Raw genomic sequence first — 1,153,433 nt, forward strand, 5'->3', positions numbered from 1 at the left:
ATGATATGAAGTAATCTGAGTCCTTGATCTGAAAAGTTATCCTATTTCTAGAATATTAGCGAATATTTTCTTCATCCTAAACCACTCAGACATTAAAATAATCATTGACAATTACTAACAACAGGGGGAAAGGGAGGTAGACAAAAAATAAAACCTGGGGAAATTCAAAAGAAGAATATCAACCTTTAAAGGCTCGATATTCAGTGAGTTGTAGTTTGACCGCAACTTTGCCATAAATTTCTTACTCTTAGTACTAAGTGCTTTTTCACTGAGTGAATCTACTTTATGAACATAATAAGTAAAAAGACTGTATCCATTATAGGTACAAAATTACAAAAAATGTCAATATACAAATGTTTCAAGGCTCCATTTCTGCTGTTCCTCTCATAGGGCAATGCTACTGTCCTATGCCTCTTTAATGAAAGGACCAAGAAGTATATTCACCTGCAACAGAGATTTTTCATTCTAGCTGATGCTCATTATGTAATATCATTAGATAATATTATCACATTATTTGCTATTCAAGAATGTAGAAATAGCCCTGGCTGATGTAGCTCAGTGGATTGAGCATGGGCCTGGGAACTAAAGGATCGCAGTTCGATTCCTAGTCAGGGCACATGCCTGGGTTGCAGGCCAGGTCTCCAGTAGGGGACACATGAGAGGCAACCACACATTGATCTTTCTCTCCCACTCTTTCTCCTTCCCTTCCCCTCTCTCTAAAAATAAATAAATAAAATATTTTTTAAAATGTGGAAATATTTAGAAAATGGCCCTTGACATATCTATAGAATTACTTAGAAGAATGGCAAATCTGTTTTTAATAGTTTCATCTACTTTTTCACTTTCAAGAGAATAATTTTTTAATAAAATATTTTCATGACTTGTGTGTGTCTTTCAAGGAGTGTTGGAATCTTATCTGTAATGTTTATCCTTAACTTAATTTCAAAATGATCAGACTTTTAAAACTTCAGAAAAAAATCACTGGGATTTATATATCACAGATATAAGAGCTATAAAATTCTATTATGAATCTTGTGGTGTTAACCCCTCACCTTAGAAATCATGGTCTTGACCACACACACACACACAATGCATCACTATATGACTTTAAACGTCACTAATATTTTCCTAACATTAAACCAGAGAATGGACATGGACATTATTGCCAAAGACGGTCAAATTATTTTAAGTCAGAAAATTGTAAGTATGCTGCTTGAGCAAAAATTCAACAATAAGCAGAAGATTACAAGTAAAGCTTTTTTTGTCCAAATGGTATTAGCTAAACCATACATTTCTAAACTGATAATATCACTTATTGATTGAATGTGCTGGAATTCCCTTACTGATCTTACATGATTTTTTACTGCTTTTCAAAAAAAATTTAAAATGTGCTTTATACTTCTACAACTTTTCATTGCCTATATACTCATTGAACAAACTGAAGTTAATTATTTAAATAATCACTCATTATATTATATGCTGAATAAAAAATAACAGTAATTATAATATCACTACGGGTTGTTACCAATTCTTAAATTTTTTATCATGAGTTTCATGGCCTAATGATTTTAAGTTTTAAATTATTTCTTTTAATATACATTATTTCTTTAAAAACATTACAGAAAGCAGCATCTAAGACTATACAGAAGTTAATTTATATATTTTGTCTTATTGATTTTTGTGGACTAAAATTGGCTACTTTAAATAGCCTATTTTAACATCTCATAAAGTATATTTAACTTTATTGTTATTTCATATTTGAATTTATGAACAATGTATATATATCAATCCAGAAGTAGAAATATTTAAATTATTAATATATGTATATGCCTATATGTTATAATTTTCCCTAGGTTGTTCCCTCTCTCTCTCTCCATATATATATATGTGTGTGTGTGTGTGTGTGTGTGTGTGTGTGTGTATTGTTAATATATATATATATACACACACACATACATACTGTATAGATATATATATATACTGTGTGTATACATCCATGTATCTCTTGCACATCACTGTTTTTCCCCTTTTCTTTCTCTGTCCCTTCCCCTCTCTTAAAGTAAATAAATAAAATCTTTAAAAAAGTAAAATTCATTTAAAGGAGATATATCAACACCTATTCATTTTGAAGCTGTAAAAAACCTTCGTATTTTATAGAATTTGTTTGTGCACAGTTCTTTACCTAGTGTTCTGTGTGATCAGAAAGGTATTATATAGACTTTTTTACCTTCATGTAATTCAGTATCCAGGTGAGAAGATAAGAAATCTAGACATGCAAAAAACATAACTTGCAGAAAAGTGCTGTGAAGAATACACTGGCAATCTTCTAGGAGGGAGATCCCATTGTAAGCTATAACGATCAAAGAAAGGTTAATAGAGGAAGTGAAGTTTTAATGTGATTCTGGAAGTTGGTTTTATGAAGAAGGGGAAGGAATGCACTACAGAACATTTAAGCACTAGTTGCAAACTTATGGAGAAGGAATTACAGAAAACCCATTCAGAGGTTTCCAGAATGTATAAATTAGATAAAAGAACATTATTTTTTCAGAATATCTACAGACATAAGTAGAAGTTAATGGTCAGGACAAATCATGGAGAGTTTGCAATATCAGACTAAGGAATGTGGGTTTTATTTTATAAATGAGTGGAGAAAGAAAGGATGATTAAAAATTGCTGAAAAAAATGGACCCACCTAAAAAAGGAGAGTCATGAAATAATAACATGTATTAGGTATATCAAAAGAAATCAGGATGACTTTCTTCTTCAACTTTCACCATTTAAGTATAAAGGCTAAACTAAGTAATAAAAGTAGAAATGTATTTGAGAAATCATTGAAATGAAGAATTTAAAGATATGATGAGTAGATATGGGAAAACCAAGAAAAGGAGAGTCTAACTCCAAATTCTGAATCAGATTGACAACGGTACATTTCATATAAATAGGGGAAACTTGAGAGAGGGAATTTGTCCTTGACCTGGTATAGGAGATGAAGCCAACTTTGCACAGCGAATGAGTGGTAAGGCTGGGATATGAATTTACCTTGTCTGATTCTAGAGACTTTACTCTTTTTTTAAAATTTATTTTTATTTTATTTTTTAAATTTTTATTTTTATTTAACTCTTGTTCAAGTACAGTTTTCTGTCTTATATTCCTAGCCCTGCCTCCCCCAGTGCTCCCCACCTCCCACCCATTTCCACCCCCACCTTAGTTATTGTCCATGTGTCCTTTATACTTGTTCATGTGAGTCCATCCCCAATTCCCCTATGATTCTCTCCCCTCTTCCCTCTGGACCCTGTCGGCCTGTTCCTTATTTGAGTGTCATTGGTCATATTTTGCTTGCTTGTTTGTTTTGTTGTTTAGATTCCTGTTAACGGTGATATCATATGGTATTTGTCTTTCACTGCCTGGCTTATTTCGCTCAGCATAATGCTTTCCAGTTCCATCCATGATGTTGCAAAGGGTAGGAGTTCCTTCTTCCTTTCTGCAACATAGAATTCCATTGTGTAAATGCTTCTGCATGGCTAAGGAAAACAGTATCAAGATAAAAAGAGAAGCAACAGCTTGGGAAAACATATTTGCCAATGATACCTCAGACAAAGGTTTAATCTCCAAAATATACAAAGAACTCACAGGACTCCACTCAAAGAAGACGAGCAACCCAATGAAAAAATGGGCAAAGGACTTGAACAGACACTTCTCCAAGGAGGACATACAGAGGATCCAGAGACACATGAAAAGATGCTCGATATTGCTAGCTATCAGAGAGATGCAAATTAAAACCACAATGATATACCACTTTACACAGGTCAGAATGGCTATTATAAACAAAGAAACAAACAACAAGTGCTGGGGAGGTTGTGGGGAAAAGGGGACCCTAGTTCACTGTTGGTGGAATTGCAGACTGATACTGATACTGATACTGATGGAGTTTTCTAAGAAAACTAAAAATGAACATGCCTTTTGACCCAGCAATTCCACTATTAGGAGTATATCCTAAGAACCCTGAAACACCAATCCAAAAGAACCTATGCACCCCGATGTTCATAGCAGCACAATTTACGATAGCCAAGAGTTGGAAGCAACCTAGATGCCCATCGGTAAATGACTAGATCAAAAAGCTATGGTACATTTACACAATGGAGACTTTAGTCTTAACCATTGTGTCATACCTCTGAAGTGTTACTAATTCACAGACACAAATCCAGTAGAGGTTGATGGGACTGTATAATTAGGAGAGAGATAGATCCTGTCTAGGTCCAGTTTTCCCAAAGAAAATGATGGGTAAATAAATATACTCCTTGAATGAACTATCATACCAAATTTCAGATATTCTGGGTATAGAAGACTAAAATACTAGAATCTTTTATTTCTTTATATGTTATTATGTTATTAATGACAAGTTTTGAGAAGAAAATAAAAAAGGGACATGATTGCACATAAATTGTTACAGTAGAAAGTTAGAAAGAAAAGATTTTTAATGAAAGAAAGTAGGAGTATGAAATGGTAGCCATATCAACTGAAGTCATTCATGATAGACATGCACACACATGTCTGCTATTAATAAAGAAGGAACCGCAGAAGATTAGCATCTTGATGTTGCTAGGCAAAGATCTGATTCTAGAGATGAAAGAAGGAGATTAGGTTTAAAGCCCTGGTAAAAAGTTTCATTTGGATTACAGACCTCTTGAGAATTCAAGGATGGATGATAACCAAACAGAAAAATGTGACATGGAAAGAATTATGTATAGGTATCATATATGAGGGAGCTCTCCACAGATTGTCATAGAGGGTCTCAATAAAACAGAAATGATTCTACCTACCAAGAATAAAGGAAATGGGATAATTAGGAGCTTAGGGAGATTGGGCAAAGCCTGAGGTGTATCGTGGAACTAACAAGTCAGGTGTTACTAATCTACATTCATTCATTCATTCATTCATTCACTTGAGAACTGACTTAGTCATACATTTGATACAGTACATTCTTATCATGGTGGATAACATGTATTATTTCTGGATTTATTTTACCTAATGGTTTTTTCCCTGGCCCTAATATCTCATCATTATTCTTACTTCTCTATTCCTCTCCCTTCTACACCAACATCAGTACTGTATTGTCATCACTTAGACGACTACTCTGCACATAGTGGGTACTCTAAATTTTGAATGAGTGGGAGAAAAAAATGAATGCAAGGACAAGAAATAGGCACAACTGAAAATCTCTGTTTCATCCTATTTTGGTGTCCATAGAGCTTATTTTTCTGCTTGTTGCTGATCTTTCTCCACCACTCGCAGACCTCACTGTACTTAGTAATTACAAGAGCTACTCATGTCTTTTAGTATCAGATACATCAGCCTTTCTCTTATTATTGTGACATTTCCAATATTGTATTTCTGGAAAGGAGCACCTATCATGTTAGTTTTCGACTTTATCAGAGAAAACTTTCTACTTTAAAGCTGTCACACTTAACAAATCGCTCATGTCACTTTTCTTTCCAAGTTACTCCAACTTATGCAAATGTCTCTGAATAATTTGAAGATTTAAGAATCTAATAAATTATTGATTAACCCAAGATATATAGTCATCTCCTATAAGATGCATCTATGATGAAATACTCAGTGCACTATTCTGAAATATCACACAGCCAGTGATAAAGCATCCACAGTAGTTCCCAGATCCTCATGTCGAGTCTCCCCAAATGAAGTTTGACAATGACTTTACTACAAGAATATAAATATAAAAGTTATAAACAGTAAAGTGAAATAAGTATCCCTAAAAGCAAGAGTACACTTGGACAAAAGAAAAAGGAAGGTAAAATAGATTAAGAAAGTGCGCAGACCCTGTCTCTGGTCCTTCATCATCATATAATTCTGGGAGCACATTTCTTCTGAGACTCATTTTGTATGGAGGTAGAGTGAAGACAAAAGTACTTCCCTACCAGCTCATGAAATTTCTGTGAGAATAAAAGGCAATGAATGATTATGAAACTATTTTCTAAATATTATACAGTACCATGATTATAAATAGAGAGGAATGCTTGCTTTCGTACCCATGTTTCTGTTATAAATGTTGTTTGGGTTTTAAATTTTAATATGGTTGCTGTTTGTTTTTGCTACTCAGTGTTTGAATGCTGACATTCTCTTATAAATGTTTTCTGCAAAAAGAAAAAAAGGGTTGTATGCCCATAGAAAAACTTTATGTGCTCAGTCTTTTAATTTCAAAAAATTCTATTGTGATTTCTTTGTAGAGAAAATGATTATATTCTAATTTAGATTTTGTGCAAATTATGGTAATTAAGTGAAGTAAGATAATTCATGAAAGCTATTTGCAGTACTGTTTAAAACTACTTTTCATTTATTCAAACTTATTAATTTTTCCCAATCAGAAATGAATCATTATCCAGGTAAATAAAAGATTTTGTCTAGAAAACTTTGGTTTTTGAATTCAAGCGATGCCATCATTTTCTCCACTTTATGTCTTAGATGGCTTATTCTAAATTACCCAGAAAATTGTCTTGATTTTACAGTTTTATTTTGCATTCTCTAAGTCTCAGGCAAAAGTTAAAGGAAAAAAACAAAGGAAAAGAAAATTGTACTCAAGTCACATAGACATCTGAAGTCTCTGATTTATGTGAAATCTCCCGTTTGGTAGAGGATAAAGGAAAAGAAAGGGATATTGAATTTCGTAAAACATACGTGCTTAGTGCTTTGTCTGCCAATGAGCTGAACATATATTTATTTTTCCTCTATACTTTCTGCATTGAAACCAGCACATTACCAGCTTCTCAGACAAATGATTAAAAAAATACTTGCCACTTTCCTATTACTTCTTTGCTCTTTTTCTGCTGAGGTTACTATTCTACAGAGTCATTTCAACCTCCTCATGTCTTTGACAGTGGGAACATCTTGACATGACTCTGATTTCAACGCCAATGTGTTGGAAGAATAAAAACACATTTACTTTAAAATTCTGAAGTATATTAATGTCACCATAGAAATACATGTAATGCCCTGACTGGTGTAGCTCAGTGGGGTGGGCAGTGTCTTGCAAACCGAAAGATCACCAGTTCCATTCCCGGTCAGGTCACATGCCTGTGTTGCAGATCAGGTTCTCTGTTGGAGATTTGCCGGTTGATGTTTCTCTCCTGCTTTTAATCTACCTCTTCCCCTCTCTCTAAGAGTAAATAAATAAAATATTTTAAAAAAGAAATATATCCCTCTTAAGATCAGTTTATTAACCTCACCTTTGTTAACATGTTTCAGAGCAACTATGTGATTAAGGTTTCTCTCTATGTAGACTTCAGCTGTAGCAACTGCAGCTGCCAAGAAAAAATAGCACAATATTTTAAAATCCAAAGCAAACAGCAAGGCTGCTACAAATATCTTATTCACTCATCTTTTATATCTTATTGTTTTTTGTTTTTCTTTCTTACAACTGTATAATGAAATGCCATTATCATTGTCATTGTCCCAGATTAAGGCTTAGAGAGAGAAGAAACCTATCCTTACACTGATTTTCAGCCCATTTCAGTCTGGAAGATCAGCAACAAGAGGATTTTCCTCACTGGAAGTGGCTTGCTGTTCATCTACAGTGAAGGCAGCATAGGTCTCTGTTTGCATTCTGGGGTATTAGGAGCAATAAAATGTAATAATAAGGATCTGACGTACTTACGTAGATCACTAGTGGGGCAGAACGGGGTTGGCCTGAGCTCTCATCAGCTTCATGGCCGCTCCCATTTCATAAAGCTCATAGACATAATAAGCAACAGGGAAAAGTCTCAGGAAAAGCATTGCTAGACTGGTGGCAGTTCTGAGAGCTATAGGCCCGTCGATCCTCTGATGATGGTGCAGTGCTAGGACCAAAGAGAAGACTGCATTTAAGCTAGGAATCTAAAAGTGTGTGTGTGTGCATTACTGAAAGAGAACTTTCTTTTATTGACACCCAGTTGATTTCAGTTCCTAGACTTATAATGTAAACAAGAGAACAATAGTCCTGGAGGGTTGCCTTTTCTCCTTTCCTCAGGATTGGAATTTGCTTCCTGGAGTTTAGAATGTATGTAGGTGTCACAACATGTGAACTCCTGGTGAAAAGCCACAAAAGAAGGGAAATTCAAGAGTGAGAGGGCATGCTGAATTTACTGGCCTGCCTGACCTCTTATTGAAAATATTACTCACAGAATCAGTGGCATTCAAAACACTGACAGAAAGAGTGTAAGGGGTTGGCAAAGGGTGAACCTGCATCAGCTTCTTGGGACCAGAACTTTGAGAATACAGCTAATACAATAAACTATCAGCTGTGTAGTATAGTGGCCACAACTGAAACGCAGTTATTCTATTCATTTGGTACCTTTTTTTTGCTTTTTGACATGTGCCCAAATCAAATGTAAATCATCTTCTTTGTTGTAGAAAAAGAAATACAAAAGCCTCAGAAGAAGTTAAGCCCTGGAATGCTTGTAATAAGCAGTTGAGTATGAATAACAATAATTTGAAAGAATCTTCCAGATTGCTCCTCTGTCTCCTTGGTTTGCTTGTCACTTACTGAGAATTACAGAGCCTCCTACTATTGTAATCTTTATTTTCTGTCCTAGAAAGATGGGAGGATTTTCTAGACTCAGTAGCATTTTATAGATTTTCTATCGATAGGGCAATGGCGGCCTCATTCACCAAGTTTATAAATATTTATTGTGCAGCTGCTATGTGCCAGGCTTTGTGTCAAGCACTGGGTAGACAGTAGACATGTTTCTTTTTCTCTGAAAATCAGTCTAGGAAATATAATACAGATTCAGATATAATTTGCATCTTATGTTCCAAAACATGTTTTTGGTTGCTACGTCCATTTCTACCAGAGGAAGAGAATGTGTGGCTTGGGGACTTTTTTCATATATTCATTTCATTTTTAGGACTGCCCCACTCCCAGTTTTCCAATTAAAATTCATCTAGATAATTTTTAAAGGAAATGGATCCAGGCTTTGTGGGAACTGGAGCTTATAAAGTATGGGCACCCTCTTTTGGAAAAAGGATACAAGGTCCTAGAGGGTGGAAGATCCCTTGTATATATTTGTCCAAAATTTTGGAAGCAAATGAACTTACCATACTATATTCTTATTTCTTTTCTGAATATAACACACCTTATATTCTATACTAATGCCAAACAAGGTTAATCTTTTTGTCTGGGTTATTTTCAGTTTTCAGAAAAGTAAGTACACATATATCACAACTTCTAAATGTTTTCTTTAGGCTTTATAGATTGAGTTTATAATACTAGCAAGTTTCAATGTTTTCTATTTATATAATGGTTTAAATTATAAAAATATACTGTCATGTACAGTTACATGAAAACTTCTTAAGGTCAAAGTAATCTTAGGAAAGAACAAAGTTGGAGATACCATGCTCCCTGATTTCAAACTATACTACAAAGCTATAGTGATCAAAACACTGATCCTGGCAGTAAAACAGACACAGAGGTCAATGGAACAAAACAGAGAACTTAGAAGTCCACACTATATGGTCAATTTAGCTATGGCAAAGGAGGCAAAAATATACAATGGAGAAAAGACAGTCTCTTCAAATGATATATCTGATAATGGGTTAATAACCAAAATACACAAAGAACAAATACAGCTCAACATAAAAAACACAAACAATTCTATTAAAAAATTTACAGAGGATCTGAATAGGTATTTTTCCAAAGAGGACCAACAACACATGAAAAGATGTTCAGCATCACTAATCATTGGGGAAAGGATATCAAAACTAAAATGAGAGATCACCTCACACCTGTTTGAGTGGCTATTATTATAGAAAACAGTATAAAACTTCCTTGAAAAATTAAAAATAGAACTACTATACAATCCAGTGATTCTACTAGGATTTATTTGAAAAAAAAGTGAAAGCAACAATTCAAAAATATATGCACCATACATTCATTGCAACATTGTTCACAATAGCCAAGATTTGGAAACAACCTTGGTGTCCATCAGTAGCTGAATAAAGAAGACATACACATACACACAATGAATACACTCAACTGTAAAAATGAATGAAATTACTAAGACCCAATAAGAGTCTCAGCTTGTCACTATTTACTCCCAACTCTATTTCTGCCATCAAAGATAGCAATTAATATGAATTTTAAAATTATAGATTCAATTTGCCTAGCTATACATGCACATGTGCACATGTACATGTGCAGGTATAATTCTTACTTTGGTATAATTTTAAACTTACAAAAAGTTGCAAAAATAGTGGAAGGAACTCCAGATTCACTCCTGATTACATTTTGATGTATTGCCATTGGTACATTTGATGTATTGTCCCCTTTCCCCCTGCACCACCTGTAAGTTGGAGATACCATGCTCCTTCAACCATAAACACATCACTGGAAATCTCCTAAAACCAAGACATTCTCTTATGTAATAACATTCTATTATACAATTTAAATACGGTTAGCAAAAATCAGTGAATTTTAGAGTACATTATAGAGTTTTTTAAATGTTAAAATATATTAGCTGCCAATTATTTCTTAATGGATTAAGCATACATTTGGACTAAGCAAATATAACCAAGACCATTCTTTCTTTGTGGAAATTAATGGCATATTCAAGGAGAAAATGCCAAACTCCAGGGGATGTCTTGTAAATTTATCATTTAACATGAGCTACAATTATCAAAAACAAAACAATGGCTTGCTTCAGTGATGTTCTAACTTTCAAATATTTTTAAAAAATTAATGGCCAATCTAGTCCATGATTCTTCCCTGTTCTTTTTTTTTTTCTTAATGGACTACACTTCAGAGTTCATTAACATTTCAATTAAAAGGCATCTTTTTAAAATCACATATTCAGCTATCAGTAAATACCAGTGATGCTATTTCTTAATGTATACATTCGAACAACTTACCATTCTATTTTAAATTATTTTTTATTCATTCAGCTAAAATTTTAAAGAACATGTGATATACAGCGTAGCATCCTGCACATATTTTTTTTTAAAAAATGGATTAAAAACATCCTGAGTCTTAAGGAGTCTCAAAGATAGACCTCATGGATAAGGAGAATATGTCTTATATGTAGAAGAGATTACAGTGCACTAGGGATTTTTGATGAGGCAAAAAATAATTTTTCCTTGGGTTATCAGAGAAGGCTTTTTGAAAGAGCTGTCATTTGAGCTGTGTCATGAAAGATATATCTGGCTTCTATAGATGATAATAGGAGAGGACATTGAAGGGAATATTTGTGCAATTTACACAGGAAGAAAACTTCCAGGTAAATTTAAGGTATTGAAAAGTCAGATGAGTAAGTGGTTCGGCATAGGTGAGAAAGAAGAAATACTAATGAAACAATTGTGAAGGACTACAAATAACTGCTTAAGAGTTTGGATATTAGTAGGTGTAGGGCAATGATTTTCAACCTTTTTCATCTCATTGCGCATATAAACAAATTACTAAAATTCTATGGCACACCAAAGATACATTTTTTGCCAATCTGACAAAAATCGTTATAAGTTCGATTCATTCACATCAGACAGCTATCGTATTGGCTGTTGTCATTGTTTTTATTTGATGATCTATGCAAACAGAGGTCAGTGCCCCTGACTAAATAGTCAGGTATTGCATATTTAAAAAATTCTTGTGGGACACTGGTTGAGAAATCTCTGGTATAGGGGAACAAGTGGACATTATTTTCTTTTCTTAATAGGTAATATATTCACATGATTCCAGAATAAAAAACTCTCCATTCTGTCTTATTTTGTCTCTATAGTTCTCATCTCCTTTCACAACTGAATGCTATTCTTGGTGTCTTAAGTGTTCTATGCACATATAAAAAATAAAAATTTAAATGATGGATTTCCTTTTTTCTGGTAGCGTAATATATGTCCTTTCTGTGCCTTGTTTATTTTTTCAAGAAAATACTTCTTTTTTTTTAGTTTTCTGGAAATTTTATGGTTTTTGCAATTCTCTTTTTTATTGTTGTTCAATTACAATTGTTCCTATTTTCCTTCCCCTTACTCTCCATCACTCTACCTGTACTCACCTCCCACATTAAATCTGCTTCTCATTGTCTTTGTCCATGGGTCCTTTATATAGAAAATAGTTCTTGAAGTGCTTTTCATGCTAATATATCAAGAGAGAATTCTTACTGATTTCCAGCCAAGATGGAGGCATAGGTGGAAACACTGTGCCTCCTCGCACGACCAAGTTTAAAGACAACAAAGTTTTAGTAACAAAAATGCAGCCAAAACACAGAAAATTGAACTGTATGGAAGTCCGACAACCATAAGAGATTCAGCCAGACCAGTAAGAGGGACGGAGTCAGTGGCTGGCAGAGTGGAATCGAGCAGAAAAAAGTGGCCAGACCAACCCAGGTGCACAGGGAGTGGTTGGCAGATCCCAGGTGTGGAGTGGCAATGGGCAGACCCAGTGAGGGCGCAAGGAGGCTGGCTGACCTTGGTCACACATTTGTGTGCAGATAAACCAAGCAAAGGAGCAAACAGTGAGACAGACCACTCAGGCTAGGGCCCCAGTGACAGGAATTAGAGCCTGAAAGCACCAATTGAAAAGACCTTCCAGGTTGAGGTGCCAGGTGAGGCTCCCAGGCTCACAGAGAGTTTGTTGGAGAGACCCACAGGGTCCTGGAGGGTGCACAGGTCCACACACCTGGGAGCCGGCACCAGGGGGGCAAGGTTTGCTTGGGGATAGCAGCAGAGGGGACCGAAATCCAAGAGAGAGTGGAACAAACACCATTGCCCCTCTGTGACCCCGCCCCCACATACAGCATCACAACCCAGCAACTAGGTCGCCCCACCCTGGTGAACACCTAAGGCTCTGCCCTTCATACGTAACAGGTGCGAACAGACCAAAACATTATGGCTCAAGAACAAAAACAGCTCAAAGCCCCAGAGCCAATACTGCTAAGCAACAAGAGATAGCCAATCTATCAGATACACAGTTCAAAATACTGGTGCTCAGGATGCTCACAGAACTGCTTGATTTTAGTCACAAATTAGAGGAACAAATGAAGACTAAACTAATTGAAATGAAGGGAAATGCACAGGAAACCAATAGTGATGGAAAGGAAACTGAGACTCAGATCAAGGGACTGGACCAGAGGAAGAAAAAAATGACCAAACAGAAAAGAATGAAGAAACAAGAATTCAAAAAAAATGAGGAAAGGTTTAGGAACCTCCAGGACATCTTTAAACATTCCAACATCCGAATTATAGGGGTATAAGAAGGGGAAGAGAAAGAGTAAGGGGAAAACTTATTTGAACAAATAATAAAGGAGAACTTCCCCAATCTGGCAAAGGCAATAGACTTCCAGGAAATCCAGGAAGTTCAGAGGGTCCCAAAGAAGGTGGACCCAAGGAGGAACACACCAAGGCACATCATAATTACATTATCAAGATTAAAATGAAGGAGATAATTCTAGAAGCTGCAAGAGATAAGGGGACAGTCACCTACAAAGGAGTTCCCATCAGAAATGTCAGCTGATTTCTCAAAAGAGACCCTACAGGCAAGACAGGGCTGGAAAGAAATATTGCAAGTCATGATATCCAAAGACCTACAGCCAAGATTGCTTTATCCAGCAAAGCTTTCATTTAGAATGGAAGGACAGGTAAAGTGCTTTTCAGATAAGGTCAAATTCAAGGAGTTCATCATCACCAAGCCCTTATTATACGAAATGTTAAAGGGACTTATCTAAGAAAAAGAAGACAAAAATATGAACAGTGAAAGGACAGCAAACTCACAGTTATTAACAACCACACCTAAAACAAAAGCAAACCAAGAGGACAGCTAGATCAGAAGTAGAACCATAGAAATGAAGATCACATGGAGGGTTAGCAACAGGGGAGTGGGAGGAGGAGAAGGGGGAGAAGGTACAGAGATTAAGTAGTATAGATGGTAGGTAGAAAATAGGGGGCAGGGCAAGAATAGTGGGGGAAATATAGAATCTAGAGAACTTGTGACACATGGATATAAACAAAAGGGAGGGAATGGTGTGGGAGGGGTGTGCAGGATGGAGGGGAATGAAGGAGGGAATAGGACAACTGTAATGGCATAATCAATAAAAGATATTTTTAAAAAACTAAGCAAACAACTAGAACAGGAACAGAATCACAAAAATGAAGATCACATGGAGAGTTATCAGCTGAGAGGAGGAAGGGGGAGAATGGGGGAAAAGGTACAGGGAATAAGTAGCATAAATGGTAGGTACAAAATATACAGGGGAATGTTAAGAACAGTATAGGAAATAGAGAAGCCAAAGAACCCATATGTATGACCCATGGACATGAACTAAGGGGAGGATTGCTAGAGGGAATGGGGGTACTGAGTGGAGGGGGGCAAAGGGGAAAAATGGGACAACTTGCCCTGGCTGGTGTGGCTCAGTGGATTGAGGGCTGGCCTGTGAACTGAAAGGTTGCTGGTTCAATTCCCAGTCAGGGCACATACCTGGGGTTCAGGTCAGGTCCCCAGCTGGGGGGTTTATGAGAGGCAACAAATCAAGGTATCTCTTGCACATCAATGTTTCCCTCCTTCCTTTTGTCCCTCCCTTTCCCTCTCTCTAAAAATAAATAAAATCTTAAAAAAGAGAGAGAATTCCTATTAATCTTCTCAGTTACAAAATATTTAATCAAATGGAAATAACATTTACTTAAGTAACATTGTACCCGACATAGGAGCACCAGAATATATAAGAAAAATCTTGGTAGACATTAAGAGAGAAAGCAACAGAAATATAGCCATAGTAGGGGACTTTAATAACCCGCTGAAATTAATGGATAGCTCTTCCAGACAAAAAAAATCAACAAGGAAACAATGACCTCAAATGACCCATTGAATTACATGGATTCAATTGATATGTACAGAACATTTCATCCAAAAGCAGCAGAATATAAATTCATCTCAAGTGCACAATGACCAACAGCATGTTAACACACAAGTCTTAATAAATTAAAAAAATAAAATCATATCAAGCATCTTCTCTGAAAACAGTAGTATGAAACTAGAAATCAAGTACAATTTAAAAACTCAAAACATTCAAACACATGGGGGCTGAATAACATGTTGTTAAACAATGAATGATTTAACAATAAAATGAAGGAAAAAATTAAAAGTTACCTGGAAACAAATGAAAATGAACACACAACAGCCCCAAATCTGTGAGACACAGTGAAATCCTGAAAGGGAACTTCATAGCATTACAGGCTGATTGCAAGAAGCAAAATGTAATCTAAAGTAAACAATGTAATCTAAAAATGTAATCTAAAGTAAACAATCTAACCCTAACCCACAAATTACTAGAAAATAACAAACAAAGCCCAAAGTGAGTAGAAGGAAGGAAATAATAATGATTAGTGTGGAGATAAATGACACAGAGACTAAAGAAAAATATAAAAGATCAATGAATCCAAGAGGTGGTTCTTTAAAAAGATAAACAATATTGATGACCCTTTTACCAGAATCATCAAGAAAAAGAGAGAGGACCCAAATTTTATTTATTTATTTATTTGCTTCTTGAAGTCAGCCTGTAATGCTTCAAAATGAAAGAGGTGAATTAACAACTGACACCAAAGAAATACAAAGGATTGTAAGAAAATACACATAGTAATATGCCAACAAGTTGTACAACCTGGGAAAAGTGGATAAATTCCTAAGACCATAGAGTCTTCCAGAAGTGACTCAGGAAGAAGCAGAGAACCTGAACAAACTGATTACAACTAATGAAATTGAAGCTGTAGAGAAAACACTCCAAGAAACAAAAGCATTGAACCAGGTGGCTTCACAGGTGAATTTTACCAAACATTTAAAGAAGAACTAACACCTATCTTTCTCAAACTATTCCCAGAAATTCACCAGGTTGGGCCAGGAGAAGAAGACTTCCAAGCCCTTTCTATAAGGTCAGCATTATCCTAATTCTAAAACCAGATAAAGACACTAGAAAGAGAGAAAACATATAGATCAATATCCGTGATGAACACAGAGGCTAAAATTCTCAAAATAATACTAGCGAACTGGATCCAGCAATACATTAAAAAGATCATACAGCATAATCAAGTGGGATTTATTCTGAGGACACAAGGTTGGTACAATATTTGCAAATCAGTAAACATGATACATGACATAAACAAAAAGAAGGATATATAACATAAATATATCAATAGATGTAGAAAAAGCATTTGATAAAGTACAGCACCCATTCATGATAAAAAGTCTCAGCAATGTGGTAATAAAGGGAACATATCTAAACATAATAAAGGCCATATACGACAAACTCACCACTAACATCATACTCAATGGGCAAAAACTACAAGCACTCCCCTCAAGATTGGGAACAATATGGAGATGTCTGCTTCCATCACTTTTATTCAACTTAGTACCGGAAGTCCTAGACACAGCAATCAGACAAAAAGAACAAACAAAAGGGATCCAAATTCAAAAGGAGGAGGCAAAGCTGTCATTATTCACATATGACATGAAATTCTTAAAGGCCCCATCAAAAAATCTATTATATCTAACAAATGAATTCGGTAAAGTAGGAAGCTATAAAGTTAATATTCAGAAATCAGTGGCTTTCTGTACAACAATAACAAACTCTCACAAGAGAAATTAAGAAAACAATCTCACTGACCATTATAATAACAACAACAAAAAATAAGGTATGTAGGAATAAACTTATCCAAGGAGGTAAAAATCTGTACTTGGAAAGTTATAGAATACTGAAGAAAGAAATGAAAGATACATATAAGTGGAAGAATATACTGTGTTTATGGACTAGAAGAATTAACATAATTAAAATGTCCATACTACTCAAAGCAATCTATAAATTCAATGCAATTCTAATTAAAATACCATTGCCATGTTTCACAAATCTAAACAAGTATTCCAAATATTTATATGGAACCAAGGAAAACCCCAGACAGCCTCAGCAGTCTTGAGAAATAAGAACAAAGTTGAAGGTATCGCAATACCTGATATCAAGCTATGCTACAAGGCCGTGGTGATCAAAACAGCATGGTACTGGCATAAGAACAGGCATACAGATCAATGGAACAAAAAAGAGAGACTAGAAAAAAACATGCCTTTATGGGAAATTAATATTTGACAAAGGAGGCAAGAGCCTATAATGAATAAAGACAGTCTCTTCAATAAATGGTGTTGGGTCCTGGCTGGTGCAGCTCTGTTGGTTGGAGTGTCATCTTTGACGTTGAAAGGCCACAGGTTCTATCCCCAGTTGGGGTGTGTATGGAAGGCAACTAACTGATCATTGTTTCCTCTCACACTGATGTTTCTTTCTTTCTCTCTCTCTCTCTGTATGCCTACCCCTCTCTCTAGAAGCCANCCGTGGTGATCAAAACAGCATGGTACTGGCATAAGAACAGGCATATAGATCAATGGAACAAAAAAGAGAGACTAGAAAAAAACATGCCTTTATGGGAAATTAATATTTGACAAAGGAGGCAAGAGCCTATAATGAATAAGGACAGTCTCTTCAATAAATGGTGTTGGGTCCTGGCTGGTGCAGCTCTGCTGGTTGGAGTGTCATCTTTGACGTTGAAAGGCCACAGGTTCTATCCCCAGTTGGGGTGTGTATGGAAGGCAACTAACTGATCATTGTTTCCTCTCACACTGATGTTTCTTTCTTTCTCTCTCTCTCTCTGTATGCCTACCCCTCTCTCTAGAAGCCACAAAAAACTATATTTGGTTAAAACTATAATAAAAATTATATTTTTATTATATAAAAAAATAATAAAAATAATTGGTGTTGGGAAAATTGGACAGGTATATGCAACAAAAATGAAACTAGCACACCAACATACACCATAAATAAGAATAAATTCAAAATGGATAAAAGACATAAATATAAGTCATGAAACCATAAAAATCCCAGAAGAAAATATAGACAGAAATATCTCAGACATTTCTTGTAGCAATTCTTGCTGATATAGTAGTCCCAGGGCCAGGGAAACAACAGAAATAATAACTACATGGGGCTACATCAACCTGAAAACTTCTGCATAGCAAAAGAAGCCAAATGTGGATAGGATTGAGCTACAGAGGTGAGGTTGGTGAGGCAGGGGTATAGGGGAAAATGGAGACAACTATATTTGAAAAACAATAAAAAAGAACTGTGGTACATTTATACAATGTAATACTTCACTCCAGAAGGAAAGAAGGAATTCATATCTTTTGCAACAGCATAAATGGAGCTGGAGACTATTATGCTAAGTGTAATAAGCCAGTTGGCAAAAGACAAATTCTATATGATCTCATTTATAATAGGAATCTAATGAATAAAACATACTAACTAGAAAAATAGAACCAGGTATATGGAAACTTGCAACAAACTAAGACCTATATGAGTAGAGGAGGATGGGCTGGAATAATGAAAGGAAGTGGAAAGGATTAGTCAAATAACACATGAATTACTCACGAATATGGACAAGGGAGAGGTAATTGACTGTGGGGGAAAGGGGTAGCCTTTGAGAAGTGTGGCAAGAGGAAAAATTGGGACAATCCTAAAAAAATGAACAATAAAAAATAAAATAGAAAAAAAGAAGCCATTGACAAAATAAAAAGGAACACACTGTACGGAAGAACACATCCAATAAGGGGTTAATTTTCAAAATATATAAAGTTATACAACTCATCATGAAGAAGATAAACAAATAAATTAAAAAATAAGCAACCTGAATAGACCCTTCTCCAAAGAGGACACAGAGATGTCCAATAGACATGTGAAAAATGCTCAATGTCATTAATCATCAGAGATGCAAATTAAAACTACGAGATACCATCTCACATCTGTCAGAATGGCCACCACCAATGAATCAACAAACAAGTGCTGGCAAGGATGTGAAAAAAGGGGAACCCTAGTGCACTGTTGGTGGGAATACAGACTGGTGCAGTTACTCTGGAGAACAGTATGGAGTTTCTTCAAAAAATTAAAAATGTAACTGCCTTTTAACCAAAAGATGCCACTTCTCAGAATTCATGTAAAGAATCCTGAAACATCAAATTGAAAGAATATATGCACACCTATGTTTATTGCAGTGTTATTTACAGTAGCCAAGATCTAGAAACAGCCCAGGTGTCCATCAGTAAGAGAGTGGATTAAAAACCTGTAATATATTTACAAATGGAATACCACTCAACCATAAAAATGAAGGAAATCTTGCCTTTTGAATCAGCATGGTTGGACCTGAAGGTTATTATGCTAAGTGAAGAAAGCCAGTCAGAGAAAGACAGATACCATATGATTTCACAGGTACATGGAATCTAACATGCAAAATAAACTGACAAATTAGAAACAGAAGCATGGATACATGGAATAGACTGACAGCTGTCTGAGGGGAGAGGGAGGAGTCAGAGAGATGAAAGAAGGTGCAGGGATTACCTGGCTGGTGTAGCTCAGTGGATTGAGCACAGGCCTGGGAACCAGAGGATTGAGGTTCGATTCCCAGTCAGGGCACATGCCTGGGCTGCAGGTCAGTCCCCGGCAGGGGACACATGATACATTGTGTGTCCTCAGCAGAGGCAACCATACATTGATATTTCTCTCCCACTCTCCTTCCCTTCCTCTCTAAAGATAAATAAATAAAATATTTTTTTAAAAAGAAAATAATGAGAAAGAGGTACTCTCCTGCTCACTTAAAAAAAAAAAGAAGGTGCAGGGATTAACCAAAAAATGTATATGTACAACACACAGACACAGACAACAGTGTGGTGATGGCTGGAGGGAAGTGGGGCAGGGGCTGGGTGGAGGCGGGCAGAAGGAAAAAGGGGGGGGCATCTGTAGTAGTGTCAACAATAAAATAAAGTTAGAAAAAGTGACTTACATTTAGAAAACATGAATTGCTTGTTTATATACTTGTGTATTTAAACACTTTATTTTTTTCTTTTAAAGATTTTATTTATTTATTTATCTTTAGAGGGGAAGGAGAGGGAGAGAAACATCAATGTATGGTTGCCTTTCATGCGTCCCCTGCTGGGAGTTGGCCTGCAGGGAACCTGCCTGCAACCCAGGCATGTGCCCTGACTGGGAATCGAACCACGATCCTCTGGTTTGCAGGCCAGTGCTCAATCCACTGAGCTACACCATCCAGGGCCTATTTAAACACTTTAAATATTAGAGAAATTATAATACATAAGGAACAAATATTGTTTCTCAATATTGTAGTTTCACTGTGTTTATAGTATTTCTCTGTCATGAATAAGTGTAATTTCAATGTATTCACATTGATCTCATATTTATGTTTGATGTTGTGGCTCCTAGACTTCTAGTCATAATTAGATGGACCATAACTACTCCAAGTTTTTACAGAAAATTTTTCTGTTTTCTTCTAGAGCCCTTATGATTTTATTTTTCTATAGTTAATGTTAAAACAGAGCTGGAAATAATCTCATTAGAAGCAATAAAGGTATGGGTCCACTCACATTATTTTTGCACAAAATGGTAACTCATTTTCTTTCACTGATTTGAAATTTACTGTTTATATGTTTCTAGGTTTTCTATTCTTTTCCATACGCCAACCTCTCTCTTTACATAGTGCAGTTTTTATACCACTTATTTCACTCATAGATACAGACGACAACAGCATGATGGTTAAAGAGTGGAAGGGGATGGGGAGGATGACGATGGTAAAGGGGGTCAGACATATGGCAACAGAAGACTGGACTTTGGGGGTAAGCCCATAATGTGATGTACACATGATGTATTACAAAATTGTACACTTGAAACTTAAATAATGTTATTATCCAATGTTGCCCCCTAATTTTTTTTTAAAAAGCAAAGCTGCTCACCATTTCAGGCTCCTTCCCTTATTTATGTGCATTCTCTGCCAATGAATTATACATATACTTATGTACATAAACTTTTAATAATAAGAATGTAAGTTATTCCTAATGGGACCAGTCTACCTCGATTGTTGTAAACTACTTTTACAATGCTACAGTAAGCATAACTTGCCTTTACAACTATTCTCACAACATTCATGGAGGTTTTGAAAACAATTTAATGAAATACAGAAAATGATTATCTGTATAAAAAAATCCCATTGGAAAGAGCAATTTAATGTTTGGATTTGTTGTTAAGGACTTTTATCTTGCCCACATCTCTATGTTACCCCCCTAGACAGAGGCAAAGCTGTGCTATTCTTAAACATTGTCATGGGAGGGCCAATCTCACAACCTCCCTCGGTGTTACATGCAATGTCATTTACACTCAGAATACTCTCTTTGTGTCTAAATGAAAAGGTTTGGCTGTAATTCAAGACAATCATTTTGTTCCCCTCTCTTCCTCCCCAATTCTCAGCAAAATCCTGCAGAGTTGGTATATTATCTACCCTCCTCCTTTAATTTTCCTTCTTTTTTTTCTGTTTTAAACAGAGATGTCATAGGATACAGTATTCCAAAGATTTTGTTTCAATGGTGAAAATATCTAACCCTGTGGAAGGCCATTAAAAGACAGTTTCACTGTGAAAGCCATTCTGGTATGAGTTAAATCACATGATGGTTTTATTCTCTGTTTTTGCACACATGTGCAATTAATTTATTCCGAGGGAAAACTATTTCCCCTCCCTTGTTCTTTTGTGCCTCAATTTTTGCATTTTCATTTTCACTTTCTTCCTAAAGTATATTTTGAGTAATGATTATGTGGTAGTCTGTTTGAGGACCATGGACTTTATCAAAGAACTTTCACATAAATGATCTCTCGAAACATTTGCACCAGTAAAAAATATGTTAATCACCCAGCCCTATTTCATTAAAGCCATGTTGTGTGTGTGTGTGTGTGTAGGTATTCATCTAACATAGACTATTACTTTCTGAGTGAGTTTGAAATTGCATACTTGTCTGACATACAAAAACAAATGTTATTCTCATAATATCTAGTATATATTTATATTTTTTTTGATAGTGGCATAATTGTAGAATAAAAAATACATTGAAATGAGAATAAAGAAACTTGATTCTGCAACTAAGTTATCATGTGAACTTGACCACATTCATAGTCTTTACCAATGTAAATTTCGGTATCACTAAAATAAAGGTATTTGATTTTATAAAGTTCCCAAAACATCTCTTCTCTGATGGTCTCTGAGGCTCTAGCTGATATTTTGGCCTAGTCTACCATAGGAGGACAGCAGCAGGATAGAAAACTCTACTATGTGCACAGGGAGATTATCATATGATACTCCTAAGTGACTTAATGTATAGAATTCCATTTTTTTGTTCTGGAGATAAAAATGCATATTCCAAAATGGAAAAATATAAAGCTCTTTTTTCAACTAAAATTTACTGTGTGTGAATCATGTCCTCATCAATGAGACTACTTGTTTTGGAAGACACAGGTCATACCACATAGCTTCTTGCCTCAAGAATCTTATCACTTGGTAAATGTAATAAAAAAACTATACAGATAACTGTAAGTAGAAAACATTACACGTCCTGAGTGGTGTATAGAAAAAAGCTAAGAAGGAGGGTTCAAGCAAATGCTAAAATTCTAACTTGGCCCTGATCTCAGACGGTGATGATGGAAGTATCATATTTTTGGGATTATAACATGTACTTTTCCCCTAAATTTGAGAGCAAAGGGGGGTGAGTCTTATAGTCTGAATGTAGTTTGCCTAGCTCACTGGTGGGGGGCAGCAGCAATGGAGCAGAGTCACAGGTTATTGAATATTTTACCACACTTTTTGCTTCAAAAAATTTTCCCCTATTTTCCTCCTCTAAAACCTAGGTGCATCTTATGGCCTGGTGGGTCTTAGAGTCCTAAAATATGGTAAATGAATTGAGCAGGTACCATATGATCTCACCTATAGATCTAACCTAATCAACAAAACACATGAGCAAAACATAACCAGAGACTTGGAAAGAAAGAACAGACAGTGACCAGAGGGCAGAGGGGAGGGAGATAATGGGAGAAAGAAGGGACAGGGGTGCATAAAGGAACATGAATAGAAGACTCAGGGGTATGGACAATGTGGGGGGAATTGACTGTGGGAGTGGAGGGGACAGGGTGGGGGTGAGCAATGTAACTTAACAATAAATTTTAAAAAAACAAATAAAAATTAAGTGACCTGAACTGATTTAGGAAAGATCCATGAAGGGAAAAATCCCTGGGATTTTCCATGGATCTTTCAGTTTTTGAGAACATAATACATTTTAATCGTTCTCTTTAGTGATATGTGGTTAAAATCCCCTTTAATATAGTTATGATAAAGCTTTCATTAATTTCTTGAATTTTTGTCAATTATAAAAGACAAACACAGAATTATATGTCCTATGGAGAACTGTATCCATAATTTTGGGAACGAGGTACGAGGAAAGAGAATCTATGAGCTTTTAGAAACAAAAGATTTCCTTTCTTTTCTCCTACTTGCATTGAGGTCTTTTCTCCTTTAAAGCTTTAAGAAATAGCCTGAATACTAATGTGGCAAAATCAGACACAATCCCCAAATACCGTATTTGCTTAATGATAAATACCTAGTCCTTATCTTTAAAGAGATTTAGACAATCAGTCTGTCCTGTAGCCTTGAGGTAGTCAGAAAAGTTAGGCTCGGTATTTTAATGCTCATTCCTCCTCTATCGCTGCCAGCTATCATTAATCCCTAATGCCTGGAACGGCATAAATTTCTTCTACAAAGGAAGCCCACAGGTCGTTTTTATTTGGAGCACTTTTTTTATGTGCGCCACAATATATTCCGTTATGTATTACCTCGTCTGAATGCAAAACTGTTTTATATGCAGATTTAAGGTAATGAGCACTCAAGTTTAAAAAATGGCTCTGGTATCCTGTAGCTTCTCAATAATAATATACTCTTACATTCCAACAGAGAAGGATAGATTATGGGTTTTTCAATTTGCATCGAGCATATTAATTGCAGAGTAGGGCTTCCACATAAAATATCAATGTACTGGAACAAACTGTTAATGTACCAGAATATGAACACTTACATTCATTTCTGGAACTTTAAAAAGAATCATCTTTCTTTCTTTTCTTTTCTTTTTTTTTTGTTTTGTTTTGTTTTGTTTTGTTTCTATACTTCTGGAGACGATACAATTTTTTAGTCAATTAGTGAGAACTATGTAACCTCTGTTTGTCAAAAAATCCCTAATTAGATTACGTGTAGTAGGGCTTTTCCAGCTATTCTGCTGGGGAAAAATATCAGCCATTAGGGAAAGAGAAAAATATAGAAGATCTGGATGAAACTCATTTTAGATTTGCTGGTAAGAAACATGACATGGGAGTTCAACCCTACGTTGTAGTTGGAGGCCGAGAAGCACACTCAACTTTTGTTTGCATTATATTTCTCAACTGTGAAGAGAATACCTAAGTTAGTAAAACCATAGTTGGAGGTTTTATTGAGCAATTTTTAGCTGAGGTTTTGCATTGTAGGTTTAATTGTAGAGAACTGTGTAATATGGAACTTTATTTCATGGAAGTACTTGAATTATGTATTCTCTTGTAAGCATATAATTTTGAATGTCAGTTTTTTAAATACAAGAATGGAATAAACAAAATGCACCAAACCCTTGTGTTTTCTCTTTCTTAAAAGTTTGATAATATAAATTACAAATACAGATTGTTTAGACTAAAACACTGATTTAAACATTTAAAAATATGTCCTCTGCATTTGATAATGTGAATATGACCCTATGTTACAAAAATAAAATAGCAGGAAGAAACAAAGTTTGAAATTTCAGCACACACACTACATTGTTTTCCTGAAGCCTGTACATAATATGCAAATTCTAAGTAATTGATGAATATTCATTGAACAAGATTCTCATCTATTGTATCCTAAATTGTCACTTCTTTCACACTAATATTTTATTCCACATTGTTTTTGATACTTAATGAAATTTGTGATTTTATTATCCCCAAACAGCAGTATAATGGGGACCCTGTTTCCAAACCATCCTAAGAATGCCAATATTTGAGTTTGCATGCCACAGCTGTAAGCAGCGAATTACCACACTAGAGACAAGAAGAAATACCCACCCATATAAGCCAGGAGACTCGATTCATTTCGTGTCTGGAGCAATCCCTGCAATGTTACAAACTGAAATGAGTTTCTTTTCCAATCTTCAGGTGAAAAATGTAGTGAGAATGCCCTGCTTTCTCTATCAATGTAAATTTCTCTTTCCTAATGCATAAAATCATGTGTGCTTGTGTGTGTTTTATTTTGCACTGGTAGCTTTGACCTCATCATGCTATTATGAGGCAAAGTGTGTCATGGGTTAAAAATGAAGGCAAGATAGACTTTTCTCAGCATTAAAACATAACCTAATCTATGGTAAAGTAATTTTGATACTGTTTTAAGGAAACAACCCCAGGCGACATGAATGTTCTGTTGCTGTAGCATGCTGGCTGGAAAAACTTCACTGAGCGTATACGCTTAGCTATGTGCTCAGTGAAGAGTCTGGGGTAAATCGCTAGCACTAGAAACTGTATCTGTTGGGTGCTAACATTTTGAAAAATTCTGGAAGTGTGTTATTATCATTCTGTGTTACCCATAATGAGTGCATTTTAAACTCAAAAAATTGTATTTCTAGCAAGAAAGCCAAATAGAATGTTGCAACTGAAGGGCAAAGGCCATTCTTCCAATTGAACAACTTTTATTTCCAAAGGTGTTTTTTTCCCTCCTTGTTTGAGACACCACGTAACACAAGATGCTGCCTGCTCTTTGTTTCTTTTTATATTGTGTACATGCATGGAAAGTACGTTCAACTACCTCATTCAAAAATCTTTTTTACTTAGTTCCATCAGTTGAAAAGATACCATCTTTTCCAAATTCGCTTCCCTTGGTAAATATCAGTAACAAAAGTTTCAAGTTTATGAAGGATATCATATATCTCAATTTAATACATATGGCAAAATTCATTTTAAATGAACTTTTACTGTTTAATAAAAATTGCTTTGGGATCATAAAGGATACTTTTAGAGGTAGTAATTAAGTGCACCTGCCCCTCCTCCCTAGACATCTACCTTCTATATTCTCTACCAAATGAAAATTAATCTCAGGTTCAAAGTGATGTTAACTGAATGCAGGGATCTTAGGATGTCCTTGACCATCATTTGACAACACAAGTACAAGTCTAGGATAACTGTTGATTTTTAGTTGTAGTTTTTATTTTTTAATTTTTGTGGGAGAGGGATTTAATCTCTCAGACTTCACTGGTAAATTGCATTGATGAATGCATTCTGACAGGAAGCTTTACTGAAATGAAAGGGGCTCCTGTGTAAGGGAGGGAATAACTATTCTAAGAGCTTTTTCATGGTGCTCGTTGCCAGGGAAACCACTGCTTTGTCTGTACGTGTTTGGAATGGCTGCCTCATTAGAACTCAGGCTCTCAGACACTTTGTGATACTGATGAAATGAAAGGGATGAACCCAGTTCAGTTGATTAACTCCACATTAAGAAAAATAGCATATTTAACAGACAGGCTTCTGAAACATAAAAAATTATGGGGAAACTGTAAAGATAATATTGATTAGGCATTTTTAACCACTGTGACTGGAAGAACAATTTTATTATTTTCTTTCCTTTTGCCTATTTACCTACTTACGGAAAGGTAAGCAAATGGAATGCTTTATAGTATTAGTGTCACAGATAAACCTGGGATGTGATAGATCCTAATATTTGCACAAACATGCACATATCTCTCTTATTAAAAATGCATTTTTTCCTTCAGTCACTGGCCTATGTCACCGCTACAATATCATCACAACAGACTGAATTCACTGACGCGGGGCATAAAAGGTATTGAAAACCTGTGTTAAAAACCTATGTTAGGGTAGTTTTCATTTTCTTGAAAGAACAAAGCCGTGGCATACTCAGAAATTATAGGAGCCAATATTAACAACAGAGAGGGCAATATAACTTTTATTATTGCTCTAACATTTAAAAAAATAGCGAGCAGACATAAAACCATCCGAAGTTCACAGGAGCTCAGGCCAACTCTCCATGTAATACTACCTCTTCCTGCTTTTTACTGTGAGTCAAACTGCCTTTGGCAAGTCATTGGCATTTCAAATTTCTCTTCTTGCCTCATGACAAAGAGATGAAGCAGCCAGTTTATAACCTCTTTTCTTTCAAAAACAGTTTCTATAAATGTCTTGTTCTGTCTGTCTGTATACGTACCAGAATCTTAGATATTATTATCTAATACTTTATCCTGAAGGGAAAAAGGTATACAAAATCCAAAGAAAAATCACCCCCAAGCTTTTTAAAATCAGTATCATTTAACTAAATTATGTTTAAACAAATTGACAATACAGACTTTTGAAAAATTTTACCTGTAGCACTATTTCAGGAAGAGAAATGTCAAAATGATCTGCTGGACTTTGCAAGCCCAGTTTTTATGAGCAATAGGAAAAATTTGGTTTTATATATGTTAAGCTTAAATTAACTATTAGACATTCAAGAAGAGAAGTTATTAAGGAACCTTTTACAAAGGTAGAATGCACAAAATTTGTTCTTTAACTGAGTGTGAAATAAGAAGAAAGTGAGAATAAATTCAGGGTTTATCATGACTTCCAAGCCTAAATGAACAAAAGTCATTAACTTTATACCACTTACTGAGATTAGAACTACCACCATTGGCTACACACAAGCATCATTCGGGGTTTTAAAAAGCCAGTACCTGAAATCCAACTTCAGATATTTGTACTCAATTGATAAGGGGTTGGGTCTAGAATGGTATTTAAACATTGTTTCCAGGGTAGCTCTAATGTGAAGCCAGGTTTGGAACTTTGGCACTACAACTTATTACGGTGCTTTTTAATCTTTCCTGAACATTGGGGCCACATGAAACATTTTAAAAAATCACAATAGACAGGCAGTACCCAGAGTAATTAAATCAGTGTCTGTGAAAGTGGGTTCTGGGCTCGAAGTTTCCCCAGGGGTATCCCATGGGAGTCAGAGTTGAGCAGCATAACACTAGCCCAGGGTGTCAAACTCATTTTCACGGGGCGGGGGTGGGGGGGTGCTACATCAGCCTCACGGTGGCCTTCAAAGAGCCGAATGTATTTCAATTCCTTAACAGGTAAGTAGTTACATGTATACAGTTCTAAAATTATTTTGGCCCTTTGAAGGCCACTGCGAGGCTGATGTGGCCCCCGGTGAAAATGAGTTTGTCACCCCTGCACTAGGAGAAGTTGAGCATCGTGACACAGGAGAAGAAGCTGCTGTTAGAAACACTGGATCTGAATGGGCTCTGGGCTACCCAGCTGTACGTACTTAGATGCTTGAAAAAAAATCTGAACCTACAGAGTGCAAGTCTGGCTCTAAAATGTCAATTATGGAAACATATTTGTACTGGAACACATGGGCAGGTGGGAGTCATTAGGGTCCCTATATTTAAAAAAAGAGAGAGACACAAGAAGAAAAGAAGAACAGGGGACCAATAGCAACAGTTTGGGAAACACCAGCCTTTGAATGAAGGAAAGAGGGTAAAGAACCAGACTGGAAACTAAGAAAAACAAAGGAAGGGATTTGAAAGCTGAGATGCCATGAATCCAGCTTATCGTATTCTGTCAGCTTTCTCCCCACTGTTCGCTTTCTTTCTTCCACTCCCCCTGCCTCTTCATTCCCATCCCCCTCCTCCCTTCCTCTCCTCCTCTCTCTCATTGGAAGTTTACTGCTTTTTTCACTCTAAATTTTATTTTTATCATAGATGTTATTTTTAGTATAGATATTATAGATTTATTATAGATATTATAAATGATAAAATTTCAGATTCTTTTACTTAAATTTATTAATTTGCTCTCATAGTTCACATGAGAGGACCATTCTGTTGGTTGTAATGTGCATGACCATTCTGGCCATTACTTCATCAAAAACGATTTCATATTTGAAATTTCAACATTTTGAATATTCAAATAATTGATATCAAGCAAACTCATGCCAGTATTCTCAATGTTTAAATCTTACATTTGTCCTGAAAATGACAAGTATTGGATCTACCAGTTCTTTTTTCCTCTTCCTACATCTTAATATCAGAATGCTATTGATAAAAATTGCATGCTTTTGTAGATTGTGATGTTCTAAGTCTCACCTGGTCAATATTTGTCAGACCAATTGAATCAGAAAATTATCACCATCATTTACCTTTTTGCCATAAGTTATTTCAAATTTTTATCTATCTCTTTAAATACCATACATTACTGCCACTACTAATGCAGAGGATGAAAATAATCTTAGGGAAAATTGGGGCTATCAACCAGATTCCCTCAACTTTCTATCTTAATCTCCTTATATAGTAAATAGCAAAGGAAAACAGCAGAATTACAAATGTACTCACTTTCACATCTTTTTTTTTTCCAGTCAGCTGTTCCCCATTCTCTTTTTAGGAGTAATTTCTCCACCAGTGACTTTGATCTCTGTACTTCATTTTTCTATATCCTGAATCCTGATCTCAAGCATTTTCAAATTCTCTGCAGACCGTGTTAAGTCTCCCATAATTCCTATTATCATGTCTTTTATTTTCCTCTCTCACCTTCCTCTCCTTTTATTTGCAGTCAAACTGTTGAAAAAGCATTCCATAGGCAAATGATTTTCAAACCTGTGTATTAGGATCACCTGAGGAGTGGTGGGACCACACTGACACACAGTCCTCAGGAATTCCGATTCAATTGGTCTAGAGTAGAAGTCAGATACTGGTCCTTTTTTCTGTAACTCCCCATATGATTTCCATAGATGGCCAGGTTTAAAAACCACTGTTCTACTAACTCAGAATGCATTTGCTCATTTCCCACTCTTTCGCTCCAGCTGTTTTCTACTTATTCACCTCCCCTGGAGCTATTCTCTTAAAGGGCAGAGACATATCCTTAATTTCCAGGTCCAGATAACTGTTTCCAATGTTCATGTTAACTTTTTATACAGAGCCTCTAAAGAAATTGACCATTGTACTTTTCTCAAAAAGCCTTTGCTTTCTATTCTTTGTACTGCTAAAGGGAAATCATGCTTGCTTCTTAGCTCTTTGTTATCTCAGCAAAGGTAATGTAACCACAAAACCAAAATGGTCAGAAAGGCTTCTTGTGTTTAGCAAATATTTATTTTTAAAAAAGACTTTTCTATATGTGTGTTTGAAGTAGTAGTACAGTTACTTCTATAAAGTGAAGCTTCACTTAACCAGACAGAATAATGCTTTGCTTAACAAGTTTAGAGTGATGATGAAATGTTAAGAAATAATATAAATGTTGAAAGAAGCATTACAACAAAACTGTAGGAGTCCAAATTTGATGAACTGTTTAAAAAGTTTCTAAATTATAGCATGTTTCATTATTTAAAATTATTGTCTTCAGTTTTTGTTCAAAATACAAAATGTTGAAGACCATAACAAATACTGACAAATATTGGCAGTCTTATAAAATATGGATTTGAAATAAAAATTTAGAAATAGAAAGGGTAACTGGAAGACCATTTCATTACTCAAAATGTAGACATGAGTCTTTGGATAAAGATCTTGAAATTAAAAGTTAATGGGAAGAGACAAATGTGAAAGAGGTTAAATTGATGAGTAAAGGAACTCAATGATATATTCAATTTTGTAGTCAAGAAAGAAGTGATAAAGATGCTTTAAAAATATTTAGCCTAGCAATGGGAAGAGTTGTATCACAAGTGACACTATGCAACAGTTGGGGAAAAAAAGAACAAAAACGCACGTGCATGCACCATGATTTGGGATGGGGGACATGATTTCCATTTGAGACGTGATTTTGAACTTAGTGACTGGCTGTTTATGTGAAGGTTAGAAGTCAGGGCACTTGATAATGTGAGACTATATTATATAAGAATTGCCAAGACTGAAGATACTGGTTTGAGTGTCATCTCTGCAGAAGGGAGCATTCAAATCATCAGCAAAGATGAGATTTCTAAAAGGGTAAGTATAAATGATGATGCAGAGCCTAAGAATTTTGAGAAACTTTAGCATGAAAGGAATATGCAGTAGGGTGTGATAAGAGAATACCACAGTCTCTGAACCCAGACTGAGCAGTGTTTGTGTTACAGCTTCAGCATGTATTATGTGATCTCAGACATTCCTTTCAACTAGTCAGCATCATTTTACTCATCTGCAAATTGGGGATAATATTATCTCCGTTACAGAATAGTGTGATTCTGTTTGCCTGTGTGTGCATGTGTTTGGATAGAGACAAAGAATATAAATCATTATTCAATGAGGATTTCTTTTTTAGGTTAGATTGCAAATATAAACTAAATAAAAAGTTAAGTTAAGTACTTGAGGAGTTAGGAGGTTAAGAAAAATGCAATGTTTTAGGAACCAGGGGAAGATAGTTTTAATGACAGTGGATAGTTCAACATTTCAACATGAAAAATTATTCCTTGAAGAGAAGTGAATAAATCTATCCATTATAAGATAATATCTGCCTGCTATTATATCTGTTAATTTGTTACTTCTCAAAACTGAAACATGAACTATCTAGTATGCATGTTATTTTTATACACTTTATTAATATATAAAAAGGGAAGCAAGTAATTTTCAGGTTTTTTTCAAGGTTATATATGGCTTTTATTAAAGATCCAAATTTTGGTTGGAAAAGTGATATACGAATGAGATAAAACTTAAAATAGTGCCCAATGAAAGGACTGCTTTCTCTGACCACACATACCAGACTTTCCTCAATAGCAACTACTTTTAGTTTCTTGTATTAACTTCTCACATTTCTGTGTGCACGTAGAAGCATATCTGAACATGGTCATTATCCACTGAGCTATACCAGCCGGGGCTGAATATGGTCATTATCTTTTTTTTAATGGAGTGCATGTATATGTAGCTATGTGAGTACTCCGTGCGCGCTCTCTCTCTCTCCCCCTCCCTTCCTCCTCCCCTGCCATATTTCTCCACAAATTTGGGAATCATTCCCAGAGACATGCATACATTTTTTTTCTTATCTGCTTCTTCTCCTCTTCTGTCCTTTCTTCAAATTGCCTAATATTTCATTCCATCGTATGACAAATTTTATTTAGCTGGTTCCTTATTGATGGACACCGAGGGTCCATCTATTAAGTTTTTGTATTGAGTCATATTATTAACGGGAAGCTTTCATATTTTAATTGTAACTTTAAGAAAAAGATGAATTTTTTTTCTGGCTGTGCCCACAAGCTTAAAGCCAAATAGATTTTAGAACTATCAAGGCAATGTTGAATTTCAAAAAGTAAAGAATATTTTTAAAGTAATAGGTGTTTATGCTCCCAAATTCAGTATAACAACACAGAATTTGCACTGGGAGACTTATTAAAATGTATCTATAATGGACTTGTAGTGCAAAAACTGAGATATGGAACCCCTATAATTGGCAAATTAAACTTGTGTCTTTGGCGTGGGAAGGCATTTGGAACGACCAAAGCTATGTGTGAAGTGGATTTGCTTATCTAGTAACACAGAAAGGCACAGGTGCAACACAAAGACTGCATAAAGTAGGTAGGTGGTGTGGCTTGTTTGTTTGTTTTGTCTGTTTTGGTTTGGTTTGTTTTTTAAGTTATAGTCCCTGTACAAAAGATATATAGAGAGCTTCTGGTCAAGGTGTCAGCACAGGCAAATAGGTTATTCAGAGCCCCCCACAACCACATCAAAAGTACAACTAACTTACATAAAAATCATCATTCAGAACCACCATATATCTAGCTGAACAGAAGTTCTATAACCAATGATATAATGAAGAAGCCACATTGTGACTGGTATAGGGAGCGGAGAGATGCAACAGGCCGGTCCAATACCTGTGTGTAGCAGTTAAAAATTGAGAGGGTATCTAGGCTGTGGAGATCCCGACTGAGGATCCAGGGGGTCTAACCTCAAACCAGGCCCCCCAGCCTGGATTCCAGTGCTGAGAAAAGAAGTCCCTATAACTTTGTGCTATAAAATCCATCAGGGACTATGGCTGAGTGAGATAGAGAGCTGCTGAAGTCCATGACATTCCTCTTAAAGGGCCAGGATGGATTTACTCAGACTCACTCACTCTGAGTGCTAGCAATGGGGCAGCATCTTGAAAGGTACCACAAACACTTGAGAAGGAACTAAATTGTCTGCCTTCAAAATGAGGACTTAGGGGCAGCTTTGTCTCAGACAGAAGTGCTGGCAGAGGCCATTGCTTCTTTTCTGAGTCCTCCTCACCACAAAGCCAACAGGTGGGGACCATATCTGAGTTTTCATCAACCTGGTTAACACTGTTTGCCCTGCCCTGGTGATTCCAAGAGACCTTACCCCCTCAACTTACAGGCCCATCCAAATTGTTTCCAATGGCTTTTCTATAGATATGGCCTGTCTTGGGTCATGATGCAAATTTTCCTAAAAATCTCTCAAACAGGCAGCATCTGGCCTCTGTGGGACTGTACCTCTCACTAAGTGGCCCCAAGCCCAGCACTAGCAGGAGTGGCTTTGGTTCACAGCACAGACTCCCCCAGTCACCTCCAAGACCAACACATGTAACAGCCATCTGTAAATCCCTTTGTAGCTCATGCTGGGTGACCTCAAGCAGTACATAGGCCATAGGTGACCTTGGCCTGTACCCCCAGGGGCTCCCAGAGCCAGCATGTCCAGTGGAGAGCTTCAGACCCATGAGTGATACACTCTAAGTATGGACTTTGCAGGTTCCTGAGCCCCACTGATGTGAGTTGTGCTCTGTAGGGTCAGCCCCTACACAGCAGATCCTCCATGATGGTCAGGGCTAGCCCTTGCAGCCAATTTACCTGAGGATAAATTCCTCCTATTGACATGCCAAGAGCAATGAAGGCCCAACTACAACAGGAGGGTGCACACAACCCGCAAGAGGCACCTGGAGTGCTCAGCTTGGGTGACTGTGGAGGCTGCACCACTGGACCCTGCGGGACACCTACTACATAATGCCACTCTACCAAGTCTGGTGGACACAGCAGTTCTATCTAATACATAGAAGCAAACACAGAGAGGAAGACAAAATGAGGAGACAAAGAAACATGTCCCAAATAAAAGAACAAAACTCCAGAAAAAGAACTAAACAAAATGGAGATGTGGAATACAAAACACTGGTTATTAAGATGCTCAACAAACTTAGGGGAAGAGTAGAGGAACTAAATGAGAACTTCAACAAAGAGATAGGAAACATAAAAATAAAGATAGAAAACATATACAAGAACCAGTCAGAAATGAAGAATATAATAACAGAATGAGGAATACATTACAGGGCATCAACAGTAGAGCAGATGAAGTAGAGGGTCAAATCAGTGATTTAGAGGGGAAGGAAGCAGTTAATACCCATTCAGAACGGCAAAAAAATAAATAAAGGATGGGAGTATAAGGAGCATCTGGGATACCTTCAAGCATACCAACATTTGCATAATGGGGGTGCTGGAGGGAAAAGACAGAGAGAAAGAAATTGAAAACCTACTTTTAAAAAAGTATGACAGAAAATTTCCTTAACCTGGGTGAAGCAAGGGGACACAAAAGTCCAGGAAGCACAGAAAATCCCAAATAAGAAGGACCCAATAAGGCCCACCCCAAGACACATCATAACTAAAATGCCAAAGGTTAAAGACAAAGAGAGAATCTTAAAAGCAGCAAGACAAAAGCAGGTAGTTACAGTCAACTAACTTCTCAACAGAAATTTTGCAGGTCTGAAGAGATTGGCAAGAAATATTCAAAGTGATGAAAAGGCTACAGCCAAGGCTACTCTACCCAGTAAAGTTATCCTTTAAAATTAAAGGAGAAATAAAGAACTTCCCAGACAAGGAGAAGCTAAAGGAGCTCATCACTACCAAACCAATATTATAAAAAATGTTAAAGGATCTTCTTTAAAAAGAAGAAAAAAATCAAAGATATGAATAGTAAAATGATGATAAATGCCTATCTATCAACAATTAATTCAAATGCAAATGAATTAAGAGCTCCAATCAAAAGCCATATGGTGGCTAAATAGATAACAAAACAAGATCCCAACATATGCTGTCTGCAAGAGACTTCAGACTGAAAGACACGCACAGACTAAAAGTGAATGGATGGAAAACAATACTTCATAAAAATGAAAATGAAAAAAGAAAGCTGGGGTAACACTTATACCAGACAAAATAGGCTAAAATAAAGGCTATAAAAAGAAACAAAGAAGGACTCAGCAATTCCACTTCTGGGTATCTATCTGAAGAAACTTAAAACACTAGACCGAAAAGCCATGTATATGCATACATTTACTGCAACATTATTTACAATAACCAAGATATGAAAGCAACATAAGTGTCCATCAGTAGATAAATGGATAAAGAAGTAGTACATATATACAGGGGAATATAATTCAGTCACTGAATTATAAAAAACAACCAGACCTTGCCATCTACAACAACGTGGATGGACCAAGGAGGTACTGCGCTGAGTGAAATGTCAGACAGACCAAAACAACTGCCATAATTATTTCACTTATGTTTGTAGTCTAAAAAAACAAAATAAATAAAAAAGCAGAACAGAAACAGACTCATAGATAGAGAGAACATTTTTGATGTTTGACAGATGGGAGGGGGTTGGAGGGAGGGGCGAAAAAGGTAAAGGATTTAAGAAGTACAAACTGGTAGTCAGAATAGCCATGGAGACATAAAGTACAGCATAGGGAATACATAGCATTTCTAGTCAATAGTATTAATGTAACTATATATAGTGTCAGATGGGTACTTGATGTATGGGGTGATTACTATAAGGGTTATATAAATGTCTTATCACAGGGTTGTATACCTGACACTAATACATTGTACAACTGGTGCAGACACCCGCCTGCAGTGTCCCCGTCATTATGGATGAAATGAGACATTCACAGGTACTACCGAGTCCGGTGGAGGAAAAGGGACAGCATGGCTTTTCTCTCAAGGGGAGCAAAAGCCACGTCCCTAGCCATGACCAGCCTTTATTGTGTTTCTCAGCACACTACCTGAAGGTCCTCATTTTACTATGCACAGGTTGCTTTAGGTGGTTACCTTTTACAGAAAACAAAGGAGCCAGTGCGGATAATCACATCACAGAAGAGGGATATTTGCAAATGAAAAGGGTAAAAGTGGTTGAACTGGTTAGACTTACCCTTGGAAGGTTTAGCATGGATTTTAGGAAGTTACTTTGCAGTAAATGTTTGCCACTGGGAGCTGGGCCCACACCACACAGAATGGTCTCCTACATACAACTGTAAATTTAAAATTTAAATGTATTAAAATACTAGGTTAGAAAAAATTGACACCAGGTTGATTACAGCAACTCGCTCACAGAAATGTGTGAGAAGTTTTCAAATAATCACATATAAAAACTGTTGAAGAAGTTGAATAAAAATCACTGCAACTCCCTATAAATGAATATATTTCTTTATTTATGGCCCATAGCTTTAGTGAGCTTAAATATGAGAAAAATAATTCCATGATTTGAGACACTGAGGATCATAGGATTGGCAGAGAATGATTTGGATTTACATAATTTATAGATATAGCCTCCCGAATATTGATAATGATTTTATTGTCTCATGTTTCTATCTTTAGAAAAACAGATGATTATTTTTGTGAGAAATGATAATTACGAATGAGAATTAAGCTGAATGAAGTTAAAGAGAAACTACAGCATTGAATTTCCTTCCAGAAAAGAGTTGTATTTGAACAAGTATTAGAGAACGTTGTTTGCAATTTTCACTAAGCTAAAATGTATTTCTAGCCCTGGCTGGTATAGATCAGTGGATTGAGCGTGGGCCTGCAAACCAAAGGATTGCGGTTTGATTCCCAGTCAGGGCACATGCCTAGGTTGCAGGCCAGTTCCTAGCAGGGGATGCACAAGAGGCAACCATACATTGATATTTCTTTCCCTCTCTCCTTCCCTTTCCCCTCTAAAGATAAATAAAATCTTTTAAAAATAATAAAATAAAATGTATTTTTAGTTGTATTCATAGATTTGTGTCATCCTGAGGACAGCCACTAGCTATATTCTCATTTTTTATATGAAAATGTTTACTGAGAGTAAATGCCTTTTTGAGGTTTAATTTCTGAATATTTACAAGGTGAGAACTATGTTCACTTTTATTCAAATGGAGATTCTCTGAACTGCATTTGGGCAGCTATTTCAGAGACTGAAGCTCAGAAAAACATAACACTTTTAAATGATGCATTGTAAAAAGACCTGGAGTGTGTGTGGTGTGGTATGTGTCAATGTTGTATAGAAGCCATGTGAATGAATGTATAAAAAGCATACAACCACCCTGACTGGTGTGGCTTACTTGGTGGGGCATCATCCCACAAAGCAAAAAGTTGCTGATTCCATTCCTGGTGAGGGCACATGTCTGGGTTGTGGGTTTGGTCCCTGGTCAGGGCAGGTACAAAGACAACCAATAGATGTTTCTCTCTCACATTGGTGTTTCTATCCCTCTCTTTCTCCCTTCCTTCTTCTATGTCTAAAAGTAAATAAATTAATTAAATCTTTAAAAAACATAAAACCATATGCATATACAACAGGATTTTCAAATAATTAAAAATGTAAGTGTGCCTTCCATGAAAAATAATGTAAAGCAAGTTTTATATGTTAATTTTTTAGTTTCCATATCTGAACATTTTTTCTATTATCTGTTTTTTTCAGGAAAGTTCCTAAAAACTTCAAGTAAATATAAATTTTAGAAATTTTATTTTCATAATAATATTTGACTACTGCCTAATTTGCATATTTCTCAGTAATACTTTTACTAATGTATTGGTTTTTCAATGAGAAAAACATTCTAAAAGACACCAAGCTATTAAATTATCATCATTTGTAATACAAACACATTTTACACAACCTAAATGTGTACTATGTTGAGAATAGTTCAATGGTGATATATATCTATGTAATAAAATATCCTATGAAGATTTCTTTTTAAAAAGATTTATTTATTTCTTTTTTTAGAGAGATGGAAAGGGAGGGAGAAAGAGAAAAAGAGAGAGAGAAACATTAATGTGCAGTTGCCTCTCACATGGCCCCCACTGGGGACCTGGCCCACAACCCAGGAATGTGCCCTGACTGGGAATTGAACTGGCGACCCTTTGGTTCTCAGCCCACACTCAATCCACTGAGTTACACCAGTCAGGGCTACCCTATGAAGATTTTAAAAATAATGTATATCTATTTTGGAGATTAAACCTCTGTCTGAGGTATCATTGGCAAATATGTTTTCCCATACAGTTGGTTGTCTTTTTATTTTAATGCTGTTTTCTTTAGCTGCACAGAAGCTTTTTATTTTGATGAGATCCCATTTGTTTATTCTTTCCTTTATAGTCCTTGCTCTAGGGGACATATCAGTAAAAATGTTGCTGCGTGAAATATCTGAGATTTTCCTGCCAATGTTCTCCTCTAGGACTTTAATGGTGTCATGGCTTATATTTAAGTCTTTTATCCACCTTGAATTTATTTTGGTGTATGATGTAAGTTGGTGCTCGAGTTTCATTTTTTTGCATGTAGCTGTCCAGTTCTCCCAACACCATTTGTTGAAGAGGCTATCTTTACCCCATTTTATGATACTGCCCCCTTTGTCGAATATTAATTGACTGTAGAGATTTGGGTTTATTTCTGGGTTCTCTATTCTGTTCCATTGGTCTATGTGCCTGTTTTTATGCCAGTACCAGGCTGTTTTGATTACAGTGGCCTTGTAATACAGTTTGATATCAGGTATTGTGATCCCTCCTACTTTGTTCTTCTTNATGATCTCACCTCTAACAGGAAGCTAAACAACAAAACAAACAAGCAAGCAAAATATAACCAAAGGCACTGAAATAGAGAACAGGCTGACAGTGACCAGAGGGGAGAGGGGAGGGAATTTCAGGGGAAATAAGGGAGGGATTTAGAGGAACCTATATAAAGGATACATGGACAACAACTGAGAAGGGTGGAAATGGGAGGGAGGGGGGAGGATGGGGGGTGGGATGGGATGGGAGTAATAGACAGAAAACTGTACTTGAAAAATAATTAAATAAAAAAATTGAAAAAAAAAGTATATCTATGTATATTAACATGGAAGAGGTAACTGATAAACTGATTGTTTAAGTGAAAATTGTTGTTTTTTTAAATATATTTTATTGATTATGCTATTATAGTTGTCCCAATTCTCCCCCTTCATTCCCCTCCACCCTGCACACCCCCTCTCCTACCATTCCCCACCTTTAGTTCATGTCCATGTATAATAAGTTCTTTAGCTTCTACATTTCCCACACTACTCTTGCCCTCCCCCCACCATTTATTTTCTACCTACTGTCTGTGCTACTTATTCTCTGTACCTTCTCCCCCCTTCTCCTCCTCCGACTCCCCTGTTGCTAACCCTCCATGTGATCTCCATCTCTATGGTTCTGCTCCTGATCTAGCTGTCCTCTTGGTTTCTTTTATTTTAGATGTGGTTGTTAATAACTGTGAGTTTGCTGTCCTTTCATTGTTCATATTTTTTATCTTCTTTTTCTTAGATAAGTCCCTTTAATATTTCATATAATAAGAGCTTGGTGATGATGAACTCCTTGAACTTGACCTTAGCTGAGAAGCACTTTATCTGCCCTTCTATTCTAAATGAAAGCTTTGCTGGATAGAGCAATCTTGGATCTTTGGATTTCGTGACTTGGGATACTTCTTTCTAGCCCCTTCTTGCCTGTAAGGTCTCTTTTGAAAAATCAGCTGACAGTCTGATGGGAAAAATCATTCTATTCATATAAATAAAACTATGTACCAGGGTTGTAACATTATGCAACTGTAGCAGATATATAATTCTATAGTACTATTATATATGCATTATAGATATTTATGCATAAAATATACAGTGAAGAGAAGTGATTAGCACTTTAAAAGTACATAATGTTTATATTTATATGGAATGAGTTATGGTTGTAAACACTGTAAATTATCAACAGTGGAAACCATTAACAAATAGGATGTTAAAAAGGGTAGAGGTGAGGTTAATTTTGCCTTTCATTTTGCTTTATACAGCTTTGCACTGCTTGAATTTTTCAAGTGAACCTACATTACCTCCATAATATTTTTCTTAAATATAACTATAATTAGAATTCCATGTTTTGAATTTTATATCTGCTTAATTCATGTCTATTCTGTTTAATCAGTTTATATACTGACTTCATAAAAATACCAGAATATCACCAATTAAAGAGTCCAAAAAATAAAAAGAATTAAGATAAAGAAGTAAATAAACATAAGCTAACCTTCTCTTAGAGACATCGCCTTTTGTTTCTGGCCTTGAAACAAGATTGTGTAATATCAAACTTCCCTCCCTTCTGGAAATGTTTGATTTAAATAAGGTCAGGCTCCACATAATGACACTTTGGTCAATGACAGGCCACATATACATGGTGGTCCCATAAAATTATAATGGAGCTAAAAAAATCTTATCATCTAGTGACATCATATTCATCATAATGTTGTAGTGCAATGAATTACTCACACATTTGTGATGATACTGGTGTAAACAAACCTACCTCACTGCTAGTTGTATAAAAGTATAGCCCATACCATTATGTATCGTATATATTACCAGTAATAGTAACCTATAACTATGTTGCTGGTGTATGTACTTACTACACTCTACTTTTTAATCACTATTTTAGTGTGTACTCTTTCCACTTATAAAACAAGAAAGTTCATTGTAAAGTAGTGTGCCATGTTATGCCGGTACAGCAGCCTCATTTATCTTCTGCTCACCTATCAACTGCATCATTTTCTCTGGTATTTGATGTAATCTCATGTCCTTGTATTCAACATGACCCCTAAGAGTACCAAATCAACGGTTACTGTTGCCAGTAAAAGGCCATATCAAGTGAGTAACCTGGAAAAAAATTAAAGGTGATCAAGAACTACAAAGGTGGAGAATCAGGGAGGGTTACTGCTCACCAGTCAGGGGTGCCCCATTCCCCACAGCTGCTACAACCCTGAAGAACAAGAACACAGTGAGGGAAGCTGTTAAAGGATCTGCTTTATTGAAGGCAATGAGACTAACAAAATTCTGAGAAAAGCCTATGTCAGACAGGAGGAAACTTTTAAGTCACCAGAATTGAAGATACAGCACAGGATTGTATCCCTCTCAGCAACATAATGATCGTGACAAAAACAAAAGTTGGTTTCATGCTGAAAGAAAAACCTGGGCCTGACTACGATGTTGAATTTACTGCTATCTCTGAGTGGCTTAAACTATTCAAGAGTCGTTCATTATTCATCGCATTATATGAAAGTGAGTGACAATTATGCAAGTGCTGATGTAAAACCAGAGGAATAATTTTTGGAAACTCTAGATAAGATCAATATGGAGCAAATTACTTGGCAAAGAAAATATTCAATATGGATGAAAACTCCCTATTCTGGAAACAGATGCTGAGAGAACTTCATCCATAAGGAGGCCAAGTCAATATCAGGTTTCCAGGCTTTTAAAGGCAGGATAACAGTCCTGCTTGGAGGTAGTGTTACAGGCTATAAATCAAAACCTTTTGTGATCCACTAGTAGAGAACCCCAGAGCATTCAAGCATGTCAATAAGCATACATTGCCAGTGTCCTGTGGAAGCAGTAAGTCAGGGAGGACCCAACTTCTTTCCCATGATGTCCTCCTGAGTTGCTGTCAATGAGATGGAGAAGTACTGTTTAGAAAATAACATACCTTTCGAGAATTTGCTTATTGTTGATAATGTCCCCAAACACCCTCGTTTTTAGTGATCCTTACTCCAATATCCAAGTGATGTTTCTCCCTTTAAGCACCATCTTTTTGATCTAATCAACAGATCAAGGGTTTATAGCAGTTTTTAAGAACTGTTACCTGAGTAAGACCTTTGCCTAGCCTGCTGCTGTCACTGAAAAAGACTAAGAAGGCACTCACGCAATTCTGGATGGACTATGACATCTACGATTCGTCAAAACCTAACTTGGGCTTGGGGATTCATCAAAACCTAACTTGGGCTTGGGATGATGTATGAAGGAGTTTATGAATGGCATCTGCAAGAAGACATTCACGAAGTTCATCCATGACTTCAAAATATTTGCCAAGGAAGAGAAGGTTGCACAAATCAACATGGCTTAGTTTGAAATGGGAAACAACTTTACCTGGGAGTAGGTGAGGGCAACATTGAGGATCTCCTAGGGGTGGTTCTTCAGCAATGACTAATAAGTTGTTGAAACTGAAACAGGAATGCATAACTGAAGAAGAATTTTAAAAAATGTGGGAGTGGAAAATGAAGACCCCTCCCCCCCAAATTAATAGTAAAGCATTTAGCAAAAGTTTTTGCAGACCTCAAGCACCTCCTTTAAAATTTTGAGAACATGCACACCAATACCAAAATGTTTTCACTAATCAAAAAGAATGTTTATTGTATGTTATCTTTTAACAAGCAATTCTGTGATAAATAAGAAACAAAGCAAATAGATTACCATGAACATATTTCTAAAAAGAGTGACACTCCTCATGGAGAGCCTCAGGCAGGTGCTCAGTAGGTATTCCAGAGGAAGGCAGTGTTATTATAGGAGATGACTGTTCCGTTCCTGTTACTGCCCCTGAACACCTTCCGCTGAGACGATACGTGGAGGTGGAAGACAGTGAGATTAAGGACCCTGACTCTGTGAAGGCCTACACTAGTGTGTGTTTGTGTCTTAGTTTTTAATGAAAAAGTTTAAAATTAAAAAAAATATATTAAAAATAGAAAAAAACTTTTAGAGTAAGTATATAAAGGAAGAAAATACTTTTGAACAGCTATACATTTGTGTTTTAAGCTATTTTATTAATAAAAGAGTAAAAAAGTTTTTAAAATTTGGAAGTTTATACAGTAAAATACAGTATGCTAAGATTATTAATTAAGAAAAATGTTAAGAGAAATTTAGTGTAGCCTAAGTTTACAGTGTTTATGAAGTCCACAGTAGTGCACTGTAATGTCCTGGGCCTTCACACTCACTTACCACTCACTCACTGACTCACCCAGAGAAACTTCCATTCTTGCAAGTTCTGTTCATGGTGTCATATTCAGATATATCACTTTTTATCTTTTATAACTTATTTTTAGAGTACCTTTTCTATGTTTAGATAAACAAATACTCACCATTGTGTTATCATCGCCTACATTATATAGTACAGTAAAAAGCTATACAGGTTTTTAGCCTAGAAGCAATAGGCTATACCATACAGCCTAGTGCTGAGTAGGAGATACCATCTAGGTTTGTATAAGTGCCCTCTCTGATGTACACACTATGACTAAACCACCAGTTGACACATTTCTCAGAATAAACTCCTGTCATTAAGTAAGGCATAACTGTAATCAACTCCAAAGTCTGCAGTGTCCCACAAAGATACCTTTACATTCATTCTAAAATACTAATCTTGAAGTTTTTTCCTCAATATTTCTCCATCTTGTTAGGAGGTCTGCAAGTGCAGAATAATATATTTTTTAAAAAGGAAATTCTAGAGGTTTCAAGATGGTGACAGAGTAGGTGGAAGTTACATTAACCTCTTCCCAGGACCAAAATGTAATTAAAATTGTAGAAAAATCATCCTGGATAACCAACTAAAGACCAGCTGGAGAGAAGGCTTATAGCCAAGGACTTACAGAAGAAACAACATGATGCATCAAGACTGGTAGGAAACATGAGGTGTAAGAGGGCTGATTGGACTCCCACAGGTAGCAGCTGAAATTATGGAGGGATATTTCAGTGGCTGAGGGTTTCCCCCTGAGAAGTGTGAGGTCTACATGCCAATCAGAGCTCCCCATCCTAGAGCACCAGAACCAGGAAAAGTGCCCACATAACATCCAACTTAAAATTAGCAGGGCCCTGTCCATCAGGGGAAAATGGCTAGAGATGCAGAGCCTCTTAACAAGCCAATGCACAAAATTTCATTTGCAGCCACATGCCCCAAGCTCCAGCAGATGGAGTACAAAGTGGACTAGAGCCACGTGAGAGGAATCTGGGATTGGTGGCTCTAGGGAGAGAGCTGAAGGGTCAGCTGCCAAGATCCCTGTGTTAAGTCATTTATCATACTGTAAAAGCCATCTTTCTTGGTCAGAATACTCCCCTCCATGCACCATCAGCTCGGGAGGAAGCTATAGCTCCACCTGTGGGAATCCCTTTCAAGCCACCTTGTAGAGCTTAAGCACTGCTGAGATGTACATCTGGAGACTCTTTGAGTGACTAAGCCTAATAGGCAGCCTGCAGAGAGTGGTGGATCTCTGGTGGGTTTAGGGACTTTGGCAGACTTTCCCTGGGCCAAGTGCTGGTAAAATCCAGCCTTGGTAAAGCTTGGTTTATTCCATGTGCACCCAGGCCTAGGAGAGGGAGCTGCAAGCTGTGAATAGTTCATAGCTTCAAACAGGTTGCCCAGGACAAGTCACAGGCAGTATCTGATATAAGCTGCACTAGAGCCTCTTATTATTGACCTAATACATAGAAAGAAACACAAGGAGGCAGCTAAAATGGGAAAACAAATAAATAGGCCCCAAATGAAAGAATAAGAGAATTCTTTAAAAAAGAGATAAATAAAATGGAGCAAGCAATTTATCAGATATAGAGCTCAAGGTAATGATTATAAGGATTCTCAAACACATATACAAACATATAAATCATAAAAACAACTAGTCAGAAATAAAGAATGCAATATCTAAAATAAATAATATACTGGAAGGAATAAACAGTAAGTTAGATGAAGTGGAGGATCAAATCAGTGATTTGGAAGATAAGATAGAAAGAAGTACCATATGAGAAGAGCAAAAAGAAAAAAAAGAATTTAAAAAAAATGAGGATAGTTTAAGGGACATTTGGAACAAAATTAAGAAAAACAACTTCTGCATCATAGGAATATCAGAAAGAAAAGAAGGAGAACAAGGGATTGAGAACCTCTTCAAAGAAAAAATGACAAAAACCTCCCAAACTGGTAAAGGAAAAAGACACACAAGTACAGAGAGTCCTTAACAAGATGGACCCAAAGAGGTCAACACCAAGACACATCATAATTAAAACGACATAGATTAAATGCAAGAAGAGAATCTTAAAAGTCACCAGAGTAAAGCAGATATTTACCTACAAAGGAGCTCCCATAAGACTGTCATCTGACTTCTCACAGAAAGATTTCAACCCAGAAGTGATTGGCATGAAATATTCAATATTCAATATTCAAAGAAGGACCTACAACCAGCCTACTTTACCCAGCAAGGCTATTATTTAAAACTGAAGGAGAAATAGATTTCCAGACAAGAAAAAGATAAAGGAGTTTACTGCCACCAAACCAGTATTACAACAAATGCTGAAGGCTTAGCCTTCAAAAGAAGAAGAGAAAAAAACCACACAACATAACATAGTTAAAAAATAAAGGGGCAACAAATATATATCTACTGATTATCACTTAAAATGAATCACTTATGACCATTATCACCATTAAGTGATAAAGCTCCAATAAAAAAGAACATTGGGTAGATAAGAAAATATGACATATTATTCTGTCTTCAAGAGACCCCCTGCTAATTGACAGTTACTCACAGACTAAAAGTAAGGGGATGGAAAAAGATAGTTCATGCAAAAGGAGAGGGTAAAAAATGCTGGTGTAACAATACTAACATCTGACAGAAAAGACTTTAAAACAAAGACAATAATAAGAGACAAAGAAGGGCAATGACATAATAATAAAGGGAACAATCTAACAAGAGGATATAATCCTAATATAGGACATTTATGTACCTAGTATAGGAGCACCTAAATGTAAAGAAATTCTTGATGGATAAAAAGAAAGAGATTGACATAAACACAGTCATAGTAGGGGATTTTATCCCATTGATTCAGTGGATAGATATTCCAGACATAAAAGCAATAAGGAGACTATGGCTTTAAGTAACACGTTAGATCAAATGAATTTAATTTATATCTCAGAGCATTTCACCCCCAAACAGCAAAATATACATTCATTTCAAGTGCATATGGAACATTTCTTAGGATAGACCACAAGATAGCACAAAAAGTCTCAGTAAATATAAAATGACTGAAATCATATTGGCATCTTCTATGACCATAATGCTACAAAACTAGAAATCAACAAAAAGAAGAAAAACAATATACAAGAGATGGAAGCTAAATAACATGTTATTAAACAATAAGTAGGTCAAATGTGGTCAAGGAAGAAATCAAAAGACACCTTGAAACAAATGAAAATGAGATCCCACCAACCCAATATGGGGCACAGGGAGAGTCCTAAGAGGGAAATTCAAAGCATTACACGCCTACCTCAAAAAAAAAAAAAGAAAGAGAGAAAGAGAGGAAAGAAAAAGAGAGGAAAGAAAGAAAGAAAGAGCTTAAATGAACAATTTAACTTTACACTTAAAGAAACTGGAAAAAGAACAACAAACAAAACCCAAAAGGGAGTAGAAGGAAAAAGGTAAAAATCAGAGCAGAAATAAACAAATAGAGTCTAAAAAATGATACAAAGATCAATGAATTCAAGAGCTGGTTTTTGAAAAGATAAACAATATTGACAAAACTTTAACTAGACTCCTCAAGAAAAAAATGAGGAAGGACTCAAATGAAAAATGAGAACTAACAAGTGACACCAAAGAAATACAAAGGATTGTTAGAAAATATTATGAATGACCACATACCAATAAATTGGGTGACCTGGACAAAATGATAAATTCCTAGAAACATACAATCTTCTAAAAGTAAATCAGGAAGAATCACAGAATGTGAATAGACAGATTACAACCAGTGAAACTGAAGAGGTAATTTAAAAAAAAACTTTCAACAAACCAAAGCACTGGACCAGATGGCTTTACAGGGGAATTTTATCAAATACCTCAAGAAAAACTAACACTTCTCCTCAAATTATTCCAAAAAATTAAAGAGAAGGGAAAACTCCCAAGCTCATTTACAAGGCCAGCATTATCCTAATTCCAAAACTAGATAGTTGTAGACCCTACAAAGAAAGAAAATTAAAGTCAACATTTCCGATGAACATAAATGCTAAAATTCTCAACAAAATATTAGCAGACTGAATACAACAATATATCAAAAGCATCATACACCATGATCAAGTGGATTTTGCTTTGGAGGTGCAAGGACAGTAAAGTATTTGCAAATCAATAAATGTGATTCACCACATAAACAAAATGAAGGATAAAAACCACATAATCATATCAATAGAGGCAGAAAAGGCATTTGATAAAATCCAGCACCCATTTATGCAAAAGAACTCTAAGAAAAGTCAGAATAGAGGGAACATACCTCAATATAGTAAAGGCCATAAATGACAAACCCATTGCCATCATCATATTCAGTGGGTTAAAACTACAATGTTTTCATTAAAATTGGTAACAGGACAGGGATGTCTGCTTATATCAGTCTTATTCATCATAGCACTGGAAGTCTTAGGCACAGAATTCAGACAAGAAGAAATAAAAGACATCCAAATTAAAAAAGATGAAATAAAACTGTCTTTGTAAGCAGATGATATGATACTGTATATAGATAACCCTAAAGACTCCACCAAGAAATTACTAGAACTGATAAATAAATTCAGTAAAGTAGAAGGACACAAAATTAATATCCAGAAATCAGTTGCATTTTTACCTGCTAATAATGAATTATCAGAAAGGGAAACTAAGAAAACAACCCCTTCACAATTTCTTCAAAAAGAATACAGTATACAAGAATAAATTTAGCAAAGATGTTAAAGATCTGTACTTGCAAAATTGTAAGAAAAAATTTTAAGAAAGAAAAGACTTGCAAAATTATAAGAAAATTGTATGAAGAAAGAAACTGAAGAAGATACAAATAAGTGGAAGCACATATCATGTTCATGGATATGGAAAAATAATATAAAAATGCCCATACTACCCTAAAAATCCACAGATCCAATGCAATTCCTATGAAGATATCAGTGGCATATTTCACAGAACTAGAACAAATATTCCAAAAATTTATACTCAACCAGAAAAGACCCTAAATAGCAACAGTGATCTTGAGAAAGAACAAAGTTGGAAGAGTCATGCTACCTAATATTAAACTATATTATAAGGCCACTGTAATCAGAACATCATGGTACTGGCATAAAAATAGACATATAGATCAATGGAACAGAATAGAGAGCCCAGAAGTAAAACTCTGCCTTTATAGACAATTAGTATTTGACAGAGAAGGCAAAAACATAAGATGATTTAAAGATAGTTTTTTCAGTGAATGATTTTGGAAAAATTGAACAAATACACGCACAAAATGAAATTAGACTGCCTTCTTATGTCACACACAAAAATAATTTTAAAATTGATTACAGATTTAATATTAGACTGGAAACCATAAAAACCTTTGAAGAAAATATAGGCAGTAAAATCTCAAACACTGATTATAGTAATATATTTTTAAAGTATACTTGTATCTTCTTGGGCAAGGGATATAATAGAAAAAATAAACAAATGGACTACATAAACTAAAATGTTTTTGCATGGCAAAGAAACCATGAAAAATTAACAAGTAACCCACAGAATGGAAGAACACACACTTGCACATACATCTGATAAGGAGTTAATATCCAAAATTTATAAAGAAGTTATAAAACTCAACAACAACAAAAAACAATCCATTCATAAATGGGCAAAGGACCTGAATAGACACTTCTTCAAAGAGGACATAGAGATGGCCCATAGACATATGGAAAGATGCTCAACATCACTAATCCTCAGAGAAATGCAAATGAAAACCACGATGAGGTATCACCTCACACCTATTAGAATGATCATCATCACTAAATCAACAAGCAACATGTGCTGGCGAAGATGTGGATAAGAGGAACCCTTCTACTCTCTTGGTGAGAATGGAGATTGTTGCAGCTACCGCAGAAAGCAAGAAGAATTACCATTATTTTTTCAGACCATAAGACGTACCTAGGTTTTAGAGGAGGAAAATAGGAAAAAAATGGAAGCAAAAAATGTGGTAAAGTATTTAATAACATAAATAACATAATATTTCACCAATGTAAATATGAACAGAACTCAATAGCAGCATTAAAAATCATTATTCCTCCTAAATTTGAGGGGGGGGGAGGAACTGTGTGTCTTAAAGTATAAAAATACGGTGCTCAAAAAATTAGAATGGAACTCCCATTTGACCCAGCATTTCCACTTTTGGGTATATATCCAAAGAAATCCAAAACACTAATTTGAAAGAATATATGCACCCCTATGTTCATTGCAGCATTATTTACTAAAGCCAATGTTTGAAAGGAGCCCAAGTGCCCATCAGATAAGTGGATAAAGAGCTATGGTACATTTACACTAAGAAATACTACTCAGTCATAAAAATGAAGAAAATTTTACCCCTTTTGACAGCATGTATGGACATTGAGAACATTATGCTGAATGAAATAAGCTAGTCAGAAGACAAATACCCTATGACTTCACTAATATGTAGAATCTAATGAACAAACTTATATAATAAGCAAAATAGAGACAGACTCATAGACAGATGGACATGGGTGGAAGAGGGTTTAGGGAATAAATGGTAATAGAAAAAATACAATAAAAATGAACCATTAAATAATTAAGAAAAGGAAATTCCTGGGCATAAGTACTGGCTTCTCTTTGATATGTTGAATCCTGTGATAATGGCATTTTTTTAAATGCAGACTTTATATATTTTTGATCATCAAACACAGAAATTGAACCTTTGGTATCCGCTGGAGAACCACAAATTTGCAGACTCCATTTTACACGCATAAGGGAACCTTCTACACTTTTTGTTAACCAGATGAACTATATTTTTCGCTTTGAAAAGATATACCCCTTATGATTTGATGATGAGAAACTGCCCCATGACATTCTTTCACTGTTTTTAAGGTACTATAGTTTCGGTTTCAGAATGTTCTGCAGAAATTCATCGACAATGGAGTGAACAAAAATCTAACAAAGGATCAAATTGTTCTTACAGGACATAATAATCTGAAACTGGCCTTCAGTAATGGAGAGAATCCTCAGTGGGAAGGGCCTTTCATCTTGACACTTTTCTGAGATTTTTCATACATATAATCAGTGAAGGAGTATATGGCTTTATGTTAGATGCAAAGAGTAAAAATATTGCCTCAAAAAGCTGTAGTACTAAGTAATAATGTTACCTTTTTTAAAAAGTAGAAGTAAAAATAATATAAAGGGAGATAATGCCCTCAAAATTTTAGTCTAACCAATTTCCACAAGAATATTTAAAAATCATCTCACAAATTAATTTTCACTAACTATATTCACCAATTTCCCCTCTGCAATGGTCTTTTTTATATAAATAATGTCTCCTTTAGTACATTATATAAAATATCAGGTACATGCAAATTACTTCTGAATTGCTTTGAGAGTAAGGTACTACTACAATATACATGCATTAACACTAACAGCAAAAGAAAACAAAACAAAACAAAACTGACTTTTCTCTAGCTAGACCTACCAATCTCTTATACTTTATATTTGCTTTTATTTGACTACTATTGTGTGAATGTGTAAAACTTAATTTTAATCAAGGAACCCAATGAGCAAACATCCCCTGTTATTTTAAATCTCTTTATTTTTCTATCATTTTTTTTCTGCATTCGTGATTTTGTAAGCTACTATAATGTGAAGCCTCAAAAGATTTCTCTGGGCAAAATATTTAGACTACGTTAGGATTGCTAAACAATGGATTCAAATGCACTTTCATGACTAAATCTTTATTAAACAAGTTTTTTGTTTACCTTTTCCTTGCTCAAATGAAAACTGTTAGAGACTTTTTCTGAAAATAGCATCATCCAGATAAAAATGTCGGCTACATCCCAAAACACATAAGGCTCATAAAGAGTGAGGGAAGCAAGCGTGCCAGCTAATCTAGTTCACTATTCTCATAAAGGGCAATGATGGCACTTTAGAGACAGTCCATCTATTCATTTTCATGGTAATAAAACCATTCCTGAAAGTGACTTTGTCCAGAGTAAATGGCTCTGTGTTATAATATGATTACTTTAGAGGTGAGGTGTCATAGATCACCAAATAATGTGACCATCTTATATCTTAATAAAAAGTCCTCTGTTCATTCAAGTATCTTTTTGCACACTGAGTCTGTATTACCATCTTTCCCAAACTCAGCCCAATGTTTCAGTGGGAAGAGGTTTAATATAAATTCTGTCATGGCCAAAAAAATGGGAAAGGATACAGCTAAAACAAGTAGGTGTTTCTCTGTTTCATATAGAAATGAGTTAAAATTCTCCATTTAAACAACACAGAAAATGACATGCTATAAAAGATAAAATTCTGATGTAAAGATTATTGGTTAAGAGTGAAAATTATGAAAGCAATATTTATATGTATTCAGTAGGTATAAATTGCTCCTTTTGGGGAAGTAGTTTTTGAAAAGTGTATTAATTATAATAACTTTAAAAGTATATTTATTTTATTAATTTTACAATACTTATTAAGCTGTCACTGATATATAAAAATTAGATTTCATTTTTAATATATGTTTATAAAAGAATTTCTCATAGGAATCACAATGTTATAAATACCAATGTTATTGGTATTTATTTATATAACATTGGTATTTATAACATTGTGATTCCTATGAGAAATTATTTATTTATTTGTATAAATATATTAAAGAATTATATTTTCTTGTTATTACATAGGACAATATATTTGTCTTTTCAATAATATTTTATTATAAATCATAAATACCCATTTCACCAAAAGTAAGTGAAAAATAGTAGATAGCTATAAGGGGAAAAGATCAGAAAAAGAGAGATAGTAAAAAGAAATATTCCCAGTGTTTGTATTAAAGTTTTTAATTTTGCTCTTTCTGCTCATACAATAAAAATGGGAATCTACACATCTGTAGCATGAGTTCAGTGTTATACTCTCTTAGATTGAATTAAAAAAAGACAAGGATAGAAAAATCATTCACTGGCAAGAGAATGCTTTTAATTGGGCCAAAGTTTTACTAAATTATTTCCAATATGTAATTCTCACTGTTAATTAAAATACAGTGCTAGTTAAGCTCAGTATTGATGGGTGGTTCAGAGTTAGCTTAATATAATTCTCCAGGGCACTTTAATAGCCACTCCCCTCCTACTTTCTACCAGTGTGCATAGGGGAGCCCCGTAGAAGGTCGTTGCTCTATTCCTCAATTACATTCCTGCTGGTGCATAAATTACATGGGGCATAGACTAGAGGCCCCAATAGACACACTGATAGTCTTTCTGTCTAACAGAGATTTATATGAAAGAGTTAGAAGTGACCTTTCTGGTGATTTGGCTCAAAGGCTTACACATTTCAAAACTTTTAATATGAAGAATTCTTCACAAACTGACACCATAATATTCTGCAACTGTATTCATTCCTGAAAAGGTACCTAAAGTTTTGTTGCTGGACAGCTCAAATGATTGGGTAAGTTTAATATATTCATTTCAAATTTCAAACATGGCTTCAGGTTTGCTTTCTAAAGCAACACTGAGGAATTTGCTTTTATTTTTGACAAGTTAAGCAATCTTTCAGGTATTTGAAGACAAGTGCTGTGGTAGGTCAAAATAGCTATAGTTTTGTTACACCACTTGCTTCATCTTCCATTTCTTTTTTTTTTCAACAAATGTAATTTCTCTTTTTTTTAATTGAAGTGACACTGATTAACAATGTTATAAATGTTTCGGGTGCATAGTTTTATAACACATCATCTATACACTATATGGTGTGTTCACCACCCTTTGCCCTCCAACTAACTCTCCCTCTCCCTCACCCCTGGGCAATCACCACACTGTTACCCCTGTTCATGAGTTCATTCTCTCTTTCTCTCTGTCTCTCTGTCTCTCTGTCTCTCTCTCTCTGTCTCTCTCTCTCTCATTTCCTATACTCCCTACCACCATCCCTGACAGCTATCGGCCTGCTCTTTATCTATGAGTCAGGGTCTATTTTGCTTAATAGTTTATAGTGTTCATAAGATTCCACACATGAGTGGGATCGTATAGTACTTGTTTTTTCTGACTGGATTAGCATAATAGCCTCCAGGTCTATACATGCTGTCACAAAGGGTAAAATTTCTTTCTCTTTTATAGCTGAGTAGTATTCCTTTGTATAAATATACCACAGCTTTTTTTATCCACTCATCTAATGATGGACACTTGGGCTAGTTCCAAATCTTGCCTATTATAAATAACACTGCAATGAACAAAGGGTTGCATATATTCTTTTGAATTAGTGTTTCAAGTTACTTTGGATAAATTCCCAGAAGTGGAATCACTGGATACTAAGGCAGTTCCATTTTCAATTTTTTGAGGTTTCTCCGTATTGTTTTCCACAGTGTCTGCACCCACCTGCATTCCCACAACAGTGCACTAGGGTTCCCTCTTCTATCCTCACCAACACTCCTTGCTTGTTGATTAATTGATAGCCATTCTTACAGAAGTGAAATGATATCTTATTGTAGATCTTTTTTGGAAAGTTGTCTATTCAGGTCTTTTACCCACTGTTTAATTGGATTTTTAAAAGATTTTATTTATTTATTTTTAGAGAGGAAGGGAAGGAGAGAAGGAGAGAAATATCAATGTATGGTTGCCTCTCATGAGTTCCCTGCTGGGAACTGGCCTGCAACCCAGGTATGTGCCCTGACTGGGAATCGAACCGTGATCGTGTGGTTCGCATGCCCGTGCTCAATCCACTGAGCTACACCAGCCAGGGCCTAACTGGATTTTTTTGATGTTGAGTTTTGTAAGTTCTTTATAAATTTTGGATAATAACCCCTTATCAGATGTATCTACAAATATGTTCTCCCATTCAGTAGATTGTCTTTTCATTTTGTTGATTTCCTTTGATTTGCAAAACTTTTTTAGTTTGATGTAGTCCCATTTGTTTTTATTTTGTTTCCCTCATCCAAGGAGTTATATATAAGAAAAAATATTGCTATGAGAAATATTTGAGATTTTACTAACTATGTTTTCTTCTAGGATTTTTTAAAAGATTTTATTTATTTGTCTTTAGAGGGGAAGGGAAGGAGAGAAGGAGAGAAATACCAGTGTATGGTTGCCTCTCATGAGTCCCCTGCTGGGAACTGGCCTGCAACCAGGCATGTGCCCTGACTGGGAATCGAACTGTGATCGTGTGGTTTGCAGGCCCGTGCTCAATCCACTGAGCTACACCAGCCAGGGCTCTTCTAGGATTTTTATCCAAGTCTAACCAACTGTTAGACTTGGTTTCAAGTCTAACTGTTAAGCCTTTAATTCAGTTTGAGTTTATACTTGTGTGTGGTATAAGAAGGTGGTCTAGTTTCTTTTTTTCTTTGCATGTATCTGTCCAATTTTCCCAACACCAATTGAATGAATATCTTTAGCCAGCATATGTTTTTGCCTCATCCACCAAATAATAACTGACTGTAAAAGTGTGGGTTTATTTCCAGGCTCTCTATTATGTGCCATTGATCTGTATGTCTGCTTTTATTCTAGTACCATGCTGATTCAATTACTATAGCTTTATAGTATAGTTTGATATTAGGTAGTGTGAGTCCTCCAACCTTGTTCTTCTTTCTCAAGATCACTTTTGTTATCCAGGGTCTTTTGTGGTTACATATAAATTTTTGAAATATTTGTTCTAGTTATGTGAAATACACCATTGTTATGTTGATATGAATTGTGTTGAATCTATACATTGCTTTGGGAAGTTTCCTTTAAGATCGAGAAGAAGACAGGTATATCAATTTTCACCATTCTTATTCAGTATAGTACTGGAAATCTAGCCACAGCAGTCAGAAGAAGAAATATAAGACGTCTAAAATGGAAAGGAAGAAGTAAAACTGTCATTATTTGCAGATGACATGGTGTTATAAATACAGGACCCTAAAGATTCCACCAAAAACCTACTAGAACTGATAAATGGATTCAGAAAAGTTGCAAGATAAAAAATTAATATCCAGAATCAGTTGTGTTTTTATACACAACAATTAATTATTAGAAGGCGAAACTAAGAAAACAAACCCACTCACAACAGCTTCCAAAAAAGAATACCTAGGGATAAATTTAACCAAAGAAGTAAAAGAGTTATACTTGAAAAATTATAGACTCTGAAGAAAGAAACTGAAGATACACATTAAGTGGAAGTATATTTGTGTTCATGGATACAAAGAATTATCAACTTAAATTTCTTTTAACACTGCCCTTTGAGACAGGTAGGACAGACCAGGTTTTCTCAAGCTCAGCACTATTGACAGATCAGGGCAAAAATTACTTGTTGAAGAATATCCTGTGTATTGTAGAATGTTTAACAGAAACCCTGGCCTCCATTCAGTACATTCCGGTGCACACCCTTACACATTTGTGACAACCAAATATTTCTCCAGATACTTTAAATGTCCCTTGACAGGATAATCGAAGAAATTCTTCCCCACATGCACGTGAAAAGAATTTCTATCAACAAGAAAATTCACATGAAGGAGCCTATTTGGGTTATAATGGCTGGGACAGACATCATCCATTGCCTCCCCAATCAATTCTTTTTTTTTTCTTCTTCTTTTTTTTTGTTTTTTTTTGTTTATTAAGAAAAGCCCAATTGTGTTTGTGGAGATATAAAAATGTTCCCAATATTCTAGGGAGTTAGTAGAAGCTACTTGATCCTACTGTGGCAAATGAAAGGAAATAGAAGGTACTAGGTGATGCTTCTAAAGAAAGCTGTTAAAAACCTAAAATCAAACAAACCTAATCAACAAAACAACAAACAAGTGAAATACAACCAAAGACACTGAAATTGAGAACAGGCTGACAGTGACCAGAGGGAAGAAGGGAGGGGATTTCAGGGGAAAAGGGGAAGGGTTTGCAGGAACAAGCATAAAGGACACATGGACAATAACAAGGGGGGGGGGGTGTTGGAAACTGGAGGGAGGTGGGGAGGATTGTGGGGGTGGGCTGGGATGGGGGTAAAAGGCAGAAAACTGTACTTGAACACCCATTAAAATAAAAAAAATGGAAATACAATTATTCCACATAATTTGTCCTGTGTCCCTCTATCTTCATATAGATTCAATGTGAAATGACGTAAGCCATGAGATCTAAGCAAGACTCTAAGAATATTGGAGTGAGATTTCAAGAGTCTTGGTTCTTGATCACACCCTTGCACAAACCCCGGACTAGCTTTTCCAAACACCTGATTGGAGGAAAGGGTGGTGAAAGGGAGACTAATTCTTTTAATTCACTGGTTTTATTTTGCCTCCTATAAAAGAATTTAAGTTAACATAATCTCTAACTAAGAGTATTAGTTTTGCTTTAGGAGAAAAATAAAACAGATGCCTGAATTATAAATATCCCAGACTCTTCTCATGTTCAAGCAGTTTTCATATATATATATTTTCAGTCATTCCATATTTGCCAGTTCCACCTACAATGAGCAAGGCAACCTCCTGTCCCAGATACAAAGATATAAAAGAAACAATATATTCCCCAGTTTGTTAGTACAGGGAAAACAAAATTATATGGGACTGCTAGGGTTTTATAATCATTTTTAAATTATCAGGCAAAGTATAGGGAAGTATTAGACAAAAAAGAAGGTGAAATTCAATAAGAAAAAAATAGTAATAATACAATGTCAATGTTAAATCATTCAAAATGCATAATAAAGCCAAGTGGCTATTTCAAAAAAATTATAATTTTTATCTATTATTTCATAAGTATATGTAAGGGAATATAAAATGAAATCTGAAATTTAAATTTCCCAAACTCTTTTTTGGCTATCCATGTCATTTGTCTTTAACCACATGTCAAAACTAGAATATTTTCAAGTGCAAATTAGGCTCAATTTTTTTGTTTTGTTTCATAATATATATTCTTTTAACCCCAAAGACCTTTGTTAAGAAACCAAATTGTTTCCCACAGATATGCCATGAGGAATAAGCTTCCTACTGAAGAATCAATCCCCGTTCACATACAAGGATGTGCCTGTCTTCCTTACACGTATCTCCCAGCTTACTGATTACATTTTTCTCACTGCCATCAGAAAATGTGATTCCCTAGCACTAGACTGTGTGATTAGTTATGACTCATCAGTTGTGGCATAATCCTATCAATTCCAGCCCAATGTCTCCTGTCCTCATTTAAATACAAATTTTTCTTCTATTGCCAAGCTATCAAATATGTTTTACTCACTGAGTCTTATAAAAAAGGTGAAAGAGCACAGTCTGCTCTAAGCAGCAAGATTTTAAAAAATAACATTCAAATTATTGCATGCGTTTTTTCAATGTACTTTTCTATTTTTGAAAAGTCTAACTACACAATTATACACACACACATACACACACATATCTGCTGATAGTAATTTGAATAGTTACTTATGAAAAATAACAGAAGATTGTCAGTCATGACAAACTGTTTTTTTAAAAAACTATTTCCCAACCATCTTGAAATTGATAGAAAATGTGAAGAAAGGTCCTGGTGATACTCTTAATCAGTAAGGCATGAATATCAACCTATTAGAATAAGAAAAAAAAGAAATTCTAGAGTTAAGCTGAAAATCTAACACATTCAACATTTAAATTGAATTTATTTATAATGAAATATAATAAAAAGGAAACACAAATTCTCACAGTTTTATTTACAATCCTCTTTTAGTTTTATCCATTTAAGGACCACATTTGGGTTTATCATGTTCTCTGATCATTTTTAAATGATTTTATTAGTACCATTTCACCCACGATAATTTTAGTGCTGAATTCCAATTTCTCAAGAATCTGTGGTATACACATAAATAATATTTATCTGTTGCATGACCTCAGTTACTATTCAAACCTCCAGTAGTGACAGAAAATAAAATTAACTGAATACCACACTTTCCCAAAGAATTTTATTATATAATTATAAAATTTTCATTTATTTAGTTTCTACTGATTGACAAATTGAAGTTCAACTCTAACCAGTTTTAAGAGATAGACCTTCAACTGAGTTACAACACAGGTTGGTTATGATCCCTATTAAAATTATATTTTAATATCTCTCAATACTATTACTAATAACTCTGATAATTCAGCTAAATCTCAAATACTTATATTTCTACATTAAAAAATAGAAAGAATTCAGACAATTAGAATTGGTAAAAATTACAGAGCAATGATTCAATATATTTGAATGAACAAGCCAATCTTTGTAATATCATTTTAATACAACTTCTTTTTTGTCTTTAATGGTTCTATATAATTTTTATTAGGAAAACGTTCATTATGTACTAGATGAAAATCTAGTTCTATAATTTCAATTGTTTTGCAGTTTCTTAAAAAAATTATAGCCTCTTTATTTTTGTTGCTCTTGGTTTTTCCTCTAAACAATCATAAACTAACTGTGATTTCAACATTCCCCTAGAAAAAAAATCACAAAATATATGTATGGAGGTGTCAAAGTAAAACCAAGTCATTAAAGATTGGAGGGCTAAAATACTAAAGAAAAGAGTACATCAGAGAGGAGAGAGCACTGTTTGTTATCCCTGTTCTTTGAAGGATTTTTTATCTGTAAATGTCTATTGATAAACCAAAAAGCTAAGTAAAATGCTAATAATCTTATAGTGCTTAGAGAGATTAAAAATATGGTTCAGGACTCACAAGGCAGAAGGCCTCTTTTAAACACCCAAAGCTTTCATCTGAAACCCCCAAAGCCAAAGAGCAGGGATGGAAATAAAATAGATTATCATTCACAAGAATAGCAGCCCGGCAATAAACCGGCTTCACTGCTGCTGCTCAACAGTGACCTGCCCTGATGCGCACCCCCCACCCCCAAAATAAATTAGTCTTGTGTGGGAAAAGATAATGTAAACCAGATTTGTTAAGCTTATCAAAATATTTTCATAAGCAATGAGATTAAATATGTGTGTGCACATGTGTATACACAATAAATTAATGAAAGATGAGTATGACTAAAAACTAAGGAAAATATTGACAATAAGATCAAACCCAGATCCAAATACTGGAGTTGTCAGACTTAGAATTTAAATACTTGTGTTTTAATTTTAAAAAAATAGGAACATTCCCATCATAAAATAATCTAAATTAAGAAATTAACAAGGTTCTTGTCAGGTATTAGGTTGATTAGAGTGTTGTCCCCATATGCCAAGTTTGAGGATTTGATCCCCAGTCAGGACACACACAAGAACCAACCAGTAAATGCATAATTGAATAGAACAACAAACAAGTCAATGTTTCTCTATCCTTCTCTTCCTCTCTTTCTCTTTTTGCTCTCTCTAAAATCAATAAGCAAAAAGTAAAAAAAAGAAGAAATGAATAGGTAGCCCTAATAGCATTTACACGCAGTAGCATAAGTTTAGAGTTAACTAGAATTAACTAGTAAGTAGAATTCCATCAGATAAGATATAAAAGAAACACAAAAGCCATATTTAAACAGAATTCTTCAAAATGATGAATAATGAAAACTTTCAGCCACACATTCAGGAATGGTAAAATGAAGCAGGATAGCCACCATAAAGCTCCTATTGTAAAACTAAAATCTGATGACAAGAAGACTGTCTTAAAAGTAGTTATAGATATATCGAATGGGATTTTTTTCCTGATCTCTGCTTCTGCTGTTTCACTGTTGGTATACAAAAATGCCTTTGATTTCTGGATATTGACTTTGTATCCCGCTGTTTTGCCAAATTCATTTATTAGTTCAAGCAGTTTTTTGGTAGAGGCTATAAGCTTTTCCATGTACACTATCATGTCATCTGCAAACAATGACAGTTTTGTTTCCTCCTTTCCAATTTGAATGCCTTTTATTTCCTTTTCTTGCCTAATCGCTGAGGCTAAAACTTCTAACACTATATTAAATAGAAGTGGTGAAAGTGGGCAACCTTGTCTTGTTCCTGATCTTAGTGGAAAATATTTTAGTTTTTGCCCATTGAGTATGATGTTGGCTGTAGGTCTTTCATATATGGCCTTTATTATATTAAGGAATGTTCCCTCTATTCCCATTTTTCTGAATACCTTTATCATAAATGGGTGTTGTACCTTATCAAAAGCTTTTTCCACATCTATTGTGGAACTTTCTAAGAAAACTAAAAATGAATGTGCCTTTTGACCCAGCAATTCCACTATTAGGAGTATATCCTAAGAACCCTGAAACACCAATCCAAAAAAACCTATGCACCCCGATGTTCATAGCAGCACAATTTATGATAGCCAAGAGTTGTAAGCAACCTAGATGCCCATCAGTAAATGACTGGATCAAAAAGCTATGGTACAGTTACACAATGGAATTCTATGCTGCAGAAAGGAAGAAGGATCTCCTACCTTTTGCAACATCATGGACGGAACTGGAGAGCATTATGTTGAGCGAAATAAGCCAGGTGGTGAAAGACAAATACCATATGATCTCACCTTTAACAGGAATCTAAACAACAAAACAAACAAGCAAGCAAAATATGACCAATGACACTCAGATACGGAACAGGCTGACAGGGTCCAGAGAGGAGAGGGGAGAGAATCATAGGGGAAAAGGGGACTCACATGAATAAGTATAAAGGACACATGGACAATAATTAAGGTGGGGGGCGAAAATGGGAGGGAGGTGGGGTGCACTGGGGTGGGGGCAGGGCAGGGAATATAAAATAGAAAACTGTACTTGAATAAGAATTAAATTAAAAAAATGAAATAAACATAGTTATAGAAAAAGACACATTACTTTCAAAGGAGTAATAATATGACTTAGAGATGACTTATCAAATGGGATCCAATTGCCAACTAGAATTTTACATGCAATGAATATATTCTTTACCATAAGGGAACAAAAATAAGGACATTTCAGAAAAACAATAAAAATGAGGTATTTGACCACCTCAGCCAGTAATATACTACACTAACATAAATAATAGTAATCTTCAGGCAAAAAAAAAAAATACTCAAGGGTTATAGACATAGAAATTCAGGAACAAACTATTTATTGGAAAGATAAAGTATATTAATAAATCTAAATGAATATTAACTGTATAAAATGCTTTAATGTAAAACAAAAAATTAACAAACCACCTAATAATATCTATGAAAAGTATTCTAAGATCTTTGTAGCTTAAGAAAAGTGATTAAGGATTTACTTTATATTGAATAATAATATGTCAAGGAATCATGTAACAATTTCTAGAGTAAAATCTAAAGATAGCAAAACCAGCCCTGGCCAATGTCACTTGGTTGGTGGAATATTGTCCCATAACCAAAGGGTTGCAGATTCGACCCCTAGTCTAGGTGTCTACAGGAAGCAGCCAATCGATGCTTCTCTGTCTCATCAATATTTTTCTCTTTCCCTTCCTATCTCCCTTCCCCTCTTTCTAAAAGCAGTATATATGCATACATACATATATATGTGTTTATATATATATATTTATTTATATTTATATTTATATGTATATATATAAAAAGTCAAGTGAGGATTAAAAAAAAGATACCCAAACCAGTAAGATAAAAAGGGGGTGCCTGAGAGAAGAAGAATGCTCAATTGAAAAGAAAGCAAGAAAAGAACATAAAATAAGCCCTGGCTGGTGTAGCTCAGTGGATTGAGCACGGGCCTCCAAACCAGAGGATTGTGGTTCAATTCCCAGTCAGGGCTCATGCCTGGGTTGCAGGCCAGTTCCCAGGAGGGGACACACAAGAGGCAAACATACACTGACATTTCTCTCCCTCTCTCCTTTTCTTCTCCTCTAAAAATAAATAAATAATTTTTTTAAAAAAGAACATAAAATGAGTGAAAAACATAGCAACATAATATAATCTAAGTATCTTTAGCTAAATTTAAATGATTTGAATATTCCATTTAAAGAAATTCCAAAAATGCCTTTTAGAAATATGTAAATGCTTGCTATAAAATAAAATATCTATAATGATCAGGAAAGTCTAAGAAAATGAAAAAAATTCCATCACATGAACACAACCAAGAGAAAGCTGGTATAACCATACCAATATGGTTATGATATAAATACATTTTTATGGCAAGAATGAGTACTAGAGATAAAGAAAGACTTGTTAAAATAAGAAGCAGTATACCAGGAATACATGATACTTCTAAATTTGTATGAATGCAACAGGAAGAAAGATTAGGAGAAATATATGAACCCATAATCATTTAAAATTTTATATAATTCTGCCCTGGCTGGTGTAGCTCAGTGGATTGAGCATGGGCCTGAGAACCACACGATCGCAGTTCGATTCCCAGTCAGGGCACATGTAGGCCAGTTCCCTGTAGGGGATTCACAAGAAGCAAACATATATTGTTATTTCTCTCCTTCTCTCCTTTCCTTCCCCTCTAAAGATAAATAAATAAAATCTTTTTAAAATTTTTACCTAATTCTCCTATTAAGTATTGGAAGAAGTACAAAAAATTGTCAGTAAGAATTTATAAGATTTAAATATCTCTATGAAAAATTTTGACCTAATTAACATAAATAGAACATTGTACTCAATAACTACAGAAGGCATTCTTTTGATGTGGAAACTTAATATTTATTCAAATGCACCATATGCTATACTTCATCAGGCAAGTTGTTGACAAATTTTAAAAAATTGAAATAATACATTTCTGACACCAGCTGAATTAAGCTATAAATCAATTAGAAATGACAGCTTAAAAATCTATCAACATTTTAGTTAGGCAATCTATAAAATAAATTTCAATGAAAATTAGAAAACATTTTTAACTAAATGAAAATAACATAATGAAACTCAAGAAAATTTTTAACCTTAAAGGTATATATTAAAAAAAAGAAAAGAGAAGCTAAATTTAGTAATCTGAAAACCTGAATCAACAGTTGAAAACAAAATTAACCCAAGGAACTTAACATAGAGAAGCTAGAAAACAAACAGCAACCCAAATACAATCAAAATAGAAGCCATGTGAAAAATTACGATAATAACAGAAATTGCTACATTATGGAAGAATCACATAATCTAAGAGATTACAAGAAAAGTTGTTCCCTTGTAAAGAAAAATAAAATCACTAATTTGGCAAACTCAGAGGAGCAGAAGGGGAATAGAAAAGAGGAGCACAGAAAACTATGAATGGGAAGAAACATACCTAATTTATTAAAGGCTATCTCCAAATGGATGTAGTAAACATCTTTTCTAATCATAACAGACTGGACGTTTCCTTCCTGATACTGGGAACAAGAAAATTACACCTTCTATTATCAGTTTTGTTCAATATTAAACTTGGTGATATAGCTAGTGAAAAGGGCAAGAAAACAATAAGAAGAATGTAAAAGTAAGAAATGAAACTAATTTTTCACAAAAATGTTAAATAAGAACAGATAAGCTATTTTTATGAGTGAATACATTTACAAGGTAGTTAGGTATATGATAACATGGGAAATTAATTGTATTTCCACTTACCAGAAAAAAGAGTGCTTACAAAAATATGACAAATAGATGGAACTAATAATAAAATCAGAAATATCACTCATTCATCAATCTACTAAGTAGAGTACAAAATCTCAAAATAGAAACCTACAGAGTATTATATAGAAATTTTTGAAAATCAGTGTATTAGTTACCTGGAAAAGATAAGAGAAAATTATCCTGAGATGGAGTTGAATGAGATCCTGAGTTGCTAGTAATGTTTTATTTTTTGACCTAGGTGGTTGTTGCTTACGTTTAATTCAAAATTCTGTGCTCGCTTCGGCAGCACATAGACTAAAATTGGAACGATACAGAGAAGATTAGCATGGCCCCTGCGCAAGGATGACACGCAAAATTCTAGACTACTTTTCTTTTTATATGGTGATATCTATTGAAATTTTTATTATGTGATGTCATTAATACATACATACTTATAATTTGTATATATATTTTCTATAACTGTAAAGAATCAATAAAACATTTATTAAAAAGGAAATTAATAAGTAAGAGGTATTTAGCCATTTTGTGATTTAGACATCCTATATTTCCTGACATGCCATCTATATTTGATTTTCTCATTTAAATACTTTCTTAAAAATATTTTCAGTATATGTTTTAGATTGCTATACCAAGCTAATTGAGGCTAAATGTGTCTGGGAATTTTTTTAATAGTCTCAATATTCAATAGTATCGTAGTTGGATATAAATTCTACAGCAGAGTTGCTTTCTTTCAATACTTTAATAATATCTCCTATTTTTTGCAGCCAAGTTGTAGTATTAAAACTTGATGAAAAGCTAATTTGCATTCTCTCTAGGTGATTTGGCTTTTGTCCTTCTGTTAGAATTTTGTTTTGACTTTACCTAATTTACTTTACTGCAGAAGGCACATTCTTTTCTAGAGCGCACAGAATGTTGTAAAAAATAAAGTGGCCATATGCTGGCTGTATTGCAAGTCTAAGTAAAGTTCAAGGTATTTAAATAATTGAGAGATGTCAACTAGCCAAAGTACCTGTAGAAAAGTATCATATTATATTTATTTGTTTCAAATTCTGAAGAGTATAAATGTATAATTTCTGTTATTTCTGATAAATGTCAGTGGGCGTTAAATTGGACTAGTTATCTGTCCTGTGTCATAGCCTTTATTGGTTTTGTTTTGTTTTTTTGTTTTTGTTGTTTATTTTTGCAAGCCTGTTGTTTTCCTCGGGGCTTAAAATCCACATGTCTTTAAAGTACTAAGTGACATTTATCAAGCTAATATATCCACCTCTCATCATTTCTCCAAACTAGATGGGAGAGAGATAATGCAGACAAAAAGGGGAAGGGACAGGTCAAAGAATGTGAGTAGAGGACTCATGGGCGTGGACAATATGGGAAAGTATGGACTGTAGGAGTCAGGCGATGGGGCAGGGAAAGCAAAAGGAAAAAGGCAGGACAACTGTAACTGAACAATAAAAAGCAATAAAAAATAGTTTTGAAGTCAATATTGATAGTCAATTTCTTCCAGTTGCCATATATACATTGCCTTAGACAGCAGTTAAAAAAAAAACTACTAAAAAGACTATATGTTTGCAATTCAGGGATCAAATGAGGTTCAAAAAGGAAAACAGACAAGCATGATGCCTTCCAACACAATGCTTATTATTTACAATTTAATCATTGATCAACTAAGAGTTATAAAAAACAATAAAAAAGAAATTAAGGGAGTATAGATGTAATCTTTGATTTGACATTGGATTTCTAAACCAGAAAGAATAGCATTTATTATAATGGAAAGGGAAGAAAACTTGATCTTGGGTGGGTGAAATGAGTTTACAGTGCATGTGGAAAGACCAAGCCTTAGGGGATGTCACCCAGACATAAATTAAAAAGAAATAAAATGAGCCAGTGAAGTGAAGATAATAAAAATTCTAAAAACTATAAACTGTCCACTGTAAATAAAAGTCAACTAGGTATTCCATCCCCCAAAAGACTCACTTAGGAAAAAGAAAGGATTGTGATCAGGCACACGGCATGGCCAAGCCACATGTTAACTTCTGCCAGGATAAAGATGAAGTAAGTACTTTAGAGAGTGAAAAGGAAGTTAAGAAAAGGGCTTGTGACAATCAGAGTGCTTAGTTGTAAATAGAGAGGTCTTCCTGCAGTGCTCTCAGGAGATCTTAGGGTGTAAGAACACCTCCTACAAGCCATCCAGATTCCTGCCTAGGTTAAGACCTCTATCATAATGACAATTATGATAAAAGAAAATTGGCAGGTTGCAATGTCACAGAAGACAAAAACATTTCAATGAATGTTGCCAATAGCATATAAATATATATATTTTGGAACATAAATATACTTTTTACTTGGAACATATAAAATTGTTTTGTACAATAATAATTATTTTCTAGTTTATTGAATATTTTGGATCAATCAATAATTTGGGTCTATTGTCATATTTTGGTGGATACTTTTCTCTCTATTTTTTAAAATATATTTAAATCTAGGTGAGATTACTATAATAGTTCTTAAATCTTCTATGATTCTATTAAGTAGCCAGACTTCTATTATTATCTGGTTAGTCAATTAGATTCTTTTAAAGCCAAACCTCTTTTCATGGAGTTCTAATATGTCATGGAATTATTACTGGAGGCATCCATGTAACATTGATAACCCACTTACAAATCACATCTTCTGAATGTTCACTAGAACACATTCATGGATGCTATTTCTTTTTGTTACTGTATCACACCTCTGAAGCTATATACCAAGAGACAGAGTTGTGCACATGTTATTGACACAAGTGAACTAAAAAATAAACTAAATTTAATAATTTTTAAAAAATTATTATTGTTCAGTTATAGTTGTCCCAACTTTTTCCCCATTGCTTAACTACATATCACCAGGAGAGGATTAGGAAGAAAAAATATCTGGAAAAATAAAAATATCTGGAAATTATGGAATTTTTAGCTAGTTTATATTATTATACTGGGAGAAGGTCAATTACCAAGAATAAATAAAGTGAGTTTTTAATAATTAAAAAGAGGCACCAGAGGGAAAAAAGTGCAAAAAGGAAAGCAGGGAAAAATATAGGTAATGAATGAAAATCCAAATTAAAATAACAATGGCATTCTTCTCAGAATTAAAACTAATCCTAAAATTTATATGGAACACACACACACACACACACACACCCAATAGCCAAATAAATAAATGAGAAAGAACAAAGTGAGAGGTATCATGCTCCCTGATATCAAAATATACTATGGAGTTACAATAATCCAAACAGTATAACACTAGCATAGGAGTAGACATGTATATCAATGGAATAGAATAGAGAGCTTAGAGATTAATCCTCACTTATATGGTCAATTAATCTACAGTTGAGGCAAGAATATACTATCTGTAAAGACAGTCTCAGATAACTGAGCAGATAAATGCAAAAAAATGATATTGAACTATTTTCTTACACCATATACAAAATAAACTAAAAATAGATTAAAGATTAATATGCAAGACCTGAAACTGTTAAACTCCTACCAAAAAATACAGGCTGTAAATTCTTTGACATCATTCTTGGCAATTTATTTTTATATGTGTTTCTTTGGGCTAAGGGAAGAAAAAAGAAAAATTAAACTAATGGGACTGTTAAACTAAAAAGGTTTCCACAGCAAAGGAAACCATCAACAAAATGAAAAGATAACCTACTGAATGCATGAAGATACTTGCAAGTGATACATCCCTTAAAAAGTTAATAATCCGTAACATCCAAGAAACAATTAACTTAAAAAAATGGGCTAAGGACCTAGATAGACACTTCTCTAAAAAAGGACATGCAGATGGGGCATAGACATACGAAAAGATGCTTTACATTACATATCATCATCAGAGAGACACAAATGAAAATGACAATGAGATATCATTTCATATCTGTCAGAGTAGCTATCACGAATAGATCAGCAAATAATAAGTGCTCATGATAATGCAGAAAAAAAGAGAAACCTCACACATTATTGTAACTTATTGCAGACACTATGGAAAATAGTATGAAGATTCCTCAAAAAGTTAAAAATGAAGCTGGCATATGGCCCAGCAAGTTCACTTCTGTGTATTTATCTGAATAAAACAGAAACACTAATTTAAAAAGATGTATGCAACCTTATTTTCATTGCAGCATTATTAATGAGAGCCCAGATACAGAGAGAACCTAGATTTCCATCAATAGACAAATGAATGAAGAAGATATGAGATATATGTACAATAAAATAGTACTCAGCAGTAAAAAATAATGAAATCTTACCATTTGGAACAACATGAATGGACCTAGACAGTATTTTACTAAGTCACACAGAAAAAAGATACTTATGAATGGATTCTTTAAGATATCAGCAAAACAAAATAGAAACATACCCATAGATATAGAGTGGTCACCAAAAGAGGTTACCAAAGGCAGGGGGAAGTAGTGGTAGTGAGGTGATGGGATTTAAAAAAAAAGTGGGACCTTGATCCATTGGCTACTGTCAATTGGACCCGCATAGACAACTGATCAATTTAGGTTGATTGCATCATCTTTCTCACCTAGAAATTCTGGTTTAGTTTGAACTGATAACTTGAGTGCAAGAAGTGAAAAAAATCAGAAACTGTGCCAGATTATTATCCTCAGGTGAAATGAAGAGCAGAGAATGTCAGTCTGCAGAGAGAGAAGGAAGAGGCAGAGATGTTGAGAGCAGCAGAAATAAGAGACAGAGATGAACAATTACTGGGAGCGCTCCATTGTGCATTCTAGTCATTTCCTGTATTCCTTTCTCTTCAATCTGTGGTGAAGCTAGAATCCAGTATTCTTATAGCAGCTTAAATTTTTCCCTTAAGCTAATTTGGGTGGCTTTCAGCAAGACGTTGGGGTTAAACAATTACTTACATCCAAAAGCTTATCATAACTTTTAGCATAGATAAAAGTGTGGTTGAGCAAATAACCGTACATTATTTGAAGTGTAGTTTATTAAGCTGTCATTAAATATGTTTTGGAGGACTATGATGACATGTAAAATGTTCAACATATTATGATAAGTAAAACTATTAGGATATAAAATTTTGTGTGCAAAAGAAGAAAGCTATATTGTAGGGAAAGATATAAATTTGGGGGAGAAGATGTTAGTAGGTCTTAGTCTTAATTTTCTGTCACCCAAATGAGAATATCCAATAGATATTAGGAAACAATTTAAGATAAAAAGAACACACATGAGTGTTGAATATGCGGGTTTTAAGCTAACATTGTGCCTATAAAACAGTATTTTTCTAGTGTTTATTGGATGAAAAATAAATGTAAAAATTATATATTTTTTTCATTCCTCCACTTAAAAGAAACAAATACCAGATTCCCAAAGACATTTGGAAACTCTATTAGACTACTGTTAGTACTTTGTCACAATTTTCCTACTTACTCACCTAGCTCATCAGTCTGTCTCTCACTTACTAAATAAGAAAAAAGATTATCTACATATTTTTGAAGGAAAATATTTTTCATATTTTGACTAAAATATAGGAAATATATTCTCACATACTCAAGAACCATGAATACATAGCATGCATATACCCTTTCTGACACAGTGTTTTGAACAAATAATCTACACAATTTACTGTTAATTATAATTAAGAAATTGTAAGATAATTGTGCTATAGGAACATGATGGTGCTAATTAAATGCGTTTGATGTCCAGAAAAATGCATAACTCTACTCTCTTATGAGTTTTGTCTTTCTTCCATCCTATGTGACCATGCACTATAGTATGTCTGCAGAATTTTCCTTAGGGATTTTTTTTAAGTTTATAAACCACATAAAACTGCCAATTTTGTAGGTCTAAAATGGTTAACTATAAGACTTTCCATGCAATTCAACATCATAGAAAGAATTTTTAGTTTCAGTGACACTAAAATAATTTTAGGCACATTTTTCTTTGACCATTGAGGTCAGATTTTAAAAACATATCTTTGTATGTCTATTCTTATACCACCATCTTCTCTGTAATCCATGAATTTTTCTTAATTAGATTTCCAAGCAACCTCCTATTTTTAAGATTAAAAAATAAAAACCTTGCCAGAACAGAATAATTAAGTTAACCTTTCTTTGCTCGAAAGTTCACTTGTAAAAGTCATTGTGATTTATAACATCAGTGTACCCTCTCAATGTTTAACATTTAAATCTATTTTTGTTCTTATCTTTACTTTGAACTAAATTTTAATCACTTTTATCATTCCAGGAAAAGTTATTTTATAAATTATTTCTATATATAGGGTTTCAATCACTTGAAAGTAAACATTCTCAATATAAACACTTTATAATTTATTATTTTGTTTACAAATCCATGGGAGGAGAAAAAGTCATGGCTTATTTAATCTCAATACCTTGCTGTTAACAAAAGATCCTTGTTTTGTGGAAAATGTTGGGAATCTGGCCACCTAAATATACCTTTCTTATCCTCCAATCCCAGCTACAATCTATTTCTCTCTGCCTTGCCAAGATTCTGCTAAAACTGAACTTGAAGTGGCAATACTATTAAGTTTTCAAAGGGCTACCTCTTTAGCAGTCTTGCAAGGGGGGAAGCAGGAGAGAGCAGGGGAAAATTGGGGTGGAGGGATTAGAGAGGGTGGGAAAATCCCAGGAAGAGCTTAGTGGTCCAAGATCTGAGTCTGCAGAGAACTTCCACAGGAATGACTATGTTCAGGTCCTTGACATTGGAAAAGGTCAGGAAATAGCTCAATGGACAGATTTTGTTAATTGTTTAGATTGGATCCATTAGTTTTTGGCCCTTCCTCAATGGGATATTTCACCCTCATGTGTATTACATGGCATTGAGTTGGCTCTGATTCTTGGGTACCCTGTGGGTGAGTGATGTCCACAATGTCCAGTCCTCAACAGCCCTGCTTGGTTCCTGTACTGGTGATTATGGCTTCTACTATGGAGTCAATCCATCTTTTATTTGGTCTTCCTTGTTTCTGAGTGCCTTCTACTTTGTCCAGCATTATTGTCTTTTCCAAAGAACCCAGCCTTCTTGTGGTGTTACTGAAGTGGGACAGACACAGTTTTGTCATTTTTGCTTCAAGGGATGTTTTCAGGCTTAACCCACTTGTTCATCTTTCCGGTGATCCAGAGTATCTGCAGAGTTCCCCTCCAATACCAGATTTTAAATGAATCAATTTATTTCTTATCATCCTCTTTAATGTCCAACTTTTACATCCATGCATAGTAATTGGAAATACAAGGATGTGGATGATCTTAACCTTGGACTCTAATGACACATCTTGCTCTCATTGATCTTTCCTAATTCTTCCATTGCTGCCCTTCTGAGCCTGTCTTCTCTGAATTTCTGGCTGCAGTCCCCATTTGAATTGATGACTGTGTCAAGGTAATAAAATCATTAACAGTTTCCATGCTTTCATTATCTATGCTAAAATTTTGTATTTCTTCTGTAATCACAAGTTTTTTTCTTCGTGTAGTTCAAATACAGTCTTGCTATGACACTTTCTTCTTTCACTTTCATCAGAAGTCATTTCAAATAATTATAATGTTCTGACAATATGATCATGTCGTCTACACATTTTTTAATCCTCATCCAAGGACATTTTTTCATTGCTTTTAGAGACGGAGAAAAAGAGAAAGAGAGAAAGAGAAACATCAATTCAAGAGAGAAGCATTGATTGGTTGCCTTCTGTATGTGCCCAGGGAATCAAAAGTACCCAGACCAAAGATCAAACCCACAACCCAGGTCTTCCTTTGGATATGCTGTTTGTGAAACTTATTGGATCCTGTTCTGGTGTTGTCTGAATGTGGCCACTGGGTGTGTTGGTTCCAGGCATCTTGGGAGAGACCCTGGTGCAGTGCACGTGACTGGGCAGCCTGTTTACAGCTACCAGGAACCCATTGTCTGTAGCTCCCTTTGCTGGGTTTGTGTGTGCAGAAAGGACCAAGTTGTGCACCAAGGCTGGGTTTTATCAGCGCTGTGCCTGGGGGCAGGTCAACAAATGTTTTGATGCACCCCGACACCCACCTCTGCCTGCCTCTGCTTTCTGGATGCTGGTTAGGCTCAGTCATTAAAAGAGCCGGTGTCTGTGCACTGTAGGGAGTAAGCTCCACAGTATGGGATGAGAGGGATTCCAGAGAGTGGAGGGATTGCAGTCCCCCAGGCTGATGCTGCATGGAGGGGCATGCTCCATCCACACAACATGGCTTCTGCAGTATGGGGATGACTCAGCATAGGGATACTGGCAGCTGGCCCTTCCGTTCTCTCCCCAGAGCCACCAACCCCAGACTTTCCTCAAATGACTCTAGTCGACTCCATTCTCCCTTTGCTGAAGCCCAAAATGAATGGCTGCAAATGAAATTTTGTACATTGGCCCTTCAAAACTATGCCTGTGTCTCTAGCCTTCTCTCCCTGATGGACAGAAACTGCTGCTTTTCACAGCTGGTAATTATGCAGGTGCCTCTTTCTAGCTCTGATACTCTGGGCTGTGGAGCCCAGCTTAGGGATTAGACACAGGACTTCTCAGGGGAACCTCCTGAAACCGACATATTCCTCTGGAACCTCAGCCACTGCCCATGGGAGTGGATCAACCGTTTTCACGTCTGTCCTTTCTACCAGTCTCAATGTGGCTTCTGTAAATCCTTGGTTATAAGAACAATCAATCCCACTGAGGAATTTTTAAGATGATTGTTCTATAATTTAGTCAATATATACCACACAGTTTTTTCTTTATCAATGTATTTTAAAAGCTAAATGAACCATTCAGGCATTTTACAAACACATCTATGTAATGCAGTGCATCATGTAAAAATTAGTCACATAATACTTGAATTTTTCTAAAAACTACCCAATTTTGAAACTATTTTAAAACTGATTTGCTATCACCTTATAAAATTTGAGATGTTAAAATGATGGAGTATAGCTGCTTTTTTTGTCACGAACAAAAATCTAATTTAATTTTTGTTCCAGTTTAATTCCAGTTTGGTTCTGGGAATAGGTGAGTGTAGTTTTCACCTACTCTGCCACCATCTTGGACCTCCTCCAGTATCAATTGCATTTTAAACGCCAATCTGCCCTGCTAGGTGGATTAGTTAGAAGCACATGGGCTCTGATGTTTCAATACGTGGGATGAAATCTCAACTTCCCCACTGATTACATTGAATATAATTGTCAACAGAGACCCCCTGGAGGAATGACATTTGAGTAAAACTTTGAAAGTGATGAAAGAGAATCATGCTTACACCCCGGGGAAGAAAGAACGACGTGTATGTCTCAGGCAGCAGGAACAACCACGACAGTGGCACTAAAGTACCTGCCCTTTGGGGGAAGGTCCAGGAGGCCAGGAAAGCTCTAGGGCCAAAGTGGAAGAAGAGGAGGTGGGAGTTCAATATACTCCAAATGACTTTTTGCTCCTCCCCACTCTGATATATTTCTATCTGATATAGAGATATATCTATCTGAGACATGTCTGAGGCATATATCTATATCCCTATATATCCATCGGACAAAATGAACCTCTTAACAAATTTCCTTTTGTCTTAGCTGTGTCCTCATGCCCTGATGCCTTAAGTTGTTCCGTGGATGGTCAAGTGAATCCTCACTAAATGAAAAAGCTTTAACATCGGAGAGCTCTGCATTGGAGTTCTGGCTTTAACTTGGCCCTTATGCAAGTATTTACCCTTTCCAAGCCTCCATTGCCTTATACATAAGATTTAGAAAATCATACTACCTGTTCCATGAGCATTCTCAGGATTAAAGTGGATGTTATTAGAACATAGCATTTAGGTCAAAGTTAGCTCCCACATTTTAACTATTTTCCTGTCATTGTTATTGTTACTAGCATTAGTATTGCCCTGTCATCAGCCCTGCTTCATTCCTCTTTTCACATTATCTCCCACTGTTCTCACACACAGGCCGTGTGCTACATAAACTGGAAGAGACGTGTAGACATATCTACACCATGTTTATACCTCTTTTAATTTTATCTAAACTCTATCTTCATGCCTTATCAAGTCCACGCAGCCGGTTTATGTAAATTTTCTGTATATACTTTCTCTCAAGTATATTGCTCTAGAATATACTTGAAATTCTACAGCACTTGGTATCTATAACCATCAATTTGTACTGGTCAGTTGCCAACATCCATTGTTAGTTTAATTTCATTGTTTATAGCCTGCTCCCTCAAATGTCTTCAAGCTCCTTAAAGACAGGAAAACTGCTTCTAAATGGTTATTATAAAAATGTCTTGTATGTCGGCTCTCCATCAGTTTTGTTGACTTAGTGTTTGAGAAAAAGATACCATATCCCTTTTATTACAAACAGAGTAGAGTTCACAGTTATGACTGGGGTCACTCTATTATTAAAAGAACTACAGGCAGGATGTTTAAATTATGGTTATGCTTCTAATGTATACCACAAAATAAAGTACTACAATTTTGTGCATTGCTTCCTCGTGTGGCCTGGAGAGAGAGGTGGTAGTAAAGCTGTTGGGGGTGATATAAAACTTTTTAAAAACCTGCTGGAAAACTGCAGAAAACAAAGTGGGAACCGGGACTAGAATGGCAGGAGCATAAGTCGAGTGGCTCGAGCTATTGTAAATTAATAAAAGTCTTTCCATCACTAACCCCTCCCCCGGCTGCCTAGGAAGCTCTGCCTTGACTGTGGGCACGCACACCCGAAACCCAGTTGCTCCTGCTGCTGCGACTGTATCACTTACTGAACTTTCACTACACGTTTACCAATGCACATCAAATCTCACAGCAAGCCCTGTATTAATAGTCTAAATTAAAAGCTTGACTAAAAGGTCAAGCATTTCCCCCATATGCATACTTCGAATTTTTCTGGCCATGAAGAGCATTATCATAAATATTGGGGCCTGAACTGATTTAGCCTGGTGTTAGATTTGGAATGGAAAGTCGAGAAATTCAATGTTCGATAAAAGCAAGGGAGGTGGTTTTGGTAAACTTAGTATGAGAGTACTCTCAGGAGTTCTTAATTGTAAAATGGTTTGTTAAAAATATTCAACATCAGAGAATTCATTTTAAAGTTTTTGACAAATAACTAAATTATAATGTATCATGAGTCTTTAATTATTTTACAATATTATTTGGCAAAATGATATCTAGTTTAGAAATATAATATGTCAATTAGTCTTATTTTTAAATGGAGGTCAGACATTTTATAATACATCACTATTGTAGGACCAATTAAAAAGGAGTGTGAATACTTAATGTGACCATATTTGTAAACAAATGATACAATAAATCATTTAAAAAAACTGACAAATAATGGTAGTAGAAAAATACTGATGCAGACTTTCATTTATTTTCTCCCAAGAGAATTAACAAGCAATGTATTGAAGGGCTGAAGGTGGATCATTTAGGCATGGCTTCTGATACCAATTGCATTTTAACCACCAATTCTGCCCTGATCAGTGGTTTAGTTACAAGTACATGGGCTCTGATGTTTTAGTACTCGGGATGAAATTCTAGCTTCACCACTTTTCACCTTTATAAACAGTCAAGAAGTGGGACCACTTCACGTCTCAGTAAAACAGGGATGATAATAGTAGTAACTACTCATGGCTTGTCATAAGTGTGCATGAGATTATGCATTTAAACATTATAACTAAGTGCTTAATATCAACAATTATTGTGAAGATTAAATAAACATGTGAATTGTGACACCTGGCATACAATTTCACCTATTTGTATTTAGGTTTTAAGAATTTCATATGCCTTGTGGATTCTAGGAAATCAAGTTAAGTCAAAATGCTGTAAACAACAGGCCCATAAAAATGGATCAATCTATAATCTAAAGCCAGAGCAAGAACTATAAGATTCAGCAGAATTGGAATGAGATTCAGAGGAATCTTTAGTTTACATAAATTCCAAATATTTTTACTGTTCAGAATAAATAAAAGTGAAGAATAAATAATCAGGCCTTTAATTAATCTACTTTTTCTTCAGAAATATTGATCTTAGCTTACAGAATCAGAATCTCAGTAGATTTTTTAAATGATTTTATTTATCTTTAGAAGGGAAGGGAAGGAGAGAGGGAGAGAAATATCAATGTATGGTTGCCTCTTGTGCATCCCCTGCTGGGAACTGGCCTGCAACCCAAGCATGTGCCCTGACTGGGAATTGAACGTTGGTTGTTTGGTTCACAGGCCCATGTACAATCCACTGAGCTACACCAACCAGAGCTTTTTTTTCCAGTAGATTTTTGTTTGTGACAAAGAGGCAGCTATACATTTTAACATCTCAAATTTTATAAGGTGATAAGCAAATCAGTTTTAAAATAGTTTCAAAATTGGATAGTTTTTAGAAAAATTCAAGTATTATGTGACTAATTTTTACATGATGCGCTGCATTACATAGATGTGTTTGTAAAATGCCTGAATGGTTCATCTAGCTTTTAAAATATATTGATAAAAAATTGTTTGGTATATATTGGTTTAATGCATGTACATTTATTATGGCATGTAAAATTAACTGAAAACTAGAAAGTAAGGCATGGTAAAAAAATATCTGCAGAAGTCCTATAACATATAAAAGAAATTAAATTTTATTTTGTAGCCCTGGCTGGTGTAGCTCAGTGGATTGAGCACGGGCCTGTGAAGCAAAGGGTTGCCAGTTCGATTCCCAATGAGGGCACATGCCTGGGTTGCAGGCCAGGTCCCCAGTAGGGGACACATGAGAGGCAACCACACATTAATGTTTCTCTCCCACTCTTTCTCCTTCCCTTCCTCTTTCTCTAAAAATAAATAAATAAAAATATTTTGAAAATATTTTCTATTGCTCTTATGTAGAAAAAGTGGAGAGGAGAATGTAAAGAAGATTGGGATAAGTGTGCTAAATACTCTCAGTATTAATGAAAGCTAAAAATGTTCTACTGTGAGAGTGGAGAAAGTCTAAAATACAGCCAAGAAATGGCTACAAAATAATTTTGTGAAACGTGCCAATGATGAAACTGGAAGTGAAAAACATTTTTTTTTAATTATAGCTATGCAACAGATATGTGTGTGTGTTTTCAATGGTTTTTTATTTAAAAGTAAACCATACATAAAATATGAATGACAAATGAAACACAGTTTCTAAATAACAAAATATCTTTCTTATACAATGTCTTTTTAATACAAAATTATATGTGCATTTTAAAATCTCAGACACATATTATAACTTGAAAACAAATACTAAGTTAGATGAGTTGGTTAGGATGACCCTGTTTTTAACAATAAATATCCAATTAAAATGTTTTTTGAAACTAGAAAGCTTCAGGACTAAACAAATATCTCCATTTTCCTGGCCCACTTTCCCCTGCCCCATCCACCTCTACCTCCCACCCTCTATCCTCCCCCACTGTCCTCTATCCTTTCTTTGGCTTTGTCCACTGTACTTGAACAATACAAAAATGCAACAACAACAAAAACAAACACAGAAAAAAGATGAAAGAAATGTAGTTATTTTTGAAAAAACTCTGATCATTGTATGGGACAAGATGAACTTGAGTGGAATAAGGCAGCAACAATAATGGCTACAACAATATAAGAATAACATTTCTTTTTTAAAAATCATCAAATGTATCTTTGTTTTTGTTGTTGTTGTTCAAGTATAGTTGTCCACATTTTCCCCCTACTACACACCCCTGTCCCACCCATCCCCACTTTCCACACTTGTACCTATAACTTTTGGCTTTGTTCATGGGCCCTTTACATATGTTCTTTGATGGCCCTTCTGCTTCTTTATCCCATTATCCATCTCCCTCCTCCTCTCTGGTTACCGTCAATTTGTTCTTTATTTCAATGTCTGGTTATATTTTGCTTACTTGTTTGTTTTGTTGATTGGGTTCCACTTATAGGTGAGATCATATGGTATTTGTCTTTCACCAACTGGCTTATTTCACTTAGCATAATGCTCTCCAGTTCCGTCCATGCTACTCCAAGACACATCATAATTAAACTGCCAAGTTTTAAAGACAAAGAGAGAATCTTAAAAGCAGCAAGGGAGAAACACGAAGTAACATACAAGGGAGCTCTAATATGACTAGCAGTTGATTTCTCAACAGAAACTCTACAAGCCAGAAGGGAATGGCAAGAAATATTCGAAGTAGTGAAAAGGAAAGGCCTGCAACCAAGACTACTCTATCCCTCAAGGCTCTCAATTAAAATGGAAAGCCAAAAAAGGAGCTTTCTAGACAAAAGAAGGCTGAGAGAATACACCTCCACCAAATCAGCACTGCAAGATATGCTAAAGGGTGTGCTATAAGAAGAGGAAGAAAAAGAGTGAGAAGGAAAGGAACACGTGCAAAGGGGAAAAGTAAATAATTGCCTATCAATAATAATCATAAGTGTTCACGGAATAAATTCTCCAATCAAAAGACATAGAGTAGCCGAATGAATAAGAAAACATGACCCATGCATATGCTGCCTACAAGAGATCCACCTCAAAACCAAAGACCTACACAGACTGAAAGTAAAGGGTTGGAAAAAATATTTCAAGCAAATGGACAGGAAAAAAAGCTGGGGTAGCAATATATCTGTCAGACAAAATAGGCTTCAGAACAAAAGCCATAAAAAGAAACACTGAAGGACACTTCATAAAACTCAAGGGAAGAATCAATCAAGAAGACATATACATCATAAACATATATGGACTCAACATAGGAGCACCCAAATCTTGGAGGACTTCAAGAAAGATATAGACAGCAACACACTTACACTAGAGAATTTTAACACCCTGCTGTCAACAATGGATAGATCTTCTAAACAAAATATTAACAAAGATATTGCAGCATTGAACAATGCCCCAGGTCAAATATTCTTAACTGATATATATATAGAACATTTCATCCCAAAGAAGCAAAGTACACATTCTTTTCCAATGTACATGAAACTTTTCAAAGATAGACCACATGACAGGACACAAAACAAGCCTTGACAAATTCAAGAAAATTGAAATCATATCAAGCATCCTCTCAGACCACAAGGGCCTGAAACTAGAAACCAAGCTCAAGGAAAAAACTCAAAAACATCCAAATTTGTGGAGATTGAATAGCATGCTGTTAAACAATGAATGAGTTAAGAATGAGTTCAAGGAAGAAATCAAAAAGTTTTAGAAACAAATGGAAATGAACACACACAGTCCAAAACTTATGGGACACAGCGAAGGCAGTCCTGAGAGGGAAGTGCATAGTGACATAGGTCTACCTAAAAAAGATAGAAACCTTTCAAATAAACAACCTAACCCTACATCTGTAAGAACTGGAGAGACAACAACAAACAAAGCCCAGAGCAAGTAGAGGGAAGAAAATAACCAAGATCAGAGCAGAATTAAATGACATAGAGACTAAAAGAACAATCCAAAAGATCAATAAATCCAAGAGCTGGGTCTTTGAAAAGATTAACAAAATTGACAAGCCTTTAAATCAGACTCATCAAGAAAGAAAGAGAAAAGACCCAAATAAATAAAATCAGAAATAAAAGAGGGGAGATTACAACTGATACCATAGCAGTACAAAGGATTGTAAGAAATTACTATGAACAACTATATGCCAAAAATATGAAAACCTGGGTGAAATGGACACATTTCTAGACAAATATAATCTCCCAAAACTGAGTGAAGAAGAAGCAGAAAGCCTGAACAGACCAATAATAGCTGGTGAAATCGAAGCAGTAATCAAAAAACTCCAGGCACACAAGAGTCACATTTCAAAGGTGAATTAGAAATTTGAACTATCTGGATAAGGAAGCAGAAAAACAATGTGCATGGTGTGAGAAGTAATTCTAGCATAATCACAGTGCTGTGAACAGGCCTGCACTCGCTAAGTTAAAAAGACCTTGGAAAACTCAGAGAAGGTTTAAGGACAAGCAATAAACATGATTAATAGCTTGGAAAATAGAATCTCAGAGGAAAGGTTAAGGGAACTAATATTATTTAAGTTGGAAAATAGTCTGGGGAAACAAGTTGTTTTTCAATTACATGAAGGATTATTACATCGAAGGTGCTGATCGGTACGCTGATGCCACAGAGGGCAGAACAAGAATAAGTGAGCTCGAAATGTTGTATAAAGCGTTTAGGTTGGCTAAGAGGGAAAAAAAAAAAAGAAACTTTCATCAGGACTGCAAGCCATTAAAATGGAAAGTACTAAATTTCTTTCTGTATAGACCTTTCAAAATGCACTTGCAACTCATTTGTCTGGGAAGGTTTACATGAAGCCCAGTCCAATAAGTGGAGGAGAGAAACAAGTCTGTTACGAGGGCTATCTTTCCCAGGTTTCCCTCCACTGTCCAGACCGTGAATGTTGTGTTACGGATTTGTTGTGGTGCGCAGCAGAGCCCACAGATTAAAATGTTCGCAACTAGCTTCAGTGTGCACAGGCCCTTTAATACAGAAACTTCAGAAGTGCTGCAACTCTAAAACTTCTCCTGTAGCTGTTCAAGCCGGTCTAACTTGTTCACTAATGCAGGCTCATTAGATTACGAGCAACTGATAGCGTTTTTATTTCTCGGTTTCTCATCTCCCTCTTTGCAAGACAGTTTTCTGTTTTTTATTTTAGAGATGAATCAAACCAATTGGATATTCTTCCATAAGGTAATAAAAGTAATATATTTTCTTCCCAAAGATTTTATTTACTTAGAAAAATAGGCTATTCACTGAACACCTGCACACTTAATTCTCTTAAATTATACAAGAATTCCGTATCACTGATTTCTGAGGCTTGTGCTAACAGAGATAAATGAAAGCAGGGATTTCGATAAAATTTTGCAAACAGTTCTGTTAGAACTTGTCAAATATGCACAAGATATGAGTTCTAACTCCTTTCATTTATGTTTCAATGTTACAAAATTCACTAAATGAAGGTATGGACTAGAGCACACACTCTGTGCGCAAAGGGATAAAAACAAAAAACACTGCAAGCTTTCAACTTTTTATTTGGTGATGGCATTTATTTTCCCTTGTAACTATGTCATTTTCTTTAAAATGTATCATAAATAAATGAACATTTCTACCAAATACAAATAGGCAATATAAATTGTATTATGAAAAAGACTTTTTTTACAGAGTATCTACTGCTTTGTCTGGGAAATGTTTGTCATTAATAATTAATTCTTTAAAATGTCAGTAAGAGTGGATGTGAGTCACAGTTATTATTTCTTCTTCTCAGACAAGAAAGGGAGTGATGGGGAAATGAATTGTCTAATTCACATAACAAGTTATTGGCAAGAGGAAATTGTAACTTTGAGATCTTAAGTCTAAGGTTTTTGTGTTTTGATTCTACAAAAAGACTTGGAAAAGTTGACATAAACAAGCAGGGCACAGTTTAAAATCTGTACCAAAAAGCAAACCAAAAGACAGTTAATCTTCTACCATGTGTAATAGCTGGTTCAGGTGGAAAGTTCTCACCTAGTGGAGAATAAGAATTTCTGTAATGTGCTATTGTGTTCTCTGCAGAGCAAGACCACACAACAAAGTCTCTTCTCCCTGGTAACTAAGGTAACACACGAGGAATAGAAAGCTAATCCCGAAGGAGTGGGCACACATACCATGCCACTGAGAAAAGATGGCACTGCTTGTTATAATTTGGAATTTGTCATATTTGTACAATCTCTCTGAAACTAAAGGACTTTTTCATTATGTTAGCACCAGTCTACTATCTTGGACTTCGTCATTTCCCTGCAAACAAATCTAATAGGAAAGTTACTTAGGAGTTTAGAATTCCCTACAACTATAATTTCTACACCCAACACAGAAGTCCATCAATTTCTACTTGGCATTTATGCAAATTCAGAATGAATGATACTCATTAGAAATCAGATCAGGTTGCTCAATCACAACCATTTGTGCCTATATGCCTCCTATGAGGTTTCCATTAAGTCTGTCATCCAATCCTCAATCCCTTCTTACTGTTCTCTTAATATGCTTACAATTCCAACACTCTTTTAGAAGCGGGGCCACACCAATGACTTGGCTATCCACAAACTTGAGAACAATAACCACAATATTCTCCATATCTGCATTCTGCTTCTTGTATTACCATCCACTTAAAGTGTTGCTCCGTATTGACAATGACTTCTTTGTAATAATTTGTAATTCCACATAGACATCATATAACAGCATTCTTTCTACCTCAGACTGAGTATTATCTATGTTAGTATGACCTAAAAAGACAGATAGATAAATAACGCATTTATATTTGTCTTTTAGAACAAAAAACAGAAGTCTACAATTTTGCCACATAATGGTACAATTTTGATATTTGCAGTTATTTTGCTTTAAAATGAAAACCTCTTTTTTTTGGTCTTCTTTTCACAGGACATAGCTATTATTTTTTGTGAAATATATGAGATGTCTTATCAACTCTTCTTGTGATGTCATTGAGAATCTATGCTCCTGAGGTTTTTCAAGGCATGGATTCCTTTCCTTTCTGTCACAGTGAGACCACTGACAGTCTATGATCGCTAAATAGAGGGGAATACAACTTTACTGGAAAAGCCCTGGACTAAGCTGTATATGAAATACCTTTTGAACAGCATATTTTGAGCTTTCTGGCAATACGCCTTGAGCTTACATCTGCAGCTAATCGTTAAATCTTCTCCTAATGACCTAGGAAATTAATGTCTTCCTGTGTCTGACTATTCGTTGCTCATTTGCCAATGGCTGTAGATTGCTAACTTCCCAAGATGCATCAAGAAGTGTATAAAACAAATTAACATCATCAGATCATTACTTTAAAGAAGTTAGCACCTCTTAGTTTTTACCTCAATGCCTCACATGACAGGATGCTCAAATTCCTTAAACTCAAAGGAATTCACTTTCATCACCAAGTGATGGGACTAAAAAGAAACGAATCATCTCTTCTAATGTGTACAATTCTAGGTTCCTAAGAGTTCTTTCAACTGTCACATAATATAAAATGTACAGTAAATTGGACTTACTTATTCACTCTAAATTTGTCAGTAGTAAAATCATTTTAACTACTGAAGAAAATCATTAGAAGCATATACATAAATCTTGAATTACAGGTAAAATGCCAGTAGGTAATGTACTTTCTATCATTAACCAAAGTTTTCATCAAATGATAGGTACATCCTTAACATAGTGTCTTAAGAGTCCTATACAAGGAACAGGCAGAAAAGCCCAGAGACTAGAGAGAAATACTGTGCAACTGCCCTATATGTCAAGCTCTTCTGGGGAGAAGAAATCCGTGCTCAGAGTCACAAAACTCACAGGAATTTAAAATGGCACAAAGTTGCACTGCTTTCTCTGCGTGCTTCTTTCCCATTGAAATAGGGTTTTCTGCATACATACTTCCTAATCCTATGAGCAAAGGGCTCATTCAATACTGAATAGAGCAGGCTGTGATTTTTATAAGAAAGTATGCAAAACTTGTTGCAAATTGCCAGAAAAAAAATGCACTGGAAGTGACCAATTCTCTTCTTTCAGAACCATCCTAATTTCATTTTTTTCCTAGATTTTGACATTGGCAAGGTGGGCTAAGCTTAGGTATGGAATCATGTTCTCATTTTCCCCCTATGTTTCCTCATCTGGCTGAATGATATAGTAAACACAACAAGATGCATGTTTTTGTGGCTCTCTCATTCCTTATCAAATTCTCCCTTTGAAGAGTTTGCCTTTTAGCACCTAGCACATGAAAAAAGGTTTAAATATTGTATAATGTATTGTTTCCCAAGCTATGTCTCTAACTTCTTCTTTTTCAGTTTATATAAGCAGATCTAGATTTAAGTGATGGAAGACAAATTTTATGCTTCAGTCTTCATGTCCCCTTTGCCTATAGCATTATCTAACCATGTCTGAGGACTTGCTTTCTTTGTATTATTTCATAAAATGTTCATTGAATAAGTAGGAAGATATTTTCTTATGTTAAAGGTGGAAAAAATGGGATAGGGAAATACGAAATAATTTTCTCAAGGTTTCAAACTTTACAAGCAGTGGAACAAAGAGAAATGTAAGGAGTCTGATATGAGTGAACCCAGTCATAGCTGCTACGCACTACTTAAGTACTAGTATGCACAGGTACATCATATATGGTATAATTATACACATGTACAGGCACACATGCATGCAAATACAACTTAAGTGGCAAATGATTATTCCTACTTGTCACCTATTTAATAGTCTATTACCTTTTGAAGAGTATTGCAAAATACAATTCTAACTTAATAGTCCAGATACATATTTTAACTCTCTGGAGTTTGTGATTACACAGAATTGCCTTGCAGTTATAGATGAAGAAGAGAACAGAACTCTATTTGCAATAACTTTTTAAAAAGAAAAGTATTTTTTTTAAACACTGACTTGGACTACCAGTATTTGGGGGTAAACAGAAACTTTAACATCTTGTTTTCAGGTAAAATCAATCACCAAGGTATAGGGAGAATTTTTCAAAATAGTGAATTGTAGTCCATAAACTACATTGCTCTAAACTACACTTTTCAAATATTGGTCATTGTTTTGCAAGGTTCTCCTTGAAGTCAACAGCAATGAATGAGTTAGTTATTTCTACACTGTACTGATTTTTTTCTGATTGCATTATCATATTATGTTACCATGTAAGATAAATAGACTATTATTGAATAAAGCATAATAAAATGTATTAAAATATTTACAGGGATATCAGTAAAAGGAAACAAATTATATTTAGATAATGCCAAATTTAGAGATGAGTAGGCTGTAAATGGATTAAAATCCATAGATAAAAATAATGAAGAGTTATGCAGTGGTAAAAATAAAGTTTTGAAAAAACAGTAGAAAATGGGGCAGTTTGTTGAGAAGTGTTAATTCATACTTTGAGATGGAAAGACACAAGATTTAGTTCATTTCCCATATGTTAACAAATTAGTGCTTAGGAACTAAAAAGACAACGATAAAACATTGCAGATATGAAGTACGCATCTGCTAAAGAAACTTGACCAAATATTTTTTAATATTTTATTTATTTATTTTTAGAGAAAGGGGAAGGGAAGGAGAAAGAGGGAGAGAAACATCAGTGTGTGATTGCCTCTCATGTGTCCCCCACTGGGGACCTAGCCTGCAACCCAGGCATGTGCCCTGACTGGGAATCGAACCAGCAACCCTTTGCTTCACAGGCCCATGCACAATCCACTGAGCTACACCAGCCAGGGCCGAAATTTGACCAAATATTATTTATCTGATGTGGAATCAGAGAGTATATAGAATTATTAAAAATCAGAAGCTTTCTCTGCAACACATAATTATTGTGCCTGTGACTGAAAAAAAAAGAGAAAGCAACTATAATTTAAGAAATGTATTATTTGTTCACATTTGGTGTAGATTATTATACCAAAGCTAGATGACTTTTTGTGTGTAGCAATTTTATTTATCAATATTATATTTGGTAAAATAGTACAACCATGTTTAAGTGAATGATGGCTTTGAATGAGTTTATTATAGTATTAAATGTTTTATGTCTACTTTATGTCAAGAAATACACTGGAATAAATAGAGAAATAATTGACATGTAATCTCTTCATTTTAGTACACAGTAAAAAATAGAAGTGAAAATTATATAGAACTGATGATGGGGGAATACAATATGAAATGGAAAAAGGAATTCAAAGGTTTTACTGAGTAGCTTAATATATGAGACTTCAATAAAGAGTAAGAGTTTCATAGACCCACAAAAAGGAAGGAGAGGCTGGGAAATTCCAGGGAGACATGAAATAAACATCATTGTCAGAATGGAAGTGTAAGTTGCATGATATATTCAAGTTCATGTTTACTATGAGGAAACTTACGATCAGTGATCACAAGGGACTTATAAAAATACACAACTTTAATGGCAGTATTACTTAAAGACAGACTTTTAGACTGACGTTATCTAAGAAACTCTAGATTGATCATATTATCAGTCAAAATGGATACCAATAATGTCACAAGTGTTGAGCAAAGTTATTGATCAAAAAAAGCTAAGCTCTCATCAAGATGTGTTTAATGCTATATTTAGGTGATAAACAGAGAGGTGAAGATGAGGAAGGAAGGAAGGAAGGGGAAGAAAGGTGTTATACAGTCATGTGGCACTTAACAATGGGGATATGTTCTGAGAAACTTACCATTAGGTGATTCTGTTGTCACAAACCTAGAGAGTATAGCTTACTACTGTGATGATATGTGCTATATTTTATATGACTGGTGATGCACTAGGTTTGTTTATGCAGCCATCACCACAAATATGTGAGTAGTGCATTGAACTATGATTTCGGGACAGCTACCACATCACTAGGTGACAGGAGTTTCTCAGCTCCAATATCTTTAGGGGCTACAGTCCTATAGGCAGTCCATTCATGGGTGCATGACTGCACAATACATGCAGAATAAGCATTTGGAGCAATAGTGAGTGGTGAAAGAAACAGAGCCTATTTTTCTCTAACGCGTGCTTCCTGACTGACTCTGGATCTCTTACATGAGACAGAGTGAAAAGAAAGTGGGAGGGAAATAGGGATAGGGACAGGAAGCTGGAGGGATTTTTATAACACCTATTAGCAGCTGGACATATTTCTGCAAATCTGAAGTTACAAAATCATTGCTAATGATTTTCTGCTATCTTCCTGGCATTTGGCTGCTGCTATTGTTTATGATAACTTATTCACAGAATGTTATAGAAACAAAGAATATAGGATTTGGAATGAAAGAGCCCTGAATTCAGAATCATGATCTGTCACTGTTGGAGAAAGTTAACTTCTTCTTGCTTTCAATCTCTCCGTATTCTTGGACATAATCATACCTAACTCATGGCACACCTGGAGGGTGAAATGAGACCACCCGGATTAACGGCTTAGCCTGTCATCAGACACTGCACGTCTGCCATGAGAATGTAACCATGCTGTTTAGGGACAGGGACCCTCTATTTTCCAAGTTTCCTTGTGAAGGAGATTCAGTAAAAGAACATCTAAATTTTTCTTTATCCTTACCTCTACTTAGTAAGGGTGAGTGAAGAAGCTCAGCTTCTTTGCCTTTTCTAGATTCTGTCTTTTGAATCAGCCTACCTACAGAGTAAAAAGGCATTCTGGTCTAATGACCCCTATGTGGAAAAATTAATAACGACTCCTGTGTCTCCTTTCTCAGCTGGCTCCTAAACTTCAATGAGGAAAATGAGGGTCTGTTACTGCCTTAAAGCTGAACAACATGATAGCTAATATTTTATGAACAGCCAGCCACAATTACGCATCACCTCTTCTGTACTACATGAAAAAAATAGGTTATCAGAAATGTCGTTCTGGAAACAGTATATCTGAATAGTAAAACTTAGAGATTTATAACATTAACAGATATCATGGGGTGATAATGACAAAAATATTAGTTATTTATATGACATTGTGTGACAGAGATAGTTAACTCAATTAGACCCTGGTGGTTTTAAAGCCAAGGTCACATATTTAATTTCCACATGGGCCAGTATACTTCTGACTAGGCAAACTCTGTTTTCTCCTCACGGACTGCACCCCTAACCTCAATCTGTTATATCTCAATTATGTGCCATTAATTGATGCAACATCCTACTGATAGTGGGTCATCTGTGCTATCTGCATAAATGAAGGACAGTGTGTCTACCAGGCAGCTGACGGAGAATAACTTGAAGCCACAAGAAAATTCACTAGTTTTCTTCTGCGAAAAACATAGCTTCAAATTTTCTGAGGGAAAAAAACATCCTTCAAAAGTGGGTTAGAATCAACTCACAACCTCTTTCTTTAAAAAATGAGTCAAAGAGAAGCTCAATAGCCCTACAAGGCTGCCTTTAATTTTTGGAGCTTATATTCAACAGATATTTATCTAAGAAGATGTTATCTCATGTAGCATGTTCCCTAACAGTTTTTTTTTTTTAGTTTGCTACTACTGTTTATTTCCTCTGTGCTCTGTGTTCCCTTGTATTAGTTCTGAATCTTATTGAGAACTTATAACACATCCCAGTGCTATACATTCATAAGTATAATGTCCTACAGCATATATGATCAGCAAGTATACTGTAATATGCACAGAATTGGATACTTACATTCGCAACTTGCTAATAAAAGAGCCAAGTTCTACACTCTAGCAGAGAACTCATCCAATGTAATATAATATAAAATCTATAAACTGAGACTTACAGTTTGAACAGAGGCAGGCAAAGACTTCTAAGCCTCAACTTCCATTATTTAATTCTTTTATGTCTTCCTCCTCATTCAGAAGCTCTCCAAATAAGCTCCTTGTCAAAACCTCCTTTAAGAAAGAGATTGATAGAAATCATATAAACTCCTGTTAATTTATGCAAAAAATATTTCATCTATGAGAATAAGAATTTGAGGTATTCTCTATCTAGGAGATAGAAGAATCTGTTTTCTATTGATATATTTCAAGTAGCAGTAAGCAGCTGGAACAGAATTTTGTGTATGTGTTGGTGATAATGGGACCTCAGGACAGCCTACACAAATATTTCTTTAAATCATCTATGTTAGAGGCATTATACTAGTAACAGAGCACTTAACAGAATGTAAAGTTTGAGAAGTCCCATGCTCAATGATTTGGCATCCTAATTGAGTAGAAAATAAAAAAGTGAAAAAAGGAAACAAACAAAAAGAGATAGATCATTATTGAGATGCGAATAAACATGTATAAAAATCACATGATGCTTGATTTTAAATGCTATGGCATAGCCCTGAGCAGATCCCATAAAGGAAAGCAGTATCATTTTGATTCCACCATAATTAACAAATTTCAGAATTTTAAAGTGCAGGTTCATGCCTTACTCTTATCTTTTTTTGTGTGAGTACTTTTCCTCTTTTCAGTCAAGCAAAATTCTCCTTCATTATCAGACACAACTTCTTCATCACCCCTGGAGCATTTCCCTACTACACAACAGAGAAACCTCTCACTGCTCTGATTTCGTAGGTGACCTGGACTCTGATTCTACTGCCAGACTCGTGAGAATCTTCACTTGCCTTTGTGCTTTACCCCTCTTGCTACCTGAGATGGGCAATGCCCATACTGAAAACGTCACAGCCTCTGTCAAACTGGGTCTCTCGATGAATGTGTAGAACTGAATCCAATTGCTACCTTAGAATCAAATTGAACTATTGTGAGAGTTAGAGATAAAATATTACGTTAAAACAATTATACAGTTTTATATTTTTTGTTACTACAGCCTAGACTTCCATAATTAATACAGCCCATAACCACCTTGAATATATCCTGTAAATAAATAACCTATACTTTACCAATGCCATTTTAGAGAGTATATTAGTTTGCATTCCCCAGAAAGGCAGTCAATAGGATTGCTAGCTGGCTAGAGATTTACTATATGAAATTGGTTTGTGTGGTTCAGAGAAGTTCCGTGATCTGCAGTCAGCAAGCTGGAGACCCAGGAAAGCCAAGAATATACTTTCAATTCCAGTCCAAAAGCAGGGGAAGGCAGATGGCTCAGTTTAAAGACAGTCAGGCAGAGATCAAATTCTCCCTTATTCCATCCTTTTGTTCTATGCAGGACTTCAGTGGATTGAATCAGTGATTTTCAACCTTTTTCGTCTCATGTCGCACATAAACTAATTACTGAAACTCTGCAGCATACCAAAATACATGTTTTTTGTCAATCTGACAAAAATAGGTGTAATTTTGATTCCTCCACACTGGCTGGCTGTGGTTGTGTTGGCTATTGTCATTTTTTGACAATCTCAGGGAAAAGAGGTCAGTGCCCCTGACTAAATAGTCAGGTGTTACATGTTTTAAAAATTCTTGCTGCACACCAGTTACAAATCACCAAATTAGTTGAAGCCCATCCACATTCGGGAGGACAATCTGCTTTATTCGGCCTACATGTTCAGATACTGATCTCATTCCAAAACACTCTCATAGACATACCAAGAACACTGTTTAATCAAATATCTGGGTGCCTCATAGCCCAGTTAAGTTGACACACAAAATTGAACAACACTGAGAGTTTGCTCCAAAACTGAGCATAAAACTACAATGGTAACCTGGCCAGTGAACAGTAGATCAGAATTATTGCTTCCTTTATTCTAAAGATTGTATTTTTACAATATAGCTCCAAATTATAATTTTTGGAAGATACATTAACACTGTGTCATGTCTTGTGAGGGCCACACATGTCACATATTTGGTCAGCATGTCATCACAATCTTATTCTCATAGTTTTAGAAAGATAGGATTAAATCAGGATGTTGTAAAAGGTGAGTAGTGTATGTTCTTCATGTTGATTTTTACCCAGATAAAATTTTGAGCAAAGGGATGATTTTACATATCATTTTTGCATGAGCATACAGGACAACATCCCTTTTTCCTATGACAAGATAATAGTACTGGCTGACATGGGAAATGCAGATGGCTACAATAAAAAAATAAATCATAACAACATAAAACAAAGTATCGCCTGTGTTTACATTGTCCAGGCTAAAAAGTGCTGTGACCATCAGTTCATAACTTTGGTTCTAAAGTGTTTCAGGCTTTGCCACTAAATTTTTCCCATTCCAAAAATCAAACAAACAATCCAAAACAGGTCTTATTTTCCTCATAGAACCAATGGAGTGTTCAACTGTGTTCAAGAAACCTTTGGTTAAAGCTGTAAGGCATGGATGAAAGGAGCACATCACAATATCACAAACAGAAAAGACTAAGGTGAATCCTCTCACTGCTCTTGGAAGCCCTCTTCAAAATGGTATCTGGTTTTGGGAAAACACCATTCTTTTTCTACTCCTGTGGAAAGAATGAATGTACCATTGTCTTTGGTTTCTTAGCTCTTTAAAAATCAAACAGAAACCAGTATGCTAGACTACAGTCCATTTTTTAAAATGACAAGATGACTAGACTAGTAAAAAAGAAGTTCAGCAAACCAGGGAACAGAAAATGAGATTTGACAATTCAGAGAATGCTTACAACTCATATGGTAAGAAACTGCTCATTCCTTTAGAATGATGTGATAATCTAATGAACCAAGGCAATCAATGCTCTAGGCTTACAGTCATTAAGTGATATGTGAAGACTGTTCAATGTGTTATAATTTAACATCATTACACTTTGGAGTGTCAGAAGTGACACTAGAAATATCTGTTCTTAAATCCTAGTTATTTTGCTATTAAATATTAGAATTTACTCTTCTCCTTAGTGCTTTAAAGCTCATAGAGGTAGAGATCTTTCTTGATTGTGTTCACTGATGTATCTTGAATACCTACAGTGACCAGTGGCATACAGTAGATGTTTCAGAAATGTCTATTGAATTATGTGAGAGATTGAATGAATTCTTTGTTTGGTTATCACACTGAAGTCACCCTCACCTAGTTTCTGTTTGCAGCATGCCAAGCTATTCCTGGTTTCAGGGTCTTTGTATGAGGTCTTCCTTCTCCTTGAAGATCTGGTTGTACACTAACCCCTTACTCACTGTGTAGTCTCACATCTAATGACACTTTCTCATGAGGCCTTTTCTGAGCTCTGAAGTGAAGACAGAAGGTTCTCCACTGGTCTCTCTTTAATGTAATACTCTACTTTATGTTCTTTGTAGCATATGTGTACTACATTAGAATACGTGTATTGAGGGTAAAGATTACAGCTGTCTTCCTTCCATACCCCATTACCTGGAAGGGTATTAGGGAAAATTAGGCGTTCAAAATACACTGGCAGATTGCTTGAAAGACCACTATATGCCCAACTCTATGCTTACTGCTGAACACGTACTATCGAACAATTTGCTCTCATGGAACTGAACATTGGAAAGTAAATGAGCAAGACACCATTTTCCCCAAAATTATTATAAAAATTATGAAAGAAATGAATAAGGTAATATGATAGAGAATAATAAAGGAATCTGTTTAGATTTTTTAATAAGTAAAGACCTCTCAGCAAAACCAGCAAAAACCTTAAGGATGAGGCAGCAGTTATATAAAAACCTGTGGGAGATCTGGACAAGTACATGCAAAAAAAAAAAATGAAACCTGAGCACCAACTTACATCAGGCACCAAAATAAACTCAATATGGATAAAAGACTTAAATATAAGTCATGACACCATAAAAGTCTAGAGGAGAACATAGGCAGGAAAATTTCAGATATCCTGTGCAGCAATATTTTCACTGATACATCCCATAGAGCAAGGAATACATCCCCAAGACAAAGGAAAGAATAAAAAAAATGGAACCACATCAAACTAAAAAGGTTCTGCACAGCTAAAGAAAACATCATTAAAATGAAAAAGGAACCAATTGCATGGGAGAACATATTTTCCAATGATACCTTGAACAAAGGTTCGATCTCCAAAATATATAAAGAACTCACACAATTCTACACAAGGAAGACAAACAACCCAATTAAAAAATGGGCAAAGGACTTGAACAGACACTTCTCCAAGAAGAACATACAAAGGGCCCAGGGCTATATAAAAGGATACTCAACACCCCTAGTCATCAGAGAGATTCAAATTAAAACCACAATGAGATGCCAGTTCACACTGGTCAGAATGGGCACCATTAATAAATCAACAAACAAGTGCTGGTGAGGTTGTGGAGAAAAGGGAACCCTAGTGTCCTGTTGGTGGGAAGGCAGAGTGGTGCAGCCACTGTGGAAAACAGTATAGATTTTCCTCAAGTAACTAAAAATTGAACTGCCTTTTGATTCAATGATCCCACTGATGGGACTACTATACCCTAAGAATCCTGAATCACCAATTCAAAAGAACCTGTGGACATCAATGTTCATAGCAGCATTATTTATAATAGCCAAGTGCTAGAAACAGCCTATGTACCCATCAGTAAATGAGTGGATCAAAAAACTGTGGTACAGTTACACAATGGAATATTACAAAGCAGAAAGAAAGAAGGAGCTCCTACCCTTTGCAACAGCATAAATGGAACTGGAAAGCATTTATGCAAAGTGAAATAAGTCAGACAGTGAAAGACAAATATACAATCTCCTTTATAAGTAGAACCTAAAACAAAACAAACAAAAGAGCAAAATAGAACCAGAAATTTGGAAATAAAGAACAAATTGACCATGACCAGAGGGGAAGGAGGATGGGGATAATGGGGGAAAGAAGAAGGGGCAAGGAACCTGAATAGATGACTCATGGGGACAGACAATGCGGATATTGACTGTCAGAGTGTTGGGTCGGGTGACAGGGCAGGGAAGAGTAATGGGAAAATGGGGACAACTGTAACAGAATGTCTTTCAGCCTGTCAAGGCCAGGCAGGTTCACTCTGGATTCAGGCAGACAAAGAAAAGACTTGGAGCAGCGGGGACCCTTGACATACCTTTACTCAAAGGTGGGCGATCCACGCATGCTCCAAGATGTGTGTCCCCTGCATGTCCCCCAGGGGGGAGCGCCTACTCCCTTATATACTAAATACAGACAAAGCCAGAAGGGAGCCAGAATATTGTATAACAAAGTAGGATTCTGCGATTGGGAGCCCACTCAATATTATGGGAACCATTTATCAGACCCCGTCTCAAGGCTATGAGAACACAGCTTATCTTAGTTCCCCAGACACTTGGGTGAGGGAGCCAGACTGCTTAGACTTACCCTATATTGAACAATTAGAAAAAAAAAAAAAACATGGGAAGATCTCTATAGGAAGAAGAAAACATATGTATGAAGGCCCAACACAGAAAGCAGCAAAGTGTTATTTGAAAAACTGTAAGAATTCAGGTTCCTAAAGTGAGGCAAAAACCAAATCAGATAGGGAAGGACTCAGAGTAAGAACTTTGCATTTTATTGTAAGATGAATGGAAACAATTAAAGACACATATTTGCTTTCCTTTAAGAAGATTCTTGTATCCATTAAGTAGATAAAATATTTGAAGGGAGTGAGGGGGAAAGTGCAGATAGAAACTGTTTCAGGAATCTGGTTGCTGATCTAAAATGATGGCAGTAGAGATGGAGAGAAGCAGCTGGATTTCAGACACCCTTTAAAGATGACATTGACGGTAGTAATAATTAGTTCTGCAAATATCATAGATGATTGTGTTGCCATGTGGTTTGTCATCTAGATGAAACACTGTTGAAAGAAAAATGGGGTATTAATAATTAATAACTGGATAACAAGAAATTATCCAAGGCAAAGCAGGAGGTCTCACCCTCACATTTTTGAAATATTTGGTAAATGATACTGTTTTTCATTAAAATGGGTACCATTCAGGAAGGAAAAAGGTAATGAACTGAACTAAAAGGTATTGTCTGGTCAATCAAGACAAAGATCTGATCACGCAAAAACACTGATACTGAGACAGCACCACAGACTTTGGACCTGTCAAACAGTTCAGGTGTGACCTAAATTTGACCAGGACATGAAGATATGGACCACTGCTCATCAGATGCTACCATTAATTGTTAATTTGTGGGGGTGCTGGTTTATTACATTTGCCTAAATGTCTGAAAATAATACATTTAAAAGCTAGGATAGTTTTCTAGTTGCTGAAATTAACATTTTAAAGCCAGCAGTTTAATTCCTGAATAGTTCTAAAATAAATCATACTTTTTAATTAAAAATTCTTAGAAATAATTTAAAGATAATCGGATGCTTTATTCTTTTAAAAGGATTTATTTTGTTGAGTTGTTCTTGAAAAAACAAAGGGACTTTATTCATATATTAATAACTATTACAATAAAATATTGATGTAACTTGAACTTAAAAGTTTAGGGAGATTCAGAAAATTCCTACACCTATTTATTCCATAATGTATCTGAATATCTATTTTCATTTGATTTCTTAGCATTATTAGTAGTGAAATAAAAGCCAGGGTTACTGAATTAAGTGGGCCATCAGATTTTTTAGAAACCTATATACCACCTTAGTTGGAGTACAGATGAGTAGGCAAGTGACTATTATTTCAAGTTCAGTCCTCTTGGATAGGGTTTTTATGACTGGGCCAAGAAAAAAATGAATTACTGAGGTTCATTTTTACAGATAATCTATATACTGCAGCCTTAATGTGAAAGTCGGGTGAAAAATTCATATCCCTAGCAAGTACAGTAATGACAATTTTCTCATAGATGAGCAAATATAATTATTATTAAAAATTGTTTCTATTGAAAAAAATGTTTTGATGTAAGAACCCTTATGTAATGAGTCCTACATATTTGTTTATGCTTTACCGTCCTATGTTTTGAAGCACACCTGCTGTCCTGATGGATGGGCTTGCTGCAGACCCAGTATGGTTAATGAAAAGATGGTGCAGACACTTAAAAAGACATAAAGATTTATGAATAAATAAGGAAGGCTGAAATGCTAAGTTCAGAAAATAGTGGGCTAATTGGAGGCAAACATTTCCATTTAATTTCACTACATGAAATGAAAATTTGTGTTTGCTTACAGGATTGAGTTCCAAATGTCACCACTTTTATTCTCTGTTTGGAATCTTCTAGTAGATATACATGACTGAATAGGTAAATGTAGAGAATGTTTCCCAAAATTATTCTGGGCCAGACCTCTCTCTTAAAGTGACTGTATGTGTATATTGATCTGATGCTATATACTCTACTCTTTTCTATTGGTATTTCATCTATTATGTATAACAGAGAAGTTTTATTTATTTATTAATTTATTTATTATTTTTAAATACATTTTAAAGACTTTATTTATTTATCTTTAGAGGAGAAGGGAAGGAGAGAAGGAGAGAAATATCAATGTATGGTTGCCTCTCGTGAGTCCCTTGCTGGGAACCTGCCTGCAACCCAGGCATGTGCCCTGACTGGGAATCGAACCGCGATCGTGTGGTTCATAGGCTCACGCTCAATCCACTAAGCTACACCAGCCAGGGAGAGAAGTTTTATTTTTTAACTGAAATTAGACCATATAGAAAATAATTTTCTTCTTATTACTTTTTATAAAAATTAAGTTCCAATAACCCATCATCTGTAGATGGCATTGTGTGCTCACCACCCAAGTAACCAAATACTTTCCAAAGAAATCAGCATGATGTGAATGAGATGATGTAATTCCCAGTACATGCCTTCTCAATGTCTCCTTATTGGCTCCTGGGTTTGCTGCCACACTCAGGAGGTATCACTAGCTTTAAATAATTCTATGGGCAGGGTGGAATAGAGATTGACCCTTTTCTTGCAAGAGAATAGCAAGTTTTGCCTGTATGATTTTGTTGCATAAGCTATCCCTCTTTTCTGAATGGAAACCATAAATTTTATCATATATCAAAGTCTCAGGCATACTTACAATTATTTGTAACCTCTTTACTGCTCTACTAATATACTTAATTCCTATGTCATAATGTAATTTTTCTTACTTTAGCTTTGTACTCAGTTTTGATAACTAATAATTCACCTCTTATGTCTCTCTTTTAACATTTTTCATTATTCTCAAAATTTTATTAAGTATTAAAACCACCGTATGGTAAAAAACATTTCCCAACTCCTAAAATGATTCAAATAAAATTCTAAGTCAAATTATGTCAAATTATGTTGAAATTTTCAAATTTGACATTTATATGATATTAAACTTCTAGAATATGTGATGACATAGTCAAACAAATCTTGTTTATATCTTTAATAAAATGTTTCACATTTTTATATAGTCTTATAACTTTCATATTAAATGTATTTCTAGTTTTTTAAATAAATTGTATAGTTAGTTATTTATGCATGTTTTAAATTAATTCACAGTGTTAATGTCAGTGTAGAGAAAACTTGGATTTGAATTTCATCTAATTTTTAGAAAAATTACCAACATTTTAAAATTCTGTAATAGGTACTTATAAAACTTGCTTTTTTCTGTGAAACCCAGAATATCCTCTGCAAACGAAACTATGTTTTCCTCTCAGTGTGGAGACCAGGACCAATAAAATGGCATTGGTCTAGTCAAGATAGCATAAATTATACAAAACAAAGTAGCATCACTTGTGTCAACCAAGATGGCTGCCAGCCAGCCATGACATTTTGGTTTGAGATGGAAACTACCCAAGTCATGCCAGACACATCTGGCAAGGAAACACACCTAAGATACGTAACATATGACAATATCTGTGTCTGCAGAGTGGGACCACTCACAGATAGGCTGCTAGGGGAATTCCCCACTCACCATCAGGGGTGCCATGACACTTTTCAAGCAACCTAGAGGGCTGGAACACACAAGTCTCAAGGGCAAAATGGAGGCAGGCTTCAGACCACTGCTAAGACACCAGGGCTCCACATACCAGAGTGCTACTCTAGCAATGCTGATCTTCCTCGGCATCAACAGCTGGAGGCTCTGCTCCACTGGATCCAGACCATATCCTCTCTAACCTGTGAGACCAGTTCTTATTTGCAAGAGCTAAAGGCTAAAGCCTTTCCTGCCTACCATGCTGTCTCCAAGACCTGTTGCCTGAGATTCTGGGACCTGGATTTATTATCCCCCAATGATTGTTGTTTGTGTGTGTGTGTTATATTTCTCTTAGATTGTTAGAATGTGAGTAGGATATTAATATATGAGATCTGTCCAGAAAAAGTCCATCCATTGTTAATATAAGGAGAATGTCTTACACAACATCGATGTAACCTGGCAGCCAAGGGAAGTGAAATATATGCACATGTGTGAACAATGACAACTTCACTCTACTAGTCCGTAGGGGCGGTAGACACTGTTGAGTGAGCATGTGCACTGTGTGGCCACCACATTCAAAATGACTGAACAAGTAGAGCAATAAATCTGCATCCAATTTTGCATTAAGCTTGAGCAATCCTCTGTGGAAACTATTTGGATGACTCCAGAAGGCTTTCTGGGATGATGCAATGAGTGCAGCACAAATAAAAGGGTGGCACAAATGCCTTGAAGATGGTTGAGAATCTGCTGAAAGTGATCCACATTCTGAAAGGCCTGCAACAAGCAGAACACTTGAGACTGTTGAACTTGTAAGGGCTGCAATGGACAAAGATCAGTGAGTGACAGTGGGAGAACTAGCAGCTGAGCCAGGGATCCTATAAACTACTGTGTCTAAGATTTTGATGGGGATCTTGTCACGAAACATGTAGCAAAATTCATTCCATGGCGTTTGCTACCACAGCAGAAGGAGCACCGTGCTGCAGTTGGCAGAACTGTGTGAGGTCCCAAAGTGCCTACTTTGGAGAATGAGGCATCACTGTCCTATGTACAATGTTTCTTGTATTTTGTGTCTTCAACTAATGTCTCTGTCATATTATGTGGCTGGATACTTTCTGGAAAGATTTCATATGTTTATGTTCTACTTTAAGTGAGCTTCCATTCAATAAAAACTGAGTGAATAGAACAGTTACCTCATGTGACTCTTGTCTATTCCTTGGTGCTGGGTTGCTTAGTAGGCAGCTAGCTGAGCAGTTGTCCAGCTGACTTATAGGAAAGACTATATTGTGAAATGGATGCTGATGACACTCAACTATTTATTAGCTAGATAACACTCATCTAACATTGTTATCTTGAACCTACAAAGTGATATTAAATATTTCTGTGTATCCATGGCATATTCCTGATTTTAATGAAAATCTCAAGTTTTAATATTTTTATGCTGTTTGCAGAGATAAATGCACAATGTTCATAAAGTTCAATATGGTATCAAGCTAACACAGTGCCTCCTCATACAACCAAAAGAAGGACAATAACAAATTTAAAAACAAAAACAACCAGAACTGACAGAAAATTGAACTGTATGGAAGTCTGACAACCAAGGAGTTAATGAAGAAACATTCATTCAAACCAGTAGGAGGAGTGGAGATGGGCAGCCAGGCAGAGAGCACTCTTGGCAAGGAGGCAGCTAGAGGACCAGGGTGGTCAAGCCAGCTGGTGGACCAGGCGAGACAGTGACTTACAGACTGGGCGGTCCCATATTCGAGTGCAGATAAACCAGGAGGAACAACTGGAGAGCGAGATAGACTGCACAACCCCCCAGGGTTACAGCAGTGAAATAAAGCCTCAAAGCCTTGGACTGAAAACACCTGTGGGGTTGAGGCAGCAATGGGAGAAACTACCAGCCTCACAGAGAGTTAGCTGGAGAGACCCACAGAGTCCTAAAATGTACACAAAACCACCCACCTGAGAATCAGCACCAGAAGATCCCAATTTGACTGTGGGAAGCAGGGCAAATCCAGCAGAGCAAGCGGCACTGTTCCCACTTGGACCCTCCCCCACATACAGCATCACAACGCAACCACATGGTTACCCTGCCCTGATGAATACCTAAGGTTCCACCCATTACTATGTAACAGGCAGACCCAGACCAAACAAGCAAACAAACAAACAAAAAATGGCCCAAATGAAAGAATAGTTCAAAGCTCCAGAAAAAATTTAACTCGGCAATTAGAGGTAGCCAATCTATCAGATGCACAGTTCAAAATACTGGTTATCAGGGTGCTCCAGGAAGTCATTGGGTATGTTAACAGTGTAAAAAAGAACCAGGCAGCAATGAAAGTTGCATTATGTGAAATAAAGAAAAATCTACAGGGAGTAAACAATGACAGGAAGGAAACTGGGACTCAAATCAATGGTTTGGAGCAGAAGGAAGAAAGAAACATTCAACCAAAACAAAATGAAGAAACAGAATTCAAAAAAATAAAGAAGGGCTTAGGAACCTCCAGGACATCTTTAAATGTTCCAACATTCAAATCATAGGGGTGCCAGAAGGAGAAGAAGAAGGCCAAGAAATTGAAAACTTACTTGAAAAAATAATAAAGGAGAACTTCCCCAATCTGGCAAAGGAAATAGACTTTCAGGAAGTCCAGGAATTTCAGAGTCCCAAAGAAGTTGGACCCAAGAAGGAACACACCCAAGCACATCGTAATTAAATTACCCAAGATTAAAGATAAGGAGAGAATCTTAGAAGCAGCAAGAGAAAAGGAGAGAGTTACCTACAAGGAATTCCCATTAGACTATCAGTTGATTTCTAAAAAAAAACAACACACCAACCAAACCAAAAAAAAAAACCTTGCAGGCAAGAAGGGTCTGGAAAGAAGTATTCCAAGTCATGAAAGTCAAGGTCCTACATCCAAGATTGCTCTATCCAGCAAAGCTATCATTTATAATAGAAGAGCAGATAAAGTGCTTCCCAGGATAGCTCAAGTTAAAGGAGTTCATCATCACCAAGCCATTATTACATGAAATGCTAAAGGGACTTAATCTAAGAAAAAGAAAGTAAAAAGTGTGAACAGTAAAATGACAACAAACTCACAGCTTTTAACAACTGAACCTAAAAAAACCAAACAACTAGAACAGGAACAGAATCACGAGTGGAAATCACATGGAGGGGTATCAATGGAGGAGTGGGAGGGGGACAGTAGGGAAAAGGTACAGAGAATAAGTAGCATAGACGGTAGGTAGAAAATAGACAGGAGGAGGGTAAGAATAAGATAGGAAATGTAGAAGCCAAAGCACTTATATGTATGACCCATGGATATGAACTAAAGGAGGGAAATGCATGTAGGATGGGGTGCGCAAGGTAGAGGGGAACAAATGGGGGAAATGGTGTAACTGTAATAGCATAATCAATAAAGTATACTTAAAAAACAAAAATAAATACATATGGTATCAAGATAAATCTAAATTTCATTTCCCATCCTGTCTCTCAGTTCCAAGTTTACTTTCCTAGGAGAACTACAGTTACCAAATTTGTGTATCATGCCATTTATTTTTCATACAGATTCAAATATATCAGTGCACATAACTCTATTTTTACCCAAATGTTAGCATGATAGACACATGGTTTCTCCTTTTCTACCCGCTACCTAGTACTTAAGCTTGATGCCTCTTTCTCACATCAGCTCTGATTCAGAGACAGAGATGCTTAGGAAGCATGCCACGTACTCTCTTCCATTCCCTAGGCCCTGGCTCTTAGGAAGGGCCATCTAACTGGGATATGGGTGTAGTGATATATTTCACTTCATAGCCAAAGCTTAAAGAAGCTAGGTCACAATCCCAAACTGCATCTTTGTTAAGTCTATGAGTGAGAAAAATACTTTCTTAGATAGTACAAGTTGGAGATATTATACATTGATTTTTTTTACTGTTGAAAAACATTGATAAAAGCCATTAAAGAAGACCTAAATAAGTAGGAAGACACCCTGTGTTCACATGTTCATGGATGAGAAGACATAATATTTTTAAGATGGCAATAATTTCCAAGTTGGTCTACAGATTCAACTCTATCCTTTTCAAAATCCCAGCTTATTTTTTTTTAACAGGAATTGACATGTTGGTCCTAAAATTCTTATGTAACCCAGAATATCCAAAATGAATGAAGAAAAACAAAAACCATCCATTTTCCCCAATCTCAAATCTTACTACGAAGCAGTATGGTACTAGCACAGACAGACATATATATCAGTAGAATAGAAACTAGATTTCACAACCAAACACCTGCATTTATGCTCAGTTGATTTTTGACAAATGTGTCAGACAATTTAATGGAAAAAGAAGTATCTCTTGAACAAATGGTGCCAAGACAGCAGAATATCCAATGCAAATAAATGAAGTTGGATTCCTATTTCAAATACAAAAATTAACTTAAAATGGATTATAGACATAAACATAAGAGCCAAAAAGTATAAAACTCTGAGAAAACATAGCAGTAAATCTTTCTGACCTAGTTGGGCAATGATGTCTTAGATATAACAACACAAGCACAAGCAACAAAAAAAATAAAAATTTAAAAGTGGGAATAGGATTTAAAGAGACATTACTCCAAAGCAGGTTTACAAATGCACTGTAACCACATGCAATCATGCTTAATATTAGTAGTTGGTAGGGAAATACAAATACAAAATTAGTAGGAAAATGAAAGTAGAAAATTGCAATGAGATACCACTTCATATAGTAGAATAGATAAAAAAAAGACAACTACAAATTGTTATGACAATGTGGAGAAATTGAACATTCACTCCCACTTTTGAAATGTCTGGCAGTTCTTCAAAAGTGAAATGTGAACAAAATCCAATAATTCCACTTTAAGTTATATACTAAGAAAAAAAATCTCCACACAAAAATTTGTACCTGAATGGTCATACCATATTTATAGCAGTATTCTTCATAATAATTAAAATGTGTGTGTGGGGGGGTGAAATGTCCAACAAATGACAAACAGAACAAATCTGGTACATTGTAGCTATACAATGGAATATTATTTGTAATATAAAGCAATTAAGCAGTGACCATGTTATAACATGGATACACCTTAAAAACATGCTAAATGAAAAAAGGAAATTTCAAACACAACAGTTTATATTATTCCATTTACGTGAATGTTTAGAACAAGAAAATTCAAACAAACAGAAAAAAAACAAATTTTTTAAAATGGGAAAAACAGGTGAAATTTCAAGGTAAAAATAGGCAAGACACAAAGAAAAGCAAAATAGAAAATAAGCAAGGAATGCATATAACTTTTAAAATTGTATAACCCATTATTGGTGATGAGGTAGAGAATATATTTGTTCAAATTATGACAGGATTTTTCTGAAATAATTGCAAAAACCGCAACAAAGTTCATGCTCTTTGACATCACAATTCTATTCTTCATCTTTAGCCTAAAGAAAATATGAGTTTATGTCTACAAATATTTATACTTTTTGTTGTTCTTCATAGTGTTGTCCAAAATACTTAAAATTATAAAATAGAGATTCTGTCAAAACACAAACTTGCTTTAAAAATCATGGTGTCTCCATGTACACTTGAACTTCAAACAAGGAGGGTCTAGGGGCACCCAACTTCTATGCATTCAAAAATCCACATGTTAACTTTTGACTCTCTGAAAATTTAAATACCAATAGCCCACTGTTGACTGAAAGCCCACCGATAACATAAACAGTCAATGAACATATTTGTATACACATTATACACTGTATTCTAACAATAACATAAGCTAGAGAAAAGAAAATGTTAAGAAAATAAGAGAAAATATATTTACTGTAATGTATGTATTGATTAAACAACATCTGTGTATATAAGTGGACCTACACATTTCAAACTCATGTTGCTCAAAGGTCAACTGTAGTGGAATAGTATTAAGTCTGTAGAAAGAATGTACAATATGAAAATATATTGACATGAAACATCATCGTAATGGATTGTGGATGAAAAGCAGTTTCAAAACTGTGTCTATCAGTTTCAAAACATTGTGTATATGTGTAACAGCTATATATTGTATGCATGCACATTAATGCAAAAACAAACTCACAGTAGAAGAGACAGAGAGATAGATATCTAACCTATTTGCACATAAAGATATTATGGCTTATAGTCACTTAATTGATGAGTCATTTGCCAAGATTTTTTATTTGTAAAGAAACATACACCTATTTGTTTAGATGAATGTATCAATTAGGATATTATAGTTGTCACTTACTTTAAATTACTTCTGAAACAAGAAGTCTCAGCTGCACCCTAGATATTATATCCTCTAAATGACCCCAAACTGGAGAGTTGTAATTTCTGCCCTTCAGAGATGGAGTAGGGCACTCAGGGAAGCAGTGGAGGTTTGTGGGAGCACTGCAATAGTGGAGGGAAGGGGTGTTTTCTGAGGTGGTGATGGGCTCTGCAGCAGAACAGCGCAGTCACCATGGCCTCAACCACCAGTTATGGAATCAAACAAAATAAAAAGGAGTGCTTCAAAATTTCCTAAAGCCACACACACAAGGCTCCTAGGAAATGGTGCTAGCTATAAAACAGTGGTTTTATATATTTCATAGACTAGATTATGAGAAGTAGCAAGTTGAGAAATTTGCAAGTCATTTGAATTTTATTAATGAGTTTTAAAGCGTTCTTTTTTAGTGTTTTTTCAGTGTAACATAAAACTTATTTATAATGTCTCAAACTTGAGCAAATAAGACCGTCTCTTTTAAAAAATAATTCCATATATCACCTATAATTTTATTTTCTTTTAAGAGTTATGTAAATTGAATATGTAAGAAAGAGTATTTTCAGCAGAAAAATATTTAATGCCATTTGGGGAAATAACAGTCTCTTTGGAAATAGCTAAATTAACATAAAGAAAAAATTATAACAGTATGCTAATGTTTATAGTGTATAAAAGTTACCCATTGCACTGAAATGTAGTTCCATACAAATAAAAAAATTTAAAAACAGACATCACTTTTGCTCCACAACTCTCTCTGTTTAAATACTGAAGACAGTGTAATCTGGACAAATGAACATGGGTTTTGTAATTTGAGGAATTTGAGTTTATTTTTGCCCCCACATTGATGGATTGCAATACCTTCAGAAATTTCCTTAGTCTCTCTCAATTTATTTCCATCTATGAAAACGAAGTCAACAGCCTCTACCTCTCAAGGCTCTCTGGAAAACTGAATGAGGTAAGATGATTAAATGGGTGTTAAGTGAAAACATCAAGAACATTATTAGGTATGTTTTTCCACTACAGAACAGAGGGAACAACATGTCTTAAAAGTCTGTTCTTCTATAAAGCCTGTTTTTGGAAATGCAAATTTATTCCAACACTTGGGAACAATTTGAGCATAAAACAAATTTTGAGCTTGTTTATACATAATTTAGTCCAGGAGAAATAGTAGGTGAATGCACAAAAGTGCACTAAGCTGAACCTAGTCACACAGGAAACACATCTCCCATCCAAGAATGGGTGTGTAAGGCACACCCATTTACATCTACGACTTTCTATCTGATTTCAGATAACTGTCTCCACCACTATCTACCACTCACAAACTGCAACTCTTCATATGACTACTTCCACAGCGAACTTAAAGTTTTTTTCAAGGTAAAGTGCCATATTCACTGTAATATGTGTACATTTCCTAATAATTTGACACATGTGAAACTATGTTAATGTTTTCATTATGGCTCATCTTTGTGTGTGTGTGTGTGTGTGTGTTAGTGCATTCAGGCAGCTCTAACAAAATACTGTGGCCTGGATAGCTTAAAAAAAACAAACCAGAAATGTCTCAGTTCTGGAGGCTGGAAGTCTAGGTAAGGGTGCGAGTATGGTCAGGTTCTGGTGGCGGTCTTTCTCTGGGCTGCAGACTGCCATGGGGAAAACACAGATCCGAGGGAGCTGTCTCGGGTCTCTTTTACAAGAACACTAATCCCTCCCATACCATCATTTTGGGAATTAGTACAAACTTTGGGGTAACAGAAACATTCAGACCATAGGAACGCACAGCACAATAAGTTTTAGAACACACTTGTCATTTATACGACAGCGATGGCCTATAGCTACTATCCATATTCTAAATAGCCAACGTCTTTCAAATTTTTCCTATCTTTACCACTTTTTTTTTCAATTGAGCAAATATATCATGAAGTCATGAACACCTTAAGTTTAGGGAGTTAAAGGAGGTTTATTTAACTATGCATTTCTTGAATAATCCCCAGTGGATACTTCTAAAAATAAGACTTTTAATTCTCACAGAATGTAATTATTATGAATGCTGAATACACAGAGACATCTTCAATAAATATGTCTATGCTAGTTATGCTTTCTGCATACAAAATTTGCAGTAGATAATACAGTAGATACATAAATGTACTGCCTACTCCTCATCAAGAAAGGACTTGCTGACCAACTGCAGAGAGGTAGTCAGCAAATGGCCTTTTAGCTGTCAGCTAGTTTAGGATCAGTTACAACGGCAGAGAACTGCCTACAGAGGCCACACCCTTCCCAAATCTATTGAATAAGCAAAACTGAGATAAAACTGGTTGGCCATTTGGCATAATCTGAGGCAATCCGATGGTCATTACATACTCCAGAGTTTCCTCCAGGGCTGCCTCAGTCAGGACAGTATTGCAATCTGACTTCTTCCTCTGTACAACCCTGCTTCTTCCCTTTCCTTCTGTGGATAAATAAAGGAGTTCTATGGAAAGTCACCTCAGAGGGTAGTCTGATTATACATTCCTAACTGGGCACATCACAGTGGGTAGTCACCCCCGAGGCATAGAGCATTGTAGTAAAATGTTTATCTTTGCCTTTAGCAAGACCTGTCTATTGTTTTGTGCATCTAGTTTAACACACTTTTGAGTTAGGCATAGTAACCACCTTCAAGAGAGCACATGAAAGCTCACGTGTGGCAGTGGTGTCTGTGGGGGCTGCCAAGAGTTTGGCATGATGTCTCACACCATTGCACTGGTACAGCCAAACCAAGAGGACAGAAGGCAGGACTTAGGCTCTGAATCAGGGAATGAATGCATGGAGGGTGTTTGTAAAATGCATGAAGAACATATGTAGAGAAAGAATTCCAACAGCCCCTCTACCACATATAATATCAGCCAGTTGCTTGATTTTATTGATGACCTGGCCCACCTCCACTTTCTAGCTCACCAAGCAAATACCCAGACACACCTTATAACAAAGACGGGATTAAAGAGAATACCTATGTGCTCCTTCACAAGCAGGCCCAGCAGGCCAGGAAGTAGTTGCTTTGGAAACATTAGGGAGTTGGGGGTGGGCTTGGAACACACATGTGCACAGCCATATGCAGTGGAAGTTCTGTATTATTAGTATCCTGTTTCCATTGTGGTACATTCGAGCCAGGGTTGATATGTTAGATGAAATATGAGGATCTTGTTCAATCTGAAGGCTCCCGTCATGCCCCTTTTTCTTTCTGTTTTTCTTTCTGAACATTGTTATGATGACTTTGAGAGAAAATTTGGGTTGGTTCATGTTGGTTTCAATACTTTAAAAATTGTTCGTATTTCCCTTATAACATTCACTGTGTTAACCCTTCCTTGAGTTGGCGTGGAGATGGTGGCACAGTTTAGTTATGTCCTAAGATAAAGTCTTAATGAAAGACAAATGAATGTCCTTTAGTTGTATTTGAGAGAGAGAGAGAGAGAACATAACCTTGGTAACCATCCTGTAATACAACCCTGACTTGCTTTCTCCCAACTCCATGTAAATCTTCCCTATATTCCCTCCTTGATTTTGGATGCACAAAAGAAACTGAAAAACTGTCATTATCCAGAGAATTTGAGATCTTGCTTCCTGGCAATTGTCATCAGTTTGGCTCAAATAAACCCATAAAAATTATCTACAGGTTTGGGTGTTTTTACCTCATTCCTCCTCCCCACCCCCCAGCGTGCCATCGCAGCCCAATTCTGTAGAATTCCACCCACAACAGATTACTCTTCACTTGAGGTCAATATTCCCTTTAGTAGAACATTATCATAAGTATATCAACAAATGAATGCATGAAACAATTCATGCCAAAAATAAGGTAGGTTAAAAGTGCCGAAGGGTCCTTTTTATTTGTTTTTAACAGATAGTTCTATTGTCAAGTTTTCAGAATGATTTAGACATGTAATAAATTGCTTATAATGTTGAAGATTTTGCATCACTGATTTTTTCATTTTTCTATTTCTTGTTGACAGTAGTATTGAAACTCAAAGTAAGTTTGATATGAATCATAAAACTTTCCAAGAAACCATTCTGATATGTCTACCCCTACAACTTAAATACAATATCAAATGATGAATGCTTACTGATTTGAACATGTTAAACAAGGGTGTAGAGTGTTTACAAAAGGAATGCTTAAGGCTAAGGCTCTGTATTAGGAAGTGTTTACACAACAAACAAAGATATTTTAGCTGATGGTTTCCTTTTATTTTGTTGCATTCATGCAAATACAAGTAATGTTTTTTACTTTCAACTATAAGTAACTGCAGATCAGAGTTTCCTTCCTGTTTTTAAGCAAGCTTGATTCCTGATAGAAAATTTTCTATGAAGCGTAACTATTTTCCTATTACTGGCTTTTCTTTAGAATGAGTTTTTATCTCATCATTCATCTTCTAAGTGGGGCAGACAAGTAAATCAGTAATGTGTTAATTTAAATTTTTCTACTATGTTGTATAGAAAGACAGTGGAGAAGCACATGAAACTGGTATGTTGAATAAACATGACACATGGATTGTCATCAGAATGCAAATTGATTTTTTCCTGCCATCCCATTACATTTCATTCAGTTGAGAAAACCTTACTCGGCCATCAGATCCAAACCCTGGTGAGCCTGTAACTTTTCTGTTCATGATGGACAGCTCTGCCATCACATTAAGTCAGATTCAGTCTCAGTGAAAAAATTACAATGTTTAGTCCTATAAAATAATTAAACCTCAAAACTTAACCAAATATGGCATTTTTTCCTTTTCCCTTAGCTGGACCTGCTTCATGCCAGAAGCCTGCTGTGGGAAAGAGGTATATAATTTGCTTTCCCTACTTCTTGTCTTAATTCTCCCAGCTTGCTAAGTCCCTCCAGTGCTGAGGGACTGAGAAAGAAACAGGGGATGTTAAAATCTTTTAGGCTAAAAATTTTCTAAGCTGGCTTTACCATTTCTGATTGAGCTGGGTATTTAAAGACTTCATTCTCATGAAAATGTTGCACGTACTTTGTACAGGTCCCCACCGAACTCATCTGCCTTGCACTTCCCTTAGTTCAGGCACCTCACATCCAAGTACTTTCTGCCAAGGTCTTTGTCCATCTGGTCGCTCTACTGGAAGATACTCGAGATGATTTCACACTGGCCCTCTTTCCCATAGGGCACGTACATCCTCCATGATAAGCCATCATAGATCCCTTGTCCCCCAACTCTGGGTGTTGTGAAGCAGCCCTCTTTTGGCTCCCTCACCAAAGCAGTAAGTTAGCTTTCTCGGCCTTCTCAGTTTCCTTGGGGAGGAGTCAGTGCCCAGTCAAGCATCCACTCAGGAATCTCATCTTAGTTTGGCACCATTTTCTGCACTGCTTATTACACCCACAGAAAATACTTTTCAAGGCTCCACAAGGCTGTTAAAGGCACATGGATTAAAATATGTAAAAGCGTGAAGACCCATAAAATATAAAGCTTTTGAATAACTTACCCGTGAATGACTATGTTTTATGTGCAATGCACTGTCTCTTCTTCCACATTCTCTCCAAGCCAGCTCCAGACTTCCGGTTCCCATCCTCCTGATCAGTTAGAACTCACCAAAGTCTAGATCCAGGACCCAATAGGATAGACACTGTAAAATGCAGAAAAGAATAGTCCACACAATGAAATTTAAAGATTCTTCAGAGTAGTCTTAAAAATATTCTTAAAAGGGTTTTGAGGCTGCTGTTGTTATTATAGTTGTCTAATAATCTAAAATAAGATATTGGAAAGTTGTCAAATACAGAATAATTTAAATATCTATTAAAATATTCTAATACACCAGAACACTGATATAAACTTGAAATTCCATTACCACAAGTTAATTGCATACCTTGACTAAGGCAATTAAAATGAGCAAAGAACAAAACCGAAATAAATGATAGCCTTGTTTGTAAACAACAGAGTTGGTCTCCTATGTGCTTGTAGTAGTTATCTCTTGCTGAGAGGTTTAGTACCTCACTGCCATTCGCTGGAGGCCCATCTCCGTTATTGCCATGTGGACCTCTCCATAGGACCACTCCGCATGGTGACTGCCTATCATCAGAGTGACAAGCAAGAGAGCAAGAGGTGGGAGGAAGCAGGAGAGAGAAAACAGTCTTTGTAATGTAATCTTAGATGTGAAATGCCTCTACTTTTATCATATTCTATTTACTAGCAGCAAACCATCAGTTCTAGTACACCCTCAGTGGAGATGACACAAAAGCATGACTACTAGGGAAGGGATATTTAGGAGCTGTTTTAGAAGCTGACTATCATAATCCCCTTCCTGTTCTAAGACTATTTGATCCAATGATTATTTCCTTTCTTATATAGTAGTCCCCTCTTATTCATGGGGGATACATTCCAAGATCCCAGTGGGTGTTTGAAACTGCAGATAGTGCCCAACCCTATATATACTATGTTTTTTCCTATACATACATATATTTTTAAGTTAGGAACAGTAAGGTGAACAACAACGATGAATTAAAAAATAAATAGCCCTGGCTGGTGTAGCTCAGTGGATTGAGCACAGGCCTGCGAGCCAGAGGATCGGGGTTTGATTCCCAGTCAGGGCAGATATGCCTGGGTTGCAGGCTGGTTCCCTGCAGGTCAACTCCCAGCAGGGGACGCACAAAAGGTAACCATACATTGATGTATCTCTCCCTCTCTCCTTCCCCTCTAAAGATACATAAATAAATAAAATCTTTAAAAAATTTAAAAAAATAAATAAAAAATAGAGCAATTATAACAATATGTTGCATAAAATTATACAAATGGTTTAGGGTCACTAATAAGTAAAATAAAGTTTACTTGAACCCAATACTGTGATATTGCAACAGTTGATCTGATAACCCAGTTGCCCACTAAGTGACCAAGAAGTGGGTAGCATATATAACATGGATGTGCTAGTAATGATTCATGTTCCCAGTGGGATGAGGCAGATAGCATTAATGGCAAGTGATTTAAAACCAAAGTGTTGTTTAATTCTGCTATTTTCCAATTAATATTTTTGGGCCACAGTTGACTATGGGTAACTGAAACTGCAGAAAGAAAAAAAAATGGATGAGGAGGCACTATGTGATAATAGAGCAATACCATAGTATCGTGAATTTCAATTCATAGCAACGCTCAAACTCCTGCTGGCTACTTGCTCGCTTTTAGGAAATGTTTAGCTTGGAAGAGTTTCAAGTTTACTAATTTTGTTGACCAATCTGAATAAACTAATTAAAAAGTCAGAATTTCCCCACAGTCTATGGTTAATAAGCACTTCTTTTTTGTTTTAGATTTTATTTATTTATTTTTAGACAAAGGGAAAAGGTGAGAGAAAGAGAGCAAGAGAAATATCAATGTGTGGTTGCTTCTCATGCACCCTCTACCAGAGACCTGGCCCACAGCGCAGGCACGTGCCTGGAATGGAAATCAAACCACTGACTCTTTTGTTCTCAGGCCAGCATTCAATCCACTGAGCCATGCCAACCAGGGCTATATAATTACTAAGCACTTCTAACCAGACCCATTCATAGGAGATATAAACATGAGGAATAAAGAAAAAATAAAAATAACATAGTCATACACATGAGAAAGAAAAAATGAAACCATTCTGTCTCCTTTATCACTACTCTGGTCCCCAGAAAGAGACAAATTGGGAAGAGTAAGGGTTGGGAAGCTGGAATAATACGGAGAGGAGAACACCATAACATTTGAAAACTGATTGTAATTGCAAAGGAGGCTGCGCCTTTCCAGAGGGAGACCTGTTAAGGGCTGGTCTTGGCAAGTCTGAACTATGCAAGCCATGTTTCTTTATTGATATCTTAAGTCCTTCCCAACCCAATGACATGTTTATGTGCCATTTTGAATACATGGAACTAATATTTTGTCAATGACAACAACAAAACCCCTGAAATTCCATACTGGAAAAGTGAGAGTTTTTGCTGTTCTTAAAATTAATCTTTAAAAGTCAGGTACTAAATTTTGACTCTGCATAAACTCTATGCAAAATAGCTTTCTGTGAGAACATCCTTTTTTTTTTTAAAGATTGTATTTATTTATCTTTAGAGGGGAAGGGAAGGAGAGAAGGAGAGAAATATCAATGTACGGTTGCCTCTCATGAGTCCCCTGCTGGGAACTGGCCTGCAACCCAGGCATGCGCCCTGACTGGGAATCGAACCATGAACATTCTTCATTTAGAAGATTCATAGGTTTTATATAGTGATCAAATAAGTTATAATTAGCTGAGTGATTTAATTATCACAAAATAAGTGACCAAATTCAACTTCTTATGACAACCATGCTACACAAGTTTAAGTAAATACTTTTTTTCAAAACAAACATTGTAACAAATGTTTCTTTTTAATTTTTATTGACTTTATTAGGGCAACATTGATTGATAAAATCATGTAAGTTTCAGGTGCACAATGATATAATACATCATTCTGTATACTGTATTGTGTTCGCCACCCCAAGTCAAGTCTTTTTCCATCATTATTCGTTCCCGATTTACCCTCATTGACCTTCCTCCATTTCTCTTTCCCTCTGGTAATCACCATGTTCATTGTCTGTGGCCCTAAGGGTTTTTTTCTTTGATTAATCCCTTCACCTTTTCTACCCAGCTCCCCAACCTCCCTTCCTTCTGACAGCTGACCGTCTGTTCTCTGCATCTATACGTCTGTTCCTATTTTGTTCGTTAGTTCCTTTTGTTCATTAGATTCCACATATAAGTGAAATCACATGGTACTTACCTTTCTTTAAAATAAGACAGAGAAAGACAAATGTTGTTTCTTATAAGTATATAGTTTAGAAGTCACTAATTATTAATCTTTGGAAATTAACTTTTAAAACATCTATTTATGTCTTCAGAAAACTTTTGCCCTTTTAGTAAATGAATAGAAACAAGTCTATGATGAAAAGACACAAAAATTATACATTAATGTTGTTTTTGGATAACGTATGCAAATATTTGCTGACCTTTAAAGAATTACTTTTTATACACATCAAAGGACAAAGCACTTTGCATTCTAACCAGCACTTTTGTCAATAACCTTTTTATGAAGAGCTATGGAAACTTGTTGCCATTGATTTGACTATAATTTTAATTATGACATGCCAAATAATTTGGGGTTTATTATAATTATTTCTGCAAATGTTAATGAGAACATATGTAAAGTCATAATAATTTTTGCTAATAGGGTTTTACATTTAGTTGGAATACTAAACAGAGCCTGGTATTCCGGAGAATGCAGAAAGAAAAACAAAAAAAGAGGCTAGTCTACTTTACAATAAGGTGAGACCCTTTCTTCATTTATATAGTCCTTTATTAATTTTAAAATGTATACATCATACCCATGTGTCATGGTAGCAGCATACTTAGTAGAAGTCCACTTAAATCCCCAAAGTTGAAAATCTTTGTCATCTTAAAAGAGATGAAGTATGAAACTGGAAAAAGCTGAGTCTAAGTAAAAGGATGAAGTTCTTCCCAGAGGACATGTGTTTGGAAAAGGAAATTGCATTTACTCTGAAAAAGATGGAAGAAAGAATTGAACCATGCTGCAAAACGCCTAGATAGAGGCATTTTATTGGGCAGAAAATTACAAGTGACTTTAGTTATGATCATGTCCCTTTAAATCCAGGCAGCTAATTTACTCTCTACTTCTAAAATATAAGTATAGCAAAAGTTTAGAAATACAATTTCATGTTTTTATAGAGCCAGAAACTTCATAGTTCAGATGCTGTTAGCATGGCTTAAATGTATTTTCCAGTGTGCAAATTACAGCAAGGTCACAATACCATGTTAAGAAATAATTATATGCATGTTGGAATAATTTGAACATTGTCTTTCTGATGAGCGTCTGATTTCAACAGGTCCCTCTGAGGAGAATAAATTCCATTCTGGGTCATATCCACCAAGCCTTCTACATCAAAATCTGTGCACCTGCCTCTGGTCTGTCTCCCAGATAGTACATTTTTTAACACATCAGCTGCCAGGGGGGGAAAGATCACAAAACAGAAGCTTGCTTCAAATGAAAAATTTTCGGCTGAGAGCATTGGGAATTATGCTGCCAGTCTGGCAAATGATATTGAAGCATAAATTTGAAACCTATTATTTTATGTTATCTGATTTGAGACACTTTCATTGCCATTTTAACTTTGAATGCTATCTATATATCTGCATATTAATTTAAATAATAACATCAATGCATTTTTTTAATTAAGAAAGTATTGCAACCAGATTACAACTAAATTTCAATTATATGAATTTATAGGATCCATGTGCACGGTAGAATTTTTTTTACAAAAAATAATGGTTTTAGCCTGAAATGCACATGTATCTCCTTAGTTTTTGCCATTGCCTGTTACTTGGTCATTCTTCAACATTCTACAAAATAAATAAACAACTGTCACTAACACAGACATGTCATTTGTCAAACTAGCAGAAGAGCAACCAATTAGAAGGATTAAAAATTGAATCCTAAAATAATTTCAAGGAAATATTTGAATATTTCAAGATATTCAAATGCATATTAATCCAAATTCATTAGGATATGGCATATATCATTCACTTATATATTTCATACACCACTCATTATTGGCTTGGAGAATACATTATTGTATTTTTAATAAAATCACACACTTTTGCTATGACAGGTACTGCTGTCTGAATTACATGCATTCTGTTCCTTATGTGCAGAGACCATTTTCCTCCCCAGAAAGAAATGAATCTAATGAAAAATGCATTTATCACCTTTCCTTGCAGCTAGATTTGACCATATGAGTAGATCAGTTAATGAAACCTCAACAGAAGTTTGCTGGGGGATTCTGGAAAAGCTTTTCTTTCCCAAGATACTCACCAACCCCTTCATATGTTTACTCAGTTTGTTTCTTCCTCATTTCTGCCTGGAACACAGATATGCCAGCTGAAACCACAGCAAGGGTAACGCAACTAAGAAAAAGTCCAGGATAGTCTCAGAGACTGTCGTATCTTGTGGTAATGCTGAGAGTGATGCCACCATAAGACTTCTTGTTGCACAAGAATAAATAAATTCTGTTTCTTTTTATTCTTTTCCTCCCTTCTCATTAAATTACTTATGCATAAGTTACATACCTATCAAGGTACACAAGTCTTAAATGTACATCTTAGTGACTTTGAAAAAAGTCATCTTCACCAGATGATATGTTTATCGATTTTAGAGAGAAGGATGGGAAGGAAAGAGAGAGAGAGAAAAAGATTGACATGAGAAACATCAGTTGGCAGCTTCTCGTACACGCTCCGACCAGGAGCAAACCCCAAACCTAGGTATGTTCCCTGACCAGGGATTGAACCTGCAACCTTTTGGTGTATGGGATGACTCTCGACCAACTGAGCCACTTGGCCAAGGCCGGCTCAGTGGTCTTTATTTTTTTTTCAATATGCATACTCCCATGTAACCACCACCCACCTCAAGATATGTGATCTACACCCTTTTCTACAGGCAATTTCTGTTCTAATATCTAAACCCAACTTCTTAAAACTACTATTTAATCAGTTTTAGTCTTCCTATAGACAAATATAACTTTATATAGTTTTTTTGGTAAGCAAATTCCCTATGATTTCATTTGGTTCACCACACAAACGACACTTTTAAAAGTTTTCCTTTGACAAAGTCTTTTTAACCCTAAATAGATACCAGCATCACCTCTGTTTCAAAACTGATTTTCTAAATTCGGTGCACTTGGAAGTAATGAATTTATATAGAGACTTGATTAGATATTGCAAACTTTTTGCACATAGTTTTCTTTATACCTGAATTTTGTTCCTAATATTTGATAGATACAAGCGAATATTATTTTCTTATGTGATTCAGAGATTTTAATTACCAATGTGACAAAACTAAGTATGCCTAGACAGACAAACATAATCACTTCATGAAAAATAAACACCAAAGGTTACACGGAAATCATTTGAATGATAAAATAGCCCACACATTTAACTATAACTAACAAACACTTATTTCTAGTTGTTGAACATTTCCTAGTGACATTCATGTCTATGCTAGAACTACTGAATTCCTTCAATAATCCACAGTTTAAACAGTTACTTTATGAAAAATTTTAATACTTTCCATATTTATTAAATACCTCTTACTATTTTCTATACCTTTTGTAAAATATTGAAAATTGGGAAATAATTGAAACGGTACTAAAACCTAAATTTAAAATAATAAACGAGGTCATTCAAAAGAATTCGCAAGTCTCCATCTTCTGCAACAGGCCATCTTTATGACGATCATCAAAGAAGAATTAACACTGGAGCCTGTATATGCTTAGAGTGAGTGATTTTAATTCAAAACATCAATCTGTAACTTATTGGCAAGTTTAAGGAAGATTTCTTTTGGGAATTAAGAGGCATTCAATTGTTTGCTGTGATATTTAATGACCCATGAATAATCTTACCTCTGCCTCTATCGTAAATAACCCAATGGTAAGAAATTTAATAACTAAGTCCGTTTCATCAGAGGTAGTCAACCTCTAGGATTTTCATGTAAAACATGTGTGGTGCAAGCAAGGATTTTGCTTTCCTCACCTTGCTTTGTTAATCCCCTCCCACCTAAACTAAGGTTACACTACTCCTTGTCTTATCAGACAGCTTGGGCAAGACAAATGACCTAGAGAAAACAGTAGGACTAATGAAACCCAATCAATTTCCCAGATCTTATAGGTGTGAATTTGAAGTTGAAGTGGATAAAAAGTAAGACTTCACTGTGTCAGTTTTTTTTTTCAAACCAGAGAGAAAAAGCTTTCAAGTGAATTCGGGTCTGATAGTGACTCCTACAGGGTCTTGCTAGGCCTGCAAAAGCCGTGAATAACAAACCAGTCGGGCAAACCAAACTGTGACGCCTGTGGCTGCTGCAGCTGGTCTCTTTCTGCAGCATCACTCCATGGGAGAAGATAAAAAATATAACAAAATTTGGGAAGACACACCACTTAGAAATTGAGACATTTCAGACTAGACTATAACTCTGCTCATGAACCAAAACTTCCTAAGACCTTTTTATAGGTATCATTCCTCATTGTGGTGATACAATGGATTTGTTACAGACATCATGACTGTAAAACCCAAGGGGTGTCTGATATCTTAAATGAAGGTCCTGAAAGGGAAATATTCTGACTATACTCTTTCTCCTGCTCTAAACGGTATCAGTGCTCTCTGCTTTATTTTCAACATTTATCAGTATAAAGGCCTGAATCAATGACTCAACTATTTATAAGTTGGCAGAGGTGACATGCAAATACACAAAAAGATTAAACTTACCGTAGTTAGATAAATATAGGTTAAATGAATACTCTTTTACACCTTAAATGTCCTCTTAACAAAAATTTTAACATAGCCATGACAGTGCATTCTTTTGGTAATAATTGAGAGGGAAATTACAGTAGGAAAAATACTCTAAAAGTTGATATTGCTAGAATTATTAAATGTTGGTCATTTTATTCTGACTATATTACTGCAACAAAAGTATAAAGGTCAGGTGGGAATGCAGATTGGTGCAGCCACTGTGGAAAATGGTATGGACAATCTTCAGAAAATTAAAAATGGAACTGCCTTATGTATGACCCAGAGATCCCATCCACTTCTGGGAATATCTGAAGAAACCCAAAAGATTAATTCAGAAGAATATATAAACCCCTATGTTCATTGCAGCATTATTTACAATGGCCAAACTATGGAAGCAACCCATGTGCCCATGAATAGAAGAGTAGTTAAAAAAGTTGTTACAAATAGCTGGTGTGGCTCAGTGAGTGTGGACCTGCAAATGAAAGTTTCACTGGTTCAATTCCCAGTCAGGGCACATGCTGGGTTGCAGGCCAGGTCCCCAGTAGGGGGCATGTGAGAGGCAACGACACATTGATGTTTTTCTCCCTCTTTCTCCCTCTTCCCCTCTCTCTAAAAATAAATATTTTTAAAAATTGTTACATATATGCAATGGAATATTATTTGTCCATAAAAAAGAATGAGATCTTATCGTCTGCAACAGAATAGATACAGCTAAATGCAGGTGTGCCCAAACTTTTGGTGTCTCTGGGCCACACTGGAAGAAGAGCTGTCTACAGCCACATGTTATATACATTGCGACACATAATCACAAAAAAAATCTCATAATACTTTAAGTAAATTTACGATTTTTTGTTGAGCCACATTCATAACCATCATGAGTGGCAGGCAATCTGTGGGCCACAGATTGGACACCCCAATAGATGGCATTATGCTCAGTGAAATAATTCAGTCAAAGATGATTTTACTAATACAGGGGCTACAAAGTACAAAAAAATGAACAGACAAAATGGAAACAAACTGATGGTTGTCAGAGGAGAGGGGTGACAGGAGATGGGTGAAAAAATTGATGGGATTAAGAAGTACAAATCAGTAGTTAAAAAATAGTCACAAGAATGAAAATAAAGTACAGCTTAAGCTATATAGTCAATGTTCTTGTAATAACTTTGATGCCAGGTAGGTACTGGAAATACCAGGGGATATACTTGGTCAATCATATACTTTATGGTTACAGCTATACACTTGCAACTAATACAAAATAATGTTGAATATAAAAAATAATTAAAAAATAGAAATTAAAAACCAGTGTGAAGGTCAAATATCTATGTCTAAGTGGATTTCTCTTCTGTATGAAATTTATAATACCCTGGATGTCTTATCTCAAACATTTAGACATTGTTTCATGGATATAAGAAACCAGAGGGTAAATTTATAGCATTTGATCCTTGAGTGTCAAATTTCCTCTATAGAATGTCCTTAAAATATAAATATATATTATATAATAAGAATGCTATTTATTATGGAACAGATGACATAATTTGTCTAAATATTTCAGATAAAACATAGTTTTTCAAAAAATATCAACAATGTACCAAGTATTAGTGGTGCTTTGATGAAAAATGTTAACAACCATGGTTATCATCTGTGGTGCAAAGAAAGATATATATTTAGAAAAAGAATGTTTCTTTGTTTAATGTTTTATATTCTTTTCCAGTAAAATTAATAAAAATAGTGGTGATAAATTTTTCAAAACTCAGTGGCTAAAGTAGTTTTCTATGTATTTTACCCAATTTAAAGTTTCTTTAATGCCTTATATTATCTCAAAGAAAATAATAGCTATTATGCTCCTCTAAAAATATTTTAGTCATTCTCTAAATTGGCTTTCTTAGTTTATAGTATTCTCTACACAGACTCAGCATTTGTCACTTATAAAAGAGTTAACACCTCTTTAATAATTTATTTTTCTCATCTGTAAAATATTTTCATAAAATCACATAGATCCACATCAGTTTATATTCATATGTAAATTAATATATCATCTTTCAAATACATTCAACACAATAGTATTGATAATAACAAACTATGATTCTATGTGAATCTGATAAATGAATTCAGCAAAGTAGCAGGACACAAAATTAATATCCAGAAATCAGTTGCATTTTTATATGCCAATAATGAACAAAAAAGGAAATTAAGAAAACAATCCCATCCACAAGTGCTTCAAAAAGAATAAAACACCTATGAATAAACCTAACCAAGGATGTAAAAGACCTGTACTCAGAAAATTATAAGACCCTGAAGAAAGGTATTGGAGAAGATACAAATAATTGGAAGCATATACCATGGTCATGGACAGGAAACATTAATGTAATTGAAATGTCCATACTACCCAAAGCAATCTATAGATTCAATGCAATTCCGATCAAGATTCCAATGATGTATTTCACAGAACTAGAACAAATATTTCAAAAATTTATATGGAACCACAAAAGGCCCCAAATAGGAACAGAAACATTGAGAAAGAATAACAAAGTTGGAGGAATCATACTACCTAATAGCAAACCGTGCTAGTAGACCACAGAAATAAAAGAGCCTGGTGCTGGCATATAAAATATACATCATGTATTTCCTATTTAGTGTCACCACATCATACATCTTCTAATTCTATATTTCCACTGTAATTTTTATTCAACAATGGTGAAAGAAAGGACACATGGACAAAAACTAAAAGAGGTGGAAATGGGAGGGAGGTGGGAAGTGCTGGGGGGGTGGGCTGGGATGAGAGTAGAAGACAGAAAACTGTACTTAAACAATAATCAAGTAAAAAAAATATAAAAAAAACAATTGCGAAAGAAAACTTTTGGATTTTTAGTTGGTATTGTTTGCTTAATTTAAATATGTAGTATTTTTTTATAAGAACTGACGCTCAAAGTGTTTATGCCTCCACACCTGTAAAATGAGCTAATAGAATCCTTGCCTTATACGGGTGTGGATTAATTTGATAAAATACATCCAGCCAGGTAGACTCAGTCAACATTAATTATTATTATTTAAAAATATGTTTAAGATGTTGAGTTGACATTTGAAGAAAGACAATGATGGAAACTATTTTATTAAACCTAGAACCCCAAATAAAATTAGTTAAAATCATTTTCCTGGTGTTTTTCTTGCTCAATTTGATATCATTATTACTATAGGCTTTATTTAAAAACATCTAATTTAAAAACATCTTGGTTTGTTTAATACTATAGGGTTATTTAGTCTTTAAAATTTTAAAGATTAAAGCTGTAAAATAATGTAGTCTATGAAACTGGTTCTGTATAGTCTGTCCATACAATATCCAGCCATGCCATATGAAAAATAGAGACATTTATATTTATTGAAGAAGATACAAGATACAAGAAACATTGTAGACAGGACAATGACACCATGATTCCCTTCAAAGTAGGCACCTTGGTTCCTCCCAGTTTTCCCAGTCTCTATCAGCTGCCTCATATTTTCCTGATTTCACGGACCATCTGAAATCTCTTCCCTTTCAAAGGTGATTTTTGGTTTGGAAAAGCCAATAGTCACAGGGCACAAAATCTCAGCTGTAGGGGGGCTGAGTCAGCTGGGTGATTTGATGTTTCACCAAAAAACTCTGCAAAAGACGTGATGCATGAGTGGGCACGTTGTTGTGACAAAGCTGCCATCCATCAGTTGCCTGTGACTGCAGCCTTCTGAATCATCCAAATAGTTTCTGCAGGGGAATGTTCAAGGTTAACGCAAAATTTGATGTGGATTCATTGTTCTATTTGCTCAGTCATTTTGAATGTGACAGTCACACAGACATGTGCTCACTCAACAGTTTCTACCACCCCCACTGACTAGTAAAGTCGTCATTGTTCACACATGAGCATTCCAGTCCACTCTCCTTGGCTGCCAGGTTATATCAATGTTGCACACACTATTCTGGCGATATGAACAATGGCTGGACTTTTTCCACACAGACCTCATATATGTATGTCTGTGTGTGCGGGGAGGAGGACAAAAGTAGGTTTATAGTTGTTTGTATGAAAAAATTGTATAATGAAAGAATGAATTATAATACAAAAACAAACTTTCACATACTCACAACTGTAAATCTCCTTTTGACCACCCCTGTAAATACACACATACATGTACAACACATTTATACCCTATACTATATTATTTTAATGTACATAGAATTGGGAAGATTACTGCAATTTTTATTGAGCCACGGCATATCCATTCAACAAAGACTACTTTGAAAGCTCTTGGGGATCGGACTGAGAAAGATGGAGACCAGCAATGTCTGCTGCTGGAACAGTCACAGTTTCCTATTCAATTCAGTAAGTCGGAATGAACCGAAGTCATGAAAGTCTGAATGCTCAAGAAAACCAATTTTCCTTCGAATGTAATGTTCTTATTCACCCTCCTTTTCTAGCTTCTCTCTCCTTGGAACTTCTTCATGGAACACTCGGTTGATAGATCCTTGAGTTGTACTTAGTGAATCACACTGAGGAAATGTTGACAAATACATATAAGGTGGTCAGTAAAAACAAAATCTGTTTTATCACCAGCAACGCTAAAACAAAAAGCATTTGTAAAACCCCAAACCCATTCCTGAATAAAAAGAAAACAAGAAAAAGAAATAACAATAAGAAAAACAACAATAAACATTTGTTTGAAGACTCAAAAAAAAGGAGAAAGCTTTTGGTTACATTATGTTTGCTACAATTTGGATGTGCAAGGAAACTTTAAAACTCTGTTTTTTCCCAATAATTTGACCTTTTCCTTCAGCCTTTATCTTGCTGGCTACCAGGAAAAGTTAACTAAATATCCACCCAGCTAAAACTGTCTTCAGAATAATTATTAAAAGAAAATGTATCACTATTTAAATCTTATTATGATGATTATAGTATTATAGTAGGATAATTTTAATAAATTAATAATTATATAATTAATTATAAAATATCCTATTATATTATTTTAAGAGAAAACTTTTAACCTGTACAGTCACTTTTAAAAAATATTTTATTTATTTATTCTTACAGAGAGGGGGAGGGAGAGAGAAATAGAGGGAGAGAAACACCAGTGTGTGGTTGCCCCTTGCACACCACCTACCGGGGACCTGGCCTGAAACCCAGGCATGTGCCCTGACTAGGAATCGAACCAGTGACACGTTGGTTCTCAGACTGACACTCAATCCACTGAGCCACACCAGCCAGAGTGTACAGTCCCTTTTAGATTAAAAATTGCTGTCTCCATTTCTTCTTATTTCTCTCTGTTTTCGAGGAAAACACTTTAAACAAAATAAAAAATGAATAAATAAAATCTAGGAGGAAAAAACCCAACACAAAAGTCTTTTACTATCTAATTCTACCTGTGTAGAATGGGGAATATGGGGAATATCTCTCCTATTCCCTCTGCTTGCACTGTTGCATCTAGGACTGTAATTTGCCAGGGATGTAACATGGTCCTTCCTTGGTCAGAGACAGGGTGAATGTTCCTAGTTGGCTTAGTGGCATCCCGGCCCCTTGCAGCACTGTTGACTTCAGCAAGACGGGGCTATGACTCCTTGTTATTTGGTCCCAGACAGGCAGTCTATAATATAGCCCTCAGTGCAAAGCAACCACAACCCTGTCAGTGTGCTTTCCTTCGACAAGCTCCAAGATGCTTTCTGGTTCAATTCCATTCCTCCCAAGAACTAAAGGTGTCTGACAAACACTAAAACACTAACTTTTAGGACCTCCTATTGCCAACAAAAATCTTATTTCTACTTACTTGCACCATATTAATATTCCTTCGGCAGCTCTGCTCTAACAACCTCACTCTTAGCAACCTGATCAGCCTCAGTGACTCTACAATTCCTAGATCTGGAGAGATGTTTGGTTTTCCCATTATGTCTTCTGTATTGCACCATTTTACTGTGCAACACCACGCCTTCAAGGCACAATTGCTGAAAATGAAAGGGCCACCTCATCTACTTTACAAGGCAGCTCTGCAGGTGTGGTCCTACCCCTTTAACCATGGAAATGTCACCCTGGTATTAAAATAACTAGGAAAATCTTCTCTCAAGAAAATACCTTGCTTTCAATGTTCTTGTATTTACTGCATAATCCTACTTTTGAAGATTAGAATTTTTTTCTACTAATATTCTAGGAAAATTTCTAATCTTCCATTCATAAAAACATCCTCAGACCAATTGAAGTAAATATTTTGTAGTCAGAAATACCAAAGGGTAAACACATTAATAATCTTAAAAATCATATCACTATCGCTGATGCAATGTGATATGATATGATGCAATAGTTTTAATCCACTCCAGAAAAGTATATAATAGGAAAAAAAGTTTATATACGTGTACCCCCATTTTAAAAATTGCAAAACAATAGCCAAATTATAAATAACAATTATTGAATAAATATTTATGCCAAGTACTACTGATATGAAAATATCTCAAAGACATATTAAGTGAAAAAATACATCATATTAGAATTCATATAAAGTGATACAATATTTTATATAAATAAAATGTGTAGTGGAAGAGATATGTGTGCATAATCATGTTTATTAAATGTATAGAGGAAAGAACAAGTTAACACAAACCAAATTGTTAATGATCTGTGGTTGGGCCTGGAAACTGGGAGTGTGTATCCATTAGGAGCCTGAGGTTGGATGGATCTTCATATAGTTTTACTCAGTATAGCTTGAGGGTTTTTTTGCCACAATATATTTACATACTCCTTACATGTATTTTTTAAATTTAAAAAAATGAATTACTTAAATGTATGTTTCAGCGATTTAAAAGGAATATTTTATCAAGATTCTGGAGGGAGAAGATAATGATACAGGTCGCTGAATGTTTTGGTGTCAAAGCTTCTGTAACATTCATTTCTGAACCTCTGCTATCTGACAATTAAAAGCTATTTGCTCAAAAAAGAGAAATAGCACATAGCAAAGTGGCTTGTTGCTAGGATTCCACATTGGACTAATGTAGAAAATGTTGAGGAAATAGTACAAAAGAGGTTCTATTTACACAGCATGAAATGTAGATATTCAAGCAGGGTCAGCTGGCACAAAATGGAAGCTTTAAAATCATTTTTTACTTAAATGTAGTTGACAAGCAATTTGAGGGATTTTCTTAGTATTGAAAATGTCTTCCAAAATTTAATCTAGATTTAAAGAAGCTCAAACGTCTGCATGTTATGAATCATGAGATAACTCTAAAAAAAAAGATACTTAAAGTTATTATAGGTGCTCTTTAATTTGTGATTTTTCTGCTTTATAATAAAGGAAAAAAGGAGATGATGAAATTTCCAAGATATTTATTGTAATGTTATTTTAATATTTTATTTATGAAGCTTCTATCATTTATTGGTGAATATGATTTTATTCAAAGCAGATAAATGGTTTTAAAAAGAGATGCAAAGATCCACAAGGCAGGCTATAAAGGGCATTCTTCTTACTCTTCCTTTTAGGATTCATGAAGTGATTTTATATGTCTTGCAGGCACTTATTCACATAGAAAATACCTCTTGATAGTCATTTTGTGCATGCTATTTTATGTATCCTGATGTATTTCTACCCTAGTTAGATAAGCATAAATAATTTTTAAAATGCTATTTGTATATATCTTTAGGTTTTTTAATTTTTATATACTTTGTAACTCCTTTGATATATATATGACATATGATCTAAAAGTATATATCACATTTCTTTTCATTAACATCTGTTGAAAATGCCATTAAAAATACATAAAGGTAAATGTGCAATGAGGAATTTGTTCACAACTTTAAGTTTATGGCAATTTCAGTGAAATACTACCTATATAAATCTAAAAAAGTGTTGTTTTTCTAACATACATTTTTATTTAGCTTAGTATTCTTATCAATCTATTTCCCTGGTAATTATTATTATTAGCACAATACAGTTTGACCTAGTACACTATTTTAAGAACAACACTATAAGAAATTATAAACATTTTTAAATCTGCTCATTTTCATTAATGTTGGCAATAAAATTAGAGAAGGTAGCTCATTATTGATGGCCTTTATTTTCCTCATAGCTCTTTATCCAAAATAACCTACATAAGATCACTTAAATTTAGTGTACTTGTAAATACTCTGTTTGCACAATAGTATCCTGCACAAGAATCAATTAAAAAAATCAAAACAATAAATTCAAAACACAATAGAATCAACACACTAACTTTTTGTCATTATAATATTATTATTTTTATATTAGGAAGAATGAAGAGAAGCATTAAATATACTTTTGCATGAAAAGAACTATCAACAGATAAAAGGTCATTTAGCCTAAGGGAAGCATCGTAAATATGTTAGTTGCATTATTATTTACTATAGAGCAAATAGAGGAATATTTAAATTATTCCTGGTTTATTCATCTAATAAAACTACATGTAGATGGAGAAATTATATTTGTATACATTTTAACAATATAGATAGTAATTACTTTAGATATGTTAGTCCTTAACATAAAATGCTTTAGACAATAGTATTTAAAATTTATATGTGCATGGAAGGACATTAATTTTGCTTATTCTATGAAGGGATAGTAAGTGAATATACTGACTTAAATATTTTATTTAAAATATTATGTAATAAAAATATAGCATTTTCAATTTCATAAATAGTATTTTAGTCAGATTTCTGATATTTTAGATTTTTTTATTGCTATTCTATTACAGTTGTCCTGATTTTTCCCCTTTGACCTCCTCTGCCCAGCCAACCCCTGACTCCCAGAGTCAATTCCCACATATTTTCCATGTCCATGGGTCATTCATACATGTTCTTTGACTAGTCCCTTTCCTTTCTTTCCACCATTATTCCCCTCTCCCCTCCTCTCTGGTCACTGTCAGTTTGTTCCATGTTTTCATACATCTGGTTCTATTTTGCTCATTAGTTTATTTTGTTCATTAGGTTCCTCTTATATATGAGATCATATGGTATTTGTATTTTACCCATTGGCTTGTTTCACTTAGCATAATACTCTCCAGTTCCATCCACGCTGTCACGAAGGATAGGAGCTCCTTTCTTTCTGCTGTATAGTATTCCATTGTATAAATGTACCATAGTTTTTTTTTAATTTTTAATTTTTTTATACACTTAATGATTTTGAGAGAGAAATGTAGAAGGAGAGTAAGAAACATCAATTTGTTGTTCCACTTATTTAGGCATTCTTATGCCCTGACTATGGGCATAAGGCACATACAAAACCTGCAACCTTAATGTATGGAGATGATGTTGTGACCAACTGGGCTACCTAGACAGGGCTGGATCAATTGGATTTTATGTTTCATGGAATGCTTCATCATTTACTTACCTTATTTCAAACACATGTAATCCACACATTGCTCTCATGTTGTTGTTGTTAAATGTACCATAGTTTTTCGACACACTTATTTACTGATGGGCACTTAGGCCATTTTTAGCACTTGGCTCTTGTAAACAGCACTGCTGTGAACGGAGGGGTGCATAAATGCTTTTGAATTGGTGATTAGGAATTCCTAGGCTACATTCCCAGCACAGGAATTGCTGGGTCAAAAGACGGTTCCAACTATAGTTTTTTTAGGAAATTCTATACTGTTTTTCACAGTGGCTGCACCAGCACAACAAATGCTGGTGAGGATGCGGAGAAAAGGGAACCCTAGCACACTGTTGGTGGGAATGCAGATTTCCGAGTTTAAGTTTGGCAAAAACTTTCACTAATTTTGCACTCTTTCAAATGATTTTATTAGCCAATCTTAATGAAGATATTTTTCATTTTGCTGTGTCACACAGAAAAAGCATTTGCTAATCTCTTTGTAACCTGAAATTATAAACTCTATATAAATTATAGAGGATCACCCATAATCCTCTAAGGGTATTCACTATTTAAAAACTATGATTATATTCTTGCATCTAATCATGTGATTGACTGAGGTAAAAGAGACTTTGTTTTCATATCATAGGCAATGAAATTCATTAAATGGAAAGCAGCTAACTCTGAACATCCTTCACCTCAACATCTAAATCAAATTGAATGAACAGACACCATATTGAAAGGTGAAATGAATATAAAAACAAGTCTAAGGGTATTACTACTGTGCTTCAAGATATAAAAAACAAAAATGATAGGTACTATATACAGATTTTTTGGAGCAGAAAAAGTAAAATACAAACAAAACAAACAAATCAGACTGTTCCAGGAAACCTAATGCTACTATCACTCCTCAAGGTATTTTAATAGAAGAAGTCAGGGTTTTTTTCTCAAATAAATCATCTAAAATAAATTCTAGGTATAACATGTCCTATTTAATTTTGTTTATTAAATGAAATTGGTTCAATTTATCCATACCACTCTTTTGGGGAAGTCTAATGCCTTCTTGAAATTTCTTTAGGTTCTCATGAACTTGTTCTCAAAATGACTTCTGGTTTAATTTTTAGTTTTCCCCGAACTGTTGATCTCCCTTTTGTGTAGATGGTTGTTAGATCATTGTAGGATGCTCTAAACTACTGCCGTTCATCAGTCTTGTAGGGCAACCAAAATAAAGTACCACAGAAAGGGTGACTTAAATAACATGTATTTTTACCATAGTTATGAAGGCTGGAAGTCTAAGGTCAGGGTGCTTGTATGGTTGGTTTGGGGTGAGGCTTCTCTTCCAAACTCAAAGAGGATCAACTTCTTGCTGTATCTTCACATGACCTTTCCTTTGTGTGCATGCAGACAAAGGGAGAGAGACAAAGATCTCTGATGTCTCTTTCTCATATAAAAGTATTAGTACTATTGGATTAAGGCCCCATCCTGATGACCTCATTTAAATTTAATTACCTCTTTAAAGGCCCTACCTCCAAATACAGACATATTGGGGTTTAGAACTTCAACATACTAATCTGGAGATGGAATACATATCAGTTCATAACATGTCTCTCATGTGAAATTCACTCTTCAAAGTTACTGTCTTTAGAATTGCTTTCTTTTACCTCATTCTCCTTCCCTCCTCATCCAAAAAACAAAAACAAAAAATAAAACAAACAAACAAAAAACACCACTCACACAAAGCATTTCGGCATCTAGATACAATTGCTATCTAATAGCCAAATAGTAAAGAAAATGGAAATGATAAATTTCTCTCTATACTGAGAATTGTTTTGTTAGATGCCATTTTCTTCACCATACCCACCGTTGACGATTTCTTAAGTCATCTCTGCTTCCTTTCTTAATGCATATTTTCCTCCTCTGAGCAGCCCCCGAATTCCAAAGAGCTTGTTTTAAAGGGCAGTGTAACTATGCTTTTCTTGGGCTTAGACAATATGTACAAAGCTCCAACATCTCACTTTCATGGAGACATAATTAACCTCTTTAAATAACATTTTTTCTACCTCCCCTATATAGTTTCTAAGGGGAAAAATAGTAAAATATTACATTAAAATATGTTATTCAAAATATTTACATTCTATATCTTTGGTTTATAGAATTTGATGTTTATGAATCCAATGACACATATACACAGTTATCATTATTGTTACATCACAGCCCATAGCACAATACTATTGTTTAAATTTAAATGCCCTAACATTCATAAACTACATATTTGTAATTAAAGTCATCATACATCAATGAATTGTATTTCTGAAGCATGCAAATTTATGCTCATTAGACTGCATATTGTTCACTATTTACCTGACTACTGCAGATTAAGCTTTTCTAAATTTGAAATACTTCAAATGATATACATACATATATATCATTATCAACCATATTACTAGATGATTTACAAATTAAATAATTATGTATCTGGTTCCAGTTATGTATTATTGTATAATAAATCTTTCAAGATTTGTGGTTGAGAACAACAACATTTATTTATTTTTCTTACAAATCTTTAATTTGGGCAGGGCTTGGGAATAGCTGTTTTTGATCCATGTAGGGTCCAGTGGGGCAAGAATGTATTGAAATATTCATTGTTAACTTAGCTCATTCACACTGGAGAAAGACAGTGGTGATACGGGCTTTGCTTGAGTTGATTAACCTCAGTTCTACTCCATGTGAAACTTTTCAGATAGTGCTTGGTCTTTTGTTTCTGCCTTTTGCTTCAGATATGTATTTTTCTCTCTCTAATCTTGTACTGCTGGCATTGCACATATGTTGTACTCTATCGTGCTATCTCGGAGCTCTTAGAGATTTTCTTCTCTTTGAAGACTTTTCTCTTTTTAAGAGGTTATTCATTTTATTTATAGAGAGGGGAAGGAGGAGAAAAAGAGAGTGACAGAAACATCAGTGTGTGGTTACCTTTTGAGCATTCCCCACCGGGCACCTGGCCCACAACCCAGGCATGTGCCCTGACTGGGAATTGAACCAGCGACCCTTTGGTTCACAAGCCAACATTCAATCCACTTAGCCACACCAGCCAGGGCCACTTTGATGACTTTTTTCTGTTCTTTAGATTGGATTATTTCCATTGATATATATTAAGTTAATTGGTTCTTTCTTTTGCCATCATAAAATTGTTGTTAAACATAGTGAATTTTTCATTTTAGTTATTGTTCTTTTCAACTCTCACATTTTCTCTGGCTTATAATTATTACTTTCTTTTACTCTGTTGATATTTCCTATCTTTAATTACTCTTTGCAATTATGATCTAATATTTAAATCATAATTTACTTCAATTTCTAATATAACAGCTGCTTCAAAGTCTATTTCTGCTAAATCCAGTACCTGAGCCACTAAGAATCAGTTTTTATTAAATACTTTCTTGAGTGTGGATCAAATCACAATTTCCTTTGTTGTATTTCACCAAATATGTCAATTATATTTGGAAAAAATTATATATTTTATACCAGCTCTGAATTATTAATTTTATTTTTGAGGGGTTTTTGTTTGTTTAGGTATTTTGCTAACTTGGCTGGATTTGAATTGTGATATTTGTTTCCCCTGCATTGTTTCTCCCAAGCTGATGTCTCTCATCATATTTTATAACTGTAATTTATATTTTTTTAGCATAATTCCTGAGGGACTAGACTTCTGTTTGCATAGTTTAGTGATCAGCCAATACTTTGGCAGATATTACCATTCGATACTTCAAGCTCTGCTGACTAAGCTATCAGAGAAGACATTTAAACGTGCAGCCAATTCTCAAGTATCTCTTGAGCTTCATATTTTGCTGGGTTCTCCTGAGTCTTCCGGACATATGCATAGTTATCCATCGATGTGTGAAGATACTGCCTTAGCCCCAAGGACTTCTTGCTCCTAGATTATTCCTATTATATCTCTGGCTGGTCTGCCAACACTTATAATATTTGTTGTATAAATTATTAACCTCTTCTTTGTGAATTGACTCTTTTGCCAGTATATATTGTTCTTTCTTTGTCTCATCACAATTTTGACTTAAAGCATATTTTGCCTGATATTAATAATGCCATCCCTGTTCAATTTTGGTTGATGTTTACATGAAATAGTTTTTATCCTTTTACTTTCAAACTTTGTGTGTCCTTAGATCTACAGTGTCTCTCCTGTGACAATATATTGTTGGATTCTGAATTTTATTTTTATTTTTTATTTTTGAATCCTTATGGGCACTTTATTCAGCTGACCAGCGATCTGAGAAGACTGTAGGTTTGTACCCTAACAGACCATCTTAAGTTTCATTTTAAAATGGCTCTTTTTATATGGAGAACAAAGTGCAGGTAAGGAATTTGGAATTCCAGGAAAAGTTAATTGAATTAGAAAACTGCAGCATTCTCTCCCTGGGCGGTGGTCTTTAGCTGTGTCCTGGGTGGTGGTGGTGGTGGTGATCTCACTCTGGAGTACAATGGCTCAAATACCATCTTGAATTAAGTAATAGTTAATACGTTTAGTGATGAATGCATGTAAAAGCTATTGTTCCAGGAAATGAAGGTATGACCGACCTTGACTCCAGGAAACCATAAACAGTTCCACATTTTTGCCTCAAGAGGACCGCAAGCAATGGATTCTGCATTTTAAAATCCATTTTGCCAAACTATAGCCTTTGATTGGGTAGTTTCATTCATACACATTTTATGTAATTACTGACAGGGAAGCAGTTACCTCTTATGATTTTGTTTGTTTTCTACATGTCTTACAGATTTTTGTTCACTCTTTTCTCTTATTGCTACATTTTAAAAAATCCTCCCTTAAGAATATTTTTATTGATTTTAGAGAGAGAGGGAGGGAGAGACAGAAACATTGATGCGAGAGAGGAAAATCCATCAGTTGCCACCCCAACAAGGGACCACATGCACAACCTAGGTGTGTGACCTGACCAGGAACGGAAACCACAGCCTCTTGGTGTATGAAGGGTGTTCCAACCACATGGGACACCCAGCCAGGGCACTTCCTTCTTTTGGGCTTAATTGGTTTGTTTTGTAGTGATATGTTTTGATGCCCTTCTCATTTCTTTTTATGTATATTCTATACATAATCTTTGTGGCTGCCATAGAAAATATATATATAACACCCTAATGTTATAATAATCTATCTTAAATTGATAATACAATTTCAATTGCATACAAAAACCTTATAGCTTCATTTTCCCCCTTTATGTTAGGGACTTCACCAAACAGATCTTTATAGATTGTGCTATTAGTAACATAGGGTTTTTTTTTTTTGCCATCTGGAATGTCCTTTTAGATTTTCTTTTTATTGAATTTATTGGGGTGACACTGCTTACCAAAATTATACAAGTTTCAAGCGCACGTCTCCATCACATCACCTGTGCACTGTACTGCATGTTCACCACCCAAGTCAAGTCTCAGTCCATCACCATTACCCCCACATATACTCCCCCAACACCCTCTCCTCCCTTGCCCCTAGCAATCACCATACTCTTGTCTCTGTCCATGAGATTTTCTCTCTCTTGTTTCTTTTTTGCTCAACCCCTCCTCCCTCCTCACCTAGCCACACCCTGACCCACCCCAATAGCTGTTAGTCTGTCTATGGGTCAGTCTCTGTTTTGCCTGTTAGTTCATTTTGTTCATTAGATTCTACATGTGAAATCACATGGTATTTGTCTTTCTCTGATTGGTGTATTTCACTTAGCATAATACTGTCCATCTGTGCTATCACAAAGGGTAAGATTTCTTTTCTTTTTTATGGCCAAGTAGTATTCCATTATGTAAATGAATCACTCATCTACTGATGGACACTCGGGCTGATTCCAAATCCTGGCTATTATAAATAACACTGTAATGAACATAAGGGTGTATATATTCTCTTGAGTTTGTGTTTTGGTTTCCTTTGGATAAATTTGTAGCTTTTCTTTACCTATATGATTTTTAAATGCTATAGAAAATAAAAAGTAGAGTTGCAAACCACAATTACAATAATACTGTTTTTTTACACATGTCTATTTATTTACCTTTGTTTAAAATTACTGTATAGTGTCCCTTCATTTCAACTTGATGGATTCACATTAGTATTTCTTGTAGGAAAGATCTAGTGGTAATGAACTTCCTCAGTTTTTGTCTGGGAATGTCAAATTATCCCTCATTTTGAACAGTTCTTCCAGAGATACAACTTTCAGATAACAGTTTTCTTTTTCTTTCAGCATACCATGTATCTCATTCCACCACCTTTTGGATTGCTAGGTTTCTGATGATAAATCCATTAATAATTTTCTTGGGAATCCCTTGTACATGATTAGTCACTTTCTGCTTTCAAGATCCTCTGTTTTTTGGTTTTTGGCAGTTTGATTATAATGTGTCTAGATTTACTCAACATAAAGTTAGTCAAGCTTCTTAGATGTCTTATTCATATATTCCATCAAACTTGGGAAGTGTTCAGTCACTATTTCTACAACATCCCTTTGTCCCTTTCTCTCACTCGCCCTCTGGCACTCCTACAATGTGTATATTGGTCTGCCTGATGGTGCTGCATTAGTCCCTTAGACTGTTGACTTTTCTTCACTTTTTTTCTTTATTTTTGCTCCACAAACCCAGCAATTTCAAATGATGTTTTCAAGTTTGCTGATTATTCCTTCCATATGTTTGCATTTCCTGTTGGACTCCACCAGTACATTTTTCAATTCAATTATATTTTTCACCTCCAACACTTTTGCCTACTTATATAATTTCCCTTTTTTGATATTTTCATTTTGTTCATAGTTTATTTCCTTCAGGGTTTTTTTTTTTTTTTTGCCCATGTTTTCCTTTAGCCTTTTTTTCCCTTTAGCTTTTTAAGGATATTTAAAGCAGTTGTTTTGAAGTCATTGTCTAGTAGTATGTCCAGAGTATGTTCCTTAAAGACTGTTTCTGAAGATTTGTTTTGTTCATTTAAATGGACAACAACTCTGTTTCTTTGTATATCTTACAGTTTTTTTTTTGTTAAAAATGAGGCATATGGGGGAAAAAAAAGAACAACTATCCCAGTCTTTTCAGTCCTGTGAGGAAGACATTTAACAATTAGCTGGCTCCCAAGCCTTGAAATAAGCTGGCTGTTGTAAATGTTTAAAGTTTTCTCAGGTATGTTCTGGGCACACATCTTATCTGGACTTATGTGTGTGTGTGTGACTGTGTGAGTGCCACCTCTTTTCCCAATTCCCCCCAGGTGCTTTTAAATGAATTCCTCCAAGAGTGACACCAAACTTCTTTTCAGGACCTTAACTGAGCTACTGTATTCCTCTGCTCATAATATCTTGCCCCAGGCATCTGTGGGACCGAGTTCCTCCAATTTTCATGCCTTGCACCAACTGCCACGCCTGTACGGCATCCAGTCTGAGACCCTAACAGCGCTGCCTTTCCCGTATAATCACCAAGTGAGGGAAACAAAACCAGTCTCTCAGGCAACCCTCAGACAGAACATTAGGAGCATTATTTTGACTCTTTTTGTGGTCCGGGAGAAGGAAGGTGGAATTGAGCCACTTCTTCCCAGTGATTCAGTGCTGGGGAGGCAGTAAAGCAAGGGTGAGCAAAAGTGCCGTGAAATTTCCTACCATTTTGAAGGTGACTTTTTCTTACTTGGACATTTGGTTAGTTGCCGTAGATTTTTGACTTGTTTCCAGAGCTCCTGTAGAGTTATTTCAGTCAGTCTGGGGTTATTTATTCAATGTTTCTGTTTGGAAATAAAAGCCTGGGAGCTTCCTGTCAGCTTAGTTTCTCAAACACTATGGAAAAAATTTGGTGACTTCTCATCTTCACTGGATACTATATGTCTGATTCTCTAGTTATACGTTCTCCTTAGGCCAAAAAAGCATGTTAGTAGAGCAAAACAGTCTCTCAACAACTTACTTTGCATGGGGCAATTCAAATTGCTAGCAACTTTATGTTTTCCAATGAAACATACTCAATAGGAGTGCTGGTGTGGTGTGATCTCTACATGTATATGAGCACAGTCTCTCTAGCTACTGGTAAATCAATACTCTCACAAGCAGAGTGCTAATGCTATCTGTTTAGGACTGAAATACCTTTGTCTTTACTCATGAGAAGATGCTTGAAAATTCACACATCTTGCACACTTTCCACAGTGTAGGGAAAATGGAAAATGGAAAATTTCCACAGTCAGTCTCCCTCACCCGGATGTCCAGGGGACTGTGGTGTGGCAGTGTTCATGTGGCCTTGAGTAAGGGGCCACACGCATAGGATGAAGCTCTGGTGTATAACTAGAGGGTCAATATTGGCACTTTGCCGGCTTTGTGTGCACTTCGTATATAAGAGTAGGGACTTCCTGCAGTTGGATTCTCAACTTGCAGCATGTGTGGCTCACCCCCCGCCCTGAAACAAAGGCGTCACATGCCCCCACAGCTCCACAAATTTCCTTCGGTCTGCCCGAATCCCGTGTGAATCTTCCTGGCCTTGAGTGGCTGCAGGACACACAGTCATAAAGATTTAACACAATAGGGTGATCTACTCTAGGTTTCTTTAGTACTGCCTCTTTGATCTTCTGATGGTAGATTTAAAAAAAAACTGTAAAGAATAGCATGAGCTCACAACATGAAATAAAATAAGACATGCTCGGCCATTACTCCATATTAGTATATTTGAAAGTATCTCCTATTTTTAAAGATACATTTAGCAGCTTATTATTACATGTAAACGTCCATTCATGTAACTTTGTTACCATGACTACTGTCTTCACTAGTATATAGCAGATACATCTGAGTAGCAAGAACTATAGAAAAAACGTGTAGTTCATATATTAAACACAGACACATTCAGACGTACACAGACACACATACAAATATATTACAAGGCAACATAGCACAGTGGTTTACACTATGGAATCCGCACCAGTCTTTCCGCACTAGTCTTTCTCTCCCCTCTCTCTACACTTGCTCTTCTGTAATCTCGGGCATTTTACTTAATTTATCTGTTTTTCATTTTTCTCAGGTGTAAAATGCAGATAAAAGTAAGATACAGCAACATTTTATTATTAGAATTAGATCACTTGGTACTTAAAATGCACAGATTATTTCTTGGGATATAGTGCATCCTCAATAAATGCTACATATGGAAATTGAATTTGTCAAAATTAAATATGATGCCTAAGGTGAATTTCACTTATATACAAGGTATATCAACTTTTTTTCCCATTTAACTTCACATTCCACCTTTGCTATATGAATTTTATTTTCAACATATAATTACATAAAAATACCTGCATATCATTAGTAAATGCAGTGCTTGTGAAAATGTAGGCCTTGGCCACTGAAATAAACCACTTCAAGATTTATATGCTATATAAATAGGAATTCTTTCATTGGAAAAGCACATATCAGGAAAATGAATACTTTGAAATAGGCCAAGTTCTAAAAACACTAAGTATTTATGTAATGTGACTATATTTGAAGCATACTAGAGATTTTAGTTAGGACTATATGTCTTGTCCTGAAATCTCTATATAATGTGATAAATAGTATTATTTCTTTGTATCTCAGTTGTTCCATTTCATCCTTGCAGCAGCAAAATCAGGACATACACTGATTAAAGGAATTGTTTTAAATTCTCTGGACCAAATACCTTCCTGTAGCATTAATTTTAGAATGCTTCCCTTTTCTCACTTAGAACACCTAGCTCTAGGTTAAATGATGAATTGGTGATCTTGGAAGAAAGCAAGGTAGATAAAGAGTTATATTCTGTGCTAAATTGGAAAGTTTTATTCCCTATTTTCAGACCTTTAAAGTACAGGGAAAATTCATATTGCTCTTTGTACAGACATATCTCTTCAAGAAATGATCCACTTTTGCCATCAAAATGGAGTAGATGAATTTGACTCATTAAAAAAAGTTGTTATGGAAGAGGTTGTGATGATGCAGATTAATTTCCTAGCTCTCAGTGCTTCAGAAACTTTAAAACATTTATTATCACCACATTTATGTGCTTGTGCAGTTCAGTAAAATGACAGCAACATTTTATCTCAAGCAGTTAGAAAAGAATGCATTTTTAAAATACATTTCTTGTACATTTTACTGAAAATACAGGGATGTAATAATGCATACAATAGAATTATCAAAAATAGTAGCTATAATAAACAACAGTTTAAAAGATTTTACGGGAAGTAATGGCCAAAAAAACAGCTTTCATTGCCCATCTAGATACATACTTTAAAACTGTTAGAGAGTTATCCTTCTCCTATAGTTAATGGAATGTTTGCATTTAACTAACAGAGCAAAAAAAATGATAAAGAATTGCTAGTATGATTTTTGTAAGTTGTTCACATATATTGCTAGCTTCATTTCATAAGCTGTACTGACACAAGAAAGTGAAATGAAACAAAGATGTCACCTAGAGTAAAACAAAGGCTGTTTTTTCCCCTTAATTGATTAGATTTTTTTAAGCAGAGAAGTGTTAACGCTTTTCAAAAATAACTTTCAGATAGTTACATGAACTTGTTGTTCTCCAAAGTGTTAGTGAGAATGAGTAACATTTAGTTACTCTCACAATACCATGAGAATAAACTTGAATTTTTAATATGAAATGTACTGTAAAACATAAGTTTGATTGTTTTTTAAGAAGAGAAAAAAATTTGGATAAGGTCATTTTTAATTGTATGATTTTTAAATAAAGGGGATTGAATAAATATCGTTATATTATCAAATATGAGTATTTAGTTCACAATCTTCATCTGCATTTCTTCTAAAATAGGCAAGAGACTTTATAGGCAAGATACATTAACCTCCCTCATCATAAAGGGCAGACAAGCCACAAGGTTTTAGAACGGGAGGAGAGACACATTCTTCACAGCTCCTCTGAGATTTTATGACCGTGGATGACACTGTGCTTCAGTCCTAGGCATATCCATTTTTTTACGGTCATTAAAAGTTACTGAGTTAACTGCTCATTTTACAATTTAATTTGCACTTTTAGTCCTGATCTACTTTTAGGAAAACTGAAGTAGGTAAGTTAAAATAAAAGTTCTTCCATAACTTTTAAAAATGTACAAAATATTACTCCAGGTGTAAACGTGTTTGAGATCCAGAATAGTTTTCTGGATTTGAGTAAGGTATTTTTTGCTTACATATATTGCAAATACCTGTTCCCAATTCACAGCTTTCATGCATGCTTTTTTTCAAAGATTTTATTTATTAAATTTTTTTTGAGAGAGGAAGGGAGGAAGACAGGGAGAGAAACATCAATGTGTGGTTGCCTCTCACATGCCCCCTACTGGGGACCTGGCCCACAACCCAGGCATGTGCCCTGACGGGAATCAAACCAGCGACCCTTTGGTTAGCAGGCCAGCACTAAATCCACTGAGCCACACAAGCCAGGGCTCAGGCATACTTTTTAAAATGCTGTCTTTGGAGGTGCAATTCAACATATTAATTTTTTTCTTTATGAATAGTGTTTTATGCATCCTTTTAACCAACACTGTATATACCACAACTAAGGAATGTATTCTGTTAGCATTTTCTAGAAATATGAGGGATTTATGTTTCTTTTATGTTGAATAATACACATATAACCCATTTGGAATAGATTTTCAGGATAGTATTATTTGGTAGGTGGGATCAAGCTACACAGATGTAGTTAAAATAATTAAAGGAGGAGGCCATTGGACTGGGGTGGCTCTAACATCATGGGGGCTTTCATAAGCATACCTAAACCTAGGCCACATCCGGTGCGCTCAAATCTGAGAAAGTGAAATGTACAAGCCAATCACAAATGACTAACTAGGCTTTCTCAAACAAAGCAACCTATTTAGCTATAGCCAATCATTCCCTGACTGGCATGGCTCAGTGGGTTGGGCATCATTCCACAAACCCACAAGGTTACTAGTTCATTCCAAGCCAGGTCCAGGGTCAGGAGCCCGGAAGAGGAAGAGGAAGAGGCCACCAATCTCTGCTCCCCTCGCACGTCGATGTTTCTCTCCCTCTTTTTCTCCATTTCTTTCTCTCTCTCTAAAAATAAGTACCTAAATAAAATCTCTTTTAAAAAGAAAGCTATAGCCAATTAAATAATTTTCTTGCTTTGCTTTGAGTCTTCTCTATAAAAAGCTCTCCCTTAGCCTCTGTCAGGAGGTGCTAATCACTTTTGGTTTGGCTCTGCCTGATTTAAATCAATGCATTCTAAAAGTCTTGAAAATATTAACGTGTCCCAGTTTATCTGTTAACAAAATAAACTCATCATAGGATTCTGCTATTGAATAAACATACAGGAATGAATACAAAAGCCTTAAATTATAGCATATCTTGATAGAAAATAGTCAAACACTGTTTGCTACCTCTGTATTCTAGAGATGCAGAAACTTTAATATATAATTAGTTATGAAATAAGGGTTAAAATTTAATCCTATAATTTTCAAAAAGACCGTGTAGTATATAGCCAATTAAGAAAAAAATGGCACTCAATTAATTAATATAAAAGTTTGGTTTTTAATATAAGGAAGCCCCTTATTGCTCCTGTACATAGTGAATCTGTGAACTGGAGAAGACTTACGTGAATTCCAACTACCACAAATTGTCTTTCATGCTACATGTCTTTACCTAAAATTCCTAGGATTATGCCCAATATTCAATATTATGCCCAATATTCTAGATTTTATAATTTTTCAGTGTGACAAACACTCAAATTTACTTAGGGTTCCTCAATAATGTCCTCAAATTATTTCTAACTCTTACTTATATTCTCATTCTTTGATTTCATCTTTTCTGGATTAACTATATTCAATCCCTCTTTGTATCTGTCTCATGCAAGAATTACTCGATCACTCATTTTATTTACTGAAAGACTTTGTATCTTTCAGAAGAGTTTTTATCAATGGACAACTGCATAATGATAATATCATAACAGTTGTTTATTCCCTCCAACATCTATCCGTTTATGTGTATATCCATTTTCCCTATTGCAAGGGTGGTTTGGACTCCAAATACAATGTTAAAATGTGATAAGAGACATTTTCTCTCATTCCTAATCTCAGGAAAAAAACTCTCAATATTTATTTATTTTTAAAAATATTTTATTTTTTTATCTTTAGAGGGGAAGGGAAGGAGAGAGGGAGAGAAACATCAATGTATGGCTGCCTCTCGTGTGTCCCCTGCCAGGAACCGGGAACTGGCCTGCAACCCAGGCATGTGCCCTGACTGGGAATCGAACCGCAATCGTGTGGTTCACAGGCCCACGCCCAATCCACTGAGCCACACCAGCCAGGGCAAAACTCTCAATATTTAAAAAGTAAATCTGAATTTTGGTAGAGTTTTGTAGGTGCTATTAATTAAATAACACAATTTTTCTGTATTTATGATCAGTAGTTTCTATCATGAATAGATGTATATCTTTTGAAACTTATTTTCTCTTTTTTACTGTTGTTCAATTACAGTTGTCCCTATTTTCCCCCATTACTCTCCCCTGCCCTTCAAACCCCCACCTCCCACATTCAGTCTCCCCCACCCCATTGTCTTTGTCCATGTGTCCTTTATACATGTTCTTTAACAACCCTTCCCCCTTTTTCCCCATTATCCCCCTCCCCTCTGGCCACTGTCAGTTTGTTCTTTATTTCCATGTCTCTGGTTCCATTTTGCTCACTTGTTTGTTTTGTTAAAGATCTAATTATTTACTTATTAACTTAATATGGTGACTTACAATAGCTTAATTTCTAATGTTAAAACAATTCTAATATCCTAGGTTAAACACATTTGGTTGTGATTTTTAACTGTTAATATGTTGTCAGGTTTTAGATTTTCTCATCTGTGCTCCTGAAAGAGATCTATTTGTAATTTTTTTCCTGGTGGTATTTTAGTATGGTTTTGGTGTTAAGATAATGATAACTCAATAAAAACAAGTTTATAATTACTTACTGTATTCCTGGTTTTCTAATAATTTTACTAATAATTTTTCTAATAATTTTAAGAAGTTACTAGTAATGCATACCTGGGCCTAGACATTTCTTTTGGGGAATATTTTAAATACAGATTCAGTTTCTTTTACAGATATAGGATTGATGAAACATATTATTGTATTCATGTCAGTTTTGTAAGTTATGTTTTCTAGAAATTTGTCTATACCTTCCAAAATATATCAGCATACAATGGCTTAATATTGAGGAGTTTGGCTTCTGGTTAAATAACTTAGCATGATTTTTCAGGCCTGATTAGACACTCACAAAAACTCTACCTGACAGGCCTCATGGGGGAAGGTATCCACCCCCAATCCCCCCCGTCCCCCCAGCCACAGCAGATTTGCAGCACAGCTAATGCTTTGCAGCCTCTGAAGGAAGCAGCACTCGGGCTGCTTGTGCTGTTTCCCATATTCACAGTGCTAGAGCCAGCACCGTTTTTTTAACTGAGGTTTAGAAGGGAATTCTTCTTCAGGTACCTCTGCTGAGCCGTCCATACAGGGACCAAGGGGAAATATTGAAGACATTGTCTTTCCCTCACTCTGACTTAGTTGTATTTTGCACTCCTGGCCCTCCTCCTTCACACTACTTCCCTCTGCATCCCCATCTCCCCAAGTCAAGGTCCATGAAAAACAGCTGAAGCATTTTGTTCACAGCTCCCTCAACAGTAATATGACCCCCCCCCCCGCCGGCCCAGGCTTCTTCTGCTCTACGTGACCCTCAAGTATATGCCATTGCATGGGGGACAATGGAACTGGGGGAGTCTGCTTTTGCTCAGGAATTAGGCTCTTGCTTACATCAACTCAGTAATGATTAGAGGCTTAACTGTCTTTTAATCATAGAAAATTTATTTTTTAACATTTCATTTATTTCTTCACAATTTGATCTTTTGAGAGGAGATGGTACCTTTTATTATTTTTTGTTTTCTTTTATTTTTAATTGAAATTCATTTGACATAGAACTGTGTAAATTTAAGGTATACGACATGTTGATTTGGTATATTTATAAATTTATTATAGATGATTGCTATTGTAGTAATAAAACATCTATCACATCACATAATTATCATTTATTTTCTGTGACTAGAATAATTAAGATCTCATCTCTTAGCAAGTTTGATCATTATAACATTGTTGTCTATATTCACTATGCTGTGCATACCTTTATTTCCATTATACAATGCAGTGCTATTAACTCTAATCACTGTTTTATACATTAGATCCTCAGTCTTCATTCATCTTATAACTGAAAGTTTATACCATTTTAATAAACCCTCCTATTTCCTCCTCCCCTCAAGTCCTGGCAACAACTTTTCTACTCTCTTTTGCTATGAATTTGACTTTATTCTAATTGCACATATAAGTGATACCATAAGGTATTTCCTTCCTTTGTCTGACTTATTTCACTGAGCATAATATCCACCAGGTTCATCTATGTTGTCACAAATGGCAGGACTTCGTTTCCTCTTTTTAAAGGCTAAATAATTTTCCATTGTATGTACGTGCGTATGAACTTTTTAATCCATTTGTCTGTGGATGGACACTTACATTGTTTCATACCTTGGCTGTTGTGTGTGCAGGTGTGCAGGTATCTCTTCAATGTAATGCTGTTTCTGTTGGGTGCGTATCCATGAGAAATATTGTTTTGCACATGGCCATACAAGTTTACATTCCCACCAAGTGTACAAAGGTTCCCTTTTTTCCATATCCTTGCTGGTGTTTTAAATTTTCCATCTAGTTGATAATAGTCATCCTAACAGGTATGAGGGAATATTATTGGGATTTTGATTTGCATTCTCTGGTGATTAGTGATGTTTAACATGTTTTCATACATCTGTTGGACATTTGCATGTTTTCTTTGGAAAACTTATTGAATGAGATTCTCTACCTATTTTTAATAGGGTTATTTGTTTTTTTTACTATTGAGTTTTATGAGTTCCTTGTATATTTTGGGTATTAATCCCTTAGTAGATATGTTGTTTGCAAAAATTTTCTCCTAATCTATAGGTAGAATTTTTATTTTGTTGATGATTTCCTTTGTTGTGCACAAACTTTCTAGTTTGATGTAGTTCCACTTGTTTATTTCTCTTTTTGCTACATTTGTTTTGGCGTTAAATTAAAAAACAAACATTGCCAGTAACAATGTCAAGGAGCTTATTCCTTATATTTTCTTCTATTAGTTTTATGGTTTCAGATCTTGTGTTCAAATCTTTATTCAATTTTGTGTTGATTTGCATGTATGGTGTTTGATAGAGGTCCAGTTTCATTCTTTTACATGTGAATATCCAGTTTCCCCAACCCATTTATTGGAGAGACTATCCCTTCACCATTGTATATTCTTGGCTTCTTTGTCAAAAATTAATTGGCCATAGATGCATGGATTTATTTCCAGGTCATCTATTCTGATCCTCTGATACACATCTTTTTTTTTATGCCAATGCCATACTGATTTCTTTTTTTAAAAAATTAATATTTATTGTATTTTTTCCATTACCATTTCATTCCCTTATACCTCCATAACCCCCAGAAATCACCAGACTGTTGTCTATATCCATGAGTCCTTTTTCCTTTTTGCTCAATCCCTCCTCTCCCTAAACCTTAGCTATCATCCGCTCTCTGTCTATGAGTCTGTCTCTCTTTTGCTTCTTAGTTCAATTTGTTCATTAGATTCCACATATGAGTGAACTCATGGTATTTGTCTTTCTCTGACTGGCTTATTTTCACTTAGCATAATGTTTTCTAGATCAATACTGTAGCAAAAGGTAAAACTTTCTTCTTTTTATGGCTGAATAGTATTCCATTGTGTGAATGGAATACTCCATTTACTTCATCTTATTTACTCACCTACTTTATCCACTCATCTACTGATGGACACTTGGGCTGCTTCTGTAACTTGGTGACTGTAAACAACGCTGCATGGGGTGCTTATGTCATTCCAAATTAGTGTTTTGGGTTTCTTCAAATATATTTCCAGAAATGAGATCACTAGATCAAAAGGAAGGTCCATTTTTAATTTTTTGAGGCATCTCCATACTGTTTTCTACAGCGGCTGCACCAGTCTGTATTCCCACCAACAGTGCCAAAGGGTTCCCCTTCCCCACATCCTTGCCAACACATGTTGCTTGTTGTTTTATTAATGGTAGCCATTCTGACAGATGTGAGATGGTATCTCATTGTGGCTTTAATTTCCATTTCTCTGATGATTAGTGACATTGAATCACTTTTCATAGGTCTATTGGCCTTCTGTATGTCCTCTTTGGAGAAGTCTCTGTTCAGGTTTTTTGCCTCAATTTTTAATTGAGTTGTTTTTTTGGTGTTGAGTTTTGTAAGTTCTTTATACATTTTGGATATTAAATTCATATCAGATGTATCAAGGAATATGTTCTCCCATTCTGTGAGTTGTCTTTTTATTTTGTTGATGATCTCCTTTGCTGTGCAAAAATGTTTTAGTTTGATGTAGTGTCATTTGTTTATTTTTCTTTTGTTTCCCTTGCCTGGGAAGAAATACCATACTGTTTTGATTATTATAGCTCTCGAATATAGTTTAAATTATTATAGCTTTGGAATACAGGGTCAGGAAATGTGATGCTTCCAGCTTTGTTCTTCTTTAAGCTTACTTTGGTTTTTCAGGGTCTTTTGTGATTCCATATAAATTTTAGAATTATTTTTTCTTCTATTGAATATTTCTATGAAAATTGACATTGCAATTTTGGTAGGATTACATCTATAGATTACTTTGAGCAGTATGAACATTTTATCAATGAATGACTTCTCTCAGGTCACTAGATCATTAATTTAAAAGTATTTGTCAGTCATCTGTTTTGTATTTGGTACCATTCAAGAGCTGGAAAGAAACTATGAGAGAAATATCTAAATCAGCAAAGCTTTCTCCTACCTCTGGATCACCATATTATAAGTCATCTAAACAAAAGGAAATATATGTTAATTTTCCACCTCTTCTAATAGAAAATATACCCAGTGTAATATAAATACATATAATGCCAGGAAATGCAAATAAAAATACATTAGCCAAAAAAATAAGCAAACAAATACACAAAATGTGTAGTACTGAGAAAAAGAATTTGAGAACAATAATATTATACAAAAGTTTATTACTCACTGAGAGAAATGATTGTGAAAATGTTTTATTACAAAAATATTTCTGAAAATGGTTTAATAATTAAATGCATTCTCAATATACTTGAAGCAGAACTACAAGTAAAGAGTAAGGTATGGTGAATGAACCACTTGGATGAATTGAAAAAGGGTGTGAATCCCATCAAAAATAATTTCAAGAAATTTAATAAAATCATAAGAGAATTAGCAATGTGAAATAAGTTTGATGATGGTTCTAATAAAAATACTCCAATGGTAAAATAAATGGGGAAAAACTTGCTCCTGGATATATGGGAAAGTGAAGGAGATATTAGCACTATTATTAACTGGTAAAAATAATGTACAAATATTATACAATGTATTCATTGTAAAATATAAATCATGCTATACAAAAATTAATAAAGTACCTTCATGACAACATTGTAAATAGTTTCAATATTCTATTAAATGCAAATAATACTCAGAATTTTGTGTGTATTTTAAGTAACTATACACTATTAAAATGAGGAAAACCAAAACTTAAAATGTAAAATGCCTAAATGTTATCTATAACCAGATTTCTACCAATATTCCTTGGACCTTTTTAGGATATAGTTTCACTTTTCCATGATGAAAGTGAATTTATTGGCAGAATAACAGTCTATTGTTTTCTTGGGGAAAAAAAGGTTGATTGCAGAAGCTGACTTAACTCAAAATAATTGAGTTAAGTGAGTTATCTTTTGAAAGATAAGCTCACTTACCTTTCAAAATAATTTTTAAAGATTACAAGTTTTATTATTTTATCTACAATTTTTATGGCACCATTCTAATTATTTTGAGAATTTTTTGAATGTAGAACAAGCATAGCTAACAGAAATACAGAATAAAATACAAAATGTTCTTTATATTCTACAGCAATTTCTGGAAAATTAAAATTGAAATATTAAAGAGAAAAATTATAGTGAAAATTCTAATTTCCAATGTTCCCTTTTTGATGGAAATAAGCATATAACTGTGTTATGAATTAAATTAAAATACATAGTAATCAAATCAGCTCAGTGTAATAAAATAATAAAGTGTAAACATCTGGTATAAAATGTTAGTCCCTCCTGACAATAATTTCCAAAACATTAGGAAACCCAACTTAAAGTGATGTTCAGCCCTGGCTGGTGTAGCTCAGTGGATTGAGCGTGGGCCTGCGAACCACACAATCGCAGTTCGATTCCCAGTCAGGGCACATGTCTGGGTTGCAGGCCGGTTCCCAGTAGGGGACTCACAAGAGGCAACCATACATTGATATTTCTCTCCTTCTCTCCTTCCCTTCCCCTCTAAAGATAAATAAATAAAATTTAAAAAATGTTTAAAAATAAACAAATAAAGTGATGTTCACTTGGATATCAAAGGCTCGAGGCCCCAGCTAATGTCAGTGTTCTGCCAATGTCCGCCACCCAAGTATCTGTTTTGTTCAAATTTGGGAGAGCAGTTCACCCCTCCAGAGAATTGCCTTGTACTAAACTGTAGATGTTTTCCCAATGGTGAATAGAGCAAAAATCATTTCTGTCTACCTAAAACTTTTATTCATATCAACTAGATTATAAGAATAAAGGCAAATATAAATCTCTAAATTCTTAAAGATGAAGTTATAAATATCACATTTCAGATTGTATAGTGTATAAAGAAATGCTTACATAAAGTGAAGGTAGTATTTATATTTAAATGGAATATAGTACAAAAATTGATTGGCTTAGAGAAATGGAAAATATGGGAAAGTGTGTTTCTTAAGTATATTTTATTGACTACACTATTTTAGTTGTCCCAATTTTCCCCCCTTTGCCCCTCTCCTCCCAGTCCTCTCCCTTCTCTCCAGTGATCTCCCCCTTTAGCTCATGTCCATGGCTTGTGCAGGTAAGTTACTTGGCTTCTCCATTGCCTATACTGTTCTTAGAATCTCCCTATCTATTCTGTGCCTACCCAATTATGCTCCTAAATACCTAGGCCTTTTTCCTCACTCTCTCCTTTCCTCCTCCCAGTTGATAACTCTGCATGTGATCTCCATTTCCGTAACTCTGTTCCTGTTCTAGTTTGCTTAATCTGTTTTTGTTTTTTAGATTCAGTTGTTGATGTCTGTGACCATTTTAATGATCATAGTTTTGATCTTGTCCTTTTTCCTAAATAAGTCCTTTAACATTTCCCATAATAAGGGCTTGGTGATGATGAACTCCTTTAGCTTTACCTTGTCTGCGAAGCACTTTATCTGTCCTTTTTAATTGTAAATGATAGTTTTCCCAGCCTGAGTAATCTTACTTGTATGCCCTTGTTTTTCATCACTTCGAATAGTTCTTGCCATTTCCTTTTTGCCTGCAAAGTTTCTTTAGAGAAATCAGCTGGTAGTTTTATGAAAACTCCTTTACAGGCAAATGTCTCCTTTTCTCTTTCTGCTTTTAAGATTCTATCTGAATCTTGAACCTTTCGTATTTTAATGGTTGAAGTTTTCTTTCTTCTTTATGTTCCAAGTCAGTGATTTCAATCCCATCTTCCTTCCCTTCCTTGTTGGTTTCTTGTGGATTTTTATTCCCCTAGTAGAGCCCTCATGTCTTCCCTTCATTTTTGCCATATTCTATGAGATCTTTCAGCATTCCCACCACCAGCGTTTTGAACTCCACATCTGATAGGTTGGTTATCTCTGCATCGCTTGGTCCTTTTTTCTGGGGTTCTGTTCTGTGCCTTCAGTTGGGCCGTGTTTCTTTGTCTCCTGATTTGGCAGCTTCCCTTTGCCTGTGTAGTAGGTAGAGCTGCATTGATTCTGCTTCAGTGCACCTGTTAGACTGTATGGGGTGGGGCCCTGGGTATTCACCTGGGCGGGTCAACCACGGCTCTGAGTGTGTGTGAGATGGGTCAAAGAGGAGAGACAATGCCACTGCTGGCTGACTTCTGGAGGCTTCCAGGCCCTCTCCCTACTTCTAGTCACTTCACCCATTTCCGGTATGTGACTGGCACCCCTTCAACTGCTGTCCTGGTTGTGGTTCCCAGGGTGGATGGGTTTGCTTATGTACCAGCAGTTTCTTCCACTGCTCCAGATGCCACTGGGTTTACAGCCAGAAATTGCGTGGCTTTGTTTACCAGTGCTGGAGCCCTGGGCTGCGTGGTCTGGCCTGGGACTGGGCTCACTTGTTCTCAAGGTGTTCCCGTGATTTTATCCACCACACATGAATGTGGGACAGACTTCTCCACTGGCACCCACCTCACCACCTCTTCACCTGGCTTGCTGCTGCCACACTGAGTCCTCTCCACCTGTCTCCCTGGCTCTGCCCCGCCTACCCATCTGGATGAATATAGTTTCTTTAAAGCCTTGGTTGTCAGACTTCTATACAGTTGTAGGTGTTTTTGTGGGGGGGGGGGGAGATTTTCTGGTAGTTCTTGGTGTTTCTTGTTTTTAAGTTAGTTGTGTTCCTTTTTTTGGTTGTGCAAAGAGGCAGAGCACGTCTATCACGCCTCCACCTTGACTGGAAACCTTGGGAAGTGTTTCTTGTTCAAGCATTTATGACGACTTGGATAGAATATCTCAGTTACACATCACAATATTTCTGTCAAGCGCTTATTATTATGCTCATTTCGCTGTTAGGGAAATGCTCTCAGAGTGATTCAGTAATCTGCTCCCTTTCAGACAATAAGCAGATGACAAGCCGGGATTTGAAACCAGTTCTGAATGATTCTGATAGCTGTGTTTTGTGGGTTTTTGTTTTGGTTTTTGATTTCAGTGTGCTCCTATGAGGGTATGCACAGTTCTGTTAGAGGGTGGACTTCAGTGGGAAGCAGAGAGGGGAGAGGATGGCAGATTTAATTTCACCTCAATGACTCCCAGGAAATTTGTAACAATGGATTATAAAGAAATATAAAGAACTATGTCTCCAATAAAGCCCCAAGTAGGGCTTTAATTCTCAAACTCGATATATATTAGAAATAGTGATATGCTTTTGGCATATTGATACTCATATGGATACTCTCATGAATACTTCTATTTAAAGACAGGTAAAATGAGGGCTTACGTAAGTAGCCTGAGCTACACCTAATAATTTCCATGGAAAAATAATGTTTACTTCTAATCACAAACAGGAAAGTCGCCGCAGCTAATCATGTCTTCAATGTCTCCAAGCTACCACAGAAAGAAAGCAGGGAGGAAATAAGGTCCCATTTTAAACACAATCAGGATCTGTGTTTCCAGCATAATGAAGAAGAAAAAAATACACAAACCATTGAGTCCCAGGTTGTCCTAGAACACAAGAGAATACACCATGCTCCTTTCCAGCCAAATCTGGGTTTTCCACGAAGGCTTATAGTGGTAAATGGAGGAAGGTAGTGCTGGGAAGAGACTGGTGAAATGGGGAACCGGTGATGCCTGGGATGGCCTGTTGATGCAGGCGAGAACTCGTGGCTAAATTAGGGAAGTGGCTCAAAAGCAAGGCTGTTCCTCCAGGGAAATAAAACTTCCTCCCGGAAACATGGAGCAAGTCTATATATTAGGGATTTAATACAATTTTAGATATGAGAACAAGAGACCGGGCTCTTTAATCAAGGCTGCACACCAATGAGTTCACCGGCCTGTTCCCGGCACTCTCAGGCGAGATGGACACATTTCAAACCCCGACCCCCAAATCTTAGCTCAATGTGAAAATGTGGAGACGAATTCACTTAAAATATATCAAAGCCAAAGAGCTGTCTCTCTGAAGTTGGAAAGCCTGAAAATCACGGTTAAGTGTAAAATCACTTTACAGTAAGAAAACAAGGCAATTAAAGAATATAAAACAGCGTGGAAGCAGCATATTAGGGATTCGTTCTATAATATGATCATGAAAATTACAAAATGCCCATGAATAATACTACAGAAAAATGCAATGGGAACAATAATTCAGTAAAATAAGCATTCATGAACAAGACAAAAACTTTAATATTAAATGAGAAATTCCAGAGTCAAAGAAATATATCTGTGGCTAAAATAATACTGTTAAAATAACAAAAAAAGAGGAAACAGCAAAGAGTAAAAAAGTTAAGAGTCTATTACAATGAAAAACTTGAAAACACTTTATACAAAGGTTTGATAAGAGTATGGGAAAATAAGTGCTCTTTTATTCTTATTTGTGGCATTATAAATTGGTAGGTCTTTTGTAACTTGAATGTGTACGTGTGACTTGCTGCAACCATTAATCTTATAATTTTACCTGAAATATACTTTTAAAAGCATACCAACTTATTAGTAAGCAGTTTTACTCTAACATTACTTGTTTAGCATCAAATTCCAACCTACAACACATTGGAAACAACCAGGATGTATATAACTAGTGGTCTGGAGAAATACCATGCAACAGCTTAAAAACTGAGATGTATCACCCTGGCTGGTGTAGCTCAGTGGATTGAGCACGGGCCTGCGAACCACAGGATCGCAGTTCAATTCCCAGTCAGGGTACATGCCTGGGTTGCAGGCCAGTTCCCAGCAGGGGACTCACGAGAGAAGCAACCATACATTGATATTTCTCTCCTTCTCTCCTTCCCTTCCCCTCTAAAGATAAATACATTTAAAAAAAAAAACTGAGATGTATCAATATGTCTTTCTGTGTTTGGGGATAATAGGAGTTAAGAGTCAAATTCTAAATAAAATAGAAGCAAAGGTCACAAACATGAATAGCTTTATTCTGAAAAAGGTGAATCAAATGGTACAGCACAACCTCTGGACAGATTAACGACTTTATTCTCAGAAATAAACAGACCCGTGTCCTAACAAGGAACTCTACATAGTAGGGAATAGAGCCTGCCCTAGTAAACTCACTACATTGAGGAACATAGAATAAACAGAGAACAGTCTGCTCCAAAAAGAGGCAGTAGCTGAGACTTATATTTGGAATGGTTTTTTTTTTGGGGGGGGGGGCGGGGGATGGAGCTCCTTGTCATCAACCTGATAATTCTGGGAGAGGAGGACGTGAGACCGCAGAACTGACAAAGTTGTCTTCCTAACTGTGCTCTCTGCAGGAATGAGTGAAACTTCCTTACTCTGCCAGCCACAGTTAGGTATAGTGAGAGAGAAAATATTTACTCTAATGGTGTGAACAAAACCAAGTGTGAAGCAATGTTACCTTATAGACCTCTTAAACGTTTATTTCTCATAAAGTTGATTTCACACCCAATAAATGAAATCCAACTTGTATGTAGGAAATGAAAAAAAGAGGACCATGATTCAAATAAAAAACAAATACTTTATCCATAAGCATACTTTTTACTCACCTATGGGGTGCGTTTGTCTATAAAAACACTGTGAATGAGGTAGTATATCTCGGGCTTTTTTCACCGTTCCATCTCGCTTTCCATTTCTGCGTTTCTCTTCCCAGACCCCACTCTCGTTTTCCTCCCACCCACCTTTCCAGGCATCTTCAGGCTACCAGTATCCTTGAGGTTCATGGGCCCTCCTTACACAATGCAAAGTCTGGTGTTAATTTCTTAAGTCGCCACACGCCCTAGGAACATAGCTCCTTACTAGGTAAAACACAGAGTCTGCAGAAAGATCCAAAGACTGGAATTTGAATTCTGGGGTTTTCCCCTTAGTTTTCTGGATGATATTGAGCAGGTCACTTAAGATCCATTAGCCTCATTATTTTATTGTGTAAAATGCAAATATATAAAATTACCAAATTTTCTGTTATATATAAACTCTTGGAAGAGAGGAACTTCAATTAAATTATAACCATTAAGAAAAAGAGAACACCAAGTAATTTTGTATTAAAGTAATTTTTCTTCCTAGACTCCAAGTCCCCTGTGATATAAGGAAATATTCAAATATTTTTTGAATTCAAAATGCATAACCCACACAGATAAAGTTCAAAGAATGTATATTACAGTTGCATGATATTAGACTTCACTATTTTAATAATGAGGAGGCCACATAGTAAACTAGACATATGCTCAGTTTATAATGTGCAGTTCTAAAGATTTTAAAATATCTATATGATCACCTGTTTTGTTTGCCTCCTCCCCACAAAAACTAACAAATAGAAAAACTATGAAAAGAATTTCTTTCATAAAGCTGAGGTAAATTAATTATTCTTGAGCACTTGAGAGAAATACCCAAATAATCCCAGAGCTATGAAACCTGTTGAATTAGTTGAAGTGGGATGAGGGTGCTGTACAGAAAGTTTCATTCAGTTTCAAACTAATCAGCCTAATACCATTGAGCGCGGGATATCCCTTCTATACACATGGCCCAGAGTTCTGAATCCAAATTCAACAGACTGCGTCAGAAAACAATAGCAAGCACATAAAATATTAGCAGTAATTGTTAAAAAAATACATAGAGTTTGTGACAGATTATGAGTCAAAGCAAGTAAACCTGGCAACAAAATACCACTTGTTTTCATTTAATCTTTTCTTGTCCTCTTGTTTTATTCAGAAATAACTCCAGACACCCGAGAATGTATTATTTAGGAGATTTGTGACTCATTTCCCTGGTGGAGCATATTGACATGTAACCACTGAAGTTATTTGTTGTGAAACGATCTCAGAGACCAAGTGATTCTGTTCTTATATCTGTGTCCTTTATAAACCTTTCCCTCTCTTTCCCTTAAAGTGTGCCGACAAGGCTGACCTTCTGTAAGTGATACTGCAGATGCTCCTTGACTTAAGGCCAAGTTACATACCAATACACCTTTTTTTTTAAGTTGAAAATGAATCGAATACACCTAAGCTCCCAAACATCAGAGCTTAGCTTAGCCCACCTTAAAGGAGCTCAGAACACTTATTTAGCCTACAGTTGGAAAAAGCCATCTCGCTGCCGCTGCCCAACATTGTAAGTAGTATCTTCCTGCACACCATGAGCCGCAGAAGATATCAAAATTCAAAATTCGAAGTACAGTTTCTACTGAATGCGCATTGCTTTCACACCATCATAAAGTCAAAAAGCTGTTAAGTCAAAACAACCTAAGTCAGGGACCATCTGTAGTTACTACAATCAAAGAAATGTTCCTAACGTCAGTCAGCTACGGTTCCATTTTAAATACACATATATACACATGCACATACACTACACATTTTTACAAATATATATATTATATATATATTTAGGTCAATTATTTTGTGATATATATATATATGTATATATGTGTGTGTGTGTGTATATATATGTATATATATATATATATATATATATATATATATAAAATCTCAGGCATAGCACTTTAAATTCTACAGAATAACAGTTTATCCAGTTGTCACACAGCCTGCTGAGGGTAGAAATATCTATTGGCTTCTTCCCACAGCCAACAAGAAAAGAGAAAAAGAAAACCCCTCCTTCCAATGTTTGTCATTTAAGTCCCAACTGTGCTGTAGCCTTTAACTGTATAAGACAGCAAGACAGCACATTTTGTAGATTAAACCAATAAACTCGCAAACATAACAAAAAACAAATCTCATAATTGTGGATTTCAATTAAAGGAAGGGGGATCAAAGCAAACATTCTGCTTGAAATTACACAGCTGCTATCTATACAAAATGAGAAAAACGTCTACAGCCAGCCATAATTTTGCAGAGGGGAAAAAAACCACGAGGCAAGCCCTGCAGTCGGACAGATTGCCTATGCTCCTCACGTCCCAATCAGTAATACAGAAATATTGAGTAATAAATTCCCTGCCTCTCTCGATCTGGAAAGCTCCCACCATCTGTGAAAGACAATTTGTAACGGCCTCAGTATTAAGATTCAGTAAACAATCATTCCCATTGTGCCAAGCAGTGGTTACATTTGGAGAAAAGCATAAAGCAAAACAATTAGTAACACCAAAACCCCTCTATTACAAATTATCCAGCCACCAAAACACGATTTTCCATTGCAGAATTTCCTGTCAGCTGAAGAAGAGGGCAGGAGATTGTGCAGATCCGGCTACCTCTGTGGCCCCTACGTAGGCCTCATCCTAATGTGTTGAATTATTATTGATGGCTGAGGCAGTTCTGCTCTGTTGGTGAACCAATAATGTCAAGGCAGTACCTGCAAGATTAATTATAGGAGAGAATAGGCTGAGGTTTCACGGGACCGAGACATTAATATAGACTGAGCATTAGTTTCAGGGGACTCAACAGACAGCTGAAAAAAAAAAAGCCTCCGACAATGTGATCCACACTAAATCCTGGCAGCTGCACTTCAGCAGCACTTGAAACTTCAGCACAATTGTGCTCAACTGTAAGACACAAGGCATTATGTATAATAATAAAAATCGGAAAATGAAAAATTGACAATTCAACTGGAGTTACAAATTCCAACTGAGTTGTACACACAGTATAAATAGATGACACTATTTCACCGAGAAAAGTTGGTGCTACTTTTTTTTTTTAATGCTTTTGTCCTTGGAACAGGTAAGAGGTGTGCTTCTCATTTACTGTAAATTCTTAGGTTTTGAGTAAGGTGATCATTCTTCCTGGTTTCCCTGAGGGATTATTAAAAGCACACACATTTTATTCTTAAACTGCCCTAGTTTAGACGGTATGGTCCACCAAGTTATGAAGTATATGGAGCCTGACACATCTCTCAGGGACCAAAGCAATCTCTTACCTAAATATCTTACTTGCTTATAATATATGGGTACTTGTACTCTTTCATATGTTGAAAGTAAATTCCATAAAGAGAAGCTGCTGTGTGTAAATACAGTGAAGGAAATGTTTCAGTTTGAACCTCAGTGAAATTCAACTCAAGGCTTCCACTTAATTTTGCCAAATTCAAAATTGGCAATATACAATTGTGTCATGTGTAAGTATACACACATATGTAACATACATGTGAATACACACAAAACACCCACATAATATTAACATGCATTTATTTAGTCCTTACACATGCCAGGAACTTGTTACAGGGCTTTACACATAAAAATTCTATTGATCTTTATAAATATACAGGGTCCAGCAGAAGTAAGGCCTTCTTGAGTGTAGTTGGCAGGGCAATAATATGGGTAAAATAATTTATAGTCTTAATTTGAACACTTCACTTGAAATGTCATATGGCGGACTTCAGTGTGATATTGTTATGTTACAGAAGTATATGCTTGTGATTTTGTAATAAAAGATTTTTTAAATAAAAAAGGGGCACTATTTGTGCCTGACCCTTTATGTTGGTTCTATACATATTTTACTAATATTTATGGCTCAGAAAAAAATGAAGCATAAACAGGTTTGTATGATACTCACAGTTTAAAGTTGAATAAATAATAATACTCAGATTTCAATCCCAAAAGAACTCTGCCCTCAGTGCCTAGTGTGTAACCAGCTGACATGCTGCCGAGGGACACGTGCACGCACAGCTGGCGGACACCAGAGCAAACCGTAGCCACGAGGACGAAACGGTAATGGCCGGAGGCTTATAACCATGTACTGCTGAATTTGTCACTGTAACTGAGAGGTTTTTAAATATTCTAGCACAGAATATTTATCAAGAAATAATTTGTGTTTTGTTGTGAATTTAATGCCACTCTAGACTTTCTCCCTATTCTCCCCCAGCAGCAACCAGAGGGGAAGTGAGTTATCGGGCATCTTCACGTGACTAAACATGAATGTCACTATGAATCCCAAATAGACAGAGAGGAGCGCTCTGCTCGCGAAAGAACGTTAATTCCAAGTAACTGGAAGCATTGCACTCGTATATATATATATATATATATATATACATATATATATATACATATGTATATATACATATATATATATATATATATATATACGTCTAGATCACCTGTCATCACCACTCATAGTGTATTTCAGTAGAAAATTTAGAATTTAAAAGGTTGTGCAATCTGAATCAACCATGTAAATTTGTACAGATTAACGTAATCTTAAAATTATAAAACAATGTCTAATTTTATACATGTTATACTTTATCATAAAGAAAACAAAGGAATAGAGACCATGCTTTCTACTAATTGGAGAAGATAAGGAATAAGAATATGTTCACTATATTTTTCCCCTGGTATCTTAGGTCACATTTAAAAGCGTAAGTTAAGCAAATGTTTCAGGAAGACGATGCGGCTCTTCTAACACTCCATAGCTCTCCTTGCCCACAGAGAATTTCCATGCCAGTGTGTAAAACCATCTCGTTATGTTGCTCTCCATCCCCTAGATGCACCTCAGCTTCGAGGCATCCGTTGTCCCAGGCCCAGCTCCAGACTGGGCTCCATAGCCTGGTACTGAGATGCATGAGGCAGACAAGCTCTCTGTCCACATAGTGTACGTGGTTTGGTGGGCAAGATAAGCAATATACATGTAAGGAGGCAATCTAAAGAACTGGTTATTTCTTCTTTTTACTGGTCATACTTCTCATGCTTTTCTTCTTTTTAGCTCAATGTCATCTCTGACCTCTCATGTTCCTGTATGAGGTGGGGCAAAAGTAGGTTTACAGTTCTGAAACACAGAGTTTATTCTTGTATTATATTGTATTAATTATTGTATTATTTTGCATACGAACAACTGTACATCTATTTTTTTCCCCCACCCTGTATAAATAGCAGATAAGTCACTAAAATCTTTAGGTTTAATATATAAAATTTGAGGCAATTTCCTCATTGTTGTTCTTTTGCTTTCTATTCCTGTGAGATTTTCAGCCACAAAAGTCATGTTTAATACAAACTTTTTATAAATAGTAGCTCTGGAATCTTCGCTCATATTATTTTATATTTATTCATATTTTTTCTTGGGTTTATTTTTTATGTCATAAACTTTCTGAAATGAACTACATCTCTTTTTAGGTTGCTTCTCTTTAATAATGCATGTACAGTTTATCTTTTTTATTTTAGACTATTTAAATTTTTTATTTAAGATTTTTATTCAGGATTTCCTCTGCTTGAGTTTTTATATTAAAATTTGCTTTTAAAGTTGGAATTCAGGTACAGTATGTTGAACAAATACTTCTCAGTTCATGACATATATCATCACTGGTTTTGCCACAAAACTCTCTTGTTTCTATTATCATTATTATTATTAGTCACTTTATTCTCTGGTCCCCATTTCCATTTCTCTCCCCCACATACTACATGAAAGCAATTCTACAATGTTGAATATTAGAACAAATTTTTGGTATATGTATATTCTTTTAAGAAAGCATTTATATTAAGTGCCTGTATTTTAATTTACATGATGGAAACATATAATTGATTTTAAAATAATTCTTTTTTCCCCACTTTGCATGAGGTTTTGAATATACACGTTGCCTTATCCACATTTAGTCTTTTACCTTAGCTGCTGCCCAGTGTTCCATTGTGCATGTCCATCAAAGCTACCGTACACTTGCCTAATGATCTACAGCTTGCTACAACAAATCTCACTGAAAAACCTTATTCTAATATATTCCCTCACACACACCTATGTGATAATGTCTTTGGATATATACCAAGTGGAATGTCAGTGTTTATGGAAGGATGGGGTTAACAGCAGACTTATCTATTTTTTCCAACTATCTGGATGTCTGGGGACAGAAAATGTTCCGTTCAAACCATCTTATAAACATGTGAATGTCTGGCTTTCTACAAAATTCATACTGATATTTCTAGTGGGTGAGACTTTATGTTTAGACACTTATAGAAGTCTTCATCAGATTTTTAGGGCTGCCATAACAAAACGCCACAGGCTGGGTGCTTTAACAGAAATTTATTTTTTCACAGTTCTGCAAACTAGAAATCCAAGATAAAGGTTTTGCAGGTCTAGTTTCTCCTGAAGCATCTCTCCTCAGCTTGCACAAGCCTGCCTTCTCATCGAATGGTCATTTCTCTGTTTGTCTACATGCCCAGTATTTCTTTGTCCAAATTTCCTCTTCTTATGGGGATACCTCATATTGAATTAAAACCACCATAATGGCTTTCATTTTAACTTAATTTCATTTTAAATTAAGTAGCACTTTAAAGGCCCTATCTTCAGTAGAATCACATTCTAAAATACTGAAGGTTGAGGNTTTGCAGGTCTGGTTTCTCCTGAGGCATCTCTCCTCAGCTCGCACAAGCCTGCCTTCTCATTGAATGGTCATTTCTCTGTTTGTCTACATGCCCAGTGTTTCTTTGTCCAAATTTCCTCTTCTTATGGGGATACCTCATATTGAATTAAAACCACCATAATGGCTTTCATTTTAACTTAATTTCATTTTAAATTAAGTAGCACTTTAAAGGCCCTATCTTCAGTAGAATCACATTCTAAAATACTGAAGGTTGAGGTTTTTGTTTTTTTCTTTTCTTGCCACTATATCCTTGTTGAATTTTGTATGGAGGATCTGTCCATTGTTGACAGTGGGGTATTAAAACCCCCTGCAATGATGAAGGCTGAGGTTTTGATACATGAATTTGGGGGAACAAACTTTAGCCCATATACATACTGTGCCTGCTCCATCTCAATTGCTTAAACATGGCATATGTCTAGAAAATGTCATGTTGTAGAGATAATTTCTAGGGTATACATTAAAATATTTCATAACTCACATGTACCCCTTTTGTGTAAGTGATACACTTCAAGATAGCCTAGAATGCATGTCTTAAATCTGCATCAGACACATGCAAAGGAAGTGAAAAGGGTGGTGAAAAGGAAGGATGTAAAGAGTGTTGTTGGCAGTCTTGGACTTCTCCACGGCTCTTTTATGCTTCACCATATCCATGTCCTTGAAATTATTAGTGAGATTTGATATTAAATGAGATTTCAGAGTCTTGTGTGTCTTATTTGTAAAATGATGTTTTGTATTATTCTATTTTGTTCTTATGTTTGCATAGCATTGGTCTTTCTACCCATTTTCATAAGGATTTTAGGATCATAGGGCTTGTTCCAACATTTTTATTTTTAAAATACTTGGAGAACCTATGCTATCCTTGTGCTGTCTTTTTTAAACAACCCATCCAGTTGTTTTTTCGTTTTGATTTTTTTTGTGTGAAAAAGAGATTTGGAAGACATTCATAAAGAGAAACCAACAAATATTTTGCATTAGAGGAAATAGTAACAGTAAAATCTTGGAAAATATGGAAGAAGGCAAGATGACATTTTCAAAAATAAAAGAGGAAATCAGGGGTCAAGACTGGGTGGTGAGAGCCAAGAAGGCAGAGGAGTAAGTGGAAGACACACTAAACTCCTCTGAGGACCAACCTGGAATTACAACTAAATTGTAGAGAAGTCACACTGAATAACCCACTGAACACTAGCTAGAGAGATACCTTATAACCACAGACAGACAGAAGAAACCACTCCACTACACCTAGATTGGTAGGGTGTGCTAAGAATACACAAGAAGGCTGGCTGGACTCCATGGGTGGCAGCTGAAGTTCCAGAGGGATATTTTAGCAGCCATGGGATTCCCCCTTAGTAGTGTGGGCATCCCAGCTCCTAGCACCAGACCCAGAAAAGAACCCAGATAACATCCAGCTGTGAAAAGCAGCAGCAGTTCTGTATGCCAGGGAGACAGCTGGAGAATCAGAGATCCTCTTAAACCACCAATGCACAAAATTTTGTTTGCAGCCACTTATCAGAGGGCTCCAGCAGAGGTAGGCCAGAACGGACTACAGATGCTTGAGGAGTGTCTGGGGTTGGTGGCTCTGGGCAGAGAACTGAAGGAACAGCCACCAGGATCCCTATCTGAATTATTCCCCATACCGAAGGAGCCATCCTTCTCAGACAGAGCACTCCTCTCCCAGTGGCATCAGCCTGAAGGGAAGCGATACTCCACCAGCAGGAATCACTCTGCCCTGGCAGTGGCTGCTAATTACAGCTTGAGGCTATGCCACAGATTGGTTTAAACTAAGGCAGAAAAATACAAAGAATCAGCCAAAATGGGAAGGCAAAGAAACAGGCCCCAAGTGAAAGAACAAGAGAATTCTCCAGAAAAAAGAACTAGATGGAGTGGAGGCAAGCGATTAATGAGAGAGAGAGTTTAAAGTAAAGATTATAAGGCAACTCAAGCATGAAAAAAAGACATAGAAACTATAAAAAAATGTGCCAGTGAGAAATAAGAATGCAATATCTGAAATAAATAATACACTGGAAGGAATAAACAATAGGTTAGATAAAGCAGAAGATCAAATCCGTGACTTGGGAGACAAGGTAGAAAAAATACCCAGGCAAAGCAGCAAAAAGAAAAAGAGAATTTTAAGAAATGGGGAGAGCTTAAAGAACATTTATGACAACATGAAATGTAACAACGTCTGCATCATGGAAATACCTGAAGAAGAGAGTGAGCAAGGGATCAAGAACCTATTTGAAGAAATAATGACTGAAAATTGTCCTAATCTGGTGAAGTTCAGGAATCTCAGAGAGTCCAAAACAAATCGGACCCAGAGAAGCCTACACCAAAACACATCATAATTAATATGGCAAAGCTTAAAGACAAGGAGAGAACCCTGAAAGCTGCAAGAGAAAAGAAGGGAATTTTATAAGGGAGCACCAATTAGACTATCATTTTATTTTTCAACAGAACCATTTTAGGCCAGAAGGAAGTGGCGTGAAATATTGAAGGTGATGAAAAGCAAAGATCTACAACTAAGGCTTATTTACACAGCAGAGCTATCATTTAAAATCAAAAGAAAAATAAGGAGCTTCCTAGACAAGAAAAAGTTAAAGGAGTTGGTTAACACCAAACCAGTATTGCAACAAGTGTTAAAGGGCCTGTTTTAAGGAGAAGAAGAAAAATGGAAAGGAAAAAACATAGAAAGGTAACAATAAAATGATATCAAGTGATACAATGGTATCAAATAAAATTTGATCACTTTAAATGTAAATGGCTTAAGTGCCCCAGCCAAAGGACCTAAGGTAGCTGAACGGATAAGAAAACAAGACCCATATATATGCTGCCACCAAGAGACACATCTCAGATCCTAAGATACACACAGACTAAAAGTAAAGTTATAAAAAAAGATATTTCATGCAAATGGAAAGAAAAAAATCTGGGGTAGTCATACTTACATCCAACAAAATAGACTTTAAAACCAAGGCTATATAGGAGACAAAGAAGGACACTACGAAATGATAAAGGTACAATCCAGCAAGAGGATTAACCCTAGTAAATATTTACACACCCAGCAAAAGAGCACCTAAATTTGTGAAGCTATTCTTGATGGATAGAAAGTGAGAGACAGGCAGAAATACACTTATAGTCTGAGATTTTAACACTCAATTGACTTCAATGGATAGATTGTTCAGGCAGAAAATCAATAAGAAGACAGTGGACTTAAATGACACATTAGATCAAATGGATCTAAGTGATATCTTCAGAGCATTTCATCCCAATGCAGCAGAATATACAGACTTTTCGAGTATACATGAAATGTTTTCTAGGATAGTCCGAATGTTAGGACACAAAACAAGTCACAATCAATTTAAAATGACTAAAAACATCTGTTTCTAGATATGTTTTCATATCACATTTTCTAGAGATATGCCATGTTTAAGCAATTGAGATGGAGCAGGCACAGTATGTATATGGGCTAAAGTTTGTTCCCCCAAATTCATGTATCAAAACCTCAACCTTCATCATTGCAGGGGATTTCACCACCCCACTGTCAACAATGAACAGATCTTCCATACGAAATTCAACAAGGATATAGTGGCAAGAAAAGAAAAAAAACAAAAACCTCAACCTTCAGTATCTTAGAATTTGATTCTACTGAAGATAGGGCCTTTAAAGTGCTACTTAATTTAAAATGAGATAATAAATAAAAGCATCTTCTCTGACCACAATGCTGTGAAACTAGAAATCAATCACTAGAAGAACACTGAAAAACATGTAAAGACCTGGCAGCTAAATAACATGTTCTTAAACAATTAAGTGGGTCAACAATGACATCAAGGAAGAAATCAAGATACCTTGAAACGAATGAAGATGACAATACAATAATTCAAAATCCATGGGACACTGGGAAAACAATCCTGAGAGGGAAATTCACAGGCCCATCTCAAAAAACAATAAAAAGTTCAAATAAACAATCTAATTTCACACTTAAAAGAACTCGAAACAGAGTATCAAACAAACCCCAAAGTGAATAAAGAAATAATTAAGATCAGAGCAGAAATAAAATAAAGTAAAAAATGATTAAAAATCAATTATGAATTCAAAAGCTAGTTCTTTGAAAAGACAAACAAAATTAAAAGACAAACTTGTAACCATTCTCAATAAGAGAAAAAGAGAAAGGATACAAGTAAATAAAATCAGAAATGAAGGAGGAAAAATAGCAACTGACAACAGAGAAATACAAAGGATTGTTAAGAAAATTCATGAACAGCTATATGCCAACAAACTGGACAACCTGGACAAAATAGATATATTCTTAGAAATACAATATTCTAAAACTAAATCAGGAAGAAACAGAGAATCTGAATAGATAGATTACACTTCATGTTTGAAGCAATAATCAAAGAATTCCAACAAACAATACCCTGGACTGGGTGGCTTTCCAGGTGAGTTTACCAAGCATGAAAAGAACTAACATGTCTCCTTCTCAAACTATTTAATAAAATTCAAGAGGAGGGAGCCTCCCAGACTCATTTCCAATGCCAGCATTATCCTAATTCCAAAATCATATAAAATCACTACAAAGAAAAAAGTTACAGGCCAATATCCCTGATGAACACAGACACTAAAATCTTCAATAAAATATAAACAAACTGAATACAGCAATGTATCAAAAAGATCATACACCATGATCAAGTGGGATTTATTCCAGGAATGCAAGGTTGGTACAAAATTTGAAAAAAAAAAAAAGTGATATACCACATAAACAAAATGAAGAATAAAAACCACATGACCACATCGATGGATGAAGAAAAAGCATTTGATTAAATCCAGCACCTATTTATGATAAAAACTCTCAGTAAAGTGGGATTAGTGAGAACATACATAAACATAATATAGGCCATATATGACAAACCCACTGCCCCCATCATAGTCAATGGGTAAAAACTACAAGTGTTCCTCTTAAGATCTGGAAAATACAAGAATGTCGGATTTCACCTTTCTTATTCAACTTAGTACTGGAAGTCCTAGCCACGGCAATCAGATGAAAAGAAAAAAATAAAAGGCATCCAAACTGGAAATGCAGGAGTAAAACTATCATTATTAGCTGATGACATGATATTGTATAAAGATAACCCAAAAGTTTCCACCAAGAAACCACTAGAACTGATAAATGAATTCAGCAAAGTAGCAGGATACAAAATTCATATTCAGAAATTGGTTGCATTTTTATATGCCAATAATGAACTAATAGAAAAGGAAATTAAGGAAACAGTCCCATTCACAAGTGCTTCAAAAAGAATAAAATAGCTAGGAATAAACTTAACCAAGGATGTAAAAGAACTGTACTTGGAAAATTATAAGGCACTGAAGAAAGAAATTGAAGAAGATAAAAATAAATGGATACACACGACGTGCTCATGGATAGGAAAATTAACATCATTAAAATGTGCATACTTTCCCAAAAATTCTATAGATTCAATGAAATTCCTATCAAGATTCCAATGATGTATTTCACAGAACTAAAACAAATATTTCAAAAATGTGTATGGAATCACAAAAGGTCCCATACAGCAACAGTGATCCTGAGAAAGAACAAAGTTGGAGGAATGGCACTAATACAAAACTATAGTATAAGACCATAATAATCAAAACAGCATGGTACTGGCATAAAAACAGATACATAGATTAATGGAACAGAATATAAAGCACAGAAATAAGCCCATATCTTTATAGTTAATTAATATTTGACAGGAAGCAAACACATAAAATGGGGGAAAGACAGCTTATTCGATAAATGGTGTTGGGAAAATTGGATATATACATGTAGAAACATAAAACTAGATCACCTTCTTACACCACACAGAAGAATAAATTCAAAATAGATTAAAGGCTTAAATGTTAGACCTAAAGCCATAAAAGTCCTAGAAGAAAGCATAGGCAGTAAAATCTCAGAAATTGCTCATAGCAATTTTTTTCTCATATATCTCCCCAGGCAAGGAAAACAAAAGAAAAATAAACAAATTGAACTACATCAGACTAAAACATTTTTTAAATATTTTATTTATTTATTTTTAGAAAGAGGGGATGGGAAGGAGAAAGAGTGGGAGAGAAACATCAATGTGTGGTTGCCTCTCATGTGTCCCCTACTGAGGACCTGGCCTGCAACCCAGGCATGTGCCCTGACTGGGAATTGAACCAGTGACCTTTTGTTTCGCAGGCCTGCACTTTTTTTTCCCAAAATTTTTTTATTTAATTATTTTTCAAGTACAGTTTTCTGTCTATTACTCCCATCTCATCCCACCACTGTGCTTCCCCCCTCCCTCCCATTTCCACCCTTCTCAGTTGTTGTCCATGTATCCTTTATATATGTTCCTCTAAATCCCTTCCCTATTTTCCCTGAAATTCCCTCCTCTCTCCCCTATGGTCACTGTCAGCCTGTTCTCTATTTCAGTGTCTTTGGTTATATTTTGCTTGCTTGTTTGTTTTGTTGTTTAAGTTCCTGTTAAAGGTGAGATCATATGGTATTTGTCCTTCAACACCTGGCTTATTTCACTCAGCATAATGCTTTCCAGTTCCATCCATGATGTTGCAAAAGGTAGGAGCTCCTTCTTTCTTTCTGCAGCATAAAATTCCATTGTGTATATGTACCATAGTTTTTTGATCCATTCATTTACTGACGGGCACCTAGGTTGCTTCCAACTCTTGGCTATTGTAAATTGTGCTGCTATGAACATTGGGGTGCATAGGTTCTTTGGGATTGGTGTTTTAGGGTTCTTAGGATACAATCCCAGCAGTGGAATTGCTGGGTCAAAAGGCAAGTCCAATTTTAGTTTTCTGAGAAAATTCCATACTGTTTTCCATAATGGTTGTACCAGTCTGCAATCCCACCAACAGTGGACCAGAGTCCCCTTTTCCCCACACCCTCTCCAACATTTGTTGTTTATTGCTTTGTTTATGATAGCCATTCTCACCGGTGTAAAGTGGTATCTCATTGTAGTTTTAATTTGCATCTCTCTGATAGCTAGTGATATTGAGCATCTTTTCATGTGTCTCTGGATCCTCTGTATGTCCTCCTTGCAGAAGTGTCTGTTCAAGTCCTTTCCCCATTTTTTAATTGGGTTAGTTGTCTTCTTAGAGTGAAGTCGTGTGAGTTCTTTGTATATTTTGGAGATTAAACCTTTGTCTGAGGTATCATTGGCAAATATGTTTTCCCATACAGTTGGTTGTCTTTTTATTTTAATGCTGTTTTCTTTAGCTGCACAGAAGCTTTTTATTTTGATGAGATCCCATTTGTTTATTCTTTCCTTTATATTCCTTGCTCTAGGGGACATATCAGTAAAAATGTTGCTGCGTGAAATATCTGAGATTTTCCTGCCAATGTTCTCCTCTAGGACTTTAATGGTGTCATGGCTTATATTTAAGTCTTTTATCCACCTTGAATTTATTTTGGTGTATGATGTAAGTTGGTGTTCAAGTTTCATTTTTTTGCATGTAGCTGTCCAGTTCTCCCAACACCGTTTGTTGAAGAGTCTATCTTTACCCCATTTTATGTTATTGCCCCCTTTGTCGAATATTAATTGACTGTAGAGAGTTGGGTTTATTTCTGGGTTCTCTATTCTGTTCCATTGGTCTATGTGTCACAGGCGTGCACTTAATCCACTGAGCTACACCAGCCAGGGCGAAACTAAAATATTTTTTTGCACAGCAAAGGAAATCATCAAAAAAATAAAAAGACAACCCACAGAATGGGAGAACATATTCCCTGATATATCTGATAAGGGGTTAATATTGCAAATTTATAAAAAATTTACAACACTCAACACCAAAAAAACAATTCAATTAAAAATTGGGCAAAGGATCTGAATAGACACTTCTCCAAAGAGGACATAGAGATTGCAAGTAGACCTATGAAAAGATGCTCAACATTACTAATCACCAGAGAAATGCAAACTAAAACCACAATGAGATACATTCCCACACCTGCCAGAATGGCTATCACTAATAGATCAACAAACAAGTGCTGACAAAGTTGTGGACAAAGGGAAACCCTTCTGCACTGTTGGTGGGAATGCAGACTGGTGCAGCCACTGTGGAAAACAGTGTGAAGATACCTCAAAAAATTAAAAATGGATCTGCCTTTTGACCCAGCAATTCCACTTCTGGGAATATATACGAAGAAACCCAAAACAGTAATTCAAAAGAATGTAAGCACCCCTATGTTCATTGAAGCATATTCACAATCACCAACATATAGAAGCAGCCCAAGTATTCATCAGTAGATAAGTGGACAAAACAACTATGGGATGTTTACACAATGGAATACTACTCAGCCATATAAAAGAAGAAAGTTTTTCCCTTCACAACAGTATTGATGGACCTGGAGGTCAGTAAGTTAAGTGAAATAAGCCAGTTAGAGGAAGACAAATACCATATGATTTCACTCATATGTGGACTCTAATGAGCAAACTGAACTAACAAGGCAAATGTAGACAGATTCACAGATGGATGACATCTAGTTGGGAGGAAGTGAGAAGATGGAAGGACTGAGTAAAAAGGAAAAAGGGCTCATGGACATGGACAATAACTAGTCTGGTGATTGCTGGGAACAGGGGGGTATAATAAGACTAAATTATAATTGAAAAAAACAATAAAGATGAAATAAAAAAGACTGGGTGTTTAAGCAATCAACTAATCATCAAAATAAACATTTTACTTCATTGAGAAACAAAAATAGAATTAATCATACTGTAGGAAAGGTCTTCATTATTTTTGTCCATGTCTGTTGGACTAAATTGTAAAGCAAGAGAATTAATACAAAGAAAGAAGCAAACAAACAAAAAAAACAAACCAGCTGGAGGCTATCTAGTATATTCAACAGGAGTGTTAAACTTATTTTAAAAAACTGAGCACACTAGCACTAGATTTTTTTAAATATGCAAAAAATGTTCACAACTTACAACACATCAGTTATTGCATTAGAGATACCTTTGTTGCAAATAATAAAATCCCCAGATATCAACTGAAAAAGAGGTTAACTATTTCCTTTCATGCAAAGATGATTCTTCTGCTAGCAACTTGTATTCCAAGTAGATAGAAGAGGGAAAAAAGAATTTTGTGTAACTTTTTATCAGGGAAGCATTAAAACTCTCCCTGAAGCTCTTATAGACTTCCACTTTCATGTCATTGGCCACGACTCTATCACATGATCAAACTTTGCTGCTGAAGAACATAAAAATGGGACATACTTTGAGCTGTTCCCCTTAGTTACTTCAGCTGAGATCTTTTTGGGTGAGATATCTATTTTAAGTTAATACATCAATAACTATGTTTCTATAAAGCATATGGTTGTTAAATTGTTACCTTTAGATATAAAGTTTGTTTCATTCAATTAAAGGAAAACTTAATTGGTACAGCAGTTTTTCCAAGAAATTTTAGCAAACAGTATCAGGAGAAATTTTGTGATTTCTATTGCACAACACTGGGCATATATAACAAGAATCAGAAAATGTAAAAGGAGCCTGGGGTTTTCACAAAACTTTAACTGAGATTCCTTGCAGTAATCAAGGAATCTTTATGCATGTGATCTTCTTGTATAATCTTGACAATAACTACTCTCATGAAGTAATATCTCCATTGCCTAGCATTTTTACCGTCCCGTGTTGCAGTGAGCTCTTGCTACCTTGTTCATGGAGAAGACTTCTTCTTGATTCAACTACACTACAATATCAAGTGTGATTTATTCATTCCCATATCCCTGTATCACCTAGCCAATATTAAACAAAGTATGTTCCTAACATATACTTGTAGAATGAATGAATCTGATGAAAACCAATGTCATTATTCTGTAAACTTGTAATGTTTAAAAAAATTTGTCTGAAGTATGTTTATTATGACTGCTTTATATATTTTACGTGATTTTCATATCTCTGTCACTGTAATAGTGTTGGCATCTATTGATAATCTTTTTTTCATTAAATTTAATACCTTCCTAGTTCATGATGGGTATTTTTATTACTGAAAATTTGACATTTTTGTATTAGCTTATGAGATACTGAGTCATATTTAAACTTTCTTGTGTTAACAGGCTTTCTGTGTCACTGCTCCAACAGAGTAGGAGTTGGGTAAAAGTTTCTTATTCCCAGGTGGAAATAGAAGTCTGGGTTCCCCATTCATCTTTAATTAATACCCAAGGAGAGGGAGCCCTCTGCTGCTAGGTAGAGGTGGGAGTTCGGGCTCCCCTGAGGGCTCCTCTGATGTCGTACTGCAAGCTGTTCTGTTTCCACTGGATGATCGTGAAATTCCTGATTCTTCCTGCTTCCACCTCAGCCTTGAGGGGAAGGAGCCCATTACTGCTGGGTGGCTTGGAAATCTATACCCTTTACGTAGTTTGCATTGGCACTGTGGGATGGGAGGTGTTATTACAACTGGCAATGATAAAACTTTCAGCTTCCTACTTGGCCTTCTCCGGCACCATCAAGACAAAGGATTTAAAGTGTCTTGTAACATTTTGGTGAGGATGGAAGTCAAGACTTCCCACTCAGAATTTTCCAGCATACACTGGAGTGGGGCCACAGGTTTTTGTTTAGATTTATTTGTTTTGGTATTTTGGGATGGAATACAGTGATTATTGTACTAAAGTTTTGTGTCTTGCTAGGCTACTACTCCTAACCTAGTCTTTTGGATAGAGACTCCTGTTTGTTAGAACTTCTTTGTCTATACTTATTAACACTTTCAGGTTTCTGACTTCCCCAGTATGAAGACCGGTATGTATAAGACAAACACGAAACCCAGGGTACTCGTCATCATGGTATTTTTGGCTTCTGAGGTCCCTATCTGGTCCACTTTCTTCTTTGCACCTTAAAAATCCTTCTTACCTATTCTTTATATACAGTCTCTCAGTTGTAGTTGTACTTAGTGGGAGGAAGAACAAAAAGTATGTCTATGCCGTCTTCCCAGAAGCAGAATCTCTCCTGGACAGATGTTTTCAAATCTCCAAGTATCGGGATATTTTAGCAGTCTCTAGTTTACTGATTTCTATCTTTATCCGTTGTAGTTGGGAGCATACTATGGATGCTTTAAGTTTTCTTAACTAATTGAACCATATCCAGCAAATGTTATATTTTGAAGAATAGTTAATTTGCATTTGAAAAGAACGTACATTCTTCTGTTTTTTAAATCCTATATGCATAATCTTTTCTTTGGAGGTAATTGTAGAATTCTGCTCAGAATTAAACATTTGAGTTGTTTAAATACCCACACAAATCTTTTATTCCAAGTAACTGGTTTATATTTACATTTCATTTCAAGAAAGGAAAGCAACTATTTTGAGATTCACAGAAAAATAAATAGCAGTTGAAAAAGTCTAAGAAAATGCTGACTTTTGAAAAAATTAACTTATTTTCCTTAGAGTTCTCCACCCTTCTCCTCCATGATAAAGCCTAGATCATGCAAGAGAGAAATTTAAATTAGGGTTAAATTCTGAAATCAAGCTTTGATGCAAACCCTTTCTCCAAGAGAACAAATTTTCCTGACTTCTCCTTTCCTCAAATATAAGGAAAACATTTGAGATGACTGAAGTTCAAAATCTCAAGCTTTTACCCAGGTTACTTTCATATACCAGGCTCCATAGGGAACCACAGTTTTACCTTTACATTTCCCAGCGGAAGTACTTACCACCAAGGGGCAATGCCACATGTCCCTTGACTAGGAGTACACAGCTTAAAATCTGGTTTCTACTAAATGTGCACAATATTTGGGCATAGCTGGCACTTTAGAAAAAATCAGTAATGACCATAGCAAAGAACTTAACTGGACAGACTTAAAAATAGTTTGCTAACTTTGATATAAAAAGAGCCACTTGTTTAATAACATATTTATATCTTGATAACAACGAACCATTGTGACCTGGAAGAGACTAGAAATTCTTGGGTCAATGATAACAACACAGTGATAGGTTTTTCAAGGTATTTTCTAAACTCAGCAAGCCACTGAGCTCCAACTACTCCATCCACAACCTGATGATCACAACTGAATGTAACAGACATCAAATCCTCTTTCATCATCTGCTGGCATGAGTCTATTTCTGGAGCATCAATGGCCAAAATACATGCTTGAGGTGGGTTAATAACAGCAGAGAACTTCTTAATTCCAAACATTCCTAAATTGAAGATCATAAAAGTGCCACACTGGAACTTATGTGGCTATAGTTTACCCTCTCGTGCTTTGCTGAAGAAACATCATTAAAGCAATGGTTTCCAGTCCCTTTAAATGTGCATTAAATACAATAGGTGTGATGGGTCCTGCAGGAGTACTGACTGCAACACTGCTATCAACAACATGATTTTGTCTTGCAACTGTGTCCAGCCAAGAAAAATTTGCTTCAGGAACTTTTTTTATTTTAGTTTTTTTCTTTTTTTTATTGTTGTTCAGTTATAGTTGTCCCATCTTTTCCCCCACTGCTCACCTCTACCTCTTCAATTCCCACCCCCCATTGTCCATGCACATGAGCCCTCTATTCATGGACTCACAAACAGTCCTCCTTTGGTTGCCCCTCCCCTGTCCCTCTGGTCACTGTCAGTTTGTTCTTTAGTTCCAAGTCTCTGGTTCTATTTTGCTCATTTGTTTTGTTGATTAGGTTCCACTTACAGGTGAGATCATATGGTTATTCGTCACCACCTTGCCTATTTCACTTAGCATAATGCTCTCCAGTTCCATCCATGCTGTTATAAAGGATAGGATTTCCTTCTTTTTTTCTGCTGTGTAGTATTCCATTATGCATACCAAAGCTAAAGCCTTTATGAGGAAGTCACCAACAGAAATACTGCTTTTCCCTTGTAACATCTAATAAGTTCTTTCCGTACCAACAAAACTTCTCCCATATTGACATCAATAGAAAGGTAATAATGAAGTATGGTGTGCTTAGATTGCACTGACTGTTGTGCAAAAACTCGACGAATGTTGCTGATTGGAGTATCTATGAAGACACCTGTAGGAAGTGGTGCCATTCCTGGAGCCAGGGGAGGCACAGCAGCTGCGGGAGCAGGAATGGCTCTAGTAGGCAAAGAAGAGTCGATGTCCTTCTTGATGATTCTGCCTTCTGGTTCCATCCCTTTTACTTGTCAACCCCTTTTTCTGCTGCCAATTTCATTGCAATAGGACTAACAAATAACCTTCTTTTTGGTCCAGCAGGAGGAGCTGGGGAAGAAGCTGATGGTGTAGAGTCTACAGGTTGGGGAATTGGAGGGACAGGGACCCCAGGGGGAGGAGTAGTAGGTGGCAGTGTTTGTGGTTTTAAAAATGTTCCTTCAGTTGGCCTGTAGTCAGTAAATGCTGGCATATCTGCCTCTTTTCCTACAATGATACAGAGCAGTGTTCCTAGAGGGACACTTCTAGTCCCTTCTGGGATCAGAATTTTTGCCAGGTAACCTTCTTCTTGTACTTCAGACCCTATCATGGCCTTGTCAGTGTCTATCTCTGCCAATAAGTCTCCTTCACTTAGTTTCTCACCCACTTTCCCCCCATCTCTGAACTGTGCCCGTGGTCATGGCAGGAGAGAGGGCTGGAAGAACCCCCTGCATGTGAGTGGGATATGAGTTACAGGAGCCTAAGCAGAGGGTGTAGGTGAAGTAGCAGCAGGGGTTGGTGCTGGGGCTGCTTGCGGGGTAGATTTAGCTGAGTCCAATGTATAATTTTTAAAGGCCCCAATATCCTCAGGTTTTCAACTGTGATACAGATGATTAATCCATCTGAAACATCTCTGGTACTTCAGGAACAAGTATTGTTACCTTGTAACACTCCTCCAGGCTCCGATATCCAACAGTGGCCTTAATCAGTTTCAGCCTCTGCAATTGGTTCACCCTCATTGATTCCCCCCCTACCCCGTCCTTTTTCTCCCAATGGGAAATGCTGCCTGTTTGCATTGTGGGGGAAAGGGGAGGCAATGGAACCTTCTGGTGCAGGGCCGGAGAGGGGGAGACTACACCAGTGGCAGCCAGACGATCCCAAAAGCTGCTGCAGAAAGCAATTCTGCTGTGTGGCCCACGTGCTGGGGTGCCAGTTGCAGAGGGCCCGGCCTCTACAATATCTAGTGGGCACGCTGTTGCAATGAGCAGGGAGGGGCTCGACCCTCCCGCCAGTCAGTCTGCAGAGCGGGAATGTGGCCCTGTCTCTCACAACTGCTGCCTCCAGCAGCCCAAAACCAAACTCTTGTGGTTCGGAGTAAAATATTTTATAAATGTCAACCAGGAAAACAGTTGATAATGTAACATAAATTTTCTGTGTCCATATTTTTTCTCTGGAAATATATCAACTACTAAGATATTTTCTGAAACATCAGTCTCAAATTGTAGATTTATCTCTTTTTTTTCAGTCCTCAGTTTTTGCGATATGTATTTTAAAGTTCTGTTACTAAACACATACACATTTAAGATCATTCTGTCATATTGATAAGCTAATTCATTTGTTATTTTAAAATGTCCCTTATTTTTTCATTTCACATACCTTATATAGCTACATAATATTTTTAAAATTAATGATTTTAAGATACAGTCTTTTCTATCATTTTTTAAAATTGTAGTAAAATTATTCTTTAATTTCTGACCTATTTATAATTAAAGTGAATTTCTGGAAGTCAGTGTTAGGTTACTCCTACTTCTGTTTCTGCCTTTTATTTGGAGATTTTAGTAATTTATAATTAATTTACTTTTTTATAATACTGGGCTTAAATACTATATTTTTCAGACAATGAGACACATGTTCCCCCCAAATTTGGGAGTAATAATGGTCGTTAATGCTGTTGAAGTCTGTTTACATTTACATTGGTGAAATATTATGTTATTTATGTTATTAAATATTTTACCACTTTTTTGCTTCAAAATTTTTTCCCTGTTTTCCTCCTCTAAAACCTAGGTAAGTCTTATGGTCCAAAAAATACAGTATATTACATTGTGTTTACTTTCTTTTGTTGTACTTTTTTTTTTCTCTTCCTGGATTCCAAGAAGTTGATTTTATTTTAAAAATCATTTTATTTGCCTTATTGGCTATTACCTATACCTGTTGGCTTTTCTTCAGAAGTTGCTCTAGGACTACACTCATTGAGATCAGGTCTGGGGGCCTTTTGTGCTCTTCAAGACCCTTCCACAGGGTCAGCAATATCAAAGGCATGTTCATAATAACACACCGGTGTGAGTGTTTTTCCTTGATACAACAATCTTGTGTTTATATGAAGCAAAATGCTTCGTGCAGACTTCTCATTTTATCATACAGAATGTAAGAAGACATGTAACCAGGTCCGCATCTCTTAAATCAATGTTTCTGCAGATTCATGAAAGGATTTTAAAGTGAAACTTGTATGTATTTTTCCTCTAAATTTTTGACTTTGAAGAATATCCTGACAACCACTACACTTGGGAGCCACTATCTTGGTGCCAGCAGCTTTGCTCATCATTGCTTTTGCATTACCAGTGTAACTGTCAATCTAGTGAAAGAGATGAATACTGTCTTAATAGCATTATGAAAATAATTTTCACCCACCAGTCTCCCCAAAAGTATGTTGGGGACTTGGGGTAACAGGGAAGCACATTTTGAAAATTGCTGTTATATGGGGAATCCAAAGAACTACTCTACATGCAGCAATATAGCTGGTTTGCACAGACATTCTGCTGAGTGGAAAACACCAGGCACAGAAGAATAAACACTACAGTTGCATTTATAAAAATTTAAAAATATACAAAACTAATATTATGATGAGGAAGTGAAAATTATGGTCACTATTTGACTGAAAGGTAATGTGGAAAATTTCTTAAGTGTTGGTAATATTCTATTTCTTTTCTTTTTTTTATCCTTACCTGAGGATAAAATGCTTTATCCTCAGGTGAGGATACATGCTTACTGATTTTAGAGAGAGGGAAAGGGAGAGGGAGAGAGGCAGAGGGAAAAACATCAATATGAGAGAGAAACATCTATTGGCTACCTTTTTTGTACACCCCATTGGGGGACTGAACCCACAACCCAGGTATGTGACCTACCTGGGAATCAAACCTACGACTTCTCAGTTTATAGGATGATGCTCCAACCAAGCCACACCAGCCAGGGCTTGTTTCTTAATCTGAGTGGAGGTCACATATGTGTGCTCATTTCTTTGTGGTTATCAGTCAAACGGCATATTATGATCTATGCATGTTTTGTATATATTTATGTTAAAAGTATATTATAAACAACTAAAATTTAATTTTTTAATTTTCTGCTTTATCTCAACAGTGATTTTAGGGCATGATCTAAAGAGCAAACCAGGTGTGTTCAATGCACACCATGCTACAATGTATAGGGACAGGTGTAACAGACCATATATTCATAGTAAATAAGGCAGATCTCAAACACAGAACTAAGAAAGGACAGAGTGATGACCAGAACAAAATTTATAATATTATTACATAAACTAAATGAACCCAAATGAACATACACACTTTACATAAACATGTGCAGGCAAAAGGATGTACATTAGATATCTTAGAATGGCTGCCCACAGGGGGAGGAAAATGAGAGAGAGAGAGATGAAAATAAAACAAATAAATAATTTCACACATAAAAAGAGGAACTTACTGTAGACTAATGATATGTCATGAACTAGGCAGTAAGATTCACTCACTGTTCTGGACAACTCTTCACAACAGTTTCCCCTTTCTCTGTGATTTGTCTTTCCACTGTTTTAGTCACCTGTTGTCAAATGCAGTCCAAAAATATTAAGAGGAAAGTCCCAGAAATAAATAAATTTTAAGTTTCAAATTGCCACACCATTCTGAATAGCCTGATGAAATCTCCCACCATCCCTCACCATCCAGCTCTGTCCCACCAGGATGCGAACCATCCCTTTGTTCAGCATATTTGTGCCATTAGCAGTGTATGCTGCCTGACCATTAGTGACTCAGTAGCCATCTTGGTTAGCAGACCTAAGTGCTATAATACTTGTGTTCAAATAGTCTTTATTTTGCTTACTGCTAACTCCAAAACCATTCACATATCTTTTATTGCAGCATATAGTTATAATTATTCTATTTTATTATTAATCTCTTATGGTACTTGATTTATAAATTAAACTTTATCATAGATATGTATGTGTAGGAAAAAGTAGTATACATAGGGTTCAGTACTATCTGTGGTTTTAGGCATCTACTCGGGGTCTTGGGAAGAATGGCCTATAGGTGAGGGGGACTGTGATATGTGATTTTTTTCTGAGTCCTGTTTTTTTACTTTTATCTCTAGATAAAGGTAAAACTGGCAGATTATCCATAAAAAATACAGCAGGCCTTTACATACTTCTTAAGACAGCATCAGTCCTATGAAAGGCTTTTCATTTATTTTAACCTGTGCTTTCAATTGTGACAAAGAATTATAGTTTTCTTTGATTTCTCCTCCAGTCATTGCTTTTGGAAATAACATAAAGATTATGTTCAGTGGTCTGCAGAAGCCTGCATGTAGACCTTAAACTTGGGGAAAGGAAATGGATTATCATAAATATAAAAAAGATGAAAGATATGTAAAACATAGTGGTTACATCAAATAATAAGGGGCAGCTCTGTTTAAGAACTCTGGAAGTTCTTCAAAACAGTTTGCTAGTATTTATCTTACATAATATTATTAAAATAGAGTGTGTTATCTAAAAAACCTAAAGATAAATAGGATATGAATATCTGTTTCTGAAAGACCAGAGTTCTTGCCCTCTACCCCCAACAAAGGTATGAAATGGCATTTTAGAATATATGTTTTGGTGGTTTTCACACTGATTTCAAAGGCAATCAAATTAGTATTTAAATATGACAAAATACACATATTTATTAAACATTCATAACATTAACAAAGACATTCTAATGCACTTTCTAACAGGCTATGGCTGAATACAGAGTAAAGTATTCACTGCTCTGTGATATATTTACAGAGCATAGGCTAAAAAAAATGCACTTGTTCCTTATTTCCATTTTTCATCTTTTCCTCGATGAACTAATGACACTTTCATGCAAGATCATACTGATATATATATATGTAGGTTCACCCCCTCCGAAGTTAAAAATGATATGAACCTTGATAAACTACTTCTAGAAGACCAAACACAAACTGTATTTACAGAACAAAAGAGCCTTTATGCTCATCAACACCCTCACGGACTCCCTGGAGAAGCACAGACTGATACCTTTTTTGATCTATTCAGTATAACCTCATTATCTATTATCTGTGGTATTGAAACGGTCTTTGCACAATTCTCCCTCTGTTGATCTTGAATCCATTTAGCCCAGCTTTAATCATTTTATTTAATATCTAACAGATCTTCCACGACTGTCACCTTCAAACTTATATTGGACTCCTTATTGTAACAGTTGAAACACTGTCTAAGCCAGTGATTTTCAACTTTTCTCATCTCATGGCACTCATAAACTAATTACTAAAATTCTGGGGCACACCAAAAAATGTATTTTTGTCCAATCTGACAAAAATAGGTATAATTTTGATTCATTCACACTGGGCAACCATTGCTGCGTTGGCTGGTGTCAGTTTCATTTGGTAGTCTAAGGGAAAAGAGGCCAGTGCCCCTGCACAGTAGTTAGGTATCGCATGTTTAAAAATCCTGGCCGCAAACCAGCTGAAAATTGCTGGTCTAAGCTACACCTACATTCCATAAATTTACCTCTCACTAATTCATTCATCCTCAACTTGCTCCAGCGGAATTACTCCGTGTAACCTCTGTGTTTTAAACACTTGTATCTACATACATTCTATGCCAAGTCCCCTCTATCTTAACTACAGAGCCCTCTAAACTTTAAATAACCCAAGTCTTTCTTATTCTTAAAATTCCTTTCCATTTTTATATGAAATTACCTCTGGCTTCTTCAATCTAAATGTTCATACATTTATTATTTTTTATTTTGAAATAATGAGAAATTCACAGAAAGTAGCAAAAGGAAAACAAAACAAAACTAGTCCCATGTTCCCTTTATTCAGTTTTCTCCAAATGGTAATTCCATGCAATGATATAGTACAATATAAAAACTAGAAATTTGGTATAATCCACAGAGTCTATTCAGATATCACTAGTTTCACACTCACTCATTTGTTTGTTGTAACAGATGTGTGTAAAGGTCTATGCAATTTCATCATGTGTAGATACATAATTATTCCATCACAAACTGTAAGTTTCCCTCATGTAACTTAGCTCTTCGTATCACATACTCTTGCCCACACCCTATACTAATACCTGAAAAACACCAACCTATCCACTATTTCAATAATTTTGATATTTAAATGAATATTATATTGATAGAAACATACTATATTAACCTTTAGACATGTGCTTTTTTTTTACACTCAGCTTAATTCCTTTGAGATCACTCCCAGTTGTTGTATGTATCAATACTTGACTCTTTTACTGCTTAGTGATATATTCCATGATATTATAGTTTGTTTAACTATTCATGCATGGAAGGATCTTTAGGTTGTTTCCAGGCTTGGAGTATTACAAAATAAGCTACTATGAATATTGCATATTGGTTTTTGTGTGAAAATGTATTTTTATCTCTTTGGCAAAGATGAATGAGCGTGTGATAGTTGGGTCATGATAAGTGCACATTTAGTTTTGTTACACTGACTGTCTGTTTCTCAGAGAGCTGTACCATTTTATCGCCAAAACAGCAATGTATGAATGATCTAGTTTTTCTGCATCTCCACTAGCATTTGGTGTTATTGCTATTTTTATTTTAGAAATTCTGATAAGTATGTAGTGACATCACATAGTTTCAATTGGTGTTTCTCTAATGGCAATGATGTTGAACATCACCTGTACATCCTTTTCACTGAGTTATCTGTTCATAATTTTGCCCAGTTTCTAACCGGATTGCTTAGTTTTTACTGCTAAGTTTGAGAGTCCATTACATACTTTACACATAAATGAATTATTTGTTAGATGCATGGTTTGTAAATAGTATCTTCAACATATATTATTTTACTCATACATTGTGTTACTGACATCACTTTATCTTGTGTTTTAATATTAAATATATGTTTTTGTTTGTCACATAGGACAGTGATTTTCAACCAGTGTGCCACAAGAGACACTCTGGAGTGCTAAAACCACTTTTAAAAGATGCAACATCTGACTATTTGATCAGGGGCACTGATCTCTTTTCTCCTGAAGTGTCAAATAAAAAAAACACCAGCCATACAACAATAGCCATTCAGTGTGAATGAATCAAAATTATACCTATTTTCTTGTCATATAGCCAGAAAATACATTTTTTGGTGTGCCACAGAGTTTTAGTACCAATTTTTTCGGACCAAAAGATGCACCTAAGTTTTAGAGGAGGAAAATAGGAAAAACATTTTTGAAGCAAAAAATGTGGCAAAATATTTAATAACATAAATAATGTAGTATTTCATCAATACAAATGTAAACACAACTCAACAGCAGCATTAACAACCACTGTTCCTCCCAAAACTGGGGGGCGGGGGGAGTTGTGTCTTATAGTCCGAAAAATATAGTAATTATTTTATGTGTGCCATAAAATGAAAAAGATTAAAAATCATTGCTATAGCAATGCAATACACAGAAAGGTAGAACCAGAGCTAATTAATCCTTATATATCCCACAAAAAAGGTATTTATTACATAGAGAGACTTAAAACATATTATTGATGCAGTGGTGAGCAAAGAAATAAATGTATTAAAATATGCATTTCAATCACATACCACCACACAGAATTGTTAAGTTGACATAAAGTAGAACCATAGCCCTGGCCAGTGTGGCATGATTGGTTGGTGATCATTCCACAAAGCGAAGGGTCTCTGGTCAGGGCATGTGCCTGGGTTGCAGGCCAGGCCCCCAGTTGGGGGCATGTGAGAGGCAACTGATTGCTGTTTCTATCAAACATTGATCTTTCTTTCCCTCTCTTTCTTCCTCCCTTACCCTCTCTAAAAATAAATAAACAAAATACTTTTAAAAATCTCTTTAAAATAGAATCATATACTTTCCAAGTGACTATTTTATTTTAATACCTGAATTTTGTATCTTCTATCTTCTATGCAACATGACTGTGTTTAAATTGAAGCTTTTTCCTCATCCTATAAAAACGTGCTATTTTTCACCATATAAGTATTAGCATGATAAAATTTCTCAGTTTACTCTGGCTTGAGATTTTTGTTTTTGTTTTTTTAATTTTACTTATTTATTTTTTAAAGAGAGGGGAAGGGAAGGAGGAAGAGAGGGAGAGAAACATCAATGTGTGGTTGCCTCTCATGTGTCCCCTTCTGGGGACCCAGCCTGCAACACATGCATGTGCCCTGACTGGGAATCGAACTGGGGACCCCTTGCTTCACAGGCCCATGCTCAATGCACTGAGCCACACCAGCCAGGACTGGCTTGAGGTTTTTTAACTTCCAATAGGATTTATTTTTAGCCTACCTTGGAAGATCAAAACATGGAATCTAGATGTAGCTTCCAAATATGCCTTGATAGCTGCATTACCTTCTCTTCTCTTGGTATCTAACACTCAGATGGAGATGCAAGTCTCTGTTTCACTGACTGTAAACTGCTTGCTGTCCATTGATTCCCTCAAGATTTCCCTGCTTGCTCTCAGTAAGCGTTCTAAAGATCACTGCACTACTTCCAATTCCAGGAGAGTCCCGGGAATTAGAGATGCAAATAACCTATTAAGTCACCCTTTTACTCTTTTCACTGGGTATGTTATTCATCCTGGTATATTTTCCTTTTTTGTCCACCTAAACTTTAAAGAGGTTCAGTAGTTGTACCTTCTAATGTTTCCACTCCAAGAATCTCTCTTGTAGGAACAGAAATCATATACTCCTACCAGCATCCAATATCTCCTGGACATGAATTACGATGGTTCCCTCTGTCGTTACTCAAGAGTGTTCTGAGTTTGTGGCTGCAGAGTCAATGATGAGAGCAACGAAACCTAGTCTTCTGCCCGCATTCCCTTCCCTTGCTGCTAACTGCCAGTATCACCAGAAACAGGATGAACAGATCTGTTATAGCCATTACAGTGGTGATGAAGTTAGGCCACTCGTAGGACACGTAAACAATTACCTGTTATTTATATTCACCATGAATTTCCCTTTCCTGAGTCATTTTTCTTAGAGATATGCTTAATTTTCCTATGCAAGTGAGGAAAGCAGAAGCCAAGAGTGATGTATAATTTGACTCTAAATACCTCAGTTGGGAATGGTATAACATTGTTCGCAAGCTACTGTCCAATAGCTTATTATCCTCATAGTGATAAGGTAGAAAAGATGGGTCATTATCCACATTTTACAGATCATTGCATTGAGGTTCTGATCTAGTGATTTGTTTTTAGTTACTCAATTAAACATGTTTCAAACTCAGATTTATTTGCTTTTTTTAAAAAAAGCAACATATGATGAAATCCAGAATTGTAATTCAGGCATTTATTTGTCGGGGCCTACTACATGCAAAATTGGTACAAAAAACTGCACTCATCTGGATTTCCTGCTGTCACACGCTCTGCTCGCTCCCAGTCTTCTTTGTGCTCCCTCCCAGCACATCTTTTATTGTTTCCTTCAGCTTTCACATGCTTGAGAGCAGCAGTTATCCGTTTGGCTGCGTATTTGAATCATCTTTAAGGTTTTAGCTATCACGACACCTAGATCATACCCTATAACTAAAGGACACTATCTGGAGGACAGACCCAGGAGTCAATATGCTAGGGTAGGCAAAAGTAGGCAAAAAAATAGGTTTGTAATACAAATAAATAATGCAATAATTAATAAATAGTAATTCAAGAATAAACTGTTCCATGTACTCACAACTGTAAACCTACCTTTGCCCACCCTGCCTATATTTTCCTTGTAAGCTCTCCAGTTCACGCCGAAGTGTGGCTACGTTGAAGAACTCCTATCTCATATTTCTCTCCTAGGCATTGTCTCAGCACCGTACATTCAATCACACACTGTGATTCCATCTCCACACATTGTAATTTCACTTTCCAGCTGCATGTTGATTTCACCAAGTCCCCGTCTCCACCTGGAACTCTGTCTCCAGCTCCAAAAGCCCCTGTGCTGATATCCTCCTTAACATTAAACTCAATAATCCTCAGACTGAAATACTGACCTTCCCTCAAAATATATTTTTCTCTTATTTAGTACATAGACTATTCTGCTGCAGAAACAATGCTCAATACTTAAGTGGCTTTATTAAAATATAAGAAGATGCAAATCAAGTGAAGTCTTAAGACTGAGAAGCTCTGCTCCTCTCAGCCTCCAGGTATGTTTTCTCGCTCTATTACAATCAGCCCACTGGGGAGGGGACGAGGGGAGTCCAGGGGCACCCACTGAAGGGGCAGTGCTCAGAGTGTGCATGTATTCCACTTCTATCCCATCAGCCAGTTATGATCCATTTAGTCACACCAGTCTACATGAGCAAATGGATGTGCGGTCTTTAGCTAGAGAGCATGTACCTGGCTGAAATGAAGAGGAAAGAATTTCTAACTTTGGACAAGAAGGAGTAACAGGGACCCATACCACCCTCCTGCCTAAACAATAACAGCAACCACAAACAGACAAAATATATGAGACAACAGTTTTAAGGTGCTGCATATGAACAGAAGGACCTAAGAGATGCAAATCAAGGCAAGTCAGCCAGACACCTTCCCTAGCTTACTGTCAGAGATTCCGGGTCACAGTGCAGGAGGGGTAACCTGTCCAGACCAAGGGGGATGCCCTGAGTTGGAAAGGTGGACTTGAGGGAAATGGGAGACTAAAATTTTCTAGGCAGCTAGATCTTGCAAGGCAGATTATTAGAGATTATAGAGTGGCATAAAAATAGACCAACAATGGGCTGCAAAGGATACCCCGTCAGTATTAACATACAAAGAATCATTGCATGTTTATAGAAACGGCCCAGTGCTGGTAATGAACCAAATGAAAGGATTAAAGGTAACAGTGGCTGGTGCTCACAGGGATCAGGAATCGTGCCTATTCTCATCAGCTGGACTAGACAGCCTCATGAGTCATAGAGCATTGGATCACATACACAGAGGGTCTTGCCTCAGACATAGAAAATTAACTTTCCTTAGCCATGTACATACTTACCACAGTTCCAGCTGTTCCCCTAAAAATGTTAAAAGCAGACTTTCAAAGGATAAAATTGTTTTCAAATGTAAACATTAATAAACAGGAACGTCATTTGAAAACAAATTCAGAAGACCAGAAGGGGGAGCTCTCATGCCCTACAACAAGCACTGCGCTCAAAGGAAAGAGGATTTATAGTAACCCCTCCCCCCATGCCTTTCTTTTCTCTACAAAAGAAGCTTCCTCTCCTTTGTTCCTCAGGATTTCCACATAGTTCATGTGGTTTGCCACTAGACTGCACGTCTCAAACTAATTCTCCATTGTTCTTGAATGAACCCATATTTCTGGAGACAGTGGCTATGGATTTGTTTAAGGTCAACACCAGTAATTAAGCTGTATCCCAGAACAAAGCTCAAAAATATGTTAGATTTTTAGAGAAATCCAACATCCAACTACTTGAAAGTCTCAATGTCTTATATTGAATAGAAAATTATAGGCAGCAAAGAAGAAAGAAAATACTCATTATAAGGAAAAAAATTAAAAATGACCCTAAACTGTTACAAATGTAAGAATTAGCAGGCAAGTACTTTTAAACAGGTATTATAACTAGATTTCATATGTTTCAAAAAGTTATACAGACACATAAAATATTCTTTTTAAAAAAGAACCAAACTGAACTTCTAAAGATGAAAACTACAGTGTGAGATGAAAAACGTACTTGATGGAATCCACAGCAGCTTAGACATTGCAGAAAAAGGGATTAGTAAACTCTGAAATATAACAAAAGGAACTATCCAAAATAAAACACAAACGGCCAAGGAGAATAACGTGGTGAAGAGAACATGAATGAGCTGCGAGACAACTTCAAATGGCCTCATGTATGTGCAACTGGAGTCTCCAAACGTTAGGAGTAATCAGACGGAGGAAGGAGGGCCAGGACAAATTTTCAAGAAATAGTGTCCAATATGGTTCCAAATATAGTGCACCAATCTCAATGGCTCTCAAGCACAAGAAACATCAAGAAAAGTACTCCAAGGCGCAACAACATAATCCCTTTCTCAAAAGTAGTGAAAGAAAAATCTTTAAGTAGCCAGAAGGAAAACATCTTCTTAAACGCAAGTGTTTATTTAACAATATAAGTTACATACAAAAATAAAGATAAGGAAAATTTCTTCCTCATATAAATATGCAATTGAGAAGACAACAGAGTAGCATCTTTGAAGTACTGAAAGAAAAGGCTGTCAATGTAGAATTATTTACCTGGTAAAAATATGTTTCAGAAATGTTGAACACAGACACAGCTGAGAGCTCAGGCAAATCTCAGGAGAGGGAAGGGGCCAGGGAGGAATCAGGTTGCCACCTGCGCTCCCTGCAGTCTGAGAGAGTGGTCTGCAGGTGCTGCAGCTGCACCCAGTGACCTGGGAAGAGATGGAGAGCAAGAGGGTGCAGCCACAGTAGTCAGAGAACCACCACTTCCAGACAGAAACACAGAGCCATAGAGACTGGCTGCCTCCCCTCATCCTTCCAGAGCTAGCAATGGGCCCCAGAAGAAGCTGGGGTAGTGAGTGCTCAGCTACAGGGTACATTATTTGCAGACCAGACAACTGGAGAGGTGGAGTATTTTTGATGGAGCAACAGGTCCACTCTGTTGTTAAACCCAGTGAGAGTGTTGAAGACACAGAGGTGAGGTCTGGCAGTCCCCATTACTAGGAGGAAAACAAAGCCACAGAAGTACCAAGCATCCTCTCCCAGCTCATCTCACCCCCTCCCACTACAACTGCACTATTAGTGTCTGGTTGCAGGGGACAGTGTTGGAGTTTTACAGGCTAGGAGTCCCATCACTCACCCCATCTCACCATGAGGGTGGTGCCCTAAGACCAAGGTGACCTGGTCACAGAAAAGATGCCCACCTCCCCAGGAAATACAGGGCACTTTCCACCTCCCTGCCGAAATCCAAGAAGTACAGTAGTGCAAGAAAAAAATATCTTGTGATTCACTGCCAACTATTGGAAAAACAAAAGAAAGACTCGCCCTGGCTGGTGTAGCTCATGGATTGAGCACAGGCCTGCAAATTGAAGGATCACAGTTCGATTCCCAGTCAGGGCACATGCCTGGGTTGCAGGCCGGTTCCCAGGAGGGGACACATGAGAGGCAACTATACTTGATATTTCTCTCCCTCCCTTGTTCCCTTACTCTCTAAAGATAAATAAATAAAATCTTTATTAAAAAAAGACTGATTATCAACATACTAAATAAAGTAGTGCCACTCTTAAAATTAAAGAAAGGCAGATATTATTCCTATAGATTCCTACACAGAGAAGGAATCTATCAAATACCATGAATAAACAAGGCAATAAGGCAGCTCAGAAAGAAAATGAAATCTCCAGGAAATCAGCTGAAAGATATAGGAATACATGATTTAAATTCAAGAATTTAAAGATTGCAATTCAAGAATTCAAGATTGCAATTCTGAAAAACTCAATGAGAATACAAAGAATTCAAGATTGCAGTTCTGAAAAACTCAATGGGATACAAGAAAACACAGATAAGCAGTCAGATAAGCAGTCTAATGAACTCAGAAGTAAAAATCAACAAACTAATAGAACACTTTACCAATGAGATTGAAACTTTAAAAAAGAAACAAGTAAAAATTCTTGAAATGAAGAACTCAGTAAAAGAGATGAAGAATTAAATATTAAGCTTAGGAATAAGAGCTGACCAGATATAAGAAAAAAATGAGCAACCTGTGGTTCATGAACAATCTGTGGTTGTTCATCTACCTGTTGTCACAGATGACATACTGTGCAGTAGAAATAAAGAAAGAAGAAGCAACTCCTACCCTTTGTGACAGGATGGATGGAATTGGAGACTATTATGCTAAGTGAGATTAGCCAGCCACTGAAAGACAAATATCATATGATGTCACTTATAAGAGGAATCTAATAAAAAATAAATTAATTAGTGAAACAGAACCAGAGACATGGAAACAGGGAACTGGTACTGAGAGCTGCCAGAGGAAATGGGGTGGGGGATGATGAAAGGAAGAAGAAGGGAGTAGTCAAAGAACATGTATGAACATCCCACAGACATGGGCGATGAGGTGGGGATGGACTGTGGGAATAGGACACAGGGCGGGACAGAGGAGGGCAAAGGGGGAGAAATTGGGACTACCGTAGTAGAATAAACAAGAATAAAGTTTTAAATTTTTAAAAATATAAAGGATATTTTATAGGATAAAAATATAAAAATCTAGAAATGATGTAGATGAAATAATAGAGAGACATAAGAGGAAAAAATAGAGGAATTCTACTAGAACTATCTGACTGCTTCAGAAAGAACAGTATAATAATGGGTATGCCAAAAGGAGAAGCGAAGGAGTAGGAAACAGAGAGCCTATTCAAGCAAACAGTTGACAAGAACTCCCCAAACCTATGAATAGAACTAGATCCTCAAATCCAAGAAGCGAGCAGAACACATAATTTTCTCAACTCAAAAAGGCCTTCTCCTAGGCACATTATATTAAAACTGTCAAAAATTAATGACAAAGAATTCTCACAGCAGCCAGAGAAAAGAAGATAGTGATGTATCAAAAAATACCCCATCATATTATCATCAGATTTTTCAGAAAAACAAAACCAAACCCTGCAAGCTAGGAGAGAGTGGAATCAAATGTTTAAACTATTGAAGGAATGAAATCACCAGCCCCAAATAGTATTCCCAGCAAAGATATCCTTTATATCTGAAAAAGAAATAAAGACTTTTCCAGACATGCAGAAGCTGAGGGAATTTACCACCACAAGGCCGCCCTTCGAGGAAATACTGAAGAGGTTATTCTACCTGAAACAAAAAGTCAAAAGGATACAAGACCGTGAGTAAGATGACTAGTAGACAGACAGAAGCAGAATAGTGCTACCATTTTTCAGAATAAGGTATTTATGCACTTAGAAAAGAAAACAATGGCTTCTGTAATTTAGGAGTGAACTGACAGCATAAATGGGGATAGTTTATGGCAAAAAAAAAAAACCGTAAAANTTCGAGGAAATACTGAAGAGGTTATTCTACCTGAAACAAAAAGTCAAAAGGATACAAGACCGTGAGTAAGATGACTAGTAGACAGACAGAAGCAGAATAGTGCTACCATTTTTCAGAATAAGGTATTTATGCACTTAGAAAAGAAAACAATGGCTTCTGTAATTTAGAAGTGAACTGACAGCATAAATGGGGATAGTTTATGGCAAAAAAAAAAAACCGTAAAAGAGGGGGTAAAAGTCTGAATTTGCAAAAAGGTACAGAGATAAGATGCATTCAGAAGAAAAAAACCACTATATATATATAAAACTTTCTTTCACATAAATTTAATGGTAGCAACACACAAAAAAATCCAAAACTAAGACATACATTATAACAAAAGAAGAAACAGGGAAAAATTATAAAATGCCTCTAAACTAAAACAAACAGAAACACAAGGGAAAAGGAACAATGGAGACTGAGAGCTACTAGATCACACAAGACAAAATGGCTAAAGGAAATCATCATACATCAATAATCACCTTCAATGCAAATGAAGGCAGGAAAAAGGCAGAGCAGCATATAGGACCAAAAAACATACCCCTAGCATATGCGTCCTTCAGGAGACAAATCTCAGCTGCAAACAAGTATAGACTCAAAGTGAAAGAGTGGGAAATGGTTCTCCACGCGAATGCCATCCACAGAAAGGCAGGTATAGCTATACTTGTATCTGCAAAAGTGGATTTCAAGATAAAAATGTACCAAAGGACAAAGATGAACATTTTGTAGTGATAGGGGAACACTACATCAAGAAGACATAACATATTCACCAATCAAGAAGCACTAAACTATATAAGGCAATTATTAATTGAACTAAAGGAAGAAACTGATGAAATACAATTATAGTAGAGAGTTATAGCAAACATTCAGAGAAGATTTGATACTGATCTTTCTGAAACTCTTCTAAAAATTGAAGAGTCAATACTTCCTACCACATTATCATGATACCAAAACCTGATAATATACATATATATATACACACACTGACATACATATATATACCTAGTAATATACACTCATAAAAATAAAAACTACTGACCAATATCTCTGATTAATACAGATGCAAAAACCACAAGCACAACACTAGCACAACAAATACGATACATTAAAAGGACACACAACACTAAGATGGGGTTCATTTCAAGGATATAAGGATGGTTCAAAATATGAAATTAATCAATGTGATGTACGACATTAAGAATGAATTAAAATAAAAAAATCATACTAATAGATACAGAAAGGGCATTTGCCAAGGTGCAACAGTCACTTATAATTAAAACACTTAATAAAAGGGGTACAGAAGAAAATATCTCAGTATAATAAAGGCTATATATGAAAACCCTCAGATAATACTATTCTCAATGGTGAAAAACATAAAGCTTCTCCTCTAAGATCAGGAATAAGACAAGGACGTTCACTCTCACCACTTTTGTTCAACATAGTACTGGAAGTTCTAGCCAAAGCAATTGTGCAGGAGAAAGAAACAAAAGGCATCCAAATTGGGAAGAAAGAAGTAAAATTGACACTTTTTGCAGATGACAAGATTTCTTATATAGAACACCCTTCAGGTTCCACACACACACACACAAACACCTATTAGAAACAATAAATAGTATAAAGTTGCAGGATACTAAATCAAAGTGCAAAAATGTGCTGCATTCCTATACACTCGAAATGAAATTTCAGAAAAAGCATGGAAAAAAAACAATTCAATTTGAATTGGTGCAACAAAGACAATAGAATACCTAGGAACAAACTTAACAAAGGATGAGAAAGACCTATACACTAAAAACTACAATACATCATCTAAAGAAATTGAAAAAGGCAGAAAGAAATGGAAAGATAGTCCACATTCATGGACTGGTAAAATCAACATAGTAAAAATGGCCATATTACCCCAAACAATATACATATTTAATGCAATCCCCATCACAATTCCAATGGCATTTTTTTAAAAGAAATAGAATAAAAAAATCATCAAATTTGCATGGAACCACAAAAGACTCCAAATAGTCAAAGCAATCCTTAGAAAAAAGAACAAAGCCAACAGTATCACACTCCCTGACTCAATTATACTACAAAATGACAATAATCAAAACAGCATTGCATTAGCAGAAAAAAAGACCCACAGACCAATGGAACAGAATTGAGAGCCTAATAAACCCACTTATAGATGCACAAATAATCTTTGACAAAGGAGCCAAAGTATATAACGGAGGAAAGAAATCCTGTTCGATAAATAGTGCTGGGAAAATTAGAAAGCCACATGCACAAGAATAAAACTGGACTGTCATTTGTCACCACATACATAAATGAACTCAAGATGGATTAAAAACATGAAAATAAGATCTGAGACAATAAATTACATATACTAAAACATGGGCATAAATTTATGGACCATAGTCTTAGAGAGGATTTTATCAATTTGACCCCTAAATTCAGAGGAAGTAAAAGCAAAATTAAATGAATGGGATTATATCCAACTAAAAGTTTCTGCACAGCAAATGAAACCATCAACAAAACAAAAACGCAATAACCAAATGGGAGAAGATATTTGCAAAGAACACCTCTGATAAGGAGTTAATATCCAAAATATACAAAGACTGCATAAAGACAACACCAAACAAACAATCCAACTGAAAAATCTGCAGAGGACCTGAACAGACACTTCTTCCAATAAGGTAGATGAATGGCCAACAGATACATAAAAAATGATCCTCAACTTCACTAGGATATTAGGGAAATGCAAATCAAACCCACAATGAGATACTAACACACCCTTTTAGAATAGCAATTACCAACAAGACAAATAATAACAAATGTTGGAGAGGTTGTGGAGAAAAAGGAACCCTCTCATTCACTGCTTGTGGGAATGTAAACTGGCCCAGCCAGTATGAAAAATAGTGTAAGTTTCCTAAAAAATTAAGAATAGAGTTACCCTATGACACAGCAACAACTCTTCTGGGTACCTATCCCCCAAATTTGAAAACATTTATTCTTTTCTTTCATTCTAGTAATACAAATGTTTTTGTTACATTTCCCATTATCGTTTATCCCCATATCTCCTCTCCCCAATTAGCACCCCACCCCCCAATCACTACACTGGTATATCTGTTCACGAATCCTTTTTCTTCTTTGCTTGGTTCCTCCAGCCTCTAGCACCACCCCGAACTGTCAGCCTGCTCTCTGTGCCTGTCTCTATTTTGCTTGTTAGTGCAGTCTTTCATTAGATTCCACACATGAGTTGAATCATGTAGTATCTGTCTTTCTCTGACTGGCTTATTGCACTTAGCATAATGTTCCCAGGTCCACCCATACTATCACAAAGGGTAAAATTTTCTTCTTTTTTACAGCCATGTTGTAGTCCATTGTGCAAATGTACCAAGTTGCTTTATCCACTCATGTACTGAGGTCACTGGGGCAGCTTCCAAAGCTATGCTACTGTAAATAATGCTGCAGTGAACGTAGGTGCACTATATTCTTTCTAAGTAGTGTTTCTGGGCTCTTTAGGTAAGTTCCAAGAGGTGGGTCATAAAGCAGTTTCATTTTTACTTTTTGAGGTATCCCCACACTGCCTTCCACAGTGATTGCACCAGTCCGCATTCCCACCAATAGTGAAATAGGGTTCCCCTTCCTCCACATCCTCACAAGAATTTGTTTGTTGATTATTGATGTTAGCCATTCTGTCATGTGTGAGGTGATAAACATCTGTTTTAAAAATTATAATGCATTATAGAATTTAAAACAAGTAAAAGTAAAAGGCATGATGTGGACAATAGTAAGAATCTAGGGGGAGGAGAGAGATGGAATGTGATACAGCAATCCTTGAAGATAGATTGTGATAAGATACATACTATAAACCTAAATCAACCATAAAACAACAAAAGCATGAGTTATAGCTAGTATTTTAGCTAACAAAGGAGGTAAAATTGATTTGTAAAATTATTAAATCAACCCAGAAGAATGCAGAAAAAAGAATTGTTGAGACAGTTAAACGAATATTTGTTAAGTGGAACCCCAGAGCATCAGATGAGCCCCACAGAGCCCCACAGAGACCACAAGGACAAGTGAAAGGAGAAGTTTATTATTCATGGGTCCTATACAACATACACAGCATGTCTTGGGCAGCCATCAGGAGGTCAAATCAGATGCAGACAGAGAAGGGCGCATGACTCATCAGGGTCTGTGTATGGAGTGCTTTGCAGTTGTGGGGCTAAGGCCAAAGTGGTCTATTCGATGAGAAGGAGTGGGGTGGCTGGTGGGGGAGTGCAGGTCTCATGCACAAAGGGAAGGTCTTGGGAGGCAGGGGAGACTGTTCATCACAAAGTTATTTGTTGGAGAAGTCATATCAGGAACTTTATTTGTGATTCTGGGCTGTTATCTAAGTTATATTCTTGCATGAGGGATGAAGGTCAGTTTAAGAATCCCACAGGCCCCTTGGCCAAACCAAATAAATTCCATAGCTTTTTGGATAATTTACAAAATCCTAAACATCTGTTATAAGACTCTGTATGAACTAACCCAATCTCTTTCATTTTATATATACCTTCTGTGATGTTCTTCTCTCCCAACAAACTGAAATTCTTTGGTATAGGGGACCATTGGGCGTGGCTTGGGAAATGTAGCTCAGCCCCCACTCAGAAAGGTCAGTGGGGAGTAAGGTCCGGCACACAAGCCCCACGCCCACAAATAGGTTCTCCTGTGGGGAATCAGGCCCGCATTGTACCTAAGCTGCTATGAGGCTTGCTTTTTGCTAAAACTCTCTCACCCTGGATTGCGGCAGCAAATGTTTACTGCATATCTTTGAAGTATCTTCCTAAAATCTGTGCTAAACCTCCTAAGTATGGAGTGTAACCAGTTCAGCTACTTTCCCCCTTGCATCTGCAACATCCTTTTCTTTGAAGCAATTAGCAACATTCTTTCCTTTGTTATCTGTAAAGGGTAATCACCTACAGTGAACTTGTGCATAGTAAATGAAGACCATCCTCAATGTAATGTACCCAGAGAAGCAACAAAAGCCTGTCCAGGCAGGGGTCAGGCCCTCTCTCCCACTTAGAAAGTGGCCAGGCCGTCCCTTTTTCTCCACAAGACTTCCGTAGTCCCTGTGAATTTGTCCGTAGCAGCCACAACACACAGACCCTGCCGGCCAGGGTCTGCATCATTTTGGTTTTACTAAGATGTTGTATTTTCTTTTAAGGCTTACCTTTCCTGAAAGAGTCTTTGTCCTGGACCCTATGTTATAGTTGTACACAGGCGGAGGGTGTTACTGTTGACTTTCTTTAGGATTTGACCCTCCAGCTCTGGACTGTCTTACCTTACACTCATTTCTATATTAATCTGCCCTCTGCCCAAGAGCCTAGAAGCAAATAGGCTGGATAAAAACCTTTTTTATGTACCTCAGAGAACACCTTCGTTTTGTCTTGATCTAGGATTTTAACAATAGAGATGTTAAGTGATTATATTCAATATATGGGGAAGTTGAGCTAAAAAATTGCTGTTGGTTGGATATGGAGGTGAAGAAACACACTGAAGAATGGCTTATCACATTTTATCTTAATTATCTGTTTGCTTAACATCATTCATACACCGCAAATGCCATAGAGTTGAGGAGCACTGGTATCCTCAGACATACTGCCAGTGCAGAGGTGGCATTCATCAAATTTTTTTTTAATTAAAAACTGAACCTTACAACAGCTCTATACACTTGACAATTTCTACATATAAGTGAAGAAATTGATCTTTAGAGAAGTTATGTATCTAGGAGATAGCATAATCGAGAAATGAAGAGTGTATTTCCTGGAATGATACAATCTGAATTGAAATACTTGTACTAACCACTATCAAGCTGTATGGACTTAGGGAAGTTACTTTAACAAACACAATTATAACTTGACTTCCTCTTTCATAAAACAATGATAAGATCATAAACAGGATGTTAGTATGATTATGAGATAACGCATGGGCACCATTAATACATGTCTGAACAGCAGAAAGCACTTAATAACTTTTAACTCTACCATAATTATTACTATTAGCAAAAGACCACTATTATGAAATTTATTATCCAAGGTAATCTAATTAGAAGCTGATCCCACATTTGCACCCAGCCCTTTCTGCTTCTTCCACTACAATTACTACATGATGGTGCACATAAAAAATATTCAGTTTCCAAATTTTATTGTTCCCTTTCTCATTTCTTTTTTTTTCTGTCTATGTTCTCCTTTGGACTCTTCAAGTACCTTGATTTTAACCTTACTGATCATTCACCAACTTGGAGTTTAACTACTTCTTTATGACATTATGGGTTTTTACTCCTCAGATTTATAAGATAGATATTGAACCAAGTCTGAGCCTATGGTGATTATTTTGGGGAATGTTTTATTAATATTAATAAATGACAGCTGCATTATCTTTTCTATGACCTTCAACTTGTTTTTAATCTATGTACTTAGCTCACTTCAAAATCAATTTGAATTGATTTAATAAGGAAGAAACTTGACATACATTTTGAAAGGTTTTAAGTTCTATTTTACAATGTACATATTAACCTTGCTGAATTGCTCTCAAAGAGCTTTAGCCTGAGAACAAGATTTGAGAGAAAAACTAGGAATATTAGTAAATATACATTATTTCACTTAGGATGGGTTTTTATATCTATATCAGTTGTAAAAGATTTTCTCAAACCAGTGCATATGTTATTCAATGGAACTTCTAGAATCTGCATTAACATTTCTAGGCCACCAGGGTGTCAATCAGCAAATTACTATTTCAGCACACTAGCTACTACTTTACTGTCCGGAAAAGACCATACACAGAAAAGAGGAATCATTTACCACCTGTCCGAAGCAGAATTATACTTATGACAAAAATTATTGAGACTTACCTAAATCAGTAACAGTAAAAGTAGTGTTTTACAAAGTTTACTGTATAGAATATTTTATTTAAATGGCAAAAATAAACATTTTCAGCCAGTAGTTTAAATTTTACCTTATGAATATGCCAAAAGGATAACCAACACGTTTCCTCAAATAACCTTCAAGTTAATTTGACCAGACAAATAAACAATAGGTCCAATTATAAGCCTGAAATCAGGAAAAAGGAAACATTATGTTCTGCAACAAACTTATCAGAGATGGCAGAGAGAATTCAGAAGTGATGAACTACCTGAATAATAATGAAAAATCAATGCAGTAAGCCATACATTGTCAAAGCAATTCTTCCAGAGCACTGCTAACATGCTATTTTAATGGAAACAAAGAACAAGTTAGGAAGGAGTTTGTGATTTCTTTCAAAGGGAACCAAAATCATAAATATACAGAATTGAATATCACTTGAAGAGGGGGAGAAGGATGTTGGCAATGAAAGGAAAGAAAACCAGAAATGTATATTTTAATTAGGGAACTCTTTGGAGTGTTTCTTAAGAAAGCTAATCAAACACAATTATTCTGGAAAGATAAACAGTTGTTAAATAATTACAAAGACACCATTCCATATACCAAAGAAGTACAAAGGTAGATATGATTATATAGAAACAGAAGTAATACTACTTAAGAATAAAAGTTAGGCCATGTCATCAGGACAATGAACAAAGTTTCAATTTGATAAATTTAATTCAACCATACTAATTAAAAGTAAATCAACTGGATAATTTGGTTGGTTTAGCATAGAGATATATTATAGGGCATACAAAACAGTTAGTACTTGATATTATAAAATATTTTATAGCCAGCAAATGAATGTTAAACCTTCCTGAAAATGAATGGATTATCTTAATTACCAAAACCATTCACAAAAGCAATGTATAGACTATAAATGCTATAATATCTCACAAATCTGAAATAACTAGAGGAAAAAATATATAAACAATGGTGAAGTATAATTTTACCACAAATAAATACATATTGCTTTCAGGGGTTTGCTGTATTTCAAATGAGAGCATCAAGCTATTGCCTAGTGGAAGGACTGAAGCATTTGTAATTAGCATACATTTTGCCAATAGTTTTCTTGGAAAAATATTTTATTTGCTCATAGAAGATTCCTCTAAGACCTTATTTACATAAGCATATAAATATTTATTTGGCAACAAATAGGGCATAATAAATATCAGCCCATCATGGTCCAATGCACGATACAGCAACAGAAAACAAACATATCTATAACTTTTGTTCTATATCAGCTATTGAGCTAGCAGCTTAACATATCTCTACTAATCATCACAAGAACGATATGCGGTGGCCTGTGCTTCTAAACACATGTAATGTGCACTGTCTGCACCTGTATATGTTTCTTTCTTTATTATGAGTATTTGGTTGAAATGAATTTTTTTACTAAATGTTTGATCAAGTTGCTATAATTATACTTCCTTCCATATCAGGTACAATGGCTAATCACACTAAATATTCTATATTTTATGTGCGTGAAGCATTTACATAGGGAATAATATTATTTAGGGTGCCTTTTATAAGTGGCCAGGAAAATATGTGTGTGTGTGTGTGTGTGTGTATTTTCAATGTAGTGGGGTTTTTATAATTTAAAATTTTATTTTATATGATTTTCTACATTTTCTACATCTTATATAATTAGTATTACTTTTTATAATACTGTGATTTACAATTACAGATATATATATTTGCCCTTCCTCCCCATTTCTGGCACAGAGCTCCTAAACATTTTGGAATTTTATAAGTGATGAGAGTGATTAAGGTATCTTTTGTTATGTTAATACGTTGAACTTGGGAAAACCTCTAAGGATGGGCCGGTTGCCAGTTGTGCCAACTACCTGATTAGAGGGTATGAACTTTCAGTCCCACCCCCAGCTGGGGATTGAATAAACCACCAATGACCAGTGAGTTCATCACCCATGCTTACGCAGTAAAGCCTCCATAAACACTCAGGAGGATGAGGCTAAGAGAACTTCCAGTTAGTGAGTGTGTGGAGGTGCTGGAGAGTGTCATGTCTGGAGACGGCATGAAATCTCCCCACCCTCTCACCACACTTTGTCTTATGCATCTCTTCCGTCTGGCTGCTCCTGAGTTATATCCTTTTATAACAAACCTGTAATCTAGTAGGTGAAATGCTTCTCTGAGTTCCATGAGCTGTTCTAGCAATTTCATCAACCCAAAGGAGGTGGGGGTCCTGGTAACCTTTGATATACAGCCCGTTGGTCAGAAGTACAGGCAACAACCTGGACTTGCAAATGGGGAGTAGTCTTGTAGAATTTAATCCTCGTAACCTGGGGAAGCTGATGCTGTCTCTCGGTAGACATTGTCAGAATCAAGTTAAAATTACAGAACACTCAGTAATGATGTCCAGAGTATTGCTTATCGTTGGTGTGGGGGAAAGCCCTCCCTTTTCTGCACTTTGGAATTGGGCCCAGGATCCCAAAAGACTTATAATCATAAAGAAAAATTAGTATTAAAAGGTACTCTACAATATGACATAAATAGATCCAACAGCAGGCATACCGTACCAGTCTGACAAAATGTAAACTTGAATGGACTGGTCATTTTGAGGAAAGGAGGCCTTATTTTATTTATATATATCATATATATATGATTTTATTTATTTATCTTTAGAGGGGAAGCCAAGGAGAGAGGAAGAGAAATATCAATGTATGGTTGCCTCTCGTGCATCCCCCTCTGGGAATTGCCCTGCAACCCAGGCATGTGCCCTGACTGGGAATCGAACTGAGATACTTTGGTATTTGGTATTCAGGAAATTCAGGCCCTCAATCCAGGGCCTGTTAATATATTTAAAAGGCAGTCTTTACCCACTGCCAGCAACACGTACAGTCAAAAATATATGTCTGTAAAAGTACTGAACACACAGGTCTTTATCATTAACCTAATGCATTAATGCAATCTTCTTCACTAAATATTCAACACAAATTTTCCCTGCTGGAAAAACTTTCAAAAGCTCATTCCTCCTACAACCAAGTTCTCTTGAAGTAAGTTCTTCTTTTTAGAATTAGCCCTTGAGATAAAATTAAGTTCTGCTCTCCTAGTTATCATTCTTCAACTGTTCCAATTTGTCCATGTATAAAGAATAGGATTAGTTGTTAATAAATTTCAAATAGTTTGCTATGCTAAAAGAAAATTTCAGCATCTGATTTAAAAGAACTGGGCTTTCTGAATGAACTGAAATGGCATAGCCCTTAAACCTTGTGATTTTCAGTTTTCAAATCTTTTGCATCTAAGTTAAAAAGAAAGTAAGACGCTTTTGTGAAAGAATTTCAACCTAAAAATGAAAATGGAGGATATGAAATGGAAAATTTCACTTATACACCCACAGGAAAACAAAATGAAAGAACTAAGAGACTGATTTCTCATAAATGCCCAACTGACAAAAAAAAAACTGGTAATACTGAAATTTCTTAAATGATGGAGAGTTCATCATGGGTTAACTCATATTAATCTTGGAAAATTTTACTTTCGGTTTCCAAAGATATGAACAAGAAATGTCCAGGTTGAATTGATCTCACAAAGTAAGGTGAATTGAGCTTTGTGTGAACTGGAATAGTTTTGTCTCTTCAGAGCTTTCCATAGTTGGTTGCCATTTGTTTTTTATTTTAACAGATTCTAATTGAACTCTTTCCTTCTTGCATTCCCTGCCCAGAAGCACAGCCTACCCCAAACTGTCAATGAATTTCTCTGTAGTTTGCTACAATTTATATTTCCAAAATCGTAATTCTCTACTATTCCTGAATAAATTCACATTTTTGACAATTTTCAGCTTGCCTCAGTTTACCCTTTTATTTCATCTGACACTTTCAAAAGAGTTCCAGAAGCATTACTAAGCTCTAAATGACTACTGTGCCTCTATATTCACACATCTACTTAATTGAATTTTTTCCTGTAGTTTCCTCTCATGGCTTCTGTCCTATCCTTTCTGGTTGAATCAATTTCTATTATTAATTCTTCTCTTTACTCGGTAATGATCTGTTCTTGGTCCACCATTTTCATTATCTATTCTTAGAATGATCTATCATCCCTACATTGGCTGTCTGGCTTCTGCATTTGTCCTCCTCTATGCAAATGACCTGGGTTATTTTAAAATTAAATAAGACTAACAAATAGTTTATAAAGTAATAACATAAAAAGTAAACAAAAATGTTTTGTAATGTCTCCTATACATAGATACACTATCATTAGCAATAGGGGTGGGGGTACACTGCATATTTACTGATTTATTTGGGTGTTTATTACGTGAAGGAGTGTTTGCTATGATCATAAGTAAGTATATGTCAGAAGGTACTTCATAGACTCTACATGATTCTAAATTCAGTTTTAGTATTAAGTAAAAATATTAAATAGCAGTTAAAATAATAATAAATAATGAGAAAATGGACATTAACATCTACCAAATTATATAATATTTATGACTTAAAGCAACAAAATTAAAATGGTAGATGTAGGCAACATCTAGGCAGAACACTGAAAAATTTCTGTGTTCTAGAAATAAAAATTTTACATTTAATAATTTAACATGTTACAAAGGAAATATAGACCCATAATCTCACATTAGAAGAAAACAAGCCCTATTAAATTAGAGTTGGAAAGAAAAAAATGCCTATTTGACTTCACATTTTTAAATTAATGCACATATGCCTTATTATTTGGATTCTCACTAACTTAATATTCACTAAGATGACTCATAAATATTTTATTAAAAACTTACTATATGAATATAAAGCTGTCCGTAATGAATTGGTTTGCATGTGCCAGTGAAAAGTGCTTAAGGGATACACTTTTGATTAGCGAAAACACAGTCAAGGCAGTTGCATTTCAGCTGTTTTCCCAAAAGGACCATGTTCTCCTGCGCCGCTCTCGGACATTCGTTCTTTCACCCGCCCCCATCACTATCACGTATCACCCAATATCAGCAGGTAACTGCGGCCTTCACTTTCTTTCCCTTGTTACCATTTGGTCAAACGCCACTTAAAAAAATCTGGTATTTAGGATGGAACTGGAAAGCATTACGCTAAGCGAAATAAGCCAGATAGTGAAAGACAAATACCGTATGATCTCACCTTTAACAGGAACCTAAACAACAAAACAAACAAGCAAGCAAAATATAACCAAAGACACTCAAATAGAGAACAGGCTGACAGTAATTACCATTGTTGGTAATTACCACATTCTCTCCCCTAAAAGAGAGAATTTTAGGGGAAAAGGGGAAGGGTTTACAGGAACTAGTATAAAGGACACATGGACAAAAACTAGGGAGGGGGAAAATAGGAGGGAGGTGGGGAGGGCTGGGTGGGTGGGCTGGGATGGGAGTAAAAGACAGAAAACTGTACTTGAACAACAATTAAATAAATAAATTTAAAAATCTTTTTAAAATAAGAAAAAATAAAACTTAAAAAAATCAATAGCCCCTTTAAAAAAATCTGGTATTTAAATGTTTTATTTTGCTAAATGCTTTCTGCATTCATCATGTATCTTTAAGGTTTTTTCTTTTATTGGCATCATAGTATATGCTCACTGTAGAGTCAAAGAAATCTAATTCACATATGAACACGTTTTGAAATCTGTCTTAGTAAAAAGGTAATTGGTATCTAAAACAACTCAGAGGATACTTTTGATTTTCTAAAACAAATAATACTTAACTAATAGATAATATTCACTCACTTCCCTGCCAAATACCTGACAATTGTATTCATATTAGTATTATCATTATTTAGCTCTTGCTTCTTTTGTGTGACTTTACAAATTCTTGAACATAGATTTATTTCTATCTCAATTTTTCTATAATAAACCCCTATTTTGTAACATAAGACTTTTAGTCAAATCACTGCCTATGTCTTTCCCTGTTCTCAAAACTTTTCTATTTTCTAATCTAGTCCTCATATTCTAAAAGAAAAATCTCTTCCACAGATTAAATGTCTCTGGCTCCACATGAATCTGTTTTTCTCATGTTAAGATGACATCAATCATAGCGGAACTTTTCCACATTGCTTGTCAGAGTTGGAACCACTGTTGCCTTAAAGATAAGTTTTGCTTTTCCTCGGTCAGTGTCTCATTTTGTTGGAGTGATTCTTTATGTAATTTAGTAAAGGATATAGAGAACAAACCTCAATTCCTTGCATAGCTAAATCTATCTATCTACCTGTCTATCATCTATCATCAATCTACATTATTAATTTGATGATGACAAAAATAAACCCCCAGGCTAATTTTTTCCCACAGATTGGATGAAATGACCACATTGTTGTCACTAATATGTATAGCTCCTAAAACCAAAAGAATATAAACTTTCTTTATTGCTTTTTGTTTCTCATTACCAGCTTTTAGATCTCCTTATTTATGATACTTCTAAGTTTTATAATAATGAATCTAAGTGTGTAACTGTTTTTACTCTTTTTTTTGTGGGCCTTTGGTAGACTCTTTAAATTTAAAGATTTATGCCTTCAGCTCTGAGTAAATTCTCTTTAGTATTTCTTTGTTTTATCTTGACCTAATTTTACTCTTCTACTTTCTGGGACTTTTGATAATCAGCAACTGAATCTTTCAGATTGGTCACATATCTTTTCTTCTTTTTTGTATTTTATTTTATTTTTCCACTTTTGAATTCTTTTCCAAGGGATTCCTTCTATTTCTTTCCAGACCTTCTATTTTAAAAATATTTTAGCAATTATATAAATTCTTATAATATTTAGCATTCTTATTTCTTTTTATCTTAATCTTCTTTATGAAATGAGAACATCTTTTTCAGAGCTTTTTAAAATTAACTGGATATAGTAACATGATAACTATAAGATTTTGAATAACACCTAAAGAATTCAAGTTATATCTTATATTTACCAAGGAGATATGGCATGAACCATTCAGCTTCAAGAGTAAAGACAAATGGAAATGTCAGAGATAAAGATGGAGTGGGAAGAAGTTACCATGGCCTTAGATTATTTGAATTTGTAGGCAGGCAACTTTGTTGCTAAAAACTATATTGTAAGTCTAAAGTAAGTGAAATTCCAAAATGACAAACAAAAGTCTACAGAGCTGCAACTTTTTTCTTTTAGTTAAGCTACAGTTATCAAACTGAATTCTGCAAAAATCTGTGGTTTTTCATTGTCTGAGCATACAAGACAGGCTTTTGTCATTAATGGTTCTGTAGGACGTGATTTCCTGCCACAGTCTGTGTTTCAAGCTTTTGGGCTTTGTTTCTTTTCATGTGGTTTATATAGTAAACTCTCAGGTAAAGGAGTTTCCTATTGACAAAAGAAAAGGGAGAAGATATACAAGAAGGAGAAAAGAAAGAAAAGACAAAGAAGCAGGAGACAGAAGAGTAAAAACTCTGCTACTTAATATAGTAGTCAAAAAACATTATGTTAGAACTTTGAATGATTTCCTTTTTGGGACTACAGAATTATTTGTATTTGATTCTCTTTTCTTTTTTCTGAAAATATGTTTAATACTTTTCCTGAGACAACATTTTTATCATTATATGTAGCTAAAAATGCGAAGATCAGTATAAAAAGCCAATCAATATCCTACTCATTCCGTCATGCTCCCTACCAACCTAGTATGTATCTCTCAACTTTTTCCATATTTATACAGACATAAACAAATGTACAGACTTTAAAAGAACCCCAAAGAAGTAAACTCTTATTAAATGTTTTATTAAGACTTTTGCTTTTCTGGCCCCTATGCTCCAATCTGAAGGGATGATCAAGCTCTTTCCAAAGAAGATGTATTTCTTGTATTCACTGTTTTATTATCTCAATTGTCAAAATGTTGTAAAAACCTAAAGTAGGTTGCTATTCATTTTAAATATTGAAAACATCTCCTAAGGAGATTCTTTCATTTTGTATATATGTATTATTTATGAACAGTTCAACTTTTTTCTCCTTGAATATTATAAATACCAGATACTGCAGAAAGCACAAAATGTATCCTGGTCTATGTTTTTGAAAGCTGTCACTATAGATATTATTGACAATTCAATTTTCATAATATAGTATATCCACTCAATGTGCCTGTATGCTCCCATGGGCTCCTGACTCATTTTTTTTGTTATATCCATGCCAGAGGGCATATAATTCTAGTATACTTTTTAAACCAATATGTGACCTATTGTTTTCCATGGCATTAATGAAAATGGGGACAAAAGAAAGGGGTTTCTTTAGCACAGGAAGAAGTTTGGGCCTCTTTCTGTTCAGTAGCAGTGAAGTTGGAGAGCTTGGATCATAATAACTCACAAGTACATTCCCTTTCATTCCCTCTCTCTCTCCCTCTCTCTCTCACATACACATACACACCTATTATACATTCACACATGCACAGTCCAACTTATTCTGTTCCACAAGTTTTCCCATTTCAGAGTGATCAACATCTACATTCTAAAACTTACTTCCCCGCATTTTCTTTTGTTCTATGTTTCAGATACTACAGAGCTTGAACCCAACTTCATTGTTATGGCCTAACCAGCAAAATTGATTCCAGGTGAAAATTTCTTAACTTCAAGGATTCAGACTCTCTAGTGAATAATACCCCATTCAGACGTCCTTCAAGAGCCTTTCTAAAGTTATTTTGTTGAATTAAGATATATCTATGTATATCTAAAGAATATATAATGGCTTTATCAATGTGTATCTCAGGATAGATTTAGATAAAGACTGATAATTACTGTGAGAATATATGTAAATATTTTCCTAAAAACTTTTTGTCTCAAACAAATGGAACTTGCGACTTCTAGGCTGAATGGCTAGTTTTATTTTCCATTTTCAGTTTCTTGACTTGACAATGTATATTAATGATGTTTTTCTGTCTCATCAGGCCTCAGAGGAAATGTAGGTAATGATTCGCAGCCTTTAATGTTGATTCATGATAGGTGCATATATTGAGTAAGAGTTTTTCCCCCAGCTCATCTTTGCTCTAAAGTTTAATATTGTAATTTAATAAAAATGACTTTGGAGCTGTGAAAGCTGTTCCAGTAAAGAAATATGTGTATTTCAAAGCTGGTTTAGGTTCAAAGTTAAAACAAGAATTTTTTTTTCCTTATTGCCATGTCCGTCTTTCTCTACCAAGGGAAATCACCTCTTCAAAGGAAAAGACAGTAAATCTCTAAATCTCCATATTTACTCAAGTCTCAAGACTCTGCAGGGCAAAAGCTGCCAAGTCTATAGATTTACAATGTTTTATGTTTTATGATAATGATTTCCTCCAAGGGCCCATGGAGATGAAAAGATAAATTAATTTATCCACTTCCAACCACCGGTGAAAGTTTAGTCCCCATTCCAAAAGCTGCCTTTAGAACACCTTCTGCACTATATCATTCATCAGCAGTGATTAAAATTGAACACCCTCTGGATATGACCATCTTGCATTGGGCCTATCAAGTGGAAAGAATTGTAAAAAAGAAGATGCGGTTAGAGCTGAAGAGGGCATGATGATGTTTTTTTCTGACCTAGTGATAACTGCTACTACCGTTAATGGTAATAATGACCAGTTACCTGCCACCAGCTCTGTGCCAGGCACTTTTTGTACAAAATTCTCATTTCCTTCTTCCCAACATCCCGATGAAGGAAACTATAAAAACCATAAGGATCAGAGAGGGTAACTTTATAAACAACAGGCAGATACATACCCAGGCGAGACTGATTCCATGTCCTTAAGAAACTTGGTGCTAATATTTGTTATGCTAGAGATTATAGCTACTGAGTTTTGTTTCATTTTCTATGTAAAGAAAATCCTTGAAAACTTTTATGCATTTTTCTGCTTTCATTATTAATGTTTTTCTTACTTTTCTTAAGTGAGTGAACTGGTGAGTTCCCTTCATAGCCAACTCAACATGCTCTATCTTTATTTTTAGCTTATTTTCTATTTATATCTTTCTTGTTTTTAATATCATAAGAAAGTCATATGATTCACCTGACTGGGAACATGCAGTGATCAACAGACCAATACGTGTTTTCAATAACATCACAGCATCTTCACGCCTCCCATTTTCCATTTTACCATTCGAACCACACAGACCTGCCTTCCGTTGTTACTAGAAGCTTTCATTCCCAGTAAGCACTGTCTTCTACTGCCTTGATCATCACCGGAAAACGGTGTCACACATGACAGAAATTAGGAATACTTTAAATTTGGGGGCTTCACCAAATTTAAAGTATTCCTGATACTTTAAATTTAAATTTAAATTTTTGAATCAAAGGCCTGGAAAATGGTGTTATTCACACATTCAGTACAATGCCTTAGGAGGTATTTTGAACCCAAAGTATAGTCACATCAACAATGGTTATTAAGTAGTTGTCATTACTGAAAATTAGTATATGGAAAGCATCTTAAGGTTCATACACATGTATGCTAGTGGAAGAACCATGAACTATTTATGGGAAAGAAGGGAAGAGATGATATCTTGGAACATTCTGCTAATGAATGCCACATAGAGAATATTGCCATTTGTAAACAGAAAGTCAGGATTAAAGCTTTTACTATTCTGTGACCAAGAGAATCATAATAAACCCAAGTAATGTGTGTCAACTTGCCAAATCTGTTTCCTGGCTGAACCCTACAACTTTTTAAACTTTAAAAGGTAAAATAGAATAAAGAATTATAAAAATTAGGAAGTTTCATGTTTCTAGAGGTGAAGACTAAGCTTCTTCTTTGGAACTAAAAGATTTTCTTTAAAAGTAATTCACCAATGCGAACTTTAGTTATACACGTTTAAAGGATTTTTTGAAAGCTATAAGATCAAGTTTAACTTTAATGTTGTCAGATATTATATTTTATTAAAAAATTGCTGTGTGGAAAAGAGAGTAAATTGTGTCTTAAAGCTAATTACTATTTTGATTAAGATATTTGTTGGTTTTTATTCAGTTTTGGAGTGGGTGTGTTGGTGAAGAAAAGTATGGAGATGGACCTTAGTTGAATTATTTTCCATTCCAATGGGTCATTACTTTTGTTGGAGTTTTAGATATGGTTTCCAATACCTAAAGTTTTTCTTACCAAATGCATGGAGATTCACAAAGCAAGAAATACTGCTTCAAGGCTCAACTGACCACCTGGGGCCTCAACCTGTGGAGTGAGTAATTTTCCAAACTTACGTCAAGACTCCAATACTGCTTTGGAAATACCGGAAAGCCTGGCATGTACACTGGTGATCTCACAAAAAAAATATTCTTAGCAGTAATCAAGTTAGATACACTTCCTATAGGTCTGTAGCACAACACCTGCCAAAGGGGATCCAGAGCATGAACTGCAAGAAAATAGAGGGAGGGCCAAGACTATAGTCCTGATAACACGTAGGATACCTACAGGGAGATACCAAGGAATAACTTTTTGACATTATCAATCAAATAGCAGATGGATTAAAAGCCTTGTATAGGAAGACAAAAATTATATATAAGCCTAAAAACTTCTAAAGTGAAAGGTAAAACCTACCCTACAGATTAAAAAAAAAAGCATCTAAATTAGAGAATTTTGGAAGGACTGACATCTTTGTATTGTCCATCCTGGTAGGAGAGAATAAGAGAAGTTTATAGAGAAAGCATTTTGTTGTTGTTATAGGTACTGTTTGCATTTAAGAGTTAATGATGTGACTTAAAAGTTTTGTGGGGCTTTCTAGATCATTTTCTATACTAGGAAATCCAGATCGTCAAGGAATATGTGTGTGGGTATACACACACACACACACACACACACACACACAGCCATCACCATATGCCCCCCTAGGGCAATGTTTTTTGGGGTATTCAAGAAATAGTTAAGACTGAGAAATTAATTAAAATCTCAGTCATATATTACTAGCCAGCTTTTAATGTTTTAACATCCAGCCATTCCTTGGAGATGTTTGGTTTCTGTCCTACTCTTATATTTTATAATTTATTACAAGCTGCTATGCCTTTCACATCCTTCTATCTATATTCTTAAATAAATTATGAGAAAATATTTGGTTATGGTGTGGAGATATCATAAATCTACAACAGAATTCTATTGTATTTTTTGTTCTTTTAACCAACTATAAGTGAAGAAAAACTTTTCCCATGCCCAGTTTCTAGTCCTGAAAAACATTTGCATTTAGCTGTCATGTTCCTCAGTATCCTCTTGATTGATTCAGATCTTTAGTCTTTCTTTGCCTTTTACCTGTACTTTTGAAGAGTTATTTTGAAGAGGCCAGCTATTTTTCAGAATGATCCTTAATTTGGGTTTATCTCAAGTTTACCCATGACTTGGTTTAAGGTATTAATTTTGCATGAGAATGTCATAAAAGTGATACTGTATCTATACTAATGTATCATAGTAGGAAGCTAATATGATGTTAACTTTACCTGTTAGTGGAGTTATTAGTTTTGATGGTTTTGATTCTATACTGCCACACATTTGTAGTAAGAAAAGCCAGGTTTACTTAAGAATGCCTTTAATAAAGCAGTAAAAATTACTTTTTTATAGTTTGACCGTACAAGGACTTTTTAAAAATATTCTGTTACAAAATAAGAAGCATGTATAAAGCACATCTGCAACATACTTAAATATGATGGTAGTTATAAAAAAATTGCTTTGCACCCTTTAATTTACATAAAAATATTTTATATGGAATGCCAATTGAAAGACAAACTACAGTTATTCACACATGGGTATTTGGTAGACGTTGTCTAACAAATGAATTAAAGATGTGAATTCAAGAAGAGAATAATAGAAAATATTTGTTACCAAAGATAATATTTGACCTTTCAAATGAAAGGAAGACTTATATTAGCTACCTTGAGCTTGAGAGCTCTGCAATCATTAAATTCTTTTTTTAAAATGAGACTATTAATAATATTAACAATATGAATTTTTGGTATTTTATAATGAAATGAATCATAATTATAAATATCTGTGTAATTCAGCAAACCTATATTTTCCAGATGACCAAAGTGTAATATGAAAAATTCATGCATAAATAAAATATTCATTCAAAAATGCAAGGTAGGCCAATGAAATTTTATATCGCAGGTGAATAAAAACTTCATTATATGCTTTTACATTCCACATTGCAGAAGATCTTTAAAAACTACCATTGTTGAATTTTGATATACTACCAAATAATAGCCACCATTATCTGAAATAGCAATTAAAATACCTTTTCTTTTCCAACTACATATCGATGTTAGTGAGCCTGGATTTCTTAATACATTTAAAACAAAACAGCGTATTAGATTAGTTTAAGTGCAGAAGCAGATTAAAGAACCTGGCTGAAGAGCATTCCACCCAGGAGGAGCTGGGGAGGAGACGGTCTCTTCAAATCTGAAACCTAAAGGAGAATAGACCTATATAATCAATGGTTTTGGAGATGGGGAAATGGAGCAATCAGACACAAGAAGACTTACCAATTCTATCCTTTCAGTACAAGCTCTTCCTATCAAAACTTTTTCTCTTTCATTTTTATCAAGTTTGAAGTTTATGTCATACTGGGAATTTTCTCAACAGGCAAAAATAAACATTTTTAGAAGAAGAGTCCAACCTAAACCTCTACCCTCTCCATAATTTAAGTAAAACTTATCTTGGAATTCTCTGCAACAGGCCATGAAAAATCCAAATTTTATGTGCTTTTAAAATACAATTTTTATTCTAACATTATAATTACTTGGTACATTGTTATAATTATCTATATGCTTTCTTTTTAACTCTATGTTGTTATATAAGTGTACAACAATGAGACTTTGCAAGAAATCTTGAACATACAATATATGCAAGAAAAATTTTAATATGTTTAGTGGGTCTGCTTGTTTTTTTGAAATCAGAATATCAATATCTATTTGGAGCTTCCAAACTCTGTAATGGGCAATTTCTTAGAAACACAAATGTGGGGGAAAATAACAACTGCAATCCTCCTGCTCCCCAGAAAATAAAGTTACTGCCACATTATGTTGCAGAGGTAGCTGATGTCATCCAACAGAAAAAGAGGCTGAAAGTACTTATCATTTCTTTAACCATAGTCTTCTGGCTATAACAGTCTCTGGAAGGGAAAAAACCCTATTATAATTTTAAAATACCACTCTCAATTTGTTTCTGTTTAATGACATTTAAATGGGGAAAAGTATTCAACAAAGGAAAACAAACAAGCAAAAACTCAGGAAATAAAAAATAAAAGCAAACATTTCAAAGATATTGTAAAATCATATATTTTCTCAAGATGTTCTTGTCGATGCTTGCTTCTATTAAGGAAACCAACAAAAAGTGGAAGGGGGAGAATTAGATTAGACAACTGGGGAATAACCATAAGAGCATCCTTTTTAACAAATCCAACTGCTATTTATTTTGGAATCTAAAACAATATAATGGAATGTTTTTGTCCATAAAAGTCACTCAAGATCCAAAGTTATAAATGTCAACAATTTGCATAAAAGCTCAACTTTAAAGATTTAGTGCTCTGTACAAATGAAGATGAAAATAAGCACAAACATAAGAGCTGCATTTTAATATAGGTATCCATTATCTAATGTTTATGTAATGGAAGTCAAATGACTTCATTATTATCTGTGCTATTATACTGAATACCAAATGAACTCATCATACAGACATGCTTGCTTTACAAATTATCATAGCCCCATCAATAACAGGGGAAACATATATATGCAAACTTCTTTAGATGACTAATTTGATTTTTGTGTTAGCTGCTAATGTATTATTAATCAACAGTTCATTATACTTTTAGATAACCTTAGTTTATTTGTGCTCTATTTGTACACAACTCATTTTTGTAATTTCTTGCTCTATAAAACTTTATACCTATTTAAACAATAACATCCTTAGGTAATGAATACATACATGAAAAAAATCAGATAGAAAAATATAGAGTCTGTTAAAATTATTTGCTTATATCCAAGTCTTAATAAGTGAAATCATTTTGGCATAAAGCCGTTTTTCCTATTAACTTGCTATTTTCAATACAAAATGATTGAGCTCTGGCTCAGACCATACATTCCTATCAACACCTCTCCTTGAACATACTCAGTTTATACTTTCAATTTTTATTGTTCTAAAGTGGTTTCATGGATGAAAATTTAATTTGCTTGGTACATGAATTGTTTTGGTTTGCTAGGTAATACCCCAAATGAAATACTTAAAAGCAGATTTAGATGAGATGATAGCTGAAAAAAATATCAATAGTGAGTCAAACATTGTGAAGTTGTTTTTAAAAAATTAAAGAATGAAAACAGTCACATTTTTATAGATAAGTGAATGAAAGATGATGCTTATGAGAAACAGCATGTCTGTTATGAGGAAATCTAGAATTCAAAAAACCTGGTACTATTACGGAAAGGCCAACTATTAGTAAAGGAAATTGGCAATGGTTTGTATGCTCTTTCAATGAGGCCATTAGAGATATTCATTATAATTCCATATTTGTGTACAAAAATATTCATTTAAAGTCTCTAACCAATACTGAATTTGCTTGGGTATCGTTTTCATGCAATATAAACCCTTAAGTCTTTGTAATAACATGATGGATTAAATAGCATGATGGTTAAACATGTATGACTGGTCTTCTTATAGAGCATTAAGTGACTTATATTGCATCAGGAGACAAATGAAATATTAGTTAAATGTACTTTCATGGAAAATTACAGGGTGGGGTCTAATGCATACCTCTTATGAAAACATCTCAGTAGATACTAGCTAATGTTTATTAAATACTTGATAAAAGTGGACACTGTGTTCCTTGTTTGTATTTAATTATTTAATGCTTATTACAACCTATGAGGTTGGAGAGCTAATCTCCATTTATAGGTAAGGAAACCCTGGCCTGGAGAAGCCACTGGTCCAGGAGCACATGTGGCTGAAAAGAAGCAAGAGATTCAAACCCAGACAGTAGATTCCAGTACTTCAATCCTTTACCATCATTTTTTTACAGATGTTTTAAAATTCACCAATAAATAGAGTCAAAATTAATACCAAATAATTTATAATCTTTTGATTTCTAAAGGATATATTGTGAAGAGATTTGATGACCTGAAAATTTATAAAATATACGTATACACATTAATTTTAATTACCCACTTGATACAGGAAAACAGAACCATCCTTAATTATTACAGAAGAAGAAATATTGATCCCTATTTTATTTAAGCATAAGAAAAAATTAAGACTTACTAAAATTCATTTCGTATATTCCTAACTTACAGGTAGCAGTTGTCCATTCATGCAATGTTTATATTATTAAATATTTTTCTACAGGGATTATAAACTATATTTGTTTCCCTAGAAAATTTTATTTTTTAAGGAATATTACTAGAATATCGGATAGTATTTTTTCTTAAATTCAATGTCGGAACTATTATCTTGCTACAAGCTAGTGAACCATTCAATATTCTAAACATTTTCTGGCATATAATGTACTTTTATGGGAATGGTCCTGGCGAGACTGTGAATGTAACAGATGTTTCAAAAGTTCAGTTAAAATAATGCCAACATTTAGTAGTATTTTCAGGAAAAAAGTTCTTGCAATTTTTACCTCTTTTGCAACTACAAAGGATTAGAAAAACTTCAATGGCTGGCAATAATTCTTTTCAATTTTTAATGGCCTCTCTGTTCTCAAATAGAGCCTTAACAGGGATAAACATATTTCAATTAGAAGCAAGTTGATTTCCCTGTGATTAAGTCTTAGTCATTGTAAACTTCTGCCTAATATTCTAAAGTCAAGAAAAGGGTTTTTTTCATTCTCCTGCTGGAAGATAGACACATTATACTTCATTCATGTAATTTGATTTCATGTATGGAGTATTCATACAAAATAATAAATGCCTGCATTGTTGAATTTAGAACAAACAAATCTAAAATATAAAAATCTACATTCTAACAAGTTCACCGCTATACCCCTCCAAATTGTTGGAAACAAGGGTGTCTACAGATGGTTTTGACAGTCTTAGATGCCACCAGATGGTGCTCTTACAGAGCCAAATAGACAAACAATCACCACAAATTTGAAAAAATATATATAGTTACTATTTCAACTGCAGAAGTCATTATCTTTCACATACATATTCAGAGAATCCCATGATGTCCAATAATCTGTAGTGACATTATAATTCAGGGTCCAAATATTTTTGACCTAACACATTTTTAAAATTTTATTGAAGATATATTTGAGAATCAAAATATCAAATATTGAATATAAAATTGCATTTAACTTTGCAGGACTCTTGAGATCTTCATATATGTAGATTTTTTAGATAGCTATATTAATAGTAAGAGCACAAAATGTTCAATATTATCATTAAATAATAATATTGCTAAAACTTGTATTATCTACTATGTGTAGAAAGCCCTGACTGGTGTAGCTCAATGGATTGAGTGCGGGCCTGCAAACCAAAGGATCAAGGTTTGATTCCCAGTTGAGGCACATGCCTGGGTTGCAGGCCAGTTCCCAGCAGGGGACTCAGAAGAGGCAACCATACATTGATATTTCTCTCCCTTTCTCCTTCCCCTCTAAGATAAATTTTTTTAAAAAGAATAAAAAATATAATACCAGAGGGGAGAGGAGAGGTAATTTCAGGGGGAAAAGGGAAAGGATTTACAGGAACAAGTATAAAGGACACATGGACAACAACTAAGGGGGGTGGAAAAGGGAGGGAGATGGAAATGGGAGGGACGTGGGGAGCACTTGGGGGGGTACACTGGGATGGGAGTAAAAGACAGAAAACTGTACTTAAACAACAATTAAATTAAATACATATATATATATATATAATATGTGTAGAAAAATTTACTGAAATGTTAAATTTACTAGGTACAAACTAGAAACATATATGCAAACATTTAAATGAATATAAGTAATATTTTTGGTTAATGGATTATTTTAAGTCATCTGTGTTCTTCAACATACCCCACATGCAGTGCTCCCTATATATTAGCAACTTCACGCTCAGATGAAAAAGTAAGATTTTGTAGATGCAGGATAAGAGATGGAGAATCTGCCACATCAAATAATGGAAAAATGAGTTGTGAATACACTGGAGAGGAATGGCCATTACTTATCAAAGATGGACTTCAGAGAAATAGTAGTCTAACTGTACCTGGTAGGCCTGTAGAAGTTGGCTGTGCACACACAAATAAAACATCACATATACAATATATACACTCATATATCATATATTTATAGTATACACATTTATGGAAAATAACACAATTAAAATATTAACTTGCTGTGTTCACCCAAATCATTGTTTAATGACAACAGGAAACTCAAAATATATCTGAGAATAAACCTAACCAAAGAGGTAAAAGATCTATATGCAGAAAACTACACAACACTGAAGAAAAAAATCAAGGAAGACACAAACAAATGGAATTATATACCGTGTTCATGGATTGGAAGAATTGACATCATCAAAATGTCCATACTACCCAAAGCAATTTACAGATTCAATGCAATACCTATTAAAGTACCAATGGCATATTTCATAGACATAGAACAAACACTTCAAAAATTTATATGGAACCATAAAAGACCCCGAATAGCAGCTGCAATTTTGAGAAAGAAGAACAAAGTAGGAGGGATCACAATACATGATATCAAACTGTATTACAAGGCCACTGTCATCAAAACAGCCTGGTACTGGCACAAAAACAGGCACATAGACCAATGGAATAGAACAGAGAGCCCAGAAATAAACCCAACTCTCTATAGTCAATTAATATTTGACAAAGGGGGCAGTAACATAAAATGGGGTAAAGATAGCCTTTTCAACAAATGGTGTTGGGAGAACTGGACAGCCACATGCAAAAAAATGAAACTTGAGCGCCAGCTTACATCATACAGCAAAATAAATTCAAGGTGGATAAAAGACTTAAATATAAGCCGTGACACCATTAAAGTCCTAGAGGAGAACATTGGCAGGAAAATATCAGATATATCACACAGCAACATTTTTACTGATATGTCCCCTAGAGCAAGGAATATAAAGGAAAGAATAGACAAATGGGATCTCATCAAAATAAAAAGCTTCTGTGTGACTAAAGAAAACTATTAAAATAAAAAGATAACCAACTGTATGGGAAAACATATTTGCCAATGATACCTCAGACAAAGGTTTATCTCCAAAAAAGCTTACACAACTTCACTCTAAGAAGACAACTAACCCAATTAAAAAATGGGGAAAGGACTTGAACAGACACTTCTGTAAGGAGGATATACAGAGGATCCAGAGACATGAAAAGATGCTCAATATCGCTTGCTATCAGAGAGATGCAAATTAAAACCCCAATGAGATATCACTTTACACAGGTGAGAATGGCTATCATAAACAAAGCAATAAACAAATGTTGGAGAGGGTGTGGAGAAAGGGGGACTCTGGTCCACTGTTGGTGGGATTGCAAACTGGTACAACCATTATGGAAAACAGTATGGAATTTTCTAAGAAAACTAAAATTGGACCTGCCTTTTGGATCCAGCAATTCCACTGCTGGGATTATATCATAAGAACCCTAAAACACCAATCCCAAAGAACCTATGCACCCCAATGTTCACAGTGGCACAATTTACAATAGCCAAGAGTTGGAAGCAACCTAGGTGCCCGTCAGTAAATGAATGGATCCAAAAACTATGGTACATTTACACAATGGAATTCTATGCAGCAGAAAGAAAGAACGAGCTCCTACCTTTTGCAACAGCATGGATGGAACTGGAAAGCATTATGCTGAGTGAAATAAGCCAGGCGGTGAAAGACAAATACCATATGATCTCACCTTTAACAAGAAATGAAACAACAAAACAAACAAGCAAGCAAAATATGACCTAAGACATTTAAATACAGAACAGGCTGACAGGGACCAGAGGGGAGAATGGAGAGAATCACAGGGGAAAAGGGGAAGGATTCACATGAACAAGTATAAAGGACACATGGACAATAACTAAGGTGGGGGGCAGAAATGGGAGGGAGGTGGGCAGCACTGGGGTGGGTGGGCAAGGCTGGAAATATAAAACAGAAAAATGTTCTTGAACAAGAATTAAATAAAAAATAAAATAATAATATAAACTTGAGAAAAGCACAAATTACTAAAAGAATAGGAATCTTTTGATTATTATTATTATTAGTTTTTTTATCCTCACATAGTTCATGTTTACTGACTTTAGTGAGAGGGGAAGGGAGAGAGAGAGAGAAGGACAGAAACACAGACGTGAGAGAGAGACATCAATCAGTTGCCTTCTGCACATGCCCTGACCGTAATCAAACCCACAGTCTTTTGAACCTTTCAGTTGATGAGATGATGCTCCAACTGCCCCACACTAGCCAGGGAAATATCCTTTGATTATTTAAAAACACAAAGTGCAGAAAAATGCAACAGACCAAACAAACATCTGTTAGTCATCTCTATTTAGAGATCCAGGATGAGAGTGTCAATATATCTTCTTTCAAAACCAACTTTACTATCAGTACTTTCCCCATGAAGTTTCAAAATTAGTACATTTTATCTATTTTTGCCTTCACTCATTTCATGGATTTTTCCCTTGGACAATTTAGAGTTTTGGGCAACACCTCAAATTTATAAAACAGTAAGGATGGAGGGCAAACCTTAACAACTACCTGTTTTAAATCCTGCCTCATTCACATAATTGTGAGATCTGGAATGATTTATTATTTTGGGAAGGTATTATCTAGGACAATGCACTGTTATAATACATTAAATCTCCCCATGCCTTAGAGTTCTCCTCTCTTAGATGTGATGATTAAATAGTACCTGTGTTGGACCAGCCCTATGTCTTTGAACTTAAACTATGTCACATGAGCTGCTTAAAATGAAGGGCAAAGCATCTTGGGTGTTTTTACATTAGACAAGTGTACTCTTTTCCTTGTGCATGCAGTCCTCCTGGACTGGATTTTTCACCTGGGCTCTAGAGTGGGGCCTGTGGACTTGTGAAGTGCAGGGTTGGAGAGAACTAAGTGCTTGTTATCTAACATCACCCAAGTCTTGATGAGGAGGTCCTTGGGGTTATTGGAACATGAGTTGCAATGTCTAGAGAAGTTCTCTGAGTGGAGTTGCATTTAAGCTGAGTCTCCCAGGTTTTTTAAAAACACTTCTTTTATCAATTAATAAATGCTTATTGTAAAACAAAAAAATAAATAGCACCTGTGTTATAGTGTAATTGTTTTTATTTTCTCTTGAGGAGTAAACGGATGAGTATATATGTACATGTGTGTAGGTATCTTAAACAGTTGCATGTATGATATATGCTTCTAAATATTAACTATCATCACCATTATGGTTGTTGATGTTAATGGGTCCATGGTGGAATAATACAGTAACAATAATATGAGGTTTTTATTTTTAAATTATTTTACTGTAAAGAATCATTATTAGGTGGTTATGGCTTTTAAACAATACATAATATCCCATCAATATCACTAAGTAAATATAATATTAGACAGTAGTTTTATATAAAAGGGTTATAAGGTCTTTTAAAACAATACCTAAGAATATAGAATAGTAAGTGAATGCACATCTCCTTTATCACTTTTATTTCCGGAGGTGATTACAATTACAATTTTTAGTGCTATTTTAATGGTCTGTCTTAAAAACCTAAAATATTGGCAGTCTTATTGGTTTATAAAAATAAGTTTGAGGATCTCTAATAGATTCTGTCTATAAATGTAGACAGGAATGCTCTTTCTTTTTTCCACACCAATAATAAGGGATGGGATGGGAGTAATAGACAGAATACTGTACTTGAAAAATAATTAAATAAATTAAAAAAATAATTCTTTTAATAGGAGGTGGATGAAAGGAGCTCATATTCTCCCTTAATTCTACTATCTACCTATCTACTTATTTNAACTAAAATTGGACCTGCCTTTTGACCCAGCAATTCCACTGCTGGGATTATATCCTAAGAACCCTAAAACACCAATCCCAAAGAACATATGCACCCCAATGTTCATAGCGGCACAATTTACAATAGCCAAGAGTTGGAAGCCATCAGTTGGTACCCATCAGTAAATAAATGGATTCAAAAACTATGGTACATTTACACAATGGAATTCTATACTGCAGAAAGAAAGAAGGAGCTCCTACCTTTTGCAACAGCATGGATGGAACTGGAAAGCATTATGCTGAGCGAAATAAGCCAGGCAGTGAAAGACAAATACCATATGATCTCACCTTTAACAGGAAGCGAAACAACAAAACAAACAAGCAAGCAAAATATGACCAAAGACACTTAAATACAGAACAGGCTGACAGGGACCAGAGGGGAGAATGGAGAGAATCACAGGGGAAAAGGGGAAGGACTCACATGAACAAGTATAAAGGACACATGGACAATAACTAAGGTGGGGGGCAGAAATGGGAGGGAGGTGGGCAGCACTGGGGTGGGTGGGCAGGGCTGGAAATATAAAACAGAAAACTGTACTTGAACAAGAATTAAATAAAAAATAAAATAATGATATAAACTTGAGAAAAGCATAAATTACTAAAAGAATAGGAATCTTTTGATTATTATTATTTTTATTAGTTTTTTTATCCTCACATAGTTCATGTTTACTGACTTTAGTGAGAGGGGAAGGGAGAGACAGGGAGAGAAGGACAGAAACACAGCCGTGAGAGAGAGACATCAATCAGTTGCCTTCTGCACATGCCCTGACCGTAATCAAACCCACAGTCTTTTGAACCTTTCAGTTGATGAGATGATGCTCCAACTGCCCCACACTAGCCAGGGAAATATCCTTTGATTATTTAAAAACACAAAGCGCAGAAAAATGCAACAGACCAAACAAACATCTGTTAGTCTTCTCTATTTAGAGATCCAGGATGAGAGTGTCAATTTATCTTCTTTCAAAACCAACTTTACTATCAGTACTTTCCCCATGAAGTTTCAAAATTAGTACATTTTATCTATTTTTGCCTTCACTCATTTCATGGATTTTTTCCCTTGGACAATTTAGAGTTTTGGGCAACACCTCAACTTTATAAAACAGTAAGGATGGAGGGCAAACGTTAACAACTACCTGTTTTAAATCCTGCCTCATTCACATAATTGTGAGATCTGGAATGATTTATTATTTTGGGGAGGTATTATCTAGGACAATGCACTGTTATAATACATTAAATCTCTCCATGCCTTAGAGTTCTCCTCTCTTAGATGTGATGATTAAATAGTACCTGTGTTGGACCAGCCCTATGTCTTTGAACTTAAACTATGTCACATGAGCTGCTTAAAATGAAGGGCAAAGCATCTTGGGTGTTTTTACATTAGACAAGTGTACTCTTTTCCTTGTGCATGCAGTCCTCCTGGACTGGATTTTTCACCTGGGCTCTAGAGTGGGGCCTGTGGACTTGTGAAGTGCAGGGTTGGAGAGAACTAAGTGCTTGTTATCTAACATCACCCAAGTCTTGATGAGGAGGTCCTTGGGGTTATTGGAACATGAGTTGCAATGTCTAGAGAAGTTCTCTGAGTGGAGTTGCATTTAAGCTGAGTCTCCCAGGTTTTTTAAAAACACTTCTTTTATCAATTAATAAATGCTTATTGTAAAACAAAAAAATAAATAGCACCTGTGTTATAGTGTAATTGTTTTTATTTTCTCTTGAGGAGTAAACGGATGAGTATATATGTACATGTGTGTAGGTATCTTAAACAGTTGCATGTATGATATATGCTTCTAAATATTAACTATCATCACCATTATGGTTGTTGATGTTAATGGGTCCATGGTGGAATAATACAGTAACAATAATATGAGGTTTTTATTTTTAAATTATTTTACTGTAAGGAATCATTATTAGGTGGTTATGGCTTTTAAACAATACATAATATCCCATCAATATCACTAAGTAAATATAATATTAGACAGTAGTTTTATATAAAAGGGTTATAAGGTCTTTTAAAACAATACCTAAGAATATAGAATAGTAAGTGAATGCACATCTCCTTTATCACTTTTATTTCCGGAGGTGATTACAATTACAATTTTTAGTGCTATTTTAATGGTCTGTCTTAAAAACCTAAAATATTGGCAGTCTTATTGGTTTATAAAAATAAGTTTGAGGATCTCTAATAGATTCTGTCTATAAATGTAGACAGGAATGCTCTTTCTTTTTTCCACACCAATAATAAGGGATGGGATGGGAGTAATAGACAGAATACTGTACTTGAAAAATAATTAAATAAATTAAAAAAATAATTCTTTTAATAGGAGGTGGATGAAAGGAGCTCATATTCTCCCTTAATTCTACTATCTACCTATCTACTTATTTTCTCAGTTCTTTTACTTTTAGTCCAAAATATTTATTGTAGTTAACGATATCTCCTGTTATTCCTGACTTTGGGTAGATAATAGGTATTAAAATGCTATGCCTTAAATATATATTTATATGCTTTCATAATTAACTACAAAATATACTATTTATTATATAAGTAATAAATCACATAAGAACAAGAGTCCAAATCACTGGAGTAAATTATTAGAAATATTAAAATTATATTCATGGACTATTTTTAAACTTATATCCTGTATGTTAGTAGACACTAACTACATTTCCTCAAGATGTCAGTTTCTTTAGGTTTTTTTAATAGCGTCGGTTGGAAAAAATATGATTAGTAAACACTCTTACATTCCCTGACAACACAACGAAAGCCTTACTTTAAACTGCAGTCCCCTTCATACTTAAACGACGAGGCCTAACTGTCCCTGTGTGAGCAGTTACACTTCGCAGAAAACCTGACGCTTTATTAGAGCCTCCCATATTTTCAAACCTCTTTTCTTATCCAGAGTATTAGCAAAATGGTCAATAGTTGTAATAATGACTAATGCGTATTTTCCTTAATGATTTATTTCATTGTTTGGTTTTCTCCAGTGGAGCTGATAATAAGCAAATGGCTGGAGGCCAGGGATTCCTCGATGTGCAGGAAGTGGGCTTTGCTGATTCCCGAGGGGTCAAGAAAAGAGGCAAATAAAACAATAGTGAATAAACAGTTCCTAAACAATGAGAATGTTTGCAAATACATAATGCAACACCATGCTACAACACAGAGATCGGAACATTACGGAACTTTAACCATTAAAAAACAATTTGTCTCTGAATTATGTGTTTTGCCAGGCTAAAGTGCAAAGCTTCCAAAAACATTTTCTCCCTTCTGCTCGTATTATTGTCCTTCATCTTCCTGAAATACTGTCCTGTCCCTGATTTGTGGTTTTACTCCAGTTTTTCTCACCCCTGTGTCTCCTGAGTTTCTCGTTCCCACCAGCACTTTAATATGAAAACAAACCATAGTTATTATTTTTCCAATGAAGAATTCCTTAATTATCCCAACTGTCTATATTCCCCTCTTTTGAATAAGTTATATCATAAGCCTGCATACTATACAACTTATTTTCTTTGCTCTTACTTTCAGGTCTATCAGATTTTGTTTCCCAGAACATCCATCACTGAAGGAGACAGGACTTGACTGTTTGTCTATACTCCGCAGCCCACCCCTGGCGCTTATTCAGGGAAGACTCTACAGTGGATATATTACAATGCATAACGTCCTGAATCTCAGTATCTCACACACTGATTATATACTCATCTCAATATAGTCGAGATATTTTCCCACCCAAACTTTAGGAAATATATGGATATAGAAAAAAAAGTGGTATTAGTTCTACATAATTGTCGAAGAAGGTAACTTGCTCATATTATTTTATAGCTAATTTTGAAAACTGCTAAACTAAATCCTACATTTTTAAATATTTTCTCCTTACCTAGTAATAACGGGGCATGTATTAGGAGCTATAAGACGAATCTAAAAGCATGATTATGAGTTTGGGTAAGCCGTGCAGGATGGTATCTCGAGGCTTCCACGAAGCACTGCCCCATGTTCCCCAGGACATGGCGTATCCTACTGGAACGGAAACTGTTGCTCCAATGTCCGAGCATCCACAATCAGACTCCCCAGTCCTTTTAGAAATGGGATTAGAAAAGATCAGACTAGTAGAGGAATGGAAGCAGCAACAGACGAGAAAGGACTTAAATGTTTTTTTTCTTCCCCTGGATATTCCTTCTCCTCTGAAAACCCATAAACTCCCCCACCCCCACCACTGACACACACACAACACCTCCGTCAACACCAAAACTGCTACCATCACTCCCACAGTCAGTTTCTCTGTTGCTTGAGCTGAGATGTTATTCTTTAGACAAAGAATCTCAAGTTTCCAGCTAACAGGAAGAGATAGGGTACGTATAAAGAGTAGGGAATCCACTCCCATCCAAAACATCTTATCTTTTTAAATTAATGATAGAGTACAAAGTCTAGAGTCACTATAGAGTTGCTTTACTTGTTGTAAGTTAGAAAAAAAGTAATTTCTAAATATTAACATGCTGAATTTTCTAACTAGACTTCCTTACCTTGCATAGTGTTTATTGTGATTTCTTTTGGAACCATTTAAAAATCTATTCTAAGAACATTAGCACCCTTTCCTCGAACTATGTGTGGCCAGATTAAATGTTACTGACTGTTCAGAGTACAGTAACTATACTCTAATGTAGCAATCGTCAACCTTTTTTTATCTCATAGCACATATAAACTAATTATTAAAATTTTGTGGCACACCAAAAATATTGGGCTGGCCAAAAAGTCTGTTACATTTTTTTCCATAAAATAAAAGACACATTTTTTCATTTTTAACAATAAATTTATTGATTTGGATATTTTAAGTATGCTATCTCCTGCTATTGGTTTCTGATGGGTAGAGGCTAGGAGTGCTGCTAAACACCTTCCAATGCGTATGATAGCCCCACAGAAAAGAATTATTTGGCCAAAATGTCAATAGTACCAAGAAACGTCACAAACCACTTTTGACACATTCTATCAGTCACAGCACTGTTTCCATACACTGCATAAATCTTTTTTTGTGTTTCACTTGCGTTTTTACCTTTCTTGAAATAGTAAAGCATAATACACAGAAAGTGTTGCATATCTTCTTGCATCTTAAATATTAAAATGGCTGCACAAAATTCACCTATTTTTATCTTTTTTTTAAATGCATGTTGATTTGACAGCTGTCACAATATAATCTAAAAAGTTGTTTCAAATTAAGTGAAAGACAACTAAGCACTATTAAAGCCATCGTATGGAGGAAAAAAACATAAAGGACCTTTGCTGAACCTAATATATTTTTTGCCAATCTGATTAAAAAATAGATATAATTTTAATTCATTCATACCAGGTGGCTATTGTTGTAGTGACTGTTATTACTTTTTAATTTGACAATCCAAGGGAAAAGATGTCAGTGCCCTTGACTAAATAGTGAAGTACTACATGGTTTTTTTGTTTTTTTTTAAGATTATATTTATTTATCTCTAAAGGGGAAGAGAAAGAGAGAGGGAGAGAAATATCAATGTATGGTTGCCTCTCATGCATCCCCTGCTGGGAACTGGCCTGCAACCCAGGAATGTGCCCTGACTGGGAATTGAACCTCAATCCTTTGGTTCACAGGCCCACGCCCAATCCACTAAGCTACACCAGCCAGGGCAATGAAAAAGTGAGGAAAAGCCTACAGCACCAGTATCCCCAGGCAGCCTCCCATCCAAGTACTGAGCAGGCCCGACCCTGCTTAGCTTCCAAGATCAGACAAGATCGGGCGCGTTCAGGGTGCTATGGCCATAGACTACATGTTTTAACTGTGCTTGGAGCACAGGAGTGTGCCTCTTGTGGCACACTAGTTAAAAATCACTGCTCTATAATATGATTGTTTTTCATCATTTAAGCAACTATGTAGTATATCTTTTTATTTAGTTTACTGATTATTTTTTCTACAAATATATTAAAGGAAGACATAATTCCTTTTACAACAATTCATGCCCAAACGCATGAAGTAAATAAAATGAACTAAAGGATGTTTAAGTGATTTGTTATTCCTACAATTAGTTATAAAATTATATTACAAAAATTTTAGAAACATGTTTTGTTCTGTATTTATTCAGTTGAATCAATGAGTATGTGTCAACAGAGCTAACAGAAGTAAAAACTAGGCAATTTTTAAACTTCCTCATAGGTCCACATCTTTCTCCCATTTTGTTTTCTCTTTTTCATGTTTCTCCTGTACCCACACTAATTACTTGATACACCTGACTATTGTGAGCCTTTTCCAAATTCCATATTTCTGGAAAGAGTCCAAACAGAAAATCACGTACCAGGCAATCTACCAGTATATGAGGGAAAGTACCGAATGAGTTATACCTAGTTCTTGTCCTCATGCATTTTCTGATCAACTGTGTGGAACAGAACACGTATATACACACTAACACATTGGAAAATACTTTCAACAAAGCATGAGAAAGGTAAACAAACTTTTAACATTTCAATGGATGGACAAGTTCTCTCTGGTGGGAATTATTTGCTAGAGAGCATTAACCATGTATGTATTTTATTTCGAAACTGTTCTCTTTTGATAAATTGATTAATCCAAACTGATAATGTATGTTCACAGAGATTAGAAATAAATCAATTTTTCGCTAAAAATAATTTAATGGTAAAAAGTATTAAAAGTTTTAAAAGAAGAGAATACTTAATACCCATCTACTGCAAACAGGTCTGCTTTGCTGTATGATGAAAAGGTATTCACAACAATTTATTACTGATTGGCAAAAGCCAAATTTTAACCATAGTAGGTCCCCACAGTTCAATATTATTTGAAATGTGTAGTTTTAGAAACCTGATTTTTTCTCAGCCAAAGACCAGAAATATTTTTCTCAAAGGAACAAATTAATTAACATATTCATAAAGACTGATACATATGTAAGAGCAATAAAAGATATAAATGTGATAACAATATTTATTACTGCCCCACTTTCCAACACTGAACCCTGGGGTTTATCTACCTCCAAGAAAACTTCTGTATACAACTTTTCCAGTTTCTCTACCTTTTGGGTAGAGAGTCAACCTGAGTCCTAAAATTTTGTGATGGATACTCAGAAAACTAGGGTGAGGAGATAGAATTAGAAAATAAGAGTTGAATGTATTATTAAAAACAAACAAAATTTTCCTGACTGGTGTGGCCTAGTGGATTAAGTGCTGACCTGCAAACCAAAGGGCCACCAGGTTGATTCCCAGTCAGAGCACAAGCCTGGGTTGCGGGCCAGGTCCCCAGGTAGGGGCACACGAGAGGCAACGACACATTGATGTTTATCTCCCTTTTCCTCCCTCCCTTCCCTTATCCCTAAAAATCAATGAATAAAATTTAAAACAAACAAACAAACAAGATTTGCCCTGACTGGCATGGCTCAGTGGATTGAGCACCAGCCTGTGAACTGAAAGTTTGCTGGTTCAATTCCCAGTCAAGGCTCATGGCTTGGTTGTGGGCCAGGTCCCCAGTTAGGGCTGTGTGAGAGGCAACTGATCAATGTTTCTCTCGTGAACATAGATCTTTCTTTCTTTTTCTTTCTCCCTCCTTCCTTCCCCTCTCTCTAAAATTAAATAAATAAAATCTCTAAAAAACATGAGACTTATTTACAAGAGCAAAAAATATTAAGATCAAATGAAAGAGAGAAAAGTTGGGATATTTTACTCTTAAAGTTGAGAAAAGACATTTTGACAGTACTGAGAGTAACAGGTGAAGAAAAGAGTTTGGGGAATATTGAGGCTTAGAAAATCTTATACTATGATTTGGATATCCTTAATGTTCTTTGGAAATACAAGTAAATGACTAGAAAAATTAGAAATACTTATATAACCTTGGATAGCAGGATTGTATCTCTTTTAATGTTCTTCTGAAGAATACTAGCCCCATAGGATCCTGGGTATTACTTGGATTACGTATAAAAATCATTTTAATTTATAATGTAATTTATAAATTTTAAGTTGACCTGATAATTACACTCCCTTGCCAGTAGGGTGGTTTTTTGTTGTTGTTGTTGTTTTGCTTAAATAAATGGCACTATATTTCTAGTTAAATTACCAGAAAGATTTAATCAGAAAGATTTAGTGAACTTCAGAATTTAATAGTTTTACTATGAACTATAGTATAGTATAAAACTTCCCAAACCTAGATACAACCAAAGTTTTTCTTCACTTGTTACTCTCGGTATTGCCAAAATATCTTCCCTAATTTTAAGACGACAAGATCCCAACTTTTTTCTTTTTCATATGTACTTAACCTCATTAGTTTTTTTGTTCCATTATTCTTCAAATTGCCAACTACTTCATTTTTATTAAAATATTGAAAATTACAGTCATAGTATTAAATAGTTTACTGATAGAAGAAACTGAGACAAGAAGTAATAATGAATATTATTATCTTTTTTAACCTATCATGATACTTTCTGATTACAGGACATAGCCATTTATTTTTTAAATTATTTTTCTTCCTCATTAAAAAGTGTAAATAAAGGGCATCTCACCCTTCAAACTCCACATTTCTAGTACTTTTAGGTATTGAGAAAAAACTGTAATAAGTAGCTTTTTTGGTGATCAATGAGTCTGTTTGCTGAGGTACATATAGGCAAAGTAAATTCACAAACACAAGTCTTCAAGTAAAGATGATATACTGAGAAATTCACCTATATAAAAATTTTTATTTTTAAAAGTGAGGATAAAGTTCTCAGTCTACATATTGTACTGGTTCTTTCTTGCTGACTCATTATCATATTAATTTTTAGATATTTTCAGGGGGGAAATACCTGGGCAATTGCATTATTGCCAGCAAACTTTGTAGGTGAGCCAAGATTAGAAATCTCCATATGAATTATCTATGTATCCATCTTTCAATATATTTACCTATATATCCCAATCCACAGCAATATCTAATTTCATTGGTCCTAATCTAACCATAAATTAAGTCTCTCCTCTGATTGAGTCTAGTCAAAAACAATAGTTTGCAGTTAATATATCTATGTTGGATCATATATACTCATACTGACATAAATTATAAGTAAATTTGCAATGATAGGGATATCCAAAGAAACTATTACTAAAGTTCTGATTTTTAATTTCACTAAAATAAGGATTTTTTAAATAGTAAAATTGTTTGGAGAGACATAAATGAAATGGTAAAGCTTTGAAATATGCATATATACACACACAAATATATATATGTGCATCTATATATATATGTATGTATCTGTATAGTAATATTTCTATGACTTTCCTAAAAATTATAAATTAACTGAAGAAAAATATAAAAGAAGAGGGACATAGTTCAGATAAGTGTTTTACAACCGGTGCAGTCAATCTGAAAATAATCAAATCCATCTTTCAGAAGTTTATTCATGATGACTTTTTATATTGTTTTACATTGACTTTCTCTCTCACTTCAGAGATAAGCAATTCAACTTTATGGAAAGGTGGGCACAGCCAGCCATCAGCTCAGAAACGGAAAATTGTAATAACTGTATTTTCAGACATAATTCACAGGTTAAACCTGGTGGGAATTGCTTTCATCTGTGTGGACTTTTAAGGATGATGCATTCTACAAAATGTGTATTGCTTTATTTATTTATTTATGTGCTTATTTATTTATTTATTTATGGAAGATCACTGGCTGCTGTGAGATGCCGTTATGGCACTGGAGATGCTGTAGACCTCCACTGGATTAACAACTCTGCATTTCATTAGCAATCTGTTGATATAGGCTGACATTCATGTCATTTTTTTTTCTTTTCGTTGGAAAATATAATTTTTAATGGTTAAATGAATTTCTCTCCACACATTGACTAATAGTAAATCTTTTTATATCTCATTCAGTTTTATCGTTCCCTCCGGCAGTTCAGTTGTTGGCTCAGATTTATTGAGGTCTGACAGAATGCAATTGAAATCTCCGTTTGAAATAAAGTTCCTTGCATGAAAAAAAAAATCCATAAAAGCCTCATCCTTAGGACAGCAACTTTTATAGTGCAGAAATGATCTGAATAGCTCTCGGATGTTGGCCTTGGGTAACAGTTCAGATTGCATTATTGGGTATGCACCTGGCACTCTGAGTCTCTTCTCTTGCTGTTTCCTTTACTAGCACACCCACACATACTCACTCTTGCTCACTTGCCACACAAAAGAGAATCCAACCTTAAATTATATATAAAAACAATCTCACTTGTGCTTTTTCTTCCATAATTCAACAAAATAGTATCCAGGAAACTAGTCATATCGCTAATCTGATGGTAAGGATTTTAGAGTACTTTATTCATGTTGCCCTTTTTCTCATGCACATATTGGAATGTGTCCTTGAGATTAGATGAGGAAGCACCAAAATTATTTAAGTAATAACATTATAAAACATTTCACCAGTCACTTAAAACAATAATCAGTTTGTTTATTTTACATGGATGTTATATAATAAGACCTTCCTTTTCTCCCTTTTTATTGCATTTATTGGAGTGACACTGGTTAACAAGAGTATGCAGGTTTCAGGTGCATAATTCTACAGCACTCATCTGTACACTGTACTATGCTGTCACCACTGCACGTCAAATCTCGGTTGATCACCATCTAACCCCACTGTTCCCTCCTCCACCTCTCCCTGGCAATCACCACTGTTGTCCGTTTCCACGAGTTCTCTCTCTCTATTTTTTAAATAAGACCTTCCTAAAGATGTAGGGCTTCCCTGTGGCACAGCCTTTCTCTTGTAAGAAATGAGAATGGATAGCTAACGATATCGAGCATCTTTTCATGTGTCTCTGGATCCTCTGTATGTCCTCCTTGGAGAAATGTCTGTTCAAGTCCTTTGCCCATTTTTTAATTGGGTTGCTTGTCTTATTTGAGTGGAGTCGAGTGAGTTCTTTGTATATTTTGGAGATTAAACCCTTATCTGAGGTATCATTGGCAAATATGTTTTCCCAAGCTGTTGCTTCTCTTTTTATCTTGATACTGTTTTCCTTAGCCATGCAGAAGCTTTTGATTTTGATGAGATCCCATTTGTTTATTCTTTCCTTTATATCCCTTGCTCTAGGGGACGTGTCAGTAAAAATATTGCTGCGTGGAATATCTGAGATTTTCTTGCCAATGCTCTCCTCTAGGGCTTTAATGGTTTCACAGCTTATATTTAAGTCTTTTATCCACCTTGAATTTATTTTGGTGTATGGTGTAAGTTGATGCTCAAGTTTCATTTTTTTTGCATGTAGCTGTCCAGTTCTCCCAACACCATTTGTTGTTGAAAAGGCTGTCTTTACTCCATTTTATGTTATTGCCCCCTTTGTCGAATATTAATTGACTGTAGAGAGTTGGGTTTATTTCTGGGCTCTCTGTTCTATTCCATTGGTCTATGTGCCTGTTTTTATGCCAGTACCAGGCTGTTTTGATTACAGTGGCCTTGTAATACAGTTTGATATCAGGTATTGTGATCAAATTAAAACCACAATGAGATACCACTTAACACCAGTCAGAATGGCTATCATAAACAAAGAAACAAACAACAAGTGCTGGAGAGGTTGTGGGGAAAAAAGGGGACCCTAGTTCACTGTTGGTGGGATTGCAGACTGGTACAACCACTATGGAAAACAGTATGGAATTTTCTAAGAAAACTAAAAATGAACGTGCCTTTTGACCCAGCAATTCCACTGTTAGGAGTATATCCTAAGAACCCTGAAACACCAATCCAAAAGAACCTATGCACCCCGATGTTCATAGCAGCACAATTTACGATAGCCAAGAGTTGGAAGCAGCCTAGATGCCCATCGGTAAATGACTGGATCAAAAAACTATGGTACATTTACACAATGGAATTCTATGCTGCAGAAAGGAAGAAGGAACTACTACCCTTTGCAACATCATGGATGGAACTGGAAAGCATTATGCTGAGCGAAATAAGCCAGGCAGTGAAAGACAAATATCATATGATCTCACCGTTAACAGGAATCTAAACAAACCAAACAAGCAAGCAAAATATGACCAATGACACTCAAATATGGAACAGGCTGACAGGGTCCAGAGGGGAGAGGGGAGAGAATCATGGGGGAAAAGGGAATGGACTCACATGAACAAGTATAAAGGACACATGGACAATAACTAAGGGTGGGGGGGCAGAAAGGGGAGGGAGGCGGGGAGCATGGGGCAGGGGGGCGGGCAGGGTTGGGAATATAAGACAGAAAGCTGTACTTGAACAAGAATTAAATAAAAAAATTATATTAAATAAAAAATAATAAAAAATAGGCAAGAATCTAAATAAACACTTTTCCAAAGATGGAAAAAAAAAAAGAAATGAGAATGGAAACAACGTGTGGTTGCCTCTCGCATGCCTTCCACTGGGGACCTGGCCGGCAACCCAGATATGTTCCCTGACTGGGAATGGAACAGAGACCCCTTGGTTCACAGACCAGAGCTCAATCCACTAAGAAACAACAGCCAGGGCTATAACCAATTTCTTACTGCAGAAAGAGAATCTATTCTTGTTAAAATCCTCTGAAGGATTTTAGAGATACAGGCATGCCTTAATTGTAAAAAAAGAAAACACAGACTCTAGGCTGATTTCAGAATCAACTCTCATCATCATACTAAAGAACTGGCTTTCGGAGAGAACTTGTCTCTGCCGTAGCAAGACGTACTGATCATAGTTCCGAACATTTCTTTCATAAAAACTCCAAAGATTTTTGTGTAGAAATTAGCTGGGGAAACCAGTTGCATATTTCTTTTTGCTAACTTCCGCAATTATAGAAGTAGGCAATAATATTTGTGGCACCTATGACTTTGACAACAATTAAAATGTGGAGATATTTTATACCACTCTAGTTGTTGAAAATTTCTAAAGATATTATCACATGGATTATTACTTCAAGATTTTGGTGAGTAATCAACCTACACAATCATGTTATTTTTTAATAATAGACAAATATATAACTATATTGTAAACTTTTAAAAATATTTTAATGCTCTATTTCTCTTTCCTTTGTAATCCTATATATATAATATACATATAATATGTAATATACATATATATTATGAGCAGCTTTAGGTTCACAGCAAAATTTGGCTGACAGAAGAGACAGTGTCTGTATACTGTCTATGCACATACATAGCCTCTCCCACTGTCAGCTTCCAGCATCGGACGGGTATATTTGTTACCTAAATTGACAAATAATTGCCACCCAAAGTTCATAGTTGATGTGAGGGTTCACTCTTGGTATTTCACATTGTATGGGTTTTGACAAATGTGTACTGAAATTTACTCGCAACTATAGTATCGTACAGAGTAGTTTCACTGCCCTAAAAGTCCTCTATGTTCTACGTATTCAGTTCTCCCTTCCCACCTAACTTCTGGTAACTACTGATCTTTTTATTGTCTTTATAGTTTAGCCTTTTCCAAAATGTCATGTAATTGAAATCATATAGGGTGTTTTAATAGCTTTTTCATAGTATCTTCTTTCACTTAGTCATAAGCTCTTACATTTCCTCCATGTCTTGTCGTGACTGAATAGCATATTTCTCTTTATCTCTGTAAATGTTCCACTGTCTGGATGTACCACAGTTCATTTATACCTTCACCTAGTGAAGGGCATCATGGTTGCTCCCAAGTCTTGGCAGATATAATTAAGTGGTTATAGACATCTATGTGCAGAATTTTGTTTGGACATGAATTTTCTACTCCGAATAAATACCATGCAGTGCGATTACTGGATTGCATGGTAAGAGCACGTTTAGTTTAGTAAGAAAGTGACAAACTGTCCTCCACAGTGGCTGTGTCACTGTATATTTCCATCAGCAATGAATGAGTCCCTGTCACTCCACATCCTCTCCAGCATTTGGTGCTGTCAGTATTTCGGCTTTTTGACATTCTGCCAGGTGTACATTGGTTTAATTTGCAGTTCCCTAATGATTTATGTTGTTAGGCACATTTTCACATGCTTATTTGCTATCTTTATATCCTCTTTTTTGAGGTTTCTGGTATTTTGACCACTTTTAAGCCAAGTTTCTAGTCGTTCACAGCGCAGTCTTAAAAGTTTTAAAAGGTGGTTTTTGTTGTTGTTGTTTTTTTTAATCTTTATGGGCACTTTCCTGAGATGGCCAGGGATCTGAGAAGACAGTGAGGTTTGTACCCAAACAGACCATCTTAAATTCCATTTTAAAATGACCCTTCTTGTAAGGAGAACAAAGTGCAGATAAGGATTTTGGAATTCAAGGAAAAGTTAATTGGATTAAAAAAGGCTGGTCATCCTGACCCCAGGCGTTGGACTTGAGCTATGCCCCAGGTGGTGGTCAGCTCACTCTGGAGTACAATGGCTCCAATACCATCTTGAATTGCTTGCAGGCCCCCTGAGGCACAAAGGTGGGACTGCTTGTGTTTTTCTCCAGTCGGGGTGGGTCATACCTTCAGTTCCCGGCACAGTAGCTTTTACATGCATTGATTACTAAGTCATAAGCTACTGCTCAAACTAAAATTTTTCAACTTTCCAGGCCCCTATCATTCCCCCACCATTAGTTTAAACTGTCTTGTACCTGTGACATCAGTTTCGTATAGAAGTACTCATTTTGCTATTGAACATGTATCTTAGCATTACAGCGACTGGTAGGGGGTTTAGGAGTACACCTGCGTGCAGATCTACATAAGGGGGCACACTGGATGCAACAGCAAGCTATGATACTGAGAAAATGAAAAATAAAAATAAAAACAACAATGTCTGTCTAGGACCAGTAATACTAGGCAGCCAGGAGCTTAGTTTAGACAAATTAATACCAAAGAATCATTTTCTGTTTCATGTTGGATACTGCTTCATTCACTTGCTTTATTTTATGCTCTATGAGCTGTGAATTATCAGAGTTTTAAGAGTTCTTTATATATTTTGGATAACAGCCCTTTACCAGATATGTCTTTTATAAATATATTCTGCCAGTCTGTAGCTTTTTTCTTATTCTCTACACAGTGACTTTCTCAGGGTCTTTTCAATTCTAATGAAGTCCAAAGTATCAATTGTTTCTTTCATGGATCATGCCTTTGGTACGGTATCTAAAAAGGCACGGCCACACCCACTGCCATCTAGGGATCCCCTTTGTTATCTTCTCTGATTTCACAATGTTCTGTTTTACACTAGGCTTATAATCAATTTTGAGTTAAATTTTTGTAAAGGGTTTATGGTCTGTGTCTGGAATCTTTTTACTTTTTTATTTTTTATTTTTAGTTTTTGCATGTGGATGTTAATCGTCCCAGCACTGTTTATAAAAAAAGATTCTCTCTTCTCCATCACCTGTGCTCTGTTTTCAAAGATCAGCTGACAGTGTTTCTGCAGATCTATTTGTGGGCTCTCTATTGTTTTGTGGAGCCATTTTTCCAGTCTCTCACCATAAGTGTGCTGTCCGGTCTTTGAGCTGGGTAGTGTGAATTATCCAACTTTGTTTTCCTTTGATACTGTGTTGGCTGTCCTGGGTCTTTTGCCTCTCTATATAAACTTTAGAATCAGTCTGTTGATATACACAAAATAACTTACTGGGATTTTTATTGGGATTGCATGGAATTTGTAGATCAAGTTAAAAAGAACTGACATCTGGATGATATTGAATCTTCTTATATATGAATATAAAATGTCTTTCCACTTAGTTCTTTGATTGTTTTCATTAGATTTTGTAGTTTTCCTCATATAGATTTTGTACATGTTTTGTTAGAGTTATATTGAAGTATTTTATTTGGGGGGCCCTATACAAATGGTAATGGGTTTGTAGTTCCAAATTCTATTTTTTCATTGGTGACTTACAGGGAAGCAGTTGACTTTTGTATATAAACCTCGTACCCTAAGACCTTCCTATTATTGCTTACTAGTTCCAAAAGGCTTTGTGTTGGTGGTGTTGATTCTTAATTTCCTAGACAATCTGGAAAAAATATTTTTATTTTTTTCTTCCCAGTATGTATACATTTATGGTCTTGTCTTACTACCTTAGCTAGGACTTCCACTATGACTACATATTTACTTTATATTTTGAAAAAACATTATTCTAAGGAGGCATCCATAGGCTTTGTCAGATATTCAGCAGTCTTTGGCAAACATCCGCACAGATCCGAAGTTAACCGCTACCATTCTAAAAATATAAATACTGTTAGAAACCGGACCACTGCCTCTGCCATGATCCAAGCCAGCAAAATGAAGGATGTAAATTCTCTTTTAAGTTATATTTTGGGGTTAGTGCAACTGATTAATTCTAAATTAGTAAGCAGTATAGTTAAAAGGGAAAATAGGAGCTGTAGGAATGCTTTGCTTGTTTCTTTTTATTTTAGGTGTGTGATTCTCATACTGTGTGCCAAATCATCCCAGGGCACTGCGGTAAGTTTAGAAAAATGTCCCTTAATAGTCTAGGTACTCTAGGGAAACACGATGGTGCCCAGCAACTATCACTGTGTGAAGGCAAACTTCAGATAGTTCAAAACTTCAACACTGGATCACACTGCCTTCCTTTTGTTAACATCACATCTTTACAAGGTTGGATTTACAAGGTAATTGTAAGAAAAAGCAAGCACTAAGCAAACTTGATGCGGAACAGAAAACAAGGGTGGTATAGAATAATCTGGGTCCAGGCTGTAAGAAATTGTGTGGTACCAGTTGACACAGATGTCATCTGAGTGAGGAATTGTGGTTACTTAGAAGATTAAATTAAAATATTAATCTTTTTATTTTATGTGTATTATTTTATCAAACAGTTACTAAATTGTTAGAACATGAATACTTAATAGGTCATTTACAGCTGTCTTTTTAATAAGTAAATCTTTAAAGATTATGATTATCTATCTTTCTTCTATTTATTGTTTAGGAACACTGAAAGTTTCTAAGACACTAATGTCACTAAACTGAGAAAGTTCAGGAATCTCTGTTTTAGATTTCACATTGAAAAAGTAAAATTGGCATTATGGAAAACAACGAAAAATTGGAAAAGCAATACACAGACTTCAGGTGGCACAGTTTGCTTATAGGTGATGTAACTTCATTTAGGCCAGTTCCATAGAACACTGGGATGTGCACAATGTAATTGTAAAACTGTGGATTTTCTAATTATAGGAAGTAACAATTTTTCTAAACATTATATTGTAAACAAAATATTTTAGGAGTCAGTGAAGATTAAAGGGAGGAACTCTAATGGCAACAAAAAATAGCTAATTGCCTAATAAAATTTTTAGTTTGAAAATTGGGAGAAAGTAAATTAAGGCCATTTGGTAGGTATAGAAAAGGCCAGAAGAAATATTTTTGAACTGAGAGGCTAATTTGATGTAGGAAATAAAGAAAAAAATTGAGTGGTCTAATAATTCTAGCTTTAATAAATGGGTCAATAATTCTACTGTAGGCCGAGTTGCTAATACAACTTGGAATGTTAGATTTTCTCACTTAAAACTTTATACTTACAAATTTAAAATTCCTAATGACAGACATTTGGAGAGAGTAGGTAGTAAGTTGAAATTAACTGTTCGTGAAATCCTGAGTATGAATGAGGAAACATAAGCTGAAACAAGGTGGTGTTCTAATAATAAGAGAGGGAAAGAAGTGGCTAAAGAGACTCAATGTTTGAAGAAAAATGTATAATAACTGTAAATAATACCATGGAAACTAAAGGGAGAGGGTTTTACAGATGGCACGTGTCTTCTTTGTTAATTTTTATATAGATTTATTTCCCCCCCACAAAATGGCCATATTACTCACTGTACCTCTTCATTTCTGAATGGGTCAGTTTCTGAATGAAACTAGAAAATCCTATGAAATAGAAGTGAACAAGCTTTGAAATGATGAGTTTGCATCTCAGCTCCACCATTCATCTGGTACGTGACCACGGGCAAGGCACTTACTTTATCTGAAAGTCACATAAAATTAAAATAATAGTGTTTACTTCCTGAGGCTATATAGAAGCATTAGAAATTCTATACACAAAGAATAAGAAAAGTGCCTGGCATATATTATTGTAGAGATTGAATAGTAAGTAAACTGTCCTAGTTTTCACCATGTAAGTCAGCAAATCAGTTAATACATATTCTTTTTGCATAATCTTATTTAAATTTTTTTTATTGTTGTTCAGTGACAGTTGCTCCACATTACTCTCCCTGCCTTGCCCATCCACACCTCCCACATTCAATCCCCCCCACCCCGTTGTCTATGTCCATCGGTCCTTTATACGTGTTCCTTGACTGGACCCTTCCTCTTTTTATAAATTACTCTTTTTGTCTAAATTTTATTTTCCATCAGAGCCCTTCATCCATGGATTCTAATTAATTATTTTTATTTTCTTTTATTCTCACCTGAGGACATTTTTTCATTGCTTTTCAGAGAGAGGGAGGGAGAGAAACATTGGTATGTGGGGAAAACATGAGTCGTTTTCTCCTGCATGCACCCAGACCAGGGAGTTTCTGAACCTGACCTGGGATTGAACCTGCAAACTAGTTTTGTGCCCACAACCTTTCAGCTACCAGGCAATGCTCCAACCACCTGAGCCATACCAGCCAGGGTCCTAATTAATTTTTATAATCACCCAGAGTTGGCTATTGTTTTCTTACTGTTATCAATAGTATGTTACACTGTACTATGTCTCTTTATCTTCTAAGCATTATCTCTCTAATTATGCATTTAAATAACTTTAAAATTTTATTTTCATCGAATTTTCTGAGACCTTTTCTGATAACAGCTGTTTCCCCCTCCTCTTAGTTCCTTCTTTTAAATTTTCTTTATTTTGAATTCAAACAATTAACCAGCATATATGAATTTATTGTGTGTAGAATTATTGTGCTACCCATTCATTTTCTTGATGTTTCTTTTAAAAGTCATTTCAATTGTAGAATGTCACCTGTCTTCCTGTAACCCTGCTTCTGCTCTCAGTGTTAGATCCACTTTCCCCAGGCGCCTGCATCCCCCCCTCAGTGCCCTGGCTGCTGCTTCTGCTTTTCATTCTCTTGTATCTAATTCATCACTAGGTCTTAACAGTTTCCCCGCCACACCTCTAGTTCAAGCCATTATAATGTGAACGACCACCACTACAAAGAAAGGTGCTAAATTCTCTCAAATAAAAGGTGGCACTATAATTTCAACCATACCTTTCACTTATTTTATGAAGACAAAAAAACAGCCTATAGATAAGAATACAGTTGTAAAATGTTTCAAAATATTATGCACCGTTGAAGTAAATAACTGCAGTGTATGGATTTTTCTCAGCACAGGCTTGTTGGCACTTTTATCTTGGGAAAATCATTATAATGAGGCTCACTTTCCTCGTGTATGAAAATGGGAATAAAATACAAATGGTTATTGTGAGGAAGAAATGATAAACTGAACATAAAGTGAAGAATGGCAAGTGCACAATAGACCTTCCCATTTGTTTCTAGAAGGAAAAGCATAATTTATTTTGCAGCTAAAATTCTGAAAGCCCCTGAAACAACAAGTATTACTGGTTTTTGACAAGTACTATCTCAGCCAAGACGTGTGTATTTCCAAATATGGGTCCCAGGCACGTGGGACTGGGGTGAGAGATGGAAGCAGGAAGCCCCAGACCAGCCCTACATATACAGATCAGCAAACCACCATTTCGGAATCTTTCTGATTATTTCCCACCTCTTTCCAATTATTCCAACTGTAAAGGTTGTGCACTTCAGAAACCATACCGGGCATGGGTGACTCAGACAGTGTCTAACGCAGCAGCCATGTATATTATTTAATATTACTTTTTCTGAGTTATTTTCTGGATAATTGTACCATAATTATCCCTCCCTCTTCTCTCTGGACTGTCAAATGGATAAGCCAATCGCCTCCAAGTTCTATGAAATTGTGAACCATATGCTTCTCCTTCAGCTTAAAGAGAACATGCAGATTTGAAAGTAGTATTAATATTTTAGTAAATTTAAAACCTTTGCCCTGATCCAAATGGATTAGGAACATTTACAGTTAACAAAGAAAGAAAATGAAAAGGATTTAGGCAATCTCCGACTTTTTGACAGCTCATTCTAAATTGACCCCCAAATTGTTGTTAGTTTTTATAACACATATTTATCACTTTTAAACGTGTTAATTGTGTTAGGAGCACTGCAGCTGGGATTAATTTAGGGAGTTTGAATTGCCTTCTCTACAGCTGGTGAACACTGAAGCAAAACTGTGAAATAAGTTTTGCTAAAAGAATTAGATAGTTTGCACTGTTAATTACTCAACTCTTTCTTTTGGAATTCTTTCTAAGCAGTCTAGTCCTAAAATATAAAAGGAATTGTTTTTCCCTCATTCTATAAACAGGATTATAACATTTGGTTGTTTATGATGCTCGTTTTATGTGTATACTTCTAGTTTAATGTCCAAAACTCACAAAAATTTTGGAAAACATGATGGATTTCAAAAATAAAGTAGCACAACAGAAAACAGTCTATTACTTCAATGTGACCCACCACACAAATACATGGGTGAGAACATCTTTAATATGTATGTACGTATGCATGTATGTACTTACATATTTAAGACTCTTTTTCATGTTTCTTTATGCATAAAACAGACTATTCTGGAAGTCATTAGCTTTAAAGTCTCAATCCTCTTCACTCTGTCCCTACACACATCTATGGATGTATAAAAAGCATAAAATGCCCGCTTCACGTATCTGAAACTTAAGACAAAATACATATTTGTGTTCACACTTCGTTCAGTTGTGTTCACTCTTCTTTAAGTAGTAATACATGGCATGGGTAGGGAAAAAGTAGAGGTCATAGGTGGTCTCTGATAGCACTTCTTTTTTTTTTAAGACCTTATTTATTTTTAGAGAGAGAGGAAGCAGGGAGAAAGAGAGGGAGAGAAACATTGACTCATATCGATTGGTTGTCTCTTGCACACCCGCCACCAACCCCGGCATGTGCCCTGATCGGGAATTGAACCAGAGACCTCTCGGTTTGCAGAACAACCACCAATCCACTGAGCCACACCAGTCAGCTGCATTTCCTCCTTAAGTTAGAATCTCACAAATACAATCCTGAAATTGAGTATTATTTATCCAGAGCAAAAATAGAAATATTTTTCTCAGATATGATTTAATCTCTGATTAGGTCTGACCACATACAATAAAATTTAGTTATTTGAAATTGAAGAAAATTAGCTAATGTACAAAATAGTTTAATGACATAACATATAAAATTGCCAATAGCTTTAGCATATGGTCTTAATAACTGCCTACTCTTATATATGTGTGTGTGTGTATATATATATATATATATATATCTTTTATATTTACTAAGAGAAATTTTAAACATACATCCAAGCAAAGACATTAACCACATGTATCCATCACCTACCTTCAAAATTTACCAGTTCATAACTCATTTTTAAACTATAATCCCTTTCATTTCTACTTTTTTCTTATGGTTTTTTATTGTTGTTGAAGATAACAGGTACTTCACCATGCGGCTATCTACAATCTGGATTTGGCCAGTGGCAGAAATATGTTAAGCTATTTCTTCAACTCACAAATTTCCTATAAATTGGAAGCTATATTTGAACAGTTGAGCTGAATCTATATTTTTCTTTGTTTGCTTGTTTTATGATTGAATCCCTGTGGCTAATTCAGTTTATTTGTTACTATCCTACCTATCATGTTTCCCCCTTTGCTTGAGTGGTTTCTTTCTGAAGCTTTTTCAAAATTGTAGATTGAAATGATCCACAAATTAAGGGGAGGTATATAGCCTTTCATCAGAAATGTGTGACCTTTTCCTCACTGAAATTTCTATTTAGGACTCAGTCTTGGCCTACAGTAGGATCTTCACGTCTGGCTGGTTGATTAGCAGGTTTCTCCATGACCATTTGCAGTAACTCAGTGATTTAACAAGTGAATAATTAGATTGACCTATGCTAGCTATTGCTTTAAGTTGTGGGGGTTTTAAACGTGCAATGAAAGCTTAAGGAGCTTATTTATATTCCAGGACTATTCATTAACTATCTTGAAATATGTCATTACTTACCAGGAGATAAAAAGATTACAATGTGGCCTTGCCTAGGTGAGAAGCAGTTACTAAGAAATAATTATGTGTGAACTTTAGAATCTAGACTTAGCAATATTCAATTTGTGGTTTGTATTGTAAGTGTCTGGTCTTATTTGCACATATTTCTTCAGACAAGTATATTTGCCCACATTTCTGGGCAAGAACCAACCAGCTTTACACTTTGTTGATCAACTCATTTCATTACACTCACTCATCTTTCTATTTTTATCAGTTCAACTTTTTATTTGAATTTTTCCATTTTTACTATGATAAAGTACATATATAATTACAAACCTAACAATTTTCTTTTTTTAATTTTCATTTCTTTTATTTAAAATTTCCCCAGGTTATTGAGGTATAATGGATAAGTAACCATGTAATGCATTTAAAGTATGCAACATGAATATTCGATATATGTACACATTGTGAAATCATTTCTACCATCAAGCTAATTAACATATCAATCACCTCAGTTAGCTTTGATTTACTTTTGTTCAGAATTCTTAAGATAGACTCTCTTAGTAAATTTCCATTTTACAATATACTATTGTCAACTGTAGTTACCATGCTGTGCATTGTATTTCCAGGGCTAAATCACCTACATAATTGAAATTGTGTACCCTCGGACCTGCCTCTCCCCATTTATCCCACCTCACAGCCCTGGCAACCATGACCCTACCCTCTGCATTTGAATTTGGCTTTTAGATTCCACATAATATGATATCAATGCAGTATTTATCTTTCTGTGTCTTATTTATTTCACTTAGCATAATGTCCTCTGGATTCATCTATCTTGTCACAAATGTAAGGATTTCCTTCTTCTTTTAGGCTGAATAATCTACTGCATATGTGTATATATATATATATATATATATATATATGCAACTTAAATGTCTATTGATGGCTGAATTGATAGCATTTATGACAGCATTTTCTAATCAATTATTCCATTAATGAACATTTAGGATCTTGGCTGGATCACAGATTGCCCTATTTTTTTCTTTTCCTTTTTCTCTTTGATTTAATCTTTATTGTGTTTTTTTCATTACCACTTAGTCCCCTAAGGAACCTCCCTACTACTTTCCATACTCTCTATATTAGTTTATATTCCTATCAACAGTGTACTAGGTTTCTCTTTTCTCCATGCTGGCCAGCATTTGTTATCTCTTGTCGTTTTGATACTAGACATCCAAAAATGTGTGAAGAGATATCATATTGTGCTTTTGACTTTCATTTTCCTGATGATTACAATGTAGTTACACATTGACCATAGGTATATGGTCATATGTTCATATACCTATTTACCATAGGTATATGGTCATATGTTCATATACCTATCATATGTTCGTATGTCTTCCTAGGAGAAATGTTTATTCAAGTCTTTGCCCATTTTTTTAATTAGATTGTTTTTGCTTCTTTGTTTTGTTATGGAGTTTTATGATTTTCTTATCTATTTTGAATATTAACTTCTTATCAGATATGTGGTTTTCAATTTTTTCTCCAATTCCATAGGGTGACTTCAATTTTGCTGATTTTTTTCTTGTGTGTGTGTGGTGCTTAAGCTGTTTAGTTAGGTGATTTAGTCCTGGAAATACGATGGTTTTTCTTTGTATTTGTTCAATTTGGTTTGCTAATATTTTGTTGAGGATTTTTAAATCTATGTTTGTCAGGGATATTGGCTTGTAATTTTCTTTACTTGTAGTGTTTATGTTAGAGTTTGGTGTCAAAATAATGTTGGCCTGTAATTTTTTGGGGGGGATCTGTAGAAAAAATACATGAATTACAAATACATTTTACCTCTGAGACTCAAATTTTCATCCTTTTAATGGTGACTTTTGATAAACAAGTTTTCAATTTTAATGGAGTCCAATTTACCCCTTTTTTTCATTATGGTTGGCATGTTTGACACCCCATTTAAGAAATCTTTCCTAATCAAAATCATGTTTAATTTTACAGCTTTATTTATTTGATTGTCATCTTGAGGTCTTTTAATCTGAGCAAATTAGAAGTGCCTCTAGTATTCCTCCTTCCCCACAGGAGCTCTCAACAGTTGACTGACTGGAATAGAGCCTGTGCATAAACACCTCAGTTATCTCCATCCACAGGTAAGATAACCCCAAGCTCCGTGTTATATACTGCACTTCAGAGTATTCCCGGTGGGGTCATTCTAATTGCTAAAAGTAGTAACTGACTTGGTAAGCCATGTATCGTTATATGCCTTCAATTTTCTTTTCTTACATACCCATTCCCCACCAAACTTACTTTACCACCCAATTATATTATTTGTAATGGGATCCTTGCTTTATGGTTTACCTGTGGAGGAGACAAAAATATGACAGTTATGCCAGAAGAGGATGAAGATCCTCAGGACAGGATACTGGAAACTGATTACTTGTTGACCAGAAAATAGCAACTGCTGACAGCATGTAAAAACTCTTGGTGTGCTAAGTCATACCCCCGTGGTGAAAGACAACTCATTGCACCTTTTAGTTCCTGCCTTTAAGAAAAAGAGACAGCTTTCGGTAGCCTTATTTAAATTTTGGAGACAGCACAAAACCAATTTGAAAATTCTAATTTTACACATTAATTAAATAATTCTAAAGGCTATTTTGATTGGTGTTCAGAATAAGAGCACGATCTGTATTAGATTCAAACTGCAGTACAAATAAGTTTGCCCCCTGTCCTGTACAGCCTATTATTTCTCACGATGCTTATAGTACTGATAATAGGTTAAATAACTCTGTGGAATCTCTGACAAGTCCCAGTAAGGGACTTTTAGGGCTCCATAGTAAGTCCACACTTTCTATAGCAGAGAGTCAATTGTTCAGTGGCAGCTCCTGGTATGTTACTGTGCCCTAGTAGACCTTACATGCCTGCTTATCAGACATCAAGTGGCTATCTTGCCAGAGTACCCTAGCGTAGATTTATTATCAGAGCCATCAAACTATAACGTTCCTATACACAGTGGCAAGTCGTCAAATGATTGAAATGGTGCATTCAGAAGAGAGCTCGAACATGTTTAGAGGGAACAAATGAGTTACATAAATACATGGCTTAGATTCCTTCGTAACCTGTGACTGTTGCACCAAATTCTCTCCCTCCACTCGTACTATGCCTTGAGTGGGAGGGTGTTTGCATATGACTAAGTGATGAATACTAACAAGTTCGAGGCCTGATTTAATCAGGATATGGAGAAAAACCCACATGCAATATAAATGGTGCAAAAAGAACGTAATTCTATAAAATATAATAACATGTAATAATGATATGTAATAATAATAACATGTAAACACTGTGTAGGGTGAAAAAGAAAAGAACTAACATCAGTAAAGTTGGAAAACAGTGTTTTGACCACCTTTGTCTATGATGAAAGAAAAAAGTACTTAATTTACTTAATATTATACTTTAGTTCATAAGTTTGTTTTTCACTAAGGTATAAATAAGCAATTCTGAAATTACTTTATGAATACTGTAGGACTGAGCATATAAGTAATATGCATAATAAGATGTAAGTTCTCACTCTCAAAGAGAAGAGTTACAAATAGAAAAAGGGGGAAAATTACAATGAATCCTGTGGTGTGGGGTTAGAATAAGAGTTAACAGTATGAATCCATGGTTTTATACACACACACACACACACACATACACACACACACAAATAGATAGACATAGCAATCTCTCTTTCTGTGTGTGTGTGTGACAATAAATATATTGGGAGGCTTGCAGTTAGAATTTTGATTACAAAACAAAGATATGGATAGAGAAAACTGCAGCAATTCCTAAGGCCAATGTAGTCATGAAAGAAGTTGGGTCCCAGGTCAAATTGGATGAAAGCCTGTGTAAGGTAAACCTACCTTTTCAGTTTCTATTCTCTAACGTTCATAATTCTTTTAGGTCCCAGACACCTTTGCAGGAGAGGAGGGGAAACAAGTGAAATACACAGAGTGTTACCAATAACTTGTTTCCTCTGAAACAATTTTAATCTCATAAACTTAGGCAAAGTAGGTCCACGGAGTATAGTTAACTCCATGATAGTGACTACAGTAAGAGCTTGTGGTAAAGGGTTGCTTGTTTCCCCTCTGCAACATTGTTTGGAAATTTATGATCTTTGGGTGGTTCAAGAGGAAAAGTGATTGCTTTGTGGGCAGTTTGGCGTCTTGGGTATGCTAACCTATGTTCTCTGGAATTCTTAGGTGATTATTTTGAAGTCACCTAAAGTACATCGGTACATCAGCACACTCTTCCAGGCTACGTGAAGTTGTCACTGGCTGTCGGTTCATGTAAAGAATGGAAAAATGGGTTTAAAAAATAGCATTGCAGAGCTGATTGTCTCTGGCAAAAGCCTTTCTCTTTTTCTATTTGCTTTGCCTTTGCCCAGTCTATTCTTTCTATTTTATTCTGATAATGTTAATTTTTTTCATAGTCATTACAGACTATTAGCTCAGAGCCAAATAGATGTGGGTGTAAATCCAAAGTTACCCACTTATTTGGCCCCCGGCTGGTGTAGCTCAGTGGACTGAGCGTGGGCCTGCGAACCACACGATCGTGGTTCGATTCCCAGTCAGGGCACATGCCTGGGTTGCAGGCCAGTTCCCAGTGGGGGACTCATGAGAGGCAACCATACATTGATGTTTCTCTCTTTCTCTCCTTCCTTTCCCCTCTAAAGATAAATAAATAAATATTTTAAAAAAACAAACAAACAAAAAAACCCCACAAAGTTACCCACTTATTTGATATTCTAAGTTATGTTGAAGGAATGAATTATTTCTACTATAGTAATGATCAGTTGGAAAAGGGAGAAATGATATTATATTTTAATATAATCACTTTTAATAAGAGTTAATAGTTACTTAAACTTACTTTATATCAGATATTTTGACAATAATTTTAATATAAAATTTCCCAAATCCTCAAAATAAATATAAACTAAGTATTAAACTCACACCCATTGAGCAGAAGAAACTGGTTATTAGAAATGAAGTAACTTACTCAAGGTCACATTGAGTTTTGAAACCTCAGTGAAGTGTGGCTCTGATTGCTTAACACAGTCAATAATATATTTCCAAACTTACTAACTTATTCAGGAATTCATTTATTCCTTCAGAAAGAACATTTAATGTCAGAACCTTGCTAGATGCTTTCTACAGACATATTACTTGGTTTTGTAAGAGTATTAACCTCAATAATAATAAGATTTGCAAAACTGTAAACATAACATTGTGAATTTGTGTGAATAAGAACATACAAATAAAAACTATACATGGGACTCTTTTCATTCTTCAAATTTCAAGAAACCTGTTTCAATGAAAATTATTTTTTTTGTTTTCCATTTCAATGTGAAGTATTACATAATCCCTTAAGAAAAATAATGTAAAATAGCATATATATATGGTTTGTTGTGATCCTTCTATCATGATTCAAATGTCACAAAATTTTTATTTTAGAAATTAGGTCATTGTTAAAAAGGAAGTTAAGAGCTGTCACTGTCACAAATGCAGAGAGACCTAGATAAAATTCTTCACAATTTCTGGGATAAATTCTAATACTGTATATTCTCTTGATCTCTAAAAAGTTGTCATTTCACTTGTGCATCTATATCTGAGAGAATATACCACTGTAATATATCCTCTATCACTGGCTATTGACTAGACCTTGAATTTTATGCATTTACAGTAAATGGAGATTTTACTTGCACAAAGATATGCTCAGTGGATTGTTTTATTGAGGGATACTGACACACAAAGAACATAAAAAATAAGAAACACCAGTGAAGATTTTAAGGAATGGTCAATGAACACATGAAGAAGACTCTGAATAGAAAAAAATTAAGGTTTATCTTGAATAAAGGATATTTAAAGTAGGTTTTTAACTTTTTATTATGAGCAGTTAATTAAAGAAAATAATAAAGTATGATGAGAGAAATAAAAAACATAGAGTATAGAATAAAAGAAATAGATGGTAGAACTAAACAGATTAGGTAAATAAAGAAAAAAGTGACAGTAAGAAGCACGAGTTAATTGTAAATATAGATTTAAAAATAATAATAGGTATGAGGAGAAGAATAAAAAAATAAGAAAATAAAAAGCTGCCTGTGTGTTCAATAAAGTTTATGGTATTAGTATAAACCATTAGTATTAAAAACTAATATCATAATTAGTTTTGGAAACTCCACTGAAGTTTCCAAATATAATTACTTCACATCACTTCCCTTTATGAAACAAAATATTTCGGTAGGAATTAGACAGTTTTTCAAATATTTTTATCTAAAAATATTTATACATGTCATCTGAATGTGTCACACTAGGCATGTGCTATTATATATATATAAGACTATACTACAATGATAAATTGAATGATTACAGAGTTGAGTAGGCCCTAATGCTTGTTGCCATAGAAGCAATGCAAACTGTATATGTTATAAAACTGTATATATTATATAAAACTGTATATGTTATAAAACTGTGTATAACATAAGTTTTGTGTTAAAGCCTCTAACAAGGGACTCGGCCCAGATGAGTCAAATCTTACTCCCGCTGCCTGCTGAGGGAGCAGTGGAAGACCCCCACAGATCACCCGCAGGCTCTGAAGGGCATGTGGCGCTAGGGTGGGAGCACAGCCCACCCAGGACTTGGTATGGCTCCTTGGGAAAAAACAAAACCAAAAAACCTGTGTTTTCTGGGCCAGTGTCCCCTGTATCATTGCTCACCTTGTGCCTGTCATTACCTATCCTCACCTTGGTGGGCTATTGAGGCACAAGGCATGTAGAACAATGTTCAAATTCTTATGAAGCAGAAAAATAGAAAACATTTTACCCTCCCCTCACAAGGCATATGAAGAGGCCTCTATGCTCCCAGACGAATGCATAACTCCAAGCCAAGGTGCCAGCACTAAATGCTACAGTGCTTACTGCTGGGCTGAGTTCATTGCTGAGATTCACAGGCCTAGCAGCGTTCTCTAGAACCACAGCCACCGCCGCTCTGCTGGGCGGGGTGCTGACTCCAAATCCTCCAGGTCAACTGTGAGGCCCCGACACAGAGGGCAGATGGCTATGGACAGGCCCCTGATGGACCACCAGGAATTTGTCTGTAAACCAGTTATGGGCAGACAGGAGACTAAAACAGAGAGTAGAAATTTTATCCACCTAGAAATACAAGCAGCTTAAAATTTTTTTTAATCGAAAAAGACAATGAAAATGCAACTGATACCTGGGACAAGGGGGCAACCTGTGCTGTCCCAGGAAAGGCTGCTATAGCTCTCTAAATATAAATCACAGTCCCTGTGAGGTGGACTGAGAGGCCTTGGAAGGAAGGGTTCTGTTGGCAACATACTCCTTTTTATATTTTTTCTTTATCTCACTGATGCTGTTATTTACAAAACTCTCCCTTAAAACAGGGACCCTCCAACAAAAGACTGTAGAATTTATAAAAATTAATATCAATAGACATTCCTGTTAATGTCCTTAGAATGTTCTGTACCGCAGAGGTTTTGACAACTTCTGCCAATGCGCTTTGGAGTCTATGGATGACCATAAGTTGTCCAAGGGCTTCTGATGCAAGATGCCACCTCTATAGCCCTACACCATCCACCATTAAAAGAAAACTTGCTGGCATACCAGACTATCTCAGAAACGAAGGCTCTCCAAGACCCCGAACCTGTGATATTCAGCTGTCCATTACTCCTTCAATCATGTAGGAAATACCTAATATGCTCAGCATGGCTCCTGAGACCCTCCTTAACACAGAATGGAACTAACCCTAAGGCTTCTGGCATACTCCACCTGCAGGAAGAGGCAGGCTTTCTATCATTAGTCTTTTGCCAGATGTCATGAGGCTTAAGAAGATCTCTTTCCCCAGAGCCTTCGGCTACTTAGAGCCCTTGTGGTTAACTGTAATGGGAGTTACAAGTCTGCACAGGTGACATTGTCACCAACCATAGTTGGAGCTCAATGGAATATTGCTGCTTTCTATCCCTCTGCCAGAATGTCCCTGGCCCAGGACCAACACAATTTGCCAAAGTTCAGGCAGTTGTCTCAGCACTGGATGCTCTGGCCAACAAATGGCCACATCTTCACATTTAGTCTAAACTGTTCGTCCATTAGGTAAGAGTTCAAACTTGGAAATTTCTGGGATCACAGATAATGATGGTCTTATTACACATTTCCTTTATTAAACTCTAATCAAATGGACCCCTAAATGGATCTCTATCCTGCCACAGGCATTCATCTCTCTTAATTTAAGGCTCCTTGGTGGGCCCACACTTCACACCAATTTAAAAGAAACCTTCCTAAAGCCCTTTCTTAACTACATGTAAAAGGAATATGTTTCTCTTCCATATAAGTGAAGGTTTGTTATATGTGAGGCCCTTTAATAATGTCTCTCCAATTTTTATAAATTTCCTGTCTTGTCCCTAACCTAAGGGTTGAAGGCCAGATTGAGATGCACTCTCTCATGAAACCCCTTAACCATACATAGATTGCCCTACACACTAGGCAGCTGCCTATTTGAGATGGGAGCATACATTTCCATCACCCAGAAAGCTTTCCTGAATATTCGGATTATAAGAAGTGAACCTAATTAACAAAACAAACAAGCAAGCAAAATATAACCAGAGACATTGAAATTAAGAACAAACTCACAGTAACCAGAGGGGAGGTGGGAGGGAATAATGGGGGGGGGATTGGGGAAAGGGTTTTCAGGAACAATTATAAAGGACACATGGACAAAATCAAAGGTGGGGTAGGGTCAGGATCAAGGGTATGGGGTAGGAATGGATAGGATGAGGGGAATAGTGGGGGGGGAGTGGAGACAACTGTACTTGAACAACAATTTTTTTTAAAAGTTCAAAAAAAAGCAAATAACTAATCCATGTTCTCCTTCTAATCCCCTCCAGGAAATGAAAATTAGTATTACAGGGCTATTCCACAGAGAGTTTAGCTCTGAAAAAGGGAGACAGAAAACTCTACTTAGTAAACAAAAATCATATTCTGAGATAATAAAACCAATACTATATTTCCTTAATGATGAAACCAGACAATGCATCCTTGAATATAATTCGTGCTAGAAGCAAATCAACATTAAGCAGCAAAATCTTGCCAAGCACAGCCACACATCATTCTGTTGTCCATTGTCCTTGTCACTCTTGGTCTGACTGCATTCATTCATTTGCAATCCTGAGGCCCAAACCACCCAACCAAGCTGTTCTTTCAACCAATACAGAATGCAGCCAAACCGAAGACTTCGGCCATACTCCACCAAAAAAGTCAACCGAACACGGCAAATGCTAAATCTGATGCTGCCAAGTTTAGCTAATTTGAGCCTTATTGGGCAAAGACCTGTCTGCCTTGCCCACCACCAACTAAACCAACTAAACCAACGAATGAGGCACAGGGCCCATACTATCTGGGTACATTAGTGCTCTGACTGCAGGCTAATGCTAGAGTTCCAGACCCAGTCTCCTAACACTGCAGAACCATAGGAACAAGACCCACATCAACTTGAGTGGATACACACTTGGAAAGGACACCTTAGTCCCATATCCCAGATGACACGACCCAATTCAGGACCTCACTGCTGGAGATGACACCACACAAGATGACACCAGTCCAACCCAAAACTTTGGGATCTCCCACTGGAGTTTTTTCTACAGAGACTAAAACCTTTGGCCCAGCAACACCTGCAGACTGTCTCTCCTAAGATGCTGACAGATTGGACACAGGATGATTATTGCTATCCTTCCCTTGATGTTAATAATTCTATCATGTTTCTTGAGTTTGTTGTCTGCTTAGGTCATGATCATGTTATATTTGAGCCAAATTGTACACTCCTCTACCTCCATGCCTAACAGGAAATAGGATAGAGAATACTGCTCATTATATTATCCTAAAAATTAATGAAGACTCTTGCTTCCCCTGGAAGTCATTTGCCCCATACAGTCACCTGTTGAACCTCTAGGGGAAGGACTACCCCCAGTGCTCTGTCCTTCTTAGTCCTACAACCCACTGTCTCAACCATGGGCATAAATACCATCCCCTCTCTTTGATCACACACAAATACCACTAAACTTTGCATATACCTTACTAAACCATTAGTTTATACCATCCAAAAATGTAACTGAAAGACCTGCACCTCAACTTGAGATATTATTGTCAACTTGATAGAGATACAGAAATGTCATACTTTTAGCACACTTTATAACCCCACCAATTTATGGTTAGAGATTCTGGAAGTTTCACATTTGTTTTCATGACTAACACTATAAAAATAAGAAACTTGGTTATGGGACAGCATATAAAGACTCCTTTAAATTCTATTCATGTTTTTCCCTTTTAGTCTCATAATAGAATGTTGTCTTTGTTTAAATCAACCAATGTCCCACTATCTAAAAGTCTCCTTTGTGGTTAAGGCCATTCAAATACTCAAATAATCTATATCTGTGAAATATGTCATTGGTACTCTAATAGGGATTGCATTGAATTTATAAATTGCTTTAAGTAGTATGGACATTTTGGTGATATTAATTTTTCCAATCCATGAACATGGTACATACTTCCACTTATTTGTGTCTTCCTTAATTTGTTTCTTCAGTGTTGTGTAGTTTTCTGAGTAGAGGTCTTTTACCTCCTTGGTTAGGTTTATTTTTAGGTACATTATTTTTCTTGTCGCTATATCAAATGGGATTTTTTCTCTGATTTCTGAATACTGACTTTGTATCCTGCTGTTTTGCCAAATTCACTTATTAGATTGAGTAGGTTTTTGATGGAGTCTATCAGATTTGGGCAGCATGGATGGAACTGGAGAGCATTATGGTAAGTGAAATAAGCCAGGCAGTGAAAGACAAATACCATATGATCTCACCTATAAGTGGAACAAAACAAAAAAGCAAACAAACTATAACCAGAGACATTGAAATAAAGAACAAACTGACAGTAACCAGAGAGGAGGTGGAAGGGGATAAAGGCGGGAAAAAGGGGAAAGGTTGTCAAGGAATATCTATAAAAGACACATGGACAAAGCCAAATGAGGGGTGGGATCAGGGGTGGAAAGTGGGGATGGCTGGGGTGGGAGAAATGGAGACAACTGTACTTGAACAACAATAAAAAATAAAAAATAAACACCTGAACACTCAAATAATCAAGCTCAAAACTAATATGAAGCCATCTAGGGGACAACTATAATGCAGTGTTTTACTGTTTTTAAACATGTTATTTATTTATTTTTAGACAGAGGGGAAGGGCAGGAGAAAGAGTGGGAGAGAAACATCAATGTGTGGTTGCCTCTCATATGTCCCCTACTAGGGACCTGGCCAGCAACCCAGGCATGTGCCCTGACTGGGAATCAAACCAGTGACCCTTTGTTTCACAGGCCCACCCACTCTCAATCCACTGAGCTACACCAGCCAGGGCTGTAATGCAGTGTTTTAAAACACTATCTTGACCCAGTTTTGAGGTCCTGGCTAGCGGCCAATCATTTGTGTTTTCTGAGAAGCTGTAAAGTTCCATCAGTGTGCCTTTCTCACCTTCCCTTCCACCTCTTCACTTCTGCCTCTGCCACCCTGAAACAGCAAGACTAATCCCCTTCTTCCTTCTCATCCTCAGCCTACTCAGTGTGAAGACAACAAAGATGAAATCCTTTAGGATGATCTACTTCCACTTAACGAATAGCAAATAACCATCATGATGTATAGTGAGCAAACTTATCTGTTGATTATGTCTGTGACGGTCTTCATTTGAAAATCTGGTAACTGTACGGCAAGAGCTGTATGAGACGTTCTTGTGTCATAATCATCATCTTCATTAAACTCTTCACTGCCTAGTATTGATAGTATAGAAAATCATGCACAGAACGTGTGTGGATGTGGATAGACGACTTTTACACAGATACATAGTGAGCGATATTTAATATAAATGTCATAATATGCTAGTTTTATTACTATTTTATAACTTTGCTTTCAAAGACTTACATTACCATAGAGTATATCTCTCTCTCTCTCTCATAATTGGAGAAGCTGCATATTAGCCTACTGGTATAGTAAGTGGATTTAAAAAAATGTTTCCAATACTGTATTATAAATTTTATAATGATTCATTCATGGACTATAGGCTAGGCTAGTGTGTAGGTATTGTATCTATTATAATAGGCTCCCATAAAGCAATCATGTGACTGATTCTTTGTTATTAGTACTTAAATTGATATACTGGTAAATAAACAGGAATTTTTTTTCACATTTTATTTTTACTTTGGATGTCTAGTATCAGTAGTGAACACAATATCTACAGTGTTAGGTATTATATAAGGCAATATTGATCTAGGTATGATAGATGACTCATAAAGAAGCAGCATAAACTTACAGTATCGATAAATGTATTTGCTGTTCCTTATGATTTTTCTAGTAACATTTTCTCTATTAGTAGTTTTGGAATCAGACTAGTTTGACATCTAAAAGTGTAAATGACATATACACTAGTTTGACATATAAAAGTGTAAATGATCAAGGACAGCCAGGGAAATTCTGAATATAAGAGCATGTGGTGATAAGAATGATAGGTCATAAAACATATTGTAAAATCTAATTAAAATACATATCCATGCATGAATAGCAAAAACAATTGATGGAGAGAAACAGACAATAAAAGATAGTCTAATGACAGTATGCAATTAAAACCAAGTTTTAAGATAATTCAGAAAAGATAAATTTATTTTAAATGGCACTGGGGCACTGGAATAGACATAATAAGTAATGAATTAAAACAGATGTGTTCTCTCACCATCATACTACAGGATTAATTCAAACAGATCAGAATTCTAAATTTTAAAATATTGACAAGTCAGGGTCATAAAACAAAATAAAGCATAAGTAAATTCCTGGAATCCTTTAATAACCTCATTAAATTCCTTTGAAAAAGCAAAGGTAAGATAGTCAACAATATTGCAATAATTATGTATGGTGTCAGGTGGGTACTTGAAATACCAGGGGAAACACTTTGTAAAGAATATGATTGTCTAACCACTATGCTATACACCTGAAATTAATACAAAATAATGTTGAATGCAGACTTTAATTAAAAAATTAAAGAAAATAAATTAATCACCCTTATTTACAGTTGAAAAACAATGACCTAGGACCTATGTCATGACCACTGTCTTGTTGGTAGGTCGTTGATAGTTGAATAAAGTCAAACCCAATCTCAATAATTAAAATCCGGAGCCCTTTCTGTTATAATAGTCCAAAAGAGTGAAGTACATTAAAGTTGGATATGATATTGGTTGTTTAATACAAAAATGTGAGCACAGTTATATAACTACATACAGTCTTAACCTACTCTATCATAACTGGGTATGAGGTTTTTTCCCCACTAAGAGTTATTATTCTCTTGAGTCATAAAGTTGGTTCTCATTTACCTCATTTCTTCCTAATCATCTGTCTTATCTTTATAAATTCTTCTTTTATTAAAAAGTTTTTGAAAATATTTATTCACATTTTCTGTACTAGCAGGAATTAACTTTATATTTCTTCTTTTGAAAATTAATCAAATTTTAGCCTGGACTATTGATAGATTTCATTTTTCATTATGAGACGCACCAAGAGTTCCAATATTGTGTACCATCAAATAGGGTTTTTATTTATTCATCACTTTCATTATGAGTAATCTTCATGCTCAATATTTTAGTCATCTGAATAAATAGCAAAATTACACTGCACAATGTCAGGAAAATGAGGTTAGTCTATGTACAAGTAAAGTGAAAAGATTTCCTCTCATCTCAACTGAATTTGTGAACTAATAAATAATGTAAGAAAGAAAAGATTGGCTGCTGAAAATCAATTTCACTATCTAAAGTATATCAATATGTTGAAAATATAGAGAAATTCTAATAAGGCAAGTCACTGCAGAAGTCAGAGGAAAAAAACTGCAGTAGGGTGCAAGCTGAAATTTCATTATGCATAATGTCACTGTGTCACATTTGGTCAAAAGATCATGATCCAAGTTAAACTTTCTAACAGAAGGCATGAATTTCTAAGGGGCATGTTATAAATAAACCTATCAAGTAAGATCTGAGGATTCTTTACAGGTTCGGTACAAACCCTCTTTAATTTGCTGTCTGGGAAGTCTCTCATACTGTAACTTTATGAAATAATACTTTCATTACATTGACTATCAAATGAAAAAGTTCAATATGTTGTAATTTTCTCAATGAAAAACTGCTCCATTAGCTAATATCAAACTTGTTTAGGAGGAACAAAAACATCAGTATTTTCTCTCGATGCCAAATCTATTTTTGTAACTTTGGAATTTGTATCTGTGACCATGGCTCTCCTCAAAATTGTGTAAAGATGGATAAAAAAAACACCTCTGAACAGAATATCAAATTGCCTAAGTTTAGTAGAAGTGAAAGGTTCAATATCAAAGTAAAAGATAATTTATTGACTCTGTTAACAAAAATTCAAGTTAGCAAAAATTTAAATGTAGAATATGAGGATAGTTTTTCAAAGCCACAGACATTCATTTTCAAAGAGGAAAAATAAGATCATGCACAGCCAGTTATTTTCACTATAATATATGAAATAGTTATTTTTTCTTCTGCATATATTTCATAATATATGAAATAGTTATTTTTTTCTTCTGCAAATACTTGATTTTGGTAGTCTCAAAATCAAGTATTATTCAGCCTTTAAAAAATTAGGTTAATATTTCAATGAATTATATAATTTGTACTGACAAATGAATAAATTAAATGTATACAGATCCTCAACAACAAAGACAAAAAAAATTTTAATGGACAAAGGACTTGAGCAGACATTTCTCAAAAAAGAATAGAAAAGACTTACTAATGGTCAATAAGCATAAAAAATGCTCTGTATGACATGAAAATGACTCCAAGAGTCTTCACACATGGATGCAACACAAAGGTTAGTACATTGTACAGTAAAGGAGCAACCATGCTGTGTCCTAGGTAAGTCATCTTCATTAACCCTTAATACTTTTGCCTTCTCAAATAATAATCTTGTTAATGCACCAAAGGCTTTCCTTATTTTAAAATCTCTTCATATCCATCTCAGAATCACAATCATTAATATCATGCTGCAAATCTGTTAATTTTACCACCATTTAATATACTCTGACCCAAGCCAAAAACCTCTGAGTCACTCTTGAAAACTTTCTATGCTGCCTTTCTCGCTGTCATTTTTGTCACTCAATTCTGTTTTAACCATCTAAATTTTTCCAAATTCATACTCATCATTCCATCGCCATCGCCACCACACTGGTGGCTTAAGCTTCCTTTTATTTAAAAAATATGTACTTAAGTTTAATTTACAGAAAATGTGTGTGTGTGCATGGTGTCACTGTATGAAGCAAGATAAGAAAACTTCCTAGTACTCTAAGAAGATCCCTCATGGCTCAGCAGGATACAACATACTTCCTCCCCTTAAAGTCAGATAACAAACAATTTGATTCTATCACTAAAGTTTAGTTTTGTGTGTTCTAGAACTGCACCTAAATGAAATCATAGAGTGTGTAACCATAGAGTATGCACTCTTTTTTTTGGTGTTGCTTCTTTTTTCCAATAAAACATTTCTGAAATTCATCCATGTAATGTACATCAGTGGTGTGTTATGACATTTCTCAGTAATGGCCCCTTATATGAATATTATATGAAATTGTATTAAAAGTTTGTTGGGCTTTTGGGTTATCTAAAATGATACTTATTTAAATGAAGTTGTTATGATTATTTGTGTACAGGTTGGTTTTTTTTGGACATTTCATTTCTCTTTAGTAAAGACCAAGGAATAAAATTGCTATTTTATATATTAGGCTCATGTTTAAGAAACTGTGAAACTGACTTCAATTCTGGCTCATATAAAAATACCTGGGAGTGGGTGTCCTGCTTTAAGCAATTAAAACACAAGGAATAAATTAAATAATAGTTTTCAGATGTTGGAAAATAGGCATTACAGGACTGTGATTTCTGAGAGAAGATTAAACAGATGAGTTGAGTCCAACAATCATGCCATCTTACTGGGATATCCTACTTTCAAGATAAAAAAAATTACATTTTTAAAAGGATAGAAAAAATTGGAATATAAAAATAAAACCAATTAAAAAGGTTTGCCAGTATCGTTAAATATAGAAAGAAAGCAGGAAATAGTAAATTAAAGACATTCATTTTTTTCCTGGATTTTCCTATCTTATCAATAGATAACCAAGTTCTGCTGCTTCCAGCTCAAAATTTCTCAGGCGTGGATACGCTGTGTCTGATAGGAAGTCGAGAGATCACACTCCGAGGATGAGGCACTCTCAGCTGGCAGGTACAGGTGAGAGCCTGGGAGTATCTGTAAGATTGAATGTTGATGGTGGCTCATCAAAGGGGCCAAAAGTTAAACAGTATTTAAGTTTTTATCAATTTGGTGATACTTTCTGAATATACAGGATGTACTACTTGGCAAGGACCTCAGGGGACAGGGCAAACTTGCTGCGAGGATGACTTTAACAGCCAGGAGTAAGAATGGCCCATACTCAGTGAAATAGAAATGTCGAATTTTTTCTTCAAGATTATAGAAAAAGAAATAAGGTTCTGGGAAGTGGGCATGCTAGAAAGGCTATATAATGGTGAGTCCAGAAGACCAGGACAACCTGTCAGAGGAGAGCCCACAGGACACACTGTTGCCCAGAGGCCATCAGTACCATGCTGTTGAGAGCAGCACCTGCACTGGCAAGAAGTTTAGAAGCCACTCTCCTCGTGGGTCTAGAACTGAGTCATCACAGAGCCAGTCTCAATGTACATGGGACAATGGGATGCTGAAACGACAGAGGCTACGTGGTGGTGCATAACCAGGGGATTGAAATGACTGTAAAGACAGGAAGGCAAAGATGGAAAGGTGGCCACAGGAGCGAACACTCAGGGAGATCAAACTTGGTAACACTGATGGAAAAAACTGATGATTAGTCAATGAAAGTGCTTTTTGAAATTCACGATGAAAAGACCGGAAATGTAGGAAGCTGAGTGTGACTGTGTAGATAAAATATAACAATAAATGCTCAGTTCCCAGATCTGAGTCAGTACTTAGATTAGGAACAAAGTGACATTAGAAGTGGACCCTACAACATTATGGCAAGCTTATGCTATAAAGATTCCCCTTTCTATCCTCGAAGTTACCTCAAGTAACTGTACAATAGGAAAATGGGAATGTGTAGCAGCGGAGTGAATACTGATGCACAGAGTCCTGAAGTATCCATCTTGGGCCCCCAGTAAGAATGGAGCACAAATGGGAACATACAGGATGTAGTGGTAAACATAGGAAGCAAGTACCATGCTGTGCTTGGCTAAAGTCTGATTCAAATGCACCCACAGAGCCCTGGCCAGGTGACTCAGTTGGATGGAGCACTGTCCCATGCACTAAAAAGCACATGTGGGACCAGAGAGGGCACATACCTAGGTTGCAGGTTCGATCCCCATTTGGGGTGTATACAGGAGATACCAATGTTTCTCTCTTATATGAATGTTTTTCTTTCTCTCTTTTCCCTTCTCTTTTTCTCTCTCTCTCTCCCCCACCTTTCCTCTCTCTCAAAAATCAATAAACATATCCTTGGGTAAGGATTACAAGCAATAAAATAAAATACACCCTCTGGACCCACACACTTTTCCAGTGGCCATTTTCCCAGTCTATCAGGGCAGATTTCAATGGCTGCGGGGGAAAGCCAGTAGGATTCTCAGAAACTGCCCTATTTGCCTACCAATAAAATAGTGAATTGACTCTATATCTTCATATATTTAGGTAAGAAAAAAGTAAGACGTTCTGTACTTAATGCTAGACAAATAATTACAACCCCATAACTAAAATGGCATTCTCTGTAAATCTAAAGATCCAAGGAATTTATCACTCTTAGCAAGTCAGAAAAAGTTAGCCTATGAACACTGTTCCTATTCTGCCATAGGTTCAGTATAGGTTTATAGTATACTATACAAGCAAAATCCTTATCAAAGATGGCAGAGATCATTTAAGGGCCTGCTCAGGAAAATAGGAAAATGGGAATGTGCTCAGGGTCAGGGAGAACATAAAATAAATGAAACATATAAAAATATTGAAAACATCACTTTAAATAATAACCATTAACATTGAGGTAGTACTAATCAAACAACCACTGTGAATATTATCATTGATTAAGCACTCAGTATATTCCAGCTACTCAATAAATTTCAACATTTTAATTTTCCAAGCAGTACTTTTATATAGTATTCTTAGGCTATTAATTTCTTCCAATTTACAGACAAAGAAACAGGGCTTCAGAGAATTCAGATCACTTGGCTAAAGCTACCTAGTTGTCAGTGGGAGACCACTTTTAAACCTGTGTTTGGGAATTTTGTACTTTTTTCCTCTCTCATATTTCAGGACTAGAAAGTTAACTCTGCGAATGCTGGGATCTGTCTTGTGTGTGTTAGGGAGCATCTGCGGGAGACGCCCAGGACAACAGCTTCCATGATAACACACACTCACAGGACACTGCCTGCTCTGTCCTCTGCCTAGGAAATTCAGTATGTGCCTTAGCATATTAAAGGTCTAGTGAAGTTCTACAGTAAACAAACAAGCAAAGCAGAAAATCAACTAAAACTAACCAACCCACCACACAAACAAACTTGAAGTAGACAAACCAATTTGGCCATTTACCACCTCTCATAAAGAGAAATCGTAAGTGAAGCAGCTTCTGAATTGAACAATCCAAAGGACCAACACAATGAGGAAACGCACAGGATGCTTTCTCTTTTCATCTTGCTAGCATCAATTTTTAAATTATTTTTTAATTTCATACCATATAATGTATCAAAATACGCTTGAAATACTTTTCCCTGACATGCCAATTAACCCGACATGCAAATTTAAGGGAAATTTTCCATTAAAATGAGTTTCATGTAGACATTTCTTAATTTGCAATTTTTACTTTTAATTTGATGCCTCATTTTTCCTAATACAACAAATATAAAGTGAATTTTGTTAAAGAATTTAAAAATAAACTGTCAGCAGTACATGAAAGGAGTAAGATTTAAATAACCAGGGGTATGTATTACTTAAATATTTAGTGGTAGAGTTTATTTTCTGTCTTGATTAAAAATTTAAAACTAATTTTGCATTTCTTAGAACAATGCAGAATCACGACATCAGTGGTTTCATAATAAATAGCTGTATTTTGAAAACCCTACTGTAAATGAAATTTAGGTTCTTTTTATTTTTTTCCAGAAAGTTAAAGAATGATGGACTTTATTTAGAACTACCTCAGGCAACAAGTACATAAAAAACAATAACAACCAAATTGCCATTTATTTGTCGACAAGTAGTTTGTTCATCTGGCCTACCAGGCTATCAGGGATCTAGGCTCTCTCTTCCTTTCTAAATCACCAACCTTGAAGTACAAGTTTTTCTTTTTCTTAAACATTTGTATTGCATTTCTCCATTGCCATTTAATCCCCTTACACTTCCTACCCCCACCACGCAATCACCACACTGTTGTCCGTGTTCATGAGTCCTTTCTTCTTTTACTTAATCCCTCCACCTCTAACCCCGGCCCAACCCTTAGCTGTCATCCTACTCTCTATGAGTCTGTCTCTATTTTGCTTGTTAGTTCAGTTTGTTCATTAGATTCCACATATGACGGAAATCGTATAGTATTTGTCTTTCTCTGACTGGCTTATTTCCCTTTCCCCTCTCACATCATGAATTTTCAGTGCAGATATATGGTAAGAATGTGACACAGGGATAGTGCTAACTTCTTTGTTTAACTGGGAAAGAAACACTTTTCCAGAGGCATCTGTAACAAACTTGAACTTCCTTGTCCAGAATTAAACTACCCACATCTGCAAGTGATTCTGGGACACTGAGGAAGAGAACTGTTATAATTCTTTCAGATCAATTATTACCAAGTGCCTAGACTGGTTCGCATATGCACCACCAAAAAACAAGGAGATTTTGGGGGACTTTGCCTTTGTAACACTGTCTGGAATAACTGCCTACTTTCAGAATCTTCAGGTTTTATAAGAAAAACATATGAATAGACTACTGAGTCCCAATCTGTTTGTTCCCTTTATTGGTAAGGTGACCTTGAACAAATAATGAAGTTATAAGGATGCTTCAAAAATTGAAACAATAAGAAGAAAGCTTTCAAGACCCCACCACGACATGCTCTCATCCTACTTCCACACCTGCCCGCAAACCCTCCCCTACTGCCTGACAACATCCGTGGGTTACCCGTGCTCCCATCTAAATCCATCTCTCCCTTTGTCCCCCAGCTCTTAGCCCTTTTTATCTGTTCAAGGGTGTGTCACTTCAGCAATCCTCCCAGCCCTCTTCTGTGACATTGACTGTCCTATTCACTGGACCTTTCCCATCAGCATCCAAAATCTTTCTTCCATCTTCACCGTTTTGTAAGCTTACATCCCATTCATTTGTTCCCCTTTGTAGTCAGCAGTCTTTGAGTCACCTTTATTCACACAAAATTTGCATGCTTGTTTGAGAGAGACACTGGAGGAAACCGTTCTGCATGGAGTGAGCCCAGGTCCCGCTGGGAGATGCACAGGACCCACGCCCACAGATAGATTCTCCCGTGGGGCATCAGACCTGCTATGTATCTAGGCCACTTTGAGTCTTGCTTTTTGCTAAAAACTCCCTCACCCAGATTTGTGGCAACATTTACTGCAACGTAACTTCCTAAAAACCATGCTAAACCTTCCTAGAACCAGTGTAACCAGTTCAACCACTTTTGCCCGTTTCATTTGCAAATATCCCTCTCCTGCGATGTGATTAGCCCCGTTGGCTCTTTGTTTTCTATAAAAGGTAACCACCTAAAGCGAACTTGTGCAAAGTAAATGAGGACCATTATGTAAGGTACTGAGAAACCCAGTAAAGGCCTGTCATGGCAGAGGCCTAGGCTCTTGCTCCCCTTGAGAGAAAAGCCATGCCCGCCCTTCTCCTCCACAGGACTCAGTAGTCCGTGTGGATGTCTCATTTCATCCATAATGACTTGGACACTGTGGGCCAGGGTCTGCATCAAGACACAACCATTGCAAAATGATACGTTGTCACAACAAAGTTCAAAGAGAGAAAAAGATCATCTCTTCCTCTGTGTTTTAGAAGCAAGAATACGTTTCTCCTCATTCATCACTGCCAGGATTTTATGACACCATGATGACTAAGCAAGGAGAATGGGACCACACGAATTCAATTAAGCCAGTCTTGGGTAAGCCACATGTTTGACACATGTGGTAGATGACAACAAACCTTGGGAAAAATCCAGAATTCTTCTCATGAAGGAGGAAGGATGGATATTGCATATACAGCCAATGCTGTCTGTGTCACCTGTTGTCCTTCTAATAGCCTAGTTGGCTAGATAATAAATATCAGATACCTATTAACACCTGGCCATAGACATCGTTGCAGGTAAAGCATTAGTTCCTTTTCAGCATATCAGTTAATGTCCCACAAGACACTTATGTTCTGTGAAACACAAATTGGACAGCAGCAATTGGACAGGAGCAGAGAAAGAAATATGATGACTTAGAGAAGTCTCTAAGGAATAATCAGTTTAGTTGAAATATAAACATATTTCAGATTTGAAAATACAGTGAACACTCAAAACAAATAAGATACACTAGGAAGAAAAATACACTAAAAGTAACAAAAACTAATACTCTGAGAAACATCTCCATGCCCTTTTGAAATTCACGAACAGTGGCTCTGATGTGTCATTTAAAATAACAACAAGAGCAACTTTTAAAAGTACTTAAAAGAGTCATTGAGATAATCATAGGTTCATACTAATGCAGTTAGTCGTCCGTTTTAGCCATACAAGGTGCAATTTACCTGCACTGCCAGCCTTTTCCACATCCTAATTCACACAGAACAAGCTAGAAGGAAAACACAGTTATGGCATAAATGAACATATTTAACCAACAGGAAAGTAATCCTGTGATGCCAATGGCTTACTCAGAGGTGAGATTCACTTCCAGGTTTCTGATGATTTTGTAGCTATAAACAACAGAAATGAAAAAGGAAAACAGATGAGCGAAGAACCAGATTCTTTTTATCAGCAATTCTGCTCATGAATGCTGACCACGTGGACTCCACGACTGCTTAGATCTGTGATGCTTCCTTTTCTTTGTTTGACCCACCTTCAGAGAACATATCTAACAATAACACCTGGAGGGCAAAACTGGAAGAAAAGAGACAACATTTTTCTAGAGGTTCTATTGGTGATCTGTTACTCTGAGGTGGGAATCACATACTTTTCATTGGAATAGGATATAAGCCATGATTCTCTAAAATGTACATATAATTTGGCTAATATTTTCCAGGGGGAAAATGGAAAAGAGCTAAAGCAATTGATAATGATTTATTCTCCTTCCAATGCCCTAATTAGTTGGGAAATAAATATAAGATGGCTATTAAAACAGAGTAAAAGTGTTATTTCTAGTAGAACAGTTAAGATAATATGAGAGGGATGAGGTTTTGAAGTAGGGTTTCTTAGCCTCTGCTACCCTGGACTGAACTAAGTTAAACTGCAGAAAAAGACAAAACTGACCAGACACTGGTTTCCAAGCTCCAAAGCTGGCACAAAGCAAGTTGTGATTATTTCATGGATACTAAACTTGAAAAGAGATATTTTTGAGGACATATCAAAATAGGGGGAGAGAAAAGAAGGGGGCAGGGAGGTCGCGGGGGAAGGAAGGAAAGGAGAAAAGTAGCAAAGAAGGAAAGGAGGGAGGGAGGGAAAGAGGAAGGAAATAAAGAAAGAAAATAAATGTTTCCCCATAGACTGTAACCCCCATGAAGGATCTCTGTTTTGCTCATTGCTGTATTTCCAAGCACCTGAAACGCAGAGGGTGCTCATGGGAGAGTACTATACAGAGTGTCCTTCACAAAACTGTCACCAAGACATGGAAACGTATCTCTGAGATTTGGAAGGGTCTGTCAGCTAAGCAAGAAAAGACTATTCCTTAATTAAACCTCAAATAATATTCTGCAAGTTTCCATTTTAATGATCAGCAGCAAGTGTATCTATTCTAACTGAGGGTTAATTCTCTTACTAGTTAACTCCAGCTTCCAAAGTGTGTCCTCTGGCAGCAGAAATTCACATTCTGAGTTAGGCAGAACAAGCCATGTGCTGCACCTGGAAACAATTAAGCACCAAGGCCATTTAGGAGCGCAGGTGTTCTGGCAGGCAGAAAACTTCCACTCTCTGTAACCAGCTGAAGATCCTGATTAATGGACTTGATTTTAAGCTCAAGTAATGTCCACTGAGTTGCTAAAAGAAATGATATGACAATGAACCTCAGTTCTTTGGGAGAAGAGCCACTGCATGTTTGTGTAAAAATAAACCTAATTCATCTTAGCGGAACGTGTGGGAAAGATATTAGTATTAATAATTCTTTGGATTGTATGGGTACTTTTTCTCTGATTCTCAGTTGACTTCAGTGAAAATAATGGACCTTATAGTAGAGTGGTTAAAATTCTGTTTATTTGAGGGAAATGCAATCAGTGCAATCATCTTTTTTGGAAAAATTAATATTTTCCTATATCCTAGAACTCATTTTTTTCTTGTACTGTATGGTAAGGAATTAAGGATGATGCTTCCTGGGAAGGGAGAGTGGTATAAGCGTAGAATTAATGTATTGATGATGCCAAAACAATTATTTCCTTTTCTGGACAACATTCTTTCGCTTGGACTAATTATGTACAGGCTAAAAACCATGATATTCCTGCTTTGTGGTTAATGGTAAGCTAGGAGTGGCAAAATCTTTAGTAACATAACCCACGATGATTGAGTGACCACAAATGTTTATTTTAATCTTGCTTGTCCCTGAGTCTAGATCCGAAAGCTTTCCAGAGCTGCTGATACCAGCAGGAACCAGCTTCTGCAAATTAATGCATATGGCTCTGTTCACATACAACATACTTTTAAAGTACATTTCAGGAACTGCTTGTCCATTTTTCTCCTCTCTTTTGCCTTTCAACCGTCAACAACCATGGAAATAATAATATGCAACTCTTATTTTTTAATAATTTGGATGTTTATGTTATCATCTAGCAACTAGACGAGGTTTGGCAGAATAATGTTTCAGATGAGTAAACAAAATTAATCAAATGCTATTACATTTCTATAAAAAATAAAGAATACAACTATGTCTGTAGTTAGCAAAGAGGTACATTTGAATGCCCATCCTATTTCCTGTGACTTCATCTCTGAAATTTTAAAGTATATGAATAGTGCTTTCTGTCTACAGTAGGAAGTAAGAAACTGTTTTAGACACTAAGAAATACATGTGAAAGGTGTGAGGCCTTTAATAATTAAAAAAAACCTATATTCTTTATATTGGTCTTGCGTGTCCTCATTGAGCCAGCTCAGTGTGCTGGGAACTCTGATGCCACAGCACTTCCTGGTTGCCTCCTGTATTACCAGTCACCCATTTTACACATATAACTTTCTAAACTACACTGTATTTTCTATATATTTTACTATTCCTTTTTATTGTTCCCTCTTCATCCTTGAATCTAAGCTTCAGAAGCTATAATAGTGTCTGATAAGAGGTCATAAATAAAAATTTCTTGTATAAGTGTGTAAAGATATTCCAAACGCAATGGCTCAACATTAATACTGCCATTTGCTAGTCGTACGACAGTTGACCCGTCATTTAATGTCATGAGTCACAACTGGCTATCTAAGGAATCAAGATAATAGGCATAACATTATCATTAGTTGCAGCTATATATTGGCCATTTAGTAGGCATCAAAAAGTATACTTGCACAGTATAATAATGATATAATGATATCACTAGTGATATCACTTATATCTTTGCACCCATTCTGATGGTAAGAAATGTGAAAAGAATATTCAAGTAATTTTAAAAATGTCACATAGCTAGACAAAAAAAAATAGATGCACAATTCAAAGCCTGATGTACACTGACCATGCACTTCTGATGAATAAGTTCCCAGAAATATAAACATGAATATATTTTGTAAATTTAAAAGCAACACACAAATGTACAAAACAAGCCAACTTCCTTTCAAATTCTTTTTTGGCGCCTCAGAATAACAGATGGTGTACATTAATAAATAAATTTTATGATCTTGGCATATGAATTGCCAATGGTTCCAATGATCTATCTGCTCACTAAAGAGAAAATCAATACCAACTAGAGCTCGCTTCTCCACCTAGAGCCTTGAGGGGTCAGAGGCTAAACTGCAGTGCAGGGGAGAGAATGTAAAGGGAAACAAAAGGATCGGAGATACTCAGTTGCTTCCTCTTCTATCCTTTAGTAAGATAAAAGTCATTAAGAGAGATTGGTGCTTAGGAAGTAATTGTAAGAAGCTGGTGAAGTCATTCAAGTCTGTTTAGTTCTTACTTGGTATGGTGAACACATTGGAATAGCACTACAAACACTACAATTTATCCTGCAGCACAAGGTTACAGTACTCTACATAAAATTAATTTTTGTTTATAGTGTTTACAATAGTTAAGAACTTTTATGAAGGAGCTTCATATTATTCACCCATTGAGGTTTTGTGCTATTCCTTGATAAGTGCATTTTTAATAATCTTGTTCATGTATGAGAGGTTCAAGTTTTTAGTGGGTTTAAAATTACAGAAAAATTTGTGACCCCAAATATCAAATAATAACAATATAGTTCCCAGATTAAAAATAAACTTTTTAATTTTTAGATTTTCAGAAAAATCACAAAGATACTACAGAGTTTGCATATATGTCAGGTTCCCCTTTGATTAGCATCTTACATTGGTATGGAATGTGTGTTACAATTAATGAACCGATATTGAAGCACTTATTACTAAGCCCATAGTTTACTTAGATTTCCTAAATTCACGGCACATCATTTTTCTGCTGCAGGATCTCATCAAGGATACCACACTCCACAGAGTGGTCATTTCTCCTTAGGCTCCACACGACTGTGAGAGTTTCTCAGGCTTTCCTTGTTTTTAATGGCCTTGATCTTTATGAAGCACGCTGGTCAAGTATTCTGTAGAAAGTCCCACAGTTGGAATTTGTCAGGTGTTTTCTCATGTTTAGACTAGCACTATGTGTTTTTGAGAGGAAGATCATAGAAGCAAAGTGTCACATCATATTAAGGATACATGTTATCAACATGACTTGGCACTATTGACATGGACCGTCATACCACCTGGTTAGGTTTATCACTATAAAGTTACTTTTTCCCTGTTCCTTCACATACTGTGCACTTTGGAAGGAATCTCCACAGCTCACATTTAAAGAATGGGAAATAAATGTCCCACCCTCTCTAGGGCAGAGTATCTAAATAAACCACTTGGAATTCATCTGCAAGAGGGTAGATTACCTGTTCTCTCGAGAGAATTCCCTTTATTAAGTCATTTATTTATATTAGTATGGATTCATTGGTTCCTGGACTTTTATTACAAAGATTTTATTTGATTTCACTATTCTCACTAGAAATTCTTCATCTTCTTTCATCCTTTTTCCTTCAGTAAGGTCTACACAGCCATGCCCTTACAATCGAAGTTAGTAAATTTTTTCTGTAGGGGGCCATCTTTTTTGTGTGTGTGTGAGCCACACGGTGTCTATTACAAGTAGCCCCAGAAATGTTAAAAAAGATTATTGTGACTGTGTCCAATAAAACTTTATTTAGAAAAAGCAGATGGGACAGATTTGGTTCAGAGGCTATGGGCTGCTGTCCTCTGCCCTACAGCATTCATTTAATGTCTCTAAGATCTTTACTCCATGATGGTTCTATGCTCTAATGACCTCTTTCCACTCGTAATTTTACTTTTGTGAGTTCTTTATTGCTTTTTGTGTAAATAGGCATTTTTATGTTTTCCATGCAATTTTAAACTTTGATAGAAGAGAAGTTGTACATAACTTGAAAAAATACTAACCCTGAATTCAAGAATTTGGAGAAGAAATGACAGATGCTTTCTCTTCACAGACATTGGTTTAAGTCAGAGCTAAACATTCTGGGGCAAGATACTTGGCTCTATTTGTTACAAACATTCCTGTATGTCTTCCTCATCCAATGATACGTATACTTATCATTTGGAGTTGGGGAAAGAAGAGAGGCAAATGGAAGATAAACTATCTTTGAAAACCAAGTCTTGGTCAATTTCTTATAGACTAAATGATTTTTGAACACCACTTGCACAAATGCACACCACATTTGGAAACTCAGTTATTAAAAATAAAATCAAAGCAAAATGAAAAAATACAAAGATTCATAATGCACACTGAGCAATAGTTTGAGAGATACTTTTCTTTCTTTTCATAGCAAACCTGCATAGCGCCCGGTTAACACCACTATTGTATTAATGACAAAGCGGCTACAATACAAGTTGATTAGCTACAACAGCTCCTGTCTATTCAGATGTGTGAGTTCTGAAGGGGCACGGCTGCACCTAATTTGATTTCCCCCTGAGCAGTACATGATGTGTTATTTGATGCCCTTCAAAGGACACGATTAGCGGAGCTATAAAGTGTCTGATTTTATTAGCTTTGCTGGGTTTTATCAGTTTGTAAATGTGTTATTTTCTCCATTTATTGTGCCTATGGGATCCAGAGATAGAGTAAGCATCAAGTTAATATGTTTTGGGGAGGCAGCGATGGCCATACTTTAACACTTACGCTGGGCTGTGATGACATTGAAGGTGGAGTCATGGAAACTGTAATGTCAGGGCCATTTATCAAGGCAATTCTTCAATGCTATAAACCTCAGCTCTGACATTGAATTCAACAGTAGGCTTTTGTTTTAAATAGAACCAAGCATTTCTGGGCTGCACTGCTAACAATCCTCCTTAACTGAATAACAAGTAGTCAATAACAAGAAAATAGGCCAGGCAGGTGGGCAGGTGGTCAAAGGAGGAAAGGAAACAAAGGTGTTGGCCTAAAATACTGTTTGCATTTTTTTTTTGACTAGAGAAAGACAGGATTTAATTTTAGGTATTTAAGTAAGAAAGGGAGTACTCCACAAGGAAACAAAAATGTCACCAACCCTTTGCTTTTAATCGGGATAGAAAACACAGTATTCCTATATAATTAATTTGCTTGGCAGGAAACAATTTCAATGCCATGCATTCAATGGGTGCCAAACCAAATGACACAATCAGTACTGATGATGTGCAGAGTAGTTAACAGGTGTTTGCAGCTTCAAGTTCCTGCATTCTTTTCAGGCTGCCTTCAATTTAGTTTTCTCAGTGCTTATTGAAATGATTTGCCAGTGCATCAAAAATGAACACTGTATTTACTGTTCATGCATTTAATTCATTAAAGATAATGCCTATACAATGTCTCCATTTTTCACAATCCTATAATTAGTGTTTTCTCTAAGTCTGGAATCCTGAAGAAAATCTGAGATCTTCCTCTCCCACTCTGCCAAACAGACATACCTATTTCCTTCATTGGTTCATTTCTAGCCACTAACTTTACAAAGATGTGAATATGACCTGTAAGTGATTTAAGCGATATCCATGAACAGAAATAATAATTACTAAGCATTATAAGTTTGAGTACCTAAAAGCCACTTAATGTATGTGTATGTGCACACAAGCATCTATTGTGTTGAATGTGTTAGGTGAAAAGAGAGACGTATTTATTATATACCAGTGTCATTCTAAGTACACTTTCTGGATTGTGTGTTAGATACTACCTTCTACCACAACCTCATGAGATTGAAACCATTCTTATCCCAACCAACTGATGTGACAACTGAGGTTAAGGGAGGTTAAGCGATTTGCCTCACATCTCCACAAGTGAGTAGTAGAGTAGGAATAAAGCAACTGTGAGACATTGTGAGGGGAAGTCTAAGATACCCACAGAATGGGTAATTTAAACGATGTATCCAAATAGGCTGTAAATTTTTCAGTTGAAAGTTCTACATCAGCAATTCTCTCATTCCTCTCAGGTTTCTTCCCCAGCACCCACTCATCCCACCTTATCTTACATGTAACCTTCACCTACAAGGTACAGACTCTGACCTCTATTAGACACTAGGTTGATAAATGAGTACTCAATATCATAGTTGAATTAAAAGACAGAACTATATGCTTATACTAATGCAGTATATCTTTTTTCCACCAGAATAGAAGCAACTGAAGTTAGAATTTTTTTGTTTGTTTGTTTCCCCATGGGGCAGGGCATAACATCTCCATAAAGAGATTTTCCTATACATTAGTCATTGCATAACCTATTGTTTTACATTAATTTTAGATGGCATCCTTTGACTCTATAATGGCTCATACTGTATTTTCATAATTTTAAAGTCTGGATATATTACTTGAATGGATATATTACTTTAAAGTCTGTCTATAAAGTCTGGATAAATTACTTGAATGTGAAGGAATATATCAAAGCCTGTATCTATTATCTATATGCCCATCTTTGTCTTGGACATGGCTAGAGTTATTTGTGTTTTTCAAGATTGACATGAAATTGCAAAAGGTTATTCTGTGCATAAATTATTTTATATTACACTGAATCAAAGCTCTTCAGCACACATGCATGCATGTATGCACACAGACACACATACACACTCAATTATACTGATTCAGTTCATTTTTTAAAATGTTGCCTTTCACTTGTAATCCAAGCTGAGATGAAAATGGGAGTTAGCAATCTAAATGTTGTGGTACCCTAGAGAAATGTGGGCATTTAAAACAACGTATGTTTTTTCTAATTAATGTTATATTCTTAAAACCTCGAAGCACTTGGTTTGGAAAAGAAGCACCCTACACATCTACAACCCGAAATACCATTGATGGACACTTCTGTTCCTTCATAAAGACTTGGAAGCTATAAGACCATATATTCCCATCTCCCTGGACATGCATTTAGCACATATTAAACTGTAGCCTAATATTTTGAGTACAAATTCTAGCATTCTTACTCTAATATACTGTTTTATTAAAAGGAAAGTGTAATATAAGTGTACTAATTTTCAAAGGAGGTTATTACCCTGCCAAACAGTCACTGGAAACCAAATGGTGGGCTACTACAATCCGTTTTTCTTAAATAATGAAACTATGGCTCATTAATAAAACCAAAAAAACCCTTTATTCTTCAATTTTTTTAGTATTCTTTTAAAAATAAGTCAACTATAATTGTTATATATACATTATTTTCCTGTAAGCATTAACTATATACTCTCCAAATAGACATCCTTTCAGATTTCTGCATTTTCACTTGGCTAAGAAGTGTGCATATGCACAATAATAATTTTTGACACCATACATATATGTGTACACAACTTATAATTATGTATGCAGTGTATTAGTAAAATGTATAACATATATATGTGAAGTATATATATGAAATACTTTATATTTTTTATTCGTAAAGCTATGATGGGGAAAATAGGCCACAAAAAAAGGAATTACAGATTTTAAAATGTAAGAAACTTTTCATTTTCCTGTAATGAGAAATAACATAAAACTCCAGCATTTCAAGCAGGCTTAAAAACATTAATGTAAACATACAGCTAATGTGCATTATAAACAATAGCTACTCCTATTTTCAAATTATTTTAGAGTTATAAAAAAGCAAAACAGAAATAGCCCTAAGACTTCCTGTTTAGTGCTTTTCCAGGTCCCCAAAATGTTAACCTTTGCCACATGTGCTTCACCATTCTGTTCTTCCCTGAAATGCATCAAAATGGGGTTTAAGCATAATACCACCTTATCTGAAAGCATTTCAATATGTGTTTCCTAAAAGGAAACATCCTTATGTAAGTCAATATAATTATAAAAATCAGAAAATTAATAATGATGCAAAAAGTCTTATTTAAATAGCAACAGTATTTAACTAATATGCTATATGGCAAAAGAAAAAGCAATGGATTAGTCAACAATTCAATCCACCATCATCCAAATTATGATACATAATTTTCATGTCTCTTCATTCTCCTTTAATCTGGAATAGTTTCTTGGGTATCTTTCATGACCTTGCCACTTTTGAAAAGTGTACAGACCAGTTATTTTGTATAATGTCCCTCATTTTGAATTTGTCTCATGTTTCACCATGATTTGATATAGCTTCTGGGCCAAAATAGCACAGAAGTGATGCAGCCTCAAAGTGTACCATATCAACAGTCATATAATATTGAGCTCATCTCCTCTCAAGAATACATTGAATGTACACCTATATTTTGACCATTTCCTCCTGAGAGCCAACTGAACAGTATTATACCAAAAACAAACAAGCAAACAACAACAAAAAAAGCAAGACAGAAAGAGAGCAAGAGAGATTGTTGGGAACCATGTGAGCTCTTTTGGAGTTATGAGAGCAATCCAAGGTTGAAGGAACTGTTAACAGCCATCGTTTACATTTCTCCTGCTCTTGGGCAGTGAGTAAGAGCTCTATCCAGGCTCTCTGGCCAAGCTACAGGGCCACAGTAGCATGTTCCCAGCCAACGCTCCTGGAGCTAGATCCAGCAGGAACAGGAAGGTGCCACTGCATGCATACAGGGGCTCCTCCACCTGGAGACTGACCCAGTTGGTAAGACAGGGTGCTGCTATGCATACCCACTGGGCTGCACATGCACATGCAGGGTCCCTGACCTGGGAAGTGTTCAAAGCAAGCAAAATAATGCAGTATCTACACACATGGTTGCCCAGTCCAGAGAAAATGTAGAGATAGTGAGGTGCTGCTACATGTGAACACAGAGCTGGCAAAGCAAGATAAAGTGTGGAGCTAGCAAAGCATTGGAGAACCTGCACACAGAGTAAGTGGGTGTACAGCTCCATAAGTATATGGGCTGCCCTGCCTGCACAGAGTGTAACTAGCAAAGTGTGCTGGTGTTCACACTTAAGGCTACCCCATCCAGAGATGGTGTGGTAATAGTAGGGCATTGTCATGCACACATACAGATCAGCCCAACCCAGACACTGCTGGGATTACAGATAACTAAAGCAGCAGAGCAGGCAGTACATGAACTGGGAAGCCCTGCCCACAGTAGAGAGCCCCACCCAGATAAGAAAGACAGTAAATGAATACATACTAGGCTGACCCACCCATAAACTCACTCCTACTGGCCAGAAGAGGCACTGCATGCAACCACCCCAATGATGACCAGCCTATTAAAACCATCCAGCAAACAATCTACATATAAATCACATTCTTAAGAATGGAAGAGGTAGTTATTTCATCTAACTCATAGAAAGAAACACAGAAAGTAAAATAAAATGGGAAGACAAGAATATGCCCCAAGTGAAGAAACAAGAAAATACTCTAAAGAAATGGTCATAAGGATGCTCAAGAAACTTGAAATAAAAATAGAAAAACTTAGAAAACACTTCAAGAAAGAGTAGGAAAGTGTAATAAAGAACCAATCAGAGATAAGGAATATAATAACTGAAATGAAGACCATATCATTATAAAAAATGACATCAGTTTATTCATACAGTTTATTCATCAGTTTAGTAATACTGAAGAAAAGATTAGTGACCCTGAAGACAGGATATTGAAAATAACACAATCAAAACAGCAAAATAAAAAAAGAATTAAAAGCAGAGAGTTTCAAAGGAGATGAACCCAAAACAGCCCACATCAAGACATACTGTAATTAAAATGACAAAAGTTAAACTGACAATCTTGAAGGCAACAAGAAGGAAACAACATGTTGCATACAAGGAAACTCCATGAGGTTACTAGCTGTTTTCTCAGCAGCAACTGTTGAGACCAGAAGGGAATAGCAGGATATATTTAAAGTGCTGAAGGAAAGAAAATAGACACTAGAATACTGTATCTGGCAAGGTCATTACTCATAATTAAAAGATATTAAATAAAGAGTTTCCCAGAAAAGCAAAAGCTAAAGGAGTTCATTCGCTATTGCTAAACTGGCTTTATAAGAAATGTTGAATGGTCTTCTTATGCAGAAAAAAAGACTATGCCAGAAATAAGAAAATACAAGAAAAAATACTCACTTGTAAATGAAATATATATAATAAACACAGTGAACTAACCACTTAAGTAGCTAATAGGAAGAAAAAAAGACAAAAGCAGCAAAATTACCACAACTAACATAAATGGAATATACAAAACAAAAAGATATAAAACATGAAGTCAAAACCATAGAGTGGGAGGGGGAATCAAAATGTAGTGCTTTTAGAATGTGTTTAAACTTAAAAACATATCAGTGTAGAATAGGCTGCTATATGTATCTGTCCAGTTTTCCCAGCCCTGTTTGTTAAAAAGACTTTATTTCCCCATTGTATTTCTCCTCTCCTCCACTGTAGATTAATTGACCATATAAGCAAGTTTATTTCTGAGCTCTCTATTCATTCTGTTTACCTGTGCGTCTGTTTTTGTACCAGCACCATGCTGTTTTGATTATTACAGATCTGTAGTATTCAGTTTATTTATTTATTTAATTTTTTAAAAAGATTTTATTTCTTTATCTTTAGAGGGGAAGGGAAGGAGAGAAGGAGAAAAATATCAATGTATGGTTGCCTCGCGTGACTCCCCTGTTGGGAACTGGCCTGCAACCCAGGCATGTGCCCTGACTGGGAATCGAACCATGATCATGTGGTTCACAGGCCTGTGCTCAATCCACTGAGCTACACCAGCCAGGGCTTGTAGTATATAGTTTAAATTCATGTAGTTTGAAACCTCCAACTTTGTTCTTCTTTCTCCACATTGCTTTGGATAATCATGTTTTTTTGTGGTTCAATATAAATTTTGAGATTATTTGTTGTTGTTTTGAGAAAACAAGAAGAGGAGTATAGTCAAAAATACTGTGGTAAGTTTGCACAGTGACAGATGATTACTAGAATTGGTGAGGTGATCACATTGTAAGGCATACAAATGTCAAATTACAGTATACCTGAAACTAATATAACTAATATAACATTGTGTACCAACTATACTTAAATAAAAATACAATTCAATAAAATAGATTGTCATAGATATAGTTGGTTGTATATAAACCTTATCATAAGCACAAACCAAAAGCCTACAAAAAATACACAAAAAATAAAGATAAAGGAAGCCAATCAAAATACTAAAGAAAACCAGCCAATCAAAAGGAAAGATGCCAAGAGAAGAAGAAAATAAGGGAGAACAAACACATAAAAAAATCCAAAATAACAAAATAGTGGCAATAAGCATATTCCTATCAATAATTACTTCAAATGTAAATGGAGTAAATGCTCCAATCAAAAGACAGCATGGCAGAATGTAGGGTAAAAAGGCCCATACATATGCTACCCACAAGAGACTTTATATCAAAAGACATATGTAGACCAAAAGGGAAGATACAGAAAAAGACAGTCTGTGCAAGGAGAAATGAAAAAAAATATGGGATAGCAATACTCATATAAGATGAAATAGACTTTAAATCAAAGAATGTAAAAAGAGACAAAGAAGGACATGGCATAATAATAAAGTGGGTCAATCCGAGAAGAAAAAATAGCAGTTTTAAATATCAATATACCCAACATAGGAGCACCCAAGTATAGCAAATATGAATGGAAATAAAGGCAGAAATTCACAGTAATACAAAAATAGTTGGTGAATTTAATATGCTATATACCTCAAGGACAGACAGATCACTCAGAAAGAAAATTAATAAGGAAATAATGGCTTTAAGTACCACATTAGACCATATCAGCTTAATAGACATTTTTAGAGCATNTTGTAGTATATAGTTTAAATTCATGCAGTTTGATACCTCCAACTTTGTTCTTCTTTCTCCACATTGCTTTGGATAATCATGGTTTTTTTGTGGTTCAGTATAAATTTTGAGATTATTTGTTGTTGTTTTGAGAAAAAAAGAAGAGGAGTATAGTCAAAAATACTGTGGTAAGTTTGCACAGTGACAGATGATTACTAGAATTGGTGAGGTGATCACATTGTAAGGCATAAAAATGTCAAGTTACAGTACACCTGAAACTAATATAACTAATATAACATTGTGTACCAACTATACTTAAATAAAAATACAATTCAATAAAATAGATTGTCATAGATATAGTTTGTTGTATATAAACCTTATCATAAGCACAAACCAAAAGCCTACAAAAAATACACAAAAAATAAAGATAAAGGAAGCCAATCAAAAGGAAAGATGCCAAGAGAAGAAGAAAATAAGGGAGAACAAACACACAAAAAAATCCAAAATAACAAAATAGTGGCAATAAGCATATTCCTATCAATAATTACTTCAAATGTAAATGGAGTAAATGCTCCAATCAAAAGACAGGATGGCAGAATGTAGGGTAAAAAGGCCCATACATATGCTACCCACAAGAGACTTTATATCAAAAGACATATGTAGACCAAAAGGGAAGATACAGAAAAAGACAGTCTGTGCAAGGAGAAATGAAACAAAAATATGGGATAGCAATACTCATATAAGATGAAATAGACTTTAAATCAAAGAATGTAAAAAGAGACAAAGAAGGACATGGCATAATAATAAAGTGGGTCAATCCGAGAAGAAAAAATAGCAGTTTTAAATATCAATATACCCAACATAGGAGCACCCAAGTATAGCATATATGAATGGAAATAAAGGCAGAAATTCACAGTAATACAAAAATAGTTGGTGAATTTAATATGCTATATACCTCAAGGACAGACAGATCACTCAGAAAGAAAATTAATAAGGAAATAATGGCTTTAAGTACCACATTAGACCATATCAGCTTAATAGACATTTTTAGAGCATTTCATCCCAAAAGTGCAGATTACACATTTTTCTCAAGTGCATATGGAACATTTCCAAGACCATATAGTATGCTACAAAAGCAGCCTCAATAAATTCAGGACTGATATTATATCAAGCATATTTTTTGACTGCAATGGCATAAAACCAGAAATCAACTGCAGAAAGAAAACTGGAAAAAACACAAACATGCTTTCCCAATGAATAAAAATGGAAATAAAACAGAAAATCAAAACTACCTTGGGGCAAATGAAAATGAAAACTCAACTTTACAAAATTTATGGGCTGCAGTAACAGCAGTTGCAAGAGGAAAGTTTGTGGCTACACAAGCTACCTCAAGAAGCAGGAGAAATCCCAGATAAACAGTGTAACTTTTCCCCTGAAGGAACTGAAAGAAAAACAAACTTCAAATGAAGTAGAAGGAAAGAAATAATTAAGATTAGAGCAGAAAAAAACAAATAGAAACTAGAAAAGATTGATGATATTCAGAGATGGTTCTTTGAGAGGATAATAAAACTGACAAACCTTCAGCGAGTCATAAAAAAAGAGAGAGCCCAAAATAAATAAAACTAGAAATAAAATGAGAGAGATTATAAATGACAACACAGAAATACAAAGGATCATTAAAGAACACTATGAACAATTATAGGCTAAAAAATTGGAGATTCTAGAAGAAATGTATAATATTTTAGAAACATACAGACTTCCTACATTTGTACTGAAGTATATCCTATAACAATACTCATAATATTTATCATTAAATCACATTTAAATAAGGGGACAAAAGTAGAGTATACATGGGGCTTATGTATGACTGTACTCATTTCTTTACTTTTTTTGTTTCTTCTTCCTTTTTTATGAATGTTTGTACACTGGTACTTGATTGGGGAGGAGCTCTCCTCAAACCTGGGGCTGCTGGATCAAAGAATATGTGCATGTCAGCTACAAAGCATAACAATAAAACAAACCTTCTGGAAACCATGACCTCACATAGAAGGAAAACATTTCTAATCCTGTGGAAACCACCAGAGGTTCCTCACTGATCCATTCTCCCTGATCCACAGAGGTGCCCACTCTTCTGAAGGTTATGTACATAGTCTAGATAGATTAAATACAGACAGATACATATATACATACCATATTTTTTGGACTACAAGATGCACTTTCCCCCCTGCCCCGCTCCAAATTTGGGAGGAATATGGTTGCTAATGCTGCTGTTGAGTTCTGTTTACATTCACATTGGGGAAATATGTTATTTGTTATTAAATACTTTATCACATTTTTTGCTTCAAATTTTTTTCCTGTTTTCCTCCTCTAAAACCTAGGTACATCCTGTGGTCCAAAAAATACAGTAGGCACATACAAACATACATACATACCCACACTGCCAGACAGAGAGTTACCTAAACTATATTATTTTGTTATATTTATTCCCTTTTTTAAAAATTGCTGTTCAAGTACAGTTGTCTTCATTACCCCCACCTGTTCTCCCTACCCCAGCCATCCCCACCTCTCTCCCCTGATCCCAGCCCCACCTTTGGTTTTGTTCATGTGTCCTTTATAGATGTTCCTGAAAATCCTTCCCCCTTTTGCCCCATTATCATCTCCCACTTCCCCTCTGGTTACTGTCAGTTTTTTCTTAATTTCAATATCTCTGGTTATATTTTGCTTGCTTGTTACCTTTAAGACCCTGGGAAACAAGGTGGCTTCAGTGTCAGCCTCAGATTAGCACATCCAACCACTGTGATGCATCTGTGACCTACGTTCACCTTTAACAAAAGGCAATGAATGAGGTGGCTGAGCTGTAGCAACAGTGATAGAACCCCACCCCAGGGAACCATCATCAACACCCAAGATGTACAACCTTGGCGATTTCTTTAAAATCACAAAAACAGGAAGCAGGGAAGGTAATAATTTTTTTTAAAGATTTTTATTTGTTTATCTTTAGAGACAAGAAAAGACACTGACAAAGAGAGGGAGAAAAACATTAAAAAAGAAAGAAAGAAACATGCAAACTTCCAAGACTAACCCAGGTAGTAAAATAATTGTGAACAGATCAATTACTAGTTATAAAATTGAAGCAATGATAATAAAACTCCAAAACAAAGCTCAGGACCAGATGGCTTTCACAGGTGAATTCTACCAAAAAATTTAATGGAGAATTAATACCTCTCCTTCTCAAACTAGCCCAAGAAATTGAAAAGGAAGGAATGCTTCCAAAATCACTCTACAAGGCCAGCATTAATTACCCCGACACCAAACCCATAAAAACAAAACCCGTAAAAAAAAAGAGAAAGAACTACAAGCCAACATCCCTGATGAACAAAGATGTAAAAATTCTCACTAACTGAATTCAACAAGACATTAAAAGGACTGTCTACTATAATCAAGTGGGATTCATACCAGGAATGCAAGGGTGGTTCAACATGTGCATAAAAATTAATGTAATTCATCATATCAATAAAGCCATGGATAAAAATCTTATTATCTCAACAGATGCAGAACAAGCATTTAACAAAATGTGACATCCATTTACAATAGAAACTCTCAAAAAGTAGGTATAAAGGAGATTTACCTCAAAATGGCAAAGCCTATATGTATCAAACTCATGGCTAATATCATAATCAATGGTGAAAAGCTAAAAGCTTTTATTTCTAAGTTTGGAACCAAAACAAAGATGCCACCTCTCATTTATGTTTCAGCTACAGAAATCAGATAAGAATAATAAAAGGCATCTAAATTGGAAAGGAAGAAGTAAAACTGTCACTACTGGCAGATGACATGATACTATATATAGAAAACACTAGAGTCCACAAAAATTTATTAAAATTCATAAATGAATTCAACAAAGTAGCAAGATACAGTATCTGCTGTGTATCTATACACTAATAATAAATGAATAGAAGGAGAAATTTTTTAAAACAACCTCATTTAAAATTGCTTCAAGAAGAAAAAATAACTAAGAATAAATTTAACTAAGAAAGTAAAAGACCTGTACTCTAAAAATTGTCAGATACCAAAGAAAAAATTGAAGAGGATACAAATAAATATAAGAGTATAGCATGCTAATGAATTGGAGGAAATAATATTGTTAAAATGACCATACTACTAAAAGCCATCTACATATTTAATGCAATCCCTATCAAGATTCCAATGGCACTCTTCTCAGAATTCTAATAAATAATGTTACAATTATATGGAATTACAAAAGACAATGAATCCAAAAGCAATCTTGAGAATAAAGAATAAAGTTGGAGGCAGCATGCTCCTGAATTCAAGCTGCAAAGCTATAATAATGAAAACAGTCACATTAATCAATGGAACAAATAGAGAGCTGAGAAATAAACTCTGATTTAAATGTTCAACTAAACTACAACAAAAGAGGTGAGAATATACAAAGGAAAAATTACAGTCACTTCAACAACTGATGCTGGGAGAAGTGAACAGATATGAAAAAAATAAAACTGGACCACACTTTTATACCATATATAAAAATAAATTCCAAATGGATTAGACTTAACAGTAAGATCAGTAACTCAAAACCTCCTTGAATAAAATATAGGCAGTAAACTATTTTACATCAGTCTTAGTAATATCTTTATGGATGTGTCCCCTCAAGCAATGGAAACAAATGCTAAAAACTGTACCCTTGAAACCTGTATAATTTTATTAGCAAATGCCACCACAATAAATTTTTTAAAGATTTTATTTATTTATCTTTAGAGGGGAAGGAAAGGAGGGAGGGAGAGAAATAACAATGTATGGTTGCCTCTCGTGCATCCCCTGCCGGGAACTGGCCTGCAACCCAGGCATGTGCCCTGACTGGGAATCAAACCGTGATCCTTCAGTTCGCAGACCCGTGCTCAATCCACTGAGCTACACTATCCAGGGCCACCACAATAAATTTAATTAATAAAACATAAAATTAAAAATAAGAAAACAATAAACAAATGGGACTTTGTCAAAACTAAATAGCATTTGTACAGTGAAGGAAAACTTCAACAAAGAAAAAGACAACTTATTGAATGGGAGAATATAGAGGGGAGCAAAAGTAGGTTTATAATTTTTCATAAGGAAAATAATACAGTAACTCATAAGTAATAATAAAACAATAAACTGTGCTTCATGTACTCACGAATGTAAACCTACTTTTGCCCATCCATGTATTTTTGAGTGATATATCTGATAAGGGTTTGATGAAGAAATCAGCCCTGGTTGATGTAACTCAGTGGATTGAGCGTGGGCCTGTAGACCAAAGGATCGAGGTTCAATTCCCAGTCAGGGCACATGCCTGGGTTGCAGGCCAGTTCCCAGCAGGGGACGCAAGAGAGACAACCATACACTGGTATTTCTCTCCCTCTCTCCTTCCCTTACCCTTTTAACATAAATAAATAAAACCTTTTAAAAAAGAAATCATTGAACTCAATAACAAAAAATAAGCAATCCATCAAAAAATAGACAGAGACTATGAAGAAATATTCTTCCAAAGAAGACATACAGGTGGCCAACAGACATATGAAAAGATGCTCAGCATCACTAATTATGAGGAAAATGCAAATCAAAACCACAATAAACTATCATCTCATACCTTCAGAATGATTATTATCAAAAAGGTAGCAAATAACATGTGCTGGTGAGGAGGTACTGAAAAGGGAATACTTGTGCACTGCTGGTTAGACTGCAAATTGGTGTAGCACTTATGTAAAACATTATGGAAAGTCCTCAAAAAATAAAAATAAACTAAAAGAGATTTACCATGTGATCCAGCTATTTCACTTCTGGGTATTTATCTACAGAAAACAAAAACAAAAAGCCCATCAAAAGATGAATAAAGGAGGTGAATTATTACCCAGCAATAAAAAAGAATGTAATCCAGCTATTTGTTATAATTTTCCATATTCTGTTTAGAAGCTATCTAGCCATGTAATGTGAAAGAGAGACCTTTATTGGAGACAAGATACAAGAGACATTGTACATAGGACAATGACCCCTCAGTCCCTTTCAAAGTAGGCACCCTGGGACCTCACACAGTCCTCCCAATCACCAGCAACTGTCCTGTAGTATTTTCCTCAATCTCATCGATAGTCTGAAATCTCTTCCCTTTCAAAGGTGAAGAGATTTCAGGAAAATCTCTTTTTCAGGAAAGAGATTTCAGGAAAATGAAAAAGTGGCTTTTTCGCTTTTGGGAAAAGCCACAAGCCACAGGGTGCCAAATCATCTGGGTGATTTGATATTTTGCCAAAAAACTCTGCACAAGATGGGTGCATGAGCAGGAGGGCATTTTGGTGATGAAGCTGCCAGTCACCCGTTGCCCATAGCTGCAGCCTTTTGAATCATCTGAATACTTTCCACAGAGGAATGTTCAAGCTCAACGCAACATTTGATGCAGATTTGTTGCTTTACTTGCTCGGTCATTTTTAATGTGATGGCCATGTGTGCACATGCTCACTCAATGGCACCAACGCCCCCACTGACCAGTACAGTGAAGTTGTCATTGTTCACATGCATATTCCAGTTCACTCTTCCTTGGCTGCCAGGTTACATTGATGTCTTGTAAACTGTTCTTACTATCTTAACAATGATTGAACTTTTTCCAGACAGGCCTCATAAATGAATCTAGAGGGTTCTATGCTAAGTGAAAGAAATCAGAAATAGACAAATACCATATAGTTTCACCTATATGTGGAATCTAAAACAAAACAAAACAAAAGCAGACTAGTAACAGATACCAAAGGCATGGGTGCCAGGCAGGGAAGGGAGGATATAGGTGAAAAAGGTGAAGAGGAATATAGTCAACAATTCCGTGATAAGTTTGCATGATTATTACAGATGATTAGTTGACTTAGTATGGTAAACACACTATTAGGTATATAGATGTCAAGTTGTTATACTGTACACCTGAAACTAATATTGTATGACAATTATATTTAAAGTAAAACAAAAAGAAAGTAAAAAGAAAGTGGTACATGCTCGAAAGCTATTGTTCCAATCTGGACTCTTGTGGTTGTTCAGTTCTGTTATATACTATGTCTCCTCCACCTCCTCCATAGCTACTTCAATTGCTTGCATATTTGTATACATCTACTACTGGATTTTACCCAAAAGTTCTTTGATAGCAGAAACTGCACTTTAATCACTTCTATGTTCTACCTCCATGCTACATACTTTCTAAGGTGCCTGCCACAGAGCCACTTTGTCTTGAAAGTTCAGTGTTTGCTAGAATCACTCTAGCTATGTATCTACTAATTTATCTATTTTTCCGTGTATCTACTCTTGTGAGCTATTTAAGTACAGAGGTATGGTTGCTTTAAAATGTTAATTATACGCCTAATAAAAGCTTTAGAAAATTGGAGCTACTCTGAAAATGAAATCAGTCATTACTGTGACATATTTTTTCCTATTTAATAAAACTGGAAGGTAAAACTGTAAATATTTAATTGGACTATTCCTCTTTTGCAAAGACTTAAGCTCTGTGTTACTCCAACATAACTTATCTTTTTTTTTCTAGGACTATGTTCTGCAATGAAATAAAGTGATTTACATTTTTTTTCCTTAAACCACTTACAAAGTTAGAGACCTCATAACACCATTCCTCTCTAAGCCTACGCACAGCCTACCCCTGTACCATCATTATCTACTACAAATAGGAAAACAATGTGGGAAACACTGTGGAAGACCTGCCATTCTATTCTTTCCCTGATTCTGCTTTAACTCCATTTTTGATAGATTTGCACTCTCGTTAGGCTCTATCAAACCTGTTTGAGTTCATTGGTTAGATGATGATGCCCTTTTCTACGGCCTCCCTCTGGAGAGAAAACAAGACAGACTGACCGCACCAGTTGGCAGAGCAGCTCCTACGGATTTGATATGAGGGCCGTTCCTCTTTGTTGCGGCCGCTGCTGTTGTTGTTAACTGAACAAAAGCTTGAAATTCACTTTTAGGGAGTTATTTGTGCATTAGCTCATCTTGTCTAGCTGGGATGATTCAATTGGGTTACTTTACAATTTGGTTGAAAACGGTTATTAACATAGAACCTTGCAGAAATTTGAACAAGGGAAACTGAAGAAGTCCTTCTGTTCTGAAAATTTGTTTGGGACAATCCCCTACTATTAAGGTTGTTTTATTTTGACAATAAGATGCCCTTTGGATGGGTAATAGATGTTCTCTCTCACATCCTCTCATAAGTGAGTTTATTAGAAAGAGACAGTCTTAGTTGATTGGGTAGAAAAGATGCTGAATATGGTGAATTGGAAAGTAAAGGCAGATGTCAGCTGTATTTCCGTAGCGGTGAGACTGCTATATCATGTTATTGCGTTGTGACCTCTTCCTTAAAATGACTGACTGCCAAGAAAGATCTGAAAGGTTTACAAAGAACAATGCACATAATACTCCCCAGTCATGTGTGATGTAAACAACATTGTGTTAAACTGAGGATCACATCAAAGAGCTTAAAATATCTATATGAGCTTCCTTGGTGTAGATGCTTTTCCTCGTCTACCACATTATCTTTTATATTCCTCAGTACCTGGCAGACAGTACTTGTTAAATACTTATTAATTGAATATATTGAGTTATTTATGCATATATATGTTAGTCTGTTTAGTTTTTATAAGTTCCATGAATGCTCCCTCTGAAAAAAGCTTTCTAAAGATTCATAAAAACATAAAGTCTACATTGGTGTAAGAATTCTCAATGTTATAAATTAATTTGCATAATTCAAATTAGAGTTTTAGAATCAAGAAAACATATTTTTATCATCACTATTATTTTGTATTATTTTTAAAAAGGTGTTTATTTGGTAAAGGTGACAAGTTTCTCAATATGATTACTTGGAAAAATTTCCATGTATATATACTCTAAACAATTTTTGAATTCTTATTTCAAAACATTTAAATGTTAACTATATCCTGCTAATCTTCCCGGTTGTAATTTTTAAACCTGAAATATTAAATGAAACAAGGAAAAATACCAAAAATTATGTTATTTTTCCATGTGCTTGCTTCATTTTCAAAATGTATCTTAATATCTACAAAGAACAATCATGTACCTTTTTTAAAAATGCTGATTCTGCTTTATATAGTTACTCTGAATTTGGAAGAACTGCACATGCAAATATTCAGCAATTCAACATCTTCAATTTAAAACTTCATTCTATAACATGCAGTGTTGATAACCTTGGTAGCTAAGCTTTAATTCTCCTATTTTCTGCCTTTGTAATTTTAAGTTTTGGCCTAAAACTTTCTTCAGTGCTCCAGCATACCTATTATTTCAATATATTATGTTTTTATGTTCTCTAATGGAAGCAGCTATTTATGCAGAAGCGATAAATTGTGAGTATTCTTACCAGCTGCTTATAAGGAATTATTGGGAATGCAACTGGGAAATTGTGTTCTTCAAATTAAAAATACAGGTTTTCATTATGACTATTACCATGGTAATAGGTATTAGTTTTTAATTGAACATAACAAATTATTGCTTGAAAACAGTGTATAATTTCAATTAAGTATTGCATGCATATTTTTGTATAATCAAAGAAATGTACAGAATTATATAAACCAGATTAACAGTGACAGCATTAGAAAGTCAGGTATGCAGATGGAAGGTGGGTGAGTTGGAAGGGGGATAAAAAAACTGAAGAGATTTTTCTCAAGAACTTTTGCCTTATGAATTGTTTAAAAAGTATTGATTTTATAATATCAAGTTATGGAGTCAAATTCAACGTTGCTATTTTAAAACAATGGGGGAAAAGGGAAATTTAAAGAGAAATACAGTCAAATATCTTAGCATATTGTGCTTAAAACACAATTCCCATATACATTTTTATTACTGTCATAAAAGTCAGGTTTTTTCCAAACATAATGGGAGTTAATGATATTCTACAACTTAGAATTTTAGAGGGGAAAGGTATTTCTACATTTCTACATTTCTCATTCCATTACCAGTAGACAGCCTGGAGACTCTGTCCATTGGTCAATATAGCAGCAGGGAGAGGTTCTCACACTGAGTTCTTGATGTTAGCAAGATAATTGGGTAGAGGGAAAAAGCCCTCCTCCCCCACTTCCAGTACCAGATTGGGCTGAGACCAGGGCAAGGCAAGCACATGTGCCACAGAATTCACAGTGGTGCAGAGGAGGAGGAGGTAGACCAAAGAGGCCTGTCATTGTAGCCTGAGGAAAGGAGGGATTGGTTGCGAGGTGGACCCACCTGAAGCCTGTGAAAGTTTGGGAAGTTTATTGGTCATTTTGAGAAAGCACCTGGTGTATCCCACACCCAAGCCAATGAATCCCAGGGGAACAAAGAGGCTCTCTGGTTCCTGACTCTCTCTAGGTCTGTGGCTTACTAGACCAATCAGGACAGTGAGCTCACCAGTTCCCCCCGTGGGCCACATGGCCCGTGGCCCATGGCCTCCGGGAGGGAGCCTCTCTCACTCTCTTGCCCACCTGGTGATACATTCAGCAGTGCATTCACTCCCTCTCTCCTGGGAGCATGTGACCTTGTGGCCCTAGCAGCTGCATGGCCCAGGTCCATGTGGGCTCCATACGCAGGCTCCGGGAGGGAGCCTGAAATGCACAGCAAGCAGGAACAGCTACACTACCTGGATGGGGACTGGGACTGTTCAGCAACTGCCTGTGTGCTCCATAGGACTGTGCTTTGGAACTTGAGAAAAACTCTGGATACTGACCTTTGGCTTGATCTTGTTGAGGACAGGAGCTTCCAGACAAGAGTCCACCATTCTCCCAAATCTCGCTACCCCTGATTAAAACCTCTTTCCTTGAACACCAGCATCTGACTCACAAGTCTGGCATTTGTGACTACAGGCAGCTGAACCTCCACTGTTTTGTTCAGTAACCTTCCTAGTGGATAGGTGGTATTACAGTAAATGTGAAGACGTAGAAGTCATGAGATCAGCATGATGTTTTGTTTTCAGTTTCAAACTTTAAATTATATAACAATGATCTTTGTTTCAAAAACTCAGAGATGTACCCTTGTGCTTAGGCTTAAATGAGTTTCTAGATTATAATGTAGAAATTTTCATTACACTATTCATGATACATACATATTTCTTCACATGAGATATTGAATATTATATCATTTTATACAGTATCATTACTATAACATAATTACTATGTTACTCTACAAATTTCTCCACACTCAATTCAGTTTCATCCTTCCTATGGGATATAAAATTAAGAATGGGCTCATGGTACAATGTCACATTTAATTAACTGTACTAAAACCTTCAACTGCTTCCACATGAGGAAACAATAGACAATGTATCTTCAATCTTTACTTGACTAAAAGTGTATTTCTTACATATTTTTCTCCAGTTTATAAAGCTTACTTTGATTTTCTATTCTTAAATTATCAGGTTTCATTTTTCAGAGTCCTTTTAGACTCAATGAACATGTAAGTGTTAAATTTCACTTACATGTATTTTATTTTTAATCAGAATGATTACCCTTTGCAAAATTTCACCCATGTCTTCTTATCAGTCTCTCTTGTCTTTTATTTTTTTAATTAACTAATTTTTTTTTAGAGAGAGGGGAAAAGAGGGAGAAAGAGAAACATCGGTGTGTGGTTGCCTCTTGTGTGTCCCCCACAGGGAACTGGCCTGCAACCCAGGCATGTGCCCTGACTGGGAATCAAACTGGCAACCCTTTGATTTGCAGACCAGTACTCAATCCACTGAGCCACACCAGCCAGGGCTACCTTTTATTTTTTTAATTATTTTAAAAATTTATTGTTATAGTTGTTCCATTTTCCCCCATTGCCCCTACCCTACCCACCCCCCCCCCCCACACACCCTTGCCTTTTAAAAGAAATGTGATTTTAGTACCAGTCCACATGAAATAACCTAGGGAATCATTCTACAGTATAATTCAAAGTGACTGCCCAAGGCAGAGTATTCGAAATCTGAAAACTGAAGACAATAAAACTAAAGAAGAACCTCTCACCTTGAGAAATAAGCCCAGGAATGCTCCATTGTTGATGTAGTGAGTACTTGTATTCACTAAATCTCCCAAAGATTATAGGATGTAGAAGTATAATTAAAAAAATCATATTTTAAAAATTTGTTTTCATTTTTCTTGATGTTAAATCATAGAAGATACAGGAATAGATTAGTTACAGATTGGTGATCTTATAATTACAAGCTTGATAAATGGTATTAAAATAAAAATTTTGATTGTCATTCCCTTTATGAATACCTAGAGGTATTCATTTTGAATGAATAACTTTTATTTAGCACCCAATACATAACAAGCTCTGAGCTAGGCACTGAGGTCCTGGCTGTAGAGGAATGAGGACCTGCTTCTTCCCCCAAGTGAATAATCAAATATGAACTCAAATGTCTTGGTGAGGACATTCTAAAATATTCTAGGAGTTGAATTGTGTTTGTTACTTTGATGGTTATATTGACTACAAATTATTCTAGAAAAAGTTTAATACTTATACAACAGAATATGATGGATAAAATCATGGCCTAAAATTGAGAATGTCCAGTATTAACTAATATATGATTAGTATATAATTCAATATTATATTATATTGAAACCAACCAAATTAAAAAATTTTTTTCATTAAGGGAAACTGTCTTCTATGCATTGTAGAAATGTTTTAATTGTTTGTAGGAACTGGGAAGTAAGTGAGTGAAATAAAGAATAATAAGTACAAAGATGGCATGACAACAAACTCAAGTGAGGAAGTGATATCAAAAATCTTTTTTCTTATCCTTAAAGGTGTTTCAAGGTCCAGAGGAGTTATTGTGGTTTAAGTAGTTTGAGAATGTCAAGTGATGGGATGAATATTCTACAAGTTATCTGATTTCTCTTTGTTTTTGTTGTTTGCTTTGTTTGTTGCTTTTTGCTTTGTTTTGTTTAAGGAAAATCAGGAGTGGCAGAGAAAGAAAGGGATAGATACTGCATAGTGTGTATGTAAGTGCTCAAAATATGTACAAAGGTGAAAGTTTTGTTCCCATACACAAAGTGATAGATAATCTGAAGAAAAAGGTGGTTTAAAAAACACATACAAATACACATTAATGGAAATGAGTTAAACAAATAGGTAAAAGTTTGTAACAGAATGATATATAGAATAAAACTTTAATAAAATTAAATGCTAGAATTTCAACAGAATTATAGATTTATACAGAATAACTATTTATGAAAAGTAATAATATAACCAGTGATGTTTTATTTATGCCTTAATGCTTTTAGAAAAGGGTAAAAATAAAGAGTATAGAAAAATGTTATTGCACATTGCATTATATTTTTTGTTATTTTTTACTTTTTAATTCTTTAAAATATTTTTATATATTTTAAAATAATATAAAATTGAGAAATCATTATGCCAAAGGTATATTTTATTTATTCATTTTTAATCCTTTCCCAAGGATATATTGTTTATTGATTTACAGCCAGAGGAAGGAGAAAGGGGGGTAGAGAGAGAGAGATCAATCATTTGCCTCTCATATGCACCCTGACTGGGGACCAAACATGCAACCTACGTGTGTCCTGACCAGGGATGGAACCTGCCCCTTTTGGTATATAGGACGACCCTTCAACCAACTGAGCCATTCACCCAGGGCCCAAAGGTATATCTTTGAAACATCAGAATATGCAGTTGGCAAAGTCAAAATTTTTCAAGAAGTAAATTTTGAAGTAAGATGAAAAATTAGAGTACATAAATAGTACCAGATGGCACTTATCAAAAAATCCTAAAAGAATGAAAATATGAGTTAGTGGGAAGATTGACAAAAATGTGTAGTGAATAAATAAAAAATCAGTATTTCTGAAAGATTAGAGAACAACATGTTGCCTAGTCTTTAGAAAGAATTAAAGTTATTGTCCTTGAAGTTTTGAAAAAGAATTCACCCTTTTAAAAATAAAATGCCATATTATTTTGCTGCCAATGTGGATAGAAGTTTTAATGTGGTTTTCACATTCATTCATGTCTCTGACTAAAATTTACTGAGCACATATTATGTTTCAAATAAGCATAATGCTCTGTATTGACAACTACAATGGATGATGAGGATAATTAAGACACAGGCTACTTATAATAACAATTATAAAGTACTATATATGGATTGCCACAGATATCAGTATCTAGGTGAAGCAATTCCTATTTAAATGGCAAAGAGGCTAATAATTACAGGATTGAATTCTTTACTTTCATAATTCTAAGAATTATGTATATAAGATCAACTAATTTTTTTACAGAAAAGGTATAAAATCTTAAAAATAATTTAACAATAGCTTAAAAAGAAATACTATAATTAATAAATGCATTAAAATCACATCTTCCGATATTTAATTTGGGTAAAATGACTTAGGTACATCTTTTATTTCAAGTTTATCTGCCTTGTTCAGTTAACACCAACATGAAGAGAGGAAAGAAAAAACAAAACTGCTAAGCAGATGTCATCCAGTAACCAAGCAAAACACATCACAAGATCTGTTCATTAGACCTGTGTTTCCTGTGTATTGGCCACTGAAGAAGTAGGGTGTGAAATAGTAGCATGTCTCAAGAGATCTGAAGGTTCTGTTAGATCAGCACATTAATAGTGAATATGAATGTTCCTAAATAGAAGAAAACACTGAGCAGACAGCCAAAAAACATTGGTAAGGACTTCACAGTTGAGTAAGAGATACAGTAAACAAGGTCTTGATCAATATAACCAAGGGTATAACAGAAAATCGCAAAAGACAGGCAAGGCACCAGTCAGGGGAGGTCCTAGCACAAGAATTAGAATATATTTACTTATATATTTGAATATTTGTTGTGCAAGTACTTCATGAACGAAACTATACATACTACTATTATGAAAATGTTTAAGTTTAACCCTTGCTTGTTGTGGATGGAACCTGTTGAGTAGAGCTTTGTAAGAGGAAAATTCATTATTTCCCTTGACTATCTTTATTTCCTTTTACCTGTTTAAATTTTTTAAAATTCCAAACTAAGAGGAGGTTTGAGTTCCTTTGGAAAGTTTCCCAGGCTCGTGTTTCAGCTCCCTGTGTGTGCTTCTGAAAGGGGTCCAACATTCCCATAGAAAATAGGGGCAGAGATACAAATAAATAAATATAACTTTTCTGAATTTCTGAGATTAGGAGTCTATAATTATTTTTCAGTACTATTAATTCTTTTCCTTATAGAATCTGTAGTTATCTTTATTGTGTAATTTTTCACATATATTTCTCCTCACTTAAATGTATTATACTTATTATACACATTAACACACAGATTTTTCTTCTGAGTTATGGCACTGTAAAGGGTGTATTATATTAGGTATGTTTGGCTACAGTAGCCAATCACTGAATGAGCAACACAATGACCAGTAGTTCATCATCCAATGCCAGTCACTTTTATTTATGAAAGCCATATACCCTCATGGGTAGAGAGGGAGACAGGATTTTTAGGATGAAGTACTGGAATACAATAACCAGGTTATGAGCACAGTGTGTGGTTATTGTTGGTTCCTAGTGTTGATTTCCAGGTTGTATAGTTTTCAGTCAACACTGTTCAACAGCAAATGATATTGGAGCCAAGACTCCAAGAGAAAAAGTTATCTGGATATTATATTCTATTAACATGCAAGAAAAATTTGAAGCATCTGGTGTTGAGTTTGTCAAGGCAGAAAAATAATTGCCAGAAAATATGGTGACATTAAAGATTTGAAAGGGCATCATTCATTGGCCATTGATAATGTGAAGGTTAGCACCTGAGAAAAGACTTTTTAAAGTTTTATTCTATGTTACTTATTTGCTTAAATTAGAGTTCTATCTATCATCTATCTATCTGTCTATCTATCTATCCATCCATCCATCCATCCACCCACCCATTCATCTATCCATCTCTGACATTCAGAAGTAAGATATTTTTGTAATTAGAAACAGCTCAGGAGACTTGAAACTGCGGTCCCTCCTACCCCAGTAATTTATTCTTCTGCTAAAATTTTACTTCCCTCATTTTAGTGCAGCTACACAGAACGAAGAGCTTCTTTGTATTGTTCATTCAGATAAGGTAATTTCTGCTTGCCTGGAGCCCTCTTCTCCAGATCTTCAAACGTGGACCCATCCCATTAATCAGTTTTCAGTTCAAATGTCATCTCTGCAAAAAAAGGCCTGCTCTAAACACCGTTCAATGTAAGTCTTCCTTCCCTTTCTCCCTATCCAATTACCCTCTCTGGTATCTTCCATAGCACTCATCTCTCTCTGAAATGATCTTCTTTATGCGTTTGCTTACATACTTATGTTTGCCAAGAAGACAAGGAGCTTGTTTTGGTTGTTTCTAGATGCAGCTGAAGTATACATAAGTGGCCTAGCACAAAATAGGTGGTCAAGCACTAACTGGTAAACAAACAAACAAACAAACAAATAACTATAGTAAGTGAATGACCATATTTGCTTCTTTATATGCATGTATCCTCAGATTGTACATTATTCATTTGAACTTTGCAGATTTGTGTTCTATAGAATTTTCTATGCAGTTTAGAATCTCCAAATTACAATGAATATGCAGGAAAGCAATGAGCTGATGTCCTGGATATAAAAATTAATGTTTTACCACACCCAAATTATAGATCTCAAGGTCCCAGAGTAATATAAATTAAGACAGATATTTTTTTAGCTGACAGAGTAGTAAGTAGAAAAGTTGAATGACCTATGGCTTAAGAAATATGATGGGAATAAGAACATATCTGAATCTAGTACTCATTCAGTTAAGTAAGTTTTCTAAAGATTTTATGAAGGATTATCTCCAAATCCCATGACATCTGCCCTTTCCAAACATAAGAAACAGCTCTCCATATAAAGTTACAAGATGAAGAAGGCACATTTATTTCATCCTTTCAAACCCCCCCTACCATCTGGTCTTTGTGGGGTTTAATTACCTGTAATTTTCAGTAATACTGTGGAAGAAGCTGGGCTTCCACATACATTTTAGCACTTGGGTTCTTTCCCTATGTCCTGTGCACAGGGAAATCAAGTCAGAGATTATATATAAATACATATACACACATACATATACATTATATCTCTCTCTCCTACCATCATCCCCCAACATACCACACTCATGCAGGATTGCACACACACAAAAAGGAAAATATCAGGATATAAACATTATGTGGTTCTTTTTACAGATCAGAGAATTGATTGAAGAGCTTAATATAAATTCGCTCCTAATCCTGGTGCATATGTCCAGATTCACAATGCTTCCCCAACTTATTAAAAGCATTTTACTAAATATGTGAGGAACTATAGCAGAAAGTTTTTTATACATTAACTCAATTCATTTCATGTCCATAAGAACATTGTAAGAGAGAGCATGATCACCATTTGACACAGGAATAAACAGGGCTAGAAAAGGTTACATGACTTGCTCAATGTCACAGCTATTATTTAAAGAAGGAGATTCCTCTTACTCCAAAATGATGCTGTACCCACAATGAAAGCAGTCCTTCACTGAAGAATGGTCACTGTAATTTCTGATTACTTGGGTCATGGGATAGAGGTTCATTAGTACATTATTTATTTTTCTAATTCATGAAGGAACACATATCATTGTCATATTTTGTGTTAGATGTGTGTATGTGACCAATGAAATGTTACAAATATCACTTTAGAACTAAAAAAAATCAATGTTTAATTATTAGCAATCAGGTTCCTTCATCCAATGCCATGTTGACAAAAGGCATCACCTGTTTCAATTAATACACCCACAGAATGGTGACGCCTCCACCAAACTAGGAATCGTATTATGCCATGGAGACATTTATAGGGAGTTGGAAAGGCCTAAAAGGAGTGGGAATGAGCAATAAACCTTGGCTGTATTAAGCCCCTAAGATTTTGGAGTTATATGTGAAGTACATAATCTTAGCTATCCTGACTAATCAAACTCAAATAGGATCTAAAACTTAAACTTCTTAACAATTCCATAATTGATGATCACTCATTCATTAAATAAAGGTTAAACTTATTAAGCATTATTAAGTTGTAATTGCCACATAAAGATGTAAGATATTTAAAGTTTACAACATGATGATTTGATAATATATATACTATAAAAGGATTTTCCCAAGTTAATACATCTACCACCTCATATATTTGTCCTTTCTATTGTTGTGGGACCATTTATATTTTACTTTCAGCAAATGTCAATTATGTAATACAGCATCATGGACTATGGGCATCACATTATACATTACATCCTTAGACCTTCCTCGCTTTATAACAAAGTCCGCGCCCTTTTACCAGCCCCTCCCTACCTTCCCCACCTCGTGGCAACCACTTTCCTACTCTGTTTCTGTTTGTCTTTGTGTGTGTGTGTGTGTGCGTGTGTGCGTGTGTGTGTGTGAACTTAGATTCCACATATAGATAATATCATGCAGTTTCAGTCTGTCTTTGTCCCACTTATTTCACTTACCATAATGCCTTCCAGGTTCATTCATGTTGTTATAAAAGACTTTACTTCTTCTTAAACGCTAAATAATATTCCATTGGTATGTGTGCATATGTGTGTGTTTATCACATTTACTTTATCCATCTGTCCACTAACACTTTGGTTGTGGTCGTACTTGACTATTGTGAATAATACTACAAAGAATGTGGGAGCATAGATATCTTCTCAAGGTCATGGTTTCATTTCCTTCAGCTACACACCCAGGGGTGGGATTGGTGGATCTCCTGGTAGTTCTACATTCAACTTTTTGAGGAACCCGTTCTCCACAGTCTCTGTATCAGTTTACAGTCTCACCAAGAGTGTGAAAGGGTTTCCAGTTCTCCACATCACCACCAACATTTGTTATCTTTTTGCTTTCTTGATAATAAAAATCCTAATAAGTGTGAAGTGGTATTGAACTGTGGTTTTGACTTGTATTTCCCTGAGGATTAGTGATCCTGAGCACCTTTTCATGTACCTGTTGGTGATGTGTGTGTCTTTCTTGGAGAAAATATCTATTCCGGTTCTTTACCCATTTTTAAACTGGGTTATTTGATTTTTTTTTTTTTTGCTGTTAAGTTGTATAAATTTCATGTATATTTTGGATAGTAATCCCTTATCATACATATGATTTCCAAGTAAGTTTTTTTTTCTTTTGAACTACTTTGAGACATACAAAAAGGTGGAAATATAGTAATGATATTTTCTTTATACCCATCCCGATTTCCCTCAGATTAACATTTTATAAAATTAACACAGAGAATTAACATTGACATGATGCTCATATTAAATTTTACAATGTTTTCAAATTTTACCAAATTGCTCCTCTAAGACCTGATTATCATTTCAGGGTTCTAGCCAAGCCCTCACACTGCATCCACACTTAGTCTCCTGCAGTTGGTTGTGGGTCCACAGTGCTCCCCTCTTCATTATGACTTTGATACTTTTGAAGAACACTTTGAACTAATTGTGCAGAATTCCCTCAATATGGATGAGTGTGGCGTTTTTCATGATTCAACTGAAGTTATGAACTTTCAGCAAAAATACTACAGGACTGATATTGTGTTCTTAACGTATCATATTACAAGATTCTGAACGCTAATTTGTCTTTACTTGTAATGTTTGGACATTAAAATTTTAGTTAAGATGATTTCTGGTTTCTCCACTATAAAGTGGCTGTTTTTACCTTTGTAATTAGTAATTATACTATGCAAATCTTCCTTCTGAAACCTTTACTAACATTAGCATCTATAAGTGGATCCTGTTTATAAGAAATATATCTGTGATGTTTGCCTAGTGAAGACATTTTTATTTTTTTAAGTAATATATTTATTGATTTAACTACTACTCTTAGAAGAGCTCCCCATTTTCATCCACTTATTTATTTACCTTTTATCCATATGGATCATAGATATTTGATTTATACTCTGGATTGTAATTCAATAATATCATTTATTTTGTGCTCATTTTTCCCCAGCTTTGGGAATCTTTATTGGATCTTATGTTCTGTTGGTAAAAATAACAAAAAAGTCTTTATTTTCTGACACTACAAGAAATTTCAGCCTCATCTAGCACTTTCTCTTCTCTAAAAATAACCATGGGAATTAAGCATTTTTTCTCAAGTACCTTATTACTTTTATTGAATAGTGGTATTTAAAACTAAGTATGCTATTGCTGGGGTGTCACTGCTTCTAGGCCCCTCAATGAACAGAGCTAGGGAAAATGTGAATGTATAATAACCTATGCACATAATCTATATTTCTATATATTTCTCTATCTTTTGCACAATTACCAGTATAATTTAAAATTATGAGTTTTTTATAGAGGTATATAAAACTCATTAAGTTATTGGTCATTAAAAACCAGGTCTACCATACTTAGGATCTATTCAATGAGACACAAGCAAAGTTTTGATTAAATACAGAGCTATCAAAACCAAATATTTAAGAGTAGAAAGCTATCCAGGTGAGTTACCACAAAAGAGTAATTACACAGACCAAGAATCTCCACTATAGCAAACAACTAGAAATTGAACATTCAGTGAGTACTTAGTCTATGCTGGGCATTCTGCTAAGTACTTTAGACATACTGATTTATTTAATTTTAAAAGAAACCTATTAGCTAATATCTTAGTTTAGGCTGCTATAACAAGTATCACCAACTGAGTAGCTTATAAACAACAGAAATATATTGCACACAGTTCTGGAGCCTGGGAAACTCAAGGTCAAGTCACAAGCATGGTAAGTTTCTGGTGATGGCCCACTTCCTGACTTACAACTGTTCCCTTCTCTCTGTGTCCCCACATGGTCGAAGTGGCAAGGGATTCCACTGGAGTTTCTTTTATAAGGCACTAATTCCATTCATGAGAGTTCTGCTCTCATGACCTAAGCACCTCCCAAAGGCCCCACCTTCTAATACCATCATCATTGAGGGTTATTAGCAACACAGAGATTCAGATCATAATAGCTACATACCATTGTTATCTCCTTCTTATAAATAAAAAGCTGAGATGTGGAGAAATTAAGTAAATTGCCAAAAGTCAAACAAAGATTTAGTGGCAGAGCTGAGGTTTGAACAACGGTGGTCTAATCCAGATTCCAGTTTTCAACCAGGGAAAGTGCAGTGATAGATTGGGCGTGGCCTGAGGTAAATTCAACAACACAGCACATACAAGGTAGTCAATGGTTTGAATACACTTAGAAGAAATATCTGTGATAATCTCATACCAGTGTTTAGTTATTGACAATTCATTTCCAACTTTCTAGGCTCATCCTACAAGGACCTGATGCCTATCTCAGGAAAGAAGGAAAACATATGAAGGTTGTTTAAATTATTATTCAGTTATCACGTGAGTTTATAAAGAAATGACAGGACCTTTTAAGTCTGGGGCCAAGCATAAGCAGACTCCTCTACTCTGCTATAGTTATTGTTCTACATACCATTGTGATCTGGGGTAAGATCCTTTTCAAATTTGTTCATACTTTTAACTATATATGGTATATGCATATTCAAATACAACATGTTTAAGTGCAGCGTACAATCAAAGGCAACACTTTCGAAAAGGCTGAGCCTTTTATTTTAAGGAGGAAGAGCATTTGAATGATATTCCATATTACAATTCTTAAGTGATTCATTCATCCCATAAAGTAGTTATCCTGAATTGCAATGCTCTGTTATTGTAAAATATAGGCAATAGCATGAAAGAGTTTTACCTTAAAATATAAGCTGTAGTGTACTTATTGAAATTACAGTGTATTACAATCTTTAACAACATAAAATGAATAGAACTTATTAAATATGTATACTTAGCTAATCTTAATTATTATTGCATTAGAGTATGTTTGAGAATTATATATTATCTTAAGTACTCTTAGTTTATAGAGAAAATAATTATAAAATCATATGGATATTTTGAAACTATATATGAATTTGGTTTAAAGGTATTTGGTAAACACATAAGTACTCATGGTGATTAAATAAATCCATACCCATATACTTATATGAGTGTTATTCAAGAACTGGTAAGATCTCATCCCTTATTTCTTAACAAAAGTTAATATCTTTAATATGAGAAGGGGAGTTCATATTGGATTATTACCATAGAAGAATGAAGCAGGATGGGAATACAAAAACAATTGTTAGACAAAAGAAAATATCTTGTCACACAAAACAAATGTTTTCAACTAGAGGAAAAATTATCTTATGACCAGTGAATAATAATTCTGAATAGTAGTTAGAATGCTGACTATATTCATCTACTGCCTTAATATTAGTTTATTAGCAATTCCTAGAATATATTAAATAGTGGCAATATAAGCAGTAAATAAAGCTAAATTGTTTGAACAGGCTGTGGTATCATAACAAAAAAATAAATTGTGCTTATTATATACTATTTATCATTACTACAATTTCAAAGGAGATTCATTTATAGCAAAACATCCTGACTATCTAAATTGCAGTTAGAATAAATGGCAAGTACTTAATACACCTATTTAGGTACAAACAACAGAATAATTTAGGATCCACATACAAGTGACCTAGGTTAGTGTGACCATAAAAAGTTGCACTAGTCCTATACCAGTTCAGCTACTCAAAATATGTGAAAAACATGTAATTCACTCATTCTAATCTGAGATAAATTTCTATAAGAAGAACACTAAGTTTTCCCCTTGGCATCTTCCTTTGAAGAGAAAATAGCAATGAACAAAAATTCACTGTAAATTCTACTTCATTTAATCAATTATGTATTTAGCAGAATTTCACACTGAGGTGTTAAAACTGATCTGAATAAAAAAGCAAGATACAGTTCCCCTATAACTTTATGAAGTAACTGATAATCAACTCAATTGTCAAACAGACATTTCTTCAATTGGCTTAATTTGCCCTCTATCCACATTCCGTAAGACTAAGGTTCACACCTAACATGTGACATCTAGTTTCCTAATTGGTCCATGGAAATATTAAGGCCTCATAGAGAACTCTTCAATTTAAATATTTAAAATGTTAATATTGATGACCTTGTGTTGCTTCCCTTAGAGATAATGTATTTAGTTAAATTTCAGGCATCCCCCATAATATCATCCAATACCTCAAGGAGACCAATATCACTAATGTGCTAGGAACTTTAGAGGTATAGAACACAGACCCACAGTAACCAACATCAGGTTGGCAATGGGCAAATGCTGGTGAAACACTTGCCATGTCCTCTAGCTCTTCCATATTAACACTAGTGGAAAATAGTCTTCCTTTCACAGATGCAAGGAGGATGTTGCTGCCCTACATGTTTATTACACATCTCTTCTGTGCTTATACCACTAGTTCCTTTCAATGAGGCTGTTTTAATATTTTATCTTGGTTTGATTCTTTTCTTTTAAAGATTTTATTTACTTATTTTTAGAGAGGGGGGAAGAGAAGAAAGAAAGGGAGAGAAACATCAGTGTGTGGTTGCCTCTCCCATGCCCCTGACTGGGGAGCTGGCCCGCAACCCAGGTATGTGCCCTGACTGGGAATTGAACTGGTGACCCTTTGGTTGGTAGGCTGGTGCTCAATCCACTGAACCACATCAGACAGGGATGACTCTTTTTTCTACTTACTCTAGGTCTAATAGTATAGTCCTAATCCAGTCTCTGGTCTTATCAAAATATGCCTTTTTACTGCAACCTATCATTCATTCAATATTTAACAATAAGTATGAAAAACTGACATATGGATAGACATTATTTTAGGTTCCAAGGATACAGCTAGAATAACGATCCCATTTATGAGTAGTTTATATTCTACTGGGTGTTGTGTGAATAAATAAATATCAGCTTATAAGTATTTTGTTGAAAGTTAAAGAACCCAGCTATACATGATTTTATTTTAAATGAAATGATGAGGTGAAGGAGGCAGTGTGAAAGCTGTGGACACAACAATAAGGATATAGCAACCAAAGATCAAGTTACAGGACATTCCAGGTGAAGGGTATAGCTTATCCAAAGTATTTTGAGGTAGGTACTAGCTATGTGTGTTTATGGAATTGGAAAGAGAATTAAAAAATCTTAGTGAATCTGGGTATAGTAGTATAGCAGATAAGAGAAAGCATGTGCAGAAGTTTTAAAAGATGCCAATTATTTTCTTAGTTCTAATATCATCATTTTATTTTTTGTGTAGACGTGTGACATATATTTTTAAGTGTTAATCTCTTGTGCTGAGAATAAACCATAAAGAAGTGGGCCAGAATGGAATCAAGGAATCAATTAGGAAACTACTGCTTTGTTTTGTACAAGAAATAAATACAGTTTGGACTACATTGTCAGTGGTAGCGAAAAGAGAAATAGAAGAGGGTAAAGTTAAAAAAAACAAGGGAAATAAGGATAGCACCCATATTTCTGGTTGAGATGGATTGCAAAATCATTTACTGAGAGAGAGAGACCTACATTAGAGAGAAGACTAAAAGAGATGAAGGCTTCATTTTGAATGTGCTAAATTTGAGACTTCAGATAAATATTAGACAACAAAATTATTTGCCAGAGTATATCCTTGGATATATGAATCTGAAATTACAGGGAGAAACTAGAACCAATCAATCTCTCAATTTCTCTCTCAATATCTGTCTTTCTCTCAATCTTTCTCTCTCACCCTCCCTCCCCGCCATTCCCCATACTCCCCATCTGTAGGTACATCGCTGTGTTAATTTTCACTTTAAGCATTGAAGTAAATTAATCTATTCAATCATTATATTTTATTCTTTGTTAATGAAGTCTCGATCAAAATAATTTTATAGTTTCAATAGTTGACAATGTAAGTATTCCAGTTTTTGCTTTTTTCTTACAGAAAAAATTTTATTGTTTATAAAATTAAACTTCTTGGGGTAACATTAGTTAATATCTATTTTTTTGCTTTTTTCAAATCTACCATTACTATTTTGCTCCCTTATATTTTCATATCAATTTTAGAATTAGCTTTACAATTTCTAAAAATATAATGTAGATGTTTTACATATTTTTCTTATATTAATTCCTAGGTACTTGATATATTTGATGTCATTTAAACACAGCAGAATTTTATCAATATACAAGTCTACCCTGAAATTGTTCAGCTATTGTTAATGTAATGAGAATTGTTTGTGTGACATTGATGTAACCTGGCAGCGAAGGAGAGTGGACTGGAATGTGCATGTGTGAACAATGATGACTTCACTGTACTATTCAGTGGGGGCAGTAGAGTGAGCATTGAGTGAGCATGTGTACTATGTGGCCATCACATTCAAAATGATTGAGTTCAGTAGAGCAAAGAATCTGCATCAGTTTTGTGTTAAGCTTGAACATTCCTCTGTGGAAATTATTAAGATGATTCAGAAGGCTGCAGTTATGGGCAACTGATGACTAGCAGCTTCATGACAATACACCTGCTCACCCATCACATCTCATGCAGAATTTTCTGGCAAAACATCAAATCACCCAAGTGACTCAGCCCCATACAGCCCAGATTTGGCACCCTGTGACTTCTGGCTTTTCTCAAAACTAATGCCACCTTTGAAAGGGAAGAGAATTCAGACCATCGATGAGATTCATGAACATATGATGGGGCAGAGGATGGCAACTGGAAGAACTACATGAGGTCCGAAGGTGCCTACTTTGAAGGGAACTGAGGCATCATTGTCCTATGTACAATGTTTCTTACATCCTCAATAAATGTCTGCATTTTTCATATTGCATGGCTGGATACCTTCTGGACAGACCTCATCTACCTTAAAAGAAATTACATACGCTAATTAGAACTTAGGCTTATAAATAAAAGGTGTTTAAAGAAAGGTGTTTAAAGAAGGTGTTTAAAAGTTTGTTTAAAATAGACAAAAACTAACACAGTCCTGAAGCATGTAGCAAAGGTATTCAAACAATGGCATAATTTTAATAACACTTGTCCTCCCTTCCTTCAATGGCCAGAGTCCACTCTCAGGTTTAGTGTGGTGCCAGAAGCTGGGCCTTCATCTACCTCAAATGGGACATAAAAGTTACAGGCTCATTGTAAACAATTTGGAAAATCCAAGAAAGATAAAAATTCTTATATTCTCTTTGATGAAATATAATAACATTTGACTGTTTGTTTTTCTACTAATGTGTCTATCTTCTGATGTATTTTTACATGTTTCTATCATTACTAAAGTAAAAGACTTTCCAAGTTAATACGTGAATATTCTAATTTTCCTTTTACACTTGAAAGCAAATGTTTGACCTACAGCTTAGTTTTATTCCAGATGCATGGTTCTTACCCTTCATCACTTTGCTTCCAATCCCATACTCACAGGCAGGGAAAAAGATGAGCATCTTTTTTTTCTGCATAAATTATACAGACTTACATAGGGTTGTCTAATATAAGGATAACACATCTTATACAATAAATAGCATAGTGGAAATGGTATTTTCACCTAACAGGTAAGGACATATGGCTGAGAGAAGCAGTATAATTCCCCTAAAGTCACAACAGCTCTGGAACTGGAGCACCTGTTATCTTCACTAGAAAGGCATCCTCTTTCCATTCTTCTAATAGATTTTCTACTTAATCAACATCCTTTCTCTGCAAGAGACAATACTAGAGGCCTCTTTGAAAAGTATAACTAATTTTTACACACACTCCATGGGGAAGCCAATTCCAAGCACAATTTTATTAATCATGAAATTTTTGTCTGTCATCAAAGTTAGTAAATCTAGGCCTGGCACAATCCCTGAAGACTCCCATAGTAAGTGATTATTTATATGCTATGATTTGAAAGGTTTTGAGGAGTTCCTTACACAATCTTCTCCTTTCCGTATGCTGCTGTAAGGATGATAATTTAACCATTAGACATTTATTATTTGGGCTAATTTCTCCCTAGGATGAGAAAAGTTTACTATGGAGATAGAGATTCTTATAGAGCACAAAAAAGACATTTTTGGAATATAGGATCCAACATTTAGAGGATTAGCCTAAATGGGAAGCCCCAAAGGACAGCTCTAGAAAACCAGGGGCCAGCAGAAGTCATGGCATTGTTGTAGGAAAAATATTTAAGAATAATTACTTGAAAAATCTACCTAGGAATTCACATTAGTACAGAATGACTAGGAAGTAAAACAAAAATATAAATCCCCTCAGTTTTACAGACTGGATGAAATTATCTATCTAATCTCAATTTACAACTGTAATGTTATACGTACAATACTTCATCTGAAATATCCTAAATTCCCCTGATTTCTAGATAACCTTTTTGTTACCCCTGACTATGTGAAGACATTTATTTTCATATTAAGTATGACATATTATTTAGAGAATAGAAAATACAAACATTAAATGTTTTTAATACCAGCAAGTGTCAAATCAGGAACTAAACAAAGTTTACAGTCTAGAAGCATAAGAAGTTAAGTGGTCAGTTAGAAAAAGCGTCCTCCAGGGACAAGAAAGTTTCAGCAGTTCCATTTCAAAGTTTTGCCTACATGCCAACAACCCTGCCATGGCCGATTGCCTTGATGCCTTTTATCTGGTTTTGATCTCTTCCCCATTAATGTACAGAGTAGATCAAAATCAGGCACCATTCCATTTGGAATTTGTTGGGTCTTTTTATTCAATGTGGGGATAGAATGGGAAAGACTTGGCAATAAGACTGACACAATATTGAGAAGTTTCACATCTTTGACTGGATGTCAGCCATCCCAGCAACACTCTCCACCACGGCATTATAAATTCGGGAGGCAGCTATCTAGCAGAAGGCTAACTGAGATGATGAAGAGACAACTGTTTGGCTCATTATAAAGTCAGATGTGTTCTTTGGCATTTGAGTGGACAGCAGAGGCTTTGACATTAACACATGGCTCATTAGGAATGAATCTGAGGTTGGCCTTTTGTTGCACTTAAAACAAAATATCTAATATAGAGAAGCAACTCATTGAAAATGCCGATACAATCTCTTAAATATACATAGCTCTAATTTAAAACAAAGGTGCTGTTTTTCCAGGCATTTGCTATTAAGATCACAGTGCATGTCTTGAAATTGTGAAGAAAACAATGAAATGGTATGAGATCATGTTCCTTTTATCTTTCTTGTTCCTAGTGACAAATAACACTGACTTTTCCTGTTCCTCTTAACTGTTTGTCATGTTCTAGAGCAGGATGTCTCGTAGCTTCATGACAGGGTCATGTTTACAACACTACACCGTAGTTAATGGTCAGCTACAACTTTTTATGATAAATTTGATTTTGCAACTCGAATTTATGATGGTTCAATTTGCAGCAAGCTGAAGACTGAAACAAAGAGCAGGTTACTACCTTGAATCCAACGAACAGAACACTCTTTGATATTAAGGTAGCTTAGCAATGGGGACCGAAAGCCGTATGTGCACTATTAGCACAAATAACGTACAGTGTTTATCAGCTCTGCATCTCTTCTAACATAGATATCTGTTGTTCCAAATACTTTCAACTTCCCATAATAAAGTACAAAGTGTTTCATTTTCAAATAATTTGAATATAATTTTCATTTAATTTTGAATAAGTCTATGTTATAATCTGTTTTGCTGCTCTGTGAATTTAAAATTGCAAACAAATAAATGCCACTTTCCTAATTTATGTGTATAAAAAACACACACCAAGTCAACTGAGGAAAGTGTGCCTCCCGGTCCTGTCAGTGGTGATGAAAATCACAAATTCCGTATAGTCTAAGGTATGTTTGTGGGAGCAATTGTGATGCTCAGGGAAAAAACACAGCTGTCATATATTTCACGGACAACATGACACGACTAAACGCTTCGGCCCTAGGTAATGCTGAAATGTATAACATGGCTTCACATATTTTAAACCTTGAAGATTTTAAATAATAAAAAGGTGGTACAAACAGTCCGTAAAACAAACAAAATAAGAAATAAATTAATTTCTCTAAGCAAAGAAGCTCAGTTTGAGACTAAACCAGCATCCACAGCTGCCTCTTCTTCTGCTCATTACTGGTAGGACCTCGACCAAGGCATATCTCCTACTGCAGATGCCGGAGTACCCCGCTAGGCAGAGACGCAGTGAGAACATGGCAGAACTTTCCGGAAGGGCCTGCTTTGTATTCTAAACATATGCATCTATATTCTGTTTTATTTGTGTATTTCTCCATGGTTTCTCATGTATAGGAAGCAGTTAAATATATATGTTTAAACAACTAAATGTCTTTTAAATTATTTTATCTTTGCACAGTTTTCCAAAATAAAAACACATATGGTTGAGGCTGAATAAATATGATCTCAAAATATGAGATGAAAATAACTAAATAGTTAATTGCATAGGAATAAGGATAAGTGCTTCTTCAATATGACCCATGATAAACTATTTAAACTGTCTTGGTTTTTTTTTTTTTCAATCTGTGAAATGGAGAGAATGTATTTGCCTTTCCAAACTCCAAACCTGTGAAGAACAAAATAAAAAACTTATTGTAACACTTTTAAAAATATATAAATATATAGGGTTCAAGGAAGTGGTATGCATTTAAAATCCCAACTTTGAAAATAATCTCAAAAGGATTTATGAAATTGACAGTCTAAATGCTGGTAGAAAGCATACTCGTTGTATGTATGGATTTAGTTTTTTGGCTTCACACATATGAAGTCTGGCCAGAGAGAGTCCAGCCATCACTAATCTAAGAATGGTTTGCACAGCATTACTGTAATCTGACAGCCGAGGACAGTGGACTTGGTACAACCATGTGTGGACAATAATGACTTCACTGTACTAGTCAGTGGAGGTGGTAGACACCATTGAGTGAGCACCTGTACTGTGTGTCTGCTTAGACATTCAAAATAACTAAGCAAGTAGAGCAATGTATCTGCATCAGATTTTGTGTTAAGCCTGAACATTCCTCTGCAGAAACTATCTGGATGATTCAGAAAGTTGCAGCCATGGGCAAATAGTGATTGGCAGCTTCATAACTATAATGTCCCTGCTCATGCATCATGTCTCATGCAGAGTTTCTGGGAAAAACATCAAATCACCCAGGTGACTCAGCTCCTCTATGGCCTAGATTTGGCACCATGTGACTTGTGGCTTTTCCCAACACTAAAATCACCCTTGAAAGGGAAGAGATTTCAGACCCTGATGAGATTGAGGAAAACACAAGGGGGTGTCTGACAACAAGTGGAGAACTGTGTGAGGTCCCAAGGTGCCTACTTTGAAAGGGACTGAGGCATCATTGTCCTATGTACAATGTTTCTTGTATCTTCTCCAATAAATGTCTGCATTTTTCATAGTATATTGGCTGGATACCTTCTGGACAGACCTCATATCTCATTTGTAATAATTCTAGAATTGAAGACAATATGGATTTAAGAAATGATTATTAAGAAATTACCACTTGATCAAATACAAATCACTCTATTTAAATAGTCCTTTAGTAATGATTTGGGAAACCCTTATAATCACACACTTGTAATCACATATACACACTCACACATTTCTTTTGTTTATTTATATTATCAATTATCAATAAATGATAATTTCCCAATTATCATTTATTAAAATATTAAATGACCACTATCATTTATGCATAAATAATGCATATGTCATGTAGCACTAAGAAAAATACAGTCCAGTACTAAAAGAGCTTTTCACTTTTCCCAGATTGTCCACATTTTTCCGCAGCATAACCTATGAGCTCACTACTGCAATAACTGCATTAAGATATCTACCTCTTTAAAATCAGCTCCAAGGTCACCGCACCTCTTATCTAACCTCCCTGACCTTCAGCTCCCAAAATGCATATAAACATATCTTCTAATAAGTTTCAGATTTAAGAAATCCTGTTTACCCCAAACTTCTCCAAAGTGTACAGGCAAGCTAAGTGACTCTATAAGTGAATTGGGGTTAAACATGCATGTGAATCTCGGGGATAATAAAGCTCTTCAAAATCATTACTGGTGTATAACAAGTCATGATACCTAAGTTTGTCCCACTATATGAACTTTCTTATTCATCCCCAGCTCTATCCCAAACACTCTAAAGTCTGAGAACAAAGAGAGACTAGAAAGGTACTCTTTCAGAGTTATGCCACATGTATAATTACTTTTGGAAATGAAAGAGTGGAGATGATTCTCAGCACACAGGTTATGTCTGGTTTTAAGCTCTATGGCCTGATTTATACTTGACTACCATATGCACTTGTACTTGTAAAGGCTTCATGTACAGGTTCATAGAACTTACACTCAGTTTTATACTATATTTTTTGTTATATTCTTTTTCTGCTTGTTCTTGACAATGCTTCTTATCTTTTAGAATTACATTTGAGGAGAATCTATATTCCTGTTATATCTCTAACAAGGGACACTTTAGACAGACATTGGTAACTGGTGAAATTGTAAGCACTGACCTCCGAATGTCCTAAAGGGAAAAGCTCTCATCCACTGCCAGGAAAGGTCTCTCAGGGATATTCCTACTTGTATTTGAATGGATTTCTGAGTCTGAGAATTTCTGTGCACCACAGAGAAGGTTATCCCTTCTGGTATAATCATCCCATCAAACAGTCATTTATCCTGAGCAGTACTGTGCTGCTGCCTACATTTAGTCTCATAGTGAGCATGAAGTCATTTCTCATGAAATCCCTTAATGGAAATCTCTACAACTCATTATTTTTATTGTAAATAAGGTGGTAGGCAGTAATAAAATATGACAAAATGTAAAATGCATTAATGTTTTTGTTAAATCTCAAGATGGTGTTATACATTAACCCATATTTTTCAGAAAAGATTTCTTATATTTAAAATATTTAAAGAAATGGAGCTAAAATTACTTTATTCAAATATTTACTTTCATGAATATGTGAAAGAAGAGAGTAAGGAAATGGGGATTTTAGGCATTGGGTGTATTGTCTTCAATCACAATGTACAACTATGAAGAAAGCTGAAGAGAAAGAATTATTTCCCTATGAGGTAAGTTCCCAGTTTAGTGAGGGATCAAACCTGATATTTGAACAGAGCATTTGAAAAATCAATCCACAAAAGGAAAATCAATTGCAAATAAAGAGGGAGTTTTATCATTTGACTAGCAAAACAAATTTGAAAATATTTCAGTGTCTTTATTTCAGAATCACAGTTTGTACCATGTGAGGGTCAAGTAACTCCCCTCTCATATAGCAAAATGATTTAATCTAATTCATAAATTCATGTTTATAAAATGGTATCAGGTGTTTGAAAGATGATTTTATCCTGTGATCAGATTTTGATGAAACTGAAAAACAGGTAAAATTTTTTAAACTGTTGTTTAGTTTTTATTTCATAATTATAAACTAAACTCTGTAATCTAACCAGACTCTGAAGATTAAAAAAATATGTACCCAAGGAAGGAACTGAAGGGAGAAACAAAAATGATAGAACACTGAGAGCAGATAAAGGTGGAGGAGTGCTCTCCTGAGCTACAGAAAGAACCATCTGGTGGCTGAGATAAAACACAAGTCAATGGATCTGCCTTTTGACCCAGCAACTCCATTGCCAGGATTATACCCTAAGAACCCTGAAATACCAATCCACCAGAACCTATGCACCCCAATAGCAGCACAATTTGCAATAGCCAAGTGCTGGAAGCAACCTAGGTGCCCATCAGTAAATGAATGGATCCAAAAACTATGCTACATTTACACAATGGAATTCTATGCAGCGGAAAGAAAGAAGGAGCTCCTACCCTTTGCAACAGCATGGATGGAACTGGAAAGCATTATTCTAAGTGAAATAAGCCAGGCAGTGAAAGACAAATACCATGTGATCTCATCTTTAACAGGAATCTAATCAACAATACAAACAAACAAGCAAAGTATAACCAAAGACACTGAAATAGAGAACAGGCTGACAGAGACCAGAGGGGAAAGGGGAGGGAATTTCAGGGGAAAAGGGGAAGGGTTTACAGGAACAATTACAAAAGACACATGGACAAAAACTAGGAGGGTGGAAATGGGAGGACGGTGGGGAGCACTGGGTGGGGGGTGAACTGGGATGGGAGTAAAAGACAGAAAACTGTACTTGAACAACAATTTAAAAAAATAAATAAATAAATAAAACACAAGTCAAATTCATTCAGTGAGCATAATGATGTTGCTGGTCTTGCCACTTCTAAACCCAAAGTACTCAATGGCTTCTACAGCATTTATGTCCCTTTCAGCTTGCCAAAGTCAATATTTGCCATCCAACCACTCAGTCCTGGCAATGCAGATAAAAAACAAGGAACCATTTGTGTTGGGTCCAGCATTTGCCATGGACAAGATGCCAGGACCCATTGCTTCAGGGTGAAGTTCTCATCAGTAAACTCCCTGTAGTTGGACTTGTTGCTGGTACCATTAGGGCATACGAAGTCACCACCCTGGCACATTAACCCAAGAATAATTTTTAAAGAGGAACCCTTATAACCTTTCTCCCCATCGCTCAGAGCACAAAAATTCTCTGCTCTCACTGGGACTTTGTCTTCAAACAGCTAGAAGGAGATACAGTCCAGCAGCTCCTTGTTGATGATGCAGAAGAACGTGGTGGGTTTGTGCAAGGCTGGGTCTCCTGGCAGAGGCAGCAGCACTGGCAAGACCCAGAATCCGTAAAATTTTCAATAAACTCTTGATGAAACTTTTCCTTCCCACGTGTCCTATCCCATCCTGCAGAACATCACCCGTCACGTATCCTCTGGCCTTAATATTCTCCTGTCCTTATAGTCATAAAAGGAAACTAACATACATATTCTGATCATATTTCAATATCTCAATATTTTAATCATCAACATATTTCCTCATTTATTTTTCTTGAATGCCTTGGAAGAAACTGATAGGTTCTCCATGGCAATGTTCTCCACTTCTTCTTAGGCATACATATGACAGCTGGGGTTGCAGATATGTATAGCCATGACTGATTACTATCTGGAAATGTTAGTGGAAGTGTGTATCACTTTCAGGCCATAGACCAGGAGACCATTTGGTTTCCTGTGTGCTGTTTTTTCTCTCAAAATGGTCACGTTGACCCTGGAGACCTCACATTGAGGAAGGCAAAGGCTCTACAATCTTGTATCCCTGAATAACCATGCACAGAAGGATGCTTTCTGCTGATACAAAACATTTATCTTTCGGCAATTATACAGCAAATCATAAAATTCCATTCTGTTTGGTTCACCATCCATTTTCTGGTCTATATCTTAAAGTAGATTATATCACTTTGCCTAATGAACACACCCAGAAAGAGTGTTTATATATGGTGGAATTTTAGACAAGCATACTCATTGGTTATAGATAGAAAAATTAGCATAACAGATTCATCCTAGATATCTTTCCAAACTATAATTTAAAAAGTTATTTGTTTTAAAGGCTGCATGTTATTTCATTTTGCCATATTTTATTTCACTAGTTTCTCCTTGACAGGACACACCACATTTAGTTGTTATATATTTAAATGTATTCAGTGCCTACTGAAAGCTTTTTATACTATAATTTTATTATCCTTGATTTATTTAATTTATATGACAAAATTTGGCTGAATTTTAACATTTTCAGGTTTTTCCCAGGAATGTTTGGATACTGTTTTCTCTAAGTGTTTTATGTGTATGTGTTTTGAGACTTTCAGTTTGTATAGTTGAATGATAATTTTTCTGGGGGGAAAAAAGGAATCTTGGTTCATGCTTATTTTCCTTAATATTTGTAAAACTTGTTTCTCAGTCATGTTGAACGTTATATAGTAATGCAAACCACATTTTTTTCTAATTTTTTAGTAACTTGTGTTTCTCCAAATACTCATAACTTTTCATATTGGTTATAACTGAAAGCAGACATTCCTCCAAATTTATAGAGGATATATTTATTTTACTCTATTAATTCAGTAATATAGAAAGATATCATTAATATTTACAGCATTTTATCAATTTCTCTTGGACAGCTATGCCATTTGATCTGGAAGTTCATGTTTTTATCTCTCATTACTTTTATAGTGTCAAAAATTTTTAGGTGCATCAATTATTGATATATCTAAGTCGTAAGAACATCTTTGCCTAACTTCTTTATACATCATCATCTCTTGGGTTATATCTATCTATCTATCTATCTATCTAACCTTTTACCTATGTAATATTTTACCTATTTTAAAATTTGACATTCCTTTCCTTAATTTAGTTTATATCCTTGTCAATCCTATTGCTTCTAATTTGTTTCTCTTATTGTATGTCTTTAAACCTCAAGTATATTACACTGAAAGTAAAAGCTTAATTATTACTTCCTATTATCATATTCTTTCTTCTTATTTTATAAGTATTTTTCATTGCCTTTACTTTCTTAAGAGTCATATTCTTTATTTTATGATTGGGAGTAGTATTTATATGTTCTTATATAAGAATTCCATGCATATTTTTACCAATTATCTACCTTTTATTTTTTATATTCACCTTGTTTGGTAACTTACTAATGAATTCATTTCATGCTGCACTAACTTTATTGACACTAATATTTAGATAAGCAATATCTATCAAAACTAATACCTTTCAAAAGGATAATATGATGAAAGAAATTGGGGAATAAATTGAAGGCATCAAGAAATAAGGAACATACTTCCAAAATATGGAACTGTAAGAAAGACATAATGAAAGAATTCCCAGACATATAGGTCATCTTGTTTTTTGTAGCACAGGTCTCAGATTCATAGCAGTAGCCTGAAGTTAATGAGGGATTGAAAAAACAAAACACATAATATAGTACTTCAATGTGTAGAAGTGTTTTATTTTAAATAAATTTACATTTTTCAAGGCCTTGAGCCCTCATATAAACATTCATATAAAATTCTTGCAATATATGACACATCAATTCTTCTCATATATTTAGACATACCCAGTCAAAATCATTCAGGAAGCATATCTAGATTTTTCAATTAGGTTTCCTACAATACAAGAGCAAAATGTAATCATGTCATAGAGAAGGCAGAAAAACTTACTATGTTGTGTCATTGTGGTTTTGATTTTCATTTCTCTGATCATTAGTGATATTGAGCATCCTTTCTTATGTATATTGGTCATGTGGACATCTTCTGTGAAGAGATGTCTATTCAGGTTACAGAGTTGTAACCCCTTATCAAATACATTATTTGTGAATATATTCTTCTATTTGGTGGGTTGTCTTTTGTTGATGGTTTCCTTCACTGTGCAAAAGCTTTTTAATTTGATTTAGTCTCATTTGTTTATTTTTGCTTTTGCTTCCCTTGCTTGAGGGGACACATTCAGAAAGATATTACTCAGACTGACATCAAATAATTTAGTACCTATATTTTCTTCTAGGACTTTTATGAATTTAGGTCTTACATTTAAGTCATTAATCCAGTCAGAATGACTATTATAAATAAGTCAACAAATAGCATGTGTTGGTGAAAATGTGGAGAAAAAGAAACCTTTGTGCACTGTTAGTGGGACTACAAAATAGAGCATCCTCTATGGAAAGCAGTATGGAGACTCCACAGAAAACTAAAAATAGATCTAAAATCTACACTAAAAATATTATACAGCCCAGAAATTCCACGTCTAGCTTTCTATCTGAAAGAAAACAAAAATACTAACTTAAAAAGATACATATGCTCCTATGTTCACTCCAGCATTATTTACAATAGCCAAGATATGGAAGCAACCTAGGTCCATAGATAGATGAATGGATAAAGATGTGGTATATATAAACAATAAAAATTACACAGCAATGAAAAGAATTAAATCTTGCCATGTATGTCAACAAATGAACTTAGAGGGTATTATGCTAAATGAAATAATGCAGACAAAAAAAGGCAAATGACAGTTCATTTCACCTATATGTGAAATCTTAAAAAAAATAACACAGAGACAGACTGACGGCTCTAGGGGCAGGAGTTGAGGGGTGGAGGGATCCAGCAAAAAAGTCAAAGGACTCAGGGACAGGACAGCAATGTGGTGACTGCAGGGAGAAGGGTGTGTTTGGAGATAGAAGAGTGTATAAGGGGGATAAATTATAATGAAAAAATTACAATTAAAAAAGCAAAAAAAAATAAACAAGTAAAACAAAAAGAGATTTACAGAGACAGAGACCAAAGGTATGGTTGCCAGAGGGTAGGGGAGTGGAGGGATAGGTAAAAAACATGAAGGGATAAATAGTCAATAATATCGTGTAAGTTTGCAAAGTGAGAAATGATTACTAGAATTAGTGGGTGATCACAGGTATAAGAATGTCAAATCACTACAGTGTATACCTGAAAGAAATATAACTAATATTATTTATCAACTATACTTAAATTAAAAATAAAACTTAGGATGTTTTGAAAAACAATAGAAGGGAAAACTTTGTCCAAGTTACAAGTAAAATCAACAAGAGTATTCAATAAGAGAAATCAGAAACACCAGAGTCATTAAAGAGCTTCTTTAAGATTCCAAGGTACAAAAGAAACCAGGGCATGTGAACAATGGAAATAAGGTAGGAGAGAGATGTAAGTGTCTTAGATTAGGCTAAAGAACTTGGTAAAAAATAACAATAAAGTTTCATTATTACTTTTATTTTTTGAATTTTTTATTGCTGTTCAGTTACTGTTGTCCCTATTTCCCCATTACTCTCCCCTGCCCTACCCACCCCCACACTTAATCCTCCTTCCACCCTGTTTTTCACTTTTCTTTAAACAAATGGACTTCTGACCAAGATGAAGGCATATGTACACCTGGCCTCCTCACACAACCAAAAGAAGAACAACAAATTTACAAAAACAAACAAACAAACAAGAAAGCCCAGAAGTGTCAGAAAATTGAACCATATGGAAGTCTGAAAACCAAGGAGTCAAAAGAGGAACATTCATCCAGGCTGGTAGGAGGGGTGAAGCCGGGCAGCTGGGTAGCGAGGATGCGCAGCAGTTGGCATCCTTGACCAGGCAGTACCACATTTGCTTGTGGATAAACTGAGAGGAACACCTGGAGCGTGAGACTGACCATGCAACCCAGGGTTCCAATGTGGGAAAAGAAAGTCTCAAAACCTTTAGCAGTAAAAATCTGTGGGGGCTGCAGCAGTGGGAAAAACTCCCAACCTCACAGGAGAGTTCATTGGAGAGACCCACAGGGTCCTAGAACGTACACAAACGCACCCACCTGGGAAACAGCACCAGAAGGGCCCAATTTGCTTGTGGGTAGCAGAGGAAGTGACTGAAAGCCAGCAGAGAGTCAAACAAGCAGCACTGCTCCCTCTTGAACCCTTTCTCACAAGATGTGCCAAAATGCAGCAAAGTAGGTTGCCCCACCCTAAAAATAACTAGGGCTCTGCCCCTTATAAAGTAACAAGCAGCCCAGACAAAATAATATAGACCAAATGAAAGAACAAATCAAAGCTCCAAAAATAGAACTAAGCAAGGAAGAGATAGCCAACCTATCAAATGCAGAGTTCAAAACAATGGTAATCAAGATACTCACAGAAATGGTTGAGTATGGTTGCAAAATAGAGAAAAAAGTGATGGCTACGCTAAGTGAAATAAAGAAAAATATACAGGAAACCAAGAAGTGAAGGGAAGGAAACCAGGACTCAAATCAATGATTGATTTGGAGCAAAAGAAAAAAAAATAAACATTTAGTCAGAACAGAATGAAGAAACAAGAATTCAAAAAAAATGAGAAGAGGTTTAGGAACTTCTGGGACAATTTTACACACTCCAATATCTGAATCATAGAGGTGGCAGAAGGAGAAAAGAGCAAAAAATTGAAAACGTATTTGAACAAATAACGAAGAAAAACTTCCCCAATCTGGCAAAGGAAATAGACTTCCAGGAAGTCCAGTAAACTCAGAGAATCCCAAAGAAGTAGGACTCAAGGAAGTACACATCAAGATACATCATAATTAAATTACACAGGATTAAAGATAAGGACAAAATCTTAAAAGCAGCAAGAAAAAGGAAGAGAGTTACCTACAAAGGAGTTCCTCTAAGACTGTCAGCTGATTTCTCAAAATAAATTTGTAGGCAAGAAGGAGCTGAATGAAGTATTCCAAGTCATGAAAGGAAAGGACCTACATCACTCTGGAAAGGAAAGGACCCTCATCACCTAAGATCACTCTGCCCAGAAAAGCTATCATTTAGAATGGAAGGGCAGATAAAGTACTTCACAGATATGGTCAAGTCAAAGGAGTTCATCATTACCCAGCCCTTATTATATAATATTAAAGGGACTTATCTAAGGAAAAGAAGATAAATAATATGAACAGCAAAATGACTACAAACTCAGAACAATGGAACCTAAAAACAAAAACAAAAACAAACTAAGCAAACAACTAGAACAGGAATAGAATCACAGAAATGGAGATCACATGAAGGGTTATCAGCAGGGAGGAGCAGGGGGATAATGGGGGGAAAGGTACAGGGAATAAGAAGCATAAATGGTAGGTACAATAGAGATAGGGGGAGGTTAAGAATAGCATGGGTAATGGAGAAGCCAAACAACTTATATGTATGACCCATGGCCATGAACTAAGGGGGAAAAGAATGCTGGTGGGAGGGGCAGTGCAGGGCAGAAGGGAATAAAGGCAAGAAAAATAATTTGACAACGGTAATAGCATAATCAATAAAATATATTTTAAAAAATGATATTATCTGTTAGTCATGGATAAATGTATAAGTTTAAGTGTAGTTGGTATACACACCTCTAATTTTGTTTGTTTTCTTCTTAAGAAGAAATCTGGCAGTACAGCACATGGTAAGCCAATTTGATGAGAAATTACTGGTAGAAAAACCTTATAATTCTCTTGAAATAGTCTAACTAAAGGTGAATCAATGATGATTTAAATAGTGGCACTGTAGTGGAGAGGAAAATCTAAAATCAAAAGAAGTCATCCACAGTTTTGAGAAAATAACTATACAAGTGTCAGTGAAGTTGGGCTATAGGAAAAAAGAAGAGAAAAATGGTAATGAAATGTGTTGAAAGGAGAATTTTACATACATATTATATAATATTTTGGGAGGGTAAGTCATACATTCAGTAAAATAGTTTGAGATAAAATAATTCTAAGTGGAATTCTATTTTTATTTTCATTTATTTTTATTAAGTCATTTTTATTGTTCTTTTATTACAGTTGTCCCAATTTTTCCCCTTTTGTCCTTCTCTGCCCGTCCTACCTCTCACTCCCACAGTCAATTCCCACACTGTAGGCATGTCTGTGGGTCATTCATGTTCTTTGTCTAGTCCCTAATCCTTCTTTTCACCATTATCCTCCTACCACCTCCTCTCTGGTCACTTTCACTCTATGTTGTACATTTACACAACGGAATGCTACACAGCAGAATGAAAAAAGGAACTTCTACCTTTTGCAACAGCATGGATGGAATTAGAGAATACTATGCTATTTGAAATAAGCCAGTTGGTAAAAAACAAATACTATATGATCTTACCTATGAGAAGAATCTAATGAAAAAATAAACTAACAAACAAAATAAATGGGACTCTATCTGGAAATACTTGTATGAACTTTCAGTGATGTTACTAGGATATTCAGTATAATTTAGAGAAAGAGATACCAATTTGAGAGTGCCCACCTTAGAAATAATAAATAAAATCATCAGTTTTAATAACATTAAATATTTGTCAAATAAGAGTTTAAGTAAGAATATAATCAAACTGAAAATGACTACAAAGCCCAGCTTTTAATGAGTGAGTAGGGGAAGATAACCCAGTAATTGTTAAAAATTCTTTAGGAATATCAGGTGCTAACAAAAGAAAATAATGGCAGAAGCCAAGGGAGAACATATGATAAAAATTCAGGGTATGGGATACACTATTAAAATACTTCAGAGATATGAAATATGCTAAATATTTCCTTTAGATTTTTATTTATTTAAAAACATTTTTGGTGTTATTCAAGTACAGTTGTCTCCATTTTCCCACCACCACTTTCCCCACCCCAATGCCCCTCACCTTCCACTTTTGATCCTACCCCTCTTTGGCTTTGTCCACATGTCCTTTATACATGTTTCTTGATGACCCTTCCCCTTTTCCCCCTCCCCTCTGGTTACTGTCACTTTGTTCTTTATTTCAATGTTTCTGGTTTTATTTTGCTTGTCTGTTCTGTTAATTCATACAAGTATTTGCATATAGAATTCCATTTATTTTATTTGATAGTTTCTTTTGTTCACTAGGTTCCTCTTATAGGTGAGATCATATAAAATTTGTCTTTCGCCACTTGGCTTATTTCACTGAGCATAATGATCTCCAGTTCCATCCACGCTGTCACAAAGGGTAGGAACTCCTTTTTTCTTCTGCTGTGTAGTATTCCACTGTGCAAATGTACCACAGTTTTTGAATCCACTCATTTACTGATGGACAGTTAGGTTGCTTCCAACACTTAGCTATTGTAAATTATGCTGCTATGACCATTGGGGTGCATAGGTTCTTTTTAATTTATCTTTAGAGGGGAAGGGAAGAAGAGAGGGAGAGAAATATCAGTGTATGGTTGCCTCTCATGTGTTCCCCACTGGGAACTGGCCTGCAACTCAGGCATGTGCCCTGACTGGGAATTGAACCGGGATCCTTGGGTTCCCAGGCTCGAGCTCAATCCACTGAGCTACACCAGCCAGGGTGGGGTGCATAGGTTCTTAAATGAATTGTTTGCCTTCCTGGAGTGGAGCTGTGTGAGTTCTTTATATATTTTGGAGACCAAACCCTTGTCTGAGGTATCACTGCCAAATATATATTACCATATGGTTGCTTCCCTTTTCATTTTGCTGATGTTTTCTTTAGCCATACAGAGCTTTTTATTTTGATGAAGGAAAGCAGGAATCCTTAGAAAGAGTGCCATATGAAACAGAAGCAAGTAAACTACCAGATATGAAGTTCAAAATGATGGTTATAGATATTTTCTATGAGCCTACAAGTATAAGTTTATATAAGCCAAGAACCACAAGTTGCTATTGAACACAATTTCAGAAACACTGAGTAAAAGGAGTTTGAATAATGACCAAATACTAACGTCTTAAGAAATGTGTGCTATTAGGAAATTAAAGAAATTTGAGAAAATAAGCACAAAACATCTTTCAAGATGATGTATAGTAATGGAAAATTTTTTTCTAATGAATTATGATAGTCTTTTCCTTGGTCGAGTGATTATTTTCATTATAAAATAGTGCTTACAGACAAGAATTAAGACAATGATGAAGAGAAAACAAGGAATTAGAGAGAGAAAGAAGGAAGGAGAGCAACAGAGGGAAAGGAGAGACAGAGAAAGAGGGAGAGACAAAGAGGGAGGGGGAGGGAAGAAATGAGGGAATAGGACTCCTAACAATGATTTGTAGGAGGTAGAGGAAAGAAAAAGCAAATGAACTTTGAAAAATTACAGTCTTTATGACAGACCGGAAAAGTGAACTAGATATGATTAGGACGTAAAGGAAATGGAAGTTTTGTTTTTCCTGACATTTTAATCTCTAAAATATTAGTTATAAATATTGTTTTTAAAACAGGGAGGCAATGTGTTCCTATAGACTTAAAAATGCTGTCTATGAATTTTGCCAAGTCCATGATAGCATGACAAAGATCTTTATGACTGTGCTTAGATCCCAGGTACATCTGGAAAGCATGGATTTATAGCCCAGTCTTCAAGGTTGTGAACATTCCTCTAAAAATAAATGACATGTTTCAGTCAATGCCAGACCAGTCAGAGTTTACAGATAAACATAAAGTTGAAAGGGTTAATAGTCTTTGGGAAAAAGTGTTGTTAGTATTCAGTCTGGAAACAGGTGTGGCCAATTTCTAGCTCTTACTTTACTTTAAAATTAGTGTATACCTTATTGCATAAATCCATTTCATACTGAAATATTTTAGTTTCTTTGTGTATCCTTTACTCTTCCCTGCATTCACACAAATAGTATCTGTCCTTCTAGCCATGCCTAAATGTTTTACCTTTGCATTCTCAAAATTGTCTCCTAGTTCCCTCATTTTTCACAGTCTAAAAAACTTTTTAAAATCCTTGCTCTTCACTAAGTTTTTGTTTGTTGTAGTTTCAAATACTCGTAGACAGGGTCTTCATATCTTTTTTCTTTAACTTCCGATGACCACATGCCTCCTACATTTACCTTTCAGTCAAATTTTTAGTTTACAGCTATTGTTTCCATTTCTTGACCACATATTCTCTTCCTCTTAATTTTGTCTTGCTTCTGACATAACCACATTTCAGAAATAAAACTAAATTATCAGAAGATCTCCATATCCTTTTTGCACTTTTAATTTTCCTGAATCACTACTGCACGTGGCACCAGGCTCCAAGATGCCCCCTCATGTTCCCCACCTGCTGGAATTCATACCTCTGTGTAGCTCTCCCCAGACTGTAACAGCATTGGTCCGTGTCACCAGAAGAATGTGGCAGAAGTGATGAGACACTACTGGTGAGATTGTTATGAAAGACACTGAAGTTAACGTGTCTCTCTCCTTCCTCCCTTCCCCCAACCTCCCACCCTCCTTTTCCTGAAAGAAGCTTGCTGCTACGTTGTGACCAGCCCCATAGAAAAATCTACTTGCTGAGGACATTCTGACGTTCGCTATCTTATTCCTCTATTTTTACTTTCTATTAGCTCTTATCATTACCTAAATGTATCTCATGCATTTATTTTCATGTTTATTATCGGTCTCCATACAAGATCACATTGTCCATAATAGCAGGAACTCTTACTCTTTTTGAACACTGAAACTCAGAACCTAGAATAATATCTGGCATAGACTAGCTCAATACATGTTTATTGAATAAAATAATTTAGATGTCTTGTCCTTATAGAAAAATGCAATAGGGAGCATTATTATCTATCTCCATTTGTACTATAAGTAAAGCACAGTGAGTTTAAATGCTATGGGTACAGTCATATTCCATCAAACCAAGAATCATAAATAAAAGATTATTTTACTTTGTAATGGCACCCTGCAGCTTCCCTGATAATTGGCTATTATTTCTGTGTACTTAGCGTACAAAATAGTTTGACATCAATTTTCCATTTCCAGATGTACAAACTCTAACTTATTTTTCCAAATAACTTCCTCAATTTTGCTCCAAGGCACAGGTGGCAAACACAAGGCCTGTGGGCTGAATCCGGCCCTCCACCTTGTTTTATCCGGCCTGGCACCTCGTTTCTACCCAGCGGCAGTGCTGAGCTCCTTGCCCCTGGGTAAGGAGTAGTTATATTTATACAGTCCTAAAATTACTTTTGGCCCTTGGAAGGCGGCCACAAGGCTGATGTGGCCCTCTGGTGAAAGTGAGTTTGACAGCCCTGCTCTAAGGTATACCCTGGTAGACAACACCATCATATGCATTTCATAGTTCTCACAACTGAAGGGAAAAAGAGGAATCTGCTCCCAGGATGACACCATCCCAAGATCTCCCCTACAAAATATCACTTTAAGACTATATGTCTAGATATTGGTTTGACTACAATGTGGCTTGCAGGAGTCTCACTCTATAAGGTATTCTGTAAGTGAAAACTTCGTTTTAAAAAAATTGTTGTTCAAATACAGTTGTCTCCATTTTCCCCTACAGTACCTCCCTCCCCACCCATCACCGCCTTCCACCCTGATCCTACCCACCTTTGGCTTTGTCCATGGGTCCTTTATACATGTTCCCTGATGACCCTTTCTCTTCTTTCCCTTGTTATCCCCCTCCCCTCCTCTGGTTACTGTCAGTTTGTTCTTTATTTCAATGTCTCTGGTTCTATTTTACTTGCTTGTTTTGATTTGCTGATGTTTTTGGCAGACACAAGACCTTGGACTATACTTTTGTGAATCTCCAAAATTATATTTAAATTATGGTCATTATCATTATTGAGTAATTTTCCAAATATTAATTGCATATTTACACTTTTAATACAGTTTTTATAATTATTGTTTTTGAATCCTTAGAACTTCAGAAGAAACTTTTAAATATGCATTCAAATATAATCTATTAAGTAAAATTCAGTCTTAAAGATACCTGTTTCTAAAATTTGCTCAGGTCCAGCTATATGACAAAAATAGTGCCATTGAAATACAAATGTAAAACCATTCCAGACGGTTTAATATTCTATAAAATACACAGAATAACTCTAAGATAAATAAATTAATAAATGATAAGTATGAACTGTAACCATCTCTTTACCAAAGGCCTAGGATCAGAAACTAGCTAACTGTGTAGATAAGGTTTTTATTTGCATAAATTAAATCTCAGGGCATAATATATGAAGAATAATATATAAATTCTTAAACATACAGAATGAAAGGAGCTGTTTAAAGCCTCTAAATGATATCACACTGGCTCTCCATTTTTTAAAGTGCCCCTAATTTGGTCCTATATCACTTGCTTGGTACTCAGTGGTTAGGCTTGAATTACTATACTTTCCCCACACACTTCATTATGATCATGCTGTTACATTCATTTTTAAACCCTCTCATAATCCCTACATCCAAATTTAGTAATTCGGTAACGCTTATACTTGTATTGCAACCTGCCTTCTATTTGGCTGTAAATGTCCTGAAGCCAGTTTCTTAGGATTTAATAATTGAATCACATACCTTTCAGAAACCAATTTGGCTATTACAGTCCAAAGGCTGCTAAAATATTAAGATGTGCCTTATCTGTTTTATTAATGTATTATTTGAATTAATTAGTGATAAGTTTCAATTCTCTTATCTTGGCTTTATGCAGCTTGTGATTTCACATCTTCCACATAATTAACTCTGTTACTCGTCTTTGATCCTTAATCAACATTCCAAATTCCTTTGTTTATTTCCATTGTAACCTGCAGCTTTTAAATTTACTCTATTTTCACTTTATTTTCAAGGCCTAAAAGCAAAACCTAATTTTCTAGGTGTAACAACAGGAAAAAACACCAGGATTTTTAATAGCAAAATAAAATAAGGCTAATAATTAAACAAAAAAATAATTTAAAAGAAAAGTAATCAAAAAAAACCTTCTTCCAAGTCATTAGAATCTCATTCACTGCTGTTATTGAGGTTTTCTAAATTTTAACATGTATGTGCTAAAGTATACAAAATGTAAATATTTGAAAAACTCAAGATCTTAATAAATATATTGATGTGCCTTTACTCTCTAAAATATGTCAGAAAAGCTGTGAAGTCTAAAATGTATCAGGATGATAAAATACAGTGTAAAAAGACTCTAAATGTGGAATCCATCTAACTAGAGATCGTGCTAAAATTACAGGACTTAGGCCCCAGCTGGGTGGCTCCTTTAGTTGGAGCGTCATCCCATATATCAGGGGTAGCGAGTTTGATGCCCGGACAGGGAGCATATCTAGGTTTTGGGTCCAATCCCTGGTTGGGGCATGTATGGGAGGCAACTGATCCGTGTTTCCCCCCTCTCTCTCTCTCTCTCTTTCTCTCTTTCTCTCTTTTACTCTCTTTCTTCTCCCTTCTCCCCTCCCTGCCTCCCTTCTTCTCTCTCTCAATCAATAACTATATCCATGAGTGAAGATTAAGAAAAAAAAGACAAAATGAAAACTTTGGCAGGCTGAACTCAACCAATAAAATTGTTATGGCATTATTTAAAAGTTACCAAATTTGTTATGAAAACATATGTTTATAAAATGAGAACTATAATATGATATCGAATATAAAGAAACTATGGTAATGACTAACAAAATTTACAATTGCTCAGACTTACCATAACATTTTATATAAGTAGCATTTGGCTTGACTCATTTATTTTTTTTTATTTTTTAAAATATTTTATTTATTTATTTTTAGAGAGGAAGGGAAGGCTAGAAGGAGAGAAATATCAATGTATAGTTGCCTCTCGTGTGTCTCCTGCTGGGAACTGGCCTGCAACCCAGGCATGTGCCCTGACTGGGAATTGAACCTCGATCCTTTGGTTCACATGCCCATGCTCAATCCACTGAGTTACACCAGCCAGGGTTTCACTCATATATTTTTTAGACACCTAATATTTGTCTTCATATTTCTTTATATCTTGGCTTAACCAGGAAATGTGAAATTTTAATTTCCAAGTATAAATGAGCTTCTTTTCTATCTAAACAAAACAACTTGTAGAAGTCCCAACACTCCCACTAAAACCACCAGATTGATAATTGCTTATACATAAACATGTAGGTATATACAGTATCATAGGTCTTATATATCTGCTGAGAAAGCAATGATTTGCAGTGCTAAGATCTGGGTGGGGGGAAGTAATTAAACAGAAGTCAATTTTGCCTCAAGGGCAGTGACTTTCTTTTGGAAAAATCTAAGACTGTGTTACACATCATTGAGTTGGACCCAGGTCCTGGTTACCTTATGAATGAGTGATGTCCATAAAGTCTTTTTTTTCAGTTATAATTAACTTTATTGTTCAGTTTTTTTTCCATTTTTTTATTGTTATTTTGTTACAGCTGTTCCAATTCCCCTGCCTTTTGCCCTCCTCTGCCCATCTCAACCCCACCACTTCCACAGTCTTGTCCTTAACAGTTTGTAGACTCATCTCTGTGACTTCTGTGGAGTCAGTCCATCTCATGTTTGGCATTTTTCTCTTCTAGCTACCTTCTGTTTTTTTCTAGCATTATTGCATTATTGTCTCTTCCAAAGATTCCTGACTTCTTGTGATGTGCCCGAGGTAGGACTGCTTCAGTTTTTCAGTTGTTGTTGTTTTGTTAGGTTTTTGTGGGTTGTTTTTTTTTTTTTTTTTGCCTCCATTGATATTTTGCTCTAGGACTCACTCACTCTTCTGTCAGTCCTGGCTGTACGTAACAATGTCCTCCAATACCAGATTCGAAGTGAATCAACTTTCTCTATCAGCCTTCCTTACTGCTCAACTTTGATGTCAGTACACAGTAAATGGAAATACAAGGGCATGGAATGCAGATGATTATGATTGGAATATTTTTTAAGCAGTTAAACAGATATTTGCATAAATGTTTAACTTATGTTATTANGTTTTTGTGGGTTGTTTTTTTTTTTGCCTCCATTGATATTTTGCTCTAGGACTCACTCACTCTTCTGGCAGTCCTGGCTGTATGTAACAATGTCCTCCAATACCAGATTCGAAGTGAATCAACTTTCTCTATCAGCCTTCCTTACTGCTCAACTTTGATGTCAGTACACAGTAAATGGAAATACAAGGGCATGGAATGCAGATGATTATGATTGGAATATTTTTTAAGCAGTTAAACAGATATTTGCATAAATGTTTAACTTATGTTATTAATGCTCAACATGTTTAAAAATCCTCCTTCCCATATTATTAAATTAAACAAATATCAGGGTAACTACAAAAATGCCAGTGGCAACTGCTTTAAGCAATATACAATATGGCAGTTAAAAGTTACTTAGCTCCAACACTTTGCCTAAACAGGATTTAGAAGATGAAATTGATTAAGTTACAGGAAAGACAATATAATGGCTTGGTAATTGCCATGTAAATACCCCATCATTAGTGTGAATATGTGATCGCTTCTCTCCTTTAAAGAAGACTTCAGTTTACATGGCATTTACTTAAGGACTATTAAATGTAATTATAGGGTGCATTACAGGAAATGAAAACAAAGTAAAATTTGGTTTTGCATATGTATATAGTCTAGGAGTTATTTTCTAAAGATCACTTTGTTTGGACATGAGGGTATTGTTTGTCTCTTTCCATATCCAACTGATAAAAGTTAAACAGTTGCCCCAGAATTTTTTGACATAACTTGCTTAATATGTTGCATATCTTACTTTGAAAGTATAACTGTATTACAGCTGAGAAATAAAGTTATTAACCTGGTTCTCAAGAAATTTGTCAATGATAATAATGTCATGCAATAACCTTTTTTAAATATATCATCTGTGTGTTGTATTTTGTGTTCACCACACCAAGTATCTTCCATCACCATTTATTGCCCAAAACATTCTCTTACCTACCCACTTCCCTCTGGAAATCACCATACTATTGTCTATAAGTTTGGGGGGGTGGTTTGCATAATGCTTTTATCTTTTTCACCTAAACTCCTCTAACAGATGTATGTCTGTTCTCTGTACCTATGAGTTTGTTTTATTCTGTTTGTTAGTTTATTATGTTCATTAGATTCCACATATGAATGAAATCACATATCACCTGTCTTTCTCTGACTGGCTTATTTCACTTAGCATAATATTCTCCAGATTCATCCACACTGTCTTGAAGGATAATATTTCTTTCTTTTTATGGCTGAGTAGTATTCCATTATGTAAATGTACCACTGCTTTTTTTGCCTACTCATCTACTGATAGGTACCTGGGCTGCTTCCAAATCTTGGCTATTGTAAATAACACTGTGATAAACATAGGGATGCATATATTCCTTCAAATTGGTGTTTCAGGTTTCTCAGATAAATTCCCAAAAGTGGTATCACTGGGTCATGCCGCAGTTCAATTTTTAGTTTCCTGGTGTGTCTTCATACCGCTTTTAACAGTGGCTGCACCAATCTGCATCTCCATCAGTCTGCACCAGGGTTCCCCTTTCTCCACATCCTCACCAGCACTTGTGTGGTCATTTATTGATTACCAACATTCTGACAGGAGTGTGATGATGTCTCATTGTGGTTTTAATTTGCACTTTTTTGATGATTAGTGACATTGAGCAACTTTCATATGTCTACTGGCCATCTGTATTGTCTGATGAAGTCGATTCAGGCCCTTGGACCATTTTTTTAATTGGACTGTTTGGTTTTTTGGCATTGAGTTTTGTAAGTTATTTATACATTTTGGATATTAACCCCTTGTCATATGTATCATTGATGATTATGTTCTTCCATTTAAAGAGTTGTCTTTTTCATTTTGTTGATGGTTTGCATTGCTATGCAAAACTTTCTAGTTTGATGTAATACCATTTGTTTATTTTTTCTTTTGTGTCCCTTATTCAAGAAGATATAGCAAAAAAATATTGCTACAAGATATGTCCAAGATTATTTTGCTTATGTTTCCTTCTAGAATTTTTAAGGTTTCAAGTCTAATACTTAAGTCTTTAATCCATTTGAAGTTTATTCTTGTGTATGATATAAGAATGTGGTCTCTCTCTCTCTCTTTCTATCTTTCCCTTCCTCCCTTCCTTCCTTCCTCCTTTCTTTCTTTTTCTTTGTTTTTTGCACATATCTGTCCAATTATCCCTACACCAGCAGTCCCCAACCTTTTTGGCACCAGGGACCAGTTTGCAGAAGACAGTTTCAGAAAATTTTTCCATGGACCGGAAAGTGAGGGCAACAGGGGGCAGAGCTCGAGTGGTAACACAAGGGAAGCCTTGCTCACTCGCCTGCTGCTCACCTCCTCCTGTGTGGCCCTGTGCTGCCTGGTTCCTAACAGGCCATAGACCAGGGCCAGGCCATGGCCCATGGGTTCGAGATCCTGCCCTACACCCTTTACTGAATAGACTATGTTTACTCTGTATAGGTGTGGGTTGTTTTCTGGTTTCTTTCTTCTGTTCCACTGATTTATATGCCTGTACATATGCCAGTCCCAGATTGTCTTCATTGCAAAGTCTTTGTAGGGTTGTTAGATATCAAGTATTGTGATCCCTCCAACCTTGCTTTTCTTTCTCAAGATTGCTGAGGCTATTCAGGGTTTTTTGGGGGGAGGGTCCATATAAATTTGTATATTATTTGTTGTAGATCTGTGAATTATGCCATTGGTATTTTAATAGGAATGGCAATGAATCTATAGATTGCTTTCACTAGTATGGATATTTTAATGATATTAATTCTTTCAATACCTGAACATGGTATATGTTTCTATTTGTTTGTATCTTACTCAGTTTCTTTATTCAGTGTTCTATACTTTTCCACATATAGGCCTTTTACCTCCTTGGTTAAATTTATTTGTAGGAATCTTATTTTTTGTTGTTGTTGCAATAGTAAATGGGATTGTTTTCTCAGTTTCTCTTTCTCATAATTCATTATTAGTGTGTAAAAATGACACTCTTTTCTGAATATTTATTTTGTATCCTGCTACTTTACTGTATTCATTTATCAAGTCTAGTAGTTGTGCATGTGTGAAATTTTTAGTCTTCTCTATGTACAGTATAATGGTGAGGCAGAATAGTAAAAAGCTAGGAAAACTGCTGAGCATTTGGAATAGGGAAACCGAGACAAGAAAATTAAACAAGGCCAAACAATTTGAACAACTTACAGCCAGCTAGTGAATCACAAGACCTATCTTCCCCAGATTTGGAATCAAATGGTTTCAAGGATGCTTGACATCAAATGGTTTATACCTCTCCACCCTAACCAGAGAGAGAGAGAGAGATCAGTTGCCTCCAATATGCCCCCCAACTGTGGATCAAACCCACAGTGTAAGCACGTTTTCTAACTAGAGATCAAACCAACAACCTTTTGGTGCATGGGGCAATACTTCAACCAACTGAGCAATCCACCAGGACCATATATGCTCAGTTTGATGCATCAGCATATTAATAATGCCCCTGGAAAGAAAATATCAATTCTGCTAAAACCATTTCCTAAGATTCTTACCTCTGAAGAGAGATAAAATCCTCAAGACAAAGACCCAGCGTGGGCTCACTCTAGAGCACACCCGTGTCCCTTCTCAGGCATGAACTTTTTACTTCCTCCTAAACTCTAAGGGTCCCCATGACACTTGCAACCAGGAGAGCTTGGGCTGCAGCAGTTCATCCCAGGCTTATGCCCTGACCCAAGACCCCTTTTTTCTCTGACTTCCCAATGAGTTAAAAGCAGCCCCATCTCGGTTCATTTATGTTACTGTGACCTTCACTTCCCAGTGAACTAACAGCATCCCTGCCTTGACTGACTCCTCTCCTATAATGTTTCTACAGAAAGAAAGGGAAGTACCATCTATGCTCCCTCCTATTGGTTCTTCTATGTTAAGTCCTTCCTTTGATTCACTGTTCCCAGCTTTAATAAAGTTACTCACAAAATCACCTAAACTTGTACTGTGAAGTCTTTCATACATGAAGAACCCACACAGTACAGGCCAACCTGAGATAGAACAACTCTGGCCAGGCCCTATCCTGGTAGTTATGTCATCTGCAAATAATGACAATATGGGTGCCTTATATTTCTTCTTCTTTCCTGACTGCTGTGGCCAGGACTTCCAGTACTATGTTGAATAAAAGTGGTGAAAGCAAACATTCTTGTCTTGTTCCTGATCTTAAGGAAAATTATTTTAGTTTTTGTTTCTTACCTATGATGTTAGCTGTTGGTCAGTCTCAAATGGCCTTTATTATGTTGAGGTATGCTCCCTCCATTCATACCTTGCTGAGAGTTTTAATCATAAACGTGCGCTAAATTATATCAAATGCTTTTTATGCATCTACACTGATATGATCATGTGGTTTTTATCCTTCATTATATTCATGAGATGTATCATATTAATTTATTTGCAGATATTGTACAAACTTTGCATTTCTCAGAACAAATCCCACTTGATCATGGTGTAATATATTGCTGGATTCAGTTCACTAATATACAGTTGAGGATGTTAAAATCTAAGTTCATCAGAAATACTGGCCTATATTTTTTCTTTGTAGAGTTTTTATCTGGTTTTGGAATTTGGATAATGCTGGTCTCATAAAATGAGGGTGGAAGGCTTTCATCCTCTTGAATTTTTTGAAATAGTTGGAGAATGATAAGTGTTAAGCTTTCTTGGAGTGTTTAATAAAATTCTCCTGTAAAGACATCAGGTCTAGGACTTTTGTTACTGGGAAATTTTTTTTTAAGATTATTTATTTATTTATTTATCTTTAGAGGGGAAGGAGAGAGGGAGAGAAACATCAATGTATGGTTGCCTTTCGTGCATCCCCTGCTGGGAGTTGGCCTGCAAGGAACCAGCCTGCAACCCAGGCATGTGCCCTGACTGGGAATCGAACCGCGATCGTCTGGTTCGCAGGCCCGCGCTCAATCCACTGAGCTACGCCAGCCAGGGCGGAATTTTTTAAATTAATGTTTCAGTTTCACTGTCTGTGAATATTCAGATTCTCTGTTTCTGATTCAGTTTTGAAATATTGTATATTTCTAGGAATTTGTCTCTTTCACCCAGGTTGTCCAATTTGTTGGCATATAGTTGTTTATAATATTTTCTTACAATCTTTTGTTTGGTATCAGTTGTAATTTCTCCTCTTTCATTTCTGAGTTTATTTATTTGGATCCTATTTTTTTTCTTAATGAGTCTTGTTAATCTTATTTATTTTTTCAAAGAACTGGTTCTTGAATTCATTGATCTCTTGAATCTTTTTAAAGATATTTTATTTCTGCTCTAATCTTGATTATTTCCTTCATTCTACTCACTTTGGGTTTTGCTTGTCATTCTTTTTCAAGCTCTTTTGGAGGCAATCCATATACGCCTATGCCACCATCTTGACTGGAACGTTGCCATTTTATTCTTTTAACTGCATTTCTGTTGTTTCTTCTTCTTTCTTCTTTTCCTCCTTTTTCCTCCTCTTCCTTCTTCACACAGACCCTTTAATGTTTCTTGTAATACTTGTTTGATGGCAACAAGCTCCTTTAGCTTTATCTTGTCTGGGAAGCTGTTTATTTCCCCTTCAATTGTAAATGATATCCTTGCTAGGTAAGGTAATCTTGGTCATAGGTCCTTGCCTTTCATCACTTTGAATATTTCATGCAAATCTTTTCTGGCCTGCGATGTTTCTGTTGAGAAATAAGCTGACAGCCTTATGGGAACTCCCTTGTAAGTAACTGTCTTTCTCTTGTTGCTCTTAATATTTACTCTGATTTTTACCTTTACTCTTTTAATGATGATATGCCTTAGCGTAGACCTCTTTGGGTTCATCTTGTTGCAACTCTGCACTTCTGGGACATGTGTGTTTTCTTTCCTCACCAGGTTAGGGAAGTTTTCAGTCATTATTTCTTCAAATAGGTTCTCAACTCCTCGCTCTCTCTCTCTTCTCCTTCTGGTACTTCTATGATACAGATATTGTTATGTTTCACGTTGTTCCAAATGTCCCTTAAACTGTCATCATTTAAAAATTTTTTTTCCAGCTCTGATTGTCTTCTACCTTGTTTTCCAAATCCCTTATTTGATTCTCTGCTACAACCAACCTACTGTTTCTTCCCTGCAGTGTATTCTTCATTTCAGATGCCTTATTCTTCTTTTCTGACTAGTTCATTTTTATGATGTCTATGTTCTTTTTATGCTTACTGTTTATGTTCTCAGTGATTTCATCCACTCTTCCCCTACACTCTTTGAGTATCCTTATAAACATACTTTTGAACTTTATATCTGGTAAATTGCTTGGCTCCATTTTATTTTGCTCTTTTCCTGGAGATTTCTCTGTTTTTTGTTTATTTGTTTGTTTTTTGTCATTTGTAGTGTTCGTCTCTGCAGTTTGGCTGCCCCTTTGTATTCATTTCTATGTATTAAGTAGATCTGCAATGACTCCCAGTCTTAGTATGGTGGCCTTATGTAGTAGGTACCCTGTGAGACCCTGTACCACAGTTACCTTAATCACCTGTGTTGGGTGCCCCAGGAATGTCCCCAGGAATGTCCCAGGAATGTCCCTTATGTGCCCCAGATTGTGTGGCCCTCCCTGTTTTAAAAGATTCTTGATTGCTAATTACCCATTCTTACCCATTCATGTAAAGGTTCAACCCTCAGGCTTACTGACTGTGGCCATCAACCCAAAGCACATTGTACAAGGTACTTGCAGGTAATGACCACACAGAGTAGAGTTCACCTCAGCTTAGTCTGGTGCCTGCCGAGAACTCCCTTTGAATATGCCACTTTTGAAGCTACTTGGATCCTGTTCTGATGTTGTCTGAAACTGGCTACTGGGTGTGTTCATTCTGGGCCTCTTGGAAGGGACTTTGGTGCAGTCCAATGTCAGATGCTGCCTGCATCAGGCCCTGGGCTAACTTGTTGGAGCTACAACATGATCCACAGTTTGTGAATGCCTCTACTGCACCTGAATACACATAGGAAGGATCAAACTGCACACTGAGGCTGGCTTTTACCAGTACCAGGCCCAGGGGCGGGTCACCAAAAGTCCTTAGGAACCTGAGTTCCACCTCCACCTTTCTTTGTCTGCTGGCTCTTATGCTCAGTCATTGAAAGAGCCTCTCATGGTACTAGAGTTGCATGTGATAAGTTCTCATTAAGTCACCAGGTAAGGGTGAGAGATTTTCACCATATCTATACAGGTTAGAACTTGGTGCCATTGCTAGGTCCGTGGCCACTGAGCAAATGTCCCAGAATATACCAAGTCTAGCTCTCTGGGTGCTCACACATTTGTGGTGGAGCCGAATTTCAGAGAGATATCAGGGTGAGACCAGCCGAGTTCATCAAGCCCAAACCACCAAGATGTGGCCATATGAAGGAAAGGCTCTGCACCAGTCTGGTATGAAAGAAAAATATCTCCCTCGTCCAAGAGCCACACAACTCCGACTGTCCCAGATTCAACCTGAGTTGGGTCTCAACAGGGTGGGATCACTGGGATTCAGGAGAGGGTGGCGCCACTCAGTTTTGAGGAAAGTAGGGAGGTGTGGCCCCCATCCCAAATGGAGCTGGGTGGAGCTATCAGGAGTCAAGAAGGTGGGGCTACTGATAGCCCAGAGAGTGGGGCTAGCAGATCTCCCATGAGGGGGAGGCACCAGTGAGATTCATAGGAAAGTGGAGCAATGGCACTTGCTCTTAAGCCACACAACTCAGTCACTCACACCCACTGAGTCTTCCCTCTACACTTGGTCCAGGAAGATGACTCCATAGTAGGGAGAAAACTCTGCACCCTGAGTGGAAAGGGAGACCAGTGTTGGGTTATTAAATTCATGCAGGCTGATGTCATATGGAGAGGCGTATTCCACCCTAGAAAAGCGGCATCTATGGTGCAATAGAGTGACTAAGCACAAGGGGTTCTGGCACTTACCCTGTCAGAGCTCTTCCCAGAGCCACAAGCCCCAGTCTCTTCTCACAAAACTCCACCCTCCCTTCTCTGGAGCTCAGGGAGAGTGGCTGTAAACAATATTTTGTGTTGGCTCTTTAAGGAGGCACCTGTATCTTTAGTTGACCCCCATCTCTCCTTGGTAGACAGAGTCCCTGCTGATTTTCACAGCTAAATGTTATGTGGACACCTATTCCCAGCTCCAGTGCACTGGGTTGGGGAGTCCAGCTTGAGGTTTAGTGTTCATGCTTCTCCAAGGGAGCCTTTGCAGCTGAGATATCCCTCCAGAATTTTAGCTACTGCCTGTGGGAGCCAGGCTAGTTTTGGGGTTTGTTTTGCAACTCTGCATTTCCTACCAGTCCCTGAATGGCATCTTCTGTAAATCATTTTTTTTAGATTTTATTTAGTTTTAAAATATATTTTATTGATTATGCCATTACAGTTGTCCTATTTCTCCCCTTCATTCCCCTCCACTCTACACCCCCTCCACCATTCCCCCTCTTTAGCTTATGTCCACGTGCCACAAGTTCTTTAGATTCTATATTTCCCCTACTATTCTTGCCCTCCCCCTATCTATTTTCTACCCACCATCTATGCTACTTATTCTCTGTACCTTCTTCCCCCTTCTCCTCCTCCCACTCCCCTGTTGCTAACCCTCCATGTGAACTTCATTTCTATGGTTCCACTCCTGATCTAGTTGTCCTCTTAGTTTGCTTTTGTTTTTGTTTTAGGTGTGGTTGTTAATAACTGTGAGTTTGCTGTCCTTTCACTGTTCATATTTTTATCTTCTTTTTCTTAGCTAAGTCCCTTTAACATTTCATATAATAAGGGCTTGGTAATGATGAACTCCTTGACTTTGACCTTATCTGAAAAGCACAGTATCTGCCCTTCCATTCTAAATGAAAGCTTTGCTGGATAGAGCAGTCTTGGATGTAGGTCTTTGGATTTCATGACTTGGAATACTTCTTTCCAGCCCCTTCTTGCCTCTAAGGTCTCTTTTGAGAAATCAGCTGACAGTCTGATGGGAACTCCTTTGTAGGTGACTGTCCCCTTATATCTTGCTGCTTCTAGGATTCTCTCCTTCATTTTAATCTTGGCTAATGTAATTATGATGTGCCTTGGTGTGTTCCTTCTTGGGTACAACTTCTTTGGCACTCTCTGAGCTTCTTGGATTTCCTGGAAGTCTATTTCCTTTGCCAGACTGGGGAAGTTCTCCTTTATTATTTATTCAAATAAGTGTTCCACTTGTGGTTGTTCCTTTTCCCCTTCTGGTACCCTTATAATTCGGATGTTGGAACATTTGAAGATGTCCTGGAGGTTCCTAAGCCTCTCCTCATTTTTTTGAATTCTTGTTTCTTTATTCTTTTCTTTTCTGTTTGATCATTTTTTTCTTCCTTCTGATCCACTCCCTTGATTTGAGTCCCAGTTTCCTTCCCACCCCTATTGGTTTCCTGGACATCTCCCTTCATTTAAATTAGTTTAGCCTTCATATGTTCCTCTAATTTGTGACTATAATCAACCAGTTCTGTTAGCATCCTGATCACCAGTATTTTGAACTGTGCATCTGATCCGTTGGCTATCTCTTGATCACAGAATTATTGGCTCTGGGGCTTTGAGTTGTTCTTGAACCATAATGTTTTGGTCTGTTCCCGCCTATTAAGTGTGAGGAGTGGAGCCTTAAGCGTTCACCAGGGTGGGGCGACCCAGTAGCTGGGTTGTGATGCTGTATGTGAGGGCGGGGTCAGAGAGGGGCAACAGCAGTCTCCTCTGCTGCTTCCCACAAGCCGCTGGGGCCTGCTCGGTCTCACTGCTCGCTCCTTTGCCTGGTTTATCTGTGTGTGAATATGTGACCATGCTTAGCCAGCCACGTTTCGCCCTCACTGGGCCCACCTGTTGTCACCCCGCACCTGGGATCTGCCAACTGCTGCCTGTATGCCAGGGTCAGTCTGGACACTTTTTCCTGTGAGACTCTGCTCCTCCAGCTGCTGTCTCTGCCCCTCTTACCAGTCTGGCTGAATGGTTCGTTGTTGTCAGACTTCCATACAGTCCAATTTTCTGTGTTTTGGTTGCGTTTTTGTTACTAAAAGTTTGTTGTCTTTGAACTTGGTTGTGCGAGGAGGCACAGTGTTTCCACCTACGCCTCCATCTTTATAAATCATTTTTTATGACTTTTCTTCATGTAGTTTTCAGTTGGTTACTTAGGTTGATTGCTCCATATTTTAGTTGCATTTCCAGTTAGGTCCTGGGAGGAGATGAGTGTAGCTTCTACCTACTCTGCCTACATCTTGGATCCTCTGATGACCTTAACGAAACTCTTTTTTCTTGCAATTCTCTTTACAATATATAGTTGATAACATAGAAAACAGGGCCGTAAAACAGATATTCTGTATTCACACAATGTTTTGCTACTGCCTGATGGGAAAGTCAGACTATATTTACTAGTGTCCCTCTGGCAAAGGATTGTCATTGGAGTTGAAGTACACTATGTCTAGGCCTGTTTTATTTTTAACAAATAAACAAACAAACGAACAAATGAACAAATGAACAAAAAAACCCATTCCAAGTTATTTTCATGTCCTCTCTTCCCCTAAGTGCTAGCCAGAGGCATAAAATCCATCAAAACATTCTGACTTCCTAAGGATAGCAGAAACAAACCAAGAAAGGAGTGCATGGATGTCCAAGTCTAAGGCTGTGCAGAGACTGAAAACACCACATGGTACAAGATAGGACCCCAAAACATTGGAGTTATCTTCTAGAGGGCAGGCCCTTTGTAGTATAAACTTCCCCCATTAGGTGAGTGTCCTAGGAACCCATCTGTATCAATGTACCAGCTGGCATTGCTGTGACAGGCTGTGTTTGGCTTCGATTAATTTTTTGAAGACTTTCAAACATTTGCCCATTTCATGATGAGTGATTTACGAGTGCACCTGCCCATACCACACTGAGTGTTCAGCAGTTTTTGACCAAAAACAGCGTGACCCCATACACCACCCTCTCTATTCACCCAACTTCACCCCAAGCGACTTTTTATTTATTTCCCTGAATGAAGAAAGTCTTCAAAGGGAAATGGTTTGCCCTTGTGGAAGAGGTGAAATAAAAAATGGCAGAAGCACTAAAAGGCATAAAAATCAATGCGTTCAGAAGGTGTTTTGAGCAGTGGAAAAAAATTCTCGCTAGGTCCATTGCATCAAATGGAGAGCACTTTGAAGGTGACTGAAATTTAAATGTAAGAATAAATGCATAATGTTTTAAAATAAATTCCACATTTAGGGGTCCCCCTCATATATGAGGGGAGAGTAAAATAGATATTTGCTGATTGAAAGCCAAATGATACAGAGACTGCTCTCCTTTCTACCTTCCTGTGTAAGATTGAAATTCAGCTAAGAATTCTAATACCCCAATATATTTCTTTGAAGCACATAATTAAAGGGCAGCTGAAATGGATTTTTTCCATTTGGCTTCCAGTTACCTTATCTTTGTAAATGAGATTAAGCAATCAAAAAAGTTTGCTAGATGCTTTTTTTTTCTGGAGGAATTGAAAGTTATGAAAGAATGTGAATAAGAGGTAATATAATTTTAAAATAATAAATTCTAAAATGAAAGTAGAAATTTATTTTAAAATAGCCAACAGACAAAAAGAGATCTTATTTATTCTTCAACTATGACTAGTAAATCAAACTCTGATGAAAAAAGTATAATGTATTCTTTTATAAAATGATCATTTGAAATGAAAAAACTAGCATGTCTGAAGGCATTAGTTTATTCTTAATTATGTCTGGGATGCATTCACTTGGAAAGTTTGCAGTGATATCAAAGCAGTAATGTTTTATACACCCTGACAGACTGAACGCCCATCAGGATGCTGAACGAACAATGTAGAACCAGTTTTACTATTACCCAGTGAAAAGTCTGTGGAAATAATTCTTTCTTTAAAGAGTAACTTCCGGCCAAAAAGTTTCTTTGCTTTTAAAAGTGAAGAGGCATTTTATATCTTCCTGTTACCTTTCTGATACAATAAAAGTGCAGAAGATGCTCAGTAAAATGCATCATTGCTTAGAGTGTTTAATTCATTGAAAAGAATGGAATAGACAGCTGTGATTCATAATGAAATAAATTTGTGCAACCCTCCAAGTAGAGAACTGGATGTTTTCTATATAACTGTTAGGGCCATTAAATTTGGGGTTTTAGTTTTTAAATTTTAGAAGTTCCATCAGAGAAAAAATAGAATCACCCCAAACCTCAGGCTCTGTGAATGTGAGTATATACATGTATGAATAAATCTATTTCTTAAAATATTCTGATATCTTTTATTTATGTCTCTGCACTAAACAGTCCAAAAAAAATCTCATATATTAACTAATAATAGCAAAGCTAGTAAGTTTTGAAATAGATTCAGTAAAGAAATAATTGTTCATTTTTTGTCAATTATAACTTACATTCAATATTATTTTGTATTAGTGCAAAGAACAGTGTTACGTAATCATATAATTTATAAAGTATCCCCCCTTATATTTCCAGGACTCATCTTTTAAAATAACCTTATATAAATGAAACATCATTTCAAGTGAGACACATTACATTGTTAACCCCCTAAAGAGGAAAACAAGAATTTACAACATATATGAGTTTAATATTGCATTTTCAAAGTGATGTCTGAAAATATTGCTACTATGTGGAATATTTGAGACTTTCCTGCCTATGTTGTCATCTAGGACTTTTATGGTGTCTCTATTTATACTTAACTCTTTTATCCACTTTGAATTTATTTTTGTGTATGGTATAAGTTGGTGATTGAGTTTCATTTTTTTTTTTTGCATGTAGTTGTCCAGCTCTCCCAATACCATTTGTTGAAGAGGCTATCTTTATTCCATTTTATGTTGCTGCCCCCTTTCTCAAATATTAATTGACCATAGAGACTTGGGTTTATTTCTGGGCTCTCTGTTCTGTTCCACTGATCTATGCGCCTGTTCTTATGCCAGTACCAGGCTGTTTTGATTACAGTGGCCTTGTGATACAGTTTGATATCAGGTATTGTGATCCCTCCTACATTGTTCTTCTTTCTCAAAATTGCCACAGCTATTTGAGGTCATTTATGGTTCCATATAAATTTTTGAAATGTTTGTTCTATATCTGTAAAATATGTCATTGGTATTTTAATAGGGATTGTATTGAATCTATAAATTGCTTTGGGTAGTATGGACATTTTGATGATGTTAATTATTCCAATCCATGAACATGGTATATGCTTCCATTTGTTTGTGCCTTCCTTAATTTCTTTCTTCAGTGTTGAATAGTTTTCTGAGAACAGGTTTTTTACCTCCTTGGTTAGGTTTATTCCTAGGTACATTCTTGTTGCTACATCAAATGGGATGTTTTTTCTGATTTCTGTTTCTTACATGTTATTGCTGGTGTATTGAAGTGCCTTCAATTTCTGAATATTGACTTTGTATCCCACTGTTTTGTCAAATTCACTTATCAGGTCAAATAGTTTTTTGATGGAGTTTATAAGGTTTTCTATGTACACTATCATGTCATCCACAAGCAATGGCAGTTTTATTTCCTCCTTTCCAATTTGGATGCCTTTTATAGAGGGAGGGTCATAAAGGGGAGAATAAACAAATGGGACCTCATCAAAATAAAAAGCTCCTACATAGCTGAAGAAAACAACAGTAAAATGAAAAGGGAACCAACTGTTTGGGAAAATATATTTGCCAATGATACTTTAGACAAGGGTTTGATCTCCACAGTATATAAAGAACCCACATGATTCCACTCCAGGAAGACAAAGAGTCCAGTTTAAAAGTGAGCAAAGGGTTTAAACAGACACTTCTCCAAGGAGGACATACAGAGGGCCCAGAGACATATGAAAAGATACTCAGCATCACTAGCCATCAGGGAGATATAAATTAAAACCACAATGAGATACCACTTCACATTGTTCAGAATATCATAAACAAATCAACAAACAATAAGTGTTGGTGAGGTTGTGGAGAAAAGGGAACCTTAGTTACATTGTTGGTGGGAATGCAGACTGGTGAAGCCACTGTGGAAAACGGTATGAAATTTCCTCAGAAAACTAAAAATGGAACTGCCTTTTGACCCAGCAATACCACTGCTGAGATTATACCCTAAGAACCCTGAAATACCAGTTCAAAAGAACCTATGTACTCTAATGTTCATAGCAGCACAATTTACAATAGCAAAACACTGGAAGCAACCTAAGTGCCCACCACCAATAAATGAGTTGATCAAAAAACTATGGTTCATTTACATAATGAAATATTACACATCAGAAAGAAAGAAGGAGCTCTTATCCTTTGTAACATCATGGATGGAAATGGACAAGCATTATGCTAAGTGAAATAAGTCAGGTGGTGAAAGAAAAATACCATATGATCTCACTTATAAGTGGAAGCTAATCAAGAAAACAAACAAGGAAGCAAAATATAACCAGAAACATTGAATTAAAGAACAAACTGACAGTAATCAGAGGTGAGAGTGGAGAGGAATAATGGGAGAAAACAGGGGAAGATTTATCAAGGAACGTATATGAAGGACATATGGACAAAGCCAAAGGAGGTAGATTCAAGGGTGGGAGGCAGGGATGGGTGGGGTGGGGGTCTGAGGCAGGATAAAAATGGAGATAATTGTACTTCACAATAAAAGAAGTGGAAAGAATAAAAATAATAAAATGATAAAAATAATAAAAATAAAAAATGATGTCTGAATATTTGAGAAATTTTAATTATTATGGTTAAGGTAGATTAATACTTCAAATATTAACATCAATGCATCATTAACAAAAGGGAATGACAAAGAAATTCAAATGCTTAGTTTGTTAAGTATTAGCAATGAAACTCAAGTTCCCTAAAATTATCTGATAAGTTTATTTCATGACTATCCACTACAATAATTATGATAGGACTGTATTCCATAAATGTGTGTAATTTTTATGTTTTAATCTAGGCCCCAAAGAGCCCTTTAAGAATATTGTTTTATATGATTAACATACATATGGAAAAGCCCATAGGAGTAAATGTTAATGGGTTTCATATGTCCTATTCATGATATAAAAGCCACAGAAATGAGAACAAGTATTATTTTTAAAGTATAGAACTCTCCGAGTATGCATAATATTTTATCAAAGCTAACTCCTTTAGATGAAGAAAAAGTTGTAAACAAATATTTTTTCATTAAATTTATCTTAGCTTGTTTTATCAGCAAGTGGCCTTTGTTGTAATGTTCTTAGCATCTTTTCTGTCATGAATAACCTCACATTGTCTTCTATTCCATTTAATTATTCTCTCTTACTTGAAGCATAATCAGCATTAAACCAGCTGTGCATTCTTGAATGAACACCATCTCAATAATACATTGATTCTTCAAAAAGCACAAGGTGGCTATTCTACTTGAAGCCTTCTCTACTGACTATTGCCTGTACACAGTTGTAGAAACTTTATCAACTTGCTACTGCCTACTGCTGCCCCCAGTACACTCAGTATACCAATGAATTCTCTCAGTCTGAAACTGTGACTGGCCAGACAACTATTAATAGCCAGAAAAGACATTTTTAAAGGAGAAGGCATCCTTATTATTAAGACTGATTGGATCTTAGAAAATCTCATAGCACAAGAAACAGACCAATATCTTGAAAGAGGATTTTTTTTTCTGAAAATTCTCTCTACTAGTGTATAAGTAATCCATATATTAATATGACCTACATGTAAGGAACCCATTGATAGAGAGGTGTTGATAATCGTTCAATAAACAACAAAGTTAGATCGCTAGCAGAGAAGGCCTTAAACACTCCAAAAAGAAGCACGTTAATCATGAACATGTAGCTTCTAGATCTTAATCTTGGCCAGTGATGAATTACATGTGTTTTGGCATAAATTCTAAATATCAAGTCTCACCTTGGGTGACCCACGCAGCTTTATAGAATTATGAAGTTCTAAAAAACGATTGTATGCCATCATTCTGTCCCAGAGAGGATGTCATAAAATCATTGATTCTTAGTGCTGGAAAGAACCTTGGTGATTTAATCCAAATCTTTAATTAACCAATAAAAAAGCAAATAAACTAGGAGAGCTGAAGTGAATTCCCAAATATACAAAGCCTACTTCTTTTGGTAATTTTTTTCTTATTACCATCATTACTACTGTTATTTTGAAGTTTGAAAAAAGTCATATATTGTCACATATATATGATGTGTTGTCACAGTATAAGTCTATTAGTTAGCATATAAAGAACAGTGCCTTCTATAACAACCCCCAAATCTCTGTTCATTAACACAAAATGGGTTCATGTTTTACTTATAAAAATCCAGACTTAGACACCTCTTGTCAGATGGCAGTGTTCATCCTGGTCATTCAGGATCCAAGGTTTGTGTAACCTTTGGGATTCACTGTGGAGCTTGTCCTTTGCTGGAACCTCTGCAACAGGCAATAAGTGAAGGAAGACAGAGTGTGGAAGATCATGCAAAAGAATTTTATGAATCCGGCCCAAGAAGTGGGTACATCTATTGGTCAGAGAGCCATTACTGACTACCAGAACGACAGAGCAAAAGATGCGGTTTTGTTTCCTGGCCTCGAGTGCAGTGTAGTAGAAGCTGTGGTGCGTCATTCAGATTCCCCATCAGGACTGAAGCGCTTATTACTTCAGCTGCTTGGGGTCCTGGTAGGAGATAACTTTCAGCTAAGTTATTTTCTGAAAATTGCTTTCAGGTAAACATGTCTAACACAGCTAAGTTCTTACCTATCCTCACAGACCACCCATTTCCATGACTAGTCAATGTGAGCTGTAGCAGGCCTGTACCACTTCCCTTCTACTTAATTCTACTTCCTCCACTTCTGTGCACAGGTGTGGAAACCCACCTACAAATCTGCATCTCAGCAACTGTTTCTTGGGGGATTCAATATTAGGAAAGGTGGAAGAAAAATCATCTCTGTGTAGTCTGACTCTAATCAGCAAATATCTACTGAAATAATAAGGATACATGTAAAAAGGTAAGTGGAAAGGTTATTCATGTTTTTCTTCATCCATCAGGGTGATATTTTTCAGCAAAAAATACTTATAAGAATAGTCCATAGTAACTATTATTATTATAATGAACAAAATGTTTAGTATGCCTAACTAGTTAGGATACATTCTGCTTCAAGGAACAATAATAATCAGTAATTCAAAGTGACTTTTAACAATAAGGAAATTCATTATGGTACTATGTAGAGCAAGCAGCTCAGGCACAGGAAGAGCCCAGACTTCATCACCTCAGGGCTGAAAAATACCCTAAAGGTTCGAAGGTGTCTTCATCTTAGAATCCTAGGTCTTTCCTCACTCTGGACAACTTTAGTAGATGTGTTGCTTCTAGAAATTAAATCAAAAATCAGAAAAAGGTTTTTATTTTTGTGCACTTCTCTTTGGAGTAGAGTTCCAGTCGTGTTTCATCAGCTGGGGTGATACTACTCCTCCGGCTACACAAATCACCAGCAAGAAGAAAGGGATAGTCGTGATTAGCTCAGACCAATCAAAACCTACCACAAGCAAGGTGTTTTGCCAGGCTCCCCCGAGGCACAAGTTGTGAGGAAAAGGGATACAAAAAAAAAAAAGAAGAAGAAGAAGAAGAAGAAAAGAATCAGCTCTGGTTTCCCTGTGAGCTGGTATGTGCACTTGGTTCCTGCTGGGTCCGTGTGGGCGGAGGTCTGAGGGGTTCTCATCAATTATGCTCTTAGATACCACTACTCTTTTATATCAAAGAACTTCATCTTCTTTGTGAACACTCTGTGTAAATATACTCAAGGGCACCGCTCATATTTTTAGGGCTTGTATTATAATTTAAAAGGTTTTATGCTGGATTCTGCATAGCTATATATACTCACTCTTGGAATAAAGACAGGGCTTGCTCTTTCCAAATTTGAGCAGTCTTCATAGAGGAAGACAGGTATGCTGACTTGGTCATAAAGCAACAGGAATGGTCACACTGATCATGAAATGAAACAGGTTTTGTGCAAATTAATGTAGCTTCTTATTTGCTTTTGTAAATTGAATAAAAATGGAGTTTTATGTAAACAGAAAAAAAAGTCAGGTTTGTTTTAGGAAGGAGAAAATGGTCTTGGAGGAATTAAAATTAGGTAGGTAGTAAGCAATGTCAGAATTATTGACCAAAAGTGTAAGGCTGTGAAGAAAATGAAATTAATTTTTTGAAAAGATAATTTCTTCTAGTATTTTATACATTTTCCAAGGAAAACATTCATTTAAAAATATGTATTATTTTTCCAGTTATAATATTCACTTTGCAATTTGTATGTGTCATTTTCTTGCTCTTAAAAATGAAAATAATATAGGGTTGATGTTTGAACAGTGGTGTGCAAGAAGCAGGATGGGCATGACAGGAGAGGCTGAGCAAAAGAAGGTCAATCTGTAAAACTAAGAAAAGTAAAAAGAAGCAAATCGTTATTTTAAATAAATGGTCTTTCCTCAAATAATGTAGTATTTCTATATTATATGACAAAGTTATAAAAATGAGATACCTTTTGGAGAAAATATGCTTGCTGCAAAGATAGAAAGATACAAAAAATATATCCAAGAAAATCACTGAATGAAAAAGTGACAGGATATATAAAAATATTTCCTCAGAATTGACTTAAAAATAATTATATATTTCTTATATGACTCAAAAATAAGGGTTCTTCTTTTTTTTCTTTATTGGTCTTTTGTTTCAGCTGGGTTAATGCACTATTAATGCATTTAGTTGAACTTGGATGTGATGTTCAATTAACATGTGTTCCTGGTAGTCAAGAATATTATAAAAAGCATCATGACATAGTACTAAAACCACTAATGTATAGAAGTAGGGAAGTTAATAAGCCATCATTACCATTTATACCTTGTGCTTGTAAGTGCTGAGTCTTACAGCAAATTACATTGATGTTACAAAACTATTATATTCAGCAGAGAACCCCAAAATACCATGTACAATATCAGTCATAGATTCATGCTTCTTTACTGACCCCAACCAACTCGGTAGAGCACAGGAGCCCAACTCCTAGAAAACACCATCATTAATGACTTCAGTCTATAAAATTCACCCCCAGAAGCCAATGGGGAGCCAGGTCTTTGAGCACTGCCCGCCTGTAATTCCAGACTTGGTCCCATTTCCTCAACTAATAAACCCTTACTTTCTTGGCTACAAAAAAATAAACACAATAAAGAAAAGTTAGCACTAAGCAACACTACTTTTACCATGGCAGAAGTAATTTACAAAAGCTCTGGTTTTAAACTGGATATATTATCCTGTATAGTAGCCTGTTATGCTAGGATTAGAATTTCTCTGACTAAAATTAATCATCAATTATTAGAGAACAAAGTATCTATGGTGGGCACCATCCAGACCCCTGTGCTTCCACTCTCTTGCTCTCTTTCCTAACTTTTGATCATTTCAACTATCATTAGCATATCTACTAAAATATAACAAAGAGAATAAGGCTTAATACAAACACGTGGGTCAAGGTGACATTGGTAGAGGAAGGTGCTGAAGACTACTTGCATATCAACTACTGATTACAACAAAACATTCCGAATACATTACCAAAAAAGGTAAAAGTTGAAATATATTAACAAACTAAAACACAAATCACTTTAAAATCACTTTATATTTCCCTTGAAAATTTCTAGACACTTATAGGAATGATAAACAGGAAGACTGGGGGACTTCCGCCAGGATGGGGGCATAGGTGGAAACACTGTGCCTTCTCCCACAACCAAGTTTGGATACAACAAAAGTTTTGGAGAACTAAGACACACCCAGAGACCAGAAAACTGAATTATATGGAAGTCCAACAGCTACGAACTGTTCGACGGGGACAGTAAGAGAGGCAGAGCCAGCAGCGGAGCACGGTCAGGAAGCACAGACCTAGGAGCACAGGCAGCCCGGACCTAGTCAGGGTGCGGGGCAGGCTGACCAAGGTCGCACATTCGCACGCAGTAAGACGGACCACACAGGCCCCAGGGGGCGAACCCAGTGGTGGAGGGCTGACAGCGGTGGCACACTTGCGTGCAGTGGAGCAGGGCGCGTGGCCCTGGTGACGGTGGTGGCTGCGGTGCTGGTGGGGGTAGTGGAGGCGGGCGCTGGAGGGAAGCCATTGTCCCTCTTTGACCCCGCCCCCACATACAACTTCACAACCCAGCGACTGAGTTGCCCTGCTCTGGTGAAAACCTAGGGCTCCGATCCTGCTACTTAACAGGCACAAACAGCCCAAAAGATGGTGCAAGAACTCAAAGTCCCAGAGCCAATAACTCTAAGCGACCAACAGATTGCCAGCCTCTCAGATGCACAGTTCAAGACAATGTTTATCAGGATGCTCACAGAATTGGTACAGTCATAAATTAGAGGAACTTAGTCACAAATTAGAGGAACATATGAAGGCTAAACTAATTGAAATGAAGGGAGATGCACAGGAAACCAATAGTGATGGAAAGGAAAATGGGACTCAAATCAAGGGAGTGGACCAGAAGGAAGAACGAAACATCCAACCAGAAAATAGTAAAGAAACAAGAATTCAAAAAAATGAGGAGAGGCTTAGGAACCTCCAGGACATCTTTAAACGTTCCAACATCTTAATTATAGGGGTACCAGAAGGGGGAAAGAAACAGCCACGAGTGGAAAATGTATTTGAACAAATAATAAAGGAGAACTTCCCCAGTCTGGCAAAGGAAATAGACTTCCAGGAAATCCAGGAAGCTCAGAGAGTGCCAAAGAAGTTGGACCCAAGAAAGAACACACCAAGGCACATCATAATTACATTAGCCAAGACCAAAATGAAGGAGAGAATCCTAGAAGCAGCAAGGGATAAGGGGACAGTCACCTACAAAGGAGTACCCATCAGACTGTCAGCGGATTTCTCAAAAGAGACCTTACAGGCAAGAAGGGGCTGGAAAGAAGTATTCCAAGTCATGAAATCCAAAGACCTACAGCCAAGATTGCTTTATCCAGCAAAACTTTCATTTAGAATGGAAGGACAGATAAAGTGCTTCTCAGATAAGGTCAAGTTCAAGGAGTTCATCATCACCAAGCCCTTATTATATGAAATGCTAAAGGGACTTATATAAGAAAAAGAAGATGAAAAATATGAACAGTGAAAGGACAGCAAACTCACAGTTATTAACAACCACACCTAAAACCAAAGCAAACCAAGAGGACAGCTAGATCAGGAGTGGAACCATAGAAATGAAGAACACATGGAGGGTTAGCAACAGGGGAGTGGGAGGAGGAGAAGGGGGAGAAGGCACAGAAAATAGCATAGATGGCAGGTAGAAAATAGGGGGAGGGCGAGAATAGTGGGGGAAATATAGAATCTAAAGAAGTTGAGACACGTGGTTATAAACTAAGGGGGGAGAAGGGTGGGGGAGGGATTGTGCGGGTAGAGGGGAATGAAGGGGGGAATAGAACAACTGTAATGGTATAATCAATAAACTATATTTAAAAAAATAAAATAATAAAATAAACAGGAAGACTGCATTACAAAAACATTAGAGGAGTCCCCTACAAATATGGTGTCTTGATTCTCAAGTCAGTGTTCTATCATGTCATCCTACACTTTAGGACACAAATTATAAGATGATATGTTGACTTTTAACAACTTTATTGAGATATAACTGGGGTAAAATAAACTTTCCCATATGTAAGTTTTCACATGAATGTACCATGACCACAAACAGGATAATAACTATATTCATCACTCCAAGTTCCATACGAATTTTAGAATCACCTTTTCTATTCCTGCAACTAAATCCAATAGAGATTGAACTGAATCTGTAGATCACTTTGGGGGAATATGTCATTTTAACAATATTTAGGTCTTCTGATCCCTGAATGCAGTTTTCTGTTTATTTACTCTTCAATTTTTTTTAGCAATGTTTGCTGGTTTTCAGTATGCAAGTCTTGTAGCTTCTGGGTAAATTTATTCCAAAGGATTTTATTCTTTTGATGCTACTGTATAAATAATTGACCTTAAACTTTCTTTTCAGATTGTTCATTGCCACATATAGGAACAGGACTGACTTAAGGGTATCGATCTTGTACGCAGCAACTTTGTTGAATTAACTTATTAATTCTGGTAGTTTTGTTGTTGTTGCTGTTGTTATTGATGATGATTCTTTACAGGATTTTGTATATATAAAATCATGGTCTCTGAGAATAAAGAAAGTTTTACACACTCCTTTACAATTTGGGTGGCTTTATTTCTTTCTCTAGCCCAATTGCTCTAAGTAGAAATTCTAAAAGAATGTTGTGTAGCAAAGCTGAAACTGAAGCTGAAACAAAGCTGAATCCTTATCCTCTTCCTAATATCAGAGAGAAGATTTTAAGTCTTTGAACATTGTGTGGTTGTGATTTTTTCATTCACAATGAAGTAACCCTGTGTCATGCTGAAAAACTTGCCTTTTACTTTTAGTTTTCTGAGTGTTTGGCTAATTTTTCTATCATAAAAAATCTCTTAGATTTTGTAAAATACTTTTTCTACATCAGTAGAAATTATGATGCCTCTTTTCATCTTTTCTTTTTTTTTATAAATTTATTTATCTTTAGAGGGGAAGGAGAGAGGGAGAGAAATATTAATGTATGGTTGTCTTTTGTGCATCCCCTGCTGGGAACTGGCCTGCAGGGAACTAGCCTGCAACCCAGACATGTGCCCTGACTGGGAATCAAACCGCGATCCTTTGATTCACAGGCCCGTGCTCAATCCACTGAGCTACACCAGCCAGGGCCCTCATCTTTTCATTCTATAATGTTCATTGAATATTTTTCACATCATGAACCACCCATACATTTCTGGACTAAGACAACTTAGCCCCAGTTTATAATGTTTTAATGTGATGTATTTGGTTTGCTACTATTTGGTTTAGGATTTTTGCATCTATATTCATTAGAAATATTGGTCTGTAGTTTTCTTGCATTGTTTTCAGTAATGGCTTCTTTAATAGCTTCAATGTTATATTAACAAGTTAGGAAGTATTAACTTCCCTCCTACTTTATGGAAGATTTTGAGGACATTAACGCTTTTTTAAATGTTTGGTAAAAATTCACCAGTGAAGCCATCTTCTTTGTTTTTTTCTTGGATGGGAGGTTTTTATTATTTATTCAATTTCTTTCCTTTTTAAACATCTATTCAGACTAATTTTTCTTGAGTCAGTTTCAGTATTTGTTGTGCTCCCAAGAATAAGTGTTTCATGTAGGTCATCTAATTTATTGATATATAATTGTTCACAGTATTCTCTACAAATTATTTTTAGTTTATGTAATGTCCCAAATTTCATTTCTGATTTCAGTATTTTGAGTTTTATCTTTTTATTCTTGGGCAGTTTAGCTAAGGTTTGTCAATTTTGTTGATATTTTTAAAGAACCACCTTCTGTTGTTTTATTCTCTATATTGTTTTTTCTATTCTTTATATCATTGATCTCCATCTTTACTATTTCCTTTTGTTTGCTCTGGGAATTTCTTCTGGGTTTCCTTCGGTAATTAATTTCTAATTCCATTTCACTGTGGTTGAAAAGATACTTTGTATGATTTTAGTCTTTAAAAATGTATTAAGACTTGTTTTAAGACCTAATATATGATCTATCCTGGATAATGTTCCATGGGAACCTGAGAAGAATATACAATCTGCTATAGTTTGGTAGAATGGTCTATATGTATGTGCTTAGCCTATTTGGCTTATAGTGTTGTTCAAGTTTTCTAATTTTAGTTGCTCTTCTGTCTAGTTGTTCTGTTCATTACTAATAGTGGGGTACTGGAGTCCCCAACTATTATAGAAAACAATCTATTCCTCAAATCTGCCATTTTTTTGTTTCATATGTTTGTAGACAGTGTTGTTAGATGTATAGATTCCTCTTATAAATGACATAATATGGTAATTGTCTTTCACCACCTGGCTTATGTCACTTACCATGATAGTCTCCAGTTCCACCCAGGCTGCACAAAAGGTAGGAATTTCTTCTGCATAGTATTCCATTGTGTAAATATACCACAGTTTTTTAATCCACTCATCTACTGATGGGCCCTTAGGCTGTTTCCTACTCTTGGCTATTATAAATAGTACTTCTCAATTCATAGGGGTGTATAAGTTGGTGTTTCAAAATTCTTAGGGGAAATCCCGGTAGTGCAATTGCTGGGTCAAAAGGTAGTTCCATTTTTACTTTTTTGAGGAAATCCCATACCATTTTCCACAGTGGCTGCAACAGTCTACACTCCCACCAACAATGAAAAACCTACTGCCAACATCATATTCAATGGGCAAAACCAAAGTGTTTCCCAAGCAGACATGGGTGTCTGCTTATTCAACATACTGGAAGTTCTAGCCACAGTGATCAGGCAAGAAGAAGAAATAAAAGGCATCCAAATTGGAAAGAAGGAAGTAAAATTGTCATTATTTGCAGACAACATGATTGTGTACCTAGAAAACCTTGTAAGACCCCACCAGGAAACTACGTAACCTACTAAGTGAATATGGAAAAATGGAGGGATACAAAGTCAATATTCAAAAATCAATGCCATTTTTGTATACCAATGATGAACTTTTAAAAAGAGAAACTAAGAAAAAATCCCATTTACCCTAGCAACAAAGAATAATAATAAAGTACCTAGAAATAAAGTTAACTAAGGAGGTAAAAGACCTATACTCAAAAAACTATAGAACACTAAAGAAAGAAACTGAGGAAGACACAAATAAATGGACAGCATATACTGTGTTCATGGAGAGGAAGAATTAATATCATAAAAATGTCCATACTACCCAAAGCAATCTATAGATTCAGTGCAATTCCTATGAAAATACCAATGGTATATTTCACTGACCTAAAACAAATACTACAAAAATTTATATGGAAGCCAAAAAGACCCCAAATATCCTCAACAATCTTGAGAAAGAAGAACAAAGTAGAAGGAAATCACAATACAATACCTGATATCAAACTAAACCACTGTGATCAAAACAGTCTGGTACTGGCATAAGAACAGATTGTCAAAATAAAAAAGTAACCAACCATATGGGAAAACATATTTGTCAATGATACACTGAACAAGGGTTTAACCTCCAAAATATAAAGAACTCATGTGACTCAACACCAGGAAGACAAACAGTCTAATTTAAAGATGGGCAGAGGACCTAAACAGACACTTCTCCAAAGAGGACATACAGAGGGCCCAGAGGCATATGAAGGATACTCAACATCACTAGCCATCAGAGATGCAAATTAAAACCACAATGAGATTCCACTGCACAGTAGTCAGAATGGCCATCATTAATAATCAACAAACAAGTTCTGGCAAGGATGTGGAGAAAAGGGAACCCTAGTGCACTGTTGGTGGGAATGCAGACTGTTACGTCGTGAAGTGGTATCTCATTTCCTCAATTAATGCTTTTTTGATTTTTAACAGTTTCAGTGTGTACCATTTGATTCCCTTCTCATTGCTTTTACTGTAGAGTCTTTAGTTATTTTCTTAGTGGCTACCTTCAGAATTATAATTATCTTAACATTGTAGCAATCATAGTAGAATTAATACCAACCTAGTTTCAACAGTATACAAAAAGTTGTACATATATAGTTTCACACCCACCACTATGTTTTTACTGTCACAAATTATACCCTTATGAATCATAAACACATTCAGATTTTTCCAGTTTCTGAGTACAAATAATGTTACTATGAAAACTGACATACAGGACTTTATTATTAATATATGTTTTCATTTTTCTTGGGTAAATACCTAGATGTAGAATTGATGGCTTTTATGATAAATTTATGTTTACCTTTTTAATGATACTGTCAACCTCTGCTCCAAAGTGACTGACACATTTGAAGTTCCCTTAAAGACAGGCTTACAATTCTAGTTCTTCACAATCTGGCCAATATTTGTCTGTCGAGTGGTATCTCACTGTGGGTTTAGTTTACATTTCCTTAATAAGTAAGGGTGTTGACCATTTTGATGTCCTTATTTACTATTTGAATAACTTTCCTGGTATAATATCTATTGAAATCTTTGAATTTTTAAATCTTTAAATTTTTATACCAGGTTATTTTTCTATATTGAATTGTAAGAGTTATTTAATTTTCTGAGATACATGTACTTTATCAAATAAATGATTTGAAAATATTTTCCCCAAGTCTCTGAATTGTTTTCTCATTGTGTCACTGGTGTCTTTTACAATGCAAGAGTTGTTAATTTTTATAAAATCTAATTGAACTTTTCTTTTCCTCACAGATTATAGTTTTGTTGTTGGGGCTAAGATATATTTGCTTACCTCTAGTTCACAAAAATTTTCTTCTGTTTTCTTCGAAGAATTTTCTAATCTTAGTTCTATTTTATAGTTCAATTATTCCTTTCAGTTATTTTTGTGTATAGTGTAAGATAATGGCATGAACTCGTCTTTCTGCATGTAAATTCTGATTGTTTTAGCATCACATCTTGAAAAGACAATCCTTCCTCCATTGAATTGTCTCAGCAGCTCTATAAAATTATCTTGACATCATTGGTAAACATCTTTCACCACCTATAAAGCAATCAAGTGCATATTTTTGTTTTGGTTACTGATGTTATTAATAAAATTATTATTATTATTACACTGTTACACCAAGCTTTTGTTAGAATGCAGTATCTTACCTTACTTTACAGATTCATTAAAGCTTCTATTTATAAAGCACAAAGCCATTCAAAAATCTAAGTAACCTACCCAAATTTTTTTTCCAGAACTAGAATAATTTGGGTATAATGCTTTAGTCAAAATTATTCATGATATCAGCACTAATCCCTAAGCATTTAAACTTGTTTTATACATTCAAGTTATAAATTATAGGAAAATAAATGCCTGAATCATAGGTATGTCTTTATACATGCACACTCACACACAGGTCTTATCATATTGCTATGTATACTGATATTCTGTTCATTAAAAATATGAATAGTTTTCCATGTCACTAGTATTTATGCACATTATTTTTGTGGCTTCATAAAGCTCTATAAAATGGAGCTTGCAATATAATTATATTAATTTTCTTTCACAGAGGATTTTCTAAATATATATATATATATATTTTATTGATTATATCATTACAGTTGTTCTATTCCCCCCCCTTCATTCCCCTCCACCCGCACACTCCCTCCCCCACCCTTCTCCCCCCTTAGTTTATAACCACGTGTCTCAACTTCTTTAGATTCTATATTTCCCCCACTATTCTTGCCCTCCCCTCTATCTATTTTCTACCTATCATCTATGCTATTTTCTGTGCCTTCTCCCCCCTTCTCCTCCTCCCACCCCCCTGTTTCTAGCCCTCCATGTGTTCTTCATTTCTATGGTTCCACTCCTGATCTAGCTGTCCTCTTGGTTTGCTTTGGTTTTAGGTGTGGTTGTTAATAACTGTGAGTTTGCTGTCCTTTCACTGTTCATATTTTTCATCTTCTTTTTCTAAGTCCCTTTAACATTTCATATAATAAGGGCTTGGTGATGATGAACTCCTTGAACTTGACCTTATCTGAGAAGCACTTTATCTGTCCTTCCATTCTAAATGAAAGTTTTGCTGGATAAAGCAATCTTGGCTGTAGGTCTTTGGATTTCATGACTTGGAATTCTTCCTTCCAGCTCCTTCTTGCATGTAAGGTCTCTTTTGAGAAATCAGCTGACAGTCTCATGGGAACTCCTTTGTAGGTAACTGTCCCCTTATCTCTTGCTGCTTCTAGGATTCTCTCCATTTTAATCTTGGCTAATGTAATGATGATGTGCCTTGGTGTGTTCCTTCTTGGGTCCAACTTCTTTGGGACTCTCTGAGCTTCTTGGATTTCCTGGAAGTCTATTTCCTTTGCCAGACTGGGGAAGTTCTCCTTTATTATTTATTCAAATAAGTTTTCCACTCATGGTTGTTCCTTTTCCCCTTCTGGTACCCCTATAATTCAGATGTTGGAACATTTGAAGGTGTTTTGGAAGTTCCTAATCCTCTCCTCATTTTTTTGAATTCTTGTAATTTCACTTTTTCCTGTTTGGGCATTTCTTTCTTCCTTCTGGTCCACCCCCTTGATTTGAGTCCCTGTTTCCTTTTCCATCACTATTGGTTTCCTGTGCATTTCCCTTCATTTAAATTAGTTTAGCCTTCATATGTTCCGCTAATTTATGGCTAAAGTCACCCAGTTCTGTGAGCATGCTGATTATCAGTGTCTTGAATTGTGCATCTGAGAGGTTCACTGTTTCCTGGTCACTTAGAGTTATTGGCTCTGGGGTTTTGAGTTCTTCTTGAGCCATATTTTGGACTGTTCATGCCTGCTATGTATGAGGAGCAGAGCCCTAGGTGTTCACCAGGGCCGGGCAACCCAGTAGCTAGGTTGTGATGCTGTATGTGGGGGCGGGGCCAAAGGAAGGCAATGGAGAGCACCCTTTGCTTCCACCCGCACCACCTCGGGCCTCTCGATTCGTCCCACTGCTCAGGAATGTGGGACTGTGGTCAGCTGCTGCTGGGTTCGTTGCTGGGGGCTGCGCGGTCTGTCTCACTTCTTTCTCACTCCCACCATCTGGAGCCCTCACTGGGTCCACCCAATGCTACCCCAGATGCCTGGGCACCTGGGGTCCGGGGATCTTTCCTGCCTGACCCTGCTCAGCTGCTGGCTCCGCCCCTCTTACCCGTCCGGTAGAATGGTTCTTTGTTGGACTTCCGTATAGTTCAATTTTCTGTTCTTTGGCTGTGTCTTTTTTCTCCAAACCTTTGTTGTATTCAAACTTGGTTGTGGGAGAAGGCACAGTGTTTCCACCTACACCTCCATCTTGGTGGAAGTCCAGGGTTTTTCTAATATCAGTCTTTGCATTCCACTCCTTTAAATAGACTACTCGTCTTTCTCTAGTTGTCTGATATCTATTCTGTCTTTAGTTCTATATAACTTGATAAGACCTAGAAATTTGGGCAAAATGTCTTACCTTAGTGTTCTTTTATAATTGCTTTACCTATCTTAAGATTCAATTATATTTTCCTGTGTTCAGGCCAAGCTGACCAAGCAACAACTTAAAGTGTCAATTGATAACTCATAAATAACTGAGTGGATATCATCCAGTTCATTACTAATCTTAAACATATTAAAATGAATGGAGACAACTGTACTTGAACAACAATAAAAAATAAAACAAATGGACTTTTTTTTTCCTTTGGGGGATTAAAAAGTGATATCTTAAAATATTAGAAGTAATTTGTATTAATATTGTTAAGGCTATATTACATTCAATAAGTTTTCAGAGTAATTTCTTACCTACTCTGTGTTTTAAGCTTTGACACATATGCACTAGTCAAAATAGTTTGGTTGTTACCTAGTCTGATAATTTTATATGACTTACACATTATGAGTCATGTGAAAATTTATGTAATAAACATTTGAATCTTACAGTTTGTTGAATAATTGATGAGTGTGGATTCAACCTCAACAAATATCTATAGTTCTAAATGTCTTTAAAGTTTACTTTTATAAAACGAAAAGATCTGTGTGTATGCATGTCCACGTATGATATACACAATGACTGAATGACAATGAGAACCAGTCACACTTTATTTCTTCAGTACTCCTCATTGGGTTTTAGAAAGGTAAGTCAGGTCAGCTGTTACTAGACCTTTTAAAAGACATTAGTTTTAAGGAGCACTATAAAAGTGTCCACTTGGGAAGATGAGAAGCAGCTCATCACATTAAAGCTCTGATAATTGTGAAGAGCTGAGTATTTCTCTATGTTAGTGACTATAAAAAGTAATGATTATAACATCCAGAATGCTGTCTCAAAAATTTTCATTTTATGTCAGTGTTTTCAATCTTTTGCTGTTCATTTCTGGTTGCGATAGAAGAGAACAGTTATTCTTTGTCAGGCTGAGGGCATTCAAGTGAACCAAAAGGTCAATCTAATTAAAAAAGGGAGAGAACTTCAAGCCACAAGGGGAAAAAAAGATCCAGCTAAATGCCAAGGAATTTATATTACTGAATACATGAAGTAAACAGTCAAACAATGAGACGAATGCACAAATGTGTCAAAGAGGGAAAAAAAGGTAGAGCCTGTGACCTTTAAATTACTATTTTTTGTAAATTAAATGATATTTACTCCTTAAAAGAGAAACATCACACATTCATTAAAAACATTTAAAATACAATTAATTTTATCATGGTTTAGTTTTGGAAAGCTTTATTTTCATCCAGTGATTCACAAAATTATTTATATTCATGAACTATTGAATAGGGAAATTTGATTAAAAGGTAGCATTTTCTCCAAATGAGTCTTCCCAAGGCCACACTTCATAATTTAAAATTTTATCCTTACAAGCTATCCATCATTTGAAACTGGTCCCTAAAAATATTGTTCAGAACATATTATTAAAGTTTAGTTAAATACTTTCAAAAATAGATTTCAAACTCTGCAATATTAATGGTTTGCAAAGCAAAATAGAGAAAATAGTTATAGCGGAACCTTTTCACTTTTCTCTCTCATGCCATTTCTTTAACACACATGGAACCATCCAGCAGTGACTATATAATGAAAATTAAAAGTTCAGTAAATGATGGGAATATCCTCCTGCACTGACCAAATTGCTAGTTAGATTGACTACATGGCACTGGCCACCAAGTGATTTTGCTGCATTTTAACAGTTAGTCAAATGCTGTATGGTGAAAGTCTATTGAAATCACTGGTTCACCAGAGACTTTAGTGTCATGGTGGATGGGGAGTGAGACAGTCCATTAATAATTACATTATTGATTATTTCACCTCTGTTATATGTACTGGCCCAACCATGCAATATGCTGCGGGATCAGTCTTACGATCAACTTTTTTTTTAGTCTATGCTTTGGAAAATCAGAGGGAAAATCATTGCATTTGTCTCTGCAAATCCATGATCTCCAGTTTGCTTCAACTTATCAATAACCTGAAATGCCCTTTAACTTTTTCTTAGCCAAATACATTGTTTTTACTTGAAACGAGACTGAGGATCTATTCATTGCCCAGGTGCTAGCCTTTGGCTCATGAAAAGATACTGAAACAAACACAATTTTTCCTGTAGTTTTCATCCTTTCACAGTGAGTACTGACTGCCAATGTCCTAATTTCCTAGGCTAATACCACAGTTCCCCACAATGCCTAGCGCTCAAGCCCTCACCACTGCACACTTGGTCAAACTCTGGCAAACCAGCTAGTCCTTCACAGGCTTCTTTGCCTTTGGCGGCTCCAGCATCCTTCACATCTCTATATGTTCCTATTTTTTTGTATGTAAATATCTCTTGAATTCCTAATTTCTGATCTCATAGTTGTTCAATTTTTAAAGAACCATGACTATGCCTCTGTTCTGCCTCAGAACCTGTATAAATCCAAAATGTGTTTACAAAGCTTGAGTTAAAGTGGAGCCCACCACAGGCATACCTCAGAAATAGGCCACATTCAAATCTAGACCACCACAGTAAAGTGAACATCGCAATAACATAAGTCACATGGATATTTTAATTTTCCAATGCACACACAAATTACGTTTGCATTATACAGTCTCTACTAAGCGTGCAAATGCACATACCTTAATTAAAAATACTTTATCATTAAAATATGCTAACCATCGTCTAGAGCCTTCAGCAAGTTGTATTCTTCCTGCTGGTGGAGGGGATTGCCTTGGTGTTGATGGCTGCTGACTGATCAGGATGGTGGTTGCTTAAGGTTGAGGTTGCTGCAGCCATTTCTGAGAATAAGACAACAGTGAAGTTTGGCACATCAATTGACTCTTTCGCAAGCCATGTGTCTGTCGCACGCAATGCTGTCTGATAGCATGTTGGCCACAACAGAACTTTTTTCAAGGATGGACTCCATTCTCTCAGACCATGCCAATGCTTTACAAAGCAAGCTTATGTAATATTCTAAACCTTTTCTTGTCATTTCAACAATCTTCACAGCCTCTTCACTAGGAATAAATTCCATCTCAAGAGACTACTTTCTTTGCTCATCCATAAGAAGCAACTCAAATAATTAAATTTTAAAAATTGGGAAAAAAAGAAGCAACTCATCATCAGTTAAAGTTTTATCATGGGGTTGCAGCAATACAGTCACATATTTAGGCTCCACTTCTAATTCTAGTATTCATGTTATTTTCACCAGATCTGTAGTTACTTCCTCCACTGAAGTCCTGAACCTTTCAAAGTCATCTATGAGGGATGAAATCAACTTCTTCCAAACTCTTGCTTTTGCTTTTTTTATTTTAAAAACATTTTATTGATTATGCTATTACAGTTGCCCCATTTTTACCTTGCCCTGCACTCACCTTACCGCCATCATTCCCCAACCTCAGTTCATGCCCATGGGGCGTACATATAAGTTCTTTGGCTTCTACATTTCTCATAATATTCTTAACCTCTCCTGTCTATTTTGTACCTACCACTAATGCTTCTTATTACCTGTGCATTTTCCCCCCACTCTCCACCCCTTCCCCACTGATAACCCTCCATGTGATCTCCATTTCTGTGACTCTGTCCTGTTCTAATTGTTTGCTTAGTTTGTTTTTGTTTTTAGGTTCAGGTATTGATAGTTTTGAGTTGTCATTTTACCATTCAATTTTTTGATCATCTTATTTGTCTTAGATAAGTCCTTTTAACATTTTATATAATTAGGGCTGGGTAATGATGAACTCCTTTAACTTGACCTTATTATCTGGGAAGCATTTGACCTGCCCTTCCATTCTAAATGATAGCTTTTCTGGATAGAGCAATCTTGGATGTAGGTCTTTGGATTTCATGACTTAGAATACTTCTTTCCAGCCCCTTCTTGCCTGCAAAGTTTCTTTTGAGAAATCAGCTGATAATTTTATGGGAACTCCTTTGTAGGTAATCGTCTTTTTTTCTCTTGCTGCTTTTAAGATTCTCTCCTTATCTTTAACCTTGAATAACTTAATTATAATATGCCTGGGTGTTTGATTTTTTGGGTCCAACTTCTTTGGGATTCTCTGAAATTACTGGACTTCCTGGAAGTCCATTTCCTTTGCCAGACTGGAAAAGTTCTCCTTCATTATTTTTTCAAATAAATTTTCAATTTCTTGCTCTTCTTCTTCTCCTCTGGCACCCCTACAATTTGGATGTTGGAACGTGTGAAGTTTCCCCAAAGGTTCCTAAGCCTCTCCTCATTGTTGGAATTTTTGTTTCTTTATTCTACTCTGATTGAATGTTTAATTCTTCCTTGTGCTCCAAATCATTGATCTGAGTCTCAGTTTCCATCCCTTCACTGTTGGTTCCCTGTACATTTTCCTTTATTTTACTTTGCATAGCCTTCACTTCTTCCTCTATTTTGTGACCATACTCAACTGATTCTGTGAGCATCCTGATTATTAGTGTTTTGAACTCTGCATCTCATAGCTTGGCTATCTCTTCATTGCTTAGTTGTTGTTTTTTTTTTTTGAGCTTTGTTTTCTTCTTTCATTTGGGCCATATTTCTTTGCCTCAGTTGCCTGTTACATTGTAAGCAGTGGAGCCTTAGGGCAGGGCAACCCAGGTCCTTGTGTTGTGGTGCTGTATGTGGAGGAGGGGTCAAAGAAGGAACTGTGCTACTTGCTGGGATTTTGGCCAGCTTTCAGGCACTTCTCTCACTACCCACAACCAAATTGGGTTCTTCTGGTGCTGATATCCAGGGGAGTGCATTTGTGTACACTCTAGGACCCTGGGGGTCTCTCCAACAAACTCTCCTATGAGGCTGTGAGTTTCTCCCACCACCACAACCTTCGCAAGTTTTACAGCCAGAGGTTTTGAGGCTTTATTTCCCCCACTGGAACCCTGGGTTGTTCAGTATGTTTCTCTCCCCAGTGGTTCCTCCCAATTTATCCACACACAAATATGGTACTGCCCAGTCCATAAGCCATCACCTTGCTTCAAGTCCTCTACCCTGAATGCCCATCTCTGCCTCTCCTTCCAATCTAGTGAATGTTTCTTTTTTTAACTCCTTTCTTGTTAGACTTCCTTACAGTTTGATTTTCTGGTAGTTCTGGTTATTTTTTGTTTGTAAATTTGTTGTTGTCCTTCTTTTGGTTGTATGAAAAGGCAACCTGTATCTACTTATGTCTCCACCTTGGCCAGAAGTCCAAAACTCTTTTTATTGTTGATATTTTGACCTCTCCCCATGAATCATGAATATTTTTACTGGTATCTAGAATGATGTACCATTTCCAGGTTTTCAATTTATTTGGCCCAGATCCATCAGGGGAATCACTATCTATAGCAACTACAGCCTTTAAAACATGTATTTTTTTACATAATAAAACCTGCAAGTAAAAAATTAGTACTTGACGCAAGGTCTGTAGAATGGATGTTTTGTTAACAGGCATGTAAACAACATTAACCTCATCATACATCTCTATCAGAAGCTCTTGAGTGACCAGCTGTCCTGTCAATGAGTAGTAATATTTTAAAAATGATCTTTTTTCCCCCTGAGCAGTAGGTTTCAACAGAGGGCGTAAATTAATCAGTAAACTGTGTTGTAAGCAGATGTTTTGTCATTTGAGCTATATTGTTCCACAGGCAAAGTACATTTTGTATGATTTTGGAATGGAATTCCTAGTAATTCTGGAATGGAAAATGAGCACTGGCTTCAACTTAAAAGTCACTGTCTTTATTAATCCTACAAATTCAGTCAGCCTGCCCTTTGGTGCTTTAAAGCCACGTACTGACTTCTCCTCTCTAGCTATGAGAGACCGTGCCAGACTCGTCTCTCGATATAAGGCATTTCATCTACATTGAAAACCTGTTCTTTAGTGTAACTGCCTTCAGTAATTATGTCAGCTAGATCTTCTGGGTAACTCATTGCAGCTTCTATATCACCACTTGTTCTTCACCTCATACTTTTGTTATAAATACAGCTTCTTTCCTTAAACTTCATAAATTCATCTCTGTTAGCTTCAAACTTTTCTTCTGCAGATTCCTCACCTCTCTCAGCCTTCATATAATTGAAGTGACCTTGGGCCTTAGTCGTGATTAGGCTTTGGTTTAAGAAATGTCTAATTACCTTAAGGCAGTTTCATCTATCCAGACCACTAAAACTTTCTCCATATCAGCAATACAGCTGTTTTATCATTCATGTGTTCACTGGAGTAGCTTTTGATTTCCTTCAAGAAACTTCCCTTTGCATTCACAACTTGGCTAACTGCCTCACACAACAGACATAACTTTCAGTATACCTTGGCTTTCAGCATCCTTTCTCACTAAAAATTCAATCATTTTTAGCTCTGGTCTTTGGTTTAAAGTGAGAGATGTGCAACACTTCCTTTCACGTGAACACTCACAGGCCATTATAGGATTGTTAATTGGCCTTTTCAATATTTTGTGTCTCAGGGACTTGAGGAGCCTAAAGAGAGGAAGGGATATGGGGAAACTGACATTATATGGAGGAGTCAGAGCATACACATTTATCAATTAACTTCACTGTCTTCTGTGTGGGCATGTTTCATGGTGCCCCAAAACAATGACAATAGTAATACCAAAAGTTACTGATCAAGACCACCACAACAAATACAGTAATAATGAAAAAGCTTAAAATATTTGAAGAATTACAAAATGTAAAAAAGTCATAAAGTGAGCAAATGCTGTTTGAAAAATGGTGCTGGTAGCCTTGCTCAATAAAAGGTTGCCACAAACCTTCAATTGGTGAAAAATGCAGCTTCTGTTAAGCACAGTAATGCAAAGTGGAATAAAACAAAATATGCCTGTATATCTCTTAGTGTATGTGCTTGGAGCTATTGAAAGCATGTAAGAACTAGCCTCTGGAGTGGGGTTAATTAGCCCTAAAATGGTTGCGTAATTATCGAGTGGGTTTTGTGTAGTCCTGTCTACTGTGTCACATTCTCTGCTGGATTGGTAAGCATGGTCAAAGTATTAGCATATCTTCTGCTGATGATTCCAGTTTTAAGGCATAACCAACTGTCATTTTCACTAAAAATAGAAAATCAATCATAATGTAGTTAATTGAGTTTCTGCATATAAGCCTTGTCAGTTACTTTCTGCATTGCAGACTTTATATGAAAACATTTCTGAGGGGGCATTTTTCACAGAATTTAATATTTTTAATGCCAACAAAATAAAAAATCAAAGGGTTCAAAAAATTTGACAAGTGATATATTATCCATGCTTTTTTTAAATTCTGAAATTCAATTTCTTTATATTTCATGCCATAATGTGAATACATGTATAATTTCCAAAGACAAAATCATGTCTGTAAGATATTATATATCCTAATATAAACATGAGAAGACATGATAACTTGGCTATATTTCAGTAAATTTCTCACATACAGAATACTTTCTTTTAAAGAGACCTATTGATATTCACTTATCACTCAAGACCTCTGAAGCTTCTAGAGCTTCTTCTTTGCTGGGAAAGTACTAAGTGAATTAGAATTTTCCTTTGACTGGGACTAAGTCACTGTAGGCTTCCAAAAGAAGTGAAATAATAAGGAGGCAGAATCATAGTGGGTCTAATTTTTGGTAATGCAGAATTACATTTTTTTACTGGAGTACCTGTGCTTAGGCAGTGATTTTTTGTAAATCTTTATCAGCGATCTAAGGATTCACTCACTGATGAAGTGTAAAACTGTCCTAAAAATTTAAAAAGTTTTGATACTTGGGATAAAATGTTACTCTTACCACCACTCACTACAGCTTTTCTTTTAATCCTTTCTTGTAGAAATTCTTACTGAATATAATGGTATTCCTTGACTATAATTCACAACACAAATAAATATATGAATCTATAAGACTGAAATGGTTTTAATTTACCACATATTATAATATTTGGACAGAACATGAAGCAGTAATATAAGGATACAGAAACAACTTCGCTTGAATATTTTTCTTTCATCATCATTTGTGTGTTTATTGTTAGTGTTTTTAATTGGTACATAAACTTAATATTGTTAAGCTCCAGAATGGACTATTCTTAAAAGCTAACCTTTTATTGGACTAATTAAAAAGCTAACTTTTACAGTATTACAGTTAGCAGATATATTTATTATGTAGGTACTATGAAATTATTACCATTATAATATTAATATCCCTTCACAGCATAACTTGAGTGACATTAGTTGTCTGAATTTCCCTAGTTTATACTTTAAAATCTACCTTCTAAAGTGAAAGAACACCAAAACTCTGTTTTGAGAAGGCACTAGAAGAACCAAGTTATAATGTGTAGATCTCTTGGTAAGTATGAGCCAGAGTAGACGAAATTGGGAGTTTAAGACACCAGGCTTGCATATGTCAGGTCATTTGGAATACATATTTTTGATATCAGATATAATTAACTTGGTGTACAGAAACCTCAAAAGCCCTCCAAAAGACAACTTTTTCAATGTTTTTCTTCCTGTGCTTCTACACCATCATGCTTCTTTTCTGATACAATAATTCTTTCTTTAGATGTATTAACAACAGTAATAGAATTGGACTGAGTAATTGTCCATCTGGTCTTAGCACTATTCAACCTAAGGATATTGCTTCTTTCTATGATTACCATTTGTTGCATGATTACAGTTTAATTCACCCATCCATTATACTTATGGTCTTACTAACACCCTACTTCCCCACAGCTATAATTTTGTGTCTGAATATGTGTACTGTGAGGACTTGAAAATCATGATTTCTCATCCCAGGCAATTACTTGTAAGATGAAAGTAGGAAAAAGTTGCAAAAATTTCCTTCCTTTGTCATTTCTGTCCCATAGGCAAAATTAGAATGTTTAGTCTTTCAAAACTCATTGTTGATGAAAACATGTATTTATATAAATAGAAAGCTGCCATGTGACTTTAAATATTTTTAAAAGAATTTGTACTTAAATATTTTCCTAACCTTCCTTTGCTTAAAAAAAATCACACATCTCAGGAAATTCAGTGCTTTTTCTCACTTCTTAAGGTCTAATTTTTCTTTACTGTATCTTTACTTTTATTTGTCTAGTACAAATTTTGTTACACAGTGGGAGTATTTTACATTTATATGAGCGACTGACATTTCACAAATGCAAAATTAAAACACAGTAGAATTGACAAAGCTCCTGAGGTTGATGATTTGCCAACAGTGCAACAGAAACACTTTTATATGAGCCTCTCCAAGCTTTGGTTTATAAAACCAAATCATAGAGTTCTAGTAGTATATGCTCCAATTTCTAGAATGATACAGCTAAATTTTCCTTTTCCACTTCAATCTAGTTCTCATTCTATAGAAAGTAAGAAAATGCCTTAATAGATAATAAATAAGTATCATGTATTATATTCCCAGACCTTCTCTTTCTTTGGAATTACTACTTCTCTACCAGCTTTACTTATTTTTCTTGCCATAAGTTTCATAAATTGTAGCCAGTCTTTGACTTTACTTGCTGTTTGCACTGACCTTAGAGCCTTTTTGAGGAACACCACCGCAGATGTGCAGAAACTACAAAACAAGTCAAACCAACTGTTTGGCAGTTCCAGATGAAAGGACTGTAGATCCACACATCCCTCTACTAACATGCACCAGCTCCTAAATCCACATCTGAGTTTTTAAAAAGTGAAGGGGAAAATGTCTGTTTATGACTACTCCAAGGAGAGGAGCAACACAGTATCTTACATGGCTCTGTAAACCAGAATCTTAAATGTACTAAATGCATATCTCTACTGTAGTAAATATATTACACATTGGAACCAGCACATATCACTCCCCTTATGATATAGGTAATATGAGATTATTGCTATGTAATATTATTATGCTATGAAGACATATTGCTATGTAGTATCTCTTCACAGCATAACCTGAATGATACATTAGCTTATGGAATTCCCCTGGAAATGATACAAACAATGTGTAATTTTGAATTCAATCCAAGAAACTTACTACACTGATATTAGAATTAAAAATCACACAAAATTGTTCCAACAACTATAGAAAAACTTGGAAGGTAAACAAAAGTTTTTTTAAACAGAAAGGAGAAATATACATAATGTTTTATTTCAAACATATTATATTTCTAAGCATGTTTTAAGAAAAGCAGCAAATATTAAAGATGAAAGTATCTATAGCACTCATACTTGTAATAATTTACTTCGAGCTAAAAATTAATGCTGGTATTGAGCTAATAAATGATCACAGCACACTGCATGTTTACATGTTGCTTTGTCAAAGATACTTTTTAAAAGATAGACAGTAAGACAGCTACAACACATCATTTTCCAGTGACATTTATATGTAACAAATAGTAAGGTAATAATACCATTAATGCTAACAATTATTAAATTGTTATGTTATCCTGGCTATAGAGAAAATACTAACAATCCAAAGTTTTTACAATATCACATTAGTGACTTAAAACATCTTAAAATCTTATGAAATATGACATAATGAACTAAAGTTATGGATCTCAAATTTCTTGGCAAGATAATATAGCAGATAAGAAAGGTTGATCTAAACTTCTGTAGAACAATCCTTCATTTCTATTAATCTATAGAACTTTTGAAAAAAAGATTTTATTATTTATTTCTTTTTAGAGAAGGTGAGGCAGAGAGAAAGAGAGGGAGAGAAACATTAGTGTGGGATTGCATTTCATGTACTCCCCACTGGGGACCTGGTCTGCAACACAGGCATGTGCCCTGATTGGGAATTGAACTGGTGAATCTTTGGTTTCCAGTCCCGTGCTCAATCCACTAAGCCACACCAGCTAGGGACTAATCTATAGAACTCTTGAAGTAACTTGATTTAGGAGTAAAACCTAGCTTAATCCCTTAAGTGTTAATGATATCCATTAACTGACTTTAAAAAAAAGCCTTTAAAAAATGCCTTTGTGTTTCAATCAAAATGATAGAAAAATGTGGTACAGTTGCAGACTAGGCATAAAAGAGTGAATTTTCTATTGTTCTTTAGATCATCAGACATTCAAGGGATTTTAAAACTAATGATTAACATAATTGGCAAGTTTCAATTTCTCTGTTTGCAAACAGACAGCTTGAATTTTGAATTAGAGATATTGGTAGAGAAATAACAGTTTTGACTATGAAAACCTGCTAATGAAAGCTGCTACTTCATGCTCAATGCATAGAAATTGCATAACTACTGTGCTAAATTGATATTTTCATACCACGGAACTTCATAATGATACCAAAGAATGTAACTCATAGCTTAGCAATTTTTCTTAAACATCTAGTGTTGAATGTAGAAAACAGCTGGACAAGATAAAAGAAATTTTGTTGGTGCATATGCATAATAAATGTAACACTACGTGTTTTTAATTTATGATGCAAAGATTTATTCTCCTGGAAATACAGAATAACCTAGCCAACAGAAATATTAGTAAAATATTAATTCTATACTAGTTCAAAAATAGATGTAAACTATTAGATCATACATGAAAATATTATTACCAAACTTTGGTTGGAGTGAAACTATATACTGTACTTATGAAGTAGATTAAAAAATTGACTACAGCAATTAGGTGCTAATAAATAACAATAAAAAATTGAGGTTATTCACTACCCCCAAAATACTAAAAATAGTATTTTAGTATTTTAGTATTTAGTATTTTAGTATTTCTGCTACTACAAAAATACTAAATCATCTTCAAAAGAAGGGAAATAATCCTAGAATGAAGCACAGAAAATCATGAAAGTAAAAAAAAGAGCAAAAGAAGTAATAATAAGTGTAAGTAACAAATATAACAATGTTTAAAATATACATAATTTAAATGCATATATTTTAACATGCATAATGTATGCATAATTTTAAAAAACAGCAAAAGGAAAGAGCTTGGGTGAATGGAGTTAAAATGGTCTAAGGCCATAACATTATCTGAGAAATGATTATAACTATGTTATTATAAATCAAGGGTGCATAGTATAATATGTGGGTAACTGCTGCAGTACCCACTCTGCTAGAACATCATTAATAAGGCCTTTTTTTCTTTTTCTTTTTTTTGACACTCTAGATGTTAGCACAGTTTACTCAGCTTTCAAAGAAGATAGAAGACAACAGACTCAGGATGCTCACAGGGCAGCATCAGTCACGTCTCTTCAAATGGGAATCCATACAAAAATTCAGGGGCAATTCTTTGGCCTGACATGTGAAAGTTCAGGTGTGAGTACAGAAGCCATTGGCTCCATATTAGAAGCCTTGGGCATAACTACCCAATCACTGCAAAAACAATCACAAAACCCCCACCTCTACATAAATCAATCTATAGAGAAGGAAAATCAAAGCTCAGTTTCCCAACCTGAGATTTATAATTCATCCATGAACCATCACCCCCGGCACCAGTCTAGTTGTTGGGAGTATGACAACTGAAATAGTGCTCATCAGAGCTCTACTATGTGGAACAGCTACACGGAAAAAGATAACCCTAAATCAATTTCTCATGCAGAAAGTTTTCTAACTTTGTCCTTGCAACTACGACAATAATAGTGACAAGTTAAATATTAAAGTGCTGAGTTCATAGAGAAGACAGCACAAAGAGATAAAGAGTGAGGGGAGATATCCAGTGGAGCAAATAAACAAATCTTAAGACAAGAGTCATAAACCTAGATTGGTAAGTAACATCCAACACTCATTAATGATGACAACCTTTGGTCAACTATGATTAAGAAGGTACTTCTTTAAACTGAAAATAATATCTATAAAATATATACATCAAATTTTATATTGTTGGTAAAATCTTAAAAATGTTTCCATAATTGATATGAGAGTGCCCAAGATCTCCATTTATATTTAACATTGTCTTGGGAAATATCAGAGTCATAAGAAAAAGAAAAAAAATAAGTAGAAATTGAAAAGGAATAAATAAAATCCCTACCATTCATAGCAAGCAATTTTGTATATGTATAAAACCCAAACGCAGCTTCAACCTGAGTTTCGGCTTCTCATCTTTCTCCCTGAACAACATGAGCTTCAGCACATACTCCAGCTTCTCCAAAAATTACTGGACCCTAGGCTCCATACAATGTCCCAGCCACCAGGTCTGCCTGGCCACCAGTGCAGCCAGCAACTATGCAGGTACTGGGGCACTCGGGCATCTGCATCTCGGTGGCCCACTCCACCAGCATGTGGGACAGCTGAGGATCTGGGGGCCTGGGTGCAGGGATTGCCAGGGTCTGCCAGGCATAGTGAGCATCCAGAGCAAGGAGACTGCAATGCCTAAATGACTGCCTGCCCTCCTACTTGGAGAGGGTAAGAAGCCTGGAGGCTGATAATGGGAGACTGGAGAGCAAAATCCAGGAACACCTAGAGAAGAAGGGACCCCAGGTCAGAGACTAGGGGGCATTATTTCAAGACCTCTGTGGACCTGAGGGCTCAGATCTTTGCAATTTCTGTGGACAGTTCCCACATTGTTCTGCAGATTGACAATTCCCATTGTGTTGCTGATGACTTCAGAGTCAAGTATGAAATAGATCTGGCCATGAGCCAGTCTGTGGAGATGACATCAATGGGCTCCAAAAGGTCACTGAGGATGTCAGTATCATACAGCTGCGGTTGGAAACAGAGATCGAGGCTCTCCAGGAAGAGAGCCTTCTCTTCATGAAGCAGAACCACAAGGAGGAAGTAAATGGTCTACAAAGCCAGACTGCCAACTCTGGGTTGCCTGTGCAACTGGATGCCCCCAAATCTCAGGACCTCAGCAAAATCATGACAGATATCTGGGCCCATTATGACAAGTTGGCTTGGAAGAAATGAGAGGAGCTAGACAAGTACTGATCCCATCAGGTTGAGGAGACCACCGCAGGGGCCCCATTGCAGACTGCTGAGATAGGAGTTGCTGGGGTGACACTCACAGAGCTGAGACATATGGGTGAGTGCTTGGAGACTGACCTGGACTCAATGAGGGATCTGAAGGCCAGTTTGGAGAACAGCCTGAGAGAGATGGAGACCCGCTATGCCACGCAGATGGAATAGCTCAATGGGATCCTGCTGTACTTGGAGTCAGGGTGGCCCAGACTCGGGCAGAGGACCAGTGCCAGGCCCAGGAGTATGAGGCCTCACTGAACATCAAGGTTAAACTGGAGAAGGGGAAGACTCTGATCTTGGTGACACCCTGGACAACAACCACTCCTTACAAACCGTCCAAAAGACCACCATCCGAAAGACTGTGGATGGCAAAGTGGTATCTGAGGTCAACAATACCAAAGTTTTCAGGTGCTAAAGGCAGCAGAAATGGGGCATCCTTGGAGGGGAAACAGGACAATAAAAAGTAAAAATGTGCATTAAAAATAAATAAAAACAAAGCCCAAAGGAGATTACAGATAAGCTATTACATTAAAAAATAAATTTACAAGTATCCCTAGACATGAGATCAATATGACTTCATCAATGTTGTATATTCATGCATAGATACTCACATACATACACACACCAAACTAGACAACTTATTATTTACAAATCTCAAACATATCCTCCTTAAAATGGAGATATGGAACACTTCTCCCTCCTCCTTTTCTTGTATATACATCACTTGAGTATCTGATAGTTCTTATTAAAAAATGCAAAACCTCATACATTTTTGCTTCATTGAGTTGCAGCATTCTCTTTTCCTTCCTATTAGTTGGTTCCTGATGCTCCTTCTTACTCTGAACATCTGTGATTCCATGATTCATGGATATAGCCTACAGAACTGCACAATCTGATACCAGCTGGGTATATACATTCAGCACACATTTCCTTATCTCCTATAACACCCTCTCAACTCTTGTTATTCTCCTACATTCCTAGAACATAGAAATAGTGCCCTGTTTTTTTTGAGAATTACTGAAATATTTTATTGTTTTAAAAAGAATTTAATTAAATGAATGCTGATCAGTTCTTCCCATCATTTACAATATCTCATGAGGATAAATCTATCCACTCACAATCTGTCATTGTACAGCAGTAACTGCATAATGTACTGCAGGTATTATGTGTATGTATAGATGTAGAAATATCTCATCTCTTTTAGCATTCAATTTGTGTCCCATGTCTTCTAATGTATATTTAGCACATTTCTTGCTGATACCTGATATTTTGAGCAATAATGTTACATGAACTAGAGAATTAAAAAATGAATATAACATGCCCTTTCACAAAAGGAGAATATATACTAGAAGTTAAAATGGATTCATCAACCATGGGTTCTGATTTTTAGGTAAAAGATAACTAGATTGTTCAATAGAGTGATGCCATGTTTTCAGTACCTTAAAAGATCCCAGTGTAAAGGAGAAATAATGTTTAAAACTCATGCTTGTAGAATTTTTTAAACTTACTGTAATAAAACTGTACTCATTTACATTGAGCTCTGAGAAAAATGTAGTATCATTTTCTCATTTTCCAAAAGAAGTGCGAAATCTCCAATTAATATAAAATTGCATTATGACTCAAAGGAATGCAAACATGAACTGCATCTGTAGCTCCAATATTATCCTTTTGACTGGGACCATTTTGAGAGCTGATAAAGTACTTTGTCACTAATAGTTGTCAGGTACCAACAGTAAACTCATTTTGAGTTTAGAAAAGGTTTAATTCTTTACATGGATGGTTAAAGTGAACTTCTAAGTATTTCAGTCACTTTACCTTGGAGGATATAAGTTTCATATCTGACAAGTGAGAGAATTATATTATAAAGGCTCTAATATTTCTCTCCATTCTAGTGTTCTATGAGTCCATGTACATAAATAACTACAGTTCAAGTGTCTTAAGAACTGAGGCAGCTCAGAAAGGGAGGAGATGACCTCCAGATGGGAAGATGATCTCACTGATATAGGTCTAAAGGGCTCTGAAAGCTACTTTTTATGGAAAGGCATTCTAAAATACAAGGTCATAAATTTCAATGGAAAGCTTATTTGGAACAATATGAAAATTATCTTAGGTAATTTGAATAGTGTTGGGAACCACCCTGCCTGGTTTCAGAAGCTATAACCCCCATGGCTAAGGCTGAGTAAAAGACCTTGGGACCATAAGGAGACAAAACTTATCCTTGCAGCTGGGGTGCTATCTCTGCCCCCTTTATTTCACCCTGCTTGGCCCCAGGCAGATGACTGGTCAGCCAATAAGGTAAGATTCCTCAAGGGAGGGACGACCTAAGACAGGCACGGTCATCATGGGGCTATCAGGGAAGGACTTGGGGGGCTATAAAAAAGGGGGTGATGGACCCTCACCCTTCGGCTTTGACATAGCCTGAATCCTCATTCTGTCTGAAAGAAGTCTCATAATCTCTTGGCTGCCTTGCTTCTCCAGCCTGACTTAAGCCTGAAACAATGACAGAGGGTAGTGCAGCCCTGGACAGAACAGGTAGTTCCCAGGGCAATCAGGCCTAAAAAAGAATGTCTAAACTCCTGTGAAACATGCTTTGCTAAGAATTTTCTGATAAGGGTCCAAGCATAAAATGAGTTTATTTCTCAATGTTTTATGGCCCTTTAGCTATCTGACCCTGACTCAGAATAAGCCCTCATAGTTCTTTGAATGTTACCTATTGTTTGATCATTACTTCCTGACAGTGACTGATGAGCTTTCCCTGCATTCCTGTGTAAATTGAACCCAATAAAAGCCCATTGAGGAACAGGCTCAAGGCCCTTCTCCTTTGAAAGACTGGCCACCTTTCCTCCCCAAGCCGACCATGTCTTGGTAGACTTACTCTTATCTGTGACGGCCAGGGGACTCTGCTGAACAAAGCTCCCCCACAGAATGGGATGAATATGTTGTGATATTTCAGACATAAAAGGAAACTTTTATGGATGCAATCCTTTAGCTACTAGGGGATAGTTGTAGGTTTTGATAGAGTAGGGTCTAATAAATGACAATGGTGTACAAAAAACAAACAAAAGAAAGAAAATGTTTTCTGCAAATTAGTTCTATTTTTGGCCCTGCTTATTTTATTCAACACACATGAAGAAATAAACATTCAGACTTGTAGTTTATAACATACAACTTTTGCAAAGCTGAATGCTAGAAGGGCAGGTAAATAATCTTTCCATATTTTACAAACTATTATATCACCTAAATGAGTAGTGTGAACCTAGTAGGTATTCAATCAATTTTTTTTACCATGAATTTAAAAATATAGGATATATATAAATATAAGGGAAGAAATTAGCAGTATTAAAGGAAAAAAATACCTAGCTTTATTCTTTACTGAGCATTTTTATCCATTCCCTTTAAAACAACCCAAAAAACAGATGCATTTATATAAATTCCTTAAAAAGTACATAAGAATTTTATATTATCACACCTTAAGTGATATAAAAGTAATGAAATATACATTAAAAGCCATCTCTCTTTTTTTTCAAAAACTACTTTATATGAATGGAAACAACAATTTAATTCAATTTAACAAATATTACTAAAATACAGTCTTAAACATTTCAACTTTAAAACCACTGGTATTAATGAAGTAATATTCAACATAAATAATGTTAAAATGCTCATTACTTAAGTGGTAGTTATTTAAAATATCCAAACTAATGCCAATAGTTGTTAAGTAATAAAAATTATCTTTTTCTCACCTTTAAATTCATGTTTATATCCTGAGGTATCCAATTATTTTCCTTTCATTCAAATGTATTTTGGCACAAAGCAAAAAAAATATGGTGCAAATTAAGACATCATCAAACATAAAACTGTACATTTTATTAAATTACATCAAAAGCCATTGTGTGTGTGTATATAAAGTCATTTTATGTTGACTCTGAATTAAATTTATTTCCTCCATGCACAGAACTTAAAATGTAATGTATATGGTAGTAAGCAATCAGACACTATTTCTAATATTCATAAAGCCAACATTTTCTGCTTTAGTGATGCAGTGAATTAATTGAAATTGAGTGTATCTCAACATAAATTTTGAAATGCCTTAGCTATGTTCCTTCTATTAAAATTTGTATGAATTAAAAATTCATTAGATAACAAATTACTGTAAATTCTCTTAAACCTCTTAGTTATTTTATGTAGTTTATGTTCATTCACCTTGATTTACACAAATTATTTATATGTGAGAATTAATGAGTCATCACATCCTACATAAGATTATATCTTTCCTCATCCTTTTATTCCTTTATGATTAAAACATTACATCCTGAAAGATGAGAAATATTACTGGCCATGTGGGTGTTGACATATACATCTTATTAAGCCAAAAGGATGTCAAAGTATTTTATTGTACTGCCAAGAGAAGACATAAAAAGGCCAAATATAAGCAAACTAATGAAAAGAAATTATCTTTGTGTCCCTTTAAGAATTAATTTACCTTTATTCATTTTAGTTATACATTTTCTACCTTAGATGAATCATGTTTTTATACTAAGTTTTACGTTTTATGATAAAATTTTTATTTAACTTATAACCAAATAGCCAAATATCTATTATCTGTATATCTAGCTATTAACAGAAATGGACTATTATCTGTTAGTGCTTAATTATAATTCTAAAAACATCTTACACTGGTTTGTTTTATATTTAGATACTTTTGAGCTCCCTCTGGGTTTTCCTTTTTTAGGACACAAATATTCCTAGAAGAGTATTCATATGCAAATCTTCACTATTTTCTGAGAAATACTGAACTATTTCCTGGAAGATATTAAAAATCAGACCTAATTTTCTTCATAAGTTTTCAACTTAATTTAATAAATTTACTTAGATGTTCACCTTTTGATGAGCTAAAATAGAGAAATGAGAAGTTAAGTCTATTCTAAGTTGCTTTTACTACTCATGATCAATATTTAATAACCTAATTAAGATGACATTATTTTGTTTTTTATATGATGTTTGTTGCTTCACCATTTATCTCCATTGCTTTGACTTGTACGTGTAGCAATGTTTAAAAATTCAGCCTCTTAAATTTTCCACAGGCAACTGAAATTCAACATGTTCAAATCTGAATCCTTAATCCTCATTAAGAATCCTACTTCAGTGATCCATGTCCCCATTAAAGTCATTACCTTCCACCCAATTTACCAAATAGAGTCGTATAATCTTTTAACCCCATTCCCTTCAATTCCCTTGGCTATTCAACTAACAGTTCTATGAATGTCAAATCTTAATTATTTCTTCAATTCAGAGTTTCCTCCATCTTTACTGCTAACATCCTAATCTATGTGTCATTATTTCTGTGTTGTTTATAGGCAAAAGATTCAATCCATGTTCCAGCGCCATTCTAAAAACTGAAAATTTATTTTACAATGATCCATTAAATAAAGTATTTTATCCCTAGGCTTACCAATGTTACATCTGAAATTGCATTTGAAGTAAGGATCACATCCAAACTTCCTCGTCCGCCTCCTGGAATGGTATTCTCCACCTACTTCTCCGCACTCCAGCCATATGGCCATTGTTTCCTTGCTAACACAAGATGTTTTCCTTTATGTTTCTGGGACTTTGCACTTTTTGTTCCCACTACCTAAAATGCTATCTACCAAGGTGTCTCCTTATTAATTTTTAATCAACCACAGCTGCCAAGGTTTATTGCTGATGACAGGAACCTCCCTGGGTATCTACATCAAGGGATTAAGTATCAGCAAAAGTATTTGGAAAGGCCTAGAGGAAAACTCTCAGAACAAAACAGAATCAACCCATTAGGAAAGCTACTGCCTTTAAGGGCCCTCCTGGAAAGAAGAGTAGTCCTTTAGAATCAGTTTAGTTCTTTAACTCAGGTGTTGAGAATGTACAATCAAGATACTGCAGTTATTGTCTCTGCTGCAAATAATTCAACTCTCAAGCTAAAGAATGGCAAAAAAAAAAAATCCTTTCAAATTTTATATGAGTTCAAACAATGGGTGGAGCAAATTTGCATCTACCAAGGGTGTCCAACCTGGGGCCCAGGGGCTGTATGCAGCCCAGGATGGCTATGAATGCAACCCAACACAAAATCATAAATTCACTTAAAACCTCTTTTTTGCTCATCGGTTTTTGCTAGTGTTTGTGTAATGTGTGGCCCAAGACAAATCTTCTTCCCATGCAGCCCAGAGATGCCAAAAGTTTGGACACCCCTGAATGCCCATGGAATATATAGCACTGGCTATTTTTGTTGTTGTTATAAAACAACGCTATTCGAGGAGGGCGGAATGTGGGTTGGGCAATCCAATCCACGGAATCTACTGTTATCTTCAGATATTAATATAAATGTCACTCACTCACTCAAGGAGGACTTCCCCAGCTTCCCCAGACAGGGCAGGTTTCCCCCAAGGTGTGACAGTAGATCTATGATCATAATTGTATCAGAGGTGAAAGAATCCCTGAGTAATTACTTGTTAAATATCTGGTTTCCTCCCTAAATTGGATAAAACATAACTTCCTCAAAGGCAGGGATGAGGTCTTTTTTATTCATTGCTGCATGCAAACATCAAATGAACCACTTTGAGAGTGTCAAGCAGTCCAGATACATTTTATTGAATCAATCACTGTTAGATTGTCAGCAGGCATTACATTGGTTTTTCATGAATATAATTTTCTGAAAGTATAACAATTATTATCAAAATCAAATAAAGAACTTTGATGAAACCAGCTTTGTATAATAATAGGGTAGTACACTGGGGTAAGTTTTAAAGAAAACTCAATGAAACCCAAATGCCATATTTCAACTGGACTACTTTAGCTCCGCAAACGAACCAGAAGCAGGACTGGGGGGGAGGGGGAAGTGGAACCTAAGCAGTATTGGTAGTTTCTGAATCTGTCTTTAAAATTCAACACGATGTTACAAAAATAAAATTCTGTGTTCTAAATTGAAGTATAATAGGTACAATAAAATCAATAATGAAAGCATAAAACTGTCTATTTTGACCTACATGGAATGCATAACCTTGAATGTAGACCCCAAAATAGGTCTTCAGTTTATGGAAAATATGTCATGCTATGCTATCTTGGGAAATTGATTTGTAATTACTTTTTAAATGCTATTTATTTATTTAATTACTTATTTTCTTCTGTTAACTTGTACAGGAAAACAATATACAAAATAGAAACTATCTAAAGAGAAAGCCCCAGTAGATAATGCGCACACACACCCAAAAGAAATAGCAGAATTGAGAGAGTTACGTAATTCACTCACCCTTCCTCTTCTGGATCTGACTGTGCCTATGTTTTACCAAATAGCTCATTACACTGTACAGAACTAGTTTTAGTAGAGGTTTCAGGATGGCCACTATACCTACCATATAAATTTCACATTTTTTTCTTTCAGTGTTCAAAGGTAGGTATCATTTTTATTGGGAGGGGCAATGACAAGTTTTATTTAAATTCAGACTGAGGTAGGTTCATCTACTGTAACTCATTTATTATCCCATGTAGCCCTCACAAAATTCTTCAAATTATATGTCGCTCTTTGTATTTTCAGGGAACATAGACAAATGCTACTTAATAAGTACACATAGACCAATTATTCAAAGTTAGGCTAGAATGCTCCTTGTACTATGCCAGGCCATCTTCTATGAATACAATTTTGTTATAAGGACCTAATACAGTATAACTGATGAGAAGGCACTGTAGTAAAATGTTAAAATATGTAATTAAATATGTTTTGGTAATTGAACACTCTATGTGATGGGCTACCCTGCAGAATTTGGAAACAGTGACGGCCAGTATCAGAGAGGATGCACGGGGCTGTCTTAGATCATAGAGGTCTACACACTACAGTCACTGGAGTGAGTCTGAACTTCATGGAGTTCAGTACCCTCTCTTTGGTAGCAATTCCTGGTCAGTAACTGTCTCACATAAAAATTTAAATGCTGAAATAAATAAATAAATATTGCTTCATGAAAAACACTAAGGAATGATGAAAGCAGCAAGATGTTAAACTCAGATTTACTAGCAGTACTGTAAGCCATTCATTTCGACCAGCTCTGATTCTCATACATCTCATCATAAAATGATGCTAATGCTGTGTGCCTCCTCTGGTCACTTGGTAAATTAAAGTTAGTTAGGTGACCAGTGAGTGACAATCATTATTACTTCATCGGTGAAGCATATCACTAACATAAATTCAGGTGTTAAAGAGAATGCAGCATTGTGACCAGTTAGTCTGATTCCTGTCGGCTGGTACAATGCAATTCCAAACCGGATATACCTGCAAAGCCTCAATGTGTTTTGAGTCAAAGCTCTGGACTTACACAATTTATTTTCAAACTAACTTTAAAGGTAGTGACAGGAATTTTAAAATCTAGACAAACTTGAAGTTCTAGAATGTGATCTCTCCAGGTTCTTCTGAATTGGGAGGAGAAAAGCTATCCCACTTAAGTGACACAAAAACCGTAGCTTATGCTAATGCTGACTTAAATCGAGCCCCTAAAATCCAATGTTGTTAAAAATAAATGAAATTATAGTACACATACGATGTTCCAAGAGTCAAGTAAAGGTTTTTTTGGGAAGTATGAGTCTGGTATAATTTTAGGTTTTAGTTCCCTGACACAGTAAGAGAATGTCTTGCTTGTAGTTTTGATCAGAACCCAAACCCCATTCAGCAAATGAACAAATACTTCCATTATAATTTTATAACTCAAGGCTCTTTGAGATTATAGTCCTTCAAAGTCACGGTCTGTACACGTCCCATGCTGTGAAAATACCATTTTATTCAGGACCATAACATGTTTTTCTCTAGACTTTCGCTATAAAGGGCCTAAAACACAAGAGGAAGAAGTATTATGACAAATCCCTAGGAGGCAATGCATGAGAGATGATCTTATTTATGCACTGCCTCCTAGATTCTACCATACTAGTACGGTTCGAAAATGTGAAGGTCAGAAAAAACAAGGAAAGACAAAACAGCAATTACAGATTGAAGGAGATTAAGAAGATATAATGACTACATGAACCACGGTATCCTGTATTGAATTTTGCATCAGAAAAATCACTTGTAGAAGCTTTGAATTTGATGAAGTCCCATTTGTTTATTCTTTCCTTCATATCCCTTGCTCTGCGAGACATATTGGTGAAAATATTGCTGCATGGAATATTTAAAACGTTCCTGCCTATGTTCTCCTCTAACACTTTTATGGTTTCATGACTTATATTAAAATCTTTTATCCCTCTTGAGTTTATTTTTGTGTATAGTGTAAGTTGGTGGTTGAGTTTCATTTTTTGCATGTAGCTGTCCAGATCTCCCAACACCATTTGTTGAAGAGGCTGCTTTTATTCCATTTTATGCTCCTGCCCCCTTTGTCAAATATTCATCAGGGAACATGCATAAAGGACTCATGGACAAAGACAACAGGGGTCAGGGGTAGGTTGAATGTGGGAGGTGGGCATGGGTAGGGCTGGGGAGACAGAGAGGGGGCAGGAGATGGGGACACTTGTAATTGAACAACAATAAAAAAAGAAAAAAGAAAAACCACTTGTTAAGTACAAATCTACTGTTATTTAATACTACTGTACTGGTGTTAATTTCTTAGTTTGATCAACTTAGAGACCGCATGAGTTGTTAACATTAGGGACACCTAGATGCAGGGTATATGGAAACTCTATGTACTATCTTGGTAATCCTTCGATAAATTCAAAATCATTTCAAAATAAAAAGTAAAAAAACAAAATGAAGACAAGTTTCCCCTTACCACTGATTGTGATTTGAAGCTTAGCTTCCTTCTCTTTTGTTTTCTGCCATCCTTATTTTATATTGTTCTCACTTTTCTAGACTATAACTGCATGTGACAAACCTTTCCTTTAAGTTTCTTTGTAAGACTTCTGACTTTTAAAAATTGACTGGCAAAGTTAAAAAAAACACGTATTCCCTGATCATTTCTTTATGTTGCCAATGTCACTCACATCCAAGATCTTTGACCTACCATTCTTCTAACTAAATTTCTACAGTGTTGACTGTCACTCAGAGAAACATAAATACCAGCCTCTGGGAGTTATACGTGCTCTATAAAGAGAAATGATACTTTCAAGTGACTCAGTTTGTTTCAAGTTCACCATAAAGTAAGTATATGGAAAGACAGTCTGAAATTCAGGCTGAGATAATACACTTATTTATTTATACAAATCACACTTATGAACCCATTATTTAGTGTTCACTGTGTATAGAAAAACAGACATAATGCAGCAGAACGGAAAAAGTGGAAGTGGCCATCCTACCCTCAAATAAGTTAAAGGATTAGATTGAGCATAAATACCATTGCAGCCTTAACAGGCCACGAGACTCTGTATCCTAGCACACATTGATTTCCAGTAATTGTATCAAAGGACCCTTTTCAGGGCCCTTGACAATTAATACTAGTGGCCTTCAATGACTGGCTAGAGCACTGAAGAGAACTAGTGGGTTAGCCAAAAACTTCATTTATTTTTTTTTCCTGTACGATGGCTCTGACAGTGCTTAGTCGTCTTTAACTTCATTTGCAACAATTTTGTTAGCTTGTATTGTGAGAGCTGTCATGTCTGTGTGCATTTAAAAAAACATCAAAATGAATGAATGTTTGTGCAGCCATTTTAATACTGAAGATGGAAGAAAATATACATTTCGACATATTATGCTTTGTTATTTCAAGAAAAGCAAAAACTGAAACATACACAAAAGGATCTGTGCAGTGTATGGGGAAGGTGCTGTGACTGACCGAATGTGCCAAAAGTGGTTTGTGAAGTTTCTTGTGTTATTGACATTTTGGCCAAATAGTTCTTTGCTATGGGCCTGTCTTATGCATTGGAAGATGTTTAGCAGCACCCTTTGCCTCTACCCACTAGAAGCCAATAGCAGAAGAGAGCCAACATGCTCAAAATATCCAAATCAATAAAGTTATTGGTGAAAATGAAAAAAATGTACCTTTTGTTTTACAGAAAAAAACAGATTTTTTGATCAACCCAATAAAATAAGTGTTACGTTCATACAACTAAGTTTCTCCCCATGCTCACTCTTAACTCTGATCTATACACCAAAGCATCTAAATGAGTCCCTGACCCTTAGACAATTTCATCCCAAATGTTCTTACTCGTAGCCTTCACCTTTTTTGTGTGGTAACACAAAAAAGTTACCACAGAAGTGAATTGGCCTTATCCAGACTCATCCAGAGTGGCTGTTTGTATCTTCATTCTACTTCGATACTTCTTTACTATTCATATTATCTAAGAGTGAGGTATAAGCCATAGTTCTGGGTCAGAAGCAGTATTAAGAATCAAAGGATGAAATCCAGAGCCAGAAGAATCAAGAAAGATATAAGAGGTAGTAGTAAACAGCAAGTCAGCAGGATAGCAGAGATTAGGAAGTTTGAAAAGGTAGAGGTCAAGAAGAAAATATGGCTCAAAAACCACCAAGCAATCAGATATCAGAAAGTACTCCCAAGCTGGAGATCAATCTGGTCAGAGTCACACAAGGTGTTGAACAAAAGAATCAGATACATTACACAAGAGATTAGAAGACCATTGGTTCAAGGAAAATCTGACCTCAAACACGTACAGAATTTTCACTGTAACCTGCTGGAATCTTTTAAGATTCACTGAGTATGGCTAATCACAGTGAAGAAATTCAGGACTGATGAATTAAAGTAATTTTAAAATATTTCTTTTTTCCAAACCAAAATCTGAAATACATAAATTCATTATATCCATCCACAAAATGTCAATCTGTCATTTTAACATTTTTTGTCTTTGGTAAAACCACCAAAAATAATCATCTATGATTAAATGCACAAATTTTTTCCATTCCTCACATACTTCCATGGCAAATTGCTAAGAGCATCTGCACACAAACACCTTTGGCACGCATCCACTTTCCTTCGTGCTATTGATTTAGTTTCACCTCTCATCATTTTTCACAAATTTCAATAACCTTTTAAATGTTTTCCTTGTTAAGTGTCCTTTCCATATCTAATTACCTCAAAACCTAGCACGATTTGCCTAAGAATTGTTGACTGCTTACAGAATAAGTTTAAACCTTTGGAATAAAGTTGCAGATCCTCCCTGAAAGTGCTGTAATATATATTTCCAGAAAATTTCCCTGCTCATGTAGACTGTTTTTTTTACCTCTATTGGAGCATTTAAACTTCAAAAAACTCTAACCATTGCCCCATATCTATACAATGACTTACACTCCTATTGCTCTAAGTAATTCTCCTTACCCCCACGTACCTCCACTTGAGAAAATCCTGTCTTTTATAGTTCCATTTAAGTGATTGGTATGACTACCAACCACTTAAAATCTCTTATCAAATACTTTTCTCAGCATGTATGCTACCATACACGATATTTACATTCTTATATGACACTAATCAGATTCACTTTCTTCATTAGCTGAATGCCAACCATGAAGGAGAGATCTCTCTGGTTCAGCTTTGTATAACTCAACACCTATATGGATTAGATAATTGCTTAATTAGGCTGAGCAGTTTGGAAGGACATTACAATTCGGACAGAGGACTGAGAGAAAAACAGAAAAAGAAATGAACATAATGTAAGATGTAGTAACAAAATGAGAAGGAGGGAGGGACAGGTGGAATGAGAAAATAGAGCATTCCCTAAAATACACTTAACCCCAGGTGATAAAACTACTTTGTAAGAGATAAAACAACTGATTTTGAACATGTCTCATTTAAAAAAAGTTGTGCTTCCTCTTGGTACTCAAACAATGCTTCTCATTGGACTAGCCAAAGATTCTCCATATTTGACTTTGTAAATGTTATAAACATTAGCAGTAAATGTTATAAACTGTCACTAGACAGTATATTCAATAAGCTTCCTAGACATGGCTGCTCTTAGTAACAAATTTCCTCTAAAAACCATGTTTCTATATATTTTCATAGTTACATGCCAATGTAATAAGAATAGAAAATACATAAATGTTCTATGTCTTTTATAAATTTGTATTGTATAATTATTTTTTTCCTAAGGATACTAAATAAGAGATCCAAACTATCTCAACACTACTATTACAGGCAATCACATTGGAATAGCGTCAACCAAACAACTTTCATTTCCGTGTGTTTGACTTAACACTATTTTGCTATCTGACTCACCCTGTGTTTTCTGGGCTATACTGCCAACATTAAGTGGAAACTACTTGCTTTAATTTTCACCCTAGTATAGATACAATTATAAAAACTTCAGGAGATAATTTTCCAAGAAAATAGGAAAAGTAATAGAAGCCCATTTAGGGGGAAAAGGAAAAAAACATTTTCTGAATACCTGTACCTTTAGGAGACTGAAGCCATATGGGACACTTCACATTCCACTTCTTGTACTGCAATCCACCGCCTTCCAGAATCTCAGCATCCATCTCTCTACATCATCTATCATCTATCTATCATTAATGTTTCTTCCTCTTTGCCTTCTTTCATCCCTCCCTCCCTCTCCCTCATATTAGAGGCAGATAAATCTGTCCCTTTAGTTAAGTTATTGTGACACTGCCCAACCTCCCTTAAATTATGTGAGGACTTGTACAATAAATAGTTCTAACAAATGGGCTATGATTAATACACATCCATTCTGAAAAAGAGTGGTGTTAGGCACTCTGTGATTTCTTCTCACCACAGTGACTAAAGAGGCAACAAGATAGAAGTGCTAAGAATCATTCAGTCACAGCATGAAATCTTGGAAAGGTATTGAAAATCACTGTGGATTTTGCACAAGTGAGAAATGAACTGCTGTGTTCAGCTGCATGGACATCAGGGTTGTTTGCTACGGTAGAGTATCCTAGCCTACTCCATCTGACCCAGGTAGATTATGAGCATTCAGACAGTAGGGATACTTAACATGGGCTATTGACATTTTTGGTGCTTACAGATACTAATCAACATTTTGGAAAATTTAATCTAGGATTAGAGAGCACATCAAGAATTTATTTTAAAAGGGTTCTTCCCACATAACATTGTGTGCACATTTGTATTACACATGCAATGGGTCTCAATTCTGAGATTTAAATATTTTATGTATATCTATATAGGTGTAGATATAGATAAGGATGTATAGATATGCAAGTCTCTTAACTTACAGCCACTAAGTCAGAATTTCTGGGCTTGTGCCTGATAACATTGGTTTTTTAAAGCTTGCATGATTTTTGTTCATATTACTAGTTAAGAACCACTGTGATATGAGGTAAAGCTATAGTTTTTGGTTTGATTGCTTTTGGTTAAACAGACCTTTGCAATCTGTCAAAATTTGAGTACCAAACTTTTATTAGAGTATTACATTTTATTAACATATGTATAAACACAAACTCCTCTTTTTTCTGGAATACCATCTAATTCATATTTTTAGAAAGAAAATGATTAAAAAAACATGGAATCAGAAAAAAGAATATAGGTTTGAAATTTTTTTAAAAAACCCTATGTTCTACTATGAGTCCTTTTCCTAGTGTGTGGCCTTAGGCAAATTCCTGAATGTCTTTGATATAAGTTCCTTCTTCTGGAAACTTTAGTTAATAGCTTTCTTATAGTGTTGCATGGGATAATTTGCATAAAGCAATAACCATACTATCTTAAAGTTCCTCAACAAAATAAGGTAATTTTATAAAAAACTGAGGCTGCCAAATTGGTATCATGACTCACAAATTCATTTCACAGTAGTTTGCCAAAGCTGAACTTCCAAAGTTAGAGGCCAAAGATATATGGGAATTACCTGCCTGAGTTTCAAATGCACTTTGGAATGGTAACATGTTATTTCTTATCAAGAATGTATTCCCTTCCAGCAGTGTCTCCATGTTCTTTGTAGAATTCTATCCTGAGAGTGATCCTTGAGAGAAAAAAAAAATATGAGAAAAGCAGGAAGCCACTGACCTCCTGAAAAACGAGATGAAAATAGCCCTACAGCAGAGAAATGACTTGGAAAAAGGCAACCATTATCATTATCTTTAATATTATAGAAACCTGACCTACAAAAAAGTGTTCTAAAGGTGATTTGAGCATTTTGGGTATTATTTATCTTCATTAAGCTCCTGGCTCTTTTTGGCAAAACTTCATTCCATCTGAGATCCAAGTACTGAACCTAAAGTGGATTTGAAAAATACCCTGTTTTCAGAGAGCTTCCACTACAATTGGTGGGAAAGGTCAACTGAAAACTAATTAATGATAAGATTATAAGAATGTAAAGGAATATAAATCAACAATTTAATACAGTGATCCCCAGCCTTTTTGGCAAGAGACTGGTTTCGTGGAAGACAATGTTTCCATGGACCTGAGGGTGGAGTGGGATGACTCAAGTGCATTACCTTCAAGCTCACCTCCTGCTGTGCGGCCTGGTTCCTAACAGGCCAGAACAATATCCAGCCCAAAGGTTGGGGACCCCTACTTTAACAGACTCATCAGCAATGCACTATGGGAGAAGAAAAACTGAAAACGACATTCATCAATTAAAGAAATAAATCCCCATCAAATACATTTCTATTTCTTTTTATGACCCAACAAAATAGAAAAGGAAGTGTTTAAGGAGGAAGAGGTGATGAGAAAAAACTACTGGCAGAGAAATACTGTTTTGATTGCTCCAGATTCTTAATGTCATCAACAAGAAATAAATGACTGCACAAGACCATGCAGCTATTCTAACCACTTGCTCCATTTGTAGACATTCAAACTTTTGAAAGAACGAATCAATGAGTAAATAGGTATTCTGCGTCAACCAGCACTGACTTTTTAAATTATTAAAATGTTATTTTTAACTAACATTATTAGTTAAAAATAACATTTTAATAATTCCATTATTAATTATTAACATTTTAATAATTCCATTATTAGTTAAATCTAACTAATAATGTTAGCCCCCAAATCTTTGGTACTTTTATGAATCTACAGATTTTTGAATTAAATTTGACAGAATCTGGGTACTGGTTCTCGAAACAACCTGGTAAAATAATATTTTAAATAAGAGCATTTATGAAGATAGAAAATTTTTAAAGAAATATAGTAAAAATAACATGGGCAAATATAAGTCCCAAATAGATGGTAACAAGTTTATATACATACACACACAAATCCAAATTAAGCAAAGGACTACAAACATTACAGAAAAGTTCTTCATAATTTAAAATAAATAAATAAAAATTAGTTTTTCCAGTTCTCCCAACACCATTTAATGACTCTTCATTAAAGAGTCATTAAAACTCTGTTTTTACTCCATTGTATGCTTGTGCCCCCTTTGTCAAATATTAATTGACCACAGAGACATGGGTTTATTTCTGGGCTCTCTACTCTGTTCCACTGACCTATGTGTCTAGTCTTATGCCAGTCTTAATTACAGTGATGTTGCAGTCTAACTTGTAGTTTAATATCAGGTATTGTGATCCTTCCAACTTTGTTCTTCTTTTCCAGAGTTGCTAAGGCTATTTGGAGTTTTTACTTCCATATAAATTTTTGGAATATTTGTTCTAGACCTGTAAAATGTGCTATTGGTATTTTAATAGGAATTGCATGGAATCTATAGATTGCTTTGGATAGTAAGCAAATTTTTATGATGTTAATTCTTCCAATCCATGAACACAGTATATGCTTCCCTTTATCTGTATCTTCCACAATGTCTTTCTTCAGTGTTCTGTAATTTTCCAAGTACAGTTTTTTTACATCCTTTGTTAAATTTATCCCTAGGTACTTTATTTTTCTTGTTGCTACAACGAATGGAATTTTTTTCTTAGTTTGTCTTTCTGATACTTCATTGTTGGTGTACAGCAATATCATCAATTTCTAAATATTGACTTTGTATCCTGCTACTTTGCCGAATTCACTTAGTAGGTTGAGTAGTTTTTTGGTGGAGACTATAGGGTTTTCTATGTACATGATAATGTCATCTGCGAAAAATAACAGTTTTATTACCTTCTTTCCAATTTGGATACATTTTAGTTCTTTTTTGGTGTAATCACTATGGCTAGAACTTCCCATACTATGTTTAGTAAGAGTGATGAAAGCAAGAACTCTTGCCTTGTTTCTGATCTTAAGGAAAATGCTTTTAGTTGTTGCCCATTGAGTATGATGTTGGCAGTAGGCTTCTCATATATGGCCTCTGTTATATTGAGGTATTCTCCTGTTTTCATTTGACTGAGTGTTTTAATCATAAATGGGCATTGGATTTTGTCAAACGTTTTTCAGCCTCTATTGATATGATCATGTGATTTTTGTATTTTATTGTGCTTATGTGGTGTATTACATTTATTGATTTGTGAATGTTATACCATTGTTGTATCCCTGGGATAAATCCTATTTGATTTTGGTGTATGATCTGTTGAAACTAGACCACCAACTTACACCATACACAAGAATAAACTCAATGAATAAAAGTCTTAAAATATAAGTCCTGATACTGTCACAGTCCTAGCAGAAAACATAGGCAGTAAAATTACAGACAACCCATGTAGCAATATTTTTGCTGATATATCTCTTAGGGCAAGGGAAATAAAGGAAAAAAATAAACAAACAGGACTATGTCAAATTAAATGTTTCTGCACAGTTAAAGAAACTATCATCAAAATGAAAAGGAAACTGACTACATGGGAAAACATATTTGCCACTGATACACTGGATAAGGGTTTAATCTCCAAAATACATAAAGAACTCATATGACTCCATACCAAGAAGACAAACAATCCAATTAAAAATGGGCAAAGGGCCTGAATAAACACTTCTCCAAGGAGGTCATACAGATGGCCCATAGGCACATGAAAAAATGCTCAACATCACCAGCCACCAGAGAGAAGCAATTTAAAACCACGATGAGATATCACTTCACATCTGTCAGAATGACTATCGCTAATAAATCAACAAACTGGTGCTAGTGAGGATGTGGAGAAAAGGGAACAATTTTGTACTGTTGGTAGGAATGCAGATTGGTGTCACTGCTGTGGAAATTCCTACAGTATGGAATTTCCTAAAAAATTTAAAAATGGAACTGTCTTATGACCCAGTGATTCTAATTCTGGGAATATACCCTAAGAATCCTGCAACAGCAATTCAAGAGGGTTTATGCAGCCCTATGTTCATAGCAGCACTATTTGCAATAGCTAAGTGCTGGAAGTAGCCCAAGGGTCCATTAGTAGATGAGTGAATTAAAAAACTGTGTTACTTTTACAGAATGGAATAAGTAGTATGCTACAGAAACAAAGAAGGACACCATACCTTTTACAACAGCATTGATGGAACTGGAGACTATTAAGCTACAAGTGAAATAAGCCAGGTGGTGAAAGACAAATATCATATGACCTCACAACTGGAATCTAATGAACAAAATTAATGAGAAAGATGGAAACGGAGGCATGGAAAAATGGAACAGACTGATATGTGTAGCAGGGGAAGAGGGAGAGGGGCAACAGTGGAAAGAAGGAGAAAGTAGGAATAGTCAAAGAACATGTATGAATGGCACATGGACATAGACAATGAAGAAGGGTTGACTGTGGGTGGGGGGGGGGCTGGGTGGAGGAGGGCAAAAGGGAAAAAAGAAATTAGGACAAGTGTAATAGAATAGATAATAAAAATAAGTTTCTCTAGTCTGTTTCAAATTTAAAAAAAAATTACCACACCCATGTCAGGACAAAGTACAAAAAGCATTGCATTTAATATTCTCATAAAGTGCAAGGTAGCTTCAAGAGCATTAGTAAAGGTTGAAGGGACATATGTGCAGAATGAACTGGAGATGTTACTCATTCTGTCTGGTGTAGACTTCTTCAGGGAAAAAGCCATTAGCAGTGAAGAGATATTTAAGTTGTTACATTTATATTCATTTAACTTTTGTATAGGAAACTTTTCTCCAAGAAACTTGAACTGTTGCTTTTTTGAGGAAGCCAAGTGATTAAAGAAGCCTAATGAGGAAAAGAATCAATGGCCCAGAAGTACTGAAATTAGAATTAAGAATTAATAGATTTTAAAAAATCAGATTCAGAGGGAATATTAAATGCCAATTCTTCTAGAACCATTAAGCTTATAGTAATAAAATGAGTGGGTATTGCTTCTAAAGTAGAATATTTTGATTAGATAAGTTTCAAATTTCAAGAGGTTGGTTTTGAAGAAAGTTTCTCCGAGAGACATCAATAACATCTTCCTTCATTAGCGAAAATAACATGAAGCCAATGAGGGGGAGCTCCTTCACTGGAAGAAAAGCGCACTCGTGATTTGATATAATCACCATTTTCATACAAAAGGGTTCACATGGTCATGTAGTGTAGGTACAGATATGTTCTAATTATAAATATAAAATGATTAATTTAGCCTTTCAACTTCTCTTCCATTTCGTCTTTGCTTTGACATGCAAATTAAATTTTAATATTTTTGCTTTTGCATTATGAACCAGTCAGTTATAATGTAATGTATTGCTGTTTAAAGAGTGAAGCAGAGTAAATTGTTCCGCAAATATTTTAAAATTATTTCCTACTGGAAAGTATAATCTTGCCATTGTGCTCTAAGTCAGAGAATACCTGCAATTAATGTTGTTGGGAAATTAGCCATCCTATTGTAGCCATCTTTATTGGTCATAAAATATCTTAGAAGAACAGATGTGTTTATGCAATTTTGTTTGATAATTTACAGAAAATACAAAACTCCATACAAGTGCCAAAACAACAGGTGCTGTGAAAAAGGACTCTAAGGAAGCTTTATTGAACTTTATAGATTTATCATTTAAAAGCCAAGAATATGTGATAGGATAAAACTATAGGCACTAATAAAAATTAAGAAGCTTGATAAGCAGACATTCAAATGGAAAAAAAGTATCTTTTCAGACAAGATGGTATCCTATGATATCCTATCTCTCTCTCTGTCTCCATCTCTCTGTTTCTCTGTCTGTTTCTCATGAATATGTATACAGAGCAGGTCCCTGAACAATGTCATTTCATTCAAAGTCACTGCATTATAATATTGATAAAACGCTGTAAGGCTATATCAATTAGCTCATAGTAAAATCTGGTTTCATTACTGTCATTTAGCTTAAAGTTGCAGAACCTATCAACAATGTTTAGTGAGAACTTACCCTGTGTGTGTGTGTAATTGCCTGCACAAAAGACTAGCTAACTGCATGGTTGTTTTCATCTAACTACAGTCACTTACAGTAACAGTAAAGTCAGCATAATAATACTTCATGAAAATGAAATCATTAGACAGCTCAAATATAATGTTGCATTTTCTAATTACATAAGGTTATATCAAATATTAAGGTTATCCAGAGTGTAATTCAAGGTTATTATCTCTTTGAAGCCCCTGTCTGAACTTTCCATATCTATACAATTTACATGAACACTACCCACTTTACTGTATGACATTAAGATATTAAGTCCTTTTTTGTCCTTTTTAAGTCCTTCATTCACCTTTTTCACTCAGGCCCTATCCCTGCCCTGACAGCTGTCAGTCTGTTCTCTGTATCTATGAGTCTGTTTCTGTTTTGTTTGTTAGATTACTCTGCCCATTAGATTCCATATATAAGTAAAAGCATATTTATTTGTTTTTCTCTGACTGGCTTATTTCACTTAGCATAATTCTCTATAATCCATCCATGCTGCCCTAAAGGGTAAGAAGTCCTCATGGACAGACAACAGTATGGTGATTGCCAGGGGGAAGAGGGGGTGGGATAGGTAGGAGAGCGTATAGGGGGCATAAAGAGTGATACAAGCAAACTTGACTTGGGGTGGTTAACACACAAGGCAATTTACAGCTGATGTATTATAGAATCGTAGCCCTGAAATTTTATTAATCAATGTTGCTCCAATAAATTCAATTAAAAGAAGAAGATCGAGTGAAGTCCTAAGTCATTTCACACACACACACACACACACACAGAAATTAATAGTAATAGAAAAGGCTTTCCCTCCCCATTCAAATAGGTACATTCCTAACAACAATGAAAAATACAGGTAACTTAATATGTATGGAAACATTATGTTTAGGATATTAATCTTATATGGTGTTTATTACAAATCTTATGCAACATACTACCAATGAAAACAAATTTTAAAAATAGCACACTGCTAAACTACAAAATAGCACACTGCTAAACTTCTACAAGTTTAAGCAGAACTTGGTGATATTGTTTTGTCTCAGAGCCATCATCATGATCTAGTTATCAACACAACAGGTCAGTTTCCATGCATTCCTAGCCCTGTATAAAGGAAGCCCCAGCACTATCTTTGCCTTATTGAGTCACTAACACACAATGCATGATGGGTATTTCCAGCTAATTTTGAGAAAGAGAACAATAATGTCAAAATATTGGATAAGCGAAATAACTCTGTATATTTTTAATCAGAAATTTGGAAAAGGGGTGGGTGTGTGTGTGTGTGGCTATTTGTGTCATGACTAGATTACAAATTTATTGAGAGCAGTGTTTGCACTTTATAATTCATAGGCATAGTGACATTTCCACTACTGTAAAATTAGAAAATACACATCATCTTAGTACTCTTGCTAATATCATAGTGGCTATAGTGGAAGACAATAAGTTGAATAATTAGCAACAATAATAACTATAGTTTTTTTAACTAAAATGTGGAAAAAGTATGTCAAGAAATTTAGAGTATTTTATTTTAATTCCCATAAATCTTACTATAAGTCACAGAGCTAGTGTATTGAAATCAGATTAGCAATATAGATTTCTATCATTCTAAACCAAAGCACTGCTTACCTAGATATTGGAAAGTCAGCAGTTAAGAAAATTTTCTTTCTAAAGATACTATCCAATTTTCTCATTTAGACAGAGAATTAGAGCCTGAAGTTGTGTGTGTGTGTCTTTTAATTTGGTAAAGGGGTTATCAGAACAAAAAACAATAGTTTCATGTTCTTTGAACTTTAATGATAGATAAAAGAGACTTAAGTTAAAAATATTGGGCTTAATTCCAAATATTGACTGAAACTGAAGGCTGTGTTTAAAAAATATGAAGGGCCCCTGGCTGGTGTAACTCAGTGGATTGAGCACAGGCCTGTGAACAAAAGGGTCGCCGGTTCAATTCCCAGTCAGGGCACCTGCATGGGTTGCAGGCCAGGTCCCCAGTAGGGGGCACACAAGAGGCAACCACACACTGATGTTTCTCTCCCTCTCTTCCTCCCTCCCTTCTTCTCACTCTAAAAATAAATAAGTAAAATCTTTAAAAAAATAAAATACATGAAGGGTTTTGTTTCCATGCCTTAGTTATACCACTTAATGTCTTAAGTATAATATTAAAGTAATAAAGAACAGAAGTACTCTATTTTAAAACTAACACAAGCATATAAGTTGCTTTGCATCTCCGAAATACATCCACATTAAGACTGAGTTAAAAAAGCAAACTTTTATCAGAAGCAATAGATGCATGGCTCAGATATATTGTACAGTAATTTTACATTTGCCTCCAAAGGACACTTGGCTTTATAGCCAACATGATTTATCACAGAATGACAAGATAGAAATGAGTTCATGATTCCATAAACTCCATTTCTTTTCTCCAAATAGAACCTAGACTAATTTATCTGAAGCAGTATTTTAAAGTAACCAAGAGGTTATAATATAGACTGATACCCCATGGACTGCACTATAGTGTTGTGAGAGAATGAACTGGTCACTGATAACATGACATGAAAATTTGGTTAGTCTAAGAATCCCTTCCTAGAAGGAGGGGTTCTACACGAGACACCCATCACTGGTGTGATGTGATGCATCAGCTGTTAATACAAAGGAGCAAGAACTATCCTTACATGGAAAATCAAAAGCAAAAGCAAAACTATCATTGGCTTCAATAAGCAAAACAAAATCTCATAGAATCCACATTTTTACCAAATAGTCAATCCATGCTCTTCTCAGGCTTTATTCATGAATTTACTCTTTTTACCAAAGCAAATAAAGATAAAAATAAAACAGGTCTATTACTGTATAACCATGAATTAATATGGAAAACCAGCATGCTCAAATCAAAGTTAATTAATAAAAAGCAACAATAAAAACATGTGCCAAGCTCTGGCCAAAGGGAATTATATATTTTAACTAATTTAATACAATTCCTTGCAAAGAGATAAAATATACATTCTTTATAAAAAGGTAGTGACATACTATTTGCAGAGATTAACAGGATGTAAAATTCCTTAGAAATATTAAAGATATATATTACATTACTGAGTAAATCTTCAGTAATTCTGGATGTACTGACTGAGAAAATGCTACTTTTGATGTAAAAAGTAGCACCTACTTCCCAATTTGAATTTGTTCCCTGAACCATATTTACTGAGTGAGTTCTATATTTCAGGTTTTCTATCAATACCCAGGACTCAAAAATGAACTGGATAGGTAGTGCCTTGCCTTCATGACTAGCTCAGGACTCACAGAGGCTGAAGAACAGAATAAACAGAAGAAGAAGAAGAAGAAAGAAGAAGACTTGAAGAAGTCCCATTGCCATGTAACCCCTATGGTGATGTTTTAAATAACTTAAGGAAAGTTATAGAAAACTAGAAATTCATTTCAGAATCTATATATCATTCTTAGCATTTAAACATTATCATTATATGAAATATATAGAAAAATATATTTATTATTCTGTATTATAGTTTGAACCCTCAAAGTTTTCTAAAAAATTGATAAACTACACTTTTTAATATATTATAGAACTTTCCTTATAACTATGCACCCAATGTGTCATGCAAAAACCTCTATGGCAATTAAATATTAATGTAGATATGTTACTTTCTTAATATTTTCCATTAACTTCTTAGACTTTTATTTCCACCTTCAAAAATACTAGAGTTGTGCTTTGAGTAATCAGATCATATTTAGTTCTCACAATTTCTGAAAGTGAGAATTATAATAAAATACATCTATAATTGAATTCTTACTACTACTGACTGAATGTGTTGGATTTTATGAGTTTTACTTAATCTATGGGTTAGGGAATCAAGAAGGGCAATTGGCAAGCAGTGTGACTACCTGAGACCTGAGCACCAGCATATAGGTTTGAATTGGCCATCTACTAGAAATATCAATTCAAAATACCTAATGTTCATAGCAGCACAATTCACAATAGCCAAGTACTGGAAGCAACCTAAGTGTCTATCAGTAAATGAGCAGATCAAAAAACCGTGGTACATTTATGCAATGGAATACTACACAGAAGGAAAGAAATAGCTCCTACCCTTTGTGACAGCATGGATGGAACTGGAAAGCATTATGCTAAGTGAAATAAGCCAGGTGATGAAAGACAAATACCATATTATCTCACATATAAGTAAAACCTAATCAACAAAACAAACAAGCAAGCAAAATATAACCAGAGACATTGAAATAAAGAACAAACTGACAGTAACCAGAGGGGGAGGAGGGCTATAATGGGGAAAAGAAGAGGAAGGGTTGTCAGGGAACGTGTATCAAGGACCCACAGACAAAGCCAAATGGGGGAAGTGTTGAGGGTGGGAGATGCAGGTTGGTGGGGGTGGGGAGTGCTGGTAGGAAAATGGAGACAGCTGTACTTAAACAACAATAAAAAAAAGAAATACCATCAACAATATTTTTTCACAGTAGTATCTCATAGTAATGTGGACACTTAATTAATCAGTTTGTACTACTTATATTGCTTCGACAAATCTTTATATTTCAAAACTGCTACCTCTGACTACTATAGCCATATGAGAGCAACATTTGTGTGGAAGAAATATAGTATTTTACCTCACAGATTAGATGCATATGAAATATTTGAAATGTTTGAGTAAATCACATGCTTTCAGGAAGAAGAAAAAGCTGATGCCCCCAAGTGAAGTTACAGTCATAGACTATACAATGAAGCATGATCAGTGATGGGGACCCCCCAAAAACTGAATTTATTTACCAAAAATTGTGTATTTTTACATATTTAAACTTTACTCCCTTCAAAGTACTCTCCATTTTATGCAATACACCTATTGAGATGTTTCTTTCCACTGCTCAAAACAGTTACTGAACTCATCAATTTTGTTGCCTTTTAATGCTTCTGCTGTTTTTTGTTTCACCTCTTCCACATCAACAAAATATTTCACTTTCAGGAATTGCTTTCTTTCAGGGAAACAAAAAAAAGAAGAAACTCAGGGTGAGATCAGCTGAATAGAGAGGGGTCATGTTGATCAGCTGAATAGAGAGGTGTGTGGGGTCATGTTGTTTTTGCCCAAAAACTGCTGAACACTCAGTGTGGTGTGGGCAGGTGCACCCATAAGTCACCAATCATGAAATGGGTAAACACATTAAGAGTCTTTAAAAAAAGCTCACTGTAGCTGAATGCAGCCTCTCACAACAATACCAGCTAGTACAATGATACAGATGGGTTCTTAGAACACTCACCTAGCAGAGGAAGTCTGTACTACAATGGGCCTACCTCCAGAAGATAATTCTGTTTTGGGGGGTCCCCCTTGAATATATGAGGGTGATCCCATAAGATTATAATAAAGCTGAGCTATNTTGTTTTTGCCCCAAAACTGCTGAACACTCAGTGTGGTGTGGGCAGGTGCACCCATAAGTCACCAATCATGAAATGGGTAAACACATTAAGAGTCTTTAAAGAAAGCTCACTGTAGCTGAATGCAGCCTCTCACAACAATACCAGCTAGTACAATGATACAGATGGGTTCTTAGAACACTCACCTAGCAGAGGAAGTCTGTACTACAATGGGCCTACCTCCAGAAGATAATTCTGTTTTGGGGGGTCCCCCTTGAATATATGAGGGTGATCCCATAAGATTATAATAAAGCTGAGATATATCTGCTGCCTGGTGATATCATAGCTGTTGAAGCATCATAATGCAGTGAATTACTCACATGTTTGTGCTGATGCTGGAGAAAACAAACTCCTTTCCTAAGGACCCTCCTTAGGAAAATTGCTATAAAAATTGCATTTTTTCCAAAGTTGCTATACCAGTGAAATGGTGAAGTACTGTTTGGCAATAACACACCTTTCCAGAGTTTGTTCATTGTTATTAATACTCCCAGACATTCTCCTTCTATTGATGATCTTTATACCGATATTAAAGTGGTGTTTTCCCCTCCATACACCACATCTTTGATCCAATCACCAGATCAAGAAATTATAGCAGATTTTAAGACCTACCACCTGAGGAAGACCTTTGCCCATCTACTGCTGCAACTAAGGAAGACACTGACTGTCAGGACACGGATGCAATTCTGAAGGATTACAACATCTATGACTTGATCAAGAACACTGCTTGGGCTTGGGGTAACGTTGCCAAAAAATGTATGAACAGCATGTGGAAGAAGACACTCAAGAGGTTTGTCTGTGATTTCAAAGGAATTACCAAGGATAAGGAGGTTGCATGAATCAACAAGGCTGTGACTGAGCTGGCAAGCAAGTTTACCCTGAGTGTGGAAGAAGATGACATTGAAGAACTCATAGAGATGGTTCCTGAGGAACTGACTAATGAGGAAGTTGTTGGGAGTAGAACAGGAATACATACATACAGAGGAAAAATAAAAAATACATAAAAAAGGAACCACTCAATAACTTCACAGTGAAAGGTTTAGCAGAAGCTTTTGCAGACCACTATAATAACCTTAAAAAGTTAAACATAGACACTAAAAACAAAATGTTTTCATTAATAGAGAATATCCATGGTGTATGACCTGCTTACAAACAAATGTCTGAGGAAAAAAAAAGGAAAAGAAAAACACCAAATAAGTCACCATGAACACATTTTTGAAAATAGTAACACCTTCTCAAGGATGTTAGGCAGGCCCTTCCAGAGGTATTCCAGAATAAAGGTACTGGCATGGGAGATGACTGGTCCACGCATGTAACTACTCCCGAACACCTCACAGTGGGAGACAATGTGGAAGTGAAAGATGATGACACTGATGTTCCTGACACTGTGTAAGTCTAGGCTGTTGTGTGTGCTTTCTTAGTTTTTAACAAAAAAGATTTAAAATATTAAAAATGCTTATAGATTATAAATATAAAGAAAATATTTTTGTACAGCTGTACTATGTGCTTGTGTTTTAAGCTAAGTGTTATTACAAAAAAGAAAGTTAAAAAATGTTTATATAATAAAAGTTACCGTTAGCAAAGGTTAATTTTTTATTGAAGAAAAAATATAATTTTTAAGACTGTAATATAGCCCTGGAAGGTGTGTTTCAGTGGGTTGGAGCATCGTCCTGTAAACCTAAAGTCTGTGGGTTAGATTCCTGGTCAGGGCACATGTTTAGGTTGTGAGTTTGCTCCCCACTCAGGGTGTGTGTGAGGGAATTTCTCTATCACATCGATGTTTCTCTCCTCTTTCCATTCCTCTTCCCCTGTCTAGCATCAATACAAAAAATGATATGCATTCCCTATATTAAGAGCAGCACTATTTATAATAGCTAAGATTTGGAAACAGCCTAAGTGCCCATTAGATGAGTGGATAAAAAAACTGTGGTACAGCCCTGGCTGGTGTAGCTCAGTGGATTGAGTGCGAGCCTGTGAAGCAAAGGATCACGGTTCAGTTCCCAGTCCGGGCACATGCTTGGGTTGCAAGCCAGTTCCCAGTGGGGGACGCATGGGAGGCAACCACACATTGATGTTTCTCTCCGTCTCTCCTTCCCTTCCCCTCTCTCTGAAAATAAATAAAAAAATATTTTTAAAAAATGCTTTTTTTTACATTTACACAATGGAATACTATGCAACAGTTAAAAAAGAAACTCTTATATTTTGCAATAGCATGGATGGACCTGTAGCAAATTATGTTAAGTGAATTAAGCCAGTCAGTGAAAGAAAAATACCATATGATCTTACTTATATGTGGAATCTAATGTACACAATGAAATAATGAAATAGTAACAGAAGCTTAGATACATAAAACAGACTGACAGTGGCAAGAAAGGAGGGGGGAGGGATGAAAATGGCAGAGGGATTAACCAAAGAACATGTATGCACAACTCAAGGACACAGACAACAGTATGGAGATGGGCTTGGGAAGGAGAGAGGGTGAGGCTGGGTGGAGGTGGGGAAAGAGGGAAAAAGCAGGAACAACTGTAACATCATAAACAATAAAAATAGACCCTGGCTGGTGTGGCTCAGTGGATTGAAGGTCTAAAGGGTCCCTGGTTTGATTCCCAGTCAGGGCACATGCCTGGGTTGTGGGCCAGGCCCCCAGTTGGGGGGGGGGGGTGTGGGAGGCAACACTGATGTTTCTCTCCCTCTCTTTCTCCCTCCCTTCCTCTCTCTCTCAAAACAAATAAATAAAATATTTAAAAATAAAATAGCCCTGGCTGGTGTAGCTCAGTGGATTGAGCGTGGGACTGTGAACCAGAGGATCGTGGTTCGATTCCCAGTCAGGGCACATGCCTGGGTTGTAGTCCAGTTCCCTGCAGGCCAACTCCCAGCAGGGGACACACAAAAGGCAACCATACATTCATGTTTCTCTCCCTCTCTCCTTCCCCTCTAAAGATAAATAAATACATAAAATCTAAAAAAATAAAATAAAATAAAATAATAAAATAGAATTTAAAAAATAAAAATAAATTAAATAAAAAATATGTACTTAGGTGAGGATTTTAAAAAAAGAATTCAGAGTAGCCTAAGTGTACAGCAATATCCTAGGCTTTTGTATTCACTCACCACCCACTCACCTAGAGCAATATCTAGTCCTGCAAGCTCCGTTCATGGTAAGTGCCTGACACAGGTATGCCACTTTTTAATCTTTTATACCAGTGGTATCCAACCATTGTGGCACCAGGGGTCAGTTTCTGGAAGACAATTTTTCCACGGATGGAGTGCGGTGGGGCAGACAGGAGGCTGAGCTCAGATGGTAACAACATGAGCTAAAAGCTTCTCTCACTCACCTCCTATTGTATGGCCAGTTCCTAATAGACTAGGACTGGTAGTGGTCCACAGCCCAGGGCTTGGAGACCCCTGTTTTATACCGTATTTTTACTGTAACTTTTCTGTTTAGGTATGTTTAGGTACACAAATGCCACTGCGTTATAATTGCCTACAGTATTTAGTATAGTGACCTAGGAGCAATAAGCTATACCATATAGCCTAGGTACATTGTAGTCTGCACTATCTACATTGGTGTAGGGGCATTCTGACCTTAGGGCAGTGAGATCACCTATTGACACATTTCTCAGACACTATTCCTGCTGTTAAGTGATGCATGACTGTATTTCAATAAAATTACTTTAATTAGACAAAGCCTTCTAAGGATGTTTTCCAAATAACATGCCATATAACAGAATAAGGCATATACAGTAATTTGAAGTAGTCAGACTTAATAATAAAAAAGCAAATATTTTCACTGTAAAGGTAAGATGATATTGTCCTGGAATTGGAAGGCAAAGCAAGTTATACATTATTACTCCTAATCAAAAACAAATACAAAATCTAATTTGTTTTTCCTTATTATATCTAATTTGGCCTTTACTAATAAAACAAACTGTATCTGAGTCATTTGTTCATTTCACTAGGCCATTTACTATATTATTCGGTTAGGGGTATATATTAATATACACAGAGGAAGTATAATAAAATTTTTCTCATAGGATCTCAGATGGATTTCAACTCCTCATTTGGAACAATTTATAATATCTATTTCCACTGAAGGTCACAATTTTTGATTACATGATTACCAAGGAAAATCTGATTAATAGACAGCTTAAGCCCTTGATTTTTATTTATGTTGTGTTACCTGCAAAGACCTTTATTTCTGCATTCCACTTTCACTGTCATGCTAATATGTAACAACTTTTACTTGCTTTCTTTTTTTTAAGATGTTATATATTTATCTTTCGAGGACAAGGGAAGGAGAGAGGAGAGAAATATCAATGTATGTTTGCTTCTCGTGCATCCCCTGCTGGGAACTAGTCCACAACCCAGGCATGTGCCCTGATTGGGAATTGAACTGTGATCCTTTGGTTCCCAGGCCCCCACTCAATCCACTGAGCTACACCAGCCAGGGATCTTTTACCTGCTTTTAATAAAAGTAAGGACTTGCCAAGAAAGAGGTTAGGAAATTTAACTTTGAAAATGGTGTTTCAAATGTAACTGTTTTCTTAATGCTGACTCTGTTTTATCAGACATATTGACATCTCGTCAACTTGCCAACGTACACAGACCTATAAATATGAGAAATGTTAGCAGGATGATGTCCAAGTTTTGGCCTTATCTTTATGTTGTCAAGTAGAAAAATTGTAATGCAAATTCTTAAAATATTCTCACGTGCATGATTTTTATTTTAATCTCTTAATCCACAAAACACAATTATTTTTCTAGTTAGCATATGTTGATTTCAAGGAGAACATAACACTAGATTCTTGGAAAATTATAAATGTATGTGATACTGGATATAAAATGCGTCACACATATATTCTCCTCACACCCTGGACCAGCTATTTAAATAAAAAGATTTAATGAGATATGTTTGGTTATTTTTGGAAACATGAAATTTTATAAATAAGTCTAAGTATCAAAAGTAAACTAAATATATCCATTAAATATTTGTGTTATTTTTAATAACTAGAGTACAATAACTTGTTATTTTTAAATAAGTTTTTCGTGTAGAAATTCATTTGTTCAGGTTTGACATCAGTATTCATTTTAAATGTTCTTCCTTTAAACCTATGTGCTTATTCAAATTATGAAATAGAGTTAACATTATGTCTCTACATACTCACATCCAAAATTTCCAAACTAAAAGTATTTGAAGCCTTAAGATTTCATTTTCCTTCCCAGATATTTTGTAGAAAATACTGTTTTTCTACATGGGTAGAAGAAAGAAAACTCAAAAAACAATGTGTGCCTGCAATACATAAATATTTAAACAAGAAAGTCTTCACCATGATTTCATGTACTATCAAATGAGGCTGGGTGTCTGAGAGTGTAACTAAGTATCCTGTGAGAGCTTTCAAGTTAGAAGTTTCCCTTCCGAATGATGAATGGCCAACTAAAACAAGAGTTCAAAAATAGAAGTTAAATTTAATTAGCCAATGAAAAGTCTAAGTGCTGCCATCATATTTCATGGCTACAGTCAGTTCGTAATTTACAGTATAGTTATGGGAAGGAGCCCGTCACTCACATATAAATTAATCTGCAATATTTTAAGGGCAATCAACATGTCCTGTAGTAGTCTTTAATAAAATAAACATAACAATAGCAAGATACAATTTGCCGACACACTTACAGCTCGTACCTATAATGACGCTTAATTCATGAGCCTTGATTCCGCCTATTCCATTTCCAGCTGGTAGAATTTCAATTTTAGATATACATTTCATAGAGGACAAAGTTCAAGAGCTTCAAAATGACAACATATCTCCTCATGGCCTAGGCCCAGCATCACCCGCCACTCTGAACCTTCCCTTCAATATCAAAACGCACGTGTTTCTCACACAAAAGGCTCTTGTTACTTCAATGCTACACTTCCCGTAGTGCTCCTCCACCGAGGCTCCCTTTAGTTTCTTATCCACTTAATCAATTCTTAGTCATACAGTAAAACAGCCAAAACACACCTGGAGTGAACCCTCCCTGATAGTTCTACACTGGGGTATTTTATTTGTTCTCATTTTCTTGCCAGCCACAGATCCTAGGCATATTTCTAATCTGGCATTATAATTTATTTCTCTATTCACAGCACATCATGAATTAACTGAAAGTATAAATAATTCATTTTCCTTAGTGCCGTTACTCTGGTTATGTATATTTATACTAGTTCTACATATATATGTATATATATATATATATATATTTTTTTTTTTTTAATTTATTTTTAGAGAGGGGGGAAGGGAAGATGAGAGGGAGAGAAATATCAGTGTGTGGTTGCCTCTCACAGGCCCCCTGCTGGGAATCTGGCCTACAACCTAGACACGTGCCCTCGCTGGGAATCGAACCTGTGACCCTTTGGTTCACAGGCCAGTGCTCAATCTACTGAGCCACATCAGCCAGGGCACATGATGTTTTTTACATGTATTTTATGCATATAATGGTTATATATGCGCATACACACACATATATGGTGTGTCCACACATATGCGCCAGCTGTTGTTAATCAGGAAAACAGAAACCACTCCATAGCAAAATTTAATTGAGAGAGTCAGGTGTTTCTACAAGTACTGGAAGGCTGGAAAAAATGAAAATCAGGAAGGCTGATCCAGCTAGTTTTGATGAAACTGGATAGTTTTAGGAACCACAGGAAAACTAACCACCAGTTGTGTTGCAGCTACCTACCCACAGAGCTGAGGCAGGAAACCCCTACGGAATATATGTCTGCCAATGCTCATGAGCACGTCTTCCACTGCTGGAGGCTACGTTAATCATGGCGATACTAATTAGGGTGGCTTTTGCTTGCTTCTATTCTTTCTTCCAAATCTCAGGTAATTATCTTGCAGAATCTAACCTACATTCTTACTAAGAAGGACTCTGGGAACATAGTTCCTAGTCTTTCATTTCTTGTGATAATGTAGAGAGCAAAGAAGAGAGACAATGCTACTGAGCTGCCAAGAGACAATCAGGCACATTCTACCACCTTCGCTATAAGCATCCCTACAGTGCCTTCTATCCATATTTACATTCCAAACAATTACAGACTGACAGTCTTAGCAGGGAGTGCAGAGGGGGCCTGGATGAAAGAAGGTGAAGGGTTTAGCCAAAGAACATACCTGCATGACACACAGACACAGACAACAGAGTGGTGATGGCCAGAGGGAAGAAGGTGTAGAGGCTCGGTGGAGGTGGGCAAAGGGGGGAGAATGGGAACATCTGCAAGGGTGTCAACAATAAAGTTAAAAAAGCAAATAAAAACAAAAACAATTGCCATATCATCATTCTTCACTATTATGATGTAACCACCCTTAAAATACAGTAGTCCCCCACTATCTGTGGTGCCACTTTCCATGGTTTCAATTATTTACGGTGAAGTGTGGTCCAAAAACATTACATAGAAAATTCTAGAAATAAGGGATTCATAGATTTTAAATCGTGGGCTAGTTTACATGGTGTGATGAAACCCCACACTGTTCTGCCCCATCCCACACAGGACATTCTCATCCTTGTGTCCAGCATACCCACAGTATTCATACAGTACAATAAGGTACTTGGAGGGAGAGCACTTTCACATAACTTCTTGTTCTATTTTATTATTAGATATTATTGTTAATCTCTTGCGGTGCCTAATTTATATATTAAAGTTTATCACAGTTTGCATGTATGAGGAAAATAGTGTAAACAGGTTTTGACAGTATCTGCAGTTTTATACATCCATGGGGGGCTTGGAATGGATCCCCCACAGATAAGGGGGACTACTGTCTATGGAACAAATGAAAATAGGCTTATCCTTGACAACCCTAAATTAAACAGTGCATTAACCTGTTATCCTGTGGCAATTGAGCTATTACCGTGTCCTCTCCTCCTTCTACAAAGAATAGAGTAAATATGCAACTGCAAAGAATCTGTCAACTTTACCTACCTCCAAAGAAGCAGCGAGTGACCTTCGATACCAGGGAACAGGCAAACTTAGAGGGAGAGCTCTGACACACAATACCCTGACCTCCCTCTCCCTCCTTCAGACCTTTTCCCAAGACTCCTCTATTGCCTGAAATCAACTAGAAATCAAAGAGTATCAACACCATTCGGTATCCCAGAACAAAGTGAAGAATTGGGGATAGTGAAGAGTAGATCAGGAGGGGCAAATGAAGATATGCTTTGAAATGTATTCAAACAACAATAAAAAAGATTTAAAATGTCTGAATAACTGAGTCACTGATGCAAATATTGGGGTACTGGAGTACATTGGACCTCCACGATGGCTCAGTGTCATGAAAAATCAGGTGGCAGTCTCAACATGCAGTTTGGTGAAAACATTGCTTATTTTAGAGGACTTATTATTCTTTGAAACTAAACTCTCTAGAGCAATTGCATTTTATCCTGTGGAGATAGGAAGCAACACTAGCAGTGACATTGGTCAGAATCAACAGTTACAGAGCCACTCCAATGTTTACCCATGGTTCCTAGACTCACAGTTTCCAGTTATGTAGGGAAAAGAAAGCCATTTATCAACTTCTGGCTCAGAGCATATACTTCATTTTTTAGTATAGCCTTCCCTCCATCCTCAGTAACCATATAATAAAATCTCTAATAGGCCAATCCACCACTCTATAGGGTGAACAATTTCTGCTTGGAGGGATATATGTGGTAAAACCTCTGAAACAGAGAGTGAAACAACTACCTCACTAATCTTCCTATACTATTACTGTCTTGGTTGGTAATAATATAGTGCGGGATACTGTTATCTTCTGCCTTTACCCTAAGCTTACTTCCACAGAAAACAATGAACACTTCTTAGAAATATGTACAATAACACAGGAGATTTACTGAGCCCTAGGTTATTCAGAAGAAGAAGAAGAATATAGTGTGATCTCTAGTTTACACAACAAGTCAGTGAATCATCTGTCAATGTATGTGTGTGCTGTCAAGATAAAAATTAAATTATTTCAGTCTCAGGGTATCTACTCAGTTCATGGATTCTCAGGTCTGCCCACAGTGTGCTGGCTTCTGCACAGAATGCTGGAGAGGACCTCACTGAGGGAAAAGTTGTCCCTGTGATAACCAGCTGCAGGACTTATTAGTCCCCACATGCACTGCGTTTTTCACACATAGCTGAATAAAATGGATAGACTAAAACTAAACACATTTTGCCACCCAAGTACATGCCATTAAAGATGAATAATAGATTGGATTCAACTTAAATTATACTAAATCATCTTATTCTAAAATGGAAAGAAAAACTCAAGATGTACATTAACTTCTCTGGAAAGTCAAAATTTGGTACTGGTTAATATTCTGAAATATCAGCTCACCCTTTTATTAGAAGGAAGTGAAAAAGAACAACAACAGAGAATCCAGCCTAAGTTTCTCCTTAATATTCTTTGGAAGAAAGATGCCTCTTGGCAAAAAGCTAAGATGCAAGGATATTAAAAACTTAAACACCTCATTAATTATATAGCAGGATTAATAAATTATTAATACACAACCTTCACTATACAAACTTATACTATACCCAGATGATGACCAATGGGAGAAAAATAAAATATTTTATTTAAAAATTAAGTAAAAAATATCATGGCATAAATGATATCAAAATAAATAAACATTAAGTAAATTAGAACATTCTAATTGTGTTTTATGATAGTACTTATCAAGTGAGTGAAATTGGCCTGGTTATTAATATATTCCTTTGCAAAATCTAATGCAGCTATAATAATTTATATTACTTAAAAGCCACAAAGACCTCAAAGTCTAGTTATTATTAATATTTACTATACTTTTTCCATTCTGTTTTAAAATATTTGTTTATTGATATTAGAGGGGCAGGGAGAGGAGAGAAAGAGATAGAAAGAGAAACATCAACATGGTGCTCCACTTATTCATGCATTCATTGGTTGCTTTTTGCATGTGCCCTGACTGGGGATCAAACCTGTAACTTTGGTGTATCAGGACAACACCCTTACCAACAGAGTTACCCAGCCAGGGCTATTTATTCCATTCTAAAAGAAGAAAAGATTAACACAAACTTCTGGATAAGAGGCAATACCAACCTTCATGATTTGGTTACAGAATAAATAAATAGTCGCAGAACGTCATGCTCACCATGCGTTCAATAAATTTCACTAAAAAAGTTGCAGAGTTGGGGAAGTGAACCAGTAGAACTGTGAGATTCAAAAGAGAAGTAGGCCAGCTTCTGGAGGAAGAGGAGCAGGGAAGGACACACCTTTACCTCTACTTACTTCTGACACCCTAACAAAACACAGCAAAGATGTAAAGTGCAAACCCAAACGGGCAAAGGCAAGAGATAAAATAAAAAGTCAATAAAAGTTGCCTGTTTTTACCCTGGATCTTTTGGAAAGACTAAAAAGAGATGAATGAGAAATTACTGACTTTTCAGAACAAACAATTTCCCAGAACTTTTCAGTACGTCTCAGAACTTAAGTTCCTACATGCATATAAATTGATAGAAAGTAAATAAACTTTTTGATGAATTCCAGTGCTGTTCGGGAGCTATAGGAGCCAAGAGCCACAGCTGAGCAGTTGTAACAGAGACCATACATATGCTCCTCATAGCCAAAATAGGTATTATCAACTCCTTTACCGAAAAACAAAAAGTGTTTGCCAAACTTTGGTCTAAATATATGAACTAAGGGCCACAAACTGAGGTTTACCTAAAAGAGGAATGAAAGTAACAAAAGGACAGATTGAACATAAGGGAGAAAGTACAATTATACATACTACCCAGTTAGAGTTTCCAAACGCCTGCCCCTGGCCTCTTTTGAGAACATCAGTCCAGGTTAATAATATACCTAAGTAAGGGGATATATAGTGTTTGTTTTGACTAACTGGGTACTTCAGGTTTAATTTTTAATAAAACTAATCAGTCCAACTATTCTAAGGTACAAACTAAAGCAGTTTTGGACTGATTAATGACAAAGCACACAAGTTAATCCTTTCTCAGAAGAACAATTTCCTCCGTGATGCCCTCTTTGGCCACAATGGACATCCTCAGTGTGTCTCTGGCATACACACCCCTTTTCATTGCAGAAAAAAATATGCCTTTAACCAGCCTCAAGGGGGACATGCGCCATCTTCTTGAAGCCAACCTGGATGCCAGAGGGGCAGATGCGGGGGTAGGAGGAGGTACAAGAGAGAAATGGTGATGGGAGGAGACTTGATGTGGAGTGGTGAGCACTCAATACAATATGCATATGATTTTAGAACTGTATATTATAGCAATGTCACCCCAATAAATAAAATCAACTGAAAGATTAAAAAATAATTTGAAAAAACAACCTGGTTGCCAGGCAGGGTTTTAGCGTGGTACTTGTTGAGGCTCCAGCTATGAAAGAATCTCTCTGCTAGGAAGTCGCATCAGGAAGACATGACTGCCACTTTACCCAGAGATTAGACCTGCCCAGAAACACCTTATCTTCTCCTCTGTCCTCAGAATGTAGTTTTCCTGCACTGGGAGTTGCTTCAAGTATGCAGCCTGGAGAAAGTATATTAGTGAGACAATCTGGACTATATATGAGACTGAACCACATTAAGGCCTGTATTGAAACCCTTAAGATTCCGGTGGGTGGGTGAGGAGATCAACCCAAGACAACCCTCAAATGTAAATTCGTTTGCTTATTAAAAATGCCACCTACCCATCTGCAGTTATCTCCCTCTTTTTCCGGTCTCTCCTTACCTTCCATGTAAGGGATTCTGTTTCAAACTTCACCTAGGGAATTGGTGAGATTGGGGACCAGCAATTGGTGAAAGAGCAATTGGTGAGCCAGCCAGGAGACTAAAGATATGGGTCTAGGAAAATGCATCTAACAGGGAAATCTCAGGTTTGCCATAAACTTGTAGGTTTTTTTTTGGGGGGGGGGGTGGCCAGTATGTTGGATACTTACAAACTGCTATGTGAGTATGAGATGTCCCCCAAATGCCAGCTGGTTTAATACATTTGTTTAAGGAGTTGCACATAGCAAGCACATTGTGGCAAAAAGAGAAAAGAATAGCTTTCACAGTGGGCTGGCCTCTACTGTGGGCACTCTGGCTGGCTGCCCCTGTAAGCTTTGGAGCTAGAAGACCAGGTGAGAAAGCAGAATAATTAACTGGAGACTTTAGCATGCCATTTTGCAAAGTTAGAATGGTGCAAGATACCGTGGATTAAGGTCCATACACATGTGATAAAGCCTGATTGAAATGTTAAGAGAAAGTGAAGAGAGTGAAAACGAAGGGTGTTGTGGCGATGGACAGTGATACAGATGAAGCACCCTATGCCATATGACCCCCTAATACAAAGGAAAGCAAAGGCCCAGCAATAACCCCAGCTGGTGGCGCGACCCGCAATTCAGGAAATGTTCATTATGAGAGACTCTGTGCCCACGGAGCTTATTGATACAGCTGTCAGGTTCACCCCCAAAAGGCCAGGGAAAGTACCGGGTATGGATAGGGTAGCTGTGAGATATAGGGGCAATGAGATTTCTCTGACTGGTCAGGAGACCAAAAAAACCATCATCGCCACACACCGTGCCCTCCCGAAGTGCCTTCATGACTCTCAGGGGTTTCAGGAACACACTCCCTTATAGACTGGAGTATTCTAGCCTGCAGGGAGGCTTAGCCCAATGAGGAGGATCTCCCTGGGCGCACGGGACCCTGGAAATCTCTAGAGCACAGGCGGCTAACACAAGGCCTGCGGACAGAATCTGGCCCTCTGTCTTGTTTTATCCAGCCTGGCACCTGCTTTCTACCTGGTGGCAGCGGTGAGCTCCTTGCCCCTAGTTAAGTAGTTACATTTATACAGTCCTAAAATTACCTTTGGCCCTTTGAAGGCCACCATGAGGCTGATGTGCCTCCCACCCCCAGTGACAATGAGTCTGACACCCCAACTATAGAGGAAGTGCAGCAAATTCTCAGAGAGTTGGGAATGAGACAGACCATCTGTGCCACTGTCTCTGAAGACCCTGATTAGGCCACATTCAGTGCAGGAATGAAAGCCAAAATATTCCAGTACATCCCCCAGTACTGGGAATGGAATCCCGATATCCATGCTCAGCCCAGTCGTGAGACCGGACAGTTATCACACTGAGCAGTCCATTGCTGTCCAGCAGGACACTGACAAATCTCAGGAATGGGTGTGGGCTATGGCAAAGATCCAAGACAGAGAAGCCAAAAGGCTATCACGACCTGCTGTAAAGTGTCTAGTAAAAGTACCTTTGAAGCAAATGTGGTTTGACCTCATTGCTGCTGCCAGGACCCTACCTGAAAATACTGACAGACAACCCAATGCTGTGTTGGGTGGCCTGAGGAAAGAAAGCCTTACAGCCTGAACAGCAGTTCAGACCTGACCCTGTCTACCACCCCTACTAGCCTAGTGCCTCAGGGATGCAGTCCTATTTGGGGGTGGTTCCCTCACCCCAGGTATATGTTATAGGCCAAGATCACCTCCAGGTGAGATCCTTGGGGCTAACTTGAGTCCTCATGTTGAGATTACTAGTTGCTGGTCCCAGGGAAATAAACAAAGGGTAATGGCTCTGGTTAACACCGGAGATGTGAGCACTCTAACACATGGTGACCCTCAGAACGGGCTACAACATGCATCAATGTCACATGTGTAATGGTTACTGAGGAAGGCAAGACACACAAGAATAATTTCAGTATGACACTGTGTACAAAATCCAGCTAAAACTAAAATATATAGTGTGTTCATACAAAAATGGCAAAATTGGTAAAGTAAGTGACTACTGCAACAATAGTTAAGTCATTACCTTTAAGGCAATGCAGACATTTTGGATAAGAATGACACACAAGTAGATTGTACCCTCTTGGCAATATTGATCTGGGAGGTATTTCCCATACTTGGTCACACTGTCCTCTATGATTCTCCACTGTGACTAACACTTCCCAACAGAAAAGGGGTGCGTGTGACTGCCCAGACAAGGAGTGTACGCAGTTAACTAGGTCATGAGCAGGATAAAGCTTATGTCTTTCTATGTCAAGATATTTAGCCTTGGAACCCAATCAGCACATTGTGAGGATGCCCAAATTAGCCTATGAGAGGAGACCTCCTGGAGAAACTACAAGGAGAGGCCTCAGTGGAAAGAACTGAGGCCACCAGCCAACTGTCAATATCATTCACCATCCCCGGGAGTGAAGAAGCCTTGAAGCCTTCTAGCTGAGCTGCGCATAAATCAAAGAGAAATTTACTTCCATTTAAAATTCTGGAGCCATGATTGGGGCTTGCTAAATATGTCTTCAACTGAAATGACTCAGACCAAATGTCCCAAAGCCTCGCCTCCATATAAATCTTGGACAGAGGGTTGGTAAGCCATAAATTCCTGGAAGGGCTTTTGCACAAAGCTCAACAGAGAGTTCTTCTCTGCTTACTTGATAAAAATAGGTATTTATAATGCTAGGTTTTATTATGTCACCCCCAATTCAAAACTTTATTATGTCACCCCCCCACTGCCTATCATATCTATCACAAACATTTAAAAGCCTTTTTCAGTTAGAACGTAGGCCTCTTTTAGATCTTAAGTTTAATGCTTTTACAATGTATATTTATACTCAATAACTATTAGCTAAAAGTATGATTTAATAAATTAATGAAAATTTTTGGAATAGGAGATCTAAGCCTACCGCTTTTTAGTTAAAGCAATCATTGATATGCTGCAGAGAAAGCACCTGGAAGTTTAACTTTGTTTCACTTTATTAAAAAAAAAATCCATAAAAGAGAAATAAAATTCCTGCCACCCTCACTCAGTAGGATACCACAAAAATTAATGAGGTAAAGCAATAAGAAATGCTTTGAGCTATTCATATGAATTGTGCTTTATAGAGGTACTTCATTGTAATTATTCTCTACATTTACCTTTATACTGTCTCTCAAACAATTGGGACTAGAAAAGAGAGTAACTTCCCAGTATACAAAAGTTGTTTCAAAGTCATTTGTTCTGATCTTGTATTAGCCATTTTTTCTTAAAATAATTAAAATCCTCACCTTATATACTTTGTATTTCAGATTAATGTAATACATTGAGATAGTGTATTTAAAGTGACTGGTTCTTGGTACAACCCTAGTAAATGCTTGTTTTTCTTATTGTTTGCAGACAAATCATTACAGTAGACTTTTTTTTTTTTAGACGTTATATCAGTGCAGCTTGCAGGAGTATCTGGAAAAAGAAGGAAGGTCAAAGAAGCCAATTAAAATTGGGATGTTGGCATTTAACAGACTATCCAGAATGAAGAAACAAGAGATCATATTCTTGGATGATGGACACGTGCTTGTTTGATGGCACAGTTTTGAGTGGCCTTTTGTGTAATCACATCACATTTTAAATTTGAACTTTCAAAAATTGAACGGTTTTAGAAAGTTCAGTGAAGATAAAGTTGTTCAACAAGGTCACCCGTAAGTAGTTACTACTGAAGCATTTTATATTCTGGAACACAGGTGGTATAACCCCAAAACAGACAGCTTTCACTGTAGTAATGAATTAAATACATTCATAGTCATTGTCAGTAGCCATCATATGTTTGATGAAAATCATGATGATAAACCTTCATTCCTCACACTAAACCTAGAAGCATCTCACTTCCAAATTCCAAATTATGTTGTAAAGCTACAGTAATTAAAAGTTTAGTGCTGACATAAAAACATACTTATCGCTCAGTAGAAGAAACAGAGAGCCCAGAAATTAACTCACACATGCACAGTCAACTTTCCACAAGGAAGTGAAAAGTTTCATATCCCATTTCCAATCCTTTGAATCATCTACTGGACTAATGTGCTTTTCTCTTTAAAATGTCCCAAAAGATATAAGATGCCCCTGTGCTTATAGTATTTTGAAATTTCATTTTAAGGAATCAAAAGAAATTTGCACTGTGAGCAAGTTTTTGAATTTGGCTTCAGGCCTCTGATTCAGGGAATAAGCGATGACCTTCCAACTCCCTCTTCTACGGAAGAGATGTCCTCTTTCAACCTGTGTCTCCTGGTTCCCTACAGATCAATGAACTCAGGACCCTATAGAAAATCCATCTAGAAAACAATCGCTCCACTCAGAGTTCATTTCCTTCCTTTATCAGAAATTGCTGGAAATGTAATTTTGAAGCAAGCATTTCATTTCTTGTCTTGAAGTAGATTGGAGTAAATGTAAAGTCAATGATTAGATAAATGTAATGTCTTGGGTTGATTCCACAGTACAATATTTGATGGTATGGTCAGTACTGATGGATGTTGTGTATAGTTACTCAGCTGTATAATGGGACAAATTCCCATGACTCTATTTAAAATGCCATGTGACTCTTCTCAATTAATATTACCAAAAGTACTTTGGCACAAACACAAAGAGCATGAGAAATTAGTGCTGAGCGTGCAGGGCAGTCCTTTTTCTCTGTACAGAGATTGCCCTTCATGCCATAAACTGTATCTGGGTACAGTTTATTTACTGAGCTACATTGTACGCAATAAATAACACAACAAAGATTATTCCTCCACCAAAAATCACTTTTATGAAGTTATAAACAGAAACCCTGTGCTAAGTAATCTCCAATAGCACTGTTAACGATTAAACTCTGCCCAAGTTAACACAGGTAGCGCGGGCCTGCATACAGCCCGTCAACCAGAGTAACACATTGTTTATGGGGTCTCTTTATTTTAATGGTGAGAAAACATTTATCTTTTCTATTCCCTGCTATCGAGATGCAGATCACTCAATATAAAAGTGGGGGGAGAGATAACTTTCTTTGGAAAGGAATAAAAAACATAATGTTGATAGTGCTTTCAGAAAAAACTTTTCGGAAATGGAGAGGCTACATTTCTGGCACACTGGTATCCAGATTGTGTAACACACAAAAATGAAGCAAATGACACAATGATAAATATCTTTTTTAAAGTTCTGCTTCTTGTTAAATGATAAATTTCTACCACTTGCCTTTTTTAAATTAAAATGTTTAATGTCTTCTAACAGAGCTAACACACAATTGTTAAAATCCATACACCAACATTTTATTTTCTAGTGTCCTCAGGTGCAACACAGGGTAGTGTGTGATTTAGACAAATCCGTTGTCTCTCCTATTTGAAGCATATGCAACCACTATTTGTAACAGAATGATTTTTATGATTGGATTTTTTAGTTATTAGCATTCATATTCATCAAAATCTTATAGTAGTACACGTTTTGGCAGCACATATACAAAAACCGGAATTAATACCAAGAAGATTAGCATTATCTCTTGCAAATAAAGATGACATACAAATTTGTGAAGTGTTTTACACATACACAAAGCTATTACACCTTGTTCCCTGTCATGGAAAAAAAGGTCATTTTTAAAGGCATAGCTTTAGTTTGCTTATTGTGTTTCTCTTATTTGAGGCCCCGCAAATGGTGGCAGAAAAGTTTTAATTGCTAAAGAACCCGTACAGGACTGGCAATTACAATGCTTAGAAATCTAGGGTCATTGCAAGAAATAAGCACACATTGCAAGAAAATGGCAAAGCGTCACAGTAAGGAAATGCATTTCAGCTAAACGCTGCCTCACAGCACAGATCAGGAGCGGCCAGGAGCTCGCTCTGACCGTCCTCCTCTGCCAGGCTTTAGTGGATGTGTCAATACCTCTGCTCTCAAATCACAAACACCAAGACAGGCACAAAACACCTCGGAGGCAGGAGACCAAACACAGGTACATTCTGCAATGAAACCAGCCCCAACGGCAGAACCCTCTGGGGGTCTCACTTCAACCAGGAACGGACCACCATTTCACCATCATCATTAAACAATGCTCACAACCCTGTGCAACCCACCAGAAACTCATCTTGGCCTCTCGAGGGAAAGCAACACTATTAATTACTACAACTCACGCTTGACCACGGGTCACTACTGCCTTGGCACCTCTCCCACTTCACGGAAACCGCTCAATCCAATGCCAGCACCCGGACTCACCTTCGGGGCACAGAGGCTTTCCTTGGGGGGAAAGTGTGGGGAATGAAATACGGACTTGACACTCGGAGTCGTGTGCTTGGCTTACCTTTAAATCCCAGTAAACAGGCACTTTCTTTGGAGGATCCCAAACGAAAATTTGTAAGACTTCACTATTTGAGGATCTTCAGGGGCTCTGGAGAAGGTTACCATCCCTGGAGAAGGCAGAAGCTGCGTAAATTCCAGTTGGGCAACCTCACAGGACAGCAGCCTGTCCTTCCTCACTCCTGGGCCCAGAAATCCAGCCTGGGAGCTTCACCGCTGTAGACCCTAATAGCTGCGCCCCTTTGCCCCCTGTTTTCTGTGGAGTCTCTTCATTGGCAATTGCTGAATAGTTTTCAGTTGTTTCTTCTGACCCTCGCTGGAGTGGAGGGTTTTCAATTCCTACCTCGGACAGCCCCAAATGTTACAAATTAACAAATAAATTGGTTTTCATGACGACTACCCTACCCTGACAGTTACTGAAGCAACACTAAAGATACATAAACATTCTTTTACAACGGCCTCAACTGTGGGGCCAGTAAGGCAATAGTGCCTACAATCTTCTGTTGAAGGGGCTTCTATTCATACTACGTTTGCAAAATCATCAGAGTGAAGATGTGAGGGAACACCGTATGGCTCTGAGTCGGTGGTGTCTGTAGGATTGCAATGCTAGGATTTTCCCACCTGAAATTCGAAACATTGCTCTCTCAAGACTTTGTCCTTCAAGTAGCTCCTAAAGTGGGGACAGTGTGGGGAACATTACATTCCAAGGACAGGAGAGAGGGTAAAGAGCCTCTCACTGCCCAGGTCCAGCTAGAGGGTCAGTTAGTGGCCATGTCCTTTCAGCCCAACTGTTGGTCCTGTGGGCAGCCGCTCTCTCTAAAACAGGAGTGGGCCCGACACCATCAGGTGCCCGTCCCATAATGAGACACCACAGGAGCAGTAGAAGTCTGAGGTCAAAAAGACAGATGGTTACTATGAACTTCCATGGAAAGGTCTTTCCTCTGTGAGAATTAGACTGTGGCCCAATCCTTAGAACCTTAGATGTTAATGGGGCTGCAGCTTTAGGAACTTGACCTGGTTGTGCAAACTGTACATGTTGGCTGGGGGAGGCAGTACTGTCAGGAGTGAGAAGCTGGGCTGGCGGCAGGCTGTGTCACACCGGACTCCCCCTTTCTCCCCTCTTTCAATGGTGCGTGTTCCATTCTAGGTATAGTGGGTTTCAACAAGTCCAGCTGGTTGCAGGACAGTGGGATCCCAGTGGGGATCGAGTAGTTCCCCCGCCCCTCCCATAGGGGCTTGAAATAATTTAGCCATCCCGTCAGGATTTCCCATGGCAAATTCCAGAGGATGACCTCTTTCCCAGATGTGATGAGGCTTAGTGTTCTCAGCAGCATACCACATTGTTCCACACAGAGTTGGGACAATGACTGTCTCCTCAGACTCTCATACCTTTATAGTGTTTGGTGCAGGGGTCCCCAGTTTAAGGCATGAGGCAGTAGGCCCTACTGGGTGATCATTCAAATGTATCAACACCTGGGCTAGTACTTCAGCTCACCTGGCCGAAGTGTTTTTCGCTGTTAGTAATTGAATCTGCTGCTTTAGTATTCCCTTCCTCCTTTCTACCAATCCTACTGCTTATGGGTTATAGGGGGGTGAATGGAATCTCCATTCAATGCCATGTTCTTTGCCCATCTTGTAAATCATAACCTTTGAAATGTGATCCCAATCACTGTTTCCTTGATGAGAGCATCTGCACATGCTAACCAACTTCTCTGATCCCTCAGTGGTGGCAGCCTGGTTTGGGCAGAAACAGGGGAAACCTTGGGTTAGGCCACGGGCAAAAGTCCACACAAACCAGGGCATATTTAGAGCCCTCACTCAGAAGGAGGTGCTGATGTAATCAATTTGCCGATTTCTCATTGATTGGGACTCTGATGGATGGCCCCAGACTCCTTTGGTATTATTCAGATAACCCAGGACATGCTGTTACTGCATTAACCAAGGCGCTGTGTTTTAAGGGCTGCCCAGCATCCTAGGCAATATGCCGTCATATACCAGAGCTACAGTGGCCACTTTTCCCATATACCCAATCTGCTGTGTCTACTGAAAGGTCAGTTGCTAAGCTCATAACTGGGCTAGGGAATCAGTTCCTGATTGCCAGGAGTGTCAGTGCCTTAGGAGCTGAAATGTGGAAGACAGTAAGGGCGGCCTTAGACTCTCAAGAGAAATGCAAATGTCTTTCTACAAGTTCTGACTCCACGAGGGTTTAATTGTGATTATCTACCCCTCAGCTTCCCATTGTCCACGCCATAGGGTTAACCCCCTCAGAGCAACCCAACTCTCAGTGCAAAGGGCTAATGGCAAGGGCTCATGTATGATCCATCACCAAGCAAACTGCTCTGAGTCCAGCCCACTGCCTGCTATGGTTCACTTCTATTCCCATGTACATGGTGTCAGTGTTGGGCTGAATAATGACTGTAGTTCACAGGGCCTGGTTATCCCAACTGTATACCAAGAACCATATGTGTACCAAGAACCACTGAGAACTTTCTCTATCCCCTCTCTGAGGCCACTGAGGCTACCACAGAAACAGGGGCAGGGTATTTGGAGGATCTACAAACGGCAGGGCCCAGTGGTACCCACATTTCTAAGGAGAGTTGGCTGGCTGACACGGAGGGACTCCTCTGCTGCAAATAAGCCTGCAACGCAGTCAAAGTGGGAGTTTGAGCCACAGCGGAGGTGGGTTGTGTGTTGATGGAGCAGATTCTCCACCCATTCCTTGATAGGAAGGCAAGTTCTTACTGTGATCAATTCTTCTCTGTGAGAGGCTCTATCTGGAGGGCACTGTATACACTGCAAGGAGCTACTGCTCCATAAGAGGATATTGGATGTCTGCCCCCTCCCGAAGCTGGAGCCAAATCCTAGAGATTCTCTTTCCTTCTGTCATCTCTGCCAGTGTCCAGCCCAGGCTTTCCAGAGTTAGATATATCTAACTCAAATGGTAGCCCTGCTTAGGAGATGCCCAGAGCTAAAATTCACTCTAGCAGCTTTTTGTCTGCTCAAAGGCAGCTTTTTACACTGACCCTCTCCCCAAGTGACCCTTCTTTACCAGGCAGTATAAGAGATGGAGGCAATGCACTAGGTGAGAAATAAAAGTCCTTCAGCCCTGGCTGATGGGCTCAGTGCATTGAGTGCCAACCTGTGAACTGAAATCACTGGTTCAATTCCCAGTCAGGGCATATGCCTGGGTTGTGGGCCAGGTACCCAGTAGGGGGCAAACGAGAGGCAACCACACATTGATGTTTCTCTCCCTCTCTTTCTCCCACCCTTCCCCTCTGTCTAACAATAACTAAATAAATAAAATCTTTAAAAAATAGTCCTCCAAAAATCCCAAAATCACTACAAGAGCTTATACTTTTTCATGTTTTTAGAAGTTGGATAGGCCTGCATTTGTCAATAGCACCTCTGGGACAAGGCATGTCTTACCCAACCAAACAACTACCAAATACCTTATGGCAATGCCTGGGCCTTGAATTTTTCGTGGGTCCACTGCCCATGTTCTGACTCTCAGATGTTGCAGCAAAGTCTGCAGAGTGTCTGGCAGAAAGGCAAGTCTTCACATGTCAATATTACATCATCAAGGTAATGGGCCCCTTTTACTAATGTGGGAAAGGGAAACAGGGACTTGTTTAGGGCTACCAACCCACAACCTATTGTGGGGCTGTGTAGATCACCTTGGGGAAGCACTTGAAAGGTCCATGGTTGCCCCTCCCACATGAAGGCAAATTGATCCTGGGACTCACAGACCAGGGGTGTGCTAAAGAAAAGCATTGGCTAAATCCAGTATGACATGAAACCGTCCTATGACTTGGACAAGGTATCTAAGGGGGCGGCCTTATTGAGCACAGCTGCATTGATGAGAAGGCACATGTTTGCTTATCAGTCTTCCACTGCTATTTGCCACAAACTATCTGGCTTTTTTACGGGCTGAACTGGGCTGTAGAAAACACCGTGAGCAGGGCATACAATACCCACTTGGTGCAGTTCTTAGGCAGTTTCCCACACCACCGACTGACAGGGATTTATATTATTTGACATTACCACTCTTCTGGGTGTGATAGATTTACTGAGTTTGACTTTATAGGTTATCAATGCCCAATATGTTCTCTGGTATTAGATAGAAACCCTGTATTCTTAGGGAGGAGAACGCCTAATTTGTGGTGTCAAAGGGACCTTCCTCACCACGACCATTGCCCTCCACTACCATCAGTGGTGCTGAGGAATCCAGAAACATTTCACTGCTGGAATGAAAAGTAAAACTCCAATGACATGCTACTGCCCAACCAATTTAGCACAAACTAAGAAGCAATTCAATGTCAAGTATAAGAAGTAAGGGTGTGGTATATTAGGGGTACTCACACCCTGCAGGTGGTGTAGCTATTCTGGAAAGCAGTACAGAAATAAGTATCTAGTGATGTTGAATTTGTGTAAGCCAAAAGTGTGTTTATGTACACATGATGTATGGGGGAAATGTTCTCTTCAGCATTATTTATAATGTTGGAAAAATCCAATCTATTTTTGTTAGAATGAATAAATGAATTGTTGTGCAAAACTGATATTGATGTTGCTTTACTCAGTTATATATTTGACTGGTTTCAAAAACGAGCTTAGGCAACAAAGTACATGCAATGAAACAAAACAAGAAAGGATGAAAAGCAAAATGAGAAAAATAAGGGCAATAGATTTATACAGGAGCCATTAATAAAGTGGCTTGTGTTCACGCATGCTATATTAACATCAAAGTTATGAAATTTGTATGAATTGAGTTTTGTTTTCATAACATTATAAGATTTGCTTTCTTATAGCCATGTCTAACCATTTTTCAATATAAACACTTGAAAAAGTTTAATTCCTATTTGGGAGAGGTTTTCCCAATTTTTTTTGAAACTGAGATACTTTCATTAACTATGAGCCTCGGACGCAGCTTTCAAGCTTTGTGATTGCTACACCGAATGACAAGGACAGCATGAACACACTGTATATTTCTCCCATACTCCCATTAGCACTCATATTATCATACGCCTTAAAGTCGTGTGTGGGAGGTGTGGACATAAATTTTCATTAGTAGCTAATGGAATCTCTTCTTAATATGGAGTTCTATTCCGTATGCATTAATACAAAAATCATCCCTGGATTTGGGAGACCATCTGGAACGTCTCAGCACAGCCCTAGCCTTTGTCCATTGTTACATGTGTGATTTCGCTGTGTGGCTGGAACAGGATGTCAGCTGCTCATGAGTATGTTCAAAGAAAGCAATTTGTTTTTCTATCAGTAATGTTTCTCCAAAATTTAGATTAAAATCGCAATAGAATGATCTATATCTAATGCTTCCTTTTTTTCCAAAGAAAGGGTGACTTTCCTTCTTTCTACTCCCGATGCCCTTTTCGTTGGGCTTTATTCTATCTAGCCTTCCCTCCGAGATCTCACCCAGTTAATTATATCCTCTCCTTTCAGAAGCTGCAATCTACCCTAGCTTCTCTATTTAGAAAACAAGCAGAATTTTCTTGTTAAGAAGAAACAAAAACAAAACCAACAAACAAAATATATCCTCTTCATCTTCTTAGTCTTATCTTGTTTTTTTATTCTTTTCTCTTCCAAATTGCCTAATGCTTAATAATGATTCCTCAAAAAATTAAATTCTGAGTCCCTCCACTCTCCTTTATTCTAAACCTGTTTTTGCTAAAATAACCAAAAGTTTCTTAATTGCCCAGAACAGTGATCTTGTTTTTTTCATATTGTTATATTCTTCATTCTGTCACTGGTTCCTGCTGGAATCTTCCTATTTATTAGACTCTTTCCTAGACTTCTCTCATAACACTGTTTTTTGGCTATTTCTTACCATTTTAACCATTTTTTTGTCCCTCTCTGTCTCTAGCACACGCCCCCTCAATAACAGTATTCTGAAGTATTCTGTCAGGAGTTGCCCATAGCTCTCAAGTTTCCTCCTTCTCCACTTCCCCCAAAGTGATTTTTGTTTGACTCCAGTAATTCACCACATAATCTCCAAGCTATTAACTTTCAAATCTAAATTATCTCCTCTCATTTGCTCAGGCTAAAGATTGGGCTTCATCTTAGAATGTCATCTGTATATGTGTAAATAGACACATTAAACACATTCCTAAGTCAACTATTTCATCTTTCTCTCAAAATCCAGTTTCCTATCATATGTGCATTGCCAAAAATTCTGTGTTCTAAACAAAAATCTTATTTTTTTCTCATAAATCATTTCCTATTTTACTTTCTTATCCCACCAACACATACATATGCACTCACTCTCACCATTAAAAGAACCTATAATTTCTACCTTCACAATATCTCAGTGTAAACAACTTGTTTAGTATATTAAAAATTCTGCCCCACTAGAATGAATAACTCATACTGGATTAACTCTTAATAATTTTAAATGAATGTATAGCATATTACATTTCCCCCCAAATCTATTGTCACTGCTTAAACTTAGACCTTCAGAGCCTCTTCTCTGTGCATCATCAAAAACCTTCTCACAGGCCCTGGCTAGTGTAGCTCAGTGGACTGAGCACGGGCCTACGAACCAGAGGATCGTGGTTCGATTCCCAGTCAGGGCACATGCCTGGGTTGCAGGCCAGTTCCTGGCAGGGGACACACGATACATTGTGTGTTCTCGGCAGAGGCAACCATACATTGATATTTCTCTCCCTCTCTCCTTCCCCTCCCCTCTAAAGATAAATACATAAAAATATTTTAAAAAAAAAAAAACCTTCTCACTGTTCTCTTTGCAACCAATGTGTCCCCACTGTGGTCGAGATTTGCTTTTCACATACAGACATGACATACAATAACATGTATGTATAACCTCCATTATATGAAGACTTTTCCCAAATCATAAGGCCTTATCAGATAGACAACATACAATCCTCCTTGCCACCTTTATACCCTCCATGTTTGACTACTGACCGCAACCCTTTTCCATTTCTCACTCAGCTCTATGCCCAGAAAAAGGAAATCGCCCAGTTTCCCCAACGAGCTGTCTTTGTAGCTGTAGTTATAGAACCCTACAGTTCTGTAGAACTCATACAGTATTCTTTCTCTCTTCCTATCCTTCCAAACTGCTGTTTGCCCCTGATAACTAGCGCTACTGACAACACACAGAATGTGTTTCTGGATTTCTCCAGTGGAGTTCACCATGCCTTCCCTCCAAATTCCTAGAGCCCTTTTCTCCTTTCAACATTGCATCATTTATCATTTTGTGGAAGAATCATCTAACTATATATGAGTCTCTCAAATAAAAATACCAGCTCCTAAAAATGAAAATTTTCTTTTTTAGTTCCTATTACACTGTTTGGCATTATTATAGGCACTTAATATATGCTTGTGGAATAAATTTTACTTTACAAATTTTCTTTATTATTTTGTAACCCATTAAGACTTTTATAGCATATTTCAAACACCTCATAAAAACCATGTTGATATTGTCTTACACATGCATAGAAATCAGGAAAATATCTGTCAATATCATTCTTGCTTTTTAAAATTTTCAAAAATACAAAAAATAGAGTTTATGAAAAAAAAGTACCGGTAAAAAGTAACATTTCTATATTTCACCAATTTTAAGTACATATATCAAGTTGGAGTTTTTATTAACAAGTTGTACTTGTATACATTATTGATTGTGCTGTGATTTTTCCAAGCAAGTATTGAACTTATAGTACTTTTGTTCCCCAAAGTCCTAAAATCTCCACAATGTAAAGCATAGCCATGTAAAATTCTGTAAATGGCAAATGTGTATTATGATGGTGTCATGAGTTAGTGTTGAGAAAAAAGTAAAATCCATTATAGATGTTAGAACTTGCAGGCTACCTCTATATAGATATGTGTGTATACGTGAAGAAACTGAGTCAAAGAGACATTTCTTTAAGTCAACCCCAATATGTGGAGTCAGTGATTTTTTTTTGGCTTCTGATGCTGTATTATTATGATGCCAAGAGAGTTCCCCATTTCAGGATCATTCTTAGTAACTCTGGGGTCAGAGGCAAAGAACAAATCAAGATGTATACTCCAAATATTTAATGTACCAACATAGCTACGCCTATGACCCAGCTGGCATTCCGACCAACAATTCCCAGCCAATGGAGGATGGATCCCACTGTAGTTGGAAGATCTCTTTTTCCTCAAGACTAGGGATTTCTTTGGGCAGGGCTGGGCAGGGTACTTTTTAAAGTGATGATGGGCCCAGGATTCTGGACAGTGTCTGTACCCAACCCCACCCCACATGTTGACCGACTCAGTCAAGCTTCCCAATGAGCCAGAGTAAATTAGGTCTCCTCCACCAGCTTCACTTCTCCAACTCAGAATTTCCCAGGCAGATTTAAATGCCTCTTTAACTGCCTCAAAGGAGAGGCAGTAGCACAAACCTGGAAAACAGGTGCCTTAGAGCAGCAACTTTTAAGAAAAGCACCCACATTTTCACAGGTTTCCCAGGGCATAAATTTTCTCCTTTCCTCTCACTTCCAAGTGGACACTTACAAATTTACAACCCCTCGTTGCCTTGCTGAGGATGCCAATTTGGTTTGAGTAACTCATAAACATGATTGTAATTTGTTTGCAAGCATTAAAAAATGTTCCATATGGTCACAAGGGGGAAAAAAGTGTCTGTGTTTCAGTGTTTGTGACTCGCAGAGGACCCCTAGGGTATGTTGCTGCTGATTCCCATAACTGAGAATGCTGCTGCCCTAGTTTCTAAAATTGGCCATCTTGAAATGCATTTATTCTAATAATAGTCATAATGAAGTCTTAGAGATCCCAGGTTTTTTTGGCATGCATGTGTGGTTCCCGCTGATTTCAGCCTGGACATAATCACCTAAGAACATAGACAAGGTAAATTAACATTTTCTAACCTTTTTGAACACAAGACTATCTACCAAAAAGATTTGCATATATACGTTGCCATGCTCCTTCCCAGCCAGTGAAGAATTTGCATAATCATAAAAATACTTAAAAGTAAAAGTAATATATCTATCACATTTTTAAATTATTTGTTGTTCTGTAAATATGTAAGAAAAAAGAAGTCTCTAGTAGCCCAGTATATAAATTGCAACGTGCACACAAACATTTTAGCCGTTACATTGCCAGCGCTAATGCCTGCAATTACCACAAAATTCATGACATTTGGACTAATTGTTTTAAAGGCAAAAATAAAGACACATTGTTTTTTCAAGTCCTAGACACCAGAGTTAGAATAACCATTCCTAGTCTTAGTTCCAGTTATGATAAACATCATTAGGTTATCTGTCCTTGAAATTCAGATTCAATTTCATCCACCATTTAAATCTGATTTTACAAATCAAACTCGAGTAAGAAAACAAATGGAAATGCATCTTTCAGCAGCATCTTCTGACAGCATATGATAAACAGCATCATTTACAGGACACTGCATCATACCATTTACATTTAGAAGAAAGGAAATGCTGATTAAGCTTCCATTGGGCTCAGGCCTCCCCATACAGAGTGTGTTAAGCAATTCAGTCTTTGTAGTTCGAAAGCCACGCACATCTCTAATCGTAATATGCTAGAAGCAGTAAAGCTACCGGAATGAGTGGGGCTGTTCACTTCTCACACGTAACATCTCTGAGCCAGCGGTGTTCCAAAAACATGTATTATTTTACCTGCACCCAAGGGTCTTTTCCTCCCCTCCAGGTTAGTTTTTACAACACACAAAGGGCTCCCTTAAAATAAGTGTAAAATTGTTATTTCCCATTCGATGACTCACCTACTTCTTTCAAAGGAAAAAAAATATAATCTGACTTTCTTTGCAATCAAATAATCTCCATGTTTGGAGAAAGTTAAACAAAACAAGAGAACTGCTAAACACTATTGAGCTTTTGTTATTAGACTTGGTGAAAGTTGTACATGCATTAAAATTGGTCATTTTTCTTTTTGAACACACTAGAGATGGTGATACTCCTGGAGTAATACTAGGATTAATAATATAAATATAAAAATACATAGAGGAAAACCTCATTACTTTATGATTTCAAGTTTAAAGAGATGTTTGTTTTGATCCTGCTCTTTTACATAATTATGAAGAAAAATGTTCTATGTAAAGCATTAATAGTAAAAAAAATAAACTATTAGATCCAAAGACTATTATTTAGAAAGCTGTCTTAAGCAGTTACAAAGTAATTTTTTATCTTGTCAATCTGTCTACTTATAAATCATTCTTATCTGTTTCTTAAAGTTGAATCCTAACATCCATTTATTTTTGCTGAGTGTAGTCAAAATAAATAAAATATATATATTTAAAATAGTTTGCAATTTAAATTAGCTTTCTCTTCTATTAGTCTAAAGTATTTAGATTTTTTTTTTTCATTTTAGAAACTCTGTGTTGGAAGCTAATATTCTTTCTTCATTATGCCACTTACTTTAATTATCCTCGCAAAAAAGTTACGATGATAACAACAGCAACACAAACCAAAGGAAAGAAGGGAGAATTCAGAAAGAAGACAATGTGGACCATCAGCTCTCATTCAGTAAAGGTGGTAAAATAGGAATTAGAAAAAATTACCTATATCTTAATATGAATGTGTTTTATAACAGTAAAATTTTGAATTACCTGCCCTGGCTGGTGTAGCTCAGTGGATTAAGCATGGGCCTGCGAACCAGACGATCGTGGTTCGATTCCCAGTCAGGGCACATGCCTGGGTTGCAGGCCAGTTCCCAGCATGGGACGCATGAGAGGCAACCATACATTGATATTTCTCTCCCTGTCTCCTTCCCTTCCCCTCTAAAGATAAATAAATAAAATCTTTAAAAATTTTTTTGAATTACCTGAAAATTTTTGTTTTTGTTAGTTATTGTACTATAAAACTATAGTACTCATAGTTTTCATGCTAAGTTGTGATAAATGTGTCTGTGTGTGCATATATTGATAGCAACACATATACATACATATATATATACAGGTACATATATATGTGTGTGTGTATATAATCTGCCCAGAAGATATCTAGCCATGTTATATGAGAAATAGGGATATTTGAAGGGTTTTCAGGAACTACTATAAAGGACACATGGACAAAACCAAGGGGGAGGGACAAAGCAAGGGAGGGAGGTGGGGTTAGTTAGGGGAGCGGTGGGGAGAAAATGCAGACAATTGTAATTGAACGACAATAAAGTAATTAAATAAAACAATAATAAATAAATAATAAAAAGAAATAGATATATTTATGGAAGAAGAGACAAGATATAAGAAATATTGTATATAGGACAATGACACCTCAGTCCCCTTGTAAGTAGGCACCTTGAGACCTCACACAGTTCTCCCAATTACTATTAACTGCCTCATTATATTGTCCTGAATCTCATTGATGATTTGAAATTTCTTCCCTTTCAAAAGTGATTTAGTTCTGGGATAAGCCAGAAGTAACAGGGCACCAAACCTGGGCTGTAAGGGGGCTGACTCACCTGGATGATTTGATATTTCACCAAAAATCTCTGTACAAGACATGATGCATGAGTAGGTGCACTGTCATGTGAAGCTTCCAATCACCAGCAGCCCATTGCTTTGGCCTTCTGAATCATGCCAATAGCTTCTGTGGAAGAATGTTCAGGCTTAATACAAAAATATGATGCAGATTTATTGCTCTACTCACTCAGTCATTTTGAATATGATGGGCACACAGTACACATCTCACCCAAAGGTATCTACCACCCCCACCAACTAGTACAGTGAAGTCATCATTGTTCATGTATGCACATTCCAGTCCACTCTCCTTGGCTGCCAAGCTACACTGATGTCATGCAAGCCATTCTCATTATATGAACAATGGCTGGACTTTTTCTGACCAGACCTAATTGAAGATATATATATATATATATATATATATATATATATATGATATACATATATATATATATGATATACATTATATATATATACATTATATATATAGAGAGAGAGATTCTTATCTTTGCTTTTTAAACTATATTTATAATACTATGGTATGTGCATTTATCATACATTGCTTTGTGGACTGTGTGACCTTCTGTCTGTCTATTTAATCTTTTTACCTATACTCATCCTTCAAGTATAAGCTTAAAAGGTCACTACCCCTTTAAAACCTCCTCATAAACTCCTTAACAAAGTAAACTCTGTTGATTTTGTATATGCTTATAATGTTCTTAAATACTTAAAAAAAACTATACTTGAATGAGTGTATTGGAACATACTGTTTCCTGCACTGTTTCCTGACTCTATGCCCCATGGGGTAGTGACCCTTTCTCCCAATCCATGCCTATTTCACTAGAAAACAGAACGATGCATGGTCATAAAATGGGCGTGGCTTCATGACAGATGAATGTAAGGAGGAATCAACATACTAATGAGTAATACTGCATGATTCTTGAGAATCATAGTTTTTTATCTGATATAACTTGAAATTCCTACTAGAAATGTGCCAAGATACATTCTAAGGAATGAATAAGTTATCTCCCATAGTAGACCTATGGTCTAGTGTGGAGATAGCGGTTAATCACATAAGTGCATAACCAATGTAAAGCAACACAGTAATAATGGTGTGATCATAGAAGAGGGGTCTATGATGCTGTGGTGGATGGAGCAGTGTGAGTGAATACTAGATTGATATCCCTAAGTCAGGAAAAGATCATGCCTGGCTTTTCTCCAAAATTTAAGTTAGAGCTGACATCAGGAACAGAGTTCGGGTAAAGTTGATTTGATATTACTACGTCTTTCAGATAGCAAAAGTGGGACCTAGGAATGTTTGTAAACTTTGCATATATGCAGATCATTTGTGGAAGGGCCAAGGTCAGAGCTCATGGAGATCTAAAAGTAAGATTTATCACAGTGCTGCCAAGTATAAAGAACTGTTTGAAAGATTATTTTTGCTTATCTCATTTAGATACTCCCCTTTCTCTCTCTTGCCTGTATGCACCCGTTAGCACACGCGCTCCCTCTCTCTCTCTCTCTCTCTCTCAATTTTCAGTTATCTTTATTTTACTTCTTGTTTCCCCCATAGGAAAACAGAACTAATAACCTGAATGATAAGTAACAAATGGTTTATTATTTTACATACACTATTAATTATGATCACCATTCTGTAAAGAGCAAATTCACACTAATTCACGATGATCTTTCACACACTCTCTATGCATCTAGCCAGTGAGTAATTAAACTGTGGCCAGTTCTGTGGTTGGAGCTGCTTCATTCTGTCCCCCCCCCTCTATTCATTGTGGTGGTTTCTGGGGGCCCATCTGTCTTCAGGAGCCACGCCAGCACTCTGTACCTCCGCATGATTGCCACTGCTTCTAATCTTGTGACATGTGACCAGAGAGAGATCAATAATATCCAAGTTAGATTTTCTTTCAGTATAGATTAAAAAGGAACCTCTGCTTTGTCCTATAGGCTTAGTTATGCGAGTCACCCACCCATGGTTCTGTGTTAGAAGTTGACTCCTACTCTTCTAAACCGGTACATGTTTTCCTATATGGCTACCACTCTTGTGTATATATTTCTTAGGGACTTTCTTGGGAAGTAGTGGATCTATTTATGGTAAGATTTAGTCACCTCTGATTATCTGGCTGTGACACCAAAAAGTCCAAGGGGTTGGAAATTTTGGTCCACGAGCCAACTTGTACTGGCTCCCTGTTTTGTAGATAAAGGTTTATTGGAACGTAGCCATGTCCATTCATTTGTATATCATTTCTGGCTGCTTTTACACTACATTGGTGAGCTGAGTAGTTCCTAAAGAAATTTTATAGTCTGCAAAGCTGAAAATACTCTCTGACCCTTTATAGAAATGGGTTTAAGGTCTTGATCTAAGCTAACCTTTCTTTGAGTAATAGTACTATTTACTAAATATTTTTATTATTTAAAAATAATTTACAGTTGATAGAAATACTAAAGATTTATAGTAACATAACTTCACCAAGATGAAACTGTGCAGTGAGTAAAATAAACATCTCTACCAATAACTGATATATCGAGAGGGCTTAGAGACACTTGAATTTCTTTGTGTAAGGAAAAAAGTAACAGACCTGAGGTATAAAAACCTCTTAGTTCCCTTATTTCCCTGTTTCTGTACATCAGCCCTTTTGTGATTTATATCTTTCTTTAAACATCCCCTTAATATTTATTTCAACAAGACTTCCCTTGGACTCTGCAAGTTCAGTCTGGACCTCACTCTACCCTAAGGGCCTTGACAAATAGCATTTTCTGGAGCTGATGATAAAGACAGTGTTCTGGAACGTGTGTGCAGGAAGGTCAAGGATGATGCTTTGCTAGTTGGCTCTGCTGACAGACAAAGGGCTGAAAGAATACCATAACAACAACATGTTAAAACAAAACAAAAATGCATTGGGGATATATTTTTTAAACACTTTATGAATCAAAGGTTTTTTATGCTGACACTTTCAAATTAAAATGGAATTATTATTCAGTATGATGTGTTTATGAAATAGTCCAGGATATTTCTATAGATGTAATACTTCCACTCTCTGTGAAAGCAATCTGAATTAAAATTAAGTATAGTCCCTATTTTTACTTAGTGTGAATTAAAGAATAAAAATATTATAATTGGATACTTCTGTTAAACACATGACAGTACTAATGGACTCTCCTATCATTATGATTATTTGCCAATAGAAATTTTTTAGGCAAGTCATTAACCTTCAAGGGTCTCACTTACTTCTCCTCTCAATATTGAGCAAATGATACATAAAATTCAAATTATTTAAAGTTGGTCTAAATAGATAACACTTGTATCCTGTGGTATGTCAAATTTCCTCAGAACATTCATGCAAAGAATATAAGACTGTATACAATTGCATTTAGTTTATGTGTGAAGAAACCAGAAGGTTCAAATAAGGACAACTATGTGCCTTCACCCGAGCCAATTATTAAGGAGACAAGTATATGGGTAAAACACTACATGAAATACCAGCAATTCAAATACTCTTCTGGGATGTCAAATTTTACACTGATACTATTGTTTAATTTACTTTTTATTTCTAAGTAATATTTGCATGCAGTTTAAATGGCAACATTATACCATCTGATTTACAGCGAAAATTCAGCCTCCTAATCCCCACTTCAGTCTGTAACTCCCCACTCCTGAGGAACAACCACTTTCACCCCCCTTAGCTCTTTTCCTTTGATGTATATAACCATACGTCTAAGTAAAGGCATATATTATTATTTTATAAATTTTCACTGCTAGGCACTCTCTGTTGACACTCCTCTATGAAAAATGAGGATCTACCTGACCTTGGCACACTGTCACCTCCTCCTTACCACCACCCCCACAAGCACACACCCTTCCTAAACCTTCCCCCTCCCAACACAGTTATACAGTGATTGTCAATCAGGTTACATCAACGTTATATACAATGCATGAATATGCAAATGGTATTGACAAGTGAGTACCAGCTCACAACAGATGGAAGAGGTCAGAATTTAAATATTACATTTTCAACAATCCTTCTATTTCAGTTTCACATTTTCTCCCACTTTCCAAAAGCACATGGTGTCCTTTTTGAATGTTCCATAGTATAATATCAATTTTTTATCAGTTTCGCTGATTGCCAGGTAGAAATAATCTTTCTTAGGTGTCCATTGTCACTTACTATGTACGTTAGTCAAAGTTCTGAGAAAAATAATTGTAGATAGATATGTATGGAGTGATTTATTAAGAAGAATTGGCTCACGTAATTATGGAGGCTGAGAGATTCCATAACCCAGCATCTGCGAGCTGAAAATCCAGGAAAGCCAATAGTGCAGTTCCAGTCTGAGTTCAAAGCCCTGAGAACCAGAAGCACATGGTGTACATACCAGTCCAATGTTCCAGCTCAAATGAACAGACAGACAGAATTTTCCCTTCCTCTACATTGGGAAGGACAGACTGCTTTACTCAGTCCATCAATTCAAATGATAATTTCTCCTAGAAACACTCCCACAGACACACCCAGAAATGATATTCCATCAGGCACCTGGACATCCAGTGGCCCAGCTGAGTTAACAAAGTTAACCATCACACCATGCACATATCCGGTCCCCACTTTCCTTAACATCACATTAATACATCCTAACATCTTTTCCCTTTACGGTTAAAGTTTTTTTTTAAATAAGTTTCTTTGTTGTAAATGTATTGGTACTTCAAGAGGGAATAGAAAGTCCTCTGTGATCAATCCACCCTCTTTAACTTGACATCCCTAATATTTATTTAAATCTTTACTAATTGAAATTCTATTTTATTGAATGGAGAACATTCAGACTATCCATTCCTTGGAGATGCCTTTATATTTACACCTTGTTACATGAAATAACCAGCCCACAAGTAACTAATCTCCAGAGGAAAGTATATCCTATCATGGTTGTTGAATGAAATGTTTACTCTATAATGGTTATTAAGTATTCCAAATATTTTTTATTCCTAGGAAATCATCAGCTGAGGAACATTAGGAAACTTGTGAGGATGCAGATGAAGGGAGAAGAAATAAATATCTTAGGTCATTGCTGATATTAAAGGAAGATGAAAATCATTAGTGTACATTCACATGTATTAATTCCACATCATTCATAAAGTCCTACTGGGTCCTTATGGATCTCAGACCACAGCAGATAAAAACGGCTTTGCCTACCATTTCACTTGCTGCACCTTCTAAGAACTTCATCACTTTGCTCGCATAACTTAATAATCTTAAAACTCAGATATAATGCAACCTTTATTTCCAAGTACATCTAGGTTAGCTTTTATTTAGTGACTCTCAAAACACTCAGAAAATATCCATACTGTAATCCATTAGTAGGTATCCAGACCTGTTCCTAACATTTGTTATCCAGGAAAAGAATACAAATGGAGGTTTCCAGCTCAAGTTCCATATTCTCTAGCTTTTCACCCTGTCTCTACCCTGCAACCTTCCCTCCCATGGGCCTTATGCATATGTGGCTTTCAAGGCTGAGTCATGTGCCCTTTCCCCTAAAACCATCACTTTCTTACCCTTCAGGCATGGGGGAAATGCACACTGGTGGAACATTGATGACATGAAGTCCACACAAAGCCTCAGGCCATTTGGGGAGCGAGTGCAATGCCAGTATGTCAGTTCCGTGACAGTCGGGCCCTGTAGACTCCTCACTCTGTTGGGAGGAGTCAAAGAGTAAACCGGAGTGGATATATCTAAAGAATGGGAGCATTGGTATTGAATATGTGTCTTGTAATTGGTGATTTGTTTTCTTCTGTCTCCTCCACTCCAGTCTGAGCTCCTTAGGTACAAGAGCTATGTATTGCTAATACCTAGATTTGTCAAATTAATGCAGTGTTTTTTTTCCCATGGAACTGCTTAATTAGTATTTGAATACATAGGAATATATCAGAATATGTTAGAAATGCCAATTTTTACCTCCCCACGTGAGTTCTTGTTATCTATCTTTAGTCAATTTCATAGATAATTTTTCCTGAAAAAAATTACAAGTCTAATCAGATCAAGGGCAGTCACCTAAACCAAATCAAGATGGTCAAATTGATTTAGGAGTTTGGAATTGAGACACAAAGAGAGTCTATCAACTAGCTGTTGTTACAGGATACGAAAGAAGCGTAAATATTGGGAAATGTGTTTGGGTTTATTGTAAACTGACGAGAGAAAACTCATTGTAGACCAAGAGATACAAACTATATCAAGGATCAAGAGAGGTAAGCTGTCACAGGAGACTCTGTGACCAGTCAAGAAAGAGAGGCTAGAAGTCCTAATTCCTGATATATTTTCAACACTTTTTTGGATTTGGTCCTTGTAAGATTCAACCCTAATGCCTTTTCTTTTTATTATTATTATTATTTCTTAAAGATTTTATTTATTTATCTTTACAGGGGAAGGGAAGGAGAGAGGGAGAGAAACATCAATGTATGGTTGCCTTTCGTGTGTCCCCTGCTGGGAGTTGGCCTGCAGGGAACTGGCCTGCAACCCAGGCATGTGCCCTGACTGGGAATTGAACCACGATCCTCTGATTCGCAGGCCCGTGCTCAATCCACGGAGCTACACCAGCCAGGGCAGTCTACTGCCTTTTCTTGAATTCTGTTTGATATGTCTATAACCTAATTTCTTTCTCTCTCCCTCTCTCCCTTGTTCTTTCTCTCACTCTCTCTCCACCTGTAATTTCAGGATTTACTTGACTCTGCATATTATGATTACCTTCTTGTCAACCTCAGATCTCAGAGGAAAGAATTTGCACATATATATTTATACTTAGCTTTCCTGATACCACTTGGAAATTAAAGTGTGTTCAACACTTAGTTATTGTCTAAATGGCTTGTGGATTTTTTACTTTCTTCTGTGAACTGGTAACTCAGATGATGAAATAGGTTCTTGAGGTTGCATTTTTAACCTTGTTAGGGCTATTTAAAATGGATTTGTCCTCTACCTTAAATATAATCCTGGCGCCACTCTAAATGGTAAGCATGTTTCCAAAAAATATTTCACTGTTCAAATAATAACTAAATAAGACTAATTAAGGCACATGGTAATTCATTTTTAAATATCTTCCTGTTATAAATAATGTATATTTTTCCTCCACGGACAAATAATTAGTATGATTGGAAATGTCCGATTATCCAGTCAAACCCTGGACATATCCTCTAATCTGAGTTGTAGTTTGTGGAGTACAATACTTTTGTGAGCCCAAAGATCAAGTGAAGGTCAGGGATACATTTTAATAAGAAACTTGCTGCACAGAGTCATCACACAGCCTGACAGTGCACAGCGGGGCAGGAGGGCAGGCTGAACAATGTGACCGCAGGAGAATGGGTGTGCAGAAACACTGGGCACGAGTGTGTGTGTGCACAAGGCCTCACTTTGTTTCTCACTTAGCAACCCCTTCTTTTTGTCACTCCGTGAGTTGACAATTTATCATTACCTGCTCCGAAGAACGTGCCGAAGTCCAGTGTCAATTATTTGTGAATTTGCCATCATCGAGAACTGATTCTGGTTATTGCCTGGTATATTTTGAGTATTTTTATTATGCTTTCTGCACTGGCAAATAAATATTCTTCAAAAGTGAAAATTATAACTGGGGCACCAGAAAAATATTAAATATTAAATGATTTGTGTCCGAGATCAAGTCTATGGTCGATAAAAAACTCAATTAGAAGTCAGGAAAGCTAACTGTGTTGATCTGCCACTAACTGCCCAAGTGACCTTGAGCAATTTAAGAGACCTAAGGCTCTTATCTTGGGAAAAAAACAACAGAACTATAAGGTCACTAAAGATTCTTCCATTTTAAAGATTAAACAACTCTATCAGAAATATGTATTGGCATTTATTTTATGACACAATTTTTAAAAAGGGAGACTGCATAAGTGTAATGTAGGTTTTCACTTCCACAGAACTGGGCTTGATATTGTGTTCACCAGTGTAGCAATTTCAAGTATCTACCAGAGTGTTGAAATCCACAAAGCTGTAATATGGATCGGCTTTCAGAGGCATTCGGAGTCCCCACCGGCAAATTTGCAGCATGAAATGCAACACGAGAGTTAAATATGTACTTAAATGGATATAAGTAAGAAAAAATAATATAAAATGTGTTAAATGTTTTCCTGAAATCACAACACATTCCTTGCCATCCCACTCCAAGGAACTGAATGAACAAAACAAGGCCAGGGAGGAGGAGCAGGGTGTTCCGACTAGAGTCAACAGACTCCATGGACTCAGTACCATCCCTGTTAGCTTTTGGATTAAGAGAGAAATATATTTCTAAAGCCCGCTTCAGGTCTTCACCCCTTTGACAATTACAATATATCAATGATATATTTGCTATGGAATTGTAAACTCTAGATTTTCGCCTCTTTGGAACTAATAAGGAAAGTTAATTAAGAAAGACTAGTTTCTGAGCTCAATTGGGAGAGGGAGAGGTACAGAAAAACATGGATAATATTCTGTTTTCTCCGGAAAAAATAAGGGACAGAAAAAAAATTAAGTATGTTCTTGAAATACCTCGTTCTGAGGTAATCAGAACAGTTGTTGCTTTTAACTTCTCAGTTAAAACACTTCCATCATGCTGTCAGTAGAGTGCAATGATTTGTTTTGTTGTCACTATTGGCAAAGTGGTAGGTGTAAGCCTTCTTTCAAATCCTCCAGGGGGCTGTGGAGGTCTTCCCCACCCCCACTGGGTCATTAACCTATCAGCATTCTCTCCCTCTTTGGCGGGTTTCCATGCATAAGCCAGAAAGCAGGCCTCCATCTGGAATTCTCAGTGATGTGACCCTAACAAGCCCTTAGAAGAGAGAGAGAGGGAGAGGAAGAAGGAAAGAAGGAAGGAAGGAAAAAAGGAAGGAAGGAAGGAAGGAAGGAAGGAAGGAAGGAAGGAAGGAAGGAAGGAAGGGAGGGAGGTGGAGGAAGGAAAAGAAAGGAGAAAGTTTAAAAAACTCATTGTTTTGTCAGTGACAGTGTTGAGAATGCTGAAACTGTATGTAATAATGACAGATAATGAGCCTATCTTTCACACCCAGAGCACTGGGACTGGTACATGCATGCACACAAGTGCCTACCATTCCTCCAACAGAAATAAAAAATGTGCAGGTGGGACAGTCACGTGTGCTGGGCTCAGAAAGGGATATCCTATCTTGTCCTATGTCCTTGGGTACTTCATACATGGCTTTTAACAGACATTCGGAGACCTCCTTAATTTTCACTTAATTCCAAAAGTGTAAATCACACATAATACTCAAAGAAGCCAATACATAGAACTAGTTAAATAAACATGGTTACCACCCCTTCTGGGCTTGCCACCAAAGAAGAAAACTAAAGTCTTCCGGCCATCAGAAAAAGTGAACCTGGAAACGAAGTAGTACAAAATACATTCTCTCTTAAATAAATGAATAATTCCTTAACACTGTATTTCTTTGATTATAAAGCAGACATAACCCCTAGAAATTTTCCAATATTGAGAAGCATCACACAATCAGTATATGCACTCACAATGTATGTACCTCCGTGTTTCACCAGTGCTGTCGTTACGGAGATGCAGTGTTCTACAATTACTGGCATCTTAAATGATGGGAAAATATTGTACAGGGACAATCTCCTTGACAATGAACTAGGTGGTTAGACAGCAGCATCACTGCTGTACTCAAGAGCTGAAGAGAAATTGGTGTCAATTTCTACTTCAGCTCTTGTCAATGAACATTCATAATTCTGGAACAGATATCACTTATATTAAAAGTGTCCAAACATGAATAATTTTGAAAAAATTTCTTTTTTTATATTAAGTGCTATCTACAGTATTCAATCATCAAATATATTATGCGAGGAAAGTCCTCCTAACTGGGGAGCTTTAGAGATGGATTTGAGCATCTTGAATGAATAACTTATGTGCCAAAATTTGCCTGAATCAGCAGAAGCCCTCAGCTTGTCATCTCCACAGCGTCCACCTTCATTTATTTGTCCATATAAACAGAAATGTAAGTTTAATGTGCTCTTATAAAAATCTGGAGAATCTTGTACATGAAAGGAAAAATGGGATAAAATATTAAGAATTTATTATAAGTGGTTTTTGAAGGATCTGGTATTGCTGACCACACACAATGGAACTCAAAATCCACTGTTGAGTCTCTTTCAAATAGTCAAGCTGATAAACAAGCTGGAAAAACCCTCAGTGATGGAAGAGATGGTTGATACCAAGCCAAACCATTTTAATAACAGGAACTGAAAACTGAAATACAGATGTTTTATATTTAATCATGACCAACGACATAACTTAACCAGGACACAAACGGCACTCACAAAGAGAAACCAAGGCCACTGGGAAACAGTGTGGAAGCTGTTATGAAAGTGAATGTATAGGGTTGCAGTGGTGGGTAAGACAGTCAAGGAAACTGTTCTGGTGCCTTAAGGAATTTTTCCTGGAAAACTGGAAAGTTATTAGACCTGAAATAAAAATTTTATATCAGTGCCTTGGTAAGATGGTATTTAGACTTCAAGATTACTCTGGCCCTGGCTGTCATGGCTCAGTGGGTCCAGCATTGCCTCACAAACCAAAATGTCGCTGGGTCCATTCCTGATCAGGGAACATGCTTGGGTTGCCAGCCAGGTTCCCCACTGGGGGCGTGTGAGAAGCAACCAACCGATGTTTCTCTCTCTTTCTCCCTCCCACCCTCCATCGCTAAAAATACAATTTTTTAAAAACTTAAAAAAAGATTACTCTGCTGATTAAGCTACTGGAGAAGGGAGACTCAAGAGAAAAGACCAAGTTAAAATATGATTTCAACAGCCTTACAAGAAATACCAATAGAAAAAATAAGATGGCAGTGAATACAATTGGTTTATGGAAATAACTTACTGAATGTGGAGAGCAAAAAAGAGAAAAAGGAATTAGAAAATACAAAGTGTGTATGCTTGAGTGAATTATAAGTGGTGTTGTATGTGGAAAATTAAAAAAATACATATATGGATAAAGTGATGAATTCAGTTTTAGCAATATGTTTTTAGAAGTGTTAATGGAATGTGGAGCTAAAATTATAAGCAGGGATTAAGAGTCAACAGCAAAAGTCTTCATCCAGAAAGATCTGGGTTTAAACACATTTCTACATGTTAGCATTAAGATCCTGTCAGCTTTTTCATTATTAGTTGAGATTATTTTGTTAATCTACATATTCTTCATATTGTATCATTTATTGCTACTGTAAAACCATGGCTAACATCATGATATTTATTCACCAAGTAGATGCAGATACTAAATGACAATATAGGTGATTTCATAATAAAATGCCCTATTAGTAAGGAAGTGAAGTTAGTTTCTGTCCCTGGAAAATAAGGAAAAAAGAAGGGTTTCAAGTATGATTTCAAGAATTATTCGTATTGGTTAAGTGGTGAGTCATAAGAAAGGCATAGACTTGGGAGAAGTCATCTTGCTGAGAATGGAGAACAAGGTGGAGGCAGAGGACAGATACAAACTTTAGAGGACAATGAGTGAAACTTAACATGAAGATAAAATAGAAAAAGAAAACAAGACAATATAACAGAAGGGGCAATAGTAATTTTTTCAGTTATCTATGAAGGTATATAAAGAAATTTAAAGGACCACTGAATTTTACTTAGGAAGTTAGGAAGTTATACCTACGATCATTATGAAAGAAAATTCAATAGAAAAGCAGAGAAATATCAGAATTTCAGAGGTGATGACTGTGGATACCAAAAAATAAATTACATGCTGTGTTAGTTTTCCAGAGCTGCCATGATAAAACACCACGGATGGGGTGGCCAAAGCAGCAGGAATTATTTTCTCATAGTTCTACAGGCTGCAAGTCCAAGATAAAAATGTCAGCAGGTGATTTCTCCTGATCCCTGTCTCCTGGGCTTTCAGAAGGCTGCCTTCTTTCTCTCTGCATCCTCAGAGGGCCTTTCCTCTCACCTGTAGACTCCATTCTTATGGACTCATTTAACCTTAGTTACCCCATTAAAGGTCCAACGTACAGTCACATTAATTCATTAATTTGGGGGAATACAAGTCAGTCCATAGCATTTCATTTCTTTTGTCATCATATATATGTGTGTGTGTGTGTGTGTGTGTGTGTGCACATTTCGTCCTATTTAATATATTCTTAATTTTTAGTATACTTCACATAACAAAGTGTATTATTATATCCATTGCATAGTTAAAGAGAAAAAGAAACATTTTTCAAAAGGTCGAATCTTGTGTGTACCCATCTGGCATACCTGAATTAACCTGTGTCCTGAATATGCTATTATCCTTATTATTTTCCCTAAGCAATATTTAATATAACTTTTCATGATGGTAAACTTTATGTAAATAATATCATTAGCAATTTGTCTTTTTCATGTGACATTTCTGTTCATTAGGTGTAGCTCTAAATCATTCCTTTTCACTGCTTTCCACACTTCTATAAATATGGCACACATTTCTACTGTTCTGTTAATAAATTTTCAAATGATTTGCTACTACGTACAGTATTACAGAAAAACTGGTGAACATTTTTGTTCATGTTTCTGGGTGCAAATGAGTGAATTTCCCTAGGGTGATTTATTTCCATGTGAAATTATTGGTTCATGGGAATGTATATCTTCAACTTGCACTGGATATCAGTGTATTGCTTTTTGAAGCTTCTATTCATTTGTGTGTTCATTGGCCATATATAAGAATTGCTTTTGAATCAAAGTCTTGCTAACAAAGATTTGTTGGACTTTCAATTTTTTCAATCTCCATGCCACATGGTATCTAATTATTGACCTTAACTTACATATAATAAGAATATATTCTCATTTTTTCTCCCGGTCTGTGCTCCAGGAGTCTCCCCTGCGGGCTGTATTGCTGGGGTTCCTTACTGCCTGACTTCTGGTTGAATTCTTCCAATGAAAGGCAATGGAAGAAGATTAGAGGTCTTACGTGAAGAGAGATACAATATTTCTTCCCACCCTCTTAGCTCTGGCACCCAGTATTGTTATTCGCAGTCTCCCACTGCACTCACAGATGGAATCAGATGGTTCCTTCTCACCGGGCTCTCTCACTGAGCTCTGCGAAAGCATTTCCTCCCCTTTTCCATGGGGAGCAGGTGTGATAATGGCTTCCCACTGTTGCTAATCTCTAGGTACCTCAACCTATTTTGTTACTTTCTTCCACTTTGCCTAATACTTAGTTAAAACCTCTTGGTTAAAAATATCTTCAGTTTAACCATCTATTGAATTTGCTTTCCTGACATGACCTTGAGAGATAAAAAAAAGATATATTATGAAAACCCTGTCCCTTGGACCCCATTCATCCAATTCCCATTGCCTCCTGTGAATACGATCATTTTGTTAATGTCCTCTACCAGAGATTTGTAAATACCTATGGAAGCAATTAAAAAAGATGTGTTCTCATTCTTTTTTCCCCCACAAATGGTAGCATACAACAGTCACTGTTTTTCATGTTTTTTCCCCAGTGAATAGTACGCTAAGGTGGCCATCCTATCAGCACACAGAGCTTCCTGGTTTTGACTTTAATACCCGCAGAGTAATTCAATTTATGGGTATACCTCAATTTATTTATCCAGCTTTCTAATAATGGGTACTTAGATTGTTTATATCATGCCATTACTAGACATATTTCAATAAATAATGCATAGATCAATGCTCATGTAAAGAAATTCTAGTGATAGGAACCTGTTGTTTTAATAATTCTGCCAAATTGCATCCTCTAAGAATTGCAGCCATTTGCAGTCTCATTTGCAATGGATGATGGGGTCTGTTTTCCCACAGCCTAAAGAGTACAGTGTATCATCAATGTTTGCAATTGTATTAGTCCGATCTGTGGTACATGGTATTTCCTTGTTGTTTTAATTTGCATTGTCTTTATATTGACTGAGTGGAGCATCTTTTCATGTTTAAGAGGCATTTGTATTTCTATTTCTTAGAACTCATGTTCATATCTTTTACCCATATTATATTGAAGTTAATAGTTTTCAATTTATAGGCATTCTTTATTAATGGGGGGCAGGCTAACACTTTTTTCTGTCTCACTTTTTTTCTTATTTTCTTCATTTTTCTTTTTACTTTTTTCTAGTATTTTTTTCTTTTTTAAATTCTATTTTAATTGTTGTTCATGTATAGTTTTCTGTCTTTTACTCCCATCCCAGCCCACTTTTTACTTTTTTGTTGTTGGATATTATCATGTAGAAATTTTCTACTTTTATAAAAGAATTTTTCAGTCCTTTCTTTCTGGAATTTTTATTTTCAGAAAGAATTACACATTTAAAGGTTATAATATATTCTTCCATGATTCTCCCTAGTTCTTTATTTCATATTTTACATGAAAATCTTTGTTCCGCTACAAATAAAATGTGAATAAAACCTTCTTTTTCCTTTACTGATTAATGTTAGGTATGTTTTCAAAGTGTCTTACATCTTCATTAATTCAACAATTTTATTTAGTTAGATTTCTGAAACACACTTAGGTTACAGTCTGTTTTTAGATTTCAATATCTGTAGTTTTTGGAGCTTCTCATTCTACTCCTCTGATTTCTACTAATTCTTAATTATGGTGGTTTGTTCATTTTGCCTTTTGGAAATTTTGTATTGTGAGCTCAATTTTGGCATGGTTTTACATGTGAGAATCTACGTGTCCTGAACTGAGGCTGACTCCCTTCAGAGAATCTTTGTATTTCCTTTTGCTAGGCACCATTAGGCAATAGTAACTTTCAAATTAACGTTTCAATTAATTTAGGTAATAAATTAACTTAGGTAATAATTAATGGACCATAAGTAATATAAAACAACTTCAATTCCTGCTAAAGAAGAAAGACTTGCACACGTGAAATCCCCAGACGGAGTTTACTCTCCCAAGCTTCTAGGTTAATAAGAGCTGCAAACAGCTTCAAGGCACCTGTGGATTCAGCATCCTTGTAACAAACTTATTTTCTACTTCATCACTCCCATCGCCTGTAGACTTCACTTCTCGAGAGTACGAAGTTTGTGTTGTACTGATATTTTATCTAGCATTTTTAGGATGTTTACAGCAGAAAGAATATTTTTGCTATGATATGTAGTAAACTACCTTGCTGGCCATGATACTATAAGGTGATTTTGTTTTAAATGAAAAAAAGTGGGCAAATAGGCAAACAAAAAAGCAAGAACTGCATTTAGAATACATATATATATATATATATTTAAGGACAAAAACATTTTGACCATATTTTAGGCAGAATATAAAGGGTAATATTAAGTATTACTGAGGGAAAATGAAGTATTTTAGTAAGTAGTATTAGTTAAAGGACATTCCAGACATAAAGAACAGAGAAAGCACATAAAAGGGCCAAATAGGATAGGGCACCCTAGAGATAAATGAAAATAATCTGTTTTGGGCTGGGGTACAAAAGAAAAAGAAGTACTTAAGATTAGAAATACACAGCATGCCCAGATAGTGGGGAGTGTGGAATATGATGCTCCCTCGAGACGAGAATTTGGTCTGACTGCGAGAGTTGTAGTTGGATCCAGGCATCACAGAGAGCTGGCCTCGAGTCTCCTGTTTGGAGCCTCATCACCACACTGCACATCCCTTTCGTTCTAAGCTGCACCATTTGACCTGTTCATTTCTTTTTCCAGGGCCAGTCTGACCTGAACAGGGAAGTCTAATGTGACAAAATAATCTCAGCATTTGGTTTTCCATCCAGATGTGTCGGCCTGATTGTATTGTTTGTGTTCTGTATTCTTCTGGTATTGAGATGATTTGAAAATGAGTTTATATTGAAAATTCCTCAGCAAATATTCACCAACATATAATGATTCCTAACAATGCCCTATAGTGGGTAAATGTGCATCTAAGACTCCAGGGAAGCTCCAGATTTGCTCTTTGAATGAAGGTAAACAGAGACAAGTAGATTTGTTGGAAAAAAACTAGGGAAAAAAGTTAAAAAAGATAGCCAAACATTTCGTAAACTGGTTGAGTTTTGGAATGAGGTAAGCTGTGACCAAGGGCTGATATTTTTCATTAAATCATCCTATGAGAGTAGTTTGGGTTGTCGCTGTGATGTTTTCTGAACACTGCCAGAGACACAGCTTGGGGCCCAGCAGTCTTTTCTGCAGCCTGCCTCCCCCACCCAGATACACAACACTGGTTCAGTGAGTGCCACGTGCCTGGACCCTCTTGGGGCAGTCCTCTTTCTGCAAGACCTGTGGTGCTCTGAGGAATGAAATGGTCGTTTTATTTGTTTATGTACATATTTGCACTCTGCACTTGAATGTAAGAAACTCTGCCTTATTTCAATGTGGACATTTATTTTGTCACAGATTAGGAAGAAGTCTAGAACTCTCAGCCTAAACCTAAGTAAGTAAAAGTAACCATAGCATAGACAACCGGAGCCTCAGAATTTGTTATATTCTACCCCAGTTTTTGTAAGTGAGAAACCGTCTCATTAATGGACCTAAATCCTGTCTCTGCTTTGCTTAGACTACCAGCTTCTGTTGGAACAGAGCCGCGACTCTGTGTGGTTTCACGTCTTAGATATTTGGATGCAGTGCCTGCTGTGCGTTTACAAACTTGGCAACACAAATAGTCTTTAGATATCAAAATATGCCTACTCCCTTACACCTTATCCTACACTTCAACATATTCTGCCATCATCATCATGCTTTTTTGCTCCATGGTAAATTTCCGAGTCCAATTTTACTGCTTAAAAGACTGAAATTTCTTGTAGTGCTCCTCCTGCACAGGTTTCAACTTTCATTCCAATTCTTGGACATCTATGTCTGCCCTATTAAGTTGTAATTAAATGCAACTTGCCCATCCACTTTTCAAAATGACAACTAGAATACTTTCTAATGTTGAGGTTAAAGGAAGAGCTGGGTAGCAGGAATACTGCCTTAGTTATCTATTTCTGCTTGAAAAATGATTACAAACTTAGAGACTAAGAAGAACATACATTTATCATCACACAGTTTTGATGGATCAGGAGTTAGGCATATTTTAACAGGGCCCTCTGTTCAGCATCTCACAGGTTACCATCTAGTTGTTTGCCAGGCTGCTCTGTGGTTGTCAGAAGACTTGAATAGCTTCCGGTTGTGTAACTGAGGTTGCTGGCTTCCCGCTGGCTGTTAGCCAGGAGCCCTTCTCAGCAGCTCTGGGCTCTTGCAGTTCCATGCCACTTATCTCCCTCGTGACATTGCAACTCACTTCTTAAAATCTAGCAGGAGAAGCTCTTACTCCACTCTGCTAAGGATAGAATGTTATATAGTGTAACATTATCAAGGAAATGACTTTCCTATATCATTGGCATATCCTATTGGCTAGAAGCAAGTCACAAGTTGAAGTCACACTCAACAGAAGGCGAGTATACAAAAGGGTGACTCACTGGAGAAGATCGTAGCATTTTGCCTACCACAGACGCTGGTCTGAAAACCGAGCAAGAGCAATTCCACCTAGTACCAACAACTCTCCTTAAAAACTGAAAATAAAAACACACAAAAAGGAAAATACCTAGTAATGCCCATAATAAACGCCTGTTCTGATGGTTAATTTTACGAATTAGCTTGACTGGGCTGTAGGGTGCCCAGATATTGGTCAACCATTCTTCTAGGTGTTTCTCTGACAGTGTTTATGGGTGAATTTAATATTTAAATCAATAGACGAAGAGAAGCAGATTTCCTCCCCTAATGTGAGTGGGCCTCTTCAATTAGTTCAAGGCCTGAATAAAATAAAAAGCCTGTCCCAAATAAGGAGGAATTCCTCCTTTCTGACAACTTTAGAGCTGGGCTATAGGTTTTTGGTTTGCTTGTTTCTTTCTTTCTTTGTGTTTTTTTCCCATGACTTTTGACTGGAAATAAACAATGGCTCTTCCGATTCCGAGTCTGCTGGTCTGCAGACTGGAGCTACACTACTATCAAGGTCTCCAGTTTGCTGATTGCACATCTTTGAACTTACTAACCTCTACATTTACATGTCAATTCCTTGTAATAAATCAAGTCAATCTCTCTCTTTCTCTCTCTCCCGGCCCCCCCCCCTCTCCATCCTATTGATTCTATTTCTCTGTGGAACTCTAACATGCCTGTTAAGTTGAATATGTTATATTAACTAATTACCAACTAAGCATCATTTGAAAAATTACTAATTACTAACCAAGTCTTATCGCATAAATCCTTTTATTTAGATGAAAAACTTGTTGCTTTTAAATAAGCATTCTACCATCCTTTGTGGTTGTATGCTTTAATAATACAGCCCACCTGAAAATATAAATCGACACAAATGCTTTTATTATAACAATGTGGCAGAGCTGACTTGGAAACCTGCAGGAGGCCTATGGAATCTTGTTCTCTGCATAGCTGACTTTGAGCAGACACAGCCTAATAGAATCCGACTTGTTTGAACAATGTAAAGTTTTTGATGTTACAAAGGAAGAATATAGTCATTTTTAAAAGGAAATCCAATTTTTGCTCATCCTTCAAATTAAAGGATGCTGTACTAATTTACTTATACTGTCATTATTGTTAACATATTAAGCAGAAACTAATTATTCAGATGATTAGGCATTTTTTTTTAGTGAAGGATAATGATGACTGTGAAGATATAATCAGAGTGGTTAGAAATCAAGCCATAGCCATGTTCTTACTATATGGTGGTCAATCAATGCATCAGTTTTGAATATTATAAATATGATATACAAATTTAAATAAAGTTACTGTTAAAAAGAATACTTTATAGAGAAAATACCCAGCTCCATTAATTAGAAATCTTGTTAAAGCCATCATCCAAAACAATATTCAGTAAATAACACTAGGGTGATCTTATTCAGTGATACATTCATTCAACAAATATCTTGTTATTTCTAGAACTGGGAATGAAAAAGGAACCAGAAGAGACATAATCTCTATCCTCCTAGATTTTCAAGTCTAATGGGAGAGGGCAAAAAATTAAAGAATTACAGCCAAATATAGTGGCTACTAGTATCTTATGGAATAATTGAGCAAGCACACTTAACCTTAATAGTGAGTGGTGTGCAAGGAAGGCTTCATAGTGGAGTAAAAGAGGTAGAAGGGCTGTCTGAGGTACTGAGCATGGGGAACCCAACGTTTGAGAGGGACAGACTGAAGAAGGTTGAATATGACAGAAGCATGGAGTCTGATGTAGATATAGCGGGGGCAGGAATGACAAGAAACGAAACTAGAGTTCATAGAGGTCACTCTATTATAAAGAGTATGAGCAGCCCACATCAAGACCTTTGAAGTTTATCTGGAAAAGGAGAGCACTGAAAACTGGTAAAAAAAAAAAACAGAGTCAATGAAGTTAGATATTCATTTTAGACATACTGCTTTGTGTTGATTTTATTTTATGACAGTTTTTTTGAGAAACAAATTATATACGATAAAATTAACTCTTTAAAATGTATAATTCATTTTTTTAGGAAATTCACAAAGTTGTTCAACTATCATCACTATCTAATTCTTGAGTATTTTGGTCATCTGAAAACAGAAACCTCATGTTATTAGCAGTCACTCAGCATTCCTTCCTCTCTTCAGCCCCGGACAGCAGCTAATCTAGTTCTGCAGTTTCCTCGTCTGGACACTTCACCACATGGAATCAAACAATATATAATAATAGTTTGTTATGACTATTATTTCACTCAGCATTATGTTTTCAAGGCTCATCTATGCTGTAGCATTTATCAGTGGTTAATTGTTTTGTATGGCTGAATTATATGCTATATTTGTTCATTCTGTTATCAGTTGACAGACATTTGAGATGTTTTCCTTTTTTTGGCTATTATAACAATGTCATTATGAATAATCATGTACAGGGTTATATATGGACATGTGTTTTCATTTTTTTCTTGGGTACATACTTAGGAGTAGATTTGCTGGTTTATATGGTAACTCTAGATTTAACAATTCAAAGAACAAGTTCAAAGTAGCTACATTTTACAGTCCCACCAACAATGTATGAGGATTGCAATTTTCTGTGACCTTGCTGGCCTTATTATTGTATGTCTTTTTAAAAATGTTTTAATCACCTTAGGTGTGAGCAGTGGTGTCTCATTGTGTTTTGACTTACATTTCTTCAATGACTAATGACATTGAACATCTTTTGTATGCATGTTGATTATTTCTACATTTTATTTGAGGAGTATCTTTTAAAGTCTGTCGATTTTTAAATTGTGTGATTTAACATTTTATTGTTGGGATGTAAGATGTCTTCACATATTTTGGATCCAAATGTCCTGTGTTTTTACTTTCTAGATGGTGACCTTCAAAGAATAAAACTTTTGCCCTGGCCTGGTTGGAGCATTGCCCTGCACAGCGAAAGGTTTTGGGCTCAGTTCCCAGACAGAGCACATACCTAGGTTGTGGGTTTGATCCTGGACAGGGCACGTATGGGAGGCAACTAAATGTTTCTCTCTCTCTCTCAAATCAATAAATGTCCTTGAGTGAGATTGAAGTTCAATTTATCTATATTTTCTTTTGTCATTTATTCTCTTATTACCATATATAAAAATTACTGTATAATCTAGGGTCACAAAGATATTCTCCTATGTTTTATTGACAATTTTATCATTTTAGCTCTCACATTTTGTTTCTTTTATCCACTTTGAATTGTTTTTTATATGGAGTGAGGTAGGGATTAACCTTCATTTCTTTTTGACATGTAGCCATCCAGTTGTTCTAGCGCCATTCACTAAAGAAAGCATTTTGCCCCATTAAATGGTTTGGGAACCCTTGTTGAAAATCATTTGGCATATTGTATGGGATTATTTCTGGATCTCAGTTGTATTCTATTGCTTTATATATCTATCTTTATGTAAGTACCACAGTGTTTTAATTTTAATAAGGTCTGAACTCAGGAAGTGTGAGTCCTTCAACTTTGTACTTCTTTGTCAAGATGGTTTTAACTACTAGGATCAATGTGTCAATTTCTGCAAAGAGAAAAACAAAGGAAACATATTTTTTATAAGGATTGTGATAAATCTGTCAGTCAATCTGGGGGGTATTGCTCTTAGCAATATTGTCTTCCAGTCGATGTACATGATCTATTTTTCCATTTATTTAGAAATTTGTTTTTTTCAGTGATGTTGCATAGTTTTGATTGTACAGGTCTTGCACATCTTCCATTAAATACATCCCAAAGTTCTTATTATTTAGGATGATGTTGTAAATAGAATTGTTTTGGTAATACTTCCAAATTGTTCATTGCTAGTATATTGAAATACAATTGATTTATCTATACTGATCTTGTATTCTAGAATCTTGCTGAATCCATTTATTAATTTGATAAGTTTTTTGTGTGGATTATCCTGAAATTTAGATATATAAATTATGGCGTTCATGATGTATAAATAGAGATAGTTTTACTGCTTCTTTCTAATCTCAATGCTCCTTATTTCTTATTCTTGACAAATTGCCCTGGCTAGAACATCTAGTACAATAGTAAATAAGAATGACAAGAATAGACATCTTTTCCTTTTTCCTGATGTTAGAAGAAAAGTACTTGTTCTTTCCCAGGAAGCATAATGTTATCTATGAATTTTCCATAGCCTTACAAAGTTGAGGATGCTCCCTCCTATTTCTGCACTGTCAAATGTTTTTACTATGAAAGAATGTTGGATTTTGCCAAGAGCTTTTTCTGCAACAATTGAGATGACCATGTTTTATTATCTGTCCCTTATCCTAATAATATCAATTGTGTTAATTGATTTTCATATGCTAAAACAGTCCATCATTCTGAGGGATATATTCCTCTGGTTCATGGCTAGTATTTTGTTGAGGGTTTCTGAATCCTTGTTTATAAGGATTTATAAGGGATATTAGTGCACCATTTTATTTTCTTGTGATGTGTCTGTCTGATTTTGATACTAGAGTAACAGTGGCCGAAAGGAAGTAAATTGTTCGAAGGGTGAAGAATGGATTCAATAGATAGTGTCACATGGACAAATGAAGGGACTGCTGCAGCAACTCAGGTGGATATGATTAATACATGGTTTACAGTAATGATAATAGAAGTAGAAATGTGGAAAGAAGATGTCAACATTCAATATAAAAAATAAGCCTGAATTTTTTCTTGGAAACCAAGAGAGAGCTATGCATGTAAAACACAGTATCTCTGAACAAAACAAATGGATGATTTTATACAGGCTTTGAGAAGTAAAAGTGAAACAAAATAAAATATTTATGACTTGGCTGACTTTCAAGAGCGGGGCATGTGGATGGTGGCATTGGTAACTGGCTGCTACTAGCTGGATGGTTTTCAGGAGCATGGCTATTAACGTGAAGTTTAACTGACCAACAGGCACGTTTTTCATTCATTGGCATAAGTTAAAACTGATTATAGTGATTATGCGACATTACAGACAAAGGAAAATAAGAATATTTTATTCTCAGGGAGAAATGAACAGATTAAAAGTGAATTCAGGGTATATCTGACTCAATGAAACATTTAAAGAGAGGAATATACTCAAAATGCTATTCAAATTTCTGGCTTGGACAAATAAATGTAAACTCTCCTAAGTCAAGAATCTCTTTTGTTGTCTGATGTATTTCCAAGATCCTAAGAAGGAAACTAGAATGTAGTGGGCACTTTATAACGATTCTTGAATAAGAAAAAACATTTCCATTCGTATAGAGTACAACAATGAAATATGAAAAGCTGGACATATTCAATTTTAGATATCAACAATAAATTCAAAAGATGATAGATTACAGTCAACTGAAAATAATAGTTTTGATTTAGGGCAGTGAATTACTCTATTAGATTTTGTAATAATCAGTATATAGATGGTTATTGAAAACATAAGATTAAATGAAATATCCTGCAGACATTATGAAACAAGAAACACACCACAAAGACACACATCTGTCACTCACAAACATTTAAGGAATCACGGAAGGCAGCTATACAATCTGCAAAGGAGACTCAAATAAAAGACCTAAAATAATGAGAGGAATGTAGAAGCTAGGAGAATTTTTTTCCTTTGGTGTTTTCATCCTGAAGGAGGAGGAAGTTATCTAGTTAAATGATATCTAGAGAGTGAGAAAAAAAAAAGAAAAGAAAAGAAAAAGGTACTGGCTGATGCAAGGTGCCCATCAGATGAAGGAACAATCAAACCACTGGTGTCCCTGACAAGAGCAGGTTCAGTAGGGTGGTGAGTGCCATGTGTGGAAAGGTCTCAGGTAAGGAGAGCCAACAGAAGATTTAGATGTGAAGGAAAACAGAAAAACTGCTTCATCTGCAAGCAGGCTTTAAGTTGAGAAAAGAGGTTTATTTTTATTTTTAAGTTGAGGGAAAGTAGAACACATTAAAGGTTAATTGGAAAAATCAGATGGAGAAATCTGTGATACAGGAAGGAGAAAAGATGATCAAAATGTTAAAATATATGAAATGGGATTTTATGATTGATTTTCTCTGACTCTCAGAACCCTTGCAGCTCTAAATTTCTATGTTTATTTGAAATGTCTACATACATTACTATATTTTATTAGGAATTTATTGTTAGACATTACATTACGAGTAATACAAAGAAAAATGTAATATATGCCAAAATTGATAATGTCTTTTTTATATTTTATGGAGGATATATAAGAGAGTAAAAAAATTCACGATACTTTTCAATATTTTCATCAATTTTATGTATAAGTCTTTAAATTTATCAAAATGTTGAAGGAATTGTACCTGGCTGGTGGCTCAGTTGGTTGGGGTATTGACCCATACATGGAAAGGTTGTGGGTTCAACTCCCAGTCAAAGTACCTTCCTAGGTTGCAGGATCGATCCCCAGTCAGGGCATATACAGGAGGCAACCAACTGATCTCTCTCCCTCTCATTTTCTTTCTCTCTAAAATCAATAAACACATACTTGGGTGAGGACTTTTTAAAAAGTGTCCTTCCCCTATATGCATTAATTATTCATTTTTCACTAATTTTATCTCTTCATCTTTCTCACTCCCCCTGTTTTCTCTTTTTCTCAATCTCTCTGAGGACTTCTCCTCCATCCCCCCTTCATAATCTTTTTTTTAAAGATTTTATTTATTTATCTTTAGAGGGGAAGAGGAGGAGAGAAGGAGAGAAACATCAATGTATGGTTGCCTCTCGTGAGTCCCCTGCTGGGAACTGGCCTGCAACCCAGGCATGTGCCCTGACTGGGAATCAAACCGCGATCGTGTGGTTTGCAAGCCCATGCTCAATCCACTGAGCTCCACCAACCAGGGCCCCCGTTCATAATCTTTAATAAACCATTTTAGAATTAGTTTAAAATATTGTGACATTTTATCTCTAATTAATGCATGAAATATCAATTATCTAAAAATAGGGATGTTCTCTCACATAACCATAATAAAATTGTCATAAAGAGGACTTTTAACAGTAACACAATATTATTTAATACATGATCTATATTAAATTATACCTACTATCAATTATTCTCATAATGTTTTATAATAAACATTTTAGGTCCCAAATGCAATTAGGTTTGCATTCTTCGTGTAGTTGTCATATTCTTTAGTTTCCTCTAAACTATAACTTTCCCACAGACTTTTTTAAGCATTACAAAATATTGGCACTTTTAAAGTCTATTCTAGATTATTTTATAGACTGTCTCTTAATTCGATTGATTTGGTGTTTTCTAACAGTTCCTTTCTTTTTCTTTTCATGATTAGACTCAGGTTATAAAATTTAGGTGGAAGAACTACCTGAGGTGATACCTGAGGTAAGGCATATGATGTTAATTTATATTATAGATAGTATTAAGCTTAGTCACTTGATTAAAATGGTCTTCACCTGGTTTAACCATTGAAAGGTACTTAATTAATACATAATTTGTAAAATGATGCACTGAGCCTGCAAGAATATCCCGTTTTTCAGATATCACACCCAGAGTTATTATCATCTATTGATGACTGTTTCCTGAATATTTATTGCTATGGTGGTTGTGAAATGATGTATCATAATTTCTTCTATATTTAATAGTTTATTTGCCCCCATGAGGCAAGAGACAGAATTGGAGCTGTCATCAGTCAACATCCTGATTCCTGAGACTTGCCTTGTGACACCTGATAACAATTAGCTCGCCCTGGCTGGCATAGCTCAGTGGATTGAGTGTGGATTGGTTCAACAGTGGATTGGTTCCTGCGAACCACGTGATCCTGGTTTGATTCCCAGTCAGGGCACATGCCTGGGTTGCAGGCCAGTTCCCAGTGGGGGACTCATGAGAGGCAACCATACATTGATATTTCTCTCCTTCTCTCCTTCCCTTCCCCTCTAAAGATAAATAAAGTCTTTAAAAAAATTAGCTTTGTAGTTTCCTCCTGGAGTGAGCAATCAAGGAGAATTGTGGGAAATCACATGTGCAGAAACTTAAGTAAAACCCTATAAAGCCTGTAACCCTTTAATAAAGGGAGCCATTCCCTGGCCAACAATGGCCTGCTCCCATGTCTTGGGAAGTGTACTTTTCATAATAAATTTCTAGCTTGTTTGGCTTTACGATATCTGCGTGGTCCTTCCAATTCTTTGTTCATGACCATGAAGAGCCTGGGACACCATCTCTGTCTGCAACACTTTGGCAAACCAGCCAGGAGAACTCTGTGAAAATGCTAGAGTGGTTAGACAACCCCTTCCACATTCCTCAGTGGTTGCAGGAGACTGTCATTCTCTTTGTATCCTTTATGCCTCCCAACACCTCAGTTCCTTAAAGAGTTTGCTGCTTTTGTGCAAGCATGGGCCAGGCAATTAAAAGCCAGTAGGGTGCCTGCCACTTTAAAAGACTCATGTGAAAATTACCTGGCTGTGGACTGGGGTTAGAGACTAGCTCCCCAGCAGGCACAAGGCAATATCCATGCAATGAGGTACACTGTAAAACAGAACATCATCCCTTCCATGTGGTTTTCAATTCAGGACGATTGTAACTCTCAGAAAGGATTGCGGGTGCACCTCCCTTTTTCTCAAGCCAACTATGTTCCTCCTAAAACTTGCTTCATCCACTGCCTCTCTATGTTGCCCTTCTTCCCCATAAATGTGTGCTGCATTTGCTGTGTGTAGGTCAAGGATGGTGGGCCCTTAAGGACTCCCTTTTTGAGGCCTTCCCAACCCAGGTTTGTAAAAGAGAGAAACTCGGACACTCCTGCCCCCTACGCAGAGGTCAATTTTAAAGAGGCAAGTTAATCAATTATGAAAAGCAGAGGAGCAAACTAGTTCAAGTTAAGCAGAGGAAACTAGTTTGAGTTAAAAAATTCGTTTAAGTTAATCAATTCAGAGGAAACTAGTTCAAGTTAAGCAATTACAAGCAAGACCTGAGGAAACTACCCCATTTATCCAACACAGTCCCCTCCTTGCGACTCTTCGAAGGAGTCCAACTTAAAGAATCAATTCCCAAACTAACCAATTATGAAGAGCAAAGGAAACTAGCCCAAATTAGTCTAGTAGCAGAGGAAACTAGCCCAAGTTAACCAAGTAGGAGCAAAGGAAACTAGCAGAAGCTAATCTTCGTACCAAAGCCTGTGAATTAGATACCAGGAAGGAGGGTGCAATTAGTCCCTGGGAACTCTAGTTTCTCTCCTAGTTTCACCAGGGCTGTCTGGTAGCTTAGGGTGGTGGGATAATGGGGGACTCTCTGTAACCCACTAGGTCATTCCTCGGCCAAATCAAGAGGAAAACCTCTAGGGAGCCAGGGAGTTCCACTCTTTTTCTTCCTCAGGTGTGCCAAGGACAACGTGGGTAATGCACCCTTTATCCCCTCGGGATTCCTGTTCAGATGCATTCTTAGAAACTGGGCAGAATTTGACCCTGAAAATCTAAAGAAAGAGTTTAATTTCCTCTTGTAATATGGCTTGGCCTCTGTTTCATCCACCAACCACGAGAACAAATGTCGGAGACTTTCAGGGATTCAAAGATGTTACTTTATTGGCCAAATTTAACCTGCGCAGGGGCAATCCCTCAAAGTGTCCAGAGACATGGTGCCCGCAGAGGGCTCGTCTGGGATTCCCGCCTAGCGCTTACAGCTAAGTCCTTAGATATAGGCCATCAAGCAAGCGTTTGCACAGAAGCAGATTATTGGCTTGCAGGGCCCACATGTGGGAAAAGGGTGGGGTCTGACTCAACTGAAAGGGAAATTTTGAAACTAAACAGATGGCAATCAACTTACAGGGTGTCTGCTAGGGTTTCAGGCTCCTTGGGGCTGAGGACATTTTTCTTGTTCCCAACAGCCTCCTTATAAATTACAAGATGGGGAAGCTTGGCCTGAAAATGGGAGCAACAGTTACAACACCACATTCCAGTTAGACCTGGTTTGTAAAAGGTGGGGCAAATGGTCAAAGGTTCCCTGTGTTCAAGCCTTCACAGCATTGTGTGACATCTAGCTCTTTGTTCTGGGTCTAGGGAGGCAGCCCCTCTAGGGGTCAATAGTGACATACTAAATCACCCCCTTATAAGCCTCCCACCTGTCTCTCAGGGGGAACTGGGTAGGCCCCAGAGCCCTAAAGCCTCTGCTCTCATCTCAGAGAAATTAACCTCTCCTCCACCTTACTACCAGAAACCTAGTCCAGTGGGGCATACTCGGAGTGGAGCCTCGTGTCTCCCCACCATGCTTATGCTCCTGCCCCTAAGGGAAGTAGCAGGTACAGAAGGCCCTGCTTGGGTACCTGCACCCCTTTCAACACCTGACCTGCAGCAGTGCAAAGGTCAGCTAGGAAACTTCTCTGAGCATCCCTCATGCTTCACTAGTAACTTTCAAACCTTGACCTTTGCCATTGATACATCCTTTATATAATCCTGACCACCTGTTGCTCTCCAGAAGAGAAGAAATGAATTTGGGAAGAGGCCCACAAACATGCAGATCATTACATGCTCAAAACCTCAATGTTGCAGGACAGGCAACTCAAACAGTCCCTGATCAAGAGCCCGATGGGGACTATAATACCCAGGAAGGCATGATTCAGTGATTATTGGCTAGGATGAAACAATGCATTAGGAAGCCTATAAATTATGACAAGATCAGAGAAATAACACAAGGAAAGGAAGAGAATCTCGCTCTCTTCTGTAACAGGATAGTTGAGGCATTTAGGAAATATACTGATCTAGATGCATCCTCTCCAGAGGGTCACGTATTAATGAGATAGCATTTCATTAGCCAGTCAGCACCAAATATTCATAGAAAGCTTCAGAAATTACAAGTGGGTCCACAGATTCCTATGGCCCAACTAATAGACACTAGTGTCTTGGTTTCTAACAACTGTGACCTTGAGGAAAGGGAAGAACAGATCTAGCACAGGAAAAGGGCGGGGGGCAGAAAGGCAGGCCAAGGTTAATAGCTCTAGCTTTTGGCAGCTCCATTGGCAATGGCCAGCCACCTCAAGGTAACCTGGGAAAGCCACAAAAACACCAAAGGCAAGAATGATTGAACATGTTTTAAGTGTGAACGTCCTGGACACTGGGCAAAGGGTTGCACGAGGCCACCCCCAGGGCCACATCCCCTGCAAACCTTGACCCCTGGCACCGGAAGGTAGACTGCCCCCATTCCCAGAGTGGAAACTTGTCGCCACCTAAGGCCATGGCAGCACCTGAGGACTGAGGGGGCCTGGGGAAGAGTTGGCTCTAGCCTGCACTGGCACCTCCATCTCTACTGAGGAACCTTGGGTAACCCTTGATATGAAAGGTAAAAAAATTACCTTTCTTGTTGATACTGGAGCCACTTACTCTGTTCTCAGTTCTTACACGGGACCTCTCTCCTCCAGTTCAATTACTACTATGGGGGGTGAAGGAACATCTCGAACTTGTTTTTACACACTCTCTGTCACCTCTCAATTTGAAATCCAAATTTTTAAACATTCTTTCCTAATTATTCTGCAATGTCCTATATTGTTGCTAGGATGAGACCTCTTGGCCAGATTAGGGGCCATTTTGAAGTTTCAGGAGGCCCCAGTTTAATATCTTTAAAATTATGTTAGCCAATAAAAGAAAATTAGAAAATGATATCCCAGAACAGATTTTACAGAAAGTAGGTCCCCTAGTTTGGGACTCTGGATTTCCTGGGAAAGTCAAACTGTCCAACCAGTTCAATTTTGCTTAAATCCTGGGACAGCCTATCCCCATAGGAAACAGTATCCTATCAGATGGGAGGCCCCAGAGGGTCTACAGCCCATCATAGAGAAATCTGTAACACACGGGCTGCTAGGACCCTGTCAGTCCCCCTGCTATACTCCAATCCTCCCTGTTCTTAGACCAAAGGGGAGTACGAATTGGTCCAGGATTTAAGACTAGTTAATGAGCTATTATCCCTCTACATCCTCTTGTAGTCAGTGCTTACACCATATTCACTCAAGTACCAAACAATACTCTGTGGGATACAGTTTCAGACTTCAAAGATGCCTTCTTTTGAATCCCTGTCCACCCAGATTCCCAATACCTGTTTGTATTTGGGTGGACAGACGCGAAAGCAATGACCCATCAGCAATATACCTGGATGGTACTACCACAAGGGTTTAGATATAGCCTTTATCTGCTCACAAGAATGTTAGAAAAAGATCTAAGGGACTTACAATTCACAAAAGGGAGCTATCTTACAATATGTAGTTGATATCCTAGTTTGCAGCCCCTCGAAGGAAGCCTCAGATTGTAATATTATCCAAACTCTGAACTGCCTTGGGGACTCAGAATATTGAGTCTCTAAGAAGAAGGCCCAAATTCTCACATAGAAAGTAAACTATTTAGGACATATTCTAACCCCAGGATATAGTCAACTGTCACAGGACAGAATAAAAGTAATCACTGAGCTAACACCAGCTGCTATCAAACAACTCTGCTCTTTCTTCGGAATGGCTGGATGTTGCAGAATTTGGATCTCAAGCTTTGGACTAATTGGAAAACTTTTATATGAAGCTACTAAGGACCCAGACACTGAACCTATTATATTGGGGGGAAAAAGACGATCAGGCTTTTAATTAAGCAGGCCCTAGTTGGCCTTGGCCTGAGGCATTCCTAATCTAATCAAGTCTTTCTCCTTACACACAACAGAGAAGCAGGGAATAGCCTTAGGGATCTTAGTCCAACGTCTAGGAAACAAACCTTGACCCATTGCATATTTCTCTAAAGAGCTAGACAATGCAGCAACCAGGTGAGCTCTGTGTCTAAGAGCAGTTGCAGCCATAGTCATGCTAACAGAAGAAGCTGCAAAGTTAACTCTTGGGTAGAAGTTAAAGATTTTTTTTTAAATTTATTTAATTGCTGTTCAAGTACAGTTTTCTGTCTTTTACTCCGATCCCAGCCCACCCTCCTAGTGCTCCCTACCTCCCTCCCATTTCCACCCCCCTTAGTTGTTGTCCATGTGTCCTTTATACTAGTTCCTGCAAATCCTTCCACTTTCCCCCTGAAATTTCCTCCCCTCTCTCCTCTGGTCACTGTCCTGTTCTCTATTTTAGTGTCTCTGGAATTCTATGCAGCAAAAAGAAAGAAGCTCCTACCCTTTGCAACAGCATGGATGGAACTGGAAAGCATTATGCTGAGTGAAATAAGCCAGGTGGTGAAAGACAAATACCATATGATCTCACCTTTAACAAGAAGCTAAACAACAAAACAATCAGGCAAGCAAAATACAACCAAAGACACTGAAATAGAAGTTAGAGATCTTAACTCCACATCAGGTACAATGAGTATTAAAAATGAAAAGGCATCTCTGGCTAATAGGAAATAGACTGATTAGCTATCAGGCCCTTCTTCTGGACAATCCTGAAGTAACTGTAAAAACCCACAACACCTTAAATCCAGCTTCCTTAATGCCTACAGAATCATCTCTGGACTTGACCCATTCATGTTCAGAGATTATTAACCTTACCTATTCCAGGAGGACTGACTTGCTAGACCAGCCCTTAGAAAACCCTGATGAAAAGTGGTTCACTCATGGGAGCAGCTTTGTACAGAATGGTCAGTGAAAAGAAGGACTCAGTTTATATGACATCATTGAGGCCAAAGGGGGGTGCAGCAGCCCTTCCACCCTTGACCTTGGCCCAAAAGGCTGAGATTATGGCCTTTACCTGAGCTCTTATTTTAGGGTCAGAAAAAAGAATGAATATCTATATAGATTTTCAATATGCCTTCCTTGTTCTGCATGCTCATGCGGCCACATGGAAAGAAAGGGCTCCTTACTGTTAGAAATCCCCCCATTAAACATGGACCAGAAATCCTAAATCTATTAGAAGCAGTTAAACTCCCTGAGCAAGGGGCAGTCATGCACTGCAAAGGTCCCCAGAAGCATATGTTCCATGTCTCCCAGGGAAATACAAGGGCAGACCAAGAGGCAAAGACAGCAGCACTAGGGGCTGCTGAACAACTGGCCTCGTCCCCCTGTAAATGGTCCAGACGTCAAGCCCAACTATATACCTGGGGAGATATCTTGAGCTTCTGCGCAAAAGGACTTGGATTTACATTGGCCAAAACCCTTCCCTTCCCCATTCCTCCCAGTGGAAATTTTTAAAGGCTTTGCATGACTCCTTCCACATAGGAAGGGCTGCCACAACAATAATGGTTAACAAATTATTTGTAGGGAAAGCACTAACAGCTACCATAAAGACTATTTGCCAGGCTTGTACCCTTTGTGCCTACAACAACCCTGGAAAAAACCATCCCTCTCTCCACTGTTAGAGCCTATTCAGCAAAAAGAGACCTATCCAGGGGAAGACAGGCAGATTGACTTTGCCAAAATGCCTCCCTGTAGAGGATATAAATACTTACTAGTTCTGATAGATGCCTTCACTGGATAGAATGAGGCTTTTCAGACAAGGATGGAGAAAGCTGCAGAAGTAGCAAAGCTCTCCTAAAAGAAATACCCCAATTTGGCCCCTCATGCTCCCTACAAAGTGATAATGAATCATACTTTACATCTAAGGTCATTTAATTACTCTCTGAGGCTCTAGGCATAAAATACTACCCTCACTCCTCTTGGAGACTTCAGTCCTCTGGGAAGGTAGAACAGGCAATCTTGAAAAGGGCATTGGCAAACCTCTGTCAAAAAACTTCTGAAAATTGGGTTAAATGACTACCTATAGCACTCACGAGAATCAGGAGCTCCCCTAATGTCAAATCTAGACTCGGCCCAGTTGAGATGTTGTATGGTATAGGCCTTTCTTAACTCTAGATCTGGTATTTGACACAGAGACCCTTCCAGCAGTTAAGTATGTAATAAATTTAGGACACATATAAAAAGCACTACAGGGATATAGAAATAAAGTCTTAGCCTGCTCTCAAGGAGAATTCCAGGCCACTGTATCTCCAGGAGATTAGAAACAAAACTTGGAAAGAGGGGTCCCTTGCAGATCAACTTGGCCCTAAGTGGAAGGGACCCCACTGGGTTGTCCTAAGCGCCTCCATGGCCGTGAGGCTTCTAGGTATCGATAGTTGGGTCCATATTTCTAGAGATAGACCAGCAGACCCTCCCCGAGACCAGCAGAAGAATCTAGACTCCCCCTACAGCTTTGAACCCTTAGACCGCAAATTCCAGTTCAAGAAGAAGAAACCTTAAGAGGTTTAAATATGAAACCTCTTTTTGCTAATAATCTTCACTCTTGCTACTCTTTCTTGGGGTCAACAACTCTGTTTCTAAATTACTTAGGATTTTTGTCTGGGGCAATACTTTTAACAGTTGTCAACCATTATATAGTGGGTGACATGACAGAGAAACAAGGCAGTTATGCCAACTTCAGCACCCAGACCTAGGCCAAGACAGAGTATATGGGCAGCATTAGGAGGAATATCCCTAACAGTGCTTTGGATCAAATGAATTAACACACGATCCGAGCCTCAAAGCACTCTTGCCCAGAAACCCAAGTGGACTTTCAAGTAGATTACTTATTGGCCCAGGAGGGTGGGGTTCGTGCTCCAGCTAATACTTCTTGATAAAGTCGACAGGGCAAACAGAAACAAGTGCTGACAAATTATTACAGCAAGCCATGTGGCAAAAAAGATTGTATCCTGGGAACCTCAAAACTATCTGAGATATCATGAAGGGAAACCTTCCCTCAGTAACTTGGTTTCTACCACTGTAGGGACTTACTAATCTTTTCCCTTTGATCTTTAACCTGTTGGTTAAGTTTATACCTTCCAGAGTTGCCACACCAGAATGATGATGCTCCGGGGTTTTCAACCAATCCCTAAGGAATCCAATGCCAACACCTTACAACACCCAGGGTCCATGCCAGTTCCAGGAATTCCTCCCGAACCATTCGATAAAATAGGGTGAGAGTTTCACGATTCTCAGCAGGCAGATCCTACCAAACTGTTACAGCAGGAGGTAAATATAGAAGATTGACTATCTCCCCTCAGCAACCCTAAAAAATAATTTTTGAGAACCATGTCTCTCAGGGGGAAGTTGAGGCAAGAGGTAAATAGGAAACCCTGAGACACTGAAGTTGTCACTAGTCAACACCCTGATTTCTGACGCTTGCCTTGTGACACCTGAAAATAGTTAGCTTTGTGGTCTCCTCCCTGAGTGAGCCACCAAGGAGGATTGTGCAAAATTACATGGGTAGAAGCTTAAGTAAAAACCCTATAAAGCCTGCAACCCTGCAATAAAGGGAGCCATTCCCTGGGCGGGGGGGCTTGCTCCCGTGTCTCGGGAAATGTACTTTCCTTAATAAATTTCCCATTTGCTTTGCTTTATAATGTCTGTGTGATCATTTCAATTCTATGTTTACAACCACCAACAGCCTAAATCCTGTCTCCATCTGCAACATGTATTTTTGGTAAATAAGATAGTTACCTTTATATCACCCTTACTTTCATTAAAAAATAATTATTAGTATATATTTAATGGGTTGATTTTTAAATTTAATATTACAATATATTTCTATTATTTATTTAGGTAATTAGCATGTCCTAAATTTGGCCAGTGAGAGTCCTTTTAACATTTCTATCAATTCATTTCCTAGCAGTGTTTGAATATTCACTTATATAATTATAAAATATGTTTAAAATTATGTATATATGTATACATATATATATTATGCATAAAATAATATTATGACTTTATTCTGTCTCTAATTTAAATTTTTAAAAAACTACGTTTTCTTTCTCTATCTTCCATTTCTTATGGTATCTTCCTTTTCCATAGTAAGGAACTTAATTCCCGACAATATTGATATATTAATCATTTACTCAATTCTATTATACAAATGGAATAATAGTTTCATTACTACAGTAATACTAACAACAATATACTTGAGTAATATTCAAGATTTCTTTTGGTTCTTAAAATATATTCTATCTATTGATAGAAATAGCAACTGAATAATTCACTTAGTCTTTTAAAAATAGGCTTATTTATAGGTATTTTTATTAAAATAAGCCCTGTAGAAGTATTATTGATCACAAATGTAATTATAATGATATATTAATGAAAATAACACCAATTGGAATGTACAGTAATACTATAGTGTTCCCTTTCTTATTTTTTTTGTGAATACCACATTGGAAAAAAAATTACTTGAAAGAATTGCTTTGAAGTTAAACTCTTGACAATTAGGGGTACAAAAGAGCAAATAAGTAGAATTCCCTTTTCCAAGTTTATTAAAATGCTACCCCATTATTAGGTCTTGCACGAGGGAGAAAGGGATAACTGGTATTCATTAAAAATAATAATGCTCATGTTTGAATGGTTTTCAGAGATGTATATTTTTGGGAAAAAGCCATCTGTGCTCTCAAAGGTGTGGATAAAAAAGGATGAGCCCATTAAACAGGCTTCATTTCACATCCTATGTCTTTATTATTTCAAAATGACAACTTTGCAGTTTAGAGGAACTAGTAGGCACTTTTATAACTAAAATTGAATAAAATTCCAAGCTGTGTCAAAGACATTGTTTGAATTCACTTGAAAGTGTTTTATGTCACTGCTCACTAACTCCCCTTATCTCGTCGTGATCTGCCTGTGGCGAACTGTTTCTCTCTGGGACTGAAAAGATTACTCCCACTGATAGTCCTCTGACAGGGTGAATATTGACTTGCACTTACAAAGGTCAGACAGTTCCACTAGTTAATAGGAGTGAGAAGAGCAGTTCCAACAAGTCTCTTTGAAAGGAAGTTAACCTTCAAATTGCAAAGCAAGCTGCTCTGTGGAGCCAGCGTTGGCAACTGACAAAACAGGAGCTGCGCTGCTTTCCAGAAATAGCAACAAGAGCCTGAAAGTTAACCTTACAAAAGGGAAACGAGCCTGCAAGGTGGCAGACCAGCATCCACAGGAACGCTGTCCAGAATATGCCTTGTTATTTTTATTTGTTAAAGATTGTTGAATACTGTGGAGCAATTCTCTGGGCCTTTAACTTTCCTCAGTGTTTAACAGCTTTTTGGACTTTAAAGGGCCATGTGCTCTAAGATGATAAGACGCCACATGTATTTTTCTCAGCATCATCCTGACATAAGATCAACAGAAAGGTTTCATCCCGGTGGAGCATGGCAGCTCCTTGCCTCTTCTTTGAGAAGTCCTTTGCCTTCTGTTATTGTCTCACGACTGAGAGTGCAGTGAAGGCGCACATAATTTAAGGTCTGGGAACGCGGCCTATCTGTTAACAGCAGTGTCCTGAGGTACAAGGCAAGAAGGATGGGAGTGAGAAAACAGAACTGAGAAAGAGAATGAAACTTCACTTTTCATCTTGATGGAAAGTAAAAGCGGTCTTTTAAATTTTAATACGACATCTATATCGTGGCATGAGCAGCCAGAAGAATGTACTGCGTGTAAATGAAGACCATCCCCTAGTTTGTCTGCAGGGGTTGGGGACATGATGACAAAGAGGGCCTTTTAGGAGTGATAAGTAGAAAGACAAAAAAGTCCTGGGTGTCTTGGAAAGCAAAACTTTCACAATTCCAGAGCATATTTTAGAGGGGGCATTAGGGCTTTCACTACTTCCAGTTGGGCATCAGCGAGATTTTAGATTGTGCTAAAATCATCCTTAATGTCCTTTCCGCCTCATCAGTAGGGGACCATTCAAGTAACAAAGTGCCAATCAGGGGCTCTTGTTCCTCTTTAGCTCGGAGATATTACTGTGGAGGTTTTTGTGAGAGTATGATCTCTCCGCTTGAGATGTCCTTTATTATAACTACAGTTAAAGGTCTGCTGACTTAGCCATTATAAACCCCTAATGTTCTCTGCTACAAAAATTTGCTCTAAAATAAAGCTTAGCATACTAAGCTGGAGCCCAAGAGAGCCCTGATTTTGATCAACTTTAAAGGAATAAAATACTCATTTGACTCAAAAAGAGAGGAACAAAAATATAAATATCAAAGCATATGAGTTATGTGTGTCACTGCTATGGTATCTCCAAAATTAGCATCATTAATTAAAATGAAGTTGGAAAGTAATTAGCTCATAATGTGCACAGATCATTTATGTAAGTTTGAAATATAAAAATGTAATTAAGAAAAAGAAAAATGGGTTATAGATAGGATCATTTTCTTGATTGAGAAAACTGTGAATTTTTAATTCAAATGTTTCCTGAAAATACAAGGCCTGTATTGCTATTACAGAGTTTTTACAGTGTTTCAGTCAATAAGTCAGATACTCCTAAGGCTTACGCCTCTCCCTGTAAGTTTCCTAGCCATCTTAAAGAGCATTTTTAATTGGGGTGAGCTGAAAATAGAAATTCATAAAAAATATAACAGCAACCCTGAGACACAGTGTTACAAAGCAAGTAGCATGAATTAGATCTCAACAGTTTTTAGTCTGAGGACTCTTAATTATTCTTAGAAATGTACACTTTTCATGACATATTTTTAAGGAAAATACTAATTTTTTTCTAGTAATAGAGTTTTTCAGAATTAAAAAAATAAAACATGTTAATAGTAAGTTTCCAACACAATAACCTTTCTGACGATAATAATTATAAACTTTGTACAAAATTAAACAAAACAAAACAAAATAGTTTACCTTAAGGCTCTGGAGAGTAAAAAATAGTAGGCAGATTCTAGTGGTATATTGGCCTTAGAAGCAGGGAGCTGCACAGAATAACTTTGCAATTTATGCAGGAAATTTTGATTGAATAAACAAGGTGGTATCTTAGAGACTAGATGATTGTCTTCTTTTGGATAGTGTCGCCAGGAAAGGACATTCTGAGTATTCATATTAGAGCTAAGAAATAATGGATGTGAATTAGCCAACTGACAGCATTTCTGGGGAAGAACATTGGAGTCAAGGGGAAGTACAATTTTTGAGGTACTAGGGCAAGGCTTGGCACACTCCAGAAGCAGAGTGGAGACCATGGAGTTGAACACTAGTGATTAAGAAGTATAGTCCTGAGAAACGAAGTTAGAGAAGTAGGCAGGAGCCAGATCACACATCAAAAAGAAATTTACCTGAGACATACTTGATGCCAGAGATCGCATGTGGGAATGCAAATAAGGTATGATTCTTTGTCAGCCTAAGGACCCCCAATCCTGTGGTGAAATGAGGTTTTAGGATTTGCTGTCGAAGCAGCTTTTTGCAGATGGATCCTTGTCATGTTTTATTCAATCACCTCCCGGATCATAGTTAGACGGAGAAAGTCCTCAAAAAATGTTTTTTGGAGGGATGAATAACACACTGAGAAAGTCCAGCTGGCTATTCAAACAACACCAAATAATATTTTCTCGGTACTGTTGCCACACACAGACTCTGAAGGTGAGGTACACTCTGATGGTTTCAAACTCAGGTAAAATTTTATAAATCTTTGTGTCTCCCAGTTGGGAGACAGTTTATAATTTTGGGCAGATTTATAATTTTGGGCAGATTCATAACCTCTGTTTCCTGATCTATAAAAATATCCTCAGTCATCATACCTATCACCTAGCGACACTGTATGTGTGTGTGCGTGTGTATATAAAAACATACATGTTTTTAACCTTCTTGAAAAAAATTGAGTAGTTCTAGAAGTAGTAATCAAGAGTAGGAATGGTACAAGGCATCCAGGAAAATAAAATATGGTGGTTATAGAGAGGACTGCAAAAAAGGCATTTCATGGTTGCTAAAACAATCTCTTCTGGAATTGTAGTTCATAACATTTCCCTTACTTTATTGTATCACCACTCCTCTCTTTTCACTGACTTAATATAAAATATGCTCAAGTGTTTCATATCTCAAAAAAGTATTCTTCCATTAACCCTGCATTTCCCAACCATCTACTGTGCAATTTTTGTTTTTTGTTCCTAGTCAAGCCTCTAGAACTAATAAACTACACCCATTATGTCCACTTCACCTTCTATTCATTCTCCAATAACTAAAATACGGCTTCTGCAACCATTATTTTTTCTGGAACTGTTTTCTCTAAGGGTTCCAAGTATATGTTCTTTTATCCCAATTATACTTGAAGTTTTGTAGCTTTTGCCTCTGTTAACCATATATCTTCCTTAAAATTAGTTTATCATGTTCCACAATGTAAATTACTCCTGCTTGACTTTCTATTCTTTCTGTATGAGTTCCTTGAATAATATTCCCAAATTGTATTCCCAGGCACTAATCAAACTATTTCTTTGCATTATGTGATTTTCTTTGGCAATATTTTAAAATTCCACCGTGTTAACTGCCACATCTTCAGATAACTCATTCACATACATATAGCATCTATAACAGTTCCAAATGCATTGGAAAAGCATTTTTTAAAAATAAATAGATGGGTGGACAGATGGATCTACACAAGAATTCACAAGCCAGAAACTTTTGGGATGAATGTGAACCACAGGGGCATTAGGGGGGATTACATAATTTTTAAAATGTTGCATACCAGTATTGAGAATTTTTAAAACAAAGATTCCAGAGGCTCTTGAAAACAATGGGAAGATCTAGCAACGCTGACCTTACATTCCAGCACAGCAGTGGTTGGCTGGAGCTGAGTCTGGCTGTGCCCTTTAAAGCAACATGTGTTGTCCAGTTTGGTGCGGTCAGGCCAACCTAGCTCCCTCACAGAGGTTACCTTGCTGTCCCAGTCAGAATTCAATTAAATATTTCAAATAAAACAACCTGCAGATAAACAAATTCAACATCCAAACTATCTTAGTTATTTCTCCTTTGGTTTTCTCACCCATGTCCTCCACACCTCTGTACCAAATTTCAACAAAGATATTGTCAAGTTACTTAAGTCAGAAAACAGGGACTTTGTTCTCACTAACTTACCAAGGATTTTTATCAAACCTACAAAAAATCAATATTTGTCATAATTACCTACCTAATTTATCACCCCTTCTCTTTATTTTAGGCAGACATCACCTTTTCCCTGTAAATGTTGTGATAGGCTTCTAACTGCTCTCCTGGCTTGTTCTTGCCTCCTCTATTCATGCATCTGAAAACCTCCTGTGCATCTTTTAAGTCTCAACACTAGTGCTATGATGCTCTCCAAGACATTTATCTGGCTTAAGAGGAAATCTATTTCTCTCTGTATCTAGTAAATTATTATTAATGTAATATTGCATTAGAAAAATGACAATTATAGCCAAAATACAGTAAGCACTTTATAAACAATAAGCACTAATCAAATAACTTAATATATGTTCTCACTTTATCTAGCAATATTATGTTCAGTAAGATTATTATCAATATACAGAACTAAGACGCAGAGGTACAGATTGATGGATTAATCTGACCAAGATCGGGCTGGAGTTTGAATTTGGCTGTTCTGACTCCAGAGCATGTAGTCTCTCCTAAATGGCACTGGATTGCTCAGCTACTCAACAGCACCAATTTGTTTTAAAGCTTTGACAGCAATTTCATAGTTTCTGTAATCTGTGTGTTCTACATAGTGATTGATAACCAAGAACTTCAAAGAGGTTTTGTTGAATAACGAAATCAATGACATGGCTGATTGAACTGTTAAGATCATGCAACAATCTTTTGTGTTGTCTAAGACTCCCCATTGAATGCCACTTAAAAGCGAGAATTTTTCTTTGGTCCTAAGGCTGTCCTCTATATCCGATGAGGCCTATTGGTCCTAGATATTAAACATGTTATTGCACAATTATGATGAAGGCATTTGCATTTACACATCAGTGCTATACGCCATTGGCTTTTAACTTGGTTTTAGGGCAGCTCAGGCTCTAATGACCTAGTTGGTAGCTCAGCCAAAGTTTGTGATGTTTGTTTTTGGTATAATAACCCAGATGTATAGAGTAAAAATAATCTGTTTCCGGTTCCTAAGGTTCCTACTCAGTAACTAGAAAATTTGCTTTGAGTAGACTTATTGTTAACTATGCGATCCTGGTACAATAGAAAATGTACACAGCCAGGAAGACACAGATGAGTTTTTGGAAAGAATGAAGTTATGACAAGGACAAAAACAGAGAAAGGGCACTGTAAATTTAAAATTTTGTAGGTTGAACAGAAATGCTGATATGCTGCTGCCTGTATGAATCTGCTGCTTAAGTGACTGAATTGAAGAGGAATGAGGTCATAGGGTTAAATAGCTTTGAGAGAATTTAAGGTCAACGTGCAAGCGCTACAGGTATAAATGAGAAAGATACAGCACTTGTTGTCTTCCACAACATACTTGACATTAAACATGTGATTTCCTTAAGGCATTTGCTGTTTCACACATAAATTATTAAGTAACCAGATCCTTTGTTGTTGTTCTTAAATAACAGCTAGATAAGGATAGGTCCTGATTACTCTAACTGTTTACCTGCCCTGGTGCTTAGCCCAGTACACTCACTGGATCCTGAAAAATCGAAGTGGACTATGCATGGATCGAATGAAAAGGAAGCACTTTCAGCCCAGTGAGATTCAATATATTCAAGTTCTCAGCCTCATCATCTGTAATTTAGGATTTTTTTGTCTCTGAGATTTTACTTTCCTCTTCATCTTGTAACTTTAAAGCAGAGATTTAATGATTCCAAATAACTCTAGTTTAATAATTGTATTTGAAACAAATTTGATTTGAGAAAAGCATTGGTTAAAGCCATATATTTTGTTTCCTGGAGGAATATGTATTTAGACTGTCAGAGCAAACTGATAATTTTCCTTCAAATTTGTATTAATTTCTCACAGAAGAACAAGAGAGGTAATCTTTGTTTGTAGAGCTTTTGTGTTGGTGGAGTCACATCAAAATGCAGCTTCTGTCAAACGAGTCACTGTAATAGAGGACTTTGCAGTTCTTTTTGTTAAATTTTAACATTATAATATGTGGTGATGTTTTAAGTCTTCTTGGTGATAACTTTGTAAGATAGTATTGCTATTAGAATAAATTGATGCATTGGGAAGTTCGTGATACATTTTCAAAATACAGATGTATGACTCACATGTACATTAACTTAACATCCAATTTAGAGTCGCACAATTAAATTCCCAAAATACTTTATTCATCTTTATTAAAACACTGATCCCACAGATAAAGGTTGAAACACTAGTATTTAATAATAGATGATAATAGAATTGATTTTAAAGGAATCTTTTGACCATTTTACAAATAAGGAAACTGAAACTCAGCTGATGTGCCCAAACTCGTAACACTAACTGGTGTTAGAAAATGATTAAGAACTGACTTGTAATTTTATACTACACTTATGATTGCTAACTACTACTAGACTAGTCATCTTATCAAAGCAAATATTAAAGAGGGGAGGAAATGATGAGGTCATTGCTTTTAGGTATGGGATTTCAGGCAGCAGATCAGATGGTCCCTGAGAGACAGAGACTAGAAGTGGATACCACAACACTCAGACTTTAATTCTAGAGGAGGGAGGTACACAGTATGGGAGTAACAGAAATCCATGCAGGATGGTCTCTGGAAAATCCCTGGTGTGGTACTGGCCATGGACACACAGGTTGAGACTATAAAAATATGATGATATAGTTCCATTTGTTAATTTTTTCATTTGTTTCCCTTGCCTGGGGAGATATATTTGATAAAATTTGCTACTAGAATTGTCCAAAATGCCTGGGGAGATATATTTGATAAAATTTGCTACTAGAATTGTCCAAAATTTCACTGCCTAGGATTTTGTGGTTTTGGATTTAACATTTAAGTTTTTAATCCATTTGTAATTTATTCTTGTGTGTGGTATAGGAAGGTAGTTTAGTTTCACGTTTTTGCACATATCTATATATAATTTACCGAACACCATGTATTGAATAAACTATTTTTAGCCCAATGGGTGTGCTTGCTTCTTCTGTTGAATATTAAATGACTATAAATATGTGGGCTTATTTCTGGGCTCTCTATTCTGTTCCATTGATCTATATGTCTGTTTTTATGCCATTAATATGATGCTTTGACTACTATGGCCTTATAGTATAGTTTGATATTTGGTAGTGTGATTCCTCCGACTTTGTTCTTCTTTCTCAGGATTGCTTTTGCTATGTGGGACCTTTTGTGGTTCCACATAAATTTTTAAAATATTTGTTCTACTTCAGTGAAATGTGTCATTGGCATTTTGATAGGAATTGCATTGAATGTATAGATTGCTCTGGGTAGTATGGATATTTTAATTATGTTAATTCTTCCTATTCATTGACATGGTATGTGCTTCTACTTATTTGTATCTTCAATTTCTTTCTTCATTGTCTCATCATTTTCTGAGTACAGTTCTTTTATATCCTTGGTTAGAATTATTCCTAGATGTTTTATTCTTTTTGAAGCAATTATGAATAGGATTGTTATCTTAATTTCCCTTTCTGTTGGTTCATTATTAGCATATAAAAATGCAACTGATTTCTGGATATTAATTTTATATCCTGCTTCTTTGCTGAATTAATTTATCACTTCTAGTAGTTTCCTGGTGGAATCTTTGAGGTTCTCTATGTAGAATACCATGCCATCTTCAAAAAATGACAGTTTTACTTATTCTTCTCCAATTTGGCTGCCTTTTATTACTTCTTCTTGTCTGATTGCAATGGCTAGGATTTCCAGTACTAAGTTAAATAAGAGAAGTGAAAGCAGGCCCCCTGTCTTGTTATATCCCTGTCTTGTTCCCAATCTTAAGGGGAACACTTGTAGCTTTTCCTCACTGAGTATAATGTTGGCAGTAGTTTTGTCATACATGGCCTTTATTATGTTCAGGTACATTCCCTCTATCCCCACTTTGCTGACAGTTTTTCTGATAAATTGGTGCTGGATTTTATCAAAAGCTTTTCCTGAATCTATTGATATGATCATGTGGTTTTTATTATTCATTAAGTTTATGTGGTGAGTCATAGTTATTGATTTGCAAATGTACCAATCTTACATTCCTGGAATAAACCCCACTTGATCATGTTGTATGATCTTTTTGGTACATTGCTGTATTTGGCTTGCTAATATTTGTTGATAATTTCAGCATCAATGTTCATCATGGATGTTAATCTGTAATTTTCTATTTCTATAGTGTTTTTATCTGGTTTTGGAATTAGGACAATGCTGGCCTCATAAAGATTTTGCACAGCAAAGGAAACCATCAACAAAGTTAGAAAATGACCCACTGAGTGGGCGAACATTTTTGCCAATACATTTGATAAGATTTTACTATCCAAAGTTTATAAAGAACTTACAAAACTCAACACCAAAAAAACCAAACAACACAATTAAAAAACAAGCAAAGTACCCGATGCTTCTCCAAAGAGGACATACATATGGCAAATGGAAATATGAAAAGATGCTCAATATCACTAATCATCAGTGAAGTGCAAATTAAAACTATAATGAGATATCACCTCACACCTGTCAGAATGGCTATCATCAGTAAATCAACAAACAAGTGCTGGTAAGGATGTGAAGAAAAGTGAACCTTTTTGCATTATTGGTGGGAATGAAGACTGGTACAACCACTATGGAAAGCAGTATGGAGATACCTCAAAAATTAAAAATGGATCTGCCTTTTGACCCAGTGATCTCATTTCTGGGAATATATTACAAAGAACCCAAAACACTAATTCAAAAGAACATAAGCACCCATATGTGCATTTCAACATTATTTATAATCACCAAAATATAGAAACAGCCCAAATGTCCAGCAGTAGATGAGAGGATAAAACAACTATAGGATATTTATACAATGAAATACTACTTATTCATAAAAAAGAAGAAAAATTTACCCTTTGTTACAGTGTGCATGGACCTAGAGAACACTATACTAAGTGAAATAAGCCAGTCAGAGAAAGATAACTACCGTATGATTTCACTCATATGTGGAATCTAATGAACAAACTGAACTAACAAGCAAAATGGAGACAGACTCACAGATGGAGAGACATATATGGGTACTCAAGAGGGTAGAGGGTGGAGGGATGAAGCAAAAAAGAACAAGAACTCACGGACATGGACAACAGAGTGGTGATTGCAGGGAGATGGCGCACAAGGAGGTTAAATGGTAATGAAGAAATTGCAATAAAATGAATTATTTAATTAAAATATAAAGATTATGAACAAGTAGATGCTAGAAAGTTGAAGGCAGTACAGACCATAATAGAGATCAAATATTGTTCGGGGATGTTGGAATTCTGACCAGATAGATTAGAGAGAATTTAGTGATACTTTGTTGTTTAGTGATACTTTGTTAGTGATAATCATAGGTTTATTTACTTTTAGCTTTTTATTTTTACATAAATATAGATTATTTGCAGCTGTAAAACATAATACAAAGAGGTTTTTTTTTGGAAACTCTTCACCAGTTTCCCTATTGGTTATAATGGTAAGTCAACATCATAACCAAGAAATTGGCATGAATTCAATCCACACACCTTACTCAAATTTTACTAATTTGCATTGAACTCTCTTCCATGTGTGTGTGTTTTGGTGCTATACAATTTCATCACATATACCAATTTGTTTATCCCTTCACTTACTGAGGATCAAATGCTACTAAAATGGTTTTCCGTGGATTGGTCTATCTCCTCAGTTCAAGAAAGATTAAGCTTTTTTAAAAATCTTACATTTCGAAAGTTGTCAATTTTGTAAAAGCTAAGTAGATTACCATGGCAAACAAAATAAATTCCACCTCGAGTGGACATTAGCTCTTGATTTCGCCTGCTCTCCGACCCTCCGTCCAGTACCGAAGCTAATCTAGGGAGAAAGACCCCATCAGCTGCGTCTCATTCTCATAGATCTTGGTCTTAATTTTGTTTGTTGAATATGCACAAGAAAGACATAGACCTCAAATGTATAGTATGAATAAGGCAAAATGACTGAGTGGATTGAGAAGATTGCTTTTAAGTATTTTCTACAGAGATGACACTACATTTACAGACCATTAGAAACAATTATCACATTTTCCCAAAGGAGAATTCTTTGCTTTTTTTTCATAACTTTGATGTCTTCATCTCTTTTTGACATAATATTCAGTTATTTAACCCATCAATAGTGTTGTCAGCTTATTTCTTTTAATTTGTAATATACAAGTTTGCAAATAAAAATAAGTTGTGGGAATATCTCTCAATCACTGATTTTTTCTTGATCTGTTGTTCATTCATACAATAAAACCCCAAACAAATGAAAATTTAATTGCTGGTCATTATTTTTATATTTTGACTAAATTACTGAAAGTTTAGCTTTATATATATATATATAAATATATTTAAATATATTTATATATTTAGCCTTATATATATATATAAAGCTATATATATAGCTATATATATATATATTTATATATATATAAATATTTATTTATTTAGAGGGGAAGGGAAGGAAAGAGGGAGAGAAATATCAATGTATGGTTGCCTCTCATGAGTCCCCTGCTGGGAACTGGCCTGCAACCCAGGCATGTGCCCTGACTGGGAGTTGAACTGTGATCCTTTGGTTCGCAGGCCTGCGCTCAATCCACTGAGCTATACCATCCAGAGCTATATGCTTATATATTTTAATCCATTGTCATTTTTTTCCTTCCTACTACTTTGGAAATGCTTTTACTAAATTTATGATGACCTCCAAGTTGCCAGATCTAATGCTCTATGTTCAATCATTCATCTATTTGACTACCGTTAGCATAATTGCCCCGGTTTCCCTTTCTAACTTACTGAAAATCTCCCTGCCTTTGAATCCTGGACGTCCTATTTGGTTAGCTTGCTTCCCATCTATCTGAAAATCTCCTGTTTCTTTTATTGGCTCCTCTTTCAACATTCATTACCAAATTTGAGGGTTCTCTGAGATTTTTTACCTTGGCCCTCTTACATTTCCTTGGGATAATTTCATAAGATTTCTTCTACCAAAACATGACTGGTGACTCTCAGATTTTATCTTCTCTTTTGTTCTCTCTCCTGAGCTCCCAGTTCCAGTTGCCTTCTGAACATCTCCAGTTCAACGAACCACTGGCAGTCAAAACTTAAGATATCACATATAGAACTCATAGATTCATTCTTACTCCCATCTGTTTCTTTTCTATACATTATCTCAGTTATTGGTGTTCAGATGCCCAGCTAGACATCACGGTGTCATTCCTTGTTGCCTCTATGCTCTTCATGGACGACATAAGATCAGCAAACAACATTCACCCATTATTAATCTCTTATTTTTTCTACCCACCCCCACCCCCACTGCTACAGCCTTCATTCAGGTTCTCATTATTTCTTGTCTGAATCAAAGTAGCAACTTCCTTTTTGGACTTCCTGCTGTCAGTATTTCCCCTTTCAGGTTTCCCTACCTGGTACTAGAATAATGTTTGTTAAAAGCTTAATCTAACTTTCATGCTTAAAGGCATAGCCAGCTATAAATTTCAAATTTATCAATTCTCATAAAAGATACTTCTGTATCTACATTTTAATTATTGTCAATTAACAATTATTGATGAATTATTATCAAGAGACAATTATTCTCTTTCTTATATCTGACATTTCATACTATAGCCTTTTGTTTTGGGATACCTTGAATAAACTAGTGTTTTTATACTTTTGTGTCTATGTATTTATTACCGCTTCATGTTCACATTTCTTCTTTTTATTCTACCTTGAATAAAAAGGTATTTACTCCTCAATACTTAATTAAAATATTTTTCCTCCAAGACAAAGTTTCTATAGTCTCCAAGATTCTAATATATACTGTCTGTCTGTCTATCTATCTATCTATCTATCTATCCAAACACATATATGCCTCCTGCTCACCAGGAAAGGAGAGGTTAGCATCCCTTTTTTTCCCACTTCGTACAAAGAAAATCAGTTCCTAGGAAAAGTCTCTTCTAAAAATAGTCTTAAATGGGAAATTTTTATATCACTGTTTAACAAGTCTCCTTACCTTTAAAATATAGATGCAATGCTCACCTAATTCATATTATAAATTACTTCTATGACAGATAGATAAATGATAGATAGACAAATAGATGTAATACAATCTTTGGTAATTCTCTTCACTTTTAGGGACCTTATTTTCTCTTCTGTAAAAAGAAATGTGTATATTAGATCTTTGATCAAGCTTGCTTCCACACATACAATTTAAACTTCAATCGCTCTAAATACATCCCCATGTGTTTCTCTGAAGAAACCACTTACACTAATTTCATCACTCAGGTTGTGGTCATTTTTATGTGCATTGATTTGATAGTCAAACATATACACTTCAAATATTCTCAATATATTTGAACATTGCATTGCACTTATAACTAGAGAGAAAATACAGATATGGAAATACCAGCAGATTATACTTCCGTCTGCAGCGAGATGAACGGTAGCCATTCTTTTGTATGTGCAGTTGTTCTAAGTTTATACAACTTGTCTCTGCCTTTAGAAATAAGCCACAAAAGGTTAAGTTAGATATTCTATTCTGTGCCACTGCTGCAGTTTGGCCTCTTTTGACCTTTTATTAACTTCCTAAATTACTAGCTCACTGAAGACATTTGTTGTTTTCCGGGAATGTGAAAACTATATATATGAGGAGGCAAAATGGCTTAGTGTCGAGACAGGCAAGCTGAAAGTCCAAAGGTTTGAATCTGCCTTTTGTCATCGTCACAGGCACACTCCTCAGTGAGCTCCTTATCAGTCAGTGCCTCTATTTTTTCCTGTGGGCAATGGAGAGCAAATAATAGCATGTTTTTTTTCTCTAAAGGATGTTGCAACAATAAGGATGGAAGCAAAGTAGCCTCTTCAGGAAAAAGCCACGTTACCATTTGACAAAACATAATTTCATATTAGGGTGCACACACATTTATTTCTTTTTATTATCTTTATTTCTTCATAGCTATCCAGTTGTGAGCTAAAAGACAGGAACATAGGAGCTAGTATCCTTGTTTGTCCTCTGCTTTCAAGCAGACAAACTGCTCCTTCCAATTGCTGTAATACATCCTTGGTGAGGAAGCGGGGCGAGGGAGCACAGGCGGATGGAGGCTAACCAGAGTTGTTTTTCTAATTGTTAGAAAAGTAATATATTACTAGCGCTGCCACATCACACTCAAGAGGATAAGAGAGAGGAAGGAATAATCATCTTCCAACATCGTTCGTTGGATAAAACACCAGGCACTGAGCAACAAACAAAACCCAAGACAAAGAGGTGGGGCAAGTGGAGGATGATCCTGTGGGAATTGTCATAATTACTAAATCTCTCCCTCCTTTATCTCATGCTGACTAGTGAAACTGACTTCACTGTAGCAGAAAAAAAAAAGCCTGAAGTAGCAATTTAGCACCAAACTAGAAAAGATTAAGAGTCTTGTCATACAAGCAAATAAATTTCAGGATAAGCAAATTTGCTTCTCTCTAGCATGAATTATGGACTTTGAGGTAGGTCTTGAAAAACTAGGCTTCTTGGTAGTACAGTGGTGTTCACCAAGAAAAAATCATAATCATGTACCTCTTGAAGCACTTCACGCCTTTGTTGGCTAACCACAGAAACATTTACATATGTGAATCCTGTTTGTTCACTGACTAAGTGGTGAACGTCGCGTGGCATGAAATAGAGATCAAAGTCTGTGAGGCAACAGATTCAGGAGAAAAAGAGTGTTTTGTCTTATTTCTAAATACTGCATTTAAGCCTTTAATCATATCTACTTTCTCAGTATGCTTGCTTTTCAAAGATTCAAGCAACACTCCTGCTACCCCAGAATGACAGGTTGGAAGTGCCGTCTTCTAAATGCCAACGTCTTAGTCAGTAAGGTTTGGGAGGTCCTAAAGCTTCTCAGCTGGGACAAAGAGTCACACACACCATGTCTGGCACAGGACCCTTTCCCTCCCTCCCAGTACCAGATAAATAAACCACAAACATGTGAGTGTGTTGTCACAAAAATGGAACAGTATAGTTCACAGTGTTATTATCACATGAAATGCCTTTCAGGATTAAATCCCCAAATGGATAATTCAGATTTCCTATTTTTAATCAAATATCTATTCTTATAATGTAACATAAATCACAAAAGAAATGTCTCTAAAAATATTATTACTCTAGGAAATATTCCCTATAAAAAACTGAAAAATAAGGAAAAGCCTGAAAAAATTGTATATTTATTCTAAGAATAATTAAAATTTGGTATGGATAAAATATAGCACAAGTTTCTGTCTTTAATTTCTCACCTTTTTACCTTTCTTTTATAAATCGACTCCATTTGTATCTAGAAAACATCAAATGGAAGCGTTATTATCACAGAAGTAATTAAAAGTTTCGAACCACCGTAAGACGGTGGATCCTGCATAGGAGATCTAATTTATCCTTTAAGTTTTCAATGGGCATCATCTCTTGCTTACCCCTATGTGGAAGTCTGTGAGAGGTATGATTCTGAGACCCTGCCATTGCTCTACAACTTCAAAGCAGCTGGTGGAGCTCGGTAAATTAGGGAATCAATAAACCTCACTGTCTATGACACTTGTGGAACAAACAACTGAACTCGGTTTGGGATCTGGCATTGTGGGATTCACAAGATGCAGATAAAACATAACCACTACCCTGGGAGTAAAAAAAAAGAAAATACTATGAAAGAATAATATACGTAAGAGAATACCAGTTCACACTTTGCTACTAACACTTTTTGACTAAGCTCTGCTATTTACTATACCACTTGGATTACAAAGTAATTTCCTTCTTGCTCCATCTTTGGGATGATTTTGAGAAGAAGACAATGGTCATAAACATATAAGAAGATGGAATGAAATTCAAATTTTTAAAGCAAATTCAGAAATGTTTTAAATATTTTATGTACAAAGGTGAAAACTAGCCAAACTAGCTTTTCCTCAGCCAAGTCATTTAGATACATTTTGGGAAGCATGTTATCTGTGAGCTGTAATGATGGCCCTAAAATGAAGAATACCTACCAAAGTTCCCCAAGAATCCTTGGAAGCTAGTGCCATAGAGCCATCCTTACCTGACCCCACTCCATCTGTTGGCTAACCTGAGCACAGACATGAGTTAGAAAACATTCCTATACACTTAGCGCATATGCTATTATATATAAATTCATTTTGAAGTTGTTGGTTTAGGTGTGTGAGGGGGTGTTTGAACGTTTGTTTGCTTTCATCTCTAGTGTGCTGTTTTGTGTGTCATTAGGATGATGTTTTTGCAGTATCCCTGGTTCATTTTTTTCAGTGTTCCTCCCAATTACTATATTATCAGCAGACATACACTATTCAATTACTTCACATAAAATAATAGCATTCTTTATAATATTTTTATTTAACTGTATGGTCATTTAGGGTGCCATTTTGTTCACAAGATAAGAGTCTAGCTAACTTTCCATATTTTAAATAAAACTATATACATATAACAGTTTCGCTAGATATGTTTTAAGACCCCTTTCTATCACTCAATGATTGAAATCACTGAAAGTTTACCTGTGGTGTTTAGAAGTTTTTTAATATAACCTTATAGTTTCAATATAAATTATACCTAGTTTCAGATTGCATAAGGAAACAATGTAACCATTAGGACATTTCCCAGGGAAGTTTCTTTCTATGCTTAAAAAAATTGTGTTATTAGAGGATTTTAGTAGCCTGGGGTATGGAAGAGGCTCACTGTCCTGACTTTGGGCCCCTCCGTGTATTATTACACACAGATGAAATGGGCCCCATGAAGGCAGGCTGTGGGGAAGGGTCTGAGGTCTCAAATGCACAAGCTGCAACTTTCATTTCCAAGCACAGGATGATGGCAACCGCAAAGTTTCAGACTTTCTCCTGGATGATCTTGCAATTTAAAGGCTCATAAAAAACAAGTTTTACAATAACTGCAAATCATAGAACTAGACCCCACATTTTGTTGTACCCTTCCATAGCACATAATGGAATTTCCGTGAGTATTCTGGTGAGCACCATTCTATAAAATTCTGAACTGATCTTTAAAACGAAAACAAAACTAGAAACATCCTCTTGTAAAAATCCAGAACACATTGTATCTATGTCTGTGTGTACACAGTTGGATATATATCCAAATACAAAAAATGTGAGGTACACAAAAATAGATTTCAGATCTATTATTCAATTATCTAATCTACTCTGAATCTAAGAAGTTCTAAATATGGCTTGTCTGGATAACTCTGATGAAGTCCCTGAAGTTCCCTGAATCTGTACTTGCTTATCTTTTAAATGGAAATGCTAACGTCTTAGCAATTATCACTCATTTTAAACAGGAAGTGCTAAGGTGGCTGGCACTCTATAAGCCTGTAAGGGGTCACCGTTTCAAACTCATCATTAATGTGTGTCCTTAGGGTAGGCAGCTCAGGAACTAGCAGTCCGTAATTGGACTTTATTAGACTTGAGGGAATCCAGGGCTCTCTCCACAGTGAGAACAGCTCAAGTGCAAATCATGGAGTCAGAACAGTCATGGACAATGTCAGGAGAAGGACAGAGTAACACTCTCAGTGTTCTAGGAATAGAAGTGAGTATTTCTCTTGCTTTGATACCATCTGCATGCTTTCACAGTCCCACTGGCTGGAATCACATAGCCAGCAATTACTTGGATGACCTAAAAGAACTTTTGAACTTATAAAATAAATTTGTAAAGTTCACATACACAGAGAAAAACAAAACCCACAGAGTAAAATGATTATACTTTTGAGTCAAAGAGCACATCTGTACAATATTCCTGAGTCTTACACTTAAATCATAAAATTATAAGTGTTACACAGAAACTTAGTATTTGCTTAGGGAGGCTGAATATATATCAGACTATAGGAAAAATAATTTTTGTCATATTCTGAAGAGCTCAATGTAGGAGAAACTCTGTTGAGTAAGAAGTAAATAGTAAATTTGAAAGAAAAAAAAACCCTTACATTTAATTCAGTGAATATTATCAGGACAAGGTTATAAATAAATGAGAAACATAATCATTGGACCAGAATAGCCATTTACTAAGGATATGTGGTCACCACTTAAAGGAGTGACTTTCTATCTTCATTTTGGTCCCTAACATATTTATAAGCAGTCTTATAAATACAAATATTTGCAAAGATAATCTAAGACAAAGAAGAAATGTTTTCATGTTGCCAATTTACTCCCAGTCTCCGAATTACATATTTCCAGCCCTCTGTGGGTCTCCTTTGAGCTTTCTAATTGTATCTCTATCAGAGACAGCTCAGGTTCACCAATGTCTAGTTTCCTTTTATTCCTGAGCACATGTTTCCTAGCTCCCTTGCATGTGGTTATACAAGTAGACTCTTTTGACTGATTCTTTATGTTCTGATATTCTGATTGGCAAGTGAAATAGAAACGGACGTGATTTATGCCACATGGAGGCCTGGCCCTACCCTTTCCCGCACAGACCCTCACGATGTTCCTTTCTACCCGCTGGCGCAGCTGCCAGGAAGAGTTCTGAGGCCCGTTCTGTGGTTTGGAGAAACCACGTGACGAAGAAACCTGGAATCTCGGGTCACCACAAAGAGCAGAACTGCTCTGGAGAGACACCAGACCAGGAACAGTCACGTTACACTTTAGATCTGTAAAACTAAACTTTTATTTAAATTGTTGAGATTTTTAGAATTATTATAGTAGTAGTTAGTCTATTCTAAATAATGCTGTTATTACGGCCCAAACAATTTTTCATCCCAGCTTCCCAAAGACTGTTAAGAGTGTGGCATTCTATAGTTTAGCTAAGCTATATAGTTTGTTTCTGGACAAGAAGGGATTCCCCCCAAAACTGGAATTATCTTCTGGAGGATGGGCCCCTTGTAGTACGGTCTTCCCCCAATTGGTGAGTGTTCTAGGAATCCATCTGTATCAATGTAACAGCTAGTGTTGTTGTAAAAAGCTGCACTTAGCTGCAGGGAAATTTTTTAAAATTATTTATTTATTTATCTTTAGAGGGGAAGGGGAGAGAGGGAGAGAAATATCAATGTATGTTTGCCTCTCGTGCGTCACCTGCTGGGAACTGGCCTGCAACCCAGGCATGTGCCCTGACTGGGAATTGAACTGTGATCCTCTGGTTCACAGACCCGTGCTCAATCCACTGAGCTACACCAGCCAGGGCTAGGGAATTTTTTTGAAGACTCTTTCAATGTGTTTGCTCATTTCATGATGGGTGATTTACAAGTGCACTGCCCACACTACACTGGGTATTCAGCAGTTTTTGACAAAAAAAAAATGGCATGACCCCTGTGCCCTATCTCTCTGGTCATGAGATCTCACCCCTAGAGACTTTTTTGTTTCCCTGGATGAAAAAGTCTTTAAAGGGAAACGTTTTGCCAGTGTGGAAGAGGTAAAACAAAAAACAGCAGAAGCACTACAGGCATTGAAATCAGCAAATTCAAAAACTATTTTGAGCAGTGGAAAAATGCTTCGATAGGTGTGTTGCATTACATGGAGAATACTTAGAAGGTGACTGAACTTTAAACATGCAAGAATAAATACACAATTTTTTATAAATAAATTTTGTTTGGGGGGGTCCCTTCTTGAATTTATTTACCCAGGTTTTCTTTAGTTTCTTTTCCATTATTGGTCAGATTCATTAGTTCTTATTTCCTAACAAAACTTCTAAATTCAGGTTCCATTCCTTTTCTAGAATATTTTAACAGGATTCTAAGCGACCCCTCCTGCCTCAGTTTGCCTTTTACAAAGCATATGTAGTACTAGGACTAATCTTTGCCACTAACTAACCTGGCTTGAAAGACTCTTGATTATTTCAGCTCTTTTACTTTGTATCTCTTCAACATGCATGACCTGCTCTGGTCAACAAGTTTCTTAACTGCCCCATGGTGACTCTTGTTTCCATGACTTCATTAATTTAAAATGACATCTTATTTTTCAAATTTGAAAACATATATTTCACATTTTAGAGTATTACTAAAATATCCAATATACACGTTTATATTTTATAGTATTCTCTTTTTTTGCATTTTTTATCATTGTTCAAGTACAGTTGTCTCCATTTTCCTGCCACCACTTTCTTCCACCCCTCCCACTCTCAATCCTTCCTGTCTTTGGCTCTGTCTATGGGCCTTTTATACATGTTCCTTGACAACCCTTTCCCTTCCTTCCTCCATTATCGCCCTCTCCCCTCCCCTCTGGTTACTGTCAGTCTGTTCTTTATTTCAATTCTTAAGCTATCCAGTACACCCACAGTGAGACAGTTTACTTACTCTGATGTCCTCTGCGTCCTGCATTAATATGAATTATCCTTATAGTTTCATTTGCAAATTATCCTTTATTCTCAGCACTATCATCAGACAACAGTCAGTATTATGTTTTAGTAAAGGATCTCAGAATGTTATTTAATATATGATCTTATTATTTTACTTCTTAGTTATATGCAGGATTTATCATTAAAGGGTTAAACATTCAAGAGATAGTCAATAAATATTTTTTTAAAGATTTTATTTATTTATTTTAGAGAGGGGAAGGGAGAGAGAAAGAGAGGGAGAGAAACATCAATGTGTGGTTGCCTCTTACGTACCCCCTACTGGGGACCTGGCCCGCAACCCGGGCATGTGCCCTGACTGGGAATCAAACTGGTGACCCTTTGATTAGCAGGCTGGCACTCAACCACTGAGCCACACCAGCCAGGGCTCAATAAATATTTTTATAAGAAAGAAAAGAGGAGAGAGCAAAATTGAAACATTAACATGAGTTTGGAGAGAAGGAAACTTAAAATTGTTTAGGTTTAATGTCTAGAATAATTTTTCCCTACTATATTTTCTATGGAGATTATCAAACTACAGATTTCTAAGTCTACTTACATCAAGGCCCCCACACTTGTCTATTATTAAGCAGTTTTCTCAGGCAAATATTATGAGCAAATAAAGTTAAACATAAGTGACTCCAGAATTTTCTCAAATATTCTGCTAATAAGTAATTTTAATTTCTTAGTTAATAACTTGAATTAGTAACACATACATGTACGTGAAAAGGCAAATGTTCTTGCTATTTTATTATCACTAGGCTGAATTATTATATTTAAGCATCTTTAATATTATCATAGTATAGCAAAAGCATTAGAAAAAGTGGAATCAGATAGATATGGGGTCATAGTTCATCTCTGCCACTTACTGGATTCATGACTGTGGACAAGTTATTTCATATCTTTAAGGCTGCTTCCTCATACATAAATTGGGAATAATACCTAACGCCCCAATTTTTTCCTAAGATTAAGTGACACATTTTAATGAAGGTCCTAATAGAGTACCTATCTGTTTTGCAGGAAAAGTCAATAAATATCAGTGTCTACCATATCACTTGTATGTTAATTCATTTATGTACATTCAAACATTTTTATATCTAAAGTCAAATGACTTTTAACATATATTACAATCAAGTTTTCAAAATTTTAAAGTAGTTACAATATCAGGATTTCTCTTCACATTTTTTCTATACTGTATTTCACCCACTCTGACTTCATCTTTTCTCTTCCAGCAAATATTTGATAAGTGACAACTATATACCAAGACATATAGCAGTTAACAAAAGAATTGTCATTATTTATTTCTTGCTGTATTACAAATTAGCACAAAATCAACAGTATACTCAAATATTTATATTAGTGTTTCTGAGGGTCAGAAATACAAGAGCAATTCCTGGGTGGTTCTGGTCTGAGGTCTCTCAGAAGGCTGAAGTCAAGGTATTAGCTGGAGCTTCAGTCACTTTAGGACTCTCTGGACTAGAGGACACACCACAGAGTCAGCTCAATCACATAGCTGCTGGACAGGCTTTGGCTCATCCCTGGTTATTGATATCTTCAAAACGTGGATTTCATATAGTTGCTAGAATGACTAAATCACATGGTAGGTAGTGTATCCAATGCATGCACATACTTTGAGAGTCAAATTTATATTGTCAAAATTACCATCAGTTTACACTGTCCCTTTCAGTTGAAGCTGGCAGTGTTTCCACCAACATATTATTTTGAAAGTGTTGGATCTCTTGTTGATCTTAATGTTGCAAAATCACACTGACAAGTTTCTTGGATACATGTCCTTTTGCACTTTAGACTTTTGCAAATGTGCAATTGCCTCAAGCTTCTTAGTGCCTCTATTATTTAATTTAGGGGATCTGTATGGCACCCCCTTAACATCTTCACAGAGCCTTCTTGTCCTGACTGAACGGTCCTTTCCTGACTCTGAGGCATCACCTGAGGACTTTATGAGGCCTTAACAAATATTGTTCGGTCTCAATCTTGATTTCATCTGGAAAGCATGTTTTCTTGGCAGTGTTTGCTATGTGGAGTAGCTGAGGATTTTCAAAATAATCAAATACTTGTGTCTTTGTATCTAATGGTACTTACTGTGTAGCTCGTCCCTCTCTTCCCACCTTTGACCATAAACATCAGGGAGAAATCAGGCGACATCTTCAGCACTTGGTCTGGAAAGCCCCATAGCTAGATCTCCTAGTTCACTAGGTGCATTTTCCTACTTTCCACCTTTTTTTCAGGCATCATTGTTGCTTAACTTTTTATTTCTACATCAAAAACACCCTTTCCTCTCAGTTTCAGGAAGATGTTAATAACTTTATTTTCAGCCACCAGGCACAATTCTTAAATTGTCATCATTCTTTTACACAGAGTTTCTTCAAAGCTTTAAAAACCTTTACTACTTTTCAAAGTCCTTAAAGTTTTATCTTGCCCAGTTTCAATGAGTTTACATCTCAGTCAATGTAGGCTGATAAACCACTTACAGGTTCCAGAATTTATATTGAGTATGGTCTAGCTGACAGGAGTTGTGCTCTGTAATTTTAACTGCATTCTGTTTGTCGGAAGCGTGTCACAAAGAACAGCCCACACTCTTGGGAGGAGAAGCTAAACTCATGCTTTGGAGGGAAGAGTGTCAAACTATTTGATTTGTGGTCGTATTATGAAACACCGCAGGAAGGAAAATATGAGTAATACATATCCTTTTATGCCAAGGCTTTCATAACTAGTAAAAGTAACAAATACATAACTAAGCATGATATACTATAAAATATAGATTTATGTGAAATAATTTTTTAGATACAGAGAACAAGGAATAACACACTTAGGTAGTGTGGATGAGTTTGTGAACTTTAAGGATGAACAGCAATTCACAATTCAGAGAAGTCGGGAAACACCCTTCCAGGCAGAGGACAGCACGAGAGAATTCCAAGATGCATGAGGAACATGGACAGTTTGGAAATGGTGCTAAGTCCATGAGAGATAGTGCATAACAATGGAAGCAGTAGGGAGTCAAAGGATTTGGTGGTGGCTAGCGTCCAGTTTCTAAGGGAATTATACTTCCTATGATTAGGGGTTTGAACTCAAAATCCAGAGAAGATTGACTTTAGAAGCATGACATTTCCTTGAAGTTTCATATTTTATTGTAAAATTCATATGACATTTCATGCTACCCTATAATAAATCAGTATTTTTTAAATTTGAAATGTTTACCCAAACCTTAAATATACTTGCCATTCCTGGCATCAGTGCAATGAAATCTATGGCCCACTCGACAGTGATGAGATTGTTTTAGAAAGGGCATCGTAGTAAGATCTGTGTTTGAGAAAGCTAACTCTGGGGATAATGAAGGCTACAGTGCACATTTTGGGAAATCAGGAAGGGCATGTTGAAAGTTATTGTAAGAGATGATTGATGTTTGAACAATAACAGTGTAACTTGAGAGAAGGAACAGCTTGTAGAGACTTTACGGGATAAGACTGCTTCTTGGGATTAACTGGCTTATTTGTATTACATTACATGTTTGTTTTCGAACAACTGGCTCTAATAACTATATGCAGGGAATGCGTGTTTCTCTTGGGGAGCCATGCATTCACTCTGAGGTCCATCTTGCAATGATCACCACAGGGGAGAGAGAAATGTTTGTAAGACAATACAGTCAGCACATTCCACTCCAGAGATCCTACTTTATTTTTCAATAATGACTAGATATTTCCATAGCAAGACCAAAATAGTTTGACTAAATGACCTTATCTTTATTAATTTATTTTGCCAGGAAGACTAAAGGGTAAAATTTGTAAGCTTAAAACTGTTGTGATGTAGGGGAGGCCAAAAGCTAGTTCAGATATTAAATGCTGTGTTTATATAGACTTCTAAATCCAAAAATAAGTCTTCAAAAAAAGGAAGTAAAAAATTTATGTTGCTAACACTCTATTTTCAAATAAAAATATGTTTTCCAATAAATTAAAATATATATTAGTTACATAAAAAAACCAGCCCTCCTTATAACCCCATTTATTTGCCAGCTTCAGTAGTTCACTACTGTCCTCGGAAGAACTCGGGTAAACAATAAAATCTGTCTCCCACAGACCCAGTTTCTGATGTGACAGAGAAAAAACAGAGAGACTGCTGCTCAAATCCTGTTTTTTTTTTTTTTTTTTTGAGAGAGATGTAAATCATGTATACTGAAAAGATGTGGATGTTTACATGGCTTACTTATCTTCCATTAACGGTCAATTAGCCTGAGGAGAAAACTTAGTAGACAGTGTGGGAGGAATTGTCAGGATGCTTACCAGAGGCGGATCAAACAGCAGTAATGATCTCTATGCTGAGATGCCTCCTACTCCCCAAATCCCCAGGAATCTCTACAGTCCCTGAGTTAAGCAATGCGTTTCTATATGCTTAAAACAGAGGGAAAGAAGTGGGGGGAAAGAACAGAACTAGCAAATTGGAAAGAATTCACTTAGGGAGGAAGAACCAACTTTAAACACTTGAGAATGGAAAATAACTGAAACTATGCCAGAGAAAGGTAAGGTCTTTGCTATAACGATGACTTAAAATCACAGAGTCAGGGAAATAGTGCTGTCCCTTAAAAACCTTGCAGGAGGGTAGTGTGGAACCCATAAAAAGAAGATATGTTAATAGATGCATTGGAGATTTTCCTTTAGAATTCCATTTTAATACAATGTATAATGAGACCAGAAAATGTGAGTCAGGAAAGAGGACAGGAATTGGTATATTACTGAAGTTAAATACTCAACTTTTCAGGCTGTCATACAAGTATCAGCCTCAATGACCTGGCCGCCCTATAAGTTTCCCTAGGTCTATGATACTCCCATTGACACACAAGCAAATTTGTTTTTCTCCTCTTTATCTGTCTGTGGTAGTTTAATTATTAGACCAGCCCCAGAGCCTAGAAGGGAAGAAGTAAACATTTCCATCCCTACATTTATTTTCTAATTGAATTCTTTGCCTTTCAAATGTTGATTTTGAGAATTCTTTATATGTCTAGATTCAATCTCTCTGTTGATAAGTTATTTGCAAATGGTTTTCTCCCAATCTGTGATTTTTCTTTTCATCTTTTTAATAAGATCATCGGCAGAATGCATATTTTTATATTTGATAAAACCCAATTTATTACTTTTTTCTTTTATTGATGTGCTTTTGGTATCAAGTTTGAGAACTCTTCACTTAGTTTTAGATTCTGAAGATTTTCTCTATTTAAAAAGAAGTTTTATCCTCACCCAAGGACATCTTTTCATTGTTTTTAGAGAGAGAGAGAGCAATATGGATGTAAGAGAGAAACACGAATTGGCTGACCTTTTGTATGCACCTTGAGTGGGTATTAAATTTGCAGCCCAGGCACGTGTCCTGACTGGGAATTGAACCCCCGACCCTTCGGTCCATAGGAAGATGCTGCAACCAACTGAGCCACATCTACCAGGACTTTCTATTTTTTCTAAGAGTTTATATTTTTATATTTTAAATTTAAATCCTTTACTCACTTTGTGTTAATGTTTTATTAAGGTGTGAGACAGGTGGAGGTTCTTTTTTCTTTTTAATGCCTTTATATATAAAATAGCTCCAACACAATTCCTTCCTCCATTGAATTGCTTTTGTAAGTTTGTCAAAAATCAGTTGAGTTTACTTGTGTGGATGTATTTAGGTTACTCTGTTCTGTTCCATTGAGCTATGTAACTTTCTACGCAATGGTGTTAAAATGTTTATTTCACAATACTATATACTATTGAGGCAGGATGGTAAGAAGCTAGAAAAATTCCTCGGCAAGAGGCATGGGGAAAGTGAGATGGACAGTTCATTCGAACTTGCCCCATCCTGGACCCTGATTCACCTGCCTCCTCCTCCTCTGCACAGCCACTCCTGCTAAGTACTTCATTATCTGCTAAGTACTAAGCCCTCAGGATGATGAGGTTCTGATGAGTATCAAATGATCTTTGGAACAATGCCTCCAGTCATTTGACAACCGACAGAATTTTGTTCAAACTAAAGATAACATCTAGGCTCAGTTGTGCTTTAGCTCCAGGCCCAGAAAAGCAGCAAAACCAGATGCAGTGACGCCATGGCTGGCATCAGGGCCAGATGCAATGACCAATGACCTCATACCTTAGCACCAACAAATCAGTGGAAACCACAACCCTGACCCTGTATGCTCCCTTTGATGAATCAACATGTTAAAATACACACCTGGAAAGATAATGAATGCGGTATTGAGATCCTCCCTTGAGACCTCCCCCAAAATTTCTGCTTTTAGAAAACAGATAAAAACCCATAAGACAAAGGACCCAATGTGCCCTCCGCCTGGAGCAAGCCTACACCATTTCCCCACCTCTTTCCTCAGGCGTGCATCTTTGCTGTCTTTCTCTAAGCTCTAAAGGTTCCCAGGAGACTTGCAACCAGGGGAGCAGTGGACAGCAGCAGCTAGCCCTGGTGAACCCTCTAAACCTGTCTCCAAGGGCCCTCCTTTCATCTCTATAACTTGTTTCCTGAGTATACACAGCCCACCTGGCTCACTTCTCTGTCATTTTCTTTCTAAAGGGCCAAGACAGCTTTCTGAGTAGCCTGTTGGAATCTTCTCTTCCAGTATACTTTCACTTTTCATGCTAATTAAACTTCTCTTGCACTCGTGCTAGAGTTCTTGACTCTGAATTCTCTCTTTGCTGAACTAAAAACTGAGAGCTTACACTGCTGCTAACACCAGAAATGCCGTAACTCCATAGTACCGGGGTAAGTCTTAACATCAGAAAAAGTGGCTGTACCTAATTTATTCTTCTTTAGCAAAATTGCTATGGATATTCTAGGATCTTTCCTTTTACATATACATTTTAGATTCAACTTAGCTATGTCTTCAAAAACCTTGTGCTGGAAATTTGATAACAATTGCATTTAATTTATATATTTCTTATGCTGAATCTTCTAGTTCATGAGTATAGATACATCTCTCCAGTTCATTTGGTTGCGTGTATGATTTTTTTCTTTATAATCCTGGATTCAATTTGCTAAGATTTTGTGGATTTTTACTTTAAGGTTTATGAAAGACATCTTTTCAGTAATTTTCTGTCTCTTTTTTGTACTCTTCTATCTGGTTTTGTAATTAGGGTAATGCTGGCCTCAAAAATTGAGGTGAAAAATGTTTATTTAAATTTTTACAGACATATTAATCCCCATTTTTTAAATGAGGTTAATGATCTTTCCTTATCTGTAAAACAGGAATAATGAACTTTTAAGGTAATGAATTTTTTACAGGAAGAAATATTTCTAAAAACATTAATCGAGAAACTAGAGTAGGGATGATGCTTGATGAGTGAAAGCCAGAGCTATTCATATTGATCTGGGACCCAAAATACAGATGGGTCGAGTTGAAATTCAGTAATACCTCTCCCTTCTGTACTCTGCTTTAGAGCTTCCTCAAAACTAAACCTCATGTTACATCCATACATAAGCTTTACATACAATAACCATCATCTCACATCATAGTCTCCAGGCCTCCCCATTAATATCCAACTAGGCCTTCAAAAATTAAAGAGAAATTAAATAGCTTGAGGGGTTTTTTTTTGCAAAAAGATAAGTAAATGTATCTAATGTAGAGACACCAGGACAAACTGACCAATTCTACAAAGACTCAGATAGGAACAAGTTGAACAGCAATGTTAGAACGATATCAAGAGAAGAATGAAGAAATTCAGATTAGAGGCCCTTGTTATTAAAAGTGTGATCTCTGTCCTGCGCCCAGCAACACCACCAGAACTGGGAAGTTAATTAGAAATAGGGATCTCAGGCCCCCATTTCAGATTTACTGAACCAGTATTCACACTTTAACAGAGGTAATGCACAGGTAATGCTTATACGTATTATTGACTAAGGGAAAAAAAACATTCATAGACAACAGAAGACAGAAATTTTTAAAAAATGTATGTATTTAATTTAGCTTCCCCACTTTCTTCATTATCTGCTGCTTGAGTTATGGCAACCGTGTTCTGTGGAGTTAGCTTAGAAAGAAAAGGAGGATGAAAAACTGATGAATTTACTGCTGAGCTATTTATAACTTTTTTGGGTAAAGTTTGTGATTGTCACACTAAAGTATTTTTGCCTTGAAACTTAAGTACAGTGATAAAGCCTCAATTTTAAACTTTAAAGGCTTATTAAATTACTTGACAAAATACTTGCTTTTCTTACCTCCAAAAAGATGAATGCAAGGTATGGGGTTATTCTACACTTTAGCTTAATACATGCCATTAAGTGGCACTAGCAGTTAGCAATTTCAAAAATGTGCTCCTTTTAGGTTCCCTGTTCTTTTCACGAATGATGCATAACAAAGAGAACTAAAGATAGTTGTAGGGAAGGAAAAATAATCTTCCCTCTACTCATCTAGGTTCTTGGCTGAGATCACTCTGTAATGACTGGATTTACAGGAGAAAAACAAGCAGAAGTTTAATAACATGTTTACCTCCTGTACACATGGGAAAGACTCAAGAAAACTGAGTAACTCCTTGAAATGGCCCAACTCACCGCCCTGCATATAATTTCCAACTAGAGACCAAAGAAGATCTTGTGCATTAGTTAGGGAGTCAGTTCTGAGACGTTACCAGGCAAAGCAAAGTATAAAGGGTGTGGTGGCTATGCAGATTTAAGTGCATTCTCCATGACAAGAGTTTCTAGAGAGATTTAGTCACCCTCCCCTTCCTGGTACAGGTGGGAAAGCACTCTCTTACACACGGAGCTTTCCCTGGCACGTCTTTCCCTGGCACGTCTTTCCCTGGCATGTTGCTCACCAAAGGGTTACTTCTACTCAGTCTTCGCAGCTTCTCCCATAATATGTCTGCTGCTTTTTAAATACAACCAGCTCAAAATTATCCTTACACAAACAGACATATTTTGCTCCTCTTTATAGTGTTGCAGACTGAAAAAAATATGAAGAGGAATATAAAGGTAAGATATTAACTGTCAAAAAGTGACATAAAAGGAGCCACTTTAAAATGAGGTTGGAGCGGCCATTCCAGAGGAACTGTATTGCTTCTGCTGTTCCTTGAAACTTTGGACTGGGCCAAACTACAAGCGATTGACAACTGATTGTAAGTCGGAAAAAACCCCCAGCTATCTTGATCACAGGGACTGGTGATCATGGATGTACCAGTGCAAATAGAATCGGTAACCAAGCAGGTACAGACAAGAACAGTTTAGTTTGTAAGCACCAATAGAGGTTTTTTTTCTACATGTCATTATTCTTCTCTTTTTTCTCATAAAAACCCCTTGCTCTCAACCTGTACTCGGGACACTATTTGGGTTTCTTCCCAAATCTGCGCTTTCCAAATAAATGCTTTGCCTCTTGAACTTGGTTATTGTTTTTTTTTTTTTAGGTTGACATTATATTTCCAGTGAAAGCCTCCAAAATATCAATCTAAGATTCTTACCTTTAGAAGACCTAAGATTAGCCCTGCCTGGTGTAGCTCAGTGGATTGAGCACGGGCCTGCGAACCAGAGGATCGCAGTTCGATTCCCAGTCAGGGCACATGCCTGGGTTGCAGGCCAGTTCCCAGCAGGGGGCGCATGAGAGGCAACCATACATTGCTATTTCTCTCTCTCTCTCCTTCCCTTCCCCTCTAAAGATAAATAAATAAAATCTTTTTTTAAAAAAGACCTAAGATTAAATTAATTCAATCACTATTGGCATGTTTTGTAAAGGAGCTACAATTAAATATATGAACTTAAAATGTTCATACTATAAACTATTGTAGAATGAATTGCATTTTCCTATTGTATTTTCTATTTTAACCATGGATTTCTCTAATTAAAGTGGAATTATTGCTCAGATTTTCCTTGCTCTTTTTCCCTTTTCGATGTTGTACTTTTTTCACTCTAGTCTTATAATGGTCACTTTGAGAAATCAGAATTAGAGTAGCAAGGTTTCTCTCACCCTTTAAGCCAGAATTTTGATGGAATCAACTAGTTAAAGAGTGAATGTCTGATACACTTCATCTCTCTTCTGTGCTGTTTGTATGTACAGCATTAGGTGTCAATTCTCTAACTAACTAGCAATAACCTTGAAGTGGACTATACCTCTGCAGACTCAACTATTTTGTTTTTAAAATTATTTTTCTGTTCAGCAAGTCTGAAAGTCTCCAGTTCTGACTCTACACTATAGCTGCAAATGACCCTGAAAGTATCTGTGTGGCAGTATCACTTAGCATTTCCAACCACAGCCTCAATAACATGCTGGGTATTGATGGGTTTTTAATACTAATGACATCTTTTCCATCCTGTGGAGAATCAAAATCATACATCTAACTCTCTTCCTATGCCAGATTTCTCCCTTAACTAAAACAAGCAACTTATTCCTGTCCCAACAGACTCCCTTTTAGAGATACAATACTTTTGTGAGAATATTTAAGAATTGAGAACCCTGCACATTGAGTTTAGCCTAATTGGTGTCTTTCCTTAAATGCACACCTCACAGTGAAAAAAATGTGACAATAACACCTCAGTGTTGTATGAAAGTATGCTAATTTTAATATGCTAGGCACTGCTTGGCTTATGTTTCACAAAACTTACTTCAGGTTTTTGTTTTTGTTTCTTTTTGTAATTGAAACCCAAGTTACTTAAATGCACTATATCCACAATTATCCTGTCTCCCCAATTTTCTTCTAGACATGAGCCAATATTTTTAAAGAAACAAAAACATCCATCTTATATATTTCCCCACATGCCTGCTAAGAATAATGTAACTACAGAGTACTGAGAGGCATAATAGAGGCTGTCTTCTGAAAAATTCAAGCAGCATTTTCTACATCAGACTGACATCCACACTAGACAAGAACCTGACCTGTCTGATCAGAAAGAGGCGGAGCCCAAACCACACCAGGCACCACACTCTGCTGATGAACAGTTTCGGTGAATAGAAAGTATTTCTTTGTATCAAACGTTTCTTGTGCCTTTGATCACTGGTTCTTATCTCTCAGAACTAAAGTAAAAGTTATAGTCTCTCTTCTGAGCCACAGATCCTGAAATATTTTAAATTTTTATAGCTTACTCCCTCCTTTAAGAGGCTTAAGACCTCTTATTTATTATTTGTCAGATCTTCAGTGCACAGAGTCACAGGCACATAGTAGGCAGTTAACAAATAGTTGTTGGATACATGACAGCTACTTCAGATTACACAGAGTGAAAACCAAATCCCATTCTTATGTTTACTATGTTTCTATTTTGTAAATTTGAGTTTGAGTCATCTAAAAATCCTTGGATTTTTCTGTGTTCCTTTCTCTAGCTATTTCCAATCATTCCAATAAAGAATTCAGTATTTCACCCCTGGCTGGCGTGGCTCAGGGGATTGAGCGCTGGCCTGTGAACCAAAGGGTCACTGGTTCAATTCCCAGTCAGGGCACATGCCTGGGTTGCAGGCCAGGCCCCAGTAAGGGTCATGGGAGAGGCAACTACATACACATTGATGTTTCTCTCCTTTTCTTTCTTCTTCCCTTCCCCTCTCTCTAAAAATAAAGAAATAAAATATTGTTTAAAAAGTTTTAAAAAAAGAATTGAGTATTTCAGAGCATTAGCATGATTTTTGAACTGTGTCATTCTGAAATTCAATAGGCATACTTTTTATGCTTTATCAATACCATGATAAAAATTTAGAACGGACCAACTGGAGAACAATGAGAAAATAGACTACCCATTACTTTTTCACTAACTAGTATTTAGGATAGCTGTCAGAATCCATGTGACACCAATTTTTTTTCTAGTCATCAAATTTTTTTTTTTGCATTCCAGTCGTGCCATTGTAGGTATTTTAGGAGAATATATTAAAATTTTTCTAAAACTCAGAAATATAATCCAAATAAATAAGTAAAATTTGTTCAGCAAGGCTTGCTATTATTGAATTAATGCTGGTCCCTAGGACCTGTAATAGTCCTTTGTAATTACTCCAGTACTTTTTGTTTAATAGTCCATTTCCTAAAAAAAATTTTCAGGAGTTGCTCATTATGCTTAGCTTATAATTCTCAGAGTTCATATATTTTGAAAACTGCTATCTGTAGCCTATATTCATTTTTTTTGTTCTATTGCCCTTCCCCATGATTTCTCTAATACTTCCAATAATGATTCCGTGATATGAGAGAAAGATATGGATATAGATATAGACACATATATTCATAGATATATAAATTTCTTACATTATTCTATGACTTAATTTCTATAAGCCTGTTGCATATGATGAAATTTAATCCTACAGGTAGGTAGCCTCTTTATATACTCTCACGTATCTCTCTTATTTTTCTCATGAAAGCAAAATGTTCTATGGTTCTCAATTTTCATACCATCTTGTTTGATGCAGCAAAATAAATCTGAGTTCTATAATTTTGTTTTCTGTAAACATTCCCTCAATTGTGGGTCTCTCTTTTCAATAATAAAAACATTAAAAACATTCTCTGTTTCTGGTACTATTAGCCCTTCTAAGTCTAAACTCATTGTCAATATTCTTAGAGGTTTAAGTCAGTGTTCTTTATTTGCTTATATTTTTCTTGCTCTCTCTTTTAAATATGAACAGATAGAATAGTAATCTATATGGCTATGGTAATATTTTTGGCTCCTGGCTTTTCTTTTATTATTTTTAAGATCTTCTAATGTTTAAACAAACATTTCCCTATCTTCTGTTTATCTCTTATTATTTTAATCCATGGAGTGATGTTTATTATTTTTGTGATGTTCCTAACATATTTTCTCAAGTTCACATATCTGACTGTTCATATTGTTCCAATTATTTTGTAATACCTATTTTGCCAATAATAGCATTTTATGCTCTAACTATACATTAATAATTGCTCATTAATAATGCAGACAAGATCTTTAAAATTGTTGACTTTTCAGCCAGGCAAATAAAAATAAATAATTTTTTCTGCTTTAATTGAATAAAATTTCCACATAAAAGTGTGGAAAAGATTTTCTCATTTAACATGTATATATTCCTGCTTTGCTAACATTTTCCTAGACTGCTTTCCATCCCTCTAGTAATCATTATTAAGTTCACTAGTGTATTTCTCTTGTTTAGGTGGTTATGCTGCACTAGCAAATTACCCATAACATATAAATTGCTCAAAAACACCGACATGGGAGGTTTATTTCTTGCCCATGATATATTCTTTACTGGGTTTGGTAGCAGGGACAGTCTTCTGTTCCATGCAGTCATGCAAGGTCCAGGGTCATAGGATCACTACCACCTAGAATGTCACCATTCAACGTGTGCCAACTAGAAAATCATGTGCGTAACTTCAATGTTCTATCTCATAAATGTTACACGTCAGTTCTGCCCACAACCCATTGCCCAGAACCAGGCATATAGTCTGCCTAATTGCAATAATTGGAATATAGATGGGATATTCGGTAAGTACTATTGTCCCTGCCTGGATTGTGGATTACTTTGCATCCGCAAACTTCCCAACATTCAACTCCTTTGAATGGAATAATTTCTTAAAAGCAAAAGCCTCATTACAATTACAAGTCCTATTCCATTGAATTTCTGATATGAGCATGAAAATGTATCAGATCCCTACTAAGTTTGCATAGTTTTGGTAATCAGATACCACAGCTCTATATATCAATTTCTTTATATCTCTACATGTATTTCTTGTATGTCCTCTCTACAATGATTTTCTATATTACATAACATTTTTCTTTTGCAAAATCTAGTTTGTGTTTTGTTGAAAATTCCCTCCTTTGCTATTTCCGTTTAAATTATTTTGATCAGATAAGATTGTTTTGCTAACAACACATTCTGAGTACTGAAAGATCTAATGTCTTTGACAATGAGAATTTCAAAATTTCCTTTTTAACTTCATATGCACAACCATCTGTTCACTGCTCACAAATATGTGTTCTTTCAGATTTTAGCCTACAAGTGCAAGTGGCAAATATTCCACATATGTTCCCAAATGCTTCTATTTACTATTTTATTTACTATAAATATCACTAGAAAGGCAGTCAAGGTTTCTTTATTCATTTGTTCTTCATGTATTAGTTTATTTAGCAAATGTGTATTATTGAGTATTAACTTTGTGGCAGACATTATGAAGTAGTTAGGACTTCCGGCCAAGATGGAGGCATAAGTAGACACACTGTGCCTCCTTTTACAACCAAAATTAAGGACAACAAAAATTTAGAAACAAAAAATCAAGCAGATTTGACAGAAAATTGAACTGTATGGAAATCCGACAACAATTCATCCAGACCAATAAACCAGGTGAAAACAGGGAGCTAGACAGACCATGCAACTCAGGGCCCCAGTGCTGGGAAATAAAGCGTAAATGTACTGATTAAAAACACTGTGGGGGCTGAGGTGCCAGGAGAGACTCCCAGCTTCACAGGACAGTTTGTTGGAGAAACCCACAGGGTCCTAGAACATACACAAGCCCACCCACCTGGGAACCAGCACCAGAAGGGCCAAATTTGCTTGTGACAAGCAGCAAAAGGGACTGAAATAGGAGAGCGGAGCAAGCGCCATTGTTCCCTCTCTGACCCCGCCCCCACATACAGCGTCACAACCCAGCAACTGGGTTGCCCTGCCCTGGTGAACACCTAAGGCTCTGCCCCCCACTGTGTAACAGGTGCAACCAGACCAAAAAAAATATCTCTAACAGAAGAATATATCAAAGCCCCAGAGCCAATACATCTAAGCAACCGAGAGATAGCCAACCTATCAGATGCAGAGTTTAAAGCACTGGTGATCAGGATGCTCATAGAATTGGTTGATTCTGGTCACAAATTAGATGAAAAAATGAATGCTACACTAAGTGAAATGAAGGAAAATGTACAGGGAATCAACAGTGATGGGAAGGAAACTGGGACTCAAGTCAAAGGAGTGGACCAGAAGGAAGAAAGAAACATCCAATCAGAAAAGAATGAAGAAACAAGAATTCAAAAAATGAGGAGAGGCTTAGGAACCTCCAGGACATCTTTAAACATTCCAACATCTGAATTACAGGGGTACCAGAAGGGGAAGAAGAACAGCCACGAGTGGAGAACTTATTTGAACAAATAATGAAGGAGAACTTCCCCAATCTGGCAAAGGAAATACACTTCTAGGAAATCCAGGAAGCTCAGAGAGTCCCAAAGAAGCTGGACCCAAGGAGGAACACACCAAGGCACATCATCATTACATTAGCCAAGATTAAAATGAAGGAGAGAATCCTAGAAGCAGCAAGAGATAAGGGAAAGGTCACCTACAAAGGAGTACCCATCAGACTGTCAGCGGATTTCTCAAAAGAGATCTTACAGGCAAGAAGGGGCTGGAAAGAAGTATTCCAAGTCATGAAATCCAAAGACCTACAGCCAAGATTGCTTTATCCAGCAAAGCTTTCATTTAGAATGGAAGGACAGATAAAGTGCTTCTCAGATAAGGTCAAGTTCAAGGAGTTCATCATCACCAAGCCCTTATTACATGAAATGCTAAGGGGACTTATATAAGAAAAAGAAGATAAACAATTTGAACAGTAAAAAGACAGCAAAGCAAACTCACAGTTATTGACAACCACACCTAAAACAAAAACAAACTAAGCAAACAATTATAACAGGAAGAGAACCATAGAAATGAAGAACACATGGAGGGTTAGCAACAGGGGAGTGGGAGGAGGAGAGAGGGGAAAAGGGTACAGAGAATGAGTAGCATAGATGGTAGGTAGAAAGTAGACAGAGAGAAGGCAAGGATAGCACGGGGAATGTAAAAGCTAAAGAACTTATGACACATGAACATGAACTAAAGGGGGGGAAGTGGAGGGAGAGGGTGTGCAGGGTCGAGGGGAATGAAGGGGGGAAAACGGGATAACTGTAATAGCATAATCAATAAAATATATTAAAAAATAAGGTAGTATAATCTTCTCAATATATTTTTTAAAAACCTGAAGGTGAATAACAATACAGTAAAAATAGTTGACTGTCCAAACATACCTATTTTGTTACCTAATGAAATTCTACCAAGACAACAATAATGTGAATTTTTTAGGTCATTAATCCACAAAAGTAAAAAAAAAATAGCATCACAATTTTAGAAGCTGGAAAGCACATGAATGACTGAAAATACCTCATGTAAACAAGAAATCATAAATCCATACAGAAACAATGGATTTGTCCCTCAGCACAAACTTAATTTTTTGCACTGACCCTGAAAGTCACTAGTCAATCCTGGACATAGGGTGAAGGACAAGACAGCTACACTAAAAAAGGATTAGCTGAAACCTGTTCATGAATCACTCTAGTAATCAAATCCCTTTCTCCTCTTTGTTCAACAAGGTAATTTCTCCTCCCCTATTTTGCAAAAACAATTGGACATTTATTCTGTGGATGAAAAAGTTAAAAAGGGTAAATAATAACTGAGTGTCATTATAGGCAAACTGGGCACCATACCTCAGACTGAGGAAAATAGGAGCATGTGCATAAAGAGTGCTGACGTGTACTCAGCATGCTCCCTTCCTTAGGTTCTCTGGATCACCTAAACATGGGAGCCAGGTCCTCACTCTCCAAAAGAAATTTGAAGGAGTCTTCTGCTAGGAATCTTAGTGGCTTAAGAAAAGAGAGACAGAGTGATCTGCCAACTACTATGGAAAACAGTATGGTATTTTCTCAGAAAAATAAAAATGGACCTGCCTTTTGACCCAGCAATTCCACTGCTAAGACTATATCCTAAGAACCCTGAAACACCAATCCATAAGAACCCACACACCACAATGTTCATAGCAGCACAATTTACGATAGTCAAGTGCTGAAAGTAACCTAAGTTCTCATCAGTAAATGAATGGATTCAAAAACTATGGCACATTTACACAATGGAATTCTATGCAGCAGAAAGAAAGAAGGAGCTCCTACCCTTTACAACAGCATGGATAACACCGGAGAGCATTATGCTAAGCAAAATAAGCCAGGCGGTTAAAGACAAATACCATACAATCTCACCTATAAGTGGAACCTGAACAACAAAACAAACAAGCAAAATATAACCAAACACACTGAAATTGAGAACAAGTTGACAGTGACCAGAGGAAAGAGGGGAGGGAATTTCAGGGGAAAGGGGGAAGAGTTTGCAGGAATAAGATTAAAGGACACCCGGGCAAAGACAAAGTTGGGGTGGAGATGGGAGGGAGGTGGGGAGGACTAGAGGGGTGGGCTGGGGTGGGAGTAAAAGATAGAAAACTGTACTTGAACAATAATTAAAATTAAAAAACTTAAAAAAGACAGAGATAGAATGAGAGAGAAGATGAAGGAGGAGGAGGAAAAAAGAGGAGGAGGGGAGCGGAGGGAGGAGAAGAAGAAGGAGAAGAAAGCCCATGACAGCACATTCTCAACTAAAATATCCAGGTAGATCACTCACTTACATGCTCAGTACTTTTACAAGCTTTATACTGATACAGTCTTAAATGTGAGCAAACAACAAAAAATAACTAGGATGATTGAAAACTCACTAATATGAAAGATGCTGACATAAACAAAACAAAATATTTGAGAAAAATCACTACATATGAAGGAAAGAAAGCAATAAAATCTACCAGAGAGATAAGAGAAGATACAGAAACTATGAAACAAGAGACAATTTATTTAGCAAAGAAATATTCAGCAAGTTTAAAAGGATGTTATGGACCTTAACATTTTGGTGTCAGGCTAAAAACTCATCAATAAGCGTTAGAAGAAAATGCTCAAGTTATCTGTTAGATACTACTGCAGAAAGACAAGGAGATGAATTTTAGAAGAGAAAAGAGCAAACATTAGAGGACCCTCCTGAAAGGACAAATAATATCCAGATAATTGGACTTCTGGATAGATGAAAAAAGGGAAAAAAGATGTAGGAAAAGGCATTCACATGCATAAAGATAATTCCCTGAACTCTGGAGTACAGGGTCCAGATTGAAGGTGCTCACCAGTTGTCCTGCTCAGTGAGACAGATGCTCACTGAGGCACATCATTCTGGGATCTCGGAAAACCGGGCACAAAGAGAAGCTCCTAAAAGACTCTGGAAAAGAAACTAAGTCATATGCAAAAGATCAGGAACCAAAATGGCATTACTGCTCTATACCGCTGGAAAAGATTTCTCAAAGAAAGTTCTACCTAAAATTCTATAATGGTCCAACTTATCAAGTAAGTGTGTCTGAAGTATAAAGATATTTTAGTAGGTACTAAAACTTACCTGTAAATACCACTTCTCAGGAAGAATCATAAAACTATCTAGGAAACAAGAGCCAATTAATTGTTAATATACTTCAGAATATTTATTTAGGAAAAAATATGTAAGATATCTTACTATTCTCTTACACCCAAATTTATGTCTAGTTTTTAGGGTTTTCTTTTTTTTTTGGTTTCAAGGATACTTGAAGGTAAAGACAGTATTAATAGCACCTTAGTTTTTTGTTTGTTTTTCTTTTTCTGTTTATCTTATTAGTCATTGTTTTTTTACCTCAGTAAGTATATTGAAATAAAACTACTTAAATAAATGTATGTTCTCTATTGTCCTCAAAGTTCACATAAATCTGAGCAGTCTATTAACGTTTTTATGTAACATAATCTTACCAAGCGGCTTCTAAACTTTCTAAAACAGGTCTCACCTTGAATGCCTCCCAAACACTATCTAGACAGTGGAGTGAACAACAAACAGACTAGTAAAATGGAAAGTAAAGAAGTTTTGTTAGATTTCTCAGACGTTAGACAATGCAGGATAAGTTACAATGACACACTTACTTTGCCACAAAATACCACGAGTCTCCTTTATTTATTTATTTAGTTTTTGTACTCGATATCAGGCATCCTCATAGAAGTGGAGAATATTTTTAAGGAGAATTTCCTTTGGATTATCACTACAATATAAGGCCAATGAAAGCAATTTGTTTCCCTTTTCCCCCTCTGGCATATAGCTAGCACCTAAAACAGTGACTAACAAATCACACCCACAGTCAATAAATATGAATAGATGAAATAATAGATGATTGAAGGAAGGACAAGACACAGGGGAAAAAAGAAAGAGTCCTCAGGATGATAGGGAGGAGAGATTCAAAGATGGTAGTTGTGTTCATATGCAGGGGGCATCCAGATTGCAATTGGTGAGATGATTATACAAGGGACTTTTTCACAACAGTGAATTGATAGCATATCTGGTGCACCAAAATGCTGCAAGAGGTGACACAGGTAATAAGCAATAGGCAAATGCTGGTATCGAATTAGAGACATGCAGATATGAAAACTAAGCAAACAAGAAAGCAAAATTTACTTTGAAAAATAAATAAGTAAAAGAGGACAGAAAATGGGAGAGAACAAAGGGCTAAGCACTTATTTTCCACAATGTTCCAAATTAAAACAAACCAACACACCCAAAAATCTAATAATAGAAAGCCATTATCTGGAGACATTGCTAAAAGGAGCAGAAGCAACTGCTGTTGAGAAAAAATGGCAGTGAAATGCTGTTTTTCAAAATATATAGAAATACTTCACAATTTTTACTATGTGCAAATTTACTTGTTAAAAGTAAAAACTAATAAACAAATTATTAAATGACAATCGATGAATTGGAGGATGGCCTTTGCCAAGCAAACACTCCCATTCAACGGTTATCTCACCCCAGAAAAATGTCTACATCCATCTTCCTTTGTACGAACACCACTAGCAATCTTTCCTTCCTGAGGTTAGCGATGTGATTCTTTCAACCTCCTCACGACTGCAAAACCCCGGTATTGGCTCATTAGAAATTGAAGGGCTATTTCTTTTTCATTTTGAAAACTTCTCATAACTTGGGAAGAATCTACACTCCTTGCCTCTTTTGTTTCTATCTGTTCTTACAGTGTTTCATTTTTTATGTTGCCGAGGATTATCATGAACATTTTTGAGCATAGCATATTTATGAATTCCATCCTGAATTATTTTTGTGTCCAGTCTAGGAACGTTATCTGTTAGCTTTTAAATTTGTTTTGTATCAGGATATGTTTCTTTGTTCTATTGATTAGGTTCCATTTGTAGGTGAGATCATATGGGGGAAAATAGGGGAAGGGTTATCAAGGGACATGTATAAAGGACACATGGACCAAGCCAAAGTGGGTAGGTTCCAGGGTGGGAGGAAGGGAGGGTGGGAGGGGGTGTAGCGGAGGGAAATTGAGACAACTATACTTGAACAACAATAAAAATATTTTCTTTACAAAAAAATAAGCTTCTTCCAAATGGACTAACTGATAACAATCTCAAGCAGAAATAAAAACAGTACCTATATTTCAAGTGGTTGAAATGAATAACTTGTCGCTCACAGGTTCTGGGACTTCAAAGTTCAAATTCCTCCTCCATATGTTTTTCTTCCAAGCAGGTTTCATGGGTGATGCATGAAGACATTCTCCCATCTATCATCCTTACACTCACCTCTCTTTGTCCAGACTGGCTATGAGTCTAGTTTCACTACTTTTAATTGCTCAATTAATTTCACTTATTTTTTTCTATCCTGAAAATCTGCTAATTAACCCAAGATTATCTAATAAGCTGGGGATATTTAAATTCTATAGGCTTTTTTTCAAACTTAACTTTTATTTTACTTGACTCTCTGTGGCATTTAATACTAGTAACCATTCCCTTTTAAAGTCTCATTTCTTAATTTCCAGGACATTGATGCTTTTCCTGCCACTGCAATTATTTATTTTTTCAGTATCTTTATTGGTTCTTTTCCTACTTTACTTAACCCTCTTTACACACATTTGTCTGTTTGTTCATTTGTTTATTTTTTTCATTTTTATTCCTTAATGATCTCATCCATCACCACAGCCCTAACTACCACATACATTTAATTTACCTCTTATCTATACCTCAAGGTCAGGGGTTTCACATGATCTCCAGGTGAGAATTTGGCTGTCTCACAGAAGTCTCATTCTTAATTCCTCATTTTACAGAAACTTCTCCTCTTTCTATGATCTTTATCTTGTTGCAGAAATTCCTAGAGATGGGAGTCACTCTGGTCTACTCTTTTTGTTCACATCCTTCTATACAGGATCCCTACATCCTGTCAAGACTTACTCTTATCTTTTCTCTGAATTTCCCCTGTTCCTTTGTACCATGGATGCCTCAAAGTTTTGTCTTGAGACTTAATTGGTATCCTAGCTCTATGCCAATTAGTGGATTACTGAAGCAATTTATTTAATCTTTCAAGTCTCAGTCTCCTTATCTGTATATTGGGCATAACAATAGTATCTAAGCCATGGAATAAAGTGTTCATTGATATAACACACATAAAACATCTTTAGCTCATTTCTGACACTAACACTACCTTTATTCTTAAGAAGACAGAAGATTAGCAACTTTCAGTAAAGGAAAAAATGAAGGAAAAAAGCAAGGAAAGGAAGATAATTTGTGTGAGTTAGAATTGGTTGTAAAGTCAAGGTTTGCAGACCATTTTATTATGCTCCTTCATCATGAATTTGAGGCCCCGACCAGGACTTTTTTCTCATCTTGACTGCTCTTAATTTTCACATGATATTTATGATTTTCCCCAATTTGAGGAAACTTCATAAAAATTACTTTTATGAAGGTAGTATTCTTTTTTAAATTTTTTAATTTTTATATTTTATTGATTATACCATTACAGTTGTTCTATCCCCCCCTTTATTCCCCACCACCCGCACATCCCTCCCCCACCATCCTCCCCCCCTTAGTTTATAACCACGTGTCTCGTGTCTCAAGTTCTTTAGATTCTATATTTCCCCTACTATTCTTGCCCTCCCCCTATCTATTTTCTACCTACTGTCTATGCTGTTTTCTGTACCTTCTCCCCCCTTCTCCTCCTCCCACTCCCCTGTTGCTAACCCTCCATGTGTTCTTCATTTCTATGGTTCCACTCCTGATCTAGCTGCCCTCTTGGTTTGCTTTCGTTTTAGGTGTGGTTGTCAATAACTGTGAGTTTGCTGTCCTCTCACTGTTAATATTTTTCATCTTCTTTTTCTTATATAAGTCCCCTTAGCATTTCATGTAATAAGGGCTTGGTGATGATGAACTCCTTGAACTTGACCTTATCTGAGAAGCACTTTATCTGTCCTTCCATTCTAAATGAAAGCTTTGCTGGATAAAGCAATCTTGGCTGTAGGTCTTTGGATTTCATGACTTGGAATACTTCTTTCCAGCCCCTTCTTGCCTGTAAGGTCTCTTTTGAGAAATCCGCTGACAGTCTGATGGGTACTCCTTTGTAGGTGACTGTCCCCTTATCCCTTGATGCTTCTAGGATTCTCTCCTTCATTTTGGTCTTGGCTAATGTAATTATGATGTGCCTTGGTGTGTTCCTTCTTGGGTCCAACTTCTTTGGCACTCTCTGAGCTTCCTGGATTTCCTGGAAGTCTATTTCCTTTGCCAGACTGGGGAAGTTCTCCTTTATTATTTGTTCAAATAAGTTTTCCACTCATGGCTGTTTCTTTCCCCCTTCTGGTACCCCTATAATCTGGATGTTGGAACATTTGAAGATGTCCTGGAGGTTCCTAAGCCTCTCCTCATTTTTTTGAATTTTCATTTCTTCATTATTTTCTGGTTGGATGTTTCATTCTTCCTTCTGGTCCATTCCATTGATTGAGTCCCAGTTTCCTTTCCATCACTATTGGTTTCCTGGACATCTCCCTTCATTTCAATTAGTTTAGCCTTCATATGTTCCTCTAATTTGTGACTATAATCAACCAGTTCTGTGAGCATCCTGATAAACATTGTCTTGAACTGTGCATCTGAGAGGCTGGCAATCTCTTGGTTGCTTAGAGTTATGGGCTCTGGGGCTTTGAGTTCTTGAGCCATCTTTTGAACTGTTCATGCCTGTTAAGTATCAGGATCGGAGCCCTAGGTGTTCACCAGAGCAGGGCAACCCAGTTGCTGGGTTGTGATACTGTATGTGGGGGCAGGGCCAAAGAGGAGCAGTGGCAGTCCCATCTGCTGCCTCTCGCCGCTGCCGCCCCTGGAGCCGCCACAGGTGCTGCAGCTGCCACTGCCACTGGGTCTGAGCGCTTCGTCTCCCCAGGCTCGAATGTGCCACCGCCATCAGCCCTCCACCACTGGGTTCGCCGCTGGGGCCTGCGTGGTCCGTCTCACTGTGCGTGAATGTGTGACCGTGGTCAGTCTGCCCCACACCCTGACTGGGTCCGGGCTGCCTGCGCACCTAGGTCGGGGGATCTTTCCTGCCCAACCCTGCCCTGCTGCTGGCTCCGCCCCTCTTACCGTCCTGGTTGAAAGGTTCGTTGTTGGACTTCTGTATAATTCAATTTTCTGTTCTTTGGCTGTGTCTTTGTTCTCCAAACCTTTGTTTTATTCAAACTTGGTTGTGGGAGAAGGCACAGTGTTTCCACCTATGCCTCCATCTTGGTGGAAGTCCCGAAGGTAGTGTTCTTTTAGTAATATTTTAAAATAGTACTGGAATAACTTTTGTAGCAGTTGCATTTCTACCAATTAGAATAGAAAGCGTATTTCTGTCAAACAAAACAGAGTTTTGCACTGAAGTCTAACTGAGTGCAGGGATGTGCTCCCCACCTTGCTGATGACACTGCGCAGTGGAAGTGGTCAGGACTGCAGTTTCAGCTCCCATCAGCACAGATCAGGAAGAGTCAGTGGTGTAAGCGTCAGCTCTGCATATAACAAATTCCTTTTTTGCAGGATGCAACAGATGTGATCAGCAGTAAAACAACTTTCATGTCTCTAGTAAAATTTCATTAATTTAAGTCTTCAGAAACCACATTCTCACTTTGTCATTGATTTTCTAAGTCCTCTAGGCAAGCATCTACAATGTGCATTGCTAACTATTGGCAATATCAGATATATTCAATATAGCCCACCAAAATGCATATGTTGTGCAAAGGTACATCTTTAAACTGTTCCATTATAAAGAAGTCAATTTAGACATAGGCAAATTGACATTCATGAAAAACTATATTGTTCTAAATATTAGATTTGCTTTGATTGTGCATAAGAAATATAGCTCGTTATAACTGTTTTACAGTGCATTTTCATGTTAATTCTCTACTGGAAAAGAGGCAATGCCAAGAAGTGCACTCTCTACCTGTTCATGCCCATATCAGTCTGGCTCAATTTTTCTCTTAGTTCAGTGTTTTCATTGAAACTGTTCCATCTCTCTAGAAATATTAATGGAAAGAGCTACAACAAAAGTGATGAAACCATATTCGAAGGCTCTATACTTTTGGCAATCCCCAGAAGCTTCTAGAATATTTTAAGCTATTCTAGAAGAAAGGAGAGAGAGAGCAAAAGTACTGAAGGCTCTGCTCCCACATAAGCATGTGGACTTCCCCAGTGTCTCAAATCCTAGGAAATGTTTAATTGTGCCCCCACAGCTTCGGTAATAGAAATGGATATTAAAAATCTATTCTCATTTATTGTAATATGAATGCAAGCAGAGAACACAGTAAAAATCCGCAGTGCTTGCACATTCCCTCGCACTCTGGTTTCTGTGAGAGTAGAAATTATTTATGGACATTCTGGCACAGGTCTAATATTAAAAGGGCTATAAGTCGGTCTCTATCAGGAACTAGATTTTAAAACGTCCTATAGACATTTCCATGAATTAACCTTCTTAACACTAAAGAGAGAAAAGTCTGCTTTTACATAGACTGAACAGACTGAGATGTGCAATGTCGGCATAATAAGCCCTTTACTACGCATCTCTTCACATCAATTTACCATGTGACTTTATTAAAAAGAAATACAGGTAGCTGTCATTAGTAGGAAAGATTAGAGACAAAGATACTCTGGTGCTCCAGAACCCCTGAAAAATGTTGCATTTACCGCTGTCAGTCTACGTTATTTGTTCTCTATGCACACACAGAAATATACAAAAACAGGAAAGTAACGAGGCTTTCAAAAGCCTAGCTTAAATTTGAAAAGTATGCTAGAGATAGTCAAGTTCATATACTTTTATAATTAAGGAGTACATTCCCTTGCCTACTGGAATAAAAAGTAGTTAAACTTATATTCTGTTTTTCACTAATTACAAACTAGGTCAATTTCTATATTCTCATCTCAATCACCAGTGGTATTCCCTCGTTTTGTTTTCACAGTGAACTCTAGGTCTGCGTGTACATAATATCATCAAAATCCAAATCTGCCTAATCTCCTGTGCTCAGGGACAGAGCCATATGTTTCTATTAAAGAAAAAAGTAAGCTGGTGAGCCTTCCACCTTAATTCATGCAGCTGAATATTTGTTTACTGATATAATTTCCACAGGGAATAAACTAGATATCTATGTAAAGGAGGATATGAAAAAATGGAACAGGTAAGAGAAAGATTTCTCAGTCTTAGAAAGTGTCTAGCTGGAAAGGAGCAACAATCTGGCTAAAGTACATTCTTTTGCTTCAGGTGATAAAAGCCCACGTGGATTACCAATGACTTTCGGGGTATCTGAGGAGGGGTACAGGGATGAGCAAGTACCCACAGAATTAAAATATAAATTTTCCATGGCCCTTGACAAAGAGTAACTACACTCATTGTAAATATCAACTTTTGGGGGAAGCTCTGTGATACAGTATTACAATAAAAGGGAGAACTCCCAATAACAATATTTTTTTTAACCTGTGTACACTTTTATATTTATAGCATAGGCTTTTTACACAGTATATACAATATGGATATAAAATACAAAACATTTTTGGTGCTTTTGCTTCCCTACTTGCCTTCCTCTTTTCACAATTGAATGAACAAAATAAATTCTATGTAAAAATATAGCATTTTTACTGTCCCTATATGTTAATTATAGCAAGACCTCACACCAAGCTGCCTGCACGCACAGAGCTCTGTCCCAGTCTCTGTGATTGCACTATAAGGCAAACTCGTGGTGGTATTCCAATAAAATATCTGAAGGGCAGCATATGCTCGGGTGTGATCTTAAAATAGCATTTGCCTGTTTTGAAGGCAAGTTACTTAACCACACTATCCATCTTTTCCCCCATATGTAGTCATGAACCTATTTAATAAGGACAATAGAAATATAGAGAGATTATCTTTAAGATAAAACAAATAAACTACTTTGTTAGAAAGATAAGTGCTATGTAAGTTTGAAACAGAATTATATCTACTTAATATGTAAAGAAGCATATATCTGAAGAGTGTTTGAAATCATATTTGACATTTGCAGAATTAAAGTAAACACAGGTGAAGTATCGATGTGTTTGCCTCTGGAATGAGCACACTGAACTTGGTGGCTCATAGTACAATTTCAATTGTGCCTTTCTATAACTCTCTGATGATGGATTTTCAAAATGCAAAACATATATAAAAGCAAGGAGGAATAATAAGCAAAGTTTAGAGTCATGATCATTTGCAGTTAATCTTCTGAATCCAGATTTAAGCTGTTGCTCCACACTCTTAATCTGAGCTATTACTGCCCCCGAAACTGCGCTCTGCTTAGCGGAGAAGCTCCACTTCTCATCTGGAGGCCGGAGCCTCAGTCTCTTTCCACGAAAACTTGTATTGATTACATACAATGTGTTAAATGGAAAACCTAAGCAGAACGAAGTCTAAGCTTTGTTAAATGATTTATATGTATGCCTTTGTTATGAAATTCTTCTGCTAAGCTGGTTTCTTCCTGAAAAGTCTATTTTTATGTTGTCTTGGCATTGATGCTACATCACCTTGAAGTTGGTTTTTTTAGTCACAATGAAACAATAATTCCATGTAAACTGCATTTTATATATGGAACTATATAAAAATCTCAAGTAAAAAATCAAAAGTAATACAAACAGACTCACTCATGTGAAGGAAGAGAGGAAGATGAAGAACGACTCTCTGTTTTCATCCTTGCCTGGTTTCGGCCACTACTGTTTCCTCTGCTCAATGAGCTTAATACAATCAGATATGGACCGGAGGCGATTTGGGCAAACTTCTTTGTGTCGCTCAACAAATGAAAACCTAGAAAAGCAAAATCCTGCATAAAAATGGAAATATAGTCAGAGTACTACAACATATTATAGAAACCAAATATAGTTGGAAAAGTTATAAAACTAATTATGTTGGATATTCCTTGAGTGATGGGTTATTTGGAATGATATTTCAAATGGACAAAAGAGTAATAAAAAGTTCTTTCATGGAAGATGAGTTTTTAGTAATGTAAAAATCTACTTACAAATACTCAATGAATATTCACAAAATCAATCAGTTGCATCTCTCTAGGCAACAAGCTGGCATCTCTAGTAAAAATCTATGTAGCATATACTGGAATTGAAGTCATTTCCAAGTGATATCACCACCCCTCAATAAAAACTTAGAGGCACAACAGATACAGTGTATAGTCTACAAGAAACGTTCCTTGGATAGCTTTGGCAATGTTCACAGCTCTTTGAATTAACTGGAAACATCATATGATACAAATGACTGAATTAGAGATAACTCAATCACAAAAGGCAAGCATTGGCGAACAGAGGATTTGACCTAAGAAGGCATCATGAGAAACTCATTCTGTAATTTACAGAAACTCATTCTATAAATTGGGCTGGAAAAATAAGTTTTGTTTTAATTCTTTCTAAGTTCTTTGGTCTAAAATATATGTGCTACTCTCCATGTATTTGAGGATTAGACTCTGGCCTTGTGTCTGTGCCTTAGATTGAGTACTGGAGTGAGAGTTATTATAGTAGCTGAAGGTGGAGTGGATGACTGATGAGGCAATTTGCCCTTTCTAGATCCACAACTCCTTCTTTAATCTCACCTTCTATCCTGAAATAAAAAAAGGGGGCAGTAAAATCTCTGAAATGTAACACTTTCCAGATAGAGCAATCTCAGAAGCCCAATTACCATCTCATTCATTCATTCTTTCTCTCCTTCTACCTCTCTCTTCTCTACAGTAACTAAAATCAGAAATTCAGTTATAAACTCAACAGAACAGCAAGTTTCTATTTGTATCAAGTTCCCATTAATATTTGATGAAGCAAATTTCTCCAAATTTCCATCTAGCCTATGCAAAAACAGTTGCATTTTATCTATACTTCTAAATTATACAATTCTGTATGGTGTTATATTTTAGTGGCAGATAAAGCAACACAAGAGAATAGTTTAGGGTGAAAGAGTTTGTAGGATGAGTATAATTTGCCCCAATTTAAACTAGAATAAATATCCATGAGATACTTATCAGTCTTTCTATGTAGTTCAGTCTTTAACAAATGCAGACAGTACAGTATGAACACATTCACTTTCCATGTGACCAGGTCAGATACCTTGGCAATGGCAATGGCTGACATTTCTTAGGGAAAAAAATCTAACAACTTTAATTGAGTGCACTGCAAGATAGCCACCAACATGATTTTATTTTTTTAAAAGATTTCCCAGGATGGGAGAAATTTCATTCATGAACCTGACAAGCATAGTGATTGCTTTTCCTCTGGGTAATAAAACCAGCTACAATTCTCTCGCTTTTGCCTGTAGTTCATAAATGCAAAAGAAAAGCAATTATCACATGAAATATGTGCCTAAGGTACTCTTCCTGCATTAGTTAGAGGGCATCTATTTCTTTTCACTTAAGGATCTTTTGGAAGGGAAGGAAAATCTGATGCCTTATAAGGCACGTCCCCAATAAAATGTCTGTGACTCTTGGAGGGCTTTTAATCTGTTTTGTGGACTCTAATGTGGACAGAAGTCAGTTTCTTCTCTAATAATGGCCAGAGAGATTTCCTCAAGCCTCTTGTTTTGAAGAATAAAGACTTAAAAAGAGGAAAAGTTCTCACAGTCACCTTCTAACAGTTTTTCTTTCTTTCTTTTTTCATTTTTGAAGCTTTGATGTAAAACAAGTAAGACAGGTAACTAACTGACTTGAGGTATGCATAAAAATCTTTATGTCCTTTTAAAAATTGCAGTTATTACTTAAAGATCTTTCATAGATGTTTTCTCTTTCCTTTAAACATGAAATTTGACTTAGGTGTACACTATTTTCTAAATAATATTCATAAATAATAAACACAAAAATAAAAAAATATATACCCATGGTTTGGGATATTCTATGCTAAATCTCAGGCTGAGAGTAAAAGAAAAGATATATCAGGTTGATAATAAAAAGACTACTTCAGTTATTTTGGGGTCTAAAGTAATGAGTTGATTAGATAGTAAAATAATCAGTTTCACTTTGGCATAATCTATCAATAACTCTGTTTTTCACTCGTGTTTGGATATTCTCTCTAATTGCATCTAGTATAGATTTGAAATCACAGCATCAAACACAAGGTCAGGAAAACAGAGTCCTCAATAGCATGTGTTCAACTGAGTAAATAAAAAGCATGAATAAAGTTTGAAGTATCCACCCATTATTTATTCAAATGTTCAGGCATACTCAAATATACACCTATCCATACATCAGGAGCAGTGCTAAATGCAAAGAACACATGATGAATGAGATAGACATCACCGTAGCGGTCATGGAACTTAAAGATTCCAGTGAGGGTAAAAATCTGTAAACACATTTTTTTTTAATAAAAATAAAAGAAATCACAATTTTTGATATATTCAGTGGAAGCAAAAATGGCTCTGGGGAAGTGACTGGGTACTTTTCTTAGACTTAAGGAAAGTCTTACTGAGGAAGTGACTCTGTAAGCAAAAATCTCAAGGAAAAAAGGTAGCCAGCCATTGTATGAACTAACAGGAAAGAAGACAGGAAGGAAGGAAGAAAAGGTGGAAGGAAAAAAAGGAAGAGAGGGAGGGAGGAAGGAAGGAAGGAAATACTTCCAAACCCAGGAATAGTCTTTCTCCAGAATTACTCCTCCCCAGCAATATTATTCCTATGCAATGATCATGAGCAAAGAACTGCAAAAGAGTCAGAAATGGAAAAGCAAAAAAAATGCCCTAGCTTTCACAAATGAAAATATATTCAATAGGCAAACTAAAGAGAAATAAATGGTGCATGGATCCCAAGAAAAATTATGCAATACATTTCTAAATATATTGAATATCACTTATAAAAACAATCACTGGTAATTAGCATCTCTTCATTAATAACAAATATAGCCAAATATAACTATTTTCCTAGATTGATCATGCAAAATTGCTAAGGACAGATGTCTGAATTTCCACAGGGCATTTAAAATACTGCAGTATGGCTCTTGTACAGAACTGGGGGAAATATGTGCTATGGAATAATAAAGTTTTATAGTTATATAATTAACAATTATTAATATATAACACCAAATTAAGAAGTTTTTCTTCAATGATATGCTGTAGAAGACTGTTACCCTAGCTTAACAATTAAATAAGAAACTGAAAGCTTCCAGTTAAGATGGAGGTGTGACAGACATGCTTTGCCTCATTGCAGAACCATAAGAAGAAATACAACTAAATTAAAAATGAAAAAACACTGAGACCTGTCAGAAAATCACCCCCCAAACACCCAGAACTTCTACAGAAGTCTGACAACCAAGGATTTAAAGAGCCTATATTCATCCAGATGGGTAGGAGAAGCAGAGACAGGGAGACAGGAGAAGACTCAGCGCGGTAGCAGCAAGCTGGGTGCAGAGAGGTGGGGAGGTGGGGAGGCAGCCTGGCCAGTGGAGGGGGCTACCCCACATTCATGTGTAGTGGATAAAATCATGGGGACATGTTGTAAGCTAGCCAACCCAGTCCCAAGCCAGGCCATGCAGCCCTGGGCTCCAGCGCTGGTAAATAAAGCCACATAACTTCTGGCTGTAAACCCAGTGGAGGTTGGGGTATAGGAAAAACTGCTGGTACATAAAAAAATCCAACTTAATCTGGGAACCACAACCAGGACAGTAGTCAAAGAGGTGCCAGTCACATACGGGAAGCAGGTGAAGTAACTGGAAATGGGGAAAGGGCCAGGCAAGTCCCCAGAAATCAGATGGCAGGGGCATTGTCTCCTCTTTGACTCCTCCTCCCCAAGGGATCCATTATTGCTCTGCTCAGGCCAATACCCAAGGCTCTGCCCCATACAACTTCACAGGTGTGATAAAATGGAATCAAAGCAGCTCCATCTAGTACACTGACCCAGGGAGGTTGCCAAAATCAGGTCGCAAATCAATATGGCCCAAATGAAGAAACAGAAAAGAACCCAAGAAAAATAACAGCAATGTGGAGATAGCCAACCTATCAGATGCAGAGTTCAAAACACTGGTGGTCAGAATGCTCAAACATCTCATAGAATATGGCAAAAGCATAAGGAAGAAAACGAGGGTTCTACTAAAGGAAATAAAGAAAAATCCACAGGAAACCAACAGTGAAGGGAAGGAAGCCAGGATTCAAACCAATGTTTTGGAACATAAAGAAGAAATAAACCTTCAACCAGAACAAAACAAAGAAATAAGAATTAAAAAAAAAAGCAAAACCCCAAAAACAAAAACAAGGAGAGTTTAAGAAGACTCTGGGACATCTCCAAGAGGACCAACATCTGAATCATACGGATTCCCAGATGGAGAAGAGGAAGAGCAAAATACAGAAAACTTATTTGAAAAAATAATGAAGGAAAACTTATCCAATTTAGTGAAGGAATTAGACGTACAAGTCTAGGAAACACAGAGTCCCAAAGAAGTAGAATCCAGAGGTTCACATCAAGACCCACCACAATTAAAATGCAAAAGATTAAAGAGAAAGAGAAAACTTTAAAAGCAATATAAAGGCAGAGACAAAAGAGTCCCCATAAGATTATCAGCTGATTTCTCAAAACAAACTCTGCAGGCAGGGGAATGGCATGAACTATACATAGTGATGAAAAGCAAGGCCCTACAATTAAGATTACTCTATCTAAAAAAACTATCACTTAGAATTAAAGGAGAGATAAAGTGCTTCACAGACAAGGTAAAACTTAAGGAGTTCATCATCCCCAAGCCCTTTTACATGAAATGTTAAAGAGACTTATTTAGGAAAAAGAACAAGATCAAAACTATGAACATTAAAATAACAACAAACTCACAACTATCAACAACAGAATCTAAAAAACAAAAACAAAAACAAACTAAGGAAACAACTAGAACAGGAACAAAATCATAGATATGGAGATCATATGGAGGGTTCTCAGGGGGGAGCGAGAAGGGGGAAAACGGAGGAAAAGGTATAGGGACTTAGAAGCATAACTGTGTAGGTACAAAATAGATAAGGGGATGTTAAGAACAGTATAGGCAATAGAGAAGCCAAAGAATTTCCATGCATGGCCATGGACATGGACTAAAGGAGAAGGGAGATTGCTGGAGGGAAAAGGGAGAACTGGGAGGAGAGAGGCAAAGGGGGAAAAGTTGGGACAACTGTAGTAGCATAACCAATAAAATATACTTTAAAAACAGAAAAAAACAAATTAAATATGAAACCCAGCCATGGCTGGTGTGACTCAATGGACTGAGTGGTTGCCTGTGAACCAAAGGGTTGCTGGTTCTAACCCAGTCAGGGCACATGCCTGGGTTTCCCGCCAGGTCCCCAGTAGGGGATGCATGAGAGGCAGCCACACATTAATGTTTCTCTCCCTCTCCTTCCACCCTTACTCTCTGTCTAAAAATAAATAAATAAAATCTTTCAAAAAAAGAATTAAATAAGAAGCCCAGATGATGATACAGACATTATTGACAGAGCATCTAAGATGTCTGGGAGGAAACAGAGCATTATTAGCTAGTTATAATTTCTTTACCAAGTGATCCTTCTATAACTTTCATCTTTGGATCCCGAGATGATTATTTAGAGATACACAGTATACTTTCAATCTTTCTTCTATCTAACATCCCTTTGAAGACTTTAAGAAAAATATATTTATAGTCAGTCTTTTTCAAGTCAATCATCCCTTATATCTCTTGCTCTTAGTCCTGACAACCATGATTAAATTTCTCTACACACATTTTCACTTACCAAATGCTAGTTAAAGGGCAGTTGCCAGTTGCGAACTTGGTATATGCATTCCAAGGGTGAAATATGTTGCCTAAGGAAATGGTCAGCTCTCTAATTAATACTGGACACCTGACGCTCGATGATGGCTAGGCGTTCAGTCAAGTAGAGGAATCTCATTCAATTAGCTCTATGGTTTTTAAGATCTCTAGCATGTAAAATATCATCCATCAACAATGGTTGAGTTACATAAATTTTATGTGAACACATGGTCGAACTAAGTATTGTATAACATTTTATGAATAATTTTGGCAGACAATTGCTATTATGAATCCATGAGTATGGAGGAAAAATCAGTAAAGGAAAATCACATTATATAAAGACATAGTTCTTAACTGACAAGTTCTACCAGTTTTCTGTTGTGTTGTAGCCTTTCTTATTGAAGTTGTTTTATTCTTAATTTGTAAAAACAGCTTCCTGCATGGTATACCTGTGATCTGTGTTAATGTTTTGTCTCTGTTAAAGTAGTGATAAAGCATTATCTCTACTGGCTCATTGACTAGGATGACTAAACCTGGTTTATGTGTGTGGCAGAGCAATTTAAAAATTGAATTACTGAGCTATTTCTATGTAAGCTGAAATAATAGAGCTTTAATGGCATGTTATACTAAATGCAGGTGTGACAACTTTTCAAAAAGATATTAACTGAGAAAGTGTGAATTTTATAGAAAAATAAATCATGTATTTTGAGTTTAGTCTCTAAATTACTCTTTTTAAAAAAAATTGGTATTCTATTTTTAAAAATATTTTATTTATTTATTTTTAGAGAGAGGGGAATGGGAAGGAGAAAGAGTGGGAGAGAAACATCAATGTGTGGTTGCCTCTCATGTGTCCTCTACTGGGGACCTGGCTTGCAACCCAGACGTGTGCCCTGACTGGGAATCGAACTGGCAACCCTTTGCTTCACAGGCCCGTGCTCAACCCACTGAGCTACATTAGCCAGGGCTCTAAATTACTCTTTACCTTAATTTCCCCATCTTTGAATTATACTTTGATGCTGTTGCCATATTCTTCCTAGTATAATTTTCTAATTATGGCTAATTATGGTTTATCTTTAATTAGTGAAGGAATATAGATTTTAATGAAAAACTTAATGACTACATGAATGATTGATTGAATGAATGCAATGAGTATTTGGTGAGCACTTGTGGTCTGTGAGAGATGAAGTTCAAGAAAAACAGAGCTTCGGAATTTTACTAAGCCATCTTACAAACTGGATATAGCTAAAGTCATTTGAATTTGTAATAGTTAACTAATACTCTTAGAAGTGTATTTAAGAGTGCCAGTGGAAGCCAGGAGCTCAAAGGGTCAGAACATATACAGATACATGATTATTATCCAGTATATGTTCAGCATATATTCTCAGAACCATAGATTTTTAAAAATCCATTTTAGAGAGAAAGGAAGGGAGAGAGAGAGAGATAAATGTTGATGTGAGAGAGAAACTGACAGGCTGCCTCCCACACATGCCCCAACCAGGGATCAAACTCACAACCTGGGCATGTTCCTTGACCAGGAATCGAACCCACTACCTTTTGGTGTATGGGACAATCCTCCACCCAACTGAGCAACCCAGCCAGGACTCAGAATCACAGATTTTATAAACTCCTAAAATCCTGAGAGAAATTAAAAAAAGAATCTAATAATCAAGTTAAGAATTACAAAAAAATTTACACTGTATTTGAGGATGATTGTGAATCATTTGAACTGGTTATAATAAGACTGTCCTAAGATTGTCTTCATCATAGAAATAATTGAGAACAACTTGATAATAATACAGTTTGCAAATTGAAAACCAAATAGAGGGTTTGGCACAAATAATGCCCCTTTCTTATTACACAATCTTTTATTACAAAATCATACACATGTAATTCTGTAATATAACAGTATTATACTCAAGCACACGATATGACATTTTAAACAAAATGTTCAAATTAAAACTATAAATTATTACACCCATATTATTACCTTACCAACCACACTCAGGCAGGCCCTACTTCTGCTGGACCCTTGTTTATACCATGCATGTTACATACGTAATCACTTCTACTCATGCAAATACTGAAAGACAGGTATCTTAATGCCAATTTTTAAGAAGTACAAAATTGGTAGTATTTAATATTATTATTAATTGAAAAATGAATCTCACCATACACACTAAAATGCCTCCAAAAGTAAAAATTACCCGTTGCAACTAAAAGAAGTGAAATTTGCCTCAGTATTTCCCCATCCAAAAAAATTCAAAGTTTTTGATATATAGTATCCCATAAATCTCTATAAACCTGAAAAATTAATATTTTTTATATATTTGTAAGTAGATTCAGATATATACATATTTGTACATTTTCAAAGGTTTTTAACACAAGATTCCAATTTTTATCAAAAAAAGATTGGGATAAATGCTGCAACATATATATTTTTCTATATTTTTAATTTTTATGTTAAAGTCTGAGAAATTTTTATGGCTAAAAATTGCCTTTTAAAATATTGTCTGGATCATTAGCTATCAGAGAGATGCAAATTAAAACCACAATGAGATACCACTTTACACCAGTCAGAATGGCCATCATAAACAAAGAAACAAACAACAAGTGCTGGAGAGGTTGTAGGGAAAGGGGGACCCTAGTTCACTGTTGGTGGGATTGCAGACTGGTACAACCACTATGGAAAACAGTATGGAACTTTCTAAGAAAACTAAAAATGAACGTGCCTTTTGATCCAGCAATTCCACTATTAGGAGTATATCCTAAGAACCCTGAAACACCAATCCAAAAGAACCTATGCACCCCAATGTTCATAGCAGCACAATTCATGATAGCCAAGAGTTGGAAGCAACCTAGATGCCCATTGGTCAATGACTGGATCAAAAAACTATGGTACATTTACACAGTGGAATTCTATGCTGCAGAAAGGAAGAAGGAACTACTACCCTTTGCAACATCATGGATGGAACTGGAAAGCATTATGCTGAACGAAATAAGCCAGGCGGTGAAAGACAAATACCATATGATATCACCTTTAAAAGGATTCTAAACAACAAAACAAACAAGCAAGCAAAATATGACCAAAGACACTGTAATACAGAAGGTGCTGACAGGGTCCAGAGGGGAGAAGGGAGAGAACTACAGGGGAAGGGGGGAGGGACTCGCATGAACAAGTGTAAAGGACACATGGACAGTGACTAGGGTGGGGGGCAGAAATGGGAGGGAGGTGGGGAGCACTGGGGGTGGGGCCAGTGCTGGGAATACAAGAAAAAAAACTGTACTTGAACAAGAGTTAAATAAAAATTAAAAATAAATAAATAAAAAAAATAATAAAATATTGCCTGGATATATACTCTATGAAAACTATATTAATATACCTATTATCTCACATCATCTCCAAAATTAAACATCATTAAACATTCCTTATTGATATTGGTAATTAATCAGGAAAACAATTAGTGTCAACCATTATTATTTGTAATTACTTTTCAGAGAGAGAATTCATATTGTTTCTAGTTAGCAGGCAGGTAAGTAAACTTCAGTCCACTGGTCTGAGTTTTCTTCGTGGATATAAAACATAAGATTAGACTTGACAGATATTTTTGCAACTGTCAATTGTTGGGAACCGCTGTGCCTGGTTTCAGGAATTGTAACCACCCTCCATGGCTAAGGCTGAATGAGCCAGAATGAGAACCACTAAGGACACAAAGCTTGTCCCCTACCTCCAATGCTTGGTTCGGTTAGTCTATGATGGGTACAACCCCTCATAGGAGAGGCAACCTAAGCTAGACAAGATCACTTGAAAGGCCATCATGGAAGGACTTGGGGGGCTGCGACAAACAGGGAGCGATGGACCCTTGCCCCTGCCAACTATTGTGACATAGCCCGAGTCCTCATTTCCATCTGGGAGAAGTGCTTCCTGGCTCTAACTCACTTAAACCTAAAAGCCTATGATGGGGAAGGCAGTACAGCCCTGTGCTGGAAAGGGCAGCTTCCCCGGGGGATCAGGCCTAAGAAAGAATATGTAAAAATCCTGTGAAACCTGCTTTGTTTTGAATGCTCTCATTTAAATGATAAGGGTCCAAGCAAGAAGTTTGTTCCTCAAAGTTTTAAGGCTCTTTAGCTATCTGACCCTAAGTGAGAATAAGCCCTCATAGTTCTTTGGATGCTATCTATTGTTTGATCCTTACCTGTATTCTTGTGCAAACGAACCCAATAAAAGCCCCTTGAGGAAGGGGCTCTTGGCCCTTCTCCTTTGAGGGATCGCCACCTCTCCTCCCCAAGCAGATCATGTCTTGGTAGTGTTTACTTTCATTTGTGGCAGACTGCAAAGTACCCCCCACAGTCAGTGTGATTATCAAACAGCAGTGAACAATAAAATTAACAACAGTTTAACTTTTGCTATCTTAGAAACTTTTAGCAACACTCCCATTTACTTCTTTTTGAGGGGGTTAGGCCTCACTCTTAAAATACCAAGGAAAATGGGTAGAAGATAGAATCTTACTCATGCCTCTCACATGAAAAACATTAATTTTTATCCTTGAGATGTTTACAATTTAGTGATGAGTCTCGTGTGTAAAACAAGGTTTAAAAATTTAAACCAATGTGGATAGCATAGACTATACATAGTCTTCACGAATACGGAAAAAGCAAGATAAAGTTTGATGAGTGGCAAAGCCCTAAATTAACAGGGCAGCTAAGGAATTGCTTTTGTTCTTAAATTACACAAAGCACATTCAGATCTTCCTGATTATCTCTGTCATCATCTATTCTACAGCACTCTGGGATGTAAAAAAAATGTGCAATCATCAGCAAGTAAGGTAAAGTCACTGTGGCTAGAAAATTAGGAGATAAGAAAGTGAAGTTTACCACACCAATAGAAACTGATAAAAGAAGGAAGGTAATCACTCTCCCTCAACTTTGGTCACCAACAAGCGTGTGAATGGGGAGCATTACAGGTCCCTGCTACTCTGTCCTCGCTGCCACACTTACTGTGTTCTGTGTCTCTGCTGCTGATCTGCTGGCCGGATTTGACCTTAAGAACTAACTACCTTTTAAAGATAGAATGATGAATTATATACACTTAAAAATCAGAGAAAAAGTTTACTTTCTCACACAACTAGCCTGTATTTTCAGAAAATTAAGACCATTTCCAAAAAGAACGCTATCTAGTAGTGGTCACACTTAAAAAACACGTACATCTTCATAAAATATACCTCTATTATCCAAGTTGCCTATTCAGTGAGGAGAAGCACTCCAGAGCCTAAGCATGTGCAATATTTCCATATATGGACATAAAAACACACATACACTCCCAGTTTTAGCGATCAAATATCTCAACACCTTGATGCCAAATACATACAAATCAGTCATGCTTATATATGGATGAATTCACTTAGTCCTAATTCAAAACTGAAGTTTCTTTGCTACTAATCTCTGAACTTGAATTTATGCTCTAGGCACAGAACTGAAAAAAATCCCTTTCCAGTGTCCATAGTTGATGTATTGAGTATTTGACTAGATAAGCCCACAAAATTCCAAGTCTTTCTGAGATAGAGTACCTGGTCTCTGAATAAGGCCACTCAAGCATTGGAGTCTTGAGTGTGAATGTGAGTTCTATGGCCAGAACATTGTAATAGCCCAAATCTTCTTAATTTTATGAGGATCTGTGAGTATCACTTGCTATGAGACCTGAGTAAAATCATATGAATTTTTGAGTATTTTAAATTTAGGAAATTTAATTAACCCAAATATTACTTTATTTCCTAAACTCATACTCTTTATCAATATAACCATTTAAAAATACATATATAGAGAGAAAGAAGTAGATTGCTTTAAAGGGTGTGCAACTTAAAATGTGAAGTAATAGAGGAAAGATTTATTTTAGTATTCCAAAGCAAAGAAAGGCACTTTATAAGAAGCTTCAACCAATCAAAGCTGCTATACAAATTAATGAGGTTTATCTGGATTCTTCTGCCTACTGATCTCCATGACAACCACAAAGCCATAGGGCCATGGAATTGTCACATATAGGAGCTCTGTGAAGAAAGGAATCAACATTTCTGCTATCTGTGCCTCCACTTTCCCCTTGTATGTTACATGTAAAAAATGTTTTCATCATTTCTTGGTGCATTACCCACCCAGAGAACCAGTAAGATTTTTTCTGCCCCCAGAAAAATACAAGATTAAATGTCAAGCTAATAATATAACAATATTAACTTGGTAGTATGGACCTAAACTTAGCACAAACATGAAAGGTGAGGTAGAGAAGAGAGTGGATGTAGGGAAGGGGTAGGGGAGCTAGCATTTACAGGTCATTAGTCAGAAAACCAAGTATGGCCCATGGAGTGGGATGCAAGCTTATGCTAGCACTGCCGTGGACTCCAGGTCACTCTTCTCCAACAAACACAGGAGTGTGCTTCAGACAGTTCAGAGGACTGAATGGAAAGAACGTATTCCAAACTTTCATATTACCAACACATAAAACAGTAAGTGCCTATATAGACTGTAAATGCTTCCCTAGAATTGAAGCAATTCCACTTTCTCCAAAGTACTTCATTTCAAATGGCTAGTGTAGGCATATTCTTTATCTTCAATACTTCATTTATTTTAGGCAGTCTAACAACTGTTAGACAATTTGGGAATAGTGTTAATATGAGCAAACACTAGAAAATCTTTAAAGCTTAACAAGAGAAAAACTTTATAGAGTGTGAAAAAAATCCAACTCCATTCATATCTTCATTTTTTCCCTGGTGAGTTTTATGTTAGAAAGACTACTGTGATTTTAACACTAATAAAATTTATTCAATCAGACCCAGGATAGAGAGTGATTAGAGTTTTAAAATAATACACAACATTCTTTATCAGAAAGACAAGATTGTTGGAAAATCTTGGAGTTGCAATCTCTAAAGGCTTGTAATCTAAGTACCCCTTTATTCAACTGTACTTGATTGAGGGTAAAAATGTAAATAAATGCATAACATTATTTTTTGTATTACATTTTTTTTACTTTGGGCAATAACTATAGACAGAGCTCAATTTTATTTCAGACTTATAAATATTCCCTCACAAAATTCCTATTCAATTACCATGTGTTGGCTAGAAGGAAGTTGAACACACAGGTTTTGTTTTAATTACCTGCTAAACATTTTAGAGAACATCCCCAATAAAGAATAGTGCTAAAGGATAAATCTCTTGATTAAGAGATAAATTTAGAACAAATATTATTAATAATTAATCACTGAGTTAATTAAAATAAACTCTCAAGAGGTGCCTTCGAGAAGATATATATACATCCAAAGTACACTTTGGATATTTCAAATGTTCCCTGGTGCTAGAGGAAGCAAAGCAATGAATGGGGTTGGATATAAAACCTGCCTCTGCCTTTCCTAAACTTATATTCTAATAAATTTAAGAATACTCTAGACCCTTAATATATAATCTAGTTAGAGTGTTAACACAAGCAAAGACAATCACAGAACAAATAACAGCTTGACATAGTGTGGTGGAAAGCATGCCTGCTGTTGAACTTCAAAAAATGGTTGTTTTGTTAGAGAAGGCTTCACGGGGTAGGTGGGACTTGAGTCAATTAGAAGAATGTTTAAGACGTGGAAAGGCAGGCAGGTAGGGCTGAAAGTATGTAATCCAAACCTAGAGGACAGGAGGGAACTCCAACAGCCTAACTGAAAGATGAGTTATGGTGGTGAGTGGAAAATAAGGCTGAATTAGTGGAGTATGTATCAATTTACTATGTTTGGCCACATGTAAGACAGACTTGACTGCAGTGATTAAACCGAAGAACAGATTATTTTTCTCAGAAAACAAGGAATCTGAAGGTAGACAGCTCAGGGATAATATAGAAGCTCTAAGACACCTTTAGTTTCTAGATCCCCTCCCTTTCTGTTCTGCCAGTCTTACCACCTTTAGCCCACTAGTTACAGCATGCCTCTGCAGTGCAAGCAAAGCATCTGTGTTCCAGGAAGATGAAGGGCAAAGAGAAACACACCTTTCCTGAAAGCTTCAGGTAAACTCACCTCCATGTACAGGGGACCTGGGAAATTGTATTCTGTTTTATTTTCTTTTATTTTTAACTGGCCACAATGCCATGCTTATGCATCAGAGAAGAAATAAGGGGAAAATGTATCTTGGGAAAGCAAGATACATTTTGTTTAAGATAGGTCCAAAATTTCAAAACAACAAAAAAATCCAATCAATAAGTAGCAATGAACTACTTTAAGTTTCTTAACAAGACAATTGTCAGAGAACCAGTGCTTCAAAAAACTGAGTTTGACATCAGTAATATGGAAAAAAGAAAAGCAATCACAGAAGGAAGAAGGAGAATGACCCAGAACAGTGCTGTGGTCTCATACAAAATGTAATGAGAGCCTTTGTGTATGTACTGATAGTAGAAATAGGAAGATAATGAGGAGAAATTTCCACATCTGAACAGGATGCCATCTACATAGGTGTTGAAGGTCAGGGAAAAGTAAAGATTATGCACCATGACGGGGTGTTCTTGATCTCTACAGTGAAAAGAACAAGATTAAATCAGCTTAAAGTGCAGCTAGAGAGGTCAAGGATAGATCTAACTTTCAGAAGATAAGGGAAGGTAAGCACAAGAGCAGATCTCCTGTTAGGCTGCTTTCAGCACTTGGCTATTATAAAATGTGCTACAACCTAAGTGCCCATCAGTAAATGAGTGGATAAAAAAAACTATGGTACATTTACACAATGGAATACTACACAGCAGAAAGAAGGAAGGAGCTCCTACCCTTTGTGACAGTGTGGATGGAATTGGAGAGCATTATGCTAAGTGAAATAAGCCAGGTGGTGAAAGACAAATACCATATGATCTCATCTTTAACTGGAAGATAATCAACAAAAGAGAAAAGCAAACAAAATGTAATCAGAGGCATTGAAATAAAGAACAAACTGACGGTAACAGAGGGGGGTGGGGAGGAAGATAATGGAGGAAAGAAGGAGAAGTGCTGTCAAAGAACATGTACAAAAACACATGGACAAACCAAAGTCGGGTAGGATTGAGGGTGCGAGGTGGGTGCTGGTGCGGTGGGGGAGAGTGATGAGGGAAAATAGACACAACTATATCTGAGCAACAATTTTTTAAAAAAGCAGATCTCCAAAGGAACTTATGTAGTCTCTGCCAACTGTCTGATATTGTTTAGATACAGATCAGTTGGAGGGGCCCTCTCACCTTATATTCCTATAATTATTTGCATAAAATATTGACAGCAACACTTCTTGAAAAGAAACTAGTAAGACTTAAGCAGTCAAAAGAAGAAGGAAAGTAACAGATTTCAAAACAATGATTTCATATTTTTCCCTCAAAAGACAAATAGGATCCAAAATTAGCTGAGTTCATCCTTAAAAGTTATTTGTTTTAATTGTAGATCCAAGATTATTTGGAAATCAACTCCCTCCTGGCCACCAATAATAAAGAAATTTACATCATGAACTCTGGATATTAGAATAATTTCTCGACAGATCTTGATTTTGACAATGCATAACATTTATCCTTAGTGTTAAGCCTTTTACAAAATAAACTTAACGTAAACTGATTTATTTCTCATTAATTTATAAGTTGGTGGTTAAGAATTGAAGTAAATGGAACAAAAGAGGACCATGAAGAATTCAGGCACAACACCACATGGAAATATCTAACATAATTTGAAGCTTAGTGTTAATGATAATAGTAGCAAATAAGATAATATTGTGTACCTATTGTATACAGACAAAGTGATAAGTATATATTTGCGAGTTGAGTGCTTCCATTACCTTTAAGTTACAGATAGATAACCTGAGACTTAGCTGAAAGACAATTTGCCCGAGGTCACATATACAGTAAATGACATATCTGAACTGAACACAGGTTCTTTGGATTCCTGAGGATGAAATTTCAACTGCTATGAAATACATTAACCAATTTTTTTTAAAGTTTATACCACTCTGTTGTAGATAAAGTTTCTAAGATAAATTCTTCTTTCCATTCAAGTGCTAGAAATGACTATCTTGAAATAAAGTAAAATTATAGTTCATTATGATCTATTTACTAGTTTAATACATATCCTACATTAAATTTTGTGAAACTCAATTTTTCAATTGATAGCTTGCTACCTGCCAATCTTTGAAACACCTTATGGAAAAGTAATTAAGGTGAAAGTTCTAATTACTCTAACACATAGCACAAGAGAGACATGGTGTGAGTTAAACAGGTGACCAATATTTCGTAAAAAATAAGTAGTAAGCAAAAAACCTAGATCTCTTAAAAGTGAATTAAAAGCTAATAAAATATATAAAACTTCACTATACTTGGAATTAAAAATTTTTTATAATTTCCCCCACACTTATTCTTCATTATTGTCACTGTCTTTAAGTTAAGCCTTAAAAACATACCTAGAATATTTTTTCTCATGAAACTAATCTTCTTACTTTCTTGATATTCATTAGTGACATTTACATCTTATTTTTAGATTAATCTTTTGAACTATGGTTATAATCACACTTCACTGCTCAAAATTTTTAATGGTCTCCTATTGCCATGATAAAGTATTATTATAATTGTTATTGTTATTGATATCAGCTTTCTTTTCATTTACTGAGCACTTTCTATGTGCCAAGAACACTTTATACATTGCCTCACTTTACTCTCACAAGTATGTTAAAATCTATGTTATCATGCTCTTGCAGATGAGAAACTGAGGCTTAGAGATATGTCATAAACCACCCAAAAGTCCTAAGACAGAGTTTATATTTAAACAAGCAAGAACAAACTTCAAGCTTTTTGTTCTGGCATGAGATCTTTTTTTTTCATATTTTTACTTTTTTTTCCATTTACCTTTTTCCACACTTTTTCCACGCTATTGTTGTTCAAGTACAGTTGTGTCCATTCCCCCTTGAACTCAGCCTTAAACAGTATGGCCCAGCGCCCTGGATTTCATACCTCTCTTCTTCAAGTATTGACACAGTTTCAGCTCGGCTCTTCTCAAGAGTGTGTCCTTGTCCCTCCAGCCCACTTCTCTGGACAATAACAACACTATGTGCATGTTTTTGTCATTAGCTGCTTTTCACAGTTGTTGAATTACTTAGCTTTTTGCCTTTAGAAGGCTAAAACATTTTATAACAGCAAGATCAGTGTCTAACAAATACACACGCTTTACAGTGACTAGCATAGTGACTTGCTAAACATAATTGTTATATTTGCTACTGAATGAACAAATGAAATAGATCTAAATTGTTATCTAAATTTTAGTTAGGTTTTAGAAAATATTGACAGTAAGAGGTGAGAAATGTAGAATAGTTACTAAGGAAGGAAGTGGACTTTTCTTCTCTGAGGTTCTTAAACAAAGGATAGTTTTTTATCTTCCATGGCAATTTCAAAATGGTTCTATTTGAAGAAATGGGATAGGCTTTAAAGCCTCCTAAAACTGATTTCCAATCATTCAACTTTATAAGTGCCTGAAGAAATCTGGGCCCACTCGAATGAACTAAGCAGAAGATTTAGAAGAAGAAAGCTACTAAGAACATATTTCAACATTTTGGTAGTTTTTGTTCTTACTCTTTGTGTGTGTGTGTGTGTGTGTGTGTGTGTGTGTGTGTTTGTGTGAGTGATGTGAGGGCCTCAGTTGATTTAGTGAAATTTAGTGAGATTTCCAAAAATCTGGCTAGAGTTGATTCACTCACATAAATCTTTAGGGATAAATGTGACATTCCATAAAAGTTTTATATCAGTATTTGAGTTTGGGAAGAAAGAATGAGAAGAAAACTGCTCATGCCATTTTATCACTTTTCCTTTTCTGTTCAAGGCAAGAACATAACCATATGAAATATAGGACACAAGAAATAAATTAACTATGGTAATGCAGGTTGTAAAATTCTAAAATCATCTGCAATGCAGGCTGAGGCTGCGAGGGAAAGCGGAACTATTCCACTCTAACTCTTTAATCCAGAGGCTCCTTGCCTCTTTCTTTGTGTAGAGATACTGCTGAGAATGCAGCGCAGAATGATGATGAAGTAAACGCAGACCTCTGCTGGGCTCCCCATAGGAAAACACGCCTTAGTCATAAGTAATAAAGTAATAAAGCACAGAAGCTGCAAAAATCCATCACCAGAGGAAAACAATAATTTAAATGATAAAAAAGGCATTTTTATCTATGCATGATAAGAGACCACTGAATAAAACAAATTGCATACCACACCAGAATGGCTGAATTCCCAAAGAAATTGAAAACAGCCCAGGATGAGAGAGAAGAGAAAACCACAGAGCTCAGGAATGATAGAGTCCCCCATACAAAGAAGGCAAATATTCTGTCCCTGAAAACCCCACCCAGAGTATTCTACTCAGTTGCGGCAGGTATGCACAAGGAATGCGTGGCTATTACTGACCACATTCTGCCACTGGATGGCATTTTGGATGAGAAAATAGTACCATGAAGGAGACATAATTTTCAGTACACAAACAAGCCTGGCAGAGCAGCGCCTACATCTCATGGGTGTCTTCAAGTTACTGTTTCCTTCAGGTAAAGTTCAAACACTTGGACAAATATGAATGACATTTGTTATTTAGACTAATTCTTGTTATTGATGACTATGGCTTCATGCAGATGATTTGTGCTTAAAATATTACAAAAGCAGCTTCTATTATGAAAACTGAACAGAAATATGTAATGATTTTTCTACTCTATACAATAAGTCAGTTTTCGTCCCAGACAAAATATGTTTATTATTGTTTTATTTCTGTTACTTTGTTGTTATGTTGTTAGTATTTATAAAGGAATTCTCACAATCTCAGCAACCAAACTGAGAAAAAAGTTTAAAAATTGGAAAGTTCTCACGTGATCATATATTTAAAAGAAATTCTCAGGACTAATAGATAATAATCTAGAGTACATGCGTACTAGGTCTAGGCCTAGGCGATAATTCATGTGTATTGAGCAAATTGCCATGGATCGAACACGTAAAGCAATGATGACCAATCAAAGAATAACATTCTAGGAATTTTTTTCATTTATTAACAAGGAGAAGAATGATGGGAAAAACCTCTGAGAAAAATTAAATGATTCAAAAGAGTTGTGTCATTTTGTATCCTTTTACTGTTACCTCCCTGTTTCTCCCTCTCTCCAAACCCTGGAAATCTCCATTGTACCCTCTGCTTCTATAAGTTCAACTATTTTGGATTCCACGTGTAAGTGAGATTGTACTGTGTTCATCTCTCTGTGTCTGGCTTATCTCACTGAGCATAATGTCCTCCAGGTCCATCCATGTTGTTGCAAATGACAGGGTTTCCTTCATTTTAAAGGATGAGTAATATTTTCTTGTGGGTATAAATCATATTTTCTTTATCCATTCATTCTTTGATGGAAACTTAGGTTGTTTCCATATCTTGGCTATTGTGAATAATGCTGCCAGGTCATGGAAATGCATATAAATCTTCAGGACCCTGATTTCATTTCATGTGAATATTTACTCAGAAGTGAAATTACTTGATCATATGTTAGTTCTATTTTTAATTTTTAAAACTCCTCCATATGGTTTTTCATAATGGTTGCACCAATTTAACATTCCCACCAACAGCGAACCAAGGTTCTGTTTTTGCTCTATATCCTCTCCAGAGCTTATAATTTCTTTAAAAAATAATGTTCACCTTAAAAATTGAGAGGTGGTATTATCTTATTCTGGTTTCGGTTTGCATTTCCCTAATGATTATTGATGCTAAGCATATTCTCATATACCATTGGCCATTTGTGTGTCTTCTTTGGAGAAATGTCTGTTTAGGTTCTTTGTCTATTTTTATCAGAATATTTGACTTTTGCTATTGAGCTGTAGGAGTTCTTTATATATTTGGATATTAATTATTTGCCAGATACATGGTTTACAAATACAGTTGACCCTTGAACAACAGAGGTTTGAACTGCACTGGTCCACTTACATGTGAATTCTTTCAATAGGCCAGCACATTTCATTTGACCCATGCAGTCCAAACCCGTTGGTCAAGGGTCAGCTCTGAAGTTGAAATCCAAAGTATTTGAGGGCAATTTAAGTTATACATAGATTTCTTGTGTATGGGACAGTGCTCTAACCAACTGAGCCAGAAAGATACAAGATTGGTGACCAGCGCAATTACACATTGATTTTTGACTGCACAAGTGATCTGTGCCACAAACCCTTGCATTGTTCTAGAGTCAGCTGGACTTTGTTCCCATTCTGTAGGTTGACTATTTGTTCTGATGATTGTTTCCTTTGCAGTCCAGAAGACTTTTAGTGACATATCCCACTTCTCTTTTTTTTATTTGTGATTATGTCATAGGCAAAAAGTCAATGCCAAGACCAATGTATGGGAGATTTTCCCTGTGGTTTCAGGTCTTACATTTAAGTCTTTAATTCATGTCAAGTTGATTTTTGTGTATGGTACAAAGTATATAGGTCTGATTTCATTCTTTTCCAAGTGAATATTCAATTTTCCAAATGCTGTTTATTGAAAAACTATGCTTTCCCCATTTTGTGTTTTTGGAGCCTTTGTCAAAGATCCATTGAATATATATGTGCAGGTTTATCTCTGGGCTCTTGATTCTGTTTCCCCATTCTGTGTGTCAGCGTTTACACCAGTGCTGTACTGTTTTCATTACTTCAGCTTTGTAATATAGTTTGAAATCAGAATGCATGATGCCTCTAGTTTTGGTTTTTTTTTGCTTGACGGCTTTGTTTACTTAGAATCCTTTATAGTTCTACAAGAATTTTAGAATTGCTTTTTCTATTCCTCGAAAAATGCCATTGACATTTTGAAAAGGATTCCATTAAACCAGTACTTAACTTTAGATAGTATGGACAATTTAACCATACTAATTTTTCCCATCTATGAACATGGGTGTGTTTCTATTTATTTGTGTTTCCTTCAAATTTTTTTCATCATAGTTTTATAGTTTTTGTACAGGTCTTTCATTGCTTTGGTTAAATTTCTTCCTATGTATTTTATACTTTCTGATGCTATTGTAAATGAGATTAATTTCCTAATATGTTTTCCAGATAGTTCATTGTTAGTATGTAAAATTGCAATTGATTTTTGTATGTTTATTGTATTTTGCAACTTTACTGAGTTTGTTAATCAATTTAAACAGTTTTAGGTGGAATATTTAGGGTTTCTAATATATGATCATATGGACTGCACAAAGAGATAACTTTAAACACCACATTTAATTTGGAGGGTTTTTCTTATGCAAATAAATGAGTCTGAAGATCTATTATATAGCAATATATATCTAACAATAAAACTGCATACTTAAATTTTTATGCAGGGTAGACCTTATGGTGTGTATTATATCCACAGAAAAATTAGTAATAGTAATAACAACAATAAAGAAAGTGGGAAGAAACTTTGGGAGTTGATGTATATGTCTGTGGCCTTGATGGTGATAAAGATTTCATGGGTGTATACTTATCCCAAACATATTGAGTATATACATTAAATATGTCCCACTTTCTACATGTCAAAATATATAATTTTTAAAAGATTTTATTTATTTATTTTTAGAGACAGGAAGGGAGGGAGGAAGAAAGAGAGAGAGAGAAATATCAATGTGTGGTTGCCTCTCACAAAGCCCCCACTGGGGACCTGGCCTGCAGCCCAGGATTGGACTGGGAATAGAACCGGCAACCCTTTGGTTTGCAGCCTGCACTCAATTCACTGAGCTATGCCAGCCAGGGTTATAATTTTTATAAATGAAAAAAAAACTCAAATAACCCAGAAATGAATATAAGCAAAGTATTATCTAAAACTAGAGAGTATGAGAAAGTTGTATTAGTCAAGTGGGTCAGCCCCTTTCTGAACACAATACCTAGGTGTTAGCAACAGAAACACTTGCCCTTGACACCAGAGCAATGGTTACAGCAATTTGCACTAAAGGGATCGATCACTGAAATGACTCAGGAAAAGCAATGAGATTTCAGGCCCAGATGTCAAAATTCTGATGTCTGATAGCACATCTTACCTTTACACATGAGCTACTGAAACAGGATTTGTGAAACCAGTAGAGAGAGCATCAGAGAATTACTTGTGGAAAACTCAAAAACGAAGATAAAAATATAAGCAAAGTTTTAAAAATATTTATTATCAGTAGAGAATCAAACTCAATAATTAGAAGAGCTAAGAGAGAAAATAGTTGTTAGAACAATAACAAGCATGTAAAAAAACTGTAAATAATACATCTAGTGGGTTAGAGAGGACGTTAAATCCATGGTACCCTAGCTATTAATAAATTGTGGACTTTCAAAACATAACATCATTTCCCAAAACATATATATCTTAGGAACTGCTGGAAATGATTAGTACTTAGAAAATTTAAATGGCAGTTTCTGGAAAAATAAGATGGAAAACCCCAAATATTTAGCATAACTCAAAAAATTTAGATCCATAGAGAATAATCCCAGAAATTTATCTACCATCTATGATATAGAGTGTGTGTAAGGGAGAAAGTAAAGTTATATCAGAGCTTTAAAATATATTTTTTTTTCTCAAATCAAGAAACCTTGTGGAATAGAAAAGGAGGATAAGGAGATAGAGCGCCTTTGGTTTTAGAACTTTCAGGAAGAGCAAAATAAAATCTAGACATAAAAAATGCTTTAAAATTTTAAACTGGGTTTCTGGTAAAATAGCAGATCAGACATAACTAAAAACAAAAATAATATAGTAAAGATGAATCTGAAGAAACTTTCTAGAATATAATATTAAGATATAAACTAACCACATAAAAGAAAGAGTAAGAAATATGGAAAAAAGAATGAGATTATCTAGAGAGAGTTCTTAGAGAAATTAAGGCTAAGGTAAAATAATTATATTTAGAAATAATGCCTAAGAATTTTCCATAACTGAAGAAAAATCTGAATTCTTGGATATGAGAGAAAAAATATATAAGCAGGATAGACACCCAGACAGATACTAATGTAAGTGTAGAAACCAAAGACAATGATGAACTTTAAAAGTGGTTGAAGGGAAGAGACAGATTATCTACAAATTAATGAAAATTGATTGTGAAGGCATATTGAATACAAGGGTTCATGAAGAAGAATCTTTATAAATGAGTACTTTTTATTACCAAAAAAATGAAAGAAAATATCTTACATGTCCATATTGAAGAAATTTAGTAAATAAATGTTTGAGTACACATGTAAACTCAAAGTAGCCATAAAAATGAAAAAAAAAACTAGGCTAAAAGTATCACCATAATATTCATTTTTTATGCAGAATTATAAGCACTCATAAAGGTACATATGATGATTATTTTTAAATATATGAGCCTGGCATTTAGGAATTCCTAAGTTAGTTTAACAGGGTTTCAAACTATGCAAGTATATGGTAACTGAAGAAAGGGTAGGGTTATAAAAGGTTCAGCCAAAATGCCAGGGTTACTCTGTTTTTCTCCAGCACTGCCCAGGGGAGATGAGTGCACCGACAGACACAAACTTCTGGTCAGCCTAACAGACTCCACCCTGCAGGGACCACAGAAGCATGTGGCTTCAGCACACCACAGCCTCAGGCATTAGGGTCACTCAACAAACACACCCCCAATTACAATGAATTTGAAAGAGAAATGAAGAAGGAAAAAAGAACAAAATGAGATGGGGCTAACTGTTGAGATTTTTACTATTAATATTATTTATGTTTTAGAGAGTGGCACAAGCATATGTACTTGATTAGAAGAGAAAGTTGCCTAGTGGATGAGGAAAATCCTGTGGGAAAAAGATGGGAATGGAACTCAAGTACGAGTAAATTCAAGGAAGGACAATGCTTCCTCTAAAATTTGCAGAGCAGGCACAAAACAAAGGAAATTAAAAACTGAAAATGCCATTGAAGTTAGAGCCAACATTGAGAAAGTCTTTATGTTATATTTATGTTTTGAAAGTTCTATAGGAAAATTACCAGTTACTTTGAGGAGCAGGGGTAGAGATTATTAGAAAAGCAAGACAGGTATTTCCTGCTTTCCAAAAGTTCATTCACATTACACCATTTTGTGAAATGGTGTAACACATACTTTTGGAAATTGGGAAACATTCCTTGCTTTTTGCCATTTCAGCTTATGACAGGTTTCATAGAAATCCTTTACTTTGGGTAGCAAGGGGAGTCTGTAATGGTGTTCAATAGCTATATGAGCACAAAGAGAGAAACCTGATTGGAGACATACAAAGATAGTTGAGGAATGCTAAAAGCCCGACTAAAGACATAGATAATATATTTTAATAGTTCAATGAGCATGATATAATTCTTTTCTAGAACAAAGTTGTAAGATGTAACCCCATGTTGCATGTGAGTAAGACAAAAATATTGGAGGAGGGTGTAAAAAGTTACCTAGAAAGTAGTTGACATATTGAATTATAGAAACTCTACTAGGTAAGAAAATAAGTGAAAATGGATAAAGGGTATAGGGCCAGACTGTGAAAATGAAAATACCTAGGAAATAAAAATCCTGACAGTATCAAAGTGATAGAAATAAAGAAGTGAGAAAGTTGCAAGAACAGGAGAGTATGATTAGAAATTAATTTTTCTCACACACACAGTTGTTCTCTATCCCACTATTGTGTTATTTTCAGCACCTATTAATACTTGGCATTTTCTTTCTTCTTGAGGACAGAGATGCTGTTTGTCTCATTTATTGATCTATTTCTACCACCTGGAGTAGTTACAGGCACAGTAAGAGTGTTCAATAATTATTTTTGAGTATCTGAATAATTGCTGGGATTTCAGCAATTATTTAAAACTTGGTGTGGGTAAGTAGACAAAAGCGTTTACTGAAATGAGGAAGCTTGACCTGAGAGTACGATGTGGGAAACACGGATGGCAGATGAGTTTACAGCTGAGCCTCTGGAATGACCTGAAAACGATGCATTCAGTGCTGGCTCCACAATGCATTAACAGTAGGACACTGTAAAATGGACTTAATCATTGAGAGCCTCCATGTTTTCTTGCACTAAAGCGGGTTAAGAACTTCATAACATTTTTGTTGGAGAGAATTAGATAATAGTACACATATCTGTGTCTGACATACAGGAATATGCATTGTGTATTAGGTGTTTTTAAGTGATCCTCAAATCACTGTGATGTAATCTACATCCCCTTTTATGCAATGATATTATTTACCAAGACATTAGAGATCCCAAGACAGTTTAATATTTGTCAGCTTTAGAAGTCACACAACTTCACCTACTGAGAATTAATAATGTATTTCTTAGTACCTTTATCAAGGAGCAAATCACCATGCCCTGACATTGATAGGCCCACCTAAATGTGCATTGTATATAAAGATGAATTTTACACCACATGACCAGCGAGGGGCTGACATTTCAGTGTCAGTGTTCACTCACATCAACAGTCCACAAAACATTTCTGAACATAACTCTGTGTCTTTAAACTCTGATGTCTCTCATCACATATGGAACACAGCACAATTTCCATTGCTTTTCCAACATGCTTACAGCCATTACGTGTACAAAGAGGTGATGTCCGGGTTCCTGCATCTACCTTCAGTGTGGGGACAACTTTGCCCGCAAGTCCTCCTGGCCACCACAGATGAAAGTAACACTCCCAAGACATGATCTCCTTGGGGAGGAGAGGTGGCCAATTTCTCAGAGGAAAAAGGCCAGGAGCCCCTTACTCCAGGAGCTTTTATTGGGTTGTGATACACAGGAATACAGGATGGCAAGGATCAAACAGTAAATAATATTTCAAAGAAATATGAGGGCTTAGTTTGAGTCAGTGTCTGTCAGGAAAGGGGGTTGCAGAAATTTTGGGAGACATACTCATTTTCTGCTCAAACCCTTAACATATGAATGAAAACACTCTTAGCAAAGCAGGTTTCACAGGATTTTTAGGAATTCTTTCTTATGCCCGATTACCCTGGATATTGCTCTAGCAAGGCAAGGAGCTGCACCACCTCCCACACAGGTTTTCAGGCTTAAGTGAGCCAGGAAGCGCTTCTCCGGGAAGACATGGGGACTTCGGCTATGTCAGGTAGCTGGGGGTAAGGGTCCGTTGTTCCCTCTTTGTTGCAGCCCCTCCCCCCACCCCACCGTTGAGTCCTTCCATGATGGCCTCTCAAGTGATCGTGTCTGGCTTAGGTTGCCCCTTGCAGTGAGGAGTCTTACCTGTCATCAACATCGACCATGCACTGGGGGCAGGGGAGTAAGCTGAGGCAGCTTTTGCTACCAGAGACAAGCTTTTGTCTCCCACGGCTTGAATCCTGAAGGTTGCTCACTCAGCCTTAGCCATGGCAGGTAGTTACAACTTCTGAAACCAGGCAGAGCGGTTCCCAATACTTCAGTAAGGGCTGCTGTATTGAAAGAACAGCGTTAGTCCCGAGAAATCAAAGTATGAACATCAATTTTGATGGCTAAGCAAATGTTCATGCTAAATTTCCCTTTTAGCTTCTTATAAACCACCCTGGCTTTCAAATACAAAAGGACTTAAAGTATCATCTAAAACATGTTAAAATTGTATTCTGCTATCTGTTTTGCAAACAAAAATGATGTGCCTAAATAATTCTATGTGGAAAAAGGATACATACAAATACATTCACAAATTATTCATAAAAGGTGTTTCAGACTGTTAATCAAATTATTATTCTAGATAAAAAAGAACAAAAAATTCTCTACCCACCCCTTGCTTGTGGGCCTCATTAATTCATTGCTAGAAAGCCCACCACTACATGAAAAGTTTAAAAATCTGTATATAAACACACTCACATGAATATATTCATGGATAGACATATATATTGCCAATAAAACATGTTTTAAGAGGAAAAACAATTTGCAAAAGAGTATGTTTTTCTATAAAATTAAAGAAATATAGGTTTATTATTTATAAGTAGGAAAAGTCTCTATAATAGTGGTGTGAAAGAGATGAGAAGCAGTAATTTTTGAATGGTTCTTCTACTCCACCCTTTTTTCCACCAAGTTTTCACCCTTTCTGTAACTCATGGCCATTCTGCACTCAAATGCTACTTAACACATTTAGAACAAAATAGAAAAGCTAATCAATCATTAGAGCACTTTGAAACACAAGATGTTGTTCATGCACACAAGAGATGCAAGAATAAAAAAATGCTATTTTTTCATCTCTTTCTACTTGGCATACACACAAAAGAAAAACACTTTGGGTTCATTTAAACAATGGGATAGAATTCAATTGTTTTCTATAATTTTTTAGGAACTGTTTGGTCAAGTAAATTATTGAATGTGTCTTTGCCTGGAATTAAAATGTCAAAGTATCATTTTTACAGAATATTAATTTCACATGCCTTTAACTAAAAAGTCATCATACTGGAACAAAAGAGATTTTGTTGAAAACAGTACAAATATTCAAGAGCTATTATGGTAAGTAGTTGTTCACTGAGTAGGCATTATATTAGGTATGTCTGTTTTTCTCCCCAATTTATTTTCGGCTCACTATATTTTTTTTCTGAAAGGAGTAATTAAACCAGTGACATTAACAAAATATGTGCAACATTTTGCAATGCAGGGCAAATTTCACAACACTGAGCTCTCTGAAAACAATTCACTTAACTTCTTCTTAATAAACACACACATTCTTACTAATGTAATAGTCTGTTCATGATGGAAAAGCAACAGTTTTGTCACATGTTTATCATATCTGCAGGCATCAGAATTATAGAAGTCAAGCGTGTCCTTGCTTTCAGTAAGGACCCAGAAAGTAGTGAGAAAAAGACTGAGGCTTTGATTAATTTCAGAACTATTGTTAGCGAAGGTGCAATTACATTTTGCAAAATTTATCTCAAAATTAAATGTGTTGCTTCCCTGGTCCGACACTGTGGTATGATATGCTTAGTGATAATGGCTGTGGGACAGTCACTTTTGCTTCACCAGTTTGCTACCAAGATCATCACAGGGACTAGATTAGAGATTCCGCCAATCCAGCCTTAAAGAAGATGTGCCCGATGTTACTACACGGAGAACACAGTAGTCCACTGACCTATGAGGCAAACAGTGCCATTTTCACTTGGGCCCAGGATACCTGAAGCATCATTACTGAAGTGCAAAATCTGCATCTCAAATTAATTTGTGCTCTCTTCACCTTACACTAACACAAATTAAGTTCTCCATTCATCACCTAGAGCAGTTAAAAAGTAGCAGTGACAAATTCCATGCCTTTTTCTCACTATGATTCTTTAAACTGCTCTTTCTACAGTTCCTATTGAATAAAAGCTGATAGTGTTCGTTTCAAAGCAATCACATGAAATGAAGGTCCTCAAGCATGTCTCAGATTTTCTGTGTTGAAAGATAGAGTTTGGAGACACTTGTACATTTTGGTTTCAAAGTATATCTCATAGTTTTATAAAATGAGTCAAACAGTTAAACAACGAGTATAGTCTTAAACATCTTGAATGTTCTATGAATTTGCATCAGGAAAACCCAGAGGTGTATCATCAATCCCATGATTGTATTAATTTACATAAAAAACCAAATGTATAGGTATTACATAAAAGCAAACCCTAAAATGAATAAAATCTGTGGTTTTAAACTGCTCTACTTATAATATTATGTTTTCTATTACCCCAGCGGGAGGTTAATAAAAAAATTTTACTGAGATCTATATTCCAAATGTTCTCATAGAAACTCCCTTGGTGTTAAAGTTTCATCCACATAAATACACAGAGAACTACCACAAGAAACCTACAATAAAGCATATGTTAAGCACACGGGAGAAATAGATTCTATTAATAATATACAATATGGCTTTGTATTTTATTATAGTATTCAGAGAACATGAGGATAATATAGTAATAAAAAGTTGAATTAAGTAGTTTTGTAAAGTTATAAAAATTGTTTAAAAACTACATAAGATTATAAATAAATACTCTCCGGCCTTGATATTTGGAAAGCATTTGCTAGTTTATTTTGGGCAATGTTTGTTTGTTGGGGGAGAAATTTGTTTTTAAGACATGGTATGTGAGAAGGGAAAACAGCTAGGAAGGATTCCTTCAACATATTAATAATGGTAAGCCCCCCCAAAAGGGGCTCCAGTATATGCACATAACAAGCATCACAATACTGCATTGCAGTGTGTATATGACACCATGTTTTGTAACTGCTCTACCTTTCCAAGTGGAAACTAAACTCCATAAAAAAAACTTATGTCTTTAATTTGCTTGTCTGATTATCTTCTATTCCTTTCAATGTCTCACAGAGTGTTGAAGCACAAGATTCATCCTTTGCATTCAGTTATAAAACTAAATGTTCATTTTCCTTATGCTTTGTAATGGACTGAATGTACATGTCCCCTCAAACTCATGTTGAAGCCCTAAGGCCCCTTGTGGAGGTATTTGGAGATCCAGTCTTTGGGAGGTTGTTAAATTTAGATGGAGTCATAAAGGTAGAGTCTAATTGTGGGATTAATGTCCTTGTAAGAAGAAAAAAAGTCTGGAGCTCCCCTTCTCTCTACCAGGTGAGCATACAGCGAGAAGGCAGTCATCTGCAAACAAGGAAGAGGACCGTGGTCAGGAGCCACTCTGCCAACCCCCTGATCTCACACTCTCCAGTCTCCCAGAACTGGGGGAAACACAGCGTCGTCGGGCAGAGTAAGGCCTGCTCCAGTGTGGCTGGGAGGGTAATACCGTGGGTGTAATCATTAATAGTTTTAATTTGAACATTTCCCCTAAAAAGTCATACGGTGTGCTTGAGCATCATGTTGTGAAGCATACAGAATTATATGCTTATGATTTTGTAATAAGAGATTTTGTAATAAAAGGGGTGTTTTTGTGCTGAACCCTGTATATGTCTGTTATTTAACCCCCAGCTTGTTATAGCTGTTTGAACTGATGAAGACATAAAATTCATCAAATTTTTAGCCATTTTGCTTTTCTTCAAAGGACATCAATTTCATGTTCTCAACTACACTTGTTTACACCCATAAGGATGGGGCATGGAATACGCCTATTATCATTAAATGCTGATTCTCATACTGTATTCTCTACCTACTTCTGTAGAAAAGACATAACATCAGTACAAAATGCCATAACACTTTCTGTCTCTTTCAACTGCAGAACATAATAATTTACATGTAAAGTAGGATATTTTAAATAACCAAATTTTGGGTGGATTCTAAAATATTTCTCTTAATATATATATAATTTATTTATCTTTAGAGGGAAAGGAGAGAGGGAGAGAAATATCAATGTACGGTTCCCTCTCATGTGTCCCCTGCTGGGAACTGGCCTGCAACCCAGGCATGTGCCCTGACTGGGAATCAAACTGAAATTCTCTGGTTCGCAGGCCCACACTCAATCCACTGAGCTACACCAGTCAGGGCTTAAAATATATTTAATTACTCTTAACTTATATTTAATTTCCATAGCATATTATTTTCTTTATTTATTTTTAAATAGCTATAATATTTTAAAGAGTAAAAAAGTCCAGCTATTATTATTGATGACCTTGCAAATTAACTGAATCATTTCAGCTGAGTGTAGTGCTAATTTTAATACCTGAAATCAGTGTTTCTATGCTTCTCTAAACAATGTATAAATTTTCATAAATGTGCAAATTAAATACTTTGTGATAATCTACATTGTTTTGTTATGGTCTCACTCAGTATCTCTGATCATGCAGAGTATTTAGTAAGCTGTGGGAAAATTAAACACTTCATGCAGAAATGGATGTGTTAATAATATAAATGAAGAATATTCATTAAATTTCTAAGAGACATAAGGTCATCAAGAGTAGACTTTTTCTCATCTTTTATCCCTTATATCAACTCACAGTGATTGGGTATACACTAAGCTCTTAATATATTTTCTAAATTGATTCATTAACAAAAATTACCAGGTACTTTTTGAGATAAGGTATTATTCTGGCTTATTGAAACAAATTCAGATCTGCTGAATGACAGCGGTGCACACGCGGCCTGTTGAAATCATCACTGAACAAAGTGAGATACACTGAAAGCTCAGCCCTCAAAGAAACTGTGTGCTAACGGAAGCTCACAGACACTGAGAACTAATCAAAACAATTAGTAATGAGAATAAAATATAGATCTAGATGATTCCTTTAAATAAACACAGCATATTTTACAGCAGTAAAATGCTGGGCCTATGAAATTCTACTAAAACGTCAAAGCTATCATTTATAAACTTTGAATATTCAATGCAGTTCTTGTGTGGTCCTCTTTAGTTTGTGGGGCTGTGAACTCACAGAGCAGTGGCAGTGTTCCTGAAGTAGCCTGGTGCATGAGCGGGTTTGTTTTGCTGCCCAACCGTGGGGATAAGGCTTACTCTTAAATCATTGAACAAGTTCTTTCCTGTCAATATAACTGGAGTCACAATACCAACTTCCTACATGTAGGGAGAGAGTTATTATTCTTTAGAATTAGGCTAGGGAAAGGCAAGGATTTCTAAAATGGTAGCCTAAGGACCTCTGAAAAATTGTTCCTTTGTAAAAAGCAATCAGAGCAGAAGAAATGGTCAAAATCAAATTTTTCAGATTTCTGAAAATTAACAAAAAGCTTATATGTATTTATAAAAAGTGCCTAAATCTCAGTAAGACAGTGAGTTTTGTGGTATTTTAACTTTCCCTATCATATTCTCTTCTTTCCAGCGCTGTGGTAGCAGCCTAACAGACACTGAAGGGGAAGAATAGATTTGGGGCTTCTATAAAGGCCCCGTCCGGCCGCTCTCTAGAAAAGGCCACCGTGAAAGGCTTTTCGTCATTTTACCTGACTCAGAGCTTGCTCAGTGGGAAAGCCCAACCCCAGATGTTTCTCCAAGGAAATTAGCATCAACTACTTAATATTAAAGCTGCCAAAGTCAGTGATGCCAAGTAAGAGAGTAACAAAGAAAACTTGAAAGGAAAATTTGTCTCACGAGATGCCGCTATGGGGCTATAATAGGCTCCAAAATACTCTTACGTTTTTGTGTATGCCCCAGAACATCTGAGAGCTTCCTAATCGCTCATCTCTAGTTGACCTTCGAGATCTATACAAGCTGGAAATGAAGGATATCTTATCCTTCATTGTAAACTCCTGGAATAATTGTAAACACCTGGAGAGTTAATGTCACACCCTATCACACACACAAAGCTCTTCTACAAAGGCTGGAAAAATTACTGGTTCAAAGCATTTAATGAAATTATTAGTCCAATTACTAGCCTGTCATTAAGTTAACTGAAGTAAAGACTTCAGTGGTCACCTATGACAAAGAATAGAGACTTTACAGAATTAGTCCAGGGAAATCATTACACAAACAAATGCAACAATGACAAACACTTGTGATAATAGGAATCTGTTTTGCAGAATATCCACATTATAATACTTCAAATGTTCAGTTTTCTAGAAAACAATATGACATGCAAAGAAGAAAAAATGTATGGGTCATACACAGGAAAGAAAAAAGTAGAGTCAATAAAAAACGCCTCTCTGAAAAACTAGGCGCTGGACTTACTAAGCAAATTTTTAAATTCTGCTATTATAAGGGTTAAAAAAAAGGAAGCCATGTTTGAGGAATTAATGGAAGTATGAAAAAATATCTCACTGCACATGAAATGTCAATCAAGAGGTAAAAATAATTTTAAAAGTACCAAATACACATTTTTTAGTTGAAAACAAAAATTACTGAAAGGAAATTCACCAGAAATGCTCAAAATCAAATTTCATCTGACAGGAGAAACAATCAACAAACTTGAATAAGTCAATTTAGATTTCTCAATTATTCATGAGGAATAGTAAGAAAAAAAATGTAGAACATTATCCATTCTGTAAGTCTTATAGAACAACTGGGCACCCTCAAATATATAAAAGTATGCATAATGGTAGTCAAGAAAGAGAGAAAAAAGAGGAGAAAGAATATTAGAACAGATAATCCTTGAAAACTTCCCAAATTTGATGAAGAATATTTCTCTACATTACTGAGAAGGTCAATATACTCCAAATAGGTTAACCTCAAAGATACCATCCCCATACTACATCCTAACAAAAATGAAATTAGAAAAGGTTAAAGAGAATTTTTCAAACAATTTTTTTATTTTACTGCTTTGAGAGAGAAAGAGAGAGACAGATTGATTTGTTGTTCCAACCATGTATGCATTCGTTACTTGACTAAAAGAGAGAGGATCTTGAAGTGAGTAAAAGGGAAAACAAATCACGGTATATAAGGGGTCCTCAATAAGACTAAGAACTGCCTTCGCAGAAATAATGGAAACCAGAGGGTAGGAGTTCGATATGTTCAAAACTGTCAGCCGAAGATTCTACATCAGATTTCTGGGCACAAAATTTTTAATTACTGAAATGAAATTGACACTAATTTTAGCTAAATTGCTTCATGATGTTACTCTGTAATCTCCAGGGCAATAATTTCAAAACATGTCTCAAAAATATAGGAAAATAAACAACAAAAAAAATTAAGATAGTACACTAGAAAAAGTATCTAATTAGCTCAAAAGAAGCCAATATTGAAGGAAATGAGGGCCAAAGAAGACATGAGAAATGTAGAAAACAAATAGTAACACAGTAGAGCTATAAGCCTTACCTTATCAGTAGTGACATTAACTATGAAATGAATGAGCACTCCAGTCAAACGGCAGGGATTGGCAGGACAACTTTTTTAAATCCGATTTTGTTCTGTCTACAAAAGACAGAATTTATATGAAAAGACACAAAGAGATTGAAAATAAAATAATGGAAAAGGCTATACCATACAAATAATAATAGAAAACCAACAGAAGTGGCTATATTAACCAGATCTGAACTTGAAGACAAAAAATTGCTTTTTGTCTTTAAAAAGACAAAAAGGATTAATATGTCAAAGGATATATTAATATATTAATAATAAAGGATTCATTACCACCTACATTCACTCAGATGTTCCATCATAATGGCTCAGCGTTATTGTGGGGGTTTTCTGATTCCACTGAGTCCATCTTTAGATCTACTTAAAGTTCTTAAATTCGGGAGGAATTAATTTTGTTAAAAGAACAAAATTAGACATAGACTAGACTAGAGGAGACATAGACTAGACTATGTCTCTAGTCTAGACATAGACTAGAGAAATTAAAAACTAGAGAAAAAGAAAAACACTTTCCAGCAAAAAAGAGAAAGTCATTATGAAGACATAACAACTATAAGCAAACATGTACCTACTACACCGCTGTACTGGCAGACTAATGGCTACAAATAGTCTTAATTGCCCTCCAGTTGGAAAAAGATAGACAGGTAGAAAGGGCAAAAATGAAGGGAAAGGAATGTGAAGAAAATGGAAAATAGAATCATTATTCAATCACATAAGATTTTAAAATAAATAGTAAATCCAGTTTATATTATTTTTAACTACTTTATTATAAATAAACAATTTAACACAAGCTATGTCTTAGAATTGAGCCTTATGGATCATGTAGCTCTGTTTCATGGAGCCATTAGCAGGTGAAGAGTTAATGGCTTTCTCCAAATGGACATTTTTTGACAGTTAAATAGTCATAAAATCCGCACAGAGGTTTCAGTTTTCTTTCATAGTTACCGTCAGTAATTTCTACATTTTAGATTAATTACTAAGAATTTTCATCTCCCATAGGTGGCAGCACAAACTGCAGTAGAATGTTCATTACCACCTACATTCACTCAGATGTTCCGTCATAATGGCTCAGCGTTATTGCGGGGGTTTTCTGATTCCACAGAGTCCATCTTTAGATCTACTTAAAGTTCTTAAATTCAGGAGGAATTAATTTTGTTAAAAGAACAGTTATAATTCTAGGTAAGAGTAAAATTGTAATTTTGCATCATTTCTGAGACAGCTCTTTACCACTTAATAAATACATGAAAAAACTAAGATTAAAAGCTAAAATTAATCATTGTTTTAATTGATATTTGGAAAGTCATAACATAAGGTGATCTTAAAATGATCTCACTTATCTTGCACTGAATTCTTTTTTTTTGTATATGTACAGATGTGTGTGTATGGTTATACGCAATCTTATCTCATTGAGTAAGCTCTTCCCAAGTCTATATTCAAAAAGCTTGCTCATTTCTTTGGATTGCCAAAGTAGTCATAAAAAGTGTTCACATTTGCATTTTATGGAATGCCAAAAGTATGTAAATTTATTTTTACATACTCTTTGAAGTAGTAGACAATTTTTCACTCTCCCAAATGTAACATTTAAATTCTATTTACTTAATGCTAAAAAAAAGGAAAAACCACGTCAGTTGCAGTTAACTTTAGAATAATGTTCAGTTGGCAAGATGTTTTATTTTAAAGTGTCTCTGCCTTTGTGTCCAGTTTGTTTGTTTTTTTGGTAGACTTCCTTTCTTCTGTCTTTTGCATAACATTAATTCTTGACAATCTGTATTCTAGAGAAATGGCATGCTTAAAAGAAAGCCTCCTGGATTTTAAGACAAGATATTTTTTAACACACTTGTCTACCATTAGGTGTTTTTGCTTTATGTTTCAAAGGCACAGTAGTGCTTCAACAAATACCTGCCTATTATATGTTATCTCATGTAATATGTCCCAAATCAGTGATGTATATTGTTGACAAAGAGTTAAATGTAATAATTGGGCAACTAACCAAGGGTAGTTGTTGCACTATATGAAAAGACAAATTACAAAGACTACCATGGTATCCAGAAGCCATCTGTTATCCAATGCCAAACTGATGATAAAGAGAATTGAGTTGGTTTTTCTCCAGCTGCATGCAGCTATAAAAGTACCATCAAAGGCAAATCTGCATTTGCTGTTAATTTAGAAATGCAGTAGGTAGGCACTGAGAAACCTCCAGTGACTTTTTTTTTTGAGAGTCGTGCTACAATTCCTGGGAATGTTATGCATGGGGCCTTGGATCCACATTTAAGGGTAAAAATGAGAGGGTAAAAACATGGTCAGTACAATTCTTATACAACGTGTGCGCACAGAAACACAATAAAAATTGGTTCAGAGCGTGAAATACTAAATCACACAATGGTTAGTTGATTACTTATATATGCACCCCAAACACTTTCTATTGAACATACTCGAATGTAAGTCTCACTTTAAGAAAAGCCTCAGGTTGAAGCAGAAGAAAAAATATAATCATCAACTTCAATGGCTGTCATAACTAAGCTCTGATAAGGACTAATGTCAAAGTTTTAACTATGGTGCTCTCTAGACTAGTTATAATAACTACTGCTCAAAGAAAACTGGAAGAAGTGAACATCATGCTTTGAAAGACATTGGGATCTGGAGTCAGGCAAAGTGATACTTCAAACCATAGCACTTAATCTGTAACAGTGTGTATAGAAATATGAGAAGAATAATAACCTTGCAGGGATTTTGAAAGGATAAAATGAATTAACAGGTGTCAAACCATATTTTTGTGAAATAAAACATTAAATGTCATATCAGTGGATTATTGTAGTAATACAGACTTTCAGCTTATTGCAGAAAGGTCACTGGGCTTAGGATCAGGAAATCTGGCTTGTTTTTCCAGTGTTGCCATAAATTAGCTGTGTGACCCTGTGCAAATTATTTAAATTCCCTGGACCTCAGTTTACTTTTTCCAAATTGAGGTTGGGGTGGGCATGGAATTAAAATGCCCCAATTACTTCTAAAAATCCTATAATTCTAAGTACTTGAGTTAGATTTCAAAAATAAGTGCAGAATATAAAATCACAAATTTTAAGAACAATGTTCAAATCATTGCAATCTTTTCATGTGTGTTTATTACTGATTTTTAAGAGAAAAATTAAACAATGGAACTAGTCAGCTTTTATAGTCCACATAAGATTTAAATTTCTTATGTTTGCTTTTATTGGTACAAATTTAAGTGATCATGTGTTTAATTTACTCACTAAACCCACCTTACTTGAACCAAATTAACCCATAACTGTGTTTATCTTTTGCTGTACTAGTAGCTTAGAATTTTGGATTCGAAGACCAAGAAATAACTATTTATTAATTTCCCACTTTATGGTGAAGAAATAAAACATAGAAAAGACACACTTTAAGTGAGAGAAATCTGGTTCTAGAAACTATTATATTTCATTATAACACATTACATTTCATTACTTTTATTTTTATTTTTTAACAATCTTGAAAATGCCTCTACCTCAGTCACTTTCTCTGTTCCCGATAGCTTATTTGACTTTTTAAGTTTAACTGAAATCACCACATACAATTCACTAGTGCAAGGCTGAACCAGCACTTTACGTTGGATGAAGGATATTGAGACACAAACAACTTGGTCTCTGGCTGCCTGTGGAAGAGGCTCCACTTCCTTGTGTAAACTCTCAGCACTGCCCACCCTTCTTCCCCAAATATTCAGCAATCACTTTGGGTTGTATACCATACAGGTTCAGTTCACAAATATTAAGTGCTACTTACAGATAGTAACTAATATTTAAATCTTCTTTAAAAATGTAAGAATCCTCTCCTTTTAGGCATGGTTGGCGTCTCCACGCACTTTTCCTTCTGTTAGTGGGCTGTCACGTGGAACTTAAGCGATCAGTGAATGTAGAATGAGAGAGGAGCTAAGGAGCAGGATTATTTCTATTTGACTACTTACTGTTCACGAAATAGCAAGTGTAAATTAAGTTTAAACGATAAGAAAATATGCAGGACAGAGTGCTATTTCAAGTATAAAAAACAAATAAAAAGAAATAATTAAAACACCAATCTTTGACAAAGCAGCAATGACAATACAATGGAGAAAAGATCACCTTTTCAACTAGTGTTGCTGGAACAAGTAGGTATCCACATGTAAAGAAATGAATATAGACAGAGATCTTACATCTTTCATGACAAAAATTTAAATGTAAAATGCAAAACTATAGAATTCCTAGAAGGTAAGGTAAGGGAAAATGGCCCTGGGTTGGCAGATGAGGTTCTGGATACAACATCGAAAGCATTATCAATAAAATAACTAATTGGTAAATTACACTTAATTAAAATTAAGAAAAAACTTCTGCTCTGCTAGAGACATTGTGAAGAAAACGAGAAGGCAAGACGCAGAGTGGGAGAAAATATTTGCAAAATACATATTTATAAAGGACAGTTATTCTAAATATACAAAGAACTCCTGAAACTCAACCATACAAAAACAAACCAAGCTGATTTTTTAAAAAGAACAAGTCAAATATCTTAATAGAGGTCTCACCAGAGTAGATACACAAATAACAAATAAGTATATGAAAATATGTTCAACATTATATGTCATCGGGAAATACAAATGAAAACAATGAGATACCACCACACGCCTACTGAAATCCATAACATTAATAGTTCCAATCATGGAAAAGATATAGATCAACAGGAACTCTCATGAACCGATGGTAGAAATACAAAACTCTATAGCCATTTTGCAAGACAGTTTAGAAGTCTCCTACAAAACTAAATACACTCTTACTGTACGATGCAGTGATTGAACTCCTTGGTATTTACCTGAATGAGATGAAACCCTATGGCCACACAATAATCTGCAAAGAGATGTTTACAGTACCTTTATTCTTTATTTTTAGATCATCACCTGAGGACATTTTTCTATTGCTTTTAGAGAGGACAGGGGAGAGGAAGTGAGAGAAGAGACACAGTGATGGGCCAGAGAAGCATCGATAGGTTGTATCCTGTAGGAGCTTGACCTGGGATCCCACACACTGGACCGGGCATGGAACCCACAACCTAGGCATGTCCCCTGACTGGGAATTGAACCTGTAACCTTTCTGTTATGGGATGATGCTCCAACCATCTGAGCTACACTGGCCAGGGCAGTAGGTTTGCTCTTAATTGCCAGAAACTGGAAGCAAACAAAGAAAGTGCCCTTCACTGTGAATGGTGAATGGATGAATGAACTATGGTATATCCAGACAATGGAATAAGATTTAGCACTAAAAACAAATGAGCTATCAAACTATAAAAAGAGGAACCTCAAATGCATACTACTAAATGAAAGAAGGCAATGTGAAAAGGTTACACACTGTATAATTTCAACTATATGGCATTCTGGAAAGGGCGAAACTATGGACATAGGAGAAGGATCAGTGGTTTTCAGGGGTCAGGGGAGAGAAACTACTCTGGTGGACACCTGTCATACATTTGCTGATATCCCATGGAATGCACAAACTCAAGAGTGAGCCCTAATGTAATCTATGGACTTTGGAAAATAATGGTGTATCAAAGGTCAGTAAATTGTAACAAATGTACTCCTCTGCAGGGGATGGGGAGAGTGAGGAGTCAGGAGAGGGGAGCAGGCAGTATTGGAAACTCTGTAATAGTTTCCACTCACTTTTGATACAAATAGAAAACTGTTCTAAAAAATAAAGCCTATTTTTTAAAGGTAAAGCAGAAGAATCTAACTTGATACATTTCCTCTAAAAAGTGATTCCACAAAGAAATTAAGGTTTTCATTAGGATAACTATTGTATTAAGAGGTAGCTTTGGGCACATTCAGTTGGAAGTGAGAATACATTTTTAAACTTTTAAAAATAGACTTATACCACATACCATAGGAAGAAATAAAAGTAGCTCTACACAACTAACATCAAGTACAGACCCAACTTAGAATTTAAAACTTCTGAAGCCATATTATATCATCCAAGGCACAAAATTAGAAGTTGGAATGTGTTTTTATGTTGACAGAACAATTCAACAAGTATTTAGAAACTGGAACAACAAAAGGCATTATCCTAGCTTTCCCCAGTTCAAGAACAAAGAAAGGACAAAGTTACTTCCATCTTCCCCAAATGAAATTTACACTGGAAAGAGCAAAACAAAAAATGAAAAACAGGCAATTCTAAGATAGAGAAGAAATAGGAAAAGATCACCGTGGTACTTAGTTTATAGATCTGTGCCATGATTACTTACATAACAGAGAACTGAAAAATATAAATAAAGTTGTATCAATGCAGAATCACTGTTCACTACATTTTGGGTGTAATGCAAAACGCAAAGTATACCAGACAGACAAATATTACCTTAGCAGTTTAAGTTCTTTTCAGTTTAATCACTTTTATGCATATATAACACATGCAAATTCTTCCCAATAGGAAGAATATTTAAAAGAGACTGGAAGACACAGGGCATGCATTTTGTTACCATATAAACAGAGTGGGGGAAAAGTACTTTTCTAGTTGTTTGTATGGAAAATAATACAATAGTTAATAAGAATATAAGAATAATCTCTTTTACATACCTCTGTAAACCTACTTTTGCCCCATCCTCTATAGTTTTTAAATATCTTTTCTCTCTGTGTATTATGAGCTTCCTATTTATAAAAGTGGCCAAGAAAAAGCCACCAGCAATGTTGAAGGAGACTGTTTGCACTAGCGGACAAATTGAAATAGATGACCTCTAAGGTACCTTCCAAATCATCCTTATTATCATAAGGCAGCCTATATATTGATGATGCCACCGGCCATATCCATGTTTAAATTATATATATATATGTATATATATGTATATATATATATAGTTTGTCTAAAAAGTATCTATACACATACTATGACAAAGAGAGACATTTATTGAAGAAGATACAGAAAACATTATACACAGGACAATGATATGTCAGTCCCCTTCAAAGTAGGCACCTTGGGACCTCACACAGCTCTTCCAGAGTCTCTTCCACTGTTCAAAATATTCTGAAAAATTCTTGGTTTGAATTGCTATCAGCTGCCTTGTCATATTCCTTTGAATCTCACTGATGTCTGAAATATCTTCCCTTTCAAAGGTGATTTTAGTTTGGGGAAAAGCCAGAAGTCATAGGGTGCCAAATCTGGGCTGAGTGGGGCTGGATCACCTTTGGTGATTTGATGTTTCACCAAAAACTCTACACAAGACGATGCATCAGGAGGCGCATTGTCACAATGAAGCTGCCATTCACCAGTTGCCTGTAGGTGCAACTACTTTCTTTTCATTGTATTGCATCCCTCAACCAACGAAGAACATCGAGGTAGTATTCCTTATTCGCTGTTTGGCCTGGAGGGGTGTACTCACGATAGACAACACCCTGCCGAGGAAAAAACACAGTAAACATGGATGGTCTTGATCTTGCTGCAACTTTGCCACACCTTGTTCAGGCATGGAGAACCAGGTGACTTCCATTGGGATGACTGGGCCTTTGTTTCCAGATAACAGCCATGGACCCACTATTCATCTCCAGTTATGACCTTCTGGAGGAAATTTGGTTCATTGGCAGTGGTTTGAATCAAGTCATTAGCAACTGCAGCACGATGTTCCTTCTGCTCTGGTAGCAGAAGTTGTGGAACAAATTCTGCCATGACATGTTTTATGCCAAAATCTAGGACTCAGTAGTTTTCGGAATTCCTAGATCAGCTTTTAGTTCTTGCACTATCAGTCACCGATCTTTGTTTATTATACATCCAATATTTTCAGGTGTTCTGCTTGTTGCAGGCCTTCCAGAATGTGGATCACTTTCAACAGATTCTCAATCATCTTTGAAGCATTTGTGCCACAATTTTATTTGTGCTGCACTCACTGCATCACCCTCCAAAGCTTTCTGAATCATCCAAAGTTTCCAGAGAGGAATGTTAAAGCTTAATGCAAAATTTGAGGTAGATTCATTGCTCTACACACTCAGCGTCATTTTGAATGTGATGGCCACAGAGTAAACAAGCCCACTCAACAGCATCTACTGCCCCCACTGAATGGTACAGTGCAGTTGTCATTGTTCACACATGAGCACTCCAGTCCACTCTCCTTGGCTGCCAGATTACAATGATGTCGTGCAAACCATTCTTGTTACATTAACAATGGCTGGAATTTTTCTGGACAGACCTCATGTATGTATACATACATACATATATATATATATATGCATATATACATGCATGAGGTCTGTATATGTGTGTGTGTGTGTGTGTATATATATATATATATATATATGCTCTAAAAGAGCATATATAAAAAAACAGATAGATGGCTATGCTCCAGCCTCAGAATACGCATTTAGTGTTGGATGGCTTTGAATGTCTTAATCCTTTGTTTCTTTCATTCTTGTCTAAACACATATATGTTCAGCAAACAAGGAGAGAATTTTTAAATTGGTTAGATAAATGATAGCAAAATATGATATAATTATATCACCCTTAATTTTTATATAAAATACTGATAACTTGATGTTTTTAGTGTATTGCATGGTTTAGCAAGTCACATGGTTGTCATCTATTTCAATTAATAAAATGACACACAGGAACCTTTGACAAGAAAGCACAAATGTTGCATTGGGCCATCTCCTGTTAACCTCGCCCCTTGCCCCACCTAAAGAAACACCACCAGCATCAGCACCTCCGCGATGATTACGTCCTTTACAGACAAGTGGTGCTAGTGTTATGATGGTAGGAGACTGAATTAGGATAAGACTGGAGAAATATGGCTTATAAAAATTATAAACAATTTCTTTCTGAGATAGGCTTAAGTAGTAACCCACATGACCATACATACAATTTCTTGAAATTCTGTCTGACTAGCAATCTCCTTAGTTTTGAATAAAAGGACCACACTCAAAGCATATATGACTGTAACATAAATTCTTATTGAAGTATAATTATTATTTCATATAAACAAAAAGCACTTTAATAACTATTTTTGAGAGAATGGATGAGATTTACCTCTTAGTTAGTCATCAAGAGAGCATACATAATAAACTGCAATCTCTCCTAGCCAGTGCTCCAAACTATTGGACAAATACACACAGACAGAACACAATACATTGCTTAATATGCCCACAAAAGTATGATATAAAAATCCAAGTTACATCTCTAGAAGTGGTCTGTAATTTCCAGCTTTAGGCATGTGAACAATAAGAAAATTCCTATCTGTCAATGTGAATTATGATCAAGAGTTTAAACAGGTGAAATAAGACACAGGTTGGTAAATATGAAGCATAAGTGCAAGCTTAGCTATTACACTACAATTATTTTTCAAAATATAACTTTACTTTGCAAGCACACCTGCAGAAATTACCAATGGCTTCTATTCGTACACGTTTTGTTGTAAGTTTCTGCACGGCGTGTTGTTGGGCATGATTGAAATTCCACGTGCTTTCCACTGCATTAGAACTGCAGCAAAGGTTTTTCTAAGCCTCCAGGTGCAACATTCTGATGCCTAAAGATTGAGGACAGTTTCAACAAAAGATGGTGGGTAGAAAAACAGGAACAAATGTAGGCAGAAGAATCTAGGCCACCCACTAGTCAAGGAGACAATAAGGACCCAACTTAAGGAAAATGAGAAAGAAGGGATTTAAAAAAATTGAATACAATTAAACTTAAAAACATTCAGCAACACTATCCACACTATTGTGTAGCCACCCAGCCCACTTTCCACATACCAAATGCCTTGCCAAAAATATTTGCATGCATTCACACAACAGTTGGTCTCTGACATGCTTAAAAGTTCGTAAAAGTCACACAGCAACTCATGACTTCTGCATAAAATCAGAATCCAAACAATTGCAAGTATTAATTTACTAATCTACTTTCTAGTTTGCATTACCAATAGAAAAGTTTTACATTTTTTCCCTATATAACTGACTGAATGCTTCACTAGTTGCTGGTGTCATTTTGTTATTTCTGAGCAGATGATTATATGCTGGTGAAAAACTATTTTTCCTTTACTTCTGAGGACTTCAGAATAAACAACATTACAAAAGAAATATGAATTAGGGTGCTATTATCATAAGCTAGGAACATCCAGAAAACAAAAGACAATTACTTCTCAACTCTTTTGAAAGGCAAATATATAATATATGTCTAAACATCAAAGTGATGAAATAATGTCTACTGATCTGTGACAATGATTTAAAACATTCCCCAAAACTACTTTTCATATTAGATCTTAATTGAAAAGGACACTAACATAAATCACCCTTTTATAATAAAAGCAAGTGATTTCCTCTCAACCTAGGCAGCAAAGCAGTGTCACCTTGCTTCAGGGGGGCAGTCACAGGTACCACCGAAGTAGCTATCTCTCCAGTGTCATGCTGTAAAACTAAATTTAAAACAGCAACACAACTTCATAATGGCCGATGCCCTCAGGGCAGCTCCACATGAAGTTAATCAATCAATGAAATATCTCCCTTTGATTATGTTGAGCAATTAATTTATGATTCTTAAACAAAAAGTATGATTTAGATTACTCATTTTTCAGCACCAGCAGAAGGAAAGCAAGAATATCTTAGCAGGATAGAGCAGCCTACATGTTAAGGATTCCCAAAGTCTGCAAAGGATAATGCTTCCCAGTGTTTATTAGCATGGAAGGTGCTCATACTATTCCCAAAGCTTAACACACTGTTAACACATCATACTTCAAATGAAAACATTCTGGAACAATCTTGAACTATCTGGTTCCTGAGCCAGCCAACCTGTCAACATCTGAAAATCAGTGTTAATCACCATCCCTTCCAGCAGGAGGATTACCTAACAGGAGTACCTCCACAGTCACCCCTGGCAGACCTGGGCACAGAAACACATGATTTGCACAGCTGCACCGTCAGGGTTTGTGGTGAGATAAATTTTAGCAGATGAGGCATGAAATTTGAAAATATGCAGCCAGGGAGATGGGCAGTGTGAAAATCCTCTGTTCCGTGAACACCAGTATACTTCAGATTTATTTGTAAGTCTTTCCAACTAAATACACACAAGTAACAAAGTTCTGAAAGAGTATATGAGGCCCCTAGAAAATAAATGGATTAGTTATCATGAGCTGGCATAAATAAGTGCAACATCGATATGTTTCATTATAGATAACAAAATGAAACATCTCGGCTAGGACACTATTGAAGAACAAAAAATACAAATATGAAATTACACACATAAAAACATTAGAGACAAATCCACAAAATAGAAACAAAAGTATATACATCTATCTTGCTTAAAGGTAAAATGGGAATAGCAAAACATAGGGGGACCTTCTGGAAGGATCACCTGTCTATGCTTGCCTTTGGATCTGAGGTGCTGTGCAAATTTTCTCTACATAAAAAATGGGGGTCGGAAATCATACATTTATTCATGTGTCTTAGTCTGTGCATATTTTCAATCCAGCACCACTGTACCCAGTTAAATCTCAGTAAATAGAGGTAAAAAAGAAAATATGAGATGATGGTGTCATTTCATAGCATGGACAGGTGTTTTTTAGAGGAAAACCAAGAGTGGCCTGAGTAGAATACTAAAGTGTGGCATTGTGCAATGGGATGCTAGAAAGTAGAAGAATAAATGGGATACTGACAATGGAGAGCCATATCACAGCTTTCCTATGGGCTATGAGTTACAGTAATGAGCTAAATAAGTTAGCCAAACCTTGGATTTCCCTCTGTCTTTATCAGTTACTAATACGCCAAGCCCCTGCAACACACCCATGTCAACGTGCCTAAGTGGAAATGGAAAATATTCTAATAAGTTTCTGGAATTGAAAAATCTGTTTCTTTCCCTGGAGCACTGTACAGTATTTTCATAAAGTAACAACAGAGTTGGGACTGAGGTAAAGGGGCAGTTGAGTAGAAGGAAAGATACACAGCTATTTCTAATGGCTTCAAAATACCCTTTAACGTCCAGGAATAACCTTGTCTATTCAATTATTGCAATCTATATATTTAAAAAGAAAGAAAAATTTTGGAACAAATATTGAATTCCCAATAATCCAATCATAACCTGAACAGGGAGAAAAACCAATCTCTGTTTCACATCACTGAACCATAGTATTTAATCTTTTTCTGTTGATCGTGCATGCAATTTTCATTAGAAGAGGTTTAAACATCAGAGGTAATATTTGGAGGCAGTGGCAGATTCACAGCAGCTCTTTAAGATCTGGTCATGTCATAATTAGCTTATAACTTGACAACAGAGCACACACAAGGCAATGGGTCAGAGCTTTAAAGTTATAAAACCAATAACATCATCCGGGGTGTATCATGATTTTGAAATGACTTATAAGTAGTTTCATTTTACTGTCAAACATCTTTATAATTTCTTTCCCAAAGACAGATGTCTTCAGCTTCATTTGTGTTTATCTTCCAATTTAATTATATTTGCAGCTTTTTTTTTAATTTAAAATTAATCCTCTTTACATTTATGTTACACTATTCCAAACTTTTTCCTTATGTTTATTTTAGTGCGTGAGTGCTTTGATATTCTTATACTGATGTAATTATTACATATACATAAAGTTTTGAACATCCTGGCAGAAGGTATTTAGTAATTTTATTGCTCAAACATTTGCAAATAACATATTCATAAAATCTAAAACATGTAAACATGACACAGGTTCTAGTGCCATTCAGAAAACCACTAGCAGGATTATTTTATGGAAATGTAAATGAACATTTTCATACCACTGGCCTCACGGCCTGTGACATGGGCCTGAAATTAGTCCCCTGCTCTCAGAGAGTTAGTAGGCTAGGCATTGTGCACCAACAAGGAACACAGCAAGGGCCAGGAGAGGCTGAAAGTGTATGGATTTATGTTTGCTTATTTTGGTTGTAGCACGCTAAAGGAAGATAAAGAAAATAGAAATTTTAGAAAAGCAATGGGTGTGAGAATGAGAAAACTGGAGCCTAGTTATAGTTCTTCCACGTACTAAACTTACTGACATTAAACTCATCATTTAACATCTCAGGTTTATTTTTAGTAATTGTGGAAAGGTAAGGCTAAGCTGGAGCTACAGCATCGTTCTGTCCAGTTCAGAAAATATATGAATCTGTGGATTGAAGCAGGTTCTCCCTCCTTAAACTATTATCTCATTGGAAAGACAGAAAACTTGTCAGAAAAATTAACTCTTTTAAAACATTAAAATGATTTAAAGAAAACATATGCAATAATGACTCATAAGGCAAGCTCCAAGTTTATTTTTCTGCCTTAAGTATTTAGACTAACGTCCCTGGTCCATTCCATATGAGTAGGAATGTTTTGAGACAATTAACAAGCAAATCTGTTATTTGAAGTGAGAACATTAAGAAAAATAGCTAGAGAAAACATTAAATGTTTATGCAATTAGTTATATGAATTCTTGCAGAAGAAATGAACATAGTCAACATAATAGTTCAGACAGCTGGGAAATTTAAAAAAAATTAAGAGAGAAAAAAATTGTATGTCATAAAAATAGAGGAAAGTTCACCCACCAGAGATTATTTTTTGTCAGACCTTTCCAAAGATTTTCAGTAATTCCTCATTAAAGAGTGATTACAAGTCCAGTTCAGAACTCTATACATTATTTCTTGTTAAAATGGTGAACTTAGCACATGTTTTTTCCTCCTTACCAACAGCCCACTGAAATAACTGATACATCTTTTTAAAACAAAACAAAACAAAACAAAACAAAACAAAACAAAACACATTCAAGCACCGTGGCTAGTAAAATCAAGAGATACAACCTTAACAAGCGAGCAGAGTAAAGACAGCCACAGTCCACCAAAAGGAGCACGTGAAGACAACCATAGACACGGAGCAATGCTCATCAGCGGAAAATGAGAGATTCAAACTGGGTCCACACCTAGAGACAAGTGGTTACATTGTCTGGGAGTCAGGATGCGACATAGTTATTTTAATAATTCAAAGCCTTGCTGTGTCATTGCCAGACCAGGCCTCCCTCACTGCCGGCCCACACGGAAGCCCTGCACTGACACACATGGGTCACTCTCAGATTGAAACTGAAGAGCTTTCCTCTACGTAAACTGAACAGTTGATCATGGCACACTAGGGTTCTAGTGCAGATATTAACATGCCAGAATTTTAATTAAATATTTATTTATTGTTTTGAAACTAGAGTGAAAGCTAGCTTTTCCATTTGCTCCCTACCTGTATGTCAGTAAAAGACAATGCTGAGAGTCAGTTCTCCCAACCAAAAGGGGAAGCAGTTCTGGAAAACTGACCTACTTTAAAGCATAGGAAACCAGTATCAACCAAGTATAGTATGAGAAGTATTTGAAGCTGTATTTCAGCCAAATATTAAAAGTGTATTGTAGTATACACAATCAAAGAATGTGTATATACAATATCAGTGAAAGAGTAGGCATAATCTGTAAATGTAATACAAAGTTCTAGGGTGACGATAGTAAGCTTACAGTGAAATCAGTCTAAATTGGAAGCACAGCAGAGAGTACGTAGAAAAAATTAGTGTATGTGTGTCCATATCTTTTGTTTTGTTTTGTTTTCTTGCATCTGAAACTTCTATTTCAGTTGAGAAATTTCTTAGTTTTACACTTGGGGGAATGTAGTAATAAATCAACAACTTTACAAGTCATTCCATTAGTAGCGATACGGTATCTATTATCGAATAGCAGCAACATCAACAGTGATAATGTTGTCCAGTGGTGAAGGGGCTGGTGTCAATACCAATTTAAGGCTCTGGGAGCTTGCCACCAATGAATCCAGTGATATCGGCTGTGTTTCCAGATGCCTGGTTCCTTTTGCTTCCTGCATAGTTTCAGTTTATGAGTTGCTAGTCATTCAATAATTTTGTGAGCTACATTTGCCCAATATTTCTATTCAAGTTTGAGTTAACTAAAATCAGTTTTCTACCAAGAATTCTACTTAATATAATACGTTTTCAGGATGAAAGAAGATACATCAATAAATGGTACAACTGAAAAGTTTCTTCCCTTCTTATTATCATTCACACACACACACAAAATCAAACCCATAAGCGGGAAAAACAGCAGGCCTGGAGCAGAACACAATAAAATCCTGTAGCGCAGACAGACACTGTGCTTTTGTGCTATGCTGACTCTGGGGGAAGTCTGGACCAAGCCCTCACTTTGCTTCAAGAGAACTACCTCATGATACCCAGCAACTCATTCTATTTGATGCATGGCAGTATCTGAAGTAAATATCAGATAGCATGTTCCCCTTTAAACCTAATATTTCTTATGCAATTTGCACCCTTGAAATTGTTTTACAGTTGTAGTTTGGGCTTTTAATGTAGGTTTTTAGTTTCTTTGTCAATATACTTTTCTCAGGAATTTTTTTCAAGTGTCTCTATTCTTAGACAACATGATTGCCGATGCCATAAAACATTTAGATTATACAGCCCTGGGCTGGGGTAGCTCAGTGGATTGAACACAGGCCTGCGAACCAGAGGATTGTGGTTCGATTCCCAGTCAGGGCACATGCCTGGGTTGCAGGCCAGTTCCCTGCAGGCCAACTCCCATCAGGGGACACACAGAAGGCAACCATACATTGATGTTTCCCTCTCTCCTTCCCCTCTAAAGATAAATAAATAAATAAAATCTTTAAAAAAATTTAAAAAATTTAGATTATACAATAAAAGTCTTTAGAAATAATAAGCAAGTATAGCAACATCACTGGATACAAAGTAAATATACAAAAGTCAATTGTATTTCTACACACTAGTAATGAACAACTGGTTGCCAAAACTTCAAAACTATCATTTAAAATAACACCAAAATAATAAAATAGATGTCAATTTTAGAAATATGTATGGAATGTGTATGCCAAAAATTATAAAACATCAATAAAGAAAGCAAAGAAGACCTAAATAAAAAGACAGATATACCATGTTCATGAATCAGAAAACTCAATATTCTTAAGATGTTAGTTTTTACTCAAGTTGATCTATGCATTTAATATAATTCTAAGTTAAGTCATGTAGAATTACTATAAATATCAACAATATGATTCTCAACTTTATATAAAAATAATTAGAATAACAAAACAATTGTGAAACAAAGAGTAAAGTTGGAAGGCTTCCTATCTGATATAAAGCTGCAGTTGCTGGAGACAGTGTGGCATCAGTAAGAGAACAAACACGCAGACAAGTGGACAGGAGATAATGTCCGGAAATAGAGAAACACAATTATGGTCCTTGATTTTTGTCAAATGTGCCAAGGCAAGTCATTGGAGAAAACAAGTCTTTTAAGAAAAGCTGCTGAGAAATTAGCATATCCACTTGAAAAACTATAAATAAATGAAAAGAAGCTTTGACAAGATCTCTCATCTTATATGGTAATGAACTTAAACAGATCATAAACCTACATGTGAAATGCTAAAACTTCTAAAACGAAACATAGGAGATCTTTTGGTGACTCTTCAAATAGGCAGACTTTTAGATATAATATAAATAAACAATGTTTTCTTTGGATACCACTGTTAAAAGAATTAAAAGACTAACTACAAACTTGGGTGATATCTCTGTCCTGATATCACAGGACAGTTGGATCCACAGAATATAGAGAACTATCAAAACTCAAAAATAAGAAAACAACTGAAATTTTAAAAATGAGGAAAATATTTGAAAAGACACTTCACCATAAAGATATGTGAGTGGTAAATAAGCATATGAAAAGATGTTCAATATCCCTAGTCATTAACAGTAACGTGAATTAAAACCACAGAGAGATACAACTGCACATGTGTTAGTTTGGTAAACAACCACCCCTCCCCCCACAACCTGATAAAGCCACACACACTGACAAATGCAGAGAGATCATAAGTTTCACACATTGCTGGTGATACAATCCAGAGTTTGGCATTTCCTTCTAACATTAAATATATATTTACTATATACCCCAACAATCTCCCTCCTAAGGCTACCCAAGAGAAATAAAACTTATATTCACAAAAATCTCCCTATATGTGAATATTTATAATAGTTTATTTGTGTGCTCCAACAAACTGGAACCATCCTAAATGTCCTTCATCTACTTCAAAGACAGACTGTGGCAAATCCATACATGCAATATTACCCAGGAATGAGAAGGAAACCGTTATTGATACAAGCGACAGTATTTTCATATTTCAAATGCATTATAATAAGGGAAGGAAGCAAGATGCAAAAGACTTTATGCTTTGTGATTCCATTTGTACGGCATACAAAAAAAGCAAAAGTATAAAGAATGAGAGAAGATGGTAGATGCCAGGTTTTAAGGTTGGGGAAAGGAATTGAAAACCAAGGGGCAGAATTGGAGAATATTCTGGGAATTGGAATCACTCCATATTTTGTTTACTGTGGTAGTTACATGACCACCATGCATTTATCACAACTTATAAAACTGTATACAAAAAAAAGTGAATTTTACTGTATGTAAATTTAAATTTTTTAATAAAAATTATGGTGTTAACTAAAATGTCCATTTAGATTTTTTCATAAAATAGAAGACATATTTATCATTTTCAGTAGTGATATTATTGATTTGGATAGTATGCTGGCTATCTTCTGTGTGGTAGAGCATTGACTGTTCCCAGTTAATGTCTCAGTTTGATCACTATCAACTTCAACTGGTCTACCCAACCATGGAGCCAGTGAGAAATCCCCAGCACGAAACTTTTCAAATCACTTTTGACGTGTTCAAGCAGTCACAGCACCTTCTCCCTTTACCCTGCACATTTTTTGTGTGCTTCAGCTGTGTTTTTACTTTTCTTGAAATAATGAAGCATAGTATGTTGAAAATGTGTATTTTCTTCCATCTTCAATATTAAAATGTCTTTGCAAAAATTCACCAATTTTGATAAATTTTTTAAAATGCATGTTTATAGGACAGCTGTCACAATAGATTCTAACAAAGTTGTTTTGAATAGTTAGAGACAACTAAATGCTTCGATAGCCATCTTACAGAAAAACCAAATGAACTTTTCAGCCAACCCAATAATCATTGACAAGGAAATTTTAAAATATATTACTTAAGTTATTAAATGTTATCACTGATAGAATTAGAGATCAGGAAAACCACTGAGGAAATAATATAATAATAAGGAGTTAACTGGTGTTTTATTTTATTTAGAAAGAGAAATAGTAATGCAACTACTTTATTTAAAGATATTGACATAATCAAAAATTATAAATGGAAAATGGTGATCCCTGAAAACTGTTATGGGGAGAGATCTATACTTATTCCATCAGTTATGACTGAACTTTTTAAAGTGTATATACATTGTTTAACAAAAATGAGATATATAATGTTATATTTTATAAATGCTATATATACTATATATGTTATATAAAACATATATATATATATATTTTATGTTTTAAGAATTACATTGAACTAAGATGACAGATGGTAGATACTAAATTGGTCTTATTTAATAATGAGTTGAATAATATTTACAGAATGCTTCTGGTGTATTCATAACATAAACATCAGCCATTTTTTTTTGTTTGAAGTTAATTTCTGGATCTTGTTGACCCCAAATAATTATTAATGAATCTAGTAAATAAAGAAAACAGACAGTTTAGCAACATCCCTCAAACATTTAAGTAACATTCCATACCTTATTCTTATTTCTGTCAGTTTATGCTACATGCTTCCTTGTGGTGTGTAAAGTAGCCCATGTGGGTACTTGGAACACTCTAAAAGTTCTAAGAAAAAGTAGTTAGTTTATTAAAAGATGTGTGCCTCATACAATTTCTACATGATATAAAATTATCAGTATAGCTAACACATGATGGGTCCTACCACACAGGACACAGATATCAAGAGAAGGCTGCTAAGCCAAGCTGCTGTTTGGAATAACAGCATATGCCTTTATCCAACTTTTTCAGTACATTTTTTCTATAATCTCTCAAGAAAACCTACCAAATATTATTCTGACCCTGATAAATACATTCTTCTCCTTTCTAAATACAACACCATTTTTCTCATAGCAAAAATGATTTCCATCATAAGGTATCATTGAATAATACACCACTGTCATGACAAATGCTTAGAAAACTGCCTATTTCCTTGGTATTTATTTTGCATATTTCAACCCTATCAAAACCAAGTTTCTGTTGACTTCCATGCTTGGAAACCAAGCATTACCTATTGATTCTGAAAAAGACAGCCTTGATTACTAAAATAGGCAAAGTTGTAAGAACTAGTTTAGCTAAAATCATTGCCCTCTTTATAAACCTTCAATTCTATTTCAGGGAGAAGTATTTTTTCTTTTTACTTGACACAAATTCTCCACATTTAATATAGTTTCTGCATATATTTCCTTAATTTAATTGATTTCATGATAAAACCAAAAGAAGATCCCAAGTGTGGCATTATACAGACGGAACATTTGTTGAGAAATAATGCCTGCCCCCCTTATCCTATTTCTTCTGGTATTAAGGCATGCTGATTAAGATATCAGTATTCTGAACTTGTCTTCATTTGAACAACATTGCAATAAAAAACAAGAGATAGAAAGCTTATTGAGGGGGGTGGAGGATTTAAATTCCAACAAAGAAATAGATTCAATTTTAAGTACCCAGGAGGTTATTTTACAAGAAAGTATTAAAAAATATGTGTATAAAATACAGATTGCTAGTGGCCTTTATATCTCGAATATTGTTTTCCCAATATAACCCCCATTGAGGCAAAAGTAATATTAACAAAGGATAAAGTTGGACTGTAATTCTTAGTGTTTTAATAACATAGTTATAGCATAGCGAGTAAATTAAACTCCTTAATCTTTTCCCCGTATTTTACTCTACTGCTGCATTGTTGTACTTGAAAATGATCTTTCCACAAACAAAGTTGCTGATCATCCAAGATTGACTAAAAAGACAAAGTTTTCTTGATTCTTTGTTACCCCTTAGCTAAAATCTTTGAATAGGAGATTAAAGCTTAATTATTTGGATGTAACTGTTCAGCGTTATCAATCTGGCCTCTTCACCACTTGAAAGTGGAAATTGTTTGAGCAAAATAGGTGAGTGCTCTGTCCTTTCCCTTTTTAAAGAATCCACATTTTCTATTTCTAGATGAAAAATAACACTTTGACCAAATGCTAATCACACTTTCTGCTGACAAAGATAAAATAAACCAGGAGATTATCCAGAATACTAAGGGGATAGCAGTGTGCATAAATCAATACTGTTTCTACCTGTATCACTAATCTTCTCTCAGACATAAAACACAACGTTTTTTGAAAAATGCAGACCACTCTGAGATAAGGTTTAAAGTGCTCTCTCAATCTTAAATTAAACAATTTTCACATAAAAAATAATCTGAGAAAAGCCAGCATTCTCTACCCCATCACTATTGTATATTCAGTGTCACTCCATGCAGGTAATCACCTCAGTTTCATGTGTGAAACACACAGAAATATTCTGCACTTTAGAAATATTCTGTTAAATAAGAAATCTTAACAGAAACTACATCTTGCATTTTTTTTGTTGGAAAACATAATTTACCTATTGAGCCATAGCATTACATACAGAGTAGGTATGCCATCCTATTACGTCAATGTTTCATAATTTATTAAATTGTCCTTTAAGATATGTCTAGATTAGGACACATCTAAGGACACAGCTAATTCCTAATATTGATCCTGGTCCACTTTTGTCTGTTCTTAAGGTGAATTTCCTGTCATGGCCTTTTGCATCCTTCCTTGCCAGCCACACACAGGGGAAAGGGATCTTGATGTGAGGTGCTTCAGTTCATACTTTGGCCCCACCGGTTTTTCACTGTTAATTTTGGGTAAATTATTAAACTCAGCCCTGGCATGTGTGGCTCAGTGGATTGAGTGCCAACCTGTGAACCTTAAGGTCACTGGTTCGATTCCCAGTCAGGGTACATGTCTGAGTTGCAGGCCAGGTCCCCCATTCAGAGCATGCAAGAGGCAATCTTCTGCACATCACTGTTCTCTCCCTCTCTTTCTCCCTCCCTTACCCTCTCTCTCAAAAAAAATTAAATAAATAAAAAAAATTAAACTCAACTAAGACTCAGTTTATAATTCTGTAAAAATTATATAATAATGACATCAGTTTTATAAATCACAAAATTCATGAAATATTTATAGCCCAGCCCTGGTGCGTTCTAAATGCTTCATAAATAACACTGTGACTATTGATACCCTTATTCTCAGAAGGTTTCTGGGGCAGGAATTAAAATCATCATGACATATGCAGCCTTAAGTACATACTCCACGTATATGTAGCCTTGGCCTTGACCCACAACATCTACAGAATGGGTTTCTTTATACTTCTCCCCTCACAGGAGGCAGGTGCAGTCAAACCTCGGTTCTCAAAGGTTTCGGTTCTTGAACAATTTGGTTCTCAACCACGTTGTTCATGGAAAAAAAAATGTCTTGGTTGTCTAACAAAACTTTGGGTCTCAATTCCCTACCCAGCAAGCCTTTCATGCCGAAACCTATGTGATCAGTGAAGCTCGTCTCAGGTGGCAAACCAAGGAGATTCGTTTTTGTTTTAAATGATTCTCAGTGGGCTTCTGGAATGAATTAGGTTTAAGGACCAAGGTTCCACTGGATTTTCCTAACATCTGCATAACTACAATGGCTGTTGGGTCTTGCCATGACAACCGGTGGTGGTACTTCTTTAAAAATGATTGGACCCTTCTCATTTAGAATCAGTAAGTTGACAATATCTGTTAAATTGCAGGCTTGAACTCTAAGACACCGTATGCCTATTAGAAATCTTGACTGAAAATTAATTTGCATAGATGAAGCAGTCGATTGATTGTCTGGCTAACATTCAGATCTCCTGGGTGCATAACAGTTAACAGCTCTTGTCTCTTCCTACACTGTGGATTTAGCCGTGCCTTGTAAAGGGATGCATCACTCCCTTATCCCCATAACTAAACAGTCAATCCCCGTTGTGCCTGCACTAGCTGCTCTAGAATAGTGGTGAGACTAGACCCAGCCTTCCCTTCTGTAGGCATATGACTTGGACATCAGATGGAATGAAACCGAATTCTCTTGTTCTTTGAGTTGTCTTGGTTCCTGTGAGCACTAATGTGGAAGTATCTCCTATTATCTCATTTATTTCCACCATATCCATGTGTAAATTGGCTATTATTTTCCCCACATAACAGAAAGAGCAAGTTATGAAACAAAATTTTGCATAAAAGAATTAAATGTAGAAACTTGTCCTCGTTAGAACTTTGCTTCAAGTAAGTGCTTCCAAGTTATAATCTAATCTTAACAATGATAACTTCCCATGTTCACACTGACTTCACATTTATGTATTTATCTGGGTCTCAAAAGGACCTTTTCTGTTGATGAGGCAAATACTGTTATCCCTTTTTAAAGATAATAGTATTGAATTTGAAGTTAATGTATTTCCCCGAAGATACTTTTTTTTTCTATTATTGAAAGGGCACAATTTCTTTTCTCTTAGCCAAATGTTCTTCTAGTGATAAAGGTAGTGATGATGATGTAAGAACATATATAATAATATGAGGGCAAAATTAACAGCTTAGTGTTTCCAAGCACGTGTGTGAAAATCCCAACAGTGTGGGCTTAAGGATGATGATACATTGCCTCATCTAATCCTCATAGTTTTTTTAATTTTTATTTATTTATTTATCTTTAGAGGGGAAGGAGAGAGGGAGAGAAACATCAATGTATGGTTGCCTTTTGTGCATCCCCTGCTGGGAGTTAGCCTGCAAGGAACCAGCCTGCAACCCAGGCATGTGCCCTGACTGGGAATTGAACCGCGATCGTCTGGTTCGCAAGCCCGCACTCAATCCACTGAGCTACACCAGCCAGGGACTAATCCTCATATTAACGCTATGAAATAAATATTACCTTAAACAAATTAGGAAAATAATCCCGGGAGATGTTTAAATAAGTGTCCCAGATGACTTATGTAAAAACTTAGATGCTTCTTTACGTGACAATGTTTATCAGAAATATAGTACAAAAACAGCACGTGCCTCCTGTTGGTGTGGCAGTTGGTGGGAGCACTGTCCCATACACCAAAAGCTTTGGGGTTCGATTCCATGTAAGGGCACATACCTAGGTTGCAGGTTCAGTCTCCAGTCAGAGCACATATTGAAGGCAACCGATGTTTCTTTCTCTCTCTCTATTTCCCTTCCTCTCTCTCTAAAATCAATAAACATTCTTTAAAATGTAAGAAATAGCACATGTGCTGGTCCCTTCTAGTTTTACTATTAAAAAATAAAAATAACCAGAGGGGAGGAGGGAGAGGAATAATGGGGGAAAGAAAGAGACGGGTCATCAAGGAACATGTATAAAGGACCCATGGACAAAGCCAAAGAGGGGAGGATGGAGTGTGGGAAGTGGGGATGGACGGAGTGGGGGGAAGTCGTGGTTGGAAAGTGGAGACAACTGCTCTTGAACAACAATAAAAATAAATAAATAAATAAAAATTATACTCGAAATGACAAATGTCTGTATTATTTAGAACATAAATTACTATTCCACAATTTCCTCATTATAAACTCTCATATCATTATTCTTTAAATGCCATATAAAATTATTACTTAGTTTTTACTAGGACAAGGATTTGGCGGGCACTCACGTAATTGCTCTGGAGCGTCTTCTCCTCTGGCTGTAGTACCAAATGAGTGTGAGTTTTTTAAAGGAAGAAGTAAATTCATTTCTCTACCTCCGCAAATTCCATCCTCTCTGTATGTTTCTCTACATTTCCCCAGGTCTTGCCTTCTCTTTCTTACCATGATCTCTTAGTCCAGACCATTGACATATCCAATTGAAAAATACTTATTTCCATCACAGTTCATTTAACAAACAATTTTGAAGTACTTAAAATACTTCAGTACTTTATTAGGGGCCATAATTACAGACATGAATAAAATAAACCTGGCATCTTCCCTTAGAGATTAAAGTATAAAATGATATTGACATTAAGCAAATGCATTGATTGAATGATGATACCGGGGGCCTGAAAAAACAGGAAGATGCAGGATGATATGTGACTTTTAATAAGAGGGGTTCATACAACCTATTAACTCAAGAAGACTCTCCCTGATAAAGTAATTTTACTAGAAATTAATTATGTGAATAGGAGGCCCTGGCTGGCATAGCTTAGTGGATTGAGCTCAGGCCTGCAAACCAAGGAATCGAGGTTCAATTCCCAGTCAGGGCACATGCCTGGGTTGGAGGCCAGTTCCCAGTGGGGGACACATGAGAGGCAACCATACATTGATATTTCTTTCCCTCTCTCCTTCCATTCCCCTCTAAAGATAAATAAACAAAATCTTTAAAAATTGTGAATAGGAGTTACACATATGTATAGAGTAGAGAACCTGTCCAAAGGCTGTGAGGTAGGAAGGACTGAGGAAGGTATTGGCACTAAAGTTGGTGAAGAAGGATAAGAGTCCACTATGCTACTGAGGTAAACAAGAGTCATATATACTTTATTCCTAATATCCACTTTCTTGTATAATTAAAATATTGTAATCAGGGGAGGCTTTTATGGTTGAAAACATATACTGGTAAATGACAAGATAACTCATTAGAGACCAAAACACTGTATTTGAAGAGATGGGTTATGCAAAAATTACAAAATCTTAGGCAAATGCTAGTGGTTAAAATTAGAGTCGCAACAATGGATACGGAGGAGCGGAACCCTTGTCTAGGACTGATTAAGGGGTTTAGTCTGCAGCTGGAAATTTATCAAAAGAGTAAAAGAGCAAGAAGAGTCAAAAGGAAATTAAAATATTTTGCATGAGAAGTTAGATTAATTTTTTTGAAAGTTCTGAAAGGTTAGAAATCAAGTTTTAAATATGTTCATTTGAAGATAGCAAGGAGAAGTGAGTTGAAAAATAAAAAAAAACTATATGAAACAGAAGAGAGGCATGGAAAATCCAATTTTGATATATTTATATTAGTCAACAATTAAAAGAAACACACCTTTAGTGCCTTCAAAAAATTAATGAATCTTCAAAACCTGCTAAGCAAAAATTGCCAGACAAATCACAATCTCATAATTTTATATAAGTGATATTTAAAATAGGTAAAACTAATCTATAGTAATAGAAATCAGATGAATGGTTTCCTAGGGTAAAAAAAAAAGTGGGAAAAGGGAATCAGACAGTTTTGGAACAACATGAAGTTTTCTCAAGTGGTGAAATTTATCAATATTGATTGAGGTGGTGACCAAACAGGTGCATCAACATTGATTGAACAGTAGAATTTAAATTGATGCATTTTATTCTATGCACATTATGCCAATAATACTGATTTTTATTTTTTAAAGATTTTATTTATTTATTTTCAAAAAGAGGGGAAAGGAGGGAAAAAGAGTGGGAGAGAAGCATCAATGTGTGGTTGCCTTTCACATGCTCCCCCACTGGGACTTGGCCTTCACCAAGCATGTGCCCTGACTTGGGATCAAACTGGTAACTCTTGGGTTCAGAGGCTGGCACTCAATTAACTGAGTCACACCAGCCAGGGCCCAGTAAAATGGATTTTTAAAAGATAAATATATTAGCTAATTTTATGGTTTACCTTTTTCCAAAATTTATAAAAGATACAATTAATTTTAACGTAGGGCTAAAAATAGTATTCAAGTAATTGAGAATCTATTCCTTGTATTAAAACTCTCAAATAACACGCAGAAGGTTAGTAAAAGTATATTAAATTATATTGAATTTTGTGCATAGAAAAACAGCACAGTCATATATATTGATTGCCCCTGGTAGAATACCTTAACCCCTTCTTGGTGATTCACAATGCACAATAGCATACACAAGATTTAGAAGCTTTAATATACATATCACTTTCATTGCTTTCAACCAATCACTTCTATATAGTAGATCCTCAATATACTTACTAAATAATATGAAATAAACTTTTTTCATTACGACATCAATGAACACGCTATAAACATGGCATTCCACACAGTTTTTCCTCACTCTCCTTAGCCACACCGAGTGGTCCTATCCTGCCAGGAGTAATTCTCTACATGGTCACAGTGTCAGCAATTTACCTGTCAGATAAGTGGTGCCTGAGTACACACTGAAAAACATAAAATAATGACATTATATAGTGACCGGTTTATATATCTCATCTTCTTCCCTAAGATTAGAGAGTTGCAAATGTTCAGTGTTCACTTAACCCAGCAGAAAAACGAAGAATAGAGAATTTGCATTTTTATATAAGGTAGTCAAAATTTTATTTTTCTTCTTTAACAATGTTTTACATATTGAATAATAACATATCAGATTTAAAAAATAATTTTAATCATGTCATACGACATGGAAATATATGTTTGGTAAAAGTTTATATTAGTATTTATTTATGTAACAAAAGGAAGTGGTTTTGGTTGCTGCCCCCTATGTCTTTGTATGTCCTTAAATTTAAAACAGCTTTCTAAGTTTTAATATTGAGGCTTCTCTAACCTCATAAAATGAACTGGAAAGTGTTCCCATCTTCTCTACTTTCTGAAAAATGTGGTATGAAGTTAATATTATTTATTTCTGAATTGTCTGGTATAATTTATCAGCAAAAGCATTTAGGTCTACAGTTCTTTGTGAAAACCTTTTTGATAATTTAGTTTTTATTATAGATATAGAACTATTATGATTTTCTATGTCATTTTGTGTAAGTTGTATTTTTAAAAAAATAAATACATTACATCTAGTTGTCAAATTTTAAGTTTTATTAGTATTAAGCCATCTCTTATTACCATTATTATCTATGTGATATGTAGTGATATACCTCTGCAGTTTTAAAATTTAATTTCAGATTGTCATATGAGATAAAATGAGAAGAAACTTGATTAATTCAATTATTTTAATTTTTCAGCCATTTTTATTCCAAATGAAAAATGAAGAAATGGTAAAGGGTGATTATATACATAAACATATATGATATATACTGAGTTATATATTTTTATATGGTATTTGTTTACTGGGCGAGAAGTTTAAATATGAATAATTTTAATTATTATAATGAATATAATGATTTCAATGATTTAACAATGGAAGTCTCCAATCTCATTTTGGAGCTGATAAATGGCAATGACAATATGTAGATAACACAGATGATGCCGGTATGATAACTCAGTTTCAACTCATTTTATATAGACCTAGCAATCAGAAGTTACACAAGGTCATACAAAGTGTGTGTTACGAGCTCTTACTTAACTCTTAACACAAAACAAAAAATAAGTAAAATTTATCTTAAGCATATTATGATTATTCAGTAAATATCCTTGTTTGCTATTTACTGTCGTAACCAGACGGATAGATTTTGGGGCACTCTTATGTAAATGCTTTGGAGCATCTCCTCCTCTGATTGTAGTAACAAATGAGTGTGAACTTTTTTTTTAAAAGATTTTATTTATTTATCTTTAGAGGGGAAAGGAAGGCGAGAAGGAGAGAAATGTATGGTTGCCTCTCGTGAGTGCCCTACTGGGAACTGGCCTGCAACCCTGGCATGTGCCCTGACTGGGAATCGAACTGTGATCATGTGGTCCGCAGGCCCACGCTCAATCCACTGAGCTACACCAGCCAGGGTGAGTGTGAACTTTTTAAAGGCAGAAGAAAATTCATTTCTCCACCTCCACAAATTCCATTCTCGCTGTATTTTTCTCAGAGAGAAAAATCATATTTCAGTAGGTTGCAGAAAAACCATATTTTTAAAATAAAAATAAAGTGCACAACATATAATATCCCTCTTTTCCAAAGTTTTACAAGATGGTTCCCTAAGATTTAAAAATAATTAATTTGTTTAAAGATCCATTAATGTCTTGCACTCTAAGGTTTAGATCCCAATTTTCTTATGGAACAGACGGCCAATTTTGTTATTGTTTTTTCTCTCATAAATGATTCTCTAAGTTTTAAGAAGCATGAATTTTAATCTTTATGACTGAGTAACACTTACAACCTATACAAATTATTTTGGAAAAATTATTCTTCTGATGCTCTTTTTCTCCTAATCATCATACAAAATATCTCTTCCCAAGTGTTTCTGAGAAGATAAATATTACGTCCAATATCAAATAAATGAAATGCATCCCAGAAATGAGCTTCCTTATCTGGGATAAGAGACAATGCCAAATTTGACAGGAGTGTGGCACATAACACACATCATTAGTAATTCTAGTATGAAAACATGTTTTTGTTTGTTGCTTTAACACTTCTAAATAAACAGAACTGAATCATACAATACAGAATAACTTTGTCTTATGCCTTGGACCTCCTCCGTCATTTAACTCTGGATAGACCCATTCTTCTAACATTTTTGTGAGGTTTCTTTGAGGGAAATCTTGAGTTCTTGCTTGAGTTTTGTTTTCCTGCTTTGCTCAGCATTTTATGTGAACAGTAGACCCAATGATAACTAACATTCAGCTTTAAAGTAAATATTCCTCTAATTGCTTTGACAATCATAGTACAGGAGACAAGGGCAAAGACACTGGTAAGTACAGAGTCTTATAAAACTCTTGATCCCTTATTTTTATAATCATGTTTTCTCCAAGATTTTAGTTTGGCCACCTACCAGAAAATTAATATAAAGCCACCCAGGATAATTTTTAAAGTAGCATACTGTTTCTTTTTTTTTTACCACAAAATAAATTCATTTAGAAATGTGGTATTTTATTATATCATTTGTTTTTGAAAATCTGGAAAATCAGTCTTCACTATCTCCAAGAATGTGATCTAATGCTGTGCAAATATGTAGATAAAATACTAATATGTCATTTTCATTAATATAATTCTAAAAATAGCATTACATATATATTGTGAATCATGTAGATTGATTTTTCAATCATCTTTATAATAGAAAAGTATTTAAGCTTGGAGACATTAAATAGAATGGGCCACCTATTTCCCTGTGGATTTATTTAAAAATGTTTCTGGAAACAAAAGAAATAAAAATTCCTTTTTTCTATATCCATTAATAAAATAGGGTGATTGCTTAGGTTAAAGAGTGAAAATGTTTAATTCATTGGTTAACTTAAATACAATCTTTTGATGTTGGATACTAGGTTAGACACTGAAGATAAATATAATGCTAAAATGACACTTTAACAGTTGCTATACAAATTAGAATTATATCAGTTGCACATCACAGAATTCTAATTAAAATGGCTTAAACAATAAGGGATATATTATATCAAGAAACAAGAAATCCAGATGTGAGAAGTATTATAGTATTGGTTAATTTATACTTATTGTCAGGATCAAGGGTCGATATTCTTTCACTTTTTTTTTTTTAAAGATTTTATTTATTTATTTATCTTTAGAGGGGAAGGAAAGAGGGAGAGGAACATCGATGTATGGTTGCCTTTTGTGCGTTCCCTGCTGGGAGTTGGCCTGCAGGGAACTGGCCTGCAACCCAGGCATGTGCCCTGACTGGGAATCGAACCGCGATCCTCTGGTTCGCAGGCCCGTGCTCAATCCACGGAGCTACACCAGCCAGGGCGATATTCTTTCACTTTTTCTTTTCATACACAATGTCAACAACAGAAAGTATCCAAATCACAAATCAACTTACGAAAACATAAATTATAACCAAAATGCCATACTACTATAAACCCAGTAGAATGGCCAATTTTTTAACTGACCGAAGCAAGTGTTGCTGAGAATGTGCAGCAAGTGGAACGGTTGTGGACCGTCTCGTGGATTGGAAAACAGGTATTTTCCAACAGAGCTAAACTCACCTATACTCTTACTGTAGGAGCCAGCTACGATAAGAGCCAGCTGCAAGTAGAAATTCCAACAGGATATAGTTAGGCCCCCGCCCCAGAATGTATTCAGTGTACAAGGCCAGTCAGGCATGAAGCTAGATAAGGAGAATGTGGAAGGCCAGTAGGAGGAAAAAAAAAGAAAAATATGTTCTGCCTTCCAACAAGAGGGTCCCACCAATGAGTAAGGAGGCTATTGTTCAATGGCACCAATCGCTAACAGCCACATCTGCTTCTGTATATTGCTTGCTTGCAGTATTTTATAAAAACCCTTTAGTCTGTAAGCCAGGCGCGACTTCCATATTGTAGCTCTGAGGAGCTACGGTGACTCCGGTCACAGTTGGGGAAGTTCGCCCCTGCGCAGGTTAAAAGTTTGGCCAATAAATAACATCTAAATGCTCTAAGTGCCTGGACATTTGGTTACTCGCTCTTCGAATGTAACATTTGGAGGCCCCAGCGAGATTCGCTTCCGAAGGGGAAGCGTCGTCCGGGANTCTGGAAACAATAGAAATAAAAATTCCTTTTTTCTATATCCATTAATAAAATAGGGTGATTGCTTAGGTTAAAGAGTGAAACTGTTTAATTCATTGGTTAACTTAAATACAATCTTTTGATGTTAGATACTAGGTTAGACACTGAAGATAAATATAATGCTAAAATGACACTTTAACCGTTGCTATACCAATTAGAATTATATCAGTTTCACATCACAGAATTCTAATTAAAATGGCTTAAACAATAAGGGATATATTATATCAAGAAACAAGAAATCCAGATGTGAGAAGTATTATAGTATTGGTTAATTTATACTTATTGTCAGGATCAAGGGTCGATATTCTTTCACTTTTTCTTTTCATACACAATGTCAACAACAGAAAGTATCCAAATCACAAATAAACTTACGAAAACATAAATTATAACCAAAATGCCATACTACTATAAACCCAGTAGAATGGCCAATTTTTTAACTGACCGAAGCAAGTGTTGCTGAGAATGTGCAGCAAGTGGAACGGTTGTGGACCGTCTCGTGGATTGGAAAACAGGTATTTTCCAACAGTGCTAAACACACCTATACTCTTACAACATGGAATTCAACTATTTGCTTTCACTTGAGGTCGCACACTGGAAAGGACAGTTCAATAAGACTCTAAGTATCAGAGATCTTACCCAGTATCAAATTTTACTAATAATTCAAAGTTTACAAGTAACTGCAAGATGCAAGCAAAAATTGAACACCAAAACATCTTGAATATAATGAATCACTTGGTGCCTAACTCCAAGGGACTGATGATGTACTCAGAAAGAGAGAAAAAAAAAAAAACAGGTATGAATGAGTTGTAGAAAAATTTCTGGCATCTTCCAAAAAGCAACACATCTAGTCCTTGGCACAATCTGAGTAAACTGTATTGGATTAATTTCTCTTCATTACTAGACAGAAAAAATGACCATAGGAAAAAAGTTCAATATAACCTATCTAAACTTTGAAAATTTACTACAAAAATTCTTTTAAAAGTCCTCTAATGCCTTGTATAAGCTTAGGTTTATGGAATGATTAAGACAATGATTGTGGAAAAATAAGAAATTCAAACTTTGGCAGAGCAATTTATCATTTTTCTATTGCTTTTACGTGTGTGATTGCATATGGAGATCAGGGTTTATCATAAACTTTTCAACCCATAAATCCTCTAAGATTTGAAATCTTAAAGTTATTGGATAACATAAAACTTTTCTGATAAGTGAAGATGCTGATGAAATAAATTATAAGATTTCACAGTTAAGTGCAAAGAAAGCAGAAAGGTGGAAGTAAAAATCCAGAGTAGGCAAGTTTATAGAAAAGACTATAAAAGCACAAAATCCATGTTATGTGTAATTATCAGCAACCTAGAGATAGAAAGATAATAACAGTAAATTTTATTGTTATTGCTACTTATGGTGGCTTGCCATCCCCCTCCCACCCTCGGGCCATCAACCCTGTGTTGGCACAACCAAAATATTTAATAAATTCTTTAGGACTTTAATGATAGTGTAAAAATAAATGAAAAGACTTTGGGAATTGATTTAAGACAATATGCTTTCAGCACTTTATGTACAATCATATAATACATTCACGTGGTGACCATCTTTCAATTTGAAAGATGATGATATGGAAGAAACAGAATCAAAACCAATGTAGAAATAAATACAGTAAATATATTACCAATGTATTTATTTGCCTAATCCTGATACAGAAGATAAGAGGTAAAACACTGAAATTGGGCAAAGTTATCTTAGAATAAAGAATAAGAAAGCCCTGGTTTACAGTGGATAATAAACTTAAAGAACTATTTGTTCCAAGAAGTGAGAATAGCAGAAAACTAACCAAGATTCAAAGTGATTTTCATCAGATTATTAATGATAGAACTATAAAAAGTTAATAAACAGAGAGGAAAATGTCCAGTATGAGTTCTATTTCTAACATCATTCTGGTTTATACCATTAACATAAATTGTAAAGAAGAACTAAAAATGACAGATAAACATGAATATATATTGGATATAAAATCTCTGGGTTAAAATTTCAATTAAATAACAGTAAGATAAAGTTTAATCAATTCTTAAATTAACACTTCAATAATGAGAATAATATACAATATTGCCTAGTGTACTGTGAACAGGTCCTCTTAAGCACTGCCGGTTAAAATTACATTAGGACCTCTAGACTAAAACCACTTTGGCAGTTAATAACAAGAGTGTTCAAAGGAGATATTCCTTTATGAAGAAGGAATTTCATATCTAAGAGTCTACAGAAATAAAACAGGAAATACTAAGCATAGAAGTATAAAAGGGATGTTTATAGAAAAGATATTAGCAAGAGACAAAACTAGCAACAGTAAATGTTTACCTCTAGGTAAACCAATCAATACATAGTACACATCTATATAAAGAATTTCATAAAGCTGTCTAAAATTCTATTTTATAAAACTATTTAATGATATAAATAATGCTCATGATTATGCGAAGTGCATAAAGGAGAAAATAAAATTGCACATAGTGTAACCCAATTTGGTAACAATAAAGAAAAACAAAGAAACATGTGTCACATGTACACACACACACTTAGAGAAATTAAAAGGGCAGATGGGATAGATGATAGACAAGGATGATGATGATGGTGAGGAGGAGAGACAGAGGGACAGACAGAAAAGTGATTATTTCTTCATAGAATTATGGGTAAATTTCACTTTCTCCTTTTTACCCTCTTGGGAGGAATACGCGTTATTAATTTTATTACTTTTAACTAGGAATATGTAAAACTCTAAGACATCCATTTTATTATATAATTAATCATATTGTAATTGTTTAAAAGAGTAACAGTTTTAATTCTGAAATTTAATAAATATTTTATTTCGGAGAAATCTGACTCCTCCATTTTGTCCTCTCACTCTTGGATGTCCCTTCAGAACACGATCTATATAGAAATTAGCAGAGTGTAACTATTAAATAATGACATTGCTCTCACACACACTGACTCAAAATTAAAATGTAAGTTAATAAGTTCTTCATAAAAATGACATTATTTTACAGAGGGCCACTACCTGAGATTGCTAGTTGATTAAATCTTCAGCAAAATGCATTTGTTCTTTAGTTCTATAAATATTGATTTTGTCATAACGGCAATGCAGAATTATTGCTTGCACTTACGTCAGCACAAGGAACCCTATTGTTTTATCAGAACATTATGTTTCCTATTTTACTTTTCAATTTCCTGGATGTATCAAGACAAATAAAATGAGTTAAAAAAGACACCTGTGAATCAAATTTAAATCACCTACAAATACAATGAGAAATGTAAGACAGTTTCTATGAAAACAAAGACAAGTTTAGCATATCAGAAGTTGAAATTGCAAGTTAATTCTGATGGGCACTTAGGTTATTTCCAGCACTTGGCTACTATAAATGATGCTGCTATGAATATAAGGGTGCATGAGTTCTTTTGAATTAGTATCAGTAAATGAATGGATTAAAAAACTGTGGTACATTTACACAATGGAATACTACGCAGCAGAAAGAAGGAAGGAATTTCTAGCTTTTGTGACAGCATGGATAGAAGTGGAGATATCATACAGGTGAAATAAGCCAGTTAGTAAAAGACAAATACCATATAATCTCACCTAGAAGAGGAGCCTAATGAACTAAAATAAGCTAATGAGCAAAATATAGCCAAAGGCATGGAAACGTGGAACAGACTAACAGCTGCCAAAGAGAAAGGGGGAGGGGATAATGGTGGAAAGAAGAAGGGACTAGCCAATGAACATGTCTGAATGACCCATGGATGTGAACACAGAGTGGGAATTGACTGTGGGAGTGGGGTGGGTAGAGGAGGGCAAGGGGGAAAAACTGGAACGAGTATAATAACATAACAATTAAGAAAACAAAAGTAAATTTTGATGACATAAACTACTTATTTAAATATTTTATTTTTATATTGGAATAATATCTAATATCTGGCCACAGTTACTTCCTATAGTAAATTATGCTGTTGATTTACTATAACGATTCTAAGTAAAAAGTGTTTCTAGCTTAAATAAATATAGATGGTAAACTCTGTATTATATATGTTATTTGCAAAAAAAGATTGTGATGATATATGCTGTGAGTCACAATAACAAAATTTTACTTCCAAAGACATGAAGACTCAATAGTGAAAATAATTTATTTGCAAGTGACATGATAATAGAATTCCTCCTAACACTTCAATATACTAGAACACAATAGCCAAGTGACAATTAGAAATAGCATTTTCTGCTTATTCTTGCTATATTCACAAATTAATTTGGGGATACATTTCAGCTTTTTTTTTTCATTTCAGCTTTTTAAAAAAATTAAGACAAAGACAAACTTAAGATCTGTTTTAAGTGTTATCAGTAGAGTGGTAGAAAATATAGACAATTTATCATTTTTAAAAGCATTCACTATATAAATATTGCAACATTTTGGAGGTAACATGAGTTTACATATTAATTCCTGAACCTGTTTATATTAGATTAATACATTTTTTAGATCTTTACAGTTCCAATTAGATTTTATAGATTTTATCCTTTTTGTCAATTAGTGTAGGATAGACTAAGAAAACAACTGGACCCAAGTAGGTAATAAATCAGAACAATGAAAAGTCGTAGTTCATGGAGTTCCCAAATTTATAGTGTATAGGGAATATCTACTCCCCCAAATCAATAGAAAATCAAAACTGAAGGCAACTTCTCTAACTCCGGTATGCAGTTTTCAAAGTTGCCATGGAGACTGTATTCCCAGTCAGAATCAGAAACAAGCACGCAGGAATACAATTAAGAGATTGGGCAGGAGTGAGGTTCATATTACATAGAAGAGAATATAGTCACGTGCGCCTATCTTTCTGAAAAAGATGTTGGAAACTGTAACCCAGGAAAAAGAATATATATTTTTTTAGAAGATTGCAAATAGCCACCACCCAAGTTGGCCCCTCTATCCATATACATATATAATTTTCCCCATAGAGAACATACCCCTTCCCAAGTGAGGCAACCTAACAACCCCTCCAGTTACAAGAGTCTGCTCAGTTGGTTAGATTTGAATTTGGTTCCCTGTGTAGTAATGGCCTGTGATTGAAAGAGAAGTTAGGATGCAGTTCCCCCACTCTCAACATCAGGACAAGAGCAGAATGGTTTTATGAAAACTCATATTTAGGGAAAAAGAAAATGAGAAACACATCACAGCCCCTAGCTCACGACAGAGTAAAATCCTGCAGAACAGACACAAATGGCAAGATTTCATTCTTTTGTAATCTGAAGTACATGGATGGAAAATACCCTTGAAAACTTCATTATTTTAGGCAGCTCTCTCTTGCTCAGTCTCTTTCTATCTCTCATTGGCTGAGAGAAGAGGACTTCTGTTTAACTTTTTATTTTAATACAGTATTAGACTTACATGAAAGTTGCAAGAATGATGCTAAAATCCCTATATCCATATCATTAAAATTTCCCAATTGTTAATAATTTTATAGGCTTGTGGTTTCCAAAGCAACAAAATTCAATTAAACATATATATGCTTCTGACAAGTTCCATGTTGTGGTTATTTCCATGTTCCAGTAAATGCTGAGGAGTTTTTTCCTAGCCATAGTTTTTGTCTGCTAGTTGTAGGTTTTGTAGCTCTATTAAGTTGCCTTTGTTTCTTTGTTCTTCTCCCTCCACATGTGCCCCCCCCCCTCACATCTCCCTCTCAAATCCTTTTAAGTGTATGCAACAGTAGGAGTCAATGAGAAGGCGACCCCTCTCAAGCCAATTTTTGCACAAGCTGAAGCCCTTTGACTACACTATCTGAAGAACGCCTTTGGTCCTCAGAGCTTTTTTCAGTTTTATCTCTCATTGTTCAGGATTCAGAGCATTTTGGGTTTTCCAACTGTCTAATGCTTTTAAACTGGCTTTCTCTGTTCTCTTCAATCTTTCTTTAAAACCAGCTAATTCTTGCCTGAGCTCAGCTTTTTTCTCACAATGCACGGCTGGGTGCAGCAAGTAACAGTCAGTCACACATTTATTAACATTCTGTCTTTTTCTCCTCCCTTCCCTGAGGGCAACAAGTCCGGTAGGTACGTGTTCTACCTTCCAAGTAATTGCAGGTGGAGTTTTGTCACTATATAGCCCAAATCCTCCCTTTGCAACTTGCTATCTACATTTTTTCTCACCATCTACTAAGATTTCACTAATTTTTGTTGTTAGAGCAAGAATTTATAGTACCTTTTCATTTTTATGGCAATATTCCATTTCAATATCATTTTTCTACTAGTTAGGGTGAGCTGGGGTATAGACAATAGACCTAAACATATTTTAATGCAGGGTAAAATTATTCTCATGTAAAGACCTAGGAATGTTCCAAGTCAATGGCCAAGCCTGGGGCTAGGTGGGGGCACTCTACAAGCTGCTATTTAGGAAAGGAAAGGGGGAAAAACATAAAGGCGTGTTCTTGGGTGATTTTTATAGGAGAGACCTGGAATATACACAGCACTTTTTCTCACATCACACACCAATCCGCAGGGGAAGTTCAGAATGCCATCTCAGTTTTGCATCCAACAAAAAATGGGCAGGTGGGCAGGTAGTGGTCTCTAACTCCCTTCCGAATTTCTCCAAAGTGGTTGCATAATTCATGAGGAACCAAGTATATATGAAAATATAAAAATAGGCAAGGGAAAAGTGAAATATGTTAAAAGGAGAGAGCAGCAGTAAACAATGAAGGTATAGTCATTTCATAATTTGCATTTAATAAATTGAAAGGAAATACTACTTCCTTTGTTGAATGAATATATGTATTTCCCTAGTTACTATCCATCTGTTTACACGTTTTGAAAACAGTGATTATGAAATTAAAATTATGTTATGAGGTTTTATATTTTATTTCATACAATAATGTGCATTTGGCATAAAAAGGGCAGAAAATGAAGTAAACATTAACATTTCAATAATGCTCTAATTTCTAACTTTGTAACTTAAATGTGATTGTCAGTCAAAAGGCAATGTTACTTTCCTATTTAAGAAAACTGTCTTTTAACATTAGAAAGGATTTCCTGTGCCTACATAATTCCTTTCTACTCAGGTTCTCATACCTATTTCTCTGATATAATTCAGGGTTTTATTGTGGCAAGGGAACAGAACACTGCACAGAAAAGTAGGTGCTCAAGCATGTACTTTAAATACTGAATCTGGAATGTTTTGCATTATCCAGTTTTAGCCTACATCTGTAACAAGATTTTAATATATCTAGATTTGGCCATGAACAATACACTATAATAGTGTGGCAATGGTTCCATTTTTAAATAAACATTAAAATCATTATATTTATTAATCATTAATTATTTACCAGAATTTACCTTATTTAATCTTCACAAAACATAAGTTAGATCCTATCCTTATACCTGTTTTACAGATTAGAAAATTGAGGCTCAATAGTGTTATTACTTACCCAAGGTCCAAAAACAAAAACGAAAAAAATAAATGTATCCCCAGAGAGAAAATACAAACCCCTCCATCTGATCTTAAAATTTAGTAAAAGTTGCCAATGTACTATGTTGCCCTATATGATAATAGCAAATGTTTTTATAGCATGAAATCAGTACTAACATGCTTCTAGAAACTTTATACCTGTTATTTCATTTCATCATCACAACAACTGAATGGGGCAGGCATCTCTTTATTATGGAAGAGGAGAATGAAGCGTAGAAAGGTTAGATCACTCATGTTCACATGGCCATGAAGACAGGGGGCTAGGCTCACACCCAGCTGTTTAACTCCAGGATCTGTGCATCCATTTACCTACTCCTCAAAGCTGTGTCTCATATTCTGCTTAATTCTTACCAAGAAGGAAGTTTATTAGAGTAATAAGTGACCTACTGACATCAGAAGAGGACAAAATGTCAGCTTGCCACACCTGTCTGTGAAATTGATTATGTACGATTTCCTTTTATTTCACTGTTGGTTACTACCTAAACACATAACATCATCCATCTGAAAAATACTTATTTATCTATTGATCTGTACACTCCATATATATTCAGGCCCTGAAATTATTTTGCTAGAAATAATTAAAATTAATCACACATTTATTCTGTATTTCAAATCAGGCATGACACAACAATATTATGTTATACACCCACTATGACTTTAGTTATTAATCACAGAATCATATCTCATATCCTCAAACCTGTAATGCTCATTTCTCTCACTCAGCCAACACTGCAGTGTTATAAATACAACAGTCCTATTTCCAATTCAATGACTGTGAGAACATGTACACTTTGTTGAAAAATTGGAAATAGGTTACTTTCTACAAGGAAATTAAAGTTTAATTGTTAAAAAGAAGAAACTATGAAGAGTAATTTGATTCTAAAAATATCTCAGCCAATCTCATCCTACATAGTTATAACGATTATGATATCAACACAAAATAAAACAGTTAGAAAGTGAAAATGATGACCATGCATTTTCATTTAAAAGGCTTAAACCAAGTTTTCTTTACTTGCCTAATTTGATCTTTCATTACTTTCTGTTTTACAGTTTATCTTACCATTTCTCCATATGTTGCCAATACAAGCACAACCGTCACCCACAACACTGGCTGAGGGCTGGGCGGTTGCCTTTGCACAGGCCCCCAGACAGAGAACCTGCTCTTTGTGGCTGATCCTCCAAAGGAGTAGCTTTGCTACAATGTCAGGGCAGAACTCTGATGACTTCCATATTCCCACTTGTCTACCTAGGTTTGGATTTATTCTTACCAAGACGGTTCTGAGAACATAATACAGATGTTCCATGTTAAGGCAGTCAATGCTGCCTCTGCTCAGCACCATACTTAGTTTTCTTCATGAGTCAGTCTTTCTGCGGTGCTATTATAGGTCTGGGACACTGAGAAAGAGTTAAAGATGTGACCTGAAGACACAACACACCTCGAGTTCCAATGAATGGGAAACATTATTCTTAAAACATAAAGAGTGTCCTCTAAAAAGAGAAATAAATAAACTTTAGTATAACTGACAGAGGTAACTAAGCATCATTACTCTCAGCAATGAACCCTATCAAATGTCACCCTCCAATTTTAAAACTCACAGCAGCAGAATATAAAAGTGTTCCCTAAAAGCAAGTAGTGGAGTATCCCACTTACTTTTCCATTTATTTATATCTAAATTCACCAGAAAAGTAGCCATGAATAAATATTACCTCCTTATTCTACAGTTAGAGAAATGGACTTTGATGGATTAATTAAACAGAGAACACAACTAGATAAAAAAGTGAAAGATTATTTTTCCTATGGTTGGAGATATACCATAAAATTATAAAACTTTTACTTTAGGCAAAGGAAATGAGAAGATTAAACAAATTCATTATTATTGCTTCCCCAATACATCAGTTACCAAAATGGGGTTGAGATAAGTGTTACAGTACTTTACTCAGGTTTTCTGCTACTTACTAACACTATACAAGGTCTGTCCAGATGGTACCCAGCCATGTAATACGAAAAATAAAGACATTTATTGAAGAAGATACAGGATACAAGAAACATTGCACATGGAACAATGACGCCTCAGTCCCCTTCAAAGTAGGCATCTTGGGACCTCACGCAGTTCCAGTAGCCATCAGCTGCCCTGTTGTATTTTTCTGAATCTCATCCTTGGTCTGAAATCTCTTCCCTTTCAAAGGTAATCTTAGTTTGGGGAAAAACCAGAAGTTGCAGGGTGCCAAAAATGTGCTGGCTGTAAGAGGGGCTGAGTCACCGGAGTGATCTGATGTTTCACCAAAAAAGTCTACATGAGCCACGATACATGACCAGGTGTGTGGTGGTGATGAAGCTGCCAATCACCAGTTGCCCATAGCTGAGGCCTTCTAAATCACCCAAATAGTGTCTGCAGAGGAATGCTCAAGCTTAATGCAAAATTTGATGCAAATCTGTTGCTGTTATCATTCTTTTTGTGTGTGTGAAAAGGAAAGGAACTATTTATTCAAAATTTATACAGACTTTGAGTAATGAGTTAATGTCTTTGTTAAAAATCCCAAAGTCTCTTAAAACAAACACACATAGTCCTTCCTTCCCCGCCTTTGCCCTGGCAGGCCAGTCAGGGGTACCATATCTCAGGAAAAAAAATAGAAGTCTGTGGCTCCACTGGCTCCCAGTTTTTCCCAGTAAACCGTGTTGGGTGGGGCAGGTCTTCCACAGTCCCCAGCACCATCAGCTGTGTCACCGGGATCTCCAGTTTTTCATCCAAAACCACATGGCACCTTCTCATGGTCCACCAGTGAGAGTCCTTTCACTCCTTTCCTTCCTTGCAAGGTCTCACTCTGTCCCTGTCCCTAGTCCTGCAAGATCTCTCCTGAATTCATCCAAACCATGAAGAGAGAGCTCTGCATTGGCTGCTACACTTGCTTTCCTGCTTCCCAAGCTGTGTGGTAAAGGGGCCCCCCAAACCATGTGGTTAGCCCCCCCAAAACCACATGGTTCGACCTTATTCAGTTATATTGGATGCAAGGGCCACAGAGTACACATGCTCGCTCAACAGCGCCTACCTCCCCTACTGACTAGTACAGTGAAGTCGACACTGTTCACGCATGTGCATTCCAGTCCACTCTCCCTGGTTGTCAAGTTACATCAATGCTGTGCAATCTGTTATTGTCATACTAACAATGGATGGACCTTTTCTGGACAGAACGTGTATATGGCTCACCAATCCCTCATTAATAGGTACTAACTAAGCTTAAAGTAAGGTGTTCCCTAATGAGTGAAATAGGCAACATGAGTGGACAAAAATCGATCCATACCCAAAAACTCATATACTGGAGAGCAAAAGCCATTAAAACATATAAAATGTCTATTTCCTAAACCTAACCCAACAGCTGTATGGATTTTATACTCTAAAATCTTCAAGTGGATCAAATCCAAGTAATATTTGTAAACGAATTAGAACTTCACTTGAAGCAGAATAAAACATTTAAATGTGTACTCTTTAGTTCTCATGATATTTCCTTGAGGAAAAATCCTCCTCTTCAAGCATAATTTGAATAGTAGTGTGAGAAATGATTAATGATTATTTATTTCTTATCTGCTTATCTAATCTAATGACAATGCCAAAGACTTACTTCAGAAAGTTCAACATATTTTTCATTCACTCTTTTTTTCACTATATTACTAATAATTATAAATGACTTCCAAATGAAAAATGGTGTGTATACAGGGTCCAGCAGAAGCAATGCCTGCTTGAATGTGGTTGTTAGGGTAACAATATGGGTGTATTAATTTATAGCTTTAATTTGGGCATTTCACCTAAAATGTCATATGAGGCGCTTGCATGTAATGTTATGGCACAGAATTATGTACTTATGATTTTGTAATAAAAGATTTTGTAATAAAAAGGGGTGTTATTTGTGCCAGACCTGGTATTTCTGTTACCACATTTTTCTTAACCCATATACATTTTCTAGTTCATTGCGAGCTTTCCATAGCCACCCATCTTAAGGTGAAGAAAAAGATACAATAATGAGAAACTAGAGCAAACAGCAGCTAATGGAAGGAGCAGTTCATAAAAACCTGTAATGGCAATTCCACCCAGACAGCAAAGAAATACAGCATTTTCACTGAGTGCTACCTGACAGATTCAATAATCAAGGGAAAGCCTTAATTGATGACTCTTCATTAGCATAATGAGTCGAAGCTGGGAAGAGAGAGTCCCTTATTAATTAATCAAGCAAAGCTCGAACTGCTTCAGTCTCCTACACTGTGCCATTTTCCATTAATCAAGAAAATGTGTATTAAACTCATTTCAAATCCCGGCATGTGGATTACCATTCCAAGGAAGAGCAATGGCAAAAAGATTTGCCCACTTGCACACATCTGCTCTGGACTCATGAATGCCTTGGATTCAGACATGCAAGGCTTAATTCATGCACAAAGGGCAAAGAATAACTGGTTCTCTAAAACATGTAAATCACCATCTCATTATGAAAGTAAACAAAGCCCCATTGCCCTCACTAGGAAAAAGAGAAAAGAAAGTAATTAACTTTATTTGCCATTCCTTCGCATATTGCCCCAAACCTCTATTACGTGAAATATTATGAAACTTTTATGTATACAGAATCTTTATGATAACCTGTTCAACGTCCATACCTGATTCTGGACTCAGTATTTCTGGCTCTTCGTGTTCCATTAGGTCATGAGAGAAATGATTACCAGTGGTGGATTCTGGTACAAAGAAGTCATTTACCCTAGGTCCCCAACTAACCACAGACACAGGTGTTGAGAATCAATGCTAATGAGGTTAACAAGCCAAGATCAAAATTATGGAATCCCTATAGCAAAATGCACTTGAAGAGAGACTGAAACTATGACTCTATTATTGTAAGGTCACTTCCCTGTGATGTCTTTTATAATCTTCAGGTGAGAGGTGGTTGTCAACATATTAATAAGCTAAAGAAATTTAGCAAGGAGTTGTGAAAACATCACTGGAAAGAAAATCTATAGACTTGGATTTTAGATCTAGCTTTGACAACCATGAAAAACTATATGGCTTAGTTCAGCCCCTTGCTGAGTAGGAGATTCAGTTTACTCCCACATAGTAAGGGGTCTGAACTAGAGGGACCCTCAAGTCAGTGCCGGGTACTGTAGTCTAAGATCCGGTGCCATTAAGAAAAGAAGGCAATTCAAAGCAGGCAAGGGTCCGATTTACTCATTTAACTGACTTTGAAAGCTTTATGCAATTTTAGAATGACTATTTAATCAAACTCCTTACTTGCTTCATATCTGTCTGTGCCAGTTCTTCTAGGTACTGTTTGCCAGCTGTGCTGTGCACTATCCAAATACAGGGGCAGTCTTTTCCAAAACTAGAAGTGACCAGTGCTTCTTAAAATTAGCCAGGGACTGACTGTGTGACCGTACATGACAGTCATGCAAAGCCAGCCATGTAAAATCAAGGTCAATGTGTCCATCTTGTCTATATATTTCATATTCATCTATATCTGGTCCAGTCAAAAATAGATTTAAATAACTATTCAAATCTTTTTGGTTCCAGGATAAGTGGAAAACACAAAAACCCTGATCAAGCAGAACACGGCTTTACCCATTGCCTATTTATCAGCATTATTTTTAAGGGCTTGATATTCAGAAGACAAATTTGTTTGATGGAAAAGCAATTCATCTAAATATTCAATGGGGTGCATTAAGCCCAATAACGAAGTAGATTCCCATTTGAAGCACTACTGGCATTGTAGAACTTCAGTGCAGCGAGGCAAAGATCACCAGAGAAGAGCCATGGCCCCTCCAGGGGCTCTTCAATGTCAGCCAAATTGGTCCCAAGGGCCGAACATTAACTGTTGGAGCTCTGAGTGGAGAAGGGCTTTCCCTCCTTGCAGGGCAATAACCTCTATCATTTTGGAAAGAGCTCAGCTTTGTGATGAAGAAGATTTTATAGGAATAAATTGTATTTTGCAACTTGAAGATAGCTGAAGCCATCACTTATAGCTTGGGATAATAACCAGTACTGCATGTTCTCAGTAGCTATCTTTTCTTATAAATATTTTATTGATTTCTTAGGCCCACGAAGATCCATGTTGTCATAAAGTTGGTTTAATGCATAAAATATACTTTGTTCTATGCATATAAAATGAAATCTTCTCTCAGGTATAGTAGAAATAGGAAAAAATATTTGTTACATGCAGGATATAACTATTTTTGAGTTAAGCTATTGACTTTCCAAGGAAGACTTTCAGATCTTTTCACTATCTGCTGAATATTCTTGCAACATGCTGTTTCTGTTTACAAGTAATAGCAGCCCATAAAGAAACACTGAAACTGATTTTAAAATAAGGAAACATATTATATGCAAAATTCAAACATCAGCATTAAACAGAACAAAAAGGAAAATGCAACAGAACAGAGTGATAATTATTTTTCATAGACACTGAGAAACAATAATGGAATTTAATGTTTTTTAAAAGATTTTGTTTGTTTGTTTGTTTTAGAGAGAGAGGAAGGAAAGAAGAATGAGAGGGAGAGAAACATCAATGTGTGGTTGCCTCTCACACTCCCCCTACTGGGGACCTGGCCCAAAACCAGGGATGTGCCCTGACTGGGGATCAAACCAGCGACCCTTTGGTTCACAGGTCGATGCTCACTCCACTGAGCTACACCAGCCAGGGTAGAAATTAATGTTTATATCAATAAATATCAGATACTTACATTTTGGTATAGAATGGGTCTCCCCTACTATTGTGAAAATAATAAATTCTTCTAAAAAGGTAAGATTTGAGATAAATTAAAAAGATGAAACCCATTTTCTTGATAACCTGAGAGTATAAAGTAAGATTGAATTGCTTCACATAAAACAGGAAAATAAGTTATTTTTTTAATTCTATAGATGGTTATTTTAATAGAGATTTAAATATTTTCACAATTTTGAAGTCAATGCATTTACTTTAAAATGTGACTAAAGAAGTGCTAAGTTTAATGGCTTGCCTAGCAACTTATCTTTAAAATAATTTTACTTCTGAAAAAGCCAACATCATTAATACATTACGAACTTAGTACTTCTTTGGGAAAGATGCATTCTTCTTTTCAAACCATTTAGAACACTATTTTATAATCCATAAGAACAATGCCAAAAATGAATAAATAAAGTACTCATAAAATAGTACTTTATACACCTAAATACACCTAAAGTACATCTGAAGAGAAACTAAACAAAAACTATACAAAAGTTCAAAAATATCATTAGAGAAAGACAATTTTAGAATAATTCTATAATATAGGAAAACTTACAGTATAGAAAAATTTACAGTATATTTTAATTTGCATTTGCTATTCTCTGTAAACCTGTAAGAATGTAAAAAAAAACTTAGCAAAAAATAATGAAGACTAGTTTAAATGGTAAGCACAGGAGAGAAAGATACAATGTCCACTGTCTCTGAGTATATGTTCTTCGATGTCCAACTCATAATTAAACAGAGAATAATGTACTGAATACTTCTACAGGAAAAAAAGGCCTCATCCTTAAATTCAAATCCTTTTGTTTTTTCAATCACCTGATATATTCTGTAGTTAATAGGTAAGAGGCAGGTTTGCCGTTACCATTTATCATCTTTCAATATTTCCTGAGGAGCCCCTGGATACATGGTTTTAAACAAGATATTCTGTGGATAGAAAAGCTCAGAGTCATAGAGAAGGACTGATGCCCAAGTGACAAAATGAGCAAGGGGTGTTGATAGAAACAGAATCTGTATTTTCTTCCAACCGTAATTATTTCTACCATAATTTCCTCCTACTTCCAACCCAGTCCCACCTTCATCTCTTTTTATCTGACTTCACATTTTGTGCCAATGTTGCACCTACAGACACAAGTGAATTCTTTTGATCTGGACACACCCTTGCACTGTGTCCTTGCTGTATCGCAAGTTGTGGTGTGACAACCACAAACACGTGCCTCCCTATAACATTGGGGTATTTCAGAAAGTACTGTTGGAATAACATATAAATGCTTAACAAAGAACTAATTTGAACTAATGCACACTGACCCATACCATTTTTCTTCCCCTCACACTCCAGAGTGAGAGACCATTTGTCAAATGTAGTTTTCATTCATCAGAGAACAAAATATCCTGCCACAGATGCCTCCCAGTCCTGGAGAACTGCCAACGGCTGCAGTTCCACAGCCACTTTCCTGGAAACACAAAGGACAATGTGGTTATTTAATTATGATGTGCTAGAAGCTCACAATATTTGGTTGATTCCAACTCATCTGCATAATAATAATTGCATAGAATTAGTTATAGTGATAAAAACACATTCACACAGGAGGTATTGTTCTTTCTTCTTGAATCATATATATCTTTATCCATATACATGGTTTAAATTCAACAAATGTTTGGATAACCCTCTTTGTAACAGCTTCTGCATTTGAACAGCATCTCTGAACAGAAATTAAAAAAAGGAAAGAGCTTGGAACATTTTACTCCTCTTAGTATATAAAAAATTGAAACTGCAAAGCACTGAAAATTTAAGAACTCTGAACTCCCAATAAGTATAATATCTTTTTTCGACCGTACCATTTCAAATTCTAGAGGGAAATAATGTAATAATAAACTAGTCTGTAGTATGTGAAGTGGCTGTAGGAAACAAGCTTGTTTTTTGTTCCCTCCCAATATGTCTTCAAAAGTACCTCTTCCGGATGAACTGTCCTTATTTCTTACTGCATAACGTTAGGTTATGTATTGCTTTTTCAAAATGGACCAGCTCTCATCATATATTTTCTCCATATTTTGTTATGAATGATAAAATCTGTTTATGTGAGTAAAGTAAAAAAGCCCACATTTTCACAATGAACTAGTCTTGAGCAGAGGCATGATTCTCATTTCATTAAAAAACACTAAATTTGATTGCATATTTAAATTATATCTCTGCTCAACCCCAAATTTGGCATTACTATCCTTTGACATAAGGCACTACATCACTTAGCACATGTTCATGTACGATATACTACAGGAGAGAATATTCTGTCTCTGGATAAGCTCCTCAAACACCCACATATGGAAATACCTAGGGCAATCTTTCCAAAAAGATGGGAATGCGGGGAAATGTCTCTATTGAAAGGCATTTATAAGCTATCACTCAATGTGGGCAAAGGAAACAAATAATTTGTTCTCAGAATCCACGTTGGCATTTTTATATGACTTTAAGATTGCAGAATACCGTGTTTTGATTTCACCTAAATGCTTACTTTCTTTTATTTACTTACTTTTGACCATTTTAAAAAATTAAATAACCAGGGATGGTAAAGTGGTAAGCTCAATGAGAAGATCCGGATCTGACTGGCCGTAACGAAAAATAAGGCAAATATGTATAAAACTTATAAAATGGTGTGCGATAACCAGTGCTGATGATTCTGAATAAACTACATCTTCATGAAAAAGTATTCAATTTGCTACAAAATGCTGGCAATCGTGCAAGTCCGTATTGCACAGAGGCAATCAGAAAATCTCACTTAGCATCTATGTACATGTTCTGTGCTCTTATGTCAGCACAGTCAAGGCAGGAAGTTCTAAAAATGGTTGGTAGCTGATTTAAAAATGGTCCTTTCTAGAGAAGAGACAATCTCTTATTTCACAAAAGATCTTCATCTGACCAAGAAAAAATAATCTCACATTTAGTGGATATTTGTTCCTTAAAATCCAGAGAGCTATGAAAGAAACCATCTATTTAATTGATTTAAATTAAAAGCAGTTCTAGAGTATGCCTATCATGCTTTTCTTACATTCTTTCTACAGAGATAGGCAAGCTGTGTGTCTATTAGAGTATTGAATCTGTATAACATAGCCACAAAACTACCGAAAATAGCAGATTAATACTTAAAATTATGTAGAGAATAGTAACAACTAAAATTAAAACAAACAAATGAAAACAAAATGCACAGTGCCCTTTAAAAAGGAAGAATTCAGTATGTTTTAGGTCCAGTATGGTTTAACCCAGTTTCTGAGGTAGAGGCCATGAAGCCTATCAGATAGTGAGGAGGCAAAGAATGATTCATTATGGATCCCCACCCTGTATAGACGGGACCAGAAATGTTGGCCGATATCACTACAAATAATGTATAACAAGGCCTTAAACAAAAAAATAGTTTGTGTGTCATTTGTGGGTGGTAGAACAAGGAATTCTAATAACTAAAATCATTTCTCTGAAATATTTGGGTTAACCATAATGTATTTCATCTGGCATGTTTCTTTCCCAGCACAAAAATATTTCTTCCAACTACTGAAACAGCCGTTAGAGTACATGGGATTTGCGTCTCTCATGTGTCTGAGACATTGACAAGTAGTGATCCTTCTTTGACAAACACCAAGGAAAGGGACAATATTGCTGGCAATTCCTGATTATAAATGGGTATATATTTTAATCAAATTCAACTCTATGAATAATTTCAAACATATGCATGTTCTACTTATTCTTTCTTTAACACTGGACAAACCTTAGGAAGTTCATGGTCTAAAGAAGGAAGAGAAACAGCTTCAATAAGACAGGGACAAAGGAAAAAGTATCTGACTGTTTTCTGAAGGATAAAACAAAGCTCCCTGGGATAGTTATGCAGGTAGGGAAAGAGGAGATGAAGACAAGTGGGCCAGGCACAATCAAGGGCACACGAGAAGGTCTTCACGGGAGAGAAAAGTATAGATTTGTAAGCAATTCAGTAAGCTGAGGTGAATTTACAGGCTTTTTGTGTGCATTTTCGTTGTTTATTTCTAGCTCTTAAAAAATGTCTTAAAACATAATTTCCATTAGGGGTATGCATGCGATTGCAGTAAGTAGCTCTAACAACAAAGGTCTTGTCATAGATACGGTGGTCAGAAATGTTTATTCAAGATTCTAAACCAACATTTGCAAAACCCTTCTCATTATAGATCACTGGCCCTAAAACAGGCACAAGTAGGCTTTTTCATGAAGTCTGCCTAGTTTATAGGAGGAGTAGGTTATATTTGTGTACCTAATCACATCCACCCAGTTGTAAGGTTCTAAATATTCTACATCTATCTCAGTAAACACATTGCCCATAATCAAATTGGTGTTGTGTTAATCGCTATTTTTCCGGTGGTGATGGTCTAGAAAAAAGGACTAGTAACTAAAAGTATTGTGCAATGTTTTCCATAACCTCACAGTCGGTATTAGCAGGACCCATACATGCAAACACTTTGATTTTCAACTTCATATTATACCTATTATCAAAATATAGGTAGTATCAAAATATAGTTAGTACAAAAATATAGCTTTCAACTCCTCTATTTACTATTACTTTTATTCTAAATAAGATTTACATGCAATACCCGGACAATCCTCATTTCAATTGTTCCACCATGGTGACCACTGCTTTATTTAAGGAGATCAATTCTCTGCTAAAGATCCTTAAATGCCTGACTTCCCATCAACTTCACAATACTCAGAAAGACATGCCACCTGATCTGTGGTCACCTTTAATCCCATCGATTGCTCAGCTTCCATCCTATGCTTTGACTACACTGAGTTATTTCACGTGTGCATTTTGAGCCAGCGCAGGCATGCACCGCCCATCTGTGCATTTTTCTGCTGCTCGATGCTCTTACACCACTTCACCTGACGAATGCATTCTTTGCTCTCACAATTTAACATAGATGTCACCTCTTTCAAGAACCCTTCCCGAGGCCTCCCAATATGGATTATGTACTTCTAAAAATTGTTTCCTGTGCAACTTATCCTTTATAAAAACTCTTTCCCATTGCATTAGTTTATATGCTTGCATTTCCAGTAAAAGAGGAGCGGCATATTAGAGGGACCTCAGTATTTCAAACGTCCAATACTATTTCTAGTCATTGGTAGTTGCCTAACAAGTGTACTTTGAGTTAATATGTAAAAACACGCAGATGAACACTGTCTCTCCTTCCTTTTATATGGGAATTTTAAGGTTGGCTTAGGAATGAATGCTGGGTTACTTTTCCTCTGCCTTCATATTGAGTTTTTATTCATTTAATTCATGTTAGAGAAAATTAATTTTCTTCCCTGACTTCTTAACTCAGCAGTACAGTTCTGAAAATGCTGGAGCCTGGTGTTTTGTTTATTTGTTTTTCTGTGCTCTGAGTGGATTTCATTGGTTTGTTCTGTACTGTTTACTGTTTAATTTGAAAATTCAAATCTGAATTTTCAGTGAGAGTTTGGAAGTGCAACAAGCTCTGTGCATGTGTGTGTACTGCCAAGGTTAGTGGGTTTAGTGCCCTTTATTCTTTACTTTCTTTTATTGACAAGTTTGTGTGCATTATTAGAGATAGGTCTCTTTTCTTATAACAATATCTGAAATTATAGGATAATCCCATAATTCTGAGGCATTTTATCTACACATTTGGCATCTTGAAATGAGAAAGCAAAACTACCAGATATCCATGAAGTTATTCCGAACAATCTAAAACTGCTTTTAAAATTCTACCATAAAATGTCTTGATTTTTATTAAAAATTAACCAGTATTAATTACCTCTGTCTTTCAATGATCTGGCTGAGTCAAAGAAGTATTAAAGCTATTAGAATAATTTTCCACAGGTCAAATAAACAGCGATAGTACATATTTGTTCTGAATCTCATTCCTGGTCTCTATTCAACTCAATAGCAAGGTAGAATCAATAACTGGGATTTCCTAAATACATTGTTTCCAATATAATTTCACAGATGTTTATTTGTCTTTTCAAAGAAACCTTTGGCATTTTTTGTCCTCACCTCTGGCAACATTTATTGAATAACTCAAAATGAAGCTCCACAAAATACCATCAATAACTGGCTTCTATATTCACAATGATCTAGTAACAATTTAATTAGGAGTGGCACATATGGGATCCATTTGTCACATAATTAGCTTGCATATTAATGTTTACCTACCATATACCCAATGCTATTTTTTAAACATTAACTTTTATCATATTTGCTTCATATTTTAAAAACAAAATAAATATTATAGATAACATTGAATCACTCTTTTCTCAGACTTCACATTTTCATTTCTTCTTCTTGAGGGGTAATCAGCATTCTAAAAACTAGTAGGAAAGACTACTTACTGCTTGTGCCCTGATTTGCTATTGAACCAGCAACCAAGCCACTGACACACATGCCAAGCAAAAACCAAGCCAAAAAGACTACAAATGAATAAATAAACATAGTTCCTCAATGTATGTTTAGTTGCTTATGGGGGTATATTAATAGTTTTGTGAGAAATTAGTCTGTGCTGAATGGGATATTTGCTATACTGGAGGATCCCAGCATATTTCAACCATTAGGCTGGAAAGTGAAATATGTAAATCTTTGAATTCTACTTGACATGTTAAAAGAAGTTCTTTTCTGTGTTACAGTGATATTCTATTGTGATTGCATCATCAGACTTTAAGAAAACTGGGCTTTGGCCTATTAGAGCTTTTATGTTTTTCCTATACATAATAATTTGCTGTTTAAAAAGATCAGATGCTCAGTCTTTACAAACCAGCTATTGACTTCAGAGATTAAGAATTGTTGAAGAGAGGCACAAGATGGCAGAGGAGTGAATGGAAGTCACACCACCCTATTCCCAGGGCCAATCTGGAATTACAGCCAAATCGTGGCGAAACAACTGAACAACAGTGGGACAGACACCTTATATCAGGGGTGTCCAACTAATTTTCACCAAGGGCCACATGAGCCTCACAGTTGCCTTCAAAGGGCCAAATGTAATTTTAGGACTGTATAAATGTAACTACTCTTTAACTAGGGGCAAGGAGCTCAGCGCTGCCACTGGGTAGAAACAAGGTGTCAGGCTGAGTAAAACAAGGTGGAGAGCAGGATTTGGCCCATGAGCCTTGTGTTTGCCACCTGTGCCTTACAATCTCGGACAAAGAGAAGAATCAGCTTCAGCACAGCCTGACTGGTAGGGAGTGTGGTGGAGATGCAAGAGGGCTGGCTGGGCGTTCACAGGTAGCAGTGCCAGAGGGGTAATTAAGCAGCCATTTGGATCCCCCTGAGAAGTGTGGGGTCTAAAGCCTAAGCTGAGATCCCCAGCTAGAGCACCAGAGCCCACTAAGTACACAGATAACAACTAGCAGAGAAAAGCAGCAGGGTTGCTCTGTGTCAGAGACAGGCGGCTGGACACACAAAGAGCCATTTTAAAGGACCAACATGTTGGGAACCACCCTGCCTGGTTTCAGGAGCTGCACCCCTCCCCCCATGGCTAAGGCTGAGTGATCGAGCCTTAGGCCATAAGTCACTAAGGAGACAAAGCATATCTCCCTGGCAAGACAGCCAGGGAGAAAATTAACTTATCAAAATGTTCATACTACCCAAAGGAGTTTATAGACACAACACAATCCCTATTAAAATACCAATGACATATTTCACAAATATAGAATAAACATTTCAAAAATTTATATGGAACCATTAATAACCGTGAGTAGCCTTAGCAATTTTGGAAGGAAGAAAAAAGTAGGAGGGATCACAATACCTGGCATCAAACTATATTACAAGGCTACAGTAATCAAAACAGACTGGTACTGTCATAAAAACAGACACATAGATCAATGGAACAGAATAGAGAGCTCAGAAGTAAACCCATGTCTCTATGGTCAATTAATATTCAACAAAGGGGGAAGGAGCATAAAACAGAGGGAAAATGGCCTCTTCAACAAATGGCATTGGGAGATCTGGATAGCTACATATAAAATAAATGAAACTCAGCCATCAACTTACGCCATACACAAAAAAAATCTCAAGGTGGACAAAACACTTAAATATAAGTTGTGACCCTATAAAAGTCCTAGATGAGAACATAGGCAGAAAAAGTTCAGATATTACATGCAGCAATAGTTTCACCTTTTTGTCCCCTAGAGCATGGGAGATAAAGAAATAACAAATGGAGCTTCACCAAATTAAAAAGTGTCTGCGTAGCTAAAGAAAATATCAGCAAAATGAAAAAGGCACCAACCATATGGGAAAATATATTTGCCAATGATACCTCAGACAAGGGTTTGATCTCCAAAACATAAAAAACTCAAATGGCTCCACACCAGGAAGACAAACAACCCAATTAAAACCATGGCAAAGGACCTGAAGAGACATTTCTCTAAGGAGGTCATACAGAGGGCCCAGAGACACATGAAAGGAGGCTCATCATCATTAGCCTTCAAAGAGATGCAAATTAAAACCACATTGAGATACCACTTCACACCAGTCAGAATGGCCATCACAAATAAGTCAACAAACAACAAGTGCTGGTGAGGTTGTGAAGAAAAGGGAGCCCTAGTACATTTTTGGTGGGAATGCAGACTGGTACAACCACTGTGGAATTTCTTCAAAAAACTAGCCCTGGCTGGCGTAGCTCAGTGGATTGAGCACGGGCCTGTGAACCAGACAATCACGGTTCGATTCCCAGTCAGGGCACATGCCTGGGTTGCAGGCTGGTTCCTTGCAGGCTAACTACCAGCAGGGGATGCACAAAAGGCAACCATACATTGATGTTTCTCTCCCTCTTTCCTTCCCCTCTAAAGATAAATAAATAAATAAAATCTTTAAAAAAAAAAAAAAACTAAAAATGGAACTGCCTTTTGACCCAGCAATTCCACAGCTGGGATTATACCCTAAGAATCCTGAAACACCAATTCACAAGAACTTATGCACCCCGATGTTCATAACAGTGCAACTTAGTATAGCTAAGTTCTGGAAACAGCCTAAGTGCCCATCGGTAAATGAGTGGATCAAAAAACTGTGGTATATTTACACAATGGAATACTACACAGCAGAAAGAAAGAAGGAGCTCCTACACTTAGCAACAGCATGGGTGGAACTGAAGAACATTATATGCTAATGAAGCAAGTCATGTGGTGAATGACAGATACCATATGAACTCACCTATAAGTAGAACCTAATCAACAAAACAAGCAAGCAAAATAGAACCAAAGACACTGAAATAAAGAACAAACTGACAGTGACAGGGGAGAGGAGAGTGGGAGATAATGGGGAAAGGTGAGGGGAGGTCGTGGGGAAACATGTATAAAGGACCATGGACAAAAATAATGGGAGGGGAATGATCAAATATGGGAGATGGGGGTGGGCAGGGCAGAGGATAGTAATGGTGGGAAAATGGGGACAACTGTAATTGAAGGACACGAAAAATATTTTTAAAAAAGAATTGTTGAAGTATGAACATTCAGCTACATTGCACACTCACTTCATAAATTTGTTAAATTACATTGAATGCATACTGGAGTATAACCCAGTGAAGACTAGAAAAATGAGGTACAAATTCTGAGAAGAGTAATATTTTGTTATGGATATCTTGCTTCAATTTAGAATACTCTGCTTTTCTGTGTATATAAAAATTCATAAAGTGATAAAATATGCCCCACATAATAAATGAAATCATATAAAACTGGTGCAAAACCACTGCAAATTTGATATCTCCAAATGAAACTGTATTTATATCAACATAATTCAATAGTAATGTCCAATACCAAACTATTTAACAATTTATTTACTGTAGTTTCCCACCGAGTTTTATATATTTTTATCTTACCTTTATCACAGAGTTGATTTCATTACTTATAGATATATACAGTTTGTATTTTCTTCTGGTCCCAAAAGTAGGTGATAAATAGTGATAAAATATTAGTGATAAACTTTAAGGAACAAGAAATAATTTTTGAAGAAGAGTTTAACATATCAGCTTCAGCAATTCCCAGACACTATGTGCTGGTGACTAGAGACCCAATACCCAATACTCATCCCAGTCATTTTGTGTTAGCTTGAGATTCCCTTAAGAAAATAGCCCAAAGTAAGGGTTCTAATACTGAATGTTAGTTTGGGGAATTGATCTAGTAGAGAGGAGTGGGGGAACAACCGGGACACAAGCAAAGAAGAAATGCCCGTTCAAGGGTGCTTTAATGAGTTCCTTCCTGTATTGGACAGCCGTGGCTCCATTCCGCTGGAAAATCTTTGGGTATGTGTATAGAGTGTGTGCCAGAATTGTCTACCTGTTCTATGGAAAAAGATAATATTTTTGCCTTTCTTCCTCTTCTGATGTGCCTTTAATTCCAAGCTAAGGAGTTTCAATTACTTTCATAAATAATAATGTATTATTCACTGGGCATTATATATACCACAATAACTTTTCTCGATATTATTTAGCCCACATATCAGATGGCCAAAATAAGACTCAACAACATTAAACAAATTCCCCAAGTTTATCTAGTAGTAAGTGCCAAGGCCAGGGCTTGACAATTGTATAGTCAGGAAAAACTTGATACAATAAAATTAGTATAATATAGGAAGTTTAATGAGGGAATTACCTACAAAGAGATCATGTAAGAAAATCACTAGAGATTGTGCAATGCCCCAGTGATACCATTGGGGTTTGGGGTAGGAGGGTAGTTCCATCCCTATATCAGAAGGAGCATAAGAAAGAAACTGGTACTGGGAACTGGAAAGAGAGCATCGAGTGGAGAAGACCACAGAGAAGGGGCCTATGGCTTTTGGCAGTAGAACACAGCCAGCCCAAGACTGCAAGGATAAGACAGGGTAAATAAACAATCTACAAGAAGCTAAAGAGAAAACGGAATATGAGTGTAGTTCCTGACACTTCAGCCTCTTGCTGAAGGCTAATACCAGTTGAAAGTGAGAGTGGATCAGGGTACCACAGAAAACAAATAGAAGACATCCAGTACAAGAAGATCATCAGGTTCCAAAGACATACTGTATTTGAAATAACTGTTATTAAACCCTTTAAAAACAGACATGATAAGATGCGAATATTTATTCAGAAAGTTTGATCTGCAAGCTACTATATGAAAAACAGAGCATGAAGTTGATACTAGCAGTGGGGAAATCAGGAGGACATGCAATGATCAAAAAGAGAGTATTGAGAACCTGCCACTGGGAAGGGGGGGAAATGGGACAACTGTGACAGCATAATCAATAAAATATATTAAAAAGGAAAAAAAGAACCTGCAACTGAGGTCAGTTTGTGTGTGGATTGATCACAGTTACACTGCAAAAGTAGAGCCAACAATACATAACAACTAATTGCAGTCACAGGAAAGTGAGAAAGTCATGTAAGCATGGGTATCTGGCACAAATGGTACTATTAAAAGAAACACAATAAACAGAGAAGCAGGTTTAAGAAGGAACGGGATTTTCCAACTAGGGGAAAGACTGTATTTGAAACTCCAATGGGATGAATGGTGAAAACATCGAACAAGTTGGAGTTCTGCAACGACACACCTCCAGGGGGAGGTCAGAATGTAGAACACAGAGGAGGGAGTCATCTGTTAAGGGGTGATAGTCATAGTCGTGAGTTAGGATTTTAAAAATTATATATGACAGAGGGAGAGAATTGTGTTCTTCAGTTCTACATACAATTTAGATGAAAAGTGAAATTCACTTGAAAAGCATAACAAATTTAATTTTGTATCTAATAACCTAATTTCAAAATATACAAAGCAGAAGGTAACCAAACTAAAAGCATAAAATGAGAAATTAATCTTTAGAAAAAGGGAGATTTTAACCTATTTTAGCAATTAGTAGATTAATCGGTTCGGTAATCTGTACATTTTTAGATGACGAGAATGATACAAATTAGCATGCTTAATCTAATGGTTGTATAGAAAAATACTGTACTCAAAACTGTTCCATGAATTCTTTTCAAGAACATGTGGGAGGGGAAAAACTGAATATGGATGTTTTCTGTATTAGGGTTCTCCAGAGAAAAAGAGTCAATAACATATATCTATATTTATGTGAAGAAATTTATTATAGAAATTGGCTTACATGGTTGCTGTCTGTAAGCCCAAGAACAGAGAAAGCTGAGATATAATTTAGTCTGAGTCTGAAGGCTCTAGAACCAGGAGCTTCCATGTCCAATGGCTGGAAAAGATGAATGTTCTGGCTCAGGAAGTGAGAACAGATCTGCCCTTCTTTCACCTGTTTGTAGATCTGGGCCTTCAAAAGATTGGACGGTGCCCAGCTACATTGGTGGAGATATCTCTTTACTAGGCCATTGCATCAAATGCTTCCAGAAACACCCTCACAGATACATCTAGAAATAAAATTTTACCAAGTATCTGGGTATCCCTTAGCCCAGTCAACTTGACACATAACATTAACTCCCATACCTCCCTGAGGTCATACTTGTAAAAAGTTAACTCCCATCAGATAAATTGGTAAATATAGTAAGATTTTAAAACTTTGGGAAAATGCAATGTGACGATATATTTAAGAGTTTGAAATAAGAAAATATTTTTTAAAGACATCATAAGCACAACCTATAAAAAGTGATAAATTAGACTAACTTGGAATTAGAATTATGTAATTATATATATCAAGAACATAGTAAAGAAAATGAAAAAAGTTCGATAACAAAAGATATTTATCATACTTACATGGACAAAAATTAATATACAAAACACATATTTAAAATTCTTATCTATCAATTATAAAAAGACCAAGAATACATAAGAAACACACACATAAACAAACTGCAAGAAAACAGTATTTGGAATGACACTCAAAATCATCATTAAATAGGTAATACAAAAATGAAACACTACTCAAACCTACCAGATTAGCAAAAATTAACAGCATGACAGTATGCTTTCTTGGCAGGTATGAATCTAAAAAATAGCTTTTATATTATTTGTAGTTACAAATGTTAATGTCATCTCTAAGGAAAATAAGTTGTGATTAGCTAGTAAATTTGAGCATGTATGTATGACCCAACAACTTCACCCGAACATTTATACCCTAGAAGTGCTTGCACGTGTACCTGGGAGATGTGTACAGGAATATGCATGTGTTATCCATAAGCACATAAAACACGGGAAATTAACTAAATGTTTATCCATAATATAAGTTAAATTGTGGTATTGGTATAAATGTGCATCTTAGAGCTATTAAAATAGACCAATTACAACTACACCATCAACTTGAAATGCTCTCAAAAGAAAAATATTGTTACTAAAGCAAATGTCAAGATACATCAAGCATAACTTAACATATAAATTTAAACCTTAAAGAAGTAAATAATATGTTTTTAGAGGGCACATATACATGGTAAACTAAAAATAGAGAAACAAAAGTGCAAAAATGAAAACAGTATAGTAGTTACCATACCGGTATGGGAGTTATTATAAGTGACAGGCCTACAGTATAGGAATTACCATATAGGTAAGCTATTATAAGTAATGGGCTCACTGGGGATGAGAAAAATTGTATTTTCCCCGAATACACATTGGTACAACATTTCCTGGCCCATTTAATTTTCTGGAAATGTACCATTTTTGCATTAATAGGTGGAGTTCATTAACCCTCTTCTTGAACTTTGCGGCTGCCTCACTGTATAGAATATGATAGAAGAGAGAGTGTGATGTTCAAGACCTTGTCATAACTGGTAAAACAACTTATACCTGATTTTCTCTCCCCATTTTAAGGTGCTTATCATTAAAACACATTCACCATATTATGAAAAAGCCTAGGACACACGTAGATGTTTAGTGTTAGCTGAAGTGGCAGAAAACCCATCACCAACAACCAGACATGCAAATAAACAAGCCTTCTCCTGACTCCAGACTTCAAATTGCCCAGACCTCCCTGAGTGAAACAGAGATAAGTTCTCTCAGCCTAAACCTGTTGAGCCCTGATCGAAGTCTGAATTCATGTGTAAAACAATTGCTGTCAACACTTGGAGGCAGTGATTATAGGGTTGCTTGTTATGCAGAAATTGATAACTAGAACAGATTCTGCTACTTAGAAGTTCAGAACATGTGGTTCCAGAAGTGGGTGGTGGGTGGGAATGAGTGTGAAGAGCGTGCTCATGGAAACCAGATGGCCCTCAAGGAGTTTGTAGGTGAGGACACAGAGGAAAGGAAGGATCACTAGACACTGGAAGGAACAGGGTCTTTTCTGTAGTGGAGAAAATTTTACTAGTACTCTTTTCTGAAGTAATGTAGATAATGGAAAATGAAGCTAATAAGTTGAATGATCCAATGAAGGTAGAGTGCTCCAGACACTGTTGATCTCTTCCTGGCTGTCTATACCAAGGGTGCAGGAGTAAAGATAAGTGAATACAAGGAAGCCAGTAAGAAAAGATGAAATACTGCCATTTATGACAACATGGATAGATCTTGAGAAAATAATGTTAAGCAAGATAACTCAGACAGAAAAAGTCAAGAACATATGATTTTACTAATATGTGAGACATGAAACTGAAAGCAACAAACAAACAGACACTCATGGGTACAGTTAACAGTATGGTGGTTACCAGAGGGACAGGGGAGTGGGGAAGATAGAAAAGGGTAAAGGGGATTTAAATACATGGTGACAATAAGAGACTTGATTTTGGGTGGTGAACACATTACATTATGTCTTGTGTTCAAATACAGATGATGTATTATAGAATTATATACCTGAAACATATAATTTTATAAACCAATTTCACCTGAATACATTTAATAAAATGTATAAAATGGAACAAAGACTCATTGTGCTTGAAAACAAAACTTCCCCTCATTTTCAGAATCTCTTAGATTCTGAAATTAAAAAGGAGTTTCCAAACAAAAACCAGTACAGAGAGAGAAGGTAAGATTATTGGTTAGGGTCCCAGAAAGACAAAAGGCAGGGTCTCACAGAGATATTTGGTTCTATAAAAGGTCCTCTAAAAACATTGAAAGCAGGCCTGGCTGATGTGGCTCAATTGATTGAGCGTCGGTCTGCCAACCAAACGGTCCCTGGTTCAATGCCCAGTCAGGGCACATGATTGTGTTGTGGGCCAGGTTCCCAGTAGGAGTCACGTGAGAGGCAACCATACATTGATGTTTCTCTCCCTCTTCTCCTCCCTCCATTTACCTCTCTCTAAAAATAAATCAATCGAATATTTTAAAAAATAAATTAAAACTTTAAAAGGATGCCTTAGAGTCTTCCTTCTTTATAAATCTGGGGATAGGGAGAAAATAGTGTCTTTGAGCTAAATCAGAAAATAATGAGCTTTCTTTTTTTCATATTTGTAATCCCTCACCCAAAGCATCATTACACAAGAGCCATTCCATAATACACTGGCAGTCATTTATTTTACTACTTATGCATGTTTTTTATTTTCCTCTGTGGCCATAAAAACAATTACATAAACTTGTAAAATTTATAATTGGTATCTAAAATAGAATGGAAGCTAAAGAGCTTTATCCTGAAATGATCACATTTTCTAAGTAACTATCTGTCAGAACTACCCACTTTGAAAAATTGACCAAATTTGTCTGTCATTTCATTAAATTATGATACTGCATAACTCTATAACCCCCAACTGATAAAGCATCCTTACTAAAGAGATACTAATAAATGATTAAAATATTGGGTATTCTGTTTATATTTCACACACTGTTGTGTTACATAGACTTAAAAAAATGAATATGTCAACTTTGTTTGATTACAGTTCCTTTGTCTCTCAGCTACAAGACACTTTCAACTGTTTGTTCTGCCTAAGCATTAAGTTTTGAGGTTGGTATATGTGGGTTTGTTGTACTGTTCTCTCAAAAATTATGAATTATGGATTAATTGAAAATATCTCTAATAATTTTTTAAAAGAATGTATTATTTTGGAAATAGTTTTTACTGCAATCTATGAAAGTTTATAATTTGATATTATGTAAGTCGTTAGTTGCAATTCCTTACTTTATTTTAGATTTTGAAACTTGGCTGAAATGCTTCCTTTCACATGCTCTGTGAAAAAATCAGTAATGTAATAACCAAAAATAAACTCCAAATAAAGTTGTTTACAAATAAAAAATGGGGTTTGCTTATAAGAATGGTAAAGATGTCCAAGAGTCAACTTAAAAAAAGGCTTATCTCAATGAGAATTGTGGCTACAGTTTTTGTGTACTGAATTGAATCATGATAACATTCATAGGAAAATCAAGAAAAGTTAAAGGTAATTGTATGAGGGGAAATCACCAATTTGATCTAAATTGGACAGATGCTACAAAAGGAAGTCATTGGTTCCTCAGTTTCTAAGAGCAGACAGCATTGGCGGAAACATACTCAGGTGCAATAATACATGGGGTATTTCTACTGAAAAGAGAGGAAGACTCAAGAGGGCCAAACCAAGACACTACAGAGGCTGGAGTCAAGTGTTATGCCGTTTTTCAAAGAGAAGGAATATAATGATTATTCTTGCCTCACCAATATAAATTTGTCTCCCCATTGTGTTTGCATATGGGTAAACAGATGACTTATCTTTTTAGTTCCCACATCTTCAGATAGAAAGAAACTAACTGAAAGCTTGTTTTCAAAGAACTGCACCTGAGGTTGCTTATCTCCACCTACATTTGACTTAGACAGTAAGATCCTAGACCTAAGGGCCTTGTGAGGGAGCATAAATTCATTTTCACTTGGTAGAAATGGGCTTTGTCATAATCAGAGAAAGGGCTATGGCAGTGGCACACTGTATTTTTCAAAAATGGCCTAAACAATATACTGGTCCCTCATTTCCCCGATGAGTAGTAATGTTGAGCACTTTTTCATGTGCCTGTTGTCCTATGTATGCAGTGTTTGGAATAATGTCTATTCAGTTCCTCTACCCTTTTCAAATTGAATTTTTTTTGCCATTAAGTTGGATATTAACCCTTTATAAGATATATGTTATTTGCAAATATTTCCTTTCATTTTGTAGACTGCCTTTTCATTTTGTTGATGGTTTCCTTTGTTGAGCAGAAGCTTTTAAATTTGATGTAGTCCCGACTGTTTATTTTTGCTTTTGCTGCCTTTTCTTTTGATGTCAAATGCAAAAAGTTACTGCTAAGACTGATGATGTAAAGGACTGACCCTGAGTTTTCATTTATAAGTTTTAGAGTTTCATATTTTATGTTTTAAGCCATTTTGAGTTGATTTGGGGGTATAGTGTGTAATAAGATCCAGTTTTATTTTTTTCATGTGGATATCCAAGTATCTTAACAACATTTATTTATTTACTTATTTATTTTTTTAAATATTTTTATTTATTTATCTTAGAGGGGAAGGGAAGGAGAGAGAGAGAGAGAGAGAGAGAGAAATATCAATATATGGTTGCCTCTCATGCGTCCCCTGCCAGGAACCCGGAACTGGCCTGCAACCCAGGCATGTGCCCTGACTGGGAATCGAACTGTGATCGTATGGTTCACGGGCCCATGCTCAACCACTGAGCTACATCAGCCAGGGCTTAACAACATTTATTGAACAGACTGTCTTTTCCCCATTGTATATTCCTTTATAGTCATAGGACTTGGCTCCAATGTCCTAAAATTCTTGGACATATATATGGGTGGGTTTATTTGTGGACTTTATTCTTTTCCATTGATCCATCTGTTTTTAAGCCAATATCATACTGTTTTGTGACTATAGCCTTGTAATATGATTTGAAAGCAGGTGGTGTGATTCATCCAACTTTGCTTTTCTTTCTCAAAGATTGCTTTTGTTATATGGGGTCTTTTGTTGTTCCATGGAAATTTGAGTTATTTCTCCCCAATTCCTTGAAAAATGCTACTGAAATTTTAATAAAAATAGCATTGAATCTGTAGATCATTAGGTAGTATGAACATTTTTAACAATGTTAATTAGCACAGATATCTTTCCATTTATTTGCATCTTCTTCGATTACTTTTACCAATGTCTTATAGTTTTTAGCATACAGACCTTTCACATACTTGGTTAAATATTTTATTATTTTTCATAATATTGTAAATAGGGTTGTTGTTTTCTTAACTTCCCAATTTGATACTCTGTTGTTAGTGCATAGAAATGCAACAGATTTCTGAATAAAAAATTTGTATCCTACATCTTTACTGAATTTACTTATTAGTTCTAATATTTTTTCGGTAGAGTTTTGATGATTTTTTTTGTATTTCATGAGTGATTCAAATAAAGATGATTATACTTTTTCCTATCTGACTTGTATGTCCTTTATTTCTTTTTCTGGCCAGGATTTCTGATACTGTATTGAGTAAAAGTGATAAGAGGAGACATCCCTGTGTTATTCCTGATTTTATAGGAAAAGCTTTTAGCTTTTCATCATTGGTAATGCTTACTGTGAGTTTGTCATATAGGGCCATTATTATGTGGAGGTTCATTCTCTTTACACAGTTTGTGGAGTTTTATTGAAAAAGATGTTGAATTTTTTCAAATGCTTTTTCCAGATCTAATAATTGTATAAATTTTATCCTTAATTTTATTAATGTGCTATATCACACTGATTGATTTGCTGATCTTAAACCATCCTTGCACCCTTGGAATAAATCTCACTTCATCATGCTGTATGACACTTTGAACATATTTTTGAATTTGGTTTGCTAATATTTTGTTGAGAATATTCACATCTATGTGCACCAGAGATATTAACCTGTAATTTTCTTTTCTTGTGATATTCTTGGCTGGCTTTGGTATCAGGGTAATACTGGCTTCATAAATAAATTTAGAAGTCTTCTGTCCTCTTCAATTTGGGGGGAAGAGTTTGAGAAAAATAGGTATTAGTTCTTCTTAAAGTGTATGGTAGAATTCACTTGTCCAGCAATCTGGTCCCGGATTTTTCTTTGTTGAGATATTTTTTAATACTGAGTCCATCTCCTTATAACTAATTGGTCTGCTCAGATTTTCTATTTCTTTACGATTCAATCTTGGTAGGTTAGATGCTTCTAAGATTTCTCCATTTCTTATAGGCTGTCTAAATTTTTGGCATTAAATTGTTCGTTATGATCCTTTGTATTTCCATAGTACCAGTTTTAATGTTTTCTTTTGTGTTTCAAATTTTATTTGTTTGAGTCTGCTCTCTTATTTCTTGGTTGGTCTAGATGAAGTTTTTTCTATTTTATTTATAGTTTTCAAAAGTCAGCTTTTAGTTTCACTAATCTTTTAATTTGTCTTATTAGGCTCTATTTTATTCATATCAGTTCTGACTTTCCTCACAGTCACATGCCACATAACAATGTTTCAGTCAATAAAACACATACTAAGGTTTTCCCATAAGATTATAATAAAGTTGATTTTCCTGTAAGAAATGGAAAAATACATGGTTCAGGAAATTTTTCTCTCTGTTGGAAGCAATTATCTGTGGAGCTTGGCAATAAATACTTTCTTTCTCACAGCAACTCAATTTTGAGTGTACAGGCAGTCGGCCACGGACCAGTTTCAGCACAGAGGTGCCTATCCCTCCAGTGCTGCATGTTCAGAGGGTGCTCTAGTTTCCCAGATGTAGCCTGATGGTCTTTAGAGTACATTGCTGGAAATCCCTTGCTGAGGATCTACAACCCTGTACAAGAACACAGGACCATGGGAATCAGGATAAGACTTCACGTCACTGTCATTTTAGTAAAAGCATTTTTGTGACAGTAGAAAGCCAGCCTGTCCCTGTACTTTGGAAATATTTTCAGGTAATAATATAAAGCATCATTTTATTCCTTCCATCAATTCACGACAGAGAGAGTCCTTTGCACCAGATAAGTCAATGGAACCAAAACAAATTTTTCAAATCAAAATGTTGAGTCCTTAGTTCTACGTCCTCTTCACGTTAACACTTTTTAAAATGAATATCATGAAAGTTCCTTAATCTGGCCAACTCACCAACATGCAACAGCTGAAAACACATTGCCATGAAAATCCTTTATGTTCCTTTATGTCTCCGTCTTGATTTTTTATTCCTACGATCCTCAGGCCACCTTTCAGTTCCTCCTGGCGGCTACTGTTCCAGTGATCTATGCCTTACCCAGAGAGTTTGCTCTTGATACTTCTAATCAATCCAGCCCACATCCCTGTTCATGGAACAGCATTGGTAGCTCTGATATTCTATTACTGACCTTGTTGGAAGAAAGCAGGGGAGGGTATGTGGGACAGCGTTTATATAAAGTCTGCAGTATAGAGTCAGGTGGTAGGCCTTCCCATCCACTCACCACCCAGTCACTAACCCACCTTCCAGTGGGTTAGCAACTTCCAGTTCTGCCTCTTCCATTCATCGTTAAGTGCCCTATTGAAAGCTGTCAAAAGGCAGGATGAATCGTGCTTCCACAATTCAATGCCAAGGAAACAACTGTCAGGGCAAAGGGACCTAAAATAATAGGAAGAGATAAAAGCTCTAAAAGGGGTGCTAGATTGACGCGAGTCTTTGCAGCTTCTTTGCATATCACAGAGTGTTTCAATCTCGAGTGTAGTCTGAAGCTAAGAATCCAAGGTTGGTCCTGTCAGCGGCCATTGTTGGGGCAGGGAATGCCGCTGTCATTTTGGCGTTTGTAGAGAATGGAGTGTTTGATCCACCAACCGGGAGAACAAATGTCGGAGACTTTCAGGGATTCAAAGATGTTAATTTATTGGCCAAGTTTAACCTGCGCAGGGGCGATCCCTCAAAGTGTCCGGAGACACGGTGCCCACAGGGGGCTCGTCCGGGATTTTCACCTAGCGCTTACAGCTAAGTACTTATATATAGGCCATCAAGCAAGCGTTTGCACAGAAGCAGATTATTGGCTTACAGAGCCCACATGTGGGAAAAGGGTGGGGTCTGACTCAACTGAAAGGGAAATTTTGAAACTAAACAGATGGCAATCAACTTACAGGGTGTCTGCTAGGGTTTCAGGCTCCGTGGGGCTGAGGCCATTTTTCTTGTTCCCAACATGGAGCAATACTATAGACACCTTCAGAAACCTCAAGCACACAGTCAATTTTCACCTCAAGACATTGTCCAAATGATGAAGCTCTATAGGGTAGGAGGATAAAAATCTACTTAAAAATCTCTGAAGGTCAGGATCATACTAACCTGAGAGCTGAGCAAAATCTCATCAGATTTAAGACTCACTAAACCCCAAAATCAAAATACACAAAAATACAAGAGCAGCCCAGGTATAGAGTCTGTCTGACCCAAACTGTATTCCAGCTCCCTCTCATTTTAATCCTTGAACAGACTGAGGTGACCAGGACAGGACCTGCTTGTCCAAGACAAAAAAGGAATAACCCTTTTTCTTGGAAAACAATATCTGCAGTTTATTTTAGAGACAGTTTATTTTCTAAACAGATAGAAAATAAAACTTTATAATAATATCCTAAAAATATTAAATCCCCAGGATTAAATTTAACACATGATTTAATAAACCTTAACAATGAAAAACAGAAAATGTTACTGAGAGAAATTCAACAATACCTGAACAAATGCAGATAGGTGCTACATTTATGAATTAGAACACTTAATAATGTTAAAATAAAAATATATGTAAAATAATGTAAGTGTTAAATAAATAATAAACACATTTCATTAATTATTTTTGCAAAATAAATGATTTAAAAATTCACAGGAAATACAAATAGTCAGTTATATAGATGGCATTAATGAAGAAGATTGCTACTGAGAATTTAGAATGCTATATGTCTAGAACTCTTAGAAAGCTATAGTGAGACCTTATGACACTGGTATAAAGATACTTTATCAAAAGTATAGTACCTTAAGTACATGTGGGGTATACCTCATGAATACAAAAGTGATTTAACATTCTAAAAAATCAGTATAATTCCCTATAAAATTACAATAAATATATAAAAATTTCAATATGTATAAGAAAAGCATTTGACAAAAATCAATACTCATTTAAAATAAAAACTCTCATTCAATACTACATTGCTTTGATTACTGAGAGGAAATGGTTACTGCACAAATTAACTAATTCCTACATAGGTTCAATCCTTTATACGTGTTTTTGTCAATTATTTTGGCTATTGTAAATTTGTTGTACTCCTAAATACATTTGTTTATATAAATGATTTTATTGTTGTTCAGTTATAGTTGTCTGTATTTTCACCCTCTCCAACCCCACCTCCCTCCCTTGCTTCCACCCTCCCCCTTGGTTTTGTCCGTGTGTCCTTTACAGTAGTTCCTGAAAACCCTTCTCTCCACTGTTCCCCTCCCCTCTGGCTATTGTTAGATTGTTCTCAATTTCAATGATTCTGGTTACATTTTGTTTGCTTTTTTCTTTTGTTTATTATGTTCCAGTTAAAGGTGAGATCATATGGTATTTGTCTCTCACCGCCAGGCTTATTTCATTTAGAATAATGCTCTCCAGTTCCATCTATGCTGTTGCAAAAGCTATAAGCTCCTTCTTTCTCTCTGCTGCATGGAATTCCATTGTGTAAATGTACCATAGCTTTTTGATCCACTCATTTGCTAATGGGCACTCAGGTCTAAATACATTTTAAACTATCAGTTTGTCAATATCTATCAAAAAGTCTGCTGAAATTTTGACTGGGGTCGTATTGATTTATAGATCAATTTGGTAAAAAATGCCATCTTAATATGTATTCTTTCAATTCATGAACATAATATATCACCTGAGTAAGATGTCTCTGACCAGTAGCTTTCAAATACATTTGTTGTCTTGTTGCCCAAAATAAGACTTTTACATTGCACCACAGTCCACATACACACACCCACGTGCCTGGGCAAAAATTTCACATATTTATCTAAAAAATGTGTGGTACACAGCTACTTCCTATTATATTGAATTATATAGTATTTTATTTGAGTATATTTTAAAGTACTCCTCAAATCCTATTAAAATATATGCTAATGAGTTGCAATTTACTGTTTGAAAAGTAAAGTATTGTACGCTCATAGACACATCACCTTAATCTCGGCTGCTGTCTTCACCTTGTCTTCCCCATGTCTGTGTCCTCTCCACTTCTTGTACCAACAGCATTCATCAGATTTAGAGCCTGCTCAAAATCCAGGATAATTTTATATGGAGATCCTTTACTAATGATACCTTTGAAGACCTTATTTCCAAATAAGGTCACAATCTGTGATTCCAGACAGATATGAAATTTTGAGAAACACTACTTAAGTCACTATACTTCTACCTGTTTTGGGTGCTGTAATGAATAATAAATGAGAAGTCGTGGCCTTGATTCCAATGGGCACCCAAGAACACTTAGCAAAGGAATGTGTTACCTAGACATTATTCCAAAGATTATCTAGCCAGGAAAGATAAAATATATATAACTCTAGGAAGAAAACTGAGTGACAAGCCAAGATAGGCAAATCACTAGTTCACTGAACTGAGAGACTGAAGTCAACGGGTTCTGAGATGAATGGAGCAAGAGTGTAGTGGAGCGGTCAAGACTGGTTTTGAAGTGCATTCAGATTAAAAGTAAATGTAGGATAACATGAGCACAGGCTGTCTGCAGCTGTATTTTGCTCTGTGTAGCTTGGCTCCAGTGGACTCGCAGCATGTTCTTTCAGAAGTCAAACCTCTAGAACATGAAACCAATCCTTATCCTTAAGGAGCTTGAATTCTCTAAGGAAAATATGCAATATCTTTGCAATATGGGGATCATATAATGCCATAGTTCTCAAAATTCTGTGAACTTTTTAAAATAAAGAAATATCACCCTATCCCAAAATTTCTGATTTCAAATGTCCAGGGGGGTGGGCACCCAACATATATGTGTTTGGAAAGTGTACAAGTCTAGGAGAAAAATGCTGTTAAGAAAAATGTTGATTGTGTCAATTTTACCTTTATTAGAGTATTTGCTTTGGGATTTCATGTCAATGTCACAAAAGTGAAAAGAGTTATGAGAAATACAGATACTTACAAAAGTCAGTTCAAGTACAGCTGGTGAGCATGAGTGGGGATGTAAAACACAACCCAGTGCCTCTGCCCCAGTCACACACTCTAGACTTTGCCCAAAAGAAAGACGCAATGCCCGCCTTTGATTATTTTGATCCTTAGCTTTCCTTCAGATATTTGTCTGTGTAGAAAGAATATTTTCTTCACATTTGTGTCTCCGTTTTTACAATTCTTTGGAACTTCCTACAATTAGTAACGAAAACTCTTATTTAATTTGACCACATTTTTTTTTAAGTTTCTGGAATGTGATCAGCATGACCTCTGCATCTTCGTAATATTTCACAGAAGGTCATTAAGTTTCCTTCTCAGAGATGAAATACAGCTTCATGCAGCCACCAGATTTTATGACCGTGATAATGATCTCTGCTAATGGTTTCCTAGATTTTAAATTTTATTACACTAGTCTATATAATATATTGCAGGTACTAATGATATCTTTAAATTGCATTGATATAACATAAATAAGAACTCTGAAGCAAGTGGCACTTTATAAAGGCATTTTGTGAAAATGCCACCCATGTATTCACTTATGATGCTCTCTTTCTCAGCACCATCTTAAATTCTTAAGGAACATTTAACAAAACTTCTCATAGGAAAGACTTGTGTCATGGACAGATAGGTAAATAGATGCCAACTCTTCCAAAGCCAATGCTTGTTGATGCATGCTCCCTGGCTGGCAGGAGAACCTTTTGCACAAATGCTAAGAGGTTTCTTGGCTCCACGATGTACTATAATTCACCCTGTTATGGAGGAAAACAGCTGTTTTGTGATCATGGCCTGGACATTTGCCACACTGGCATACTGAGTTAAAATCCCAACTTGCCTCTCAGCACTGCAGTTTAGTCTCTAGGCTATTAGATAATGAATGAAGGAGAGAATCCTTGGACTTCCTCTTTTAATTCATTGACTTTGACTCTCTTCTCCAATTTATAGTATATTTTGTTTTTATCAATAGCCAAGTCTGTAGCACTATATTGCAATAAAAATATCCCTTGAAATTTCATGTGTCCAAATCAAGATAGTCAAGGACAACCAGAGACACTGTAAGTAAATCCCCTTGACTGCAGTTCATGGTGACACATAACTCTCCTGGCTCATGATGACACCTTATTTCCGAACCAGGTACACAGCTCAGTGGCTGGTGTCAGCAGTTGGTTTGCATGTAATTGGAAGTCAATAAATGACCCTCCATGCTAGTTATCATATCATTGTAATGTGCCCAAATACAGATCGCTGCAGGAGAAACATCACGGAGAATTCCCTTTGTAAAATGCAAAACCTCCTAAAATAAAACCTCCACAAATGTAATGTCTCATAAAATAAAACTGCATTTAAAAATTTTAACCTTAAGGGATTTTTAACATCCAGTACACAAGACACTTGAGGATTTTGTATAATTATTTTCCAGAATAGCATAAGCACATATCCTGAAACAATTCACATGGAGTAGTCCATCTGAAATTTAGATAGTTCCCACATATTCTCTTATTAATAGTAGAGACATTAAAAAAAAGAATATAATGAGACACATTGGGAAGAATAAAGAAGTCACTTTCTTTTTTGCATCAATTTTCAGATTCCTTTGGATACAGTTACTATACTGTTATGAGATTTCACTAATCTAACCATTACACCATGGAACAATCCACTAATAACTCACTAAAGATCATTAAACTTCATTTAAAGCAGTTAGTGGTTTATCAAAGGAACAAAAATGTTAATTCCATCTCCAAATGGACTCACAGAGCATGGAGATTCTCAAATCTGTCATCCAGATGAGGAAGACATGTATATGCGTATGCATTTTGATCACTGAGTACAATTAATGGCCATTCCACTTAAAGAACACAATTTGGATTCTGCTCTTGTTGCTTTAGTACTTGAAGCCTGGGTTTGTTAGTAGGAAGATAACATCACCAAGCCTTTATCAATAAATTGTGATGAATTTAATATTTGACAATTTTAAGGGAGTTAACTATTTCCCCAAACTTTAGGATTACTTTCAGACATGGATAAAGAAACACCCCATATATTTTTCACAAATTTGAACTATCATTCCTCCACAATAAATTGAAGTAAAAGTCATAATACTGAATATTAGTAATGAAAGGGTGCTAAAAGAACCTTCATCAAGTTTTAGGAGCTAACAGCCACACAGAAAACATTGTAGCAGACCGCAACCACCCTGGAACCAGGATGGGTTCCATAAACGCCACACAATCGTGGGTACATAAGTGTCCCCTTGTACGTGTGCACAACAGCCAATTCTACACACACATTCTAAATCCCATTTCTACCACATGGAAAAGAGGATGGCCAATGAAGAGATCGGCATAAATCTGGAACATTTCCCCAGATTCTTAAAGAAAGCATAGGATGAGACACAATTCAGTAGGTATTAATTTTTAAATAATTCTCAGAAAATTTACTTAGTTCATATTTATGTTGTGATGGAAGACTTTTTTCCTTAAAAGACTGCTGCATTTAATGTAATGATATTAAAAGGACAATTATTTAATGAGAAATGTTTATGAAATATTTCATACTCATTAACAAAACACTTCACTATGAAGTGAATATTTTGTGTCATGGCCATGTCGGCAGGAATATGTCCACTAATTATATAAGGTGGAGACTTTGTTGTTTGTTTGTTTATTGTGCTTTGTTCTCCCAAACTGTTTGGCTTCCTTAGAAAGGTCTTTGTACCCTGCACCTGAAAACACACCATGCTAAAAAAGGGCCTGAAAATGCATTCATGACTGATGTAAAATATCTACTGCTAATGCAGATAATAATAATAATAATAATAATAGGGTGCTTTTAGTTCTTCAGCTCCCAACATGAGCCCATGATTAAGAAAAGAAATGTGTTTGCTTTATACAATACTATTCACAACCAAATTATCCCAATGCGCTTTACAAAGTAACTAGTTGGAGATGAGTCTGAGAGCATGTAGGCAAACACAGGAGCCATTAAGACTCTCGGCAACAGCCCACACACTGCTTTGGACATTAGACCTGTTTTACTGAGAGTGAAGATGTTAGGTCAATTATAGAGTAATTTAATAGAACAACCAAAATTCCTCTGAGACTGGTAAATTTTAAAGACTCCAAAATAGTAAGCTCACTCTCTATTTTTTAAAATTTCTAAAAATATCCAAGATTGAATTAAAACATATATTTTCCCTCAGGTAATTTACTTATAAGAAATTACTGGTATGAGGCTCAATTATATCAGAAAATATGTATGTGTTTCTTCACAAAAAGGTACTTTATAGACTTGGTAAAGAGGTATTACTTCACAAATCCTTTTCTTTACCTTCCCCATTTGACAAATGCTGTTGTTGTTCAACCAAGGATTCAACCAGAAATCCTTCTCTCTCTTTCCAAGGTATTTAATCCCTAACCTTCCTTTAAGTAACAGAGTATTTATTTATTTATTTATTTATTTATTTATTTTTAGTGAATTTATTGGTGTGACGTTGGTTAACAAAAGTATATAGGTTTCAGGTGCACAATCCTAGAACATATCCTCTGTGCGCTGTTTTGTGTGTTCACCACCTTAATTCGAGTCTCCTTCCATCAGCAGGTATCCCCCCTGTACCCTCCCCCACCTCCCCTTACCACTCCTCCCCCTGGCAATCACCACACTATCTTCCAGGTCCATTTCTTTCTTCCTCCCTCTTTCTTAAACCAAACCTCTTTCACACACACAAAAAAAATTTCTCAACTGAAAATCCACTTTAGTGATCTTATATCATGTTTTTCTTGCCTTTCTTACTTAGCTATAGCTCAGGTTATTTTTAATGATCATTTATATTTCAAGAGTAAGACCCATGAGGACAGCAATAAGGCCTGTCATTTCGTTTATGCCCCATACTTTGAGTAGGGGTCTGACACGGTCACGTCCGTGGTTTCCAGAGCTCATGCACACAGCGATCTGGAGGTTGTATGAGCTGGAGCATCTCTAGGCAATGCCTCACGATGGAGCAGTTAACAAACAGCCGGGCTCTGGCTTCTGCTTCTTTACCAGCCTGAGCTTTCCTCCTCATACACCCATGTCCTAAATCCCTTTGATCAATGGGCCCTCTTTAGACACCATTTCACAGGTAAATAACCACTTGTAGGTGAATATGGTGACACAGCTGCTCTCTTGATCTTTCCACTCTTTTGAGTGTCAAAGACAGCTGGCTAGGGTTATGTAGGAAGCTGTCGCGAGGTTTCTTACCTTCTTCTGGTCCTCATGTCGCGGTATGGCCTACCCCCGGCTGGACCCTCTTTCTCTACAGGAACAAAAATACATATTTCACCACATTCAGTAGGTGAAATAATAAAAAGGATGAATTAGAGAACAAAAGAGGGGGTTAGATTCCTACCTAAAATACATCCTAAAACATTAAAATCCTTTAACCTAAAACCTGTCTCTATTTCTTACACAGTTGTTGAATGTCCACACAGGGCCAAATTTGACTGTTTCGTCAACAAAGGTTATGAAGTCAAAGGTTTCTGTGAGGCAGAATTGGGCTTTGTCAGTTTGGATTTTTCTGTCCTTTTTTCTAAATCTTGGGTAGGTGCTGACTCTGCAGGTCTCTTTGGCTACAAGATATTTCTTAGTAACAGGTGCAGCCTATTATCAGTGAAACTAGATAAGTCCCACTGCATAGTCTGTAACACAGAGGCTAGTTCCATCTCTGTGGTTACGGTCTTCATATACTTCTTTTGCCTAGCTGACTCACTAAGAAGCCCTGTCCCAGGGAAGAAGACACTCTATCACATTTCAAGGCTAAAGCCAGTTGCCTAAGATGAACCGTTACATCCCAGGCACCCAGGGAATATGGAAGTTACGTGATACTGTATCAGTTTGGGCTCTCCTGTTTACCACTGGCAGATAATCAACCCAAATAAGTTTAACGGCCCTGTTTCAGGCTTGACTTGATCCTGGAGCTCAGATAATGTCACCGGGACTTAATCTCTCTCAAATACTTAGGTCTGAATTCTTTGTATTGGGCTTCATTTTGATAGGAATCCCTTCGTAGTGCCCAAATAAATGCCATGGTTTCAGCTTTATATTCCCTGAATTGAAGTCTGATATTGCCAGCAGATATCTGATTACGACTCATCAGCTCTGACTGTGTCAGGTGCCCCTTTCGGAAACAATCACTCTGGCCAAGAGGACGCACTGCCTGATTCCCTGGAATCAGGCAGGGAGTCAACATCCATCAAACCAGCAGGGGCTGAAAGTAGCGGAAGGGTTTTTCACTGAGAGAAGTCTGGGTGCTCTTTGGCGGGGGGGAGGTATTATATAACAAACAGCCAAAACTTTAAATGACTGCTACATTATAGAGAGAAAAGCTTCTTTCTTATTTCACTAGGGGTTTACTATACCAATGATATTCTTTATGACATAATTTTTTCATCATTCCTTGAGGTAGACTTTGTATAAAAATTTGCATACCTGTTTATATAGAAAATATTGTCCTCACAGACATATCTGCAAATTCGCATATTTACAAAATTAATAAATATATATTCTTAGGACACACTGTAAGCCGTTGGTGGTATTTCTGTCAGCTAAGTTCTGGAAGCCTCTTTGTATGACCAATACCCTCTAAGACAGGCAGAACAGTCTATCTCATCGTCGGTTAAGTTATAGGATATTTGAGAATCCTTCCATCAAAATATGCCCCCCAACTTTACAACTCATTTATTATTTGTTGATATTATCTGTTGAGCATCTATGTGTCTGACACTGCATTAGCTGCAAGGGATGCAGCGAACTGCAGAGACAGAAACCGTCCCCTCAGGAAGTGTAAGCAGGTACAACCAGATCTGCATGTTGAAAGGATGGTTCTCACTGGAGCGTATGTACGGCGACTGGCTAGGTGGCTACTACAAAAATGCAGCTGAGAGATGAACGTCAGTTTAACTTGTTCGGAAGCACATGAGATGGACTTAAGCCTTAAGAATAGAAAGAACACTTAAATATGGATTATGGACAACTTGCCAATGGCTAAGAATTAAGGTCGAGGTGCAATGGGACATTAATGTTGCTTTCTATGTATCTGCCGTACAAAACTAAATGGATGATTCCTATTTTCTTTAATAAGAAACAAAAAGAGGACTAGGGTTGAAAGATGCTAAATATTTTTTTTACCTTTCCTATGACACTAATAGAGTAAGTTACATTTTGCTTAGTCTTCATCCTTTATTATTCCCAATCACAACATTATCACTCTGCTCAGTGAGAAATCAGTCTGAAGACTGTCATCTTGCCCCTAGCACAACTGTCATGCCTGGCTCTTAGTAGTGCAGTAAGTCCTCACTTAAGACCATAAAAAATAATGCTGTTCCAGGGCCTGTGGTACTTACTTATTGTGCTCAACCCACTTTTGTGGACTGATTGAATGAATAAAGGGATAAGCAAATAAACAGCCATATATTACAGTGCCTATAAATATATTACCACATTACAGTCCTTTTTATTCACCATTATCATTTCTAGGAATCCTCATTAAAAGTCAAAATTCTGAAATTCTTAAATAATAACTATCTCTAAAGTATGATCTGATTTATAATTGTAATAATTTCCCTCTTTCAGAGGATTTTTTCCAGTTTTATTGAGATATAATTAATATGCATCACTATAAGTTTAAAATCTGCAGCATGACGGTTTGATTTGCATATATGGTGAAATGATCATCGCAGTAAGTTTAGTTAGCACACATCATCTCATACAGAGGAAGTTTTAAATAAAAAAAAGAGGGATCCTGGCTGGTGTAGCTCAGTGGATAGAGCACAGGCCTGTGAACCAAAGGATCGTGGTTTGATTCCCAGTCAGGGCACATGCCTGGGTTGCAGGCCAGTTCCCAGCAGGGGATGCACCAGAAGCAACCATACATTGATATTTCTCTCCCTCTCTCCTTTCCTTCCCCTCTAAAGATAAATAAATAAAATTAAAAAAAGAAAAACAAAAGAGAGGATAAGGACATTATATTGGTAAAGGGAGGCAACCAAGCATATCTTTTCTTTCATACAAAGTTAGGAAAAGCTAGGTCAGAGTGGCCAACCTCAATATGCGATGTCCTTTCTCCCTCTCACCCCCATACTAAGAACTATATTAAATGGGAAATTTTGAATAATAAGACTTAAAAAGTAGGTGAGAGAGATAAAAAAAAAGGACCTATATTCTCCATGTTAAAGTATTTAGATTTTATCTGGGTTATGATCATTTGGGAACCTTTGTTTTCTTTGTCTCTGAGCCCTCAAAATACTTATTGTCTAAACATTCATTTGACTTTATAAGTGGTTCATAATTGACCACTATTTTAACATTGTAAATTATCTCTTTGCTATTTAACTTTTCCAAACATTTGTCATATTTGAGTCTTATCCAGGCCTTTGAGTTCCAAGACTACCTTGATTTTCTTTGTAGTCTGATTCCATTCCTCACATGTCTTGATTATAGTAGGTACTTGTGGGGTTGCTAGCCCTCCCACTAGTCATTGTTGTAATTTATTAGATGGTTTCTATGCTTCCAGTGGTAAATGGTTAGCCTTTAGAATGTGAATAAAGAACAGACTGTTTCTGAAAGTGTCCTTCCACCATTTCTACTTTACTAGTATTTTTTCTTGGGTTGGAGCTATTTCCAATAAAAAATAATTTCCATTCGATCATAAATCCCCCACATCTTCAGAGCAAATGGCTCCTAAAGCACACCCTCAGGGTTATTTTTTAATCTTCTGATATTTTAATCACTAGAGATCAAATAGTTCCCAAGTTACTCTACAGCATTTAGACTAAGACCGATTTATTTTTCTTCTTGCCAGACCGCTCATTTTAAAGTGCTTCAAGAATGAGGTCTACAGTAACTTAACACTGGCTCTTTCCTTAGTACATGACCTGCTATTAACTGAAAACATGTCAAAAACACTGGAGACATACAAAGGGCACTTTCTATGATAATTATTAAGTGGACCCTGATATGTTTTTCCTCTTAAAATTGCCTTGGGTAAAATCGCACTCTAGTCTTGGGGTAAAGGATTTGCAGCATTTGCTAACAGAGTCTCCAAATGACTGCTTCTCACCGCATATACAATAGTATTAGAGAAAAGCTATAGAAATATACATGGTACACTTTACCCCAGAGATTCTGAATTTAATTGACCTTGAGCAGTGCTTTTAGAAGCATGCTGCATTAGACAATAACAGAAAGAGGGTTTTTTTTGTTTTGCTTTGCTTTTTTACTTTGTTTTTAAAACACGAATGACATAAAGACTTAGGTTCAAGTTCTTTATAACTGCCAGCAATTACCTTGTGAATTTGGGCAAGTTGTTTTGCATTTCCAAGTCTCCGAATTTTTACCTGTAAAATAAAATGTGTACATGAGATGCTTTAAGTCTTCATTAGGCTAGCAGTTTTTACCTACTAAATCCCAGACCCACTACGTCCAGGTAGGATGCAGTGAGCACAGTCCACAGATTTCAAAGTGGCTACATGACCTGCAGTGCATTTTCATTTACACTTAAAATCTTACTAAAATGAATGTTTAATTCAACAAAATTTTATTAACTCTTATTCCAAACACAGTTTCCTTCACCTTTCTACTTAGAGTTAATTGTTTAATTAAGTAATTAAATTGTCATATCACTCTGAAGGATTTTGTAGATGGAGGTCAGAGTTGGTTTGTTATATTTGAATCACCCTAGAGTCTCACCATATTTGGGTAGTATGAAGTGGATCACAAGAAGCTTTAATTTAGTTAGAGAAGTAAATAACAAGGCAGAAACCATGCCCAGGAGATAAGAAGTTGGACAGGTGGATTGATGGTACTTAGGATAAGATGAATAACCATATCAGCACGTACGGCTGTCGTCCAGGAGAAGCTGGAAATATGTCAGTCAAATCTCAAAAGCCATGTCACTGGTATCTTAATGCTCCAACATACAGTATGATATCCTGACCAAGACCCGATTACCCAGATCTGCTGGGCCTTCTGCATACCTGTTACCTATCCTGTCTCTATATGTGTACTCATAAAAGAAATGGAATCATTCACATTCCCCTCATCCCACTTTTCAAGAACTGTACTGTCATTTTATCTTACAGTACATTTCTTTCCACCTTGATAGTACTCCCAGCAACCGCTCAACTCTCTGTTTTAACACCATCCAAAATAAGCAATATTTTGTCCTTCTCTCTCAGTTGCCCTTCTCCGCTATGGTATAGCTCCCCAAAAGGTAATGTGGACCCCTGAGGTATATTGCATAAAGCATCCCAAATGTCCTGATTAATAAATTATCAAGGGGGTTGTATATAGGTACAGATATTTAGACACAATTGACTTGGATTTGTTGCCTACTGTCAGCCTCAGCAACCCTCCTCCATCCTGTCTTGCTTTATTATTTAACTCTTTGTATTCAGTTTAGGGTCTGAGTACAACTGGAGTAAAAGAAAATTAGCAATTTGGAGGACTTCCGCCAAGATGGAGGCATAGGTGGAAACACTGTGCCTTCTCCCACAACTAAGTTTGAATACAACTAAGGTTTGGAGAAACAGACACAACCAAAGGTCAGAAAATTGAATTATACGGAAGTCCGACTACATCTAACCGTTCAACAGGGACGGTAAGAGGGACGGAGCCAGCAGCAGAGCAGGGTTGGGCAGGAAACATCCCCCAACCTAGGCGCGCAAGTGGCCCGGACCCAGTCAGGGTGTGGGGCAGACTGACCTCGGTCCCACATTCGCGCACAGTGAGACGGACCACGCAGGCCCCAGGGGGCGAGGGCTGACGGCGGTAGCACACTCGCATGCAGTGGGACGAAACACGTGGGCCCGGTGTCGGTGGCAGCTGCTGCACCTGTGGGGGCCGTGGCAGGAGACAGCAGACGGGACGCCATTGTTTCTCTTGACCCTGCACCCACATACAGCGTCAAAACCCAGCGACTTAGTTGCCCTGCTCTGGTGAACACCATAGGGCTCCAATCCTGCTACGGAACAGGCACAAACAGCCCAAAATATGGCGCAAGAAGAACTCAAAGTCCCAGAGCCAATAACTCTAAGCGACCGAGAAATTGCCAGCCTCTCAGACGCACAATTCAAGACACTATTTATCAGGATGCTCACAGAACTGGTTGATTATAGTCACAAATTAGAGGAACATATGAAGGTTAAACTAATTGAAATGAAGGGAGATGTCCAGGAAACCAATAGTGATGGGAAGGAAACTGGGACTCAAATCAATGGAATGGACCAGAAGGAAGAACAAAGCATCCCACCAGAAAGGAATGAAGTAATGAGAATTCAAAAAAATGAGGAGAGGCTTAGGAGCCTCCAGGACATCTTTAAACGTTCCAATATCTGAATTATAGGGGTACCAGAAGGGGGAAAGAAACAGCCACAAGTGGAACACTTATTTGAACAAATAATAAAGGAGAACTTCCCCAGTCTGGCAAAGGAAATAGACTTCCAGGAAATCCAGGCAGCTCAGAGAGTGCCAAAGAAGTTGGACTCAAGAAGGAACAGACCAAGGCACATCATAATTACATTAGCCAAGACCAAAATGAAGGAGAGCATCCTAGAAGCAGCAAGAGATAAGGGGACAGTCACCTACAAAGGAGTACCCATCAGACTGTCAGCGGATTTCTCAAAAGAGACCTTACAGGCAAGAAGGGGCTGGAAAGAAGTATTCCAAGTCATGAAATCCAAAGACCTACAGCCAAGATTGCTTTATCCAGCAAAACTTTCATTTAGAATGGAAGGACAGATAAAGTGCTTCTCAGATAAGGTCAAGTTCAAGGAGTTCATCATCACCAAGCCCTTATTATATGAAATGCTAAAGGGACTTATATAAGAAAAAGAAGATGAAAAATATGAACAGTGAAAGGACAGCAAACACACAGTTATTAACAACCACACCTAAAACAAAAGCAAACCAAGAGGACAGCTAGATCAGGAGTGGAACCATAGAAATGAAGAACACATGGAGGGTTAGCAACAGGGGAGTAGGAGGAGGAGAAGGGGGGAGAAGGTACAGAAAATAGCATAGACAGTAGGTAGAAAATAGATAGGGGGAGGGCAAGAATAGTGGGGGAAATATAGAATCTACAGAACTTGAGACACGTGGTTATAAACCAAGGGGGGGGTAGAATGGTGGGGGAGGGAGTGTGCGGGTGGAGGGGAATGAAGGGGGGGAACAGAACAACTGTAATGGTATAATCAATAAAATATATTAAAAAAAGAAAGAAAATTAGCAATTTGGGACAATCCTATATTGCATTCACTGTGTAGAGCAGACGGAATATATTTTTAGGCACTGCATGTTTATAACCTAATTTTCCCTCATTACTTTACAGAGGTGACCTTGTTCTAATACCTTCGGCACCTGATGTTATAAAAGTGGAATTCTTTCAAACCTGCTCTGTTAATGTGTTCCTGCTCAGGAACAAACGCAAGATAACATTAACATTCCTGCCACAAAATCCCTGCTAATTTGCTTGCAGTGAAGATAGAAAGCTTTTCATTACACATCACAAACTTCATTTATGTAGAATGATCACCAGGCTAGCTGAAAAGCCAATGAGCATCTAATCTCTAATGCTGCCTTCAGCTCTAACATCAATTCTTCTAGTTCAACTCATCTTTTATCAGCTATTCAGTCGTTTTAAAAATTTCTATCCTGTTACAAAATTATGTTGTTCATCTGTCAAAACAACTTTGATTTATTTTTTTTTTATATTATAGCTTCAGAGAAGAAAACACACGCAGAGAGAGGAATATGCTATTTTCTTATTAAGGTCAGAATAAAATCTATGCAACAGAAATTGAACAACTTGGTTTCAAACAAATGACGACATTATTAAGTTTCTAAAAGTTGCATTCCTGATCTTAAATTCTGCTTGACACATGTCCCTCCATGTTAAGTTTCTCTTGAAAATGATCTGCAGAGACCTGTACAGAATTTTATGCCATCTCCAGGCACCAATGAAAACTAGGAGCAATGAAGATTGCAATTTCTTGGTTTGTTCTAAACTTAAGACAATGACCTTTCAAGTATGGTTATTCTATTACAGTCATATCCTTACGGCAGCCAGCATTGATGGGAGTCTCTGTTAGTCTCTCAAACTTTCCTGAATGTTAACCTTGGGGAGCTACTTTGTGTCAATCTTGGATTATTTCTTTCAAGAGAAAAAAAAAGGTGTTTTATGTATCACACTTAACTATAGATTTTCATTACACAAATGTCATAGATATTCTTACTTCTTACATGCAATATTCCTCAAGTTTTAGGTACTCAGAGAACCTCACTAAGAATCAACTCTTCTGCACTGGCAGAATTAGATAGTAAGTTAAATAGAATTTAATAATCTTGAAGGTGAAAAGTCAATAAAAGTTGGGCAGAGAACGTATGTGTAAAAGATTGGAGATATTCTATCACTTTGTCTTATTGGCATGTTATGCAAAATTAAGAGGATTATTTCTTTTTCCTTTTCCATCCTTTTCCTTTATTTCATTTATTTAAATGACAAGGACATTTTATCCTCCCCAACAGGCTAACACAGGCATTTCCTTGCTGTAAAACCAGAGCCTGGAGTCATTATGCCCAATTTGTTGTACCCTAGGCCCTAATAGCATCCTGATGAAAAACACAAGGTTAAATGGAACTCCAGAGAGACTCCTTCCTAGAATGAGGGCTAGTCTTATTTGTCTTCAGAAAAAGCACATACCTCTCCACAGTGTGCCATTTTTGTGTGATTAAAATGGAAATGAAGACAAAATAAAAGAGTCAGCAGTTGGTTCCACCAGGTGACATTTAAATCACCAATACCAATAGTCTTACAATTTTAATCCAGATATTTTCCATAGTTTTATACCTTAAATTATAGCTCCTCTAGCCCAGAATTCATGGATGTGTACAAACAAAGATTATATACAAATAATATCCTTCAAATGAAGGCTTCCTGCTTCCTAATTGTCAACTGCAGTCAAAGCACTGAAACTATCCTATCCGCAGTGTTTCCAAATATATATATTTCCTTAAAACCCCATTACCCAACATTAAATTACTTCTTTTTTCAACATCACCAAATTATTAGATAGAACAGAATAAAACTTCTGGCTCCTCAATTTTCTCGATTATTCATTTATTTACATCAGATACTTTTATGCCTAAAATAATAATACTTCAGTACATTTTATGCCGACAAATATAGGATTTATTCTGAAACAATCTACAAGTGATTTTTGCGTTGAGGATTTTGCTATATACTTCTTTGTCCAACACCTTATTTTCTTTCTGAGAAAATTTTAACTCTAGAAAATGTATATTAAAATAATCACAAATTAGCCCTGGCTGGATGGCCAAGTTGGTTGGAACATCGAACCATTCAGGGTCAATCTTCAGTCAAGACACACACCTTGGTCGCAGGTTCCATCCCAGGTCCAGGTACAGATAGGAGGTAATTGATTGATGTTTCTCCCTTACATCGATGTTTCTCTCTCTCTTTCTTTCTTTCTTTTTCTCTCTCTCTTCCACTCTCTGAAATCAATCAAAATACCCTCAGGTCAAGACAAAAAATTACCACAATAATGGTGTGCAATCCATATTGCTACATATTTTCCAGTGCATTTGCAAGCATACATTTTATGATACCTATAACAAAACTATGAGAATATATGTCATCAACTAGTATATGTATATTGTCAGCACAAGAGAAAAATTTTGGATGGTAATTTAGAAGATCTGAGTTCTATAGCTTCAACAATTTTTAACACTGGTTTGGGTAAGTCACATAAACTCTTTGAACCTCAGATTTTTTCATTTACTAATTTTACTGGAAATGAGCAAAATATAAGCTATACCTTCAATTTATGATATAGTAGAGACTCAGATATAAATTTAAAACTACCTGTATCTTACTAGAGATACAAGTTAAATTTTGTAAGACCAATGTAAGGAAAATTGTAAGAGAAATACCCTTGCCAAATAATGTTTAGATCAAAATTAAAAAATCTAGAAAGTAAATTGAAAATGGTACATGTACTGTGCAAATGTAAAATATTATCATCAACATAATTCTAGTAAATAAACCCAGGTATAGTAAAGAAAATAATGGCCTCCAAAGACACATATGTCCTAATCCCTGGAACTTGTGAATATGTTATCTACATTACAAAAGAGGTTTTGTGGGTACACTTACATTAAAGAGTTTGGGATAAGGAGTGTATCCTGGATTATCTCAATGGGCCAAAGCAATCAAAATAGAAGAGGTGAGCAGGAGGGACCAGAGTGATGAGATGGAGAAAGACTTCCCACCGGAAAGACTTGCCAGCTTAAAGATGGAGAAAAGGGGCCATGAGCCAATGAGTGTGGATTGCCTCCAGAAGCCAGAAAAGGCACCGAAACAGACTTTCCCCTAGATCCTCTATGAAGGATGTAGCCTTCTGACACCTCGGTTGTAGCCCTGTGTTGGACTTCTAACCTAAAGACTTATAACTAAGCTTGTAGTAATCTGTCACAGCAGTGATAGAAAACTAACACACCAGGCATTAAACTGTTCGATGTCAGACTGAAGTACTTCCTACAAATTCCATCTCCAAGAATGAAAGGGAGACCAGATGGGTTACCACTCTAGAAAGGCATTTGGTGGCCAAGGAACACGAAGGAGACTGTGAGGAATAAAAGAGACAGGATGGCTCTTGGCGTGAAGTATAATTCATCTACTGTTCACACATTATTTAGCATCTATTGTATATAGTAGTACCCTCTTATCTGCAGGGGATAAATTGTAAGACCCCCAGCAGATGCCCGAAACCATGGATAGAACCGAACTCCCACCTTCTCACTGAAAGGAAGCACTTTGCAGCTTCTCTTTGACACATCTGAATTACCTGAAGCACTCCTCTTGCACCTTGGGGCCATTATTAAGTAAAATCAGGGGTACTTAAAACCAGCACTACAAGGCTGGGTCAGTCGATCTGGGAAATGGCTACTACGTGACAAACTGGTTAAGATGTACAGCATGAATATGCTGGGCAAAGGAATGATTCATGCAGAATGGCATGAGGTTTTATCATGCTACTCAGAACAGAGGGTAGTTTAAAACTTAAAAGTGTTTATTTCTGGAATTTTCCATTTAGACTGTGGTTGACAGTAGCTAACTGAAACCACAGAAAAGGGGGGACTATGGTACAAAATTGTATTTTAGAAATTTCAAGGAACATACAAAAGTCAACTCAATGCACGTTCTTAACTACAGAGTCCAGTTGAGGAAAGACAATAGCAATACAGGACAGCAGTGTGTAAATGTCATAAAGCAGCAGAAATGTGATCATGCTGTAAGTAGTATAAATTATACATAGAACTATGAGTTCTACAAACACATGCAAGGACTCACAGAGTGTATGATGATGTGAGATGAGAGTTTGGCAGTGGGAGAGTCATGAGGATGAGGATGTGACGATTGCAAATATTAGAGGGTCTAATGGCTAGCGTTAAGACCAAGAGGGCATAAAATGTAAAGTCAATGAGAAGAGTTCTATCCCCACTTTCCACTAAAAATGGGGAATTTCAGTGTTTTATCTTTTCGTATATATTGGACTTCCATGAAATATTTCTTTGTAGAGAGCTCTAAAGCTTTCTCAAATAATTTGACAACCACCTTAGCAATCAACAGAGAAGCGGTAAACAGACTAAAACTTGGAAGTTCTGTGAATACTTTGCAAGAAATGTAAAAAGATGAAATAGAGACATCAGTTGCAACAGACCAACTTTAAGGTTAATGGGGAAAGAAGTTTTAAAGACAAATCTCATAGATTTTTAAAAGAAAAGAATAAACCTGGTAAGACCTGATTATAATTAGATAAGAAAAGGAGATATTCCAAGATTCCTGACTTGAAGGACAAAATAGATAGTGCAACTATTATTCCTTAGGTGGAAAACTGGTTTAAACACATTAACTAATTTAATCCTCATAACAATGCTACGAAGTAGCTTGTATCGTTGTTACAGGTTGACCGATGAAAAGTGAGAGAAAGCCGAAAGAAGCCAGTCTGCCCAAGGTCACCTGGTTAGCTATGGGCAGGGCCAGGATTCAAAGGCAGCAGTGCAGCTCTGGGTCCGCGTTCTTAGTCACTGTGCCACAGAAGAAGAAATACTTTTAGAGAAAGACAGAAATGTTCATTTTGGACATGTGAGATTTGAGGCCAAGGAAACAATAGCTCTGGTACATTTTGCTGCTATCACACAAAGAGCTGGGGACACGGCTGCTGCGCAGAGCAGGGCCGACTTGACAGATGACAGATCGGGAGACCCCGGTACTATTGTGTGAGTCAACAGGACATCTTGACTTCTGCTGGATGTGCTTAGAGCTGTGATATTATCTCATTATCACTAAACCGTAGCGATTCGTAGAGGAATTAGAAAGAGAACTACTTCCCTAGGGACAGTCGTGCCATATGGCTGTTATAAAAATAAAGTTTTAAACTATGTCATATTTAAGTAGTGTTGGTGAAATCTTTTTACATCACACTAAGTATAATTCCTAAGTGGTCAACTGAACACTAAATAAACCCTTGTAACAAGAAATTACCCAATTATACATTAGTTGGTCTTCATAAATTAAAAAAAAATACTAAGAATTGTATTTCACTTTTAAAAATATAGGTAAATTTCTCCTTAAGGTATAGTTACTTAACTATCACTGATAATAAGTAAAACAGCAGATATTAGTTTCAATTTAGGTGTGGGATTTCTGGCATATAAGTAGAAAGCTGCAAATTCAAGTGTTGTCGAGAGCGGCCTCATTACCCACAGGTGGTTCACAAAATGTTACGCCGCCTGCATATTACCTGTGAAACTAAGATCAAGGTTGACAAAATGTATTTTCCTGTGCTGCTTAAAACTCAAAAACCAAAATTTCTAAGACTCGCTTTTCCTACTGTCACTTTATATTTTTATTGTGGGGAGAAATCTTTCCTCACTGAAGTCTTTAGAACTCCTGTGAAACATTTTCCCCCAATCTCTTTGCTGTTTGGGATTCTACTTCTGAGGTACGACTACATGAAAGCCTGAGGATAACCACAGCAACAAAAACAAAAGTGTGGCATCCAATTTAATCTGACCTCCTGGCAGACAGAATGGAGGAAAATCTACCCTTTAAATCCCTCCAGTGTTTGGTGAATCTTCTAATCCTAAAGAGCAGGCTCGTATCGATTCTTTTTGTGCAATGAAAGGAATATCATATTTGAAGTACTGCTCCTTTAAATAAAAGTCTGGAGATTTTTAGCTACTTTGTTGAGAAGAATTCTAATGTTGAATAAAAAAGCCAATACTAAGTACTAGAAGAAAGACTCTGACTATTTGGAGAAAAGCATGAAAAGGATTCTTTGATTTGAATTTCACTTTGAAGCAATTTATGGCTTTCTGACACACTCCACTCAGTTGTATAGTGTGAGAAAACATCATAAACAGATTGAAAGAATTCTCAAATATTGAGAATATACTGATTAACCCAAAGGTAAACTGTCATGAACACATTATGAGATATATACATATTACACTTACTTTTCATACTATACATTTAGTTTAAATTTAAATAATCAAACATGAAAAGGTTTGTGTCTTTTATGTATAAGACATTCTGTACACCTACGTTCCTTATGATTTGTTAACAGTTTAGCATTTTTCACACGTGTACACTATGATTCTGTGAGTTTGAAGCTGCAGCTGCCACTTGCTCTGGAAGTTAGAGAATTGCTGGGGAGTTCTTAGGTCACTCGGCCGCATCTGGGTCACCGAGCTCTGATCTGGGCAGAACAGAATGCTGCTGCTCTCCCAGCGGACTTCTTTTTTAGTGTGTGGTGCTCTTAATATGTGCTCTTTCCCTAGGGTCTAACCAGGTTACACTCAAAGTCCAGCTCAGCGCAGTGGCCAGATTTCTGACACTCTTGAGGATATTGTGAGCTATATTAATGTTTAAAATTTGAGTTAATAGTCACATATAGATCAAAGGAATAAGTTCTGGAACTTCACAATTTTTAAAAAAGGCTTTCTATAGATATATTCTCAAAGGCAGCCATTAAAAACAATTTGAGATAATTCAAGTGACTTTATTAGAATGTGCTCGTTGTTTTCCAGTCTCACCTACACGATGGGCCTATGGCAAGGACCTTGAGGGCAATGCAATAAGGCATCTGCGATGTATTCGGTTAGTGAAATACTATGTAAAAGAACTCCATTGGACGATACAGTGTCTTCACAAATTTTCTCCTCAACACTAGCATTTACACTCAGACTAGGGATATTTCCAAAGTAATTAGTTACACCAAAAACACAATTAGTTTTAAAAGAGCTAAGCTCCATACCAAAAATAGACTGTAGTTCTTCAACAACAGTACATTTCCAAATCCCCTATCCAAAATTGAAATGATAAAAACACATTTGGGGGGGAGCAGTGTTAAGGTATTTGTTCTAGAAGTGATGGAATGCACAATGTCATAAACAATAAGAAGAATATCAGTTATTTGGGTTGCAACGTGTCGCGATAATTCTCAGAGAGATGTTGAGAAACCAGACAGCTCAGTGTTCTGCCTTCATTTTAAGACATAACTAAATTGACTTCATAAGAATTCTGTTCTCTCAGGAGCTAATTATATAACCACTTTTAAGACATATATGTAGTAAGGAAAATAGAATATATTCATTGTTTCATACAAAGTAAATTTAACACAAAGAATTGACTAAGAAAGTGATTTTTAAAAAAGTTAGGTAGCCAAACTGAGTGCCATGAAGCACAAATATTAGTGAAAGCAGGAAGACACCAACTATCCCTCGGATGAAAGGGACAATAAGAAGGAATGGTTCAATCAGAGCACGAAGGTAGGGTTGCTTCGTGGGCACTGGAATCTACTGCTTGGCAGGCAGAAATGATGGCACAGTGGCTTTCTATCAGTAACCAGAACCAATATCAATATGGACGCAGAGTCACTGCCAGAAATGTTATTTTGACAGAAAAAGGGGGGGGGGAGAAAATATCTTGATTTATTCCCTTCTCACACCCACCAGTGCCTATAGTTTGCTAAATGTAACCAGAATTCGGTAGACACAAAAATCTGTGATACGGAGCAAAGCAAGGGACTTCGAGGAATTGAAACCAAATAAGCAAATGATTAGCACATAAACTATGAGAAATAAAAATTTTAAGACTCCTTAAATGTCAGCTCCTTCAACCTCTTACCTATTACAAACCATTCATAGCCAGAAACAGTTCTAAGAAAAGTCTGCTTTTATGACAAAACACATTTCTTTATTTGTAGTCTGATCATATTTTGTAATGTTCACTGATCTGATTGCCATCCTTTTTTGCAGTATCTCTTCAGTTGCCAAGTTCATGTGATAAACTTATTGTTTTACTTGACTGGCTATAGAAGTTTAACATTCCTCAAGTTTGTTCTTGAGTGGTTATATTCATGAACCAACAAAGATTGATCTTGAGATGCCATGGCAGACAGCTAGAGAACTTGTAGTTGTTTCCTCCTTTAAGTATTTCTGAAACGCTCTGTCTATAGACTTTTATGCTTCTCCTTAGTGTGGAGGAGTACGGAATATTTAGTTAATCGAAGCTGTACTCATACCACAGCTTCAAGTCATAAAACCTAATTCTCATCCATTCTACTTAGAATATCACCCATTTAACATAAATATTTCCAGGATTCCAACTATCTATCTCTGAAATCATGTTGAACAGATTTATCGCCCTGGGAAGGTTACTTCCTGGGAAGTAACCGCAAATCTTACTCATATTACAAATACTATCAACTTTCAGTCCGTTTCTATTTCAAATGTTCTCATAGTTGTCTATGTCTTAATCATCAACAATACACATATTACTTATTTATTTATATTAAATAACTTTATTGTATATTTTCATTACTGTTTAGTTCCCTCATAACCCTTTCAGCCCCACCCCTGAAATCACCACACTGTTGTCCACATCCATGAGTCCTTTTTCATGTTTTTTTTTTTTTCTGTTTTGAGTTATGGTCTTAAGACAGTTTTTAGTACTGACAGTGTGGTTGTTTTCAAGCCAGGCAAATCTAATTAATTTTTCAAGCAAAATTTTAAGGAACATAATATCAAAAACTTTACTCCAGTTAAAATCAAAATTCAAAAATGGAGAACAGATGTGTGTCTTTCTTTACTGTTTTTTACAATTCCATCTGCAGTTGTGTTGTTTGTTCTTACACAGGCATGATTTCTACAGAATTTAGTGGTGGTTGTTGTTTTGAGGAGGGGTTGGGAATGGGTGTTTTCTGTATTAGTCAGGGGTCTCCAAACAGAACCAGTAGCATATGTGTATGTACATAAATGCATGTGTGTGCACAAAAAGCGTTAGCTCACGAGCCTGGACATCATCTTGCAAACAGAAAGGTCGCCATCTCGATTCTCAGTCAGGGTGCATGCCTCGTTTACAGGACAGGGCCCAGGCTCAGGGAGTAGGACAAGGGGTAATGGATGATGTTTCTCTTGCACCCTGATGTTTTTCTCTCTCCTTTTCCCTCTGTCTAAAAATAAATAAAATCTTTAAAAAAAAGCCCCATGAGGTTGTAGGGGCTGGCAAATTTGACATTCATAGGGCAGGCCCGGAGGCTAGAAATTGTGGTAAGAGTTGTTTCAGTCTTGAGTCTGAAGGCAGATGGGATGCAAAATTCCTTCCTCTTTTGAATATCGCATTCTTCTTTCTTAAACCCTTCAACTGGCCCTGGATGGTGTGGCTCTGCTGGAACTCCCTCCATAGACCAAAAGGTCATGCCTTCCAATCCCTTGTCAAGGCACATACCCAGGTTCTGGGTTCAATCCCTGGCCAGGGAGCCTAGGAGAATGTAAGCAGTTGATGTTTCTCTCTCACAACAATATTTCTCTCTTTCTCTCTCCCTTCCTCTCTCTAAGAAGCAACAAAAATCCTTGAGCGAGGATGAAAAAAATCCCTCACATGACTGAATGAGGCCTCATACATTATGGAGGGTAATTCACTCTATTCAAAGTCTACTGATTTAAATGTTAATCATGTCTAAGTAATGACTAAATAAGTAACATGCAGTCTGGTCTTTGATCAAACAATGGGCACCTTAGCCTAATCAAATTGATACATAAACTTAAACATCACATTTCCTTCATTACGAGTTTCTTCTTTGCCATTTCAAATGACAGGAAACTATTTCACTTGAATATTACTGCATCAACATCTATTATTAAAAAATACAATAATATAAAATATTTGGGTAATATGCATTCTGAATACATGATTGTCATTGCTAAAATGTTATTTAAGAACACAAAATATTATTAAACTTTAAGCAAATGCATGAAAATGAAAAATGATGAGCAATATTTCCCAAGCAGAAAATTTCACAAAATTACTGTAGGAGAGGTAAATTAACTTATATTTATTAAGAAATGTCCTCAAAGGTTAAATTTGTACAAAAATGTTTTCTTAATACTGAACATCTATAATCTCTGCATCATCTTAATTTTTCATACATTTTACAGAAGTAAACTTCAGTGACTACATGTGAAGCATCAATTTTGAATGTGGAGCTGAATCAGGTTTTTTTAAGAAAACATTTTAATAAGCTTAGACACCAATGCTTATACTTCCATGATTATTTTAAACCTCATTAAGCATTATTTTAGTTAATGTTTTCCACTTACTTTGTGCAGCATTCTAGTTAAAAATATTTTATATAAATAATATTGCTTTATCACTTTTTCATAAATCTACTAAAAAGCACACTCATAAAAATTAATATTCCTAAGGAGACTAATTTCTTAGTCACTTTATAGTTTTTTTTAATCAATTGCTATTTCTCAAATATATAAATGATCTTTGTAACCATAAACTTTCTCCAGATGAGATTAGAAATAAAACAGTTCTTCATTAATTCTTTTGGTCAGTGTCAGTTTAATTGTTCTCCCTGATATGTTTCATATTTTTCTTTCAAAAATCCAACCACTACAGAGTTGAAGAACTTACAGATTTTTAATGTGTTCATTCTCCTAATAGTAGACTGGAAGGTCTACAAATCTGAACTCCATTGAAAAATGTTTGTCGTTCCTTATTTAGTCATGAAACTTAAGCAATATTTAGATTATCAAGTTAAATGCTATTTTTTAAATAATATTAAGTTTCAAAGTTAAAATTAAGCAACCATGGATTTCCTTTCATAAAGCCATATTTTAAATTTACATATAAGAAAATATGGATTATAAGTAGTTCTTTTTCTGAAGATAATGATTTTCTATATATAATTTAAAGATTTTTTGTAAGCATAACCTCATTAATCTTTGGAATGCCCCCTACGGTAGTTGTTTATGCATGATTTCCATGGTATGGACTATAAACTAACCTGAGCAAACTGAGCGTCATGGGATTCATTGTTTTTCTCATGCCACAGCTATGACTCATAAAGACTTCAAATTTATTACAGGCATAGAATTTATTTCAACATTCCTGTAGTTTATCCCCCTGAAGTCTAAAGAGAATGCAGTCTAGTGTGACTGAAAAAAAGTTTCAAAGTCAGAAAGCCAGTCTTTGATACATAGTTGTCCCATTTGGGCAAATTATTTAACCTCTCTAAGTTTACATCTGGCCAAACACCTGCTCTCTTCACAACAATGGCATTGTGAGGCTTAAATGAAAGAAATATGTAAATGTGCTTTGTAAACTGCAGTTCCTACACAAATGTTAGTTGTTGTGTTGTGCTTATATCCCCACTTGACACTTTCTCTGAAGTATATATTGAATGTTATCAGTGTTGGCATCCTTCAAGCCAACTGGTATAGTGTCAGTATACCAGCTGTGTTTGACAACCATTTACTGAATGTATTAGTGGATGAATGCTACTGACCATTTACTGTGTGCCAGGCCTGTCCTAGACCTGGTATTGATAGGTGGCATTTTCCTTTGTTTTTTAAATTTATTTTTACTTTTTTTTTTCCATTCCCATTTATCCCACTTATACCCCTCCCACCCTCCTCCACCCCCCTCCCAATGCAATCACCACACTGTCCACCAGGCCCATGAGTCCTTCCTTCTTTTTTGCTCTATCCCTCCACCTCCAAGCACCCCTCCTCCATTTTTAAATATTGTTATCAGATACAAGTGAAGTCGCTAAATGCAGGAAGAAGGTTCAGATATAAGCTTGTTTCCTCAAGAGATGAAAAAATAAACTACCATATGATCCAGCTATTCCACTTCTGAGTATATCCCCAGAGGAAATGAAAACAGAATATTGAAGAGGTATATGTACTCTCCTGTTCACGGCAGCATTATTCCCAATAGTCAAGGTAAAGAGACAACCTAAATGTCCATCAAGGGATGAATGGATAAAAAAGATGGGATTTATATTATGTGTATGCTATATCATAGGTATTTTATGAATATATCATATAAATATGATATTCATTACATATATGTCATACATATATATGATATATATACTAGAATGTTATGCAGCAATGAAAAAGAGGGACATCTCCCCATTGTGATAACATGAATTGACCTTGAGGACATTATGCTAAGTGAGATAAGTCAGATAGATAAAGACAAATACTGTATATAACACTTATACATAAAATCTAAAAAGCCAAACTCATAAAAACAAACAGTAAAAGGGTATTTACTAGGGGTTGAGAGTTCGGGGGGATAGGAGAGATGTTGTTGAAGGATGCAAATTTGCTATGAGTAGTAAGGCCTATGGACCTAATGTGCAGTATAGTGAATAGGGACATCAATATTGCATTATAATCATCAAATTTGCCAAGAGACAAGAGTATTCCAGCCTCTAAAAAAAGTGATAATTATGTGATGTAATAGAAGTGCTAGTTATCACTACTAGCACTCATATTATAAATGCATAAATGTGCTGAATCAACATGTATACTTTAAAAACATAATATTATATCAAGTATATTCAATTCTAATTTTTTAAGTAATTGAATATTGGTAAATTGAACCCCCAAAAATCGAACCACAGAAAGTTCAATTTATTCCAAATATGGTGTTCATTCACATTCATAAAATAATGAACAAAAATAGAACCAATGGAATAGATAGAAAAATGACTAAAATGAAAAATGGTTTATTATTAAAACTCAAGAAACTAGAAATATAGGTTAACTTACTTTTTTTTTAATCTGGTCAGTGGAATTAAAGACCAATGGTGAAGAATTAAAAGTTTTACTCTGTGATCAGAAATGAGACAGCGACATCTGTTCTTATCCTTTTATTGGACATAGTACTGAATGCCCTACTCACAAGAGAAGTACAAGAACAAAAGGTACAAGAATTCAAATGGAAAGATTGTACCAGAACAACAATAAAAGTTGGAAAAAAAAAGAATTCAAATGTAAGACTTAAAACTGTCCTTACACCAAACGACATCACTGTATACTTCAAACATCAAAAGAATCTACTGTCAAATTATTAGAATTAGTAGGTGGGTTTAATAAAAATTTGGAAATCTGAAAATACACATAAACACAAGTAATAAACTATGACTAGATATTAATATTACATTGCAAGATACAGTAAGTTCAGCGACTTTACATGGTGTAGTCAATGCACGGCCCTTCACTAACAATACATAATGCCACAGTGCTGGGTCAGATTGCAGTAAGAGCTTCAATGCAGCACTACCATCAGTCCTCGTGCTTAAGTCTCTGGTGTGACATTTTATATGACTTCCGTGTAATTTTCACTTAAGGAACATTTGCTTTTAGTATATCCTACTGTAAGGCGAGGGCCTCATGTCAGTGGTGGCACTTAGTAGGCACTCAAGGTATCTACTGAATGAATGACTGAATATATGACTATAATGTTTCCCCAATCTCTAACATCTCTTAAATCATTGTTAAATTGGATGACTTTTTTTATTGAGAGACAAAACTAAAACATCTCTTTTCTTTTAACAATATTGTCTATTCAGTTTCCTCTCCAACAAAGCAATTGAGCAACTATATACATTTTTGCATCCCTTTGTTAGTGATGTGTGAAATACATGCCCAGAGTAGGCAGAGGCAATACGGTGATGCTGAAGATGCACGGATTTATTGTAAAACACACTGGCTTCAAATTCCAGCCTGAATTAAGACTCAAAAATTCCATGACTCAAGGTGAGTTACTTAAGCCTCAATTTACAGACTTAAAAATGGAAAAATGATACCTCTCTCTAAAGGTCACTGTAAAAATTAAAATGTGATTAAGCATGCTTACTTCTTTTCATAATGCCCGGCACATGGTATTTGATGATGGTGATTACACATCAGTGACATATAATCCCAGTATATCTTTCAGACGGATAATGCCGGAACTTGAAATAAGGGCTTAGGTAGAGAAGTCTAGTTGCAATAGAAGTTCCAGGAAATGTGTTTGAAACTGTACTTGCATAGTAAGAGCACTTCCTAAATTAAGAGTACATTTTTTATTCGACGTGTCTCTGGCATAGTGGGTAATGGAGAATATGGGAAGCGTTGATAGTCCTCCACTGACACTGTGCAATTATCTTCCTGGGGGTGATGCATTTCCTACTCAATTAAGAGTTTAAAGCAAAGGAAAAAAATGTTGCCTTCTGAAACTAAAGTCATTAATTCTGAAGTAGAGTAAGTTAAAAGACAGCTGTTAAGTTCTACAAAGTTTCTCCAAGAACATTGAAAACATTTGTAATCACCAAACTTTCATTATTATACAATAATTGCAATATGTTGGCCTTTACTGGCGTCGGTCTATAGCACAGATGTTAACAAAAAAGAAAATAAATTTGGTGGAAGATTCGAAATTAGAGTGCAGGTAATTAAAAATAGTTGAATTTTTAATATAAAATGTACAATTAAATTTGTAGAAGATTCAAAATAATCTCAAATTACATTATTCTAAAAAGTGTTACTTGTTCAAAGGCAATACCTAAGACTGGCAGAGAATTGAAGTAGCAAATATTGCTGAGATCATCTTAAAATAGAGGGGATAAGTAGTCATTCTCTCTGAAGATTCAGTGACTCTGTCTTTGCCTAACAAAATCACAGTCATAATATTATTGGAGTCACAGAGAAACATAAACCAACTTATAAACCAACTTATAAAACAAATGTTTGTATTGTTTCAGGCATGATTTAAGCACTGGAGATAGAGCAGTGTAGAACCTGAGACTCTCCTTCTGAAGTTTACATTCAGTCATCAGACATGGAATGTCAAAAATGTCCAATCTGGTGATTGTGAAGTTGAGTGGGACCATCTTCACTCAGTACTTTAGCTATGTCCTGACACAACTTATGTGCATTAAAAATCCCTGAATGAAAGAGATGATTTTATAAGGGTTTTAGGATTTTAAAATAGTAATATGGATCTTTACAATCTTTCAATATAAGGTGCAAAATAATTTAGAAATTAAGAGTAATATTGTATTGAAGAGATTACAATTCCCAAAGTTTACAGGTGCTAATTTGATGATAGGAATTTTGAATTCATTCTACATAATTCTTTAGAAAGCCTGGGCTGCCATAATCAGATTGGGGATGGAAGCCTAAAAAGATAGTGCTATTTCTGTTTGTCTGTCTGTTTGCTTGTTAAAAACAGAGAGCTACACGTTGAGGTTGAGAAAATCTGTTCAGTAAATCCTAGCTGCAATTTGGTTTCAAGGAGTCCTAGAATCTTAATTCTGATGTGGAGCTTCTGAAACTCCTAGTGATGCGAGTACTCTTTGTCTTACAATATTTAATGACAAAAATCAACTGGGGGACTCGGGATAGAAACTGATTGTGTGATTTGATCGACAAGGGTTCATTAAGTGCTTAGCATTATGCTGGTTGCTGTAAATATACGAGCCAAGTTTAACACAAATTATTAACTTTCAATGAATTGGATAGTTTGTTTGGAAATTCACAGAAAATAAATATACTATTAGAACAATATAACAGCACCTTGGATAATTAAGGGCTTACTGGAAGAAGTTCAGGGGAGGAGACTGTTAATAGATATTTTTCTAATTAGAAAAGAACTCTAGGAGGGAATGAACTAAGGACTGGCCTGTTGGTCTGGGTGACATTTATGTACGGAAAAAAATAATTGGTGGGAACACTGCAGACATGAATGGCATGATGAATGAAGACACATAATGAGAAGGAACATAACCTGCAGTTGCTGAGTGTGCAGATGTTCCCAAAGAATGAGCTGAGAATCCTGGCCCCATGTGGTATCAGAATCTCTGTAACATGATCCTAGCCAGCATACAGTTGCCTTCAAGACTAAGATTTTTGTAGTATTTTTTCATTTAAGGATATAAATGTGGGGATACATGTGGATGAATAAAATAAAATGTTTTGTCTAAGCACATTCTTCAATATTGATTGATCTTTTAAGTGGTTGTATTTGGTTAAGAGTCTAATAATATAAAAGAATATATGTTAAAGAGGAGTATATTTGGGTTGAGAAATAGTTTTGTGACACAGAGTTCAAACTCAGCTTCTTTAGCCTCTGAAGTAACTGGTATATTCTCCTTCCAGATAGACTATGAGATTTTGTAGAAATGGTGATGGACAAATTTGTCTCTGTTTCTAATGAGAGAGAGAGAGGGAAAGAGGGAGGGAGGGAGGGAGGAAAGAAAAAGGAGAGGGGAGAGACAGAGAGAAATTGCATACAAATTATATTACTTTTTTTAATGAAAAGTATATTACTGCCCTGGCTGATGTAGCTCAGTGGATTGAGCTCAGACCTGCGAACCACAGGATCGCGTTCGATTTTCCGTCCGGGCACATGCCTGGGTTGCAGGCCAGTTCCCGGTTTCTGGCAGGGGACGCATGAGAGGCAACCACACATTGATATTTCTCTCTCTCTCTCTCCTTCCCTTCCTCTCTAAGATAAATAAATAAAATCTTTAAAAATAAAGTATATTACTTATCAGAATTTTAACACAGAAGGACATTTTACTAGGTAAATGATGAACCCTTACATTTTTAATAAAATATTATTAAGCCCTGTTTCCAAAGCACTGACTAGAAGCAAGTAGCAACTGAAATGACTACATAAGGGGAATCCCTATGACCTCACCGCTTTCCAAAGAAATCTATAAGGATGTTAAAAACGGGTTCCCTGTTCAACAGTGCAACATAACTTCTTGAACATTAAAATTAGCAAAAATACTTTTCATAGTAAGTTATACTAAATTAAAACAGCTTCACCTCAGTGGGATAGGGATTTGTATCACAATTACTTATTATATTAACAGAGACAAGAAACAAATGCCACGGAGGAGAGGCTTCTCCACCACTCAGCTTATCACATCACTGAGTTGTCAGACACTCCATTTCACTTATCCTAAACTAAAATTTAAAAATATCTGGGGGAAAATCAGTTCCACCTGTAGTCATTAGTTTGAAAGGGCCATTACTAGTAACCAGGTAGGCACATACTTATAAACTCAGTCCTCTCCACACAGGTATTTCATAATTGTCAAACACCTAAACACCATTATAATATCTAATGCAAGACAAAGCTGTTAAAAATATCACCAGTGATCATCCCAATCACCTACGGCTTCCCTCCCATAGACTAAAGCCATCTCTCAAAGAAGACCATGTTCAGATTGTCCTGGAATCTCAGCACTCCCCAATATATATAAGTTTCTATAAACATGATCTGCACTAAATGGGACTTATTACTTTGATAATATAATTCCAACTACTTCTCTTCAACCGCAGTTCTCATGTAAATGCCTAAGGATTTGATGAGCAGTTGATCTCTGTTTCATATACTTAAACTTGATATTTAGCCTTCCCTCAGTCTTCTTTCCTATTGGTAGACATTATAAATGCCCAGATTGAGAGCATGGGCCAACAGATCTTTTTCATATCTCTCCTTTGCCTTTTACGGCATGTCCTTGCCGGCTGTCCTCTTTTCAAATTTTGTTTTCCTCTGAATGGGCTATTGCACTGATGGCTTTTGGCAGCCACTGAGTGCTAACCCTGCATATAAAATCAATCTGTGGGGCGAGAGCCACAAAACAGGGCTACTTGAAATGTTTTCTTTTTCCAGCTTCCTGGTTACTGTCACATTAGAGTTTTAGTGTAATGGGCAAGGACAATAATTCATTTTATTTTATGAGAAATCTTTATTTTCAAGGGCCACTGCTTGGCTGAATTCTTTCCAGATCATACTCTTGAATTTATGCAGGCTATATAGTAATTCAAGATTTTCCTCTTATGCTAAATATCGTGGAAGAGAGACCAAGCCAGAGTTTCCTGCACCAAATTCTGCATTAAGGTATTGAAAGTTAATAAGATATCATGGCAAACTCATTATTTTCCTATATAGTGGATATGACAAGCCATTTCACACTGTCTTCCTCTTGTATATTTTCCTACTTCATCTCAAGCATAAAAAGTCCTATTTCACTGCAGTTAAAACTATGGGTTTTGGTGTCAACTCAACCTAGATTCACTTCCCAACTGTCTTGAAAAAAAAAGAAGGAATGTCCTTGGGCCAATTGCTTATGCAGTATTTGAAACTCATTATATTTATATGTAAAATATAACAATAGCTCCTACCATAGAAGAATAAAATAAAGATTAAAAATGAACTAATAACATATATAATGCAGCTAGCACAATACCTGACACAAGGAAGCTCTCAAAACGTCATTATATTTATGATTATATTAATAGCCACATTTGTTGTTCACTAATATGAGGAAGTTGTGTCTGACAAACTCACTCCATTGCAATCATGTGCTCCTCTGAATAACAGATATTAAATATGTATGGCATTTCCACAATAGTTGAAGCAACTTAAATAGGTTTGAGAACATAAATCAGAATAGACAATTTTTTAAAACACCATTTCTCAAAAAGCATTTTGTTAACCTTATCTTCACCATATATGCCAAACTTAGTGGCACAAAACAACCACCATTTAATTATAATTACAAAATCAGTAGGTCAGATATATGCAAAGGCACAGGAGGACTGATTCTTTTTTCTTTTCAATGTTTGGGGACTCAGCTGGCAAGACTCAAATGATGGGAGGCCCTAACTGCTGCCTGCAGTTGCCACTTCTAAGATGTCATTTTTGTTCATGAATGTGGCTAACTTGGGACTTTTGACCAGAGGACTGCAACATGGTACATCCATGTAGTTTGGACTCCTCACAGCACAGGGGCTGGGTTATGACAGAGAACCATCATGGAGCAAGCGTTTCAAGAGAGCCCAGTGGAAGCTGCATTACCTTTTCCGACCAAGACTTGAGGCCACACAGTGACCACTTAGTTGTACTCTTTGTGGGTCAGAGTGGTCACAATCCCTTCAGATTCCAGGGAAGGAGATACAGACTCCACCGGTCTTTGCAAGAAGAGTTAACATTATTTGAGGTCCTGTTTTAATATACCACATCTTTTTTGCATAAACTATCCTCAGTTTGATCATTTCTTATTTCTGCTACCACTTCCTTAATTATTCAGAATTACTTAGTACTCATTATACACTGCTTTCTGACTATTCCTAAATTGATTAAACTTGTAAATGTTATGGAGAATATTATAAACTCAAAGATAAAAGAAATCATATCTTCCCATCATTTGTGCTTGCAAATAATTTCCAGCATGGGGCTCTTCTTGCACTTTGTTCTTTCATTCAATGAGCTCAAATATTCAGCAGTATCCTAAGACAAAAAGTGCATGTGCACTGGCATCAATGGTTAACAAATTTAAAAATAAATATCAGCTTCAGAGATTAGGAAATGCGTGATAGATACCAATGTACATTTCAAGACAGCCCGAATAAATCAAGACTTCCCCAAAATAGATTTAAAAAATGGAAAATAACTACCTTTTTAACAAGCTAGAAATCCTGATTCATAAGTAATTGCAGTGTTCATCAGTTTTAGAATCAGGAAAAAAAAACAACCTCTATTTGTTCCTATCAGATGCCTAAAATGAATGTAGACTCCAAATACTGCAGGGATGGAATCTGTCATCCACCTAAGAGAAAATATTTTCCCTGTATTTGATTTGAAACACTTATGGTTGTTTTGAGGTACTAAAGCATCACTGAATTGTCCTTTTGAAACAATCTGTCTTGCTAAATTGGGAGGAGGCAAGATTTTATTAAAGCAGTTAATTCTTTTATCTTTCATACAAAAAATATCTCTTGAACACCTATTTTCTACAATTACAGGTGATATGAATACAAAGATACATAAGACAAAATCCTTGCCCACATAAAGTTTACCTTCTAGTTGCAAAGATAAAAAAAGTAAGCCTATAATAAACATTGAAAGTAATAAGTGTTCTGAGAGGAATAGTCAATGTTCTATTGCAACATACCTTGGACATTAAGAGATAAACAATTGCCCTGGCTGTGTAGCTCAGTTGGTTACATTGTCATCCAGATTTTCCAAGGTTGAGGGTTTGATCCCTGTCAGAGCACATACAAGATTCAACCACTGAATACATAAATAACAAGAACAACAAATCTCTCTCTCTCTCATATCAATAAATTTTAAAAAGAGAGATAAACAAGTCAGTTGTGGTGTGTTGCTCAGGGTTCTGACCAGAATTAAAGAATCTTTCCTTCAGCTAGGGAGGACTGCCATCAGATAGCACTGTGCTGTCATGCTTTGTAAGGAATTGCATCTACTGAAGAGTCACCTGGCCTGAGACCACGGCCTCTTTCCACGGCAGCCCATTTTTAATGACTGGCCCAATTCTGAAGAGCCAACCAGCTTTAGAGCTTGCCTTAAAATCAGCTGAGATTTTTTTGGACACTTCTCTAGTGTATTGTACCGCTTCCCAGTGTTTCCAAAGAGTACTCCCTAATAAACTTCTGTGTGCTAATCTTTTAAAATTATTTATTTATTATTGAATATTTTATTATTATATTGCAGTGGTCCCAGTTTTTCCCTTTGCCCTCCTCCACCCAGCCCACCTCCCACTCCCGCAGTCAAGCCCCACACTGCTGTCCATGTCTATGTGTCATTCATACATGTTCCTTGACTAGCCTGTTCCCCTTTTTTTCACCCTTCTCCCCCTCCTCCATCCCCTCAGGTTGCTATCTGTTTGTTCCTTATTACCATGCTCTGGTTCTATTTTGCTCATTTGTTTGTTTCATTCTTTAGGTTCCTCTTATATGTGAGATCATATGGTATTTCTCTTTCACCACCTGGTTTATTTCACTTAGCATAATACCTTCCAGTTCCATCCATGTTGTTGTGAAGGGTAGGAGCTCCTTCTTTCTTTCTGCTGTGTAGTATTCCATTGTGTAAATGTATCATAGTCTTTTTTTTTTGACCCACTCACTTACTGATGGGCACTTAGGTTGCTTCCAGCACCTGGCTATTGTAAATTGTGTTGCTCTGAGCATTGGGGTGCATAGGTTCTTTGGAATTGGTATTTCAGGATTCTTAGGATATAGTCCCAGCAGAGGAATTGCTGGGTCAAAAGGCAGTTCCATTTTCAGTTTTTTTGAGGAAATTCCACATGCTTTTCCACAATGGCTGCCACAGTCATTAAATGGAAAAGAGGGCCCTGTTAAACTAAGAAGATGTATTACAGAAGCTATTTCGAAGCATCCTAAACATCACCACCATATTACTATTCATGAGCCACAGAGTTAATTATCAAAAAATTCATTTCCAGATTCTGGTCAGAATAGGTAAACACTATATTCACCTCCTCCCATGACCACTTCAAAATCACTGCTAAAACTACAGAACAGCCATTGTTAACAACTGCTTGATGTCCAGCTGAACAGAAGTCCTACAACTAAGAATTTACAGAAATCACCATGAGACTGGAGGAAATGAAGAAGTGCAGTTGGGGGACTCTCCCACTGTGTGTGGTGGTTAATAATTGGGAGGGAGATCTCTGCTGTAGTGGTCCCACTGAGGGATGAAGGGTCCAGCCCCCAACAGGCTGCCCGTCCCAGGGTTCCAGTGTCAAGAAGAGAAGACCCCATGACTTCTGGGTGTGAAAAACAGCAGGGGTTGTGTCTGAGTAAGATGGAGGTATTCTGGACTTCGAGGCATTCCTCTTTTTTCCTTTTTATAGAATTTATTAGGATGACACTGGTTAACAAAATTATACAGGTTTCAAGTGAACAATTCAACAACACACCATCTGTACACTGTATTGTGTGTTCACCACCCCAAGTCAAGTCTCCTTTCATTACCATTTATCCCTCCATATCCTTGACCACTTCCCCCACCCCCTTATCCCAACAATCTGTACACTGTTGTCTGTGTCCAATGGTTTTTGTCCTTTTTTTCATTTTTCCTCAGTTTCCCTACCCCTCTCCAAACTCCCCAACACCCCATCTCCCAACATCTGTCTGCCTGCTCTCTGTCTATGGGTTTGCTTGATAATTCATTTTATTCATTATATTCCACATATGAGTGAAATCATATGGGACTTTTCTTTCTTCAATTGGCTTATTTCACCTAGCATAATGCTCTCCAGGTCTATGCTGTTCCAAAGGGTAAGAGTTCCTTCCTTTTTACAGCTGAGTAGTATTCCATGGTATGTATGTGCACCACCACTTTTTTATTCACTCATCTACCGATGAGCACTTGGGCTGGTTCCAAATCTTGGCTGTGGTAAATAGCACTGCAACATCACTAATTGTCAGAGAGACACAAATTAAAACCACAAGGAGATATTAGCTCACACCTGTCAGAATGGCTGTCATCAATAAACCAGCAAACAACAAGTGTTGGTGAGGATGTGGAGGAAAGGGAACCCTCATGCATTATTGGTGGGAATCCAAGCATTCTTCTCAAAGGGTGCACACATGGACTTTCTTGGACTCAGTCCCTCTGAACTCAAGTGCTGAGCAGCAACTCAAAAGGCACCAGAGACAGAGACATGCGAGGGGGAAGTAAATTATCTGGCTTTAAGGCAGAGGCTGGAGGGGTGGCCTTCTCCCAGACAGAAGTGCTGACAGAAGCCACTGTTCCTTTACTGCGCCTTCACCCTGCAAGCACAGGTAGCGCCATATCTGAGTTTCCATCAAACTGGCTAACACTGTTTGCCTCATCCTTGTGATACCTTTGGATTCCCACCCCACCCAACTTTTAGGCCCACTGAAGCTGCTTCCAGTGACTTTCATTATAAACAGACTGTCTTGGCTCATGCTTTGGACTTTCCTAAACTCTCTCAAAAGTTCACAAACAATATCTAGCCTGGTGTGCCCCAGAACTCTTGCTAAGTGGTCACAGGACTGGTACTAGTAGCAGCCAGCTTTGGCTTGCAGCTTACCTTCACTTGGGTACCTCCAAGCCCAGCACAAATAGCAGTCATTTGTACATCACTTTGTAGCTCATGCTGGGTGGCCCTGGCTGGGAAGGGCACAGGTGGTGGATGACCTTGGCCTGAACCTCCTGAAAGGCCACAGAGTCAGTATACCTGGTAGACAGTTTCAGAGCACCACCAAACCACTTCTGTGGCCTCAAGGGTAGACTCAAGGGACACCATATCCCCACTGAAGCAAGTCCTGCTCCATGAGTTTGACCCCTGCATATAGTGACTCCTCTGCTATAGTCTCAGCCAATCCTCCCAGCTATCAGCCTAGGAATCAATCCCTCCCAGTGACATGCCAACAGCAATCCTGGCTCAACTACAACAGGAAGGGGAACACAACTCACATAGAGGTGGATGTACCTGAAGCACCCAGCTCAAGTGACCAGGGGGGCTTCTGTATTTGCCACTATCGGACATCTACTATATAAGACCACTGTATCAAGACGAGGAAATGTAGCAGCTGTACACAGAAGCAAACACAGAGAGGCATTACAAATGAGGAGACAAAGAAACATGTCCCAAAATGAAAGAATAGAACAAAGCTCCAGAAAAAGAACTAAAGAAAATGGAGATGAGCAATATACCAGATGCAGATTTCAAAATATGGTTATAAGAATATTCAATGAACTTAGGGGAAGTGTAGACGAACTCAGTGAGAACTTTAACAAAGGGACAAGAAACTTAAAAATGGCAATGAAAACATAGGAAAGAACCTCTTAGAAATGGAGAATACACAGGCTGAAATAAAGAATACATTATGGGAAACAATAGCAGAATTGATAAAGCATAGGATCAAGTCAGCAATTTAGAAGATAAGGTAGCAGAAAACACCCATACAGAACAACAACAAAAAAAATTAAAAAAATTAGCAGAGTTTCATTGGCCTATGGGACAACATCAAGGATATCAACATTGACATCATAAGAGTACCAGATGGAGAATAGAGAGAGCAAAGAATTGAAAAAGTATTTGAAGAAATAATGGCAGAAAATATCCCTAAGCTCAGGAAGCAGAGTCCCAAACAAGATGAACCAGAGAGGCCCAAATACCAAAGGTTAAAGACAAAGAGAGAAACTTAAAGGCAGCAAGAGCAAAGCAATTAGTTATCTATGAGGGAGTTTCTGTAAGACTGTCAGCTGATTTCTAAACAAAATCTTTGTAGGTCAGAAGTGAATTGTAAGAAATATTTAAAGTGATGCAAAGCAAGGACCTTCATCTAAGATGACTCTATCCAGAAAGGCTATCATTAAGAATGGAAGGGCAGATTAAGTGCTTTCCAGAGCAAACAGTAACACCAAAAAAACTGAAGGAGTTCATTACCACCAAACCAGTATTACAAGACATCTTGAAGGAACTTCTTTAGGAAGAAGAAAAAAAGATTAAAAAATATGAATAATAAAATGATAATAACTACATGTCTTTCAACAATTATTTAAATGTATATGGAGTAAGTGCTCCAATCAAAACACATAGGGTGGTTGAATGGATAAAATAACATATGCAATTTTTCAGAGAGTCACTCAGGTTGAAGGACACACACTGACTGAAAGTAAAGAGATCAAAAAATACATTTTATGAAAATGAAAACAAAGAAAAAGTTGGTGTATTGGAGTTAAATAATTAAGACCATCACCACTTTGTATTTTGGCCAAGACATAAATGAAATAGCAAGCTTTAGAAGTGAACGTTGAAACATAGTCCTATTAATGAATGTACTTTTGTCCTTGAGGCTGAGATTGTACTCAATACACCATTTTACTTCCTTTTGAGCTATTTCAAGCAATCTTATGGAGCTCTGCATTGCTCATTAAGGAATTGAGGAAGAGAAGCAAAGGACTTTAAAAAATTAGTTTGTATGTTCTAAAGAATGAGAACCATAGCCAGTTGCAGATGTTCAGCAGACACAGACAAAAAGAATCTCCACACCCAGGTCACCAGCACCCCAATATTTGTCATGTCTGAATTCTTCCAAGAGCAGCATTCAGAAAAGCAAACTGAAATTTTAATTTCAAATACTGCCACAGTTTTAATTTGGAGATAACTTATTAGAAATCAGTACAATGTCAGTTTGGTGTCAATGGATCTTTGCAATTTATAACCCCCTGGTAAGCACCTCAGACAGAGCCATTGACAATTGCTTTATACTGTTCACAAAATTAGAAAGTAATCCATTTGGCAAGCTGTCACCCAAATCATAACACCATGGAATATTCCTTTCATCAGAACAGTTCTTTTGCCTACTCTTCATTTGGCTTTAGCCTCCTTTCTTTCAGAATTGAAGTCTGCTCATCCCCAATAATTCATGATGCTGAAAAGAAGTCATGTCCTCAAAATCTGGAGCAGCTGTGGTTTTATATTTGCTAACTTTCTCATGTTTGCTGTTATGCAGACTACTGCTCGAACATTCCAGAGTGGTTGGACCATTTCTATCCAGTGGCCTCAGCAGATTCTGTTTGGAAGTAGCTCTCTTAGCCATTATCCCTTCACCACTACTTCCTGTACCCTAGTAACGTGCAAAAAGTGCTGCACAGCTTACAATCGTGGAGTAGCTGAAGCTTCTTACTCCATCCAGCTCAGCACTTTGGATAACAAAAGCAAGCACACATCACTATGGTGTCCAGGAAATCTCATGTCATTTTTTCTTGCTTAGAAACTGGAGTGGAATGGGAATAATATGGGACTGGTCAGCAGAAAAAATTGAATTCGAGAATTATCTCTATCATTTGCTATCTATCATCTTTCAAAAAGCTGTACCACTTCTGCCTCTATTCCATAATCTATAAAATGGGAGGACAGAACGTTAGTCATTAGTCCCTCATCTCAGCATGGAAAAGTAAATAAGAAAATGGAGTTGAAATGGCTTTTCAAATAATTAAAAAACCTGTGCAAACTTTTGCACTAAGTAGTTAAATTAAGTAACTAAAGTACTGCAAATTTATGAGCTGTGTTTCTGAACCAGCATAACCTAACCTCAGGTAAATTACCAGGGTCAATTATGAAGGAAAAAGTTTTACTCTATTTTCTATTTCAGGATATATATCTTTTTTTCTTTTTTCCTGTGGGAGACTTGCCAAGCCCAAACAGATGGTGTTTGTAAAAAAAAAAAAAAAAGAAGTAATTTAATAAAGGCAACCCCATGTCATTTATTACCTATTTTAAAAGCACAATGCATAAAACTATTTTACTCTTACCCAGTGGTATCAGATCACTGCTTCACTGAAAAGGTCAAACTAGAAGGACTTGAGATTTCTTAGTCTCCTCTCAAAAAATACTGACTGCAGTCAATATAGGCTCTTTTGAATAGAGAGAAAGTTAAGCAACAAAATGCTTACAATTCTATTTTAATGCTAAAAATGGAGTAGGTGACTTGAAATCTAGGACTACATGTATTTCAAACAGAATGTCAAAACTTTAAATACTTTCTAAGCAAGAAATGATGCTTCTTCTGCTTCTCTTCGGCATATTATTCCCCATCGAGTGGGAACAAGAGTGCTCCTTGGCTTGAATGTCTTCGGTCCTCAGTCAGTGATCGCATTGCCCCACAGTCTATTGCTTTGTTCCCAGAGGAAATGGTGATTTCCAGAATCTAGCTAGGAAAATAATGCCCCAAGGTAGCCATGAGAGCTGGTCAAACTGGGGAGACACACATGTATGTAGATCATTGAATCCAAGTGACTTAAGATGCACCAAACAGGCTGCAAAGAAGTGTAATAAATTTTCTGCTATAGAGCAATGTAACAAATTGCAAGGTATCCTTGACAGAGCAGACCAACACAGAAAAACATATGCAGCATAATAATCTCCAGGTCCACTCAGTGTTTTTACAAATGGTAAGATTTACACAAACAAAATAGAAACAGTGGTATGGATACAGGGAACAGACTGACAGCTGTGAGAGAGGAGGGGTGTTTGAGGGTCTGCATGAAAGAAGGTGAAGATACACACAAACACACAGAGACAACAGTGTGGTGACAGCAAGAAGGAAAGGGGGTGGGGTGGGTGGAAGTGGGCAAACTGGGGAAGAATGGGGATGGAAAGAGACTTTGCTTGGGGCTATGGGCAGATGATGTTTCATTGAGTTGTACACTAGGAACCTGTATGGTTTTGCGAACCAATGTCACAGATAAATTCAACAAAATAACAAAATTTTAAAGAAATAATGCAAACCATCAAAACAGGAAAAAAAATGAAAAAAAACACTCAGGATACAAACTTGTTGTTGGTATTCATAAAGATTTTATTCAAATCTTTTTGAGAAAGGTACATTTTAGAGATGATCTGATGGATTTCAACATGAAGGAATTTGAAACGTTAACTTGCCTAAGACTCATTTCTCAGCAAAATGTGACTAAAACTGATCAATGTAAAAACATCTGACTGTGGCAAGCATGAGGTTAAGGTCTGAAATCTTGCGCCCTCTCTCTCTCTCTCTCTCCCTCTTTCTCTCTCTCATGTGCTTGAGTGTGTGTATGTGTGTTTCCATGTGTGTATAAATGTACACATGTACCACACATAAATGAATTCTGTGTAATGCACATGTGTATTAAACATGCATGTTTATGGGTGTAAAATACATGTATAATTTTACATCCCAGAAGATCTTCCTCGAAAGCCTTCCCATCCCACCACTACGAACTCAACGCCATCCCCACATAATTGGGTGCGTAGCAGCCATGGCCAGTGGTGCTCAAGGACAGGGATAGACTTAAGGGAGACAAGACAAAAGAAAAACCACAGTGTAAATATATATTAATCCCAGAACCTCATTTAATGACTTATCATTTGTATGCTGCTTTGATGTCCCAGGGCCTCAAACTTTAAAAAAAATGAATCTGAATAAACCTTTTATAATTTGTTAAAGCCCAGGATGAGTAATGTTAGCATGAGTTGAGGAAAACAACACACTAGAAAGATATGTGGAGCTGTCAGCAATTCATCAGGGCCAGCCTATTTTAGCACCTAATAATTTTTTCTGTGCGCCTTCTTTAGAAGAGAACAAATCAGAACGCCAATGCAGTAAATTCTCACAGGGGAAACTATAATTCTATTGATGTGCTTCAAGATGGCTTTTTGTTTTCAATTCTGCAAAAGCAGATCAATAAAACTAATGCAGGTTCTCTCCTAAGATTTTTCTTCTACATTCATAGTTAGGAGACTCGATAACACTATTTTAACTGATTCGGTGCTGCAGACATAATGGAGCAAGTTTTTGCAGACAAGTGGCATATAAGAGGTAAAAAAAAATAAAGTACAGTGCTGGGGGCAGTGTGAGTTCTTGAGTTAAGCTAACTAGGTTTGAATTCTAGTTTTACTTACTAGCAGTGTGACTTCAGCAAGAGATGTGAACAGTCAATATCTCACTTACTTCAAATATTAAATGAGGATAACAAGAGGCAAGAGGATGAAATAAAATTATTCATGTAAAACACTCCTGGAAGTTCTAGCAAAATCTAAGTGTTCAATAAGTGTTAACTTATAACTACTATTATGTGACTCTAATGCTCTTGCTCTTTGGGCACAGGTGCACTTCCCACATCATTTAAACATAGACAGAAAAAAATGATGTTATCCAAGGAAATAAGAATTGATGCATTTGAATATAGATCTGCACAGAATGTGGAATACAGGCGAGGAAGCAGTTATGAGAGAACTTCAGAAGGCTTTTAACAACATTTGTCTTTCTTTTTATTTGCTGCACTCCAAAGAGCCGATGAAAGAAGAAAATAAAATGCATGCCAACTGCGTTGAATGGGCTTGAGGAGAATGTTGAAGCGGTCAGAGCTTCCAGCTCCTAGTATTGTCGTGTAAAGTTAATTTAAGTTAGATTTAGTCTCCTTCAAAACAACCCCTGCTTCTATGCTCAAACAGAAATGTACTAGTCCCTTGTATCTACTCTATTTAAATTGCAAACTAATTTCTATAGGTTCCTTCCATGCGTTCTCTGGAATGGCGCATGCCCTCCTCTCTAACAATACAGTGGTTAGGACCCCCCCTGGGTACCAGCTCTGGGGCCTTCACTTACCACCTGTAAAACAAACTCTAGTCTGTGCCTGAAACTTCATATGTTTCCTATGTGCTCATCTATAAAACCAGGCAATATTACCTGCTTCATGGCACTTTGTGAGGATTCAAAAAGATAATGCATGCAGCCCTGGCTGGCGTAGCTCAGTGGATTGAACGCGGGCCTGGGAACCAGACGATCACGGTTCGATTCCCAGTCAGGGCACATGCCTGGGTTGCAGGCTGGTTCCTTGCAGGCTAACTACCAGCAGGGGGCGCACAAAAAGCAACCATACATTGATGTTTCTCTCCCTCTTTCCTTCCCCTCTAAAGATAAATAAATAAATAAAATCTTAAAAAAAAAGATAATGCATGCAAAGTGTTTATCATGTGAAAAGTGAATAATAAATGGCAATTGCTAATACTGTGATTACTATTTGGGCTTTTAACTTTATTTTGTATCATTTTTGTTGATGTGTCAGGTTCTTGCTGGCTTTTTCTATTAATCTATATTGAAGTATTTTAAGTTTCAGTGAAGGTTCATTGTTCTAAATTTGTAAAATCCTCATGTTCTACACTATACAATGAAGCTCTTAAAACTTTTCAAGTCAGTAAACTATCATTTCATAGATACATCTATGTGTGTTCCATTTGTCAGCTAGGTGTTTTAATTCCCCTCATATATTCTTGTCAATATAAAATATGCTAAAATCAAAATACTATCTTCATAACTATAAAGTAGTGGACTATATAGCTCCATACTAATGTATGAAATATTTCATTAGGTGTGTCAGAGGGGATTAGACTTACTTGTAGCCTCAACATTATAATTAGATGGGAGTGCAAATGGTTTCATTAACATAACTAAACATAAAAAAAACAATAGTGCATAATGTATGATTACTACATATATAACAAAGACCTCAGCACCTTCAAACATGATAAACATGATTCAAAAGCCAGTATGCTCTAAATACGACATTAACATTGCTATGTTATTTTCCCTGGAATTGGTTTTGAGAGATGTGTAAAAGGGAGATGTGAAACCCCTTTAACTTTTGTTAATTCAAAAAATATTTGTCCATAACTTAGAATAGTTTCCTCAGCGATTCATATCCTAAGGCTTATATTTAATGTATTCAGCCAAAGCTTCCACTTAAAGCTTGTTAATAGCTCCCGTATGAGTGGTTTATTGTGCAACTGTGAAGTCAATGATATTTGAAGAGGATATGATAGTGGAATAAGTTTACTAACTAAAAGTTTTTTTAAATTAATAGACTTTGTTATTTAGAGATTGTTTTCCGACTAGTAAGTACAGTCTCCATATATGCTCTCCCCCTAGACACATACAGTTTCCTTCTTATTGACATTTGGCATTAGTGTGATAATGTGTTAATGTTGATATATCATTGTTAAGTAAAGCCCAGAGTTTACAGGATTCACTTTTTGTGTATATTCTATAGGTGTTAATAGATGCATAATAAAGGGCATGTATATCCTTTTATAATATTACATATACAGAGTATTTTTACACCTCCAAAAATCCTCCACGCTCCACCTTTTCATTTCTCCCTCTGTCCACACAAACTCCTGGCAATCACTGATCTTTTTACTGTCTCTATAGTTTAGCTTTTTCCAAAATGTTACCTAGTTAGAATTACAAAGTATGTAGCCTTTTCAAACACACATGCACACATACATACAAGAAACCAAATTCCTTTCATTTAGCAGTACACGTTTAAGGTCCCTCCATATCTTTTCACAGCTTGATAGCTCATTTGTTTTTCTTGCTGAAGAGGATTTCATGGTATGATTATATCACAGTTCATCCATTCATGTATTCAATGCTTAAATCCAAAATTCAAATCCAAAATTTTCAATGATCAGTAAAGGTGCTTAAACCTTTGTGTGCAGGTTTTTATGTAAACATTAGTTGCCAACTCATTTGGTAAATACCAAGGAGCTGTGCTAACTTTGAATTCTCACTATTGATGAATGAGTTTCTTTTGCTCTGCAACCTTGTCAGCATTTATATTATCAGTTTTTTATATTTTAGCCTTTCTAATAAGTATGTAGTAGCATTTCATTGTTTTAATTTTCAATTTCCCTGACGAAAAATTATGAGGAACATCTTCTCATATGCTTACCATCTGTGTATCTTTATGATCAGGTATCTGTTCAGATCCTTTGCTATTTTTTAATTAGGTTGTTTGTTTACTTTTGTTGAGTTTTAATTCTTCTATGTATATTTTAGACATCAATACATTATATGTGTCTTATCATCACCATTTTATAACAGACATTATTTTTTAAAACAGTTTTAGATTTACAAAATATTTGAAAGATACACTGGGAATTCCCATATACCCTAAGTGCAGTTTTTCTATTTTTTTAATTTTTAAATTTTTAAATATATGTTATTGATTATACCATTACAGTTGTTCTATTCCCCCCTTCATTCCCCTCCACCCTGTGCACCCCTCCCCCACCCTTCCCCCCTTTAGTTTATGTCCATGTGTCTCAAGTTCTTTAGATTCTATATTTCCCCTACTATTCTTGCCCTCCCCCCTATCTATTTTTTACCTACCGTCTATGCTGCTTATTTTCTGAATCTTCTCCCCCCTTCTCCTCCTCCCACTCCCCTGTTGCTAACCCTCCATGTGTTCTTCATTTCTTTGGTTCTGCTTTTGATCTAGCTGTCCTCTTGGTTTGCTTTTGTTTTAGGTGTGGTTGTTAGTAACTGTGAGTTTGCTGTCCTTTCACTGTTCATATTTATTATCTTCTTTTTATTAGATAAGTCCCTTTAACATTTCATATAATAAGGACTTGGTGATGATGAAATCCTTGAACTTGACCTTATCTGAGAAGCACTTTATCTGTCCTTCCATTCTAAATGAAAGCTTTGCTGGATAGAGCAATCTTGGATGAAGGTCTTTGAATTTCATGACTTGGAATACTTCTTTCCAGCCCCTTCTTGCCTGTAAGGTCTCTTTTGAGAAATCCACTGACAGTCTGATGGGAACTCCTTTGTAGGTAACTGTCCCCTTATCTCTTGCTGCTTCTAGGATTCTCTCCTTCATTTTAATCTTGGCTAATGTAATTATGATGTGCCTTGGTGTGTTCCTTCTTGGGTCCAACTTCTTTGGGACTCTCTGAGCTTCCTGGATTTTCTGGAAGTCTATTTCCTTTGCCAGACTGAGGAAGTTCTCCTTTATTATTTGTTCAAATAAGTTTTCCACTCGTGGTTGTTCCTCTTCCCCTTCTGGTACCCTTATAATTCAGATGTTGGAACGTTTGAAGATGTCCTGGAGGTTCCTAAGCCTCTCCTCATTTTTTTGAATTCTCATTACTTCATTCCTTTCTGGTGGGATGCTTTGTTCTTCCTTCTGGTCCATTCCATTGATTTGAGTCCCAGTTTCCTTTCCATCACTATTGGTTTCCTGGACATCTCCCTTCATTTCAATTAGTTTAACCTTTATATGTTCCTCTAATTTGTGACTATAATCAACCAGTTCTGTGAGCATCCTGATAAATAGTGTCTTGAATTGTGCATCTGAGAGGTTTGCTATTTCCTGGTCACTTAGCGTTATTGGCTCTGGGGCTTTGAGTTCTTCTTGAGCCATATTTTGGACTGTTCATGCCTGTTACATATGAGGAGCAGAGCCCTAGGTGTTCACCAGGGCCGGGCGAACGCCGGGCTTTGTTGTATTCAAACTTGGTTGTAGGAGAAGGCACAGTGTTTCCACCTACGCCTCCATCTTGGTGGCAGTTTTTTCTATTTTTAATATCTTACATTTATAAAAATATAACTTTTAAAAATTAACCACTGAACCATACAAAAGTTAAAACAAGATGCAAATACTATCAGTTTCCTGTAGATGATAAGGTACCAAGAGTGTCTGTCATTCTTTGCCCTGGCTGCTGCTGTTTAGAGGCACTCAGACATTTTGCTTTCATTGCTCACCTAACTTCAACAGCAATAATTACATATTAAGTTCTTAACAGTTTCAAGTGACTACAATTTGTATTTCTTAGAAAGAATTTATGATTGGGTAAAAGAGTGACCAAAGTAAGCTGATCAAGTCCTTTCAACTCTGTGATCCCTTTTTTTTATTGACGTCGTGTTTTAGGTAGAATAGGATAACCCTAAGTGTTGTTTGTTGCCTTATGGAGTGAAGAAATGTCCCAAGAGCTATAATCGGGTTTTCACATTTCCGTTCCAGTGCTAGTTCACCTATACAACTTACTAAAGATTCACTCTCCTTAAATTGATCAAAAGACAGAATAATAAGGTCTATCCTTCCACATTATTCAGTCTTTCTTTGTCCATTGCTTGTCTTTAGTATACAGATTTTTCTCCAAGAGCCCTAAACAGGGACAGAATTACCCAAAAGATCACCACCATTTTTTGTAAATGCACAAAGTTTCTCTTTATGCTTTCAACTGCTTCTTTTAAAAATATATTTTATTGATTATGCTATTATAGTTGTCTCAATTTTTCCTTCTTTGCCCACCTCTGCTCAGTACTCCCATTACCTCCAGCTATTCCTCCCCACTTAGTTTATGTCGATGAGTCATGCATATAAGTCCTCTATTTCATTCCCAATACCATTCTTAACATTCCCCTGTCTATTCTGTATGTACCAATTGGTACTTCTTAACCCCTGCACCATTTTCCCCTTTTCTCCCTTCCTCCTTCCAGCTCATAACCCTGCAAATGATCTCCAGATCCACGATTCTGTTCCTGTTCTGCTTGTTTGCTTATTAGTTTTTTAGATGCAATTGTTGATAGCTGTGAATTTATTGCCATTTTAATGTTTGCAGTTTTAATCTTCACTTTCTTATATAGTTCCCTTTACATTACATATAAGAATGGCTTAGTGATGATGAACTTCCCTTGTCAGGGAAGCACTTTAACTGTCTTTCAATTCTAAATGACAGCTTTGCTGAATACAGTAATCTAGGTTGAAATTCTTGCTTTTCGTCACTTTGAATACTTTATTTTTAATTTAATCTTTAGTGTATTTTTTCCATTAACATTTAGTCCCCTTATACTCTCCTCCCTCTAGCAATCATCACACTGTTGTCCATGTTCATGAGTCCTTTATCCATTTTTACACGTGCCCTCCACCCACTAACTTGTCCCCCCATCCCCGCTTCTGGTCTGCAAAGTTTCTTTTGAGAAATCAGCTGACAGTCTTATGTCAGCTTATGGGAAGGACTTACAGGGAAGTCCTTTGTAGGTAATTATCTGCTTTTCTCTTGCTGCTTTTAAGATTCTCTATGAATCTTAAATAATGCTATGTAAAGAATGCTATAAACATAGGGGTGCATAGGTTCTTTTGAATCAGTGTTTCAGAATTCTTAGGGTATAGTCCCAGCAGAGAAATTGCTGGGTGAAAAGGCAGTTCCATTTTTAGTTTTTTGAGGAAATTCCATACTGTTTTCCACAGTGTCTGCACTAGTCTGCATTCCCATCAACACTGCACTAGGGTTCCCTTTTGTCCACACCTTTGTGAGTAGTTTTTGTTTATTTGTTTTATTAATGATGACCATTCTGACCATGAAATGGTATCTCATTTGGTTTTAATTGGCATCTCTCTGATGGCTAGTGATGTTGAGTACCCTTTTAATTTGTCTATGGGCCACCTGTATGTCCTCCTTGGAGAAGTGTCTGTTCAGGTCCTTTACTCGTTTTCTAATTGGATTGTTTGTTTTTCTGGTGTCAAGTCATGTGAATTCTTTGTATACTTTGGAGATTAAACCCTTGTTCAATGTATCATTGGCAAATATGTCTTTCCATATGGTTAGTTAACTTTTCATTTTGGGATGGTTTCCTTAGCCATGCAAAAGCTTTTTAATTTCATGTAGTCCCATTTGTTTTTTTTTTTTTCCTTTATTTCTCTTGCTCTAAGAAATATATCAGCACAAACATTGCTACATGGGATATCTGAAATTTACTGCTTATGTTTTCCTTTACAACATTTACAGTGTCATGATTTATAATATAAAGTCTTTTATTCATCTTGAGTTTATTCTAGTATATGGTATAAGTTGGTGGTCAAGTTTCATTATTTTGCATGTAGCTGTCCAGATCTCCCAATGCCATTTATTGTAAAGGCTCTTTTACTCCATTGTATGCTCCTGACCCCTTTGTTGAATATTAATTGACCATAGAAACATGGGTTTATTTCTGGGCTCTCTATTCTGTTCCATTGATCTATGTGTCTGGTCTCATGCCAATAACTGATTGTTTTGATTACAATGGCCTTGTAATATATTTTGATATCAGGTATTGTGATCCCACCTATTTTATTCTTCTTTCTCAAGATTGCTGAGGTTATTCCGGGTCATTTTTGGTTCTATAGAAAATTTTGAAATATTTGTTCTAGATTTGTAAAATATGCCATTGGTATTTTAATAGGGATTATGTTGAGTCTATGGATTGTTTGGGACATTATGCACATTTTAATAATGTTAATTCTTCCAATCCATGAACAGGGCATATGCTTCCATTTATTTGTGTCTTCCTCAATTTCTTTCTTCAGTGTTCTATAGTTTTCTGAGTACAGGTCTTTTACCTCTTTAGTTTATTCCTATGTACTTTATTTTTCTTGTCATTGTAGTAAATGAAATTTTTTCCTAGTTTCTGTTTCTGATATTTCATTGTTGGTGTACAAAAATGACTTAGATTTTTGAATATTGACTTTATATGTACTTATTAAGTCAAGTAATTCTTTGGTGGAGACTATAGGGATTTCTATGTATACTCTCATATTATATGCAAATAATGACACTTTTATTTCTTCCTTTCCAATCTGGATGCCTTTGTAACCTTCATTTCTGCCTGGATCTTTTTTATTTAAGATAAAATGCTATGTTTTATCTCATGTGAAAATGTCAAGTACTACATCTACGTCAAAAGACAATAATACAAAGCAAGGTAATTTTGTTGTAGCACAGATATTAAAATTATACTATCAAATCTCAAATCAGTATAATAATTAAATGTTTTACTGAACTTGCATATTTTTTCTAATAACATCAAACTTCAAATCCTGAGGCAATTTCTTTTTCTTTTTTTCAACAGATGGCATCAAACTACCTCATTACTGAGCAAAATCTCCTTGAGACCTTAGATTTTCACATAGATTTCACATTATCACAAAATGTTTTTTTCTGGTAAGTAAGGTATTTTTGTTTAAATTTCTTGTATGTGATAGACAATACTTCAGCAAGATGAATGCGTTTTAAATCATCATTTGAAGTGTAGAACAATAGTGTACCACATTCGAGGCATTTATTCAGAATGTTTCATCTCATGTTTCAGGTCAGGAACTTAACATTGTCCCTTGAATATTGACTTTATATCCACTTGTTGTATTCCAAGTTGAGAATTTTCTACCTAACTTGGGAATTTTCTACCTAACATAAATTTCCTTACATTGATCTTGACATATCCATGATGTATAGATGTGTGTTCTTACAGGAACAATTCTAAATTTTTTGCCATTGTCTATAATACCTTTTATTATTTGTGAGTGTGCGTGTGTATGACTTGTAAGGAATGTAAGCATTTTAAATATGTTCTAGTATTAAATATCCAAGAACAAATATGGTTTCTGTCTCATGTGTTATAAAATTCCAAATCCTAAAATCTGCATCATAAAATGTTTATAAACATCTTATAAACAAATGTGTATAAAACCCATTTCCTATCAAACATAATAAACTAAATGACATTTTAAAGTTTTATGAAAGCATGATATAAATACAAAAAAGGCACATATTAAGAGAACATTTCAATAGGTTTTCACAATCTAAATTATCTATGTAACTTTCACACCAGAAATACTTCCCATACTCCCTTAGAGAACCTGTGAGGCACACGCCGCCTATGGTTATGACAAGTTATGTTATATAAGTGAAAATAGTAATCCAAAAACATGGTGTTAATCAGAGAATCTATCTAAAAACAGCAAAATTTTTGGTGCATTCTTTCAGATTACAAAACCTCGACCGTTATATCTGTAACATTCTGCCCCATTAAACATAGACTATTATGAGAGAAGAACAAGAATGACTGGGAGTTGAAAATTTGAATTTGCTTTGATTAAGCCTATAATTCAGTATGCCTTGAAACAAATCAATTAAATCAGTTGGTGAACCTCAATTTCTGTGTTATCGTAATAAGTATGATAATGCATTACCTCAGATTTTTATGAAGTTCAGATGAAAAAAACACAATGATAGTGCCTCACACATTTCAAAAGACCTATAAACAGACCACTATTTTTATTTATTAATGATGGGATTTCCCCAGTTTCTGTCAGTGCTATACCTCTCATGGTGGTTGACCATGGCTTCAAAACATCTTTTAAGTGTTATAGAACACATTTTCCTGTTCTTGCATAGCCTTGCTCTGAAATGAAATATATAATCAGTAATATATTTCTTGACTATGCTTCTACCATAACATTATAAAATTATTTCAGAAAGAAAAGTTCTGCTGCTTTTCTAAAAAGTATCACTTTATTTTTACTAACATCCTACAGAAGATGTTTCCAATCATAAATCATACAGTTTTCAAAACAGACAAGCTAATGAGAGATTAAAATATTATCGCTTAACTTTGCTAGAGTCACTGTCCCTTCATTACCTAAAGACTTATATTTTATAAATTAAATACGTGACATATCCATTTCTGAAAGTGTTTTATTCTAGACTTATTTTTCAGATCAATGATCCATGCATGCAAAAAAGTAAGTACACCTCATTGCCTTTAGGATTTTATTTTATTGCATTCAATACATAGGCTTTTAATGTACTAAAATAATTAGCCATGCTATTTGCTAAATATAGAGGATGAAAAATATCTGCTTTGTAGAAGCATTAATAAAATAATGATGCTATTTTCTATGTTTAAGCTGAAAATACAGCTTATTAAAAGATAAACATAATAGAAAATATAAAAAAATAATGTTGGCTTGTGTAATTTAAGGTTCTAAAAATGCAACCACATATCATTGAGTGCTTAGTACATGCTCAGAGAAGCTCTGATTATTATGCAGAAACTGTATAAATAAGACATTGTTTATGGTGATTTAAATTAATCATTCTACTATAAGCTCAGCATTGAAGGTTCTGGGTCTGAGTTCTGGATTTCTTTTTGCTCCTAGACCCTCCGCCCCTTGTACATCTCCGCCTCACTTTCCTGGTCCAAACACATGGAATCCCATCCACACTGCTGGTTTGGATTCAAGTTCTTTTTCTGGGCCAGTGTTAAGAGAAGTAGACATTTGCCCACCCCTTGCCAGCTTCCAATTCTTAAGGTATCGACCATCTCCTCCAGACTTTTTAGGTGAATACAGTCCCCAACGTCTCTCTTTCTGATTTCAGAGAACTAGCACCAACTAGAAATGAGCATTCTTAGGACCCAGCCATCAAATCTAGGACTTTTGGAAGTTAACAGTAACTTCAGCCAAATTTATGCCCCTTTGATGACATGATTTAGAGACTTGGATTTCTCTAAAATTGGGTTTTATGTGTGCAAAGTGTGCAGGTAGCTGGAATATTTCTATAGACTTAGGAATTCCATAGCTTAGTTCATATTCAAGAAAGAAGTAAAGAATATGACATTAAAATCAGAAGAAAATGTGAACAGTGCTGAAGCAGACGCTGTATTTTTAAGTCATGTCAAAGGAAGTCATGATTTGAATACAGTTGGGAAGCCTTTGAAAATCAAGATCATCAAAAATGGAGGCTTGAGCACAATGTAAACTCTGGCAATTATAAAGCATTTTTATTAGGTAGACAAATTTGTTTAAAAAGGTGAGAAAAAATAAAGGGGTTTTCTCATGTTGATTACATGACCATCAAGGAAATAGTTCAGGAAGAACTATTTAGTTCTAGAGCTATACATAAAATACATAAAATAGTTCAAGAGCTATACATAAAATACTAGCAAGTATAACAAAACTATATACAGTTTAGTAGTTAATTCACTTAGGCTGTAAATACAATAGAGTTGGAAGAATTCCATCAAGGAGGAACTGATATTTGATCTTGAAAATAAATTAGGAATAAAATGGAGTGGACTGCTGAGAAACAATGGATTCATTTGACTAGATGTATGGTGGCCCGAATCAGAGCCGAATTCTTAAGGCAGAGAAAATCAGTCTAAATATTTCAGCAGTGTGCTGAGGAGTAGTCAGAAATTGGATTAACTCAGGAAAGGGAGCCAAATTAAGAACTACCTTGAAAGTGAGGAAAAGAAGATGAGAATAAATGTAAGCCACCTATGAAAACACTGACATTTTGGAACAAGGGAAAATGTATGTTTTTACATATCACATCTACTTTATTTACTCTTTTTTTCTTTCTTAAACTAATATTGATGAGTGTAGTCTCAGTCAGTCAAGTTCATATTAAATTGTAATTGACCATAGCATAGAGTTCTTTAGGAGCAGTGAGTAAGTTTGGAGGAGATGGTCAAACGGATAAAGAGTAAGTCCTCCACGCCTGAGTCACTGCTTTTATCCGGTTTATATATTGTGAATCTGTGTCACATTTGCTGGGAACACAGCTTCAGCAGTTTAGAATATGATAAACCACAGTTACAGGTAGCAAGACATAAAACTGGATATGGAAATGGGCTTTTAAGACAAAAAAATTTTCATATTGATAGTTACCTGCCTCAAAAATGCCTACAATAAATTTGGAGCTCAATAAATCTTTTCAAAATTTTAAATTAGAGAGATGAAATCTGAAACTCCCCCAGACCAGAGATGATTTGCTTAAAAGCTGACAGCACATCGTGACAGAGAGGAAACTAGGCTCTATGTCACTTGAGTTTGGAGAGTCTTCTTATTTTTTAACTCTGACCCTGCATCTCCACCTTTGATACCATGTTGCCATATAATTGCTTGGGATAAAAAATATATTTTACCAAATACATTGGCTAACCCCATAACAACAGGGATAAAACACCAAACCTGGAATCAGGTGATTAACTATATTAATGATAATCACAGAGCTAATTTTCTGACAACAGATACGTTCATGTGTGCTAAACTTTAATGGTTATTACCCCTTGTTCAAACTGGATTTATTGACCAACTCTACTACCCAAATTAGTAGTAGAGTTGTCACATTTTAGAAGATATATGATCAACATTTGCATGTCTTATTAGTAGAACTGTCTGAATCCATCATAAAAGTGAATTATTTCTCCCAATTTATTCTAAACTCAATGTCATCACTTTTTAAAAAAAGTATATCATCTATTACAGGCTTTCACTATTGTCGTACTAATTCCCCCTCATCTCCATCACTAGTTAGTGTGTTTTGTAAGACATTTTAGTGCTTTACAAAAATAAACCTGCTTAAGTCATCCAGACACCACAATTTATTGGCCACAGTCTATACGGGAGGCACTGGGCCAAATGCGGCAGGGTAAAAACACCAAACTAGGTACCACTAGTGCTTTGGGAAAGAGTATCTTAAAATGTGAGGAAAAGATATACCAATGAGAAAAAGGGGGTTTATTTATTTATTTATCTTTATTTTTTTTATTTTTTAGAGACAGGCCAAGGGAGGGAGAAAGGGAGGGAGAGCCCAGGCCCACAACCCGGGCAGATGCCCTGGCTGGGAATCGAACCAGTGGAACTTTTGCTCCATGGGGCAGTGCTCAACCAATTGAGCCATGCCAACCAGGGTGAAGAAAATGTTTTGAAGCACTTACAATGCACACTATAACTGAGGGGAAATCAAGTGCAAAATTAAAGTAATACAAAGCAGAGAAACAGTGTACAGGACAGTCCATATACTTTTGCACTCTTGTCTGGACTATTCCCACTGGTATCAAGCTCTTTTATTACCGTAAGAGTGGTCTACATGGTTCTAGACACCAATGTGTGTTGCATGCTTACCCTGAGATAAGCGCTCTGGGCTGCTTAATGATACGTCTTCTACATTCTCTGACAATCTTTACTTGAGCCTGAAAGATTCATCTCCTGAACTGTCCTTCTCAATCTCCAAGCGGTCATTCCATTGCCAGTGTTATGCTGTAGGCCTCAAGTTACTGATGGGCATCACAAGTAGACCTGGCAGACTCGCTAGTGCCAACCTTCACCAAACAGAAAAACCTTAAACCTCAGATGGGGATCGAATTGGGCTAAGGTTCTCTGCCACCATGGACCGTGAGAGTAGAACATGACCTCTCATGCATTTTTTTGAAATTCATTGACATTTCGTATCAAAGATTGATAGCTCAAATTAGTAATGATAGTGCCTCCAGAAAGTCACTGTGAAAATATTCCCGCTTTTGCTGATCTACAAAATATTATTTACCCTAGTACATTACCATATTATTGTGACTTTTTAATATGTATCTCACCTAGCATCAATGTATTATGAAAGAAAGTGAAGCCATAAATGTAATGCAGGCAAAGGTCATTCCTAAGGTGATACAGGGCAGTTCCTAGAAAAACAAGTCGGGGGTAGAAACTGCACATCCAGGACAACTACCACATGTAGGTAAGGCAGAGCAACTCCGTGAGACCATGATGGTACCAGGCCAGAGTCCAGCCACGTACACTGGGGCACCAAAGAAGAAAGGAAAGGAGAAAAGACAGTTCATCAGCATTAAGTTGAAGTTTAAAAGTGGAAGGGCATACCCCAAAGGAAAAAGTCATCCATTCTGACCTTGGATGATGAAAAACAACTTTAGTTCCTGTTGAATTAGAACAAAGGAAGAAAAACAGAAGAAGAAAAGCAAACAAGAAAAACTAATATACTTAGTTTTTTCTAGTCCACACAGTAATATTGATTACTCAGGCAAATCTACTATTAATCTGCTCATTGACTAATTAGAACCTCAGAGAACTTTATGCTCACTCACTCTTGGAGCGTCAACTTCCTCTTATACATTGATGTGACCCTGACCTAAATGTCTAGGCCTGTCCTTCATCTTGAACTTCTTTCTGAATGTCCAAAAAAGGCCCTTTCAAAAGTATCATACTAAAAACTGACCTCATTACCCTCTCCACAATATTGGCTCCTTTTACAATCCTAAACTAATTAAGTGAATGGCACCTACAATCTTAATACTCTAACCAGCAGAAAATTGTATTGGTTAGCCTTTAGTGACATTTTTTTTTTTAAGTTTTGAACTTAAACTTGTTATTTATAGCAAGAGGTACTCATTTTCTATTTATTGGTTGGAGATTCATGCAATTGAAAAATTGGTTTGGCTTACAGAAAATACCAGGGTGGGCAAAATAAGTTAATAAAAATAATAATTGGTAGAGGAATCAATAAATAAAAATACAATACAAGAATAAACTGGTTCTCATACAACCATACACCTGCTTTTCTCACTCTGCATAAAAGCAAACAATCCAAAAAAGTCATATATTCTTATGAGTATGTATATAAGTTCAAGTTGGAAAAAACTGATACACAAATTATTGTGACGAGCCGTAGAATACCCCCTACACTCTGTGTCCTGCTGTCTTTCCATTTTAGTACTTTCCCTCTTCTTCTTGAGTCTCATGCACCAGTCATTACTGTCATTCCTTGCACACAGGTATATTGCACCCCCCTATCGCCTTTTCTAATGAATCACCTTCACCCCTATCTACCCATCCTGGCAAGTGTCTCCTCATATTTTAAAATTCATTAAGATACATCTCACTACACAGCTGTTTTATATTTCCAAATTTATCCTTTCTGGTTCTTAGCTTTCCTAGACATATTCCAGTCTTTTTTGTATCACTAGGTTCTTGACACAAAACCTAAATCAGACTAAACCTAAAAAATGTTTTTGAATAAATTATTATTTCTTTCATATTAGAAATGAATGTTTAATATAATAGAGCTATGAATAAACCTTGTCTTGGCCCAAGACGGCGATTCCACCGAAGATATCTGCTGGCCATGTTGGCTTCTCGAACTCTAAACAGAGGCATATACACAAATCCTGAGCACCGACAGTCTGAAGATGTTGCTTCTAGAAGCCAGCAGTTCATCTTTATGTCCTATTCTCAACTCTAACTGCTTTCCATTACATATTCTCTCCTTTTAAAGAATCTTTTAAATTTAAAAGTCAAGCGTATCAGCCCTCTGTCCTGCTTCACAGGATGTAGGGAACATTAGTCCAAGGCCTGCGGCTTAATCGGTCGATGAGCAAATGTCACTTCTCCCTCAATGTAATGTATCAACGATTTCTAAGGATAATTTAGCCTAACACTCCACAAGAGGTTGAAGTATTTGCCAATGTTTCTGTTTCCTGTAATAGAATTGTAAGTTTTAGAGCACAGCATTTTGCCTCAGTTACTTCTAATTAGTCTTTGGCATTTTTTAAAAATGTCATTTCAGCCTTAATATGACTTGGAGTAGACTCCTGATATCTGTAATCTTTCCTCAAAAATCCTTTATATTTGGTATATATGTTTAAAAAAGAAGGACAATCCTTAACAGAGGACTGATTAGATTACATGAGGATTTTTTTGGTTTTGTTTTTGCTATTTCAGAAGTTATTCAGCCCATTCCATTTAACTCATTCCAGCAATGGGGATAAGGAATGATGACTTTTCCCAGGAAAGAATCAGAACGCCAATGTACTACCCCTATCTACTCCTTTACCAGTTCTGTACACCCAAATCACAGGTTTTCAAAAGACTGAGCCCTCCAGGTTTCAAGTGATAAGAACACAATTTGTTTGTTTGTTTATCATTTAAGTACCATTTACTCTGATTTGTAATCCATGGACATTGCCACAGAAGGCAAAGAATTCTTCTGAAGTAAAGGAGAGGGGTTGGAAGTCCTGAAATTAGTGGAGAGGGAGACCAGAATCCCAAGTTAGAAGAGTGGTTAGGAAGAGCTACACAGTGACCCAAAGGAAGCCTGCAGTTGCTGCCATTTAAATGCCCATAAATACTGGATTGGAGTTTGGAGTAGGGGACCATCCTCTCTTCACAGCACCTGTGTCAGGAGACCTCACTAAGGGGGTGTTGTACAATTTGAACCCAAAGTCTTAGACTGTCTACCACTCTGTTACTGTGGTAGGTACACTACCACCCTCGCCCCCAAAACATTTTCAAATATCAATCCCCAAATCCTTTGAATAAGTGATGTTACATGGAAAAGGAGAATTCAGGTTGCAGAAATGGTTACAGTTATTAATTAGCTGACCCTAAAATGGAAATATTATCCTAAACTGCTCAGGGGGGCCCAAAGTAATTGCAAGAATCCTTAAAAGAAGATGACACAATTAGGAGAAGAACCAGAGATATGGAAGTGTTCAAAGGTCCCAGGTCAATACTGCTCGTTTTTGAAGATGGAGAAAGGGAACCGCAAGACAAGCAGAGCAGGCAACTGGCAGAAGCTGGAAAAGGCAGGGAACGGTTTCCTCCCTAGGGCCTCCAGAAAGAAACACAGCCCACCACACCTTGATCTCAGCCCAGTGAGCTATGTGTTAGTCTTCTGGTCTATAGAACAATAGGATATAAATGTCTTAAGCTTGCAGTAAATTACTATCGCAGCGATTGAAAACTAATATTGTACAGTTACAAATGCCAGGCATTTTCCTTTGCCCCCATGATTACTTCACAGGGAGCCTTTTTCCTAGTTCTTCACGGTCAAACTCTAAGAACAAAGTCCCTAGTCACTTAGCAGAAAAGTACACAGAACATCCAATACTTGCACGGGGTGGGGAGTGGAATGGAGTTCCCTCTCCACCTAATCACGTGATAGTGATAGTGAGGTAAAAACACCTGATTTTATGATGGAAATGTGTTCTGTCTCACCATTCCCAACACTCAGATCACCTACATTTGCCCCCAGCCTATCCTCTCTGCACCCTAACTTGGGATTTATCACCCCTCCGCCCACCCACAGATGATCACTGGAACCTGTTCTCTCCCACCCACAAAGGCCCTTGACCGCACTGATTCCTTTTCCTCTCAGCTGTGCACTTCATCCGTCCCTCTGGAATGAAAAGATTCTGCTGTGGTTTTGAAACATTATCAAGTCTCTTCCTTCAGCAAACTACAACACAAGTCCCTTCCTGTTTCCTACCCTATTTCTGCCTGGTACCTGGGGAAAAAATGTTCTCCATAATAGAAGAACTGCTACATTATGAGTCCATTTGTCATCTCCCTTTCTTTAAGTCAAACCTAGAGTCATAGCTCACTAAAAAGCGACCAATGACCTCTACGCCACTAAATCCAATGGAGCAATTGACATCGCTGACCTCTGTCAGTGTCTTCAACCATTCCTTTATCCAACCATTTGTAAAGCAATTCCTTATCTAGGAATGCTATTTCTCTCCATTTCACTTAAATATTAGTGCACAAATCTCAGATTGGTACTTACACAGGAAAACATTGCTGAAGTATAATTTCTGTATTATATATTTACCACGGTTGTGTTTTTAAAATGTGGGCTTGTGATTATTTGATTAATGTCTGTCTTTCCTGTGGGAATATACACTCCTTGGTGTTAAGGTCTATGCCTGTTTTTTATTACCATTATAGTTACAATTCCCAAAACATCTTTTAAATGCTCCAATGAAAATAATAGTAGCTACATTATATAGGTAGGAAAACTAAAATTTGGAGAGGAGAATACATTTTTCAAGGTCATAAAAGTAAAAGTGGCAAAATCAAGACATGGAATTTAGCCCTGGCCAGTGAGGCTCAGCTGGTTGGAGCATCATCCTTTAGCTGAAGGGTTGGGAGTTCATCCCAGGTCAGGGCACCGCTGGGAAGCGAGCAATCGGTGCTTCTGTCTTCCATCGATGTTTCTCTCTTTTCCTTTCTCTAATAGCAATAAAAAATGTCCTCAAGTGAGGATAAAGTTAAAAAAAAAGACACAACATGTATTTAGCCCAAAGTCTATGCTATGTGGTCTCATACTCATCCTGCTTCTATTTAAAAATTTGATATTTTGTTCATCCTAAACCTTTGCATTAATTTTAAATTTAAAGATATTGCATTAAATTATTTTTTCCTGGTAATGTGTTTTTGGTATCCCTTAAATTTTGCACCTGAGACAAGTACCTCATTTATCTTACCCCATCCTAGTCTGGCCCTGCACAGATTACAAAGTTTGGTCAAAATGTTTGTTCTGAAAGCAAGGCACATATAGAATTAATAGTAGAAATCAGCCTCTCTGAGAAGAAAAACCAATATTCTTAGCCGAGATCAAAAAGATGAGAACAGGTTTAACGACAGACTTCGTTCCTCAGGAAGGGAATGCCTAGTGATCTGAAGAAGCAGTGACAGGCGATTTTCTACAATGTCAAGGGAGGAAGAGAAACGAAACCTTCTAGGATTTTCTCTAAAGATATAAAATTATGTTAATGTCTTACATAAACATAATTTTGTTTATGTGAAACATAAACATAATTCTACCACATTCTGTTGGTCAAAGCAAGTCCCAAGACCAGCCTTAATACGCCACCTCTTAATGAGAAGACTTGCAAAGTGACAAGGTCAGAGGTGTGTATTTAGACAGGAGAAAGCTCCTACCACTTTTTGCCTACAGTCTACTGCTAGTACCAACACTACTACCATCATACCACTATTGGCATTAAGTACATTCGTTATTCATCTGTAAATCTTTCACAATTTGGTTGGCAAAAACCAGTATGTTGCTGTTTTATTTTGCTTGTTGATGTTTAGTGGTGAGCCTCATTTTGGTAATGGTAGAAACCACAGCCCACAACATTCTACTCATCTTCAGGGGAGAAGGGATAATTCTCAAATAAGAAACACTCCAGTTCTTCTGTGTTTGTTTTTCCTGGTAGGAGGAATATCTGCAACCATCTCTAATCCCCTGTCTGCCCACTTAACAGACGTTGGTCAATTTTCTCTCGGAAACACGTGATCATTTGGTTTGGGCATATTGTCTGTGTTAGGCAAGGCCATGGGCAGGAATGATGAGATACCAAACTGACAAAATCTGCTGAGGTCCTCATTCTTAAAAATGCATTGTCTGAGCAAGAGGAAATGTCTCCAAAGATAAGTAAAAATATTTTAGAATTACCCCAGGATGCTCTAAACAGATGATCTGCTGATTTCAGCCTCCTGTCCACATCAATACTGAAAGGATGGATCAGGGAAACAAGTTCTCTCGGTTTACTGCCTAGAACAAGGTTTTATTATTAATGAAAGTTCTTATAGAAAACCTAGGATTTCCCCCCTTAGTATCTATTGTTTATGTGCCTGTTTAAATTCAAGTTCAAACTAGCAGCTAGAGAAGTAAGAATGCTTGAAGTGCATGGCAAAATCTCATGTGCTGAAGCCTGATTTATCCCGAAGCGTAAAATCTGAATTATATACCTCCCACTTACTCTAGATTGAACTGCCCACTTCTTTGTGCGGCTGCCCACAAGGTGTCTAATGAGTTATACGCCAGTGCTTATTTAACAAGAAAAGAAACAAAGTCCAGCATAACTGAAACCTGGGTACATTTTGTTTTCGTTTTGTTTCAGAGAGCTGTCAGATATTGCAGTCCAATCTTAAAGTTGCTGCTTCCCTTTATTGCAAGTCGGCTTCAGAATTTTAGTTACCTCTCACTACAAAAGGTTTCAGTTTACAGGGTGGCAGGAAGAATGAAGATCGATGGTTGCTGGGTCTGGTTGGTCATACCAATTTGTACTGCAATCTAGGTGCTGCAATCTCTGAGATTTGAGCGTCAATGTGCACCTTGCAGCTTGAGAAGAAAGATGTGGTCTGCATACAGCTGTAGATCAGTGCTGCCAGTTTATTCACCGGGCGAGGCATCCATCATGCCTGCGCACATGGCATTGCATGGGATAGGGAAATAAAAGGGAAAAAGAGAGAGAGATTGGGTGAGAGAGGGAAGGAAGGTTGAAACGGAGGAAAGCAGGAAGGAAGAAAAGGAACAGGAAGGGAGGGGAGGGGTGGGACGAATGCCGAGCGATGATCTTGTCTGTTTTCTTACAACTGCACAGTTACAGCTAAATCTTTTGGATCGCCAATCACGATTCTTTCACAGGAAATAACATCAGTCAAACATATAAGAGAATAGTAATGCTTAACATAAATCCGATAACTAATTTCCAATGCATATTGAATAATAAACATGCCCAATACTTCTACTGATATATATTTCTAATTATTCCAAATTAATTGCTCTTTAAAAAATATTGCCTTTGAGACACTCTCTCTGATTTGTGGCATGAAGTGTCCTCTGATACTGCAATTTTAAAATATTTGCATTTGAGGGATTTCATTTTTCATAATTTAATTTTTTATTTCCAAATAATCACAGTAAATTTGTAATGAAGGCCAAGCATTTATCTTATTCCACAAATTTAAAAAGTGAGCAACACAATGAGGAAGCTCTAATTTTATAAGGCAACCACATTCCAACTTCCAGTTATTGTGTGTCTTGCTTAACCTCAGACAAGGCATATAACATCTACTTTACACATGCGACTGTTTTCGATTGCTTGTTTTCTTGTCCCATGAACCTCTGAGGAAAGGAGGTTGGAAATCATATTTTGTTCACAGTAGAGAAAAAATACCTATCGTTTATTTTATAGATAAAAAGCTTGAATCTTTGAATTGGGTATTTGAATTGGGGTTGTTTACTGAAGGAAAATAGTTTGCCGGCCAGAATTTTCCCTATTTTGTGTCTTTTTGTAGTGAAATTGAATGCTAATATAATAAACAAATATGATCTTGAAAAAATAGATATCTTATGCTTATTTTATGTGAAGAGTTGGGTCAGATTTTATGTACTATACACACACTAAACATCTTTCAGATAGGAAAAACTTAGTTTTTACATATATAAGGCTGGTCTTAATGGCTGTTTATTTAATAAGGAGGAATTCTGTGTGCTTGTAGTATGTAATAAAGATAGTTAATCTTTCTCTAAAACAACCTAAGACAACCCCTTTCACTCTATCTTCCAGGTGACAGTACCCTCTGATGGTACCAAAAGGAGCTCATATGAGAGATTAAAATAGTAATTGATCAGTAACATAATTTAATCTAGATGAGTGACGTCTTCCTTCTTCACTCATTTCTGAAGAAGTCTTTTTAGGTTTATTTAGATATATAAAAAGAAATCACGCTTTCAGACACTATCACAGTTATCCTTCCTCTCCTAGAGATGAGAACAATAAGACCCAAAGTGAGAGAGCATTTATCTTTGGCGAAGGGCTATATGTGATCAATAACCAGTGACTCATGTTTAAGTAAACATCATAGCCATTAGCTGAGAAATATTTGCAACAGTCCGTAGTCTGCTTATTCAGTCATTATTCTGTATTCTGTCTCCAAAGAATCAGTCTAGTCACCTGCAGTGGTTATGCTAAGAGCTAGTTTAAGACCTTTGGAAATTCTAAATAATGTAAAGAGAAGGCACCCAGATACCCTCAAACTGTGACTGGTACTAAAGTATTAGGAACTGCTTCGTTTCTGATTTTTCTCATTAAGACTTTGATTTTTTCAAAAGTATCATACATAAAATCCTTTCAAAGCTTTAATGTTCTTGTCTGCTGGGCCCTGACCGCAGCCTGCCTGTCCCCTGGGTGTCCCAGAGCGGCAACGCCGCAAACATCGATACTGCAGTAGCACTGGACTTTACCGTTCCATCTCTTTCCTGCCTCCTCGTCTTCTTAAATATTTTAATTAGAAATCATTTTCATCGAGACACTTGAATTATATAATATAGTCTCTAAACAACAGCCTAAATAAAGAAAAAATGTTGTCCTTAAATGGAATTGTCAACTTTGCTGAGCATTCAGAGTGCTGAGTATATGGTGCTACTCTGAATTAGCTCTTTAGTTTTCATTAAAGCATTATATTGAGTAAGTTAAATATCTCTGCTCCTAATTTAAAATGGTAATGAGAAACTGGAAATAAAAGGCAGTACAGCGAGGAATATCAGAGGCATGCATGCCACATTTAACAAAAGGAATCTTTACCCTTGCTTTAGTTTTGGCTTTATTATTTTGACCAAAATGAACATTGGAATCTTGATCTAAAACAAGGAGGCTGTAAAACACAGTGTGACAACTTCAGAGAGGAATGTATTGGTTTGTACATCACTTGGTATTGAAATTTAGAATCTCTTAGAAAACCAAATTTCCAAAGCCTATTTAAAGAGACATAATGAATAATTCTACCTGAAACAATTTCTTTTTGCATTAGTATTACAAGTATTATATGAAGATATGCTTTTAATCAACTCATCAAAACTGGCTGATGTCTTTCTTATGTTTATTTATTTTACTGTGTGATAAGTGATGTTTATTTCTACATTTGAACATTATCTAATATAAAATGCCTTATCTAAGACTCCACATGAGAAAGTGAAAGCCATTACTTCCAAATTTCCTCAGAAGACACAATCACTCCATTACGTATTTAAGACATGTTGTCTTTAGAATGATCACTAACACTATGTAACTTTTTACATATTGTAGAACCAAACTGAATTAGAAGATGATGGTATAATAATACAAGATAGTACAAAATAGGTTACTTTATTTTGAGATGTCAACTTCCTTTGACTGACAAAACCCTTTCAGAACTGACAAAAAACATTAATGGCTTGTAACTGGGGCATTGGTAGGTTAATTATATGGCCACCAGAGGGCAGCAGATTGTCTGAATCTATTGATCTGAGCTGATGCATATGGGATGATTGTCATAGTGGTTTTCCAGTTTACAAAGACTAGTTTCCAACCTGAATATGAAAAGGGAAGGAAGGGAGGGAAGAAGAGGAGATATGAAGGAGGAGAGAGTAGAACATGGAAGATATTCCAAGAAGGATAAAAGATAAGAAAGTACAAATACTTTTAAACACATCTGGTTTTGTTAGTTATTGAAATGGGATGACCTGTGTTAAGTGTATGTGTGGTGTGTTTTCCCAGAACATAAACTGCTTGCTGCTCAGTCCCTCAAGGCCAAAATAAATAGAAACAACTAGTGCTGCCCAATTCTACCTCCAAAAGGTGCAATTGTTGGTAAACACCCTCCCCTACCAAAAAAGTAGTTTTTATCTGTAGTTTGTTCTTGCATACCATCATTTTTTTCTCCTGAATAATTAACTCCATCAAATCACCGGTTTTTCAAAGTCATAAAGCATGGTCCACCTGATTCCACCCTCCTCTGTAGTCCTAACTCTGAAGAAACTTCACTTCTTTACATTTTATGGTTTTCACAATCATGTTCAATTATCTTCTGTCATAGACTTTTTTTTTTAGCTATGGTCAATATACCACTAGGAAACTCAAGTCTTTATATTAATCAATCTCCCACAGTTCTTCCCAAAGAACACAAGAACACAAAAATACATAGTTTGCTTTCCCTATACAATTAATCTACCATTAACCCACCTCTTACTGTTTACTAGATGTTGCCTCAGCAATACTTAGATTTAAATCATATCCATACTAAATGGATCTATAACATTGCATATAGTAAATGGAGACTACTTCAGCTTTCTTCAATGGGGACATCCTAATTGAATAGGTGTTAAATAAATACATCTTTAGAATGTCACTCAAGAAACCTGAGTTCTGAAACAGTGCAGAGTTTGGATTGTGAGCCCAGTGGTCTGACTCTCTGGTTCATTTTCTAATTACACCAGACGTTCAAGTCTCACTAGAACTTGAAACAGTGAATATGTGCTGAGGTCTCAATTATGTGAGCTCGAAAGTCCAAGAAAAAGAAAGAACATTTAGGAAATGGGTCTTAATTATATTGACCAACAAACACCAGCAATCACACCACTGCAACAACGTTCATCTGGTGTATATTTGGTTTACCCTGCTTCCTCACTCTGTCGTTCACAGAGCTTTAAAGAGGCACCCTGCCCTGGAGGGGTGGCTTCCTTGGTTAGAGCATCGTCCTGCACAACAAAACGTTGTTTCCCACGTCAGTGTTTTTTTTCTCTCCCTCCCTTTCTCTCTCTGTAAAATAAACACATCCTGGGGTGAGGATTACTTTTAAAGGAACATAAATTATCACAGCAAACACAGTTTTACCCTCTTGTTTCCACCTGTTTTTATCAGATAATGTCGGCTGTGAGCAGGAACATGATGAAGGAATGGGTATCAAAATGGTAACACGTTTTCATGAAGAAACTACTGAACACATGAAGCTACTAACTAACCCAAAGTCCACCAGGAGGAGAAAGCCACGCTTTGTTCAAGTCAGAACAACTTGCTAACTTTGAGAAAAACAGTGAACACTGTCTATATGCCATGTAGTTTTCTAAGTGTTTTACATATAACACGCACTTCAGCCTTGAAGCAACCCCATAACTTGGTCTTACTATTGTTATATCAGCTTTATAATTGAAGAAAATCAGGCAGGGGGTGTTGAGTAACTCACCTATGGTCATACAACCGGAAAGTGAAAAGCCTTACAGCAAAACCAGTCTAAGTTTTTATCTCTAAGGTAGGAAGAATGAGGAGAACATACAAGCCTCTTTGACTGTAGTCATGACTTATTTTCACCCATTTCAATGAAAAGAATAGGAGGTTTAGCAAAAATAACTAGAGGCTACTGGAATCAGAAAATAGAAAGTAGTTGCCTGAACCATAAAAGGGGGTTAGTTATGTGTTTCACAATGTCGCTTGAGAAATTAGTTCACAAGTAGCTAACATGATTTTTAAGTCCTATCCTAAACTTGTCATGTGTTTTAAATTTTTATATAATTATTTTAAAGAATTTTTCCTTTGTTGTGTTTCTAGACAAAATCCCCAAAGCAATGGGGGAAAAAAAACAACCTGGACAAAGAGTCAAGACACATGAATTCTAAAGTGAGTTTTCTTTACCCTATAGACCAACTAGTCAAAGTCAAACATTTTAATATATGTGTGTATATCTATCTATCTATATGCATTATATATATGCATTACACACACACACATATATATACATATATTGTATATTTGTATTGCTTCCCAATATAGAAACTATAAGGTTGGATTACAAAGTCTCTTTCAGCTCTGATTTTTAAAATAATTATAATCTAGTACATGTGAATACAGCCTAGGTTCTTTTTTACCCATTCCTTTTGCTGTGTGCTATACCTTGGGAGAGACAGGCTTTCTCCTCAGAGTGCCTGTCTCATCTGATATACTTGCTCCACACAGCTGGCCCTCATGAGTGATGGATCCAGAGGAATTGTTTCCATGTCCCAATTTCTGCCTTACCAGCTAATCCAGCTCTCTGACAGATGCTTTCCCCATAGTAGATATAAAGCTTCTGAGAGTGATTTTGTGTGTGTGTGTGTGTGTGTGTGTGAGAGAGAGAGAGAGAGAGAGAGAGAGAGAGAGAGAGATGGATTGCCCTATTTCTGTTAATAATGCTTCCTTACTCTAGACCAATATGACTCCAAATTTCCAAGTCATTGTCCACTGGTTCTGCACTCTAGTATCCCACACTCAGACAATAAACTTACCCACTTCTGCCCTAAGGAGAAGACAGCTTGGGTTGCTGCAACAAACTACCATATACTGGGTGGCTTAAACAGCAAACATTTATTTCTTACAGCTGTGGAGACTGAGAAATCCAAGATCAAGGCGCCTGCAAATTCAGTGCCCCGTGAGGGCCTGTTCACAGTTTGTGGACAACAGACTTCTTTCTGTACCCTCACGTAATGGGCAGAAAGGCCCCACCTCCAAATACCATCACATTAGGGATCAGGGTTCGAAAAATAAAATTTTAGACACACACATTCAATTAACAGTACTAAGCAAAGTGTGTGTGTGCATTCCTATCTCCTCTTCTTTCTTACTATTGTCATCATTATTGTACAGATTCTTAGTACTCTTCTAGGCTGTTAAATCAACTCATAACTTATTTCCCTTCCTCAGGCTCTCTAGACTGGAATCCATCTTCCCAAAAGCTTTCAGAGGAATCTTCCTCAGCGTGACTCTGATCATATTACTTCCCTCCCAGAAAACCTTCAGAGGTGGCCATTTCTACCAAATCAAATGTGAACACATGGAAAAGTGATTAGGGCTCTCCAGAGCATGACCCTTAAACCACACTCTTCACAGGCTAAATGGAATTCAAGAAAATCTGAGCTATGCCCTGGACATCAGACAACTGTGTCTCTCACATTCCTCATTTATAAATCCAGCATAGATTACATAATCTTCTGGTCTCCTTTTGAAACTAGGATTTTGCAAATACAGCTTTTCAGCTTTAACACTCACTTCTCTATGTCAAGACACTTAATATCACCAAAGAAAAACAAAAAAACCCTTGCTATTGCTGGAATATGACCTGTACTTGTAACAGCATGCTTACATTCATAAAGCTATAACTCATAATAAACTGTCTTTCCAACCAAATTGTCATCAAAACCCTGCCTTTCATTAGGATTTTTTTCAAACTACAACCTTAAAGGTATCTCTCCTATCTCCAAATCTCTTACAAAAACCACTGCATTCTCCACATTTATGTCTTAGCTCATTTTTTAAAAATAGAAAGTCTTAGTCAGTTATGGCTGCTATGATAAATACCGTAGGCTAGGTGCTCCACCAATGAACATTTGTATCTCATAGTTTTGGAGGGTGAGAAGCCCAAGACCACGGTGCTGACAGATCTGGTATCTGACGAGATCCCACTTTCCGGCTTGTTGATGTCCTGCCTTCTCATTGTATCCTCATACTGGAAGGGGAGAAGGTGGGAAGGCAGGAGAGAGAAAGTGAGGTGAGGAGGGAGGGCTGGAGGGAGGGAGGGAGAGAACGAGGATGCTTTCATATATCTTTTGATCGCCTGTGTCTTTTTTAAGGGCCCTAATCCCATTATAAGGCTTTACTGTAATAGTCTGATTTTATGCCAGAGACCCCATCCCCAAATACCATCACAGTGGGGTTTCCACATACAGATCTGGGGCAGGGCACAGATGTGCAGTCTGCAGCAGCTCCCCTGTTCAAATTAAACATCAAGTGGGCAGAAACCATGTTTCTTTCGCCGGTTTGTCTTACCCGTTTATGAACAAAATACAACAAGGATGAAAGAAGAAATAAACGTCCATATTGCAGTTGGAGATTTGAACACTTCTTGACAGAAAAGAAGGGACACACAGAGGATCCGAGCCGCACTGCCTGACATCAGAGAACACTCCATCTAACATCGTCGGGATACACGTTATTTCCAAGAACCTGTGACACATTCATAAAGAGAGACTATAAATGCCTCGACAAGTTGAAAAAGACTTAAATTATAAGAGCATATTTTCTGACAAGACTGAAATTAAAAATCAGTAACAGAAAAAAGATATAGAAAATCCCTAGTACCTGGAAATTTTAAAACATAAGTTTAGATAACTCATGGTCCAAAGAAAAAATTACAAAAGAAATTAGAAAATATTTTTACTGAACAAAAATGAAAACAAAATATGTCCAAATGTGTAAGATAATGCTAAAGCAGTATGTATAGAAAAAGTCATTTTAAGTTTCAATTCTTAGATTAGAAAGAGTCTTGATAAATGATCTAAATTCTCACCTGAATAAACTAAAAAGGAAGAGTAAATAAAACACATACTAAGGAAAAGTTAGAAAATATTAAATGCAATAAGAAACAAATATAATAGAACATAAACAAAGGATGGAGAAAAGCAATGAAACCTGGCAAAGACCAATAAAATTGAGAAATTCTTTGCTAGCTTTGTTTTTAAGAGAGAATAAAATATAGAATATTACATATTCTACAGACATTAAAAGCCTAACAAAATAGTTATCTAGAAGTCATGTTAATAAAATTTGAAACTGAGTTGAAATAAATTTGTAATATATTTTATTAATTATAATATTACTGTTATCCCATTTTTTTCTCCTCTTTATTCCCCTCCACCCTGTACCCACCCCCATCATTCTCCACCTTAGTTCATGTCCATGGATCACACATATAAGTTCTCTAGCTTCTCCATTTCCCATACTATTCAGGGAATAAGAAGCATACATAGTAGGTACGAAACAGACGGGGGTCGGGGGAATAAATTTATAAAGACATACTACCAAAATTGTTCAGAAGGAAACTGAAAATCTGAGTATTCCCATATCTATTAAAGAAATTGAATTTTAGTTAAAAATTGTCCCACAAATAAAAGACAAGGCACAGTTGTCTATATTAATCAATTTCATAAAACATTTAAAGATCACCGAAAAGAAAGGAAACTTCTCAGTGAATTTTACAAAGAAAGCATTACTCTGTTACCAAAATTAAAGACATTACAAGAAAGTAAACCTTTCCATCAACACCTTCATGGACATAGACACAAAAAAAGCCTTCACAAAATATTAGCAAATAAAAAATAGCAATGTATAAATACCATAAACTTTATGATAATGTATTCTAAAGTTTATTTTGAGAATGCAAGTTTGGTTGAAGACTAAAAATATCATTCAAGAACTAATAAGTTATATTACAATGGCAGAATTTTCTTTTTTAGCACTAAGTAATTAGTGTATGTAAATACCACAGTTTCTTTCTCTTTTTGTCTGTTGATGGAGACTTGGGTTGTCTCCCTGTTTCGACTGCAGTGAATTGTGCTAGAATGAACATGAGGGTGCGGGTGTCTTTTAATATCTTGATTTCAATTATTCTGAATAGGGACCCAAAATGGGATTCCTAGATTACTTTTAAATTTTCGAGGAACCTCCACATTGTCTTCTACAGCTGTGTACCATTTTACGTTTCCAATAACAGTGCACGAGGCTCCCAATCGGGGGACAAGGGTTCCCTTCTCCACCTCCTCACCAACACTTCTCACGGTAAGGGAAACGGGTCAGTCACAGAAGGATAAATGTTGCATGATTCCACTTATATGAGGTATGTAAAATAGTCAAACTCATAGAAGCAGAGAAGAAAATAGTTGCCAGGGGCTATTGGGTAGGGGCATGGAGTGGTGTCACTCAGTGGGTCTCAAGTTTCAGTCATGCTAGATAAATAAATTCTAGATATCTCTCGTACCACATAGGAGCACCCAGAGTTAAAAATACAGTATTGTGCACGTCAAAATTTGTTAAAAGTGTAGCTCTCATGTTGTGTTTCTTATCCTCCTCCCCAACAAAGGGGTATAAAAAAGTTTGGTAGATGTTAAATATGTTTCTTACTTTGATTGTGGTGATGGTATGATGAGAGTTTGCATACATCCAAATTAATAAAATTGTATACACTAAACTGCAAAGAGCTCAAAAGAACATCAGCAGGCAAATGGATAAACAAAATGTGGTATACACATAAATATTACTCAGCAGTGAAAAGGAACAAGCTGTAGATATATACAGTAACATGGAGGAATATTTCAAATATTATCTGAGAAAACCAGTCCAATTAAAAGAATGTATGTGATGCTATTTTTTTTAATTGTAGGAAAGACCAACCTAGTGTGTTGATTAGTAGCAGATCAGTGGCCACCAGAAGCCAGGGGGTTGGGAGAAGATTGGGAACAGGTACAAGGAAATCTGTTGTGTCCATAGGATGTTTGACATCTTGATTACTGTGTACAGACTTAGCAAAGTTATTGACTGCATGTAAAATCTACACATTTATCATTTTCGCACTAAACCTCAATAAAGTTTATTAAAACTGCTCTCCTAAAAAGTCAGGGCAGAAATAACACCGCAACTACTTTTAACTGTGCAGAATTGGTCTTGTTATTTCAGAACTCGCAAAGTTAGCACTACCTCAAACTAGGCACCTATAATCTCCATCTAAAATAAACAGACAACGATTGAGAGCAAACCATTCAATTAATACATTAACTGATTATGATGGGAATTCCCTAGAAACATTCCAAACTAATGATGCTTCAGGATTTCATTAACCAAATATTGAGAACACCTTGCTTTCTTCTCTCTCACAAAGAAGACTCTTCTTAGTAGTAAGTCCTGATTCATAAAGTGAAAGTCCAGGGAGTTTTAGAGAGATCTGTTTCTACCTAGACAGGGTGAGCAGCAGACAACCAGGTTCTTTGTACATGCTGGAGCAAGTGCAGGCTTACAGTTGTGAGCATGCAAAACACAGAGTTGATTCTTATATTATTATGTATTAATTATTGTATTATTTTCCTTACAAACAACTGCAACCTACTTTTGCCACATCCTGCATATTCAGTGATACCTTTGTTCAACAGGGGAGCCACTTCCCTGTCAGCATTCAATAAATGGCAAAACACTGATTCAATAAACCACAAAAACACTGACCTTGCCATTTGCCAGGTAAGTTTGAGGAAATTTAATTTTATTTAGAAATATAAAAGAGCCCTGGCTGGTGTGGCTCAGTGGATTGAGCGCCGGCCTGCAAACCACATGATCGTGGTTTCATTCCCAGTCAGGGCACATGCCTGGGTTGCAGGCCAGTTCCCGGCGGAGGACCCATGAGAGGCAACCATACATTGATATTTCTCTCCCTCTCTCGTTCCCTTCCTCTAAACATAAATAAATAAAATCATAAAAAAAAGAAATATAAAAGGATGTTTCCAATCTGCAGACTGTAAGAATAGGTGAAGAAGACAAATCTACTAATAGGCCACTGCCCTCACCCCTTTGTGTTCTCCACCCATCCCTTTCTCCAACAATGCAGCACAAAGGAGAAATACACCACTTATTTTCCGAACAGGAAACAGACACAGCAAGACAGCAGCCCGTGAAGCGGAGACCCTGTGAGTGCCTTGTCCAGTTCATCAGTGCACACAGATCTGGCCTGTAATGAAGCCATTTACATGCAGATGCAGGCCTGGGCATGTGGACACCAGTATCAACTCTGGGAATTGTTGTTTCATCTAATCAAAAGAAATTTGCAAATGAAAGCCACATCCCTGTTCATTAACCCCACAGCTCTCTCAATATTGCTTCTCTATTATTCCTAACAAAATTGCAGACCTTCAGATGATTAGGCACCCACTTCAGAGCTTTGTTTTCCTTCTGCCCCAGCCTCCACCTAGGCCTGCATCTGAGTAAGAAAAATGGCATGTGGTTCTGTAAGACTGAACAATCTGTGAATGTGCTTACAGAAGAGCAACCCGCACACCTTTTGCACATTGATTGGCCTATGCAGACACATTCTGACTCCTCGACTAAGAAGAATCTTCTCTGATTACAGTATTATCATCCCTAAAAATACAAAAAGTTCTTCAGAATTGAGTTTCCAAAACAATAAGTTAAATTGCCAAGTTTATTTTCATATGCAAACCATATAAAAGTCACAGATGGGTCTGGTGGCAAGTATTAATCACACGTTACATTGAAATGCAAAGGTATCTGCAACAAGTCCGAAAAGCAAAATTCCCAGTTACCAGTTTTAACAGACCCATCACGCATTGAAGAAGGATCACCAGCCCTGTCCATCGCACGGGTGGACACTGGGCAGAACTGGTGCTGCTGATCCAGCCTCATTGCCTTTTCATAGGGACACACAGAACGTATAGTATTTTCACCCATCCCATTACCAAAGATGATCCTGAGCCTAGACTTTCTAATATATGTAATAAGTTTACTGGAATTGTTTATTTTTCTAGTAATAGCAAATGAGTTAGATGAGCAAAATTAACTTAGCTCTGTTAATGCGATTCAGCAGTGACCAGCCGGGAAGTCTGGAGCTGTGGGACTAGGCGGATACCCATGCCCACTCAGTGTCTGGCCCTTTTGCTGAAGGTGCCAACAATAGTTTTAATTAGTGCCAATTATGACTTTTTAAAAAAATGTGGACACCTGCATAATGTGAACTCGATGGAGAATCCTACCACATTTTCTACAAGTATCAAACAACTGTCAGAGATTGACAATTTTTAGAGTCACTGTTCTGGGAAAGATTCAGATTGCCAGCCTAGAGGAATATTTCTTTTTATCTCATTTATATTTATGCTCTAAATCATCTATAACTCCCCTATTCCTTCCTTTTCTAAAGCTCTATATTTATTTTCATAAAAAAGAGCAGCGTATAGGATCTTCCATAATGCAAGCAAAAAAGTTAAAGTATGATTTTGTGTTTTCAGTTTATCCATTGACTTTTAAAATGCTATCACTTAATTACTAGGGTCGAAGGATGGGCCATAAGTATGAGGCCAGGAAGTGCTGCTAGAGTCGACATTAAAACATCCACTGTGGAGTCCTGCATCTCTTAGGAAATAGCCAAGTGTTCAGGCCAGTTGACTTGGCAATGGTGTTCCATGCATACGCAGAGGCCACGGCAGAGGTTTGAAACAAGAAGGTCACCCCCGCCAGTACATTTCCTCAAGTGCCATCTAGAGGAAGTCTACTTTTCTGTAACTAGAGATCTACATAAGATATATTTTTAAGAAAGGGCCCTGGCTGGTGTAGCTCAGTGGATTGAGTGCGGGCCTGCGAACAAGAGGATCGCGGTTCGATTCCCAGTCAGGGCACATGCCTGGGTTGCAGGCTGGTTCCCTGCAGGCCAGCTCCCAGCAGGGGATGCACAAAAGGCAACCATACATTGATGTTTCTCTCCCTCTCCTTCCCCTCTAAAGATAAATAAATAAATAAAATCTTTAAAAAAAAAGAAAGGTACTGCAGCGAAGATAATTTGAAATCATCGGCAACCGCAGAAGAAGACAAGAAAGGGGAAAGAGAGGCAGGAAGAGATCATCTATTGTGAAAGAAATCATCACTTAGAAAGTCAAAGGAGGCGGAAAGCGGCACGGGCACATTTTCCAGCAGCAGACAGGCTCCCACAGAAGCGTTTTACTGCTCCCGTTGATGGGAGAGCAATAAAACAACTGTTGGATTTCATTTTCAAGTGTTGCTTAGTCTGTAAGAATGTTCAGCAAATAGATTTGCAAAAACTTTGCAACAGCCCATCTGTTCATTTTAAAGGATGAAGAAAAGGAAGGTCATTAGGAGAAAGAAAGAAGAAAAGAGATGACACATTTGGAGAATTTCATGCTACTTATTTGTAAATTATAAATTTAAATAAAAATCCTTGAATTCTGGAACACTTTTGGTACAGATAATATTTGAGAGGAAATGGTTCAAAAGGTGAAAAATACATATTGTATAATATTTACAAGCTATTTCACCTTTCTATAACCTTTTGTAACTATCATTTCATATGGATTTTCAGAATTCATAAAGGCACAAAAGACCTATTCAGTAATGCACTAACATATTTAAAAACTATTAAATAATGACTAGATCATTATGAATTACGACTAGATCATTAAGACACTATGAATTGAGGGGTTCAAAACACATTCAGTGCAAAGAAAAAAACAGAGAGCAGACAGGTACAATGCAGAGTGATAAACGTTTTGATAGCAGTAGGCAGAGAGTCTTATGGGAGTTTTCAGCCTAGATGTCCCAGAAATCTGTTTGACAAAATTATTGTGGGGAGCAAAAGTCAGCGAGTAGACAAAGAGAAGAAAGTTAATCCAATTTAGGTGTATGACTGAAAAACAGCCTACATTTGTGGGATAAAGGAAAATATTGAATATGATATTAACAATTTAGTCTTGAAATTAATAGTCCTCACATTGTTAAATATTTAATATGGCCAAAGGATAGTTCTTCTTAAAAGAAAAAATTAAAATGCTGAATATAGTCAAAGACCAAAAGTCATGTTTTATTTCATTTTTTTTAAAGCAGCATTTATTTGGTCTTATGTTGGCTTCAGGTACCTTCTGAAAAACAATTTGCTAATTCCAAATAAAAACTGCGAAAAGAGATGAGGAGATTATCCTATAATTATACAATAAACTAACATTTCTGTTATTCTGAGCTTAAAGGAGCAAAAACTGAAGTTGCAAAATAGATTCTTGGGCATGGGGGGAGGACAAACCTCTCACTATAGTGGTCTGTCATCATTTCCCACTATCGGGCCTGCAGAGAAATAGTCTAGGGGGCACCCCATTAAAATGAGTTCTGTGTTCAATACATTTTAGAAATTATTCTTTTCCAAACTCCATTTTTTGAAATTCACAGTGCATATTAAAAAAAAGTCACATGAAATCTTTCTTTAAAGACCTTCTTCAAAGCAATAGGCCATGGAACTAGAAATTTTTGGAAAACACTTTGTGAATTCTTGATTATCTCTCAACTGTTTGCCTGAAATAAAAATAATAAGAGAGCATAATGCAGTTCATCCATGGACACCATTGTGCACGTGGACCATAGGTAGGTAGCAAAAGAATTTTTTTCTTTTTTTTTTATTCTTAAAGTACAGTTGTCTCCATGTCCCCACCACCACTTTCCCCCACCCCACCCACCCCTACCTCCCACCCGCAATCCTACCCCCCTTTGGCTTTGTCCATGGGTCCTTTACACATGTTCCTTAATGACCCTTCCCCCGGTTACCCTCCTCCCCCACCCCTCTGGGACTCAGTTTCTCCCTGCACTACCAAAATTTTAAATAACAGTTTCTAATCCAACATGAAGTCTGAGGTTGCTAAGACACACACAAACCTCTACTCTGTCCATCCCCTATTGACGTTCTATTTTGATAACATTTTTGGCAGCAACTTTTTCAGAACATTACACTATTTAACAACACTAAATACTGTCACATTAAAATACTACCTTCCTTTTTTTTTTTGTTTTCCAGTGACATTGTGGATTACTCCTTCCTCCAACTTCCTGCTCATTGACCACCTTTCTCTAGCTTATGTGCTGATTTATCCTCCTGCATTTCTGCATTTTAATTATTCTCCAAATTCCAAGTGGCCCTGTGTCCTTTCTGCTCTCTTTTCATTTTCTAACTCATCATCTTTAATGGCTTAACATACTATTTTATGATCTTTAAATGCATCTTTTTCACAAAAGCTCCATCCTCATCATTTGGGTACCTAGCATGGTTACACAACTAATAATTCAATACTAAAACCACCATTGATTTCATCACGGAAAGTACTGATTTTCGTTTCAATTTTTAGGCTTGAAACTTCCTGTGTAAAGGAAAAACAATCTCAAAACTATGTTCAACCAAATATCAAATTGTGTCCAACAAAATACAAATTCTGATCATGTTTCTTTCATCCATTTATTCTTTTCTTTCTAATCCTCTCACAGGTATATAGTTTTAAATGCCTCTTCCCGCCCTGCATCACTTCTCCACACTTTCATAAAATGTTCTTCCTAGGGTATAAATATTTATGTCAATATTTTGCCACAAATTTTATGAATATTTATTATTTTAAAAATATATGCACTATAAAATATACATACTCCACTTTCAAAGTTTGTAAATCAACCCAGAAAAGGACAAATGATAAGAATCACTGAAATTAATCCTCATCCATTGATAACCAGTTAATATTTTTGAGCATTTTTGATGTTACCAGTGTCTGCTTTTAGCCTAATTTACTATGTAGTATTAATTTTGTGTGTCATAGATATTCTTTTGAAACATGGGGTTAAATGAGCATTTCATGTTCCAACAGTCCTAAGTCATTTAACTGTATCTTTATTGTTGGACATTTAAGCAAAATTTAGTCCCTCAATAATATTAATAGTATTGTAGAACACTCATTTTTAAATCACCTCTGATTTTCCCCTCTCAGGATACATTCCTAGAAATAGAAATTCTGGTTCAAGGGTTCTGAAAACTTTCATAAATACTGAATCAATATTTACTTGCATCAGCAGGGTAGGGTTTCTTCTAATCTCATAATTGCTTAGTGCCCACTGTATACATTTGAAACCCTAACCTTAGATTTCAAGTCTCTATCTGACCTTATTGGGTGCCACAGTAAATATCGCAGAGAGACCACTGTAGTTTCCTGGCTCTCCCTTAAATGCAACACATTTTTTCTTGTCTCGGGCCTCTATTTATGCTATTCTTTATTTCAGAAAGGTTTTCATCTCTGTTCCTTATCTCTCTATACAAATCATGCCCATTCTCCTCACCTCTCCCTTATATGGGCCTATATGTAATTGACTTTCCTTCCTACGTTGGTTTCCCCTTTCCCTGAACTCCTCTGTCATCACCGAGTATTTTATTTTGATTTGAATTATTTATTAGTTTGTATAAATTTTACCTGTTTTAATTTGAAATCCCCCCACCAAAACAAAGAAACCTTTAAGTTTCTTTGAATGTTCCAGCGTTTAACAAAATACTCATGGTTAATAAGACAGTAACCTATACATTAGTGAAATATGTAGCTAATGTTATATTCATTTAATTGGCTAGGTGTTCCTTGACATTTAAAATTTTAGTAAGATATTATGAAATGTCACCAAGTAAACTTTATTTTCAGAATTTTTTTCTCAATTGTCCCTGTCTTTACCTTTGTATGTCAGGAAATGTTGAAGCATTTAAATTTCAATCAGCTTCCTCTTTAAACCAACCCTAAAGTAAGTCTTAGAGTGTTTAAACTTATCCACCCAAAGCATGTACTCAGGAACTGAGAATATTATTGGAGAGGGAATAAAAATAATGATGTATTCTTGGAAATCATTAAGATGATTTGTTGCATTGCAATGCTTGGTAAGGTACCAGAATATTTTCTCCAAGATTTATAGTTTTATGACCATAGCCAACCTTGGCAGTGACTTAGCAACTAATTATAACAAAAGTCTTGAGACAATACAAAATTAAAAAAGTGATAGAATTTGATTCTTAAGTACATTCAGGTCATCATTAGGCTATACATAAGATTAATTTCTCGAGTCCCTTACTTTGAATGTTATGTACATTATTGGCTCCTTCAATTTTAATAACATTAATCCAGATCTTGGAATGATAAAGACTAAAATTATGTTGTTAATTTCTTTATTACAATAAGACATTTATAGACGAAATTTTGTCTAGTTGAACAAGACCCTTAGTAACCATTAAGAGAAAATTAAGTCATTCTGGGCTTTCTGATCTAGTAAAATTTTAAGAAACATTAAGCTCATACAATAAAAGCAGTCATTAAGATTATTCCTACATCAAAATGACAATTCTGACTATATTTTTTCAACATAATTTTTGAGGTAGACTTTGACCATACTCTCTCCCCCATTACACAAGATTGTCTTAAAATATCTAATTATGCAAAAAATAAAATAATTCTTTAAGATATCAAAAACATTCCAACTTTTATCTAATCACAGAATTTGCTTTTACTCCTACTCATCTATAAAATAGGCCATGAATTTACACATGGAAAAGCTCTTGGTTCCACCTTTAAATGATTACCCATCGCAATAAAGACACTTGGAAGTACTGCTTTACTTTCTAATTATTGTTTCTTATTAATGACTCAAAAGGAATCAGGACAATCTAGTTTAACCCTACAGGGACAGAGAAAGACTACAACAGGACAACTACCTGATGGTAAAGAACTGGAGATTTCATTTTGCTTCTAACTGCTCCAGTATCTGTTATAATGTTGTGAAGATGTACATCACTTCTCAACCCGAAATAGGGCCGTATTAAAGAACTAAAGAACTGCTGGAGCAGACCACAGAGTGCTTGGCTAAAACTGCTTGATGGAGTTCCAGTTTTTCGTATAGACATGTTAGTGAAGATTTTACATTTTTATTTTTATTAGTGTACTTACCAGAAACAACTGAAGGATGAGAACAAAATGCTGAGGAGAGCTAAATCTCTGGTTTATGTTTTTGGAAGAGGACTGACCCCCAAAAATTCTGCAATGGTTTTCCATGTGTTATCTCTTTATCTTGGAAATATCACTAAATTTCACTGTGAATTTGATTACTTTATCCCCAGTGTTTACAGGTGAAGATAGTAAAGAGGAAAAAAGATAGTTTAGTGACATCACAAAAAATGAAATAGTTGATAAGTCAGGATCTAAGATGATAATTTGACTATGAATGAAAAAAAAAGGAGAATGCTTCCTTTATTTTTCATCCTGGACTGAAAGGATAAAAATAACATCTCATTGATTATCTGTAATCCCAGGTCCGAAGACTGAATCCAACCAGCACCTGTGCATGACTCTGAGTCAAATGTGCGATGCTTCTTGCTGCCTGGAAAAGACCCTCTGCCTAGAACAGAAAGCACTTTCAGAGAAAGAATGACATTGACTTGACCTACTCTCCAGCTGCCTGGGGAGTAGTTCACACACAGGTCTAAGACTGTTTGCCTGTCCAAAGGAAGCCTTGGATGAATCGCCTATTCATCATCCTACCATCTATAATTCACGGTTGCTCTATGTGAGGGTGCTCTATTACTCCTCAGTAACATGGAAAAGGCTAGAGTTACACAAACAAGACAACTTTGTCCTCCACCCTATTGTGCAAGAGAGCTCACAATGTCTGTCTGTCTAAGTTGCTGTGAATTCCTGCTAATGAAAAGATAAATAAGGGCACATGCTAATGAGAAGTCAAATGCAAACTGAATAGAAATAAAAGGGGAAGGGTCCTCTAGTCATAACAAATATTTGGAAGTGATTTTTCCTTCCCTCATCTTTCCCTCAGAATTCACTTGTTCAAGAGTTGTTTAGAGAATAAATCATTGGTATTAAAGATATTTTATATCTACTTGTATGTGAAAAGAAAAAGAAACAATTCTGTGTATGCTAAATTATAAATATAAAAGTTGTAAATATCTTCACTTACTGTTTCATATGCTTGACTAGAACTTCTAGATTTTAAATAGCAAATTACTAGAAAAGTCTTATTTTTTAAAACTAAGAACATCTTCTATAAGACTGGTTTGATACCTTCTACTAATGTAGGAAAAGTTTAAAATAACATTACTTTTCTAGTCATGAGTTTCTTGATACATGCAATTCACTAATTCATAGTGAAAATTTTTTTTGCAAGATTTTTGTTTGAATTTGACCAAAGATATGCAAAAATTAAACTTCTCCAGAAGATTATATAATTAGCAGCATGGCTCTTAATTTCTTTATCATTTTCTATGAGATTTCTAGTCTCTTCCCACTTACAAATATAGTGATCACTTCCACATCAATCCATTAAACAGAGCAAATGCATAAATACAGCATAGAGCTATGCCACAACTAGCTTCTAGGTATTTTAAGTCTCCTACGGTGTATTGTTTATAAACAAATAAATAGTCAAACATGAATAGACGAAAATTGGTATTTACTTCTCACCTGAAGTGTTCTGAGAATAACATTGAAAAGAAAACTCATGGTAATGCCTACCTATCAGGACAAAGCCCCCTATAATCTATTCAGGATCATGTAGAGTAAAGACAAAGAAAAACACTCATCAGGAACAAGCCTCCTTCCCACAATGCCCAGACCATGCTTTCTGCCAGATAACCATCCGCATAATGGCAGAATAAAGTAGAAGAAGTGAGCTGTGTAGAAACGATGTCTACCAATCTACACATTACAATAAACAGTATATAATGCCTTCTTACTTACTCCTAACCCATCTCTGCTACCAGACACTTGAGAACTGTGTGAAACCACCACCTCAATAAAATTCTGCATATCATAATATGTCTACCTACTGGCTCCAGATTGGAGTCCTGGTTGCCATAGTGATATGTCTTGCTTTCAACTCCATTGATACACAAGAGCTGTGCAATACACTATAGCAAAAAACAGCAGCCTGTCACATATGTGATTTACACAGAGAAGCTATAGACAGGCATTTACATACCGAGAGCCCCTATTGTGTGAACCCTAAGGTATAGTCTTTCTGGTAGGGAAAGTTTCTCACCACCACTTGTTCAGAGCTTGTTGGACTATCCATATTTTTACAACAGCAAATCTAAGAGTCTTCTTGTCCGGGCAAGAGTGTACTGAGGGTAGCCCCTATTTAGGCCTGGCTCCAACTCTGTAAACTTTCATCATACCAACTCTCACCTTCCAATTTGTGAAAACCAAACCAACTTAGTCACAAACCTCCCAATCCAGCTCCTGGAGTTTCCAATTTCAAATCCCTTAAAAATAAGTTACTGCCAACCATGCACACAAATGATTGAATAACTACAAAAATTAAAGTCTTTTGGGGTTGGAAATTAGACATTCTTTATATTTGCCTAAAATATTTTCAGAATACTAAAAAAAATATATATATATAAATGCTGATTTTAAATAAAGACAACTTCGTGAATGCTATTTTCTTCATTTAATGCCCATCTAAGTCTCAATCTGCACCTCCTGACTCCTCCTCTGGTACACCCCACTCGCCTTGTTCTTGCTTCATGGGAAACGTAACTTCAGGCATCAGAATATTACCTCATCATTCCTTCTACCTGAAAGGCTCACCTTTTCTCCCTTCTCTTCCTCCAGAACTTCTTAAAAAATATTTTGACTTATTGATTTTGGAGAGAAAAAGCAAATGAGAGAGAGAAAAACACTGATTTTTTTGTTTTACTTATTTAGGTATTAATTGGTGGAACCCTGTACCTGCCCTGACTGGGCATCAAACTCACAACCCTGGCCTATCTGTACAATGCTCCAACTAACAGAGCTACATGGCCAGGACTCTACCTCCAGCCCTTTGACTGGCAATCTCTCCTCTTACTTCTGGTCTCCACCCTAAATGGCATTTCCTCAAGAACTTCTTCCTTGATCTACCCTACCCTTTCAAATCCACCCTCATTGCTGACAAGATTCAAATTACCTTACACTTTCTCTAGTAGCAACCAGCACTTCTTCCAGTTACATTTTTATTCTTTGTGTAACTATCTCTTTAATGTTTGTCTTCATCACCACACTGTAAACTGTATAAAAACTACCACTGCGTACACACAGTAGGTCACCTATAAGCGATAAATAATCATCAAATGAATGAGAAAATAAGCAAGTGGACATATGCATAAGTGAATGTCTTGAATAAAATAAAAAGACAATGTTCTTGTTATTATATCTATTTGCTTTAATTGTGGATTACTTATAGCAAAAACACTTTTAATAATGTTTAATAATTTTTCTAACAATGGACAGTGGTTTTTTATTTTTTATTTTATGTTTTTTTAATATTTTATTTATTTATTTATCTTTAGAGGGGAAGGAGAGAGGGAGAGAAACATCAATGTATGGTTGCCTTTTGTGCGTCCCCTGCTGGGGGTTGGCCTGCAGGGAACCAGCCTGCAACCCAGGCATGTGCCCTGACTGGGAATCGAACCGCGATCCTCTGGTTCGCAGGCCCGAGCTCAATGCACTGAGCTACACCAGCCAGGGCTGGACAGTGATTTTTTAAAGATGAGTGGCTTAATACAATGCTCATTGACAGCTCACTACAGGGAGCCCTAGTATTTGGGGGGGCTCTGAGAAGACACAAATAAAGCAAGTCCCCTGCCCTGCAGATGCTTACAATTTATTCCAAAGCTTCCATGGGAGACACCACCTCCTCCAAAGAAGGGCTTGAAAGCAATAAGGAGGAAGTATAGTAACAAATTGTTTGTGTTGTGCACATTTAAATAAAAACTTCCTAGGACTTTGCCTGTATCTGCCTGGAGCATTTGATTATGTCAGATGTGGTTTGAATCCCTGTAGTTAGAAAGAAGTAATCCCTGACCTCACGAAGCCCACATTCCAGTCAGGAACAAAGACCAGAAAAAAGACGATTCCTACACAACAGAGTCAAGGCTCTACTCAAACTGGGAACAAAGCTCTGTGGGAACAGTACCATGATGAGAGATCATTTGCATAGAGGTCATGTCTTTATAATGTAGCCACAAGAGCTGGGGCTTCTTGAAACACAAGAAAGTTTTGTCAAGTGGGCCAACAGGGGAAGAGCATTGTACACCTTCTCCCGTGGTTGATTTCAGTCTGCACCCGTTCGCTGTAATGGACTGTAACTGCGTGTTTTAGAAAAGAAGAAACTGCACGGAAACAGACGGGCAGTCTTATCTTTTTTTTTTTATTTAAGATTTTATTTATTTATGTATCTTTAGAGGGGAAGGAGAGAGGGAGGGAAACATCAATGTATGGTTGCCTTTTGTGCATCCCCTGCTGGGAGTTGGCCTGCAGGGAACCAGCCTGCAACCCAGGCATGTGCCCTGACTGGGAATCGAACCTCGAACCTCTGGTTCGCAGCAGTCTTATCTTTACAGGATATATTTTGAAATAAGTGTGGCAGTAATGATTGAATTTTATTTTAATGTACAAAAATCCTTATAGTAGAAAATGCCAAAGAATAAATTAGAGATAATCACTTCCAAATTTTCTTCTGAATTTTTATAACTGATAATTATGCTATTTATCACAATGTTAGATGTTTTTGCCACAGAAGAGGATTGAGACAGTGGTCATTGTAAAAACAGGCCGATACCAACGGAACTACCAACAGCCTTTGACATGGTTGAACCCAGTATCTCAGGGCTTGAACTGCTTCCCAGCGGCACTGCAGGAGGGACCTGCGCACAGCGCCCTGAGAGTGTTACCTCTGGTGACGACATGTCTTGAAGTATAATAGCCTAGAAAGCCAAACAACTTCAGATTTCCAGTATATTACGAGCTCTTTAGAATATGGAAAAACCATCCATGCTCAGGGCTCAGAAAGTATGGAAAAATATCCCAGTAGATTGGGGGATGGCAGTCTCTATTAAATGCCACCATCAAGGGAAACTTCTATTTGGAAAAAGCTTAGAATATTTTCTTGGTCGGAAACTAAAGAAATTGTTCGGAGTTTTCATTTAAAAAGCTCTATTCTATGTTCATATATGTAGCTTTATGTCTCTGAAGATTAGCATCTTTCTTAAAGTACCTAGAGAATGTCTAGGTTGATTTGTTTCTTGGAATTTTATTTAATATAGGAGCTTATAATTTTTTCTTATAGCATATAAGTAAAGTTGTTAATTTCATTTTAAAGCTATATTTTTTTCTGAGTGCATAATCTACAAAGCACTTTGAGATGAATTTGGGATCATTTACAGTGAAAAATAAAATATTTAGAGAGCAGAAATTCTAGCCTTTGTGAACACCGTGTATGAACATGTGACATCACAGGCAGATTGGGAAAGAGAGGGTTTGGACAAGGGAATGTCCTATCTTATTTAGAAGGCATAAAAAAGTAAGTTGTACTATTTCTACATCATTATGCAAACTGAACACACAAGAGTAATCTTGGTTATTTCACAAGTTTCCAAAGAGATTTCCGAGTACTAAATTTTGCACTACTCATATTTTAATAGGTTTCCAGAAGTGATTTGCTAATTTTGCAATATCCGTATTTCCAAAATAATAGCAACTTAACTATAGTTCTCTGAGAACTGTTTAGATATTCTGGATGTTTGCTTGTGGAGTTAGACAACTCAGAATAAAAACATCACATAGTTACCATAAACATTCTGTACTTACTAATTAGATCTCTTAGCTTTCTGTATCTACCCCCAAATAGTTGCGATTCGATGTCTTTACTTAGAGAAGGTAGTCAGTGTATTTAGAGATTTTTTCCCCCAGAGAATGGACTGAGTTTCTAAGAGTTAGCTATATTTACATTTAAAACATGTATCTCACTGGCTAACTTTCTGAGGTGAATCACTGGAAAAGAACTGCATGAAAGAAATTAGACATGCTGCCTTACTACCTGTGTGCCATTGGGGGTATGTGTACAAATTACTGCTGTCGTCATCCCTAGTTATTCTCATCTGCAGCTCATGGACTGTGCGTGTTACTGAGCCAACTTCCCACATGCACATAAAGAGAACAGTTTATAATGCAAAAATAGGTGAGGCATGTGTTTAAATGGGTGCAATCCATTCTTATTTCAGTAAACTCCACCGAGCATTACCGTTTTCCCTGCCTTCCCCCATCCATACACTGCCCCCTCCACAAAAGCGAGATTTCATTGTACACTGCTAGAGATGATATTCCCAGTTGTGGCCAAGAGTAAACAAACTCAAAACAGTATCTTCAGGTCTCTTTATTGATGCTGCCCTGGGAGAGGGCAGTGCATTGATGAGTGGGCAAAAAGTAGAGGAGGCAGGGCTCTAATTGATCGCATGTGGGGGTGGGGAGCAGAAGGAAAGAAAGTCTCAAAGGAAAGCCATTCACTTTTCAACACTACCTGATACATTTCCTTCTTTCTTCCTCCAGGTTCCAAAATGCCTGCGTTGATGGGAAAGGCAATGGGATTGTGAAAAGGAGAAAAAAGGGCATTAAGGATGAGATGCAGTTGCTTGGCTGGATGTTTGCAATTATTTAAGGTCACCCTCAAATAATGACTACATTTGAAGGAAATACGGGTGCCTTGTTACAGATATCTTTGTTTTCAGAATGAAAGAGTCTGTTCTGTTTGAAAACTGCTTGTTTAGATCTAGCAATGGAAAGAGACTCACAGACTGGCACCTAATATGCGCTCAACACAGAAGTCTGCCATCAGGCAATTTGTAAAGAGCTGGAGCATGGTAATAACAGGAATTTCTATGCACAGCATATTTGCTGTGAATATTTACACAGGAAATAAATTTGTAACCAAATTAATAAAGCGACAAGTCTATAGAATACAAATGGAAACATGGAATTTTCCACAGCTGCTGTTAGAGTTTGTGTTGCAGAGAACTTTATGCAAGCAAGCATTCTTCAGAGCCTAAGAGAATGGTCACCTAAATGATCAGAAACAGGAATAGGGCTCCTAAAAACTAGATTATAACATCATATCTACTAGGTATACTTTTTTTCCAGCCACTCTACATACACGGAAGTTTGGGAAATGGATCCAATGGGTCTGTTGACACCATTTTCTTTTTTTTTTTTTAATTTCAGATGAATTTTATTTTATTATTATTATTTTTTTAAATTTTTTATTTAATTCTTATTCAAGTACAGTTTTCTGTCTTATATTCCCTGCCTTTTTCATTTGGGAACCTTGAACTCTACCTTGTCGCACTTGGCCCCCCACCACAGGTGACTGCCCTTCACTTTTGTTACTTCATCACAATCAGTTTCTTATGCAGTGAAAGCAAACAGGGAGATTTCAACCATTGGTAAATAAAGGTCCATGCACGAGTGCCTCTTAATAGCTTATCATACTGTGTGATCAAACTGGGTAGTCGCCTAAGAGGAGAGTTTCCGGCGCAGGCAGGTGCCCCTGGCTGAGCTCTGCTCAGGGGATCCCACCACACAACAAAGCCCTGGCTGGGTAAAGTGTCAGCAGCACTGGGGCGCTAGGCCTGTCACACAGGTGGGAAGAAATCGGCGAGGTGAGGCAAATGTAAGTGTGCCAATGACACAGGAATGGCGTTAGATGGATAGGGGGCGAGCACAAAGACAAAGAAGCCAAGAAATTGAAGAAAACAGCTTTCACCACTAAATGGAAATTACCTTGAATGCTGCATTGCACCAGTGACTTTGACAGCTGAAGCAGCAGCAAAGAGAACTTGACTAAGATATTGGCTGGGCTGTTAGCTTTGCAAGGGGCTAAGTGTGGTTGACTTTCTCCTGACAAGATCAATCACTGTTCACACAACACAATGAGCCAAACTCAAGAATATTTTCTTGGGGTATTCATAAAAAGATTGAAAAGCAGCAGGCTACTCCTATGGGTGAATTCACAGGGACACAGAAATACATTCTCCAACAGTCATTTACCTCAGAATTTTCTTATGTATTATATAAAATTATAATTTGTGCACATTTACTACTTTATGTCACATAATTAAACTTTAATGTCTTTATTAGTCAGAACATGGCTTGACAGATTGCAGATAGTCTTAGATCCACACTTATTTTACCCCATTTTAAACAGACTACAGCCTTGTTTCCTTCTCTCTCCCCACATTCTCCTACAGAACACGGCACACATATGGCAGACTGGCTGGCACTTGCTATTGGGCTTTGCAGTGAGTGAGTTTTGTCATACAAACACCGATGTGTAAACACACTCACACACTCTCTCTCGCACACACAGAGCGAGTCAAGTGAGTCTCATTATAGGCTGACATTCCTTGTGACAGACAAGCAGCATCTGTGCTGCTCTGCCTGCAAACCGTGTCTAGTGGAGAATCTTAGCCGCAAATCCTTTTAAACACACAGCGCCTCCACCCCCCAATTTCTCCCTCCTTTTTGCACAAGGATGTGCATATGAATTGAAATGCCAAATTAACTATTCCAGATAAAGTTTAAAGTTTTCATTAATTTTTAAATTGAACTATCAGACATGAATGCTGTGATATTTCATACCAATGGCTTGCACAGAGAGGCTTTAAATATTAAGGGTTTATCATTTTCAAAGGCAAGAAAAAATGTTCTTTTCTTAAAAAGTGACACTGTGAAAAGTAACATGAGCTATGTAAGAAACAAACAAACAAACAAAAAAGCATGAAATGAGCCATAGAAGCTGAGGTGCCATCCCATCTTAAATACTAAAGCTCTGCACTCTGTCAAATGGACTCATGCCAGCATTTAAAAGGGAAGTGACTATAGTTGTTCAACCAGCAGCTATCTGTTTGGCTCTTTGCAGTGCCTGACTTATAATAGCTATTCAATAAATATCTGTTTACTATTGAACAAATAGAGATGCAAACTAGATACTGTGGGGCACACAAGCACTTAATAAACAGTCTCCATGCTGGATTATATGAGAGTACTGATAAATTATTCTCATGGTCCCCAGAGTAAAAATAGGAAGACTTTCTAGAAAAGGAATGATAACTGGTCTGACACTACTTGAATGAGGCGGGTATTCCAGAAAAATAGAATGCTATATGCAAATTTTATATATAAATATTTCAGACTGTTGAAAGAATACACTTAAATGGTCAGATGGTTGGGAGCAGAAGGTTCACGCAGGGAAGGTTCATGTTCATGATACAGATGTTACACTTGAAAACAAAATCTGATACAAAAAACATGGGGCCCTCGAATATCAGGCCTTTGAACTTTTTACTCCATTTCATGAAAAACAAGCCATTGAAGGATGTTTTACTAAGAGAGTGGTGGGGGAATTAGTACATTAGGGAGATCAGTTTAGATATCAGAGCCCTGCCCATCTTTCTAATAAGAAAATATATTCAAGCCAAGCAATTTCAAAATTTTCTAAGTAAGAAGCAGTGAGTCCTTAAAGCACTGGTGCTATGATCGACCTTCTTTGAGTTACTGATCTTTTAATCATCTTATAAGGTCTGTATTAGTCCTTCATAGGGTCTTATATCTAATTAACTGCTCCTCTGTCTCCCTTAAAGAAGTGTCCTTCTCTACCTGGGCATTAAATGTCTGGGCATCTCAATGCTAGGATTCAAACTGGTCGTTCTCACACTACACTGCCTTCATAAGCTCCTTCTTTTTATACTCATGATTAACGTAGCTACCTACCAAAAGGATGACCTTTCACTGCTTAATTAACACTTCCTCTTGGGCGTATCAAGAAAACATCACCACATAAATTGCTAAGTATATTTTTAGCCGTCATATGTTCCTCTAATTTGTGTCTAAAACCAACCAGTTCTGTGAGCATCCTGATCACCAGTGTCTTGAATTGTGCATCTGAGAGGTTCGCTATTTCCTGGTCACTTAGAGTTATCGGTTCTGGGGCTTTGAGTTCTTGAGCCATATTTTGGACTGTTCCTGCCTGTTACGTATGAGGAGCAGAGCCCTATTTGTTCACCAGGGCGGGGCAACTCAGTCAGTCGCTGGGTTGTGATGCTGTATGTGGGGGCAGGGCCAAAGAAAAGCAATGGCAGGCCACCTCTGCTGCCTCTCACGGCCACTGCGGGCGCCACAGGGTTTGTCCCACTGCTGGAGACTGTGCGACCGCGGGCAGCCCGCCGCTGGGTTCGCCCGCTGGGGCCTGTGCGGTCCTGCTGGTTTATCTGCGGGAGAATGTGTGACTGCTGCCAGCCTGCCACCCCAAGCCCTCACTGGGTCAGCCCGATGCAGAGCTGCCTGGGCGCCTGGGGTCGGGGGATCTTTCCTGCCTGTCCCTCCTCCTCCGCTGCTGGCTCCGCCCCTCTTACCGGTCTGGTTGAACAGTTCGTTGTGGTCGGACTTCCATATAGTTCAATTTTCTGTTCTTTGGCTGCGTCTTTGTTCTCCAAACTTTTGTTGTATTCAAACTTGGTTGTGGGAGAAGGCACAGTGTTTCTACCTATGCCTCCATCTTGGCGGAAGTCTCATTGCTAAATATATTTTTAATGTCAATTTCCCCCTTGCAAAAATGTAGGCTTCTTGAGGGCAGGAATTTTTATCTTTTTGTTTGTCAATGCATTCCTATGTCCACCATAGTTCCTGAGACACAGATGGTACTCAAACATATTTTTGAATGGATAAATGGCTAAATCTCTAATTCAAGCTGTTCTTTATCATTGCCAGTGGCATACCAAGTAAATAAACTATTTTAATCACCATTGCTGTTTAGAATTACTGTCACATAGTAATAATAAAAAATGTCTAAAATAAAAAATTGGTTACATTATTATTTTTAAATTTTCTCAGACAATGCACCGTTTATTTCCCAGACCCAAGGAGAACAGCTTCTACTGCCTCCCCCTTTGTAAATTATCAATAGTCTCTTTCCTGGACTATTCAATCACCACCTTTGCATATTCCAAACTCATTTTAAAAAACATATATCTGACTATTACATCTCCCTACTTTGGTGTTTTACACCAAGAACACTTCATTTTGTTGTTAAGATAAAAACAGCACATGATTAACACAGACCACAAAGCTTCGCATGGCCCAGCTCCTACTTACCGCTCCACCGCTCCTCGTACAGCACCACTTGGCCCAGGCCCGCTCCTGTCTTCTCTGCTCCAACCTTCCTGCTTCCGATTTTCACACCTGACACGCTACTGCACGACACAGACTTACATTCCTTTCTTCACCCAGTTAACGGCATCCCCCCTTTAGATTTAGGCTCAGAGATGCTCTTCCTCGGGAAGCCTTTCCTGATCTCCTTGACTGAGACAAGTGTCCTTTGCAGAGCTTAGAACTATAATCTGATATTTGTGAATGTGTAGTTTTGTTCACATTTGCAAATAATTAATAACTGCAATTACTTAATTACTGAAATTACTTAAGTACCTAATGTTTATTAGGTATCATCTATGAGCCATGCTCTGTACTGGGCACTTGGAATCCAGCAGTACAATTGCAATTGCGAAGCTAACATTCAAGTGAGAAAGATAGATAATAATCAGTATAATACATACTGTGAGGCTGAGCAGTACTAAGGGATAAAATAAAAATGAATCAGGGTAAGTGGATGGTGAATATAGAAAGTATTATATCAGGTAAGGTGGCCAAGGAAAATTATTTCTAAAGAACAGATATTTGAACAAATAATGAGCTGAAGTAAAGGAGGTAGGGGTAAAGATTTGGGGGAAATGTCACCCCAGGAAAAAGGAACAGCAAGGGCAATGTCCTTGAGGTATTAGTGGACTTGGGAATTTTAAAAGCCTGCCACAGCACCAGTGTGGCTAGAAGTGAGGGAGCAAGTAGAAAATGCACTGAGAGCAGACACAAATGTTTGAGGTCCTGCGGGATATTATAGGATAAGAAGAAAGGTTTGAAATTGGGATTTTATTCCTGGTGTGCTATGAAGGTGTTTGAAAATAGGAATGTAATCACCCAATTTTAGTTTTAAAAGCTTTTCTCTAGCCAACGTGTGGAGTATAGGTTGTGGTAGGGCAACAGGAAAAGCAGAAACTAGTTAGGGTGCTACTGTGCAGTGGGATAAACAACAAACTAGGACCGTGATGATAAATATGATAGGTCAGATTCAGAATAAATGTTGACAGTATAGCCGACACTGATGGTTTAGACATGGGGTATAAGAAAAAGAAAAATCAAGAAGGACTCTAAGACTTTCAGGCCTAAGCAACTGGGTAAATGGTGGCAACATTTGCTTAAGTATAAGACACACTGGGTGAAGAAGTTGAAGATTTGGGCTTTGGACATGTTAATTTTATGATGCCAAGTAAGAATCCAAATAGTCATCTCTCTTTTTTAAAGATTTTATTTTATTCATTTTCATACAGAGGGGAAGAGAAGGAGAAAGAGAGGGAGGGAAATATCAGTGTGTAGTTGCCTCTTGAGCACCCCATACTGGGGACATGGCCTGCAACCCAGGCATGTGCCCTGAGTGGGAATCGAACTGGCAACCCTTTGGTCCAAAGCCCATGCTCAATCCACTGAGCCATAGCAATCAGGGCCTAAGCAGTCATTTCAAACAGACACATAAACCAAACTTCAAGTTTTAGGACATTATGTTGCCAATTTTAAAAGTGGCAAAATGAACAGAACTGAAAGTAAGACTGGAATTCCTTCAAAATAATTTTAAAATATTTGCTCCCTTTATAACATTCAATATGGAGCCAAACTATTTGACTTGCACATGTGCTATCATTGGAGAAACCCGGCCATAAATACGCCTTATATATCTACTCTGGCCTCACATACGAATGGCCAAAAGCAGGTGGTAAGTAAACACTGACTGCTTTATTTCTGTTTTCTTTTGGTAACCAGGATAAGCAGAGAAAGAAAATGACAGCCACTCAGCCTTTGGCCTAATGTAGCCCTGAAGAGAATTTACAGAAAAAAAAAATTCGATAAACTGTCTAAAAGTAAAGAATTAGAAAAGATGACAGAATATATGTAATAGAAGAAAGAGCATCTGACAGGGAATTCACCTGAGTCCTGGCTCTTTCAAGAACATATTTGTTCACCTTGAGACAATGTCCTTGTTCCCCTGGCCTTCAATAAAACCTCAAGAAAAGGTATACAATCTTAGCATTCTGAATTTATAAAAAGTCAGACTAATTTTCTTGATTACTTAGCTTTTAAAATGACCTGTTTTTTGTTTGCAGGTTTACTTCATTAACACTGCAGGTGGACCGCAATATTAATATCCATTTCAGAAAGTCCCGAATTCTGGCCATATGCCATTAGTGCAATATTTTTCTACAAACCAAAATTACATATCATATTTAGCTACAGGATGAATAGGAACTGTCAGAAGCCTATATACATAGGAGCCTATATACGTTTTTACACCTTGGTTAGCCATTTTGTGGGACATTAATTAAATCCAACCACCAAGGAAATGTGTAAACAATGGAAGATTCCAAGAAGGAGGAAGGCCCTGTTAGTGGTTAAAGAACAATTCCATGACTACTCTCATATGCATAGACATAAAGCAAAAAACTTTGAGAATATAGTATGGGCCCTAAAATTCAATTAATAATGAAAGGACAATCTAATTAAAAACTAAAAAAGTACATCCAACATAGTCTTCCTTTGACTTGGTAGTCTAGAAATATTGAAGTTACTCATACAAAAAGAAGATGCTCAAAATAAATATAGGAAAAACAGGATTTTTTAAACACTAAATTTTGGTGAAATTAATGCTCACATTTTTACAGTAGGAACTAGATGCATTACTATAGTCAAGAGATTTTTTTTCTCATTCTGAGAAGCAGGCTTGATGTAAAGAAAGGATATTGTACAGGGGCCAGTAAAATTATGCTTAATAAATATAAAATATTATTAAATAACATGTAATTTAAGAATAAGTTAAAATTACATACTACCATTCAAATGAATAATTATAACTTCATTTATCTAACTTTAACTTTCCATGAAGTAACTTTTCCTTACACCAGAAAACATGTGACTGACTCCCTCACTTCTTTTCCAGCCCATTGTTTTCTAAGCTGTGTTCAGGGGAGCACTAGTTTCCAAGAGGAAATTAGTAGGCACTCGAATCAAAAATAAATAAATAAATAAGGACACCACGGACACAGCTGCTGAAGAAATGCCACATAATATATTAATGTCTTTAATTAAAATATTTAAAAAGCCCCATATTAAAAATAATTAAGTGATTTTGTTTAAATAAGAAATTCAATACTCCTTGCCCAGAGAAAACTTTTTCCCCTAAACACCTGTGAACAATTGTGGGGACTCCCGTGTTACATATAACACAGTTCTGAGAACAGCTCCCTTCAGCTGACAAACGCTTCCGCAGGGTCCCTGCATTGCATTACAGTTACTGGGCGATGATGGTGTCTGCGTGGGGCTTGTGTTAGCCTTTTCTCAGGTTCTTTGACAGAACTTGACTTAGAGTTTTTAGTAATGTTAAGTTTATTAGGGCATTAATGTTAAGTTTGTCATTTAATTATATTACATATAAAACACATTTGTTTATTATTACTATTCAAAATCAGGTTTGGGGCAAATGTAAATATATTCCCCATATCAGCTCATGGTGCTCTTTCTTCCTGGTGTGACCTTCCATGCTTGTTCAAAACACACCCATCTTTCAGGGCCTGGTCCAATATCTTTCTTCTGTGAAGTTTTCCCAAATACCCCATATGAACAAAACACTATCTTAATAAGACAAGATATAAATGGGTAAGATTTAACATTGATTCTTTGAGCAGGACTTCTGAAATTATCATTTAATAAGAAAAGAGAGAAAAAGCTTGAATGAATTTAGCCCAGTTGTTTTCAAACCTGGCTAATTATGAGAATCATTCTGAACCCTTTCAAAACTATAGATAGCAAGACCCTATTACAGACCTGAATTCTAATCTCCAAAGATGAATCCACAACAGAAACAATGCAGACTGCTTCTAACCTCTGTCTCCATTTCAAAAAGGAAGCCTGATTCTACAAATCCTCCTCTTTCACTACATCATGATCTAAGACGCTGACACTGGAGACACTCCCCTTGGTGGCCATCTTTCCTACAAATACAGAGGCTTGCTAGAAGTCACTTGCAGATTCTTTGCCAGCGGGGAGGGGGTAGTTGAAAATGGCATGGTATTACTGTATTATTAGAAAAGAAGGTACAATGCTGGTAACTCAGGCCCAGCAAACCAGAATCTCTGGGGCGAAGTCAGGAATTTGTACTTTTGACATATTTTAAAGTTCACTAAAGTCTGAAAGTAAATGGATTACTGGGAAGAATTTTTAAGCTTTGGAGTCAAGAAGACCTTTTCATAATGCTCTCCAGTTCCATCCATGCTGTCACAAAGGGTAGGAGCTCCTTTCTTTCTGCTGTGTAGTATTCCATTGTGTAAATGTATGATAGATTTTTGATCCACTCATTTACTGGTGGGCACTTAGGTTGCTTCTAGCACTTGGCTATTGTAAATAGCATTGCCATGAACATTGGGGTGCATAGGTTCTTGTAAATTGGTGTTTCAGAATCTTTAGGGTATAATCCCAGCAGTGGAATTGCTGGATCAAAAGGCAGTTCCATTTTTAGTTTTCTGAGGAAATTCCATACTGTTTTCCAAAGTGGCTGCACCCACCTGCATTCCAACCAATAGTAGTGCACTATGGTTCCCTTTTCTCCACATCCTCTCCAACACGTGTGGTTTGTTAATTTGGTTTGATGCCCATTCTGACTGGTGTGAAGTGGTATCTCATTGTGGTTTTAACTTGCACCTCTCTGATGACTAGTGATGCTGAGCATCCTTTCACATGTCGATGAGCCCTCCTGTTGATTGGAGAAGTGTCTGTTCAGGTCCTTTGCCCATTTGTTTAATTGGTTTGTTTGTCTTCCTGGAGTGGAGTTGTCTTTACATATTTTGGAGACCAAACCCTTGTCTGAGGTATCATTTGCAAATGTATTTTCCCATATGGTTGTGGGGAAAGGGAGGAAGAGTCATCAAGAAACACGTATAAAGGACACACGGACAAAGTCAAAGAGGGGTAGGATTGAAGGTGGGAGGTGGGAATGGCTGGGGTTTGGGGATTGGTGGGGGGAAAATTGTCTGTACTTGTCTGTTCAAGTACAGACAACTGTACTTGAACAATTAAAAAGGACTATTTTATATAAAAATTAAAAAAATAAAGACCTCTTCAAATCCTAGGCCTGCCACTCATTGGTTGCCCAATACTGAACAGCTATAATTGAAATTTTGTAACAATTAAATAGGATGTGCCCCACAGAATCTAACAAATAAAGTGTAGTAAATAAAAGCTACTTTTGAGTTGATGTTGCTACTGGTTGTGTGGTAGTAGATACACAAGCAGAACATCTGTCCCAGTTCTGAGTGTACTGTGGCCCATCATGTGTTGGGTGACACACAAACATACCCTACTGTACTCAATGACTGTTTGGATCTGTAAGATTATACACACACACACGATCAGTTCACACACTACAACTCTCTCTAATTCTTTATCCACAGAGTAATAATTAAAGTATCAAAAGAGCCCTGGCTGGTATGGCTCAGTGGATCAAGTGCTGACTTGCAAACCAAAGGGTCACTGGTTCGATTCCCAGTTAGGGCACATGCCTAGGTTGTGGTGCTGGGTCTCTGGTTGGACATGTATGAGAGGCAACCACACACTGATGTTTCTCTCCCTCTCTTTCTCTCTCCCTTCATTTCTCTCTGAAAATAAGTCAAATCTTAAATAACAATAAAATCCTTAAAAATAAATAAAATATCAAAAGCTATTAAAATGCATGCATTGCAAATCCCTTCTCACACCCACCTCTGGGTCCTGTCCACACAGGTGCCCCACCACGAGGGTCGTGCACTTCCCAATTCCATGTGAATCTCACCTCCAAATGCTATGTCCACATGTGCAGAAGCTTTGACTTCTTTCCTCCCAAAAGCTAATCACTATCATAATTGTGTATTTTTATGCTTATGCTCTTAAATATAACACATACTGTTAATCTACCTAGTTTTTACAGGAATACTGTATATGGTGCACATGTTAAAAATCTTGGTTGTTTTTTCCCATATAATAGCATAAATTGGCAGTCTACCATACGGGTATGAAAAGATTATCTTCACTATTTTCATGCTGTTATTTTGCCTTAATGCACCACAATTTATTGAACCACATCCTATTATATTCTACAATTATTTGTTATTATATATTCTATAATTATTCTACAATTATTTGTTATTATAGAGTGAACCACATGAAACTGAACACTCAACCACTTTTGGTCCACATAAAATGTCCATTTCATACAGTTAAAACTAATATAAACACTGCTTGAATAAATTTCCTTGTATGTTTGCACTTTTGTCCAGAAAAAAAACAGAACTCGACAATAATTCTCAGAAGTGGCACTCCTAAGTAAAAGAATATATAATTTATTTTTTCTGACATTTTTATAGTTATTCAAGTACAATTTTCTCCACTTTCCTCCCATTATTCCCCCCACCTCAGCCACCCCACTTCCCACCGTTGATCCTACCCCCCATGGTTTTGTCCATGTGTCCTTTATACATGTTCCTGAAAACCCTCCCCTCTTTCCCCCAGTTACCCCTCTGACCCTCTCTAATTAATTTCAATATATTTTTTAATTTTAATATTTTGTCAATTTATTTCCTGTAAGAATTATACAAACTTACACTCTCAATAGCTATATGTAAGTGCCTTTCTACTATAGTACCTACATCGGAATTTTGTTAAATTTGGGGAAATTTGTCAATGCAATGATTTCAATTTACTTTTCTCTCTCTCTTTCGCCTAAGAATCATTTCTTTTATGCTCTTTGGAATTTGAGTCAAAGTCCAAAAGATCTTTTCATCTCAAAGATATGAATCACCACATTTTTCTCCTGCCATTTTTATAACTTATTTATTATATTTAAATATTTTACCTATGTGAAATATACCCTAATGATCATTGTGATATTGGCCAACACTTATTTTTTTCAGATATCTTCTCAGATACCCTAATATCACTTACTAAATAGTCTGCCTTTTCCTCAGTTGATTTTAGAAACCATTGTTAACTAAATTCTCATGTGCATTTGTGTCTATTCTAGAATATTCAATTTTTCTTTGATATGTCTGTTGTGGTGTCATTATCACACCACTTTAATTTTTGATGTTTTGTATTTTAATATCTGCTAGGCTAATTCTTTCATACTCCTCCTTTTTAGAATTTGCTTGTTGTTTTAATTTTCTACATATTTTAATGTTTCCTATATGTTTTTAATTTTCTTTTTTAAATGTAATATGTAGTTTAATATTAGGTAATATATATACATGCTTCAAATTTAAAAATCAAACAAAATACATTCATTGCTGTCTCCCCTCTATTCAGTTACTTCTCCTACCTTTACAGTAATGATTTCTGGAAGTTTTTTTTGTATCATTCCAAATTCACTTATGCATATATAGTAAAATGAATGTCATTTATCCCCTTGATTTTATATACAGTAGTATACTAACTACTCTGCTCTATACTTTTTACAAGCAATCTTTATTCAAAGACAATATTATGAAAGTAAAAAATATATATATCTAACTTGATCCTCATAAAGATCCTCTGAGTTAAGTAATAATGAAGAAACAACGCCCAGAGGAAGTTAAATGACCCTAAGTAACACATTTTAATTGATAGGACTGGGATATACATCCAGTCAGTCTGATAATTTTCATCATTGATCATCTTAAATGTTTCCGACAATTATTCTTTTGTGTCTTCCCCATGTCCTTGTGGATTTGTTTTCCTATTTAAATCTTGTACTTAAAATAGTGTAATTCTCTTTTGTACTGAAATTCATCTAGTCAATAACCTCTTGTTCCTGAGCGCTGCTTTAACTCTTTAAAGAAACACAGGTGCTATATGTGTGTCAAGTATTTGTAACCTGAAAAAAATATTGGAGCCATACTGGTGGTGGTGGCTGGAGAGTGGGATGAGGAGGGGGACTTAGGGATTGATGACTAGCCGATAATCCCTGTGCAAAGTGGAGACGTGAAAATGAGCTGGCAAAGCAGGACACAATTTATAAGGTGTTAGCTACAGGAACAGCAACTGGAGATGATGCATGACAACACCTTGTACAGACAAACCTAAATCCATCTCCGGGGGACACTTGAAGTAGACATTCTTTTTTACTTTTTGGATGCTCCTATTCTAAATCTCCTTTCTATATATGAGTAAACTTCCATTTTGGGATTCTTTGTGGGAGGCATAGCCTACCTCTCACCCAACAATCTAAAAGTGGTATATTTTTATATTCACAGCCTCTCTTATGCCTAGGGAGTATGTCTTCAGCTGCTCCAATCAGATCAATCTGCACCAGACTTCAAATGTTAGAGCTCGGCCCCCATGCTCTTTGCACATGTCTCTGGGCAATAGGAACAGATGGTGGTAGAAGTGGCATCCAATTGCTTTCATCAGATGTGTTGAGGGGTAAGCTGCAATGAGTAATGCTCAACACTGGTGACATAATATTCTCATCGGGCCAGTCCTGCTTTGTTATTTTTGTTTTTGTTCCTGATCCTGTCATCTCAGAATTGGTTTTCCCACCTTACAAACCACACTTTGAGTAACCCAAAGGGAATGTAAAAAATTTCTTTTCTGCCTAAATCAGATAGAATGTAATTCTGCTGTTTCCAGTAAGCATCTGACTGACATAGTATTCTCAACATAGGACGAAGTAAACATCCACACTCATTCATTTACTAAACATGTACTAAGTGCCTACCTTGAGCCAGTTGCTAAGTCTTCAAAGATATCAAGCCATAATCTCTGTTCTGTGCTCAAGAAACTCACATCACACACAGGATGAGAGCCCATAAACCGCACTCCTCAGTTCTCCATGACATCTGAAAATTATTACCGCTCTAACAATGCTGCTAGGTTAAAATGTTGTATATGCATGTGACTTCAGGTAATTTGTTCAGAAATTACCTCAATTACCCAGGCATTCTGTCCCAATCGACAGTAATTAGTTTAGTAGACCCACCGCTACTGTGGAAACTAAAATTGAGGAAACTGAGTGTAGGCCAATTGAAAAGAAATCATGCACAATACTCACTTCCCCAAACTGCTCACATTTCTCCCCACTGTTGGTCTTGTCTACAATCATCCCAAGGAGGGAGTCCAGCTCTTGCCCTGTTTCCATAAATTCCATGCAGTAACCCCAGCAACAGTGTATTTTCTGCTTTTCCTTCCTTCACTCTTGTAAATTTTTCTCAGTCCTGTAAACTTTACTTTTGTTGAGTTCACCTTTGCCGAACAAGTTGGATTTATAGTAATTTTACTGAGATCGTATTCCTACCTCTTCTAAAAATGCTGACTGCATCTTTGGTACAACCATTTAGTCCCTCTATTCACTCTGAAAAAAATGTAATAACTTGAAAGTTACAGAATGTTGCTGACAGTATTTTCAAATGATAAAAATGTAGAAAAGAGCTTTTAAAAAGATGTATCACATTATTGCTAAACACATTTTGTTTTATTTTTTTATTTTTTGTCATTTCTGGCAGCCCATTCAAGAATGCCAAAGAAAGGCCCTGGCTGGTGTAGCTCAGTGGATTGAGCGCGGACCTGAGAACCAGACAATGGCGGTTCGATTCCCAGTCAGGGCACATGCCTGGGTTGCAGGCCAGTTCCCTGCAGGCCAACTCCCAGCAGGGGACGCACGAAAGGCAACCATACATTGATGTTTCTCTCCTTCTCTCCTTCCCTTCCCCTCGAAAGATAAATAAATAAAATATTTTTTAAAAAATTAAAAAAAAGAATGCCAAAGAAAACTTCCTATGTTATATCTGTGTTACATAGAACTGTCCCTTGGGACCAGTAGAAGTGTCACTGAGCTGTAATATGTTTATTATTAAGATTATCCAGTGTGTTATGAAATCCAAGGGCAAGGATGAAGCTAACCCTAAAAATGGACTGAAATCAGGCATGGGAGTGCTGAACACAACACAAAAACACCCTCTCTCCATTGCTAATCTCTGATTCATTCCACAGATGTGCTGTATTCTTTCACTGGCTTTAGGCAGGTTTTCTCTTATTCCCAAGCTATCTGGAATAAAATGTTCATTGACAACATCTCCCAGGTCCTTACTTCTCTGCTCAAAAGAGTACTAAAAAGAGATGCAATCCACTATTCTATATTACATGTTCTCAAGGAATAAGAATATTAAGCACAATAGGAGCGTACTGACTACCGTTGGAGAAATCACTTACCTCTGTCTCTGTGCAGGTTCATGCTGACCATGATCATCTCCACAACTCTTCAATACATGTGTTCTCCTACCTTTACCATCCCTATTCAGAAATTACAGTGTCTCTTCTGTGCGGCTTACCTCAGTCTGCCACTTCCTGGGCTCAGTGATGTGCCTTTGTGCCCTTCTGTTTTCCATAGTAACCTATGCATGTTTGTTTTGCCAAATCATCTCAATGAAGAAGGTGAGAGGAAGTTTATAGAGTGGGGATGTGGCATGAGCAAGGAAGAGTAGCCAGATAGACAAATGAATCTGGTGAGTACCACAATGTACAAAGACTTTGGACAGTGTTTTTTGTTTGTTTATTCTGTCTTACTCTTTCTCTTCAAAGGGGACTAAGCCCAAGGATACAAATGAATCAAACACTCCCATCCCTAGAATAAAAAAATTCAAGGTATTTTTTAAGGTTTTGATGTATTATTATTACTATGCTATAAAATTATTTTCTGAGAAAAACAAGAAAAATAAAAATATGAAATGAGTAAAGGTAGTATATTCAACAGCAAAAAACTACTATAATCAAAAGGCATGAAGGAAAATCAAAGGTAAAAAGAAAAACTAAAGAAAACAAAGTGTATCACAAGTAAAAGGTCAGTTTAATTTCTCTAACAAATAAGGAGATGTTATGAGTCAATATTGAAAGTGGGACAAGAAAATACAACAGAAATGAAATAGATTAATTAGGAAAGTATACAAAAGGCAAATAAACACATGTAACATATTTGACAACACCTGTAGACAAATAAAAGCAAATCAAATAAAAATATAATTTTATGTTAGATTTCTATTATAGATGAAGGATAACACTATCATAGATTACAGTGCAGAAATATAAACTGTCTTTTATCATCAAAAGCCTTCAAAGTTCATGGCCTTTGTTTTAGCAACCCAATTCTAGCAGTTTATCTTCACCAAATGATAGGCAAGCATGTAAAGATGTAATTATAAAGATGTATTTGCTGTTGCTGTTGTTGTTGATGACTTTTTTATTGAACATATTGGAGTGACATTGGTTAATAAAATCATATAGGTTTCAGGTATACAATTCTATTGGGTTGGCCAAAAACTTCATTTGTTTTTTTCTAGATGGATCTAGTAGTGGTTAATTGTCTTTAACTTCAGTGTAAACAATTTTGTTAGATTATATTGTGACAGTTGTCATATCACCATGCATTTTATTTACCATTTATTTATTTACTTACTTACTTATTTATGTTGCTCAAGTACAGTTTCCTCCATTTCCCCCTACCATTCCCCCCAACCCCAGCCATGCCCACCTCCCATCCTCATTCCTACCCGCCTTTGTCCATGTGTCCTTCATACATGTTCCTTGACAACCTTTCCCCATTTCCCCCCTATTATCCCCTCTGGTTACTGTCAGTTTGTTCTTAATGTCAATGTCTCTGGTTATATTTTGCTTGCTTCTTTGTTTTGTTGATTAGGTTCCACTTATAAGTGAGATCATATGGTATTTGTCTTTCACTGCCTGGCTTATTTCAGTTAGCATAATGCTCTCTAGATCCATCCAAGCTGTCACAAAAGGTAGGGGCTTCTTTCTTTTGCTGCATAGTATTCCACTGTATAAATGTACCACAGTTTTTTGATTCGCTCATTTACTGATGAGCATCATATTCCAACATCAAACTGTGTGTTGAACTATGTGATTTTTTCCTAAATAGCTGTTGTGCTTAGGTGCTTGTGGACATCAAGTCTTCCCTAGGTCAAAAATGCTATAAATACCCTTTCCTCATAAACTATCTTGACCAAGGCAATTTTTCACTATTTCCTGGCCTTCTAGATTGATAATTGAGATATTATATTTCTGGTTCTGGGAACCTTTCCCAAGCTTTCCATTCTCCTAAGCTGAGTGAGGGCCTCTCCCCCATTTCTCATTGTATAATGTGCTTCTTTGTTTCATTGCATTTGTTGTATTTAATACACTTCATTGTAATGGGTTCTTAAAAAGTCTATGTCCCACAAGACTAATTCTCATATGACATATTGCTTTCCTTTTTCATTAGATCATTACAGAATTTAGAAATTAATAAATATGTAAAAGAAGCTTCCTTATGATTTACCCATGTTCTTTCCTCAGAGTATAAAATAGGAGCTCCTAAGATATATTAGGAGACGGATTCTGCTTTTCACTTCACTCTGTAACCTTCCAAACCATTACATATTCCTCCTTCATCACCTGACATGGAGGAACAATGCAGTGATTTGATATGAGGTTTAGGAAGACCATGCACAGCTCAGTCTCTCTTTGAATAATCTGCCCACCAGGAAGTAACCTGCCATGTCCTCTTCCCCCGTGACCAGGGTGACAGAGTCTGTCCCTTGAAGAGATGGAGTTAAGTTGCTAGGTTGTTATGGAAAACAAGGTGGGTGAAGTCAATCTAGAGCTAAACCTGATTTAATTTTAAATGTCAGCCATTGCAATGTTCTGATTGTAATGGTGACAACAGCAGCTCAGTCTGTTTGACTGTTATGTTAATTTCCCATTGGGTTTAGAATTTGGAGGGAACAAAGAAGTGAACAATCAGTGCTGGCCCAGATCCTCAAAGCATTACAACGGTTAACACTTAAAATTGCACTGTAACTTTAAAGGAGCCTTTAGCCTTTCCAATAGGAAAATGCAACTAGAAAAACACTGATCATAATAAAGTTATTTAAAATTCCTTCTTCTATAACTAGTTGTAGATGAAAGTTACATTTAAAAATGACTGAACTCCCACCCACAGTAGTATAAATTTGAAAATTTACATTTCTTTAGATGTTGTTGGAAGAAATTAAAGAAGCCTTATTATTCACTATAGTCAACACCCAACTTCTACAGCTTTGACCTAAAAATTTATTTTTGCTGAGTAAAATTATCAATACAAAATCTAAAATTAATTGTACATTGAGTTAGAAAAGACTGGAGTAAAGTATTTTAAAATAACCATTCCCATGAACAGTGAACTCTATGTGACCTTTACTAGAGTCATATGATGTTAAAAAAATTGGGTAGAAAATTAAAAGGAAAATGTTCTGTCTGCCATTTTTCTTCATTCTCACTGACATCACTGCCCTCCTTTTATCTATAACCAAGAGACAGTACTCCCAATAAAGATAAAGAAAAATCACTTTAGAGTTAACTTTAGAGTAGCAGAATCAAAGGGGTTTTAACTACTAGATAAATTTGAGGCAGGTATCTGTGGGGGAAAGAGAAGTAAATTGAGAGAGAGGGGACTTGAATTCCAGATAACCTATGCTAAGTTAACTTATGTCTCTAAACCTCAGTTTCTTTCTTTATAAAATAAGGATTTTATAAAACAACAATTTCATTGTTCTCATTTAGGATTTAAATGAGAACTATATAAGGTTCATATAAGTAAAATTCTTACAATAGCATCTATCATATAATTAGTAAATAATGGCATTAGGAAGCACATACGAAACACTTGATACTTCCAGGCACTGTCCAAGTGGTCTACATATGAGGTCTGTCCAGTCACACAATATGAAAAAAATGAGACATTTATTGAAGAAGATACAAAATATAAGAGACATTGTACATAGAACATTGAGGCCTCATTCCCCTGGAAGTAGGCACCTTGAGACCACACACAGTTCTCCCAATAGCTACCAGCTGCCCTGTCATATTTTCCTGAATCCTTTCCCTTCCAAAAGTGATTTTAGTTTTTGGAAAAGCCAGAAGTCACAGCTTGCCAAATCTCAGCTGTAGAGGGGCTGAGTCACCTGGGTGACTTGATGTTTCATGTGAAACACCCTACACGAGATGTGATGCACGAGGGGGTGTATTGTGATAAAGCTGCCATTCACCAGCTGCCCAGAGCTATGGCCTTCTGAATCATCCAGATAGTTTCCACAGAGAACTGTTCAAGCTTAACACAAAATTTGATGCAGATTCATTGCTCTATTCGCTCAGTCATTTTGAATGCTATGGCCCCACAGACTCATGTCCTTTCAATGGCGTCTACCAGCCCCACAGGCTAGTATAATGAGTCCATCATTGTTCACACATGCACATTCCAGTCCACTCTCCTTGGCCATCAGGTTACATCATGTTGTGCAAACCATTCTGATTATATTAACGATGACTGGACTTTTTCTGACAGACCGAGCATATTAGCTTATTTAATCCTCACAACTTTATGAGTTAGGTATTAAATACTAGTTGATATTATTACTTACATGATTTGAATCTAGAAGGTTTATATGACTCTTGTGCCTCATACGCATAGTATCATTTTGCACTTTTACCCCCATTTGTTTTGAAGGCACCCTTAAGGGTGGGAATCGTGTTTTTATTATATTCCATAGCTTGCAGCATCTGTTTAATAAAAGAGAAGTAAAATTAGCTAACAAAGGAAAAAGTGTGGTAGGCCAAGGGCAAATCTCAAAAATCCAAAGACAAATTATGGTTGAACTGTTATTTCTTCATGGCTCTAATACTTACTGTTGTTCCTGGTACCTGGTCATTTTGGTACAGATAGGGACTACTACACCAAACAGGATGAATGAAGAGCACTAACAAGGGTCACCTGGATTTTTTCACTGCCTCCACTCAAGGTAGATACAAAAAATATTGAAGACTCTATGTAACACAGAGCATACTGATCACCCATGGCTCGATCATGAACAGCAAAACCACTGGGCTCTGGCATACACGCACTCTCCAATATGCAGGGAGAGAGAATAGATTCGCACATGCACAATTTATTCTTGGAAGGTTTCAAAGAAAACCCAAAGAGGGCCTTCCGTAGGACCTCCTACATAACCACACATCTGAAGATACTGTTTTCAAAGGTATAAGCAAATGAAGTTCCTTCCTTCATTCCTGCTCTCCGGGAGCTCACAACTGAAAGAACATATAGGAACATTAAAACACAGCAACACAGCTCATAGAGAAAGGTAACCTGGCTTGGTATAGGGAAGTCAAGCATGAGTTCTTCTAGAGAACTGCCTGAGCTAAGTCTTGAAGGGAGAGAAGGCAATAGACAAGTGAAAAGAGAAGAAAAGGCATTCTGAGATGAAAGAACAGTCTCAGTTTACATCAGCTGGTCAACATGAATGGAGAAGTCGAGGGCTAGGCATCTTCGGAAGGAGAAGCAGGAAAGCAAGGCAGGGCAGATAACAGAGGGGCTGTTGGCCAAACTTAGAATTTTAGCTTTTAGTTCCAAAATTAACACAGCTGGTTGCAGTGTTTTAAGTAGAGGCATAATGTAATCAGGTTTTCTAGGTATAAAAACTTTTTTGTTAATTTTCCGAGAGTGTAGGATATAACATATATAATAAAATGGTAAGATTTAAAAATTTTGTCTTCATCATATATGATTTTGTCTTACTAGTTTTTTTTTTTTTAAAGAAACACCTAACAATGCAACTCCATATTTATGGACATGAGAAAATAAGGTTCTAGTGATGATCATTACATCTCCAGTGTAGGTGGTATACCAAACAGTAATGAGGTGACTGGAGACTAATTACACGAATCAAGAATGGACAATCACTCATTATAGAAGCCTCAACTTTTGCAAGAAGACGAGATGACTGGAAGGGAGCAACTGATTAACAGATGAAAAGCCACTTTTAAAGCTTTTAGAAAAAGCATATGAATTTGTTTAATGCTTTGCTAAAAAAGATATGTGTTTATTTAGAGGCTGTCTCTAGCTAAAGAGAACATCCAAGAAAGTTGCTTTGAGGTTATAATTAAATGCAGCCAGTAAACAAAATGTTATAGAACACTTTAACGACATGGGAGAATATTTAATATGCATTATTTAGTGAAAAAGATCTATACAATACTATGTACAAATTAATTATGATAATGAAAGAAAAAATTGAATGGACTAATAACAAATGATAGGACTGTAGGTGTTTTTGGTTTTTCAGCTTACATGTATTTTTATAATATTCTACAATAGGCATAGATCCAGAGTAAACAAAAATGAAACATCTATTCAAAAGAAGGAATTTGTAACAAAGAGCCTATGAAATCAAAGTTATAAAAAGAAAAGGTAAGTTTCTAATAACAAAAAGTGAAAAGCATGGTGTCTTCGTGATTCGATAATTCTTAAACTTAAAATGTTTCCCTTTTCAAAACTGCAATGTGGAGAAAAGGAGAAGGGGTCAAGCAAAGGAACACTAATTGAGAACTCATGGGCATGGACGGGGGCGGGATTGTCTGGGGGAGCTGGGGGGCGGGGTACAGGTGAGCAATAGGGAAAAGGCAGGACGACTGTCACTGACAATAAAAAATGTCATTATATATTAGTAAAGTTATTAAAAAATTAAAATTGCATGGGCATCTTATTTTCAATGATAATTTGTGTTTAGGCCAATATTGATTTTTATTATTTTTACTGCTTTACTATTTTACTGTTTTGGAGTAAATGCTCTCATAATCCCTCTTTGTAATACTTTCAACAATATCCAACTCACAATGCTGAATAACTTAAAAAAAGAAATGTAATAACTGCAATGAAAAACAAAGAAGACGGCTAAAGAAATACAAATTAGCTCCAAGAATGTACAATAAGCAAATCTAGAAGTATTTTAATTTAAATTTTTAAAAAGCTCATTTTATGGATAATTTGGTTTGTTGTTCAAATGCACACAGTGAAGCTGCAAAATGTTATCTCAGTTCTAACTACATCCTTTAATATGAAAACTATGGAAGCATGAGCTAAGTGAACTTTGCATATTCAGGTAATGTTTCTGAGCATATCACACCTACATATGCTATGCAAAATGTTGCAGATTAAATTATCCTAACCACATTTGGGAAGCGACACTATGTCTGTCATTGCATGTAAACATATGCAGATTTATGCAAAAGATTCTCAAATATGTGTACCTAACATCCCAAACTCCCCACAGACATACAAAGCCAGAAGGTTTTGTTTATTTTCAAATTTTTGGAAAACCTATAAATGGGACTACAAAAGTAGATATGCTTATGTTTCATGTTCAAATTTGCAGCATCTGTGTGTTTTTTTCCCTTCATTTCTTTGTTAAGTCATTTGGTCAAGATTTTAAATTCATCTGCAGTAATGTGTATGGTAGACAATGCAAGCACAGAATTTCTTTTTATTTCTAAAAGCCCTTCCAGAGTAAGGGTGAGTTCATGCACCATTTTACATAATGAACCTGATTCTTTCATCATGTATGATCCTTCCTGATGGCACTTATTTGTTAGCCCTTCGAGGGGTGCATTAACTCCTTCAGATTGTCACAAGAGAATATTAAACATTGCTAAATTACTTCACCAGGGTGAAGTCACTTTCCAGAAAGGGTGATTTTACCACAGCATAATGAATTAACCTGTTTTGGTAAATCAGGTAGAAATCACAACACTGGTTTTGACAGTGTTAGGTGTAATGTAGTATCAATAATGAGAAATAATAATATGAATATTTTTGAAAAGGAGCCATACTATATTTTAAAGAGTAGACTTGTTTCTGAAAACCTTCTGTATATTGAATCCTCCTTGACATCGAGTAGTAGATGTCAAAATTTTACCAAGGGAGTTTTGAAAAGAGCTATGTGGTATTTTAAAATATGGACTCCACATTCTTAATCTGCCTTTCCATCAAAAGGAAGAGTCTATTTTGGGGGATATTTTTTCTTCTTGAACCATGGGCTTTGTGACTGCTTGACCAGAAAATATGAAGGAAGTAATCCAGTGTTGGATTCTGAACTCAGGTCTCAGTAAGCTGGCAACATCTACTTCCTGAGTCTCTTAAGATGCTCACTTTTGAGACCAACACACCACACCAAGAGTAAGCCAGGCAGCCCATGGAAAGAGTCAGGTGATGAAGAACTGAAGTCTTGTTTGACCCTTAGTCCTTAACCAAACTCAGCTTCCAGCCAACAGACAGCACCACTCTGCCATCCCTAAGAGGGACCCCTAACGAAAGTGGATTGAATGCCCAGCCATGTGGAACAGAGAGGAGCATTCTTCCACTAACCCCTGCCCAAATTGCAGACTCATAAACTAAACAAATTACTATAGATTTAAGTCATGAGGTTTTTAGGGTTTTTTTTGGTCACGTGGCAATAGTTAACCAGAACAGGATTTTTTGGTGCAGTGACCTTCTTCTGTGTGCACATGCGTTTCTCTCCGTGGCTTTTGGCAGTAATGTGTATCTCCAAAGAGTTGGTTCCCACTTACGGAATCTGAGACCTGTCACCGCCATGGTCTAGTAAAGGTTCTGAACTACACAGAAGCATGTGAGCAGGCTCTGGTACAAAAGATACAAGGGCCAAGGAAAAAAGCTTGTTCAAGAACCTATGCTTTCGAGTTATTTTAGTATTTACCTGAGTTGAAGGCACTTGATTAATCAAACCACATTAACTATATCAAGAGTTGTTCCTCCTTTCCTCCCTTTTAATTAAATGATAAAATAACGAACTGCTACTAGTTGCAATATTTAACCAACTTCCATTAGATTGTACAGGTTTAGTGAATGTATTACTGAGGCACACTGGAGGTGGGGTAACTTGAAGTTATTTTTCACTCTGTGTCAAACTCCCATTTCCTTTAAGGACATGTAGTCAGATTCAAATTTAAATTGTCCTCCTGTAAAGTACCTCCTTAGCAGTCTCAATAGAATGTTGCTGAGGTAAGTGGCGAAGTTTGTAACTACCTGACAAGATTCCACCTGGATACTTCTTCAGAGTGATTCAGGGCAACCTTCAAAAATATTTTCCCCAGAGCCTCTCCCTGATGCCTGAAATTTCCCTTTTACAAAAAAGGATGAAATTAAACAGTTGTGTCACAGACCCTTCACATGAATTGGTTTCTTTCAATAGTTCCCTTTAGATGTCACAGCTAGCTCAAATTTGGCTGGAAGGCAAGGGAGGAAGGGCTGTGGAGCTACAGGCCTCAGAACATCAGGTATGGAGCTGAGGATGGGATGACGTGACTGAAGCTGGATCTCACAGGTTCGTCTGTCTTACCTTGATGCTGTAAAGTTGAGTTACGGAGAACATACACATGCGTTTGGTGGGATTTTTACTTTCCTGGTGTTGCTGTCTTTGTTGGTAGCATTTTACACCCAGGGAAGAACATTCAGACTTTCACCCCACTGCAGTGCACTTCGCAGAATCCCGCTCAGTGTCCTTCTAGCCTCCCAGAACAAATGAGCTGCTTCTCCGTCCCAAGGCACTACCAAAGAGTGACTGGAGCAGGGGAGAGAATCATGTTATGACTCTTGAGGCTCCTTAAAATTCTTATTACTACTTAAAAGTAAAGTTTGCATGGTTAGATGATCAAATTCTTAAGACAGACACTGTTTATTGGTCCAATTGTTGCTTTATCAGCCACTGGCGTGTGCTCTCTTGAAAATAAACTGTTGGTGGCCATTGTCCTGTTCCAATTTCAGTCGGTGTCAGGGCGATTCTGCAATCCCTTGTGATCAATGTTCTACAGTTTTTATAGGTTTCGCTCTTCTGCATAGATGTTTCCTGATGTGCCTCCCTGCTCTGCCCTGGAGGTCTATAACCATTTCCTAAAATGGCTTTCAAAAAGAAAATTATTTCTTTCACCTCTATTAAGATCTCTCTGAGGCAGCAGATAGGAGGCAGGAGCTGTTTCTTTCATCAGTATTTCCCTCAATCTGTTGTGCACAGATACAGGTCTCTACATCATAGGGTCCATTCTGTATAGTAAGGGCCTCCTGCTAATCCGAAGTGGAACACACTTATGTTTGCCAAAGTAAGGAGGCACAAAAACAGTGTTTTCTAACTAGATGACGGTGTACCAAGCACTTGTCACTATGTCCTGTAACTGGAGCTTTATTCTCTACTCTATAAGGCATGTACATACATACATGTGTTTTCATTTATTCATATCTTGCCATAATCTCCTAGCAATCATTTTCCTTGTAACCGCTTTCTCTCGCTAGTTGATGCTATAATGATAATCCAAAACTTTTGAAGGAAAATTTTAAAAGATGACCAAAATGAGCAGACCAATTGAATTGGGAGCTCTTTTCTAAGTAAACCCATTTTGCAGAACTTAAAAGTTTTAGATTGCCGTACTTTTGGACTACAAGATGCAGCAACCCCCCCCCCGCCCCCATTTGGGAGGAATAATGGTTGTTAATGCTGCTGTTGAGTTCTGTTTACATTTATATTGGCGAAATATTATGTTATTTATGTTATTCAATATTTTACCATATTTTTGTTTCAAAATTTTTTCCCTATTTTCCTCCTCTCAAACCTAGGTGCATCTTGTGGTTCAGAAAATACAGGATTAAAATATTGACAATAAGAGAAGAATTCTGACTGCATAGCCATATTCTGTTGATGTTACATTGTAGGAGCTGCTCAAAAAGTGAAACCCAGTTTTGCTGAAGAAAGAAAAGCAGTGAAAAAGGAAAGGGGAACAGCACTTTTAGCTTCAACATTGCCCCTACTGTCCCCTACCATCCTTTATAAGTATTCCTTCACTTGCCATTCATAATAATATTATGAGATTCGTACTGATTTTTCCACTTTACATATAAAGAAACTACAGTTGAGGGAGGTTAAGAAAACTGTCCAAGTTTAAAAAGCTGACAAATTTCAAGTTCATAGTTTTAATCCTGATATCGTTATAATCTGAGGTTTCTCAATAATGCTAATTACTTGGCTAACCTGAAACAATAAAGAATGAACAAATAAGAGGTTTGTCCAGAAAGTACACAGTCATATACTAAGAAAAATAGAGACATTTATTGAAGAAAATACAAACTATGAGAAACATTGTCCACAGGACAGTGATACCTCCGTCCCCTTGAAAGCAGGCACCTTGGGCCCTCACACAGCTCTCCCAATCATCATCAGCTTCCACATTGTATTTTCATGAATCTCATTAACAGTCTAAAATTTCTTCCCTTTCAAAGGTAATTTTAGTTTTGCAGGGCACTGAATCTCAGCTGTAGTGGGGCTGAGTCACTAGGGTGACTTGATATTTTGCCAGAAATCTTTACATGAGACATGATGTGTAGTTGTGATGAAGCTGCCAATCACCAGTTGCCCATAGCTGTAGCCTTCTGAATCATCTGAATAGTTTCTGCAGAGGAATGTTCAAACTCAACACAAAATTTGATGCAGATTCATTGCCGTACTTGCTCAGTCATTTTGAATGTGATGGCCACACAGTACACATGCTCACTCAATGGCATCTACTACCCCCACTGACTAGAACAGTGAAGTGTCACTGTCCATGCATGTGCTCTCCTTGCTGCCCTCTCATGCATGCATTCTGGTGCACTCTCCTTGGCTGCCAGGTTACACTGATGTTGCCATCAGTTACATTCTCGTTATATTAACGATGGCTGGCCTTTTCCAGACACACTTCATGTAGCAGAATTTTATGTTAGGAGTTCAAGGCACAAAAATTTCTAAGGTTTAGTAGAATGGCAAGTGATGGAGATAAAATCCTAAGACTACAAAAATATAATGACTTTTCCTGAAAGTAACCTGCTGGGAAAGGAACAAACAAGGAAACAAACATACAGCATCAACAACTGAAAGGCCAAGTTGTGGACCCATCTGTGATACTGCTGAACTTCTCTTATACTGACTGCTTCCAAACGCTTTCGGATCTGTGACTCCTGGCATCTTTTTCTGGGACAGTATGGTGCCCCTTTTTATCTTTTAAAAAATATTGTAACTGAATGTAAAAGTAGGGGTTTTTTTGAAATTGGAAATGTGTGCAGTTTATCAAACAGAATACTGAATGTTTCAAAAAGATGAATTTTAAAGATATATTACTACTTGGCTTTTTAAACGTTCATATTTTAGACTTGGAATGGATGAATAAAGATAATTTCAAAATCAGTTACATTCCAAGATTTAATGAAATCTAGAAAGATTTAGATTTAGCAGATTTAGAAAGTCTGCTGACTTTCTTAGATTTTTAAACATTTTTTTGAGGGGTGAGATATAAGGTAAATAAGGAAATCATGTTAAAAATAAACCAAAACAGCAGACTGGTATAGCCACTGTGGAAAACAGTATGGAATTTCCTCAGAAAACTAACAATGGAGCTGCCTTTTGACTTAGCAATTCCACTGCTGGGATTATATCCTAGGAGCCCTGAAACACCAGTCCAAAAGAACCTATGTACCCCAATGTTCACAGCAGCACAGTCTACAATAGCCAAGTACTGGAAGCAACCCAAATGCCCATCAGTAAATGAGTGGATCAAAAAACTATGGTACATTTACACAATAGAATTCTACATAGCAGAAAGAAAGGAACTACTTCCTACCCTTTGTGACAACATGGATGGAACTGGACAGCATTATGCTAAGTGACACAAGTCAGGTAGTGAAAGACAAATACCATATGATCTCACCTTTAACTGGAACATAATCAACAAAGGAAAAAAAGCAAACAAAACATAACCAAAGTCATTGAAATTGAGAACAATCTAACAATAGCCAGAGGGGAGGGGGAAGGGGACAGTGGGAAGAAGGGTTTTCAGGAACTACTATAAAGGACACATGGACAAAACCAAGGAGGAGGGTGGAATCAAGGGAGGGAGGGAGGTTTCGAAGGGGTTGGGGGAGGGGTGGGAGAATATATGGACAACTGTAATTGAGCAACAATAAAATAATTTAAATTAAAAAAAAAATATGAAACACTCTCTACTTAAAATGAGAAGAGCATTATGCCTAAACAGTTAATATTCACCAGGTTTTCCAAAGAGTATAACATCTGTTATTGGTCCCCAATTTGAAATAAGCTTTGAAAAAGCTTGGGGAGTTTTTAAGAGTTTTGGAACCTAGATGGACCTTTAAAATAAGGCGATATATTTTTCAAATTATTGTTTCAAGTTTTCTCAGATATATTCCCAGAAGTGGAATCACTGGGTCACATGACAAGTTTATTTTTAATTTTTTGAGGAACCTCCGCATGGTTTTCCAAAGTGGTTGCATGAACCTGCATTCCCACCAACAGTGCACTAGGGTTCCCTTTTCTCCACATCCACTTCTTGGTATTGATTCAAAGAATCCTGAAGCACTGATTGAAAGGATATATGTATGAGCCCCTAAGTTTATTGCAGTGTTATTTACAATAAGTGTTATTTCCAGTATTTGGAAGCAACTCATGTGTGCATCAGCAGATAAGTGGATAAGATAGCTGTAGTACATTTGCACAATAGAATGTTGGTCAGCTGTTTAAAAAAAAAAGAAATCTTACCTTTTGCCACAGTATGGATGAACCTAGAGGGTATAAGTGAATAGGCCCTAGAGGGCTAAGTGAATAAGCCACTCAGAGAAAAACAAATACCATATGATTTTACATATATATGGAATCTAATGAACAAAATTAACAAACAAAATGAAACAGACTCATAGAAAACAGACTGACAGCTGTCAGAGGGGAGGGTCCTTGGGAGCTGGGTGAAAAAGGGGACGGGATTGAGTACAAACCGGTAGTTGCAGAGTGATCACAGAGATGCAGACTGCAGCAAGGACAATGTAGTCAGTAATGTTGAGAGAACAGGGAATGGGGCCAGGTGGGTGCTTGAGGCAATGCGGGGACCACTCTGTAGAGTACATGGTGTTCTGGCCACTTTTCTGCACATCTGAAACTGGTGCCGACTGGTATTGAATGTAAACTGTGGTTGAAAAATAAAATAAATATATTTTTTAAAAAGTCTAGAAGAAATGAGTTTAAGTCATTTTTCTTAAGAATAAGTTGATAGTGGTTGTCAAGAAAAAGAGAATTCATTACTTATATGTACTGTTGTTTCCTTATTCTGATGAATAACAATAAATCAAAGGATGAGTTTGCAGAACAGCAGGAAAAATTCCTGGCTACGAATACCAACTTCCAGACAACTAGAGTGTAAGATACTGCAGTTTCTTTGGAAGCCCAGCAGTCTTTGGTCTGCTGCATAATAAATATACAGAGGCATTAAATATTTAAACACTTCCCCCAAGAGATAAATCGTTAATAAAGTGAATAAGAATAAAGTAATGCTCTGTCAAAATAAGTGCTTTTACTAGTTGTATATGCTAGTGGCCCTCTGAAAAGCTAGAGCTTATATCACTCCCTAAATAAATAATTCCATTGGAAACAACTTTAACCTCAAAAGGCCTCTAGAGGTGATAATTCTCCTTTTTCAAAGTGTCTAAGTAACCATTTATTTGCTGCTTTAATTCTGATTAATGAGTTAGACTTATCCCTTGATTGATTTTCTACTTATAACTTCCTTACAGTTCTTCATGTCTGTCGGAAGTTTGTCTTTGGAACTTTATCTCTCTCCTTGATGTAACTTCTCAATCCCATACAGCACTTTGAAATTTCCTCATCATGAAATTTCCCAGCCTGGAAGATCTCTGAACTTAGGCTGCTCCCATATCAAAATGGCATCAGAGCTCATTTCTTGAGCCTCTCACTATGTGTCAGGTCCTGGTGATAACCAATATATAATAATGCGACCAACTCCTTCTCCCACACACTCAGTTTAATTTCAGGGCTCCTTTCAATATTCTGTCCAGGTAATGGCCCATTCTACTTTATTGTCCTCATGCCACTTTTTCTGCACAAGCACTATAGATCAGATTGTAAATGTTGCAATTCTCAAGTAGTTGATACACTCAGAGCTGAAGTCACCTTCCCAAAGTCACATAGCTTCCTATTGGGCAAATGTGTAGTATGACACCTTTCTGAATTCAGTCAACATATTTTTCTGAGAGTTGTCTCTTCTACCTGTTTTAACTCCTGCATAACGTTTACTGTCCATCGTGACAGCAGGAAGCTAGGAAAATGATGAGCTGCTACAATTGTTTTTATCCCAAGCTATTTCACAAAATTATCAGAAGGTTAAGTCCATTAGCTGTGCTATCCTCCAGCCAAGGGGATTCCTGCCACTAAAAAATAAAAATAAAACGAAGGGGAAGAGGTTAATGAATGTTTCTTTACGCTGACTACAGAAGCACCTGTAGGAGTTACGGTGAGTCTAAGGAACCAGGAAGTATCAGGGATTACAAGCTCAGTGCAAAACTTTTCACGTATAGCTAAAGTCATTTCCTTATGTTCTGTAAAACGCACTCGTAATTTATTCCCAAAACACTATTCCAAGGTGAAGCCAGCACAATCTTTTGGTACTACATACCTTACTATAATTTACTTCATTTGAAGGAAGGATTTTCATCCTCCCATCACTATGAGGGTGGGGGTCTCACAGCCAGGCCAGCTCCGAAATGGCCCTGCCCAGTTCCATCCATCTGCTTTCACCTCAGCTGGGCCCTGGCCCACTCCACTGAGCACCAGTCGTGCTCTTGTTTCACATTATTCTCGAACTGCTATGAATCTGAGCACTCTGGCTCTCTTCTCTTTGTTACCCTTTCTGTGCTTACCAGCACAGGTTTTCCTACATCCACGAATTTAGTACCCTCCATTTCTATTAATATAACATTCACTTTATATGGTTATGGTTTTCCCTAATGCATTCCTTCCTATACTCTGTACCATTTTAATCTCAGTCTCTTCCATACTAACCAGTATTTGGTTAAGTTCCAAGCATTATACATGGCCTAGTGCATGCACAGTTATAAACAAGAGAGAGCCTGCCATCGAATCATTACAGCAAAGGTAAGGGCATAATACAGAAGTAAAAATGAATAAATAATCACAAAATGCAAATTTAAGTTACTACCAAGGACACAGAGAAGGTACTTTTAAGGTATGATTTGAAGTATGAGGAGGAATGGGCTATACAAAAATACAGTGCCAGCTAACACAACACGTTGTCAAGCCACAGCAAGTGAAAAGGAAAAGTAAGGTATTACAGGACTGAAATAATACTAAGATAAAGGACGATTAGATAACATAAGATACCTGTTAGAATTTTTAAGTGTAACACTGAACATTTTTTTAAAAGAAGTGATGGAGGATAAAGTCAAAGAAAAGCTCCAATTATGAGAACAAAAAATAGATATTAAAATAAGAGAATAAATCTCTTAAAAATTAAAATGACTATTTAAGATGTCCATTGTATCAGTGATAGGAATTAAATAAAATGAAACTAATAAAACAGGTAGAAGAAAATCATCAGAGAAATAATACAATGATATTTCCTATAAATGATAGACATATGTTTCCAAATACAAAGGCCTCACAGAGTATCCTGCATAATAAAATAAAGAAATCCTACATCAAGGCACAGTACCTTGAATTCCATATTTCAAAGATAAAAAAAAAGTCTTGAAATCATCAGAAAGTTAAAAAAATGATTCTGTACAAGGAAATAGAAATCACATATCACAGAAATCCTTTATAGCAACAGCCAAAAGACACTGATTAATGCCATCGCAGTTCTGAAAGGGGATGACCTTCCACTTAAAATTTTTATTTCATCTTATCTATGAATTAATAGGGAATGTAAAATTTCTTAAACACGAAAATGTTCAAGAAACATACAGCCCATTTTTTCCTTTTTTCCCGAACTACTGGAAGATGTATTCCACAGAATAAATTAAGCAACAGGAAACAAGATCTAAAAAGAGAGAGGTTGAGAAGACTCTGAAGGACAGAAGTCCCCAAAGTCTGAGCAGCCTTCGAAAGCAAACGGTCCAGGCTACACAATAGGCTAGGATGGAACAAATATAGTGATAAACTCTCTAGTGGAACAGAACTTTTGGAAAAGACTGTTCTTCACAGTGTAATCATATGTAAAAATAATTACACAAAAACTAAGCAAATGAAAATCAAGGGAAATATATGTTTAAGAAAGTAAACAATGTAGCTAATGAAACATACATTGTATACAATTTTGCTTATTGGTAAATAATACTTACATTGTCAGGTAATATGTGATAAAGAGTTACAAAGAATTTAACTAGTAAATTTGATTGAAATCAAATGTTTAAAGGTTGAGGGATTTGGGGAGACTGGTGTGAAACAGAGTGAAATCCTAACTTTGCATAAGAGGAAAACAGTAAACAGATGCATCAAGAACTATCACTATATACACACTTTCTGTACAGTGGAGATGAAGAACCAGTGGGAAGGCTACAGAGTGAAGTCAAAACTTCTACGGAGCAATGTAAGAGTGGGGCAGAAAAGAACAAGGATCACTATTTATTTTTACATAAATTTTAGTATACTTCGACTTCTGGGAAAGTGACCATTTTACTGGTTGCCTCTCATGAGCCCTCTGCAGGGAACTGGCCTGCAACCCAGGCATGTGCCCTGACTGGGAATCAAACCGCGATTGTGTGGTTCGCAGGCCCATGCTCGATCCACTGAGCTACACCAGCCAGGGCATGAATCTACTCTAATTTTAATAGTATGAACTTGAGCTACTTAAGCTTTTTTTGAGAATGTAAATATGTATATACATTTATACACAAAGTAGGGAACCTTTTTTTAAATCTAAGATTTATTTTTTTTACTTTTTATTTTATTTACTATTTTTAGAGAGAAGAAGGGAGGGAGAAAGAGAGGGAGAGAAACATCAACATGTGGGTTGCCTCTAGCACGTCCCCTACGAGGGATCCAGCCTCCAACCCAGGCGTGTGCCCTGTGAGAATGGAACCAGTGACCTTTGGTTTGCAAGCCGGCACTCAACCCACTGAGCCACACCAGCCAGGGCAGTACGGAACATTTTTAAAAATGAGCATGAAAAAGCTCAGTAGCATGTGAAGGAGAGATGACCTTGTTCTGAATTCGATGTGTCTGTTCCATTGCAGGTACCTGAGAGAAAAGTGTTTCTGCCAGAAGGATAAGCAAGGTTAAAAATCCCTGAGAAGGGAGCAAGCTGAAATATTTGAGAAACAATCAGGAGGCTGATACAGCTGAAACAGAGACTGAGGGGAAGAGGATCAGGTGGTGAAGTAAGGTGAGAGTTTTCTTTCCGCAGATTGAAAGGACTTCAGCATTTCTTCTAATTGACTTGGGACACCACTGCAGTTTTGAGGAGTGAAATGACAACATTTAGTTTTACATTTCAACATGTTTGATCTGGTTGCTTTGGGGGTTCACTATTACAAGTCGGAGGTAATGTGTTCAGCCAGGATCTTAAAGGTCTAGAAGAGTCTAGAAGGTCTAGAAGAGTCTAGAAGAGGTCAGATTCTGAGTATGTAAATGAAAGGGAGAATGTCAGAATTTTTGTGTGTGGAAGGTTGGTCCCTTTTACCTTCCTCTTACTTCTAGTTTATGGAACAAATCATCGGAACTGTTTTTTTAAGTGATCGGATTGCATTCAAAGACAATTCAAAGCTGAAATTCAAGCTTCCAGATATTTTCACACTTTTCCCTGCAGTCACTGAGATTTATGTCTTAGCTGTTGGTCCCACCAACACACACACACACACACACACACACACACACACACACAGCACAACAATGAAAAAAAAAGCTGTTTAACAGCATAGAACTTTGACAGCATTAACTTATACCCAATAGCCATGAAAGCTTAATGACACAGAGAAGGGCTGGCAGTGATCCTCAGAGGACTGTGAATTAATATGAACACAAATTTCCCATTAGGAGCATTATGTTAACTAGTTTCATACACAATTATCCGCATTTCCCACTGTTAAAGACTTTGAAAACATAAATTATGGCTAAAACTTAGTCTTGTTTGAGATTCAAGGTAAAACTTCTAGTTTAAAACTAAGTCCCTGCATCTCTGCCTGCCTATACCCTTCCACTCCCTGAACTGCAGTAATAAAAGCAGGGTAAGAAATAGAAGCACCTGTGTGTGAAGTGCCCAGGACGGGGCGTGATGAGTCACACAGAACAATGCTTGAGCAGGTTTGCAGTTACACTTTTCTGAGGCTTTCCCAGACAATCAATGTGGTGATCAAACATGGGAAATGGTGTTCTGTTAATCGATTAGATTGGAATAAAAATAAAGCTCTTTGAGTTTCAAAACCATTATATACACATGTTCTATGCATGGCATTTTTAGGATGATGAGAGATCGAGGCTAAATAATCCACCTAGGATCACACAATCAATTAGAGACAGAAACAATCCTCAAGCTGGGATCTTCCACCTCCCTGAGCACTCACACTGAAAGACTGCCCAGCCTTAACTGGAGCAGCCTATGTCAATAATGTACACACTCATGTGTTTAATGGAGAGTACACTGCACTTTTTCAAGTGGCTTCAGTGTGTCACCGCTCCACTGTTCTCCATAGATGACAGAAGTGTATTACATCCTGGTGAGCTGAAGCAGCTGTATAGCAGTGGTATCTTCATTTAAATCTCCAAAGCATATTTATTACATGGATGATACTGGTCCAGTAATTTCAACTCATATGTTTTCAGATTTTTTCTTCTATAAAATAGAAAATTTAATGGTTTGTACTTCAGAGTTGGATTGTGAGGATGAAATGAGTAAAAACATGTAAATCACTGAAAATGTCCTTTGTGCAACAGAAGTCACTGAATAAATGTTAATATTTTTATTGAGAAGTTCACTGTACCAAACTGATAATAATAAACCTCTTTGTTATATTCATCTTAGTTTGATTCTACACAGAGTCCCCTTCTGTTGAAGAAAATGTTTTAAAGTCAGGAAATCAGGCAATACACGGCCATGTGCTTGGTGACTGATGTGCGCCCTGGCTGAGCTGAGGTTGGTTGTACTGTAAACAATACCGTTCACGTTATCTCTCCCCAATGTCTGCAGCACAGTAAAAGTAACCGTGTGCAACTGATGAAATTTCAAAAAAAGCATTATTAAAATATTTGTTCAGTGACTTTTTGCTCTTTACCTTTTGTCTTCTGTGTCTTAAAATTCTGGTGCAACATTCATCCATCTTAAACATTCTTTCAGTTCTACTCATATCCTTTTAATTGGTTCAAGGCACCTATTTTCTTTCCTTTTTGGAATTGAAAAAAGATATGTGATGATACTTGTTAAGAATTTTATATCTTTCCTTGGCTGGTGGTTCTCTTGGTTGGAGCATAGTCCTATGTGCCAAAAGGCTGCAGGTTCGATTCCCATTCAGGGCACAGGCCTAGGTTGAGGGTTTGATCCCCAGTCAGGGCATGTGTGGAAGGCAACTGATTGATTTCTCTTTCTTTCCCTCTCCTCACTCTCTACAATAAATAAACATGTTCTCAAATAAGGATTTAAAAGAAAACAAAAAGAATTTTATACCATAAATTAGGTTATTCAGGCCTAGGGAAAGATGCAGCAGTGAGTAGATCTCTTACAAAAAGGGAATAAAACATCAGTCAGCTTCTCATGGTATATGAATTACACTGAGTATTCTGGCAGACCTCTTGCATTCCACAGCCCAGCAGGCTGCCATATGGTAGCATCCTTCCTTGGTACTAAAACATGCTTTTGCCTGTGTACGGTGCTAAATCTGTCAGTGGTATTTTATTCCTGATAACCAAAGATGCTGAGATAGTCTCTAAACCTATTTACATATTTACGATATTCTTAGGACATAATTCACAGATTGGAAACTTTAGATGAAAACAGCAAAGAGCAGAAACAAGAAAACATAATGTTTCAGGGGGAAAATGCTTAAAAGAACAGAAAAGTATCTTCTCAGCATGCATGGATCAGGGATGACTCAGAACATTTTCATAACAGTCTGTTTCCACAGACATAAAATCCAAAGTGGTTCGGAGAACTGAAATCTTGCTTTGTCAGGATCTGTCAAGGAATATTGGTAACAATGAGCAGTTACCTATTAAGTTTACCAAGCACATGAACATTTCAACGTCTAGGTTTGTGATATAGAGAAATCAGATTCATTAAGAGCCTTCTAGACAAAGAACACTCTCTTTAAAATAATGTTATATTTATAAACTTAAGAATAATAGGTTCTATATGGTTCAGTTTTCAAAGTGAAAGATTTATAGAAATAATAAAATATACCTTAATTCCAAGTTGATATCATTTGTGAATTTATCCTTTTTTCTGAGCACTGGAGTAAACAGGATATAACTTCATGACGATCTGATGACAATGGAAAGGAAAACACTTCAAAAGAAACAAACATAGAGGAAGGCAGAGAACTCAAAAATCCCTGTTTAAAAAAGTCTACCTAAATAAAAATCCATAAAACCTAAAATTCAGTAAATAATTTGTATGTGTTAGAAAAGGAGGAAAACTCTTCTAGGTATAACAAAATGGCAGACTAAGTTAATATTGCAACCCCTTCCCCTACAAAAAATTGGCAACACTAAATAAAATAACAACAATAAATAAATACTAATCAAGTTTAAAAGAAAAAGGAATCACAAATCCAGGGTAGTAAGGGCACAAGTTAATACTGCAGATATAGGAATGCTGTGGACCTATATAGGAATATAGAAGGACTATATCTGCAAAGAAAGACTCCTTTTGGTGTATTGTGCACAAATTCATGACCACACACACTGATTACAGAGAAGCCAAACACTTAGCCATGAGCTTCCTACCCTGGGCTCTGGTCCTATTAACCCACCTTTATGAAGGACTTCCTGGAAGAGAGTGCCACGTCTAATCAGAGCTGCTCAGGTACATATAACCTCATTTACATCTTTAAAAACCAATCAGAGTGGCTCCAAAATAACCAATCAGAAGAGCCAATTCCAACCAATCAGAACAGTGCTATTTGGACTCATCAAATTTGTATTCCTCACTTGCATAATAATGGACCAATCAGAAACAAGGGTGGGCACTTTCTCTGCATAATTGGCATGCTTCCCCTTAGCCTCAGGGAAGCTTACTTTTGGTGACCACCTGAGGCTGTGTTTCCTTAGTTTGCAAAATGTTTACCTGAACAGAGTTTATCCTATTACCACATTCAAGACTGGGGACTTCTACTGGCATCAGATTGGTAGCATCATCAACGTAAAAGTAAACACCACCTTCCAATAGTTACATATTTTCATTTGAATGGCTCAATTTTGAAAACTTGGACACGCATAAATGTGACTCACCTCCTTTCTGTGTTGATTAACAAATAACTGAGAATTGCAAAACAGTGCAGGTGATGAGTCACTGATATGAAAGGATCTGACTTAATCACTTGGTAGATAAATTACTACTAGACACAGAGAGTTAGTTGCCTGATACTTGACCAATGCATTCACGTACACATGACCTGATGGTGGTTCTAATAAAACATTACTTTTGGCTAATGATGAATGTAAACAAGACTTTGAGATGTTTGTAAAAACTGTATGTGGTATAAAAATATCTGTGATTTCTAATGGTGATGCCACAGCTCCTGCTAATACTATTGTAGTTTACTGCCTGCATTCACGATTAGAGGAAATAGAATAGTTATAGCTTATAGATGAAGATGCAATTTTTCCATCAAATACTTGGCCCTTAAAAATCTATCCATAGACCTGCTTTACATGCATTACCTCATTTAATTTTTATACCATCCTGTGTAAATGATAACTGTGAAGTTATCATTGTTATTATTAAACTGGTGATAAAAACTGAGGCACCATTCAAATCTTTCCATTGATTCATTCTCACAAGCAGAATAATCCTGGACCTGGGACTCTAACAGAGGCAAATTGACTCTGGCACCTTTGCTTCTATTATTTTTTATTTGGAACTAAATTCTTATCATGAATATCAGGTATCTATCCAGCCAATTTTTCTTTTATCAATTCACGGACCACATCCATCATTTTTCATTTCAGCTTTACAATACGTTTAACATTTAGTAGGGTAATTCTCTCTCAATATCCTGTATATTTTTCAATATCCAAATCAATTAGCTAAATTTGAGAGGTATTTTTAGAATTCATATTTATTGAGGTACAGTTTCACATACACTAAAATCCATCCTTTTTTTGAAGTACAATTGATGAGTTTTACAAATGTCTAATGCCTCCAAGAAAAGTTCCCTTATTCTCCTTTGTAGTTAATTCCTTCCCCTCTAAACTTTAAAAATAATTTAGGAGTAAATATTTTCTGTCTTGAAAAACATCACATTTTTAGTTTATATATTAAAAAGCATCCTTAAACAATTTTTATAAATAAGTTTAAATGAACAAAAAGCAATATTATGAAATAAGAATAACAGACCACTCCAACTAAATCAGATCTGATTATGTTAAGATTATAATTAAGGTTTTGGAGGGATCCTGTTGAATAAAGTTTAGCACAGAATTGTGCATAAAGAAAAGTAAAGTAGTCATAATGCCACAAACTCTAGGTAGTGGTATCATGCAGTACCTGCTAAATTGTGGACTTGGTAAGCTGATATTTTCATCTTTAAAAGCTTGAGAGGTGCCCTGGCTGGTGTGGCTCAGTTGAATGAGTGCTGGCCCACAAAACAAAGGGTCGCTGGTTTGATTCCCAGTCAGGGCACACACCTGGGGTACAGGCCAGGTCCCCAGTGGGGGGCATGTGAGAGGCGACCACACATTGATTGATGTTTTCCTCTCTCCTCTCCCCTTTAAAAAACCTTTAAAAAAAGATGGGTTAATAAGGTGAGGGGATTAACAAGTACTACTTGGTACTTACAAACTAGTCACAGGGATGTAAATTAAAGCATAGAAATATAGTCGATAACATTGTAATAACAATGTATGGTGCCAGGTGGGTTTTTGAAAGATTAGGGGGATTACTTCATAAAGTATATGATTGTCTAACTGCTATGCTGTATACCTGAAAGTAATACAAAACAATGTTGAATGCAAACTGTAATTGGAAAAAAAAAAAAGCCAGAGGTAGTAAGAAAAAAATCTGTTACTCTGGACTTAATTCAGGCTACCCAGAATATACTTGTTAAAATGAAAATTTTAAAAAAATGTAAAATATCAAACATATGGCCTTTGTCTTAACCAACAGAGCTCTCTGGTATAGCCAGCAATCATTCTTGGATTTTAAAAAAAGATGAGTCAGCCTTGGCCTGGTAGCTCAGTTGGCTCAGTAGAGCACCGTTCAGATACACTGAGGATCCAGGTTTGATTCCCAGTCAGGGCACATACAAGAAACAACATACGAATGCATAAATAAGTGGAACAACAACTTGATGTTCCTCTCTTTCTCTCTCTCTCTCTCCTCTCCCTACTTCTTCCTGTGCCTCTCTAAAAATAAATTTTTTAAATTAAAAAAGATGATTCAAAATGGTTCAAAAACAGAAAATCAAAATTCATAAAATTCTTTTCAATCCCTTCTATTAAAAATATCAAAATCAACTTTCACAAAATGGCAAAATAAAATACAGATTATAGCACTTACAACTTGCACAACTAATTGTATTTCCCACTCTTGGTAGGAGATGGTTTTATTTTGTGGAAAAAAAAATTGCACCAAATAACTGAACTCTAATTATAAAACTTTGAATAGTATGGAGCAGAAAAATGACATGATTTTCAAATGGCTTGCATGTCCCCTGCATCAGTGATAACACATCGTATGTCTTTCTTATGGTTAACATCTGACAGTGTATTGTGCCTTTGCAACCTCCCTTCCTCATGCCCTTTCCTCCTCAGTCTACGGCAATCTCACTCACGCCTTCACTCAAACTACTCCTACGAAGACATTATTGTATCCATAATGCAACGTTTCAGTCTTAATTTTCATTTACTAATTTCTCTGCTGTTTTTAACATAGATCACTTCTTACTGCTCAGAACTTTTACTCCCTTCATTTCTGTAACACCAAACTCCTGTAACTCTCTTCTAAATAATAGTCTTCTCCATCTCTTTTATCTTGCAAATGCTGGTGCATTCAACTCTTTCCTCCTCACTAAATGCATTTTCTTATTTTAAATTTCTCCTTGACTATCTCTGTCACTTTTGTAACTTTTACTTCTACTTATATGCTCTTATGATTTCAAAAGTTATAGCATTAACTATGATCTATTTTAAAAATATTATACATGTGTAAATACCTAATTTCTGCAGCTCTCCACTTCAGTATCCCAGAGCTCTTTTAAAGCCCAGAAACCTAAAATGGAACTCATATTCCTTCCAAAACCATTTCCCTCCTAAAATCCATGTATCAATTTATGCAGACATAATTTGCAACAATGCAGACATCTAGCCAAAAATCTTGTTTGTTTTTTGTTTTTGTTCTTTGGTTTTCTCATAGCCCTTCAGCCTCACTCCATACCTAACCTACAAGTCCTACTGGACAATTTTATCTAGTAATAACATACTAAACCTGGACAACCATTTTTATTTCTGGGTCCAGTTTTCATCTTCTTTGGCCCATAGTGTTCAAACGTACTACTGAATTTATATCCCAGGCCCCTCAAATCCATCCTCCACACATTATTAACAGACTGATTAATTAACCTAAAGCATTGACCTGATGCATTCATCTCCCTAAAATCCTTTAATGTCTCCTACTTAAACAAAGATCAATTTAAAAAAAATGTATACAATGGTCTACATAATGTTAATCCTACCTGCTCCTCTAGCTTCGTCTCATCCTGTGTTCCTTGCACTTTAGCAACAATTATTTAAAAAGCATGGAACACATCACTCTAAGCTATGATTTTATCCTTTGGTCAGAAAATCCCCTTTGCCTAAAATAGATATACTCCCGTCATTCTCCTTCCCTCTTGTAATCAACACTTTCTGTCTTTGAAGACTCGCTCATACATCATGTCCTCCAGAGAGTTTTCTAACACTTCTCCTTCACTAGCTGAACTATAACTTGGCTATTTTTCATAAGACCCTATATAACACACTGGTGACATCTTGATATTTACAATAAAATATTGCTATATGTTTCCCTTTTTACTCCTTTCTCCCAGTGATCAACATTCTATAAAAATGATTTCCTTTTTTTTTTGAATCAACATGGCCTTTAATGACCTGATATGTAACAGGGCCTGATGAATGAAATGAAATGAAATGAAATGAAAAACGAAAAGGCAGCTGACATGGGTTGTCTTGTTAACAGAGTAGAAATATACCTTCACCGGAAACATTAAAAGATATTTAGATACCCCAATGCATGCTGTACATCCTCAATTATATATCATTGATGCCATAGAGGGAATTCATACATCAGACAGAGGTTCCAAACAAAGTAGAGGGTCTCCAAGCTCTAATAGTCCATGATTCCAGTCATGCTGGGCCTGAGTTGGAGCCTAATTGCTAACTTCTAAGATTTAGGCACTGATAGACTTCCAATTACAAAATAACAATGTGTATGTGAAAATGCAGAATACATTGTACATATTTTAATTTGTGTTTGGCATTTTACTTTTTGAAGTCTCTCATATTTGATTTATTTTCTAAAACTATTCCCTATTAAGTTTACATAACGTTAAAAGTTCCCCATACATGTTTTACTATCACGAAAGTTGGAATGCAATTTACACAAAAGGGGGCAGAATTCAATTTCTACGATTAATCAATTTACACTATTCAATAAACACAACAGGTATATAATTGATTTTCAAATGTAGAAACGTATTTTAAAATGAAATTCAGACCTACAGTTTGCTGATTTTATATGACCTAAGACTTCAACATTTAGCTTAGTTCTTGACCTTTACTGAATTCTTTACTGGAAAGGGCCACGTATTTTCCCTCTAGTTTCTTCCTCCCTGATTAGACTTTTTAAACGCTCACCAAAGAAACTTGTGATTAATGACAGTTAGAACTTATTGTACTTGAAGGACAAATGCTTGCTTCACCGGTTAAGGGAATGAGCTAATCAAAATAAAGAAGAGCAGGGCAAAGGAGAACGGGGAGAGCAACGAATGCCGTGAATCTCCATGGATTCGCTTGAGGTGATGAGCTGAACTGTTAACTTTTCATTTCCTGCATCACAAACTTGACTCAACCTTTGTATTAAGAATAATGGAGCAATTCTTATAAAAAAGTATAAAACTTCTCAAATTAAGCCTCCCCCTTCTTATTTTCATAGCTACTAGTTTCATAGCTATTATTCCAGCTTCTTCACAGTAAATGTTTCACAGTATCTTTCACAGATTGGAAAACTTTTCCACCTCCACAGTTACAAATCCTGCTTAACAAGCCAAACTGGCTGTCTCTTCGGAGACTATATAGTTCATACTTGAGCATGAAATTGAGACTGAACTTTTATTTGCTGAGAAGGTGACACAATTTTCTTTTATATGGTGTGGTCTTGTTCTTTAGCTTTCTAGTGACCTCACAGGAGTGGGTGCCTAAAATATTTCAATGCTGTATTTCTGTGAAATAGAGATGAATCCGTCTTAAAAAGGAGGCAGAAATCCTTTTTGGTGGAAGGGTGCCAGGTAACAATTCAGAGTCTGCCTTGTTGATATTTACTTGGTGTTTCATCAAAAAATTGTACTGTTGATAGAAACTCAGGCACCTAGAAATGTAGCTTAGCTGCCTATATGTTTTCCCTTTCCAATTGATCACTGAAAAATAAGAAGAAGGGCTTAGAAAAACCCCAGAGATGAAGTTTATTGTTGTCTGAAGATTTTTTGTACATGTATTATGGTACTATTTAGAAGGGGAAAATTTGTATGCTTCTTACATGATATGAAAAGTATCCCTTATCGAAAAGTTATACCTACACTGGCTTTTAGAAAATGTGTGTGAGGATGTGAGATATTAGAACAAAATGTAAAATGGGCTTTACTGTATTGGAAAATTTAAAGTACCTAGGAGTTTACCTACCTTTTGTTACTTTTGGCTCTCCAGAGATTTATTTGCATATTTCTTTAACACATTTCTGTGGTAGATGTGCCAGTCTGTTTAGTAAACCATCCCATGGACCAAGCAGAATCACAGCAAGATGGTGAAACAGCCCAGAAAATACAAATTTGGCCATTTTTACTTGTGTTTTTTATTGTTTTAAACACTCTTCTCTCCCCTTAATAATTTTCCTGAAAGAAAGCACTTGTTGTTCCATTTAGAGATCTCCTGGGGGTGGCGAAGAGAAACATCATATCACCTCTGCAAGTTACTTAAGGGCTCCAATGCAGTAATGGGAGCAACGTTCCCAAAGCCGTTCTTGGTCATCAAATGCCTGTTTGACTTGGCAGACTCAATGGCTAGTATTTTTCCTCAGCTGGTTTACTGGAAGACTCTCTTTTTCTTATTCCTTCCCCTCTTCTCATTCACATAAGCTCCCTATGAGTTTATAGTGCTTTTATTTATTTTTCAATTTTAAAATATATTTTATTGATTATGCTATTATAGTTGTCCCATTTTCCCCTCTGTCCTGTACCCCTCAAGCTTAGAGTACTTTTAAACATTTTTATGTTTATGTCTTTCAGTTATTAACAAGAGTTTTATATTCTAATGTATGTGTTTCATACTTTCCCCCTTTAAAAAAACAACTTTCATATTTCATATAGCCACTCCATTGTACATTATCAGAGAATAAACTCTAATACCTCAGTATAGTCTTTAAAAGTCACTTTAACATATTATTAGGTTTATAAATATGTCTTAACTTTCATCTCATCGGTAAGAATTCAAGTTTCCTGTCTCTGTGTAAAATTGTGATGTGTTTTTAGCCCATTTGTTTCTGTAGTCAATTTACTTCATGTAGAACCTAATTTAGAAAAGTAAAAAAGTGAAATTAGAAGTTCAAAGAGAATTCATCTATGAAGCTAAATCTAAACATTTATTTGAAAAGGCACAAGAAACAGAATAGCAAAAACTTTGTTGGAGAAGAAGAAGGAAGTGAGAGGAATGACACTGTCTAATTTCAGAAGGTAACATAATGCTGCAATAATCCAGACATTGTGGTACTGGGGGAAAAGGTAGATGCACAGGTCAAGGGGAAAAGAATCAAGAAACAGACTCATACAAACACAGTCAAATGATTTTTGACAAACATGCAAAGGAATATTTAATGAAAAATGGAGACTTCTGCCAACAAATGGTGTTGGAAAAACTGGACAACCATATGCAAACAAAACAAAACAAAACCCCCCTCAACCTAAAGATCTCTCCATATACAAAAAGTAACTAAAGTGGATGATAGATCTAAATATAAAGAATAATACTACTAAACTTTTAAAGGAAAACATAGGAGAAAGTCATCATAATATACGGTTAGGCAAAGAGCTCTTCAACATGACATGAAAACACATTCCATAAAATAAAAAAATTATAAACTGGAATTCTTTCAATTTTAAAACATTTGTTTTATGTAAGTCTCCATCAGGATCATAAAAAGACAAACAACAGACTAGGAGAATATATTTGCAAAGTGTATATCTGACAGAGAACTTGTATCTCGAATATATTAAGAACTCTCTACATTCAAAGTAATAAAACAACCCCATATTAAAATGGGTAAAGACTTGAAAACACATATCACTAAAGAGGATTTATTGGTGGAAAATAAATACACTAAAAGATGTTTAACATGAGAACATCCACTCAAAATAACTGGGGAAATTCATACTAAAACTGAAATGAGATATTACTACACATCTATAAAAACGGCTGAAATAAAATAATCTGACAATACCAAATGTTGATGAGGACAAGGAGGATTGGAATGGTCATAAATTGCTGCTGAGAATGCAAAATAGTGTGGGTGCTTAGAAAAATAACTCAGTAGATTCTCATTAAGTTCAACATACATCATATTACCCAGCAATCCTACAGTTATATATTTACCCTAGATATATGAAAATTATGTTCACACATAAATTTATACACATTTTTAGCAACTCTATTCATAATTACCAAACCCGAAAACAAACCAAATATCCTTCAATGAGTAAATGCATAAACATATAGCAGTACATTCATCCACCAGAATGCTACTTAACAATAAAAAGAAGGAACTGGTGATATAACCAATAACTTAGATAGATAAATCCCTAAGGCATTATGCTCAGTGAACAAGCCAATATCGAAGGGTTACATACTGCATATTTCATTTATATAATGTTCTTGAAAGGACAGAAGCTCAGTCGTGGGGTTTTTGTTGCCAATGATCGAGGTGAGTGTGTGACTATAAAAGAATAGTTCAGAGTAATTTTTGGTAGTTGTGGAAATACATGCCCTGAAAGTGAGGGTGGTTATACAAATATGTATTAAACTTCACACAAATTTATGCACAAAGCCCACTTTTCTGAGTGCTAATTTCTAAAAGTAAAATGTAAAAAGTGAATATGTGCAAAACTTAAAATAAACTTGCATTTTGTTTAATCTAATATTGATTAAAAGTTTTTCTTTTGGTATGAGGGCAGTGACTGTTGCCTCGACTTTCTGCATAGGTCCCCCAGGACCAAGTAGACTATAATTATTTAACTCATTTAGTGTTTTATTAATTTTATTCTTATTTCATGTGATTGGTAACAACAAACAATTTTAATGTTAGAGCTACCTTGTGAACATGTTTGTCATCGCATAAAAATACAATGCTGTGTATTTTAAGTGTGCAGTTACTGGATTCTCAATTTTTAAAAAAGGGGTTTGACTTTTGTTGGTTTATTTTATGCTTTAGTGTAACAAGTGCCCAACAAGACTAAATTAATTGGCTTGTGGCACTGAAGAATAAACTTCAAATTAACAATGATGGGATACAGATAATTTTTAACTTTACAGGCGACTCTATTTGTGATGCATTCCCAAAGAGTCCGGAAAGAAACAAAAAAGGCTCGACAGGCCACACTGCTCTAACTATCAATTATGCAAAGGCTGTTCCATCCTTTCACCACACTGCAATGACATCTCTAGTATTGCTGTAAAGGGTAGAATGGCACCAACCTTCGTAGGGGGAATATGAAAGTTGCTGCCTAGAGGTATTCCCTCTTAAATGTCACCCGGAACAGCATTACCCCTTTAATTCATCAGACTCCAGGCGCAGGGTCATAAAATAAGCACAAGAAAGTGCCTTTTGTGCCCTCCAATTGTCAACAGCCTCCCTCAGGACCATTCATCACCATAGGTGATAGATTCCGTGTCTTTTTCCTGTTTCTTTTGGCTCATGACTCTATAAATAATTTCCTATTAACAGCCTGTCTCATACTTTGGATATGATGTTTGCTATGTCTTCTGTGGCCTTGACTCCTGGCTTCCCTTCTTGACCACAAGAACAATATACACCCCCTTAATTACAGTGCTTTCACTTCTCTGGGCAGACATCTGAAAGGCTGTAGCCTGGATGATGAAGCCTGCAGTCTCTGAGCAAAACTACACGGTCAGTGTTATCATTTGATGTACCCTGAATAGAGTGTGATACTTTAGAATGTATGAAATGTTTTCATTTACATTATTCACTTGTAATATTGTTATCCATAACACTAAGCAGTTTAGACACTCAGAGTAGATAACATCTTTCTTAAGACAAGAAAACTGCTGCTTAGAGAAAACCCCCCACTAAGGACTTGCAGTTTGCTGCAAGTTTCCCCCTCGGCAGACCCACTGAGTCCCATTTCCACACTGCTCTCACAGGTCTGCTCTACATCCAATTCAGCTCCTGGAAGAACAAAACCACAAACAAATACAGTTGCTTCTTACAGCCTCTCTTATTTTTTTTTAACTTCCAAATTTGAAAGTTGCTAACAGTGGTCTTAAGAACTTACTTTCTCTTTTTTGAGTATAAATATTTAATAGCTATAAACATGCCCTATGCCCTGCTTTATACCCAAGAGATATTATGACTATGCCTGCAAAACATCAGGTAGTAGCCTAACAGGAAAATTGTATACAGCCAGCCCCTTATTTCTTTTCCATTCTTATTAATTTTGCATGAAATGTGCCAATAAATTAACTCTTAGTATCCATTGGTGGTAGGAAATGCTGGTGCATATGTTTTCTTTGTTTTTTAGGGAATGAAAAACAGCTTTGTGCAGAAAAAGTCAAAGATAGTAAAGATCAGTGCCTACTTTTCAAGAGGATTTATACATAAATCCCTTTATACATAAATATACTTGACACATATTTCGATATTTTTCTTTTTATTTGCTTAAATTGAACATGTGCTTATTAGTTTATCTATCTGTCTATAAGATACAGTATATCACCCATTAATGCTCCAAAGCTTCTGGTCTTTATAAAAGACACAAATTTAACCACATAATCCCCAATGTAGCTTTGCCATTTGAATGTTTGGCATGCTATTCACGAAAAGAACATACACAAAATACTATTTAACTACTTGCTATTGCAAGTAGAAAACATTGAAAGGAATGATTAACTTACATGCTGAATAGTGGTTATAACAATGTGCACATGTTGCTCACTTAATAACCCATATTTTTCTAATTTCTTGATGTAATTTCAATAAGTAAAATCCTACTCAAAGCATTCTTAGATATTCTTTCTTAAATATTATTTTTGTGTTTAGATTTTCTCCTGTAATTTTAATTCTTTATTTTCAAAAATGTGAAATAGTTATCTCCTAAAATGTGAGTCACTGCTTTTTACCCCTTTATTTTTTGTTTTTCTCTGCTTTTAAAAAAAATATTAATCAAGGTTCTTCTTTATGGGTTCAAAATACTTTTAAAATTTTACTTTTTACTTCAGATTGATGTTCAATGCCATAGGAAACTGTTCTGAAGTGAATTCTCCCTTTGTCTTTTATAGTTTTTATATAAAGGGATATAGAGAATTGTATCTGAGGCATCATTGGTTGCCTTTGTCTTGTCTTTTGCTTTCCAGAGATACCATAGAACCTTTGGGTATTATTCTTATAACATTGCCAAAATAACTAGTCTTCACTTTTAGACAGGACTTGTTTTGATTTTATTAAGTTTGAAGTTTAGAAACACCACAAGGCACAGACCCAACTTCGTTTTAAAGAAACCACCCCCTTTAATCTCTACTCCAACACAACCCTGACCTATATGGAAAGTAATCACACCCTCTCCAGCTCTCTGCTAGAGCGATTTCTCCTTTCAAACACCTAAACAGTTCAGCATCTCTCCTTTCTCATGGGAAAGCTCTTCTATCCCAACCCTAAGCTATCATTTTACTTTTTATCTAGAAAAAAACTGAACTAAGTACTTTGCAAAGCATTTCATGTTATATCCCTTGTTGCGAAATTATTACTTTTAGGGGAGGTGTGGGTGAGTTGGGGGGGAAGAGATGGCAGGAAAATGGAGACAACTGTACTTGAACAACAATAAATGGAGACAACCGTACTTGAACAACAAGTTGAACAACAATAAACAAACAGTTACACTACAAAAAATAAATATTCAGAGCTTTGTCAAAAGTATTACGTCAAGAGTATAACAAGTGAGTGGCTAGAGTGGTGATACTCGTTTCCAAAGACCCCAGTTGCCAATAAATGCCCCAGAGACCAGGGCCAGGTACACCACACACATACCATCAGTGCCTCTGAAATGAAAAGACAAGTGGTGAGAAAACAAGTATCTGTTTGAGAAGGACCTAAAGCAGGTCATATTTAATATTTGTACACAGTCAGTGTTCTTGATTGTCATTTCATTCATTTGGATCTTATAAAATATAAAAATCCAGCCCTGGCTGGCATAGCTCAGTGGATTGAGCGCGGACCTGTGAACCAGACGATCGAGGTTCTATTCCCAGTCAGGGCACATGCCTGGGTTGCAGGCCAGTTCCCGGCAGGGGCCAGTTCCCACAGGGGATGTACGAGAAGCAACCATACATTGATGTTTCTCTTCCTCTCTCCTTCCCTTCCCCTCTAAAGATAAATAAATAAAATATTTAAAAAATATATAAAAATTCACGAAATGAGTTAGTTTTCATATTCAGCAAAGTGATAATAATTATACTAACAATCTTCTGCTTTAAATCCTAAGGCTGGGCAGTCTCATCCTTGCAAGCAAGCAAGGAAGCTTGCAAACAAGCAAGCTTAGATTTGCATTCTTAGATATAACCCAAATCCAAGATTTCTTGCCACCCCCCCCCCTTAATGTCACGAATAAATAAAAAAATGAGTGACTCCTAATTGGGTGGTCTATGGTATCACCTATTCTTATGCTTAAATCCAGGATATGCAAACAAGTCCTTCTGATGATACTTTGTATTAATGTGGAGAGTTGATTGGTGTCCTAAGCTACGTTATCCAGCATATCCATGACCATCCTGAGGCTGATTTTTCTTCCAAGTACGTGTGAATCACATAATGTGTCTGCTGCCCCAACTCTGCAAAAAGCCACAGACTTTTCTTTCATCTTGTGTATGGCTTTAAATTAAACTGTGTTTCTTTACTGACCTTGAACTTTTAATTCAAACTCTTTTTATACTTTATTTTTGTCTATTTTTCCAATATACTAATTAAATATTTTAAATTTTATCCCTTATCATTTACTTCCCAATAGTAATAAATGAATATTTAGTAAAAATGCACAGCTTTTGAACACTTGCACCTGTTATTTTTATTTCAATCAATGTTTATTACATGACATAGTCAGTACATTAAATAATTTTGCTTTCTAGCCTTCAAGTTCAAAGGCTGACTGTATTTTCATTCAGTCACTTAAGAAATATATATGTACTGAGTGATTCTTTATGCTAGGTGTTACTCTAAATCTTAAGTTCATAGTTGTGAACAAGACAGAAGAGGTTCCTGCTCTCATGGAGCTCACATTATAACACAGGAATATAGACTTTAAAACATTATTTTAAAAATAAGTAAATGAGAAAATAGATGAGAAATAAGTGCAAGGCTGGGAATTAAATTAAGGGACTGTAACAAAGAATGATAGGTAGATACTTGACTCTCAGTGGTCAGGGAAGTCTTCTTGAGGAAATAACATCGAAGCTGGGATCTACTAAAGCCCTGGGAGATCATTTGCACTTATGCCTGAAATTTCTGTCTTTGTGTCACTCATTTTTTTCATTGCTTCTCATTAGACTTTTATTGTTGTTATTTTATGATTTTATTCATTTTAAATTTATACAGAATAATTTTACTTTTTGATTTACAGACCTATAAACTTTGATAAATGCACACAGTCACATAACCATGCCCATAATAAAGACATAAAAATATTTTATTGTCTTAAAAAAATTCCTCTTGCTGCCCTTTAGAGTCAACCCCTGCTACCATGCTGGCTTATGGCAAACACATTTGTTTTCTGTTCCTGTAATTTACTTTTGAGAATGCCATACAGACAGACCATACTGTATGTAACTGTTTCTGTCTGGCTTCTGTCACATAGCATATGCATTTGAGATTCATCCATGTTGTTGGATGTATTATTAGTTTGTTCCTTTTTTATTGCTGAGTAATTTCCATTGTATAGATATGCCACTATTTACTTATCCATTCAGCAGATGAGGGACATTTAGGTTTTCCCAGTTTTTCACAATAATAAATGACACCACCACATACATTTCCATACAGGTATTTGTGTGACCGTAAGTATTTATATTCTTGGGTAAACCTAGAAGTAGAGTTACTTACTCATATGATAAGTTTAACTTTATAAGAAATTTCCAAACTATTTTCTAAAGTAACCATATCATTTTTATTTTTGCAAGGAATGTATAAGATTTCCAGTTTCTCTGCATTCCTGCAAGGCCATGGTATTATTTTAGCAATTCTAACAGGCATGTACTGGTATCTCATGGTTTCAATATGTATTGCTCCAATCACTACTAATTTTAAATATCTGCTTAACGGGCTATTTGTCATTTATGTTTCTTTGGTGAAATGTCTGTCAAATGTTTTGCCCATTTTTTATTTGGTAGTTTGTTCTCTTATGAGTTATTCTTATTAAATATTTTGAATTCTTTATATATTATGGATACATTTAAAAATATTTTATTAATTATGCTGTTATAGTTGTCCCTTTTCTTTCTCCCCTTTATTCTTCTGCACCCTGCATCTTGCCTCCCACCATCATTCCCCCACCTTAGTTCATGTCCATGGGTAGTACAGGCAAGTTCTTTGGCTTCTCCATTTCCTATACTAGTCTTAACCTCCCCTTGTCTATTTTGTACCTACCAATTATGCTCCTCATCATGAGTGTGTTTTGCATATATATTCTTCCACTACCTGGATTTTATTTTTGTTTTCCTAATAGTGTGTTCACAGAGCAGAATTTTTTTGATGAAGTAAAATTTATCAAAGTTTTCCTTTGTATCCTTCTCTTATTGTATCTATGTAATCCTTTAGATATATTTTCAACATGACACTCCATTGAGAGAAAAGACTTCCCTGCATATTATCTCTGACCTCAAATAGTCTCCTAATTATTGCTCCAAGGGCCATGTGAAAGTCCAAGTGCTCACATAAGAGAAAAATTTTCATCTTTGTAGATGATTGCTAGAAAAATTTAAATACTTAAATTTTAGACCAAATCCAAAAAAATCCTACAAGAAAATACAGGCAGTAAAATCTCAGACATTGCCAGTAGCAATATTTTTCTCATATATCTCCTCAGGCAAGGGAAACAAAAGAAAATATAATCAAATGGGAGTATATCAAACTAAAAAGCTTTGCAAAGCAAAGGAAACCATAAACCTCCCATATACTTTAAATTATCCTTAGGTTGCTCCTAATACCTAATACAATGTAAATGCTAAGCAAAGAGTTGTTAAAGTGTATTGTTTAAGGAATAATGACAAGACACAAAATGTCTGGACAGGGTCAGTATAGACACAACCATTGTAGACCCATCTACATAACACACATTAGCAACAATGTATTTTAAAGAACAGTTTTGATCTGCAGTTGGTTGAATCTGCAGTTGTGGAACCTGTGGATGTGGAGAGCTGACTGTGTTCACAACAACATATTCAGATAAACCCCATTAACAGATGTTAAAACCATTGGGTTAAAGGTTATGAGGAACAAAATATTTCAGTGGTCTAAATATATTGTTCCCTATAATATTTATTCATTTGGGGGAAAATTCACTTTTACAATGGATAGTATTTGGTTAATTCCTTAACCATGTTTTTAAATTTACCATCCAAGGAACAAACTCCTATATTATATGTGCTTCCTGATGTTAATGTGAAATAGATCACATCATCTAATCACGAGGAACTAATCAAATGTTGATAATGGGAAATTCAACATGACAACTAGTCTGGATTCTTTAAAAAGGTCCATATTCTCAATGACCAAATAAAGAAACATTAAATGGTAGGGGTACTGATCCAGGTTACAGAAGACCAAACAGACATGCTTATCAGATACAGTGGGTGACTATTGATTATATCTATGTCAGAGATTTAAAAGACATTTTGGATATTCTGAGAATAGGTATAAAGGAGTATAAAATAATGTTATTTTATCAAGGTTATATTTCTTGAGTACAAGATGGGCTAAATTTCCTGATTTTTGTGGTTACGTGGGAGCATGTCCACGATCCGTCAGAAGGTCCAGTTGAGTAGGAGCAGAGTGTTTGTGACATGTACAGTGGTTAGTCATCAGGTGAAAAAAGAACTATAAAATATAAAAGGAAGGTGACTCTCCTTACCCTTTCAGGAGTAAAATTCTGAATGATATATAGAGTGATTTATGTGTCAAGTACAATTCTAGATGCTGGAGTTACAGAAGTGAGTAAGACAAATGAAATCCCTTCCCTTATAAACTCCCTTTTTGTAACCATATGACCTTTATCTTAATTTGTTGACTTAGAACCTGGAACTTCTCCTTGGCTCCCCTAAAAAAACTACACTTATTCTTGTGATATAGTTTATCTATCCTGATTTCTTCAAAAGAAAACTGTAGTAAATCTCCTTTTTCCTGGGAATTCTCAAATTTCAGTCTTCTGTCTACTCCCTTTCTTGCTTTTTGTTATTAGTTTGCTTTTGTAATTTTGTTCTAATCATTTAGAGACTTTAAAAGAATGGTAAATGAATTGTCAGTCCATCATCTTAAACCAGAAGATATCTAATAGTTTCTAAAGAGATTGTCTAGGGAGGTTATCACATAAAATGAGTTAGAAAAGTTCTGTCTGTTTCTGAAAGTGTGGTGGCAGCCTCAAAGATTTCTTTACTATCTTTACAGAGCAACATATCTCTTTCTGAAATGATAAGAATGAAAAATATATATATTTGGAACTCTGGAAATTAAAAAAGGCTTCTTTCTTCATATATATATATACATATATACATATATATATATATATATATAGAGAGAGAGAGAGAGAGAGAAATAATAATGAGACTAGATAGAGTATAATTATTCTATAGCTTCTCTAATTTTCCAAAATATTCACATATATTTGTAACATTCTTTGTTCTGAAGTATTAAAATTTCTACTCATGTACTGAAAGTTCCAATAAATATAAAAGTATGGCAAACTTTGTCCTAAATGTCAATCCAATTGGAAACTTTATCAGTTTACCTTTTTATAAAAGTAATATTTTTATATTTGTTTTTATCATTATATGTTGTATATTCATAATTTGCATATATATTTTAACTGACTGAATTTTTACTTGCTTGGTAATAGACACTCTACATGCCCAAATTTAAGTTTAACTTAGAACCTACCTACTTAATATTATTTAAAATTTCAAGGACATATTGATTTCATTAGTTATTCAATTCAGAATGCTGTGGTGCATTCAATATGCTATTAGAATAAAAATGCAGAACAGTGCTTAACTCCTTTTATAGGTAAAGTTAAAATTATTTATCCCATTTATATTAGAGTAAAAATTCAACTGAGATCCATCAAAGCATAATTTTTTTGTTTGTTTAAAAAGCTTACATACTTACAGTTAAGCATTAAAAATCTCTATTCTTCGACATATTCTAAATAGAACAGAGTGACTTTGGCAATCATCAAGGAAAACTGGATAAATTATGTCATTGTATAATATTACTTTATATCTTCTTTCCACTTTTTAACCTCTCCACTGTCCACTATGAATTTTAAATGACTGTTTATGATCACTGCAAAGGTTTCAGCCCTACTTCTTGTAGGTTTCATTCACAATGATGAAGGGGTTATCAGATCAAGACACAAAAATGTTAATGAGTGTCCTGTTAGAGAAGGTATTTGTATTTAGGTTGCACATAGTATTGTATAAGCTCCTTTAAAGATTCTCCTGGGTCTCTTTTGAAAAGCGTTGGTTAAAAAATAAAATCAAGATATAAACCAAAATATTCTCTATGACTACTTATGAATAGCACATTTCTTTAAAGTATTTGGACTCTATGTTATCAACACAGATGCACTCTTTAACCAGTTCATTTCTGTACTGTGTTTCATTATTGTCTTTTTTGTACAATTAGTTCTTGTCATCTTGTTCTTTCTGAGTAAAGCTGCTATATAGAGACACCTGCTGGGAACTAAATGAACAGAAGAAATTTCAAACATGAACTTTGGAAATTAAACAAAGGCTTCTCTCTTATATAAAATAAGTATGTTTTCTTCAAATAACATTTAATTTCAAGACACACTTACCTCTGAAATATATCAAAATCCATCTACATCTGGAGTCCCGCTATTGATCTAAAAACATCTACCTTGCATAAAATTTCCATAATCTAAATATAGGTATGCCTGCTATATGCAATAGGTATATAATACAAGAAATGTACAATAAATATATTTCTATCAAGTCATTTATTAGGTGTTCTTGTGTGTTTTTAAAGAAATTAGAAGGGAATTACTTTTTCTGAGACTAGGTTGTTATTAATTCGTATTTTCAGTATCTTACTGCATTTAAAATATTTGCTAAAGCAATGTGAACATCTATCCTTTATGGGTTTAATGCAAATATTCAAAATTAATGAAAATACTCTCCTAAAAGTATGTTTACATAAAACTTTGTTGCCAATTTCAATCTAAGTGAATTTCTAAATTGTAATCCAGATGATTAAAATGTCAGAAATTCTATGTAAAAAAAACAGTATTTCATAACAAACCATTAAGCAGGTATTTCAACTGTGTTCTATCTCAAGGTCAAGCTTAACATCTTTAGAACTAATTTGAGGTGCCATGTACCATAAGATGATAAAACTTAAAGACTGCATGGGCACATACGATTGTTTTTCTTTTTTTTTTAATTTATTGATTAGAGATGAGAGAGAAACATCAATTTGCTGTTCCATTTATTTATGCCTTCATTGGTTGCTTGTTTATTGTGTCTGTCCTGACCCAAGATCGAACCCACGATCTTGATGGATAGGGATGACACTCTAACCAAGTGACCTACCCAACCAGGGCTATTTTCTTGACTTGTTTTAACATCTAGGTGCTCTGCTAAATATTAAATTGTAGGTAAGATTATATACAGGCCTGAAGTGCAGCCACCACAGCAATTCTCAAGTGATATTCACCATAATTTAGCTAAACATGAAGCAGTCATGTATGGAGAATGGATGACAGCGAAACTTCCAAGCACCTGCTCTATGCTCCCAATGAGATAGAGAGGATACATTATATGATAACAAACTGATATCTGGCCTCTAACCATGTGGCAAGAATGCTAACGATTGCTAAGATGTCAACCAAAGATGTTATGATGCCAGATAGAGTGAGCATTGTACAATTTCAGACCAGAAGAAAACACACCTAGACAAATCAGTTATATTTGCTATTAAATGATCTTAACAACCCACACTATCCTATTCAGATCAAATATGCAAACCTATTCCATTATATTTCACAGCATCTCAAAAGAGAGAAGAGTGTACAAGGTAACATAAAGTCTCAAATCAGACAAATTCAAATTCAGTCTCGAGCACTAAGTAGCTGATGCAGTATCCTTGGGCAAGGTCCTTATGTACTTTAAATAGCATGTTTCTCATTAGTACAAAGGAGATATTAATGTTACTATAAGATAAAGTGCTTCCTAGAATATTCGGCACATGGTAAGCATTCAACTAACATTAACATTCTAATGCTGATCATCAGCCACAAGGTCTTAGATTTCCTTAAATAACTGCACGCATTATTTCTATTACTTACGTGAGATTATAAAGACATTAGTATTTATATTGTTTGGAGAGAGCTAGGGAATAGAGAATAGTCAGAATGTTGGACTTGAGAACACTAAATATGTTAGGAAGTCAGATTGAAGGATGTATCTAAAAAAAACTCAGGCTTTAAATATACTGAATTTTAAACACTGCAGTTCTGTGTTGTTTTCAATAATCTTCAAAAAATTCAAAAACATGTATCAAAATTTATAAACATAACAACAAAAAGAAAACCCTATATTAATTATGAATTATTCATTACTTAGTTATAGCTTCCCAATTGCCATTACCATTTCAATGGCTTCTCTTAGGCCTATCTCCTGGCCTTCCCAACAAATATTCAGAATGTTACATGAGCAGTCATAAAATCCAAGGCAAAATATTGAAAAAAAATTCATTGTGATTCCAAAGCACTGAGAGACACATCACAGTGTAAATCACACATTGTGTGGCCTGTGACTGGAAAATTCATCTAGTACTCTAGGATGGTAGGGAAAAATTGACAGCCGAACACTAAAACTTGAGACCCTATGTAACACCCGCAGTGTTCACTGTTTGGCATGTGATTGGAGCATATGCTACTGAACATAGAGAGAAGAAGAACCTGAAAAATTGGGACTGTCTATTTTGTATAATGTTGACCTTTTCATTTTGCTTGATGTTCTTCCTAGAAATAAGTAAAAAATATAGACTATATATGATCCATTTACCAAGAAACTAATTTAAACTTTTTACTATATAATCCCAATGTATGTGCTTAATATGCTTTTAAATTTTTTTTATTGAATTTAGTGGAGTGACATTGGTTAATATAATTATATAAGTTTCAAGTGTACAGTTCTATAATACATTCCCTGTGTATTGCATTGTGTTTTTACCACCCAAAGTCAAATCTCCTTCTGTGACAAAGATATTGTTTCTTTTTTCTGAAACAATAATACTATCAAGGCACCATCTCAAGGTAGGTAGGTAGGTAGATAGATAGACAGATAGATAAAGAAATTTATAAACTAAAAATAAATTGATGCAGTTTTACCATTAGGTGTTCTTTTGATTATGTGGGAAAGTAAAACAGGGAAAAAGACAAAGATTAAGAAATGTTTAACAGGAAAAGCTTGGAGAAGCTTCATATAAATATTACATTTAAGCAATCATTTTTTTCTCTAGAAATAGAGAGCAAATTATAAAATAATAATTTAGTATTCTGCTTATTTTACATTAACTAAGCAACTTTTACAGCATGCACCATATAATCTGGGCCCAGATATAAGCAAGACCTAATTTATTATTGTTCCCTGAAGACAGCATGAATGTAAATCAGCTAAAATATAAGACCTTGAAAAATATAAGGCTCAGGATAATTTTGGGATCATAATGAAATTCATGATGTTTCAATTGCTTGCTTCTAATGCATATTTTACAAGTCTCAGAGGAAACCTCTGAACTCACAGATACCCCCCCCTTTCCTAATTACTGTATTTGAAGCTCTTTAAATTCTGAGAATATCTGAAGGTGCTACAGAACATTTTCTGTTAATAACAGCCCATTTTGGGAAAAGTGAGTATACATGAGTCTGAAGTCACATAGGTTTAATATCAGCAAAAGCGTAGTGTAAAGTAAGTGTACTGGTAAGTCTACAGTAAGTATGCTGCAAGCTTTCCCCATAGAGTCCTTAGAGAAAACAAACTATGAGTGAGGCTTCAATGACAGTACCACAAGACGTCCGAAGTAGATTTTTCTATGGTAGCTACATGTTCATTCTGATTTAGTTATACTCCCATTTCTTGCTCTCTGCTTAACAATATGTTCTAGGCATTATTGAGATGGTTTATACTAGGCATGAATATGTGACCTCTATTCTAATGTTGTTATTCCTAAAGTAGCTTATCACACCAACCAGAAGAAACAGAAACATTTCATGGAGATTCGGAGTTGTCAGGAAAGATAACAAATCTTTTGGATACTGCTCTAGAATTTTGTTTTCCTTTAGAAGAATATTAACTAATTCATCTTATGACTGTGATTATATCCTACAAATTTCTATGATGAGATCTTCCATATCCTTGATGTCAGAATTTAAGTCTTTAAACATGTTTATAATAAAGATATACATCTATCAAAAGTATAACTAAACATTAAGTAGAGAAGAAAACAGCTGAGTTGTTTTTCTTTACCCTGACGGTGAGAGCTGATTATTTCACTTTCATTCTTTTAAGATAATTTTGCTGGGTATAGAAAACTACCTTAAAATTATTTTCTGTGAGGGCATGCAGAAAATCGTCTTACTGTTTTTCCAGATTTATCCATTTTTGAGGAATCAGCTGCTACTCCTTTAGAGGACTCTGTGTTTTTCTCCCTCTGGTTGTTACATACTTGTCTTTCAAAACAATATGTATTGATGGGAATTCATTTATATTTCCCCTGATTAAGATCCTTTGGATATTTACATCTATTTACCAGGGACTTTCATTAGTTGTGAAATATTTTAAGGCAACATGTAATCAAATATTATTTATTTCCACATTTTCACTGCTCTCTCTGCATAACTATTTAAACCTTTCACTCTCTCTTCCATGTTTTTTACCCTTTTGCATATTTAAGACCTTTGTTTCTCTGTACTTCTTTTGAAATGATTTCTTCAGATCTACCTTCCAACTCACTAGCTATCTCTTTGTCTGTGTCCAGTGCGTCTTTAAACATGTACATAGGGTTTTTAATTTCAATTATTGTACTTTTAGCTCATACTTTATCGTTTATTTTTCTATAAATATTTCCTAATTTGATTTTTATCTGTTTAAATTGTTTTCTCATAATCTATGTCTGATTATTTCAAAATCTGGAGATTTATAAGCCGGATTCTGCTATTTATTGTTTTGCTGATATCTAACTTATTGTAGCTTTTGATGTGTTTACTTTTTCCTATGATTTTTTATTATTTTCCTCAAAAATTTATTAGCACAAATTTCTTAAGGCCAAAGATAAACTGCATTCCATCACAGATGACTCATGTTGTCTTTGTAAAATGCCTAGGACAACCATCAGTCTGGGATCATGTTAAACTGAACTTCTGGTTAAAGAATTTGGAGTACGTTCAGGTAATACTAATTTAGTAAATGACTGCATATTTGCAAATTACCAGCTCTCTGATTACAATTTTTGTGTTGTATTGTTCTACATCTCTGTGAGCAGGAAGCAGGTTTATTTTGTTTCATCTTTATTTTGAGAACATTGTCTTTTGGAGCTCATTTTCATGAGTAAAGTATTGCCGAACAGACTTTTCTTGGCTCTAAACTTTTTTTATCCTTTTCATTTCTTTCCTGAAAGGAAATCAAATACTGAACTCAGTTTCATTAGATTATGCAAATCTACCATGGCCCACTTATCTTTGCTTCAGATTAATGCTGTGTAATTTCTAACATATCCTTAAAACCTCAGTTATTTAAAAAAATATCCTAAAACATGTGGACCAACATTTTACTTTGAATAGAAGTGTTGGTCCAAATCACCTAGCTTGTTAAGTATAAGCATGGACTCCTTCTCCTCTTTCTGTTTTCCTACCATTTTATGGTCAAAATATTAGAATTAAGTAAGCTCCCTTTGGAAACAAATTAATATTGCAACAATTTACGCTTTGCTACAAACACATACATAGGATAGTAAAAACTACAATGGAAGGAGTTATGATAATTTTTACATAAAATTATGAGAAAATAAGCATATATAAAATGTTTTCTGTTTTAATTTTGACATATGAAGGATAGTGACTTAAACTGTGTAGAAATAGATTAGGCTAAACAGTGCAAAGGATTTTAGCTTAAGAAAATAGAAGTGGTTTTAGGGCATCTACTCTGCTACGGCATTTATATAAGATTTATACCCAACAAAGTAATAGCTATTATCTACCTACTGGGCATTGGAGTCCAGGCATTTAAATAATTTAAATGGATTATTTTTCATAATATTAACAATACCTTTATAATCATGTCTCTTTCACAGATGGTAACATAGGTCCAACAATATAAAATAATTATTCTAGTCCACAGCTAATGAATAACAAAACAGAGATTCAAACCCAGAAAACATCATTCTAGAGTCCGCTGGACTTTTATCCAAGACATTTCTGATAGTTTAGATGTGTTCATGCTCTCACAACAATATATCAAGCAACTTTTCAGTCTTTTCTAGACCTACATTAACATAGAGATATTGAAATACAATTCAGATTTATGAATCACTTGTGTTTGAAAACAATATAATACATATAAACACTCTATTTTGTTTTTATTATCACTCTACCTTGTTTTGATTATCTTCACGGTATCAGGTTCATACATTTTTAGGTGAGATAATAATATACAATTTTTATGTATTATAACTCAGCCATTTTAAACCACCAAATTGTGCTTGGACAATAGGCACATACTTTTAATTGTAGAATGTTAGCTTGAAAAAAGAAAAAAGGAATCAAAGTCAAGGGTAATATATAAAATATTATCTATTCTGTCCACACAAATACTATATGAATTATCTCTGATTAATGCTTTGGCAAAAAAAAGTAAGATGAGGTATTTTAATCACTGACCTAGTTTGTTAAAAAGCCATTCCAAATATATCTATAATCCTCTTAAAACAAAAATTCCATCTACTTGTTTTCTATTGTAAGATTGTTTTTGGAGCTCAGCTCCGTCCAATGAGGCTGCACTGTCTCAGCATACCTGGTGAAGAACTTAACCTGGACACCTAATGACAACCTCATGCACCCATAATTTTACTTTGGGCCTGAATTTAAAGACCAATGTAAATACTTTCAAATACAATTAGTTTCATAATTTCAGTGTAAAATAAACTAAAAACACTGAATGTAGCCTATGAAATGATGGGTGTACAAAATTACCGTTGCATAAAGTTTGACTGATATATTTAAAATTCCTGGACAAGGAATCTATAAGTAAGATTATATCAAAAGTAAAGAAATATGAAAAAATGAAGGGCAGGCTAGATGGGGGAGAGGAGATGGCCTATTTATTTACTTAGGCATGCTAGAATTTATTTTATTTTTATTGTAATTTATTTCTATTACCATATATTCTGCTTATACCCCCTCCCCCAACAATCATCACACTGTTGTCCCCGTCCATGAGTCCCTTTTCCTTTTTGCTTTATTGCTCCACCTCCCATCACTCCCCCAATAGCTGTCACCCTGCTCTCTATCAATGAGTCTGTCTTTATTTTGCTTCTTAGTTCCATTTGTACAGTAGGTTCCATATCTGAGTGAAATCATATGGTACTTGTCTTTCTCTGACAAGCATATTTCACTTAGCATAATGTTCCCCAGGTCTATCCATAATGTGTTTCATTTTTTATCTTATTTATTTGGGTATCTCTCTTTTTTTCTTGATGAGTCTGGTTAAAGGTTTGTCAACCTTGTTTATCATTATCAAAGAATCACTTTTGGATTCATTGATCTTTTGTATACTTTTTTAGACTCTACTCATTTACTTCTGCTCTGATCTTTATTATTTCCTTCCTTCTATTCACTTTAGGCTTTGTTTGTTGTTCTTTTTCAAGTTCCTTTAAGTATAAAGTTAGATTGTTTGAGTTTTTTCTTGTTTCTTGAAATAGGCCTGTAATGCTATGAATTTCTGTCTTAGGATTGTTTTTGCAGTATATTTTGGGTTGTTGTGTCCTCATTTTCATTTGTTTCAAGATACCTTTGGGTTTCTTCCTTGATCTCATTGTTGACCCATTCACTGTTTAATAACATGTTTTTAGCTTCTGTGTCTTTGTGTACTTTTGAGTTTTCTTGTGATTGATTTCTAGTTTTATAGCATTGCAATCACAGAAGATGCTTGATATGATTTTAACATTCTTAAATTGACTGAGACTTCTTTAGTGTCCTAACATATGGCCTATCCTAGAAAATGTTCCATGTGCACTTGAAAAGTATATTCTGCTGCTTTGGGGAAAATGCTCCTAATATATCAGTTAAATCCATTTTATCTTGTGTGCTGTTTAAAGTCACTGTCTCCTTGTTAATTTTCTGTCTGGAAGATCTGTACATTGAAGCCAATGGGTGTTAAAATACCTGACTATGACTGTATTTCTTTCTATCTCTCCTTTTAAGTCCATCAAGATTCGCTTCACATATACAGATGCTACTCTGTTGGGTGCATAAGTGTTTATTAGTGTTATATCAACTTGTTGAATCGTTCCCTTTATCATTATGTATTGTCCTTCTTTGTCTCTTACCATAACCTTGGGTTTAAAGTCTATTTTGTTGGACATGAGTTCGGATACGCCACTTTGTCCACTTTCCATTTGCATGAATTATCTTTTTCTATCCCTTTAATTTTAGTCTGTGCACATCTTTTGATATGATGTGGGTGTCTGAGAGGCAGCATATATTAGGCTTTTGTTTTCTTATCTATTCAGCTACGCTAGTTCTTTTGGTTGGTGCATTTAAGACATTCACATTTAAGGTGATTATTGATAGATATATATTTAGTGCTAGTTTATTGCTAGGCTATTTTCCTCTGTTTTTTGTTTGTTTGTTTGTTTGTTTGTTTTCTTTTACTTCTTCTTAAAGCAAACTCTTTAACATTTGTACTGGTTTGGTGTTAACAGACTCTAGCTTTTCCCTGTCTGGGAAGCCCTCTATTTCTCCCTCAATTTTAAATGATATCCTTGCTGGGTAAAATAGCTTTGGTTATAGGTCCTTGCTTTTCATCGCCTTGACTATTTCATGTCCTTCCTGCCCGAAATGTTTCTGTTGAGAAATCAGATGAAAGTCTAATTGGAGCTCCTTTGTAAATTACTAACTGCTTTTCTCTTGCAGTTTTAAGGATTCACTCCTTGTCACTGTTTTGCCATTTTAATTATGATGTATCTCAGTGCAGGTCTCTTTGGGTTTACCTTGTTTGGGGCTCTCTGAGCTTACTGGACTTGGGTGTATTTTTCCTTCTCCAGATTAGAGAAGTTTTCAGTCATTATTTCTTCAAATAGGTTCTCAATCCCTGGCTTATCTCCTGTCCTTCTGGAATTTCCATGGTGTGAGTGATATAACACTTCATGTAGCATACAAAGGTTTCTTAAGCTCTCCTCATTTTAAAAAAAATTTTTTTTTGTTGCTCTGCTGAAAAAAAGCATGTAGCTGACCAGACTTTGCATGATCTATGTTTTATAGCTAATTCTGTTCATTGGTTGTTCTGTTCTGCTTGGTTGTTTTTTTCCTACTTGTCTTCCAAATTGCTGATTTGAACCTAACCTACTGTTTGTTCCTTTCAGTGTATTATTTATCACAGATATTGCATTCTTTATTTTTGACTGGTAGATTTTTATATTTTTAATGTCTTTTTTCATGCTGTTCAGTATCCTTATAATCATTATTTTAAATTCTATATCTGATAAATGCTTGCCTCCATTTCATTTAGTTCCTCTTCTGGAGATGTTCTTGTCTTTCTTTGGGGACCTGGTTTTTTCTTCTTCCCATTTTGGTTGCTTCTTTGTATTTAGTTCTATGTATCAGGTAGACTAGCAATGACTCTGATGCAGGCCTACGGCAGACACTGATGTGACCGGCTCTGAGCACACTCTTTGGAACTGTCAGCAATCTGCAGCATGGGGCTCCCTCTGCTTGGCCTGGTTGTGTACAGAAAAAAACAGGATGTGCACAAAGGCCATCTTTTACTCACACTAGATCAGGGGTGGGTCAGCTAAAGTCAGAGCTCCCAGGGGTCCACCTTAGCCTTTGGGCTTAATCACCAGAAGAGCCTCCAGGTGTGCTCTGAAGCCTGATTTAAGCTCCACTGGTGGTGTGAGGGGGATTCCTGCAGGTGGGGCGATGCCACTGGGTGATGCCATGGGGTGATGCCACAGGGCAAGGAGGGCTCTGCATGAGAACAATGGCTTCTGAGTATGAGGAAGACTGAACAGAAGATCCTGGAAGCTGATCCTTAAGCTCTCTCCCCAGAACCACCAGCCCCCGACTCTCCCCAGCTGTCTCTAGTCCACTCCGCTCTCCCTCTGCTGCAGCCCAGGGTACGTGGCTGCAAATGAAGTTTTGTGCACTAGCTCTTTAGGAGGCTCTTGCATCTCTAGCCATCTCTCCCTGGTGGACAGAAACTCTGCTGCTTTTCATTGCTGGATCTTATTTGGGTTCCTTTACTAGTTCTGGTGCTGTGGGCTGAGGAGCTCAGCTTTGGGTTTAGACCCCACACTTCTCAGGGGGAACCCCCCAGCCACCTAAATATTTCTCTGAACTTCAGCTACCACCCATTTGAGCCCAGCCAGCCCTCTCAAAACTCTGCACTCCCATCCTAATCTCTTAAGGAAGAAATGGTTTCTTCCTTAAGTCCTTGGTCAGAAGGCTTCTCTTCAGCTACTGTTCAGTTGATTATTCAGAATGATTTTTTCTTTAATTTAGTTGCAATTCCAGTTTGGTCCTGAAAGGAGGTTAGTGTAGCTTCCACCTGCTCCTCCACCATCTTGGGTCTCTCAGAGTGGTCTATTTCTTATACACCTACCTAAAACCAGAGGTTAGGTAAATGTAATTTTCATTTTCCATTTTGGGAGCAATTTAGCAGAAATAATTACTCAAGTTAATCAAATATGAGAGGAAAAAAAGCATCTAGCTGACCAGACTTTGCATGATCTATGTTTTATAGCTAATTCTGTTCGTTATAAAAAGGGAAAATAGAAAACTCTTTCTCCCCTCTTTTTATTGTTGTTCAAGTACAGTTGTCTCCATTCCCCCCTCCCATCACTCTTCCCTACCTCAGCTATCCCCACCTCCCACCCTCAATTCTACCCTCCTCTGGCTTTGCTCATAAGGCCTTTACACATGTTCCTTGACACCCTTCCCCTTTTTTCTCCCATTATTACCTCCCACTTCCCCTCTGGTTACTGTCAGTTTATTCTTTTTTTAAAAAGATTTTATTTATTTTATTTTTAGAGAGGAGAGGAAGGAGAGAGAGAGAGAAATATCAATGTATGGTTGCCTCTGGTATGTCCCCTGCTGGGAACTGGCCTGCAACCCAGGCATGTGCTCTGACTGGGAATCGAACCACAATCGTCTGGTTCACAGGCCCGTGCTCAATCCACTGAGCTACACCAGCCAGAGCACTGTCAGTTTATTCTTAATTTCAATGTCTCTGATTATATTTTGCTTGTTTGTTGGTTTTGTTGATTAGGTTATAATTATAGGTGAGATCATATGGTACTTGTCTTTTACCACCTCACTTACTTCACTTAGCATAGGCTCTCCAGTTCCATCCATGCTGTCACAAAGGGTAGGAGTTCCTTCTTTCTTTCTGCTGCCTATATAGTATTCCATTGTGTAAATGTACCACAGTTGTTTTTTTTTCAAAATAAGCTTCTGCACAGCTAAAGAAAACATTAGCAAAACAAAAAGAGAACCAACCATATGGGAAAATATATTTGCAAATGATATTTCAGACAAGGGTTTTATCTCCAAAATACATAAAGAACTCACATGACTTCACTTCAGGAAAACAAACAATCCAATTAAAAAATGGGCAAAGAAACTGAATAGACACTTCTCCAAGGAGGACATACAGAGGGTCCACAGGCATATGAAAGAATGCTCAGCATCACTAGCCATTAAAGAGATGCAAGTTAAAACCACAGTAAGATACCACTTCACACCAGTCAGAACGGCTATCATAACCAAATCAACAAACAATTGCTGGTAAGGATGTGGAAAAAAGAGAACCTACCAATAAGGATGTTGGTAGGAATACGGACTTGTGTATCCACTGTGGACAACAAGTGTGGAATTACCTCTGAAAACTAAAAATGAAACTGCCTTTTGACCTGGCAATTCCACTGCCAGGACTATACCCTAGGAATCCTGAAACACCAATTCAGAAGAACCTCTGCACCCCATGTTCACAGCAGCACAAACAAGACTTTCTCTCTCTCCCTCTCTGTCTCTCTGGTTTGCTGTGAGTCTTAGGGAGAAGAATACAGTAGTATGTGTTATCTTCCACATCACATGTGGAACAACAAAAGACCTGAGAATTTTGTCCCTACTATAACCAAAAGCTTAAATGAATCAAGTAAGCTGCTTTAAGATACAGTGACTGTTGATTTAAGATTCAAATGCCTTAAAGAGTTCACCAAACTTATATTCCTTCTTTTGGGATACCTGATACACAGTTTTTCAAACCTATCCAAACCATTACTAACTGACATAAAAGATGTTTACTACTTCAAAAGGCAGCTATGGGAATTATTCCTCCCTCCCACTCCGAGCTGCACAATCCTTTAAATAGTACTGTCTATAAATTCTAGATATTTTTTTAATAAGAAGCCTCACATATTGTGACAAAGGTGGGCTTCTGGGCTCTTTATCTAATGGAGAACTTGCACTGCATACTTCTCCATATCTATGTTTTCTTCTGTATAGCTCACCTTTGTTCACAAAATAATTTTAAAAATTTGAATTTATCAAAAAAAAAAACAGCTAAAGAAAGATTATAGTCAACCCTGTAAAACTTAGTAAAAAGCTACAGTGAGCATTACTTGGAGGGAATTTAGCCCATCAGGTTGTACTGAACACCCACAAATGGAGATAAATCTGCCCTGTGTCACTGTGTCCCATAGCTCTTCTACGGAAAAAGCTTCTTTCCTGTTTTCTTCCCTAAGAATGCACTAAGTTTAAATAAAAATAAAAAAATATCAAGATAATTTAGGTTGAATTTTAGTGTATTAATGCAATAAGCATATATGAGGGCTCGCTTAAACGAGAAGCATTTTGTTATGAAGTAAAGCAAGGAAGTGTAATGATATTCCCACCACATTTGCTCTAAGAAAATCTCTAGTTTCTAAACCACTGCTTTTTTTTTTGGTTCTTCAAGGCTTCTCTTGGTCTCCACTTTAATCTAGGCATGGATACTCTGGCCTTTCCCTTTAACTACAACTCACACTAGCCCCTCCATTTCTCTCTATTGTTTTCTTCTTCTAATTCTGCTCAGCTGCTGGTCTTAACTTCTGAGCCCACACTTACACAGCAACTTTCTTTTAGAGACTTAGTATGTCTCCAACTTTACCAAGAAAAAGGAGGTTAGACAAGGTAGTATTTCTTCTTTGTTATGTTTCATTCAAAATCTCTTTTATGATGCACATTTTCAGTGGTCTCAGTTTCATCTGTTGCCACAGTGGCCAATGTGTTAGATCCATGCCTAGCAGTTTGTCCACATAACTTGTCCCCAATTCAAATGATTTCCCAACTTCATCAGATATTTCCTCTTCTATGAAAAAAAGAAGTATATCAATGTCACATTGATAAGCATTTGTTCCTATGTCTTATGCTTATATCCATTTCCCATGCTCCCTTTTCTAATAAACAGTGGCATTAATTTCTTCCAATGCTCTTCACCACAAAGTTAACACCTGTCCCCAGCTGGTTATCCAGAGCTTTCTCAAGATGTAGAAGCCGTTTTTCCTTTCTCATCAGTTTCCTCTAATGTGGCCTCCTCAATAAATGTATATTAATCTTTTGAGGTCAGCCTAAATATTGTCTTCGTGGAGAAATCATTTTCCATTCTGTCGCCAAAAGAATTAATCCCTTCCTCATCTGTAATTTTACAATGTGTTGTTCATTTTGTTGTGTGCATGCTTTATTATTGCTTGTATAAATACCCTTTTTTCACTAAATGATGCAATCTTTGTGAGCAAGGGCACTTTCCCTATCATCCTTCCAAACTCAATCATCTCTAGTACAATGCCTGACACAACAGATATTCAGTGTACACTGTCTGCAAAGAACTGCTTTTCTCCCTCAAGAATCTTATTATCTAATATGTATATGGAAATTCCATAGAATAAATGATATTATAGGAATTTAGAGAAAGATTATCCCAGGGTGGTCTAAGAAAGCTAATGCTTGAGGAGAGGATAATTTCAAACAGATAGACCAGGGGACATTTTGTACTGTTCAGAAAGAACAGATTGGACAAAAAGTCAAACGTGAAAAGGCATAATACTTCCTAAAAGAACACTGAACATCTAATATAGCTGAACATTTTTAAAGAGAGTAAGACAGTTTGAAAAATTGCAGAAAGGCTGGAAAGAACTTACATTTGTCAGAAATAGTTTTGGATGCAAGAGACAAAAATAAGATGAAAAAATAGAAAAATTAATTTCTCTCATATGTAAATAAAATTTAAAGATAAACATCCATGAGTCAACGTGCCATTTACACTTTCTGGTCCACAGCCATCAACACGTAACACATGCCTTCCATCACCTGGTCAGGCAGCATTTTGGATTCCAACCATTCTTCATTTCAATAAGCAAAAAGGAGCAAGGAATGAGGATGATGAATGTCTTCTTTCTGAAGACATGCCCAGGAAATTTTAAATAACTGGACAGAATTTAGTGCCAGGGCCATACCTACCTCCAAATGATACTGAAAACATTGTATTTCTTATGAGTAGCCATGCTCCCCTCTCTTCCCAAATAGAACTTTCTGTCCTTGCCTAAGATTTTAAAAGATAAATTAAAGCATTTGTATTTTAACTGTAAAAACAATAAATGTAAAGTCAGAAAATATAGATTTTCATAAATGGACTACTTGGGAATGGAATAAATACATGTTGGTTTGTGACTTCAATGTCTCAGAGAGAAATTAGGCACTCAGTTTCCATTTCCCTAATAGCTGTTCATCATAGCTACTTTTCCCTTGAAAAATGAAAGTATTCCTTAAAATATTCATCTAAAAGGAACAAAGGAAATCTGCCAACTATACTTCTTATCTCTGTGGTTATATAACATTTTTTTTGCCCAGTTCCATGTTAATAGTCATTTTACTAAATGACACTGGAATACGGACATTTAAACATAAGGAAGGGCTGACTCCTACTTCTGTTTGCTGATGATTCGGTTCTTTTGAATGTAAATAAGTAAAATCATTTCTTTCAAAATAGCTGCCAGGGATCATCCCTTATTAATCTCTGCAAGGTTTTTCCTGGGACATCATAAACCCATCAGCAGGAGGTTCTCACACAAAGCTCACACACCTCCCAAGTCATCCTCTACGTGAATTCCATTCCTCTTCATGCTCAGATCCTAAATTAGGAAATATTCTGGTCACAATATTGTAATTTTTAATTTAAATACTATCTTTTAGTCCTAAATGTGCAAAAGAGATACAGTGCTTTAAATAATATATTCATATACACTTTATACAATTGAAGATGCCAAATAATTATAGAAAAAGAATAATAGAAATTAATTACTACAGAGGTTAACATTGTATTTTTGGTAGGTATATTCTATTTACATACAATTCTAATCACGGGTACATGCAGGTAAATTATGACCAATGATGAAATAATAAACCATCTTGACAACATAAAATATGTGCATATAGAGATATAAATATATTTTAAATGGCTGATTAATTAGCATGAGACACATGTATCTTAACATTTTACTATACCTATGAAGAATTAGCAATAAGTAAATGTATAAACAAACTACATAAATAAATACATAAAAATATGTACTACCATATTTTATGGACAAAAAATGTTTTCAGAATTTCAAAGAAATTTTACTAACTCCTAAGAGCTGTATAGAGAAAAGCAAAGTGTCTACCATATGCTTATAAAATTAAGTAGCCTCAACAACATAAAAGAAGGTAGAAAGTATTCCTTTTCTTTTGATGTTATATATCCCCTTAATCTATTCTTGGTATTTTTTATAGAAAATTACTTGGCTATTATTCCTCTGACCATGAAGGAAAAATTTGATAAAGTGACCAGACCATGTTCTCAATTTCCTTGGCCATTCTCCTTGTTCACATTTTTTCAGCCATTTAAAGACTAAAACTTTCAGAAAGAAACCAGAAGAAAGTATGGTGGACATGGACACATCAATCCTCATATGTATTATTCCTAGACATAAAGCACTTTAGGTGGAGGCAAGAAAGAAGATTCTTAGAAGTGTATTTTGAAATTTATAGCTTTTCATGGACCTCGGTCAGAGTATCAGAGAACAAATCAGTGCATAAGAAGATCTCAGAATACAGAAAGAGCTGGCAAATGGAGTCTGTTGGGCATAAGAAACTGGGTAAAAAACAGTGCTCATCACCATGTCCTCCTACCCTAGAGCAGAGTAAGAAATCCTAGCATCTCCCAAGTAATAATGAAAAGAACCAAGGAAAGTGGCCTGTAGATGGACACAGAGTTTACAAAGCTTTGTTTTAAAAAATAAGTAAGGATAAAAATTAGCAGCCAGGAATACATATGAATGTCTGCAGAACAAAAGCAAGAAAGCACTGGAAGAATCTGAGGAAGAATATAATACAGTATTTATTTAACGTTAGTAACCAAATGAAAAAAATATGCATGTTTTTTTCATATGCATATTAAATATACATATGACAATTCAGTAGTCTACATGGACAAACCCAGCTACTTCAGTATCTGTGGGAACTAATACAATTAAGCTAAGATTTCCAGAGGCAATACAGTATGGTAAGACTGGGAAACTATCAAATATAGGCTATGTCAAAAGTGACAGACATTAATCAATACTATTTAAATGTTGCTAAGCATGTACATGTACCCACTGTTACCGGATTTCTGATTTTGAAAATCTGAGGATTTTTGTATAATCCCTCTCTCCCTTCCTCTTTCCCTTCTTCTATGAGGAAGAACAGATATCTAGCAAAGTTAAAGGCAATGGGACCACACACACACACAAAGAAATTTAAGTTAAACTCTTCACCTAATATCCCAATATATTCATCATTGGTCCTCCTTTTGGCTTCTAGAATGCACACAATGAGGCTTACACCTTTCCATGCAGACCACTAAAATGTTCTTTGAAAAATGTGACCCTTTCATGCAGATCAAAAGATGCGATCAGAATTAAAATAAGGCCCATGAACATTCCTCAGTGAATGAGCCTGGCCAGGTTACCCTACACTATAAGCAAGCACTGACAAACACTGTCTATGCACACTTCGATTTCAATTAAGTTTCCAGAAAAATGTTCTAAAATAAAACACAGAGACCATCCAAACATATAAACAAACAAACAAAAACAATAAAATAAAACAGATCACTCATCAAAATTACTGAATAATTAAAAATATTTTATTAATATTTTCAGAAAGTTAGGAATAAATAGTGCATCCATTTTATAAAAAAATTCTATTCAAAAAGAGCATTAGAACAGATAATATACATTGGATATTAGAAAAAATATAGAAGAAATAAAAAACTTAGAAGGGTTGGATTATGAGGTTGAATATACAGTATTTTGTAAAAAGGAAAGCAAGAAGACCAAGATGAGAAATAAGAAAGAAAATACAAAAAAAATTAACAGATAAGTACAGAAGGTCTAAAATAAAAAGCAATAAATTTCCAAAATAAGGAATAACATAAAAGAGGAGAGGAAACCATTATGGAAGTCCAATAATTTTTAATGCTTCAAAATGGAAAAACATGAGTTTGTAGAAGAAAAAAATCACTGAATGAATGCCCAAAACCATGGATGAGAATAACTCATGATAAGATATCTCTATGACATTTTAGAATATTGTATTTGGAACAAAATACTAATCTAAAAAGCTTTAAAGGAAAAAAATTAAAATAGGCTTCATGTAAAATACTATGAAAATTATGCTATCAGACTTCTCAATAGCAACTCTGCCCTCTAGTTAGTACACCAATTATTTCCAAACTACAATTCTTGATCTGAACAAATTATCCATGTGTAGCTGAATACAGTGAAGAAATACAAAACGTACAGATATTACTTCCAGTGTACTGTTACTTTAAAAAGCACTGAAGAATATTCTACACAAAAATAAATAATAAAAGATATAGAATGCAAGAAACAAAGAGTTTTTATCAAAACAGACCTGCAGTATCACAGACATGTAGCACATCTTAAAGTAGGATGACCTGATTAGAGCACATGTAAAGTTTCCAGGAACAGCCCTGATCAGTGCGGCTTAGTTGGTGTGGCACCGTCCCAAAGAGTGAAAGAAGGCTGGCTTAATTCCTGGTCAGGGCACATGCCTGGGTTGTGGGTTGGGTCCCTGGTCAGTGAGTATGACACACAACCAATTAATATTTCTCTCTCACATCGATGTTCCTCTCCTTCCCTTCCCTACCTCTAAAAAGAAAAAAAGTTTCCATGAACATTTAAAATTGAAGAATTGTGATTAATTTAATGCATTAAGCAAATGCAGGGTGGGACAAAAGTAGGTTTACAGTTATAAGTACACAAAACAGAGTTTATTCTTGTATTATCATTTATTAACCATTATATTATTTCCATACGAACAATTGTAAACCTATTTTTGTCCCACCCTGTATTTATACAACTTGAGGAGTATTATGAACAATTTTGTGACAAGTACATTGAAAAAACTAAACAAAGAAGCATATAAGCAAAACAACAGTTTTCATTCCAAGAAGATCAAAAAGTCTTGCAATGAAAAATTATATGGCACTTTACGTGGGTCAGCTCTAAGTGGAGTTTATGAAGTCACAATAAAATACTTATTATTGAAATAACTAGGAATTTTACGATATAAGAAATGTAGGAAAATAACAATTGTTTGTGTTTTTAGTAAGTGAGGGATGAAAAAGAAGTACATTAACATGTTACACAATAAACAGGTAACCTCTAAACCTAAAATATCAAGAATATCAGCAAACTAATTAAGGTATGGACAATTTATGTCAAAAGAAAAAGTTAAGAGAATTGAAATTAAAACTGATTGCCTATTAAAATGGGACACTTGCAAATAAAGATAATGCTTCACAGTAAATATACAGAGAATCATCTAAACTTATAAAAATATATTTAGAATTTTCTTTGAAACATTCTCTTACAAAAGATAATATAACACTACTCAAAGAAATATTTAGTACAAAAAGTTGGATCTAAGTATGTTTATACCAAGTCAAATAATCATTTTTATGAGATATTCACTTAAAGACAGAAAACAATGTGGTGTGTCCTCTGACTAACGTAGCTTATTGCCTTAACAGAGTGTCCAGGGCTGACATAGGGAGAGGAAAACCTAGTAGAGCTTAGCAAACTTCTGAGTTTAGGAAATGTAGCTAAAGACTATACAAAGACTCGGACAAATAGAATTCATAAAGAAGAGTACTAGAGAAGAGAGATTTGCACAGAAAATTATGAAAATCTGCAATGGCTGGGTACTCCAAGTATTTAGCACACCCTGATCATTCATTACATGGTTAGAAAGTATGTGAGGCTAGAGAAAGACTGGCCCTTATTAGAAAGACTTCTAATAAGGATTAGAAGTAACAGTGCCTAGTATCCACTTTAGTCCTGGAGTGATGTCTCTTTCCATCAGCCAGTTCAGAAAACCTCTGAAATCACTGGTCATTTGTAGTCCATCCAGAAGTGTCTTGGCTCCAAAGAGGGAAATAATTAGCCTTAGACTAAACACTCTATGGTCTTGGCTAACAAATCTTAAAGGTAAGATCCAAAAGCATAAAATTATTTACAAGAACTCAAACTGTATCTCTAAACAAAACTCAAGAATATTGATTAGAAAACAAAAATATTCAGTATTCTAAAGTTAAACATCAGAATATCTTAAACATCAGAATATCTGGCCTCCGGTCAGTAACAAGACATATCAAATGACAAGGAAATACATCACAAGGAAATAAATCAATCAAGCAAAAGAGGCCAAGTGCCCAGGACTAACACAAATGTTAGAATTAGCAGATGACGACATTAAAACAGCAATTATAATTGCATTCTATGTGATCTAAAAGTTAATTGAGGTATGAAAGATGGAAGAAAATATAAAAACAAAACATCTATAAATGCAAAATACAACATTAGGGTTAAAAAACAAAATATAATGAATAGACAGACATTGCACTAGAAAAGATTGATGAACATAAAGACAATAACAGACACCATCTAAAATGAAACAAAGTTTAGAAATAAGCCAGGCAGTGAAAGATAAATACTACATGATCTCACCTATAAGTGGAACCTATCAACAAAATGAACAAGTGAGCAAAATGTAACAGAGACACTGAAATAAAGAACAAACTGACGGTAACCAGAGGGGAAGAGGGAAAGGGATAATGGGGGAAAATAGGGGATGAGTAGTCAAGGAACATATATAAAGGACACATGAACAAAACCAAAGAGGGTAGGATCCAGGGTGGGAAGTGAGGACAGGGGCCCAGGGTTGTGGAGGGAAAATGGAGACAACTGTACTCAAACAACAACAAAAAAAGGGAAAAAGAAATGAAACAAAGTTCAAAAAAAATCAAAGATTAAAAATATTATTTCAAAAATAGAACAGACTTCCGACCAAGATGGAGGTGTAGGTGGAAATACTGCGCTTCCTCGAACAAACAAATTTAAGGACAACAAAGACTTAGAAACAAAAAACACAACCAAAACAGACAGAAAATTGAACTGTACTGAGGTCCGACAACAACGATCCATTCACCCAGACCAGTAAGAGGGGAGGAGTCAGCAGCTAGTGGAGAGGGGTCCCAGCAGGAAAAAGCGGTGGTTAGCAAACAGGGCAGGCATGGGGTGAAAACCCAGTAAGGCTCTCAAGGTGGCTGGCTGACCGCGGACACACATTCGCACACAAATAAACCAGGCGGGTTTAAAAACGGTCAGTGAGACAGACTGAGAAACCAGGGGCCCCAGCGACAGGAATTAAAGCCTAAAAGCACTGATTAGAAAAACTTTGGGGAGTTGAGGTGCCAGGAGAGGCTCCAAGCCTCACATGACAGTTAGCTGGGGAGACCCACAGGGTACTAGAGTGTACACAAGCCCACCTACCCAGGAACCAGCACCAGAAGGGCCCAATTTGCTTGTGGGAAGCAGCAGAACAGACCAAAATCTGAGAGAGAGCGGAACAAATGCCATGGCTTCCTCTCTGACCCTGCCCGCAGTCACAACTCAGCGACTGGGTTGCCCCACCCTGGTGAACACAGAAGCCTCTGCCCCTCATATGTAACAGGTAAAACAAGACAAAAACATCATGGCTCAAGCAAAAGAATACCTCAAAGCCCCAGAACCAATACTTCTAAACATACATGAGATAACCAACCTATCAGATGCACAGTTCAAACCACTGGTGATCGGGATGCTCACAGAACTGGTTGATTTTATTAACAAATTAGATGAAAAAATGAAAGCTACACTAAGTGAAATGAAGCAAAATGCACAGGGAACCAATAGTGATGGAAAGAAAACCGGGACTCAAATCAATGGAGTGGACCAGAAGGGAGAAAGAAACAACCAAACAGAGAAGAATGAAGAAACAAGAATTCAAAAAAATGAGGAGAGGCTGAGGAACCTCCAGGACATCATTAAACATTCCAACATCTGAATTATAGGGGTACCAGAAGGGGAAGAGGAAGTGCCATGAGTGGAAAACTTATTTGAACAAATAATAAAGGAGAACTTCCCCAATCTGGCAAAGGAAATAGACTTCCAGGAAGCAGAGGAACCTCAGAGAGTCCAAAAGAAAGTGGACCAAGGAAGAACACACCAAGGCACATCATAATTACATTAGCCAAGATGAAAATGAAGGAGAGAATTCTAGAAGCAACAAGAGATAAGGGGACAGTCACCTACAAAGGAGTGCCCATCAGACTGTCAGCGGATTTCTCAAAAGAGACCTTACAGGCAAGAAGGGGCTGGAAAGAAGTATTCCAAGTCATGAAATCTAAAGACCTACATCCAAGATTACTCTATCCAGCAAAGCTTTCATTTAGAATGGAAGGGCAGATAAAGTGCTTCTCAGATAAGATCAAATTCGAGGAGTTCATCATCCCCAAGCCCTTATATGAAATGTTAAAGGGACTTATCTAAGAAAAAGAAGATAAAAATGTGAACAGTGAAAGGACAGCAAACTCACAGTTATTAAAAACCACATCTAAAACAAAAGCAAACTAAGTAGACAGCTCAATCAGGAACAGAACCACAGAAGTGGAGATCACATGGAGCAACAGGGAAGTGAAAGAAGGAGAGAAGGGGAGAAGGTACAGAGAATAAGTAGCATAGATGGTGGGGAGAAAATAGGGGGAGGGTAAGAATAGTATGGGAAATGTAGAAGGTAAAGAACTTGTGACACATGGACATGAACTAAAGGCGGGGGGAATGTGAGGGGAGAAGGTGTGCAGGGTGGAGAGGAATGAAGGGGGGAAATGGGACAACTGTAATGGCATAATCAATAAAATATATTTAAAAAAATAGAAAGAACAACAGTGAACTGTGAGATAACTTCAGAGGGGCACAATGCACATATTGGAGAATGATAGGGACAGAAGAAATATTTAAATAAATTGGCCAAAACATTTACAAATTAAAACAAGAATGAAAACACAACATACAAAAAGTAATTCAACCTTAAAAAGGTAGCTTTGGACCAGGGTGAACTTTGGAGACATTATGCTAGGTGCAATAAGCCAGTCACTTAAGACAAATAAGGTACGATTCCCCTCACAGGAGGTCTCTGGAGTAGTAACGCACACAGAACCAAGTAGGATGATGGTTGCAGGTGGCTGGAAAAGGCAGAAATGGAGAGTTAGAGTCTAATGGGTAGAGGGAGATGAAAATGTTCTAGAGATGGACCATGGTGATAGTTGCACAACAAGGTAAATGTACTTAATGTCACAAAAGTACATTTAAAAATAGAATGGTTAATTTTACATTATGTATATTTTACCACAATAAAGAAAACAAAAATCATAAAAGTGACCAGAGAAACATACAGAGGGAAAAGATAAGGGTGGCAGCAGATTTCTCGCTAAAAAAAAATATAATTAAGAAGGCAACACCACTTCAAAATACTGAAAAAAATCTATACTTAACAAAAAAATCTTTCAGACTTTGGACAAGATAGAGGTATAGGCAGATACACTCTGCCTTCTTGCACAACCAAAAGAATGACAACAACAAATTTAAAAAACAAAAATAATCAGAACTGCCAGAAAATGGAACTGTACAGAAGTCTGACAACCAAGAAATTAAGGAAGAAACATTCATCCAGACAGGCAGGAGGTGGGAGACGGGCAGGTGGGGCTGGCAGACCAGGTGGTCCTACATTTGCATGAAGATAAGCCAGGAGGAACAACTGGAAATCGAGAAAGACCACCCAGGGCCCAGCCTGGGGAAATAAACCTCTGGCTATAAAGACAGCTGGGGGTTGTGGTGGCAGGAGAAACTCCCAGCCTCACAGAAGAGTTCCCTGGAGAGACCCACAGGGTCTTAGAATATACACTACCACACCCACCGGAGAATCAGCACCTGAAAGCGCACAATCCACTTGTGCGAACTAAGGGAAGTGACTGAAAGCTGGCCAACGGCCCAGCAAGCAGCATTATTCCCTCTCTGACTTCTCCCACACAAACTGTCACCCGAAGAGAAGTGTGTTGCCCCACCCTGGAGAATACCTAAGGCTCCTCCCCTTACAACATATCGGGTAACAAAGAAACAAGGCCCAAATGAAAGAATAGATCAAAATTCCAGGGGGGGGGGCGGGCACTAAGTGACAAAGGAATAGCTAACTTATCAGATTCAGAGTTCAAAACCCTGGTAATCAGGATGCTCACAGAAATGGCTGAATATGATCACAAAATAGAGGGAAAAGTGAATGCTATGAAAAATAAAATAAATAACAATATACAGGGAACCAACAGTGATGGGAAGGAAACCAGAACTCAAATTAACAATTTGGAGCAGAAAGAAGAAATAAACCTTCAACCTGAACAGAATGAAGAAACAAGAATTCAAGAAAATGAGAAGAGGCATAAGAACCACTGGGACAAATTTAATTATTTCCACATCTGAATCATAGAGGTACCAGAAGGAGAAGAGGAAGAGCAAGAAGTTGAAAATGTATTTGAACAAATGATGAAGAACTTTTCCAATTTGGCAAAGAAAACAGACTTCCAGGAAGTCCAGGAAGCTCAGTGAGTCCAAAAGAAGTTGGACCCAAGAAAGCACACACCAAGGCACATCATAATTACATTAGCCAAGGTTAAAGATAAGGAGAGCATCTTAAAAGCAGCAAGAGAAAAGGAGACAGTTACCTACAAAGGAGCTCCCCTAACATTATCAGCTGATTTCTCAAAAGAGACCTTACAAGCAAGAAGGGGCTGGAAAGAAGTATTCAAAGTCATGAAAGGCAAGGACCTACACCCAAGATGACTCTATCCAGCAAAGCTATCATTTAGAATGGAAGGGCAGATAAAATGTTTCCCAGATAAGGTCAAGTTAAAGGAATTCATCATCAACAGGCCCTTATTATGTGAAATGTTAAATTGGCTTATCTAAGAAAAAATAAAGTAAAAAATACAAATAGTAAAATGACAACAAATTCACAACTATCAAAACTTGAACCAAAAAAATCAAAACCAAAAATGAACTAAGCAAACAACTTGGACAGGAACAGAATCACGGAAACAGAGATCACATTGGAGGGTTATCAGCAAGGAAGGGGGGAGGGGAATGGGCGAAAAGGTACAGGGAATAAGTAGCATAAATGGTAGGTAGAAAACAGACAGGGGAGGTTAAGAATAGTATAAGAAATAGGGAAGCCAAAAACGTATATGTATGACTCATGGACATGAAGTAAGGAAGGGGAGTGGAATGTGGATGGGAAGGGATGTGCAGGGTGAAGTGGAATAAATGGAGGCAAACGGGACAACGATAATAGCATAATCAATAAAATATATTAAAAATTAAAAAAATAAAAGGAATATAGCCCTGGCTGGCGTAGCTTAGTGGACTGAATGCAAGCTGGGAACCAAAGGGTCACCAGTTCAATTCCCAGCCTGGGCATATGCCTGGGTTGCAGGCCAGATCCCCAGTAGGGTCCACATGATGGGAAACCACACATTGATATCTCTCTCCCTCCCTTTCCCTCTCTAAAAGTAAATAAATAAAACCTTTAATAAAATTTTTTAAAAAAATATGAAAGATAAAAAATTCATCTCAAACAGACTTACATTACCAGAAGAGCTTCAGGTGAAGGAAAATTATAACATTTTAAAAAATGCATCTACACAAAGGAATAAAGAACACTGAAAATGATAACTGTATAAGTAAATACATAAGAATTTTACTTATTACTTACATACCTTTAAAACCACTTACTGACTTTAATAATGTTTAAATATGGTTTGGCTCTTATAGAATATGTAGAAGTAAAATGTATGACAGTAGCATAGTGTTCAAAAGAGGTAAAATAGAAGTTTACTCTTATAAGATTATTATGCTATCTGGGAAGTGAGAGCACTTGAAGCTACAGTTTGATAAATTAAAGATATATGCAATAAACCTAAAGGATTTACTAAAATAACATATCATACATAATGAGCCAACAAAGATAACAAATTGAAAACATAAAAATTTCTCAATTCAAGTAGGCAGTGAAAAGAAGATAGAAGGGACAAGGGAAAAAATTGGAACAATATCAAATTAGCAATATGAATAACCACATTACTATAAATGGACTAACTATTCAATAAAAAAGCATATATTATTAGACTGGATAAAAAAAGCAAAATTCAACTGCATATGGTCTACCAAAACAACATTTAAAATACAAACATAGCAAATAGGTAAAAATGTTAAAATTTAGAAAATTATATATCTTGTGTATTAGTTTTCTAGGGCAGTCATAATTTAGTATCACAGATGGAATGGTTTATATGAGAGAAATATATTTTCTCACAGATCTGGATGCTAACAGTCCAAGATCAAGGTCTTAGCAGAAATGGTTTCTTCTGAGACCTGACTCTTTGGATTGTAGATGGCTATTTTCCCCTCATGTCTTCATATGCGATTACATCTTTCCATACCCTACTGTGTTCAAATTTCCTCTTCTTATAAGTAAAAAAATCATATTGGATTAGACTTTACCTTAATGACCTTATTTTAACTTAGTTACCTCTTTAAAATTTTATCACTAAATACAGTTATGTGATGAGTTATTGGAATTTGGTATTTTAACACATGAGTTTGAGGAAACTTATTCAATTTAACAAATGAATTTACAATTCAGCCCATAACACTTAGCAAAGACTAATTTTTTAAAAAGGCAAAGCAGATATGTTAACCGCAAGCTAAGTAAATTTCAATGCAAAGAATGTTATCAGATATAAGGTATATCACTTCATAAGAAAAATAAGATAATTTTCAAGAGGACATAAGAACCATAAACCTTTCCGAAACAGAACTGTAAGGAAGAATAGACACATCCAAAGTCATAACTGGATATTCCTATATCCCTCTCTTAAAAACTGATATTACAAGTGGACATAAAAACAACAATACAGATGATAATAGCCTTACAAACAAACTTAGCTAATTGACGATTATAAAACACCACCCCAAAACAACAAAACACACACCCTTTCAAGTGCTTACCAAACAACTACCAAAAGAGACCATATTCAAGGGCAAAAGCAAGTCTCAGATTAAATGGATTAAAAAAAACTTATGGGTTCAGAAAATTTCTGGGAGACAATTTTCTATACCCTCAGTACTCTCGTCTTACTTCATAAATTCAGGAATTCCCTCCACAGAGGTTTGGATAAGCTAAGCTCCCAAAGTGGCCTCTGGTCCTGGAAGGATGCCACTGAACCTGTCTAAAGAGCACCCTCCTTTCTAAAGGGTAAGAGTACAGACTGAGGCCCAGCTCAAGATGCTAAGAAGAGATTTAAGGAGCTAATGGCTCCAAGTAGCCTATTCTTACTCTTTGGATCCAAGGCAGAAACTCTGTGGGGGAGACTTTGCTAATGACAGATGGGAGGCAGGCTAATAATGAATTAATAATCTAGACTGTTACTAAAATTCACATATTTGCATAGCATCAAGAAACAGGTATCTCTGGCAAATCCATAACACATAACAACTTTTATATAACCCAAGTAACCAAGAGAAACTCTAAAACAAATAATGTATTAAATAAAAAAAACTAAAATAGAGCATATAAAATCTGTGCAATGCTACTAAATCAGTGCTTTGGGAGAAATTTATAGCCATAAACGCCTATATTAGAAAAGAAGAAAGGTCTCAAGTAAATGTCCTCAACTAGAAAAATAAAAGCAAATTAATCCATAGAATTTAAAAATATTCTGTATACTTAAAATAAATGACTGATAATATATGAACTAAGTCATTGATAAGAACTAATACTTCATTCAGTGGTAGAAATGATTTTTTCCTAGTATTTCCTCCAAGTCATTGGCCATCGAGGCCCTGAAGATATTGTGCTAATTATATTACTTTATATGAAATTATCTTCTTCATGTTGAAGTGTGTAGATGAAATGATTAAAGACATATACCAAAATATAAATGCTATCTCTTGGACTTAGAATTCTAAGTGATTAATATTTTCTTTGCATTTTTCTTTAATTTCCAAATTTTCTGAAATGAACATACATTGTTTTACAATAGGAAATTTATAGGGTGGGGCAAATGTGGACTTACAGTTCATAATACCCTATAATAATAAGTAATAAACAATAATAAGAATAAACTGTATTTTGCATACTTACAACTTGAAACCTACTTTTGCCACACCCTGTATTTTGAATAGGGTTACATAATGCTGTAAATGCCATATAATCACCATTATGTCATACTTGTAGGAAAATAACCAAAGCATTAACTACTCACAGTTGTCTCTAGGTGTTGAGAATTTGGGAGATGATTTTGCTTTTTAAACTTCACTTAATTTTCCACATTTTCTATAATAAGTTACATAAATGTTTAAATAGGTAAATTTGTTTTGAAAATTTTAAGGGGTATATATTAAAATCAAATACAAATAGAATTTTGCTAATCTGTAAAAATCAATTTTAGAATGATAATACATTTTAAGTTCTCTCTTATGAAGGCTAAATATTATGAGTTTAACAAGAACTTATGCATTTATCTGAAGCAGCCATTACTGACAGTACCTAACTCTTCTTCCAAAACAAGATTAGTAAAAAAGTAGCTAATAATAATTCACATAATAATTCTATAATGATATCTAATGGCTGAACTAGTTCAAACACATTATTGCAGCTTCAGAATAAGGTTGTAAATGCAGTTACCATCTTAAAAAATGATAACTGCCATTTCTTTCACTTTTAACTTTGATTTTAACATTCTGTTAATGTACATACATAAAATTTTTGAAGTAACAATATAAATTAATATAGTTAATATAATCAATCATTTTAAATATAAGACTCAAAACCAAAACTTAAGATTGTTAAAAAGATGGAGATACCATTTATTAATATTTAGGGAGATTGAGAAGCAAGGAATACTCAACATGGTGACAGAGTTGCATAACACTGAATAAAAATTCCCAAATATATACATCTACATATACATGTGTATATATACACATACAAAATATATTGCTATAATGACTATTTCTTTCTTAAATTTATGGAAAACTGAACAAGAAACATTTGGCTTAAGCACAAGCAGTTTGAGTTCTTGACAGTAATATGTATTCCCAGTATTGGCATTCTTTATCAAGAGTCTGTTTTAGTTATCTATTTAACAAACCACCCTAAAGCCAAGTTGTTTAAAACAACGATGTATTGTTTCCCAGGGTTCTCCTGGTTGACTGGGTTCATCTAGGCAGTTCTCACTTGGGTCTTTCATGTCTTTGTAATAAGATGATAGTTGGGGCAGGAATCATCTGAAGATTTGACTGGGCTGCATGACAAGGCAGCTTCTTTATCTACATGTCTGGTGCCCCCACTGGGATGACAGGAACACCTGCACCTTGGTTGGCCATCTCCCTCTCTCCACATAGCTTCCCAATTTGCCTAGCATGGGCTACCTGACAAGTATCTACAAATAGAGTCTTACTTGATGGTGACCTTTCTCCAGAAAATGCATTTCAAGAAAGGGGAAAACCAAAACATCCTGCCAATTAAGTAGTAGACCCAAACTGACACAGGGTCACTTCTGGCACAGTCTATTGATAAAAGCCATTTTCAGACTAGTTCAGTGTCAAAGGACAGGAATAGAGCCTTATTTCTTGGTTGGGGGCATGGCATGTGAATGAAAAGGGGAAAACTTTACAGGAAGCACCTTTGAAAACTCATTACCACAGATCTTTTTGAATTGACTATAAAAATAACTTAGAATCATAATATTGAAAATTACAAAACAAGAATTCTTGCTTGATTTTTATGTTTCAAAAATGAATTCCTAAAATAACCAAGAGGGAACCATATAAAAACATACATTATCTCTCATTTTCATATGTTTTCATATGCTGGAAAAATACTGAATGTTTTTATTTATTTTTAATAAAGATATTTAATTTCTTCTTCTTTATTTTTTAAAAATTTTATTTAATTCTTGTTCAAGTACAGTTTTCTGTCTTATATTCCCAACCCTGCCCCCCCGTGCTCCCCACCTCCCTCCCATTTCCACCCCCACCTTAGTTATTGTCCATGTGTCCTTTATACTTGTTCATGTGACTCTTTCCCCTTTTCCCATGATTCTCTCCACTCTCCCCTCTGGTCCCTGTCAGCGTATTCTGTATTTCAGTATCTTTGGTCATATTTTGCTTGCTTGTTTGTTTTGTTGTTTAGATTCCTGTTAAAGGTGAGATCATATGGTATTTGTCTTTCACCGCCTGGCTTATTTCACTCAGCATAGTGCTTTCCAGTTCCATCCATGATGTTGCAAAGTGTAGGAGCTCCTTCTTTCTTTCTGCTGCATAGAATTCCATTGTGTAAATGTACTATAGTTTTTTGATTCGATCATTTACCAATGAGCATCTAGGTTGCTTCCAACTTTTGGCTATTGTAAATTGTGTGCTATGAACATTGGGGTGCATAGGTTCTTTTGGATTGGTGCTTCAGGGTTCTTAGGATATACTCCTAACAGTGGAATTGCTGGGTCAAAAGGCATGTTCATTTTTAGTTTTCTTAGAAAATTCCATACTGTTTTCCACAGTGGTTGTACCAGACTGCAATCCCACCAACAGTGAACTAGGGTCCCCTTTTCCCCACAACCTCTCCAGCACTTGTTGTTGCTTTGTTTAGGAGAGCCATTCTGACTGGTGTAAAGTGGTATCTCATTGTGGTTTTAATTTGCATCTCTCTGATAGGTAGCAATATCAAGCATCTTTTCATGTGTCTCTGGATCCTCTGTATATCCTCCTTAGAGAAGTGTCTGTTCAAGTCCTTTGCCCATTTTTTTAATTGGGTTGCTCATCTTCTTTGAGTGAGTTCTTTGTATATTTTGGAGATTAAACCCTTATCTGAGATATCATTAGCAAATATGTTTTCCCAAACAGTTGCTTCTCTTTTTATCTTGATACTGTTTTCCTTAGCCATGCAGAAGCTTTTAATTTTGATGAGATCCTATTTGTTTATTTTCCTTTATGTCCCTTGCTTTAGGGGACGTATCAGTAAAAATATTGCTGCATGGAATATCTGAGATTTCCTACCAATGCTCTCCTCTAGGACTTTGATGGTTTCACGGCTTATATTTAAGTCTTATACCCACCTTGAATTTATTTTAGTGTATGGTGTAAGTTTGTGCTCAAGTTTCATTTTTTTGCATGTGGCTGTCCAGTTCTCCCAACACCATTTGTTGAAGAGGCTATCTTTACTCCATTTTATGTTACTGCCCCCTTTTTCAAATATTAGTTGACTGTAAAGATTTGGGTTTATTTCTGGGCTCTCTGTTCTATTCCATTGTCTATGTGCCTGTTTTTATGCTAGAACTAGGCTGTTTTGATTACAGTGGCCTTGTAATACAGTTTGATATCAGGTATTGTGATCCCTTGGACTTTGTTCTTTCTCAAAATTGTGGCTGCTATTCGGGGTTATTTTTGGTTCCATATAAATTTTTGAAGTGTTTGTTCTATGTCTGTGAAATATGCCATTGCTTTGGTATTGCATTGAATCTGTAAATTGCTTTGGATAGTATGGACATTTTAATGATGTTAATTCTTCCAATCCATGAACAGGGTATATGTTTCCATTTGTTCCTCTTCTTTAGATGACCACACTGAATCATATTAACCTATTTTGTCTTATAGATAGATACATTTACATTCCTTTAGTTTGCCTATGTACCTTTTACAAATTTAACTTTTATACTGAGGTAACTGTAGATTCATGTGCAGTGATTAAAAAAATAATACAGACAGATTATGGTATATCACTTACCCAGTGTTCTCTGACAGTAACACCTTACAAAACAACAGCACAATATCACAACCAAAGTAACATTAAAAATACAGTCACTATATATTTCTATCGCCACAGGAATCTTTCATGTTGTTTTTTTATAGCTACATCCACTTCTATCACTCTCTTACCCCTTCCTTAACCCTGGGATGTGCTTACCACTTAAAAATCTATATCAGTTCAAAATGTTTTTGAAATAAAACCATAATTTTGAAATTGGCTTTTTTTACTCAGCATAATTCCCAGGCAATTCAGCCAAGTTGTGTGTATATCAATAGTTTCTTTTTACAGTTGACCAGATTCCCACTGCTAGAAGGTGGTGTGAAGTTTAATTCCTATCTGAATTTCCTGTCTAGTTGTCTGAGGAAGAGTTGAGAGAGAAGTACTGAAACCACCAACTATAATGGTGAATGTGTCTATTTCTCCTTTCAATTCTACACTTTTTTTTGGCTTCATATTTTTGCAGGTCTGTTATTTTGTTCAAACACACTTAGGATTGCTATGCCCTCTTGTTGGTTGATTTTTTATCATTATGTAAGTCTCTGTTAATTTGCTTTGTAGTATACTTTATCTGATATTAAGATAGCCACTGTTGCCATCCTTGATTAAGGTTTGCATGTACATCTTTTTCCATCCTTTTACTTTCAACCCGCCCATATCATTAAATTTGAAGTAGTTTCTTTCAGACAGAATACTAAAAGAGAATTATGTTGGGTTTTTTAATCTACTCTTCTGATTTGTCCTTAAATTGGTGCATTTAAATGATTTACATTAAATGTAATTATTATGTTAGGGTTTAAATTAGCCATATTACTGATTTTTATTCTTTTATTTTACTTTGTTTTCTTATTTTCTTTTTCCTGCCTTCCTCTGGATTACTTGAACATTAAGAATTCTACATTATTTAATGAATACTGTTTTTGAGTGTGTCATCTCATATAGCTTTCCTAATGGTTGCTCAGGGATTTACTTAACTCTTTAAGAAGGTTTATCTCTCTTTCCCAATTTGGGAACTTTTCAACCATTATTTCTTCAAGTATGTTAAACCTGTCCTAATCTGTCTTCCTGGGGACTTCAAAAGCATGAATTTTTTTGTTTTTGTTTTTTTGATAGTTCCTGATATCCTTCAGCTCTGTTCATGTTTTGCTCAGTCTATTTTTTCTTTGTCTTTCAAGACTGGGTCATTTTCATGTTTCTATTGTCCAGTTCACCGATTCTTTCCTCTGTCCCCTCTATTTTTCTGTAGAATCCATCCATTGAGCTTTTCATTCCACTTATTTTATTTTTCAGTTCCAAAACTTGTATTTGGTTCTTCTTTATATCTTCTCATCCAATGTCAAGACTTGCTACTTCTACACAGAGGATTTTGTAATGTTTCATTTATTTCTAGTATGCTTGAATGGCTCATTACTGTGTTTTTATCATGGTTGCTTTAAAATCTATCAGATAATTCTAACATCTTTGTCTTCTCAATGCTCACAGCTATTGATTATCTTTTTTTCACTCAGTTTGATATATTTCTGGTTTTCACCATGAAGAGCGACTTTTAAATTGAAGCCCAGACATTTTGGTATTATGCTATGAGATTCTGTATCATATTTAAACACTTTTAAAATAACTTTTTTATATACTACTTATATACTACTCTGACAAGGGAAAGTAGGGAGGCGCCTGACTAGTTCCGGTAGAGGTAGCAGTCCAATTGTCCCACATAGCCTTCACTGACAGCAACAGGAAGTGACTCTTCTCTATTGCTATATGAGGGTGAGAATTCCAGAATTCATTCATATTTCTCTTTTTCATCCTCTAAGTTCTATATATGAACCATTCTGTTATTATGTCTTCTACTCATCTTCTTTTTGTAAACTGATAAGGAGATGAGTGATGACAATACATATTAACAATTAATAATAAACAGCAATCTCCAGTACATTTTAATGCGAACTATGTTCTATAACATGATAAAAAATATTTGCTGGCCTGGCTTCATTGGTTGTGTTTGTTTAGGTAAATTGTAAAATCTGGATCAACATTGACTTTGTGGAGTGAAAAGTTAATATATTGAAATCCCATTATGTCAATATTCTATTACATTGCATATATTAAGGTTTATTATACTATTCTGTCTACATTTCTGTGACTAAAATTTCCATAATAAAATGCATGAAAAGATTCTGTCAACAGAAAATTTAAAAAGATGTTCCTTTGATTAATAACACTATAAGTCCAACATTTGGGAAGTTTAGTGTTTAGAAGAAATTTCAGTAGACTTTGTTATATCATTTTGTAATTATTTTTCTTCACTGCCTGTCATATTTTATGTAGTTAAAACACATTCTATTCTTGCTTTAGTCTTAGTGTGTTTGCTACTAGAAAACAGAACAAAAATATGTTCTATTCTAAATAAACAATATAAAGCTCTGTACATCCAGTCCCCCCGATAGGTGAGATCATATGGTATTTGTCTTTCTCTAATTGGCTTATTTCACATAACATAATAATATCCAGGTCCACCCATGCTGTCAAAAAAGGTAAGAGTTCCTTCTTTTTTTTAATATATAGCCATGTAATATTCCACTGTGTAAATGTAGCACAGCTTTTTTACATACTAGTTTATGGAGGGGCATTTGGGTTGTTTCCACATCTTTGCTATTATAAATAATGCTGCTATGAACATAAGGGTGTGTATACTATTCCAAACTGGTGTTTTGGGATTCTTAGGATATATTCCCAGAAGTGGGATTACTGGGTGAAAAGACAGTTCCATTTTCAATTTTTGGAGGAAAAATAGTTCCATAATATTTTCCACTGTAACTTCACCTGTCTGCATTCCCACCAACAAGGCATTAGGGTTCTCTTCTCTTGACATCCTCACCACCACTTTTTGTTGATTTACTGATGGTAGCCATTCTGCAGATGTTGGGTAATATCTCATTGTGGCTTTAATTTGCATCTTTCTGATGACTAGTGACACTGAGTATTTTTCATATGTATATTGGCCATCTGTATGTCCTCTTTGGAGAAGTATCTATTCCAGTCCTTTGACCATTTTTAAATTGGTTTATTTGTCTTCCAATGGTGTTGAGTTGTAGAAGTTCTTTATAAATTTTTGAAATTAATCCAATATCAGATGTATCGCTGGCAAATATGTTCTACCATAGAGTGGGTTGTCTTTTCATTTTGTTGATGGTTTCTTCTGCTGTGCAGAAGCTTTTTGTTTAATGTAGTCCTATTTGTTCGTTTTTCCTCTCTTTCCCTTGCCTTAGGAGATATATTTTGAAAATGTTGCTAAAAGAGATGGATGAGATTTTATTGCCTATGTTATCTTCTAGGATTTTTATGGTTTTGCAATTTACATTTAAGTATTTTATCCATTTTGAGTTTATTCTTGTGTATGGTATAAATTGGTGGTCCAATTTCATTTATTTTTGCATGTACCTGTCCAATTTTCCCAGTGCCACTTATTGAGGAGACTGTTTTTACTCCAGTGTATGTTCTTGACTCCCTTATCAAATATCAATTAACCATAAAGATGTGGGTCTATTTCCAGGCCTTTTTCTTGTCCCTTTATCTATATGCCTGTTTTTAAGCCAATACCAGGTTGTTTTGATTACAATGGCCTTTAGCACAATTTGATGTCAAGGTACTATGATACCTCCAACTTTGTTCCTCCTTCTCAATATTGCTGAGGCTATTCAGGGTCTTTTTTGGTTCCATATAAATTTTGAGGATATTTGTTCTAGACATGTGAAATATGCCATTGGTATTTTAACAGGAATTGCATTGAATCTACAGATTTCTTTGGGTAGTATGGACATTTTAATGATGTTAATGCTTCCAATCCATGAAAATGGTATATGCATCCACTTACTTGTATCTTCCTCAATTTCTTTTTTACATGTCCTATCTTTCCTTAGTATATATATATATATATATATATATATATATATTTTACCTCCTTGGTCAAATAACTAATGAAGGTGAAGGAATTAGGTAAAGATCATTTATGAATGACCCATAGACATAGACAAAAATGTGATGATGACCAGAGGGAAAGAAGAGTGGGGGTTGGGTGGAAGTGGGCAAACCAGGAGGAAAAGGGGAACATCTGTAACAGGGTCAAAATAAAATGCTAAAAAATTAAGCTCTCTGTAATACAGATTTACCTAAGCCTGCATTAGAATAGTTTTTCACTCTTTTTTTTGTTCATCAAATTCTTTTCTATTCATGCCAACATAGTGCTGGAACGTCTTTCCAGGTCAAGGAATATTAACTTATAAGTACATATAGCTGCCATGTCCCAAGATTTTCTTCTAGATTACTCTATCATTTATTTGTTGTGTAGTATTGGTAGGTTTTAGGGCTTTGTTTTTCCTTAGGCTTTCTCATCTCCCATGTATTTTTTTATTCTTATTATTACTGAATTAGCCATAGATCCATTTAGTTTGTTCCATAAAATAAAAGGCACATTTTTTCATTTTCACCAATAACTTTACTGACTTGGATATTTCACTGCCAGCTATCTCCAACATGGCAGAATGTCAATTGTTCTCAATTAATGTCTGGAGTTGATCACTATCAACTTTAACTGGAGCATCATCCAGCGAGAATTCTCCAGCACAAAACTTTGCAAAACATTTTTGATATGTTCAATCAGTCACAGCACTTTCTCTGTACACTGCACATATCTTTCTTGTGTGTGTTTCAGTTGCATTTTTGCCTTTCTTAAAATCATAATGCATAATATGCTAAAGACATGTATTTCTTCCAGCTTCAATATTAAAATAGCTACACAAAAATTCACCAATTTTAATAAGTTTTTTAAGTGCACCCTGACATGAAAGCTGTCAAAATACAATCTAATAAAACTGTTTTGAATGACATTAAAGAAAGCTAAGCACTATGAGAGCCATCTACAGAAAACAAACAAACTTTTTGGCCAACCCAGTAAATAAAATTATATTGGCAATGGCTGACTCAATTTACAAAAGCATGTTTATTTCAATAAAAGAGACTTTGGGAGATAATAAAATGTAAACTTTTTATTCTTCAGCTAAAGCCCAGAGATATGAATTAATTTGTCTCAAATAATAGCATGGTGGAATAAGGAGCATTTATAAAGAATTAGTACCTCTTGGTGGGGAGCAAACAGAGACAACTGTACTTGAACAACAACAAAGAAAGATTTAGTACCCCAACCTGACTTAAGACATTATGAACTCTTGATAAACATCTCTCATCAAAACTGAAATATCTTCAGTAATTACTAGAGTGATCAGGGGAATCACACCATAAGTTATATGAATGCCTAAACACTGTTATACACTTAAAACTAATGTGATATTGAATGTCAACTACAATTGAAAAATAGAAATTTTTAAAAAGTTGAACATCTTTATAATAAGACTGACTTCAACAATACAAGTTTTACATGTTCGTGCATAACAGCATTGATATTGTTACTATATAAAGATAGACTCCTCCTGGATATAAAGCAAGAGTCATAATTACCTATTTAGGTTAGTATTAATAACAACATATGTTAAAATAAAATATGCCCCTTATTTTGTTACTCATATACTCATGGTCACGGAAACCATCCAAAGAAATGTCTTTAGAAACATAATTATTTTACATACAATCTGAGGATACTGAGAGCCATAATAACAATTTTTTATCATGAAATGTTTTATTATCTATATGGCATGTCTCGCAATGTATGATCTAGAAAATGCCCAAATATTTTGCCCATTAATCAAATTTTGTTAAAAACTGTCTTTCCAAAGATTAGCTACTCGTAAGTCCTTGGCCCATGATATCTGATATGCATATGTTTGAGTGACAGCAACAAGAACTGGCAGCCCTAGCATTTACTGAATGCTCACTATCTTCTAGGCTCAAAGCCCTATGTGTGTGTGTATGTGTGTGTGCGCTCGTATAATCTCATTTAGTCTTTAAAATTCTTTCTTTACAAATGAGGAAACAAATTTAAAGAAGTCAAATAACTTGCCTGACATGAGAAAACTAATCAGTGAACAAGCTGAGAAATTGCTGGGCAATTTCCACATAGACACTCAATAGACATATTCTGAACAAATGGATCAGGCCTGCTAATGTAAAAGCTACATACTGCCCTTCACACCTCTGTAAGAGCTCAATTTCAAGGTATGTGAAGAGCACCAACAGAGCAATAACACAATTGATAAAAATTGTAAATAGAGAATGAACTACACAAATTCCTAGTCTGGATAGTTTCCTTAGTATTCTCCACCCATTCCAGTTCTATACCAAGATCCTGTATCTGCTCCAAATTATGTCTTGACTTTTCCAATTTGTTGAAACTAACAGTTTCCTTACTGCATCTCCAGGAGAAATGAACAGTAGAAAGACATTTTAGAATCACATTTCCAATCCCTAATAGATCATTTTGGTGTTAGTGAACATGTATTCTACAATGAAAATTTTAAAGTGACCTTAAAAATAATCTTGAACCCAACCTCTTTTATTTTATGATTATAAAGGTGAGGCCTAAAAAGATTTGGTTACAACCTTAAGGTTATAGAGCCAAAACCATAACAACAGTATTTTCAATCTCAAGTAGTAATGTTTGTTTGTGATACCATAATGCCTTTACAAATAAAATACTTGGAAAAGTAAACTGTTAGAGGTCAAAAATTCTATACATGCAAGGCTTCTTTCCCTTTGGTGTCTGAGTAAGACAGAAAAAGTTTGCACTTACGTAAGTAATCATATCCTTGTTCCTTCATGCAGATCTCCTTCAGCTTAGAGCTAGATAACTTGAGTGATACATAAATGGAGAGCTTACTCTGATCCCGTGAGGGTGTGAAGTAATGCAACTACTCATGTTCTCATTAAATGTGAAGATTCAAAATACAATTGTTTTTGAAAATAAAATATTATTACCATCTAGAATCAGTTTTAAGTAGTTGGGAAATTAGATATGTATTGCCTTTCATCTTGTCTTAGAACAAATATAGAATACTATGTGGATACAAGGAAATTGCTAAAGCTAGAAGAAACTTTTAGAGAAGTTTTAGCTTGAGTAAATTTAAGAGGGGTTATCTAATTTAGGACCTTTTCAGTTAAACGTAATCTGGCACAGATGACAACAATAGTTTCCAGGAATTATGTCCCAGCTCTACTTCAGGGTATTTAAATTGTGTGATTTTGTGGGGAGATGGAGCAGAAGAAATAATGAACATGTGTATTTTATTAGTTATAGCAGGATTTCAATGTCCTCCAGCAAATGCTGAATTTATGTCAAGAAGATTCTGAAGGTTTTTTATAATGTAGAATATTTAAACTTACAGTTGGCATGTGATCTATTTTATGAGAAGAATAATAGTTTTATTTACATGTAATGATTCACTAGGCAACAGCTACTTCTTAAAATAACGTGATTTAGACATGAGTATGGATGTAAAATATAAAATTTCAGTGTATTATTTAACAGTAACTATGTATTATAAAATATGACTATAATCAGAGAAAGTAAGGAATTTCAACAATTAGTTTTCTATGGCCCAATTATTCTTACCTTAAAAATTTGAAAGAATTATATTCTAAATAATCTTTATAATTCAAAACAAAAAAAGTTTTATGTATTTGGCAATATGATGTACTGTAGTATTCTGAATTTTAAAAATAAATAATTTGTTTACCATCCGTTGCATTTGATTCTCCAAACACTGGAGCATAACAGAAACTCAGTTCTTCATACCATGTACTTAAAGAGGGAACACTGATGATACAAAATAACTAAAATCTGTGCTTCAGAGCCCTAGTGCAGAAGGCATTCAAGGGAGGGGCAGAGTCTAGGAGAGCTAGAACAGGAACAGATGTCTCCTCAGAGGAGGCCTTCGAAATGCTTTTGGGTGCTGAGAAAAAAAATGGCCAAATGAGGAAAAGGGCTTCAGCCCTGAGTCTAGACACCAGTGCAGTTTTCACAGGTACTGAGTTGTTCTTTCATGGTGTTGGAGACAGGTATACATGAACCTAGATAGGTAGAGTTCTGGAGATTAGGGTATTTATGTTTACTTTTGTAAATATAAAACAAAACAAAGTCATATATTAAATGTGTAAAATACTGTGTGAAAAATCACACGTACAGATAAGAGGTAAAATATGAAACTGAACCATATTCAAATGTATAAGCTTGTGTTTGCTAACATGAAATAAAATTATAAATATTTATGGAGGCTGCCTCTTATTTTATAAAATCTCTCCACAGGAGAAGAAAAACATGAGTTTAATTATGGAAAACAATCACTGAAAATAGTGTGAGAAAACTGCTGCTTTGTCTGGAGGGCTTCAAAAAAGTTACAGTGAGCCATTTCTAAGCCAAAAGAAAATAAATGTACAATATTCCTTTCATGAGAACTCAAATATCCAGTGGGAAATTACCAGAAGAAAAATTTTTCATTCCTACTCTCAGTTCTGGGAGAACTAGGAGCAAGAATTCTAATTAGACAACCCTCCAACCCACATGATTACCTTTGAGCTATGAATTAAACAGGAATACTAAATGAAATAAACATATTATGGTAAAGAAAACTAACCTGTTTTTTTAAAGATATATCACCTTAAAAGTTTGTATTTATTTCCCTAGAATGACAGACACAGAGACTAAAATACTTCTATTTTAACCCCTCAATTATTTTTAGGTAAGGAAAAATGAGAAAAAAATATATGTATATATATATATACACACACACACATATATATATATACACACATATATATATATACTTAGAAAAAAATTAGAAGCACAGCTTTTGCAGGAGTTTTGGAAAACTCAAACCGAAAATGGAGCAGTCTTTGAGTATGAAGTTGGGTTTGGGGGTTAATTTTGTTGTTTGTTAAATTAAAAGTTGTGTGTATTTATTTAATTGGGGAGGAGAAGCTAATAATTATAAAAAGGTCCTTTTAATTATAACCTTGAAATTTTGATGTTCTAAAATTGAAGCATATTTTGACTGGTAAAGTCTCCTTCTAAATACAGAGTAATTAAATTAATTGTGTTAGTTAAGTATTTGACCTTTTTAGAAACTCAAAATTGAAAGGGAGTACAGTAGGGTTGATAGAAGAAACAGAAAAAAAAACAGGAGAAGAGCAAGGACAGATAGGAAGAGGGAAAGAAAGAGAGAGAAGAAAAATTGTAAAACATCTTTTTATAAGTCAATATTCAGGAATCTTTCAGTATTATGAAATAAAATAAATGCTAGCAAGCCACAGTTTTATTCCTAAAGACATGTCAACTACACACCTCTAAAACCAGAGTGAGAGTAAATCAGCAAGAACAAAATTGTTCAATATTATGCCTGGTGTTCTATATCGGGAATGAAAACAGTCATATGAAATATCAAGCAGTTCTGTGGGAGCCAGTCACACCCTGATAAGATAGAGTAGCAGAGTAAATCACAGTACACATAAATGCTTTCCAGGACACAAGTCTTCCTGAGGAAGACTTATGAAGTAGGAATACATTGTGTTGTTCGTGATTGGTTAAGAAGGAACATTCAACTCTACCCAAAATGTCCCAGTAAAATCTACACTGAGTGTGAGGTCCATCAGTCTTTGCAGAGCTGTGTTGCAAATTACATTGTAGTATGGGGGAAGGGAGTGAGTATATGGAGAGAAAGTAATCCCGTATGTGTGTGTCTGCTTTTGACCAAGAGAAAAAGTGGGTAATCAGGTCATATAAGTATAATATCTCTATTTTCAGGCAGACCTCTATGCGTAATCATCCGATGGGTATCATGAATAAGATCAGTGGTGAAAATCCAGGGCTAGAAAGGATGTCAGTGAAGTTTTACATTTCCACTGCTATTTGCAGCCAGGTTTGCTAAAGTAAATGGAAGAAGATAACTCTCACTGTTTAATTGCACATTAATCTGCCTTTAAAAATAAGATTATAAATATATACATTGAATCTACTTATCTGCCATGTAATCGTCCATAGCATACAGAATGGTCATGAAGAGAACCAGAAAGGTAAAATGGCTAAAAAAGAGCTCTCAATAGGCGAGGTTGTGGAGAAAAGGGAACCCTGGGGCACTGTTGGTGGGAATGCAGGCTGGTGCCACCATATGGAAAACCGTATAGAATTCCCTCAAAAAACTTAATACAGAACTGCCTTTTGATCCAGAGATTCTACTGCTGAGATTATACCCTAAGAATCCTGAATCACCAATTTGAAAGAACCTGTGCACCCCGATGTTCATAGCTGTGTGCTATGTAGCTGTTTACAATAGCCAAATGCTAGAAACAGCTGAAGTGCCCATCAGTAAATAAGTGGATCAAAAAACTGTGGTAAAATTACTAGATGGAATAATATGCAGCAAAAAGAAAGAACTCCTACCCTTCAAACAGCATGGATGGAACTGGAGAGCATTGTGCTGAGTGAAATAAGCCAGATGGTGAAAGATGAATACCATATGATCTCACTTACAAGTGGGACCTATGGACCAAACACATGAACAAAATAGAATCAGAGATATAGAAATAACAAACTGAGAGTGACTAGAGAGGAGGAAGAGAAGGATAATGAGGAAATAAGGGGAAGGGGAACGTCAAGGAACATGAATAGAGCACTCATGGGCACAGGCAATGTGGTGGGGGGTTGACTGTGGGAGTGGGAGGAACAGGGTCAGGGGAGAGCTATGAGGAAAAACTCAGGGCAACTGTAACGGAACAACAATAAAAAAAGAGGTTCAATAAAGCTTTTGTGTTGTTTTTGGTAACAGAGTAATTACAGTGTGGTGGTCCTGGATTGACATAAAAATATGTCTAATTTGTCTCTCTTGGTACAGCAAAGTAAATTTTATTCAGGACAGGAGAATGAAAACTATACATGAAGATAACAGTGCACAGGACAAAAGACTGTAACATCTCTAAGGGCAGGAAAGGATCTTATTGCTCTTTACATAATGGTCCTTTGTTTATAGTAAGTGTTTGAAAACATTTATAGCCCTGGCTGGTGTAGCTCAGTAGATTGAGCATTGGCCATTGAACCAAAGGGTTATCACTTTGATTCCCAGTCAGGACACACGCCTGGGTTACAGGCCAGGTCCCCAGGAGTGGGTGTGGGAGAGGCAACCACACACTGATGTTCCTCTCCCTCTCTTTCTCCTCCCCTTCTCCTCTAAAAATAAATGAAAGAAAATAAATATTTACAGATAGGAAGAAAGAAAGAGAGAAAGAGCAAAAATACTAGGGAGTAGGATGGTGTCATTCAGTTCTGACTAGACTAATAGTTGAAAATGCTGCTACACAAGAAAATTGCCTGAAGTGCTTCCTTAAAATACAGGGTGCCAGAGTTATAGTCACAGAATTAGGAATCTAGGTAAATTTTTAAGGGAAGGTTTGACAGGTGTTTCTGTTCAGGGTTGGCCGCCATTAGAGCAGGCAATAAAAATCACTGGATCAGAACTCCACAAATTCCATATGAATAATGAGACTGGCCCTCAGCTCAGATCTTTGGCCATAACATAGGCACACGAAGGGTAGAATTTTTATACAGGCAGAGGTAGGACACTCCTATAGCACATTTCTCTTGAAGAAGAGTTCAGGTAACTTCAGAATGCTTTTGAAGGTTCAGTAAAATGCATCAGTTGACTAGCCTCATTCCATTATTCTTAGTCAAAGAAGAAAGCTATGAGAAGCAGCAATGAGAGTGTTCCCCAGAGACTCACACAGTTAAAAGTAATTAAACAGGGAGGCCATTAGACTGAAGTGACTAATGCTTTGGTAGCCTAGTAAGCACACTAAACCTAAGCCAGAGTCAATGCAGTTGTGTATGAAAAAATAAAACTTGAGAACAACTGATCACAAAGAGCCAATAGGCTTTCCCATATAAGGCAACTGCGTAAGCAGTAGCGAATCAAAAGAATTTCCTTGCTTTGCATCGGCATCTACTCCATAAAAGCCTGTCCAATCTCCTGTTCTGGAGTGTTCATAATCACTTTCAGTTTGGTGCTGCATGATCTGAATCAAAGATTGCTCAGATAAACTCTTCAAAATTCTAGTATACCTCAGTTTATCTTTTAATGACACTGAGTCCTTTATTTGGAACTTGACTGAATTTTCAATTTCAGAGGTAACTTCTACTCTGCAAGGAGAACAGTCAAAGTCACTTAAAAATCTTTAATCTTTTCCACATCTTGGGGAGCAGCCTCTTGTTTCTCTGTAGCAATGTGAGGTCATTCCTGTATCATCAAATGTAAATATGCATTAGAATCATGCTAATTTGCTAACTGTAGGTACACATTAGCGATTTTAGTCTGGTGTATTATAATATATACATGTATATAAATGTTAAATAAGACCAGACAGTTGGATTATACATAAAGATGCTCTTAGAAATAGGGAGTGTTGCATCATGAGAAGAGGGAAAAAGTAGGGTTGCCAGTATTGCTTTTTCTTTTGCCAATATGTGATTAGTGAGACTTCTGCAGAGATTTGTCAAGAGTGTAAAGTACATTTAAACTAGCAGGTAAGACAGCCTTTTAACATTTTTCTCTCTCCAACAGACAAATTCGAGTAATAAAGGTACATCTTTCTTAGAAAAAATTTCTTTTATACTTATTCCTATGGCATTCATAATTCTGAATTTGACCTGTCCTCTAAAGTTATTCAAAGCTGAAATTTAGGGTAAAGTAACATCATTCACATCATGAATTAGCTCAACAGTAACCAATCTTCTACATTATTTAGTCTGGTCGGTTTCAGCAAACTTAAACTGAATTTAAACTTGAACACTCTGATGTACATCATTTTCTTTTAAAACATTTACCACCACTGCCATCATTAACCATCACCACCACCACTATTTTCATTCCCTAAGCTAGAGTTATCACAGAAGGCCAGAAAAGGAAAAACACTTCATATATATATTAGATTCTAAATAGCTTCTACCTGAAAATATTTTGTATCTTCAGTATGCTATCCCCATTACATTTATTAAAAGTGAAATCGACTACAGGTGCTAACTTATGAAATACCAAATTTTTACTTATGTAGTATTTGATTCATTTATAAGATACACACACTTTTCTCCAGTATGTAATAGCCAAGTGAAGTCTGTGAAACCTTAATTTGAATCCAGACTCTACTATCTACTTACTATGAATGTCTTGAGCAAGAACCTTTAATTCTCTGAAATTCACTTTGTTCCTGTATAAAGTGTCAGTCACATCACTCTACATCATGAGGTTGTTTTGAAAAGCAAATAAAATAAGGCTTATTTATAAAATGAGCTCAAATAATACCTGGCACATATTGTTCAATAAAATTTTCCCACTTTGTATTACATCCAAATAGTTAATGAAGGTACTAGACAAACAGTACTTAAACATATGTGTCTTGAGTTTCTGTAAAAATATTTTCAACTTCTGAACATTTATTTTATTGAATCACTTCTCTGAATCTTGGGTTTTAAAAAGACACAAATCTAGGTTTTGAAGTAAAATTGTTGTAGATTTTCTCTCATCACTTAACAATGCTAAATTAGTTAACAGCTCTCAACATTCATGGAAGGGAAGCTTAAAGAATGCCTACCAGAGTAGAGAAAGCATTTGTAAAGCAGATCACTGGCATGGTAGGTGACCATAGATGAATACTGGAGAAAATAGAAAAGCGGAGATGGACAATGTAGTTAACGTTTTCAAAAATTGAAACAAAATAGATTCTCTTTGAAATGTTTCCTGGAAAATACAGAGAACTTCATAAAAGGAATACATATATTTAAAAAAAGAGGTGAGTTCAAATAATCCAGGTTCACAGAAAACAAATACTAAGTCTTTCTTATCTCGTATGTCTTCGCTGTAGACTAATTCTCGCAGGACAACTATGTGAGGAAAATGGAGAAGAACAACCTGGATGCCAGTGCAACTAGCTATGATCCTAACACAAAAAAGTGTGACCAGATATTTTACTCAATTGATCATACCAACCTGAGAAGTATCTAGACACGTATTTAGAAAGCCTGGCCTTGTTCCACTCCAAATAAACATTTTTGTCCTCAATTTGAATATAGAATAGGAAGTAATAACAATAATTGATAATGTCATTTATTAAACCCTGGTAATGTACAAAACACTTTGCAAAGCATCTTTTCTACCTCATATCTGCAGTCCTGAAAACCACTCTGTGAAATAGTACTATCATCATCTCCATTTCTTATAGATAAAAATATTAAAACTCTAAAAAATAACATATAATAAAGAGAATGGTAGAAAACCACTGGGAAGTGATGAATAAGTCTATGGCCTTGATGGCAGTGAGGGTTTGTTTCAAAGGTATACATTCATACCCAACCTCACCGAATTGTATACATTAAACATGTCATAAAGTATGTTCTAAAAAAAAACAACTATTTGATTCTGGTGTGACAACATTTGGGGAAATGATTCAAAACTTATCCTGTACAGTGTGGGATTTACAGTTGTGAGTAGGTAAAACACAGAGTTTATTCTTCTTATTATTTATTAATCATTGTACTAATTTCCATATGAACAATTGTAAACCTACTTTTGCTCCATCCTGTATATCTTTTCGTTAAAAAAAAATGAGGTTATACTAAGTTTGAAGGAAATATATATACATACTTTACCATATAAAACAAATTAAAAAAAACCTTAGACTCAGAGGGGTCTAGTAACTAGCTCCTTGACAACTGCTTAGACTGGGCACTGCTATAATGTCACTTATGTACCAGTGTACCGCCTGTTGGTATGCACGTAATAATTACACTGCAGATTTCAAATAAAGGGGAGAGAATAAAGATATGTATTAAATACCAGATTAAGATATGGAAATGTTGATAGGCTGGTATGAGAAGTGGGAGCTGAACTGCAGCAAAAATAAAAAATGATCCATGTGCATCTATGCCCCAAACCATATGAATCAAGTAAAGTACTGAGGTAATTTAATGATGTTGACCCCAGGAAGGAAGGAGGAATGTATCTGTTGAAGGACTTGTTGTAGTTAATTGGGCTCAAATTCATAATCAGAGTCAAGCAGCCACTGCTGACAGGAATCTCCCATGAACTCTGCACTTCAGAGAAAATTGACAGACTGAACTGCTCACTTCCCACACTGTATTCCTGCCATCTGAGCCAATTTTCATAAAGGAGGTCCTGGAATCATCTTTCAACCAATGGACCCAGACCTGCACTGTCCAATCAGAAATGAACTCTATCCTCATTTGCATCCTTACCGACCAAGCAGAACAGCTCCATAATGACCAGTCAAAAGGCATGATTCTGACCAATCAGGGCAGTGCTATTTGAAACAATCAGACTGTGAAAATTTGGATTCCTTATTTACATAAAAATAGATCAGCTGATGACAGGGGAGAACTTTCTCTTTAAAAGCAGGCCTTCCATTTATTTGTCTTGGTGAAGCACATTTTGGCTTCCACCAGAGGCCGTGTTTCCCTGGTTTGCAAACCATTCACCTTGATAAAGTGTCTCTTTTTAATGCACCCCAGATTGAGGACTCTTGTTGGCAGCCACCTTTTGTTGATAGTGACAAGGGCTCAGTGTGTGTGTGCGTCCATATGTGGTACAGAAGGGGTAACCTATATAACAGAATTAACCAAAGACAGAATTGTCTGCTTTTGAATAAGGTGAGTCTTTTGGTTCTGAAAGTGTTCAATCCTAGACTAGATGACATTTAGAAAGCTATTATGGCTGGGATTCTGGCTTTAATCACCAGATGGATGTATGAACAAGTATCTCTCTCAGCCTGATAATTTTGTTCTCATAGTATGCTCAGATGTTCAAATAAAAAAGAATCCAATGTGGTTAAGAGGAGACAGAGTGGGATATATATTTCTCGTTCCTCCAGCTTATAGTAACTAGTTGGAAACTCCATCAAAAGAGCAAAATTATATTTCAACTGACAAGTTTCACCCAGTGCAGACCCCAGGCAATGCTCTCATGTCACTGAGAAACAAACTGGCCCACCCAGAAGAGAGTGTCACTAATCTTGATGCCTAAAAGCTGGAAGTCTCACTGGAGAAGTGAGCAGTCAAACAGGGCTTGTCACAGTTGATTAGTTGAGTATTGAGAGATGCTGCTTTTTATACAAAGAAAAAAAAAGGAGGCTACTTCTCTGGCAAGATGGATAAGATTCACCAGCTGAGCCCTGTAGCTGGAGGGTAAAGGTAAGTTGCAATGGTAACTTTTAGCTAGAGTATGAAGACAGCCTGTAGCAGATAAAGCGGGCATAAGAGAGCATCTTTTTCCCCCCAAAGGGATTGCTGGCTAACGGAATACTGTCAGCAACCTTCCGAGGTCCCTCCCCGCAACATATGTGTACTCTGATCACAAGCAGCCAACCCGGGCTTCTCTCCAGTCAGGGGCATATGGTGAGGTCACAGTGGCTAAAGGGGCTAAGACAGAAGATTTGATTTCAGAGCCAGTGAGACAAAGCCCATCCAATGCAGGTGCACAGAAAATTAGATCAGAACAGCTCCTGGCATTTTTGTTCCTTTTCAGTGTTTCCCCACTCTTTTGCTCAGAGACATGTCAGCACATCTAAAATTGGGGTTTTGATAAAATTGGGGTTTAGGAGCAGAAAAGTAAAAATGAACTAATTTGAAATAAACCTATGAATATTTCAGGATGCAGGAATCATCTTACATAGAACAGCGGTTTATAATTACTGAGGCACCAAGAAACAGCACTGCCAAGAATTTACCGTGCAGGAGGGCTTCTCTGGCAGGAACTGTGCAGCGGCAGCGCCCAGCAGCCTGCCGTCATTCAGCCTTATTAAGAGTAGGAATGGGTAGAGTGCGGCTGAAGCCCGGAGCAAAGTGATGCAGGTATGCAAGAAAGCAAGGGGACATCACTTACACACAGTTCCCCATCCCGTCGGGAATTAGAGTTTAGATGAATGGTGAAGCTTTCTGCTGGCACACAATTCTGGATACAAAAATACATTTTATACCAGGAAGGAAGTAATATGCTGCATCTTTGACCCAATTCACCACCCACCTCAGTCTATTAGGAAACAAATGAAACTGTCTAAATAAAGAGTCGACTAATTGAGGTTAGGATTTCCAGAACAGACAGAGCTGAGACTCTAATTAAAGAAGTCTCTCAGCCTCACACATGGAGCAAAGAAGCTGAAATAAAGAGGACATGAATTTCTTCTGCTTTGCACCACAATAGCACCATCTGACAAAGCAAACAGCTGTCCAAATGACCAAATATATGCACATCCCAGTTTAAAGGGACAAAACACAGACATTTAATTTACAGGTACTTGAAGTAGTATTATGTGAACTTAGATCCAGAGAAATTGAGATAGACAAAAACTGGGGTCCTGGTTTTGAGACTGATCTTGAATGCCAACCAAAAAAATCTTGGCTTTTCAGATTCCTGAGGTAAGAAATAAACATTAATTTTAGAAAACCGACATGAAAAAGATTCCCTAATACATTTACCGGGATACCTGGCATCAATATTTTTGCTCCCCACACTCAAGTGTTCAAAAAGCAGTATTGGTTGTTTTTTTATTTGTTTACTTCGCTGGGATTCACTCCAATCCCAGTAGAATCTATGTTTTCCCTTTTGTTTCAATGGCTAAGTAGCCATCTAAAGTAATAGTTCTCTGTTATTAAATTAAAATTTAAAGTAAGGCACAGAAGCTAAAATAACATAGTTAATGAAAGCCTACCAATGTTGAAAGCCATTAGATGGCACAAAGAACTTCTGGTTTATTAGGAAATGTCACCCACCAGCAGCTACCATTTGGACCAAGTCTTAAATCCCTGTCCTGGCCAAACTGTGACAAAGCAGAGAAATTGCTTAAGCAAAAACAAGGACAATAAAAACAAAGGTTTTCTAAATTACTGTTGCCTGTGTCATTAAATTTCATACTGTGCATGGAATATAAATACATCACTTTGTTCTGCATGACAAGCAGAAGTGAGCATTCATACATTACTCAGCCACTTAATTAAGTGCCTGGGATATTTGCAGTTAGCAGAAACTAATAAGGGAATCACATTTAAATTCAAATCACTCCTCAGGGTAGCTGTCTGCAACATAAGCAAAGCTTACTGGGTAGATGTTCCACTAAATGCTCAGCTGAAAGCTTAGATTCACTATATTTGTGAATAAAGAATCATTCCACTTGTGATTAAAGGTGAGAGTAAAATAAACAAATCTGTGAGGAATTTTTGAACGATGTTTTATTTCTCTTGTTATAAACAACCATTTCGTCTGTTACTTTGTCTAACAGAACAAGGGTATGATTTAGGGCTTTGCCAGCATAGAGAGGAGATTCCATAAAAAAACAAATGACTACGCTGACCTTTTTCATGGCAGTCTTTCAACAGACCTGACAGTGAGGTCCCTACATCAGAGACAGTAAACAACAAATTATAAAGTCCCCATTGAGAAAAAAAGCAAGCAGGAAACAAAGTGATGGAGGGTCAGAGGAGGCCAAGAAAGGGGAGGAGAGGGAGAGGAAAAAAGGAGAGATTCACATTTTTATATTAAGTAGCCAAGAACACAGTATTCCAAACGGAGAGAATGCTCCTCCCCTCGCCACTGTCCAAGTGTGGGTTTATTTTTAAATCATTTATCTTTATAAATTTTAACTTTTCTGGACTAAAACAGTTCCATATGGTTTAAAATCTGCCCTTGATTTCAAACAGCCTGCACACTGAGCTTCTTCAAATTTTCAAAGCCATCTGGATGTGGTGGTACAAATGACCTCTCAAAATTCCTTGCACAGTGTAGTTTTCCTGCTTTGGGAAATGACTCTCAGGCTCCTAAGCAGTGCATTAAGGTCAGAGGTGAAGGTGCACAAAACCCTGTCACTTAAATGGAAATATGCTCTAACCCAAGACACTAACAGTGAGTGAAATAGCTTAGATTCGGACTGAACATCCTTGTTCTTCTACTCACAAAAATTATACAATGTCACCTGCAATCATGCATCCTTTTGCTACAGAAAACATAAATTCTAGAATTCTGGATTGCATTCCAGGTAGAAAAAAATCGAAGTAAACTTAAATATTTTAACACTGCGTTTAGAATGAACATAGCATTTTTGGTTAGATAGATATCTGGCATCTTCTGCAAGTCATAAAATCTTTGAAGCATAAATTTTGGTCATCCCAATAGGTACTGCCACACAGCATCACCTCAGATATTGTCAAGATACCATCTGGCATTAGTTATATAGCAGTGGATGAAAAAGATTTAGGTCTAGCTTCAATTCTTAAAAGTATAGGGACCAGCATTCATATCAGGACCAAAAATCATGGCACAACAGCTCATGTGTAGGGTGTACATACAGAAAAATATATTGAGGGTTTACATAGTAAATCAATAGCATAGTTATATATCTAAGGACAAAACAAGGAAATTTAGCTTTTAATTCTATAGCCTTTCCTATAATTTGATTTATTTTGCCATATAGTATGCGTTAATTTTTGTTTGGGAGGGACAATTCGATTAATAAATTAAACTTATCACAGCTCTTCTCATTTTTCTCCCAGCCACTTCTTTCAAATGACTCAGTGTGAGAATGCCTTTAAATATTCATATGCACCCACTGGAATCTGGCTATTATCACAAAAAATGCCAAAAATCTAAGAAGACTCACATAGTAAAAGTTTATTTATCCCTAATGCCATAGAACACTGTGGGACTACTTAGAGATTCAATTATATAAAATGAGGGTCCAGGTTCCTTCTATTGTGTAACTCAGGCATATTATTTTAGGGTGTAGCTCTCCTCCATCAGCCAACAGATGAGTAGAGCGATCATGTAGAATAGTACAAGGAATTTTACAGAAGCCTAACCACAGAATGGGCCTTCAGCACTTCTGTCCATATTTTACTGGCATTTTTCAGTAACACAGGGCCACCTCTCTGCAAGGGAAATATAATTTAATTGCTTGCCTAGAAAGAAGAGATTAGCAAGAAGAGATATGGTAAAGAAGAGATATGGTAGATTGGAGCGCTCTTCTTGTATTTTCACTCTCCCCATGTAGCCATACCTTTTGCTATGTGACTTTGCAGGACTTCTCATGAGAGTGAGTAGTATATATTTCCTCAGCTCACTGATATTGGATTTGGCCATATGACTTGATTTGGTCAAAAAAATAGCAGATATGACAAAAGCAGGAATTTTAAATGTGCTTGGAAAGTTGGGTTTGCCCTTGTAATTCTTTTTCCCCCTCATCCAAGGGCATTTTTTCATTGCTTTTAAAGAGAGGGGCAGAAGGGGAAAGGGGGACAGAGAAAGAAACATTGATGAGAGAGAAACATTGATTGGTTGCCTTCTCATAGGTGCCCTGACCAGGGATACACCCGCAACCCAGGTATGTGCCCTGACTGGGAATCGAACCCATGACTTTTCAGTCTATGATATGATGCTCCAACCAACTGATTGCACCAGCCATGGCTGTACTCCTTCCTCAACCTTGAAAAGAGCATGCCCCAAGGAACATGGGATATGTGAAGCAGACCAAAGCCTGAACGAATATGAGTCTGGAACCAAACCCAGACAACTAACAGCCTAACACTGAGCCACTCAGGTTAGCACAGGCTATCAGGGTATCCAACCTTTTGGCATCTCTGGGCCACACTAGAAGAAGTAGAGTTGTCTTGGGCCACACATTAAATATACAAACAATAACAAAAAATGATGAGCAAAAAAAAAAAGGTTTTAAGTAAATTTATGATTTTGTGTTAGGCCCCATTTATAGCCAACCTGGGCCACATGTGGTCCATGAGCCACAGACTGAACACGCCTAGAGATCAACTGAATAGCAACTAACCCACAAACCTGTGATGTAGAGAATAACCTTGCTGTTATAAGCTACTGAATTGGACATGAAACAGGTACAGAGCTGTTTTTAATATATACAGCAGCAGCAAACTGATACACATAGCAGCCTCTTATTAAATTGGTATCAATTAAGCAATTATAATTTTAAGCTATCTCACTGAAAAACATTTTCCAGAATATTTTGCCTGTATTGTAACTCTAGACATTGTTCTACTTTGATAAATGTTGAGGAAATTATAATTTAGTAAAATTTTGTGTTAGGAAATGACTGAACACTAAGAATGGTACTCTAGATAATATGCTGTTTCAAGAATCCTATATATATATAAATAGTCTGGGACTGGAGGATTTTTATTACTTTTATGGAAAGGTGAACTCTTTCATTAGTTTTCTGATTTCATTAGTCTATTCACATTTTATATTTCATTTTGCATTTATTTTGGCATTTGTATATAATTTTTCTGTTTTATTTTTTATCCCCTTCCCCAATTTTTCCACTCCCACACTCCTGATTCTGGTAACCTCCAATCTGTTCTTTGTATCTATGAGTATTTTTTTTATTCCACATATAAAAATGATCAAAGTGTTTGTCTTTCTCTGACACTTCATAATACACTCAGTGTCCATCCATATAGTCACAAATGGCAAGATTCCATTGTTTTTATAGCTGAATAATATTCCATTGTGTGTGCTTGCATGCGGATATCTCAATCTTTATCCATTCAGCCACGATAGATTGTTTCTGTATTTTGGCTATCATAAATAATGCTGCAATAAACATGAATATACATGTATATTTTCAAGATAATGCTTTTGCTTCCTTCAGATAAATACCCAAAGGAGAATGGCTGGACCATATATAGTAGTCCTACTGAGCTGACCAAAAAGTTCTTTTGTTTTTGTCTGTAAGATGGCTCTAGTGGTGCTTAGCCGTCTTTAACCTCATTCTAAACAATTTTGTTAGATTGTATTGGGACAGCTGTCATATGAGCATGCATTTAAAAAAAACATAAAGTGGTGAATCTTTGTGTAGCCATTGTAATATTGAAGACGGAAGCCCTGGCTGGCATAGCTCAGTGGAATGAGCGCGGGCCTGCGAACCAGAGGATCGCGGTTCGATTCCCAGTCAGGGCACATCCCTGGGTTGCAGGCTGGTTCCCTGCAGGCCAACTCCCAGCAGGGGACCCACGAAAGGCAACCATACATTGATGTTTCTCTCCATCTCCTTCCCCTCTAAAGATAAATAAATAAATAAAATCTTAAAAAAATAAATAAAATAAAATAAATTGTTTAAAAAAAAAAAGAAGATGGAAGAAAATAAGCAACATTTTAAACATTTTATGCTTTATTATTTCAAGAAAGTTAAAATGCAACTGATATACAAAAAAAGATTTGTGCAGTGTATGGAGAAGATGCTGTGACTGATCGAACATGTCAAAAGTGGTTTGTAAAATTTCACCCTGGAGATTTCTCACTGGACAACGCTCCACAGTTGTGTAGGCCGGTTGAAGATGATAGCAATCAAATCCAGACAGTAGTTGAGAATGATCAACGTTCTACCATGTGGGAAATAGCTGACATACTCAAAATACCCAAATCAATAAAGTTATTGATGAAATGAAAAATGTGACTTCTATTTCAGGGGAAAAAATTAATGGACTTTGGCCAACACAATATTATTAATTTTTTGAGAAAGCAATTTACATTCCTACGAACAGTGGAAAAGTGTTCCCTTTTCTCGACATCCTCACCAACACTTATGTCTTGTTATTTTCATAAAGGCCATTTTAACACATGTGAGATGATATCTCATTATGGTTTTGATTTGCATTATGATGATGATTAATGATGTTGAACATCTTTTCACGTAACTGTTGGTGATCCATAGGTATTCTTTAGAAAAATGTTCATTTGGATCCTCTACCCATTCTTTAATTGGATGGTTTGTTTTTTAGTTATTTAGTTGAATATTGGACCTTTATAAAATACATGGTATGCAAGTATTTTCTCCCATTCTGCTGGGTGTCTTTTCATTGTTGATAGCTTCCTTTGCTGTACAAATGATTTTTAGTCTTTTATAGTCTTCCTTTTTAAAAAGTTTTTGCTTGGTTACTTTTCTTTTGGTTTCAGATTCTAAAAATCACCTCCATGACTTATGTCAAGGAACTCATTGTCTTTATTTCCTTCTAGGAGGTTTATTGTTTCAGGACTTTGATTCAAGTTTTTAATCCATTTTGAGTTAATTTACATGTATGGTGCAAGACAATGGTCCACTTTCATTCTTTCCCATGTGGCTGCAAATATGTGAAATATAAAATTCACACTTGTGAATTTTAAATAAATTTCATTTTCGCAACATAACTTATTGAAAAACTGTCCTTTCCCCACTCTTGGCTCCACTGTGATAAATTAATTGACCACATATGTGTGAGTTTATTTCTGGGATCTCTATTTTTTTCATTGATATATGTGTGCATCTTTATGCTAATATACTGTTTTGATGACTATAGTATAGCTTTGGTACACAGTTTGAAATAAAAGGGTGTAATGTCTCTAACATTGTTCTTCTTTCTCAAGATTAATTGGGTTATTTGGAGTATTTTGTGGTTCCATACAATTTTTTTTAATTATTTGCTTTATTTCTCAAAAAATGTCATTGAAAAATATCATTGAAATTTTGATAGGAATTGAATTGAATCTGTAGATTGCTTTATGAATTATGGACATTTTAATAATCTTGATTCTTCCAATCCATGAGCACAGAATACTCTTCATTTATTAGGGTTTTGTTCAATTTCTTATATTAATGTCTTCCAATTTTCAATATGCAAGTCTTTTACCTCCTTGGTTAAATTTATCCATATGTATTTTCTTCTTTGATGTAATTATAAATGAAATGTTTTTCTTAAGCTTTCCTTCTGATATTTTTAGTAGTGTATAGAAATACAACAGTTTTTTGAGCATTGATTTTGCATCCTATAACTTCACTGAATTCATTTAATAGTTCTACCACTTCTATGGAGTTTTTACAGTTTTCATATATAACATCATGTGATCTGAAAATTGTGACAATTTTATTTCTTCCTGTCCAATTTGGATGCCTTTCATAGCAGGTACTTGAATAATATCCTTTTCTTTGATGTCTTTTCATTATAACATTGATGAGTTACCACAGAAACTTAACTCTTGGTTATACCAACCAGCCTATAGTAAATCGGTTTTCTTATATGTCATTTTGATCAAAGTAATAGAATCTATCATTAAATGAGGTTTTACTACATTTTGTTTTCTTGCTTAATTGCTCTGGCTAGAATTTCCAATACTATGTTGCATAAAAGTGGTGAGAGTTTGCATCCTATCTTGTTTCTGACCTTAATGGAAAAGCTTTCAGCTTTTCAACATTGAGGATGATCTTATCTGTGGGCTTGTCATGTATGTCATATATGGCCTTTAGTATGTTGAAGTATGTTTCTATTTAATCACTCTGAATAATTACTAATTGGCAGTATTCTTTCAGATTTATTGTAAGTATATTTACATATAAACACTGTACATACTAAATGTATACAATTTGATGAGTTTGGATGTGTGTGTGCATATAAATACACATATACATACATATCCAAACTCATATATATATTCTAAATCTATATATTTACATATATAATATACTCTAAATAAATACTATGCATTTAAATACATATAAACATATATTCTGTTTAATAAATATATAAATATACATTTATATTTATATAAATGTATATTTGTCTAACTATATCCAAATATATATTCTAATATAAATATACATTTATTTATCTAAATATATGTAATATATCCATTTACAATGGATGGAGATATATAACATATATTTAGAATATATGTTTAGAATATATATATTTTAAATACCATAAAATGCTAATTTTAAAATTGATTACATTTATGAGTTTAATAATTCCACCAAAACTATTTGCCAAAAAGTGAGAAAGAAAGGATTCAGCTCAACTTCTGCAACTAAGTGATCACTCAGAAGCAAGTTTTTGTTTTGTCTGTAAATTTTCTAGGTATCTTTTTCTTTGTACCTGAAGAATACTTATTTCACAGCTTATTAGAACTTTCAACAAAGGACAATGATAAATAGAGAGGTTTTTTTACACCAATCATAAATAACATCAGGCACTTATAATTTATTGCCTCATTAAATTCTCATAATATTCCTATTGTAGTATTTATCTTTTTTCTCATTTACAAATGAAGAACATAACCTTTTGGGCTTTACATCTAATTTTTCCAATGTTCTATCCTACAAATATGTGATAAAGCTTGGATGTTAGCAACTAAGGAAATCATTCTCTAGCATCTTTACTATCACCAGGCTATCTCAACAATTAAAGTAAATTTAGTAATTTTTGTTAATAAAGTAGAGGTTTAAATTATGGGCTACAGTTAAGTTTAGGAATGAGCAGGATACAAATGCATTACCCACACATACAGATCTGTGTGCTTCTGCTTTATTTGATTAAGTATATAATAAAGTTTTATAACAATGCTTACCCCACAAAAAAGAAAATAACTCATTAGCATAGGAAGTCTATTTGAAGAGGAAATTAATTAAAAAAATAAGAATCAATGAATTTGGAATCATGAAATCACCAGTACTTTTTATAAGCAAATGAAGAAGATATCCAAAGACACCTCTCAAACCTTCCCTAAAACTTTACATGGAAAAATCTAATTTCATATATGATACAATTATGAAGAACATAGCTCTGCTTTTATAAGCTGGTAAGCTTAATAAGTGGAAGTTTATGTTTAGCTAATGAAACAAAGTAAATTACAAAGTGATTTTCTATATGTGAACTCTGATGATGACTCCGAGTTCAGACTCATTTAAGTTAATAATCAGAACAAAAAGAAATAAACTAACTCAAGATACATTTTGTTTAAACTCTCATATAAGTCAGCTGAGTTTCCAAGTCAACAGAATGTTGAGTTCCCAAAGGGACTGAAGAAGAAGAGTGCAATAGTGACTTGCAAAGGGAATAACAATCACCACTTCATGAGCTCACTGGAATTCATGACACCTGCTCCACCTCCTGAGTCACCCTGTGGTGGGTGGGTGCTGGAAAGGAAAAAGAGAGTGACAAATGCAATTTCCATGCCCAAAGGCTCTGGCTCATTAGCTCGTGTAATTTTTTTCCTAACTCTTCAGAGAAAAATTGAGGATTAAAATGTTTACCATACAAATATTTGTATAAAAAAGTAAATAAATGCCACTACTTTTCTTTATGTCTCAATATAAAGTTTATTTTTTATCTTTTTATTGTATTTATTGGGGTGACACTGGTTAATAAAATTATACAAGTTTTAGTGTTTATACACTAAACACTAAATACTGCATTCTAGGTTTGCCACGCCAAGTCCCAGTCCATCACCATTCATCCCTCCTACATCTTCCTTCTCTTTCCCTCAACCCGGTCCCTGGAAATCACCACATTGTTGTCCATGTCCATGATTTTTTTCTTTTTTTTTAAATTTAATTCTTGTTCAAGTACAGTTTTCTGTCTTATATTCCCAGCCCTGCCCCCCAAGTGCTCCCCACCTCCCTCCCATTTCTGCCCCCTCCGTCTTAGTTATTGTCCATGTGTCCTTCACACTTGTTCATGTGAGTCCTTCCCCTTTTCCCCTGTGATTCTCTCCCCTCTCCCCTCTGGTCTCTGTCAGCCTGTTCTGTATTTCAGTGTCTTTGGTCATATTTTGCTTGCTTGTTTGTTTTGTTATTTAGATTCCTGTTAAAGGTGAGATCATATGGCATTTGTCTTTCACCACCTGGCTTATTTCACTCAGCATAATACTTTCCAGTTCCATCCATGATATTGCAAAGTGTAGGAGCTCCTTCTTTCTTTCTGCTGCATAGAATTCCATTGTGTAAATGTACTATAGTTTTTTGATCCAGTCATTTACCGATGGGCATCTAGGTTGCTTCCAACTCTTGGCTATCGTAAATTGTGCTGCTATGAACATTGGGGTGCATAGGTTCTTTTGGATTGGTGCTTCAGGGTTCTTAGGATATACTCCTAACAGTGGAATTGCTGGGTCAAAAGGCATGTTCATTTTTAGTTTTCTTAGAAAATTCCATACTGTTTTCTACAGTGGTTGTACCAGTCTGCAAGCCCACCAACAATGAACTAGGGTCCCCTTTCCCCCACAACCTCTCCAACACTTGTTGTTTGTTTCTTTGTGTATGGTGGCCATTCTGACTGGTGTAAAGTGGTATCTCATTGTGGTTTTAATTTGCATCTCTCTGATAGCTAGTGATATCGAGCATCTTTTCATGTGTCTCTGGATCCTCTGTATGTCCTCCTTGGAGAAGTGTCTGTTCAAGTCCTTTGCCCATTTTTTTTTATTGGGTTGCTCATCTTCTTTGAGTGGAGTCCTGTGAGTTCTTTGTATATTTTGGAGATCTGATCACTGCTCACACCAAACAACCCCCCCCAAAAGTTGTCAGCCTATTCTCAATCTGAGTCTGTTACTATTTTGCTTGCTAACTCATTTTGTTCATTAGATTCCACATGAGTGAAATCATGTAGTACAAATCTTTCCTATTGGCTTATTTCACTTCACACAATGCTCTACAGTTTCGGCCGTGCTGTCACAAAGGTAAGATTTTGTCTTTTTCTTTTTTTTTTATAGCTGAGTAGTATTTTACTGTGTAAATGTACCACAGCTTTTCTACCCTCTTTTACTGATGGGATACTTGGACTGCTTCCATATCTTGGCTATTTTAAATAACACTGCAATGAACATAAAGGTTCAGATACTCTCCCAAATTAGCATTTTTGTTTTCTTCAGATAAATTCCCAATAGACTCACTGGGTCATAAGGCAGTTCTATTTTTTAACCATTTGAGGTAACTTCATGCTGCTTTCAACAGTGGCTGCACCAATCTGCATTGCCACCAATAATACACAAGCATTACCTTTTCTCAACATCTTCATCAACACTTGTTTGTCCATTTATTAATGATAGCCACTTTGACCGGTGTGAAGTGGTATCTCACTGTGGCCTTAATTTCCATTTCTCTAATGATTAGGGATGTTACCATCTTTTCATATGCCTATTGGCCATCTGTATGTCCCTTTTAGAGAAGTTTCTTTTCTGATCCTTTGCCCATTTTTTAATTAGATTTTTTTTGGTGTTGAATTTTATAAGTTCTTTATAAATTTTGGGTATTAACCTTGTAGCAGATGTATCACTGGCAAATATGTTCTTCCATTCAGTGGGTTGCTTTTTCACTTTGTTGATGGTTTTCTTTGTTGTGCAAAAACATATTCGTTTGATGTAGTCATATTTGTTTATTTTTTTCTTTTGTTTCCCTTGCCCAAGAAAATCTATCACAAAAAATATTGGAATGAGAAATGTCTGAGTTTTTACTGCCTATATTTTCTTCTAGGATGGGGTGTCCAACCTGCAGCCTGCAAGCCACATGTAGCCCAGGATGGCTATAAATGTGGCCCAACACAAAATCATATTTACTTAATGCATTATGAGATTTTTTTGTGATTACATGCCACAATGTCACATAAAATAAGCATATGTATGCTCTTGTTATTTGTAGCAGGCATGCGTTTAGTTTCATGGCGGTATGTGGTTTCCAGTCTTATCTTCCAAGAGCAGATAGTTGAGTTGACACCATCAGACCTTACATATGGTCGGGGTGACTTGGTGAGGCAGCAATTATCAATAATATTTCAACCTACCATTGCAACATTAGGCATTTAACATTATTTAGAAGTCAGGTAAGCATTCTTATTTGATTATTAAAGGTACTTCCACACCTCAGTAGTGCCTCACTTACCTCCTGAGGTAAGAGCCCTCCACCTCACCCTACATCAGCAGCCCAGAGGGCTGTGGAAGGGCTCATACCTTGCTTTCTATTCTCCTGTCAATTAATTTTCATAATAAAGGTAAACAAATTCCCTTATTTCTTTTTTAATGCCAGCATGGCTTATATAACATCTCAAACGAAAAAAAGCACCCCCCAAAAGAAAAATTATGGATAAAGGAAGATTGTTCAATGAAAAGTGGACAGATGATTACTTTTTTGTTGAGACAAATAGTAAGGCACTCTGTTTAATTTATAGGGAGTTTATGCAAATTTTCAAAGACTATAATTTGAGAAGGCATTAAATGAAAAAATATGCTGCCAAATTTAACACATATGAAGGATTATGTCATAAGGACCAGGAAGCAGAACTAAAAAAAGTCTGTCTTACCAAAAAAAAATTTTTTAAAGATTTTATTTATTTATCTTTAGAGGGGAAGGAGAGAGGGGAAAGAAACATCAATGTATGGTTGCCTTTCATGCGTCCCCTGCTGGGAGTTGGCCTGCAGGGAACTGGCCTGCAACCCAGGCATGTGCCCTGACTGGGAATTGAACCGCGATCCACTAGTTCGCAGGCCTGTGCTCAATCCACTGAGCTACATCAGCCAGGCAAAAAAAAATTTTTAATTACAACTTGGGAGGATTCTATTGTAAAAATTAGTTATGTGGTAGCATATTTAATAGCAAAAAAATCAAAACCATTTATTGATACTGAGTTTACTAAGCAATGTATACAAAATGTGGCAGATACAATTTGCCCTGAACAAAAGAGGGATATTTCTAAAATCAGTTTGTGTCACCAGACTATAGTCAGGTAAGTTGAAGAAACTGGAAAATCTATTGAAGGAAATTTGGATAATAAAGTTTTAAATTTTATGCTTTGGTGATGGATGATAGCACTGTTGCTAAAGATTTGACTCAACTTGCCATTTCTTTTAGAAGTATTAATGACAAATATAATGTCACTGAAGAAATAGCTTCTTTAGTTCCATTAAAAACACAACTAAATCAAGAGATTTATACGAAGCAGTAAAAGCTATGTTAAAGTGACTTTCTTTATCCACTGTCAACATACCTGGTATAGTTACTGATGATGCCCCGGCAATGGTAGGTAAAAGAGAGGGACTTGTAAGAGTAATAGAAGACAATGCAATCACATTTCATGAAGTATCATTGCATAGTACATCAAAAAAATTGTGTGCAAAAGCTTTAAAAATGAGTAACATCATGCAAATCATCATCGAGACTTAATTTCATAAGAGCCAAGGGATTGAATCATCGCCAATTCCAGGAATCCTTAAAAGTATTGATACTGACTATGGCAGTATCATTTACTTTTTGGAAGTAAGATGGCTAAGTCAAGGCCAGATGTTGCAAAGATTTTATTATTTGGAACATGTTATCAAGTTGTTTATGGTATCAAAAAACAAATTTGTGCTAGAACTTGATGATGAAAACTGGCTTAGAGATTTAGCAATTTTAGTAGATTTAACCACTCATTTAAATTAGTTAAGTATGTGTCTTCAAGGTGAAAACCAACTTATCAGTACTATGTTTCAAACCATAACAGCATTCCAAATGAAACTGAAATTATGGCAAGCTCCAATTAAGGCAAACAATTTTGTGCATTTCAACACACTGGCTAAACACAATCCTATGAATAGTGAAAAGAATGCAGCCTTGCTTTTCAATTTGATACAAGAACTTGAAAACAGATTTCAAGATTTCCTGGAAAATAATAAACATTTTGCTATATTTGCAACCCTATTTTCAGTCGACGTAAATAGGCTACCTGCCAGTTTTCAAATGGAATGCATAGAGCTGAAATCTGACATTCAACTTAAAACTTTGATCCTGTCTCTTTTCTGGACTTTTATCGGTGCTGTCTTTCCATAGACAAATACTCGTTGCTTCATAATCATACTTCATTCATGTCTTCACTATTTGGCAGCACCTACATTTGCAAGCAACTATTTTCAAGAATGACACAAATCAAGGGTAAAATCAGAACCAAAATATTGGATGAACATCTTGAGAACCAACTGAGCATTGCAACTACTTCTATCAAACCAGATATTGATTCACTAGTTTCTCAAATACAATGTCAACAATCCCACTACTATTACATTGCATTATTTTATTTTTATAATAAAATATTTTTTTAAAATGAGGGACATTTTATTACTTAGGTATGTACATTTTCTGTATTAGTGATCACAAACTTGGGACCTGCTCAATGATTTTAAAAGATTATCAAAAGGGCTGCTACATACCTAGGGTTAATGTGAGGACATTTTTGGCTTCTCTGTGGTGGCAGATATCACAAAAATTATGCATGGACATTTTTTATGTGTATCAGTTTTCATTACTGTTTTTGTATTTAATGTGTGGCCCAAGACAATTCTTCTTCTTCCAGCATGGTCCAGAGACACTGAAAAGTTGCACACCTCTGTTCTAGGATTTTTATCGTTTTGAGTCTAACATTTAAATGTCTAAAATATTTTAAATTTATTCTTGTGTGTGGTGTAAGAAGGTGATCTAGTTCCATTTTTTTGCATGTATCTGTCCAATTTTCCCAGCAGCATTTATTGAACCAACTATTTTTAGCCCATTGTATGTTTTTGCTTCCTTTGTCAAATATTAATTGACTAGAAAGATGTGGGTTTATTCCTGGGCTCTCTATTCTGTTCCATTAATCTATATGTCTGTTTTTATGCCAGTACCATGCTGTTTAGATTACTGTGACCTTGTAGTGTAGTTTGACATAGGGTAGCATTTAATCTATTGATTGCTTTTGGTAGTATAAACATTTTAATGATGTTAAGTCTTATAATCCATGAACACAGTATATGCTTCCACTTATTTTACTTTTCTATTTCTTTCTTCATAGTCTTATAATTTTCTGAATACAGGTCTTTTATATTCTTGGTTGAATTTATTCCTGGGTATTTTATTCTTTTTGAAGCAATTGTGAATTGGATTATTTTCTTAGTTACTATTTTTGATAGTTCATTATAGGTATATAAAAATGCAATTGACTCATAAATATTTACTCTGTACTCTGCTACTTTACTGAATTCAGTTTTCCAGTACTTTTTTTTTTTTTGGTGAAATCTTTAGGGTCCTCTCTATATAGTGTCATGGCATCTGGGAATAATGGCAGCTTTACTTCTTTCTTTTCAATTTGGGTATCTTATATATCCTGTTGTTGTCTGATTGCTGTGGCTAGGACTTCCAGCACAATTTGAATATGTGATAAAAGCAGACATTCCTGTCTTGTTATTGATCTTAAGAAAAATGCTTTTAGTTTTAGCCCATTGAGTTTGATGTTGACTGTAGGTCTGTTACACATAGCCTTTATTAAGTTTAGGTTGTTTCCTCTATTCCCAGTTTGCTGAGAGTTTTTATCAAGCAGGTGCTGGATTTTATCAAATGCTTTTTCTGCATTTATTGATGATAAATAAATGATCAAGTGGTTTTTATCCTTCATTTTGTTTACATGATGTATCACAATTATTGACTGGTGACTATTGTACCAACCTTGCATCCCCAGAATAAATCCCATTTGGTCATGGTACACAATCTTTATAATGTGTTGCTAGATCTGTTTTGCTAATATTTTGTTGAGGATTTTAGCATCTATGTTCATAAGCAATATTGATGATAACTTTAATTGTTCTGTCTTTAGCTGCTTTTGGAATTAAGATAATACTGGCCTCATAAAATGAGCATGGGAGTGTCCCACCACTTGAAATTTTTGGAACAGTTTGAGAAGCATAGTTGTCATGATTTTTTTTTAATAATTGGTAAAATTCACCTGTTAATGCACCTGGTCCATTTTGTTTCTTTTTTTAAAATATTTTATTTATTTATTTTCAGAAAGAAGGGAAGGGAAGGAGAGAGGGAGAGAAATATCAATGTATGGTTGCTTCTTGTGAGTCCCCTTGGGACCTGGCCTGCAACCCAGGCATGTGCCCTGACTGGGAATCGAACCGTGATCCTTTGCTTCACAGGCCCGCGCTCTATCCACTGAGCTACACCAGCCAGGGCCCATTTTGTTTCTTGAGGGTATTTTTCTTTAATTACTGCTTCAATGTCACTACTTGTAATCAGTCTACTCACATTTTCTGATTCATCCTGATTCAGTTTGGGAAGATTGTGCTTCTAGAAATCTATCCATTCCATCCAGATTGTCCAATTTGTTAGCATGTAGTTTATTCAATCCTTTGTATTTCTTTGGTGTCAGTTGTTATTTTTCCTCTTTCACTTCTGATTTTATTTACTTGGGTCTATATATTTTTTCTTGATGTGTTTGGTTAAAGTTTGTCAATCTTGTTTATATTTTAAGAGAACCAGCTCTTGGTCATCATTTAGTAATATGTTATTTAGCCTCCATGTTTTTGTGTGCTTTTCAGTTTTTTTCTTGTGATTGATTTATAGTATAATACCTATAAAGATGACAGAGAAGATGCTTGATGTGATTTCAATTTTCTTGAATTTATTGAAACTTGTTTTATGTCCTAATATGTGTTCCTAACATGGAACATTATCCTAGAAAATGTTCCATGTTAACTTCATAAGTATGTCTAGTCTGCTGCTTTTGGATGAAATGCTCTGAAGATATCAAGTGAATCCATCTGATCTAGTGTATCATTTAAGTCCACCATGTCCTTTTGATTTTCTGTCTGAAAGATATATCCATTGAGATCAATGAGGTGTTACAATTACTTACTATGACTGTATTACTGTCAATCTCTACTTTTATGTTCATCAAGATTTGCTTTATATAGTAGTTGCTCCTATGTTTTGTGTATAAATATTTACAAGGGTTATATCCCATTGTTGGATTTCTCCCTTTATCACTATGTAGTTTCCATCTCTGTCTCTTACTATAGCCTTTGTTTTAAACTCTGTTTTGTCATATATAAGTATTGGTACCCTAGCTTTTGTTTTCATTTCCATTTTCATGAAATATCTTTTTTCATCACTTTACTTTTCATCTCTGTGTATCTTTGTGTATCTAAAGTAGATCCCTTGGAGACAGCATATATATGGGTCTTGTTTCTTATTCTTTCAGCTACCCTAAGTTTTTGTTTGGAGCATTTAAGCCATTTACATTTAAAGTGATTATTGATAGGTACATACCAGTTACCATTTTCTTCTTTTAACTACGTTCCTCTTCTTTCTTCCTTCTTGTCCCCTTCTTTTTCTTCTCCTTCTTCTACTTCTCCTCCTCCTCCTCCTTCTTTTTAAAGCAGGCCCTTTAACATATCTTCTAATATGGCTTTGGTAGTAACAGACTCCTTTAGCTTCTTCTTCTCTGGGAGGGTCTTTATTCCCTCTTCAATTTTAAATGGCAGCCTTGTTGGGTAAAGTAATCTTGGTTACAAGTCCTTGCTTTGGATCACTTTGATTACTTCATGCTAATCCATTCTGGCCTGAAATGTTGCTATTAATAAATCACCAGACAGTCTTATGAGAGCTCCCTGCAGGTAACTGTCTCTGCTGTTAACAATCTCTTCATATTTAACCTTTGTCATTTTAGTTGTGTCCCGGTGTGGGCTTCTTTGGGATCATCTTGTCTGGGTTTGTCTGCACTTCCTGAACTTGTATGTCTTTTTTTACTTACCAGATTAGGGTTTTTTAGGTCCTTATTTCTTCAAATAAGTTCCTGAACCCTTATTCTCTCCTCTCCTTCTGGTACTCCTATGACGTAGATGTAGTTATGCTTCATGTTGTCCCAAAGGTCCCTTAAACTACCATCATTTTTTAATTTTTTTCTATTTTCTGCTCTACTTGAGTGTTTTTTCCTATCTTGTCTTCCAAATCACTGATTCAATCCTCTGCTTCATCCAACTTACTGTTTATCTGTTTTAGTGTATTCTTTCATTTCAGATACTATATTCTTAATTTTAAATTGGTCCTTTTTTAATGGGTTCTTTGCCCTTTTTCATGCTTTTTGGCATCATTATAACAATTGCTTTGAACTTTATATATGGTAACTTGCTTGCCTCCACTTCATTTATTTGTTTTACTGGATTTTTCTCCTTTCTTTCATCTGGGGTCTATTTCTTTCTCTCTCCATTTTGGCTGACTTCTTGTGGTTTTTTAAATGTGTTAGATAAGTCCACTATGACCCTTATCTTTTGTAGAGTAGCCTTTTGTAGTAGGTGTCTCGTGGAGTCCAATGGTACAGACTCCTTGGTCATCTGAGCAGGGTGCTCCAGAAATTTCCCTTGTGGAATTTTCTGCCTCCGCTTTGCAGGCCCTCCTGTTATAATTGAGTCTTGATTGCTGTTGGTCTGTTCCTGTGTGGGACTGACTATCAGGGAGGCTGCCTGTAAGGCTCGACCATAACCATATTATGCAAACTGCTGTGTAGGAGCTTACCACAGAAAGTAGAATTAGCCTCAGCACCATTAATTTCTGCCAATATCTTTCAGATATCCTGCTTGTTAAGCTTATCAAATACTGCTTTTAGGTTGTCTGAAGCTGGCCACTGGGTGTGCTAGTTCTGAGCCTTTTATGAAAGACTCTGGTGCAAACCAATGGCCCCTAAGACACTACCTGTGACTGGCCCTTAGCAGCCTGTTTGGAGCAACAAGTAATCCAGTTTGTTTCTGGCTCTCCTGAGTGCATGTGAGAAGGAACAAGCTGTGCACCAAGACCAGCTTTTACCAGCACCGGGCCCAAAGATAGGTCAGCAAAGGTCCCAAGCTACCCTGAAAAAATCTACCACCACGTGTCTTCACTGCCAGCTCTTTTAGTCTCAATCATTGAAAGGGTATCTGGCTGTATCCTTCATCATGGCATGAGCTCCATTTGGTGGGTCGAGAGGGATTCCAGAGGTTGGAGCCATTGCTTTCCTCCAGGCTGATGCCTCATGGAAAGGAGTGCCCACCCAAGAAAGATGGTGTCTGCTGTATGGGAGAATGACTCAGCACAGGGATCACTGAGTCTGTCTCCTCAGCTGCCTCTCCAGAGCCATAAACCCTAGACTCTTTCTCCTAACATGACTCTCATCTGCTCTGCCCTCCTCCTGCCTAAATCCAGGGTGAGTGGAAGTGAATGAAATTTTGTGCATTGGCCCTTTAAGAGGGCACCTGAATCTCTAGTGAGCTGTGCCTCTTCCTGGTGAATAGAAACCCTGTTGCTTTTCACAGCCAGATGTTATATAGGTGCTGCTTCTCGGTTCTCATGCTCTGTACTGGGGAGCCCATCTTGGGGTTCAGACCCCATGCTTCCAAGGGGGAACTCCCCATATCTGAGGTATCCCTCCAGAATCTTAGCTTCCATCCATGGGAGCAGGCCAGTCCTTTAGTTTCTCCACTCTTCCTACCAGTCTTACTGTGGCTTCTTCTGGAAATCCTTCTTTATAAGACCTCTGTTCAGCTAACTTTAGTAGACTATTCATGATGATTGTTCCATAATTCAGTTGTACTTACAGTTTTGTCCTGGAAAGAGGTGAGTGTAGCTTCCACCTACTTTGCCACCATTTTGGATTTCCTCTTAAAATGAATGTTTAATTTATTTTTTAACCTGGTTATATATTTTATAGTCATTGTTAATCCTCTTCTCTTTACTTTCACACATCAAATAGAGTGCGGAACAGTAAATAATAAATATTTTTGAGGTGACCTTGAATAAAATAGTTCAACATAAAAGCTGAATAAGCCACTGCTGTACTCTCAAGTTCTTTTTTTTACCTCTAGCCCTTATTATTTGTATAATAGTTTAGACTGAGAAATAAGAAATAACCACAGCATAATGCATGTATGAATAAATGGGGAGAACTTCTAGACCTCCACAAAACTTAGAAGATCTTTTCTGCCATTAAAAGTTAGAGAAGTCTCCTAAAACACTCCTGCTTCAGGCAATAGAAACAGCATTGAGTTTTCATAGGTCTATTACAGTAAGCGTTAGTCTATTTGCAGATGAGGAGAGATAATCCTCCACACTTCCAAAATTTCTTGCATTATGTGTATTTACCAAATAGAAAATAGCACTAGGTAACTTAGCACTGTATCATTACCATTGATGAAAACTGTGTTGATGAGACAAAAAGCCCATGCAGACTGCACTTAAAGATATAATAGTCTCTCAGAGGAACAATTTAGCATTTATATTGAGGAGAGAAAATTTCTTATCAGTGGCTGACAAAAGAAGAAACCAGGCTCAAAAAATGAATGTCCCAGCTCCACTTGGCCAGGGATCTCAGCAACATCATAATAAGTATAGCTCAGTTATTGATGCTAGACTCACCAACGTGAACTATTTCATATAAGTACTCAGCTATTTCCACCTCATTTTTGTTTTATTTATGTATCTCATACTTAAAATAACCTTTCCTAGGACTTTTAATTTAAATTGGATTCTGATACATAAATACTGAGACTGAGTCCTTTAGGGGAATTAGTATTCTAAACGAAATTAGTGATCACAAGAAGTCTTGCCTCCCCAATCCAACTCAGTATTAGCATATATCTTTGTGATTCTGTCCAGTGGCTCAGCTTCCCACAGGCTACTCTTTTTTGAATGACACAGAGTTTCAGAGCATATGTAGAATATCCCCTGGGAGATTTCCCAAGACCTAGATCTAGAATACTACATACCAAAATAAATTGAGTATTATTGGACTAGTAAATGGCCTATTTCTTTCTATCTTCATTTCTCAATGGCATTTAATGAAATGATTATTAAGCAGCCATAACAATGCAGAGAAGCCAGGAAACCCCACATATTTGCCCATTTCTTTCTGTTATTTACCATTTTCTCCAAGTCCCTTTGTTTTACTTCATTAAAGCTCAATAATTCATCATTCCCAAATACATCAGTATCAAATATAATATTTACCCTCATTTTATCCATTGACAATTATGAAAATAGCCCCCCTCTTCTGTCCCTTCTACCACATAAAACCATTCTATAAATCATTCTTTACTATTTACTTCTTTATCACCTTGATCTCCCGTACCCCCATTCTAAGCATGCCACTCTTACATATCTGAAAGCTACAGAGACACTAAAGACACAGACATAAAGTTTTACCAAACCTACTTATGTTTGTGAATGATATTCATTTTGTTCAATAGAGAAAATTTATAAATAATCTGGAAGGCATGAGGTAGGACAAATTAATACTCTCCTATAAAGGATATACTTGCACATTCTAGTACCTGTCCCTCATAAATTTACTGTGCAACATTTAGGTAACCCAAGAGTTTCCGTCTATATTTGCACCATTAACAAAATGAGATCTGTCGTAGTAACAAGAGTTTCTATAGAACAACTAAGAAAATGTCTCCAAAGTAATACCAGAAGTGTGTAAACATAAAATGATTCATATAAAAAAACTAAATATTTAGATAATAGTACAATTGTTTGAGTTATCTTTGATCAGAGTAAAATTATTTTAAAGTAAGAAAATTTTACTTGAAAATATAATAATTTCATGTACCTATTTTATTTCTATGCCAGTAAAATAATTTCATTCAATCAAAATGAATGTTTTCAACTCATTTATTTAAAAAAATGTAAGGGACACATTCTTATATCCAAAAACAATAATGGAGTATATATTATAAAACCATTTAAAAATGTCCTTCAATAAAGTAGTAGTTATATTATGATTATAGTACTCCTGGAGTGACACAATTGCTGTATTTTCTGGTGGAGTCTGGGTGTAAAACATTAATTTTATACCAAAGTTTATATAAGGAGAAAAAAAATTTAAAAGAATCTAACAATATGAGCCAAAAATATGAGAAAAAACAGGGAATAAAATTAAAACACCTGAAACCACAGAGACCCTTCGCTGTATTATCACAATACCATTTACAGAAAGCCAAGAGAGTTTAAACCCCACCTCTGGCAATGTTACATACAACATGTATAAACTCTATTCTCAAGCCTTGAATTGAAAATTTAGTTCTCTTCAGCTGTTCTCAAGGGCTGAGAATATAAAAGCCTGTAGGAAAAAAGTATATGATTTGTATAATAAACACTACAGATTCATTGGTATTTTCATCACTACATTTTGCACTTATAGGATCCTTTCTAACTTTGGGTTTCCAAAAAGAATAGAAATTTCCCAAAGCAATACTGGTTGTTGAAAGCAGTATTACAAAAGTATACAAGTTCATTTGCATCAGGAAGGAGCTATTTCCAGTTGGCAGTTCACTATAGCTGTGTTTGTACCCAGTTCAGCCATCAACCATCACACTTCTGTTTTCCAGAGATACAACACAGAGAGAGCTCTCTGTTTCAGAGCAGAGACTTTCCAAAAAGCTGAAGGAAGTCTCTCAGAACTTTTCATCAGGGGTTGAGTAAGGAAAAATAGGTAAGTACAGAGCAGAGCAAGGAATAGTAAGAAAGACTACATGCTCCTAACATAGTACTGGTTTTTTAGTAGATATTCCACACTTAAAATAAGTAATAAAACCATTCTCATATCATGTATCCCATAACCAGAATCACTGGTTCAGGAGTTTTTCATGTCTCTTTGTCTTTACCAATCCTCAAGAAGACATTTAAAATGAATAACATGAACACAGCTACAACCATATACATACAAATATTCACTTGAGTTCATTAGCATTTGGGGAATGTTAATAATGTCATTTATGAATACCAGGTTTAATGTACAGTAAACACTATATTGCAAAGTGCTTTCATATAGGTAGTATGCACAATCACAAAGACTATTTGAATTTAGAACTTGTTTTTTGAAAGACATGTAGGACCCTGACCAGTGTGGCTCAGTTGGTTTGGGCATCCTTCTGCAAAGCAAAAGGTCACAGGTTTGATCCCAGGTCAGGGCACATGCCTGGGTTGAAGGTTCGGTCTCAGGCTGGGATATGTACAGACGTCAACCAATTGATGTTTCTCTTTCACAAGGATGTTTTTTTCCTTCTTTCTTCCTCCCTCCCCATCTCTCTAAAAATAAATAAATGATTTTTTTAAAAAAGAAAGTCATGTTGGTATTCCCCTTTCTCTCATTCTCCATAACCTAGTTCAAATTTTCCAGGGAAGTGCCTCCAACACGGCAAAAGTACAAATGATAACCACCTTAGAATACAGTTCCACTACTATGGGAAGGGATCTTACGGAAGACAGAAAATACAACTTCTGCAATTTCCCCTTTCATTATCTCTATCAGCTGAGTTAAAATAAAAAGGGGATAAAGGATAAAGTTGAAGCTGCATGATCCTACCCTTAAAATTCACCTTGGGTATGAAGAACCTAGAGAGATTTTTTTTTAAAGGAAAAGAAAATAAGGTAACATTTACAGAGTATCTACTATGTATAGAGCAAAACATTTCATGGCTTATATTATAAATTTAATCATTATTTTAGTCACCTGGGGTAGGGTACTAACCCCATTTTGCCAATGACAAAATTGATGCTCAAATAGATCCCGTAATCTGTTCAAGATCACACTGCTAATAAAAAGGAGGGCTCTGTCTGACTCAGTGGCAGCTCTTAACAGTGAAGCAGCCTGGCTCAGAAGCAAGAAGCAGCTGCTTGAGTTTATCCTGGCTTCTGGGACTTACAGAAAAGGAAGCCGAGGTTCCTTTCAAAATTCTGTCCAAAAAACTTTGAAGAATTATTTTTCTTATCTGAAACTAGATTATCAATTAAAAAGAGATAACAGGGTAAAGATTCTTCACGAAAGAGAGAAGGTAGAGAAAGGGAATGGGGAAAAAAAAACCAAAACAGGGAGTCCCTAACCCTCAGGATGTCTGCCTTGGTAAATTAAAAAAAAAAAGGACATCATAAATACTTCTTTCCTGTCTTAAGGACTCTATCAGTCAAAGCAAAAATGTGGCCCAAAGCTATTCAGCTTTAAAAATGGGAATTCAGGATGAGCCAGTTACTCCACTGCTCAAATTAACAACTAATTGATAATTCAGTGATCAACACAGAACACTAAAATAGAAATTAAGTGGTTTTAAAAATCAAAGTTATTAGGTTGCACTATGTGAAAATGTCATTTTTGCATATCAAAAGATGTGGAGTGATAAAATTTAATATGGTTAAACTTAATATATTATTAAGTTGTTAACACTAATTCAAATATAGGAAGGGACCCAAACAATAAGTATTCAAATATGCTAACAACCCTGAATCAGTTTAAAATACAGATTTGGACCCCACAATCTCTCCCATAAGCCAATTTGCAGGTGGATCACTCCCAAAGGACAATAGCCCAGAGCTCTGGAATACAATTCAGGAAATAGTCCTTTGCCTTGACAACAATCTGACACACTGCAAAGCAAAACACATGTGAACAAAGTTCTACTTCCCCGTGCCATGGGCAGTTTTTCAGGCTAAGCTAGCTGATTTGGGCTTAACTATTCTCACAGCTGTGGCAGAGCTTTAGTTAGGACATGAGTATAATTTATATTCAGCCAACAATTTTGTGAAAGAACAGATTTAATTTTAAAGGGCAGGCCTTTGAGGTTTTAGCATAACTAAGCCTGTATTAACATGTTTGCAATAAGGGCTGAAGCAATCTGCTCTCTACACTTGCTGATTCCAGTGCACAAGCAGTCCCCTTAGGTTTTCCACCACATGCTTCATAGGTCTGTTCTCCATGGCAAAGACACAATACATCCTGTAGGATCCCTATGCAGCAAGAGGCTGAAGCCTCTTTACATTTGAGCCTTGGAGCCAAGGGGGAAATACGAAACTTTCCAATTTCAGGAGAAGAGTTGCAATAAAATTCGGCTGATATTCCTGCTATGCTTAGAAGAATGAAAAGGTAGACAAACCCAGGAGGTGATACAACAAAGAGCTGTGAGTCTCTAAAGTGGAAATCTACTGTCAAGTCGTCCTTATCTGACAGTATCCAGTGTTGTGTGCTCCTGGGAAAATTCAGGTTATCCACATATGGGCATTTATAGAATGTTTTCTCTTCAGGATACACTGGAAAAAGAGACTTTTAAAAATACTTTCCTTATTTCTCTAAAATTTAAAGAGCATATACAGTGCATGTGCTAAACACTGTCCTGGACAGCAGGTCCAGAGCCCACATACTGGAGAACTAAAAAGAGAAGAAACCTAAGAAATATTGAAGAGCCACGGCAGTGTGGGAATATAAGCAGTATTGGGTGGGCAATATGTCCAATATAGAAAAATTCTAATAAGGGTACTATCTGACAAAGGGGTCATGAACATACAATGGACTAGAAATAGCCTCTTTAATAAATGGTGTTGGGAGAACTGGACTGGTACATGGAAAAAAATGAAACTAAACCACCAACTTATATCATATACCAAAATAAACTCAAAATGGATAAAAGACTTAGACATAAGTTGAGACACTATAAAAAGTCCTAGAGGAAAACACAGACAGTAACATTTCAGATACCCCACATAGCAGTATTTTTGACAATATATCCCCCAGGGCAAGGGAAATACATAAAAAAATAAACAAATGGTACTACATCAAATTAAAAAACTTTGCATGGCTTCTGCAAGGCATCATCAAAATGAAAAGGGAACCAACTGTATGGGAGAATGTATTTGCCAATGTCACATCACACAAGCATTTAATCTAAAAAATACATAAATAACTCATATTACTTAACACCAGGAAGACAAATAACCCAATTAAAAAATGGGCAGAGGACCCGAACAGACACTTCTCCAAGGAGGACATACAGATGGCCCATAGGCAAATGAAGAAATGCTCAACATCAGTGGTCATCAGAGAGATGCAAATTAAAATCACAATGAGATATCACCTCACACCTCTCAGAATGGCCATCATTAATAAATCAACAAACAAGTGCTGGTGAGGCTGTGGAGAAGAGGAAACCCTAGTGCACTGTTGGTGGGAATGTAGACTAGGGCAAGCACTGTGAAAAGCAATATGGAATTTCCTTAAAAAACCTAAAAATGGAACTGTCTTTCAACCCAGTGATTCCACTATTGGGAATATACCCTAAGAATCCCGAAACACCGATTAAGAACCTATACACCCTGATGTTCATAGTAGCACTATTGGCAATAGCGAAGTGTTAGAAACAGCATAAGTGTCCATCACTAGATGAATGGACTGAACAACTGTGGTATATTTACACAATGGAATACTATGCTGCAGAAAGAAAGAAGAAAAGGAATCCCCACCCTTTGCAACAGCATGGATGTTAAGTGAAATAAGCCAGTGAGTGAAAGACAAATAAATAACGTATGCTCTCACTTATAAGTGGAATCTAATGAAGATAATAAGCAAAAGAGAACCAGCAGTATGAAACATGGAACAGACTGGCAGCCAGCAGAGGAAAGGGGGTGCTAGAGAGAAGGGGAAGGGAACAGTTAAAGAACATGTATGCATGGCCCACGGACATGCACAAAGGTATGGGGATGGGGGGGGGGGAAGAGCAGGATGGAGGAGGGCAGAGGGGAGAAAATTAGGACAGTTGTATAACAGACTCAGAGAGAATTAAAAAATGTTAAAAAACTAACTTTTGTCTGTGTTTTATCGTATGTTTGTTTTTTCTTTTTATGTCTTCTGCTCTTATATTATTTCTTTCAGTTTATGTTCATTAATTTTGAAGTGCTAATGGCATCGTAGTTATAATGTAGTAAATTTAATTCTGATCTGTTTTATCTATTCTCATAAGACTTCCTGTGCTATATCATCATTCATATTCACTTTAAAATAATTTACAATTTTGGCTTTGAGTTCTTCTTTGACTCGTGGATTTACAAACGCAGTATAATGTCCCTAAGGAGTTTTTCTAGTTAGATTTATGTTTTTTGTTTTAGTTTAATACCATCAGAGTCATAGAACATAATCTGTATTATCTTAATCTTTTTGGTTTTGTTGAAGTTTTGTTTGTGCCGGCAAATAGACAGTTGGGGTAAATGTGTTACATGAGTTTACAAAAACATTTGAGAATTATGTCATCATTAGTTACAGCTTTCTAAATATATGCATACATCAATTAGGACAAGTAGTTCATTCTGTTGCTCAGATCTCAAATATGCTTCTTTTTTTGGTCTGATTCTCTCAGCCACTGACAGAAATATGTTAACATCTCCCACTGTAATTGTGAACTTGTTCATTTCTCCTGTTAGTTTTGTCAATTTCTGCTTTGTCTATTTGGAAGGTATACTTTTTGTTGAGCACAGATTTAAGATTGTGATATTTTTTTGTTCTATGAACCCCTTTATTATTATGAAGTGTCCCTCCTTACTTCTAGTATTTATTGACTTAAAGTTTAATTTTTTAAAACACTAGTATAGCTAAACCAGGTTACTTTCATTTAGGATTTGCATGATGCATTTCTTTTCCATTAATTGATTTTTAACCTCTCTGTGTCCTTATAGTTGAAAAGTTTCTCTATAAAGAGAATATGATTGTTTTTAATCCAATCTGAATAATATTTACTTAGCATATTTAATGCATTTACATAAAATATAATTACAATTTGGCTTGTATCTACCCTATTTTTTTCTAGTTAGTCCATCTACATAATGTTCTTTTTTTCTTAACTTCTTCTGGATAAAATCAAATGTTTTATTAGTTACTTTGGTTTTTGGAAAGATGTACATTATTTTATATTTTTAATATTCTTGCAGTAATTATACCTAATATTACAACATGCACCACTGACTTATTAAACCATAATAATTATTCTTACTACTTTCTAAAAATTTAATCTTTATTATATTTTTTCTATTAACACTTAGTTCCCTCGCACCCACCTCCCCCCAGCAATCACCACACTATTGTCCATGTTCAGGAGTCCTTTTTCCTTTTTGCTAAATCCCTCCACCCCCTAACCTATGACAGCCATTTACTACTTTTCTTATACCACCTGGATGCATAGAACTTTTATTTTTTAAAGATTTATTTATTTATTTATTTATTTTTAGAGAGAGGGGAAGGGAAGGAGAAAAAGAGGGGGAGAAACATCGATGTCTGGCTGCCTCTCATGAGCCCCTAACTGGGGACCTGGCCTGTAACCCAGGCATGTGCCCTGACTGGGAATCAAACCGGCAATCCTTTGGTTTTTAGGCCAGCACTCAGTCCACTGAGCTACACCAGCCAAGGCAAGAACTTTTAAATTACAGTTACCACTCTTGCTTTTTTATATTATTATAGTAATATTTTTTTAGTTCTACATATAATTTAGCCCTTCAAGATGTAATGTAATAATTATTTTCAATAGTCTACAGTATTTTATACTTGCTTATACATTTATCTTGCCTAGTGTTCTTTATTTCCCACAGCACTTCCACATTTCATTCTGGGATCATTTTCCCTTTGCTTTTAGTTGTCTTTTAGTGGAATTCTGCTGCTGACAGATTGGCTCTGCTTTATTTGTCTGAAAATTTATTTTATGTTATTTTTTGAGAAACATAATTTTGTATATAGAAATCTTAACTGACAGGTATTTTCTAGGAATATCATCTAATTATTTTCTGGTTTTCATCATTTTTTTTTTGAGAAGTCAGCTATCATTCCAGTATTCCTTTGAAAGTCATGTCTTTTTATTTTCTATACATCTCTCTCTCTCTCTCCATGCCCTCATCCCCTGCCTCTTTGGCCTTAACAGTTTTATTATGATGAGTCTTGGTGTGGTTTTTCTTGCACTGTCCAGCCTGCAATTTACTAAGCTTTTTGACTAGCCAGGCTAGCATTGCTGATTGGTCAAATCTTAAAAATTCTCAATTATTTGCTCTCCGGATTCCACTTCTGACACATTTGCTCTCATCTCTCTAGGATTCCAATAATAAGTATATTAAAGCTTTTGAGTATGCCTGTGTGTCCCTTATGATTTTTTACTTTTTTAATTTTGTTTTATTAATTTTCTCTACACATGCATTACTTTCTACTGTGCTCCCTCTAAATGAACTCATGCTGGGTTCTGCTTTGCACAACTGTTACTAAACTTATCTCATGAGTTCTTGAGTTCTGTATGTTATTTTTAGCCATGAACTTTCCATTTGATTATTTTTCTCAATTTCTCTTCAATGATTTTTGTTCCTAATTCTTAATTTTTAATATATCAGTCACAACTAAATTTGTTGTCTGCCAGCTCCAATATATGGATAAGTAAGTCTGCTTCTACTCTCTGAGCTTCATTTGCATTATCTATGTTTTATTTCCTCTTTGAAGCCTTAGTAATATGTTATTATTTTCCAGATATCTATAAAACAATCATAAGAGCAACAGATGGTATTATCTTCCATGAGAGTTTTTCTTCTGTTTTTATAAGGTGGTATCAATATAAAATAATTGGTTATATCAATTTAATCAATAAATTGAGCTGGCAAAGGGCATAACTGCAAATTTAATCACACGAATCTACCTCTGATTCACTCAATTTTGGCATGACCTTCCCATTGTTTTACTGAGATTGGTGGGTATTTCTTTCCTTTGTCCTAAAAAATGCAGATGATCGAGTTCTGCTTCTCAGAATTCCCAAAATTCCCAAGGAGGACATACAAAGGGCCCAGAGACATATGAAAGGTGATCATCATCATTAGACATCAGAAAGATTCAAATTAAAACCACAATGAGATACCACTTTACACCAGTCAGAGTGACAATCATAAACCAATCAACAAACAAGAAGCACTGATGAAGCTACAGAGAAAAGGAAACTCTAGTGCACTGTTGCTGGGAATGCAGACTGGTGCAGACACTGTGGAAAACAGTATGGAATTTCTTCAAAAAACTAAAAATGGAACTGCTTTTTGACCCAGCAATTCCACTGCTGGGATTATACTCTAAAAATCCTCAAACACCAATTCAAAAAAACCTATGCACCCCAATGTTCACAGCAGCACAATTTATAATAGCCAAGTGCTTAAAGCAACATAAGTGCCCATAAGTAAATGAGTGGATCAAACAACTGTGGTACATTTACACAATGGAATAGTACACAAGAGAAAGAGGGAACTCCTATCTTTTGTGACAGCATAGACTGAACTGGAGAGCAATATGCTAAGTGAAATAAGCCAGGTGGTAAAATAGAAATACCATATTATCTCACCTATAAGTGGATCCTAATCAACAGAACAATCAAGCAAGCAAAATATAATCAGAGATACTGAAATAAAGAACAAACTGACAGTAACGAGAAGTTATGGAGAAAGGGGATAACAGGGGGAAAAAAAGGAAGGGTTGTCAAGAGACATGTATAAAGGACCCATGGACCAAGCCAAAGGGGGTAAGGATTGAGGGTTGGGAGATGTGGGTGGGGGGGGTGGTGGAAAGTGGTGGTGGGAAAACAGAGACAACTGTACCTGAACAACAATAAAAACATGCAAAAAAAACAGTACAGATAAAAAAAAACAGTTCTTACAAGGAATGCACTGATGTACTTGAAGCCACCTACTTTCCCAATAGAGTGTGTTCTCCAGGAGAGAATGCAAAAGAATTCACTCTGCCTTTTGGCTTGATTCCTCTACTGCTCACACATTCTCCTAATTCAGAAAACATTCTATTGTGAAAACCTGTTGTGTATTTAGGCCCATTTAATTTTCCTATTTTGTTTCAGTCTTACTTGATACCTAAAAGCTTTTCTGATTTTCTTTCCTCCAATACATGCTCTCTGCCCAATCTAATACCAAGCTTCATATTACTTTCAAAATACCCAAACTGCCACAGAGAAAACAATGGTTAGTGATTATCACCTCAGTCTGGAAAAGTCCTCCACTATCTACAATTTCATTTTATTTTCATTGCTTCAAAGCCCCATAATCTCCTATAAATAGGATTATTTCCATTTGTCCAGTTTTTTATTTTTTTCTAGTTGTGGAAAAGAGATCAGTAGTCTGCCATAATCTTCCGCATCTTTCTCAGAAGCAGAAATTCTGAGATACTTCTTAAATGTTAAAAAAAAAATCATTACTAGCCAAGTATGCTATGCTAATAACAATTCCTGAAAAACAGTAAGATAGGGTCACTCTAAATGTTGTAAGCATCTCCTTTAAAATCAGAAATAAGGAGGGAAAAACCTAATTATTATAGTATCATCTATTTAACATTGAAAGAGAAGTCATAGCAAATTAGTAACAAAGAAAAATAAATTTCAAGTGAAAGGACTGTAAATGAACCACAGAACTGCCACTACTTATAGAAAAAAATTGCCTACCCCACCAAAAATGCAGTAGAATGTAAAGACAAAACATTAGAACTAATGAAAAAACTGAATTTTTGCTATAAACTGTTAACTTATGAAAGGGTTCATATAATGAACCCTATGAACCCTAAGGGTTCATAGTTCCTATAAACACTAACAAGCAATAGGAAAACAATTTTTAAATAGGTGCTATCTGAGCCCAGGCTGGTATAGCTCAGTTGGTTGGAACATCGTCCCACAACCAAAAGGTTGTGGGTTCAATTGCTGAGGGCACATACCTAGATTGCAGGTTCAGTCCCTGGTACCATCCTCCATCCAGGCATGTGTAACTCCCTGGTCCCAGCATGTACATGAGGCAACCAATTGATGCTTCTCTAGCATCAATGTTTCTCTCTCTCCCTGTCTCTCTCTCCAAGAAGCAATAAAAAATGTCTACAGATGTGGACCAAAAAAAGATATTATTTAGTATTGAATTTTGGCCATTACAGACTAGATAGTATTGGAATAAATCTCCCCCAAAAATTATGAAATAGGGCAGCAAATGGAGGGGTTATTACTCTTGAGAGAAGGTAAGAATGACAAGTCACCTTTGCCCTGGATTTCTTTCCTGAGGATATATTCTAATTCACACAGATGGGAAAAAATATCATCTTATCAGAAAAGAGTGATCTCTCATGGAAATGGAAACATAGGTTGGAGTTTGAGATAGTCCAGTTGACTACAACTTTAGGAGCAAATTCTCAGATAAAAAGGAACCACTGAAAATTGAGCTCCAAAACCTGACTTCAAATTATTCTGGATTCACTGGCTTAGATCTAAATTTCATATATTTGCTGTGTGACACCACAAGGAACCCAACACAAAAGAGCAGGTCATAAAGAGAAAAAAATCTACTATCCCTACATTAGCATTTATTTATTTAATATATTAGCCAATGCAAATGTTAAGAATAGACCAGAAAAAAAAAGCTTCATGCTGGGTATACAAATATTTAAATCAGCAGTCCCTAACCTTTTTTGTACCAGGGACCTATTTCATGGGAGTCAATTCTTCCATGGACCAGGGGTGGGGATGGGGGAGGATGGTTTCAGGATGATTCAAGTACATTACATTCAAGCTCACCTCCTGCTGTGTGGCTCAGTTCTTTATAGACTGGGTCCGGTACTAGTCCTCAGCCCAGAGGTTGGGGACCCCTGCTTTAAATTACATTGTTCTTTATATCTTAGTAATTGTTGGAAAATATGAGTAACTTTAAAAAGAAATAAAAATAACTAACAATATAGATGAAAAGAAGTTACAATAGTCATTGCCCCATTGGTTCAGTTTTCTTGGGATGCAACATAGAAAAATTAATCCATCCAAATCATTTGCAAAATAAACTCCTCAAATGATATGTACTACTTATAATTATTGCCAGCACAAAAGAAAGTATTATCTGCACAATAATAAAATACCTGTTTGTTAAGAATTGAATAAAGCAAATACTGATCACATCAATTTTCAATAACATCTTTTGAAAGAGAGGATTTATCCCTAACAGCATGTGCATATGACATACGTGCAATAGAAACAGGTTTGATGATGTTCAGTTCCACAATAATGAAGCAATAATAAAGAATTCCTTATATCTCAGTTATTCAATTTCATTAATTACTATTGTATTTGAATGTGCTTTTTGCAGTCAATACACATTTTAATGATATTTTAGCAATCATATTCCATGAACAAAAGCACATCAATAACATCATGTCACTTTCTTACTGACAAGCCAGTGCCCACAGTAAATGAGTGAATCAAAAAACTGTGGTACTTTTTTCTTTTAGTGCTTTCCCCATAATATACTTAACAGAAAATTTATCAAAAATAAATTTTAAAATGAATAAAAAATAAATAATTTAAACAAAAAGAATATAAGAAGCCAATATGAGATGTGATGATCTGTGCTAATACTATGAAACAAAGGAGAATAGACGTTACATGCAAAAAAATATTTCTTACTGATGTAATTCCCATACAAGTTTCTATCTAATAGTTCATGAAAAAGTATGAATTATGATGCAATTACTGGAATTTCTATTGTGTGTCCAATGTCAAAAAAATCAATGACATGTGTATTTCAAAATATGCCATGAATTTTCTAAGTTTCTAGAAAATAATTTTGATGTGTTTATGCTACAAAATATATTTTTAATTTTTAATTTTTTTAATTTTTCTTCACTTACAGTTGTCTCCATTTTCCCCCCATCACTCCCCCCAACCCCAGCCATCCCCACCTCCCACCTCCAATCCTACCTCTCTATAGTTTTCTTCATGTGTCCTTTATACATGTTCTTTAAAATGCTTCCCCTTTTCCCCTCCCACATCCCCTCTGGTTACTGTCAGTTTGTTCTTAGTTTACATGTCTCTGGTTCTATTTTGCTTGCTTGTTTGTTTACTGATTAGGTTCCACTTACAGGTGAGATCACCTGTAAGGTTATTTGTCTTTCACCACCTAGCTCACTTCACTTACCATACCACTCTCCAGTTCCATCCATGCTGTCATGAAGGGCAGGAGCTCCTTTCTTTCTGCTGCATAGTATTCCATCATGTAAATATGCCATAGTTTTTTGATCCATTTATATATTTCTATATAAGTTAGTGGAAAAATGTTCTGTGCAGGTAATTAACACTACCTGCTTTATTGCAAGTGGGAAAATATGGCTAATTAATCTTCCCACCAAAGCCATGTCATGAGCAGCTATATATTAAAATGTATGTTCATAATTACCAACTAAAAAGTCATATCTACAAACAGTTTCTAATGATGGCTCTGTACCAAACTGCCCCAAAACTCTGTGACATAACTTTTTGTTATGCTTGTGAGTTCTATAGGTCAGGAAATCAAAGAGGGTACCACAAGGATAGCTTCTTTTTGTGCATATCTGTGGCTTTAGTTTGAATCCTTGAAACAGCTTGGAAATGACATCACATGAAGGCTTATGTATGCACTTATCTGAAATTTAATGCTAGTTTTTGGCTTAGACTTTAAACTGGGGCTATTGATTAGAACACCTACACATAGCCTCTCCATGCTGAGTTTACTTCAGAACATGGTGGCTGAACTGCAAAGGTAAATGTCTTGTGGATGGTGGGGAAACAGAAATCGAGAGAGAGAGAGAGAGAGAGAGAGAGAGAGAGAGAACACAGTGTGGGAGCTATACTATTTTTAGTGACCTAGCCTTGGACATCATGGAGCATCAGCCCCCTACCATCTTAGCTACCCATTTTCAATGAAGGGGAAGTAGATTCTAAATCTTGGCAGGTGTGTGGCAAGATTTTTTAAAAGCCTGCAAGATCAGAAATACTTCTACAGCCCTTTTTGAAAAATACTATCTGGCATCTGATTAATGTCTTAAATCTGTAAAGTCTAATTAATAAAATTAGTACATATATCCCTCATTACTGTATAACTTAGCTATTGCTGCATAACAACCACAAAAATTAAGTTGCATTTATTATCATTCTCAGAGATTTATGACTCAGTTGTTGTTGTTCTGCTTCATGATGTGGGTCTGCAGACCATCTGGAGTGACCTTATCAGGGACACAGAATATTCTGAGTATCTGTTATTCCTGACAATGGCAACAGGAATGAACAAAACACGTGGCCTCGTAAGACCTAAGAACAGAACTGCACACTTTCATGAGCTCCTCATTTCATTTGACAAAGCAACTGGTCAATGAAGTAGTGGAAATGCTCTATCTCTGACGGGAATAGTTACAAAGTCACAGGGAAAGGGGATGGAATACAGGAAGGGCTAAATAACTGGAAGCAATAATGCAGTCCACATAGTTACTTACACCCAGGAACAATAGTAAAAATTCCTATCAGTCAAAGAAGTAGAATTTCCAATGAATTTAGTTATATTATGGTAATTAAATCATGCTTAATTAATTGTTGGAGTAGCTGGGGAAGTAAAGACTAGTTATGAGACATGAAGGGACAGAGAAAGAGCTACCAATTGACCAACCTATTAAGTCAAGCTTAAGAGTGGGCTCACCAAGGAGGGACTCATGGGAGAATTTGGGAGAAATTGTCAGTTTTGTATATCTACCACCTTGGTGGGTCCACAGCTATATTCAGTTGTAAACCTGAGCCCAGTCTTGGACAGTATTTGGTAAGAGCAGGACACCTAACCAGGCAAAGAAAAGACAAACTACAACCAACAGGGCACCTTTGTATCTGTCTACAGTGGCATGCAACCACAAAATGACCTTCAGAGTAATGGCTGATACTTCACACTTACCTTCCCAATTTTGCACAGGTTCCTATTTTTAACAACTCTGATCTGAACCCCCATGCAGAAGGGAATTCCCCAAATATAATCAACACCTTAATCAAGGTAAGAAGCAAAATATATCACAGTACCTACCAAAGCACTTCTACCTTACACAATATTACAAACATATTTTCATTTATAATGTGCATTATTAATTCAAATAGGAGTAAGAATGATAACAAAATTCTTACAGTTTTATTTTTAATGAAGAAGAAAGGGACAGCAAATTACTCTTACAATATCAAAACTTAAAAAATCTTAGATTCTTTTGAAATTAAAAATACTTCTACCTACTGGATGATAGAAAAACAAAATTTATATCCATATTTATGTTATTTTACAAAAACAACTAAATTAATTTTAGTCCAACTATTAATTTTCTAACTTCTTCTATCATCTACAAATTAACTTAAGATGCATCATTGATCAATGATATATTAGCAGGATAGCATGTGCTTTATAATTTTTAAGACATAATTATATAATATTAATTTTATAATTATAGAATATTAATTTTGCCTCAGAGACAATCTTGTTGAATTTTAGAACTGTCTGAAGCTTTTGGCCAGCCTCGACTCTCTCTTATTTCTTTGAAAAAGTACATCTATCTAAATTATTCCTACCAAAACCGGCAGAAAGCAATAAACCAAAATATCTAAGTTTGACTTTAGAATATGGGTAAATTTTTAAAGGTGTCATCATGCACAAGCAGCATTGTTGCTACATACACTGTACCCTTTTTGTTCAAATTTGTATTTGTTCAAGAAAAGGAAAAGAGAAACCCCATGTGCCCTGTTGCTCTGTGAATTCTCCAGCCTGCAAGTGTCTGAGAAACTGCCAGAACTTTGATTTGTTTTGTAATCTTTAAGCTCTTTGAAAGGACCTTGACATTCTGCTTACCTTCATTTCAGCTACTATTAAACACCGGACTTTAATGAATTTATAACTATACCTTAAAATTACTTTGCTCATCATTCTGATGTCACAGCCTTTATTACACAATTCTTCCCTTTCCTTATTTGCTCTGGAGTGATATTAGGGGCATGGATATCAAAACACATTTTTTTGTTGTTTTCTATTGGATTGCCTGGAGACACAGTGCTCCTTACAGCATCTTTATGTTCTCTCAAATTCACCAAACTGCTCCCTGTCTGTATGTCATCACCCCCCAAAAGTCATTTGGTGAGCTGCTTTCCTTTGTCATGTACCGCATACAAAGTACCTCATTACATCTTGGTATGGCCTAGTAATCTGCAGAGATGTGATGGCCACCGAGGAGCCTCTGCACTTCAGTGTTCTGATTTCTTCATTCTTTTACTTGAACTCTGCTCAAGAAAACTTCTTCAATGAAGGAATCTTTTAGGTAACTGAAACTGAACCCCCCCCCATCTTCCCCATTTCCTCACTACTATAACCTACCTGTCAGATTCATCCTACCATTATCCAACAACCCCTTACTGAAATCACTCTCATACAAATCTCTTACTTATCCATTGAACCTTTAAAAGAAGCTGTTTGAATTTAGGAAGCTCTTTTTCTATATTTCTCATCCTCTCTGGGAAAGGATTTTATTGATCCATGAATGTCATGACATTTCCAAGATGATAGCAGTTATAGAATTTTTAACACGGGCCAGACTTGGTTTGGGACAAGACAGATGATAAACAGCAAACTGGTGATGATTCACATTCTACACCACAGAATACTAGAGTGTAAGAGATCACATGTGTATGTGCCAGGAAGATTCAGCAATAGTTCAATCCCTTAAAATAAAACTAAGTAAAGAATGAAGCACTGGGAAAACAAGGACATCTATTCTTAACAGAAAAATGAAATGATCACTAAAACTGCAAGTGAAACTTATGATTTAGACCAGGCATTTTATGCTAATAAACAATAATTACAGCAGACTGTGTCTCCACATTGTCTGTAATTAATTCGCACATGGATAGTTATTTTGCATTACACAGTATTATGCAATGAGAGGCCCATTCTCTTACTTTATAGTAAGAAAACAGGGGTTTTGTAAGGAAGGCCAGAGGATGGGTACATTAAATTGCAGGAAAGAGATATTCATTTGGAAGATTTTGGTGTCTCAAATAAATAGAGAAATGAAGGAAAAAGAGGAGTGAGGTAAGAGAGTAGAAGTTTACTCAAGGAAAGAGCTGAAAAATTGGGGATTAAGAACCAATAAATGTAAGAAACAAAGCTTACTTTTACAAAGAGTGAGTATTTTGTTTTCATTATTTCCCTGGAAAAAATGAAAACAAAATTATTCTTGGCTATAGTTTACCCAAAGCTTTCTTGACCTTAACTTTATAGTATTTACATGAAGAGCTTATAAAATGTCTATCATCTATGGGTCTGAGTAGAGCAACACTTTTCATCCTAGGATAATAACCCAGGTGTCTGCTGTTGACAAAAATTGGCTGCTAGAATACTTGCAATGCAGTTTAGTTAGATCATTCTGCAAATTACCTGGTCCTTCCCATGCCTACTTAAGGCATTCTCAAACAAGAGGTCAAGGTGTTAGTAATTTTCAGTGAACAGGCAGTACTGGCAACCAAATGGAATGGAAAAGGCTAAGGAGAGAGCCAAAAGAAAGAATGATAACGCAACTCTAATCAATTTGGCTCTATAGCTGAGACTCCTACCTAAATAGTATGAGTTAATCAGAATTTTCTAAATAACCTAATATAGAAAAAATTTATCAACTCTTCATTGCAGTACAGATATCAAAGCAATGTTTCAGCTATTCAAAAGATGTATATGTTCCATCACAATGTAGTCACCACAATTATTTAATTTAGCAATCACTTTATTCTTCAACTGTGAAATAAATGAATATATGCTATATGATATCAAAGCCTAGGACTACAAAGACAATTCATAGATAAAGGTAAAATTTGCAATCTGCTTAAAAATATCCTCTTCAAAAGTCAAGTTTCTCGATTTTTTTCCTGATAGGTTATAATTACAGATAAAGAGACAGCTTGGGAAAGAAAACACTCCTGTATCCAGTTTTGGGAGAAAACTTCAACATTTTATCCTAATAGTGGCTAGCTGTGAGAAAATTGGTTTTTTTTTTAAGATTTTATTTATTTATCTTTAGAGGGGAAGGGAAGGAGAGAGGAAGAGAAATATCAATGTATGGTTGCCCCTCGTGCATCCCCTGCTGGGAACTGGCCTGCAACCCAGGCATGTACCCTGACTGGAAATCGAACCGAGATCCTCTGGTTCACAGGCCTGCGCTCAATCCACTGAGCTTCACCAGCCAGGGCCGAGAAAATTGTTAATGCAATCAGTCTGACAAATATACACTACTAAACAATGTAGTAGTGTTTTATCATATACAATGATAACTAAAGCTGGCTCATGAACTTCAAGATGATAATACTGTAGCCTTCCGTCATAGGACCTCTCCAATTGCCCTGCCTTCTTTTCAGTCCTTATATTTATAGAGCATTTATCCAGCAAATTCTAAGAGATAAGGACAGACAGTTCCTACTGAGTTTGTAAGTGTTAAAAAATCCCCTAATATAAGTATCAAAGTATTAATATGAGCTTAAAAAGTCATATTGCAAAATCACAAGTGTAATATTTCTGAGAAATCAATACCTGCAAAAAGGTTATTGTTTAAGTGGTAGCCCTTTAGTAAACTGTACACATTGGAATTCTTAGAGTTATTAATCCAAATCTAGCTTTCTTTTCAGATTTTATTTATTTAGCATTAGAGGGGAAGGAAAGGAGAGAAGGAGAGAAATATCAATGTATGGTTGCCTCTCATGTATCCTCTGATGGGAACTGGCCTGCAATCCCAGGCATGTGCCCTGACTGGGAATCGAACCGCAATACTCTGGTTCGCAGGCCCGCGCTCAATTCACTGAGCTACACCAGCCAGGGCCCAAATCTAGCTTTCTTGTCAACCTAAAACTGAACAATTGTATTTGGAAACATGTGTTGCCAATTTGGAAGGGCATATTTCTACCCAGAAAATGTCCTTTGCAAGCATTTACTTTGTCAACTGGGAGCTTAGTACCCTTACCTGTGAAAAGTTCCACAGCAAGCCCAATTTGTCCAGCACAGGGAAGAGAAATTTCAGCTCTTACCTGGTAGAATGGAAAAGGAAGAGATCGTCAACTTAATCAGCAATTTCTAAAGCAATATATATACACCACACCATTGCTCAGACTGCCTTTATCTGTGGTGGGTGGGGTGGAGGACAGTCATTTTATAGCTAGCTGCATGGCTCACTTAAATATATGTTGACCTGCCATTTATACAGAACAGATTCATTTTTACATTCAAACCCAAACTTTAGTATTTCCAGTTTCAATGTATTTGAGCAGAATCAAGGATACAGCTTATTCTCCCCTAATTTTTCTCTATTTATAGCCTCACTCAGTGACAGGTCTGATGCACAGACTGGGCTCTTACTCAACACATCTGCTCCCCATGTGTTGCTGAGTCACACATACTTTTTTCATTACCAAAAGTAACAAATATTTATTTTCTCCTTGACAGTCCCACAGAGTTGTTGCAGCAGAAGGAAAAACAAGTGAGATTCCATTCAACTTTGCTCATAAAAATATCACTATTGGTGCGTGTACTTCCATCACTGAGTTGTGGAAAACTTGGAATGTGTCCAAAATAGAGCAATGGAAATGATTAGGAAAGAGGATTTCTGAGTAAAGGTTAAAAGACTTCATATGAACCTAGGGAAAAAATGTATGTAGTTACTGATTTTATATATATATATATATATATATATATATATATATATACATACATACACACACTTATATATAAAGACTGGCCTACATCTGAGTTTTCTCTAAAGTAAATATTTGTAAACATGACAGAAGCTTCAGCAGACACCGAAATATCTTCCCTCAAATGTAATATCTATTGATCATTATTTTTCATATCAGCCTGGAATGGAATCACACAGTATTATCTAAAGGTAAGTAATGGCGCACACTATGTTTTTCTCAGGATAACATCAGGAGGCAGAAGTGCAAAGGTAGGATTCTCTGTTCTTTCTTGTAATTTTATATTAGTAATTCTTTAAATGGTAAATTGCAACTTTGGACTTATACATAAAATCATGTCCGACCTAGAAGGTAAGCAGTAAATATATATGGACAAAACCTACATCATTTCTCTGAATGAGGTTTATAACTGAACTCACTTTACACCTGTCTTTAGTCTTCTCTGAAGTCTTGTAAATGAATGCATTCTGATTTGATGGACTAATCATTGTTTCACATCCTTCATAAAGATGCCCAAAATAGCTGCTAGAAAACACTACAAATGTTCTGAGTTTTAGCTTTCATATATTGTCATAATTTATTATGAGTGAGTTAAAACTGAAGTTTTCTTATTAACTATAAAAGCTCTGGAAAGAAAATTTCACAAATCACGCTGTTGCCAACTTATCTTGTCATTGCCTCTCTCTTAAAGAAGACAACACATCTAATCTACCATCATTAAAGATCTTCACTTAGCAAGGAATTTTATGAACTAAGAAGATTGACTTCATACTGTGACAGTGAGTTTGCCTTATCTTTAAACTGGCTTATTTGCTATCTTAATTGCCTATGTGTGAAATCACAAATATTCACAGAATAGGCTCTACAAAGGCATATTTGCTGGTATAATGAACACTTTCCTTATATAATCTTGTAATGGGCTTAGCACAGTTACACATATTTAGGGGGAAAAATCTTTCTATCAAGGTGCCTAAATCAAAGAAAGTTAGCTGACTTGAACATCAGCTGCTACTTTGTGACCTTGATTACCTACATTCCCCTCGCCTCAGAAGAACCCACATTATGTTAATGACCCCACTTCCCAAAATATCTAAGCCTCTCACATCTAGTTAAGCTAGTGCTGTACCAAAAGCATAGCTCACCCAAATGCTCAGGTGCTTACAGAGAATGCATTCTTTCCAATAAGTCATTTTGGCTTGCCACCGCAAGTGTTCATGCATAAAACATACAAACTACTTCAAGAATTTCCATGAAAATATGTGCCCCAGATATTTTTCACATTAAAACCATGTATTTTAAATTGTACATCCAATGTAACTAGGGAACACAGGCTGTGTTAAAATCATTTAAAACATTAAAGAATTATTTTTCTACCTACAGTTTAACCAATGCAACCTCTGTGTTTATCTTTCAAAATGTGAAGTAAAAATTTTAAATTCCTTTCACTTATATATGTAAAGCCCGACTTTCCTCATAAGTGTAAATTAAATTCTCTGTGGAATAGGAAATTCAATCTCAAAATTTAATCTGTTTCCTAGTCTTAAAAATCATTTGACAGCTCTCTAAATGCAAAGTACACACACATTTTGAAAGTTAACCTTCAGGGAATATAAATAGAATAAGAGAGGAGCACCTTGCTGTCTCATTATGTGTGCGAATGGCATAAATTGATTCAAAATCTATTAAGATTTATCTTTCAAAACTAATACTCTGTGGTTCGAAGGTTACTGAGATAGGTTCCTTTCACAACTTGACATGTTTTATCATATCTGAAAAGTGTCTTAAGAATTCACATAGTATCTGATGTTTATCTAGGTTATTGGCCCTTTCCATTCAGAACAAGTCCAAGCTATTTCTTGTCAGAAAAAAAATCGATAAAACCTCAACAGCTTGCAAGAATCATTTTCCAGTAATGTGAATATCCCAATGGCCATGCAGTAGTAAATTTTTGAAAACTGGTAGTCCAGTATATGTTAAAAATGCCTATTTTCATAGACAGGATTTTAGATGAATCAATTATCTTTGCAAGTGAACTACTAAGGAACATTTAACTGTAGGTGAAATAGAGTGTATTTATATTCACCAATTTAAGAAATATATGAACAGAAAAGTAATTGTGGAGTGAGTGTAAAAATGAAGACAGCTAATATGGGTAACATAGTTCTCAAATGGTTTTCCCAAGAGTAGAGTTTTTGGCAGAATTCCAAGATTATATAATTTCAGCATTCTATTAAATTTTGCACTCATAAAGAGATCCAAAAATGATATGGCTGTCTTTGTTTCCTAATGAAACATCCATATATATTCTTCCCTACATGTCCATGGGTTTAGCATCTGCGGACTCAACAAACAAAGGGTCTAAAATATTTTTTCAAAATGTATTTTGTTGCTGAAATTTACTACATACTTAGGCCTACTATTGTTAAATCTGTACTGAACATGCACAGGCTTTTTTGTTATTATTCCATAGACAATACAGTATAACAGCTATTTACACAGCATTGACATTGTATTGGGTATTATAAGTAATCTAGAGATAATTTAACGTATAGAGGACAGTGTCCATAGATTATAGGCAAGCAATGCGTCACTTTATATGGGACTTGAGCATTTGCAGTATCAGCAGGGAGTCCTGAACCCAATCCTCTGCAGATTGCAGGACAACTGTAATTACTTTTTACTTTTACTCAAGTGACATAATATTCTGATAAATGGTGAAGACCTGAAAAAACATACGGAAGGTAAGTTTGATTCTTTAACTTTATTCCTGTTGTATCTCATGAAATTAAATTAATAATAAAACCCTTGGTCATCTATGCCTCACAAAGGAAGGAAAGAACATTCACCAGGAGGGTAGTCATCACTAGGAAGTGGTGATAGAAACTTGAACATCAGAGAAACTTGGAATGTCATAGAAACTGGGAAACAAACAAAAACTAAGATCTCTCTTTCAGAGATTTTTGTGTTTTCATTCATTAAAATAATTCAGCTCTCATGATGATTTCATTATTTTTACCCTTAAATATTATGCATCCCTTCTTCCAGGGAATGATGAATGCTACTCAGTGATGAGTTCTTGAAACCTTATGTCAACCTACATAGAGGAGTGTCTAGCCCACGGATTGAGTAAGAACATCACAATCAGTCAAAACATGGACTAAAGAGATCAATTTCTTGTCTTAAAAAATAATCGTATTCCTGATGTTCACTGCAGTTACCAGGAGCAAACTGTAGGGAGAATCTTAAACTATCTTCTGAGGAACGATGAGGTTTTTGTTAGTAGCCATCTGAGATTGAAAAGTTATATTCTTAGAAAAAAACATCATCTGGTTAAAATAAAATAATTTCATAAATAAAAAATGTCAAGGAAGATTTTTATTTGGCTATTGTAAATATTCCAAAAATATTTATGTCTGAATTACTAAGCAGTGACATATACATGTAGAGTAAAAATATTCCACAGAATTGTTATATCATGTCTGTATTTAATGAATTATTTTAACTTTATTTTGATTGTTCACACTATTACAGATGCCCCCATTTCCTCTCACCTCTGCCCACCTCCACCCAGTCCTCACCCCCCTTCCCTCTGGCTATGACCACATTGTTGTCTGTATCCATGGGTTTTGTATATATGTTCTTTGGCTAAGCTCTTCACCTTCCTCACCCAGTACCCCAACCTCCCTCCCATCTGACAGCTGTTAGTCATCTCCACAGATCTATGCCTCTATTTTGTTCATCAGTTTATTTTGTTCATTAGATTCCACATGTAAATGAGATCATACGGTATTTGCTTTTCCCTGACTGACCTATTTCACTTAGCATAATGCAAGTACTCTTCAGGTCCATCTCTGCTGCTGGAAGAGGTAAGATGTCCTTCTTTTTTTACAGTCACATAGTATTCCATTGGGTAAAGGTACCACAGCTTTCTTATCCACTCATCTGTTGATGGGCACTAGGCTGTTCCAGATCTTGGCTATTGTAAATAACACTGTTACAAATACAGGGGTGCATATATTCTTCCAAATTGGTGTTTAGGGATTCTTAGGATAGATGCATATTCCCAGAAGTAGGACTGCTGGGTCAAAAGGTAGTTCTATTTTTAATTTTTTGAGGAAACTCCATGCTGTTTTCCACAGTGGCTGCACCAGTCTGCATTCCCACCAACAGTGCAATACAGTTCCTTTTCCTCCACATTCTCACCAACACTTGCTGTTTGATTTGTCGATAACAGCCATTCTGGCAGGTGTGAGATGGTATCTCATTGTGATTTTAATTTTCATTTTTCTGATGATTAATGACATTGAGCATTTTTTCACATATCTATTGGCCATCTGTATGTCCTCTTTATAGATGTGTCTATTCAGGTCCTTTGCCCATTTTTTAATTGGATTGTTTGTCTTCTTGGTGTTTAGTTGTATAAGTTCTTTATGCATTTTGGAAATTAACCCCTTATCAGATGTATCATTGTAAGACATGTTCTCCCATACAGTGGGTTCTGTATTTATACATTACATATTTCTATTCTGTTAATTCTTTTGTGATTTCTCTTATATGATATTCTTTTGAAATGTATCTAATGATTAAAATAAAGTATTTGTTAAAGAAAGACCCAGTCAATAAAAGAGTAAACTCCAACAGCAAGAGCTTCATTTCAGTTTTCTTCCCAATAGTCAGGAGAAACTTATAAAAATGTGTATTTAAATAAAATATTTGGTAAACATAGTAAAAATGACTGCTGTACTGGTAATCCCTTATTTAGGAGTATAATGGTTTGGATAATAAAGGACAGAAGGAGATGTAAAAATTGGAGAAGGAGAAGGACTTTGGAAGAACTTAGAGCTATTAAATTATGTGCCAAATTTCTACTTTATGGAAAAAGTAATTCCCAAAATATTTTTAGCAATTCTGTATCCAAACATCTGGTCAAAGTTAAACCTTTAAGTGGGGCATGAAAACACAGGAAGAAAATCCAAAGATAAGAAGGGTGGTATCTTGATGTAGTTCATCTAAAAACTCAGTCATGTGGAGACCCCAATTCAGTGAGGAATGTTAACTCTGTTCAGTTAGGAGGACACTAGTCTACTATTAGGAGGATGCAGTCTACTATCACAGATAAGGAAATCAAGGCTCACCCAAGATTATAAACTAATAAATGGCAGAATTGCGATTTTAGTATGTACTATTATGATAAAAAATTAGTTGGGTTCCCATGATGGAAAACAAGTCTTTGTCAGTACTGTACCTTGCAATTTAGTATAGAAAATGGTTAGTCACTGAATGTCAATTGATAAAATACCTAAAACCCTTAGAAACACTATTTGAACCTCAGGGAAATTAAAATATTTATCCACAATCTTTAAACAGATCTCCTCCATAACTAATATAACCAAATATTTCAATTTTCTTTCCATGAGACACTACTTTCAGAAAAGCTAAACAAACAAAAAAGGAAACCTTTCAGATTACTGACCTAAGCATGCAATAATATGCCCTCATGAAACTTGCCCTTGATAACTAAACTTCTCTCCATTTCTGCCAATGCATTTCATCTGTAACCAAATCTAAAGTTACTCATAGTGGATACAAGATGGCGGAGGAGTAAGTGAAAGCAACACACATCCTCTGAGCACCAATCTGGAATTATCACTAAATTGGAGAGAAATTATCCTGAACAACCTACTGAACACTAGCTGAAAAGAAGCCATATAACCACAGACAGACAGAAGAAACCATTTCACCACAACAAGACTGATAAGAAGTATAGAAGAACCATCAGAGGGCTGGCTAGGCTCCCACAGGTGGCAGGAAATACCAGAGGGACATTTCAGAAGCTGGAGGGTTCTCCTTGAGAAGTATGAGGTCTAAACCCTAAGCTGGGCTCCCCGGTCTATAGCACCAGAGCCAGAAAGGAAACAAGACAACATCCACCTTTGAAAAGCAGCAAAGTTTCTGTCAGCCAAGGAGAGACAGCTAGAGACTCAGAAAGCCCCTTAAAAGACCAATGCACAAAATTTCATTTGCAGCCACTAACCCTGGGCTCTGGCACAGGAAAGGCAGAGTGGACTAGAGACACCTGAGGAGAGTCTGAAGTTGGTGGCTCTGGGGAGAGAACTGAGCAAACAACCACCATGAACCCTGTGCTGAGTCATTCCTATACTGCAAGAGTCATCTTTCCCAGGCAGAGAACTCTTCTCCAAACGGCACTGGTCTAAGGGGAAGAAATTACTCTGCCCCACCACGTGGAGCTCAAACAGTGCTGCTGATTACAGACTGAGGTTATATCGGTGATTAGTTTAACAACTAAGGCAGATCTATGGGAAATCTATGAAATGAAGGTGACCCTCCTTAGGGCACAGTGCCAATAAAAGCCTGCCTTGGTGAACAACCTGGTTCTTTCTGCACAAAAACAGGTCCGGCAGAAGGAGCCACATGCTAGGGATTACTGACAGCTCCAAAGAAGTTTACTAGGGCCAGTCACAGGCAGCATCTGACAAAAGCCTACACCAGAGGATTTGCAGATCTACATAATACATGGAAAGAAACACAAAGAAGCTGATAAATTGGGAAGACAGGGAAACAAACACACCCCAAATGAAAGAACAAGAGAATTCTCCAGAAGAAGAGCTAGATAAAATGGATGCAAGCAATTAATCAGTTATAAAGTTTAGAGTAATAAGGATACTCAACAGCATAAAAATACTTAGAAATCACAAAAAGGGACCAGTCAGCAGTAAAGAATGAAATTTATGAATAAATAATACACTGGAAGCAACAAACAATAGGTTTGATGAAGCAGAGGATGAAATCGGTGATTTGGAAGACAACATAGAAAAAAACATCAAGGCGGAAAAGAAAAAAGAATTCTTTTTAAAATGAGGAGAGCTTAAGAAACATTTTGGACAACATGAGCATAAAATATTGCATCATGGAATACCACAAGGAAAAGAGAACAAGCAAGAGATTAAGAACCTATTTGAAAACTTCCCTAATACGCTGAAGGAAAAAGACACACAAATCCAGGATTGTCAGAGTTCCAAAAAAGCTGGACCCAAAGAGGATTATAATAAGAAATATTTAATGAAAATGACAACATTTAAAGACAAGGAGGGAATCCTAAAAGTTGCAAAAGAAAAGCAGACAGTTATATAAAAGGGAGCATCAATTAGACTGTCAATTTGATTTCTCAAAAGAAACATTTCAGGCCAGAAGGAAGTGACATAAAATATTCAAGGTGATGAACAGCAAGGACCAAGGCTACTTGATCTGGCTAGGCTATCATTTAAAATTGAATGAGAAATAAAGAGCTTCCCAGATAAGAAAAAGCTAAAGGAGTTTGTTAATATCAAACCAGTACTGAAACAAATGTTAAAGGGTGTGCTTTAAGAAGAAAAAGAAAGGAAAAAAAAAGAGAGGAAAATAGTCTGACAATAAAATTGCACTAAACAAGTATCTATCAATAGTCACCTTATATGTAAATGGCTTAAATGCTCTGACCAAAAGACATACAGTAGTTGACTAGATAAGAAAATAAGACCCATATATATCTGCTGCCTCCAAGAGACACATCTCAGATTGAAAGATACACACAGACTAAAAGTAAAGGGATGGGAAAAGATATTTCATGCAAATGGAAAGAGAAAAGAAATCTGGAGTAGCAGTGCTTATATCTGACAAAATAGACTTTAAGACTAAGGTTATATAAGAGACAGAGAAGGACACTACATGATGATAAAGAGAACAGTTCAACAAGAGGATATACCCTAGGAAACATGAGCCCAGTGTAGGAGTACCTAAATATGTAAGACAAATCTTGATGGACATAAAGGGAGAGAATAAAGAAAAATAGTCATAGTCAAAGAATTAACACCCCTTGACTTCAATGAATAGATCTTCCAGACTGAAAATTAGTAAGGAGTCAGGGGCCTTTAATTACAAACTAGATCAAATGGATTTAATCGATATCTTCAGAGCATTTCACCCCAACGCAGCAGAATATACATACATTTCAAGTGCCTATGCAACATTTCCTAGGATAGATCACATGTTGGTATACAAAACAAGTCTCAATAAATTTAAGATTGAAATTATATCAAGCATCTTCTCTGACCACAATGTATGGAACTTGAAATTAATCACAAGAACAACACTGAAAAACACACAATGACATGTAAGTTAAATAATGTGTTATTACACAATGAATGGGTCAACAATGAGATCAAGGAATAAATCAAAAGATACCTGGAAACAAATGAAAATGAGAACACAACAATCCAAAATCCAATGGATACTGGGAAAGTTATCTTAAGAGGAAAATTCATAGCATTACAGATCTAAAAAAAAAAAAAGAAAGAAAATGTTCAAATAAACAATTTAACTTTACACTTACAGGAACTTGAAAAAAGAAGAGCAAACTAAGCCCAAAGTGAGTAAAAGTAAGAAAATAATAAAGATCACACAGAAATAAACAAAATAGAGTCTAAAAAATGATACAAAAGATAAACAAAGATAAAGGGTTGATATCAAAGGGTTGATATCTTTGTTGATAAAAAAAGATAAAGCTTTATAAGATAAAGCTCCACAGGTAATGGAAACCAAAAAGATAAACAAATGGGACTACATCAAACTAAAACATTTTGCACCACAAAGGGTACCATCAACAAAATAAAAAAGATAATCCACAGAATGGGTGAACATATTCAGCAATGTATCTGATAAAGGGTTGATATCAAAAATTAAAGAACTTACAAAACTCAACACCAAAAAAACAAACAACCCAATTAAAATATGGGCAAAGGACCCTAACAGACATTTATCCAAAGGGGACATACCGATGGCCAACAGACATACGAAAATATGCTCAACATCATTAATCATCAGATAAATGCAAATTAAAACCATGATGAAATATCATCTCATAACCTGTCAGAATGGCTATCAACAATTAAACAACAGAGAGAGGCATGTGGCTTTAGCAGAGTGAAGACCCCCCTCTTGGCCAGATGAGGGGGAGAGCCACACTATTTAGGAAGATGTGGACCCCTGTAGCCATTAAGAGGGAGAACCACGTGGTTTCAGCAGAGTGCAGACCCCCTCTTAGCCAGGTGAAAGGGAAGAACCAGGCAGCTTTGCCAGAATGGAGATCCCTCTAGCCAGGTGAAGAAGAAAGGCTTGCTTTTGGTGGAGTGCGGCTTTGGTAGAAGAGGCCCACGCAGCTTTGGCGTGCTCCCTTTGGCTGAGTGGCCTGGAAACCAGGAGAGACTTTGACTGGAACTTGGTACAAAGAACTCTTGCCAGTGAAAGGTGTCACATGACTTTGGATTAGTTGGAGATCTTGCCTGGACAGGCAGGTGACACAACTCACAGTGCCAGCAACCTGAAAAAACGGACGTGTGCTCTTTTCCTGATTTATGGTACCCGGAGTTGGGACAGTGGGAGAAGGGAGCGCTGTGTGTGTGTGTGTGTAGGTGTATACCCTTAAAGACTTTAATATTTTAAGGAAGGCATTAGGCCTGAATAGCATTAAATAAACATTTTGTTTCCTATTCAAAAAAAAAAACAATTAAACAACAAACAACAAGTGCTGGCAAGGATGTGGAGAAAGGGAAATACTTTTACACTGTCGGTAGGAATGCAGACTGGTATATGCATTGTGGAAAGCAGTATGGAGATACTTCAGAAAATTAAAAATGGAGTTGCCTTTCAACCCAGTGATGCCACTTCTGAGAATATATTTGAAGGAACCCCAAACAGTAATTAGAAAGAACATAATCACCCATAAGTTCATTGCATTTTTATTTACAATCACCTAGATATGGAAGCAGCCCAAGTGTCCATCAGTAGATGAATGGATAAAACAACTATGGGACATTTACACAATGAAATACTACTCACCTACAAAAACAAAGAAAATTTTACCCTTTGAGACAGTATGGATGTATCTGAAGAACATTATATTAAGTAAGATAAGTCAGTCAGAGAAAGAAAAATGCCGTATGATTTCACTCATGTGTGGAATCCAATACACAAACTGTACTAATAAGGAAAATGGGGACAAACTCATGGGTGAAGAGCCTGATGACAGCTGTGGTGGGGGAAGTTAAGAGGTGGATGGACTGAGCACAAAGGAAAAAAGACTCAAGGACATGGACAACACTGTGGTGATTGCTGAGTGTAGGGTGGTATAAGGGGACTAAATGGTAATGGAAAAAATACAATAAAGATTAAATAAAAAATAAAATAAAAGCACTCATAGTATGTCCAATAAGGGACTCTATTTTTAAAACTATGAAGAAGCATATCTGTTTTTCAGTAGCTTTATGATAAATTGAACTGAAAAATGAATTTCCTTTTTTGTTAAGGTTCTACTATTTTAAAAACTAAAAAATATATACCTTACAATAGAGACAACAATGGAATGGGAAGAAAATAATAGTGACATTTGAATTTTTATTTGTTACATATAGGAACCCAATTCACTAGAGGAAAAGGTAAACTTCAGGAAATGAACTGGTTGAGCATTGAAGGTAATTTGGGTTTTTATACTAAATGTTAAGTGTATGCACAATAGGTAATAATCTATTTAGGGAATAAACATCAGCCTGTTCTTAAAATATTTATGTTTTATTTTATGCCTAAATATTATCATTGAGCTAAAATAATTTATACAGCTACAAACATGAAAACTTTACCCATGGATGTAATTCAAGCAAGTATAAGTATCACCTGTCAGTTGGCTGTTATGAAAACAAATTATAATTAAAAGAAACTTATATTAATTCAATTTCTTTAAAATTCTTTGCAAATACAGTACAGCTATTTGAGAAATGAAAACTAATTTGAATTCCATTACTCCTAATTAACATTTGTTAATAAGGCAAGAACTTTTTAACAAGCTGTAACATCTCTGCTTTCAAGAGTGGAAAAGGATTATTAAATTCAAAACAAAATCAGCCCTGGCTGGTGTAGCTCAGTGGATTGAGCGCGGGCCTGCAAACCACATGATCGCGGTTCGATTCTCAGTTAGGGCACATGCCTGGGTTGCAGGCCAGTTCCCACGAGGGGACTTATGGGAGGCAACCATACATTGATGTTTCTCTCCTTCTCTCCTTCCCTTCCCCTCTAAAGATAAATAAATAAAATCTTTTTTAAAAAAGATAGTATTAAAACAAAATCAGTTAAGCTTAGGTGATTTGCGTAAAGTGACCTACAATTATGAAATTTGAAAAAAAAATTGCCACCTAGGATGTAATCTTACTGAAGAAAATAAATTCTTTCTCTTTCCAAACATTCCACCCCAAACACCATCAAGTCTATTAGCTGACATTTCATGATAGTTTGAATATATTCTCTTCTTTTTGTATAAAATTCAACATATAATAGAAAAAGTTTTGTCAGCTCCTTTAATTTTGTGGATGTATATAAAAGTCTTCCGTACTTTCAGAGCTTAAATATTAAAAGTGAGTCATTTATGCCTAATATATGAAGATTTTAATTTCCATTTTACATGTATTTTAAGGCAGAGAAAACTTTAAACATACTGTGTAACTGCATGGAATTGTTACAAACTTCCCTCTCTCTCTCCTATTGTTCCAATCACAGCATTCCGGAAACTGTGCTTGCTATTTCTGTTGCTTAGTCATGTCATTCTTCCTCTCACTTCTTTTTCAAAGGCTTTTTAAAATCCCTTTCCTTAACATGTATTTTCATGACTAGAAATACAAAAGAAAGAAAGCTAACCTCTCTGGCCCATTTTCCTTCTTGCCAGCACATTTCTCCCACACAGTGAAACCACTCCTGGCTTAGTGTTTGTAGTGCTTTCCTATCAGTGCTTGCATAGCCTGAATTATTTTTTAAATTTATTTATTTAATTGCTGTTCAAGTACAGTTTTCTGTCTTTTACTCCAACCCCAGCCCACTCCCCAGTGCTCCCCACCTCCCTCCCATTTCCACCCCCCTCAGTTGTAGTCCATGTGTCCCTTTATACTAGTTTCTGTAACCCTTCCCCTTTTCCCCTGAAATTCCCTCCCCTCTTCCCTCTAGTCATTGTCATTGTCTGAATTATATGCTTCATGAAAAGTAATGGTAAGTGGTAACTTTGGGCTTTATATAATTGTGTTCTTGTATATGTTAACCCATGAATATTTTCTTAATTTGAGATACCTTGAAATCAAGGACATTATCATTTTGAAATAATTTTGTGGACCCTGTAGAAAATGGTCATGTGAAATAATAAACAGCATAATATAGAATTTAGTATAAATTTGCTCAGCACCATATTAAAAGTTTGTGGAGACTTAAGGTTAAATTGTGTGTGCCAATGAGTCTACTTGGTTTGAACAAACAGAAGATATTTCACTGGCTTAAATTAAGTAGATTTAAGTATATACTTATTTAAGTACATGTTCCACGTGTTAATGCATAGTTTCAAAAATACTATTAAAATATACCTATAAAGGTCTTTGTCAGTGAATTATAAAATCTAGGGATTGAAAAGGAAGTCAAATATATTAATTTTCACATTGACCAGAAAATAAAATGTAGATTGGTTTACTGCAAGGGAGAGTGAAATAATTAATTAATTAGAAAGATAATGAGAATTTTAGGCCTTCCAGGTGGCATCTTACAATTTCCTGTTGCATTTCAAATAAAAAAATGCAATTAATTGCCCCCTGGCATTCATTTACAAAGCTGTATTTCATCAAATGTCTTCCTACAAGTTAAAGCTGACTGTTGTCCCCAAATACCGTAACACTGCAAGATTCATTTGTTCACCTGCTATACACTGGCAGGAAAGTTATGATGCATTTTGGGAGGCTCAATGTGCTTTCTAAATCAGCACTCTACCTACAAATGCATGAAATAAATGCTGTATTTATTATACCTTATCCAATTTCAGTTTCATGATAACTGAAGCCTCTAACTGGAACCCAACCATTAGTTACCTCTATTTTACAAACTAGCAAATGGGTTCAGAGAAGGTAAGTAATTTACCTAAACTTATATTTCATAAGAACAGTACTACTGAAATCTGTATCAAGAGTTTAAGTTTTTAGCCCTGGCTGGCGTAGCTCAGTGGATTGAGCTCGGGCCTATGAACCACACGATCATGGTTCGATTCCCAGTCAGGGCACACGCATGGGTTGCAGGCTGGTTCCCTGCAGGCCAACTCCCAGCAGGGGATGAACAAAAGGCAACCACACATTGATATTTGTCTCGTCTCCTTCCCTTCCCCTCTAAAGATAAATAAATAAAAAATATTTTTAAAAAAAGAGTTTAAGTTTTTACTCATCATGCTTATCTGAATCTCCAAAAACCTCAATAGAAATTTTATCCAAAATTGATACATACAAGAAGTTGTAAGTTAATCAAAAGTCAGTTGAGAAAATTATCTTAAACAATTTATTAGATAGACAAACATGGAGAGATTGAAATATTCACATATTTGTCAATATTCTCATACAATCCAATTTTTTCAGTAGATATACAATTTTGTGTTTTACATGAAGCAGAAACTGAGATAAGTATTAAGTCCATGCAGTTTATTTACAAAGTGATCCTCAGAAAACACAACTAAGAATGCAGGCAAAGTAATTCAGAGATGGGGGAAAAACCAACAATGTGTACATTTAGCCATGGCTACTGAATTTCAGTCCCACTGAAAAGCCTCTGAGGAACCATGTGGTAAAACAGATAGAGAAGCTGGCTATATATTTATTCAATGATTCACACAGTTCACTGAATCAGGGTGGCTATGGGGGTATTAAATCCATAGCACTTTGGGTGATGGCAGACCTGGACTGAGCAAGATTTTGTAGCCCTAGAGAAATCCTCAAACACAAAGTCAGAGAAATGCAGGTACTCAGTATAGGTACTGAGTACCGGAAAGGTTCTGGACACTGTGCATTGAAACTGCAGGTGAACAAAGAAAGTATATGGATGGAGTATCGAACATTAACAGTGCCTGCTGCTGTTATGGGTGGGTCCTTGGTTGAAAATTTTCATCATTTTTCCTGATTAAATCAAAGTTATTCCCCATTCTCTGTAACTATTATTTCCATTCCTTTATAATACAGAAATTAAAGATACTTGGAAAGCAATCAAAGTGTAGAATCCTTTAGGTGATTTAAGTTTCATAACTTTATGTACTTCCCCAAATCCTTAGTCATTTTACCCTCAAATAATTCTATATCATGTCTTTCAAAACCTCTATAATAAATCTCCCAACAATGTAAACAACTTTCTTTCATTCTGCAATATTTTAACAGTATACAGAATAATATCTTAATATATATTTAGCATAAAAACAAAAGAGATTACAGTAAAGACTACATTTGAAACAATGGTATATGTTCCCTTAACCATGTTCAATTTCCTGGGAATACAGGAAGATATAACACTACAACTACCTTGTTCTTAGGTGGAGTTTTTGTCCCTGAGTTCTGGCTAGTGGATTTTGGATAGAACTGATGTATACCACTTCTAGACCCAGCCAGAAAACCCCTGTAATGATCCTGCACTCTGCGTTTTTTGAAGCTTTATGCTGAAGCTGGGAGAAGCCTAGGTCCCTATTGACCAACTGGAAGAGCTTGCATTTGCCGTGACATGGGGGCTTTATAAGGCATTGAATTTCAAGAATGTTTATTTCAGCAGATCTCTTACCTGAATAATACAGAATTAGAAAGCTGAAGTAGGATTCTGCCATAACAGAAGCATAAAATGTATGGAATTGGTTTAATGGCTAGATAACAGATGAAAAAACAGGCATCGCAGTCTGAATGGTTGCAGATCCATATAATGTATTGAACACCCCTGGTAAACTGTCATCTATGCTCTGTGCCTGCTGAACTTATGCTAGGAGAGGATGTTAGAAAGAAAAAACATATTCTAATAGTTGGTTGTTTCTGCTGTATTTAGTGATATGTTCTAATAAAGAAACTAACAAAAGTGGCTAGGTTTGCAAGCAAAAATAAAAGAGGATGAGAACCTACGAATGTGGAGCTTTGCTGTATGTGTCTAGACCCCAAATGGTAACAGATAGGATTCAGAAAAGTCTTTGGATAGAGTGACTCTGTCCTGTGCTCAAATTCAGATTTTCGATCCAATCTTTCTAAAGAGCCTGATATCCTCAAGAGATCTGGCATTAGCAGAGATTCAGAGGATTGAAGATGAAGAAGAATGGAAATAAGAAGATTCATGAACTAAACCTAAGACAGATCATTAGGTGCAATGGAATCAGGAACTGAGAAGAAACAAATAGGTCAGAAGACACAAACTTTGTGACAGAATTCTACTGACAAAACAGGCAAAAATGAGCCTGATCTAAAACAACAGAAGATTTGGGGCAAAATTAAGTAACTACCTGCAAGCCAAGAAGCAGGTAGCAAAACCTATACAGTCCTCAAAAAGGGCATGTTCTGCAACACTTAGTTCAGATGTCTACAAGGAGGATGGATGACAGACATGAGCAACTGCTCAGAGGGCTGAGCCAGAGCCCCCTTATGGGGACAATAAATAAGGAAATTCCTCCCAGAGACTAGAATTATGGCTTAATTACGGAGAAATGACCTTCATATTTTTCACCAAGGGGTTTCAGAATTTCTCTATACCAGAGCCTAGAACCCAAATCCATTCTTTACCTTTTTGAATAAGAGGGTGACCATGATACTGTCAGGTGTTGTGCACAGGAGGCCAGATAAATTTAATTTATAGGATTCTCACCCAGTGGAACAGACAGTGCTTCATCTGGAGATTCTAGACTTTGAACTGGAAGCAGTACCTGGATTAACTTTGCCTCAGCAGAGAGGTCATCAATGTTTTCTATGTTTAGAAGTAATGGAACCAGTACTTCATACTGGAAGGACAGACTATGGCAAATAAAATGCTATGGGTTCAACAACTGCACCTTCTTTCCTGGAACAAAGGACAACTGCATTCTTGGCACATCCTTTCGGTTAGGGAGGTGTAAAATGACTGGATCCTGGCCAAAGGATGTGAGTAGAAGTGATGTGTGCCAATTCCACACATGGCCAAAGAAAATCTGTATGATTCTCTATGCTCCTTCTATTTTGCAAAGACTAAGTAGGCGCACTAATTAATAATGTTAGAGTCACACTTCTTAATAATGGGAAAAACATGGGTCTGTAAATAACTCCACGAAGCACAGTGTCACCTGTGAACATAACAGACTATGGTGTGAATAATAAATAAACATAAATTTCTAAGTTGGTTTTAGAATTATTTGGTATAGCAGTATATTAACTTCCTAGAAGTGACACAAGTTACCACAAATGTGATAGCTTATCACCACAAAAAATTTATTTTTATCATGGTTCCAAAGCCCAGAAATCCAAAATCGAGAGGTTTTCAGGGTCATGTCCCCTTCTAAAACTCTAGAGAAGTGTTCTCCCTTGCCTTTTTCAGTTTCTGGTGGCTTTTAGCTATTCTTGTCACTTCTTGGCTCTTAGATGCATCATCCCTATCTCTACCATAATTTTCACCTTGACTTTTCCCTTGTATGTCTTTGTGTCTCATATCTCCCCCAGCCTTTCAAATGACAGGTCATTGGATTTAGGGACCACCACTCGACCCACTAAAAGCAATTAACCTATTCAATTAATAAGCTCTCAAATTGTGCTACACATATTTTTCTAAAAAAATGTTATCCAGATCCAAAGTCAATGTTTCACAACTTGTACTAATAAAAACATTTTAAGTGGTATATACGTGAATATCAAGTATTATATTTGTGGACTTCCAGCCAAGATGGAGGCCAAGGTGGAAACACTGTGCCCCCTCCCACAACTAAGTTTAAAGACAGCGAAGTGTTAGAAAAAAAAAAAAGCAGCCAAAACAGTGAAAATTGAACTGTATGAAGTCCCACAACAATGAACCACTCAGCCAGACCGGTAAGAGGGGCGGAGTCAGTGGTGGAGTGGGGTCTGGCTGGAAAGACTGTTCCTTCTGACCAACCCAGGAGTGAAGGCAAAGGCGGTTGGTGGATCCCAGGTGTGGGGTGGCGACAGGCGGACCCAGTGAGGGTGCAGGGCGGCTGGCTGACTGCAGTCACACATTTACGTGCAGATAAACCAAGCGAAGGAGCCAACAGTGAGACAGACCACTTAGGCTAGGGCCCCAGTGATGGGAATTAGAGCCTGAAAGCACCAACTGGAAAGACTTTCTCGGGGTCGAGGGGCCGGGAGAGGCTCCCAGAGAGTTTGTTGGAGAGACCCACAGGGTCCTGGAAAGTACACGGGCCCACACACACGGGAACCAGCACTAGAGGGGCCCAATTTGCTTCTGGGAAGCCGCAGAGGGGACAGAAATCAGAAAGAGAGGAGGGAAGCAAAGCGCCATTTTTTCCCCTCTCTGACCCCGCCCCCACATACAGCATCACAACCCAGTGACTGGGTCAGCCCTCCCTGGTGAACATCTAAGGCTCCGCCCCTTATACATAACAGGTGCGAACAGACCAAAGATTATGACTCAAGATCAGCTCAAAGCCCCAGAGCCAGTAATTCTAAGTGACCAGGAAATAACCAATCTTTCAGATGCACAATTCAAAATACTGGTGACCAGGATGCTCACAGAATTGGTTGATTTTAGCCACAATTTAGAGGAACATGAAGGCTAAACTGATTGAAATGAAGGGAAATGCACAGGAAACCAATAGTGATGGAAGGGAAACTGGGACTCAAATCAAGGGAGTGGACCAGAAGGAAGAAAGAAACAACCAAACAGAAAAGAAGGAAAAAACAAGAATTCAAAAAAATGAGGAGAGGATTAGGAACCTCCAGGACATCTTTAAACGTTCCAACATCCAAATTATAGGGGTACCAGAAGGGGAAGAGGAGCAGCCATGAGTGGAAAACTTATTGGAACAAATAATAAAGGAGAACTTCCCCAGTCTGGCAAAGGAAATAGACTTCCAGGAAATCCAGGAAGCTCAGAGAGTCCCAAAGAAGTTGGACCCAAAAAGGAACACACCAAGGCACATTAGCCAAGATTAAAATGAAGGGGAGAATTCTAGAAGCAACAAGAGATAAGGGCACAAAGGAGTGCCCATCAGACTGTCAGCTGATTTCTCAAAAGAGACCTTACACGCATGAAGGGGCTGAAAAGAAGTATCCCAAGTCATGAAATCCAAAGACCTACAACCAAGATTACTCTATCCAGCAAAGCTCATTTAGAATGGAAGGGCAGATAAAATGCTTCTCAGATAAGGTCAAGTTCAAGGAGTTCATCATCACCAAGTCCTTATTATATGAAATGTTAAAGGAACTTATCTAGGAAAAAGAAGATAAAAATATGAACAGTGAAAGGACAGCAAACTCAGCTATTAACAACCACACCTAAAACAAAAGCAAACTAAGAGGACAGCTAGATCAGGAGCAGAACCTTAGAAATGGAGATCACATGGAGGGTTAGCAACAGGGGAGTGGGAGGAGAAGGTACAGGACATAGCATAGACAGTAGGTAAAAAACAGACAGGGGGAGGGCAGGAATAGTAGGGGAAATATAAAATCTAAAGACCTTGTAACACATGGACATGAATGAAAGGGGGGGAATGGTGTGGGAGGGGTGTGCAGGGTGGAGGGGAGTGAAGGGGGGAATGGGACAACTGTAATGGCATAATCAATAAAATATGTTTTTAAAAAGAATTATATTTGTAATTTTTAAGGTTCATTCTTAATAACAGAAAGCATCTCATTTTAATAGACAAAAATCATATAATTTAAAAGAAAAAATTTCATTAGCCTCTGAATATGAGAGGACTTTCCTGGTATTCTTGAATCATGCATGGATCCAGGAAACACTAAAGTGATGGTACTAAGAAAGAATAAATGTGGCCTCTGACACTAGGAAGTAGGTATTTTTGAACAAGGCTATTTCACACAGCCTCCAAGGTTAGACAAATGGCAGCAAATGATGATCGTTTTATAAAATGTTTCCAAATAGAAAAGACCTGTAGGCACACTCTTTTCCCCTCAATGTTTCCATACAGGGATAGCTTCTTTAGGTTCACTGATTATCAATGATCACAGAAAATAAAACACAAAAATAAGTATCAAAAAATATGCTAAAGAACCACATTGAGCCTGGGTGTTGGATCTAAACAAAGGTTTGTACAATAAATACATTTCACAGTAACAGGATTCATGCCCCTCATATTGCACCATCCAGATAACAGAAAAAGGACAACATAAACCAGGAATTTTTTAGACATATGATCCTTTGACTTAATTGTGGTCAAATAAAAAATAAATTAAATGCCATTTCAATAAGAACATGGCACCTTGTATATGAAAATCCTCACCACAAGAAAACATTTCAAGGACTTAATTACAATCTCTTCAATATTAATTATTTTTACCTGTATACTTATTCATTAGAAACATTTTAACAAACATGAGCTCTGTCATAATTTCCGTAAATTCACATCAGTCTCAAATTGGACATTATTTACACCAATACATGTTATTGGCTTACTATAAAGATGTGAATTAAGGCATCAAATGGCAAAACTAAGTCACATTCTTATATTATAGCCCAAATCTTCCTAAAATCAACAGCAAGTAAAGACAATAAGCACATTATTGATATTCATATTTTGTTCTAAGTTCCAAAGAACTTAATACTTCTTTGCTTAAAGGGTTTTGACAAATAAAGTAAGTTTATATCATTTCCTTCAGTTATGATTTAACACTACTTAAGTAAAAGTATGCTAACTTGAGAATAAGAGTGTAAACTGAAAAATAATGAAATTACTACATTTTGATCCCTATTTTGACAATGAAAAGAAAAACCCCTCTCTTCACACTTCTTTGGACATTAACTAGTAGTCAGGTATATATTATATGATAAAACAGCTAATATTTTTTCACTTCCTCTCATGTTATTTTCCACAGACCTTAGTAAATAACTCACATCCTTATGACATTGTAAAGTAAATATCAATCTGGTTAATAATAGAATTGAAATTTGCTGACTTCCACATAATAACTTTTAATTTTCTCTGTTATTATCTCTTGCTAAACTTGGAAACCTTGTTAACATAAATATTTTATTTCAGTTGTGTTGGGTAGGGCCAGTAACTGCACATTTCTAATAATCTCCTTGGAGATGCCAGTGCTGCTGGTTCATGGCCCACACTTTTAATAAAAGGTTGAAGTCACATTATGGAAATATTCAATTTTCATCTCATTAAACTCATACTAGCTACAATGTTTATAGAGTCGTATAATATTAACCTACAACAACAACATCTGAAAAGAAAAAAAGATCACACAAAGGGAAATATGAAAACTTTGTTTTTAAAGTCTTTTTAATATACTTCGAATATGTATTCCCTATCCTTTTTTTTTCTTCTTTGCTCAATCCCTTTACCCACACCACCCAACTCTCCCCTCACTCCTGACAGCAATCAGCCTGTTGTCTATGAGTCTTTCACTATTTTGCTTGTTAGTTCATTTTTTCATTAGATTCCACAAATGAGTGAAATCGTATGGTACTTGCCTTTCTCTGACTGGCTTATTTCACTTAGCACAATGCTCCCCAGGTCCAGCCACGATGTCACAAAGGGTAAGAGTTCATTCTCTTTTGCATCTGAGTAGTAATCCATTGTGTAAATGTATCACGGCATTTTTATCCACTCATCTACTGATAGGCATTTGAGCTATTTCCAAATCTTGGCTATGGTAAATGATGCTGCAGTGAACATAGGGGAGCATATATTCTTTCAAATTAGCATTTCAAGTTTCTGCATATAAATTCCCAAAAGTGGAATAGCTGGGTCATAAGGCAGTTTCCTTTTAATTTCTTAAATCTTCATCTGAGGATATGTTTATTAATTTTAGAGAGAGAGGAAGGGAGGGAGGGATCAGGAGAGGGAGAGAGAAAAAGGGAGGGAGGAAAAGAAGGAGGGGGAGAGAGAGAGAGAGAAATACGATTCGTTGCTTCCCCTATGAGCCCTGACTGGGACAATGTTCCAACCAACTCAGCCACTGGCCAGGGCCCATTTTTAATTTTTACAGTGGTTGCATCAATCTGCATTCCCACCAACAGTGCATAAGCCTTTTCTCTACATCTCTGCCTATGTTTGATTACCTGGTCATAGCCATTCCAACAGATGTGAGATGGTACCTCATTGTGGATTTAATTTGCATTTCTCTAATGATTAGTGATGTTGCACATCTTTTCATATTCCTATCGGCCATCTGTATGTCCTCTTTGGAGAAGTGTCTTTGCATACTCTAGCTGTGCAACTATTTCAACAGCCAAAAGTTCTCAAATACACTAACACTTTACAACTATATTAAAACTTCCTCAACCAGAATTTTCCTTGCATCTTGCTCATTTATTTATTTTTCATATTTTCAGTGATCACAAGTACCCTTGGAAGCTCAGCAAGAGCTCATGTCTCATTTCACAGCCATATACTGCTTAAGTAATAACAAAGCTTTTTTGCACAAATGGAAAAATGAGCACTCTTAACAGCATCTCTGTTGAGTTCTTACCAAAAGGTGCCACTGCTTTGAGATGACTGTTCAAACCTGACTTGGAGAACTATTTGCCTCATTTCCTGCAGTGTATCCATTCAACTTCGCCACAGTGTTGTCCATTACATAACTTTTCAAAAAGAGAAAATTGTTGGAAATCACAGACTAACAATTCCCCCTGAAGAAATTATGTTCTTTAGAAAACATCAACATTTTGTTCATTGTCACATGCATGTATGTGTACAGGCACAGAATACAAATTAAGTTTACAGATATGGAGAGCTTAAAGAGGAGACTGAGAAAATTAAACTATTAATAGCATAAATATATAACAGAAGATTAGGCAGCCCTGGCATTTTCTAAATAATGTTTATTTGTACCTGAAAATAACACTATTTGGAGGGACCTTAACATAATGGTGAAAGATATGTATAATGGATGGAATAAGAGAGCCTGAATTTGAATCACAGTTCTATTCAATAGCCATGTGACACAGGACACTTAACTATTCTGAATCTCAGTTTCTTCACAATAGTTTCTGCTTCAAAAATCTGTATTAGCTTTTGCTGCATAGCAAAAAAAAATACAAATCACCTGGGCATAGAATAGTAAGCCTTAGTTTCTCACTCACAGGTTTATGGGTTTATAGGTTGTTGGGGAAGTCCATCTGTGAAATAAATCCAGGTCACTTCTATGTGCCTCATTTTGGGGCCTGGGTTGGATGGACAGTGGCTACCTGGTTGCAAGATTCCTTATAGTGGAGTTCTGACGCTGCCAGAGTTTTAAGCAGTAAAATGTGCTGCTTCTTAAGACCCAAATTCTACACAATAATAATATCATGTTAGCTCATATTTGATTGGCAAAACCAAATCATATGCCAGGCCCAATATCAAAGAAATGTAGAAGGAAACTCTTTCCCCAACAGTGGTAAACAAAGGGGTAATAACAATTATCTGAAGAATAATCCAATCTTCCCTAGCATCTTGTGAGGGTTTTATAACTGCATAAGATTGGGAAAACACATGACTTGTCCTTCATCTACTGAATAGGAATATGACTAAAATATACCTCATAGGGTTGTACAAAGATTAAATATGTAATGTAATATTTTTACAATGATGCCTGAAACATACTAAGTGCTTTAATATTGTTAACCAGTTAAATAGATGAAAATACACAATTCATAAGTTACCCCCAAATCCTTCCTGACCTTAATGAAATACCTAAAATAAAATTCTTATGTGAGAACAAGAGATTGAGACAAACGCTACCATTAGTCAAATACATTTTGATAGGATGGATATACTAGTGTAGGACTACATTTCAGTATTCTCTCTGGAGCTTTAATAAACTGCATGGATCAAAGCAAATAAAAGAAATTCTAATCTTGTTATAAAGATGATTAAAAGGGAAGTGAGTGCTTTATAAATACATACTAATTAATAATAATAAAATTTAAAATCACCATATAAAAACCACTCCAAATAAAATAATTTAATACAAAAATTGAAAAAAGATGTGTTTGGTTCAAAAATAGTTTTCTACTAAGCCCACCACCCCACCTTGACTATGAGTTGTTCATTACTTCCAGCATTAGGGGAAATACAAGTGTACATAGATAGCCATGAAATTGCTGAGAAAAGAAAGAATAGGTAAGGAGATCAACTAAGTAGTTTATGGCAACACACTTACCCTAAATCAAATGTAAATCAAACATATTATTTTGGAAATGTGAAAAGTCCATAATAATTGAACAAATTATCATTTATTATTGATTTAGAAATGCCTTACTTTATCTAATTAAAACCAAGCCTAATATACTATATCATAAGGCTTATACCAAAAAAAACATAATTTAAAATTATATTTATTTTTTTAAATATAGTGACATAATTTTTGGTACACAGACATCAACTCATTTCAAGTTATATCTTTCTCTAATTTCAAATACATGGTTAAAATTATCAGGAATTTCTGTCTTATGGTGATACATAATTTAAATAAGGCATTTTACATTTTGTTTGATTTACACATGTATCAAGAAAAATACTTTTTAAATGTGAAAGCATCTACTTGCCAATTTTTGAAATCAAACTAACCTAAACATGATGGAAAATAAATCAATAAATCTTCTTTTAGCCATGAGTTTCCAAGAACTTAGTTCTGTGGGGTTGTTTTGTCTAATTTTGTTTTGCTTTGGTGAGTCCATTTCTCAAAATTAAAAAAAAAAGTGGGGAGGAAATTATTTTCCTTAGATCAGCTCATCTAGTACCATGGCTTTGAATACAACTGACATGCTACTGCCTTTCACATTTCTATCTGTATCTCTGATTCTACCAGTGGACTTTGCTGGGATAACAAATAACTATAATATCTTAGTGGTTCTCAACTACATTTGCTTTCTGTGCCTACTACTTGAGTGCTACAACCTTGATAGACTTCACTAGAAGCAGGTCAGTGTCATCTCATCTCAGGTCCCATGTTGGAAGATCAAAGAATCACTGGCACATGCTGTCCTTGTGGTGGAGGGCAGAAAATAGGGACCAAACTAAAACACGCTAGCACATTTAGAACTTTTGCTCAAACACAGCAACTTTCAAGTCTGTTTGTATTCTGTTGGCCAAAGCCATTCTTGTGGCCAAACCCAAAGCAATGGGGTAAGATGTAAGTCCTACCTTAAGAAAAGACAGCAAGGGAGAAAAAGGGAAAAATTCCTACAAATAATCCCATCCAGAGCACTACACCTCTCCAAGCTGCAATACTGACTTGTCTCTCTTGAGTCAATAAATGGCACCATCATTCAGTCTATGTTTCTGACCAGTACTTCCTAGCAACCTATCCTAATAACTCTCCTTTTACTGAGGGATAGCGTTTATAGACCCAAATCTGAGCACTAGACTGCTTTACTACACCTGGGGAGAAAGTGGTGGTTTTATAGAATTTTAAACATTAGCATTATGAAAATTTTCAAATGTATATAGGGGTAATAGTATAATGAATTCCATATGACTAACTTTAACAAGTATCAAACTCATGGATAATCTTGTTTCATATGAAACTCATTGGCTCCCGCCAAACACTTCTCCAAATGGTTTTTAGGCAAATTTCAGATATATTATTTTATCATCAATTATACATTGAAAACATAGAGAGTAGTATTTTTAAATTGTCAAAAAAGTCACTTTACATTCCTGTGTTAAGTCCCACCCTAGGTTTCCTGGGGAATAAAATCCAGTTTCCCTGACACCTACAGACTGTAGCAGCCCACATCTACCTCTCAAAACCATTTTCCCTTATTCTACCATCACCCTCATCCAATAGGTATTTGACACTCTGGAATTTCTATTCATCGAGTTTCCCTCTGCCCCAAAACTTTCTCACACAATCTTCACTTGGCTATCTCCTTCCTGTTATTTGGTGCTCAGATTAAATACTTACTTCTCAGAAGGACCTCCCCTGACCATCATTGTGAAATAACTACACAGGAGCTCTATCAGAAACAAACACCTGGGTTTGGGGTTTGGTTAGTTGTTTTTTCATAGTATTTACCATAATAGTAGCTGGTTTTTAGCTTACCACCTGCTGTCTGTTCACCCTTCCGGGTTACTGAGAGAGAGACAGAGAGAGCTGATGTTTTTTACTTACACATGCTCATGTCCTTTTCACAGAATGTGCTTAATAGGTACTTATTAAGTGAACAGGTTTGTGAGCTTTCTTGTACTTGGAACAAAATCCTGACTATTTTAATTGAAGAATTTAATCTTCATTTAAGCTTCATTAAGTCATATAGTTTCCAGGTCTTACAATATATTCTTGTCCAAGATGCAGAGTTACATAAAACAAGCACCAAAGAAATAGGGGAAGGCTATCCTGCCATTCTAAGATTAAATGCATTGATATCTTTGTGTCTTATTTAAGTGAAAAATGAGGTGTGAAAGCCAGATGAGGGAATGCACAGTACACTGAAGAGCAGTAAAAGGCCGACCCAGACTGCCTCTTGTGACATAATTTAAGACAGCTTAAAATTAAAAATGAAATATCAAAGGTTTCAATTTTTTATTTTTTATTTTTGAGGGTTCCAGACATAAACTCAGCTCTAATATATCCAAGAACTTTCTATGGACCTATTTTCTTTGCTCAGTCTATTTATCAACATAACACCACTGAGAATCATCTTCTCTATAATCATTGCCTAAATATGAAGCAGAATACTCTAGCAATGAAATAAAATATGTAAGCAATAAGCATAAGGCAGCACACAAGGAGGTCTAATATTTAAAGGTTTTATCACCAAGACTACATCTGGGGGTGCCATTGGGTGGAAGATAATGATTAAACCTTGTTAATTTTTCCATTATTTCTAGCCAAATAATACACGATGTTTCAATGTGCCACCTATGAAAATGCAGCTACTTCCTCATCTTTCAGATTGCCTCCCTAACCTCATTTAGGGAGATGTAGGAGTCACCATTGGTTAATCGATTTTATAACTGAAAAATCATCACCTAAAATCAAAATATCATGACCAAGAAAGGATGTTAAAATCAAAGTTTCTTTCCATCCATCTGAGATAGAGTGACAACTTTCCTCAAATCATTTTCAAGTGGATAAAAGGCGGAGAGAAATAAGTGTTCTCCTTGGCATCCAAACATGACACTGAAGGGAAATGGGACCACTAGTCCCCTTGCACATGAACTTAGTATATGTCAAGAGAAAACCTTATTTTCTCTCTTATAAAGTAGTGTGACTAGTGTAGTAGGTACAATATTTTTAAACTCAACTGTGCACAGCAGTACTTTTCTTTATTTTCTATCACTCAATCTGCTTTAAATCTTAACCCCATTCTGCTCAGGATGAAAAAAAGTATCATGTTGCCAATTCAAGGTAAACTTAAAAATTCCTCCTAACTTTCATTTTCTTCCTGTTATTGTGTCTAAATACCAAGATCATTTTGGTGAGAGGTGGCACAGGAGATGGTGGCACCTTGTCCTCCATCACCATCTGCCTACAGAGACATACACTAAAGCATACCCTCCAATTTAGTTTCTGGAATTAAAATATTAACAATGGCATCATGTGAGACCAATTGTCATGTGGTCTCATCATATGATCAATACCACATATACAAATCTCTCCCCATTTTTTTTGACACAAACTTAAACCAACGTCATCTGGAAAAACCATCTCTTTATACTATGCATCCTATGCATGGAGAACCGTTAGCCATTTCATTTCTATCCTCTTCTTCCAAAACTACACATAAAACCTTGGTGGCACAGATTTTACGTAATTGCATATCCCTAAAATTAGGTGTTTCTACTTTGTTCTCATTAATTTAGAATCATTTAAAGTAAAAGAAAAAGGGATAAGAAACACACATTAGCATCTTGATTTCTCAATTTCTCTTTTCAGCTCTAAAGATTTTTCTCTAGACTCAGAAAGGTTGTAAGAAATAACAGCTTTTACTGGAACAACCATTATGGAAAACAGTATGGAATTTTCTCAGAAAACTAAAATTGGACTTGCCTTTTGACCCACCAATTCCACTGCTAGGATTGTATCCTAAGAACCCTAAAACACCAATCCCAAAGAACCTATGCACCCCAATGTTCATAGCAGCACAATTTACAATAGCCAAGAGTTGGAAGCAACCTAGGTGCCCGTCAGTAAATGAATGGATCAAAAAACTATGGTACATATACACAATGGAATTTTATGCTGCAGAAAGAAAAAAGGAGCTCCTACCTTTTGCAACATCATGGATGGAACTGAAAAGCATTATGCTGAGTGAAATAAGCCAGGTGTTGAAGAACAAATACCATATGATCTCACCTCTAACAGGAAGCTAAACAACAAAACAAACAAGCAAGCAAAATATAACCAAAGACACTGAAATAGAGAACAGGCTGACAGTGACCAGAGGGGAGAGGAGAGGGAATTTCAAGGGAAATAAGGGAGGGATTTAGAGGAACCTATATAAAGGATATGTGGACAACGGCTGAGGGGGGTGGAGATGGGAGGGAGCGGGGAGGATGGGGGGTGGGATGGGATGGGAGTGGTAGACAGAAAACTGTACTTGAAAAATAATTAAATAAAAAAATTGGAGAAAAAATAAATAAAATTAAAATTAAAGAAAAAGAAAGAAATAACTGCTTTTGTGTGATCATGTATTTTTTCCAATAAAGTTGTTGTATCCTTTAAAATATAAAAGGCAAGAATGTTAGGTCTGTGGCTTTGTTCTAATTTCTCTTGAGACTATCCTCCCCTGAAATGGTTGCTTCTTAACTACCTGGAGTCAGAAAGAATAGTGCTTCAATATACAAGAACACAATATTTAATATTTTACATTTCTCAGCATTAGTCTTCAACAATAGTGAAGTTAGTTTTCTGAACTTAATTATCTAATGACAACTTAGTGTTAATCCTTACATTACTTGCCTATAAATTTCTCCTAACAATATAGTTTGAGTTTGCTTCATGCAGAATTTTACTTTTGTTTATGTGGAAAAATAGCATCACAAATTTAAAACCTGTCACATGGAAAATTTGTGCTATAACAGTAAATATGGGCTTATCAAAATTTACTGTTAAATACAATTGATGTGTTTAATTTACAGAATGGAAAGGGTTTGAGAGCATATGAGGACTCATTATTTTTACAAGATATCAGTGGTATTTATTCCTGAATAACCAGTTATTCAAATATTGAGTGAAACTTAGAATTATTAAAATATTGCAGCGAAGGCAATTATCAAAGCTGCTTCATACCAATTATGATTTTATAGACAAGCCAGCACAAGTCATTGTGCTCCTTGAGATACAGAATTCAAAAATCAGAGACAAAATCATCTTTTGAATTTATAATAAAAGTAATCTAGTACACAGTAATGAGTAGTTAGAATTTTGTTGATTTATAATTTTCAAGGTGGTTTTTAGATTCAAGCTCATTCAACTCTCATAAGTAACTCTGGGAGGTATGCACAATGGTATTTTTTTTTTTTCATTTAAGATTTAAGTGAAGCAATTAGACCCTGAAGAGGTAAGTTATTTACTTGATATCATATATCACAGATATTCAAAGGTCGAGCTAGAACTATGTGTTTTGAATAATAATACAATGGTTTCTCTACCTCAGAATTCTAGTAACAAATTCTGAATGAAACTTTTCTATACTTAGAGATGGATTCCACATATTAACAGCACAACTTAATTAAACACTATTACAAAAGCTGTGATAGGTTTCATAGATTATAATTTGCTAAGGCTTCAATAGATAGCCTTATATTCTGAGTAATGTGTTATTCTAGAATATTTTAAAAGAAATACAGTCTGTTTTTAATATTTCCAGTATATACACTACTAAAATGAAGATAAATATATGCCTACATTTTTTCTAAAATATCATAAATTTCAAGTTAGTCAATCATGACTAATGAGGATTTATTGTATACCAACATCTGAGTCTTCAATAAATGATTCTTATTCTTTTTAAGTGGACTGCATAATTCAACAATGAAGAGTGGAAACTATGATAAATAGCATGCTAATACAATAGAGGTTTTAGTGGCTCTTTTGTCCTCAGAGATCTTCAAAGTTGTAAGCAAATACAGAATTCATTACAGCAGTTCTTCAAGTAAAACTAAAAAAAAACACTTAAATATCTATAAAGCAAGATATGAGAGTTGCTTGAAATAGGCTTGTGGTAGCTATTCTCTGGGGAGAACAGTTGTTAACTCAATCGCATCAAGTCCTGAGCTGGAGGGGTAGAAAAACAAACCAATCAAGGCTAATGCTTCCTGATGAACCCAGATTAAACACAGAGATCGGTCTGGTTTAAATACACTCAAGGGAACAGTCCTTCAGATAAGAGTATCAATTTTCACTCCGGGTCAATAGGATGAAGAGAGTATGGTTAAAAATCAGATATTGCAAATGCATACAGCTTCAGCCAGGATGGCTGCCGTGGGCAGAAGATACTCTTGAGAGTACATGAAGACTTATAATCAATATAGTAAAATAAAGAATTTTAGAGAATTGAGATAGTTATATATGCAGAAATAGCAACTTTTCTATATATCTTAGAAAATGGAAAATATAATAAAAATATAAAAATCCTTATGCATAAAATTGATACAAAATATCTAGAATTAAAGTGAAAACTTCAAAGTACTGAATAAAATAAATACCTGAATAAGATATACCAGTGTAAATTCATGATAAGTTTAAATATTTTTAAAATTTAATATGCTTCTCCAAATTTAGTCTAGATTTAAAGAAAATCTATTCAAAACCTCAATATTATTTTTTTAAAGATTTATTTATTTATTTATTTATTTATCTTTAGAGGGGAACGGAAGGAGAGAGGGAGAGAAACATCAATGTATGGTTGCCTTTCGTGCCTCCCCTGCTGGGAGCTGGCCTGCAGGGAACCGGCCTGCAACCCAGGCATGTGCCCTGACTGGGAATTGAACCTCGATCTTCTGGTTCCCAGGCCCACACTCAATCCACTGAGCTACATCAGCCAGGGCTCAATATTATTTTTGATAATCTTACAAGCTGATACTAAAATGTTTTAAAGGATATATTGATAAAAGGTAAACAAATTAAGTAAAAGGTTTTTCTATAAGGATGTTCAATGTAGTATTGTTTAAAATAGTGAGAAAATAACATTATTTAAATATTCACATTAATTGTAAAGGCACTGATTATTATGACTTTTTAGACATTAACATTTTTATAAGTATAGTGTTAAGTAAGTTACAAATATGGTATTTATACCAGAACAATGATTTTTGTTTTGAAAATACTCTGGATATAAGGTAGTTATAAATATTTGTTCTTAGGGAAAACACTGGCCTAAGCCCTCACTGCTTCCTTCTGAGGGCAGAGAAATCTCCCAGGATGGAAGTACAGAGGGCTGTTCACTGTCTTTATTGAAAAACAGTCTTTGAACAATCCCCAGCTTTCATAACTGACCCCTCCTGCACATTTCTATGTTCATGATCCCATTTAATTCAATTACCATAGTTTTTGTCTGCTGCTTACCAACATATGTGTGTTTGTTTATTTTTATATTTGTCATTGCTAAGGTTTTGAGCAAAGGAAGTCTGCAGCATGAGTTTATTCCATAATTTTTATTTGTTAAGATTTAATTAATTAATTTATTTGTTTATTTTTTGAAAATTTATTTAATTATTGTTCAAGTACAGTTTTCTGTCTTATACTCCTGGGATGGGAGTATAATTTATTTATTTTTAGAGAGCAGAGAAAGGGAAGGAAAGAGGGAGGAAAACATCAATGTGCGGTTGCCTCTTGCACGCCCCCTACTCCCCTGGCCCACAACCCAGGCATGTGCCCTGACTGGGAACTGACCTGCAACCTTTTGGTTTGCAGGCTTGTGCTCAATCCACTGGGCTACATCAGTGAGGGATCATTTCATAATCTTTAAACAAAAATGAAGAAAATATAAGACATACATTTTGTCAGTAACAGCCCATAGGACTTACCTCTATATTGCAGTTTCATAAAGTCATAAATGTTTTTTGTTTTCTTTTTTGAGCTAATCCTGGCTATTCGAATTTTATACTCTTGACATAAATTGTGTTTGTAATTATAAAATCCACAATATGTGTTACTGTTTTTAATATACCATATGCCTTCTAAAATTTAAAAAAAAACCTGAAAACATTTTTATTGTCCAAGCTTAGTTATAAAAGAAAAATGGACATTTTCTAGTTAAAAATACTCAAATCTGTGCCACCGCTGACTTACGAGACTGACTGAACAGTATTAAATGCATAATCTCTTTGAGAATAAAAACTGTCACATGCATTTGACACTCTTTAGTTCAGCTAGCACAGAGCATTACACATAGTACTCAGTGAAACTTCAGATGAATTTAACTCAAGTATTTTAAACCTGACTTAACTATATAATCTCAGTCCCATTTTATCAACTACTGATATTCATAGTTTGATATATTTGGGGATATGTTTAACTCTCTAAAATTATTTTTAATGATTTCTGAAAAGGGTGTATGTCATCACGTTTAAGATAAGAAATTTGAAGCATTGTGAACTTGTTAAACTATAAACTCTCTAGTTTATTATCTTAAAAAAAAATAAAAGTAGCACATAGTACCACAATGCTCTGTGAGCAGATATGTGTTCTCAAATGAATCACTACTTCCTTCAGGTCCAACTAATCATGCCATTTGATCTTTTTAGCTTTAAAAATAGTTTCCTAGCATTATTTTATGGAAAAAAAGAATGAAGTTGAGATTTTATAACAGTATACAGCTCCTTGTAGAAATGACTAAAATGTAAAACTACTGTCTTTTTATGTAATAAAAAGATACTATTTTTTTCTCATTCCTAAGAAGGTTAAAATAAATGTGGCAAGCTGGTTATTGGTCTCAGATTAATAACTCTCAGATTGATTGGTCTCTGGTTATTATGTCTCAGAGAGACATAACTTCCCAAAGAACACCCAAACTGGACTGCTGAGAAAAAAAATGGGTTACTGGCACAAAACTTATCATAGAAGGATGTACCTTTACATAAGATCTCAAAAAATTTCTGTGGGTTTTTTTTTAGGATTTAAAAATACACAATACAAATGAGTTAAAGCCTGTAACCTGTCTCTCTATTCATTTTATTGACTTAGGTTTACTATTAAAGCAAAAAGCTTTTATCTGCTGAAAATATGTACATCCTACATAGGGTTGCAGCAACTAAGCATGGGAAAAATCAAATTTGACTGAACTGCTGATTGATTTCTTAAAGTCCTTTTACTTTCACTTTCTCAGTGATGTCATAATTCCTTGCAGTCAATATGCATCTCTTAATTTGTTTGCAGTAAAATCCTACTCTTTTGCCTTCTCAAATCACAGTTTGTAATCAATGGCTATGTTCTGAATGTAACTGAGAAATGTCTTTCAACATTAAAGGCAGTTTCAATAAATTATTTGTAGTCTGGTGTCCCTCCAGGAACTATTTTTTCCTTTCTTGCATCTGCAAACCAACACAAATTCTAATACTACATACCAAAATTTACAGAGCAGTCACATGCTATGAATATATTTTGTTCAATAAAATCTATTCCAAATAATTTATTGGAAACATTCTGTAATTACATTATTCTTGTGATAGTTCCTATCTTTTAAAGCATAGAAATTGACTCTGCCATCATTTGGCCTACCTAATAAAGTAAATCTTCAAAATCTGTACATGGCAAGAAGTCTTAATACTTAGAAAAACCATGGGCTATCTGACACTATTAAAAGATCTCTGGTGACTAAAGTACTTAGGCTTGAAATTTGAAGTCAGAATTAGATTTATTATTATTCTAATCAGAATTATTCTAGTAAATAACAATGATAGTTTAGAGAAAGCTCTTTCATTTATATTGAGTGCTTCTGTTCTACAAAATAGTTGATTTTTCCCCAAGATCGGTTAAGGCATTATACTATTATTTTAAGTATGGTGTATCTGTATCATTTCAGTTATACACATCTGAGGTAAACTTCACCAGTAGATGGCTTAGAGACACAAGCCAGCCCACCTTGGTATGGATCTCTGAATTTGAGCTCAACACCTTAGCAAGGATTCATTTTTCACTGGTCTATCCTACAAAAATCATTCCTTATAAGCAGCAACAAATGATGCAATCTTAAAATCCTGCAATAACAGTGATAGGAGAGTCTATACTAATGCCCAGCAACAATACAATTTCATAGTTCCTTCCATTTGGACATAAAAAATAAGAAAACAACAATCAAAGCCCAAACAGGATTGACAATATTGCCAGCAGTTACCAGCAGGTATCATTCAAGGCTTGCAATAGGATCACTTAAATTAGGCCACAGAACTCACCAAGACTGAGGCTGTCGTAGAGGCACTGATGACCACTCTCAAGTATGGATTATTCATTCAGTTACTTATCCAGTACTTACGGGGCACCAGTGCTGCTCCATGCACTGTTCTAAGAAGGGTTTCAGTAGTGAACAACCTAGGTAATAACCCTCCCATGGAGCTTCCATTTTGGATGAAAAAATGTACACAAAGACATATATGTAAAGTAATGATAAGTACTCTGAAAAAAAAAACAAATTATGGAAATGTCAACAACCATGTTGCATTGTATCTTTTGGAAATATACTTTACAGGAACTTCAGTACATGTTTTTAAAGTTATGAAATGAAAGGCAACTTTTGTAGAGATCTCGTACATCTGTAAGTAACGTTTTAAAACTTAATTCATGGGATTTGTGCAATAAACATTTTTAATTTTAAGTGTGTGCTCAGATGTATCTTAACTTTCAGCTTTAATCAGCCATAAGGTACATTTAAGTTACAAGATTACAGTATTACCTTAAGAAGAGTATTAGAATTAAATTCAGTAAATGAGGATTCCAAAGATTTAAAGAGATTATGAAATCATGAGCAAATCTTTGTGTTGTTTTTCTCCAACTAGGAAATGCAGAAAATCTGTTTCGAAAAAATATAAAGGAGTAACTTAATTCAACACATCAAATACTAGGTACTATAATTAGCATTGAATTACACGGAGGAAGACAACAAACAACAAATAATTCATTACCCTATTCTAAAAAAATACAGAAGCTACTCTAAAACTTGAGCAGAGACTTAAAGGATAGGTTAGCACATTTACTAAGTGATGTATTTGAACTCTTTGAAGTTCCCTGGAAGAAAGGCAATGAATGACAATGAATATTTATTTGTATGATAATAGCAGTAGGAGTCATATTATTATGATGTTATATCAAAAAATTTACAGTAAGCCCCAAATCATATAAATATATAAAACTAGTGAAGACACAGATGTTGACATCTTCCCCACTAAATTACTGAGTAAAATGTGAACCAGCCAATTAAAATTTAAAACATTTCTGAATCTCACAGGTGTTTTCACAGAAAGTGTTGCTAGCATTCTCCCTAGCTTTTCCTCTGTTTCCTATTTTTACTTCACTCTCTTACACAACCACACTAGTTACTAGACAGCATGGTCAAAAACACTGGTACCTGAAACCGTTCCTTTGTGTACTGAAATCACTGGAAAGAGAATGAAGAGCTGTAAGCAGCTTTGCTTTAGAAAGACCTCTAGTTCAAAGAGAAAAAATTAAATATCTACATATTAACTTTGTTTTAAAATATTTTCATAAATTTTATAGGACTGATGATTTGACTAACAATGTCCTCTGATTTAACATAAATGTTTTAATGATGATTGTAGATATATATATATATATTACAGTGATAAAATAAAGAAATAAGATTTTTAGGGCTCACAAAAGCTATACCAATCTTTCATTAAAAGCCTCAGAATTTAGCTGATCTCATTTAGTAATAATCTAATTAGTGAAAGTAAAGAAATAATAACATTCATTAATCTACTATCTACTTTATATAAATTATATGGTGAAATTCATTTACAGCCATAAGAATGCAAGATATAAATGACTTTGATAATGTGTTAATACACTGAGAAACCTGATCTAACTTGTAAGCACATATTTCTTCACTAAAATCATACAAAACCCATTCATTAAAGTGTTCCATCTACATTCATTTCATACTAATAGGAAAAAGGGAAAAAAGGTGGGGAGAAAGATGAGAAGAGAAGAGGAGAGAAAAAGGAAAGAAAGCATTCCTGATATTAAATGCCTGTACTAAGTTTTAGGCTTTTTGAACACCTAACACAAAATGGGAACCATTTAGTAGGTTGTCATTCTAATATAACCAATAATGGGTCTTGTCCTGTTTCAGATAAATACTAAGAAATATAATTCTTGTTTGTTTATCTACCAAGAGTTCCAAAAAAACATTTCAAAATTATTCTTCTATTAAAAGCTTGGCTCAATCCCCCTTATCTACCTTATCTGCATTTTTGTTTAATGTAAGAATTTTATGATATGAAATTCTCAATGTGTCCCTGAGGTGTTCTGAATACTCCTCAATAATAACTCATCTCTACAATTATTTTACTTTTTTAAAACTAATCTTTTTTTTTACAGCAAGGGCACAGAATTACTACAAAAGGATAAAATAACCACTACCACATACTTCCTTAAAGCTTTTCTTTTTTATAGGAGTTGAGAGCAGAAGGTAAACAATACTAAGACAGGTGTTTCTTTGTTGTGCGTTGTTTTGCTTTATTTGACATTCAACAAGCCCAGGAAAATGAAGACCCCCCTCCAGGAGAACATACTAGACAAGTAGCTGTGGTGAACCCCTCTCCTGATAACCACTGAAAAGGAGAACGATCATCAAGTGTATTTATAAGCCAGAGAGGTCTGTCCCAACATTAAAACTGTTTGAAAGATGCATCATTTTAAATCCATGTAAGATTTTCATTCTACTCCTTTAAATTTAATTGCTTTCATTTATTTAAAAAATTCTTAAACTTAATAATATTGAAGTTACAGAGAACCTAAGTCTCCTGTTTAGGAGAGTTTAGAGAATCCCTGGCTTACCACCACACAATCCCAGAAGAATTTATAGCCAAGTCTGAGAGGCACAAAGGTGATATTGTAAGTGAGACATACTAACTTGCATAAAATTAGTAAATAAATGACATAATCAACCTTCAAAGGTTATGTAGTCAAACTACAGCTTTTAGGTAAGAGTAACTTTAGTGTAGAAATAGTAAACTACCCTTCTGTTTGAAAATCTCCAGAAGGTGAGATTACATGTTGTATAATTTTAGTAAGTATAGTAGTCAAGATATTATTAAAATCCAAAATGCCTTTTCCAGTTATAAGCCATCTATACCTATCCACCCAAGGATGCAATGAAGAACAGATATTAAATAGTATATCATTCTTTTTCTCTTTAATGTTAGAACTTAAAGGAAAGTAGTTTTTCTTAAGAAGCAGTATACTTTTATTCTGAGCTGTGCAAATCATGTTAGATGATAATGGCAGTAAGACAGCAATACACTTCAAAGAACATCCTCAATATGTCTGAAAGCTAAGGAGGACAGAGAAACCAAGTCATTTTCTAACCCAAGGTCATCCAAAATAATAAAAAAAAAAATTTAAAGTCACCAGGAAGCCAACCCCAGACTTTCAGTCTCCTGTTCTTACTGCTTGAATAGTCTCACTCTCTTTAAAGTTCTTTTCCTTTCAGGTAAGACAGAACCTGAAGGATGCACCACCACTCCCACCCTCGCTACGTGCAGGCTGCTTCACTGAGCCATATATTTCTATTGGTCCCATTGATTAGGCATCTGCTTCCTTTGTGAGGATGGTTTGCTCTTGTGGAACTGTGTTTAGCAGCTGTTACAGTTCAGATGAGTGTTGACAGGATGAAAATTAAATTAACACCCAATAACATTTTAACACCTGGTCCAACAACTGCAATATCATTGAATTTCACCTTTTCAAAATTGCTTTGGGAGTTAATTCATCCTTTCTTTGACTTTGACCTAAGGAGACACTCCTATAATTTTGCTACAAAAGACTCTCCTTTGACTATTCATTTATAATTTCCATGAAACTTCCCTTTGTTTCATGTTCAGTGACTGCATGGGCAGTCTCTAGAAAATATTCAGTAGAAATATTCCATTAGAAGATGCACCCCTCTCTTGGTTATAGCTAAAGAGTGAGAACAGACAGAAAAGGCTAACCAAAGTGAAAATATACTTCACTGTAGCACTAGCCAGAGTGATGGGCAAACCACCTACTTAGAGAAGGTAAAATTGGAAGGGAGGCAGGTTTCACACACTGTGACTTCCTAAGTCTTGACTAGTTTGTGAACAATGTTGGGGGTAGAATGTAGGGCCCTTTAGTTGGTAGACTCTGAGGTCAGCACTTTAGAAATACAACTCTCCTGCTCCCACACTTGTGACATTCTTTAAGAAACTTAAATCCCCAAGCTTCGCTTTCCTCATAAAATAACAACTAATAACAGCGCATGCTTCACAGGATTGTTTGACAACTACACAATCCATGTAAAACTCTTGAAGTAGCAGTGTCCCACAGGGTCTGACACATCCTATGTGCTGCCTATGTCTTAGGTATCACTATTACTTCACAGACTACCTCAATTGAGAAGGATCTTTGAGATCAGTACATCCTATCCTCTTATTTCACTGGTAAGTAAGCACAAGGATGTTTTCAGTAACTTCCTTAAGGATATATAGTCACATAGTCAGTGCTGAAAAACAAAATCCAGGCTTCCTCACTGCAACTCTTACTTTCTTTTCATAAGAGTCTCTACTCCTTAAAAGACTATTTATTTAGAAAAGCTTCTGTAACCAAGCTATGTATCCCAATCACATAAGCTGCTTTTGTCTATATTTTTCTTCTCTGAGAAAAAGAAATGGTGCTATTTGCTATTTTCTAGGGCTATTAAGATATATAGATAATAAAACTGTCATGTTATCGTTTGCTGTTCAGAATTCTTACAAGCTGCCAGGTGTTTGCCCAAGGCAAATATAACCCAGTGCATAACCTACAGGAGGGTAAAGAAAGTGTTATACCACACAACCACATAACAAACACTGTCCAGTAAACAGTTGTTAGAAAATGGTGATTCACTTAGATTTTCTAAGATAACTTCTTTTCCTGTTTCTGTCATCTTCAATTTTGTTGCTAATTACAGTATATGTGTGGAAAGGGTACTAGCAAAAGGGAAAATTGTGTTTTTTAATTTGGTAGTTGTTAGCAATCATTAACAATTTTTGGCAATTGTTGTATTTCTAGAGATTGTTATTATAGACTGTAATGAGATTTTTTGATTAACTTTAAATCGTATGTATGTATTCATCTGCTTTTCCCACCTGCCTTTTCCCCTACCAGTATCTTCTTGTTTCATCACAAATTATATTTCCCTAGTTTTTAGGTTTTGTTTGGTTTTGCTTCTCATCCAGAATGGGAGTAACAATAAGACACAATTTGCAAGATACAATGTGGAGGTGATAATACTTTCATAAAATTATGCTTTAAAATTATTTTATCTTATTAAACAAAACATTCTAATTCATTTTTTAATTTAAAAATTTAATGTGATCATTAATTCTTTAAAAATGTTTTTGTAAAAAGATAATTTCATGGAGAAGAAAAGAATGACAAAGGAAAGTAAGTATAACAGTACCAATATAATGTGCTAGTATGAGAAAAGCATACCTAGAAGTGAAATTCACTGATGGTAAATGAATGTTTCCAAAATGTTATAGAATTGCATAAATGACTCACTCTCCTACACGATTCCGTCTGTCCCCTCAGGCAAGTAAAGCTTTTTTTTAACCCTAACTTCAGAAAGGCTCTAATTACCCTGATATAATTTGAACTATGTAAGTATTAAAGATAAATATTGTTCTTACCAACACATATTTCCCAGATACAGTTATAAATATCCTGAAACAGGAGTGGTTTTCACTAAAAATAATAGTACAAAATATTTCCAGCCACCTGAATATGTGCTTACAACAGGAAGACGGGTTACAAGATTCTCCAATTCTTACTGATGCGGTATTGGGTTTCAGCAACCACTTGTGAGATTAATTACTTAGCATTTAAATGCATTCCTACTAAAACTAAAGTAGTCACATCATGGTCAGCATTAATATTTTACTGTTGTACATGGAATGTTGAAAGGAAATTTTTATAAGCCTTCAAGTTCACCTAAAATATGGCTGAATATTCTGAAGAGATCTTGGCAGCAAGTAACACTTTGTTTTTGAATATTTAATTACACTGTACTACAAAGATATGTGAACATCTAGGGAAAACAATACTCTTTTGCTAGAAGAAAAAGAGAAGCAAGAGAAAAATGGAATAAAAATCAGGAAAAGTTCCCATCTGTACTAAAGCCAATAAATGGAGACAACTATCCTGTCTTGAATTTTTAAAAAAAGTTTATTAGCCTATATTTGTATTTAGAAATATTCCAGACACAGGAAAAGTCACATTACTTTAAATGCTTATCATGTTCATAATTAATTTGCCCAATTGTGTATACTATGATCATTTTGGCAACCAGTGCAAGTAGAGTCCCCTTGGCCATTCTTCAGAGATTAAAAAATTAATTTTTTCATTAAAAATCCCTTGAATCACAAGCCTGGAATTGTGGCTGAGAATCACTGACAGGAACACTTCATTGTACAAATGAAAAGACTATGACTGTAGAAAATGATATAGTTTTACCATATTCACACAAATACAAGGAAGAAGACCATGATTCAAAAAAGGGACACTGCCTGGCAGGCCAACTTTCACCTTACTACTCGAGGCTAATTATACCACTGACTTCATTATTTGCTATCAACATCTAAATGGCAGCAGACACTAACAGGGGTCTGAAAACTCTAGGACCTTTTCCTTTATTTGGAAAACAAAATCCAGAGGTCACCCTCTGGCTCATGAGTCAGACATGGTACATGAAAAGCCATTCATTCAGACATTTGCCAACCTACTCTTACAACCTCTCCTGCTACAGTAGAAGATTGGTAACATCTTTATCAAAAGAAAAATAATTGAAACTGAATGTTAAAATTTATGTAGTTGGTGCCAATATATATTAGCAAAATACTACACATGTAAAAATTAAAGTAAACTGTTTAACACATTATTTCTTGCACATGTAACTTCTTGCATAAATAATGTACTGTTTTAGCATAAGATATATCCACTAATTAGAGCTCCCTAAATCTCTAATTCTACAAAAAAAATGAGACACATTACCTGTTTTTATTTCTAAATTACATTTATTGGGATGACATAGGTTAATAAGATGATATAGGTTTCAAGTGCATATTTCTATGATACATAGTCTGCATGTTACACAGTGTGCCCACTACCAAAAGTCAAATCATCTTCTGGCACCATATATTAGACCCTCTTTACCCTTTAAAATCCCCATTTCCTCCTGTAACCACAATATTAATTATCTGTGACTATGAGTTTTTGTTTGTTTTTCTTTTTTAGATTTGTTGCTTTTAGTTTTATATCCTACATGCAAATTAAATCATATGTCCACCCCTGTTGTTGCCAATGGCAGTAATTCATATTTTCTTATGGCTGAGTAATATCCCATTGTATATATGTAGCACATCTTCTTTATTCAATGATCTACCAAAGGACACTTCAGTTGTTCCCATGTCTTAGCCACTAGGAATAATGTTGCAATGAACATAGGGGTACATATATCTTTGTGAAGAAATGTTTTCAAATTTTTCACATAGATACCCAGAAGAGGGGTACTGGATCATATGATAACTCTATCCTTAATGTTTTATGCACCCTCCATACTGTTTTCCATAATGGCTATGCCAGTTTACATACCCACCAGCAGTGAATGAGGGTTCCTTTTTCTCCACAAACTCTCCAACACTTGTTACTATTAATTATCTTGTTGACAAGCCATTGTTGTTAGAACAGCCATTCTAACAAGTATGAGATGGTATCTCGTTGTAGTTTTGATTTGCATTTCCCTAGTGTCTAGTGAAGTTGAGCATCTTTCTATATATCTATGGCCATTTATATATCTCCTTGGGAGAAATGTCTGCTCAGGTAATCCGCCAAATTTTTAATTGGATTGTTTGTTTGATGTTAAATAGTTCTTTATGTATTTTGGATATTAACCTCTTGTCAAAGCTATTGATTGCAAATATCTTCTCCAATTCTGGTGGTTAACTTTCTGTTTTGTAGGTGGTTTCCTCAGCTGTTCAGATGCTTTTTAGTGTGATATTGTCCCATTTATTTACTGTTGACTTTACTTCCTTTGCCTTTGGGGTGAAATTCATAAAATCTGCTCTAACACCAAGATCCATAAATTTAGTACCTAAGTTTTCTTCTGTGCAATATATTGTCATGTATTTAATCCATTTTGAGTTAATTTTGTATATGGGGACAAGCAGAAATCTAGTTTCATTCTTTTGCACATGGCTTTCCAATTTTCCTAACACCATTTATTGACGAGGCTATCTTTTCTCCATGCATTCTTTTGTATGTTTTACCTCCTTTGTCAAAAATTATTTGCCCATATACATATGGGTTAATTTCTTGGTTCTCAAGTCTGTTCCATTGTTCTGTGTGTCTGTTTTTCTGCCAATAGCATGATGCCTTGATTATTGTCACTTTTTAGTATACAATTTGAAGTCACTGAGAGTGATACCTCCAGCTTTGTTCTTTTTGGCAATCCTGAGTGGGACAAGGGGAGTGGGTCTTTTGTGGTTCTATAGAACATAATGATTATTTATGCTATTACTTTAAAAATATCATTGGGATTTGATGGAGGTTACATTTAATCTGTATATTGCTTGGGTAATACAAACATTTCCACCTTGTTGATATTTCTAGTCCATGAATACGGAATATTTTTCCAATCCATTGTACATTTTCAATGTCTTTTAATAATGCTTTAGAATTTCCAGTATGTTGGGTGGCTCATTAGTGCAGTAGGTAGCACTCAGTCTCATAACCTCTGTTTTGACCTCAATAGATTATCTTCTACTTAGTCTTTATTTCATTTTTCCATTACCATTTAGTCTTCATATACTTTTTCCCCCCAGCAATCAGCACACTGTTGTCCAGGTCCATGAGACCTTTTTCTTTTTTTCCCCAATCCCTCCACCACCTAACCTGGCCCTGCCCAAGCTGTCATCAGACTCTCCATCTATGAGTCTTTCCCAATTTTCCTTATTAGTTTGGTTTGTTCATTAGATTCCACATATGAGTGAGATCATATGGTATTTGTCTTTTTCTGCCTGGCTTTTTTCACTTAGCAAAATGTTCTCTGGGTCCATCTATACTGTCACAAAAGGTAAACTTTTAATCCTTTTTTACAGGTGAGTAGTATCCCATTGTGTAAATGTCACATTACTATTTTATTCACTCATTTACTAATGGACACTTGGGCTGCTATCATATCTTGGCGATTTAGATAACACTGCAATGAATATGTGGATGCTTACGTTCCTTTGAATTAGTATTTTGGGTTCCTTTGGATATATTCCCAAAGTGGAATCACTGGGTCAAAAGGCAGATCCATTTTTTAATTTTTTGAGATATCTCCATTCTGTTCTCCACAGTGGCTGCACCAATCTGCATTCCCCCAACAATGCAAAAGGGTACCCTTTTCTGCACATCTTCACCAGCACTTGTTGTATATTGGTTTATGAATGACAGCCATTCAGGTGTGACATGGTATCTCATTGTGGTTTTAATTTCATTTCTCTGATACTTACTGATGTTGAGCATCTTTTCACATGTTTATTGGCCACCTGTATGTCCTCTTTGGAAAAGTGTCTATTCATGTCATTTGCACATTTTTTAATTGGTTATTTGTTTCTTTGGTGTTGAGTTTTTAAGTTCTTTATAAATTTTGGGTATTAACCCCTTATCAGATGTATTGGACAATATGTACACCCATTTGGTGGGTTGTCTTTTTATTTTGTTGATGCTTTCCTTTGCTGTGCAAAATTTGACATAGTCCCATTTGTTTACTTTCTCTTTTGTTTCTCTTTCCTAGGGAGATATATCCAATAAAATGTTGCTACTCGCAGTGTTCAAGATTTTGCTGCCTATGTTGTCTTCTTGGATTTTTATGGTTTGGGGTCTAACATTTAAGTCTTTGATCCATTTTGAATTTATTCTTGTGTATGGCATAAGAATGTCATCTAGTTTCATTTTTATACATGTATCTGTCCAATATTCCCAACACCATTTATTAAATAACCCATTTTTAGCCCAGTGTATGTGCTTGCTTCCTCTGTCAAATATATGACTACAAAGTTGTGGGTTTATTTCTGGACTCTTTATTTTGTTCCATTGATTTCTTTCTGTTTTTATGCCCATAGACATATTTTGATTACATTGGCCTTATTGTATAGTTTGATGTGAGTTAGTATGATTCCTCCAACTTTGTTCTTCTTTCTCAAGATCACTTTTGCTAAGCAGGGCCCTCTGTGGTTCCATACACATTTTTCAAATATTTTTTCTAGTTCTTTGAAATACATCCCTGTAACATTGATAGGAATTGCATTGAATCTATAGATTGATTTGAGTAGTATTGACATTTTAATGACATTAATTCTTCCTATTTATCAACACAGTATATGCTTATATTTATTACACAGTATGTGTATCTTCTCCAATTTCTTTTTTCAGTGTCCTATAATTTCCTGAGTACAAGTCGTATACATCCTTGGTTAGGTTTATTACTAGGTATTTTTTCTTTTTGTGACAACGGAGGATGGGATTGTTATCGTAAATTTCCTTTCTGTTGGTTCATTATTGGCATTCAAAATTGCAACTGATTTCTTTTTTTTTAAAGGACAGTATATTTCTTTTTTTAAGATTTATTTATTTTTCTATCTTTAGAAGGGAAGGGAAGGAGAGAAATATCAATGTATGGTTGCCTCTCGTTGAGTCCTCTGCTGGGAACTGGTCTGCAACCCAGGCCCTGACTGGGAATCGAACCGCAATCTTGTGGTTCGCAGGCCCGCACTCAATCCACTGAGCTACACCAGCCAGGGCTGCAACTGATTTCATGATATTAATTTTATATTCACCTATTTTGCTCAATTCATTTATCAGTTACCGTATTTTCTGGTGAAATCTTTGGGGTTTTCTATGGATAGTATCATGTCATCTGATGCTAGTGCCTGTCTCTGGTCAATCTGTTTGGAGCTATCATTGATTCACAGCATGCGGTCCCTTTGCTGGGCTTAAGTGCACAAAGAACCAGGTTATATACCAAGGCCAGGTTTTATCAGCACTAGGCCTTTGGAAGAAGGGTCAGTGAAGTCTTGCAGAATTCCCAGAGATCCACCTTAATTGTTAACTAATCACTGCCATAGCCTCAAGCTCTAATCAGCAGCCCATATTAAGCTCCACAGGGTGGGGCAGAGTAATTCCTGTCGGTGGAGCTATTACTTCCCTTCAGGCTGATGCTATTTGGACAGGAGTGATCTCCCTGAAAAAGGTAGCTTTGGCATGATGGGGAATGACTCAGCAGAAGGATCTTGGTGGTTCTTCCGTGAGTTCTCTCCCCAGAGCCACCAAACCCAGACTCTCCTAAAGCATCTCTAGTCCAAACTGCCCTCCCTCTGCCAGATTCCAGGGGTAAGTGGCTGTGTTGACAGGAGACTCCTGGTTCTTCCAAATGACACATGTAAAGAATTACAGATTAGCAAATCTATTAGCATGCAGTTAGTTTATTAGTGATCTGTTCCCATGGAAGAAAACGGGGCTGGCTAAAGTGGGTGGTGAAAGGCAAAGTTTCAGGGCAAAGCAAGGCAGCAAAAGTACAAGCAGCTGAAGACCAGAGTGGCAAGCCTCCAGCTCCCCAAGTGGCCTGAGGCTGGGTGGCCAGAGGCCTGGTGGGCCGAAAGCCAAGAGCACCAAGAGCACCAAGAGCACCAAGAGCTCCCTGAGCCCAAGAAAGAGAGAGAGAGAGAGAGACAGACAGAGAGAGTCCTTTGTTCTGAGGACTTACATAGTTGGCTGGATAGAAGAAAAAAGTTACACATTGATTAAGAGGTAACTGTGGTGACAGCTCTCCCAGGGAGATGTGACTACCCAAACTTATGTGTGTATAGAGGTCTGTTAACCCGAATCCTTATCTTGCTCCAAATTCCATTTGTTCATCTTGTTGTAAAATGAATATGTGACAGGAGTCAGTTCATTAAAATTGGGACATTTTCCAAAGTAACTTATTGGTGCCAAAGGTACTTCTTTGGGCATTATGAACTTTCTCCTACATTCCAGGCCCTGGGATGAAAGCACAGTTTCAAGGCTTTCTTTCCCAGAAAGTGGGAACGCTACGGAATTTCAAGGACTTCCCTCCTTTCTTGCTAACATAGTGTTTCTTGTGATGTTGGAACACCTGGCAATATTATCAGACCAGGCTCAGGACTACTAAATTAGTGTGTGAGACATGTCTCCTTCCTCCTCCCTGTCTCGGTTTACAATTCATTCAACCTAAGTGATAACGGCATTTTCTGGCAACTAGAATACTAGATGCTGACCAGTAACAGCAGTACAGTCTCAGAGTTCTTCCTATGCTGTCTCCTGCCTCAGCTGCAAATGAAATTTAGAGCATTGGCACTTTAAGGGGCTCTCTGAGTTTCCTACGACCTCTCCCTCACAGACAGAAACCCTACTGCTTTTCACGGCTGGATGTTATCTGGGCCCCTTTCTGGCTCTGGTGCTGTAGACTGCAGAGCCCAGCTTGGGGTTTAGACCCCACACTTCTCAGGAAGAACATCCCTGGCCACTTAAATGTAATCTCCAGAACTTCAGCTGCCACCTGTGGGAGCCTAGCCAGTCCTCTTCTGTCTCCTCTGCATTCCCTACAAGTCTCATTGTTTTGAAATGCTTTCTTTTGTCTGTCTGTGGTTATAAGTCTTCTCTCCAGCCAGTGTTCAACTGGTTATTCAGGATGCTTCCTCTACGATTTAGTTGTAATTCCAGATTGGTCCTGGGAGGTAGTTAATATAATGTCCACTTTATCTGTCATCTATCATATGGAATGTCATCTATCATATTGGAATCTCTCTCTCTCTTTTTTTTTAATTGATTCTCAAAGACTTGGTGGCTGCTCTGGCTGTTGTGGCTCAGTTGGTTGAGCATTGTCTGGCAAAGTAAAAGGTCACCAGTTTGATTCCCAGTCAGGGCACATCATCAACAGAATTTTTAGATATATTTCCCTGATTTCACTTTTAATATAAGTCCCATGTTAAAGGAACAGTATTTCTATGGTCACTAGAACTCAATTTTTCTACCTAAGGTCACCAAAAATACCAAAAGGGTTCCATTTTCATCAGTGTCTAAGCTAAAAAGAAACAAACCAGAAACATAATAGATGACCTGGGAATTAGGTAATGTGAATGATCTGTAAAGCTGTCTTGACAGACTCACCTAATCAAGATGTCATGTTGCTGTGACACAACATACCCACACTCATGTAAAACACAACCTGTAAAAGAAAAAGAGGGCAGAGAAAGACATCATCACTTTGGGGCTGTTGTTTTATTTATGTCATCTGCACCAAATGTTAAATAAACAGAAAAGTAGATTTCCTTTCATTTAGAACCATGAGAGGAAAAGTATATAGAGATTATGATTTAAAGTTTTACTCTCTGGCTGGGAATAATAAATGTGGTCATATTTGCTTTCAAAGAAGAATCAAGCTTAATACCTTTATACAAATATAGCCCTGCAAAGAAAATTGATACTGAAGCAAAGGCTCCTAGAAGTTCATAAAACTTAAACTGTGGGGTAATTGCCTTTAGAATCATTTACACACTCAGAATGAGCTTGAAGATGAACTAAGAGAATAGAAAAAAAGCACAAATATAACAAATCTCTGAAATTATAATTAAAAAACTAAAACATATATTGTCATCGAATAAAAAGTTTTACACATTAAAACTTTTTCCTTTTAGTGATTATACTCAAAGTATATAATTACTTAAGATATTTCCCATCTAAGCTACTGATGTATTTACAGAAAGAATGTATTGCCAATATTAAAAAAAATAATCACACATTATAAACAAGTTCACAAATTGTAATATGACGAATGCAGAAAGCTAATAGCTGAATGTTACTAGTTGGCATCATGTTCGACTGGCACCATGTTTTCCTTGCTACAAGAGAATGCAGATCTTTGGATAAAGGGGTAGTGCTCCACTAAGCGAGCCAGAATGGCAAGTCCTAAGTAGGGGACTGAATTGCAAGGGTTCCCCACAAAAGAAGCAGGTCAATTAATGGTGAGAATACTGGGGAGCCAATGAGTAAAATGAGAAAAAGATTTGATAACCTAAAGACACCACAACCCTGAAAGGGATGCATTCTGGAAAAGGTATGTAACTTTTGTATTTACAGAGCTAACAAAAGTAAACTCAGGTAGTGTCTGTATTACAATGAAATTACGTTCCAGTGTTTCTGTAGTGTAGTGGTTATCACATTTGCCTCACAATGAAATTACATTCCATATCTTATTTTATTTTTTTATTTTAATTTTTATTTAATTCTTGTTCAAGTACAGTTTTCTGTCTTATATTCCCAGCCCTGCCCATCCCCTACTGCTCCCCACCTCCCACCCATTTCCACCCCTCACCTTAGTTATTGTCCACGTGTCCTTTATACTTGTTCATGTGAGTCCATCCCCTTTTCCCCTATGATCCTCTCTCCCCTCTGGACCCTGTCAGCCTGTTCCGTATTTGAGTGTCATTGGTCATATTTTGCTTGCTTGTTTGTTTTGTTGTTTAGATTCCTCTTAACAGTGATATCATATGGTATTTGTCTTTCACCGCCTGGCTTATTTCGCACAGCATAATGCTTTCCAGTTCCTACGGAAAACAGTATGGAATTTTCTAAGAAAACTAAAAATGAACGTGCCTTTTGACCCAGCAATTCCACTATTAGGAGTATATCCTAAGAACCCTGAAACACCAATCCAAAAGAACCTATGCACCCCAATGCTCATAGCAGCACAATTTACGATAGCCAAGAGTTGGAAGCAACCTAGATGCCCATCGGTAAATGACTGGATCAAAAAGCTATGGTACATTTACACAATGTTCCATATTTTAAATCCAAAATGCACACACTTACAAATATAACCCATACTGTGACTAACCTGTCAAAACTATCACTAGAGTTGGTGTGTTTCTATCAATAGTTCATCAGCACAATTTTATTACTGCAACAAAGAGGATTCTATTACTCAGAGAGAACATTCACAGACTTAGGCATTATGCTTATATATCTAGATTTTCACTCTCTTCCTAAAGTCTCTAAATAGTATGTTTCTACCTTGTCTTCCAATATCATCCCATATTAGGATCTACATTACTTTACATTTAATAATGCTTCTTAAAGCAACTTTATTCATTTATTCTTTTTTATCTTTAGAGGGGAAGGGAAGGAGAGGAGGAGGGAAATATCAATGTATGGTTATCTCTTGTGAGTCCCCTGCTGGGGACTGGCCTGCAACCCAGGCATGTGCCCTGACTGGGAATTGAACTGTGATCGTGTGGTTCGCAGGCCAGCGCTCAATCCACTGAGCTACACCAGCCAGGCCACTTACTGTTTTTTTAATTCTCACCTGAGGATATGGTTTTGTTGATTTTAGAGAGAGAGGAAAGGGGAAGAAGAGAGACAGACAGACAGACAGGCATTGACTGGTTGCCCCCTGTATGCACCTACCCTGACTAGGGATCGAACCCACAACATTTTGGTGTAAAGGATGATACTCCGACTAACCGAGCCAGCCATTTAGGGTTACTCATTTTTTCTTAATCAATTTCCCCCACTCCCATTATCAGAGGATATGGAAATTTCACGTTAACCACCTTTAAAACAATTTCTAATCATCATATTTAAAGTCACTGTATTTGGTCAGGTCATCTGAGAAGCAGATACCAAAATGGGATCAGATTTTTAAGGGATTTGTAAAAACACTTTTAAAGAACAAAGACACTACACTTCTAACTCTCTTGGGGTACTGTCATTATTTGTTTGTTTTTACTCTTGGTGATTGTGCATCTATTCCACATTCATTTAATAAAGATTTGGAGTTATTGAAAATTTACAACACTGAGTATCATGTAATATTACCATGTGGAATTTAAGAACCAGACAGGAATGTGCACTGCACAAATGTAATGTGTTTTATGAGATATATTAGAGTAACTGAGGTGTAGTTCAAGCTGAGCAGCAGAATGAAAGCAAAAGACATAGAGGTGTGTAATGTATCTTACAGAAGGCTATCTAGCATGAAAAACCCAGCCAAAATGCTTTTGGTTCTACAGTTTGAAGTGATCTGCAATGTACACTTATTCAATCCAAAAATTATTGCAATTTCATAAAAAGTACCTAATATTAAATCCATTTATTATATTTTATTGAGGGAAATTTACTATGGTGGGAGACTACTACATTTTGTATTTAGCATCTCTTATACTTATAAAACAGTTTTGTTACCATGTAATGAGTATCAACTATATACCAGGAACTATACCAGGTATTTTACATAAGTTATCACATTTATGCCTCACAGTAGCCATATTAAAATTCACATTTGTAGAGAGAGAAACATCTTAGTTTAAGAAATCTTCTTAAGAGCACGTGATTAATAAGTGGTAGCACAAAATTTGAAACTGAGTAACTCTTCACATGTATGTAAGCCAGACAAGCTCTCTAGGCTCGCGTTGGAGCAAATTGTCATGCATTACATTAAACTAGGTCATATGATTCCTTTTTAATACAAAGCCCTCAGCAAATACTTTTAGAACTTCTCTTATGTTAAAATCACCTAGAAGAGCCATACTTTGAAGGATAAAATTAGTGAATTAGACACAAATTTTGCTAGAAAGCTGCTAAAATTAGTATGGAAAAGTCTCAGCAGCCATGATGGAGTTTTCTATTTACTTAGGGTCTCACAAGGCCAAAATTGGGGTATCAGCCAGGCTGAGCTTTTTATTTTGAGGTTCTACAGAAGAATGCACTTCTAAACTGATTGAGATCATTGCCTGAGTTTAGTTTCTTGAAAGTGTAGGACTGAGGTTCCCATTCTCTTGCTATCTTTTGGCTGGGAGTTACTTTCAGCAACTGGTAGCCACATGGACCCTCCTCCATTTCTAAAGCCAGCAATGCACCAGCACATCACATCCTTATTCTGCTTTGAATATCTCTGACTGTCCTTCTATGACAAGCGAGAGAAAATGCTCAGCTATCTCATCATGTTCTCAATCACCAGGATTAGGACAAAAACTCCTGGGATCCATTTTAGGTTCATTTATAGATCCATTCAATCTATAAACACATGACTTAAATTAAAAAGTTCCTATGGACAAGTAAACTTTGCAAACTTTAAGAAAAGACAAACAGTTTTGTTTATTCGTTTTTATCTCTGCACCTCATCTTCACATGCTTTACCAGCTTTTGTACATTATTTTTCTAAAAAGAAATAAAGAACAGACAGTAACCAGAGGGGAGAGAGGAGAGGGATAACGGGAAAAAGAAGGGGAAAGGGCAAGCAAAGGAACATGAATAGATGACTCATGGGCATGGACAGCGGTAGGGATTGACTATGGGAGTGTATGAGGTAGGGATGAGTGATGAAGAAAAAGGCGGATGACTGTAACTGAACAACAATAAAATTTTTAAAAAGCAAAAATAAAAGGAAATGCTCTGTTCTGGTGATTTTCAAATTGTATATCATGGGTCATTACCTCAATTTAGTTCATCATGACCAGCAATGGTCACAGATAAATAAAACTGAATAAAAAATATTAGAATCAGTTACAAGGGGGTAAAGGTATTTTTGTGAATGACTTTTTATTCATCATATGTTTATATATTACTTATTATAAATGTTGAGCCTAAGGATTGGTCTAAGAATTTTATCAAATATAACATATTTATCTTAATAATAATATTCACAGACAAGGAAAGAGGCACAAAGACCCTCACCTAAATCATACTAAATACTGGAGCCAGAATATGAACCCAAGTTCTACCTGGTTTCTAGAATCTAAATAATCTTGATCAGTTCTCTTAAACTTTATACCAGTATTCTAATTTTTGCTTCTATTTCACTGGTTTTATGTCAAATGAAGGTAAAATACAATATTCTAAGTAATGTTTCCCAAACACAGATTACACTGAAATCCTATGGTATGTCTATCAAATTCTTCAAAAATCTTGAGAAACATAACTTTAAAGATGCTAACAGCATAATAAATGGTGACTCTTACACAAATATTTCATTTCTGAGTAAATTTCAGTAAAATAAAACCAAGTCTGTAACATCAAGTGTTGCAAAATATTCTAGAAATCCATTTAAACATTGCCTACTATTTCAATGTTTCAGGGAGATAACTCACATTCAAATAACCTTCAATGATTATTTAGGTTTATAAAACAGACCAAAGCCATTAAGCTAGAAAAATTCTCACTTCCCAGACTCAATTATACTTATGGAAGCAAGAGTAAAAGGTAGTAAGTATATGCATAACACATTAAGCAGCATGTAGAAAGAATGAACTGAATTACTTAGAGCAATATGAATCTTTTTTTATTGTTGTTCAAGTTCAGTTGTCTCCATTTCACCCCCACCACTCTCACCTACCACACTGACCCCCCATTTCTCACCCTCAATCCTACCCCGCTTTGGTTTCTCCATGGGTCCTTTATACATTGACGACCCTTCCCCTTCTTTCCTCTGTTATCCCCCTCCCCTTCTCCTCTGGTTACTGTCAGTTTTTTTCTGCATTTCCAAGTCTGGTATATTTTGCTTGCTTGTTTTTTTTGTTGATTGGGTTCCACTTATAAGTAAGATCATAAGGTATTTGTCTTTCACCACCTGGCTTATTTCACTTAGCATAATGCTCTCTAGTTCCATCCATACTGCCAAACATATAGTCAAATTAAAAACATAGAAATGAAAAATAATATAAAGGTAAAGATAAAGGACATATATAGAGATACAGAAAAATAAAAATGCCACATATTCTTCCCACAATTCATACATATATATATACTATATATATATATACTATGTACTATATATATATATAGTATATATATATATGTACTATATATATATAGTATCATGGGTGCACATAAGGTTCAAAAATATTTAAAATGTTAAAGGCACCACCAGCAACTGGTGATGATCACTTGCTGCTGTCTTGTAGCCTTGCCAAATTCTGGCTCTCCTGTGGAAACTTTCTATATTCTAGCCTTTACTGTATGTCCTCCTGTCTCTACCTTTTGTCTTTGACCTGTATATTCACTGCCACTGATTACTGAATTCATTGATTAAGGTTTAAGATTAGTAATCGCACCCTATTTTACCAATGTGTCTGCTCTTTAGAAAGTCTTCCATGTAAAACATAGGTCATATTATTTCCAATTCATTACCTATGATGTAAGTAATCATTTCTCCTAGTATTTAGACTTCAAGTCTTCCATCACGAAATGGCTTTCCATGGTAAATGTTTTCTGTAAGATATCAATTTAAATTGCAACTTTTGAGGACTATTTTAAGGAATATGTTGAGGATGTTTGAGGGCTAAAAAAAGTTTATATATTCATTAACATTCACTTGCTTATTTTATTATGATAATAACTTAGGCTACTCATAAGGATTTATATCAAATGCCTATATTATTCCAAAGCATTTTTCATTAATCAAATTTCCTGAATGTGTTTCTAGAAGCCACTTGTATACATGATTTTATACGAATAGGTTAGCTAAAATAACCTAATTATAAAAAATGTCCTAACTTCCAAAACAAAGAAACAGTAGTTATGACAACATCTATTATGTGTCATTCATTTACTATAATAATTTTAACAATTTAAAATATTGCTATGACAAGATTGGATGAGATCACTCTATTTTTCATAGAAGTCATATGAAAAGATTGTACTGAACTTACAGCAAAGAGGAGGACTAAAAAAGGTGTGCATGTCAGCCACAGGATGACTCTGCTTATTGAGACTGCTCCAGTGTAGCAGTGAGTCCTCACTTCGTGACTCGGAGTCTCACTTCAATGGGAAGAGTATAACACTTCCTTTGCTTCCAGCTGAGGTCATAAATATGCATATTTCTTTCTGACATTTTTATTTAACATTGAGAAATATCTTTCAGATGTTACTTGAAAATTTAAATGGTCCTAAAAATGAAAGTTTAAACAAAAAATACTTAATTTACATTTACTTTAATGACCAAATGGAAAATAATATCTTAGAATAGTTAAAATCTAAGAGACAATTCTTTTCATGCAGGAAGATACATGATAGGTTACCTTACAGAAGGTAAATTATCCATTGGTGGCCTCAGATTCTATTAAATTTCAAAAACTCACTACAATGCTATATCCTTGAGAATATGAGTATATTCTATCACATTAAAAAAAAACTTATGGATAATTCCATCAAGGCATTACATTAATTGTAAGGAATTCTTTCACAGTGTGTGTGTGTATACTAAATCACTACAATTTACTCTGTAAATGTTTTACAATTTTATATATCAATTACATCTGAATAAGCTGAAAATGTTAAAAACACTTTCATTGAGTCAACTAAGTTCTTATAAACAACATTTAAAAAATAAGTATAATTTGAAACTAAAAGAAACTTCTGGCCAAGATGGAAGTGTAGGTGGAAATACTGTGCCTCCTTGCACAACCAAATTTAAGTACAACAAAGATTTAGAAACAAAAACACAACCAGAACGGACAGAAAATTGAACTGTATGGAAGTTCAACAACAAACCATTTATCCAGACCAGTAAGAAGGGTGGAGTTGGCAGCCAGAAAAGAGGGGTCGCAGCAGGAAAAAGTGGTTGTTGGCAGACCTGGTCGCAGGGTGGAAATGAGCAGACCCAGTGAAGTATGCAAGGCAGTTGGCTGACTGAGGACACACATTCGCATGCAGATAAACCAGGCAAAAACGAGGAGTGAGAAAGACTGCACAACCCAGAGCCCCAGTGATGGGAAATGAAGCCTAAAAGCACAAATTGAAATAACTTGCAGGGGTTGAGGTGCCGAGAGAGGCTCCCAGCCTCACAGAAGAGTTCATTGGAGAGACCCACAGGGTCCTAGAACGTACACAAGTCTACCCACCCAGGAACCAGCACCAGAAGGGCACAATTTGCTTCTGGGAAGAGGCAGAGGGGACTGAAATCTGACAGAGAGCAGAGCAAGTACCATTGTTCCCTCTCTGACCCTGCCCCCACATACAGCGTCACAACCCAGCAACTGGGTTGCCCTGCCCTGGTGAACACCTAAGGCTGCACCCCTCACTACATAACAGGCACACCCAGACCAAAAATTATGGCTCAAACAGAAAAACAAATCAAAGCCCCAGAGCCAATCGATCAGATGCAGTTCAAAATACTGGTGATCAGGATGCTCACAGAAATGTTTGATTCTGGTCGCAAATTAGATGAAAAAAATGAAGGCTACACTAAGCGAAATGAAGGAAAATGCACAGGGAACCAATAGTGATGGGAAGAAAACTGGGGCTCAAATCAAAGGAGCAGACCAGAAGAAAGAAAGAAACAACCAAACAGAAATGAAGGAAGAAACAAGAATTCAAAAAAATGAGAAGCTTAGGAACCTACAGGACATCTTTAAATGTTCCAACATCTGAATTATAGGGGTACCAGTAGGGGAAGAGAAAGAGCAATAAGTGGAAAACTTATTTGAACAAATAATAAAGAAGAACTCCCCAATCTGGCAAAGAAAATAGACTTCCAGGAAGTCCAGGAAGCTCAGAAAGTCCCAAAGAAGGTGGACCCAAGGAGGAACACACCAAGGCACATCATAATTACATTAGCCAAGATTAAAATGAAGAAGAGAAGTCTAAAAATAGCAAGAGATAAGGGAACGGTCACCTATAAGGGAGTTCCCATCACACTGTCAGCTGATTTCTCCAAAGAGACCTTACAGGCAAGAAGGGGCTGGAAAGAAGTATTCCAAGTCATGAAATCCAAAGACCTACATCCAAGATTGCTCTATCCAGCAAAGATAAAGTGCTTCTCAGATAAGGTCAACTTCAAGGAGTTCACCAAGCCCTTATTATATCTAAGAAAAAGAAGGTAAAAATATGAACAGTGAAAGGACAGCAAACTCACAGTTATTAACAACCACACCTAAAACAAAAGCAAACTAAGCAGACAGCTAGATCAGGAGCGGAGCCACAGAAATGGAGATCACATGGAGGGTTAGCAACAGGGGAGTGGGAGAAGAAGAGCTGGGGAGAAGGTACAGAGATTAAGTAGCATAGACGGTGGGGAGAAAATAGACAGGGGGAGGGCAAAAATAGTGTGGGAAATGTAGACACTCAAGAACTTATGACACATGGACATGAACTAAAGATGGGGAATGTGGGTAAGAGGGAGTGTGCAGGGTGGAGAGGAATGAAGGAGGGGAAATGGACAACTGTTATGGCATACTCAATAAAATATATTTTTAAAAAAGAGAAAAAAGTATAATTTGGACCACCAGGGGATAGATATATCAGTCTGTTGTCTTACAAGACCTTGGACTAGTACTCAGTTTGGTTAATAAGTTTCAAAAACAAATCATATTTTACCAATACCTTCCTTAATTTATTCTTATACATTTTCCCTGTCTATTCAGAGGGATTCTGCAGTGCTATTCTGTTAATTGACTGAGGACAATTGATTGAAACTCAGAAAAACAAGCTTCCTTGACACAATAGAATTTATAGACCAAGAAGTCCAGATGTCCTTAAATATCCCAGATATTTTAGCATAGACTGAAATAGCGTTTCAGTTGAGCAAGTTCTAGATATCTGCACTACAACATTATACCTGTATTCAATAGTACAATCAAAAATTTGTTAAGAGGATCAATGTTATGATAAGAGTTCTTTTCACAGTAAAATAAAACAATAAAAATGTATTTGGATCGAACAATAAATGCTTTTTTATGCACACCTCTAGCATTATTTACAAATTTCTTTAAAGAGTACAAACTATTCCACCTTTTACTTTTACCTTGTTTTTTTGCCATTTGTTCTTTATTTCCTTATAATTCTTGCCACAGAATATAAATTCTCCTGAAATTTAACAATAACATAGTTATCAACTCAAATATAATATTTTCTTCATCCTCTTCCTTGACCTTTGAGCTTCTACTAGAGACTCAATCACTCTCTCCGATTATGCCTGTCAGACCAATTCCCTTTCTGATTCTCCTCTGACCTTCTATAACCGATGTAACCGAGAAGCTTGGGGTTGGCCACTTGTTACTCTTAATCCGTACCATCCAAGTCTTGTGTTAAAAGAAACAGATTTTTTATTAACAGGGCTATAATTTGGAGGGGTGCTGACAGCACTCCTGCTCTGAGCCCTTCTCTCCCATGAGACCCAGAATTTCACTTACTCCCCCAAAAATTACAGGCCAAAAACCATGTCCAGATGTTCACCATTTCCTTCTGTCTTAAAGCAGGCCACACAAACAGATCTCCATCCTCTGGACTGTGCACACATGGGTTTCAGGACGTCCATCTTCTTGCAGCAGCAGTTTTCTTCAGGATCTGGAGTGCACTGCTCTGAGTCTCCATGTAGCAGTCCAGGACCCACGTGCCAAGCTGCACTGGATCAGTGTCCCAAAGGATGGAGCCCAGAGAGGCACAGGTCCCAGCATGGGACACAAGCCTCCAGGAGCAGGCTTGTGTATCCTGCCTATTGTCAGTTGGAAGGTTGTGTTGATTCTTCCACTACAATACATTATTACATCTATCCTAAGCCTCCAAGAGCAGGCTTGTGCACCCTGCCTATTGTCAGTTGGAAGGCTGTGTTGATTCTTCCACTACAATACATTACTACATCTATCCCATACACTCCATTTCACTATTAAAGCCATCATTATTTCCTGTTATACTACAGTCAAGGTTTTTTCAACATTAGCTTAAATATCTCATTTATTTATATTATTTATAGTTTTGTTATTTTTCAATTACAGGTGACATGCATTATATTAGTTACAGGCATACAATACAGTGATTAGATATTTCCATATCTTACAATGTGATCACCAATAAATCTAATACCCATCTGATACCAAACATAGTCAATACAACACTATTGACTATATTTCCTGTGCTATACTTCATCCCTGTAACTATTTTGTAACTATCAACTTGTACTTCCTAATCCTTATCTGCTTTTTCACAAATCACCTAAACCACTTCATATCTGGCAGTCATCAAAATGTTCTCTGTATCTACGAGTCTATTTCTATTTTCTTTGTTCATTTATTTTGTTTTTTAGATTTCACATGTAAGTAAAATCAGACGGCATTTGTTTTTCTCTGTCTGACTTACTTTACTCAGCACAATCCTGTCTATGTGCACCCACGGTTTTACAGACATGTTTCCAAATTACTCTTTTGGGTTTCTTCAGATAAATACACAGAAGTAGAGTTGCTGGGTCCTTCTGTGCCTTTGTTTTAAAGTATATTTTGTCTAATGTAAGTATTGCTAGCCCAACCTTTTTTATGTATTACTTTTTTAGACAGTTTCTTCTTTCATGAAGTATCTTTTTCCATTCCTTTACTTTCAGCGTGTGTCTGGACTTTGTGTTATATTCTTCCCACTGAATCAAGAAGTGAGGATTCACTACTAAATTTGAACAATCTCATGCCATTAGAAACAGCTGGGCGGGCCCAAAGTTGGGTGGGGTGTCAATAAATCACCAGCACAGAGTAAACTCTGTTTACCAGACTGTTTTGAAACTCAGATATGGGATCCATTTATGCCTGTGAGGAGACAGCCCACCAATTTTTTAAAATGGCTTCTAGCACTTCTGTCTAGGAGAGAGTTGTCCCTCTAGCCCTTGTCCTGAAGCCAGATAATTCAGTTCCTCTCCACATGTTATGTACCAGGTACCTATCAAGCTGCTATTCCAGGATAAGTCTGTCAACAAGTAAATCCATGTGCAGGTCCTTTAAGAAGACCACCTGGGATTCTTGCAGTCCTGCATCTCACCCAGGTTTTCACAGCCAGAGGTCATGAGGACTATTCTTCCTGACACTGGAACCCCGGGGCTGGGGAACCTGGTATGAAACAGGACCCTTCATTCTTTGGGGAGGACCTGTGCACCTGATACACTCCTCCCAATTAGAACCCCCACTCTCTGCCCCTTCTACCAGTATTAGCATGGCTTCTTCTATAAATCCTTAGTTATTAGATTTCTGTTCAGCTAGATTTCAGGTGGTTCTCAGTGATGGTTCTTCTGTAGTTTAGTTGTAATTTTCATGTGGTCATGGCAAATGGCAAGTACAGCAGCATTTATCCACTCTGCCATTTAAATATTTAGATAATCTTTAAAACACCTGTTCAAATCTCTTCCTGATTTTTGGAACATCTAACTTAAGTACATTAATCTTCTCTTAATTTACAAGATTTCAAAAAGTGGAATAAAACTTTTAAATGAAAATAAGTTTGTTACCTCCAGGAAAATTATATAATCATGCAAAAATGTAAGTAGTCTAAGGTTAAAACTAGCCCCATAGTATGAGAACTTCTTCAGGCTGCATCCAATTTTTTAAAAAAAAGCATGATAACCAACATTCATTCATTTAGTCCATCAGTCTTTTAACCAGCAATTATTTGTTTAGTACTTCCTACAATCCAGGTACTGTTTAAGTAATGGGTATAAGTAGAGAACAAAATAGAAAACCTGCCTGCATTATTGATGCTTATATTCTAGGATAGAGGAAAGATAGACAAAATATAAATAAAGTAGGAATTGCCTTAAAAACCCTGTGTGCCACCACACTATGACACAGAAATGAGAGAGGTGGAGTCCAAAATGACCTAAAGAAAAACCAATCTCTCTGTAACAGCACATATAATAATTGGCCACACTTTAAATGTGAGCAACACTTCTTTTATTTCAGCACTATACAGTTTAGCACTGTATAGTGCTAAAAATATGAATGCAGTAGAATATGTATGAAAGTAGTAGCTTGAACTATAGAATTTAACTTCAAGCTTTGTGCAATTACAGAATGAAAGACTAGTAGTTCTCAGCTGCTGGATAAGTCTTAATATAAGAAAGTTATCATCCTAGGGCTTGCTTTAAAAATTATCAACTGGGAGAGAGGTCAAGATAGCGAAGTAGGAAGATCCTGAGCTTACCTCCTCCCACAGATGTACAAAAACTACAACTCCATGTAAAATAACTATCTCTGAGAACAGCCTGAAGACTAGAAGAACAGATTTTCTAGAACTGAAGCGATAAAGACATAGCCACATCAACATATGCAGGAGGGGCAGAGACAAAGTCTGGCCAGGACCCAGACCCCACAGGGCAGAAAACCCACAAGCAGGAGGGATATCACAACTGTGGACATTCCATTTGAAAAGCAAGGGGTCTGAATGCCCTATTGGGCTCCCCAACCCTACTGATGATCTACACCAGGAAGAGGAGTCCCCAGAACCTCTGGCTTTGAAATTCATCAGGGCTTATATGACCAGCAGAGCAGGTGGCACACAAGGCTGTAGGAAACTGAGACTCCACTTATAAGGTGCTACCATACAAATTAACTTGTGAGTTCCAGCACAGAGGCAGCAGTTTGAAAAGCACTTGGGTCATATGTGGAAGATACACATTGATTAATTTTAGGGCTCATGATCTGTTGGAACTTTCCCAGGGATGGAGGGCTGGCAGTCAACATTGTTTTCTTGTTTTCCTTCCACTCAGATAACCCATTTCTGGTGAATGTCATTTCTAACCTTTGCATTAATCTCTCTAACTCCGATTGCCCCACCCTGGAGTTCCCCTGAGAATAAGCCTCACCCAATCAGCCCAATCTGACTGACATCCCTCTAATGTGAAGCCTATCCCACAATACCCAGCAGGTGGCCTTGACTGGCATTGGCACCCCCAAAGTGACTCCCATCCCACAACACTCACTGGGAGTCATCAGTCAACAACTGTGTCCCTCCAAAGTAGTCACCAAGTTCAAGAAGCACAGAGAGTTCCAAACAAGATGAATCCAAAGAGACTCACAGGAAGATACATCGTAATTAAAATGTCAAAAATAAATAAATAAAGAGAAGACCTTAAAAGCAGCAAGAGAAAACAACTAGTTAATTAAAAGTGAACCATTATGAGACAATGAGATGATTTTTCAGCAGAAACTTGACAGGCTAGAGAGTAATGGTACTATATATTCAAAGTGATAAATAAGAAACCTACAACTAAGAATATCCTATGCAACAGGATTGTCAGTCAAAACCAAAGGAGAAATAAAGTTTCCCAGACAAGCAAAAGCTAAAGAAAGTCATTACTACTGAACTGGTAGTATAAGAAATGTTGAAGAGATGTCTTTAAGGATAAATGAAAGGCCAAAAGTAAAAATAAGAAAATATATTTTTAAAAATCTCACTGTTAAAGATAAAGATATAGTGAAGGTAATGAACTATTCATTTATAAAGCTAGTATGAAGGTTAAAAGACAAAAGTGGTAAAAATCACTATAAAATAATCAGTTAAGGGATACACAAATAAAAGAATTTAAAGTGTGGCATCAAAAACAAAATGTTAGGGGGAAGATATTTGGGTCTTTTATTGTTCCATACAAATTTTAAAATTGGATCTGGTTCTGTGATAAGTGCCTTTGGTATTTTGATAGTGACTGTACTGAGAATAAAGATCACTTTCAGTAGAATGGACATTTTAATGATGTTAATTCATGAACATGATATTTCTGTCTATTTATTTGGGTTGTCTTTGATTTTTTTCACAAGTATTTTACAGTTTATACAATATATGTCTTTTACCACCTTGGTTAAACTTATTAGTAGTATTTTATTATTTTGATGCAATTGTAATGGTATTACTTTTTAACTTCTATTTTTGATGGTTTGTTATTAGTGTATAAAAACACAACAAATTTCAGTTTATTAATTTTGTATCCCACAACTTTTCTGAGTTCCTTTATTAGTTCTAATACTTTTTTGGGTTTTCTATATGTAGTATCGTGTCATCAGCAAATAGTGCTTCTTTCTCTCCAATTTGTGTTTTATGTTGTTTCTTTTCTGATTGCTGTGGTTAAAACTTCCAATTCTATGTTAAATAAAAGTGGTGAGTGGGGGCCTTCTTGCCTTTTCACTGTTGAAAATGATATTAGCTGTGGGTCTGTCATATATGGCCTTTATTATGTTGAAGTATGTTACACCTATTCCTACTTCATTAAAAGTTTTTTTATCATAAATGAATGTTGGGTTTTGTCAAATATTTTTTGCACCTACTAAGATCCTTACATGATTTTTACCCTTTATTTTGTTAAAGTGGTGTATAACATTGATTGATTTGCTGCTAGATTAGTATTCCTAAAGCATCATCTAACTATGTCACTCTGTGTGCAAAGGTTGTCCATAGTTCTCTACTAGCTGCACTATAGTCTCTATATTATCTATGTAACTTACCACTAAGCCCTGATATATAATATTAACAGTTCAAGTAAAATATGTATTATCCCACAATTATATATTGTTCACTATACTCATTTTTACTATAATGTAACAACCTGCTTTCCCTATTATATACATTCACAGCCCTTCCTAATCTTAGGACTCAATTCAAATGTTATTTTATCTATAAAGTTTTCCCTACTAAAAATAATCCCTCTGTGCTTTTCACATACAGCATTCTCTCCTTGAATCAACCTCCTAATTTAGATGTTCCAAGGTTCAATTTCTGGTCACCTCCTCTTCTTTACCTTCACTCACTTTTTTGGTGAGTGATCCAACCTCATTGCTTTCAATAGCACTTATTTGCCAAGAACTCATAAATTGACTCATCCTATCTAGTCTTCTCTTCAGTGTCTCAGATCTATGTAACCAACTGCCAACTTGATATCTCCACCAGAATTTTTAATAAACTTTTCAAACATGAATGTCCAAAACTGAGCTACTGATCTTCCACCTAAAATCACTATTCCTTATCTCAGGGGCTAAGAACACCATCCTTGCAACTGATCAGTTCAAAACACTGAAATCGTTATTTATACATCTCTCCTCTCCTCTCACATACCCTGTCTAATCCAAGAAATCCTTTTCATTCTACCTTCAGACTTTATCCAGAATTGAAGTACTTTTAAATAATTATATTGCTATCACTTGGTCTTATTTACCGTTATTTATTCCCCTGTGTGGATTTTTGTGACATTCCCTAACAACTAAGCTTTTTTTAATTATTTTTTTAAGATTTTATTTATTTATTTATCTTTAGAGGGGAAGGAGAGAGGGAGAGAAACATCAATGTATGGTTGCCTTTCGTGCGTCTCCTGCTGGGAGTTGGCCTGCAGGGAACCGGCCTACAACCCAGGCTTGTGCCCTGACCGGGAATCGAACTGCGATCCTCTGGTTCACACACCTGTGCTCAATCCACTGAGCTACACCAGCCAGGGCAACTAAGCTTTTATTTTTATCTTTGATGATATAGTAGGTAATAATTTGCAAAGACCAAACTGAATTGTCATTTCCATTACCTCTATAACCACATTATATACTCATTTTTTTCCTTTTTTATTCTACTCAAACTGCACTGGTCTCTTTGCTATTCTTCAAACATACCAGGCTAATTCAACCATGGAGTATTTTCAGTGACTGGTTTATATATCTGAAATGTTCTTCTTCAAGATACTCTCATGACTAAATTCCTCACCTTTATTAAGTCTTTATATAAATACTGCCTTTTCTATGAGGCCTTCTCTGACCACTCTATTTAAAATTTCAACTCTCCCCACCCTCTATGCTTGATCACCTCTACCTGTTTTATCTTTATGCATATTACTTATTACCTTCTAATATGCTATTTACTTATATATTTTTTCCATCCCTTTCCATTAGAAAATACATTCTAAAATAGCAGGTGTGTTAATATGTTTTGCTCACAAATATATCTCAAGTTTCTACATCATGTTGAATAAATGACTTCCCATTTTAAATCTACTTTATATATTACTCACTAAAGTACAGTTATTTGTGCATATTTTATTTCCTTCCTCAGTGTGGTCTCAATGAGGAAAAGGTCAGTATCTAACTCACTTTTGTTAACCACATCTCCATCCACAATACTCAGCATTTTATTTTGCACATAAGAGGTAAGTCTCAGTACTATACAAAGTCAAGGATTTAAAAATCTTTTTACAGGGATAAATTAATTTTAGTGTATGCGTGTTTCACTGAAATGAGGGTTACAAGATACTTTCCTTTCCACATTTTAATACATAACTAAAATTAGGGACAGGAAAACCATTGACAAAGGCAAAATCTCCTGTCTACCTCGTTGAGGAGCCTGGTTTTCTCCATATTTGCTGTATTTCTGGCAAGTACTGCCTCTTTTCTCTACCTCTTCTATCACCAATTTCAACCTCACCTGTCTTTGCTTCTTCCTATTCATAACCAAAGATGAATACCCACAGCTCCCTGGTTTAACATAGGATCCATCTCAGTTTCAAGGTCTTAGGCTTAGCTAACAGGAACCATATAAATTTAACATGCCAAATTTTATTCCAGCCTTTTCCTGACCATTTAAATGGCCCATGCTATAGGTACAAATTTTCTACCTCAGGAAATCTGCCTAGTTCAGCAGATACTACTAATGGAGCAACCAAACTCACTCAAGCAAGTAATAAAAGGAATCTTGACTAGGTTGAAAATTCATTTTGACTAATTAAATCAATTTCTTTGTTCCATTTATTATTCATTCTCCTTAAATAGGCACACCAATTTACTTTGTTTTACTGTTGCTTTAAGATTTATGACTTTGCACGCCAGGTAGTGTCTCTAAGTAGACTGAGCGCAGGCCTGCAAACCCAAGGGTTGCTTGTTTGATTCCTAATCAGGGCACATGCCTGGGTTAAGGGCCAAGTTCCCAGTAGTTCTCATATGAGAGTCAACCACAAATTGATGTTTCTCTCCCTCTCTTTCTCTTTCCCTTCCCCCCACTCTAGAAATAAAGAAATAAAATCTTTACAAAATAAATTTTAAAAAGATTTATGAACTTGCATGTTTATAGTAGAAAGAAATGGAAAGACAAGGCTAAAAGAAAGTTTCAAGACCCACCAACAAAAAGTATATCTTTCCAACTTCCATTTAAATCAATGTAGGAAAGACACTTCCGCCAAGATGGAGGCGTAGGTGGAAACACTGCGCCTCCTCTCACAACCAAGTTTAAAGTCAACAAAGTTTCAGTAATGAAAATGCAGCCAAAACACAGAAAATTGAACTATACGGAAATCTGAACAACAACAAACCGTTCAGTCAGACTGGTAAGAAGGGTGAAGCCAGCAGTGGAGCAGGGTCAGGCAGGAAAGATCTCCCGACTCAGGTGCACAGGCAGCCGTGGGGGGATCCCAGGTGTGGGGTAGCAACAGGCAGACCCAGTGAGGGCACAAGGCAGCAGGCTGACCACAGTCACACATTCACGCACAGATAAACCAGGAAAGCAGTGAGCAGTGAGACAGACCCCACAGGACCCAGTGGCGGGGAGCAACAGAGGGGACCACCATTGCCCCTCTTGAATCCTGCCCCCACATGCAAAGTCACAACCCAGCGACTGAGCTGCCCTGCCCTGGTGAACACCTAGGGCTCCACTCCTCATACATAACAGGTGAGAACAGACCAAAACATGGCTCAGGAAGAACTCAAAGCCCCAGAGCCTATAATTCTAAATGACCAAGAAATAGCCAACCTTTCAGATGTACAGTTCAAAACACTGGTGATCAGGATGCTCACAGAACTGGTTGATTTTAGTCACAAATTAGAGGAACAAATGAAGGCTAAACAAATTGAAATGAGGGGAAATGCACAGAAAATCAATAGGGGTGAGAAGGAAACTGGGACTCAAATCAAGGGAGTGGACCAGAAGGAAGAAAAAAATGACCAAACAGAAAAATATAAAGAAACAAGAATTCAAAAAAATGAGGAGAGGCTTAGGAACCTCCAGAACATCTTCAAACACTCCAACATCTGAATTATAGGGGTACCAGAAGGGGAAGAGAAAGAGCAAGTGAAAAACTTATCTGAACAAATAATAAACGAGAACTTCCCCAATCTGGCAAAGAACATATACTTCCAGGAAGTCCAGGAAGCTCAGAGAGTCCCAAAGAAGGTGGACCCAAGGAGGAACACACCAAGGCACGTCACATTACATTAGCCAAGATTAAAATGAAGGAGAGAATTCTAGAAACAGCAAGAGATAAGGGAAAGGTCACCTACAAAGGACTTCCCATCAGACTGTCAGCTGATTTCTCAAGAGACCTTAAAAGCAAGAAGGGACTAGAAAGAAGTATTTCAAGTCATGAAATGCAAGGACCTACAGCCAAGATTGCTCTATCCAGCAAAGCTTTCATTTAGAATGAAAGAGCAGATAAAGAGCTTCTCAGATAAGGTCAAGTTCAAGGAGTTCATCACCACCAAGCCCTTATTATATGAAATGTTAAAGGAACTTATCTAAGAAAAAGAAGATAAAAAATATGAACAGTGAAAGGACAGCAAACTCACAATTACTAACAACCACACCTAAAACAAAAGCAAACTAAGTGGCCATCTAAAACAGGAGCTTAGCCACAGAAATGGAGATCAAATGGAGGGTTAGCAACAGGAGAGTGGGAGGAGGAGAAGGGGGGAGAAGGTACAGAAAATAAGTAGCATAGACGGTAGGTAGAAAATAGACAGGGGGAGGGCAAGAATAGTAGGGGAAATATAGAATCTAAAGAAATGAGACACGTGGACATAAACGAAAGGGGGGGGAATGGTGGGGGAGGGGTGTGAAGGGAGGAGGGGAATGAAGAGGGGGGATTAGAACAACTGTAACGGCATAATCAATAAAATATATTTTTTAAAAAATTAATGTAAAACTCCTAGGCAAGATATATTGAGTTATAGGTTTTTTTTAAATCACTATGAACTAAATCCTCACCCTTTCCTTTCCTTATAAATGTTCACTTTCTTGCCATTATTGTTCTATGTTTTATGAAGTTACTAGATCCAAGATTTCTACACAAGCCCTGGGAGAAAATAGTATTTAACAAAACTATAACAAAATTTTAAAGACATCTCATCTCTTGGATATTTCATGCTCCTTTCCTTTTAATTCTTCAAAATAAAAAAGAAAATGTGTTTAACAACTAGAAACAGCAATAGAGAATGCTCATGATTAATGTCATTCTCATCTGAAGTGTGATCTATCACAACGCCTTATTTCTCTACTCCATACCATTCTGATGCACTCTAAAAACATTACCATAAATTTTGACGCTCCTCCCATTGATAGGATCAATGTTCTCTCCCCTTGAACTGGGCAAGGTGGTGTCTGCTATGACCAATATAATATGCTATGTGCCCTCCAAAATTACGTCACTAAAAAAATCCATGGAATTGTCATCTTCTTGACTGGAACACCTGCTCTTGCAGTGCTGATCAACTGTGTAATGAGCCTATTGTAAGACTACCATGCAGGGATGGAGTAATGTAGATTCCCTGAATCAACATTCTGTCTGAGTCCATGCTTTCATCCCATTCAAGGTGTCAGGTATGTAAATGAAAAAGCTAGAAAGGGAATCCTCCATCCCAAACTGTTTTAGACTTTAGCCCTTTGACTCATCCCCTGCCAGTGAATCATTTCATGAGCATATAAAGTGGTTCTAGCTTTATACTCCTAAATTTCTAGTTTGTTGTGTAGGAATAGATAATTGGAACACATTCCAAGGCAGTAGTTGTTTCTTTTGACTTCTGAACAACTTCTCCACTAACAAAACATGTATACACAGTTATCGTTTGCAAAGGATCTGATAAACTTCACAGTAAGGTATTAATAGGTGATAACACACTATAAGCTTATGAGCCCCTCCACTTTCCTCATTATAAAATTAAGGCTATGAACTTTTTAATACCCTGGATCCTTTTCACTTTTGGCCTGTCTGGTACTGACAACCAGTGCCTTTCCTTAATTTGGAAACCTGAAACACCAATGGTGGTACTTTTGGAGGAATAGATTTCCAAATATTTCCCTTAGAGTGTCTCACATCTAATACTAGGTTGTCATCTTTATCAGTTTTCTCTGAGATTAACTCTAGTCTAGAGACTATGTCAATTCAGCATTTCTTAAGGGAGAAGTAGATCTTATATCTCTTCCTTAATTACTTTTTTAAAAAGCGTGCAATTTCTTTGGATAAAAGGTCCTGATACTTTTTGTTTTCATAATAATGCATAGAAGCAGTTCTCCCAGCACTATACAAACATCATTAGATGGGCAAAACATTAGGCAAGAAATATTTCTGGTATTTTTTCTCTGAAAGACAAAAAAAATGAGAAATTTCCAGAGTCAGATTTTACCAAGCAGTATTTTTCCCCAATGCATTCTTTTGTTCATCTCTAGGAATTTAAATATAGTGTTGAACTTTTCCCATAAATAATTCTTATTCTTATTTATATTTTTATGCAATGAAGTATTACATAGCTGAAGAATTTTCTTCTAGATTTTTTCTCCTCCTAATCATAGACCACCAGTGTTTAGTAGAGAAACTAATGTAAAGGTTATTAGTGTCTAAATATAAAGATTGTAGGTTATTAGTGTCTAAATATAAAGATTGTAGCAGTTAACAAAGAATAGCCATTAAAATTATTTCCAGTTTACCAAAGTTTTCAAATTTATTGGAAGACATTAAAAATTTCAGTCAGTGCTTCCCTTCAAATCCTCAGGTAGCCCTCACATCACAGATTGCATGTGTTATTTGTTCCTTTGGAAGTGGATAACGACATTAGAATAACTATGAAATAATTTTTAATTAGGAGCATACTGAAACTTATTATCCAACTCTGGTGCTTTGACTAAAAGGTAAAACAATTTTCTTGAAGCATTGAAGCTCTCATTAAGTACTCTTAGCTTAGTCAAAGCATGATTGTTGACCTTCGGTCCTTAAGGCATGTGCTGTTCCATGCAGACAGAGGTTTTTCTACCAAACTCCTCTTGATGGTGCACAATGGCAATTACGTGTGCATATCAGGAGGAAAATAGACTTAATTTGAAATATTAAGTAGCACAGGCTCATAAAAAGCCTTCATTAAAATATCAAAAGTGTGCTAAACCCATAAGAGCTAAGAGATGTGTTCCTATGGGAGAAAAATTCTAGAGTCAAGCTTCGTCCTTATCTCAATTTCTGACATTTGTTAATTGGCTCATGCCTTGCCTGTTACAGAACACAACAGGAGGGTACAATAAACAATCACTGTATCCCTGACACTACCAAAACAGACAGACTTAAGGCTTGTTTTCTCACCTTCACCAAAATGGGAGAAATATAGTCTTACAATAACTATTTTCACCAAGATGCTGACTGCTTCATTAAAGCTTTGGCAGTATAGCTATGTCAATGGACTGCTGAATGCACATATTTTTAATCAGCATTTAGGGAGCACCTACCATGCGAAAATACCTGGAACAGAAAGATTTTGAGGCCCCAATTTTGACTTTTAAAATGTAAACAACAAACTAGAGAGTAATTCTTATAAGAATCAAAATAAATTTGGTAATTCCTATATTTAAAGAAAACATATTTCAGAACATTTTTAAAATCTAAGTTTCAAATAAATTTACTGTAAGTACATAGGCTTTTTCCCTCTTAAAATTAAGTGTCATAAAAATTAATGTCATTTGGTAAGTAATGGTATAAAAAAGAAACAGTTATAATATTTATACAGACTTATAAATAGATATTGCTATCTTTAATGGTTTAAGTCATATTACATCTTAGAATTTGCCATTGTGCTTGAGAAGTACCTTGTCCATAGTAAGCATTTAGGAACTACTGTTTATAATGCTTTCCTGTCTGGGAATGCATTAATAGCATAAGAAGGATAAACATAGGTTGGTTTTTATTGATCATTTTTTAGGAATTCCTTGCATATTTTTTTCAGATTGGAAATGCATGTCTTTCAGTTCTGAAAAATTTTCTTGTAAAATTTCCCCTTTACTTCATGTACGCACACAAGCAGTCTGTCTATTGTATGTATGCAAGTATAACATCTACCATTAAGTGTTTTGTTCTATAAAAATGAATTGTTTTAGTAACAACTAGACTAAAAAGGAGTTTGTGATCTATAGAAATGAAAAGAAAGAGTACAACACAAATTGGTAAAATACTGCTCACATGGTAAGTAGTGTATTAGTTTGCTAGAGCTGCTATAACAAAATGCCATAGAGTGGGTGGCTTACATAACAAGTGTTATCTTCTCACAGCTTTGGAGACTAGAAGTCCAAGTCCCATTTTGAAAAATACTAAGATTAATTTTTTTGGATAATAAAGACTAAGGTTTTTGGTTATCCAGAAAATATAATAAATTTGCAAAGGCACAAAGAAACTTGTAAGCAATAAAAGTAATTCTTATATTGGCTGTACAATTACCAAATTTATGGGATAGTTTTATACTATAAGAATGAAAGGGTGATTCTGCTGGAAGTAGGTTCTTTCATAACCTACTTGAGAGAAGAGAAAGTGCATGGTATAAACTTGAGCAATAACCAATAGCTACACACAGAATCTCTCCCAGAAGATGTGTGGGGATCTTGAGAAGAAACGGCAAGTTAAATGCCAATTATTAGCCTAAGGCTTACCAACTGCTATAAACCATTAGCGCTTTTCTGATATGCCCTAATTCCAAACCCTAGAACAACCACTGTTCTAGTTTGCCCAGGGCTGTCCCAATTTATGCCTGTTATTTCTCAGTATCATGCCTAGTTAGCATCCCCTCTGATTCTAAAAATTATTCCAGTTTAGATGATATATGATCATCCATATATAACTATAGCCCCTTTTCCCCCAACATGTGCATATACAGATATCAACAGCGAGTGTTTGAGATTCAAAACACTCTTCACCTGTCCTCAATGGATATTGCTTCCTACATACATTTGCACATCCAACCTATTTTCATTTTGACTAGTGGGAAGAAGCTGGGAGATCTCAAGTGCTATTTTATCCATCCTTGATAATATAACCTAGGTTCTGAAGAAAAGAAGAATATGTATAGTATTTTTAAATTTTCACATTTAAATTGAAAAGGCATTAGGTTATTATGAAAAGGAAGGGTCTGGAACAGAGATAATATAAAAATGTGGGCCTTATTTTGTCAATTAATAATCATTTAAACTAGTTCAGCCTTGCTTTCCTCATTTAATTAAGGGAGTAAGTATGATGAACAGATGAATGTAATATCCATTCTGCCTTATTTCAGTGTGCAAAAGTATCAAGTGGCATATGAGCCAAACACTTTGAAATCTTTTAATTTTCATACAAATTATAGTTATTATTATTCTTATTTTCAGAGAAACAGCATAATAATTAAGTTTATAAAATGGCTTGCTAATAAATTAGTGATACTCTCTTTAGGAGTCCAGTTTTCTCACTTCTGGAACATTACCCTTTCATATTAATGTACTTGTCATCATGAAGATTCATATGAGGAACCTAGGAAAAGGTGAAAGGAGAAAGACTGAACAGGATGAACATACAGCAAGTTAACAATACATGACTGTGAAGTAGAACTTCAGAGTAGAGGAAAAGGTGAAGTGCAGTAAGAATATAATAATACCTATAAACTTCCCAGTGAGGTTTTCAATGAACAGTTAGACATTTGAGTTGTGATATGTTGCGTACTTGGGAAAAAAGAAGAAAGAAAAAGGAGATGGAAAACTATAATAGAAAAAGAAGGAGGCAGCTAGCTTTTGCTTTGCACTATTTCTGACTTTTTGTTAAAAGAGAGAAAATATATATACAATACAGGAAAATAAGAAGAAAGACATGAGAGCATTACAGACCTAGATGTATTGGATGTCACCTTGACTTACAATATCCACTATTTTTAATGTGTGAACTTATTTTTGAGAAAAAAATATACAAAATATGTGGTTTCCAAGCAAAAACTGTTAAATATTTCCAATCCTCAATCAGGGAAATGAATGAATGAATGAATACATATATACATACATACATAAGTAAATAGTCAGTCGATATGGAAAAAAGAAAGTGCTTACCAGCCTACATCCAAACATAACAGTCTCCACTTAACACTACCTACCATGTTGTTATCTTTTTTATCTGTCCTGAACTTCCTACCATTTCCACACCCATATTTAGGCTGTAAATTGCATATGAACTTGGGGATATATCTAGGTGTGGGTACAACACAGGTGCTTTGGTTTCCAAAAAGTATTTTCTATGCTGAGAGAAAACATGACCAACTGGCTATGACTCTTGACTATGACTATGTCTAATTGAGAAGGGTAGAGAATTAACCTTTGCCAAGATACTGTGGACCACACAAATCTAATGACGGAGCAGTTTAAGCATTTTCCTATTCATATCAATTATCTGTTGCCACAATAATGTTGTGAAACAAATAAGCAGGAAGCTTCAGTGGCTTATAGCAGTAAACATTTATTTAGTTCACAGGTTTGCAAGTTTGATGGGTTAGCCTGGGCTCAACCAGATAACTCCTGTAGTCTCTCAAACGTAGTCTCTCAGTGTAGACACCTGCACATCTGAGGCTCTGCTAGGTGCCAGTGTGGTACTTACACATCTGGATGTTGTGTGTAAATATCTGGGTGTTGGCTGGATCAACTCAGTTGTGCTTCACGCATATCTCACCTCCCTCCAGCAGGCTAAATTGACCGTGTTATCATGGCAAAGGCAGAGGAGTGAGCAATATACTCAAACTTTTTTTATTGTTGTTCAGGCACAACTGTCTCCATTTTCACACCACCACACCCCGTGCTGCACCCATCCCCATCTCCCACCCTCAATCATACCTCACTTTGGCTTTATCTATGTGTCCTTTATACATGTTCCTTGATGGCCCTTCCCCTATTATCCCTCTCCCCTCTCCTCTCTGGCTAAGTGAAATAAGCCAGGTGGTGAAAGAGAAATATCATATGATCTCACCTAAAAGTGGAACCTAATCAACAAAACAAGCAAGCAAGCAAAATACAACCAGAGATATTGAAATAAAGAATAAACTCAACCTTTTAAATAAAAGTACCAGTAACTTTAAAGCCACATAGCAGAGGGATGTGTATGTACAAAGGGATGCAGAATTAGGCCTGTATGCAATCTTCTTGTTTGAATCTCTCACTAGCAGAAAGTGAGGCATAGCTTTTTTATTTCTAAGTATTTAGCTATCCTGTGAAAATAAGCTAACTTCTATATACATTAACTAACTTCTAATATATCTCTTGTATAGATATACCATGACTATTCTTAGATAAATAACTTCACAGGTCTCTGGAGGCTTCTTTACCTGGTCTAATTGGAATATCAATATACTGATCATGTCCAACCACCTTCACCCAGTTCACCTCCTTACCCACCCGAACTCTGTTTAGCTGCCTAAATGTTTCTCAGCTTTCTCAAACTGAACATTTTCATGACTGATTTCCTCATTCTCCACCACACCATTACTGATCAATTTCTTCTATATTTCTCATCCTCTTTGCACTATCCCTGATCCCATCATGCACTAGATCAACTACACCAAAGAAAGTGAGCCCTCTTCCCGTCCATTGTATCCCTACACTTTCAAATTTTATTTCCTATAACTGCTATCCTTAACATTTCTTTAACATTTCTCTTATTATATCTTCTTATATATCTATTCTTGCCACCTCAAACTTAGTTCACACTTCACCTATATGCCTGTACTGATATTGTTTACTTCCTTGTTTATTCTAATCTGTCCCAAAATGATCTAAAACAAATATTGTCACAGGATATCCTAGCTTAAACATCTTCAGTGATACTACAATGCCAATAGAAAATAAAATGTGTTATAAGCCCTTCATGAAATAACCTCTTCTTCTCCCCATCAGTCAGTTACCCCTAATTTATAGTAATACTAATCTAGAATAATTGGTCTTGTATTCACAAGCCTGACTAATTGCACTCATAAACCTCATTTGATCCGAATGTTTCATATATGCACACAAATCACACACACTTAAACACACACTTGCTGGCACACACACACCAGTTGGTGTACAGTGTACCATTAAAAGCACAGAATCTGAAAAGAGGAAGAGCTGAGTTTAAATCCTGCCTACATCTCTCACTAGCCATGTAAAATTTATACATGTGAGTTTAACTACTTAACATGATCACATTAACTGAATAATAATCTATTTGTGTAAAAATATAATAATACCAATATCTAGGACTTGTGATATGGCATAATAAAAGCAGTAATATTAGACACTTTTAGTTTGGTACATAGCATGTAATAAATTCTCAAACACCTCTATGTTCATTGCACCATTACTTACAACAGCCACAGCATGGAAGTAAACTAGGTGCCCATCAATATATGAATAAAGCTGTGGTACACATATATGATGAAGTATTATTTGGTAATAAAAAAGAAGTATTGATATTTGCAACAACATGGATGACCCCAGAGGTTATTACAGTAAGTGAAATTAGTTAAAGAACTATCACATAATTTCACTCACATGTGGAATCTAAAGGACAAAACAAACAAAACAAATAAAATAAAAACAAAACCAACTTACAGAAACAAACATCAAATTGATCGTTGCTAGAGGGGCGGGTGGAAGGACAGGTGGGAAAGTAATACTGCATACAGGAAATCGTACTGCTCTGAGTCTGCACAGTGGCAGATGATCACGAGTCTGAGTGTGGTAACAATACCGTGAGGGACATAAAGTCTTGAACTACTCTATTGTACATATGGAACTAATGTCATACTGTATACTGACTATACTGACATACAAATAATAATAAATATCCATGAATTAATTCTCAGTGTTGGCATATATACTGTCAAGTTTCAGTTCAACAATTATCTCCTGTCTGAAATCTCTCCTAAATGACCTGGAGTCCCTTTTTCACTCTGGTCTTTATACCTCCACTACAGTCTGTGCAGATCTTTATCATAACAGGTGTAACTTGTCAGTGCATTTATTGATTTACATCTGTCTTCCATTTTTAGACTATTCTCACCTTATTTAGAGACTTACTCATCTTTTAAATTATAACATGTGATAGTAGATTTCATGTCTGAATTAGCTCACAGACAGGTAGTAGAAAAAGTTTCCAGGTGAAAAGAAAACTTTGTTACACATATATGCTCTGTGCATATAATATATTTTCTTGATATTAAGTAAAATAGGTTTAATTCTTCTCAACCCTGTTAAAAAATATTCCCGGAAATATGCTACACACTCCTTTTCAATCAGTAATTTCTTCTTAGAGCTTCTTCTTTTATACACATCAGATGTATAAAAGACTTTGGGTAGCCAGTCTTAGAGAATATCTGCCAAAGCCAGCTCTCCAGATGGTATGAAATTTATTGATAATGATAATGGAAGTGTTAATGCTATACTAAATTTTCTTATACCCGATGAACTAAAAAAAGAAAAAAAAGAATGTCCACTCTATCCTGTTGTGCCCTGATTCTTTCAAATTTACAATTTATAATAAATGGGCCAAGTGCTAAAATAAGAGTATTATTTCTTTGAGGAGTACTGGCCAATCATTAAAAATTTCATTCTAACATTAGAGATAATCCTTTTAATTCCTCAATGATAATATTCACAATGAGGAAACACACCAAAAAGAAACTGAGAAATTTAAAATACCTTTTAATGGACACTATATATATATATATATATATATATATTAAGTATTTATTGACTTTATTATACTTCAGATACAATCTGCGGCCTCACAATCTGCGGCCTCTGTGTAAGAGTGGCCAGACTCCTAAGCAAAATAGAAGATGATGATATTGTGTCTTTGAAATTTCACCTCTTTGAATGGTCTGTTTCCCTCCTATCTTTCCTGTGACATAGCAGATACTCCTTTATCACATGTTAAGATCAGAATATTCCATCTGAGAATATTTAACAATGAACTGCATAATAGAGTTCTGCAGAACTGACTAGGACCCTCATTTTATCTATATCCATTGTCTCCTGCTGAAATGAAGTTGTCAGAAACTGACCAGCAGAGTAGATGATGTCATGACTTGAGTATTCTAAACTTATAGGATTATACTAAAATTGGTAGTGACTCTTCAACACAATTAGAGGAAAAAACAGAGAATAAAGGGATTTAAGAGACCCACAGAAGTAAATAAATAAGGAAGAGCTATGAGAAATTAGGCATGAGTTATCAGAAGCTATGAGATAAAAATAAAAAACAAGTGAACACAAACAGAAAAAAAGAAATACATGGAACAGTACAGTGTCCAGAAAGGGGGGCAATAAGCCCTTGCCTCTGATAAGGCAACTAAAAATTTCTTGGAACCCATACAGACTTCTTGAGGCCTAGATATTTGATTGCTGAAGCAGTTTCTGGGCTTTCCTTCTTTCCCTACAAACCTACAATGAACTCCCCTCATGAGTATAGATACAAATGTGTTTGTTTTTACTACCTGGAAATACCTCAATAATGCAATGAGAAAGCACACAGAAAACACATTTGTGGTGGAAAGAGTTTACAAGTCTATTTTTCTCTGGAATCCAACCAGGACCAAAGCTCTGAGCTCCTAACCCCCAGAATCACATTTATCTGCTCTACTGCTTTCATCTTACTGTTAATACACTGTTCACTCTTATTTTTCTCCATTATGGGCCAATGTGCTCAAAGTATTATTTAGCTTACCAGAAAAGTGTGACTTATTAAAATAATATCATCTCCAAATGTCCTCTTAGTTCATTAATGTAAGTCAGAACAAGTGTATTATACCACTAACCATACAAACCAATGTCCAGACAAAAACACAAATGAAGTAAGATGGTCTCTCTGTAATATACTTTACCCAACCAGTATTTGCTTTTCTGTTAATTTTTAGACTTTAACCAATTGATATTTCCTGCCTTGAAAACCTCTCAGCACGGTATCTAGAATGTTCAAAGACATGATTTTTTCACTTCTCCCAGAATCATCTTCCGTAGGGTTGAGCACAGAGCAACTGGCCAACAACGATGTACAGCATCTTTTCCACCTTACACTACTGGCCAAAGCAGTTACTGAGCCTGTTTAGGTTCAAAGTAGAGAAAGAGACTCCACCTCTTGAGGAGCATGGCAAAATCACACATCAGGAAAGCACATAGAATGGGAGATATGGATGTCGCCATCTTTCAATTAGTCTCCAAAATTAGAATATAAGCACAAATATATTTACAAAATAAATGTATGCTCTTCCATGCTCTCTCTATCCCATACTCGGCACACAGATATGTGTGGATATGGATATTTTTATATATTTTATTTTCCAAACAAGCTTTGAGATATTTCTCATACTGAGAGGCAGTATACAAAAGTTAGAGGTTTATTCCTTCTTTTGGGTGAAATACAGATGAGAGGATGTTACTACCTATAAAGTTTAAAATTTTACTTGCAATAAGGTTATTGTCTACCTTATGATTTCCCTCATGGGAGAAGCAACTTCTATTCTGGGCACTCGAGCCTCTAAAATCCCCACTTGGTAAATACATTTTCATTATTACATGACTTAATTTGATTTCTGGGTGTGGAAAACGCATATGCTTAACCTGAGGTATCTCCTCAGAGGATGCATAGAGTTTATTTTTAAAAGGTCCAGGTAGCACTTTCTTCAGATAAGTTTGTGTTCAGTGAATGGAGGTGGATCAAGAAGCGAACATGCAAACAAAAACAGCCTTCAATACTCTAGATAAAGGACCTCATTTCAATTGTTGCCAAGGAGACCTTGTCTGAAGCTTTCGTCTGTGCTCGACACGCATTGGCTCATATTCATCACTATTGACAGTCTCGTATGTGTCACTGTCCAGCAAAAATCCTATCTGTTACTATTAATAAGCTACCCTTTGCCATATTGATTAGCTGCTTATCTGAGCTTTACAGACAACAACCTCCCTGCTTGTCCCAGAAGCCTCGTATTACTCAGAACAGTACCTTTCTTTGCTTCCCACTTTCATGACTTTAAGTACAAACAGGGTTGACCTTAGATATTTTCTTTTTACCTCTGTCTTAGCAGATACCTGTCACAGTATTAATTCTCAGATGACCAAACTCTACTCCCTCTATACCCTCCAGTGTTCTCTGAAGGTTGGGTATGGATCTACCTAACCTAAAAATGGCAGCAATGTCCTGAGCTAAAGTGAAGTCTCTAAACAACATGCACTGAAGAAATTTTATGAGAAGGTATTTCTGAAAGCAAGGGTGGGAGGAGGGAGTGGAAGGACTGAGAAAAAAGGAAAAAGGACTCACGGACGTGCACAACAGTGTGCTGATTGCTGTGGGGAGGGCGGTGTCAGGGGACTAAATGGGGCTCAGGCTGGTGTGGCTCAGTGGATTGAGTGCCAGCCTGTGAACTGAGGGGAACTAAATGGTAATGGAAAAAAGACAATAAACATGAAAAATATAAAAATAGACCTGATATATACACATAGAATAAAGAAAACATTTTATTTACCAAACATATACTTAGAAGAAAAAGCTCCCATAGCACATGCAGCTCACGTTGCCATTTCTTATGGAGGGTACTATGAGTCTTTGCTAGAATGTTGATTTCTAGAATTGTTCACTGTTACCAATTCATATAAAATTCCACAAGTATGTCATATGAGATTTCATCAAATATAAGAGTTAATCAGATTCTTTTAATTCTTTAAATATATTCCTCAAAGTAACACATACTATTTTTAAGAAAATGAGTTTTAAAATATGATCAAAGGAATAATAAACTGTTCCCCATGGAAACACAAAGGTTTTGTGTTTGTAAGTACCTTTGATTGCAAGTACCTTTCCAATCCATATAAACAGAGACAAATAGGTTAATTTTGTTTATTGTTTTTTAATGATTCTCAGCTAAGATATCATTTATTCTAATGTTTTTTTATTAAAAGTATGTTTCCTCAAGACAAAGAAATCTCATAGTATCATTGGTATGAGTATGTTGTGTAAAACTGAATTATATTAGCCAGCATTCCTCTAATTACCATTTTTTAAATGGGCATCCATTTCTCAACAACAATATTAGAAAATAATTAATACCTTCAGGACAAGGACCTGAACTTTATGCAAATATAGATTAGGGAGGTCCAAATTATTTTTTAATGAGCTATATGCATTATGTCTCCCTATCTAGAGTTCATCTGGACCATGGCATTAAATAAGCTTAGAGTTAATTAAGCGTATTATAACTATTCCTGGCTTCTGCATTTATTATTAATCCACCAGCTCAGAGGCACTCAGCAAACAGGGAAATACTTTATCAATGCCCCAGTCCAAAACACCTTGATATATTCCAATCCCTTCTACTCTCCTGGGATAATTCTAGAAGCTCAAACCTACTGGACCCTTTTCAAAATCCATTACTTTTCCATTTATATAAATATGAATTTCAAGAATAGAGGAGGCTTTCTTTGTAGATGTTGATTTACATTAATAAGAGCTATAGTGGAACAACTGCTCTCGAGCATATGCACACACACGAAGGCGCGCTATCTCTTGCTGCAGAGATATTGGCTCAGGCATCCGCAGATTAAAGGAACAGATTCTAGCATGCTGAATTGAATACAAGGCATAATAGAAAACCTCAACCTATAAATGAAATCAGAAGAGCCTTTCTAATTTTCACAAAGAGAATGAGAAAATCAATCTTTCAGTTAAAAAAATAAAATCCGCAGACCACTCATTAAGAGCCAATCATATTTTGGTAGCAGCAAACTAATTTAACATATACCTCAGGTTGTTAGTTAGAAGAGTAAACCCTTTTGAAACTAATTCTACAAAAATCTACCCCAAATTTGAAATAAATATCATTTATATGAGATGATTTTATGGGGGGAAAGCACCATGAATATCAACAGAAAAGCAATAGACATTCATTTCTGTTAGGGATTCAGCAGGGGGAAAAATAAAGGGCAGACTCAAGATGTATTTTCCATGGCTCTGGTTCACATTCTATCAATCATACACCCTAAAGCCATATTTCCACAGCTGTGTCAAAATCCTTTGTAGGAGAATAATTTGACATCTTAGGAGTTATCTTTCCAGTCTCTTCCATGTAATTCTGTGATACAATAACAAACTTGGGCACCCTAGACAGGGGGGTGGATATCAAAAAAGCAATGGATTTTGGATGCAGACAAACTCAGCTCTAAATGCAAGCACTGACATTCACTACATGAATTACCTTGGATAATCAGTTAACTTTCCTAAACCTCAGCTCTTTCCATAGCAAAGAGAATTCACTACCCAAACAGAGCCACCGAAGGAAAAGGATCCTGTCCTGGAAGATGAGTACGCAATAATTGTTGGTTTACTCATCTCCCTTATGTGTTATCACCACTTTCTAATTGTGTAAGCTATCAGCTGCTACTCAAAAACTTTGGGTTTCCTTATACTTTGAGTTTTAATTTCTTTATATTCTATTCTACCCCTAGGTGTTAACAAATTTTTACTACATACCCTATCATTTGGAAATCCTTAAGATCTTCTCTCCCCAGCATCTTATTCCACTCTCCTCCTAGCTCTAGAGACAAAACAACCCTAACAATGGAACCAACATGGTTAGATTTTGCACTAAAATGTAGAACTTCTATCAGGAAGAATAAAGAAATTTGAAAGATAGCTGAAACCAAGTAAACACACTATTTGCTCTCTTGTATCACTTTTCTCTTGAAATATTTTCCTTATAATTCCTTGTAGCTGGCAGGCTCTCTTCCCTGTTGAAAAAAAAAAACATTCTCCACACCCACAGACCTAGAGGAAGAACTTAGGAAAATGAAACCCAAAAGCACACTGCTAAGCCCTAGAGAAGGTAGTGCTCATGATATGAAGTACATGTGGGTTTGTTCTTCGAAGGGCAGGACCCACAGCATTTCAAAGACAATTGAGTAATTAATTATTTTTATTTTCATGAAATTATATATCTGTGCAAGATAGGTCATGGTGGGCAAGAAGGGCTGCAACTGCTGTATAAGACATAAAGGAGATTCAGAGATTCAAATCCTCTCTACATAACAATCACTATATCCAAAATAGTTATAAATGTAGGCCAGCTTTCTTGAGTTATATACAAAACACTTAACAATACTATAAAAGATAATTTTATTGTTTGAACCATAAAGATTTAGTACCTCAACAAGAATGCTCTTCTCTTCCAAAATTGAGTATAAAATATCTGATCATAAAATTCATAAGGGCTCTCTTATAACACATATTCAGATAATTATTTATGAATATTAAGTCAGTGTGGTAGGCTAAATAAAAGCTCCCCCCAAATACCCATGTCCTAATCCATGGAACCTATGAATATTATTTTATGTTATTACGTATCTTAAGTTAGGGAGATTATCTTGAATCATCCAAATAGACCCTAAATGTAATCACCAGTGTCGTATGAAGGAGGCTGAGGGAGCCTACTGTAGAAGAGAAAGTGCTGTGACTATGCTGCTGGCTTTGAAGACGAGGAAGGAGCCGGGGGCCAAGGAATACAAGGGGTGCATTTCTAGAAGCTATTTAGAAAAGGGAAAAACAGGTTCGCCCATAGACTTCCTTAGGGAGTATGGATGCCTTGGTTGGCCCAGTTTGAGGGGGACCATTTTTTAACTCTTGCCTCCAGAAATATAACAGACTAGTGTTCTGTTATTTTAAGCCAATAAATCAGTGGTAATTTGTTATAGCAGCCACAGAAATCTAATACAATCACAGTGTCTAACTGAATAGAAACTTATTGAGGATCAAATAATTTAGGGATGAATAAAATAATTTGAGGATCAAATAACTGGGGATGAACACAAACTAAAGCTTTTCCCCAATTGTCCAAATTTAGCTTGTGTTATGTATTCCTACAGTGAAGCATAATCCCCTCTCACTGCATGTCTCGCATACTCTGGAATTAAATGATTTACTTATCTCTCTTCTCCACAAAACAAAATGTCCATGAAAGCAGGATTCATGTCTGCCTTTGCCATTTAGCTTCTGGATAATCCTGGCTGGGAGAAGTGGGGCAAAGCCACCTAGTCCCTCTCCCAAGGAGCCCTTGAGCCAGGATAGGAAAAGTGAAGCTTCTCTTTTACATCTATTTCTTTTGTATGTGTGTATTTGTGTGGAAGAGATTGTTATTGCTTTATTTTTAAAAGACTCTACAGTATTGTGTATGGTTTCTGTTCACATTCCAGCCTCCCCATTACCCTGAATTCAGGGACACACACAGGAAAAGTTCAAGCAGCAATGGCAAGACTCATTAAAGCCAAAGTACGCTATCTGAGGGAGAGAGGGTAAGCCAGAAGGCTCCAAGAGCAACTGCCCCGAGATCTCTGGGTTCTTTGTGTGAGCTTTCTTATATTCTTTTGGACTAGGAAAAGAGCAGGCTTATTTTGAACTATTCAATCCCTGAAAAGAGTGGGATCATTTTTAAACTATCCAATCTGATTCTCTGATTATCTTTGGTTATTGTCCTGCTACTTTGGCTCTTTACCCGCAATTATCTAGGTTTGCTGATGGTGTGGGAGAGGGTTCAAAACCACAATACTACTTTATTATGAACAGAGTATAATTGAGCCGTGGTCCCATTGAGGTGACTTGTGTATGGGTCTGTGCACGTGCTAACAGCAGGCACTTATCTCTGCTCCTACCTCCCCCAGTCTCTGGAGGTCCACAGTTTTTGCCCAAGCCTGTCAGGCTAGCAGACTGTATTAGTTGCTCCCCAGAGTGACCACAAAGCTTTTTATTGGCCTGGTTAGAGGTCTTGCTCGATCTGTTGCCTCCCAATTTCCCTTGCTCATGTCTAATGAGCTGCTGACTCTAACACCTTGTTCGTTTCTGTATTCTTTAAGTCAAGGACAGTGGCTGACACATAATGTTATTTGGTATTTTTCAAAAAACCGAGTGAGAGAATGAAAGAATACAGTATTTAATAATGGTGCCAAACAGAGAGAAACAAGGTGATATGGCACAGGAAAAAAGACCCTTACCTCAAACTCTTATCAAATTGTCGGTTGGTGTAAAGAGCTAAAGTCAACTAATTCAAGAGATTGTTTCATGTTTTTCTTGTCGCCTTTGCTAACTTTTAGGAGGCAAAACACAAAAAGGCAGCCAGAATGAAACCAAAGTTTCACATAATTCATAAACTTATAAACAGACCTTCCTTAAATAATCACAAAAATATAAGCATTTACAGATAAGCACAGGATAACTAACTTAAATCATTAAAGCTATCTATTGACTCATTTTGTGTCATTTAAAATTAACTTCACTATATGTAATAGAGATGATATTGTTTCGCCATTATATTGTGTTATTGTCTATACGCTAAACAATGATCCTTACTAACAAATGACACACAAAATACTATTTATACGTGTTGTACTATAATACATTTTAGAGAAGCCAAGAATCAGTAGTTGAATTCAAGAAAGAATTCTTATCTCAAGATAAATCATTTACATGCCCCATTTGGTTCTATTCTCCTCCTCTACACAGCAATCAGAATATTCACTAAAGCTTTCTTCTTTAAAATAAACAGCTTCGACAATTAAGTTTTCTTTAAAACACACTCACACATAGAAATGTGAAATTCCTCACTGATAGCCCCTGGATCACTTGTCTGGTAGGTTTATTTGTCCAGTGAATTGCCTGTTACAAGTACTCATAATGTCCCAGAGCAAGGGCTAAGTTTTTTCCCTCTTAGTAACTTTAACATATGTGAAAACCTTACATTTGCCAAAGTTTTTAGTTTTACTGTACTGTTGGGAACTATTCTGCCTGGTTTCCAGAGTTGTAACTACCCCCATGGCTAAGGATGAGTGCTCGACCTCTGGAATGCAAGCCACAAGGAGACAAAGCTTGTCTCTGGTAGCAGACGCTGCCTCTACTTCCTTCCCAGCCCCCAAAGCATGGTCGATAGTCCATGATGGGTAAGACTCCTCACAGACAGGGGCAACCTGAGCTAGGCACGATCACTTGGGAGGCCATCATGGAAGGACTCAGGAGGCTGCAACAAAGAGGGAGTGATGGACCCTCGCCCCCCAGCTATTCTGACATAGCGTGAGTCCCCATGTCCTCTAGGAGAAGCACTTCCTGGCCTTAATCCACTTAAGCCTGAAAACCTGTGATTGGGGAGGTGCTGCAGCTCCTTGCCTTGCTAGAGCAGTATCCAGAATAATCAGGCATAAGAAAGAATTCCTAAAAATCCTGTGAAACCTGCTTTGCTAAGAGTGCTTTCATTCATATGTTAAGGGTCGGGGCAGGAAATGAGTATGTCTCCCGAAGTTTCTGCAACCCCCTTTCCTGACAGACACTGACTCAGACTAAGTCCTCAGATTTCTTTGAAATGTTATCTACTGTTTGATCCTTGCTGCCTGTATTCCTGTGTATTACAATCCAACAAAAGCCCCCGGAGTAAGAGGCTTCTGGCCTTTTTCCTCTGAGAAACTAGCCACATCTCCTCTCCAAGCAGATCATGTCTTGGTAGTGTTACTTTCATCTGTGGTGGATGGGAAGACTTGTGGGCAAAGTCACCCCCATACTGTACATATTTTAGTGATAGCAAATCTAATAGATATGTATCCCAAATAAAATGTTTCCTCAAAACAGAATATTTCCTGGGATCTTCCACACTTCTTAATTCAAAAGTAAAATTTGTATTTGAAATTGTTTTCTATTTTTATTTGAGAAGTTGTGTGCAGCTATTCAAGCTAGTATGCTAATATGAATATCAAATATCATTTATTCCAAAGGGGAATTCATTTTTGTAATAACTCACATTTCAAAATGTAAGGAAATACTTTTCTCCATATTTAGATTCCTTTTACAAATATTTGTTCTATGTCACTAAATTACTGTCTCTAGTTTAGGAGCCATGCATTAATATGAATATACTAGTAAACTGAAGCAACAGAATCATTTATTGTAAACCAATACTAATACTAGTGCCATTAGTATCTTACACAGAACTTCTCAAATTTAATATACAGTAGTATATAACCTAGTAAAAGTCCAAATAAATAATCCTAATTGAAATGTTAATAGGTATATTTACCACTATAAATATGTGTAAGTCCAAATGAACTAAATTCTCACTTGCATATAATATATAAAAATATTCCTGCCTCAGTATAACCAAAGTTGAAATTGAAAATTTTTCTAGTACAGAATCCAATTTCAAACATTACCAATGTTCCACCGACAGTAATTAAGACAATGTAAGAAATTGCACTTTGAAAGATTCTTAGTTCATATTACAAATATATATATACATACATATACATATATATATATAAAGTTTTTTTCTCTTTCTGTTTTACAAGTTGGCTTAATTTCCCCATTTCCCCTAAAAAAAAATGTGAATTTTGTCCTAATGTATATTATAAATATTTTGTAAAAATAAATGAAATCATATGTTTAATAGTATTTGAGATGATTTTTTTAATGATTTTATTTATTTTTGAGAGAGTGGAAGGGGAAGGGAAAGGGAAAGGGAAAGAGAGGGAGAGATTCATAAATGTGTAGTTGCCTCTCGTGCACCCCAACTAGAGACCTGGCCCACAACCCAGGCATGTGCCCTGACTAGGAATTGAGCCAGGAACCCTTTGATTCACAGGCCAACACTCAATCCACCGAGCCACACCAGCCAGGGCCTATTTGGGATGTTTTAAACACATGTTTCAGAACTGTTTAGGATAGTCCTATCACTACATTTCCTTGGCTACAAAAATGCACAAATTTTCTTATTTTAGTATGTCTTATATTTGTACAAAACTTACAATCTGAATTTTATCACTAGAGAAGTTTTTTATCAGTGATACATAATAATGGTGCATCTAACAGTTGACATCATCTTATAGTAATGAAATGTAGTAAACTATTTGGAAAATAAGATAAAGCAAATAAATATTTTAATTTTTTCATTATGTCATGCAGTACATAGGAAAATTAATCATAAACTAGAATCAAATATTAAGAAGTTAAAACAGTGACACATATTAATAAATATATTAAATAAATGTTAGATAATTTGTTGTGAAGTATAAAAGAAAGTAATGGCATATAAATATAAAGAATAATGTAGGGCAATATCTACCTATATCCAGTCCTTAAATCTGAAAGCATGTTTATAAATTAGACATGAAAAAAACTATCTGGTACTCTTCTTTTGCTACCAAAACAATTTAGTAGATTCAACTTCTTCACAGTTCTAAAAATCACACTATAGATTAGTATGCATCTAAGAGAAATTTTGGGTGTTTATTTACAAAAAAAATATTTTATAACACCAGTAGTTAAGAGAGAAGTAAGCAGGTATTAAACTTGTCAAGAGATCCTGGAGAAAAGCTGCAACTTATCACAAACCTGTGCCTAAGTCTTTTTGCCACATTGCCTCAAATTCTCAGATCCTTGATTGCTGTTAAAATGCTATTATTATCAGAGATGTTTTTTTCTAAACTGCTACTAGCTATTAACACCCTAGGATTAAATAATCTAAAAGACTGGTTAGCTATTAACAAACTCCCTAAAGAACTACAGCCAGAAATGCAAAGAAGATTCATATCAGAGTCAAACTTCAATCAGTCAGTCAGGCTGAGAAATATCAATGAGTGATATCAATGGGAGTTGAGCAATGTGAAGGTTCCAAGTAAAGAGATATGAATTCTGCTCTAAAGTATAGAACCACCATGACTTGCTACTGAAAACGAAAGAAAAGATCTTGGAATTGTAACCTTGACTTAGTGATTATCTGCTAGAATACTTCTTGTATTTCAGATCTTGTTTTTTGAGTGATAAAAGTATCAAATTCTTTTCTCATTCTAGGGCATCATGAAATTATGACCTGAATTATGTTTCCATTGAGGTCATAGCTTTACACAAGATGAATGAGAAAATAAATTTAACACTGAAAACTATGGTACTTATAAAAGGTGAAAGTAGGTATTAAGAAACAACGCACCAGGGAAATCCAATGTGGTGGAGACATCAAGGCTACATTAACATTCCCCCAGGAATAATATGGAATTACAAACTAGTTGTAGAGAAACCATCCTGAATAATCAACTGAACACTAGCTGAAAAGAAGCCCTATAACCACGGACAGACAGAAGAAACCACTTCACCACAATGAGTTTGGTAGGGAGTGCAGAGGAAGTGCAAGAGGGCTGGCTGGGCTCCCACCAGAGACAGTTGAAGTTCCAGAGGGATATTTCAGTGTCTGGAGAGTTCCTGCTAAGCTTGTCACCCAAGCCTATAGCACGAGGGACAGAAAGGAACCCAGATACCATCCAGCTGTGTAAAGCAGCAGGGTTACCACCAGGGAGAGAAAGCTGGAGTCTTAGAGAGCCTCTTAAAGGGCGAATACAAAAAAAATTCATTTGAAGCAACTTACCTCTGGCAGAGAGAGGGAACAGTGGACTACAAACACTTAAGGAGAGTCTGGGGTTGGTGGCTCTGGGGATAAAACTGAAAGATCAGCCGTCAGAGTCCTGTGGTGACTCATTCCCCATACTGCAGAGTCCATCTTTCTCAATGAGAGCACTCCTCCCCGAATGGCATCAGTCTGAGGGGAAGCAATAGCCCCACCAACAGGAATTACTCTGACCTACCCTATGATGCCTAAGCTGATTATAGCCTAATTAGTTTGAGAACAGATCAGTTTAATGACACCTTACTTTTGACAACTAAGAAGGAAAATACAAACAGCCAAAATGGGAAGACAAAGATACAAACTCCATATGAAAGAACCAGATAATTCTCCAAAAGAACTAGGTGAAATGAAGGAAAGCAATTTAACATAGAGAGTTTAGAGTAGTGATTACAAGAATACTCAACAGCATGAAAGAAGACATAGAAATTATAAAATAGGAGCAGTCAAAAATAAACAATGCAATATCTGAAATATATAATACACCGGAAGGAATAAACCAGTCGGTTAAATGAAGCAGAGATCAAATCAGAGATTTGAAGATAAAGTTAAAAAGCACCAAGGCAGAGCAGCAAAGAAAAAATTTTAAATAAAGAGGAGAGCTTAAGAAAAATTTGGACATCATGAAGCTTAAGAACATCCACATCATGGGAATACCAAAAGGAAAAAGAGTGAACAAGGCCTTGAGAGCCTATCTGAAGAAATAATAACCAAAAATTTCTCTAACCTGGTGAAAGAAAAAGACACACGTGTACAGGAAGCTCAGAGAATCCCAAACAAGTTGGACCCAAAGAGGCCTACAACAATAAGCTTTTCATTAAAATGACAAGGCTTAAATACAAGGAGAGGCACAAGAGAATAGCAAGTAATTACATACAAGGGAGCATCAATGAGATGGGCATCTGATTACTCAGAAGCAGTATTTCAGACCAGAAGGCAGTGGTGTGAAATATTCAGGTCCTATTCAGGGTGATGAGAAGCAAGGACCTCAAACCAAGGTTACTTTCCCCAATAAGGCTATCATTTAAAATGAAGGAGAAATAAGGGGCTTCCCAGAAAAAGAAAGCTAAGTGAGTTTGTTAACACCAAACTAGTACTGCAACAAATGTTAAAAGACTTACTTTAATAACAAGAAGAAAAAGAGAATGAGGAAAAAAACAAAAGAAAGCAGCCTAACAATAAAATGGCACCAAATATGTATCTATCAATAGTCACCTCAAATATAAATGGCTTAAATGCTCTGACCATAAGACATATGGTAGTTGAATGGATAAGAAAACAAGAGCAATCTACATGTTATCTCCAAGAGACTCATCTTAGATCAAAAATAAACACAGACTAAAAGTAAAGGGATAGAAAAAGATATTTCATGCACATGGAAAGGAAAAAAAAAGCTGGGGTAACAATACTTGTATCTGACAAAATAGACTTTAAAACCAAGGTTATAGTAAGAAACAAAGGACACTACAGAATGATAAAGAGAACAATCCAACAAGAGAATATAACCCTAGTAAATATTTATAAACCCAACATAGGAGCTCCTAATTATGTAAAGCAAATCTTTCTTTCTTTATTATTAAGTATATTTTATTCATTATGCTATTAGAGTCATCCCAATTTTTTCTCTCCTTTATCCCCCTCCTCCCGCCCAACCCTTTAGCATTCCCTCCCCTCTTAGTTCATGCCCATGAGTTATACATGTAAGTTCTTTGTCTTCTCCATTTCCTACACTATTCTTAACCTCCCCTGCCTATTTTGTACCTAGCTATTATGCTTCTTATTCCCTGTACCTTTTCCTCCCATTCTCCCCTTCCCCATACCACTGATAACCCTCTGTGTGATCTCCATTTCTGTGATTCTGTTCCTATTCTTGCTGTTTGCTTAGTTTTTGGTTTTTGGTTTTTAGGTTCAGTTGTCCATAGTTGTGAGACTGTTGTCACTTTCTTATTCATAATTTTTGATCTTCTATTTCTTAGATAAGTCTCTTTAACATTTCATATAATAAGGGCTTGGTGATGATGAACTTCTTTAATTTGACCTTATTTGCCCTTCCATTCTAAATTACAACTTTGCTAGATAGAGTAATATTGGATGAAGTTCTTTGCCTTTCATAACTTTGAATATTTTCTAGCCCTTCTTGCCTATAGAGTTTCTTTGGAGAAATAAGCAGATAGCTTTATTTGAACTCCTTTGTAGGTAACTCTCCTTTCCTCTTGCTCTTTTGAAGATTCTCTCCTTATCTTTAATCTTGGGTAACTTCATTAGGATGTGTCTTGGTATGTTCTTCCTTAGGTCCAATTTCTTTGGGATACTCTGGCTTCTAGCAAAGATGGAGGTGCAGGCAAAAATGTTTCACTTTCTCAGACAACCAAAAGAAGGATAAGAGCCCATTTAAAAACAAAGAATTGCCAGAATATCATTTGCATGAAATTCCAACAATCAAGGAGTTAAAGAAACATTCATCCAGACTGGTAGGAGGGACAAAGACCAGCTGCCGGGGCGGAGAGGACTCGAGGCACAGCAAGGTGGTAGACTGCAGTGGCGATGCAACAGGGGAGTGAGACAGGCCATGAAACTCAGGATTGCAGCATGGGAAGCTAAAGAATCAAAAAACCTGGCTATAAAAAATTTGTGGGGGTTGCAGCAGAAAGAGAAACTACCATCCTCACAGAAGAGTTTGCTGTATATACCCACAGGGTCCTAAAACAAACACAAACTCACCCACCTGTGAATCAGACTGAAAGGGCACAATCTGCTTGTGGGAAACAAGGGAAGTGAGCAAAAGTGGGACCAGAGCAGAGCAAGAAGCATTGTTCCCTGTAGGCAAGGCAAATCTTGATGGACATAAAGGAAAAGATCAGCAGAAAAACAGTCATAGTCATGGATTTTAACAGCCCACTGATATCCATGGATAGAACTTCCAGGCAGAAAAATCAACAAGGAAACAGTGGCCTTAAAGGACCCACTAGATCAAGTGGATTTAATTGACATCTTCAGAGCACTTTACCCCAAAGAAGCAGAATATACATACTTTTCAAGTTCACACGGAACATTTTCTAGAATGGCAATGCATCAAGAGGACCACACACCATGATCAAGTGGGGTTTATTCAGGAAATGCAAGGTTGGTACAACATTTGCAAATCAATACATTTAATTCTAAACAAAAAAATTGCAGGATAAAAACCACATGATCACATCAATAAATTCAGAAAAAGTATTTATTTATTTATTTAAAAAAATATTTTATTTGTTTATCTTTAGAGGGGAAGGGAAGGAGAGAGGAAGAGAAACATCAATTTATGGTTGCTTCTTGTGCATCCCCTGCTGGGAACTGGCCCTTGTGGGGAACTGGCCTGCAACCCAGGCATGTGCCCTGACTGGGAATCGAACCACAATCATCTGGTTCGCAGGCCTGCGCTCAATCCACTGGACTACACCAGCCAGGGCCAGAAAAAGTATTTAATAAAAATCCACCACCCATTAATGACAAAAACTCTAAGCAAAGTGGGAATAGAGGGGACATACCTAAACATAATAAGGGCCACGTATGACAAAGCCAAGACCAGAACCATATTCAACAGGCAAAAATCACAAGTGTCTCCCTTGAGGTCAGGAACAAGATAGGCAGTCTTCTTTCAACTTTCTTATTCAACACAGTGTTAAAAGTCCTAGCCAAAGCAATCAGACAAGAAGAAATAAAAGGCATCACATCCTAATTGAAAAGGAAGAAGTAAAACTGTCATTATTTGCAGATGACATGATATTGTACATAGAGAACCCCAAAGATACCACCAAGAAACTAGTGGAACTAATAATTGAATTCAGTAAAGTGGAAGGATACAAAATTAATATTCAAAAATGAGTTGCATGTTTATATGTCCATAACAAACTAACAAAAGGGAAATTAAGAAAATAATACCATTCATAATTGTTTCAAAAATAATAAAATACCCAGTAATAAACCTCACCAATGATGCAAAAGACCTGTACCTAGAAAATTATATGATATTGAAGAAAGAAACTGAAGAAGATTCAAATAAGTGTAATCATATACCATGTTGATAGATAGGAAGAATTAACATCATTAAAATCTCCATGCTGTCAAAAGCAAATTATAGATTGAACGCAATTCTTATCAAGATTCCAATGACATACTTCACAGAACAGAATAAATATTTCTAAAATGAATATGGAATCACAAAAGGCCATATACAGCAAAAGCAATCCTGAAAAAGAACAAAGTTGGAGGAATCACATGACCTAATGTCAAACTATACAATAAGGCCTTAGTAATTGAATCATCAAGTTACTGGCATAAAAACAGAAAAACAGATCCACGGAACAGAATAGAGAGCCCAGAAATAAGCCCACACCTTTACAGTCAATTAATATTTGACAGAAGAAACAAACACATAAAGTGGGCTAAAGATAGTTTATTCAACAAATGGTGTTGGGAAAATTGGGCAGATACACATAGAAAAATGAAACAAGATCACCTTTTTACATGACACAAAAGAATAAATTCAAAATGGATCAAAGACTTAAATGTTAGTCCCCAAATCATAAAAATTATAGAAGAAAACAAAATCTGAGATTGCTTGTGGCAATTTTTATCAGCCTTATCTTCCCAGGCAAGGGAAACAAAAGAAATAATAAATGAATGGAGCTACATCAAACTAATAAATTTTGCACAGCAAAGGAAATGATCAACAAAATAAAAAGACAACCAAAAGAATGAGAAAATATATTCGTCAATACATCTGATAAGGGATTAATATTAAAAATTTATAAAGTATTTACAAAACGCAACACCAAAAAAAACCAATAAGCCCAGCTAAAAAAATGAGCAAAGGTCCTGAATATACACTTCTCCAAAGAGGACATACAAATAGCCAACAGACATATGAAAACATGCTCAATGTCACAAATCATGAGAGGAATGCATATTAAAACTACAATGTGACACTATCTCACACCTGTCAAAATGACTACCATCAATAAATCAATAAATAACCAGTGTTGGCAAGGATGTGGAGAAAGGGGAACCCTTTTGCACTATCAGTGGGAATGTGGCTGGGTGCAGACACTGTGGAAAGCAGTATGGAGATACCTCAAAAAATTAAAAGTGGATCTGTCTTTTTATCCAGCTCTCCCACTTATGAGAATACACTAGAAGAAACCCAAAACACTAACTTGAAAGAACACAAGCACCTCTATGTTCATTGCAGTGTTATTTACAATTGCCAAGATATGGAAGCAGCCCATGTGTCCATCAGTAGATGAGTGAATAAAAACAGCTATGAAACAGTTACACAATGGAATACTATTCATCTGTAAAAAAGAAAATTTTACCCTTTGCAACAGTATGGATGGACCAGGAGAACATTATGCTAAGTGAAATAAGCTGTCGGAGAAAGCCAAATACCGTATGATTTCTCTTATGTGTAGAATGTAATGAACATACTGAACTAACAAGAAAAACAGAGACAGACTCATAGATGGATAACAGATGATAACTCACGGGGGCTAAGGTTAAGGGGTAGAGGGATTGAGCAAACAGAAAAAATGACTCATGAATATGAACAAAAGTGTGGTGATTGCTGGGTGGTTGGGGGTGTACACACACTTAATGGTAAAGGAAAAAATATAGAATGAAGATTAAATCAATAAGTAAATTTCACTGAAAAAACAAACTTCTTCTTTTCCTTATGGGTAAAAGAAGAAAAATAAGAAGCCAATTTGGAGCTTGTGAAGCACTATTAAAAAACAATCACTTCAATTTTGAATAAAGACACTATGACAATTTGAGCTACTAAAATACTTATCATGTGTAGTGCTGCCAGATTTTTGTGGTCTTTGGTCTCAATCTGGCACCTCTAATGTTCACACAGACTGTTTCAAAATGAAATTTTCAAAACAAAGAAAGACAAAATTTAAATATGTGGGTGAAGCTAAAGGTTCTGTCAATGGAAAAGATCTCCAAGATAGAAACTGTGATCTTTAAGACAGCTACTGTCCACCAACAGAACCCAACCAAAACAATGTTTTGGTCTAGAGGATGAAGCTGAAGCATTTTTGCAATCTGGTTTGGATTGTGGACTACCTAATTAATTCCTCCCTGCTGTTAACAGTACCTGTTTATAATCCATTTCTCAAAGAAGAATAATACCACACATGGAAAGTCCAATTTATTAATAAGCCAATGTTAGAAATGAGTAAGACCTTAAAACTCGTTTAATAACCACCCCCATGTTGTTACAGAATGGAAACTAAAGCCTAGAGAAGAGAATGACCTGCCAAATATTACAAAAACTTTAATGCAAATAGTGGAAACAGATCCCACCTCTCCTTACTCACTGTCAAGTTTTCTTTCCATTAATATCACAATGCTTCTCCCTTAAATCACACACACATACAAACTGAAGGTGAGGGAAGTTACTATACTCATACTTGAGTTTTGGCAGCATCTCACTATTTTCTTTAAAGCCACAGTTATCTGAGTCACTCAAGACTGACAGTATTATTTCAGTGAAGTTTACTGTTCACATGAAACCATTACAAAGTATAGTAAGAAACAGAACAAATTTAATTTTGAAGTTGACTTTCTGTGCTTACAGCTTGTGATGAAGGAAAATGTCCTGACAGCTCAAGCTTACTCGAGCTTAATGACAGATCTAAATTGGAGCTTGAAGATAAAAGAAATTCTTTAGTGATGCCTCAGTTGTCATTGATTGCTATGGGCAATTTTAAAGCTATTCAATATGAGAATTGCCAGCTTGGCTCTAAAAGGGGAGAAAGCGGTACATAAGATTAGAGGCTGGTACAAATGCTATCTTGGTATAAAAAGAGGGGACAGTTTTGTATCACATACATAGGTGACAACTGTGACTACATACAGACATTTATCACCAGGAAATGACTCAAAGGATGTTCCGAGTAGTACAAGCACCAGCTGTGCTAAGATGAAAATGAAAGGCAGTTTGCCTTGTAAGGATCACCAACAGAAAGATGGCTGGGGGAAAAAATAGTGGCTAATGTTGAGAGCTAATAAAAAATAAAATACTGTCTTCATAAATTATAGGATATCTTCCTCATATGTGCTGAAAATCTTTGAATTAAAAAGATAGAGTCCATTTTGAGAAATCTAATTTCATCAAATGGAAAGTGAAAGCATCTCCAATTCTACACATACAGTGAAGCCTTCATGCCCCATTTGCACTCTTCATATTGAATTCCATAATAAGTTTCTACCTATTGAGTCTAAATAAATGGCAGTTATCAAAATATTCTATTTTTAACTGATCTTTAGAGTCACTTTCTCTCTAGTATTTTAGCTTTATAAAATATCGTAAGTCCTTCAGAGAACAAATAGCTGTGCTTTCCCCTAAATAAGTTAATAAGTAAAATCCAGAAACAGAGAAATCCAGCAGTCACCAAGATATTTTTCTATAGAAAGAATTCTATCCACAGGCAGAATAGCTGGCTCCAGGAAACATACAGATACGCCCCAACAGACATTTTCCTCTGGAGCACCCATCTTTTAACTGTTTTTCATTCCCTAAATACACTGTGCATATTCACGTTCAGTACCGTTTTTTTAAATGAAGTTGTCTATTACATGAAATATGTTTTCTGATATTCTTCACCTAGTATATATCCAGAATCACTTTAGTGATCAGAAACCTGTCACAGAGAAATAAATACCAATACTTCTAGCATAGGAGTTTCATATATCATTTATTTATTTGACTTTTTCCTTCCCTACAGCCCTACAGTACACTATATGTCTCTGGGTGTCCCAATATGTAGTAGAATACACCAAGTACTATAAACTGTTGATTAAAAAAATGAAAATGGACTTTATCAATAGGGTTGTATATTTCCTTGCTTCCTATAAAAATACAACAAAATATGAAATTTAGCTACAGGCAACCCTGTCAGTAATTGTTTCTGTTACATGTTTCACAAAAACTGACATTTTTACAATATTATGTCCCAGAAAAAAGAATTTCATTATATCAATTTCCCACTTAAGTTTTATTTTTAACAAAGGAAACTGCATAGGAATTCTATGAGTGTTTGTACAGCATTTCTCTGCTTATTTTACAGCAAAATAGGAGAATTCACAAGAAAAGCATAATTAATGCTAGACTGAAATTGATGAGTATAGAAATGGGAAGATGGTGATTTAGAAGACTCAAAATCCATCTCTGTTCATAATTATATGTGGGTAAAGGATGGGGGAAAGTGCACCATACAAATACCTGTCAGGATACACATATTATACGTTCACACCTTGTCTCCCACTGACATCCTCACCTGCAACATCATAGTTTTTAGAACACCAGGAGACACAGCTACAGTACCTCATTACAATATACTGCCTGCCAACACTATTTCCTCACATAATTCCTTTATAGGAATAAAACAATTCCTACATAGGAAATAAAAAATCCTGTGCATGCTTATTGTTGTTACTTGAGTGGACCTGGGCAGAAAAATAGAATTGAACTTGGTAATGAGAGCTGGAAAAATCCAACATAAACCTCTTTACAAACAAAAGCATACATATGAAATTATAAATTATTCCACATTGGGGGAAACCTCAAAATCCACAGACATTACAAGTTTACTAGTATGTCCAATGCCAACAGTCTGGGTATCTTCGCTTGTTTGTTTTTTACTATGAGCAATACTACTGGCAATTTGCCATTGTTTTCTAGGCTGAACTGAGGTCTACAGAGTGTTGTATTACTCTCTAAGAAAGATACTACATTCCTATTCATTTTCTCTATTTACTATAATAAAAGAGGAAAAGGAGTTCATTTAAATAATTTCCTATGTGGGTGTTTGTTTTCTGTGAAGGTGTATATATAATGATACTAGCTTGAGCCAAAGCATAAAGAGACCTGACATTTCAAGAATATATATAATCAGTCTAAAAATAAAATATTGACACTTAACAAGGCCTGTTTTTTTTTAATTTTTCAAATGTACATGACATAAATCTTACATGATATTTGAAATTCTGCCATAGGATATTTTATTAGAAGAAATATCAGGAGTCTTTTTTATTGTTTGTTTTCAGTACAAAATTATTAAGAAGGAAACATTTCTGTAGTGACATCAGAAGATTATAGTTCAGGTTTATGTAAAGATCAAATATTTCTCTTTTTAGTAATCTTCAAACAATTTCATATTTCAAGAATGCTACTGATGCTGTAGAAAAGTGATATCAAAACTACTAAAGTAGGATGGGAAATGGAGAAGCCAAAGAACGAATGTGTACAACCCATGGACATGAACCAAGGTAGGGGAATGCTGGTGGCAGAGGGTATGCAGGGCAGAGGGGAATAAAGGGGAGAAAAATGGGACAACTGTAATAGCATAATCAATAAAATATATTTTAAAAAACTAGTAAAGTAGGGCTACAATTCGGGTCTCTCAACAATAAATTTGCCCTGTGGTTTTCTGACAAGCCACTCCAAAAAGGTTTAGAAAAAGACAATGAGGCTCACAAATCACAGGTAATTTAGTAAACTAAAACTGAAGTGCTGAATGTTACTTAGAAGCCTGAAAGAGATAATACAATCTATTAATTTATTTCCAAAAAATGTAAACACCAGCTCAATATGCCACTAATCATTAACAACTTAAAAACTTTGATTTTCTGATAAATTTCTGACCATCACTTACCATTCTTGCTTATGCCTTTATGTAGCTTACCATTCAACAGGCATTCAATTAAGTGTTTGTGGAATGACTGAGTGATCGAGTTGGGCTATGCTCCCTCCATGAGTCTGAATATTCTGGAACTAACTGCATTTTTACTCACCCTGAAATTAATTCATAATCCAGAAAGTTAAAGTCTAGATTTTAAAATTTAATGCTTCAAAGTAGTTATTTTAATAAACACTCCTTTAACTTTGAAGACACAACAATTTATTATCAAAGTCTTTGTTTCCCTAGTACTGTTAAAAATGAGGTTTTATATTTTAAACAGTAAAACATTTGATGTATAGTGAACATTTTTGTCCTTGTTTAATTAACAAACAGACATTTTACCTTACATATATTAAAATTGTTTATTTTCTCTTAAAATAGTTATATTCCTTTTTTAAAAAAATCTGGTATAGATAAATTACTATACAGCCTTATGTTTCCCTCTAAAACATACTAATACATGTTTTCTCAAGTGAAATAAAAGAAAACATTCTGTCATGTCAAAGTATACTCATATCCTTAAAATTCTTAAAGTTTAGCCTAACTCAGGAGTCACCTGATTATTCTGCCTTCAAGGATCAGGCCTCTATAATCCTCAATGTTCTAAACAATAATGTATATTTTTAAATAAAAATAAATGAATGAGATTTATAAACATAGCAAACTTATATCAAATTCAGAAAAATTGGATTGATAACTGTACCCAAATGATAATCTGATATTAAATTGGACTTTTCACTTAAATGACATTTAACCTTTAGTTCACATAACAGGTAGTTTTCAAAATTCAAGGATATATGGAAGTATGGTTAAAGAGATTGTTCTGGGTGAAACACTGTAAAGAACAATTGTCAAGGTACCTGGGTGACTGCATTTTTACACAGCACACTGCTGAGGAATACTCACTATATTCGGGGGTATATCTCCTAGAGCAGGGGCGTCAAACTCATTTTCACCAGGGGCCACATCAGCTTCACTGCTGCCTTCAAAGGGCTGAATGATAATTTTAGGACCGTATAAATGTAAATATTCCTTAACTACACAGTAGTACTGTATAAATGTAACTGTATAAATGTAACCCTGGGGGCAAGGAGTTGGGCGCTGCCTCCAGGTAGAAACAAGGTGCTGGGCAGGTAAAACAAAGTGGAGGCCAGATTTGGCCCTGAGGGCCTTGTGTTAGCCACCTGTGACCTAGAGTATATTGAAAGATGTTCTCTTTCAAGAGATTTTGGAGTTTATGACCTTTTACTGGGTCACTAGTTTTGATACTGTTTGCTAGTATTTCTGTCCTATTTTTGCTTCAACAATAATAAATATAAAACTCAGGTTACAAACTCAGGTGTGTGAGAAATGTGATTATAATTTTCCACAATATTTTGTATATAGACATTTTCCCCTGGGGTTACAGAGACTTACCCAACCAATGTGAGGTTTTCTAGCTGTTTCATACTTTTCTGTCATTTCAAAGCCTCAATGCTATACACCCGCTTGTAAATCCTCTCTGGGGCTTAGAGTCTGATGTGGTTAGAGGGAACATGTCTAATCCTAGACTACTAACATCTCACCAAGTTGTGCGTCCCCTCAGAAGTAAGCAGTGGATATAAGAGGACAAGCAAGGTGCTTAATCTCTCTATCCTTAGGTTCCTTTTCAGTAAAATGGAAATAATAAAGTGTATTCTACACAATGGTGGTGAAGTATTTATGAGATACTGCATAAAAATGCTTAGATACTTCGGGCCTGTCAAGTAAACAACAAACATTTACTATTGATAGCTATTATCCCATCCTGTCCTAAATCTTCAATTAATATAAGTTGTTGACTGATCCCACATTGTTCTCATTTATTTTCTTGTCTGAGCCACTTATGTGTACCCCACATTCATGAACACAAAGCTTCTTGGGTTGTGCTCCCTTAGCTACCTCGGTATCCTTCTTGGACACATAAAAAACCCTTGAAATTCTAAGCCTGCCTCAGGCTGGTCTCTACCTCTTCTCTGTTGTCACATAGCACTTGTGACTCGATGCTGAGAGGAGATACATTTTGGTAGTTTGGCTAGTGTAAAGAAGAGGAAAAAGGCAAAGCTCCCCTTTCAAACACTTACAAACACAGACATACACCTAAGTGTTCATCCTTTCACCTACTTCCACTCTGATCTCCCAAATTCAACAATGCAACAGAAATTTTATTTGATCTGGGAGGTAGAAAGGGAATTTGCTCTAAATTGATATTGCATACTTTTCATATTTACGGAATGAGCTTTATGCCATCAGTTCTTCAAGGTCAAAAGTACCATTTTTCTCATATCTCCAAAGAAGCTTCAGATGCTCAAAATCTGAAATGACTTACCTTGAGACAGTAGATGTATCATAACCTCACAAGAGACAAGAGTATAGTTAAGGGCAGCAAAAACTCCCAAAACACAATATAATATATTAAAATATTGCCAGATGCAATATGAAAGTAATAGTAATGCTCTTTTGTTTGTGTTAAATAAAATATATAAAATTAAGACATATTATAACTCAATTCAAACCCCATTCCAGGATATCTCTAACAGGTGAATAATTTTCAAAACTTAGATAAGCCCAGGAAGTTATATCCTGTTTATAAAAATCTTTCAGAATTTTAAAAATTTTAAATAAAAAACATGACTTAATATAAATGAAATAAAATTTTGTTTCTCAACACAAAATAATGTTTACAAAGGAAATATACAAAGTCTGTAAGTTACAGATGAAGTGTGATTTTTGCCAGAAAAGCTATGAGAAAAAAATGGAAATCACTTATTTGTGGTCCTTCTTCAATTAGAATTATTCCAAGATTATACATTAAGAAGTGAGTCAACTTTGGTAATATTAGGCATTCAGACCCACAAGACTTTCCTAATCAATGTTGCCCAATAGCCCTTTAAATATAATATATTTTAATAATGTTAGCATATATTTTGGAAGGAGTATGAGGAAGATGCGATATTTTCAGTAATCAGTATTAGTTAAGCATTGAGAACAATCACAAAACAAGGCAAAATAATATTTTTCTCTGCTGTAAAAACAAACTTTAATATAGTTTTTATCCTACGGAGAACAATTTTAAGGGACTTTTTAAGATATATTAGAATAAAATCTTGTTTAAAACTAGAATTTAAAAAAAAATATGTACCAGAAAGAAATGAGAGTGAAATGCAAAAGCAAGCAAAAGAAAAAATTTAAGGATTTAAACTGTTTTAAAGTACCTTGTATTGCAAGGCCTATAAAACTATTTGATCCAAAGTTTTTTAATAAAAAATATCTATAAACTATAGGAAGACTCAGGCCTGGTCTGATTTTTCCCCACTGGGTCTTCGGTTCTCAGAACATAAATAAAATATGAAAATCATTCCATAAATACTAATTGAATTAAAGAAAATATATTTTATTCTCACTTCATATTTGTTAAACAATGGACTCATTTTCCCCCATTTCATAAGCAGAGACATTGAGTCATATTTTTTCAAATAACACACAACTGGTAAGTGACACAAAAAAACATTACCAAATTCCGAATTCAGTTGTGCTCTTTCTCCAAGAGAAGAAGATTTCTGAGGCCACTGAAGGCATATGTATTTCATTGGGTGACTTGAAACTGTTGTGTTAATTCCATATAAAACTTGGAACTTTGTCAGATTCAGAATTGTTTTTGTTTTGCTTTAAATTTGTATGTACTGTTACAGACAACCATTATTTCTTCCTATGTAGTTATCTATCCATCTATCCTAAGCGCTAAAATAAGGGATCCATACAAGTAAAATGACTAAACAATCATAAGAAATAACACAACTTACTCTACCTTGTGCTTAAAGAGCACTGTGACTTTTTCATGTTTTTGAGCTTTTAATAGTATGAAACTAATATGTCACAATGGTTTAATGGTAGGAGGTCAAGCAAAGATCAACAATTTGATCATTTCCTAACCTATCACCACTCCATAATTTTTCAAGCAACTCCCTTCTTAGTTTAGCAGGACAATTCCTTCAATCTACAACTGCAAAATTTTATTTATCCCTACGGATAAGAGAAAAACACTTTAAGAAGAATCTAGCCAAACCAAAACTAATATGAGCTAAGGATTGGAAAGGAAATTAAAGCCAGGTTAAATGAAAAACAGTTAAAGGAATCAGAGGTATTTAGCAGTGAGAAAATTCTAAGAAAAATGCAAGGTCACAGTCTTCAAACATTTGAAAGCTTTTCAGGTTCCAAAAAGGGCTACATTTGTGGTAGGGACAGAACTAGTACTCCTGGCCACAAGGTCAAGAGTACAGATTTCAGTTCCATATAAGGAAGCCAAGAACTACTCAAACATGGAATGGGATACAAAATTCATCCCATGTGAAAAATCTTCACTATTTTTTCGTCACTAGACTTATCTATGCGTAGGTTAGAAAATTACTTGGTGGTATTGGTATAATCTAACCGAATCATTACATTAAGGTTGGGATTTAATGACCTTTAAAGTTCATTCCAACCCTGAGATTCATTGAGGCTCTGAAACCCACTCCACTGGGAATGCTGCCTGCCAAATTAGTCTTTGCATGAAAGGCACAAAATGATGTCAATTGTTGCAGCTGCAGTGAGTCAGCTGGAAACTGCTTGACAAAGGCCAAGTTCAACCTAGTTACTAAACCCCAACTAATTTTAAATGGTTGTAGCATTGTTAGATGATTCCAGAATTACAAACATAATTAATGCTGTTAATTTCAGCCATGTCTAAAAAAAAAGTGGAAAGCAAGGCAAGTACTTGGATAAATCAAACAAAAGAAACTAGATTTTTGTTTGAAGACTATCTTCAATGATCCAAAAAATTCAGACCAAAAGCATATCACAATTCAGGACATAGAGGCTGATCTGGAAAAATAGAAGCTATCAGTGCTAGTCTCTGCCATATTTCACTAGATTTGTAAAAATAGAGCTCTCAGAGTCAGACAGATCTAGATTTGAAGGATTTTTGAGGAGCTACAACAATCTCTGAATCTCAATATTCTCATCTCTAATAGCAGCAGCAACTATTTATTGAGCTCCTGTCACTGTACTCAAGCTTCAAATGCATACTTACACTTTTACAGAATTTCTGTGCAATGGACATTGTTATTCACATTTTAGAAATGAAAATGGATTGAAAGAACTATAGTAACTTCCCCAAGGCACATAATTAGGACTTTTATCAAGTTGGACAAAACTTTTTTACATTTTAGTGTTAGCTTTAACCAATAAGATATATATAAAAAATAAAAGTCCTGTGGATCTTCCAAGAAGATTTCTTTGCGAGATGGGCCATGCCTTTCTTGTGCCCTGCCTCCGTCCTGAAGTCTCAGAGATGTCCATGACGGCTAGAGCTCTAGTACCTGCCTAGGGTCACACCTAGGGATGAGAAAGTCATGAACTGAAGAAGAGAGTCTGGGTCTCTGATGATTTTGTGGAACCACTTATCTATCACTAGCAGCTCTTATATGAAGTTCTTTAACAGGAGACAGAAATACACTTCTCTCATGTTAAATATTACAGGATACTATTAATTTGAGTTTTAGTTAAACGTTGCCAAACCTGATCCAAGTGATATACCACACATCCAGATAAATTCTGTTTCTGGGTCAGAGGCTTCTGTCAGGGTATAAAATGAGAAAGTTTTGAGTAAGTGATGTGCAGATAGTAACTAAAGAGGCTGGAAAGCCATCACGCAACTGAGAACTGTTGTAGATTATTAAGGAGAGCATGGTAAACTTGGGGGCAGTTGAAGAAATAGTATATGTACCAAAGAAATTGGAGTTGAGGACAAAAGTTTGTCTTAATAAACTAGAACATTGACAAATCAATCCTTAGTATGATGATTCTCTAGAGCCAGATAATAAATAATAAACCAGTTACAACTTCCTACTAGTGGACAATAAACTCATTCTTTGATTCATTCAGTTAAATAATTATGCCATATTTTTCTGTGTACCATGCCTATTATATATAATCAAGTCTTAAGGACTGACCAAAAACACAGAAATCAAAGAGTGATCCCTAATTTCTAATGAAAAATACAAGATTAAGCAAATAAACAGAAACTGAATGCTGTGATGCAATGCACAAGAGACTTCCGGAAGCCCAGTGAAGCATTTTTTACATGGATATAAAGAGTGGTGAAAATCAAGACTTTTCAAAAGAGGTGGCAGTCGACCTGAGTTTTCAGCAATACATATGAGTTAAGCATAGAAAGAGCAGAGGGATGCTATAGGCAGCACGAACAGGACACACAAAGGTGTAAAATTAACAATTTGTCACATATGGGCTGGTGTATAAAATGGTATAAGAGAAGATGAGATAGGAGATATGGTGACAGGAGAAGATACTGAAAGACTAACTATATTGGCCAGAAGAGCTTAAGTTTTATCCTTAAAGCATCAGAAGGTTTTACTGAGAACTGAAATGATCAAGCATGTTTTCAGAGATCACTCTGGCAAGAGTTTACAGGACAGATTGGAAGTGACAAGTCTAGTAGCTTAGAAACAAGTTTAAAAGTGTTGGTATAATTGGATAAAAGAAATTCTGAGGAACAGAATGAAAGCAGTGTATTGTAGATATAAATTGAAGGACACTTTTTGAGCTAGTTAGAAAAACACAGAAGTGTCTACCAAATTTAGCAACTCGGAGGTCATTGGTTTCACAGTATTTCCGGGGTGCACAGAGCAGATCCCAGGCATGAGCAGAGGATTGAATGAGCAATGAAGAAGTGGCGGTAAGTAGAGACTACATTACAGCTCCTTTTCCCTCAAAGTCAAGCTTCCTGAATTGGGACAAAACTTAAAAGGAGGTTTCAGGGAGGAAAATGAAAGGAATGTGTTTTTTCCTAAAGTGAAAATAACTGAGAATGTTTATATTCTGTTGGAGATGGAGGAGTACTAGTGGGATGAGAATAGTAACTGAAGACCATGAAGAGTTGAAAGGGGAAAGGCTTCCACAAAATACTAATAGATTAGTTAGGAAACTGAACTGTTTGTGAAAATAAACTCTGAACATGAGGAAAGTATTCAAGTTGGAGGGAGTTAAGAACTTAATACCACTTGCCTCCCTATCCCTTAAAGACTGTTCTGCACCCCTAGGGTTACTGGGGGCAAAAAAGCCTGTTCAATGAAAACTGTCACAGCATTTTAAACATTAAAACTCACACGGAGAGGAGGTGTGAAACAATTCATAAAAAATTGTCAGTATATTTCATAAAGGCAAACACTGACAACATTGTCAAGACAACAGAAGGAAAATTGGGACTGACTAAGAGATTAATGAAAAGCCTCAGGATTAATCACAAAATTAATTTCAAGAAAAACCCCAGAGATTAAGGACAATGTTCTCAAGATGCAGTTGTAGCAACAGTGAATGAAGCCTAGTGCATTTTCCATCATTATATTCTCTGTGCTGACACTGTGACAGCATTAAGTAGTCCCAAATTACTCCTAATTGGGTATCTGAATGGAGGCCATAGCATGAGACCCAAACTTTCTCTAATAAATGGTGCCATCTGCTCAGGACAGGTAAATGTGGGCTATCACCTCTGTGCAACTTCCTATCAGGAAAGCCGGGAGCTTTCTGAAAGTGCTAGAGATGCAAGAGAAGCTGGATTCTCTGAGGAAATGCCCATTCATTCATTCATTTCAAAATTATTTAGTGGGCTGTTATACACCAGGCATGTTATTAGAATTGGGAATACAAATTAATCAAAATACGGTGTTTGTTTTCTATCTAGTAGCTTCCAGAGAAGACAATGACCAGCTATGAATAAGGAGCATGAGACAGCTTCTCCGAGATGACAGAAATTGATCCGGATCTAACAATAACATAAATGGTTTACAGCAGTGCTCCTTAAAGTTATGTGCACAGGACTTTATAGTAAATGTGCACATATTTAAGGATTACATTAAAATGCAGACACTGATTCAGTAGTCCAGGGTGAGAGCTAAGGGTCTGCATTTTAACAAGCTCTCCAGGTGGTTCCTTTACAGCTGATCCATGGACCATGCTCTTAGTATCAATGACTCACAGTAATGTAATATAGGTGATGTTAACTAGAATACATATTTTGGAAGTTTTATTTTCAGATTTTTGCTACATCTGTTTTACTCAATTTTCTGAGTAAAACAATTTTTCTGAGTAAAAAATTTTACTCAATTTTTGCTGCATCAATTTTGTGTTTTTTAATTGTTTTCTAGTGCAATGCTTTTTGGTTGGAAAAATTGCATTTCAAATACATTCTTCAAACAAAGCTGCACCACAAATCATTATTGCTACAAATATTCAAATTTATTTTAATATATTTGACTCTAAATACTACATAACTTAGTTTCTTCAAGAAAAATTCTCAATGAATTTTTCAATTCTCAATTGAAAATACCTTGTTGAGAAAAAATTCTCAATTCTCAATACCTTGTCTTATTATTAAAGCTTTATTTTATTAGAATTGAAGAGAATCAAAAAACTATGGTACATATACACAATGGAATTCTACGCTGCAGAAAGAAAGAAGGAGCTCCTACATTTTGCAACAACATGGATGGAACTGGAAAGCATTATGCTGAGTGAAATAAGCCAGGTATTGAAGGACAAATACCATATGATCTCACCTTTAACAGGAAGCTAAACAACAAAACAAACAAGCAAGCAAAATATAACCAAAGACACTGAAATAGAGAACAGGCTGACAGTGACCAGAGGGGAGAGGGGAGGGAATTTCAGGGGAAATAGGGTAAAGATTTAGAGGAACATATATAAAGGATACATGGACAACAACTGAGAAGGGTGGAAATGGGAGGGAGGCGGGGGGCACAAGGGGTGGGATGGGATGGGAGTAATAGACAGAAAACGATACTTGAAAAATAATTAAATATTTTTTAAAAAAGAATTGAAGAGAGAACAAACTTTCTTATTTTCTCCTGACAATTAAATTGTTTTACTTTTTCAATATTTAATTGAAATGATCTCAATTATGAATGGACTAATAAATTTGTTACTGGTACTGTACAAAAACCAGACTAGATTAAACTAAAGGAAAACTTTTATATTTGAAAAATATACTTACAATTTCTAAAAGCTATCAGGAAGCTTACAATTGGTGCTTCAAATAAACAATGATGCCTGAATTTCCCACTTCTGGTATAAATTATTTATCTAATAATATGGATATGCTTAGATGTCTAATCTCAGCCTTTCCACCAGATCACCTTTCTCTTGTTGAGAAATCTATCCCATTCCTCTGTAGCTCATCTCTGATTGCTGAGATGCTGAGTCCCTCCACTTTCATTCATTAAAAAAAAATGCACTGAGTACCTACTATCCTAGGAATACAGACAAGAGTACCCTTCTGTCCCCAGATGTTATTCTTCAAATACCATGACTCACTCTATCAGGTATGTATATAATTAAAACAATTTTGAACTTTATTCTTTCCATTTTTTATAAACTTCAGATATACTTTCTTAGACCTCTGCAAAATGTATAAATTTACAATTCTTCCAGGTATAACTACATATTCTGCACATATAAGAAGAGATTCCACAATCCTTATCTTAGAATCCTGGATTAGAGGGGTATTTTTAATTGAAGAACACCTAATTCAATACCCCTGCCCAAGTGAAGAATATACTGGTCAATGTCTGTATCCAACACCCCTACGCAAGTGAGGAATATACTGAACAATGTCTGTATACATTGTTCAGATGTCCAAGAATTGGGAGGTTTTTTGATTCAAAGTGAGTTCACATTGTTGGTTCTCTAATTGGTCTCAGAAACAACAAAGAAAAATACTGTCATAAGACAACCTCCAAATACCTAAATACAAGCATTCTGTCTCAATAAATCTCTCTTCTCTAAGTCACAGTTGTGTCAGGGTTTACAGACCCCACACAATGCTAATTCCTGTTGTCTTATGCACATTACTTGCAATGTTTCTCTGAGAAATGTAGCACGTCTAATACAATAAAATAATCCAGATGGACCAGCACATAGTACCACAAAAACTCCTGAGACCTTGATAATCTACAATTGCAAAGGTATGACATATTTAGTTCATACTGAGTGTACAGAAATGAAATACAAGCCTGATATCCTCATATCTAGAACTAAATTAACCAGTTTTCCTACCTAAACAGAGTGAATTATGTTTGTCCTTGTTAATTTTTCTGTCATTTACAAACCAACATTCCTGTTCTACAGAGGTTGAAACTTGTCTCAATCAGCTATGCTATTAACTATCCCTCCCAATTTTTTCCATCTGAAAATATGATAATCTTGTCATATATGACTTCACCCAAATAACTGATAACATTTTTCAAACAGTATGAAGGCAGAAGACAGAGCCCTGTGGCACTTCCAGATGGCAGCAAGCTATTCATCTTTTTCTTTTCTATTTGTCCCCTTTGTAAGTATTTTCTCATAAAACTAACACATGTACTATAAAAATTTGAAGAATACATAAATGGATAAAGTAGAAACAGAAGTACTCCTATTGCAATCCTACCCTCCAAAGGTAACAACTTTATATATTTTGTATATGTTATCTATCTTGATAGATCTAGTTACCTCTCTCTAATCTTATATATTTGTAATTTTTTAAACATGGATGCTCACTATAAATATTTTTTCTGAAACACGTTCAAATTTAAATTACAGTCATGTGTCATTTAATGACAGGGATGGATTCTGAGAGATGCATGGTTAGGTGACCATTTCTGAGTGAACTTCAGAGATTATACTTATGCAAACATAGCTGGTATAGCATACTACACACCTAAGTTATCCGGGGATAGCCTATCATTCCTAGGCTATAAACCTATATATCGCCAAGATCTAGAAGCGGCCCAAGTGTCCATCAGTAGATGAGTGGATAAAACAACTATGGGACATTTACACAATGGCATACTACTTGTATTAAAAAAGAACATTTTACTGTTTGCAACAGCATGGATGGACCTGGAAAACATTATGCTAAGTGAAATAATCCAGTCAGAGAGACAAATACCATGATTTCACTTGTATGTGGAATCTAGTTAAGAAACTGAAGTAACAAGCAAAATAGAGACAGACTCATAGATAGACATCAGGATGACAGCTATGGGGAGTGTTATGGCGTAGATGGATTGAGCAAAAAGGAAAAAAACTATGACAATGAACAACAGTGTGATAATTGCATGGGGTGGGCATATATGTGAAATAAATAGTAATGGAAAAATAATAAATAACTCAAAGAAAATAAATAAATAAATAATGTGAGATTAAATCAAGTACAAGTGAAACCGATGATATCAGAAGACATGATAAACACTGGATGTATGAAGCTACTACCAGCATATCACAGCATACTATTTGATAGCAAGCCTTTTTTTATAAGTAGAAATATTACACTCTAACAAACTATAAAATGTACTGTATAGTAAATGTATAAGCCAATGACATAGTTGTTTTTTATCCTTATCAAGTATTAAGTAGAATTTATAATTGTATGTCCTATACTTTTATATGACTGACAACACAGTAGGTTTGTTTACACCACAACACAAGAGTAATGCATTGCACTATGAAGGTTACAACATCACTACATGTTAGAAAATTTTCAGCTCCATTATAATCTTGTAGCATAAGCACAGTATATGCAGTCTGCAATTGACCTACATTTATAAGGTGCATGACTGTACCACTGGCCTACTTTTTGCACATTCAAACATTTCAAGCTATCTTATTCTCTTTAACAGTTGCATTGTATGCCACCTAATAGTTATAATTTATTTAACTAGTATATTTCTGATTAATCTATTTTTCTTAAAAAATTGTGCTGTTAGAATATATAATTCAGTGTGTATTTATTGTAATGTACAAAGTTGAGGAGCAGTAATGAGAAATGTCTTTAGGACTCACTCCTTAAACTAGAATTCCTGTGAACAATTATGAAAATTTATAGTTTAAAAAAATTCAGCCAATTGCTTCCAAAAATGATATTGAATTACATACACTGCAAATTGTGTTAAATTACTACGTCCATTTGCCTACATCTATGCCAAAACTAAACAGCATCAATCATTTCACTTGTGTCACTACAGGAGGTAAAAGCTTACCTTAATTTCTGTATTCAATAGGTTTTTTATTTGTTTATTAATGAATTTGTTTTTAATATGTGGTGGTCACTTAAATCTCTTCTATAAATTGTCATATTCTGGCTTTTTCATGTTTTCCTATTGGATTTACTCTTCACATTAACTTTTTAAGAGATCTTGGAATTCAAGCAGTCTTATGTTTGTGACACATTTCCCCAAGTTCGAATGCCATCTGGCTTTATTTTTTGTTGTCATATTGTTGAAGTTTTAACATGTAAAATCACTTCTGAGTTTCACATTTTGCGTTGATAAGTCTTCCCTACTATATTAGCTTTCAGTACTTTGAGATTTAATTGTGTATAAGTAAAAATTTAATCTATCTGAAATTTGTTTTGGTGTAAAGAATGTAAAAACTAGTTATCCCACTGTATTTAATAAATATGTATTCTACACTAATAATGAGATAAAATTATTTCCTTCTAAATCCCAACATATACTTGGATCTATAACGGGACTTTTTATTTCATTTGACTTGCTAGTATTATGCTGTTTTAAATGTGGTAAGAAACAATATATATTTTTACCCACTCTCTCTTTTTAGAGTTTCCTATAACTAATTATTATATACAAACAGTCATCAGCATACTTTTAATTACTTTAACATTAGGTATTAGAATTAGAAAATTTAAGGAACTGTATCCCCACTGGAAAAAATACAGAAAAACAATAGAATGTTTTAAAGGAATTAACAGCTAGTTTGAAACCATTTTTCTAGTTTCAAAGATGTCTGAGGACTTACCAAATTCTTATTTCAATAGTAACTCAAGATCTGACCAATGTTATACTCTGCCAACCAAAAAACTGCACCTAATGAAAAAGGCTCTTCATCAAACAATGTGTAACCAAAAAATTGGGAACTAGATTCATAATTTTGAAAGCCTTTGAAACTGAGTGAAGTATAAAACTTAAGGGACCCCCAACCTGGTGAACTTTTTAAACTGAGATGTTTGCCTACCACCCAGTCTCCTTACTCTTCACAACATGCATCCCACGTGTATACTGACAAGATTCCAACAATAAAGGCACAAATACACAAAGAAACAATGCTCCTTAACTCTCCCTTTCTTCCACTTGTAGCTCCATCATTAGACAGATAAAATGGATGAAATAAAGGCATATATTTTTGTAAAATGGAAAACAATCTTCCTCTGCCTACAATTTGTCTTGATTATAATGAATGCATATGAGATGTTCTCTATTTGAACGTGAAACTAAGGTAAAGGTTTTTTTAACTTATACAAAAAAAGTATCAAGTTTTTCTATTAAATCTATAATGTATGATTTCCACCACTTAATTAAATATAAAAATATCTATTATACAGGTACTCCTTAGTGATCTCAAGCAATAGTTTTCATTATCTAGGTATTGACAACCTTCTAAATAAAACTACTGTTGTTATTTCCTTTTTACTTAATTTATTGGGGTTTCATTGGTTAATAAAATTATATAGGTTTCAGGTGTACAATTCTACAATACATCATCTGTGTACTGCATTGTATACTCACCAACCAAAATCAAGTCTCAAAAAACTACTAATTTTTAAGAAAAATAATACAGACCAGATATTCTAAAATCTGAATGACCATATTATCTTTTGAAGGACATATAAAACCAGATATCTGGGGGTCACCACTGGAGATTCTGATTTATTAGGGGTGGCATGTGACATTAAATCTATACTCTTTAAAAATGTTGTGTGTGATTCTTATAATTTGACCAAAAGTTATATATGTTTTTACTCACTTTTATAGGATTTGCACTGTAGTCCTATAGACCAACAACATTAGATTATCTGGAGACATAATTTCAAATGTATGCAACTAGGCTGCACTCCAGCTACATGGAGAACAATGAAATACTAAATAGCATCACTGATGCTAAATAGCATCACTGAAATAGAAATGAAAAAATAGTTTGATTACAGAAACAGTCCTAGATTTTTACTTACTCAACACTTAAGCACAGTGAAACATCATTCACTATCAATTAAATCAATGCTGTTAATTTTAACTTCATTGGTGGTATGGTTTTCTGTCCTAATTTGAAGGTTTGATATGAATATGTAATTGTCAAAGAGCTAAAATTTAAGCCATTCATACTTAGTCATAGATTTAAATATATTTAAATTCAATTTCAGATAGATTAATCTAAGATGACATGGAGAATCCATGAGAAATGGTGTTTCCCTCAAAAAGCAGTCTTTGATTATCAATTGACTACCTCTACAATAAAGATACTCAGAAACAGATTTTTGAGAACTCTTAAAAGCAAATATCAGGAGGAATCTAAGCTAGCAGAGGAGGTAGAAATGCACTCACCTCCTCCATGACCACATCAACATTACAACTAAACTGTAGAACAATCAAGCTGAATAACCATCTTGAGACTAGCTGAACAGAGGTCTTATAACAAACAAAATACTGAAAAAGCCTCACTGAAATTGAGTGGAAGGAGCAGACAAATGAAAATGGCTGGCCCCACTCCCATGTTTGGTGGTAGAAAATCCAGAGGAATATCTCAACTGCATGTATACTTCCAGAGAAGTGAGGTGTCTCAACCCCATGTCAGGCTCCCTAGCCTGAGGCACCAGTGAAGAGAAAAGGAGTCCATATAACATCTAGCAGTGAAAACCAGCAAGGATTCTATTTGCCTCAGTGAAAGAGAGATTGCTGAAAACCCAGGCACTGTTTTAAAAGGAAAATGCACAAAATCTTACTTGTAGGCACTCACTCTAGGCTCTAAGAGAGAAAAGGTGGCTCAGAGGTTATCAAAGTCATATAGGCAGAGACTAAGTTTTGTGTCTTCATGGACTGTAGAGAAAGCTGCCAGTGTCCCTGTGTAGAGTCCCTCTCTCACACTGCTGACAGATGCCATCTTTCCTGGATCAAACACTCTCCCAATATGGTATTGGAAGAAGATATTTCCTACACATGGGAACAAACACAAAAATGCCAGATAGCAATATTTTATCAGACAAAATAGACTTTGAAACAAAGGCTGTAAGAAGAGATGAAGAGAACTACCTAAAAAAAGGGATCAATAAAACAAAAGAAAATAACCTTTGAAAAAAATTATGTACCCTCCAAAATAGCACCTAAATATATAAAGCAAATGTTGATAGACAGAAAGGGAGAGACCAACAGTAATACATTCATTCTGGAGGACTTCAAAACCCCATTGACATCAATGGATAGATATTCCAGACAAAAAGTAACCAAAAAAGACAGTGGCTTTAAATAACTAGTTAGACAAGATGTTTTCAGAGCATTACTGCACAAAAATGCAGGACACACATTTTGTTCAAGTGACACAGAACATTTTTTAGACTAGATCACATGTTAGACAATAAACAAGCCTCAATAAATTTTAAAAGATTGAAATCATTTCAATATCTTCTCCTTCCACAATGTTATGAAATGAGAAGTCAATTACAAGAAAAACACTCAGTAACACACAAACATGTGGAACCTAAATAACAAGTTACTAAATGATTAATAGGTTACCAATGAGATCAAGGAAAGAATAAAAAATACCTTAAGATAAATGATAATAAAAACACAACCACCAAAAAAAATCTATGGGGCACAGCAAAAGTACTCTAAGAGGGCAATTCACAGCAATACAGGACTATCTCAAGCAAAAAGAAAGTTCTGAAATTAATCTAACCTTGAATCTAAAGGAACTAGAGAAATAACAACAAAGCCCAAAATAAGCAGAAGTAATGAAATAATAAAGATAAGAGAGGGAATAAGTGAAATAGACTCTAAAAATATATACAACAGATCCATGAAACCAAGAATAGGTTCACTGAAAATATAAACAAGATTGATAAAACTTTAATCAGAATCATCAAGAAAAAAGAGAGAGAACCCAAATTTACAAAATCAGTTATGAAAGAGAAAATAACAGCTGATGCAACATAAATGCAAAATATTATAAGAAAAGGCTATGAACAATTATATGCCAAAAACTGGACAATCTGGAAATATAAAAGACAAATTCCTAGGAACATACAATCTAAGATGACTGTAAATCAAGAAGAAACAGAAAATTTGAACAGATAAACTACCACCAATGAAATCAAAGCAGACCTCTAAAAACTCTCAACAAACAAAAATTCTAAATAGGATGGCTTCATAGATGAATTTTACCAAACACTCAAAGAACAAACACCTGTCCTTCTCAAACTATTCTAAAAAATTCAAGAGGAGGAAAGACTCCCAATATCATTTTGTGAAGCTAGAATTATCCTAATTCCAAAGCCAGATGAAGACACTACAAACAAAAAAATTATAATCTAATATCTCTGGTGGACATACATGAAAAATCCCCAACAAAATATTAGCAAAGTGAATCCATTAATACATTAGATCATACATCATGGTCAAGTGAAGATTATTCCTGGGATGCAAAAAAAGTTCAATACCCACAAATAAACATGTTATATCACGTAATCAAAATAAAATAAAGTCATATGATCATATCAACAGATGCAGAAAAGCACTTGACAAAATCTAGTACACATTTATAATAAAAACTCTTAGCAAAGTTGGAACTGAGGAAACACCTCAACATAATAAAGTCATATATGACAAACCCACAGCCAACATCACATTTAATGGGTGAAAACTAAAAAGCATTTCTTTAAGATCAGAACAAGACAGGGATTTCCATTTTCACCACTCTTATTCAACATATTATTGGAAGTCTTAGCCACAGGAATCAGATAAGAAGAAAGAAAAGCAACCAAATTGGTAAAACTGCCATTATGTGCAGAAGACATGATATTGTATATAGGGAACCCTAAAGATTCCATCAAAAACTACAAGAACTGATAAATAAATTCAGAAAACTGGCAGGATACAAAATAAATATCAAGAAATCAGTTGCATTTTTCTAGACCAACAATAAACCATCAGAAAGGGAAATCTAGGAAGAAATGGAAGCATATAACTTGTGCATGGATTTAAACAATTATCATTAAAATGTACAAACTACCCAAAGCAATCAATACACTCAATGCAATTCTTATTAAGATATTAATGGCGTTTTTCACAATAGTAGAACAAATCATCCTAAAATTCATATGGAAATACAAAAGATCCCAAATAGCAAAAGCAATCTTGAAAGAAAAGAAAAAATAAACTACATCAAAACACAAAAAGAAAAAGGGTTGTGCAGGGCAAAAGAAAACCATTAACAAAACAAAAAGACAACCCACGAAATGGAACATAATTGCCAATTATAAGGGGTTAATCTCCATAATTTATAAAGACCTCATACAATAAAACACACAAAAAATAAACATTCCCATTAAAAATGGGCTGAAAGCCTGAATACATACTGAGCCAAACAGAAAATACAGATGACCAGAAATATATGAAATAATGCTCAGCATCACTAATCGTCAGAAAATGTAACTTAGAACTCCAGTGAGACACCACTACACACCTGTCACAATGGCTATCATCAATAAATCAACAAACAACAAATTTTGGCAAGGACATGGAAGAAAGGGGACCCTCGTGCACTGCTGGTGCAGTACGCAGTTTTCTCAAAAAATTAAAAATGGACTGCCTTATGACTCATTGATTCCTCTTTTAGGAATATATATAAACAAAGTCAAAATACTAATCTGAAGGAATAAATACACCCCTAATATCTTACAGCATTATTTACAGTACACAAGATATAGAAGCAACTTAAGTGCCCATCAATAGATATAAGTGGATTAAGAAGTGGTGATACATATATACAATAGAATATTACTTGGCCATAAAAAAGAATGAGATCTTACCATCTGCAACTTCATGAATAGTCTTAGAGGCTTTATGTTAAGAGAAATAAATCAGTCAGAGCAAGACAAATGTCATGTGTTTTCTCTTAGATGTCAATCTAAAGAACAAAATAAATGAACAAACAAAATAGAAAAGGACTCACAGATACAGAGAAAAGACTGACAGTTACCAGAGGGGAGAAATTTAGGGGCTTGGATAAAAATGGTGAAAGAATTAAGAAATATAAATTGGTTGTTACAAAATAGTCATTGGTATGTAAAGTAAAGCATAAGGAACGTAGTCAAAAATAATGTAATAACTATTTATGATGCTAGGTGACTACTAGACGTATTGGGGGAATAACTTTGTTAAGTATTTGACTGTCTAAACACTGTTGTACACCTGAAACTAATATAAAATTATAGTGAATATAAACTGTAATTAAAAATAAAATTTTAAAAAGTAGGTTATCAGCAGTCAAATGAGAGAATTCCAGAATAAAAAGGTTCAGCAAACTATAAGTTAATTTACCTTTTTCTCCCCTTTGGCATCTCCTGGCCAGAATATTAATGCAATCACAAGTGCAGACATGAGCCCTACTATACAGACAGAACACCAGGAAAAAAAAAACCCTTTGATTTCTGACTCAAACAACAGGTAACATAACTCCAAATGCTCACAGATCATACAGAAACACCCCTAAATTTCTCTGTTCTACCATGCTTCAGCCCCCAACAAACCCATGGCAGGGAACTGAAAAGTTAACAGTGATGACATAAAGAAAGAACTCGAAGAAACAAACCAAAATGTTGTTTATGAACTTTTGGACTCATCCCAGCTGCACAGGTACAAATGTGATCCTATTCAGCATACCAAGGACCAAGAACTAAATTAATGGGAAGACTACCATTCAAGTTCCAAACTGAGCACTGTGTGGTACATAGCCAGGAAAATCCAAAACACACTGCAAAAACTTCAAGAACTGAACTGACATTTGAAACACAACCCACCAGTCTAGGTGGAATTTGTGGCTTCAGTATAAGCAGAAAAATGTGAGTATCAATATATCCAGTGGGATTAAGTAAGACCCAGAGTTTCATAACTTAATATTTAAAATGTCCAGGATAGCCCTGGCTGGTGTAGCTCAGTGGACTGAGCGCAGGCCTGGGAACCAAAGAGTCACCAGTTTGGTTCCCAGTCAGGGCACATACCTGGGTTGTAGGCCAGGTCCCCAATACGGGGCATGTGAGAGGCAATGACACATTGATATTTCTCTCCTTCTCTTTTTTCTCCCCTTCTCCTCTCTCTAAAAATAAATAAAGTCTTCTAAAAACCAAAAAATAAAATGTCCAGGATAATATCCAAAATTAAATGGCATATGAAGAACCAGGAAAATCTCAACTCATAGGGGGAGAGACAACAGGTGCCAACATCAAGAGGGCACAGATAATCTGACAGACTTTAAAGCAGCCATTATAAGATACCTTACTCACGAATCATGAATGCTCTCAAAATGCATTTTACAATAGAAATGTCTGGACAAAGCAATATAAGTTACAAAGAAGAACCAACAGGATATTTTACAATTGAAAAATACAGGAACTTAAAAAAACTCAGAGAATTGACTCAATAGCTGACTGGAGATGACAAATAAGTGTCAGAAAACCTAAAGAAAGATTAACTAATTATGTAATTTAAACAATACAAAGAAAAATGTTGTTAAAAATGAGCAGATCCACAGACTATGGGACAATAAAAAGAATTGGTATTTGTGTCATCAGAGTTACTGAAAAATATTTGAAAAAATAATGTCCAAAAATTCTTAAATTAAGCAAAAGGATTTTGTAGATTCTAGAAGCTTAATGAGTGTGAAACAGGATAATCCCAGAGAAACCCATGTCCTTACACATCATCATCAAACAACATCTTAATCCCTGTACCTTTTCCCCCATTCTCCCCTTTCCCCATCACTGCTGCTGACCCTCCATATGACCTTCACGTCTAGGATTCTATTCCTGTTCTTGTTTGCTTTGCTTTTGTGTTTCAAAGACAAACCTTGAAAGCAGCCAGAGCCATTGTTCCATAGGTATTTCCATACTACCTCAAATACTGGAGATTTCTCATCAGAAACCACACAGTACAAAAGAACACAGCACAGTTTTCACAGTATTTTTAAAGTTCTGAAAGAAAACAAAACCTGTCAACCAGAATTCTATATATAGTGAAAATGTCCTTCAGGAATAAAGGTGACATAAAGACATCCTCGATTTATGTAGGTATAGTTTATAAGCATACTATAGCATAAATGAGAAACAATAGTGTAGTGAGATCCCCCAATTTCAACTGAAGTACAATTGACTCTTGAACAACACAAGTTTGAATGGTACAGATATACTTATATGTAGATGTTATTTTTTAATTTTTATTTCTTAAGGTATATTTTATGATTACACTGTTACAGTTGTCCCAATTTTCCACCTTTTACTCCCTCTGCCCGGTACTCTCACTCCCTCCAGCATTCCCCCCGCTTAGTTCATGTCCATTGGCTGTGCATATAGTTCTTTGGTTTCTCCATTTCCTATACTACTCTTAAAATCCCTCTATTTTGTACCTACCAATTATGCTTCTTAATCCCTGTACCTTTTCCCCCATTCTCCCCTTTCCCATCACTGCTGCTAACCCTCCATATGACCTTCATATCTATGATTCTATTCCTATTCTTGTTTGCTTTGCTTTTGTGTTTGTGTTTTTTAGATTTAGTTGTTGATGGTTTTAAGTTTATGTTATTTTACTGTGCATAGTTTTGATCTTCTTCCTTTTCTTAAATAAGTCCCTTTAACATTTTATATAATAAGGGCTTGGTGATGATGAACTCCTTCAGTTTTATCTTGTCTGGGAAGCACTTCGTCTGACCTTCAATTCTAAACGATAGCTTTGCTGGTTAAAGTAATCTTGGTAGGTCCTTGCTTTCCATCACTTTGAATACTTTTTGTCTGTCCCTTCATACCTGCAAAGTTTCTTTTGAGAAATTATCTAACAGTCTGATGGTAACTCCTTCATACCTAACTACCTGTTTTGTCCTCATGTTTTTAAGACTCTCTCTTTATCTATAACTTGGCATTTAATTATGATGTGTCTTGGTGTTGTCCTCTTTGTGTCCAATTTGTTTGGGAATCTCTGCTTCCTAAACTTGAATGTCTACTTCCTTCACCAAATTAGGGAAGTTTTCTTTCATTATTTTTCCAAGTAAGTTTTCAATTTCTTCCTCTTTTGCTTCTCCTTCTGGCATCCTTAAGATTAGGATGCTGGTACTTTTGGAGCTGTTCCAAGTCTCCTTATACTCTCATTTTTTAAATATGTTTTTTAATGGTTGTTCGATTATAATTGTCCCAATTTTCCCCCCATTGCTCACCCCTGTCCTGCCTACCCTCACTCTCCCAAATTCAATCACCCATTGTCCTTCTCCGTGGGTTCTTTATATATATATATATATATGTTCCCTGACTTGACCCTTCCTCTTCTTTCCCCCATTATCCCTCTTTCCCACCTCTCTGGGCACTGTCAGTTTGTTCCTTATTTCCGCATCTCTGGTTCTACTTTACGCACTTCTTTGTTTTCTTCATTAGGAGCCACTTACAAGTGATATATGGTATCTGTCATTCACTGCCTGGCTTATTTTACTCAGCTTAATACTCTCCAGTTCCATTCATGCCGTTGTGAAGGTGGTAGGAGCACCTTCTTTCTTTCTGCTGTGTAGTATTCCATTGTGTAAATGTACCAGTTTTTTTATCCACTCATTAACTGATGGGCATTCAGGTTGTTTCCAGCACTTGGCTATTATAAATAATACTGCTATGAAGATTGGGGTACACAGGTTTTTTTCAAATTGGTATTTCAGGATTACTAGGGTGTAATCCCAGCAGGGAGATCACTGGATCAAAGGCAGTTCCATCTTTAGTTCTTTGAGTAAATTCCATACTGTTTTCCACAGTGGCTGTACCAGTCTGCATTCTCAACAGTGTAGCAGGGTGCCCTTTTCCCCCTATCCTTGACAGCACTTGTTGTTTGTCGATTTGTTAATGATGATCATTCTTACTGGTGTGAAATGGTGTCACATTGTAGTTTTAATTTGCATCTCTCTGATGGCTAGTGGTGATGATCATTCTACCATGTGTCTAGAGGCCCTCTGTATGTCCTCCTTGGAACAGTCTCTGTTGAGACCCTTTGTCAATTTTTTAATTGGATTGTCTTCTTGCTATTGAGTCATATGAGTCTTTCTACATTTTGAAGATCAAACCTTTGTCCAAGGCATCATTAGCAAGTATGTTTTCCCTTTTTATTTTGCTGATGTTACCTTTAGCCATGCAGAAGCTTTTTAATTTAATGTAGCCCCATTTTATACTCTTTCCTTTATATCCCTTACTCTAGAAGAGGTATCAGTAAAGATATTGCTGCATGAGATATCTGACATTTTACTGACTATGTTTTCCTCTCAGACTTTTATGGTGTCACAACTTATATTTAAGTCTTTTATTCATCTTGAGTTTATTTTTGTGTGTGGTGTAAGTTGGTGGTTTCATTACTTTGACTTTCATTATTTTGCATGTACTTGTCCAGAACCCCAGTTTCATTTACTGAAGAGGCTATTTTTACTCAAACTGATGCTCCTCCCCACTTTCTTGAATATATTTGACCAAGGATTTATTTCTGGACTCTCTATTCTGCTCTTTAATCCATGTGTCTGTTCAAACGTCAGTACCACATGGTTTGATTTCAGTGGCCTTATAATATTTGATATCAGGTATTGTGATCTCTCCTACTCTGTTCTTCTTTCTCAAAATTGCTGAGATTATTTGAGGTCATTTATGGTTCCATATAAATTTTTAAAATATTTGTTCTAGATCCATGAAATATGCCATTGGTATTTAATAGAGCGTGTGTTGAATCTACCGATTGCTTTGGGTAGTATGGACATATTTATGATATTAATTCTTCCAATCCATTGACATGGTATATGCTTCCATTTATTTCTGCCTTCCTTAATTTCATTCTTCAGTGTTCTCTGGTTCTTTGAGTATAATTCTTTTACCTCCTTGGTTAACTTAATTCCTCGGTGCTTTGCTTTTTGTTGCTATGTTAAATGGGATATTTTCCCTGAATTCTGTTTCTGATATTTCATTGTTGGTGGACAAAAATGTCTTTAATTTCTGAATATGGACTTTGTGTCTTACCATTTTGCCAAATTCATTTATTAGGTCAAGTAGTTTTTTGGCCTAGCCTATGGTATTTTCTATGTATAATATCAGCAAAGAATGTCACCGTCTGCAAAAAATGAGTTTTACTTCTTCTTTTCCAATTTGGATGTCTATTATTTCTTTTTCTTGCCTGATCACTATGGCTAGAACCTCCAATATTATGTTGAATAGGAGTGGTGAAAGCAGACACCCTTGTCTTGTTTCTGATCTTAGGAGGAAAGCTTTTAGTTCTTGCCCATTGAGTATGATGCTGGTTGCAGGTTTTTCATATATGGCCTTTATTTTGTTGGGATATGCTCCCTCTACTCCCACTTTGCTGAGTGCTTTTATCAAAAGTTTGTGTCCTATCGTACCAAATGTTTTTTCTGCATCTACCTACATGATCACATGATTTCTGTTTTTCATTTTGTTTATGTGATATAGTACATTTATTAATTTGTGAATATTGTATCATCTCTGCATCCCTGAAATGAACCACATTTGATCATATTGTATGTTCTCTTTATTGCTGGATGTAGTTTGCCAATATTTGAGGGGGGTAGCATCTATGATCATCAGCAATATTGGTCTATGGTTTTCTTTCTTTGTTGTGTCTTTACCTGGTTTTGGAATTAGGATAATACTGGCCTCATAAAAACTATTTGGGAGTCTTCCCCCTTTCCAAATGTTTTGGAATAGTTTGAGAAGGATAGGAGTTAGCTCTTCCCTAAATGCTTGGCAAAATTCACCTCTGAAGCCATCTGGTCCAGAGCTTTTGTGTGCTGTAAGTGTTTGATTACTGCTTCAATTTTACTAGCTGTTACTGATCTATTCAGTCTTTTTGCTTCTTCTTGATTCAGTTTTAGATTATATGTTTCTAGAATACTGTCCACTTCACGAAGATTGTCAAATTTCTTGGCATATAGTTGTTCATAGCAATTTCTTATAATCCTTTGGATTTCTGTGGGATCAGTTGCAATTTCTTCTCTGTCATTTCCAATTTTATTTATTTGGGTCCTCTCTCTTTCTTTCTTCCTGACTCTGGTTAAAGGCTTGTTGATTTTGTTTATGTTTTCAAAGAACAAGCTCCTGGACTTATTGATCCTTTGAATTATTCTCTTAGTCCTATATCACTTAATTCTGCTCTGATCTTGATTATTTCCTTCCTTCTACTCTCTCTGAGCTTTGTTTGTTGTTGTTCCTCTAGTTCCTGTAGATGTAGGGTTAGGTTGGTTACTGAGATTTCTTCTTCTTCTTTTTTTTTTTTTTTATGTAGGCCTGTATTGCTATGAACTTCCCTCTCAGAACTGCCTTCATTGTATCCCATAGGTTTTGGATTACAGTGTGCTCATTTTCATTTGCTTCTAAAAATTTTGATTTATTCTTAGCTCTCATTGTTAACCCATTCATTACTTAATAGAACACTATTCAGTCTCCATGAATTTAAATGTTTTCAGTTTTTTCCTTGAAGTTGGTTTCTAGTTTCAAGGCATTGTGATCTAAGAAGATGCTTAGTATGATTTCAATTTTCTTATATTTGCTTTTGGATAACAAGGGCAGGGTAACCCTTTTTGCTGTGTTGTGACGAGTTATGGTTGTTTTTCGTTTCTAAATTGGACGTTATCCCTCTTTTGGATGTGTGAGGAAGGGAAGTAGTTCTACCTATGCCTCTATCTTGGCCAGAACTCCTCAGCGACCTTTTTTAAAAAGTCTCTCAGGGCACTCCCACTATAACACTGAGTCACTGTCTAGCTTCCTGTATACTCCATCTCTCCAAAAAGCCAAGAGCCTGTCACAGTCATGGCTAACTGTGGCCCTCCTCCTCCACCAAATCCAGGTGCAGATAGCATCTCTCTCACTCTCTGGCACTCTCCCAGTTGGCATCTGCCACTGTGGCTATGGATGTGTCACTAGCTGTATGTGTATGTAGCCCAGTTCTCCTGATGAATTCATGTATCCAAGTCACTCCCTGCCAGGCTCTGGGGATTCCTTGCCCTGGCAGGGGCTGGAACCACTAACCTGCTATCTCTTACCAAGCTCTGCACAGATGCGGGCACTGCAGCTTCAGGCACCACGTCTGCTGGTACTTCAGCTGCTGACGTCATGCCCAGGGATTCCCCCCATCCACCTATAAAAATCTCCTCATCTCCTGTTTTGAAGTGTCTTTTTTCTCTTTTGCTTCCCAACTTCATATCAGCTAAGATTCCATTGACTGTTCACTTTATTTTTTGGAAGACCAACTAAGTGTCCAAGTTGGATTTAAGAGCAAGTAGACTCGGCTTCCACCTACTTGGCTGCCATTTTCAGATTCTTGATTTTTTGAATTAGTGTTTCTTCATTCTGATCTGGTTGAATGTTTATTTCTTCCTTATGTTCCAAATCACTGATTTGAGCCCTGGCTGCCCTCCCTTCACTGTTGTTTCTCTGTGGTTCTTTCTGTATTTCCCTTAGCAGAGCCTTCATTTCTTCCTTTGTGCTTTTGTTGTACTCAGTGAGTTCTCTGAGCATCTTCATCATCAGTGTTTTGAACTCTGCATCCGATAGGTTGGGTATCTCCATATTGTCTAGTTCTTTTTCTGTTGGTTTTTTTTCTGTTCTTTCATTTGGGCCAGATTTCTTTATTTCCTCAATTTAGCAGCCTCCCTTTATTTGTTTCTGTCTATTATGTAGAGCTGCTTTGACTCCCTGTCTTAGCACAACTGTCTAGATGGCTTCTTTAAGTCCTTGGTCGTCAGATTTCCATACAGTTCAAATTTCTGGCAGTTCTGGAACTTTTTGTTTTGAGGTTGTGATCCTTCTTGTGGTTGTGCAAGGAAATGAAGCATGTCTACCTATGCCTCTATCTTGTCCAGAAGTCTAGGTTTTTTTTAATACCGGTACTGTTTCTGATCAGTGGTTGGAAGTCTGCAGGTTCAGAGGACTCACTGTATGCATTGAGCTACACTGTTTTATATATGTGACTTGAGCATCTGTAAATGTGGTGTGCAGAGGGTCCTGGAACCTATCTCCCCTGAATACCAAAGGACAATATAAGGTTTGTGAGAGTCAAATGTTATACTCACCCTGGCTGGTGTGGCTCAGGATTTTGAATCAAAGGGTCACCAGTTGGATTCCCAGTTAGGTCACATGCCTGGGTTGCTGGCTGGGTCGCCAGTACGGGATACATGAAAGGCAACCACACATTGATGTTTCTGTCCCTCTTTCTTCCTCCTTTTCCCCATCTCTAAAAAAAAAGTAAGTAAAACCTTTTTTAAAAGTTATACTCAAATTAATGTCTGCTGGGTATGGTCAGTGTCCTTAACCCTTGCATTATTCAAAGGTCAATTACAGTAAAGTATTGATGTAAGTAAACTGTGAAAAGTTAAGTATTTTGTACTCACTAGACCAACCACTAAAAACAATGCAAAGACATATATCACAATAGATAAAAGAAACTAAATGCTAAATAATGTTCAAGTACCCAAATGAGTTAAGAAAGGTAAAATACAGGAATGAAAAACACAGCATAAATAAATATAAAAAATAGTAAACTAATATACCTCAATCCAGCACATCAAAATCACATTACATTTATATAATCTAAACATACAATTAAGACAAACTGTCATAATGGATAAACAAACATGACTTACCTGTAACTGTGTATTAAAATAACTCACTTCAAATACACTAACATTGATGGATTAAAGTAAAAAAAAAAGAAAAAGATACACTCTTAAGCACTAATGCAAGGTAGTTGGAGTGGCTCTATTAAAATCAGAAAAAAAGCAATCTTCAGAGCAAAAAAGTTACTATGGTTATTATATAATGATACTATATAAGATTTAGTTCACCAAGAAGATAAACCAAGCCTAAACTTTAATGCACCTAACAGCAGAACTACAAAATACATCTGTAAGGAGCAAAAACTTACAGATGAATAGGAAGAAACAGATCCATCCACAATTATAACTGAAGATTTTAACGATTCTCTCTGAGTGATATACAGATGGAAATTCAGTAAGGATATACAACAATGAACAATGTCATCAACATACTGAATCAAATTTATATTTATAAAACACTTCATCCAATAGCAGCAGAATATACATCCTTCTCAATATCTTTTCTCCACTTTTCTTGCATAGGTATTATAACTTCAGTCATACTTGTATTCCTCTCATATGTCTTCTTTCAAGGTATAGACACGTATCTCAACTGAGTTGGAGACACCCCACGAGTATTTCAGCTGTACCATCACTCTCCCCTAACTTAAACTATTTTCCTTTATCCCAGCTCACAAACTTTCTACATTTCTTAAGAACTACCAGTACCAGATAAAGAAAAGTTGAAAGAGGCATATAGAAATAATTATTGTATTTTCCTCCAAAGCTCTATTTTAAGTTTTTATTTTTAAATTTTAAAACAATGTTAAAATTTTATACACATATATAAAATAGAGTCCAGAGAAGATGGCGACAGAATAGCACGGAGGGAACCCAGCTCCCGCGCATCTGGTAGAAAATCCGGGTGGATCTACCGAAGAACAGCTTAATCAACCAACAATTCCCCAACATTTATGAAAATAAGAGACCAGGAAGTGTGACAGAGGAACCAGACACCTGCAGGTCCGCAAGGACTCCAGAAGGCGAGTGAGGACAAAAGCGGCTCCAAACCCGCGGCCTCCTAGGCTTCGGGCTGCGCCCAGGTGCACCCAAGGCAGGCGACCTTGGGCGGAGCGTGAGTATGGACAAGAAATGGCGCGCAATCAGGGCCGGCACCATCAGTGGGAAACAGAAGCCTCATCTGAATCCAGGGCCGGGGCGCCTGTGACAGAAGGAACTCCAGAGGCCCGGCACCCAGTGGGCCAGCAACAGACTCCGTGGGAGAGAAGTGACTCCCCCCTCCCCGTCTAGGCAGGCAGGTTAACACCGGGCAGAGTCCTGGGGGCTTAAGTTAACGCTAAGGGTGGCAACTGCGGACTCTGTGGTCGCCAGCCCACCAGCCCGCCAGCCCGGTGGAATTAAGAAGGACACTGTCATTGCTGATCTTTTGGGGTTGGGCTAGGCTGAGAGGCAGGCTTTATGGAGAAGTCTCTATTGGAAAGTGAACTGAGGTGACAGCACCTGCCTCACGGCCCAACCACCCAGCAGCCATCCAGGGGAGGGGTGGGAACGCCTGGGTCTGAGGAGGACGGTGCCAGATACCGAAGTAAACAGGCAGCCTCCCAGGGGTGTGGGCGCCCACATCCCAATCAGGCACCCTGCTCACACGAGAGCCTGCATACCTGCCCTCAGAGACGCCGCAACCAGAAAAACCAGTTCGGACAGTTTTAAACCAACAAAAGAAGGGTGTTGCTTTGTTTGTTTGTTTAAATGTGTGTGTGGCAGGGTTTCCCCTTCCCCCCCTTTTTTTCCTCTCTTAACTTCTTTTGTAAGTAATCTTATATCTTTTAAATTGTATTGTTGCTCGATCTTTCAATACTCTGTCCCTCATTTCGTTGTCTTTTTGTCCAGTTTCAGTCCTTCCGTTCTTCCCAAACTTTCCACTTATTCCTCTTTTCTCCTGACTTTTGTGTGTGTGTGTGTGTGTGTGTGTGTGTGTGTTGGACTGTTTGTGTGCTGCTTAGTTTTCCTTTAGGTGTATTATTTTTTTGCATTATTCTTACTTTCCTTTTTTATTTTAAGAATATCTTTCTCTCCCTCCTCTTTCTATACAGGTTTCTTAGTCCTGGTTGGTTATATTGTACTACCTGACAGGTTCCCACTGCTCTTTCCTCCACAGTGTATTGCTAATTTTCTATACTTCCGTTGCTTTCCTTTGCCATACTACCCAAGCTCTATAACCCCCATTTAGACAGATCACATAGAGTCTATCACGTGAGTGTTGCTCTAATATTATTGTAAATAAGAGCTGTTCTATACAGCAGTAATACTTCATAACACATCTCTTGGACCTTAGACCACCTTACAGGTGCCTGAATTCTATTACTCTATTTATTCACATGCTACACCCAGTTACTAACCTGTACTCTCACCTTACTTCAAATCTGAACACCTGCAACCACACTGCTTTCTAGATACAACTCACAAGCCCCCTCTTCCCAACAAGAGACTTAACTTATGTCCATCCTTTCCCAAAAGTGGCAAGCTGGGCCGAAGAACACGGTTGACTCTATACATAGTCTAAAGATTGTCTATTTCTTCTCTGCCGACTGTGTCTGTAAATAAAGTAAAATAATCTTCTGCTATCATAAACCATTTTGCCTCCCCCTCCAACTGATCACACACACACAACAAAGAAAGGAGTAGGTGGAAGCAGAGAACACAAAGATACCTGCAGGAGAGCACCACTGAATTTCACAGGTATCCTACCACAGAAGTTTACACCATAAACCCAAGGAACCAGAATAGATCAATTTAAGGAGCTGAGGACAACAAGAAGAGTATCACAAACAATGGGAAGACAAAGAAACAATCCCCAAATGAAAGAAAAGGAGGTAGCCTCAGAAAGAATGTTAGATGAAATAGAGGCAAGTCAACTATCAAATACTGAATTCAAAGCACTGGTTATCAGGAAATTCAAAGAGCTTACAATGAGCTACCAGAAACTACAGGGGAGCTACAATGAACTCTCTGCAAACTATACCAACATGAAAAAGGAAAAAGAAAAGAATCTCCCAGACGGACCAAGTAAGGGAAAAGAGAATGAGAAAAATGAGGAGAATTTAAGAGAAATGCAAGACAACATGAAACATAATAATAACCGAATAATAGGAATACCAGAAGGAAAGGAAGAGGAACAAGCAATAGAAAACCTACTTGAAAGAGTAATAACGGAAAATTTTCCTAAGTTGAGGAGAGATAAAGTCACACGGATCCAGAAATCGCAGAGAGTCCTAAGCAGGTGAAACCCAAAGAGGCCTACTGAAAGACACATCATCATTAAAATGGCAAACCTCCAAGACAAAGAGAGAATCCTAAGGCAGCAAGAGAGAAAAAGGAAGTAACATACAAGGGCGTCCCAATAAGGTTGGCTACTGACTTCTCAATGGAAACGTTCCAAGAAAGAAGAGAATGGCAAGAAATATTCCAAGTAATGAGAAACAGAGGCCTACAACCAAGGCTACTGTACCCAGCAAGGATCTTAATCAAGAAGGCCAAATAAAGAACTTCCAAGACAAAAGAAGTCTAAAAGAATACACTTCCATCAAACCAGCTCTACAAGAATTATTAAAAGGGCTGCTTTAAGGAAATGAAGGAAAAGAGAGAGACGGAGAGGAACACAGGTACATAAATGTCAATGAATAAGTACCTTTCAATAATAACGTTAAATGTAAATGGATTAAATGCACCAATTAAAAGACACAGAATAGCTGAATGGATAAGAAAGCATGACCCACACATATGCTGCCTACAAGAGACCCACGTCAGGTCAAAAGACCACCACAGACTAAAAGTGAAAGGATGGAAACAAATTTTCCAAGCAAATGGACAAGAAAAAAAAGCCGGGGTAGCAATCCTCATATCAGACAAAATAGACTTCAAAAAAAGGCCATAAAGAGAGACCCAGAAGGTCACTTCATAATACTCAAGGGAAGAATCCACCAAGAAGACATTAACATCATAAATATATATGCACCCAACATAGGAGCACCCAAATATATAAAGAAAATCCTAGAGGACCTCAAGAAAGATATTGACAGCAACACAATTATAGTAGGGGATTTTAACACCCCACTGTCAAAAATGGACAGATCTTCCAAACAAAATATCAACAAAGATATAGCAGCATTAAACGACACTCTAGAAGAAATGGACCTAATTGATATATATAGAGCCATCCATCCCAAAGAAACTAAATACACTTTCTTTTCAAACGCACATGGAACATTTTCAAAGATAGATCACATGATAGGACACAAAACCAGTCTCAACAACTTCAGGAAAATAGAAATCATACCAAGCATCTTCTCTGATCACAAGGGACTGAAATTGGAAACCAACCCCACAGGAAAAAACCCAAAACACCCAAAATCATGGAGACTGAATGGTAGGCTATTGAACAATGAATGGGTCAAGATTGAAATTAGGGAGGAAATCAAAAAACTCCTTGAAACAAATGAAAATGAACTCACCACAACCCAAAATTTATGGGACACAGTGAAGGCAGTCCTGAGAGGGAAGTTCATAGCGATACAGGCTCACCTAAAGAGGATAGAAACATTTCAAACAAACAACCTAACCCAACGCCTGCAAGAACTCGAGGAACAACAACAAAGACAGCCCAGAGCAAGTAGAAGGAAGGAAATAACCAAGATCAAAGCAGAATTAAATGACATAGAGACTAAAAGCACAATTCTAAAGATCAATGAATCCAGGAGTTGGTTTTTTGAAAAGATAAACAAAATAGACAAACCTTTAAGTAGGCTCATTAAGAAAAGAAGAGAGAGGACACAAATAAACACAATCAGAAATGAAAGAGGAGAGATTACAACTGATACCACAGAAATAGAAAGGATTGTAAGAAATTACTATGCGGAACTGTATGCCAAGAAATTTGAAAACCTGGGTGAAATGGACAAATTTCTAGAAAAATATAATCTTCCAAAACTCAATGAAAAAGAAGCAGAAAACCTGAACAGGCCAATAACAGCAAATGAAATTGAAGAAGTAATCAAAAAACTCCCATCACACAAAAGCCCTGGGCCAGATGGTTTCACAGGAGAATTCTACAAAGCTTTTAAGGAAGAGCTAACCCCTATTCTTCACAGACTATTCCAAAAAATCCAAAAGGAGGGAAAACTCCCCAACTCTTTCTATGAAGCCAGCATCACCCTAATCCCAAAGCCAGATAGAGACACAACAAAGAAAGAAAATTACAGACCAATATCACTGATGAACATAGATGCTAAAATCCTCAACAAAATATTGGCAAATCGCATCCAACAATACATCAAAAAGATCATACACCATGACCAAGTGGGATTCATCCCGGGGATGCAAGGATGGTTCAATATACGCAAATCAATAAATGTAATACACGAAATAAACAAAAGCAAAGACAAAAACCACATGGTCATATCAATAGATGCGGAAAAAGCTTTTGATAAGGTACAACACCCATTTATGATAAAGGTACTCAGCAAGGTGGGAATAGAGGGAACATTCCTCAATATAATAAAGGCCATATATGAAAGACCTACAGCCAACATCATACTCAATGGGCAAAAACTAAAAGCTTTTCCACTAAGATCAGGTACAAGACAAGGTTGCCCACTTTCACCACTTCTATTCAATATAGTATTAGAAGTTCTAGCTGCAGCGATCAGACAAGAAAAGGAAATAAAAGGCATCCAAATCGGAAAGGAGGAAACAAAACTGGCATTGTTTGCAGATGACATGATAGTGTACATGGAAAACCCTATAGCCTCTACCAAAAAACTGCTGGAACTAATAAATGAATTTGGCATAACAGCGGGATACAAAGTTAATATCCAGAAATCAAAGGCATTTTTGTATACCAACAATGAAGCAGCAGAAGCAGAAATCAGGAAAAAAATCCCATTCGATATAGCAAAAAGAAAAATAAAATATCTGGGAATAAACCTAACCAAGGAGGTAAAAGACCTGTATGCAGAAAACTACACAACACTGAAGAAAGAAATCAAGGAAGACACAAATAAATGGAAACATATACCGTGTTCATGGATTGGAAGAATTAACATCATCAAAATGTCCATACTACCCAAAGCAATTTACAGATTCAATGCAATACCTATTAAAGTACCAATGGCGTATTTCACAGACATAGAACAAACACTTCAAAAATTTATATGGAACCAGAAAAGACCCCGAATAGCTGCTGCAATTTTGAGAAAGAAGAACAAAGTAGGAGGGATCACAATACCTGATATCAAACTGTATTACAAGGCCACTGTAATCAAAACAGCCTGGTACTGGCACAAAAACAGGCACATAGACCAATGGAATAGAACAGAGAGCCCAGAAATAAACCCAACTCTCTACAGTCAATTAATATTCGACAAAGGGGGCAATAACATAAAATGGAGTAAAGACAGCCTTTTCAACAAATGGTGTTGGGAGAACTGGACAGCTACATGCAAAAAAATGAAACTTGAGCACCAACTTACACCATACACCAAAATAAATTCAAGGTGGATAAAAGACTTAAATATAAGCCGTGAAACCATTAAAACCCTAGAGGAGAGCCTTGGCAAGAAAATCTCAGATATTCCACGCAGCAATATTTTTACTGATACGTCCCCTAGAGCAAGGAACATAAAGGAAAGAATAAACAAATGGGATCTCATCAAAATTAAAAGCTTCTGCATGGCTAAGGAAAACAGTATCAAGATACAAAGAGAAGCAACAGCTTGGGAAAACATATTTGCCAATGATACCTCAGATAAGGGTTTAATCTCCAAAATATACAAAGAACTCATTCGGCTCCACTCAAAGAAGACAAGCAACCCAATCAAAAAATGGGCAGAGGACTTGAACAGACATTTCTCCAAGGAGGACATACAGAGAATCCAGAGACACATGAAAAGATGCTCGATATCACTAGCTATCAGAGAGATGCAAATTAAAACCGCAATGAGATACCACTTAACACCAGTCAGATTGGCTATCATAAACAAAGAAACAAACAACAAGTGCTGGAGAGGTTGTGGGGAAAAGGGGACTCTAGTTCACTGTTGGTGGGATTGCAGACTGGTACAACCACTATGGAAAACAGTATGGAATTTTCTAAGAAAACTAAAAATGAACGTACCTTTTGACCCAGCAATTCCACTCTTGGGAGTATATCCTAAGAACCCTGAAACACCAATCCAAAAGAACCTATGCACCCCGATGTTCATAGCAGCACAATTTACGATAGCCAAGAGTTGGAAGCAGCCTAGATGCCCATCGGTAAATGACTGGATCAAAAAACTATGGTACATTTACACAATGGAATTCTATGCTGCAGAAAGGAAGAAGGAGCTCCTACCCTTTGCAACATCATGGATGGAACTGGAAAGCATTATGCTGAGCGAAACAAGCCAGGCGGTGAAAGACAAATACCATATGATATCACCTTTAAAAGGATTCTAAAGAACAAAACAAACAAGCAAGCAAAATGTAACCAAACACACTGTAATACAGAAGGTGCTGACAGGGTCCAGAGGGGAGGGGGGAGAGAATCACAGGGGAAAAGGGGAAGGACTCACATGAACAAGTATAGGACACATGGACAATAACTGAGGTGGGGAGTGGAGATGGGAGGGAGGTGGGGAGCACTGGGCGGGGGCAGGGCTGGGAATATAAGAAAGAAAACTGTACTTGAACAAGAGTTAAATAAAAATTAAAAAAAGAAAAAAACATATATAAAATATATAAGTAAATTATAAAAACAATTATAACCCACTCAGGTTTTAGAAAGAAAATGTCAGTATCTTAAAAGCCTCCTGTGTGTCCCTCCCTAATTATATTTCTCTCCATTCCCACTAGATATAACCATTATTCTGATTTCTCTGCATTATTCATTCTTACATTTTACTGTTTATGAATCCCTAAATGATAGCTTAATTTTTCCAGAATCTCAACTGCATAAAATTGAAATCATACTGTACCTATCCTTTGACTCTTTTTTCACTATTATGTATATGTTTATCCATATTAGGAAATCTATCATATAGTATTATATTTTATGAAGGTAGCAAAATGTTAAAATTCTACTATCGATGAACATGTGAACTGTTTCCTGCTTTGGGTTATTATTTTAAAAAGCTACTATGAACACATGTTATACACATATACATTTTTTTCTGTGGTATACAAATGGAAGTGGGATTAGATTACTAAATCATAGGATATAGACATCTTTAATTTTCCTAGATAAGGTCAAACCTGTTTTCCACAGTGATTGCATCAGATTATAATCCACCAATATAGTATAGATTGCTTCATATTCTTAACAACATTTGATATTTCAGACTATTTAATTTCCGCTAATTTGACACATTTTGTGATAGCTCATTGTGACATAAAATCATGATTTCCTATTTACTAAGGAAGTTGAGAATCTTCCTTATATGTTTATTAGATGTCTGGATTTCCTCTCTGGTCAGGTAGTGTATTTTAGAATTCTTTTAAATGGGTTCTCTACCCTTATTCTTTCCATGACACTTTCTCTGAGAATAAAAACTGTCATTGATATTAGCTTTCTGATGTCTGCAGACATTTAAAATCCTCTCCATGAGTTCATAAGAGAAGTGTCAAGAGGCACAAAGTATTCCCACCTCACCAACATATCTGATTTCAGAACACTATACAAGCTCCTCTACAAATATTGTAAATCAGAGTCACCTTCCAACTAAATACCACTCATTCAAGTCTACCTTACTCCACTCCTTTATTTCTAAAGGAGACATATTATGATTTGAAGTATTCCATAGAGTAAATATCTTGGGCATTTAAGGTTCCACAAAATAAAACATCATACATTCTTATCCTCTCATGTTAAAGAGGAAAGAAATAAAGACTCAGAAACATAAACAGAATGTAGGATTATTTTTTTAATAATGTCCATGAAAATTCTAAATAAAATGATTTTTTTTAATTATGAAAATAGTATGCATTCATATTGGAATTTAAGCAATATAAAAATATACAAAGGAGAAAATAAAATTCACCCCAAGTTCTGCAAGCAGGAAGTAATTACTATATACTTTCTTGAACAAACTTAGAAACATCTTTCTCTTCCTTAATCTCTCTCCCCCTCTTTCTCTCTTTCTCTAACACTATCTCATTCTTTATTGGTATTTATTTTATTTCTCTTTATTGTAAACAATGTTATATATTCTCTGACATCTACCATTTCATGTTTATTTGGTATTTTCCTTATGATAAATTCCTAGAAAAAATGTCTGGGTTAAAAACATTCATATTTTAGTTCCTTCTTTAAAAAAATATTTTATTTATTTATTTTTAGAGAGGGGGGAAGGGTAGGAGAAAGTGAGAGAGAAACATCAATGTGTGGTTGCCTCTCAGGCATCCCCTACTGGGGACCTGGCCTGCAACCTAGGCATGTGCCCTGACTAGGAATTGAACCAGCAACCCTTTGCTCCACAGGCCCGCACTCAATCCACTGAGCTACACCAGCCAGGGCTAGTTCCTTCTTATTAACAAATTCCTCTATAGAAAGTACCAATTTACTATAAGAATGCTGGTCTCCTCATGCTCTTAGCTATAATTAATATTATCAGTCATTTTAATATTTGTTAGTCTGATAGGCAAAAATGTGATTAGATCATTGTTTTGTGTTTTTAGTTGATTATTGGTTATGTGGACATACTTCAGTATATGAAAAGATGTTTCTCTCAACCTGCTTCAGCAGCTAGAATTAGGCATGTGACGCAATGCAGCCAATTGTTGCTGCTATTCAGGAAAATGAACATTGGGGGAGTGACATAAATATAGTGGGTCACTTAGAGGTTCTATGAGGGAGGTACCAAGGAGTTGAGAGGCTAATTACATGGTATAAAGCTAATATTCAAAGATGTGGAGTAAGAAGCCCGTCAGCTAACTGTCAAATACCATAAAGGCCAGCAATGTCACATGCCCAATGACAGTTATGACAATGGTGATATCCTGAACACACATTTCCTATAGAAAGATCTTGTCTGTGCAGATTTCCTTAGATCCTACCCAGTCCTGGTTCTCATCCTTCATGTTGATTATGTGAGGCACCTGATACCTTTTTCACCATAAATTAAGTGGAAACTGTCCCATTTGTACCTCAACTTCCTGGGTAGTTCCATGACTTTCTTTCCTGCTACCTATTTCCAAACCTTCTAACTATCTGATTATGTAATTGTTATCTTTTTGAATTAATACACAAAGCAATAAAAACAGCTTATAGCCTATTTCTGTCACTAACTGATGTAACAAAATTTCAAGTAAAATTTCCAGACATATATTTAGTAAGTTTGATTCAGGAAATTATATTTAAACAAGCAAGAGTTAAATCTGGACTTGCATATGCCTTAAGAATTTTAGATTTGTATCAAAATTTTCTTTTCCTTCTTAGAGGGAAAATATGATGAGCTAAAAAAGAAAATTTTTCTTCACATATTTGTTGATAAAGAAACATGGAAAAAAGAGTACAGTAGTCATTGACTATCAGTGGCCTGAAGCTGACCTGTAACAAAAGCATCCAATATAACTTTGCTGTTATAGCAACTGAATCTGAGAGATGTTTGCTATATATCGTAACCTCATGCACACTCACTAAGATATGTAGTGCTGGTCCTAATTGTGAGCAGCTCTACCTCTTCAGATCAGGTAATTCTGTGTATTAAATACTACTTGTTTCTAAAAACCAATAATAATGCAAGCACCATAATTCCTATATTCCCGACAGAATTCCTTTTATTTACTGTAACTGGAACACCTTAAGTCACATACTAGCCCTAATTAGATTAGAGATATGGAATTATTTTAGCTACATACTCAAATCCTGGAGTTCAGGGTGGAAAGAGTTTCTCTAAACCTGCAAAGACCACTGAATGGATATTGAGGGCTATTAAAAAATGAGAGGGGGAAAATAAATTATCAGAAGACAGTTAACAAATATTTATTAACACTATGAAACAAGTTTCTTTTTAGTGTCATTTTATAAACAACATTAAAACTTTTAAAGAAATGTATGCATAGTTTATATTTGAAATATAATTTAGATTAGTGGTCACTACATGACACATTAGTCATCTGTAATGTGACTGCACTAATTTTAGTTACAGTAAAAAGGTTAAATTTCATAATGGCAGGATCATATATAGCATTCAAACAATATAATTTAAAGGTTACTGGAAAAAATCATACTGATGAGTTTGATAGATAGTCCAGTTTTATTTCCACTACATACTTAACCACTATAGGGTTATATGATTAGTTTGAGACTAGAGTCACTAAAAAATTCTTTAATCAATGGAAAAGTCATAAAGGAAATCTAGGTATGTGTACACATTGGAGGCAGTGATGCCTTTCAAATTAATTAATGGGGATAGCTAACAGAGAACACTTCATCACTTGCATTTTCAAAACACATTACTGTTTAACCACAGAAGTAAATGCACATATATCATGTAGTACTAGCCAGAACAAGAGTGCGTAAGTTTTATCTATTTTTAAATTTACTAGAGAATGAGTGAGGGCTTTAACTCCATTTAACTTCATATGAAAATGAATAAGTGCAGAATCAGAAGAGATGGGAGGCAAAACATTATGTAAACTTAAGGAATTGAAGGTAGCTCAGGAAAGGTTAAATGATAAATCAAATGAGGTACCCTTAAGGATGGAAAAGGTTAAAAATGTAGGTGGTAACATGGAAGCACATAGAAAAGTAGGTGCCTTACTACGCTACAAGGATTAAAAGCTGGGAATAATAACTTTGATGGAAAGAAACTGAAAGTTACTTTTTTCTTATAATATATCACATCAATTTTCCCTCTTTCTATAGGAGATTATACAAATTTTTTTAAATGTTGTCAAATGAATGTTAAGTACTTGCATGTATTTCTAAAAGCCCGTAATTGTGAAGACATGGATATGTAGATAAATAGAAAGATGTCATTAGCATAGCCTTTCAGGATATGTTTTTCTAAATTTACTATATAGAATAAAATTAAAACAGAATTTGATTGTAAAAATGCCTTCCTATACTTCAAAAAATTCCCTTCAGTGAAATTATTAGTAAAAATGAACTCAGTTACATCATTTGCCATGAGCATCAATGATGCTTTTTTTTCTGTTTTCATAAAACAAAAAAAAATTCTTAGGCAGTAGTGGAAAGGTAGGTCAAGCAATTTATACCCTTTGGGGATTAAATGAATTCACGAAAATGAAAATACAGATACAACAGATAATATACGCTCACTGTTGTGGATGCTGCCATACTATATAAACTTGTACCCAATGATTTCCTGAATTCAACTTTCTTAACCAGAACTATAAGCAGGAATCAAAATCTCTTGACTTCTCTCTCCCTTTGAACACTGCTCCTTCTCCACAACTGCTCTCCTTTTGGTAGCTTTTTTCTTGGAATTTATGAGAATAGAATTTATTCAGACCTTTACCTTTGGGCAGGTAGATTTTTCCCTTGATATCAGGAGTACCATGTTGCACAACTCCAAGTACTGTAATTCAAAATGTAGCAAAATCCAGGATATAGATCTTTTGAAGTCCATGAAATTTCAGAGGACACTATTCACATAGAAAATAACATGGATGTTGCCCCTTGGTGTTGAGGGACACTCTAGTATTGCTGAGGGCATACTATGAGAGTCCCTCAAAACCTTGAGGCCCAATGATAAAAAAGCTCAAAGACCTCAGTTTCACCACCATTCTCCTTCAAACAGTACAAATAATAAAGTCTGTGATAAGAATACAAGTCACTGGACAAAATTCTACATCCTATATCTGATCATTTATTCCCTTCTGTTTTATCCTGTGGCTAAGGCTTTGGGGAAACAATTGACAAATAAATTATATATCAGTATGAATGAAAGCAAAAAATGGCAGGTAATTCTGCTTATGGATAATCATAAATTGATAGGCTGTACTCACAGAGAAAGGGATCTCAGTCAAAGGACTCAAAATTGTAGACTAGAAAATGACCATTTTGTTCCACTGTTTCAATTTACAGGCAAGAAAATGAAAGCCAAAAGATCAGAGATCACAGACTAAGATCTAGGTACTCAAGCAGATCCAACCAAAACAAACTCTTCCATTTTATTTTTTAAATGCTTCCATGTAGGATTCCTTAGGCAAAAAAGATTCCAACTGTGCAGCAGGACACTGCCCTCCACCCAAGCTAAGCCATACCTGCCTCATCAAAGGAAACCCTAAAGGAGGGGCCACAGGCAGAAGAACAGTGATCCCAGAAACGGACACCAAACACAAGTGAAAAATTCATCTCAGCCATAAAAACAATGATAATATGCTTTTGTGGTTAAAATATACTAAATCGGTAACATGCAAGTTTGAGGATGGGGTGTTACATAGAAATAAACTATCTACAGGTCTTATATTTTCTGAGAGAACAACAGTGTTGAAAAATATATTTGAACATTAATAAGGTATGTTCGCAAATTTCAATTTCTAAGGTAATCACTAAAAGTATAGAAGATGTGAGCAGAAAAAATAAAATATTTAGATGTTTCCTCTGCTATTTACTTTCATATTTCTAAATAATGTTATATTTATATATGGCTGCCTCATAAATTTTAGACACTATTAACTGAGTTTTATGTTACCTTACACCTTTATGCCATCCACACATCAGGTCTCCTTCTTGCATCCTCCCAATACAGTTATATTATAGTTCTGCGGTAAATCAGTATTAAATTTAACAGTATTATAAATATATAAATGATTTTTGTTACTGACCACAGCTTATTGAAATTGCATATCTTATCTTTTTGTCTTTGTTTTTCTTTTGTGTGGTTCTGTATAAATTATCTCTCATTCTTTACAAAAGAATTAAAAGTAGTTGGTTCTGGGGAATTAGAATTAAGGATAGGTAGGAATAAGGACAAATTTCAAAATATTTAACCACCAATAACACAGAGACACCAATTAATCCAATACCCTCTGCCCACAAACAACCCGTAGGCCATGCTGAGGTTTACCCAGTGAACATGAGCCCTGGGGAGGGGAATTTGGAAAGGTAGGCTGAGAGATGGCTATTGTTTTGTGACAAGCCTTTGAGTACTCTCTGAGCTTTTCAATGATATGTGATTATGTCAAATAAAAATAAAAATTAATTTAAAAAATAATTTGATTACATTAGGCCCTAAATCCTAGCACATCTATGTGAAGCTAAAGAATTCACGGCATGACATGTATAAAATGCTGGCAAGTATTTGAACAAAAGTGCATAGCAAGGAAAAAAGTTTCTGCTAACAGAACAGTTCAACAACCTAGATGCTTACTTTCTAACAAATAAGTATTTTACATCTATTTAGAGCCGAAGTCTGAAAAATACACATCATATTGCTCTAGGCAAAGCTAACTGCACTACAGAGAAAAGGCAGTTTTCCTCCTAAGGAAACTGTTAAGTAATTGCACTCTATTAGGTGTTAATTTTCAACAGGTGCTGCTTAAATGCAATGTAGTATCACCCTTGTATTTAATCAGGTCTGGAGTTTAGAGTCCCTGTGCCAAATTTTACACAAGTTCATTTATATGGGATGGAGTTACTCCACCTCCCCCAAACAAATAAAGATTGACATGCTATTTAGTGACTATAAGGGGCACCACATTAATTATCTTTCTTAATTTCCCTCCAGAAATCATTTCTGTCAATAATTCTATTTCTACTAAGATGAATGGGAGGCAAGGGCATTAGGTTTAAGCAGCAAGCTGTTGACAAACTGGTTAGGGGCCTAGAGCCAAGATTAGATCCCTTTTTTGTGGTATATAAATGTACAGAAAAGAGAAGCCAATAATCTTTCTTAACATTGAACTCTTATTAGAAATATATAGTATTTATGAACATAAAAACTTTTACAGGTTCTCAGTAAGAGTGTTTTTTTTAAGGTGTTATCAAGTTTTTCTCTTTGGGAGTTTAAGGGCAAAGACTTGAGGCAAGGCACAGGAAGAAAATTTCAAGAAAAAAAAAGATATACTTGGAAATTGAAAAAATATATAAAGTTTGCTACAGAAATATATTAAAATATTAAATATCTAGCAATAATAGAAATTAGCAAGACATGTGTTACAAAATTATTAGACATTAAATTACTTCATTTAATTCAACAGATATTTAAAAAAGGATTGTCAAGGAATACGTATAAAGGACACATGGACAAAGACAAAGGAGTGTGAGGATCGAGGGTGACAGGTGGGGATGGCTGGTGTGTGGGGGAGTGGAGGTAATGGAGACAACCGTACTTGAACAATAAAAAGTATTAAAAAATAAAAATAAACGAGGGATTGGAGATAGAAAATTACAACATCCTGCCCTTAATATAAATACAAGCTAAAAGTGAAGACAGACACACACATACACAAATAAATTTTTTTAAAACAATTTATTCTTGTGTGTGGTGCAAGAAGGTAGTCTAGTTTCATTTTTCTGCATGTATTTGTCCAATTTTCCAAATACCATTTATTGAATAAACTATCTTTAGCCCATTGTATGTGCTTGATTCTTCAGTCAAATAGTAATTGACTATAAAGGTATGGGTTTATTTCTAGGCTCTCTCTTCTAGTCCATTGATCTATGTGTCTGTTTTTATGCCCATACCATTCTGCTTTGATTAATATAGATTTATAACATAGTTTCTAATTAGGTAGTATGATGCCTCAAACTGTTCTTTCTTGGGATACCTGTTGCTATGTGGGTGGCCTCTGGTGGTTCCATAAAACTTTCTGAACTATTTGTTCTAGTTTGTGGCGGACTCCAGCCAGCAGAGTGCCTGTTGTGGCTGACAACGAGAATAAATGCACAGGCGACAACAATCCTGTGGAGAAAAAGGGAATGGGCACGGCTACTCCTCAAGGGGAGAGTGTCTAAGGATGCCTCAGCCACTCTCTCAAGGGGAGAGCACACTGACCCTTGCCTAGACAGGCTTTTATTGTTTTTCTCTGGTCTTATATCAGAGAAAGGTTTATTATCTATTACATAGAATATTATTGTCTACATTTTAGGGTACAATCAAGGAAATGAAAATAACATGCAGAGGGGAATGGTGGCAGGCTGATTAGCTCTGTTTTGGGGAAAATTCACACAGGCTTTGGAAATTACTTGAAGCTAGACAATACACATTTGTTGTTTTAGACCAGGGTGATGGAGTTTTAGCAAGAGCAAGCCCTAACAGTCTGTATGCATTTTCTAGGCCTGATTCCAACGGGAAAACTCAGTTTGAAGGTCTGGCTCCTGCCCACCACTTCACTTCTGCAGGTTTTCCCTACAGAGCTGAGTCACATTTGCCAGGCCAAAACAAACCGGTCCCCTACTCTAGTTCTGTGAAATATGTCAGTGGAATGTTGGTAAGAATTGCATTGCTTCTATAGATTGTTTTGGGTAATATGGACATTTTAATGATGTTAATTCTTATCCATAAACATGGTATGTGCTTTCACTTATATGTATCTTCTTCAATTTCTTTCTTTAGTCTTATAATTTTCTGAGTACAAGAATAAATTCAAAATGAATCAGAGACTTAAATGTTAGACCCCAAAGCCATAAAAAATCATAGAAGAAAACATAGGCAGCAAAATCTTGGACACTGCTTGTAACAATATTTTATTGGATATAGTATAGTTTCTCAGGCAAGGGTAATAAAAGAAAAAAATAAACAAATGGGACTACGTCACACTAAAATGTTTTTGCATAGCAAAGGAAATCATAAATAAAATAAAAAGACAACTCACAGAAGGGGAATATATATTCACTGATACTTCTGATAAGAGGTTAATATCCAAAATTTACAAAGTACCTAAAAAACTCAACACCGAAAAAAAGGCAAGCAACCCAATTAAAAAGCAGGCAAAAAACCTGAATAGCCACTTCTCCAAAGAGGATGTACAGATGGCCAATAGACATATGAAAAAATGCTCAATATCACTAATCATCAGAGAAAAGCAAATCAAAAACACAATGAGAAACCATCTCACACCTATCAGAATGGCTATCATCAATAAATCAACAAACAACAAGTGCTGGTGAGGATCTAGAGAAAAGTGAACCCTTTGGCACTATTGGTGGGAATGCAGATGGGTGCAGACACTACAGAAAGCAGTATGGAAATGCCTCAAAAATTAAAAGTGGATCTGCCTCTCTATGCAGCTCTCTCACTTCTGGGAATATAACCGAAGGAACACAAAACACTTATTCGAAAGAACATAAGCACCCCTATGTCCATTACAGCACTGTTTACCAACACCAAGATAGAGAAGCAGCCCAAGTGTCCATCAGTAGATGAGTGGGTAAAACAACTATGATACAACATATGGGACGTTTATACAATAGAATAGTACTCATCTACAAAAAAGAAGAAGAAATATCTTTTGTGACAGTGTGATGGGCCTGAAGAATATAATTCTAAGTGAAATAAGCCAGTCAGAAAAAGACAAGTACCATATGATTTCACTCATATGTGGAATCTAGTGAACAAACTGAAACAACAAGCAAAACAGAGACGGACTCATAAATGGGGAGCAGGATGACAGCTAGTGGGTGGCAGGGGTGGGATACAGGGGAGAAATTGAGCAAAAAGTAAAAATGACTCATGGATATAGACAACAGTGTGGTGATTGCTGGGAGTAAGGAGTTACGAGAGGACTAAAAATAATGGAAAAATACCATAAAGATTAAATAAAATATAAAAAATAAAGTAAAATAAAATCACCAAGTAATTATGGCTCTGCAGTCAATTTTGCTTGATGCTCGGTCAGGGATTACTTTTTTAGCTGAATAGCTGACCATTAAAAGAGGAAGAAAGGCAGATGGAAGAGCAAGAAAAAATCAAAGTGCACAGAAGGTCAAAAGAAGTACAAATAGTGAAACATGATTAGAATTTATGACATTTGTTAAAGAGGGCACATATTAAGAGAGGACAGCAACAGTCTAATGCATTTGCTGCTGTTTCATATCTCTCAAGGGTTCAGATCAATAACCAGCTCTATCGAACTGTAGCTGCAGTTCACATTTACTTGTGCTTGCATTTGTAAAGCATCACTTGGACCCCAAAGACAAACCTTATTACCTAACTGGTATGGCAATATTCCCCCCCTATCGCAACTATGTAGCCACCAAGAGAATCTAATGCACGATTTCAAAACAGAGGCCCATGCTATCAGAACTCAGAAGCCTTTACAAATTTGCACACACATTTTTTCCTTTTTCTACATTGTACCAATTTATACCATATATTCAAAATATGACATGAACCAAGGAAAACTAAATTTGTAACCTAGTTCTTTCTCCACCATATCAACCATATCAACCAAAAAATAATTATTTTTCTCAGGTTAAAATGTTATTTCAGAGATCTTTAAGAACTACAAAAATTCTACCTACTAGAATAAGTTGGGAGACAGTCTGGGTACTTCTCAGCACAGATAAAATAAAATTATATTTGTATATTTCTTATATATTTAAATATTTATTTGTATATTTAAATATTATAAAAGTAGACATTTTAAAGTTAATCTTGATTGTATTTTTTCTATTACCATTTAGTCCCCTTATACCCACCACCACCCAGTAATTAGCACAAGGTTGTCCACGTCCACAAGTCCTTTTTCTGTTTTGCTCAGTCCTTCAAGTCTCTGCCCCAACCACCCACACTAGCTGTTATCTGTTCTCCATCTATGAGTCTGTTTTGCTTGTTCCATCAGTTTGTTCACTAGATTCCACATGAGTGAAGTCATATGATATTTGTCTTTTTCAAGTGAATACAAAGTATAATACTTAAGTATAAGTATAATACAAATACTTATACTTAAAAGTTTGGCATAGAGAGTCCTAGCTGGTGTAGCTCAGTGGATGAGCACAAGCCTGTGAACTACAGGATCACGGTTCAATTCCCAGTCAGGGCACATGCCTGGGTTGCAGGCCGGTTCCCTGCAGGCCAGTTCCCAGCAAGGGAAAAATGAAAGGCAACCATATATTGATGTTCCTCTCTCCCTCTCCTTCCCCTCAAAAGATAAATAAAAAAATAAAATCTTTTTAAAAAAGTTTTGCATAGAACCTGTTATTTCTTCTCTCTGCCCTGACACAGTGCAATCATTATTTATAATTTCACACAATTCTCTCATTTTATCCACACTGCCAATAAATCTGAAGTGTCAATGAAAATTTAATTGAATCTTAGGATGTGCATATTTTGGCTACTGCTTAATTTTTAAAAATTCAGGTGACTTTCATCTTCTCAACTTTGTCAGCTTGAATTTTTAATACTTGCTTTTGTGACTTTGTTCTAATAAGTAAGATCTTCATAAATCTCATATTTATAATTATATTGACCGTGATAATAATAAATCATGATGGTAAGTCATAAAAACTATTCATCCTTCAACATTTGCAGTTATAAGCCTTTTGGTATTCATATTCTTTAAATATTTCAGTACTACTGACCTCTTAAGTTAAATGCCAAATATTTCACAGCCCTGGTGTATGAAGGGCCTTCCAAAGTAACCATGTGTGTATTTTCTCTGGCTCTGAGGGAGTACTGTCCCAATTATTGCTTTCCTTGTACAAAGAATTTCCAGCTATAGAAAAAAAATGAATGTAAATTGACAACCATTAAATCCACACCTTTGAATAAACTGTGAATACAAATATCTAAAACAAAATTAATAAGGTAAAAATGTTTCTAATATTTTCAATGTGGAATCATATCATCAACCTTGCATCCCAATTTTACGGCATGTGTCAAAACTCCCTAGAGTATTAAAAAAGTCATTTCATATAAAGCAATTGATGAAAATGTCCATTTACATTAATTTGTGAACTGATTTGATTTCAAATTGATCACTATTTATAAATACTATCATTTTAAAAATATAAGAAAAAGGGGTACAATTTTTTTACTGTTTATCACTGGTTTGTTGCCTGGACAGATACTTTGACAGATTCCAGCAAAGCAAAGAAGAAAATAGGCTTTGAAAACAAATCAGCTACTCATTACCAGGTATCTATGGAAATACTTTTGCATTTTAATACTTAAATAATCATAATCTTATCTGGAATCATATGAGAGTTAGGTAAATAAAAACTCTTACCAAAATCGGATGGGAGACCATTAGGATAACTAAATGTCAGTCATGATACTTAGAGCTTAACACAGAAAGGGTTTATTTCTCGGACCAAGTGGGATCAACAAGACTGTGAGACTCTCGCCTTTCATCTATGCCATCCACAGCTAGTGTGCCCACTCTCTCAACCATCATGAATATGAAAGAAAATAAAACACTCAGAAAACCTTTTTCAGTGATGTAGCCTCGGGCAATTTAATTCCTTTTCTACCATAAAAAGTAAATCAAAACTAAAATCTACTTAAAACTGAACTTTAACATTTTTAAAAGAAAACTACAAACCACTTCAAAATTTGAAATTTACTTTTAGATGTCAAGGTCCAGAAAACTCCAGTTATATATTTTTTAATTTTTATAATGTATTTTATTGATTATGCCATTACAGTTTTCCCCTTCCCTTTTTCATTCCCCTCCAGCCTGAATATCCCATCCCGTCCACATTCCCCCCCTTTAGTTCACTTCCATGTGTCATAAGTTCTTTAGCTCCTATGTTTCCCACACTACTCTTGCCCGCCCCCTGTCTATTTTCTACTTACTGTCTGTGCTACTTATTCTCTGTACTTTCTCTCCCATCTCTCCTCTTCCCACTCCCCTGTTGCTAACCCTCCATGTGATCTCCATTTCTGTGGCTCCGCTCCTGATCTAGCTGTCCTTGGTTTGCTTTTGTTTTAGGTTTTGTTAATGACTCTGAGTTTGCTGTCCTTTCACTGTTCATATTTTTATCTTCTTTTTCTTAGATAAGTCCCTTTAACATTTCATATAATAAGGGCTTGGTGATGATGAACTCCTTGAACTTGACATTATCTGAGAAGCTCTTTATCCTCTCTTCCATTTTAAATGAATGCTTTGCTAGATAGAGCAATCTTGGATGGAGGTCCTTGCATTTCATGACTTAGAATACTTCTTTCCAGCCCCTTCTTGCCTGTAAGGTCTCTTTTGAGAAATCTGCTGACAGTCTGATGGGAACTCCTTTGTAGGTGACTGTCCCCTTATCTCTTGCTGTTTCTAGAATTCTCTTCATCATTTTAATCTTGGCTAATGTAATTATGACGTGCCTTGGTGTGTTCCTCCTTGGGACCAACTTCTTTGGGACTGAGCTTCCTGGATTTCCTGGAAGTCTATTTCCTTTGGCAGATTGGGGAAGTTCTCCTTTATTATTTGTTGAAATAAGTTTTCCACTTGTTGCTGTTCCTCTTCCCCTTCTAGTACCCCTATAATCCAGATGTTGGAACGTTTAAAGATGTCCTGGAGGTTCCTAAGCTTCTCCTCATTTTTCTGAATTCTTATTTCTTCATTCTTTTCTGTTTCATTGTTTCTTTCTTCCTTCTGGTCCACTCCATTGATTTGAGTTCCAGTTTTCTTCCCACCACTATTGGTTCCCTGTGCATTTGCCTTCATTTCACTTAGTGTAGCCTTCATTTTTTCATCTAATTTGTGACCATAATCAGCCAGTTTTGTGAGCATCCTGATCACCAGTGTTTTGAACTGTGCATCTGATAGATTGGCTGTCTCTTGGTCGCTTACAAGTATTGGCTCTGGGGCTTTGATTTGTTCTTCTGTTTGAGCCATAATTTTTGGTCTGTTCGCACCTGTTATGTAGTGAGGAATGGAGCCTTAGGTGTTCACCACGGTGGGGCAACCCAATTGCTGGGTTGTGATGCTTATGTGGGGGTGGCGTCAGAAAGGGAACAATGGTGTTTGTTCTGCTCTCTCTCCCATTTCAGTGCCCTCTGCTACTTCCCACAGGCAAAGTGGGTCCTTCTGATGCTGGTTCCCAGGTGGGTGGGCTTCTAGGACCTTGTGGGTCTCTCCAGTGAATTCTCCTGTGAGGCTTGGAGTCTCTCCTGGCACCTTTTCAATCAGTGCTTTTAGATTTTATTTCCAGGGACTAGAGCCCTGGGTTGCATGGTCTGTCTGACTGCCCGTTTTTGCCTAGTTTATCTGTGTGCAAATATGTGACCAAGGTCAGCCTGCACTGCCTGTGCTCCTGGGTCTGGCAGCCACTGCCCTTTCCTGCTGCGACCCGTCTCCATTAGCTACCAACTCTGCCCCTCTTACCAGTCTGGTTGAATCGTTGTCAGACTTCCATACAGTTCAATTTTCTGCCTGTTCTAGTTGTGTTTTTGTTTCTAAATCTTTGTTGTCCTTAATTTTGGTTGTGTGAGGAGGCACAGTGTTTCCACCTATGCCTCCATCTTGGCCAGAAGTCATGGTTATATTTTTTTAAAACATAAATATTAATAGAAAACTACTAGAAATTGGTGATATCATAACTAAATTGAATGGTCAAGGAAAATATTATGAGGGTAACTAATGTTTTAAAAGGAGTCAAGAAATGCTAAAATCCTAAACTTTACTATAAACATACACTAGCAATCAGAAGTGAGGTTCAGAATCTGTTTTATATGGTTGTTATACTAAAATTTATAATAAAAGTATCGATTATGTTCTACTGTGTTAGCACAGGGAGCATAATAAATAAAACAGACAGGCCTCATACCCTCGAAGAAATTGCCATCCATGCTTTTTGTTATTTTCACATGGCAACAGCTAAAAAATTGTAGATATCTAAAACACCTCTACACTACAACACTGTAACTGCCACTTTTATTTCTGAATAGCAATGTTGTTATGTTCAATTAACAGGAAGAGGAAGGAAGGAAGAAGAAGAGAGGAGATGGATGTAGGGGAGGGAGTAAACAAAGGGAGGGGAGAACAGGAGAACAACTTTCTCTCTGAACAGTAACTGTGCTACCAAGTTGGATATTAAACTTGCAAATAATAGCATTTGCTTTTACTGAGATTTTCCTACCAAACATCTCTCAAACATAATAAAGGATTAGCAGATGTCATCAAGTTCATTCTTTAAAAATCTATCTTTGTGAGTAGAAATATTGTGAAGCTGTTCAAACAAATGTTTATACACAATTTAAAATTTAAAAACCTTAAAAGATCGATCACATTTAACTTAAACATTAAAGATAATAGTAAACCACCAACATATCTAATGTTATTCAAGAACTTAAAGAATTTTAACATTATATCTTCAATAAAAATATTTGAGCAAAAAATCTGAATTCTTCTAAAGAAGCAAGATTTAAGAGGAAGTTTTTATTTAAAATCTTCAGTGGCTCTAGGCTGATATTTAAAATTTTTAATACTACTTAAAAAACAAAACTCATGCTAGTAACACAAAGATTTTTTTCTATTTGAAAATAAATTTTAATTTTCCATTGTGATTAAATTATTTAAAAGCAATTTTACTATAATTACATACAATATTTTATCCATTTTTCTGTAACAGGGACCCATGGATAAATGATCAAAATTAAATCATGGAATGATTATAATTACTAAAACTGAAAATGATCCCTGAAATTGAAGCTAAATATTCTTTAGCTAATGAAGCACATGGGCAGCTGTAAAATAACCAGTCATTCAAAATTTGTCAAAGGTAATTGTTGATATTAAACCTTATACATCACCACATATCAAACTACTGTCTTCTCATCACAGTGAGGCCACCAGACTCTTTAGTCCCCCCTCTGGTTCACCACACCACTTAGTAAGCAACGCACAAAACCCACTTCACACACACATTAAAAATAAAAATGCATTGTAGAGTCTAAAATAATTCCAGGGAAACATACACCGCTTTAATAAGGATTCTGTTTTGTGTAAAGAGGGACAGACATAACCAGGCATTTAGAAATACGTCTCATTATGCCAAAATTTATCTTACCTATAAAATATATAAGGGCATGCTTTATACACCTTTTAAAATGATCTTTACAGTGTAAAGAAGTTACATACATGGCTGTATAAGGAAACATTCAGTTTCATTTCTCTGATCAAGCTTTGCTCCTCGGCAAAGTAAAGACCAAATTAAAATGGGGTATTTGAGAATTATGGGGCAGTGTTCTCGAAAGGGAAGATAATGTCACTTCCAGATCTAGACTGAAATGTGTGGACAACAAACAAAAAAGAGAACCAGAATCTTCCAGTCCATTCTCCCATTTCTTTTTCATGTATAACTGATTGCTTCCTTTTCAACAACTATTATTAGCTCATACCACTCAAAACACACATTGAGTCAACCCTAAATTTTGCAGATTCTGTTGAATCAGAGGAATTTAAAATTCATTAAAGTAATTTACTTCTCACTCACTCTTCCTTCTGATCTTTATTTTATTTACTTCCCTGATCCACCCTATATATACGTGGCTAACAGTATTATATGATATTCCTCCAATACTTTTCTTATACTATTATTAACCTGGCCATTTTATAATACTTCTAAATTGTTCTTATCTCTCTAACCTTTGAATACAATATAAATTTACATTGTTGTTTAATAATACTCAAGGATATTTTCCGGCTTCTGCTAAGGAATATATCTGAGGTGTCTGAATGTAGTTAGGGATATTTCTTTCCCTCTAGTCTCCCCACCAGGTCACCCCACTGCTGCCATTGCTGCTACCAACCCTTCTAAAGCCATGCTCCATTTTTCACAGCTCTCCATACAAAAGTGCCACCACTATTACCACTGCTCTGTTACCAAGGGCAAAGTCAGAACGACCACTTGGGTTACTCCATTCCAGATCTGATATAAGCCCATTCCAATTCTCCAAAGCTCAGCAAAGACCAAATTATATATTTAAAATGTATCTATTTTACAAAAATTGGGGTAAATTCAAGGTAAGTAGAAACATAAATAATTACTTATCAGGGCTACTGGATATCACTGTTCTCAGAGACAACATGCTAAGGCCCTCCTCCATAGTCTTTACCAGGCCTTCTCCCCAACCACCTCCAATGCTGCCACAATGAATTAAGAACCAGCTTACTACCAGTGCTGGGATTACTTTAAATACGTCTACAGTTCCAAGTACAGAATGAAGCAATTGCAATGATACAACAAGAAGATTCGTTTTTTCCTCAAAAGGGTCCAAGTTCTGTTTTCTGAGATCTTACTCCATGTTGTAGGACACCCTCTTAGCTGCAAAGCCCTTCTACCTTTCACAGAGGTATACTCTTATTTGGCTGTAAGAAGATAATCACACAAGAACATAGAATCTAACAGCAAACTCTGTATTACTTAAAATGTCTGTTTTATAAATTCTATAAATTTTATTAAATTCTATAAATTCTGTATCTGTAAAAACCAAATTCTATAAAATCTGTAAAAATCAAATTCTGTAGTCTTAAAATATCACCAACTGTGGAACAAAAGTTCCTTGGCATTTTCTTCAGTGGGAGTTGTAGAACTTTCACATAAAGCTATCGATACAGTTAAAATTCAGACCAAGAAAATCTATATTTAATCTCGTAGTTCACGACACCTGTACACATGTAACTTCAGCCTTCCCTAAGATTATTATTGCTTTCTGCATGCATAACTGAAAGTTTTATGTTGGTAATTTTGCTTGTATCATTGAAATAGCTCTTTTTCTGGATGCCATGGAGGGTGTTTGGAGAGGGAGAATGATTAGATTCACCTGGAACAATTTATACAACAAGATACCATTAACATCTTTAAGCTAGTCAGCAAGAATATCTCAAAACTTTTTATCAGTATCTCACTATTTCTTTACATGCTATTTAAGGTAATTTTTATGATCCAACCTGAGTTGCTGATTGCAGCTTACTCCTGCTGTTTGGAATCCTACCCTATCTTCTCTACAAGCCTATGTTCTTCATTTTTTTTAAATCCCAGTCCAGTCAATGTTAGTTGGTTGCATTCTCAGCATTTATTCACCATTTCCCTTTCTCAATAGTCTCTTGTTTCCGTTGGAGACATAGGTGCTTCTTGAAGAACTTCTCTCCCACAAGCAGTTATGGAGCATATACGCATCCCATTTCCCCAATCATAGTCATTGATTCAGAAATTCAGAGGTGTTCCCAGAATTCCAAATTTTATCCCAGGATAACTCATTCTCTGGAAAGGGAGATGAGTGTACAGCTCCAGAATTCTGAAATCATTATTTCAGGTACTAAAAAAGGACTGCTGAATATGACCCCCAACATTCTGTGGACAGAAGATAGCAAAGAAATGGAGCACGGCTCTGATGACATTAGGTACTTCAGGATCAATCCTTTTCATAAACCATGTACACCTAGATTTTTTCTGTTATTGAAGCCAATGAATCCCTTTAATTTTTTTAGATGGTTGGACTTGAGTTTTCTGTTACTTGCAATGGAAGCTACCTACATTATTTACCACTCAAGTATAAATCTCACCTTCCTCTGAAAGTCTTTAAGTATGATTCTACCTGATAGTTCCTGTTTTCCTTATTGCTTCTTCAGCTGTGAAGCAGCAGAATAGTAGGGTATCCTGCAATAATCCACACTAATACTGATTAAAATTACAGAAAATCAGTTTCGGTATTTAAAAAGTTTCTAATTATCAGAGGGAGGGAGGAAGCTGGACTGAATGAAAGAAGGTGAAGTTTTTAACCAAAGAATACATATGCATAACTCACAGACACAGGCAACAGTGTGACAACAGCCAGAGGGAAAGGAGGGTGGGAGATGGGTGGAGGCAGGCAAAGGAGGGGAAAATGAGGGACATCTGTAATGGTGTCAACAATAAAAAATAAATTTTAAAAATGTTTCTAATTAAATTACAGATTCTAAAGGCATAAAATAATCCTCTGCTGCATTTTTTCTTTCAAGAAAAAATATGTTTCTCTCTAAAACACAGATTCAGTAGACAATGAATACCAATAAATGTCATATACAGTGAAAAGGCTAGGATTCTGTTTCACAGATAATGACTTAGTAATATAAATCTCCTGATTAATAGACTATTTAACACACCTGAAACTGCACTTGAGCAGTATTGAACGTGCCTGTTCATCTGGTCATTTCCTACTTTAATTAATGTACAATTATAAATATTTGGTGTAAGAGTTTCTTCCAACTCTTTATTCACCAACATCATTTGCTTCAATATTTTAGTGACAACTTCCTTCGGTATAGAAAAATATAGTGGAGGATAGGCCCTGATTGAGTATAAAAAAATCACTTTAATTTTACCACCTAACTTCACAAATTGCAGCCACCCAGAAAGACAATTGCAGTCAGACAAGTGCAATGCCCAAAGGAAATTTTATATACAATTTCCTAAAGCAGGTATGTCATTTGTCATGGCAAAAAGACCTGGTAAATTAGCTCAATGTTTCAACAACTGTATTTTCTACATGAATAAAATTCAAGGTAATTGAGAATGCTAATCCATGAACCTAAAATTCAGTGGTAGCACAGGGTATTCTTTTAATTCCCCTTAACATTCCCTCTTGAATTGTTGCAATCATTGAATTGCTAAAGTGTTTTGAATACAGTTGTTTCTACTTCCTAGGTTAAAAATTAAATATACTGAAGTTCTGGAAAGCTAAAAATTACTTCTTCTGCAAGCAATCAAATCTCCTTTAAAGACAAACATTTGCGCATCAAAGAGCTGAACAACTGCAATTAGCTTTCAACAGTACTATTTCCAGCACATGGTTTTCTGACTGACATCGTATCTCACCTCTGCAAAACTAGTTTGTTTTGTATCAGTCAGTTATGCTAATTTCTGTCACTAAAAACATGAAAGCTTGAGTGAAATATTTCTGGAGTGCTCCGAATGTTTATAAACGTGGTAGGATTTGGTTCCAAATAGCAGAAGCTGATAGTTTTGCTGGTGATAAAACTGTCCATTAAACATTTATACGGTAATAAATATTTTTCAAAAGGTGTCACTTAGTTTTCTTTAGAACATCAAATCCTCATTACAGAGAAAGGAGGATAACACAGGCTAAAACAGTTTAAAAGTGAATGTAGGCTTTTGAATTTTCAACATGATATATAGCATATTTATCTCAGTAAGATACACACAGATGAACGAAATGGGATGTTGGATTTAGGGTTCTTCCCTTATTGCATTGCTTAAAATACTGTTGCTAGACATACAAAATAGCTGTTTGTATGGATTCTTTAGGTTAATTTTTCTAATCAGTTAATATTTTAAAAGGAAAAAAAGAATTTCCATTTGTCCCATCTGAAAGATTAAAATCCATTGTTTGCATGGAATGGTACCAGATTAACCTACCGTTACTTTCTCCTAGGCATTCAGAGGGAGTGGACAGACCACTCAGTGGGGGAGAAAAATAGAGTGCCCACTACATATTAGTGTATTTTTACACATACAGTCTTAATTCCAATGAAGAAGGTTTTATTATGTGTATTATATAAAAGAGGACACTGAAGCTTGTGAAGTTTAAATTACTTGTTCAATTAAATACATAAAGTTTGCTTTATGTGTTAAAATTTCAAATCACTACAACATCAGTGATAGACTTTGAAGCTAAGTCACTATTTGTTGTGCAACCTTCAGAACAAATCATGTAAGTAAAGTTCTCATGGTGGGGTCAGTGATTAGGAAGGTTATGGTTCACATCTGTACATTTTTGACGCAGGCTTGCACATGACTTCAGTATAAAATTGTACAAGTGTGTATACTACCATAGCTCTATGTACCACACCCTATACACACACGCATGCATTTATTTGACACACGATTTCTACAAAGCAAACTCTCAATTGTAAAGCAAGTGAACACACAGAGTGTAAGCTCATGACAATATTATATTACTGAAAACCATTTGTACTTAATTTTAATGTTTATGATAAAGATAAGAAGTGTTTAAAAGTACTTTTATCCAAATGACTATCAAATTGATCCAACACCATTTATTGAATATTTTCCCATTTATGTATCCTGCTTGAGAGGTCAGTATTATAAAGTTCTTTGTACATATGGTTTTATATCATGCACTATTGTCTTCAGTGATATGCTTGCTCTATTTGAATATTATTAATTTTAATACTTTTTATATTCATTGTTTCCTTGGTTATTCTACTGTAATCTTCAGAGTATGTGTTAAAATCATTTTATCAAGTTTTACCCACACAAGACATTAAAGTTTGACTGAAATTACAAGGAAATTGTTGTGCAATGAAAAAATGATAGGCACTAATGACTCTATTATGATATACTAAGATTTTTACTATATTTTTACAATATACTAAGATTTTTCTCATTTCGGGGCAAATATATAAAATCATATTACTTGTAGAATTTTCAATAATGTTTCGGAGAATGGTCTAAGATGGTAGTATATGAATGCCCTGAACTCACTTCTTCCTAGGGAGCCACTGAAGCTACACATTCCTGATAAAGAACTGAGGGCTGCTTGAACAGCTTCTGCACAACAAATGAGAGAGGGACTACAGAGGAATGAATAGAACAGAACAGAAGACATGGTATCCTGAGAACCCCACCCACAATGCAGTGACCTAAAATAGTGGCGGATATCACTCAGGGTTTTGCAGATGACTCATCCACCTAGAACACAGCAAAAAATCAATGGTTTAAGGACACCTGGACTATATGGGAAGGAATCGATTTACTAACCCTGTTTATAATTAGACCCTTACTCCCCTGAATGACTGCAATGAGAGAGGAATCTTTCTTTCCTGGTAGAAGAAAGTTGGAAGGAAGTTAACCTTAGTCTGTTGAGTATCTTTTAAAAAAAATGCCTCAAATTAAAGAGATGTCTTCTGACTGAACTAAGAAAGTGGACTAGGAAGAATTAGAATGGATTATAGATATTTATTGCCATTCATGTCACTACTATTAGTGAGATTTTGCTTATAATATCTTTAAATATAGTTTTGCATAGGTTTTCTTTGTTTTAAAATAGAGTCCTACAAGATTTCTCATGAAGTTGATGTCTGGTGACATCATAAATAGGATATGTTTATCAAATTTCTAATTTTTTTATTGGTATATAGAAATGATATTGACTTTATATATTGATCTATAACAGGCCATTTCATAGACCTTACATATTAGGTCTAGGAGATTTTCAGTTGATTCTCCTGGGTTTCTCAGGTACATAACTTATTATCAGCAAACCAATACTGATTCAGGTAACATTCAGTCAGAAATCTAGGCATTTTGCATTTTATTTTATGGTATAGCTATCTCTTCTATTTAAAAAAGTAACAGTGACAGTAATCATCAGCTTTATCTCCAACACAGCATTTGCCTAGGTTAGGTCAGAACAGTTTTAGTTACATAGTATGTTACACAATTTCATTGAGCTGACCAAAAGTTCATTTAGTTTTTTCCATAAAATAAAAGACACATTTTTTATTTTCATCAATAACGTTATTGATTTGGATATTTTGAGTATGTCAGCTATCTCCCACATGGTAGAACGTTGATTGTTCTCAATTTACGTCTCGATTTGCTATTGACTGCAACTGGTCTACTTGACTGTGGAGCATCACCCAGAAATAAATCTCCAGCACAAAACTTCACAAACCACTTTGGACATGTTTGAGCAGTCACAGCACCTTCTCCATATACTTCACAAATCTTTGCTTTTGTGTTTCAGATGCATTTGTACCCTTCTTGAGATAATAAAGCATAATATGCTGAAAATGTTGTGTATTTTCTGCCATTCTAAATATTAAAATGGCTACACATCCATGGCTGGTGTGGCTCAGTGGATTGAGTGCCAGCTTGAGAACTAAAGGGTCTCCAGTTTAATTCCCAGTCCAGGGCATATGACTGTGTTGGAGGGTGCTGCCAGGGGGGTCCCAAAAGAAAGATTTGTAATGGGGTCCAGAACTCAGGGTATCCAGGAAATATTAAAAATATGGGATGTCCTCACCCCAAGTCTGAGCTGGGGGAATGGGATACATGGAGCAGGGCCACTGAGTTGTTTTGCATAGCAACAGTTTTGCAGATAACCTCTAGAATGGTCATTTAACAATCTATAATCTTTAACTGGTTTCACAGATATGTTAAATAGCTGTGGCCATGCTTTGAGCTAGGGAGAAGGGAGTGTCTTCCACTCAAGATGTAACTGGGAGGCAACTCCCCAGCCCGTTACAGTGCCCATGTGAGAGCTTGGAGATGATTGGCTTCACACTGCGGGGCCTTGCCTGCCCAGGCTCACTGTGGCAGCCCAGTAAAGCTGGGAGGATTCAGGAGTCCTGGTGGGTGTGGCCAATTGTGGGAGGAGTCGGAGATGGGGCTGCGGAGGAAGATTGGCCCAGGGATTTAAAAGCAGGTGCAGCAGCCATTGAGGAGAGAACCAAGTGCTTTTGGCCAGAATGGGCACTCTCGCAGCCATGTGAGAGAGAATCACCACATAGCTTTAGCAGAGAGAACCATGTGGCTTTCCCCAGAGCGAGGGGACCCCCGACCTCACCCAAGAGAAGAATCATCATGCAGCTTTAGTGGAGAACCACCACACGGCTTTCTATTTCTTTTCCTGAGATACGGTACCTTGGACTGGGCAAAGGGGGAAGGAAGGACTGTGTATGCTTGTCAGTGCTTTAAGGGACTTTGGGAATTTGATGAAGACATTAAGTCATTACTCTTAAGTCTGTATAACTTGAATAAATAATTCCTTTCCTTTTCACCAATCTCTAACATGGAGAGCAATAATTCCCTGGTGAAGAGAAAGGCGAACCTAGTACAGGGGGACCCCAGGAGAAGAGGGAGTCAACTAGGTAAAATTGTGGGACCCCCTTCCCTAGCAGCCAATCCTGGAAAACCATGAGAGACCACATGTGCAGTAGCTTTACAACTACTTGTCACAGTAAAAGCCTGCCAAAGCTAGCCAGGAAGGACCTGCCCTGTAAGAACAGAGTCCCTCCAGCTCATGAGGTCAATCTCTGTTTGGAGTTGGCCTGCTCCCATGTTTTCTGCTATAAACTCTGGGTGTTTGGTTCAAATCTTTGTCCCGATCACCAAGAACCTGGTTGCCTATGCCCACCTGTGACACATGGGTTGCAGGCAAGGTCCCAAGTACAGGGTAAGCGAGAGGCAACCACACATTGTTGTTTTTACCCCTTTCTTTCTTTCTCCCTCCCTTCCCCTCTCTAAAAATAAATTAAAAAATCATAAAGTAAAACAAAAATAGCTACACAAAAGTTCACCAATTTTAATAAGCTTTTTTTCAATGCATGCTCATATGACAGCTGGCACAATACAATCTAATAAAATTGTTTTGAATGAAATTAAAGACAACTAAATACTACTAAAGCCATCTTATGGGGAAAAAACAAGTAAATTTTTTGGCCAACCCAATATTATGTGGAAAAATATTCCACAATTAAATAAGCATGGAAAAAAATGTTACATTTTGTTAGGCAAATTTCATTAGTGAATGAAGCTTAGGACATTTAAAATAATACTTACTGTGAATCTCCTAGAATCTAATATTGTTGGCTGTCTATCAACAAATTATTTAACCAATTTAGACCATTAATTCATCCTAAATTTACTTTCTATTTTGGATATATCAAAAACAGGTGTAAGTTGATTTTACTTTCTAATAGTTAAAACTCTTCCAAAATTATGATTTTCTCCACAGATTTGAGAACCACTAGTGATATAATATTTACACTTCTTGTTCAGTTTATTATGCCTATAGGATATTTTGTCTTTATCAAAGGCATTTTTCTTTAGGTTTATTATACACTTTATGGTTTTGGTTTCTTTTAGCTATTTTTTACATATTAACATTTTATCAGGACGCCTTATAAGAACTCTCATTCATAGTTCAGTTACCCCTTTGATTTAAATTTCACTCAACTAAAATGACCTAATTTACTTGATATTATTACTAGTAATATAATTTCATATCTTTTACTAAGCACTTCTTTTTTAAATGTACTTATATTTTAATCACTTTGTTTTTCAAACATCTATAAATAGCAAATAGGTCTTTAAAAGTTGACTAATACTGCAATCACATGTTTTAATAAGTAAATTATCTCATTCATATTTGTTATTTTATTTCAGTCAACTTTCATAAGTGTACTACTTTTTCTCTACTTTTATACTCTCCAGTGCTTTAGATAAAATATATCTTATTTTAACTTTATTCATGATTACTTACAAAGTTACACAATATTTTTAAGCATTTTATTCAATTATCAGAATAAAGTGTGAACTGGTATCTTTTGGAACTTGCTTTTTTGACAATGAATTCATATACACTGCCCTAAAATTTTTGTCTTTGTTTTCAAAAGACATGCCTCTTTTGTTGTTTTAACTAGTATCTGTACACACAATAAAATGAAATGATTACTTATCTAAATAGTTCTAACTTTAAAATATCATAATCTAAGTAGTTCTGACTCTAAGTTACCATAACATAGTTCAATAATGGAAAAAAACAAAGAATTGAAAAAAATATTAGAAAGTAATCAAGTATTATTCCGTCTTCATTGAATTAATAGTGTCAGTTTTAGAATTATTTTAGGTTATATTAATATCAATTTCATATTGAATTTGCATTTTCTTTGTATTTTCATTTCTTTCTCCCTTTAATTCTCCTTTATCTTCTTTTTTTTCCATATTTTTATCCTATCTTCTCTTCTTTCTCTTCTTGAACTTGAATTTCTCCACCCAGGCCTCACCCTCTTCCCCATGCATACAATCTGAGACCACCCCCAAAGACAGCCGGCTGCTAGAAGACTTTTCTCAAATACACCTATAATCAGAGGGTATCTCTATCACAATTGTAATCCTCCATGGGGTAAAAAGCAGCAGGGCAGCAATCATAAGACTTAAATAATGTTCATGACTTTCCCAAAAAAGTTCCTCTAGAAAAAAAGAATTCCTTATTCTCCCCACTGAAGCTCCAACACCTATCCCAATTATAGCACAATTATAAAGCTAAGATTTATAAAGTGTAGATGAAATTAGAACAATGGCCAATACCAACATTCAACATTATTTAATGAAATACTTGTTTTTCTTAAATAAAATCAAAATAGTTACAAAATACATTGCTATGCCTTAGGTTGTTCTATTTGTGCCATGTAATGATTCAATTTTTCTTCCACTTCTTCCCCTCAAACTCTAGACACCTCTACTCCCCAAAACAGCATGGCCTTCATTTGATGAGGATGCATTGTTTATGTGCTAAATACACCTCCATTCTTTTTGCGTTAGCCAGTAACAATTACACTAGTACTACTGTCTTTTTCACGAGGTCAACATTTTAGTCTATTCAAAAACTTAAGAAACTAAAGTTTTATTCTATAAAATGGCTTTAATTGCTAATTTAATTTGCAATTTAAAAAGTATGTGTTTTTAACAGATAAAGTAATTTGGCAACAGCATACATCAAATTATTGTTCTCATTTTGACACTAACACATGCTATCTTAATGGCAGCCTTACTTATTTGATGAGTGCAATAATATTAGTGTCAATTTAAGTGATCATTTGATATCTATGAAGTCATAAATATGTATTATGCATATTCAGGAATTAAATCATAACCCAGAATGTAATTACATTAACTTTTAGATTATTATAAAACTAAAACACACAAAAAATAAATTTTCTAAGGTGCTCTCATGGACCATAAAATTGCATTCTCTGACCAACCATAGTTTGAGAAACAGCACACTACACACCATGCTGAGTATTAAAGGACTGAGAGGCATAAATAATTTTAATGTGAGAATGTACTAGAGACAGACAGGCTATAGACGAGATGTCATCAAGCCAGACATCTGCTAGAAGTTTCATTTCACTGAAAATTCCATCTCTCAGTTAACTGATGAAGCAGTGAGGGACTATTTCTCTGGACTTGACTTTGACCAAAAGAAAGAACTGGATCACAAAATTCAAGTGACAGGAACCTTGGAAGAATGTGAACTTGTCATCTTAATGTTTGAAACAGCCAAGAAAGGAAATAGCACCATCTGACAGGTACCTTATACTTTAGAAAAGCAAATTTCAAAAATTTTAGAGAGGAGATCTGAGTGACTTTATGATCTTAGTCTTTTAAAAGGAGTAGAAGCATTGAAAAATAAATTCTAATAAGAAAATTATACAAGGCTACAACAAGGTAGAAACAAAGGGGAAGTATATATAAAGGAAACTCACCTAACTATGTACATGACACTGCATTCACTATAATAAAAGGAAAGGGAAAAGATTATATTTTGAACATCTTTCACGTGGAAACAAAATGCTAAGCTGTTCACACAGAGGTGTTTCTATATTCATTTTACTGGTAAGGAAACTGAGGCTCAAGAAGAATAAGGAGAATCCAGAAATATAAAATCCAGCATGGAGTTACTAAGATAATAAAAAGATCTGTCAGCCATGTGTAAAGCAGTTTTTAAAAAAGAGAAAGTATTAATTCTAGTACTTGACACTGATCACTTCATATTAACCAAAAATAGTAAATAAACATAATTAGTTAATGCTCTCATTCTCTATGATGAAATCATACCTAATACTAGTAAGGATAAACCAAACGTAAATAAAATATACTAAATGGCCATACCTACAATAAGTAGTAAATTTAAGTGTTCATGGATATATCATATTCAATATTTTTTAAAATGTCAATAGGTTTGCCTTGCTTTTGCCCTCTTCTCAGCAGTGTGCATCTAACAAAATATTCAACTGATCCACTGGTAACTGGAAACTAAGATTCTCTCTTCAGAATCTCTTCTGAACTAGGAGACTCAGAAATAGTAACCAGTCAGATAAAGGTAAGTAGTCGAACTGAAAGTCATTTTTAAGTCAGGCTAGGGTCAGAATTATGGCAATTACAAGTCATTTTGTATACTCATGTCATTTAGGAATGAAGACCATAAAGTAGCCAAAGAGTTCAAGTATTCTAAGAACGATAAAATATGAATATAGAGGAAAATATTGATGAAAAAACAGATATCCCAAGAAAGATAGGGAGTAACTTTAGATACTGGCTTTCCAATTCCAGGCTTCAAGTGTCTGGGCATCCTTAGTTTCTCATCTCTGAATACCTAAATAGTATACCATCTGTAATGCATACCTACTGCACTGTACCTCACCTCTAATTCTGAAACTCTTCCTACCATCCACATGATTAAAAGGGTATTCATGTTCATATAATGCCATCTCCTGACAACACTGATTGATGTGAGGTACAGTTTCCATTAATCCAAACATGGAAAACAACCAAATGAGACAAAAACCAAAAATTTCCATTCCTACCAAACGAAAGGAGGTATTTGCCAACAATACATCCAAAGATAAGGAGCTAACATTCCAAATATAGAAAGAACTCATACACCTTAACACCAAGATGCTCAATGTCACTAATCACCAGAGAAATGCAAATTAAGTCCACAATGTGATCATCACCTCACACGTGTCAAAATGGCTAGGATCAGGAGATCAACAAGATCTGCAAATGTGGAGACAAAGGGAACCCTCCTGCACTGTCGGTGGGATTGCAAATTGGTACAGCCACTGTGGAACACAGCATGAAGGTTCTTCAAAAAACTAAAAATAGAACTACCTTATGACTCACCAATTCCACTTCTGGGTATTTATTTAAAGAAATCCAAAACACTAATTCAAAAAGATATATGCAACCCTATGTTCACTGCAGCTTTAATTACAATAGACAAGATATGGAAGCAACCTAAGTGCCCACCAATGGATGGCTGGATAAAGAAGGGGTTGTACATAGTATTTGCTATGGAATATTACTCAGCCATGAAGAGAATTAAATCTTATCATTTGCAACAACATGGATAGACCTAGAGGGTATCATGCTAAGTGTAATAAGTCAGGCAGAGAAAGACAAACACCATGCAACTTCCCTGGTATGGAGAATCTAAAGAACAAATAAAGAAACAGACTCACAGATAAAGAGAACAAACTGACAGAAGCAAGGTGGGCAAGGCACTAGTTGAAATAATTGAAGGGTTTAAGAAGTACAAATCTGGTAGTTACTAAATAGGGGAATATAAAGTATAGCATAAAAATAGTCAATAAGTGGGTACTAGACTTATCAGTGGTATCACTTTATACATACATTATATAAATATTTAACCTCTATGCTGTACATTTGAAACTAATATAATATTAAATTTTAACCATACTTTAAAAATAAAAAAAATTAATGAATAAAAAAAGAAATTGGTTTACATACTAATGCAGTTATGGAGATAGCAAAATCTATAGAGTAAGTTAGCAAGCAGGAGACACAGGGAAGAGTTAATGTTGAAATTCAAGACTGAAATCAGACTGGTGATAGAATTCCCTCTTTCCTGGGAGACGTCAACTTTTTCCTAAGGCCTACACCTGATTACATGAGGCCTACCCACACTATGGAGGGCGATCTCCTTCACTAAAAGTCTACTGATTTAGATGCTACCCATATGGACAAAATAGGTTAAATAAATATCTAGGTTAGTGCTTGAGCAAATATTGAGTGCCATGCCCAAGCCAAGATGACATATAAAATTAACATCACAACCCCACCAGCATATGATAAATGGTTAAGGAGAAAGAAATATTTTACTTGAAAGAGAAAAGCTGGCAGATATATGGCACCTGTTTCAAAAGATTGCAAGTTTTTAAGTAAAGAGGGCATTGCACCGAACCATTATAATTCTGAAGTATTATCTTAAGATGCAGGCTAAACATTACAAATGAATCTAGAGAACAATATTTTTAACAGCTAAACCATCTAATTTAGATAAGAAGTAGGATACATGTTAAAGAAATATATGTCAACATTTCAATCCTCCAGGAAAGTTATAGCTTTATTGCAAAGATAGAAATGCAAATGTAAAATAAAACTCATTCACTGAACACATATTTATTAATTACCAGGTATTTTATATATTTATTATTGTGTATTATTATTATTTTTATTTTTTCAAAGATTTTATTTATTTATCTTTAGAGGGGAAGAGAAGGAGAGAAGGAGAGAAATATCAATGTATGGTTGCCTCCCGTGAGTTCCCTGCTGGGAACTGGCCTGTAACCCAGGCATGTGCCCTGACTGGGAATCGAACTGCGATCATGTGGTTTGCAGGCCCATGCTCAATACAGTGAGCTATACCAGCCAGGGCATGTATTATTATTTATTAAAGTGCCAGGTATTTTTCTATACATTAGCAGTACAATAGCAAATATGAAAATTCCTCTGCTTTCATGAAGGTTACAATGCAGTACATTTAATCTAATGTAATCTAATAAAACATACAGCATGTTAAAAATGATCATTTGTAGGGACACTGAGGTGTGTGGCTCCTGGATAAAAATCTATTGGTGAGTTTTCAGACTGGCAATAGGCAATTCCAAAGGCTTTGGCAGGCCTTCTGGGGGAAAGCTGTCCTTTCTATACCAGACCTGGTACACAGCTAGTGCACTGCATTCCAAAGGGCAGCCAAGGTCTCAGGCCCCCTTGGCCAGGCATGCACTTACGCACATCTGCAGTTACCCAGGCACCTTCATTTCAAGGCTTCTTGATCAAGAGCCTGCTGCTGAGGCTTTCTCCAGGCCCCTCTGCCTACAACTCCTTATGGGGGATGAAAGTAGGGGACTACAAAGACCCATTTTGCCAGTCTGAATCAGAACTCAGTATTTTCCACTCTTAGTCACTTTCTCCTTCTCCCTCTTCTTCACAGCTCTGGTCCATCAAACTGCAGGGACCCTTAGTTCAGAGCTTCCTCAGTAGTCAGACAACCTCCATTCCTGTGTTGTCTACCTGACTCAACCAGTGAACTTTTCCATGAGGAAAAGGAACAGGAGGGCATCCACGTTTTCTCTGGTTTACTTCTGGCTTATGCTATAACAGTATGTAATTAAATGTTGACTGTTACTTTCATTTTGGCTTGTTGTCTCAGTTGGCTACTCTAACAGCTGACAGCTCAGCAGTCTCCAGATCATCTGAGCTCTAGTGAGAGACCATCTTAATCAATTCCAGATTCTATAACAGAATAACAAAGACAAGATGGCTTAAACAACAAATATTTATTTCTCAGAGTTCTGAAGGCTAGAAGTGCCAGCATGCTCAGGATCTCAGCAAAAGCCCTCTTCCTGATTAACACATGGCTATATTCTAATTGTATCCCATGGCAGAGACAGACAGATTCTCTACAGTGTCTCTTCTTATAAAAACACTAATCCCACTCATGAGAGCCTCATGTCCAAATCACCTCCCAAAGGCCTAACACACTAATATCATCACACTGGGGGGTTGAGATGTTAGCACATGAATTTTGGAGGAACACAATATTCAGTCTTTAACAGAGACAAAATAAATTTTAAAAAGGAAGTCAGGCAGGGACAGAGGAGGGGATACCATAGTGTAATCAGGCACCTAAGAAGGTAATACTTGAGTAAAAACTTGAAGGAGTTAAAAAAAAAAAAATCCTCACAGGATATCTGGGAAAGAGCACTGCAGGCAGGGAGACAGCAAAGACAAAGGCCCTGCCAGACACTGGCCAGACGTGAATATTCAACCATAATGGGGTAGAAAAGGACTCACTTCCGCAGTTTTCCCAGTCTAAGTAGAAAAATGCAAAAAGAATAGTTAGAAGGCTGTGAGAAGCACTGTGACAGAAGAAACAGACACGCTCTGTAGACACAAAGCAGGGGCACCCAATAGTTATGGAGTCATCATGATGGACAGCTTGGAAGACAGGATGGCAAATCAGGAACAACAATGGAAACAAGGAGAAAGTCCAAAAGTTTTCCGTGTGATCAGGTAGGGAAGTCAGTTTGCACAATTCTAGGGGCTATACATAATAGTCTTGGCATCATGCAGTGCAAATCTCTGAAGCCTGATATGATAACCCTGAAATCAGAAGCTAAAAAGAACACCCTGGCTTTGAAGACCAAAACACCCAAGAGAACTGGAGTGTAGAGTCAGTTAGGGAATAATATCAAGAAGTAAGCAGAGAATTATGCAATTTTAGTCAAAAATATTTTAAATGAGATCAATATGACAAAAACTCGGGTTTTCATGATGTGGTAAGTGATTGTCCGCAGTAAGAAAAACCACTTCACTGTGAGAGATATATTTTCTTGGATTGGACTAGTGTCTTGAGAACAGAGCTGACAAGAGCAAATGGAGATAGAAGCAAACAAAGTAGAGAATTTACGGAATGTGAATGAGAGTGAGAAAAGTTAAGGATGACCGTGTTTTGATTTGGACACCTGGAACAGTGGGGATGACACTGATGACACAGAGAACAAAAGAGGACAATAGCATTGTACACTGATGCTCTCCTTAATTTGGACTTTATGTACCTGAAGTGCCTGCAGGAGATACAACTAGAAAAATAAAAAGGATGAAATACTAATATATATTCCACAAAAGAAGGGTTCTTTGGTCAGAGAAACCTGAGAAATACTACATATTCTATCCTGCTATTGAAGATCCGTTCTGTTATTTATTCATTAAGCCTATATTTTGTTGTTCCTACTTTGAGCTATAAACTATGTCTCACTCTGGGATAAAGAAGTGAGTGAGATGAACATGATCCCTGTCTTCAAGGAGTTTACAAACTATATGTAAGTTATTAAATAAACAATTATTTAAATAACAATTAGGATAGGATTATGTAAAACGGGAGCCAAACTTAACCTGCAGAGTTCCTTTTACTCTCAGTTAAGACATTTAAATACTACTATAGTGAAGCCTATCAAAATTATGCCCATAAGGATTTCCAAGAGTTGTTAGGTTTCTTTGAGCATGGAAGTTGTTTTATTTCCCCTGTGAATTACCTAGTCTACATAGAGAGTAAACTTTGAAATACAGTTTGGAAAACTCTCAGGAAAGTAACACAGAAAAATTGAACTAGTAGTTTAGTCTTCACTGCCAACATGTAGTTTTCCTTTTTTTGCAAAGAAGAAAAACAAGACCAAAGGTGTGGAGGCAGCATATGTAAGGCACTGTGGAGCCAGGAAGTAGGGACAGCCTGATTAGATGAGCAGTAGGCCCAGTAAACACAACCTGACCAGCTGGGCACTAAAAGAGTAACTATTAAGAGTTACTTGGACTGAGTCACTTGACCACCCAAATTGCTTCCATTTCCTACTTCACACACTAAAAATGATGATACTCATTTTTCTCTTTTTCTTCCATTCTAGGGATACAGCAAGGCTGTCATTGCTGTGTTTAATGGATAAAATAATGAATGAACTCTGATCTCTTTGGTATGTGTAATGAATAAAATATCACTGGTATTAATAATAAAATACAGTTATTTAACATTTAACAGGCACAGATTGAGATTTTATTTCTGATGTCTGGAACTGTGCTTTGAATCATCAAAGGACGTTAAATCAGTTGAATGTTCAAGCTTAATATATTTATATTATATTTTTTCCTTTTTTCTTTTTTGGTGTAAGCATGAGTCAGAGATTTTGGAGCTAGAAATATGCCCTAGAAGATTCAGGATTTAGTGAGTCTTCTCAAGTCCTCTCCTTCTCCCTGACACTCTTGTCCTCCCAAATGTATCCCACTAAATTATCTATCTAAATTTTTATAAAACAATTTACATGACAGCAGTTTTAGATACTGACCATTTATGGATTCCCTAAACTAGATTAAATCACTGTAATTAGATAATGTGATTAAAAATAATATTGCATTTAATGCTGTAGGAAGATGTTAAAAATATGTTGGTGACTAAAACAACAAACTCAGAGTAAGTTGGCATTATTGTTTTTCTAAAAAGTGTCTGTGCATATAGAGTGTTATTTTCTGATAATTAAAAAAAAAATCAAGTTCTTGCCCTGGGTGGTGTAGCTCACTGGATTGAGTGCCGGCCTGCAAACAGAAAGGTCGCTGGTTCAATTCCCAGTCAGGACGCATACCCAGAGCATTTCACAGCTGGGTTTCAGGCCAGGTCCCCAGCTGGAGGCACGCAAGAGGTAAGCATCTGCTGTATCTCTCGCACATTGATGTTTCTCTCCCTCTCTTTCTTCCTCCCCTCCCCTCTCTCTAAAAGCAAATAAATAACTAAACTTATTTTTGTCCAGTTTTTCATTCATCTCTTTTAAAATTTTTCTTATTTTTTAATAAATCGCTTAAAGTTAAATTAAAAGTTTCAAAGACTTTTTTGATAAACATATTTTGAGATGATACATACGAGTCTTATTAATAATAGCTGTATTGAATTTACAAGTAAGTTTGATTTTTATTCACTTTTAGCTTTAAGTTTATAAAAGGTTTTCTGACATTTGATAAATATTCCATTTGATAATCTTTCCATTGTTGCTTTTCCAGGCACACTACTTATACTACTTCCACTACTCACTAGCAAAGAACAAGCAGTGATAGAAACCCTTGAGAAGTTTCAGTGATTCATGTGAAATTTGTCAAGAATTATCAACTGCAGGGAATATACTGAAAGAAATGGTCCCGGTGAAGAATCTCTAGTGAAGAGCCATGAGCAGTGAAGGCCAGTTATAGTGAGTATCAAGCACATCACACAAACTCTTGAAAAGAGAACAGATGAACTGGTCCTTTTAAAGGAGTAACCCTGCCTTTTTCACCAAACTATAATCACTACTGTGTATAATAATCCAGAATAAAAAGTTAGATAGTAAAGTACCACACTGACTTCACAAATTTATGACATCTCATAACTTCATAAAATATTCCAGAAATTTTAAGTGAATACTGTCTATGTACCAACAAGAGATTAAGAGTTTATGTACTGTTCACTGTGGGAAATGGAGCAAAGGATGAAATTCTTAAAAATTTATTTGTTTTAGAAATGTTTACAAAATGGACATGGAGATAGACAACCAATCACAATACAAGGTAAAATAATCAACCTAACCTTTTGAGGATGGGTTTTCAGTGACTGGGAGGAAAGTAGAAAAAAATTCAAGTTCAACAGGATCAAAAGCACATACACGTAAAAGCACTTGAATTACTTACAAAATGGTTAAGCTTAATGGAAAAATGCCTTGGGAGATGGTCTGAACAGACAGAATGAATTCAGTTGTAGCAGTCTGTGAATGCCATTTTAGGAAATCTGACTATATTCTATAGGCCATGGGAAGACATCTAAGTTTTTTATTTAAAAAGTTATATGCATCTGACCAACATTTTAAGAAGCTAATTCTGGGATGATCTTAAAAGGTGGAATTGTATATTAAAAGCACATATCCAGAGATATCATTTGGAAAGCTACTGAAATGCTCTGGATGTGAGATGATGTCACTGCCTACAGTATGAAAGGAACCATAAAGACAAATAGTAACCTGATGAAGCAGCATTGTGCGGGTAAAACAAATAGAGTTTAGTAATTTATTAGTGGCAGTGGTGAGGTGATGAAAGACATAATGATGACTGAGGTTCCTCTTATGCATGACTGGGAAGGTGAAGTACCAGCTCTACTGGATTGAATCTAATTTGGCTTTGAAACATCACACAAATCCTTAGAAATTAGGGTTAGAATTTCAGGGGGAAAATGAAAAGTTACTAATTATTACCCAGAAGTCAGGGCAGAATATTTCCCAGGGAAAAGAAGTGTAAAACAATAAAAGACCTAGACCAGAAATACAGGAAAAGATTACATAGTTGAGGGTTAATAAAAGGAAGCATAAACAGTGATATAGACAGATACAGAGTGACAAGAAAGATTATAAACTGAAAAGGACTCATTTTAAAATCAAGAATAAAAATATATAATCCTCATGGTACATTTACACAATATAGTACTATGCAGCTATAAAAAAAAAGAAGGAACTCTTACCCTTTGCAACAGCATGGATGGACCTGACGATCATTATGCTAAGCAAAATAAGCCAGTTGGAGAAAAACAAATACCATGTGATCTCACTCATATATGAAATCTAATGAACAAAACAAACTGCCAAACAAAACAAAACCAGAGGCATGTGCCCTGGCCAGTGTGGCTCAGTTGCTTGAAGCACCATACCACACCGAGGGTTTGGTGTACCATTCCTGGTCAGGGCACAAGGGCACATACGCAGGTTAAGGGTTCCTTTTCCAGTCTGGGCACATACATGAAGCAACCAGTTGATGTTTCTCTCCCACACTGATATTTCTATTTCTCTATCTCTCTCTCTTCCCCTCCCCACCCTCCCTTTCAATAGTGAAAAAATGTCCCCAGGAGAGAATTCAAAAAAAAAAATTAAAACCAGGGGCATGGATACATGAAACAGCCTGGAAGATCTCAAGGAGGAGGGGTGTGGGAGGTACTGAAAGAGATTAGCCAAAGAACATATTTGAACATAGGTCATGGACATAGACAACAATGTGGTGAAGGTTCATAGTGGGGAAGGGTGAGTTGGGTGGACAAGGGTGAAAAGGGGAAAAATGCGGAACACCTGTAATAGCATCAATAACAAAAAAGAAATACAATAAAACAAAGTAAGGATCAATGTCACATAATCAATGGGACAGAAAGCTTAAAGAGTGGCCAATAGTGGTTAAATACAGCAGAAATGTTGGGGAAGTTGAGGACTAAGAAGAATGACTAGAAATGACAAATAATACATTACTAATGACCTCTATAACAGCAGTTTCAGTAAAGTGTGCAAGGCAGAAGAAATAAAGAAACATGCTAATGGGCATAAAGAAATGAAACAGCATCTTAAAATAGTCTTTCAAAAATTAAATTTAATAAACTTAACAAGAGATACAAGGTGGCATTTTAGCAGAGAAACAGAACCTGGCAATGAGTTTTTGTTGTGTTTATATTTGAAATATGGGAGTTTCAAGACATTTGTTGACTAAAGAAACTCTAGTGAAAATAAAGAAATGAGATGTAAATTAAATAATAAATTATGGGACAAGAATTATAGGACTGAGAAATAATAAATTTGATCAATAACAAAAATTAATTCAATCAACAATAAAGGGATTAGCTTTGGAAATGAGGAACACATTTACTTTAAACAAAGGATAAATAATTTGGAAGCCCAAGAACAAATCAATTTAATGGAAGAGAAGAAAGTTCAGGGCAGTATGTTGGCCTTTTTCTTTACTAGCAAAACATAGAACTACCTCATGGCTTTAAGGTAATATACAGATGTAATAATTTTACATCCTATCAGTAGTTCACACAACAATTTTAAAACCTCAGAGAATTCTGGCTAGAATGTCATCTGAAATAACTGGGCAGGTAAGGGTATAGCCCACAGACTCAGAAGATAAACTGACCCAAGAAGAATAATAACTGCCATTGTAATTGGCAGTTATTGTAACTGTTTCCTTAGCTAACACCTTTTCACTAAGAGAATAGTGAATCTATTTAATGCCTGAAAATCCAGTTGCACACTTGGCTCAGTGAACTGTACAACAACATTCCACTACTTGTATGTAAACCTACTTTCATAAGCAACAAATGACTTAGAAAAAGATGGCATCAGTGGAATGAGCATCTAGGGAAAATGCCACAGTCTTTCCATTCGGAACAGGGTATAACAGGCTAGACTGGGGTCATGTGGCTGGCATTCAAAATGCAACTCTGTAACCTTGGGTGTGACCACAAGCACCAGCACATAACTTTCTGCATCTCTTTTTTATTTAAGGAGACCAATGGAAGGTTTGTTGTGAGGACAGAATAGTTAGTGTAAAATAAGAACCCATAAAAATTACTCACCATTTTCCTCTTCCTCCAACTGTCCTCCCCCTTATCCTCCCCTTACTCCCCTTTATCTTCTTCCTCCTTTTCTTCCTCTTAATCCCTCTTTTTTTCTACTTCACTAAAATTACTAATTCATTCAACAAACATTTACTGAACCCTCACTATATGCTAAGTACTCTATATGTTCTGGATTTACACTGACAAAAGAAATATACATAATTCCTGATCTCTGTGAACTACCAAACTAGTTTGGAAGGCAAATTTTGCACAAATAAAAATATAAACAAATATAGCATTATAAACTGTGATCACTACATTGAAGGAAAATAGCAGGGATCAAAAAGAAATCAAATGATACAGGCCCTGGCTGGTGTAGCTCATTGTATTGAGCGCGGGCCTGCAAACCGGACTATCGCGGTTCAATTCCCAGTCAGGGCACATGCTTGGGTTGCAGGCCAGTTTCCAGCAGGGGCCAGTTCTCTGCAAAGGATGCACGAGAAGCAACCATACATTGATGTTTCCTTCCCTTCCCCTCTAAAAATAAATAAATAAAATATTTAAAAAATAATAAATAAAATAAAATAAAATTCTATAAAAAAAAAGAAAGAAATCAAATGATACAAATAAGTATTCCAATGTAGAGGTAAGGGGAAAAGTGGAAATATAAAGACCTCAACTTTTGAAAGCATCAATATTATTTAATTTTCCAAAAATTGTTCATCCAAAATTTATTTGTCCATGTCAATTCAATCAGTTAATATTTTAAGTGTTTCATCACATATAATATACAGGGTGAGACAAAAGTAGTTTTACAGTTGTAAGTATGCAGAAAACTTTATTCTTATATTACTTAATAATTACTATATTATTTTCCATACAAACGAGTATAATCTACTTTTGCTTCACCCTGTTTTTATCAGAATTACTGTATTGAAAAGCAGAAAAATCTTTGCTTGAAATCTAAGATTGTTTCTACAGGAAACAAGTATATCAACTAAAAACTAGCAAATTCCATTAAAAAAGTCAAGAAAAAATTAAAACAGACCTTTATATTAGTGTTACATGTTTTAAATAAACTTAATTAAGACTAGTTTATGTAGAAGATACAATCTAAAACTAAATTAGGTAAACCTGTAACCTGAAGAAAAAAAACTTTATATGAAAATTGAAAGGAAAAAAAATCATAGATAATTTGTATAATGTATCATGCAGATATTGCTGTGTAACGTTGTCTGAAGAGCCAGGAAAAGGTTCTTAGCTCTTCCTGCGGATATAACATGGGAAAGTTAATTATAATTAGACTACAAGAATGATGACAACACCAATGCTAAATCATTCAAAGAGAGGAGTTGAAAGACTACAGTGATGTCATAAAAGCTTCAGAATTTAAGGTTAAACAAAAACAAAAACAATAAAACAAAAACAATAAAAGAAAGCAAGTATAGGCAAAACTAGTAGTCAAAATCAATAAAAGAAAATGAGAGATGTAGTCTTACAGTCAAGTCAAGGGGGTTGCTTTCCTTTTACTTAACACATTGACAAAATGCAGGCAATGGGAGATGTAAGGAAATACCTATGGTTCTGCCTCACAGCTTACAGCAGGAAAAGAAGAGGAACTTTAACCAGGCAAAGGAGTGAGCAGTGAGACAGACCACAAAACCCACGGCCCCAGCACAGGGAAATAACGCCTAAAAGCACCAATCGGAAAAACTTTTGGGAGTCAAGGTGCCAGGAGAGGCTCCCAGGCTCACAGAGTGCGTTGTAGAGACCCGCAGGGTTCTAGAGGGTGCACAAGCCCACACATCCTGGAACCAACACCAAAAGGGCCCAATTTGTGTGCGGGAAGCAGCAGAGGGGACCGAAATACCAGAGAGAGGAGAAAAACTCCACTGCCCTTCTTCAACCCTGCCCCCACATACAGAATCACAACCTAGTGACCTGGGTTGCCCTGCCCTGGTGAACACCTAAGGCTCTGCACCTCCTATGTAACAGGAGCAAACAGACCAAAACATTATGGCTCAATAAGAAGAACAGCTCAAAGCCCCAGAGCCAATACTTCTAAGCGACAAAGAGATAGCTAACCTATCTGATGCACAGCTCAAAACACTGGTAATCAGGATGCTCACAGAACTGGTTGATTTTAGTCACAAATTAGATGAAAAAATAAAGGTTACACTAAGTGAAATGAAGCAAAATGCAAAGGAACCACTAGTGATGGAAAAGAAACTGGGACTCAAATCAAGGGAGTGGACCAGAAAGAAGAAAGAAACAACCAAACAGAAAAGAAGGAAGAAACAAGAATTGAAAAAAAAATGAGGAGAGGCTTAGGAACCTCCAGGACATCTTTAAACATTCCAACATCCAAATTATAGGGGCACCAGAAGGAGAAGAGGAAGAGCAACAAGGGAAAAAGTTATTTGAACAAATAATAAAGGAGAACTTCCCCAGTCTGGCAAAGGAAATAGACTTCCAGGAAATCCAGGAAGCTCAGGGAGTCCCAAAGAAGTTGGACCCAAGGAGGAAGACACCAAGGCACATCATAATTACATTAGCCAAGATGAAAATGAAGAAGAGAATCCTAAAAGTAGCAAGAGATAAGGGGATGGTCACGTACAAAGGACTTCCCATCAGACTGTGAGCAGATTTCTCAAAAGAGACCTTACAGGCAAGAAGGGGCTGGAAAGAAGTATTCCAAATCATGAAATCCAAAGACCTATATCCAAGATTGCTCTATCCAGCAAAGCTTACATTCAGAATTCAAGGGCAGATAAAGTGCTTCTCAGATAAGGTCAAGTTCAAGGAGTTCATCATCACCAAGCCCTTATTATATGAAATGTTAAAGGGACTTATCTAAGAAAAAGAAGATAAAAAATACAAACAGTGAAAGGACAGCAAACTCACAGTTATTAACAACCACACCTAAAACAAAAGCAAACTAAGAGGACAGCTAGATCGGGAGTGGAACCATAGAAATGGAGATCACAAGGAGGGTTAGCAACAGGAGTGGGAGGAAGAGAAGGGGGAAGAAGGTACAGACAATAAGTAGCATAGATGGTAGGTAGAAAATAGGGGGAGGGCAAGAATGGTGTAGGAAATATACAATCTAAAGAACTTGTGACACATGGACATGAACTAAAGGAGGTATTAGGGGAGTGTGCAGGGTGGAGGGGAATNAGCCTAAAAGCACCAATCGGAAAAACTTTTGGGAGTCAAGGTGCCAGGAGAGGCTCCCAGGCTCACGGAGTGCGTTGTAGAGACCCGCAGGGTTCTAGAGGGTGCACAAGCCCACACATCCTGGAACCAACACCAAAAGGGCCCAATTTGTGTGCAGGAAGCAGCAGAGGGGACCGAAATACCAGAGAGAGGAGAAAAACTCCACTGCCCTTCTTCAACCACATACAGCATCACAACCTAGTGACCTGGGTTGCCCTGCCCTGGTGAACAGCTAAGGCTCTGCACCTCCTATGTAACAGGAGCAAACAGACCAAAACATTATGGCTCAATAAGAAGAATGGCTCAAAGCCCCAGAGCCAATACTTCTAAGCGACAAAGAGATAGCTAACCTATCTGATGCACAGCTCAAAACACTGGTAATCAGGATGCTCACAGAACTGGTTGATTTTAGTCACAAATTAGATGAAAAAATGAAGGTTACACTAAGTGAAATGAAGCAAAATGCACAGGGAACCACTAGTGATGGAAAAGAAACTGGGACTCAAATCAAGGGAGTGGACCAGAAGGAAGAAAGAAACAACCAAACAGAAAAGAAGGAAGAAACAAGAATTGAAAAAAAAATGAGAGGCTTAGGAACCTCCAGGACATCTTTAAACATTCCAACATCCAAATTATAGGGGTACCAGAAGGAGAAGAGGAAGAGCAACAAGGGAAAAAGTTATTTGAACAAATAATAAAGGAGAACTTCCCCAGTCTGGCAAAGGAAATAGACTTCCAGGAAGTCCAGGAAGCTCAGAGAGTCCCAAAGAAGTTGGACCCAAGGAGGAAGACACCAAGGCACATCATAATTACATTAGCCAAGATGAAAATGAAGAAGAGAATCCTAGAAGTAGCAAGAGATAAGGGGATGGTCACCTACAAAGGACTTCCCATCAGACTGTCAGCTGATTTCTCAAAAGAGACCTTACAGGCAAGAAGGGGCTGGAAACAAGTATTCCAAATCATGAAATCCAAAGACCTATATCCAAGATTGCTCTATCCAGCAAAGCTTACATTCAGAATTCAAGGACAGATAAAGTGCTTCTCAGATAAGGTCAAGTTCAAGGAGTTCATCATCACCAAGCCCTTATTATATGAAATGTTAAAGGGACTTATCTAAGAAAAAGAAGATAAAAAATACGAACAGTAAAAGGACAGCAAACTCACAGTTATTAACAACCACACCTAAAACAAAAGCAAACTAAGAGGACAGCTAGATCAGGAGTGGAACCATAGAAATGGAGATCACAAGGAGGGTTAGCAACAGGAGTGGGAGTAAGAGAAGGGGGAAGAAGGTACAGAGAATAAGTAGCATAGATGGTAGGTAGAAAATAGGGGGAAGGCAAGAATGGTGTAGGAAATATAGAATCTAAAGAACTTGTGACACATGGACATGAACTAAAGGAGGTATTAGGGGGGTGTGCAGGGTGGAGGGGAATGAAGGGGGAGAAATGGGACAACTGTAATGGCATAATTAATAAAACATTAAAAAAGACGTGATTCTATTTGTTGGATGTCTTCACTGCCACGTGACTAGAAATATGCAAGTAAATGGCAAATTCATTGGGCTCACCTAAAGTCCTTGACATTTCTAGCAGCTAAGATCTTCCCACAGAAAAGAATAGATCGGTAAATTCTTGGTGGGTATAGTACAGCTAGCAATTGAACTATCCACAACAAAGGAAAACATAAATAGGTAAATAATGAGTCAGGTATGATTATATCACTTATGTATTATTATCATGGGTAGTTCAAACAAGACACATTTAGTTACAAGAATATATATAAATATTCAATATATTTGGTTCCCTACTATAAAAAGAAAAATATATTCAATTTAAGTAAATTTTGGAAAACAAATCAAATATATTTAAAGACAGGCACCAGTTTCTCTAATGAAGGTAGACATTAGCTTCGAAATAAAAATGAATAGCTCAAGCAACAAATGAGTGAAGTAAATGTATTGCAAATCTGCTCCTTTTCATTAGCTTGTAACATTAGCTTGAATTCTCTATTCATATGTAAAACATATTTTTTCTACACTGCAATTATCTGTTGATGGTTGCCATTAAAAAAGGTATTTTAGGAGTTTTTACCTCTATTTGCCACACTTTCTCTCAGTTACTGATTTTAAAGTCAGGATAACATTTCTTTGCAAAAATCTTTATAATTCACAGCTTTGAATAATTTCTATGCACCCTATAAAATTTTCACTATGAGAAATTAAGTTGGTGAGAATTTACTTGGGATGCTGTCATTCTAAACAATGTATAGGCAATATTTTTTGCTTTGCTAAATGGTAAGAGAAACAAAAAGCCTAAAATATTTAATAGATTTAAAGTTTTTCTCTCGGACTTCACACAAACCATATAAAATGGGGGTGGGGGAATTTTCTGGAAAGCAAAACTAAATTCAGTATTAAAACATTTCTGTGTTGAAATTTAGTCCACAGTGATAATACACACATACCGACTTCTCATTGAGATGAATATCAATAAATTGATTGACCTGAGAGATAAATATTGATTTTAGCAAGCCAAAGTTCTCCATTCATATCAGACACTTTCTTCTTCATATTTCCTAGTATGCAAACTCAATAAATGAATTGTTATATTTATATTCTGAATAATTTCTTAAGTCTGCAGGAACGTTAGTTTTTTTACTCTATTATAAAGAAGTGCTGATCAATTCACATCTATATTCTGTGAGTGCTTACTTAAAATATCCGAATAGAATATCTCTCATATATGATGCTCTAACATTTGTCTCCTTTTAATGACACTATTTTCCCAGTTCAGTGTTATTTCTTATATTCAATTTCTTTCCATTTGCCACATTTCTTTTTCAGGGTTCTTTGCCACTATATTCAGGGTTCTTTGACATAAGTCCAGCACACATGGTCACTGAATGTTAGTTCACAAAAAAAATTAGTTACTAGATAGAACGTTCTGCTCTGATTGGCAGTAATTAAAACAAGCATACAGATATGTGCATGAATTGGATTTAACGTAAGTGAGTAAAAGGTTCTAGTATTCTATACATACGCATGCAATTACTTTCCGCATTAGGGATATTGCACGGCCTATCACCTAGCATTGTTGGCTTTGGTCTTAAGGGCCTGGCAGAGGCACTAGGTATATGTTCAAGCTTTAAACAGGCATCAAGGCATCTGCTTAAAAATAAATCAAGTTCTGACAAGGATAGCCTGAATTTCTGAACCAATACTCATTACTATTAATGGCAAATTAATACAGCTTACCTAATGCATATTTTGAACAGTGCCTCAAAATACTGTTATCCATTTGTTTCCACACTGACTCCTGATTCCAAGGAAGGCAAGAAGGTATAATCTTTTCTTTATTAACCTCCTGGAAGAATATAATACTGCAACTGAAGACACATGAAGCTACTATTAAAACAGTATAGTTTTTTTTTTAAGCATCATTTTTACCAGATGGAAGACATATTAGTTTGTCAGGGCTGCCATAACAAAACACCACAGACATGATGATTTAAACAACAAAATATATTTCCTTAATAGTTCAGAGGCTAGAAGTTTGATATCAAGGTATCACCAAGACTAGTTTCTTCCAAGTGCCTCTTTCCTTGGCTTGGAGAAGGCCTGTATCTTTTCCCAATATCTTCACAGGGTCTTCCCTCTGTGTATCTGTCTGTGACCTAACCCCCTCTTCTTATAAAGCATACCAAGTCATCCTGGATTAGGGCCCACCTCAATCACTTTATTCAATCTTAATTCCTTTTTTAATGGCCCTATCTACAAATATAGTCACATTCTGAAATACTGGAGATTAGAATTTCAATACAAGAATTTCGAGAGGATACAAGTCAGCTGGTAAGAGTACATAAGAAAAATAATTGTCTTAAAATTAACATAAAAAGCCCTGACTGGTGTGGCTCTGGATTGAGTGCCAGCCTGCAAACCAAAGGGCTGTTGCAGGTTCGATTTCCAGTCAGGGCACATGCCTGGGTTCCTGGACAGGTCAGGTCCCTGGTAGGAAATGTGGGAGAAGCAACCACATATTGATGTTTCTCTTCCTTTCCCCCTTCCTTTCCCATCTGTCTAAAAGAAACAAATAATATCTTTAAGAAAAATAAAATAGCATAAAAGTAGCAGAGAGAGAATACAAAATTTGCACAATTTAAAGACAGACAAGTGACTTCAGAAAATATTTGTTTGAATTACATTTCTTCAGACCATATCCCTCTAAAGCCAGAGTACAGTGTTTTTCAGACCATGTCCCTGTAACTCCAGAGTACAGTGTTCTTGGGATATTTCAGAGGAAATATTAAAGGAGCACTGGTAGTGATAAATTGATATTTTAAATTGAATAATTCTTTGTTCAAATTCTGATACCACCAATTGCCCATCTCATATTATAGCAAATTATTTGTAATAACTAAGCCTCAATTTTTCCTCTTATGATTATGAATAACAATAATATCTAGTTCCTAATGGTGGTATGATTAAAGAAGATTATATTACAAAAAACAATGAGCACAGTTAAGTGTCTGTATAAACATCAGATTTTTAATGTACTACATTTTAAGACTACTTCTTTGTCATGGTTTGAAAATAAAATCTTAAAATATGACTATAATCTAAAAGATATCAAGAAGTTGTATTTGATCAGATAGTAAAAATTGTAGGCATATAAGAACAGCATTCGGAAATGTTTGTTTAAAGTCTACTTCTGTATATGGATGTCAAGTATTATACAAAGATATTAAATATGAAAATAAACACACTAAGGAACAGATGTACAATAATGTCTATATTTTAGAAAACCTGAGATCTTCTTTGCTTTCAATTTTTGCAAACATATAGATAATATAGATTTATTCATACATAAACATATATACAAATATACATACGTGTACTATATTTACAAAAAAGATGAAAGTTTGGGAACCTCTATAATAAGTCATTGCATATTATTATATATAATTAATTCCTAAAACTAATAAGGATTAGAAGAGCTCACATTAATTAAGCATTAACTGAGAGAGTACATGGAAAGCTTTTAGAATAACTGACATTTAGCGATCAATGAATGAATGAATGTTATTTGGGGATACGGTTATGTATCAGTCGCCATACTAAATAATTTAGATGTGAGACTTCCAGCCAAGATGAAGGCATAAGTAGACACACTGTGCCTCCTTGTACAACCAAAATAAGGACAACAACAATTGAGAAACAAAAAATAACCAGAACTGAGAGAAAATTGAACTGTATACAAGTCCGACAACCAAGGAGTTAAAATAGACACATTCACCCACCGGTAGGAGGGGCCGAGTCTGGCAGCCAGGTGGAGAGGGGTCATAGCACGGCTGCTAGAGGACACCAGGTGCACAAGGCAGAAGCTGACAGACCCGGCAAGAAGGTGGATTTTGGAGGGGTGCAGCACACAAGGTGGCTGACAGATCAGGGGTCCCACATTTGTGCGCAGATAAACCAGGCGAAACTGGGAAGTGAGACAGACCACGCAACCAAGGGTCCCCGTGCTGGAAAATAAAGCCTCAAAACACCAAATGAAAACACTTGTGGGGGGTTGAGTTGCCTGGAGAAACTCTCAACCTCACAGAAGAGTTTGTTGGAGAGACCCACGGGATCCTAGAGCAAAAATGAGCCCACCCACACAGGAATCAGCACCAGACGGGCCTATTTACTTGGGGGAAGCGGGGAAAGTGACTAAAATCCCACAGAGAGCAGAGCAAGCACCACTGTTCCCTCTCGGACACTGCCCCCACATACAGCAGCACAACCCAGCAACTGGACTGCCCCGCCCTGGTGAATACCTAAAGTCCCCCCCCCCATGTAACAGGTGCACTGAGACAAAAAAAAAATGGCCCAAATAAAAGAACAGACCAAAGTTCCAGAAAACATACAACTAAGCAACAAAGAGAAAGCCAACCTATCAGATGCACAGTTCAAAGCACTAGTAATCAGGATGCTCATAGAATTGGTTGAATTTGGTCACAAATTAGAAGAAAAATGAAGGCTATGCTAAGTGAAATAAATGAAAAGGTACAGGGAACTAATACTGATGGGAAGAAAACTGAGACTCAAATTAATGGTTTGGACCACTGATTTGAAAAAGAAAGAAACATACAATCAGAAAAGAATTAAGAAACAAGAATTCAGAAAAATGACAAGAGGCTTAGGAACATCCAGGACATCTTTAAACATTCCAACATCCGAATTATAGGGGTACCAGAAGGAGAAGAGGAAGAGCAACAAGGGAAAAAGTTATTTGGACAAATAAAAAAGGAGAAGTTCACCAATCTGGCAAAGGAAATAGACTTCCAGGAAATCCAGGAAGCTCAGAGTCCCAAAAGAGCTGGACCCAAGAAGGAACACACCAAGGCACATCGTAATTACATTACCCAAGATTAAAATGAAGGAGAGAATCCTAGAAGCAGCAAGAGATAAAGAGGCTGCTTTATCTCTTTTTCATCTACAAAGGAGTACTCATCAGACTGTCAGCTGATTTCTCAAAAGAGTCCTTACAGGAAGGAAGGGGCTGCAAAGAAGTATTCCAAGTCATGAAATCCAAAGACCTATATCCAAGTTTGCTCTATCCAACAAAGCTCTCATTTAGAATGGAAGGACAGATAAAGTGCTTCCCAGATAAGGTCAAGTTAGAGGAGTTCATCATCACCAAGCCCTTATTATATGAAATGTTAAAGGGACTTATCTATGAAAAAGAAGATAAAAAACATGTACAGTAAAATGATAGTGAACTCACAATTATTAACAACCACACCTAAAACAAAAACAAACTAAGCAAACAACTAGAACAGGAACAGAATCACAGAAATGGAGATCACATGGAGGGTTAGCAACAGGGGAGTGGGCGGAGGAGAGAGGGGGAAAAGGTACAGAGAATAAGTAGCATAGATGGTGGGTAGAAAATAGACAGGGGGAAGATAAGAATAGTATGGGAAATGTAGAAGCTAAAGAACTTATGAGACATGGACATGAACTAAAGGAGAGGGAATGTGGATGGAAGGGGGTGTGCAGGATGGAGGGAAGTGCAGGGGAAATGGGGCAACTGTAATAGCATAATCAATAAAATGTATTTTAAAACTAATAATAAAGAATTTTCATAACAAAAATAATAACATGATTTAGATGTGTTATTTCATTTTAATCTTTCAATATGAGATCAGTGGTATTATTACAGCATTTTACAGGTGAGGATGTTGGTGCTCAGATAGGTAAACTCAACTAGTACATGGAAAAACCAAGTTCAAAGCAAGGTCTTACTGACTTTAGAATCCAAAATCTTGACAACCACGCTATAATTCTTCTCCCAAAATTCATCATTGGTAGTGTTAGTCTCCATAGCCATCCCCTGTTTGGTTCCAAACACTCTCTGCTTTCAATAATGTTTCCTGCCTTCCACTTCATTTGGTTAGGTGACCATCTTTATTCCAATAGGTTTCCAAAATATGTTAAATAGTACCTACATAAACAAAGGAGATCCTGTGCCTATTCTTCCTCTCCTTCCTAATTTTTTGTTGAAATTAAATGACAATTGTGTATTTCTGAAAGGTACATGAACATTTGCAAAAGGGACCAACAGATCTGATTGCCTTCTCTTATCAAAATGGTATAAGATCAGAAGGAAAGAGAAGGATCAAAGACTGAAAAACATTATTAAATAGCACCTTTGGGAGAAACAAGACAGGTGACTGACGGCAGAGAGTATTTTCCTAGCTCCCAATCCAATGTGTTTTCCACAACAGAAAGGTGCTTCGTGAACCTGAATAACAATTGTACATCAAATATATTTTTGATAGGCCTAAATTTCTAAAAAGTTATTTGCAAAGATGTTTAATAATGTTTGTGAAACCAATATGCTGTTCTGACTACCCTTTTTGACTTTTAATAAAGGTTTTATTTATTTATTTTTTAGAGAAAGGGGAAAGGAGGGAGAAAAAGAAGAAGAAAAACAATGATGTGTGAGAGAAAGATCAGTCAGTTGCCTCTTGCATGCACCACAGCCTGGGACCAGGCCCACAGCCTGGGACCAGGCCCACAACCTGGGACCAGGCCCACAACTGAAGCAATGTGCCCTGAATGGGAATCCAACCTGGTGACCTTTTGCTTTGAAGGGTAACAGACAACCAACTGAACCGCAGTGCGGTTCATATTTTTTTTATTTTTCGCTCCTTTTTTTGTATGATTACTTATACTGCCTGTTTTTTTTTCAGTATGAATAAATATTTCTGGATTTCACATTTAAAGAACATATAAGAAATCCTCTGAACCTTTCTTGAAAAGACAGTAATGAAAAACAGAATGTCAATTTAATATAACTTGTCACTATTCACCCCAAATCCTCCCTCATGGATTCCCATGAAGAAGCTGACTTCCACATTTATACATTATTTTTCTTTAATCCGCTCACTTGACCTTTACAGAACTTAATTAAGTACTTCTAAAAATAATAGCTTATACTTCATAGAAATTGAATTTTCCATTAAAAGTTACCTAAACAAATGGATAAGTGCTTCCATAGTTGTAAAGAAAGACAAAGTGAAGATGTCAGCTAAAAGGAGATAAAAGATGAAAAGAAAATTACTGTGTCATCAAAAGGATAATGAAGTTTAAAAGAAATAAAAAAATAAGATGAGACATTTTGTAGGACATATAAAACAGTGTAACTAGAGCCAATAAAAAAGAAACTTTGTGGAGGAAATGTTACTAATTAGATATTGTTAAAGCTGAAACAAACACTTTATTTTAAACTTGTATAGGATAAGAAATAAAAAAGGATACTTAACCAAGGAATATCTGTTTTCTCCACAGATCAGGGCACACATTGTATGACATTGTGTCTACAGAAATACAGCCTAATCATGTGGTGCTCTGACAGGATGAGGCGACGGAAATATATTTTGGAAAATATCTTGAACTTCTGTGCCACACACAGAGGAAGCCCATGCATTCTTGAATCCCTGGAAAGGATGAGAAGAAAACTGCTAGATATATGCCTTTGAAAGTAATCTACAGAGAAACAAAAAATTTTATACCAACCACTCTAACCTTGGTCTCATTATCAATGGAAGTTAAAAATAATTGCCATAAATATATCACCTTATACTCTCAAAATATATTCTCAAAATTCAAATAACAATAATAATATATAATGATAAGACATCATTTGTCATTACGAGACTCACAAAGGTGAAAACGTTGACAATATCTTATGTGAGCAAGGGTGTGGGGAGATAGGTACTCTAAGGCAGAGTAGGTCGTAGTGCAAAATATGAACATCACATTGGAGAACATGACAGCATGAACTGCATGTTAAATACAAACATCCTTTGGCCCAACAACTCTATTCCTTGGAGTTCACTGTAAGTAGAAATTATAAGAAAGGTGTTATGATACATTTGCAGCTGTGTCATGTGTAATAGCAAAAAGAAAAAATCCTAAATGCTTCATCAGTGAAATAGATCTCATTAAATGAGAGATCTATTAAGGCACCTTTAACAAAGATGCCTTAATCATTAGCATATCACGAGAAGATACTTTTAAGTAAAATTATACACACACACATATAATATCTGTGTTAGTTTCTGTTGTATATTGTAAAATTTGGTTTTCTTTCTTCTTTTTTTCACTTATTATACATTTTGGTCTTATTTGCATTTTCTACACTGAGTATATATTTACCTTCCTAAACAGATAAAGTAAAAATTAAAAAGTAGGCATTGTATTAAATATATGAACTCAAGAGGCAGAGAGATGACATGACCTATTCCAGCTCTCCCAGTTAGTTAACAACAGAAGAAGTACTAAAGCTCCGGTGACCGTGCTGCCTCACCCGGCATCCAAAGAAGGACAGAAAGGTTTGGGTTAACAATTCTGTTAACATGATATTCAGGGTTACACTGAGCTATAACATTTTTCCATTTAAAAGACAGTGAATAAAAAACAGCTGTAAATGAGAATAACAAGTGACTATAACATAAATCCTAGAGATTTTCACTAATTCAACTTGCATTTTTTGAATTACGCTTATAGAGTTCACTCTCTGTGCCCATTATGTTAACAAAACCTCACAAAGCTTGACTGCCAGCAAAGGAACCTCAAATAATGCAATATGTAACTTTTCAATAGAAAGAAAAATACTGTAAAACACATAATTTGTTCCTGGAAAAGACCTTACATTCATCTTGTCCAAACTCCTCATTTTATTTTTTAATATATTTTATTGATTATGCCAATACAGTTGTCCCATTCCACCCCCACTCCCCTCCACCCTGCACACCCCTCCCCCACTACCCCCCTTTTGTTCATGTCCATGTGTCACAAGTTCTTTAGATTCTATATTTCCCATAGTATTCCTGCCCTCACCACTGTCTATTTTCTACCTACCATCTATGCTACTTATTCTCTGTACCTTCTCCCCTCTTCTCCTCCTCCCACTCCTCTATTGCTAACCCTCCATGTGATCTCCATCTCTATGGTTCCACTCCTGATATAGGTGTCCTCTTAGTTTGCTTTTGTTTTAGGTGTCCTTTCACTGTTCATATTTTTATCTTCTTTTTCTTAAATAAGTCCCTTTAACATTTCATATAGTGAGGGCTTGGTGATGATGAACCCCTTGAACTTGACCTTATCTGAGAAGCACTTTATCTGCCCTTTCATTCTAAATGAAACCTTTGCTGGATAGAGCAATCTTGGCTGTAGGACCCTGGATTTCATGACTTGGAATACTTCTTTCCAGCCCCTTCTTGCCTGAAAGGTCTCTTTTGAGAAATCTGCTCACAGTCTGACGGGAAGTCCTTTGTAGGTGACTGTCCCCTTATCTCTTGCTGCTTCTAGAATTCTCTCCTTCATTTTCATCTTGGCTAATGTAATTATGATGTGCCTTGGTGTGTTCCTTCTTGGGTCCAACTTCTTTGGCACTCTCTGAGCTTCCTGGATTTCCTGGAAGTCTATTTCCTTTGCCAGACTGGGGAAGTTCTCCTTTATTACTTGTTCAGATAAGTTTTCCACTTGTGGCTGCTCCTCTTCCCCTTCTGGTACCCCTATAATTCGGATGTTGGAACGTTTAAAGATGTCCTGGAGGTTCCTAAGCTTCTCCTCATTTTTTTGAATTCTTGTTTCTTCCTTCTGGTCCACTCCCTTGATTTGAGTCCCAGTTTCCTTTCCATCACTATTGGTTTCCTGTGCATTTCCCTTCATTTCAATCAGTTTAGCCTTCATTATGTTCCTCTAATTTGTGGCTAAAATCAACCAGTTCTGTGAGCATCCTGATCACCAGTATTTTGAACTGTGTATCTGAAAGGTTGGCTATTTCTTGGTCACTTAGAATTATAGGCTCTGGGGCTTTGAGCTGTTCTTGAGTCATGATGTTTGGTCTGTTGGCACCTGTTATGTATGAGGGGCAGAGCCTTAGGTGTCCACCAGGGCGGGACGACCCAGTCACTGGGTTGTGATGCTGTATGTGGGGGCGGGGTCAGAGAGGGAAAAAAATGGTGCTTTGCTCTGCTCTGTTCTCTCTCATATCTCCGTCCCCTCTGCGGCTTCCCACAAGCAAATTGGGCACCTCTGGTGCTGGTCCCTGGGTGTGTGGGCCCGTGTACTTTCCAGGACCCTGTGAGTCTCTCCAACAAACTCTCTGTGAGCCTGGGAGCCTCTCCTGGCCCCTCGACCCTGAGAAAGTCTTTCCAGTTGGTGCTTTCAGGCTCTAATTCCCATCGCTGGGGCCCTAGCCTGAGCAGTCTGTCTCACTGTTTGCGCCTTTACTTGGTTTATCTGAGCAGGAATGTGTGACTGCAGTCAGCCAGCCGCCCTGTGCCCTCACTGGGTCCCCCTGTCGCAACCCCACACCTGGGATCCACCAACCGCCTCTGCCTCTGCTCCTGGGGCGGTTGGACCCAAGGATCTTTCCTGCCCAACCCTGCTCCACCGCTGACTCCGCCCCTCCTCTTACTGGTCTGGCTGAGTGGTTCGTTGTTGTCGGACCTCCATACAGTTTAATTTTCACTGTTTTGGCCGTGTTTTTGTTTCCCAAACTTCCCTGTCTTTAAACTTAGTTGTGGGAGGGAGCACAGTGTTTCCACCTATGCCTCCATCTTGCCCGGAAGTCAATCTCCTCATTTTAAAGATGAAGAAACTGAGGCTTAGACTGATTTGCTCAAGGTCATACTAAAATAGAGCACTTTGTAAAACTGCCATTATATCTGAAATAACATTTAAAGGAGTACAGAAAGCATTACATCGACCAATTGTGTATCTCATTCAAAGACAGATATTTCCTAGGCACTGGAGCAGGAACTTCCTCCAGTTAATGTTTATCAGTGTCACTCTTTTCCTTTTGTAGACAGTTCCTTCTTAACTTTGCACATTCTCCCTCTCCATATCAGCACTTTATCAAAGAGACCACAAATGGTCTCTCTGCCTACAGAAAACCACTCTAAGTTCCAAATGCAGATAATAAATTTTAAAATAAAATAATATAAATAATTTCTATAGTTTGAATATTAACCCTTTCTCCAACATGCAATTTGCAAATATCTCTATATTCAGTAGGCTACCTTTTTATTTTGATAATTGCCTCCCTCACAGGGCAGAATCTTTTCAGTTTAATGTAGTCCCCTGCTTTTCTTGCTTTTGTTCCATTGCCTTTGGAATAAGATCCACAAAAATATTGCTAAGACTGATGTCAAGGAGCTTACTGCCTAGAAATTTATGGTTTCAGGTCTTACATCCATGTCTTTAATCCATTTTGAGTTCATTTTGCATATAGTGTAAGACAGTGGTCTAATTTCATCTCTTGCTATTGGCTGTTCAGTTTTCCCAACATCATTTATTGAAGAGACTGTCCTTTCACTGTTGTACATTCTTGGCTCCTCTGTCATAAAATAATTGCCCTTCTGGGCTCTATTCTGTTCCACTGATTTATACACCTGTTTTTATGCCAGTACCCTGCTGTTTTACTATAACTTTGTAGTATAGTTTGAAATCAGGGAGTATAATGTCTCCCTCTCTGTTCTTCTTTCTTAATATTGCTTTGGCTATTCAGAAAACAGACATTTTCCCAAAGAAGACAGATAGATGGCCAACAGGCACAAGAAAGGATGTTTGACATCATTATTAGGGAAATGTAAATCAAAAGCATAATGAAACATCACCTCATACCTGTCAGAATGGGTGTCATCAAAAAGGTAAGAAAAAGCAAGTGTTGGATAGGATGTACAGAACAGGTAAACCTCATACACTCTTTTTGGGAATGTAAATTGGTACAGGCACCCTGGAAAAGAGAATCCTCAAAAAATTAAGAATAGAAACACCATAAGGCCCAGATATTCCATTTCTGGTTATTTATCTGAAAAATTTGTAAAAATCACTAATTAGGAAAGATAAATGCATTCCTATAGTCATCACAGCTTATTAACAATAGCCAAGATACAAAAACAACCTAACTGTCCACTGATGAATAAATGAATAAACATATGGTATTTTAAACACAATGAAATATTACTATATAGCCATAAAAAAGAATAAAATCTTGACATTCGTGACAACATGGATAGAATTTGAGGGTTATATACTAAGTGAATTCAGATGGAGAAAGACAAATATTATATGATTTCACTAAATGGAATTCCATTATATGTGGAATTTAACAATGAAATAAACTTAATAAAACAAACACAAACTCAATTACAGAACAGATCAGTGGTTACCAAAGAGGATGGGGATTGATGGGAGGCAAGATGGGTAAAGGAAGTCAATTGTATTGTGAAGGTAGCTAGACTTTTGGTGGTGATCATTTTGTAGTGTATTCAGGAGTCAAATTACAATGTTGTACACCTGAAACTGATATAATGTTATATACCAATTTTACCTTGATAAGAAAGAATATAAAGAAAGAAAAATAAATTTATTTTGCCCCAATTCAGAAATAGGTAATAGATAAGAAAAAACAATTTCCACAGAAAGAGTATGACGATCTAATAAACTACTCAAACATTTTCAATTTAAGATATAGTATATTAATATCATATTTCCCACAAGATTTTTTTATCTTCACCGAGGAGGACATACTTAGAGAAGAAAAGGGAGGGAAAAAGAGAAGAGAAACATTTATATGAGAGAGACATCAGCTGGCTGCCACTCATACACCTTCACCGAGGATCAAACTGCAACCCAGGCATGTGCCCTGACCTTGAATCAAACCTGTGACCATCATTCCTAGACCATCATTTATGGAATGATGATCCAACCAACGGAGCCACACCATTAAAGGCTCTAAGATTTTTCCCTGAGAGGTTAATGATAACGGCATGCAAGCAGAGTAATATAATTGTCTATATCAATAAACTTGATATTTATAATTAAAATAAAGCATAGTAATATGACTTGATATTAAAGCATAATTAGGGCAAGAGGTGCACTGAAAGGAAATTTCTATTTTTTTAGTTTTGCCCACCTGGATAGCCCAGTTACTTTAATACTGTCTAGCTGTCACAAGATTTAACAATTTGCTCTGGTGAGCTCAGTGCTTGTGGTGCCAACAGAGTTTCTTTGCCAGGTTTAACCCCACTTGGACCAGGGACTCAGAAAGTCAGGCCAACGTTCACCTAATTAGTCACAGAACAACCTCAGGGGCAATAAAAAAAGAAAGAAAGAAAAAGAAAAAAAGGGCTGAGAAATAAATCACTGGTGGCTTACCTGGTAGAGACTCAAAAGTCCTTTAAAAGTTACCTACATCCATTCACCAGGGAACAGTTGTGACTCCGCCTCCTAATTTCTCTAGAAGCAAGCCTTACATATTCGTTAAAGTGAATAAACTTTTTGGATGAGATCTTAGTCAACTCAGGGTACTATAATAAAATGCAATAGACCGGAGGCTTAAAAAACAGATACTTATCTCTCACATTTCTGGAGGCTGTAAGTCTAAAATCACAGTACAGGCAAACTCACTTCCGAGTAGGAGACAACCTCTTCTTGGCTTGCCAACAGCTGCCTTTTAACCACGTCCTCACATGGCAGAGAGGGCAAATTCTGGTATTTCCCCCTCTCATGAAGACACTAATCCCATGGTAGGGACCCCATGCGCATAATTATCTCCCACAGGTACCACCTACAAATACCATCACATTAGCGACAGAGCTTCAATTTATAAATCTGAGGGGTTGGGGAGGACACAAAAATTCAGTCTGTAAGAAGTAACAAATGGCCTCTAAATTGGACAGTGCATACTGATAGAGTGGTTTCCTGGAGCACGACACATTACTTTGGCTTGAGGAGAGACTGTTACGGAAAGCACAGACTGCTTGCTCCCTCAGACCTGGGAGAACTAACAAGGCAACCACGGCTCACCTCCATGCTAAACACTATCTGTGCATGGCATAATCACGTAAGAACAACAAGAAGGATTCTCAACTCCAAAGATTGCCCCCCACACTAATTCAAACAATCACCAGGTGGAAAGTAAACATTCCAGAAAAGGATATGGAGTAATATGTGGGCTGATCATCAAACCTTTCAACTTAGGTTAATTTTGATCACTCAGATTTTTCTCCTCATACCTAGCTAAAATTCACTGACATTTCTGATGAAAGGGGCTGAGGAAAGAAAAATTAATTTTGGGTCAGAAGCATTACAGAGAAAGGAAGATAGACATATATGTGACTGGGCTTTGCAGATAAGGAAATAAATAGAAAAGAAAGATATGAAGGTAGGTGGGAGGGCATGAACTTTCAGATTCTGCTGATGACTCTGCAGCCTTTTCCCTGCATTAAATGAAGCACAGAATACTTGTCGAAAACCCAGTGCCTAGTAACCTTAACCCAGTGGTGCAACAAGACTAGCAATAAAGAGACAAAGGGGAAGTGGACTGGGAATCAAGAGACTTCAAGACACTCTGGTGATTCTTGAAAGTCATGTTCCCTCTCTGGGGGCTAGTTTCCAAACTGCAGTCTCAGGCATGGCTTCTCAACCTTGGCACTATTATATTTTGAGCCAGATAATTCTTTGTTATGGGGCTATCCAGTGCCTGGTAGGATATATGGAAGCACTACTGGCCTCTAACCACTAGATATAGTAGCACTCCAGTTATGAAAGACAAAAATGTCTCAAAACATTGCCAAATATCCTGTAGAGAACAAAATCTCTCCCAGCTGAGAATGATTGCCCTGCTACTTGTAAATTTTTTCATTTTATAATTTTATGTGCTTAACATGCCAAAGTAATATATAATGAACCAGTAAAGAACACAGTGTCTAGAGTCAGAGTACCTGGGGTGAAATCTCTCTTTACCACTTGGAAATTACTTTTGGCACTTATTCAACTCACTTGTAAAATGATAATTGTTATATCTACCTCACAGTGTTCATGAGGGTATCAATGAATCTAAAGTACCAAGAATAGCAGCTTCCTCTTTGCATGCAATTTTGTAAGTGTAACCATTTTAATTATTATAGCCCTAATCCTTCACCTGGAACATTGGACTGGTTCTTTGGTGACACATAGAGCACTCTTTTGATTTGGTTCTCCAAGTTAACTGTACAAATCAAATCTGAGTACAGACACATAATATACATAGCCTTTCAAGAAAACGGTGGCTAGACTGAAAGCACCAGGATAATAGAAAACAGGTTTATTCATCTTCAAGCCCTCAGCATAAGATCTGATATGTAATAGGCATTCAAGAAACAGGTGCTGATGGGTTGATCAACTGATAAAAGATGAAGCACAACAATAATTTCAAATGTACTGCCTCAGATCCCAAAATCCTAAGAGTGGTTAAAGACTCACTCTATGTATGTGTGTGTATGTACACACAAATGACAAAAGATATCTTTTAAGCCAAAAGATAAAGGAATTATATATCGAAAATTTATAGTCATGTGCTTGAGAATTTTACAGAATAACATTGCTCTGTACCAGAATTAGTTGTGAAAATAAGCAACTCTTTAGCTATATTTCTAACAACACTGGAGAATCAATAAAAAATTATAAACTAATTTATCTGTGCATGCAGCCTGTGTCCCACTTTCCAGTGATAGCAACTAAATGCTTTAACTCTAGTGGCACTGCTTGAATTTATTCTCAAACTCACTCCATTTGTGCTCACACTCACTCTCTCCCTCTCTCCTTTTCATCTCCCTCTGCCTGTCTCAGCAAATAGCTCTACAAACAAAAATGGAAAAACTAAGAGTAGAAACTTGTGAAATATAATTCTCCCAGCAATAAGGATTTTTATTGTCAATCGAAAAACAGCTGACACTGCCTGAAAGTAGAACCATAAAAATAAAATACAGCACACATCCTCCATTTGCCTACACTTGAAGGAAATGAGTTCTCACAAATGTTACGGCAGCTAATGTTACTACATTTGGTAGTTTTCAATAAATGAAAAGGGGTGGGGGAAGATCCCCTGGGCCTTAGGGGTACCTTCTTGCTTTTCAAATTGAAACAGTTTAAGAAGCTATACATTAAAAATACATCTTCATGATGAAAATGTAGTTCATCTTCTTCATAGTTCTTATTTGACAATCAATTTCTGCCAATTATAGGACTAGAGAAACAATTCTTGCACTAAGATGGTTGGAGTCATTTCCTCTTCTACTTTCAAAACTAAAATTCTTCAGAGCCAGACCTTTTTGATGCTCTCTCCTACTGGTCTCCCCAAATGTTACAAACCTTCACCACTCTTCCTGAGAATTTACTCTTCCTATCTCTGGAGACACCTCTCTTCCTACTTTCCTGAAAAAAAAATACAATCAAACCGGTATTAAGTGCCTTAGGTCCTGCTTAAAAGTGTATCTGCATTTTGCATCTTCCCAAATTAGCTGTATTTTGTCTCATCTTCTTCTTACCAACAGTGACCCATCAACTCTCCTTTTTCCTAACCAAACCTACACCCTTTCTCAATGGCTTCTTCTCTTCCGTGTGCAATTCTGCTAAATTTTTTCTAACCAGGAACTTTTATCCTACAGGTCTTTCTACCTCCCTCTGACTATTTTCTATTTGTGCATCTCTACAGAGTTGTCACCTAAAAAAGTACAGTGTGCTCTCTTTTCCACTGCCTCAGTTCCAACATGGCTCTACCCATTCTAATACAGCATCCAGTTCCATTAACTAAAGCCGGTCTTGGGAAGATCAGGAACAAATCCATCATTTTCAAAATCTATATTCCTCATGTGAAAAATCCAAGAAAATCAATTTACCGGTATTATCAGAGTTTCCCCCTCTCCAACCAAACGTTTTTGGTTTTGCTCTCTCTGTTTCACTTACCTTCCTCTAAAGAGGGTTCTCTCTTGCCAAATGAGCTTCTTTGAGATTTTATGAGGGAGAGTCAGGAAGGAAGAGGCAGCAGTGCAGGACAAAAGGCAAGGAGCAAAACGTGGAGGAGAAAACTCAGGAGAACATTTTTTAAAGGGTGCCAGAAAAGTAGTTACACTAAGAGTAGATGAGACAGAAAGTAAGAATATTAAGAAATTTAATGAAAAAGTAAAAATAAAAATAAGTGTGTAGAAAGTCCGGTAGGAAAAAAAGAAAGAAATTTAATGTGATTATAAATTCCATCCATAGTATTATGCAAACAAAGACAAAACTAAGTTGTTTTGAAATTACCATTCGAACTGCTTAAGATTGCTTTTTATTTTGACATTTCTCAGATTGTGAACAAGTACTACGTTTAGCCTCCCTGAGAGTCAGATACCTGACTTCTCATCAGGTGTCTATTGTCTTGACTCCTATTACTTTCTTGGACCTCACTTTACATCTCTGGCATCACTATTAATATCATGTATTAAATTCTCTTTTTTCCTATCCAAGGAAATCTATGATAGGAGACTGACTTCAATCTTTTCCCTTCACCAAAGGCATCCCCATCTTGCACACTGAGAAGATAGTTGTTATGGGATGAATTCATACGTTAAGGTCCTAACACTCAGTACCTTGAAATGTGACTATATTTGGAGATAACGTCTTTCAAAAGATGATTAAGTTAAAATGAAGTCTTCAGCATGGCTTAATCCAATCTTCTTATAACTGCTGTTATAAGAAGAAATTTAGACACTCAGACAGAGCGTCTTCAGACATTCAGACACTCAGACGCCAGGAGCATGCAAGCACAGAGGAAAGACCGTATGCAAACAGCAAAAAGGTGACCATCTGTAGCCAGACAAGCAGGCCTCAGAATTAAATCAAACCTTTAGACATCTTCATCTTGGACTTCAAGACCCTAAAACTGTGAGAAAATTTTCATTGTTTAAGTCACCCAGTCTGTAGTATTTTGTCATAGCGGCACCAGGAATTCAATACTTAAATATTTGTTTTGGTGTTAGAACAAATAAAGATTAAGTTCCTATTGAATTCTGATTCTGTTTCTATATTCTGAAGCAGAACTTCATGATATAGAAGCTGGAAATTCCTTGGAGGTCGTTTGGTCAAATAAGTATTTTATTTTTGTGAAGATCATAAGATTCTGTTGTAAAATTTATGAAATCAAGAGTTATTTCCTCAGTATAGTGACTATGCGAACATATATATAACTTTTGCATAAATTTTACCTCATTATTAATTTATCTTCTTCATGTAGGTAGAATACTTTTAAAAATACTTTATGAGAAAATAATTATTCTCCATTTTAATTTTTCAGCAAAAAATTAAAAATCATTATCTGGCCCTGGCTGGTGTAGCTCAGTGGATTGAGCGCAGGCCTGCAAACCTCACAATCGTGGTTCGATTTCCAGTCAGGGCACATGCCTGGGTTGCAGGCCAGTTCCCAGCAGGGGACTCACGAGAGGCAACCATACATTGATATTCCTCTCCTTCTCTCCTTCCTTTCCCCTCTAAAGACAAATAAATAAAATCTTTAAAAAAAGTCATTATCTGAAACAAAATACAAATGAATTGCATTGTCAAAATAAAAAGAAAACTAATTTAGCTCAATAGTAAATTCCAATAAGAAACCTGATTAAGAAGTTTTAGTTTACTTTAAAATAGCAGTATCTTGGATATTCAATAGATTTGTGACTCTGTTGTAGTTTAGGGGCAAGAGGTAATAGAAAAAAAAAACCTGGCAATGCCAACTTATACAGAATTAGAATAACCATTACTCTCTTTGCCAGTGAAGGATAGGGTTGTGAAGAAACAAAGCACTCTCCAAGACTCTTTGGAGAAATTCAAGTCACATCAGCTCCTCCAGTCAATAAGGTCACCTTTAGCAAGTACTGCATCACTGATCCTGTCTATTTCAGCAAGAAAATAAAATAAATCCATATTTCAATGCTAAGGTCATTGGAGCAGGGGTAACTTTTGAAATAGTTTTTCAGCAGTTTGATGTATCCAATGATTTTTGCCAAGGGATTAAAAAGACAAGACCATCACTCTCAACTCCAAGCTCTAGAAGTACTTTCCCTGGAATTGGAAACTTTGTATATTTGTTGGCTCCCCATTCTCTCAGAGAATGAAAACCTGGCCAAAAGAGCGCCTTCCTTTTCAGCAGCATTCAGAGGCAATGGAAGGGCCTTAAATCAGATTTGCCTTATTCACTGGACCAAAGTATCTGCTTAGTGAGCCAATCCATAAATGCACTTCACCCTGTCAAGATTTTCTGGGACTGGGCTTTCCAAATCTCCCAAAAGAAGTAAAACTTTGCTTAAAGTTTAGTCAAACCCTTCAAAGGCAGTAAACTTCTTAGTACTCAAAAACTTTGTTTGCATTTGTAACAAAACTTCTTGAAAAACAAACAACGCTGATTTCAAAACCTGGCTCTGAAGAGACTGCTATCTATCCTAACAGTAAACAAGACTCTTTTTCAAGACTGCTGACTGAGTCTTTGACATCAGTGAAACCTCATGTCAAAAACAATGAGAAGCCATAATAGTGTGACTTTCCCAAACCAGGAAACCCAGATAGATAGTCAACCCAAACCTATTTATACTTCACTGGGGCACAATAACCTAAGCTGTCTTTTCTCCCTATCCAAAGACTTTTTGATGAAGAAAATTCTCACCATTTTGAAAGTATCTATGATCACTGACAAAGGAAAAAGGAGTCATGGGCATGGACAACAGTCTCTCTCCTACTGGGGGGAGGGGGAGAGAAGGAGACTAAATGGTAATGGAAAAAAAGACTAAATAAAAAACCAGAACATTTTTGATCGTTTTAGTGTGCACATAAATCAAGAAAACCAAGATTTGCCAGCACAAGAAATAATAGTAGTGCCATCTAGTTGTATAGTAAAAGGAAAACGACACAGCTGTGAATTCCTCCTATTTCAGGCTAGTAGAAGAAGTGTCAGCATGTCTAATGTATGTGATGCCATTTGTTAAATACACTGTTTCCGTGTTCTCCTGTGGCTTCAATCACAAACTAGCTCAGTAAATTCCAAAGAATAAGACAGTGCCAAGTGATTCCAATTTAACAATATGTATGGCTTATTGTGTTTAAAAATGTCATAAGTAAAATCTTATCTATAGAAAACTATGTAAAATTACAAATGTTATCTCTATGTCAAAAAATCATCAGGAAACAGACAGCATTTTTTTTAAAATGAGACTTGTACATTTCAAAACAACCTACTTTCTCCTGGCTCAATGAATTAAAAAAAAAAGATAGAAACTAGCACAGTATACAACACTCAAAATATGGGAACCAGGTGTCATCCAGAAAGAAGATGGAGCTCTAAGGCAGCAGGATCCTTTCATTCATTAATAGTAGACTTTTCTGACCAAGCAGGGGGGAGGCATGGCAGTGCCACAGGAGATTCTCAGAGTAAGATCAGACAGGATCTGACTGCACTCTTATTTATTTTACTATTATCATGACTCCTATTGAGGTATATCCCGCATAGAAATACAGGAACCCTAGGTTCTTTCTAGCTCCACTGCTAGGGCATTACATTCTCTCCAGAAATGACAAATTATAGAGTTATTTTATGTTGGTCCATATATTAAACTTTGCTTTAGATTATGTACTGTTAAATCTAACTTTGAAAACATTTTGTGATAGAGCATTTTTTGAGCTAGAGCTAAGTAGACAGAAGGTGGAAGCTGCACTAATAACTGGAAGCCACTAGTATAAAGGCAATTCTATGCTTCCAGTTGCTAGTATCCATTGACAAGCATAGTTTTTTTTTATATATATATAACTGGAAAAGGATAGAAGAACTTTGGAGTCAGGGCATCGGGAAACAGAGGAGGATTACAGAGGATATGACACAGTATCTATCTTCTATCTACTATTTGAGCCTATTTCAGAATTTGTATGGACAGACAGATTGAGGTAGAATTTGACAAGATCTTCAAGTTTTGGTACACTTAAAGCTGCTTTGGACTCAGGTGATAAATGGGACATAGAGAAGTGAAAGAAACTATTCCCCATATGTGTTAGTCGGGATTCTAGTCTCTTCAAAAACAACAGAAAATGGGGGATACAGATACAAAAATATAATAACACTTACTATAAGGAACTGACTCATAAACTTATTGTAAAGAGTACTTACAGAGGCTGAGAAGCACCACATTCTGCCATCTGCGAGCAGGAGAGCCAACAAAGCTGGTAGTCTAGTTCAAAGGCCTGGGAGCCAGAGAGCCAGAAGTCCAATGTCTCAGCTCAAGAAGTTGGGTACTCAAGAGGCCCTTTTTCCTATTCAGGTCCTCAATAGATTGAACAATGCTCACCCACACTGTGGACGGCAATCTGCTTTACTGTAATCTACCAATTCACAGGCTAATCTCTTCCAGATACACCCTTACAGACACACTCTGAAATGTTTAACCAGATATCTGCACATCTTATGCTCCGGGCAAGCTGGCATATAAAAATTACCCATCACATCATACTTCCCATAGAATCATACTGCTCAGGTGTCTTGAGGATTAGGAATCTTGAACCAACTAAAACAACAGCCTTCACACCAGTGCCCTGCTACGCTTGTGGTAAGTGCTGGTGGCAGTGAAACCTCTAAAAGCAGCGCTGTAGAAAGCGAAAAGTGAACAAGTGAACACTGAAGTAAAAGAAAATCTACAATTTGATTAACCAATGTCACCCCAATAAGTTTAATTTTAAAAAATGAAAGAAAGGAAAGGAGGCCCTGGCTGGTGTAGCTCAGTGGATTGAGCGCGGGCCTGCGAACCACACAATCATGGTTCGATTCCCAGTCAGGGCACATGCGTGGGTTGCAGGCCAGTTCCTAGCAGGGGACTCATGAGAGGCAATCATACATCAATCCTTCTCTCCTTCTCTCCTTCCCTTCCCCTCTAAAGATAGATAAATAAAATTTTTAAAAAAAAGAAAGGAAAGGAAAAAGAAGAGAAAAAGAAAAGAAAATCAGAAAAAAAGACACTTTCGTCACGAATTCATCTGACAGCTTGTGGCCCATAGAAAACTGCCTCTGAAGGAGTCTCAAAAATAAACGGGAAATATTCCGAGGATGTTATCTGCAATCAGTCAATATAATGGGGATGCATCCTATTATACATTGAGTATAAAAAGGAAGGGCTGTCTTTCCTTATAGTAATAAGCTATAGGCCTAAAATATTTAGATTATTCACATGGGATAATATGAACTATGAATTTAGCATGGAGAAAGACAAGACTCAGTGAACTCTAGACATAAACATAACTGGAATGATTCATAGAACAAGTAGGACATTACAGCCAAAACTTTTACTCAAAAATAATTTAAATTTTGAATTTCTTAAAATAAAGGCAAAAATTATCATGTAAACATATCATGGGCCAATAATAATGAGTAACGCAATTTATTGCCCCTGAAGTTAAAATAGAGAAAAATAATCAAAAAATGACTTGAGCCCTGTGGTTGAGTGCTGTCCCACAAAGCAAAAAGTCGCCAGTGAGATTCCCGATTGGGGCACATGCCTGGGTTGTGGGCAGTCCCCCGTTAGGGTATACACAAGAGGCAACTGATCGATGTTTCTCTCACACATCAATGTTTCTCTCTTTTTCTTTCTCCCTCCCATCTCCTCTTTCTAAAAATAAATAAAATATTTTATAAAAAAGCTGACTTTAAGCCCATTAGTATAATTAGGGAATCATTGTCTATTTACATACTATAGAGTTACTCCTTCACAAACATAATAGGCATGAATTACATACACATACACCAAATAAGATTTAAGATTATTTTAAGAATTCATGGTATAAATGTTGGACTTAAAATTAAATAATGTGCATGTACAAAAGTACTGAAACTAGATTTTTAGCACCATTTATTGTTTGATCCCACTTCCCTCTACCCCTTATCATCAAAATGTGTTGTTTCTCCATTCCTCTTAAACCCTATCAGTGGCAGTTTGCATATAATTTTTCTACAGTGCAGTATATTTCGGCACACAAAGAGATTAAGAAGTCAGCATGTGAAACTGAGGCTCACGGATATACAGTCTACATGCCAGATGTCAGCAAAGTCAGATCATCCCTCGATGACTCTAATCAAATTACACGATTCGCCCGCATCTTACGACGTTCCCAACCACACATGTTCCTACCACCATTCTCTCCATTTTGTCAGGCAGAAAGAGACCTCCTGAGCAGGAGGCGACCCACGCAAGTGCTCCTAAAGGGCTCTATAGGGCTCCATGTCTCTCACAGGTCACTTCAGGGGAACATTCTGGGCGAACCTCAATAATCTAAAATGGCCCTTAGAGCAGCGGCAAGTAGTTTTTGAGGGCCTGTACTTCCTGCTAGTGACTTGAGTCACATTTTGGAACACATCCCAAGGGCTTAGAAACCTCTAAGAAAAACCTCTTTTGCTTTTGCCAGCTTTGCTTATAATGCATCAATATGTGCCTGGCATCAGTCCAATAAATTTGAAGAATACATGTGTATTTTCCATCTTGTTGGTTATTAGATATGTCTTCATTTTCGTTATAAGTTCACTGTCTTCCAAGTTCTAGCCTTGAAAAAAATAATTGATTTTATTAACCTATTATTTAGAGCAAATATTTATATCTATATGTGTTAGTCAGGGTTCTCATACCTGTACAACACTGATACATGTCTAAGACCATCCAGAATAAATGCACATACTATTTTATACTATTTTATGACATGATGACACAGAGCAGGAAGAAACCTTGAAAGCTCACATAATTAATTCCATTGTTTTGTACTATACTGAACACTATCAAAAATGGTGTGGCTTCATTTTTTCAAAAACATCAATTTTCCTGTCCATTCTACTTTATTTTTTTAGGCTGGAAAAATATTACATTTATAGAAAGGTTGCAAGTGCTGCCACATGTCCTTCAACACAGAAGACCCACGCAAGTTTTGTCAACTGTGCCAATAATACCCTCTGTGAAACGATCCAATGCATTATCACACGCTGCACCTCCGGTAACATCTCTATCATCCTTCAGTCCCAAATGGACAATGTCATGGGCTGCTTTCCTGCTCAGTCACCTTCCTCACGTGCATTCTAACCCCGTCCTGTCATACCATTCAATCACCCTGTTCTTCTGAACCGAGACTACAATAGGGCTACTTCTTTGTTCAATCCCTGACCTCCCCATCTGCAGCTACTTTCCTGACTCTAATCTACTAGTGAGGTTCTACTGAATTATTTGCATTATATTGTCTATTTTTAAGAGTGTTGAGTTCTGCTCTGGCTGGCAGTTAAACTACTGGGAGGTCTTGATCCTATAAGGTTTATTTCACGCTTTGTTAGAGGGTCTATTTCATCTTTGTTCTTAGACTTGGAATGTAGCCCTGACCTTATTTTCTAGTGGTTGTTCCTAAAACACAGCCTTTTTTATTCCTAAAAAATGGCTGAGGTGTGCATCAAGGCCTCTCTGCCCTGCCTGACCCTGAATACAAGCACTGTGACCTCCAGTACTTCCCTTTAGCTAGCAGCCCAGCAATGGGTGCTCTCTGCTAGGCCTCACGGTCTTGCCCTGCACAGAAGCTGGCTGCAAAGTCTCCCACAGTGACCCCCATGCATACTTCTGGAGCTTCCCTCTATAAAACTCCCTTTCCTTAACAAATCCAGCCATTTGAGCAGTCTCAACTCTGAGATATAACTGCCCAACTCAGTGAAACTGACTCTGTTTGGGTTCCCTGTCCCTACTCTGGGACAGTGAGTGTTCTCTAAGCAGAAAGAGACAGGGAACATGGGGCACCCCTAACAGACTTCCATTCTTTCAAAGATCTGCACTGCTTACAGTCCAATCCCCAAAAATAGGTGCACTATTTATCTGGTCCAGGTTTACAGTTGTATACAGCAGGAGAGTTATTCTGTCATGGCTACAAGAGAAATCAACTCTGTTTTTAAAGGTGATATTAATTTAACATGTGAAAAATGGTCAGAGACACTGGACATAAAATGAAGTGCACACATCTGAAAATATGCAAATGGTCTTAGAAAGCAAACTATGTGAGAAAATGCATGGAAAAATATTAAGTAAATTTTAATGCCTACAGAAATACTTTTTTAGCACAGCTACATAGTTACGATTCTTCATAGCAGTGATCAGCCAGTATGTCAGAATCTGCTGTCATACAAATAAGTGCCTAGCCCCTTTACTGTGCCTTCCTCTATTTTCATGGCACTTTCTATTATCTTTGTTTTGTTTACTCCACAAAAGTCCCTTTCAGTGATATATATATCCTATTATTTGAAGGTGCTTTGATTATTTTGCAAAAATAAGCAGTCATGGGTTAGAGCATGGATTGCATTAAATTGCTAGTTTTACTATTTGCCTAGCAAGTGAAATCTCACATTGTGGTAACTCATACATCAGCCCCAGCAAAATCCACCATTACAGCAAGCTTAAGTACATAGAAACATAAAGTCATAAACCAATAAATCCCTAATTGTATGTTGACTGATTTGAATAAATGATGTTGGGGATGCTCTTTCACAGGGACAGTGCCAAGCTGACTGTGACAGCACTAATTTATCTAGTGCTGTCGCTTCCTGGAATGTATTTACAGTGCTAAGCTTGGTACAACTGTGTTATTATTAATGTATATCTTACTCTGAAAAATACCACATTTAAAGTCTTATACTTCTACTTCCAGTGTGCCTAGGAAAGGTGGCACAACTTATGGGGGTTGATTACAATAGGACCTGTATATAGCTCATACACATGCATCATTAGCTGAGTTTTAAACACCAATGTAATTCTACACCACGTCTGAGTGGATGTTCTCAAGAAACGGAGCACCAAGGACTGGAAGGGGGGCAGGCAGGTGGGTCCCCTAATTTAGCAACTAGTGAGACACATATGTTCTCCTTTTGACACAGAGCATCTTAGGAGATATATGTCCCCTGAGATTTTCTCCAATGCAAGAAGAAATCTGTATCTACAGTTCTGATTATCTATACACTACAGAGAACAGAGAGCATTATGGCAGGAAGCTCACATTTTTCATGTTGCCACTTAGGACTCTGAAAAATTTCAAGTTTTTGGTAAGATGAAAGGGATCAAAACCACTAGTCCTTCAAGAGATACAGACACTACTAAACATGTTTCACTGAATTCTACTTTGGCACAGCAATATCTGTCATCACTCAGCAGTGCAGAATGCATGCAAATGCAAAGGAGTCACCTCAGAGACTGTGAGGACATCTCAGGGATTACATCCAGCAGTATTTAATGAAAATCTGACTACAGTGATTTACCAAAATATGGTATGATTCTTCTCATGTAATTCAGATACATGAAAAAGAAAATCCGAGTTGATTCAGCTGTTCAAGAAAGTGTTCACGACTTGTAATAATGATTTTTATGAGAAATGCCTCACATTCTGTGAAGAGGAAAGTATTTTTTTAATGAAAGGATGTGTTTGCCATTCTGTAATACATTTAAAGAAATGTTTAAAAACACATATATTAACAAGGGTTATATTAACAGTGCAAACCACTTTGACAACAGAACTATTTCAAGGAATATATGTGATATATCCTCTGTAATATATTTGGAGTAGTATTTAAAAATGTGTAATAAAAATGTTTATGAGAGTTGTGCATGCAGGGTACTTAAAGAAGTGTGATATTTCAGGGTTTGAATGTGATAGCTCTTCTGTAACGCATTTAGAAAAGTGTTCAAAAAGACACATAATAAAATTGTGTTTTAAAAGAGTAACACCCTCTTACTACAAAGAGAAAACTGTTCTTTTTAAAAAGTGAAGCAAATGTTGTATTTGCCATTCTGTATACACTTAGAGAAGTGTTTAAAGACACATTTTTTAAAAAGTGTTTACGGTCCTAGGTCTTTTTTCAAATCAAAGGATGGCTACTCCATCTCCAAGGATATTTGTTTTCTAAGCAGTAAAAAAAAGTGGGAGAATAAAGGGCAAAAGACAAAAATATCACAACAGTTCCTCATAAGTCTCTTCTCGCATACACAGAAATTTCCAAATGTATCTAATCGGCCAGGATTGTGTCAAATCATAGCCTCTACTGTCAAGGAAGGTTGAAAGATAAGTATTCCATAACACTGAGTTTTGTTATTGAGCAATCCAAAAATAGTTATTGATAGTTATTGGACAGGCAACTAGCGACATCTGTTCTAGGGTCTTTTAAACATTTTTGCATTGCATCAGCTGTGTCTGATTTCATCGTATTTATCTCTTCAAGATCGATCTAAATCTTGAATTTTACTGACTCCTTATCCACTCCAAGTGAAACTGTGAACTTTACCGACTCCCTGTCTACTCTAAGTTCCAAAATCGCCAGTACTGTGCCTTCTTACTTGGTTGGATACCAGGGAAACTCAAAGCTACATATGACACAAAACTTTATATTTAAGTTGGTCTGAAAATAATAATAAAAACCAGGTACAAATTATTAATGATTTAATTGAAAGAATACTATGTTTTTAAAATTATAAACTTAGATTTACTGCAAACCATCGAAGTAAGATAACCTTACGAGAGTCTTTCAAAACTTGTATGTCCCCATATAGAACAAAGTAAAATCTCAGGCACGTGGACGGAAGCAACAGTGGAATAAACAGCACGTCTGTGGGTGCAAGATGACTATCACAGGAACTGAAAACCCCATGACACAACCAATAACCTTAGATTCCATACTGTATGTCACAGACATGGAATTATTTGGTTACTCATTTCTCTTAACTCCACTGAATTAAAAAGAAAAACAAAACTACTGTCTAAGACCTTTCTCCAGGGAAATTAAGGTAGTAAGTAACCAGGCAGTTAGTTTTAGGCCATAAAAATTAAAAAATAAAATGAAAATTTGTGACATGATGGCACATGGTGGCAAAAGTCTATTCTCAAAGAATTTCATCTAGCACATAAAACTATTGATACATTTCTGTCAATGTATTTCAGAAAAGATGTTATAAGAAAAATCTGAAAATTTTATAGAAAATGATTCTTGTCTATTTCAAAATAATATTAATTCTGGACAACCAGCACATACTCACTTATATAAATTTTAAAATGAATCCAAATACATCCAAAGGGATTTAGATGGGATGCCTGGCTAAACATTCATATGACTTATAAAACCTTGCATTCTGAACACAGACACACACCTATCCTGTAGTCTCAGTCTGACAGAAAGACAAACCCCTAAAAATAATAATAGAGGCTTTATCTCCAGAAATAATCAACTCAAAAGAAAAAATATATAGATACTAATAGTCCTAAATGAGACAGCCTACTCATCCATTAACCCTACATTGCAACTACCTAATGACAAGCCCCAGACATACACATAATTTTCCAACAGATTTCTGGTGCCTCACTCATAAATTAAAACTATCAGCTTATGATCATTGGATATTCAAGGAAAGCATCTAACATGAAAGACAGTCTAAAACAAACACAACACAAACAAAATTTTAAGAAATAAACTTTAAAAATAAAAGCAATTAATAACATCAAATAGATCATAAAAACATTGACTCAGGGAAACAGTAACAGGAGGACATGAGAAAAATATACATATAACAGATCAACAAAATAAGAGCTGCTAGAAATTACTACTACTGTATCAGAACTTTTAAAGATTGAATGGAAGAACTGAAAGATAAAGGTAAGCTAAGCTCCTGGAAAATTAAACCAAAGGTCAAAGAAATGAAAAATAAGAGAGACATTAAAAGAAGATCAGAAGATCAGTTCAGGAGATCCAATCTCTCTCTCATGGGAGTTTCACAAAAAGAGAACAGATACAACAAAAGGGAAAAGAATTTTCAGAGAAACAATACAAGAAAATGGTGTAAAACTGAAAAAAATTAAGAACTAAGTTTCTCTATTAAAAATAAATAGATAACAAAAAATGAAAAAGGGTGCATAAAGCACAATGTTGTAAAATTTTAAAATTAAAGGGATATAGAGAAGATAAAAGCTAGTACAGATAACAAGGTCAAATACAAGGACTCAGACTTCAGAATAAAATGACTCCTAGGAGCAACAATATGGAGACATTGTTTCAATGTTTTCAAAACTCTACGGCAAAATTATATCCAACCTAAAATTCATTACCTAGCCAAAATATCACATCAAATAGTAAGTCAAATTGTCATGTTTAGTCATGCAAGATGTAAAAATAGCTATGTTTATGCACCTACCCATTCATTTTGTTATTACTTCTGCTCTTTCTTTGCAGCTCATTATATTTGGCTGCACGAAATTTGCTTATATTTCACAAGCATAAAATACTTCATTTTCAGTGGGCTTTAAGGAATACAAGATAAAGATAGATAGGGATAAAAATGGTGATGGATATGCAGACAAAGATGAAGTCAGAGATAGACTTGATGTCAAGATTCCTACTATGGTAACATCTCTCTACAATATTTCTAAGACAGACTATAAAAATACTTAAATAAATAAAAGGAAAAAAGACATATGGTTTGGGTTAAATGCAATTCAAACGAGAAATTAAAGGTGATCCCATGTATGATGGTAAATGGAAACCCTACAATGACAGTTACACAGAAAGCCCAGGAATCGATAGTCCAAATTGGAGCAAGTGGTCAGAAGGCTCCAGAAAGTATTTCTCACAAAAGAGAAAAAGAGAAGGACTGATGTATTTAACAGGGTAAAAGAAATGCTTTTTATTCTGTTGGTTAGTCTGGGGCAGAATGTGTGCTAAAAAAAAAACTGAGGAAAAGAACAAAACCAAGAGATCCATATGCAGCAGACCCCGAGGTGGCCGCAAAGACCCCTGCCTCCTGGTATTCATATCAAGATGTAATCCCCTCCCCTTGAGTCTGGATGGGAACTGTATGTAACCTGCTTTTCACCAAAAGAACAAAGCAACAATTGTTAGGATGTTACTCCTACTATTACATTTTATTTTACAAGGCTGTGTTTTGCTGGCAGACTTGTTCTTCCTCTCCCACTTTCCTTGTAGAAGCAACAGAAAACACAGATAGCAATAAAAATAGTAGTAGAAAAATATTACCTTTAAAAGAAAAGAAACTGTACAAGAAAATAAGTGTATAGCACCCTCCTGGTTATCTAAAAGAGAAATCACAACTGCTGCTATTTAGCGCTACTGGATAAATCAGTGGGCTCTCCCTAAGGTGGAGAAGACTTGCAAACTTCAACTCAGAGCGGTTTAACATAGTCAGGCTGCCAAGATTCTCCCCAAAATTCCAGCCACTTCAGAAGTAACTCTGAGGACACCACTGGAGGAGCAAGGGAAAAGAGAGATGGTATCAAAGAAAGCCACAGGGACATGGTTAACTAAGATACAGTTTTTAAAACTTTGTGAATTTTTTATATTTAAAGTTTTTTACTTTTATCGATTGATTTTATTTTTAAAAGCCTGAACATTTTTTATTAGTTTTAGTTTTTCAAAAGTGTACTCAGAATTCATGGAATAGTAAGCAAAATAAACATGTAAATGCCAGTATTGTCATTTTGCTTAAGTAGTGCAATCAACACATAGCAGGAAGCCAAGAGATACTGCCCATAATTTTATAATAAAGAAAGAGCTATAGAAACACTACTTTACATAGAGGCGAATACCAGGACTTGAAATTTGCCTCTTTACTCTATAGCATATTGATATCATATTTCTATATGATATGGACTCATCAACTTTCAATATCCATTTTGAAGTTATAATAATTAGGTTGGTGTCATATTTGTCAATAAACGTGTGCCATTATAGAAGCTGAAGTATTGTTACATATGAAGTTTGTGACAAAGCAGACTTTTCAAAGGAGCTAGGAAAGACTTCGTTAAATGACTGGCATTATCTGAATAGGTAATGCTGTGCACAGATAATTATAGGTCTCATCTGCAAAACTAAGACAAGATACCCTCAGTGCAGAAAATAAAATCACATGTTTTTAATAAATGATGAGTACCTTTTTGGTGATCTTCAAATTTGCCTTTACCTTTTTAGTGAAGAAAGCCCACTGATAGCACTAACGTGAAACTTGCATATCCCTTACAAAGTATAGTCTCTCCTTCCTTGAAAACTTCTCTAAACCTCTTCTAAGCAGTCAGACATTAAGTCAGAGGTCTCAGAGCTGAAGTTCCATCTCTGCACACCAACTGTGAGAAAACAATATGACCTCTGAATCTCTGCTTTTCTGTTTTAAAAAATGGGGAGAATAACTTCTGATAAAGACAGGCTACCTTATTTAATTTCATGACAACCCTAGGTAGACCTGCTTTGAAAACAATGAAGCACCTAAAACCATTAACTGATATTAGAGTGGTTATTGCTTAAAAGGACAAATCCATATATAAACTTTAAGAGAAAAATAATATTCCCAAAATTTGGAAAATACAACAGTACATATATATTCATAGTAAGAGTCAACATTCCTGATTAAAGTACGTTGCACTTTATTATAGCTCTATTTTAGAAATAACATCTGTATTTTACTCCTAAGAAATACTTAAAAAGAAAATGAACAACCCAATTAAAAAATACACAAATATCTGAACAGACACTTCATCAAAAAAGGTTTACAGAGGGCAAATAAACATATGAAAAGATACTCAATATAATAATGTCATTTGGGAATTTCAAATTAAAACAATGATGACATATTTACTACACACCTATCAGAAAGGGCAAAATCCAAAAACAACACGAAATGCTGGTGAGTTGTGAATTAACAGGAATGTTCATTCACTGCTGGTGGGAATGCAAAATGGTATTGCCATGTTAGAAGACAAATTTGTAGTTTCCTACAAAAGCCAAACATACTCCTGCCTTATGATTCAACAATCCTGCACCTTGGTATTTACCCAAAAGATCTGAAAATTTGTATCCACACGACCTCACAGCAGCTTTATTCTTAATTGTCAAACTTGGAAACAATCAAGATGCCCTTCAGGAGGTGAATGGACAAATTGTGCTACATCCAGACAATGAAACACTATTCAGCATCAAAAAGAAATGAGCTACAAAGTCATGAAAATACATGGATAAAACTTAAATGCATATTACTAAATGAAAGAAGCCAACTAAAAAGGCCATGTACTATATGATTCTGACTGTACAACAGTCAGAACCTTAATGTAAACTATGGAGTTGGGTTGTAGTGACATGTCAGTGTCAGTCGTCATTTGTAACGAGTATACCTATGATAGTGAGAAAGGCTGGGCATACATGAGGGCAGAACACACATGGGAATTCTCTGTACATTCTGCCCAATTTTGCTCTCAACCAGAAACTGATCTAAAATACAAACTGTGTTTTTTAAAAAGTACCATATATATATATATACACACACATATATATACACATATATATATACGTATATATATATATACGTATATATATATGCACATAAATACAGACATACCTACATGTTTCCATTTGTTAGAAGTATAGAAGCACATTTAGGTAATAAAAATTAAAATTGAGCTGTAACATATGGTAGTTTGGGTTTCTTAGGGTAGACTTTTTAAAATAGCACTATATTCAAAGTAATAAACATATATAAATAACACTATATTCAAAATCAAAATCATAAATATAACACTGTATTCAAAATCATAAACAAAATAAAAATATAAACATATACATAACATTTTTAATTTATTTTTTAATGTTCAATGTTACAACAAACAAATCCTTAAATGAATTTAGGAAACCAGAGAAACCATTTAAGTGGAAATGATTGGTTTAATATATTGAGATTAGTTCAATTCCAAAAACTCCATAATAAAGACTATAAAGGGAGTCAAAGTTGGAATGTTATCAACACCATTATCTGTTTAAATAAAGTTCTGAAAAACACAGACTTTAAAGTTAAGCCCACCAATTTACTTAAGAGTATTTAAATTAGCTCAGGCTGGTGTGGCTCAGTGGACTGAGTGTTGGCCTACAAACCAAAGGGTCATCAGTTCCATTCCCAGTCAGAGCACATGCCAGGTTGTAAGCCAGGTCCCCAGTAGGGGGCAGGTTAGAGGCATCCACACATTGATGTTTCTCTCCCTGTCTTTCTCCCTCCTTTCCTCTCTCTCTGAAAATAAATTTTAAAAAGTTTTTTAAATAGTTTTTTAATTAAATGCCAAAATCCTGAAAAGTTAGAGAAACTTAGGCACAATTCCTATCAGGAAAAAAGACTATTTGAAACAGTATATTAGTTGGGACATTTTCAATTTCAAATGACAGGACGCCAAATCAAACTAGTCTTAAGGAAAGTAAAAGTAGACAGTAGATTGACACTGTTTCCTGGGAAGAACATGGATAAATCCACACACTGAATTATATCTCCCTCTTCCTCCTTCCTTTATCTCTGACTTCATTTCATTCTTTCTTCCTCCCTCGCTCTCCTACTCCTTCTTTTGCTATAACTATCTTTGCTTATCTGAGTATTTTTTCCTTCATTTTTTCCTATTGAAGATTTGATTTTCCCAAGAGTGGGAGATGGGCATGGCCCGCAGTTGACTCCAGGCTCACAAATTCTGGATTAGCCATACCAGAGGAAGAAGAGCATTTATTTCCAAGAGATTCTACATAAAATCCCAATGAATTAATTTGATGGACCTTGCTAGTACAATATGTCCATTTCTAGGCCAAAATCTGTAAGGGCTCCATTATAACTTTAATTGTATTGAAGGGAAAGTGTCCCCAAATGTGGAGAACAGAGATGGGGAAAAACAAAAGGAGAGGGAAATTGAGAAGACAACAGTTTGATTACTATATTTAATTTGGTTAATATGTAATTAACCAAAATACAATAATTAATATATAATTAATCAAAATATAATGATTTTGATTAATATATTTAACAGAAAATAATGTTGGTTTAAATACAAAAGTCCCAGGACTAAAATTGTATTTCTATTAGGAAATCCAGAAGTTATTTCTAGAATCTGATGATGAAGATGTACAGTAAGTTAGCCAGTCAAAGGACAGAGTACACTTCAGGAAGTATTTTGTTGAAAACTAAATTTGGATGGCATTTTCCTCTATTATTAACTATACTTTCTTGTCAAGATGAGGTTCATTCTGCACTGGCCTGTTTAAACTTGACAAAATTTTTCTTTCATTTGAGGCTATAATCAGTCTGGAGAGCTTTTTCTAAAGATTTTGTTTATTTATTTATTTATTTTTAGAGAGAGGAGAAGGGAGGGTAAAATAAAGGGAGAGAAGCTTCAATGTGCAAGAGATACAACCCAGGCGTGTGCCCTGTTGGGGAACTGAACTAACAACCTTTAGGTTCGCAGGCTGGCACTCAATCCACTGAGCCACACCAGCCAGGGCTATAGAGCTTTGACTGGTTTTTTTACAATTGGCCACTGGTTAGAATTCAAAGTATTAACAGTGAACTATATTGAAAAAGGTCACACAAATAAGACAAAAGGTTCTTACCTTATTTCTGAGATGAAACCTAAAATAAAAACTCAGGTTTTTAAAATCTTGTTTCCCATAATTAGATACACTGGAGGTTTGGAAGTTTGTCCGAATTAATTAACATCACTTACCCATGTTGACATTTAAAAACTCAACAGTATGGTAAATATTTAGATTTCAACAAAAGCCTCAACTTTTTTTGCATAGACCTTTTCAGACCAAGTTCCCTGGAGTCTTTTCCTTTATAAAAATATTGATTGCAACAGGTTTCTTCTGTTAGTGTCTTCTTTGTGGAATTAGATCCCAGTGAACATGACAAGATAAGTTATAAAGTAAAATTCACCTTAAATTCAATGATTTTCCAAAGATTTGAAGAACAGTGCTAAATTCATAATTCACGAAAACAAATGACCTTGTTCACAGTTTTATACACATGCAAGAACTGTGTGTAAGTGTAAACTCAGATGGCTCAGTGACATAGTTCTAACTATGCCACCTCTAGCCCAGGTCACAAATATCCACCATTCTCTTTCCTTCTTGATGTCCCTGCAGTGCATTAACAATTCACTTATTTACAATGTAATGAGGTTTGGTAAACAGCTTAGTGGTGGTGGTGGAACTGGAGATTTTAGAAGGCTGATACCCCTCATTGTGTACAGTCTTTTTCAGTGCCCTTAGCCACAATGGAACAAGAGAAACAATATCAACTGCGATCAATTCGAAGCACACCCTGAAAGACTGATTTGACACATCTTGGCCATTCATACAGAGAATTGAATTCAACAGCTCTTGGTCTGGGATTATAAATAACATTCGAAGCAGGATTTTTCCAATAAGGAAGAATATTTTTTCTGTGGGCTCTTGACCTTGACTTTTCTCTCCTAGGCCCAGAGATTTGATTCATTTCTGGACACCTGATTGCCACTGCTAAATACAGTCTGCTCTCATCTGTCCCCTGTTCAACTCCTTTGGTTACCTGGATACAACTCCTAGATTCTAGCCTGTGCCATTCAAGATTTCTATATTTTGACTTACTCTCCTTTGACCTGCTTTAAACTTGATGATTTCTCTTGTATCTGTGTTTATATCTTCTTTAATTAAGCACATGTAGGTTTCTAGCTTCTATTATGACATATTCCAGCTGGGGTGGCCTCTTGACTAAAATATACCTAATACCACTAATGACAATAGAAGGAACATAGGGAAGAAGGCATCCTTCAATTAAACATTCTCTGTAGACAGTCTATAAATGCTACTAACAAAGGTAGACAATCAAAAGTTATTTGTATAGAGGGGTTTACTAATTATACCTAATCATTTTCATCACCTAAGACATTTTCATTTCTTCTGTTTATTTTCTACTACCTACCTTTTACCATTTCACTAAATTGAATTATTAACATTTCTTAAACCAGTGTTCAAATAAGATTTAGAATTTGTGAATTTCAGTAACCCATTCACCATTGTCAAATCAGGAGTCAATATTCTCTGAAGAAATATTTAAAATCTAAGTAGTTCCAAAATATTTAAATATTTGTCATTCTAATACTGAGGTTTTAAAGTACGTAGCAAGGTAAATATGTACTGTCAACATTTTCTGAATGGTAGGAGTGGGAGGGTCAAGTTATTGACACCACTAGCTAAAATATTCCCCGTTGGATAATTTGTACATTACATTATCCATTCACCCAAGTTTATCCATTACATGTGTTTTTTCTGGATGCAGTGACTATCTAAGTTTCAGTATAATAATAAAAAATAATTTCATCCTTTGCCATGTTAACATTTCACTGGACTGACAAGAATATACAGCACTGCAAAAAACAAATTGTTATATTTATGTTCTAGTCTTATATCTTAAATCTATTCTTGTATTTTGAATCAATTCCTTCTTACAGTTTAAACTATTTGAGTGTAGCTGCTTTGTTAGGCAGCACTTTGTTCCAAGCTTCCTTTCTCAGTTGCTATCCAAAAGTGCAAAAATAATCCTGTCACAACAGAGAAGAAGAGCTTATAAAGATGCTTTGAAAACCTTATCACCAGGAAACAGTGCGCAGGGTATTGTATAATATAGTGTCTTAAAATACTTCTGCTTACCTCCTCATTGACGCTGCTACAATATTTGCATAACACTGCTAACTAATTCTTCATTAGGTAGGTTATTTATCCTTTCTCTTGAAGGCTATCTACCCAATACATTTAATAATATCAAATTGAGGCACTGCTTTTATTTCCACCTACTGTTTACTTGCAGTGTTTCTCTTCTCAGTTCTGGGGTTACATTGGTGGGTCAGGATTCATATTTACTGCTCCTTGGGGTAAAAAATGAAAGAGTAGACGGAGATTTGTATCACGACAAAGTCTTGGCCACCCATCAAAGCAACTTGTTTATATCTTCAGGATGAGTTATTGCAGAACCAAAAAATAAGAAAGAGAAAAAAAATAAAGAACCTGTTTTGGTTCTGAGGCACTGTTGTCCTGGGAGCAAAAAGCTAAAGTGGAAACTAGTATTTCAGAAATTACTTCAACACAAAGACATTTTTAGTGCAAGGTATCTCAGAGGCTGAAGAAAATTATTTGAAGCATTAAATATTTTCAAGATCATGTTGAATACATTTTTAACCCCTAGACTGGATATTTTTGTTAACATTTCATGTAGAAGAGTTGATTCAAATCAACTCTCACTCTAAGACAAACAGCATGTAGCACACTTGGCTCTAACTAGTATCAACCTGAAGGTCAACGCAGATGGACAAGGTCTTTGAGTTCCCTCTTTAACAATTCAATACTCTGTTAAGTCTGGTTTCCCATTAATCTTCTTGCACATGAGTCTACCATTATAGCAGTGCCCCAGGCCAAATCACCTAGCTTCCAACACAGTTGTTGGTCCCACTCCACAAGTAAGTCACCTCATCAAGCAGCAACCAACAATGTCTTGGCTCACACCCACACCCTAATCTCCTGGAGCTATGTTTATACTGCTTCTCAAATACATTCTTCTTCCAGCAGCTAAGAAAATAAAACCTACAGGTCACTACTAAGCCAGATTTTTCCATAAAATGTATACCAATTCCTCCAGCAACACCAAAGGTAGATATTTACAGTTATTGAATTGATGAACTGCCTTTGATTTGTTACAAAGAAAAAAAATAACCCAGGTTAACATTTTTTTCTCAGCTGAAATGATAGGCATCTAAAGTTTTAGAGGTTCTATAAATCTGTATATTTTTCTTTATGTACTAAATCTGGCTGTGGATATGCACAGTGGCCATACACCTTTTTTATCACCAAGTAAAATAATAAAATCAGGGGCATTCTGTCAAATAAATGCAGTAGTCCTTCCAAAACTAAATCATATCATCATTTAATGAGCAAATTAGGCCTCAACGTACCTAAGTAGCTAAATATTGAAGTTGTGTGATAATTAAGGCTTAGAATATATGCTTACTGAAGAATAAAACCCTCCCCATTTCTTCTAACAATAAAAAGCAAATAAATATTTATTAGCTAATCAGTAGAAAACAAAGTTGCTTCTCAATGATGTGGTGAATTGTATTTTATCATCCCCTTAGACTGCAGAAAAAAATAGCCTCAAATAGTCCAAGTGACTTCCCAAGGTTACTCAACCCATGAATGAGCTCTGATTCAGTTCCCCGAACTCCAGCCCTGAGTTATGTCCACTACATGATGCTGCAATTCTCCATCTCAAATTTTAATCATAAAGACTACTACATCCTTAAACTGCAAACATGTTTTAGTTTACTCTGTAAAGCTTGCTCGTACAAAATGTCGTCCTCTGTTAAATTGTACAACCTTGGGCAAGGATAGGGTAAATTTTGATCTATTGAAACAGATCTAATTAAAAACCTAAATCAATATATAGGACTAAGAATTTGGAAAGTAAAATTACTTTCTCAAGTTCATTGTAAGTTCTGTTTTCAGCAAGAATGTTTTGTAGATGATTTGTAATGGAAATTTTTCAGATTACTTATTACAATAAAAATACTTGATTATACTTAGTACTGTACATAAGCATATTTTAAACTACTTTGAGAGGATGAATATGATTTAAAACTCTTTATACCAATTTCTGCCTAATGTAGAAGATATAACAAATGCTTTAAGGAGATTTAATGAATTTCACAAGGATAAAACTTGTAACAGAGCACTTTCTTTATTGCTAAATCTTAACTCTCATACAACACTAGTTTAAGAGTATGTTAATAGGCTTCAAAGTCTAAGTAGATGGAATGTGTTTGGGGCTTAATTTTTTTTTTTTTTTTTTGTCTATCAATAATGTAGCAGAGTGTGTTGTCCCACATGAAACTTAAGTGAACTATGGATAAAGTCATTTTTATGGTCCTGTAAATAGCAGTTCTATTATACCACCTATGTTTAGTAGTTGTCAAATAATAACTTTTACTTAGTTTCACAATTCACATGTAATACAAAAGTTTAATTAACTTCTGGACCAAACAATGGTATGCCAAAAGTACTATTAGAAATGGTACATAACCAAATGATAACTATTTTCTTTAAAACTGAAATGAATGACAGTTAATACTTCAGAGGTGCAGACCTTTCAAGTAGAGTACAGTCACCTCTGAAACTTCAGATTCTTTTGTGATTTAAGTCACAGTATAAATAGAAGGCATGCTATCCTTTCTCTCTCACTCCCAGTGGGCATTTGCTGGCATTTTCTCTATCTTAAGCAACTTACCATTGCTCACAAAAAAGATCAAAACAGGATAAAGAAAGAGAGAGGAAAATGGCAAACTACCTGTGGATTTTTTTAAACATGGGGTATTCATTTTACATATCTATCACTCACTCTAATCAGCAGTAGATTACTTAATCATTCCCCCCTTCATTTTATTGTCTTCATTCTCATAACTTTCTTTTTGACTATCTGAGCCAATCCAAATACCAGGCTCTCTAAACATACTAGTTTTCCACTTATTTTTAGTCTAAAAATCTTCTTCAGCATTTTTGTATGCTAGCAACGCAGTTCAGCTAAAGCCTATACTCTCTGCATAATCCAATAAAAATAGCTTACGTGCATTTAAAGTGCTTTGTACATCTTAATATTCTTACCAATACATTTGATCTTCCAAGTCAAGAAAAATATTTGGAAAGTTTATGTGACTTAAGCAAGTGACATTCCTTTAACTGCAGTCCTGACTCTAAGAACTCGGTATCCTCCAATGAGAAGAATGTGGTAGAAACATACATAGTGATATCTGTAGAAATACTAATACATAGACTAAATCCTGAGGAACTGTGTGAAGACAAAAAGAAACAATGTGCAAATGGCTTGGAATTTAAAAACATCGCCAAACTTGCCAACAAAATGGCAAAAAACATGGCACTCAGATCCACCCACAATCACAGTTACAACTAAACTACAGAACAACCATCATTCAGAAGTGTCTGATATTTGCTTAAATGGAAGTCCTACAACTAGAGAATTAAAGAAGCAGCCACAGAGAAACTGGTAGGAGGGGCAAAGATGTGGAACAAGCTGGCCCCACATCCATGTTTGACAGATAAAAATCAGGAGGATATCCCTGCTGAAAGGGCCCCCTGAGGATTGAGGGGCACCAGTCCCATACCAGGACCCCAAGCCCAGGGGTCCACTGCCAGGAAGAGAAGTTCCCATAACTTCTGGCTGTAAAAACCAGCAGGGGAGGGAGAGACTGAGGGAGATGGAGGTCTTCTAGAGTCCCAGGCTGTCCCTCTTTGAGGCCTGGGCACAGACTTATTCAGACTCACTCCCTCTGAGCTCCAGTGCAGGGGGAGCACTTTGAAAGGCAAAAGAGATATACAAAGGAGAAGTGAACTATCCAGCACTGGGGCAAGAGCTGGGGGTGGGCAGCTTTCTTTCAGACAGAAGTGCTGGCAGAGGCTACTGTTTTTGAAGAACCCTCACCCCAGACTGCTGGCAGGCAGGCCCCATGTCTGAGACTCCATCAACCTGGCTCACACTATTTGCCCAGCTCCACCAGATCCCCTGAGGTCTCACCCCAACAAAATGTGTCCAAAATGCTGGACACATTCAAGCTATTTCCAGTGGCTTTTCCATACAAATGGCCTATCTTGGCTCATGCTTCAGATTTTCCTAAAATCTCTCAAACGAGCAGCATCTGGCCTCAGCATGCCCCATACCTCTCACTAAGTGGTCCCAGATCTGGCTCTAGCAGCAGCTAGCCTTGTTGAGCAGTTCAGTCCCGCCTGGGCACCTCCAAGTTCAGCACAAGTAGCAGCCATCTGCAGATTATTCTGTAGCTCATGACAGGGAGCCTAAGGTAGAACTCAGGCAGTGACTGGAATTGCCCTTTACCTCCCAGAAGCCTCCAATCTACAGCACCCAGTGGACAGCTTCAAACCAAATCAAAGCACCACCACCCAACCACCTCCACAAGCAACACACTCAAGGGACAGACTCAGCAGGCACTGAAGTCCTGTTCTGTGGAGTGGGTGCTACAGAGTTGATCTTCCACAGTGGTTGCAGCCAGTTCTTGCAGTGACTGGCCTGGGAGGTAAATACCTCCCATTAACATGCCAACACCAACCAAGGCTTAACTACAACAGGAAAGTATACACAAGAGGCACATATGGAATGCCCAGCTTAGCTGGTCAGGGAGGCTGTGTCATTGGACCCTACAGGGCACCTACTACATTAGGCCACTCTACCACACTAGGGAGATATAGCAGCTCTACTTAATACATAGAAATAAACATAAGGAGGCAGCCAAATGACAGGACAAAGAAGCATGTCCCAAATGAAAGAATGAAACAAACTTCTAGAAAAAGAACTAAACAAAATGGAGACACACCTTCTACCAGATGCAGAGTTCAAAACTCTGGTTATAAGAGTGCTCAGTGAGCCCTGGCTGGTGTCGCTCAGTGGACTGAGTGTCGGCCTATGAACCAAAGGGTTGCGTCAGTTGGTTTCCCAGTCAAGGCACATGTCTGGATTGTGGGCCAGGTCCCTAGTAGGGGGTGTTTGAGAGACAACTACACATTGATGTTTCTCTCCTTCTCTTTCTTCCTACTTTCCCCTCTCTTAAAAAAAAAAAAGGATGCTCAACGAACTTAGGTGAAGAGTAGATGGACTAAGTGAGGACTCCAACAAACAGACAGGACTAAAATAGAGATAGAAATCATTAAAAAAAAGAACCCAGAAATGAAGAACATATGAAGTCAAGTGAAACATATTATAGGGAATCAACAGTAGAGTAGACGAAGCCAAGAATCAAACTGGTGATGTATAATATAAGGAAACAAAAAACACCTAATCAGAACAAGAAAAAGAAAAAAGAATTCAAAAGTATGAGGATAGTGTAGGGAGCCTCTGGAACAACTTCAATCATACCAATATTCACATGATGGGGATGCCAGAATGAGAAGAGGGAGAACAAGAAATTCGAAATCTATTTGAAGAATAATGACAGAAAACTTCCCTAATTTGGTGATAGTAATAGACATACAAGTCCAAGAAGTTCAGAAAGTCCCAAACAAGATGAACCCAAAGAGACCAACATCTAGACGCATGGTAATTAAAATGTCAAAAGTTAAAGACATAGAGAATCTTAAGAACAGCAAGAGAAAGACAGTTAATTACCTACAAGAGAGCTCCCATAAGACTGTCAGCTGGTTTCTCAGTAGAAACTTTGCAGGCCGGCCAAAGGGGATTGGCAAGAAATGCTCAAAGTGATAAAAAGCAAGGACCTACAACCAAGATTACTCTACCCAGCAAAACTATAATTTGAAATTGAAGGACAGATAAAACACTTCTCAGACAAGAAAAAGCTGGAGTTCCTCACCACCAAACCAGAATTATATGAAATGTTAGACGGTCTTCTTTAAGAAGAACAACAGTAAAAACCAAAATTTTAAAAATATGAAATCTAAAATGGCAATAAATACAATTTATCAATAACTGAATCTAAAAAAATAAAATAGATAGAGAGAATATTTTGATGTTGCCAGATAGGGTGGGGGTTGAGGGAATGGGTGAAAAAAAGTAAAGGAATTAAGAAATACAAGTTAGTTATAGAATAGTCATAGGGATGTACAGTACCACATAGCGAATACAGTCAATAATATTTTAATAACTATGTATGGTGCAGATGTGTGTGAGAATTATCAGGATGATCACTTTAATTATGAAGTATCTAATCCCTGGGATGTACACCTGAAACTAATATAATAATGTATGTCAACTTTACATGAAAAATAGCAAAAATTCTTTTAAAAAATTAATCATACACATACGAAAAACTTAATTGACAAACTTCACATGGGGCACATCTCTGAGGTCTCTGATATATATTGATACCACTTTGAATTGCTTCATCTTTCTCCTCCATCAATTGTAGCTACCTTGAAGGCAAGGACAAGTTTTTCCATTCATGTGTCTTTACCATCTTGTCCAATACCTGACAAAATAAATGACTGCCCATGAAAATAAAAAAAGAAAAGAAGAGAAAAGAAAAAAGGAAAAAAGAAAGAAAAAAAAACATTCCCAAGGCTGATTGCTGACTTTCAGGAAACAACTTCCTGAAGAGTTTAAAAGCTTCCCTACTCTCATGGACAAATCAGTCTCTAAATTTCTTGAGCCTTTACTCCTTACCTGTATAATGGAAATAACAGGTAATATGTCTAAATCCTCTTCAGTATGGATCCATTTTTCTTAGTCTTCCAGGCCTTCTTGAGCAATATGACAATTCTATGTAGTTCTTCAATTTAACTATTATGATAAAAATATTGTCTCTACACCATTTGGAATTTTCTAATTCAATTTCACTGGATAATGAAACAAATCCAGTTCTATTTTTAAACTACTGAGCTGGCCGAAGAGTCTATTTAGGTTTTTTCCCCATAAAATAAAATACACATTTTTTTATTTTCACAAATAACTTTATTGATTTGGTTATTTTGAATATGTCAGCTATCTCCCATGTGGTATAATGTTGATTGCTCTCAACTGATGCCTTAATGTGATCTCCATCAACTTCAACTGGTCTGCGTGACCATGGAGCATCATCCAACAAGAACTCTCCAGCGCAAAACTTCACAAACCACTTTTGACACATTCAATCAGTCACAGCACCTTCTCTATACACTGCAAAATCTTCTTTTTTAAAATTTCCATTATATTTTTATCTTTCTTGAAATAATAAAGCAGAATATGCCAAAATGTTTCCTACTTTCTTCCATTTTCAATATTAAAATGGCTACACAAAAATTCACAAATTTTGATCAGTTTTTTAAATGCACTTTAATATGATAGCTGTCATAATACAACATAACAAAATTGTTTCTAGTGAAGTTAAAGACAACTAAGCATTACTAGAGCCATCATACAGATAAAACTAAATGAACTTTTGGGCCAACCCAATATAATAAAAATCTGCATTGTTGAAAAAAATTACACAAAATGTGGGAAAAAAACTCTTGTGTTTGTTTTTAAGATGGCCTAAGAAATGTTATATCCACACAGAATGATTTTAGTGAAGAAAAATTCAGATGCAGAGAGTCAGAAATATACTGAAATTATGTATTTGATGACAAAGATCTCTCTCTTTCTCTGTCTATTTTTTTCCATAATAATCCAGAAACAAAGAATTGATTATCATAATTTATATATCATGGCCACAATAACCACTGGACTATAAGAGGGACAAATGGCAGTTGAATTCATCCATAAAAGAGAACATGCACAAAAGAGAGAAGAAAAGGATATAACCAACAACAAATATTTAAGAGTGGCTAAGCAATATAAGAATTATTTTTTAAAGATCAATAACCAAATGTAGTGAGGTTTGACCAAAAATGCTAAAAACATGAAAAATGAGGCTTTGAAGTTATTTTCAGAGAAAATGAACATGTTGCTCAGAGTAACATTTTGTAGCTCAGAGTAACACTTTTATAACATATGACAAAGAAAAAGTGATACCACTCAATTTTTATTTTATTTCCATCTTCTCTGTCAAGGATAGCAAAAATAATGTTGGTAAGAAGAAATTGGAGCTCAAGAAATGTGAGATTGAATGAAAGCAATTCTCTCCCTAAATGACTTTACATCTTTTTCCCAGATGAATTATATCCCAAGTCATAAAAGGAACTTTCAAATAAAATTTTTGTATCATTGAACTATTTCTTGAGGCATTGTGAATAATCAGTACAAAAACCAAAACACTAGAGAAAGAAAAAATGTTATAATTTATTTTTAAATTAAAAATCAGAGGTTTCTATAGATTCTGAGTTTGAAAGTTTAATGCAATTACAAGCTCTGTTCAGTGGGAAATGAAAATATTGTAATTTCCTCTGAATCTAAGTATATCAGTAGATCCGAATAGGAAAGACAAAAGCTGGGCAAATCAGAAAAATTTCAACGTCTTTGAAACTGTGTTAATCTAAACACAGTTCATGTCTCTCCAAAAATCATCAATTTGTAAGTAAAATGGGAAACAATGCAAAAATAGCTGGGTACTTCTTTAGAGAAAACACACCCAGGTACACACACATTCCATCAAACTAAAGAAACAAGCCTTCCCTTCTCGTATTAGAAAATCTCAAGACTCCCTTCCCTTCCTCTGCTGCACTAAGTGTAATAAGTAGCTCCTTCCTGATGCAACTTAATGTAGCTCACCGCCCAGGCTGCAGAGTTCTTTACAGTCTTTTTAACCAACCTGGTAGAGTGTGGTTTTTCATTTTTTATGTCTTAGGAAAGATCAAAAGGTGCTTTATTTTCTCATTCACAGATATCCCTAGTGGGCTTGATCTGCCAACTCTCCAGATATAGATAGACAGACAGACAGAAGGACAGACCGACCGACCGACCAATCAATCCCTGGATGAAATTTAGGCTCTCAGGCTGGGAACCAGAAAACATAATGAGAGAGATATTCAAAGCAGCACCGCTCAGCAGTCATTTGAAGATATTAATTGCAATCCTGGAGAAGCTATGCTTATGGATACAGATTTGAGAATCATCTATATTAGTAACTTAAGAATTAGAAGAGATACATTTAATGAACAGATTGTGTGTAAAGAGAATGATCAAAAGGCCAAGATCCAATCTTAAAAAATTCCAATTTAGCCTGAGACTGAGGATCTATTTGAACTTTCTGACAATTTATATTTTAGACCTTTCCACAGGGGTCTACAAGCTCCCTGGTTCCTCATTTCCTTCTTTCTTTGCAGAAGCTACCACAGACTCAGCCCTCTTCACTTGGCAGTTTCCACCACCGCCCCAGCTCTTAGGATTGTGTTCATATCAACTGTAGTGTACTTCAAAACTTTCCTGACTTCCTTTGAACATAAATTTATAAGCCCTTTATCTTTTCCCCTCAGGATCTGGGAACCACTATTATACACCACAAACATACACAGAAATATACAAAACTGTACATGTACACATATACATATGTGAGGAACATTCAAAAAATAAAAAGAAACACAAGCTATTAAATATAACTTTTAATTCAACATTTAGGAGTAAATGGGATGCCTGACTGCCTTCACTTAGCCCTATACTTTCATTTTTCCTGGAGATAAGAGCCCATTACTCCTTCTTTCTTGCCTCATCCATTAACTTAACTCCTCTTTAGGAGATATTATTTGAGAAGTCCTTTTATACTCAGCACAGTATTTTTCAAACTCCTTTATCCATGATCCACAGTAAGAACAACAGTTTACATGATTGCCTAGCAAACTCATAGCTGAATGTATGCATACACATTTGAAATAATTCCTACCTTTACTGTAGCAAATATTTTCTATTCTACTTTTTATTCTGTTGATTCCTACCTATCAAACTAAACTTGTAGCTATCTATTGAACCTAGAGTAGACTATGTGTTGAAAAATTTTGAACCAAAGACTGCAATCAAGCTTGAAAATAAAGTACATGGAGAATGGAAAGCATTCCTCTTCTCTCAGGAGAGTCATTTGCATTTTCCTGGGCATCCTGGCAGGGCTCATAAACAAGTCTTTGGCCCTGGGTATCATTTGGCCATATTTATTCAGACTTTCAGCCTTTTTCCATATATACTCAGACTGAATGTATGAGGAAAGGGTTGAAACTCTGGCAAGAGCTATTCCTAATTACAAGGGCCCAGGTGAAGAAGCCACAGGGTAACAGGACTTCCTGCACATCTTTTCTCAAATGCCACTTTCTCTATGAGGTCTTCTGTCGCCACCTTGTATAAAATCCAAACTGCAATAATCTTATCCCCCTTCAATATGTTGAATCTTATTCCCCTTTTGGTTTCTTTGTTAGCAATTAACCCTAATATTCTTATATTAAGATGCCTATTTATTATCTGCCTCTCCACTGTAACATTAACATGATTAATATTACAGAGGGAGAGATGCAAAGAACAAGAGTGATTTTGGAGAAAAATTAACCAGAAGAGGAACAGCAAAGCAAACAATTCTTCCTACCTCTCATTATCCCAGAAGAAGTATGGTTAGGCCAAGTGTGGCTGGACTGTATGCCCTATAGCAGACATGCAACAAAATGAATACTTACCCGATAGTGCTCTACACTTTTATAGGGACAAGAAGAAGAAACAACTTTGTATATAATAATAAAAACTTGTGGCACAATAAATTTTGCTTAAAATCTATGAGAATTAAATATTTTAAGGAAGATCTTAAGGGAAACGACATAAAACCTGCCTTTTAGAAAATATGCTTTATTACCATGTGGAGAAGTTGGTCAGACTAGCTATATTAGCAGCTCCTCTTGTCACTGTCTCTATCTTCTGAGAAATTGGCTAAGGTCCTCTCTAGTTGAAGGAATCTGGCTGGTCAAGACCTCAATAAATCTTAGGTAGTTCAGAGAGACACTTGACTCCATTAGCTGTAAGGAATAAGTGCATGAGTGTTTGCGGATGCAGTCATTAGGTGCAAGGCAGAAAGAACAGAAATTACCATATGATTTTTCTGCTTTATTCTAATTTTTAAAAGTATAGCAGACAAATCAGGAAAAATTGCTTTCACCCTGTAACTCTAAGGAGCCTAATCAAAAAATATTTGCTAGTTGGTATAATTTGTTTTTTAGAAGATTGTAATAAAATATGATTCCTTTTTACAGGAGTCTAACGAATGAAAACACAGTAAAACCTTTTCCTTTTTTTATATGGATTAGGGGTTTTATTAGAATCTTGGATTTCTTGAACCTTCTCATTTCTAGAGCACCACTATTCAACAGAAATACTAATGTGAGAATACTAATGTGAGACACGAGTATATATATAATGTAAAATTTGCATATAGTACATAAAAATAAAAAAGAAACAGGTGAAATTAATTTAATAATGCATTTTATACACCCTATTATACCTAAAGTAGTACCATTGCATCCTTTTTCTTATCATAGTCTTCAAAATCCAGTGTGTACATATTTTACATTTATAGCACAACTCAGTTCAGAGTAGCCACATCGCAAGTGCTTAATAGCCTCCTATGGCTAGTACTTACTATATTAGTGCATTCTAGATGATTTTTTAGAGAAAACAATAAGAAAATGACAGAACAAAAGTTTACTACCTATTGGCAACCCAACTGTACCAGTAATTTTACACTGATTTAAAATTTAATCCTCACAAAAACATGTACGGCAACTCTTAAATCCTCTATTTCAAAGGAAAAAACAAATGCCACTCATAGGTTTAATAAACTTGTCAAAAGTCATCCAGCAAATAAGTCCATGTAACTCAAGGTATCCTCTTTCTATCCCTCATTTCTTCCTCAAGGCATGTATCTTTGCTAAATATTTCACTTAATAATGAAGTAAATGTTATGCCATAGTAAATATTACCTGATGCCTTTAATGCCTTAATTGTTAAACTATTAAGGTAGGCAAAGAGGAAAATGTGTTCTTTTGTTATTTCTAAGAAGATGCATATACTACCATTATTTCAATAAAAATGTAATTTTGGATCCACTGATTTGTGTATCTCAAGACATGCTTATCACATAGATCATAAATTTGGAATCTTTAAAATGATATCTAAAGCTGGTGCTAGTCCGCTTCTTTGTTTATCAAATCAATCTTTTTACAAACTGTGAATTTCTTGGTCTCAGTTGTGAAGGGCATGTGAATATGTCAAGGTCTGACATGACTGAAGAAAATATGCTTGTTCAGATTTGCTGTGCATGAAAAATATTAATCCTACAACATGCAGGCCTATATTTACAAGCCATTGCAAATTGATGCTCTGCATAGTTTGGTCACAGCTAATTCTGACATAGTTGAATATGAAATTGGCCATGCAGTATTAGGAGGATGAAAAAAATAACTGTTGTACTTATTTTGTTGTTTATAATTGATGCATACTACTAGTTGTAGAATTATTTTATTTAGACAACCTGCTACGGATTAAAAACAGTTTAAGAGTTTATAAAATGTTTTATGCTCTGTCTGATTAAAACACAAAAAATTTAAGAGGATAAAATTTCATGTATTATTATTGTAAAAGAATAGATTGTACAAAAGAAGCTATTTTTGAAACAGAGATCAACTTAGTTCTACAAAGAAACAATGACACATGCATCACAATAGACAACTAAATATAATTTTATAAAAATAATCTATCAATGTGAAGAAATTTTACAAAGCTTTACCTATCCCTTTATGAAACAGATAAACTTAAATACAAAATAAATACTAGAAAATTAAAAACAAATACCATAAAGAAAGATCTCTACTTTTGACAACTTAGTAAACCACTGCCTAATGAATAATTCATATACTCTTACTGATGGACTAGAAGTTCACCTGAAAACATTTTTTATTTTCTTTACTTAGGTTTCTTTTTAAATGTTTTATTTAAATATCTTTGATGTCTTGAGGTAAAGTTATTTGTAAGCAGAATTGTTCATTGATAAGAATGCAGGACTCAATCTAAAAACCTGGAGTTGAGATGATTTTTGCTTGTATACCAGTTTTTGTCATGAAAATAGGATAACACAGAGTTTGACATAGCTATGAATGTTTGTTTTGCATAAAATCTGATTTTTCAAATCAAAGCGTAACTGAACTCCAGTATAGAAAAGAATAAGAAATGAAAATATTTATTTTTATATACCATACTTTGTAAGTTTATATTTAAAATAGATATTTAGTATAAAGTAAATGAGAAATAGTGTTTCCATAAATTTTTATATATTATACTGAGGGAGTCATAGTAGCTTCATCCTCAACATTTTATTAATTTCTAAATTTTCTTTTGCTTGACATTTAACAGAAAATCCTGACTCACATAGAAAATTTCTTTCTTTTTTTTAATTCGATTTTATTCACTTATCTTTAGAGGGGAAGGGAAGGAGAGAGGGAGAGAAATATCAATGTATGGTTGCCTCTCCTGTGTCCCCTGCTGGGAACTGGCCTGCAACCCAGGTGTGTGCCCTGACTGGGAATAGAAAATTTATTGTTGAATGCAACAGATTTGAATGGCATGTCCTGCAATGTCATACTATACTTCATCAGAACTGATCCACAAAGATGATAAAAGATTCATAGCAAATAATTTCAAAGCTGAATCAGTACAAATTATAATAGTGATTGAGAGTAATGTTTAAAGTCCAAAAGACCTAAAGCTAGAGATCTTTCCCCGTTATTTAATTACTATTTGACCTTGACCTCTTTAAACCTTCTCCTTGAGATGTAAATTAGAATTACTAATCATACCTATCTTATAGAATATTAAGTGATATAATATTTACAAATGGATTAGTATGGCATATAATTAGAGTTGTGTTGATTTTGAAAGAGTGTGGATAATTGGGCTCTTAAGCAAATTTAAATCTTTATAATGAAATATTCTATTTTGTCATTTTTAAAAACTTGGAAAACGTGAATTTTGTTAACTTTTTCCTTAAAATCTCTAAATAAAGTTCTTCTTCCTGTGAAAAGTGACTTACAAGTAATGAATGTTCTTATGTTCACATACACTACAAAAACAAGCAAATGGAAAACTCGAAAACTTTTTTTGATTGTCCAGTTGAATTGTAAAGATGTTAGCCTGTAAACTAGTGAAGTAACTTGTATGCACATATTTATATTCTCCTCTTAGCTTTATTTTCAGACAATGTACTAATTGTATTTTCCTAGCTACCTGATAATCTAATTGTTGCAATATAAGAGAATGCCATTTAACATACATTTTCAGCATCAGATTCAAATTGTGTTTGCATACATTTTTGATAACATTAAGCTGTTTTACTTATCCTGAACTTGAAGCCTTATTTTTATGCTCACCTTATTTCAAATGATGTTGTAACTGGGCAGAGATTGTAAAATTCTTTTCAGAACTTCACTATATAAACACACTGAGGACTTGAGCAATTTTCATTGCCATGAAAATGACCCCTAACAAAAGCAACTTCTCTTTAACAATCCTTCATATTTTCTTGTCTTTAAATATGCAGTGATTTTGTGGGAGAATTTCTAGAAAAATATTTTGTATTTCTATGTTTCTGTTAATGTAAATAATACCATTTGAATCACCTCATTTATATAATACATGTTATTTCACCTTAAACAAAACCAATCTCATCATTACAATATTTCCAAAGTTTTTACTTTTTTCCAATAATTATACGTTTTTAAAGATTTTATTTATTTATTTATTTATTTTAGAGAGAGGGGAGGGAGAAAGAAAGGGAGAGAAACATCAATGTGTGGTTGCCTCTCGCACCCCTACTGGGGACCTGGTCTGCATGTGCCCTGACTGGGAATCCAACTGGCAGCCCTTTGGTTCACAGGCCAGCACTCAATACACGGAGCAACACCAGCCAGGACCCAATAATTATAGTTTCAACAATACTTCTAATATATTTGAGGAAATAATGATCATAAATGTAAATGTTATGCAAGAATACAAAGCTTAACATATTATTATAAACACAGAAGAATCCAAAATTTAAAATGAGTGCTAAAACTATTCTAATACAATATATATAAGTCATAGTTTTCCAGCAATATGGAACCAACAGGTTGATTTAGAGATAGAGTTAAGTAGAGATAGAGATAGAGATGGAGATGGAGATGGAGATGGAGATAGAGATAGAGATAGAGATGGAGATGGGTATAGAGATGATAGAGATAGAGACATAAATAGAGATGGAGATGGACAAAGAAACAGAGAGAGAGAGAGAGAGATGGGACAGGGATAAGGATAGATAGTAAAGAATTGGCTCATATGATTAAGGAGAATGACAAGCCCCAATATCTGTAGAGTGAGCTGGCAAGCCTGAGACCCACCAGGACTAACTGGCACTGTAGTTCCAGTATGGTGGCAGGTCGGTTTGTATACCCAGGAAAAACCAGCGTTTCAGTTTGAGTCAGGCCTTCAAGTGATTGACTGAAACCCACTCAACATTACTGAAGCAATCTGATATACTCAGTCTTCCCATCTAAATGTAATCTCATCCAAAAATACCCTCACAGAAAACAGGATTTCTAAGCAAATATACTGTGGCCTAGTCAAGTGGACATAAAATTAATCATCATACCATGTTATATACAGAATTTGTTATATCATTATTTGCCAGACCACAACAAAATATTACCCTATCATTTGAGTCTGTACAAGCAGACTTGACTGAACCTCACCTGGCATTAAATTGAGTGCAAAAATATATGCATGTGTTAAATAGTATTCTCCCTTTCACAATTTACAATTCTTGGGATGCACGGGTCTGAACCTTTTTGGTAACAGTGCAATATTAAATTACATTGCAGTGATTCAATGAAAGCTTTCAAATATATGCATGGAGATGACAGAACAATTTTTTCTGATATATGTAAAAATGAATTTTTCTGGCAAAGCAAGTTAACTGATGGTCTCTGATGTTTTAAATTCAGCATAGAACATTCTTGGTATTTTATGCTGCTTTACTTTGTTCTTATTTTCTATTAAGTTTTTACTAACTTTTGCAGAATCTAAGTCCTCTTTGTACTAATCCTTAGCAGCTACTTTTTGCTCATATTCATGGGTCACAGATCATTACTTGAGAAAATAGCACTTAGAATATCAACTCTCTGAAATTCACTGTAAAATATCCATGAAACTATCTGGAAGAGTTTTCCATGTAATAAAAAGAAACAACCATAATTGTAGATTCTGGAAGGAACTTAAACAATCCTCCACTGATGGTGTAGGATTAAAAGTCAGTGCCTGTCTAGAATCTTCTTTTTCCACTAGTAGCAGGATTTCTCAGTATATTTGGTAAAATTATTGTACCAGTTCGGCTGTCAAAGATTCTTCCTTGCCCATTAACTTTTCAGCTGCATACCTATATTGGCAAACAAATTGCTTCAGGATGTATATGCCTTTTCTAGTTTTAGTGTCCTTCAAAAGCACATCAACAAAAGCATTTCTTTTTCATCTCAGACCTTTTCAGAGACCTTAGAATACAATTCATATTCTTGTTTGTGCATCATATTTTTGGCCTTTGATTCCTACCTACAATACAACCTAAGGAAATGCAATGAGATCACCAATCTGGAAGGAATTATTACATTTTCCTTAAAAACAACTCAATTTGACATCTAAACCTAGAGCAAGAGTTCTTAATTTCTGGGCACCTTGCATGCAAATTTTATCTGTATGTGCACATATACACATTTTCCTAGGAAGAGAGTCTATACCATTCGCTAAGTCTTAACTCTATAGTATTCCTCATCACAAATAGGTAGTCATTAAAAAACAAATTTAGAAAAAAACAAGTTTAATCAATTTTCTTCTGGATCAGGGTTCTTCGGAGAAATAGAATATACACACAGAGTAAGGGAGAGGTTTTAAGAAGTGACTCAGGTACTTGTAGGAGTTCATAGCCCCAAATTTCCAGAGCAGGCTGTCAGGCTGCAAATTCTGGCCAGAACTGATTTTACAATCTTGAGTCCAAAAACAGTCTGAAAGCCCTGGCTGGTGTAGCTCAGTGGATTGAGCGCGGGCCTGTGAACCAGAGGATCGCGGTTCGATTCCCAGTCAGGGCACATGCCTGGGTTGTAGTCCAGTTCCCTGCAGGCCAACTCCCAGCAGGGGACGCACGAAAGGCAACGATACATTGATGTTTCTCTCCCTCTCCTTCCCCTCTAAAGATAAATAAATAAATAAAATCTTTAAAAACAAAACAAAAACAAAAACAGTCTGAAATCAGAATTCCTTTTTCTTTGAGGGAACCTCAACCTTTTCTCTTAAGATCTTCAACTGAGTATATTAGGCCTACTCACATAAATAAGAGTGATCTGCATTACTTGAAGTCTACCAATTTAAATGTTTGTCACATCTAAAAATACCTTCACAATAATAATGAGACATGTATTTGATCAAAAATTGGGTACCATGTCATAGCAAAGGTGACATATAAAATTAACCATCACACCTTCTAAGCCTAAGGGCACCTTTCTAGGTACTCTGTTTTCATACTAGTATCCTGACTCACAATGAACATTCAATAAATACTAGTTTTGTATTTATACATTTCAGTCTGCTCTCCAGCTTCAGACCTGAGAGGGGCCACATATCATTCTTTGGCTAAAGGCAGACTGGATTACAATCTCTTTACGCTAACTGTCCCCAAAAAGTCTGCCTCAGTCTTTTTTATCTCTGTGCAAAGAGGATATCATGTATACTGTAAAACCAGTTTCGCAACATTCAAAGGCAGTGTCAATAAGACCAACTTATCAAGTTAAAGGATAAGTAGACAGGGGAATATCCACAGCAATGCCTATAATGAAAAAGCAGCAGTATAAATAGAAGAGAAAGAGAATTTATAGGCAAATCTTCGCCTCTGACCTCAACGTTACTAATTGATTTGCTTACTGCAAAAGGAAAAAGTCATAGAATCTTAAAGACCAGTTTTCCAAAAGATATACTGTCTAAATTTAAACTGGCTAATTACTGCTGTTCAGGAATGCTACCTCTAATTCATTGTTCATTCTCTATGAAAATAATTCTTAGGGTCAGAAAGGAGATTAGTAAGGAGGGAGATCATAGCTGCAACCAGTTTTCCTTGACGAAAATAAACTGTCTCTTTGGGGGACCCACACTCAACTATAAGAGCTATTTCAAACCCTTTCTATGCTTTTCAATTTCCTCTTGGCCACTCTCCTCTCTCCTTCTTTGTCTCCTGAAAGATCACCTCACAGCCTACGAATTAAAACTACAATCTTCATGCCATTCCAGTTTAGTTCCTTCTTGACACTCATTTTTGTTGTTGTTGTTGTTTTATTTTGTTTGTTTATTTTTAGAGAGAGGGGAAGGGAGGAAGAGAGGAAGGGAGAAAAACAGCAATGTGTGGCTGCTTCTCGTACACCCCCCTGCTGGGGACCTGGCCTGCAACGGAGGCACGTGCCCTGACTGGGAATCAAACTAGCAACCCTTTGGTTCACAGGCCGGCACTCCACTAAGCCACACCAACCAGGGCTTGACACTCTTTTTTTTTTAATCTTCCTTGACCCCTCAGGGAAAAGGTCACAGGTTTCCTTATGAAGCTAACCCCAATGAATAACCTTTTTCTTTCTCATTTTTGCTCCCTCCTAACCTAAAACCTGGGTACTTAAACACATGCTCTGAGGACACCAGAATCTGAAAACAGCTTCACTGATTTAAAGTTCTCTCTTCTGCTCTCCACCTTCATATTGCTGAAGCAGAATTTCTGGAATGAGGTCCAGAATCTGAATTTTCAACCAAATTCTTCTAGGTATGCATACCAAAGCTTGAAACACTACTCTTATTTAAGTATTAAAATGATTTATTTGAATATGCTATGTCTCTTTGGGGCTTATTATCATTGAACAAACACCATTATTTTGAAGTATTACATACAAAAAGGGGTCTGTCTTTTGTTGCTATACATGGACAGCATCTTTCAAGGAATCATATAAATACCTGAAACAACAGAAAGACACAGGATGCAAAAGGGACAGGCAGGTCACTTTTTCCCTCCAGAACACAAATCAATTTAAAGGGAACAAAGTTTGGGCCACATCTGACTGCATGATCTAGGGGCAAGCACCCCTGACTGACCATTTATTTTTATTGTTTTAATGTTTGTTGTTCATGCTGTTCGAGTTGTATCAGTGTTCCCATTTTACTCCCTCCCCCTAGCCCATCCCTCACTTCCATAGTTAATCCCCGCATCATTGTTCATGTCCATGGGTCCTTCATATATGCTCTTTAACTAATTTTTACCTTCTTTCAATCAGTTCCTGCCTCCCTCCTCCCCTCTTACAGGTGTCAGTCTAGTCCATGATTCTGTGCCTCTGATTTCATTTTGCCCCTTAGTTTATTTTGTTCATTAGAGTCCTCCTATAAGTGAGATCATATGGTATTTCTCTTTACTGACCAGCTTATTTCACTTAGCATTAACAGTCTCCAATTCTATCCATGCTGTAGCAAAAAGCAGGAATTCTTTCTTTTTTTATGCTGCATAGTATTCCATTGTGTAAAGGTATCACAGTTTTTTAATTCACTCATCTACTGATAGGCACTCAGGCTGTGAAACACTACTCTTAACAATCTCCATCAATAATTGCCTCTTCCACTAACAGATTCAGAAACTTCCTCTTAACTGGCTCTACAATTGGCTCCTATTCCTCAATATCATCTATAAATTTCACTCAGAGGTCACTGACAATCCCCTAGATGGGCACTAAACTGGCCTTTTCTCAATTCCTATTCTTTCTGACCACTCTGCAGAGTAACAGAATAGTCCTATCATAAAGTACTTAACTTCTGAAATTTCAGTTTATGCACACTTGGCCAGAGAAGAAATGAAATAAAATAACATAATCAGGTGATTTATGTATTCCAGTCAGTGAATCTCTGCTCCAAAACAGGCACTGGATGGGACTTTTGAACCCACCATCAGCTCAGTAAGTCCCTCATAGTGTAAGCTACTTGCTCACTGAGTGTGAGTCCAGTGTTGAAAATTCCATATTTTAAATTCAACATAGTCCTTACATGAAATTAAACTGTGTTTTATGGTGCTGGAAAAGGAAGAAGGAAGAAAGAAAAGGAGGGAGACAGGAGAAGGAGAGAAGGATTACTCAAATTTGGGGAAGAAAAAAAACTTGTGTTGAATTTTTATAGAGAAACGTGTCGATATCTAATATGGCATCTTTATGATGGATTTCATTAAATAGTTTTGACTTTATACCATTTTAAATGCATGTCATGAATTAAGAATCCAACCCATGAATATGATGAAAATTCACCGTGTACTCTTAAATGACTTCCTTCCTTCCTTAGCCTCAACAATGTATTCTCATCTGGTTTTCCTCTTATATTTTACTGCTCCTTCTTGGGCCTTCCTAACTGGTTCCTTTCGCTACTATTTAAGGCTTTTTAGCCCTTTTCTTTTTCCTACTGCTTTTACCTTCTGTGGCTTCTTGCACTAATCAGTCCCAGTTGTAGCATAGGATCATTTTTTAGTTTCTGAATTAAGTCCAGCCAAGAGTGTAAGTCTTCCAGTAGAACCATTCCTAACATTAATGAGATTTGAAATTGAGTCCTAGGTCCTAGTAATGGAATCTAGTGGCCCAGTAACAAATGTCAAGATCTAAAACTTGCTCCCCAAAGTTTCCTTGTTACCTTTCAGATCCGTTACTTTGGTACTTGAGGATAAACTGTCAGTGCCTATGTCACTTGGAAGTCACAGGAAGTCCCTGTTGCTTCCTATACTGACCCTGTACACATATTTAAGTTTCTGCCTTAACTTCACATTCAGTGGGCTGACTTGTTAGTCTATGCTCTTAGACACTATCAGCTTTTCTAATTTTAAGTTCTATCAAATAATGAAACTACAGAATTAACAAAGTGGCTGATGAAATACACTCCGGCCTAGAGACAAGAATTACAGTGGGTCCAGGTATGGAGACGATGCAGCTGAAAGCAAAAGAAACTGAGAGGGAAATTCTTATCCTGAAAGTTGACCCTTTCAGGCACTTTTCATTTCATAACTACCATCTAATAGTAAACTGAACTTTAATAGTAACTTTTACAATTGAGTATATACTCTGACTTTTACTCATAAAAGCACACACTCTTCTATGTTTGAAAATGTCAAAGAATCATTATGAAATTAGTTCTAATCAGTACTGAAGTATGAACTTAGCAGCATTCAAAGGATATGGATTTAGGAACATAAAACAATCTATCATGCTAAAATAGATCATTGAAAACACTACATCAAATTGATGGCAGTTATATTAACCAAAATATATTTGCAAATAAAATTTTAAGAAGTATATCCTTACTTCCATTACACAAAAGTATGTTCATATCTCCACGCAAACATAAGCAGATAATGTCATAGAACATTTCATATCCAGGCTTAATTATGAAGCCTTAATTAAGGCTTAATTATGAAGTCCAGCACTTCCATTTTATAAATGAAAGTACCTTGCAAAAGCAGACTAAATAACATGTCTAACATCTGGTTACTGGCATTACCACCGTACAGCTTTTCTCCAATGGTATTTCATTTATGGAGCATCTACTGAGCACCTTTTCTGTGTACTAGAGAAATGATAAAGGAAATTATATTGTTCCCAAAAATCCCACTGTACAAAGGAAAAATCATACATGCAAATAATCGAACTCAAATATCAACTACTTTCAGCCTTAATACTGCCCTTAATATTTAAATGAATTCATTTAAGCTCCTATCATGCATATACTGGAAATCATACATCCTTCTTTTCCATCTATTGACTTTTCTGGAGGTTCATGCTTCTCTTAACTGAACTTTTGCTCCAATTTTTGGCTTTTGATGAATTTTTACACTTATGTTCCAACCTGTGTGATCAAAGTAACTCAAATAGGGAAATACAGATAACATATCTCAGATTTCCAAGAACACCAATAAGTGCAAGACCTTAATATTTAACTTCGTTTTCTAAAAATTTGAGTATATTGGCCTTAGCCGGTTTGGCTGAGTGGATTGAGTGCCGGCCTACAAACCAAAGGGTTTCTGGTTCAATTCCCAGTCAGGGCACATGCCTAGGGTGTGGGCCAGGTCCCCAGTAGGGGGTGTGTGAAAGGCAACCACACATTAATGTTTCCCTCTCTTTCTCCCTCCTTTCCCCCCTTTAAAAATAAATAGATAAAATCTTTTTAAAAAGCTGAGAATAGTGAACATGTATTAAATGAGAACTGTAACTCTTGAGATCCTTTGGTTGTAATTAGAAAAAAAAACCCTCAAAGAGTCCTAAACTAGTCATTCATCAGCAACAAAATTAAGTCAAAAGTCCCTGATCTCAGGGAAATAATTTTTCTTGGGGAGACCAATAATAATCAAGTAAGTAAATAAACGTATCTGTACAGTGATCACACTAGATATATGATTACAGGAAGGAAGGTCACAAACTTAGCTCATCTTTTAGGTAGCAGAATCAATGAAAAATTCGTTGAAAGGGTAACATTTAAAGAGAAACCTGAAGGAATTGAGAAAGTGAGTCATGTGGACATGTGAAAAGGAGTTCTAGGCAGAAGGCACAGCCAAGGCAGAGATGCTAAACTTGGCATGTTTAAAGAAGAGCAAGTAGGCTAGTGTGTCCTGGGAAGAGTGACAGAGCAGAAAAGTAGTATATAAGGTCTGAATGATAACTGGGGTTCATATCATAGAGTACTTGTTAGGCCAATGAAAGGACTTGGGATTTTACTCATAGTGGAAGTTTATGACAGAAGAATGGCATGATCTGACTTACCTTTACAGAGAAATCAGTGTTTACAGAAGAGAGAACAAGATGGCAAGAGTAGAAGCAGAGAAGTATTTGAGAAGTTACAGTTATAATCCATGAGAGAGATAGTTTAGATCAAGTGGTGCTAATGGAAATAATGAGAAGTGCTAAGAATCTGGACATATTTTGATGGAAAAGCTGACAAGATTTGCTAACGAATTAGATGTGAGTTGAAAGTCTATTTGGAAGGGAGGGGTAAATCAGGAGTTTGGTTTAATTCAATTAATTAGATTTACTGGGTCATATAACAAGGAAGCCTACAAGTTTGCAGGCTTCAAGATTAGCTTATAGATCATCTGATCTTAGTGACTCAATCAAGTCATCAAAGACTCCTCTTTTTCTTCCCATTTTTGCATCATTGTTACTCATAGTCAGAGTCTTCCTAAGGATGGCTCCCGACATGGTCAAAGGATAACTACCATCAGAATTGAGGGTATATGTCTTCACACACAGTAGGGCAATCAGAACAATTCTCACAAACAAAAATAAAATTTCAGGAAAAGTGTTGACTAGATTAAGTCTAGATTATTTTCAAACTAATCACTATAAAAATAGTATTGTAGGATTAACTGAGTGTTTAGACCAATTTTCCATCACTTTTGGAGGAGGAGGAAAGGTTAATCCAACCAAAACCAAATGGTTGCCACACAGTCAGAGAAAAGTGAAAGAGACGTTATAAAGACAAGCATAATGCCCACTACAAGTGTTCAGAAGAGTAAATGACTTAAAACTAAATATTAGATGCAACTATTCTTATAAATTCTTTCACAGTTTCTGTCCTGGGGAAATTTCACTGACTAGTATTTCTATTGAGGTTCCCAAACAATAAAGTTGGTCCATGGTACATAATCGCCTTTCTCTCAAAAACTTTCTCATTATTTCTTCTTCATATTATAATACTTCTTAGGCTCCCTAAACCCCTGTGCCCAGTGTTACCACCAAAATATTTAAAAATCCCATCACTTGTCAGTTCATTATGCAGAGAAATTAGCTTCAAGCCATTTATATATACATACACATACACAAATTGATTGGCCTGTAATAGGCAGGACTATTCACTCCAGATATGAACACGTTAGCAGAACAGATATTTCAGAGGTTTTGAAATGTTTATCTTTTTCCTTTAAACACATATAAATGTTTATTCTCCCCCTATCAAGCTCTGTAAGTGAAAGAGAACTAGATGGTTCTTTTTAAAGAGATACAAATTGCCATTCGAAAACAGAAGCACCAAGACAACTCCAATTATGTGTTTTAATAGCTAAGTAGAATGGGCATCTAATTCTGCCCAGCATGGTGATAAGAACAGGTATTGAGGGTCTTATAGAAAATAATGAAATTATAGTTTCTAAGAGACAAAATTGTATTCTATAAAGATAACTCTTAACAGTTATGGAGCAGCATGTAAGAGGCTGATGTAAACTAGACGTTACGCAATCAGTTAAGAAGATGCATTAGCCTAGTGAAGACAGGATGGGAGACTGGTCCAAGGCAGCGACAGAATGGTAGGAAACTGGCCCCAGTTTAGAGATATTTAAGAAGCTGAATTATTATATTGCCTCTCTAACATTTCACACAAAACTCACTATAGCAACATGGAGTGATAGCTTTGGAAGCACAAAGATTGGGTAAGCAATTGGATACCTTTGCCACATCCTTTGGGATTTTGTTATTTTGGCAGCATCTTTTCCTTCTTCCATTAACAAAACCTGAATTTTGATTCCCATTATATATATTGTGGCTAGATGAATCAAAAGGATTTGTTTTTTCCATTTTCCTCCATTTATACCAATAAGACAGGTCTCTGTAATTTGTGATGGGGGTGGGGTAACTTCTGATGACCTGATGAGACTATTTGTGGTTACAAGTTCAATTCCTAAAGCTGCCCTGATATTCTCTTTTAGATTTTTCAGCTAAACTTATATCTCCCTATACCCTCCCCCAAAATTGTTTTCTGTTTTTATGAACTAGGGTGGGCTTCTATTCCTTACAACAAAAGGAAACTAAATAATGTAAAAGTATACAACAAATGAGCCCAGATATAATAGGGCTAAGATAAGAACCTAGGTCTCCTAATACTTAGTCTAGTGGCTTTTTAATTATGTCATGGTGTCTCCAAATACTGAACAAAAGAAAATGTTGTTAAAACATAACAAATAAAGTATATAATGTGTCTAACAGAAGTGTGTTCCCCAATACTAGAATAAATTATAAATGATATATAATAACTGGATTAGATCCCATTAGACAATGGCAAGGAATAAAGTGGATGTTATACATCCCAGGATGTTATGATAACATAACTATCTTAGTCATGTCTGAGGATATGAAAATACTGAGAAAATCTAATGCAGTCTTGGAGATCTAGCAGTGATGAATCACATGCCAAGTTCAGGGACCTTATCATTAAAACAATCTGGGAATTTCTGACCTTTTATTGCTGCTGCTGCTGCTAAATTCATTTTTTGGTTTGTGAGTGAATTAAAAACTCACTCAAGACTTTAAATTGAGAGATCCAAGATGGTGGAAGAGTGAGTGGAAGTTATACTAACCTTCTCCCAGAACCAATCTGGAATCATAAACATATTGCAGAGAAATCATCTAGAATAAACAACTGAACAGTATCAGGAGAGAAGCCTTATAACCACAGACAGAAAGAAGAAACAATTTCACCACAACATGACTGGTAAGGAGTGCAGAAGAGGTGAGAGAGGGCTGGCTGGGCTCCCACAGGCAGCAGCGAAGAGCCAGAGGAGCATTTCAGTGGTCAAAGGGGATCCCACTGAGAAGTGTGGGGTCTAAACCCCAAGCTGAGCTCCCCAGGCTATAGCACCAGAGCCTGAAAAATACCCAGATGACATCCAGCTGGGAAAAGTGGCAGGATTTCTCTCTGCCAGGGACAAAGAGCTGGAGACACAGAGAGCCTTTTAAAAGGCCAATGCATAAATTTTCATTTGTAGCCACTTACCCTGGGCTCCAGAAAAAGGAAGGCAGAGAGAACTAGAAATGCTTGAGGACAGACTGGGGCCAATGACTTGGGGAAAGAACTGAAAGAGCAGCTGCCAGGTTCCTGGTGCTGAGTTATCCCCCATACTTTGGAAGCCATCTTGGTCAAGCAGACCACCCCACTTCCAGTGGCATCAGCCTGAGGGGAAGCAATAGTCCTGCCTACAGAAATTACCTGTGCCCAGGTCTGCTTCCCAGGCTGTTTGGTTTTTTGTTCTGGCAGCACCTGTACAAGAGTATACAAGACATGGAGTGCGAAGTGACTCACAAGTCAGTCAGCCAGAGAGAGGAACCCACCAAAGAATGAACCAACTACAACCAAAACCCAATTACAATCACATAAAAGGCAAAAGGGACAGCACAAGAAAATCAAGTACAGAAAATCAAAAAGATTGCACCACTGAGTCCCACAGGTGTCCTATCATGGAAGATCACACCATGTAGACAGGGAGTCAAAGCAGACCAATCTAACAAGTAGAAAGAAAACCAAGAAGACTCACTTAAAATGGGGAGACAAAGAAACAACCCCCAATTGAAAGGAAAAGAGGAATCCCTAGTAAGACAGCTAAGTGAAGTTGAAACAACAAAACTATCATATATCACCTTCAAAATAATAGTTATAAGGACACTCAAGGAACTCAGTGAGAACTTCAAAGAACTCTAGGAAGCTTTGAGAAACTTATTGCAAATTATACCAGCATAAAAACAGACACAGAAACTATCCATACGGGACAGGAGGAAATGAAAAATATAATATCTGAAATGAAGAGCACAGTAGAAGGAATTACAGTAACAGGTCATATTAAGCAGAGGATCAAATCAGCAAACTGGAAGACAAGGTACAAAAAATTCCTAGAAAGAGAAAAAAAAAAAAAAAGAACCCAAAAATAATGAAGAGGGGTTAAGGGAGCTACAGGACAATGTGAAATATAATAATATCTGTACAAGAAGGATACTGGAAGAAGAGGAACATGGGGTAGAAAACCTATTTGAAAAAGTAATGACAGAAAAATTCCCTAACCTGATAAGAGAAAACGTCACACAAGTCCAGAAAGCACACAGGGTCCCAATCAAGATGAACCAAAGGAGGCCCAACTCAAGACACATCATAAATAAAATGGCAAAATTCAAAGACAAATAGAGAATCTTAAAGTTAGCAAGGGAGAAACAGAAAGTAACACACAAGAGAGCTCCAATAAAGCTGGCAGCTGATTTCTCAACAGAAACCAAAGCCAGAAGGGAATGGCAAGAAATACTCCAAGTAATGAAAAGCAATGGCCTGCAACCAAGACTACTCTATCCAGCAAGGCTCACATTTAAAATGGAAGGTGAAATAAGGAATTTCCCAAACAGAAGAAGGCTAAAAGAATACACCTCCATCAAACCAGGATTGCAAGTTATGCTAAAGAGACTGCTTTCATAGATAAAGAAAAAGTGAGAGAGAAAAGAACACAGGTACAAATGGGGGGAAATGGCAATGAATAAGTGCCTATCAATACTAACCTTAAATGTAAATGGATTAAATGCTCCAATCAAAAGACATACAGTAGCTGAATGGATAAGAAAACATGACCCACATCTATGCTGCCTATAAGAGACCTACCTCAGAACAAAAGAACTACACAGACTGAAAAATGAAGGTTTGGGGGAAAAATACCAAGCAAGTGGACAGGAAAAAAAATCAGGCATAATAATACTTATATCAGATATAATAGATTTCCAAGCTGCTGAGTGAAATAAGCCAGGGGTTGAAGGACAAATACTATATGATCTCACCTTTAACAGGAAGCTAAACAACAAAACAAACAAGCAAGCAAAATACAACCAAAGACACTGAAATAGAGAACAGGCTGACACTGACCAGAGGGGAGAGGGGAGGGAATTTCAGGGGAAATAAGGGAGGGATTTAGAGGAACATATATAAAGGATACATGGACAACAACTGAGAAGGGTGGAAATGGGAGGGAGGGGGGAGCACAGGGGGTGGGATGGGATGGGAGTAATAGACAAAAAACTGTACTTGAAAAATAATTAAATAAATTTTAAAAAAATTTTAAAAAAGAAATACAAAAAAATACCATAAAAAGAAACAAAAGAAGTTACTTCATGATACTCAAGGGTAGAATCCATCAAGATGACATGAATACTGTAAACACATATGCACCTAACACAGGAGCACTCAAATATATAAAAAAAAATCTTGGAGGACTTCAAGAAAGATATACAAAGCAACACAATTAAAGTAGAGGATTTTAACACCTCACTGTCAACAATGGACAGATCTGAAGAATCAACAAGGATATTGTGGGACTCAACAACACCTTAGATCAAATGTACTTAATTGATACATACAGAACCTTTCACCCCAAAGAAGCAAAATACACATTTTTTTCAAATGCACATGGAACACTCTCAAAGATAGACCACATGATAAGACACAAAACAAGCCTCAACAAATTCAAGAAAATTAAAATCACATCAAGCATTTTCTTGGATCATAATGGCTTGAAGCTAGAAACCAACCTCAAAAAAAAATCAAATTCATGGACACCGAATAACATGTTATCAAACAATGAATGGGTTAATAATGAGATCAAGGAAGAAATCAAAAAGTATATAGGAACAAATGAAAATGAACACACAACAGCTCAAAACCTCTGGGACACAGTGAAGGCAGTCTTGAGAGGCAAGTTCATAGCATTACAGGACGACCTAAAAATGATAGAAAGATCTCAAATAAACAATCTAATCCTACATCTATAAGAACTGAAGGAACAACAACAAACACAGCCCAGAGTGAGGAGAAGGAAGGAAATAATCAAGATCAGAGCAGAATTAAACAACATAGAGACTAAAAGCACAATTCTAAGGATAAATAAATCCAAGAGCTGGTTCTTTAAAAAGATAAACAAATATCGACAAGCCTTTAATCAGACTCATTAAGAAAAAAATAGAGAGGACCCAAATAAAATCAGAAAAGAAAGAGGAGAAATTATAACTGATACCACAGAAATACAAAGAATTGTAAGAAATTACTGTAAACAACTATATGGCAAGAAATATGAAAACCTGAGTAAAATGGACAAATTTCTACAAACATATACTTTTCCAAAACTGGATCAAGAAGAAGCGGAAATGCTGAACAGACTGACAACAGCTAGGGAAATCGAAGCAGTGATCAAAAAACTCACAGCACACAAAAGCCCTGGACCAGACAGTTTCACAGGAGAATTTTACAAAACATTTAAGAGCTAACTTATATCCTGCTCAAACTATTCCAAAAAATCCAAGAAGAGCAAAGACTCCCAAACTCCTTTTGTGAGGCCAGAATCTTGCTTATCCCAAAACCAGATAAAGACACAACAAAGAAAGAAAACTATTGCCGATGAATACACATACTAAAATCCTCAACAAAATACTGGCAAACCGCATCCAACAATACATCAAAAAAATCATATACCATGTGAAATGGGATTCATCCCAGGAATGCAATGAGGTAAAATATCTGCAAGTTAACAAATGTAATATATCACATAAAAAAGGAAAGACAAAGATCACATGATCCCATCAATAGATGCCAAAAAAGTATTTGATAAAATACAGCACCCATTTATGATAAAAACACTCAGCAAAGTGGGAATAGAGGGAGCATTCCTCAACATAATAAAGACCACATACAAGAAACCTACAGCCAACATCATACTCAATGGCAAGAACTAAAAGCTTTCCCCCTAAGATCAGGCATAAGACAAGGGTGTCTGCTTTTACCACTCCTATTCAACATAGTATTGAAAGTTCTATCCACAGTGATCAGACAAGAAAAAGAAATAAAAGGCATCCAAATTGGAAAGGAAGAAATAAAACTGTTGTTGTTTGCAGATGCCATGATAATACACATAAGAAATCTATAGTCTCCTCCAAAAAAGTACTCAACCTAGTAAGTGAATTTGGCAAAACAGTGTGATACAAAGTCAATATTCAGAAATCAAAGACATTTTTGTATACCAGCAATGAAATATCGAAACAGAAATCAGGGGGGAAACCCATTTAATATAGCAACAAGAAAAATAAAGTACCTAGGAATAAACTTAACCAAGGAAGAAAAAGATATGTACTCAGAAAACCACAGAACCCTGAAGAAAGAAATTAAAGAAGACACAAATAAATGGAACATATAACGTTCATGGATTGGAAGACTTAACATCACTAAAATGTCCAAACTAACCAAAGCAATCTACAGATTCAACACAATCCCTATTAAAATACCAATGACATATTTCACAGGTACAAAACAAATATTTCAAAAGTTTACATGGAACCATAAATGACCCCAAACAGCCTCAGCAATTTTGAGAGAGAACAAAGTAGGCAGGATCACTATACCTGACATCAAACTATATTACAAGGACACTATAATCAAAAGAGTCTGGTACTGGCATTAGAACAGACACATAGACCAATGGAACAGAATAGAGAGCCCAGAAATAAGCCCAAGTCTCTATGGCAAATTAATATTTGACAAAGGGTGCAGAAGCATAAAATGGAATAAAAAACAGCCTCTTCAATAAATGGTATTGAGATATCTGCACATGTATATGTAAAAAAATTAAACTCATCCACCAACTTACACCATACACCAAAATAAACTCAAGATGAATAAAAGACTTAAATATAAATCATGACCCAATAAAAGTCCTAGAAGAGAATGTAGGCAGGAAAATTTCAAATATCCCATGCGGCAATATTTTCACCAATATGTCCCCTAGGGCAAGGGACACAAATGAAAGAATAAACAAATGGAACTACATCAAAATAAAAACCTCCTGCACAGCTGAGGAGAACATTAGCAAAATGAAAAGGGAACCAACCATATAGGAAAACATATTTTCCAATGATAACTCGGTAAAGGGTTTGATCTCTGAAATATACAAAGAACTCACGTGACTCAATACTAGGAAACCAAACAATCCAATTTAAAAATGGGCAAAGGACCTGAACAGTACTTCTCCAAGGAGGACACACAGAGGGCCTAGAGACATGAAAGGATGCTCAACATTACTGGCCATCAGAGAGATGCAAATTAAAACCACAATGAGATACCATTTCACACGAGTCAAAATGGTGTGAAATGGAATCTCATTTACAAATTAACAAGCAACTAGTGCTGGCAGAGTTTTGGAGAAAAGGAAACCCTAGTGCATTGTTGGTGGGAATGCAGACTGGTGCAGACTCTGCAGAAAAGAGTATGGAATTTCCTCAAAAACTAAACATGAAACTACCTTTTGATCCAGCGATTCCACTTCTGGGATTATACCCAATGAATACTAAAATGCCAATTCAAAAGAACCTATGCACCCTTATGTTCATCAGTAAATAAGTGGATCAAAAAAAACTGTGGTACATTTACAGAATGAAATACTGTGCAGCAGAAAGAAAGAAGGAACTCCTACACTTTGCAACAGCATGGATGGAACTGGAGAGTATTATGCTAAAGTGAAGTAAAGCAGGCAGTAAAAGACAAATACCATATGATCTCACCTACAAGTGGAACCTAATCAACAAAACAAACAAGTGAGAAAAAAAGAACCAGAGACATGGAAATAAAGAACAAACTGACAGTGACCAGAGGAGTGGGTGAAGGTGGGTAACAGGGGAAAGAAGGGGAAGAGTCAAGTCAAAGAACATGTACAAAAGACCCATGGACAAGAACAATGGGGTGGGGATTGGCTTTGGGAGCAGGTGTTGGACAGGGTGGGGGACAGTAACAGGGTAAAAATGGGGACTACTGTAACTGAACAATTAAATAAATACAAATAAAATCCAAAACTATAAATTTCTATGAGAAAACATAGGAGAAATCCTTGTGACTTTGGATTAGTTAATGATTTTCTAGTTATGACATCAAAAGCCTAATCCATAAAAGAAAAAATATAAATTTTATTTTATCAAAATTAATACTCTTTTTCTTCAAAGTACACTGTTAAGAGAATCAAAAGACAAGGTACAGACTGGTAGAAAATTTTTGCAAAACATACATCTGTTAAAGAATTTGTACCCAGAATAAATAAAGGATTCTCAAAAATAAATAAGGAGCCCTGGCCAGTGGCTCAGTTGTTTGGAAACAACCCAATTTTTTTAAATGGGCAAAAGGTTTGAAAAGACACTTCAACAAAGAAGATAAACATATTGTGAGCAGGAACCCAAAAGAATGCTCAACACCATTTGTCATTTGGAAAAATGTTATGTAAATTACAGTGACATACTTCTACATACCTGAATGGCTGAAATTATAAACACTGACCATACAATACATTGATGAGGGCCTGGAGCTAATGGAACTCTCGTGCATCATACATAGAGTGTAATATGGTACAACCACTTTAGAAAACAGTTTAGAATTTCAAAATTTAAACAACCACTTATATGATCCAGCCTATCTTCTCCAAGGTATTTACTCAAGAGAAATGAAAGCATATGTTTATATACAGGCTTGTAAACAAATGTTTGTGACAATTTTATTTGTGAAAGCCAGTAACTGGAAACAACCCAAATATCCATCCTAGAAGCAAATACATAAACAAACTATGGTACATCCATAAAATATTATTCAACCAAAAGAAGGAATAAACTATTGATACTCACAACAACATTGATGAATTTCAAAATAATAATGCCAAATTAAAGATGATAGTAAAGAATACTATACATGATGCTATTTATATAAAGCTTAGAAAATGAAAACTAATCTATGATTGACATAAAGCACATCAATTGGCGGTCACCTAGGAACAAAGGGAGTTGGTAAGGGTGGGTGCAGGTACAGGCTATAACCCTTTGGGTACACTCTTGGGGGCGATGGATATGTTCATTACTAGTGTTGGTGATTTCACAGGAGTATACATATGTTGAAATTTACCAAATCATACATGTTAAAATGTGCAGTTTATGGTGCATCAATTATATCAATTAAACCTCAATAAAGCTAATAAAAATGAAAAAGAAGACTTTAACTTGGTACTTTTGCAAATAATAAAAAGCCTAGTTGGATAAATTAAAAATCATCTTCTTGGTTCACTAAGTGTGCAAGAATAAAATTTAATGGAACCAGCAAGCTCTTTTCCGGTCAGTTTGCCCGAGTTTAGGCGACGGCCAGACTTCTGTTGACTGCACATTGATGTTTCTGGATTCTGGGGATGAAGGAACTAATATATCCACTAAGTAGGGAATATGGCTCCTTCCACAGTAAAAACCAAGCAATATAGAAATTGGTAGGGAAGAGGGAAAGGGATGAATTTAAAGAGAAACAAACCAACAGACTGAAATATCCTGGAAGCTGATACATAGCAGTGCTGAAAACATTGGCAGATTGCCAGGAAGTATTTTGACAGAAGATAGTCAAGTTTAGAGGCGCTAACTTTAGAATAAGGAAAGGTGGTTAACTGAAGAAAAAGCAAAACTGAAAGTTAATAAAGGGAGGGGGAGTAATAATCAGAGTTTAATTCAAGAGGAGACCATGACAGTCCCGTTGCTTTAAAGGCGGGAAAAAAACGGTAAAAGTTACCTTGTCTACTTGCTGAAAAATTATTGAAAATGAAAACTCACTGTAACTAAGCAACAACACTGATGATTCCTCTTATTTAGTTTACTGTGGTCTAGTCAACAGAACAAAATAAGAATACCGGTAAATAAAGGGCATTTTCCTTGCCCCTGACCAAATTTATCTGAAAACTACAGGCCATATATTCTCCAAAGCCCTATGGATGGAGGTGACTTTTCCCCCACAAAGGCACTGTATTTAGATTCCAAATAAGCCAAAGCAGAAAGAAGGGCTAACCACAGGTTAATCCGTGCACGCACCAGCTGGGAACCCCGAGTCTCGGGAGGGCCACAGCCAGAGCGAGCAGAGCCTCAGGTCAGGTCGGCCACCAGGCTCATCTTTCCCCGGGCCGCCAGGCCTGCAGACAAGGCGCTGCCCTTTCTCTCTGACCCGTGGGAAAATCCACAACGAATACAGAAAAGAAAGCGAGGCGCAAAGCAAAAACACCCGTGCAGACAGACAGCACAAACCTTCTGCGAGGCGCCCCAAGATTCCACGCAGTCCGAGCCCGGAGGGGTGAAAACGTGGAAGGTTCTTCAGCTGCGGTCTTCGTGTCCGGCCTCCCAGGGCCGGAAGTGTCCTCTTGTCTCCGAAGCAGTGGTCGGCCTGGGCCTCGGCCTGGGCCTCGGCTTCACTGCCCTCGTAGTAGTCGCCACAGAAGAGGTATGATTCTGCACACACCCGAGGGCACGCTCTCGGCGGCAAGTGTGCGGAGCAGCCTTCTGCCGTCAGGCTCAGCGTTCTCTGTAGTCCACAGGATCTGCTTCCGGGTGAGGCCTGTGACCTCTCTCCCCGAGCCTGGGCTCTCTTTGTGCTTACACACATCTCCGAGGCCTGCAGGTCGGAGGGGCCTTCGGTCGGAGGGGCCTTCGGTCGGAGGGGAAGGAGGTGTTGGGTCCACTGAGGAGGGAGATGGAGCTCAGGAGGATATTCCTGATGTGAACCTCCTGGGTGAACTTCCTCTCTCTGACGGCAGTTCTGGGCTCTAAGGGGGTTGTGGACCTGGGGTAGAGGATGGAGATGCACTCGTGCCTGAACTGACTGTAATAGATAGGAACTACAGCGTGCCTTAAAGTAGCCGCCCTCGTAGTAGGTTTTTGGGGACCTGAAATAAGCACCTCCCCATTGTACAGGTCGCCTCTGTCAACCGGAATCAGCTGGAAAACTACCGGTTCCACCTGCGTCCCTTGAGCTGGAGCATCAGCGCCTTTTGCAAGCTGGGCACTAGCAATCATAGCAGCAAACTGGTTTGTCCTCATAATGCAGTTGGAAAGAGAGCAGATCAGTATTTCTAGATGTATCCTTTAAGTAAACAATCAATTTGAAACATTGCTTATTAATTGAGTTACAGAACAAATAATTCGAGAAGGATACTTTGAATCAACTGTAAAAAGTATTTCAGAGAAGATAGTATTAAAATAATAGAGTAATCTGAAAGTTTAAAAAGCAGAAGATGAAGGAAACTTCCTTGATGACCAACTAGAAAACAGTTTCCATATATTGAGTTATTTTCCTCCTATAAAAGATTTCTTATCTGAATGACAATCTGTCAGAGGTGTAATAGTATGTTTTAAACATAGCTTCACGGTCTTCTGCCTTTCATTCTTTAAAAACACTATTACTTTTATGAGCTATGGAAAGTTACTTTAATAATTAAATTATGGAAATATACTATATATCTAGCTTGTATTATAGGTGTATTCAGAGTACAAGTAAAAAGTATTAATGGTCAAAATTGGAGAATAAATGTAACTTCTACAGCAGAGATGTTTTTAAAAAGCTGTTAGTTTAAAAACCCAAATTGGCATGTTTCTTTGTTCAGACATTTAGATTCCTAATGGCCTATTTCTAAATTTACTAAAGCTTTGTTTCAACAGCAAGGGTTTTGAATTGTTGAACTTTCCAAGGCATTCCTCCATCTTGAATAGTCTCTAACAGTGCTCTATCATATATATGAAGCTCAATGCAATATTTAATAACTACTGTCATCTGTGTAAGCAGTTGTCAACTCTCAGAAAAATGATGTAACTAGAATTTACTATCCTCCCCAATAATATTTTCTACAAGATATCAACAACCTATGCACCAGATCTATTCACATTGCATAAGAGGGTCCATTTATTAGGCAAGCATACTGAATATTGGTTCGTTTCTCTGATTTTTTTTTTTGTTGGTCATTGTTTGGAGACGGCTATCTACTTAGTAGAGAATTGTTTTAACATTTAGACCAATTTCTCACCTCAATGGAAAATGTGAGAAAATGGAACACAAGCTCCTAGACTTCATTGAGCTTGTCCTGTTGTAAACCATTGACTCAAAACTAAATAAAGATGTGCAATATAAAATATTTAAATAAATACCAACACCTGAATACCAGAAGATACCTGTAAGCTAAATTAGAGCTTAGTTCAACAATGAATTTATTGGTGAGGACACTTACATTAGGAATTTCTCTTGGTCCATAATCATTCCAATCATTGAATTTATAAAGTGAAAACCTTTCACTAACTATAGACCATTATCAGAAGAAAGCTTGTATTATCTTTTCTTCAATTCTTCTGAAGTGCCCTGTAATAATTCCACTGAATTACAGTTCTTCAAGGTCTAAATAGAACATAGCAATGCATAGAATGTTTTTTTTTCCAGTGCCTGTATTTTCTCCATTCCAGACATTATCTGAAATCAGGCTTCTACATGCTTTCAATTCCATCCCTGAGGTCCTTCAATTTCTAATTATTTAATGGCTAATTTATGTTGAGAGTATATTTTTTAAATCTGTGATTATACAACCAGATTCTCTTTAAGGCCCTTACTTAAATGGACTATGGATCCCAATTTTATTTTATCCTTTCCAGAAGTTAGAGTTACTCAAATTAGAAAAGATAGTTTATAATAAATACTTTGTAATAATTATTAGGTAAATACTCTAATAATTTGGGATATCATTAGTTGAGCAATTCTGTTTGGGGAAAGGACCTAATTTTTAACAACTCCATGACTGTGCAAGTCACTCAACATTTCTTGTTTTTATTTTCTTCTTTATACAAAAATTGAGCCAGATGGTTCTTTGGGTTATTCTAACCTGTAATAATCTTATACTATTCTCAAGAGTGCAATTCTTGAATTCACAAAGGTAGGACTTTTCTAGCCTTACACTAATTATCAGCTTACTATGCATAAGATTCTATAATAGACACTCATTTTCAAAGTAGAGTTTTTTTTTAGAATAGTTTTAGATTTACAGAAAAAATGTAGATGATAATACAGAGTTCATTTATGCCCTGCACTATAGTTTTCCCATTGTTAATATCTGACATTAGTATGGTACATTTGTTACAAGTAATGAACCAGTGTTGAATCATTATGGAATCATTAGAGTCCATACTTTATTATAGTTTCCTTAATCAGCTGACCACTTATACATGGATTTTTTTCAGTAAATATATACAGTTTTGTAAATGTATGTTTATCTTTCTTATTACATTCTTTTTTAATAATATTTTTCTTTAGCCTACTTTATTTCAAGTATATAGTACATATGGCACATATACAAAATATGTGTTAATGACCCTTAATGTTATGTGAAGGCTCCCAGTCAACAGTAAGCTATCAGTAGTTAACTTTAGGGAGAGACCAGAGTTATCAATTTGGGGTAGGTGCCCCACTCTCTGTGTTGTTCAGGAGTCAAATATATATATATATATTGACTGTTGCAAGATCTCATCCAGGATACTACATGATATTTTGATGTCATAGCTCCTTGGCCCCTCTTACCATGACAATTGTTCAGATTGTTCCTGTTTTTGATGACCTTGACAGTTTTGAGGAATACATGTCGAGTATTTTGCTGAATGCTTCTCAGTTGGCATTTGTTTTTATTTTCATCATAACTATACTGGGATTATGGGTTTTAGGGAGGAAAACCATAAAGATAAAACCATTTTATCACATTATATCAAAATGCATTATCAACTTATTTGTAACTTAATATTGATGTTGATGTTGACCTCGATCACCTGGCTGAGGTAGTCCTTTTTAGGTTTTCTCATTGCTCATTTTCTCCTCTTTTCATAATGACTTTATAGGAAGAAAGTCACTACACATACCCTACAATGAAGGAGCTGGGGTTTATGCTCCCTTTCCATGAAGGTAGCGTTTATAGAAAAATTATTTGTAATTCTTCTACAAGAGAGATTTGTTTCTTCTCCCCAATTACTTATTTATTTATTCAATCATTTATTTATATCAGCATGGACTCGAGCATTTATTTTATACTCTGGATTATAATCCAAACGCCTCCTTATTTTGTTGCTCAAATGTTTCCAGGTTTGGTCATTTCTAATTTTTTCAGTTGTCTCTGTTAACCCTTCAACATACTCCATCAGTATACATTTTTGTTTTATTTGTTTCATTTTAAGTCCTTCTTGTGTCAGACATTTCAGGCTGCTATAATAAAGTACATAGATTAGATGGTTTATAAACAACAGAAATTTATCTTTCACAGTTCTGCAGCCTGGTGATCCTTCACCTGGGCTATAGACTGTTGACTTATCATTTTATCCTCAAATGCCTCTTCTTACAAGTACAGTAATCTACCCTCCTGACATCACAAACTTTAGTCCATACATTTCTTTACTTTCTATCACTGAATAATGCTGCAGACCCACCTTACACATTTCCTGACCCAGTCCTATAATCAACTATTTATGCAAGAAGCCTTGGCTCCTTTTATTGGAGAAAGGAATTAGAAACCAAAATCTGGGTGCTAGATGTACTTGTTGCTACAGGAGTGTCATTGAACCTAGGACCTCTCATTTGGTGGTAAGAAACTATATTTGTTTATACTAAACTGTGTATATATATACACATGTATATAAATATTCCTATATGTAACCATTAATTTCTATATTAAGCTAAACACGAATTCATAATGATGTCTCTAGCTCTGATCCTTTACTATACAGATCACTGTAGCTCTTCCCAGTGCTTACCTCTGTCCCTTCCTCTAAGAGTGAGAAACCTGGATTCCACTATCTTTTATTTAATTGTTCAGTAGTTTAATTCAAATTTATACATATGTATATCAGCATCAACATTGTTCACTCTTACCCCTATAGAAAACAGCTTTATCAACTAAAATACAATGTTCGAGTGCAGTTCTTTTTGCCTTAAGCATTATAGGCTCCACTCATTTCCAAAGTTATTTACAATACCGTGTTTACCTACCTCCTTCACTGAGGGTTTTTTCATACAGTTGTAATATTGTCAGATTCTTTTGTCACAGTCTAAATTCTCTAACTTGCTAGATAATATTTTAAATACTTACACACATTAAGGTTTACTCTTTTACTAGAAAGTTCTATAGGTTTTTGAAAAATGCATAATATTATTTATTCACCATTATAATATCACACAGGATAGTTTCACCTCCTCACATAAACTATTTTTTAACTTATTAAAGCTTTCTCCTTCTCTCTCTAAACTCCTTGTAATCACTAGACTTTTTCTTTTCTTGATAGTTATAACTTTACCAAAGTGTCATATAATTTAAACTATATAAACTTTTCAGACTGCCTTCTTTAATTTAGATGCATGCATTTAGGGATGCTTTGTGTCTTTTCATGAGTTGATACCTCATTTCTTTTACCACTGAATAATATTTCATTTTATGGATGTACCACAACTTGCTTATCCATTCACCACTGAAGGATATCTTTGTTGTTCCAGTTAGGGTAATTATGAATAAAGCTACTGTAAACATTCACATGAAGATTTTTTGTTGGCATGTCTTCAAATCAGTTAGGTAGATACCTAGGTGTGAAACCTCTATGTGTATCAAGACCATTGATTTTTGATAGCTTACCAAAAAATAAAACAAAACAACACAAAAAAACCCACCATGACTTCCCAAGTGGCTGTACCATTTTGCATTTCCAATTCCCACCAGCAGTGGGTGAGAGTTCCTATTGCTCCACATCCTCTCCAGCATTTGGTATTGTCAGTGTTCTGGCTTTTGGCCATTCTAACAGCTGAATAATGGTATCTCATCACTGTTTTAATTTACATTACCCCGATGACAAATGATGTGGAGCATTTTTTCATGGCTTATTTGCCTTCTTTGTCTATTCCTTAGTGACATGTGCAGATTCTTTGCTTATTTTTAAATGGGTTATTTGTTTTCTCATTGTTGAGTTTTAAGAATTATTTGTACATTTTGGATACCAGTCTCTTGTCTGATATTCATGGCAAGAGGGACTGAGTGGTGCTGTTCTCAGGGGTGAGACTCACAAGGCAAAGAAGACCAGAGGATGAATCTGAGCAGGGAACAGGGCTGGCAAACAGCGTTCTGAAAGAGAGAGCAACTGTCATAGGATCGTTTTCATGTCAGGGCACATGACCTCTTTTTTTATTTTAAATTACAAATTAATGAATCTCATATTTTAAAAAACAGTCAAAATGTAATTTTGAAAAACTCATTAAACAAAATTATGCTATTTTGTTATTTTTTCCTAAATTCAAACTTATTTAAGGGCTGTCATATGGGCACTAAAATTTATGTGTAATATATAAACTTAGAAACTGCATAATATAAACATCACCTAAACCTATATACTTTATTTCAATATCAATTTACAGAATATGTAAACAAATATTCTTTCATTCAAAGTTTAATCAAGTTATTATTAAAGATTAATATAAAACTGACATACCTTCTAATTTGTGTAGCTATTACCAATCAAGAAAACCTTTAATTTACCTTGTGGTTTTAAACTTCATTTGACTTCTCAAGTAACAGGAAAATATTCTATAGATAAAACTATAGAAGTCAATTTATGAAATGTATTTTTACTTCTAAGCCTTTCTCAACTTGAGAAAGTATGTTTTCAACAAATTATGTCTAAAGTTGTTTATACTCTTTCAAAAATGTATGTTAACTTTTCTTAAGAGGTCAAAGATACTTTAATATTATTTATAAAAAACACTAGCCTGTAAAATATTTAAAGATTTCTAATAATATTTTTGATGTAAGTATGCCTTAGTTTTTTCCTCATATAACTACCATTTCACATAAAGTAACTATATAATTTATCATACAAAGAAGTGCAGTTTTAAGAATAAATGAGGGCAATAATAAAAAAATAATAATAGTAATAATGAGACAATATACCTAAGCCTGGGTAAATGGTTAAACCCAATCTTAATTTTAAAAATGAGTCAAATGTTACAAAAATTACTCAAAAGTTTTCAAAATGCCCATCATTAACTGGCACAAATATAATAATCTATCATTTTATAGTAGATATTTAATAAACAACTTATTTATCAAACTGCTGATATTCACTCAGTGTAAAATAACAATTAGAAGAGTATCTTGACCTTATTAATAAAGGGTAAGAAACTAAATATAAGACAGCACTTTTATTTTTTTTATTTTTTTATAAAAATATTTATTTATTTTTAGAGAGAGGGGAAAGGAGGGAGAAAGAGGGAGAGAAACATCAATGGGTGGTTGCCTCTCAAGTGTCCCCTACTGGGGACCTGGCCTGCAACCCAGGCATGTGCCCTGACTGGGAATCAAACTGGTGATACACTGTTTCACAGGCCAGTACTCAATCTACTGAACTACACCAGCCAGAGCTAAGACAGCACTTTTATTTTAAGGAATAATTAAAAATATATTGAAAATCTCTTAAAGGGTTTTCTTCTCCAAATTTATCACCTAACAAGTTCCTAAACAGCTACATTTAAATATTAGTCGCTTTTGTTTAAGGCCACATTTTTCAAAGTCTGTTCAAAGCATATCAGATTGTCAGATACTACTGGTTATATCACAACCTTAGAAAAATGTCCTACTTGGGGGCTAGTACCTTGTGATACAGACATTTAACGTTTCATTATCCTTTTATGGGAAGTAAATGAGATTAATGGGCCTTACTTCTTGCCTGTTGTTTATAAGCATGGGTAAGCCAAAGTACCTCATTCCAGAAATAAGATAATACACCTGCAAGAAGGAAGGAGCAAGAGCAATGTCTAAAAGATTGCCACTTAAACCTGTTGTATTTAGAAATCCTGCCTGTTTGATATTTACAAAATTTAGGGGATAGCTTCTCTTTATATCAAATAAGACAAAGGAATGCTGAGTTTCCCCACAGATGTACAATAACCTGGGGCTATCAAGATGGGGGAAATATTACTAGTTTATAGTGTCCAGAGGAAAAAGCTGCAGAAACTTGCCAGACACATGGCAAGTCTCTGCAGCTATGGCCTTCATTAGGGGACCACAATTTTTACCTAGCAAGGAGAGAACTGGAAAATGTATTAGTAAACTGTTGCTGCATAACACACCACCCCCAAAATTAATGGTGTAACAGCTATTTTACTATTGCTCATATTTCCATGGTTTGACTGAGTTCAGCTGGGTGTTTCTTCTCATCCGTGTAGTGTCAGGAAGGCCGGCAGTTATCTGGAAGTTCAACCAGGCTGTAAGGTCCAAGGTGGCTCATTCTCATAATTTTCAGTAAGTATTGTCTGTTGACAAGAGACTCAACTGGGCCCATCAGAGTGTTCTCCATGTGGCCTTTATAGATTTGGCTCTTCACAGAATGGCTACTGGATTCTAAGGGGCAGGAGATAGAACTTACTTGTTGGATTCTCCAGAAGAAGATTCTGAGAAGTCTCAAGTACGAGTTATTTATTAGGGGTCAACACCTGAGGGAAGTAAGATAGACAAAAACAAAAGTCAAACTGTGATGCAGTTGGCTAACTTGCAGACATTGCACATCAGGAGAAAATGTCCAGACCTTTACACTCTTTCTTTCTTTGGTCCCCAGGAAGGGCATGATCTCAGGTGAGCCAAATCTTTACCAATGAGGCAGATGATAAAGGAGCCGACACCTGACATCTCACTGCTGAACTGCAAGTTCTTCCTTAAAGTCGGATCTAAGCAGCTCATTTTATATCTATCACACTACCAATTGCCTTAAAACCTGGGCTTATAAGTTTCCAAAAAAGAAGTTTTAAGAATTCCATGGCCATTTGATTGATCAAAGTTAGTAAAAAAAAAAAAAGTAGCACGTATTCAAAGAAAGGGAAAATAAAGTCCACTATTTGATATTAGGAGTTGCAGGCATATAAAGAGAGGGGAGAAATTTGGAAAGTCACTCCATACTCCACCCTCAGGCTGTAACAATTCACATGCAAAGTAAACTCATCATCTCCCAAGACCCCCACAAATTTTTATCCCATTCCAAGAGTCATGGGCTCGTATCCAAGTCTCTTGTCATCTATATCAGAGCCAGATGTAGATGGGGTGAATTCCTCAAGTTTCTCAGAAGTACCTGTAAACTAGAAAATAAATCAACGCCAATGAAATCATTGTCAGCCAAAAAAAAACACCAAACACCCAACATGCAATAGTGATGAAAGGACATCGCCGCCACAATAGAAACGTCCAAAGTAAAAGAGTAAAAAGAGGTGTAATGCAGTTACTGGGCCACAGCACTTCAGAAATCTAGCAGGGATGTCACCATCATCTCTGTCTCCAAGGAAGAGAATTTTTCCTGATTAGGGACAGTTTATACTCCCTGACCATGGTTTCCAGAGCTCCGCCTCCTGCGTCATTCTTAGTTTTCCATAAAAAGGTGTAATGAGTTTGTGGCAAAGTAGTTACCTCAGCTTGTGCCCTGCTCAGAGGAGACTAAGAGCAAAGAGGTCTTTCTCATTTAGAACTATCTCTGTCTCCTTCAGTCCAAGCTGTTAAAAGTTTCTGTTAAAAATTTTGGACTTCCTATGTATCTATACCATATATTTGGGACAGAATTTTTAAGATAGCCTTCTCTCTTCTTTGGCCTTAGAATCAGAGTGCTGTGGGGACAGTACCATTAAGATTTTTGCAATCTCTTTTCTAGCCAAAAGGGCCTAAAAGGTACTTCCTAAAAATTCTTAGAGACTTTGTTTCCTAGTTGAGGACAACAAGGCAAGCCCTTAGGATTCTTAAAAGCTCTATAGTATAGCTGAGAGAGTCTGTATGACATATCCTAATCTTTCTAAAGGTTGAACAAAGAGTCTGCCACACGAACTGATCTTCATGTGGTGGCTGTTTTTTTTCTGGCAGCACTCTGGGTTTGATCTTTTCCCCCAGGTTTTAATTTACTCTGAAAACTTTTTGTGGGCCGAAAGAGTTGAATATGCAAATGATTTTGTTCCTATCCAACAAGTATGTATTTGAAAGTATTTCTTCCAAATTAGATATTGGTCAACTATGGCCTGGTGGTCAAATCCACACTGTCACCTACTTTTGTCATTTTTGTTGTGGGACCATAACCACAATTTATTCACTTATATATTTGCTATGTCTACTTCTGTGCTGTAACTACAGAGCTACTATAGATACCATATAGCCTGTAATACCTAATATATTTACTGACTCATTACAGAAAATGTTTCCTGACCTGTACCCTAGATCCTGCTTAAAAATTGAATGGTTCCTTCTTTGGTTCATTTCACCCTAGTATGATTATGTGTGCTGAAATAAACCAGTTAAGACTTAACAATATTCTGTCTAGAAACTTCCTTAGCTAAATATACAAGTTCATTAGATATATATCTTTTATATTGGCACAAGTTACTGAATTTTCAAACACTCTCCCACTACGTAATTGGACAAAAACCCATCTCTTCTCTAGGCTCAAATAACAATTTTCTCACTATCTTACCAGCCAACATTGACTGTCTCTCTAAGGCACTTGTGGCCTGTGCCCACCATCTGGTTCCAAAGCCAGTACCACGTGTTTTAGGTTTTTGTTACAGCAACACTTCACTTTTAGGTCACAAATTTCTGTTTTGATTATCTATTGCTGTACAACAAACCACTTCAAAATTTAGTGGTTTAAAATAACAATCATTTTATTATCTTTAATGACTTTATATGTTAAATTGGTTCAGATAGATGGTCTTATGTTCTTCCTATCAGCTGGGGCTATAATTAAATGAGGTCAGAGTTGAATTTAAATTCCTAAAATGGATACAGTAGTTATTTATTGCTGTGTAAAATATTATTCCAAAACTTAGTAGCCTAAAACAATAAATATTCGTTATCTCACAAATTTCATGGGTTAGGCATCTGGGAGCAGCTTAGCTGCGTGGTTTTGGCACAGGGTGTCCTCTGAGGTTGCAGTCAAGCTGTCAACTAAATTGAAGTCATCTGAAGTCTGGTAGATCCACTTCCTGTGTTTTTGGCAGGCCTCAGGTCCTCACCACAAGGCCTCTCCGTAGGCTGCCCAATTGTGCTCATGAAATGGCAGCTGGCTTCCCTGAATGAGTGACCTGAGGGAGGGCCACCAAGAGAAAAACTACGCGGTGCAGGCCTATCATCACTTGTGTGGTATTCGGTTGGTCACACAAACCAACACTTGTACAATGTGGGAGGGGAATACACAAAGATATGAATAACAGGAAATGACCTTTATTACGTATCATATTGGAGACTGGCTGGCTAACACAATAACTCACTTATGTGGCTGTTGATTAGTACTTGACACAATGAGAGAAACTCTGCTCTCATTTTGTGTGATTTTCCCTTCCATCTTGGGCTTCTCACAGCATGGAGGCTGAGTTCCAGGAGGGAGCAAGTAGAATCTTCCAGTTCTCTTAAGCCTGGGCTTAGAAGTCCCAGAATGCCCTTCTGCTATATTCTATTTGTAGAAACTAACTGCAGGCCGGCCTGAATTCAAGGGAAGCAGAAGTGAGCGCCATCTCTTGTTGTCAAGAGTGGTATGTACCGACAAGAAAGGGAGGAATTGTTTGGGGATACTTTTGAAGACTAGCTAAAATAGGAAATGAATTACCCAATTTCATTCCCCTCCTGCCTTCTAACCTGTTTGGAGCTTCCTTTTGGACAATAGCCAGAAGTCAGAGGGATAGATTGTACATTGAACCAGTCCCTGAATGTAAGCCTTCTGGATTTTGGAGGAGTAAAAATAAAACTAGAAGGGCAAATATAAAATACCCATCACAGGTCTGAAATGCAGGTGGTCCCTGAGAAACTGTATTTTTCAATAATTAGGTAATTAAATAAAACCTTTTCAATACCCATACTTCGTGAACAGGTTGGATTTTGTAACCACTCTCTTCCTTTTTGGCCTGGTCAAGATACAGAACTCCTCCACCTTGAAAATGTAACTTTGTGTGCTAGAAAATTTGGGAGTCCCATCAGTCTGGCAGACTATTCAAATGACCATTTCTAGCTGAGAAGGATTTAGAACAAAAATATAATGCTCTTCCTGTGAACCCTGAGACATTTATGTGAACACAACTAGAGCAAACAGACACATTTTACATCTTTTCCTTTATGATTAGTAGCTGATTTGGGGTTCAGATTTATATCCCAGCTCCTTGCTGGCAAATACTAATCAGCATGACAGCCCGAGTAGTATTACTCTGTAAATTTCTCTTTGTAGAGGTGGCCCTGTAACTGTATGTCTGTCTTTGACTGGGGTCCAGTTTGAACACCGATAGGTGAATTTCCCTCACATTAATGTAGCTATTCATTAGCACTAGTAATAGGGTCCTTCTACCCATCAGGTCACATCCAATAGATGATGTTGCTAACTCAGATCCTACCTAATATTCTCATGTCTCCTCAGACATTAGATATCCAGTCACCTACATTGGAGTCAGTCCTCTAAACTCCTGTTCCATTCAGGCCTAACTTAATCTGCTCCTTTTAATAATCTGCCTTTGAAGAAAGCACCGTGCTAGACCTTATGCACATTAATAAAAGAAAAACTGGTATTTTAGCTGTGCTTTTGGCAGTGACAATATTTTTTCATGACCATTTGAAAAGCAGATATTATATGGATGGTTACCTGCCAGCAGCATGCCATTTTGGCATTCAGTGCTAACATCCTGGGTAAGAAGTTTGCATTTTTTCTATTCTGTTCAAAACAGTCTTCCTATAGATTTATATGCCCCTGACAGGTTTTTCATAATACAAAAAGCACCATTAAAGTATTTCCATGTTTGGTATATGTTTGAACTTACAACTTTCAAAAATCTATCTAATTGCTCTCATTTTTTATCTCTTCCAGTAAGCTAAATGTTTTATATCATCATTTATAACCAAGCCAGTGATGATCCAGGTAGCCAATATTCCCTTACTCATTCGAGAATCTTCATTAGTCAGAAACGATGATATCTTTTCAATGGAAATATCATATTTTAATACAGCATATGGCATTCCTTCAGGTATGATATATTTTATAAACATTAATCTTCAAATAAACCGGTATTGTGAGTTCTTATCACTCGTCAGTCATTAGTAAATTGCTGAACATCTTGCAAAAGTAAAATTACAATTAAGATATCAACTTCATCTCCATCTGTGTCATTGGACAATACAATCATACTTTTCTTAAGAAGTTATATAGGCTACTTATCAAAACATGATCCAACCTATTTTCTGGGCCATTTTATGTTATAATTATTATTGATGGCTTTAAAAATAGTTTAGCCTGTAAAATACATGAAGAAGAGTATATAAACTACGTAAGGACTGGTTAAGTAAAATAATAAAATGAACACCCAGGTTAAGAAATAGACCATTTCTTGTGAAAAACCCTCCATTGTACCTCCTTTGCATTTCTATACCTCTCTCCTCCCCAGAGAAAAACACTTCCAAATTCAGTGTTAATAATTTCATAACCTTTCTTTCTATATTTACAACCTATGCATGAACTCAGTGCATACAATATACAATTTCCATGAACTCTTCATACTTTGCATTTGATATAAGTGAAAGCTTAACTGTGTCTATTTTTACTTTTTACACTGAACAAGGTAATTTGAGGTTTATCTATGTTGATGTATTTGGCTCTGCTTCATTAATTTTCTTTGTTCTATAGGATTCCACTGTATAAACATACTACAGTTTATTTATTATTTTATAGTTGATAGATTTTTTTTGTTGCTACCCTAATGTTCTTGTAAAACATTCTTCTAAAAGGCTTCTTTGTGCACAGAGTCAACAGGGCACATGCTAACTCGTGGACTTGCTAGCTGCTAAACACGTTAGTTAGTACTCATAATGTGCTAGAACAACCTGAAAAATCTTAGTGGTTAAAACAGCAAAGGTTTATTTGTTGCTTGTGTTATGTTTTCATCTTAGGTAAAGACTGGCTAGGTAAAGTCTGTCTTCCACAGTATTCTTCTTCAGGAAATGTTACCAGTTACCATGGAAAAAAGGGAAAACTTGGTTATCCACTCACAGCTCTTAAATATCCCCCCTTGGAAATGACACAGATCACATAGCCACACAACTTCAAGGGGTAGTGCAAGTATAACATGGAAAAGAAATATCCATGAATGGCCTGAATGTCTGCTTAATGATGACTACTCTTTTCAAAGTGATTGATCCAATTTACACACCTACAGGAGAGGATGAGAGTTTCATTGCTTCATATCCTGCCAAACTGATATTCTCAGTTATTTTGTTTGTTTTTCTTTAATATATTTTATTGATTATACCATTACAGTTGTTCTATTCCCCCTCTTCATTCCCCTCCACCCGCACACACCCTCCCCCACCATTCTCCCCCCCTTAGTTTATAACCACGTGTCTCAAGTTCTTTAGATTCTATATTTCCCCCACTATTCTCACCGTTCCCCCTATCTATTTTCTACCTACCATCTATGCAATTTTCTGTGCCTTCTCCCCCCTTCTCCCCCTCCCACCCCCCTGTTTCTAACCCTCCATGTGTTCTTCATTTCTATGGTTCCACTCCTGATCTAGCTGTCCTCTTGGTTTGCTTTTGTTTTAGGTGTGGTTGTTAATAACTGTGTGTTTGCTGTCCTTTCACTGTTCATATTTTTCATCTTCTTTTTCTTATATAAGTCCCTTTAGCATTTCATATAATAAGGGCTTGGTGATGATGAACTCCTTGAACTTGACCTTATCTGAGAAGCACTTTATCTGTCCTTCCATTCTAAATGAAAGTTTTGCTGGATAAAGCAATCTTGGCTGTAGGTCTTTGGATTTCATGACTTGGAATACTTCTTTCCAGCCCCTTCTTGCCTGTAAGGTCTCTTTTGAGAAATCCGCTGACAGTCTGATGGGTACTCCTTTGTAGGTGACTGTCCCCTTATCCCTTGCTGCTTCTAGGATTCTCTCCTTCATTTTGGTCTTGGCTAATGTAATTATGATGTGCCTTGGTGTGTTCCTTCTTGGGTCCAACTTCTTTGGGACTCTCTGAGCTTCCTGGATTTCCTGGAAGTCTATTTCCTTTGCCAGACTGGGGAAGTTCTCCTTTATTATTTGTTCAAATAAGTTTTCCACTCGTGGCTGTTTCTTTCCCCCTTCTGGTACCCCTATAATTCGGATGTTGGAACGTTTAAAGATGTCCTGGAGGTTCCTAAGCCTCTCCTCATTTTTTTGAATTCTCATTTCTTCATTCCTTTCTGGTGGGATGTTTTGTTCTTCCTTCTGGTCCATTCCATTGATTTGAGTCCCAGTTTCCTTTCCATCACTATTGGTTTCCTGTGCATCTCCCTTCATTTCAATTAGTTTAGCCTTCATATGTTCCTCTAATTTGTGACTATGTTCCTCTAATTTATGACTATAATCTACCAGTTCTGTGAGCATCCTGATAAATAGTGTCTTGAATTGTGCTTCTGAGAGACTGGCAATTTCTTGGTCGCTTAGAGTTATTGGCTCTGGGACTTTGAGTTCTTCTTGCACCATCTTTTGGACTGTTTGTGCATGTTCCATAGCAGGATCAGAGCCCTAAAGTGTTCACTAGAACAGGGCAACTAAGTCGCTGGGTTGTGACGCTGTATGTGGGGGCGGGGTCAAAAAGGGACAGTGGCTTCCGTCTGCCGCTTGCTGCCGCGGCCCCCAGCGCCACAGCCACCACTGTCACCAGGCCCATGCGTTTCGTTCCACTGCATGCGAGTGTGCCACTGCCATCAACACTCCACCACTGGGTTCTCCCCCTGGGGCCTGTGTGGTCCATCTCACTGTGCGCGAATGTGCGACTGCGGTCAGTCTGCCCCACACCCCGACTGGTTCCGGGCTGCCTGCGTGCCTAGGTCAGGGGATCTGTCCTGCCCAACCCAGCTCCGCTGCTGGCTCCGCCTCTCTTACCATCCCCATTGAAAGGTTTGTAGTTGTTGGACTTCCGTATAATTCCGTTTTCTGGTCTTTGGGTGTGTCCTAGTTCTCCAAACCTTTGTTGTGTTCAAACTTGGTTGTGGGAGAAGGCACAGTGTTTCCACCTATGCCTCCATCTTGGTGGAAGTCGATATTCTCAGTTATTAAGACTTTTTAAATCTGATGGATATGACCCATCTCACTGTGGTTTTAATGTGTATCTTCCTGATTAGTAATGAGATTAAGTATCTTTTCATAACTATATAAGTGTTTTGTACTCATACAGAATTAGTCTTTGTAAAATTACTCTTATTACTTACACATTTTTCATTTGAGTTGTTCAAATGTTTAAAATAATGATTGGAGGAACATTTTCACATTCTAGATACTAATTCTTTATTGGTCTTATGTTTTGCAAGTATTTTATCAAACTCTGTGGCTTGTTTTTTCATACTCTTTAAGATGTATTTTGATGGATTGATTTTTTTAATACAGTAAAAAGTATTGATCCTTTATTGCTTTTGTTTTTATCTCTTACTTAGGAAATATTTTTCCTACCTGAAGAAATAAAGATATTCTATATTATCTTCTAAATGTTTCATAGTTTTGACTCCATATGTCTTTATTCTACCTAGAATTGGATTTTTGTGGATGATGTAATATACAGCTCTATTTTTATTCTGTTTTTTTCTCATTTGTATTGCTGTATATCAGTCATATAAGCTGTTGATGGCTCTCACCAGAGGAGGGCATTTTGCCATCTAGAGGACATTTGATGGTGTCTATAGACAATTTGTTACAGTGGAGGAGAGGCTTCTTCTGGCATTTAGTGGGTAAAGGCCAGAGATGCAGTTAAAACAAAAATTCTGTAATTCACAGATAGCCCCTCACCCACATACACATCAAAGAATTATCCATCCCATTATCAGCTGTGCCCAGGTTGAGAAACTCTGGATTAGATTGTCCTATTGTAGGCAACAGCCCCAAAATCTTTTGACAATAAAGGTTATTTCTCCTTTATGTTCATGCGAATTGCATATTGACTGATGCTCTGCCCCCCTGTATAGATCATTGCCAATCTCATAGCAGTGGGGACAAGGGAATGTAGTCATAGTGTGTACGCAGTAGTCTACCAGAGATATCACACATCTCTTATTCTCAGTTTTTTTTTGGTCAGAATCAATTATCTAGGTTTCCACTATAGGAAGCTAGGAAATTAAGCAGATTAAATCCAAACTAAAGATAAGAAAGAAGGTAAAGATAAGAATGAAACTCAACGAAAGAGAAAAACATCAAGTACACGATCACTATGTGTGGCTAGTCATGGACAGCACAGGTAGAACATTTCCATCATCACAGATGATTTTCTCGAAGAGTACCAAACAGGGCACTCTAAAGAATATACAAAATCTGAGTGATGATATTAGTCTTATTTACTTAATTGACATTAAAGAACACTACATCTAAGAACTGCAGAAAACTTTTTTTAATTGTGCAAGAATGTTCACCAAAATTATATGCTGGTCCACTAAGCAAGTCTCAATAGGTTTCAAACGACTGCAGTCATACACAGACCTCTACTCATAGTATTATTAAATTAGAAATCAATTAAAAATCTGAAAATTAACAAATACAGTATAAAGAAATACATATCTAAATAAAATTAAGAAACACATAGCTGGCCCTGGCTGGTGCAGCTCAGTGGATTGAGTGCAGGCCTGCGAACCAGACGATCGGGGTTCAATTCCCAGTCAGGGCACTTGCCTGGGTTGCAGGCCAGTTCCCAGTAGGGGATACACAAGAGGCAACCATACACTGATATTTCTCTCCCTTTCTCCTTCCCTTCCCCTCTAAAGATAAATAAATAAAAGCTTAAAAATAATTCATAGGTAATAAAGTACAGCTAGTGACATGATTATAGTAAAATTAATTTAAATATTTATGTTAGCAAACTGAAAGGTCTAAAAGTCAATGGTTTACATTTCTACTTTAGGAGCTAGGAAAGAAATCATCCTAAATATTTATAAGAAAAGAAAAAATAAAAATAAGAATGACACTCAGTAGAACCAAAAAATAGTTAAACAACAGAAAAAATAAATAAAATCAAAAGTTATAATTTTAAAGATTAATAAAATTGGTATATCTAGGCATGCAAGAAAACATAAGAAAGACACAAATTATCAATATCAACAATGAAAGAGGGAACACCTTGGTGGATCCTAAAAGCATTAATAAAACTGTGAGCTAATATTATAAACAATTTCATGTCAATATTTCAACACCATAAACAAAATAGGCAAACTCCATGAAATACCCAAGTACAAATGTAATTTTAACATAATAATACATTTTCAAAGTGGATAGCTCTTGATCTCCCAAAAATTACTTAACAACCTTTCTACAAAGAAACCTCTAGACTTAGATAGTTTTACAGATGAATCTGTTCAAGCATTTAAGAAAATAAAAATACCAATCATACACAGACTTCTCCAGAACATAGAAGAGAAAGTTGGCAATGCTTTCTAACACATTTGATGATGGCAAATCTTACACTGATACTAAATCCAAAGACATTACAAGAGCTGTAATTACAGATAAATACAATTTATGAATATACACACAAACATCTTTAATATTAGTAAGTCATATCTATGTAAATTATGCATACACACATATACACATATTAACAACTATATTCAACCTGGTAATAACTTCCTAGCTAGTCATACTCAGCTCATCTATGGTCGTCACTAAGATAAAGTTAGTAGAGACTTTGAGGCACTCAATCATTAGTTGTGCCTCTGTGGGTATCTGGACTATGGGGTCAAAAGGCGGTGGGGGTGGGGCACTAGTGAAAAAATACGGTGAGTATAATAAACAGGGATGAGAAAGACCCAAACAGCACAAAGAGAAAAGCAATGGACATTTTGTTGACTGTTTTCATACACAAAAAGAAGGAAACAATTCACCTGTTCCTCATAGGTGAAGTGGAAACTATGGGAATATTTAGGGCTAAAATTTGACTCTAAAGTCCTGGGCATTGTACAGTTGTGTTTAGCCAATTTATTTGGAGGGGGAGATACTTATGAGTAGGACCTTCCAGTAGTTTTTGTGTATTTTTAAAGGCTCTTGCTATGATTCATTGAAATGATAGTGGTATATAATTAGTAGTGCATGGTTACTAATTAGAAAATCGGACTCTTGAGTATTTCACTGCAGGAATGTATACAGTATATTAGCAATTAATTTACATGATAATCTTGATATTTCTGAGATGTCACATGTGATAATTTAGTGCTTCTTCTCACATACTGTACTGACAGTACTTGCTATTTTTGAAATTTAATCTGTGTAGTAGGTACAGATTTTAAAAAATATTCTAACACTTCATTCTGTTTTAATTACGAGATTAGTAACTTCTGTGTGAATATTGTTTTTCATTCTGTATGGACTATAGAACAACATAGTAAATAGTACTAAATCGATCAGTTCAGCAAATATGGAGGCTCGTTCAGATTTAGCTTTTGGACTTTAATAAGCACTTATCTAAAAACTGTTAAAGATGAGGACATATTAAAGTAGTTGGCTTAAATGTAGCATAAACCTTGCAAATTTGACCCCTCTCTGAGTAGCCTGCATGTGTCTTCATTAAGATGAATGTATATGTTCTCCTGTACTGTAGATAAAATTGGTGAGTTACTAAACAGTAGCAGTTATCAGAGATATTCTGGTCACGTATTTTGCTGAGAAATGAAAATACAATAATGACCTAGCCAGGCATAAGCCCTGTTGCCTTAGATTTCATGATTGCATAGTGCAAATGAATTTAAATATCTTACATGTTTTCTGATACCCACTCTACAACTACCTGTGATGCATCTATTGGCCAAGTTGATGTCACTTTTTGATGGCATTTTAATCAAAACTAAGTTGCAAGAAGGAAGTTTCCATATAAGATATCATAATGAAGTGATTTTCATATTTGTACTTCTAGTTGAGAACATCTAAAGATGTTTCATTATCTCCACCAAATTCTCAAAGCAGAATAAAACAAAACAAACAGTGAAACCCAGAAAAACTACTTATGCCAATGGTTTATTCTGGAGTCTAGGAAATATAGGTTATAAATAATATTAAACAAAATATATTTTGCAAATTTTAGGTAATGTAAGTCCCAAATCCTAAGGGTCCTCTCTTTATTTCTCTCTTCTAACTAAATATCCATGGATACAACACATTCTTTTCCATCCTGACAGTTATCTGAGACTTCCTACTGGAGGGAGCACAAATATGGTGGAGGCATCATGATAATTTCCTGCTTCAATTGGTTCTAGTCCTCTCTCTCAGGATTAAATACATTTTAAGAACAGAGGAAATAAAAAGGAATAGAAAACCAATCGCTAGCTTTAAAATGTTTACTTATCTTCTAAGTATTTTTATCTTGTGCTAATTGGTCATTGAACAATATTTCATAAACCGTGTGCCTGAGAGTATTTTACATAAAAGCTGGAATTCTGAATATATTTGGTTTGAATTTTTGAGCTTTTAAATATTGTTATTGTAAAACCAAGTTAAGTAAATGTATCATTCATCAATTTTTTTTTCTGATGGATACAGGTTATATTTCCTGTTTTTGTTTTTTTTAAATCTGTTTTTATTGTTGTTCAAATACAATCATCTCCATTTTCTCCTCACCACTCTCCCCTGCCCCACCCACCCCTACCTCCCACCCTCAGTACTACCCTCCTTTGGCTTTGTCCGTGGACCTTTACCTGTGTTCCTTGACAGCCCTTTCCCTTCTTCCACTTTTACACCTCGTCCTTCTCCCCCCTGGTTACTGTCAGTTTGTTCTTTATTTCAATGTCTCTGGTTATGTCTTGCTTGCTTGTTTGTTTTGTTGATTAGGTTCCACGTATAGATGAGATCATGTGGTATTTGTCTTTCATCCTTAGCATAACACTCTCCAGTTCCATCCATGCTGTCGAAAAGTGTAGGAGTTCTTTCTTTCTGCTGTGTAGAATTCCATTGTGTAAATGTACCATAGGGTTTTTTCTTTTTTAGATTTTATTTATTTATTTTTAGAGAGAGGGGAGGGAAGGAGAGAAACATCAATGTGTGGTTGCCTCTAGCACACCCTGAACTGGGAACCTGGCCCACAACCCATAGTTTTTTGATCCACTCATTTACTGATGGGCACTTAGGTTGCTTCCAGTACTTCACTATTGTAAATTGTGCTGCTCTGAACATTGGGGAGCATGGGTTCTTTTCAATTGGTGTTTCAGGATTTTTAGGGTGTAATCCCAGCGGTGCAACTGCCGGGTCAAAAGGCAGTTCCATTTTTAGAGTTTCAAGGAAATTTCATACTGTTTTCTTTGGTGGCTGCACCAGTCTGTGTTCCCATCAACAGTGCACTAGGTTTCCCTTTTCTCTACATCCTCTCTGACACTTGTTTGTTGGTCTGTTTATGATGGCCATTCTGACCCATGTGAGGTGGTATCATTGTGGTTTTAATTTGCATCTCCCTGATGGCTAGTGATGCTGAGCATCCTTTCATATGCCTCTGGGCCCTCTGTATGTTCCCCTTGGAGAAGTGTCTGTTTAGGTCTTTTAAAAATTATTCATCAAATTTTTAATCCATGAATGACCAGCAATGCCTGCATTTGTGTTGTCATATTAATATGTTTTGGTTTTGTTTTATTAAAGAACTTTTTATGGGATTTCAGAATTATAGATTTATAAACTTATAAATTTATGAAACTATACATTTTATATTATAGAGTTATAATATTTGCAAATAATATGTTTTTTTTTAAAATCACGTGTTATCAGCTGTAATTTGTCTCTGTAAATCAAAACTTTCTTGATCCTGGACCACTGAAATAAAGTAATACATTAGATGCTAAAACTGGTATTNATTTGTGTTGTCATATTAATTAATATGTTTTGGTTTTGTTTTATTAAAGAACTTTTTATGGGATTTCAGAATTATAGATTTATAAACTTATAAATTTATGAAACTATACATTTTATATTATAGAGTTATAATATTTGCAAATAATATGTGTTTTTTTTAAATCAAGTGTTATCAGCTGTAATTTGTCTCTGTAAATCAAAACTTTCTTGATCCTGGACCACTGAAATAAAGTAATACATCAGATGCTAAAACTGGTATTTCCAACTTCAAATTTCAAGTCTTTATGTTATCAAATGATTCAATTTTATAGCATAATTAATTTAAAAATAAATGTTGTAAGTTTAATTCATATAATAATTTATATTAATAAAAGTCTCTTTCTGGAAGAATAATTTTATAAAAAGATTATTGTTTTTTAGAAAAAGGATTCCACTTGAAAAAACCACACCTTACATTTCATATGTATATATAGCTTGGCTTTTGTTTTCAGTGTTTGCTATCTAAACAGCTTTCCTTGTCTTTGGGTGGATTATCTGAAGAACTGTAACTATTATTTAATGTTACAATAAAGACAATGTCCACTTAATTGGTATTCAATCTCAAGTGGAAAAATTGTAAAACTACTCTTTTCTGTATTTTTCTGGGATGAATATATAACTCAATGCTTATCTTTGAGTATTATGCCAATTAGAGGTTAACTGACATTCGGTTACTTCAAAAAGCTTGAAGAAAACTATTTTAACTTTGGGTGACAAGAAATCCAAATCTTTGTTACAAATCCAGAGAAAAAGTTTATTTTCAGTCCCTATTAACAGTCTGAACAAATAAAGGAACACATATTGGCTGGCATCCCAGACAGGTCACATAATGAGTGAAGTGCTCCAAGTGTAAACGTGAGTTGTGGGAACCAGGGCAAAGCTCAGAGCCCGTGTCCTGCCTAAAGGGACAACTGCTGTTTAGCTTTGGCCAATCACTACCATGTGTGAATGTGAGACCAAATTTGCCAGATTATGTGATTTTTCAAAAGGACACTGGAAAACATCTTTTTAAAAAATGTAATCTATCTCTTTTTAAATGTTCGCCCCTAAAATGGAAAGTACTGGTAAAATAAAATAAGGTAGTCAGTTTGTAAATTCTCAACTATATAATTCAAGTTAAATTATTTCAAATAATTTTATTTTGTACGAATCACAGGGATGTATATGTGTCTGTATTGTAAAAGATTACATTCCCTATTGACACTATGTAAAGAATTCGGGCTCACACATAGTGTGTAAAGTCACTTAAGCATTTATATATTTAAAAACACCTATTGCAGTGCATCGTACTCGTCTTCCTTTGGCTACTAATAAGGTATTCAAAATCTATAATGGAATATGCTAAAAAATAATAAATGTAAACTTAACGATTAAACTCCTTAGAAAGAATTAAAGAAGGCATGTCCTTGGCTCCATAACCATATTTCATAGTGATTTCAACTCACCCTTACAGAAAGTCAGAACTGTAAGGTTTCTTGAAAATATCTAATAATCCTTTATGTTATGGGTAAATAAGGTCCAAAACGTAGAAGTGCTTATCTTACATCAGGGATACTTAATGTCAGAGAATCCAAATAGCACAAATTTGAGAAGTAACACTTAATGTTCCAAAATGAGATTATGAAAAGAATGAGGACCAAAGAGAGCATGCATAATAAGTTAAAATATAAAGTATACAACTGATATAGATGCAGACATGTCTGAGTAAATTTTACTAAGACATCTAACTAAATAAGCTTACTCTTATTTTTAGTGGACATTCACTAATATATTTACCATTGGTAAAGGGTTTTTAAGTTGTTAACTTCGGGTGAAGGAATCTTGAGTGGGTACCACTCGTGAGTATCCGGGGAAATTTCAAAGAGGCTTGTGTCAGTGAGTAGAGCTGGTGTTGTAAGCCCCAATAATACTCAAACTCAGTAACTGTCATTCATCTCTACTTTGCAAATAAGCTGAGAATTCAGAGATTTTTTTCATTGACATAAAATAGGAATTTAGTGGACAGTTCAATTGAAAAAAGGTTTAAAAACTCTGAAGATGCAAACTCTGCTTCTGATTGTCAGAAGTGCTTACAGGATTCAGACAGGTTCCAACAGGGAATGATGGCGTTTCTATCAGGACCACAAAGATACTGGAGAGAATAGGACTAGATATTAGTGTAGCCGGTATGAATTGTTCCATACACTAACCATCATGTTTTTAGACTTGTAAAAAATTATATTTGTTGTATTTAATAGAGGGGCTATTTTCCTCCCTAGAGTCATCCAAGAATCTGGAGGAAGTATATTGGTACCAGTTAGGAAGGAGGGCTGGTCTTGATTTTATGGCAATTATTAACCCTCATGATGTTGTTATTGTGGTTCATCTCCTGCTTTATGCTGGCCACTGATCCACTGGCAGGCTCAATAAGCCTGCTGTGGTGATGCTGGTTAATGAGTGTATAAGACCTGCATAGCACTGCCCTAATGACTGCAATGCTAAGTGCTTGGTCTTTAACAGCACCACTCAGCTTTCCCCCATTTAAGGAGCTACATGCAGTGAACTCACATTTTACAACTTGCCGAGTTTCTCAGGTAGAGTTACTTCCTCACTCTCAGCTCTCAGTACCAACATATCTCTCCTTCTCCTAGACAAAGCCTTTTCAAGCCTCTAAAACTCATGGGTAGGGATTTTGTTTTAGTTTTGTAGCAGTTGTATTGGAACATGAAAACCTTTAATGTCCCCACTTAAAACAGAAGCTTTAGATTCAGAATACTAATTCATGGCTACCTTTTGAGAGAAAAAATATCTTTCTCATTTTTAGAATATTGTATGTACCGAAGTGATACAAAGCAGATGTTATAAACTCCTTACACACGAATTCAGGGAAAGGAACTAGTTTCACTTAAGGTAGAACTAACTTCACAGCCAGTCAGTAACAATGATTCAGACAAAGGACAGCACAAATAGGTGAAAGACAAAGACACGTGATCACTGGGTCCAGGGTGGGGTGGAAGCTGTGTAAATCAAAGAAACAATTGCAATCTTTGGAGTTAGTTATGGGATCATGTCTTGGCTCACTTGGTTAGTATAAAGCATAAAAGTTACATAGTTTGAGACGGGGTTGGGGAAGAGACTGGAAATAAACCTGGAAATGAAAGTGAGAACCTTAATTTTTAAAAGAAAATGCAGTATACTCATTCTTACATAATATTTTTGACAGGAATTAGAAGTTAAACAGAAGCATGATGCTGTGTGTGTGGTATATCCATGTGTGTATAGTATTTATTCTATCATTGTAGAATAGCCAGGTAAATACAATGAATATGTTATTGTTGAATATATAGGTCATATACTTTAATGCTCAATGAGAACATGCTTATTATATTTTTAGGATGATCTTTCTGAGGTTCATCCATGTGATACTATATATAAGTACTTCACTTCTCCTTAATGGCCAAATAATATTCTATTGTATAACTGTACCACATTTTGTAATCCCTTCATTAGTTGATGAAGATCTGTGTTGCTTCCACTTTTTGGCTATTGTGAAGTTGCTGCTATTAGCATTCACGTAAAAATATTTGCTGGAAAACAGTTTTTAATTCTTCTGGGCAAGGACCCAATTCCTAGGAGTGAAATTTCTGGGTCATATGGAATTCTATCTTTAGCTGTTTGAGGAACCACCAAATAGGGTAGCTAAAATTCACAAAGTGGCAGAGTACCGAGAGAAAAGAGCTCCACAGAATAAAACTTCGGAAATCTGAAAGGATCCTCCTGGGCCTTTAGCTAAGTATGAACCTGCTCATGCAGTGGAGCAAACTCCCCAAGGGTTACGTGTAACAACAGTGCCTGGTACTCAGAAAGACAGAGCTAGGAATAGTTCCCAATCCTTCCACCCCAAATGGAAAACCTCACAATTCACTGTGTAGCAGCTAGAGTACTAAGAGGGTCTTACCTTAGTTGTGAGGCAAGATTAGCCCTAATGAATAGTGACCTGGTCCCACCTCATGAAGCGAGACCCCAACATGTTGGACTATTTCCAGTAACCACAATCAAGAAAAAAATCTTAAAGTATTTGTAGAAATATAAAAATATCTTGCATACAAGGTAAAACTAACAATGTCTGACATCCTATAAAATTACTTTGCATACAGAAAAACAAGACAATATGATTCACATTGAAAAGAAAAAGCAAACAATCAATACCATATCAGAAATGACACATAATAGAATCAATAAGCAAAGATATTAAAGTAATTTTTGTAACTGTCTTCTATATGTCCAGGAATCTACAGAGTTTATTTAACATATGTAGATTCTTGGAAGATTTAAAAAAGACAATTTATAAGGATGAAAACTACAATGTCTGAGAAGGGAAGTCTATTCATTTCTTACTTGATATGTGTAAGTAGAAATGTCTAAATCTAGTGACCAGAAGCCTGACTTGAATCACCAAAATAAAAACTCATCCCTCAATCAAATTTTGGACCTGATTCAGTTTACAAATCCAAGAGGAGACTTTAAGAAAGGACTCTACTGTATTATGAATTTTATACTGTGCGACAATGAGCTCATTCTCATGGAATTCATGGTCTTACGTTCTTCATCATTCTGAAGTAGCTGGTTTAATTGAACCGTTGACTGGCCCTTTACAGACTCAGTTATGGTTGCCAGCTAGGTCACGATACCTGGTGAAAATGGGGCAATGTCCTCCAGGAGGTGGTCCGTGCTCTAAACCAGCTTCTGACATATGGTGCTATTTCTCACATAACCAGGATTTTACTCATCCTTAAATCATAAACCCAGGGGCTGGAAATGGGAGTTGCTCTTCTCACTGTTGTCCCTAGTGATCTTGTTTTGTTTTGTTTTGTTTCTCAATTACAGTTTACATATATAATTCTTTTGTATCAGTTTCAGGTGTACAGTGCAATGGTTGGACATTCATATACTTCACAATGTCCCTCTGCCATAAACCCAGTATCCACCAGGCACTGTACGTAGCTATTACAATATTATTGACTACTTTCCCTATGCTGTACTTTACATCCCCATAACTACTTTGTAACTGCCAATTTGTACTTCTTAATCCCTTCGCCTTTTTCATCTAGTCCCCCAACCCCCTCTGTCAACAACCAGTCTGTTCTCTGTATCTATGAGTTTGTTTCTATTTTGTTTGTTCATTTATTTTGTTTTTCACATCCCACACATAAGTGAAATTATATGGTATTTGTCTTTCTCTATCTTATTTCACTTAGCATAATACCCTCCGGAAATCTAAAACACGAATTCAAAAATATACGTTCACTGCAGCATTATTTATAATAGCCAAGATTTAGAAGCAACCTAAGTGATCTGGTGATCTTGACTAGCAAAATGTTTCTTTCCTATCTCCATGACTTTAGGCTATTTTGGTCCAGTGGTCTTAGTTTCAAAGCAAGGAATGCATCCACCAGGGAACACCATACGAGATTCCACTGAACTGAAAGTTGAGGCTGCCATTTGGCCACTTTGGCCTCTGGAACCTGTGAATCAACAGGAAAAGAAAGTAACTATGCTGGCCATAGTGACTGATCCAGACCATCAGTGAAAAACAGGTGCTATAAAGCAATGGGGGTAAAGGGGATTATGTTTGAAATACAGGAGACTCCTTAGGGTATGTCTTTATATTCCCATGTCCTTTGATTGAAGTCAATGAATAACTAAAACTGAATTCAGTTAGGATTTCTAGTAGCTAAGATCCTTTAGGAATTGAGGTTGAAATCATTCTACTTGGTGAAGAAATACAGCAGCCGAGGTGCTTGCTGAGGACAAAAGGAATGTGAAAAAGATAGTGGGAAAAGGGAATGAAAGCACAGTGGAAGAAATACCAGCTATGGTGATGTAAATATTTGCAGAAATGAAGACTATGATCATTATGAGTACTTCATTATTTTGATGAGACTGTGATATATATATATGTGTGTGTGTATATATATATCTTATATATATATATATCTTTTACATATATATATCTTTTTCCATTACCTATCTCCTCCTCTTACCACATAACATAAAGCATGTTAATAACAGTTAACATTTTAAGTGTATTTCAATATTTAATTTACAAGCGATTACAGGATTTTGTATCCTACCCTATGTAAGGTTTAGCATGCTTTCCATTTTACATGGGAGAGTTCATTATGTTCATTACGTTAGGAGTATGATCTTGCTATTGTCTTTATTTGGTGATTAAATGTGGTTTAAGGAGATGGGTATGAATGTCAAGTAAACAAAGTGTGGTTGTGATGACGTTCTGATGTCAGCTCAGCTAGGTTGAACTACATTTCTCAGAACTCCTTGTCTAGTATGTTTCTAGTTAGAGTGGTCCTCAAAGGGATGGGCTCTTACGAGAATTAGAGGACAGAGGGAGGCAGCAGCCGTGGTGTAGCATGTACACAACTTCTACTTCTCAGTCACATTATAGTCTAGGTCCCACTGTGTGGGGATTTTGGAGATGTAATTAAAGTTCCAATTTTGAATTCAAAAGAGAGATCACCCCCAATGGGCCTCACTTAATCAGGTGGTAGTTATCAAAGCAACAAGATGTCTCTGAATATTGGAGACACCAAGCACAGTGCTCCTGCAGTGGCTTTCCCTTCGCCCTGTATTTTTCCCTCCTGACTGTCCATCTATAGACTTTGGGCTTGCTTGGCCAGACCTCACAATTAGGCAAGCTAATTCCCTTGATATCACTATATATCTATGTGTATAAATGTATATGTATGTATAAATTTTACAAATGTATATCTTGCTGGTCCTCTTACTGGTTCGCTTCTCTGATTGTAACATGACACACATTAAAAGAGATTTAGGAGTTGCAATGCATTTATTTGAGTAAATGTTTCAACCAAATGTAAAAAACTTTGTAAGACCTTTGGGGAAATTTAAACACAGGCTGGATGGCTATATGACAAGGAATTTTGGTCAATTATTTTCAACATAGTAATGGCATTTTTGATAGTTTTTTAAAGACTAGAATATATTCAGAATAAAAATATTATGGTAGAATTGGATTCAAAATTATCCTCAGAGAGAAGTTATAAATGAAAAAAGATTAGTAAGAAGTTTATAGTTTTGAAGGTGGGATTCATTATACTGTTTTGATCTCCTTTTGAATACATTTCAAATTTTCCATTATGAGAAAGCAAAATAATATTTTAAAATCCTGCAAATACTTAACCCTGAGAAGAAAAAGTTAAGCAAAGGCAAATTATGCAGATACTAATTTTTCTACCCCCACTCCAGACATTAGGAAGAGCTGCTATACCCAGCCTTTCCTTGTCTCCCTTTTTCTATCGCACACAAAGGCAAGCCCCCTTTTTACATCATATGCACATAAACATTTATATGTTCAATGTAGGTAAATTTTATAGCCTCTCAAATATATGAAATGATACATGAATAAAATGATTTACAAGATGTAAATTAGACACTTCTGACCCATTACAGAAATGCTTATACATTGTGAAACCAAAAGATTAAATAGAATCTAGACATGAGTATGGTAATGCAATTATTTTTAATATACAGGGATGCCAATTTCTTCTTGCACTTATAAACAGTATAAATATAACAGTATTATATTTAACTCAATAGAAACAGCAAACTACATTAGAAAAAAACCCTTGAACAGAAACATAGAAAGCTTGTCCAGAAGTTAAGAAGTACTATGGCTGATTTGAACAGCAGGAAGTAGACAAATGAAATCTGAATAATCCAAAATGTAAGCAATTCCCTAATGCTGTTGGTGGGTCTAATGGTTTATCCTTTGAAGTTGTATTTCATTATATTTACAATGTCTCATTTATTACTTATTATTAACTTTTACATTTATTTTTTAAAAAGATTTTGTTTTTTTATCTTTAGAGGGGAAGGGAAGGAAAGAGGGAGAGAAATATCAATGTAGGGTTGCCTCTTGTGCATCCCCTGCTGGGAACTGGTCTGCAACCCAGGCACATGCCCTGACTGGGAATTGAACTCTGATCCTTTGGTTCGCAGGCCCGAGCTCAATCCACTGAGCTACACCAGCTAGGGCCAACTTTTTTATATTTATTATATTTTTTCTATTACCATTTAGTCCTCTTATATCCCTCCGCCCCCAGCACTCACCACACTTATCAATAATGTCCAAAAAATGACTCAAAAATGAGTCATTTTTCCTTTTTGCTCAATCCCTCCCATCCCCTAGCCTCCCTGCTTCCTCTTAGCTGTCATCCTGCTCTCTGAGTTGCTGTTTTGCTTGTTAGGTTAGTTTGCTCATTAGATTTCACACATGAATGAAATCATACGGTATTTATCTTTCTCTGACTGGCTTATTGTATTTAGCATAATGTTCTCTAGGTCCACTCATATTGTTGCAAAGGGTAAAAGCTTCTTTTTAATAGCTGAGTAGTATTCCATTGTGTACATACCCCATAGTTGTCTTATTCACTCATCTACTGATGGATGATACATAGGCTGTATTCATGTCTTGGAGATATGAATAATGCTGCAATACATATGGGGGTGCTTATATTCTTTCAAATTAGTGTTTTGCATTCCTTCAGATATATTCCCACAAGTGGGATTGCTGGGTCAAAAGGCAGATACATTTTTTGAATTTTTGGAGGTATCTGCTTTCCACAGTAGCTGTATCAGGCTGCATTCCCAACAACACTGCAAAAGGGTTCCCCTTTCTCCACATTCTCACCACCACTTCCTGCTTGTTGATTTATTGATGGTAGTCATTTTGGCAAGTGTGTGATGGTATGTCACTGTGATTTCAATTTGCATTTCTCTAATGATTAGTGATGTTGAGCATCTTTTCATATGTCTAACGACCATCTGTATGTCTTCTTTGGAGAAGTGTCTGTTCAGGTCCTTTGCCCACTTTTTAATTGGGTTGTTTGGTTTTCTTTTGCTACCTATGTTTTCCTCTATGGTGTTTATGGTTTCAGGTCTAATATTTAAGACTTCTATCCATTTTTAATTTATTCTTGTGTGTGGTATAAGAAGGTAGTCATTTCACTTTTCTGCATGTTATTTGTCCAGTTTTCCCATCACCGTTTATTGAATAAATTATCTTTAGCCCATTTTATATGCTTGCTTCCTCTGTCAAATGTTAATCAACTATAAAGGTGTGGGTCTATTTCTGGCCTGTCTATTCTGTTCCATTGATCTATGTGTCTGTTTTTATGCCAGTACCAAACTGTTTTGATCACTGTGGCCTTAGAGTATAGTTTGATATTAGGTAGCATGATTCCTTCAACTTTGTTCTTCTTTGTCAGAATCACTCTTGCTATGCAGGGCCTTTTGTGGTTCCATATAAAATTTTGAAATATTTGTTCTAGTTCTGTGAAATATACCATTGGGATTTTGATAGGAATTGTATTGAATCTATGGATTGCTTTGGGTAGTATGGGCATTTCAATGATATTAATTCTTCCTATGCATAAACATAGTATTTACTTCCACTTGTTTGTATCTTCTTCAATTTTTCTAGAGTGACTTATATTTTTCTGAGTACAGGTCTTTTATCTCTTTGTTAGGTTTATTCCTAGGTATTTTATTCTTTTCGAACCAATTGTGAATAGGATTGTTTTCTTAATTTCCATTTTTGTTATAATTTTAAACAGATAGGCTTATTTTCCTTTTTCCTAAATGTGATTGGCATAATAAAATGCAACTGAATTCTAAATATTGATTTTGTATCTTGCTACTTTGCTAAATTCATTTATCAGTTATAGTAGTTTCTTGATGGAATCTTTGGGGTTCTCTATGTACCATATCATGTCATCTGCAAATAAAGACAGTTTTACTTCTTCATTCATTATTTCAATTCACTTCACCTTGCTATAAACAGTACTTTCCAATGAAGAGTTGTCCTATCCAAATTGCCATTTTTATGGTAAAATGTGAAAAGATTCAGTAAAAAGTTTTAGTCTACCATTTTTTACCTCTGTTCTTGATCTCTGGTCTTAGCTCTAAGATAAGTATAGGTGGGGAACAAAAAAACATCGTGGAGAGTAGAGGATGTGGGAATGTACTAATTTATTACATCACAATGTAATACAGGAGTAAACTGTGATAAACATTTCTATTATTACACATGGAGAAATTACGATGTAAGAAATATGATGAATAAAAAATATTGTAAGTTTTATCATTTTCAGGATAAAACAAAAAGTCAAAGCTCTTAAGTATTAGTAGAGTGACCATACAATTGTCCAAACTGGAACACTTTTGAGAGTATTTATAACTGCTCCGGAACATCAGTATAAGCCAACACCATATTAGGCAAATGGACACTCGGGGTCATTCTAGGTGGGTCAGAGTAATGTGTCGTTGAACAGGTTTTATGGATGCCATAGTAAGTGTTTAACTTAGTTGATATAAGATGAATACCAGTCAATTATTGCTTCTTTAGTCTACTTTTCAAAATTTTTTGCTTTATCTTAACATCTTTATCATTTACAATGTTCACTCCAGCAATTTGTCCTATCCAAATGGTTTAAAAGATGAAACTGTCTCATTTTGAATTGTGGTCTTAAAAAGATAAAAAGATAAAGAATGTAGTAAATATATTCTTTACAATATCAAAATTGTTTTCCTTATTATTTTCCTTCGTGCCTGAAGTATATACACCTTTAAAATATATTTATTAACTGGTAAGGCACACAATATGTACTTTTATTTTGACAATATTCTTTGTAAAATTCTACGAACTGTAGTAAACCTACTCATATAAAAATTGTTTTTAGAGATATACAGAGCATCTACCAACTCTCCCATTTTATAGATGAGGAAAGTGAAACTCAGAGCAGGTAAATGAGCTACTCTAGGTCCCAAAGTTAGTAGGTAGAAGAGCCAGAACCATATCATCAGTTTAAGATAACTTAAAAATTTTTTTATTTTCAAATAGGGATAGACTTAAAGAAGAGTTGCAATGATAGAAATCCCCCATAACCTCCCCACAGCTTCCCCTAATGTTAACTTTTTGCATAACCATATACCAACTATCACAAGGTTGTTTTTATTGTACTATGGAAAGTGTTAGTTCAGATTTATTGTCTTTAAGGTAAAGGCCAACAGATGCCTTTCATAATATTTAGAAAAGTGCTAGAATAAATTAATGATCTATTAGAAACCAGGAAAATATACCCAGTGCCAAAGAATTAGGATTCTGCCTATTATTAACATATCTTTTTATTAAGATGGTGTATTTGCAACTAGAATATGAAGGTTTGGGCATTTTTTTGAAATAATGCTAATAACACATTTATGTTTCTATATAAATTAGTGTGAGCCTTCACAGACTGTTTCATAAACATAGCTACCAACAGTGAATTTATATTATTTAACATAGAAACATATAAGCTATTTGAATATTTGAGAAGATAAAAGTTCAATAGATCATTTTTTCTCTAAGAAGTACGATCTTAGGAAAGTATTTCTAATCAATCCATCTATTTATAAAACTTGCTGTATGAAACATGGGATGTGTGATAAGGTGTTATATTCTCAGTATATATTTGCTTCTATTTTTGTGCTATATTGAATTAAAAAAAACATCAGAATATGTAAATTGGTTTTTCATGTCTTGTATCTTAAAAAACTAAAAATGTGTTTTTTAAAAATATAAAAAAAGAAATTCAAGCTTTTTCCTATCAATGTTTGGTTACAATATGTAGATTGTGATCATTATAAAAGCTTAGGTTATTTTTGTTTGTGTTGTGAATACTCTAAGCTTTCCCAATACTTTGATATTTATTTGATCTTCCAATATGTTACAGATGCAGACAGGCTTGTTTTCCCTTTTTTCTAAATTTATAGTGATACTTGTAACAAACTGTTAGTGCCCCACCCATTACTCCCTGCCCTGCTGTGGCTGAGTGTACTGGCTTGATTTTCCATAATGGTGGGAGATGTTCCACAGCCACCGGGTGTGTTAGTTCCCCAGCATTTCCACCCTGTGTAAAGGCAGAACAGGTTTCAGCCTCCAGGGAAAGTTCACATTAAAACATGCAGCGCTGGGTTGTAAGACCAGCTAGCATACAGTGAATTAATGCAACCTAGGAATGGACCTCCACCAATGACTTGAGGGAGTTGGTATTTAGATACCTCAGTTATTTCACACTTTATTCTGAGGCTACTGTTTTAAATGGTTTTCCAGGAATTCCAATGAGATTAAGCTGTTTGCTCACAATGATAACTTGCTTGATAATTCACCCTTCACTGAATCGCTTTCTTGCATTCTGTGTCTCACTTTCCCAAGTCCCTACAGTGTTTCCTGAAATCGCTTCCAAAATAAACTACTTGCACTTCAGTCCTAAACTCAGGGTCTAATTCTGGTAGAACACAAACTCAGAAAATATTTGCCCAAAGCATAGGCTGAAGAAATACTCAAGTAGAGAGAATATTTACGTTCTTTAGTAACAGAATTGAATGTTGGAAAGCAGGGGCATGGAGACAAAGAAATAGGTTTAGGAACATTTGTGGACATCAACTATCTGTGCTTTCTCTAGAACACCAATAATCGTTACTGAAAATAAACTATCCTATGTTCATGTTATTCAGACCAAAACTTAGGAAGGAAAAGACCCCCTACTGAAAGGTGATAAAGAGTGGGGATTCTGTTCTTCAGATTAGTATTTTTTTATTTCAGTTGCTTATGTTTATAACTCATCAACTAATTAATAAGGAAAAGTACACAAGTTCTCTTATGTCTTAAGGTGTTAGAAAATAAGAAATTTTCAGTTGTGCTTGCTTGAGTAACTAAAATAAAGTATTTTTCAGAAAATTAAAAGGCCAAATGCCTCATATTTTTTGAAAATTTTATTCAGCTTATTTGTAGCATAAGTCGTATATACATTCAGCTTATTTGTAGCATAAGCTGTATACACTAAGCGGTATAGTGTAATCATCATTAATAAACTGGGAGCTGCTTTTGTATTTCTTCAATTTTACTGGATGGTAAAAAACATGCAGAAAACAACAGACAGAATGTTTGTTTCTATTTAATCAGAATGGTAGGGGTATAAGTGTGAAATGAAGAAGTATAATAAAAAAAACAACAAAACATACTAGAGAACAGAGGTTTAGTTAGAATGTAATTTCTGATAATTCTCATGGGCAAAATCAGCTCATAGGTACTGATCCCTAGTGACCAGGTATTAGGATAGTCTCTGTAATTTCTAGCACATCATTGCCAGGTTACTATTAGGCATACTATTCACATTAAAACTCATAACTTCTGCTTCTGAGTTCCATGGAGTGGTGGGTAATATTTAAATATTAAGTCTGAAAAAGTGAATATGAGAAGGGTTAAATAAAAACCATAAAAATAAACTGCCATGAAACTCAATAAGCTTTTGTCTGTAAGGCAATGTAACTTATGCATGATAATACATATATTTTGTAAACTATTTTAGAAAAGTATTTTATTTTTAGAAATTTGTTAACAGCATATTCTTCAAATCTAAGTTCTTTTTCCAATTCAAAACTACATTCTATTGATTATTTTGCCCAAGCTTTAATGTAACATAGCTTTGAACTACCTTTGTCTTTGAATTATCTCTCTCCCCCGTCTTTTACTGTTTCAAAACAATCTGGTACTAAATCCAAGCCCTAATTTTTTTTTAAAACATCCTTACGTATTTTTGTACACTTCACAGAACACTTTGATTCCACAATGTCTGGCATCAAGCTTTTTCTATCTTGACTATCACATACTTATCCCTAGTTTTTTTTTTTTCTTTTTGCCCTATCATAGCTCTGTTTGCTTACATCCGATTTTGTGTAAGTCCTCTTTATTTTGGTCATGAAAGCGATGCTGTGGTTTCCTATTACATTGTATTCAAAATTCTGGACTCTGGTTCACAAACGTTTACCAACATGCACTAACTTACTGCTTTCCCATTCTTTCAGCTCTCAGCATATCTTATTCCCTGAGTTGAGGCAATTGTGTTTTTTATACAGTTTTTTATGTTCTGGATGAACTTTTATTCCCAAACTGTACATTATTCTCTTCCTTGTTCAGCAGACTATCATCTATCTTTCATTACTTAAAAAGCACCAGAGATCCCAATGCCTTCTGGATGCTCCTTCCAATAAAGAATGCACTCTAGGAGTTGGGTTAGCATTCATTTCCGTTCCCTTCTCTAGCAGGAATTAAATTTTATTCTCTTTGGTTATTGCCTCAGATATGCAGGTATCCTTGGTTAGAAACACCATAGAATTACAGCAAAGTCCTTATGCCTGCTTAACAATAAAGCCATCTTTCAGGTTGAAGTGCTGTGGTGGAAAATATAGGGAAGGAGCATCTTTGTTCGAGAAATTTAGGGAATATGTTCATACCTTTTTATATCTTATATTACATTGCCATGTACATTATCTAATTTGGCTCATAAGATTGTGGGAGCTAGGTTTGCAGACCCTGTTTTCAGTGGGAGGGAACCTTAAGTTCTCCAGGACCGCAGTATTCAAGAGCCCAGACTTTGGAATAGGAAGAACTGAGTGTGAACTATTGCTACAGTGTTTATACCTGTTTGACTTTGGGTAAACTAACGCCTCTAAACCTAAAAACCTCTTTTAAAAGGTTGCAGTAAGAACTACATGATACACATCTATAAAGAGCATCATATGTAAAGTGAATCACTTGGCACATGGTAAGCGGTTAATAAATACCAACATGCTAAGGGCTTTGCCCAAGACATATTTTTAGAGCATGTCTGCAAAGAATTGAAATCAAGATTTTGGACTCCAAAAGCTCATGCTTTGCCACTGACCCTGCTTCCTAGCACACTGATTTAATTCAACTACTAACCTGCTAGATGACCTTGGGTAATATATTTCACTGAATCCCGTTACTCATCTGTAAACTGCCTCTTTTCAGACTTTCAGGGTCTATTCCCGCTACCCTAGATTTGTCCTAAGTGTTCTAGGATTGAGGTTCAAGTTCGTAATATATGCAAGAGCTGTAAAATCATAGGCTGTGCACATTGAAATAAATTTTATTTCTATATGCATATTTCGATCAATATTTAATTTTCTCCACACATTCAGCTGTTGCCTGTCTTTAGTCTGCCTACCAGCCATTCGTAAAGGGAAGACCCGTACTTAGCTTTATTTATTTATATCCTGGCTTGTTCCCGAAAGGATTTAAGGTGGCGAGTAAGACTGTAAGTTCCTTAGCGATGTTACACAGTGCGAGTAATGAATACTCTTTTGATTAATCATTCCGTAGAAAATCTCCGATGAGTGGGATGTAAATTGATGTCTTTTACCTGACTCTTAAAAATAAGAACTAATACCTCGGAAGGAGTCCTAGAAGCATATAATATACGTTCTCCCCTCAGCGTTGACGCTGTCCCACTGGCTGTCAACAGTCACTCGCATGCCCTTCTCAAACTAGCCAAAATTGTCGCCGCTCCAGTCCCGAAGGGACCCAGATGCCACCCCGCCCCTTCACTCGCTCTCGTACCCAAGTTTCCTGATTGGGAAGGGGGCTGAGGAGCCTTTCTCACATTTCCACTTTATTGGCTGGTACGGCTGTCAGTAATCTCTGCTTCCCGCCTTCCAGCCTAGTGCGCTTCTTGGACCCCTTGGTTTCTGCGACAAGCCGCTTACGTTTGCCTGAGCCGTGTTGCCGGGGACCCGCAACCTTTCACCCCCACCCTTCCCACGGGAGCGCCCTAGCCCCCGCCCCCGCCCCCACGCAGCCGGCGCGCACCCCCGCGCACGCGCTCGCCCCGCGCGCGGACACACTCACAGGCCCCCAGCCCCCAGGCGCTCGCTCCCCCCCGCCCCCGCTGGCCGAGGTTTCGGCGCTGGGAGGCAGCGGTGGCGCGCTGCTGAGAGGCAAGGACCCGAGCGCGAAGTGTGTGGGAGTCTACGAACTCAACCCCTCACTACCCTCCCCACGCAGCCATCCCCCTCCCTCCCCGTCAGCCTCCCCCNCCGCCCCCCCCCCCCCCCCCAAGCAGGAGAAATAATGAGTGAGACCCGGCAGCAGCAGCAGCAGCAGCAGCGCCGAGCAGCCCAGGCAACGGCAGAACCGCTCCAGCGGCGGTGGCGGCAGCACCAGCAGCGGGAGCGAGCGCAGCGCTAGCGCGGCGCGGGGACCGCCGCGCTCCTTCCCGGCTCCTGCCCTCCTCCGCCGCTCGCTCCTCTCCGCATCCACCTCCTTCCCCTCCTCCTGCTCATTCACTCTTTCCCTTACTCTCCCCTCCTCCTCGGCTTCTTCCCGCGCCCCGCCAGCCCTCGCGCTCTCCCACTCCCTCTGCCCGTCCTCCCCGCTCCCCTCCTCCCGCTCATTCACTCGCCCCTCTCTCTTCTCCACTCTCTCCCCCTCTCTCCTTTCTTCTCCTTCTTTCACCCTCCGTCTCTCACACCCCCTCCATTCCCCTGTCTCCTTTCTGACACTGCACTGCAGCTGCTCCTCAGCCCTGCCCCCTCCCCAGTGAGAACAAACCAGCAACATAGCTTTTTTTCTTAAAGAGATTTCTATTGATCCGATTAAAAAAAACCTTAAGAAATCCCAAACGCAAAAAAAAAAAAAGAAAAAGCCAAAACAAAAGGGAGGACCTTCTCCCCGTAGCAGCGGCAGGAACTGCAAACATGATGGCGGCAGCTCCCATCCAGCAGAACGGGACCCATACTGGGGTTCCCATAGACCTGGACCCGCCGGACTCACGGAAAAGGCCGCTGGAAGCCCCCCCTGAAGCCGGCAGCACCAAGAGGACCAATACGGGCGGTGGGTATCGCTTCCACCTCCCCGCTGGCCCCATCCCCCGCCGCCCGCCCCTGCCTCCCTCCCTCCTTCCCGCCGCCCTCCCTCCCTCCCGCGGCCCGGACACCTCCAGCCTGAACCGGCGGCTCCCGCGCCCCCTCCCCTGCACCTGCCCCGCACCTCGCCGTCCCGGACACATTTTCATTTCTGTGTTTATCATTCATCAAAATGGCGACTGGTTTTTCGGAATAGACCTGTCTTTCCATTTAATCGGTCGAAAGGCTGACCATTTAAATATCCTAGACCTGGCAAGGGGTCCGTTAAGAAGGAGGAGAATGACCCCCGAGTGAGGTGATGGCCGACTGAAGATGCTCCCTGCATTTAACCTTCTGATAAAATAAATAAATAAATGGCACTTGGGTAGCGGAGAGCAAAGGATTGGGGCACCTGAGAGTTTTTCTCTCTTTCTGTCCCCTTGCTTTGGGCCACAAGTAGTACGCAAAATCTTGATGAGTGCATGCTCTTACCGCACTTACATTGTCGGTGCAAAAATCTCATTGATTTGTCTTCAGCGGTGTGCATAGGAGGGTGGGGGTGTCTGGAACTGTGACTTGTTAGTTAACATCCTGCGCTTCCTGGGAAGATGAGTTATAACGGGACCGGTATTGCTTCTTCATTTGCACTGGAGTCATCCTAACAATGCACCCAATGCATCGAGGCAGAGGTGAATTTATCTACAGCATGTACATTAGAGACGGATGGGGGTCTTGCGAATGACACACCTGCAGAATTTGGAATGTTCATTCACTTAAGGAAGCTAGATTTACCGGGGTGTTTCCTATTTAAGACATGATCAGTTTGACGGAAATTAAAGTTTATGGAGTTGGCTCTATTTTCTAAAACATTTCATTTCACTCTTTCTTGGTTCATGTATCCCCTCTCCGCCTTAAATATTGTAGTTATTTTGGAGAAGGAACCTTATCTGTTCGGTCACTTTTAAGTGTATTTGATATAAATGACTCTTAAGCTTTTTAGTATTGGCAGAATTCTTCTTAAGGTCTTTTAATTAATGAGCTTAAAGGAGATCATGGTAGACTAAGAAGTGCTAGAGAAATACACCAGGGTTAGTTAGATTTGCCAGTCCAAATCACTTTGAGTTATTTCCTGGCAGTTATTGAAGGCTTGGAATATACCCTACAGTTTGGGTGGTTTATTTGGTGGGAGAATGATTGTTTTGCGTACTTTAAGTAGGATACAGGCAATGGCTAATTGTAGTCCTTACGTGTTTGCTAATGTCAAACAAATATAGCTCATTGCCATTTACAGTGCTTTTACTTATTTTGCAGTATGTTAAGAGAAGGTTTGTCATTTTATAAATTTCTTAAGTTTTGTTAAACAGTCGGTTCATTTTGTTTTGCCATAGTAACCACAGATAGAATTGGAAGACTTCCATGTTTGGAATAACAACTGGAATTTAGTCATCAGTTCTTACAGTGCTGCAAAATAATAGAACATGTTTATTTTAATTCCAAGTTTGAAAATATAAATCCTACAAAATGGGAAACATTTGTACAAATTTATTTTTCAGTGTAATTGGCTTATTTTTGTTCTTTTAAAAAATGTAACCCCATATTTCCTGCAGCTGTTTGCCCAGTGTTTTTAATTGCTGTTTTTCTCTCTTGAGGGTGGAGAGGGGATACAAAGTTTAAATTATCATGTTAACAAAGTATATTTCTTTGCATTTTTCAGAAGACGGCCAATATTTTCTAAAGGTTCTCATACCTAGTTATGCTGCTGGATCTATAATTGGGAAGGGAGGACAGACAATTGTTCAGTTGCAAAAAGAAACAGGAGCCACCATCAAGCTGTCTAAGTCCAAAGATTTTTACCCAGGTAGGTGCAATGGTGAAGAGATTTTTTGATAAACCCCCAAGGAAAGAGAAAGAAGCTCTACGTGTGTTGTGTGCTGTATTGAAAGAAATTCTTAATAGTGTGGACTTCATTTTATTTATGTAGTTGCTATACTAGAATGTTTGTGGAAATTCTTAAAGACTATTTCCTTTGTTGATTATGTCTTTTTTTTCTATAATATACTGTGTCTGTGATTTAAACCAATTGCGAGATGAATCTTCTGGGTATTGCTAAATACTTTCTAATTGGGGAAAGAACCTGAAATTTAAAGATAGAAGTCTTGACAGCTGGCATCAGGAAATAGGGTTCTTCTGAAGTTTTCAGACATCATTGTAATGACAATTAGTCTAGAGTGAATTCAGAAGAGGGGGTAGGAAGCCTTCTTAAAGAATGGACCATTTACTTCTAAATCCATTATGTACCTCTTTCTGCTTCATTGCTTTGTTTGTTGGCCCTGGAGTGAAGTAAAGAGGACAAGTGCTGCCTCTTCAGATTTTTAAAAAATATTGTGTTTTTAATGTAATTGTGACAAAAATATATTATGTCAGGAGTAAAACAATGCTTCAGAGTCTGTGTTACTTAAGAGATGTATTTGATTAAAATACGTTAACAGTTGTTTGGTACTGTAACTCATTAGAATATGGCAAGTTTCCTAGGTGGTGTAATTTTTTGGTACTTTTCAGTGTGCTTTTTAAATTTCAAGTGTTACACAGTTCTGCGTGCTCATCTTTCTCGTTTCCTTAAAATAATCATTTTGCTACTCAATGTATGGCTTTTAAGTTTAATTGGAAAAACTCTATAATGGAATAGTGTATCTCCTAGATAAAATGTTAACTGATTTGCTTTAACCTAGATGTAGCTTCTGCAATTTAAAAAAATTTTATCTTTATGGTTATAAAAAGTATTTACTCAGTGCCGAGGGGAACCAATACTGCTTATTTTTTTTCCTGGTAGAAAAGAAAAGCTGATTTGCTTTCAGTGATCTAATTCAGTAAGAGTTCTTTAATACAGCAAAGACATCTGGCATGAATGCAAGCAGAACATTTGGAGGATTTCTTTTTCATAGCCAATCACTTGTTGGTAGAAAATGACCATTATGCTGGATAAGAAGGTTTTAGAATGGTTGAAACTATCACTTAGTTATATAAATTGTGTGAAGTTACATTTGGTAAACATATTTATTAAATTAAAATGTAATTGTTAGATACAACTTTTATTTCAAAAGTTTGTTTCCTATGAGCGTAGTTTTGTAGATGGCTTTCCTTGTCTCTGAAACTTTCCTCATGCATTAAAAAAGTTTGCTAACATATTCATATGTGCATGTTTAAAAGATGTATTACGATGGAAAAATCATTGTGAAATTGTGAAAACCCATAGTACAAATAAAAGCACTCAAAGAGCTTGATTGAGAAATTAATAACGTGATAGTTCTAGGAAAAGACTGCAGTGATAGATGAAATACACTTTCAGTAGGCGAAAATGAAATAGCTTTTTTTGCATTATATATGAGGTAGTATCAGATGTTCAGGGATGTTTTACAAAATTGGTGTTTATCATGGGTATTCCAAACAGTAAATTAAATGCCTTTTCATTTGAATACAGTTTATTTTCAGTGGTTTAGAAAGGGTACACCAAGAATTAGATCTTTTGTTTTTGGTCCACTTAGTGGAACAAATATTTGTTCATTTTACATTGAAATTTGTTATCTTATTTATAGTTCTGACTCATGTTATTTGTATAGAACAAGAATATCCGTTAAAAGAAATGGGAAACTGGAATGCATTGAATAAAATGTGTGTGTGTGTGTGTGTGGTGACGTAACCCGATCAAATGTGAGTTGAGATGTCTGAATAAAAGAAGGCTTATACTCTGCCTGTAACAGGTGGAAACCAATCACACACTATGGAATCCATTTTAAGGATAGACTAAAGCTTATAATTTAAAAGAAGCTTTGATAATTCTGAACAATTTGTATTTAAATAAAATTTTTACTAGGTTATTACCTGTTCAGACAGATGCATCTCTCTGCTGATAGCTGCTGATAGATTTTAATTGTAATAGTTTTCCTGTTCACACTTGACCACAAGCCTGTGGCATTACTTAAGGTCCTGCTATTCTGCATAATAGCCTCTCAACACCTTTCAACTTTTTTTACTTATATCTGCCAGTACACTGAAGGCACACTTACTTCACTCATCTCAGATGAACTAAATTTTAAAGCTGTTATAACACCAAGTTATAAAGAATTTCTTATAGGATTACGCGTACTTCAGGAGCCCATTTTTGCATGTTTTGTATGTGTATTTATGACTTTGTGTATTCTATTGGAATGAATATGCCTGATGTTTATTTCATGAACCATTTTTCTGTTTCTCATTTGGCGAGATAGTGTATTTGGGGAAAGTGTACTGTAGTTGTGACCTAATGGATTTTCTCAAATTACCTAAGTTTTGAAACAGAATATAACTGCTTTCAAAAGGCTTAGGTAAAATACTGCAGTATTTGACAAAAACTTTCTTCAAGATACATATATATGTATATGTGTATACATATACATAAACATATACATATATATGTAGAATACAGACACATTCTGGGGATATTTTAATAAATTTCAGTGCAAATGATTTGTGCATTGTTTTTAGTATAGTCAATATATTCTCATATTTATCATTTTTGTTTTTTGCTTAGGTTGAATCTTTAAAATGTCTTAAGCAGTCTTCCTTTTCTGAGTAATTTTTGTAATGTTTGTGATTGAAGTGAAGAAACCATGTTTTACACATTAATTAAATTTAAAATTTATAATATTGTATATCGTATTGTATTCTTCAGCATGCCATATATTAAATAAAATAATTTGGGGAATTGTATGATGAAGACTGTAAAGTGCATTTTCCAGTTACTGTAATCAGTAAAAAAAGACCTACACATACGGGTTACTACTTGCTGTGCTGTGTATTCATTTACCTATTTTAAGAAATCCAAATCTTGCAGAATACTAATTTATTACTGGTGGTTTATGGATATATCTTTTACTCTTACTTGAGTAAAGCAATCTAACCTGATATATTTATATATAATTTTATAATTAAGTTACTTAAATTTGTTGCCTTGTAATAAAAAACCGCTTTCTCATTTTGAGGACCATATCACTGTAATCATTTTCAGAATGGCGATAGTGTTCTTGTAGTTGGCATTGAAGATATATTTAGTTTTTGTCAATAAATTGAATTTTATTTGTTCAAATGACCTAATGAATGGTTCGGATAGGTAATTGGAAAAACTTACTGATTGAGACTAGTAAAAGATGTATAAAATAAATATTTTTGTCTGTGTTAGGTTTTAGAGCACTTCATAGTGTACCTATTTTTTCTATTATATGACACTGGATATATTCATGATATCAATCAAATAGGAATCTTTCTCTATAATCTTTGCCTATGTTTGTGTGTACTTATACTATTTGTATATTTGTAGTTCAAAAATTGGATCATACCTAATATGTACTGTTTTCCTTCATGTTCCTTAAATTAAAATTTGAACTTATTATTTCTAGAGTTATTATATTTTAATTTTATTGCTGTCCAACTTAAGTGGTGCTTTAAAAAGACACAAACCATTTGTATGTTAAATTTTTAAAAATCATGAAAAAGTAGAATATAAGTGAATTTTTATTTTAGTGAAGGAACTATGCTAGACTGCCCTCATTTTGACATGGGAAAATTCAGTGGCCAATTTAACCTTTAGGAATGAGAATGATCTTCTTTTTTCTGAAATCAGAGGAGTTAGTGCAGTTTAAAATAGATCACTTCTTTTGTTTATGTTGTTGAAGGAAGAGTATTATGATTTTGGCAGTATAATGAGAATACTTTTGCTATAGCTTCTAGAAGTTATAGTCTATACTCTTTGATTTTAGATTCTAAGCACCTTAGAAATTTATTGGTATATATTTTAAGCCCAAATTACTAGATAAGTAGAATTATAACAAGCAGAAAATCGAGTAGTGTAATTTCCAATATTATTCAGTTTAATAGGATATTTATTATCACACTGTGCCATACCTTTTGTTTCAGTATGATAAAGAGTTGCTTATAGGTAATAACATGTTTTTCTTTAAATCTTAATGTTTTAATATTTATATTTGTCATACTACTTATTGTTCTGGGTTACTTTATGTTTTATCTCTCTGTATCTTCAGTTGAAAGAAGAACCATAGTCTCACTTAGACATTGATGCCTCTCTGAAAATTTGCAGCAGTTTTAGTTCTTTCTTATTTTAAACAATAGGAAATCTTAACATATGAAGGAATTTTACTGGCATAGCACAACATATGTTAAATTCGTAGTTTCTGAAACATAATTTTTTATGGAACTCATAAATAAACAAGTGTTTTGTGTCGTGGGATTTTTGGAAAGATTGAATTATCTTTAAAAATATTAGCTATTATTTTATTTCATTCTGATTTATCTTCTGTCATCCATTTAGTAAATTATGAAACATTAATTTATAGTGTCAGGGCTTTCATGAATTACATAGCAAAATATCCTTTAAAGTTTGGTATCTGAAGCCTTCTGGATTTTGGAAAAATAGCTAATTAATATGTTGTGGCATTGTAAGGGAATACAATACGTATAGTAACATTGTCTTGTAAATATCACTCCCAGAGTATTTTAGGAAGTTTAAAAATAGTGAACACAATTGGTGAAATAGTTCAGTATTTATGTATTCAAGGTGTTTTGTATAATATACAAGGAGGAATAATGATCTGTGACTTGAGAACTGTAAGGAGTATGTGGTGTCACTGAAAACCCGAACAACAAACCATCATTTAAAAACTTCGCTGTGTTATAGTTTTCTTGCTTTGTTTTGTTTTGCTCTGGTTTAAGGGAGTTAATATTAAGCTCTTAAATGACACAAATAACATTTATTGAACACAGTTATGCCAGTTGTTAACTAAAATTCAGCACTTAATTAACATTATTTTTTACCATAGTGTTTAGTCTCAGTCATTTCCAGTTTAGTGCAGCTACGTTTTATGCGCAAGTGCAGCTTTTCAAAATAAAATTGGGGGAATAAGGGTGGGAGATATGTGCTTGATTGCCATCTCATTTCCATCTTTGGATACAGCTCTAGCATAAAGTTAAACAACATCTGCAGAGATCTGACTGACAAACATCTCTCTGGGACTCATCATTGCAGCCTGCAGCAGGTGCATTCAGCTTTGCAGACTTTTCCAAAAAGAGGTTAGTTTGTTCTAACATTTATCAGTAGACCAGTGGGAGAAAGTGACTAGAGAGAAGAGGTTGGTTGTCACTTGTCCAGTGCTGGAATACTACAGGTAATTGGACTGGACTGGTGGGAACTGCAGCAGTGTGTGTCTCACATTGCACTGCAGCTGCTCTGTAGCTTAATTAACCTGACCCTCAGAGACTGAAGTGTCATCATACAAAATGCAATCTGCAAGAAACGAAGCAGTACTTTTCAGTAAATCCTTTGTGATGCTCGGATTGGTCAAAGTTTCATTTTTTTCATCCTATTCTTTAAAGGTATGTCATCAGCTTTTTCATTTTTTTAATATGCAAATATTTGAAACTATAATAATTTCCATAAATCTGATGGAATCCACATAAGGGAAGATAGAGGGCTTTTAGGTGTAGAAATATAAAGAAAATAATGTTAGGTCAGTAGAATGTAAATTTTCCTATTCCACAAGTGTTTTTTTCAAATTATGAGCGAACAGAAGTTGGAAATACGTTGTAGTTCTTTCGGTTTTGTTGTCTTAGATTAACATTTCTCGATTTATTTGTATTGGACAAATAACTATGTAAAATTAAGTGGTATTGTTTTAGCATGTTAGAGGCTTTGGCAAGCAAACTTTGCTGAGTGTTTTGAAGTTTTCAAACAAATAAGACAAGTATAGCATGTTAAAAATATTTTTAGGATGTTTCAATGCAATATAGCAGTGCTGTTGAAATGATTCTTTACCATATTTTATTACAAGTTAATTAAAATTTGATTAATTAAATACTAACTCTATAAACATTAGTCTGTCATTTATTTACATTTTAAACTTCTTAAACTGTTTGAAATATGATTTACAGTATGCTTCCATGACATATATAGAAGTTTCTTGTGTGTTAGGTATCTCATTATTGTCCTGTTTATTAATTGGCCCTTGAATGGAAAACAGTTCCTAAAGTAAAAATGGCAATTAGAGCTTACAAGGTACCGTCCTCTTTTAAAATAATTCAGAGTTTAAAAATACCATTTGGGGTCTTTATAAAGCAGTTTTATAGTTTTAACTTACTGTTAGTTTCAGGAAGTTGAACTTTTTGGGATTCATTGAATGTAACTTGCCAGTTACCTGACAGTAATTAAGTTTTAGGGTTTGCACAGATTTTTTAGGTTACTTACATACTTTTTCTTGAATTTTTACCAGTATTGCCAATGACTGCCTCTGAAGCTACTGTTTGTAAGAAAAATGTATTAAATTTTATTCTGATCATATTGTGAGTAGTTGGTAATTTATTGGTAATTATGGTAATTATGGAAAATTCTATTAAAATAATTATCTCTAGACATAAAGAGAAACATTTCCACACATTGAAACGTATTGAATTTTTTCAATCAATATTTTTTATTTTTGACATTGTAGACTGTTACTTTCTTAATCAGTTCTCATCAGTATAAAAGTTATTCTTTAAAATTTAACATATACTTCACTATTGTTTTCAAATTTTTGATAAAGAAGATATTAAGAATAAACATTTTAAAACTACAAATTAAGAAAGCAGGATCTTATGTACACTGACAAACCTTTTGAGGTGCTTTTCAGTATTTGCTAAGTTTCAAACCACTGTATGGATATCCTTTTCCATGATAAAACTTGATCGTGAAAACACATAATATCTGCACTCCATCATTGATCTTTTGCTGCTTCCTGCAGGGCCTGTCATAGCATCGTTGACAGGACCAGATGAAAAATGAAATCAGTATCTTGAGTTTTTTAACAGCAAAATGATTCAGGTAAGATTATTTGGTGTGGAAAATAAAACATTTTTTACCATTCTTAAACTAAATTTATTTACTACTTGACAATAAAATTAACATTTTTTTAAATTTTAAGACCTGTTTGTGTCTTACTGATGTTCAGAATATTTGTAATTTCCAGTGAATTTTATTCAGAACTCAGTAATTTTTAAATTTTAGACTGTAATGTTTCTTATTTTCCTTGTGCAACTGAGCATAATTTTTGAAGTTTTGAGGGATAACTTTTCCTTCTTCTAAGAACAGTTATATATTGAAAGTCCCATAATTCTTTTGCCAGATAAATTTTCACAGAATTAACTTAGTAGTTAAATAACATTTCAGATCCTGCATTCCATCCAGGATATTTTAAATGCTGACTCTCAGTTGATTCCGTTTTTTAAAAAAGTCATTTATACCCTGAAAAAGAGAAAGTTGTCTCCATTTAAATTATTGATAATGTGCTGTTCTAGGAATTGCATTGGGCAGTGACTCTGTTTTTAGATCCAGTGTTTGGGGGAAGCACAGAACAGAAGGAATGAGGTAGTACATTTCATTAGCACAAAACAGTAGGGGAATGGTATGTGTTTTTGTTTTATGTTACTAAACATTTTAAAAGAACCGTAGCATCTTACTTTTGGTTATGTCTATTTTGGAAATACTTGTTTTTGAAGGAGTTAGTGTTGGAAGCAAGTGAACTCTTAGTTGGAGATGGAGTCTGTCGATTCATAAACTAAGTCTTAATCTTTTTAAAACTCATTTTAATTTTCCTAATACTAACTTATATCTTTTTTAAAAAAGTCATGAAAGTACTTTTTAAAAAACTAACAAACCTAGTTTTGTTTTTTAGTGTGCTGTCTGTCCAGAATCCTTTCTTTTGTTAATTATTATGTGTATTTATTGGATGCTTCTAGGAGCCCAGATGTAGGCAGCTCTTGGGTCATTGTGACTTAGAATTATTGCAAAGCATCTTCTCTTTGTAAAGGAATATGGGCGTGTTTTGCTTTACCAATGGACGTTGTGCTTTTATTGTTATTGTTTCCTTGAGTTTTGTTTAAAATTTTCATCTTATGTGGCATGTCTGTCAAAGACTAAATGAGGACACTTAGGAGTAGTGAAGAAGCTTTTCTTTTAAAAGGATAGGAAAATCATGGAATTGTGGAAGTAGATGGAAGGAATGGAGCTTAGATATGATCTTTTCCACAGTCTTCATTTAACAGTTGAGAAGACCAAGATAGCAAGAGATTACGTGATGTATGGCAATAATTGTCCTCTAACTTTTAAACATGTTTTCTGAATTTTGGTACTGTTATAGTAGGTACTTAGTTCTCTTTTTGTTTTGTTGTACACTTTTTTATTATTCTTTTTTGGATATGATTCTGAGGAACTATATCTTTATTTCTTTTCTCTCCTGTTTTTTAAGATGAATATGCCCACTCCCTTTTCTTAAAACTGAGTTGAAAGCACCATAGTTACTTTATGATAATTTTGTTGTTGTTGTTGTTTTGCTACACTGAAGTCTAAAGACAGTTTTTTTATTATTACCATCCATTTAAAAAAAGATATAAATTATATTGCCTGTAATAGAGCCTGGTTATTCTCTTTTTTCATAGTTGTACCTTTTAAAAATGAAAATAACTATTTTCAGGATGATTTGGTTTCTGTAGCATGGTAACTTTTCTTCATTCGCGAAGATTTTTTTTCTTGGCTTGCTTCCATTGTTTCTTAGCTCAAAATTTTTATTTATTTAAAAATATATAAACTTTCTAAGTCATACTTTGTTTTAAGGATTTTATGACTTTATTTTATTTTTTAAAGATTTTATTTATTTATCTTTAGAGGGGAAGGGAAGGAGAGAGGGAGAGAAATATCAATGTACGGTTGCCTCTCGTGTGTCCCCTGCTGGGAGCTGGCCTGCAACCCAGGCATGTGCTCTGACTGGGAATCGAACCGAGATACTCTGGTTCACAGGCCTGCGCTCAATCCACTGAGCTACACCAGCCGGGGCTGGATTTTATGACTTTATAAAATTTTTATTTAGTATTACATATGTGGCTGGGTATTCATAGCAGCTGGTTGTAAAAGAAGAAAATAGCCCTGGCTGGTGTGGCTCAGTGCATTGAGCACGAGCCTGTGAAGCAAAGGGTCGCAGGTTCGATTCCCAGTCAGGGCACATGCCTGGGTTGCAGGCCAGGTCCCCAGTAGGGGACACATGAGAAGCAACCACACACTGATGTTTCTCTCCCACTCTTTCTCCTTCCCTTCCCCTCTCTCTAAAAATAAATAAATAAAATATTTTAAAAAGTAAAATAAGAAAATATTATGAATAAAAAATAAGCATGAGGCTAATTGTAATGCAATCTAAGTAAGAGTGAAGCTATATAAATAATTAGTCATTTAAATACATCACTTTTCTCTTTTTTCTGTCTGTGCATTTCATTAAATTGGTCCACTTCTTAGTTAATTTGAATTATGAGGTTTCCTTTGCTTTATAGATTTAAGGGCTACTTTCAACATGATTATAAACATGCTTAATGTGATTTTGAAGATGGCTTTTCTTCACAGTTTTAAATTAAAACAAAAAATCTTTTGCGATAGTCTTTACTAACCCTGTACATCATTTGAAAAATTGAGTTAAGCTCCATTGGTGTAAAGGAATTTATGTCATCCTTCAGGCCTGCAGCTGTATGTTCAATGTTCAGCTCAGTGCTTTGAACATAGGTAGTGCTTAAAATGTAAATGAATGTACTTAAGGATGAATGAATGACCAACTGAGGCTTCTTCTCTGAAGGGCTCATGTGATATCAATACAGTGGATGTAGAAGATAATCAATCTTATTTTTTCATCATATTTCTAGTTTCCTTTGATGGGCTGTGTGTGTAAAATCTGTATTTTGGGTAAGTGAACTAATGAGTTCAAAAATGGAAACAAATAAGAAATAGCCATAGAAGTGTTAGGACAATTATAGGTCACATATCAAGGAAGAAGAATGGAGTATATAAGGAGAATTTTACTTCATATTTAGATGTTGTCCCGTGTGAAGAAAACTGAAAAGCCAGTGCCATGGAGAGTACTCCGAAATGAAGGTTGCTTTTAAAATGTTTTGTCTTAAGGAATAAGAGTTTACTTAATATTTATTTATTAATAAAGTAAGTGTACTTGTATTAGAAAATTTTATAATATATCACATAGTTTATTTGATGCCACATGGGTACTTGTGCAGTAAGGAACAGAGTTTGTTGATTACTTTTCTTGAGATACCTTGAAAATCAAAGATTGCTAATCACAAAATTAAAGTTGCATTATTGAATATATTATAATAACTTCTTCCTCACCTGTAGTTGGGAAATTAACATGCATAACTATATTATGACTTTTAGAAGCTGAACAAGTAAATTTCTTACTTACTAAGGGAAAAAGTTTACCAGCTATACAGTAGAGTGGAATTTATTTGCTCAGAATTTGACTAGCTTGAATATCATAGTATTAGTATGTGTTACTTTATTTGAACCTAAAAATTGAACTTAGAAGTTACTGAATTTGGGCTTCCTCCAAGTCTTTTTTAAACAGTTAAAACTTAGAAAAATACATGAAATACTGGTGTTTTTCTTATATTAATAAGCACATTGTTTCATTTTTGCTATAATAAGGAAGTGGCTCCCCCACCCCTCGTGCCCCTCCGAAGGGGCCTCAGTCCTTCTGATCGAAGCCCAAGAGGAAAAAAATAAATCAGTGAAATATCCAAGATTTAATAGATAAGTCTGTTTAAATCTCATGCTTTGTCCCCTACATCTTTATACATTCTAATTTATTTTTAAAAAAACTTGTTGAGAAGAGTGTGTTAAAAAACTTAGTGTTTCCTTACCTAGTGGCTTCCCCTGCCCTTCCCTTATACTGTGACCATCTTTATGGACGGTTATGTGCTACCTTTGTGGTTAGAACTAGATGTAAAATGCTCTGAAAACCTTTCTGTCAAACAAGGGAGCAATAAGAAATAGTAAAGATGAACTGTAATTATGATAACGTTTGATACTTGTATAATGATAGAATTGTGTCTAGAAGTTGAAACTACCTCTTTCAGTGGTGGGGTCTTGAGAGATGAGGGTAGACTTCAAAGAAGACTTTAAAGAAAGCTGACAGGACTAGAATGTGGAATTTTAATTTGCCTGGTGGATGAGAGTAGACAGTCATTTGAAGCAAGGAGACAAAGTACGTAATCATGGAGGTATATGAAAAATTCCTTGTATATCCAGGGATCCAAAATTAGCTTGGTATTACTGGGGTAAAAAGTGGGTATTACCGTGGGGGGAGAGTGAGGATAGGGAGATACTGTAGATATTTGTGCAGGTAGGAGTGTGTATCACAATGTAAAAGGAAAAAGTTAGAAAAATATTTATTTTAGAGATGCTCATTAGTGACATTTATTTTAAAGAAAAAGTATACTGTGTATCTATAAAGTGACTGACAGTGGTACTGTAATTAAAATATATGTATTTATATAAATATAAATAGTGACACTTGTAGTTTGGAGGAAGGATTGACCTGTGTTATTTAAAAATAGAGTTGAGTGGAGATTGAAGAGTCTGGCTTTCTGCTAAGGCAGTATAAGTAGAACTAAAGAGAAGACTAATTTGTTTAGAGAAGAAAAGATTAAGGAAAGGGTGAGGCAACTAGGAATTTAGAAAAAGATGTTGAGGAATATGAGAGCTGCCCCAGCTGGTGTGGCTCAGTGGATTGAGCACCAATCTGTGAAGTAAAAGGTTGTGGGTTCGATTCCCAGTCAGAGCACATGGGTGGGTTGTGGGCCAGGTCGTTGGCTGGGGTGTGCAGGTGGCGGTTAACCAGTCAATGTGTCTCTCACATATCAAAGTCTCTCTCCCTCTCTCTAGCCCTTCCTTCCCCTCTCTCTAAAAATAAATAAATTAAGTCTATAAAAAAGAAATATGAAAGCTGTCTCTATTAAGAAAGATATGTGCCAAGTATAGAAGAAAAAAGTATGGGGCACCCAGAAAGGACAAATGTCAGTGAAGAATGTTTTGCTGTAATATCCGAAGCTCTGGAGATAAAAATCTGTTTTTGACCTTTGTTCACTTTTACACACGCTGTTGTCTCTGCAGGTGCCTTTAAAGTTAATGACTTGATGGTTTCTTTTACTAGTTTTAGTTTACTTTGACTTCATAGCTGTTTAGAATCATATATCTGATAAGGTTTTTCTCATTTCTTAACTTATATAAATATGTAAGCCTTTCTAGCTCCCTGGGCATGTGAACAGATAGCTTCACTTTTGATTTGATGAAAATGAGTGATTTGCATAACATATACATTTCTTCATGTGTGGATTTGGTGCCTTTCAAACACTGAAGTTTTATTATGTGGTAGAGACATTGACATGCATTGTATATAAAAATGAAAATTGAAACTTATTAATCATTGATGGATTCTCTGTTACATAATTATTTTGTTTGGAATTTCAGTTGATTATTGCAATTCAGCAGGATTCTCCATCATTGATTGATAGTGCATATATGAATCGCTTTTGACATGCTGTCAAATTCAGATGAGTTTAAAAAATACTTTGAAAATATGGTACTGTTTTTTCATTTAGAAAATGAAATTAAAAATCTATCATCTTATATAGATTTATGAAACTATCAGCTGGTTGTATAGAGAAACATTAAAACAATAAACAGCCAAAATGACATTAAGTGCCAGATGGGGATTTGAAATAAAAATATTCACTGTGTTATTTTTAAGTGTTCGTAATTCAATAATACCAGCTGTATAACTTAAAGCATAAGCGACATTTTAATTGTCTTAAATTTTAAAAAGGTTTTTTTTTATTTTTAGAGAGAGGGGGAGGGAGGGAGAAAGAGAGGCAGAGAAATGTCGATGTGAGAGAGAAACATTGATCGGTTGCCTTTCTTAGGTGCCCTGTCTGGGCCCAACCATTGTACAATCCAGGCATGTGCCTGGGAATCAAACAGGAGCCCTTTTGCTTTGCTGGATGACACCCAACCAACTGAGCCACATAGCCAAGGCCCTGTTACCTCGATTGATAAGCATATCATGGTATGATTTCATGACTTGTTCTTTGTTTTTTTAACTTTTCAATTATACTTTACATGCAATGTTATTTCTGTATTAGTTTCAGGTGTACAGAATAGTTGTTAGACAATCTATACTTTGCAAAGTGGTCCCCCCTATATTTCCATTTGCATCATACATAGTTATCACAATATTATTGACTATATTCCATATGTTGTACTTTACATCCCTGTGACTATTTTGTGGCTGTGAATTTGTACTTCTTAATCCCTTCACCTCTTTCACCCAGTTCCCCAATCCCTCTCCACTTTGGCAACCACCCGAAAGCTTTCTGTGTCTGTAAGTTGGTTTTGATATTGTTTGTTTTGTTTGTTTATTTTGTTCTTTAGATTGTGCATATAAGAGAATATGACTTCTTCTTAAATGAATAGATAATATAAGTAAGATGACTGTACACCCAATACAGTTCTCTTTGAGAAATATTTTGAAGAAATTTCGGGTTTGTGAAGTTTTTCAAAGTAACATTTGTTTAAATTTAATGGCTTTTATGAACTCTTCCTGTAAAATGCTGTTCTATTTTTTATTTATACATCTTCTCAACTGAGGATTTCTAGCCACATTTTCTTTATAGTAATATTTTAGTTTATCTTCTGAAATGTTTACTTATTCTGTTTATGAAAAGTTTGTTTCTCTCAAAATAATGATATATTTGACATTTTGTTTAAAAACTATAATGACTGTAGATAAAAAACCACAAACTGATAATAAGCTACATATGCCGTATGTGGCAGTTTAGGTGGGTATCTATCTCAAATGGTGTGTTTAATGTACTGTATTGCTAATATTAGTACTTTTACAGCGGAAGGCTGCTATAGTCAAAAAGACAAGCAACACATGATTTCACTTGTATGTGGAATCTAATGGACAAAATGAACTAACACGCAAAATAGAGACAGATTCATAGATAGAAGCAGGCTAACAGCCATTGTAGAAGGAGAGGCTGGCCGGAGTTGGGGTGAAGAGATTCAGAAAAAGAAAACAAAAAGAAAAAGTCTTGGACCATAGGAAACTTTGTCAGGGGTTGGGTGGGGATGGAAGGGAGGGAGTATATGAAGGATAAATGGTGATGGATGAAAATTTGGATGAAAATTTGTATTGTGGCGAACACACAATACGTTGTACTGATGACAGTTGTGGGAAAAACTCTTTTCTCACAGCTAATTATTACAAAAATGCAGACTATGCAGAGAAAGTTAAACCCAACTTCTCCTCACCCCAGTCCTTTAAGATAAGTATATAAGTAATCAGATATATATCCTTCTAGACTTTCTAAATGCTTTCTTATGTAGAATATATTTTAGCAGATAATTACAAGTGATGTTGTTATTCCTCTAAGGTGTCCATCTAATCTTAGTTGTGTAGATATTTTTACTTACATAACCTGAAAATGTGCTCTGTGATACCCTTGAAGATAGGCAGAGCTTTGTTTGTTTGTTTGTTTTTTACCCATGTGGTTGAGATGAAAACTAGGGACATGAATTAGTAATATTGAAGTGTATTATAATCTCATGTAAGCATATAGGCTTAATTGTATTAAGATTCTTGAAAATTAACATAACTCATTACTCCCTCCTTTCTTCATTCTTATACATGCAAATGTAAAACATTAAAAATACTGATCAATGCTTTAATAAGAAAAAATCAGGTGGAATCTTCAATGTTTAATACTTGCTTTTAGGATCTTCTTCAAGATACGAAGACTTCTTAAAATCCTTTCCATCTTAGTAAAAAAGACAGCCATATTGTATTAAATGATAAGTGATGATTTGAAAAGCTTGTTTTTTCAGCCTTTTTTAGCTTAAATTTTTTTTTTTTTTTGCTCTGTGAAGGTCTTCACCATTTTAATTCATGTTCCTGCTACTCCCATGATCTGAGAAAATTTAATGGTGTATTTTTACTAAGAGTATCTTTTAGGGGTCATAGTGTATTGTGTCCTGTTCCTTAACAAGTACTCATATTTTCCAAGAGTCATTGCAAAAATATTTTGACTGCCATTATGGTAAAATTTCTTATGATATGTCTATATTTTGCTATAATAAATGTATAAACAACACTATATTCAGAATCCTTACATATTAAAGTAAGTATTATTTATGTATTAAGTATTTAAGATTCATCTCATGGCAAGAATAGTGGTATATATGATTCGTTTTGTGTGATTGTATCCTTAAGGATAATACATGTAATTAAGATCGTACTGATTCTTGGGGCTGTTTGTGGAAGATACAAAATCTGAGTGAATGTCTGTCATGGTATAGAGCAAATTCAACTTTATGTTTACAGTGTTGCAGCTTTGCAAATGTAAGAAGACTAGGTGCTATAGGGGAAAAAGTGAGAAACTTTGCTAAAGGTCGTTTAATCTCAGAATGATTAAGTATTGCAGGCCTAACCTTTAGAGTGATGGATTTATTCTTGGAGATGCAGAACCTGTAGAGATTATGAGAGTGTTGGAAGTCTGATTGAAATGACATTAATATTGAAAATGGATAGTTTATAGAAAAGGAATTGATATTAGTCTAGGGCAGAGGTAACTCTGGTTTATCTCTGTTTTTATTAGCACATAGTTTTGGGAAGTAGAGAAATTTGGGATAGGCTGTGAATACTGAAAATAACCCCAACTTTTTTCTTATTTATAACATTTTCACTTTGGAATTAAGGCAGTAGGCTACACAATATATGATAAATGAAAGTATCAATTCCAGGGCCCTGGCTGGTGTAGCTCAGTGGATTGAGTGCGGGCCTGCGAACCACACGATCGTGGTTCGATTCCCAGTCAGGGCACATGCCTGGGTTGCAGGCCACTTCCCAGCAGGGGACGCATGAGAGGCAACCATACATTGATATTTCTCTCCTTCTCTCCTTCCCTTCCCCTCTAAAGATAAATAAATAAAATCTTAAAAAAAAGAAAGTATCAATTCCAAAATGGATTTATTTATTATCCTGGTTGATTAATTTATGTCCTATTTCATAGAGAAAGTAAAATGAAAAGAAATTTCATAAGCTTCCACCACCAGATCTAGCCACCTACCTACATCAACGCCTATCCAGTCTGTGTTTTCCCTTTCATTGAAATATCCCTACCCCTACCAAAGGCCAACCCTCTACTTCTGTTCTAGATTCATTCCCTCATACCTATTCAGCCTGCAAACATACTGTTATTTCTCCAATGTTAAAAATACAGAGTTCTCCTTACCCCACTTTCTGTTCCAGTTCCCATGCCAGTAACAGCACGGTGCCTCAGACTAGTTGTCTGTACCTCTGCTATCCCCTAGTTCCTGTTGTATTTTGGTTTGAAGGCATTCCAATTAGGACTTTGACTCCATACTTCCAGAACTGCTCTTGTCAGGGTCTGGTGACTTCAGTGATGACAGTTCAGCGGCCAGTCCTCAATTCTCATCTTTTTTTGCCATTCGACAAAGCAGTTGACAGTCGTCACTGTCTCCTCTTTGAAACATTTCATTTTCCTTTCAGCACATTGCCGCCTCACTGATTGTAGCTTCTTTTCCTTTGCTGGTTTCTTCTCATTTCCTGAACTCAGTCCTTGAACCACTTTCTTCTTTTTACTATATGTGCTTCCTCCACTTGGTGATCCTATCTGGTATCATTGCTTTATATAACTATCTGTTCTTCCGTGACTACCAAATGTTTTTGTCAATGCTGGACTTTTCACCTGAACTCCAGACTGATGCTACTTCTTACTTGCTATCACTGTGTATTTGGGTTAGAATGAAATATTCTTATGTTTCTGTCATACCCCCATATTTACTTCTCCCACAATCATCTCCTTAATTGGAGTTCCATCCTTCCAGTTTCTAGGATCAGAAATCTTGGCGTTTTTGCAAAAAAAAAATTAATGACTTTTAGAGAGAGGAAAGGAGAGAGAAGGAGAGACATTGATTTGTTGTTCCACTTAGTAATGCATCCATTGGTTGATCCCTTACTGCACGTGCCCTTCCTGGGGATCAAACCCAGGATGTTGCTCCAACCAACTGAGCTACTTGGCCAAGGCCTCATGTGGCCAGTCTTTCTTTCTTTCTTTCTTCCAGACTTCACATCTAATCTGCCATGATTTTGATTATGTGGAAGATATTTGCCTTACATGAAAGCCAGTATCAAAAACAAGTAAATGTTGCAAAAATGCAGTCTGCTCTGCTTAGCCAAGTAAAGAATGAACCAACCAAAAATGTGGTTGGCTGTGAAGTCAGTGTTAAAGCTCTGGAAAGCTAGAGTTCATGTTTAAATTTGTTATGGGGAAATCTGTGGGAAACAGTCTGTATCCTAAGGAATATCAGAAAAAGTACATCCATTATAGTAGCATAAATATTTTCATACCTGTGAGAACTGATTTTTAAAGAATAAATATGAAGCAGTAAGATTAAGAAAACACTAAATAATGCCACTGAATTGGATTGTATCAAAATGAAATCTGTTAATATTTGAGGACACAATTAGCTTAAAGTGTAAAACCATGTTAGGTGATATATATACATATACATTGTAATGATATATACTGAACTTATTAGAATATTGTGTTAAATCAAAACTTCATCTTTTTTAGAGTCACACCTTAAATAAACTACAGATGTAGAAAAAGTTATTTAAGTGGTAATCATTTATTTTTATTTTTATTGTATTTTTCCATTACCGTTTTACCCCTTATACTCTCTTTCACCTCTACCCACCTCTGTCCGCCCACCACAGTCACCACATATTTTCAGATACTTTTATGCTTGCCAAGTGAGAATTTCCTTATTTTTTTTAAAAGATTTTATTTTTTTTTTATTTTTTAGAGAGAGGGGAAGGCAGGGAGAAAGAGAAGGAGAGAAACATCGATCTGAGAGAGAAACATCAATGGGTTGCCTTTCCTACGTGCCCTGGCTGGGGACTGAACCTGCAACAGGCATGTACCCGGACTGGGAGTGAACTGGCGACCTTTTGCTTTGCAGGACACACCCAACCAACTGAACCACACAGATCAGGGCGAATTTCTTTATTTTATGGTCTATGAAAAATTATTCTAGTTAATGGTTTTCATTTTTCTCTTTAATTTAAATCAGTTTTTACTTCACTATTTCACATTGTGTTTTTATTCTGTAATCAGTTATTAAAGGGAATTGTATTATTTCACACTGGGCAGAAAAAATTGAGTTTCATAGAGCCGACATGCTATTTTAAAATAAAAAATTATTTAGTAACAATTTTGACTTCTTTTCTAATTACACATTTTACTGGTATATCTTACTAGCAAAAGCTAATTAATATCTGAAAATAATCTGCCAGAAAAAGGCAAAGTAAATCTGTACACTTGTCATATTAAATGATATAACAGAGGAAGTTTGTTTAGTCACTGTTGTGAAAAAAAGGAAAACTTTGGTGGTTGTGGCTTTCTGGGTTACAGTGCCAAGTATATGAGAGTATTTATTTGGTTCATTTTTAAGTTTAACATTAAAATTTAATTTGTGGCTCAAAATTATGGCTTAAAATTTGTGACTTAAGACATTTATTTTTGCATGCATATTAATTACACGTTTCTTAAAACATTCTTTAACATTATTGCTCATTTATATGAGATATGTTTGGACATTCTCCTTACATATTATATTGGGCATAATCTATAGTGTACTAGTTTTACACAGCTAATAGAAACAGATTTTATACAGACTCCAAAGACTGGGGTCTTTTTTATCATATCCTGTTATATGTAAACAATACCTTGGACTGATGCTCATTCCCCCCGTATTTGACTTGCTTTTAAGTTTTTGGTGAGGGTGGGAACTTTTGGCCAAGATGGAGGTATAGGTAGATACACTTTGCAGCCTCACACAACCAAAATAAGGACAACAACTAATTTAAAAATAAAAAATAGCCAGAACTGCTAGAAAGTCAAACAGTATGGAAGTCTGACAACCAAGGAGTTAAAAAAGAAATATCCATTAAGACTGATAGAAGGAGCAGAGACAGGCAGGGGCAGAGAGGACATGTGGCAAGGAGGTGGCTGGACTACTTGGCTGGTGAGGCAGCAGCTGGTGGTCCAGTTGGTCCCACATTTGCATGTGAATAAACCACTAGGAATAACTGGTGAGCAAGACCACGAAAACCCGGGGTTCCAGCCTGGGTTTCAAAACCTCACTCTGTAAAAACCTGTAGGGGGGTTGGTGGTAGGAGAAACTTCTAGCCTCACAGAAGCGATCATTGGAGAGACCTACAAATTCCTAGGACATATACGAACCCACCCACCAGGGATTCAGCAACAGAAGGGCCCAATTTGCTTGTGAGTAGCAGGGGAAGTGACTGAAAGCCAGCTGAGAGCTGAGCAAACAACAGTGTTCCCTCTCAGACCCCTCCCCCACATACAGTGCCACAATTCAGAGACATGGGTTTCCCTTCCCTGGTGAATACCTAAGGCTCCACCCCTTACGACATAACAGGTGCATTTGGCCCAAATGATAAAACAGATTAAAACTTCAAAAAAAGAACTAAGCAATGAAGAGATAGCCAACCTATCAGATCCAGAGTTCAAAACACTGGTAATCGGATGCTCACAGAATTGCTTGAATATGATTGCAAATAGAGGAAAAAGTGAGGGCTATGCGAAGTGAAATAAAGGGAAATGTACAGGGAATGAACAGTGAAGGGAAGGAAAGTGGGATTCAAATTAATGGTTTGGTGCAGAAGGAAGAAATAAATATTCAACCATAACAGAATGAAAAAACCAGGAACTCAAGAAAATGAGGAGAAGCTTAGGAGCCTCCAGAACAACTTTAAATGATCTAACCTATGAATCATAGGGGTTCCAGAAGAAGAGGAAGACCAAGAAGTTGAAAACTTATTTGAGCAAATCATTAATGAAGAATTTTCCCAACCTGAAAAAGGAACTAGACTTCTAGGAAGTCCAGAAAGCTCAGAGGGTCCCAAAGATGTTGGACCCAGGAAGCATACAGCAAAGCACATCATAATTACATTACCCAAGATTAAAGATAAGGGCAGGATTTTAAAAGCAGCAAGAGGAAAGGAGACAATTAACTAACTACAAAGGCGTTCCCCTAAGACTGCTGATTTCTCAAAAGAAACCTTACAGGCAAGAAGGGGCTGGAAAGAAGTATTCAAAGTCATGAAAGGCAAGGACCTTCATTCAAGATTACTCTATCCAGCAAAACTATCATTTAGAATGGAAGGGCAGATAAAGTGCTCCCCAGATAAGGTAAACTTACAGGAGTTCATTATAACCAAGCCCTTATGTGAAATGTTAAAGTGACTTATTTAAGAAAAAGAACAGGATCAAAAATGTGAACAGTAAAATAACAAACTCACAACTCTCAAGAACTGAACCTAAAAAAAACAAAAACTATAGGAAACAACTAGAACAGGAACAGAATCACAGAGATGGAGATCACTCGGAGGGTTATCACTGGGGAGGAGAAGGGGGAGAATGAGGGAAAAGGTACAGGGAATAAGAAACAAATAGTAGGTATAAAATAGACATGGGAAGGTTAAGAGTAGTATAGGAAATGGAGAAGCCAAAGAATTTATGCGTATGAACCATGGACGTGAACTAAGGTGAGGGAATGCTGGTAGAGGAGGGTGCAGAGCAGAGGGGAATAAAAGGGAGAAAAAAATGGGACAACTGTAATAGTATAGTCAGTAAAGTGTACTTAAAAATAAAGTTTTTGTATTAAAGTTTTATTTTTAAAGTGTTATGTGGTTGATTTGTGCATACTCAGATCGTGCTTTTTAAAATTTCCATCCTTTTAAAGAGCTTTAAGATGTGTCTACATAAGCAATTAAAGTATATTTAGACTATGATTGCACTTATGACAGGTTATGAGTATGAAATACAGGGTCTGGTGAAAGTAACGCCTACTTCAGTGTGGTTGGTAAGGTAATACTGTGGGTGTAATAATTTATAGTTTTAATGTGAACATTTCACCTAAAATGTCATATGGTGTACTTCAGTGTGATATTGTGATGTAACCGAATTACATGCTTAGGATTTTGGAATAAAAGGGGCATTATTTGTGCCAGATCCTGTGTATTTTAAATTTTAACATGTTTCCTGTATAGTGATTCTTCAGTGGTTCTTTAAATTTGGTGTTAACCAAGTTTAACATCTCCAGTTTTTCCAACATTTATGTATCCATGTACTTAGCAACTATTTATTAAATATGTATTATATGTGGGGCGTGTTGCTATGTACAGAGGATGCAAAGATATTTATGAGCAAATGTCTTCTCAGTGAGAAGCTCTCAGAATGAAGCTGGAGAGTCAGGCAAGGGCTAGATTATGAAGGGCCTAGTGGTCTATGTCACGTGATTGCAACATCTATTTGTCTTAAACAGGATTACACACAGTACGTTTAAAGAACTTTGTAAATCTTCAGTTATTAACACTTAAACCTCTTAACTGGAGGTTATTAAGAGTTAATAACTAAAACTCTTAACTGGAGGGGTTGTTTAGAGTTTTCAGAGAATGATTTACGTAAAATTTACTTAGAAGATATTTCACAATGTGGTAGAGTTTTTTAAAAAAATTTTTATTGTTTAGTTACACTTGTCCCCCTTTTCTCCCATTACTCTTCCCTGCCCTACCCACCTTCCACCTCCCATGTTCAGTCCTCCCCATTGTGTTTGTGGGTCCTTCATACATGTTCCTTGACTTGGAACATGTATGACCCTTCCCCTTCTTTTCCCTATTAATAAGAAAAGCTATCATATTTGTAGTAGTTGTTCAACTTAAAAAAATTAAAGTTATTAAAGTAAGAATCTATTTTCTGCTAAGATATTTCTCCTTTTAATATGAGTGACCACTAATTTATGTGTCTCTGTTTAAAGTTGTAATCCAAAGCTATTTGCTGTAAGATACTGTTTTACATTAAGACCCTCTAAGGAGAAGGATGTATGCAGAGACTGACCATATTAAATGATTTTAAATTAAGAATGAATATTTCCAAAGTACCAATGAATGTGGTACACTCTATACTAATCATATCATTAGTATTTTACTTTTTTCCAATTTTATGATACTCAGTTTTATCTGTGAAAGTTTTTAAAAATGTGTATTCTTTGTTTTCTTGAATAGTCATTATTTAAAATATAAATGTAAGCTTTGATGTAGCTCAGACTCATGTTTTTATTACCATCTATGTATTGTTGCTCTGTGGCTGCCGAGCATCCCTAGATAAAAGACTAAATTGGGTCAGTTGATTCTACTACTGAGCCCAATATATATTTCCAATTGAGCCAGCTTTTGTTATTATCCCTTTGTTTATGTCTGCTTAGCTTTTTATCCTGTGCCTACTTTTCAAACATTTTTCATCTTTGTCAGCCTAGAAATTCACCTCAAACTCATTCATGTAAATGAGCTTGTTTCACAGTTTCCATCTTTCATTATACCTAAAATTACTCTGTAATTTTGCCTTTAATCCTTGTCTCTAGCTCTAGAGAGGGAATTCTCTCTATTTTGTGGCTATCATTTATCCTGCTTCTTTTTACCTTTTTTTCAGACTCATTATCTTAACTCTTTTGGATGTTACTTAATATTTTTTGTATTCGATCCTTCTCCTTGGCTTAGAAATATATTGTTTTATTTTTCTTTCTTTTCTTTTTTCCCTTAAATTATAAAAGACTACACCCTCTCTCCGATTCTGATAAGTCTCTTATGGTCATTGTCTTTCTCCCTTCCCATAATCATTAAATTTCTAAAAAGGGTAATTAATCTGTATGCCATTTCTATGTTTTTCTGTATTCTGCTGCTCCTGAAGTTATCCGACTCTCTTAAAGGTCATTGACATCCTCTTGGTTCCTTAACTTACTGAACTAAGTTTCAGTCATTTAGTCATCACATATTTGGTTGTGTTTCTGCATTTACACCTTCTGTTCACACACACACACACACACACACACACATGCGTGCACCACTCCCCCAGTATTCCTCTATATCATTAAGGTTTCAGCTTACATATTTGATCATTTAGGAAGTCTTTCCTGAACATCTACATCTAGTTAAGCTATACTTCTTTTGTGTTCATAAAGCATTCTGAAATTCTCATCCTTATTGTAGTTGTCTAGCACAGTAGACTATGAACTCTATGACAGTAATGACCCTGTGACCCTTATTTACAGTGTGCCCCTAATACTAGTCTTCCACATAGTAGGTGCACAATATATATCTTGCATATGTGAATAAATAAGTAGATGAGTAACTCAGAGTGTCAAAACTTTTCATAATTCATAAGCCTGCTTTTTGTTTTCTGTTTCAGTTATTGGTACCAGTTACTTTCAAGTTACCCAATGAAAAAAACTAGTTATCTTTGGTCTTGTGCTCTTCTTTATTCTCCTTTTCTTTTCTCTCTAGTAGTTGCAAATTCTTGTGGGTTTTACTCAGAATTGTACCTTGAATTAATATTTTTGTAATGTTCTTGCTATTTTTCTCCATTATCAGATGTTCAATCTGTAACTGTGCTCAGTATAGACTAAACCTGGGTTGAGAATCATATCTTGGTGTATTCCATAGCATCTCATTCATCTTTGGTCTTTAGAAACCCCTTCTAGTCTAACATAATATGAAATTTGAGTTTCATATCCAATTTAAAGTTATTCCTCTACCCTAGCACTACGCAGGCTTTAGGCCCCAGGAACTTGGAGTTGGTAAGGTCTATTGTTTGTCTCTCTAGATTTCAATAGGGACATGTATTGATGCTGAGGTCCCTTTTGGCCCTGCCCTACTCCACCTGCTTCTGGTTCTGGCTTTTTTAGGTGTAGGGTCTGGATGGAGAGAACAGTCAAAATTTTAACTGTTCTTGACCATGCTTGTGATTGTAATATTCTGTTGAGTTTTACTGTCTCTGACTTAACACTGGCCATTAATGCTTCTTCTGTGGGGCATGTGTCCAAATGATGGCTTTCTCATAGAGTACGTTTTTGAATCTGTGAGAGGTTCTACTGGAATATTCTATTGCACAGTTAACTCGCTGTGAAGTGTCCTGAGGGAACTCTCTTTTAGGCCTTTTGTGTTCTAGCCGCTTGGTCATAGTCTGATATCTAAGTATTCGTCTAAGCCAGGAGTGAATCGGTAGTCCTTTTGTGAGTACACGCAGTATGTGGAGATCATTCTCTTTTCTTGCAGCACCACAGGGAACATACTCCCAAAAGAGCAACTGTCTGGCATCAGTTGTTTTCAGTTCTCTTTAGAATGTGAGTATACTTCCTCCTTGTTCTCGTGTTTGGGTTCCAGTTTTCAAACCTCACAATAGGAAAGGTGTCATTAATCATCCTTTGCACATATATCGAAATCTCTTAATCCATATTATTTAGTCTCTAAATAGAATAACATATTACCAGTCATTGCTCTTAAGCCAGGAAAAATGCTCTTATTGGGCATATTTATAATCTTAAAAAAAAAGCATTTTACAGAGTTTGGGAATATTAAACCAGGGAGAATAAATGGTAATACATTGATCCTCATGAAGTAAAGGCTGGCTTGGAATATTTTAAAAGGCAAAGTATCTGCATAATGTAAAACTCATGGATGCTCCTGTTTCAGCACATTAGAGTATTAGGAAAGTGCTTCCTGAACAGTTGAAAGAGGTGATGCAGGAGGCGGTAGATGTACTAGGGGGTTTCGTGTTATATGTGTGTTATATGTGTTATATGTTAACCATAATGTGTTATATGTTAGGACCATAATGCCTCTGGAACTTTCATCTGTTGGTTTTAAATATATGCACATACATGTATGTGCATATGTACAGACATATGCACACAGATGTATTACGTAGATAATACATAGTCCATTTTGCTTTCTACTGAATTTGTTTTGATGAGAAGTTCACCTTGACAACTTCAGTGTTGTCACTACAGGATTTTTAGTTCAATAACCATAGTGACTGAGGATGCACTACTTTAGTGAATTAACTTTTTTAAAAATTATTTAATAAAGTTTATCTTTGTATGAGAAGGAAAACAGTTCCTTCCTGTTATCCTTTCTGACATTTACTTCTGTAGATCCTGTAAAGTAAAGAACCTTAAATGGAAGGTATAGAGTCATCATTAAATACCAAAAACACTGGACTGTTGTTTAAGTATATACTGAATCAGAACTTCAAAATTGTTTGGGCTTGTTTCATTTCTAATACTGGAAGACAGGATAAACACAAGAAATAACAAGCTGATGAAAAAGTAAAGATAATGCGGAACTAAGTATCTTCATCTAGAAAATTGCTTTAGGCTATGCTCTCAAGTGTACAGTAGTTGAAATTGGGTGCGATAATTGTTATTAATAATGTGCAGGTTTTGCATATTCAGTTTTACTATTTTGAAGGTTTTGATAATTTTTATATCTAGATCTGAGGCTTACCCAGTGACTTTCCATGATAAACAGAATTTTTGATATAAATCACAGATAACAAATGAGGTTACAAGGAACACGTGATTTTTGAGAATTACACCAGAAACACTCTTTAACATTCAGACATATTCTTATCCACTTCCCTGTCTTTGTTAATACTCCAGTCATCCAATTTGTTGTCAAGAAATATTTGATAAACTTAGATTTGCTACTCCCCATTTAATCAAAATGTTCGTGTCTCAGGGAGAAAAACAGGAAGAAATTAATAAAACTATATTATGATATTCCACATGCAAGATACTTTGCTAGGTTTTTAAATTTCACTTTTAATTCCTAGAATTACTCTTTGATTCTTTTTCAGATCTCTTTACTCTTATGTTTCAAGTTTCTTTATTCTCGAAACGTAACAAGCATACCTATTTTGAATGTTGGTAACTCTGCCGTCTCTTGTTTTGGCTGGTTCTCACTCATCCGGCTGTGCTTCCTTGTGTGTTCCTTAAATGTTTTGTTCACAGCAGTTTATCTGAGGGAATTTTTTACAGCCTGGGCTCAAATTGGTTTCCTTCAGAGTGGCTATGCATTTACTTTTGTCAGGTGCCGGTGGTAACTCCTAGTTGGAACAATTTGTAACTGAATTCTTGGTTTGAGGTTATTTGAATTACTGAGGTATGAATTCAAGCTGAAGACCTACTCGAAGGTGGAGTTGTGGCTACGAATTTCCAGAATTTCTTTCATCCTCTTCATTTTCCAAAAGTATATGTTGGGGGATTTGTCAGAGAGTGAGAGGATATTTCTGTTTCACTTTAATGACATCTTTGCTCTTTAGTGTCAGGAGTCAGGAAGCTAAAAAGACAGAAGCACAAATTACATTGGTTCATCAAATGTCTTCAAGATAAATGGTCTTCTAAATGCTCTACTTATTCTCTGCATTTCTGCATTCACTTAGGTCTTCACCTCAGCATTTATTGTTTTCTTGTTAGCTAACAAATCCCATTGAAGAATGTGTTAATATTTTCTCCAATATATGTAAATGTCTCAGGCAGAATGATTGGTCTGGTTATCTAGCTTACTGTATTGCCAGCCACATACATGTGCTAGATATTGTTAAATGAAGTATCTTAACTAACTTCCCTTAGCTATCTTGGACATTTATTGATGTATCATAATCATTTCAGAAATGAGGTAACCTGACCAAAGTCAGGTAGCTGGTAAGTGAAGATCGATCTATACACAGGTCACTGTCTCCATGAGAGTTTAGATTCTTCATCTACAAACACTTGTTCCAAACAGCATTTATTGTGTCAATAAATGGTGAGGGTTATAAAAAATAGAATCCTGAATTTACTGTTTTACTATTTGCCAGGAGTTCTGAAAAAGCAGATATAATGACAGTTACTATATTGTGAACAGCAATAAGTAGTATGTGTCAAAAACAGATTGTTAAGTGCACGGGGATTCCCTTAAAAAAAAAAAGGAATCATTTCTGTTTTCTCTAAATCCTCTCCTGTTATCTCATTATTACATGTGTAGTTTTTCTAAGACCCCAGAAGTTCCTTCTTTATTGGTACTTTTTCTTGACTTCTTCTTTTGTCAGTCCTGTTAGTACATCTTTTGGGTTGAGATGTATTTACATATCAAGGAACTCTCAGGTATTTCAAATATAGGTAGAAATATAGGATTTGTTAGGTTGTTCTCAGTAGTGCAGAAAGCTTTATTTCCAAATGGAAACAATTAAATTAAAGAAAACGTAAGTAGTTCATCTTGAGCAAGAAAGAAACCGTTAAAATGTTATCATATATTTTGAATTTTGATATGTAATAGTTTTGAGAAAAATGGAAAGTTAATGACCCAGAAGCATGGAAATGAAACAGGTATAGAATCACCAAGTACAAAATGGAAGTTATCTTTTTAAGTATATTTTAATGATTATGCATTACAGTTGTCTTATTTTTTTCTCCACTTTATCCCCTGCACTCCTCCTCCCTCCAGCATTCCCTCTCCCCTAGTTCATGTCCACGGGTGGTCCATTTAAGTTCTTTGGCTTCTTCATTTCCTAACCACTATATTCCTAGTACTGTCCTCTACTATTCTTAACTTTCCCATGTTTATTTTATACCTACCATTTGTTTCTTATTCCCTATACCTTATCTCTCATTCTCCCCCTCCCCTCCCCAATTATAACCCTCCAAGTCATCTCCATTTCTGTGATTATGCTCCTGTTCTATTGTTTGCTTAGTTTTTTAGGTTTGGTTGTTGATAGTTGTGAGTTTGTTGTCATTGTACTGCTCATAGTTTTTTATCTTTTTTTCTGAGATAAGTCCCTTTAACATTTCATATAATAAGGGCTTGGTGATGATGAACTCCTTGAATTTGAGCTTATCGGAGAAGCACTTTATCTGTCCTTTCATTCTAAATGAAAGCTCTGCTGGATAGAGCAATCTTGGATGTAGGTCTTTGGATTTCATGACTTGGAATACTTCTTTCCAGCCCCTTCTTGCCTGTAAGGTCTCTTTTGAGAAATCAGCTGACAGTCTAATGGGCACTCCTTTGTAGTTAATTGTCTCCTTTCCTCTTGCTACTTTAAAGATTCTCTCCTTATCTTTATTTGAGTAATTTAATTATGATGTGTCTCAATGTGTTACTTTTTAGGTCCAACTTTTGGGACTCTGAACATCTTGGACTCGCATGTCTAATTTGCCAGGTTGGGGAAGTTTTCTTCATTGTTTGTTCAAATACATTTTCAACTTCTTGCTCTTCTTCTTCTCCGGCTGGTTCCCCTATGATTTGGATCTTGGAACATCTAGTGTTGTGCCAGAGGTTCCTCAGCGTCTCCTCACTTTTTAAATTCTTTTTTTTTTCATTCTGTTCTGGTTGGGTGTTTACTTCCTCCTTTTGTTCCAAATCATTGATTTGAGTCCCGGTTTCCTTCCCATCACTGTTGGTTGAGTCCCTGTATATTTCCCTTTGTTTCTCTTTGTATAGCCGCCACTTCTGTTTTGCTACCACACTCAATGATTTCTGTGAGCATCCTGATTACCGGTGTTTTGAACTCTGCATCCAGTAAGTTGTCTGTCTCCTCCAATAAGTCCTTTACTTCTTTTTCTGGAGTTTTGATCTGTTCTTTCATTTGGGCCGTATTTCTTTGTTTTGGTGTAACCTTTAAGGGTACATAGCTTTAAGTATTTGCCAGGGAAGAGCAACCCTTGTTACTGCATTGTGTGTATGTGGGGGAGGGGTCCGAGGGAACAGTGCTGCTTGCTAGCTTGGTCGGCTCTCACCCTACTTTCCACCGCTTCCCTTGTTTCCCACAAGGGAATTGTGCCCTTCCAGGTGCTGATTCCTGGGTAGGTGGGCTTGTGTACGTTTTTGGATCCTGTGGGCCCCTCCAGCACACTGTCCTTGAGACTAGGAGTTTCTCCAGCCCCCGCTGCAACCCCCATAGGTTTTACAGCCAGAGGTTTCTGAGACTTTACTTCACCTCGCCTGAACCCTGGGTTGCATGGTTTGTCTAGCTCCCCAGTTGTTCCTCTCAGCTGATCCACACGCAAGCCAGGTCCACCAATTGCCATCTTGCCTGCCCTGGCCTGCCGTCTGCTGCCTTGTCACACGTGTCCTCTGTGCCCTGGCTGCCTGTCTCTACCCCTCCTACTAGTTTGGATGAATGTTTCTTCTTTAATTTCTCGGTTGTCAGACTTCCATATATTTTTATTTTCTGGCAGTTCTGGTTGTTTTTTGTTTTAAAATTGGTTGTTATCCTTCTTTTGGTTGTGCAAGGAAGCAGAGCATATCTACCTATGCCTCCATCTTGGCCAGAACTGAAAGTTATTTTGTTAACACTTTTGCAGATTATGTTATTCTAACCACTACAAAACTATTCAAGTCGAGCAAGATTTGTGAATGTAATAGATAGTGCAAATGAGAGAAACTATGCATAAAAATTTCTGAAGGAATTCTTATATTAAATTTAAAATTGATTATATTATTCTTTAAATAGCATTTTTAAATTTAAGCCAGAAGTATATAGATCTCAGTGTATTGGTTTTTAGATTATAATGACATCTTTTTGTGAATTTGTGTGGAAAAGAGAGTTGAGTTGAAGGCAATGTGTTTTTATAAAAAAACAAATGAATTCTTTTTTCCCCATTTTTTGGATATTTATTGAGCTCATCCTGTGTTAGGGGTTCTTCTAAGTACTATTGAGTGTACATCCCCAGATTCTAGTTTTAGGAGAGGGAAAAGAAAAATAGAACATTGGTTTAAAGTTTGCTCTCTTAGGGAAGATTTTAAAAAGTATCAGTTAGCCTTTTAAAATAGTATATAAATAGATTTATTCTTTTTGCTTTCCTCTGATATAGTAAAATAAAGGTATATGTCTCTTACCATGATGACTTCTGTTTTTCCATAATTTTTATTGATGACAAATTACCAGTGTCAATACAAATACCAAGTAAGAAAGAAGAACATGGTGGGTCCTTTATCTCAGTGTCTATTATTTTACTTCAATTAATACAATTTTTGCTGCCACACCTTTGACATATTATGGTATTAAATTTCCTCAGTTAAAAGGTGAGATAATACATGTTAAGGGGAAAATGTAGCAAAATTGTAATAACAATAACTAATGCTTATGGAGCATTTAATATTTATAAGGCCATATTCAACACACTGTTTATATGTTATTTAGTCTGCCCAATAACTTCATGAAGTGTAGGGTCTATTTTTAGAAAGCTGAAGCACGAAAATGTTAAGTCTCTTTCCTTAGGTACTTGGTTGTAACCATTGGAGCCAGATTAAAAAGTACATGCATTCAGCACTCTGCATATTGTTTGACATTTAATGGTATCTTTTATTTTGAGGACAATGAATTAGACCTGGAATTTTTAGCTAGTGATAACATAGAATGATTCTGTTAATAGCCTTCAAAAGAGGTATGATAATTTCTTAGAACTATATACCATGTCTCTAAGTAACCTTAAATACTGCTTAAATTCTTTAATTATTACATTTTTAAGATTTTGCTTAGCTGATTTGTTTTGCAATCATGTAGTTTTAGTATTCACATTATATTTTCATTTCTGCCTTTACCATTAAGCATGTTTCTGCTTATTCTTCAACTGTATTATGTTTTCTTTCCTTTTGCTCATTTAAGTGCCCGTAGAGCTATCACAGATCACTTTTCTAAGTAACATGTTTCTCTACGTGAATGCCCATTTTGTAATCTTTTTTAATTGAAGAACTCTGCTTTCAGTTTGCATTCTCATGCTTCTTTTTTCCTTCTGTCAAGTTTTCAGCACCAATCAAGGATTAAAGAAGATGAAAAAGAAAACTAGTAAAAGAGAAGATGCAACGCTTTTAAATTATTTGATCCCATTTGCTGGTGATTGGCTTGTATTATGTAGTTAGTGCAGTACTATGCACTGTCACCGGCCCTTCCTGTACGACAGTGCTCAGTGCTAGGTCACACAAATGCGTGAGCCATGGCCTACTTTTTGTTCCTTTTCCTTTCCCTTCCTTATTCTTTTTTTTCTGGTCTCTTTTTTCCTTTTTTGTCTCTCTCCAACTTTTTGCTATTTCTTGACCTCATGTCACACTGAATTTTTGGTCCTTAAACACGGAAGCCAAGAAATAATAATTAGTGACTGAACAAGAAAGAAAAAAGGTGGAAAAAGAAGGGAAGAATGTGGCGGGCTGTGACAGTAAGTGGAAGCGCTGGTGCTCTAGGGCAATGGCAGATGCAGTAGAACACAAAGTCGTCAGTGGAGAGAGAGGAAAATGAGTATCTTTGTAATCTCCGAGGGTGGAATGGTGCTTAGCTGTAAAATACTAAAAAAAAAAGAAAAGAAAAGAAAGACCCATCAGTTGTTGTATACTCGGACACTTGCACATTGTCTGTTTTGGGATAACATTTTGTCCTTATGAAAGTGCAAGAGTCTGGCTACAGTGAGTATAGACGGAGAGCAGTGTCAAACAGCTATTGTGTTTTTGAGACAAAAACCAATGACAGTCAGTTTTCTCATGGACTTCTTTAACAGAGTTCTAGATTACCTACTGGCTTTAATAGCTCTTAGGTTTTATCTCTTACTGCCTACACTTGCAGTTACCTTGCCACACAGTGTAATCACTGATGCTCACAGTCTTGGTGAGCCTGATTCATCAAGAAATGTTTACATTGGGATATATTGCATTTTAGGAAATTAGTAATATGTGATACATTTTAGAAAATTTTTCATAAGTGTATTTAAATTCAGGTTCAGTACTTAAAGGTTCAACATTTTAATCTTACAGAAACCTTAAACAAGACATACCTGTTAGACATACTTTTTAACTAAAATAGCTCTTAACCATATTGTTTCTATATTATATAATAGCTGCCTTAGTAACTGACGTTTTTGTTGTAATTTCACTCATTTTAGTAACATACGCTATTCAACATATGGAACAAAGGCTTTGAAGTAAGGCCGAACTAAATTTGAATGTCTGTCTTATTTGCCATCTGTGTGATTTTGGGCAAGATGCCTGAAAATCTCCCTGTTTTATAGTTTCTAGTATATAAATGGGTATTGTGGTACCTATCACAAGAAGCAGTGATGAGTGATGCTGTATGTAAAAGCTTTATCAAATACACACTAACGCCTCAGTGAATGGTCTTGTTTCAGAGTAGAGCAGTGTGTGGCTACAAAATTATATAAGAAATAGTTCCTTAATTTTTACTTTATTCAGCAGTGTTTGAGGTTTTCCTATTTACCAAAGAAGCGTGACTTGGATTCACAGAGAAATTACTTGTAAAGGTAGTTGTAATTAAAGCCATTTAATATTTCTTCCTTCAATCTTCTGAAGCTGGCATTGCACAGAAGTTCATCCTGCATAAATGTGAAACCGTCTTGGTAGTGAAAATGTTGGAACTTTGTTTTTAGGAAAGAATCCGTATACATCACATGTATGTCAATTCACTGCTTAAACATCTTTCTTCAGAACTGAAAATATACTGAGGGTTTATATCCCAAGAGATTATTAAGAGAAGGGGTAAGAAATGGCTAAACAGGGAATTGGGGAACGAATGCTGCCTAATTATCCCTTTTATGCTTCGTATTTACTGTCACCCAAGTAGCTCTCTTTTAACTTTATTCTTTTACAACTAAAGAAACCATAGGTTTTGTTTACAGAAAGTAATGTAGCTAAAAGCAGTCGCAGTTTCAGAGCACAAAAACACATTAGGAGTTACGGGATGTCAGAAAAAAAGAGACAAATTATGTGTAGTGGTGCGGTCATACTGTATAATATTTAAGTGTTTAGTTTCTGGAACTAACCTTCTGCTGCAGTTGAAATCCTCACTCTTCCACTCAGTAACTGCATGAACTCTAGTGATTTTCTCAATTTGTATTTCAGTTTTCTCATGTGTAAAATAGGAATAATAATAGTATCTACCTCATAGAATTGTTGTGAGGATTAAATTAGTAAATATATATAAAGCAATTGGAATAGTACTTGACACAGTGCAATGTAACTGTTACTGCAGTTCATCACATCTGAAACCATTGTATAGAGGATACACAATTAATCTATCTACTGAGAAAAAAATTATGGAAGAATACATGGCTGAGAATCAGTGCAATATAATAGTATGTCATTGGATAGGTAAATTTAGTAAGCTTTTCATATTGTGGTTCTTCTGAAGATGATTATCTTGTCCCTCTGTGTTATTGTTATATTATTTATAGTTAATTGACTTTATAAATAACCAGATATAATAGTGCTACTGCTATTTATAGGAGAAAAATGGAGATGGCAGTTCATGCAGGGAATTAGGTAAATGAGTCTTATACACAGGGTTCAGCACAAATAATGCCCCTTTTAATTGCAAAATCTTTTATTACAAAATCATAAGCATGTAATTCTAAACATAATAATATCACACCACATAACAATTTTAAGTGAAATGTTCAAATTAAAACTATAAATCATTATATCCATATGATTACTCTACCAACTACAGTCAAGCAGGTGTTACTTCTACCAGGCCTTATATATAATTTTGTCATTTTATCAACTTACAATTTTTGGTGAAAATTTTAAAAAGATTTATAATATCTTACATAGTAAATATCTTTTGGTATCTGGCATTCCATTAATTTTGATCATACTTTTATGTACTTCTAATACATCACTCATCATTGTAATTATGTATAAGATTATGAAGTGTTTTCCAAATAAGCAAAGACAATATGTTGAGTTTAATAGATTTATATAATATGAAGCAGGACATAGAAAAATTACAGGCTCTATAATCAAATTGTCTGGGTTCAAATCTCAACTCAAGCACTTTGCCTCTTTGTTACTTCATATTTTTATTTTTTAAGATTTCACTTATTTATTTTTAGACAGAGGGGAAGGGGGAGAGAAAGAAAGGGAGAGAAATTTCAATGTGTGGTTGCCTCTCATGCACCCCCTACTGGGGACCTGGCCTGCCACCCAGGCATGTACTGGGAATTGAACCAGTGACTCTTTGGTTCGCAGGTGGGCGCTCAATCCACTGAGCCACAGCAGCCAGGGCTATTCCTTCATTTCCTTATATGTACATTTGGAAAGTAATAGTTCCTACCTCATAGAATTGATGTTTGTATGAAGAGTTCTCAGGACAGTGGGACATAGTAAGTGTAATGTGCTACCCAAGCGAGCACTAAAGAATCTGTTAACAATTGGTAAGGAAAGTTTTGGTGTTCAAAGGTCATCTCTAGAATTTTTGTGTGTGTGTGTGTGTATGTGTTTTATGCAGGTGCTGGGTAATTGAAATATAACTATGTTAAAAATTAGAAATTGACATTAATCATGTATTATTTCACAGTGTAAGTAGGAAATTTATCTAAAAAATCAATCAAATTGATTTTAAAAACAAATAATATATGCACAGAGTTTAAAAATAAAATAGTATTAAAAGATTTGAAACCTAATAAAGTATTCCTGTTTTACTGATTGCTGTCTTCTGCAGTCTTCCTTTCCAGAGTCAGTGGCTTTGCACTCTTAAAGCTCTTACAGCATTTCCATATTTTTAATTAACACTTTAAATTGCTCTTTTTGATTTGTCAGTTTCTATCTCTGTCAACTTACTTCCATTTTATTAGTTGGGGGTTTACTCTTCTTACATTTATTTCTCTTCATTTTCTTAGTATACTTTAACAGTAATCACTCAGTTTTCTCAATGTATTTACCCAATAATTTTGCATTAAATCAACTCTGTTGTTTTATAAGTATTGTTATTTTTCACCTACCAGGAGTGTCCAGACTGCAGCCTGTGAGCTGCATGCAGTCCAGGATGGCTGTGAATGTGGCACAACACAGAATCGTAAATTCATTTACAACATTATGAGATGTGTGTGTGTGTGTGTGTGTGATTACGTGTTGCAGTGTATTTAATGTGTGGTCCAAGACAACTCTTCTTCCAGTGTGGTACAGATATGCCAAAAGGTTGGACACCCCTGAATGTATGATGGCCCTGGCCAGGTAGCTTGGTTGGAGCATTGTCCTGGACACCAAAGGATTGCAGCTTCAGTCCCTGGTTGGGGCACGAACAGAATGCAACCAGGCAATCTTGCCATCTCACAATGATGTTTCTCTTACTCTGCCTTGCACCCTCTTTCCCTCCAGGCTTCCTTTCTCTTTAAAAATCAATAAAACATATCCTTGGGCGAGGGTTGAATAAAATAAACAATGTGTTACAAGTTTTTCCTTTTACTACTTTTTTCTTTTTGGACAGAGTTAGTAATTGCCTCATTTTTACTTGCTTGCAATTTATGTACCTACTATTTTTTCCTAAATGTTTCAACAGATATCTTATATACATACGTATCAATAATTTTTTGAATGCTCAAATGTTGTTTCAAACAGTGTATCAGTTGTCCCTTTTTTGTGGAGACCTTTCCATATGGTTATTCTGCAATCTAGAGTGGTTGCTTTCTATGTCTGGTGCATAGCAGTTCATCTTCGGACCTCCCCAGGCTGTTGTCCAGTGCTAGATTTTTCGTTTCCTGGATTCCATGCTCCCCCTTTGTTTTACTTTGTTTTAGATGTATACTTTTCAGCTTCTTCCTGATAAAGGAGTCATAGAAGTTTACTTGAAAATATCTTGATCCCATCCTTCCATTTGATTGAATATTAGCTTATGTATATAATGGTAGGCTGTAAAATCCTTCAAAATTATGAAGGCATTGCTCCCTTTGCTTGCAGTTTTCTCTTCACAACCTGGTCAATGGGCATATGCTGTATTTGTCCTCTAATTTTCCTAACTTTTCTTTCCTTTTTCACTTTTTTCTTTTTATCCTCACCTGAGGACATACTTACTGATTTTAAAGAGAGCCGGAGGGGAAAGGGAGGGAGAGAGAGAGGGAAAGAAACTTCATTGGATTGGTTGCTACCTGCATGCGCCCTGACTGAGGACTCAATCTGCAACCCAGGCATGTGCCCTGACCAGAAATTGAACCTGTGACCTTCAGGTTTATTGGATGATGCTCCAACGGAACCACACCAGCTAGGGCCTTTTTTCATTTTATATTTTATTTACTAGATTTTCTAGACATTTTCTTTCATTTATTTCAGCTATTTATTTTCTAAAAGTTACTGTTTCTCTAATTCTATTTTTAGCATAGCACATTGTTGTTTTCTGACTATAATTATGTTTTATGTCTAAGTATGGTAATAATTTTTATTTTTTATTATTTTTAATATATTTTATTGATTGTGCCATTACAGTTGTCCCATTCCCCCCTCACTCCCTTCCACCCTGCACACCCCCTCCCCCACCATTCTCCCCCTTTCATTCATGTCCATGTGTCACAAGTTCTTTAGATTCTGTATTTCCCATAGTATTCCTGCCTTCCCCCCTGTCTATTTTCTACCTACCGTCTATGCTACTTATTCTCTATACCTTTTCCCCCCTTCTCCTCCTCCCACTCCCCTGTTGTTAACCCTCCATGTGATCTCCATTTCTATGGTTCCGCTCCTGATCTAGCTGTCCTCTTAGTTTGCTTTTGTTTTAGGTGTGGTTGTTAATAACTGTGAGTTTGCTGCCCTTTCACTGTTCATATTTTAATCTTTTTTTTCTTAGATAAGTCCCTTTAACATTTCATATGGTAAGGGCTTGGTGATGATGAACTCCTTGAATTTGACCTTATTTGAGAAGCACTTTATCTGCCCTTCCATTCTAAATGAAACCTTTGCTGGATAGAGCAATCTTGAATGTAGATCCTTGCCTTTCATGACTTGGAATACTTCTTTCCAGCCCCTTCTTGCCTGAAAGGTCTCTTTTGAGAAATCCGCTGACAGTCTGATGGGCACTCCTTTGTAGGTGACTGTCCCCTTATCTCTTGCTGCTTCTAGAATTCTCTCCTTCATTTTCATCTTGGCTAATGTAATTATGATGTGCCTTGGTGTGTTCCTTCTTGGGTCCAACTTCTTTGGGACTCTGAGCTTCCTGGATTTTCTGGAAGTCTATTTCCTTTGCCAGACTGGGGAAGTTCTCCTTTATTATTTGTTCCAGTAAGTTTTCCACTCGTGGTTGTTCCTCTTCCCCTTCTGGTACCCCTATAATTCGGATGTTGGAACATTTAAAGATGTCCTGGATGTTCCTAAGGCTCTCCTCATTTTTTTGAATTCTTGTTTCTTCCTTCTTTTCTGTTTGGTTGTTTCTTCTTTCTGGTCCAGTCCCTTGATTTGTGTCCCAGTTTCCTTTCCATCACTATTGGTTTCCTGTGCATTTCCCTTCATTTCAATCAGTTTAGCCTTCATATGTTCCTCTAATTTGTGGCTAAAATCAACCAGTTCTGTGAGTATTCTGATCACCAGTATTTTGAACTGTGCATCTGAAAGGCTGGCTATCTTGGTCACTTAGAATTATAGGCTCTGGGGCTTTGAGCTGTTCTTGAGTCATAATGTTTGGTCTGTTGGCACCTGTTATGTATGCGGGGCAGAGCCTTAGGTGTTTGTCAGGGCGGGGCAACCCAGTGGCTGGGTTGTGACGCTGTATGTGAGGGCGGGGTCAGAGAGGGGGAAAAAATGGCACTTTGCCCCACTCCGCTCTCTCTCAGATTTCTGTCCCCTCTGCGGCTTCCCAGAAGCAAATTGGGCCCCTCTGGTGCTGGTTCCCAGGTGTGTGGGCCCATGTACTCTCCCGGACCTTGTGAGTCTCTCCAACAAACTCTCTGTGGGTCTGGGAGTCTCTCCCGGCCCCTCAAGAAAGTCTTTCCAGTTGGTGCTTTCAGGCTCTAATTCCCTTCACTGGGGCCCTAGCCAGCGCGGTCTGTCTCACTGTTCGCTCCTTCGCTTGGTTTATCTGCTCGCAAATGTGTGACCACCGTCAGCCAGCCGCCCTGCGCCCTCACCGGGTCCGCCCCTCGACACCTGGGATCCCCAACTGCCTTCGCCTCCACTCCTGGGTTGGTCAGACTGAAAGGTTTTTTCCAGCTGGAGCCGCTCCGTCGCTGACTCCGTCCCTGTTACTGGTCTGGCTGAGTGGTTCCTTGTGTACAGTTCAATTTTCGCTGTTTTGGCTCCATTTTTGTTTCTAAAACTTAGCTGTCTTTAAATTTAGTTGTGGGAGGGGGCACAGTGTTTCCACCTACGCCTCCATCTTGGCCAGAAGTCCTGTCTGTAAGTGTGGTAATAATTTTTAAACTATTAAATAGTTTTTTCTCTTTGCATGATATTTCCTTTGAGTACATTTTCTTGTTTATTTGGGTTGTAGTCTTTCATGTTGGGAGACTTTTCTGAAATCTTTGACTTAATGAGATTTGGTTTGAGTCTGTGTATCCGGGAGCAAGAATTATTGTCTAGATGGCTTTATTAGGGTGATCAAGCAAAGAGCCCAAATTATTTTTGTGCAATTCCAGATTGTGGTCTCTGTGTGCTTTTCTGGGGTCTTAAATGTTCCCCTGTGCATTTTCAGATACCCTTTGGATGGTTTACATCTGCCTGCCCACATTTAAGAACCAGTTCAGCTCTAATTGAGCATTGTCCTGTGTGTCCTACCTACATTGTGCTTGGTGGTTCTCAGTCGGGAACCTCTCTGCCTGATGATATTCGATACTAATCTTTTAGAGGTAAAAGAGGACATGTGGAAGGGGATCCTTAAACCTGAGTGTGGAAATGTTCTCTACATAGCTTTTGAAAGATTCCCTTAGTATTTAGTGCTAACTTACCTCTTACTTCTGGTAGGCAAATTATATTGTTTCTTATATGATTATCCTTTTCTGCCATGTAGTTTTCAGCTTCTTTTACTGGGCTAAATTAGTGGTGAGTCATCTGCCTGAGTTGTTTATTTTCTAAAAACATCTCTTTGTCCTTTGACTTTTTGTCATTTTAGTGGAATTTCAGAAGGTAGTGTGTTTAATCTTTCATTCTTAGTCACAATAATAAGAGTATTAATAATAGTGACAATATGGCCCTGGCTGTTGTAGCTCAGTGGATTGAGTGTGGTCTGCAGACCAAAGGGTCACCAGTTTGATTCCCAATCAGGGCACATGTCTGGGTTGTGACCCAGGTCCCCAGTGGGAGCCATATGAGAGGCAACCACACATTAAAAAAATAAATAAAGTAGTAATAGTAACAATAAAAACTAGTAGCATTTATGGAGTGCTTTACTATGTGTTAGCCTTGTTCTAAGTGTTTTAATATAGACTTTCATTTAACCTTCAAACAAATCCAATTAAAAAAGACACCATCATCCACATTTTACAGAGGAGGGAACAAAATTGGTAAGTATTTTGCCCAGTATCACCTGACTAGCAAGTGGCAGAAAGATTTGAATCGGAAAACTTGTTTCTGGAACCTGAGGTTGGTACTTTATCATAATAGAACAGAAGTCTACAATACTTCATGACATCTAGAGTTAATTGAGCATACATTTACATTAAAAATCACTTTTAAAAAGGCCAGTTACCAGAATTTTATATAACTAAATTAGAGGAAAATCTGATAGCTTCTAAGTAAGCTATAATATACACACAAATATAAATAATACAAGTTATTACATATTGAGTGAATATTTTTTCAGTACACAAAAATTGAATACAAACTATTAATTACCACTTATCAGCATTCTTCTAAGTAATTATTTAAAAATGACATTTAGTGTCTCAAGTAGGACACAATGTTCTACACACCGGGGATAATTAAAATCAGGACTAAAGAGTTGTAGTTGATACTATTAAAATTTTTCCTTTGTTGAAAGACTTTGGGAAGAATAGAAACATAATATTTGTAAGATTTAAAGATTATGAACACACAAAATTTTATTTCTTTAAGAAATATTATAGCCCAGCCATTGAAAGTGAAAGTAAATTGAATTCTTCCAGTTAAGAATTCAGTTTATTACATTTGATTTTTCTTATAATAAATCATTTCTATTTGGTATAATTTTACTGTTCTATTTTGTCAGTGATTCGTAAGTTTCGACAGAAACCTATTGCCTTGCTGCTGAGGACATAATTTCTGAGTCTAGGTGATGTATGCGCCGCACAGTGAAGCAGGAAATTATTTTCCTATGTCAGCGGCTGCTGTAAAAAGAATAAGGAAGATTCAGGATAGGGTGCATTTCTACAGTCTCTACCCACAAACCTTAAGACATGGAAAAATGTTTTAAAATCAAGCCAGTTCAATGTATTTTGTGACAAAAGATAATCCCTGTTCTCAGTTTTTCTGTTCTCTTTAGAAATCTAAAGTATATTTCAATATTCCATGCTTTCTTTTTAATGTTTCAATGGCAGTAGTTTTCAAACTTTTTTAATTCATTTAAATAATAGAGCATTTGGAAATTACATTCTTTAGGAAACTTGAAACACTATTATATTTAAACTTAAGATTAATAGTAGCAGCAGCAGTAATAATAACAGTAGCTAGCCCTGGCTGGTGTAGCTCAGTGGATTGAGCGCAGTCCTGTGAACCAGACAATCGTGGTTTGATTCCCAGTCAGGGCACATTCCTGGGTTGCAGGCCAGTTCCCGGCAGGGGCCATTTCCCAGCAGGGGATGCATGAGAGGCAACCATACATTGATGTTTCTCTTCCTCTCTCCTTCCCTTCCCCTCTAAAAATAAATAAATAAATATTTAAAAAATAATAATAACAGGCCCTGGCTGGTGTAGCTCAGTGGATTGAGTGCGGGCCTGTGAACTAGAGGATCGCGGTTTGATTCCCAGTCAGGGCACATGCCTGGGTTGTGGGCCAGTTCCCGGCAGAGGCTAGTTCCCAGCAGGGGATGCACGAGAAGCAACCTTACATTGATATTTCTCTTCCTCTCTCCTTCCCTTCCCCTCTAAAGATAAATAAATAAAATATTAAAAAAATAATAATAACAGTAGCTAATAGTTCATCTGTACCTCACTATGAGACAGGGGCAGTTAAACTGCGTGACTTCCGTATATAAATGGAATTAGTTCATGCAATAATCCTGTGTGGAAATTGGCACAGATTAAGTGATTTGCCCAAAACATATGTGTGGTGTGTGTATTTGTATATGTGAGTGCATGTGTGTGTATATTATATACTGTATATACTTATAGAAATATATGTGTGTATATATGCATATATATAGTGGTGGGCAAATGTAGGTTTACAGTTGTGAGTACCTGAAACAAATGATTAATAAAACTATTTCAGTGGTCATAATGTGTATGTCATTATCCATACAAACAACTGTAAACCTACTTTTGCCAACCCGTGTATGTGTAAATATTTTTTTATATAAAATTAGAGGCAGAGATGGGGTTTGCCCAAAGACAGACTGTCACCGAGGTCTGTCCTCATAATGTCCATGTTGTACTAATGGAATATTTTAGTGTAATCAACTAGGAGTTATGAAATATGAAAACTTATGAAAATATCAAAGAGTTGCAATTTCATCCCTTAATCTAATTTTTCTCTGAGTGGGAAAGACTATTGTTACCTGACTGTTATCTCCAAAAAGCCTCAGAAAGTTAGAGAACATAGCTTTATTTGATAATCTCTGACCTATGTGTCTATGGCAACACATTTATATTTCCTTATTCAATAAAGTTTTCATATTACTAAATTGCCATAATGAGTAATTTCAATATATTCCTATAGTTCTGTGGTAGAGGAAATTAGAATCATTCCTTTTTATTTGAGGAAATGATTTAAGAGTACATATTATTAAGTATGACAAATTGTATTTTAGACATAAATAGTTCTGAGAAATTTGTGTATATTTTTGGCATCCTTAAAATAGGGAGATGGTTTCATAAAGTATATGTTTGTCTTTTGTGTCATAGCAAAATATAAATTTGATGTATAATCTCTTGAATACCATTCATGGATATTTGGATTAGGAAATGTCAACAGTGGTAGATAATGAGAGTCTTTTATATGATGTGTGAACCTGTCCACATAATAGAAAAATGACATCAAAATTTGCAGTTATCCTGTATTTTAAAAAATTGGTTCTGGTGTCTTCCCAGAGTTATACTAGACAGTAGAGTGTTTAACATATGGTGAGGGTAAAACTAGATTCTACATTGTTGTATTTCAAATCAGATTTTTCTGTCTAATGGCGCTCTTTGATACAGCTACCAGGATATTTTTTTTATTTTTCTAATATTTATGGTTATTTCTTTTATTTTTGTTTTAGAAAAGATATATTAGAGTCATAAACATTAATGTGAAATATTAGAAAAATGGAATATGATTGCATAGGGGTATGAATAGGTCTACACGCATTAGAATAACTCCTTTTCAACTAAAAAGGGCAGAAAACTCATTCTCTTGGTGAAAATTCATTTTGTAGTTAATTTAAAATCTCTTTGTCCCTGTAAATTTTCAGTTGCATTCAAGTAGAATACTTCACACATAGGCAGGGAGGGGAAACTTCCTTGAATTCTTTTAGTCAGAAGTTTTATATTGCAATTTGGTAAAATAATGTTACCTAGTTTCTAATATCAAGTACTTTGTGCTTGTCCTTGAACATTGCATTGACAGTTTGGCTGACATTATTTACTAATAGTGAATTAACATGTAAGACTGGATTATTTCAGTGTGCGTGATTCTTCTTACACTTTCCAATTTATAACTGACATTCTTCTATGAAAAAGTGGGCTAAAAAACTGTAAATATAGAAGTTAGTTTTGTAATTTTGACTCCCATTAATTTATTGTATCTCTCAGAAGGACTGACTGATAAAAATACGTGTTTAATATTCACAGCATTGAGTGGCAGATTTGTTCTGTTTTGTTCTGCTTCTCAGCCTAACACTGACTGGATCTCATGCCTTCTGTGGGGAAAGACAAGTACTATACTCTGATGCAACAGAGGTGAAACAGTTTTGGAGGGTGAGGGATTTTTGGAGGGCCTCGCAGTTCTGGCTTACTTTTTTTGCTCTTCCTCCATTTCTACTTTCCTAGTACACGCAGAGCTTCTGGCTGTGGGGCTCCCATTGTCTGCAGGCTCAAGTCCAGCACTTGCACAGTCAAGACACTCTCTGCTCTTGCAGAGAGGCTCCAGCTCTCTTGCCCTATTTTCCAACTCCAAGTTTTTTCCCTCATCAGATGGGCGTGGGGAGGGGAAGTGGGCATGGGACAATAAGCAAGTGTAAACCAAGTTGAGGTACAGCTGAGAGATGAGAGACCAGTTTTCGTTTTCCCTTCCTGTTGATATTTTGGACCCATTCCTGCTGGATTAGAACTTGGCAACAGTGCTGTCCACCTACATTAAGTCAGTCCCGCAAATTCTGATGATTGACTTTTAGACCGTGGGGTGGGATTGGGAAGTCTGGCATAGGGGGAATTGAGAAAGGTAAAGATTTTTAAGTTATGAAAGAGGACTTGGCCCTCACCTGTGTAGGCTATCTTCTGAATGAGAAATATTTGATTGGTCATTCTTTGTCCTTAGCCTTGGGTTCTAATTACCAACCCCTGGGCAGTGGGAAAAGTTCAGTCTGACATTCTATTATATAAATTTTACCATAGTCTTGCTAGTACTTCCATTCTTGCTCTCTACCGTCAATTCTACCACGACAGTTTGTGTGATCATTTTAAAAGATTAAATAAATTACATCACTTGACTAAAATTCTACAGTTGCTTTCTCTAACAAGTAAAGAAAAATCTGAAGTCCTTACTAAGGCCCTGTGTGATCTGACTGCTGGTTAAGTTTTGATCACTTGTTCCTGTCTCAGAGCTTTGCTTTTATTATTCCATCTGACTACAGTGTTTGTACCACAGATAGTCTGTGGACTCATTTCACATCATTTGCAAATTTATTTTGTTAAAATATGCTGCTTCCTTAGTTTTTCCCTTACTACTCTGTTAAAATAGTATCCCTGTCACTCTGTACCTATAACTTTCTTTATTTTTTATTTAGATGTGTATCATTTCCACACACTGTATTATACACATAACACTTTATACTTATCAGCTGTCTCTTCTGTTAGCATATAATCTTCTGGAGGGCAAGTCATTGGCTTGTGTGTGTGTTCAGTGTGTCCAGTCCTAAAACAGGACCCAACTCATTGGAGAAGAGCAATACTGTGTTGAGTAAATAAACGGATGAATGATGCTAGTTTCTGTACTCAAACTTTAGAAATAATCTCAACTTTATCCCTTAATTTTTATTATTTTAATGTTTTATCCAGCGTATGTTTTTTCATCTTTAAATAGGTATTCCTAACTGTATATTGCCATTGTTATCATCCTAGTTGAACCACATCTCTAGTTCATCATCCCTGTGGCTGCTAAAGTGATTTTTGTACAATGCTTATCAAAATGCCATCCCGTGAAATGACCTATTCCAGATTCCTTGCCATAATTAGGCCCGTGCCTGTTGTTCTCCTCATTGACACCTGCTTGTTCTCTGTGTTCTGCTCAAATCCTTTTTATTGCAGTACTCTGGATGCTTACTGTGCTTCTCTCTGACTTCTGTTCCTTCCTTCCTTCCTTCCTATTCCCTTTGTCCTTACTGTGTATGTTTTATTGGTGTGTGAACACATATAGTATAACTAACTCCTCTTACGAGAAGACGCTAGAAAAGGTTCTTTGCATTCGAAATGATTGGGGCTCATTCTATGTATTACTTCGTATATATTAGCAAATCTTTAATTTTTTCACTGAGTATCTTTAATACTCGGTAAGATTTTAATGGTCTTTTTTATGAATATTTACATTAGTGCAACCTTGAAGAGCCCCGTAGATACTGTTGTAATACTGTTTATAGTGCTGTGAATTCATTTTAAAGGTGGGCTCTTCTACGGGTTTTAATTCAAGGATTCTTTTTTAAGGGTGTGATGTGTGAATGTTTCATGTATCTCGGATCTTCAGGAAACTAACTCGAAGAGTAAGGAAAATAATTTATCAAAGTGAAAATGTTACTTGTATAAACTTTTCAGAAAATGTGATTCCTTGATAGATTTTTCAAATTTAGACTCTTTTGTTTGTATGTATTGTGTGAAGGAAAGGAAAAACTGGTAAAGGAAATGAATTACTTTAGATAAAAACAATTGAGGCCAGGTCTTTTACTTATCTGAACCTGTTCCAGTCATTGTAGTGTCATAAAGGGACCTGTGGGCTTTTTTGGAAATGTGGATGTTAGTCATGTAAAGCAGTGTTCCAAAACTTGTATTTTGCATTTTTGTATGTGAAATAATGCAGAAATATATAGCTTATGATATTGGTCTTTTTGGGAAGACACAGCTCAATAAATGTAGAAGATAACAGCTAAGTAAAAGGAGTATGAAGTTATATAGCAGTAAACAAAGATGGGGCCTATAAGAAAGTTTTAGTTGATTGAGGTAGCTCTTTTGAGTATTATTACTGTTACTGATAATAATAGGTCAGTTGTACCATGTGTTTTATGTGAATTATTTTATTTACTTGTTGGAACATCCTTGTGTTTGTTGCTCAGTTTACATAAGAAGGAAACAGCTCCTCAGAGTTAGACTTTTAATACATGAGTATGCTACTTATTCAATTGGGTGTCTTCATATCACTTAGTAAGTAGTTCCTTAACTTTTGGGAGAAGTTACAGAGACTTTTAAGAACCTGAAAAAAGCTTATGGCCCATCATCTTTATAAAAATGTACTATGAACCTGTATGAAGTCTTTATTTTCATATGCAATTTTGCAGAATTCCTAAGTTCCCTAAATTTCATACATGGATCTCAGATTGGGAATTCCTCATCTTTTAATGAAGAGACTGGGGTACTTTGTATAAATACTTTATTTTTCTTCTACCATCTCTTGTCATTTAAAGTAAATATTTATTCTATGCCATATTCAAGGAAGAATTTAAGCAAGCTGAAATTATCAGTCATTTCTGACTCCACTGAGTATATGCCAAAATAAATGAAGTCTGTTATAACAAGTGAGATTCAGAAAAGTTTGACATATAAGGCACTTTTTACTGGTCAGATTTGTTGGGCTTTTCTTATAGCACCCTTGGTCTATGTTAAGAACCTAAATAAAATATTTTGAAATAAAAAAGCAGTTATCTTCTCATAGTAGTATAAATATAGTAGGTGTGACCAGAGGTAGGTGATTAGAAAGATAGCCTAGTTATTCAGTGATAGTTCTCAGAGAATAATTTCTGAATTTTATTATCTGATTTCATCAAAGATAAGTAGAAAGGGTATTATGGTAAAAGTAAAATGTGGTAATAATTTTCTATATTAATG

At 36.0% G+C, this 1,153,433-nt stretch overlaps 1 protein-coding gene, 1 non-coding gene and 4 pseudogenes across 4 annotated transcripts in view; 4 read left to right on the forward strand and 2 right to left on the reverse strand.

Annotated features, from left to right (window-relative positions):
* The first annotated feature begins 63,572 nt into the window (after nt 1–63,572).
* On the forward strand, nt 63,573–63,680 carry LOC118980996 (U6 spliceosomal RNA). Its single transcript, XR_005065248.1, has one exon. It is a non-coding gene; the product is annotated as a U6 spliceosomal RNA (small nuclear RNA).
* Nucleotides 63,681–105,326: 41,646 nt separating this feature from the next.
* LOC118980781 (enhancer of rudimentary homolog) lies at nt 105,327–105,634 on the forward strand (annotated as a pseudogene).
* Nucleotides 105,635–168,125: 62,491 nt separating this feature from the next.
* On the reverse strand, nt 168,126–170,030 carry LOC118980855 (dihydrolipoyllysine-residue acetyltransferase component of pyruvate dehydrogenase complex, mitochondrial-like; annotated as a pseudogene).
* Nucleotides 170,031–218,878: 48,848 nt separating this feature from the next.
* LOC118980984 (uncharacterized) lies at nt 218,879–218,996 on the reverse strand (annotated as a pseudogene).
* Nucleotides 218,997–359,473: 140,477 nt separating this feature from the next.
* Nucleotides 359,474–360,770, forward strand: LOC118980822 (keratin, type I cytoskeletal 18-like; annotated as a pseudogene).
* Nucleotides 360,771–1,105,179: 744,409 nt separating this feature from the next.
* NOVA1 (NOVA alternative splicing regulator 1) overlaps nt 1,105,180–1,153,433 on the forward strand; it is a 155,682-nt gene continuing 107,428 nt past the window's right edge. Inside the window, exons 1-2 of one of the 3 annotated variants that reach the window (XM_037037530.1) lie at nt 1,105,180–1,105,411; nt 1,107,137–1,107,280. In XM_037037530.1, the coding sequence (XP_036893425.1) occupies nt 1,105,276–1,105,411; nt 1,107,137–1,107,280 (280 nt within the window). In that variant the 5' untranslated portion in view covers nt 1,105,180–1,105,275. Of the gene's footprint in view, nt 1,105,412–1,107,136; nt 1,107,281–1,153,433 lie in introns of those variants that run through there. The other 2 variants (XM_037037529.1, XM_037037531.1) reach the window with 2 other exon arrangements.

This window comes from Sturnira hondurensis, unplaced genomic scaffold, assembly GCF_014824575.4.
Source record: "Sturnira hondurensis isolate 20B ecotype Veracruz unplaced genomic scaffold, ASM1482457v3 Scaffold0023357, whole genome shotgun sequence".
In the NCBI taxonomy this organism is placed as follows: domain Eukaryota; kingdom Metazoa; phylum Chordata; class Mammalia; order Chiroptera; family Phyllostomidae; genus Sturnira; species Sturnira hondurensis.